Below are 1,117,962 nucleotides of genomic sequence, written 5' to 3'. Positions count from 1 at the left end.
GGTTGTTTGTATCACTTAAATTTAATCGAGATAGATATAGAGTTATGTAATTATAATTGTTCAGGATGATGAGATGGAGTTGAAATCCGGGAGACTGTCCGTCCGTCCGTCTGTCCATGCAAACGATAACTTGAGTAAATATTCAAATATTTTGATAAAATTTACTATATAACTAGGCGTAGTCGGACCACTGCCACGCCTACATAACGCTATTAAACGAAAACCTTTTAAGTGCCATATCTCAGCAATGAGTTAAAATACAAAATTGGGATTGGTACATTTTTTTCAAAGTGGGCGTGGTCTTTCTTGATCCCTAAATGGTATGCAAATATCTTGCAAACTGCTGAACCCATATCAACCAAACATGTTTTTTAGCTCATCTTCATACACTGTTAAATGGCTAAAATCAGATAATACCTACTTCCCTTATAAAAAACTTTTAATGTTCATCTGATGCTTCACTTTACCGTGTAAAAATTAAACATTAATGAAGTTATCAGAATAAAAGTTTGCACAAATAGTGCCCTCTAGCTATTTAATTTTACGCCAAAGAATTGCAGAAATCGGATTATAAGATTACAAGGACCCAGACACCAAATATGTGGACCCCATTGCATATAGCTGATCTTGCAACCTAACATATCGATATCTGAGGTCAATAACATATAGTATCTGAGGTCCATTGTCAAAACTCATGGAGAATATTTGTGTAATGATATCATGGCCTTCTGCATTCATATCTCATCTTTCGGCCAATATGTGGGGAATCTTATTGAAATTCAGAAACAATATTTTTTTAATAACAGTGTATCCTCTTCCCTTAAATGTTTGAAATCAGAGCAATCCTTCGCCTAATCTCCATATGCTCAATATGTAAAATTAGTTAAGAAAGATTCCTACTTCGTTTGCTTACCTAACAATATTTGTTTCAGTCATTTACATGTATTCTATTGTATATAAATATATATTATATAACACTTTTTTAGACACTACATATTTCTATTAAGGAAAGTATTATTTGGTTTTTCATCGCTTTAGACATTCCTACAGGGCATGGTTTCTTGTTAGATACACTTCAAACATCAGTTCATAAATCAGTCAATTCAAATTAGTTTAAACTTTAACAAAAGCTGCCATATTTAGATTCAAAATCATGAAAGTGCACTTACCTACTCTGTAAAAATTACATGAAATAAGTATATGAATATTTAGTTATACATGGTAGCTATCGATGAGCCGATTTCTTTTTCGTTACCCTTTCCAGAAGACTGCAGCGAGGTCAATGCATTCCAATGAACTCATTTCAGTTTTGAATTTTATTTTGAGTTAATTTCAGTAATATTATTTAATTATAATTGAGGGCAATACACTGACACAATAACAAAACCATCTGCATAAGCGCTAATACCACCATAACGGCTGCATTAGCTTGCGGCTGACGCATCCACTTGTGGTGCTTGTTTGTTATTTTGTTTTGGTGCTTGAAAAAATAAAATAAATTAAAAATGTGATCATGTGTTGGAGCAAAACACACGTTTTTATTGCCATTATTCCATTATTTGAAATGTCAGTCCGTTAGCCGGTCATGTGACGGCGAAAAACAATTTGCTTTATAAATTGCTGATTGCACTAAATTTAGAAGCGACATAAATTTAATAAAATTACTATTGTAAAATTAACATAACTGTTTTGTGCATATTCGATTAGCTACATGCGAACTCATTAAAAAAATTCGCTTACAAATGTACATTCGAGTATATTCCGCAAAATCCTATGCGTATTTGTTGTTGTTGGACTTTTAGTTTCGTTGCAATTTGAAAAATTTGCGTTGCCATATAGGTCAATCAGTATGTCAATAAATTGTATCCTATTATGTTTCCATGCATGCCATAAGCATACGAATTTACTGCTACACGTTGAAGCAGCTTGAAAAAATGAGGTTGCGTGCCACTGATGCAGACCAAGAATGGAGAGTAGCACTCGCGTTGCGAATATATACATTTAAAATATTAATAATATCTAAACTGGTTATAGCAGGTGGACAAATTCGAAAAGAAGAAGTGGATTTATTATAAAAACCGTTATTTAATTATCACACACTCTTTTCCATTTTTACATAGTATGCACAAATTGAAACTGACATTCAGTAATAAGTTTACCGTATTTTGTAGTGACAAATAATTTATTTTATTATTTTTGCACAAATTTAAATATTGAGCTTTCTGCTTTCCATCTTAAATAGATTTTTTAGCACGATTATTTGTTTTTGAAATTTATTTCATATATACATATATTACCGAAATGAGTATGAAATTATTAAGGTAAGCATAACAAATATGCAAATAGGTTTAAAAAAAAAATAATTGTATTAATTCAAGAAAGTTATTAAACATAATCTCTAATATTCTAATATATACACATACATATCGGTGCTCAAGGCAATGTAATCTGGATTTATGTAACAAATATGATTGGTAAAGAATTAAAACACATTTAATTTAAGCAGAAGGAATTTTTCCGTCATGTTGATTTACAGTGCGTTCAAAAATATATATTTTTTCCTTTGTGTGATAAGTTCTTGGAAAACTGTTTTTAATTTTTTGCAAATTAACATACATATGTATTCTCAATTGAGATCACTGACGCGTGCAATTCGGTCAGCTTTTTCGATCTTCTTAATGTGTCACGTTGTGCTGTGAAATAAGAGAAATTAGTGCACAGTATAAAAACATTTTGAAGCAGCTATTCTAACGAAGCATCATAAAGGTTCCAAATGGACTATTAAAAAACTGCAAAGTATTCAAATATGAGTTGTGCATTTGTGAACATTGAGTTTGATGATTATGGAGAAACTGGAAACATAGATGGCAAGCCAAGAGAAGAGAAAAATCACGTGGCTTCTAAAAGTGAGGACAAAGCTATTATTTTACGGGACAGACTTCAGAGACCTGCCATCAAAAGCAGCAGTACTGTAATCAAACTCCTTCAAGAAGACACATTAAAAAAGATCGCGTTGGGTGCAGGAAAACATCAACCGCGATCGGAACAAAGTAATATTTTCAGATGACTCAACTTTTGTATTGTTCAACCCCTTGATATGTGCAAGAAAATGATAGATTAGAAGATAGGAGTGTTAAAGCACGCCCAAAAAAATGCTTCTCTGCTCATGTATTTGGTATTTTGAGGTGCTTCACAGAAATCCTGAACGCGCGTTGGAATGATAAAATTATATAAAAAGGGTATACAGTCCGTTGAAATACTTTACGGCAAAAATAACCAGGAATGGACACTGCAAGAAGACAAGGATCCTAAATATAGGAGTAGACTCTGTCCTCAATGAAAACAGGAAGATCATATTGTTACTTTAGATTGGCCGTTACAGTCACCAGACGAAAATACATTAGAGATTGTTCGTGCTTTAATGAAAGTTAAAATATCAAGAAAAAATGTTACGTTAAAAAAATGTCATTCGGCTAATCCAACACGCCTGGAGATCACTTCCTGTGGAATACGCGGGAAATTTAGTTGTAAAACATTTTTATTAATAAACGCTACCTTCAATTTGAAAACCAAAAACTTTATTTTTGACTGCACACTACATATCTAAGTACTGTTTGCTCAATATATTAGCGAAAAATGTACAAAATAAAAGCGTATCACGTTTGATGTACTGTCTAATCGAATTTGATCCTGGCTAATATTACTACAATAATTCTACATTTTCACGTATTTTAATACAAATTTTTATTATTGCTTTCAAAATAGGCTGTTGAGCTAATACAAGCATGCCAATGCTTGAACCAAATTTATATACACTTGTTTTAAGCCTCGGGTAAGATCGTCTTTAATGCCAGCGACGAATTTAAGTTTTTCGGGTTCAGTTCATTTTGGAGGCGGCAATCATCAACTTTGCATTTGATGAAGGCAGAGTCTTCAGCATGTCAAGCATCTCTTTTGCGATCTCTACTCGGCGTCGTTTCTGCGTTGGCACGAGTCTAGCATTGACAGGCTTCATTCAAACATTACCAAAATTACCGAAATCTGTCAAGTCGATTCAAAAGAGTTGTCTCTCTGATGCCAGCACAATTTACAAACACGTTTTCTTTAACATTTTCGATGTTATCGTCATTTACAGAGGCGTATGGAGGACTGAAATGAGACAAGTTTGTGACGACTCAAATACCTTCCCTGAATGTTTTGAGCCCCTTTAACACTTCTGTTCGCGAAGTAAAGCCTTAAACATGTCTGCAACATTTTTAACGATTCCTTAGCCGTGATACCATTGGAAATACATAATTTCAAGCAAAGTTGTTGTAAAATTTTTCCAATGGTAAAAATCGTCGAATAAACCTTTCGCTTCCTATACAAACAGCTGCCCAACATACAATAATTGACAAATGGAAGTCAATCTTTGCACGAACATAAAAAATGGTTGTACTAATCTATTGTAAGAAAAGATTTTTTTCGATCCTGTTTTCCCCTTATCCAAATCAAATAATCCAAATGAAGATGTTCTTTAACTAAGGATTAATCGATTATTAATGAGATCCACGTCAACATTCTGTCAACCATTGTTACAAAGAGAATCCGAAATTTCTTTAAGTATCATCATCGGCCGAATTGGAAATCAGCAAAGCGTTAAGTGGAGTAAGACTCTGCATAACCACCCTGTGCCATAAAAGTGTGGTATTGCTATATTATACATTCTTAACAAAACGCTAAGCTTGAGACGATTATCAATTAGTGAAGAAAATGTGGAATAAATTCCAATGGTTGCCAGAAAGTAGAAAAGGAAAAGCGAAATGTAATAAATTTTTACGACTTAGCGCAATCAACGCTTTATATCTTTTCCAGCGTACTAATGAACAGTGTACATCAAAGAAACGATTGTTTCATTCAAAATGCAGACTTCCACATCGTCTCAGTTAAGATGAAATAAAAATAAGTAAGGAAGCGCTAATTTTAGGTCCAGGCAACCATTCCTTACTCTCGCGATTTGCAAGAATTAAAGAAAGGACGTTGATATGTTCGGCATAAAGTCAATCATAGAGGCGGCAATCATGTGCCAATATATGGTATAAGAGCTAGGAGAAGTTTTCGACCGATTATTTCATTATCTATGTTTAATACCAAACTAATAAGGCTGTAAAAGTTTTATTAAATAAACTCAAATATTGACCGATTTACATATACCATACACTATAAATTCAAGCGGAAAGGGGGAGACTCTCATGTTAGTATTCGGTGGTTAGAGGAAGGTATGTATCAATTTCAACCATTTTGGATCAGAGTAGCCATATATCAAGACAACTACTAATACTAAGTTTTATTCCTACGCGTCTGTTAATGTCCTAACTTCATCGTTGAAAATCCTTTTATATGGAAAATGGGCGTTGTTGAGACCAGGGTGTATCTAAATTCACAACTGTGTTGAGAAGGTGTAATGAGAATTTTACTAATTCAATTTGGACACATTGGCCATACGATATAGAGATGCCGCCTTCCGAAAAAAATTGTATGAAGAAACATGTTATGAATCCCTCTTAGGGACTCGATATCTCACATATTATATTAGTAGTTTAGTACCTTAATTGACTACAGACTTATAGCACTTGAACAACGCGGTTTCTTTGTGTAGATAGATTAGAAAAGAGGTAAGCACCGCTTATGGTCTATTGTCGCCTTGCATCTCAAAAATGCGATTTTTTTAAATAACTCTACAGGTCTACAAAACAAACATATTTTTTACGGCCCTGGATATGTTAGCAAATTTAGATGTTTTCAAATGCCCAGATTACGAATATTTATGACTAATGCATATCGCAAATATCGGTACAGTCTACCAATGGATGTGAATTAAAGAGTGAAATTTCTTTACCAAAGTTATTTTCTCAAAATTAACTTATGGATCTCATACGTGATCAAATTAGGAATGAAGTTTTAAAGTGGTGCAAGTGGAAGGATATTATTTTAATTACATTTGTTGAAAACTTTCGAAGCTTTGTATTGAAATATGGCAATTAATGATATTTACAGATTTCATCAAAGTTATGACTATTCCCAAGAATGAAACGTGTTAAACTTTTGTTTGATAGTCGAAAATTTCCATGGTAACCATATAGTATTCTAGGTGCAAATATGAGTATAAAGTTAGACTATTTCCGCAATCATCTAGACAAATTTTTGAGTAATTAAAAAATTATAGTAAGGAAAAAGGACAGTCATTCCGCCAGGATTTAAAAGTGATGGAAGAAAGGTATCAAGGTTGATGGAACTGCTGCTCTTTAAAAAAGGATTTTCAAAAGAAAAAATTTTAAAAAGAAGAAAGAAGTTTCCCTGAAGGAAACGTCGGAGATCCTATAAATATATACGTAAATGATCAGCATGATGAGCTGAGTTGATTGTTTGCCTGAGTCTGATTGTTGAGCCATGTCCTTCTGTCCGTCAGTCTGCATGTATACAAGCTAGTCCTTCAGTTTTTAAGCTATCCTTCTGAAATTTTGCACCTGTCCGTTTGTCAATAAGAAGCTGCTCATTATGCTCATATCGGACCACAATAACATATAGCTGGCATACAAACTGAACAATCGGAATCAAGTACTTGTATGGGAAACTTATTTAATTTGGCACGAGTTATTGTTTGGGGCCACAATGTATTATCTGTTCAAAATTGTTCAGATCAGATCAATATATCATATAGCTGCCATACAAATTGAACGATCGGAATCAAGTTCTTGCTAGGAGTCTTTGTATTTGTGAAGGGTATTATAGCTTCGGTGCAATCTTGTTTTTTTTTTATAAGTATAAAATATGTTTTCGAGACCTGTCGCTTTACTTCGATCTATCCTTAAATAAAACTGACATAAAAATATTTGTAATTTTGGCGATGTTTTCTGGAGCTGATTGAACTGAGCGGCTACACTTAAGTAGGCCGTTACTCAAAAACTATTGAAGAAATCGATTTGTTTCGAAAAAACTAACTTTTTCTTATTTCCCACTACGTGTCCCCACTAAGAAGATTAAGTAACATTGGCCTTAGTAGTATAGTGTTTTAAGCGTGTGCTTATTATCCACTGCGTCCAACACTATTTTTGAAATATTTTTTATGTACTATGTATATATAAACCACACAATCAGAAAAATAACACTGAACAATAACTTAACTTGTTACAAATATGTACATCTACGCATTAAATCTGCAAAAACTGAAATTGAACGCAGTTTTTTTTAAATAAAATAAGACAATAACTGCGACAACGTATAATCTGTAGCAAGCCACACTTAGGCATCCCTACGCAACGAACATCCGACGCGTGCAACAAGTGCCGCAAAGCTCTCACACGCTCACACATTTAACAAAATCAGCACTTGATAGGAATGTGTGTGTAAATTTAATTCAATATGTCGCGTGCTTAAAGTGGCAGCTTAAGTCTATCACGCGCTGGGAACTGCGAAATAAAGCGTAAGAGCACAGTGTGTGAGATTAATACAACATTTAATTTTTAAAAATTACAAATTAGGGACCTTTCGAACGGCTCTGGAGCTTATGAGAAAATTTTTGTTGAATAATACTGTAGAAGGTTTAGTATCGCCTGCTGATATGGCAACGTTTATTCGAAATCGCTTTTTGATGCGAACCTTCAACAAATACTACATGGTGACCATAAAAATTTCAAAAATAAGATTTTAATGCCCATTTGATGCAATTTAAACTTTTAAATATATTATTATATATTAAAATTACCATATGTTGGTAGCATACGAGTATAATTGAACTGATTGTACAAATTTATCTTTAAAGAAGGTAATTTCGATTTTGATAGTATATATTTTACACTTTTGCACTTTCGATTTGCAAACAGCTTCATCCCTCTGTGCACTCATTTGTTATGAAAATGCTTTGCTCGTGTCAAAATAATCGATATCAACCTGATTATCTATCAGTCGCCTGCCTACCCTTCATCTCGCTGTTTGCTGGGGTTTGTCTGTCGCTACATACTACGTCTTTCTCATTGTGCATAATTAATTTTTGGTTTCGTGACTTCTCATTGCTACAGTGCCGCAACGCAATCTGCTAGTCGATAAAGCAAAATAAATTTGCGATTTCTGCTGACGCATGGACGGAATTTGGCCACATAACCATTACCGTTTTAGCAGCTCTATAATATTTATTGTTTTTAGATACTCATCTCATTCGCCTATTATTGTGTTATTGGCTTAATACAATTGCCACACTTAGTTGCTTGTGTGGCAAGTTAAGTGGTGTAATGCCGACAAATCGCCCATTATAGGCTTATGTGATCATCCGAAAAACCTCAATTGAATTGCATGTGCCAAATTATATTAAATCAAACTGAACAGGTTTGAAGTCGAATCGAACCTCAATTATCTCATAAATTGCCTTCTCTGCCAGAGAACTGTCGAGGCGGAGTGAGGCAATGCGGGTGCACTACGATAGGTGAATAGAGGCATCTCGCAAGGTGGAGTTCTGTCTCTTTTACTCTGGATCTTAGTGGTAACTGATATGTTGAAAGGTAGAGGGACGAGCCTATCGGGTAATAGTCTAAGCTGATGATGTTTTTTTCATGGTTAAAAGAAAATTGTGAGATATCCTTTACGAGTTAAGAGAATGGCACATCAATTAGATAGCTAGATGAGCGGAACGCAGTGGCTTAGCTGTCAATCCAAATAAAATTGGGCTGGTTTTATTTAAAAGGATTTATCCCTCATTGGGGATCTCGACTTCTGTCGAAAAGGTAAAGTTCTTTGGACTCATACTTGATAGAAAAGTATCATGGAAGCTCAATGATAAGGAGAGGGTAAGGAAGGCATTGGTTGCCTTTTACTGCTGCTAAGGAGCTATTGGGAACGGGGGGTCTCTCACCAAAATTGTTGTGCTTTTGCTTTTCGAAACCGTAGTGAAGCCAATACTGTTCCATGGTGTATTTATCTGGTGGAGGGCAGCTTGAACGTGTTCAGCGAGCGGCTCTCATTGGTATCAGAGTGCACTACGTAATGCCATTCTACATATGTATAGCACCCGTGGACATAGCCGGCAGCTACATTGCTGCAAAGCTTGCTATCAACTCCGGGAAACTGGACTCTCACTTCGACTGCAATCCTGATAACTTGGAATATTGCGACACGGAACATAGTTCGAATGGAATTTATCCAGTCCACCATGGACAAATATATATACCTTATCATCTCAAAAATAAATTTGAAACAAACCCGAAGCATATAGCCGACATTGTTAAGCTTTGGATACTGTACAACGTTCCCAAGCAGCTTCGAACACCACCACATTCACCAGATTTGAATCTTAAATAGCAGCTATAGAATATTTAATGGTATGAAAAATCCGCCAACGCGCAATTACGTCAAAGGCTATGCTCAAGAATATGCTACAATGGGCTCAAATCCCTTCGACAGAAACTTCTAAGCTTGTCTATTCCATACCATAACCCCAAAGGAAGATTAAAAATGTAGAGGATATGCGACTTCCTATTAAATTTTAAGAAAAATTCAGAGGAACAATAATTTTGTTCGACTTATACCTATACTTTGTACGCAGACTTTTTTAATGGATTTTCTAGTCGTCTATGTTTTGTTTTATATATATATTGTTGTTGGAAATGTAATCACTTTTATTTTCATAAAATTTCATATTTAATACAAAATATTTTAATGAATGTGAAATAAATAAGATTTTATAAAAATTATATATGGTAAATGCCATTTTTTCAACGAGCCATTTTGTTGATAACTTGTACACAGACTTTTTCTGCCTACTCCGTAAGGTCTCTGAGGTCTTACGTTACAAATTGTAACCCTGGTCAAGGTGTAAATATGTCGAAGCTTAGTCAACATACCTGTGTGTTAGTTTGAAGTAATGGTTGACATGAAAACCGCTAAAAGGTGGGGCAATGAATTTAATTTAAATTATATATATGTATGTGATTTTGTGATCAATCAAATATGAGTATTGAACTTGACTTGACTGTCAGTACCTCTTCAAAAATATCCATAGTTTCCAATAGAGTCTGTCTACACATTGCTAGAAAATTTAAACGTTAATAAACATATACATATGCATTAATAAAAATATTTTTAATATTGAAGCTCAAACAGCTTTCTTAGTATTATTAGATGTCACGGAGAACAACGCATTAACAATAAGCTACGTGGTCACATCAACACCTGAAAATCTTAATAGCTAAGAATACAAGTACTTTTGGCATTCTGAAAACAACATCGTCACAACAGAAACGGTGACATTAATAACACCACAACACATACATATGTGTGTTGACAATTCAACCGATATTACAAAGATGCTTTTACACACACAGCCAAACATTCATGCATGCACTTCCTCAGCAACGCCCATACCGGCTTCAATAATCTGTCAATCAGTGTGAGAACAAAGCGACAATACGCCCAATAATGATGCTCGAATTGTGTGGCTTGACAAGGTGGCTGCTGATGCCTCTGCTATGCATATGCTATGTTACGGAGACGAAATCGCACATTAACCCAAACCACTGCTGTATGGTGTAACTTCGTAATTGATTATGCACACGCAAACCCACTTTGACATATATGCCGGACACAATTTCTACAGCGATGACTTCCTAACGAAATGGCGTTGTAGCCAAATTTTGCAACCTAATTACGTGCGTCCTTGATGGAGCAAAATGAAAATGGTGCGAAAACAACAACTTCAAAGTAAACACAAATGCCTGCCGCATCATTGAACAACAAATAATTCGCACAAAAATAAAAATATTGTGTATGTATGCAAGTATGTTTTGGCTATAGATTGTTTGGCAATAGATTATCTGCTACGTACATACAGCGGTGTTTAGAAAAGTAGCAGCAGGGCATACATTTGAAAGGCGCCAGTCATGATAGTTATTTCAGAACTACGAAACTGTTGTTATACAGAGAGCCCAGTTTTCTGGAAGAAGTTTATTCGACGTTTTTCACTTTGGGGAAAGCGCTACCAATTTATTGAACACCGCTGTACTTAAATACAGCCAAAAGGATTTGCATTAGGGTTGCGCACATAAAATTAGGAAAATTTTATAATTTCAACAAATTTATTATATATAAATTTAACTAAAATTTTCAAATACTCGTATATCACTTCAAAAATTAATTGAGTGAATCATTATAAGTTTAGTTAGTTAAATATATTTATTTCATCTACAGTAAATAAATGAGCCATCATTAATGTGCGAACACAGTAGAATTAATGGCCACGCAAACAAAATAAAATCTCGTGCTCACTAAAATTCGCCGAAATGATATATGATATTTTGACTACGTCAATCTTATGTAAACAATATTTTAATACTCTAGCAAAATGTTGCACAGAGTATACTAGTTTTGTTCATCTAACGGTTGTTTGTATCACCTAAGACTCATCGAAATATACATATATGGAGTTATGTATATATAAATGATCAGGGTGACGAGACGAGTTGAAATCCGAGTGACTGTCTGTCCGTCCGTCCGTCTGTCCGTGGAATCGATAACTTGAGTAAAAATTTTGATATCTTGATAAAACTTGGTACGTATTTCTTGGCACCCAAGAGAGTTGCTAATGCTGATAGTCGTAATTGGACCACTGCCACGCCCACAAAACATCACTAAACGAAAAATTATAAAGTACGATAACTAAGCCCTAATTAAGATACAAAACTGTTATTTGGTGCAAGAGATTCCAGTGATAAGGGGCCCTTGTGGGCTAAACATTTCTTTATACAATGTGAAAATGAAATAATAACCACGCCCACTCCCCATATAACAGTTATGTTGAAAATTACTAAAAGTGCGATAACTCACGGAATAAAAGAGCCACACACATTAAATTTCACAGCCAGGATAGCAGGGAAGGAATTTATGGAGCCCGGTGTAAAAATTGGACAAAGGACGTGCCACCACCCACTTTTAGGGGAAAGCCTATATCTCAAGAGCTTTTTGACCATTTACATCCAAATTTAGTGTTTGAGGTTATTGGCGAAATTGAGGAAATTGGCGAAATCGGTTGAAAACCACGCCTACTTCCTATAATATTACAAACTTTTAAATTATATTTTGTTATTTTACTTTACAGTATACAAACCAAATATCACACAATTATTAAGGTCAAACTTTGCACAAATGATGTCCTCAAAGTATTTATTCTAACGACAAAAAATATCGAAATAGGACTTTAATTTTTCAAGGACCCAGACATATGGCCGATTTTTATTATATTTTATGAGTTCTAGTATTAAAATTTGGGAAGAATATTTTTGTGAAAATAGCATGCCCTTGTGCCAAAAATGGGTAAAATCGGTTCAATACTTCCCATAGCCCAAATAGCTAATAAAATATTTTCGAACTTCCGGTTGACTTTATACCGCATCTATCGGTCAATATACTCCTACTTTTAAATAAAATAAATACGAAAATCCAGAATACCACTTTACCTTGCGAGAGTATAAAATGTTCGGTTACACCCGAACATATAGCTTCCTTACTCGTTTGTTTTGATTATGGTGTCCTTTAATTATGCGGATTTAATTTGCTGCATTTAGACAGATTGCGTTTGCCGAATCGTTAATATTTTAATTATAAGCATCGATATGTGATTTGCACCAAATCGAAAACCAAAACAAAAAATAAAAAGTAAATTAATTAACATTTGATTATGTTGATTAGTTACATTGATGAGTTAGTTAAATTGAATAAGTGGGTTCTGTTAAATTATTATGAATATCAAAGCAAAATAAAACGCAACAAATAAATGTGTGGCAGCCTTTTGTTTATTACGTGCGTAGGTTGCTGTTACACTGTCGAAAAAATTCACGTTACAAGAGAATTCCTATTCCAAGTGACGCAATTAAGTTAAGTACACATTCTAGCGATTTTTTAGAATTAAAGTTGCTTGGAATACTTCGAAACCCTTAAATCCTTATTATACAATTACAATCTCACTCTCTCAATCACTGAGATAAGAGATCACTTAGATTCTGGCCGAATATAATAGCTGTCTTCGATTCGCCAAGCATTTGCACAGAAATTCTTTCTCCCGCGTCAAAAAATGTTTTATTAACGCCTTAGTTTTGCTTTCGGTAAAATATTCTAATTGATTTTATGTCTTGAGTTTTTAAAATGAAAAAAAAAATATAATTTTGTGTGTTTTTCATATATTTTGTCGTTTGTACCATTCTCAATTGTAACACTGATTTAAAATATGTGAAATAAACCTGGTTGTACTCTTGAATGAGATATCCGTATATTCTTTTGTACGAATTCAACTCGATAACTTTTTTGTTGCTTTTTCATGTAAATTGTTTGGGAAAAGAGTAGCGGATGAATGGCGAATCAAAGACAGCTAATATAAAGAATTGTATAAAGTTAAGGAGAAGGACGGATACATTTTCTGACAAAATCTCTCAATAAACGAATGGCATTCAAAATGACCTTAAGGAATATAGAATTGTCCTTTGATTCCTTAATTTATATAGTTTTAAGCCATCCATAAAAGGGCAAATCCTTAAATTCCGCAACAAACCCACTTACATTGTATATATTATCGCAAATATTTTGCTTTGCTTTGTCGCAATACGATTTATTGAACTAAAAGTATTTAGTATAGAATAAAATAAGATGATAAAATTCAAAGTGATAATACCAGGCAGATATACTCGTACAGGAAAAAATTTGTCTCATTATACTGGTCTTTTTGGAATACATACATATATACACACATATCTACATATGTTCTATCCATCACGACTAGATACCATATAATAGTATTATATGTATGTATGTAGGTGAAAAAATGTATGCAAATTATATGCACTGTAGTATTTTAGATTATTTATTATATTAATTATTTATTATATTATATTTTTCAAAACCTAAGCGACTTTATAAGGTAACTTTTTTGAAAACTAAAATATACATTAAAATTTACATGAGCAAGTGATGGTTTCGAAAATGTTTTCTAAATAATAAAGCTTTTTTTGTTGGGTGATATAAGTTCCTCCTTAATTATACATTTTTACTAGGAGGGGAGAGACAGATTTGGGACCTAATACCTTCTAGTAAATAGAACAGTTTCAATCTTATTTGAGTTGACGGGTAAACTTCTATGCGCCCAATTGGATACCACGTTGAGGAACCCTTCGGTTAGACGATGTTTACAAATCTTCTGTCTCCGGTCGCACATTATTAAAGAACTCCTCGAAGACGAGAAAGGTGCCTTCATAAAATTCCTTGCACATAAGGGCTTCCTCCAGCCATGACACTACAACGCGCAAAACAGTGTCGCCCGACCTGCCTTTGATGTAGGAATGCTGGGACCTTAACTGTTTACCCATCGGTATTCTATTCCTAGTGTACAGATTCATGAGTCTTTCCAACGTTTTCAACAGCGGCTAAGCCGTGAGGACACATGATAGCCCTCTATACTTCCGCATAAAGCTCTCCACAAGGCTCTTTTGTCTTTCCTTGACTCGGACCAATCCTCATTAGAACCACTTTTACGGGCTTTGTTGAAGAGTCTCATGCTCAAAGATCAAATCTCTGTTAGCAGGTCCGGAGGTGGCTCCACCTCCGTGTACTGTAGAATATAGACTGAGGAAAGCCTGAGTTCTCCAGCACTGTCCTCCAGAATAGTAGGGACAACATCCTTATTGCTGAAATTGGGTAAAAGAAAAACGTTAAGTTCGTTTCTTACCAACAAATAGGCTCTGGTTCTAGCTGTATTATTTGCCGGCAGGAGCTTGTGGCTCTTTGTCTTTAATCCAGAGGTACCATTGTTAATTATCGCTCTTGGATAATGATAACGTCGGCTCGTCTCTTCCTAGGCGACAGCGTGCCCTTTTGCCAAAAGTGTGTAAAATCTGGCCAATACCTCCCTTAGCTTCCAAATACCTAATATAAATATTTTCGACCTTCCGGTTGACTTTTATCGGTCAATATATAATAAATCTTAGTGAAATTTAGAAAGAAACTCTTTTTAATAACAGAAGATATACTGATATCGCCTGTATTGTAAAAAATGAATGCAATACTTCCTACTTTCAATTAAAGTATATACGAAAATCCCATAGATCAATTTACATTGCGAGAGTGTAAAATGTTCGGTTACACCCGAACTTTGCCCTTCTTTACTATTGTATATACTTTTATGATCTACAATTTTCGTCTGAGGAAATTTTTTTAAAGAATTTACCGTAATTTTTTTTTTTCGATCCATGACTTCAAATATTTTTTTCAATTTATCGGTACGATGAGTACTTTTGGTATAATATTTTAAGTCATGTTTTGAACACATTCACTAATTTTCAGCTTGTACTTGTAGGTAAATTTATATATAAGACTTAAATCCCTTTTTGGCTTATTATTAGAATATTCAATTAATTAAAATTCACGCGGAATATGTACATGTGATTATAAAACACTCGGTAAACCAATAATATGAATTAAGACAATTAAAAAAACAAACATAAAAGCAATTTCCGTGAACTAATTCTTTGGAAATACGCAAATCAGAAAATGTTGCATTTTCACAGCAACACAGTTAATTATCGCATTGGTACATGAGGGCATCATAGCTCATATCGCCAACCGCACATAAAATACAAATTAAGGCTCTTGTGTATATTTATTTAATAAAAAATTGTTTTATTCCAGCGAGATAATAAATAAATAACAGTTAATCAACACAAAGGGGCAATGACCAGCACAAGGCAAATGTCAATGCCGGCAACAGTTGAAGGATATTGCAATTTTAACTGCATTTGCTCTGCTCAGCGGCCCTTCATTCCTCCCTCTACATCTGCAAAGCATAGCTCATTTTCATTGATCACACGCGCCTTTCACTTTCTGTTTGCAACGACCCAACGTTGTTGAATATTCAGTGCCTCCGCTGCTGCGCTGTTTGGCTTTACATTGTTAACCCCACTTCAAGGACAATAAGCCGGACACTGACCGCAAGCGGAATGCATTTATGGGCAAAGCAGCCGGTTAAGAGGATGCAATGGATGTGTGCAATCATTATAGACTTATACGTATATCTTTACATACGAAATATTGTAACTGTCATTAAAGATTATTTTAGGAATGACATTGTTACAATTATGTTTCTTAAGATGTCGGACCATCATTTCAATATAGATTTCAAATAAACTTTGCTGATTGTTGATAGCACGCATATTTACGAGTTTTCTCCTTTTCTAGTTCATTGGGTATTCTGAAAATGCTCTTTAGCAATTGATGTTCATCACAGATCTAATAGGGTTTTAAATACACATTTCTACCAATTTATCTCTGCTGAAATTTGATTGACAATCATGAGCAAGTAAGATTCCTCATATAATTGGTTGATTTGGGAAACTTTACTGAGATTCTGCTCAATTCTTGTTGACTTCTCGAAAGATAGGAAAAATATCCAACAAAGGAAAAAATACCAACTTTTTAACGGTATTTAGATTAACAAAAATGTTTGTAAAATTTTAAATAGTTAATTTAATCGAACCAGTTTTATACATACATATTTTCAACAAACCGTTATGACAGATTATTTTTATAATGATTTTGTACCCCTCTAAGCGAGACTCTGGTTGTTCACTTCTTTCATTGATGACTCGTAATTATTTTCGTAACGACGAATGCATGTACATACATAACTGTATGCAAATAGAAGGAATGGCAAGTTGCGCGTGTGGAATTACGATATTGTGCGCATTATGCCAGGGAAGTTGCAGGATGGTTTGATTCCAACGCATATAACGACAAATAACAAATACTTTGTTTTGAAGTAATTATAAGGCTTATGTAGCTGAAAAGCTATTAAGGGATAATGCATTCAGAGAATATAGTCTGAGCGGCATTTTTATATTATTCACTACTAAATTAGGTGTTATCGCTTATGTGACAATCAGGTGAAATATACATACCATCTGATCAATTTGACTGATCAATTTAAACTGCGCGCGTTAAACAAATCAAAAAAAAAATTTCCTCGATTGGTACAATCTTATTCGATGTTCGTGCGAGTCGTCCGTCGACATCTTTTAATGACGATAACATCGAAATAGGTTAGGAAACAGTGCTTGAAAATCTTTGTGTTAGCACCAGAGAGATAGCAAAGGATCTTGTCATCTCTTATGAATCGACTCAACACATTTTGGTTAAAATTTTGAGTATGAAGTGTGTCAATACTAAACTCGTACCAAAACACTTGAACTGAGTAGATGTCACATAATAGATGCTTGACAACGTAACTGCGGACCCTTAAAGTACATTCATAAAACGCACTAAGATTGGCTCAAGAAAAAGGTTTTTGAAAGCGATAACAATTTTTATTAAAATACGTCAGATAAAATACGATTTTTATTGTCAATCCAGGTCAAATTTGATCAGATGGTAAATTAAACTTTCTTATGTACGTTTTATGAATGGAAATATTCAGCTTAACCCGTGAAACTAAGCTTACATTCACAGCGACATCTTTAATTAATAGAGCCAAGTATTACAAGTTGGGCTTTGTAAAAGCTCAAATGAATTTATTTCCGCAAGAGGGCGCTCACTAAGCTGTAACTGTAAGCCTGAACATCAACCCCCTTGTTTAAAAACATACATATATATTTTAACATTATATAAGTAGTTGTGAACAAGGTGATCGATGTACAGTAGTTGCTTAATATATAATACACACCAAAATGTTTGCAGTTTTTTTGTAAATTATGTTTAACCAAATAATGAAGCGTGTAATCGAACATTTTATACTCTCGCAATGATATACATATGAGATATAAGTACAACCAAAGACCCTTGCTTAACTTAATATAATATTATTATACATATATTGGCTACATAAAGCAAAATACTTTAAATACAGATATAGGATTTAGACAAAGGGCTCGATCGATGTAATTCATACTCTAGGCTTATCCACACAATGTTTGAGAAAACATATCCAATTAAATATGTTTTTAAAATATCACATATATCGACCATAATTAAAGAATTGTAGTCACCTGAAAAGTCGGATATGCCGCCTATCCCTAGCAGTAGGACTAGTTGAACGTCTGGACTGATTGCATTAACTTTTGGCGTATAATCGAATAAATATTCCCATGTTCGTGGACCACATATTTGCATAATTAACCTATATTGTATGCGGTGTTATACGTCAGCTTAATTTTGTTTACAAATACTATCGCTTATTGGTCTTGCACCGCTATATCCGGCAATAATACAACTATACAAAGCCATCCTGGATTTTGAACTTCCTATACAAAAAGACACATTATTATCTACAAGCTGTCTGAGTCCCAATAATATATCTCAGACTGACCGATATTTTCGGTAAAAACCCGACATTGGTACTGAGGACCACCGGTTCGGTATGTCCGGTTTCAATGTTAGATATTATCGTAATGAACAGTAACCCTACTAAGAGGCAGGGGAACGTTCACTTTTTAAAAATTTCCAGCCCACAATCCCTCTTTCATGTTTTCTAACATTTTACTCGATATCAAATCGTTTATGTTGTTCAATATATAATATTTCATATTTTAATGAAATTTCGTGAACAAGCTTTCAATAAAGAATGTTCTAGTCTAGAAATAAAAAAATCGATTTTTTCAAAGCTTAACAATTCAAGAATATATATACAAGCGAATTTTTCAAAATTCAAATTATTTTCGGAATATACATTTTATTTTGCTGAATTGGTATCTAAACTAGTTTGGTGTTTTTTTCAAAACGATACCCACTATTTCTTAGGTTCTACTGGACCAAGTGAAATTTTTAGAGAGTCTATCTCATGGAATTGTCTATGTCTGGAGCTATCCACATTTCCAAATTTTTACTATTCTTAAAAAATCTAAACTGTCACAAAAAGTGGTACAAAGTTTGTTTTAAGGCATATTAATAATTTTTTTTTTTTGATTTCAGATAACATCGTGGGTATGGTCACTTGCCAATTTTGTGAGGCCCCTCACTTTGTCAGCTGCTAATTTTTGAAAATATTAACTTTTTTAGTTTCGTTATTTTTCCTTGTACCCTTGTAATGTTAATAAACAACTAATAGAAAAATGTACAGTGAAAATGTTAATTGCCTTTTTTTATACGACACTTCCAAAATTACGTGAAATCCATGCCTCAAGACTAGAATACTTCCTTAAGAATTATGTGGTTTAGCGATGATCTTAGCGGTTAGTCTTAACCTCTGTCTAAGTGTAATATTCGATCGTTCGAACCTCGGACACGATGCACAATGTAGTAGCGAAACTTAATGAGTATATTGCCTATAATATTAGTTAATAAGATAACGAAAAGAAAGGTAATCTATTAACGGTTTCATCGAATTACGGATCTTGAATTCCTCCACAAGATTATTCAATATAAAATTTTGCCATAACCTGGCATTTACCTGCCACGCCTTTAATCTTTGCCAATTGCGAGAGTATAAATTTTTGGGTTATACCATAACCCAGCTTTTCCTTACTTGTTATCGCTCCAAACTATCTTTTAAATAATTACGTTACTTTTTGTTTAAATTAGTTAATTAGGGCAGGTTGATATCACTAAATGGACGATTAGAAGACAGACTACGAGTTCGATTGGTGATGGTACGCAACTAAGAGATAATTTTCTATCAATAAACTGCAATGAAGCTGGACAGTCGAGAAATTTCTACGTCGCCATCCACCAGCCAACTTTTAAAATTGATGTATATCAATCGAAGCTACGCAGCATATCCGTAAGTATGCCTAGAACTCTGGAAAGAGTACACCTTGCTGAGTGTAAGTAAATCTATGGATCTTTTGCGTTCTATTCTAGGCAGAAAGATCGCACAGCCGCCCAAGTCGCATTCTCAAGTCTAGTATTACCGCTCTACTATCGGAGAGAAGACACTCTTACTTTGTTGACATCCCCATTTGCAAGAAAGATATCGCAAACTGTACTAGAGTTTATTGAGAAGACTTTACAGCACGCACCCAACACTGAAAATTGCTTACTGCCTAAAAGGTAATCTATATCCACTTGTGAGTCGATTTGATTGTTATACTATTGCAACATGTTGCTATAGAGTATAATAGTTTTGTTCATCTAGCGGTTGTTTGTATCACTTAAAACTAATCGACTTAGATATAGGGTTATATATATATATAGATATATATAAATGATCAGGATGAAGAGACGAGTTGAAAATCGGGTGACTGTATGTCTGTACGTACGTCCGTCTGTCCGTGTATGCTGTAACATGAGTAAAAATTAAGTTATTCTGCTGAAACAAAATGTTACACATGTTCCTTGCCAAAAAAGGAAGAACAAGTTCATATCTGTGCGTAATCGGACCACTGCCACGCCCACAAACCGTCATTAATCGAAAACCTATAGAATGCCAAAACTAAGTCGCAAATTAAGATACAAAACTGTAATTTGGTACAACAAAACGCAATAAGGCTCCTGTGATTTGAAAATGTTTAAAATGTGGGTGTAGCTCCGCCCTATAATAAGTTTAACGTATATATCTCTCGAGCCATTCAATCTATATCACCCAAATTTGCACAGAACAATTATTTCGACACCTCTGGCGACAACGTGAAAAATAGGCTAAATCGGATGATAAACACGCCCCCCAAGGATAACAACCATGCCTATATAACAAAGTTCTAAATTCCATCTGATTCTTTTATTTGAAAATATAGAAATCAAACATCAATAAAGTTATCAGAGAAAAAACCCTATATGCCTAACATTAATATTTTCGATCTTCCGGTTCATTTTATACCGCATCTATCAGTCAATATGTAAGAAATCTTACAAAAATTCAAAAGAATCTCCTTCTAAGAACGGGATATCCTCTGGTCTTAAATAGATAAAATCACGGCTTTACTTTTCCTAGTTTGATAAAAAGTTTTACCAGCAATTGAAGGTTTGGCAGGAGTATAAAATGTTCAATTACAACCGAACTTAGCCCCTCCATACTTGTTCTAACTTGCTTTTATAACTACTTAAGTTGGGAACTCGAGAAAAGTTGTAGAATTCTGAGTTCTGAGAATTGCCAGTGCAGCAGTATTGAATGTGTCAAGTGCTCAAGATCGCTGGAAGAATTGGACGAATTCTGTTATCTCGGTGGCATTATTTCAGAAACCGGCGGGTCATCAGCAGACATACGGAATCGATTACTTAGCAACGCATATATCTAGACGCACAAAGCTGAAAATTGTCCTTGCTAATGTGCAATTGCTAGTTTTATATGGAGGTGAAACATAGAATCTAACAGCATGCGATTTACAAGCACTGTAATCTTTCTTTAACCGTAACTGTAACTACTGAAATCTTGCTGATATTTGGCCTCCGATCCAACCTGTCTACATTGAAATCCGTCGCGGTAATTGGAACTGGATCGGGCACATATTGCGTAAGAATTAGGACGACTGAAATCTTCAAGGGAGCCTCAAACGAGGTAAATCAAAATTGAAAATAATTTGATTATTGAGGCCTGTAAAACCCAGTGGAACTTTGAACTACGTACTTTGGGAAAATATTTATGCAACCGCATATAACATATACATATACATATATTAAGAACGATTATTAACTTAAGAAAATAATTTCTGTTTCTAAATATAAATGCAAAGTAAAAAATTTTCTTACTTCGGTTACGTGACAGTGCACAAACAATAGTAGTTCTTGAAAACAAGCGATCAGCTCGCGGTCACCAACTAACTAATATGAAAAGTAAAAGTGCAAAGGCAAGAAATCGCCGAAGCACGACTTTTATTGTCTCTGATATCTAAACAAATTTAGCCGATTTACTTCGCCGATTAGTTAAATACAACCATGCAACGATATAAAAACAACATGTTGTCTCATAAGCCAATCGTGCGAATCAAGGTCGTTGTTTTATGTAAATTACAGTTGTGACATATGAAAAAATGTTTTTCTTTGGGAAATCTGCATTCACCGCCAGCACCCACAACATGATGAATGCATATATAATTGTTGCATGAGTGGTGGCATTGTTTAGTTCCAGCGATTGAGAGTTGATGATATGCAACGACGTAATGCAGACATGCAGCAGACAATATAACAACAAAAACAAACATATAGTTGGCCATAAGTTGCAACTTGTTGTTGTTGCATTGATAAGTAGGCGGTGTGGGTGCAAGAATCAATTGCTGATTAAAGCAATTTTAAATGCCACAATTGGGGGCACAGCTGGTTAACAAATTAGCTGCTTAATAAACGGGGTATAGGCCGTTTACATTTGATTTTACAACGAACTTTTGATTACGCGTTATTAAATCCGTGTTGCAACTACGGATTAGGCAATCCTTCGGTAAATCATATAATTTATTGCGGGTGAAACCAATTGATTTTCGCACGCATAGTAAAGAGTTATTGGACCGAGTAATGTAGTATTAAGTGGTGTGTAGTGTGAAGCTTGAGGTTCGTAACTTCAGTCTTGTGTTTGAGGCTAGCTGAACTGCTTGCTATTTACTTGGATTGTTGCTCTAGAAGCGGAACTATACTTGAACGAGAAATGACTTTCTATTAACTGTAACACGCTTCCATTATTTCATTGATTGACAGATTCAGACCGGTTAGCAAAATTGAGTAAGTAAACATTTTTCGATTTCGTTTCAACAATTTATTACAAAATACTTAAAAATTAGGCTCAAAATTATACACACGAAACAAACAAACAAACAAACCCTCTGGGAGAAAGAATACTCATTGGTTGTTGACAGTAAAGGATTTTCTGCTCAGCTCTGCTCACTCACTGCAAAAGTGGCTTCCAATTATATGATCACCGTTCTTATTATTATGAAGAGTATGCATTATTCACTCACTCCAGTCTCTCTCAAATATTTTACGCTGCTGGAAAAAGTTTATCAATATCAGAAAATGATTTCTTGAATTGCAAGCTTAGCGGAATGCACTTTGCACCTACTTGTGCAAGTATCAGATTTATGTTTTATTAACTCATTAGCCGTTGTCATATCCTAGTCCAAACGATCTTTATTCGATTTTACTCTAAAATTCACTTCTTAATGCAATAAACCATGACCGTAACCATAGTTCAGACCGTAACCTCCCAAGGAGCCGTGGTAGGCAGGTGCGGCATAAACAGCTGGAGCAGCGTGCACTACAGGAATAGCCTTGGTGGCCACTTTGTAGGTGTTGGCGTATGACGTAGCCAATGGCGCGATGGTCTTCACCACAGGGGCGGCGATGATGGGTGCGCTGTAGGTCTTTACAATTGGTGCAGGTGCCACAATGGCGGGTGCAGAATATGCTGGTGCAACAATTCCACCATAGCCGCTATATCCCAAGCCATAACCTAGACCACCATGTCCGCTGAGTCCACTGATTCCATAGCCACCAAGATAGCCGGCGGAGGCAACGGCGCAGAGAGCAGATAGAGTAACGATCTGGAATTTTTTGAAATCAAAATGTTAATATTTTTTTATTTGAAAACTTAAAAGGTTTCGTAATAAAGTGATTTAATTAAATTATTCATAAAACTTCTCGCGCGAACTTCGTAAGTGTTCAAAGACTTGGTTCAAAAATAAGTTTATTTAATTACATTTAAATTTTGAAAAATTGACTGTATTTAAATTATTATTTTTGTTTTAAAATGGAAAAAAATGTTAATTCCTTAAATATTTTCAATTAACTACCTATAATAACTTAATCGTTGTGTATATTCACCAGCTTTAAATCCGATTCTTACTTGAAAATATTTAGCTTCGATTTTAAAATTAGTTTTGGATTTCAAGAATTTATAGCTTTGCTTGTTACAGAACTAAAGCTTCGATTTTTTAATTCAGAGTAATATGATGGCTGTCTTGTATCTGTAATTACTTTATTTTCCTTGATATAAAATTACGACTAAGCATCCAAAAAAGCTCAACATAAACAAGAAAAAACATGTGCTTGGGTTTCACCGATTACAAAAGATTCCTTACAAGCACTTGATTCCGATCGTTCAGTTTATATGACAGCTATATGCTATAGTTGCCCGATATCGGCGGTGACGACAAATGAGCAGCTTCTTGGGGGGAAAAGGACGTGTGCAAAGTTTAAGATCGATATCATAAAAATTGAGGAACTAGTTCAATTACATACAGACGGACATGGCTAAATCGACTCAACTCGTACCGCTGATTACTTATGGTATATACATATGTACTTTATAGGTTCTCACTTTCTTTTTGAGTACTACAAACTTCGTTGCAAACTTAATATACCCTGTTTAGGGTATAAATATTCTAAAAAATCTGTACAATTACAAACATTTTTAAACTTTTTTTGAGAAATGTGCCCCGAATTTACTAATGTGATTTCAGCTTTTATATCCTACACGAAAGTTATTAAATGTGTTTTCAAAGCAATTGGACTAACGATTTAATATTTCAAAGTATTTTTCCACTAAATATATTTAACACAACACATCACTTATATATTTTGCCAACGCACAAAAATATCAAAAGTCGCAAATTCTTGAATATCCTTGTAATGCTTACCAATTTGAACATTTTGTTTTGAGTTGAAGTTTTTCTAAAGTTTTAGAATACAAGACTTTAAGGTACAATTACCACTAGATATTGTTAACAGCAAATGTTGTTATGCCTTCAAGCAGCAACGGTCGCAGATATTTATACGCGAAAATCATAAAAATTCTTAAAGCGCTCTGGTTGATATACTGCAACACAAAAGAAAAAGTGTCATATGAAAAGCAAAAGTCAATAAAGCAAAATGCGAGAGGCAACTCAAGTGAGCGCAAAGCATGCTCGAAAACAGTACGCTGACACGCCAACAACATACATTGACTCTCAGACGAGTCAGCTGATGCACGTACTCGTGCTTAGTTCGAGAGGTTGCAAAAACATAAAAACAAAAACAAAATTAAAATTGAAAGGTTCGATAGAACTGTGCGCATGTGCTCAACGCGCTCTGAGCTAAACGATCAACAAAATTTGTAAGAATCGTGATCGCCGGCATCTAATATGACATATTCGCAGTCGACCGTTCGCCGTTAACGTCCGTTGGAGGTAAGCATTATCGTTGCTCCATTTGTGATGATAATTTTATAAGCTTCATTCATTGCTACTTTAATGGGTGGACAATTGTGTTAATAATAGCGATTTAGATGACTTGACTTTGAAGCCGCTGGTCTTTTCAATAGTAAATGCTTATTTTGGTGGCCAAATGAGAGTAATAATGTACTTATTTTGCATTCTCGTACCGGAAATCTTTGAAGATGTTTCCTCGAGTGTACGCACCGCATTTTGACATTAAACCAAATATTTTTTTTTTCCTGCCTTTTTTACTCTTGCAAAAATTTTGCACAGAGTATAATAGTTTTGTTTCCCTAACAGTATTTTGTATCACTTAGAACTAATCTATCTAACTCATTTACATATGGTATATATTTATACATTATATTTATATTTGAAATCCGGGCCGGGCCATAACTTGAGTAAAAATTAATACATTGTGATGAAACTTCTTCACGTGCCCCTTGGCACCCAAGAAAGGTTGATATTGCAGATTTACGGAATCGGTCTATTGCCACGGCCACAAAGTGCCGTTAATGAAAACCTATAAAGTGCCACAACTAAGGGCTTAATAAAGATATAAAACTGTAACTTGGTGCATCGGATCACATAAGCGAGGGACAACCAAATCTTATGAGAAGAAGTCGTTTTAGTACTTATACACCCCGAAAATTGGTAAAATCAGATAATAAGCAAGCCCAAAAACATTAAATTTACCAACCATGATGGTAGGGAAGGGCTTTATAGGAGTAGCTCCGCCCACCTTTAACTGAAATCCTATATCTCAGGAAGTACTTGACAAATGAGGTTACCCAAACGTTCCTATCATACACTGTGAAACTAAGCGAAATAAAATGACAACCACGCCTACCGCAACTATCGGTGGATGTAATCAAGAAAATACTTTCCCACGTTTAAAACATCCGCTTGACTTTATACCTTATATAATCGTCAATTTGTGAGATATCTTAATGAGCCTCTTTTTTTAGTAAGGATATGTTGTAATACCAAAACTGTCCATAGCAGCCATATATATTATACAAATTTTAAACTTCACATTTGAGTTACTTACGTTGATCTTATTATAAATATTTCCGACATTCAAAATGTTGTAATGAAACTAAGTGAGTCTATGACCTGTAATAGGTACATATAGGTACTTAATATACCTAATAAGATACCAAATTTGATCGTGATCCATTCGGGTTTTTCGAATAATAGGAAAGATCTTTTGTAATTGCGAGATTATAAAATGCTCGGTTAAACCTGCTTTTATCCCATACTTATGTGTTATTATTGTTATTATTATTACTATTTTTTGAAAACATAACAGATAACATTATTGCTCAGGTAACCTTATTGCATTAATTATGGAATAAAGCTAATGTCACATTTGAGCATAAATTGAGTTTCTGTATGTTTAGTTTTTCAATTGTTGCTTGTCCTCTGGTCATGTGATCACAAGTATGTTATTCTGAAAAGTATTATGATTTTTGTTTATTAAATGGAGGCCTGTTAACATTATTGTATGATATATTTTAGAAGTCGTTTAGAGTTTGACATTGCAACTAAGATTATTAAAATAATTAGTTTTTTATAAATTAAATAAATTATATTTTACTAATAATGAAAATAATAAAAGCTACATATAAAAAGTGATCGCCGATATTGACGCCCTAAGTTATTTGAAAAGTGGTTTTGCTTCTTGCTTGAACATTTACTCTAGTTTTGGCAATAACGAATAGGAATTGTAATGTTGCAAAACTTTTATCGAAACAAATTTAAAGAAATAAGCTTGCCGATTTCTTTAATTGATTCACAGTCGATGTTCATATCCAATCTTTCAATTTTTGTGGTTTGCAACAATTACATAATGAAGTGTACTTGTATACTCTAATTGATTTAATTACAAAACAATTAAATGCAAATTAAAACTTTTTCAAACCATATTGTCCAGGTACTTAGATACATATGCTTATGTATATATTGTGTGTATGCGTGTGAGTCCAAAGCCATGCAACTGAGAGGTCTAATGGTTTAAAATGTAATTGAAGAATTTTAGAATTTAAACAATTAAATAATTAATTTTTGAAAGCTTTATTACGATTATTGAATATTATTTATTATGTAGTGAGATCCCTTAGTTGCAGACCATTGTAATTTCATAAACACATAAGAGGTAAAAAAAAACGTATTACACTTTACAAGCGAACTTTTGTGATAAAAAATATTTAAGTTTAATTGAAATTTGATTAAGAAACAATAATATTAACTAACCAAATATACTACGCCCAAGACATAGGCACTGAATTTTGTATTTATTAAGTCATCTACATTGCATTAACGTTAGTTGCATAACGTTTTTTGTGGTGAATAGCCATAAATTACTGTTACTTTCAAAATTCCATTTTTATATATATTATTTTGCCGTTTATAAGTACAAAATGTTAAAATAGTTTTGTGCTAAGTGTACTTAGTTCTCTTTATTAGTCTTTCTAGTGCAATTAGTTAATAAAATTCAAATAGGATTTAAATTAAAGTGTACACTATCATTATATGTGATTACATTAACGGATCTGAAGCTATCAGTAAGTATTAAATTATGAGACCATCTCATCCCTTAACTTCAATACAATTATTCCAATGATCCTCCAATAATTTTATGCCACCTCTATAATGACTTTCCGAAAGCTCTGAAAAATACCCGTCTACGGCTGTAATAACTTCTTCATTCGACGAAAAACGCTTTCCCCAAAGGAATTGTTTCACTTTTTTGAAAAGGTAGTAGTCGTTGGGAGCCAAATCTGGAGAATATGGTGGATGTTCAAGCAATTCATAAAGATAAAAATATGAAGTACTCGTTTGTCTGATACACCTGTGGCATTAGCGATTACATGCTTAGTCAAACTTCGATCTGCACTAACAATATTATGAACTTGCTCAATAATTTCTGGTGTGGTTGCGGTTTGTGGTCGTCCTTCGCGTGGATCGTCTTCAAGCCTAGTACAACCACGTTAAAATTCACCAAGTGCGTTTTGAAGGTGAGGACTCCTTACACACTTCTAACAATTGTTCATAAATTTCTTTGCTTTTTTCAATTTTTGCGATATTCAATTTTTTCTATATTAAGAAAATCCTCTGATACGTCAACTTCAAATGGCTTGTAAACAAAGAATTAATTGACAGAATGACTTGTAACTCTTCATGTGTTCTCACGACAGATGTACCAACTTGAGAAATTGGAGCTAGTAGTGCTTTTTCTTGGTGCGATCAAAAACTTTTTAACCAATCTGTAATGTGTAATTTATTCAAATAAAACTGAATATTTTTTACAATATTTATCAAATATACGTCGGACAAAAACTAAAATATGTTCACTTGCTGAGATGTCTTCAATCGAAATTTATGCCATATAAAATTAACCCCAAAGTCCCACATTTTCAATTTTGATACAATGATGCCTTAAATACCATATATAGCACTAAATTTGTTGTTATTGTTTGCATTGCGATTTTGTAAATTCTCGGTTAAGTGAACAAAACTTTGTCTTTGTTGTACGTATTTCTAGAGTTCATTTAATCTGCAGATTACACTGGTACTAGGTTTACAAAGTTTCCAAAGATTTTTCAGAATCAGGTCAAATTTATTATCAAATTAAAGGATCTTGTGTAATTTTAAATTTTTGAAATATGGAAGTTAAGTTTTAAAGTTTGAATAAAATGCATTTGAATACTCGTTGTTTATCAGTCAGAGACAGTTAGAGAAATGGAGAAAGATAAAGTCCTGGTTGAAGTAAAATCCAGGACATACTGTTATTGGAATTTTAAGCAAGGCTCAAATGTGGAGGGATACTTTCAAATGTGGCTAAGATGAGAAGAAATTAAAACAAAATTGAATTCGTTGTATAATTTTATTAAAAAATACTTAGAATTAGATTCGAAATCAAAGCTTCTAATCTACCAACTGCTCACTCACTCCAATAATTATTTGTTTAAGTCGTGCCATCTTCGTGATAGGGATAGCCTGTTCATTCGATAAAGTCTCTCAAAATTCATTCAGGATGACAAGGATTCAATGCACATGAGGAAAACATTGTTTCGTGGAATGTTTAATTATAACTATGTACGACGCTTCGGCCACTTATCAATCTTAAACCTATGTCTGTAACAAATTTCAAATGCATGTTGACTGGAAGCTCATTTGCCTTTTCATATCCTTGTTCGACTTAATTCATATAATTTCTTCATTTTACCCTTAATGCAATAAACCATGACCATAGCCATAGTTCAGACCATAACCTCCCAAGGAACCGTGGTAGGTGGAGGAGGTGTGGTAGGCAGGTGCGGCATAAACAGCTGGAGCAGCGTGCACTACGGGAAAAGCCTTAGTGGCCACTTTGTAGGTGTTGGCGTATGACGTAGCCAATGGCGCGATGGTCTTCACCACAGGGGCGGCGATGATGGGTGCGCTGTAGGTCTTCAAAATTGGTGCCGGTGCCAAAATTGCGGGAGCATGGTATGATGGTGCTACAATTCCACTGTAGCCGCTATATCCCAAGCCATAACCTAGACCACCATGTCCACTGACTCCGCTTAGACCATAGCCGCCGAGGTAGCCAGCGGAGGCAACGGCGCAGAGAGCAGACAAAGCAACAATCTGAAAATTGTTAAAAATTCCTAATTTAGTAAATAAAGAAAATATTAGCAAAACTAAGTATAGAATTGCAATAATTTAGACAAAGCTTAAAACAGATTAGTTATAATTAAATTACAACTAAATCTAAAAACGTCTTTTAACAACATTAAATTGGTTATTAACACTGTTTCAAAAGAAGAGCTTCTTATTAGTTTGACAATTTTATAGTATTTAAGTACTAATTATTAGCTCCACTCCCACATAATGAATTTTAATTGAATCACTGCACAATTCACCGATTTTTAGTATTTTAGAAAAAAAATTAGGAAATGAGTTCTGCGTTATCCTTGTGTAGCTTACCAATTTGAACATTTTGTTTTGAGTTTAGAGTTTTTCGAAGTTTTCGAATGTAAGACCAATGTTAACAGCAAATGTTGTTATGCCTTCAAGCAGCAACTGAGGCAGATATTTATACCCAAAATTAGAAAAATTCTAAAAGAGCTCTGATTAAAATGCTGCGACACAAAAGCAAAATTGGCGAATGAAAAGCAAAAGTCAATAAAAGCAAACTGACAACCAAGGCGAGAGAGTCAAATTAAATGAGTGCCAAAGCAAATAAAAGAAAAGCTTGTACGCATGCTCAAAAAGCACCACGCTGACATGCGAAAAACGAGCACTGCCTCTCAAATGGGTCAGCTGATGCACATACTCGTGCATAGTTTGAGAGTGATGGGTTGCTAAAACATCAAAATCAAAAGCAAAATAAAAATTTTAAGGCCGGATAGAACTGTGCGCATGCGCTCAAAGCGCTCACAGCGCTACAACAATAAACAACATATTCTCCAAAGTTTTATGCCCTCTGTTGGTCACTCGACGTCGAAGCTGATCGGAGGCGAACATAGCCACTGCTCCATTTGTAATGTTAATTTTATTGGTTTCATTCATTGCGGTTTTAATAGTCGGACAATTGCGTTAATAGCGGTTTGAACGACTTAGCTTTAAGCAACTACAATTGTTTGCCAGTTTGCGGAAAACATCTAATCATATTTTCAGTGGTTTACTATGACATTGCATTCATACTCTAGTATGTTAATTCGAATCTCTAAATTTAGTAGCGGTAATCATATAGAGGATCATAAATTCTAAGAATTGTAGAAAACTAACGACTTTTTTATACTATTATTAGAAAAGGCAAGTCCTCCTTACATGTTTTACCTCATTCTTTGTGTACGTCAAGACTGTCAAAACTAAATAAATTGTTTTCAAAAATCTTATCAACTTTACAAATTCCTGTTTTTCTATATCTGAAGATGTGTTATGCAAGGAAAGTGATTTAAAGGCACATGCAAACCTATTGAGGGTTAGTATAATACAAGAACAACACTTCAGTACTAATTTATGTGGATGTTCTAAAGTATTCTCTCCATCTAATGAACGAAGGGCTTAAAATGCTTCATTTGTATAGACTTCATACTAAAAGCATTCCAAAGATAGTAAGAATCGAAAAAGAGTGAACGCAAGAAAACACGATGAGCTTCACCTTTTGAAAAAACCACACAGGAAACAGAACCCGTGGAAGATGGTTCGAAATATGGTTTGGATATGTGTGTGTCTGCAAAGTGAGCAAATCTAAGGAAATTGCAAAAAAACGGGTAACTGTCAGAAGGTAAATTAGAAATATTCCATCGAGACCTAAAAGTGCGCACAGTAAAAAAACCTCTATCGATTGGAAAGCCGTGATAACGTATTTGCGATCCAAATGCTGGGCAATACTCAACAACAATACTCACCTTCATTTATGTAAAATATTTGTCATTTGTCAACATCATTGTTTACTTATTGTCATTTTAATAATAAGACCCATTTTAAATAAAATTGAATATTCAACAAAAAAAAACTCTCATATTTTTTATTCACAAAATTGAAAAAATATAAGGTAATAAATGTATGTATTTTCAAGTTTAGAAATATTGTCTATTATTGTAGTATTTTAAGAATTGTTTGGCTATGCACTCTCCAGATATCTTGCAATTATAATGTAAAAAAATGCAAAATGATCTGTTGGAATTAAATTATACATTCTATAAGTTGTTTTGTTCCGCTTTCGATAACTGAGTCAGTATGTTGACCCCAACAGTTTGATGCTGTTATTCACTATTCTCGTCTTATTATTATTTATATATACTTCTGGACAATGCATTTACAGTTTATTTAAATAAATACAACACAATACTACTAGTACGCATACAAACAAACTAGTATAGTATGATTTCAGATCTGTCATTCACTGAAAATAATTCCAATTTATTTATTGACCAGGCGGATGTAATGCAACAAAAAAATTGAATTTAATGAAATCAAGCACTGAATAATTTGCTGTTGCTCTCAGGAAATTCTTGGCAACTGAGTATTTCGCTTTAACCCTTAAAAATGGACTCTTAAATTTTGATTGTGTTGAAAGCAATTCTTTGTAGTTATTGAAGATGTTAAATGACCAAGGAGAAGTTATGTGAGGATAATTAATTTTTATCTCAGGAAAACACAATTTATTTTAAAAATTATAGAGATATTTAAAAACATAGGCCTCGGAGACCCTCTTAAACAAACAAAGGTTTAAAATTTAAAACAATTAGGCTGAGTTCGTTGCTTAGGTCTTTCGTTTGTTATATAAGTGCCTTTCGAATTCAATTATGTAAGAAGTAATTATTAAATGGTTAAATAAATCAATTTACAAGTTTTCCTTGTGAAAAATTTGCAAAAAATTTGTGATCACTACGCCTTATGCCAGCAATCAATCACTGTTGTTATTCAAACATACACTTGCATATTTAATACATGCAGAAAGGTGCGGAAAATACTGTAAACAGAATGACACCAACAACAATTACAACAATGTGGGATCATATGCAAAAATTGAAATTAAAATTCACGCATTATGATTAAGTTGAGCGTTTGACCGCGCCGTGATTCGTATCGGTGGGCGTTGGCGGTGTGCAGGGCAAGACATGCAGAGCCAGCATAAAGAGGTGATAGATGGACAGCTGGACTGCACAACACCGCGCAGATTTGATAGACAGATACGCAACTAATGCAGAGCGTACGATAGCCGAAGGCGTTCATGAGGAGTGTAAATATTTATGAATAAACAAAATGGAAATAAAATATTGACACATTTAAGCAAATGCCAGCGGTTGTGCGAAAAGCGTGTTGGCAGCGCTGGACTTAACAAACATTAATGGCTTGCAACCAGATGCTAAATAGCTAAGCACTGCCGCCGACAGCGACGAGTGGCATGCCATGCGGTGGCAACAAGCATCGTTACTTCGTATTAGTATTGGCAAACACTGCTGGCAGCTGCATAAATCAAGCCAATTGTGCACGCCGCTCACTAGCCATTCGAAGTCAGCGCAGTGTTCGGCCTGCACTCAAATAGCCAGCAGCATTTGCCGCAACATACCGACATTTTTTCCCCTCCCAAATATATGTGAGTGCGTGGAAAAGGCGCTTTGCTGATTTGCTATCGCTCGAGAGCCACGCACCGGCAAAGTAGGCGTAGAAATGCGAGCAAATACGAGTGCATACGAATGTTTCCGTTGCGGATTTTAGAGTTTCTCATAAATGGCTTTTTTTTATTTTTTCTTATAGGCATTATACAAAACAGTCATACGCACAAAACTACACATTTGTCATGTGATTTAAATATTGAACTAACCACTTAAGTAGAAGGCTCATTCCTTATGCGGCCTACCCTTGTCACGAGACCATTACAGCAAACTTTCAATTCATTTCAAATAAAGAACTAAAAGCTTGAAGGAAATATATTCTTTATTTGTTCGATTATGCAAGCACCGCTTCCGGGTATTTGTGCTCTTTCATCAAAATATTTTGTATAATAGCTTGAAATTTGCAGATTTGAAATAATGTCGCGACAAAAGTAAATATTTTTGCACAATTGGCTTAAAATAAAATTCGCGACCTCCTTTCAAATTCATATTCGACACATTTATAATAGAAACACATTTATCTGCTAAGTCAAATGAATTTAAAGCTGGACATTTATTGTATGAAAGACATGAAAAATTCGAACGCATAAAATATGCCCAAAAACGCACCAAAAACCATGTCTCTATAGTTATGTAAATGCATTAATTTGCTTCTCGCTTTGAAATCATGAAATCGATCATAAACATTGATATTTATTAAAAAATACTTAAGTCTATATTATAATGCAAACAGAGTGGCCAAGAGCATATAGCTGACCAATACTCAGGCCTTTGTTTACTAATACCAACTATTCTAAAGCGGCTGTACTCACCTACCGTAGCAGCGTCTAGGCATTTGTGTCTTTAATCAGAGAAGGTTAAGTTGAGTGCGCTTGTGCGTAACAATCATTCAGTTAATGTTGTTTTCGGAGCTCACATGAAAAGTCTTAACCAAAACATATATAGTTTTAAGATAAATTTTTGAGAGAATAGTTTTTTAGCAACCTTAGGCTATAGGCCAATCTCAAAAGTACAATGAAACACATAGTAGAAGGGCGTGCTACAAATCTTAATAGAAACTTTGCCTAAATACCCGTCAATACTATATTTTGATTAGCTGCTTTTGTTTCTAGACCGTTATTTTACATATTATATTATAAAATATACAAAGCTATATACGTGTTAATCAGTTACGCTGTAAGAAAATTATTTGAATCCAGTCAGATAATGATTTTAGACGAAGCTTTGATTACTCTGACAAAAATATTTATTTCCTTCATATAGTAAAAAATATTATGCAAATGTCCTTCTGATTTGACAGGGGAAAGATTTCTACAAGCCAGGATTTTTAGCTTAATTTCGAAAGGTGTCGTTGTTAAATTTCGCATTTAAACAACACATAAATCAGTCCTTTACCAATAAAAGTACTATAATTTTCTAACCGTTTGGGATAAAATTTCATTACATCGCAGATTTTTGTAAAGCGTAAACTTTTCTAAAAATTCTTAGTGTTACAATTTCAATTTAAAAAAAAAACGTATATCTAAAAGCTTTAAAAAGTGAATAAAACTTAAAATATGCAATTTTTTGGTCTACACGAATCCACGATGTAGAACAATTTTATCATGAACGGTTACCTATAATGGGAAAAAATTTGGCTCACCCTAATATTTATATATTATATATTCTGACGTTTATGTTAATTAACTAATCTTTTTAAGTAATAATACTGGAAATAATTCAGTTAAAGTTGAGTTGAAGTTTTTTTTTTATTTCGGAGGAAAATTAAAAATTAACTTTTTATTATGGATATATTTATGCCTTGAACAGATTATATTTATATATATATAGTTTGCCAAGAAATTTATAACACTCAGAAGAAAACGTCCTAGACCTTATAGAATAAATATATTATATAATATAAATGATCGGCGAGATGAGCTGAGTCGATTTAGCCAAGTTTCTGCGTCTGCCTGTATATACTCGAACTAGTCTGAAGTTTTTGATATATCGATCTGAAACTTTGCACATGTTCTTTTCTCTCCAAGAAGCTACTCAGTTGTCGGAACCGCTGACATCGGAACACCATCGCGTATAACTACAATACAAACAGAACGATCAAAGTCATGCCCTTGTAAGGAAAAATATTTTATATGACAGAATATTACAAAAAATAAATTGTTGAGATCGAACCACTATAGCATATGGTATAGCTACCACACAAGCTCATTGGTCAAAGTCAAGTTTTTGCATGCAAATTTTTGTAATTGTGAAGCGTATTATAGCTTCGGTGCAACTGAAGTAAACATTTTTTATTAATTTTATTAACTAAATTATTACCAGGCTCTAATTTGTCTTGCCAACCTTAGTTAGCTTTTTGTTTAGCCGCCGGCGTGTGATAATTGTTGGCTAAATTATAATCTAAATGAATTAACTATCTCATATGCCATTGATCAGCAATAATGCTTGTTAGCACAGTTTGAGATAAAAACTTGTATCTATCATAATATTTATAGCATACACATGTAGAATATACCTATATTAATACACAAGTACTAGAACTCTTGAAAATATCCAATTTCAGTTTTAAATAGATTTAATAAGATTTTTAAACGTTATTTTTTTTGAAAATTTTTCTTTTTATGCCAGTAATTAATTTCGGTAATTTTTCAAAGTCAATAATGTTAAAATGTAGCGAAAAAAGATTCTGTGAATTATTTAAAATAACAACTCTGCTCCTCCACTTAACGTGGATGGGCCCTTTATATGAACGTTTCACATATTTTAGTATTCTAACTTCTCTTATGATGTAATACCATATATAAAATCAACGCTTTGTAATTACTTAAACCAAATATTGATAGAGACATTACACGAAATATATCAAAAATATAGTGGACATTTGATGATGACATAACAATTGACCCGGATTTTATCCGGCCAAGGGCTGTTATTTCGGCGATTTAACCCTGTTTGAATCGGTAAGTGTTAGTTTAAGTTTGTCGTCATTAGAGCAACACCTAGCAGCAGGGTTGCTCCGTATCCTCCTGACCCGTGCTGGCATCGAGTCCAACCCGGGCCCCGAGAATTCTTTTGCTGCATATGTTCTAAAAGGCAGACTGACTAACCCTCCGCTGCTGCTACTGCTCGCCTCATTTCGGCTGGAAGAATCGCGGAACTCCGCCCTAATTCCCCAGCCGAAGCAGCTGTATTAGCAAAGGAGCGCGACATATCAGTAATCCCACAACGCTACTTGATGACCTAGAACAATCAACGCAATCGAAGCCAAAACTCCAAACTTAGAAGAACTAAACAGGGGATTCCAAATTCCCAACCACGAGTTCCTCTCCAATCAGTTTCCTGCAGTCGTCTGCTTGAAGCGAAACCTCCTCCTAGGAACATCAAGAGGTCATTCCTCGATTACGTCGACGACATCAGACATTACGCCGACCGGACTTCGGACGCAACGAACTACAATCAAGCACTGACCACCATTCACAGTGGAGCCATTAACACCTTCATCGACTCCCTCTCAGTGAAACACGTACTAGGAGTGGTGGTTTGACTGCCATAGCAGACGTAGAGATCGAATTGCCTCGCGAAACAAGACTGACCCAAGCGCAACTTGGCTCTGGGTACTGTAGCAGACTAGCCCCCATCATTCCAAACATATGTTCTGCGTGTAATCCGCATGATACTAACCACCTCTTTGCATGCCCAACAAACCCAACTCATGTAGCACCCTTTTCCCTATGGTCCGACACCGTCGAAACAGCCTGTTCTTGGGCCTCCCGTTAGATGACCTCGACGAAAACCAAACTATCACTTATCATCCAAGCGGGGACTAGATAACCGTTACAACAACAACAACAGAAATAGTGAATTTTTGCGTTTGGAAAGATAAGTTCCTTTGAAGCACCTCATAATAATAACTATTGTTTAAGGGGCACACTAATGTAAAAGTTCAATCAACATTTTTATTTTGCATATTTGATAATTGAAATTTTTTAAAATAACATACAACAAGTTAGGAATGGTTAAGTTCGGGTGTAACCAAACAATATATTATCTCGCAACTTGCAAGGATCAAAGCCGAGGAAATATCTTAAGGTGCTGACAAAACTGTATAAGTATATTGATCCAGGGAAAATATCGCCCTAATCACATCCATTTTTGGCAATAAGATACACTCATATTAGAAAAAGATTCTTGCTGAATTTCATTAAGACCAATAGATGCAATTTACATTGATCTGATTTTTCAAATTTTTTGGGTATAATTTATGCAAAGTTTTCTTCTGATAACTGTACTGATGTTTCACTGTAGACTATAAAGGGAAAGAATCAGATGAAATATAAACGGTTTTTATAAATTTCTATATATATATTATATATATATTATTTATATATCCTCAAAAGTTTAAAGAATTTCATGACGTAGTTTTCTTTAAAAACATTCCCGAAAATCACTTTTTTTAAGTGATCATTCTATGATGATCCCTAATGGAAATATGGCACAGAGAGAATTACTCCGTGAATAGTTCTAGGACTAAATAAGGGTGAGTGATTTTCACTTGCAATTGTCTTTTAGCAATGAAACTGCATATATATATTACTAAATAAGTTATCCTAAAGATAATATATAAAAATTGATTTAATTATTTTATAAATTACAAAAAATAACTATGTACATATATCTTAATGGTGAGTCCTGCAAAGTGTAAAATGAATTCGACATTCGTTTAAAGTTGTGATAATTGCTCAGTTTTGTAATTGTTTTGGCGATAAATCACCCAACCGTTTTGCATATTGCACTGAAAATTTGTTGACAACTCTGGGCTGTTGTAGTTGTTTTTCTTGTATGCTTGATGGCTGTCTCCGCTGCGATATAACCACCAATTCTTATAAAAAACGCAAACAATTAAACTTTATCGGGCGTTTTAATTGGCTGATTTATGTTTTTTCTTATAAAGTGTGGCGACAGCGCTTGACAGGCACACACTTACACACAAGTATTTAAAAAATTCATACATATATGTGCGTATTTATATACATGGAGACATTTGCTAGAAGTAACATGCCTAATGAAGCACGTGACATTGCCAAGTGGTGCGACCGGTGCGCCGCTGCTTCTGTGGACAAAAAAATATGTGTGGCGTGTGTCTTGCAATTCGAGCAACCATTTCATACACTGAAAGAAACTTCGAAATGAAATAAATATAGGTAAGGAAAAGATTTCGTAGAACTATACAACAGATATTGAATGAATAAGACAGAGAAGATTGTCAGTTTGTTCCACAGCTATATGCTATAGTGGAACAATATATTCGGCGATCTAGTCCAATAAAAAATGTTTGTGTACAAGTACTTCACTTTGATCGAACAGTTTGTATGACAGCTATATCCTAAATTGGTTCGAGATCGTGTGGACGTATGCAAAATTAGAAATCGACATGTCACAAACTGAGGGACTAGTTCGCGTATACATATGGTATACATACAGACATGGCTAAATCGACTCAACTCACGCTGATCATTTATGTATATACTTTATAGGGTCTCCGATATTTCATTCTCTTGTTGAAAACTTCATGGCAAACTTAATATTTTCTATTCAGGGTATAATGTTTTGAAATAATTCCTTAAAGATTTTCTTAAAGCAATCTCTAAAATTGTTAAAGTTAATTTCCTTGGCAATATAAAATTTCGTCGGCATAATAAATAACCTCAAAGGTACTTATTTCGTATTTATGGTAAGTACATATCTTCATTAGTAATATAAAAAATATTGAATAACTTTTTTTAAAACCAATTTTTTTTCTTTTCAAAAATAATTCTTAATTTTGGGTAATAAATCTAAGAGAAGATTGGTAGAACATTTTATTGTAAACCTTAGAGAAGTGCAAAATTGCAAAACCGGAACCTATATAAACTAAGAAGCTGTTCAGGTCAGGAGTTCTTCTCCTTTACTTTACAATAAAAACCTTTCATCAAGAAAACCTTCTCAGCAAGTCAGCGGTTTAAGTTTATGAACAAGCTTAAGGGGAGCAAATGTGATAAAAGTGGTTTTCACAATTTATGAGTGGTGATTTGGCTTGGATGACGAAGAACATTCTGAGCAGCCAAAAAAGTTGGATGGTGAGGAATTGGAAGCATTTCTCAATCAAGATTTTTACCAAATAGAAGAAAACCGCACAGAAACTTTTGAGAGTTACTCAAGCAGCCAATGCAAAACGTTTAAAAGTAGCCGGAAACATTCAAAAGCACGGAAAGATGATTTAGATTTATGCAACCAGCCGAATATCCATGACTAATGCTCTGTATTTGATGGGATCAAAAGGATCTGCTGTATTAGGAGCTTCTAAACCCGGCGAAACCATTTACGGCAACCGCTACCGGCAACAACTGAAACGAGCAAATGCAATTTTTTTAAATTGAATATAAAAATAATTCGGATATTAAATACGCAATTATTAACCCTCAACTTGATTGTTAGCTTAATTTTTAATTAAACTAATATACGAATTTTCCAATTTTTTCTTTTTAAAGTTCGCATGAAATTGTACCATATTTTTTACCGAAGAACATATGTCCAAAAAAACCGTAATTAAAACGGTTATAATGGCCATCAATAGACTGTCATTGGTATCAATAACAGGCAAACATGCAATAAAAACACACGTCATTTATACGATAGCAATTAAAGTATACAAACAAGCGTAGCGGTTCATTACTGCTAAGCAAATTAAAAGACTAACACTTTAGCTCTCATTTTTTTGATTGACTACTTCATTTCATGTACAATATTAATTAGCAATTATGTGAGACGCAACAGTCTGTCTATGGCGGCAACCAAAGAATGGTTCAATTCACTAAGCCAATTCTGTTCTGTGCTATTTATTTCAGTTTTGATTGCTTATAATAATTTTCTTTTTCGTGCAAATATCGCTAAATATGAATGACAAAACCAGCGCTTTTGCGGCAGTTTGAAGTTTGTTGCTTAAGTCGTTTGTTTTATTCATCGCTGCTGCGGCGCTTCATGCACTGTTACTTATGTTTTCAGTTTTCGATTTTTTTGCATGAATTTTTCACCTGTGCTTCCCATTGTGTCACCGCTGCCATTGTTCTTCTTTGCGTCTTTGTTTTGTTTTTTCTCTCTTCATTGTCACCAAGCAGCAGGCAAACGGTTCGAGTGCTATCACCTTGACCTAGTACAACATGTGCTATACTTAACCGTTAATTACATAGCAGCGGCGTACGAGCAGGTAATTACTGCAATATGACGCACATGACACAAAATAAATAAATTAATTTGATGACAAACTATCGCTTCGGACAGGTGTAGACCGAAATAGAAAGCAAGGTACGTGCGCGTGATTTGTGTGCGTGTGCGGTTAAAATTAATTAAGTCATACTGACCAGCCCGCTGAGCTATAAACTTACAAAAACACATGTTAATTACAAGTTGTAAAAATATTTATGACATGCATGGGTACAATATAATTAACTGTCTGTGTTGGGTAAAATCTGTCACTTTTATATGGTACAGGTACAAATAATCTATCGATCTTTATGAACCATGAAATATTTTGTCACGCATTCAACGCTCTTTGCAAAAATTGCCATCACTTATTTAGTGCCTTGCAGCAGTTTGCTCAGACATTAATATTGCGAAAATTTTGACATGAGAGTATATTCATGTACTTACCTCAGGGACAATAGCAATTATTTTTATGTTAAATGAGTAGCAGCTGCTCCGGGATTTACTATTTAAAAGCCATAATTCAGAACATCGCCCAGATCCATATAATTTTTCACGTGACTTTAATAAATATGAAAAAAGTATGTCGAAAAAATAAAAAAAAAACATAACCATATTTGCTGTAAAAGATGATATATTTGTTAATTTAAGTATGAACCATGGTTTTAGGTGTTTTTTATAAAATTCTTGGTAGGCATATTTCCCCGTAAAATCTTTAATTTGCTTCCAATTATCAAGAACACTGTCCAAGAGCTAGCTAGTCAGTAGCGAGGAAGGTTAGGAAAATACCTTAAGAACTCAACCCGACCTTACTTTTTCAAGGTTTTTAGCCCAAAATTTAATTGCAAGCCAGTTTTACATATACGAGTATAATTATTTTAGTTTATAAGAAAAAAGAAACGTTGTTGTTGTAAAGTACGAAAAAGGAGTATAAAAAGAAGATATTAAAGTACACAATAATGTTTAATATTGTCCTTTCAGAGTAATGGTTATACGAAACAATACATACGAGTATGATAAAATCAATTGCCACTTCCTTAAGGGGTCATTTACCCAATTCCGAAAGAACGCATTTTTTGGTGAATTTTGTTTTAAGAAGCATCTTACTTAATTAAAAAAAAAAAATAATGTTTATTTATAAAATTTAATGTACTTTGGTAATTGACAATTAAATTTGAGAAATTTTAGATATCAGGGGAGCCCATTTCCAGGACGATCTCCAAAAAAGGGAGTCTGGTGGTGAGAAAGCATACATTCAGTAAATTAGATACATTCTTTCTGCTTGAAATTTTTTTAAATTGATTCCGATTTTAAGTTTTTATAGTAGCTATATGCTATAGTTGTCCGATATCGGTAGTCCTGACAAATGGGCAGCTTCTTGAAGAGAAAAGGACTTACGTAAGCTTTCAAACCTATATCCTAAAAATGGAAAGACTAGTTAGCTTATATACAGACGGACATGGTTAAATCGACGCAGCGCGTCACGCTGATCATTTATATATATACTTTTTATGGTCTCAGAAGTTTTTTTTGTGTATTACAAACATCGTGGCAAAGTTAGTACATATGTATATCCTATTCAGTGTATAAAATTATCTTATAGTAATCTCTCGACATTTTACTCACAATATATTCTGATACTTTACCCTTGAGCGAGTCTACTCGATGCCAAAACTGAATATTTTATTATTTTATATACAAATTGATAGAAAGTAAACACACGCAAGAGACGTATACTACAGGTATAACTAGATAAACTGAGCTCAATTTCAGGACTATTTGAATTCAAAATTTGTATATTATTTTTTATATTTTTACATGAATTCACATACAAACTCATCTTTTACTTTTTTTCGCACAGGACATTACAAATAAGAAGTCATCAGAACATGGAGACTCTAAGGCACTTCAAACTGCTCTACCGCATCCAAGCATAATAGCTTAACTCACCACACAAATAACTTTTTGAGAAAAGAACATCAGAAGCTCAGCGCCTATTCTTTTCTTAAGAGCTGAAGTTTAATGGGTATAGCTCTAACGTAGAGTTTTTCTCAGTTCCCATCCATAACTCTACACCAAAGTAATTATATCGATTGCTCCAGATAAAACCTAATGCAATTAACTACCGATCAGTTATTAACGCTGCATTTGAAACGCTTAAAATTATTATTATTTCGTAATTAGACGTTAAATTTCTTGTGTTAATAGATCTGAATAATGAGACCAATACAATTTCAGATAAGAAAAAAACTTATTTTTCTGTTTCCAGAAGCTCTACCTGAAATGCAAATTATAGAGCATTAAGTCCAAAACTTCTGCCGACTTCTCATGGCTTATTTGAAAAAAATGATTCCCATGTATAGAATACATATCATTTAGACCGACTAGAATATAAGAACGTTAATATACATAATATGAAGGTCTTTTGATTTTAATTTCAAATGCAACATTACCTCAAGATTTAGAAAGTAGTTAGCAACGCTATATACAAAGTATAGTATAATAGTGACACACATGTATAGATATGAAATAATTTACTCATAAAACGGTAAAAGTGTCAAACAACTTTAGTTGCAAACCGTCCATCCCTCTAAACCACTTGTGTAGTACCACATCCACCCATGAAGAAAAAGTCATCTGTAACGTTTATACTCTCTTTCTCTTCTCCACTTTTTACGTAGTGTTTATCTCTTATTCACTTTTTCTCATACAAGTACAAACATCTTTCTTTCTCTTCTAAATATGCTATATACCCAGTACACTCGTACTCATTTTCTAATAAAAATCATAATAAACTTCGTATTTCACTTATAGTTTACAAGTCAAGGCCGCTGTTGGTAATAACCTATAGTGTTAATGCCGGCCACAACAGGTGTGATATATGTTAGCTTCCCCCTGTTCAAACAAACTAACGATGCGGGCAGCTCATTTGCTTACCGCTGTGTCTTAAGCAATTAGCATTTATTTAAAAAACAATCAAAAAATATAGTTATCACGCTGTTGCGCGTTACCCTCCCCACACAGTTACCCATCCAGTTAATTTTTTCCCACAGAGGGAGCTGGCGGCGAATGTTACAAATCCAATTCGAACGCCACAATTAATTCTGATTAATCACAATGAGGCCACACCTGTGTCGCCTTTGCAAGTGCCAAGCACAGGCCAAGCTTCCCATTATGTAATTATGCATGTAAGTGTATTCATTCAGCAGAAATTTAGCGTAAAATGAATCATAGCCGGTACGTGCACATTGGCACAGAAATAATAATAATAATAGCAAAGCGTTTATAGTCTAAGCCAAAGCGTTCGCTTTATATCAGCAATCCGAGTTAATTATAAAATCAAAGCGTAGAAAAGCGAAACTTGAGGAAAAAACTTGTTGTGTTGGCATTACAATTGTACAGCGCGGCTGCCAGCAGCGACCAGTGAGTGCCATGTCACGCAGGCGCAAATCTCTCAGCGCTCGCTTCTCGCATGCATTTGAACGTTTTTCTCAATAACGACAGCAAGTAGTAACCGCTTAGCCACACCGGAAAACGGCGAACCTTCAAATGAATTTTTGTTTTGTTCTTTTTTCAGTTTCATTCACACAACTCAACTTAATTATGGCAGGAAACTTGAACATTTTATCCAAATACTCACCATTTTTTTTATTTAACTGAATTAAAGATAATAGCTCAAATTGTACTCAAACTCGCATAAAAGTACATACGCGCTTGGGTCCACATATTTGTATTTGGCAATTACCGAAATTATTGTGCACGCAGCAGATTTATAATCTAATTTTCGCACTCACCATTCACTATGAGCGGCCTAGGCCTGGAGCCGTGAATGTATTGGTTTTAATTGATGCTGAAGGTGGCTATTAACGCGCAATTATCTGAGCGTTTGCTTGTTTTGAGATCTCCAATTCCGCGCTGCGTTTATAATAAATTAGCGCGCATTGCGTATACGCCCCGCACGACCATGACGACAAACAGAGCGCACTACATAGGCAAGACATTACTTAAGCAAACCACGATAACCAGTAGTGAACGAGTACTGAAAAACAATATTCCATATATTAATTCGAATTGGAAGCCGCCGTTTTACTACAATGAACTGGGTCGTGGTTCCTTTAATGCATTAAATTGGATTACAATTGCAACAATTTCTAAGTAATCGCTTTAATTGAGAAGTAGAGGCCTTAGTACATGCCTAACATAAACAAACGTCAATTGCAATGTATACCTAATCGAGTTTGATATGGAGTTATACATAAAGTATATACATAAGGGTAAGGATAACGAGATGCGTTGAATTCCCGGGGACGGTCTCTCATCTGTCGATGTAAGCGGTAACTTGAGTAAATATGAGATATGTTGATAAAACTTGGCACCCAAGTATTGCTATATTCAAGCCACAAATTCAAATGTGAAACTGTAATGCGCGGCATCGCCCCCTTTTAAAAAGATATCAAAGACTATTCTTCTAATATCAACCAAATTTTGTTCCTAATACTACCCTGATATTCTTATGTTTCCATATAATTTAAACTTCCATCGAATTCTCTCACTTTATAGTATATAAATCAACTACCAATGAAGACATCAGAATTAAACTTTACATAAATAGTTCCTACAAGATAAGTAAAAAACTTCGAGGACTCTATAAAACATATACAAGTATTAAAACATATACTTGTATATAAATGATCAGCATGACGCTCTGAGTTTTCCGCAAAGAAATTATTCAGATCGGATTACTATAGCATATAGCTCCCGTAAAAAACTGGCCGATGAAATTCATGAAATTTTTTGTATTTGTGAAGGGTATTATAGCCTCTGATAATAATATGGATGTAAAATCGAGTCAAGTATTTTCCACGTACTTAATTAAACATTCTTGAACTGCCGATTTACTTTGAAGGAGAGAATATTGATTATTATTCCTTGCTACTGGAATACATTCTAAAAATTATCACATTAAGTGTATTATAAATCGTAAAGAATATTCATTAATTTTTCAAAAATATTTAATCACCATAAATAGTTATTGTTTGCTTTTTGAAGACAAATCAAAACGAAATGGTCACAAGTAAGTTAATTCGGAAATCTAGTTGCAGTTTCCGTCTTTATTATAAAAAAATTCGAGGGAATTTTATTCTCGAAAGTTTTTGGCGCCGTTTTGTTGAAATTAGTAATCCTGAGAGCTTTTTCTCCCACTTGCGGGCTTCCATAAGCGGTTTCGGTTCGTACCTTGTATGTTTTGTTTGGTATTACTGAGCTCCAGTCTTTTATGAAGGATCTCGCCATGAGATCAATTGTAGCGCAATCATTTCTTAGCTGAAACACCGACTCGTTAACGCGCCACTTTACGCATTTTCCGACATCAAACGAAACTTCAGTTTCGCGCTGTCCCAAGAGTGTTGCAGTTAACGAACGCAAATCCAAATTCAAACAAATCTTGGCGGAGGTAAATGATAGCCATTGGTCTTGGCCAAATTGTGCATTTACCGCCAGCTTTAATTAATTGAACACCCATAATTACGATGTTTTCGACGTCAAATTACTGCGTGTGCACCTGAAAAGGAAATGCAAAATTGTTTTCTCGCAAATCAGTGCACATTTTGGCAGCGAAAAATTAAAAAAGAACACCAACAGAGATAATTGGCTTTAAGCAACACACGGTCGTCGGTGTTATGGAAACCTGCCGAATAGAGTTATTAAACCGAATATCTGAAGTGGGGGTTTCCTTCAAGTTGAGTGAATATATTCGATTGCGGCTGAGCTTGTTGTTGCTGGAAGATTTTTGAATTTGCGCTAATATCTACTAAATATTGAAATATGTATTTTATCTTGTTCGATGTTTGTGTTAATATATTGATCTTGTGCTAGCGGTTTCATTAAACACTAACGGCGATCAGGCTTAATCGCGCACTTGCACTTTCAATACACAATATATATATATATATATGTATATATATATAAATTAAAAGATTCATGTACAGACATACACAATTGCACATTGTAGTTATAAAGGTATGATTGATTTTTGACGCATAGCAAGTACAGACGAAGTGTTGTTATTGTGATTATGCAATACCTTGTCCAAATAATTTATGAGTACGACTTAACGTGCTTAGTTTTCCAAAAGAAAAAAAATAAATGTTTCCATTTGTGTACACAACTCTCAGAAGATGGTGTAAAATGAGCAACTTACCTAATAGCTTTTCCTATGGATATATAGCCCTACCGCCCGTCGAACAAAAAATACAAAGATGTTATACTAGACTAAGCCACATATTTCTATATCCTTATTATATTCAAGATCTATACTAAAAATGAACTTGTATTGGTCTAACTGATTTATATTATGCAGTATGTGTTATATAAAATCATAACTATGCTAGAAATATTTTAAGTTAAGGTACCAAAGGTGCAACACAATTCCTAGTCCTATAACTTGAGCCGAGCTTATTCTTGCACTCAAGCTTCTGCCAATGTGCTCAATATGTGCGGTATGTACGTGGCATTCGCTGACTGGCCAGCACTGCAACCAACATCGACATGATGATCCAGCATTATAGTGACAAACAACATCTGCGTAGGAACAGCTCAGCAGAACAACAAATAAACTCAACTATGAGCTTATAGAGCAGGTCACTTAATGTTAAGTCGAATGATATTGAGACATTATAAGAATTGCAATAAAGTCACATCGCAATAAATAACAAAATAAAGTGAAATTGTATTAAATTAAAAAGTACAGAGCATTATCAAACAATTTATAAAACTATTAAAAATGGGAAAATTATAAAACGTTATTAAAGAAAAATTAGAAATATGAAGAATGTTGAAATTGCTTCGCGAGTGTTTGAAAAATATTCCGCGAGCTCTTTTTTGTATATGGCAACAATCTTCACCGAGTAAAACTTCCAGTTTCTAACGTCTAAGACTTTCTTCGCCTTCCAAGCCAAAATCACCAATTTCAAATGCAGACCTCAGTATACATATACTAATAAAGCCCTAAACTTTCCGACGGTACCTTTGGTATAAACGTGAAGTTCTCCAGAAAGCTCTTGCGATCCGCAAAGAAAGAAAGCTCTTGCATCCTGACAAACTTCAAAGTGTTCGTAAACATAATTTAATATTGCTTAAAGTGCGTTAAAAAATATCGTTTTTCCTTTATGCGATCAAATAGCCGAAAACAGTTTTTAATTTTTTGTAAATTAAAACATTTTCAATTGAAATCACTGACGCGTACAATTCGGTAGGCTTTTTCGATCAGCCAAATGCACCGGGGTCCATATATTTAGTATCTGGGTTGTTCAAAAGTCATGGCCCGATTTCGACAATTTATGGCACTACTTGCGGAAAGTTTTATCCCGATATATTCATTGATGTGCTGGTAGTCAAAGAATCAAGTAGGCGAAGTCAAATTTGGTTGAAATTGGTCGGGTAGTTCCTGAGATATAAGATTTCACCTAAATATGGCCGGTGTAACGCCTATTGTCCTTTTATTTAGACCTGCTCCTATAAAGCTCTGCCCCCCATCTTATTTGTGATATTTAGTGATATTCATATTTTTATTTGTGGCGCATTTATTTTGTGAGCTATCGCACTTTGAGTAGTTTTCAACATAACCGTTATATGAGGAGTGGGCGTGGTTATTATCTGATTTTACCTATTTTCGCAGCGTGTAAAAAACTGCCAAAAATACTTCTTCTCAGGAAGTTGGCTTCATCGGTTTGAAAGATATGTACATTAAATCATTTAGGTGGAGGAGCCGGGGACCAACAGGTGTTTCATGTTACTGCGATCCCCTATGCCAATGTATCTTTATTTAGTCCTTAGTTATGGCACTTTATAGGTTTTCAGTTAATGGCAATTTGTGGGTGTGGCAGGGGACCTAATACGCCCATCTGCAATACCTACCTGTCTTGAGTACTAAGTAAAATATGTGGGAAGTTCCAATATCTCAATTTTAATCAAATTATCGTTTGCACATACAGACGGACAGGCAGACAGTCACCCGGATATCAACTCGTCTCGTTACCCAGATCAAATTTTTTATGTTACATATACATAACTCGTTAGGTGAACAAAACTATTACACTGTAGCAACATGTTGCGAGAGTATGAAAACTGCAAAATACAGGGAGGCTCACGAATCGTGGTACAAAAAACCGTAATACTTTTTTTTCAATCAATGCATGTGACTGGTTTCTGGGTGAAGTTCCGTCCTGGGACTATTTCCGAATTTGATTCACTCCATATACGGCAATTTTGCTTGCTTACATTTCCGTTTAGATCAAATTGGGCCTCATTAGACATAAACAGTCAATCAAGTTATTGTCTTCTTCGGCCATTTCAGTAATTTTTTGGCAAATTTCCAGGCGAATAGGTAAGTTTTGAGGGTTTAACCGGCTTATTATTTGAACTTTGTACGGAAACAGGTTTAAGTCATCATGAATTATCCGTTTTAATGACCGTCTACTAACTCCAAGTTGCGCCGATAAGTTGTAAGTCGAAACTCTCGGATTTGATTGAATTGTTGATGCAACAGCCGCGATTTTTTCTTGAACACGAACATACGGATCTCGATGGTACGGTCTTCTTACGATACTTCTAGATTCGCCAAACATGTTATCCAACCTCTACGCGGAGGTGTTCCACCAAAATGCCGTCTGAACTCCCTTTGGACGGAATTGATTAAATGTATATTTGGACTTCAGAGGTCTGACATCAAGCGCAGCAGCACTGCAACTAAATCCTTACTTTCAGAAACATACAATGAAAATATGTTGCGTTGGGCGCAGGGAAACATCAACTGTGATTGAAGCAATGTAATATGTACAGATAAGTCAACTATGATATTGTTTAACCCCTTGACGCGTGTTTTGGCTAAGAAAAGGACAAACATTTATTCAAAGAAGGGTTAAGCTCACCCGAAAGATGCAATTTACGTTGCGTTCTGCTTACGATGCGTTTCTGCTCATGGATTTGGGCGTTTCAAGTGCTTAATAAAAAGAGTTTACTGAAGGCAACTGAAATGCTTTGCGAAAAAAATAATTATGATTGGATACTGCAAAAAGACAATAATCCGAAACTTAGGAGCAGACTCTATACTCAATGCAAATAAAACCATCATATTGTTACTTTATTGACCATCACCACAACCAGACGCCAATCCAAGAGAGAATGTTTCGGCTTCAATGGAAAATATCAAGAAAGCATTTAACGTCAATAAAATATTTCATTCGGCTAATCCAAGATACCTGGAGGTCGCTTCCTGTGCGTATACTAGTGGCAATTTGCCATCAAAAATGTCAAGCTATAATACACAACGCGGATGACTGGAGCAAGTGTAGAATAAACGTCACCTATAACAAAGCAATGTGTTTTCAATAATTACCTACACTTTGGAAAATGAAAATGTTATTATGCTATAAATAATATACTGATTCTAACAAATATATACCTTAATTTACTTGTTACAACTTTACAGAATTATTTTATAGGTTCAGACAAGTTTGCAACCATATATTCTTTCTCTGATTTGTTTAAGGCTTCCTGACGAACCAGTTATTTGTATGTTATCTACTTACTTACGCCATAGTTTATTCCTATAAGCAACTGACTATTATGATTTCGTCAATTGGTACAGAAAAGTCTTTTTATACTACTTAACAATGTGCACGTATGGTATATTATGCATGAACACGACAAAAAGTTTTGTTTACTTATAGACATTATACACGTATAATACATGCAAACGTATGCTTAGGTGAGTATATACCATACATGTGGTTGTGTGTGTGTGTGTAACAGAATGCAATGCAGTAGTTGAACCAATTCGCGCGTCACAATTCACAACCGTAAATCAACAGCAGTGAGTGACGCTTTTGTTTCAACTTAACCCAGCCCATGTCTGCAACTCAAGTCTGTGGCAAGGTGCTTACGTACATATTGGCAATCATTAAAATGACAACCGCCAAACGCACATATCAAACTGGTATACAAATGTACACATAGATATAATTATGTATATATGTCCCCCTGATATTTCAGACAACAAAAAACTTGCAGCGATTACGTTAAAAAAGTGCTTTTATTCGGTTCATTAGGATTTCGTTTGATGCTTTTTGTTTTGTTTTTCGCTTGTTTATAGTATGTTGTATGTAATTTTTAGTATGTTGCAGCCACTGATGTTGCTGAATGCAAAAAGTGTTATAAATAAGTTCATAAGTTAGTAAGTTGACTGACAAATAATGAGTAAATTAAATATGTATTTTCGGTAACATTAAATTATATTTTATATGTGAAATTCTTGTATCAGAAGTAGCAAATAATTGTGAAATATTAACTAAATTTAGCCAAATCATTAAATATTGTAATTAGACATCCGATCTAATCAGACAGAAGATCCACTAAAACAGTTTCTGTTGTGTTCATGGCAAGCAATTGGTAAGCCATCTCATGAGTTCTCAAAAAGTTATCGGCGAAACCGCCACTGGCAAAAGAAACTTTCCTGTTTTGGTGAACAAAGCGATGATCTTCAGACTATATTTAAAAATGTAAAATTCTAGCTCGGCTTATGGGGTTATATCCACTTGCAATTAAAAAAAAATGCGGTTTTCTGGGTATTTTTTTGAAGAGGCATTTTATTAATAAATACATTTAAAAAATGTACGTTTACAGAATTTAATATATATTAACAGTCGATGATTAATTTGGGAAAACTTTGAAATTACTTGATTCCGTAACCGATATCCAGAAGGACCTCGAAAGAAAGGTGTCTGGCGGTGAGGAAAAGTTTTCTGCCTAAAATGTTCGGAAATTCAAAAAAAAAGAAAAAATATTATTATAATAGATAAAAACACATAGTAACTGAAGAAATAGTTAAAACTTTGATTTCTGGGAAGCTTGAGGGCTTTCAAAAAAAAGGTGGTTTTTTGTGTAAGAATCTATAAATTTCGAAATTACTAACGAAATATTATTCCTTCTATCATTACCTGATAAAATTTAAGAAAGTCATGTGAAATTATCAAGTCGATCGGTCCAACCGTTTCGGGAAAGTTTTTTTACCGGGAAAGTAGATATAACCCCTAAATGAATATGTTTCACGAAAATTTTAATATATCTGCTCACAGTTTCTCAATCCAAGCCATGTAATTAAATTTTCTAACAAAAACAAGAGTCGCTTTCCCTTAAACATGTTCCAAAACCTCTTCTATATAGAGATGAGCCACTGAATTATGAGATAGGTAATATAAGCTGTCTTCAATTCGACATTTCTTTGCTCGATTACTTTGTGAGCTGTTCGCTTGTTACAAAAAAAATATACATGTAAAAGCAACAAAAAATTATCGAGTTGAATTCGTACAAAAGGTATGCGGACATCTCATTAAAGTGATATAAGAGCTTTCTTCGATATCATGGCTCAAATGATAGTTATTCTTAAAAATCAACACCAAAAGTTTTTTTTTATATTTAAAAATTAGGCAAAATTAATTATAATTATTCATAGAAAACAATTTTATAACTAGGAAAGCAGAATTTCTCCACCAAAGATATGTTAACGCATTATTGCTGCGCATGTGTTGAACGTTTGTTTTACAACTCTTGACGAATCGAAATCGAAATGTTACGAAAAGAAAAGGCTGAAACCGTAAACGTATAGAGTGTGGTGGACTCCAAATTATTGAATATTTTCAAAATTTATTTCAATTCAATATATAAACACAGAGTAAAAAAGTAAGGAAGGGCTAAGTTCGGAAGTAACCGAACATTTTATACTCTCGCAAAATGAAATGGTATACTCGTTTAAGATTTCTTTGTGGATTGACCGATATTTTCGGTAGAAGATCAACTATAGGCACTGGGGTCCACATATTCAGTACCTAGGGGCTTGAACAGTTTTGGTTCGATTTAGACAATTGTTGGTCACAATGTGGCATACTTTAAATGTATTATTCACGCAAAGTTTTACCCCGATATAATAATTGTTGCTTGATATGCATACTGAAAAGTGAAAAAATCAGGTTGAAATCGGTTAAGGCTATCCCAATATATGGGTTTTCACCTAAAAGTGGGCAGTGCCGCACCCACTGACTAATTTTGCACACGGTTCCTATAAAGTCATCTCATACAATTCCAGAGATAAACATTTAATGTCTCTGGCGTGTTTAGTGCTTGATTTATCGCGCTTTTAGTAGTTTTTAACAGTACCGTTATATGGGGAGTGGGCGGGGTTCTCACCCGATTTCATCCATTTTCTCACCGTCGATAGAGATGTTAAAAGCATTTGTTCCCAGTGAATTTTTTTATTATAGCTTCAGTGGTATCTCCTAACACATTAAACTAATTAGGGGGCGGGAACACTTTTAAATAAAATTTTAAACTGCAGATGCCCGTCCCTAGTGTGATCCTATATACCAAATAAGAGTCTTGTATCTTGTTGTGAAGCTTAGTTATGGCAATTTATTTGTTTTTGATCAATGGCGTTTTGTGGGCGTGGCAGTATTCCGATTACGCCCATCTGCAACACCAACCGTCTTACGGTACCAAGAAATATGTGTACCAAGTTTCATAAAGATATCTAAATTTTTACTCAAGTTACAGCTTGCACAGACCGACGGACAGAGAGTCCCCCGGATTTCTACTCGTCTCTTCATCCTGATCATTTATATATTATATATATAACCCTATATCTAACTCGATTAGTTTTAGGTGTTACAAACAACCGTTAGGTGAACAAAACTATTATACTCTGTAGCAACAAGTTGCGTGAGTATAAAAAGAGAGCCACCTCACCGTCCAAGGATAACAATTAAACTTGTTCTGCTGTAGCTAATGTTAATTTAACATTTTATTTGTCGCAAAAAAAAGCGAAATCATTTCCGAAAAATTACTATAAAGGCGTTTTAATCTCATTTATAACAAGAATTCAGAAAAAAATTAAGAAGAAATGTTAGCCAAATTTCAATTCTCGTTACACAAAACTTCACGTACAAAGGCTTTTAGAATGAATCATATTAATATATTACACATACATATTGTAATATATATACCAAGGGAAGCATAGTTAAATTTCTTGTAACCACAAAAGTGTTAATTATTTATCCAAGCGCCTATAAATAGGCCGTCGAATAGTTAAACTAAATTGATATAAATTATACCGAAGATTAGCTTTGTGGCGCCTAAATGTATACTTTAGTGGTAATATATATGAGCTATAAAAATCAACACTAAACGCTTTAGTGCTAATTGGTGTATTTTAATAGCTTTGACTTGATTTTTATGATCTCATTACAATACAAATTGCTCACATTGCAGAAAGCGGTATGAAGAAAGAAATTAAGTTGACTAAGTCAATAACTTAGATACCAATGGCTCAACAGTTTACGTTGCTGTTGTGCAGAGGCGTTGGCTGTACATATCTACATATGTATGTTGTATCTCATATTATAGTCCAACGATTTCTTAACACTTGAGAAGTTTGCAAAATTTTAAATAAATTGCAAAATATTTCTAAATCTTTGGTAAAAGTAGCTAGGCACACATTTTGCTTGAACATCTGACAGTTAAGAAAAACGTGGTTGTCACGTGGAACGTTTTCATTTGGGTATATGGTAAGTGGGAAACAGTTATTCTTTATATTATTTTTGCATATTTAATGTGTGACATTTCTAAACGATACATTTGCTCAATGGAAAATATAACTATAATCATTACGAACCGATATCATAGTATTTGTTTTTGTTAAACTCATGTAAGTTTTTTTTGTTTTTTACTTACTTGCGCTTAAATATCTTTAATAATTTTGGATTTGGAAAAAGTTAGGTTTCTTACAAGAAAAGAAAGACTTATTGTTTAACAAGCACAAGTCTAGCGTTGTGCTCTTAGTCCATACTCGCACATTCAATACTACGTAAGTATATTTATCAGCATGAAGTACCTACACATGTACGGAAGAAACTGCAAAGAAAGAAACTCCAAAAACGGTTGTATGAATTTCAAAAGTGTAAACCTCGTTGACCGGCTAATATACACAACTCGCCACCTTAAAGCTCTCGCAGAATTCGCTTAGCTTTCCAAGAAAATTTTGTATTCTCATATGTATTGTACATGCATACATATTCTTGTGTCTCCTAAATTATTTTGTACAGTATTGGTATTATATCAAAATGATACAAATTTGGAAAGTATAGCTAAGTATAAAACCATACTGGGAAGTTTTAAAGATTTAAAATTAGATTATATAAAAAAATTTAAAATAAGCCGTGATTTGCTCATTCACCGCGAGATATAGAAAAAATAGTCAATATATAGTGGCTGAGCACGCTCTAGGATATTGAATTTTAGGACATAAAACTATTTTCAACCAATATAGGGTGATAAAGTTGTAAAATCTCCAAAAGCTCTGTTGTAAACATCATACACAGCAAATGATCGAATGACTAATGTTTTTCTAAAATAATCAAAACTCCAGCTAAGCTTAGCTGACTTAGGTATTGATAGGTTCTTTGAAGTATTGGTAATTTTCTCTGTTTACCGATTTCTAAGAACTAAGAGGAAATCAATTTGTTGCTTGAAAGACTCTCTTTACATACTTGGGATATAAATTATATAAATCCTATATAGGCTCTCATAAATAATTTCTTATTAATTAAACATTCTTAGTTAAATAAACTTTTCAATTTCTAATATGCGTGTATATCATTGTCAGGTCCCGTATTGTGTTGACCAATAAAATCTTGATATATTCTGTTTTGATATTTTTCGCATTGTCTTAAACCAAAGGAAAAAGTTGCCACATTATAAAATATAACACAAAAGCTAAAGAAATATTACAAACCGAAGTGGTTACTTGAAATAGCAGTTTAACATATTTGATGTGTGCTAATTAATAATTAACAAAAAACATAAGTTAACTTCGGTTGCACCGAAGCTAAAATTCCTTTCCGAAATAAAAAGCTTTCCATACAAGAACTTGATATTGATGGGTCGGTTTGAATGGCGGTTATATACTAAAATGATCCGCTATATGTGGCTTCGACAAATGAGCAGCTTCTTGGAGAGAAGAAGATGCGTGCGAAATTTCAGAGCGATATCTGTAAAACAGAGGGACTAGTTCGATCACATACGGGCATGGCTAAATCGACTCAGTTCGCCCCTCTGATCATTTTAATATATATTTTTTAGGAGCTGCGATGTTTCCTAACCGTGTTATACATATATAAATGATCAAAATGAAGTGACGAGTTAAAATTCGGGTGACTGTCTGTCCGTCCGTCTATGCAAGCTGTAACTTAAGTAAAAATTGAGATGTCTTTATGAAACTTGGTACACATATTTCTTGGTACCGTAAGACGGTTGGTATTGCAGATGGGCGTAATCGAACCACTTCCACGCCCACAAAACGCCATTAATCAAAAACAAATAAATTGTCATAACTAAGCACCACAATAAGATACAAAACTGTAATTTGGTATACAGGATCAAATTAGGAAAGGGCATCTGTAGTTTAAAATTTAAATAAATAGCGCAGTAAATCAATCACTAAACACGCCAGAGACATTAAATTTTATCTCTGGGATGGTATGAGATGACTTTATACGAACCGCGTTCCAAATAAGACAGTGGGCGTGGCACCGCCTACTTTTAGGTGAAACCCCATATTTCCATGTTATAGTGCGAAAATGGGCGAAATCGGATTACAACCACTTCTATTTCCCATATAATATTAGAGACCACATACATTCTAAAGTCTAGACTATAAAAACCGACATACTAATTTAAAACACAGAAAAACTCTTCTCCCCTTTGAGCTTGATATATACCGTAAAACCCCGAAAGTTTCGAATATTGCGCGCTTAATTTCACAGGAAAAAAGAAATATTTTTGGAGCATTTCTTTCTTGAACACAAATGTAAATCTGCAACAGTATTATTAACTGAAACCAATATCTTAATATATAGGTATATTAAGAGTATTATAAGTACTTTAATTTCTGTGAATAAATCACCCGAATACTTACAACTGAATAGCAGATGGACGATATGCAAGAAAAAAAATACGAAAATTTGATCAAACATAATTCACAGTTATGGCTTAGTGCATAATTACATTACAGTTACATCAAACTATTATTAACTTTTTTCCTCCACCTTTGTGGTTTTATAGCCAGACAAAGTGACGGTGTTAATGAAATGCTAATTTGGTGTGACTAAAGACAGCCGACACTGACACCTGACCCCTCTCCACAAACAACCTGTACCTTGTCTTTATTTTTCGTAATGCTTGCAAACGTTTACACAACGGTTTTTCTGAATTTACAATGTGACAACATGAAAGTTTCGTCGTAATTGACTTTTATAGTTCTGCAATCTGGTTTTAATTTATATTCCAAGATCTGTGCAAAAAGCATAAAAGATTTACACATTGTATGTATGTGTATGTATATATAATATATATTTTTTTTAGAAAACGGTAAATGTAATGGTTTAAATTTAACGTTGAAGGTCACAAGTAAATAAAGATGTGAGAGGAAGTCTATGCATACACAATTAGTAAATGTGTCTGAAGAGGTAAGAAATTAGTCGGCAATTAGTTATCAAATTAGCCCTGATTATACATAACTTAATTAAAATGTATATACAATGTATGTGTACTTCGATATGATTTATATTTAATTAATGTGAATTATGAGGTTTTCAATATACAGATAGGTTGTTTCCTTAATGATATAATTAAGACCTTTTTGTTTTTGAATTTGTTGTGGTTTGTTGATTTGCTAGCATAAGCAAAAAAAAATAAAATAAGATAAAATAAAATAAATGTTATTTGTATTACATTGGATCGCTAGAAGGAAGTGGTCTAAACGCTCAGTCGACACAAACAGCTGCTTAACCAACCCAGCAATTAACTAAAGCATAGTCATCATTGCCATTAGGGTGGTACTAAATAAAACCTTTCGTTGTTTAGAACTGCTTCTTCGACCATTGATAGAAGGTAGGAAAATATGATAAGTACAATAGTTTTGAAAATTTATTTTAGAGTACGTTTGGCTAGTTCTTCACAGCACTTCGTTAAGTTTTTCAGGTAATTGCCTTTTCTAAGCGCTACTTAAAAATATTTGAAACCCAAAATTATTATACTCTTATTTTCTTCACAAAAAAAAAGAAAATTACTTTGTATCCCTCAATAAATAAGCATTGTATCTCATCAGTATTTTTATACCCTGAACAGGGTATGTTAAGTTTGTCACGAAGTTCGTAACACTCAGAAAGAAACATCGGAACTCTATAAAATATATGTCATTTTAACCATGTCCGGCTGTCTGTTTGTATATATGCGAGCAAGTCTCTCAGTTTTTAAGATATCGAACTGAGATTTCGCAAACGTCCTTGCCTTTCCAATAAGCAGCTCGTCGCATTTGTCGCATTATTCTACTATAGCATATAGTTGTCTTACCAACCCAACGATCAAAATCAAGCTCTTGTAAAGAAAACTTTTTTATTTGGCGAAATATTTTCCCGTAATTTGGCACAGATTATTGACCAAAGCAACGCTACAATGATCGAAAAAAACTTTCACCATGGAAACTTGTTTATGCGTCAAGGGTATTTTAGCTTTGGTGAATCGAAGTTAACGTTTTTAATAATATATAGTTTTCCGTTAGAAACCAATTACTTTCATATATTTCAAATTAAATTCAAATAGCTAGCTCAAAATAATGAGAAATGTGAAAAGTTCGATAAATTCACAATCAAATTAAATGTCGGTCTTATTCATAAAAGTATGATCCGTATTCTATATCAAGCAGTAGCAGCTATGAAGCTGTCTATGATAGATCTGCCGACACACAATATAAACTTGCTTTACATCGATTTTCCGCAAAATTTCGGACTTGTAAAAAACAATGTGTAATTTTTACCGAATAAATGTCAGTTAATTGTTTTTAAAATAAAATATATTTAGGATTTACTAAATATTGGTAGTTTAAAGCATATTTGATTTAAATTTTTTTTCTTAATAATTGAGTCATGATTTGAAACACATAAGTGTACACTAAGACAAACCATAGTCTTTTTTTTGGGAAATTTTCGACTGGTCTAATCTGTTAAGACACATTTTGATTTTTATTTGTAAGACAATGAGAAGTCCACTTATGGTAGAAGCTATATATATGTAAGTAGACATTTCATAAATTAATTTATTTCAATTTATTTTTGTACCATAAATGAAAAAGTAAGAAATAAAATACTTCTTCAATTGTCAAAAAAAATCGAACAGACTGACCCTAATGCTTGCATGCATTGCTATTCATATCTTCACATTAAGTGATACCTGTGCGCCAAGAGATTTGTATGTACATACATACATATGTTTAGGAATCTTAGCAATGGGTTTTTGCCTAAAAACATCTCTTTATGCTAATTTTCTTTCATAGAATTGCGCTCTATTACCAAATCTGCTTTGATTTATTCACACGAAAACATCAAAGTTAAAACGAGTATCAGCTAAACAGCTGAGCGAAGAGTGTGAAAAATATCTTGCTGGAAATTGTTACAACAAGGAAAATAAGGAAGAATGAAAAGTGATTTATACGCTTTTGGAGTTCAATGATGCCGTGCGAACATTACCAAAAATAGACACATATGTGTTTATATATAGACATACAGTGTGAGCGAATTGTTTTCGTAACACATAAAATAATTTCTGTGAATTTGTTGAAAGCTACTACCTTAAAAATTGTTTTTTAAGAGGTTCTTTAAGTTCAAGGCTGTGACTTCATATAAAATCAACGTCATTAATCAAGCTTTAATTAACTTTCAAGCTATCAAAAGTTCTTTAATCTAGATATTATTATTAATATTTTTTATATCTATATTTACATATGTATATGTGTACGAGTATAAACGATCATGTCTAGAAGACAAAAGGTCTAATAAGAACATTTAGTGCTAAATACAGAACCACAATGAATTTTTATTATTAATAAAACAAATTAAATTTTACGAGTAGAACTTTAAAGAGAACAAATTACATAAAATATACAAAAATGGACTAAAGCAAAAACCAAAAAAAAAACAAAAAACAAATCAAATAGTCATCAAGACCAATCATAAATTTACAATTACTTTTAACATTTTCTCTATTCACACAAGTCTACGTTTTGTAAATTGAATAAAAGCTAAACAAGAAAAAACGTGAACTTCGTTGGTACCGAAGCTTGAATACCCTATATGCTTTAATAATTCGATCTGTATAATTTTTCGGGAAATTGAAGCACTACTACCTTGAACAATAATCGATTCATTTATATACTTATTATGAACAGTATCCCAAGTTTCCCTTTTGGTTTTACAAACATCGTGGCAAACTTAATATAAATATACACTGTTTGGGGTATGAAAGATATTTAATCCTTGCATATATGTACATATATCTGAAAATTCAGTATAGAATACAATTGATGAAACTCCTCCATTTCGGTTAGTAGCAATAACTCCTTTCTAATCCTTTATGTAATACCTATTAATAAATTATTTTATAATTAGTGTAACCGATGATTTGCAAGTATGCTTGGAATAGGCAGATACTGAACAAACATTTTGAGATACAGATGCCCTTGCGACTGTTCCTAAGCTCTTCGCGGCAACGACTAACTCATTCTAAATAATAAAAATATACCTTTTAATACCACAATTCGCAAATACATTTTTTTTTAATATGGCAACAATACTATTTTAAACAAAGTAATAATAATTCAAATTAACGTTGCTACAAATTTGACAGAAGGTTGCTCAGTTACGATGTTTTCCGCCTCGAAGTGTTAAGTGGTCACTGTCGGCCGCATCGCCTCAGTGCAAAGCTTGTAAGCGTTTGTTTTTACGGCAAATAATTTGTTAACTTGGTCAGTTATACTGCTGACCTACAACTACGCCACTAAATTGTGGGAGTTGGCATGGAGTCGTTCCCCTTCAGTGCACTTCGGCGTCTTGGCGCTCTATTCCCACGTATTTTTGGTTTACTTTACGCATTTTCTTAAATTATGGTTCCATTGTGTTTGGGATATTCAGTGCTGCATGAGAAACCATCTCAAAACTCTACAAAAAACTACAAAAAGTGTAAAAAAATAACTTCCACGGAATTAAATTTAAACTATGCTGGTTGGTGATATAAAATAGAATTCAATTTCCAAGTTTGGCATAGTTTTCTGGCAGCTACCGCATTGACATCATTCCAGAAAAGTACCTTAATAATACAGAATTGCAATATGTGTAACTTAGTAAGTTTTGAAAATACGGTTAATGAAATATTTCAATTCACGCTAAACACTTTTAATTTTCGCTATTAGCCGCTGCTACTTGCCTTCGTCCTTTCAATCGCCGCGATCCAGGCGCGCCCTAGCCTCAAGTATTTACCAGCAGTAGCTGAGCATGTCGAGTATACGCCCACTGTGGTCGGGCATACGGTGCACTCACTGCCCGCCGCAGTTTCACATCAGAGTCAAACCATTATACATGAGAAGCGTCCCTACCTTCGTCCCATAGTGGAGCATACGCCGATATTTAAGACCTACACGCCCGTTGTAAAGGCGTATTCACCTGTAATTAAAACTTATGCACCCAGCACAAGCGTCGCCTGGCCGCCTGTCTCATATGGACCCGTGTATACATCATCTTACGCCGGTTTGTACGATGGCTGGAGCTCGCCTAGCTTGAAGAGTGGTTATGGCGGCTGGAGCTCCGGTTGGAAACCGAGTACCGTTTATGAGGATTGGGATGCCTGGGCACTGAAGAAATAAATTATCGAGAATAATGGAAACAAAGTATTAATTTGGTTTGAATTAAGAAAGTGTTAAAGCTATATTGAAAATGTGATTGAATATGTAAATGTAAATGTTGAGACACCGATTGAAAGTGAATAAAGCATGCACAGCTTCAAATTGTGTTTTTTCTCAAATAACAGGAACATTTATTTCATTAAACCCGTAAGCCTAACATGGTTTCTTTAAATATACCAACGACGAAAATCTAAATATTGGCAACAGTTAACTCTGGATATAAAGTGCATAATCATCGTGACGGCAACAACACTACTGTTGAGATAATCCGAAAAAACGAGTTCTCAAAAACGAAATGCCGTATTTACTTGTATTCGGGCAATTCTGATTACAGTCAAGTGTTGTTATACAAATGTATACTGAACCCTTGATCAATATTAACAAACGGTGTTCTAATATAAGGGTCGGTCGCAATTAAACAGATAAATGATACGAACTCTTCTCGAACGAGTTGAAGAAGAACTGTGTATATAAAAATTGTATTCGTTATGGTCTGCGTTTTGTAATTTGGGATTTACAGGCATCCTCTACCATTAGACCGATCCTGGATTCGATCACAGCTTCTAATCAACATAACAAAAAAATATTCGCCGCCCAGCCGCCTCTCGCTCGGTACTTATCAGTAAAACTCCGAATATATTTCGGAGCAACTTCAAAGTATTAAACCAAATCGTTCACCAAATAATTTCGTTTGATGATGACAGCTGAACTTATTAAATTTTTTCTCAACCAACCTCACACTTAACCGCTTTACTCTTATATATTTGAAGTGCTGATATAGTAAGGCTTGTTTGTAAAAAATTTTCTTAAATGTTTTTGGATTAGTTTTTGTTTGGTTCACTATCGAAGATGGAAGATCGAAAACAGCATTTTCGAAAAATTGTACTATTTTACTATCAAAAGCTTAAAAATGCAGTTCAAGTAAAGCGAAAATTATATGATGTGTACGGAGAAGATGTGTTGACCGTACACCAATACCAAGCTTGGTGTGCGAAATTTCGTTCCGCACCATATCCTTGAAGGCCTCTTGAAATCGATGTGGATAAAAGTCGTTGATCGATACGAATCATTGAATAACAACTCGAGACATTGTTGAAAGATTAAATTTATATATATATAATAGTTTTATTCATCGGTTGCTTGTATCACCAAGAACTAATTGAAGTCAATATAGAGTTATATATATATATATTTACATAAATGGTCAGAGTAACGGCATGAGTTTAAATCCGGGTGACTCTCTGTCTGTCCGTCCGTCTGACCGTGCAAGCGATAAATAAGATATATTGATCAAAGTATATCACTTTACCTTACGAGAGTATAAAATGTTCTGTTACACTCGAACTTAGACGTTCCTTACTTGTTAATATTTAGTTCATACCGCGGTAAATATTTGAAAAGTAGAACTATTGTTTTTGTAGAACGAATGTCTTGATATTAAAGTCGAACTATACGAACACCTAAGTTAAAGAAGAGTAACAGAATACATCGGCAAATATGCTACTTACTACTCTAGCCAATCACCTAAAGGATACAAATAATACCCGAAAACTTTTAAAAGTTCCAGTTTAAAACGAGCGTTTCTTTCTAAATACTTTATTCAACATATCGCTGATTTCGAAGTCAACAACGTTTTTAGCTAATTATTCCTTAAAAATATGTTACTCATTATCACAAAATCTGTATACAAAATCTTTTGTCCATTTTTATTATCCTTTGTCGTACGTTTACCAAGATGAGTAGTGAGTGTCGTAAGCCAAAGGCGCAGCATAACTGTGCACAACTGGAGCTGCGGCGTATGATTTGAGGACAGGGGCAGCGGCGGCATATGAGGTGTGCACCAGAGGAGCAGAGTGGATAGTCTTAAAGACAGGAGCTGAGACATAGCTGGTCTTCACAACTGGTGCCACCACATCTTCCACAACATGAGCTGAGCTATGCACAATCGACTGGCTTTGATGGGAGACAGCGGTGGGAATGCTCTTCACCACGGAGCCAACTTTAGCCAAGACGGGTTCTTGGTATGCAACAGCTGCTGGAGCCGAGTACACAACTGGGCTTTCATATAAGTGGCTTGGGGCAGCGGCGGCAACGGCGACGAGGGCAGCAAGAACAAACTGCAGGAAGGTGGAAATAAATTGTTAAAATATGGTATTTTAAAAAATCTTACTTTAACAACGTCTCCTACTATAAAGTGAGGTTAACTTACCAATTTGTACATTTTGTTAATTTTTGTGTTTAGAGTTCGTAAGAATGAACGATTTTTGACTTTGGAGCGTTGTTAGCTGATTGATGTCTTTCGGTTAAGTATCCAACGCTTTTATACGCTAAAGAGTTCATGCTTTGAAAGTCAATAAAAACTACAATAGAAACATTAATAGCGGCATTTCAATAATCGTAGCAATAGCAAATATGCTGCAAAACCTTTACTGAAACGTGCAAGTCATAGACTACGCATGCGCAGACGGCGTTTAACTTACTCTTAGAAACACACAATATAATAGCGCGTGATTGTGAGGGCGATTGCTCACACACGTATACAACACAGGTGCGCGCTCTTTCACACCGCATAGCGGGAGCTGAAAGCAATTACGGCGTGAAGTTCAGATGAAAACACAAAATAATAATAACAACCAAAAAAAAAAAAACAAATAATTAATCCATTAGAGCAAAAAGCCGAAGCTCACTCTTATTTTCATTACGCCGCGGTAATGCGCTCGTTAGCTAGCCGCCGAGCTTGGACAACGAAGCAGCGACTTGTAATTACCCGCAGCCTCGCACGTCTACCCTGAAAAGGTTATTGTGACGAAGTTTTACAATAGAACAATTAAACAACAACAAACAAAAATCAGATCAAACTATAAGATTTATAAAAATAGAACATTTCTTCATGAAGTAATTGATTTTACTGTTGGCGCTGGTTCCTGTATCGACGTTGGTGGCATGAGCGAACCGTTAACGGAACTCTCATTTTGTTTATGTTATACATTCTCTTAGTTATTTTGATCACGAATCGATGAGAATATATTTTAAAATTTTTTATCATATTACTTCGAAACACGAAGACACAGCTAACGACGGTTTAGATCTGTAGACTTTTTCACTTACATAACTTTAGTGATTGAGCTTTTAAATAGGAGAACCGTTTCAAAAATCCGATTTTATGGATAATCAATTTGTGTTAAATATCTTTATATTGAAAATATAGTTTTGCTTATCGAATTTTTATTTTGGTTGGAACTACTTCCCTTTTTGATTGACCATATTATAGAAAGTTTGAGTTACAAAGTGTCTTATAGTACAATTTACTCACGGAAAGGAGAGATTTCCTGACCACACTTTATAAACCGAGTCAATATAATGAGGAAGCCGGTGACAGACTCGTACCAAAGGTTTACCATCAAAAGTCAGTATCCAGCAACTATTGTTTTGTTTTACATAAAGTCATTAAAAAAAATTTTGTCGATGGCCATTTACACAAAAGGGTCACAGTGTACAACACATGCGGGCGTTTTGGTTTTTGCCAAATTATGTGGAATTAAGACTTTAAGTAGTAACGAGTTTCGAAGTCTTGTTTTGTCACATGAATAGGACAGTAATATAATATATGTAAGTAGAAAAGAGTGTTATCTACATATACTCCAAGTGGGAAGCATTCGAAAATATCCTCCAAAGTAAAAGAAACAATATATAACTTTTTAATTAAATAATTTATTATTAATTTGCTGATTTCGGAGTCAACAATGTTATAATCTAATAGCGGCGTGTGGTTTGATGACAGGGGTGGCGGCTGCATATGAGGTGTGCACCAGAGGAAGAGAATGGTCCCACCAAGTCCTCTACAACATGAGATGAACTGTGCACAATCGATTGTCTTTGATGGGAGACGGTGATAACTCGGTGCTCTTCACCACTGGGCGAACTTTAGTCAAGACAGGATCATGATAAGCAACAGCTTCAGAAGACACAAATGGGAGGTCATATAAGTGGCAAAACAATTTACAAAGTTAGAGAAATTTCTCTTCATATATTTGCGGTAACATGAGAACAGACACTAAATAGTTTGAATGTTACAACACTGCACTAGGAGCGTACTCGTATAACAATTCTATGGTAAAAAAATCTGGGGTGGATAAAAGCTGAAGATCGGAAAAACATAGCCTCGATCCTCAACAGACGTAATTTGAAAAGTTCATGGTAAAATAGTTATTTAAGTAATACTAGGAATATGCGGATCAGCTTTCAAATTGCACCGTATTTTGTCATATCAAACATTAAAAAATTTGACTTAATCTCAGCGTTACCCTTCCTGTTTTCGCCGGAAAAAGGAAAGAACTGTTCAAGAAATGCTTGATTCTGCTTATTTCACTTTAAAAATGTTAACATGTCACAAGATTTGCATGCAAAACAGGGTGATCTTAAAATAATTTAGACTAAATGATAAATACTTAGAATTATTATTAATGGTATAAAAAAACCTCAGACGTTGATAGATGTAGTAGGTATAAAGTTTACCAACGGGTATGCTAAATTTTTAAGATATATTTGTTGATGATTGAGCCCGATTTGGTTCATATTCCACACAGTATTTAGAGGATGTAATCAGAAAACAGTTTATTTTTTACTTGAACACTCAGTTATTGAATTTGCAAGTAAAATCTGCCACTCCTATAACCCAATATTTAAACTGGTTTCGTTCTCGCAACTTTTTTAAAGTTACATTAAGGACTTCCTTATAATTCAGGCCTACATCAGAAATGAACAGAAAGCACGTTGGGACATTTGGCAGTGTTTTCGAAATTTGCAAACCTGGTTATAGTTGTTTATACTTTATACAAATAAAAACTGGAAGGAATATTTTTCGCAAAGAATTACTTGTACCATTTTCATGCAGATGTCTCAAATCATATTCATACAGATGAACCAACTCTCACTTGAACCGACAAACCGAAGAACTTATATTCATGAAGCCATTCACACACGTTTTTTACTCTTCTAACTAACATAATTTGTTGTTTATTTAGGCAAGTAATCTGTCTACGCTTTTTTTTCAAAAGTAAAATAATTTATTAACAATTCGCTGATACAAAAGCCAACAACGTTATTAGTTAATTATTCTATACAGTTCAGTTATTTTATATATCACAAAGTCAGTGTACAAAATCTTTTATCCATTTTATTCTCCTTTGTCGTCCGTTTACCAAGATGAGTAGTGAGTGTCGTAAGCCAAAGGCGCAGCATAACTGTGCACAACTGGAGCCGCGCCATATGATTTGAAGACAGGGGCAGCGGCGGCATATGAGGTATGCACCAGAGGAGCAGAGTGGATGGTCTTCAAGACAGGAGCTGAGACATAGCTGGTCTTCACAACTGGTGCCACCACATCCTCGATAACATGAGCTGAGCTATGCACAATCGACTGGCTTTGATGGGAGACAGCGGTGGGAATGCTCTTCACCACAGAGCCAACTTTAGCCAAGACGGGTTCTTGGTATGCAACAGCTGCTGGAGCCGAGTACACAACTGGGCTTTCATATAAGTGGCTTGGGGCAGCGGCGGCAACGGCGACGAGGGCAGCAAGAACAAACTGCAGGAAGGTGGAAATAAATTGTTAAAATATGGTATTTTAAAAAATCTTACTTTAACAACGTCTCCTGCTATAAAGTGAGGTTAACTTACCAATTTGTACATTTTGTTAATTTTTGTGTTTTGAATTCGTAAGAATGAACGATTTTTGACTTTTGAACGTTGTTAGCTGATTGATGTCTTTCGGTCACGTAACCGTCGCTTTTATACTCTTTACGTACCATACGTAAAATAACCATGAAGCTTAATTAATCCATTAACAATAACAATATTGGTATAAATATATTTATTTGTTGATACAACCAAGTCATACTCTGTACGCATATGTGGACGTTTTGCTTATAGTAAATTAAAATAGTGTAGTAGATCAGAAACAATGCTTTCAATTGACCTTGTGTTAGTGGGTGCGACTATCAGTCAGTTCTTTAAACGTTTTATGTGGAAAAGTCTGGTGCGTGCTCTCCACATTTACCACAATAGTATGTAAATTATTCGTGATATTAAATAGTCCATATTTCAGTGGTGTGAACAACGATACTTAATATGCAAAATAGTTGAGAAATCCGAAATAGTTAAGGGCTGCTTCTGACCTACCAGAGAGTGTGCGAATACAGAGTGAGTTTTCTTATGCTTGAAACTAGTAACTACATTGCCTTTACTGACCAGATATTGCGCATTCATATATTTATAGTTAGAAAATACTTTTAGGTCTTGCAAATCTTTATGTTAAGAACTTGCATAGTTTTATTTTTATATTTTACATCTTGGCCGTCATATTCATTAAATAATGTTATAATGTTAAGCCATTATAATCAAAAAAAAACTTGTCTACTTGATTTCATTTAAATATCACCATATAGACCAACATAAGCGGTTTAGAGTTAGGTGGAAAGCCGGCATTCACTATAGCGGGTAAAGTGGGGCTAGAGAAAGTCTGGTCTGCATTAATTTTTGGAACTTCTTAAGTATACACGAGAATATGTTCTCATAAATATAACTTACACAGAGAGGCATATTCAGCATAAAGTCAGATAGAATAACGAAAACATTAAGTATAGTATATAGGAGCTGGGGTGATTTGTGGACCGATTTCTCATATTTTACATTAAGTTAAAGTATATTCTGTGTTATGCGTTCACTTAATTTTTCTAAGATATCTTATATATTGACCGATATATACGGTATATAGTCAACCGGAAGTTCAAAAATCTTGATATTACGTATACCAAGATGAAATCTGTATATAATATATTACGAAGTTGGAAAAAATTGAAGTTTGATACAGATTTGGACATCGTCATGTAAAAATTTAGTACCCTCCTGAATATCATAAGAGTTATGAACATACAGTATACACAACTGTTTGGAGTATAATATAATTAAGTTACCTACGAACATAGATCTTTTTCTATAATATTGCTGGAGCTATTCAATGGACGATTAACAGCATGTACATACATCTATATTTCGGTGTAGAGAGAGCGCGCAGCTGACTTATGCACATGTACAATACTAGCCCAAGCCAGCAATAAGCTTATAAGCACAAAATATAAATTCTCTTACTCACACACGGAACATGGCCAGCATGATCGTGAATATTTTGCTTTCGGGAGTACACTGCTTCGGTTAAAATGCCAAAAAAAAAACTATATAAGAAGCGGATATTCAACAGAAAGACATCAATCAGCTAACAAAGCTCAAAAGTCAAAAATCGTTTTTTCTTACGAACTCTAAACACAAAAATTAACAAAATGTACAAATTGGTAAGTTAACTGTTGCATATAGCTGGATCACATACTCAAAGTAGGATGATTGAAAATACCATATTTTAACAATTTATTTTCACCTCTCACCAGTTTGTCCTTGCTGCCCTCGTCGCCGTTGCCGCCGCTGCCCCAAGCCACTTATATGAAAGCCCAGTTGTGTACTCGGCTCCAGCAGCTGTTGCATACCAAGAACCCGTCTTGGCTAAAGTTGGCTCCGTTGTGAAGAGCATTCCCACCGCTGTCTCCCATCAAAGCCAGTCGATTGTGCATAGCTCAGCTCATGTTATCGAGGATGTGGTGGCACCAGTTGTGAAGACCAGCTATGTCTCCGCTCCTGTCTTTAAGACTATCCACTCTGCTCCTCTGGTGCACACCTCATATGCCGCCGCTGCCCCTGTCTTCAAATCATATGGCGCGGCTCCAGTTGTGCACAGTTATGCTGCGCCTTTGGCTTACGACACTCACTACTCATCTTGGTAAACGGACGACAAAGGAGAATAAAATGGATAAAAGATTTTGTACACTGACTTTGTGATATATAAAATAACTTAACTGCATACAATAATTAGCTAATAACGTTGTTGACTTTTGAATCAGCGCATTGTTAATAAATTATTTCATTAAATAAGTTGTATATTCGGACATACATTTTTCTTTTACAATACGAACTCATTTCAATTATTCAATAATAGGTAGCGATATTTCGCGTAGTAGAGAATGGCGGATCGAACAAGCAATTGTTAAAATCAAATGGGAATATAAAAGAAAATGTTATGATTATTATGGGATTATGAATTTTCAAATTTTGAAAAAAGTGCCTTTAAACATTTATCTAAACGAAGAAAAGTATTTCATTATAAAAGTAACTATTCAGCCTATTGTTTACGATTTTGCTCTGCTTTTTTTTTCAATTTGAAACTATTTTTAGTCAGTTTTTGTTTGTAATGAAAAATGTTACCTCTCGTGCTGCACGCGTGGAAAAAGAGCCGCAAAGCGAGAGACATAGTTGAAAAAATTTGTCAAAATTACAATTTTGTACGGTCCACTCCGAAATTCATAAATTAGTAACAATAAATCTGTATAATAGGCCAGAGTTATGTTATTTACCGAATTTGGTTGAAATTGGTCTAGTAAGTCCTAAATGTGGGCGGTGCAACGCCCATTGTCCAATTTTTACCACGGCTCCTATAAAGCCCAAATGTTTCATCCCGCGTATAAAATTTAATGTCCCTGGCGCATTTAGTTGTTGATTTATCGCGCTTTTAGTAGTTTTTAATAAAACCGTTATATGGGGGGAGCAAGGGGTTATCATCTGATTGCATCTATTTTCACACTGTCGAAAGACGATTCAAGAATATTTATTTTGGGCAAATTTGAATCATATTGCTCGAATGGCTTAGGGGCTATATACATTACGAGGCGGGACCCCGCCCATTTAAAAAATAATTTTTCAAACACTGATGTCCTTCCCCAATTTTATATATTATTTTAGTGCTTCGTTTTAGTTCGATTCCGCCTATTTGCAATAGCTCCCTTGGGTGCCAAGGAATATGTGTACCAAGTTTTATGTAAATATATCAATTTTTGCTCAAGTTATCGCTTGTACGGACAGTCGGACGTACAGACAGACACTTATCCCTATTTTAATTCGTCTCTTCATCATAATCATATACAAGTATATATTTATATATAACACTATATCTAACTCGATTAGTTTTTGTTGATTCAAACAACCGTTAAGTTCCCCTTCTGTTTTGTATATAAAAACAATCGTCAAAATGTTTCATTTCAATGACAAATTTCATTGAAGTCACAAATTTTCTCCTAAAAACTCATTAAAAATCATAACAAAATGTGTATAGTATCTCCTAAACCACTAAAGCTATAATTACCATGTTCACTCAAGACAAATCCTAGCACCCTTACCGATAGTGTGAAAATTAGTGAAATCGGGTGATAACCCCGCCCACTTCCCATATAACGGTTTTGATTAAAACGACTTGGAGTACGATAATGCATTAAATAAACAAGTCAAAAATATAGAATTTTACACATAAGATGATAAATAAAAGCTTTACAGCTTCCAAAATAACAAAACTTGTTAATGGGCGTGCACCGCCCACTTTTAGGTTAAAACCCATATCTCAGAATCTACTTAACCGATTTTAACTAAATAAAGTATATAACATTCTTCTAACATTCCTATATTACAGCGCGAACATGGACAAAATCGGACCACTACCACGCCTACTTCCCATATAAAAGAATTTTAAATAACATCTGATACTTCACTTTTCAGTATACAATAGTGTCTTTAAAGTATGCCACCTAATGACCTAAATTAAGCCAATTGAACCAAAATTTTCAAGCCTTTAGGTACCAAATAAGTGGATCCTAGTACCTATAGTTGACTTTTTAATGAAAATATCGGTCAATGTGTGAGATATAAATACAATCAAAATTCATAGAGAATCCTTTCCTGATGCTATTATGTCTATATTCAGATCCCAAATCTAAAAATTTTCAAAATCGGACCATAACTGTTCAAGCCCCCGCGTACCGAATATGTGGACCCCAGTGCCTATAGCTGACTTTTTGCCAAAAATAGCCCCAAATACCTTCTAGTTGACTTTATACCACATATATCGGCCAATGTGGAAGTTATTTTAGTGAAATTAAAAGAGAGTATTTTTCTAATAACAGTGTATCTTTGTGTCGAGAATGGATAAACTCGGCCGAAAACTTGCATTAGCCCGCATATAACTGATATTCTCGATTTTGTAACATTCGGCTAACTTTACTCCATATGTATGTATGTTTACCGTTACAATGTCAAAAATTAATGCAATCAACCATTCCACTGAGCTTGGCGCTCAATATAAATGAAATCGGTCTGTGTCAAAACCTCATATCCCAAATATAATGAATTTCGATCCTTTGCTTGACGTTTTTCATTTTCGATTGAGTTTATATCACATACATCTCATTTGAGCATGATTTAAGTATAAATTTTGCTGACGGGAAGTAAAACATAGGTACAATAGTTATAAAACTAAGTGAGTCTATGACCTTGAAAATAAGTTAATATGATACCAAATATGATTGTAATGCCTTCACGATTACGTCCAACACTAAAGTTGCACCCTTTCGCCATATTTTTTAATAATGCGAACTCCTGAAGGTATTTTCCCGGCTTTGATACTCCCGAGTTTCAAGAGTATGAAATTTTCAAGTTAACACTCGATATCCGACCGCGTAAAAGACGCCCCCCGCTATTGCAGTGATGAACTGAAGAAAAAACATGAAAAAATTAACTTCCGCTGCACCGAAACTATACTACCTTGCATTTCTTATAGCGACTGTATATATATATATAACTTAATCTAGAAACGTAACATAACGTAACGTAGTTTTGTTACTTCTTTCTAGTTAAAATGTTTGATATACCATAAACAACCTTCCAGTCGAATAAAGGTTATTTACTAAGGAATGAATGAAAGATCTTTTATGAAGACTTTCTCTTGATTTTGATGGAGTTGCCTAGGTCAATAATCTATGCTAAATTTCGTGAAGACATCTTGTCAAATAAAAAAGTGTTTCATACAAGAACTTGATTTCATCTCATGAACGAATCTTCCTCCGATAGCAGACCATCAACATGGCTTCCGAAAAGTGCACAGCACTACCACAGCGCTTAGCGGCAACATGTTGTACAAGGCAATCAAATCATGAACTACGCTGAACCGGTATGGTCGCCAGGATTTGGTGAAACGCAGGCGACGAAGATGCAGGATGTCTTTTGATGTCTCGTGTTGAATACTCACATGGCGAGGACCGCATGCTTAGGGGCCCCACGAAAAGCTTGAGCTGCCCCGAGAACCTATAGAGACCCTTGAGTAACTTCGTTCTGAATAATTTAGCAGAATAAACTCCTACTTATCCATGTACGACCCCTACATAACCGACTTGGACGTCTACTAATTAATAAAACAATTATTTACACTCAAGAAAATGACTCATATGATGAGATTGGACGTTCTTTTTAATTTTGACTTACGACCGGGGTTTTAATATAAATATGTGCAACGAAATAATAAAATTGGCTTTAATCAAGTTTTGATGACAATTTACAATCTCGCAATTTAACGGGACGAGTGTTCGCTATGTTTTTTATTTCAGGGGTTAGGAGAATAGTGTGTGGTTCCTGGGAAATTATTTCCTCATTACCTTTGTTGTAATTAAATGAAAGTGTTGGTGTATGTTTTCGGGCACATTGCGATATTTGTACTAAATATATCCAGCAATATCTCGAACTTAAAATTTTGTCAATAATTGTGGAAAATTCTAGATATATTTACTCTTGCGCTAACGTACTAAATATAACAGTGCTCGTCCAAACCATTCAGGGATTAAGTATATGCAAATATGGCATTGAATTGAAATCGATAATAATTTTGATAAAGTAAATGCCCGCATAAATCATATTTAATTGTTTCACAAACAATTTGATTGCTACTAAGTATCAACTTTGGAATTTCCAGTAAGTCGAACCCATTTATTTAAGCCAAGCTGAAAATGGTACAATACAAGTCGCACCGGAGTTTGTATATTTGTTTATGTGCTTTTGGCTGACGTTAATGCAGCGAACATTTGTATGTACATATGTGCGTACATAAATGTTTGAAATCATATTTCCTCAATGGTAATAAGTCGAAAGCAAAATTGTCTCATTAACACCACCTAAACTGGTTCAGAACTCGGCTCTAATTACTCTGGAGAACACGCACATGTTAGTCGAATACACAGACGCCTGCATTGTATTATATTAAGCCGTTATAACTACATGTGCACTCATATGCATAACTGCAAGCACGCATTCTCTGCAGCTCATTGAACACATGACAAGACTGTCACCATTGGCAGCGCAGCCTATGGACTGAGTTGCAATCAATGCTGCGTTTATCGGCTGTCAACGCAGGCGCAGGTTTACATTAGCGTTACGTGGGCGCGTAACGATATAAATACTACATTCGATTTTAAGAACGGTATCAGTTCTTTAACGCACTCAATCAATACAGACCTTCAAATAAAAAACAAAAAGTTTTAAAAATGTTCAAGTTGGTAAGTTGTTCAGTCATGTACACTGAAACACACACACACGCTAAAGCAATATCTCAACATTTATATTTCCTATTTGACAGGTGGTATTGTCTGCTCTCCTGGCCGTAGCTGCTGCTCGCCCCAGTCTCATCGAATCCCACCCAGTGGTGCAATTGGCACCTGCCGTCAGCGTGGCCGTGCAAGAGCCTGTGCTCACCAAAGTGGGCTCTGTGGTGAAGAGCATCCCCACTGCTGTCTCCCACCAGAGCTCCACCATTGTGCACAGCTCAGCGGTCGCTGTTCAGGATATTGTTGCACCTGCTGTGAGGACTAGCGTAGTGTCCGCTCCAGCAGTGGTACAAACTGTTGCTGCTGCTCCTTTGTTACAATCAACAGCCGTGCAACATGTTGTCGCAGCTCCATTGTTGCAGCACGCTCCAGTTGCTCACTTGTCTGCACCTCTGACTAATTTGCATGCCGCATCCTCTCTCATTAATGGCTTATGGTAAACGAATTGAGATTACGACGATTTAGTTGGACTGCCTGTTTCTTAGCAAAATTATCATTTTTGATTTCGCCTTAATTTTTATTTTCTTATTATTAGAAATTTCTTTCAAAACACATATTTATTAGCGAACTGTTTAAATTATAAACGAATAAACAAAATTGGAATGTATTAAAATTTATTTTATTTCGTCAATATACCTAATATTTTTACTAGCTCCTCGAGAACTTAGCTATCTGAAACATCCGTTTTTTGCATTTAAGTTTAAAAATCTAAATTTGAGAGTATTTGTATTCAGTATTGTTTGACATTTAATTGTGGAAAGACTTACGCCTGAACACAGTTTACAAATTGTTCAACTTTTTTATGAAAATTCACGTTCTCAAAAGAATGTGTTTCGCGCGCTTCGCTCATCACTCATCTTGAGACCTCGCATTCATTATTGGATAATGTTCGTTCGAAAAGACCGTGACGCGCACACAGTGAAGAAAATAGAGCGGCTGTAGCTGAGAGTGTACACGAAGACCGTGGAGAGTCGATTCGGCGCCGTTCGCAGCAACTCGGACTGACGTATGGAACGACTTGGCGCACTTTACGTCGAGATCTTAAATTAAAGCGTACAAAAACAACTTGTGCAAGAACCGAAGCCACTCGACTTTTCCAAGCGACCTTGCTTCGCTCTATTTTAAAAGTTAAAAAAAGATCTGACGTTTTCGAGCCTAGCTCCTTACCCTTTGAACAAAAAAAATTGCCACATTTGAGACAAAGAGCAACCAGAAGAGATTCAAGAGCTGCCATTTCATCCAGAAAAAACAGCGGTTTGGTGTGTTTTATGTGCCGGTGAAATCTTCAGTCCATATATCTTAAAAAATGATGCCGGTGAGAGCGTAACCGCCAATGGCGACCGTTATCGCGCCAAGATAATCAACTATTTGGTGAATGACATTGAAGCTCGTGATCTCGGCGACATTTGGTTTCAACAAGAACTTCCCACATATCGCATCAATCAATGGATTTATTGAGAGAACACTTCTGTGAGCAGATAGTTTCACGTTTTGGGCCGGTCGATTGGCCACCACGATCAGGTGATATCACACCGTAAGACTTTTTCCTGTGGACATATGTAAAGTCTAAAGTCTATGCGGGCAATCCCGCTTCGATTCATGTCGATGCCTTGGAGCAAAACACGCTCCAACGCGTGTCACTCGCCAGTCACCAGTCGAAATGCTCGAACGGGTAGTCGAAAATTGGATTCAACGGATGAACCATCTAAGACGTAGCCGCGGCCAACATTTGAAAGAGATAATCGTTAAATATAAATTCCAAAGAATGTTCTTTCGAATGATGATAAACATTCCCCATTCAATTTGAATTTTCTGTATTTTTAAAGCCTAAACAGGGTACATTAAGAATCCCAGAAGGAAACGTCGGAGACCCTATAATATATATATATAAATGATCAGCATGATGAGCTGAGTTGATTCAGCAATGTCCGTCTGTCTTCCCGTCCGTCTGTATATATGCAAACTATTCCCTCAGTTTAAACTATCGACCTTAAATTTTGCACCTGTCTTTTTCTCACTAAGAAGCTTCTCATTTGTCGGAATGGCCGATTTCGGACCGGTATTGCATTTAGCTGCCATAAAAACTGACCAATCGGAATCAAGTAGTTGTGTGGAAAACTTTTTCATTTGACGAGGCATCACGAAATTTGACATGGATTGTTATTTGAGGCAATAATGCAATCACACCCACAAAACACAATGAAACACAATTTATAAAGTACCATAACTAAGCACTAAATTAAGACATAAAACTGTAATTTGTAACAAAAGATTGCAGTAGCAATGACAAAAAAAATGTGGCCCGCCCTCTAAAAAGTTTTATGAACATATAAGGAAATCGCCCACTCCAGATATAACGGCTCTCTTAAAAACCAATAAAAACACGATAAATCAATAAATAAATGCGGCAGAGACATTTCATTTTACACGCGAGATCTCACCAGAGGAGTATATAGGAGCTGGGGTCAAAATAAAACGGTGCGCTGGGCACCGCCCACATTTAAGTGAAATCCCACACCTCAGCCTAGACCAATTTTGGTAATTGTAATACTATCTTGACATGCCTATGTTTCTCCTCTAAAACAGTTTTGAATTTTATCTGATTCTTTTACTTTCCAGTACACAAGTGAAGAATCAATGAACCTATCGGGATACAACTTTGCCCGAATAGTACGCTAAAAGTAAGCCACCATCTAAATCGGACTACAACTGTTCAAGCCTCCAGATACCAAATATGGGGACCCCAGTACCTGTTGCGAACTTTTTATCGAAAATATCGATCAATCTGGGAGATGTGTTTTTGAAAATCGGATCGGAGAAATCGAATCCTTCTCTGGTTACGGTATACCTGCCTGTCAAAAAAGGGTTAAATCGAATGAATACTTCTTCTCTTTGCCGCCATATACCCAATACAAAGATTTTCAAACTTACGGTTTACTATATACGGGATATATCGGCCAATATGCAAGTTATCAGGAAAAGATGATCTCTGATTTTTATTAAGATATCATAAAGATTAACCAAATATAAAGTTATGGTCATATTTCGACTATTTTAGATGAGAGGTGCCACTCTTCGAATGGACTTTTTCTGCAAAGTCGTATTCTGATATTTTCATATATATATTGTGAAGTAAAATAGTGGAAAGGAATTTAAAATTATGTTTTAGAAGAAGTAGGAGTGATTATAGTCCAATATCCCACCAAATCAAAAGTTAATATTATGTAAAGATGAAAAGGTAATTGTAATCCACTAAAGTTGATTTAAAACTTGTCGAATACGTGCTAGATATGCATTTTCACTAAAAATTTACGGTTCCAAACCTACTGTTCAATTTTTTGGGTGCTACAAACAACCGTTGAGACAAAAAAACTATTTTACTTTTACTATTAACTATTTTTTTATAGTGAAATCATAACACAAGCATAGGGTGACTCACTTAATCACCTCTAATTAGAACATGATTTACAGATGATGCCTGCGACTATATTACAGGATATGTATGACAAAACACTTTCTTGTGATACCTCAATAAATAACTTTAGTGTATTCAACCATTTTCTTGAGATATAAAAACATTCTCATACGAATGACTAATGTATATATAATAGTATAGAAGTATAGACAACTTGTTAGTAGACTAAACTGTAATTTTTGCGAAAGTTTTGTTACTAAAAAACAACCTGAAATAAACACTTTCGAGTGTTTATCTTCATTAATAAAAAAAAACCCAAAAAATTAATATACATGGCCGTAAAATGAGTTTGTCGAACTAACTGCCCCTCTAAAGACAACAAAGGAACTTATTGAACATATTGGTCATAAAAATCAATGGATACGGCCTAAGCACTGAACTGCTTACGGATCCACCGCATTCTCCATATTTGCTCCCCAGGGACTTTTCATGTTATTAAACCTCAGCAAAACCTCTGACTTTATTAAATTACTCTCAGTCGAAATTTATTATTAAAAAAAGACACCCTTTACTACAAAAATGTATTTATCTTTAAGACGAATTTTTATTATATAAATAATAAATGTTTCATATGTCACTATATGAAGGAGGTGAGTTGAATGCCAGACAACTTTCCTCGTTAGTAATGATTCATTATGAAGATGATTATTGTTTGTAGTAAGTACTTTGGTAGCAGCTTCTCAACTCAATTAACAGTTACCCTGAAGTTTAAGTAGTTGCGGATTGCTCATACCGGCTCTGCACTGAACCCAATCAAAAATATACAGGCAAATTTAATAAATACGCAAACAATTACCGCTAATATACATATGTATAAGTTCCTATGTGGTCCCTTCTTTCAAAGAAGCACTTAAATAGAATAGCAGTTTCTTTTATTCTCAAAATTTTATTTACTTAATTAAACAATCACAAAATTCTCAATTTAACCGTCCAACTCAGGTCCATAATTCAATCCGTTATCTATGCGTCGTCTATTTCTTTACCACAAACCGTGAGCGGTGTAGGTGAGTGGAGAAGAAGCGGCAACCACAGCAGCGCCATAGCTGGTGTGCACCAAAGGAGCGGAGTGGGCAACTGGTGCAGCAGCGGCATAAGTTTGGTGTACAACTGGAGCAGCAGCGGCATAAGTTTGGTGTAGAACTGGGGCAGCGGCGGCATAAGTCTGGTGTGCAACTGGAGCAGCAGCGGCATAAGTTTTGTGTAGAACTGGGGCAGCGGCGGCATAAGTCTGGTGTGCAACTGGAGCAGCAGCAGCATAAGTTTGGTGTACAACTGGAGCAGCAGCAGCATAAGTTTGATGTACAACTGGAGCAGCAGCAGCATAAGTTTGGTGCACAACTGGAGCAGCAGCTACAGTCTTTACAACTGGAGCGGCAGCAACAACGGGTGCGGAATAGGTAGTCTTGACAGCTGGAGCCACGACATCCTCAACAGCGACCGCCGAACTGTGCACAATGGTGGAGCTCTGGTGAGAGACAGCGGTTGGTACGCTCTTCACCACAGAGCCCACTTTGGCGAGTACGGGCTCCTGAACGGCCACGGCAGCGGGCGCAGAGTAGACCACGGGTGATTCGACGACATGAGGAGCAGCAGCAGCTACGGCGAGGAGAGCAGACAATACCACCTGCAAAAGAAGAAGGATAAAGGTTTTGTATAAATTATTTCAATTTCAATTAAAGTTTTAATTTATTTTTTCTTGCGAATAACTCACCAACTTGAACATATTGATTTTTGGGTTTGTTTCTTGTAGGTCTGTATTGACTGTGAGAAAGTTGTTACGATAACTGTTGCCAAAAATGTCAACGCGTCGCCTTTTTATACGAAATCCGAGCTTTGAGAAATATATTTACATACACGTATTCATATTCATCTAGGTACTTGTTTGGGGATTAGTTTCATTTTTTTCAATAATTGATATTGAAAAAGAATTCATTAATTAAAAAGCACTCTTAAAATCTAATTGTGCTTGCTCTTACTTACGGCCTTCAAACCAGAGCAAGTTTCAATCGATTCGGTCCGTTTGTATGCTTGAAGCAACTGAGATTATTATGAACTTATAGATATGCTATAACATGATGTTGTTTTTGCTACGTTTTTATATATTTTTTTCTATACTTAAAGTAATTTTTTTTTGCTGTAGGTGTTGTCGAACTTATAAAGCGCGTGTCAAAGCACACACCCTCACTTACATACATGTCTTTTAAATACACACCCCCTCACAAATACTTATAAAGTATAAAGTCATTAACTTCTTTATAGTTTCTTGTTTCCCTCGCAGCCGAAATCTTATAAAACGCCCTTTTATTGAACTCTGTTGCAAAACTCGTGAACTTACATCAATCACACATCCGACCAACGCAGCTGATATCGTTGATAGGTGCAAATGAATGATGGTGCGCATGCACAGACACATTGAACCTTACACGGCCTGACGCAGTTCACTGCGGGTTACGATTTTTTAAATATGTATGCCATATGCACCAATCTGTATTGTTGCGATATACCAAAAGTACCTAGTTTTATTAGTTTGGAATTGTTGTAAAGTCATTCCAGGCGATAGGGCTAGCACAAATCTTGAAAACTTCCACAAAGGGCTACCCAAACGCAGCAGGTTTCAGTAGTAATTATCACAATTTTCAATGGCTGGAAAATTTGTGATTTTTCATTACAGATAGAAATCATTTGTGTACACAACAACTACACTTTCTCCAAAAGCACTTTAGAACACAACCCATTCTGTAGTCAAAATAAAGTTCAAAACGAGAAAATTGAATTTTGCATTAAAAAAAATTGAATTCATTGAAATTTTTAATTAATTTTTTTGGTTTTTATCAACTCGTTTTAATTCTTCCAGAAATTTAACAAGGGCCAGGTTACCACATGCCGACAGAGTCAGAGTTTTTCGTGTTGACAATGATCTAATAGTTATCATTTACAACACCAGCCTCCCCGGTGAGCACGCAACACTTACTTCACGTCTCGTTAATATATTTTAAGATTTTCCCAAGTTAGCGCTAGCACTGACAGCTATTGAGGTAAACAAAGAGAAATCAATGATTTCTTTATTATGATCATTTTGATATATAAGGTATAATAGGTGAAAATTTAACCACAGTCAAGCCCTTCAAAAACCATTTTAAATTTCATTATCCAAACCGTAAAAAGGGGGAGATACCTTCTGGGGTTAGGTCGGTATAAAACACATTAGTATGCTCATCATTTGTTAACGTTTAGTTTTATAAAAAAAAACTCGCTTATGAAACCGATACCATTTAATAAGACGATACTCGAAATTATTCCCAACGAATATTATATAATATATTTGAGCATGGGTATGGAAATACCGTATGATTTAAACTCCTACGGTACTGACATTATTAAGAATGTGTCGAAAGATTTTGCTTAAACCGTTAAGAACAGCACAGAGCGCACAGTTTAGTGACTTTATTATAAAATATTTTATTATACCACCAAAATCGTAATTTTATTTATAGAGCCACTTTTAGCCAAATTACATTAAAAAATTTCGAAATTTTTAACATATTGTTAGAAAATATTACAGTTACATTGTTGAAAAAAAGATAAAACTTCAAACCGTTAGTTTTATTAAACCAAGTACAAGCATTTATATTGCCTTTTTCTGTTTTTTTTTTGTTCCTCGTATTCAGTTTTGATTAGTTTACGAGTAGACTCGCAATTTGGTCTTATTTTCGTTATTACGAGTATTATTTCTTCCATAAAAGCGATCTTATCATTACATTCAGCCCGACGTATTTTAACTACTACATTACTTGCAGTTTAAATGCGTGTTGGAGGTCAACCAAAACTAAAAAAATAAAAAAAATTCATATCAGTTAACTGAAGCAAAATAAGTCAAAACTAAAACACAAGACTAATTGAAATATTCGTTTATGATGGCCTGTCTATCTGTCTCAATGACGCGGTCGCTACCGTTTGGCTTGTTATTTCTGGTTACTCTTTGGCCTTTTCGTACACCAATTTATTACTTTATTATTGTTTGCAACTCGCCGGTAGATATTCACGCAATTTATTCCTTCCAACACTGCTGTCGAAAATCAATACCGTATACTTTCAATTCAAAATGTAAACAACCAAAATTGCATTCAATTACAAAAAACAAAAATACATTTCCGAAAAATGTTAATTTCTCTTGGTAATTCGGGTAATTTTTTGGGCTGCGTAAAACTGTATAAAAAGCTAAAGTGCATTCTAAATATTCATCAGTTGAATTTGTGAACTCACATAGCACAACACAGACCTTCCCAAAAAAATATCAAAATGTTCAAGTTGGTAAGTTGGAATTGCGAAAACTGTCTGAAAACCAATTTATATCTTTACTGTCATCTCAGGTGGTGTTGTCTGCTCTCCTCGCCGTAGCTGCTGCTGCTCCAGGCTTCATTGCTTCCCATCCAGTGGTGTACTCCGCACCCATCGCCACAGTTGCCGTGCACGAACCCGTTCTGACCAAAGTGGGCACCGTGGTGAAGAGCATTCCCACTTCAGTCTCCCACCAAAGTCAATCGGTTGTGCACAGCTCTGCCCATCTTGTTGAGGATATTGTTGCACCAGTTGTCAAGACAAGCTATATAGCCACTGCTCCAGTTGTGCATACTTACGCTGCACCAGTGGTTCTGAAATCGTGGTAAATAGTCAACGTTGTGATGGACTGGATGAAAGCTTGGATTAGTTGTTGGACCGGGAATTAATTTTTGTTTATTTTGAAACTGCCAACTTTGTACCTAATTTTTTTGTTAATTAAATAAAAAAGATAAACTAAATTTCCGAATATAAGATTGCACCTTAAATTATCAATAATAACTGGGGCGAGATCTGAACGATTTTCTTAATTTTCACTGTTATTGTTAAGTATATGTTAGAGAACAGTTCTACAAAATTAGGAGCTCTCAGATTTTTAATTCAAGGCAGGTAGCCGGAAAGTAAAATAACCGATTAACCGGTTGTATGGGAGATATGTGATATAGTTGTCCGATCTGGCCGGTTCTGACAAATGATCAATAGAATCTCAAAATGCACACATGTATTAAATTTCATTCCGATGTATTAAATTTCATTCCGATATCTCAAAAACTGACGAAGAAATTTTTATAATCCCAAAATTTTATAATTCCAAAAAAATCGCTGGTTCGGAACCGGTTTTAGACCCATATTCTCTTAGGCAAAGTTGTTCAGAAATATCCGTAGAATATTTCCATACGTGATTTTTCCATTTTTTTGGTTCCCTGTAAATCAACGCATACATAGAGTGGTCTAATGTAGGGTTTTCCAATAAGAGTAATAAAATTCTTTTAAAACAAAACACACTAATTGTTAAGGAAATTCAAATGTTTTTTATTTAATGTTAAATATAATCGATATAATTAAGTTCTGACTATAACATCATTCAAATGGCTTCCACGACTTCTTTCGCAGGAACAAATTCGATGAACCCAATTTTCGAGTACTTTTTCACTAAATCAAGTCGTATGTCTTGAATAGCACGTTCAATATTGACTTCTAAAGCTTGAAGAGAGCCTGTTTTATTGCTAAATACCAATGACTTTAAATAACCCCACAAGAAGTAGTATTATAGTATAGGAGGCCATTCAATGTTACAATTTCTTGAAATTATCGAGTCTCCAAACTTGTTTCGCAATAACACGCGTTGTGTGGTACGTAGCCCCGTCTTGTTGTAACCAGATGTTGTCAAGATCAACGTCTTCCAATTGCAGACCGATGATTAAACCAGACCAAAAACCACACCAAACTATAAATTTAGGTCAATATAATGGTTAGTCATGAACAATTTGTGGATTTTCTTCGCACTAGAATCGACAGTTTTGTTTATTTACCGCACCACTCAGATGAAAGTGAGCCTCATCGGAGAAGATAATTTTCCACAAAAAATCCTTATCCTTTTCAATCATTATATGTTCCAAGGCAAAATTATCAAATTCACGACGTTTACGGTGGTCTAATGGCTTTAGTTCTTAAGTGAGAAAAATTTTATACGTATGCAAGCCCAAATCCTTTATCAAAATCTGCCAGGCTCTGGTTTAAGACAGTCCCAATTCTTGAGAACGTCATCACGCTGATAATTTATGTATATATTTTATAGGGTCTCGGACGTTTCCTTCAGGGTGTTACAAACTTCGTGACAAACTTAGTATACCCTGTATGACCCTGTATGACCCTGTGTGAATGACCGTGATGTCATCTTTTAAGAAAAAAAAAATACACTGTTATTAGAAAAAGACTATTTCTGAATTTCATTAAGATTTCATACATATTGATCGATAGATGCGGTATAAAGTCAACCGGAAGTTCGAAAATATGTATATTAGATATTTAGGCTATGGAAGGTATTTTACCCATTTATACACAAGGGCACAAAAATATTCTCTTTGAATTTCAATACTAGAACTCTTAGAATAACCGATATGTTCGATAAAAAATCAGCCATATGCACATGTGAGCCTGAGTCCTTGAAAAGTTATAGTACGATTTGGGCGTTAGATTAAATATTTTAAGGCCACTGTTTGTGCAAAGTTTTACCCTAATATTCACATTGATGTTTGATTTGAACCTCGAAATGGATCACCCTATATATGTGCTTAGTTTTGCTTCGACAAAAGCAGAACTCTATGCAATATTGCGTCAATAAAGTATCTACATCTCCGAAAGTATTTAAAATTTTTACAAATATTTTAAGGACATATTTTTGAAAGGCTTTAATACATATATAATAGTATGAAACAAAGCATTTTTTTTTAACTTTTACATTATAATACCCACTTAATAAATGCGAATACAAATCAAAAATCAAAGAGATTTGATGAACACATCACCTCATAACATGTGATATCACATCGTCCAACTGACTTTTTGCATATAACAACATATTACACAAAATAACGGTACAATGGAAGTCGTGACTGATTGAAACCTCGTAACAAACCACATGTTGGCTAATAGATCACAAATGCACTTTGCAACCACAAAACATTTAGGAACATGCCCACACATTTAAGTCACAAGCTTAAAGCCGGTTCGTGTTGCCACCTTGAAGACTGTGGCACACACATCATATCTTGTATGCATGTATGTTCTGTTGTTGCGACACGCACAGTGCGTGAACATGAACTTGAGACACCTCCATGTAAGTCAGTGTAAGTTCGATTGGCACAACAAGAGAGCGCAACAAAGTAATGATAAAAATAAAGGCACTTACAACAATTACCAATCAAGTTGTTGTTGTCTTGTAGGCATTAGTTGCATCAGCGGCAAGTGGCCAAATAAACCACACAACCAAACGAATGCGTTGATTTTTCACGGTCAAGCCTGATGTACGAATATGAGTCGGTGAGACAGACACGGCAGTTAAAAATCGGTTTATGGCCAAGTAAAAAAGCCAAACATGCCACTAGCAAAAGCCATTAAAGCGCTCACAGCGAGCATGTGCGTGATGCAATCGCAACTACATACTTTAATGGCCGCCTAGTTGTTGTTGTTGTGGAAATGTGGCCATATAGTCATGTTGTATGTATTTATGTTTCTGTGCACTATTTGTTCGGTGTTGCTGCGGCAGTGTGCCAACGGCTTAACGTGGCAGATAAAACACACAAACTCTGCGGCCCACAACGACAGATCATGGAACACACCTGCAGAGACATGCTGCCAGGGCGTATAACGGTTAATAGCAGACTGCGTCAGCGAGTCTTGTAGCTCACGAGTGGGAAAATGAAAATAAGAGTGCTTCTATTTCAGATGTTTTTGTTATTGCTATAATTTAGTTTTCATATGGCACACATTTGCAGCGGCCAACCACCGTAGCAGCGGAAAAACGCAAACAATGGCCGGCCCACCGACCCAATACACTACTTTACACTTTTCGGTCATACTTTGCAGCAACGCTGTGCCCGCAGCCAAAAATGCTACCAATGCATCGCGCATGCTGCTTTTATTATTGTAATTTTATTTTGTTTATATATTTTTTTTATTCTTTACGTGCTTGTCTTTGCTGTAGATTTTCCTCTTTTGCATTATTGTGCATGTTGATACTTTATTTTATACAAATGTTTGTGTTTTTGGTGGAAATTTGTTGGATTACTTCGGTTGTATAAAAGAGCAGGCGTTGGTCAGCAGCAATCAACAGTCACAACGGTAATTCACTGCAAAACAGAACTACAATTCGCAATCGTCAGACAAGCGAGAAAGGATTATCAAAATGCTGAAACTGGTAAGCACAGGAGTGCCAGGTTTTCTACATCAACTTTTCCATCTATATCCTTTTATATTCAAATATTCTACTATCTTGCAGGTGGTAGTGTTGTCTACTCTGCTTGCCGTCGCCGTTGCGCGTCCTGGCTACCTCTCACACGCGCCCCTGCTCTATTCGGCGCCAGCCACTGTCATCCATGAGCCGGTTTTGGCCAAAGTAGGCGCGGTCGTGAAGAGCTTCCCCACCGCTGTCTCCCATCAGAGCTCATCGATTGTGCACAGTTCAGCTGTTGCTGTGGAACCCATTCTAGCGCCCATTGTGAAGACCACTTACGCAGCACCGGTGCTGCATGCTGCCCCGATATATAAGACCATTGCATTACCCTCTTTACATGCATCGCATTCAGTCGGTTGGTGGTAAAGTGAAGCTATTACATTAATTCCACTCATTAAACAAAGTGGCGGCCTGTAAGTAGTGCTACGGCTCCAGTACCCGCCAGTTGTTGGTTTTCACCTTCATAAGTTTTGTATAATTAGATATGTGTAACATATATATAGTTGATTGCATGTTTGTAAATAAATTTCTAAAAATTGAATTCCAAGTCTTGGTTATCTTATATTAATATTACTTTTTAGGCAGTATACTTCAATGCTTCCGATATCGCAAAAGCACAACTTCTTGTAACCGGTTAGGAAATCGTAATTTCTAAACAGATTTTTCTTCTCAGTATTCTGCAGTTGATACGGCTCCTAAGGTCAAGATTCCGTCTCAGTGTAAAGAATAAGCTAATCAGTGCTCAGTGCTTTTATCCCTCTATTTCTCCTTTACTCCACTGATCACGTGTTAGTTGTAAAGACCTCGACATTTTATACCAATTTGATATAGAGAGTATTTTGCAATGTCATTATGAATTTCCTCACACTCAGAACAAATATACAAACATTGAAGGTAAATAAAATAAGAAAATATCAAATCTAGAATACCCTTCAAAAATAAAAAAAGCTTCCATACAAGGACTTGGGTTTGATCGTTCAGTTTGTATCACAGTTATATAATATATTATATTATATAGTGTACCGATATTGGCGGTTCTTTGGGGAGAAAAAGCTTACCATAGATAGAGAGACGGACACGGCTGGATCATGTCATCTTATCATACTGATCATTATATTCTTGCAACATGTTGCTATAGAGAATATAGTAGTTTAGTTCACCTAACGTTTGTTTGAAACACCTAAAACAAGTCAAGACTTCGAGATATCGTACTTAATCTTAGTACACGTGTTCATTGGCAAAAAACAGAGGACGAGTTCGTAGATGAAAACTAAATTCTATAATCTTAAACTAAAATCTATAAAGTGCCATAACTAAACACTAAATTAAGATACAAAACTGTAATTTGGCACAGGGCATCGCAATAGTAAGGGGCACCTGCGGGCTAAACATTTTTAAAAAATAGACGTGGTTCCGCCCTCTAAGAAGTCTAATGCACATATCCTTTTAACCACTTATGATATTTACAATAACCAAATCCGCTCAGGACAAATTTCCTAAGCACCCCTACACTGTAAAAATGGATGAAATCAGATGATAACCCTACCCATTCTCCATATAACGGTTCTGTTAAAAACTACTAAAAGCGCGATTTATCAAAAATAAATACTCTAGAAATATTTAATTTTACACCCAAGAGGGCTAAATAGGAGCAGGGGTCGAAATAAAAGAGTAGGCGTGGCACCGCCCACAATTAAGTTAAAACTTATACCTCAGCTTCGGCCAATTTTGGTATGTAAAATTATCTTAACATGCCTATGTTTCAGTGCGAAAATGGTTGAAACCGGACTACAACCACGCCTTCTTCCTTTATAAAGCAATTTAGAATTCCAACTGATTCTTTCACTTATTAGTATGCAAATGAATCATCAATGAATCTATTGGGATAAAACTTTGTCCGAATAGGGCGCTAAAAGTAGTCTTTACTTATAACTGGAAATTGTCCAAATCGGAGTACAACTGTTAAAGACCCAGATACCAAATATGTGGATCCAGTAACTATTGCCAAATTTTTATCGAAAATATCAACCTGTGAGATATGTTATTGAAATTCAGAGCAAATCCTTTTCTGATAACAGTATGCCTAATATGTCAAAAATGAGTTGAATAGGATGAAGGTTTCTCTTAGCCACCATATACCTAATACAGAGATTTTCGAACTTCCGGGTGACTTTATATCGCAGATTCAATAAAAATTAGAGAGCGTATATTTGTGGTCAATGTGTATAAAATGGATAAAATTGGGCGAAAACTTCACCTAGCCCCCATATACCTAACATCAGGATTTTTGAACATCCGGCTGACTTTACTCCATATGATTGATGATGGTAAGTGAGGTACCTTAATGAAACTCTGGGAGCATTTTATTAATCTGTGGCATGTTTGTAGTATTGGCAAAACTTAATAAAATCGGGTTAGTACTACCCCCAACTCCCATATACTACAATACTTAAATTGATTTTTGTTATTTTAACAAGTTTTATGGCGAATATGTCGGTCAGTGAGAATTATTTATATATAATCTCGAGAATACCTGAGCAATGTCAAAATTAATGCAATCATCCCATAACTTTCTTTATCGCCAATATACCCCGTAAAATGACTTACGTCTTCCATCTGTCTTTTAACTGTATAGGTTGGTCATAATTTGTGATATTATAATGAATATAAATGACAAAGTTTTTTCACAAATTATGTGAAAATATGAATGAAATTGGTCTAAACTTCATGTTGCTAATATAAATCAAGAAGCAAATTTGATTATAATTTATTCACGATATCATCGAATAATGAATGTTTAATTCTTTAACAACAATGTTTAACATAAAGTTTTGCCAGCTCCTGAAGGAATTTCCCTGTCTTTGATTATTGCAAGTTGCAATAATATAAAATTTTCGATTACATCCGAACTTAGCCCTTCCTTACTTGTTTAATATGAAGTTTAGCCAACACCTATGAGAATTTCTCCGGCTTTGATCCTTGCAAGAGTATAACGTGTTGGCTTATATCCAAAGAGTTAAGTTCCTCACTTGTTTATATATATATTTTATAGGTTCTCTGAATTTTCCTTCTGGTTGTTACAAAGATAATATGCCCTGTTCAAATGTTTAATAAAAATGGGAAAGGGGGGAAGAGCTCGACTCAAAATTTTGTTTGCTGCACCGTGGAGGGCATGTTTGCCACTTCAGATAGTATAACGCCAACACAAACAAAGAAAATATGTGAATTTTCTAAAAATATTTCAGACAAATAACAAACTTGGTCTATGGAATTTTCGAAACCTGCGCACATTTGTTGTTGGTTAGTTTGTTTTAGACCCGCTCATGCCTTTGTTTTGTGGCAGCTGCGCATTATAGTTGCGTTGGTGTCTTTTAATGATTTCTGTTTATTTAACTTTTGTTGCTAATTGACTGTACTTTGCTACGCCCCTGGCTTTCCAGTTCAATAGACAATTCTACAGCCACATACATATGGCATAAGCCGCGTCAAACTGTAATAAAACTCAAGGCGCTGATTAGGTGCTTTGTTGCGCTACGAAGTGGCGTTGGTGTTGCAAATGAGTTCCGCTTTGTTCTGCTACAATAATTTCAGCATTATTGTCGTTTATTTTCTAACTTCTACTTACGTATTGTATCATATTCTCTTGACCAGTGTGTGTGTGTATGTGATGTTAGATAACATTTAAATATACGAGTATCAAGCCGGCAGCGCAAGCCAGAAACTCAAACTGCCAAACGGCCAATATTCTGAGATAAATTTCAGTGATTAATGACGTTCGGCTGGAGGCAGCGACAAAATATTGCCAAAGGCTCTTGTTCACGGTTGTTGCGTTATGTTTTGGCAAAATTTTTTTTTCCACAGACATACTTATTGCAGTGGTCGGTCAAATGTGAGCGAATATGTGATTATGTAAAACATATTTCAAAAAGATTTGTAATATTATTATTCTAAGCAGCTTATGACGCAAATATTTGCTTATAGATATTTTTATTTGGACGCCAGGTAATCGTGTTTTTTAAACGTTTAAACGTGGCTTTCTTTAAAATACTTACACGATTTCGGATATTACGTTACATAATATAATATAATTGATATACATATATTTATACATAGAGGTTGACATAATGCAACGATTGCATAAATGGTCTGTGCCAATGGTTTGCTACCATGAGCTTAGAGCTGGCCGAGCAGAAAACGGAAGTTTTGCTCATAAGCACAAGGAAAGTGGAAGAAAGACTGTCACTCACCATAGGGGAGTGCGAGATTATTTCACAGCCGCAGATGAAGTATCTGGGAGTAATACTTGACTCCAAATTAAAATTTAAAGAACACCTGGCGCATACTTCCGGTAAAGCGAATAAAAACTATAATGCTCTATCGAGAATGATGGCCAATAGAGGCTGCGCTCCAGCCGGCGGTTTTTAATAGCAAACGCAATGAGTTCGGTGGTATTATATGCAGCACCAATATGGATACAAGGGCCTGACATAAAATCATATGCTAGACAAATAAACGCAGTGCATAGGCTTTCTGCAATTCGAATAATAAGTGCTTTCCGAACGATATCAAGTGATGCTGTTGAAGTATTAGCCAGCATGCCGCCTATTGACATCCAGGGGGACGAATTTGCGCGACTGTACCAGTGCTCAGTGCCGTCTTCAGGAGTAAAAAAAGAAGAGAGAACCAAGAGCCTAACAGCAGCAACGGTGGCAAACCTCATCTAAAGGACGATGGACCCACAGACTAATTCCGGACATTCATTCGTGGATAGACAGACGACACGGGGACCTAAATTTCCACCTAACCCAAATACTGAGTGGGCATGGATGCTTTAGAAAGTATCTATTCCAATTTCATCATGATGTTAGTCCGTTTTGTCCGACATGTACAGAGTGCATAGAAGACTCTGAACATTTTTTCAGTGCCCCCGTTTTTTGAATATTAGGGAAAAGTTAAAGTCTACACTCGGTAGTCTAACCGTGGAAACCTTGACAGCACATATGTGTCAGTTCTCTGATAAATGGAAAGCTGTCAGCGAAGCTTCAGCTCTAATTATGACAAAACTGAGATACTTACAACAGATTAGGAGTCAGTCAGTCCGTACGGTAGAGTAGACTTAAATGTTCTTTTCTCTCCCATGAAGTAATACTTAATCCGGTGGTTCCGTGGGAGAGATATGAGATGGGAGTAGGTTAGGTTTAGCGGATTAAAGTTCCGCACTTCGGCTTTCCATGCGTCCCCCTACTATCAAACAAAAAAAAAAAAAAAAAAAAAAAAAAAAGAGGTTGACATAAGTTCACTGAGGTTTGCAAAATAAAAAGAAAACTTTATTAGTTTTTTAAAGAACAATAAAAGAGTACATGTGAGTGCTTAAGGGGATCCGTATTTTAGTTTTGTAATCATATGTTGGTTTGACGGTGACAGCTTTATTCGTAGGAAGACTCGAAAGGAAGACAATTTGACATTTCCACCGAACGATATTCATCACTTTGCGATACTTTTATTTCAATCAATGATAAGTGCTATACATTCTTATTAAGTAATAGTTTGTGCCAACGATTTTCATCTAACGGAAAAGATTTTGTTAATTCAATTTAGCCACGTTGTTTTATATAAAAAACTTTAAGCCAAATTTAGGTTACTTAATAAGGACAAAATATATTTTTTTAGATCTTTTGTCTTAATTTTGATTCAAATGGCAGCTATATGCTATAGTGATCTGATTTGAACCATTTCATCGGAGATTGCACCATTGCCTTAGACAATAATCGATGCCAAATTTCTTGAAAATATCTCGTCAAATGAAAAAGCTTTCCATACAATCGCTTTATTCCAATCGCTCAGTTTGAATGACAGCTATATGCTATAGTGGGCCAATATCAGCGGTTCTGCAGAGAAGCCTCTTGGGTAGAAAATTACGCGAGGAAAATTTCAGATCGATATTTCATAAACTAAACGCCTAGTTCGTGTACATGCAGAGCTGCATCGAACTTAAACCATGTTCAACCAACTAATATACAATGTCTACAGACTCGCGCTTTCCACTGCGTATACTAATATATTGTACTGATATATACATAAGTAGTTAGCCTATAAGACAAATATCATATATCAATTTTGGAAAAGATGTTGCCTTATGTTTCAAAATCAGCTCAGCGTCGTTCCAACTTCTTTTACCTTTTGGAAAATAGGTTTTCTGGAGGCCTGCAAAGCAAGCGGGATGCAGAGAAAATAATGGCTGGGGTAGCAATTTGTAGTCTAATTCGACCAAGAAGAAAATTTTTTCAACAATTCGTGATAGAATCGAATCAGTAACCACTGGTACCTTAAAATATTGTGTGTACTATTACACCCAGAAACTACATCGAAATGTACTTAAAGAATGCCAAACAATACTGTGATTTGATATCACGGCTGAGCTTGGTGAGCGAGCCTCCGTGATAACCGTTTTCGAAGTACCAGAGCGTGGCTCTTAAAAAACCGACGTGCGACTACATTGTAATATATACATTAAACCAATTTTTGACAGATGCCATCGAAGGAAGGAGTCAGCGTACACATCATTGAAGTGGTTTTTTTCATTTTACTGTGCGGTTTCTCTTTCTTAATAGCGGAAAGATCGGTTCATATCGCATCCACCTGATATTTAGATTACAGTGATGCGACAATTTCCGTTTAATTGTATGGTATAACACACTTTTTAATTTTCTTCTTTTCTGTGAAAAATTACGAACTATGTGACGTGTGTACTAATTAAATTACGATATACTATTAATATTATTATTTACATTGCAACTTAATTTGAAATTTCTTTATACAGCAAACAGTTCAATAGTTATAGCTAGAAAATCAGTTTCGAACTATTGCTAGTTGGATTCCTAAGAAAGGGAAAGTAAGATAAAGCTTAATAGATTTTGATATATAATATAATTCGATATCAATTGGCATTTACATGAAACTGTTCTTCAGCCACTTAAAAATTGTTAACAGCTTTCATTTGCTACATTGTTACCCGTTATAAAATTAGCGGAACTCATGGATCGAACAGCTATAGCCAACTGTCATTAGGTAAAATGTAGTTTTATTCATAATAAAAATATGTGTACACTATTTAGCAATATACGTACGTGAATAACTGCACGATTTTGCATATTTAGCTGCAGATTAATCTAGAGCAATGCGCTGCCGTGAACGATGTTCACGAACATACATCGCGAATTAAATCGTACGCAACAGATAAATCACTCACACACACAAAAGCAGTCAGCATCGCTTGTAATAAATGGCAAATGCAGTTTGTCGTTATAAAATATTATATTTAATTTAGTTACTAAGTGAACAGAAAGTCTTATTTCAATACGCATGCTCACATATCTTCATGATTGCTACAGCTATATTTAAAGCAAGTTAGAATGCAAATTTACATTACGCTCGGACTGTTCAAAGAGTTGGCGACTTATGGTCCTGGAGGAAAATTCGTTGGTCGGCCTAAGTATTTAAATCGGAAGGGAATTAAATGTATAACTTTATACCCTCAACTACCTTAATATACCCTAAGTTTGCCACAACGTTTGTAATCCCCAGAAGGAATATAAAATATGTGAATATACGAGTATACATAATCAGCATGACGAGCTGAGTCGATTTAGCTATGTTCGTCTGTCCATCCCTCTATCTGTAAATACGCGAACTAGGCTCTCAGTTTTTGAGCTATTGCTCCAAATTTTGCTTACAGAATCGTCGATATCGGCCCTTTATAGGCTTTTTTATTTTTTATTTTATAAAATATCGTTAAGAAATTTGTCATGAATTATTGCCCAAAGCAATGCTACAAATCGAAGCACTATATAATATAGCTGCAATTCAAACTGACTAATCAAAATTAAGAAAAATATCTTTTGCTTGTCTAAATTGCCACATGCTACTATTAAGATATTTGCATAGTGTGCATCCTGTCTGTGCGGGATCTGCGTTATAGCTCTGAATGTTTCGTACAAATTTTCATATTATGAGCTCTCATATTATTTTATGAATCAACCATTACAATATTCATACTTTAGACAAACGACAAAAAATTACAAAGGTTTCAAAAAGTTAAATTCAGCGATAAATGCACCACGTTATACAATTTTTTTTATAAATTTCCTACAGGGTAAACATTGAAAGACCTATTCATCTACATATTCATGTTGCTACTGTATTTTAGTATGCATCTGTACTTACTTATGTGTGTGCAAACATGTCAAACAACATAATATTGTTCTGTTATGTACCTATACCCGGAAGATGCAATTGAACATGAAATTAAACTAATGATCAAATATGGCAAGATAAGTCGAGCGCAACCGTAATAATATAAGTGGCAAATGTTACAAAACGACAAAATGTGGTCGAATCAATGTACCTCAAATTGTATTCTAGAACTGTACACACGAAGTGTTGCATATAACATTCACTTAAGGGTCCACACATGCCCAACACATGAAAATTTTGTTACATTTTTGGATTGTTTACTTATTGACCCAATTTATTGGAGAACACACTGTGATTCGCACAGTGGATATTTCAATTAAAATATTTGTTTGATTTTGTGGACGATTCCACAATTTTCAATTTAGTGTCACAACTTGATTTGAACTATCGAATATATATATTTAAATTATTAAAAAAAGTAAAATGGATGTTGACGAGTCGGGCGACGATAATCCGATTAAGAGCGGAATGTCGTGGAAACTATGATCCCGACCCTTTTGTTAGCTGGTGCTGTACAGGCGCGAGTGTGCTGTGTTGTCCCGTGTGGTGATGTATTAGCGTGTTGTCTTAGGGCGCGCCAGTTTTTCCCGAATAGAGTGGGGTGTAGGTAGGGGTAGGCTTAACTCATTTAAACAGATATATTTGATGAAAATCTCTGTTAATGAAAAATTCAAAAGTTGAGCGATTGCGTTACTCTTTGACTAAAAATATTCAGAGATATCCCTTTAAATGCGATCATATTCTTTGAAAATTAATCCCATAGCACAAAACATAACGTTATCTTACTCTGTAGTCTCCTGAGATGTCGTGAAATATATAATAGAAATCGAAGAGAATCCTTTTCTGATAATAATATGTCTTTATGTCAAAAATGGGTTGTATCGGGTCAATAATTCCTTTAGGCTCCATATACCTAATATACAATTTTTGTTACTTTCGGGTGACTATATCGCATATATCGGCAAATAAGTAAGATACCTTAGTAAAATTGACTGACCGTATAATATTGGAAATAACGGGTAATCCAAGTAGAGGTACTTTTTTCAATTTTATTACGAAAATGCACGTTTATACTATTCGCAACACCATCATCCATCTTGGGACCCAGCATTCATTATTGGATAATATTCGACCGAATAGACCACGACCAGCACACAGTGAAGAAAAAAGCGGCCGTAGCTGAGGGTGTACCCGAAGACCGTGGAGAGGCGATTCGGTGTCGTTCGCAGAAACTCGGTCTGACGCATGAAACGGCTTGGCGCATTTTTCGTCGAGATCTTAAATTGAAAGCGTACAAAATACAACTTGTGCAAGAACTAAAGTTGCCCGACCTTGCCAAGCGTCATCACTTCGCTCTATGTGCTCTTGAAAAGTTCCAAGACGATCCGACGTTTTCGAGCCAAATTTATATATGAGATATTTGTGCTGCCGAAGTGTCAGTATGTGTTTGTCATCGGTGCGAAAATGAGCTTCGAACAAAGAGCCAACATTAAATTTTGTTTTAAAATTGGTAAAACTTTTACCGAAACGTTTATGGCGATGATTGCCTATCCCGTAGCAGAGTGCACGAGTAGTTTCAACGTTTTCAAAGTGGTCGTGAGGACATAAATAACGATGAACATGTGGGCCAACCATAATCCGTGATCACCGAAAATTCCATAGAAACTGTGTGTGAATTCATAAAAAATCAGCCGAAATCATCATTTAAATTCATGGGAATAGAATTGAACATCTCCAAAACATCGATTTATCGCATTTTGACCGAACATTTGGGCTTACAAAAGGTGTGTTCACGGTTTGTTCCGCACAAATTGACTCATTAAAGAGGCAAAAAAAGACCTCAACTTTCTTTACAAGATTGTGACTGGTGACGAAACGTGGTGTTTTCAATATGATCCCGAAACGAAATGCCAGAGTGCTGAATGGAAGACGCCGGATGAGCCGAAACCCCAAAAATCACGCCTGGAGCAGTCAAAAGTGAAAACAATGCTGATTTGTTTTTATGATTCCAAGGAATGCGGTATTCTACCTTGAAGTTTTGAAGCATTTGGTGCACCATATTCGACGTGTTCGGCTCGAATATCGCGAAGATGGAAGTTGGCGTTTGTTGCACGATAATGCGCCGTCTCATCGATCGACGCATGTGGCCGATTATTTGACCAAAAATCCCATTTAAAAAATCAACCACTCCCCGTATTCACCTGATATGGCACCATGCGACTTCTATCTTTTCGGAAAAATGCATTTGCCGTTGAAAGGAAAGCGTTATGCAGACGTGGAGGCCATTCAAAAGGCTTGCACCGGCATACTGGTGGCCATACCGGGCAAAGCTAAAACACTCGTTCGGCATGCTTTTGGACCGTGCAAAAAGCTGTATTAAAGCAGAAGGAGACTATTTTGAATAAAATTAATTGATTTTGCCTATAAAACCATTTGTTCTGTCAACTTTTTTAAAAGTCCTGTTTACTCAGGAACGCACCTTGTAAAACGCAATAACTTCACTTCCAATAGATGAAATGTCATGAAATTTTTATTGGAAGTCGATAAAGGATAGCAGATTCTAACGCACTAGTCGACATATAGATGGCGCCACTAGAGTTTACTTTGTTACTTTTTTAATGTTTACTTTGGAACGCACCATGTAGAAAGCGGACAGAGTGTGGTAGTGATTGTTCTCTACATCATTCCGAACCAGAGAATTAACGATATAATAAAATTTATACATAATTTCACATTTTTCATACCACAAACCAATTGTATCTTTTCAAGAAAGTATGGAAGTGCATGAATAGATTTTTTATAAATGGAGGCGAAAACATCAACTATTTTTTTCATTAACCTAACACCCTAAAAATTCCAGAATAATGAATAGTGGCTTCTGTTATCGGGGAAATATTTCTATCTCATAAAACTTGCTGGCTAGGGTGAGTATTTTCATTCAAGTGCCCATCGAAATTCATGGAGTTTCAGTTCCATCGCCTAGCTTTCTAGGCTGTTTGGTTTTTTCTTTAAAAATGTAGGGAACCCCGAAATGGATCACCCTATACTATAGTTTAATGCCGATAACATGTGAAAATGAATCATGAATTACCCAAACTACCATATACTACATATACTGATTTTCGTTGTTCTAACTAACCTTATGAACCTGAAGATATTTCCCTGGCTTTGATCCTGGCAGGTTGCAAGAGAATGAAATGTTACACCCGAACTTAGCGCTTTCTTACTTGTTTGTATGTTAAGACAATTTCCTTTAACTAACCACAACTGTTAGCAAGTATCTTATACTCTAACAGCTTTTTCGCGTCAAAATAGGTTTTAAATATCAAAGAACTACTAAATCTAAAGTAGTTTTTCAGTACATAAATCATCTCTAACAACATGTGTTTTGGTTCTATCTCTAAAGTACAATAGAAACTACAAAATTTAAAAATAAAATATAAACGACCTCAAATTAATATATATTTTAACAAAACTTTTAAAAAATATTTCGAATGGCTACAACCGATGAATCAAAATTTTGTAGTTCAGCAAGAAGATATTTATTTGGTTTATGTATTTTTTGACTTTGCGGAACCATAAATATGACTTCCTCTTTAACAGAATTAGTGTAAACAGACATAACTCTGACGTTGACGTTGACTGCATAAGTTCCGGCTTGAAGTCATGAATATAGTCTTAGGCTGGCGAGTGTCAAATCGCAAAATAATATTAACTTTTCGTGGAGCTTTGTGAAACCGTGGCATTCCTATTTTAACAACAATTGTTAAGTACTGAAAGGCACAGTAATAAGCTAGGCACACACATATATATCTTTTTTGTTCAAACGACAACAAAATCAATATAAACCGATTAGTTTGACAAGTCATGTTACGTCAACATAACATGCATGTGGGTATCTAGTACGAGTATGTACATAAAAAAGTGAAAGAACACAGGTTTTATTTTCGATATAAATGCCTTGCCGGTTATTGGCCAATACTTCATTCACAAGAATATTTTTTAAGTCTCAACTGCGTTTGCGTAAAGAATAAACAAAATGTTTAAAGTTGTAAGTGTTGAACGTTTTTGAAAGGATCAAATTTATAATTAGCTAATAAACCTATATGTATGTACATAAGGAATGATGAAAAGTGATGTGAATATACGTTTAGACTTGGCATCGTTTATATAGCCTTTTATCGTGGTTACCTTGAAGATCGACGGTTAAAAATTTTACTAAAAGATCTAACATTGATTATTGAAGTTAAAGAGTTAGTCAACGTACTTAATAAAGTTTTCAAATATGTGGACATGTGCACTAAATGTGGATATAAAAGCTCTCATATCCATATCAAGTGAAATTTCTGGAACACCGTAGGTCAGTTTTTGAAGTGGAAACTAATATTGCTAATCGTGAGTGATTCATCCTTCAGTGAATGTAATAATTCTTAGCAAAAGAGCTTTCAAGGAGGAGAGTTATTGTGAAAGTGGTGTTAGAGGTTATAATACCCATACGGTTATAATAAACTTAGCGCTAAGGTATTTAGTAAGGTATTTAGTATGCAACATTTACTTAGCGATTAAGAAGCATATGCACATAACATATATATTTATTGTACAATAATAATTTTTTTTTTGTTTTTTGTATTATTCCACAGGTCTTCACGATCATATTAGCATGCATTGCTTACGCGAGCGCTGGCATCTTGGCAGCAGCACCAATTGCCCCAGCCGCTGTGGTCTACACTTCGCCATCGGAATTGCCCAGCGCCAGCGGTTATGAATACCAACACACCATTCAAACCGCGGACTACGTAAATCATGCATCGGTGGTGAAACCTTTGAACGGTTTCGTTAATGCACCGGCAGTCGTTCGCACTGTCTACAACGCACCGTTGGCGGTGGCGCATGCGTGGTAAAGCCAATAAAAATATTTACCCAGATTGTTGTGGATTTATTGTTCAAAAGGAGTTGCGCAAAGTTTAGTGAAATAAAAAATTGTTTGACGGAATCTACTTTTTTTTCTTTATTTAGAGATTTTTTCAAGTCATACATTTTGGTGGGAATAAATTATAAAATTGTATAAATATTTTGTTTTAATGAGAGAATTTTAAAATCATACATTTTTAAAATAAAAGTTTAAAATATAAAAAGTGAAAATTCTAGCTCTAGAGTTTCTTGGAAGTTGAAAAAAGCACTAAATTAAATATATAAAACATAAATAATGTACCCGAAATTAAGAGGTACATTATACACCCAACCTTAATCAAACCTCTGTCCCATGAGGGGGAAAATTCTTGATTAAAAAAAACCCAATTTGAAACAAGTAAGGAAGCTCTAAGTTTTATACTCTCGCAACTTGCAAGGATCAAAGCCCGGAAAATTATTTCAGGTGTTGGCAAAATTTTATATTGAAGGAAGTATTGATCCGATTCAACCCATTTTTGACTCCAAGACATACTATTATCGAGAGTTTCATTTATTTATTTTATTATATAAATTTCAATTATATATCTTACACATTGACCAATATTTTCGGTAAAAAGTCAACTATAGGCACTGAGGTCCACATATTCAATACCTAGGGGCTTGAACAGTTTTGGTTCGATTTAGACAATTTTTGGTCACAAGGTGGCATACTTTAAACGCATTATTAACGCACAGGTTTACCCCGATACAATCATTGTTGCTTGATTTGCATAGTGGAAAGTGAAAGATTCAGATGGAATTTAAAATTAGGTTATATGGGAAATAGGCGTGGTTGTAGTCCACAATGTATAACATAGAAATATGAAAAGAACGTTATGCACCGAATTTGGTTGTAGGTTAAAAGTAGGCAGTGCCACGCAAGCTGTCTAATTTTGAACGCGGTTCCAAGAAAATCATATCATACCATCCAAGAGATACAATTTAATGTCTCTGGCGTGTTTAGTGCTTGATTTATCGCGCTATTTATTTAAATTTTAAACTGCAGACGCCCTTTCCTAATTTCATCCTGTATACCAAATAACAGTTTTGTATCTTATTGTGGAGCTTAGTTATGACAATTTGTTTGTTTTTGATTAATGGCGTTTTGTGGGCGTGGTAGTGGTCCGACTACGCCCATCATGCTTTTTACCAACCGTCTTACGGTACCAAGAAACATGTGTACCAAGTTTCATAAAGATATCTCAATTTTGTCTCAAGTTACAGCTTGCAGAGACGGACGGACGGACGGACAGACAGTCACCCAACTCGTCTCTGCATCCTGATCAATTATATTATATATACCTATATAACGCTATATCTAACTCGATTAGTTTTAGGTGATACAAACAACCGTTAGGTGAACAAAACTATTATAATCTGTAGCAACAGGTTGCGAGAGTATAAAAATATGGATACAGAGTCAAAAATACCGGAATGTTTATATTAGAGGCACTAATCGATGCAGCCATCTTTTTCCAATAAATGGTATGTTAAAAAAATACCAAAAGCTTACAACTATTTACTTTGGTTGGTTGAAAAGGGAGGTGCAGGTGCAGCCCCATACCGCAGGCGGCCGCACCTAGGCCATCATTAAGCCGATTGCGCTCCCAAGTGGTAACCAATTAAGCCTGATCCAGCAATTCACGGGATTTCATAAAATACATATATACTTCTTTCCCACCTCAGCTGTCCAATGTTTTTTCAGTTGGAACATTGGGAGACGTGGAAGATATCCCAGCTGCAGGTTGGAAACGCGCAAAGGTGTTGTTCCAGCGTCTCATCATCTTTCGATTCGACTTCACCAATTTTGAGCAATGAATGTCTCCTGAATAAACTCTCGTTTTTCTAAGGAACTTTCGATCTTTTTAACTATGTCATCATGTAGAGTATGCTAACTGAAGTATACTAATCGGTGTATAAGATTTTGGCAAGGAATTGTTTTCGCATCCCAGCCTCTGGATAATGATAGTCTTGGCCGCCTGCCCCATTCTTGCGTGTGTACGCCAAACGGACACAAGCTGTATAAGTACCAACAACACCATAGATATGCACCAGTCTTCAGTAGAGCGGGAAATTACCGTCTGTGCCAGCTGCTTTAGAAGGTTTCAAACTACTAAACGCTTTAGTGTTGATTTCTGGGGTGAACACAAAATCGTAATCCGTAATCAGATCTTGGGAAAAAAATATGTAGTAATGTTTTTATTGAATGCTCCATGTTAAGTGTCCTACAACCTTGGTCATCCTGCCACTGCTGAAGCTGTAAATGTACGATTTCGTATAACCTCTTACTATCTTTTCCTTATGCTGAAAGTGGTAGAGGCTTTCAGGTATCATTCGTTTTCTACTTCACGAGACGCTTATTAGAAGCCAATCGAAATGTCTTATCTATCTCTGATCCTTTTACAATACAACGCGGACTTGGGACCGGCTATGGCGGAGTTAAGCTATTTATGTAACCAACTAGACAATTATTTAAAAAACTGTGAAAACCTGTAATAATAACCACTTCTTCAATAATATCTTTCATAAAAGTATTAAAGCAATTATTAGTAATATTTTTTCGCACCAAGTTTAGTTGATAAAGCTCGAATGGTTTGTGAGAAAAGCCCTTTAAACTTTTTAAGGCGGACCACGTCCCCTTTTAAAAAAACTGTTTACACCACAGATGCTTTTTTATTTTGCAATTCCTTGTGTCAAGTTACAGTTTTGCACCTTAATTTGAAGGTTAGTAACAGCACTTTATATTATATGCTTTCGCTTAACGGCAATTTATAGGTGTGGGGTTTCATCAAAATATCTAAATTTTGACTCAAGTAATCGCCTTTACGAACAGATAGACATCCGAAATTCAACAAGAGCATTAAGCTGTTAATACAAGGTTGTCAAATATCTCCCTTCCGCTTTTTTGTCTTTTGAATTTCGCGGCTATGTACAAAGCGCTACAGAGCTCGTATCTGGCAACACTATACATAATTTGAAAGTTCTTGACATAACCTACAAAACAACGCTATGCATGATTAGTTTGGATATTGCGTTCAACAGTTATAGACGTGTAAACATGGAGTTCACTAACGCCGAAATTCGCGCTATTTTAAAGTTTTCCTTCGTTAAAGGCAAATCCGCTAGAGAAACGTTCCGTGAGATTAATGGTGTTTTGGGGGATGGTACTCTATCACTTCGAACCGCGGAGGAATGGTTTCGACGATTTAGAGCCGGTGAAAACGACACCATGGATAAGCCAGCCGGTGGAAGACCTGTGACGACAAATACCGATCAAATCATAGAATACATCGAGTTAGACCGGCATATGGCATCTCGTGACATCGCCCAGGAGATGGGAGTTAGTCACCAAACCATTTTGAACCATCTGCAGAAGGCTGGATACAAAAAAAAGTTTGATGTTTGGGTGCCGCATAATTTGACGCAAAAAAACCTTCTGGACCGAATCAACGCCTGCGATATGCTGCTGAAACGGAACGAACTCCTCCCATTCTTGAAGCGGATGGTGACTGGCGACGAAAAATTGATCACATACGACAATATCAAGCGAAAACGGTCGTGGTCGAAGGCCGGTGAATCGTTCCAAACAGTGGCCAAGCCGGGATTGACGGCCAGGAAGGTTTTGCTGTGTGTTTGGTGGGATTGGAAGGGAATCATCCACTATGAGCTGCTCCCATATGGCCAGACGCTTAATTCTACCATCTACTGCGAACAACTGGACCGCTTGAAGCAGGCGATCGACCAGAAGCGTCCAGAATTGGCCAACAGGAAGGGTGTAGTGTTCCACCAGGACAACGCCAGACCACACACTTCGTTGATGACTCGTCAGAAGCTACGGGAGCTCGGATGGGAGGTTTTATCGCATCCACCATATAGCCCGGACCTGGCACCAAGTGATTACCATCTTTTCCTGTCCATGGCGAACGCGCTTAATGGTGAGAAGTTGGCCTCAAGAGAGGCCTGTGAAAATTGGCTCTCCGAGTTTTTTGCCAATAGGGACGCAACCTTCTACGAGAGGGGTATAATGAAGTTGGCATCTCGTTGGCAACAAGTTTACGAACAAAACGGCGCATATTTTAACTAAATCCGATCACTGTAACACTTTTTATAAAGCATTGAATGAAGAGCAAAAAAGCGGAAGGGAGATTGACAACCTTATATTTAGATATCGAAGTATTTCAAGTAAATTATTAAGCTAATAGATCAAAATTTGTGACACCCAGCTTTCTAATATTTAAGCGTTATATGTTTTCGATTTTCTTTCGCCTATAATGATTCATTATGTTATAATAATATGGGTTCGGTTAGGTAACGTTAAACTGACTAGTTTTCAGACCTTCAAGTCCTTTGTAAAGCCAGATGAAGATTCAGTTTAATATGAGCTAAGTCGCGCACAACGTCAACGCTTTGTGTGAAGTTTAATAGAAATACTCTCATACTTTATCCAATCCCCCTAACTGCGAAGCTGACAGATATCTAAACCGAGTCCTATATAAAGCCGGGCAGAAGCAGAGGAGGTTCTCCAACGTCTCTCTCATGCCTGCATCTCTGCGCCTTCTACATATGTCATCGTTAATAATGCCCATTCAGCTCGCATGCGAGTAAGTTGTGACCTGTCATTAGGCCAATGACCGTCCTGCACTTCTTTCGAGACTGCGTGAGTAGCTTGAAGGGGCGCCTGAGCTCTAGCTCTGCGAAATAGTTCTTGGCGCTCACTCCATTAGTCATTTTTGACCCGTCCGTATAGATCTTAAAAGTTACGCTGGAGAGTCGCAAGCCCCTGCGCCATCTACCCTCTTTTAGTATGACTTGAAACCTTGTCTCCTAGATAAAGCGTGAGAATATGTGGTATATTTATTCCATGCTTATCGAGCAATGCCTGAAAGTTCTTGTGAAGAATTCATCTAACGGCGGTGAGCCGCTGTTTTCGCTCCAACGGTTTCCTGTGTGAGATTTTGCTAGCAGCGGTCCACTACACCAAAGCACCCTCAGGCAGGATTGGCTTGATTACCGCCGCAATGCATGTGGACAAGTGATAGGACTCACGCAAAAGGAATTTTGTTTATTGATTATCTGCCGAAAGGTAAAACAATCACCTGCTCACAAAGGTGTTTTAACAATCATAAAATTTATCGAGATAAAGTACGAATTGCTTGAGCATCCACCGTGTTTACCAGATTTGGCTCCCAGCGACTACTACTTCATCAGAAACCTGAAACAATTCCTTCGTGGAAAGCGTTTTTCATTATAGAGGTGGCATAAAATTATTGGAGGATCAATGGAACAATTGCATTGAAGTTAAGGGAGATTATATTGAATTAAAAAAATATATATCGTACCTAAAACAGTATTTTTTCATTTCGTGCGCAGAAACTTTTCATCCAATCTTCCCGTTACAATTAAGAACTCATACTTGGAGAGAATTTAATAGAGGTGTCTTTTAACAAATTTTTTAGAGTACCAAGACCCACCCTTAAATACATATGTATATATATCAAATCAAAAAGAGCTATTTTTGGAAGCAAAAACTTATTGGGCAAAAAGAACAAAACCTGTTATTCAACAAGCATTGACTCAACCAACTAAACTCGTATAAACTATTACAAGCAAGTAAGTATTCATATTAAATGTCTCTGGCAATAGTTAACAAATGTTTTGATAATAGTAATTAGTGGCACGCATATGTAGGTACTCTTTATAGCCAAAGATTCTTATAAAAAACAGTAAACAAAAGCCGTTGCTACTCAACATATGCAAAATAATGTGTTTTTTTAATTCACTACGATAAAGCTCATGTTTCTATACTAAACTTACACAGAGTAACTCCCCTCTGTCTCCTCCTAGTCATTTGTAGAGAATTCATTCAAAAACTGCTCCGAAGTATTAACTTCATTGCTTCTTGCAATGTTCGCATATTCGGCTGCCGTGCACCGTAATAAAGGTGGCAGCAATTTGAACTGCCACACGGTTTCGGTAGACACCAACTGTCTGTTACGAATCAACAATTTAGCCGCCAGTGAAGTCAACGGCTAAAGCATTTGAACCCAGTAACCCACTAAGCAGTCGCAGTTAGTCCGCGTTTTTTACATTTTCAGCACACAAATTGCCGATCTGGTGCTTTATGTGCCACTTTCTGAGCGTTACTCACTTGGGTCCAATTGTTTACATATATATATCTGCTGTCATATATATATCTGCTGTCATTAAAATAAAATTAAAGCAAAGAAATAACAATCAGTCGAAAATCAGCCGGCAACCGGTAAAGCATAAAAAGTTTCCACCTCATTCTGCGCATTCGTTGCACATCGCAGTTATTTGTTGCAAGTTGCATGTTTGCACACATTTCGTTGCAATTTTGTTGCTTTGAAAATATTCGATTGCTCTTTACAAAAAACGCTGAGTTTTGTTAGCTGATCGTTCATTTCCTGGAGCAGATAAACGATTTGGAATTAATTGAATTGACTTGAGGTGGTTAAAATGCCTGCGTTGTTGTTGTTTTGATATCTTTGTTGCTCATAAAAACTGCTACTAGCCTACAATTTTATAATTTTATATATTCAGCGCGTTTTACTGCTTAAAGTGACTAATTCAAAGCAGGGGTGGGCGTGTTTTACTGTTGCTAATGGTTGATTTTGTAGTATTTACATATGTCAGGTATGTGTGTGTGTGATTTATAACTAATTAGATTTCACATTGTCTGATCAATATAAAAATAATTGACTCTTGAAATTCGAGCGGAGATATTGCTGTTAAATATTGGGTCCTTAACTAAGTAATTTCATTATTTAAATGCAATTTAAACCCGATTTTTTTTTTATTGCGTAACGTGAATAGTCACATTTCTATCCTTTTAATAGTAAAAAAAGTAAAATATGCCGAAAATGATGTTTTTTTACCATCTTCGATAAAGTACCGAATAAAAACAGTTCTAAAAAATTTAGGATAATTTTTTACAAACAAGTCCTACTATATGAGCTCTTCAAATATATAATTCTAGAGCGGTTATGCCCGCCTTGGTTGAGAAAAAATTTAATCAGATCAGCTATTGTCATCAAACGAAATTACTTAGTGAATGATGGAATATGTGAAATATACTTTCAAGAATACGTCCTTAAGAGAATTTGACTTGATTATGATTATTTCCGGAGATTTAGCTATTTTAGTGTCGATTTACAATTGACGTCATTTCACTTAAAACCTTAAACGCATTTTCATTTGCCGAAGCTATATTTTTCAAAAGCAATACTTAAGCGAGTTCGTTGAACTAATGAGGCTCCTCTAATTATACCTCTTTCGTAATAACTATGATTTATAACAGATTAAAACTTTTTACTAAAAATAAAATACTATTTTATAAACAAGGGTAAACATTAACTAAGACTATAATACCCTTCACAGGTGCATTTTTTGTAGAGTAAAAGCTTTGATCTTGATTTTGATCGATCGGTTTGAATATCAGCAATATGTTATAGCGATCTGATCTGAATAATTCGTTCGAAAGTTGTGGCGCTGCTTTGATCTATAATCTATGCCAAATTTCCTAAAGGAAACATAAAAAAGTTTTCCATACGGGGACTGGAGTTTGATCGATCGATCGGTTCCGATAATTGGCGACTCTTTTCTCTTTTTTAGGGTCTCTGACGTTTTCCTCTGGGTATAAAAGGAACTATTATTTGTTAGGACGTTCATAGTTTTTATTATATACAGATATTAATAGTTCTGTTCACCCAACGGTTGCTTGTATCACCTGAAACTAATCGAGATAATGAACAGATAAAGATGAAGCTAACTCAACCAAAGTTGCTGAGAAGAAGTGCTTTTAGCACTTTTTTATACTATAAGGAAATGGGTAAAATCAAATTCCACGCTCTCTCCCCGTATAATGGTTATGTTGAAAACTGTTAAAAGCGCTAGAACTAAATAAATGAGCAACAAGCATTAAATTTCAGAACCAAGATGGTAGGGAAAAGCTTTATAGGAGCAGGCAAACAAATTGGACAACGGGCCTGGCCCCGACCACCTTTTGATGAAATACTATATCTCAGGAACTACTTTACCAATTTCAGCCAAATTCGGTGTGTTATCCAAACATTTCTATCACAGACTGTGAAAATGGGCGGTACAACCAGATCTACTTCTTATACAACAATTTCTTCATTCGATTCTTTCACTTTTCAGTATACAAATCTAACATCAATTAAGTTATCAGAATCAGACATCGCTTAAGTAATGCTATCAACGTATTTCTTACTCCCAAAAATTGTCGAAGTCGGACTACATATATCTTTTCAAGGACCAAATATGTGGACCCCAGTGTATATGGCTGATCTTTTACCGAACATATCGGTCAATCTGTGAATTCTAGTATTGAAATTCGAGGAGAATATTTTTAGGATAACAACGTGCCCTTGTGCGAAAACTGATAACATCGGGTCAATACTTCCCTTAGCCCCCATATACCTAATGTGTTGTTTTATGAATATTTTCGAACTTCCGGTAGACTTTATACCGCATCTATCAGTCTACGACTTAAATATACATAAGTTAATAAAATAGCAAATTTGAATTTAATCCATTCACGATTTCGTCAAACCATGATTGTTGAATTCTTTCGCAACATTTTTTAATATCAAGTTTTGCCAGCACCTCTGATCTTTTCAAATTGTGAGAGTACCCGGTTAAGCCCGAGCCTTGCCCTTCCTCACTTGTTGTCCATGTATTTATAGGCGAACTTTTGTATAGAGTATTAGGGTGAAAAATATTTTAATATGAGTACCAGACGGAATATATTTTAGAAGCATTTAATTAAGACAATTTTTTTTAAATAAAGTTTCACCCAATTAAAAAATGGGACTGAATTTATTACAATAAGTGGTCCAAAAGCGTTTGAGAAAATCTAATGGAAGCTATGGGAGAAATATTGTCGCAAGGCATAGCGATGAATGTAGAAGAGAACAAAATGTATAGCAAATATAAATTATGCCTGCTAGTATTAGGTATTACACTACATACATGAAGTTAATATTATATAATAAAAATAAAACAATTTTTTTAAATAGATTAAACGAAAACATGTAGGCTCGGGGTTAAATGATGCTAAATAAAGATGCGTTGTAATAATATTTTCTATTGAAAAGTTTACTGAAATTGTTATAATCTTCTCTTTAATTTTTGAGGAGAGACTAAATTATGTATCGTTAGACGCACTTCAATATTTCTTAGAGCCATTGATTTGCAATTAATTTTTTACAAATTTAGCAATGCATTAAGGGCAGGGTGTGAAACCCGCTTCCAATCAGAATATGTTGCTTAGATAAGTGGCTCGTTAATTTATTATGAGAGTATATAATAAAGTTTCTAATTTAAATATCCCCTCTAACGAATGTAAATGCATATTAGCTTGTGTTTTTTGGACGATCCCTAGCTAAATGTCTTTAATTCAAAAAAAAGTAAAAAGTTCTTCAAGCCAGTTTCACAACGGTACATATAAAGTTCTTCATTCAAACTCAAATCATGTCACTGAAATTTTATTTATTCTAAATGAAATAACACAAGATATCCTTCAACTTCTTGCCACTATCGCTTCTGCAAAGTTCATCTCACACAACTTTGTACATATGGTATGTATGTATATAAGCATGTAAGCTCAAAGTGGTCATTTTAACATTGTTGTGGGCTGCTAAGCAATGGTGCTACCATTGACAACTACTACTTCTTCTATTTTTTGGAACAACTAAGTCACGGCTATTACAGCTATAGCGGTTTAATTCTTGCACACATTCACACAATGTATATAAATAACTTCGCTAGGCAAAATAAACCGCGATTACCATAGAAACTGTAGCACATCAAATACAAATTGTTATTGACGATGGAGGCATCTTTGTTGCTATTGAACTAAATTCTTTGGAAGTTGCAACAATTGAACTTTAAGTTAGCAATGCACACATAGACATATCAGATTCATATCGAAATCTAACAAAAATGAAGCAGCACACATCACGGATTAAATTCACTTCTTTTCTGTACACGGTGAAGAATTTTATTGAAAAGGTAATGCTAAAAATCTAAAGTTTCCAATCTGAGTAGAAAACTTAGTTACACAGATTTGTAACAATTTAAATCATAATCACCTCAGAATAATCGTCCACACTCTGATTACATAAGATCGATCTCTTCTTTTATAAAAGCTTAATGAAGTGGGAACCTGGTGATAAACGTTACCTAGTACTGTCAGGATTGGTGTAACATACAATAGATATATCTCCTTACAAACGAAAATTACCGTGCGTTTTGTCCCACTGTGGTCCGAATAACATCACGATTCGGCAGATGTTTACAAAACGAATGTGAACGTGAACATGAACGTGTGCAATAATTCGTTCCACATGAGTTAATTTGCAAAAATTATGCAACAACTGATTCTTATTTGCGACTAATACATATAATTTTGTATAGCTGTAACATAATATAAAAGCAAAATAAAATAAACTTCAATAAATGGACTCGGCCGTCCTGATGATTCTAGCCGTCTGTCAGCAATAACAGGTCGAATATTCTCTTACAAGGCATTAATCGCGTAGACAAGCGACTTCACACAACTTTACAAAAATGATTCCAGCGGTGCTAAGTCGCACGTTCTTGGAGACCACGCCACAGGTCCACGACGCAAAATAATGTTTATGACCATAAAACATGTCCACATAAACATCCTCCGAATCAAACACGAGAAAGCTCCATACTCCAAACGATGCAGTGAATTTTTGAGGATGTAACGCATCTCAATAATGGCTTATGGGTTATTATCATATTATAATCGAAAGCTTGAATCGAACTCACCGCTTAAAAATTTTTTCTTGTGAAAATCAAGATCGGTGGCCATCTTGTTTCGGACTTGAATTTACACGATTTGGAAACTTTGTTCGAGTAAGTATATTTATTATGAAATGGCATACCAAACTCAGTATAAATATAGTAACAGTTATTAAAAAGACCAACCTCGAAAAATTATTAACTAATTGATTTAAACACGCGCGTTATTAAAATTTTGAACTTTTGTAGAAATCGTACGCTATTTATATCTAAAAAGTGTTGTATTATCTTACATATTCGAAAATAATCTTGAATTTTGATGTTTTTCACATAATCATGGCTAATTTACATGTTCTAGGGCATTTCTCTCAGATTCAGAGACGAAAGTTTTTTCTGCACCAAAGCTTGTTCAATAATGAATGTGGCATTTTCCATGACACAGCAAAAAGTCAATTAAAAACGCATCCCTTACAATTAAACCACATGTTAAGAAAGACGATTCGTTGTACAGGTCGTGTTCCGTACTCGTGTGTCGCAAACTTGCTATGAATATAGCGAATATTTTACTGATCAAGTGCTGTAGATCACTAATTTCCACTTATCTCATTCTCTTACTGATTGTTTTGCTTAGATTTTCAACAATTTCAAACAGAACAAATGAACAGAAGTCAAATATTGTCGCATACTTACTTCTCACCAAAAATTACGCAAGTGAGAACTTCCGTTGCGCATTTGGGACATTCTCAAACGACAACTATGCACAAACCATCCGCTTTTTATTGTAGAAAACGCCAAATGCTAGTACAGCTGTAAAGCAAGATAACTTGCTAACAAGTTTGCAAAGGTAGTAATAACAAAAGAATAAAAAACGTAGCGTGAACACTAAATGAGTCGAGATAAGAAGTGCAAAAAAACCGATAGCGAATTGCCACTGCTGCCGGCATTACTGCCGCTAGTGCTACAAATGAAGGTCGCTTGTAACAGTTACATATTCAAAATAGAAAAAAACAACATGCCAGCGGCGCTGCAAATTATGTTGCAAGTTCTTTAACAAAGTGTTTTAACTTAATCACAAACAAGTTTAGCTACCCTGCTAGTAACTAAACTTATTCAGACCTTTATTCATGGCTAAATAACGCATTTGATGAAAACAATCATCATACATTTTCAAAGTCTAAAAAGAGCTTTTAGTACATTGATCTAAATAAAAACAAATAATAGCCGATTTAATGAATGCCACTAAAATATCTCATACTAATAAAATATCTTACCTATCAACCGATATACCATATTATAGACCCAGATGTAATGGCTTACTTTTTGACCGAAAGCGAGCATTTCACTAAGTAAAGCAGACCCAGTCGACGGGAAAAATAAATTTAATATGTTATAAAAATAATTAATTGAAGATATACATTAATTAAAAAAAAACAAGAGCATTTACAATAGTTTCATGAAGAAATTCGTGATCGGGGCATTTGAAAACATCAAAATTTGCTTACATATCGAGAGCAACAAATAATAATAATTGTGATAATAATAATAATAGTATTAATATTATATAATATTATTATAATATATATTAATAATATTATTATATATATTATTAATAATATTAATATAACAATAAATATCGCTACAAAATTTCGTCAAGATATATTATACTTTACAGAATAAAATGAAAAAAAAAAATACAGATCATGACATGTTAAAAATTGCCGAAGCGACACAATCGTATCATCCCTATTGGAAAACCAATAAAAATGAATGCAGATAATTAACGAAGGACTAGTCAACATTTTGATTTTTGACAAAAATTGGGCTTCCTAAAGAAAATGTCGTTTTTTGTGAAAAAATTAATAATTCAGAAATCGAATGTCTCTAGAAATCGAAATTATTGTGAAAAATATTATTTCGATCATTAGAAATATATCTGAGAGGATAGAGTGAAAATTAAAAAAAAAATTAACGATTCGATCAGACCTGCCATTTCTAAGAATTTTTCCTCATCGACTTTGTTTCGAGAAAAACGCGTTTAAAATGTTTAGAACCGAGAACACTAAGTTAAGAAATTCTTATTAATACGCTCATATCTCCGAAACTATTTGCCGGATCAGCTTCAACTTTTCAGGAAATGTTTTCAAATATACGTGCGTCGGTACATATGCAAAAATTTTTTTGAAATTTGCGAATGTATATAACAGTATTGAGTCAAGCTCATGTAAACCCCTATCTATTAAGTTATTTAGTTTTTTATTTTCTTGGAACTTCTATTTGTTGGTGAAAGATAGATATGTATATTAAATTGCGAACAAGGTTATAATTTATTTAATTCACATTGATCACATATTTGGAACTTTAAGTGATCATTATTGTTTACGATCGATTGCTACTAACTTGTCTTAATATCAGCATAACAATATACATATGTATATACGTATACAAATATTTTTGCATATTTGTTCTTAGAAGAACTTTATACACAAATAAATCTGCAGCATTTACTTGCATACACTTGTTTAAATTGTAATGAATAAACATTCAAGTGTAACATATAATTGGCACAATGCAATCGGCTGTCGACTCTTCGCTGTCGGCAGTGGAAGTGCCTCAGAGGCACTGCTACAAACTAAGAAGATCTCCAGCTGCCGGCAAAGAATGCAAACTGTAACGCTTCGAGCAGCCAAGTACCACAACCGTCCGTAAGTATGTATGTGTGTGTGCGTGGTAAAATAAGTTTAATGCACATTTTAATCTGTGATTTCGCTTGGATTTTCGTCTTCTTGCGGCAACAGATGCAAAGTGTCTTTGTAATATCTTTTGGAGAACATCAAAAGATGGGGATGTGCAAATGCATGAGCTCACGAATGAATAAATGAATGAACGCGTGAACGTCGCCGCTGATAGAACGTATTCTGCAGCCATTTTGGATGAAACAGACGAAGATAGCTTATGGCTAAATGACTACGCTTATACATTCAAGTATACATCTATACTCTTACAAGTATGGATCTCAATACTGATTGCAACAAACACAGCAACTGCGTTAGAAGTTCGTCCAGAGGGGAAATGGTAATTGGTGTCTTCAAAAAGTAAACAAGTGTGTTAGTATGTATGTGTGTTGGCAATGTAACAGCTGCCGCATCCACGGCAGCTACAAAGTGCCAACAACAGCGGTAATTGTTGGGGGCCAATTATTGTTGCACTAACAGTTTGGTATTCAGCTTTTGTTGTTTTTGTTCTCACTATTGCATATTTGCTATTGTTGTTAACGCAATGTCTGAGGTTGGTGCAAAAAGACTGAACTAACGTCTTCATTTACAACAAAGATTCACTTTTCTGGTATTAAAAGGTAAAATATAAAAGAGTGTGAACTGCAAGTCGGTGGCATCAGTTGGTGTTTTCATTCAAATTGCAACGCAACACGAAACGAAAAAATAAAATAAAAACTCAAATCGAACACGAAAATCTCTATTAACGCACACAGCTAGCGGTTCTTTGCTATCCCAAATTAAGGACACTTACCGGACTCAGAGGGCACATTGATAGGAATAAGCCCCAGTAAAAATGTTTAAGCTGGTAAGTAGAGTCTTAAGGAAAGTAGAAATACGTGAAGGAAAAAACAAAGTGCAATTAATTAAATTATTTTTTGCTGAACAAAGATAACTCTCCGTTAGTTATGGAACCCCCATGGAACTGCTACCCTGACAAAAAAGTAAAAACGATTTTGGAAAAGTGCTCCGGTTTTTCTATTCAAAATGTATTAAATATATCAGCAGAATAATGGCATAAATAAGAATCTCGAAAAGTGCCTAAGTACTCACGTTTCCAACTGTAATCTTAATTTAAAGTGAAATATATAAATGATTTATATTGAATGATAATCGAAAATCACTCAATATGAAGTGAGAAATTTCTTCATGCTCTATGCACTGTAACCGTTAAATATCTTTAAGGATTGTAAGCATCGGGAAACTGAGATTATATGGGTTGTGGTTGGCACTTAATTTTACCAATAGTGTTTCTAGAGCTTGAACTAGATTTGAAGTTCTAATTCAAAATACGCTTGCACTGCATTTAGCAATAATTTAATGGAATTCGGTATATTCCTGACTAAAGAACAACGATAAAACATTTAAAAATAACAGTAAAGAGTCTCGTTTTTTTTATTCATTGAAACAGCATCTAATGCTTTTTAGTTAGTCGTTAGAAGTTATTGCATCTCAGCAATAAAGAATACAAATTTTTGTTATCCTTTCTCTCCTTTACGTTTCAGCACACTGTCTGTATATACGTGAACTAGTCCTCATGTTTGAGATATCTCCCTGAAATATTGCACACTGTCTGTATATACGTGAACTAGTCCTCATGTTTGAGATATCTCCCTGAAATATTGCACACGTTCTCTTCTCTTCAAGAAGCTGTTCATTTTTCGGAACCGCCGATTGAAAGCAAGTTCTTGTATGAAGATCTTTTTGTTTAACAAGATATCTTCATGAAATTGTGATGGATTATTGTCCAACGAACATCTGAAAAAAGTGTTCAGGTCGGATCACTATATCATACAACACTGCCATACAAACTAAACTAATGGAAACTTTTTTATTTGTGAATGGTGTACTAGCTTCAGTGCAACCGAAGTTCGCGTTTTTTTTTTGTTTTTGTTGTGTACTATCATCGGAAGGTATCAGCGCAAATTTCAAACTTAAAACTGGAACTTGTTGAAGAAATAGAATAATTAATAAGTTTATTTCATGACAATATATTTTCTCTCTATTTAGTCCTTTTCTTTATGAAAGGAAGGGAAAATAACTAGATGATGATAACACGAAACTATATTGCCGGTCGGGATAGCGTGAGCGTTGAGCGCAAACCAATTATTAAACCATGGCAACCAATTGCGAGAGTGTATGAGCAATATGCTTCTAAATCATCATCTTCACCGAAAACCACCTCGCTGTAGGGTCATGATTTTGTTCATATTGACACTATCCTTTGAAGTAATCCAGTGGATATATAGACCGATCACAAGGATAGGAAATTGAAAAATCTCAGGGCTGGCACTCAATTCACCGTCCTAATTAACCCGTGATACCATTACGGAAGGTATCTTACCATGAAAATGAAGCCTGTCATGCTGGTTTACGTCTAAGAATAAATAATTAAAACCAAGGGGGTCGATTTAGACAATTCTTGGTCACAAGGTGCATTCTTTAAACGCATTATTCGCGCTCCCCGATACAATCATTGTTGCTTGATTTGCATAGTGTAAAGTGAAAGATTAAGATGGAATTTAAAATGGTGTTATATGGAAAATAGACGTGGTTATAATCCGATTTCGCCCATTTTTGTACTATAACAAAGAAATATGAGAAGAATGTTATGTGCTGAATTTGGTTGAATTCGGTTAAGCAGATCCCAAGATATGGATTTTCACCTAAAAGTGGGCGGGCCCACGCCCACAGTATTATTTTGAACGCGGTTCCAATAAAGTCATCTCATACCATCCCAGAAATATAATTTAATGTCTCAAGCGTGTATAGTGCTTGATTTATCAAGCTTTAGTAGTTTTTAACAGTACCACAGGCGGGGTTGTCACCCGATTTCACCCATTTTCACACAGTCGATAGAGATGCTAAAAACATTTGTTCGCAGTGAATTTAGTTATTATAACTTTAGCGGTTTAGGAGATATGCACATTAAACCTATTGGGAGCACGCCCACTTTTTAAAATAAATTTTAACTTTAGATGCCTCTCCATAATGTGATCCTGTGTACCAAATAAATAAGCTCTAATCTTATTGTGGAGCTTAGTTATGGCAATTTATTTGTTTTTCTTTAATGGCCTTTTTTGGGCGTGGCAGCGGTCTGATTACGCCCACCTGCAAAGCCAACCGTTTTACGATACCAAGAAACATGTGTACCAAGTTTCATAAAGATATCTCAATTTTTACTCAAGTTACAACTTGCACGGACGGACGGACGGACGGACGGACAGACAGTCACACGGATTTCAACTCGTCTCTTCATCCTGATCATTTATATATATATACAACCCTTTATATAACTGGATTCGGTTTAGGTGATACAAAAAACCATTAGGTGAACAAAACTATTATACTCTGTAGCAACATGTTGCGAAAGAAATCAACACTCATTATTCGACAAATTCGTGAATTTGGTATTTTATTAAGTTTTTTATAAGTGATAGACTCAATTAGTTTAATATTTGTGATATATTTTAATATATATAGATTATTATAGGATATATTTAATATATTGAGTTGATATGTAAACCGGCAACCAGAAGATCGCAATTGATGATGTTAGGGATATGAGATTAAGACCTAGGTCTAGACCAGCTCCAATCATGTTCGGCGCTAAACCAGTAAGGTTTGTTATTGGAGGAGGTTTGAGGAAATTATTATAAGTAGTACAATAAAATTTTACATATTTTCGACATTGAACTAAAGTATATCCAATATTAAACCTTCAGTTAATTTTCCGAGGATATCTTACATATTGACCAATATATAAGGTATAGGGCCAACCGGAAGTATGAAAAACTTTTATTAGGTATGTATATATACAATATAAAAGAAGTAAAGTTAACCGGCAGAGAAATATTGACCCGATTCAACCCATTTTTGACATACAGATATACTATTATCAGAAAAGGATTACCTCCTAATTTCATTAATATATTTCACACATTGACCGATATTTTTTTTGAAAAGTCAACCATGGGCTCTGGTCCACATTTCCGGTATATTGGAGCTTGAATAGTTATGATTCAATTTTGACAGTTTTTAGTTTTGAGATGGCATACCTAAAAGGCACCATTCGTGCAAAGTTTTATCCCGATATATTAGTTGGTGCCTGATTTGTACACTGTAAAGAGAAAAAATCAGATGTAATTTAAAGTTGCATTACGTGAAAAGTAGGCGTGATTGTGGTCCGATTTCGCGCCGTAACAAAAGAATGTTAATATAATATTACACACCAAATTTGGTCGATGTCGGTTGAGTAGGTTCTGAGATACATGTTTTCAAAAAAATGTAGGTGGTACCACAATATAAGCAAAACTATTATAATCTTTAGCAACATGTTGCAAGAGTATACAAAATTTTGAATGTAGGTTTAATACTTATAACTCACCTTAGTGACATCTTACTTTCACTTTACTCTCGCTTTATTCTCATTATAGTCTATTATTCTCTCCATGCTCGTCGCCTTGGCCAACGCACGTCCTGGCTACCTGCATGGCCATTACCCACACATTGACTACCCATTGTTACATCACCATCACGAGCCGTTGCATTTGACTAAACTGGTGCACATACCGGCGGCCATTTCACATCAGAGCTCAACAGTTATACACAGCGCGCCTATCATTAAGCCAGTTGTGGTGCCGGTACTGAAGACTGTCGTGCATCCGATTATCAAAACATATCATCCAGCGCCCATAATCAAGGCTTATCATCCGTACGCTTTGGATCCGTACCACCATCACTACGATCATCACGACTTTCATCCTTTCCACTAAGCCGAGTAGGCACTTATGACAACCGATGTAGCTTCTATAAAAAGTGATGATGATGACTGAGCGAACGACGAAAATATGTCTAAAACTTGCTAAAAATCGCGCACAATTACTCATATCATGCTTGGATAGGCTAGTAAATTTCTAATAATCATTAACAAAATTGTATAAGAGCCATTATTCCTCTATTTTATATATTATATTTAATATGTGTCTATTTTATCTTATAATCATTAATCTCTAATTCTAACATTTTTGATGATTTCTACCACATTTTATGAAATAACAATTTCCTGTACAAAGAGCACAAACTCGTGAGAAGTGAAGAAGATGTTGTTCGTTATAAATAAATAGCTTGATTGTTTATTAAAACAACAAAACAATTACTTTGATTTCATTGATAACCTTTCAATACTTAAAAACTAAAGTTAAGACTCTGAAAATACAATATAATTTTCTTGATAGTTTTATGTCTTTTCTATCTTTGCTTAATTTTCCAATCAATTATGAAGAATCTATCGCCACTATGCATCGTAACGTGCGACCTCATTTTGCTCGAATTCTCTGTGCAACTGTGACAACATAGCTCGGCATAACTGATTGCGTTATTCAGGCGTTGCATGTCCAGTTTGTAGCCCCAAGGCACACAAATGCTGAAAATAGATGCTGATATTATTTTACACAGTAATCTATTTTGATTTTGTAAGTACAGTATTTGTACATAAAATTAAGGTCAATGCAAAAATAAAAGTCAAACAAATGTTTTAAAATATTGATGCAATTTCAACACATGCAAGTACAAGTGGTGACGTCTGAATTCGTTATTATTATAAATTGAAGTCATTATAGAAGATTAATCGTATATGCCTGGATCAATATCACTTAGGTTGTGTACCGATTCAATTTATGCTAATTGAAGCCTTCTTACTTTATTTTATTGAGATAAACACTTTTTGACGTGTCAGAAAGGTATTAAGCCAACCAGAGTGGTTGTTATTATTGTATTGATCAGATTCATACAAAGATTTTGTCCAAGAAAGCAATTGTATTTAATTTCAAATATAGGATTTCTCATATACCGGCTGTAAAATATCAACCGAACGACAATTTTTATATTGGTTATTTATTGTATTGGATAGAAATAGGAAATATAAAAGAAAATAGAAGCCAAATTGATTCGATTTTTGTCGCAGCGAATTTGTTCTTAAGTTACTTGTAGTAGGTTCACAGTAGGTTCGGATAGCGTATATTAAGTTTGCTATACGAGTATATATATGTATATATGGTCAGCATATCGAGCTGAGTCGATTTAGCCATATCTAAATATATGCGAACTAGTTTTTAAGATATCTGAAATTTTGCACCCATCGTTTCTCACCAAAAAGCTACTCATTTGTTGGAGCGGCTGATATCAAAAAACTATAGCATATAGCTGCCATACAACTTGAGCGATCGGAATCAAGTGCTTGTGTGGTAAACTTTTCATTTGTCGATATATCGTAAATTTGGCATGGATCCAAGGCAATTATGCAATATCTGAAGAAATTGTTCAGATCGGATCACTCTATCGCTGCATTACAAGCTGATCGATCAAAGTCAAGTTCTTGTAAGGAATCTTTTGTGAATATGAACGTATTATAGCAACTGTGAAGCCGAAGTTAAAGTTTTTTTTTATTTTCTCTTCGCACAGTTAATTTAAAAATTTTCTTCTTAAATACCACCGGTCATAATTCAGTGGTTAGGTACTGTATAGTGAATGCAACAATGCCAGTTTGATTGTCACTTTATAAATGTCACATGTTCGTGCACTAGTCGTATTTTGCATATTTTCTTGCAACATTTTCTTCACATAATCAGGTTCAATTGCTAAATGCAACCATGCATACAAATGTTTGTATGTCACCCTAGTTCGTTACATATCCAACCGAGCTTAGACACATAAAGTAAGTATGCTCATAAATAGACTATGGAATGCACATGAAAACGGGAACTGGTATTCAGAACTATAATTATCAGTGAATATCATGCTATAATTAATTGGATCAAATGCAGTAAGAATTTTGTACTAATCCTTTTTTCTGAAGAAGGCAACTCTTCTCAGTAACTAGTAATAGAAAAAAATTTACGGGCTTTTCTTAAAACAGCGGTTCACATAAAACGCTATAATTTAACCTTTATTTATCTTGTGAAGGCAACTTTACAACAGCCACTAATTATAATACATTTGTTCTCTATTCACCATAAGTTAAAAACTGGTGAAAAGGAAAAATAACTGAAATAACATTGATTATAATAATCATAAAGTGGATAAGTGAGTAAGTCCGTCAATACTTTATATGCGTGTGGTGCTAAAACTGCCACCTATAAACCTGAAAGCTACGCCGAAGGATCGGCGGGGCGACTACTACCTGCAGGAAAATTTAAACATAGAGCGTTCGGGCATTGCTCGGTGGGTGATGGCGGTTTGGAAAGCATCAACTACATGAGCTCACTTTTCAATAGGGAAAAGAGGTTCAGAGTAAATATAGAACATATAGAACACATTAAACATGTATACGGATGGCTCGAAAATGAAAGGACGGAATTGGTGCGAGGTTATACTGTCCAGAGTGAACGACATTGCCAGGAGTGGTGTGCGGCTGTTTATACAACGATCTGGACAGGAGCATGACAAGGGAAATCAAAACACGATGGAACAATCTATCTGGGTACAAAACTGTAAAAGTCATTTGTAAAACGTTAGATTGAAATTTGTTAAAGATATCGTGAGATAAGCTACCGGGTCTGTTGGAGTTCGCATCAAGCACAGGCATCCTAAAGGATAACTACTCCTCATGGACTTCGTAACGGAATTCCATCTGACATCGCAAAGGACCAAAACTAGTCTATGCGTGGCTTATTAGTCTACCAGACTAATCTAACCTAACCTAACCCTAGCGTTGCCTTAGACAAAAATCAACGGTAAAAATTTGACTCCTTAGAAGAACTTGCTTTTCATAGTTCAGTTTGTATAGCAGCTATAGTGGTTCGATCTCTTTCAAATCTATATTCAAAAACTGAGAGAATAGTTCGCGTATATACAGATGGACAGAGGGGCATGTCTAAATCAACTCAGTTCGTCACGCTGATTATATATACATATATATTTTATAGGGTCTCCTTCTGTGTGTTACATTTACCAAGACCAATGTTTGAGAGTGGAAAAACTCTTCGTCAAACTATTTGGAAGTTTCACTAACTTATTGTCATTTTAACCCTGCAGCTGAATTATTTTCTATCGACAATCACAAATTTGTCGTAACGGGGTACCTATAAAAATCCTCAAATCCTTATAAAATATGGATATTATTTCAATGAAGCTGACAAACAACCAGTCTGAGTCTGGGTTTGCTAATAAGAAACGACAAAGCTGTGTTCGATCTACCCGGCTTGAATATCCACTAAGCCGTTGCTAACAAGACACATTATAATTTATGTTTATATAGAAATGACAAAAAGTATTCGCAATAACTACAATAAATTGCATAAGAAATTAGAAAAATATATATTGACCAATGAACAGACATACAGTGTCGGACAAAACTAAAGCACGAAATTTTTATTTCATTTTACACTTAAATATGACTTAAAGATTAACAATATACATAAAATACATGCTACAAAACTAAAGCATATTACATACAGTTAAAAAGAAAAGTATTTGTTGTTAATACTTAATTGGAAATAAACCAATCCTTTACACATTTGGCCGTGTGCTTCGGATCGTTATTGTGTTGGTAGTTCTATTTTAATAGCATTTCCTCGTCAGCATGAAGAAGCATAACGTTTCGAAGAAGGTTTTTGAACATAAAACGATCCATGATGCCATTAATTTGATGGATCGGACCTACTCCATGATGAGAAACATCCCCAGACCATTACGTTATCTCTCCCATGTTTCACAGTACCTTGTGAACAACGCGGATTCAAACGTTGACCTTTTGGTTTTCGTACCAGCTTTAATCCATCATCATGTACCAAAAAAGTACACTCCTCCATTTTGTAATACTCCAGTTAGCATGAGCCTTTGCAAATTCAAGCCGTATTTCGCTCTGGATTGATATAGCTGATATAAAGTGATCTCTTTTTGTGGAGCGCATTATGGTCATATCCTCACGGCTAGTAGTTTTTGGTCTGCCACCTCCATGAATTGTGGCTAAGGAGCCCGAAAAACGAAAACGACTTATAATTTTTGAGATTATCCTGTGATTAAATGTAAACTTTTATCAAAATATTAATTACTGATTCACCGTTACATTTTGTTTTTAAGTAAATGTGTGCAAGGTGAACTTCGTGCCTTAGGTTTGTCCGACACTGTATATGATATATAAGTATAGCTTGCTAATCATACAAATTACCATAATGACCTCATAGCGTTCTAAATTATCTTTTACAAGTTATTGATACATTTATTATCTTTTTATAGTTCCATATGTTATATATGTTGATCTTTTTGACCCTTCTTCATGCAAATTCTTAGACACCAGGAAACATGTGTAGGACACTTCTTTGAGAAAAGTTTGATTTTATATTCATGCAACATGTTGCAACTGAATATAATAATATTGTACACAAAACGGTTGTTTGTAACACCTAAAACTATTAAAGATATGGAGTTATAACAAAGTTATATCTCCCCGTCCATCCGTCTGCTCATGCAAGCTTTAACTGGAATAAAAATAAAGTTATATTCATAAAATCTGGTACAAATGTTCCTTATCACACTGAAGAAGTTGGTCGCAGACGGGCGGAATCCGAACACTACCACTTCTCACATAACAAACTTTTTAATTCTATACGATTCTTTCACTTTACAGTATACCTGCAAATCAAGCACTAATGAATTTATCGTAATAACACTGTGAAAAAGTTTCTTTTCACGATAATAATGTGTCGTGATGCCACGAACTTAATAAAGCTGGCCCAATACTTTCTCTAGCCCCCTTATCACTAATATAAAAATTTAAAACAAACTTCCGGACGGACTTATACCATATATACCATATATACGATATCGACCAATTTGCGCTTGGTGAAACATGTCCTTAAGCTTTAATAATTTAACCTAAATATTAATGTAATTATTCCGGAGAGTTCACTATACCCAACTTTTAAATGAAACTAAGTGAGTAATATTATGGATCATATACTTGTATGTATATATAATGGTAGCCTTTGGTTCGCCAATCGTTACTCTGCAGCGAATCGAAAAAACTATACCAGATGCTAAACAAACGGGCAGTACTTGTCTTCTGCCAAATGCGCAATAGTATTATGATTCTCTCTTGGTGGAAACTATAATTGATTTTAAGACATATGTTTTAAAATACAAGGCAAAAAAAGAAATTTGTATTTTCATTTGTCATTTACACCATGCACAATAATAAAATTTATCTAAAATATGCAAAAGCAATACTTGCTAGCATTGAAGAGAGCGGCTATACCACTTTATTAAGGTATTCGCATATTCTCTTGTACGAATTCGACTCGATTACTTATTTGTTCCTTTTTTTTGTAAATTTTTTAACAAGAGAGCAGAAGCGAGCGATTAAAAAAATTAATAAAATACCATATATGATTGATCCTATGACAGTTTCGACAAGTAATGAATTTTGAACACATTTTCAACTTTTTGTTTTAATTTAATATACTAGAAGACCCCAGCCACGCGTTACTGTGGCTAAGGTAAAATTAAATTATATTGAGTAAGCTGTTTAGTTTAGTAAAATGTTATTGTTAAAATTAATATCGGCTTTTTTTGCTGTCTATATAGCTCAATTACCGAGCCAGTTATGATTTAGGTAATTATTTTTTCCGTCAGGGAAAATACGGCCAATCAATTAATTTATATATATAGATAGTGAAGGAATAATAATAATAATAAACCCAACGATTACCCTCCTCCCGCCCAACCGACGCGAGGGGCGCAATCCGCATACGTGCGGAATTAGCCGAGTCAGAAAAGGCAAGAGAGTTTTTTAAGTGTTGAGATCTAAAACTGCTCAGCTACAGAAACAAAAATTTCAACAGCTAAGATCTAAAGTTACAATATAATAAATTGTTATATTTTCATTTATTAAGAGAAAACAATAAAGTCTTTTTAATTTTGAAAAGTGAGTCAGATAAGTCAAATATGCTGGAATGAGAATTAAAATCATGACATATACGGCGGAATGGCTCGTTTAGTTCAAAATTTGATCTACAGGATTTTAGCAGTAAAGGTCTAAACTGCCTCGAAAGGCGAACCGGGATATTAAATTTAATTTCAGACAGGAGAAAAGAACTGCAAACAGTTCCATTCAAAAGTTTCACTAAGAATATTATGCCAAGCATTTCCCTACGACTAGAAAGTGTAGGTAGATTAATAAGTTTTAAACGACTAGTGTATGGAGGTAGACTTACCCTAGCATCCCATCGGAATTGCGCTAAGGCGAAAAGTAAAAACTGTTTTTGAACCGACTCTAACTTGTCAGAATGGATTTGGTAGCTAGGGTTCCATACCACAGAGCCATATTCCAATATAGGTCTAACCAAAGTTGTATAAAGTGTTTTAGTAATATACGGATCTCTAAATTCTTTAGACCAACGTTTAACAAAACTGAGGACAGCTTTTGCTTTCAAGACCATGGTATCAATATGAAGACTGAAATTAAGCTTAGGGTCAATATTAACTCCCAAATCAACATAGTTTAAAACTTGCTCCAGAATATGAGCAATATTAACCGATTTCTTAAAGTTGCTATAGAAAACACTTCCGTCTTCAAAATAGGTTTTATCGTTAAAATTAATAATAAAGATAAAAACGGCTTTACCCTTTTTTCTTACTAATCCGATGATGAAATTTAAATGATTGTTAAAACAGAAGTATAAGAAATTAATGCATGAATGCACTTTATCACGTAAAAGTAATACAGTTCTTTATTTAAATATTGTATTTATGAAACATGTTTACATAGTATTACTTCTTTTATCATTAATTGCAGCAATTAAAAATTTGAATGAGAAATATTTCTTTATACTGATAGTGCATTGCTTTCGATTTTCGACACCCACTGAAACACAAAAATTTAAATTTAGTACTGATTTGAAGTAATATATTTATAATATGTACTTATTGCATTTGCTGACTGCATGCAACTTTAGTATACTCATTTTCGAATAAATATATTCATAGAAGGATTTTAGTCGAGTTATATTTTATTGCTTAAAGTGTTTATAAAATTATGTGGTTTCCGAAAATATATTTCTTGCGTCTTTGAACACCTTAGAGTTACTCCAAACATTAAATTTATGATATGTTGCATTCTTGTTCAACAATTGATAGCTCAGTACTAAAGTCTATAACTGTACCTAATCGCTGTATTTGATCTTCAACGAGTTAACCACATTAACAGCTTAAATTAAGTGTTTACTGACATGCAGAAGTAAACCTTTCACTTTTCAGTTTACCTGCTGAGTTTTGTAGTCGATGGCGATTCATTTCAATCGTTTTGACAACTGTATAATTAAAGAATTCCCTTCCTGAGGAAGCCATAAATAATAATAAGAGATTTTGAATTGAATATATTACATATTTAAGATTTCCATAAATAATTTAAATTCAAATTTAAATTTCTGTAGGGTTTCTAAATCTGACCAAAATTATATCGTATGTAATGCCTGAAACTGAATGAATGGAGCCGCTCGAACAGTTTAAACACAAAGTTAAACAGTTCAAGAACGTTAATGATGTCAGGGATATGTCTAAGAATATTTGAGTTATTCAGAAATATACATAAATGGACTGTGCGAGTCTAAAATGGTATTAAAAGTAGAAAGTGTTTTTAATTAGATTGAGCGGACGTAATAAGCAAGAAAGAAGTTTTAGTCTAGTGGTTTCAAATTTTAAGTACAAGAAACAAAAAGAAGCATTTTATGAAAATTAGCTATTACGGGGATAAACTTTTGGAGAGGATTATGAATGTAACTCAATTTCTATTTCGAAGATTTAATTGTGTTACAATCAACCGATTCGTAAACTGCTTTATCATTCCCTTTCTAAAATAACTCAAGGATGAAAATTCGTTAATCATTTTCCGTTACTTTGTCGAACATGTCGCTATAGCGCTGATTTGGACACAAATTTTTGACTTGAGGTCGTCAGATAACGCCAAAAATTATGTCGGGGGAGTACAAAATGCTGTTCTTGTTAACCAATATACATATACACATATAGCCACATTAACAGCTTACATGTATAATATTATATATGTAATATGTATGTATATAAAATCGGACATTAGAACAATTTTAATTATGCTTAAATATTCATCCAAGAAAAATAGTGAAAGTGAGAGTTTATTTGGTTTTGTAATAAGCGTTAAAATAAATTATTAGCCTAAAAATATTAATTTAAAATTTTTCAGGAGTGACTTTTATTCAAATTTGTTTCTGTGTGACAACCTGTTTCTTCATAATCGCCCCAAGTTTTTAATGGAGTTTAAATCGGAACTATTTCGAGGCTACGCCAACTACTTGTTTTTTTTTCATTCATAAAATCGCGAACCTGCAAAAAAAAGAAAATTTAGAACATCACAGATCAAAATTAGTAATGAATGATATTGATGACGGGTAGTAAAACTGAAAAAAATATTTACTTACGATGTTGGTTCTGTAACATGGCGCAGAATCGTGCTGAAAGATGACGTCCTTTTGATGTTGATACAGTTCTGCAATGCAGGTTATCAAACTAAATTACGGGTCCCACTATTTCACGGACCAATTTTCATGCTGTTTCGCACATACACATCGCTGTTTCCTCAAACAAAATTGTCTCAAACAAAATTTTATTTACAGGACGTCGGCCGTTGAATCCTGCCACTCTGACCCTCTGGTGAACCGTTGGCGTATCTACTATCACTATTGCTGCATTAGTAATACACTTTTTAATGTCTGACGAAGATTTAAATTGATCCATTGGACAAGACAATCGTCCTGACTTAGGCGACCGACGACTAACAAACCGCTATAAACCCTTTCTTCTAGGCAAAAGAGCCCGTCTGCCGAAATTGTCTGATGAATGCTGCCAAAACCCTATAATGCTCGATATTTGTCTGGAGCTTTGATTCTGCTGCGATAAGGCTCTTTTTTCCCTGTAGTGACATCAGTCATTTGTCGTCGTTTTGCCATGTTTTTGTACGACTACTCTTTTAACAAACACAACTGATATTTTAAAGATGCATAAATTCTTTACAGCTCTATCTATACAAAAAAAGGAAATTGCATGCCAATCCAATTAGGAATTACCGACTTACTTAAACTTAAAGTAGGTCCAACTACCTGGCTGGTTTTTTATGCTTAGCACGGTATGTCAACTCGTTTCGATCTCAGATGCCCAGCAAATTATTGTTGCAGAAACGAAATAGCAGCATGGCATGATCAAATCCCTGTTCACACATTTTAAAGTAGACACAAGGAGCCAACGTCCATCGATAATATCAATTCATATAGAAAAATTATAGATTTGTCACAATATTCGGCAAAAAAAAAACACTATTTAGTTCCTTAAAAAAAGTGAGGAGAAGTGGCGTAATTGTACCACTGCCACGCCCACAAAACGCTATTAAAAGAAAATCTATAAAGTGCCATAAAAAGTTCTAAATTATAATATGAAACCGGCAAGGGCAACTATGGGTTAAACAAAACCTAGCAAGGTGTGATAAATCTATAAATATATATCGGCTAGTGTGGGAGTTATTTTAATGAAATTGAAAAAGCGTCTTTTTCACATATCAGTATATCTGTGTGCCTGAAATGGATAAAATCGGGCAAAAACTTACCTTAATCCCCATATAACTGATGTTCACCCTTTTGAAACGAAATCAAAATCAAATCCTATACGAGTGTACTAAATAAAATGTTTTTATCTTAATTAATTCTAACAAACCTTGTGCCTTATATGTCTATGTATATTATTGCTTGTAAATATGTTCCCGAGTATATCTGCCCACAATATACCCTACATAATTATATCTGTCTTTCCACCTAAATTTGAACCAGTTAGGTTGGCCAATGTGTGATATTTTAATGAAATAAAGTGGGCACGTTTTCTTAAAAGTTATAAAATTATATTAATGGTTTGACACTCAATATAAATGAAATTGGTCTTGACCTAAACCTCACAGCCCTATTATAATGAATTTCGATCCTTGGGTTGAACATCATCAACTCAATATATTAAATTTAGCCTCTTCAGTTGAGTTTATATCACGTATATCTCAATTGAGGATAATTTAAGTATAATTTTCTGACTGAGTGTGTCTGTGTTCTATAACTTAATAAAATACCAAATTTTATCGTAATTTATTCACGATTTCGTCGAATAATAAATGTTGAATTCTTTCGTTACATTTTTTTTTTTAATTTTCCTAACACCTGAAGGTATTTCCCCTGCTTTGCTCATTACAAGTTGTAAAAGTATGAAATGTTCGGTCACACCCGAACTTAGCCTTTCCTTACTTGTTTATAAATAAAAATTGCTTCAAAATATATTCTCGAGCATACCTGAGCGATGTAAAAATTAATGCAATCCCCCATAAAAGTATTTCCGTCTTTTCACCTGTATTTAAACCGTTCAGATTGGTCAAAATGTCTGATATTTTAATGAAGTTAAATGGACAACTTTTCTCACAAATTAGCAATAAAACTAAGTCTAAGTTTATGGCCGTGAATATAAGTCAATTAGATACCAGATTTTATTGCAATTTATTCACGATTTCATCGAATAATAGATGTTTAATTCTTTAGCAACATTTTTTTAATATTAAGTTTTTCCAACACCTGAAGGAATTTTCCGGGCTTTGATTCTTGCATGTTAGCCCTTCCTTACTTGTTTTTTTTTTAACATCTTTTTTTGTGTTCATATTTTCTTTTATAATTGATTCATCTACAGGAAAATAATTCAGCCATATAAACTATTTTGTTTTTGATTTGGTTAACGAATTTGACCTTCACCATGAAATTTTTCAATTATTTTCTGTTTTTACTTAAGTTTTTAGTTTTGTTTTTTGCTTTGCTTTGACAACGAATATAAGTTCCAGCTGTGATATTTAAGTTTGACCTTTGACGCTTGTTTTCAAACACTGCCCCGAAAATATGAGCAAACTCATAGTAATTATTAACAAAATGCGGCAGCGCATGATTAATTTTTAAAGCAAAACAAAAATAAAACGAAACATGAAAATAAATAAGCAATATGCCATAGCTGTACCCAAACCTACTCAAGTGAGCATTCGTGAGACATGCGAGTATGCAGACCTAGCTAGTAATGGCTCCATATGTCTATATTCATGTTTGGTGGCGAGAGTTCAACGACCAATAGATATTCGCGAATAGCGAAACCATTAACTCGTCAATCAAAATGTAGCGCCCAAGAAATTTAGAAAAATTTTCATAATTTATATTCTGTAAAATTATTAGCTGGACTGACTGTTATCCGCATTAGTAGCGATTTAGACACTAATTATACTTGGAATTACTTCACTACTCTTCTCGCCTATCTAAACTCTAACCGTCAGCTTCACCTAAAGGCAGCGAATGAAATCGCAATCGACGCAACGTCACGGTTGCAATGGGCGTGTGTGGTGTCACCTCCAGTGGCTGTCGATCACAGCACTAACTAAATGGCCGCAATAACTGAATTAATGGCTTTGTTTGAGATCAGCTATTAATCATAATAAAACATCAACAATGCAAATTTTATGGAAATGCGAAATACTGGCAACAACAACCGTAAAAAACTGATTGCAACTATAATGTGTAACAATAATATTGATAGGTAAGGCCGTCCGAGTTAATAAACGATTTTTTACTGCCGAGAAATGGAGCAGCCTACGAAGGTATTTAAAAAGCAAAAACACTAGATCATTAAGCGCCCAACCCATCAACTCACCAATCAACACTTAACCACTGATGACAATCGAACAGCAACAAAAAATCACGAGCGCTTGTGACAGCACCGTAGGAGCACATCGCTCAAATCGTCATGTTGACTCTTTTGCGGTTGTTACATAATTCGGTCAATCATTTTTTATAAATCATGTTGAAGAAGAAGCACGACATGGATCCCATGTTCTGCGACATTAATTGTGATAGCATATGTAGTCCTATATCCAGAGATTCGAATGGAAAAATTTACACGTTCGAGTTCGTAATTGTAAAAAAAACACGACTCGTCGGTTGTTCCGAGCTAAGTCAATTCCAAAGATGTTCTCTCATTAAAGCAAATAATTCACGAATACCGCACCGAAATACCAATGTCTAAGATCCTTGTTACCTGGGAAGAGATTCCAAGTTCTGACGAAGATGGTGCTATACCTGAACGCGTTGACAAGTAAATTTTTTAATTCGACAGCAGTCCAAAATTATTTTCCCGGAGCGAGCTAAATGATTTGGTGAAAGACTTGAATCTTCTCAAAAATGCTGCTGAGTTGCTTTGATCAAAGCTCAAAAGGAGGAACTTACTTTTGCCGGGAGTATCTTCCTCCTGGTTTAGATATCGTGAGAAGCAGTTCACTTCCTACTTTGCCCAAGAGGACGAGTTGGTTTATTATGCCAAAATTGAAAGTTTTATGGATACATTTAAGATATCACACGACCCAGTACAGTAGCGAATCGATTTTTCAAAAAGAAACCTTAAAGCAGTTCCGCCTCTTAAAGTTCTTCTACCACCGCTTCACATAAAACTGGGATTGATGAAGCAATTAGTAAAGTCACTTCCAAGAGATGAAAATGACTGCAAATATTTCGTATCAAAGTCTGGTCGTCTCTCGGTGGCAAAGTTGAAGAAAGGTGCATTCGTTGGACCAGATATTCGAGATACTTGCTGCAAGTAACAATGTACCAAAAGGAGTCTCAGTAGGAAAAAGAAATGTATTTAGTACTAACTAATTAATGACATAAAAAAAAAGTTTGTAATTATAAATACATTTTGTTTTTCTTTTTTCTTTTATTTTAAGATGATAACTTGTTTAACATAGATACCTACATTGTGAGAAAACGAGATGTTCTATGACAAAGTGATAAGAATATTGTTATAATTTATGTATTGTACCTCGATCACGCCTATGTTATAATATAAGTATTCCAATTTTGCCACAAAATGGTTGTTCTTTAAAACAATTCGAAAGCTTTTAGACTGCCCCTTAATATATTCTCTATTCAGAAAGTATTTCTGTTAAACCGATTATAATGATCCTAACAAAAATTAAGTGATTAAATACAGTTTTGCATAAGATTTGCAAACCTCTAACCACTGTTTAGCGGTTAGCCAATGTTGTCGATGGTAGACGCAATCGCATCACATTATTGCAGCAGACAATTTCATCACAATACATGCAAATGTACAGTGCGTTCAAAAATAACGTTTTCGTTTTCCAAAGTGAAGGTAGCGTCTATTGGCAAACATTTTGTAATTATAGAAAATTCATTCAATACTTGCTTCAATCGCTCGCGTTGTCTTTAATAGCCTGACATCTTTGATGGTAACTTGAAGCTAAATTTTCCGCATATTCCACAGGAAACGACCTAACGGTATGTTGGAGTGGCTGAATGAAATCTATATTTTATTGGCACCTGGTGACAGTGACGACCAATCTATAGTAAGAATATGGTTTTCTTCTTTCCATTGAGTACAGAATCTGCAACTGTTTGAAACAGTTTTCCGCGAATCGATCGCGTTATTTTTCGAACGCACTGTATGTTAGATATAAGATAAGCACAGTTTACAGATTTCTTTATTAATCGATTTTTTATTGAATTTGTTCACACTTGCTCCAGATAATTCCACCTTGTTTTTTGTTTTTATCACTTTTTATTAAACGAAAAGCTAACTTTTTAAAGCTTCAATAATATAGTCATATAACAGGATTTACACCTCTTTTTTTTGAGAATTTGTATTTTCAAATTCCTAAATTATTTCTTCAGTATAAATTGTAGTTTCTTATGCGGTACAATTGGTAAATGCTGCGACGTTAGTGCTGTTCATGCGAAAATTTCAGAAAGTTTTTATTAATTTAGACGCTGTGAACTACGCTGGGAAAAATCCCCACTTTACTTCGGTATTATATCCTTACAAATAGATAAAAAATAAACCTTATTGAACAAAAATTTATATCAGGGAAAACATTTATTTAAGATGCAACTTTTTTGTTCAATTAGAAGCCTATGATATTTCTCTTTTTGAATTAAATATGGATACAATTTTTCAGACATCTTTGGTATTTCGAATCGATTAAACTGCATGGAATCAAAAATAATTGATGCCTTGGGTTTTCTACCTTTGGTATCCTTAGGTTTCAAGGTTGCTTAATTCGATGTTAAAAACATTAAGAATCATGAAGAAAGTGAAAACTTTTTTTTCACAAATCTGAGCACTTTTAATTATTTTGGAAGTTCTTCTCTTACACCAGTTTAAAAGCAAGACGCGTTTAAACCTAACAGGTGAACAGAATCATTTTAAATTTTCGCATCTTTGTGATCTACACTTTTTATCAAACAAATTTGTTGTACTTAAAGATTTTATTCGTATTTTTTTTGTATTTGCGAAAGCTAAAATATACCTAATATCCCTTCAGTCCTAAAACTATCATACAGGGTTTTCCAATAAGAGTAATATAATCTAAAAAAAAAGACACACACTAATTGTTAAGGAAATTCAAATGTTTTTTATTTAATGTACAAGTAAAGTACAATCGATACAATTCAGTTCTGAATATAACATCATTCGAATGGCCTCCACGACTTCTTTCGCAGGAAAGAAATTTGATGAACCCAATTTTCGAGTCGTATGTCATGAATAGCACGTTCAATATTCTAAAGCTTGAAGAGAGTCTGCTTTATAGCTAAAGACCAATGACTTCAAATAACCTCACAAGAAGTAGTATAATGGTGTTAGATCACATTTTCATGGAGGTCATTCAGTGTCACAATTTCTTGAAATTAACGAATCTTCAAACTTTTCGCGCAATAATTCGGTTGTTGCACGTGCTGTGTGGCACGTAGCCCTCTCTTGTTAAAAACAGATGTTGTCAAGATAAACTTCTTTCAATTGCGGCAATAAACAGATGGTTAGCATCGATCTATATCGCTCTCACTCTCTAACAGTAACGGTATCACCAGCTTAATCGAAATAAGTACCGACCGATGACCAGAAAAAAACCACACCAAAGTGTCAATTTAGGTGAATGTCATTCATGTTCATGAATAGTGTGTGAATTTTCTTCGCACCACTCAGATAGAAGGAGCTTCATCGGAAAAGATGACTTTGTTAAAAAATTGCAATTGGAGAACGATTATTTTGATAATAAATTTGAATAATTTGTAAACGTTGAACGTTGATGAAATTGTAAGCATTAGCTCTAAAAGACCTAAATAATGCGAAAACTACATGAAAAAACTAAAAAAATTCGTACTTTTCTAAAAAGTTTTTTGTAGATAAAAATCTCGTCTTTTATTTTTCTCTTTAGAATAGATTTCTATGATAACACAATGCAGTTTACATTTAACAAGTCAGGAATTGTATTCGCTTTTTCCCTAACTTTCTGTATTAAACTTAAGGCATGGTGATGTTAAGTTGTTGACTAAGTGCTGTTGGTGAGAGCCAACTAAGCCAACTATACTACTGCAACTATAAAATATAAATTTTAACCATTTTGCTATGGATTGTGTTTATAGTTAATTTTTTTATACAAAGCATCAAAACAACAAATGAACTCCACTTTTTACTCCTTTTTATACCCTGAGAACATTTTCCACGATGTTTGTAACACTCAGAAGGAAACGTCGGAGACTCTATGAAATATACATATACTTAAATGATCAGGGTGACGAGCTGAGTTGATTTAGCCATGCCCCTCTCTCCGCCTGTTTGTATAAAACGAACTAGTCCCTCAGTTTTTGACATATCTATCAAAAATTTAGCAAACATCACTTTTTCCCCTAGAAGCTGTTCATTTGTCGAAACTGCCGATATCGGATCACTATAGCTAATATAGCTGCCGTAAGGAAACTATTTTATTTGACAAGATATCTTTACAAACCTTGGCATGGCAATACTACAATATCTGAATATATGTTTCATATCGTCCGATTACAACTTATAGCTTCGATATAATCCGGCCGAGAATCAAATTCAGTGTATGACAACTTTTTTCTTCTTCCTACTAATCAATTTAAAATATGTTAAGAATACGCCGTGCTTTACTTATTTTCTTCTGCAATATTACATTTTATCAAGAGCATATTGATATAAGCAATTCTACCTGTATTTAAAGAAATATCATATGCAGATTAAAGCTAAAAATATATATTTTTTTTAAGTAAATGTGATTTTGTTGAAAAAATTCTGAGTCCATGGAAAACCTTTGAATTTGCGAACAGAAAGGACGTGTAGTCCGAAAAAAACAAATTTAATCTTCTAATATTCTCATTATTTAAATGGTAACTTAACAATATATGCATGTCTTTTCAAATATGCTCAACCACCACTTCATAACGCGTATCACGTTACCATCTCTCTGCTCTACTTAGAAATGTTCAGTGTAGCGTGCATAACGTCGATCAATCTGTCCACAACAAAAAACAACAATACCAAGATTTGTAGAGCCATGTCAGTGTTTGCCAATGTTTGCAAATCATAGGCAAGTTGACAACATTGAACTTCAATTCTTAGCCAACACCAACAACTATTTTAAACTAAACAATGTGACCAATACACAGCCACACATACAAACACCATATGCAACCGGCTTTCGGCGACACCCAGTTGCACAATGCAATTGACTTGCCGCTGAGTGGTAATAATTCAAAGTGCACACACCGATTCGATATTCAATTAAAGGTTTGTTTTAGGGCGACAACGATTTAGTATAAAAACTCTAGAGCTCGTTAAAACGACATCAAACAATCTTTACTTTCAGATTAATTACAAGTGTTCGCTAGTGCAACAAACTCAAACGCAAAATGTTCAATCTCTACAAAGTGGTAAGGATGCAGCCTGCGTTGTCCTAAAGGTTAATAAACTAATCATATTTTTCTCTAGCTCGTCGTGTTCGCCGCCTTGATGTGCATCGCTGCTGCCTACCCAAGCATTGTGGGACCAGCTATTATCCCCGCCCTTGGCCCAAGAGTCATCGTCGGACCAGTCGGAGCTGTCGGACCAGTTTTGGTTCCCGCTTTTGGTCATGGTGCTGTTCTTGGTCACTCTCCTTTACTTCTTGGCTAAACAACCTCTGGACGATTGCCCATTGTACACCCGCTTACTGTTATTTTTTTCACCTGACACATCCAGAACTGCGCGATTACTTATATCAGTTTCGTTCGTTGCATTGCTGCGCATTCCTTTATCAACTATCAATCATTTTTTGTTAATCGTATATTTTTCTTTTAATGTGTTTGATTTGAATAAATATGCAATAAACCAAAAGCAAATAACAACTTTTCTTTATATTATATACCAACATAAATGACAATGAAAAACATGGACAAATTAATCCATGGAGAAGTACTGTATCTTGAAGATTCTTAACGTAACTTAAAAGTTGCCTAGAATCAGCTTAATAACCAATTTAGCTATGTCAGCCTTGAAATCCAATAAATAAAACTGAGGAGAAGACTGGAAGAGGCACAATTCTTCTTCCATGATGAATTGTTGAAGGGAATTTGTTGTTCGGTAGGAGTTTGAATTTAAAAAAAGTTCGGCAACAGAACTAAATACAACAGCTGATCATAAAAACAGTAATTTAATAGAATCTTCATCCTAAATCGTTGAGGGAAGATAGTATTGTTTCCTCAATGTAGAGGGACATCAATTGCGCTGGAATACGAGTTGAAATCCTATCATAAACAATGAAGTGTTTCAACTAACTCCAAATTCGTTTAACAAGTTTCAAGGATAGGCGACAAAAGTGTCTTGCTAACCCTTAGGAATCATTAAATACAATTTCAGAAAAACATATGTACCTAAACATGTGTCACCATAAAAAGTGACTACTATTCATACATATGTATAAAAAGTAATGAAAAAACTTATAATGGAAATTTTTGTGAACGCAATACTGTCTAAGCTGATATTTATATCTGAAAATCGAAATTACCGAATCATAATTAATATTTAGATCAGTCAGTTTGTGTGGCAGCTATATGCTATAGTAGCCCTATCTAAATAATTTGTTCGGAAATTGTACCGTTGCTTTGGATAATATTTGATGCCAAATTTCGATCTCCGAAGTTTCTTTCTGGTGTTACAAACTGCGTGGTAATCTTACTATACCCTATTCAGGGTATAAAAAAATGTGAATAGAACAGAGCCGGAAAAGATAACATGAATAACTGCTGTTGAAACATTAATAACATCTGACAAGATAGTATTTCCTGAGAGTTTCTATACATATATAGAAAGAACCAGAAAGGATATTTGAAAAGTGCATTTCGGTGAACCAGACATGTTTCAATGGGTAGTCAAAAATTAAGTGAGTGGCAACTGGAATTGGACTTAATTCTGCTAATATGTTAGGAATTATTTTATTATTATGTTATATCATGGCGGACCCCGTTTACTCAAAACGTGAGTTATTGAAATCGCAATATTGTTTATAACTTTTTATCACACGATGCTTTATTTTAATGCCTAATTAAGATATAATACTCAAGCAAACTTCTCGAAACTGCAGAAAAGATGTTCCTGACAGTGACTATTCAAATCTGAAAATGGACTATTCTGAAAATCCGTTCCTCAAGCCTGTCTCCGGCATTAGACCAAAAAAATAGTAAATTTGTGAGATATTCAATGATGATTCAATGACAAAGATAGCTACCGTTCAGACATTTCCTTGACCCCTCAAAATATATACCGTAACCAAAAATTTAATAATTTTTTTTTTATTCCATTTTCTGACCATTAGCCTGTTCACACTTGGGTTAGATAGTTTTTCACTTCTTTGGTTTTTTCAATGTTTATCAGCCAATTTTTATTATCTTATTTTTATAAGTCTTAGTCGTTTAACAACATTTTCCGCCTTTTGTTAGTGCAGCGGAGGCTGAACATGAGTATGCATTAAATATTTTGTATTTATTTTATTAAATTCATTTCGTAAGTATTAGTAAGATGTTGTTCTGGTTTCTTATGCGGGACAACAGGCAGTATAAGCAATTACGATATCAGTAAATATTTTTGTATTATTCCACAAACTAGAATTGCTGTTGTCACTGATAGGTAATCGCCACGAAGTTGGCAACACCCAGAAGGATAGTCCCGCAGTTTTTAAGATATTGATTGATTTGAAATTTAACACACGTCCTTGTCTCCCTGGTAACTATGGCATATAGCTGCCATACAAACTGAACGATCGAAGTAAAGAAAAGAGCTTGTATGGAAAGCTTTTTCATTTGACGAGATTATTTCATGAAATTTGGAATGGGTTATTGTCTAAGAATTTGATGAAACTCCGCAGAAATTGTTCATATCAGATCACTATAGCATATAGCTGCCATACAAACTGATCGATCGGAATCAAGTTCTTGTAAGGAACCTTTTGTATTTGTGGAGGGTATTTTAGCTTCGAAGCAACCGAAGTAAACCGTTTTTCCATTGTTTTTGACTTCTTAGATAATTAAGACTAAGTATCTCTTAATTTTTCTTTTCAAACAGAATTGAAAAACAGAAATGACTGAAGTGAAAACCTCACGTGAAACAAAGATAATTTTCACTTTACTCTTAATAAAAGTTTGAATAAATGGTAGTGGTTTTGGTAGTGAAGAACCTGTAGGCGATATTTTGATTCAATTCACATAGTGTACAGAATTTATTTAACCATAGACTCGTAATTGTTATAATAGCACAACAATACATCGAACTTAGGTCCCCCTTCCATCCTACATTTTCGTCAATAGGCTTCGGTAATTTTTATACGTATTGGGCCCAAGCATTGGAGAATAGCCAGTCGAACGAACTATACGAGATATTCAAACAAACAAGCAGTATTTGTGGCATTGAAAATGGCGGCTATTCACGTTAAGAGGGAACCGCATACTCCCTCGTACGAATTCAAATCGACAAGTTTTTTCCTTTTTCTTTTTTCTTTAGTGGATATCAAGTAATAATCTTCTTCTATTCATCAGTTCGCTGCTTGCTAGGTTCGAGCTCTGTGCTCTTGCCAGATAAATTGTCATTAAAAAGCGGTAACATAGTTGTCCAGTTAAATTTATCTCTTAAAATAAGGTGGTCTATTATACTTATACCCGTTATGCCAGTCTCCAGCTTCGAGCTAAAAATTCGAGCCCAATGAATTGTATTCATATGCTATAAAAGATGACCAAAAAGCATTTCGAAGCAATTTCATTATAAAATGACACTTCGGGGCACAAGAAAATTAGTTTACACCAAATTTCGTGGAAGAATTTTGAGCACAAGGTAAATATCCTAAAACTTGGATATTTAAATTTTTCACTTAAATTTTGGGATTATGCGAAAAAAGTGTTTATACAAAATTTATAGATCTTTTTAATACCTTCAACTTTACCAACTATAACTACAACAACTTTTAGCTCTGCCGGAAAACCGACTCCCTTTCCCCTTCCCGACCTTATATCGAACGAAAATTATTTTTCCATAATTTTTTGTTATCTGTCAGACACATGACAATTTACGAGTATGCCGGCAACAAGCAGCATATCGCGGCAGGCAACTTGACAACATTGAACTTCAATTCTAAGCCAACACCAACAACAGTTACTACCATTTACCTCTAGTAGTGGAACCGATACACACCCACAAACACACACATAACATACAACTGGATTTCAGCGACGCCCAGTTGCATAATGCAGTTGACTTGCAGCTCTGTGCTAATAATTCAAAGCGTACACACCGATTCGTTATTCAATTAAAGTTTGTAGATTTGCCTTTGGGTGAAAAAGTTTTTATATAAAAACTCTAGCGCTCTTTGAAAAATTATCAAACAGTCTTTACTTTCGTATTAAATTACAAGTGTTCGCTAGCGCAACAAACTCAAACGCAAAATGTTCAACCTTTACAAAGTGGTAAGGATGCGAGCCTTACCAGCAAGTCTCTTAGCCTTAAAGGATACTCTACTAATAACAATTTTCTCTAGCTCGTCGTGTTCGCCGCCTTGATGTGCATAGCTGGTGCCTACCCAAGCATCTTGGGACCAGCCATCATCCCCGCCCTTGGCCCAAGTGTTGTTGTGGGACCACTTGGACCTGTCGGACCTATTGTAGTGCCCGGACTGGCTCATGGCGCAATTATTGGAAACCCTCATTTACTTGGTTAAATAACAAATTCTGAACTATACTAATTGGACTGCCAACATTCCCCAGTGGACAACTTCCTTTGCACACCTACTCACTGTTATTATTTCTTGCCCAACATCATTGCCACGAATGTTAGGAACTTCGCAAATTTAGTATGTCTTGGAGTTTTGTTAGTTGCATTGTTGCGCACTCCTTTGTGAAATGCCAATAATTTTTTGTAAATACGTGTGTTTTTTTTTTTTTAAATTTAATTCAAATAAAAATGCAATAAACCAATAGAAAATATTAAATGTTTCATGCGAAAGCGAAAGCAACCAAGAAGAGGGGAAAAGATCGGAAAGAAATATTTTTTTTGTTTAGTCTTTTCATCGTTTGGACATTTCGCTTTTAGTTTGTAGTGGACTCTTTTTTATTATGTTGAATTGTCTTTCTAATAGTCCGCTTCTTGGATTGCTAACTCCAAGCGGTTTCTTAATATGATTTTCTTCGTTATGATGAATGGTCTTCAGGTGGCTTTTTTGGTTTTAAGAGTGGAAACAATGATGTGCCCAGGTCGGAGCAGACATCTATTATACGCACTTTATATATTTTAACGAACAAACCAATAGTTCTTTTTCCGTAACTAATATGGGTAGCTCTGTAGCTTCGTTTAGTCGCTTAGCACAGAAAATAGGGTAATATGGCGGGAATAACTCTTCAACTACTTTCCGAAGTGTTTTTTTGCTGCTGTGTCTAATATTTGAACTTCGACCTACATATATTGTAAGCAGTTACCCAGAGGTCTATGTTTCCTTCTTCATAAAGTTTTTCAACACAAACCTTTTGTTACGGCTTTTACTGCTGGTTGCGTTCTCGACACCTTGGTTACACATTAGGCTAAATGATAGAGCTTCCTCAGAGTAGCAGTTTCATCATTCCACCAATATACTGGCCGTCGCTTGCTATGATGGTTTTTTCTACGCATAGCTGGGTCACATGTTGCAACCGGTTCTTTCCGCACTGTTTATCCAAGTGGGCGATACAAATTACAATCGCCTGCTATTATTATCGGCGATTTGTCTCTAATTTTCAAAGACAGCTCCAAACGAAGGTCTTCGAATTCGTTAATAGATTGCAGGACTATAGTGCTGTCTTACCACTTATATCTGCAATACAAGTCCTTTCTCAACACTGAGTTTATTGTTAGCTTAGTAGGGTATCTATATTCTTTTCTGGAACCGTCTGTTTTGGCAGATAGTGAGCATATAGCTCAGAGCATACTCACTAATGCTTTTCTCCTTTGCCACTTGTCTCACGGTTCCGCAACGTATATAAAGAGAACATCTGTCACCTATGACCCAGTTGCAAACATCTAAAAAAACGAGTGATACCAAAGATGAATATTTAAGAAGGCGACAGATCGACCACTCGATCTTAATAGTGCCTAACTTAAGTACAGCCTTGGCATCCTCAGCATGCAGGCATATAAGGGCTATTTATGTGCTGCTTCGGTTTTTCGCATATTTTTACATTTTGTTTCCCTAGATTTTGAATCCCACACTCCTTTGGTATATCGTCGCAACCTTTTTTGGGAGTGGTTAACTCATCCATGTCCTTGACATAATAGTAACGTTATGCGTTCTCACGAATCACTCGCTCTAAAACGCTCTGAAATGTGTCGGCTCTCTTATTTGCTTGGCATTTCAATTCTTATAGAAGCTCTCCTTTCACGGTTTTCCTGATGTAAGTTACGATTAAACCCTATTCTTCAAGGCCACTGCCACATTTTACTTTACTAAAGATATCCGCACACGAAGCACCGCATTTTTTGTTAAAATTATACGACGATTTTTTCACTTCATTATTTTTGTTTCTGAAGGACTCCAATGTTCTAATGTACTAATACACTATAAATTCAACAGAAAATTTTTTAGTGGACGTTATTGCCTACTGCGTTCTTTTACGAACAAGTTAACGTAGAAGGTATAAGAATCCAAGCTTACAAGACGGGGAGTCGCCTTACAGTGCATATAGTTTTTCTTGATTTCCGAGAAGAAAATGTAAAAATCGACTGAAAACTTGTTTCCAAGTCAAGGAATATTGGAAAACTTTCTTTCTAAATATTTCTAAACTATAATTATCCAGAGGTTTTCTAGGTCATGAATAAAAAAGGAACCCTTCCTGGCAGAGAGAACCCGAATACAAAAATTGCGGCCCTGGACAATGTCAAAAATTAATGCAATCTGCCTTTCCATTTCTATGCCCCCAATGATTTTAGTATAATTTTCGCTGACGGGAAGTAAAATACAGTAATACAACTAAGTGAGTCTAAGACCTTTAAAATAAGTTAAGATAATACCAAAACTGATTGCGATCCATTCACCATTTCATCTAACAATGAAGATGAACCTTTTCGCTTTATTTCTTAATATGATGCTTTGCCAACACCTGAAGGTATTTCCCCGGCTTTGCTCCTTGCAAGTTGCAAGAGTATGAAATGTTCGGTTCACCCGAACTTAGCCCTTCTTTACTTGTTTTAAATTATATTTTAAGAACCCGCAAAAAAGGGGCAGGTAAATGAGAGCAAATGAGCTTCTTATATAAATGTTTAGTTTTAAGTTTCAACCAAAACTACACACATATATTGTTGTCACTGGGAAAAGCTAGGAGTATACCATATATACGTAATAAAGTGAACCGGAAGTTCGAAACTCTTTCTAGTTTATTCATTTTATTTCCACATTTAAAAAATATATATCACACATTAACCCTGTTTTCGGCAAAACTCAGCCATGTCCACAATTTCGGTGTGTGAGGGTTTAAACATTTTAGGCTTGACTTGATATGGAACCATAAAGGCACTATTTATATAACGCACTATTTATGTATAGTTTGTGTTGTATGGGAAGGTAGCCGTGGTGGTTGATCTATTTCTCCAATTTTCATAACGTAATATAAGAATGTCAAAATAAAGTTACCTTCCGAATTTGGTTTTCACTTGCCGAAAACTTCCTGAGATAAGGGTTTTTACCTAAAGGTGTTTAGTACCACGCCCAAAAAATTTTTCCTGCGTTATTTGGTGTGATTTAGCTTAAATTTTTTAGGTAATGTGTACATTAAACATCCTTAGATTACCACGCTCATATTTTGAGATCACGCAGTTTTTGAAAAAAAAATTTACGACCAAAAGATTTACGACAGCGATAAAGCAGAAGATCCTTCATAATGTACTGTACTGACTCCGGCCTTCTCTTATGGATAAAACTGAAAAAAACTAAAAATCTCACGAGAAGATATTGTACGCACAATGACCTACGATTAAAAAAAAATTAAAAATTGACAAAATGGCAAAATGACTGCGTTCAAAAAAAAAGATGAATCTTACCCGAAATTTTTGATCAGATCAGCAAACTAGTAGACCACACTTCCAACAATCTCATTATTAAAGTAACCTAGCCAATAATGTATGAAGGTCTTCTCAATTATCTTCCACCAATATTTTATAACGCGTATCACATTACGCTTTGTCCGCACTACTTGGAAATGACCAGTGTAGCGTGCAAAATGTCGATCAAACAGCCCACAACAATAAAAACGTATGTATACACATGCCAATGTTTGTAAATAATATACCAACAATAAGCGGCAATCGCGGCAGGCGAGTTGGCAACATTGAACTTAAACCCAAAGCCAACAGCAACATCAATTTTAGACCAATATCTTTTACCTTAGGCAAACAGTGACCACTGCTTTTGGTGGCACCCAATTCCATACTTGTATGCATAATGCAGTTGACTTGCACCTCAGTGCTAATAATTTACACACAGTACACACACCTATTTGATATTCAAATAAAGGTTGTGGCTTTGCTTTGTGTGGCAAAGATTTTGTATAAAGACTCAGGCGTTCTTCGGAAAAGTTATCACACAGTCTTTACTTTCGTATTAAATTACATGTGTTCGCTAGCGCACTAAACTCAAACGCAAAATGTTCAACCTTTACAAAGTGGTAAGATGCCAGCCTTTCAAGCAGCCGCTCAGCCTTAAAGGACTCTACTAATTATAATCTTCTTTAGCTCGTAGTGTTCGCGGCCTTGATGTGCATCGCTGCTGCCTACCCAAGCATCGTGGGACCAGGTCTTATCCACGGTCTTGGTTCAAGTGTTGTTGTGGGACCAGTCGGCCCAGTCAGACCTGTCGGACCAATTGTAGGTCTGGGTCATTTTGGCCTTGTTGGTCATCCACATTTACTCGGTTAAATAACTGCTTCTACAACATTTTCCTTGGACTACTCACTTTGCACACTTACTCACCGTTTTTTTCTCTCACCCAACATCATTTATGGAACCACGAATCTTAGGATTTCGCAACTTTCGTATATCTTTGTGTCTCGTTCGTTGCATTGTTGCATATTGCTTTATCAACTATCAATAATTTTTTGTAAAAAGGTTCCTTTTTTTATTTTAATTTGATTTGAATAAATATGCAATAAACCAATAGCAAATGTTAAATGCTCCATGTGAAATCATATTCTAAATATCTAGATTAAGCAAACCTTAAAATTCCAAATCAACCGAATTGATTTTAAAAACGCTGTTGCTCATTTCCACTGAAAAGTGTTTGGGAATTGTTGAATAACTTTGTGTAATCCTGTAGGTGCATGAGGCGGTGGAGGAACAAAAACTTGTTCACAGGCTTTTAACCTGGAGTAAACGAAGTGTCAACTGGTCGCACGTCTCTCATACATGTATGTATGTAGTTGCTTGACCATACCCGCTACGCTGATTGTCGGTTTGCTATCTAGAAAAGATTCTGAATATAGTAGCAGATTCTCGCCATAAACTAAAAAATATCGATGATATAGCTATTCAATTTTTAATACATCTCAGCAATTCTATTGTCTTACAAGTACGTTAATATCGTACAATAATCTGCTTATTAAGTGATGAAAATTCCCTCTGTTGGTTCCAGCTCTTCAGCGCTGGAGAGAACGCAGAGTGTTCGATTTCATAACGTTGTGTAATTAACTCTGTCAAAGACTTTTCACAAGTCTAATGCTACTAGGGCCGTCCTGCTGCACTCTGGTACGATAAGGCTCCCGTAGGTTGGCGGGCTTCCAAGGCTTCAGTAGGGAGACCACTCATCTAAATTTTCAAACGTTGAGTTTATGAAGAGTGATTAGTGAAAAATCGAGGAAAAGAAACGAAAGGTTACAAGAATTTAAATGCTTCACCCAGTTCGTCCGCTTATGCCGGTTGTCGAATTTCCAAATTGAGATCCCTTAAGCGGGGATCATAGGGATCGATCTGATACACAGTATCACGCTATTTTGCTAAAACTGCTGTTTCGGCTGGGAAGTTGAGGCGAAGATCCGCAATTCTTTCAGCCAGGATAAAGCACGCTGCCTAGTTGAACTCCTTGGAACCGTAGAGAACCTTTGTTAGCGACTCGGTTTGAATAGCGGCGCAGTGCGCGAACTAAGTGCAATTTTCACAGCGGTAGCGGCTAGTGCCACTGTTGTACAGTTGTGAAAGCATGGGGCCACATATCGTGCTATCCACTCTATAAATGCATTAAGCTCCGATCAGGCCTTAAAAACCTCCATCCGTTGCATTACACCTAACAGAGGTGGAGTTTGGATGGAGACTTTTGGCGCAAACGCAACAGAAAAGTTCCTCCGGGCCTAGTTGAATTCAATGTCGCATGGATCAGAAGGATACGGAGCAACCGTGCTGCTAGATGTTGCTCCAAACTTAATTTGAACCTTACTGAACCAAACAGGGTTAGATCGAGGAAGTAACAGGCTCTGACCGGATAAAATCCTGGTCAATTCCAGTAACGTAGATCCGGCTGTTGTGGGAATAACTCTCATTGCTAGTTGATCGTTACACTCGGTGAAGCTGTCTATTGCTTCGCTGAGCAAGTAAACGGTGTTGTATCGTTTAAGCTATTACCACAAACCATGCCAAAAAGACAGTCCTGAGGCTTCACTGTATTTGGTATGAAGCGATGATAGGAATTAAGCAACGCTAGACAATGGCTAGTTGTTAAAAATTACGTAATGCGTTCTGGTAGTGGCCGTATACCATATCTATAATTCGGCTTTTCGATAGAGTGGACATCTAATTTTCAAATCGACCAAGAGATCGTTAGCACGAATAATTGCTTGAGAAACGTCAGCAATAACGCGACTCCATAAAAACACGTGTCGTAAATTCGGTTTAAGTTTGAGAATAGTCTCACCGAAGACATTCGCACTGGTATCGAATAAAATATTTAATTTTGTAGACGTATCGTATATAGTATATGTCTTGGCGATTTTAGACTGGTTGCCTGATTTGAAAACCGTGGCGGTCGAGCCGGCCTATAGACATTTCTGCGATGATACAAAATTAGACAGCACCTCGGTATTAAGTTATTTTAGCAACTGAATTTACTTAAATTTCAACAAATCGTTCTGTTCAACTTATTTAATGGCGTATTTAGTCAACGCGCCTTAGACTGAGGCCGCAAATGAAAACTCTACCTTCATTAAGCGCCACATTCTCTTATGGTTTATGCTGTCACTCAATGTCGTTCCGGCTATGCGTTTCGGGCAGTTAAATAACTCACAGGGGCGTCTATTGCCTAGATTCAAAATATACTTCGGTCTTTTCCTCAGTCAATCTTGATAATAGTAATAGTAGTCGCTTGAACTTGGAATAACCAAAATATTATATTAACTTTGGAGTACCAGTTACCAGAAACCCCATGGCTTTCGCTCTACGCCGTTTGCTCAATTTACCTGACGACTCAGCAGATGTTGGTCACTAAAAGTTGATGATGCTTTATGTTTGTCGTTAAATATTCTTAAAAAGATAACGTGAATATAATAACAAAAAGGAATAGAGGATAAAAGCATGTCATAACTGGAGGTGCAATTTAGGAGTTCCGCGCTGAATATTAAAATTAAACGTCGTGATAAACAAAAGAGATTACCAAATACAAAGGTGCTAACAAGTATTTAGGCAACGAAATTTTTTGTACATTCCACTGAAATCGCTTTTTCTTGCTGTGCAAATAAAAATTGCTATATTATTGCAAACCTTGATCTACGCGCAAGCCGCTGAAGTCTATTTGGTAAAGATAACGGTACATAGGAGCGAAAGCAGAGCAATTGAACTTGTGATTAACGGTAATTATAATATTCATTAATTTGGTTTGAGTCAGAGCAGTGGTTGATATAAAATTCGTAATAAACTAAACGTGCTTCAAATTATAAAAATTTTAAATATTATAAAATGCCGAAAACAAAGTAATTGTCGATTGAAGCTCGGAGATTGTTACCAAGTTTTAAAGTGGCGTGTAATCTTCGGAGTTAGTAATTTGCTACGATTTACAATTTAGTTAAAAAGAAGGAAAATAATAATTTCTGGAACAATTGAAAGATGACTGGGAGGAAACCGGTGATGACTTAAAGAGAATGACGGAAATTAATAGGGACAATCATACAAAATCCCACTATAAGACCCATTAGGATTGCAGCAGTCAGTGATACTTCACTTCGCCGGAGATTAAAAGAAATTAATATAAACACATACGTGTAAGTAAAGTGGTCGCCATTTCCGAAATTAACAAAGCGAGACGTCTTCCATTTGCTTTAGAGCACATCCGAAGGCCTATACAGTTTTAGTACAACATGTTGTGGACAGATGAGGCTGCATTTCTGTTGTTGTTGATGTTTGTCTTACTACGGCTTTTGCGATTTGGTACCAATTGAGGGCACACCACAATTTTAAATGTCCATGCCCTTGTATCGGGCAATCGGATTTTTCCAACTATCGACTGGATTTTATAACACGACAACGCTCGATGTCATAGAGGATGGTTACCTACGAAAGTTTTAATTGAAACAAATCAAGTTGTACTTTCATGGCCTCCGCAGAGCCCCGACCTAAGCATCATTGAAAATGTTTGGGCTTCCATCAAACGTCAGAGGACAATTGATAAGAACCGGAAACGTAATGACACAATTACTGAAATATTCGAAATTTGGTCCAAATTGACAATCGACTTTGTACATAATTTGGTTGAATCAATTCCAAGAAGATTTCAGGCAGTTATTGATGCAAAAGGCGATGTAACCAATTATTAAATTACAACCTTATAATAGTAAGTTAGTCTAAACAATAAAATTTAAAAATTATTTTTAAATAAATACAACAAAATAAAGTTTAAGTTGTATGTGTGTAAATACTTTTGACTACCGTTAATCATCAGTTCAATTTCTCTGCTTTCGGAACTATGTACCGTTATCTTTACCAAATTGACTTCAGTCGCTTGCGCGTAGATCAAGGTTTACAACAAAAAGAAGATTATTCACTACTGTACCCTTCTATATGAATGAAATCTAAAAACAAGTCTTAAGAGGAGTTATTGTGCATAAAATGACATAATTTCAAATGGACAAGATTATAAATGAACAAAATGGCGGCGTTAAAAAAAATGTGAATTTTACCCAAAATTGTCGTCGTGGCTACATTTTAGAAAGGTGTAACTCAAAAACTATTTGAGGTATCGATTTTAAATTTTATTATGTTTTTTTTAATGGTATAAACTATTTAAATATGAAACAATCGATTTTCGCTAGATGTGCCCTTGAATAAATGTTTATCTGAATCTTGAAATGCATCGTACAGCAACCAAAGGGTTAGAATTGAAAATTAAAATGTTCAATTTTCCAACAAAATCATTATTTAAATAAACAAAGATGTATTATGTAGGTCTACTATCATTTATCATTTATTCAATTAGCCTCAAGCAGCAATTTATAACGCTTATCATATAATTTAAAATTGGCAAGTGTAGCGTGTAATATGTCGATCAATGTTCGCAAATGATATACCAATAACAAGCGGCAATCGCGGCAATCGAGTTGGCAACATTGAACTTCAATTCTAAGCCAACACCAACAACAATTTAGACCACTACCTTTCACCTTAAGAACGCAGTGTGACCGTTACGCACCCACACATACAAACGCCATGTGCATTTGGCTGGCTTGCGGCAAGACCCAATTGCATACTCGTATGCATAATGCAGTTGACTCGCAAATCAGTGGAAAAATTGAAAGTGCACACACCAATTTGATATTCAAATAAAGGTTATGGCTTTGCCCTTGTGTGACAAAGATTTTATATAAAAACTCAAGCACTCTTCGGAAAATTATCAAACAGTCTTTACTTTCGTATTAAATTACAAGTGTTCGCTAGCGCACTAAACTCAAACGCAAAATGTTCAACCTTTACAAAGTGGTAAGATGCCAGCCTTTCAAGCAGCCGCTTAGCCTTAAAGGACTCTACTAATTATAATCTTCTTTAGCTCGTCGTGTTCGCGGCCTTGATGTGCATCGCTGCTGCCTACCCAAGCATCGTGGGACCAGGCCTTATCCACGGTCTTGGTTCAAGTGTTGTTGTGGGACCAGTCGGCCCAGTCAGACCTGTCGGACCAATTGTAGGTCTGGGTCATGGTGGCCTTGTTGGTCATCTACATTTACTCGGTTAAATAACTGCTTCTACAACATTTTCCTTGGACTACTCACTTTGCACACTTACTCACCGTTTTTTTCTCTCACCCAACATCATTTATGGAACCACGAATCTTAGGATTTCGCAACTTTCGTATATCTTTGTGTCTCGTTCGTTGCATTGTTACATATTGCTTTATCAACTATCAATAATTTTTTAAAAATATGTGTTTTATATTTTAATGTGATTTGAATAAATGTGCAATAAACCAATAGCCAATGTTAAATGTTCCATGCGAAATCAGCCAAGAAAAATTGATAAGATTGTAAGAAGCAAACTCTAGACTTCATAAAGGTTCATTCGTTCTAACTTCTTTCTGAAACTCCTTTAGCTTCCTCTAATATATGTGATGAAAGAGTACGCTCATATGAGCCTTCGTAATAATGATTCTAAATATCTCATTTAAAATCGAAAATATTGGACAATAAACGAGACACTGACCACTTTTGAGTGAAGTTTTGTAAACCACCAATGGTTTCTCTCTTTTTATATTATTTTTACATTTTGCACACTGTGTAATACACCTTGGCAAATATCTTTTGTTCTTTGGTTAATATCTCAAAGGACTTTAAAACTACTTAGCAGAGATAGAGAGGTGCCCAACTCAATCACCTTTTACAATTGACTGGAAACCTACCAGTTTGACATTTAGCAACTGGACGTTCAAGACCACTAATACAAAATTTAAAAGAATAAAAATAATAGGAAATGCGAAATTCAAACATATTTGATGAAATGCTGTGTAATGCAATGTTGGCCTTATCCCTGCTACTTTTATATTAACCAAAGTTGCTGGAAACATTTCTCTCAAGTAATAACTGCACACATCCTCCGTATAAGGATTGTGAATAAATCGGACTCTAACTTTTGAACGTCCCATATACCGATAGTGAGGACCTCAATATCTATGACTAGATTTAATCGAAATATTCGATTAATCTGAAAGATATCTTAATGAAGTTTAATGTATCCCTGTGACAAAACTTAAGAAAATTAGATCAATAACGTGTAATATTGCGAAAGTTAATATTGTCCACAGATTACCTCAACCCCCATATTTTATATATAATGGTTTTGTAATTATAGTAGACCTTGCAAAGAGTCTAAATAAAATTGGGTAAAAAATCTCCTCGACTATATCTTAGTGATGCCTAAAGTTGATGCAATCAGTCACGAATTTCCCGTAGCCCTAAAATACCCAATATAGTGACTTACGACTTTCCACTTGATTTTGAACTGTTTTCTATCATAACAAGCTCGGCCTCTGTTGCAGGGCCGGTAAAAAAATTAATTGCAAAACTGCAGCTGTTAAGTTTTGCCTCATCTGCTTGTATACCAGACCTTTTCCCTTCTCATTACCATTTGTTTCGGTCGATGCAAAACGCCCTCACTGGAATGCTTCACATCAGAACAGGGGAAACAAAATTGACTTTATTCATTCTTGTCCGCCAAGCCGGCGCAGTTATTATAGGATGAAATCCACAATTTGCCAGAAAGATAGAAAAATGTTATAGCTCCAGATATTGTCCCTCTGAAATCTGAAATCTTTTCATAATACTAATGTACACATATACAGTTGTAGGCAAAAGAGCAATGAAACTAAGTGAGTATATATCCTAGAGAATAAATTAATATGATATTAAATATGTTTCTAATGCATTCAAAGAAATTCAAATCGGCTTAAGTTTCAAAACTACCCGGAATCCTGTATCCTGTACCCCACTGAAAGTATATTTTCCCTGAAATACTTTTTATTTGATTAGAAGAACACTTATGTACATACATACATATATACTTGTCGACAGCAAATTTACGTCAGCTTCGATTATTACATATTCAAAAGGTATGGTGTATAAAAATCTGTGAATAAATAAAAAGCAGAATTTAATACAAACATAACCAGTTTTTAAATAATATTATATTTAATTAAGTATCAAATAGATTTATATGATATTAAAAATAATATGATATGTTAAATTATAAGCATAATCAGAATCCGACGCACAGTGTTTTACAAATAGTGAAAGTGTAGTAAATGTTATTAGAACAATAAATCGTAATAGTTGTACCTATATGTTTTAATATTATCAGACAAATAGAAAGATCGAACAACAGCGTGGTAAACACAAACTAATTAGACTTGCTTTGACAATGTCACAAAATATAAGAATATAAAAACCCGCATTTGATTCTGACTCAGAAAGAACGAGGAATGTGCATAGCGGCCTCTGACTATTATACATTTATAAAATAATTAAAGTTGTGGACCTATATTGATCATTAAGTTTTGGAAATTATATGGCACGTAGGTCATCACTCTAAGCTTCTCGAATACTCACTATATTAGCAAGTGAGATCTCAGAAGTAAGTGAGCCTAGTTTAGGCGTTTAAAATAAGTTTAAAACGGCATAAGAATGGTTTAGCTTCATGACTTAACAGATCACATTCGATCAAACTACAACTTAACGGTACTTGTAAAACATTTATTGTTTTTTTGAAGACTTAAAAAAGAAATATATTTTGTTTTACCCTGAACCTAATAAGAAACGCCAGAGTCCCTATAAAGCATATATATTGTAAATGATCTGCATGATGCACTGAGTCGATTTAGTGATGTCCGTCTGTCTGTATATATGCGACCTAGTCCCTCAGTTTTTGAAACATCGATCTGAAATTTTGCACCCGGCTGATATCGTACTACTATAGCATATAGCTGCCATTCAAACTGAACGATCGGAATCAAGTACTATCGAAAAAATTTTCATATCAAGAAATATTTTCACGAAATTTGTCAGTTTGGTTACAACGTCAAATCGAGTAACTATAGCATATAGCTGCCATACAAACTGACCGATCAAAGTTTTTGTAATGAATCATTTGCGTTTGTGGAGGGTATTATAGCTTCGGTGCAAACGAGGTTAAAGTTTTTTCTTGTTTATATTTTGGTTTGGAAAACATAAAAATAAATTCGAAATTATTGAAATCAAACACACCGTGCCAATCTAACCACTGAACCATTTACTAGCATTGAACTTCAAAGGCAATCCAATATGGTCGAGTTATGCTGCTGCCTCGAGACAATATTATCTTCCGTATTGGCTGAGTTTGCTATGCTCAATCATAGATGCAATAGCAAGTTCCTCAATTGTTGTTGCTGACTGTTACTTGCGAGAGAAATATTCAAATTGTAATGCAAACGATTAAACGATAGCGCTCAGTCGTCGCGCTATAAAAGTGCCATCGGGCTGCAACAGTATCATCAAAGTCTTACTTTTCGTGTTCACTGCAAGTACAACGCAACGATATTAGCGCAAACATGTTCAACTTCTACAAATTGGTAAGGATAACGGTTATATTCAGTTGTAATAATTTAAATTAATTATTTTTGCCTTACCCTTTAAACAGTTGGTGGTGTTCGCTGCGCTGCTGAGCTTCACTGCCGCACGGCCAACCATCTTGGGACCCATCCTTGTCTCGCCATCCTCCGTTTCGCATCAGAGTGTCACTCAGGTGCATGCCACTCACCCGGTGCTCGTCGGCACACCAATCCTCACCGCGGTGCATCCTATTTTAACTCCCATCATCCATCATCCTGATCATATTGTTATTGGTTAAAGTGTTGTTGTAGTGACAGCAACAGTTACCATTGACCGCCATTTTACGACTGCGAATGGACTAATCTACAAAATGAATACTCAGCACCACAAGGCCACACGCGATCACCACCTAGTTTAACACACAGACACAATCGCACTTTCATAGCCACACATAAGTACAGTCAAATTCATAGAACTAAGTACACATATATTTATGTATGTATGTTTGTTGTTTGAAACGCGCCGATTTGCTTTCTTTCGATCTTGCGCTCGTTGCGTTGCAGTGCATTTCTTTGTGAACATTTTTTATTTGAAGACTTTTCTTTTTTTTTTTGTTGACTTCTAGTGCAATCAACAAACACTTAGTTACAATGTAGAACTATATACCTTTTCAATAAAACCCAAAGCAATGAAAAAACTAAAATGGTTTTTATTATGTAGGTTTTTTATATACTCGTAAATGTTTTCCTTTCAGCAGATACTAGAAGTGTCACCCCTAAACCTGCTCCCGTTGTGACTTAATTTCCATAAAAAGGTCAATAAAATAGGTAGAACTTCATTCACACCTTGAACGTTCGCGTCATTCTGGTTGAACTTTAACAGAATAAAATAAAATTGCATTCAGTCGAGAATATTACCTTCTTACGATGAAAACCATGAAAAAATAACAACAACAAAATCCTTCAAAGTGTTTTTTCTCCAAATAATGTATTTATGTATATTTTTGTTTTTGTATGTGTGTACATAAAGTATATATTTTTGCTTTCTCATTTTGTTATAAAAGTGACTTTTCTGGCACCCCTATATACATTGTTAGCTCGATCGCATGTTTATGATAATAACAGGAAGTCAATTATTGTATATAATATTATATATAATGTAATAGTAATCATAATGGTGATAGACAAATAATTAATGATCATAAATTCAATGCCCTAAACTGAGCTTCGTTTATATAATACTCAATATACTTACAGCAGTATCATTATAGCGATCATTATTCTTTAGCCTAAAAGTATACACTTTGTTCGACATGTGATTGAAGATTGTTAAGCTTTTATGAAACGAGTTAATTTAAAAACGTATATGAAAGAAAGACCAAATAAATGAAACAGTCGGTCCGATAGGTAATTAGCTTACATAAGCAAACCGAAAATTTTAGAAAATTGCGATTTTATTTTCTTCATATTATAATTTCATTATACCTCGATACGCTTGACAAACGATGCGCCACTTATTTAACCTGCTGAAAATTATGTTTTTTGGAACTCTAGTTAAGTGAAGCAATCCCACGAGATACAATCTGAGGAGTACGGAGGTAGGGCAGAAGTCCGTAGCTTAATACGATGAATTTGTACGTAATAATAATGGAGGTGGAGGGGAGTTGTCATGAAGGAAGAGTACTTTTTTCTTCACCAAAGACGGCAACTCGGCCATGCCCATGGTCACACCTTACAATTCCTAAAAAACGGTGACCATCACCAGGTTAATCGGTGAAGTTAATTATTTTGACTGGTTATTTGTGTATTAATGGATCCTTTTTCCATCGGCGATCACGAAATTACCCAGAAACTCTTTCCTATCCATCCGCATCCGAGGAGACAAGTTTCTCTATGTGCCATTCAAGCACTCTTAGATTTTGCTGCGCGATTTCGTTTCCGGAAACAGAAATCGAATAAAAGATGATATTGATTCTTAGCTCTTTTTCTTAAATCCGCGGGCGGATACACACACTACGTTTACGAAAATTGGCTACACGGTAGTAAATTGCTTTTGCGATAGTGGCGGTGAGGCTGAGTGATAATCTCACAACCCGCATATAGAACATATGTATCTTCTATATAATGCGTCAAATAGTCTATATAGTGTTGCACAAACTGAAATTAGTAAAAAACTACACAAATAATCTAGAAATCCAAAGATTACCCGAATTGTAGCTATAAAGCTACACAAGTTCTATTCTTATAAAAACTCATTACCAAACAATCTCTAGTTTATATCACGACTTGACTTTGAAAATTCTAAAAATTATACTGCATTTTTCAAAAGTCGCACCCCGCATGAATAAAAGAGACACCTTGATAACAAATTCCGAAAATAATTTTGTTTTTATATATGTTATAACACAGCACAATAACCCTGTCATCTAAATTTTGGAGTTGACTTAATGGGTTTTATTAACACTTCACGTAAGCGCTATTGTCGCAATTGTGCGAATAGTTCATCATGTATTTCGAATAAAAACTCCTTTCAATTAACTAAATCTATTTCTTATTTTTTTTATTCAGGAAATCAAAAAATGGGCACCAGGCTTTAGAAGCCCATTTCATAAACCTTATCTACTATCGTTTCTTTACACATAGCTGCAATGCTTAAATTAATAACCTCATATTATATCCCACTACATATTCTTGTTTGAAAAATTATTCCAGTCACCTTCTAATGCAAAGTCGTCAACGCTTACTCTTATATGTAAATCAAAAATATACTACTTTATTATGCAGTTATCAAACTGAAAACACCAAATCGACCACACCTGACCTTATTGCATCATATTTCTACTTAGTGATAGTAGGAGCCATTAACTAATTTGCCTTTTGTTGGGGCTAAGATATTTCCGTAAAAATCTAGTCACGATATTAAAAAATAAAAATATGTTTCTTAATGAAAAATTCGGTTTCTAAAATCCATAAAATGTACTTCGTAAGTCCCACTGAAGAAGTCCTATAATTACATTTATATACAAGTAGAAAGAATGCTAGGAAATTCACAGTATTTGAATAAACATTTCAAAGGTTAGTTTCTTTTCCACGTCAGGATATAATAATATCTACATAAACAATAACAACAGAGTCAAATACTGGATGAAATATGTTTTAATTTTTATCACAACTTTATTTTATATAAATTTTCGCAAAATATTCGACAACAAGTATACCAATCCATAAATTTTCTAATGATGTAGAGTGTAGGCAAGTGGAGCCGAAAGAATGCTTTTGACGACAGGCGCAGAATGAAGCACAGGCAGGGAGTGGACGACTGGAACGCTATGGACTACGGGAGCGGCATGAACTACGGGTGCGGCATGGACTACTGGAACGACCGGGGCAGCATGTACCGTTGTCTTGACGGCGTGAGCGAGCACTGGACTCACTACAGCTTTGCTATGGACCTGAGTGATGCTCTGGTGGGAAACGGCCGATGGAGCGCTATGGACAACCGAGCCGATCTTGGCCAATACAGGCTCGTGGACTACATGGTGGGTCTCAAGGTGTCCAGCGCTGACTGTGGCCACGGCGAATACGCAAACGAGGGCGAACTATAAAAGAGTTTGAGGAAATATTTAATAATGTTGTTATATTTTTCGTATTAATTTCTTTCCTTACGTATTTGAACATTTTGGAGTTGTTGAGGTGTGCTGATTAGTTGAGCTTGGAAAGTTAGTGTGTGACTGATGTTGGATGCTGTTTTGGCGTTAACTTTTATACCCAAATCTTAGGAAATGATATGAATGAAAAACAAGTATATGGAGTAATGAGAAAACGTCATTACAGCTGCTTCGGCTGTGTCGGTGTGCGTGTGTGTGTAAAGGTTCTCAAGATAATGACGCGTCGTAGCAGCTGATATTGAGTTCAAAAACTCATTCATTACAGATGCTATTTCATGTAGGCATTAAATATATTGCTGCAGCTAAGCGCAAGCTACCAGCTGAATATTTTTCTGTTACTGCCGCTTGTACTCATAGTGATGACTCTTGTGTGCATGTATGTGTGTTTAAAATATTTTGTTTTGCATTACCAACTTCTAGTTGACGTGTAAATTCCTACAATCAAAAGAAGTACGCAAAGCGTAGCGGAAAAACAAGCTTACTTGGCTGTAAGCGATCATTAGCAAAATACTTCACCTATAATGCTTATTGGCGCAACTTGCATTGTATAAAAGCAGGGCAGTGATGTACAATCAGCATCAGAAGTATTTCGGACTCTTACAAATAAACAACTCCCAAAAATTAACAAAAATGTTCAAGCTCGTAAGTTAATATACTTCTATAGTCATTTTCAAATTTTTATTAATTTAAAACACATTCCTGCACAGGACGCCATCCTTGCTGCTGTCTGCCTTTTCGCCGTCGCCACCTCCGTCAGTGCTGGACTCCTAGAAACCCACCATGTAGTCCACGAGCCCGTGTTAGCCAAGGTCGGCGCGGTAGTTCACAGTGCTCCTTCAGCCGTTTCCCACCAGAGCATCACTCAGGTCCATAGCAAAGCTGTAGTGAGTCCGGTGCTTGCTCACGCCGTCAAAACAACGGTACTTGCTGCCCCCGTCGTTCCAGTAGTCCATGCCGCACCCGTAGTTCATGCCGCTCCCGTAGTCCACAGCGTTCCAGTTGTCCACTCCGTGCCTGTGGTTCATTCTGCTCCTGTCGTCAAGAGCATTGTTTCAGGTCCACTTGCCTACACTTTCCATCATTAGAATATTTCAGGATTGGTATACAAACAAATCGAATGTCGAATCTTTTACTAAAACGAAAATAAAATAAAGTTGTGATATAAATTTAAAACTAGCTTATTTATTTTGAAACTTAAAATAACTACTCATTGAAACGACGATGGGCTGTAAATTAATAAATTTTTCCAATGACTTCAAAATGTAGATTAGATTTTTTGTGTGGATATAAAAAATACTTAAGTTATATGTGAAGAGGAGAAAATTAAATCCAAACAGAAGTAAATTACATATTATATTTAGCCGAAAAGTATAAAAAAAAATTTTTGTTGGCTATATAAAGCCTTCGCAAAGGTATGGAAACACACTCTCCATATAACTGTTTGGTTAAAAACTAGCAAGAATGCGATAAATTTATAAATAAATGCTTCAGAGACATACAAATTTACATCAGAGATAGTAAAAAGGGCTTTATAGAGGCGGTGTCAAATTTGAACGATGGGAGCGCCACTGCCCACTTTTAGGTGAAATCCCATCTCTCGTTACCTACTCGACAAATTTCAACCAAATTCGGCAGATAACATTGTCCTGACATTCCTAGTTCTAAATCAAACAAAAACCCTTTCTATACAAGTATAACACAATTTTAAATTCCATCTGATTCTTTTACTTTCCTGTATACAAACAAGAACTAATTAATGTGTTCGTACAAAACTTTGCTTGAATACCCCAGTAGACGTCCTTTTACAATAGTTTTTGTTTTTTGACAGATCATGCGTGAGTCGTGTCAAGTTGTCATATTATTTTTGTTTAGTATTGTTTGGCATTTCATCATGGAAAGATATATAGCGGCCGTAGCCGAGAGTGTACATGAAGACCGTGGAGAGTCGATTCGACGCCATTCGCAGCAACTCGAACTGACGTATGGAACAACTTGACGCATTTTACGTCGAGATCTTTAATTGAAAACGTACAAAATACAGCTTATATCGGTGAAAACGTAACCGTTAATTTCGACCGCCATTGCGCCATGATAACCGACTATGTGATGCCTGAAATTAAAGCTGGTGATCTCGACGACATTTGGTTTCAGCGAGATGGCGCCACTCCTACACGTCGCATTAACCAATGGATTTATTGAGAGTTTTGGGCCATCCTACGGCCACCGTTAGACTTTTTCCTGTGGGGATATGTTGTTAATTCCAAAGTATATGCGGACCATGCCGCTTCGATTCAGGCCTTGGAGCAAAACATCACGCGTGTCATTCGCTAGTCAGCAGTCGAAATGCTTGAACGAGTCATCGAAAATTCGACTTAACGGATGGACTATCTGAGACGTAGCCGCGGCCAACATTTGAAAGAGATAATTTTCAAAAAATAAATGCCAAAGAATGTCCTTTTAGTCCCTAGCAAGATATTGAAATGTTCGGTTACACCCGAACTAAGCCCTTCCTTACTTGCTTATTGCATGGATATTTGTTGATAAAATTATGCGTTCGAACAGAATCCGGAGATTTTTCACGTTTTAATCCAATTTTTCCTATTTACAATGCCAGCGTATCTGAAGCACTATGAAATACAAAATGTAGTTATACTATATCATCACTAATACTCAAGTGAACAGTTAGTTGACAAGAAGATTAATAGCCCGACAGACGGGCATACAAAGTTTAATATTTTGTGTTATCAAAAAGAATATAAACAAGTAAGAAAGGGCTAAGTTCGAATGTAACCGAGCATTTTATACTCTCGCAAAGTCAAATGGTATACTTTAGTTTGAGATTTTTTTGTGGATTGACTGATATTTTCGGTAGAAGGTCAACTATAGGCACTGGGGTCCACATATTTAGTACTTAGGGCCTTGAATAGTTCTGGTTCGATTTAGACAATTTTTGTTCACAAGGTGGCATACTTTAAACGTATTATTTACGCAAAGTTTTACCCCGATATAATCATTGTTGCTTGATTTGCATAGTGGAAAGTGATCAAATCAGATGAAATTTAGGAAATAGGCGTGGTTGTAATCTGATTTCGCACATTTTCGCACTGTAACCGAGAAATATGAAAATAATGTTATGTACCGAATTTGGTTGAAATCGGTTTAGCAGATTCCAAAATATAGGTTTACACCTAAAAGTGGGCCCACTGGCTAATTTTGAACGCGATTCCTGTAAAGTCATCTCTTACCATCCTAGAGATAAAATTTAATGTCTTTGGCAATACTGTTATATGGGCAGTGGTCAGAGTTGTCACCCGATTTGACCCATTTTCACACTGTAGATATAGGTGCTAAAAAAATTTGCTTCCAGTGAATTTTGTTATTTTAGCTTTGGCGGTTTAGGAGATATGCATTATAAACTTATTAGGGGGCGGGACCACGACCACTTTAAAAAAAAAAATTTAAACTGCAGATGTCCCTCCCTAATGTGATTCGGTGTACCAAATAACAGTCTTGTATCTTATTGCGGAGCTTAGTTATGGCAATTTATTTGTTTTTGATGAATGGCGTTTTGTGGGCGTGGAAGTGGTCCGATTACGCCCATCTGCAACACAAACCGTCTTACGGTACCAAGAAACATGTGTACCAAGTTTCATAAAGGTATCTCAATTTTTGCTCAAGTTACAGCTTGCACAGACGGGCGGACGGACAGTCACCTGGATTTCAACTCGTCGCTTTATCCTGATCATTTATATATATTATATAATATATAACCCTATATCTAACTCGATTATTTTTAGGTGATACAAACAACCGTTAGGTAAACAAAACTATTATACTCTGTAGCAACAAGTTGCGAGAGTATAAAAAAAGAGTTAGAAAGGGGCATATATTTTTCCTGTTCATATTATAAAACTGACTTCTTTCAAGAAGAGTTCATACTAAAACAAAAATTATTAAAAAATTATTTTTATAGGAATAATTATCATGCTTCAAATGAAACGTTTTTATTTTCTCAAGACTAGTTTTAATGTTTGTATCGCGATTTCGATAAAAGATTTTATTATTTCATTAAATAAGTTCGATATTCAATTTTAAATGTATTCATTATACTGAAAATATTTAGATTAATAGGAAGCAAAAGTAATAACCTAAACAAAGGAAAGCAATTGTATAAGTGTCAGGTCTAGAAATTTCATTCATATTTTTTCAATGAAAAACAACATTATTTTGGTAAAATTCGGCATACATCGACTATATCGATCTTTTTTCTGGCGAGTATTCTTTTGCGGTCTATAAACGAGAACCAAGTTTTGTAGGTAAATCTAATTACTAAACATGTAGATTCGGTTGTACCGCTCTCTCAAAGAAATTATGTAAACTTTTCAGCCTATGTATACACTAGCACCCAAATAGGCGAATTATAGGTATCGATTTCTGTTTTACCTTGCTAAACATGTGGTATAAGTGTTTAATTGTGAACATCAATTAAAATATCGTTTTAAGCGCGCAAGCATAAACAATGGTCGAAACAAATCAAGCGGAAGTATTAAACGGAAATCAAAATATATTATTTTATTGAAGTAATCAATTTTATATTCTTCTAAAAATGGCAATATGCAATGAGCAAAGAGAATAAACGGTTAAAGCACTCATTAACGCCAACTAATGCTGACAAGTTTCGTTTGTGTCTAAGACCTTTTAGACCTTGGGCGACTACTGCTCAGCGCAATTGAAGAGCAACGAGCTAGTTGGACAAAATTCAAACAATTAATAATTTAGCAATTTATGTACTTGATACATGGTATTGTACTTTACGTGTATAACATACATACACATTTATTTGTGGGAGTATACTTACATATGTCTGTGTGTAACACCAACATGTCTGTTGGTAACACCCAAATATGAGCCAGCAATTTTTCACACTCCATCAAGTAATCACACGGCTGTTATTGTAATCAGATTACCTTTGTGTAAGCCCTAAGTGGTTAGCCCTTCAATTCAACTACACATATACAAAACATACAGAAAAAATATTCAAAAAAAAACAAAATGAATTTATTGCAATTTGTAGGCGAATTAATTCTATGACTAATTCGGTTACCACTTTGTACATTTGTAAATGTATGCGGGTATTAAATATTGCTTACGCCTACTAACTAGTTCCAAACTAGTCTATAGAAGTATTCAAAAGGAAATGCATACAAGGAGAAAAGTCTAAGGTATTAAAATCTGTTTTCTGAGTGATCTTGATTCTACGAAAATCATCTTATAATTTTCATATGTTAGTTTAATAAAGTTCTGGATCTGAAAGAGATATAGTTGATATGACCAAATTTAACCCGGACTGACTAACATTTTCACGTACAATATTGTTATACAAATAGTTATTATTGCTTTAAAAATAGACACCTCAGCTAATCCAAGCTTGCCAATGCTAAATTCAGTTTTCTATACACTTATAAGCCTCGGCTTAGGTGATCTTCAGTGCCTTCCGCGAATTTTGCTTTTTTTTTGGTTTCGGCTCATTTTTGGACCATTTGTTGGAGTTTCGACGTTCGTATTCAAAAATTCACCTCTGGTCACCAGCAATGATGCGTTCGATACAGAGGCGGACCCAGGATTTCGGAAAGGCCCCCTCTGGAAAAATTAGCATTATGTGGAAGTGAATTTTGTAACAGAAAGACTATGGACTAATATTATACTTTCTTATACACAAAAGCGTTTTCTTCTCTAGTGATGAATAATACGGTCAATTAGTTTGAATAACGTGGTTGATTATAATTATTAGAGTTTTCGAATATATTTTGGAAATGTAATAAATAATATTAGAATGTGCGAGATGGTAAACTGTTTTAATGCGATGGGTGTAAGGGCATGATTCGTGAACACATTGAGGATTATAGAACTCATCGTTTTCCGGAAATCGAGTTAAACCGTTTTTTGCTCTTAATAATTCACCCCCACATGGCCCGAAAACTATTTTTTTTGCTTTCAAAAATTACCCTTGACTTGTTTTTAGACAAGGGTAGGTCCAACCTTTGTCTAAAAACAAGTCAAGGCTCAAAATATCCAAAATAGTCGGTTGTTCAAACACGAAAACCTCCCGAATTTCCGAAACTGGTTTCATGAATGTAGGGCCCTTATTTAGCATTGGCACGCTTCATACACAAAATTTCATACTAAAATGTATTGAGTCGATCCAATAAGATTCTCTGCTATCTCTCTGCTATTCTATTTTCATACCCTGCTTCTTTTTCGCTTGTTCGATGTCATCGTCATTAACAGAAATGAGTGAAGGACACGCATGTGGCAAGTTTTCGATGAATTACCGACCTTCACTGAATGCTTTCTTCCACTCAAATATTTGTAGCCGTGATAAAGTAGAAGACAATTTCAACAAAAAAGTAAACTTGAAAAAAATTTACTGAGGCATACGAATTGATGAAAAAGGTTTATGGTGATGTTTGTATGAGTCGTACACGATTTTATAACTGGCTTTCACGATTCAAAAAAGATCGTAAGGATTTTAATGACGCCCAAAGGCCAGGTTATTCAGAAGATAGTAATCGTGGTGAATTGGTGGATACAGTCCGTAAAATTATTGGCATCGATGCAAATTTGTCTGCGAAAATGTTGGTTGTGTGCTTTTTGTTCAACATGAGTTAAATGAAGAAGTATATTAAGTTTGCCACGAACTCTGTAACACCCAGAAGAAGACGTCGGACACCCTATAAAAAATATATATAATATATAAATGATCATCGTGACGAGCTGACTTGATTTAGATATGTCCGTCTATCCGTCCATTTCCGCCGCTATCGAGCCACTATAGCTTCTATACAAACTGAACGATCAGAATCATGTCCTTGTAAAGAAAATTTTTTTGTTGGACAATATATCTACACAAAATTTGGCATGGACCAAGGCATAGTGGATTTCTTAAACATACTCGTAAGTAGCATCCAGTTATGAACATCCACTATGTTCATTGTCTTAGGGAGCACCTAATGATGTACGGAATCTAGCTTCAGCTATGCTGGACCTGGCGTGGACCCCAAACTCAGGTATGAATAATTTTATACTTTGATTCAGTAACTGTCATGATGGATGTAGTCTTTACTTAGCTCTTTTACTACATACGAATAGTAGTACTACAAACAGTACACCATTCTGTCATGCAATGATTTACTACTGGGTTTTAATTGAGCGCATATTACATGCATAAGCATATGTTATCAATTTTAAGCTGCATTTGGGTAAACTACTTAAGTTCCATGCCCTTCAGTCACGATCTGGCTGCACTTCAGTGCGTAAAGGAGCTAAAACAGAAAAGAAAGAAAAAAGTCATAATAAACAAATAAATGTTGCACCGCAAAACTTGCAACCAAATCCAATTGAATGATTCACGGTCAACATTTAAAGTACAAATGAAAAATACATTTAAATAAAAGTAAGACAATTACATAAGCTCTCTACAAATTGAAGTACGTAGAACCGGCCCACCAACTAACCGCAGCATCCAAATAAATAAAATAAATAAATACACATACATACACATATGGCTGAAAATACTCGCTGGCCAGAGATGTTTTTGACGGGTTAGCGTGATAAGTACAAGTGTATATGTATATGTCCCTATGTCAAGGTTGCCTTTAAGCAATTAACCTATAATTTTGACAACTGCAACTGACGCCACCATCACATCTGCTGAATGCAACATCAAACGGTAACAAAAGCGAAATTAATCTCTCTTTAGTGCTTTTGTTCTCTGTTAATTTTAATGATTATTTTATTGCCTTAATTTTGTTTCTTCAATTTCGCATTTAAAGGAGTTTTATTTTTTTTAGTATTGGCTTTTTGTTGTTGCTGGCATAAAGTTAATTTGTATGGCCTGATTATGTAAGCCACCAACTTTGTTTGCCAAAACGTTCATGCATATATAAAGGGTCTACCAACAAAACAGACGTAATGCTAAAATGAAATAAAAACTCAAATTTAGTCAAAATGGGCTCTGTTTTTGTTTTTTTGTTTTGTTATGAAGTTAATTTTATGTGATTTATTGTTTGAATAAAGTTTCGGTCAAATTGCCACCACGGCTCCGTTTGCATATATCTACCTGTTTACCCGGTGCAGCATTTGGGCTGGAATTTCGGCTATAGTGCACTGAAAGTTGTCTTCGAGCTCTTCGAGCGTTGCTGGTTGATTGGGGTAAACCTTTGATTTAACATACTCCCAGAGAAAAGCGGCGTTAAATCGCTTGATCTTGGCGGCCATTTGACTGGGCCACTTTTCGAAATTAACGATTCGTCAAACTTCGCACGCAATGTGTCCATGTTTAGACGTGAAACATGAGGCGGCGCACCGTCTTGTTGGAAATAGAGATTGTCCGCGTCGGTTTCATCGAATTACGGGAAAAAAGTCGGTCAACATCGTGTTATAAAGCTCGCTACTGATGGCAACGGCATTTCCTGCCTCACTTCGAAAGAAATAAAGCCCGATGGTGTAGCCATATCACAATCCACACTAAATGGTTCATTTTTAAGGATGCAATTACCTGAACCACACGTGAAAGCGGCAATTTTGTTTGTTAAAGAAATGGGCCGTGCTTTCCAAGAAGAGCTCTTACAGTAGCCACCGGGAACTTGAATTTGCGTTATGATCAAGGAAAATTTCCAAGCGTTGTACCAAGGTGAAACGTGACATGATGAAATGGCAAACCTTACTGAATACACTAACATAATTCGACACAAATCTATAAGCAAACATGACCGCCACTAGCTGTCAAAATCACGTCATCCCAATTGGTAGACGCTATAAATACGTCTTTAAACTGTATGGTATATGGATATGTATGCAGGTGTCTTTCTCCTTTTTCACCGTTCAAGACGATGGTAGGTGTGACTCATTGCGTTAGTCTACCAAAAGTAGCAAAATTTGTGAGGATAACAACAATTGAAAAATTAAACCAGGGCGAAATTAAATGAAGCAGTAGAATTTCACAGACAGCTTCTGCTGCAAAGAGGCTCGGATTCTTCAGGCTGCCGTTCTTCGGGAAAGCAGTCAAAAGATGTAAGCAACTGCCAGCTGGTACTGGTTCATCAACTTCTAGGACCTAGACCACGCAAAGATGTCAAATCTGGTCTCACTTACAGAAAACAAGTAGTGTATTAAGTCTTTCCAAACATTAAGAGACTAACTGGAGAAGCGTATTTATAAGTACTGTCCCTTTGGTTTTTGCCTTAACTGACGAGAACGAAAAATGCTACTATTTGATTTCGACCAAAGAAGTCAGTTAAGCTTTGCAGAAAAGTTTATAGAATGAAGAATAGTGACGTTATATTTATAATTAACAAGGAAACTGTATATAAAATAAAACTTATAGGATAAAGAGAAATTTCTTTATTAGTGTTTATAAGAAGCTAATGGAAACGAACTTTTTAAAATACCAAGTTACAACATTCCTTTAAAGTGACTCCACGTTTTAAGAAGGAATGCCCTTCTCAACGATGTTTAAAAATTAATAAATTTTTTCGAATATGTTTACACATTTTTTATTTTCTCTGCTGCTAAATCACAGTAGATACGGAAAACTAACCACAGAACTTTACAGCCATAACCGACTTCACAAAGAAATTGCAAACAATCAAAAATGATTCTAAGTGTAGTTAAAATACGTATGTACATAGGAGTTTTCTGTAAGGACCGAATTACGGTAGCAGTAAACGTACTCCCCCGAAGTGCAGTCTAGCGTTGAGATTGCTAACTGCGCGCTTACTCAGTAATAACAGCATCAAGCTACTTAATTATCAGACTTGTTTGGGTGTCTGGTCAGAGAGGAAGTATTGAAAACTGCGAAGCCGATAAGCTAATATGAAGGGCGACCTTACCCGTTCACATCGGAATGCGAACGAGTTGGATCTCGGTTGGCATCTTGAATTTGACGACCAGGTTCTGTGCGAATGCGAGATCCTTCTGCTTTTGTAAGACTGAGGTTGAAACAGCTCGGCAATCATACCTTCGACAAAACAGGAAACTGACATAAGCCGCCTCAACAATTTTGTTATACGCTCAAAGTCTTCGTCGATCTATGAGGGCCTTTTTAATCAATTACATAGGAGTTTTGGGTATAACAGCAGACCGGCGCTCTAAGAGGGCCCAGTGAGATCCCTGAGAACCTCACTCAACTAAACCTATAATGTTTAATGTACTTTATTCGAAAATTAAAGCTCAAGCTGCATGCAGACGATGAACGCCGAGCCAAGCGCAAAGCTTACGAATGCGAGAAATGAGCTTTAAAACTGTATGCGTATATTTTTATACGATATCGCAAAGGTAGTGCAAAGTGGAAGTAGAACGAAGCCGAGCGTAAGGCTGATCAATGCAAGAAAACTGTTTTTAAGCGTTTTTCAATGCCGACTCGCATTGTAACTGCATATATTTTATAATAATAAAAAATCGGATAACGTCTTAAATCTTTATACAAATGTTGAAATTCGCCAATATCAGCTCATTTGGTATTTATCGATGCTTTACATAGTTTTTTTGTAATATTTAGCGCAGAGCACAATATTCTTTATTCGAGGAGTCCTTGTCTTATCTTTCCACTTGCATAAGCGCAAATAAAATTACAAACTTAAGCCTTAGTGATAAACAAAAGCTTTCGATCGCATCGTTATTTCGCTGTCGCACCTCGTGTTTGAATTCGTTCATTAAGTACGCTGCCAATGAAATGGTATTATTTAAATGTTGTTCCAATATAGGACAGTAATAAAGATGAACTTTATTTTATTTAGTTTAAATTGCTTACTAAGAAATCTTATGGATTTCGAACATGTGAAATAGGTAAATGTAAGCACATAAATGCCTAAGTATTTTCACAGATAATATAAATAAGATAACTGAATATTCACAATATACATATTTATTGGCTGTACACATATATCGCATTATATTATATATAAGTAAATATTGGTCCTAAGTATAACTATATTCGTGCGGTTTACCGAGATTCTGAACATGCGATAGAAAGCTACTGCCCTTGTGCGTCTATTTATGTATACATATGTATGTTACTCAATTGAAGCGTAAACAACAATAACTTTTTTTACTCAAATATGTCGAACTTTGGGTATGAAAAACTGTTTTTCCGGCGAGTTCTTCTCCATTACTTTAATGTGAAAAAAATATCATTCAATCATCTTCGTATGTATGTATGTGCTCTAGTCTAGCTTAAAATTGTTTGAACGATTTAAAAGTATGATGTTGACTTGGAAGACAAAAAAGATGGAGAACTGGTAGCATATTCGATGAAGATTGTTGCCAAACAAAAGAAGAGGTCGCAGAATTTTCGGGAGTCACTCAAGCTATCATTTCAAAACGTTTAATATCAGCCAAGCATATTTAAAAGCAAAGAATTTAAAAAATAGGGACTGAAAAATTTTGCCTCGTTCGCCTTTTGATGCAGACTTTGGCCATCTGATTACCATTTATTCCGGTCGATGCAGAACGCCCTTACTGGAATACGGTTCCCATCAGAACCGGATAAAATTTATTTGATTTTATATTTTGAAGCTGAATAAATGAAGAACAGCTGAAAAATACGAATTCTATAATAACAATTCTTTAATTTGGTAGGAAATTTTTAATTCTACTAGTTACTTCATTTATACATAAATTATACTATTATGACTTAATAGTTTGGGTTATGAATTTCTATAATCTGATACTAATCAAACCATACTTTTTTTATTATTGATTTTTTTTTTTGCGACTACAGAGAAAAGAACGTGTGCAAAATTTCAGATCGATATCTCAAAAACTAGACCATCAGTTCGCGTATATACAGACGGACAGATGGGCAGACAGATGGACATGACTAAATCGACTTAGGATGTCACGCTGATCGCTAATAAGTATATATATTTTTTGAGGTCTCCAATGTCTCCTTCTGGGTATTACAAATTTCGTGTCAAGCCTAATATAACCTGTTCATGCTACAAAAATGTGAAAAATTGTAAAAACACAAAACTTTTTGATTTACCATATTTTCAATAGACTTTGCAGAAAACTTTTCCATACATCCTTCATTACCATTTTTGAGTAAATTTATAAGAATAGGTTCTGCTCTAAGTCTTTCACACTATTTACTATCATAAGAAATATTTTATAACACGAGTATGTCAAAGTTAATTTACCAACAAACAAACAAGAAATTGAAAACAAAAAATGTCAAAACTTAAGAAAATTGATTTCCTTGCTTTTAATTACTGAACCACCCGAATTATATAATATTTACAATATTTACGCATATATATATATTTATATATAATATATATATCTTTGAGAGCATATCTTTGAAAGCAAATAATGTAATGCCTTCTAACCTGCATAGACCTAGGTCAATTATATTTCCGTATGCATAAAGACTAATGCGCAGAAACCAGTTACCGAATACACACAAAGCTGTGTGATAAGTATGATTTAAAGTTTCTACTCCTTCCTATTCATTACTTATTTTATAAACGCACTTCTCTTCTCTCTTTACCAACAACAAATAAGCTATGATAAACAATTTGACTAATGTCGCGCTTGGTCTTAAGCGACAAATGGTTTTGTATAAAAAGGCCGCGCAGATCCGACAAAATCATCAGTTCCCACTTAACGGACAACCAAGCAACCAATCTAATCTCAAAATGTTCAAATACGTAAGTGAACTGTTCCTCATATATTTCATGGTTTCTAATTTTAATAATTAAAATATTTTTTATGTAAAAATATAGATCGCATTCTTCGCCCTCCTCGCTGTTGCCGCTGCCAAGCCTGGTCTGCTCGCTCAAACACACACCATCGTCCAACCAGCTCTGGTTGGTAAAACTGCCTACGTCGATACAAGTGCCTCTTCGGCCATAACTCACCAAAGCCATGTGAATCTTGTCAGGAAGGTGCCAGTTGTTCCAGTCGTCCACGCAGCACCTGTTGTACATGCAGCACCCGTTCTGAAGACCATTTCCGCTCCAGTTGTGCATGCCGCTCACGTAGTTCACTCGGCTCCAGTTGTGCATGCCGCTCCCATAGTTCACTCAGCTCCAGTCGTCCACGCCGCTCCAGCTGTACATGCCGCCCCGGTCGTACACTCCGTGGTCCACACAGCCCCTCTAGTCAAAACTGTAGTCTCACCTGTGGCTTACAGCATCCACCATTAAGTAAATAACTATTTAGAATGTGATTTGAAAAAACGAATTCTTTGCAATTGTTAACAAGGTATTAAGTTATTGTACTTAAAATATGAATTTAGAAATATCGTATAACAATGATATTTCCGTTAAGAAAAGAATTTCATTATTATTTATTTCATTCATTCTTTGACCCTGTTAGGGCGTAAAATTTTCTGCAAAAATGAGAGTTATCCGCCTGCAACAAAAATTTACTTTGCGTGGTTGCCTTAATCTCGTGATAGTTCGATATGTTCTTTATGCTTAACGAATTTAGGATGTATGATACTTGATGATATAAAATGGATTTGATCAAGAAATTATCACATAAGTATCGCTGACAGTGCGCTCTAGGTTTGTCAAGGAGTGACTGATCTCACCATCAATAACATCACGTTACTACGTTAACATACTAGTTTGGGTGTCTTGTCATAGCGGAATCGCTGGATACTCCAAACGTGATGAGCTGAGCTAGGGCACCCTTATCCTAATCTCTTAAGATTGGGTTGACGGTCCACTGGCCTTTTGCATTCTAGCACTGGATCTGGACTGTTACTCTTAGTAAGGTTCGTCTCATGACAATGATAGGAATTCTAAATCGTTACTGTACTTACTAAGTAAGTACGAAGGATTTTGGAGACCGTATATTGTCAAAGGTGTATGGAGGAAGGTGAGGTGAAAACATCTAGATACTCTTCTTCCACTGTCCAACTTTTGCTAAATAAGGCTGAAGCAACTCGATAATCATACCTTCTATGAATCAATGAAATTAGCTGGAGTTGATATTAGCCGATCAACAAATTTATGACACATTCAGACAAAATACGGCTAAAAATGTTGGGGAAGTAATTTGCAACTGAACTCAATAGCCACTGCGATACCGTAGTAATAATCTGAAATGCGTGTCATCAAAACAATAAACCACTTCAAGTAAGAAATATCGCTTAGTTTTTGTTGTCATTGTCATAAATTTCCAACTTAATCCACTACAAATACAATCTCTTCCCTGAAACCACTATTAGTCAATTAAGCACTTTCGACACGATGCTTCGATGCATTTTCCCTACGGCCATTTTGAAACGTAACAGTAATTCCTGTTGCAGATAAAGTGGAATTATTGTGTAATGGTGAGAATATGTTACAAAGGTAACTACAAATATAAAATAAGCAATAAAAGTATTAAAATAGCAACATAAAACATATTTGTATTATCCCTTAAAAGTCCATTTGTAATCCTTTGTAACATGAAGTCATAATTTTGTAATACTCTCACGGCAGCACCAAAGTTAGTTCGAGAAAATTTAAATTTATGAAAAATAAAATATTTACATATCACTTGAAAACAAATGTCAGTTGCCTAAAACAGCTGTTGCGATGTGAAATAAAAATACTGCGAATTAATTGAAATCATTCGGTTTGTGAAAACGAAATCACATTAATTTTATTTGATTTATGGAACATGCTTGATTATTCTAAATAAATTAAAACAGTTAGCCCACAAACCAAATGAGATAAATTGACTTAAGGCATAAAAGCTTGGTAGTGGTGTATAATGTCCACAAGGAGAATACAAATCGTTTTTATAGTACATCGACAAACATACAAATCCCATATTCGTAGAACTTATGGGACTCTATAAAATGGATTTTCTTAGGCGAGATAATTTATGAAGTTTACTGCAGCTAAACATCATGTTAGCAATATTTTCTTTTCGATCACAACGGAATAATAATCGGTGTAATAAGCTTACCACATAAACAGTGTGTAGTTATTATCACATATTCATATGTATTATAATGTTAAATCGGTTGACATAGACCTAAACGATTTTTCAGCTTAGAAATACTGGTTTAAATTACCTGTACTAAAAGTTACTTGTATTCAGGAAGCTTATCTCAGAATAGACATGTCAATAATAAATACTACATAGAAAGAAGATTATTATTAGGTGTGTTTAAAAACTTTAGGAATTTTAAAATTAAAATTTTGCGGGTACTACATGCCCCGGAAGTACGATACAATTTTCAGCTGTATTCATTGCTTACTTTGTCTATAAAAGTCGCTAAGGCTTGGACATGTTTTTATGAGCTTGGTAATTTTCGTTTGCTAAAAGATGGCACTTCGTTGCTTCTTTGTGAATTCTTGGCCAAAAACAATACTGTAACAATGCCCCATCCTCCATATTCGCCAAACATAGCTACGTGTTTTTTTTCATTTTTTTTTTAAATAAAAACAAGCTTAAGAGGCGATCGTTTCACAAGATAGAGGAAAATCGTTAAAAGAGCTAAAGGCTATGCCAAAAATCGAGTTTGAGAACTGCTTCGACAATTGGAAAAAGCGTACTCATAAACATTATTCTTTGATATCTGGGCATCTAGAGACTGTTTCAGTTTCAAGCTTAAAATGCCATTAAAAACGAATGTGGCACTCAAGGTGATATCCAAAATATTTTCTTCAAGTTGGTATTAAAAAATACTTATATCAAATTCCTGAATAGAAGAGTGTATTATAAGCACGTAATTATTACAGCTAATAAAATGTAATATTGGATTTTATATTAATTTTAACAACAACAAGGTATACCACAATAAAAGCAATTAACAAATTTAGTGGTGAACAATGTGGGCCACCGTATGCGCATTACGGTGCACTTGAGTGATGCTCTGGTGAGATGTGGCCGACGGAATAGTGTGTACAATGGCTCTCACTTTAGCCACAATGTGTTGAGAAATGAATCCTGGAGCAGCAGTGGCAATCACGAAAAGGGCGCAAATGTGAGCTGGAATAAATTTGAGTATAATTGTACAGTTTATTTTAAATTAATCAATTCGTGGTCTTACGTATTTGAACATGTTGCTGGTGTTGTATAGTTTGGGTTACGCAATCTGACTGATAATTATACTCTCGCAACCTGTTTCTACAGAGTATAAAGTTTTGTCCTAACGGTTGTTTGTATCACCTAAAACTAATCGAGTTAGATATAGAGTTATCTATATATAAATGATCAGGATGAAGAGACGAGTTGAAATCCGGGTGACTGTCTGTCCGTCCGTCCGTTCGTCCGTGCAAGCTGTAACTTGAGTAAAAATTTAGATATCTTTATGAAACTTGGTACACATGTTTCTTGGTACCGTAAGACGATTGGTATTGACGTAATCGGACCACTGCCACGCCCACAAAACGCCATTAATCAAAAAATAATAAATTGCCATAACTAAGCTTATATCTAAGCTCCACAATAAGATACAAGACTGTTATTTGGTATACGGGATCACTTTAGGGAGGGGCAATATAATATTTTAGTAATCTCTTAGTTTCTAGCCTTACTTTTTCAATTAAAAACAATAATTTATTTCCAGATCGATAAAAATAAATGTATGCATTTTCATTTTTGAGTATAATTTATCACATTTGCCATCTATAATCAAAAACTGGTCTAAAATGTGTCAAATAAAACTTTGAATTTTTCAACAAGAAAACAGCGCGCTAAGGTAACGTGCAGAGGAATGAGGAATTGAAGACAGCTAGTATAAAAAAGGAATTAGTTATTTAAAAAAAAGTATACAATTTTTAATTTTTATGATAACCTGATAAAATGTCAACCATTCTAAACCGTCTGAGTTTAGTATATTCTGTTCTCCCAACAGTTAGCTATACTAGTAGAGAACTCGTAATTTTTGAAGAAAAAATCGCATAGACCAGTGTTGATCAAATGAGTAAATAATTTATAACTGCTGTTGCAATGAGTTGATATATTAATACAATTCATATACAAATGAAAAGAAGTTGCTAAAGACCCGAAAAATTGTTTTGTTGATCTTCCCATTCTTTATAAATTGATGCTATTTTTATAAAACGTGTTCTCTTTATATTTTGATAACTACCGAATTATTTTGAAACTTTTTAAAAAGTTTGGCATACAAATTTCTCAAAGGCGTCTAAGGTTTGTCTAGCGCATATTTTTCATATTAATCCATCACTGTCAATAAGTATTTTCCTATTCTACGTTTCCATATTTATTTCTATAGTTTACTTACTTTTTTTACTTATGCGAACTGCTGACGCCGCCACTTGTTGCTAATAGGCTTTGAAAGGGGCGTAGCACCTAAACACATGCGTTGCCAATAACGTTGGATTTTTGCTCAAAATATTGTTGCACAAAACAGCACAACGTAAAAACTGGTTGTTGGTGGTTGCTTAATGTTTGTCTAGTAAAAAAGTTCAAGTTCAATGCCGGCCATACAAGCATTGATATTTGCAACAAATTTAAGCAAATATACCGTTAAAACTAAACAAAAATAGCGAAGGCCAATAAAATATAATAAAATAAGCTTTTTATGCTAAGTATTGTATTTTCGAAAAATTTCTTATAAATATGCTGCGAGAGACGTTGAAAGATATCAGTTTGCATACAGTTTTCTTGTAGTAAACATTCACAACCACCAAAAGAGCAAAATGTTCAAATATGTAAGTTATAATTATTTTTGGATTCAGCAATGATAATATAATACAAATTTTCAATACAGTTTACCTTCGCCGCCCTCTTCGCATTTGCCACCGCTGCTCCCGGGTTCATCGCTGAACCAGTAGTTGCCAAAGTAGGTGCCGTTGTACACACCATTCCCTCAGCCACCTCCCACCAGAGCATCACTCAAGTGCACCGTAATGCGCATATTGTTACACCGGTTGTGAAAGCTGTGTCTCCAGTGGTTCATGTTGCTCCAGTTGTAAAGACCTACTCTGCCCCTGTGATTCCAGTAGTCAAGACTGTTGCTCCCGTCGTCCCAGTAGTGAAGACTTACTCCGCTCCAGTTATTCACGCTGCTCCAGTCGTTCCAGTTGTGAAGACCTACTCCGCCCCGGTTGTTCATCATGTACCAGTTGTGAAGTCGGTTGTTTCTCCCGTGGTGCCAGTGGTCCATGCTGCTCCAGTCGCTCACATTGTTCATCACTAAACATTTTTCAGTGATCGTGAAGTTGTTAAATAAATATATAAGCTTTCACTCTACAAAACCTCTCCGCATTTTTTAATTTTTAGTAAATATAAAATACTTATATAACTGGGGTTAGTTAATAATATTGTTAGAAATCATGAATTTATAGTCAAATCAAGAAGAACGCAAATAAATGCAGTGTGACCAAAAGCCTTGGTCAGACCGCACTAATGCACAGTCCATTATATGTGGAATATTCAACCAAAATATCATTAGATATACACTGGGCCGGACTATAATGGAAATTTACAACTTGTCCGAAAATATTAGCATGTTGACCTCGTGTTTTCCCGGAAATTGGGATCAATGTGAAGTTTCAAGTTAGAAGCGACATACTAACGGTAAAAGCATTAAAGGGAGACTACTCTGCTTTATAGACTGATCGCTGGACATATGTTACTAAAAAGCGTGACACAACTAATTCCAACCAATCGTATGACTGTAGTAAAAGTTAGATTTAAGCAGTTGGAACAATCGGAAAATCGATATATCGAGGGAAATAGATATATCGGCCAAATCAATGTCAAACTGATTTCCACATGAATGCCTACTGTCGGTCCACTGGTCATCTTCTGGCAATGCGCTTGAAGAGTTTGTTCTCACACAAAAAATATTATATATAAAATTTTTTATTTGGATTAGTGATTTATTTGAAATAATTAGGTATGTATTAAATTTAAAAAATGTGTTGGTGATCTGTGCTTATGTGTTTTAGTGCTTAATCGCGCTATTTTACCGCTCCGTGTGAAAAATTGTTTCAGCATATGAAATCCAATTTTTTGTGGAAGAAAAATAGGGTGCTGCGCCCTGGTGTTTGATTTGTTTGTTAATTTATTATATTGTGTATATCAAGTTAAAAAACTAGCTGCAGTTTTTTGCAAGTTTTTGATTTTTTGGAGTTTTTTAGATACAATGTCAGTCTCGAAACGCACCCTTTTTTAAATTGTTGCAGCGAATCAGTAGCCACAAACAAATTTTTGGCGGTGGAAAATCATGTGTTTTCTATTGTTATTGATTCCTCAAAGTTTAATGAAGATCAATGCCAACAAATTCAAAAACAATTAAGAAATTTGGTTATTAAACTGGTGGATAAGAGGAAAACGAGTGACTGGATCATGGTATTGTCTTAAGAGCGAAATAATCAATGGTTAGATGACGATCTAACTTCTTCTGAAGCAGTCGTTGATCAACGTAAACACAAAACTTTTTCAGAGTGCGCAATTAAGACCCAAACAAAAAAATTTCATCTGTCGTTGATAAAAACCCCACACGAAGAGTAAATGGCAGCAGCGCGCGAAGGCTGGAAAAAGGAATGCTTCGCAAGTCCTTCCAATGTTGGCCTCAGAATTTGCATTGACTTCAAAATATAGTTAAAAGTTTAATTGTTGACACAAAGCTTTGGCTTTCTTTATAGATGGAGGCTACACAAAAAGCTCTTATAAATGGAAACTGCAATAGTTATGCGAGCTATTGTATAATGTTTTGGTTAAAAGTAAAGGTAGTGTTACCCCAATGGCATACGCTTTGGTACGCGTGATTTTACATGCCTCCATCGATTCATTGTATATGGTGCAGATATTATTGAAAATGTTTCGTTACCAACAGGAATGATGCTAGAAGAAGCGCTTGAAGCAAACACAAAAATTTATGCAATTATAATTTGAATCACACTAGAAAAACCTCTAGACAGCACACAATGGAAGACTTAATGCTCCGTCCATCGGTCGTCGCACCCTCTCATAACCTAGAAATCTAAAAGTACCGCGAAGTACTCTAAAAATCACATTCATATAGATGATGAGGTCAAGCAGCTTCTTTCACATGCGAATGAGTTACCGGACAGCCTTGTGTCCTAATGGTCGCACTCGAAATTAATTTCTAAACATTTTTTTGAATACCACAAAAAATGTGAAGATGTAGAGCATTTGTGTATGGACGTGGCCACAACATCTATTGGGTTTAATGTACATATTTCGTAAACTATTTAAGCTTTATATAAATTTAATCTAAGCATTTCGTTTGAGCATTTCATGAATACCTAGTCGGAAAACGCTTTATACGTATATCGGTATAAAAATTGACCAAATTCCCTTATGAAATGGAATAAATCAAATTACACCTACGCCATTATAATTTCCATCATATTCTTTCATTGACTTCAAAGTGTGGCACCTTTAACAAATATAGGGGAAATGCTTGCGAATAATTGAACCATATACTATGGACTAAACTAAGTTTTCTTAGAGATATTCACTCCTAAGAAAAAAAGTAATTTCTCCGTTTTTCGAATTACGTTTCAAAATCGATTTATTTTCCGTCCAATTTCGAAATTGTTCATATTGAAAATATAATTATGAAATACAGTAGCTAAGCCAACAGGTAAAATATAGGCTTCATGCTCATATTCTCTCATTCTAATGGTTTATACACCCATATACTTGCAAAAATTAATTAATAAGAAACTGGAAATCGACATAATACTTGTATGTTATATCTGTTTGCGAAATCTGCGCGTTAGGGGAACATAGAAGAAGTAGCCCTCAGATGTAGATGTGATGTAAATGTGGGTGTAGAAATTGGTAGTTATTGCTCTTGAAAGTTGCAGTGTCCTAATCGAAGTTATCTGAGAAATGCAAGTTGTGTTGCTTCTGAGTCGATTGAGAAGAATAATACTTAACACATACTTGTATATGACACGAACTTGTAATAACGAATGATCCAACGCCTTCTAAAATGCATATACATACATATGTATGTACGTACATAATTCAATTAGATTTTTGTCCGCTGTCCATTCATTCGAAGTGTGTGTATAATAATAATGCTTGAAGTGCAGAAACCGGTTACAGAAAACGGTTGCTCTTTAACTCCACACGTTCCTATATATGTATGTATTCAACTACTCACTTATGTATAAGTATTGTATAAGCCTAAGATTTCTATTTCTGCCTATATAATTTGCTTTTAAACGTGTACTTTTCGTCTCTCATTAACAACAACAAATTAGATATGATAAGCAATTTGATTGATGTCGAGCTTGGTGCTAAGCGCCAAATGGTTTTGTATAAAAAATCATCCGTTCCAACTTAACTGTAAACCATGCAAATAAACAATTCTCAAAATGTTTTAATACGTAAGTAAATTTCGTTAAAATTAGTTCGATAGTTCTTAGATATAAGATTTCACTAAATGTTGTTGGTGTCATGCCCATTTTTCAATTTATACACTTCCTTCTATTAAGCTCTTCCCTACTACTACTACTACGAAGTGCAGCCTCTTTCAGGGAGGTGAGCCTTCGCTCCGACATCAGAGCAGCAATACTAGCTCTGAGCTCGCTAATTGCTCGTTCACTAGAAACAGCAGCAAGCTACTTCATCATCAAACTCGTTTGGGTGCCTGGTCATAGCGGAATCGCTGGCAACTGCAACGCCGATGAGCAAGGCAGTGGGCACCCTTGCCTCCGCAAGCATTCCGACCATCTCCTATGCGACTGCTACTACTTGCCCTTAGCAAAGTTCATGTTGCCACAATCGTCGATTTGTAAGGATCTTATGTCTTTGAGAATTATATACTGCTGTCTAAAATGTTTATTTTCATAACTTTTCAAAACTTAAATTGTTTTCAAAACTTAATTGTGAAATTTTTTCAAAATTAATTTCGTTTTCGGTAGCGATCTCTGCATCTCTTGTGGATCAACTCAACACATTTTGTTAATGTCCTGGGTATGAAGCGGGCCAATGCCAGACTTGTACCAAAAGGCCGGGATCGTTTGGAAAAACAACGTCGAGTAGAAGTGACAAAAGAGATGCTTAACAACACAGATGAGGACCTTAAATTCATCCAACGTATCATTGCTGGTGGCGACACGTGAGTTTATATATAATGCTCCAAAAATAAGCCGAAACCAAAAAAACTAAAATTCTTTAAAGGTACTGAGGCTTATAATTGGATTAAACGTTGGAAAATGGAATGGAAAATTGGATTAAACGTTGGTATGCTTGTGTTGCCTCAGGTCTATTTTGTCTTTACGTGAAAATTTATTTTTTTATTATCATTATCATTATTGATAAGATGGTAGGCGTCTTTTTATGAGCTTGGCGATTTTCGTTTGTTAAACGATCACACTTCGTTGCTTGTTCGTGAATTCTTGGACTATGAAGGCTGTGCCAAAAATCGAGTTTGAGAAGTGTTTCAAGGATTGAAAGAAATGCATAATATCGAATAGAGGCTATTTTAAACGCAATAACAATAATACGAGGGTTGCCTTTTATATTTCGGGATCAGAGAACAATAACAAAGGTTATTCATCGAAAATAATAATTTTTTTACAGTCAAATTTTCATGGAATATTGAATTTGTGCTAGTCCCACTAATGCCTATAGGTATAAATCTCACGATAGGTAACATGACGATCTTGTAATATCAGTTTGCGCACAGCAACAACAACTGTTAATTTTAAATTTATTCGTGATTTAATTCCATTTTTTGACTGAGATTAATGTTTTAAATAACTGTAAACAACACAAATAGCGCTCGAATGTCAAAACGTTCTGAGTATATATAACATCAAAAATGTCAAACTTTAAGATAAAGTTGTGAGTTGCCAGATTGCAGCAATAGGATTGTCGAATCCCGAAATATGAAAGACAACCTACGTATTGCGAAAACATAGAGACAATGTATATTTCTAAATGTTTTCTGTAAAGAATGGTCTAAGCATTGTAGAAAAGGTAAAGTATTCAGTTTTCATAAAATCAAAATTGATTTATAAAAACAATTATCTTTCGACTTTTATACTCTTACAACATGTTGCTACAGAGTATAATAGTTTTGTTAACTAACCGTTGTTTTTATCACCAAAAACTAATCGAGATAGATATGGAGTTGCTATACAAATATTATAAAAAGGAAAGATTTGATTGTTTGTTTTTTTGAATTGAATAGGCTCCGAAACTTTTTGACGGATTTGAATAATTCTTTCTCCGTTGGTAAGCTATATCCGGCGAACGTAGGCTATATAATATTTTTAAAACAGTTAGGAATTTCTACTAAAACGTCAATAATGTAACCGAAGGTGTCAGAAAAATTACCTTAAAATCCCTTAGATCGTGTGCCCTGCAAATACTATTGATTATAGAACAAAAAAATGTACTACGACTTTTCAGAACATGTCGCGACAGCATATGCCCAAGTCTTATAATTACCTTGCAATAAGTGTTCTTTTATTAAAAATATATAATAAAATGTCACCTCTGTAAAAGCTCTTGGTATTATGTTAAACCTTATATAAATTAATTACTTTATATTCAAGCCTTTATACAACTTTTAGAATTATTCGCTTCGGACATTCCATTCGAAAGATATCACGAATTTAAAAATGTAAGTATTAGAAAAAAATCCCGTGGTGAGCGGCGACCCGCTCCGCTAGTCTTCAATATACCATAATATGCAAAGTAGGCGTCATTGGGCTACGGAGGGGAGTCAATGTCAAAAAATAAAGAAGGAACGGTTGACGTATAAGGGGGAATTTTTTGCTAGTATATACAGCGTCTGCCAATAGGGATGACGTGATTTGACAGCTCGTAACGGTCATGTTTGTTTACGGATTTGTGTAAAATTCTGTCAGTGTGTTCAGTAAGGTTTGCCATTTCAACCAGCACCGCTAGCAGACAAAATTGAGCGCTGTACAGCAAAATTCCACCCGAAATGCTGCACCGAGTCATCGAAAATTGCGTAAACGGGTAGAGATATGCAAACGGAGCCGTGGTGGACTTTTGGCCGACACTTTGTTCAAATCATAAACGGCATAAAATTATCTGCATTACCAAAAAAAAGAACCCTTTTTGGCCAAATTTGAGTGTTTAATTTACGTCATTCTTGTTGGTAGATCCTGTACATATATGTATATGTAAATGGTTAGGATGACGAGACAATAACTTAAGATACAAAACTGTAACTTGGTATAGGAGATCACAGGAGCCAGGTACACCCGTGCGCTCCAAATTATCTAAAAGTGGTTATTGTCCCGCTCTCTAAATAGTTAAATGTACATACCTTCTAAAATTAAATCAACCAAACTTGCTGACAAGGAGTTTTTCTAGTACCTCTTTATGCAAACCAAATAACAAACACACCTACTTCACTTTCCAATATAAAAACCAAGAACCAATAATAATAATAAATTCAATTAAGAACAATTTTTTTTTATCAAAGTTTTAAACCAAGACAATTTGAAGAAGCAATATAGCGAGCAGTTTTAGAAGCACTGTAACAAATAAAAAGCTAAACGCAACACAGCTGTGAATAAAGAAGTAAATAAGATAAACAAAGTGAGAAAATAGAATAAAATAAAACAAAATGAAACAAAAGGCTGACTCGGCACCAAAAATTGGAAAGTTTAAACTTTTTAATACTTTTTAATACCGCACAAAACAAAACATTTAATACTTATCATGAAACTGAGAGTTTAATCACTAAAAATTTGTATTAACACGGTAATAAAAATCAATTAAACTTCAAGAATTTTTTAAAATAAAAACACAAATGTACACAGCTAAAAAATTACAGCTTAAGAGCTAGAAGTGTTGTTACAGCTTAAGAGCTTGAAGTGTTGCCACCTTCTTTAGCCCCCACATATCTAATAAAAAGAGCATGTTTTTCTAATTACGCTGCATCTTTGTGACTAAAATGGATAAAACCGAGTGAAAACTTGCCCTAGCCTCCGTATAACGAAAATCACTTGCTTACCGTCTCAACTATTTTGGGCGATCGGCGGTATGCCAACATGAAATTTTGTCATGTTATTCTTTTTTGCAACCGTTTTCGGAGAACTTAAGTGTGGTTTATCAAACGTCGGTGTGACTCCGTTGAAACTCGTTACTCTAATTTTTTAAAGTTGCCATCCTGACATAGGACCCAAGTGCTTTTTGACTTAACCACGCGATTTCCCTTCCAAAAACAAGAATCGATTCAAAATTCTTCACAACTGGAACGACTGGAACAGGGTTAATAAATTGAGCGAAATATTTGGAGCAACAGTCTTGACTACTGGAACCACAGGAGCCGATAGGTCTTCACAACTGGTGTAACAATATGGGCATTATTTTATGCTCTTTGGTGATGCTCTGGTAGGAGCGGTACATCATACATTCATACACACATACATACATACATACAAGCATCCATGCCCACTTAGCTTTCGACTCTCTCTATAAGATCATCTATACATTGACTATCACTAAAGAACGTCCCATAGAAGGGGGCCTAAAACCGAGCCGGTACTCCACTCGAAATATTGTAGCTCTTGGTACCTTAATCAATGTCGAACATTACTTGCCTGGTTTCAAAATAACTTATAATAATGCTTACAAGATATTGAGGAGCGCGTATTTCATACCGAGCATTGATTATGTTTGTCCATTTTGCTGAGTTGAAGGCATTCTTCATATCCAGGGTATCAGTACGCAATATTTTTTAGTTCCGCCTTTCCTTCCTTTTCCATTTACTGCGCATTTCGCAGTCTCAACGAAATTGTTTAGTGCGTCAATAGTGGACCTCTTTTTTTTTATAAAGCCGTATTGTCTCTTTCTGGATTCGTAACTCCAAGCGGTTTCTTACTATGTTTTCGTACACTTTGCCAATCGTGTCAAGCATGCACAGAGGTCGATATGATGAGGCTTTCTTCTGAGGCTTATTTGGTTTAGGTAGTAGAACCAATCGCTGAACTTTCCATGGGTGGGGAATATTTCTTCTTTTAAGCATGCAGTGTACATTTTTGCGAACACATTTGGTATTAAAATCATATCTTCCTTTAAAGCTCTGTTTGGTATTAATTTATATCAGGCGCTTTGCTAATTATAATTTTTCCCGCTATGACCCATACTTCTTCTTCACTAACTAGTAGAGGTGGCTCTTCAACTTCGGTTCGTGGCTTAGCATAGGTAATCAGATGGTGTTTAGGGAATAATGTTTCCACGATATTCTTCATAAAAGATACGCTTTAGGGTATTATTCTTGAATTTTGACATGCATATTTTGTACGCCGTACTTTAAGGGTCTACGTTTGCTTCCTCACAGAGATTATCAAAACAGTTTCTTTTGCTGCGGGAAATGGCCGACTTCAGAAGAGTTGCTAATTAGCTCCAGGAAAATTGAAGAAAAAATATCGCTCACCATAGAAGAATGTCAGATAACTTCACAGCTACAGCTGTAGTATCTTGGAGTACTTGGAAAACACGACGGGTAAAGCAAATAAAATAGAGGCTGTGTGCGTTCCAGCCGACGATCTTTAACAGCTAAGGGGATGAGATAAGTTATGTATGCGGCTCCAATATGGATCCAGGCGCAAAACCTGGACCGACACAAAATCATATGCTAGACCAATAATCACAGTGCATAGACGTGATAAGGGCTTTCCGAACCATGTCAAGCGACACTGTTGAAGTATTAGCCAGTATGTTGGCCAATGACATCCAGGGAAGAAAATTTGCGCGCAACATCAACACTTCTGAAACTCGATTTTGAGGGTATCAGGGGGTTAGCACTTTCAGCACTTCTAGCACTTTCTATCTTAATTAACTTTGCAAACGAAGAAAAATAAAATAAAAAAAGAGATTATACCCTAAATATAGGAATCATAATTGTTGATGGACACTAATAAATCTTTTAGTTTCCTTCTCTTGATAAATCCAGGCGTTGGACCGACCAGTGTTATTTTTTTTTTAAAGCGCGGCCGAAGGCCGTCAACGCAAAAGAAATTTCTGCGCGAAAAAACTTGTGTACAGCGAGGCCGAAGGCCGCCAACGCATAAAGGAGTTCCACTCGAAAAGACCTTGGGACACCTCGGTGTTGGATCGACCATTTTATTATTATTATTTTATTTATTTTTTTTGAAGCGCGGCCAACGCAAAAAGGAGGCCAAGCGTAAAAGTAATATTGTCATAGAGGGTATAACATAATCCTTAACATCAATGCTCTCTAACGGATATTAATACTGTTACTTTTGAAGAAAAGTACCGTTTCGTTTTTTTCATTTGCTATTTACTTCATATTTGGCAAATAAAATTCAAACGCGTTTAGTGAGAATTGTGTAAAAAGATTTATTATTTGTGATAAAGGAGTTATTATTCAAGTTTTAATTTATAAAATGAGTGGAATTTCAACAGGTAAGTTATTATACTTTTAAATATTTTTTAAATATTTATTAATAATAATATTTAGATTTTGAAGAACAATCGACCAGCCGTGGCGTAATGCGAAGAACTAATGTTCTAACAGTGGCGGAGTTGAAGGGAATGTGGAACATGAGGAAAGTATTCCAAACTTTCGAAACAAGGGAGAGCTGCATAGCCTTTGCTGAAGAGCAAGGGCTCATACTAACAAAAAGAATTTGCAGAATGCATAAGATCTCGATGGTATTGTCTATAGCGGGGAGTAGTATCGTCGGCACATTTAGATGCCGTAAAGGATCATGCCGTACGCGTTCAGCAATATCTAGGTCTAAGGGTACTTGGTTCGAGAACACCAAAATACCCTTAAACCAGATATTTTACCTAATGTTTAGCTTTTCGTCGCATTGGTCGCATGAGCAGGTGCGTAAAACTAGCATTGTCAGGGAACCGATTTTATCCAGCGCTACCATATGCGACTGGTATAACTATTGCCGCGAGGCTGTAGTATTATATCAAGTGGACCATCAGGAGAAGTTGGGTAAAATTGGTGGCCCTGGGAAAAAAGTCCAGATTGACGAAAGCAAATTTGGAAAGAGGAAATATAACAAAGGTAATGTTAAAAATAAACAAAAATACATAATTACTTATATATTTTTCTTATTTCAGGCAGGAGGGTGGAAGGGTGTTGGGTATGGTGGAAGATGGCAGTGAGGACTTGCGGTTGGAGGTATGTCCTAACAATGTCAGGTCTGCTGAGGTGCTCATACTCCTGATTGAGAAATATGTTGCGCCCGGCACAATCATTTGAACCGATTGTTGGAAGGTGTATGATTGTTTAACAACTCACGGGTATGAGCACCGTCGCGTAAACGATAGCGATTCTGCAATCCGTTCGTTGCGGAAGACAGGACGCATACCCAACGAATAGAATCCCAGTGACGGGTAATAAAAAGATTTTTCGCCAGGGATAATAACAATAATCCAGAAAACTTTGCCGATCTCATTATTGAATATGTGTGCGAAAAAATAAAGCAAATAAGCATGAGGATCCATTTGTTAAATTAATTGAGGCAATAATACACACATAGAAGCCATAAAAAAATATGCGTTTTATTTTATTGAAATAATTTCTTAATTTTTGATTTTTCTAGGTTTTGAATTTCTGTAATTGGGGTATAATCTGTTTTCATTTATTTCAGTTCATTTACAAAAGATGTCGATAAGGTAACACTGGTTATTTGAAATTTTGCAACCCTTTTGTTATTGTCAACTTTACTAAAATTGAAGAATAATTAAAATGTAGAAATAAAGATGTTTTTGGATGATATAATATAAAAAAAAACGTGTAAAAGCGAATAAGTGAAGTGTTAGTGGATATAAAAGTTTAAAATATAAGTGTATAATTCATTCTAAAAGGAAAAAATACGTACTTTAAATAGTCGAAATTTTGAACTTTAAACTCAAATATCTCGAAAACTATAAGTTTATATTCTTGATCTGGAGGATCTTCTCTATCCGCCAATACTCATTTTATCGCCGAAAGCCTGGGACGCTATATTAAAATTTTCCCAAAATTGTATCATACTTCCGTGGCATGTACATATGTATGTACACTCAGCGAAAAAAAGAGCCCAGGCACTTTACAGAGTGGCTATATATAGCTCAAAACTTAGGTTTATGTTATCTTACATAAGTTAGACAGTTTTTTTTTTTGAGTATTATTTGCTATTCTTAGTATTTTGTAGAACACCCCTCCTCCCAAAAACTTTGGCTATTCGTTTAGGCATGGATTCAAGCAAGCGTTGAAGATAATTTTTATAAATTTCTTCATTCCAGACAGCTTCAATAATTTTTTCCATTTCTTTTAGACTTTCTGGACGCTTTTCTCTTATCCTTTTGCCCATATAATGCCAGCAGTTCTCAATTGGATTGAGATCTGGACTGTTTCCTGGCCACGTGAAAGACTCAATTCCATAAAAATCTTTATAGTTTGTAACCTGTAGGTGTTTGTAATGGATTATTGAAAAATCTTTTTCAATATTTTTATGCTTTAGTTACCATTTTGGCTCTATGGCAAGGGGCTGAATCATCCTGAAAATAAACCTTTTGAGTGTGTTTGAACAGCTGTTCAATAGTTGGCAAAACGCCTCCTTTCAAAATTTCAATGTATTTTTCTGCATTTACAGATCTTTTAAGAATAATAAGCAGCCCAACACCACCTTAGTTATGGGCCCCGATACCATTAAATCCTGCGACGTACTGTGGCATTTCCGTCGGGTCCAAACAAACTAAATTTGGATTCATCGGAAAAAATAACATTTCCCCAGTCTGATGCAGTCCAAGTTTTTTGTGATTTTACCAACTCTGGCTTTTTGGCTGCACTTCGCTCGTAATCCAAGATTATTCAAGACATTTTGCATAGAACGTGTAGTTATTTTTACCCCAGTAGTTTCGTAAAATATTGAATTGATTGTTCCAACATGTTGAAAGCGATCAGTAATGCACATCTGTTTAATTTGTCGTTCATGACGAAGTTTTACTTTTTTGACGTCCACTGCCCTTTTTTCGATTTAAAGAATTAAAATTCGTATAATGTTTAATAATATTGCGCACACTCTAATCACTTATGTCCATTTCACGAGTTATTTGACGTTTGGATAATTTATTTTTATATAAAGCTATGATTTCTGTTTTCTTCTCTATTGACACCATGTTCACCTTTGCTTATTTTTACAAATGACTCAAAAGAAATTATCGCAAGTACTAAAATAAACGCGTTCAGAAACTAACGGTTTCAGGAATAACGGTAAACTAATATGACATATAATAAAAAAGTCAAATCAGACTGTTTAAATGAGCTAAGCCTCAGTAACTAAACACACCACTCTATTCACTAACACCACCACACTCAGCAAGATGTCACCACACGACGACACCCCACACCGCCAAGCAACAAAAAGGATGGTCTCCAGATTAGAGGATCAACATTCGTTAGGACACTGCGCCGCGTAAACAACACGTTCAATTCGAAAGCGATCCCACGCTATTCCTTTTTTCGTTCATACTCCTGCGCCACATCATTCTTTTCGGACAACACCGCTCCGCACGCGCCGACCGATTTAGCGATCCGATAATATATAAACTTGTATTTAAGGAGTTTTATTGTGTAAAGTTTAATAATAAAATTCGAATACTAAACTAAATAGCGCATTTTGGTTGCTTATAACTATAAAAGTGGTGAGTGCTGCTAAAGTGGGAAAGTATTACACACAAATTTGTTCATGGTCCTTCGAGCCCTAGTGGACGGCACTATGGGTGTTTAACAAAAAACCTAAAGTGAAAGGCTGTGAAATTGCCAAAAATCAGTGAAAAAAAAAACAAAAAAAGAACTTCAAGTTATATACATATGCTTTTAGTGCATAAAAAAGTGCAGTGACCACAGCAACAAAAATATATATACGTATATATACATATGCTTTTGGTGCATAATTAACAATGCCGTGACTAAAAAAAAAACACGGGCGCGGAAAAACAAAACACAATCAAATGAAAACGGGCACGAAATTGGATACATCTACCGGCATCCACATACAAAATACAGGCTATAGTTCCCAAAATCCCTTGACAGATATTCAAGTGAGTTGTATCGATTCCGTTTTGTACCTCATTACTGCAGGATATATGTATATTTTTTACGGTTTTAAAAACGGTTGCCAAACTGTTGTATTTTCGGTATTTCGGTTTTTACCGAAAAAATTAATACATATAATATACATATATATCTAATATATACATATTTTTATTGCCTAGGAAAGCTTACATTCGTGTATTTAACACAAAATATTCCAAATCCTAAACACAAATATATGATATATACATATATATGAAATTCAAGTACTCTACTTGCAAAAATATCCGGCAATACCCCTTATACTTGATCAAGTAATAAGCAGGATTGCCTAAAACAAGTAAGCAAAGGCAAATAAAAAACAAAAACAAAAAAACGCATATACATATACCCACATAGCAACATATAACGAATAAAAAGAGATAGAAAGGACAATATTCTCAAAAAACAAAAAAAAATTAAAAAATTTCTTACCATATGACAAGTCTCTAAATCTCTCATTACATACATATTTACATATTTTGCACATAACATATACCAAAATTTTTTGAAACTCATAATTTTGAGCGCATGCATTCTTAATAATATTAACATATTTTACCTACAAAAAAAAGAGAAGAGAGAGAAAGGTAAAGAAAATCAACAATTTTAGTGCACATTTACAAATCGTAGTGCACATACGATTACTTCGTTTCTAATTATGTTTATGCGCTCTTTCTTAACTAAGAAACAACGTCCGCTCGTTTACATACATACTTATACAAGTACGGGACATATTATTATACCCTACTAGGGTACCACTAAAAGTTAAAGAACTTCAAAAAGCGCATTGGAAAAAAAAAATTTTAAACGGTTCGGTAAAGAAAAAACGAGTTCTTAACAAAAGAAAAAATAATTATTTATATTTCTATAAAGGATTTGCATACATATGTGTACAGTACATTGATCTCTTATACGAGCTCTCATTGACACATACTAATTCGCTTATAGGTAGACCCTATAACGCATACGAACACAAAAAAGATATAACAAAATATATATTGCAATTTTTGAATAATTATTGAAATAAACAACACAATCGAAAAAAATAATAAATAAATACCGTAACAACGAAACACGCTATCGTATAAATAAACCGATTTACTAATTCTCTTATTTATATAAAAGAGAGTACGCGTTACAATTACGAATTTCGCTAAAATTTAATCAGTTAACACTGAGAGAAATCATTTCTATAATTGAATTTTTTCTAAATGAACGCAAATTCTAAAGATTCTAAGTCTACACAATTGTTAAAAGTACCAAAAATGATTTCGAACGAAAAAAGTCCATATACACCTGCAGAAGCTACACGCTCAAAGCAAGGTGCTACAAAAAAAAGGGGGAAACAGTAAATTCATTGCTGAGAGTGACAGTATAATAAGATACTGCACTCGATTTTCATCTCCTCCGATTCAAGATAATTCTGAATCGGCATTAGAAATCAAACAAGAAAATCTCGATAATTTTTGGATACGTCTCCAAGCTTCATATGACGCCATAGTAGAATCTGACGAATCAGATCTACCATAAAATTTTAAGTCCTTGGCTTACGCCAAATAGGTATGAAAACTGCTAAGACCAGTTCAAAGAAACTAAAGCAATGATTTCCGATCAGCTGAAGCTAATAAAAGCAATTGCACCTACTCCACATCAGCGAGTAGAGCTGCCACAAGTACAAAGTCAAGAGGCAAGTTCAGGCATCCATCTTAAGGTGCCCGCAGAAACATTTCATGGTGGTTATGAACAATGGCCGTCCTTCCAGGAGATGTTTACAGCCGTTTACATGAACCACCCAAAATTATCAAATGCACAAAAATTTTATCACCTCCGATACAAAACAAAAGGTCAAGCAGGCGTAATAGTAAAATAGTTCGCACTAAATTACGATAATTTCAATTTGTCTTGGGAAGCTCTTAAATCTAGATATGAAAATGAGAGAATATTGATCGATAAGCAAGAAACGATACTAATGAACTTGCCTAAGATTCAAAAGGAAACAAGTGAAGAGTTTATAAAACTGCAATCCACTGTTTCTAATTGCTTGTCGGTTTTATCGACACAAAATATTCCCACAGACAGCTGGGACCCAATACTGGTAAATATATGCACCATCGCTTTACCAGAAAAATCGTTACTTTTGTGGGAGCAATCGCTCTCATCTCGAAAAAAATGCCCAACGTGGCAACAGATGAAAGATTTTTTAATAACCGCAGAAAGGGTAGATAAAAAAATGGTCAGAACGAAAACCGTTCAACACGACCTAAATAGAAGCTTTCACAGACCCGAAGCCAGTAGCAGCAACAATTTAAATAGAAGCTTCTTCAGAAATCAAACGTTCACATCCGAACAGTACAAACAAACGTCATGCGAACTATGTACAGGGGGGCATAAGCTCAAATCTTGCGAGAGATTCAAAAAATTAAATATTATCGACCGAAACAATTTTGTCACAACTAAAAGATTTTGTACAAACTGCTTGTCACATGCGCATACACTTAAAGAGTGCGAAAGCAAATTTAATTGCGTTTATTGTCATAAACGACATCATTCTATGCTTTATTATAACAATTTCCTGTATCACACCAAAGAACCGCTTATATAAAAAGAACCACAGGTTTAGTGGTAACAACAACTTCCAAAAACCAAAGTCCCGAAAATTTCCAAAAAGCACCATCCTGCTCAAAGGCATTAAAAACTCAAACGCTACACAGCAAAATACAAAATAGGGTATTACTACCCACAGCAGTCATCTCCATCGAACATCGAGGAGAACTCTTTAAACTTAGAGCTTTAATAGACCAAGGATCACAAAAATCCTTCATAGCGTCTAGGGCACAAAATAGGCTAAAACTGCCATCAAAACAATCAAATTTTGAAATTACGGGAATAGACGGAAGAGTAGTCCAAAACTCACACAAAATCTGCCCCATTACCTTAATATCCCCCAAGCGGATAAGCGAATTGTAGCAGAAGCTAAAGTCCTACCGCAACTTACTAAAATGCTTTCAAGCTATCACATAAATAACAAGCATTGACAAAAGGTTTCACACCTAAAGCTAGCAAATCCCAACTGCCATACCCCCGCTCAAATAGATATAATAGTAGGCAGCGACCTTATACCGCAAATAATACTTGATGGTGTTGAACAAATTTCAAACACCCTTCTAGCCCAAAACTCTATATTTGGTTGGATTCTAAGTGGACTAGTTACAGAACCAGTTTCCACATCAACAACTCAAGTTGACAAATACTCTAAAGAATACCTTCATTCACAATTAAGAAAATTTCGGGAGTTAGAAAAACGCTCATATCAATTACAACCCCAGAAGATCGGTATTGTGAAGACTTCTACAAAGCCACAACTACTCGATCAAATAATGGTCGGTACGTCGTACGACTACCGCTAAAGTCACAATTTTCCAACTCTCCACGAATAAAATAAAGTCAGAATTTCCTTTGACATCCTAAATTTTAAAAACACATACATATATAACTTTTCGACCCCACAGGATGGCAAATTTATAGAACAACACAAACATAAAATTAAAGGATCACCATACTCCCAAGGTGATACAGCGATGCTCCTAAATTTGTAAAACGCAAACGTCGCATTTATCTAAGCGCTCCTCATATGGGTAGTTTATCGGAATCAGCTATATAAAGCTTCAAATCCCACTTCAAAAAAGTAAGCGAAAATCACAAATCTCACTCTCGCAAGATCCCTCAAAGGTTTCAAAGGAGCACCCATTCTGGTCATATCTGAGCCAGGCGTGGAGTTGCTAATCTTAATAAGCCGATGGTAAAGAAATGTTAAACAAAGAATACAAATAATAATATTAATATTATTATTATAAGAGAAACCCGCAAAATAAAGTTACTTACCTTAAAGCACCTCAAGCATATTAAAATGCATACAAGATATGTTTTTAAAACTAGAGCCGTTTTATACACTACAGATAAATATGGATATAACATTACTCCATGACCATGTGACCCCCCCCACCCCCTCGTGCCCCCGGCTACTCAACCAGCAGCATGCCGCAATACATACATATATCATTTTAGTAAAGATGTGTAAAACTAGGCAAAATATTCGCCTAGGGGGCCCAAGATGTTTAAATGAGCTAAGCCTCAGTAACTAAACACACAACTCTATTCGGAAAAAACTGGTGCACCCTATTAATACACACCCCACCTGAGAACACCACCACACTCAGCAAGATGTCACCACACGACGACACCCCACACCGCCAAGCAACAAAAAGGATGGTCCCCAGATTATAGGATCAGCATTCGTTAGGACACTGCGCCGCGTAAACAACACGTTCAATTCGAAAGCGATCCCGCTCTATTCCTTTTTTCGTTCATACTCCTGCGCCATTTTGGTTGCTTATAACTATAAAAGTGGTCAGTGCTGCTAAAGTGGGAAAGTATTACACACAAATTTGTTCACAGACAAATAACGTATTTTGAGCGAATAGTAACAGTTTTAAAATGGAAGATTAGAAAATTTTACCGAAATTTTAAAATTAACGTTATTTTCTGAACGCACACGTAGTAAGGGTAACTAAATTCTGCTTATACTGCTTTATTGGTGTCATTGGAACACTTGTGGATACATATCTAACCCACGATATACATCAGTTGTATTTATTTTGTCATCAAACGACTTCGACTTTCAAATAGTAATGAACTGTAATAGTCAGTAAGTTTTGGGGTCAGTAGAACGACATAAATTCGGCAAAGGTGAAATTTTAAAATGTCTTTGGCATTCACTTGGACAGAAAGTTCACGTGGAGATCAATTATCACATGTGTGATCATCATCACATATCAAGAAGTATTACTAGAATGGAAACAAGAGCAATAAAATTCAACTGGCTGTAAAATAAAAGTTCTTAACTAGGTGTTAACAATACATGTTTTTGTATAACCCAATTTGGTATTCAACTGTGGGTGCAACCAGCATTAACATAATACAGAGATTCCAATCAAAAACGCTTGAAGCAACAACGGGTTCACCTTAATACATTCCAAATGAAAATATTCGCAAAGATTTAGGCATTTCTTTGGTAAAGAATGAAATAAAGCACAGTAGAATAAAACTTATAAATACTTCGGGATCATCCAAATCTATCAGCTAAAGCTTTAAAGTTGTAAATATGGTAAATTTTAGATTTTATTATTTAATGTTAGGCTTCAAACACGCAGATTCAATAAGCAAATTAATGAAAACCCATCGATAAACACTTAAATTTCGCTGTCGATTGTTGTTGTTGTAGCGGCAGTAACATCCCTGAAGTTATTTGGAGGAATACTCTCGAGTTGACAGTTCTGGATGAAAATCCGGGTCCGTTTCGGCTACGAAGACCAGACTCTTTTGGAACGATGAATGTCTACCATTAAAAAAGTAGGTTGCTTTTATCTCCACAAAGATCTATTATCTCTTCGCGTATTGTTGATAAACCCCTAGTTCTATGACAATATCCAATATTATGCTACTTTTCTCCTGACACTGTGCTTGAGTCTAATATACTTGTATATAGGTTGTACCATACCGTATGAATAACTTGACACATTAGTCACAACGATCTGACCAAGGCTTTTGGGTAAAGGTCTTTTTATTTTTGTTTTTTCACTTTCGCCTTCTATTTGTTCGCTGAAAATATGCCACAAATTAAATTTGCTTACGTATAACAAAACCGGTCATGTACTGAAAGCTGGCACAGGAACCGACCAAGCCCCTATATATGTATTTGTCTCTGTGCGTTCCTTATTGTTTCTGATCGGAATAAATCTCTTGTGGCATTATCTAAGTTAATATTTCTACACATTTTATAGTTTTTAAGAAGGCTTTACATATTTTCATCTTTGTAGCCGTAACCTAATCCGTAATATACGTGTGCCCCTTTCACTGCATTTATTTGAGTTCTTATTGATTTGGCTTTAAATTCATGATTTCTAACAATATTATTAACTAACCCCAGTTATATAAGTATTTTATATTTACTAAAAATTAAAAAATGCGGAGAGGTTTTGTAGAGTGAAAGCTTATATATTTATTTAACAACTTCACGATCACTGAAAAATGTTTAGTGATGAACAATGTGAGCGACTGGAGCAGCATGGACCACTGGCACCATAGGAGAAACAACCGACTTCACAACTGGTACATGATGAACAACCGGGGCGGAGTAGGTCTTCACAACTGGAACGACTGGAGCACCGTGAATAACTGGAGCGGAGTAAGTCTTCACTACTGGGACGACGGGAGCAACAGTCTTGACTACTGGAATCACAGGGGCAGAATAGGTCTTTACAACTGGAGCAACATGAACCACTGAAGACACAGCTTTCACAACCGGTGTAACAATATGCGCATTACGGTGCACTTGAGTGATGCTCTGGTGGGAGGTGGCTGAGGGAATGGTGTGTACTTTGGCAACTACTGGTTCAGCGATGAACCCGGGAGCAGCGGTGGCGAATGCGAAGAGGGCGGCGAAGGTAAACTGTATTGAAAATTTGTATTATATTATCATTGCTGAATCCAAAAATAATTATAACTTACATATTTGAACATTTTGCTCTTTTGGTGGTTGTGAATGTTTACTACAAGAAAACTGTATGCAAACTGATATCTTTCAACGTCTCTCGCAGCATATTTATAAGAAATTTTTCGAAAATACAATACTTAGCATAAAAAGCTTATTTTATTATATTTTATTGGCCTTCGCTATTTTTGTTTAGTTTTAACGGTATATTTGCTTAAGTTTGTTGCAAATATCAATGCTTGTATGGCCGGCATTGAACTTGAACATTTTTAATAGACAAACATTAAGCAACCACCAACAACCAGTTTTTGCGTTGTGCTGTTTTGTGCAACAATATTTTGAGCAAAAATCCAACGTTATTGGCAACGCATGTGTTTAGGTGCTACGCCCCTTTCAAAGCCTATTAGCAACAAGTGGCGGCGTCAGCAGTTCGCATAAGTAAAAAAAGTAAGTAAACTATAGAAATAAATATGGAAGCGTAGAATAGGAAAATACTTGTTGACAGTGATGGATTAATATGAAAAATATGCGCTAGACAAACCTTAGACGCATTTGATTGCATTTGTATGCCAAACTTTTTGAGAAACACAAGTTTCAAAATAATTCGGTAGTTATCAAGATATAAATAGAACACGTTTTATAAAAATAGCATCAATTTATAAAGGATGGGAAGATCAATAAAATAATTTTTCGAGTCTTTGGCAACTTCATTTCATTTGTATATGAATTTTTTAAAATATCAACTCATTGCACCAACATTTATAAATTATTTACTCATTTGATCAACGCTGGTCTATGCTATTTTTTCTTCAAAAATTACGAGTTCTCTACTAGTATAGCTAACTGTTGCGAGAACAGAATATACAAAACTCAGACGGTTTAGAATAATTGCTTAAACAGCTTTCAGCTCTGAATATCTGATTCTTAATGGTTGAAATTTGATCAGGTTATCATAAAAATTAAAAATCGTATAATTTTTTTTTAAATAACTAATTCCTTGTTTTATACTAGCTGTCTTCAATTCGCAATTTCTCTGCGCGTTATCTTAGCGCGATGAAAAATTCAAAGTTTTATTTGACACATTTTAGACCAATGTGACAAATTGCATTCATATGAAAATGCATTCATATATTTTTATCGACCTGGAAATAAATTATAGTTTTTAATTGAAAAAGTAAGGTTAGAAACTAAGAGATTACTAAAACATTATATTGCCCCTTCCTAATGTGATCCTGTATACCAAATAAGAGTCTTGTATCTTATTGTGGAGCTTAGTTATGGCAATTTATTGTTTTTTGATTAATGGCATTTTGTGGGCGTGGCAGTGGTCCGATTACGCCCATCTGTAATACCAACCGTCTTACGGTACCAAGAAATATGTGTACCAAATTTCATAAAGATATCTCAATTTTTACTCAAGTTACAGCTTGCACGGACGGACGGACAGACAGTCACCCGGATTTTAACTCTTTTCTTCTTCCTGATCATTTATATATACACAACCCTACATCTAACTCGATTAGTTTTAGGTGATACAAACAACCGTTAGGTGAACAAAACTTTATACTCTGCAGAAACAGGTTGCGAGAGTATAATTATCAGTCAGATGCCATATGTCAAATTATACAGCAGCAGCAACATGTTCAAATACGTAAGACCACGAATTGATAAGTTAAAATAAACTGTACAATTATAATCAAATTTATTCCAGATCACATTCGCCGCCCTTTTCGTGATTGCCACTGCTGCTCCAGGACTCATCTCTCAACCCATTGTGGCTAAAGTAGGAGCCGTTGTGCACACCGTTCCCTCGGCCACATCCCACCAGTGCATCACCCAAATGCACAATATTGCCCATATTGTTATGACCGTAGCGAAAGCTGTGGCTCCAATGGTTCATGTTGTCCCAGTTGTAAATACCTACTCTGCACCTGTAGTATCCTTAGTCAAAACTGTTGCTCCAGTCGTCCCTGTGGTTCATGCTGCTCCATTTGCCCACTTTGTCATTCGAATTAAAAAGTCTTGATTAAATAACAATTTAGAAACGCAACACAAAACTGAGTATGTGCATATGTATAGTATGAAATGGTAAGAAAATATTATATGCCTGATATATTTAAAGAGATGAATAAGTAAATCTTGAGTGTACCAAATAGAACACTCAGAAATGAATTATATTAGTGTCACATTATATAGCAACTCATACGATGATCTTCCAAGAATATATCAGAAAGAAATTGAGAAGATAACCCATTTATGACTCGTGAGCTTTTTAAAAAATTAAGTCAATGCAAGCCTTTAACCTTTAAAATTTCAAACACGCCCCTCCCCTTCCTTTTCCTGAACTCAAATGGCCCGTAAATTATTATTATACTCTTGGAACATGTTGCTACAGAGTATAATATTGTAGTTTTGTTCACCTAACAATAATCGAGTTAGGTATATACCTATAAATGATCAGGATGACGAGACGAGTTGAAATCCGGCTGACTGTCTGTCTGTCCGTCCATCTGTGCACGCTGTAACATGAGTAAAAATTTAACTTGGTACACATGTATCTTGGTAACGTAAGAAGTTTGCTATTGTATTGTAGATGAATGCAATCATATCTAAGAACAAAATTAAGATATAAACCTATGATTTCTTGCAGGGAATTGGAAGTTTAATGTATATATCTCCTAAGCAATTCAAGCTATATGACCCAAATTTACATAGAATTAATATTTTTGACCCTTCCTTCGACGTTGTGAAAATGCATGAAATTGAATGATAACCCAGCCCTTTCTCAATATAACCGTTTTGTTCAAAACTACTTAATGCACGATAAATCAATAACCAAATGCGCTAGAAACTTTAAATGTTATACCCGGAATGACACAAGTAGGCTTTTTAGGGGCCGAGGTCAAAATTGGACGATCGACATGGCACCGTCCACTATTAGTTGAAAGCACATATCTCCGAACCTACTCGACCAATTTCACTGCCGACGATCTTATGTTACATTGTGACAATTAGCGCAATCGAACTACAACCACGCCTATTTCCCATATAGAAGAGTTACAAATTTTATACGGCTCTTTCACTTTTAAGTACACAAATCCAGCACCAATGAATATATTCGGATAAAACTTTGCGCAAGTATGTGGACCGGGTGACTTTTTGCCGAAAATATCGGTCAATCTATGAGAAGTTTTTCTTTGATAATAATAAATCCTTATGTCAAAACTGTTGAATCGGGGCAATGCTTCCCTTAGCCCCCTAATAACTAATAATAATCGGCAATGTGGGGGTTATTTTAATGAAATTGAGAAAGCGAATTTTTCTAATGACAATATATCTTTATGTCTCAAATGAATGAAATCAGGCGAAAACTTGCCGTCGCCCCCATATAACTGATATTCAGGATTTTGAAACATCCGGCTCACCTTAATCCATTTATATTTTTATATTCATAGGTATATATAAATATTTATAAAATTTCTTGAGAATTAGCTTTCCAGCATAACTGAACAATGTCCAAAATTAATATAATCAGCCGTTCCATGGACCCAATATATCCTATATAAGGATCTTCGGCTTTATAAAATTATCTTAATGGTTTCGCTCTCAATATAATCAAATAAATCATATTCGTTTTTATCTAAACCTCATATCACTAATATTATGTAATGAATTTCGATGCCTTGGTGGACGTTTTTCACATCAACTCAATATATTAAATTTATCCTCTTCGGTTGAGTTAATAGCACATATATCTCATTTGAAGATGATTTAGGTATATTTTTTGCTGTGGGGGAGTAAAATATAGTAATAAGTGAGTCTATGACCTTCAAAAGAAGTTAATATGATACCATATTTGGTTGTACCCTTGCACGATTTCGTCGAACAATGAAGTTACTCTACATTTCTTAATACAAAGTTTTTACAACACGTGAAGATATTTCCCCAGCTTTGATCCTTTCAAGTTCCAAGAGCATGAAATGTTCGGTTACACCCTTGACAATAGGTTTAGTGTATATAGATATTCGCAAACCCATAAAGCTATATTCACCGAACAATGGATGTGACAATGCTCATATCTAGGCAACTACTTGACGGATTTCATCAAAAGTTAGTATCTTTAAATCTCTATGTATGTGACCAATTGAAAATTAGCGAAATCGGACTACAACCACGCTTACTTTCTATACATATAGCACAATTGCACATTCCATTCTTGAAAATGTCGGAATAAAACTTAGCACAAATAGTGTCTTCAATGTGTGCCACCTCTCATCGGAAAATGGTCCGAGACAGACTATAACTTTACAAGTCCCTAGATGCTGATGAGGCTTATGACTAGCCTTTTAATATCAGAGAGCTTCTTTTTCTAATTATACATAGTCCGACATGATGCCAAAAAATAGATAACATACCACTATAACATATAGCTGCCATACAAACTGAACGACCGGAATCAAGAATTTGTATGGAAAACTTTTTTATTTTAGGAGGTATCTTCACGAAATTTGACATGGGTTATTGTCTAAGACATTATTATAGCATATAACTACCAAACAAATTCACTTTTACCAAATTTAAAATAGATCTGTCGGACGGACATCTGTCTGTATTTACGCGAACTAGTCCCTTAGCTTTTGTGATATAGATCTGAAATTTTGATATCGGACGACTATAGCTTATAGCTGGCATACAAACTGAATCATCCTGATCATGTCCTTGTATGCAATGGATTATTTTTCAAGGTAACAGTACAATTTCCGAACAAATTGTTCAGATCGGACCATTATGTAGCTGCAATACAAAATGATGGATCATAATCAAGTTCTTCTATGGAATCTTTATTATTTGTGAAGGGTGTAATAGCTACGGTACAACCCAAGTTAACGTTTTAATATAACATTATATCTATCTTTATATATTTTAGCCGTTACAAATTACCGTTATATGAATAAAACTTAATTCTGAGCAAAATTCGGCGAGAGTATAAAAACACCTTTAAATCCTTTTAAAGTATCAAATTATAACAATATGTTAAACAGTTATTGAAAACGACCAAAAAGTATCAAGGAACACAAAAATTTAAATCAATGATGATCAAAGTCGACAAGAACCGAGACAATTGATTTTATAACTGGAGCAGTATGGACCAATGAGACCACGAGGGTTACCGACCGACCGACTTCACAACTGGTACATGATGAACAACCGGGCCGAAGTAGGTATTCACAACTGGAACGACTTGGGCAGAGTGAATAACTGGAGCCGAGTAAGTTATCACTACTGGGACGAGGCGAACAATAGTCTTACTGAAACCACAGGAGAGTAGGTCTTCACAACTGGAGCAACATGAACCACTGGAGACACGGCTTTCACAACCGGTGTAACATAATGGGCATTATTGTGCACTTGAGTGATGCTCTGGTGGGAGGTGGCGAGAGAACGGCATGAATAGCGGCACCTAAATAGCCACACAGTTGAGATATAGAAATGGTCTCCATATTCACATTGAACTTAAACTTAAAATTTCCACAAAGAAACGAACAGCATAAACAGAAAATCAATTCACAAATTCACTATATTTTCAGAGCAGTAAAATCAGTATAGAGGTCAGTTGCATTTGAAGTGAATATATACGGTTTTTATTTGCTTGAAAGCCATGAGGTAATTTAATTAACGCCACCACATATCCATTCAACAGCCTGATATCAAGCGCTACTTCACGACGGCTTAATTCAATTGCATCATTAATTAAGTGCACATATTCTGTTTGAAATTTAGCATAGTTGTAATGATATGGCAATTTTTCTTCACTTCCAATTGAATTGATTAGCAAGGACACAATATTGTTGCTGGTATTTTAGTAGTTTCCTATTTGTATTATATTTGTCATATTCAAGTATTATATTTGTCATATTACTTCAAACTGTAGACACCTCTAAAAAGCAATTGGTTCTTCAATGGTTATGACATATTTATGATATATTCCTTTTGCAAATATTACTCCTGACAAAAGCTGTTTGCACTAAACTATAAATTTTGATTGAATTATTAAGTTAGCATCAGTCAGATTTTATGATTTGAGGAGCTCAGATCAGCATCAACACAACTACAAACCTAGCAACATGTTGAATAACTGTACATAAAAACTAACATTTACACTCTACAAAATAGATCACTTTTATCGCCCTCTTCGCATTCGCCACCGCCGCTCCCGGTTTCATCGCTCAACCCGTTGTGGCCAAAGTAGGTGCCGTGGTTCACAGCGTTTCATCTGCAACCTCCCACCAGAGCATAATCCAAGTGCACAATAATGCTCACATTGTTACACCTGTAGTGAAAACTTTAACTCCAGTGGTTCATGCTGCTGCGGTTGTCCCAGTTGTGAAGACATACTCTGCCCCTCTGGTACATCACGTTCCAGTGGTTAAATCAGTTTTTGCTGCTCCAGTTGCTCAAATTGTTCGTCACTAAACATTTTATTGGCCAATAAAATAAATGAAATTTAATCTCAAGTTACTCTAGTTGAATATCTATGCATTTGGCATCACAAATAGGCATTTTACTTCTAGTAGCGGTTGTATGGCGAGTCTTATATTTTAAATATTTTTTGAATCGCTGATGAAGAATTATTTAATATAGTAAGCATTAAAGATGTGTGCCATATTAAATAAGTATTTATAAAACTTGGTAAAGAAGAACTCGCGCAAGGCAATTAACATCATATCAGTCTTAAGGCGTTCTTTCAACATCCTTTGTCAAATACAAGGAAATTTAAACTCTAATACGAAAAAATCGAAAATAAAATTAGCCGAACACCAAAACAGCCTTCTCTAATGTAACAAGCTACGGCATTAAGCTTGATGTAGGTATAGCAAACGGGGAAATAAAGAGGAAAGACAGAAAAGTAATACAATAGTAATGCCATTAGTTAATGAGTTAGGCCATTTTAGAGCCCTACAGAGGCCTAACAATTTAATCTGACAGTAACAAAAAAAAATCAATAAAAAATTACTAGACATATTACTATCTAAACTATTTCCTAGAACAATCATTGCCCGATTTTAAAAATGCAGTTTCGAGATGAAAGTCGTGTTTAATGTTTTGATTGCTTCAGCTTCCATCTCGAACGCTTCACACAACAGCGAAATGAAAAATAAAATTTATTTTCTCTATTCTACCGAGTGAACAATGTTTCTAGTACCCTAAAGTGTACATTAAGTCAAAACAAACAAAAAAAGTAAGGAAGGGCTAAGGTCGGGAGTAACCGAACATATCATGCTCTTTCATGGTGAAAAGATTTTTATCAAATATGGTATCATACTTGTATTAACTTATTTTAAAGGTCATAGACTCACTTTGATTTATTACTATATTTTACTTCCCGTCAGCGAAAATTATACTAAAATCATTGGTGGAATAGAAATGGAAGACTTGATTGCATTAATTTTTGACATTGGCCAGATATACTTGAGAACTTATTTTCAAGCAATTTTATAAATATATAAATATAAACATATATATGGAGTAAAGTCAGCCAGACGTTTCAAAATCGTGAATATCAGTTATATGGAGGCTAAGGCAAGTTTTCGCCCGATTTTATCCATTTAAGGCACAAAGATACACTGTTATTAGAGAAACGCGCCCTCGTTTCAATAAAATAACTAGCTCATAGGCCGATATATCTGGTAAAAAGTTAACTGGAAGTTCGAAAAGCTTTATATTAGGTATAGGGGGGCTAAGGGAAATATTGATCCGATTCAACCCATTTTTGACACAAAAATATATTATTATAAAAAAAAAACATTTTCTGCGAATTTCAACTATATACTTGTATATCACATATTAATCGACATTTTCGGTAAAAAGTCAGCCATAGGCTCTAGGGTCCACATTTCCAGTATCTGAGAGCTTGAAGAATTATGTTCCTATTTTGACAATTTTTAGACCTGAGGGGTCATATCTTAAGGGAAATATGAAATGTCAAAATAATCTTATTTCAAAATAAATCAAATTTGGTTGAAATTGGTGAAATAGGTTCGGAGATATGTGTTTTCACCTTAATGTTTTTGATACCTGCTCCTATGAAGCTGTTTTGAATCACCTCGAATGTAAAATTTCGTCGTTATTGATTTATTACAGTTTTAGCAGTTTTTAACAAAAGCGTTATATGCGAAGTGGGCGTGGTTATCATCCGATTTTTTGCCAAGGAACACGTGTAGCTAGTTTCATTACGATATCTCAATTTTTCTCAAGTTATCGCTTGCAGGGAGGACAGACAGACAGATACCCGGATTTCAACTCGTGTCATCTTCCTGATCATTTATATATATATATATATACCAGTATATATATCTAACTTGATTATTTTTAGGAGATACAAACAACCGTTAGGCGAAAAAAACTATTGTACTCCGTAGCAACATGTTGCCAGAGTATAATTATATTCATTGGAAGCTTTAGAGTAACTTGGATTGGACAATTGGATCAAAGGCAAGAAAATACGTAAGAATTCAATACGCATTATCCGTAGAAACCGAATGATTCACTCAATTTTGGTATCTTTAAAACTTTTGTATATTATAAGTTGTAGACTCACTTAGCTTCATTACTACGTTTTGCTTCTTGTTGAAAATAATTATATTAAAACAAATCTGATTAACTGAAATGAGATACAGAGGGAGGGAGCTAAATTTAATATATGGGGTGTATATGATTTTTGACCGATATATTCAGCACAGAGTCTGCTAAATAATGTATATCCAGTGTTATACAAATATTTACTTAATGTTTCAAAGACAACTTAGATAAAAAAAACGAATTTTTTTCGCTTGGTATTCAGTAAAATAAGTTCATTGACACTTCTAAAAAAGTATGAGCTCTTAAATATTACGGGAAGTTCTTCGGCCTTACAGTTTTCTAGTTTTTGCTAATTATCAGTACAAAAAATTCAAATCTCTCTCGTTTCAAAGATTTTGTAGGAAATCGAATGCTATACAAGAATGGCTCTTACGCAGGCCTAACCATTTAAAAGATATTAACGGTTAAAGTTTAATTATTTTAAGGCAAATTGATTTTTTTTTATAAATTTTATGTCTCAAAAAAAACATTTCAAACTCCAAAACTCATAGTTTTGTAGAAAATTTACTGCTCTACAAAAATGGTCTCTCACAATTACCAGCTCATACCTGCAGAGACTTTTTTAAAGGTGTCTAAGAACCTATTTTTCAGAGTACCAAGAAAAAAAGTATGCAGGTTTTTTTTCGCTCTACCGATATGTACAGTGTAAAGCCAACCGGATATTTGAAAATCCTTATATTAGGTATATGGGGGCTAGGGGGAGCATTCACTCGATTTGTTTCTTTGAATTGTATTATGATGCTTACAACCAATATATGTAGAATAAAAGAAGTTCGAAAATATTTATATTCGGCATGAAAATTAATTGTTCCCAGAAAAAGATGATTAATGGATGGTGGTTGGTAAGTTAATCCGATTTTGAAAAATTAGATGTCATATCTTAAGGGCAATATTTGTAAAAATGTTTTCTTCCGATAACTTCATTAGTGTTTGATTTGTATAATGAAGGAAATAGATGGAATTGAAAATTTGGTTATATAGAAAGTAGACATGGCTGTATTCCAATTTCGTCCATTTATACACTGTAAAATGGCAATGCTAATATGTTATTCACCGAATTGGGTTGAAATTGGTCAAAAACTCCCTGAGATATAGGATTTAATTTCAAGGTGTTTGTTGCTACGCCCATTTTCCAATATTTATATATTGGTTATTGCTTCTGACATTTTTATTAAGCGTGTTATCGCACTTTAAGTTAAAAAGATTTGTCCTGAGAAAATTTGGTTGAAATAACTATATTGGTTCGTGAGATATTTAAGCCTAGTTATTGCCCTCCATAAATTTTCGTTTTATACCATTTTATGGGTATCGAAATGATCCGATTTCAACCACCTGAAATAACAACCTCCCTTAGGTGGCAAGGAACATACTCGTATGTAACTAGTTTCTTCAATACATCAAAATTTTTACTCAAGTTATCGGTTGCCCAGGCAGACAAGCGGACTTGCAGTATCACGGATTTCAACACGTCTCTTCATCCACCTTTAAATATACACTCAACATGCAACATGTTGCGAGAGTATAAAAAGTAACGGTAAGATATCGACACAAAATCTTTTCTACTAATGCGTTTTTATTGTTTTCATAAGAAAATTTAAACTTGGACCCCGTGCGTCACTCTTTAATTTTCTCCAGTCAAAACCAAAACTTATATACTTGTATTGTATAATATTCCATTCCAATGCAGTAGTATCGACAAAGGTTAGACATAGATATATCTTTTACATCCAAATAAAACTAATTAAAATGCTGAATACTTTTTCTGCAGAATGTACATAAATAAGCTGTGCTTTTTCGAACTCACCACCACCAAAAAGCGAACCGAACTCAGTACTCTTACATTAAATATTATATTTTGGGTACATGCAACTATGTATTTGTTTAAAGTTGTAGTACAAGTACGTGAATGGTTAAGTACATTTGCTACTCAGATTCCCCAACCGCTGAATTCGTTGTGTTTAACCAGTGCACACCTTAGTTTCGGTAAGCACAATCGAAGTAGCAAAGCAACAATGTTGCTGAACAACACGCAACATGTGATATTCAAGTTCAATGCGAACATGTTTCACACGATCATTTATTTACATAAACCCACAGGTGTGTCGCTGTAGACGCACAAGTGTACAATACGGTACTGTCCTCTTAATTGAATTTGAAAAATTACTCAACAAAATTACCGTTTGGCATAACACAAAGCGGTTGCTTGCTTCTGCGCGGATAAAACCAAGCTTATATGGATCTCTAGATCATTTACAGAAAACAAATTCCTCTCTTTTTCAAATGCTGAAAAGAAATTGGAACTAATTTTGCCGTTGCATTTTACTGAAATTGGCCAACAGGGTGCGCTCTATCGCAAAGCGTTGAAATATTCTTCAATTTATAACTCCAATTGTAAATTTGGTCGACTATATCTGCAAGGCACAAAACTTAATCAAAACCAATAAAAGTAAACATGATAATTCGGCAGACTTTTTGGAAAGCCATGGTAAAAAAAGTTGTCCACTTTGTTATCACTTACATATTTCTTAAACCAATATCATTTCGAACTGGCAACTTAATTAGTAGATCAAAAAGGTCAAGAATTTTAACCCAAAAATCTAAATTTCATAATTATTTTTATCATCTTCTTCAACACTTCGCCCGATCTTTATATAATTTAATTTAATTATTTGAGAAAATTCAACCAAAAAAGCTTATATTAAATATTTTTAGGTTTGAGGAATTATGCTTGCCTTTTAATATGTAAATATATTATGTATACATATGTACCATATGTATTGTACATATATGTATTTCATATATTCCAGGGTCGATCAACTTGGTTATAAGTGGTATTATTAAAATGGAATAAAAGCATTAGCATAGCTAGCACGGACATCTGCATAAGTTTGGAATGTGCTTAAGTCAATATGCTACCCAAGTTAAAGGCATTATATGAGATATATCTTTTAAAGACTTGGAAGGCGGACCAAGCTTAATTCTGCACGGGAGATTGGGTACGACAGTAATTGTTTGCAAATTGTAGAGAAATAATGTGTTCCCTCATTTTGTTATTTGAAACAACCAGTGCAAAAAATGGGCTCCACATGTGTCACGTAACTCTTGCATATATATTCTGGATGGTGAGTTTATTTCCAATTTTTTTTATACTCTTGCAACATGTTGCTACAAAATATAATATTATTTTTACCTAACGGTTGTCTGTATCACCTAAAACTAATCGAGATAGATATGGGGTATGTATATATAAATGGTATCTGTCTGTCCGTCCGTCTGTCTGTCTGAGCAAGTGATAATTAGAGTAAAAATTAAGACATCTGGATGAAACTTACTACATATGTTTCTGGGCAACCAAGAGGTATTACGTATCGCAGATGGGCGTAATCGGACCACTGCCACGCGTGTCATAACTTAGCACTTAATTAAGATACAAAATTGTAATATAGTACACGGGATCGCAGCAGCGAGGGTCACTTCTGAGCTAAATCTTTTTTTTAAGTGGGCGTGGCCCCTCCCCCTACATGGTTGAATGTGCATATCTACCAAAATCGGGTCAAAATATTCCCTAGCCCCCATATACCATATATTGTATAAGAATATTGAAGAATAAGAATGGCTTTATACCGTATATATCGGTCAATATGTAAGATATCTTAAAAAATTTAATGTAAGTATAATATTGGATTTACTATACATACATACATATATCGCATTTGAGAAAATTATGTTGGTCTTAATATTAGTATTTCGGAGATGAATTCGGAGGAAATCTACGACTTATAATTTACGATGTCATCGTGCAATGACTGTTAAATTCTTTCGCAACAGTTTTGAATATAAAGTTTTGCCAACACCGGATATTTTCCCTTTCTTTGTTTCTTTCTTTCGTTTCTTAAATTAGTCTTATCAACCCTACTGGATTTCGGCCCGACGTAATAATGCCTTCCAGGCGCTTCTCCTACGAGTCCGCCTTCTCCAGCCACGTACACCAAGTTTTGTCTACTTCACTCTACCTCTTTTACCACCGATACTTGCATTGAAAGCCTTATTCGCTGGAGCGGCAACAGCATAGCCGCTGGTAGTTAGTCCAATTAATTCGTCTTCAGCAACATATGCCAACTTATGCCTAAGATTAAAAGATGGTGACCTCTATAAAATTGACTGCACCTTAGTCAAGTTTGGCCTTACTCATTATTTCCTACAGAGTTACTAGACCTCCCTTGTGCAAATAGCCAAGTAAACAGGGCCTGCTACATGTTTTCAATATCCGACTGTTACTAAAAGGGCTATAATATAATACAATTAAAAAGTTAGTTCCGTATGTACTTTGATTTCCTACTTTTTCATTTTTAAACAAGAATTATTCTCCGAAGCTAATTGTTTTTCTCGAATTAAAAACTTGTTTAGGCTTAAAAAAACTTTATTTCAGATATTCACACATTTTTACTGCTTAAATAAATTCAATAATAATGGTTTCGTAAACTTGCTTCTACTAACTACGAAAACAAACCACATTCACTAATACTCTATCATACATACAACTATCTACCAATAATAGGAAAAATAGCAAGGTATTGTTAATCGCTGGATTTTCGCGAACAACTCAGCTCATAAATATTGCACAAGCGCACAGTTAAATACATTTAGATATAGGTAGTGCATCAGTTCGCATTACTCATATATTCCAACCCACATACAGCGCACGCGCCCTTCACTCAGGCACATAGACGGGACTTATATCCAGCACCTCGTGCCGCTCGTCCAAACGTTCGTTTCGCGCCAACGTGCGATTCACATCCAACGGTTCCACATAGCCCAACGAACGTCCCATGGGCGCCAATACGAGATGCGCATGCGTTTGCGAAGAACCCTGATAGGAGACCACCGAAGGCGCCGCGTCGATCATAATACCCGCCGCCGCAGCACGCTCCACCGGCTGAGCCAAGCAATGGTAATGGAATACCACGCAGCTGAGGAAAAGCGCGACAAATGTGGAAAACTGCAAGAAAAATAAAAATGTTCGTGAGCTTGTGTGAAAATGTGAATGGCAATTGCAACAGTAAAACAGATTGGCGAAACCCAATTTAAAAGTTTTACTTACGTGCTTCATGTTTACGTGCTCGAATAATTCCAATTCTTCAAAACGCTCGATGTTTAGCGCGCACTGCTGAAATGACGATTGACTAGAAAAGCGCAATGCCGCGGACAGACTGACTGGCTGACTAATCGCTGGGTTGATTGTTCGCCTGCCGCTTGGCTCACAGATTGACTAACTTGGCTGAGCGAATGAGCACGATGAGTGGATACTTAGCGAGCCAAGCGATGCTTGCGAGTGTTGCCATAAATCATTGGTTCGCGGTACTCGAGTGAATGCGCTGAGCAAAGTATCGCTGCGGTTGCGGTAAAAACTTGATTTCATATGCACACAAACACGTACAATACATAGTAATATAAAAACAACATAGTAAATATATAAATATATGTGAATAGCTAAATTGTGCTCTAGGGTATTTGTGTTTACCTTTGCCTTTTATTGGAATTGTTAATAACAAAAGTAAAAAATAAATATTATTAACAATGCAATGGAAGCGTGTAAAATGAAGCGAAAAGTAAGGAACGTCAATGGCGCGCACACTATGCGTAATTTTCGCGCCATTAGAGGAGTGGCAGATATTTGTCATACCCTTCAGCCACTCTTTCAGTATGCGTTATGTTTTAACAAACATATTATATTAGCGGATTTCAGTTTTTTACGTTTGTATCGCTGCAGAAACTAACCCCCCTTTTGGAAGCACAGGAAGTGACCAGGTCTCCATCGAAGTAAAAACATTTTCTCAAACAACAGAGTCTTATAGGACAGAGTGAAACGAAAAAGCGGACACGACTGCTCTGGTTCGATCGAGAGGACAATCTCCATAAGCTACCCAGAACATTGAGATCATATATAGTAAAGGCTGCTAGTAGTAGAGGATATCAGAGGGATCTCAGGTCTTGGAATACCATAAAACAGGATAAATTACTTCGGTTAGTGTGTATAGTAATATTTATTTTAGTTGTTCCAGCGTCTTGAGGAGCATAAGGCCGTGTCAAATTGCCTCCATTGATTCAGCAGGTTCTTTGTTAGCACGTTCGACGATATAGAAAGTAACATGAGTGTGTATAGTTCGAAGACGAAAATAATTATAAATATAATTTTAATCGATCGATCAATAAATCAATAATTTTATCTTGTCATTAGAATTTCTTCGATCATTTTACATATATTTTGTTTTGAAGTAGAATTGCGGTAGTTTTTGACTTTAATACTTCCTAATATATTGACAAACAGCTGATCTCATCAACTAGCATTTTCAAAATCTTCTTTATGAATTTAGGGTATAGAAAAAATGTAGGAGAACCCCGACATATAGCAACTGCAAGTAGAAACGATGAAATAGTGATCAAAAGCCAATAATCTAAAAAAATGTAGCAAGCAAAGTTATTCAAATTGTTGCTGTTGTAGGTGTCAGCAAAACGTTTGCAGAGTTGACTTTTTCTCTATCTCAAGCACTTAGGTTGCGTAAGAAGCTTTCGTGAAAGAAGTAAACGGAATCAAATAAGCAGCAATAGAAAAAACAACTTATAAGCTATTGAAGGTTGATTGAACACGATATTTGTTGGGCGCAAGAGCAGCAGCGCCCTAAGTTGAACCAAACATACATACAAAAGTATTAAGTTTGAAATATATGTGTACATATATGTATATACATATTATATATGAATGTGTTATGTATAGATTGTTAAAATGTAGGTATATACCTAAGTATTCAAAACCGCCAAAAAGCAATTGCGTTCAAATTAGCTAATGAGTGTTAGCAATTAAAACCGCAATGCAAAGCAAGAAACACGCTCCTTGACATTCCCTGCAGGAAATATTAATGACACAGTGAGGATAATGAGGTACATGAAAACAAATGATATATTTTTTTTTTATAAGATTTTTCTTTCTATAAATATTTAATAAAATAAATTATGGAAGTGTAACTAGTTCACAATTTCTTATGTTTCTTAGAGATAATATCTTTATCGACCCATTCGACAAAGAATACTTATTTGTCACTAATTTAAGACCTATGCAAAAATAAATTATTATTTCAAACAAACACACCTTAAAACAAAAATTCAGTCAAACTTATAATATTGTTTCTCAGCACGTTTACTCGCTATTGCTGCTGTGGAGTATCGAAGAAGACCCAAATGAGTCCATCCGACATCGCGCATAACGATTGGAGCTGTCCACTTTATGTAAAATTTTGCGAAAGAAACTTGCCCGCAAAGCTTACTAAATCCAACTCATGCAAGAATTCAAGCCGAAAAACCATCTAGCGCGTCACACGTTCGGTGAACAAGACGAGCACTGATATCGATTTTCACAAGAAAATTTTGTTCAGCGGTTAAGTTCACTTTTTTTTGAATGGGTACGTTAATAAACAAAATTGTCACATTTGGAGTGAGGATAATCCACAAGCCACTGTTTGGTTTGCTCCATGGGCAGAACGAATCATTCGTCCATAATTCTTTAAAAATGAAGCCGGTCATAATATTACAGTCAATGTGGTACACTATAGAGCCATGATTGATGACTTTTTCGTACAAAATTTGGAGGATGTTGATGTGGACGACCTTTGGTTCCAACAAGACGGCAATCTAATGAAGTGATGTAAAGTTGCTTGTCTTTGTCCGAGAGATAAGCCTGAGATAATTAATCCCTTGGAAAATAATATTTCGTATTATTGCTGACATACGGCCCCAATTGGTGCAGAAAGTGATCGAAAATTGGGCCTCTCGCATTTTAAAAACATAATGGCAAACTTTTATCTTTACAATAAAGTATCTTTCTTGGCCATATCTTTAATTATGTGGATTTTATTACTTCTTGAAAACTACATGTCTAAAAACACCCATTACTAAGTGGAGCCAATAGGAATCATTATAACAGAGACTATTCTTTTTTGACGCGTGTAATAGGTAATATCATTCACAATGTCAAAACTAACTCAATTAGCTCACTCCTTTCTCTGTCACCAAAATAATATGTACAATAACTTGCGACTTTTCACCTGACAAAATGTGTGATACATTATTAAAATTAAATGAACAAGTATTCTTAAAAATTGTGTGGGAATATGAATGAAATTGGCCTTAATTTTGGTCCAAACCTTGTATACCTAAAATAATGAATTAACGTTTGAACATCAACTCATTATATTAAATTTATCTTCTTCAGTTGAGTTTACCTATGTCCCATATATCTCATTTGAAGATGGATTTAATACAATTTTAGCTGACGCGGAGTAAAACATGGTAATAAAACTTAACGAGTATATGACCTATAATATAACTTAATAAAATATCAAATTTGCTTGGAATCCATTTACACTTTCGTCCAATAATATGTTAAATGTTTCGCAACATTTTTTAATATAAAGTTTTCCCAACACGTGAAGGTATTTTACCTGCTTTGATCCTTACAAGTTGTAAGAATGTAAAATGTTTGGTTACACTCGAACTTATTGCTTCATTACTTGTTATTATGCATTTGGCTTCAAAATTAAAACAAAAATATATGCATAGTGGAAAGTAGAAGAATCAGATGGAATTTGAAATGGTGTTATATGGGAATTAGGTTTGGTTTTAATTCGATTTCGCCCATTTTCGTACTATAACATATAAATATGAGAAGAAGAATTTGGTTGAAATCGGTTAAGCGGATCCCAAGATATAGGTTTTCACCTAAAAGTGGGCGGCGCCATGCCCTCTGACTTATTTTGAACACGGTTCCTATAAAGTCATTTCATACCATCCTAGAGATCAAATTTAATGTCCCTGACTTGTTTAGTGCTTGGTTTATCGCGCTTTTAGTATTTTTAACAGTACCGTTATATGGGGAGTGAAGGGGCGGGTGTCACCCGATTTCACCCATTTAGGGTGGTAAAGGTGCTAAAAACATTTGCTTCCAGTGAATTTTGTTATTATAGCTTTAGAAGTTAAGGAGATATGCACATTAAACCTATTAGGGGCGGGACCACGCCGACTTTAAAAAAAAGTTTAACTACACATGCCCCTCCTTAATGTGATCCTGTGTACCAAATAACAGACTTGTATCTTATTGCGGAGCTTAGTTATGGCAATTTATATGTTTTTGATTAATGGCGTTTTGTGGGCGTGGCAGTGGTCCGATTACGCCCATCTGCAATATTAACCTTCTTACGGTACCAAGAAGCATGTGTACCAAGTTTTATAAAGATATCTCAATTTTTACTCAATTTACAGCCTGCACGGACGGACGGACGGACAGTCACCCGGATTTCAACTCGTCTCTTCATCCTGATCATTTATATATACATAACTCTATATCTAACTCGATTAGTTTTAGGTGAAACAAACAACCGTTAGGTGAACAAAACTAGTATACTCTGTAGCAACAAGTTGCGAGAGTATAAAAAACAAATTGTCTAAGAGAATAAATCTTTGAATTTTCCTACAAGGTGTTCGAAGGCCTGAAAGAAACACGCCTACAGAAACAGATGAACATGTTCATCAAAATGATTGTGGGACACAACTTCGTCACTAAAATAATCACCAAAAAATATATTTACTAGTATTTCATTTTTTTCGGTAAGATGTTATGAGTACAACTAACCTTAACCGTTGACAAAAATATAGTGCAGAAATATGTTTTTACGCTAACAGTGAAGACAGATACCGTTAGCGCTTACATAAGCGTATGCAAGCAGTTAGCTATATGACACAACATTTTCGAAATGCAAAACCACATGAACATTTGCGGCTGTTGCACGCTCGGGACTCCAGTTCAAGGCGCCAGGCAAAACAGCCAGACCCTACAAATGCGCTTGTCATTACGACTGCAACGTATAAATTCAATTCACGCTCAACAAAGCTAGTAATCTTATTTTGCGTAGCGCGTCAAACGCATTGTCTCAAGACAATAACAAGGTGCACTGAAGAAAAAAATTCAAATCATTATGGTAATGTCTAAAATTGCATCTTAAAAGTCTAAATATGGTATTTATGTATATTTGCCTTTTTTGCAGCAGCAACTTTTAATTATATTCATCGCCAGCATTACAGCATGTCGGGCTGGCCTGTTGGCCTTATCGCCAGAAGATTTCCAGCAAGCGGGCGACATTAAAATCGCCACCATTGTGCATAACGCTCCCTCTGCCGTCTCGCACACCACATTCACACGCGTGCATAACCATCGCGACAGCGGTCAGACCACGCAGCCACAACTCGCTAGCACTGTAGCCACACAAGCGGCGGAGGTACATCGGCCGAAACCGTCAGTTGCCAGCCAATCCATCTACACGGCTCCACAATTGAATGTTTTCCCAACGACAATTATAAAGCATGAATTGCCAAAAGCTCCGTTGGTAGACAATATTGCCACTACAGCCGCAGCGGTCACTGGTGGTACGCCCGTCGTCTACTCGTTAACACATACCCCGGCACATTTGGCCTACTCTGCACGGCCGGTGGTGTATCAGACGCTTCCGGAAATAAAGCCAGTACGAAAAATTAGCTTCGAGGAATCAGTTCCTAGTCCAAGAAATAAACAGAACTACCGCACCCAGTAGTATTGAGAACTGAAATAAAAGAATTCCATAAATAAAACAAAATTCGTATGCATAAAGGTGTGAGGACTTTTTAACCAATTATTACAGCTTAGAATGGATTTAGGGTGCACGCGTTTTTCAGATACAACAGACAGCAACAACATGTGACCGCTTGACCAAAAATTCAATGTTTCCCAACCATACATGCATTGCAAAATACTTTTGATCAAAAAATAGCTGGAGCAGAGTGAAAAATTGAGGGTATTAGGTAGTTAAAGTTCCTAAATTAAGGAGACATTCAATTGAAAACGATTGAAGAGGTACGAGTATTTCGGTAGAATAGAGATTTTTTTTTACTACCACATGAGCAATCGGTTTAAAGACTTCCGAACGAAAATTGTTCTTATCCACTCAAACTCGAGAGAGCTTAGAACTTTTGTTGTTACAGCGGCATACAATTTTTTGTAACGATCCGTGTCTGAATATAAATCCGAATCTATTCCAATAACGTAGACTGCTATGAAAAGTGTTATTCTTCAAAGAAATATCAAAGAATATTTGGGACACTCAACATTTTACCCATGAATCAATAAAACGATTTGAATAGAGTTTAATTTTGTTATTCCAAAAATGATCAACTTAACGAAAATGTTGAAGCCAAAAAACATGTGCGAAATCTAATTTTGAATTTTCAATTTCTAAGTAAATTTCTTATAATATTATCAGCCTGGAACACAGTAAGCAGTTTCAAAAGATTTTAAAGTAAATAATTGCTAGATCAGTGATGAGAGCATCCATTGCCTCATTGTTTGTATTTGTAGTTGACACTGCTGCTGGCGGTGTTTGCATTCGAAGTGACGCTGGCGCTGGCGCTTGCACTCGCCTTTGCATTACCTGAACGGAGGACAGTGGTTTCAGGTGCAAAGATGAGCGGTGTGTGATAGGCGCGCAACACTTGTGACGTGATTGTACGCACTGCGGGTGCCACAATGGGTGTGACCACACGCGCATGCTTGTGCACCACCGTCTGACTCTGATGCGACACGGCGGTTGGTATTTTCTGCACCACTTCACCCACCTTAGCAAGAGTCGGCTCGTGAATGGTTATTGTTTCCGGTGCGATAACAGTTCGTAAACCAGGACGTGTTGAGATGGTAATGGGCAGCGGAAGGGTCTCTGCGGGTAAGATGTGATGTTGGACGGCTGCTGTGGAGCTGCTGCCTGACGGTAACTTTATCGAAGAGGAGACACGCAAGGATGAACGCGATGCAGACGCCGATGCAGAAGCCGAACCAGCAGAAGCGACGGCTTTTAGGCGAGCTAGGGAGGATGATGCAGGAGCTATAGTACCTGAAACTGGTGCAGAATTGGCAATTGCTGTGACTGATGCGGGCGCTACTGATTCCCGCTCTCTTGTTGCGGGGCCCGTCACGTCGTTGTTCTCCTCGTCTTCACCCGATGTAACAGCGTTCGATTGTAACTGTTGCTGCGACTGCTGTGGATATTTGGCTGTCAAGGATATTGTCTGGGATGGCTTAATGGCTACGCCGCTGCCGCTGCTGATGATGTTATACAGACCGTCCGGCTCCGGTGAGGCAACACTGCACACAATGCAAGTGCTTAGTAGTAGTGGCAACTGCGGATGGAGATTTATGAGTTGGAATATGTATAAGCAAGAGCTCTTAAGTTATTTAATTAAGGCTCACCAATTTGAACATTGTTATGTCGCACAATCTTTCAAAATGTTTGCTTTAGAAAATACCAGTGTCTTACTGATGCTCCACCATTGTTTTCAGGAAGCTTTTATACTCATTAAATGCCGTTGCAACTGAATGATTCCACGTCAATCGTTCGCACAGAACGTCTTGGGTTTCATATAAATTTATATGCACTGGAAGTGAAATAGAATAATGCTACATTTTCATCGCATCAGTGGGCAGATGATTGAAGCTTTCAATGGTGGGTGAAATTACGTATAACCTGTTTGTATATTACGACATTGCCACCAATAATGTGATATAATTATTTTAACAGCGCAACTTCCCTAGTAACGTATACATGGGTGCTTTCGCATATTTTGTTATTCCGGTAAAGTTTTTATTTATTGTTTGATCACAAAACTAAGCCAGTTTTTTACTTTAACAAAGATAAGTCATTCGGGGCCGCGGTTTTCTTTTCTAGTTAATTTCACGTCTTCAAGTATTCAATTTTTTTTATAACCACCATTTCCACTATGATATGGTTAATTCATATTTTTTCTCTTGAACAGTCCACTAGACACTTCAAAAAATATAATCCAAAGTTCTACGCCTCATTAATTAAAGTTTATTTATTATTCATGAAGTGATGATTTTTTCCTTTAATCTAGTGAGAATTGTTGGATTCCTATCAATAGTAAGGCGAGAAGCTCTTTTGGTATCATACAGCTTGGAAAAATTAAATTATTTCAATTAAGTAGTTTCAAAGAGGTTTATTTTCAGGGAGACAACTAAAATAGTGCCCACGCTATAAGGCATTGGAAAGATAAAAATCCACATTAAAAGAAAACATTTTGTGATTACTTGAATGGATATTGTTTAATATTTCACAGTTTTTCTTCTATAAATCGAAAGCATAATCCAGTCGGCTAAAAACATGAAAAGTGTTTATCGTCCGGATACTGTAACAGCCAATTTCGCACAATTTTCGTTTCGTCAATATCAATTCTGATATCAAAGCCACACAGCGCTCTGGAAAACCAATAGTCGCCACACGAGTTAACACCGCTGAATCGCAACAAAATCGATTTATTTCTGAAACGGATGGTTACAGGCGAGGAAAAAGAAGCCCCTTACGACAACGTTAGGTGAAAACGGTCGCAGTCGAACCGGGGTGAGCCTGTGAGCCTGCGCAAATTAGAAAGAGAAGCTTGTGAAAATCGAATGTCCCAGTTTATTGGTCAATAGGGACGATGGTTTTTGTGAGGCAACAAGTTATCGTACAAAACTTTGCGTATTTATCTTAAATCGAATCATTTTAACTGCTGCAAATAAAATTTGTAATTTAATGCTAAAATAATTGATTTCTTTTTACTAGACCTAATATCGTATGGCTTAAATTAAACAAATTGTCCTGCACTTTATCCATCTTTTCTATACTGTGCAAACTCTCTGGGAGAATGTTCTCTGACAACGTTAACAATCGCGACCTCAGACAGGTTGTTCACTAAACTAATGTTGTTCGATGTATTTTTAAGTTTTAGGGGATGTGGTTTCGTACTGTCGAAAGTATTTTTTAAATCGATAAGGTGCCATTAGTTTTATTATAATATAGACTTTCGCCATTGGATAGCATACATCAAGGCTCTGATGAGACTAAAATTTTTATATCACAAAATGTGGTGCTCGCTCAACATGTCACCATTTTGTTGTCCTTCACTTGATCTCATTAATGACGTTTTGGATAAATATATACTCCTAACTATGTAAAAGTTCAAATAGATCTGCTGAATTAACGGGTTGTAGTTACTCTTAAAAAAAGTAAAATACTCTTTTTACGTAATTTTTGAAAACATGGTCAGAACTTAGCAATGAAAACTTTGAATTTCGACTCTTCATACTCGCCGTTTCATAAATGCGGAGATATAAAAGGTACTGAACTGGGATGCCTAAGAGATTTAATACTCTGTGTTTGAGCTATCCAGAAAGGTATGAGACTAGAAGCAAACACACAAAATGTTTATACCGGCCTTTGGGTTTGACAATCTACGAAGAATCGCAAGCCGAACTTGGCCCTAAAAGGATTCTACGAACACCAAACCTAATTAGAACATATTTACATATAATTATTCACAAACAAAATTCTGCGTAACATATATTAACTATTGATAAAGTATATTTAATACCTCTCTTATTGTAATTATTATTGATGTCGCAACGTCGCAACATTGTTGTGACTGTCGTTATGTCCAAAGCCATATCCACAATCGTCTGCGCCGTTTTTTTTTTTTGTATCTCCAACAGCAACAGACAACATACCGCCCTCCTACAAATATATTTATGTATGATTTGACCACTTAGGCGTATAAGCTATACACTTTTAAACATAATTAAGGATATTTGTACATGCCACATAAATACCATACATCTCAAACAAACGCACATACGCTGAATTTGTTCATGTGCTTTGTAATGCGCACAAATATTACGAAACACTTGTTATGATATGTAGAAAGAAAAATTAAAGGCAAAACAAAAATGAAAGTATGTTCGTGTATACAGTCCGACTGCAAGGCTTAAATTTTGTCAAGTACGTATGTACCTATGTATTACGTTTTACCTATGTACTTTTTTGTCAGCATTACATCACGGGTATCGGTGTTTAATATTATCGCATTACAAATACAAGAAAAGACGTAAGCTTCGGCTGCACCTTTCCCAGGAGCATTTATTACAGCAACTAACCGTAACCGGCTAACGGAAAAAAGATCTTTGATGAAGATCTTTATCTTAATTTTAATTGGTCAGTTTGAACGGCAGCTATATGCTATAGATCTAAGGGTTGGAAAGTTGTAACGTTGCATTAAATAATAATACATACCAAACTTCATGAAAGTATATTGTCAAATAAAGAAGTTTTTCATTCAAGAACTTGATTCTGAGCGGTCAGTTTGTATGACAGTTGCATATATGCTAGAGGGGGATACTGACAAATGAGAGGCTTCTTGGAGAGAAAGAGATGACAGGCGGCATTGAAATCACTAAAGTCTCCTAGGGTTTCGTCAAAGATAAAAGAATGCCTTGATCTTTTAGTGGATCTAACATCCTATTTCACGATAAACCTGCAAAGGGTTCAAGTGCGTAGTGGTATCCCTGGTAACTGTGAAGCAGATGACTTAGCCAGAACTGGCACCACCCTACAATTACATTCCGTAAAAGAGGAAATTTTATGCCTCTAGCCAGTTGTAAATATTTTATCGACGAGCATGTTATAAATTTAGCTGAGTCTCGGTAGAGTCACTCCCTGACTTACTCAGCAAGCAGGCAAAAGTGGCATAAATGGTACATGGGTCGCTAATGCTGACTATTAAAACTCAAATAGAATGACATAAGAACTCTAGTAGGAGTGCTGACATTTGCATTTGTAAGGAATATTTAAACGACGTGGCAAGCGTATCATTATAAAACTGAGCAAAAATAACGCCTTAATGTGTAGCTTATGTTCTTATGAAAATTAAATCAGAATTTCTTACCGGCGAAAATTTTCTAGCTAAGAATTTATTAAATCGGTTCAGCCCTTCTCCTAATACGATATAAAACTTATTCAGTATCGGAAAGTATGTAAGATATCTTTCTGGCAACCAGTAGAAGAGTTACTCTTACCCACATATATACCAATTATCGTTACTACATGTACCTGACCAAATATACCGGTTAACATGTGTGATATTGTCGTTCAGTATTAAAAGATCTTTAAAATCTGTACATTTGTTCCTCTAACCTCCACATACTGTATAATTTATATACCTATCTCTGTGCTTCTGATGTTGTTGTAATCGATTCAAAATTTGATTTATTAATATCTAGTATATATATCGCTTAAATTATTAAAAATTGCACTAATTTACTCGTTTTATTCTGATTCTAATTTGTCTAAATTGTTTCAATTTAAAAGCAGTGTATTGAAAATTTTGTTAGGCGAATATATAATAACCCCCCAGAGTAAAATTTCATTCATAACTAATTTTAAAATGCCGATAGCATGTATCTGTTACATAAATTTGCACTCACACAAGGTGGAGCATTAATTAAAATAATATGCATAACCACAATTCTCCCAATTTCAATGAAGAACCAGCCACTCAACGATAATATTCACAAGTGACGTAAAAGCATGCAAAGAAATATTGCTTTTACGTAGACAAAATGGACATAAATATATTATACAAGAGTGTTTAATCAAATTTTATAGCAGAAAGATTCCGTTAGTGTGCAGAACAGCGTCCTTCGGGATATATATATAGAAAATGTCGAGAAGAATGGCCTAAATTTCACAAAACCCACTGCAAAAGCAAGCCATCTCCCTCACTTGATACAAGTATATTTTCTGTGGAGATTTATGCGATTACGAGAAGTTAATTATGCCACAGGACAAAAATAGCAACCAAGATGTACAGAGCTGAAAGCATAACGAAGAGAAAGCACTTGCAGAGATAATTTATATGACATTTGTATGCATTTTATTTACAGAATTCCGAATTTATCAATTAAAATCTGTTTTCAAAATATTCCTCAATAAGCCGCTCGTCGGATTTGTTCCCCATTTATTTCTTAAATTCGGCAGAGGTATAGACCAGCGGCTGGCCATAAGTGGTAAATCCATAGGAGCGATAGACTGGTGCCTGTAATGGAGCAGCCGAAGTGAACGAACGCACTTGTACCGGAGCGTTGGCGTGAACAAAAGCGGCAGATGGACCGAAACCGAATGGTAATGTGCGCAGGAGCTGTACGTGTTGCAGGAATGGTGCTGCAGCTGCAAAAGTTCGAAAGGCAGGTGTGGCATATGAACGGATGGCGGGTGTCATTAACGGTGTAATGCGCTGAGCTTTGCTATGCACAACGGTTGAACTCTGATGCGAAACAGCAGTGGGTACACTCTCGACCATTTCGCCCACTTTAGCCAAGGCGGGTTCGTGCACTTCAACGTGTGTGGGCTCAGCAACAAACGCGGACTTGTAGAGCGGCAGCGCGGCTGTCAATGGAGCTGACGGTAGGAGCGCTAAGTTATCGGGTGCTGCATTAACCAGCGCGCAAATGAAAAGCATGATAAACTGAAATAAAAATAAGTTATAGAATATTATACTTGTTTGATGGACATTTTGTCTTTCACGCATAATATTATAATTCTGGAATAATTTTAAATGTTTCAGCAGTACTAAGCAAAAAGTTAAAGTTATTTTATTGGAATGCAGTAGAAATATCAACAAAATTAGCGAAATTCAAATAACCTTCCCTTCTAAGAAGTTGTATTTAAATAGCTCCATTTCGTAATAAGAGTTAGAACTAGTTTTAGACCTCTTAAAATATTGTTCTTTAGGGAAGTTAATCGAAAAAATGAGACGAATCTATTGTCGTTTGTAAATATATCACGTGCATATGTAAATACCTCGTTTAATGGTGTCGAAAAGATTTCTCGGGATATGTTGCATTGAGCTAAATCAGATCGATATATCTACCAAACCTTCAGGTCGTAGTCAGTGAAGGGGAAAAGAGGAGATCTGGGACAATTCCTTCCAGTTACGGAATTTTCAGGACGACCCAGCGCCTTGCAACAATGTTTTGCAGATTTTTTTCTCCAAAAATTCACTAATTTCCCAGTTATCCCCGGTCCCAGTTTTCTCTTAACGGACCTCGTCGTAGCATTGGAAAGTTCCATTAGCAAGTTTACTTAACTTAATGATTATATCTCGATATACTCGAAACATCCCAACAAACTGGGAAATACCTCGACCATGCACCCCGATCAAGGACGGAAGAAGTGGTGCAAACTGCACTGAAACGAACGAACAGCTTTTACCATAGCTAACAAGATTTTATATGACCCAACCCAGTACGGCTTCACTGATGTTTCGAGTATAAAGGTATCACCAGACTCGTATCAAAAACCCAAAATATTTCGGAAAAGAAAGACCATTAAATAGACGTCGGAAGAACGTAGCCTGATCGTACATTTATAAATAAAATAAAAGAACTGTCGACGAATAGCAATGCTCAACACTCATTTTAAAGTATTCGAAAATTCATTCCTCCAACTCAGTTCGTTTTTCGTTAGTTATCTTTTTATTAGAAAATCACTGCTTAAATTAGATTTATTTTACTTAATTTGTAGCACTCACCACTTTGAACATTTTTACTGCTAAAAACAAATTGAATTCTAAATTGTCTTGAACTAAGTTTCTTACTAGAAGCATACACGTGCACTGATATTTTGCCTCAAGTTTCTAGCGCTTTTATAGAACTCATTGATCTATGCAAAAGACAGAAAGCAAGAAATTTAACTCCTAGAATTATTTTAAGAATGTAACTCAAGTGGCATAAAAACAAGCTGAGCTGAATATATTCAGCAGAAGACAGGCCGCGAAGCTTTAAACGCGTCCGCCATCAAGATAGCAAAGAAATACAAAGATCATATTTCAGCCACAACAATATACTGACAAACGCTACAAACGAGAGAATCGAGCAGAAATCCTCTTAAGTAACAACATTGTCAGTTTCGAAGCTTTAGGTGGATGGCGCGCAGTCCTTTTGGCCATGTTAGTGGCCATGAGCCGAGATTTCACTTTCGCTGATGTAGCGCGCAGGTTAAGAGCATCAATGCTGATACTACAATTACGAGTCGTAAACCAACACCTCCATTGATTTGTCCTAACGAATGCATTGCGGTTAATGGTTGTGTGCCTAGGTTCTATGCTCAAGTGTTGAAAGTTAACACTGATTGGCAAAAACGCAAGAGCATTTGTGTGTCACACTTCAATCGCTCGCCCCAAAGTCATTAGTTATTGTGGCAGTTGTAGCGTGAATACCTCAGGTTAATTCCTAAGTGCTTCCTTCGGAATGCGCAAATGGTCTGTACCAACATCATCCCATGTAATGTGGCGTTGAATGCGTTCTATGAAACGCCTACGCCTCAAATGATCACAATCACAACTCAGCGTAGACAAGCCGCTGACTGTTGAATGCGCGCACAAAGCTAAATCATTGTTGTACTTTGCTCTTTTTACAAAATATCGGCTTAAAGAGATTCACTCTAATCCTATTGCATCGATTTAACACATCTTGGAAGGGCAATAACGGCTGAATAAACACATAGAGAAATGGTTTTGACTGCAATTTTTTACTTCCATATGATTATATTACTTAACGGTACGACGTAAAATGAAGTTGTTGGTATTAATCCTTAAAGTTCTTCTAAGGTATGCCATCTCACGTCTACAAATAGCGCAAATCGAACCATACCCTTTCAAGTTCCTAGATACCGAATATGTGGACTAGAGCTGCAAAACAATCGATGGGACTATCGATAGGTATCGATAGTTTGTTGTCGTCACACTAACAATAGTTTATTTTGACTATCGATGGTTTATGCTTTATCTAGACTTACCAACAATTTTCGTAAAATTGCAAAATTTTACCTAATAAAGCTACATAATGATATATTCTGGTAATACCAAATCTGAAGTCTAATTTTGGATCACATCGGTAACTCCAATACAGGAATTAACGCGGAAACTTCCACAAACACCCAGCCCAATGCAAAAGAAAGTTATGAATGATCGCATATACACAAGAGGTTGGGTTAGAATTGTCAATTGCGTCTTAAGAAACTCATAGAAACTTTAACAGAAATATCTAATAGCGCTGTTGAGTAATTAAACCGCTTAACCGATAGGTAGCTTGTAGGGATGGTAGCCTCAAAATCATCTTTTCATTCTTGGCTTGGTTGCGCCCCAGTGGTTTAAATTTGTAAGTATAGAAAACTTTTAAAATAATACACAAATAATTAAATTTAACACATTTTTACACTTTAATTAGGTGTTGAAAGGGTAAGAAGGAATTTTGAAGAATTATTTACAATTAAATAAGACTTTTTAATGTTCTTAAAAGCCGGCTGCACATTTCATACATGCAGCCGCGTTTCAGATTTTTTGTCGCCACGGTTTTCCAGTATTTTAATAAGAATTAAAAACAGTGGAACAGAATTTGTGAAGATACTTCCATTTTATTTAGTACTTGATGTTGGAGAACATATGTACATATACCCAGAGGCATTAGTCAGCAGTGCATATAAAAGAAAATCATGTTAATTAAATTGTACAGAGTCCCAGAGAATATTCATTGCTAATATCTGTTAAGAGAACAGCACTTAAGGCTAAAAACTTCAACAAATTACTATGTTTAAACAAAAAGCTAAAAATAAATATATTTTTGTGGTTTCCGTTACTGTTCATGTTTTGTTTTATAAATAAATCTAAAGATGATTTCATAAAAATGAAGTGTAAAAAGCCAAGGCCTCTTAATTGAAATCAGAGAAATGTAAGTAGATTTCAAGAGGAAAAACTAACGATATTATGTTTTTATACTCTCGCAACCTGTTTCTACAGAGTATAAAGTTTTGTCCACCTAACGGTTGTTTGTATCACCTAAAACTATTCGAGGTAGATATAGAGTTATATACTTGTATATATAAATGATCAGGATGAAGAGACGTCCGTCTGTGCAAGCTGTAACTTGAGTAAAAATTTAGATAACTTGATGAAAACTTGTGTACTAAGAAGTTTCTTGGCAGCATGATAAGGTTTGTATTGTCGACGGGCGTTATCGGAGCACCTTCATCCACACAAAACGCAATTAATCGAAAACCTATAAAGCGTTATAACTAAGCTCCACAATAAGATACAAGACTTTATACTGACTGGTATGCGAATCACATTAAGAAGGGGCATCTGCGTCCGAAAAGGCCGTTACTACCGAAAATATCAAAAGGATCTTATATTGGATGACCGTAATGTGAAGTTGCATGAGATAGGTGACAATCTGAAGATAACAATGAAACATTCTGAACAAATCTTTTGTGAACATTTGAGTATATGAATTAAAAGTAAGTGCTGCGCGTTCTTAGAATCAAAACAATGCAACATAACTCAAAAAATAGTTTCGAATTGATACCGCATTAACCATATTTTTCGGATCTGGCCCTAGTGAGCTATGTATCTTCATTCTCAGGAAAAAGCTTGAATATGTAGCAGCCCCTAAGGTGTTTTTATGAGCTTGGCGATTTTCGTTTATTAAAAGCTCACACTTCGTTGTTTGTTTGCGAATTCTTAGCCAAAAACAATACTGTAACGATGACTTAACCTCCATATTCGCCAGATATGGCTCTGTGTGACTTTTTCCTATTTCCAAAAATAAAGTGAACCTAAAGGGCTCTTTAATAATTATTGTTTTCAAAAAACTAAAATTCCCATTATTTTTGGGCACATATCGTTTATATAATACATATATAAATATTTTTTGACTTTTAGTATTCAGATCGATTAAGCCTATTGGATACAATCAATTAAAGTGTCACACTTGGAAAGCATGCTTCTACCCGTGCTATAGCTTTATTTAAAAGGAGTTTAGCTCTTCAAATATTGTTTAAACCGACTTGCTATGAACTTGACTAAAAGTTAGCTTTGTGTTATCTAACGGCGACAACTGTCATCAATCTTACTTTTACATTTATAAAGAGTCACATGACTCATATAGATATACAAACTATACATAGTATGTACGTCATAAAAACAACCTGGCGCTGATTGTACAATTATAATCCTGTAGTAATTGGTTTGGGACAATGTCTACAATGTAAACAGCAAAGGGCTTTGGCCTTTCATTCTCTCACAGCTGGGGTATCGTGGCGCAATGAGCTTGCTCCAAAAAGACAGAGAGAGATTGAGAGATTTAAAAATAATGCATCAACAATGTAAGAAGTGAACGTCAATCACCACAATGTTGCCAATACAATGTCAAAACACTTGATACTCATATGCAAGTAAAAGTTCACGAAAAACAAAGAAGAAATCGACAAACAACAGTTCATTAAGGCCAATCTTGCTACTGTGTTTTGGTTTTAACATTTTTGTTTCACGAAAAAAGTATATTATTATTCTTTCATATACATAAACACATGCAAATACACTCGACACTTTTACATATTTTACGTATGCCGTCAGGCCTAGGAAAATATGCGCCTTTCAAGGAAATTCAGTTCATGGCAACAAACGGTAAACAACTCAATTTTATGGCCGCTGGTCAACTGCCTCGGGAGGAAGTAGGGTGAAGCCACGAAACAATGCAGGCAGCAATCACAACAACACACGGCACAGTGTCGACGCACTCGTAAGTGCCAAGGATATCTCAAAACAACGTGCATGTTACAATTGGCGCCCAGTCCCGTTCGAAAAGTGCATTTACAAAAGCACCAGCGTTGTTTTTTTTGTAACCATAGCATACATATGGGCGCGTGCAAGGCTCTCTGTGTGTTGGTATATCAATTTCCATAGAGGTGAAAGATGTATACTCAGAATCATAATTTTCCATGCACACATATCGAATATTTGGCTGTTGTCCTTTCACCTGCAACATTTTGTCAATTTCAAAATGAAACTCAATAAACAATTGAATAAATTGACCTTTTGACAGTGCATTGGCGATGGGTAATGAAAGTATATGCATGAAAAGAATTCACACTGGTCAGCAGGCAGTGGCACCGATCGATGTGAGGCGAATGCCTAACTGGAATCCTCATGGCTTTGTAGATGTGTGCATGTCATTAGCCAGCACTGGTTAGCGACAGAAAACGTTGCTCTGGTACTTCTGAACTGCTTAGAGAATACTAAAGAAGATATTGATGCACACAAGTATGAGTGTTATACAATTCATCTAGAGAGGAACTCAGGTAAGTTATATTCCATTGACTAAGATGTTGTACAAACTGTCCAAAAAGATTTTAAAACATATTTAATACAGTTAGTAATTTTGTTTTTTTTACAATTTCTTCATCTGAAAGAGATTTGGCAACAATATGTAAAAACTGAGAAACATACATACAAATCAATGTAATTCTCTAAATCGTTTTTTGAAACTCAGACGTTTTAGTACGAAAAAATATGAGTACTAAAATTTTTGATTTTTGATTGAGTCCGAAGAATATTATTATATTATTTTTTATTTTTTTAAGGAGAACACTAAGTGTGAAAGAGAAATAAAAAGGCGATTTTTGGACATTAAAAAGAACAAAATCTGTATCAATTGTAAATTTTAAGGGTATATATTCAGTATATTGTACAGGGTATCGAAGAATAGGAGGGATGAAAAATACATAGAAATCACCGATATGTATTCACTATAGTATATAGCTGCCATACAAACTGACCGATAAATCAAGTTCTTGTAAACAATCTTTTGTATTTGTGAACTTAATAGTTTTTCGTGTTTCTTGTCAAAAGTAAAGTGTATGATAGTTTTAAATAAAGCATCATAAAGTTAAACAAGTGTATTTTGAAAAAAATGGATGTAGTGTTGTTTCGTAATTTTTGAACGAAAAAACGTTAACTTCAAACCACTTAGGGTTTTCTTATGGCTTTTAGCTTAATACTTATTTATCTATACTGTAAACTCATATTATTCAGTGGGAAAACTTATGGTTGTCCATTTTCATATCATACAACGTTAAAGTTACTCTCTTGTACAATCACCTAGTCAATAGACACCCATCATTTCATTGCACTACATTCACACATTCCTGAACTGTGTGTATGTTAACATAGAAACACATATAACGGAGCGTACTACACTTCACTTGAAATGCAGTAGGAAGCGTAATTTTAATGCAATTGTAAATTAGACCGAATACCATTATCGTGATTGTTCCGCTTCTTGGCACGTTCAAACGCAATAACCGATATGCAGACGACAGAATACAAACATTGAATGTCCTTCACATTGGCTGTTATTAGTTTGTAGTTATGTGTGTAAAAATGTCACTGGTTAAATAATAAAGCCAAGGAACTGCGGAAATGAAGCGAATCATTAACAAACAGCTACCGTTTATATAACCGATACATATACCTACATATCGAAAAGGAATGATACCTTAAGAAAAGTATTAGACCATAAGCACCATTCGTATAATGTTAGAGTTATCTACAAGAGATAACATGTTTTACCTGCATTGAAATTTCTGATCTTTTTTAAAGTGATATATAAGTTTGTATACTTAAACAAATATTTTTTTAAGAATGCAATGTACCGATTCATTCTCATGAGTATTTCATCATTTTCAAAATCTCCAAAAAAGTTTAATTCTAACCCATGCACTTATTTAGTTAACGGAAAACTAGCAAATATAAGTAAGACAATAAAAAACATTAACCTCCGTTGCAGCGAAGCTATAATACCCTTCACAAATAAATAATGTTCCTAAAGAGCTCAATTTTGATTGACAGACGGATATGGCTAAATCGACTCAGCTCGTCATGCTGATCATTTATATATAACAGACATTTCCTATTAAGTGTTACAAACATCGTGGCAAACCTAATACCTATACTCAGTTCAGGGTATAAATGCGAAATTTGTTTCCTTGTTTCGAAACAATATAAATTTTGCGTTAAAAATATCTGAAGGCTAGTAACTTGTCGCACTGCCTTTGCCCTTGTGTTATTATATACAAATATATTTTATAATATATATTGCTTCGGACCACACAGTTGGCAATGGTTACCAGAATCTATTGAACATTGCTGCTACTCCGAAATGGAACTCAAGGTACCGTCAAGAAGTTCATCAAGGACCCTGTTATTGCTAACTAAAAGCAGCCATCTGAATCAGAATAAAACGGCGATGGGGGTTTTAGTATCTTCGACTTATAGCTCAACACAGTAGCAAATATTGCTAACATGTTTCTAAAATCTATTAACACGAAAAAATGTATGCTAAAATGTAAAACTTCTGCATCTGTAGTTTGGAAAACCCACACACCACTTCCGACTAATTAAAACTTACTAAGGTAGTAACAATTTGATAAGGTTGCATCTGCGTTGTTTTAAACTACATTTCAATCAACAGTAAATATGACAAAGTTATAAGGATTTATGACATGAATTTGGACCATCTCTGACCACAAGTCTTTTCTGCTAACAGTACTGATGGTCATGACAAGTTAAAGTTAATTTTTTAACACAATCACATTTAGAAATCAGAAGTAAAAAGAGCTGAATTTCAGATCCTTCAGATATAAAGTTTGCTTGAAAATTCATTATACATCTCTAAATTAGAAAGCCTTTACAAGGATCTGAAAATAGTATTATATCCTCGGTATGTTGAAATATTGAATCGCAGCTTCATCAATTAGCAAATAAAATGTCAATAGAGGAAAATTAGTATACTGATATTGATCCCTAGTGAAGTTTCTTGGTCAATAAATCGGCCGTCAACTCAATTTTGCTTGGATTTTCAGAAAAAGTTATAAGCCCACAAATAACGTTGATCGGTAGAGTTATCATACATCTATTAAATTAACTCAGATAATATTGTACATATATTTTTGTATTGACAAAAAAATTACTTCCAAATGGTTGTTTTGTAACGTTATCTTTGTTTTATTGTTGTAGATTGTAGAATTGAAAAGTAGCCAACTACAAACCGGCAGCAAAACAAATTTATGATTATAACAATCACAGCCGCTTGCAATTGACAGGTGAAAGGAGCCAGTGCACAAGCTTTTTCACTAAATGCAAGAAAATCTAACAAATAATAGCGATTTATCTGCTTAGAATTGCGAATTCTTCTCTACTAACAGTACAATAGCCTTGGCTTACATTAGACCATGCAAAACATAGCATTCAATGTCAGCTACACAATTCAAAGTCCTTGCAGACGAAGACAAGCCTGGGGCCAACCAAAAAGGGGGTTTAACATTGCATGTGTGTAACCAGAAACCGTTATTGCACCACAAGCTAACTAAAGAAAAGGAAGTAAAATGGTACAAGTAAGAAAGGGGCTAAGTTCGAGTGTGACCGAACATTTTATACTCTCGCAATTTGCAAAGACAAAACTTTTATACTAAAACATATTGCGTAGGAATTCAACATGCATTATCCAAAGAAACCGCATGATCTACACCAATTCGTCCATATTCAACACTAAACCACATTATTTTATCAAAAATATCACACACACATTTTCAGAATTTTGATGTAGAAAACCCAATATTATGCGTTCACTTAATTTTGTGAAGGCATCTTCGATATTGACCGAATGCAATACAAATTCAACCAAAAGTTTAAAATACATGCATTAGTTATATTGGGGCTAGGGGTAGTATTGGCCCGATATTATCCATTGTAGACACAAAGACATAATGTTATTAAAGAGAGATGCTTTCTCAATTTCCTTAAGATGTCTCGCATGTTGACCCGCATATACGGTATAAAGTAAAGTTAAGTTCGAAAATATTTATATTAGGTACATGGGGATGCAAATATTGACTCGATTATACTCTGTTTTGGCTCAAGGGTACACTATTAAGAAAAAAGATTCTCCCTATACTTCTACAATATATCTCAGTTTTGCTATTTAAAAATATTTAAACCACAGATGCCCCTTTCTACTGGGATACCTGCTACCAAATAACAGTTTTGTATCTTATTGTGAAGCTTAGTTATAACGCTTTATAGGTTTTCGATTAATTGCGTTTTGTGGGGATGAAGGTGCTCCGATAACGCCCGTCGATAATACAAACCTTATCATGGTGCCAAGAAACTTCTTAGTACACAAGTTTTCATCAAGAGATCTCAGTTTTTACTCAAGTTACAGCTTGCACAGACGGACAGACACTCGGGTTTCAATTTCCTAATCATATATCTCATTAGATTTAGGAATTACACGCAACCGTCAGGTGGACAAAACTATTATACTCTGTAGCAACATGTTGCAAGAGTATAAAAATGCTGTAAATTAGAATCGTTCATTAATTAACTCGATTGAAAATATGAAAAGTGTGCGAAAGGTAAATCAAGCATAACGAAAAGTATGAAATCGGTCGCAACTACTTTCAGGTAACCTCAGCTTCTCCATTCCCACACGCTGATAACTCAGAACTGGCGAACCCACTTGTTTATTTCGGCATAAGCAACAATTTAATGTTAATCCTTTAAAGATGAGGAAACAATATTTTTTATTTAGACATTATGTATTTGTGTGAATTGCGGTACATCCAAAAGAGACAAAACAAAAACTCACACCAACTATTGGCTGGGCGCGGTAGAGAACACCCTCAAGTAGGCAAAGCGATGTTTGCTCAGTTTCCGCCATCAGAAGACAGAATGAACTGCGTTACAATTAAGAGCTGTATGAGCTTCTTAGAGGTGTCTATCAACCAATTTTTCAGAGTACCAAGAAATAAAACATTCCTTTTTTATTGACCCACAATAATGTGTATCCTTGTGGTTTCCGTCATAGCAATGTGTCAAACAACTCGATGGAAAAGTTTTTCGCAAAGTAAATATTTATAAATTTGCTAAAATACATAAACAAAAACTTTTGAACTACACTAGGAAATGGTGACAAAACAAACGTACATGCATGAGGGTGTGGTTGGCGGATTCCAAAAATTGCGCCACAAAATATGCAGCAAAAGTAGGTTAGCTATTTTTGTTTATCCCAGTTATTTTTGGCTAACTTCAGCGTGTTGATTTGCTTATGCCAATTTACACACTACACACATATACATACATCCATACATAGATGTATGTAGGCAGCTTAGGGTGAAGCTTATTTTGTATGCTTTTGCTGCAAAAGTGTAGTTGATGCGTGTAATTCGCGCCTAAAAGTTGATACCGCAATATTGATAAACAGTCAAGGCCTGCTGTAAGTCGACAATGGAAAGTTTTACTGTAAATTTGAGAATAAAAACAGTAAACAAAAACAGTTATTCACTTTTGCTGTCGGAATATACAAATATACATATATTTGAGTGTGGTATATATTGCACACTAACTACAAAAGAGTCACATTTTAAAAAAATGACAAATGTTCAGGAGGAGCAAAAAACTGTTCCTGTACAATTTATTAAAATTTTACAGTCAAATCGTCATCTATAATGTAGAATATCTTTATTCAAGAGCGTTTTACTTAAATATTATTGATTTTATGGTTTACTCCGCAAAATACAGCAGAAATGTATGATTTATTTCCGCTATTGCTGAACACAACTACAAAATGTACTCATTAGTTGATACTGCACAAGCGAGGCAAACGACACAATTAACCCAAAAGTACAGCTAAAGGTGATTTTCCAGTTACGTAAGATAGTGATGGCAATGAAATTTCTTGGGTAGGTTTATTATAGGATATTTATTTTGAAGATTTTTAAGTAGTGACTATTTTGCAGTTAGTGTCCGGCTGACTTTTTACCTCAGCTATCGGTCAATACATATGTGAGTTATCTTCTTGAAATTGAAAAAAACGTGTTTTTTTATAATAATGTACCTTTGTGCTTAAAATGGATAAAATTGGGTGAAAACTTGCCTTTACCTCCATATAACTAATATCAAAATTTTCAAACACCTAGTTGACTTTACTCTTATATGTTATACTATTGTATGTTATATTTACTTACTTATATGTTATATTGGTGATTGTATGTGACGTCCATCAAAGAATGTAAGATAATAAAATACAAATTTGATTGTAATACATTCACGATTTGGCCTAATAATGAATGTCGAATTCTTTCACAACATAAAGTTTATGACACTTCAAAGATTAAATTTAAAATGTTTTGCGTTTATTTTTTGTTTTTGCAACATAATACCTATTTGTTGAATCTTTGCATGCTGTGCCGACAAATTACTTCAATAATTTCACTATTAGGGCGTCTCTACCTATATATGGTACATATGTATGTATTTTGTTATGGCTACTTAAATAATAAGTATATACTATGTATTTAGAAATATGTATGTATATATGTATGAACATAAATATTCAGTTTTATCTATCTATCATCCTTTCAAATAATGTAAATATATATTTTGTCAACACATAGAAACTACATAAGGGTGCGATTCGAGAAAAGAAAAGATATGTACGAAACGCCTGAAACAAGCCAGAAATTCGCCGATCGGTATAGAAAAAATTCAGAAAGCTAAATATGTACTAATATTTGTTTTCTACATGTCGCCTGTACTTCAATAATCCTGAATTCCGTACACCTACAAAACTCCTATATACAGGATGTATGTATGTATAAAAACTGTGTGTGTTAACTTATAAATTCTGAGCCTGGAAATCAAATCTTCGATTATATGTGTGGCCACTTTAGGCTAAGGTAAAATCCATCTGAATGTTGACTCGCCTTAATATATTATATATTTGGATTCCCGGTGCACGTAAAGATGTACCATATGTACATATATAGGTACCTAGCCAATTCATCTGTAGACTGCCACTCATGAATGTTGCTAATCAAAGCGTCGAACAGTTGGAATCTAATTCACTTTACGCTTGTTAGTCGAATTATCCAAATTGCGGTTACAAAAGTACAAAAGGCAAATGAATTGCTATGATTGCACTAAATTGTGGTAATTTCATTGACTACTCGGAATAAAACAAGGAAATATGCTGGTGAGGTGTTTTCTGAAACATCACTTGCATTATATGTATATTACATTAGAGATAAACAAGTCTTGAAGACGGCTACATATATGTAGATCGATTGGAGTTTGTAAACTACAATGTCCGGTGCACTTTTGTGTAGTTTACCATAAAATATTAACAGTCCGTATTTAAATTTAGTCTCACCATTCATTTCATATACAGATATGAAGGAGCACTATGAAGTTAAAGGCACTTTCGTCTCTTTTGAAAACAAATGATGGATCACTCTTGAACGTAAATAAAACTTCGATCGGAGCAGACAATTCAGAGGTGAACTCCACTACTGACGGACAAAGGTAGCATTTAAGGGTAACTTGATCCTCAAGAAATGAGATCATTCAACATATTTCTTTAGACATCAGCGCTATTAACTTTGGGAAGACTGAGTTCGTTACTCAGTAACAAGAAAAAGTAAAACTGGAATAGGCTCAAAAAGATTTTTGAGACAATACCTCGAGGGCAAAGAATATAGAAGTTTCTCTTAAATTTATTAACTTTGCATCTCTACAGGAACGAACCTTGGCCAAGTTTATCCATTTCGTGACTACGGTCCAATGGGAACGCAATAAATAATAACCATTAATAAAATAGGAATATTCGAGAAAAATTTTACAATATATACCGTAAAACGGTCATCAGTCATGCACCAAGTTGTTAATATTTCGTATTAAATAACGCCTTATAGAAAAGGAAGCAAAAGCCTTGGAAAATGGTAAAAAGTGAAAAAAAACATAGTATATAAATTGAAATCCATTGGAAAAAGAAAATAAAATATCATAAATGAAAGAGAATATAACTTACGGGCGATCTGAGGTCGAGAAAAGGAAGAGGAGGGGGTTGGTAGAATTTTAAAGGTCAAAAACGGCTTATCTCGATTTTCGGCAAAACTACGAGACCTATGGAACAAAGTACATGGAAATATTGTAGGTAATAAAAATATCTACAACTTCTGCATTAACACCCTTTTTACATAACCTCAAATTATTAGTAAACCATTTTTAATCCTTAAAACAAAACCACACCCTTCCTCTACCTCTTCTCGACCGCAGATCATCGTAAATTATTTTACCTTTCAATTTGTTATATTATCTCCCCTTTCCAATGCATTTCAGCCTAATATGACTGTTTTATTTTCAAAGATTATAGATCCTGATCTACTATTAATTGCTGAATAGGTCGTAAATATAATTTTGATTGCAATGTGAAAAATGCACTAAAATACAAATAATTTTTACAAAACACAAACAAAGAAATTTATATACACATACATATATTCATATAACAGAGTACATACCATACATACACACAGTATCACAATGCACTTTAATACGAAAAGTTAAAACCTTTTCGGAAAATGACCTTTAATGACGCAGCGGGTGTCCTTATCATTTAACTTGTTGTCCTAACGATTCACTTGTATTTATATTGAAGGATTTCGCGCTAACAAAGGAATTGTACACATATTGTGTGTACAGTTAAGGTGAAAAAATATATAACTTTTATTAATTTTTAATTTTTAGTTAAGTTTAACGTTTTAATGTTGATTATTGAACACAAAATGGGTCGAGGAAAACACTGTAGCCTAACAAGAGGATTTAAAATTTCAGTTGATTTCAGGTACAACATATGCTGGAATTATGTTATTGCTCGCTTGTTCCAATAAAATTAAAACAAACTAAATTCTCGTAGCTCTAGAAAACTGCCGCTTCTCACTACAAAACATGTAGCAAGGTGACTCTATTTGACTTTATAGCAGTACAATGCACCACAAAGGATATGCAACAAAGTAAGAGAATAAAGATTTTTTATTGTACAGCTTTATTATTTTATTTTATTTAACTAAAATCGAGTGGAGGTTCTATGTTTTTGACCGAGTGAGTTTCTTGTAGTTGACAGTTAATATATCGCAACTTTTTTATAAGGTATTAAACACTGATTCTACTTAATAATTCTGTTTGTAGTACTAAGTTTATATAAAAAGTAACGGCTGGAAAGTTAAACAGTTCCCAAGATTTTTTTTGTCAAATATTTCTTACTGGAGAGATGCTTTTATTTTGACCGCAGCTGTACATATATATACAAAGTATATGTATGGTCGCAGTTGTTTACGGTACTCAGTAATACAGCGTTTTTAAAACATTCAGGGTGGGTGTTGAAATAAAATTAGAAGATTAGGAATTATTTTTATTCAAGTTTAATATGAACTTAACAAGTATAATGAGTGTTACTTTTCTTCGGTTCTTTATTTTTCTTATATCCAAAATTTTCATCTATTGATTATACGAGTATAAATGAGTACTTTTGGTATTAATGGACACTTGACGATACAAATTCACATCAAGTTCAAGAAAACGTATCTACTCCATCGCTTCAATTATCACACACACTGACCTAAATAAACTGCATAATACCAATTACACTCATTTCCGACTTGGAATTAACTTTATTGGGTACAGGTATAGTTGGGCTAGGGGAAGGTTTGAGCAGTTTACTTTAATTAAGATAACTCAAAGTTTGACCAATTTCTTTGTCATCGAGTATCCTAGTAGACTCGATCATCATTATATCTAGTATATGGAGACTGGATCGATTTCACATATTTTCGCGACCAAACTGTGTGTATTGACTCGATTTATCCATTTTTGCATGGGGAAACATTAATATCAAAAAAAGATACTTTCGGTAAAAAGTTAACCATTTAATTAACCACTAACCACTAAAAGCTCAGAAGCACTAAATTTACCCACAAAGATAATGAGAATATTTGTGGGTAAATTTAGTGCTTCTGAGCTTTTAGAGAGGCGTTTGTGAGAATGGCAATGTTTCATCAAGATGTCTCAACTATTACTAAAGTTATCGGTCGAGCGAATGGGCAGACAGACATCCTTAATTAAACTCGTCTCATCAACCTCATCATACTATTTATTATTATTTCCTTTCAAAGGTTTTCAAAGGTTTTGTAGGAAATTGAACGCTCTACAAAACGGTCTCTAACGAATTTTTCGGAAACTTAACCGTTTAAAAGATAATAACGGTTGCGATAGTGGTGTGATTTTTATAAGGAAATTTTGTTTTATTCTTTTGAATTTTATAACTCAATGAAAAAATTATAATTTCGAATTGCAAAGCTCATAGTCTTATAGGAAATTTACTTTTCTACGAAAATGTAGCGGAAGTGAGATATGAACATAGAAAAACATAGAAAACGGTAAAGCAGAAACGTTCTCGTTAAGAGCTCATACTTAGAGAGAGACTTTCTTGGAGATGTCTATCAAGCAATTTTTCAGAATACCAAGAAACAAAACATTAGTTTATTTTTGACCCAGCCTAGTACTCATATATATTTTATTATATATATAATATATATATACACATACATACATATTAAACATGGCCGAAACGACACTTACAAATCATATCTACCATATTGGAAAACTCGATATTTCTTTACTGTTACCCGTAAAATTTAATTTCCTTCATTATCTCTATAGGAATTTGGGATTTGGGGATTATCTCAAAGTTGAACTAGCACAGAGTGTAAAAGCTTTATTACCTAATCGATGTGTTTAACACATCTTAAATCATCTAAATATTGAAAATGATGTCTGTCTGTCCATACGATTATTACTGACTTAAGTAAAAATAAACAATAGGTATTTTTTTAGACGTGTAGTTTTCAATATGGCAATGCTTTTTTGGGGGTTGACAGATGTTACTTGATTTATACTCAGTTTGGTCTGCCATTTCATGATGAACAAACTTACTTCGAAACAACGTTTGCATATATTGCAAATTTATTACCAAGCTAATGGTTTGGTCAGCGCGACGCATGGGGCGCTGCGTCTAATAATCGGTCGACATAATCGCAAAGCTGAGTCGGAAAATCAAGCAAAAATGGATCGGTTGCGCAGCATGTTTACTCTAGTGGATAATGCGCGTCCTTAGCGACGCCGTTACTTTTGCTGCTGTAGAGCAGAGTATGAAAGAAGACCCGAATGAGTCCATCCGCCATCGCACGCAACTATTGGAGCTGTGCCCATCCGCTTTATGAAAGATTTTGGTGAAGGAGCTTGGTTTGCAGGCATACAAAATCCAACTCGTGCAAGAAGCCAAAGACCATCAAGCGCGTTGCTCGTTCGGTGAGTGGGCCCAAAACGAAATTGCCACCTATCCCAATTTTCAAAAGAAATTTTTATTCAGCGATGTAGCTAATTTTTTATTGAATGTCTACGTTAATAAACAAATTTGTCGCATTTGGAGTGATGCCATTATATTCTCAAAAAGTCACTGTTCGTTGTGCTCTATGGGCAGAGGCCCCCTATGAAAGCCGGCCGTAATGTTACAGTTAATAGAGAACATTTAGGGCCATGTTTAAAAACTTTTCTGCATAAATTGAAAGATGTTGATGTGGACGGTCTTTGATTTCAACTAGACGGCGTTACGTGCCAAACAGCCAACGAAACTATCAATTAGTTGAAGGAAACTTTTGGTGAGAGGATTATCTCCCGTCGTGGGCCTGTAACGTGGCCTCCAAAACCGCTGGACTATTGTTTGTAGAGTTAAGTCGCTTGTCTAAGCAGATAAGCCCGAGATAATATATTCGGTGAGTTATTGCTGACATACGGCCCCAATTGCTGTAAAAAGTGATCGAAATCGGGCCTCTCAGCTGGCTTATTCGAGCCAGCCGCGGCGGTCACTTGTCTGAAATAATTTTTAATTTCATAACTCTTATCTTTATAATAAAGCTATGTCCTGGCTATAACATTAAAATACAAGGTGCGTTCCAAAGTACACAGTAAAGTAACAAAGTAAACTATAGTGGGGCCATCTATATGTCGACTAGTGCGTTAGAATCTGCTATCCTTTATCGACTTCCAGTAAAAATTTCATGACATTTCATCTATTGGAAGTGAAGTTATTGCGTTTTAAGTGTCAGTATGTTTTTTCATCGGTGCGAAAATGAGCTTCGAAAAAAGAGCCAACATTAAATTTTGTTTTAAAATTGGTAAAACTTTTACTGAAACGTTTCAATTGATGAAACAAGTTTATGGCGAAAAAGGAAAGCGTTATGCAGACGTGGAGGCCATTCAAAAGGCTTGCACCGGCATACTGGCGGCCATACCGGGCAACGAGCTAAAACACTCGTTCGACATGCTATTGGACCGTGCAAAAAGCTGTAGTAAAGCAGAAGGAGACTATTTTGATCAAAATTAATTGATTTATACGATTAAACCATTTGTTCTGTCCTGTTTACTTTGGAACGCACCTTGTATTTGCGTTTTAGTTCTTCTTATAAGAGGGAGTCACTAAATTTTAATCAAGATACTTTGATAAATAACTATTGTAACAATGTAGTATTCATCAGTTTCTATACAAAAATATTTTTAAAAAATTAGCTTCCGCTCGAACTTTATTCTTTCTTACTTTCCGATAACTGAGTACCAGCAAAGCTCGAATGCCGAATAGTACTAATCATTGGAGCCATTATCACTTTGTGCACTCTAATATGCTGGACATTGGTAATACGCCCACAGTGTTAATTGAAAGTCATGGAAACACAACTTGAACAGCGGTTAACCTCACTGATTTGTTTCATCATTTGCTTTGCTGCTCATTTCAAATAATTTAGCAACCTACTTTGCGAATAAAGTCAGCGACATGTAAATACGGTCAAAAGTTTTGGAAATATGTCACAAATCAAGGTTGCATGTGACTTTAACACATTCGTAATAGAATTTCATCGTATGTTTATTTTATAATTACCACATTTAAATACTTAACAGACTTGGCATTTAAGTCAAACGCCTACACATCGATTGTTTGAAAGGCAGCGGCTGGTTCAAATGTTGTAACATTGACCATAACTTTTGACCTAGCAAGCATCAATATGTACAAAAGTAGATGTTGGCTCTACAACTTGATTTTAATAAGAAAATTATTGTAATTTTAAAAATTAAAACAAATTTTTTTTAGATTACCATTTACACTGCGATGCGCTACTAAATAGACATAATGGATCCAATGTTTGTAAATTTTGCATTTGTTGCAAAATTTAGCCAATTGTAAACAAACCAATGTGGCAAGGGGGCAATAACAAGTTGCAACATCAATAACCGCACGAAAAACCCAGAAATTGCATAAAACAAACACAAAATGCCGAACCAAGCAGGAAGCTAACGATGCAAACACCAATGCAACGAATACGCAGTGCCACAAAACTGGGAAAATCCCGAACTCCGCAAGCAACCACTCACAGAATTAGATATACACCAACATAATTGAAGCAACAGATGCTAAAAAATAATACGAAGCAAACAAAAACACGTTAACTACGATTGCACTGAAGCTGGTATAATACCCTTCACCAGTATAAAAGATTTCATACAAGAACTTGATTTTGATAGGTGGGGCAGCTATACGCTATCGGGGTCCGATCTGAACATTTTCTTCGTTAAGATCTCCCGTAAAATACACAAGTTTTCCATACAAAGACTTGATTTCATCGATTAGTTTGTATAACAGCTAGTCGTCCCATATCGGCGATTCCGACAAAAGGCAGCTTCTTTATCAGTCAGTCCACTTCTTGGAAAGAAAAGCACCTGTGTAAATTTCAGAGGGAGTAGTTCGCGTATATACAGAGAAGCGGGCAGACATACTATCATATATAACTTCATAAGGTCTGCGACGTTTTCTTCTTCATGGCAAACTCAATACACTCTGTTCAGGGTATAATAAAGCAATCGATTTAAATCGCTCGCTCACTTCGCCTGCATTATTCGGCTGTATCGCTTTGTTTGCATGAGACAAAAGTTTCATGCTTCGGCTAATTCTTGGCCAACTGAAACATTAAACCAGCAATGAGAGCCGTCTGCCGCTTTTGCTTTGCAACCATGGGGATTTCCCCAACAACACTAAATGCAAGCAAACCAAACATTGACTCAGCGTCAGTTAAGCAATTTTGAGCGATTTTTGCCACTTGTCTATTAACTTGATTTTACTTAAAGCTGTACACACACATGCATATTTATGAAAACATACAAAATTGAAGCCGAAAGCCACACGCTTTTTAGTCAGCCGACTACAGGTAACTCGTTTATGAAAATATACACAAATTCATCAGCGGTTTGTCTCACCAAAAATTAATTCCACCGCTCAGTATCATGCACTAATGCAAATCCGAATTTGTAAAAGGTTAAATTATATTCGAGTTTATGTACAACTGCGCATGCGTGAAGCTCCACAGTGAAACCTCGCTAAATTGCACCACCATATTGACAATATATAGTATACTTTTTCAGCGAAATTTTAAATAATATAAATTGTAGATATATATACTAGAATTGACTGCGGCGAGACTAGACTTAAATTAAGTTAGCATCGAGTTACTTATTGATGCTGATTAGCTGTCAAGGGAAGACACTTCAGTCTCGATAAGAGAAGAATGGAAACGGGTCGAAACTTCGCTGTCTTATTACCTTGCAGTACTGGATATCTAAGCCTTACGAAAACTTGGCGAGCGCTTGGCCTAAGCGGATATGTATGGGTTCAAGGTGCTTTTCCAATTACGTCACATCAGTTAACCCAAACTTACCCCTTCCTTACTTTTTTGTCATTAAGTTGTGCCTTGAATAGCTTCCACATCCACTGTACTCTGCGGATCTGGCCCCTAACTCTGCACTCAGACCTCAAAAAAATGGTCACTGGAAAGAAATTTTTCAATAGTGAAGAGATAATCGCCCATACTGAAACCTATTTGTAAGCAAAAGATCAATAGTAATACAAAAATGATATCGTAAACTAGAAAGGTCGCTTCAACTATTGTACAATATGATTAATGCCAAAACCTTTAAGATCGTGGGAAAATAGAAAGCTCATGCGAGTCCACTTCTGTTGAGAGCGTTATCCAAAACCAGAAGGAGTTATCGACCGAAAATTTTACACGCGTGTTTTTTCCTCAATCTGCTCATCTGTCAGAACTGCCGATATCGGACCACTAAGCATATAGCTGCCATACAAACTGAACGATCAAAATCAGGTTCTTGTACGGAAACTTTTTTTATTTGTGAAGGGTATTCTGGCTTCGGTGCAACCGAAGTTAACGATTTTTCTTATTAATGCTAAAAGATTGATTTGAAAAATCGAAACAAATATCAAGCTATAAAATTAGGTAAGGCGATCGTAAACGGTAAACTAAACACACATATTATGTATGAATGTGTGTGTAAATATATACTCGTTTTTAATAGTGACTCATTTCGCTTTGATTGATTAAAAATTGAATTATTTTCGGCTGTGTACCCGAGTTTGCAATGTGGTTTGCATTTTAATGCATGACACGTGTCTCCCAGGTAGCCCACTTGGTGTGGCATTTCTAGTTATTGCCTGTTTACATATCCAATTTGTTGGAGTGAAGGTCATCTCTATTGCTCGATTTCAATGCGACACGCATGTAAATGAGTTTTTCTGATATTAAACTAAATACATACATATGTTGTTTATTAGAAGTAATGCATTTAATATTTTCAAAACATGAAATATCCCAAACAAACTATCAGTAAACAGCAACCTCAATAGTGGGCGAATATCCTGCGCAGAGATAGGCTCAGCAATTATTTTTATGGAGGATTCAATTATTTAAATTTATTATTAAATTTAAGTAATTGTGATAAACACAGCTTTGAAAAAGAAAGTAGGCGAGAGATGTGCTGAAAAGTGTAGCAAAATAATGAATGCATCTCAATTCCTCATATAAATCAACTAACAAGCGAGCAATAACCTTTAGCATAACCGAGCTTCCTTTTCTTGATATCGAGATAATATCTAAGTATAATTTTAAAGTATATAGACTTGCTAGAGGCTTCGAACTGAATGAATTTTAGTTCCTTCGTCGTATTTTTATTGCCTTAGTCGAACACAGCTTTTATCTGATTTTGCCTCCATCCTCGCAAAGAACTCAAGGTGTTTGTTGCTTTTAAAACGGCGAGCTTCATGCCAACACTATCATAAGAAATATGAAAAGAACCGTACAAGATTCTGGATATTTCTTCTAAATCTTTAAGGTTAATATGCCGATTATTGAACACAATTTCCTTCTGGTTTTGGATAACGTTTTTACTAAATGTAGACTTGCATGAGGCAAGCTTTCTATTATCCCACGATCTTATAGATTTTAGCATTCAACAGTGAGCATTTTCTTGAGGTTTGAAAGCAGAGGGGCCAGATACGTAAGCTACAGTAGATATGGAAGCTATTAGAGGTACAAGTTAATGGTGATTCATCGTTTTCATTCACTCGAGGCGCGGTGCATTGTCTTGATGAAAAGGCCATTTCTTCTTTTTAATTTTTTTCCCCCTTTTAACGCAATTTCGACCAATGCTATATCTCACGTCCCGATTAGATCTATTACAAACAAGTCAGGTATAACCGAACAAAATACCAAAAGCAAGGAAATACTTTCAGGTGTTGCAAAGCTCTATACGAGTATGAAAAAAATGTATGTAAAAGTTCAATATTGATTATTTGACAAAGCCGTGATCGGATACAATTAAATTTGGTATCTTATTAACCCATATTATTGGTCATAGGTTCACTTGGTTTCATTACTACATTTTGCTTGTCCGAAATATATACTTACATATATTAAAAGCAAGCTTATTAACTCAAATAAGATGTATGTGGTATAAAATCAATGAATAAGTTAGCTCCTGAATTTAATATATGGGGTATATGAGGAAAGCATAAACCAGAACATCGGTGCTAAACTCATTATATGTAAAAAACGTTTCTAATACGACAGAAGGAAAATCAAAATTGTTGAAAATCACTATATCTGGGAGATGGGGTTATAAACTATATACTTACATATGTATTAGTCAATATATACGGTATAAAGCCAACAGGAAGTTTAAAATTCTTATATAAGGTATATGGGTATAGGGGAAGTATTGATCCGATTTTGTCCAGTTTTCTTTTCCCACATTTAATTATCAGATATAGATGCTCTTCGAATATCATTAAAATACCTCAAAGGTTGACCAATATATGCATACATATGTATGGTATAGTGTTAAGCGGATGTTTGAAAATCTTTTAATTAAGTGTATGGGAGCTAAGGAAAGTATTGACCCGATTTAATCCATTTTAGACACAAGGCCATGCTGTTATTATCTGCGAATTTTAATACTAGAGCCCACAAATTTGCCGATATTTTCGGTAAAAAGTCAGCCGAAGGTATTGGGGTACACATAGTGGATATCTGGGGCATTAAAAAGTTATGGTCCGATTTCACCTATTTTTAGATGTGAGACAGAATACCTAAAATACACTATTTGTGCAAAGACGGACGGACAGAAAGACACCCGAATATCAACTTGTCTCGTCATCCTGATCATTTATATAATATATATATATCTATATCTATCTTGATTAGTTCTAGGTCAACCGTTAGGTGGACAAAACTATTATACAATACTCTGTAGCAACATGTTGCGAGAGTCTACAAATATTGAACACGTTTTACTATAAAGTGCTCATATGTCGCACACATTTCTTGACCAATCAAATCAGATGACAAAAAATTAACGAAAACAATTTCATACACCGAAAATCTATAATTGTATTTCCAAGTACTCCAGGATCCTGAAATCGAAGTATTGACACCTTATTCCGGAAATGTACTAGTATCTACGATCACTACTACTTCACGAGATTTTCTTAAACTCATATAAATCTATTGATATAATTCTATGAATAAATTTGCATCAGTCATTCTCCAAATTTCAAGAAAAGTTCAATGAAACTAAATTCAAAACGCCGGCGAGGAGAAAACCCGATGGTCAACTCGGCTCAAACGTTTCAACAGAAATCAGATAATAAGCTCTTTTGTGTGTTCGCGTCTAACATTTAACCTGTGCGCTTTTTCAGACCGCACGAAATAATAAAGTGTTGGCAACAAATAAAAATAAGTATGCTTTATTTTTGTTATTGCGCTCATGAGATGATTAACTTAAAATTAACAAAAATTGTTGTGAAAAAACCGAAAGAGTCGTTGAAGCGTCCCAGTGCTGAAGGTCGCCCTGACCATACTCAACAAAACGTACACGACTAACGATTTGAGTAAAGAAGCAAACAAAAACAAAACACGAAGCTAGCAAACATGCGAATAAGCTGAACACGGTATATTCAATATTGCTGACAAACTGAGCTTTTGTTGTTGTGGTGTTTGGGGTTTAAATTAATAATTGTGGCACGCGTATCCATACAAACCAGCGAAAATGTTAGTAAAGCAAAAAATTTCCATTTGAGTATTCAGCGCTTTCGATTTTCGTAGCCATACTAACTTTTTTTCGCTGGGTATATGTTTTATTATTTCCACTATTTAGCGCCAATATTGAATGTTTCGGTTATTCCGACGGTCTTCGACCGGCGTATTTAAATCAAAGCCGTCATTGGGGTAATCGTTAAATTTTCCCACCGACTCAGCTACTATGCTAATATCATATATGCACACAACTATTATTATATCATATAATCATACGAGGGTAGCTCTAAAAGTAATCGATCTGACTACATTTTCAACAGTTCGTTTAATGTGATAATTACAATGAAAATTATATTACATGGAAGAAACCGAGAGATCGAACCACAAACAAAAATCTCTATTCTTATCTGAAAGCACTAATATTTACTAAAATGTTGTCAAAGTTTCATTACATTTCATCCAATCCTTCTCAATGTTACGTCCACTTTTGTTGTATGCAAATAAAAAAACGGAATTTCGAATTTGGATCATGATAGGAAAAAACACCGATTGATGAAAAACAATGACTTGATAAGTGTTACTGCAAATCTGCTTAACCATATTCAATGTAACAGTACTGATTTTGCTGAATTTCGTCCTAACCGTACTGGTACAAGTGATATCGTGATATTCGAGTAGGCCACAAAAAGTAATTCCAACAAAAATAACTCCAAAAATGGTGAAATGTTGTGATGTGGCCGTAAAATGGAACTGAACGAGGTAGATAACATCAATGGCATCTCTAAGTAACTCGTAGATAATATCATTCACGAATTTTTACAAATAACAAGAAAAAACGTTAACTTCGGTTGCGCCGAAGCTATAATACCCTTCACAAATACAAAGGCCCCTTACAAGAACTTGATTCCGAACGCTCAATTTGTATGGCAGCTATATGATATAGTGATCTGATCTGACCAATTTCTGTGGAGAATAATTTGTTGCCTTAAGCAATAACTCGTGCCTAATTTCGTGAAGATACCTCGTCAAATAAAAAAATGTTCCATGCAAGCACTTTACTCCGATCGTTCAGTTAATATGGCAGCTATATGCTATAGTCATCCGATCTGAATAATTTCTTCAAAAATTACATTGTTGCCTCAAATAATAATCCATGCCAAATTTCGTGAAGATACCTCATCAAATGGAAGAGTTTCCCATACCAGCACTAGATTCCGATTGTTCAGTTTGTATGGCAGCTATATGCTATAGTGGTCCGATATAGACCGTTCCGAGAAATGAGCAGCTTCTTTGTTAGAAAAGGACAGGTGCAAAATTTCAGATCGATAGCATAAAAACTGAGGGACTAGTTTGTATATATACAGACAGACGGACAGACGGACATGGCTAAATCAACTCAGCTCATCATGCTGATCATTTATGTATATATTTTATAGGGTCTCCGACGTTTCCTTCTGGGTGTTACAAACTTCGTGGCAAACTTAATATACCCTGTTCAGGGTATAAAAAAGCCTCAGTCAGTCATGCAGCTTGTAATACTACCGATAACTTATTCGACATATTCGGTCAACAATTTTTTTCTCACATTCAAATAGTGGCTCTGGGGCAAAAGAGTTCACTCAAATGAGGAGGTCAAGGAGACCTCGAAGCTTCACATTATCGCACCGGTTTCGAAATATTTTAGGACCGCTACAACAAATGCATAATTATAGAAGAAGATTATGTCGAAGACTAATTTCTCAATCAAAAAACGTTATTTCATTCTTAACCCAAAAGCTTTTCCGCCCACGTAGTAAAATATGAATGGATTTTGAATTCGGAAATAACTAATATCTAACTAATAAAGTTAGGAACTTCTTCCCAAAAATATATTTTTAGATTTTTTTGTTATTTCCATTCCAGTTACTGTATATCTGAGGCTGCCCTCGTATAAAAATAAGCATGCTGTTAAACAACAGCTGATAGTGAACTGATTTCAGCAGTTGTCATCTTATTATTTTCTATCAATATGTATCTGTGTGTACATTTGCAAATTTTGAAAAGCATTTACTCTAATTTCATTCACGAATTCACATGATCTTCTGTTCAACTTCGCACTTTATTCGAAACGTACTTCCATTTAGTCCGGCTATAAGTCACAACAGTGATTGCGAAACAGTATTGCCGCCATTAATCGTGAGTCATGCTTTTATGCCCAATTTACATTTTTGTACCTTCATGACGTCAAACGATTGGCATTGCTAATTATAGCCCGCTTAAATTGGCCTCTTTTACACCGTTTGTTTTTTTACTTTCTTACTCTCTATTGTTTTGGAGCTTTTTATTTTTTCTCAATTTCATTTACTTTACTTTTTTATCGCTTTATCGTTGAAAATTGATTTGGAAAAATCGAATCATTCATCTTTTACACTCTCGGTGTGTTGACCTATTTCTTATGGTGTTTTTATTTATTTTTTATTTTTACTGTAAATCATTTGTTTTGGTTTTCTTCCACGCCGTGATGATTAGGTAATGTTTAATATGATGACTGCATATGGGTACATAAAGCATCGCAATATGTTGTTCCCGCTTTTGGAGATATTTGTCAATCATTATTTCCCTTATAAATACAGTGAGCACATGGCGTTATAAATTTGAATTGTTTGATTTGCCAGATATGTGACTATCTTTAGGAAAGGTCTGCAGCAAAGACTTGTGCTTGCATAGGGTGTTTTCAGAGATTTTGAATTTATGTAAGATACACTTTGGCAAATTATGTAAAGACTTACAATGGAATATTAATCCAACGGTAAAGTCTATCATATTAAAATTTTCGAACTCCAACACCATACTTTGTGTATATCATTAATTTTGCTATACTTATTTTTCTACCCATACCACTAAATAAGCATCCCTTATCTAAAACCACAAGGAATAATCTTTAAAGTCGACTTAAGGCGCAGGCAAGCTGTTTGGGATTGTATTCACGGTAATCAGGAGTAAATTATGTTGTGCTTAATAACCTATTTCTGGGAAAACATTTAGTTCAAAAAATATTTTTATCAAAGTTTATAACTTCTTTTAAGGGAAGTTTCAGTTTAAAATTATTTATTCGCATCAAACACTACTGGATGTCTAATACGAAGTAATCAAAACCTTAGGTTGAAAAACTTTTTGAACAGAATTTGAAAATATTTAAATCGGTAAATTAAGGTTGCCAACTATATAAATTAGTCTGTCTAGTTTCCACTTGACATTGAGATATCAATATAAAGTATATGAGTGAACTAGCCTCTCATTTTTTTAAGATATTGGTCTGAAGTTTTGCAAACATTCTTTTCCCACCAGAGACTGTTCATTTGTCGAAACCGCCAATATCAGACCGCCAAAACATATAGCTGCTATATAAACTAAACGATCGGAATTAATTGCTTCAATGAAATACTCTTTTATTTGTCAAGGTATCATCATGAAATTGGGCGTAAATTTTATCACTGCAGGCACTGCTACAATTTTCGAAAATAACATACAGGTTGATTGAAAAGTGAGTAGTGCTCACCAAGAAATGTCACTACTAGCTACAAATTGTTTTTTCCCAAGTTTTTCGATGTACCAACATCTGTCGTGAGAACACATGCAAAGTTGCAAGTCATTCTGCCAATTATTCTTTGTTTACAAGCCATTTGAGGTTGACGTCTCAGGGTATTTTTTTAATATGGAAAAAATTGAATATCGCGCTGTGATTAGATTCTTTGTTTTGAAAGGTTTAAAAGTAAAGGAATCTATGAAGCATTGTTATGAAGTGTATAAGGAGTCTCCACCTTCAAAACGCAATGGGTGATCGTACTAGGCTTGAAGACGATCCATGCGAAGGACGACCAAAAGCCGCAACCACACTACAAATCATTAAGCAAATACATAATATTGTTAGTGAAGATCCAAGTTTGACTAAGCGTAAAATTGCTAATGCCATAGGCATCTCGGACGAACGAGTACTTCATATTTTACATGTAAAATTACGTATGAAAAAATCAGTTTCTTGGGATGCAAAAGAAATTTTATTGATTGATTATCTGCAGAATAGTAAACAATCAACTCTGAATATTTAGCTAAATAGAATGAAAAAATTCGTGAGAAAAGACCTGGTTTGCAGCACAAAAAAAATATTTCTCATCAAGACAATGCACCTGCTCACACAGGTGTTTCAACAATGACAAAATTCAACGAATTAAAGTACGGATTGCTTGAGCATCTACCGCATTCGCCAGATTTCGATTCCAGCGAATCCTACTTCTTCAGAAACCTGAAACAATACCTTCGTGGAAAGCGTTGAATGAAGAAGCTATTACAGCAGTAGACGGGTATTTTGCAGAGCTTCCGGAAAGTTATTATAGGGATGGCATAAAATTATTGGAGGATCATTAGAATAAGTGTTTTGAAGTTAAAGCAGATTATATTGAATAAAAAAATATATTTCGAACCAAAAACAGTAGTTTTTCATTTCGAGAGCAGAAACTTTTCAACCACTACAGCTTGTATCTTCCATCTAAACTGATCGATCAATATCAGAATAAATTTCTTCTTATACCCTTTTATGTTTCGGTGTAAACGAAATGTACGTTTTCAATTTCAAAGATATTATAATGCTACATAGCTGTAAAAAACGAATTGAAATATATGACAACATTTCCCTCGTTCGTAATCTAATCAAATATCAACACTTCCATAACATATTCTCAACTAAGTTAAATACATTTCTTTCAGAGCCACAATTTTAGGTTCCAACAAAATGCAAGCAGTTTGTATTGACAATATTTAAAATCTACAGGTTCTCCCAGAATTGTAGCTGACTTTTTAAGTTTTCTCTTCCCTTTTTTTATAATTTTTTCCATTTAACTTAATTTCGATTAACCCATACAAACGGCAACATAAACTTACTCGCTGAATCTTACAAAATCACAAATTTTTAAATGCTCGAAATTTGGTTTTTATTTTGGTTATTTTGTTGATTGCATCAATTCGTCGCTGTTGAAATTTCATAAATTGTTATTGTGGCCGCATTTCCTTCCATTGTTCGCACATTATAAAACTGTGACTACTTGCATTCACCTTTTCGCTCATGTACTCTAGTTGATACTACTTGGTATACTATGTACTTTGCTTCCATCTTTCTCCACATTCTCCTTTCCCTCCAAAACGCACTGCATTGCAAGCTGTGTTGCCTGTGTATACACATTGCCATAGTTAAAAAACAAAACAAAAAAAAACAATACATGTTGCAGCCAAAACTAGTGAATTATATATACATATATATGTATTGTATTTACTGCTGATTTTTTACAACAACATTGTTTTATTGCCTGTACTAATCTGTTTGTTGTTTGCATACGTGTGAAGCTGACAACCGCGCAATCGCAAAAGCACCAAGATCCACTTGCAGAGAATTTATATGGACTTAAATTTTGAAGCAATTATTTATACTTTTAACATAAATGTGGTCATAAAAGTTGTAATATGCTTGTACTACGTGAATTGCTTGATTTTAAGCCAAATTAGCTTGGTCTTCCCTTCTTTGTTTTGATTTAATTAAGAGATACACTGGTCCAATAGCTTATTTTGAAAATTTTGACAGATGTAGTCGTATATAAAGGGTGCAGAATTTAGATTTAAATTTAATGTTAAAAAAATATAGCAGAAAACTAAGAACAGCTACCGAATGGTCTATTTCTCCTAATAACAGGCGTCCAAAACAATCGTCGGATGTTCAGAGTTGGCAATTGGCTGAATATTCGTTTTCCATTAGCGACTGTTTTGTTCCCTTATCCTAAAAAATAAAATAAAAATAGGTAAATAGCAATTTTCAATTGCCAGACATACAAAGTTGGCAACATTCATAAACTGCGATCCGTTCTAATATTTTGGTTATTTCGAATGCCGTTACACTTGCATAAAAATTCATTTTAAATTTTTTAATTTTCCGGCACAGAGGAATTTACTGTTTTGACATCTTAACAATTTATGTGATTAACTGTGTATTAATTCACATCTGCGAGTTCTGCGTCCGTATAATGTAAAATAAAGCCATTTTTATCAAAATTGCAAATTGAGTTATAAATATATAACTTTACTTTTTCTTAAATATTTTCAGTTTTTCAACAGTTTTCGCCTAGATTTTAAAATACTAAGAAATTGAATCATAATAAAATGGGCGTAAAGTATTACTAATAGTATTAAAAAATTTCAATATACATTTTCTAATTTTACTAGTATTTCCAGTAATAGTATCAATAAAACATAGCACAAATAGGCTATATCGACCTAGGGATTTATGCTGAAAATATTAGGCAGTTCGCAAGATATCTTCAAAAAATGAACTGAGCCTGTTTATCTGATCTAATTCTGTACGGTACTAGAAATTGATTAAATCAGTTCAGTATTTTACACAGTTCTCATATAACAAACCAATTTTTTTGTTATTCTAATTAACTTTTTGCCAAATATATTAGTTAATATGTAAGATAAAATAAGGGAACACGTTATTTCAACGAACTTGATTAGTCGTTGAGTTATCTCAACAAATTCAGATTACGCAATTAATGTGGTCTAGCTACCTAATATAATAAGTTAACAAGATACCAAATATAGTTGTTTTAGGGGTATTCACACCAGCTTTCTGAATTCGTTAGTCGGTAGTTTTTTTAAAAGATTATCGTTCTACTGAGTAACGAAGTGCCAGTCTGGAAAGCTTATTAATTTTTTCGTTACTTGGTAACACCAAATCAGCTGTTTGTTTTGCTCCGTTGCTTAAAAAAATCATTTGATTCATTGCGAAAAAATATGTACATTTGCTGCTCGCTACAAGATAATTTTAGACGAATTTTTGCAATTCTAATTATTTCTTCAACAAAATCTTTACATTTGATTTCATTAGAATCTTATTTTCTGTTGAAATATTTGTTAGAAAATGTGGATCGTCACCAATCCCAAAATTTGACGCAATTTTTCGTATCTATGGTATGCATTTTCTCCAGAGGATACCAATCTATATAGAACGACAGCTGGGTGTATATCAATTGGGACAGTAAATTGAATTCGTCTACACACCACGGAATTGACTTTGAAACAATATTTTCTACATCTCTACGACAGTTTAGTGGAATGAGCAAGTCATCATACATCTCGTCATTGTTATCCTCCACTCCACCAAATCTTCATTCTCACTCCTCTGCACATCAATTTTTAGTACATACCAGTAATAAATTTGATCTCCTTCAAGAATTTTCAATTAAATTACTGACAATTTTTGATTTTGCACTTTATTGAGACATTTTTACTTTGTAATAAAATTGAATCAGCTATTTTAGAACAAAATTTACTACCTTACTGAGATTGAGCAAAAAGTGTTTCAACGAAGTATCAACTAACGAATTACCAGATTAACATGTTTAGTGTAAATACCCCTAATATATGTATTCACAATTACGAATTAGCCGATATTAGATCTTCATGTGGAATGTATATAACAAGATCCGTACAATATTTGTTAATATAATTTTTATATGTTACCTTGCCATTAAAAAAGTCTAAATGTAACATATTTCTTACAAACTAAACTTAAATGAGTTAGGAGCTGTCCATTAAAAAGTTAAATTAATATTGTTCTGCAAGTGGATATTCCTGAATGCTATCTAGGGGCTCCTGTTGGAAGTTGAAGTAAGGTATTCAATCGGATACGGTGTTCTACATTAAGCCCCACTATATATGTTTGTAATACATACTTGTATTATATATATGCGTACATACAGTGAAAAAACGTGTATAAAGAGATGTTTTGTCTTTGGAGGGCCTTTTTTTTATACTATTTCAGCTTTTAAGCTGCAACTAAAAGTAACAATATGAAAATCTTATGAATTTTTCGTGTTTTAAAAAAGTTTTAACAAATTATCAAAAAATTATTATACCTAACTTTTAAGCAGCAAAAAAACTTCTACCCTTGCGTTGGCAACAGTTTAAATGCAGCTGTCAAGTATGTGCCTTTATTTTTGTCTGGTATTATTTGCGTATGGTCAAAATTTGGTAAGCGAACTTCTTTTGTGCGGCTGTAGTTTTTGAAGAAAAAATGAGGAATATACACATATCTTAAGATTTACAGGCCCTGGTAGTCAAATATTGGCAAGAGAAAAAAGTACTTGCAAAATATCCAATATTTTCAAAAAGCATCTATTGTTCAGTACATTATTGCTAAATTCAAAAAGACTGCTAGAGTTGGAAGACTTGTTGGTAGTTGAACGCCCAAAAAAATTAACACGCCTCAGGCTGAAAGTAAAGTTGCTTGGAGTATCAAGGAAAACCACAAAATATCCGCCAAGGAGTTGACATTACCAAACTCCACCTTCAAAATATTCGGAACTTCTTGCTTTCACCCGGTTTTTATTCGTATACACCACGAAACAAGCCACAATTATCGGATAGAAATATTGCGAAACGTTTACTATATTTCAAAGCCTATATCCACCATGATAACGAATTTTGTGATTCTATAATTTTATGAGTCCAATAGTAATTCATTTGGATCTGATGGTCGTCAATTTGTATGACGTAAGGGCTAAGCACTAAAAGATAAAAATTAAATAAGACTGTCAGCAAGGAGGAGACTACACTGTGGGATGCAATATTAAAAAATAATTTGGCGCCGTCAACAGCTAAGCTCAATTAAAATGGTGGCTACTGTTTTATTCTGAATAACGGTGGAAATGGTGGTTAAGAAATGGTTGTTGTAGAACGTGAAAATGTGCTGATACATCCTCCCCAGAGCCCAGACCTCTCATTGAACGCCTGTTTGCCTATATGGAGACGAAGTTACGATCGCAAAGTTAATAAGAAAAATGAGGTTAAGGCTGCTCTTCCAGATATATGGATAAATATACCACCTGAACTAACACAAATTTGAGGCATTATATGAATAAAAGACTGTAAACCACAATAGAGGGCAAAGGTGTGTATACAAAGTATTGATTTTCCTTAAGGAATGTTAAAATGTCAATTTATGCAAACTGTACAGATTTATTTTGGTCTTATTTTGGATTTTTTAATTTTTTGGAGAAAACTTTATTTTTAAAAATGAATTTCATTAACATGATGAAAATTAATAAAACGGCCTCTTTCTCACTTATGAACGCAACTCAAAAGTTTTAATAGTTTAGGTGAAAATCACTTCAAAGTCAAACCATCTCCCTGTACAAGTCTTTTTTTTTTTTGGTTTACTGTATGTAGTACATAGCACACGTATAGAAAAAAATATATGTATATTTTGGTTTTGAAATCACGAGACCATTTGTGATATTTGTTCGAACATATAGCTAGTGTGTGATAGATTAGTCTACATATATTAGAATAAATTCAATATTATTTGTAAGCTCGGAAATCGACTATTTTACTTCTAAGAAGTATATCTTTATCAACTGCCTTCTTTTATTTACTTAAATCAATCATTGATCGAACAATAATCATAGATATTCGAAAATGCGATCGGCAGTAACTAACGCGACCTTTAAGTATTCGCAGAAATCATGCAGGCAAACTACCGTAAGTTGCTAAGCAAAGGCCTCGGTACAAACTCGCCTAATTCACTTGGAAGCTCCTCATGACGTCACTGTCTAGAGAGTGCATGCCTCAGCAAAAAAAACCATGTCTTTGAGAGCCAACAACGAGGAATTGTTAAGGGCTTTAACTGAAATGTGCAGAAACTAACCAATTGGCTTTGTTACTGATTTTGCTTTGGCCGTCTGTACGTTTAAACGCCGTCAAGTTGTATGTTTTTTTGGAAATGTTTTGTCTCTTCGCAGTTTTACTCACTAAGCTTACCGGTATATTGTGCCGCAACTGCGCTCTGCCAGCCGACAACAGGCGGTAGCGGTATAAAATGTTGTGTGAGGTCCAAAACAAAGTCAGTCAAGCAGCCAACACCAGCAAAGCGCACAGCGCGATCAACAGAAAAGTTGCCAAGGGTTACCTTTTTCATTTTGTGAATTATTACGTAAGGATACAAATAACAGTATTGTGGCCAAATTGATCATTTACGAGTGTTAAGTGTTATTTATTTTCATTTTGAAAACAAATTAAGGCGAAACAAGCAGAAAGGTGAGTTTGGCAGAAAGGAAAAAGCAAAAGTTTGAAAACCAAAAACAAAAACTTTACGAAATTATGAAATGTGTAGAACAGCTAAAAAGCGTTAATGACAACAGTGAAGGTAAAAAGTGTAGCAATAGCTAAAAAATAAGTATGTACGAAAGGCGTGTCACTCAACCCTGAACCCATATGCATGTATATACAATACTTGTACATAAGCCTGGCAGAAATTTTGAAAAAAAATTTTAATATAATATAATATTTAATTTTATTATAAAAAAACAAACAAATAACAGTGTACAAGCAATCGCAAAACTTCCGTTTGTCCCGCAATTATTAAAAAATTACGCTAAAGTGCAAACGACGTTGCAAGAAATTTGTGGTTGCCATTGAACTGAAAATTACTCGCACTTGTTGCATGGCGACTGGCTGCGAATTCACAAAAAAGCATAAATAAGCCCGTGTGAAATGCGAAATTAATGTGCATAAATTTGTATTATGCATTTTGATCACTATTGAGGAGAGAGATAAACGAAAGACCAACTAAGGAAATGCAAACTGCCAGCATCTACGCACTATAGTATAGGTTTAATGAACTAAACAATGAATAAGTTGGGAAAAATATTTTGGTATATTTTGCTTTTTTATCGGCAGCCAAAATGAAATTATGAAATTTATGGACACAGATGTCACAATTTGACATAAAAAGACTCAAAAAGTTTTATTTGTCCAAGTGATTAGTAAAAATGCATATATGATTTTTATTCAAATTTCAACTCTAAATGAAGTATTGTTACGTCTCAAAGGCATAGTAAAAATATTATCTCTTTACTTTTTTTTGAAAATGTTTTAAGAAAACTGATTGAATTTGATGAGATTTGGTTTAAAGTAAAAAGGGACAGTTTTAAATGCACCGAAAAATTTAACCTTAGCCATACGCCAGGACATTTATTGTTTTCAAATGCTTTATTTCAATCCTTAAACTGAAACAAATTGTTTAGTGTTTTTTTTTATTTCAATATCATTCCGAAAATAAACTAAGCAACTCTGACATATACTCTACCAAATTATAAATGTGTAGCATAAAAATCTTAAAGTACTAACCAAAACCTCCTCAGCAATTAACCCAACTTTCTTCAGAAAAAATATCTCTCAGTTATGCTGCGAATATTAATCTTCAAAAAAGATTTTAAGATATTTGATTTATAAAATTTAAATTTCTAAAATTCTAACAATAATTTTCACTTAAGAAGTCATTATGGTCGCCATTTGGTCATATCGAGAAGGTTACAGCGTGTTTGAATATAACTTTAAAATTTTTTCGAAAATGCTACATAACAAATTTATCATTTTTAATATTTTATTTAGCAATATTTTAAACATTATAAAAGAAAGCAATTAATAAGTCAAAAAGTATTGTGGGGTTAAGCAATTTTGAAACACGAAATTTTTCAATGATACCAACTTATCCATCGTCCCTGTAACGTTCTAAAAAGAATTAAAAAATGTTTTTAAATTCTATTCGCAAAAATACCGTTTCAAGTCAAAATTGTAAGTTTTATGTAGCTAATGCATTTTTAAATGTAAAAGCACAAAATTTTTCTAAATATTTTATTTCAACTTAAATCGTGCATATTAAACGCAATTCGAAATTCAAAATAACTGTAAACTCCCAACATGCAACTTTGCAAGCAACATATACTCACATAAGCGAAATTTTCAAACCGTAACGGGCCACTCACCGGATCCAGCGCCTATTCAATATTTCCATAAATTGTTTTCGCAAAATAAGCCGTTATATATGCAACATATATGTATATGTACGTATATGTATGTATAACGGATGCGATTGCATAATAAAGTGAAAAACAAAAGTAAAAACTCAAATAAAAGCATACAGACAACGAACTATTAAAACGATGCTTAAAATTCAGCTTTACACATGCACACTTACAACACACAGTCAATATTCAAGCAGTTTTTTGTAAGCATCCGTAACATTTTTCGCTCCAGAAGACATAATTAAATCTCAAACCCACACACAACAAAAGCAACAACGCTGAAAAATAGACAGTGAAACTGACAGCTGTTTGATACCTTGAACCCCCACACTCACGCCTTACTCGCACACACACTTGTACATTTGCCCATTGCATAACAACACCAAAAAACAACAAGCTAAATTGTCAAACAACATAAGTCATCCAGGTCTCCGACGCATTCAAGTAAGACATAAGTAAAGGTCTTACACAAAAGCAACAACGAGGCCAAGCGAAAAGTCACGACTTCTCCCCTATGCCATTTCCTCTGCTTGACGGGCACAGCGTTCATTCACTGATTTGCTCTGACGCTTGTAACACCGGTCACACTGCGTTGCATTTAAGGAGTTAATCCACAAATCACACGTAACCCTCATTGTTTGTATATCTGTTTCGCAAAAAAAAGTTTATGTTTTCTTTTCTTATTATGCAAATAAGTTCCCGAGCCAAGCCTAAGCGCTTACATCAGCCCGAGTGTGTGAAACGCTTCCTCCGCGTCGAGGTTAAGCTACAAGTAAATAAAATACACATGAAATGCACAACAGCGCCTTCGCACCTGGAGTACATCCGCACTCCACTTTTGCGACTTGCAACATCACACCAGTTAGCTGCCCTGGCGATTGTTAATTTCTGTTATTGTTGTTGTTGTGTTTCTTTTTTCATTTCAAGCTAACGACCTTAAAACGAAAGTAAAAGTCTTTCGCGCCTTGCTTCGTCCACAGTGCGCTCAAGCAACGGCCAGCTCAAGCGTGACTCACTTTGAGCGCTGAGCTCACAGCGCTATGCTCTCCGGCACAACGTCAAAGAGTCAGCAAACCGGTTGTTGGCATTTGCCGAAATGATTGTACAATATTCATTGTTGATCTTTACGAAAGCGCAGCAATAACAGCAACAGCGGCAGCTGCAAAGTGGCACAATGACCACAAATCTGTCTAGCGCCATCTTTAATATTTAGGTTAATTAACACACTACACGCACGGTAAACGCGTGAGCAGAGAAAGAGTAGTATAAAATCATTGAACTTGCGAAACATTTGAGTTGTTACCTCATTGCTGTTTGCCGCAATCACTAATCACGCGTTTATTTATTATTTTTACCCTTTTGCAGCACAGACGCCTGTATTATGAGATTAACACATCATTTGGCTGTTATAGCCGCCATACTCTTGGCAGGCTCTTCTCTCATCAATGCTGAGGAATCAGCTTGGGGTGGCAGCTGGGAACCCTCGAAGGAGTCAATGCTCAGCAGACGCTCCACGGAGTCTGAGAAATCAGATGACGCCGCTGTACAGCCCGCAAATGTACAGGGTCGCAATTATGGTGTGCATGAAGCGATCTACAGCAACGACACGAATACCGACATCAATGCCATTATCGATCAGATTATCAATTCGCGTCGCGAAGGTCGTATTTTAGGTGACTACGACCAAGTGTATGCCGATGGTAATATCGATCAAGCGCTGCAACAAGGTGACGATTTGCAAGCGCGCAATCTTATACGCGATAAGCTTTGCGGTCTGGGTTTAATGAGCTGCGATGTTGAAGAGAAACGTCCTTACTACTCAACAATATATGCACAAGGTCCACCACCATCTTCATTTGGCGGCGGTCCATATGGACCTGCCAGACCTATGCCACCACCCGGTCATTTCAATAGCCGTCCTCCACCACCACCATCGTCTTTAAACTCTTTTGGACCACCACGTAAGGTAGGTTACGAAGGCGCTTACAAACCACCTTTCCGCCCTTCGGGTCCTGGCGGTCCCGTATATAATGGTCCGTATTTGGAAAATCCACCACCATCTGCAATTGGTACCACAGGTCCAAATACCTTTAACAAACCTCCGCCCGGCGCTATCATTTATGGCAGTAAACCACCAGGTCCAGTATACAATGGCAATTCCGATTCCCCACCACCGCCATATGCCTTTGAGAACCCCATCGGTGAGAAAATTCAGATATCTGGTTCTTCACCAACAAATTTCTATGCCCACCAATCATCTTCGGCCTCATCTGCTTCTTCTTCGTCTTCGAAAGTAGTTGTAGGTAATTTGAATGCTATACCAGGATCAGCGCCTGCCGGTGGCTTGCAGCAGCATGTGCACCACCATTTCCACCATGTCGAAGGCGGTGATGCTAGTGCTAAGGTGCCTACAGTGCCCATACCAATTGGTGTTGGCCAATCGATTAACACCGACTTTTCAGCACTTGCGCAATCATCGGCTTCGTTCACACCACAAACACAAGGTGGGTTCACCGAATCGAATGCATTTAATGCCGGTTATAACGGTGCTTCACAAGGTGGTTTACTCTCCCAAGCGACAGCTAACGGATTCGGCAACTACGAGAAACCCAACACTGACCTTTACAAACCTGTAGGAGGTTTAGGTAGCTTTGGCAATGCTGGCGTACAAGGAATTTACGATCAATCTGGTATATCTGGTGGTCAAGGTGGTATTTATGAGCAAAATGCTGGCGCTAGTGGTTTCGGACAGAGTGGATTTGCACAATCAACCAATTTCGGACAATCCAACAACTTCGGTCAGGCCAGCAGCAGCTACCACAGCCAAAATCCCGAATATTATAAGAAAGAATTACAAAACTTTGGCGGCATTGGTACTTCGGGCGGTTTTAACGGCATCGGCAACAATTTGGGTGGTCAATACCAAGGTGGATATGATACGTCACGTCAACAAATTGTGGATTGCCAGTGTGTGCCATTTAATCAATGTCCTGCTGCCGATCGGATCGGACGTAAAGAAGATCTGATTTTGGCTATCGATCCTCGTAATTTAGGTAAAGACATTGAAGCTTTAGGTGACGAAACTGCAACAAATGCGACCGTCAGCGCAACCGAGGATAAAAAGGAAGAAAAGAAAGATGAAGAGAGTAAACGCAGCAAACGTCAGGCGAATGCTGAGGATAAGCAGTCCGATGATGGTGTAGCCGATCTACCACTGGATGCTGAAGGGGTAAGTTTAACAAAAACCCCTATTTTACTAATTTCTTTATGTTGTTTTGATAATTGTAACCCGATTAATTTCGTTTATAAACAATCGCAAAAATAAACCAAAAATGTATAACAAACTAATTGGCAGCACAGGTAATAGCCGCATCACTCTACTACGTTCCACAAGCACACTCACGAACCACATTACGTGTTGCGTGTGACACGTCCCCAGCAGCCCAACCAGCCGACTTACAATAATATAATATATGTAGGTAATTCAAATTGGACGCAAACAAAGCGGATATCTGGAGTCTTTTTAAAATGAATAAAATAAAATTTTGGGGTTTCAACATTCCTTGACTCAATGTAACTAATCACACTAAAAACTCTCCATCTCTAACTGCACTGCCAAACCATTCATTCCATTCGGTTTCAAGTCGCACGCATACTAGCATGCCAAAAGCCTTACACACGCGCCATCCGCTCTAAACTTCTTATCATTTTACTCATTTCCTATTTTTCACTTATCCCTCCCAAAACATCTACCATGTATAGCGCACTGGCATACCCGATCTGGCAGCCATCGAGCTCATAAAGCGTAAAATTCTTCCCACATATGGTGTATCATTTGGATTGCCATATCCCACCGGTGGTGGTGGTTATCCCGCAAATCCACAAGGCGACTTTTATCCAGCACCGAATCCGCACTTCGGTTCAATTGGACCGAATGGCTTGAATTTAGGTCTTCTAAATGTTAATCCATTGGTCTCTGTACAGGTCAGCAAAACCGAGTTTGGAGATAAAGTCGTAAAGCCACTAGTTAATCTTCATGTCACACCAAATGCCAACATTTTTCAAAAAGTCAGTGAATTGTTTAAGTCAAAGCCTGAATACATTCACAACGCACATTATCATCATCACGATCATTATAGTAATTTTGAGCATGATCATCACTCACATCCGCATGATGTTACCGCGCCTGGCCCCATATATGGCGCCCCTCTGCCTAGTACCACTATCCTCGATGTGGTGCCAAGCAAACCGATTTACGAGCATCACAGCACTGTAACTGCGCCGGCAAGCACTATATTTAATACCGGGTTCCTCCCCCAACAGCAACATTTTGCTACGCAGCATACATCTTTTGGCACAACATCCATAGCGAACTTATATCATGGTCCTTCTGGCATAGCTGGAGATACGTCTTATCCAACCAACGAACATTTCGGAGGTTCGATTTCGAGCGGTTTCGGTGCTAATGGCCACGGCTCCGTTCATTTTGGCGGTTCAATTCCAAGTGGGCCCGACGCTAGTAACCACGGCTCCGCTCATTTTGGCGGACCGCCTCCCAGTGGATTTGGTGTAAGCGGTCATGGTGTGAATTATTATGGGGGCGCCTCTTCGCAGCCTGGTTACTCAATCGGCTTTGGCTCAAGCGGTCACGGTGGTGAGATTTTCGCTGGTGAGCATTACAACGAATACGAAGAACGTAGTTCCAATCTCAGCGTGGCATTTAGGGGGCCAGTTCAGCACAGTAGTAAGCAACATCACTTGAATGCATTGAAAAATCGAAGAGGTAAAAGCCTGCTATATAATCAAAGCTTACGACCAATACCCACACAAGCGCCTGGTGCGGCTGAAGGGAGTGACTATGTGACATTTCCACGCAATCGACGACGTCGCGATGTGGTTGAACATGAGGAAGCTGCGGAACGTAGAGAAAGTGTATTGGCACGAACGGTAAATACAGAACAGGTAAAAGCGTGAATCCGACACGAGAATGTTAGGGGCAGAGACTAAATCAATTAAATAGATATATTTGTGTGTTTGTTGTGTCATATATGTATACTAATCAGTTTACTTTATCCCTAGCGCGCTTATTATGGCAATCGTCCAGTTGAGAAGACTTGCCGCGTCAACGAAGTCTGCTGCCGCCGTCCATTACGTCCAGCGCCACAACAACAACTGGGCCGTTGTGGCACACGCAATGCTGCTGGCATCACTGGCCGCATCAAGAACCCATCATACATCGATGGCGACAGTGAGTTCGGCGAATATCCATGGCACGTGGCCATCTTAAAGAAGGACCCTAAGGAATCGATTTATGCTTGCGGCGGCACACTGATCGATGCACAACACGTAATCACTGCAGCTCATTGCATCAAATCGTAAGCTTGGCTAAATATTCACAAGCCTTCATATTTATTTAACCACTTTTTCTTCTGCAAACAATAGGCAAAATGGTTTCGACTTGCGTGCTCGTCTAGGTGAATGGGATGTTAACCATGATGTCGAATTCTTTCCATACATCGAACGTGATGTGGTCTCAGTACATATTCATCCCGAATACTACGCTGGTACTTTGGACAATGATTTGGCCATACTGAAACTAGATCATCCCGTGGACTTCACTAAAAACCCACATATCAGTCCAGCTTGTTTACCTGACAAATTTTCCGACTTCACCGGCTCTCGTTGCTGGACCACTGGGTGGGGTAAAGATGCTTTCGGCGATCACGGCAAATACCAGAATATCCTGAAGGAGGTCGATGTTCCAATCTTGTCTCATCACCAATGCGAATCGCAATTGCGTCAAACACGTCTCGGCTACAGTTACAAACTCAATCCCGGTTTCGTTTGCGCTGGTGGCGAAGAGGGCAAGGATGCATGCAAAGGTGACGGTGGCGGTCCATTGGTATGCGAACGTAACGGCATCTGGAATGTGGTCGGTGTTGTGTCCTGGGGCATCGGTTGCGGTCAAGCCAATGTGCCTGGTGTGTATGTGCGCGTTTCGCACTACTTGGACTGGATTCGCCAAATTACGCAATACTATAAATGAGTAGTGGAACCAGCGGCGACGACGCCTGTGCGGGCAACCGCAACAGCCTATCACAGCTGTCAGTCACAATACCGAGATGTGTTCCACTTTCACTTTCGATAAGCCATTATTTTGAGTAATACGACGAGTATAAGTACATATATGATAATGAAGTTATTTATTTTTGTTAGTGTTGTAAGTGTAGGCACATAAGTATTTAAGTGCTCTCCAGTGCGACTGCTTGTTTTTGTCAATTATTGTTTTTGTTTTTCTTTATGTGTAAATATTTATTGCCTTCTACTACTTTTGTTAAATTATTTGATTGTTCGCCTTAGTCTTTTGCGCGAAATAAGATTGCTGCGTCCACTTTTTAACATGTTTAAATTATTATAATGAACTACTTTTACGACACACGATTGTCAACTTTTATAAAACTTTAATAAAACAAAATATTTATAATAAATTTATATGAACTGTGATTATTGAGGCCTCATGGAGAAATGCTGAAATTTCGAAAACTTCTCAAGAATTGGTATAAGCTCTCGCCTTTAGAAGCTCTCTTTCTAGATCCATGAATAAAATATGTAATTAGATAGAACCGCGAAATATTAATAAAGAAGTCAGTTCGGGAACAACCCTAATACCAGTAATGAAGGAACGTTTTTGAATGAAAATACGTTTTCATCATTCGGCATAATCTCCATTTAAAGACATGGACTTTTTGTAGCGATCCTCCTACATTTTGGTAACGGTTCGGTGATGTGAAGCTTCGAGGCCCTCAACATTCCATCTTGACTAATCCTTAGCATAATCCCTTAAATTTTTCTGTCGTATCAACAATTGAATAATCCGTGTGGCTTATTTGTAACAAATTATATATGATTTTATTTATTCGTTCCTTTGAGATGCCAATAAAGTTCATCATTGCATTTTACTATCACCCGACAAAATTACTTTTTGAAGAAGTTGGGCCGTATGTCAGCAATAACACACCGAATATTCTCTTCCAAGGCGTCAATTAGATTCTTGAAGGCCACGACGCGAGCTACTGCGCTTACTAAAAGTTTTCTTCAATAAATTGATTGTTTCGTTGGCTGTATGGCATGTAGCGCCGTCTTCCTGCAACCAAGGTCTACATCAACATCTTCCAATTCAAACACGAAAATGTCATTAATCATGGCTCTATAGCGTTTTCTATTGCCTGTAACATTATAGTCGGCTTCATTTTTGAATAAACATAAACCAATTATTCCTTCTGCCCACAGAACACACCAAAAAGTATTTGAGAATTTAAAGGGGTCTCAACAATGGCTTGTGAATTATCATCATCATATATCGCTGAACAAAATTTTCTTATGAAAATCGGGATCGGTGACGATTTCGTGTTGGGCCCATTCGCCGAACGTACGGCTTTAATTCTTGATGGTCTTTCGGTTTTTATTCTTGATGGTCCTTTGGCTTTTAATCTTCATGGTCTTTCAGCTTTAATTCTGGCACGAGTTGGTTTTTGTAAGCATTCAAACCAAAATCCTTCCGGTAAATCGGCCATAAAGTGGAGGTTCGCAGCTCGAATTATTGCGCGAGTCTTCTTCGGCACTCTGCACCACAGTAGCAATAGCGCCGTTGGTGCGCACTGTGAGGCATGTATGAGGATGCGCATTATCCACTAGAGTAAAACTGGTACGAAACCATTCCATGTTTTCTCGAATTACCGACTTTGCTAGGCGATTGTATTGACCGAATATTGGATGCGTCACGCGAACCGAAAGAATATTTTGGTAATAACTTTGCTTGCAAATAATGCAATGTCTTATCCCGGGGTAAGTCTGTTCATTATGAAATGCAAACCATACTGAGTAAAAATCAAGTAACAGCTGTCAAAAAGTGCAACTCCTAAAAAAGTATTACCTCGTTGAATACCACACATCTAAAATAAAATAAAAGTACATGGATTTGAATAAAAATATAAAAAATTAAAGAAATGTCTCCAATAATAACACCTTTTGGTGTGTTTCTAAAAATTTTCAGGACAGCATAATTGAATATTAAATACTGTTATAAATTGTAACTATTGAAAAGAATACAAAATTCACTTTCGCGTTACAGATCTCGAAGAGTAGTTGTAGTAAAAACGTTCTAATGGAAGTTAAGTGTAAAAAATACTCAGCCCCTTAGGGCTTAACTATGATAACTTGATTAAAATTTTAGACATGTTGATGAAACTTGGTGCATGTATCTTTGCAACTCTGAGCGGATGGTATCATTAACCGGTGTTATTCGCGAAAAAATAGATAGGGAAATTGAATTACGTTTTAAAATGTTCGAAAAGTGGGCGTGATTTATAACCATATTATATGTTATAATTACTGATACAAACAATTACTTACTGATACAAAATGCGCACATCTACCGAATACGGTTAACTTTCGAAACTACCAAAAAACAGTAGATATATTGAATTCCGTCAAAATATTTCTGATATGTGGCACCCATCATCTTAAAATTTCTTTTCTAGCACCCATAAACTGAACTATAGTTGACTTTAAACCGAAAATATCAGTGATATTTTATGAACTTCAATATGGTTTCCTCATAAAAATCGGTTCACATCATCTCCCAGCCCTGATTGGCTTTATAAGCTATATAAGGTGAAAACGAACATGATTTCTTCAATTTAGAATAATTGGCGCCAAAAATAGATGATGATGCATATTAAGCAAAATATCTTAAAGAAAAATTCGTAACATCGTAGGGTAACTCGAAACCGAATATACGTATATAAGTTCTAATCATCCATAAGACTACCCGTAACTATTTAATATGAGTTAAAGGTATACGAAGAATAACAATCGAGAACGAGTTTCTCAAACCGCATTAACGGATATAACGGAGCTCAACTCTTTCGAATGTCAAATACGTGTTGCTAAGTTCTGACCTTGAAGTTTAGGTTTTCTAGTAGAATTAGATCACTGTACAGCGGAACAGGAACTAAAAATAATATTTTGTGAATTTAACAAAAATATTATATAACCTAATATTTACGACCAACAAAGCAGATGGTGCCTGGTTGCATCTCTTTATGATTTTATTGGCGTTGAAATTATTAGCGCTTGCAAAATTTACGGCTTTTGATTGCTTTTCTCAATATTTTATACTGCGCTTTTTTTAACTGACCATATGCAACAGCTCATTAAATTTCTTTTACTATTTTTAATCGCAACACAACCTCACCTGAGCACATATGCTCGTAATACCTAAGCAGCAGCAAGCGTGATAAATGCCAGTTGGAAATTTCACTTCCTCAAAAGCGCTTTATGCCACAATGTGTGGTCTAAACTAAGCGAAATGAGTGTAGTAAAACTGAAATTTTCAAGTAAAAAGAATAATCGCGTTCACTAAGTACCTTTGTGAAAAGTAAGAGTACAAAGTAATGAGCACACACACGCACACTCACACCTGCACATATTTGCTTGGCCAGTGCCGCATTGCTTTACACCTATGTAGTAAGCAAGCGGCCAACTAATAAACTTGGCAACAAACAAAGTTGCTGCTGTTGGACAAAATTGCGTTCATACCGCATTTTGTTGCCGTTACAAGTGACTGCACGCCGCCGCCGACGCTGCCCGACCCCTAGCAACATGTGCCACAAGAAATTCCTTATGTGTTTGATTATGTATGCGCGTATTGTTTTTGCAGGTGTTTACAAAGCATTTGCTGTGTATAAAATCAATGCACAGGATATTCAAATGCTCATAACTGAATTTGCAGCAAACATGATCAAGTGCAACATAGCAAACACGCTCGCTGTGCCGCTACTAATATTGGGTAGGTATTCAAATATTTACAAACTCTCTGACTCTGGCTTCGTGTTTCTTTACGCAGCGCTCAGTTGTTCCACCACAATTGGACGTCTTAATAAACGTAGTGGCTATATCTACAAGCAGCCTTCTGGACCGCCACAAGCGCCAGCACATGGATTTTACGAGAATAGCAACTCACTTCATCCACATGAGCTGCCATCAGGTCCGTCTCTTGAGGCACACAGCGGTCCTTATTACGAATACAAGCAATCACTGCCCAGTGTGCATTCGCATGGTGGCGGAGGTGGCAGTAAGAGCGTTGGTGGCAAATCTGGCTACAGCATTGGCAGTGGCTTGCGCTCCATCGCGCAAGGATCGGCCAATCAGGCATACACCGCGGTAGCCAATCAACACGCCGCCGCCAAGCAGGCTGCTTTCATAGCCAAAAACACTTTGGCACAGGCGGCATCGCAAGCAGCTGCTACTGCGCAGGCAGCGCTGGCCGGTAAAAAGGTGATTTTGCAGGAGTTGGAGCAACAGGCAGCGGAATCTCAACGCTCGCTATCGCGCGAGCTGGAGCAATTGAAATCTGCTAAGATCGCGGCGCAGTTGGCACAGCAAACAGCGCAGTCTGCCAATCATCATGTTTCTGTGCTGATAGCGGCAGTGAATAATGCGAAATCGCTAGCCGAACAGGCTGAGCAAGCGACAAGTGAGGTGGATAATCAGTTGGCTTCACAATCGTCAATGGTCGGTCAGGCAAAAAGTCGCGTGGAGCAAGTGGAGGAGCAGCTGAAGCAGGCCCGTATCGATTACGAGGCAACCAAGGAGGCGACATTGAAAGCCGCATCTTCTGCCGCCGAAGCTCAGGTGAATGCATCTAAGGCGGCTGCGCACGCCACCATCGGTTTGCACGAGAGCACCAATCACAATCCGCCTAGTGCTGAAGGAGATGACTCATCATATGACATTGAAACCACTGCACATGGCCAAGAAATACAGTATGAAGCACATAACGAGCATAGGCAATAATGATGGTATAGGAGGGCATGGGACCTTGAGCTAAACATTTCTGGATTAAAACAAAAATAAATAATATCAAGATAGCAAGATCTAGTTTTTATTTCAACGGTTGGTGCACAAAATCAAGGAACATGTTAAAATGAGATGTTGAGAGTTCACTTAAGCCACAATGGAAGAACGAGAAAGATGACAATTCGCATGCTTACGGCTATTTGGTTCGTCAACGTTGGGTATTGTGTAAGATTTTCTTAAAATACAGCGGATTCGCTTAAAAGCGAAATCTAAATATCTGAATGTATTCAATGCGGCCAAAAAACACCGTAGAAAAGTTCTGACAAAGTGAAATAAACTTGACAGGTAAGCGTTTTACGAATAAGTCAAAGTTTGATGTAGAAGCAGGGCCACCGAGAGAAAAACCCGACCAAGGGGTAAAAAAGGTTCAGAGCCTCTTCCTACATGAATGTTTCTAATATTTTGTAAATTTTATTAACCTACTGCCCACTTACTATTTCAATGGTTCTGAAGAATAAGTAAAACAGACGTGGTATTTTATGCTCTCATCACATCTGTATTTAATTTGCTCTTTGCTTTTGTTGATGTTGGGTTTGTTTTACACAATTTGTTTTGTACGATTTTGAAAATATCAGTTCATATTTAGACTTTCAGACAAAAATATTTTTCCAGATTATACCGGAATACACTTAATTCTGTTTTTTCATGGAATATAGATTGGTTCTAGAAAAAACCGTGTGAAAAAAGACGTTGATCAATCCCCTAAATTTGTGCTATTTATAATTGCTCTGACCAGTCAATTTGGAATTCCTCTTAATTTGTGATATGAACATATTTTGCAAAAATTAAATCTGACCAATAAAATATAAGCCCACACAAATATTAGTCGTGTTAAATGGAATATAATCGTGTAAAAAATTAAAAATTCTTTTATTTTCAAACCGTGTAAAAACAGAATTAAATGTATATGAACAAAGGAATATCAAGACTTGACAGTTGATAAGAAAACAGAAACATCTCATTCAAACATTAATTTATCGATCTAATTAATGAAAATATGCTTCTTTTGAAATCTGTTGACTATCATGATTAAGTTTGTGCAATTCTATTATTTGAAACTTAGAAGTAGACTTTTCGAGCTTTGGCGGCAGCGAATGCGTCGATAATAGTCTGGAAACCCAAATTCTTGGCTAATTCTGCTCCTAGGCACACTATAGCTAGTCCAGAAATCCTGCCTTGTGACAAGCATGATCGATGAAATTTTTGATCCTTGCTAAAGCACTAAACGAAAATTCACCACTTGAAACAGAAACGGGTAAAGTGCAAAATATTCTTAAAGCAATGCAAATATTTGAGATAAGTCTTTTTAATTTTTAGTATTGATGGCATTCCATAAGTCGTATGGAGTAAGATGGGTTACAAAATTTGCATCGTAAACGTGTCTGAGATGAATAGCTTCATTAGACAACTTATCCGATACACAAACATAATACTTTTTCGCAAAATTTTTTGTAGCTGCGTCGAGTTCATCTTCTTTCTAATCATGGAACTGCCATAGAAGTCAAGTATGACGCTGAAAGTGTTTCTTTCAATTTGCATCCACTTTTTCATGTACGTTGTATCCGTGTTCCATCATCCAAAGACACCAAGGTCATCATATGATTTTGCCATTTTTTTAACAGAGAGGACAATATTTGTGCAAGGTTTTATTCCAATATCTTCATTGGTTCTTCACCTACATATATACATACATATTTTATATGCATCCCCCTTCTAACCTATTTTGCCTTAACAACAAAATTTATATATATAATTTATTAGAACAAAAACCACTCATGTTCAAAGTTTAAAAGTTGAAATTAAAGCAATTAAACTTCAGATCAACCCAACTCTTTTTTGGTATTAAGAACTTGGTGTTGCCAACCTTAAAAATGAAGGTTTGAAGATAAGTAAGCAGCTGAAAATTTTTAAACGAAAAATAAAAAAATTCAATTCAGTTATTGCTTACGAAAAGGTGAATAATTATTAAAATGAACATTAGTTTTGATTAATATTACGATGACAAACTGCGCATAAAAAAGGGCCAGTCAGTCGGTTAAATACATTTGAAATCCCTAGCATCAAGTATCAAGCTTTACTGACAATTAAATGGCTTTTAAATAAGGTTTGTTGTAGGTTCAAAAGTTATTTTCATTTAAAAAGCTGGCGCAGACTATCTACTATATCTAACATATGGTTGTTAAGAATGTTTTGAATGTTATGAACATCGTATTTTTGCGCATCGTAAATTGTTTACTATATACATTTTTATGGGGGTTGACGTGGTTGTAATGAGATTCCAAGCAAGTTTGGTTGATATAGCTTTGATTATTTGTGAAATGTGTACTTTAAATACCTTAGGGAGTGGAGCCACTACAGTAATTCGTATTTGCCTCCAACCTTCCCAGAATCATAAGAAACACGAGTATCAAGTATCATCAAGATATATAAATTTTTACTCACGTTATCATTTGCTCTAACAGACGGACGGAATACATCTGGAATAATCCGGAGTGCAGTGTTCTGACATGTCTGAAGCTTATTCGTCTGCGTTGCACTACATCCAGGCGACCATATCGGTGCGGCGTAGTTTAAGACCGACCGGCCGATTGCCATTCATTTTGCCAACAACGTTTCTTTGTCTTTTCCCCATAAGCTACCGGCAAGCGGCTGGAGGATTTTGTTGTGGCTCTATACTTTGGCAGTTATCGCGGTCGTATGAGGAGAGAGAAGGAGCAGTTCAGTTCGTGAATATGATCGTAGGAAAGATAGCCGTTTACTTTTGAGCATATGCCATCGATTCCTTTGCCCGACGTCAATATCGTGCAATCATCAACGCACGATTCATGGAAATTCCCTCTGGTGGATGGGGAGTTTTGAGGTATAGAAGTTAAACAGTAACGGGAGAAGACCCCACCCTACGGAACCCCCTATTTAATTATTCTCAGCTTGGAATTTTTACCTCGAAACGAATGAATGCCGACCACATAATTAATTTATAGTCCACCTCTTCAACCTGGAGCGGCTTTTGGTTTAGGTCATGTACTATCTGGGCGTTTATGACGCTAAATGCTGTAGTGGTGCTGTGTACTTTTTGGAAGTCATGCTGGTGGTCTGCTAGACTCAGATGGGCTATGAATGTTGGGAGTAGCAAGGCCTCAAGAGCCTTCGGACGATAAGACCTTTGTTGGCGGGATTCCCAGTTTTCAGTAGTAGGACCACTCTTCCGACTTACGACACATCGGGTATTTGAAGAGTGCAGGGTCAATAGATTTGGACGATTTTGCCTTGTTGATGACAACACAGGGATAGGTAATGCGGCGAAGGTACTCTCGGTAAATTCTGTGAAGCCGGCCCAGTTTGCTTTGTTAAGTTTACAAAAGTGCGGTTGTTCACAAAAATAAAATCGGGGGGTTTCTCGATCGATATAATAATGGGAAGATGGTCTGATGTGGGAGATGGCATAAGTTATGCTACTTATTAGACCACCGCTAGCGATGGTAATATGCGGAGAACTATTACAGGTGCCCATTATTCTGGTGAGGGCTTCGTCATTCATTGTGCAGAATGTCGAATCATCTATCGGTTCCATCTCCATCTTTCTATGATTGACAAGCAGGAGTGCCAAAGGTCGTGGTGCGCGTTAAAGTCGCCTAGCGCCAAACGGTTTTCGACACGAAGTGTCGTATTTATACTCTGACATTCAAGAGTTTTTGTTGTTGTAGCGGCAGAATTCTGCGGCGTTGACAGTTCTTGACCGCATGAATTCCGGGTCCGTTCCAATTACGTAAACCAGACTGTCGTGCTTGCTGCTAAGAAATTCGGCATTCCTTTACATTTTAAAATTACATGAAGCGTGCAAGAATGTGATATGAAAGAAAATGCAGAAAATGGTCTGACTCAAGTGAGCGACACCAAATAAAAATTTGGCTATAATGAGCGACAAAAGAGTGCCCGTCTGAACGTCATCTAAATGGTTCAAATACGATTCCAACCGCTGTACTTTGTTGGTGCTTTCAAAGAAATGTAAACAACTTCGATATACCACTCATCGACTTTTTGTGCATATACAGATATATTCAAAAAAAATTCAAAGCAAGCAAGTGCTCATTTCTGATTTGTTTGAAAGTGTCTATAAGAGTTTTAACACATGGGAAAAAAGAATAAACGAAAGGGTCACCCAAAACCACATTATCGCGGAAAACCACTTTGGCAACTGTTGGAAAATTTGCCAAACTATGGCGTTGGGCGGCTAATAGTTCGTGGCTCCTTTCAGCAGGATGAAGAGCATCCTTCTTACATGCGTATACTGACTGTAGATATGACATCAAAATCAGTAAGTTGCTTTTGATAAACGAGGAGTTTGCTCACTATTTCCCTTTTAACAGATAAAACATCCCGACAATCCAAAAAATGCTAACAAAATAAGAATCCCGGTTACTGTGGAAAGAGTATATCGTGGAGTAATTTTCCCACGACCATGTAATATCCAAAGTACCAGCTATTTAGCTGATTTCATACTTGTTCCTGAAGCAGAAGAAGAAAAGTTCGTGCGTAACTCAAAGACTTCAAGTGAATGTAACTACGTATATTGGACAGCTGGTCAGAAGAAGAGGATAAGGGAGAGAATAGGTCAAGGAATGACGCCGGAAGAAGCTAAACAGAGGGAAAGAGAAATAATGGCCAGTGAAGAGGCTGAAAAAAATGGATCCACCAGCAAAGAATCTTATAATCAAAACCAATCTAACTTTGAAGATAATTTTGATGATGACGTCGATGAAGAAGACGAATCTTTTGGCTCCAAGAATTTTTCTAAAGACCAAGTTCAGAAAAGTTCAACCGCCGCTAAAGTAACAGAACAAGGGTCAAGTTGCTGTTCAAAAAGAAGCTTTTCTCATAAAACTAATGAAGTTAGCGCAAAATTAACAAAATATAATTGAAGTTATTAACTTAAAAGCTTCATATTATACATTATTTGGTTAATTTATAAATATATGTACATATTTGAATATGTATTAATTGTTATTTGAAGTAAGCGATTTGGTCAGACAGAAGCTGATCTCAAATATCTATTGTGAAAAAAAGCAACCGCAAAATTTACTTACAACAAAAAATTCAACCTCATTAATTTTAACCTACATATTTTTAAAATAATTAATATTAATTTTACAATAAGAGTGATTAAAAAAACACAAATTGTTAAGGAATTACACTTAGTTGGTTTAACAACTCTTATTTAAAAACTACTAAAAAAAAGTTTAAGAATACCCGCTTTTCCTTTTAGAACTTTGAATATACATACTCAAGCAAACCACAATTTCAAATATGTTTACAACTTAATATATTTTGATAAGGAAGTACAGTGCGCTTATAGGACACCTTCATATAGCTTTGGACTGGCTGGAGTACCTAACCCCATAGTACATTCAATAGTCGGCTTTTCACCCTCTTTAGCCAGTCGTGCTAGTTTATTGTGATTTATCTTATGATGAACTTTCATTATTGGTTCTTTTACACCAGTTTCCTGTCGAATAAATTCGCGCAACAATGGAGGAAACTCAATACTATTTGCTAATATTTGTTCGGACACATTTTTTGTGTTGTTGGTATATTTCGCTTCTTCTTCTTTGGGGATTAACTCGTAGTCCGGCTTATAGGTGGTACTGTATAGGGTGACTGGTTTTGGATTAATTACACCTCTCCACGTCTTTTCTACCGTTACTGCCACTTTACGAATTGGGTCCTTAGCAGGCTATAAAAGAAATTGTACTATCTTTAGCAGAAGGCCTTAAGTTAAATATGTTTGTAGTTTAACTAACATCGTGCGGTGTAACCTCCACTTTAAGTATGCGCATATAGCAAGGCTCTTCATATCGTTGGAACATGTTACGTATTATCAGCCGGCCAACTCCGTAGTCGCGCAGATTGCCTATAATCTCCCACAGACTCTTGCCACGAAAATCGGTTGTACGACCTATATATTTAACTGCGCTCATTGCTTTATATTATTTAATTCCAATATTTTAGCAGCAATAATTGAAAGATGTGATTATGAATTAAAATACCTGCACTGCGATGTGAAACAGCTGTTTCGGTATTGAAATGCTTGAACGTACTCCCACCCAATGCTGACGGTGCTGCCAATCGAAAAGATAAAAATAAAACCGATACGCATGCTTTCTTCTTATGTTTTTCATGTTTATTTTTCTAATAGGAGAAGACAAGTTGTTTTTATACCCTGAACAGAGTATATTAAGTTCGCCATGAAGTTTGTAACATCCAAAAGAAAACCTTATATACGCGAACACCCTTAATTATATTAAAACTTGCACACGTCTTTTTCTCACCAAGAATTTGCTCATCTGTCGGAACCGCCAATATCGGACAACTATAGCAATAAACTGGACGAGATATCTTCACAAATTTTTGCATGGATTATTTTCCAAGGCAACTTTACAATCTCGGAAGAAATTATTCAGATCAAAATACCATTCTGCTGACATTCAAACTGATCAATCAAAATAAATTTGATAGACCAAACTAACTATATTTTAGTGATGAAATCGAACTGAGAACGTCTGAATTGAGATTTAAATATTTCCGTTTTGTATATATTATGCAAAAAATTGTTTCGTTAATCGTTATTAAAGGTCATCTCAAGTAAACATAGTAAAAATGTTCAAATGCGCTCAATTTATAGAAAGGTTTGTGAATTTTTGTTATTCATAAATATATTATCTTATTTATTTTCTTTGCATAACTTGTTTGTTCATACATTCTACCAAAATGTATATTTTGGTAAGTATATAAAACTACCTTACAAAATGGAATGTTATTTAATTTGAACTATGTATGTAGTTTTACAAAATGACTGCTTGCATTGTTCTAATTTAAGCTAATACTAAATAGAATTTTATAGATTTGTGGCTCATGTATGTCGCAGTCTTGCTTATTTAAAACATTGGTCTGTGTCATTCTCTGGACTCCATAAGCCTTAGTTTTCTGGTTAGGTTATCCACTTCCAAACCTAATACATCTAAATTTTCCTGTAGAAAAGACCACATCATATTAGCAAATATTTCTAAGTGATTTATTTTTTTTCTACCTTTAATGTTATATTTTTGAGCAAAGTATCTTCAAGTACTGCCTGCAGTTTCTTATTTATTTCCAGTGACAATTCTAATGTCATACTCTTGGTGTCGCCTTTAATGCCATTGTATATAGCTGACATTACACCATTGCCATATTTAGCCAAGTCAGACTTGTTTTGATCACTTCTCGTTGAGGTAAGTGCTCCTGCTTGATCGCGCAGCATATAATACTGCACGACTTTAGACTTTTTCTGCAGCTCTGCAACAAGAGAAAGCGTGTGATTTTCCAAAAAATCTATTTTTTCCGTTTGTCGCGCCGAAGCTTGCTGCAGACGCAGTATGCGATCAACTAAGTGTTTTTTGGAAGGACCCTAAAGAATTATTATTAATATTACCATCGCAAAATCATCATAATATTATTATGAGAGTTACCTGTAAATCTTGCTGTATGGTCGTAACGCTACTGGCCATCGTTTCCGACTCGGATGTCTCGCTTGGCCGACGACTTGTGCTCGCTTGACTACTTTGGCTGCTGGTACGGCTATGCGAGCGATTTGGCTTTGCCGTTGACGCAGTTCCATTTTCATCAAACCCATTTGATAATGGCACATTGGATTCCGCACTACTCAAAATACTTTTACATTGCGCGCAATATTGGCATACATTAGCATTTTCTAAAGTTGTTGAATGCGCCATCGACTTTTTGTACTTTTGTAATTCACGTTGCAGTTCCTTTTGAACATATTAATGCCAAAATTTACAATGTTTTATAAAATAAATTTCGTATTTTGTATGGTATTACCTTTACAACAGTCGCATGTTTATGCTTTGTCGCTTCGAAATCGCCTTCAACGTTTTCCAATTTACTTTTCGTAACTTCATAAAGCTTGGTCTTCTCTGAAAGATGTTTAGCAAACAATTGCCTTTCTTCCAATTTTTTTTCGAACTCAATTTTCAAATCCTCATGCAATTTGCTATACTTGCTATCGTACTCTAATTTCTCTTTCTTTAAAATATCATTTTCTGCCCTAATGCCTTGAACCTGAAAAAATTTGATTAATTTATAACCCAGCAAATGTTCTAATTCATTATTATAATAGCACATGTGATACAACAAAGCTGTTTGACAACAATTTAATATAGCCTCGGTGGCGCAGTAGGCAGCGCGTAAGTCTCATAATCTTAAGGTCGTGAGTTCGAGCCTCACCCGGGGCATATAATTTTTTGGATTTAAATTATTTCAAGAATTCACATAAAAAAAAGTTCAAAGTGAATTATTCTTCGAATTTCAGGAAAATTCAGATACAAAATATATAAGTATTTGAATAATAACTTTACAGTTACTAACCTCAGACTTTAGCAAACAAATCTCGTTTTGTAAGGCAACTATTGATTCACTAATTTCCTTATTAATACTTAACAGCTCTCTTTCTCTTTCATGTAACTGACTTAAATCTTGTTCGTTATCTTGTAACTTTTCTTTCATTTCCTCTGCTGAATGAGTGAGTGTGATGATTTTTTCTTCGTTTCTAAAATAGAACAAATTTTCAAAATAAATTCTATGTAAATTTTCTTATTAAATGTATGTATAAATAATGTCACGTGCTTACAGAGTATTTTGAGTTTTTAGCACCTGAAGCTCATCCAATTGACAACGTAATTTTGCAGAAATCAACATTTCTTCGCTATAAGCATTTTGCAATGAATTGTGATCCTCTTGCAGCTTTTCCAGCGCAGTACAAAGATCCGATCTCTGTAAAATAAAGCAATGCTATTTGAAATATATACTTCTATTAATATTTTATCAAAAATTACCTCCAAAATCTCTTTGCTACACTGTTCTTGTAACGATTTAACTTCCTCCTTTGATTTATTCAATTCCCTGTGCAATTGCTCTAATTGATCTGTTTTACTTTTAATTTCATGTTTTAATAATATCGAATTGGCCTCAAACTCCATTTTTAGATTTTCTTAAATTATGAAGAAAAATTACAAAAAAAAACGTAATTTTTTACAGCATAAAGAAGTATCATTATCTTGATTTTGATCAGCCAGTTTATATGGCAGCTATATGTTCCAGTTGTCCGATTTGAACAATTTTCTTGGAGACTGTAATGTTGTCTACAGCAATAATCCACGTCAAATTTCGTGAAAACATCTTGTCAAATAGAAAAGCCTTTCATACAAGGACTGATTTTTGATTGAAAATTTATTATGCAGCTAAATGCAATCGTCCTATTTGAATAGTTTCTTTGGAGAATTGTAGAATGTACGATTGCGTCGGACAATAAGCAATCTAAAATTTTTTTAAAGTTCAAATAGAAGTGTTCTATAAAAATACTGGTTTTTGATTGATGTTTGTATGGCAGCTATGTTGTTGTTGTAACGGCTATCTAATCTCTATGACAGCTGTATGATATCGGCGGTTCCGAAAAAACATGTGCACATTTTTAGATCGATTTCTCACAAACTGAGAGTGTTTGGCTTATATACAGACAGACGGACATGGCTAAATCAACTCTGCTTATTATGCTGAACATTTATGTATATTTGTATATATTTTATAGGGTCTTTGATGTTTCCTCCTGGTTAAAAACTTCATGTCAAACTTAATATACCCCCTTCAGGGTATAAAAAATTAAAACAAAGCATATTCACTAAATTTTTATGAAATCACTTACCATTTGCTTTTTCTTCCAATTTATTAGGTGCATTTCGTTCTTCCTCCAGTTTTTTTTCTATAGCCTAAATATTAAGCAATTTTACAAATAATGTTCTATATTTAAAGCACACTGAAAACCCACCATTCGTTGTTCTATTTCAATATTTAATTTATTCACATGATATTTAAGCTTCGATTCCAAATGAGAGTAATCGGTTTTTATTTTTTCACACTCGCGTTGATACTTGCGAACTTCGTTGCACTGAATAAATATTATATAATTTAAATATTTAATAACAAATTTCTTTAAAAATTTACAACCTTTTCATCGATTATGTATGACATACGGGACTTCTCTTCGTTAAGCGCTTGAAAGCGAATGGACACATTTTTCACTTCTCTTTTGGCATCAGCAAGCTGTTTTTCAACCGTTTCCTTTTCTTTCTTGGCATCTAATAGTAATTTTTCTTTCATAGCAAACTTAATTACTGTTGATTCTTTTTCTTTATTTGCGAGCTCTTTTTCTTTTCGGAACTGTAATAAATAAACTTTTTGAAATCTGCATATAATTTGGAAATATATATAGTTACAGCATTTTTTTCCTTATCAAGTATGGCATTCTCTCGTTGGAAAAGTGTTATCATGTTATCTTTTTGCGCTAGTGCAGTCTGCAATTGTTCTATTTGCTGTTCATAATTTTGCCGCTGTCGCTCAATTTGCGCTAAGCACTCAATATGTGACAAGCTATCAACTTGTGACCTGGGTGTGCATGGTGAGCTTGGAGTTCCTCCCGTAGATGGTGGTGTTGAAATAATCGTTTGTGGCAAATTTTCGGTATTTGCTGACTGTTTATCAATTGCCTCCAAAGCAACTTCAGTCTCCATAGCTAAACCTTGGTTACATTTTTCATTTTCTTTTGCAACAGCTGTTCCAACCAGTTGCTGCCCTGCAATCGATTTTTGTGTCAGCACCGCTTCAATTAGCTCTTGAACGGGGTGTTCGACCTTTGGTATGACCATGTCTTGTGCCACATTTTGCAACTGCAGATTTGATTGTATCTCCTCCACTTCATCCCTTGCGATATTTTCGTTACCATGTTCATCAAGATTTTCTCCTTGTTGCACACTGTTTAACGTTGCTTCCATTTTTTCGTCTAGCGTGCTCATTTTTACTTAATCGACACCATGCATGTTTTACAAAAATTTGTTTATTTAATTATGTTTTCGCGAATTCTTCACCGATTTCTTTTTCATGTTTACGCGTCATGTATTCCCATAAGTGCTCCCATTAACTTTTTGCCAACAATAGTGCATTTTTTTATGGCAAAGGCAGCACTGAAAACCAGCTGTGTGTATATAGTGATGTCATTACTTTGGTTACAGCGCCAATAATCGATTATTGAAGACTATACGATAATCGTGGGGATATATTGAATGTTGATATATTAGTCTATATACAAAATTGTTTGAGGGTCTAAACTACTTTAATATACGGAGATAACTTGAGTTTTTCTTCTCCAATTGGTGGTAGAGCGGGAGAGAATTGATGCATAATGTTTCTTATGAATGATGTCGATTGCCTGTTTATAGGAAAAGGCATCTGCATTTGCAGGGTTGATTTCAGTATACATATCGCGACAGATGTTAATTAAAGAGAATTTTAGTATCTGAGCAAACGTCAAGGATGAAATGATGCGAGACTCTTTGAATCGAGAGAGAGCTGTCAAAACCCACATTTTTTATAACATTTGCCAATCATGCCACTGTCGAACGAAAATGGATTGGGTATTATAAAAAAAACTTGGGGGTATTTTGCATTTCGATATTATTTTTAGGTGCTCCGTCCCCAAGTAGGCCTATATAACGCATATACATCTCTATATACTTGTATTTATATTATAAAATTTTTAAAAATGCATATAACATAAAAAGTTAGCATATAAATAAAAAAAATTATAACAAAGAAACAATACAAGTCATAATAAAATATCATGGTTTTATAATGAACGTTTTAAATTAAATTAACAAATAAAATTTAGTTGCACGTTATTCAAAAGTATTTGTGTCGTTCTTTTCGCACTGCTTTTGTTAGCTATTTTTAGCGGGTTTATTTCTGGCATCCCGCCTTTTTTGACATCAGCTGTTCGAAATTCCCTGATTTTAATAATCAGGGAAAGAGAATAACAGAAAAATCAGCGAAAATGAGAGAGTCTCGCATCATGTCATCCTTGCAAACGTTTTCCCTAGGACGACCTAAAAGCGATTTAAAGATCCTGCTTGGCCTCTGTATTTGGATTTTCCTAGCGACCATTTTATAAGTGCAGCACTGCAAATAATTTCAACTGCATTTCCGAGTTGTCAAAATTAAGAATTAAGAATTTTGACACTATTAAGTTAATGTTAAGTGTGAGTATATTAGGATTTTTAGAATGGGGAAGCGAGAACGGAGTGGTCACTTTTGAATTGGTGTTATCAATTATAATGCCCCGACACCGTAATCGAGCAGCCATCTGCATATAAGGTGAACTGAAAGACGAATTCTTGATGATTACTTAGGCCCAGATAAGGTGTAAATGTGGACAGTAACTTCGTCTCTACTAATGGAAAGACGAATAGTTTTATTCTTCTTTCTTGGCCATCCATCCCTACGCCTTTCCTACTGGCATGCTTGCCCATGAAGATCTAGATAAATAGTTTGAATTTTCTTTGTTGGCGGCTATGGTCAGTAGTGGTACAACCCTTATGTTTACCATATTGGTATTTTAAGAGAGGTCAGAGCCATGTTGGTTACCTTAGAGAGATAGGGTCAAGCCAAAGGACTTTAATGTAAACATGCCTCTTTTGTCAGAAAATATTTCAACCTTTTCGCTAGTGGCTGCAAGTGGCGCCCATTTGATATGTAGGTTATAATAACTACATATATTTAATGGCTGTTAAACGGAGAGTTTACTCACTCAAGGGGAGTGAATCCATTCAATTAATTTTTATTATTTTGCCACTCCTGAAGGTGGGCTCGTATATTACGGCAGTAACTTAAGGTATTAGAGAATTTACAATGATTAATATCGAAAGGTTTGATAATTGATAATACAACTAGATACATATGAATTTACAAATGTAGATCCATGCGCATATAAAAATTGCGTTTTGTATAAGTCAGAAAATCGCACCGAGCCGTTTGCATATTTTAGCACCTGCTAGTAAACCGCCTCCTTCGAAGCGGTCTCGTTATTTTGATTTTCCATTTGTTGTCATATCTGTTGTTGTATTCGCCAACGCGGCAACAGTAAAATTACCACGAACCACATGAGTTAAACGAAGAAGATTAGGCGCGAAGATGTGGGGCGGTCTGAGATGGCAGAGTGCCGAAAGCAGCAAGACAAAAATAAAATAAGTGTGTACATATGTATGTATGTATGTGAAAAGTTCAATGGCCACATTCAAATGAAACGCAGAAATATTTTCCACCAACCCACCACCCCCGATCGTCCGTCCTGCAGAACCTTGCGTTTCCGCTTTTTGAAGAAGTTTGCGGCCTTTGCTTTAAATTGTACGTGCTTTTGGCGTTGTTGTTTTTCTTATTTGAGTGCTTCTAGGCGGGATGTATGCTGTATGCACTACATGTGTCTACAAAGTGTATATGGAAATGATTTTACTTCTGCTTATAAGCGATCTGATGGACGTTAGGGCATGTTGAGATTTGTTTTCTTAGAACGGTGAAAATTTAATGACATTTTTTGAAAATATCTCTCTTTACAATGAGCCCTATGTTGAGTTCTTGGGCTACGGTATGATTAGTGCCACAATATTTTTTCTTCTTGAAACCGCACATTATTCTCCTTCAAATCGGGCCAGGTTTTCTGATTCCATACTCATGTTTCTGCAACGATTTGCCCGTTAGAGAGATGAAAATTATTCCATAGGCATACCAATATATAGACATCGCTGATAACCTCTCATGGTATCGATATAAAATTTTCAGTCTGCCCAGTATATATAAAATTTACCACCAACTGAATTGGTAGGTTGGTTGAAACTAATAAATTAATCCATTTCAACAACTAGATTTAGCAAAAGTTTTGAGTTTCAGTCATCATTCATTGCAGCATAATTTCTTTAAAATTGGAATATTGAGCAGTATGCCCTCTATTGGTATTGTTTCGAGATCTCTATCTCTCACTCGTTACTTTACAAACATTGATCGAGCAGAATGGAGATTTACTATAGCTCGTGTGAAGAAGCCTGACATCCTTATTTGGTATTGGTCTCGGAATCCTCCTTGAATGCTAACTGACTTGTCAGTTAAATCAGGGACCATGTTATACTCGCATAGTCGGTCTGAGAGGTACTTTCTAAATAGGGCTGCTACAGAAGAACCCTTCTTTTAACAATGTATATATGTATGTATATTTATACTCAATTATTATATAAATACGATAGTTAAAATTTTAAAATACCTCCCAAAAAAAGTTGTTGGGAAATCTTAATGCTTTCTGGTAATAAATGGATATCTTTTTTTTTTCGAAGCCCCTCTTCTTCGGCCTTCGGTATAAGCCGTGAAGTAAACATAAATATAGTAGATCTCTAAGTTTCGGTTAAAAACCGTATATGATAATAAAATAACAGGCTGATACCAGGAAAGCTGTGATGTTGATAATATCCAATTCGTCCACAATAAATTTTATCCCCGGAATGGTGTTGATGAAAACTGAGAAAGAATTTTATAATTGTTATACTTTCGGTTGTGCTTTTTTGTTTGACACACCCTAATATATATGAATATATTATACTATATGTACTATTTTTGTATATACACCAAATTTGTACCATTTTAGAATTAGTTTCCTATTGACAGCGCAATAAGAATCGCCTTCTGTTCTCCATCCGTATACTTAAGCGTATTAGAAGACTGATTGCCACCAAAAAAATGACGAATAGCTTACTGATCATTGCCCGATGCTTGGCGAACTGTAATCTTCTCGAATCTGTGCACTTGTTTCGTGAATGGCACTTGTCCATTTAGTTGGCAGGCGCTTTGAACGCAAATGAAATTGAAGAAAATAATACAACAATGGAATTAGGTTAAAAAAAATTCAAAAACAGAAGTTATTCAATGCCTTGTCGAAAGCCCCTTCCGAAAGCATTGTGTGATGGCTTTTAGTCTCTCGGTTATTAAACGGCTGAGGTGGCAGCAATCGCGCTTCATTTGATGTTTCTATTATGTGCTCTCTATTAGTCACTCTTGACGAGCAGCATAGAGTTGAACACGCCCTACGGGGCTTTCCTTTGCTTGGTTTTTATCACTTGTATGCCGCTTGAAAGACTACTTGTTAAAAATAGACTTTTATGGTGTTATTTTCTTTGAAATGATCTAAGAAAAATCAGCACTATATCCGTTCAAACTCACAAATGGATCGCCAAAAAGAATTTACACTTGGAATAGTGCATTCAAGTTTCTAGGTACATATACATCAAAACAATATGTGTGTGTGTGTGTGTGGGAGCAAGAGCAGAGCCAATTTGCCACAAGTCAAAGGAAGTTGGAAAGGAAGACACATGATGAATGATTTGTTATTTTATGAAAACATATGTATGTACATATCTCCCTGTTTGTATATAAAGTCGTACAAGGCACTTGTTTCTCAAAATCCATTTGTACTGCTCTTTAACCATTGCAACGCCGGTTTCCTTTTTATCAGCCTATTAAGGGAAAAATCCTGTTGCTATTTGAAAATAAAATTCAGGTGCAATGACACCGCAGCCCAGACAAGTAACCAAAGAAGGTTTTCAAGTGCGTAGTGTGAAAATTTTCCAAACAAAAATTGTTTTGGACAAACTGATTTATACAATTGTAGATGTTTATATTTACAAATATACACTGTAGATTTACACAGCTATACACAAAGGTGATTGCTCCAACAAATTTTCATAAATATTTGGTTACCTTCATTTTGAATCAATGAGAGTTGTGAGAAATGTCAGTGGTGATGACGGCATAAGGATCCATTATCGAATTTAGAGGAAACCCTTGAAACAAGCGCTGTTTCGAGGAGGTTAATTTAAGTATTTGAAAGCGTTAAAAAAAGCTCGAACCAAAATAAAAAAAATATAAAGTATAATGTCCTAAATTCAGATTAAGACTAAGTTAGGTAATATCAAGAGATTGTCATGCATCGATGAAGCGCTTTGAGCTCGGATGACTGAGACTCGAGCTATTTCAACCTCAGTCTCGGGTAAGGTGGACAGTTGAGAAGAAAATATTGAAAAGTTTCTACCTTGCCTTCAGTGACTTTTTAGCTCCGACCCGATTTCAGTCTGATGATATTGGAACAAAATAACCGCTCACTGACTACTACAGTCTTAAGCTTGGTAGTAAATATATAAACTATTAGTACAACTTTCTTTCAAAAATTAGCACAACCGATTTGTAGCTTTTCTATCTCCCATGTACTAAAACTGTCTGACGTTATCAACATTGTTTTCTTCTCTTCGATAGTAGGAACCAATTCAGAACACCACGAGGAACCAAGTTTTCCTCCTTTGTTTTCCAACGCAGAAAAAAACTCTCTCTTCCACTAGCACAAGAAGGTACAGAATTAAATACTTTCTAGGCGAAGACTCCCCATGCATTGAACTGTGTTAAGTATGTAGAAAAACTTGAAAAACTGATCATTCTATCTTTCGCTATCTTCGCCGTTCTTAACTAACTCCATTGGCTGTTGTCATTAGTCATATTTCTGAACAATTTGCTAAGAATGTTAAGCATATTAAGAGACTTCTAATGAAAGACTTTTTGAGAAATGTGATGATATTGGATTTCAAGGCTTATGATTATAATGGTACCATGATAGATGTAAATATCTGAAATTGTTAACAATTAACTACCAACGAAGACGAAAGTACAGTGACTGTTCACTTCATGACAGAATATGTATATTTCGTCTTGCCATCACTAACAGTACAATTGATTAGTTTGGTGTGTAATGCAACAGTGAGATCGTTCCCTATCCTGACAGAGTTGATGGTGTTACACAATGATTAAAAATTAAAAAAAGTGACATAAAAAAAGGTGACCAATTTAGACAAGGCGGCGTAAGGACAACTTCTTTTCGGTGAATTTATATAATAATTTAACCGTTTCTATAACGACTAACTTTTTGAAAGTAGTATTTGAATTAGCTTAGTCCTCAAAAGTTTCAGGTGGCGTACTCAAAGATTTCAGGTTGTTTGTTTATAATTTGTTTAACGTAACTTTTTGGAACAGAAGAACTTTATAAGAATTATATGTCTAGTTTGATAGAATAAAAAATGTAGCTGATTAATGTCATACAAATATCAAGGTTGAAAAATTACACAAGCAATGATTGCTTCTTTGCCATTACAATTCAAAAGACAACTCTTGCAGAGTCTGAGTTGAAATCTTTATACAGTCCTTATTTCAGAACAAAAACGCTGTTTATGCCATAATCAATTAGAAGTTTCTTGTCCTATTCACAAGACAGTTTAAAATCACAAATGAAGTATTTCAAAAATAATATTCTTATGCCACCCTTTTCGATTCAGGCAGACAAGCTGTCAATTCTGTAAATAAATTCTTCTAGTATCTTCCTCTTTTATGAGAAGATATTCATGGGCCTATGGTCTTACCGAGAAATCTCATTACAAGAAAAAAAGTTATCTTTGTCTTAAAGTATTAACCTTAACTAGAATACTGTCCAATCTTTCTCAAGTCACTGATCTCAAAGTAATGCTACCTATGTTATCATTTACAGTCGAAAAAATTGAATATTGTATTTTAAAAAAATATTGTTTCCTGATACATTTTACAATACCATTGATGTAGAAAATGGCTTCATAAGTATCACAGTAATTCTGCCACAGCATATTCAACGGTCAAGTTTACAACTGCAACAGGACAAATGTAGCACCTAATTGAGGAAAGTCACAATGAAGGCTAGTAACGTCAGAAAATATCGCAAAAATCTGAAACTTTTGTTGTGTGGCCGTAAAATGAAATATAGTGGGTTGAATAGTAACATAATTAGCAACTTAAAAGAATGCCTAGATCATCAAGACAAGAAATGACGTTATGAACTAGTCTTCCATGCACCGTATTCAACATAATTGGTTTCTAGAGACTATTTCCTCTTTCCCAGATTAAAAATGAGCTGGCTGGAAAAGGATTTCACTAAAGAGAGAAGGCCAAAATGGTAAAGAACGCTAATTTTGAAAGTCTAGAAGCTTCAAATATCGAAGCATCATCGAAATTTTGGAAGACCGTTACAACAAATGCATTTCTCAAGATACATACATTACTTTATTGTTATCTTAAGACATGTATTAAATGGAGTATTAGCGCTTTCACAAAGCTTTGTTAGACCATAAGTGGTCACATTCATCCATCTTGCCCACACCAATTCACCAACGCTAGCATGCAATAAACCTTTTTTAAATAAATCAAAAATTAAATATGTTTACGATGTAATTATCTTTTGGCAAGTGCGGTGATTTTAACGGCTCTGCATTTATTTTCATCCAATTTGCGTATGACCTGTATACTTTTGGCGAAATTGGCTGCTAAAAATTTGTGGCATTGCACTCACGCCGCAGCCCATACAGCAAATCAACGAATATGCATATACATATGTATGTGCGTTGGAAATGTAAATGCCATAACGCACACTGACACATACACACATACACGCGTGGATCGTAGCGGGCCGAACTGATTTTGATCATTGAACTAAATATTGTAAATAAATCGAGAAATAATATAAACTGCACGCTATGCATGTAACTGTACAAATGCACACAGGTATGTAGGTATATACTCGTATATATTTGTAGGTAGGTAAGTACACACATATGTGTGCAGACATTCGGGATTGTAAATTCTGAACGGCAGCAAAAAGCGTAGGTATACCTACGCAAAGTTGTTCATGAAATTATGAATCTTAAAATAAAAACTGAATGCACCCCCCACCACCGTTGGAAAAACAAGAACGCCACTGCCACCAGTAAGATTGCCATCAGCACCAACGCCACCACCACCACCACCACTAGTTGCTGCCACCACGAATGCGACGTGTCACTGCACGCTGGTTGGGGTGCAGTGGCATTGCAGTGGCAGCCGACAAGACACAACAACATCAAGTGTGGTTGTTGCCCACAATTAATGCATCTACACACACACACACATATATATATACCTATGTATATATTTGTGATTGCAAGTGTGTGTACAACATACGCGAAGGTTGCTTCAAAGCCGAAGCGTCGCGTCGTGTTGCCCTCTGCATGTGTTGCATTGCTTATTGTAATGCAAGCATCCAGGACGAAAATAGATTTATTACCGGCAACATGCACTGTGTGGCAGGGAATGGCTATGCGCCAACAGCAAGCAAACAGCAACAACCCCAATTGAAGAGAGCACAGCGCATTTCACGCCGTCGTTCAACGGATGTGCACTGTCCGCTGCCGCTGGAGCTGCATTCCAGTGCAGTATTGCACCATTTGGCTTCGCGCCGCACCGCTCAGCCGACGCGGCGAGTGTCTGCAGTTTTGCCAGTGCAGCAGCTCAACAGATGCCAATGCCTATTTTTAAAACAAATGCAGTCAAACTCAACAGAGGGCACCAGCACACACGCACACATACATCTAAATGGATACCAATTCATATACATACATACACACATAACTACATATAAAATGCCGTATACCACGACTCCAGCGACTGCATGCGCCACCCGCCCTGGCCCGCCTTGACAGCCACGAGCACGAGTGCTCAATGACCGCCCCTGACATCACGTTCAACACTATTTTCGCCTTTTCGCAATTCGCTTTCGCTGTAAAATTTATTAATGATTTGCAATTAAAAAAATGTTCCACAACTAGCATGTGTTTGTGAGTATGTAATATGTCGGTATACGCGCAGTTCGGTGAGTTAAAGGTGGGTCCAGCGCGGAAACGGAAGTGGTTGTTGGTGTTGGCGCGTTGGCATCGCAAATACGCCGCCTAAATACTTTTGGCACATGTGTCACGCATGCCTGTTACTCAGACGCCAGTTGGCAGCCAACATCTACCAGCCATCAACCATTTACCATCGCCCATCAGCCATCCAACGATGCAACAACCAAGCCATCCGCCAACGACTACGACGCAATAAATTTTGCCATCAACATGGAAGTCACTGCTGCCGCCTTACTTTCTTTGTTCCACGTACATAGTATTTGTAGTTGATGTTTATTGTACGCGTTTCATGGTTCCAATGATGTGACTAGAGAGGCTGTGAAATGCTTTGACCTTTCTTTTAAAATGCATTTGCTTGTCTTTTGCGTTGTTGGCATTTAAAGTGCCATTTAAATAGACCTTCTCTTATTTCCCGCACAAAGAAGGAAGTCGAGTGTGTCGTAGTGACACGAGTTTATAAGTAATCGGGTATGTTTAATGTTCCGTGTGTTTCTCGACTAGTGGGCGATTAATTTTCAATTCATATACCACACATTTATTGCTGTGACCACGAAATTTACATTCATTGCATTTTCATACTACCAATAAGTTCTAAGCTGTCACTAAAAAATCTATAAATTATCGGAATGAGTTACGAAGAGCTTTATGCATACTATTCACAGGATTGAAAATTTTGATATCTTAAAAAAAAGGTAAAGGTCGATCTTTGGCTCCAATTTGTTCGAAGTGTGTCTATAAGTTTATCAGTCTGCAGAAGTAAATCTCATAAGTTTTAGGCAGTATTGAACTGAGTAATGCAGGGTAGTAGATTATTTGAAAGCTTCTTTGTAAAAAAATGTAGAATCGAATTTTTCAATCCTCGCCTTTTTTTGAACATACTCTTATTATTATTTGCTGTAACCGTCTACGGCATTTTGGCCTTTCATTTTCATATTCGTACTTTATTCGAAGCTACATTCGGGGCACTCTTCTTGCTTCATTGCAATGAAGTAATAATTTAATAACGTCCATCTCCAGACTGATTTCCCCTCTCTGTATATTGTGACTGCCTCCAACTCTAGTCAGATTGTAACTGCATAATCAGAAACTCAACTATAAGTTCATGTATTTTTGATGTAAATAGTTGGCATGAGAGTTTTAATAATGGAGTTTCTTATTGGCGACCCCTGTTCTGTGTGTGTATACCAGAACGACCTCGACAGTATGTAGCTGTGAGGCTCTGTGCATCAATGATGGCTTGTGGTTCGACGGTTTATTTCTTAACTATTATAAAATGCAAAACTAAAGATTAAATTTATAAAAATATAAATTTTAGGCATAAACGGCTTTAAAAAAGAGCTGGATAAATCCTCCAAATTTTATAAAATTAATTTTACAAAATTATAAAATTTTACAAAATTACTTTACTCCAAAAAAAGAGGAAACATTTAAGTTGTTATAACAAAGATAAGAACTGAATACGAAACGACCTCGCAATCAAGAAGTTTTTAAGTTTTAAATTGTTTTTTTGTTTTTAATTTTTAAGCGTTTCAGTAAAAACTATACGTTAAAACAGGAACCTTGGAATATATTCAATTACTACAAAGTGTACTTTGAATCTAAAATGAATTGGTGAAATAGTTGCATTAAACTTGCGTTCTACCCAGATTTATGGTAATAGATATTCCCACAGATTTTCTTTTTAATAGAGAAAATTACCTGAAATCCAAAAACCAAAAATAAAAATATTATATTGGATGAATACAGGTAGTAATAGAAGGACTAGGCATTTTCGATTACTTTTTGACATTACTCAGGTATACTTGAGAACTTATTTTAAAGCAATTTTATAAATATTATATATAAATATAAACATATATATGGAGTAAAGTCAGCTGGATCTTTTAAAATTATGAATATCAGTTATAAGTTTTCGCCCGATTTTATCCATTTTATGCACAAAGCTAAACTGTTAATAGAGAAACACGCTTTCTCAATTTCATTAAAATAACTAGCTCATACCGATATATGCGGTAAAAAGTCAACTGGAAGTTTGAAAATCTATATATTAGCTAAGGGAAGCGTTGATCTGCATTTACCCATTTTTGGCACAAGTTATAGTGCGATTTCGACAAGTCGGAATTTAAGATTTTGTTATATGGGAATTAGGCTTGGTTGTCCTTCGATTTCGCCCATTTTTGCAGTATTTAATAGTTGTTTGGCTAACCTCACACACCAAATTTGCTTGAATTCGGTCAAGTAGTTCCTGAGATATAGGATTTCACCTAAAAGTGTGCGGTGCCACGCCCCTTGTCCGATTCAATTCACACCACATCCTAAAAACTCCTTCTCTACCATCCTGATTGTGAAATTTAATGCTTGTGGCTCATTTATTAAGTGAGTTATAGTACTTTTTGTAGATTTAAACACCGTTTATGGGAAGTGAGAGTGGTTATTATCTGATTATATCCATTTTCACAGAGTTTGAAAAGGTGATAAAATAACTTCCTCTCAGCAAGTTTCGTTGATATAACTTTATCGGTTTGGAAGATATGTACAATAAATCATTTGGGGGGTGGGGCCACGCTCACTTAAAAAATTTTTTGGACACAGATGTACCTGGTTTCATCAAGATATCTTAATTTTAACTCAGGTTATCGTTTGCACGGACAGATGGACGGACAGATAGTCACCCGGATTTCAATTCGTCTCGTCATCCTGATCATTTATATAAATATATATATATCTATCTATATCTATCTCGATTAATTATAAGTGATACAAAGAACCGTTAGGTGAAAAAACTATTACACTATGTAGCAACATGTTGCAAAAGTATAAAAATATGTAAACGGACATATTTGTAACCGCCGTGCAAAATCCTTTAAAAAATTGTAAAACAGTAAAAGGGAAAGCAAACGCGAAATTTGATTTTAATGATAAAATTGATAACGATTGTTTCTAAGCATTATTTTATGGTTTCTTTAAGAAATGATTGTCCGTTCATTATTTTAAATATTTGCACGATGACCTCTGCATATTTTGTTTCGAGTATATTTTACATAGTAATTTGTCTTCGCAATTAGTAGATTTGTCTACGGCAACAGGTGCTCCCTTCTAATGCCATGAATGCATATCTTCCCTATTCTGTACGAATATTGCATAATTTGTATACAATATTACATGTGTATATGCACTTTTTGACCAATCTTTCAAAATTCGTTAGAAAAGAAGCAAAATGTATGCATTTATTTTTGTTCGCAACCATTGCCAAAACTGTGTTCAATATTGCCTTTCTTTAGCACATTCTTTGTTCATATGTACGTACATATGTATGGATGTCCATATGTATGTGCGTCAATGGCAAGCAAAGGAAAATTCGAAATGAGCCCATGAAACTTGCACAGATCACCTTATTGATTAACCAAAGCAAATTAAGCCCCTAAACCAAATATTTATTTATTTATAGAACAAAGTGTGGAAAATGAATAGTACTCGCATACATATATACACACAAGCACACGTAGATGTTTTTCGCACCTGACAAATAGTGACATAAAGTTCATTATACCACACTAGCGAAAAGCTCAACACATCCATGTCAGAGCTCATGTCTATATGAATGGCACACACCTGTGATCAAATTGTTAGAAGCATTTGCATATAATGTGTACAGGGTGGTGCGTGGAACAAATCATTTGTTTTTTAAAATTTGATAGTTTTTACGGGAAAATTAGTTGACAACAACGTCCATAGAATACAAAATACATATGTACATACAATATTACTGTAATATTACTGTTTTATATTTTTATGTTTTGTGTTCAAATCATGATCTGCTTTATCTCTCCTTCATTGCACATTAAGATAGACTTAAACAAAATTATGTGCATATGTGAACCTTGCCCAATTTACAAGTTCATTCGTCTACAATAATATTGTGGCTTTCGAAAAAATTCCCATTCCATATTATGCACTTATGCCAATGCCCCGTCCAACCGTTGGGACACTTCCCAAACTCGATTTTTGGGATAGCCTTTAGATCGTTCAGTGATTTTCATCTATCTTGTAAAACGACGGCCCTTTACAGTACTGTTTTTGGCCAAGAAATCACGATCAATCAAGGAAGTATGAGCTTTTAACAAACGAAAATCACCAAGCTCATAAAAACTCGTCTAGCCTTAGCCACTTGTACAGACAAAGTAAGCAATAAATATAGCTAAAGATTTCATCGTAGTTCAGGGGAATGTATGTACAATACATATATCAACATAATAAAATAAAAGTTTTTCGATTGGATTCATCAAACCCGCGAAATTTCTGGACATACCTCGTATATACAAGTAATGCATTGAAATCCAACGTCTCTCTTCTCAAAACAACGGGGCTTTGGACTGAGTCGAATATTGAGAAGTAAGACGTTTCCCATCAAAATCTTCGTAGAAGTGTAAACGATGCAACGATTTAGTAATGTTGCTGGGGCAATGTTCGATATGAAATATTTTTGGAGCATTGTACGATAATAACGGTCCATGTTAGGAAAGGTACAACAATGTGCGATCTATATGACGCCATTTTAGTTATGATTTTCAGTGCCAGAAGTATACGGTTTCTATAGGACCCTTTCACAATTAGGGAAGCACTTCTTGAATTTTTAGTTGATATGAAATTGACTGTGAAGAAAGCCTGGAGGGCCTTTATTCTGAAAAAAAAACAATTCTTTACAATATGCATATATTCATAAAAGCATTTCTAATGATTGTTCCATGTTTGGCTAATTTTGCCTCATATAATAATTTGTATTTGGATAACCCTTTGCTGCCAAAATTAATTTTTAAATTTTGGCTCGTATAATTTAAAATACGCCGAACAATCTAAACCCGCTAATGTGGAAATCGTCAAAAACGCGCGTTGCGCATATTTTTTACCTCAAAGAAAATCATAACAGTCAACAGACAAAAGAAAAGATTTGCCACTTAGCTTATAACCACCCAACTATAAACCACACTGGCACTAATGGCAAAATGAGCAAATTTTATGTTGATTTACATAGAAAATGAGTGAAAAAATGAAGACAACGATCTCTAGACAAAACTGAAAGACGCTCATATGAAAATAGGAATAAGAAAAAAAACTTTAAAATGCGTTTCGAACATCAGAGACCGGCGAATTTTCACCTTTCCCTACATTGTTTGGAATGTTTTTGTGAGTTTTTTGACACTGGTTGTGGACGCTTGCAAGCACGATGCGCTCTAACAGCGACTCATTAGCTTGCGATCGGCAATCGTTCGCCAGACATCGTTAGCTCAGTGCGTCACATTTCTTCTCCGCCTTGATTCTGCGCACTGCTCCTTTTACGATCTCTTATTTATTGTCTGTGTGTACATAGTGGCACGTACCATGAACTGAGTGGCTGACGAAAGAAGCAATCACCTCGCCAGCGGAGCGCAGGATCGGATGGTAAGGGAGGGAGGAATAATACATATTTATATATTACATATGCCATTACATGTGGCCAATGAGTTGCGAATAAGGGTGTCATGCTTAGTGGTGAAATAGCTGTTCTCCTAGAAGAACTTGTATGCTTGTATAAACATATTTGCATGATCGTTTCCAAGAAAAGGCTTTGTTGTGCTTTGACTTCTTTTACATGCAGAAATTCCCCGTTTGTTCCACCTTTTCGTCAGCACTTCCTTCAATTGCAAACAGACACACACACGCTATAATATGTACATGTGCTTGAAAATCGGTTGCTCTCGAGCAAAACTGACTCGGATTTATTTTTAAAATATCACACTTGTTTCGCAGCGCACGATCCTCTCAGCTGTCTCCCGCAAGATACAAGAGCGAGGGAGGCTTTTTGGTATCTTAAGTGCGCTGCGCAGCTGCTACCGTATCGTTAGCAATGATCGGCGTTGCCGTCATTCACGCTGCCACCACCGCCAACTGCCGCAGCTCAGCACAGGCGAAGACGACAACGGCCGCGGCGTTCGACCACCGTCATTCGTGGCATAGCTAAGCGTCAACACCAACGCCATCATCAGCATCCCCCTGCAGCCTGGCGCACGGCGGTGAACGCACGCGTTGGAAACATTTTTGAGATGTAAAAATGTAAGTGGTGTTTTCAAAAACATTTCAGTACTTTTCGAGATTTCCAAGTGATTAAACGTGTGCACACAATTAAACCACGAACCAGGCGACGACCAATAGCGATCAGGCCAATACGGAGCTAAAGAAAAACAGACGAAATACAAATAAATTAAAAATATTATTTTTTGTGCAAAACCGGTAAAAAGTTGAAAATATTTTCCGCAGAAAAGTGCGGCGAAGTAGTGAATACAAGTACACATGTACTTGCAAGTATATTGCGAAATTTTTGACAATGCCTGTGTGTGGAGATTTTAGATTTTCATAATTCAGTGGAACTTCTCGACCTACAGCAACAAAATAAAGACCCCTAAACTAAACTGAACTATATTTTTTAATATTAAACAAAATAAATAAACTTACTTGGAACTTAAAAAATTGAATTGTGGCAACGGTACTCGAAGACGTGTGCTGTGTTGGTAGTGTCTCGGAGTGTCAACGCTTTGGCACACGCGGTCACACATTTTCGCCGCGTTGGCCACTTCCCGTCCACGCCGCTGAATCATCCGTCTAAATTCTGTCTGCATGCAGTCTTTTCGCAGAAATATTGAACGCAAATCGCAAACTATACTTTGAAAATCACTCGGTCGGTCGGCCGATCGGTCAGAATAGTCTCCGACATATTTGTCTCCAATTTTCAGGTAAGTCTGCGGTTAGAGAAGCAATTTACTTCGTTTTAATTTCCACAACAAATACTCTGTTTATGCGACGATGATTTGGCAATAATATGGTTTTGCATAACATTTTATTCGTAAATATCTAAATTTGTAAATATTTATCATAAATATTTTGCTAAATCTTCACGCTAATGCGCACATACACACATCGCGTATAGGCACGTTTATATGCATGTAGTGGTAAAATTTTTCTTCTCGGTAATGGATAGAGGCAACACATCGATTTTTAAGAATTGTTGTGAAATTAGTGATCATTCGGTAGGAACTGAAGAGATCATAAATCCGATTATTTTCGTATGGACAGTCATAAAGACGGTTTAAAATAAATGCATTTAGAAATTTTTGCGGAAGTTTATTAAGACTATATAAAGTTGTACCGATGAATTAAGTGGCCCGTGGCTAGAAATTGATTTTGTTTTGTTTTACATAGGGCTCTTCTATCACTCAGCGAGCTCATATATGTACACATGTATGTACATATACTTATGTGTATATATTTTTATGTCATTTGAATAGAAGAATATTTCAGAGTAATGAAAACATTAAAAATCTATCTTAAGAAGAGAGAGAGAGAAAGTTTAAACAACAGAACCACTTAAAAAACGGTTTTTGATGACGAAGTTGTCACGATATGTTCGGAGCATTCTACAAAGAAATGTGCTCATAAATATATCGATAGTTATAGATTTTGAAGTCAAAGAATCGATCAAATGCTATTGCAAATATGCTCACATGGAATATACACATAATATATTATATTAATTCTATAAATTAGCTAAATTGCCAATATTAAATTTTAGATGATATCTGTATCCACTATATCTTTTCACTAGATGGGGATAATTTTGATTGAAAAGTGTTGGCTTCTTGATCGGTCAGTTTGTATGGCAGCTATATGTTATAATATTACGATCTAAACGGTTGTGTTAAGCAATAATCCATGCCAGATTTCGTCAAGATATTTTGTTAAATAAAGAAGTTTTCCATACAGGAACTTGATTTTGGTCGATCAGTTTGTATGACGGCTAAATGCTATAGTTTCGACAAATGACCAGCTTCTTGAAGAGAAAAGGACGTGTGTAAAATTTCAGATCGATACCTCAGAGACTGAGGTGCTAATTGACGTACATATATACAGACAGACAGATATGGCTAAATCGACTCAGCTCGTCATGCTATTCATTTACATATATATTTTAGAAGATCTCTGACGTTTCCTTTTGGGCATTACAAACTGTATGACAGGGTAAAAAAGCTTTATAACCATTTAACGTAGCATAGTAGCAGTAAATAAAGCCAACGGGCCTTCTGGGAACATTACCTCTACTGTGACAAACATTGCGCAAAATAAATGCATTCTCAGAAGTAAGTCGTCTATATAACAATTGTGCCTCTCCTCAAGCCTTCCTATATACTTATATCATAATTAATATATACATATATAACTGTATCAATTCTCTTAAATGCTGCGCCATAATCATCTTTTATCAGATAAATTATCTGCAGATGTTTTACAATTGTCATCAGCTGTTGCAATTGCAGATGCAATTTAAATTGAAAATATGTGTGTGTAAGAATTATATATTTCGGGTATAGTGTCCCACTTTCAATAGGATATACATGCATATGTATGTACGTACTTATGAATTTGTATTTAAATATAAGAGGTATTTAAATTAGTGTCCTAATTGCAGCCAAAGATAGAATATAGGAAGCAATTTTAAAATTATTGCGACCACAGTGCTTGCTTAGAAATTTATGAATATCTATTTTATAGAATATTAAGTGCGAGTACATTTCAAATACTAAGTGGTATATCGTGTATATGTATAACTGTAGACACATGTATATACATACATACCTACACTATTATCTATATAAGTATATTTATGGTATATTGTACGATTGTTGACATTCTGTGTTGCGCTAAATAATTTGACATTTTGAAATATTTCAATAAAAATGAATAAAGAAGGGACCCCATATTAGACACGCTTGCAAATTCGAAAATTTGATGTTTGCAGTAATAGATCATATTATACAAGTACATATGTTTGTATATGTACATGTGCACTTCAAAACTATTTGAATGTTAACCGTATATCTATACACAATATTTTAAATATTCTTTATGTGTGTCATTGACCGATCTCAACCGTTTTTGATACTGACCCTCATTAAATTCAATGAGGTCTCATTTAATAGATATGCTGCTTATTTATCGAGACATATGTATATTCAATATATTGTGTCTACGGAGACTTGGGTCATCTGGTATTTTTCTTCTTGTTGTGGGTATTTTTCTTCATTACAATAAAATACCAAATAAGATATTACTCGAAATCACAGCATGCCTTAAATAGGGCAGATATGAATCAGTTTGTTTTTTGAGTTGGGGTAGGTAAACCGATTTCACAAATTTTTAGATATATTCAAATCAATTTTTTTTTTTACATTTTTCTTCGGTACTATTCTAAGTGTTTGAGTTATACATTATAAAGTAAATTTAACTGATGAGTTCAAAATAGCAATACAATAAAAGTAGGCGTGACTATATAAGAGGGTCACCGAGTTTAGCTAGGTTAGGTTAAGTTAGGTTGAGAGGTCGATCCTAAGAAGGATCTCACTTGGACAGCTTAGAACGCCGGTCCGTTGTGGTACTAAAAAACCCCAACAAAGCTGGATCAAAAGACCCTTACAGATTAACAAAGCGCTTTAAGTCTATAACAAATTTGTTGAGGCGGCTAATATCCGTTTCGGCTAAGTCTTTAGGTCCGCTGAAGGTACCGCGATGTTTCAGTCTTAGTCTTGCAAAAGCCGGGCAATGTTATTTGTGAAATACATTTATTTTATCTAAACATAGAAGAGATGACGACACTACGTTCACTTTTTCAAATTTTTCACTCGCTGTTCTAATTTGAGGTTTTTAGTTCCATGTGTAACATAATTGAAAAATTTAGGTTTTGTATACATTAATGATACTAATTTTACTAAAATATTTAAATCTGTACTTTTTCGCATTGACGATTGGATATTCAATATTTCGTTTGCTCCAATCAAGGCTTAAGGGGTTATATCCATTTGCGTGTAAGAAAAATTGCGTTTCAGGCAGATTTTTTGGGGAAAAATTTTATTTATTAAATAAATCAAAAAAAGTGCATTTACAGAATTTAATGTACTTTAATAATCGTATCCGATCTCTGGGAGGACCTCCCAAAGAAAGGTGTCTGGCGGCAAGAAAAATTTCTCTGCTTAAAATTTTCTTAAATTCAAAAATACATATTTACATATATTTTACGTTTCAGTGTGACTTAAAAATCGAATTTATTATCACAAATCTTAATTCTTTGAGCATTGCCTGACAAATACTATATCTAAGAAGGTCAGAAGAAAATTTCAAGTAGATCGGTTAAACCGTTTCGAAAAAATTTTCCCCACCGAATCTAAAAGCAGCGTTCCAAGATGAACACGTTTGAAGTTTAAGAAGCCGATTACGCCAAATTAAAAAAATTCTTACAAATACAAATTTGTACATACAGTACATACTTATTTACATTCGATATATGTACATATATGCAAAAATCGATTTGTTTTTTAATTCTCTAATGGATATATGGGTTACATATACTTAAGGCACTCGTATTGTATTATATAATAATCATAGTTATTATTTGTCATTTGAAAGCCTTAAGCAAATCGTTTAAATATCAACTCTATTTCGCGTGTTTACATATTTACGTAGACATGTTTTTCTTCAAATAGTTTTGTCTATGTGTGCGTGTGTATGGTGTTGCATACACGAGCCAGCTGCATTTACGTTGCCGCAATCAATGTCAAGTGTAATAAATGTGATTGCCTCTGTAAATTATTCTACTCATAATAATTAACCAAATGCGTTGAAAGCATATATTCGCAAGTGAAATTTCAATTGTAGTTTACGATTTCATTTGCCCTAGTGATGTATGTATATATTTCTGTAATCGTATGTTGATAAATCTGCGATAATTAATGGTTTTGCACAAGTGAATATGTGACGAATGTTGCCTAATTACGTAGCCAGGTATTCGTGCGTGTTATTCTTTGTGCAGTTTGCACTGAACTGTTTCATAGTATTTAATTTAAAAATATTAAGATAAGTGTTATAAAGCACAACAGTCATTTCGAATAAGGAACCAATTTTGCGGACGTTGCATATTTTAAGGCGTATACTGAATTATTCGGCCTGCTTTTGGTAAATTTATATTAGCATAATTATGTTTTTACTCAAATGGAATAATTTGAATTTCACGACATATCGAACGTAAGATTGTTCAGTTTCTACTTGTTGTTGTATTCTTTTAGCATAAGTTTAACATGGTCCAATTTTAATATACATGTGTACATATTAGGAATTACATTCGATGATGTGCTATAAGGAGTTACATTCACCTTTGAGTTTCTAACAAAAATATGCTTAAATATCGAATGTACATACTTATACAATATTTGAAAATATTCTCCGATATCCGATAGTAGATCCGGCAAGTGTTTCGGAGATATAAGCTTATTTGTGTAATTTTTTAACTTAGTGTAAACGGCCCATAAAACTTTAAACGCTTTTTTTCCCAAACGCTATTTTGAGAGTCGGTGATTTTTATACTCTTGCAACATGTTGTTACAGAGTATAATAGTTTTTGTTACCTAAAGGGTTTGTATCACCTAAAAATAGTTGAGTTAAATTTAGGGTTATGTATATACTTACATATAAATGATTAGGATGACGAGACGAGTTGAATTCCGACCATTACCACGCCTACAAAGCGCCGTTAAACGAAAACATATAAAGTGCCATAACTAAGCCGCAAATTAAGATGCAAAACTGTAATTTAGTACACGTGTTCGTAATAGTCAGGGGCACCTGTCGATCAACATTTTTTTAAAAGTGGGCGTGGTCCCACCCCCTAAATGGTTTACATATCTTCCAAACAGTAAAAGTGATATCAACCAAACTTACTGAGAGGAAGTCATTTAAAGTCTGTAAAAATGGGTAAAATCAGACTATAACCACGCCCACTCCCTATATAAAGGTTATCATGAAAGCCACTATAAGTGGGATAACTCATTGCATAAATGCGCCACAAGGATGAAATTTCACAACAAAAATGGAAGAGAAGGATTTTTAGGAACCGGTGTAAAAATTGGACAAGGGGTGTGACACCGCACACCTTTAGATGCAATCATATATCTCAGGACCTACTTGACTGATTTCAATCAAATTTAATGTGTGTGAGATTACCCAAACGTTCCTATTAGCCACTGTGAAAATAGGCTAAATCTATTGACAACCACGCCTACTTCCCATATAACAAATTAAATTCCATCTGATTCTTTCACTTTCCTGTATACAAATCAAACATCAATGAGGTCATCAGAATACATAATTTGCTCAGTTTAATATAAAGTGTTGCCAACACCTGATGTTCCCCAGGCTTTGACCCTTGCAAGTTACAAGAGTATCAAATGTTCGGTTACATCCGAATTCAGACAACTAAAGAAAAAAGAAATTTATTAGGCATAAGCACTGTTGAGGTCAATGTCAGAAAACAACTGAAAGGATAATTATCGCAAGAAAAACATATTCCTTCGTAAAACACTGCACAGTAGTCGCGCCTACTTCTGTTTATGTATAACGGAAATTGTGTAAACAAATTGTTCAGGGTTCAACTTCCAGATTAAACTGTTGAATGCAGGCTAGGTACATATAAATACAAATATACATATATACATATACATGTGAATAATGTTAAATAGATAAAAACGCAAATCGTTGTTAGTCTGTGTTCATTAAGCGCTCCAGGCGTCCCAAAGTGGTCACATCGCCTCCGGTGGCCGTGCCGTTGAGTTCGACCGAATGCCTCCGCTCTTGCTGCAGTCACCTACACTCATGCATGAGTTGAGCCCATATATGTATTTGTGTGCAAGTGTTGACAGTGCATATAACGGTAGCGGCGCTGTTTATTTCGATTTCAATGTTTTTCAAGTTTGAACTAAAATGTAAATTACCAATTGCTAAAAATAGACTGCAACGAAGCCACTGATCGGCTAATACCACCAATAAACATACAGTAGCACGGCATGCACAAAAGAAATGTTATTGTTGTTGTTGTTGCTTTGCATGCGTGTTTATTGATTTCTCAAGCGCTGGTGGCCTGCAAGTCGTTTACATTTGTTTATGCTCATTAAAAGGATTTTGAACTTATGTCGTTCTATTTTCTTAACAGTTCGGTGTTTTTCTTTTACTCCAATTATTCTTCGCTGCAGCAAGAAATTAAACAGAAAAGAGCAAAAACACAAACAAAAACCGTGAAATAGTTGCAAGATTGGTAGAATGGTAAAGGTGCTTTCATTCAAATGTAAACAAAGCACGGAAATCAATTAAAATCTTTGTTGTAGTCTTTCCAAGAAGTACCGTCTCATTTACGTACATACATACCATATATTTGCATATGGACTAGTGAATAAAATATATTCTTGTTGAATGCAAATTAAACAAAGAAAATTTCCTAGAAATTATCATCATAACAAAACTAAATTCTGCAAAAACATATGTACATACATTTTATACATATTATGTATTTAATTGTACATAAATATGTTTATATGTATTAGACAATTTTCAAAGGCATTTCCTAGTTTTGGTCAAGCTTTCTTATCGCATATTTATCAATTACTTGTATATGGACTTTATACACACTCATATTGAAGTGCATACCCTGTTGCCAACATCACTAGCTTCGTCTTTTTCTTTTTTAATTGTTGCTATATAAAAAAACATTTTTAAAAAAATTGTCCGTAAGTTAGCGGTCAATAACATAAAAGAGAGTTTTTAGAAAGTTAAATGAACAAAGAATGTTTTTTGTCACTATTCTACCCATTAAATATTTTGTTTAGGAGCCTAAAGTGCACTATAGTAAAAAAACGACTTTTTGAAAATTTTTAAATTGACGTAGCTCCTTAATTTCAAATATCATATAATAGAAAGAAAAAACGTTTATTTCGACACGGCTAATTTGATTCAGTTCGGTATGCTGATCATTTATGTGTATACTTTATAGGGTCTCTGACGTTTCCTTTTGGGTGTTACAAACATCGTGACAAAGTTAATATATCCTGTTCAGGGTATAAATATATATTAAACATGTTTTAGGGATAATATTAATAAATATGAATCGAAATTTTGAAATTTAAAATGAAAATTGCTTTGAAGTTATCCCAGAAGTGAATTCGCTGCAGGTCCCTTTGACAGATTTTTACAAATAATCCTTAAGCTTAAGCTTCCCCGCTGCTTGATTTCGAGCTAATTGCTTTCTAATTAATGTCTTTCAGTCGCCCATCTTCTCCGTCGTACAAGCAATAGAAATTAGAATAAACAGAGAATGTCTAATAGACCTACCTTTCGCTACCTTCAACACAAAGGAAACAATTTTATTTTAAGCTAAGCTAAGACTGCGTTCACACGAGCGACACAAGTTCGACAACTTTCATCATCATCAAATTCTTGAACGCTTTATGTACACGGTGCGCAAAAATATTTTTGATTAGCTACTTTTTGTCTTTCTTCACCCTATTCCAAAAGATTTCTATTAGATTATGCATTATTGCATATTACATACAAAATATAAATAATAAAATTACAATTTCCGAGCATAATGCAACTATGAAAATAATTTCAAAATGTAAATGAATGACGAATTAATTCGCAGCAAACTGTTACGACAAGAACACAAAGCGTTCCTACGTCTTTTCTCGTAGTTCCCTCGATAAAAGAGTCCTCGTATGAACGCAGCCTCTAATGAAGACTGAGGGAATTTTCGAGATCAGATAGGATTCCTTCGAGGATGCGGGTTTTAACAAGAATCTTGATCGCTTTCATGAACTTGTGTAATGAAAAATTATTTACTATAACTGTATAAGCTGTATATCAACTTGAACAGTTTCTATGAGGGATCACACTATAAATTTTAAGAGCGAAAACGCATACTAAAGATAAAATTTCATATATAGAGAATTGAATATTTTTCACGAAACAAGTGCAAGTTCATTTCTTGCACATTCTAGAAGACATCCGCTGAAGAATTAGTCAGGTTAAGCCAAATAAGAAATATAGGCTGTGTTGCTTATCGAAATCTCACTGTGTTAGTACATACATACACATTTGTTACGTGTCCACTTAATAATTCGTCTTCATGACAAACCTAATTAATAATTTTGCTGTCAGAGAAGCATGTGAATTGCTAGCAGACATCAAATAGATTACCGGACTCCAACAAAAACTATTCAACAACTACGATATTCGCGTCTGTAGCTACATGGACATGGTCACAAAGACCCATCCATACATTATACGATATTTATATAAGACACATATATTCGAAAGCGCCTTAAAAATTTCCCAGATGTCAGCTGTTGCTAGCAGTCGTCGTGGCCGTTGAGATATGCGCGTGTACACACGATAAGTAGGTATGTCGTAAATGTTGGTTGAGGGGGTGGCTGAGGAAAACTTGGCAGCGAATGTACCGCGTGTGTTTCCCGGTTTGCGTCTTAAGAGCAAAACACAAACACAGAAATTAACAAAACAATAACAACTACAGAAATAATTAGAAGAAATATGTACATATGTTCCAAAATCGAACAGGTATGCGAAGTAGTGTGAAAGCTTTTAAGAAATATTCACGTACAAGTGTGTCTCGTAGGCATATATATGTTTATGAATATAAATAAATCCGAAATAAATAACAAAAATCAAACTAGAGTCTTTTTATACAAACGCAATTTAGGGGTGTCCATAATATTCCTTTTTGATTTAGGAATTTTTGTAATAAAGAGGTGAGGGAAGTATGGGTTCGAAGATGATCAATTCCTATCTACAGTGCGTTCATAAAATAACGTTTTCGATTTCCAAAGTGTAGGTAGCGTTTATTGGAAAATATGTTGTAATTACAGAAAATATACTGTTTTATTATAGCTGACGTTTATCAATAATATTCTTCAGACCCCCTGGTCTATTATAGCTTTATATCTTTGAAGGCAACTTTCAACTAAATTTTTCGCATATTCCAAAGTAAGCGACCTCAAGGTATTTTAGTAATCTCCGAATGAAATTTTTTACCTAAAGCAATGGTGTAATCTCCGAAACTTTTTTTTAGATCGGATCACTATAGCATATATCTGCCATACAAACTGAGCGATCGGCATCAATTGCTTGTATGGAAAACTTTTTGAAAATATTTTTAATTTTTAGAGATATTTTCACGAAATTTGTATTATAGCTTCGGTGCAGACGAAGTTAACGTTTTTTCTTGTACAAATTTGTGATTTTGAAAGTAGAGGTTTTATTACAGTACTGCTGCGCTTGATGCCCAATCTTTAGCTGCTCTTAGACTCAACAGTGGATTCTTCTCAAAAAAGGAACAATAGCTTTGTCCCCACTTTCTTATTTCACGGCACGTTGTCACAAATTAAGAAGATCAAAAAAACTGAACCAAATGTGCGCGACAGTGATCGTAATTGAATATTTGTTAATTTGCAAAAAAATATAAACAGTTTTCACAGTTTTTTTGATCGCGCAAAGGTGAAAGGTTATTTTTTGAACGCACTGTATTATTTTCGTTATTATTGCAATTCACTTTTGACACTAATTTGCGCAGGAAGAAGACCCTGAATAATTTCATACACATACTCAGAAAAGTCCTAATGATTTTAACTATATTTGTGAATAATTTTAGACAGTGGATTCATTATTCTATATTCCACACATCCTTTCGGGCAGACTCTGAATTTATACGGTTATGTAGACACCAAAGTATTGTAGTAAAAAATTATAGATAGTGATAAACAAGTACGATTGTATCTTTATTTATATTGGTACGGTTTACCAAGAGATGGCGTAACTTGATTACTATTCAATTGTTCCAAGTGCGTCTTCTTCAGTATATTTTAATAATTTAAAGCATAAACGTAATAATTTTTATATTCTTACAACATGTCGCTACCGAGTATTATAGTTTTGTACACCTAATGGTTGTTTGTATCACCTTAAACTAATCGAGTTAGATTTAGGGTTATATGTATACGAGTATATATAAATGATCAGGATGATGAGACGAGTTGAAATCCGAGTGACTGTCTGCCTTTTCAAAAATTGAGATATCTTGATGAAACTTGGTATACACATGTTTCTTGGCATCTATGGACAATCTTTGAATAATACTATAAAACTTCAGAACTTGATCAAAAACGCATGAATACTTCCTTACTAACCTAATATATAACATAGGATCTAAGCTAGTAAAAAGAAATATGGAAGCAGATGAATTTCGTCCATTGTTTCCGAAGTTGTCGCCAAATTGTTCAAAGAATTTCGGGAGCACGAACATTATCCTATACAGATCCCTCTATTATGAGCCCATCAAAGAATTGCCGATTGTGAGAGTAACTTGGATTGCCTTGCGAAGGAACTATTTAATAAATTAATCATTCAATTAGAAGAGAACCCGGTGAATGTTATTAGTACAAGACATATACTGAAAGTTCGCTGGAGTTAATTCTTGAAACACATTGATATCGCTGTCAAGATATATTTTAAAATAAATAAATTTTGAAAAATATGAAAAATTGTGCGCTAATTATAAACAAAAAAATTATTTTTGTCTGCAATAAAAATTTTATTTTCTAACACACACATATACATACATATTTATACTAAAATATGTTTCAGCATAAAAAATAGCACACATTTCGATCATCATCACCACAAAAAAAAATAATAATAATAAATAAATTAAAACACCTTCCATTTGCAAGAAATGTGTCGGAAGTGAAATTTCCACGAGTCTTCTATGTTTGAATTCCACCCGTAAGCAAAGTGACCACAGATCTTTATAATTAATTGTGCATTGTTTATAAGCATTAAATTGGCTTGAGTGCACGAAGATACACAAATGTATTTATGAATGTGCGGAGTGTGGATAAGCGTATGTTTTGGTTTTTCCCACACTCGTCGTTTCGCCGAACAGACCAGTCGTCCGGCACACCAACCCCCACCGAATGTTTCGTCTATCGCCGTCTTGTCGCGCGCAGGGCTGATCAGTTTTTTTTCGTTGCCGTCTTCTCGCCGATTTGGCCCCAATTCAACTCATTAAATTATGGGCGTCTAAAGGAAAATGACGCACTTTTCATATTTAGCAGGTTGTTTCACCTATCTCACGATATTATAGCCACAGCTAAAGCGTCGGAAGAACAGCTGAACCGAGTTGACTGCGTCATGCGCTTCTTGTGAATTTCTGATTGCGCACATAAACAAAATTCGCTACTTAGCAATTTGGTAGTGGGTTTGGTGTGGCATTCGAGAGGAGCAGTATGCAGTGAATCAAGTGGCAAAGTGGAGATCACTGCTAGTCAAATTAACATGTAAATATATATGCATAGAAACACTCCGTTGGTTATGGTGTGACTGTGGTCGGGGTTTGCAACTTTGTGGCAAATACAAAAACAATATTAATTTTGGTCATACAGTCTTTCAGGGGGTCCATGTACAAGTGGTTTGGGTGGATCACGCAAATGATGCATGTATGTAGGTATGTAAGTACATTGTGAAATTCAAATGGTTTTGCTTCTGGCCGCTCATTCCGTATGTCCTCACAGAGACCCCATGCGGTGTGTGCATGTTTTTCTAAAAAATAACACAAATGTTATCGTTGCTGAAAGATATGTATATTTGTGTCTAAAGAAAATTTCCATCTGATTTGTAGATTCAATTGACTCACATACTAACTTTATGAGCATTTCCGCAACCGATAAAGGGGTAAAACACATTTTATATAACATAAAATTAGTAATTATGGCTTGTGCGGACTTATTGGATTATAATGTACATAAACACAAAACGGATACATATGTTATAGTATATACTTGTAAGTTTATAAAGTTTCAATTGTATATATATAATATTTAAAAAAGATATATGTATTGTACATACATATGTACATATACATATATCTTTGAATGACACGTGAAAAAATATATACTTTTTCTCCGACATGTTAGGCATCCCAAATAAAAATGTGCCTTAAGAAGTGTGTAGGAATTTAATATTATTTATCTTAAGTGAATGCATAATATTATATCTCAAGAATTTTCCTTTCTAAATTCGTCGATCCTAGCGAAATTATAGCTGTTGTTATACCTGTCTTATCAACGTTTTACATCAGATTTTTTAATGTTCAAAACCTTATACCATTTTCTCCACAACTCAAGTTTTCAAAGTCGGTACTCCGCCGATCCTTTTGAATATTCGAACACTATTTCTGCACATCATTTAGGAGGCTACTATCACGGGACAGTTATTTCAGAATTGTATAGTAAGTTTTATATTTTCATAAAAAATTACCCAATTTTCAGAAAAAATTTCGTTCTTTTTCTTCAAAGTGTCCTCTAAAAATGTGAAATAAATGTAGGTTGATTTTTCGATTTCGAATGACCCAGCACCAAGTTATCATGGACACCGCAATCCTACTTTTTTCCGAGACATGTTTGAATAATTGTTGCCATTGCCCTATTTTTATACTCTCGCAACATGTTGCTACAGAGTATAGTAGTTTTGTTCACCTAACGTGTGTTTGTATCACCTAAAACTAATCGAGATAGCTATGGAGTTATGTATATGATCAGGATGAAGAGACGAGTTGAAATCCGGGTGACTGCTGTCCGTCCTTCCGTCCGTCTGTGCAACCTGTAACTTGAGTAAAAATTGAGATATCTTTATTAAACTTGGTACACATGCTTCTTGGTACCGTAAGACAGTTGTTATTGCAGATGGGCGTAATCGGACTACTGCTACGCGAAAATTCGCGAAATCGGATTACAACCACGCCTATTTCTCATGTAACACCATTTTATTTTCCATCTGATTTTTTACTTTCCAGTATGCAAATCAAGCAACACTGATTGTATCGGCGTAAAACTTTGCGTGAATAATGCGTTTAAAGTAGGCGCCTTGTGACCCAAAATTTTCGAAAATCGAACCAAAACTGTTCAAGCGCCTAGGTACTGATTATGTGGACCCCAGCGCCTATAGTTGACTTTTTACCGAAAATATCGGTAACAAAAATTAATAAATGAAACTCTAAATAATAGTAAGCTTTTGCGTCAAAAATGGCTTGAATTGGATCAATACTTCCTATAGCTGTCATATACGTAATATACTTGTAATGAATTTTAAACTTCAGGGTGACTTTATACCGCATATATCGGCCAATATTTGAGTTATCTCAATGAAAATGAGAGAGTATGTTTTACTCATAAGAAGGTATTTTTGTACCTAAAATGGATCAAATCGGGTGAACATTTTACCTAGCCCCCATGTAACTAATATCAAAATTTTCGAACATCCGGTTGATTTATCAAAAAAGGAAACAATAAAACTTTCTATATAGTTAGATTTCAGGTGAAGAAAGCTCAACGGGTTTACAAGATCTGAAAATTCATTGTATTTACATCTAAAATTTTAATTAAATTTCTTTGAAACAGCAATATGCGAATAATAGAAAGCATGTAATATACCAAATTTAGTTAAAATCAAATAAAGATTAAATTCATTTATAAATGGAGCTGAGGGTTCTTCATTACATGTGATTATTTCAATCAAGCACTAATAAGCGATAAAATTAAATTACTGTATTGCTGTATGGGAATTTTTTACTTGTGAAGTCGATTTCAGTTCATATACTCTCATTTCATTTTACACAACTTTAAAATTTAAGAATTTAGCTGGATCAAATATCGCTCAATAAGTATTTCAATCAATGTCGTTGTATTTATTTTCAGAACGGATACGAATTAAAATATAAAGCCAAAATGACGAAAGAACAAGCAACCGCAATACCAGAAGAGCTGTATAATCTCACTCAATTGGCTGAAGTCACACTAGCTGCCGGACGACTCAGCACAACTAATATCACAGAAATTAAAGACTACATAAAACGTCATAAAGCACTGGATTATCTCGCTGATGAGACAACCGCCCCGAAGAATGCAAACGATCCGCAAATGTCAGAACCTTCAAGTGTGATAGAAAAACCTGCAAGCAGTGCGAACAATGGGTCCAGCAATGGCTTGTGGCACAAAAACCAAGAGTTCAGTACTAGAAACCAACCTTATAACAACACAGAATTTCAGAATAACCAAACGGGTCATCATAATTGCAACACTTTATTAACAGTGCCACGTACTACATTCTATTCTTCCTCCGATGATGATTCCAACTACTACAGCCACAAGGTATTTGATCGGAAGAAGCTTCGTCGTTCCACAATTTCCGATCACTCACGATACGATGAGCACTCGTGCAGCAGCTTGCCTAGCTGCAGTAGTGACGAACATTTCATGGGCTCTTCAAGTAATTCGAGCAACTCAGAGGGCAGCAAGTTGAGCGATGGTGCTGAGGGCAATACCCATGACGCTAATTTACTCGACGATGAACACATATGTCCGGAATGCGGCAAGAAGTATTCGACATCGTCCAACTTAGCAAGGCATCGACAAACACACAGGTATTACAAAATATTTTCAATCACCAAATAATTGCAGAGTAACTGAAGCTCTGAATATTCTTCCATTAAGGTCAATAATGGACAAGAAGGCGCGACGATGTCCATACTGTGAGAAGGTCTACGTCTCAATGCCCGCCTTCAGCATGCATGTGCGCACACACAATCAGGGTTGCGAATGTCAGTATTGTGGCAAATGTTTCTCTCGTCCGTGGCTGTTGCAAGGCCACATACGGACACATACCGGTATGTTTTGAAGACGCATTAATATTTAGGAACGACTATCTAATGATAATTTACTTTTTCTCTTTATTTAATTAGGCGAGAAACCCTTCAAGTGCAGCGTGTGCAACAAAGCTTTCGCGGATAAATCGAATCTGCGCGCCCACATACAAACGCATTCGAATACGAAGCCACATACCTGCGCTCGCTGTGGCAAGGCGTTCGCACTTAAATCCTATCTGTACAAACATGAGGAATCTTCGTGTATGAAAAACCACCAACGCAACGGGGAACGCAGTGAAGCTCGTACAATTCGAAATGCAGCAAATACGCCCAACGCCACTACCGTTAAAAGCGTGAACATGCACTCGTTGACGGACTCTGCCAAGTCCACGTTAGCCACAAAACTATTGCAAAAAGAGAAAGTTCGACGTCAAGCCGGCACACTTACCTATGGTGAAATTCTGCCGGAATCCATGCATAAGCCACTTGAAATCACCACCATTTTGACGCTAACCGAGAACAACTGCACTATGAAGGCGAATGTGGCACAAGAGAAGTCGTATACAATGCTCACCAGCCCCATGTCTCAGGAAGAATATGATCGTTTTAAGCGCATAAGCGTTATACAGACGACAACTGCAAGTGATATTATCTACCGCGACCATACGATTGGACCCATCGCTATTGCTAATGGGGCAACGCACATCCCCTTACAATATTGTAATGCGGGAAATGAGCATCCACAACAGGTACAAGACCAACCGGTTGACTTTTCGCCCAAAAATAATTTTACACATTCGACAAAGACCAGCCCTTTTGAATTGACCGGTAATTATGCAATCTTAGCTTAAAGAGGGGGACGTATACCTTGAAAATAGTTCAAAAAGACAATGACAACTGAAAAAGTTAGACTGTTGGTATGTATGAAAACTCAGATACAGAGGGTAAAATATTACATAGAAAAGACGTGAATGTTACGGATTGATTTGAAAAGTAAATTTCGAATTTTATGAAATGTTCTCGCTCGTAGTCAAATGCTAACAAAGTTCTAAGGACGAAGCACTCATAATTCAGCAACCTGGTGTGATGAAGAGAACCTAAAAAAAGTCGACATAAGATACTGTGGCAGATATCCACAAAGTTTCAGAATAGGGATTCATTGAAATCATCTTTATTTGACTAAAGTATTGTTTAGGGTAAATTTTTTTTCAAAATAATGTCAAAATACAAGTTTTTCATCTAACTCAATCACAAAGATAGGAAAATTCTGTCATGTTTATATACCCTGAACAGAGTATATTAGGGTAAGTCTGTCACGATGCTTTTAACTCCCAAAAGGAAACGTCGGAGGACCTATAAAGTATGATTAGCGAGACGAGCTGAGTCCATTTAGCCATGTCCGTCTGTCTGTCCGACTGTTTATATGCAAATTAGTCCCTTAGTTTTTGAGATATCGAACTGAAATTTTACACACGTCCTTTTCTCCATAAAAAGATGCTCGATGTCAAACCACTATAGCATATAGCAGACTATTATCTAAGTCATCGCTATAATCTCCATTCAAATTGTTCAGAATAGGGATATAGCTGTCGATCAAACCTAAGTCTTTGTATGGAAAACCATTTTATTTGGCACAGATTATTATTCAAAGCATCGATATAGTCTCCCAACATATTGTTCAGATCGGACCACTCCTATTGCTGCCATTCAAACCGACCGATCAAAATCGGAATAACGATATTTTTATACCTTTTATGCTATAAAAAAGCTCCGGTGAAGGGTATTATAGCTTCGGTGCAGCCGAAGTTAACTTTTTTTGTTTTGGATTAGATTTATAGTCTAAATATGATGGCATATCGTTATGGTATAAAATAGCTCTTAGGCCAAATACGAAACATTGCGATTATTCTTCTTCAAAATTTTAACAGTCTCAACCTTACGGACTCTGGTAAATTATAAATTGATAAATAGTAACGAAAAATAATACTTTTTTAGTTAACTAAAATTCTTTTAAAAAATGCCGTCACCATTAGACTTATTCTTCTGTCTACTTTTGGCGAACGTTCAAAACTTCTTTCCTCTCTTAATCTTTATAACAATTTGTTGCTTAGAACTTTGAAAGCATGAGAAATGGCGAGACTTGTTGGACTAAATACAATATACAATAAAATAAGCAAAGAAAAAATAATGATTTAACTGAAAAGAATTTTACACTGGTAGTTTAGTAGAAAACTGATTGTGATAATTATAAAAAGATTAGTCTTAGCTGATTAAAAACTACTCCGTAAGTAAAAAACAAAAATTTATATATATCGATATGCGTTAATTGCTGTAAACTGGCAGCACTGAAATATTTTAAGAATATAAATATATCAATTTGCAAAAACAAAAAAACAAAAAATTGTCATATTTGAAATCTACGGACGTATAATTGTATATTTAACATTCTCCTTTGTACAATATATAAAACTTTTAAACATAAAGAAGTGTTTAAGACCATTTAACCGTAAGCTTAACAATCCAGTGACTTAAAATTTGTATTAATATCTAAAAATATTATTATATTTCACTGGTAAAGAAATCAAAGCTCAATTTCCTTACACTGAAACTTAAAACTGCAGCAAAAAATATTATTTTGACTATACAAGTATTTACTGGTTAACAAATACAAATAATCAATATACTCAAATTATTACAATTAATTCCAATTGATACATTATAAAACAATACAATACAACTAAAAAAATTTGATATCATAAGAAAAAATGTAAAATCTAATCCTAAAATCCCTAGCCTAATATTTCATATTATATTTGGAAAAAAGCGAAATGCAACTCTCAATCTCCTGCAAATTTATAAATTTATGTATGCTCTTCAGGGCTATAGAGAGAAGTGAGATGCCCGGGGATGATTATAGTGAGTTGTTGGAGAAAAAAATCTGCAAAACATTGTTCCAAAACATCGGGCACCCCTGAGAGTTCTAGCCCCGGGAGTAGTTATCGCCGAGCCCCTCTCTTCTACACTAATGTTCTTTATTTTTGCACAAATTTCTATAATAAAATAGTGAATTCAATTTAAATGGAAAAATTTTTCTCTGCTTGCGTATGTGTAATGCTCACCGATTTATTGAAATATTTTTTAAGTAACAGTACAGTATTTCGTGCAACGTAAACGTTGAGGTAGCTTTCCATGAATATTTATTCGTTAAAAAAAAAACAATAATAATTATTATAACCAATAATAAATGAATTTGAAAAACAAGCAAAGTCATGAATTAAACTTAGAAGTAGACACACACACAATGATCTTAATTACATATAGGCACTCGTACTTGTAAACATTTTTAGACAGCTTTTTGCACAAAATCAATTTTTTTTTGTATTAATTATGCTAATATACTCAAATGTTATTAATAATTGTTTAATTAACTGTATATCATTGCTATGGCAGCGTGTACATTAATTAATTGTGTAAATATGTATGGGTTTCTAAAACTGTATATCTGTATCCACACTGAAACGGACGAGATGTTCTAGTCTTTAATTTTAAAAGTTGAACTCTGCTAAGTCTCAACTGAAACTGTAAAGTTATTGCTTCAACCTAGCATTTCGTTTTGCATACTTTTTAAGTTAAAATAGTTTTTATAAATCATTAGTTGTAGGCCGTATTATGTGCAATATTAAAACATAAAAAAAAAAATTTAGAGTGTGCTACCAATTAGTTTAAGTTGACATTTTCGAGAATATTTTCAAAATCTCCACACCAAGAGCAGATCTTCACATATGTATTGACTTTACTTGACATACTCGTACATAGACAAAAGTATGTACATATGCAGTACAAAAGGGTGTGCATAAATACTCGTATATACATGCATACTTGCATATGTATTGTTGTGCGATTGGATGGAGTACTCATTTAAACTCAAGCCAAGTAGTTTTTAATTGTTTCTATTTTAAATATTTTTTAAGTAGAAACAGCGCATTTGTATAGCCTTTGTCAAGTTTATTTTTTATATTTAATACTCATACATATATACATACTTACATATATATATATTTTTATTTATGTAAATACAAAGAAATATACAAAAAGCTACGTATGCCAAAGATTATGTTTAGTTTTGCATTAAATGCTCGTGAAATTGCCGAGCGTTTGCAAATTAAACTTAAAATAAAAAAGAAAACAAAAATAAAAAATATATTGTTTTAATTGGCTGAATAAATTTAACCTGAATGCATAATTAGGTTGGCCCAACTAATGTGGAGCTGATAGTTCGAGGTGAGTTCCCAATTTTAATTGGAAGAATAAATAGAGAAAATGTCACCCAAATACGGTGTGTTCAAAAAAAAACGTTTTTCCATTGAAACATTATTTTTATTGTTTTTGCAAATTAACAAATGTTCAATTGCGATCACTGTCGCGTACATTTGTTTCTGTTTTTTCGATCTTCTTTATTTGTCACGTCGTGCCGTGTGATAAAAAAATTAGTGCTCTGCATAAGAGACGTTTTGAAGCAGTTTTACTAAAGATGCTTCCTGAAGCCCCCAAATGGACTATTAAAAAACCATAAACTATTTAAATACGAATTGTTCAATTGAGAAGAGGTGGTTTGATAATTATGGAGAAACCTTAAACGTAGATGACAAACTAGGAAAAGGAAGGAATCACGTGACATCTAAAAGAGGACAGACCTATTGTTCTCCTTTTGGAGAAGAAGCCAGTGCTCAGTCTAGGAGAAGCTAAACAGCTTTGTTTAAGAAGTGATTACATATACATATGTATCTCTAAACATATTACGTGACAGACTTCCGAGTACTGTATTCTAACCCCTACTTTTAAAAACGCACATTCAAACATGTAAGGAAGAGCTAAGTTCGGGTGTAACTGAACATTTTATACTCACGAAACTTGCAAGGCTCAAAGCCGGGGAAATACCTTCAGGTATTTACAAAATTTCATATCAAAAACTGTTGCCAAAAAATTCAACACTCATTGTTCGACGAAATCGTGAAAAGATTACAATCAAATTTGGTATCTTATTAACTTATGTATACTCGTATTATAAGCCGTAGATGAGCCACTGAGTTTCATTACTATTGTACATTACACTACAGTTTATATTTATATGTATGTATACCAAAGTATAGAAATGCAAAATCATTCTGGACTAATGAAAATCATTACATATAGTATATAGGGTAATTCGTGGATCGATATTACACATTTTTGACATTAAGCTGTAGTTATCCAATATTATACTTTCACTTAATTTTGTTAGTAAGTGTTATTATTTAATTTTTTTGTAATGCTATGATATTGATATATACGGTATAAAGCCAACTGGAAGTTTGAAATTCCTATATAATTTTTATAAATTTTCTTATGCAAGGTACATATATGGAAGCTAGAGAATTTATTGACCCGATTTTATCCAGTTTTGCTTTATTACATATCATTACCAGAAATAGAGGCTCTCTAAATTTCTTTAAGAAACCTCACAGATTTACCATTATACAAATTATAAAGTCAAGCGGATGTTTCAAAATATTTATATTAGGTATAGTTCATGGGATATAGGACTTCACCTAAAGGTGGGCGCTACCACGACTATTGACCAACTTTTACAACTGCTCCTATAAAGCCCTTCCCTACCATCTCGGTTGTTAAATCTAATGCTTTAGTGCACTTTTTGTTGTTTTCAACATAACCGTTATATAGGGAGTGGGCATGGTTATTACCTGATTTTATTTTCACAGTGTGTTACATTTTTTATTTCCACAGTGTATTAAGAAAGGGTAAAAGGACTCCTTCTCAGCAAGTTTGGTTAATTAAGCTTTAGGGGTTTGGAAGATATGTCCATTAAAACATTAAAGGGGCGGGGTCACGCCCACTTTTAAACGCTTTTAGCCAACTGGGATGTAGAGCAGGTTCGCCTCCACGCGGTGCATCCTGGGTAACGCCAAATGACCTGCGTCCTTTACGGCCTTTTTTTGAACTCCTAATCTAACCTTTGCTCGACATGGACATAGCCTGGATTATTAGATGAATTCGGTTGAACCCTGGGCTGATGGTCATGGTATGCTGTCACCAGAGTATGCAGGGGTGATACCCTGCAGAAATGGCTGATGGGCTAATGCCAAGGCTGCCTCCGTCCCGTTAAACTACTAACTACTAAGGACGCTTGTACGACCGAAGCAGGGGAGATGGAGCCATCTCCCATGACGAGTGGAAGCAGTTAGCGGCTGCTATCTCCGCTGTTTTCATGAAGGTGGTCAGGCGAAGCCCTGGACCACCCCCTAGATGTGAAACTGCTGGGTGGAACCTCGGCATTCACAAATTAATTAGGTGTGCCGACGAACGGTCGGATCTCCTTTATAAGGAGGCGGTAGCCAGGGTAGGGGAGGTGTGGAAAGGAGCAAGGCTCGAGGCGGTGGCCAAATCGGATCTCACGATGCGGCCTCGGGCTCTGGTCTGACTTCCGGCCGAACCTTCTACCCCGGCCAAAATTGTAGAGACGTTGCGATACTGCAATCGGATCGAGACACCATATCGGCAAGCGGTGATACTTCTGAACAAGGAGTCCCTCGCTCCTCTCAGTGTCACAAAGGGGGCCATAAGCTATGGCTTCGAGAGGGTCGTTCTCAAGATGCTCCCACAGAAGCCAGGGGAGATGGTCCGCTGCCTCCTGCCGGGGCGGAAGAGAGTGGGAAAGTTTCACTCTCGAAAATGGATGTCGACCCTGTCGTCTCGGACGTGGTGAGCACGGGAGGCGGATCGTCAGGTGATGATGGATCCGTCTTCAGTCTCGAGCGTCTGTTCGAGGTGGCGGGCGTCGACGATATGGACGATGGTGCGGAACTCGCAATGCTGGAGAGGAGTTAGGCGGATGAAGATCCTCCAAATTAACCTCCAGCACTCAAAGGCGGCCTCCGCCGATCTATTGCTTCGTCTAGGAAGGGACGAAGCCGATGGTGTCCTTATCCAGGAACCGTGTCTGAGCAGCTATGGAATATCCGGACTAAGGACAAAAAGCCATAAGCTCCTGGCGGCAAGCAGCACAGGTAGAACCAGAGCTTGTCTGTTGGTCAGAAATGAACTTAACGTTTTTCTTTTACCTAATTTCAGCAACGAGGACGTCGTCACTGCTAGGCTAGAGGACAGTGCTAGAGAAATCTGGCTTGTCGTAGCCTATATGCCGCACGACGAGGTGGAACGACCTCCGGGCCTGCTGAGGATGGCTATGGCAGAGGCCAGTCGCAAAGGAGCCGCGGTTCTAATAGGCTCGGATGCCAATTCATGGCATACCGTCTGGGGGAGCTCGGACACAAACACAAGAGGTGAGCCACTTTTTGATTTTATTTGTGATGTAGATCTTTTTATCTGCAATAGGGAAAACTGCCCTACTTTTGTGACAGCTATCAGGGCGGAAGTCCTTGACGTCACGCTAGCCTCTAGGGAAATTACTCTCTTGATCTCGAAATGGAGAGTTCTAGACGACCACACCTTTTCTGATCATAAATATATTGGGTTCAGCTTGGACGCCTCGCGCCCCTTGAGGGAGTCCAAAGAGCGGCCATCATCGGAATTTCCGGTGCACTGCGAACCACACCAACGATAGCTCTCAACGCTATATTAAATATAGCACCTGTGGACATTGCCGGTAGGTGCATTGCTGCGAGGTGTGCTATTAGGCTCAGGGCTGGGCTCTTGAAGAGGTCCGAACAAGGACACGCCACAATTCTCTTCTCCTTCAGCTGCATTCCTGAAAATTTGGATCACTGTGTCACAGCGGCCATTCGAGGCGGCTTTTTCTCTGCTCATATCCCGACGAGGTAGATGATGGGTCGAAGCTAGGAGGGATAGTTGGAGGGGGGGTTTTCTGTAAAGAGCTCTCCGTCAATCTTTGCTTTAGGCTACCTGACCACTGTAGCGTTTTTCAGGCGGAAGTGGCCGCGATCAAGGTGGCGGTAGAAGTACTGTTACGAAGTGCAGCTTCGTTCAGAGAGGTGAGCATTCACTCCGACAGCAGAACGGCAATACAAGCCCTGAGTGCGCGAACCGTGGATCGCAGGAGGTCGGGGGATCTTCTCGCCTTGAACAAAGTTCACCTCGCCGCCATGGTAGGAGTTCTCAATGGGCACTGTCCAATGGGAACTCATGCGGTGCGGCTTAAAATACTACCCGATGGTAGTTGTCAAAGCTGAATGGAGGAGGGTAAAGTGGCAACATCCCGGATATAGGCCGTCTCAACAAGTTTGTCATAGGCACAAAGCGCTTTGTCGGCATGTAAGGGCTCATAGGAGTTTTGGGTACCACAACGGACCGGCGTTTAAGCTGTCCAAGTGTGATCCTTCTTGGGATCGACCCTTTAACCTAACCTAACCTAGCCAACTTATGTATTGTTCAACTCCTTGAGACGTGTTTGGCAACAATGACAAACATTTATTCAAAGGGTATTGTTTTGCCAGATATTTAACATCTATGGATCTGACCATCAAAGAAAGGTTCGTTCTAAAGTGCGTCACTGCCGAATTTAAATCCTATTATCAAGCAAATATATTTTTATTCCAAAAGTGTTATAGAAAACGTAGAGGTTCGATATAATCTGTGTAGCACTGTAATGTATAATAATGTAACAAAATATATTGTTGATAAGAAAATGTTTTTCTTAAACGATGGGAACTTTTGTGCCCACCTGTTAGTTTCTAAATCATCACTGCAAAAAAATATATAGATAATATTTAAAGAGATTACCCTTCAAAAATAGAATACTCCCCACAGCGTAATCGAACGTATCTGCAAAGCTAACGAGCTAGCAGTAGAATGGGAACGGGTCGGTGCTCCGCTCTCCTCGTGCATTCTTCTATTGGATAGTTGAGCTTCACGGCAGTTTGGGCGTTGGTCTACCATCGCTTCTTGCGCTGTTGTAGGATCCTTTTGGCTCAAGGTCGATCGCAAAAGATCTAGTGAGCTCTTTGCCCTCAGAAAGGCCAGCCTCTCTCCAGTTGTAGGCGTTCGACCAGGTCATAGCCCTGTCGGCGTCCTCTGCTTTAAGGTTGACAATCTTATCAAATATCAGCAACAAAAGCTGCATGGAAAAAGGCAAGGTGGAAGCAGCTTAACACTTCTATTCCGATTTTTACAATATTTGTCCTTTTTATTTTTAAACTGATTTAGATCTATCCGAAATAGCTAGTTTTTTGCATTCTTCCAAATTCTTTCCATCAACTTATGACATTATTACCGCAATTTCTTTCATTGTAAAAGCACTTGTAAATTCATGTTTGGAAAATTTTGGATTTTTAACTTGTCAGATGGTTTGAATCACTTTCAAGTAATATTGAACGAAGGACTTTTTCGAATAAAACAAATTTACAAAATGTTCTTTGTAGTCCGGTTGAAGAGTTCTTGATTCTAAATCTTTAAACCTACCTGATTATCAGAAATGGTCTATGCATATAAAAGCGAACGTGCCAATAGTTTATAAGATTAATAGTATATGTGTTTACTAGATATGTGTTGAAAAGAGCAAATGAACTTAATTTTTGAGGATTACGTATATTAATACATTTCTAGTATTCTTTAGAATGAACTAGAGTCGAATTATTACAGTGGTTTATTGGTTAGACATCTGATTGATACTTTGATACTATCTGTAATAGCGTTCGCCCTATCAGAAAACACTTGCCCTCCGTTGTCGAATAATTACAAGCACACAGCAGAAATCGATGGAGAAGCTTGTTTAATCCTCTAGCAGGTTTGAATATGACAACATTTCTTTGTTGCATAGAAACTGAGATCGTCCATTTATTGAGTATTTAGAAACTCTATAAATACATAAAATTTGATTTTTTACTCATTTACTAAAGCCAACTAATTTACAAGAGGAAATGTGATCAACGTTAATCTAAAAGGTACATGTTTGATAAAAATAATAATTGTGGGGAATTTCGGACCCAGAGATCTTATGGAAGGAGTTTTAACTAAATGTATTGGTAGTGGGAAGGTTTAATACGGCTTGGATATAAAAGCTTAAAAACATTTATTATCTTCTCGTACAATTTCGGGTATAAAAAGGTACAGTTAATCTTTTTTGAAGATATGATCGAACTAAAGGAAAAACTGCATTCCATATAAAAGGAACAAAATTTAGGATATGGATATTCATATAAGTGTAATTATTGCTTCTAATTGGGTGACTTCCGTTATTGGACATCGAAGAAAAATTGATGACAAAACCGGTTGTAACAGTAAATTATTTTTATATTATATTTGTATAAATATCTGTATTTCATTGTTTTTTGAGGAATATTTTTAAACTGTAAGGCATATTACAGGAAGTGATAGTATTTGTTGAACCATGCTTGCTTTATTCGGCTTCACTCTTCCCTCCGATAACCTTAGATTATGAAATTTGCGAAATTTATTTATAAATAATGGCTTCATTTGTGTTGCGTTGAACTAGTGTTTGCTAGTGAGCCAGACGCCTATTACCTAATATTAAATATGTATGTAAGCGATTTACACATAGAAAGTTGATTGAAACTATTTTTACTCGATTTTATTTAGTATTCGGTTAAGCTTTCGCCAAATTTTATTTGATACAGTCTAGCATTGCTCTAATTTATATTATTTACACATATTTATTATTCTTATTTAAAACAAAGAAACATTGAAAGCACTTTAACCCTCTTGAATTTAGAACAAAACTTGGCTTATCAGGAAGCTAACCTCCAATAGCTTCGTGTGTGTTTTTTGTGTGCATGTATGTGTGTATGAGTGAACAATACATGCGCCACGAATGCGTATGGTCGATGATGTATATAGGTATGTGTGTGTTTACGCTATATTGGCGCCAATAAATAAAGTGTTCTAAAAAATCAGTCAAGCAATTTGATTCAAGGCTATCAAGACTTCAATTTGTAATCTTCACGTTTGGAATGCTCACTATTCAGGCACACACATAATATAACTGTAAATTTACACATATGTATACGTATGTAAATTACATGATGTATGATGCATAAAGTTTTGCTTCAAATATCTTTTCGTATGTGTGTATGTGTGCATGTGTGCGTGCCAGTGAAATTGAATATGCGTGTACGCCTTCATTTGCATCGATAGTTGGTGGCTGTGTTGGCGCTGACTGATAAACAATGTTGAAACCCAGATTGAGTATATCAATTCCATCTTCTACGAAATGAATATTAATTAAAGTGTATGGAAGCGTATGCAAATCTAATTCAAACATCAAGAAAATAAATTAATTTTTTCTAAAAACAACAATAAAATTAAAAGTGTTTGGCAAATAGAATTGAGGTCGATGCGATGACATAATCGAATATTTATAATGAAATATTATCAGTCCAAAAAAACTTCACGTGGTGTAGTGCTATTGCGCCAAATACAAAAACAGACTGTAGAAATTAATCTTTGGGCACACGTACGGTAAATTAGAGGACGTCAGAAAAATTAAATAGCTGCGATTATGGTATACTTTACATTCTTTATATACTAGCGTAATTCATTCACGATATATTAAAAGATTTGTTTGTACCAAGATTTACAAGAGTGGCATATACCATACTCATGTTAATCAATCAAAATCGTTCGAATTTAGGGTTAAACCGATTTGCCGATGTCTACCTGCATAGCCGTCAGTCCGCCTTAACGAAATTCGATAAACATGTTTTTTTGTGGTTAGCTTATAAACAGACAATCGGAAATATAGGTAATGGAATATGCTCCAGCCCTTAAACTGTCAGTCAGACGTCTTGGCCGACTCTGCAACCTTAATAATATAATAAAAAACAAGTAAGGAAGGGTAAAGTTCAGGTGTAACCAAATATTTTATACTCTCGCAACTTTAGAAGGATCAAAGCTGAGGAAATATCTTCAGTTGTTGGCAAAACTTGATATTGAACTAGGAAAACTATGGCCATGATTTCATCCATTTAAGACAAGAGGATAAACTATTATTAGAAAAAGATTATTTTTGAATTTCATTAATATATGTATTTACATAGTGACCGATAGATGCGGTATAAAGTCAATCAGAAATTTGGAAGTTATTATAATAGGTATATATATGGGGTCCAAGGGATGTATTAACCCGATTTAATCCAGTTTTAGTATTGTGACATATCATTACCAGAAATAGAGGATCTCTGAATTTCATTAAGAAACCTCATAGATTGACCAATATATAAGGTACAAAGTCAACCGGAGGTACGACAATATTTATGTTAGGTATATGGGGACTAACGGAAGTGTTGAACAAATTTTACCCATTTTTGGCACAAATTGTAGTTCGTTTTCGGCACGGACGTAAGGTGAAATATCTTGAGCGCACTGTTTGTGCAAAGTTTTATTCTTAAAACTTCATTGATGTTTGATTTTTATACCATAAAGTGAAAAAATCCAATGGAATTTAAAAGTTAGTTATATTGGAAGCAGGCGGAGTTGTCATCAATTTGCACAGTGTCTAATAGGAATGTTTGGGTAAACTCATACACCAAATTTGAATATCGATAGAATAGTTCCTGAGATATAGGGTTTCATCTAAAAGTGGGCGGTGGTGCGCCTATCATCCAATTTATATATATGTATATAAATAAAATTAAATATTATAAATCCCATCCTGAGTATCCTGGATGTAAAACTTAATGTTGTGGCTCATTTATTCAGTGAGTTACCGCACTATTTCAACGTAACCGTTACATGAGAAGTGATCGTGGTTATTATCTGATTATACCCATTTTAACAGAGTTTGAAAAAGTGCTCAGCAAGTTTAGTTGATATAGCTTTAGTCATTTTAAACCATTTAGGGGGTGGGGCCACGACAACTTTTAAAAATTTCCTTCTCACACTGCAGGTATCACTACCGTTTAAAGTAAAATTAAATTGAAGTTTTCTATTCCATCTTTGCTCTTCTGGCTATCCACTTACTCGCTGTGGACTTACTGGCTTTCTTGTTGATGACTTGAGTAGCCTCATTAGGGTTTAATTTACAGTTATTACAAATCAACCGTTCCATATGACTAGCATTGTATGTCATTCAATAACCTTGGTAGACCACGAGAGTTGCCCGAAGATGCCGAATTATTCCTTTTCTGAACTGAAATGGTTGTTGTTTTACTAACACCGGTTATTTTTGCAATTTCGCTAACTGTTTTAGTTAGAGATAACAAAATGATACGGTTTTCCAAATTTTTTGAAACTTTCTTGATTTTTCCAAAATTTAATTTTTACAAAAAATACCATACAAATTGACAATGTACGAACTGCACTATTTAGTACGATACTTACAATGCCAAACTAAACTGAAAAGTCATTATCTTCTTCCGAAATATAACAGTAAATCAAAAATCAATATGTACTAAGGTTAGCGTGCATTACTGGACGCATGAGTTTCGTTTGGTGTTCCTATGAAATTAATGGTTTATGTAGCCTTTTCTAATTTTGTATTACTTCACGTTTGAAGAAATTAATAAACATTTAAAATTTCAAGCAAGTTCAATTCAATCATTGACTTTTTTGTAGCATCTCACGTTGAATTTTGACAAACATTCACGGTGATGGTCTTATTTTTATAACCTCACCTACTCTCCATGACGGGTTTTTCTTAAATTACTAAAGGCTCGAAAAATCAATAAATAAATGCACCAGAGACATTAAATTTTACATCCAGTACTTAATTGGAGCCTGTGTCAAAATTGAATGATGGACGTGGCACCGCCCACATTTGGAGGAAATCACATATCTCAAGGCCTACTTTCAACCAAATTTGATATACAATACATATAACACCATCCTAACATACCCATACGGCGCAAAAAAGAGCAAGAGGAAACTTTAATCACGTCTACTTTCCATATTACACAATTTTAAATTCCATCTGATTATTTCCCTAAAAATTGTCAAAATCGGACTACAACTGTTCAATCCCCCTTCTACCGAATATGTGGACTCTAGTTCCTATAATGAACATTTTATCGAAAACATCGGTCAATTTGTGAGATATGTAACTGGAATTCGGAACAAAACCTTTCCTGATAACAGTATGCCAATCTGTCGAAAATGGGTTGAATCAGATGAAGGCTTCCCTTAGCCGCCATATACCTAATATAAAGATTTACGAACTTCTGTTTTACTTTATATCGTATATATTAGCCAATATGTGAGTTATTTAAGTGAACATGAGAGAGCGTGTTTTATTAATAACAATGTATCGTTGCGCCTAAAATGGATAAAACCATCTGAAAATGTGCATTAGCCTCCATATAACTAATATCGCGATTTTCGAACATCCGGCTGACTTTACTCCATATATGTATGTATATTGGATATGGTAAGTAAGGTACCTTGATGAAACTAAGGGAAACTTTATTGGTATGTGGTATTGCCAAAAATAAAATTTAATAAAATTAGTCTATGAATTACTCCAATTCCCATATACTACATGTAATTATTTCTCTGGCATTCATCCTTGCAAGTTGCAAGAATATGAAATATTTGGCTACATCCTAACGAACTTAGCCATTCCTTACTTGTTTTCACTTACTTGTAAATACGTCGAACTTTGTGTCTTAAAAAGTATTTTTGAGGGGAGTTTTTCCCCATTAATTTAATATGAAGAAAACCTCAGCTTATAGCTTCGCCCTTGCTGAGCGAACGTACCAAAAGTGGTTTGCACCATTTGAAGTGTTAAATTTTGTATGGAAGGCGAAGTTTGAAGAAGAGGAACTGGCAGAATTACGCGATGAAGAATGTTGCCATACACAAAAAGAGCTCACAGAATCTTTGGCAATCACTCAAACAGCCATTTCAAAATGTAATACATTCAAAAGCAATGAAATTTGAATTAAAGCCAAGAGACGTTGAATGACGATTTTGCATGCCAGAAATATTGCCTAAATACGACAAAAATGCAAAAAAATCATATGTGAAACTAAGCTGGGAAGTTTTGCCTCACCCGCCTTACTGCCCAGACTTTTCCCTTTCTGACTATTATTTCTTCCGGTCGGTGCAGAACGCCATCACTAGAGTACGGTTTACATCAGAACATGGTATCAAAAATTGGATAATTCATTCTTAATCACCAACCACAAATTTGACAGAATGTTGAGAAAATTGTATAGCTTTAGATGGGTAATGCTATGAATAATACTATTCTAACGGGGTTTCCAATACGGATGATATGATTAATAAGTGATGATATGATTTCTAAGTGTCGTTTCGGCCATTTTTAATATGTCATGATCTGTAGTTTTTTTCATTGTATTCTGTAATGTCTACAATTTCATCGTGGAAAGATATACTTAAGAATTGGGTCTGTCTCAAACCACAACCTAGCGGATTTTGAGAAAGGATTTCGGCTTGCATCCGTATGAAATTGTTCTCACTCAAGAACTAAAGCTATTGGACCACCGTAAGTTCTTTGAATCTGCTGATTTCCCCTGGAACAACTTGAAAACAATTACGATTTTTTTAAGAAATCATTTGCTCATTTTCTTCTGAGTGGTCATTATACTACTTCTTGGGGGGTTATTTGAAGTAATTGTTCTTTAGCAATGAACGTGACAAGACATACGACTTGATTTAGTAGAAATAGTACTCGAAAATTGGGTTAATCGAATTCGTTCCTGCAAAAGAAGCCGTGGAGGCCATTTGAATGATGTAATATTCAGAACTTAGCTGTATCGATTGCACTTCACATTAATGAAAAAATTTTTGTTTTTGAAAATACGAATTTTGCACGAATATACAATGTATAGTTATAGAACCAAATAATTATATAACTGCTGTGTATCTATGTAAGTACACACGTCCGGGTTCGTTCCGAACTTATGACCGACTGTCACGGCAGAAGTGCCTGGTGTAAATTAATCCTTGTTATATGCGGGTAAAAACTCAACTCTAACTAAGGCTAGTTTTTATCCGAACGGCGCCCATAAAGCAGAAACACCCTTTACTATTATGCCACATAAATGGTCCAACAATGCCACATAAATTATAATTACAAGCAATCTTCTTATGCGAATTGTGTGGCATGGCAATGTCGCACATTTATGAAAGCAATTGAACATTTTACATTTTCAAGTCAAACAAACCGAAGTTTAAGTAATACATGCAAATGTGTATATGGATGTGTGTGCATCGCCAAATGGCAAAGTATCGGTACAAACAGCGGCGTATCATGGTAATTATGTAAAATAATGTACTTGTATATATGCATATATCTATGTATGTAGGCACGCAACTGTAGATTTAATTGAAATTATGTGGGCTTTAGCTTTATGAAAATACTCAAGAGCAAAGCGTAGAACAAATGAGAAAATACTTACTTGCCACATATGCTTTTAAATTGAAATATTGCACATACATACATACATACATACATGTAAGAGTATGTACATATGTACAGTTAAGTGTTTATATCCCAATAGGCATTCATCCCACAGCCGGCATTTTGTCATGAAATGTCCATATGTAACGTATGTATGTATGTATGCACACGAGAGTGTATCGCAACAATCGTACGGCGATCGATCGAACGCGAATGCTTTTAATGGAAGCTTTATGTGTATATGTGGGTAAATACATACATATGTGGACGGACATTGGTTCGGTGATCGACTATCGGCGGATTGGTAAAGGCAAAATGCTGCTAAGCAGCCGGCAAATGACAAACGTCAAGTGGAAACAGATACATTTGAAGGCGATCGTACATTGCGAGTGCTCTGGATCCACAGATTACTTACCAGATATTACTTAAACGAGTTACACACTCGCCGAAAATATACTCATACATTTGTTGGTATTTTAACTATGTAAGTGCACGGTTTTACTTAGGCCAAAGCATTTCTTGCAAATATTGTAGTACACTCTGTTCAATAAGTTCACAATTTCAATTACTTTTCTGAGGTTGTAAATTATATATGTATGCAAGAATATAATATATTTTTAATTATAAGACAACAACAAACTTTCAAATGTGCTAAATTTACCGAGTATACACGGCATTTTAATACCAAAAAATCAAAATTCAACAAAAATATCGACACAATTTTTTTTTTTTTGCTAATGTACACTATAGGGTCCTTAAAACAATATGCAATTAGTACAAAATAATATTGAAAAATCTTATGTAGATTTTACTCTCAAAATATGTTGCACAGAGTATAATAGTATGGTTCATCTAACGGTGGTTTGTAATACCTAAAACTAACCGAGAAATATATGGAGTTATTTAATATAATATAAATGATCAAAAGAATGAGACGAGTTGTAATGTCTGTCTGTCCGCGCCAGCGATAAATTGAGTAAAAACTGAGATATCTCGATGAAATCATGTTCCTTGGCACTATAATATAAATAAAAACGGCAGAGTGATTAAACTTCACACCTGAGATGGCTCTGAAGGGTTTTATAAGAATCAATCTAAAATTTGGACAATGGGTGTAGCACCGCACACTTTTAGGTGAAATTTAATATCTCAACAAATATGAGACCAATTTCAACCAAACAGTGCTATCAAAGTATGCCATGTCTTACTCAAAGAGGACGAAACCGTATCATAAGTTTTCAATCTCCGAAATACTGAATATGTGGACCACAGCGCCTATATCTGACTTTATACCCAAAATGTCGGTTAATCTTTGAGATATGATTGAAAGAGCACTACTCCTGATAATAGTGTACCCTGTGTCAGCTCCTGTTAATTGTCCCGGATTTGATCTTTAAAAATTTCAATAGTTTCAAAGGTTCGGTTACATCGGTTTTTTTATCAAAAGGCCTACATAACACTTTTTATATACTCAAATACATGCTTAATAAAGCTGAAAAGGAGACATTAAATTTTTTACCCCCTTTTTCCTAGAAAGAAATTGTCAAAGTTAATACTTTTTTGAGGGTTCTAGATGGACTGCAGAACCAATCTTGTGGGAGAACTCAACATTGGCATATACATATGGTATACAGTTATGGTACATTTTACATGGTGAAAATTGCTACTTACAGGGTAGACAAATCGCTATTACCAAAGTGTAAACCTTCAATAAATCGCCCGAGACACTCTGTTATAATTTTTAACAGGAAGCTTTCCCCGTGGATAGAAAATTTGTTGTATTTTAGACTGCATAACTACTATTCCTAAAATCAAACCTTTAAAACAAAATGGAACGGAATGCTGTAAGGATTCAGAAGTTCAGGATACAAAATCAACAGCTCTTAACAGCCCTCTCGAAATCGGGAAAATAAAACTATTTTACAATAATGATAGGGTATTTTCCCAAGACGTAAAGGAAATCGAAAGTGAAAACGTGAACCATTGTTGCTATTATTTTGACTGTTACCTGGAGTTATTCGATCAACAATGGGTTCAAATTCACTTAACTTTCTAAAACTTTTCAGGAGAGGATATTATTTGACTGAATGTATGTTCGTTGTTGTAAACAGAAATGTAAATATGTTTGTATGCACGTACATTTATATAAATATATTTATTGTAGTAATTCTTGTTGCTGTTTATTGCCAAAGCAATTTCATACATCTGTGTTTATCCACAAAATAGGTCAAAAGTCTATGACAATTTCCTGAGCTGTTTGATGAAAACTCCCAGACCACTTGACGCAATGTGTTCAGAAACCAACAGCACAAGTTAATGGCTCAGACATGAAGGAAAAGACATTGAAAGATCAAATAATTGTATTGCCGTTGTAGTCTTCTGGAGTCTGTAGTCGCATGGAGACGCTGGCACCTCACATGCACACTCGGCTCTTGGGGCAACAAACCGGGTGATGAGCTGCGCTTCGCAACTGAAGTAGAGCAGCAACGACTAAAATGATCGATTCACGCGATCTGAAATTTTTTATGGGTTTCGGAAAAATTGTCTATTAGTGACGCTTCTACATACACTCATTCATACATACAGTACGTGCTTGTATGTGTGCAGGGGCATACATTGTTTTGAACGTCAGCTACGCTGTCTATGGTTTAGCGATTCTCAGACGGTGCGTACACATGAGCTGATAGTCCGACATAAATACGCTCACAAGCACACATATAAAACAACACACATACACGAATATAGAAATTGAATTTGTAAGCTTGTGTATGGTGTGTGTTTGCGATCGCATTGAATTTAATGTAAATTTATAAAACTCTACATTATATACTAATTTTTATTATTTGTTGTTATTACTCTTTCACATAGACAATGACAATTTGGAATGAACTCACTCGTCATTTCCAATTGGAGCTCTCCAGTTGTAGGACCATCGGTTTTCGTTGCTGTTATTCGCAATCCAGCGGTGGTCGCGATCGGAAGCCCTGAAATCGGAATTACTTCTTGTAAGGAAAGAGTGATAAAGGTCAAATTAAAACCAAGCATATGTGGAGCACTCAAAGGATATGAGTTTTTAGTGACAGTACCGGAACACGTGTAAAAGCTGTTTTCGTTTTGCGTTTTAAAAAACCGTTTATAAAATAATAAATTATAACGAAAATAACCAAAATATTATAGCCTACATATCCTTTAACAGTGAAAATATGTGATGCAGCTTTATGTGATATGTTTATATTATATTTTTCTATAAGCATATTGAGTTAAAAATAAATTAATTTATATAAATACGTATAAAATTATTTCAGCTCAAAAAAGTGTATATTTTTTCACACCGTAGTGGAGTGCCAAGCAAACACCAAAGAATTTTACAACAGTGTGTGTGCATAAAGGATAACAATGTTGCCCATTCGTTGGGCTTTCGTCGGCATCGCGCTGTTGATTGCAGCTACAAATGGAGCAACCATAGTAAGTGAAACCCACAACAAAACTATTACAATGTGTAAATTAAAAAAAAATCGAAGAATAAACAGCAAAAATTAACACCTCAAATTAACAAATCTGTAAGTGTGCAAGTGGTGATGTGTACGTGACGAATAAATTAAAAAAAGCAAGAAAAACCGTTGACTTCGGTTGTTAATACACTTCACATATATAATAGTTTTTCACATAATCTTGATTTTGAATGGCAGTTTTAAGCTATACTAGTCCGATCTGAACAATTTCTTCGGAGATTATAACGTTACCTTGGACCAAAAACTATGCCAAATTTCGTGAAAATATCTTGTGAAATCAAAAAGTTTTCCATCCAAGAATTTCATTTGGATCGGTCAGTTTGTTTGACAGCTATATAATATAGTAGTTAGATATCGACGATTCCGACAAATGACAAACTTCTTGGCTATAAAAGGACTTGTTCAAAATCTCAGATCGATATTTCGTAAACTGAGGGATTTGTTAGCGTTTATACAAATATGGACGGACATGTCAAAATCGACTCAGCTCGTCAACCTCCTCATTTATATATGATAGTCACCAATGTTTCCTTCTAGGTTTCACAAACTTCGTGACAAACTTAATATATCCGGTTCAGGGTATACAAACGTATGTATCCTCCACGATATCCTGCAGAAAAATTTGTGTCTATTGCGGATATTTATAATAATTAATGTTTATAATAAAAATAAAAATCTGAAGGCTAGAGAGGTCTTGATTGATCATAATGAACGGTGTTTGCTTGTTTAGAAAAATTCCTGTACCCCGGGATGGTAACGTATTACATAACTGAGAAGAATTATCTTTCGGTAATAATTTAATGGTTGAAATGTGTGATACTGAACGAAATGAAGCAATTAACACATTAGTCAGATACTCGTAGAATTCTTTATCTATCTGTAGAAGACCTCAAATAAAAACCTTTACGAAACCTTTTAGTAAACCAAGGTAATCTCTTTTGTAATGAACAATAACAGAATTATATAATTGGAAGTATAATAGATTATATAGAACAGTATAGAATCTAAAAAGTCGGTATTGGCTCTGTTGGACTACGGTTGTTCATTGGTGTAATTAAACACAATGTTGCGTATATCAAAACACAATGTTCATACTCCCAATTGCCTTATAGAGGATTCACATATTTAAATTGATTTAATCGGAGTTTGGAAATCTTTACAAAAGGCCTTTTAAATTTCATTGGAGAAGGATATAGTTTCCTGCCTCCAGGACAGCTATCTATAAAACACAACTATATTCTACTTTCGACTAGCTTTTTTATGATTATCATAACATTCCAAAAAAATTCAGCAGTCTATAATTTTTAACTGTTTTTACTCTCGCAACATGTTGTACAGATGATAATAGTTTTGATCACCTAACTGTTGTTTATATTACCTGAAACTGATTGAAATAGATATGGAGTTAAATGTATATAGTATAAACATTATGAGGATGACGAGACGAGATGAATTTTGAGCAAGTGATAACTTGAGTAAAAATTGATTAGGGAAAAATACATTAGGGAGGGACATCTATTGCTGAAAAATTTGTTTAAAAGTGGGGTTGGCCCCGCCCTCTAATAAGTTTAAGGTACATATATTATAAACTAAATTCGGATTATAATTCTCTACATAATGGTTTTGTTAAAAACTACTAAAAGTGCAATAAATCTATAAATACCATACGTGCGCCAGAGATATTAAACTTTACACCCGATATGGTACCAAATTGCTTTATAGGAGCCGGTGTCAAATTTGGACAATAGGCGTAGCATCGGTCACATTTAGGTGAAAACCCATATTTCGGGATCTGCTTGACAGCTTACAACCAAACTTGGTAGGTCATATTACGCCGACATTCCCACATTACATTTCGAAATGAGACAAAAACCACGCCTACTTCCCATATAACACAATTATAAATTCTATCTGATTCTTTCACTTTCTAGTACACAATTCAAGAACCAATAACTGTATCTGGATAAAAATTTGCAGAAATAGTGCATTTGGAAATTCGGAGAGAATCCTTTTCTGATAATAGTATGTTTGTATGTCCTTAACCCCCATATACCTAATAGAAAGATTTGCCAACTTCGGGCTGACTTTATATCTCTTATCTTAATAAAATTGAGGGAGTGTGGTTTTCTAATAGCCGTGCATCTTGAAAACTTGCTCTAGTGCCTAAGGATTTTCAGACATGAAGATTAATATAATATAAAGTTTTGCCAACACCTATATGTATTTCACCGGCTTTGATCATCAGGATGACGAGAAAAATTGAAATCCGGGTGACTGTGTGTCCGTCCGTCTGTCCGTGCAAGCCATAACTTGCTTACTAAAATTTGAGATATCTTGATGAAACTGTCCACATATGTTCCTTGACACCCAAAGGCTTTATAAGAGCAGGTGAAACCCTATATCTCAGAAACTACTCCATTGATTTACAACAAATATTCCAATTAGACACTGTGAAAATGGGCGAACAACCACGCCCACTTCCCATATAACAAACTTCGAATTCCATCTGATTCTTTCACTTTCACACAGTGTACAAATCAAACATCAATAAAGTTATCAGAATAAAACTTTACTCAAGTAATGTCCTCAAGACATTTCATCTTACGCCAAAAAATCGTCAAAATCGAATTATAACTTTTCAAGGACCAGGAGATCAGTCAATCTGTATTAAATGTTCGGTTACACCCGAACTTAGCCCTTCCTTACTTGTTAAAACATCAAAAATTATATTTCCGTTAATATATACACCCTATGATTTCGCTTTAAGACTGTAAATCATAATACTATTGATTATGCAATCGAAATATTAAGAATCTTATATGCTCACACAAGCATGTATTAAAAAGAATAATAACTTGTTCATTGAGAATCTGTCGAATCATAAAGATTACCGACTACTGATATCAAAGTACAATAAAGACATAATGAGACAAGGTCAGTGCACAGAGTCAAATTAATGTTTCAACATAACGTGAAATGAGATTCATACTTTCGCATACATATTTAATGGTATAGCATAATATTTCGAAACATTAGTTCCGGCGGGATTGTAGATAAGAATAAAACTTGTAGCAAAGTCTATGAAAAGTTGAGAAAGTTACCATATGTAGTACGTGGGTTGCCTTTTATATTTCGGGACTTGGCAACCCTAGTGTTGTAATCTGGCAACTCAAAACTTTATTGTAAAGTTTGACTTTTTTAATGTTATACATACTCAGAACTTTTTGCCATACGGGCGCAATTTGTGTTGTATACAGTAACTTAAAATATTTATCATGGCCAAAAAATGGAATGAAAATGGGAACATTTTCGCGCGATTATTTATTACAACTTTCGACGGTTCTTCGAAATACGTCTATGACATCGTGACAGGTGGTTCAAGATGAGCACTCAAAATATCGATTTGATGAGTCATCCGCTGTATAGTCCTAACTTGGAACCGAACTCAATCAGGGTAGCAGAAGTGCTTCGACAATTGGTTCAAACACATTCAAAAGTTTATAGATTGGATAATATTTTGAAAAACAATAAAGCGATTTTCGATGATTAATATTTGTTTTTGTTCTCTAATCCCGAAATATAAAGGCAACCCTCGGCTGTACTTAGCTTAACAGCTATAATTTTCAAGGCTATTACGAAATCTCGTACCAGATTATTTGCGCTGAGTTTTTATTTATAATAAATTTACAAAATTGCCATCATTTATCTCGAAAGTTTTTAACATTTCTAAATTTTTCGCAAACTCAATATTTGTGGTTAGGAAAGATATTAAAATGAACCGATAAAATTCTTCAAATTTGTCAGAAATAAAACTGATTATAAAGAAGCCGAGAGCACTGAATAAATTAGACTTGAAATACAGAAATATGTATATAATTCAATTAATTACAATATAAAGTCAACCGAATGAACAAAAATCTTTATTTTGACCAAAGGAGACTGGTAGAAAGTTTGCACTGATTTAATCAATTTTTGAAATTAAATTAAAATATACCTCAGAACCATTTCCAACTAATTCCATTGAGACAACTTATAAATTAACTAATATTAATGACATAAGATCAATTGGAAGAACCAAAAACGTATATTTAGTTGCTATTTTACTAAAGAGTATTGATGCAATATATATTTTAAACAGAACTACACAGTTCTCAGGAATTTATGTCAGTTAATTTCATGATTATGATTCAATTATAAAAAGTTGAGTTACTTTGGAACGTGCTTCCCCTTACAAAAAAAATTTTTATTTATAATGTCAAAAAAACTTTTTTTTTGTTTTTCTCATCAATTTTCTGTTTATATTTTCATGATTTTGTATGATTTACAATCTGTTCGTATTCAGTTATCACCGAAATAAGACATTTTCGATGCCTCACATTTAGTATATGGAAACTAGAAAATGTAAGGACCAAAAAATGTGTTTGTGAGGAAATAAAACGCTGTGATATTAAACCTATTAAAGACTGAACATTCTTTCTTTCACTATTACTTATTTCGGGACATATCAGTTTTGTGACATTATTGGAGACTGAGTTAAGAAGTTATGTATTTTCCTTTTCGGCGGTGTAGGAGGTCGTGAAATTATACAATAGGAAACCAAAAAATTAATAGAATTTCGAATGATATTTCAATAAAACCACACTCCCTCAATTTTATTAAGATAACTCACATATTTGCCGGGGTATGCGATATGAAGTCCGCCCGAAGTTGGCTAATCTTTTTATAAGGTATATGGGGGCTAAGGACATGCAGACATACTATTATCAGAAAAGGATTCTGTCCGAAGTTCCATAACACAATATATCTCCCAAATTTACCGTTATTTTTGATAAAACGCTGGGGTCCACATATTCGGTATCTGGGGGCTTGAACAGTTGTAGTCAAAGGCACTATTTGTGCAAAAATTTTTTCCAGATACAGTGATTGGTTCTTGATTTGTATACGGGAAAGTAAAAGAATCAGATTGAATTTATAATTTTGTTATATGGGACGTAGGCGTGGTTTTTGTCTCATTTCGCACTGTAATGTGGGAGTGTCGGTATTTAACGGTATTTATAGATTTATTGCACTTTTAGTAGTTTTTAACAAAACCATTATGTACAGAATGGGCGAGATTATAATCCGAATTTAGTTTATAATATATGTACCTTAAACTTATTAGAGGGCGGGGCCAACCCCACTTTTAAACAAATTTTTCAGCAATAGATGTCCCTCCCTAATGTATTTTTCCTTAATCAGTTTTTACTCAAGTTATCACTTGCTCAAAATTCATCTCGTCTCGTCATCCTCATAATGTTTATACTATATACATTTAACTCCACATTTATTTCAATCAGTTTTAGGTGATATAAACAACAGTTAGGTGATCAAAACTATTATCATCTGTAGCAACATGTTGCGAGAGTATAAAAGCATGTCTGAAAGTATTGGAGGATCGGTGCTTAAATTACGGGTTTCCATCTGTTTTCAGATGTCTAGAAAACATTGCTAAGAAAGGAAAAATTGATATTAGATTTGGTGTTTCATGGGACGAGGTTTGATTTTATGACTAATGGAGAGTTGATTCTACCGATCAAGTGGCTGTTAAATGGTCCAGGTACAAGAAATTTAATTAGGTTGAGTATTCAAAATTGTGTTTTGTGATTTTACACAACAAATCAATATACAAATAAAAAGGATTTCCCCCAATTTGAAAGAAAACGTAAGTAATTTTGGTTGTCACAAAAATGAAATGAAAATAAATACTTGAAAGTAGTGCTACGCACAATTAATAGTTTTACTTCTATCTTGCTTTTTTTATGTCATGTCTTGCATAGCTTTATTACGTATTTAACTATAGCATAAAAGTGAAGTTTTTCATTACATCTCTTAGATATACATGTCAGTATTCGCTAAGTTCTTAAAATACATTTTATGCTTATGTTTCAGGCTTCATTAGATGGAAGCGTGGCAGAATCGAATTATGAGGTTGATAACGATCAACTTGATTTGGATAGATCAAAGCGAAGCGGAAGAGGCTAGTAAGTTTCGTCGCCGAGATGTTAAGTAAAATTACGTAATTCTAATTATATTTTTCTTTAAGTATGCGTGGTCAGACCCAATCACAGTATCTGAATTTCGGAAAACCAGAACAAGATGGAAAAGCAGAAGCAGAGGCTAATGAACACGGATCTAGAACAACAGTTTGTATGAACTCCTAAAAACTTGAATTCAGTTACATAAATAATGAGAAAGTTTACACTTTTAGCTGGAAGCCATGGTATGGGACAAGCGCAGAGTCAATTTTCAATGGGAGATTGCAGTGATTGTCCATCAAGTCCCACCTACGGTAAGTAAACAGCACTACTGGTAAATAAAACCATAGTTTCATAACGCACTTTTTCAATTTAGAATATCCCTCGGGCTCTCCCGATCCGCTCACTTATATTGGTGTTAGTGGTAGGCCAGATGCTTTAAGAAGCATTCCTGGCACTGCAGGTACTGCTGCCATTGGTGGTCCAGGAGCTGCTGGTACATTAAGGCAAGGTGGTGTAACGGCTCCCGGTAGTTTACAGCCTGGTAGCCCTGGAGGACTAGGTGAAAGAGGCTCTGCTGCTGGACCCGGCTCTGGTTACGGTATTGGTATTGCTGGTCAGCCCATTGGACCTGGAGGTGTAAGCGGTATTGGGCGGCAACCTGGCACCGGTTATGGTGTTGGTACTGGTGGTCTACCCGTTGGACCTGGTGGTATCGGACGACAACCTGGTGTTAGTGGTCAACCAACTGGACTTATACCTTCAACGCCGAGCGCAAGTACTGGTATCCAACCAGGTGCGACTTTAAGACCTGGAGCTAGACCCGGAACATCTTATGGACCCAGTACCCTAGGAACTGGTGGAGGACCTCAAGCAGGAGGTATTGTTAGACCAGGTGGACTTCGACCTGGAGCAATTTATGGACAACCAGAGGGCGTGCAGTCAGGTAGTGCTTTGAGGCCAGGTAGTGGATATGGTACTGGATTAATTGGTGGTCCTAGAGCAGAAGTTGTTGGAGTTGGACCTGGTGACAGTAGCGTTGGACAAGCTGGCCTTGGTCGTCAGCAAATTGGTGGTCAAGTTGTACCTGGTGGTGCGTATGCTCCTAGTGGTGGTGTTCAAACTGGTCAACCCGGAACAGGAGTGGTCGGATCAACTGTTGATCAAAGACCAGGAGCACTTGTACAAGGTGGTCCACAAGTAACAGGACAGCCAACTTATACAGGTGTTTCTAGCGGTTTACAACCTGGTCAGACAGGTGGATTATATGGACCACAACCAGGTCATCAACCCGTCCAAACGGGAGGTGTAGTGGGTGGTGGTGCACTGCCTGGTGGTATTTATGGACCTGGTTATACCCCAATTACGGGGTCAAGACCACATGGTGCTGTCAGGCCTGAAGTAGGATACGATGGCGTATATGATACCGGTTATGCGCCAGGAACAGCAGGAGTTCAAACCGGTGGTAGACTTCAACCAAGTGATGTGCAAGCACCAGGAGTAGGTTTTCCCACTGGATCTTATATCTACGGCCCCAGTCCGATTGGTCAAGCACCAGGATCTGGTGAGGGATTGCATATTGGTCAAGCTGGTATCCCTTCTGGAGTAGTAACGAGAGTTCAGCCAACTGGACCAGATGTAAGCACTTATCCAACTGGATCTTATTGGCAGCCTGGAAGTGGAGTATTTGGTACTCCATCTGGACCTAGTGAAGTTTATGCACCAGCTGTCGTTGGAGGTCGTGGAGCCCAGTCTGGTGCAGGATATCAGCCAGGTGTAGGATATCAACAAGGTGCCCAATTACAACCCGGTGCTGGATATCAACCCGGAGCAGGTTTGCAGCCTGGAGCAGGTTTTCAACCCGGTTTAGGTGTACAACCAGGTGCTGGACAACAACCCGGAGCAGGTTTGCAACCTGGAGCAGGTTTTCAACCCGGTGTAGGTGTACAAGCAGGTGCTGGACAACAACCCGGAGCAGGATTACAACCAAGTGTAGGATATCAGCCAGGAGCAAGTTATCAACCAGGGGCTGAACAACAACCCGGAGCAGGGTTACGACCAGGTTTAGGATATCAGCCAGGAGCAAGTTATCAACCAGGGGCTGAACAACAACCCGGAGCAGGGTTACGACCAGGTGTAGGATATCAGCCAGGAGCAAGTTATCAACCAGGGGCTGAACAACAACCCGGAGCAGGGTTACGACCAGTTACAGGATATCAGCCAGGAGCAGGTTTTCAACCCGGTGTAGGTGTACAACCAGGTGCTGGACAACAACCCGGAGCAGGTTTGCAACCTGGAGCAGGTTTTCAACCCGGTGTAGGTGTACAACCAGGTGCTGGACAACAACCCGGAGCAGGTTTGCAACCTGGAGCAGGTTTTCAACCCGGTGTAGGTGTACAACCAGGTGCTCGACAACAACCCGGAGCAGGTTTGCAACCTGGAGCAGGTTTTCAACCCGGTGTAGGTGTACAAGCAGGTGCTGGACAACAACCCGGAGCAGGATTACAACCAAGTGTAGGATATCAGCCAGGAGCAGGTTATCAACCAGGAGCAGGTTATCGACCAGGAGCAGGTTATCAAGCACGGGCTGAACAACAACCCGGAGCAGGATTACGACCAGGATCAGGATATCAACCAGGAGCAGGCTTACAACAAGCTGCAGGATTAGGTTATCAACCGGACCCTGGACTACAACAAGGAGTAGGTTATCAACCTGGTTCTGGATATCAACCAAGTGGAGGAATACAGCCTGGTACGGGCTATCAACCCAGCGGCGGGCTTCAACCAAATGCAGGTTCACAACCCGCAACAGGCTCGCAACTTGGAAGAGATCAACAGGGCGGAAGTTATGGCTCAATATTGAGAGGACCTGATGTTACTCAACCAGGCAGCAGTGTGCAACCTGGTGTAGGTTATAGACCAGGTACTGGCAGTATTTACGGGCCTGGGTACGAACAATCAGGTGGTGCTCAGCCAGGAGGTCCAGGTCTAGCGGGAACATACCCTGCTGATGCTTATGGGCCGGGCACATTACCCGGTAGTGGAACATTTGGACCACTTGGAGGTACAGGAACTGGATCCACTGATGTCGGTAGAGTTGGTGGTGCTGGTGTCCTCCCAGGTAGTGTTTCAGTAGGACCTGGTGCTTTAGTATACCCTGGAGCTGCCGTCCCTGGCGCGGGAGCTTTGGGTGAGTATAAAGAGGAAGGTAAATATTTCATTAAATGTTTATTAAATTTAATTACAAACACTATAATATGAAAAAAATTTAATTGACGGACCTGGCAACTAACAGCAAGTGGTGCAGGAGGAACTGATGATGCATTCTCACAAGCTGAATCCTCAATTAGCGAAGGCCAAGCAGCTGCCAGTGCACAAGGCAAAAAGAATGGCGGTACTGCCAAAACTCAGGTATCAGGAACATATAGTTCCACTGGAACGTTCAGCGCCAGCGCTTCAACTTCTGACAGCGACCGCTCAGCTAATGCCCAAGTGAGTGGAAATAGTGATGGAGCAATGAGTCAGTCTCAAGGACAAGGTGGGGCAGCACAATCGCAAGCGCAGGTTCAAGTCAATTCGAAAAATGGAGGCACTAAAGCATCCTCACAAAGCGGAGGTGTAATCCATCAAAGTCAAAGTGAGGTACGTTGACTATTTAGAAAAATAAAAACTTGTTTGGCATTGATATAATGATAATGTTAACTTTTTCACTCATTTCCTTGTAAACATAAAGGTACAAGCCAACGATAAAGGAGGTTTGGCTGATTCTCAGTCCAGCGGACCTGGGCAAACATCATCCCAGGCTCAAATTGGTTTCCGACCCAATCAAGATGGTAGTGCTCTACCACCAACAACCGGAGGTGGCCAAGCATCTGCTCAATCTGGTAGCCACTCAGGACAGAGTCAATCGCAGATTCAGGGCACATCTAAGTGAGTTACTCTTACAAATACATTTTGTAAATATAGTTCAAATAACTTATTTCAGATTCGGTGTATCATATCACGGTGCAGCCCAATCTGCATCGGGTACTAAAGAGCAAGTTGCAAGTTATCGCGAACAAAATCGTGAATTATTTAACAGCATAAGCCAGTTTGGAAATACTGATGCGTAAGTTTATGCCCTTTCCAGACACACATAACCTAACCAAAGTAAAAACAACTATTTCTAGTGTAACTGATCGTGTAGACACCGTATATAGTGGACCTAGTGGAACAGCATTGACAGCTGAGGGCAACGCTTTACCAGATCTTGAGTTGAAGTCTTCGAAGAGTGTTAAAGAAAGTAGGTTACACAAAAATTTTGACTTCCATATTTTCATTCCGGCACATACACAATGGAGTTTTGACAAAGTATTGATATGCGTCTCTGTACTTATTATAACGAAAAGAATTTAGCACCTTTGTTTAGGGGTTCATGTCAGAAACACACTTTGAGTTTATTAAACCTCTGCAATACACTCGGTTAACAGACATAAAAACTTACACTCATTGTAGTTAACTCAGCACCCATCAAGGTATTGATTTAGGAAGAATTCTGAAATGTTAGTTTTTGAACAGTAATTTGAACCATATATTTAAAAAACTGTAGATATTATTTTAAGAAAAATATTTTTATTGACTGAAGATAGGTCGGACTTTAGTCGTTTGAAAACTATTTTATATTTGAAAAATATGAAGGAATACCAAATAGTTGTTTTTGTCGAATCTCCACACATTCGCATTTATTCCTATTGTATATAAAATCATTTTATTTTAGTCGTGAACGCCAACAAGGTTACGGACGAAGATTCCACTTTAAACGAAGATGAAGAAGAGGAACCTTACGACGAATACGATGATGAAGATGAATACTACAATGAAAATTCGAAGTTGGATAGTCAAACCGGTAACAAACCCGAGTCCCAATCACCATATCGAACCTATACACAAAATTCACCGACACAGAGTCAACAGGCTGCTGTACCCAATTCGCCAGATAAATATCTATTGGTACAAAATCAAAATGGACGTGTGCAGAAATATCCTTTCCGATCGACCACAGAAATGGTACCACGTGGTTTCCGCGGTACCGTTAACGTGGAGAAAAAATTCCACACCAAGGCAGTGAAATCTCAACCCACGGATAATGATCTAGATAGCGCTGAAGAGCAGACACCAACGAAACATCGCACACCGGACAGTTATGTAACGGTGACCAAATCGATTACTGGCAGTATGGATAACACTAAGAATCCACCACAGGAAAATAAGAATTTCCAATCGACTTATTACACCAAGTCATCGACTTGTGGTTACTTCACATTTTCCTGCAACATAGTATACGGTGCAAATGGTCGCAGTAAAATCTGCCGGCCGAAGGCACCAACCAATGGAAAATGTTAGATTTTTACAAAATAATCGATATTTTTTCGTATCAGTAATAACCTAGTTGTTAAAATAAGCTGTAGCCTAACTCGAATGTATTCTTAAATTCCTAACAAAACGTAACATTTAAACTTACTTAAGTCGAATTAATTGTTTACCACACAATTAAAGCATTAAATGGCGCCTTGATCACATGTCTCAAGCTCCAATATCGTAACTAATAGGATGTTTTGCATACTTACTAATTACTATACACTGCCACAGAAAGACCCGATAAACAGAAATGCTAAAATGCTTATTGATAATTTTTTAATAAATGTAATTTTTATTTTTTAACACACAACTCTGGTTTTAATAGTAAGCCCCGGGAGGTAGAATGACAATATCTAGTGAATGATGTATGTCATTATGACAGTACCGCTGATTAGTTCACAAAATCAGAAGTTAATTCATTCGTTAATTTCTTAACGAGTAAAGAATGGCCAAGTTCGGGTGTAACCGAACATTTTATTTTCTCGCAGTTTACATGTATTTAACATAAGGAGGAAAAATTCAACTAGAAGTGTACATAAATAGATTCGTATTAGGGGAATGAGGTTTAGATTCAGACTCGATTAGCGCTAAACCTTATTATACAATATAATAAATATAGTTTAAAACAAGTAAGGAAGGACTAAGTTCGGGTGTAACCAAACATTTTATACTCTTACAACTTGCAAGAATCAAGAAAATTTTATATTAAAAAATGTTGCGAAAGATTTAAACATTCATTACTCGACGAAATCGTAAATACAATAGATTAAAATCAAACTTGGTATTTTATTAAGTTATATAATAGGCCACAGACTCACTTAGTTTTATTACAATATTTCACTTGCGTCAGCTAAAATTGTATTAAAATCATCTTCAAATGAGATATATGGGATATTAACTCCACCGAAGAGGCTTAATTTAATATATTGAGTTGATGCAGAAAACGTCAACCAGAGGATCGGAATTCATAATATTAGGGATATGAGGCTTAGACCAAGGTATAGACCAATTCCATTCTAATTCAGCGCTAAACCATATAGAAAACTTGACCATTGAATCTCTTTAAAATATCATACATTTTGACCGGCTTGAACGGTTTTAATACAGGTGGAAAGGCGGAAAGCATTTTAGGGGGTATATTGGGGAATTTCGACATTGCTGAAGTATACTCGAGAGCATATACTGAAGCAATTTTATATATAAATAATACTCACTGACCGACATATTCGACATAAAACCTGTTAGCATAACGGAAATCATTATAAATAGTATATGGAAAATGGGGGTAGTATTGACCCGGTTTTATCTATTTTTGCCAATACCACATACTATTAATGCCAAGTACTAATACAATGCTCCCTGGGTTTCATTAAGGTACCTCACATACCACATATATATATCTATATGGAGTAGAGTCAGCCGGATGTTCGAAAATTCTTTTTTTATTAAGATAACACACATATTTGCCGTTGTATGCGGTATAAAGTCATACGGAGGTTCGAAAATATTCATATTAAGGGAAGCATTGACCCGATTCAACCCATTTTTGACATTCAGACACATCGGGTTTCCAATAGGGATGATGTGACTTCTAAATGTCGCTTCGATTTTTGTTATGTCATGATCTGTATTTTTTTTCATTGTATTCAGTAATGTTGACCAAATAAATATTGACGAAGATTAAAAAATGTTTGTTTTATTTACAATTATCGGAAACTTTCTAGCCTTAATGTTATATAGTATAAATAAGTAGTAAAGTCAGCCGGATGTTTCAAAATCCTGAATTATTCCAGTTGTATAGGGGTTAGGGTAAGTTTTTACCCGACTTTAATCATTTTAGGCACAAATGTGCATCATTATTAGAAAAGCAAGCTCATTTAATTCTATTTAGATAACTCAGCTGGAAGTTTGAAAATCTTTATTTTCGGGTATTAAGACCGAACTCTTTACAGTAAACATATCTACTTTTTGCGCTATCACAGGTGTGTTGTTAATTTTTGTTCCAAAACAGTTTATTCAATTTTATTAAATATTTATTTTTTTCAAATTTTACTAAAACAATTTTGTAGCGAGCAGCAAATGTATTTTTTCGCAATGAATCAAATAAACTTTTTAGGCTACGACGCCGAACTAACAGCTGATTTGATGTTACCAAGTAACGAAAAGAAGTAAAGAGGGTGGAACCGAACATTTTATACTCTTGCAACTTGCAAGAATCAAAGTAAAGAAAATACCCCCAGGTTTTAAGAAAAGAGTATATTAAATATTACGAAACACTTCATTATTCGACGAAATCGTCAGTGGATTACAATCGAGTTTTTATTTTATTACGTTATATAATATTATAGGTCATACACTCATTTAGTTTAATTACTATATTTTGCTTTGCGTCGGTTAAAATTGTATCAAAATCATCTTCCAATGAGATATATGGAATATAAACTCAACCGAAGAAGCTAAATTTACTATAATGAGTTGATGTGAAAACGTCAAGAAGAGGATTGCAATTCCTTATTTTAGGAATACAAGGTTTGGACAAAAGTGTGGACTAATTTCATTCATATTCCACACAATTTTTAATAAAATTTCTTCATTTAACTTTTATTAAAGTATCACAAATTTTTTCAGGTGGAAAATTGGAAATTGTTATACAGTCTATATTAGAGACAGTGAAAAGGATGGGCTGATTTAAATAATTTTGACATTGCTAGGTATACTTGAGATCATATTTTCAAACTATTTTATAAATATATAACTCACACATTGAACGACATGTTCGGCAAAAAGATTGTTAGAATAACGAAAATTAATATAGAGAGTATTTGGCGTATTCGTAGACTAAATTCACATATTTTCGGCATTTAACTATAGTTATATATATATCTATATATACGAGATATGTTCAAAGGAAAAGGTGAATTTTTAATTTTTTTCGAAAAGCACTTATTTATTCATCAATATCTATTTTGTCCCCTTCAAAGTAATCCCCCTCAGATATAATGCACTTGTGCCAACGCTTTTTCCAATCCTCGAAGCACTTTTGAAATGCACTTTTCGGTAAGTCCATCAGCCTTATTTTTCTTTTCTGACATGCTCTCATCAATTGTTGCAAAACGCTTTAATTTCATTGGTTTCTTCAGTTTTGGGAATAGGAAAAAGTTGCAGGGAGCCCAATCTGGGGAATACGGTGATTGAGGCATAATAACGGTTTTGTTTTTGGCCAAAAAATCACGAATAGGCATTTATGTGTGAGTTATTGCATTATAGTGATGCAGAACACACTTTGTTGCCACGCACTTCATGCCCAAAACATTCGAGAAAATTCAATGGCATGAGCCGATTGATATGCCAACATCTTCTGCAACTTCCCTAATATTATATAATAAATATTCTTTGATCCATTTCTTTTAAAAGTCAAAAATCAAAGAGCACACAAAAACGTGACTAACCTTTTCTGATGTGAAAACTAAGTACTAATCGAAATTAGCTCCTAATGCAGGCACATGTATAACATATGTGTCCGATTATAAACAAAATATCGATAATCGAATGTACACAGTCCGCGAAAAATCAAAATTCACCTTTTTCCTTGAACACACTTCGTATATAATAAATATACAATACAATATTATAAGTTCGGTTAATTTTGCTAAGATATCTTTCACATTGACTGATATATTATATATAGCATTAAGCCAACCGGAAATTTGACAATTTTGTATTAGCTATAGAGAGATTGGGATAATATTGACCCGATTTAATATATTTTTAGCAATACTATTAACAGAAAATAAAATACTCCCTGAGTTTCATTAAATCAACCGGATGTTTGAAAATTCAGTGATTTGTTATATAAGGGTTAGGGCAAGTTTCCATTCGATTTTACTTATTTTAGTCACACAGATGAACCATTATAAGGAAAATACACACAATTTTATTGAGATAGCTTACATATTAGCCGATATATGCGGTATGATATAAACCGGAAGTTCGGAAGAATTTGGATAAAGTATATGGGGGCTAAGGAAAGTATTGACACGATTCAATCCATTTGGTTTGTATACTGGAATGTAAAATTGATCAAGTAGTTCCGGAGATAAATGATTTCGCCCTTATGTGGGCGGCGCCACGCAATCGTTCATTTCGACAACGGTTTCTTTAAAACCGGATGTAAAATAATGTCTCTGACGCATTTACTTATTGATTCATCGCACTTTTAGTAGTTTTTAACAAAACCGTTATATGGGGAGAGGACGGGGTTAAAATCCGATTTCATTCATTTTCACACCGTCGGTAAGCGTTCTTATGAGATTTGTCCTAAGCCTTTGGTTATTGGTGGTTTTAGTAATTTAAGAGATATATACATTAAAGCTATTAGAGTGCGGGGTCACGTCCTTTTTTTCAAAATTTTTGTACCACTGGTGCTTTTTTGCTTTTACAGATAGACATACAGTCACTAAGATTTCAACTCGACTCGTCATCCTGACAATTTATATATATATATAAATATATAAATGGTAACTCCATATATATTATTAGGTAATACAAACTGTTGGGTGAACAAAACTATTATACTCTGTAGGAACATGTCGCGAGAGTATAAATACTAAAAAAGTATTCTAATGCCTTTTTTTCGCATATCGAACAACCCACGCTTTTTTCACCGTAATAAGAGTACCATTAGTTCATTATTGTTGTAAGGTTATTTTAGTAATAATTCTTTAACTTTTTAGTTTGAGGTGCTTTAAAAGCATGCATTGTAGTTTTTCTTTTATACTATAGTATATTTATTTTTAAAGTTTTAGTTTGATATATTACGAAAACATCTGTTTTGGGTTTTTAAGTATTGTATGTATATTCACTTTGACTAAAATTGTACACCTAACAATTTATGGATCACAGTTGTATTAAGTTGAGCTTAACGATTATTTAAACAATTGAAAGTTTTAAAATCTCCGCGGGGAACTGCAATGGAATGCTATACTGAGAGAAATCTTAAATTTGTTACAACAATAACTAAAGCATGTTTTAAAAGTAAATCGATAATTAGGCAGTATTAGACAACCACCTCCAAATTGATTCGCTTGCAGAATATCTCAGCTCACGTAGCAATAGAATTTTTATTTTGAAGATGTTTTGAAATTGGAGTAAAATATTACAGAATGAGGAAATGGTTTTGGAGTTCACATTTGCTTGATTTTTTTACTCAAAGGTCTTGAGACTTTTTGAAATGGGTAGACTTAAAGCATTGGGTACATTTTTCCCACAGTATGCACTTCCTTGTCTTTCCTCTATCATAATTTTTTCATAATTGCTATCGTTAACTGTAGTAATCTTCTAAGTCATTAATACTTTCCGCAGTGTAAACATTTGTTTTGAAAAAGTAGAAATCGAGATGCTTAGTGGTGTTATATTATATTATAAGCGACCAAGTTATATTGACAAATTCTATTATTATTAATTAACAATAATAAGCCGAATGTCGAAAAGCAACAAGATATAGAGAGACAGGGATAGAGTTAGCTGACCATTCGTCCCGATTTCACCGGGACAGTACCGGATTCCGACTTAAGCGTCCCGAGCTTAAATTAAAAAAAAAAATTCTCAATAAACGGAACAAAAAAAGAATAATGTAGATGGCCGACTCTTTATGTTCTATTTCTACATTCTACATTCGGTTTGAATGTATTGAATTCGGTAGTAGATTTTGGCGCCAACGTCAGCGTTGTTCACTGACAGCTCATTACTTTCATTCAACATTCAAAGTGAACCATAAGATAATTTTGTGAATTTGCAGCATAAATATTAACGAATAAATATTACTTTGTGAAATGTTGAAACGAAAGTGGGTGTTCAACGATAATTTGCAGAAAAAATATACTTTTTTGAGAGCCATTTATAACGATTCCAAGGTTCGTTGCGACAAATGTAATGGTTATATAAACTAACTTTTTCGGTTGCAGCTGGTGGAGGCAATGATATTGAATATCATTTGAAGACAAAGAAGCACAAAGTGGCAGCAAACTCTTCAAACTTCAATCATATCAGATTTTGTCATTAGAGAGTAACCAGATTTGAATCTATCGACGATGGAAAGCTTGTTGGCGTACCACACAATTTATGAGAATCACAGTTTCAGGTTTGTTATTCAAAAAATCATTAAAAAAAACAGCAGTTATCATCCGATTCAAATTTTTTCAAACTTTTTATTGTAGATCAAACGACTACGCAACCAAAATGTTTCGAACCTGTTTCCAAATGAAAAAATAATCGTGTTCAAGAACAAAAAGTGAAGCGATAATAACTAATGTTTTTTCACCATACGCTTTGGAATGCCTCAAGTCTGATTTAAATAAAGCCTTATTGATATGTTGTCGACCGACGACTTCTTCCAGTATCTGAAGTGAATGTTAAAATAATTGAACTTTCACAGGAAAAAGGTGCAGCATGGGGTATGATTTTTTCATTGATTATAAAAGTCTTGGATAATTTTGATTTGACTGATAAATTAATCGCTTTCTGTGGTGACAATATGCCAATTAATTTCGGTCGTGTTGATCGGAAAAGTGAAGGAATTGTTTTTTCAAAATTAAAGAAATTAAAATCGAACATAGTTGGTGTAGTTTGTGCAGCGCTATCGTTTTTTCGTTTGTCGATCAGATCTACACACAATTTTACAACCACCCCATTCGCACAGAAGCATTAAAGTCAGTCTGCGAGATTTCTGAAGACGAATCATTGGCTTGAGCTTTGGAGAAAATCATTCGAATGTTCCAATCTTTGAAAACGTATTTCGACGACCTTCCTTCACTCCATAAAAAAGCCAGATGTAACCGCCATTTTTTCAATAATCCACTATCGAAGTTCTGGTTCATTTTTGTTCATGAACAGATGTGATAGTGAAGGTATATTTTTATTAACTGAAATTTTTCCAAAATCGAGAAATTATTTATTTATTACCTCATTAATTTTAGGCCATGATTTTCGAAGAAACAATAAAGAAAATTGAAAGCGATGATATTCCAGCAGTTGCAATTTACAAACACTTGCAACATTTAATGAACAATTTGCAAATATCCAACCAACACAATTACTTTCCGTTGTAAGTAAAAGCGGAAATGGAGAAACTGAAGAAAGAAAACTATGACTTGAAGCAGTTTACAGTAGAGGCGAAACAATTTCGAAGTAAATATTTAATTTTATACCTCAATTTTCTTTTTCTCATTTTTAATAGTCTTCAATCTGTCAATCAGGTGATTGCTACGAGTATCTTGAGGCGTGGACTCAACAGTTTGCTCATGTAAAACTATTTTATTGGGTGCTACTCACTGGTAAACTCGACTGGGAAAAGATTGAGAAAACGTTTATTTTCCTTACAGAAAATCAAATTTTGAAAGCATCAGACACTGCTTCACATAAGCTGTTCGAACACTTCATTCATATTTCTCAGTATATGGATAACAAACGAATTGATGAATGGAGCAAAGAACAGACATCTGTTGACAAACGTTGGGCTCAATGCGAACATCGGCACCAGTGGAACGCATATTTTCCACCATTAACAGAATGTGGACATACGAAAAAACTCGCCTGCCAGTCAGCTCCGTGAAATCGATTTTATTTGTGAAGAATAATTTAAAATTTTCTTCTTTTGAAAAAATATGGTCACCTAAAGATATAAATTATGTAAGTAGAATATTTGTATTTTGTGTGTTATGGATTTTATATTTTCTTTGTTATGAATTTTTATTTTATTAGAAAGACTATTATTTATTTTTTATTGTATTTACGACATTAACCAAGACTGTGAACTGTAAAAGGATATACAATTTTACAGAAATTTGTATGTAAGTCTCTTATAATCTATTAAAATAGATATGAATTGAGAGTGAAGATTTTAATTTTTTGTTTAACAAAATAAAAGCGTTTAAAAAAAGGATTTTGAGGATAAGCCCATTACATACTTTATGCCTTATTTCATGACCTAAATGACTAGTTCTCGCTAATAAAAATTCAGCACTTAAATCAAAACTACCGCTTTAGTTTCGTTGTCAATTATTGAAAAGCTCGAATCGAAGTGACTTGTAATTTTATAGATGGCATAACAATAATTTACTATTGCTGATGATAAGCATCTTAATTTTCAATTCAAAACACTAAAAGTACTTTCTATTATGTTCCTAGCGTAACAAAGTACTTTTTTATATCGAATTTCTGCGCTTTCTGTGTTAAAGGATGTGTTTAAGGAAAATTTTTATTCAAATGACAGCATGGAAAGTTGATGCTTTTAGCAGAGAATGTGAAATATAGAGAAGGTTCACAGTGCGGCCATTATCAAAATATTTCACTTTTCGCAGGGGAACTGAAAACGATGAGCGTGTTTCACCACAGAAAATTATTGGCCACAATTAATATCAAGCGACTGAAAAATAGCAGAATTGAGCATTTTCAGTGTTTATTGAGAGAAATAATGCTAATTCCAATGTTAAGAAATGTATATATATATATATGTAATTTATAGATAATCTGTATACATTTGATATCAAAGGACACATAGATACATTTGTTCAAATTGACTTATTTCATGAATCATGATGAATTTGATTAAGGATTACATTCTCTGCTTATAGCTACGTAGTTTTAGGGATATTTTTGTGTTTTTTGCAGTGCCTATCAAACTGTTAATTAGATTATCACAGTGCCACTGAGAAATGTTACTAATATACAAACATAGTATATACATACATGCAGGTAGTTTCATTACAATCTCACACATATTTACATATATAAACGGTTTAAAGTCAGTTGGAAATTAAAAAATCAATACTATACAATACAATATACTAGATTGCATTTACTTTTAGCAATAAGGGGTTATATTCTCTAGGGCAAGGGGAAGTATTGACTCGATTTTATCCATTATTGGCACCAGACCACATTATTGCCAGGAAAAGATGGACACCAAGTTTCTCACATAAAAATCGCAGATTGACCGATATATACGGTGTGAAATCAGAAAAAAGTTCGAAAATACAATTTTCGGCATCGGTCACATTATTACCAGGAAAACATTCTCTACTGAGTTTCAATAAGATACATCGAAGATTGATCGACATTGTCACTCTGTAAAAGTAGGCGGTGGCACGCCCATTGTCCAATTTGTACACAGATTCGTGTGTATCCCTACCGTACTATATCGACTGTCCAAATTAATGGTTATAGCGAGTTATCGCTCTTAAAGTAACTAGTTTTTTAGTTTCGAACATAACCCTTATATGTATGTGGAATATTGTTGGTCGGGCCGCCATACATTCAACTCGTCTCTTCGTCTGACCTCATCCTGATCATTTTGATCTCTCGCTACGTTTTAGGTCTTTCAAACAACCGTTAGGTGAACAAAATTATACTGCAACATTAGCGAGAGTATAAAAAGGAACCACCGTAAAGCTTACGTAAGAAATAAGACACATCTTTTGCTTATAATAATTTGTATCGTTTTTTATTTATTTTGCTTGCAATATTTTTTTTCGTATTAGGGTTTCTATTTCACATTTATGATTTTATTTTACTTTGTTTTTGTATTTTTTATTTGTTTTGCTTCTCTTTTTATTTTGTATTTTTTGCAGTTATCTGACTCTATCATCTTGTTTTGTATAACCGACAAATTTTTTCTTTTGAGTTGCATTTTTCGCCATTACAGTTATTAAAGTTGATTTGTTTTCCATACATACAAATAACACATTTAAATTTCCCGTTAAATTATTTAGTTATTTTACTTCTTTGTAGTAGCAACTACTACTTGTTACGTGAACTTACATATATTATAAATTTAATTTTATTGAATAATAAATTTCGAAAATTACGGTGTTGTTGAGTTCTCTTCGAATTGCTACGAATCTCTATCATACAAGTATCTGTTTGTTAGCTGGACTTTTACTCAGTTTGTTTTGTTGCAATTTTATACGAGGACTTTAAAGTGTGAAGACACTAAATTTTACAAAATTTTTAATCTGTATATCAAGTTATTCTTAGTATTGTACATATTTCTTTATTCTTGAAATTTGCTACAATGAGTTTGTTCCTTGTGTTTACTTTGTAATTTCTTTTAATTTCTATTTTAAAGATTTTTGCTGAAAGAATCGGTTGAACAGCACGAAAAAATCTCTAGTGATTTCTACCTTAATTATATATATATATATATTATTTTTTATTTTTTTTTTACATTGTGCTTTTTGTTACTGTTTTTTTTTTTTAAGTTTATGGCCTTGCATTACAAATATTTAGTAAAAATCGAAATTTGCAAATATTTTTTATTGTTGTTTTTTCAATCACGTACAATATATTGTTCATACTTTAAGATGTATGTATGTATTTATATGAATTTTATATAAATTTGTAAAGTAAATTAAATTTATTTAGAAATCGTGTAGTTTGCTATTACTAAATTTTTGAGTGTTTTGTTATGCATTTTAACTTTTAATTATTATCATTATTTAATACAAAAGTGTTTTATTCGCATGCTATTTTCACACAATATATATTGTATGTATGTATGCTATCATATGAACAGCCATAAAGTTAAGTTTACTTGTGTTTTAAATTTTTTTTATATTTATATTCCCATATGCTGATTTTAATCTCTTGAATAATATATTAGGTTATGTAAGTTAAGCAGGCTCGTGAGCCACGCATAGGTATAATATATTAGGTGTTTTATAAATTTTTGACATGCACACAAATATGTTTATCTCTAACATGATTTATTCAAAAAAGACAAATAGAAAAAATTTATTAAATTTTTAGACCCATTAGCATTTTGTGAGTATATAAATATGTAAGTTTGTTTGAATGTTTTATGAATTTTTTTATCAAATGCCTGTACCTTAAATGAGAAGGGTTGCCGTACGTTTGAAAATTAATTATATAGAAGTTTGTGTACATACATATATGTATACAAGTATGTACTGTGGTTCATAATTTAATCTAATCGCCATTTGCCATACCAAAACTTTTTTGGTTTTAGCAGAATTAAAGGATTGACGGCTGAATTGATTTTCAATATAATTTCGTATAGTTTAAAAAGAAAAAAATAAACGTGTCAGGCGTTTTACAATTTCTATAAAAACAAAAAACCTATTAAGCCCCTTATTTATAATGGTTTGAGAAGGGTTGCCGTCTAATTTTTATAAATAAATGTATCTGAAATCATGGCCGGTGCCTTCAATGTGACTACGTGGGGACTGATTTTACTTATTATTAAATAGAAATTATAAATCGTGATCTAGAATGGAAATAATGAGAACTGCTTTGAAACTATTATGGATCGAGCTTTGAGAAAACTCTTTTGAGAGGCACACATAGTGTGAAAATTCCAAAAGGTATATTTTTTGTTTTATATATCGATAGCCGATACTTTTACAAAGAACATACTACAATTTTAAAAGAATATTTTAAATATTTTTTTAGTCACAGCCTCCTAAAGTGTGCCGCTCAGTTCGAGTTCACGAGGTGTGTTCAAAAAATAACGGGAATTTTAAGTTTAAAATTTCGCGGGTTTGGTGAGTCCAATTGTCAAAACTTTTCTGTTATTATGTTGATGTATGTACATTTTCTTAGGGAACACACATTTCAGCTCTTTTCAGTGATTACTTATTCTGTAGCAGCCGCTAAGGTTAGACGTGTTTTTATTATTTTTTATATTTAATTTTTGCTTGTTTTTGAATTCTTGGCCAAAAACATAACTGTAACAATGCCCCGGCCTCTATATTCGCCAGACATTCCTTCGTGGGACTTTATCATATTTCCAAAAAAAAAGAGAACCTTAAAGGATTGTTGTTTTACAAGCATAGATGACATTAAGAGCGGATCGCTGAAAGTGCTGTTTCGTAGATTGGATGAAGCGCTGGCATAAGTGCATAATATCGAGTAGGGACTATTTTGAAGGCGACAACATTAATGTAGATGAATGAATACAATTTTCAAAAAAACGAGAATTCCCGTTATTTTTTTAATACACCTCTCATCTTTAAACGCATTTTATTCCAAACTACATCTTTCAAATTGCTTGTAGTTATAACTCGAAAACAAATCATCCGATCTCATCATGTAAATTTGAAGCAAAATTCGACATTATTTCAAAGTCTACCCTTTTGTTAAATTGTGTATACCCAATATCTCACGGATATATAATATTTTTATTCTTTTTATTTCCAACCATGGTGAAGGCCGCAATTACTGTATCAGTTTAGAAAATTTGTTAGTGATTTGGGAATCAGAGAATAATTATTATTTTTTCATTGCAATTCTTTGTGATTATTCACTAAGGTTCCCAAAAACCATCTTTTTTTTATTTTAGGCGCTCACACTAGATGTACTCTTGAAAATCTTTTGCAGCAGAATGAAATGACTTTTTATTGTATTACAAACTTACGAATGGTAGAAGAAACATTGACCTTAAGGATTTTTCAATTCGCTTACTCTCTTCAGACCTTCCCCTATTTGCGTTATTGAATTTTTCACAAAATGTAGCCATATAGAGTGTCTATTCGGTTTTCAATGATTGATTTTCAAAATCAATATTTAATAATACCAATTTAATTACTGCCTTGAACATTGTATTTGAAACTTCTTAACAAGCAAAAATGGCGATGTTGGTCAATTGTCTTATGAACCACTGTACCAATATTTAAGAAATTCTCGAATTGCTTGTAATAACATATTATTATACATTATAAGATATTTGGGTAACCCCCAAATTATTGTATGTATTTCATGTAATGTCAAAACTTTTTTTATAACATTCTCATACATTTTCAAAAGTTTGAAGTTGTGCTGTTTATTTTCTATACATTTATTTTACAGCTTTTTATTTTTGATTATTTGTTGTTTAAAAAAACGATACGAATACTAATTAACACCAACTGCACTTTCTAAACTAACGGCAATTAGTTCAACACTTAGTGCATGCATGTTTTCCATTTATGTACATATATATATATTTGTCTCAGTATGTCTAGGTAATTAAGACTTTAGTAAAACTTTCAAAACTTTGAATCAAAAAAACGAAACGATGTACCTCGGTGTGCTAAGGTTTTGTTGATTAAATTTCATTATATATTGTATGTGCAACTTTATTTTGGTCTTTTCCACAAATCTAATATTTGTTTTATTAAGTAATATGCAAAGCTATTTTTCCATATCTTATTATAATATAATATAAGTTTTAAAGCTTCGAAAATACGTTTACGAATTTCGTTTACACACTTACACTTTGCCACAAGCATAAATCGTATCAATTGTGTTCTTTTTTTTTAATTTTATAATTATTAATTAGGTTTTGTAAGCATTTTTAAGTGAAATCTCTGAAATTTCATATCTTAATACATATATATTTTAATAGGACACCAAGTATGTAGGACAGTTAGGGGTGCGATTTTACGAATATAGTTGCTGTGCTGGATTTATGACGAAGGCTTAACCAACACTTTAAAGTTTTTAAGGATTATAGTGCACAAGCCAAATAATAAGCATGCTAATGCCTTCGGCTGGACAGAATGGTAAATGCCTTTTATTAACTTACAGTGTGATCATACAATAAAACAAAATTTTGTTAAAGACGCTCTTTGCTATATATCGAGTTTGAATACTACGGTAAAGAGGTTAATATAGCTCAAAATCACTCACAGATGGACAAAAGCACGAATTGTGGGATGAACATAGCCTACCTAATTAAAAGATTATACCAAAGGTAGGTACGAAATATAATAAGATTTTTTGTCGAAACGAAACAAACTGACAAACTTGATATTGATACCAATAATTCTTTTTTTTGTTTTCCGCGAATATTATGTGTCTTTTTACTCTTAAACTGAATAGGAATACAGAAGAGATCTGAAGTGAAAATCAAGTAATCAATTCAAAAGGAATGTCGGAAACATGACCCATTATTAAAATAATAATTTTTTTTTAGAAAACCATTTTGTCTTATCATTTAAAAAAAGGCATAGAATAATAAAGCATTTACCTTCGTACGATCATTTTACTCGGCAACATAGAAATGCAACGTTAAATGCTTTTGGTCACAAGTAATATTGTGTTAAGATTTTTTTAGTTGGGACACAAGGGATACCAGGCAATGTACAAAATCTCCAATGTTCCCGCTTCAAATAGATTTGCTTGTTTTTTATTTTTAATTTCGTTGTTTTACCTAAGGATTTTGATTTCGCTATAAAAGAAATCGTAAGAGTATTCTACCTTTTTGTTTCACGTTAATTAATTTATTTTTTATTCGATATTTATTGGCTATGCGTGCAAGTCTATTTGTGGGTATATATTTTTATATTTTTTATAATTCAATAAAAATTGTTTTTTTTTTAATTTTTGTATTTGTTTTTTTATTACAATACATTTGGTGGTTTTGAGTGGATGCAGAAACCAATTTAGTACTTTTTTTAACGTTTAAAAACAGTGATATATTATATTTAATTGCATTTTTTAATTCTTGGTGTCCATATATTTCCAGCTTCAATTTTTCTTCTCTCAACTATACGTTTTAATTCACATTTATATGTAGTATATAGTAATAAATCGATATAATTAGCCAAGTCCCATTATCATTAGAATGAAAGAAAATTGAAAAAATTACGACTTGAGTAAACTGAAAAAGGTGTCGATAGCCACTAGGAAATTGTATCTGCATCGCAAATGATGCGTGCTCCTTTCTTTTAATATATGTATTTTATGGGTAGCCTTACTTAAAAAAACGAATTAAACATACTCCACCCCTTGATACAATCGAATATATCCATTCTGAGGTAAAAACTTTAATCTGAAATAATTGTTGAATCCGCCGAAATTTGCAGTATTCTACAAAGAACTATTTTGTTGATATCTAATGAGCGCTTTTCATGACAGTCGTAGAAAAAGTCTATACCCGGGTTGTCAACATTTTTTTAGGTTCGTTTATTCTTTTCTCAGAATGTTGTTTTCTAAGCACCAAAAAGTGCAACATTTTCCACTCTTCGCGAAACGTAAGAGTGAGAGTTGTCCAGCGGATGTTTATTTATTTGATAGTTCTTTTTTTGAGGAAATTTTTTCTACTGATTAAAATTAACCGGTCAATTTTTTTAAGCTCACTAATGGAAATCGTAATAATCATGTATCTTCATTTGTCATCACGAAACATACATATAATTATCTTCGAATAATTTTCCTTGTATTTACATAATTGAAGTTAATTCTGAATAGGTGTATCTCTTAGTTTCCTAGTAGTTCCGAAAGGCTTCCATTGAAAAACTATGAACACATATGAACTTTCATATTCTTTATACAGAAAAACATTAACTAACTATTAGAGGGCGCCCATAAAATGTAATCTTTATATTTGTGGTTAGGCCTTAATTTCAAAACTTCATTTAAAGTACCTCAATTTTCGATAATAAAAAAAAATACAAATTAAAACTGGTCAACTATAAAATTAAGCTGAATCCCGCTCATACTATGGGTGATATACCTGTATACTGTATTAAAGGAGCATATTGAACATTTGGGTGTGTGAAAGCTCTGTGCAAACGCTACCTAGTTTCAGGCAAGGGATAAATCGTGGAAAAGTTGGCAGATGTTTATAATCTGTATAACCTATGTAGTACTTCGATGTCAACTATGGTGAATATTAAAATCAAATACGCAAATTTCTCTAAAATAGTATGAACTTTTCAAACCTCAAACCTTAAAAATTTCCTATTAGTTATTGTTGAACTTTTTTACTGAGGGGAAATCATTTATAAAAAAAACTTAATGCTATTGTAAATGTGATATTTAAGTAAAGCTCTGAGACACTTACCATATTATTTCGAAACAAATTGATTTGACTTACATAAACTAAATTATCTACAGCTCAAGCCGGACATATTCTTGGTTTACAAGCATATTTGAGTAGATACATATAATTTGTGTATTATAATTTGAAATTATTTCAATTGAAGCTACTTTCAAAAATATTTAGTATTTACATAGTTGTATATATATATATATATATATATATATATATATATATTATTTATTTATTTATATATTATTTATTTATTTATTGTTATGTAATTTGCCATTCATTTTATGCTAAAGCTATGCCGTTATTTCACTAAATCTATTATAATTATTTAGAAATTTCACATTTTTCTATGCGGAAACACAGTATTTATTTTATTTTAATTTATAAATTGCTTAATTATAACCAATTTTAATACATACATATATAATTTATTTGTACATACAATAAGTAGCTAGTTTATAATCTAAGAAATTTTTGTTGACATATAAAAATATTTTTTCTCTTCAAACTCCGAATATATGTTTTATTTGTAATAATTTAAAATTAATGTTGTTTGTCATTGCCGATTTTTGATTGATTCTATATGCATTAGGTTTCAACACATAAAAGCTTTATATGCGTACATACATATGGTACATATTTACGCTTGCGCTGGTTAAATTGTTTGTGTTGATAAATTTCTGCATTTTTTGTTTTAGTTGTAATAAAATTTTATTTTTTTTTTATAAAAAATTCAAATACATACATATAATATTTTGTTTTACTAATTATTTGCATTCGAGTGTCTGTTTAATTCCATACAATTAGCAATTCATATATTTGTATTTATATTTTATGAATTAATGTATATAATCACCAACACTACATGCATCATTTGTATGTGAGTAGGTGTGGTCTAAATTCCGTTTAATTTTTGAATAATTACTTTTTTATATAACATTTTTTACGGCTACTTTGCGTTATCCTTGCACGCACACATATACACGTATCATCGAAAAGGTACCATAATTGAGTTTTTGTTATGCACATTATTTTATTTTTCTGTCGCTTATTCCATACACTATATATTCTTTATGTATGTATGTATGTATGTAGTTACTATAGGTAATGATAAATACTTGAATATCGTTTGCCTTTCTTTACTAATTAATAGGTAGGAGAGATACTATAGTCTTATGAATTTCACACATCAACATTATATGCAATTGTTTGCCTTTGTCAAAGTTTTATGGTACATACATATATATATTTATAAGGCTCTATTTAATCAGTTAGCAGCTACAAAGTATTTAATTGTTATTCATAAATTGTTATCTACATATTTACTCGTTTGTATGTATGTTAGCTTATTAGCCTAAGAGTTTCAATACAAAAATGTTAAACCTTACAGACGCAAATACACATACACGTATAAATAAGTACACATGTATGTATGTATGTACATATGTATTTTTATTGAGTAAAAATTAAAATCATAACTATTTGAGAACTATAAATCATCGGTTTGAATAAATACTTCTCGTTTTATTTTTGTTCGATGACACCTTTATTCATTAGATGTGTTTTTTTTTGTCTTAGTGTCAAACATATTGAAAAATCTTTGCGTGAGATTCGACTCGAAAGCTGCTTGAACAGTGCTTGGAGCTATGAAGCCATTGGACTCCAAATGAGTTCCAAATAAATAGAACACCGCAAATCCTAAAAGTTAAGAAATTTATTTATATTATTGTTACGATTTAATTTATCTTGATTTCTGTAGGGGAAGAATAAAACACAAAATATCATAATTATTGAGTTTATGGAAAAAATCCAGATATTTTAAAAGGTTTTACAAAATGTAATAAACGTAATTTAATACCTAAACGCGTCTTTATACATTCGAAAATGTGATAAAAATCTGTAAAGTAAGCATATATAGAACATACAAGTAAATACAAGCCAAATTTCACATGCGATTCCCATGGTGCATCAAGTGGATTACTGTGCTCTCTTAATATCTTCCTTTTAATTTTTTCGTTACTTTTTATCAATAATTATGAATAAATAAAATATTTTGTATTTTAAATTTAGCAAACGCTTCAAAATTTATTCGTTTGCAAGTTTTATCACATTAGTAAACAGCTGATTCGTATATTGGTTTTTCTATGTTCGCAAAGACGAAAATCCAATCAGATTCTGAGACACCATTGAAAATCAGAATTGGTTTGCAATTCTGACAATTACCAGAGAATGTTAATGAACAATGATTTAATCTATGAACATTCATTAACATTCTCTGATCTGACGCATGCAGTATTCCCCAAGCTCTAAGCTCAATTTCTTCGGAGATTGTACCGTTGCCTCAAACAATAATCCGGCCAAATTACGTGATAATATCTTGTGAAATCAAAACATTTTTCATACAAGAACTTGACCTTGATCGATAAGCTTGTATGGCAGCTATATATGTAGCATAGTGGTCTGATTTTGGCGATTCCGACAAATCAACAGCTTCTTGGGGAGAAAAAGACGTTCAGGCAGACGGACATAGCTAAATCGACTCGGTTCATCGCACTGATCATTTTTATATATACTACCATATATACGATTTCCGATGTTTTCTTCTAGGTGTTACAAAATTTGAGCCAGCTAAAATATCCTGTTCGAGGTATAAAAAAAAATTTTGAATTTGCTTGGAGTTATCGACTCACCTTGTGTTAGTCACGCACTTGGCCACTTAAATTGTGTCAATTAGACTTTTTGAACACACCACTTCACTGATAGATCGATAGCCCACTCTTTTGGCCTGAAGTTATTGTGCCAAATTATGAATAACTATTGTTGGGTTTTGACTATATATAAAAACATGAAGAAATGCAGAAATAAGGATGTGCAGGAATAGTTAGCTCTCCTTTTCTAAAATCAAGGAGGATTGAAGTAATCCGACAAAGCGGGCTACGAATGACGTTAAAGGGAATGTAAAACGTACGTCGTACCGATCCTAATTTAAGTGATTATGTCCACTTGTGAATTAAAACAAAACGATTTTTCGGATATACAAACATCGAATGTACATATAAAATATTTAAAAATATTCTCCGAAAATTTGGAGTTAATCCCGCAAATATTTACGGTTATTTGAGCGTATTTAAAAGAATTTTTTAACTTAGTTTAATCGGTTCCAAAACTGTAAAAGTGTTTTTCTCGAAGCACTGTTTTCAAAAACGGTGAACCATTCTCCGAAATGGCTGAACCGATTGACTTGAAATTTTTCCAGGACCTTCTAAGAGATATTTTTCAGGTATTGATAGAAGGAATAAGGTTTTCGATCTTAATTTCGATTTTTTAAGCCACTCTAAAATATAATTTCAGAATTTTTTTCACATAAAACGACTTTTCTTTGGGAAGCCGCCATTTTATTAGACATCAAAAATTTTTGACTAGTCCTACGATTATTACCTGTATTCGTATAAATAAATTTTTTAGTTTTTTGGATTTAAGATAATTTTAAGTAGAAACATCGTCCTTGCCGGCGGATACCTATTTTCAGATGCCCTACTGGAAATCGACTACAAGATCAAGGTAATCCGAAAATTTTTCAAAACTAATCGCCGATTCTTAAAGCACATATAATTCTTTCAGTGTACGTTTTAGTAACTTATTTATCAAATAAAATGCCTCTTCAAAAAAAATTCTAAAAACCCCATTTTTTCTGACGCGCAAGGGAATGTAATCGCCAAATGTAATCTAAATTATTTAGTTTGCCCACGAAAAATCAAATGAAATGCCCTTAAGGGGTTTGGGTAGTCAAAATTCCCAAAAATCGATTGTTTTTTATTTTCCTATTTTTTTATAATATGTATCTTAGAAATATTCCTATATTATATGTTCTGCGTTTTTCCCAAAGCTATTGTATGTTTTTTGAACTGGTGACCAATGTTGTTGTATGAAAACCGCTCGACAGCTGTTTTTTAACATAAAAACCTGTGCCGGATTGAAGGATTTTTCAACCCTGAACAGGGTATATTAAGTTTGCCACGAAGTTTTTAACACCCAGGAGGAAACGATGGAGACCATACAATATATGTATATATAGAATATGTATGTATATGATCAGTATGACGAGCTCAGTCGATACGACTATAGCATAGCAGAATAGCATATTGCTGCCATACAAACAGACTGTGAAGGTTATTATAGTTTCGGTGCAAGCAACCGAAGTAAACGTTTTTACTTGATTTTTGTTTTGTTTTTAATTTCGATGTATCGTAAACAATAAATTCCGAAAGTTTTCAGGGGGCCGCCATTATCTGAATGGAACTCTATTAACACAAACAGCCATTACTTTTAAAATGATTTCATATTACTGTAAAATACAAAACAAATACATTCATACATACATGGCACATCTATTAGTATGTACAACTTGTGTTAGCAGTCACAATAAATATTGAAATATTCAGATATAGTGCAATAAATTTCAAACTCTTAATTCAAATGCTATTGTAGTTTAAAGATTTCCTTAATTTCTTTTTAATTAATTTATTTTTTTTGTTGTTTATACTTTCACTTGTTTCGCCGGAAATTTCATTTCGTTAAAATCAAATTTTATTTGGACGGGTAGTACATCAATTTTGCACGTAACTGTATATAGCTACTCAGCAAGTGCCGCAGAAATATCAAACTCCTTTGTATTGTACGTGTTTTGTTCGCAATTAAAATGTTCTTTTTTTTCTTTCTTTTTACACTAATACATATATTTTGTATGTGTGTGTTTTTTTTTCTAATTTGCCGTTACATCTAACTTGAAGTGCGCTATTGCTGTTTTCTTCGCTTAAAACTGATTTTGAAATATGCATACATGCATATGGTATATATTTTTTTCGCTTGCATTTTTGTTGCTTTGTATAATTTTTATCTGCTCTATGTTGTTCGTGTTTTTGTTTGATTTAAATTTAGTTTTTCTGCAAAAACGGCGTTTTTCTCATATAAATATTCATTTAAGCAATTACATAAACTACTTGGTGTTGATCTTTTTTTTATTAAATTTCTTTGTTTTGTTTTGAAATAAAACTTCATATATACACACTCACGCGTCCACACACGTCCATATGTATGTATGTGCAACATTTTGCAGCAGTTTGTATGTTTTTATTGTTTTTGCAATATTTACCGTTAAATGCATAAAATTGCAGTGTGAAACACATTTGAAGCGTTGAAATGAATCATTTGAAGCTCATAAATCTGTGTCTTTTGTCTATATATAAGCATATAATCATTGTAGTTGTTGTTATTGTTAAGTTTGCGATTTGCAGTTTTTACTTTTTTGCTTAAAAAATACTGGCATTGTGTTAAATATTACATACATATTTGAGTTACTATTTAATTTTGGTGTGTGTTTTTGTTTCGTTTTTAATTTAATAAAGCTGGGATTGCAAATTGTCGCAACGGTGTTTTGCTACCTTCTTATTTATTTATATTTTTTTAGTGATTATTAGTATTTTGATTTTATTATGCTTTCATAATTTTGGTTGCTCTTGTTTTTGTTGCTTGGTGGGATAAACATTTAGTGAAATATTCTTATTGGTTTTTTACGATCTACACATTTATTCCAATATTATTAATTACGATTTCACATTTCCACGACGTTACAACACATTCAGTTGTCGATTAAGAAAAATTTCGTGTGGCTATCGATAGATTTTAATAGCTAGCAATCATTACTTTTTATTATACAATAATTTTCACTTATTTGTTGGAATAATATAAAAAAAAAATAATAATTACTATAAAAAATAAACTATAATAAAAAATGCAATATAAAACTAATAACAACAAAATCAAATAAGAAATGAAGAAAATAAATATGTACAAACATATTTCTGCACCATTTTTGAGTAAAAATGTTAAAAAATTGACAAACCTACGTTACTCAGATTTTAGTATCAAGTATTCACACATACATACATATGTACAGGGTTCCGAATTTTTTATTTAAAAAACTAGATTTTCAATTTTTAATTCCGATTTCGAAATGAGAACTATATTTCAAATTTTTAATGCAAAAGATTTTGGAAAAAATAAAAATTTCGGGATTAAAAATTAAAAATGTTTGGAATTAAAAATTTAATTTTGAGAAAATATAAATCGTTGGAATATTTAAGTTGTCGACCACTACTCTTGAATATTGAAGAGGGCATGGCAGAGCCATCATTTCAAAATGGTAGGGCTTGTTCCAGCTGTTACTCTTGAGTATAATATGAGATAGAGAAGTAACTTCTTTTTCTCAGAACAGCCTCACCATATCAAGAAATAAGGTTTTATTCCGTTTGATGTTGTTTTAAATTTGAGACTTCACATTTAGACTCCAAAAAATTACGAGGTAAAAATTTTTTGTAACCTGATATCCCAATTAAAGCAAGTCCGTTGCAGTCCATAGATTTTAGACCTACATATGTGTGACCTTGAACGTTACTAGAATCCTATTTCGAAAAATAATAATTTTCATATGCAGAGCTTTTAAAATATCTTTATTTACATTCCCACAAAAAAGAACTAATTTTATCGTTCGCTCTATATGTGGTGAAATATTTTATAGGCAGATTTTCTATTTCCTTCCATAGACTGGTGCAGCACGGCTCAAATGCTTAACAAGGTCTTAAGCGGCTCAGAGCCTAGAAATCACAATTTAGGGTTGCAACACTCTTTTTTATATTCACTTCGGTAACGTGACAAAGATAGTTGGGTTAAGACTTTACATGAAAAACCAAAATTTCAAAACAAATTAAAATCTGCAAACACAAATTATTGAAAATAAAACAAATAATTAATTTAAACTTGCGGCATTTAAGTCATATATTTAATATTTTAGTTGATAATTTTTCTTTTGCATTTTTTTCGTATCTTTTTTCCAGTAGTTATTACAATAGTGTTAGATTTATGTGTTCACATAGGTATGAATGTAAGTTTATATATTATATTATTTTATATTTGTATATGCAGTAATTGTGATATAAAGTAAACATATTCCATTAGAATTCATTAGACAATGTTTTTTATTTAACATATACAATATATTTGTATGAGTGATAGTGGTTCGATTAAAAAATAGAAAATTATTTGTAAAATAGTGTAATTGTAATTTTCACGAATATTTAACTTTGTATTTGTAATGGTATATATGTATATATATAGTACATAAGTAATAATAGATAATTAATGTAATTATGGTAATATAAACATAGTAGTATACAAATATCAAAAGCGCACTACATGCTACAGTTAATAATAATAAGAATAATAGATTGGCTTAACTGCAAATTGCTATAATTTGTTTTACGTAACAAGATAGAAATTAAATTATTACATTTTGTTTAGATATTGGTATATAGTTAGTTTCGAAGATTTTCATTAATTATTTTGAATATTTTTTTCTCAACTCTAGTTTTTAGCAAAGTATATTTCAATATACAAATATATTATTTATAATGAAAAAATATATATATATTAAAAAAATAAAGGATTTAAAAAAAATTATTAAAAAATATCATATTATTAAAAATAATTTTTTTTTTTATACATATACAATTAACATCCTGCTGCCACATACACACATATTTTTACAGAGCAATTGTTGCATTTAATGTTACGCTTGGTTGTTTCAGCGTTGAGAACATACACTGAGAAGTTTCAAGGCTAATGTTTGCTAAAAATTTCAAAATACGCAATAAAGTAAAAAACAAAAACAAATTTAGCTTTTTCAATGTAAGCAATTTTTATACAATGTGCTAAGCAATAGGAAACTTTAATACTACAATTTTTTTTTGAAATTCCAGTGGCTACATTGAAACCTTAAAACCTTAAATACAATGCTTTAGTGTCAAATTGCGCACATTTTATAAAATCTATAAATTTAAAGTATTTTCGCAGCCATTCTACAAACTGTATTTGTTAATTTAATCTCCTTTTAACTTCACACGTGAACCAAATTAAATTTATTTTTAGCACACAAAAATTTTTAAATACAGGATTTTGAAATGCGTTTAATTTGTGTTGTGTAGTTCTAACATTGCCTTAATTATCTAGAGTTCTTAAAAAACATTTATGACATATTATAATGCAGAAAGTCGAATGTTTTATCTTTGATTTCATTTAAATTGTTTTGGTTTTTTTTCAACTGCAGCACTTTGTTATTTCTGGTGTCTTCGTCTGCTTCAATTCTACGCTTACTGTTTGCATTAGAAAAGGAAAAAATTCAATTCAAAACTTTACAAAACTACTTTTTAAACTGGAGCAAGGATTTAAAAAATGTTGCCTCCTAAACATCTAGATTGTGTGTAAAACTTAATTCACTCAGCGTGGTAATATTGAAATATACTTTTAAACGCATTTATGTGCCAATGCAGCTTACGTAATTCTACTTTAAACAGCTATTAAGGTTTTCCTTTTACATTAATATTTAATCGTGTAATATATTTAGAGGAAATGATAGCCTATAAAATCGTGTGCGCCCGCCAACTGGCTGCGACGCGTTGACTTTACACAAATGTATCATCGCCAGAGCTGTAGCAGTTTAACACAAGGTCATTCACAACACATTTAATTACATAAAATTTATTTGTTTTTTATTTTTGTTTTTATATTTTTTCCATCAATATTCGCATAACCCTAATTTTCAATTATACCTACAAGTAAATTCAAATTTTAGTTACATTTGTAATGATTCCCTATTCCTTTTGCGTTTTAGTGTTATTTGTTTTTCATCTTGTTAGTCCATTTTTTACATAAACATTAATTTGAATTTAGATTAGTTGAATTCGCACTGAACTGTGGACAGCAAATATGTAAAAAAAAAAACCGCTGTTTTGTTAAACAAAATGTAATTGTAAGTCTCCCGCAAAAGACTAGTACACTGATAGCGCGGATGCTTCGCGCACATATACATATATGCGTCGCGGAAAGCATCAATGGTAAAACAACGAGTGTAGACTTAAAGATGCTATAAAAGTACCATTCATACCAAAAAAAATGCAGCTGGCGCAATTTTACCCGCTTTTAAAATATTAACTATTATCCGAATGCGCTCAGCACACTTCTCCACTTGCTTCCACTTCCACAAGAATTACATTGTAATTAACGCTTGATCCACAATCAGTTCTTGAGTTTGTGCACGCAGTGGGTCCAGCCAAACCAAACCGTCAACACAAAATTGAAAAACAGGAAATGAAAGCTGAGTAAGCTGCTCTCGGCTCCTATTTTTCATGTTTTGCATTAAAAAAAAAAGATATTTTCAGGAAAAAAAAAGCTCAACACCACATTTCCGCTGCCTACAGTCACGTGCGTCTAATTCTTACACACAGTAGAAACAAATTATTTTAGTAGAATATAAACTTTAAACTATTAGTTTTGTATATGCGTATCATATGTTTGCAAAGTTGAATTTTCATCAAGTGGTGAGTTGTAAGTATTTTATGTTTGCTTAATTTGTATTTGTTATACGGGTTAGGTAGAAATATTTTTACGCTTTTCGCTTGTTTTTTTTTTTTGTATAAGAGTTGCACTAACACTAAATTTATTTCAATAAAAATGTATATAAAGGTTTTGTTTCTACGTAATTTATATATATATATATATTTATTTATATATATGTATGTCTATATATAAGTTTGTTGTTGCTTATTCATATTATTTATGTTAATTTGTTTGTATGTGTATCTTTAACGTAATTTGTATTTACCATATACTTCATATGTTTGTTTGTATGTGTATAACCATTTAAAAACTACATCACAATAATTATAAGCTAAATGTCTATTTATGTTTTTATTATTGTTGTGTTTTATTATTATTTAGTTTCACATATTTGTGTATTTATGCCTACTAGCAGATTTCATTTTTGCTTTGCTTAAATCTTTCGTGCTTTTTTTTCATTTCACATATGCGTTGCACGGTGTTCTTACACCGTACTTACGTGTTTAACTTTGTTTGCTCCTTTGTTTCGACATCGCGTCTCTTAAAACACTAGTACTAGTATGAAATTCATTTAATATTACTTACTAAATTTGCGAATAAGCTAGTAAAAAGAGAATATTACTTTACCACTAACACAACATTAATGCGTGTGTGTTGAAAAAATCATTAATTTTTAGTAATAGTTCATTGATTATATGTGTACTGTTTTGGCAATATATACCCCACATGCCATATATACATATGTAAATAGTGTTAGTACAAAAATTAGATTTATGTCTTATTTTTGCTGTTGCCGAATTTCTCAGGCTGATTGCAATTATAAAAATGAGTTGTTGTTTTTTACCAAAAAATAGTCAAAAATTAAATAAAAAAAATGCATATTATTTTTTATGCCGTTTAGAAAATTTTGGTATTCATGCATAAGTTTAAGAATAAATATAATAACTTACAGGTATTCTTATAAAGGTTATAATCGCAATTTCTAGTTTTATTTAGAGTCTTTTTAGTATACACTCTTCTTGAATTTTTTTAAATTAGTAACCCACTTATTTGACGAAATCCCTGCGCATGCGTTGAAAATATTTCTTTAAACTGCAGTCAGTCGTTACTAAAAAATCGCGTTTGGGTTAGATTTTTTTTAAATTTACAAACTTAAATTAATTATGCATGTTTCATAAGTAAACGCGAATAGTGTTTAACATAGATTAATGTTATTAATATAATATATAATTCCATACATTTGTTTACGTATCTTTGCGTAAATAGCGTAGTAAAGGCTAGATAAATCAAGCGCTTAAAAGTAAATCAAGCGAATAATGCCAATACTAAACCAAACAGCTTGTCTATTATGTGGATTCATTCTATGTATATATTTTTGTAGACATGAAGTGCACATTTTATAATTATGTAAAAATCAATCGACAGGTGCGCATATAAACAGTTATGTATAGAAATATAATGCTTACAACTACAATAAAGCAAATATATAATTGACATATATATATATATACATATATATACACTAATATATATGAACATAAGTGCCAACTAATTGGTGACATATACACATATGTACGAAAATATTAGATAATCGCTTAGATTTGTTAGTGTGACCATTAACACACCCAAATCTAAGTTTTTGCTACTGTGTACATTTAAACACAAGCTTATAATATCACTTGCGCGCATCAACGCTCACCAAATTATGTAATAACACATAAAAATAATTGCTGTAAGCAATTAAGAAATGGAGTGCGTTTATTATTTTCATTACATAAACGTAACATTTATCAATTTTATTTATTTTTTTTCTGTTTTTTAGTTTAGTTTACATACTAAAAGAATACTCCAAAAAACAGTTATTATAGCAATTGCACAGAGTTGCAGTGTTCATACAAAAGAGTAACTGTATGTAAATGTTGTTTTTAGATTTAGATATATTTTAATAAAATGCTATGCTAAACTGTTGCGAAACAAACGATGTCTGCTCGAGATGTTGAATAATTTAAAACTGTTTAAAAATATGAAATTTTGATTTTTTTACATTTCTATTTATTCAAGCAATTCTTGTTGTTGCTATTGGGGTTTATCGAAATTATGTCTTTTACAAAAAAAGCAATAGCTTTGGCTGTATTTTTGTACTTAAAAAATCATGTAAATGTATAGCTTTTGTTTCGAGTAGTTTAAAAATTAATTTAATTGTTGAAACAACTGAAATCGATTATTTAGAACTTGTTTGATGCTGCATTGAATAAAAAAAATTACAAGTTTCTTACATTAACATGAAAACTAAATTTTCCACTTATATAATTTTCATTGAGTGCGTATTTAAAAAACAGTAAAAAAAAAAAACGATAGAATCTTAGTTGAGCAAGAAGCTTGTTATTTATATTTGTACGAAATATTATTTATCAAAAATTAAGCTTAAGCTGTTTGTTTAAGTATTTCATTTAATGAAAACAAAATTTTAATGCTACAATTAGCGGAGGTTTGTTACGAATGAAACTGCACCATAGCGTATAAGTTTAGGTGCATAGTAACAAAGAAATTATGTTTCAGCAGCTGTAAAGTAATTTTTTAATAAATTAAAATTATATTCGTAGTGTCATGCTTTGACACATGCGTTGCTTCTGAATTATTCTTAAAAACTTTGTGTTAAAATAAAATAAATTATATATACACCTGTATATAATGCATTAATAATATTGCATGGTACGTTAAACTGTAATGTTGTCAAAGTAAGAAAAAAAATTCTAATTATTTATAAATTTATTATACTTGTACATGTGCATATGCAATTAACACTATTATTGTATATGCTTATAAATTCAGTGCAAATACCGTGAAAGTTTTGTTATAACTTGAATTAAAAATAAAAATTAATTTACAATAAAAAATAATGCCACAAAACAAATTTAGAAATTTGTTTGGCCGAAATAGAAAATATAATATACAAGTTTATTCAGTGTTAAAATTATTTTTATTAATTTAACCACAAACTACGCGAGCGTTTCGCGTTTTTGTAAATATTTCTACACGCGTGCGCATAAAGCTGTACTGCACACATGTGAGTTTAACCAAATTTTAGCTGAGTTATTGAAAAATTCTTCATTATCAATGTATAATTATATTTCAGAATTATTAAGCATTTTTTACTAAAATGTTTTGCCCGTCTATTATTTTGAATTATTTTAGCAAGAAGTTTTTCCTTTATACCCTTTACATGTAAGGTATATCTGTTGTATGTAGTCTAATACATAGCCGCTTAATGATAAAGCAGCAAATTCTTTTGCTTTTAATAACTAATTTAGTTAGTATGGTTAAATATATGCAGGGGTAGGTTTCTTAAACTGTGTATTCCTTACACATACATATTTTTAGTTTTGCGCATTTTCCATGCATTTTCTTTTTCTTTTGCTTTTGCTTTAAAGTACATTGTTACATTAATCACTTATAGTTGTTTTCGTCTTACAAAATTATGCCGTTGTAAACTTACGTAATAAACGAAATATCAATAGTGTAATGCATATTATATAATAATAGTTGCAGTTAAGAACAATTAGAATAATTTGTATTAGGTATATATATGTATGCATGTTGCCGCACTTTTCTTCTTTTTTTTTTTCAAAGTAATAATAAATGTGAAAGTGATGTAAATGTTATAGTTTTCTTATTTAAAAATCATTATGTGCATGCGTATGTGTCTTCAACTATGAGTTATTTGTTTCCGCTCTATGAAATATTGAATATTTTGCTTACCGTGTACACAAAAAAAAAACTATGCTGTATAACTGTTTCTCTACATATGCTCATCTAAAACAACTATTACCAGGTTTATTGCGGTTATAAGTGTGTGAATGTGTATGTGTGTTAATAAGTTAAAGTAACTGTCTAATTATACAGATATCATGTAGTTGAGAGACTCCTCTGCGTATTCCATATTTATGTGAATAGTAAATTCATCGGCAACATGTCGACTAAGTTTTTGTTGTATTATCATCTTTCTAAATCTACATACTATATATACAGTTAGTGGCATATAATTCCACATATATACGCTTTCTACCATATGCAATTGCGTTGATTTGGTATTAGTAGTGTGCGCTAGCTACCGCTGCCTGTGTGGTAGTAGACGCATTAATATTTATAGTTGCAATTATTCACTTGAAAATATATTTGCTACGTTCCCAAGTAGCTCATCTAAAAATGCTGCTGGTAGAGATGTTGCTGTTGCTGCTGCCGTTGCAGCGTTTGTTCGTTGCAATATGTTGCTGTAATTGTAATTGATGGTTTGTTGCATCAGCATAAACCACCAGCGTGTAAAAGACAAATTTTGATTATCCTCAATTGTTGTTGTTGTTGTGTTGGTTTCTTCTGCAGCCAGTTCGCTTTCAGCATTCAGCGCGTTCCGTCTGGACACTTGTAATTGAAAATATTGTTGTTTTTGTTGTAGTTGGGTGCTTGTTTGCAAATGTTGCTGCAAGTCGCCTAAACTATTACTGTTGTTATTGTTACAATTGTGTTTGTCGTGCTTTGTATCGCATTTGGTGTTCGTGAATCTGCCGTTGCTGCCAACACAATCAGTTAGAAACGATCTGCATGTACATGGTTAAAAAGTAAAACACATACACACAACAAGAGTTTGTAGAAAAGAAAATTAGAAATATTAATTTAGAAATGTACAAATCTTTAGGGTAAGTGATAATTGAAAATATTCATTCTTTTCGTTGGACTCACTCGAGTGTTTTAAACCAGTTTATTCTCCACCGTACCATATGTTCGTCGGTGCGTAATGCGCATGCTTGCTGGCGGCAACTTGTGCTGGACTTAGTGGACCAAATTGGCTGTACTGTGTGGGGAAATGTATATGGGCGGGTAGTGGATGCGAAGGTATTACCTGTCAATTAACAGATAATCTTTGTAATACAATAACGGTAATTTAAGCATGCGTTTATTTTAGATATACAAGGAATCTCTTTAGTAGAGAACTTGGCTTTTCGAACGGCACTTTTAATTATCAATCCTCACTTCGTGCTCTACACTGAAATTAATTTTTGTAAATTTTTTTTTACGCAGCAAGACTTATTTTTGTAACAATTATAATTTATTTTGGAAATAAAATGTATCCATCTAATTAAGGAGGACACCTAGTGTTATCACCTAAACAAAGCTTTTTTGGAAAGTTTTTGAAAGAAAGCTATATATATGCATATAAGAATATATACTTATACACAATTAGTGAATATACAAAAAAAAAAAAACCATGCAATATATAACAAATCTGTAAGGTATTGCCTATATAATGACCTACGATAGTTAAAACCAAGAAAAACGGTTAACTTCGGCTGAACTAAGCTGCATTTTTTATAGGATAAAAGGATATAAAAATATCTTTAACTTGTTTTTGGTCGGTCAGTTTGAATGGCAGCTATCTGCTATAGAGGTCTGATCTCAACAATATGTTGGGAGATTGCAGCTAGGCTTTGGATAATAATCTGTGCGAAATTTTGTAAAGAACCCTTGTTAAAGTAACAATTTTCCATACAAAGACTTGAGTCTGATAGATCAGTTTATATACAAGCTATATGCTACAGACGTTCGATATCGGTGATACAAATATAGACGGACATGGTTAATTCGACTCAGCTCGTCACGCTGATATTTATATATGTAAGTATATACTTTATTAAATCTCTGACGTTTCCGTCCACGTGTTAGAAGCTTCGTGGCAAACTTAATATACCCTTTTCAGAATATACAAGTCAAAGCGATTGCATAATTTGTTTATGAGTTACAACCGCATTCGATTTGAAATATGTATTTTGAGAAAGATGTGTTTTAAGTTCAACTGATACAGCTGATTGAACTGAGCGACTACACTTAATACATTTTATATAGTATATCTTTTTAAAGGTACAGACTATCAAAAAATTCAAAACAAACAAAAAAAAAATTTTCGCATTTACATACAAAAAATTTTTTTAAAATTGATGCCTAGTATATTAACATGTAAAATATATTATTATTAAACGCTTGGATAAGAATTTCTTCACCTTATAAATTAAAAAATATTTGAATATTTAATAAAATCACTTAAGTAAAGGAAAATTCAAATGCGTCTCGTAAAACTCACCTGACGGCTCGAGCTGTTATGTGCAGGGGGTGGCGCCACTGCGGCACGATTGTATGCATACGTAGGGGTCGCCTGCGACACAAAGACTGTTGGGCGTCGATACATATCACCCTGTGCATAGATATCCGGCTGAAGCATTACTGCAGTAGCTGCGGCTGGTGAGCCACCGATTGGTGTATTCGCTTGATGCTGGTGATGTTGCGGTTGTTGCTGCTGTTGCGCCGATGGTGCAACCACCTGAACAGCAGTGTGAGTTTGTTGCTGCCGATGGTATACTTGTGGTGCCCCCCACGAGGGAGGGCCTGCAGCGGCGCCGGAAACTGCACCAACTGCCACTGCACCGCCGACTGCTGACGATGAGCTCTTCGAATGGGCCAACGGAGGAGCAGCTGCTGCCGTTGAAGGCGTATGCTGCACATAGGCCGAGGCAGAGGAGGCCGTCGAAGTGACCTCACGTTTGTGGTGGGCCGGTGGAGCCTGTGTGGCTGCGGCTGCCCATGAAGAACGCTTGTTGTCGACAACAACTGATGTGGCCTGCTGTGGCGGATATTCGTAGAATTCGGCTGGCTCTTGCTTGGTTGGCAAATGCGGCAAACTAGCGGTTTGATTGCCTAAACTGCCGCTGCAACCAACTCCGTTGCCGCCATTATTGTAGCACTCATTCTGGGCCATGGCCAAGATGCGCTTTTTCTGCGATTGCCCCGGTTCGTATTTAATATTGGGCTGTTGTTGTTGCTGCTGCTGAGCAGGCTGCTGATATTGTTGCTGTTGCTGTTGTTGTTGATGCTGTGGTTGTTGTTGGTGCTGATGTTGCTGCTGTTGTTGTTGTTGATGATGATGGTGCGATGAGGATGACTGCAATTGCTGTTGTTGTTGCTGATGTTGATGGTGCTGTTGCTGCCTAGGACTGTTGCCACCGCTGTGTGCATGACTGCCGCGACGGCGCACCTCATCTGTGTCGTTGTCACCTACGGTTACGCATGGGATTACTAACTGAACATGTTTGCTGTGACGATGAGCGATGCTGGTGGTTGAGGAAGAGGTGGTCGAGGATGTTGATAGTATGGGTGGATAGGGATTGGTGGCGGATAGGTTAGAGGATGGATGGGAAGACGAAATGTTCGTATTTGAGGATATGGAGGAAGTGTTGCTAGCAACATGATGATGATGATTGCTGCTGCTACTGTTGCTACTGTAATGGTGGTGGGTGGAAGTAGAAGTAGAATTGGAATTGGTGTTGGTTGCGGAAGTGGAGACGGAGGCGGAATTGTGAGAGATGCTGCCGCATTGCTGCTGCTGTGGCTGCGGTTGTAGCATTGGTTGATGGTGATGAGTGCTTGCAATATATTGCGGCTGTATAAGCGGCTGTGTCGGCGTCTGATGGTGATGATGAGAATTATGATGATGATGATGCGAATGCGATTGCGAGTGTGGAAGCGAGTGTGCGTGTTGCACATGTTGCTGTGCCGAGCATGCGGCGACCGCGGCGGCGCCCATTGCAATATCTGCTCCGGCTCCTGCACCAAATCCAGTTCCACTTCCGCTTCCGCCCTGCACAGCATTTGATGCTGTACTTCGGGCAGCGGTGGCATATTGATTACTGTTACTACTGCTATTGCTACTATTGTGGTTGTTATTATTATTGTTATGGTTATGTACGCCACCGCCTTGACTATTGCTATTAATGTTACTGGTATTACTGTTATTGCTATTGCTATGGCTATGGCTACTGTTCGAACTACTTTGACACTTGATGCTGGCATCAGCGCTATGGGTTAGATTTGAATGCGTATACGAATTCGTATGCGAATGTGGCTCATGTGATAACTTTGCCTTTGAATGATTAGTGATGCTACTAGTTGACGTTGAAGTGGATGTTGATGTATTACCATAGATGTTAGCAGTATGATGCTGATGCTGCGGCTGCGGCTGAGTTTGCTGCTGCTGTTGTGGTTGTGGCTGTGGCTGCGGTTGCGGCTGGACCTGCTGATGCGTCTGATGGTGATGATGGTGTACATGTTGCGGCTGTTGCTGCTGCGACTGCACCTGATGCTGATGGCCATTGGCACGACACGACGAGGACGATGACGAGTGCTGCAATAAAGCAGGGTTCGTTTGCGACTGCGCATGTGCGCGTTGCTTCATTACCGGCGCAACAGGTGCTGGGGCGGGTGGATCATTGCCCTCATCCTCGCTATCCGAAATCGTTATGACAGCCGAAGGAGATGGCGTATCGTGAATAGTAATTGTCTGCTGCTTTACAATAGCGCCGTGATGTTGGTGCGAATGTTGCACCGCTTGTTGAGCCGGTTGATGCTGCTGTGTGTGATGTGTTTGGTGGTGATAATTGCCACCAACGCTGCTGTTGCCGCTGCAATTGTTGATAATGTGATGATTGCTGTTGCTATAGCCGCCACCACCACCACCATTGCTGCTGCTGCTGCTGATGACATGCTGTTGATTAGCCGAATTGCTGCTGTGATGATGGTGTCCACCACCATTGTTGCTATTTTGGCTAACAATGTCTACAAATAAGAAAACGGAAGTTATTTACAAAATGTAAACGTTATATTTTTTATATGATTTCTTCCTTACTACCAGACGATGCCGAAGTAATAACTGGGCCGGCATTGCTGTTGTAGTTGCTGCCGTAGTTGCAATTGTGGTGACTATGGTACTGCGGCGAAACATGTGAGGCGCGGTTGTAGCGCTGCTGGTGTGGCGGTGAACTCTCTTTTACTCGCTTCTTAACAGGTGACAGTTGATTATTTTCTTTTTTATCGTGGCGAGGCACACGATACGAGTTGCTCTTAGTGCTGCACATGGAAATAAAGTTAGTCATGTTATAAAACCAAACAAAACAAAACAAAGCATAAAGCATTAAAATTAATAACTTACACTAAATGTTGCACTGGCGACTCCTTTTTGAGATCATTTCTGGGTATATTCAAATGGTGTTTAGGATAAATCTCCTCAACATTCAAAAATGGTGCCGAATCGACAATTAGCGAATGCGCTGGAGCCTGCTGCCACGAAGGCACCAAAGCCATTTGCCGTCCGGTCTGCGGCCAAGCCACACCGCTTGCTTGTACACGATTAGTTAGCAACATGCGTTGTCCGGAAGCCGGTTCCACCATCGACACTGGCACAGGCACATTGACATACTGCTGTGGAGGAACCTTTGGAATGTTTATTTTCATTATTTTTTAAAAAGCTAAAGCTCAGCATGTATACGTACTTGCAATGGTGGCTGCATTGTGGCGCTTCCAACAACCACGTGCTTGGTGGGACTAGGCATGGTTTGATAAGATGACGGACACAAAATATTTAACTGATGTTGGAACGCATCGGCGCGGCCCTGTGTGTATTGACGACCGACATTACGGCCGCCGTATATTTGATAAAGACCCTCATAGGCTAACGGTCGTTCACGCACCAAACGCTGCACTTGACTGGTTAGCTGATTGTTGATGGTAAACGTCATATTCTCCGTAGTGCTGGGTACAAAATTTGTAACCAATGTAGAAGCTGGCTGTACGCTATAAATTTGTAAAATAAATATAATAAATATTTACAATAAATTTTAAATTTTCAAAACTGGAGTGAAATATATTGGATACTTACGTATGGAAATCACCACGACGGCATACTTCCATCATTTGCACGGACGCTTTTACATTATTACAATAGACATAGTCAACTAGGTGTGTGAGGCGTACAAAGGAGTGATTCAATGCTTCAGCAGGGGTAAGGCGACGCTCTTGATCAATGGTTAGCATACGCTTTAGCAGATCAATAAACTCGCGTCTATCCGTTTTCTCGGCCAACAATTGACCGCCTTCCAAATCAGTTGGAACATTTACCTGACCAATATCATCTAAGCAGTTAAATATATATTTGCGTGCCTCCTTGCTTTTTGTATTAGTCTCTGCCTCGTGTTCTTCGGTGGTCTTTAAGCGCCAAAATGGATAGGTCGAATCGACGTCACGATAGAAAAATTTTGATGTCTTCGAGGCGCTGTTCAGCATGTGCTCTGTGGGCAGACCCTGTGTCTGTGATATGTACCTTTAAGGCGTAAAAAATTGTTATTTACGTAATTGTTTAAAACAGAAAAGATAATATCAGTAACTTACCTTATTTGATCGAATTCAGATGAGCCCGGATATAAGGGCCAGCCCAGGAACAACTCGGCCACCACACAACCCAGCGACCACATATCGATTGCCTCACAAAATGGCAAACCTAAAATAATTTCAGGTGCACGGTAATAACGGGACTGCAAGTAAGTGTTGCATACCGTTTTGCTAACGTGCGACGCACTGCCAAAATCAATAACCTTTACCCTATTTTTTAAAACAGAGAAAAATAAATATGCATAAGTAGGTACAACAGTAAAGTCGTTATTGGGTTACTTACCTATAAGGTTGCCTTACTGGATCAACCAACATTATATTTTCCGGCTTTAAATCTGCATGAATTAAACCAAGTTGCTTTAATTTTAGCAACGCCGTTAAAACCTAAAGCGAGTGAAAGATAAAAAAGCCCAAGAAATATTATACTCGTAAATGTATAAACAAAAAAAACAATTATACCTATAAACATGTATAATTTTAAGTCATGTGTATTTCTATTAGACTAACCTGCTCTAAAATGGGCCGTATATACTTCAAAGGTAGCGGTGAAAACTTATTTTGCTTAAGGAAATCATATAAATTCTGTTCGAGCATTTCAAACACCAAACAAGTGTGATTCTTGTGCTGGAAACACTCAAAAGCTCGCACAAAGTTAAACTCGTCGGCATTTTCTTGACTAAGACGCGATAGAATCGATACTTCAATTTGTCCCTGGCGTGCATATGACGGATGATTCTTTAAGATCTTAATAGCCACAATCTCCGACGTGCCACGTTTCCAGCATTTAACCACCTGGCCGAACGTGCCACGTCCCAAAAACTCCAAGACCTGAATAAAACAAAAGCAAAATACAGAAAAAATTGCAAAATGTAAATAAAATAACAAAAACATTGCGTGCCAACACACCTCATACTCAGCAGAGAGCGAATAGAGAACCTCATGTTGCACCAGCTGGTAATCACCGTCGGCACCGCTGCTGGAGCGCTTGCTGGGGGGCTGCGTGTTGGCGTGCCCCCCAGACGTGGCGACTTTTGTGTGCGCCGTCTTGAGGCTGTTGGTCGCCGTCGTTGTCGCTACCGCTGCCAGCGTTTCCGAGTTACTGGATGCCGTTTGCGCTGAAGCAGTTGTTGCTGCTACTGCGGTCGTGCTGCTTATAACACCAACTCCGACAGCTTCGTTGCTATTGCTTAAGCAGATGGAGGCGGCGCCAGAACCGTTGTATGAGGACAATGATGTATATGAATCAACGCAGCCGCAATTGCACTCTGTAAATATAGAAATGGAAATTATGAGAATAGTGTCATGGAAACTCTGTTAGTTTTATTTTTACATAATTCAAGAAATCAAAATGTAATTTTAACAGTTAAAGTTAAAAAACTACTAAATGCTGTAACACCGCAGACTGGGCCATCAGCCAACAATGACATCGCTCTATGCATATGGACTGCGGCTGTTAAAATAAATTCGCGAGGCGCGAGAACCTTCGACGATTCTTCAGCTCCCACGACAATGCAAACACTGATAAATATATATATACCTATATGTACGTACATTTATGTACATAAAGGACTTAACTAATTGCAGAATTACAAGTAGTAATTAGATTGCGCAAAAATTATATTAAAAAAAAATAAAAGCGTCGTCACACAATTTCCGGCAACAGTTGTAGCTAGGATGAGCAGCAACATATAAAAACGAACAGCAACGACGGCTGACGGTATGGCCAATAGTGGGAATTCTTGAATTCCAATATTATCATGAAACTGTTGTAAAAGTACGAGTACGTACATACATACATATGTACATAAATAGCTAGATACATTTGGAATACATATACAAACAGCAAAAACTGCAATATTGCGACAATTCTTTGAAACTTTTGGTGATTTTATCACAAACTGTTGTTGTTAAACTTGCGTAATAACCTCTACGCAAATAATGTGTGTATGTATGTACATAATTTTATATACGCGTAAAAAATATTGCATACAAACTTACATAAGACTACAGTGGCTCTACAAACTCGACAGAAAAATATTAGTTGACAACAAAATTTATATTTCGGTAAAGTTATTATCAAATTAATTAATTAATTTCTAACACTAAATCCAAGAGAAAATTATTGCACAATATTTTAGAACAGCTTTGTTAGTCTGTAATATTGCATTATTTCTTTGTAATCACGGTTTGCTTGTTCGTAACTTACTTAGATTTCATTCTGACCATGTTTGGATTAATTATTCAGAGTTAGGAGAAGGTTATAGGCAAAATGAAATTCGAAGAGATGGTGCCATAGGTACACGAAATTGTAAACAAAGCACGATTTTGTTTCTAACGTGGCTTTGTTGCAATTATAACGGTGCGAAAGGTAGGTAGGAAACCATCGGTACTAAAATTTCCTCACGCTATTATGTCTTCTGTGGTTTTAATGAATGCCCAACTCATCCCATCATTTATAAGAAATTCGTACCTTTACGATCCTCTGTGCGATTTCGCCTAATAAATGCTGCTATATAAAAAATCACTCAAAGCGCATAATACTGTACTTATGCCGTTATTCAACCAATACGCCATTGTTCTTTTGTTCACAACATCCATTTAATCATTCGTTTAACTTATCTCTTCTGCACAGACAGCACTTGATGTAAATAGTGCATAGAAACCTATTTTATTAAACTAGAATCAATAACCAAAAAATATAAAAGAACTAGAATCAATCTTTGTTGGTTAAACAATTCCAGACAAATTCATGATAAATTTTAATTTTTAGTGATCTAGTTAAAATCAAATTAATTAAGTCGTCAAGTTATTTAGGTTGCTTCATTTAATTTTGTTATTGCTCGAGGTATCCATCTTAAATAAATCATACGATCTGAAATACATAGAGGTTCCCTAGGTTATGAGGAGATATGACTTTTGGTAGCAGGTTTGATTAAAATTATTTTCATTGCTCCAAATATTCACTGTAAAAGGTGACCGACGGACACACATTTTATACAATTGTATCATGAAAATCAAATTAGACTTTTGTATGTTGTAAAACGACTAACATCGACAGTAAAATTAATTACAAACAAGAAAAAACGTGAACTTCGGCTGAGATTGTAGCAATGCCTTTAAAAAAAATCCATATCAAATTTCGTGGAGATACCTTGTCAAACAAAAAAGTTTTCCGTACAAGGAACTGAGTTTGATCGGTCAGTTTGTATAACAGCTATACCTTCTGCTCAACTATAAACGAGACTGGCTCAAACAACAAAAACGGTTAATTATTCTTCAGTATTTATTTTATCCCCTTCAAAATAGTCACCATTAGAGGCGATACACATATGCCACCTTTTTTTCCAATCTTCCTAACACTTCTGGTAGGCCGCTTTAGGTATGGCTTTCAGTTCCTTCTTCGAATTCTCTTTTATGACTTCAATCGACTGAAAATGCTTTCCACGAAGCGGCAATTTGAGTTTAGGGAAAAGAAAAAAGTCACACGGTGCCATGTCGGGTGAATACGGTGCTTGCGGAACAATATTTACGTTGTTTTTGGTCAAATAATCGCGTACAAGACGAGACGTATGAGCTGGATTTTGGAACAAGTCGAGCAGACACACGTCTCATGCCCAAAACATCGTGAATAATGCTATGAGCGGATCCATTTGATATGTTGAGCTCACTAGCTATCTCTCTTTCAGTCACACGACGATTTTCCAACACAATTTTCTTTACTTTTTCGACGTTTTCTTCGTTTATTGACGTTGCTGGACGACGATCATGGGGCAAGTTCTCCAGCGATGTACGGCCGTCCTTGAACGACTTATACCAATCAAAAATACGTGCACGTGATAGGCAAGACTCCCCATATGCCTTCTGCAACATTTTCATTGCGTCCGTCGCACTTATTCAAACAAACTCTTTGCTCAACGTTAATTTCCATATTAAAATTCGAAAAACACACTCGAGGTTGACTTGTTTATAGTGCCTTAAAAAAACTATGTGACAGATCGCGCTCAAATTTGACATGTAAACATATAACAGTCCAGTAGGTTGGCAACCTAAGCAAAAAAAAGTTTGGCCATATGTCATGTCCTTGTCGAGTTATGGATAAAGTCTCGTTTTGCGTTGAGCAGAAGGTATGTAATAGAGATGCGATAAAATGAGCAACTTCTTGGAGCGATATCTCAAAAACTATGATCAGTTTATAGTTTCCTCATTATTGGAACTTTGACGTATTATTTTTTATGAATACGAATAAAAATAGTTATGTGAAAAATAATAAGGACAGAGATGCATAAAAACAAAACTACAACACATTTCTAATAAGCCTTGACAATTGCCGCCAGCTAACGGCATCATTTTGTCACTCATTATTTATATAAACAAGTTTCGTTGGAAAAATGCAAATTATTTGGACACACTTCCTAAAAAGCCATTTTGTGTTCAACAAGGTCAGCATACGGTGGTGCGATTTAATAAGGACACCGTGCCGTTTTATAACAAAAATATTTTTTCTAACTAAAACGTGTTTATTTAAGAATAAGAATAATACTTTCCGGTTTATTATCGATCGATTAGGCAGTGCGACCCAAAAACATACTAAAAATTTAGTCAAAGAGGGAAATTTGTACGGAGAAGTAGCAAATTTACTTCAAGTTTATATAAAAAATAGTTGATTAATCAGTTAAATGAGTTGCACAAATTGAAATAGTGGCAGGAAGCTCAAAATAACATTGTCTGTTAAACAAATATAACTCGCTATGCTAAGAATAATCCATTTATTTCTTTAAAACAAATTAAATGTCATTTAAATATTGATGTTGACCCATCACCTATCCGCAAAGTGCTTACGAAAGAAAATCTCTGCGTTATTCTAGTGGTATGTCTAGTAAAAAAAAACAGGTCATTTGTTTAGAAGTGCTTTGTGTGCGAACAACTTTTGTTGAATTTGGGTCATCTGGAAACACCCATACAGTCGCCTGCTGTTTACTTTCGGACTCCAACGTGTAAATGCACGATTAATTGCCTGTCATAGACCTGTTTCGAAGCACCGCTATCGTATTTTTTTAATATTTTTCTCGACCAATCGACACGAGTTTTATTTTTAACGATTGACAAATTGTGTGTAATCCGACGTGAACAAATTTTTTTACAGTTCTACTAATTTTGGACGGCCTTCACGAAATTCGTCTTGAAGTGATCTATGATCTCGATTGAATTCACCATACCATTGATAAGCACTGGGCCTTGATTTAGCTTCATCGCCAAAAATTTAATTTAGTTCATCGATGCACTGTTGCTGAGTTAATCCATGTCGAAAGTTGTAAAAAATAATCGCGCGAAAATATTCGTAATTTAATTCCATTTTTTGGCCGAAATGAATATTTCAAGTTACTGTAAAGTACACAAATAGCGCTCGTATGTCAAAACGTTTTGTGTTTGTATGACATTAATAATGTCAAACTTTACGATAAAGTTGTGAGTTGCCAGATTGCAACACTAGGGTTGCCAAATTCCGAAATAAAAAAAGCAACCTACGTATTAGAAGATACAAAGTTCGCCGCGTCGTCTGTTTAATGGTCAAGACTTGTGAAACATTCTAAATATTTTTAATTGAATGAAGCATGAAGAAAGCACAAATACAAATATTTATTGAGCGCACACGCCAACGTAAATAGGCAATGAGCTACAAATGCATCAGTCATATAAGTACATATATACTTTCATATGTAAGAGATGTCTAGGTATGTATGTCGATATCGCCGGGTACGTGCAAATCAAAAGATCAGTTAATCAACAAATCCACGCAAATGGTTACGATGCTGCCAGATATTTGATCCAAATGGGTGTAAATAACCACATGCACACACCCAACCGCATTTTCTTTTTCTTTGACGCTCGACGAGCCAGCTTTTCAACCGGCGATTTCTAATCAATTCTTCGACTATTTATGCATGCCAGCAGATTGAGTTCATGTAAATAGACGAATGACTGCATGTGTTTGAATGTATGTAAAACGTGGTTTGCTCGATCGGCAGCAAACGCTTATAAAAGTCTGGCTTTTGACGTGTTGAATGAGTATCTTATGGGCCTGAGCTGGTATTTGACTAAGATTTGCGAAATCACCAGCTTTATATACAAATGCATTTTTATTTTTAATTTTTCTCTCGTTTTCATAGTGAATGTACTTTTCGATTCGATGCTGGCTCAATGAACAATGGCGCCCGGCTCAGGTTCAACACGAACGTCAACTTAGCTAATTGCAATTACTTCATGCCGTTGGCATGTTTGGCCTGGATTTCTTTCTTTTCGTTATTAGGTTTTCAATACCTTCGTAATTTATTTGTTCCATTTCCATCCGCTTGCTCAGCTAATTGTGACGTTTGAGTTTCTCTGTTTTCATTTTGATTAGAAATCGTGCAACCAGAATATTTGAGTTAAATCGATCAAAGCTATAGCTCTCAAATATTTGTAGACTCTAGGGTTACAAGTATATTATATATAAATGATCAGCATGACGAGACGAATTGAAATCCGAGTGACTGTCTGACCGTCTCTCTGTGCAAGCTATAACTTGAGTAAAAATTCTGATATTTTAATGAAACTTGGTACGCGTGTTCCTCGGCAAAGAAAAGCACCTGTGGTCTAAAAATTTTGAAAAAAAGGGCGTGGCCCCGCCATCTATAAGTTTAATGTACATATATTCTAAACCACTTAAGTTACAATAACCAAATTCACTTAAGACAAATCCTTTAAAAACTTCTACCAACAGTTGGAACTGTGTGTGTGAACGCCCTCTTACCATATAACGGTTTTGTTAAAAATTACTAAAAGCGCGATACCCAGAATGATACAAGAGAGCTATGTAGGAGCCGCTTTCAAAATTGGACAATGCGCGTGAACCCGCCCACATTTATGTAGGTGAAAAAACATATCTTGGGAACTGCTTGACCGATTTCAACCAAACTCGGTAGGTTGCATTACTATGACATTCCTACATTGCAAATAGGCAAAATCGGATTACAACCACGCCCACTTCCGTAAAACACAATTTTCAATTCCATCTGATTCTTTGACTTTACACAACCTAACGAATATATTCGGATAGAACTTTGCGCAGATATTGCCTGTGAAATATGCCGTCTCGGGTCTTAAAAATGGTAAAAATCGGACCATAACTGTTTAAGCCCCACATACCAAACATGTGGACCTAATATCGGTCAATCTATTGTTTGTTGAATCGGATCAATACTTTTAGCAACCGGGTAGCGGGGGGTAAAAAAATTTAACTCACAAATAGCTTTCTTTTAAGTTAAAAAACGACGATTTGGGAGCATAAAATGAAATATTGAATTTTTTTTAAACTATTCACACAAATACACCGCGGTGATACCCGGTTACTAACATAAGGGTTAAATGAAATTGAGAGAGCGTATTTTTCTAATGACAGTGTATCTTTGTGCCTAAAATGGATAAAATCGGGTGAAAACTTGTCTTAGACCCCATCTAACTGATATTCATGATTCTAAACGTCCGGCTGACTTGACTACATATATATGCTTATATTTATAATATATATTATATATTGTTTGAAAATAAATTTTCAAGTATACCTGAACAATGTCAAAAATAAATGCATTCAGCCCTTTTATTTCACTGCCCCAATATACCCTATGTAATGATTTCCGACTTTCCACCAGACTTGAAACCGTTTAGGTTGGTCAAAATGCATGATAATTTTATAAAATTAAGTGGACACGTTTTCTTAAAAGTTATAAAAGTATATTATTAATGGTTTGGGGCTCAATAAAAATGAAATTGGTTTTTTAATATTGCCAATACCGGAAGGTATTTCCCCGGCTTTCATCCTTGCAAGCTACAATAGAATAATGTATGTTCGGTTAAACCTGAACTTAGCCTTTCCGTACTTATTATTCAATTTTTTCGTTGTCATAAAAAGATATATGTTCGAGTGTTTTATGTACACGATGTAAGAAAGTAAATTACGTTACTTTATGCTTAATTTCACAGATGAAAGTTCTACCGAAATACCCTACAAATGTCTAATGAATACTAACAAATTTCGAATATACAAATTTTAATAAAAATTATATTTTTGTATTTTATCACCTAAGCTTGCTTACATTTAGATTTATGAACGCTTATTGTTTGTGTGCAAAATTTTTTGTAAACGTTAAAATTTTTTTTTAAAAACAAAGTTTATAAAATTTAATTTATTATAATTAATTAGCTCATGCATATGAAAGGCGTCGTAACAACGAACGTTTTTGAGTGAAAAAATTTAAATAGAGCAACGCGTTTTCACCCACAACAAAGTTGTAGGTAGCAAATTTCGAATATAATTCTACTCATGCGCATACATACATACATACATGCGGAGTTATAGTTCAGTTCATATTTAACCTGCCGTTGTGGCGTCATTGAAGCCAGGGTGTATGGAGAATAACAACAAATATGGGAAAATCCAAAACCTTAAGGTAGCAAATAGGGCATTAAGCATTAAGGAAACAAAAAAAGTTGGTACTGGCAACTTCCACCAAGCCATAATGTCCATAATTTACATAACAACACCACATCATTCGAATACGTTCCAGCAAGAGCGCACAAACTACTTGCAATAGTAGCAACAAAAACAATATTTTGCCCATTAATAACTTGTATGCCACCAATGAATGCCACCAGCAGGCATTTGTTGCGTTGAGCGCCAACACGATTATCGCTGATGTCACTATTTTTGTTTTGCTAATGCCAATTTGAATAAGTGAAGACAAAAACAAGGCATACATACATACAATACATAGCTACATCCTTTTTTAAAATGGATAATAGGGAAGTTTTACGTCAATCATTGTTTACACGTTTTTTCGTTCTTCCGTTTTCCCGTGCTGTTTATGTTGCTGACGGCGATCACTCGCCTACGCATTTATCCATTGAAATTCCTCTCTCTATTTTAATAAAAATCAAATACGTTCCAAAACACAGCACCCTTTATATAAGAAGTAATCGTCTTATATACTTGTATAAATATTTATTAGCGCACATCGCCCCGCTTAAGGGGTTACATGAGGTTTGTCGAGCAAAAAACCCCCTATTTTCAATAATTGTTCTCATATAAAAATTAAATATTTTATTCAAACTTCTTATTTTTTTTTAGATACATAATTTACAAAGATTTTGTGAAATTGTCAAAGGAAAATATTCAAAACTAGGTCATTACGATGTCATTTCCGGCTGTCCCTCGGAAAAAAGGTGCCTCTGGGTTGACAGCAGAACTTCTGACAGGCTCATCAAAAGTAAAAAGAAACAAGTAAGGATGGTCTAATTTCGGATGTAACCGAACATTTTATACTCTCGCAAAGTCAAATGGTACACTCGTTTGAGATTTCTTTGTGAATTGACTGATATTTTCGGTAGAAGGTCAACTATAGGCAATGGGGTCCACATATTTAATACTTAGGGGCTTGAACAGTTTCGGTTCGGTTTAGACAATTTTTGGTCACAAGGTGGCATACTTGAAACGTATTATTCACGCAAAGTTTTACCCCGATATAATCATTGTTGCTTGATATGCATAGTGGGAAGTGAAAGAATCAGATGGAATTGAAAATGGTGTTATATGGGAAATAAGCGTGGTTGTAGTCCGATTTCGCCCATTTTCGCACTATAACATAGAAATATGATAAGAACGTTATGCACCGAATTTGGTTGAAATCGGTTAAGCAGATCTCAAGATATGGGTTTTCACCTAAAAGTGGGCGGTGCCAAGCCCACTGACTAATTTTGAACTCGGTTCCTATAAAGTCATCTCATACCATCCCAGAGATAAAATTTAATGTCTCTGGCGTGTTTAGTGCTTGATTTATCGCGCTTTTAGTAGTTTTTAACAGTACCGTTATATGGGGAGTGGGCGGAGTTGCCACCCGATTTCAACTATTTTCACACTGTGGGTAGAGGCTCTAAAACATTTGCTTCCAGTGAATTTTGTTATTATAGCATTAGCGGTTTAGGAGATATGCACATTAAATCTATTAGAGGCGGGACCACGCCCACTTTAAAAAAAAATTTTAACTGCAGATGTCCCTCCCTAATGTGATCCTGTGTACTAAATAACAGTTTTGTATATTATTGCGGAGCTTAGTTTTGGCAATTTATTTGTTTTAGATTAATGGCGTTTTGTGGGCGTGGCAGTGGTCCGATTACACCCATCTGCAATACCAACCGTCTCACGGTACCAAGAAACATGTCTACCAAGTTTCATAAAGATATCTCAATTTTTACTCACTTGCTTGCACGGACGGACTGACGGACGGACGGACAGACAGTCACCCGGATTTCAACTCGTCTCTTCATCCTGATCATTTATATATACATAACCCTATATCTAACTCGATTAGTTTTATGTGATACAAACAACCGTTAGGTGAACAAAACTATTATACTCTGTAGCAACAGGTTACGAGAGTATAAAAAACACGTGTTTGAATTAAGACCATAAACTAGGTATTAGACGAAGGAAAAACAAAAAAAGTGAAAAATCCAAATTTTGGTGATAATTTCCCGATGGTTTTTGTATTTTAAATAGTTATAATTAAACAAAAAAAAATCTCAAATACCTGTTTAAAATTTCATTAAGATCGGTTGAGTAGTCGCGAAAAGTCTTGACAACCGATTTTGAAAACACAGTTTATAGAAAAACGCGTTTAAAGTTTTAAGTGACCATATAGCTGACCTCGAGCGCGCAACTTTTCAAAGCTGTACCTCCAAAACTATTACTGGGATCAACTTGAGAATTTAGGACATTATTGTATAGATGTTATAGAAGTAAATAAGACAATAAAAATAATTTTTTGAAAACCCATGTAACCCCTTAAAATACATACTAAATCACCAGTAAGTTTACAGTTTCGAATTTTCATAATCGGAACAAGCGCCAATTTGCGAGTCCTTTTGGAAAAGTATTTTTGACCATACAATAAATGCATATAGGCATCCCTTAGATGTGTAAATATTTGATCTCTTCTTCGATGCCAGCAACATCCCGTTAATTAATTCTTGAATATATCAAAACTAGTTGATTATGGAATGACTTTCTAAAATCGGTTGGGTGTATTTAATATTCAGAAGAACTCTACCTAAGGAATATTAAATAACTACCAACCGATGAGTCTTTGAGCCATTTTCACTAAGCAATTAAGTTGTATCATGAAAAAATAAACTACAGCAAGATTTTGACAAAAATATAAAACTTTTTTCGAATACCACTCAATAACTCGAGTTTCATTTACTGACCTATGTAGGCAGGTGTCAGAGAAGTCCAATGAGAAAAGTGTATGTGTTACCAAATTATCGCCTCCCACTTAAATATAACATGTTCATAATCTCCGTTTTTCTGGGTTGAAGATCAACCTTCTTCTCAGGAAAACTACGTTTACTAAAATATAAGATCGTATTGCGGAAATAGCAACAGACTACCAGCTTAACATTAAGTTAGTCGTCAGCGTCCAGGAAAATGCAACTAAACGTATGGGTATCAATAAGATAATTTTTAAACCTAAATAGCGCTTTCAAGATAGTCGACAAAGTAACTTTAGGAGCTGACTTTTGCATTTCACTTGCATTGGACACATGTGATGATGCGCGGCACTCGCTTTTCTTTGCAAATAGTCAGCTATCTAAATCAACTTAATTTTAGGGTCATTAGAAAATATGTACCAATGTCCAGTAGGATCACCGTCTTCTAAATCAACTTAATTTTAAAGACATCCAAAGTATGTCCCAAAGTCCACTAGGTTTATCCTCTTTGATGTTTATATGAAGCGTACAGAAAAGCTTCCGAAAAATTTTTGAATTTTATCTTTTATATACAATTTAAATATAATATATAATTGCCAAACACTTATTCATTTCAAATAATATATAATACCTTCTGCTCAACGCAAAACGAGACTTTATCCATAACTCGACAAGGACATGACATATGGCTATACTTTTTTTTGCTAAGGTTGGCAGGACTGTTATATGTTTACATGTCAAATTTGAGCGCGATCTGTCACATAGTTTTTTTTTAAGGCACTATAAACAAGTCAACCTCGAGTGTGTTTTTCGAATTTTACTATGGAAATTAACGTTGAGCAAAAAGTGTTTGTTTGAAATTTTGTTATTCCAATGGAATAAGTGCGACGGACGCAATGAAAATGTTGCAGAAGGCATATGGGGAGTCTTGCCTATCACGTGCACGTATTTTTGATTGGTATAAGTCGTTCAAGGACGACCGTACATCGCTGGAGAACTTGCCCCATGATCGTCGTCCAGCAACGTCAATAAACGAAGAAAACGTCGAAAAAGTAAAGAAAATTGTGTTGGAAAATCGTCGTGTGACTGAACGAGAGATAGCTAGTGAGCTCAACATATTAAATGGATCCGCTCATAGCATTATTCACGATGTTTTGGGCATGAGACGTGTGTCTGCTCGACTTGTTCCAAAATCCAGCTCATACGTCTCGTCTTGTACGCGATTATTTGACCAAAAACAACGTAAATATTGTTCCGCAAGCACCGTATTCACCCGACATGGCACCGTGTGACTTTTCCCTAAATTCAAATTGCCGCTTCGTGGAAAGCATTTTCAGTCGATTGAAGTCATAAAAGAGAATTCGAAGAAGGAACTGAAAGCCATACCTAAAGCGGCCTACCAGAAGTGTTAGGAAGATTGGAAAAAAGGTGGCATATGTGTATCGCCTCTAATGGTGACTATTTTGAAGGGGATAAAATAAATACTGAAGAATAATTAACCGTTTTTGTTGTTTGAGCCAGTCTCGTTTATATTTGAGCAGAAGGTATAAATTGAAAACCTAACACGGTGATTTACTTCAAAAATTGTATTCCTTTAATTCGAAGGAAACTTTGAACGTAATTGACAACATTTTTTCCATAGTTGTTATATTCCGTTAATTGAAATTGAGATTGAGAAGTCGCATACATGCGCATGTACAAAAGATCATAAGACAATTTAATTGCTTTGTAAATAAAAAAAGCAAAAAATCCCAAGGAAAGTAAGAAGGACGAAAAGGATTCGCAAGGAGACCAAGGGCGACAAATCTCAAATGTGAATTGAAGACATACCTCCAAAAGAGCCATATTGCTTAACGAAAGTATATCTTCAAGAAAAACTGAAATTGTGGGCAATTCGTAATCAAGTATCCCATAAAACATTTTCTGAACTCTTAACGCTTCTTGTTGAAGATGGTATAAATGTACCTAAAAGTGCGGAGTACTAAAAGTGTTATAAGGCATAATATTAAAATCAACAGAAAAGATAGGAGTCCGGATCAGTTTCTGTAAAATTGAAAATTTGACTAACTACTCCTCAATAATTATAGATGTAAATATAGACGGGTTGGCTTTACAGCGTAGCTAAAGGATGCAGTTGTGACCATTTTAGTGCGGTTTAGTTAACGTATAAAATATATCAGAAAATCTAAGCCAATCCCAACATTTTTCCCGTTATGTACAATAGCATATCAGAGCTGCAAGAGCTGGATCATTACACATTCGACATCATTACAACGGTCAATAAAAATATATATATATGTAAGTTATATATTTTAAAACATTTAAACCTGATTTTCGTATAATAATACTACAAGGTGCGTTCCAAAGTAAACAGTAAAAAAGTAAAGTCTCGTGGCGCCACATATATGTCGACTAGTGCGTTAGAATCTGCTATCCTTTATCGACTTCCAGTAAAAATTTCATGACATTTTATCTATTGGAAGTGAAGTTATTGCGTTTTAAGGGTCAGTAGGTTTTTACTAAAAAAAAATTAAATTTTGTTTTAAAATTGGTAAAACTTTTACCGAAACGTTTCAATTGATGAAACAAGTTTATGGCGATGATTGCCTATGCCGTAGCAGAGTGCACGAGTGGTTTCAACGTTTTCAAAGTGGTCGTGAGGATATAAATGAGAAATGAGCCGAAATCCAAAAAATCGCGCCTGGAGAAGTCAAAAGTGAAGATAATGCTGATTTGTTTTTATGATTCCAAGGGTATTGTCCACAAAGAATTTCTTCCACCCGGCAAAACGTTAATGCGGTATTCTACCTTGGAGTTTTGAAGCGTTTGGTGCGCCGTATTCGACGTGTTCGGCCCGAATATCGCGAAGATTGAAGTTGGCGTTTGTTGCACGATAATGCGCCGTCTCATCGCCGTGCGACTTCTACCTTTTCGGAAAAATGCATTTGCCGATGAAAGGAAAGCGTTATGCAGACGTGGAGGCCATTCAAAAGGCTTGCACCGGCATACTGGCGGCCATACCAGACAACGAGCTAAAACACTCGTTCGGCATGCTTTTGGATCATGCAAAAAACTATATTAAAGCAGAAGGAGACTATTTTGAATAAAATTAATAGATTTTGCCGATAAAACCATTTGTTGTCTTTTTTTAAAAGTCCTGTTTACTTTTGAACGCACCTTGTATTAACTTCTCTTACATTTATTTTAAAAGAATGTCATTTCATTAATTTTGTAATTTAATTTGAAGAATTAATATTTTAATGTATTACAGAATTACATAAATGTACAAATGAATTTAAGTTGTAAACTTTTATTTTTAAAGTAGTTTCTATTACCTGAACTTATAATAAAAAATAAATAAAAACAAGTAAGGAAGGGGTAAGTTCGGGTGAAACCGAACATTTTATAATCAAATTATATTGAAATAATCTTTAAATGCGGTAAATGTTATATAAACTCAACAGAAGGGGCTAGAGTTGATGCGGAAAACGTCAACCAGAGGATCGAAATTCCTTATATTAGGGATCTCAGGTCGCGGCCAAGGTTTAGATCAATTCGATTCATATTAAGCGGTAAACCACATCATTTTGAGAGAAACTTGTCCATTTAATTTCATTTTGACCAACCTGTACGGTTTAAAATCAGGTGGAAAGTCGGAAATATTTATATACGCTATGTTGGGGGGAGAGAAAGGGACGTGCTGATTGCATTAATTTGGACATTGCTCAGGTAAAGGTATACTTAAGAACATATTGCCAAGCAATTTTAGAAATAATATATATAACTCACACCGGAGAAAAATGAAATCATTATATGTAGTATATTGGAGTGGGGGTAATTCGTATTGTTGTGCTTCCAATTATTTAAGAATCAATTAATTAACATTACTTTTAGAATTATGAGTACAGATATGAAAGGTACTGAATAAAGTTCTAATTACTATTTAGTAACACAACACGTCTGTACTTGACGGCAGCGCAATCCAGAAGAAGGAAGTTGCATTTTACAAATGTCCAAGGCTAACACTCAGTGCTGCCAACTATGAACATTGAAATTTAGTGTTGCATAATTTTACGTTCATATCACGTAATATATATGGTACACGGCTAACCGGAAGTTTGAAAATTGCATATTAGGTATGTATATGGGGTCTAAGGAATATACTTGTATTGACCCGATTTTATCTCTTTTTGGCAATATCACTATTAACAGGTCACATACTAATAAGGAAAGAATTTCCCGTTCCCACGACAGTCGGGTCTACGTAACCGGAACGGACCGGGATCTATTCCGGCCAAGGACTGTCAACTCGGCAGAATTCTGCCGCTACAACAACAACAACAAGGAAAGCATTTCAATAACATATCTCACAGATTGACCGATATTTTCGATAAAATGTTCGCTGTACGAACTGGGGTGTCCACATATCTATCTGGGGGCTTCAATAGTTATGGTCCAATTTTGACAATTTTGGTCAAAAAGTGGCCTACTTTAAGCACACTTTTCGGGTAAAGTTTTATGACGATAGATTCCTTGGTGCTTGATTTGCATACTGCAAAATGAAAGAATCAAATGGAATTTAAAATTGTGTTATAAGGGAAGTGATTGCTCATTTTCGCTCTGGAACATAGAAATGTCAAGATAGTATCACAAACCAAATTTGATCGATATTGGTCTAGTAGGTCCTGAGATACGGGTTTCCACCTAAATGTGAGCGGTGCCATGCCCATCGTTTTGTTTTGACATCGGCCCCTATAAGCCCACACGTACCATCTCGGGTGTAAGATTAAATGGCTACTTATTTAATTATTGATTTATCACGTTTTTAACAGTTTTAAACATAACCGTTTTATAGGGAGTGGCCGGACGGACAGACATCCGGATTTCAGCTCGTCCCGTCATCCTGATCATTTATATATACATAACCTTAAATTTATTTCGATTAGTTTCAGGTGATACAAACAACTATTATACGCTATAGGAACATGTTGCAAGGGTAAAAACTAGTTTCTTACATGCCAAACATGCCATACAAAAAAATGACTGGTACGTAGAAGATTGAAAACGATTAGTCTCGTTTCGTAGGTATTCGGGTACAAAAGGGTACAATTAGTCTCTTCATAGGACATGCTCAAACATAAAGGAACAGTTTGTTCCATATAAAGAGATCAAAAGTGGTATTAGTCACATGTTTCTTTGTGACGAATAGCGAACCTATTCCGAACTTGTCGAATTGACCTATCCTATATTGCAGGGTATATGGTATAGGGTAGGGCCCTGCTAACCATCAGCTCGCTAATGACGTAAACTATGTCATAATTCACATTTTCTAATGCACGATCGATGTTTGCGAAAAATTCAAACGCGGAATATATATAGCAATAGCTGTAAAAGGTAGCTGCATGCAACATGTGTATGTAGTCATTAGAATGAAAAATTCTATTTTGGATCAAAAAGCAACTAAAGTCAATATACACATCCACACACACCAGATATAATGCATAAAATTGGTTATTGGTGACATTGATAGAGAGTTGTTAAAAACACGTAATTTATTTTTAAATGCACGTAGATATGCATATGTACATATGTAGGTATATTTTTATTCCAGCATTAGTCCATTAAAATTCGATTAGACTTAGAAAAGCGGATTCTAAATTCTCTTGCACGTACATTTAAATCCATAAGTATATACATATATACTTGAAGGAAGGACGTCAAAAGGGCAGCCATAGAATATTGATTAAAATTGTTGCTATTAAAAAGAAGCGAGGTAAGCGTGCAAGAAAGTAAAGGGTAAATTGATTGCGACATTTCGCACAGCAACTTCCAGAAAACCACCAACACTTTCTAAGAGAGTTGGCAGCGAAGGTTGTGAGTGGTGGACAATACCCGTTCAATGCCAAGCAATTCGCCTTACCGCTGCAAGGTCGCCATCACTCATGCTTTCACTCGTAACATAACCTTTCAATTTTATCGCAGCAACAGGACGTCGCTCTAACTAAAAGCTGTTAAGTAAACATGTCGATGGCGCTACATATAGTATTGTATTGTATATACATACATATATGGTAGATACACATCCATTATACACTTAAGCACATAACGTGGGTATATTATGGTATATTTGTAATTCCTACGTAAATGCGTAATTGGTACCTATTGTAATTAATTCCAGTTAAATTACCACCTTCTTGTGTAGTATTTGCCAATAAATGTCAATATTTACCTAGAAAAGAAGAAAAAAAAAATTAATTATTACGAAATTACTATAAATAGATGATAAGCTGGCAAATGTATTCTCAAGAACGTAATCTCTAATATTTGCATAAGAATTTGCCCACTAGAAACCTATAATACCCTTCACAAATACAAAAGATTCCTTAGAAGAACTTTATTCCGATCGTTCAGTTTGTATGGCAGCTATATGCTATAGTGATCCGATCTGAACAATTTCTTTGGAAATTGCATTATTGTCTTAGACAATAATCCACGCCAAATTTCGAATATGAAGATATTTTGTAAATGACAAAGTTTCCCACACAAGCCCTAGACCCCGATCGCTCAGTTTGTATGGCAGCTATATGCTATAGAGGTCCGATATCGGCCGTTCCGACAAATGAGCTGCTTCTTAGTGAGAAAAGCACGTGTGCAAAATTTTAGATTGATATCTGAAAAACTGAGGGACTAGTTCGCGTATATACAAACAGACAGACGGACATGCTAAACCGTTTTTTTTATTGTCTCCGCTGTTTCCTATAAGTAATCATGTTATAAACATCGCGGCAAAAGTAGTTTTCACGTTACCGTCCATAACCAAGAAAATAATTTTCTTCATTAAATGATAGATTGAGATATCAATTTCATCATATCCATTGTCACAAACACTTGTCATAATTTTATTGTTGGTTGGAAACAATTTTTCTTTATTTAGTATATGCTTATCCTGAAAAATCCCACTATACCTTACCTAGGATTTAACTTACTACTCAATTTTAGAGTTGAAATTTTAAGTAAAAATTTAAGTTACGACTGCGCTACAAATATCCTGAATTGTAATATTCACAAGGTATACCTTACAGGAAAACAAGCTATTGCTATAAACTTTGAGTAAATACAGTTTCCGTGGTGGGTGGAGGTCGGACACGTACTTAAACGATAATGCAACGTGAACAAATGCATACAAGTATAACGGGTGTTTTCTTTAGCCTGTAGTTTTCAATGAGGCAGTTCGGAGTTGGTCTTTTTGTCAGGTTGAACAAACTTACACCGGAACAACGCGAGCAAATCGTGCAATTTGATTACGAAAATAATGGTTCGGTTAGTGCGACGCATCGCGCGCTGCTTTGTTCAGCGATGAATTTTCAAATTTGGTTTAATGGGTACGTTAATAAACAAAATTGAGACGCCGTTACATCCTCAAAAAGTATATTTTCATATTTCTTTAAGCCGGACAACTCTTCGGAACATACGTCATGAAAAAGAAATTTTGCTGTTAAAAGTAGTCGAAATAGGGCCTCTCGGCTGGAATTTTTCGAGCAGCCCCGGCGTTCACTTGCTCGAAATCGTTTTTAAAACTTTATAAAGCAAAATTTCTGTCCATAACATTAAATTAAATGTTTTTTATTCCTTCATACTTCTAAAATAAGCACCCTTTACATATGTTCTGCATACAGAAACAAATACCTGTAGCACATATACTTGGCAGCTAAACTATGCATCCCAGAAAATTATTCTCACATCAGCAGAAGGGCAGGAAGATACGAGTATATAAACCAGCATTGAAGGCTGAAAACTTTTCGGAAAAATGTTTATTCATGAATTAATATTTATATATAAAAAAAAACCAAATTTATTAAAATTGGTTTAGTTCCAGCTAAGAACATATTTCCCAGAGAATAGTTTATGGTTTATGCCTTAACTAGAGTTACCAACACTTTTCATAAAATTGCAAAATTTCACCTAATAAGCTATATTTATAATGATATTGGCTGGTAATACCAAATGTGAAGTGTCCCAGCAAGTCAGCTTTTCTCGTACAATAAACGTTTTTTGGTTCTAAACGATAAATAAAAAACACTATTTGTGACTTGGAAACATTTCGAAAGTTATTGCTATTAATATTTTTTTTGGACGATCTTGGATATTTATTTTCTCTTGCCAGAGAGAATCGATTTCGCTTACATTCAATACAATTATGAGTGAGATATACACACTCATTTGATATTACTAGTTTTTACAAAAAAAAAAAAAAAAAAAAAAATTTTCTTAAACAAATTGAATTAGAGTCAACTTCTCAGTCGCTTTAAAATTAAATTATTGTTTATAACGTATTATTTCTTACTTAATGAAGAACGATTCGCAAAAAGGAAAACATGAAAACTTTCAACTTGCGCAGCAATAAATATGTTCACTTCATCGAATATATATAGCTCTTAGAGCAGTTTATGGTTTATTTTATATTTTGGTTTTTTCCATTATTGTTCATGTTTTGTTTTATAAATAAATGCAATGTAATGAAGTGTACAAAGCCAATGTCTCTCAATTTAAACCAGCGCAAAGTAAGTACTTCAAGGGGAAAAGCTATCGATACTATCGATAGTATTTTTACTATCGAGTGGTCCGACTATCTCTATATACAGCTACTTTCCTAGGTTCGGCATATGATTTAAACAAAAAAAAAAAACGATGTTATATTTCCTCTGTTTTGCATTGATAATAACAAAAAGAAACTAATAAATGCCCGGTATGCGAGCAAATGGGTATGTACACGCACATTTTAAACAATAAAAATCACATTTTTAAGCTATAAGTGGACTAAACGCTACCACAAGTTTAAAATTCAATTAGGAGCAAGGCAACAAGGCAACGCAACAGTCGATGTACGCATAATAAAGTTGCGATTTACCATATGTCCGCAGGGAAGTTAGTGAGTAAAGTAACGCATACGTATGCCCAGCAGGAAATTAAAGTGGTTGAAGTAAAGCAACGTAAAACGAAAATTTAATGTGGATATGGTAAATGGGAATGATGGGCATGAGTACTCTTTAGCAAATAAAAAATAATTAGAGGTTAATATTTAAAAGTAAAGTTTTTCGTTCCACTATGTAAGCATAAATCAATCTTGACTACCCAGATTATGGATTGGTTTAGATATGTTATACCTTTAAAAATATCATACGAAAATTGTAAATCGATATGTCAAATTGAGTTACAACCTTCAAAAATGTAGTCGCTCAGTTTAAACAGCACCATCGGTTTGTCTCTAAAAATGTTTTTCCGAAACAGTATTTTTAAAATTTGCTTGAGTGATTACTCGGAGACAAATGATCCGATGAGTAACAAAACATTTTTGGTAAAATTCAGCTCTTTTTTTTAATTACCGCCATTTGGTCGATCATAGGTCAATATTCGGACAATATCAATTAAGATTTTTTTTTGTTTCCTCCATGGAAGAGGTCGGAACCACTGCAGCAGTCCGCCTGTCTATGTATTATTTAAATATGAAATATACCCTTAAAAATTTAGAAAAATTTATATATGATTCTAGGATTAAAAAAAAGATATAAGTGCTATAAAAAGATCCTCAAAATCACCAAGAAAAGGAAATTTATTAAAAAATATCGCAAAAAAACCGCCTTTGACAAAATACAGAATTATACACACAAGGTATCGCAAATTGAGATACTGTAACTGAGAGTGATGAACTTAGTCAATAACAAGTTCATATGGACCACTCTACACTCTTGACACTAATGTCCCACTGGGTCCTGTAATCAATACATACTATTAACAAAACACACTTTGTTGAATCTACTATTGTAGCTGTTCGGGAAGTCGGGCTGCATGATACGCGGTGTTCGGGTGTGAGTTTGGTGCTGGTAGTTTAGCTTGTTGTAGCAGTCGGTCCATAGCTAACTAGCGGAAGAGGAAGGAAATACGTAGCGCGAAAGCGCGTTAGTTCAGGGGCGCGTTTGGAAAGTCATGAGTAGATTACACATTAATTCAAAGTGGTGAGGGAGATGTCTGGCGATGTGTTCATTGCGCAAACAAGTTAATAATTTCCAGTTATGTAGATGCGTGCACGGTAAAACGTAAAACGTATTATTACGGATAAAAATTTCTAAATAAAAGATAAATTGATAATGACAAATGGGTCGTGGCCGACGTGAGCAGAACGGATGAATGATAAAAAGTAATTTTGCTTAGAGAATTTACATACTTCGGCACCAAACAGGAAGGATCCAAGTGAAAGGTGCGTTCTGAGAGTATATAGCCGCATTTCTGGTAAGTAGTGCGTGCGGCTTAAGGTAGTAATCTGGTAACTTGGTTTGAAAAAATCGACTTTTTTTTCGAAAGTTCTATATATTAAAAATACACTGTACAAATTTTAGAACTAAAATCGAAATATTGACGAAGTTAAAGCACCTAGCGTGAGCCTTCCGTCGTATTGTAGTACATAACATATTTAATCTGTTATTGAAACTTTAGAAGCGTTTTTCTCGAAACAACACTCTTACGTTCGGCATGAATGATAACAAACTTTATATTCAACCATAAACGCCAAATTTCGTCAGTTATCTTGTCAAATAAAAAAATTTTGGCCTTTATTGGGATGGGTCAACTTGAATGGGAGCTATATGCACTAGTGGTTCCGACAAATGAGCAGGTTTTTGGAGAAAAATGGACATGCAAATTTCAGATCGTTATCTCAAAAACTGAAGGGATAGTTCACGTTTATACAGACAGACATGACTAAATCGACTCAGCTTGTTATGCTGATCATTTTTATATATGGTATATATAGGTCTTCGACGTTTCCTTCTGGGTGTTTAACCCTTATGTTAGTAACCGGGTACCCACCGCGGTGTATTTCTGTTAATAGCTTTCAAAATTTCATTATTTCATTTTAAGCTCTCAAATCTTCGTTTTTTAACTTAATAGAAAGCAGAGAATGTAGATTATTTTACATTCTCTGATAGAAAACTATTTGTGAGTTCATCTTATTTTTATTTTTTTTATTCTACGTTGTTATTTCCTTTTTTTTCTTTAAATTGTCACTGACTAATAATATTTGAAGAAAAAAATAAAAATAAAACAAACAAAATAATAATAATACTCAGATCGTAGGTACCCCGGTACCCGGTTGCTAAAAGACGTCTGTAAAGTTGGTTACTAACATAAGGGTTAAACTTCGTGGCAAATTTAATATTCTCTGTTCAGGGTATAAAAATCTTTGTCGAACGAATATTGTGATAGCGCTTGTTTTGTTAACATTCCTATCGCAAAACTCAATTTAGCTTATAAAATTCAAGTTCTTCACTAATTACTTCGTATTTCTTTCTGATTGTTTGTTTTGGAATCTTACGGTTCATTTAGTAAACTCGAAATTATAAAATTTATTTTATTTCATTTATATTCAATAGAAATTATTTTTATTTTCAATGAATAAAAACAAATTTTAGTCTGATATCACTAACTACGTCTAAGTATATCGAACATAAAAATATTATTTTATGTTCCTTACAAGACATTTAAGCTTTCCCTTTATTTGTAAATATATCGGCCTGAACCTCTATCAGCCTCATGTACAAAAATTCCAAATTCCATGAGCAGACTTGGAAGTTGGAGGGTAGCGCCAACTAGTCCAATCGACAAATTTGTGAATCAAATATTTAATTTCATTGACATTCTAACATTAGCTCCAAATGAGAACTCAATCGAATGGTGAATATAACTTTTCAAAATATTTCGATCCCAGAGGCATTGGATTTCAATAACAAATTAAAGTTTTCCTTGCATACAAGCGGAAGTATATCCAAAAATATGTAAAGTGGGTTAGTTTTTTTTTTTAATATTAATTAATTTTATAGCCTAATTCTTTTTATGAAGCGCACAATTTTTAAGATGGATTCAATAATTCTAAACGTCATCAACCGGTGGGTCCAGCCAATTTGAAGTATGAAGTCCCTATTATAGCTTTTAACGCAACTGCATCATTTTGCTTAAAGTTTGGAAATTCAGTATTATCGATATTAACTCAACTCGTCAAAAAAACAAAATCGGTTGAAGTGTTGTCAAACTTCAAGTTTTTTGTGGTATTACGTAGAACTATAACTGCTACGAAGCAAATCATTCGTGCAGTTTATTTCGAGAAAATATTAACGCAAAATGAAGAGCGGGTAAATAAAGTATTTTAAATAAATGTAAACTATTTTTAATCAGTTATTTTGTGCACACAATTAGAAAAAACAAGGTTACAACTAATAGAAAAACTTGTTGAGCTCATGTAGAAAAATCACGAAATTGATTGAGCAGCACGCTTCAGTTCAATATTGCGAGCAAAAGGAGACGATGCTATCCACATACTATTTCTATAAATGTCCTTTTTGAGTAAAATTATTTAAGTAAATTTTGAATCGAAGGGCGAATTCTTAATTCATTTGACTTTAACAACTAAAGATATCATAGGATGTGCAAGAACCACGTTAAATTCAATTCCACTGCATTTTTGATATTTACCGTCAGAAGGAAACGGAGAGTTACGCATAATTTTAATATAGGAGGTACGGTAGTTAGTCGCACACATTTGCGGAAATTTTCCTTCACCTCAACAAAGATTATTCATAAATGGCTTTGTCATTAAAATTTGGCTTACTCTGTGTAAGAAAATTCCAATAGACTTCAGTGATCACGAATGCTTTTTCGTACACACGAATTTTGGATTCAACAATAATATAAATCACAACTAATATCCATTTTCATAATTATTCACCATTTCGTGTGAAATAACTGAAAAAAAATGTTCAGCTCTTTAATTATCTGACAAATCTTCATTTTTTATGTTGACAACACCAATGAAACTTAGGCTGAAAATAGTTGAAGTTTGTAATACCAAAACAGAGTTTAGTTAATTGGAAGTTGAATTACTTTAACTTCCTTTCAACTGAGTGTGGTTGAAAACCGTAACAGGGGTATAAATCTGTAGATATGTAATATACAATATTTATACTTGGTCCTCTTTAAAATTCAAAACACCAGTTTAAAGCTATATCAAATTAAAGCTGTATCAATTTTAATTTATGAAATACAGAAATAAAAAGTCGGCGCATAAAATAATTAAGACATTAGTTACTGTAGTAATATGCAATATAGTATCTATAAATAAAGATGCAAGCATTTGCATATACATATGTATGTGTGCATTAATATAAATATATACTAACCTGATTTATTTTACTGAATTTCTCGTAAATTTAAATTAGACATTTATGTATGAAAAACTTTCCAGGCAGTCAATTAAATTGCTTACTATCTCGCTGACTCGATTCTTATATATTTAATTCTTAATATTTCGAGTGTACAATTCTATTACACGATTTTCCCATCAACTGGGAATTGATAGTCAAACCTCAAACAAGTATCTGTATGTAAACAAAGTACGACTAGTATAACTATGAACAAATTTAATTTAATAATGTACAGGCAAGCACCCCTAACAGGTTTATTTATAGTTTTCGAACAACAAATAATATGTTATGGTGTAATGGTGGGAAACCTAGTATTGTATAAATGTAAACAAGTGCTTAAGTGTTGCATATGTATGTAATGTGAAATACGAATATTAAAAAAACATATAGTAAGAAGTCAGAGGTAGTATTTCATTAATAATCTGATTCCTGTAAACTTTGACAGCTTTTCAAGCAATTAAGTTCACGTCGCTCGTAGTATACAAGTAAATACGAAAAATCATTTACATAGATTGTATGTAATAAGCTAACTTTTTATTTTTCTACTTCTGCAAGGACTGTTTAAAAAACAAAGCTGTTGACGCTAAGCATTGAAAATGTATAACAAAACCTTTATGTAACAATTTTCTCATTAAAATAAGAGATATTAATCAGATTTATTAGCATTTACTCATCACCATTGACCCCATATGAGAACATCTCTTAAAATGGCGCCATCTGTGTTTTAAACAACAACTCGCAATGTTACTACAAGTATAATTATAAATAACCAACCAAACTGATTTCATAACGTTTCTATTAAAGATCGCATCGCATCAAAAAATTTAAATTTTTCGGACAATTAGTTCGATAGATATAGCATTTTGAGTGAAGCTATAACACCCTGCACAAATAAGATGCCTTATAAGAACTTGATTTTAATCGGACAGTTTGTATGGCAGCTACCAGCTATAGTGGTCTGATCTGAATAATTTCTTCGGAGATTGTACTGCTGCCTCAAACAATAATCGATAACACATGCTGTGAAGAAATACTGTCACAAAAAAAAAATCAATGTCCTATACAAGGACATAATTTTGATCGGTAATTCCGACTAATGACCAGCTTCTAAAAAAGAGAAGGACGTGTGCGCATTTTTAGATCGATATCTCAGTAAAAAACTGGTTCGCATTTGGTCGTCGACATGTTGGAACCGCCTCAGCCCGTCATGCCTCTAGCATAGCCGACATTTTCTTTTGCTTGTTACAAACTTAATGGTAAACTTAATAAACCCTGTTCAGGGTATTTCGAGTGCTAATATAATAGGAATTTTTGTTAAGAAAATGTGTTGCTGGGTTAGGGTATGCGATGAACAATTTTATGAGTTGCGCTATGAATTTGTTCTCGATTCATATTCGCCAGATCTGTCCCCTAACGACTGCTTCCTCATCAGTGGAAACATTTTCCAATGAACAAGTAAGGGATAACCGTCTATTTGAAGCGAAGTTTAAATCGTACAACAAAAAGGTTATCATAAAGTAAAGGATCGATATACATAATAGATGCTGAACCATTCAGGTTAATAAGCCGCTTTTCTGCTTTCTTAAGGTTTTAAATTTTTGTTTTGCATTTCCATAAAGTATAATATCTTAGAAATATTATCTCAATTTGTATAAATCTGACAAATACTTTTCGAGTAATGACCACTGTAGCTCGAAAGCGATCGGTAGATTTCAAAGAAATTTATACAACTTTTTGAACACATGATGGTGGATGTTTTTTTTTTATTTCGATTTTTTATTAACAATTAACTGTTGGGTTTTAACCGAAAATATTAAAAAAAATTTTCTAAGGTAGCCGTTTTGTTATTTAATTAAAACAAAACAAGCTTCAATTTAGGTACTAGATTATCTATAGGTAAAACAAATATTTTTTGTCCGAGTTTCTCCAAGTATTAGTGATGGTCAAGACGAGGAGCTTCGGTTGGAACTGAATCAACACAAACAGCCATTACTTTTAAAATTACCAATTTTTTTTTTAAATTTCTGTCAATTCATGTCGAAACTAAAATTAAATCAAATGATCGTTTCCATTTGAATTGGTTTGAAAAAATGGTTGATATCGACATTTCTAAAAATAAAGAGTATCCACAAATGAACATAACCTCATGAGAATCAAAGAAAGCCTGAAAAAATTTTAATTATTAGATGTTAAGACTTTTGTATAATAATATTCGGAAGGAAAAGACGAGTTTCGAATCGAAGCCACTATGACTAGTGTTGAGAGAAGCAAACTACCACCATGCAAATATGACTTTGATGCCTGTCAAACAATGACAAACATCCCAGCATAGTTCTTCAATTAGAAAGCTTTCATAGCTAGTTAATTGATTTAAAAGAATTAATTATGTAGACTACCGCGTAGCATATTATCCGAAAGAGGCGATTCCGTTGCATTGGCTTTTAGTTATAAAATATAAATATAGTAAAAATAAAAATAATAATATACAAATATTAAGATTCGAAGTGGAAAAAGTTAAGTAATGGCGTTAGCGGAATACCCACTAACAAAAAATAGCTGCGTATTTTTACAGCTGCATACAAATGGTAATGCAGTCATTAAAACATAATAATAATTGTTTTTAATTTTCAAGCACTTTTTTGTATTTTGCATTTTGCTTTAAAAACACATACATATTGCGCATAGAAATACTACAAAAAAATCTTGTATAAATATTAAAAAACTTCAACAAATCAGCGGACGTTGACGGCCGGTCGTTTTGAAATGGAATGCCATGCAACACAATGAAATTACGCGGATTTACGGCAATGTGATTTTGGCTTGTTGCAGCAAATGTGCATATATACAACAACAACAGTACGCTAAGCGACAATAACAATGCGTTTCACGCCAACGAGTGCAAGCAACGCATTCGCAAACAGACAGACACACGCTTATGTACATGCCTACATACATATAGTTTTGCGTATTGCCACACGTCAGCAATGTACATTGTAGCGTACATCGCCCACCTCCCACAACCCCCCGCCTACTGGCTGGCTGCGTCAATAAAAGTGCAGCAAATGCGCGAATGGCAAAATATTAGAAAACAAAAAAGCCGAAGCATACCATAGAAATCAGTCTCTCTCTCTTTCCACCCCGTCTTCAATCAAACACCACAGTTGCTTTGTGAGTTGGCAATCAAACAATAATAAAAAGGAAAGATATGTATATACACACGTACAAACAAAGTTAGTTTTGTTGTCAAATTCAACGCTTGCCAATTTCGAAAGCAGAGGTGGTTGGACTTTGCGTTTCAAGGCTTGAGAAATTGATGGGCCGCAAACGGTTAAGATAATACAAACATACATATATACCATACATATGTATCTACGTTGCAGTGAAGCATCAAGCCCTGGAAATACTAGTTCACAACTAGAATCTCTTGGAAAAAAATTAGCTAATATAAATTTAAACCGATATCCCAATCCAATATTTCTTACATCCTTTTATTAATTATTCTTTTTTTAATTTATTGAACGATATTTTGTAAATAATTAAATCTGAGAAACCTAGATAAAATATTTTCATATTTTACTATGAACTTAATATTATGTACTAGTGTGAGATTGGCCGAAATCTGACAATAAATATCAAATATATGTATATAGAATTTTCCCTTAACAACGGTTGGAGCATTGCGCAAACAAAAAAAGTAAAAAATAATTTACGTAAATAAGTTAGGTATAATCATTGATTGTTTTATTCGAAAAACAGAGTAAAAATTAATTGAGACTATAAATTGAGGAGATAATAACATTTATATAATCCGTCAAAAAAGTGTTGTCAAACTTCAACTTTTTTATAGTATTACGGATTTCAACTCAACTGCGGTTGACTAGAATATTAAAAAATGCATTGTCATGATGGAATACAACACCTTTTCGATTTATCAATTCGGGCCGCTTTTCTTCAACTGCATTGTTTAATTTCGTTAGTTGTTCAATGTAGACAACAGAATTGATCGTTCGGTTGGGTGGTAAGAGTTGAAAGTAGACAATTCCTTTATAATCCCACCAAACTGATAACAAAACCTTCTTTTGATGAATACCAGCTTTTGATGTTGTTTTAGCTGGTTCACCTGGCCTGCTCCACGATCTTTTCCGCTCGATATTGTTGTAAACAACCGGTTATCATTCGTTTTAAAAATGGATCATTTTCATTACGTTTCTTTAGCAAATCGCAGCTGTTAATGAGTTGCGTTAAATGCGTTTCTTTCAGATCGTGAGGAACCCGTGTATCGAGTTTTTGAACATAGCCAAGTTGTTTTAAGTGATTTTCAATACATGTATTACACATATGTGATACCTGAAGCTTCTTTGCAATCTCACGTGTTGTACTGTGACGATCCGAATCGATTATTGCGTTGATTAGGTCGTCATCACGATCCGACGACCAGAGCGTTTTCATCTTTGAGTGAAAAATCACCAGAGCGAAATTTGGCAAACCAATTTTGACACTGCCGTTTTGTATGGCTTCGTCGCCATAAACTGCACGTAACTTCTTGTGAGCTTGCGATGCGTTTTCCCTTTGCAAAAATAAAAAAGCAAAATATGACGAAAATGTTCCTTTTGATCTTCCATTTTTCAACGAACGCCAAACGAAAACTACACAACCGATCAAAAAACTTTTTGACTTGCGAAACCTTCTTAACAACCATTGATATCGTAGTCTGCGCCAGCACAAAGTTAAATCTTTTAACAGTCATTCTTGATTATTACCGGCAGCATGAAAACGGAGACTTTGTGGTAACGTAGCTTCATTTCATTTATTAAATAGGAAAATTATTCCCTTCATTAACGAAAATAACATATGATTCTACAACAAAAATAATTTAACAACCATTTAATTGTCAATAAAACTTCGGCTTACTTGGTGTTACTAAGTGCCAATGGAGTTGAGTGACCACGAAGGCTTTGCTGAATGTTTAACACATCAGTTTTGGGCCTAAAATTTTTGTCATCGTAATATAAATCAAAACAAATGTCCATATTATTAATTATTCCCCCTTTAATGTGCAATAACTGAAATGAATTTTTTTAATTTTTCGTAAAAATATGTTCAGCTGTTTAATTTTCTGTCAAATCTTCAGTTTTTAGGTTGGCAACACTAATGGAACTTTTACTAAAAATAATTGTAAGCACGTAATATCAACAAGTAAGGAAGAGCTAAGTTCGGGTGTAATCTGGACACTTGCCAGAATCAACGCCGGCCAAATTTCTTCAGGGGTTAGGAAAACTTTATATTAAAGGTTGCAAACGAAATCAACATTAATTATTCGACGAAATCGTGAATAGATTACAATTAAATTTGTATCTTATTAATTTACCTTCATTAAGGTACCTTACATACGATCACCAATATACATATGTATAAAGAGTAGTCAACTAGAATATTGATATTCGTTATATGGGGGCTGGGGCAAGTTTTCACCCATTTTTATCTATTTTAACACAAAGATACATTATTATTACAGAAACATGCTTTTCAATTTCAATAAAATATATATCTTACATATTGACCGATATAAGCGGTAAAAAGTCAGCCGGAAACTAGAAAATTGGTCTAATAGGTATATGGAGACTACATAAAGGAATTATTGGTCCGATTCAATCTATTTTCGACATACAGTCATACTATTATCAGGAAAGGATAAAATTGCGTTACATGGAAAGTAGGTGTGGTTGTAGTCCGATTTGACACATTTTCATGCTGTTACATAGAAATTTCAGTATAATGTTATCTTTAGAATTTGGCTAAAAGCACGTCTTGAGATATGGGTTTTCACCTAAATGTGGGCGGTGCCACGCCGTTCACATAAAAAGTTTGCGACGCGAAGTCAAGCACAATGTTGGGCATGTCTAATATTTTTTCGCTTTGCCAAGCAACGGTCGCCATTTTTATTAGAGAGAAAACTGAAAGCAAAGCGTTCATTGTGACATATCCTTTGTTTTCTTAACAGCCTTATATCTTATTGTGGAACGTAGTTATGGCAATTTACTGGTTTTCGATTAATAACGTTTTGTGGGCATGGCCATGGTCCGATTACGTGCATATGTAATACCGTCATATGGTGTAAAGAAACATATGTACCAAGTTTCATCAAGATATATAAATTTATGCTCACGTTACAGCTTGCACAAACGGACCCGTATTTCCACTTATCTCTTCATCCTCATCATTTATATATGGTATATATAACCCTATATCTAACTCGAATAATTTTAGGTGAACAGAACTATTATACTCTGTAGCATGTTTTGTGCAAGAATATAAAAAGAAGTTAGGTTGTTCTGAGGTTACATTACTTTTAGGGGTATTAATAATATTGTGAATATTTACTATCATAAAGATACTTATTAAGGTTATCACTTTTCAGTTGGAGTAAGTACCAATTTTTAAATTTCTTTTCTACATATACATATTATAGGTCACTAAGCATGGTCAATAGTAGTAGTTAAAGTAGTCAATAGTAGAAAAAAATATTTTTTGGAAAATATTTATTACTTATTAATAATAAATCCCTGCCCAAAGGTAAGCCGGGACCGATTCTAGCATAGATGTGGGTGGAAGCACAACTTTAAAGAATTCAGATGATCTACTTGAGGTTATCAAGTGGTTTATTCATTAGGTGAATGAAACTAGAATTGGACTGCTACAAAAATAGCATTTACAGTGGTTTACTTCTATTTAAGGAACAAAAGAATCGACCGACTACACTTAAACTTCACATGACTATTTTGAGAACAACTAAAGAGTATTTAGGAATACTTTTTTGTAGAAATAAAATTAATCTTGAAAAAACCATTGTCTTGCGATTAAGAAACAGTATCGACTTTTTATAAATTTGCTACTATATACATAGTTAGTGACTGAAGTCTGGGCATACTTCAACTTAAGGTTTTTCGAACAGTCAGTATATTAGCTCTACACCCGATATAAAGCCAGTTCAATTTTTGGAAAGTTTTTTAACAGTTTAGCATTAAATAAGCTAAGATATTCAAATAGAGTAAATGAAAGAAGAAATAAGTGAGCAAAATAAATATCCCCAATTCAATACATATACTTAATATAATTTTAAGAATACTTTAAATTAATTAAAATTTCATTAAATGGGATATTATGACACCGGATGTGTATGTACTTGTATATCTAGATTTAAGTTGTTTTCGATTCGCTGGAACTTGTAGAGCGTACTCCATTCAAACAAACAACTAATAAATAGGAAAAAATTGCGGAAACTAATAGAGATAAGATAGAAGGATTGATGAGGAATCCACATACTCTATTTTATTCAAATCGACAAGATAACTTTGTTGTTGCATTCATATGCAAATTTTTCAACACACGAGCAGAGAATTTAAACACAACATAAGAGAGAATGGGTGAATTGAAGACACTATAATTGAACTGTTTTGATATCGAAGTTCCACAAATAAATTTGTTTACCAACTTGATCACACAAATTCTAGGTTTGCAGTTGACAACATAATGTACGCTTGCCAGTAAATATATGTATGTATATAATATGTATGTATCTTCATTTATAAAAATAATAATAAACACGCACGTAAGCAATATACGTATGTATGTGCTGGCGTCTGTATGTGTCCTTCGATAAGTGTACCGACACACCGAAGTGACCCGATGTAACCCAACCCAAGCTGTGTATTAAAGCAATCAAACAACAAACAAGGCGGCAAACCGGCAGACGCAACCGCCAACTAGTGCTCTCGCCAGCTAACCAGTCAGTTATTTATTTAGACAGCACAGCAACAAGAAGCTTACAGCTCTGGCAACCAAGGGGTAGCAGGCGCAACAAACGAGTGCAAGCCCAGAAACGTCAAACGTTGATGACAAGTGACGGTTACGGCAGTGGCAACGGTCACGGCGGCGGCGGCGGCGTTTCTAATCTATACGGCACACTGAGGTGCATACAAGCAGAACGCAGCAGCGGATGCGAGTTACACACCTCCCACTCGCATTCCGCGCACCCGCTTAACGGATTGCATAGAAAGTGAACAGAGTATTCTAGCGGTAACATATATTACCGATAAACTATACACATACACCCGCACAAGAAAGTGTTTGTTTTTAATGCACACACAAAGCCAGATCCGCGAATCGTTCGAGCTCGGCTGAGTATAACGAATGCTGGTTGAGAAGTGTTGACGTAGTCTAGAGGCGAGAGAATAAATTGCAGACGAATGGACGGTTGGTCGGTCGCATAGCAGCGACCCAACTACATAAGTATGGCAAAACTAATTGCAAAAGCTAAATTTAAAAGGGTGCCAAAGTGGAAACCCACACAGGACAAATGCGGACACTCGAAGGTTAAGCGCTGGAAGAGTAATGTTACGAAAGTGCTGAGGAACGCTGTGACCGAAGAGCGTAATCCCTGTCTGAACGAAGTGAATTTTAAGAAATTTATTTATTTCCATATATGTACATATATACATAAATACAGAAATGTGTGTGTGTGCATTGTACAGGCGTAAGCGGTATATTGTGCACAACTACAACAAAACACATGTATTTTACTTTATTCAATTTTCTCTATTTCATGCGCTAAGCAACAACAACACGCCTCAATTAAGGTCACATGTAATGGCAATAGACGCACAAGTACGCGCACAACTGCACACCCATTCGTACATGCATCCATGCACATGTGGTATGGCGGGCAATGAAAGGCGAATGCACTGCCTTCCGAGCGCTACGTAAGCGAATACAAAAACAAAACGTAATATTTATCGGGCAGATTTGCTATTTTAAAGGGTATAGGCATAATAGCGCAAGGAAATTAAGCTTTCAGTCGTTATCATACGATCAGGAATAGCCATTGAAACAAAAGGAAAATGTAAAACTTCTTACATAAGTGCACGCCTATGGTTTTTCTACGAAGTGACTTTTCCAAAGAAATAAACAGTGAGTATATAATACTTATTTATTTTATTGAATTAAAGTACTTGCCGCATTTCCATTTGCATATATAATCTTCGTAGAAACAGAATAGGCTTATAAGCGCTAAAGAAATTTTTTCTCAGAAGTTTGCATGCAGCACGTGGTCTCATGCATCAAAAACAGTGTTGAACCAACCGAGTCTACAAGTTTTCTGACGAATCGAATGGTCTACCTTCTTTTGATTGACAAAGATGAAGAAAGTCTTGATAGGGGAAGCAAGAGTAAATTTTTTAGCATACTGAGTTAGACATTTTCGCCTGCTATATCACTGTAAATAACGGTAAATTGAGAACTATAAATTAATGTAGCCTGCCAGTCTTCATTTACGACTGACAGAAGACTGACAAGCCCTGAATAAAATGTAGTGATATTTTAAATAAATGTTTTTAGGGTAGAGGCACTATGCCTTTGTTGACAATTAGTTGTACTGCTCACACAAGGATCATTGCTTGTCTTTAAGCTTACGGGACATGAAAGTAAAATACATAAGTATGTAGATCCACTAATAATATGCTATAGGTTCGAAATAGCTGCAACAATCACTAGAAATTACTGGAAGTGAAGGTGATAAGTTACCGACTCGAGTATACATATGCTAACTACTTGTACTAGTAGTGGGGTCCTGTAACAATATTCAACATTTCATTAAAGCCTGCAAGAACACTTGGAATTCATTATATTTCAGGTGCAAAACTCGAATGAATGTAACCCTGCCACCAACACGATCTGCACAATGCGTCTGATGATCATCCAACAAAGTTCTCGTTTATATTGGTTTAGTAACAAATATCCTTCGGTTCTTATTCGTGATATATATTAAATCGTTGAAGTTATGTTGGTTCTATAGCTGTATTCATACGTTTTGCCAATATATGGTGTAACGGGATTATCTGTTCACTGTTCCAATATTCCGAACAAGCGTTGGAAAGCTACGTTTTGCGTGTTTCTCAGTATGTGTCATTCATTTGATGCGTGAACAACAATACAATTTTTCACTCACTAATATGTTGAACTTTGTGCCTGAAAAAGTGTTTTACGGAGAGTTATTCTTCATTACTTTAATATAAAGAAAACCTAAGCCAAAGTAACGGCAACGTCGAATACCCATGAAGCAAAGGTAATGTAATCTGTATTTGGTGGGATCAGGAGAGCGTGCTGTGCTATGAGCTTCACAGCAGAATTCACGACTGGACATGGACATAATAATAATTTTCCAATATGACAGCCGAGCGTTGAGCTCATGTTGCAATACTATTTGGAAAACGGTTGCGAAGTTTTGCCTCACTGGATTACGGTGAGGGTATGAAAAATACGGAAAATTTTTTCAGAAAATTGGCTTGTTTCAGCCTTGGCTGCTAAGCCGACGCAGTTGTTTTGGGATTGAATCCACAAATAGCCAAATGGTTTATTATTGAACAAAACTAAAGTGAATTTTTTTCTTAAAGAAAATTCACAAAAATTTTAAATATTTAAATGGTCAGTTCGTGAATTTTCCACCTGACTAAATAGAAAGTTGCTTTTACCAAGTAAAAATTCATAATTTCGAGTGTTTCCAATAAGACATACAAACTGCGGAGTTGCCAACTGTATTAAAAGTGCCTCACATTTTGCCGCTGGCGAAATACGGCCGAAACAGCAGCAACGCAAATTGTTATAAAAAATCTTCGAAAACTTCAAAAACTATTTCAGCTTACAGAGGCGACATGGACTTGCAATAGCCATAAGCAACAAGCGGACGGGTGGCATTTCAAAGGCAACATCAGAGCTATTCGGTGCGCCGTAGATTGTGTTGGCAGGCGGCGGGGTCCATCGTTGAAGTTGATTTAGTATGAAGCTTTTGAATTCGGTACGATTTGATTTGGCGACGTGGAATGCTGCCATAGGCATCGGACAAATTCACAAAGTGTGACAAGCGAACTACCATCGCTATGTAGATATGTAGGCAGGTACTGGCAAGTCTGTCATCACATACACAAACATACAGCCGTGAGTTTGTTATGTATTTAGGCAACGGGCTAGAGTTTGCATTGATTTGTAAATCGATACTTTGCAACAGCGGCGCCATAGCAGGGACAGAAAGTCAAGTAATAAAGTAAAAGCAGCAAAAACAAGACCGTGTTGCTGCACAGTGTGTTGTACAGTGAACTCTATCGGAGCTCCGTACAGACATTAAATTCGATAGGGTTCGCAATGACGAGTACCTCAATACCATTTGCCGGTGCAACAGAGAGCAACAACGGCTGTTGGCACTCAATTCGCTTTGTTGATTTCGAGTGCAACGACACTTAGTCCCCACAGTCAGCATATATGTACATCGCTCAGTGCACAAGCAAACGAGCGACTCACCTCAGCTTAGACTTTGTACCCAAACTGCGGCAGCAACTGCAACTGTTGCACGTGGCCCGGCGACAAGGGAGGTGGAGTCGTTCATAGTGCGCTATTGCCACGCAAGTATTTGCTTTGCCAGACACACTGCATGCTGCGCAAGTTAGTACAAATTTGAGTATTTACACATATGGTCATTGAAATGGAAACGCCCTAATATATATATTGGAAATTTAAAGCTATTTGCAGCTTCAACTATTTTGGCGACAAACAATTTTTATTGCGATTGATGTATTGCTTAGTAGATTTTTATTATACTCCTACATATTTTGAAAAGAGGAAATTAAAAATAGAAATATCTAATAACTCCTTTCCAAACTATGTTAATATACCAAACAAGAAAAAATGTTAAATTCGCACTATGGCAGCTTTATGCTATAGTGGTCCGATATCGTTGGTTTCGACAGATGAACCGCTATTTTTGGAAGAAAAGGACGTGTGCAAAATTTTAGATTAATATTTGAAAAACTGAGGAACTAGTTCGTGTATATATAGACAGACGGACAGCTCGTTATGCTCATTATTTATTTATATATTTTATAGGGTTTCCAACGATTTCTTCTGGGTGTTACTGACTTCGTGACAAACTTAATATAGATGAAATTGGCTCTTGTAGAAGATTACTAATAGCAATTAATAAAACTGGAGACTAAACTGCTAAAAAAAAACATTTATTTTATTATAATAAGCTAAGTTAGTCGCTAGTGTTAAAAAAAAATTTCCTTTCCAAATTTCTAGTCATTTTTGAGTGTGCTCTCCAATAGAAGTATTGTTAACAGTATTTAGCGCTGACTCAAAGACACTCTGTGTAAAACCGTTTTGTGGGTAGATGTTAGAAAATTTAAACTAAAAATCAAAGTCAACTTAGGAGTCATTCCTACTCTACAACTCTACAGACAATGTAAGCGGCAATTGCTCCGGGTTTAATCCACATTAAATAAATAAATTTAAAAAATGTTTCTAACCTAGCCTATAAGCTGACTACACCAATGAAATATTTAATTCTTCTTATAATTTCAGTCTTACATAGCCAACTCTCATACAAAAAGTATTCCAATCAGTTGCAACATTCCGTTTATTTGAACTACATAATAGCTAATGTTATTAGTGAATAAATTTACTAGAAAAATGTCTTTCCCATAACCTTTAGAAATAAATAATAAAAATTCATAAGACTGCCGCTTATTGTGCCTTTTTATGCATGCATATACCATGCTGTATATATGTACCTATGCACTCACATAAATGCATGCCGCTTTATCGTTCTACTGTGAGAACAATTTAGCCTTTCGCCCAGTTTGCTCTGAACTTGAATTTTTCGAGTTTTACTAACGCAATCATACTTAGAGACAAGTAAATTAATCAAAATAAATAATCATGACGCAGTTATAAATATTATAAAGACCATGGAAGATGTATGAATGTCAACGCGAGAATATGATCAACAAAAAGCGAGATTTTATTTTAGATTTGCAGTGGGTTACTACTACTCGTTATCACACAAGCACCAAGGATTCTCATAAAGAATCATTGAAATGTCCTTCGAATTTACATGAACTTATAATTTTTATAAAATATGCATATGCACAGAACTCGTTGCGAGATTTAACTTTCGACAAATTGTGCTTTATGTTTACTAATCTTTCAGCAGCGGAAAATCATCACAAAGAAGAAAGATATCTGCTGATTATTTAATATAGCTAGCAAGTAGACTTGCCACCATGTAACTATCTAATTTCGATATTAAATATTCTTATGTGTAATAAAAATTAAACTTAATGCAAGTCCCCCATTTTGACAGCAAGAAAATTTAGTAAATATTACCGCGCTAACTTTGGTTGCACCGAAGCTATAATACCCTTCACAAATTCAAAAGATTACTTACAAGAACTTGGTTTTGATCCGTCTGTTTGGTTGGTAGCTTTATGCAATGGTAGTCTAATGTGAACAATTTCTTCGAAGATTGTGGCAATGCTTTGGGTAATAATCTACGTAAAATTTCTTGAGGATATCTCGTCAAATGAAAAAGCAGACAGAGGGACGGACATGTCTAAATCGACTCATATATACACACATCTACATACTAGAAAACCCCTACCACGCCTTGCTGTGGCTAAGGTTTAATTAAATTTAATTTAGAAAAATGTCGGCATTTAGTGCTGTCTATATAGCTCGATTACCGAGCCAGTTATAAATTAAGTAATTATTTTGTAATATATTAAAATACTTCTATATATTATTAAATATTTTATTATATCGTCATTACTGTACTTAGGAAGCGTTTCTCCTCTTATGTTCTTAAATCTACTAATAAGTCAAAATCAAGTTTCAGGTGGCGAGTTGCGTCAATGGGGATAGCATAATCGTATTCTCCATGAAAAAATACATGTACATACTAATTTTCGTAAAAATCGGTTAAACTATACAGAAGTCGGTACATTGCAGCGCCAGCTGGTGGCGAGTTACGGTTATGGGGATAGCATAAAAACCTTCTCCGTGAAAAAATACATATACATACCAATTTTCATAATGATCGGTGAAGTAGTTTCTGAGTCTATCGATTTCATAATATACACATCCGTCTTTATATATATAGATATAGTATATTTTATAGGGTCTCCGACTTTTTTTTTTTTTGCGCGTTTGAACTTCGTGGCAAACTGAATATAAACTGTTCAAGGTAAATAAAGACTTGAAATAATATATAATTCTTTATACGAAAAGTAAGGAAAAAACGTTAATTAGAACGCAAAGAAGCATTACGGAGAACCAAAGAACCATGCGCTTACCGCAACACAATTCCACATGCGTCAGAGAACATGTTACCTCTTGGTTCCATCTCATGTACTGTCGAGTCTGTTGCTAAATCCGGTACTCTCTACCACTTGACGAACCGATGGTGACTTTTTTCTGTTCTCGAAATTGAAAAATCAACTTAGGAGAACGCCATGTGCCCATTGACCAAATATATAAAAATCGCCAGACAAACATCTCGCGTCGTAAACAAACAGCTGCCAAATACACTCTAATTGACATATCCAATCTACTTTTTCAATCGGTTCGGTTTTTGTGCGCAGTATATGGACCTTTCTGGATCAAATTTGATCGTGAGTGTGTATGTATCTTCAATGCAGAATATAATTTTTTTTCCCTTTGCTATAGGAATATGTGATCAGCGGAAATTCATGTAATTGCAACATTACTTCTCTTTTCCAATATTTTCGTCGCACTTCAGTAGCTTTTTCCCAACTGCATTGTTTTAAAGTGATAACGTAATTTTAGCCTAATCGAAATTGGATAAACACAATTGCAAAACAACAACAAAAATTAATAGCGAAAATAGCCGTCAAATCAAATTATGACAATGTAACTGGCCACAACAACTCCAAAGTACGAACGGCCACAAACGTGAAGTTTTCCACAACAAAAAGCAGATGAAGATTGATCGATCACTAGCGAGTTGGAGTCGATGTTAGTCGAGCGCTGTGTTTAGTTGATTTAAGTTGCTGTTAGATGGATAAATGCAACTTTAAAACTTTCTTATCTGCTTGCGGTTGCTGGTCTATGCGGTGATATTTTGCGGTTGCGATTGCGCTCACGGTGCACGGCGCAGTTGTTTGTCGTTTTCCGCTGTTTTCGTGCCTTGCACGGCACATTTGTTATTGTTGTTGTCCGCTAGCGATGCCGTTGATGATATTGCTTGAAATGTATGAGCGGTGTTGCCAAGGCGATATATGTGTACAAATAACTAAACGAGCGAGAGCGATAAAAACAGGCGCAACAACAATCGCAGCGTCATCAACAATAATTCAGCAACGGTATCGCATGCAACCGTCGATGTGGCCACGACTCACAGCGTTGCAATTGCACATTTGTTTGTTCGTTGGGGTGTACAAGAGGAGGTAGAAATATGCATTTCATTGCTGCAATAGCATCGCGAAGAAATCATCTCGTGTTGCATGCCGCACAAAAGAAAATGCGCCTACGAGACAGCTAAGCACTCAGTTAAGTCAATTACAATTGTGTGTATGGGTGCGTGCATGTTGTTGCCACACAAATTTGCTGTCGACATCACTTCAACGATTGTCATATTGTAGCCGCTATTACTTTGTTGCAGCAATAAAAATTGATCCACCGTTTAATTTGCGCTTGCAACGATCATTTACCGGAACTTGATTGTTGACGTTTTTAAAAATTCTTTTATAACCTATTGCTGTTACAATCAATAAATTGTGCGCCGATAACGGTAAATGTGTTCAAGGAGGAAAAACATGAGTAGTGAGTAGCCTCTAAGTAGCACTTCCTGAGAGTAAGTACTATGCAAATACGTATGTTATAAGAATACAGAAAAGTAGATGGGGAACTTTGAATCGAAAAGTTGAACAAAGTTGCCACTTATTGAAAAAACGGTTTTGTGACTCTTCTCTAAGTTAAATAAATAAAATATTTATATAATTGAGTACCGATTTGAAACAATTGGCGTCTTTATAGTACATATCTCTCAAACCTCTGAAAAAAAAATTTCTGAGAACGAATACTTTTGCTACCTCCTCTGCCACTGTGAAAATGGATGATATCGGACTATATATACCATGCCCACTCAGATGATATTTAAGAACTTCAAAGGAATCGATATCGAACAAATTGTACAATGAGCGTAACAACGCCCACATTTAGGTGAAATTCTCTCAAAAAAATATCTGAAGTCGTTGATCAATTTCAACCATTTCGATATAAAAACGGTTAATTATTCTTCAATATTTATTTTATCCCCTTCAAAATAGTCACCATTAGAGGCGATACACATATGCCACCTTTTTTTTCAATCTTCATAACACTTCTGGTAGACCGCTTTAGGTATGGCTTTCAGTTCCTTCTTCGAATTCTATTTTATGACTTCAATCGACTGAAAATGCTTTCCACGAAGCGGCAATTTTCTTTACTTTTTCGACGTTTTCTTCGTTAATTGACGTTGCTGGACGACGATCATGGGGCAAGTTCTCCAGCGATGTACGGCCGTCCTTGAACGACTTATACCAATCAAAAATACGTGCACGTGATAGGCAAGACTCCCCATATGCCTTCTGCAACATTTTCATTGCGTCCGTCGCACTTATTCAAACAAACTCTTTGCTCAACGTTAATTTCCATAGTAAAATTCGAAAGACACACTCGAGGTTGACTTGTTTATAGTGCCGTAAAAAAAAACTATGTGACAGATCGCGCTCAAATTTAACATGTAAACATAAAACAGTCCTGCCAACCTAAGCAAAAAAAAAAAGTATGGCCATATGTCATGTCCTTGTCGAGTTATGGATAAAGTATCGTTTACATTTGAGCAGAATATTTCTCATGACATCTTTAATAGCGAATTTGGGTAATTTCACTTTGCAGTATACAAATCAAACACCAATGAAGACATCAAGATATAAATAATCATTAATAGTGCCCTCAAGGAATGGTATTTTACGCCTATAAATGGGCTAAATAGGATCATTACCTAAAAATCCTTTAGATATCGAATATGTGGACCTGTGTAATTATGCCTGACTCTGTACCGAAAATATCGGCCTATCTGTGCGATATAATAATGAACCTTAGACAACGTATTTTCCTGGTAATATTGTGTCCTGATGCCGAAAGAGGATAAAATATGATTAATATTTTCCATAGGATAATATAACTTATATAAGGATTTTCAAACTTCCGGTTGACTTCATATCATATCTGTCTATCGGTCAATAAGTTGTCTTAATTAAACCCAGTGAGCCTCTTTTTCTGATAACAATATGTCTTAATGCCACAAGTGGATACATTTTAAGTCGGCTTAATACCGTATACCATATATTAGTCAATATGTAAGCTATCTTAGCAAAATGAAGGGCACCAATAGTATTGGATATACTATAAATGACTGCCGTATATGTGAGAAATCGATCTACGACTTACCACCACAGTTGCCATATATACTATTTGGTTGAGTTTATATGGCGTATATCCCATTGGAGTCATTTAGGTTGGTTTGGGTGTAAATATTTCGGAAGTAAAATATAGAATTAAACTAAATGAATCTATGACCTTTAATATAAGTTAATAAGAGACAAGGTTTCGTCGACTAAACAATTTTGAGTTCTTTCGTAACATTTTTTTAATATAAAGTTTTACCAACACCCCAAAGTATTTCGCGGGCTTAGATCCTTTTAAGTTGAACGAATATATTATATTAGGTTACACCTGAACTTAGCTAATACTTACATGTTTTTTTTTTCTGTAACAATTTGACATTGCCACTCTTCGCAAAAATCAGAGGGAAATCTTTCTTGCAATTATTTTGTTTAAGGGGTTACGACAGTCTTGGATTTTCAAAAAAAAAAAAAAAATACAGGGCTTAAATAAACTTTAGTTCCCCACAAACATTACTCAATCGATGAATATTGAAAAAAAAAATTACCCAATTTTCCGTAGTGTCGAAGCGTTCGGGTCAGTCATTAGAAACAAGCAACTCGTAATAATCTTAAATTTTTGAATTTCATTGAATTGTTTTTAACATCGATATTACCGAACTCATAATACCGTTAGGAGAATATTTATTTGTAAAATGAGTTGTATTTAACTTTACCGCAAGTTCGCAAGTATCTATGAATCGATTAATCGAGTTTCGATTGTTTTGATTGGGCAATGGGAACTCTAACATGTGGCTGTATTAGAGTTCATCACTATGGAAATATTACAAACAGTTAACTAACCGTTCTAAAACCGGCCCTATGGTGTTGCTCTAGCTAACTACAAAAAACTTAAACTTAAGAATAAATTAATCGCTTTCATATGCTGAGAACTAGTTCATTTCACTTAGTCATATGTATGTATGTATATCTATATGATTGTTTACACTTAAGGCAAACTTCGACTCAAGTACTCGTGCACTCGAATGGGGGCGAATGCACAATCTAGGCCACCACTTTCACAAAGCTCAGCGCCCCCTTGTCTGGTACATACAAACATACACGTGCCTATCTATTTGTGTGCTCATAATTATCATGCAAAAATTATTCGTAGTATGTCACGCAATGCATTTGATATCCATTCATTTGCAATTTTAACCAATGATTCTTAACTTCTTGAGTGCTGTGAAATGCAAGTTGGAAAATAGGCGATGTAAATTAATTCTGTTCACCAAAACTATCAACTCGTGGCAAAATAAAATTAATTTAAGGAATAAAGTATAATAAATTTCTTTAATTTCAAACCGACCGAAGGTGTTGAATTATTAATGGATTTAATGCTACCAAAACACCTCTGCAGCTGTGTTGACCGTTGATGCTACCGCTGTTATTGTTGCTGCAGCAACTAAAATACCAAAAACTGAATGTGTGCGTAAATGTTTCTGTGTCAGTTTGAGTTTTAAACGTCATTCGAGGTGTCATCTACGCGGTTGAACGGACTAACAAACAGCGAACTGACTGCAACGGCAACGGTAAAAGTAAAAACAAAAAGCAGAGCAACAGCAATGACGCCGGAAGCCCGGGCATTGAACTCAACAACAATGCCGGAAAAACAAAAACACAAATAAATAACTTTTAAATAAAATATATATACTATATTTAGTATGTACCTATATATTTCGAGAGACCACAGCGTAGTAAAAGATGTATATATGTATATGCATGGATGTAGTACAGATACATATATTTATTTTTATAACCATTTATGGAAACGTTATTTGCAGAGGATATCTGCACTAGCAAACCAGCTCGCTCGCAACTTTGCCACGTGGCGTTCTTGCTATACATATATTATAATATATATACTTATATACATATATGAATGTAAGTATATACAGAGATGCACTACTCTTAAATTCAAGCAGTACACAGGCTAAAACTTTTGCATTACATTTATAAAAATGTTGAGAAAATTAAATTTTTGACTCTTAAAATTTTTATGTTAGCATAAGTCGTACAAATGTGGTGGTGGAAAGTGTGCTACCAATTCTTACCACAATATGCCAGTTTATTTATTTTTTACATGAGACTTAACATTCAAGCCACCTCTAAAGTGTCTTATTTAGTATTTCGATATAAAAACAAAAAAAAATGTATAAAATGACGTATCGTGTATTTTTGAACAGTATATTAAGGAGTGGTGCTGGTACCACACCAACAAAAATCTATTTGATGTACATATTTACGAGATTTTCATAAAGATGGAAGAAGGTACGAAAAATTACCTCTTGTTGATATTATCGGTTAATTTACAGGTTTGGAGCGATTTCGAGTTGGCAATTAAAAATAATTCTGGAACATGAGCATGGGTCCTTCAGCCTAGTAACTTCCACTTGAAAAGGAGGAGCGGTATACATACATCCGTTGAAGGATTAAAAGGCACTCAAAATTTTGGATGTGCACCAGTAACTGCAACAAATATTTCAAATGAAATCCCTGCTAAAAGTACCAGTAATAAGAGACCTATTGATGCAATTTATTCCCATTTAGTTTATTAGGTTGTTCTAAATAATGATAATTCGGACATGGAATAATTTTCATCGACTATTTTCAAAACGAAACACCCGTCGACAGCGTATATGTATTATATAGCATTATGGAACCATTTGATGGCCGAAATCGCGGAAACTCGTGCCTATTTGAAGAAGTAATTACTGTTTCATCTATTACAAATCACAACTTTCCAATTATTGCATTATTTCGGCTTCCAATTCTTTGCTTATTCGGCATATTTTCCGGATTAGGCACAGGATTAGGGAAAAGCTCGACGCCATATCGGCAAATTCGCTAACAGCCGCAAAATCATTCGCTGTGATAGCAATCCAAATAAACAGCCGATTTCAACAACTTCGTGTCCTACGCGTATTCGTGACTTATGCGACCGCCGTTTTTGAAGATGTTAGATATCAGAACTTCGATAAAAATCAACCAACGTCATGAAATTTCCGAACATATTTCTCAGACAGTTTAAATTCGAATATTTGGCCTTTGCCGAAAGTTTTACTAAAATTTAAGTCCCAAACGCTTGAATTAAGAAATCATTGATTGAAACTGCGAGTGGTGACTTCGTAATATTTAGTAGTAGGTATGGCATACATTTGGATTTCAACAGTTTTGAATAAGATATAGAAAAGGCGCGACCACTATTGCCTAAAATAGCAAAAATATATAATTGTATTTATGTTTGAACACTTTTGCAAAACGTAAAATGACAGACGAAAATTTTAAAAGTGTCATAAACATATTGCAAACACAAATAAACACACATAAGTGCCAACATCAAACGCCAACTCCAAACTGATACTAGCACATTCATTTCTACATACTAAAGTTAAGCGGACGTGAGTCACACACCAAAACCAAGCCAAGCCACAGCGGCAGTAGTGGGCTGACGAATGATGCTACAATGTTGTCGGCGCACATTTATTGCACAAATACATGTCAGTACATATGTACGAATGTCTGGGCAGGATGACGCAGACAAAACAGCTAGCGAATAGTGGGAAGCCGTTTGTGCAATAGCCGAGAGACATTGGCGGTTGAGTGAGTTGACGACGGCGGCGCCATCAACAACAATTTTCGCCACGCTTGTTAGCCGAAGTTTTGCAATGGAAATTGACAACCAAAGCAGCAACAATAATAAAACTTGTCAAAACAAATACAAATCGTAAACAAATATGAGAAATCCAATGAAATAAAAACCGAAAGTTAAAAGTGCATTTGCCAACAACCACGAGGCAGACAACGCAGCAAAATTCTGGATGACAGCTGAAAACCTTTTAGTTTTATTTGCATTTATCATACATAAGAGGCGCGATTATATTGCAGCGTTACCAAATTGATGATAAATCACCATTTTCATGAGTTTCGTGCTAAATGAGGAATCGATGCTGCTTCATTTTATTTATAGCTTTTGATTCGTTTCACGTCTTTAAATACTTACAAAACACGTGGCGCAAGAGCCTCACAGACATATTCTAATACAACCATTATACTCTGTGCAACATGTTGCGAAGGTAAAAAAAAAAGGTTGTATCTGAGGAGATAACGGAAATCTCACAGAATAAAATAATAAATGATGAAAATGGCGATGATTTTAGACGATCTAGCTGCCGTACAAACTGATCGATCAAACTCAAGTCCCTGTATACACAGATTATTGTTTAAGGTAACGCTACAATCTCCAAACAAATTATTCAGATCAGATCACTGTAGCATATAGCTCTCATTTAAACTTTAAATCGATGAAAATCAAGATAAATATATTTTTTGTACCCTTTTATGCTACAAAAACTGCATCTGTGGAGGGTATTATAGCTTCGGTGCAACCGAAGTAAACGTTTTTTCATTGTTTTCTTCCTTTGAGCTTCAATATTGAATAATGAATACTAGCGCTTTTTTTAAATGGCGGTTTGTGCATCTATCTAGCTAGTGATTGAGTGAGCGTAGCGAAGTCAGAAAGGTTTCGTGAGACCTAAATAGAAGGACTTTAGAGCCAAGAATATTCCATAAACACTGTCTGGGAGCAATGAACAGGCGGGTAGCACCAAAAATGCTTTTATCTATCCAAAAATTAACTGTTTAAACTTCTTCATACACGGAAACTTGGAATTCTACAATTAGCAAGCACTAAGAAACGGGGATATCATTGTAACGTTGTCGCGATGTCTCTGCAAAGCAACGCATGACAGCTTTTAGTTGCAATACATTTCAAATCAAGAAATAAAAACATGCAAGTTGTACATATTTTTATTTCAAGCAACGTCCATGATTTTTAAAATTTCATCACGTAGGTTGCTGTTTATATTTCTGGCCTTCGGCACTTTTCGAACAGATAGTTCATATTTTCAAAAGTTATTGACGTGGCATAGTGTATAACTTTTGTTTATAGTAGCTATTAATACACATATATCTGGAGAAGCAGCTAAAATTGTAAGCAATTAGCTGGATTAGCAACAACAATAATGAAATCTACAGGCGTTTGTGTTTTCTCACTGGCTAATTCCGAGAATGGATGCACCCCAAGACCAGTTTTCCATAGCTGAACAATGTTGTTCAAAAATAGACTGAAATGAATGCAAAAACAAGTTAACTATGAAAAAATTTCATGCAAAATATTTCGAACTAAACTTCGTCACTTTAACACCGATAGGCCACTATAAGTAGCAGCCCTAGTATAGTGCAAATGGGTTGGGTGACAAACGAGCGAGCATCTCTCTAGTAAAATATTTTTGAACTCATAAAATACGAAACAACTCTTAACATTTATACACAAATTTATAGGTACATAGGTATGAATGCACTCGTGTAGAAAGCGACAGACACTTTGCTTATGCACTTAACTTGAAGGAAAAGAATTTGAATTTCATTCTTATTTGACAGTGACAATTTATAAAAGCACTGGAATTAGACAAATACATATAAAAACTTACTTATGTATATATTTTTCGTATTTGGTGCCACAGCAATGCGGAAGTGTTTGCAGTCGAAATTTTAATCTTAAGAATACTTTGCTGTGTTTATTCTTCATCGTACTTGTGTCGGCAGCACAACAGCATCAACAAAAATTGCAACCGTTGAAAGTCGGCACCCAGTCTATTATAGCAGCTAATGATTTTTTAGAAATTTCATAATTTCGAAACTAAAAGCCCTGTGCAATGTTGGCAAGCTAGTAGCTGTTGAAGTCCAAGAGGAACAAAAATTAGGAAAGAAATAAAAATGGGCAATAAAAGTTGAAGAATTTAAAAATTCTAAATGTGATCATTTTCACTTGATTTGCAGGTAAACAGCGCTGCCTGACATGTGCGAAATAATAAAGACATATTTATAATTAGAATTATGAACAGGCAAAAAATTTTTGACGCGAGTGGATATAAAAATATCTGTATACAAATGTGTATGTACATATATACGCACACATGTACTTAATACACTGTATGTCTTGATTACGTAAATTCAATTTACGTTTGGTCTTATTTATAATATTTATGTCTTGGCAAACAGCTCGTAAGCCGGATCCGCCCATAAGCGTATAAAGCCAGATTTTGCTACCATTTTCAACTTACCAACTCGTTTCTGATGCATAAACAGTTTCATTTGTATTTTTCACGATTGATATTTACCTGAAACAAAACAAAAAAAGAAGATATATATTTATTAGTTAAAATAGCAAAAAAATTATATTACTATATGTGTGTTGTTATATAATGTATAAAATAAAATTAAAAATGGGTTTATTCGTTCGAAATAAATTACGACCAGTCTGAAAAAACCATCCAAGTAGTTCCTAGTACTCATAATTTTCATTGACTTCAATCACAAAATGTTCCAAATGTGAAGATTATTTTTACTATATTTTAAATAAGACGGTTAATTGTAAGGCGCATTTAATATAACAAATAAATAATATACTTGTTTTTGCTTTTAAGTGGCGGTTTTTCAATGGAAATCAATTCATCTATTAATGGTATGTTTCTGTTGTTTACTATTATTTAGTCAACACACTATAGTTTCTGATAGCGAGAATATAATTTACTCTCACAACTGTTTTCTAATCTAGTTATATTTTCCAGCTGTTGTTTGAGTAAGAGACCTATCAAACAACTGATGAAAGGAACATTACAATTACAGAAAAGTAAAGATTAAAAGCAAGGAAAAACGAAGCTATATACACTTCACAAATACAAAATATTACTTACACGGACTTGAATTTGATCGGTCAGTTTATATGGCTATATGCTAAAGTGGTCCGATCTGAACGATTTTTTCGAAGATTGTACCCTTACCTGGGATAATAATCAGTGCTAAATTTCGTGAGAATGTCTTATCAAGTAACAAAGTTTTTTTTATACAAAAACTTGATTTTGATCGCTAAATTTATATGGCAGCTATATGCTGTAGTGGCCCAATATCGTCGGTACTGACAAATGAGCGTTTCTCGAGGGACTAGTTCGCGTATATACAGACAGACGGACAGACAGGCGGACATGGCTAATTTGATTCAGCTCGATAAACTGATCATTTATGTGTATACTTTATGGGACCTCCGATGTTTCCTTTTGGTGGCAAACTTCATATACCCTGTTCGGGGCATACAAATTATCACCGCCACACTTAGCATGGTTTTATTTTTGAAGTTTCGAAAGAAATTATCTTTCAAATTATATTGTATAAATGCACTAACCAAAATTATTATCCAATTACTTGAATACACTTACCAAAGTTGAAACAAATCAATATGAAGAATTGCAAAAAAAAATATTCGGACGGCGGTTTGAGCGTTTTGTAGTTGACCTTCAATACGAATAGTAAACGAAAAAGGAACGTACACACACATAAAATAATTTAAAAAAAGACATAGTATAATTCGCAACATAGTATTGGATTATTCATTTGCCTCTCTTTCGCACTACGTTTCCGTAATATTAAGCTTTTTTTTAGCAGGCTGATAAACAAAAACAGGAATAATCTATGTTTCAGCGCTTATCTTTTCAGAAATATGAAGCAAATGCAAACAATCAGAAACCAATTTTTTGCTCATTAAATCAGATCTCGACGCTATTTCCACTGTGTTTCTCTTCATTTTATGAAAAATTCAAGGAAATAGAAATGAATATGAATATAGTTGATATTTAAGTAATAGTATAAGATATCAGCATGTCAAAATGTTATTTTGCGAATTCATGAATAATATTCTTATCTTGTTTATATTCAATCAATATTTGCCGCTTCATTAATCAAATATGCTTCTTATATTTTGGGAATGACCTGGGTATGGATATAAAATTTCTGCTGACGACCGTTTCAAATTCACGATTTATTGAAGGCAAAGTTTCTTATTTGTCTGATTTATTTTAATAAGTGTATTTCTTAATATTCACAAACTCAATTTGGTTAAACGCAATAGTATATGCGATTGAAATCTAACCAAAAAATTTTCGCCTCTAAAACCACATACAAGTATATCTAAGTTGTTCCAATTAGTTAAACAATGACTATAAAACACAGACTAATCCAAACACTCTTAGAAATTATTCTATTGTAGAATGCAACCACTACAGTTGACCTTTTATCACTTACGGATATCTTGTTGGTCCAAAAAGGTCGATATCTTTAAAAAATCAGCCATTGTAAAATCACACCAGGACAGAGGACTCTTATTGGAACATTAATAAAATATGAATGTTATGACTTATTCCAACTACTTTTTTAATTGAAGCTAGATCGGGCTTTTCAATAGGCATGATATGATTTCTAAATGTCGTTTCGGCCATTTTTAATATGTCATGATCTTTAATTATATTTTAGTTATTCAATTTTATTCTCAAAATAATTGTTCTCCAATTCCAACTTTTCTTGCGCTTTTGCCATTTTATTGTCGGCTCACTTCATTTGAAAGCGGTAGATAAACAAAACTTTCGATTCTGGTGCGAAGAAAATCCACAAATTATTCATGAATAACCATTACATTCACCTTAATTGGCATTATGTGATTTAACAACATTAGCCTACTTCTTGTGGGGATATTTGAAGTCATTGGTCGTTAGCAATAAACCAGACTCTCTTCAAGCTTTTGAAGTCAATATTGAACGTGCTATTTATGACATACTATTAAATTTTGTAGAAAAAGTAGTCGGAAATCGGGTTCATCGATTTCTTTCCTGCAAAAGAAGTCGTGGAGGCCATTTGAATGATGTTATAGAACTTAATTGAATTTCCTTAACAATTAGTGTGTTTTTTTTTTTTTAAAGAAATCCAACACTAAGCAAAAACATGTCTATCTTGACCCACTTTGAAAACAAATCCCATTAGACCAGCTTAGAAGACAAAATAATTGTTTATTTATGAACGAAGCAAATCAAATATCAGAAGGATATTAGATCAGACGAAATCCGTGTTTTATAAGATATAATTCTTATGAATTCTTATAGCATTTTCTTTTCTCACAAAAATTTTGCATTTATTCTCCTTTATGCTTGGGCTGTAAAATTTGCGTGTTCTTTTCACAACATGTTTTCAAGTTCGTTAGTTCTTTTTTCCGAATGTTGGTTTCTAACCAGAAAAAAGTGCAACATTTTCTACCCTTCTCAAAACGTACAAGGTAGAGTTGCCCAGCGGATGTTTATTCACCGTTTTTGTTAGTCATATTTTACAAATCAAGTTTTTCTAATAATAATGAATCGGTTGATTGTTTTAAGCGAAATAATGAAACTTGTGAATAAATTGGCGGGCATTTTTTTTAATCTTTTGTCATATCAAAAATTTAAAATTTTTACAAAGCGTATGGTTATGGAGCATTTATATCATATTGCCAAATAATGAGGCAACTGCGAGGTTATGTTTTTTAATTATATCGAATTATATTGGGTTGGCAACTAAGTAATTGCGGATTGCACTCATAGATGGATGCATTTTTAGGTTTGCTGGCGTAGTCCAAATGTAAAACACATTTTGTTATTTGATTGTTGGCAATTCAGCTGTCAATCAGTAAAAAAAAGTTTTTTGATCTGTTGCGTAGTTTTCCTTTGGCGTTCGTTGAAAAATGGAAGATCAAAGGGAATATTTTCGTCATATTTTGTTTTTTTATTTTTGCAAAGGGAAAACGCATCGCAAGCTCACAAGAAGTTCTGTGCAGTTTATGGCGACGAACCCATACAAAACGGCAGTGTTAAAATTGGTTTGCCAAATTTCGTTCTGGTGATTTTTCACTCAAAGATGAAAACGCTCTGGACGTCCAGTTGAAGTTGATGACAACCAAATAGTCAAAGCAATAATCGATTCAGATCATCACAGTACAACACGTAAGATTGCAGAGAAGCTTCAGGTATCACATGCATGCATTGAAAATCACTTAAAATAACTTGGCTATGTTCAAAAACTCGATACATGGGTTCCTCACGAACTGAAAGAAACAGCTGCGATTTGCTAAAGAAACGTAATGAAAATTATCCATTTTTAAAACGAATGATAACTGGCGATGAAAAATGGGTTGTTTACAACAATATCGAGCGGAAAAGATCGTGGAGCAGGCCAGGTGAACCAGCTAAAAGAACATCAAAAGCTGGTATTCATCAAAAGAAGGTTTTGTTATCAGTTTGGTGGGATTATAAAGGAATTGGATCAATTCTGTTGTCTACATTGAACAACTAACGAAATTAAACAATGCAGTTGAAGAAAAGCGGCCCGAATTGATAAATCGAAAAGGTGTTGTATTCCATCATGACAATGCAAGGCCACACACATCTTTGGTCACTCGGCAAAAATTATTGGAGCTTGGTTGGGATGTTTTGCCACATCCACCATATAGTTCTGACCTTGCATCACCATACAAAACTCTTTGAATGGTAAACATTTCAATAATGATGATGATGTCAAATCGTACCTGATTCAGTTCAGAGAATAAAAACCAGAAGTTTTATGAACGTGGGATTATAATAAATATTCCAAAAATATTCAGTGAAAATTTTATAGCAAATTTAATGAAGTAACGAGTATGTTTAAGTGTTCAAAACTATAAAACGTTTTTTTTACAAATTAGGGTCGGTAATAGCTTCAAAACTGCAAAATCTTGAAACATGTATAAATACACCCAGAAATTTTCGAAACAATCGATACGGTAGATTTTCTTTTTGAATTCCCATTTCATTGGTTTTGAAAGCAAATATAATATAATATATTTTTGAATATACATACAAGTACATACACATTTATAATCTTTTATATGTATAGTGTCTAATCAAATTTCTAAACTTTAAGAGAAATATTGGTATTTTCTTGAACCATTTTGTGTATATACACCCATATATACATAGATATGTATGAATGTGTATACAGATATATACACGCACTGTCATTTGACAAAACATTGTAATAAAACGCAGTGCTTGGAGAAGAAGAGGCACGAGAGGCGAGCGCAGTTTTGGCAAATAAAGCGGGTGAAAACATCGATTAGTCATCGGTGCAAACGTCGTTCACGCCAACGCTAATGCCAAAACAAGCAACAAAATTAACACAAACACATACATAAGCCTGCACATAGCATGTATGTACGACATGTGTGCGACAAACTGATTGCAACAACAGTTGCCAAACTGCAATTGCCGTTGTACTGTACGTTTAGAGTGCGCCCCCCACCTGGCAAGTGAGCGTCCATGTGTTGAAGATCCGTTACTAGGTTGGGGTTCACCGCCGCTGCATCGCGGGGCTTTTACGTATGCGTACTTCAACGCTAATAAAATGACAACAATAGCAAAAATGAATAAAATACATATATGTGTACAGTCGTTAGCAACAATCAAGACTTGCTAATAGCAGCAACAATTCGAAATTTTTAAGCACTCATACGCAACAATAATACATGAACAAACAGTGTGTGACATTAATATGCATACTTCAACGTAGATAGTCGTGAATATGTCTACAGGTCGTAGCATCAGGGATCCCTCACCATGGTTGCGCTTGTGGTAAATCTGCCGGGGATGAAGGGTATCGCTCCAATGTTTGTGGTGACCATAAGACCATCCAGCTAACAGAATTGAATTAGTCTTCCCAAAATTTGTACCTTTTATAAAAAGCAATGCACGCATTTTTATGGCGTTGGATGAGGCGCTGCTTGGGTATTTTATTTTCATACTTCAGCTGGCAATCTTTTCGCAATATTATGACGGTACTTTCTAAATTCAAAAATATTTCAAATGATAACATTTAGCAGTAAATAAATAACTATGTTTAGTACGAATTATATAAATAACCATTCTATTATTATAAATATGTCAATTACCTTGGCCAATCAAAATTAATTGAATCTTTAAAATAATGGTACAATATAAAAATAAAAGAGGTTTACATAGAGATTTGACATAAAGTGGAAATATGTATATTAGTCAGCTTATTCGATTTGTCAGTCCCTAAAATAAGTATGTTACACTTAAGGTGAACAAATATACCTCTGGCTTGAGGGGTAAAATTTTACAAAATATTAGCTCTCTTCGATTTGCTAAGCGTTGACGAGTAAAAGGCGAAAAAATATATTATTTTTTCAAACAAATTGGCAGCACTTGAGTTGCAAATCTGCGCTAATATGGTCTCTGAGAAATTCTGCTTTCAGCGACATGAGAGCAACGCAAAGATAGTACGTACTGATGATATACAGGTACTCAATCCATGAACTTTTCTAGAAATGGTGACAGGTAAAAACCAGTTGTTCGACAAATGAAAGACCACGTTTCGATCTCAAAAACTACAAAATTTACATTCAACTTTCAAAAAACAAAACAAATGCCTGCTTGGAAGCTATATAGAATGGATTTTGGAGGTAAAGTTTGTATGGCAGCCATATGCTATTGTGGTCCGATAGCGACGGCTCCAAATGAGCAGCTTCTTGGGGAGAAATGGACGTGTGCAAGATTTCAAACCGATATCTTAAAAATTGACGTACTAATTCGCGTATACACAGGCAGACGGAATCTAAATCAATTCAACTCGGGTGTTCCAATTTTCGTGGCAAAGGAATAGGATTCAGTAAAAATATTCCATTAATTAACAAAATATAGTGCATGCAATATACATATACATATGTAAATGTATATATATAATTCTATTCATATTTATTATATGTATGTATCTATTAAATCTGAATAGTTTTAATACTATTTTAATTAACACTAATGAAAGCGAATATTTTCAACACTCACTGTGCATAACATTTCACATGGGACAGAGGATTGTTGCAGCGGCGGAAAACAACACATACACGTTGTTATTGATTGACTCGAATTAAACTGGCTGACGTACAAGCGTACAAGCGAACTTACGAAATCAACAAGCATGTAGAAAATCAAGTAAATAAAATTAAAACGACTGCCGCCGTCGCACATCGCGCAGTCACGACGATCGCACCAACAACAAACTGCGTTAACGATAAAGTCAGACGCCCGAGCGCTGCCGTGAGCGACTGTTGCTTATTGAGACGGCCGCAAACTGGGTTTATTTACTTTGTCAACAAGCGGATAGATAAACAACTAACAAATAACAACAGCAACGGCAATACCAATAGCAGTGATAAGCACTGACCGATTCGCGTACAAAGTTTCAAAGCATATGTATACTTATGTCCATGTATATTTACAATTATTTACAATGAAAACCAGCGTCGCTTTGTTGCGGTCGCATTCGCTGCTGTCAGCAAAGGCGCAGTTGGTTTCAAAGCTTTCTTCGCAGCTGACGCCAACAACGCCAACACTTGTGTCGCTTTTGCACTGGGTGAAATTGTATAATTAAGTATCAGTCAGCGGCTTCGTGTGTATCGGCAAACAGAATTTATTGTATAAATAACAACCACTGATTATTCTTCGGCTTCCCCTTTTGCCGCGCTCTCACTCTCTTAACACGCATTTGCATGGGTGTGTGTGAGTGTATGTGAATTGTTGCGCGTGTGTTCGTTAGGCACCGCTTCGTTTGGCAGTTTCATTTCTTTCAGTATTTATTTATTGAATAAATACAGCCGCTCGTAAAGTGCTGATATCGTGCGTTATAACAATTCTATTGATTTATGTAGGTTGGTTGACTTTTTAACGGCCGACCATCGCCAGCCAATCGACTAATGGAAATCGAACAGGAAAAATACCAACTATTTACTAGAATTATAGCTGTTTCTTAGCGATTCTAGCACGTTAACATGCTCTCTTGTAGCCACGAATTTGCGTGCTTTCATAATATAGGCTGCGTTGTCATTGCCATGTGTCAAATTCGAATATAATTCTTCAGAAACTATTTAACATCAGTATCTATCGTGTTCTATATGTTCTTAAGAATCTGATTGGATTTTCGTCTTTTCGAACATACGCAAAACCAATATTCGAATTAGCTGTTTACTAATGTGATAAAACTTGCAAATGAATCAATTTGGAAGCGTTTGCTAAATTTAAAATACTAAATATTTTAATTATTGAAATTATTGATACAATAGCAACGAAAAATTGAAAAGGAAGATATTAAGAGAGCACAGTAATCCACTTGATGCACCAGGGGAATCGCATGTGAAATTTGGCTGGTATTTACTTGTATGTTGTATACATGCTTACTTTACAGATTTATATCACAATATCGACTGAATAAAGACGCATTTGGGTGTTAGTAATTTAACACAGTTTATAACGTTTTGTAAATCCTCTTAAAATATAAGAATTTTTACATAAACTCAATATTTATGACATCTTGTGTTTTATTCTTATGTTTCCTACAGAAATCAAGATAAATTAAATCTTAACAATAATATAAATTAATTTCTTAACTTACAATACACTTAATAATGCATTTGATGCCACTAAGTTGTGACTGACTAGAAAGCTTATGTATTTTCTTACCGCTCCCCAGAACACGATCTTAGCGATCTTTCATGCGCCTACGGCATTCCATCTTACCCTGATCCGTCCCTTTCGGAGATTTCACTGGGTCTATTTTAGTAACTTGCGTATTTTTGAACTGGTTCGGTAGCCAAACAGATAGCACTTTTGACAATGTCGTCAGCTATTTCGTTTCCCGGAAGACTCTTGTACCGCAACCACTATATCTCCTGCCTCCCTGCTTTTAAGAACATTCTCTGAAGCATTGCGATATGAGATTGTTGTTTTAATTACCGCTTGGCAATCGACGTACATATATATTATTTGATTTTTTACCTTGACCGTTAAGCAATTAGCTTGTTCTGAAAGTACTTGGCAATGACGGTAAACCTTATTTAGACAGATTAAAATTTAAACAAACCAAAATTACAGATTTCAGTGGATGGATATTGAGTTAAAATTAAAATAAAATCGGAACATTTGTTTTCACATTTTTGTTGCCTTTATTCGATTTTTCTGGCAGCGTTCCACCACAACAAAGCATTATAAAATCAGATTGGCTTGCCTACAGCCGTGTAACACCAATGCATAAGAACAGCTGATGGGGCCTGATGGGACCTATCACCTGTTCTTATGCATATGTTGAGCCTAGCACCTACTTACATGCATAGAGAGCACCACTGGCCTTCTTCACCCTCTCTTCCACATTGAGCTTTCACGTACTTCCAGGTACTTGGTATAATTCTTAATAGGATCAAATTTTGAAATTGGGAACATGTATGGCGTAAGGCGAATATTAATGTTTTATGTTATACTATATAACTTATCCCACACTTAATCGAAGAGGCCTGCCATATCAAATGCTAACGATGAATATCCTAGTAATAGGTATCCATAGCAAACTGCATCGCGCCCCTTTGGTAAAATTTCTAAAATACCAGATTAGCAGCAGGTGGAAAATATGAAATGTGCAGAAGAAATACAAATTCAAGTCCCCCGCTCTGTGATAAGTCCGTATATTAACGCCACTATAAAACCGATTTTGTGTGCGTGAAAGTGAATTCACTACAATGTACTTTATCAATACGGCAATTTGAGGACAGCTGTGCAGCTAGACCGTGCAACAGCGATACATTTGCAACTGACAGTGGCTGCACTCGAAAATACGCACCCAGAACAATGATGAGGATTACAACAAAGCAGTCGTCAACAAGACATACACTTGTACGTACATGTGTTGTAATAAACAATGCGGTACTATCAGTCTCTGACACATATTCCAAAAGCTGGCATGTTTTTGTGCTGTTGCTTTCATTCAAAGCCATCCGCAATCACCCTGGGGAACTGGGGAACGAGCGGATGGGTGTTAAGCTCTATATTGTTTATGAAATTCGGTTTCCCTTCTTTGTTGAATATGAAGCTGGAGCAATTTTTGAAAAAATGATTTTTATTGTTTCTTTTGCTGTTATTTATATATATAGCCTATAAATATAGCATAAATATTACCCAATTTATTGCACTTGACTCATTCAGCAGAAATTGTGTCGACTGTGTACAGCTTTTGCAGCTTATTTATGCTTCTTTTTTTAGTGTTCAACTCTTTGTTTATAGCTCACCCTAATTCTGCAGATTTGTCAAAAGCTGTCTGGAAAAAAATATAGAAAAAAAAATGTCAACTTCGCACATGCTTGTATTCGTTTATCACAAACGAAATGTAGAACATCAATGAAAACTGCGCGCCATTTTGTTCTGTCTCAGGCTACTTTGCACTGCATGGAACTTTTAGGCGTAAAATATAGATTTCTTCATTAGCATATCAAATAAAAAATGAATATTGATGTATTAGAAGAACTTATAAAAAATTTACGCACAAAGTTTTAAAAATATGTGACAATTTCTTTCCTATCACTTGGGATACCAGAAAAAGCCATCAATCATTTCACACTGTGGCTAGAGCTAAAAAATACTGCACTGGTAATGGAGGTTAAAATCTTTTCCTTAAAATTCGTTGACGACATGCTAGTATTCTAAAAATTACTCAATTCTAAAAAATATTTGAATTTCCTCTATGCTCTTGAGAATAAAAATTTTATCGTTCCAAAGAACAGTGTATTTATCAAGGTAATATTAATTTCAGACTTGAGCAGTTGGGAGATAATTCGTATTTATGCCACCATATATTGAACAACCCTACATTATTATATAATATATAAGTAATTACATCAAAAAGACGTGGAAGGCGAAAAAATACATTCTAAGACCCTATTTTCACGTCCGAAAAAACACGTTTTTCGTCATTTTTTGTTTTTGAAGAGCCATTTTATTTAACTGAGCAATACATATACTTATGTATGTATGTATATAATATACATTTACAGAATTTCATGTGCGTTAGTGATCAGTGCGAAATTTTGGAATCCCTTGACCCCTAAGCCGATCTACGTGCGACACATAAGCGAGTGAATATAACCTCTTAATAAGAAAAAAATATTAATAAAGAATATTGGAATAAGATTTATAAATATTTCACACCTTCATTCTTGGGACTTAATAAAATGTTTTTTCATTACTTCGATTACACTGTACAGCACTCGGCTGGGTGTTGGACCAGTTAGATTTTTTTAAGTGATTGTGTCATAAGAAAAAAAATGTGGAAAACGGTTGGCCTCAAGGGCCATCCCTGCAACTTCCCTCTAATTTCATACGCTAACGTTCAAATTTCGCTTTTTTCACTGCTTTTGAGCTCTTCGAAATTTTTCGTTTTCAATATCTCGCAAGTAAATCAACCGATTTTGACCCGGTTTGCGGCAAACGATGTGTTTCTTCAAGGTTTAGAACTGATTAGTTTTTGGTATCGATCGGTCAAATCGTTTGGAAGTACTTTGAAAAAAAAAATATTTTTTCGAAATTTTTCGTTTTCGATATCTCGCAAGTAAATCAACCGATTTTGACCCGGTTTGCGGCAAACGATGTGTTTCTTCAAGGTTTAGAACTGATTAGTTTTTGGTGTCGATCGGTCAAGTCGTTTGGACTTTCGAAAAAAACGATTTTTCAAAATTTTTATTTTTGAGATTTCTCAAAATCTACTGGTCCGATTGGGTCCAAACTCACACGAAATTCAAGTGCAATGAAACCCTTCGGAATGCCGTTTAGTTTATTCAAATCGGTTGAGCCGTTTAAAAGTTATAAGAGGGTCACATACATCCACACACACACACATACATCCACACATACATACAGACATACGGACATCATCGTAGAAATGTTCGGGGAAGCTTCCTCGACCCTCAAAACGTCGAGATCTGTTGAGAACTCGATTTTTGCAAAATGGGGTGAAACCAATATCTTCCCGATTTTTAGAAAATTTTCAATTTTCTTAGCGGGAAGTTAAAAAAATTATTTATCCGTTTTTCGAAGTTAGCATTCAAAATAAAAATACTTTCTTCGAAGTTCGAAATTGAGTTTATTTCAAAAATCATTATGGTGTGTAACTAAAAAGTTAAAAATATTTACATAATCTATCTTTTGCTCTTATTTCAATTGTGTTCCAACATTTTTCGGTCAAGCTTATTTAAGAGATCCTACAAGAACTCAAAGTCGGATCTTCGAAGAAATATAAACTCTTTGCAAGTTTCATTTTGCAACTATATACAAATATTGTAGTAACCTTTTTGGTATCTAAATAATAATAAAACCTACAATCAAAAAAAGGTATACAATCTGTTCAGCCTTTACAACGATGGCGGTTTGGAAATTGCGAACGCGACTTAGTTGTAGTTTAAACTCAAAAACTACATTAAATAGTTTAAAATTAAAGTATATAACAAAATCAAATAAAGGGAATTACATGGAACATTAACATAAAACAGAAGTTAAATAGAACAAAAATGTAAACGAAACATTATTTCGTACCGAAATAATTTGAAAAATTTCCAAACTGAACATTTTAAATGCGTGTGAGCTTAGCAGCATTCACGGAACTATGCAGCGATACATGCATACATTGTTCATAAAAAAAATGAAGAACAACATGTAAGGAAGGGCTATGTTCGGGTGTTAACGAACATTTCAAACTCTTGCAATTTGCCAAGATCAAAGGCAGGGAAATACCTAATTTGTGATCAATTTCACATATATTCGGCATTAAACTATAGTATGTCCAATACCTTACGTTCAGTCAATTTTGCCAAGGTATCTTACTTATTTGCTGATATAAAGTCAGCCGGTAGCTCGAAAATCTTTCTATTAGGTACATACATATATGAGGGCTAAAGATATTATTGACCCGATACAACCCATTTTTCACATAGAGACATACCATATTATTATCAGAAAACGATTCTCTTCGAATTTCTATAATATATCTCCCAGATTGACCGATTTTTTTTCTATAAACTGAAGGGACTGGGGGCCACATATTCGGTATCTGAGTGCTTGAATAGTTTTATTCCGATTTGGACAATTTTTGGTAATAAGGGAGCGCACCTTCTTGATTTGAATACTAGAAAGTGAATGAATCAGAAGGAATTAAAATTGTGTTATATGGAAAATAGGCTTGGTTTTAGTCCGATTTCGCAAGTTTTACATACCAAATTTGGTTGATATTGGTCGAGTAGGTTTTCACCTATAAAGTCTTATTGCGCTTTTAGTAGTTTTTTACAGAACCATTATACGGGGAGTGGGCGGGGTGATCATCCGATTTTTACAGTGTCGGTAGGGGTGCTTTGGTTGGTTGGGCTTGGGAGATATGTACATTAAACCTCTAAGAGGGCGGGGCCATGCCCACTATTCAAAACTTTTAGCACACAGGTGCCTCCTGCTACTGTGATCCCCTGTGATAAATTACAGTTTTATAAGTGGTCCCATTACGCCCATATACGAACTTGTGCTCACTTTCGAGGAACACGTGTACCAAGTTTCATTAGGATATCTCAATTTATAGCTTGCACAGACGGACGAACGAACAGACAGACATCCGATGGAACTCGTCTCGTCATCCTGATCATATACATAACTCTATAGCTATCTCGATTAGTTTTAGGTGATACAAACAACCGTTAGGTGAACAAAACTATTATACTCTGTAGCAACATGTTGCAAGAGTATAAAAACAATTGCAGATCCCGCCGCAAAGCCTGCACGCATGACTTAGTTCGAGTGCAGTTACTCAAGAACTTATGTAGGTAGTTGCTGCCAACTTCATACCACAGCAGTGTTGCCACACTGCCCAGTTTCGTTCTCAGTTGTCGTTGCATTTAAGTGGTTTGCATTTGATGTTTAGTGTGATATGCAAGTAAACGAGTTCTTCTTTCGCCGCCAAGTCATACGACACCTATCTGCCAGCAACAGCGACCAGGCCAACACCTGCCCCCACTCTACTGCACACGGCGGCCCGGTGTCCCCTTTTTAGGCTATATTGGTAGATTTGTTGGTATGTACAACTCGTGCATATATACCAGTGCCGACTTTCTTCTGGGTGTGCAAGGCGCACACCAACATGCATATACACATATGTATTGAGCTATGCAAGTGCTGTGTTTAGGTGTGTGTATGAGAAAAACAACAACGATAACAAAGAGGTTAACTAGTCTACACTGCAAGTTGCTTGTCGCTGACTAGCTTGACTTACCAAACATACATATATGTACATACACAGTTACATACAAGTATTTTAGATGTTTACAATATTTTCCCTCATTTCAGGCTGTGTCGATAACTCAAATAACAATCGCATATGTATACGTATGTAAGTGCTTACGTACTTATGCAAAGGCTGTGTTCGCCTCACATTTCGATACTTACTATATGTATGTATATGGTATGTAGGCGTGCTTGCATATGCATGCGCTGTTCAGTGTTTTTCGAAAGTTATCAGCCATGAAATTTCGTTAATGTTTTCTTCTCAATTTCGTTTTAATTTTGTACTTCAATAACAAAATGTTTCAAGTCATCTGCACACGTAGTCGGCTATATGCAAATATGTGTGTATGTACTATATGCAATACCATCATCCAGTTAAGCAAATGTATGCAATGCCCTTAAATATATACATGTGGGTTGATAGCTATGTATAAACCCTGAACCGCAGTTTTATTTTTTTATTCGACAGGAGAAACATAAAAAAAAAAACAATTTACATTTTCACTAAAATTTTGTGAAGTTTTTATAAGTACTCGTACATACTTATATACTCCAGTATGTCAAAATTTCATACCTATTATAAAAATGTAGTTAAAGCAAAGAATTTTTACCATGGATAAAATATAGCCAAACGTGTGTACATAAAAGAAAAGCTCCTTTATTTTACATGAACTCTGATGAGTCTTTAGCTCGACATGAGCATTTAAGAAAAACAAATTCAAAGTCTTCAGTAGTATTGAACCAAAATATTTATGGAGTAGATAACAATATTGATTTGTCAAAACTGGGATTAATATTCCTATTATGTAAGGCGACTGGTGTATATTTGGCAGTTAACCTTGGAAACTATATCCATATATTGGATATTTGTTACACATTTACGGAAAGCAATGCTTAAGGAGTTATATACTTGTGAATTTCAAAAAACCGAATTTTTGTTTAGAATGTCTTTCTATTTTTTTTTGGGAAGCCGGCATTTTGTTGGTAATTAAAATTAGACTATACTTTCGATCATTACTTGTATTTATGTGTAGTAGTAGTATGTATAAATTAAAGTTTTTTTGTGAGCATACTCTGTGGTTTTTGAATCATACCCTCTTAATTTGTTTGAATCATGTTGAAACAATTGGAAACTAAGTTTGGTGTTGGTAGGATTACGATAAACCGATTTTCATCGGAACTTGTCAATACTTGCTTACTATAGCCGTCACGCGCGTAATATCGATATGCATGTTATAATTTCCTATTTCCTATGTTTCCTCGTTTACTTTCAAAATCCTAATTGTTTAATTGTGAATTTATATTGGCATCACTTAAGTATGTATGAGAGATACCGTATATGCCCTGGAATCCCGATGAAATTCCGTTAAATAAATCCTCAATTGAAAAAATTCGTACAGAAAAACGCGATGCAAGAGTTTGTGACTATGACACTTTGTTGAAAATTTATTGCCTACTTTAGCTGTGCCAAGATTAGAAAACTACAGGCTGAATAGAATAGAACAGGCAAAGGCGGTTTGGAAAGCGTTTGCAAACTGGAACCTAGAAGGTAAAGTACAAATTCTATGTTGTATTACCACAGCAGCAAACACAATTCGTATTGGCGGCGCTTTTCTACTTCTTGAACAGAAACTTTATAGAGAATTGCTAACTTTTGCCTATAGCTGTCTGTAGACCAAGAAATTCAAATAAAAATGCTTGAAAATTTAACCAAGAAGAATCCGTCAGCCCATGGTTGTTTCATATACTATATATACATATATCTAAATATAATTTATTTTATATTCCTATTTTTTAATAAATTAATCATTTTTCTTCATGTTTTAGAGAAAAAGGCATCACCGACTTCGTATCAGACAAAAGTTAAGCGTTGTTCACCCGGATCCAAATTGATGATTGTTTTCTAATACGCGGCGTACAAGTGCACCGGAAGATTTATGCTGACTCTAAAAATTAAGCCTTATAAGGAAAATCTGTAGAATAATGTTTTTTATGCTAATAAGTTCATTTAGAAAAAAATAAAAGGTATGCGAGATAATTTTCGAGAAATATTTATATATTTATAGTAAAAAAAAATTTTTGTTGTTTGGTGCTTGGACTTGACATAATTTAAAGCAGAAAAAATTTCCTAATAGCCAAACACCTCTCTTCCGAGGTCCTGCAGTTACGGAAGCAATGGAATCCAACATTTTTCAAAATGAATCGCCGCTTATTAAAGTACATTAAATTCTGCATCGGTAGATTTAGTAAATTTAAATTAATTTGCACGTTCGCCGCCAAACAATATTTTAAACGGCCGAGATGCTCAATATTTTCGATAAAGTTTCAATGAATCTAAAAAGTCAGAAACTACCAAAAATATTTATAGTCCAAAATTATAAGAAAAATTTACCCTTAAATGTATTTCTCAGGACAAAGTTCAAGATGTCAGAACCTAATGAATTTTCTCTTATACAAGCTTGGAATTAAGAATTTCCCAATTATAGTAATAAATAATTTTGAAGCGCTACTTCCAGAGAGATCTTGATGAATTACATAATATTATTATTTGTAATGAATTACATGCGATTACATTAAAATCGACCACGTTCCTTGTTTGGTGTTACTTTTATTGAAATAAATTGTCGGAAAAAAATTCTGCAATTATTTTTGTTTTAGCCAACTTTATTTTCGAGCTTGCTGTATACACTTGTAACATGGAATTTTATTACGTACCGCTAACTTCTTGATTGTTGCCATCACATGCTTATAATTGGCTATCAAAAATTGAATGTCAGCAAATTATTGAAATCCCATTGCACCAAACTAATTAACCCAGTAAGTTGGCGCACAACTCTGCTCTCTGCCCTCAGTTATAATTACAAAGAGTGCTGCTGTCTTAATAATTTTCCGAACATAAATATGTGCATGTATATATGCACTTGTAAGTAAAAGTGAGTTTAAGAAAATAAGCATATATGAACTTTGGGTCGAGTGAAACCAAAAATTGGAAATAAGTATTTTACACGTATTTGGTCATTATTTTAAACTAATCAAGCAAAAGATTGCAAGCAGAGACTTAGTAATTGAAATAATCATGCATTAATTAATTTTCACAAATAATGTTTGATTACTAGACAATTATAACGAAACGACATACATAAGTGCTAAAATTTATTTATCATTAAATTACAACGAATTTACACCATTAAATAAGAAAAAACGTATATTAAAAATCCTTCAATGAATACTTAAAAAGTCAAATTGTCAAAAATTCTTCAAATCAAAACCTCCTCGTCTTTAAAGTTTTTGAAGATTATTGTTGTTTCAATTAAGTTACAGCTCCAGTTATTTAATTCTGCTCTTGTTTCTACCGATTTCGACTAAAAAATTCACATTCTTCGTGTTTCTGTAATTTCCACGAAGTTTGTAACACCCGTCTGTCCGTCTGCATGTACGCTAACTAATCCCGCAGTCTTAGAGATATTTGAAATTATGCACACGTTCCTTTCTTTCCAAGAAGCTGCTCATTTGTCGGAACCGCCATCGGATCACTATAGCATATAGCTGCCATACAAACTGACCAATCAAAATCAAGTTCTTATAAGGAATCTTTTGTATTTGTAAAGTGTATTATAGCTGCGGTGCAACCGAAGTTAACGTTTTCTCTTGTTTTTGTCTCAAACCGCATCATAATATCAAACAGTTAGGCGCACAACTAGTTTGAAATAAAAACTATTCCTTTTTTTATATTTCGATATTTTTTATCTACCTTTAAAATAACATACTAAAACCTTAATTTGATATCTCAAATTGTTTTCGAGTTACAGACTTCAAGACATAGTTTATCTTTAAACGGATTTGTCTCCGAACATTTTTCGAATTTATGGCAGTGATTACTCAAAGACAAATGATCCGATCAAAACAGTTTGTTTATCTGATCAAAATGTTACGTAAAATTTTTTAGGCTTTAGTTACGGAAAAGGCCGGTTTTACCTTATTTGTGAAGGACCTGTTTTTAGCGCCAAAATAATTTATGGGCCAAATTAATAAATTTAACCGCCACAACATGAATGATGTGAACAATATCGGACAATATTTAAGCAAATACCAGCGGTCTTCGACTCACCACTCTGCTCTGGTCTCGACTGTACCTAGTTCAGAAATTATCCACAAACTGCATTTTTGCATTTGAAACTCACCACTTCCTGCAACAGTTTTTACAGCGGCAACCGATTGTCGCTCTGCAGTAGGTCAATGCGAAGTATCGCACCCCAGTGAAAATTTCAAAAATACTTGCAATTATATATGGTATATGTGTACAAGCGCAGTCACATATTTTAAGTGCTTCTCGTACAGGTCATGAAGAAATACGGCTGCAGCTGTTTCCAACAAATTCAATAAAAATTAAATAAAGTAAAGTGGAACAAAGGTATTAATATATGTACTTTTCGGAAATTCCATGTGCGCTACCCTTAAACAATTGTACCATATATGTATGTACACACATACTTACATTACGTACGTAAGTATGTACAAGTTTCTTATGGAACTAGGCAGGTAGGCATGCGTAGAAACTATTTTTTTGTTTCAAATATTTATGAGTACTTTAAAGTAATGGCAAACACCGAATTCGTGTTGAAATATGAAAGTGAATATTAAATATTGAAAAGGCATTGACTGTGGGAATTATGGAAAATAAAAATTTAACATAATTTCAATTAGTCTCAAGTTGCGCGATATAATAAGTACGCAGAGGAAAACCCTCAAAATTACTCCAGTACTGAAGGGTATTCACAAGTATCTGCGTTATAAATATTAATGTAAGCTAACGAAGTAGACCCATAATTTTAAGAACAGATAGTTTTTCTTAGAAAAAGTTGGGAAAGTCATTTTGAAACACTTAAAAATTTTGTCACGTTCTCTTTGATGGATTGAAGTGCCTTTGCAACTTCTGCCGGAATATATTAAGAAATGCTCTCATTATAAATATGTATAACATATAAAAAATATGCACAGTAGTAAAAATAAACTAAAGTAAAGTGATCAGGTAACAAAAAATTAATTATTGTAATGTGCCATGGACAAAGGTAACTTCACATTATTTCCAAATTTATTATTTATTATGGAATTGAATGTAGAAAATGTAAGAAAATAATATACACATATTTTTGCAACTAAAACATTATACATATTTATTTTCTGCCTGGATGTGACTCGACGAGATTCGCTCTAATTAGAATATGTTCACACGAGGACTCTCTTGTCGCTCAAAACTGTTTTTTTTTTTGTTGTAGGTGAGGGAATGACGAGCAACCGTGCCGCTCGTGCACCCAGAAATGTAGAAAAATTTTTAGGACTCAATTGTCGGACATGTGTCGCTCGAGTGAACGCAATGAGCAACACGCAATGAGCAACGCTTTCTTATCGGTCAACGAGAATAGTTTGAATCTTTCCCCTAAGAAATTCAATAGTGTTGAAAATTGCTTTTAGAATTTTGCATATGACCCATCTCCAAAGACAATAGTTATTTCCAAGCATTTGTCAAATCTATAACCGTTCAGGTTGGCAATATTTTTGTGCAGGTATTTGTTATCATGAAATAATTATTTTCGAAATGGCGTCGGGTAGGCATGGTCGAGCTAATTTAGCGCTTTAAACTTTTGAACCGTCCAAAAATTTTATGACTATGACAAAAATATATGAGGAGAATGGAAAAAATAGAAAATCTACTTTTTTGGACGAATGTATTTTGTGGAAAAATAAGATTTAATATTTAATATTCTTCAATACTTCAATATTTTTTACGGAATGTTCATTTACCAATTCAATAATTAAATATATGTATAGATATTTAGATATGCATATAATTATCATTAAAATATTAACCAAGCATTACATACACACATATGTATTTATGTGTTTAGGTATTTAAAATTTAATTATTATTTTCCATGTTTTCGTTTTTAATAATACTTTGCTAAATTGCAATTCACGCAACGCGACCGAAAGTATGCATGTACATATTGCAGCTGAAAATGACATTTTATTGCCAGCAGTGGATATCAAAATATATATTTAGACAACTATTGCTAAACATAAGCAATATGCAATTTTCATTGGCAATATTGCTAGTAAAACAGATTGTTAGACATCATCTATTACCTGTCGAGATGCTCCGTTAACAGTAAACCCAACTCTGACAGTAAATTAATCTTATCTAGAAATTTAAGCAATTAGAAGCTAACACAAAATCAAATATGTAGTCTCAAAAAAATGTTCCACTGTTATTGAAACAGATGACGATGATGGTGCAAAAACTTTCAAATGACATCTTAATTGAGTCATCTGATCAGCCATTATTATCATCATAAATGTGCCACAGATGACGTTGTTGGAAAAAACTCGTAGGCACTTACCACCGAATTTGTGACTAGGTATAAATTTACGAATGCTGTAAATTCGCACTATTCATTATAGCAAGCACGTCCAAAAATGCAAAAACTTAATTATTGGCGTGCGGAATGAAAATTAATAAATACATCTCAGAATTTGTGAATTCATGCAAAAATTCACATTTATTTGTCCTCTACAACAACAATAGCATCATGAACTATAATTTGTGCGGCGTTTCAAGGGTAGTTCGGACAAAAGCCATTAAAATAAATGTGTGTGTGTAACCCTGTGATTTAGTGAATACAGTTTGTACATCTGTAAATCGTAACTCGTAAATGAGTTGATTATTCTATTTGTCAGCTGTCACAAAAACCTCTAAAAAAATTGGACTTTTGGCAATCTAACTTGGCAGTTGGTATTTTCGGCTTCAATACGACTAGTTAGTTGTTGAAATTCCGAATGAATATCTTTGCATTTGCTTCATCTTCCGCACTTCTTTTCTTTTATTTATTTATTTTCGTTTTTTTTTTTGCATTTTCATATTGTGTTATTCAATTTATGCGAAGGGCATTAGAGGCCTATTAATGAGCATGGCCGACGTACCGGACAAAAAGGTGCGGCGGCAAGACTACAAGTACACAGTGTTGCCATACACATAAACAAGTTGCATACCTATTTATCTATTTAGCTATTTTTGTCACTTATGCTTTTTTGTTTCTTTTCGAGTTTTGCTTTGACGTAAGCTTTCAAAGAAACCAACTACATTCAGTCAAATAAGTGCAGGTATATATTTCAGTTAATTGATAGTCATTCAAATGCAAAAGGAAATAGAAAAATCCAAAGACTATTAAATTTAAGCCAGATATTTCGTGGTATGAACAGTTGGTGACAACTGAAAACGGAACAGATCAGTGTACAACACTCAACTTACTTACGAAGTGTTGTTAAAATCTACCGCAATATGCTACTCACCCCGATTAAGTGTTCCGTGTTATTTTGACACAGGCTTTTTTTTTTACAACCTTTTAGGTTTTACGAACTGGCTTACTACAATATATGATTTCAGCGCAATCTAAAAATAACTTTTTCTAACTAAGTGATCGATTAAATGTAGAACCTCATTAAATTTTAACCTCTCTAAAGTTTCTCAAAAAAGTATGTTATTAAATACTACTCGTTTTAAGTCACTAAACGAACACCTATAATACTAACTGCAGTGAAATTCCTTTAAGAGCACAGAGCTATTAACAACACGAGCACCTGATTATTGTCAACGAGGTGTTAATAATAAAATACTAAAATCGATAATTTGTGAGTGAGCCATAAATTATTCGACACAGTGTAAATGTGTGTTACGTGCTACGTGATAACTTACAGATATTTTATTTTATTTCTTTTTTTTTACTAAACTTTTTCTATAATATATTATTAATATATCCACGAATCGTATTCAGAGTAGCCGTCCAGGTGTAAGACAACCTTGGCGCAATCATAAACACGAAGAGTTTGACAAAACTTTGTGGAGGTTGCTATTTATAATAGTCTACATATGTATGTATGTATACATAAGCATAATTAGACATATGCTTATGGTTTGTTTTATATTTATACATGGTACTTCTAGATTTTGAATTGGTAATTATTGAACTGTCAGTAACTTTAATTGGTGTATATTTTACAAAAATTCTCACCGATTTTCCATAGAAGCCAGGTACTGAGTGGCACCTCTTGAAAAAAAACTCATACTCTAAGTTCAGCGAAGTGGATTTCAATCATATTCAGCATGCTAAAATAAGTACTAGATAAATTTCCATAATTCGCCAACACCAGGTACTACGTTAAAATTTAAGAAAAAAACAAGGTTTGATCATTATTGTTATTTCACCACAAAATATTATCAGATACCTTCAACGTTTTCGCTCAAATTCTCATTTTATTACTAAATGGCAAAACTGAGCTACAAACCTTTTTTTTGCGAAAAATTTTGCTTGTCAAACTTCAAAAATCGTCCTCTATGAATCCAGGCTTAATCGTGGGCTTGTTTTGAGGCCATGGTGACCAACTGTCACCCTTTGGGAGCCTCTGCAGCGCGTTTGAATTTAACAGGCCGTAAAACTAAATATTATTATAACAAACTACAGTAAAATACATTAGTTACGAATAAAGACGAAAACGTTATTGCCGGTATAGAAATGTAATGGATTCAATATGAGGTCTAAATTTGAAAATGATTGATACGAATATTTTTTTCGCATGGGAAAACAATATTATTTTTAAAATATAAACTGAAATTTGTAATTTTTCGTTTTTAGACTTATTTATAGACATGGCGAAAGTTAAACCAATGGTAATATGTAGTCTTCTGAATGGTAACGTAGATTCTCATCATTGAATTACGCTGCAACAGCAACGAAAACCTCCCAGTCAAAATGGTTGCATTAAGAATATTCCGTTAATCTTTTTGATGACATTTTGGCAAGGTCTGTAGGAAATCAACAGGCATGATAAGACAGCACCACCGAAAAGTTTATCGTTGCCGTTTAAACTTGCATTGTATTGTACATTGCTATAGTTGAGGTTTGATTTCTTTTTCGGCATTTTAATCAAAATTTTAATTTTTATTATAATTAATTTTTTGAAATACATATATTCTGTAGGAGTAATCATGTGCCCTTTTGGTTTCATCGATTCTGTTTCGATAAATAAATATCGATAAAATAGTGCAAATTGTCGAGTAGGTAGTTAAATAAGACTGGATACAAAATGAAGCTCGATATATGGGTGTCATACGAATCAATAAGCGAGGTTGTGATCAAATTGCGGTGAACCGGCGAAAACGGTGACCAAGCCAGGGCTGATTGTCGAATGACTTTGTTGGTAAACAATTCTATGAGGGTGGAATTATAAAATTACCGTAATAATACCAACAATTTATTGACCAAAACGGTGCACATTCCATCGAAATCGGATAATTCCAAAATAAAGGGTTTCTTGTTCCTAGCACTTATATTTTTGAAATATAACATTGAAGACCGAATCGTTGTCTTTCTGCAACAACACGCATTTTTTGTGAACTTTCAGGTTACTTAAGCCAACTTATTTTTTATAGACGTTATCTCATTATAAAAACAAAGCAATTGCATTTTTGTTGTGCATTGTGCTTTTACCGCTGCTCTCTCTTTACTTGGCAATTATTTATTTTTAGCGCGTTCTACTTAAAAAGTGTAGCGTTGGAGAAGAAAGCTTGTGAGAATTAAATATTAAATATAAGTATGTGCTTACATATGTATGTACGAGTATATGTATATTTCTATATTCGCGCCTAACATGAAAGCGGCCACAAGCATTGATGTGCATATGAGTGGCGCAAATAATCGACATTGTTGCTATTTTGTTGTTCATGCATTTATTGTCGCGGTTGCTAATATTCTGCGGTAGTAGTTTGTGTCGATGACTTCCTTTTTTTGCGGACTTCGTTGCAATTGTTGCCAACGCTGGGTGCCATTTCCATCATTTCAGCCTCTTGCATTGCTTTTATTTCATTAATTCGGCACATACGAGTGTGTGAGTACATATATTCTTAGCGGGAAGGTAGCAAGCAAAGTACAATGAGAGACAAAACAACAACAGCAACAATGCACAATTCTCGCAACGACTATGGGATACAGTGTTTTTGGTTTATCTCTACGCCGTTTGGCATCTGTAGAAGTTTTCCACAATTGCTTTGCCTCTATCTTCTTTCGATCTTTTCAACGTTTAGTTTTTGTTTGTGTTTCTGCTTATGCGACTAAAAATGTATGGGAGAAAGTATAGAGAAAGGGCGCTGACGTGAGCATCATGTAGAACATTACGATTAGTTAAAGCAAAAAATGCATTTCTTCGAATATTGTAACCTCACAAATAATCAAGTATGTATGTATGTATAATATACGCAGAGGAAAGGTTCATGCTGACGTACCAAATATACAACTATCGTTATTTTTGAAACAATATGCAATAGCAAAACTATCTTCATCTATCTACAATATCTTTTTTAAAGCTCCAAAGAAAATTATTACCAGTTTTACATTTTAAATCGTGCGAAGACAAAGGAAAAAGAGATAAGCCACAACATGACTTCAGCTGAAAGCAAAAAGATTTTCTAGTATTATGTCCGGATAATGCAAAACGTTGTGTCTAACAGGATTCCAAAATAATATCTTTTACAATTACAATAGACAGGTCACATGTTTTTCGTAGCAAAGTAAAACACGTGGACAGGAAAATTATATTCGTTTGTACATTTGGAGTAAAACTATATACATAGAAACGAAACTAAAAACGAACGAAGGTAACATACGGTGCATCCACCTTAAGTAAAAGATGGTAATAAATATTACTATTCCAACCACAAGAAGATAGAGAGGACATCAGCACCGAACTTGGTTTTGAATGCAAAAGTAGGCTAATCACTACAAAATAGTTGAGGATATGAAGATGTTTGTGTAAGGAAAATCGTAATTTCGATTCATGAAGTTTGTTAAACCTAGAAGCAAATTTCGAAGACCCTCCCTCAGTTTTTGAGATATGGATCTGAAATTTCGCACATGTAATTTTCTTTCTAAGATAGAGTTTATTTTATAACCTTTATGCTATAAGAAATGCACCTGTGAAGGGTTATTATAGCTTTGGTGCAGCTGAAATGATCGTTTTTTTTTCATATTTTTGGTTCGTTTAAACCCGACAATTGTAAGTATTTGAATTATTGTAATATTAATTTGATCAAATATAATACGAAATAGTATTTTTTAATATTTTCATTTCACTTTTATAATAAATTTTTAATTGAAAAATATTATTGTGTGCTACTGTATCTGCACATTAGTACACATAAATTACATATACACACATATATGCAAAAAGGAAGTCAATAACAACACCTTTAAGAAGTAAGGAAGGGCTAAGTTCGGATGTAACCGAACATTTTATACTCTCGCAAAGTCAAATGGTATACTCGTTTGAGATTTCTTTGTGGATTGGTCAACTAGGCACTGGGGTCCACATATTTAATACTTAGGGGCTTGAACAGTTTCGGTTCGGTTTAGACAATTTTTGGTCACAAGGTGGCATACTTTAATTGCATTATTCACGCAAAGTTTTACCCCGATATAATCATTTTTACCTGATTTGCATAGTGGAATGTGAAAGAATCAGATGGAATTGAAAATGGTGTTATATGGGAAATAAGCGTGGTTGTAGTCCGATTTCGCCCATCTTCGCACTATAACATAGAAATATGAAAATATAGTTGTGTACCGAATTTTGTTGAAATTGGTTAAGTAGATCTCAAGATATGGGTTTTCACCTAAAAGTGGGCTGTGCCATGCCCACTGTCTAATTTTGAACGCGGTTCCTATAAAGTCATCTCATACTATTACAGAGATAAAATTTAATGTCTCTGGCGTTTTTAGTGCTTGATTTATCGCGCTTTTAGTAGTTTTTAACAGTACCGTTATATGGGGAGTGGGCGGAGTTACAACCCGATTTCAACTATTTTCACACCGTCAATAGAAGTGCTAAAAACATTTGCTTCCAGTGAATTTTGTTATTATAGCATTAGCGGTTTAGGATATATGCACATTAAACCTATCAGAGGCGGGACCACGCCCACTTAAAAAAAAAAATTTAACTGCAGATGCCCCTCCCTAATGTGATCCTTTTTTCCAAATAACAGTATTGTATCTTATTGCGGGGCTTAGTTATGGCAATTTATTTGTTTTTGATTAATGGCGTTTTGTGGGCGTGGCAGTGGTCCGATTACGCCCATCTGCAATACCAACCGTCTCTACCAAGTTTCATAAAGATATCTCAATTTTTACTCAAGTTAGAGCTTGCACGGACGGACGGACGGACAGACAGTCACCCGGATTTCAACTCGCCTCTTCATCCTGATCATTTATATATATATAACCCTATATCTAACTCGATTAGTTAGATTTATATTAAAAGTTTTTACCACTTTTGAGTTAGACTTGTTTAGTTTTCGATGTTACGCTTGATGAACCGCAAAACATGCTCTTCATACAAAAAAGCTGAAAAAGTAAGCAATTTGACAGCTTGAAAAAAAAAGTTTTCAACTTCTAAAGAAATAAACATTTTCGTTAGAGAAATAACCAAAAACCAAAATACCAAAAATAGTAAACAGAATAAAAAATTAAACAAAAGTAAGAAATACATAATAGGAGGAAATAAGGAAAAAGCTATGAAAAAAGCACTCAAGTATCTGCCAAGTAAACAAACGCTTTCGACCACCACGCTGGGTTGACCATAATAATATACAAAACCAACAAAATAATATGGCAAGAGGTACCTTACACTACCATAAAGTAAGCACTACAACAAACCAGCCAAAAAAGATTAAAAATTAAAAAGTAACACAAAAAAAAATATAATAAAAAGGCAAATGAATAAAACATGAAGATTACTGGCTTCGTGGCGTCAATTTGTTTATGCGTATGAGTGTGTATAGTTCACGAAATAAGTATAGCGTAATGCTAAAAATCTCTTCGATTAATCGTTATTTTTCATATGAAACTTTTTTATGATTTTTATTAATAGAATCAATCCAGATGTTTATTACCACAATATTTAAAAACAAAAATTATTACTTATAGAGAAAAAAAAACCCAAGAATTCAATTCACTTGGTACGAAAAAAGTATAGCGTACAAAAAAATATTTAATGTAAAATCAAACTTATTTAAAATATTAATAATTGGTATGGTTACCGTTAGCTAAAATAATGGTATTTATACGTCTCGGCATGAATTCAATTAGAGAGCTCTCTAACTCTCTAGCATAATGAAATTGTCGCTCAGCGGAATAAACTTGTTGTGAAAGTATTCCCCAGAGATTTGCCATGGGGTTTAAGTCGGAGCTTATGGCGGGACAGTCCATTAATGCTATATTTCTGTTCAAAAGGAAACGCTTTATTGCAGGTGCATTGTGTATCAAAAGTGCCTCATAAAACCGTTCCGTCTAATAGCTCAACATAACTCATCGTATTAATTTAAGGGGTAAAAAACTAATCAGGGTTGCACCATTGTCTATCCAACATTTGTCATTGCCGTCGGGGCCGTCTAAGTTAAAACAACTTTTTTCCGCTCGTCATCCCACAACAAGCACCTTTGGGCATATTGCACCATTGCAGTTTTATGTCGAGGTAGCAACTTAGGTTGAGGCGCCTCGTTTGATATTTTGAATATTTTTATACTCTTTTAAAATTTGCTGAACTCGCCGGGCAGACACTTCTAAATTTAGTTGCTGCCTAATTTTTGCTGGGGAAACGTTTTTATTAAATGCCAAACGCTTTTTTTGCCACTTCGACCGTTCATCGACCTTTGGAGAACGCCTGCTTATTTTAGTTCTCCCATAAATTTCGGCCTTTTTTAAAATCGAACATATGGTTTTCTTATTACGATGTAATTTTTGGGCGATATACCTTATTGTAGCACCACATTTTCGCATCGTTTGAATTATAGTGCGCCCAACAAGCGATAAATGGGTTCCGGGTGGCTTTTCTAAATTCATTATTAAATTAAGTTCGTTAAAGTGAAAATTACTTAATAATTATTTATTTAACACAAACACACTTTAAAAATCTTAAAAGTCTTGCTGCTATTTCGCTCTGAATGAACAAGGGCGCAAATTAAACAAAAAAGCTACCTACAGGTTATCATCAAAAACGGACAAGTACGTCGGAATTGCTTACATGCATTAATTTTCGAAAAACGCTTGTGTACTTTGACAAATTCGCTTTCTTAATTGTGTACTTATTTCGTGGACTCTACGTTAGTGTAAGTACACTTATTTTGAAAGTACATATGGCCTCGTAAATACAAGCAAATAAAATCCAGAACGAACCACTGTGGAGCTGCTTAACGGCCAGAATTTAGCAGGCTATGAATTCCGAGGGGGCAAAGAGAATCGATTATGGTATAAACGAGCTCATTGTTGGACAGAGTACGCAAACAAATGGCGAGAACAACGTTGGGGACGAAAAAAGACACAAATTATTACTATAACTAAGGCGCAATAAACAAAATACACGCCGACACAAGCGAAATATAAGACCACAGTAAGTGCTAAAAAGACAAATATATGCATTGTACACATGCGCATACATACATATGCATGCACGGTAATAACAAGCAAAAATTGTTTTGATATGGCGTAGAATGGAGATAGCAAGAAACGAGCCGGCGTCTCGCTGAAAAGTCAGACCAATACAAAAATATGAATATTAACAGCATATACAAGCATTCATATAAATTTTCTTTGCGCTCTTTTACCTTGCTATTGCCTTTTTGTATTATAAAAGTGTCATATGCGAGAATGAAACTGATAACTACAAAACTGTAACCAACAATAAACAATATACATACATATATTTGTATGTATGCAGTATGCCAAGTAGTTGTTTTTACCATTTATTTTTTGATTTGAAAATTTATCACAATTAAATGCAAAATAACTTAGGGGTTGTGCGTTGCCAGTTCAAAAGAGAGAGCAGATGTGTTCTACGAGTGCATGTCCACGTGAGCGTCTCCATAAGCAATTGGTCACCGCTTATCACTTATTGCAAGCAAGTAATCTCTAGGTTAATTTTTCCATGCAAGCATGTATTATATTAGTCGGCTTCTATTAACTTCCCTACTCGCTAGGTTTGAACTCTGATCGTTTCTCAAGAAAGCGGCATCAAAGTTTTCCACTTGAGCTAAATAGAAGGCAGTATATGGACATATAAAGTATTTCTTTTTTACTGTATATGTATATCTGCTTTTGTCAATTCGTTCCGAGTTTTTATAGGTGTAGAATTTCGTAGATAACACATTCGTCTGATATTTCTTTTCAGTAAACTGCGGAAAATTACCATGGGTAGGGTGAGAGCGGTAAAACGAGAAAATTTGTAGTACGCCGAAATGAAATATATGTTATAATGATAGACAAAATATTGCCCACATCAACCAATTTGATATGTTTTAAATGAATAATAAGGGGTATACTCCCTAAAACATGTTTTATTTATGTATATACAGCTGCAAAAGTTTGAAACTAACTTATCTACACCACATTCTCAAAAGTTATCCCTTACGAGTTAAATGTTACAGGCTTTCCATTTATTCCGTTTAAACATAGACTATAACCTCTTGATCGAAGTAATAACTACATATACAAAAAAAAAAAAAAAACAAAAAAACCGACTAACGTCAGAATATTTCATTTCTCTTAAAGAATAGAGATTAAAGTGGTAAATTTCTCACCAATTACTCAAAATGTTTCAAAACGGCAGGAATAAATGAATTCACAAAAAACCACAAAAAAAAAAAAAAAAAAAAAAAAAAAAAAAAAAAAAAAAAAAACATTGCAACATGAATAGTCTTATAAAATATTTCAGATAACAAACAACAAAGCCGTAACTTTAACGGAGATTTTACTAAACTACAACAAACGAAGGTTGTCTTTTATATTTATAAAATATGCTTTATTGTTTATAAAAAAAAATTCTCCAATCTATACACTTTTGTAAGTCTTTGAAATAAATTGAAAACATTTGCCACTCTGATTGAGGTATCTCCAAAACCTGAGTTCTGAACGTATCAACCTTTTCAGGTGTCGAAAAACATTGACCACTTAGTTTAATTATTTCCGTACGGGAATAAAAGGAAGTCATTCGGTCCCAAGTCAGGACTATACGGTGGATGACTCATTAAATCGATGATTTGAGTGCTCAAAAATGCAGTTGTTTTAGTCCACGTGTGAGAGCCCACATTTGTCGTATTGAAGTGTGATTCGTCCTCGGCGGTTGGGTTTCGACTGCTGTTTACTTTCGAGCTCATACGGGTAAATCCACGATTCATCCCTGTCACGATGTTATGACCAAATCCCGAAATATAAAAAACAACCTACGTACAATCAATAAATTCACCCGAATAGTCCAAACAACTCTTATGGATTGGCCATTTATACAAATCTAATTATGACATTCTTAAAACAAAAAAAAATCTTATAAATTGTCAAGATCTCAAATGCACTTGACAATGCTTTTACAAATAAAACATCTGGGCCCGACTAGTTAACGAGCGAAATTTTTGTGTTTTTTTTTTTGTTTTTAGATCGCGGTATTCGCTATCGAAATTTTAGATTTCGTCATTCGATAGCGAGTACTCGTTCGTAGAAAAAAGGGAAATTATTGCATAGAATTTCCATTCGTTTCGTATCGAGTGGGGCGATCCGGCTACAAGACACGTTACGAAATTTCACCCGATACGATTACTTTTAGTACATAGTTGCGAAAATTAATTTGCTAGAGTGAAAGATATTTATGTATTTAATTTTATAAAACATGTTAGACCATGAAGAAAATTACGATAATAGGGGTCGAACGCATTTCATAAGAGATTTATGATGTGTTAGTGATCCATTTTCGTGGAGTGCAAAATTTTGGTTTAGCTTTAAAATTCTTTGGGCGCGGCCCATGCTAAAAATGTGTAGACAACAATAAACAAGCAGAATTCAGCTGTTTCTGTTGACATTATTTTGTTCAGCGATACGTTCTGAGACTTTGCATTTTATCAAGATTGCCACAGAATACGCAATATATTGACAATTTTTCGAGTGCACAGAATAAATGTAAATAGGTGTGAATAGTATTTAAATGTTCGCAGAGCGCCAATCAACAACCCTTCGATATCTAGTACCAGACGAGCTAGTTAGTAAATACATTTCAACCTAATTTAATCCATTTCTCGGATAATCTGAACATAAATCAGAATTAATAGAAATATGTTAATTTTGTAACAAGTGCGACACATTTGTAACATATTGAAGTTGACCAAGCTTTGTCTGTAGTAAAGGGCAAGTCTCCAGTGCAAAAATGCAATGTTGAAGAACAGGTTTTGTTGTATTTTCGATCATACATACTTGTACATATGCATATAATCAATTACTTTGTTATTTTATTGTAATTATCGGAATTTTAAATTACTTTCATTGTAGTATTTGTCTCGGATTACATACATATTTCACTGTCGAACAGGACAAAATGCGAATGTATTGGGGCACGTGTGGGACCAAAAAACTTAGCGAACTTCAATTTATCAAAGTGTTAATTGTTCTAGATGCATATTTGAATATTTACGCTTATTTTACGCCACGGCTGTTGATTTAGTTGGAAAAATTAATTTTATTATAGATAAGTATATTATATAATATTATTTTGTCACTCACCTGTTTCACGCTTGCGTTTGCTCGATATTTTCTGCTGCAACGACTGCCTCTGCTGCTGCTGATTAGTCTGATGGTATTTGCTCGAAGCGGAGGAGGAGGGATAGCGTATAGCGGACGATTGCTGCCTCCTCGTCGATGTAACTACACTTATCTCGTTATTAATGGCAAGTTTACTATTATTATTATTATTGTTGTGGTTGTTGTTGCTGTTGCTGCTGGTGATGACACAGTTATCACCGTTGGTCTCTTTCAGCGGTTGCCTCTGCTCCAGCGGTTGATCGCTATCGTCAATATAAATTACACTCTGCGCCAAATTATTATCACCGCTTATATCGTCGTCGCTACTATCTGCTATAGTTTCAGCGATGACTGTACCTGCACGGTTGTGCCGATGTTTTTGCTGTTGATTTTGTTGTTCAGCGTCCTCAAAATCGCACGGCGAGTGCTTTATATGCGCTGCGAATGGGTAGACAATTGTCGAAGTGGTTGCGGCAGAATTTTCTTCTTGCTGCTCTGGTTCGGACTGCTTCTCGTGATATCGCTGAAGCTGTTGACGAGTCTGTTGTTTTTGTTGTTGTTGTACTTGATGATTCGTATGCGGCGTTTGATGATGGCGTTGATGTTGTTGTGTCTGTTCTTGTTGCTGCTGAGGCTCGTCTTGTTCGGCCTGCAGTTGGTCCTGTTGCAGCTGTTGCTGCTCGTATTGAAGTACGTGCCGTTGTTCGCCCTCGTACACGGGGCGACTGGAGTAGTCGAAATTGAACGCGTTCACAAGCGACGTTTTCATTTGTATTCGCTAACCGATGCAATGCAAAAATTATTTGCAAACTTAATGCAATACAATAAAATCGCCGCCGCGTCGCTTCGTCGTTATTGATTTCAAAAGTGTGGTCGAGCGAGTCTTATCGCGGTCGTATGAGTTATAACAATTGGATGTTGTTGCCGTTGTCGAATTAAATTTCGACAAATGTCCTCTACTGTGATTTGCACGCTTCACACTCGGTGCCAAAGGTGCAATCGTTGCTGGTGCTATGGCTACTCTACTCGCACATGTGTTGTTGTCAGCTGTCGTTGTATGGTCGTCGATTGTTAACGTTGCTGCAGCAACAGTTTCACGCGTCATTCGTATTCTTTACGTTTATTTATTTTTCAGTGCTATCGGCAATTCTTTTTTTTCATATATTTGCTAGGTTATTTTTTGTGACTTTTTTTTTTTAATTTTGAACTCCGTTGATGTTTTTTTTCAACTCGTTTGTTGGAAATTTCAACGTTGCTGATGTTGAAACTTTTATTTATATTTTTTTAAATAATTTTACTTCGTTATTTATTCATTTTCTTTGTTATTTAAATCTGATTTTAACTTAAAATTAAAAAACTTTAAAAACTTCTCTGATGTCGTTTTAATCTATAAGATAAATGGTTTTGCGTTAAGATACATTTTCTGGATTACTACTAATAGCTCAATATTAGTATGTATGCATATACATATTTTTATGTATTTACAACATTATTATTATTATTTATTTTTTGTTTACTTCTTTAACACTATATTGAAACCAAAGCCGAAGGACAACTGCAAAGAGAAAGAAATAGACAAATATGATATAAGAATTATGAAATTAAAAAATCAAATTTGATATTTTAGTTATAAGCTTTGACAAAGTTTTCTAAATATCAAGATTGGAAATTCTTTACATCAAAAATTTTGCTGCTACAAAAATTTTATTTTCAGTTTCTAATCAATTTTGATTTCTGATTGAAAATTTAGTGCTTAACTCAAGATGTTTGGGATTAAAAAATTAAAATTTTATTTTTTATTTAATAATCATTTAAATTTTTTTTTTAATCTCCCTCATCTGGGATTAAAAATTAATTAAATACAAATCTTTGAATGGTTAAGAATGCCAACCACTGCTCTAGAGTATTGAAGATGATGGCTCTGTGTGAGTTAAGGGGTTACATAGGTTTCAAGGCTTCAAAAAACCCAAAGATTAATTTTTGTCTTATTTAATTCTATAACATCTCTAGAATATTGTCCTAAATTCTCAAGTTGATACCAGTAATAGTTTTCGAGATACAGCTTTGAAAAGTTGCGCGCTCGAGGTCAGCTATATGGTCACTTAAAACTTTCAACGTGTTTTTCACGAAACTGTGTTTTCAAAGTCGGTTGTCAAGATTTCTCACGAACTACTCAACCATTTGAGTACAACTATTAAAAAAATATGTCGAGCGAATTTGACTGAAATTTTCATTTTTGTTGTAAAAAAGTCTGCCAAAATTCCAATTTTAACTTTCTGCGTTCAAGCACAAGTTTATGGTCTTAACTAAAACACATTTTTTTTTTCATTTTAGATGATGAACGCGGACGCACCTTTTTTTCGAGCGGTCACCGGTAATGACGTTACAATTACGGAGTTTCATTTTTTTTTTTTTTGAAAATCTCAGAAATTATTCTTTAGACAGAAAAAAGTTTGAATTAAATAAAAAAAATTTATATAGAAAAAAAAAAATTTAACCCCTTAAAAAGGGTAGAACACGAAGTATGCCAACGTGAAAGAAGAGTAAATTCTAAACCGTCTAAGACCGTTCCCACGACAGTCGGGTCTACGTAATCGGAACGGACCCGGATTTATTCCGGCCAAGGACTGTCAACTCGGCAGAATTCTGCCGCTACAACAACATCAACAACAACAGTAAATTCTAAACAAAATTTGGTTCCAATTTTTAGTTATAAGCTAAAGATTATTATTTTTTTTAAATTCGATATGTGCGACTAAAAATTAATGATACATTTTTAAACCGCTGTTTGGAATTTCATATTAGACTTCTTTTTTTTCTCTCTACAATTATTTTTAGAAACATTTTAAAGGAACTGGCACAGTTTATGAAGTTGAACGAGAACATATCAAGTGTCTGTTGCAATATTTTTGCTTTTCAGCTGAAACACCGCATGTTTTTAGGTTAAGTTTTCGTATACGGCAAAATAAGTAAACAAAGCAAGGTAATCCACAAAATATATTTCTGACTTAAAGTTTTTGCTTTGTAATTCATGAAAGTAAATCGCAATAAAATTAAGACAGAAATTAAGTGAACGCACACGAGCTTAATTTGTCTACGTGTAATTTTGTTTTTGATTCGATTTTGCCTCCGCCTGTTTGCCCCACCGCCAGACTCGTCAAATGTACTTAATTATAATATCTGAACGCGAATGCAAAATAATGATTAACTTTTTAAATCTTTTTAAAACACATTTTCTGTTGAATTGAAGAGCACAAAATAAAAATATAATTATATATAAAATATAAGTAGATATGTACATGCATATACCATACATATATATGTATATTTTAAATACATACATATAAGTACGTTTTTAATATTGAATTAACACATCCATAAAGTTAATTCAATATAAAAATTCGAACAGAATAGTTCATTAATATTACTTAAAACAAGAAAAACGTTAACCGAAGTTACACCGAAGCTGTAATATTATACCTTTCTCAAATAAAAAAGTTTCCATACAAGAAATTGATTTTGATCAGTCAGTTTGTATGGCAGCTAATACTATAATTGTTCGGCCTTGGACATACCAAATTTTGTAAATATACCTTTTCAAATAAAGAAGTTTTCCATAGAAGAATTTGATTTGGATCCATATTATGGCAACTATATGCCATAACAGTCCGATATCAATTTCGACAAATTATTAGCTTGTTGAGGAGAAAAGGACATATTATATGCAAATTTCAGATCGATATCTCACAAAATGGAGGGACTAGTATACGGGACACATATACAGACAGACAGACGAATATGACTAAATAGAATCAGCTCGTCATATTCATTTATAATTATAGTTTACAGGGTCTTTGATGTTTTCTTCTTGGTGTTACAAACTTCGTGGCAAACTTAATGTATCCTGTTCAGAGTATAAATATATGTACAATTAAAACGCTAAGTGCGACACATATCAATTGGCTGTACGCGACCAACTATAAAACATATGTAAATACTTGACAAATTACTCGGCTTAAAGCCGCCAAGAGTTCTGAGTTGAATTCCACTTATTTATGTTTTCATGCTTTTCAGTTTTGTTTGCTCCCAAAGCCGCACTGAGTTGCCACAACTTTCTACTTCGTTTTCTTTCCATTTGATTTTCGTACTTACTTGTGACTTTTGCTGTCAACAACAAAATTTTTATTGTACTTTTCGGCCAAATAAACACGGAAAGAAACTACGAAAAACAAAACACACACAATGATAACAAAAAGTTCAGACAAAACCCAAAAAGGCAACAAGAGCGGAACGCTCCGTATTTTCCTCTTTGGCTAAATGTGTGGCGAAACGAAGTCGGTAGCCAGTAACGCGTGGAGAAAACTTTGGTATAAATGCATGAGGAAAACAAAAAATAAATGTGACATGCGAATTAAGAAAGGAGGATAGCAACAAAGCAAGGCCAAAAAAAGTTGAGAAGAGAAAAGATTTCATAAAAGCCGGTTTGTTTGGCTCAGGCGCGCTTTTTGTTCGGTTTGCCTCTGCTGTTGCTAGAAAGGTGGGCAGTTACATATACATATGTATGTAGGTTGATAGTCTAGATTGCCGGCTGGCTGGTTGAATGTTGGAAGGCTTAGTGAGGGGTTGCGGCGTTGGCTGGGCTTTTCAGCTGCCGCTGAGAGGGTTCAGTATGCGAAGGAGCTTTATTATTATTATGCTCGTTGCTGCCATTCAAACGCTGACGTAGACGCAGGTGTGCGGAGTCAATGCGGCTGCAAAGTTGAAAGGCGCTCACCAAAGCATGTAGGTAGACTATGCGTATGTAATACACTGAAATAAACATACATACATATCTACACTTGAGACCAAAATGTACGTGTAGATTTGGGAAGCAGAAACCAGAAACTACGCAGCGCCAACGATACGATTTGGCTATAGTACACATGTGCAGATGGCTGTAATTATATGTATATGTATATATGTATGCTCGTAACATTTATGTACATATGTAGAAATAAATGTGGCCAAAGATGACGACGATAGTGTTGGCAGTTTGGGTCTTTTGGGCGAGTCAACCTGCCTCTGCTGTCTGCCCGCCTGCTGCTGCTGTGGATTGCTGTATTAGGTGTTGTTTGTGTTTATTTTTATCTTCCTTATTTTGTTCGTTGTCGCATTAACACACAATTTTCTCTGCTTGTCACCGAAGCCCCTAACGTTGTGGCGCAGTTTTATGAAAAAAAAAATAACTTTATAGCTTTGCCAAAAGTCTGCATATAATAAATCGAAAAATTTCCACAATTCCACATTTATTTAATAATCTTCTATAGTATAGAATTTATTATTATTATTATTATTTATTTTTTTTTTTTGCGAAACCGCAAAACAAATGTTTGCAATTAAAAAATTTACACTTTGTACTTTATTTGGTTTAGTTACAAGCACACACATATATGTATATGTATATGTATGTATATATACACGCACACACCTTTTAGCACTGTTGTTTTTAAAGCTGCAACGCACAAACGCCTCAAGCTGCTAGGTAGCCGCTGGTGTAGATGAAAGGTGCGGCAGCTGGTACCATCACTTTTGGCAAAATACGTTACCAACACATTGTTACACTTAATTTTTTACAGCTTGATTATTAGTTGGCTGCTACTAGCTGACTAACTGGCTTTGTGGCTTGTTGGGCTGCTGGTTGATTGGCTTGACTTTCTTCAAGCACCGAACGGGCCACTTTTCAACCGCGAACTAACAGAGTGTCCGCATTCGTCGATGTTGTGATTCACTCTGAATCATGTCGCTGGCCAGCGAGAAGCAACTACCACTAACTAACTGTTTGCGAGCTAACTGCTATATACCATTGCGCCAGTCCAGTTAGACAAGCAGTCAACCACGCAGTAAACGAGCGCAGAGCACCGACAAAAACAGGAAAAAGGATGTTTGTGTACTAACAACAAAACGAATGATGTCTAAAGAAATTTCCCTCGAAATTCCGTTTTCGCCCAATTGGCCATCAACGAAGGTGACAACACCTCTGCGCCCAACATACCGAATGCAATGGTCTCTGTGGCTCATTTGCGAAAATTCGACTTTGAGGCTTATTCTCTCAACATATTACTCTCGATGACAAATTGCGACTTCTCTCTTTTAACGGTTGCTCTCGCCACAGCGCATGCACGTTGCACACCTTGCTGCCCATGTTTGTGTTAACTGCCGGAATTACTGGAGCTACTGCATGTTGCCCCCAATATCTCGCATTTCATCAGCATTGTTATTTTCGTTGTCAACATTGTGCGCTGTTGCTACTAGCAGTGCTTTCTATTCCTAGAATATAACCCTCTTGTATTACTGACGAAAAAGGAATTTGGTAGGCGCGTAGGCGATTGTGACTAGGTGCAGTTGGTGGTAGAAGGCCAGTCAAAATAACTATTTCGCTTTGCGAGGACATAACAAAAGCACACATACATACTAAGAAGCACCCTTTAAGGACGCAGCAAAAAATTTTGAATGTGGAGCATCTTCTGACCTCTCTCATGCACTCAATGCCTTTTCGGTGCGCTCACTTTCTCTCTGAAATTTGAACTCTGCACAAATTACTACCAGATTTATACAGCTCTACGAGTTGAGTTGAGCTAGAGTGTTCGTATATGGTTTGTCATCAGCGCAGCGCACAAAAATATTTGCCGGGTAAACAGCACACCGGCAACAAGAACAACTATTATTGGCTGAAATAAAATAAAATCACCACAATGCATACACACTTACAAAGGGTCATACATATACATACACGTATGTATACAAAGCAGTGAAACGTAATATAATTGCGCCGTTGTTAATAAACAGAGTATAAAAACATTTTAATTGAAAATGTCAGAAATTTTGCAAATGAAAAACTAGGCGTGGTTGCGCATTTTCATGAAAAACTAACGCATTTTATTTTCTTTAGGTCTTTTTTGCCGGCAAACCCGTTATGGCGAAAAATCACGAAACCTTGTGAAATTCTAGCTTGGTGATATTTCATAAATAATACATACATATGTATGTATGTATACTACGTTTACAATCTTTATGTTTCTATGTGCTTAAATACAGAAAAGCGACAAATTCATAAAAGTTTAAATTTAAGTGTTATGTTAGATTAGATATTCTACATTTTTAGAAAGGAAATATTCGCTATAAAAAAGAATATACAGGTTAATATTATATACTGAATCGATTTACAGATTTTTAATAAAAGGACGTATTATACCAGGAAAATATGCTCTCTGAATTTTATTAATACATCTTAAAGGTTTGACGTTATTTTTGGTATCAAATCAGACATAGACACTGAGGTCCATATATTCGGTATCTAAGGGGACTTGAAAATTTATGATCCGATTTCGAAAAGTTTTTGGTAAGAAAATTTGAAGGCACAATTTATGCAAAGTTGCGAAAGTGCGAAATTCAAAGCTTCTGGCGTATTTATTTAATGAGTTATCCATTTGTGGTACTATTGAACATAACCATATATGAGGAGTGAGCGTGGTTATCATCTGATTTAATCCACTTTCGCACAATATGAGGAGATGTTGAAAGGACTATCTGCAGTTCATTTAGCTTTAGTAGATGAGAGATGTACATAAGTACATATGTATATACTTTCAAATTATTAGACGGGGCCACGCCCGCTTTTAAAAACTTTTAACCACAGATGTCACTTTATCGATTCCCTGTACCCAATCACAGTTGTGTATCTTATTTACGGTACTTTATATGTTTTCACGTAACGGCACTTTGCGGCTGTGGCAAAGGTCCGATTACGCGCATCAACCTTTTCGTGGTGCGTAACTTACGATATCTCAATTTTTACTCGAATTATCGATTGCACGGACAGACCGACAGACGTAATTCAACTCGTCTCGTCATCCTGATGTTGTAGCGGTAGTCCTTGACCGAATAAAACTCCGTGGATGATGCGGTCCAGAAATGCGAGGGAGTCAAAAGCAACTAACTAAGCAAATTAGTTGGAAAGAAATTGAAAAAAAAAATGTTTTTTTCTAAGTTTTACAGAGGTTTGACATTTTCTTGTATTTTATTTGCTTTTTTTTATTATAATGCGATTTTAACATGTGAAAAATAGTTCACTTCTTGTTTTACTAAAAAAAAAGTATAATATTAAAAAAGGCAAAGAAACTATTTTTTATTAAATTGTGCAATATTAATTGTTAATTACAATAGTTTAATATTTTTTAGAAAATTAGAAAATCCATGGTTGTTTAAAACTGATCGAAACCAATTGGGCATAGAATCAACTAGGTTTTGCCAGAGCAATCGGGAATTGCATTCCATGAATTTAGTCGTCATTGTTACTTCGGCACTTTCCCCTCGTTGATACTTTCACTGTATTTTACAAATTTTCAAACTTAGTGGCATATTATCTTGAGCGCACTGTCGCATACATTCTTGAAGTACTGCAACACAATCGGTTGCGCCTTTAGTGCTTTGTATCCTATACGAGTTAATATACATATCAATAAATGTTTCTTAACGCAGAGATTATATTTGTTTTCACAGAAAATGTTATTTCTCACTTCCCTTGAATTGCTTGTTCAACCATTGCACAGTGGTTTCGCCCATAGGCCCAAAAAACAAAAAAAAAATTGTTTAAAAAAAATAGCGAAAAATTAAACAAATTGTCGCTAAAATTTTCAAAACTTCTTAATGGCAAACAGGATTATTCTAGAAATCTAACGAGAGCAAGTTATAAATTCGATCCCCCCATCGGTTCATAAAACTTTACTTCATGATTCTTAAATTATAAAACATTCCTTGGCTCTGATTGGAGAGCTTTCTGAAGAAGCTGCAGCTGCAGGGATGAATAATATTAAAAGGTTCAGATTACAAAATCGGAAAATTTTACGCGTCACATTAAATACAGATATAATGAATATATTGCTTTTAAGCTCCGATCCTTTTATTACTAAAGTCAACTATAGATCTACTTGATAAGGCAATATGAAAATTATTAATAAAGTTATTGTTAGTTTTCTAATTATAATGTATGAAGGTTTCTTTTGGTTTAGTTTTCTGTTGCCACAACATTTTTGAGTAGCACCAATCAATGCGAATATTTTTGACTTTTGTATTATATTATTATTAGTAAAACCACGCCCAGTTTGCCTTAAAATAAAAAAAATATTACTATAGGATATAGTCGTCCGATATTCCCAATTTTTGTATAATATATTTATCATATTTTTATAGACTTTTGGTGAAAATTTCAAAACGATATCTCAACTAAAAGTATTTATGGCCGCGGCTCCCATACAAGTCAAACCACTGTACTGTGCATTGTTTTTAAAACTTGAAGTAAATTCCTTTCTCACAGTACTTCACAAAACTAGATTATTATACACTGCGCGTCACCAGCACACCTTCATTAGCCTAAATCAATTGCTTCTGATTTTTTGTTATTAATTTTCACTTTATTGTTTACTGATTTTCTCATCTTTGTATGAATAATATAACATATTATAAATAAAAATAAACATTAGAAAAACAAAATCTTTGTATGAACAATCACTGGTAAAGAAATAATGCGATAAGAATGTACCGTTATAATGTTTTTACTATTTTTTTGCTCTTTTTATTATCATCATTTTATCAAAATTATGCGTTAATAATCGCTACTAATTTAGAATTACAGTTTCTTTAGTTTCGATAGAAATTAACCAAAACTATGTAAACCTGAAGTGTGCTAATCTGATGAGGCGCAATATATCTGTTGATTAGATTTAGGTATTAGAAACAACCGTTAGGTGAACAAAACTACCATATGCAACATATTGCAAGAGTATAAAAAAGAGAACAAAGAAAAGAGAAAAAAAATATTCTCTTTGAATATCTGCGCCACAGAGCACTGGAGGACAAATGAGTCGTCAGAGTGCAGTAAGAAAATAAATTGGTTTTCCCCACGCGTCAGCATTTGCAGTCGAAAACCTTACAACAACAACAACTAGTCAATACCAGGAAATTCATGTTAGCAGCGAGCGAGCGCTACTGCCTAACACCCACACTATATGAAAATCCTTCGGCGCGGCATTGCTTTCACTCAATGAAACCGGGACATCGGCACATTGATAGCGTGGCGTGAATGGCGTAAGATATGCGCCAAACAGCGGCCGGGAACAAGAAAACAAAATACAAAAAATCCCTGCAAATTCATTGAGCGTGTCTCCCATAAGCCCGGTTGATACAAATGTATGCAAATATATGTATGAACTAGTATGTACGTATGTATATATTTAATATTTATGTTGGCATCTATAGTTGCATAGACAGCATTGAATGGACGTGGCTAAAGTGTGGGTAGAGAACACTTAAGTCTTTTGCTTATTAGGAACACGTTGAATGAAATGGTGAAACTTGCGTCAACTTTCGAGGAAAAATCACCTTTTACCAAAAGGCGGAAGCATAGAAATCATATGGCAGAAATATTGGTTCGTTGAAAAACTGCTAAGAATATTTTAAGGGGTAATATTCGAAATATTTCCTGAACACATTGACTAACTATAACGAATAGAGGTGACGATGGACTCAAGTGTGACTAGACTTTAAAATTCCAGGTTCTCTTCGACTTAAATTATTTTAATCGACATTACTAATCGATTATTATATTACTTTTTCGCCTCACATTGAAAGTCGAGCAAACTGTATTTCTCACCGTACCGTATTTAACGGTAAATATTATTTTATATCTATTCAAAGTTTTATTATAAGCCTAAATATATATTTGTCATTTGAGCATCGTAAGTCAGTCAGTGAAGTTTAAGGGAGTATTTTTTTAAAATGTCGCGAAATATGAAACAGTCTACTTTGGATGAACGCAATCAGTCATACCTACATCACCATTTACAAAAAAAACAAGTAAGGAAGGGCTAAGTTCGGGTGTAACCGAACATTTTATACTCTCGCAAAGTCAAATAGTATACTCGTTTGAGATTTCTTTGTGGATTAACTGATATTTTCGGTAGAAGGTCAACTATAGGCACTGGGGTCCACATATTTAGTACTTAGGGGCTTAAACAGTTTTGGTTCGATTTAGACAATTTTTGGCCACAAGGTGGCATACTTTAATCGCATTATTCACGCAAAGTTTTATCCCGATATAGTCATTGTTGCCTGATTTGCATAGTGGAAAGTGAAAGAATCAGATGGAATTTAAAATGGTGTTATATGGGAAGTAGGTGTGGTTCTAGTCCGATTTCGCCCATTTTCGCAGTATAACATAGAAACATGAAAAGAACGTTGGCCACCGAATTTGGTTGAAATCGGTTAAGCAGATCTCAAGATATGGGTTTTCACCTAAAAGTGGGCTGTGCCACGCCCACTGACTAATTTTGAATGCGGTTCCTATAAAGCCAATTTATACCATCTCAGAGATAAAATTTAATGTCTCTGGCGTGTTTAGTGCTTGATTTATCGCGCTTTTAGTAGTTTTTAACAGTACCGTTATATGGGGAGTGGGCGGAGTTGCCACCCGATTTCAACTATTTTCAGACCGTCAATAGAAGTGCTAAAAACATTTGCTTCCAGTGAATTTTGTTATTATAGCATTAGCGGTTTAGGAGATATGCACATTAAACCTATTAGAGGCGGGACCACGCCCACTTTTGAAAAAAAAATTTTAACTGCAGATGCCCCTCCCTAATGTGATCCTGTGTACCAAATAACAGTCTTGTATCTTATTGCGGAGCTTAGTTATGGCAAGTTATTTGTTTTTGATTAATGGCGTTTTGTGGGCGTGGCAGTGGTCCGATTACGCCCATCTGCAATACCAACCATCTCACGGTACCATGAAACATGTCTACCAAGTTTCATAAAGATATCTCAATTTTTACTCAAGTTAGAGCTTGCACGGACGGACGGACAGACGGACGGACAGACAGTCACCCGGATTTCAACTCGTCTCTTCATCCTGATCATTTATATATATATAACCCTATATCTAACTCGATTAATTTTAGGTGATACAAACAACCGTTAGGTGAACAAAACTATTATACTCTGTAGCAACAGGTTGCGAGAGTATAAAAAAACGGAGCGTGACATAGCAAATTTAGTTAAGAAAAGCAGCAAAGATATAATCGAAATGGATTGATTGCGCGAGTCCAGACCTAAGGAATTGTCCACCAGAGATGAAAACTTTGTTTTACGAGAAATAAAGCAAAGACCTTTTACTTCTGCTCCCAAACTTGCTACAATGATCGAAGAATCTTCAGGAACTAAGGTTAATCCAGAAAGTATTAATAGATTATTAGGAAAAAATTTATTTCATGGTCGAGTAGCAAGAAAAAATCCCCTGATTAGAAAAAAAAAAAACATGATCGACTTGAATTCGCAAAAAAATGTATGTATAAAGTTTTCTCATATTGGAGAACTGTAAATATTGAAAATATTAACACTTCTATGATTCTAGGTTAGATTTTTTAGGTAATATTTACAGACGAGAATAAATTTAATTTATTCGGATGTGATGGAAGAGATAAAGTGTGGCGTAAGTTGTATGGCACCTTCAGGAGTTGGAAACTTAAATTTGGTGAAGATGGCGTAATGAATAAACATATACTATATATGGCGATTTTAAAAAACAATTTGAAAGAAAGCGTGCAAAAAATTGATATTGAAGACAACTTTCAGTTTTTTAAGGTCGTTGTCCAAAACATACGGCGCTTGATGTAAGAAGTTGGTTGTTGTATAACTGCCCAAAAGTTATCAAGAGTTCTGCACAAAGTCCCGACCTTAATGTAATTGAGCATTTATGGGACGAATTACGACGCAGGATGCAAAACAAGATGTGCACATCGAAGGACCAGTTGAAGAATGCATTACAAGAGGAGTGGAACAAAATTATTCCGAATGTAATGCAAAAATCTGGTTGAATCAATGCCAAGAAGACTGCAAGCAGTAGAAAATCAAAAGGGTGGCGCGACAAAATATTAAAAATTAATTAAAGTTTAAAAAACTAAAAAAAAACCCTTTAAAGGAATTTTTAAACCTCCTCCTATAAAGCTCAGCCCTCCCATCTTATTTCTGAAAATTAATGCTTATGTTTTCTTTATTGCCTTCAGTTCATTTACAAACGATGTCGAAAGGGTAACAGGTATAAAAGAAAAGTTAACTATAAATCGAGAAATTGTAATTGCATATTCGTGATCTGGAGAATCTCCTCTATCCAACCATACGCATTTTAACCCTGAAATCGTAGGATGGTATACCGGGGACCTAAACTATACATTTGCCATATATAGCTATATATTCGGTAAATGTATAGTTTAGGTCCCCCAACTAAGTAGGCCTCGAAAATGCGTCTTATTTTTACGCGTAGATTACAAATCCGTGAGCGGAAAGTGAATTTTTACAATATTTCGATTTTTTTTTTTTTTTTTTCAAAAAAAAACGTTTTTAATTAAAAAAAATTATCAAAAAAAAAATTTTTTTTTTTATTTTGTATGAATATGCATTTAAAATAAAATATGGTGAAACGTTTCAGTTAATTGTTTAATTTTTTCTTGGAAAAAATCACATATTGTTCAAGTTTTTTGGTGTATTTATTTACTCTTCTTCTTCATAAACGTTTCTGAAAATGTATATTAAAATATGAATGTAGTGCACTTTTATTGTGATATTAATGATTACACATACTCTGCATCGTGATGAAAATTATCAACTAGGTTGAGAGCAGCGAAAAGGAGTTTGACGCGATTGAATTATGAACAACCCGGTTTTTGACCGACCAGGGTTATTTTTTTGAAGGCCGCCAGTGCGGAAAGGAGTTCGACGATCTCCGATATTCGTCCGTACTATCACATCGCGGCGCAAAAAAAAGTGTGACTTACATTTCTTCAGTATATTTTTTTCATAAGAAAATGTTTAACACGTTGAACTGGTAATACAGCTAAGTAATCTTAATTCTACAGAATTTTGCCGCTACAACAACAACAACTAAGTGACTTGAATATGTGATATGAGCAAAGTGTGTTAATATTATAAATTTTGAAAAATATACACAAATTATTGAAAAATTCACTTTCCGCTCACGGATTTGTAATCTACGCGTAAAAATAAAACGATTTAAAAAAAAATTTAGTTTTGAGGCCTCCTTAGTTAGGGGACCTAAACTATACATTTACCATATATTCTTCATCAGACAAATTCGGCAGATGCTGATCTAAATTCCGGGAAAAATTTGGTATAACGTCCCAGGCTTTCGGGGCGGATAGAGGAGATCCTCCAGATCAAGAATATATATAGATATAGCTGCGGGAAACATATAGTTTTCGAGATATTTGCGTTTAAAGTTCAAAATTTCGACTATTTAAAGTACGCATTTTTTCGATTTCAAATGAATTATACACTTATATTTTCCACTAACACTTCACTAATTCGTTTGTACACATTTATTTTACATTATATAGTGCAAAAATAGTTTAATTCAATAATTAAATTATTGTTAAATTCTATTAATTCTGACAATAACAAAAGGGTTGCAAAATTTCAAATAACCAGTGTTACCTTATCGACATCTTTTGTAATTGAACTGAAAGAAATTAAAACAGATAATACCCCAAATACAGGAATCCAAAACCTAGAGAAATAAACTATTACAAAGCATTGATGTTAAGTATTATGTTATACCCTCTATGACAATATTACTTTTTCTAGTAGAACTTCTTTTTGCGTTGGCGGCCTTCGGCCGCGCTTCAAAAAAAATAAACCTGGGTGTATCAAAATATTTTTCGCGCAGAACTCCTTTTTGCATTGGCGGCCTTTGTATAAGTGTATAATTCATTTTAAATCGCAAAAATACATACTTTAAATAGTCGAAATTTTCAACTCTAAACGTAAATATCTCGAAAACTATAAGTTTTCCGCGGCTATATCTATGTATATATATTCTTGATCTGGAGGATCTCCTCTATCCGCCCATATCCATTTTATCCCCGAAAGCCTGGGACGTTATTCTAAAGCCGACCCTTAATTCCAGTCAAACTTTTTCGACCCTAAATTCCAGTCAAACTTTCCCGCTAAACATATTTTCGAAAAATATTTTCCGATACTTTTTCATGAGGCAGCAATTGACTTATAACTTCATAGCCGACGGGCTAAGATAGTACATAACATGAGCAAACAAATAAAAGCAATATTTAAAAATAACAGAAGTAATTAATTAGATTGTCAGTGTTGTTGATTTTTTATATAATACTCTGCTTTTAAATATAATAAATATATCCTAAATTAGGTTAATATGTTGATAATTTCGTTTGGTATACTTACACATTGGTGTTGGCCCGTGCACAATTTGATTCCCCCAGTGCTGCACTAGCTTAACCCATAAGTTGCATTATGTCGGATTATGCTATGCAAATAATCATTTGCAATTAGACCGTCACTGCTTTTGTTTTACTTTAAAACCTTGTTTGACAATTTTTTGTAAACGCTTTGCTGATTTTTATTTATATTCTAAACGTATGCTTTGTGTATTCCTTCCTTTGTTCTAGCGATCCCAAATGCTTTCACAAATGAAACTGCTTGCTTTTCGTTTTCGCTGTTATCAACTCGAAACAACTTTATAATTTTTCAACAACAGTTTCACTAAATAAACCAAAATGTAACTCTGGGCTGATTTGGTACAATGTGAAAACTTGTCAAGTACGACTTCGCGAAAGACCGAGAACTATTTACGTCTATGTTACGAAATTTATTTATACAAACGTTTTGCCAGATATTCGCATATACATTAGCGTATATATGTTTGAATTCGAGTGGATACAGCCCGGTATGTCGCAGTTTGGTTACTTTTCATATTTTTCTACGCACTACTTATATTTTTATTAATATACATCAAACTTTATTTTAGTAAATTCACGCAAACGACGCGTACACGCGACACGTTCACCAACACTCAACAACGATTCGACAAAACTGTGAAGAATTTAGCACAAATACGCAGAGATGTATTTGCATGGTACTGAAAAATTTAATTGTACTGTGATATGAACTTTAATCCATACACAGCGATATTTAAACATTATTGAACCAAAAAACTTTTATTGTACTTTCAAAATTAATTAATGGTTTCAGTAAATATTTATTTACTTTATCAAATAAATATTTACCAAACACTAACTTACATCATAAACGTATAACAATTTCAACACAAAGTAATTTTATACCAAACAACCCTAACACGCGAGGATCGAAAAATTTTATCTCACTAGACCTATCTCGTTTGCGCTTAATACACTGATTATCGTGAACAATATCGCCATCTCTTCTCCAATATGTTAACCAACTTCAGCTAACTTTAAGGTTTGTAATACACTGTGAAAAATTTGAAGATAGATCACAAAATAGATATAAAATATAACTCATTATGATCTTGGTATTCTGAATAAGTTATATATTTCTTTTGCGACGCCTTCAGTCGCGCATCAAAAAAATAAACCTGGTCGTCCCAAAACCGCGGTGTTCATACTTCAATCGCTTCAAACTCCTTTCACAATCGACTCTAATTAATACATTTCTATTAACTATCATACAATTTTATTATTTGTATTTATACCCTTTTCTCCTATTCGAAACATCGAGATTTAACGGGTTAAGTTGTTTATTTACCAGCTGTTTGCATTGTAATTCATTACTATTTGTGGTTTTGTGCGAAACACTAAAGGGATGTGTTTACAAATTTAAATTTCAATTCTTATGGAAATGTCCCGTAGAAGTCAAGACATTCCTATCCGACCACGCTATGGTATACCAGACACAACAGATGATGACAATATCAGCCCAATAGAGCGCACAAAGCAAAGGACTAGAAAGACTCCAACAAGCGCTATGGAACCTTCATCATACAGTGAAATTCCTTTTCTTGCACAATATCCAGATATGGATATTTCCCCACAAGATATACAACGTGTTAGTGCAGAAGTTGACAAAACCGAACGAAACATTATTGGAGAACCAGGTGTTGAATATGACGATGAGGATGACAACTCAAACTCCAAAGACAGTTCTTACGAGGATAATAAAACACCTATGCGACCGAATTCATTGCACTGCGATTCGTGTAAAACCTTTAGGAACTGAAATATTGATTTTTCTAAGTAACATATTTATTATTACAGCTTTTCCTTATGAATTGGAGGGGGCGACCAGTACCGATGGCGAAATGCGACACTTTGTAGCCGATAATCTAGAGGAAAAAATACGGAGTGGTAAGTGTAAATAAATTAATGTTTTATATTCATTTATTAATTTTGTGCTATTCAGATCAACAGAGTTATGCTTCACATAATAGCACACCGTCAGTCGCCAATGCGAGCGGGGGCTTACTTACGCGTCGTTTCTTACAAACTCAACGGCCTCAAATCGATGCGAATGTTTTAAATGACATTGAAATCGAAGCACAATATTTGGCTGCATCCGTAGATAATTTGATGGAAAACCTGTGCAATTTGTTGCATTCAGTAAGTAAATTTCAAGTATTTAAACTTTTTTTTTGTAATATCGGTTGCTTAGATATCTTCTATTACTGCTGATAACGTGGAGGTGCATAAAAATGCAGTAAATAAACTTACTGACAGTATGGATGCTAATATTAAATGCATGTACACCATTATGGCAAAAACAGAGGAAATTACTAAGTCCATGAAGCCAACAGAGCAGCTAGGACAAAGAATGTAAGCAACCTGCTAATATACGACTATTTTGACTACATTGTTTGTTTAATTTTAGTCGAGAAATTAAGCGCCTTGTGGATATGCTCGATGGCACTATGTAGGACCAACCGTTGGTGGTAAATGGTAATTTACCGAAAACCGCCTGTCCCCTTATTTAATTATACACACTTTGAATTAGTATAAACAAGTTATTAGAGTTATTATAAAAATGAATATCTAAACTACATATTTGCATATAATATAAAATAGTTGTATGTAGATTTAGTATTTTTCTACTTTCGCTTTAACTATTCGCACACTATCTACCGGGCGATCATTTTTATCAGTCTCCGCCATGCCAATACGCTTTACAACCTGCATTCCTGAATATACCCGTCCGAATATTGTGTGCTTTCCATCTAACCACTGCGTAGGAGCTAATGTGATGAAGAATTGCGAACCATTTGTGTCAGGCCCAGAGTTGGCCATTGATAATATACCTGCACCGGTATGCTTAAGGTCTGAGTGAATTTCATCAGAAAATTCGTTGCCATATATTGAAGTGCCGCCACGACCGGTGCCAGTTGGATCGCCGCCTTGAATCATAAAGTCACGGATAATCCGATGGAAAACTACATTGTTATAGTAACCACGACGTGATAGTTCAGCGAAATTGCGGCAGGTATTGGGCGCATGTTTCCAGTAAAGTTCGACTGTAATTTCGCCCATGCTATATCACAATTATAAATGCACGCTTAATATTAACATAATATTTATAAAATAATGTTAGTATAATTGTACTTACGTCGTTTCAAGTGTTACAAAATGTGGCTGCCATGCCTTGTCGGGAATACCAGAACCAGTTGCAGCTGTATTACTCGTCGTAGCTAACATTTTTACTTATTATATGGAAAGTGTTTATTTTAATATTTCGAATGGAAAAGTATGACAAATAAAAGTAAAATCAAACAAATCGCTGTCACAATTGCAGCTTGCCAGACTGAGACTGCCTAAACCTTTCCTTATATGAAACAAAATTACTTGTAATTCTTTTTCAGTCATTTATAACTAAAATTTTTCCTGAGAAAATTTCAGTTTTTATTGCCGAATTTATTATTACACTTAGTATACGTAGTAAGAAACCTGCAGAGCATATGTACATTAATTATATTAATAATTGCGCTTATACCTTTTACACCAGTTGTCACGTACAGAGGTCGCTGTAGTTTGTATTTACGAGCAATTCGTTTTGTTTGGAATTCTCGAATATTGTGACAAGGGGAATGTCAAAATCATTTGCTTTGCTCATAACTTTATTTCATTCATCAACTTTCTTCTTATGCGTAAAGTTTAGTTTGCGGAAAAATAACATTGAACTTCGGGAGCAAATATATACTTCGACAAAAGTAACAAATTGAATTGTTTTGTAATTTCGTGTAAATTTCTTATTGCAATTTGTTATTTTAAGTGCTTATGTGCAATAAATATCTATGATCAACAAAATGTGGGTTTTTTCTTGGTCAGTTTTTTAAGGCACGAGACATAAAGAAACGTAGAAGAAGACGTAAGTGTAAGAAGTGAGATTCAAGTGAAAAACAAGAATGCTTCAAGAAAGCGTAGGAAGCGATGATTCTGTTATTATTTTTTGCGTTTATATTGCAAATGTTTGTTTTTTCTAAATTTATAATTTTTGTAAACTAGTTCATTTTTGCTAGAGCGATGAAAAAAATTGCTACAATTTCCAAATGAAAGGGCAGGTTACTGCTTTAGTGTCAGCTGTGTTTCCACAACCTAAGTGAAGAGGCAGACAAGAAACTCATAGAACCCTTTTCATAACCCGCAGTACTAATGTAATATTTGGAAGTGTATAATATGCGCGAGATCCTATTCCTCATTAATGCATAACATTTAATACTGATAAGGGCGGAGCGTACAAGTGCGGGTGGTAAATGAGTGTCGGCAAAAGTTACGGTAAGCGAGAGTGATTCCGAAGAAAAGTGAAAGTCGAATTCATGAAATAGTAATCACCGACAGTGCACCTAGGAATGCAAGTAGATTTGTATATGTACACTGCAGTATATGTATGTATGCTGCATATCATTTTATATATTTTGCATGTTTAATTATGGTACTTCAATTGACAACCAAATTTGTAAATTAAATTCTCTTCTCCAAAGCAATAAGTCGACAGTGGTGGATAATTTCATTTGACAAATGCGGTGAAGGTCAATAAATGTGTGCAGTTAACTGTGAAAACAAATATATTTATATATAATGTGAATACCTTAGTATGAGGATGAATTTAATAATGTTTTAATTGAGTTGTTTAGTGTTCTATAGTTAAAATATCATGTAAAAATAAAATAAAAGTGAAGTGTATCTAATTGAGCTTGCTGACACATATTTGGTAATCTGCCTTAATAAAACGTTATGTGCGACAATGCAGCAGGAAGGCGTTATCATGTTTTACCAGTCCAAAAAAAATAATGCAATACAAAATTAACCCGCCGATACTGAGGATAGAAGCATGTTAGCAAAGAAATAAGACTAATTGCTGAAAGCCTTGCATACTATAAAATAATATGTTCAATATCTGTAGGTAACTATTGTATTTCATTATTAATTATTTAATTACAAGTACAAATTTTTTTTACATGTACACTTATGTGTTATGTATGTGCAATAGATAGATGCATATGTATATATATCACATAAGCATATACCATACACATACATATGTACTGTACATATAAATTAAAACCTTAAATGATTTTGCCATTCTTACAATTATTTGTATATTTTAGTTTTGCAAGATTGCATACATTGTAGAGCCAAAAACCTTGTAAGCTGACATTTTTTGGAAAGGCTATGCTTTTTTACACCAGGGAGGGTATAATAATATGATAACGAAAAAAAAAATACTTGCTCTTACCCATGATTCCATTATATTATATAATATAATAAGGTTGTGTCGGTAGCCCAAAAACAATAATTAGTCAAAAGTGTTTTAATTCGTAATGTCAAAATCTGCCATTCAAAATAAAATTTTCAAAGATCTTAACCAATGAAAAATGTGTGTTTGAGTGATAACTGAATACAAATAGATTGTTAAACACACAAAATCATCAAAATGTGAAAAGAAAATTATTATTAATATATAATTATTTATTAACAAAAAAACAGTTTCTTTGACATTATGGACCGTAAGAGAAAGCACGCTGCGTAGTAACACAACCTTATTGCATACCTCATTTCCATTCTAACACAATTTTATATAATAGTGAAGCTCATTGTGATCTTTCCTTATATTTTTTAAAGTACAATCGGAGTCAGGTTTTTTTATATTCTGTAGAAATAACTACATATGAGTCTGTATATGAATACTCGTAAACATTCCTTACATGAAGCAGGTAACTTGTGGTCTCTACATCTCTCTTCAAAAGCGAATGATATTCTATACAATATAGCTCTTATCTCTATTTGAAAATGATCGTTTTTGCATGATTTTATGGAATGTGCTTTACTTTAGAAACGGCTGCCTTTGTTTGTTTACATATTTCTACTTATGGACTACGTATGTAAAAAGCTGATTGACAGAATATGATATGTGTTACCTTAATAAGCGAATCTTTGAATTGCTTAGGTTGTGTTAAATCGAAAAAGCAGATCTTAAAACTTGTTTAAAAACATATCTAGTTAGATACCAATTACATACAATGTATCAGCATTGAATATTCATCTCGTCCAGAAGGAATCAAACGAAATAATATGTACGAGTATATACTCATAAATATAATATAATAATGATATCCCCCATTATTAGTGAAAAATAAAAACTCGACTACATTCATACAAAGTAAAAGAGTAGTTATCGTAAAGTAATAAAAAAGGTAAACAAAAACACAGATAAATCAACAAAAGCAACAAATGCAGACAACGGTGTGATTGTCGCCGGTATTATTTAGTCTGTTAATCTCTTTGCTGCGCTAATAATTCAATGAAATTTAAGTAGACATAAGTATGTATTGCTTCTGCTTACAAATGTACCTTTATATTTATGTAGAGTGTATGCATATCTCGACGTATAGTAGACACAAGCTCCAGACCATTGGAATGTCTAAGGGCTTAACACTTGACATGAGCTCGTCACAGAAAGTTTTCTTACTCCTTTGTCAGTGTTTGTTTTGTAGCGTATTTATATTTTCAATTTCGGTTGCACGCTCTTTAAGTTCATATTTTTTGTTCGTATACTATATACATACACATTTGTATGTTATACCTATATTACTAGTATATATTTACATATATATTTGTATAGTGTCGGTGGTTGTTGTCCAGAGTTAGCTGGATTGTATTTACAGGGCACAAGGTATGGCGCAGGCCCACGTATTTCTTTTTATGCATGTGTGTACGCATTTAATTTTTGAACAGAGTAATCTACTTTTAGTAGGTGCATAAAAAGTAACTTATGCTGCGACGCGAGCATTAAAATTCCTCAGCCTGATTTTATCACGAATAGAACCATTCTACAATCTATTTCCTAACAATATCTGTTTTGTTTTGTGGATCTAAAGCTACTTAGTCCAGCTATTTACTTAAAGTCCACACAATATACCTTAAATCATGTGAAATATTCTGTTATTAAAATGTACGTTACTGTTTATTTTGTTCAAACCACATCTGCACACTACAAAAAGGTTCGTTATTTGGTGGTTGTCGCCTAGGTTATTGAAAAGAGGGAGTAGTATCTCGAGGAATTATTGTTGTTGTAGCGATATAGTTTTACCGAGTTGACAGCCCTTGGCGGGATAAAAATCTGAGTCCGTTCCGGTTACTCAGACCCGCCGGTCGGGAGTCGTGAATGTATAGGTAATACATGGACAGATGTGGGTAGTTTACTTATTTATATACATACATACATGTAAAGCAGTGTACAGTACAAGCAATCTAATTTGAGCCTACAAGTTCATTGTATCTTGCACAAATCTTTTCTTGGAATAAACTTTTTATTCAGTTGTATTTTATTGAGTTTCCTGCGACATAATGTCATCTTCGGCCTCTGTACAGGGGCGGCTCTGATTATCCCAAGGAAATTCAAGTTTTTAAGTTGATTCGACAAATATTTTCGGAGATATGACCGAATTTGTATGATTTATGATAATTTAGTGTAATCGGCTCCTAAAACTTAAAAGTGTTTTACTCGATACGCTGTTTGCAGAGTCGGTAAGGAAATTTTCTCCGAAGCGACTGGACCGATGAGCTTGAAATTTTCACATGGCTTTCTAAGATATATTTGTCAGGTAATGATCGAAGGAAAAATATTTTGACAATACATTTTTTTCACAAAAAAAAACGATATTTTGTACAGGATATATTAGGTTTGCCACGAAATTTGTAACACCTTGAAGGAAACGTCGGAGTCCATATAAAAAATATATTTAAATTATCAGCATGACAAGTTGGGTCGATTTAGCCGTCTCTCTGTCCGTATATACGCGAACTAGTCCCCTAATTTTTGGGATATCGATATGAAGTTTTGCACACGTCATTTGTCGGAATCGCTGATATCGGACCATTATAGCATGTAGCTGTATTACAAACAAAACGATCAAAATCAAGCTCTTGCATGAAAAACATTTTATTTGACAAGATATCTTCAGGGAATTTGGAATAGATTATTTTTAAAAGCAACATTACAATCTTCGGACCACTATAGAATAAAGCTGTCATGCAAATTGATCGATCAAACTCAAGGAAAAAACAGAAAACTTGTTTATTTGACAAAGTGCATTCATTAAAATTTGTACAAATATTGCCTAAGATTGCGTTATAATCTTTGAACAAATTGTAAAGATCGGATCACTGCAGCATATAGGTGCCATACAAACTGACCGATTCAACTCAAGATAGAGATCATTTATACCCTTTTATCCTATAAAAAATGCACCTGTGAAGGGTATTATAGCTTCGGTGCAGCCGAAGTTAACGTTTTTCTGTTTTTTTTTTCAACGTTTTACGACACAAAAGCAACACAATGTGTGGTTCTCTATTGCCCTTTACCATTTTACCATTGTAAATGATATAAAAACGTCAATGGATGGATGAGAAGAACAAAGACTGGGTTATGGTTAGTAAAATCGAACCAAAGTGATTTCCTGCATAAATGAATTGATGTGATGAGATTAAGCTGCTTGAGACTGCAGGAGAAGAAAAAGAAAACAGAATGAAAGATAATAAAAAATCCACGCCCACCGCGGACATTGTGATGTTTAGAAAGCAGCACGACCGGTTAGAGTTCATTGAAAAGTGCAACACACTGTGGCGGGTGAAGAATATTGACGCCGTCTGCAACGTTCGATAGCATTACAATGGCCAGACGCAGTTCATAGAGGAATCAATATAGAACGAAAACTTAGAGTCACGCAGACGGGCGGGAGGTAGAAACTGTAATTTGACTGCGGTCGGTTATTGTGGTGTGAAAATGTACGACGCGCTGCTATAACAACAATGTAACACAGTTCAATGCCGCCAAACTGTGCGTAAGAAAGAGTAGAAGAAGATGTGTAGAATGAAGCAAAGCGGTATGCGGCGATTAGTGGTCGAAATGCAATTTGCGAAAATTTTCTCAAACTTTTGACGTAAAACAATTTTACAACTTAAAAGTTTCGGTTAGACAAGAAATGAAAACGGAAAGAATATGAAATGCAGTCGCAGACAGCAATCATAGAAATAAGTTATAAGGAAGAATGCTGCAACCAAGGGTTGCGAAGAATCGTTTGCATTATTGTGTGATGGCGCAAACGGAACTTGAAAATTTTCAAATAATGTATATATGTAATGTATGTATGTGTGTGGGTGGTAAGCATCAATTCGAGCGTAAAAACTGCTCAATTTTTCGACTTTTAATGGTGCAAAGTGATAGATTATCATTCATTGCATGGAATATTAACTTGCTGTGAGATTTATCACTGCGAGTTCTTACTTAGTTTGGATAAATTGCGCTAAAATAGTAGCAATTAATTGCTCCTTTACTAACCATCGAAGTTGTTGGATATGTTACAAAAGTGCTTACTGAATTCTTAACTGGGAATTACAATTGCATTTTACGGATGAGTAGTTGATTAACTCTAAACTGCAAATTGTGCTGATTGGTTGCATACCTGTAAAACTTACTCGGGATAATCTATATTTAGGATCCGAATAGCTGTTTGAAGTTTGATTTATTTTGATCGATTAGTTTGTATGGCAGCTATATGCTATAGTTGTCCGATATCGTCGATTCTGACAAATGCGCAGCTTCCTGAGGAGAGAATGACGTGTGCAAAATTTCAGATCAATATGTAATCGATCGATTTTAACTAATAAGTTTGAATATTTGCATATTCAGTATCAAGTGCAGAGAGATATTGCTCGGCATAAGTACATAGACTAGTTTATGGTTGTGCATTCGATGAAGGCTGTTGAAGAAAAGTATATATTTCAAGTGTAGATACGTTTATTAATTTCTTCTACAATATGGAAAACCGTCTTCTACATATGATATTGACGCCTCGAATCAGCTTTTTGGTATCTTAAATTAAATACGTATACGTATGTATAGGTATACATAGCACAGAAACTACAGAGACAATTATATTTAAAAATGGCATCAATATATAAAATAAATAATTTTTATATACATATATTTTGTTTAGTAAAAAGTTAAATAAATAAATAAAATGAAATATTCGATAATTTTTTTCTCATTTTTTAGTCGTTGTCAAAACAATTTTTTTACTCAACTTTTAGTGCTTGTTTTTCGATGTGTCGAATTTGAACGTTATCAAAATAAAAAATATACAAATATTTCTCAATAATATTGCATGTCTGCTTAATTTATGCTACTGTCATAGAATCAAATCAATTTTTTATCAAATATCGTATGATTTATGGCATTTGAGATGTGCGTTTAACGCTGTTTGCGAAGTATAAAATTTTGTTGAAATGGCAGCTAACTGTTTTTATAACTATTATGTGTAATATATGTGCATCTCAATTGTTGTATTAGGGATGCTCAAAAGCTATAGACAATAATTTTTTTAATGTTAAAATACGATTATAAAGCCAGTTTCCAGGCTTATGATGAGTTTATTTATTTTATAGATCACCTTAAATCCTTCGGTTTTTAAATTTATGCACACAAGCACTTGTAAATAAATAAATATGTAGATATATCACTCTAAGAAAGTTTTAAAATGTGTTTTAATAATGTTTTTAGTCTGTGTGAATATTATTTTCATTTTATTAATGCGCTTTGCATGTTTTTGGCTTTTTTCAATTTTATAAAAGTATCAACTATTTTGAGCTTATTATTATATTTCAAAATAGTCCAATAACTAGTTTGTAGACTTTGGTCAACCTCATACGTTTTTAAATTCTATCGAGGGTTGCTAATTTTTTAGTTAAAAAGTATAATGAAATATTGAATTTTTAATTCAAAAACTTTGGGTTAAAAAATATAATAGAAAATTACAATTGAAAATTAAATTTTTAACTCAAGATCTCGAGATTAAAAATTGAATTTTCATCATTCCTTTTCAAAATACATATAACCAAACTGGTGAAAAACGAAATACGCAAACGGGAAAAAATTTAAATTCTAAACATTCTTTTTCGAATCCGGTATTTGGGATTAAAAGTTTATTTTAATTAAGATTTTCGGGATTACAAAATAAAAGATTGCTAATTTAATTTTTTTTAATGCTTTATTTGAAACTCTGATTCTATCAAAAAATTTCTATAAATTTTTTTGAAATTAGAAATGTACAATATTTTTCGTTAAACCATTTTATTCATACTCCAAACAATATAAATACTATAATTTATAATAATATATTATAAGCAATATATTTCTTAATAAAGTTTTACACATTCATATATAAGAGTTTTAAAAATCTGACCAGAACTCTATAGTTAAATATATTTATAAATTGTATTTATACAATATGAATGGGAAGATTCCACTTTAGAGGAGTACCTTTGAAGGGCAACATGAGCCTCGAAAACGGCAGATGAAATTTGGGCTGGGTTCAGCGATACTTCAGGCAATCTCGTTCGTTGACAACAGGGTTGCCACAAATAAATATATTTCATGAGCATAGATCCCTGGGCATAGAGGCATCAAGGGAAATGAGCTTGTCGATCTTCTGGCGAAAGAGGTTGTGGTAACAAAACTGATAGGATCGGAGCCGAACTTCGGTGTGGCCAGAGCACATACTCTTTGATTGCCTTGCAATCGCAAGAAGAAGGAGTCGAAACTATCTGGTAAATAAATCCGGTGAAAGAACCATCATAAATATTAACCTAAAAGCTTCACTAAGCGTTTTTGTTTTAAGGGTTAAATGAAGTGTTGTGAAAACAGGAGAGGATATAATAGACCATAGAGCGCAGTGCATTTCTCGGCGCTCAATCCAATCTAAATTATCCAACTGCTAATTTGTAATTTCGTGCTCAAATGTTATACATCAACTTATTGTTTTTAAAACAAAAAATAATGAGCACCCCTAATGCTTATGCTAAATGAATATTTTACACAATATTACTTCTTTATTTCATATGTGTGTAGCGCACAATTTTAATTGCTTTTATTTCTACTGAAATCGTTTCCGACATTTAAGAGCGCATTAAAAAGCTTTTATTTTTAAATCCCCACTTCAAATGCCCTCATATGTATGTAAATATGCTTTTCAATAGCACTCGACACATTTATTTTTCGTTTTCGCATACTCTTAGTAAAGTAGAAAAGTTGAAAGTATTTCAGATAAATAACAATTCACAATTCGATTCATAATATATTTTCCCCAAAAGTTATAGTTTCCATTGAATTATCCATTTAATAAAAGGGATTCACAGTGATTGTAACCAAAAAAAAAACAAATTTCGGATTTTCTACTGCTCTGCAAATTAATTTTACAACAACACTGGTCTGGTCAGGTCAGCTCCCCTAGTCTTGCGCCACAGTAGATGCTTTTTAATCCTCAGAATTGTTAGCATATTATTTTGTTGCTATTTAAGATGACTAATCGCCAAGTATCCAATGCTTATAAATGCCCAAGCCTTCATTTCTATTATACCCGATTATTTTCATATACATACACACACATACATACAGACGTACAATGTACTTGCAACCGTTGTGTGCCTTATCGACTCCAGTTGGATTCTAATGCCGCTGTTGTTGTTTTTGTATTTACTTGTACTGATACTGTACGTTGCAGAGAAATTGAAATCGTAAAAGTCCGTCTGCGTCGGTGTGGTGCGGCAACCTCATCAGAATTCAAATCGAAACTGCTAGTTTAGCTTCTGGCCACAGATATGGACTAAACTTATTGCTTACACATTTTCAGCAGTCATCCGTTTTACTGTTGAGCAATTATCGCAGTGCGTGTGTGTAGTTGGAAAATATTTTACCTTGTCCGTTCTTTGTTGCCGGCCACTAAAGCAATCTCCTGCGGCAAACCTGCTTCATTCCATCAATAACGGCTCGTTATTGTAGTAATCCTGAAATATGTTTTTATACATTTGGATAGATGAGACAACAGCAAATGCACACAAAAAGTAGTAAACAGAAAAGCACCCTGTAGAAAAGTCAATTGATCAACAATTGTTGATTGGTGGGAAATGGCGATTGAAGGTGCAATCTATGTGAGGTTAGCTGATATAACGAAATATAACTTATCTTCGAAAAGTTTATAAAAAAGATGGAAAGAAGAATTTTGCTGCCACATCGTCAGATACCGAATTCAGAACGGAAATTTCTGAATTCTAAGGTTAAGAAATTCTATTCTCTAATTTGCTCCGAGGGTACTGCTACTGGACAACATTGAAATTTCTAAAAAAAGTTTCAGAAGTATTAAGAAAATAAGAGGAAACGGTCACTTCGGTAGCACCGAAACAATAATTCATTTCACAAATAAAAATGTTTCCACAAAATAACATGCTTTTAATTTGTATGACAGCTTGTTCGGAGATTGTACTACTGCCTTTGACAACAACGACTCCGTTCCCACGACAGTCGGGTCTAAGTAACCGAAACGGACCCGGCCAAGGACACTCAACTCTGCGCCATTCCTCGAAATTACTTCAGGAATGTTTTCTGTCGCTATAACAACAACAAAAATTACAATAAATAATCTTGCCAAAAAAAAAAAAATAATAAATGAACTTAATTTGGATCGTTCGTCTATAGTAGTTCTGAATCGGCGGTTCCCACAAATAAGCAGCTTCTTGAGGAGAAAAAGTCATGTGGAAAAAGTCAGGTCGATATCACAAAAACTGCTAGTCGCTCAGTTGGAATATACAGACAGTCAAGCGGACAGACAGATGGCTAAATTGCCATGTATATATTTTTATAGATTCTCCGATGTTTCCTTGTGGGTGTTTCAAACTTAATATACCCTGTTTTGCGTGTAATGACAACTCTGATTAGAAGCGGGTATGAACATTGAATTTATATTCTAGAGAGTCTCGAGTTAACCTGGTCGCTCTAACTGTCTCTTGAATGTAACTATCTATATGCAGTCAAGCAAAAGCATCCTCATTCTTTTATATAAACACACTCAAACCTATATAGCTCAGCTTAAGCCGGAAAAATAAAATTTGGAGATCTCCGAAGGACCGACTTGTATAATGACCTCTTTCAAGACGACGATAATTATAGAAACCCTTGCTATCGGAAACAAAAATAAAAAACCGGATCCTAATCTCTAAAATAATTGATAGAAAAGTACGCTTGGTTTTAGCTTACATCCATTTTTTCTTGGTAAAAAGGAGAACTTGTATAAAACCTTCAATTAACTGTTTATATAAAAGTTTCATTATAAAAAAATTCTGCGTACTTTACTAGATAATATTACGGTGAAGCTGCAGTTAAATTTATAAGTGAACACGTGTGGTAGTCGTCAAGAAAAACGCTTTTAAAAGTTTACGTGCTGAAGCATATTGACCGGAATACTTTGACACTGCAGCGAAGTAGGCGGACATTTCTTTTAATCTCTATCTATTACATTATCGTCATTATCAATTATCCAAACTTAAACAAAAACATTGTTGGAAAACATTTTGTGACGTAATCCTGATGCATTTTTAAAAATTACACTAAGCAAATGTTAAATTTGAATTAAATAAACAAATACAGCATTAGCTTTCGCGTTCAAGTCAATCGAAATGCCACATTATATCCACGATTTCAAACGAAGATTATCCAATTCCACTTGAATTCCGCCTTGGCCGCAAAATTACTATCCGCTTACAACTATACAACTACTTACATGCATACATCAAATACGGAAAGACACAACAGAAACAACAACTCAAGAACACCGCAAAATATTGCTTGCAAATGAGCCAGAGAACAGCGGAAAAACCCAAAGTTGAGAATTCATCAAATGTTTAGGAAAAAATTCGTAAGTGGAAAAAGCGTATGCTTGGTATGCTGTTGTAATTTGTGTTGTTCAACAAAGCCGAAACCAAAAACAAACACACGAAAGAAAAAAACCAAAACAATATGAAAATGGAATTTACCCTGTAACCTCATCAGCTGCCACAAATCCTTTGCGACAGCAAGGCAAAAGCACCGACTAACCAAGCGGGCAAGGGAGTCAGGCATGTGGAAAAGCAATCTGCCTGGGAGACACAGAAAACCTAAGAAATGTGGCAAAAGTAAAGACAAAAACAACAATTACGAATTCTAGTAAACCAACAAACCAACAGATTAGTAGTTGGCCAACAACAATAAAAACAGTCGTACGACCTTGGCGCTAGTCACTTTGACTGCATTCGTAACTCCTCATCGCCGCAAGGCATGCAGATTTTATTCTAGGCCCAAAGGAGGAATTCCTTTGAGTTCTATGAATTATTTTTTGTTTATTTAACAATTTTTAGGTTATGTAGCCGATTATTTAAAATTTTGCACTCTACGACCCATATGTACTTGTCTAATATACTTGACTTGATATACTTATCTATAATACTTGATAATATTATTTATAAAAAGTACATTATTACCAACAGTGATATACGCATCACCAAAAGACTCCTAACAACTTTAATACTTACCTTAAGCAGAGTTTTGTACGTGGTCCATATTAATCCCTAAGTCATGCAAGCGCCGTTTCGAAAAAAAAATTATTTCTGCTAGTTATAACTGAATGGGCAATGACTAAATGCTAGTCATCCTACCCAAGATTGCTTAGGAGATTTGTACTTTGTTTCCCGCTTTCTATTTTAAGATACAGACCATTTACAACTGTAACTACAAAACTCGCTATCTTGCTTGAGTCTACAAAATAAATTTGTTCGCCAAAGACCATGACTGTGACAAAATGAACTTTGATTAGCTCGAGAACCCGAAGACTGGCAGTTATGTTAAATCAACATAAGAGATAGGTAGGAACCCTCCATGCTAATATTGCTAGGGATTACGACTAAGACAGTGAATATTATACTAAACATTTCGTTATACTTAAGAAACACTCGTCGTCGCTAAAGTAGAAAAGTTACCCTTTAAAAACCGCGCCATAAGATTTAATAATACTTCCGGCCATATAAAGAAGGTGATTTTTAATCGCCGATAGAGGTAGATAGATGAGTTTATCCTTCGATTACGTAGAATACCTTGTTAGCGAATGTTTGTGGATTCTCAGAATGTCTTTGCCATAATCATGAAGATATGAATAAATGTAGAAAATGTAGAATAAAGAGTTGGTAAAGAGCGGACCGAGAAAATGTCAGCGACAGAGAGATGGTGCTTCGTGACAACATGCGGCTTATTTTTCAACAGGTGGACTGTCAGGCTCCTCGCGAATTGCCTGAACAGTACAAGAATTTGATAGACAAAGAACGACTTTTTGCCGAATTTAGCACAAAAGCGGTTATGCGTGCTGCGCTGCTTCAGCGAACTTCAGTGCTCCGTTTTCTGTTCAAACTCGGTACGGTCTATTTGGCATCAGAAACAATGTTCACTGCCTCGAGTAATTTTTATCGTCTTCTTGCACAGACACATGTTGACATATTTTAATTTGCAGTCCTTTGTCTTTGAAACTATTGCTTTTGCGTAATAAAACGAATATAAAACCCGAAATGGGACCATTGCGAAACGGTATTACTTGCTGTGTTCTTTTGTCTGTCCTATGAAAATGTGCAGCCCAAAAGCAGGTGATGAAAAGAATTGCAAGACTGCAACTACAATACACAAGCGCCCATAGGAGCTGCAATAAACCGATGCCTAAATAGGTGTTCGAGACGCACGGCGAAAGCTTGCAATTCGCATCGAGCGGCCGCTGCTGTTGCAAGCGTATAATCATAAGGCACGGCGCAGCAGCAGCAGCAGCTACATTATGCCGCGTTGTGATTTGTAGTGCCGTTGTAGGGAAAACGCGTTGCTTATTACCTATTACGATGCTTCCTTTGTTGTTCGCTGCTCGAATTCATCCCAGTGCCACACTCCGGAACCGAGCTAACGGAACATGAGGGGTGGCACCGCTTCAAAAGGCTTCATTTTAATTTAGCCATGTATTCAAGTGTGTAGTGTGTTTGTGTGTGTTTGTGTCTGAGTGTTGCTTAACTTTTTCGTATTGTCCCCTCCTCCGCTCTTGCGCCCATTCATGCTTTTATTGCCTTTGACGTTGGCGCTTTTCAAATGTTACAAAAGTACAGAATGAAACCAAAAGCACAAAAGAAGAAAATCAAACATGCAAAAAATGAAATAAAACAAAGAAAAAACATTAACTTGGCCTGCACCGAAGCTATAATACCCTTCACAAATTCAAAAGATTCGTTGGAATAACTTAATTTTTATCGGTAATTTTGTGTGGCAGCTATATGCTATTTGGAAAATTTCTCTAGATATTGTAGCGTTACCTTAAAGAATAATCCCTGCCCAAATTTGTGAAGATATCTCCTCTTGTTTTTCATACAAGAACTTGATTTTTATCGTTCAGCTTGACTGCCAGGTAAATAGATGCTATAGTACTCCGATCTGGAAAATTTCTTTAGATGCTGTAGCATTGCCTTATACAATAATCGATGTTAAGTTTAGCGAAGATATCTCGTCCAATGAAAAAGTTTTCCATATAAGAAATTGATTTCGTTCATTGAGTTTCTATGGATTTTTTCATCGAAAATTAAAATCTTGGACAATAATTCATTCCAAATTTCGTGAAGATATCTTGTTAAATATAAAGTTTTTCTATACAAGAATTTGTTTTTGATGGATACTTTTTTACGGCAGCTACAAGTATGGTGGTCAAATCTACAAAATTTTTCAAGATATTGTAGCGTTGCCTTGAAGAATAATCCCCGCCAAACTTTTTGAAGATATCTTCTCAAATAAAACAGTTGTTCACTCATGAACTTGATTTTGATGGTTCAGTTTTTATAGCAGCTATTGCTATAGTGGTCCGATATCGGCGGTTCTGACAAATGAACGTGTATATACAGACAGACGGGCATGGCTAAATCGACTCAGCTGATCATGCTGATCATTTATATTGTATATATATTTTATAGGGTCGCCGACGTTTCCTTCAAGGTGTTACAACTTCGTGACAAACTTAATATACCCTGTTCAGGATATAATAAGCAGAGCAAAAGTAGTGGAGAGAACTGTACTCAGTGGAAAACAAAACAAGTGGTTATTTTAGACAAATACATAGACAAGCGAACGAACCACAAACGTGTTGCTGCCGTTTTGCGCTGCTTCCTTCCTGGCTGTCCGCCTGCTTGTTGGCACACCGACTCGTTGTCTTTGGAATCTGCTGCTCCACACTACATTTGCGCTCTGTTGCACATCCTGTTCCACATTTTATTTGGTGGTTTGTGTTACACACGTTGCCACGTTTAAAGTATTTTATTTTATATTCATGTGTGGCAGGTTTTGTTTGCGTTATTGCTGCACTTTCGTTTTGCTATTCATTTGTTTTCATACATTTCTTGTTTGCTTTACTCTTTCCCATTTGGCTTATGCCTTACACTCCTGAGTGAGTGGTGTTGCGTAAAAATTGGAAGACACAGAATAAATAAAATAAAAACTATATTGGTTCTCGAATTTCGCATATTCAAGGGTTGCTCTCAATCGTCATCCTTGAACTAAATTTACCGACTGCATCACTCGATATCATCTGTATATTATATGTATGTCTAAGGTACTCGCAATATTTACTATATAAGTCGAAAACTTATTGGGTTTGTTTTCTAGAATGATGTGTTGAACGTAAAGTTTGGCGGAAGCTGCTTGTAACTCAAATATCGAATTTCGCTTTCTGAAAATATATGAATTTCGGTGTTTTTATGTGTCATATATAATATTTTTCTCTAATATCCGCGTCAATACACGCTCTTGATGATCAATTTTAGTAAAATGACTTTCTTTGACTAGTCTATTTTTTATTCGACGCTATCAAAACAGAAATTCTAATTTGAAATGAGATTTTTTACGTCCAAATCAAGATCCTCTGAAAAATATATTTGCACATAACATTTTTATTCTATTAAAAAAAAAACGCTGTAAGCAGTGATAAGTGAAGTTAGGGAGGCAAGTTGGGTGGTTGGGGCAATTAACGACACAAAACGAAATGGATTAAAGAGTTCGGAAGCCATTATTTTTTTAATGCAAATTTTTTAAAATAAATTATTTAACGTCTTTCATATTTCCAAATTTCGGATTTCCTAATATACGAGTATATTGAGAAAGCTTTGTTGGTTGTGTAAATATACCCATGGGTTTATTTCAATTGAAAAAAATAAAACTTTTGTACTGGGGATTGTTAGAACAAACTTAAGTTAGTACTCATTAAAAATTCCTTGGCTTACTCCTCGATCGTCGATTGGCCCACACACTCAGCATGGTGTTAGATAGGATTTCTCAACTAGTTTATAGGGAGCATAAAATACTAAAACGTAAGCCTAAAATGTCGTTGGTTTTCTAGAAGTTGGAATTAGGCGACGAACGAACGGAAATTACAGTCTTCAAGTTCATTCCGAAGCTCAAACAGTTAAACAGTTGAAAAAAGTCTTCAACAGTTGGAAAAAGCTTTCATATTAAAAACTGGGTCGAATTTTAATGTTATCGCTAAATTAGTTTCCGGTTTAAAAATCTTTCACAAAGTTTTATACAAAAAATGTAAAAAAATAAACGGTGTTTTTTTAGACATGTGGTTTTCAAGAAGTAAAAAAACGTATATAATTAAGTGTTATGACCAATTATTTAGTTTTATCATCAAGATCGGGGTTTGCCATTATGTTTTCAAAATGATTTCGGGCAAGTGACCGCCGTGGCTGACTCAAATAAATCCAACCAAAATGCCCAATTTTCGACCACTTTTTGCAACAGCCATAACACGCCGAATATTCTCTTCCAAGGCGTCAATCTTCTCGGACATATCTGTTGAACGGTGTTCAATCGCACGATCTTTGAGCCCACGCCACAGGCACACGACGCGAGATAATGCGCTCACCGAAAGTTGATTGTTTCGTTGGCTGGATGCGATGTAGAGAGGTCTTTTTGGAACCAAAAGTCGTCCATATCAGCATTCTCCAATTCACGCACGAAGAATTCATTTATCATGGCTTTATAGCATTCCCATTGACTGTAACACTATGGTCCGCTTCATTTACTTGTTTCTCCGCAGTAAGTCTGTTCATTATGACCTCCGACAAAAGTGTAGGCTTATTGAAAACCCCACGTATAACAAAACACCTGTTATACCCCAAAAGGGGAGAGTGGTTACTTATAATAGTTTTAAAATTAAAAAAAAAAATCAGGCCAGTCTTGTTCAAACTATAAAATCATTATTTTTTTTTCGAAGACTCAACGTTCAATCTATTTCGAAATTCAAAGGCATATATTTGAATTTTGAAGACTTACTTCGAAAAACTTAGATATTAAGTTTTTACCTATAGCAAAATCTCTCAAATGAATAGGTTTGGCCCAATATGCAGCCAAGATCAATCTTATTTATAATTTTACGACCTTATGAATTTTTAAACGAATTTTCGATTTTCCATTTTGCGGGTTTTTATATTTCAGCGCAGCTTTCTTATCAATTTTCATGAGAAATAAGAAGTCAACCAGTTGAGTTCGATTCGAGAGAGTATGTGGATAATTCATTATAGTAGTATCAGTTCGCTTTATTTCTATTAAGTTTTCTTTTACATATTTTAGATAACTATTGTGAATGAATCTCATGACAAATATCTGTCTACAATAGCAATACAGGTTTGTTATTACACAAAAAATATATATTTAAACTTAAGACTTCAATTAAAATAAATTTTTTCATAGTCGACGTGAAACATGGACTCTGATGATGATGGATGAAACCAAGGGCTCCTAAAATCGAAAGATACTTCTTAACAAAAAGTTTTATCGTAGGTGGTGCTTGTTTGTTTGAATAGGTGGTAAAGTTCATTCTATTCGCTACTCGCCAACGTTTGACAATTTGTAAACAGCTAGTCTTTAATATCCTTCAAACTTCTGAACTGTCTTTAAGGCTTTAGTTCAACTTTCTACAACTCACGTGTGCATTTATTATCTTCCGTTAGTAGCTGGCTTCAGTTGGACAGTATGCTAAAAATGAAAGGATATATTAATAGGTCATGTGCATTTATGCATGATAATGAATATGATTGCTTAAAGTACAATATTGTTAAATTTTGTTTTGAAATTATATACCTTACAGCATTGTGAATGGAACTTGCTCAAAGTTTCTGCAACTAGCAAATTAAAATGTCCTTTGTAGCAGTTAAAATACAAATTCAGCAATCACAAACACAATACGCACACACCCTTACACGGCGTATTGCACATTTACCGACCATTCTCAGCCCCAGAGCAAACGAATAGCCCGAAGTCACAAACACACACACACACAGCAGCCATCTCCAAAAGACATGATTCAATTTTCAATTCTTTTAAATGTTTATTTACCTTTTCTCGTTTGTCGCTTCCGGCCATCGTTCGGTGCTTCATGCATTATTTCCATGCTAAACCAGCGCACACACCAGCCACCCCCCTTAGGTGCACCACACTGGGTGCCTCATAGTTACTCGCATTGTTGCAACAATTTACACATTTCTCATGACGGTCCTTTGCAATTATTGCACCTTCTGTTTGGTTGCAATGAAATTGCATCTCGTTTACGTGAATAACTTGCAAAGTCGGCTTACACAATTTCTGAAGGCACATAAATTCTTGTGACTTCGTATTTTTCCATTTTATTTACATTTGCCCACACACACTTGTGTTAGTAGCGTAAAATACTTGCATTTCATTTTTAACGCATTCCTTTTAATAAAAAATATTTATTCTTATTTCTCTTCTGAATTGTGTGCCGTGCAATTGCAATGTGAAATTAAACAAGAATTTTTGCGTTATTTCTGCATGTTTGTAGCTGTACGTGTATGTGTGTATGTATTTAGGCGTATTTGCTTTAGTAACCCACAAACAAGCAGCTCGCCTCCTGTATCCGAGTGTATCTGTACTCTGCAATAACTTCATTTACTGTCTGCTGTTCCCAGGGGATTTCTGCCTAGATTTATTGCCTGTGTAGGGACATAACATATATGGCATACACACGGGCATTTATCAAAATCGTTGCACAAATGATCTGTGGATGCTGCATGTAAAATATGACCTGGTGTGCTTATCTTTGAAATTTAAAGTGCTCCCATAGGTACAGTTGTGTTCAAATATTTCAGTGAATGGAACGAGACATTTTTATTTACCTTAATTATATATAGACCTGTTTCGATTCGCTGTTTAATAAACGATAAATTAAGTATCAATTATCAATGTTTATTTATGCCCTGAACAGGGTTATTAAGTTTGTAACACCCACAAGGAACACATTAAAGGCCCTATAAAAAATATACTAACTTATAAGTATATACATAAATGATCAACGTGACGAGCTGAGTCGATTTAGCCTTGTTCGTCTGTACTTCCGTTCGTCTGTCTTTCTGTATATTCGCGAACTAGTTAATCAGTTTTTGAGGTATCGATCTGAAGTTTTGCACATGTCCTTTTCTCCCCAAGAAGCTGCTCATTTCTCCGAACTGCCGATTTAGGAACACTATAGAATGTATCTGTCATAGAAATTGATCGATCAAAATCAAGGAAATGAAAATTTTTTTATTTGTCGAAATATTTTCCCGATATTTGCACACTATTGTAGATACGAATACACTGGTGTGTCTTTTCAACCATATCTTACATTTGCCTGAAGTTCACAAAATTTATTAGGTTCATAACATTGTTTTCACTACTATGAAGTCGGTTAGTCTGGACAGGAACAAGGAAATTTGATAGGTCTACTGGAGTTCGTATATTTTACAAATTTTGTAATATTCCCTCGGTTCGATATTTAACCAACTAGTTGAATTGGCAATTTAGCCGCACCAAAAAGGGTGTATAGGAGCACTTACTGACAATCATATGCACAAACTACTTCACCAAATCCTTTTTGAATCGTGTTCACGAACTAATGTCTTTCAATGCTTCCATTAGGAATACATATGAGTACTGTTTTTCCATGCATAAAGCCACTTTTTCAAATATTGGCCGAGCATTTTCTTCTAGCTGTAGAGCAATAAATTGAGATCTTCTGTGAAATATGAGAATATTTTTATAGACTCATTTTAAGGCGTGCACCTAGTGTGACAGCGTAAAACAAGTGATTTATGAGAATTGAAAAAAATACTACAGCAATTATTTTAAAATTTAAGGGTATTATTATTCATACTCTAAAACGCGGGTTGACAAATTACATATTTTAAGCGATCGATCGTTGGCATCTGAGCCAATACAAGCAACCCAACGCTTAATCCAATTTTATAACAATAAGCCTTGGTTGGGATGCGCTTCAGTGATTTCAGCGAATTTTGGTTTTTTCGGTATCGGCTCAATTTTTTAGCGCCATTCGGATGCCTGTTGGAAAATTTCGACGTCATATTCATAGACCCACTTGAATTTTTTCGAAAAAACAGTTCAATATTTTTCGGGTTACGCGAGGTTCTCCACCGCTGCAGTGATTCCGGTCTCCTCCGTCTCTGATTAGAGATATCAAAATTAGACGTTTCTTCTTCCTGACACTTATACTTCTGTTTTATAATTTTTTTGGTTAGTTGTTCAATTTTTACTACTATTGTTTCGGGAAATTTACTATCCGAACGATTTCTGGCTCATTTTGACGAATGATTTCTGGCAGCCCAGAAACGCATTACAACTTTCGTTTAAGTATGGGTAAGTTGTCGGTCCTACGTACTGTGTTCAAGTTTTCAACGTTTGCTGTCACTATTTTTATTTTCGTTTGTAAATGATAATGCTTATTTTTAAGTAAACTGTTATCTCAAAAAATAAGAGTAGAAGTTAATTTATGACCTTGATTCGATGTAATGAGGATTCGCTTTTCAAACTAATCTACTAAAGCAGCAGCACCCTAATGTTAATGGTCCGACAAAATCGAAGTTGAAGGGAGAGAATTGTGTATTTACCTGTAACGAGCATTCTGAACGTCGAGGGAATTTCGTTTCTTGGCACTGTTCGCCATTATATCATGATATTTACCTATACTTAGCTAATGGCCTGTATTAACTCCAGCTGACACTGCAAATTAACTCATGCTATTCACAAATACATTACTGCTTCACAATATTTAGTCGATCCCATTTTATTTTCGCACAAACACTAATCCTGTCATCACGCCTGATAATATAGTTATCACCAGCTGAACACATTTACGATGCCACCCACCGGTTTAAGTGCCCCTTACCAAGACGACAAATGAGTATTGCGAAATGAGCAGCGACTTCGAGCAAACTTCACCTTGCCGCCAATCACACAATAAAAAAGCTCGGTCATTTCGATTAATCGTACGCAACCGCAGAAGCATTTGACTATTTGCTCGCTTCCTCGCCTTTGATGTTCACGTTGACGTTGCCACAGTTTTGTGGCGAATGTAAGTAATTTCAACTCGCCAACAGCACATTTCGGTCTCCCGCTCTCCAGCGCGCCATTAAGGTGTTAAATAGGTGTCTTTAAGTCGCAGAAATTGTTCGGTTGCTTGGGGTGACTCTTCAACGCTCCGTGACGGTTGCTTCGGCAATTGTGAATATATGCATACACATGTACGCGCATACAAAACTGAGGCATAAAAAGCTCATCAAACTGCACGTAAGTACCACACTGCTTATCTACCTTATGGAATCCTTGTGAAGAGCTCCCATCACCTTCCCGAAAAGAAAATTACCGTTGAAAACGCGTAATAAGTGTGTTAATGAAAACTACTTGACGTCTCTTCTCATGCTCGCGTGTGTGCCTGCATGAGGCCATTTACTCGCCATTCCTTTTTCTTTAGTTTCTATACTGGTTGACCACAATGGCCGCCAGCCAAACCGCCACAGTGGCTTATTTTTTTCTTGTCATCTTCGTGTCAACTTTTTTACGGTTAATTGCTTTTGGTTTTCGAGCTGCACATGCCTTCTCGCCCACACCCCAGGTAATGTAAAAGCCAAACCACGCAAAAAGCCATTCGAGATTTGTAAGGAATTCTGTGCAGCATATTTAATGAGAAAGAAACGTAGTCAAAGTCAAATGCAAAACAAGTCAAATGGCAGCAATGCCATGGCACAGCTTAATCTAGTGACTAAACGGGGGTGTTTCACTCGGCCGACGTAAATGCTGACAAGCGTGTGAGAGGTGAATGTTTGCACTTTCATAACTTTATGCCGCAAAATGGCTGGAGTATTGTGGGATTGAAAATGCTGCTCTAAACAGAAATTTTGAGGATAATAAGGGATAGTGATCTTTTCGCGGCAATCCCGAAATATCGTATATTGAAGTTAGTCCAAAAAAAAAAAATGTGGAAAACGGTTGGCCTCAAGGGCCATCCCTGCAACTTCCCTCTAATTTCATACGCTAACGTTCAAATTTCGCTTTTTTCACTGCTTTTGAGCTCTTCGAAATTTTTCGTTTTCGATATCTAGCAAGTAAATCAACCGATTTCGACCCGGTTTGCGGCAAACGATGTGTATCTTCAAGGTTTAGAACTGATTAGTTTTTGGTGTCGATCGGTCAAGTCGTTTGGAAAAAATTCGAAAAAAACGATTTTTCAAAATTTTTATTTGTGAGATTTCTCGAAATCTACTGGTCCGATTGGGTCCAAACTTACACGAAATTCAAGTGCAATGAAACCCTTTGGAATGCCGTTTAGTTTATTCAAATCGGTTGAGCAGTTTAATAGTTATAAGAGGGTCACATACATCCAAACACACACACATACATACAGACATACGGACATCATCGTAGAAATGTTCGGGGAAGCTTCCTCGACCCTCAGAACGTCGAGATCTGTTGAGAACTCGATTTTTGCAAAATGGGGTGAAACCAATATCTTCCCGATTTTTAGAAAATTTTCCATTTTCTTAGCGGGAAGTTAATAACGTAATTTAATATTTCTTTAAGATATTGTTTGATCTTAGTCTTGGTGTGACTACTAATCCAAAGATTTAAATTAAAAAAACTGTGTTTGGTACGAAATATATTCTTTTATCCAATATAATCTCCTTTAACTTCAATACACTTATTCCAATGATCCTCCAATAATTTTAAGCCATCCCTATAATGACTTTCCGGAAGCTCTGCAAAATACCCAACTACGGCTGTAATAGCTTTTTCATTCGACGAAAAACGTTTTCCACGAAGGAATTGTTTCAGGTTTCTGAAGAGGTCTTTTCTCACGGATTTTTTCATCCAGCTGATTCAAAAGGCTCCAATAATATTCAAAGTTGATTGTTTTACCTTTTTGCAGATAATCAATTAACAAAATTCCTTTTGCATCCCAAAACACTGATGCCATAACCTTCTTTGCTGATCGTTGTGACTTCACCTGTAAACGTTCTTGTTTCAATTTAGGTTCATCGTGGTAAATCCAAGTCTCATCCATAGTTACAAAACGACGCAAGGAATCGTTGTAAAAAATCCATGTAAAATATGAAGTACTCGTTCGTCTGAGATGCCTATGGCATTAGCAATTTCACACTTAGTCAAACTGGGATCTTCACTAACAATATTATGAACTTGCTCTTGGTATCTGATGTGGTTGAGGTTTTTGGTCGTCCTTCGCGTAAATTATTCTTCAAGCCTAGTACGAGCACGTTTAAATTCACTAGCCCAAAGTTCAACGGTGCGTTTTGAAGGTGAGAACTCCTTATGCACTTCTAATACTGCGCGATATTCAATGTTTTCCATATTAAAAAAATAGTCTGACACGTCAACTTCAAATGGCTCGTAAACAAAGAATTAATTGACAGAATGACTTGTAACTTTGCATGTGTTTTGACGACAAATGTACCAACTTGAGAAAAATAAAAGTTTTGAGCCAATAGTGCTCTCAGTGAGACCAACCAACCTGTAAATATCTAATCTGCAGAAGTATTCCTCAAAGCTGTTGAAAAAGTAAATCGAACATCTAACTAAAAAACTCATTACATCTCTAGAGATAACCTATAAGTTGTGACTCAGTTTGAAATCAGCTAGACTTCAAAGCACAATAATCATATTTTCTGAAACCCGAACATGTGTCGCAAGAAGAATGCCTTTTCTGTAAAATTGAGACTTTATCATAATATTCAACCTATGGTATTCTAGAATGCGCATGCAGATGATTTTTGAGATGGTTGGATATATGCCAGTTCTTTTTAGAGGACCCTTCATGGATTAAATAGAAAGGGCAAATTGCATGATTTCATACCATTTTAATGAGGTAATCAAACAACACACTCTCTTGTATTAAATTTGACTGAATAAAATAACGGGATTGCCTATTTACAGCTATTATCATCTCTCTCAAACGCTTGCTTAACTTTGCGGAATTTCGTCGCCAACAAGAAAATTTCGAAGCGCGCATAATTTTGTGTGATGCTCTCTAATTTGTTTACTCAGTAATTTCGTTTTTGTTTGGCCAAAAATTTAGATATCTGCAAATTTGCGCCAAGTAAATATTTAATGTTTATGTTTAGCCTTCATTTTTTTGCCTTTCTTGCATCCCACTTAATTGTTGTCAATTTAGTTGTTGCTGTTGTTGTTAGTGTTGATAAATTCCAGTTCGCGTCTATTAACATCCTCTGCGCTTTTTGGCTTTTTAGCACTCTAGAATTTTGTTTTTGCTTTCGCTACCTAACTTTATTGCTGGTTTGTTCATTTGTTTCGTTATGTCTAAATAAAAAATTAGTTAACAGAGATGCCGCAGCTACCTAACAGATGTTTCTCAGCGTAAATATTTTAATGTCTTCAATAAAAATGCTAAATCTCCCATTTATGCAGTTTACGTTATTTTTTATTGTGCAAACACATCTTTTTAGTGTTCATTTTGAATTTATCACCTCAGTTAATATAACCCAAAATTATTTAGGGAATATTTCATGATTTTTTGTTGTAGCATACATGACCTTTTTACCAATTTACTTTCAATAAGTTCCTGCATTCTCTCCAACATTGATCTGGGCAGAGTTTACCATCTGCACCATCCAACGAAAACAGTGAACAGTGTGTTTGGTGGGATTGGTAGAGAATTATCTATTGTCTGCTCCGCTCCTACGTCGAACTCTTAGTTCACTCTGAATGAAGCTATCGCCCAGAAGCGACCAGCCTTGGCCAATAGGAGAGGTATTGTGTTCCATCAGGACAACGTCAGGCCACACATCGATAGTGACTTGCCAGAAGCTCTGGAAGCTTTGTTGCGAAGTTCTTATGCATCCTCCTTAAAGTTTAGACCTCGCATTAAGTGATTACAACCTGTTCCTGTCTATGGCGAATAATTATTCTGGTGAAAAATTCAATTCATTCCTCAAAAGCAAGTATCTAGAAAAAAACGCAACAAGTTATCGAACAAAATGGACCTTAATCGGATCATACTAACTAGAATAAATAAAGATTTGCACTGTTATCTGCTACTAGGCCAAATAAAACGTTCAATTTAATGAAAAAATAATTGTATTTACGAGACCTTTTAAAGGCTATCGTTATGTTTAATAATACATATATTATATATTGTCAACGTTATAAACTATAAATTGTTGCTTATTTATGGACTTGTTGTGATATACAAAAAAATTTACGCGCTCATGTGGAGGGAACATTCGATATTAACTTATTTCAGTGTTTTACTAGCAAACTATGTAGGTATGTGTGCTTTTTTGATTTTGTAGCACAAACGAAATCAATAAAAAAGCAAGAGAATGACGTGTTTACCTCGCCATTTTGGTTGAATAAACAAAGGAAATAATAAATTCGTTTTAATGCCTTTTGTCAGCACAAACTAGTCCAGCGCTAAACTAATAAAAGCGAAAATTGTTCAAAATTTCCGTCGCCGTCGTGACCACAAACCGACTTATGGCTGCAGACCTGCCTACCTACTATGGCTGTGCTATGCTGTCTGGCCGCTGCTTCACTTAATGAGAATTTCGGACAATCGTAATTCAAGCGTAATTAATGTCCAACAAAAGCCGAACAGACACGGTAGCCATCAATGTATCCTTCGGCTGCATTGTGCGTTTGTACAGGGTTTTCCAATAAGAGTGAAAAAATCAAAGTAATTGTTAAGGAAATTCAAATGTTTTCTATTTAGTGTAAAGTGCAATCAATACAATGAAGTTCTGAATATAACATTTAAATGACCTTCATGACTTCATTTGCAGAAACGAATTCGATGAACCCAATGTTCGACTACATTTTCCACTAAATCGAATAGTATGTCATGAATAGCACGTTAAATATAGACTTTTAAAGCTTGAAGAGAGTCTGGTTTGTTGCTAAAGACCAATGACTTCAAATAACCCCACAAGAAGTAGTATAATGGTGTTAAATCACAACTTCTTGGAGGCCATTTAATGTCCTAGTTTCTTGAAATTATCGAATCTTCAAACTTCTCTCGCAATAATTCGGTTGTTGCACATGCTGTGTGGCACGTAGCCCCGTCTTGTTGGAACCAAATGTTGTCAAGATCAACTTCTAATTGCGGTCATAAAAAGTTGGTTATCATCGATCTATACCGCTCTCCATTGACAGTAACAGTGTCACCAGCTTCATTTCGAAAGAAGTACGGACCGATGATTCCACCAGAATAAAAATCACACCGAACTGCCAATTTAGGTGAATGTAATGGTTGTTCATGAATAATTTGTAGATTTTTTTCGCACCAGAATCGAAAGTTTTCTTTACCGCACTACTCAGATGAAGGAGCGCCTTATGGAGAAAGACCATAAAATGGCAAAAGCGCACGAAAAGTTGCATTTGGAGATCGATTATTTTGATAATAAAATTTAATAATTTGTAAACGTTATTCTTGCGTATATTTTTCCATGATGAAATTGTTAACTTTACTGAATACAATGAAAAAAAAATTACAGATCATGATATATTAAAAACGGCCGAAACAACCCCTAGAAATCATATCACCCCTATTGGAGAGCCCGATATTCAACGCTGTGTGTACGTGTCTGTGTGTACTTGCGTCCGCGTGTTGCAGCGTTGGCAATTAGGCCGCAAGTTTTATGATGCACATGTTGCTGTTATTGTTTTCGCTTTTCTCCTATTTCCTTTTTTGCTCCTTGTCACAATGTAAATATCTCAAAATACCAGCCTCGGCATGTATAAAGGTTATGATAAGAAAAAGCATTTGCCAACCTCAAACCCGCTCTGACCGAAAAGCAATCAATCAATCACAAATCATACACTCCAGTATTGGAAAAGTTGATGTGCGCCCTTATATACACCGACATCTATGCAAAGAAAATTTGCTAAGCTTTGTGTTGGAGCGACCTCTGCCATGCTCTTAATTTCAACTGCAGACTTTCGTAATTGTCTGATAGTGCGGTACCCCTCTAATGGCAACCAGCAGATATTACTCATATTCCATGTTTTCCACACTGGTTTCCACCTTCAACCGCCTGGCTGTCATTCACCAACATACAAGGTCCTGGCTTGGCGCCAAAGCCGTGCTTTCGACCAGCAGATATCCGTGAATGACAAGTGTAGTTCCATCGCTCTCTACTTCCACACATTAGCGAATGTCCGTTAGAAACGCAATCGTTTGATTTGTTGCCATTCATTTGCGCGGCGTACGCATGCGGAAGGACTTGAAGGGCTCGAACGTGCATTGAGTCGCTTGAAAAGTACATCGCCATTTCGTTCATTGATTGTTTATTGCGTTGTTGTTGGCTGCATGGCCGTCCATCAGTTCAATATGTATCGCATTGCATCGCATAAACAACTTTTAATTTGTTGGGTAAAAAAAGATCCGTTATGTATAACAACCTCTGTAGGCACGTTGTCAAAGTCTCGCTTTTTGTACCGTCCAAATGCAATTTGTTCGTTTCCCAACTCTTATTTTACCTTTTGCCTTTTAATTCTATTGTTGTTTGGATTCTAGCACGTGCTTTCTTATTGCTGCACTGTGCGTCCAAGTCAATCGGTTGTCAGGCAAAAAGTTTATTGCTTGCGAGATTTGTGCTTTGGAGCTTGTGAAAAATTGAAAATGAAATGATATGATGTGATCATTTTAATATTATTAATAACCTTAAGTTGACTTAAAACTGGTAGCACAACGGGGGCTGAAGGAACGGCGGTTCAAGGTTTGGGCTAAAGGCGGGTGAGGCAAAACTTATCGTGCTTTTCGGCAATCACTCGTTCCAATTTGATGAATTGTTGTCGGTAGCGTTTTCCATTAATGATATCACCCGGTTTTAGACAGCTTTGCCGTTGTTTTGGCCGGTTGGCCAGGTTTCTCACATGATTTTTTACGTTTAGGGTTGTCATAATGGATTTTTTTTCACCACCAGGCACGATTTGATGCGAAAACGACCTACTTTGTAGCGTTCAAGCAGCATTGCAGCAGGCATGCAAAAGTGTCTTTCAACGTCTTTTGGCTTCAATTGATATGACACCCAATTTGCGTGCTTTTAAAAGCAGCCGTCTGCTTTCAAACGTTTTGAAAAGGCTGCTTAAGTGACTCAACTATCTTCATCGAGTAATGCTTACAGTTCTTCATCAGAAAAATTTTTTAGCCGCCCAGGACATTCTTCGTCATCCAAGCCAATATCACCACTTATAAATGGTGCAAACCTCATTTAGTATACGCGCTCAGCTAGACTATGTTCATCGCAAACTTCTACCAAAATGCGATGCTTTTTGGCTAAAGACTAGTTTTGACTTGTTTAAATTGCCACACAATTTACTGAGATCTGTTTAAGATTCCCTTGGATCGATTCTACAACCTTATTCTAGATCAATAACTCGTAATTCAACTCTCCTAGAACATAAGTAAGGACTTTGTTGGCTCTCAAGAGTGCGCTATGACCTTTATGTTTGCGCCCATTCTTTTGTCGAATTATTTAATTATTTGTCCAACATATTTGCTGTAGCAAAAAGGGTGAGTTATTGCTTTAATAAAAAATGTTGGGTTCTTCCTTGCCAACGTATATAACGTTTCGGTGTCTTCAACTTAAATGCTTCGAGACAGAACCACTTACTTCTCTGTTCAAGTTATCTTGAGCGATATATCAAGAAATCTTTTATATACCTTTTATATATACACAATTTTCAATATCGCATAAAATAGCTTGAGTGCCGAGTTCCGGTATTATCGATGTCATTAATTCTTGTTTAGAATTTCTTCGACACACCGTGTTTCCTAATTTTTTTTTGCTTTCGTTTGGTCAACAATTATCTTAGTTACTGCAGCAGTTGACAATGGTTGCTTGGAGGAGCATACATAAAAAATTTGCGCTTTGCTGTTGTTGCTTGCAACAATGAAAACCAAAACCAATGCATGCCAACACGAACAAAAAGCCACAAAAATTGCTAACTCTGCTGTCGTTGTTGTTATTTTTGTTTTCACCACTATTGTTGTTGCTATTGTTGTTTTTGGCTTGTTGTTATGTTGTCAATCGTTGTGGTGTCTTGCAATGTGTGTTCGCTTCGCCGATTGTATGTATGCATGTGTATTTGTATATGTGTGTGCATGGTTGTGTATGTGAGCATGACTGTCTACAGAATGTCGCATATGGCTTGCATGCTGTCAACTCCTCCTGCACGCTTTAATTTACAGTGCCACACACACCTACACATACGCATATGTGAACACATGTAAAAGCTGCAATTGTTATTGTTACTGTCGTTGTTGTAATAGTCAGGCCCTCACCACTTAAACTTCTGCAGTCATAGACATATTTTATTGCCAATTGCAACAGCACACGAACATACAACCAAACGAGCGGCAGAAGTCGTCGGCGTCGTCGGCTCTTTGCCACACAATCCCACCAATAAATATTCACAGCAAAACAACTCGTCCTTGTAATATTACAGCGCACGTGGGCATGTGCTTGTGTATGTGTGTATGGAGTTGGTGCAGTTGGTTCTGCCGCTCTCCACCGACCATTTAATTGTCTCGTTAGATCGTTGAGTTGTCGGTTGGCCTGTTGGCTGCTTTTTGTCTGGCTGCGCTGGTCGGACTGAAGCAATTGATTGTTCATTGCTTGGCATTTCGGGGCCAACATTGTGTTAAGTTGCCAGCTATTTGGCAATTTTTGGAATTGACTAGCAGTTGATAACTCTGCGGTTGGTGGAGAGGCGCATAGGTAGCATTTTGTGTTTGTATGTATGTTTTTGTATGAGTGTGTGTGTGTGTCTATTGGCGCCGCAAAATATGCTACAACTGCTGATGATTATGCTGGCAGTAATTTTTCAATTTTTACTGCTTCCCCATTGACTTTTGGCCCGAGCATAAACATTCGCACTGCTGCTAAGATAATAGGCAGGCTTAAAAAGCCATCAATATCCTTGAGGATGGACTTAACACAGCAATGCCGTTAGTTGCTCCTCGAGGTATTTCCAATATTTACAGCGCACAATTATTGCCGAATTCGTTTTTTTTTGCTGGCGTCGCAGTAATTAATTTCATATCTTCGTATAATTGACAAGAAACTCATTAAAACTTAACCAACTAGATTTCCGCATTGCTTTGTCTTCGCTACTTTGATTTATGCAAAGAATTTCATTAGCTCACTAACGCCACTACCATTACAAGCTGCGACTGTCATTAGCTCGCTGCGTCGAGGCAAGGTCTAAGGGCAGCGTGTAAAAAGTGCATAAAGGCAAAGGCAAAGAAGCGTCAACTCGTTGGCGAAACTTTTGTACTTTAACATAATTACCAACTTGTCATAACTTCATTTTGTAGAACAGCAAAAATAAAAATGTGAATATGAAATATTTATTCAAAGAAAAAAAATGCCATAAGCCAAATCCGCACGGCTGACATTGTTGCAGCAGCCATGAAAAGCTTGCAACTTCCTGAAAGTAGTATAAATGGTGTAGCAAATGAACGAACGTAAAGTATAGTGAAAGTTAGGCAGCCTCACCACCCCCTCTCCCACTTACAGCGCAACAGCCTTGTCACGCTGGTGCGCTGCAAATAATTACAATCCTGCCGTGGCACTTTTCGCTAGTTGCCACTGAAGCAAAGCGTTTGCCGCAATTTCAACGGAGAAAATCGGAAAAAATATATACATAATATATATATACAATATATATTAATGTTTCGTAGCTGGGGTAGGTAGCCGCGCACATCCTTTTAGGTAATGTGCCACAAAATGTTGCAGTGGCAGTTGTGAATTTTAATTAATTTAAATTATGCGTTGCATGCGTTTTTTTGTGCCAACACACCAACTTACAAGCCGCCAAACTTATGCTAACTCACACGTACACACACACTCGTATATGTAAATGCACTACTACATTTGCATAAAAGTCCGACATATTAAACGACATAAAATATTTATGCGCGTGTGTGACACATATGCCACAAGTGACAGGTGACGGGTCTTTCCGTTGCATCTCAAATTGGTGCGTTGTTTTTACACTATTCCCTAATAGAATTGAAAATGATATTATTATACCCTGAACAGGGTATATCACGTTTGCCATGATGCTTGTAACATCCAAAAGAAAACGTCGGAGAATATATATATAAGATATATATTTAATTATCAGCATGACGAGCTGAGTCGATTTAGCCATGTCCGTCCCTCAGTTTTTGATATATCAATCTGAAATTTTAAAAATGTCCTTTTCACCCCAGGAAGCTGCTAATTTGTCAGAACCTCCGATATCGGACTACTATAGCATATAGCTGGCATACAAATTAAACGATCGAAATCAAATTTTTGTGTGGAGATATGGCATTCATTATTGTCCAAGGCAACGCTTCAATTTTCGAAAAATATTTCCAGATCGAATGACTATAGCATTTAGCTGCCATACAAACTGAAAGATCGATTATTGCCTATGGCAATGGTACAATCTCCGAAGAAATTGTTCAGATCAGATTACTGTAGTATATACATAGCTGTCATACAAACAAACCCATCTAAACTCAGTTCTTGTATGAAAACTTCTTTCTTTGTGAAGTGTATTCTAGCTTCGGTGCAGCCGAAGTTACCGCTTCGTTCTTGTTTTTAATTTAACTTGAAAGTAACTCTTAACATAACCGTTATCTACCGTTAAACTATGCAAAACAACTTCACCTTTTACAATTTCTATACTTTTTATGAGTTCTTCTAAATAATATTAATAAATATTTTCCTTTTTTGCAGAGTTTTTTTATACATCGAATGCTAACTTTCTACGTTGCCAGCGAAAATCTTGTGGCGTATAAATAAAAAGGTAAGAAAATTTCGAAGCTTGTGATACTGCTGACAGTTGACAGCTGACTTAGTCTTATAACTATAAATTGTTGATTACTAGTCATATATGCTTAATTTTAACATTTTTTTGCGTTAATTTATCAATTATTATTAAAAAAAAAACTGCCGCGACATATAATTCTGGTAAGAGAGAGTAATAACTTTCCTTGTCCTATTTCCTTACATTAACACTAGTTAACAAAATTTTAACTTTTTAGTCACATGAAAACTCACTAAACAATAATATGTCAATGAAAAAAAAAATGAAACCTCAGGTTTGCTAGTGATATCAAAACACATATTTTTTTTAAAAAGTACAAACATTTAAAATCTACAGAAATTGCTTAGTACAAATATAATATTCATGATTTACGTAAATATTTGGCTTCTGAGAGGTCTTTTTTAAGTCTCCTACAATAACCATGCTAGCATTGATGGCGGTTCTCCATTAGGGAAATGTCCTGATGAAGCCTCTCGCCTTTTCCGTCACTCACAGCACACAAATTTGCCGGAAAGAAATCCAGATGAGAGTCCCGCGTATGTAGTTTTCTGGAAATATTACACTTTAAAGCTTTATGTGACATTATAAGTTCACTTATTAAGTGTTTGTAATCTTACAATTTATGGTTTCCTAGAAAATTTTGGACAACGTTCACAAAACATTTCCAGGCGACCTTTCCTGACCATTCAGTTTTTCTTCAAAGCTTTTTTCCTTTATCAGTTGCTATATTTGTGGACCTACAAATATTCCCTCTTTAATTTTTGCCTCACTGAGTTTAGGGAATATCTCTTTCAGATATAGCTTTTTCAACATTTTTTTTAGGATGGGTTTGTTGAAAATGGCAATCACTTACATGATCCTTTCGTTTGGTCCAAATCATTGGTATAGCAAGTGACATATGTCTGGGTTCTTGTTTAGCCCAACCGAACAGTCTCACATACGTCACACAACATTTATGCTATGTGAAACTCAGGGTTTATACGACGCTGAGATCTAAAAATTAAATCTCCACACACATAAGAAAAACTGCCTGGTCGTTAGAGCACTTTCGATTTATGATGATTATTTTATTTTAGTTTAATTTTTATCAGAAATTAAAATACAAGTTTAATAAAGGTGGCAATTTTTTCCAACTTATGCTTAAACTTAAACAGATATATTAGATGTTTGGGTCTATAACTATATTCGTGCGGCTTGCCGAGAGATGACGTAACTTGATTGTTATCCCATTGTTCCAATATTCCGAACACGCGTTGGAAAGCTACTGTCCAACTGCGTCTTTTTTATTATATGACATTCATTTGAAGCAGAAGATACATTTGAAAGCACGCAAATCGGGTGTCAAATCAATTGAAGCCAAAAGACGTTGAAAGACACTTTTGCATGCCTGCTGCAATGCTGCTTGAACGCTACAAAGTAGGTCGTTTTCGCATCAAATCGTGCCTGGTGATAAAAAAGGAAGCAATTATGACAACCCTAAACGCAAAAAATCATGTGCTAAACCTAGTCAACCTAGCAAATCAATGGCAAAGCTGAATATATCCATATATTAGTTGAGAAATTTCAGTCGTAATTTTTTTATTTAGTTAATTGATACTGAGGTCGAGGCTAACAGTCTCAATTTGGTTTAAAAAGGGCTTTGAAAGTCATTCTAAACTTGAGGAACACTATTTTGCATTCAACGTATTCTTAAGTACTTGCATTTTTGAGTATTGATTCTTAAAAATCGGTGTAACCAATATGTTCAAGAGACTTGCGAAATAATTGTTTCTTAAAAAATTGAAAATTATTCCTACATTTCAGTTTATAAAAGATTTTGGGGTTATTGCAGATAAAAATGTTTTGGATTATAGCCTTCGTCGACAGCTAACGCATTCAAAGTAGTCATATTTTCTTGTTCGTCATAGTTTATTTGAGGCAGATGTTGAAAACTTACTCCAGAAAAGAAATTTGCGATACCGTGTTCTTTAAACAAGCTTCAAGCGTATTTTACAATAATTTATATTAAGACTAAGTAGTGCACTAAGCAATTACAAGATTTAAAAAAATATACTCGTATATCCCAAGCGCTTCCAGTGAACGCTTGAATATACCATACACACAATTAAATCCGCCCGACGCATTTATCGTGTGGAAACTTCATCAAAAAGAAACCCTCCGAGATCACATGGCACACGCGTACATGTTAGGGTGCTTCTAAAAACACACACACAATGATTTTGTGATATTTTCTTCCTCAAAATATATATTTAGTGCTTACATCTTTACTATTTACTTTGTCCGGCCTTCCTAATTGTAAAGCATTCCAAAGTTTTTATGAGAAGGCAAGGGGTTTTATGTGAACCCGTTTTAAGACACAAATGCACGCGGTGGTTTGACATTGTCCGCTTTAGAAATAGTTTTTATTATGATGCCATTTGTAAAGTGAATCTGTGCCATATCACAGGTGTAAAACATGGCCAAATATATCACAAAAAAAATTGTGTTTTTGCATGGACTGGAATGCAGAATAATCTGAGTTTGGACCTTTATGTAAGAAGTCTCCTTTCGTTGCCCAACTTTATGTGTCATATGTATCTACAAGTATGATTACTTTGATTCCATTGCGGTTAACCCTTTTCTCTGGTACAAAAGCTGTAATTATATTTAAGGATCAACTTAATGCCGACCATGCGGATATGTACGCATGCATGACGACAAGTTTTTCGCTGTGACAAACAACAATCGTTGTAGGACAAAAATATAATTCTAAAGAGACTAGCTTTGTACCGAATAGGAGCGAGGGGGAGGAGTGCGGAAGTCGAGTGCTTGTACTTATTCACGTACAATCGGCAACTTGCCTTTGATGCTGGAACGTACTGTAATGACAGCAATGAAGACGATGATGATGTCAATGTTAATAGAGAAAATAAAAACAGGATAAAGAAAATCAGGATTAAACGATGATGTGGCTGTTAATGCCGATATGGGACAAGCACAATGTGAGGTGGAGACAAAACATAAAATAAAAATTTTAAAAGCACCGACAGGATAAAAGTGTGACTAAGCTTGTGCAAATACGCATATATATGTATATAAATATGTGCACGGGCCTTCAAGTACGCAAGCTTGTTGACTGAAGATTGAAATGAAGTATCACCGCTCAGCGTGGCAATGACCGTACTGTTGAAGTTTATCTGCTTTGCCGATTGTGATGAGCCAGCTATTGAAGGTATTTGAACGCATAAAGAGAGCACGAAACAAAAGCAGCGGCAGGCTTCAATGCAAAAACCCACTTCTTAAGACCATAAACGTTTATATGACTAACATATGTTGGCCGTAAAGGAGTGAGGTGATGCAGCTAACTATTGGCTGCAGGAAGGGCAGCGTGTATAAAAACGTAACAGCACTGAGAGCATACGGAGAAGGTTCACAGAATCTGAAGTTTTCTTTTTCTTGATTTAGTAAACAGTCGAGTGTTTTCGATAAGCTCTTCAACCGGGCAAAAGCTTAATATGCTTGAATCGAAATTAATTTCTTCTTTAGTCTGATGTGTTTTACACTGCTGTTGGTTATGAAAACAATAATTGTTCTCTAGTCGTCCTTTCATATATTCGTTAAATAGAAGGTGCTAGAGATTCTTTCCAAATAAAATGGATCGAGATATCGGATTAACATTGAGTTCCAACGCCTAAACTTATTCTATTAGTTCAAATTCTGGTCTGAATACAGTCGGCGCAATTAGAAAACAGTCGGACGATGTAGTTTGCATTTTAAAAGTGCCTGAAGGAATATTCACAAGATAGAAATATTTATCAGATGCTCCAAATTTTCGGCACTTAAGCCATCATTAGGCTCATTAAGCTCCCAAGTGCGTCCCAACTGAGACAAACTCTACAATACAGTGGATTTGACAAAATTCATAAACATTTTAACTGCCCATTTACTTTTACTTATATTTAAAATTTAAATATTTAAAGTCGTGAAAAAACTGGGACTAGCAGCCTATATCGAATATCAATATTCACACAATCCCATGATAGTTGTGAAACGTTCTGTACTGGTGGGGTTCCAAGACTTAAAGCGTTCCTCTAATATCCACAGAAATCCATGAAGGTGCTAAACGATTTGGGGTAACTTATGAACTACTGGACTGGCAGTCCCTGGCTGCACCAACGAGCCACCTCGCGCGATTTTGACTTTCCCTCGTGACCTATTTGAGCGCATTTATATTCTAGAAAATCTAAATAATATCTAATATCTAAATAAGATCCAAAACAAGGGATTTCAAGTTTGCATTCAATATTTTCTTTCCATTTAGGCTAAAACTAACCACCGGATATTTAACAGTACTTGAAACTCGAAATTATTTCTTGTTATGCCTACTTTAAAGGTTTGAATCGATATTTATTCTTTTTCAATGACTACATGTATACCGCTGTATATATGATTGAACCTTTTATAAAACCCGTCTTAAATTAACAAATATAGAATTCCCTTTCCGTAGCTTCATGAAATTGGTTACTTACCTATTCTAAAATAGCATTATTTCTTTGACTAGATTATATGTATCACATTGGAAAAAACCATCCTAGACTTCATTTCACTAGCACTTCGGCAAACTTTTCAACCTCATTCAATGGGATCCCTGTTTGTACACATCAAGAGACGTTGGACTAATGTACATAATCTGTGCTGTTCGTCTCATTACAACAACAAGCATCAACTTGGACTGCCCCCAATTAATGTAATGTTTACTCTACTTAATGAAATGACATTTAAAGAGCCAACCCCGGGTTTTATTATCCGCTTACGCCTGCTGAAAGCTGTGAAAACAATTATACTAATACATATTCATTTACAGCAATATCACTTCAAATATATTCATTTCCATTTGGATGTCTTCTAAAGCTTTCGCATGTAAACGGAGCTCGTATGAAGCTCAAGCAATAAGTCTCGGAGGGGGCTGAGGAAAAAAGTCAATAAAATAAAGTCGTTGAAAAGTGCGCATAAAAATTGCATAGAGCAAAATGGAAATTGAAAAACATGAGAAGAAAGCAACAATAATCGCCGCAACAATAACAACGGCAACCTTATGAACAATGCCACTGCAACGCCCTTGCAACACCAGCAGAACTCCGGGCGCTTGCAGCTGCCTAATGTTGTAGAAAATAAAAGCATTAGTGAGGTTGCACTTTGAAGCGGCGCTCCCTTTCAATACCATTTGCCACATAGCGCAGCAGGGCAGCGCTTTTAACATGTAACACACACTGCGGCGCCACAAACATTCACAATTTTTAATACCTTCTCGCTTTAGCTTTATTTTTTCAAGTTCTCGTTCTGCGCTGTCATTGCCGCCTTTGCTGCTGCTAGCTGCTACTGTTGCTGCGGTTGTTGCTATTGTTGCGGCTGCGACGGAAACGGAAGTTAAACGGCAAAACTGCAAAGAGCGGATTTATTTTAATTAACCAACACGAGCGAATGCAGCGTAAAGAACAACAAACAAACAACCCAACAACAACAAGCAACAGCAAACGGCGGTTACGGCAGTGTAGTAACGGTGCGGACCGACCGTCAGACAGCTTTGGAGGTGCGCATACAGAAAGCCTGCTTAGAGCTCAGCAGCTTTGCAGGTGGCTTTACGGCGCCAGGCGGTTGGCGCTAAGTAAAAGCATTAACGCCGACTACAACAATTCAGGCAGTGCAGTGGCGTAAGCAGCAACAACAACTGTGGCATGTGTAAAAGCTTGCAACTTGCAAATTACTTAATGACGAGCGGCGGTGCGGCGTTGCCGCGCAACGGCATATAGAGTGCGGCCAACAACAAAGCAATGACCCTCATTAAGTTAATGGTCATGGGCTGCCTCTCGTATTTCCAAACTGTTTCGCTTCCACCAAAATGCGGCACCGTCATTCTTGGTCGGAATTTTGTTGCCTTCCGCTTTGCTTGCTGCTTTTGTACGAGTTGTGTTTTGTTGTTGTTGTTGCTGTACCTGCATTAAGGTGTTTTCATTACAAACCTTCGGGCGTGTGGACTGGAACGCTTTGAAACGGAAGCGGCCTTTGCCGCGATGACATAAAGGATTTACTGCAGCACACTCCGTAATACGGAGAGAAGAGCGACTAAATAAACAACCGCGAGTTACTTTAAAAAACTGATACAAAGTGTAGAAATAGGGAACATGTACTTAAGCAAATTTATTAAAGAAGTAATTGCAATAAATTGTAAACTAAAAAGATACTATTTGGATTCACATCTGCCTCCTTTTGGCCAGTTCGAACAAAAAGTACCTGATCAGAATATCGGTAGCGAATAATAGGCGTGACCCACAGTTGCTCCTTTTGGAAAGCGAATTATTTGGTTTCTTAAATAAGTTGAGTTGATTGAAAAATATGGAAGCTACTTATTTAAACCATGTGTAAATAAATATAAGCGGTCTGAACGACTTTTTGAATCCATTTCGAGGTCTCTTTTTCGTAAGTTGAAGGCTGATTTTGTTATACAACATGCAAAGCGGTAACAAGGATTTTGATCGAATGTCTATAAAAAATCTCTTAGTGCTTGCTCCGATCGCACGCTTCAACAATGAATTTATATTTTATTGCAACCAATTCATCAAAGTTGTGTGTTTTTCTTTTTTTTTTCAAAATTTCAACGTTTATTTATGAACGACATGTACATACAATAGTTTTATTCAAGTATTGTTCAACTGAAGCCATAACATTTTTCCAAAAGAACTGCGGCCAAGAATGATTCAAGCCAATTTTTGTTACCTTGTTCTGATGCGTACCTTTCGTTTTGCATCAACCGAAACAAATGCGTTCTCCAATAATGGTTTCACCCGGTGTTAGTAGCTCCTGTATTATGAGCATTCTGATATCAGCAAATATAGACCATTATCTTAGCTTAATAAATATTCGGCCTTGCCGTTGATCTGGCTTTCACATACGATTTTTTGCGTTTAGGGTTCTCGTAATGGATTCATTTTTCATTACCAGTAAAAATCGTCTTTTTCAGCGTTTCTTGGTCTCAATTCATATGACACCCAATATCCTTGCTTTTGAAGGCTGCTTTTAAACGTTTTAAAGTGGCTGCTTGAATGACTTCACAAAAATACTAAACAAGAAAAAACGTTAACTTCGGTTGCCCCGAAGCTATAATATAATAAGATACTTCGTCAAATAAAAAAGTTTTCCATGCAAGCAGTTAACAAGCATATAGCTTCGGAGATTAGCTCGCGTATATACAGACGAACGGACGGACAGACAGACGGATATGGCTAAATCAACTCAGTTCATCATGCTGATCATTTATGTTTATGTATGTATTTTTATAGGGTCTCTGACGTTTCCTTCTGGTTGTTACAAACTTCTTTGCAAACTTAATATAGCCTGTTCAGGGTATAAAAAGTAAAACGTGTGTTTCTGGAGCTCCATATTTCAATGGAGCTGATGCCATATCAGCCCTGTCTCTATTTACAAAATACAAGGTGCAAGTCAAAAGTTTCATGACTTTTATTAAAAAACAAATATTATTTGTTTTTTTTTTTTGAAAAATTTATTGGTCGCCTTCAAAATAGTCTCCTTCCGCCTGAATACAACGTTTTGCTCGTTCAAGAAGGATATCGAATGACTTTTTTAGGTAATTTGTCGGTATAGGGTGCCATATCAGGCGAATAGGGTGAATTGTTGATGATATGAATGCGATTTTTGGTCAAATTGAATGTTAAATTCTGAGGTATTTTTCGTGTTGTTTTAAAGTGTGCGGGACAAATCGAGCACAAACCTTTCTGAGGCCCAAATTTTCTATCAAAATACGAAAAATCGACGCGGAGATTGATAATTCCGATTCCACATATTTAAGCGATGATTTCGGCTCTTTTTTTAATGAATTCACGCACAATTTCCGTGTTTTTTTCGTTCACAACATCTTTTGGCCGGCCCGAACGTTCGTCGTCTTCCAAGTCCTCCCGTCCCTCCTGAAAACGTTTAAACCACTCGTGAATACGGCTACGGGATAGACAATCATCGCCATAAACTTGTTTCAACATTTGATGAGTTTTGGTAAAAGTTTTACCAAGTTTAAAACAAAACTTAATGTTGGCTCTTTGTTCGATGCTCATTTTCCGACCGATACTACAAATGTAATGTCACATGTAGCGCGATATCTCAGCTGTTATACAAGTCAGCACTGAAGAATACACAATTGAGGGATAACAATTTCAGACAGATGGCACCACTAGAAGCCGTGTTGTTTAAAAAGTCCTGAGACTTTTGAATTGTACCTTGTATAGTTAGCAACTGTAAACAGATCAATCTCTTCATCCTCGAATCACTTTTCAGCTCAAAGGACCAGTAACTTTTGTGAAGAGTATTCCAAGTGTTTAGTTTTCGTCATCGTGTAATTAGGTCTTTAGATAGTAAAATAACACTGGGTATCGTTAGAGGTTATCCAACATTTACTCCCAGGCCAGGCTCGATTTAAATGAATTTTATACACTGACACAGATAGTTAGAGTCTATGTGATTTCGGTTTCTATAGTCTTGAAATATTTTATTATATTCCAAACAGTTTTTTTGATCTTGATATACTTCAACATTTTTAACAGCTCTCGCCACCATCGTTCCCACCTCTACACTTATCAAGTTTCTCTTTTATCCTGTATTACATTTTATAGCTCCAACTTGTCCGCTTGCCCCTAATATGTTTGCCCAAACTATTGCTACGTAGGTTGCCTTTTATATTTTGGGATTCGCCTATTGTGGCAATCTAGTAACTCACAACTTTATCATAAAGTTTGACATTTTTGGTGATGTTGTTTACAGTAACTTCAAATGTTCTTCTCAGCCAATAACATTTTCGCGCGATTATTTTTTACAACTTTCGACGTGGATTAACTCAGCAACAGTCCATCGATGAACTTAATTAAATTTTTGACAATGAAGCCGCATCAAGGACCAGTGTTTATCGATAGTGTGGTTAATTCAATCAAAATCGTAGATCACTCCAAGACGAATTTCGTGAAGGTCGTCCAAAATTAGTTGTTTTTCTGGAAACTATAGATAATATGCGTATACTGATGATAGTCATGTGACCTATCGTAAGATAGAGACAATTATAGGGACTAGCAGGACCAACATTCAATATTGCAAGAACATATGATTTAAAAAAAAAATTGCTCGCTTTGGATCCCACACAATTTGTCAATCGCTCAAAAGAAAAAAAAGGCTCGCGTCAATTGGTCGAGAGAAATGTTTAAAAAAAATACGATAATGGTGCTTCGAAACACGTCTATGACAGCTGATGAATCGTGGATTTACGCGTATGAGCCCGAAAGTAAACGGCAGTCGACTGTATGGATGTTTCAAGATGAGCAAAATCCAACAAAAGTTGTTTGCACTTCTAAAAAAAATGGTTGCCAGTATTTTTGGAAAAATTGGACATGTCGCAACCAAACCACTAGAACAACGCAGAACAGTAAATTCTGAGTGGTACACAACCATTTGTTTCCCAGTTGGTTTTTAAGAAATCAGGAAAACCACGCACCGAAGACGGATCACTCTTCACCACGAAAATGCGAGCACTCACACATCGACCGAAATAACGACATTTTTGAACACTCAAAACATCGATTTGATGAGTCATTCGCCGTATAGTCTTGACTTGGGACCGAATGACTTCTTTTTATTTCCGCACGGAAGAGGCGGTTGATGCGTTCAGAACGCATGTTTTGGAGATATCTCAATCAGAATGACAAAAGTGTTTCGACAAGAATAGGAGAATACTTTGAAAAGCAATAAAGAGATTTTCGATGATTAACATTTGTTGTTGTTTTCTAATCCACGTACGTACGTACGTTCATCTATTTTCGTCCTCATTATTCTATGAAATATGCGGTCATAAACAGTTAACTTAATTTTATTTCTGCCTAATAGCTTGCATGTAAAGGAATCCATCCACTCACTATCTCTCACCACTTTCTCTGCCACTTAGCCGAAGTTCATAAATCATAAAATTAAAAAGAAATGGAATTGCATTCTTCAATCAACGCTCAATATCAGCGAAATATCAACAATAACAGGGGATGCGGACACCTATTTGTATCTACAAGGATCAATGCATTGTCAACTAAATGGTGGAAGTTTTCCAACCGTAAATACGTAAAGACACTTTAATCTCCGGTTATCGCAGCTGTCTCAAATTGAAAATAGACGAGGCGTTGTTGGAGTAGCTCTCTTTCGACCTTCGCCCTACGACAATGGCTAAACAAGCAGGGCGAAAGAATAGCAGTGTAATCCAATGCTTGATGCCACCGAAAATGGCAAATGGTTGTTGGTGAATGGTGTTTCGATGCTCTACTTGGCAGATACTTTCAATTCGTAAACAAAATGCTAAGACGCAGGGCAAAAAATAAAGTGCGAACGAACAAAACCAAACAACAACAAGTAATATATGTATGTATGTGTATGTGCGAGCAGGGGGCGGAACAACAATCAGCGATTGGCAACGAAGTAAGGCCACATAAGCAAAACCCGAGATGGATCTGAACGTGGTAGAAGCAAAAAAGAAAGAAAAACGAAGAAAAATAAGTGGAAAAGCGAGTAAAAATGCTAAAGTATGCAAATAAGTTGCTGATGTTGTACGCTGCATATTTAGACAGCCTGCAAGACGATGATGATGCCACCTGCTACCACATACACAACACACCGCACGCCCGATATTCCCTCGCTGTCGGCTTAAAAGCTTCAATAGCGATTGCTGTGAAAAATCGAGGTAAAGTGGTGGGGCGGTGAAGATATTGAAACGCAACTAACAGTTAGCTAAGGAGCGCAAAGTCCTCCGTAGGATGTTGTTTGCTGGGCCAATACCGTTTTTTATCTGCAGCATATATTCAAGACTGGCGGTCGATGCGACGAATTGAGCATCACTCAGCTGTTTGATTCAAGTGTCTTTTCCCGCGTCGTCGCACTGTCTGGGTGTGTATACAGGGTCATCTGCTCCGAGCGCTGAGCAATTGAGTTTAAGAGATTTTAGAATTGCGCGTTATTTTTGATGAAGCTTTAGCCAATTTGTCGAGTTAATACGCTAAAGGACTGGATTGTTGCGATATGCCCCTTCCAGATTCCTTAGGTAATTCCATAATGCTCCTCTGTTGATAAACGATGGCAAGAGTTTGATATTCTGAAGCTTTGACCAAAGTATCGCACTAACATAGAGGTATTTGGCCCACATTTTCAGCACCCAACTACCGAACACAGGGGACATCTCTGTCTTCTGTCTGCTACTATTATCCCAGTATAATTCTGGATTCAGTCTCATTTAAAGCGCGCTTGAACTCCGGTAATGCCTAAAACTTCAGCTTTTATGGTTCTAATTTTACTTTGTCCGTAAACTAATCTCTTTCTAGCCGATGGTCGTGGTCCCAAACTGCTATCTGGCTAACCTCTTGCCATATAATAGCATTAGTGTCAATAAGATGTTTATCTCTTTCCACTAAACTCGAGAGTGACTGAATGGCGCGCTTTGAGCGAGTTGGACGCTGTCACTACAGTCAACTAACCTTACCTAACATAACCTGTTCTAAACCAAGTTGAGCTGAGTTGAGCTAAGCTGCAGAGAAAGAGCTGGCACATTGACTTGAAGAATAGCTATCGCCGTTAGATGTGCAGCATTATTGAATGGCCGTCATAACGGGTAATGACAATGCTGTGATCGCTGTGTGCACCACTCCTGCTGGCTGCTTCGTGCATTCAGTCTATTCAAGCATCCTGCTGCTTGATACTTTTGCTACCGTCAACATTTTTTTTACCAAAGTGTAATTTATATTTGATAACAGTATTTGTTGTTATTACATGCAACATCCATTGGATATTATTATATGGTTCCTTGAGTTGCATAACGGTTATTGAAAATTGATTATGAGCGCTAACTGACAGTAATGGTTGTGATAATATTTGCCTGTGTGCTGTGTTGCACTTAATGCTTCTCACTTGCGGGAGGTTGCTGACGATATGAGCATATATCCAAAATATTTTGTCAATGTAAACCGTTATGGTGAGTCACTTAACTACCTGTGTGACATTTTCTACAATAAATCCAAATTAGTCATAACCGTTAGTGAATTATAGTAATATTATATAAGAATAATGTGAGTAGACAAGTTGCTAACAAATATACCAAGTTTAATAGGATTTAATCGTAACCTTTCCATAGCAATTACATTATTTTGCAGAATCGAATTTTTTTTGGGTATTGGACCAAACCAATTTTTTTCGAGAGTAAAAAAGAAAGTTCTCAATTTTTTCGAATTTAGTCTCCAAAATCGAATTATTTCGTTTTGAATTTCGACAATAGGCTTATTGATCACATTATTATTAATAACAGTATGAGAATTCTAAAGAAAGTAAAAATATGGGCGTCATATAAGTTTTCCTCTCATTTATATATATTGTCAAATAAAAAAGTTTTTTTATGCGACAGTGCTGCAATATAAGTGGTTCCGACAAATGAGCAGCTTCTTGGGGAGAAGAGAGCGTGTGTAAAATTTCAGAGCAATATCTCTTAAACTGCGGGACTAGTTTACGCATATACAGAAAGACAGCCGGACAGACGTATAGTCGGACAGGGTTTAATCGACCCAGCTCGTCCTGTTGATCATTTATATATATATTTTTAGGGTCTTCGACTTTCCTTCTGTTTGTTACAAACTTCGTCGCAAATTTAATATGCCCTGTTCAGGGTATAGTAATATACCTTCATCTTCTATATTTGTCGCAATACTCTTCTTTTAAGCAAATAAATTTCCAAGAAATGAGAGAAAAACTTGAGATGGCAAACAAACAACCAAGGACAATAAAGATTTTACGATTATGCGATTTGATTCGATTTTACAAGGACGCTTTTTATATCCACTTATTTCACTTGTGCCTCTAATCTGATTTATTATCTAACAATTCCTTGCTGTCAGTGACGGTGTCTTGCGCTATTTGCTTGTTGTTTTATGCTGCATTCTGCGTTGTATTGTGGCTCTGATAACGGTTCTATTGCTGCCAATAAGATTGCCACTAATGGTGCTACTTTATGGCTATTGTTGTTGCTTTTATTGCCACGTTGGTTGCTTGCGTGTGTGCGAGTACTTGCGTTCGTCGCAGTGGTTTTTGTTGTTGTATTAGTGAAACTTATTTTTGCACAGATTACATGTTTGTGTTGTTATTGTTGTTATGCTGCGTTTGCTTTCCCACAAACGTCGCATTCGCATATGCATAACGAATGATATGAATATCAATTACTTTGAAGAGTTGACAGAGCGCCGACTGGTCCCACCCCACACGCCAAATCTCCAAATAACTCGCGCAAAACTTTTAGACCTTGTGCTGCGAAGCGTGCTGTGCGCTCTCCATTCGACGCTTTACGTCGCTGAAACATTGGTGGAGTGCAGAATTTTTTCCTATATTGATATCTTTATTCTTTGTTTTAATTTATTTCGCGGTGCTTTTTATTCTATTTATTTGTTTTAAAGTATTTTCAGCGTTTGCGTTTATATAAACAAAATAGATTGAAGAAATTGATAGCCACTAAACAATCGCAATATCCAAAGCCTTCAACGAGACAATTGAGCGGAAAGCGAGGTTTGCGAATGACAGGGAGAACTTAGCCCTCGTGGCACTCGAGTAAAGGGCACTGGATGCAAGCCATCAGCTTTGTTTGTAGTCGTAATATTGTCCTGTGATTTTCTGCTTATTGCTCTTAGCTCTGGCAATTGAGGAATAGCATGGTGCCAGCATAGTTGATTTTTGATATTTTCCTCTAAACTAAAGTGGCGAGTTGATGAAGGCAAACAAGAGTGAAAATAAAAAATGTTTATGTCATTCCATTTTTCTTTTTGCCATTCCCTATTTCTATATTATCGTTGAAACATGTGGAATTTCGAATTAAAAGACGATAGAAGATAAGTATAACATAAATACCAGCACTTTTTGAATTTTTTTCTTTACTTTTTTACTCAAAGGAAGAAAACAAATTTTGGTATGAGAAATAATGTAACATGATGGCGTAAAAGGAAATATTTATATTATATAATATTAAGGTAGCTTTTGTGGCTGATTCCTGATGGGGGGATCACATTCTCTATCATACTGTAGTCCATTTCTAGCATAATGCAGTTGATTTCATTGCTTTTATGGCCTTTTGTATCTATTTTGACTGATACTACTGATCGAGGAATCGAATTAACGAAACAAACTCTATTCGATTTTTGTCCATTAGAGTCGAATAGGATATAATGGTTAGAACGCTCCACATGTTTAGGTCCGGACCACTGTTAGTCCAATTCAACATTGGAAAATTTTTTTCATATGCTTAGCGGTATGGATGATATCAATTGCTTTGTAAGAAATATTGAGATATTATTCTTACAGAATCGCTGTGTCACTTTCTGCATTCTTATTAAGTGACCCCTTAATTACAAAAAAAAAAAAAAAACTTTTGCATATATTTTGAATGCACATATTTTTGAGAATATTCTCCGAAAATTTGAATGGTACGGCTAATAGTTTCGGTGATATGATAACCGGTCCCGAACATTTAAAAGCATTTTTCTCGATACGCTGTACCTCCGACTAGACCGAACGACTTGAAATTATCACACAACCTTCTTAGATATATTTTTCAGGTAATGATCCAAGAAATAAGATTTTTAATAATAGTTTTGACATTCAAGCCACTCTGAAGCTTAAATTTTTTCATCAAAAACGTTTTTTGTTTATTTGTGTGGAGCCGCTATTTTATCAAAAGCCAATGTTTTGACTAGTCCTTCGCTCATTACCAGAATTACTTTATTACTTTTGATTTTTGGATTTGAAATAAATTTGAGCAGCAATATCTTCCTCACTGCTAGACACCTTTTCCGGTTTACTTAATATATTTTGGTTATACAAGCAAATATATATAGATGAAGTAGTGTTTCTTGTAACAACCAGTTCAAAATGTCTTGGATAGTTGTAAAGGGGACTCGCTATTTTTGCGGCGAATTTATTAAAATGAGAGAGAAAAAGTATGATTTAAGTAAAAATTTAAAGATTTGCGAAACATATTAAGCATACTTCAATCTACCTATTCAAAATCAGCACAAAAAATGCGTTATACATGTACCATGTAACTCTTGCCCATATGTTCTGGATGGTGAATTTATTTCCTATTTTTTTGTGTATAGATATTAACTATTTTGATCACATTAATTAGGTTTAAGGTCCAAAGCTTTCAGAGGCGAAAATAAAAGCTGGAATCTTTGTAAGCTCTCAAATAAAAATGTTATGGATTGTGATATGTTCCCCGAGTTACTTAGCAATGAGAAGAACAAATCCTGGAATAGTTGTAAAGCAGTAGTCCATGGTTTCCTTGGAAACCATAGGGCTGACAATTATGACGAGCAGATCACCGACATGATTACGAATTTATATAATATAGATATAATGGAATTTGAGAGATGTTACCAAGGCCAGTATACAGCATTGCGGACTATACTTGGAGGTTAATAAGAGAAACTTCTACGGAACATTACAGGAAAAGTGAAACTGTTAATTTTGAAACATTTGAATTGCCTATTGGAAGAATGAATCCTTAATTGATGATCGGTTTTTCTTAACAAATTATTTATTTGTAAAATTTTTGTGTATTTTTATTGAGTTGGTTTTTTTCATTGTTTAAACATAAAAGCCAATGCAGAACTTTTTTTTATTCATATTCTTGTTTTGATGTATAAAAGCAACAAATCTGAGGTATATATAACCCGTGCTAAAAATGCTGTTGACCGGTGTTATCTTGCTACCGGCTTATTATTAAAACAAATTTTTTATTATGGATTGAACAAATTTCAATACTCTTTTTATTAACTACACATTTTCACGAGGTATTCTCTTTAACTTAAGTTCAATTTATTGTTGTGATGCTTCATATGTCTAAATTTTACTTATACAATTTGATTCAGGTGTTTTTAGTCAAGAATCTCTTTATCCAATATACAGTTTCCAGCGATTTCACTTTTATTCGTTCTGCAACGTCTTCTTCTGCCCTCTGTCTTAACTGTGCTGTTATTTGTTTCACTACTGTAGGTAGTTTTTGTTTGGCTCTGTGATCTTCTGGAGTTTGAATCATTGAAGTTTATCCCTACTTTGGTTTGTATGCACTTGTGTTAAAAGCATTTCTTATCTGCACGCAGCCAAAGTAGACATACACACTTCCTCCCTTCCTACAATTATATGATATTATATGACTGTTTGTGTGTATGTGCTGCTAAGCTGCTTACGAATTGTTTATGGTTAGTCAAATAGCCATTCTTCGATATCTCTCTAATGTTGTTGTTTATTATTGTGTTTTCTCAATATCCTTTATAGCTTTTATCCTTAAAGATTTATTTGAATGTGTGCGTTATTTGGGATATACAATCTTATCGATATTTGTTTGTAATTCGTTGATTTTAAATCTATATCCCGGACGCTTATAATGTTCAATTCCACACAACAGATTTGAAATTCAATTAAAGACTTTATCTTTCGATATTTTTTAGTTTGAAATGATATCTCTAGCTATATATACAATAGTACAACTCTCTAATATGTATAAACTTTTAGAACCGTTAGCTTGTACGAAGTAGCAATGAAAACCCACTTTGAAGAGTTAAAAGTTGAGGATACAAATAATTAAGCGAAAATAAAACTGGAAAAAAATTTGTAGTTGGCACATAAGACATTTTGTTTACCCATTTGCACTACATACGCAAAAGTAACTACTAGTTATTTGCGAGTTTTTATGACCGTTATCTGCTTCTCATTAAACCCATCTCTAACTTACATAAGTATACACGTATCCTTCAATAACGAGAGCGATTAGTGCGAGATTTTTTTCAGACTGCAGCTTCTATTCTTGTGAGCCATAGTTATGTATAAGTACATTAGAGATGTTTGAACAACTATCGATTTATGTCAACTATCGATTTAGTGTCCGTTAAATGTTTTAATTTCAGACTTATAAAAAATGTTTTTATGTGTATAACAAGTCGCTTCTTAACGGCAGTTGAAATTTGTCAAAAATGTTTTCCTGTAGCTTAAAGCTTCCCCTTTTTGAAAAAAATATTTTGAATTTCAAAATTCGAACCACTATTTGAAAAGTTTTACTTATTAAATATATACTGTAAAGTATGTTCAGTAACAATTATTTGGTACAATTTTTAAAATGGCCGACACTAATGTAGCAAGTAAACCAACTTTCGGACAAAACTCTCTACAATTACACAGTTTTCTTTTCTTCTTATTTCCGCCCCCGAAGTGACATAAAAACGAAAAACTTTACTATCGAGCTTAAGCAGAGATTTGTGTTGTTTTAAGTGAGGATACTTATGGGATTTAATACTGTGTCTTACATTCTTTTGACTTCAGCACTCCTAATTGAAGATTTTTGCGTCAGATGATGAGTTAAATATCACTGCTATTTAAATAAAAATGGTATAGGAGCAGAATATTTGTTGCTTTTTCTTTTAATTTTTATTTTAAACACATATTTATTTTATATTCCTATTTCCCTTTATTCTCTCCTGCTTTTAACGGGTTACATGGGTTTCACGGCATATTTATTCTGCTATTTAATTCTATAACATCTCTAGGATATTGCCCTAAGTTCTCAAGTTGATACGGTTAATAGTTTTGGAGATACAACCTTGAACAGTTGCGCGCTCGAGATCGGCTATACAAGTATAGTGACTTAAACCTGTAAACGCGTATTTCTGGAAACTGGTTTGTTAAAGTCGGTTGTCAAGATCTCTCGCGAAATACTCAACCTTAATGAATGACAAGGCCTTGAACGAAGGATTTTGTGTTGATCAATGATCAAGGGACGAGTTCGTGGATGAGCATAATCGGACCACTGCCATGCCCACAAAACTTCATTAATCGAATAGAGGATTGCAGTAGCAAGGGACACCTGTGGTAAAATACATATCCTTAACCACTAAAGCTATAATAACCAAATACGGTTAAGACAATTGCCCCAAAGAGCTCTTACCGACAGTGTGAAAATGGATGAAATCGGATTATAAGCCTACCCTCTTCCCATAAAACGTTTTTGTTAAAAACTATTAAAAGCGGTATGGTACGAGAGCGTTTTATAGGAGTCGGTGTCAAATTCGGACGATTCGCGTGTCACCTCCTACATTGAGGTGAAAATCCATATCTCGGGACCCACTCCACTGATTTCAACCAAATTCGGTACGCAATATTATCCTGATATTCCTACATCACAGTGTAAAAATGTGCAAAATCAGATAAAAACCACGCCTTCTTCTCATATAACAAAATTTTAAAATCCATCTTTCACTTTCTAGTATATAAATCAAGAACCAATTAATGTATCTAGATAAAACTTTGCACAAATAGCGCCCTCAATGTATTTCATCTTACACTCAAAAATTGTCGAAATCGAACTTTTCAATAATTCAGATGTCAAATTTGTGGACCCCAGTGTGTATGACTGACTTTTTGCCGAAAATATCGGTCAATCTAATAATATACCCCTGTGTCAAAAATTGGTTGAATCGATATTCCCATAGCCCCCATATACATATTATAAAGATTTTTGAACTGCCAGTTGACTTTATACCACATATAGTTAAAGAAAAAGTTAGATACTCTTTAAATAAGTACATAATTGATTACCGTGATGAACTGAGTAGTGAGTGTTTTTTCTCTTTTGTTTTCAAAATAAAAATTAAATTGACGAAGTCATTATTACCAATTTATACACATATAAATACTTCAAATATAAATCCTAATGTGCTGCGTTGACATTGTTTCCGACTTGCAATTTTCATTTGTGAAAACATGGTTTGTTTATTGGCTTTAGCTTATAATTCCACAAATACCTAATTACTTTTTTTTTGCACTCTAAAATTGCAATCGCTGGTTAATTATCAAATAACAACTTATCAGTCGGTCAAACTGAGTAAAGTACGCATTTTTATCATGCTTGCAAAATTTTACATCTGTTGTTGCTTTTGTATTTGGTATAAACTACATTTCGGAATAAGTCCCTTCTTCAAAATGCCATAGTTGCTAACTTTTAACCCATCTCGCCCACAAAACTTGCGTGACCACAAGACTTCAAATCAGCTTAAGTGTGCGACGCAATCAAGCTTGCTTTGGAACTTCGAAACTGGCCCACACAACTAAAGTAAATACATAGTCGTAAGCATTTATGCTAAAGCTGAAAGTAAAGCGAAAGAGCCGCGGTGGACTAACTTTGCACAGCAACGCTCAACTGATTTCGTTGTGGCTGAACGTTCTTAAATACATGCACTATGTTTGTGTAGTTACTTTGAATGCAACGCTGCAGTCGCGATCTCGCTATAAACGAAGGTCTAATAAATTCTTACAGAGTTCAAAACAAAAATTGCATGAAATTTCTTCTCTTACGTGATCTTTAGAATTATTAGATGAATACCACAGAAAGTCTACGTCATCAAGGCCAAGGTTCAAGAATGGCTCAAAATTGGTCGACAAATATTGTTATGAGTTCTTAGCCTAATGCACCATTAATTTCGAGATGATCAAATTAATTACATAAAAGATGACTTAAAATCGGCAAAATATGAAGATTGGTGAATCGAACAGGCAAATTGCATAATAGAGTGACTTAGTCAAATAGAAATGCAATAGTAAGCGGTTATATCACTTTAACGGCATTTTATGAATCCAACTGGTAACTTTTGATAAGCCTCCTCTTGTAAATATTTTGACGATCGAACGGAAAAATCAAAGGTTTAAATTACCAAGGACTTGCCGATATTAATATCCTAATTATGGTATATTAAGTTTGTCACATAATCTGTAACACTTAGAAAAGTCAAAGACCCTATAAAATATATTATACACTTATAAAGATAAATAATCACCGTGACAAGCTGAGACAATTTAACCATGCCGTCTGTCGGTGTGAATTAGTCAAGAATATAATATATAGGATATATATGGGATATTGTTGATATTCGCTACCAGTTGTTTAAGGGATATGGCGTATTTGGTGCGCTAGACAAAATATGAAGAGCAACGCATACATTTATCTAAACGCACGAAGCTGAAAATATTCGGTTTTAATGTGAAATCAGTGAAAACTAACATGTGCTCATCAAATACTGCAATCCTTCTTTAACCGCAAGATTATGCGTATATTCTAGCCCAGTGTTATAAGCAATGCTGACCTTTGGGCTGTGATCAAACACACAACAGCCCACATTGAAATCCGTCGCGGTAAATGGAAATGGATCGGACACACGTTGTGTAAGCGCCAAGATGACATCACAAGAACAGCATTAGACGGGATATCTCAAAGAAGGAAGCTTTAAATAAATTTAATTAAAATTAGTTTATTGAAGCCTTGTGTTCCACCCAGAAACTTTAAGAAAATATATATAGGATATAGCAGCCATACCAACTGATCGATCAAAATCAAGTCCCTTTATGGAAAAATTTTTTATTTGACCAGATAACTCCCCACTGAAGTCATTCAAACTGATCGATCAAAATCAGAATACAGATATTTTTATATCTTTTTATGGTATATGAAATGCCCCTGAAAAGGGTATTATAGCTTTGTTTCAACCTATTTTAACGTTTTTCTTGTTTTTATTTCCAAAACTTTAAAAATGAGTTTATCATTAAAGGCTTTTTTTTGTGGTGAATTTTGAGAGAATACTTTATAGATGAGAAGTGAATAAACTTTTGATAGACTAAATTACGAAAATCTAAGTTAAGAAATAAAACGTCTTTATTGTTTGTTTCATTCCCCACTGACTTAGCAAAACCTTCTCGTATAACTGTATTCTTATGCATTTCATATACTCATCACAAGTCGTCTATAGTTACAGCACAACTCCACCCGGAGTTCGTTTCCAGCCCGCAGTTAATGGGTTTGCTAGAAAGTTGCAACACGCCAGTTTGCACGAGTAATGGCCGCATGTTAAATTGTTTGTAGTAAAGTGTAAAGTTTTATGATGTCTTTGTCTTCACAGTCGGAGTCAAAGCCTCTGTTGAAGTTTTATTGACGGTTAAGTAGGAGTGTTTGCAGTTTATGAGCTACTTTGTGGTGGACTCTGCTGAGTTGAAATCAGTTCCACGTGCACACATGTGCAAACATACAGTTATACGAGTTATACTTAAGCCTGCCTTCATTACGATTTTGTGGCAGAATGATTTGTCCCCATTCAAAAGAATTGCATTTTCATTTCCTTTGCCAATTGGCTTTATCACATACGGCTACACTCGTCTACACACAGGAAAATATCCTTCGTGCTTCAAGCCCAGCTACTTCGGTGTGCATAAGTGCCCACATATTGAGCTCACACACAGCTATAAATGTATGGATGTAATCCATCTTGAGAATATGTATATTTGCTTATTATTTTCATTTCCACAACCCTTTGCTTCTTGGCCCAGTATATACTTTTCTTTTTGCTAACTTTTTGATTACTCTTCTTAGCTCGAAATGGGAAATTCTTTTGAAGTGCTGGATAGTCCTATTATTGCATCAGTTTTGTGCTGCAATTCGCTATAATGACACTAATTAAGAGAGTGCTGCCAGATTATTTTCGATACCAACGCGCTGCTAGCTTTCCTTTTTTATTTTTATACTCTCACAACATATTGCTTCAGAGTATAAAAGTTATGTTCCCCTAACGGTTGCTTGTAACACCTAAAACTAATCGAGCTAGATATTGAGTTATATGCATATATATAAAGGTCCGTCCGTCTATCTGTCTGTGCAAGAGATAACTTGAGTAAAAAATGACTGAGGACGGTATAATAGATGGGTGCAATCGGATTATTGTCTCGCCCATAAAATGTATTAAGCGACAAATTATAAAGTGGTAATGCCAAAAATAATATATAATGTATTTCACATCAATTCATTATATTAAAGTTAGCCTCTTCTGTTGAGGTCATGTCAGATATACCTCATTTGAGAATAAAATTATCGCTGACGAGAAATAAAATATAGTTGTAAAAAGAATTGAGTCTATGTATGACCTACATATAATATAAGTTAAGAAAATACAAATTTGATTGTAATCCATTTGAACAATGTAGAATTCTTTCGGAACATTATTTAATATTTTTTTGTAATCTGAAGGTATGTCTCTGGCATTGATTCTTGTAAGTTGCAAGTGTATAAAATGTTCGGTAACACCCGAACTTAGCCCTTCCTTGCTTGTTTATTTTCAATTACTTCTTGAACGTTCATTGTTCATATCTCATTTGCTCCTTCGCTTTTATTTAACTTTTGCTGAGGTTTGCTTCACACTTGCTGATTTAGATGCAATGTAACGGTTTTGGTTTCAATAAATAATAGGAAATTCAGGAAATCGGTTGTTGCGAAAAGGTGCGAAGCTACTGAAAGTGAGAACCATCTTGGCTCTACCGTTCTAAAGAAATCCGACTTCGGAGACAGTTTCGATACGCTATCCCCTTACTTAGTACTCAATACCCTCTTTCATATAAGTAGAAGTCGTTCTACGTGTTCCTTATCCAAAATACCCCAAAGTTATTTTATGGACTGGTGTTCCCGGACCTTGGGTTTTCTTCTTACATCAATTGCTTCAATCATTCTTTGAAAGAGCTGAACAATCTTTCATAACATATTGGAACCTTATGACGATATATGAATTTTACTGAGTTCCAAACTACAAGTCTATTGATCACGGGTGTTTTTTCGAGGTATAGAACTTTAAGTTGGCCTTACTGTTCAAGATGGCGATCGATTTAACAGCTGTCAAGGGATTTATTCTCAGTTTGGTTTGGCAATTCATAATGAATAGACTCACGCCTGAACAACGCTTGCAAATAGTGCAATTTTATTTCGAAAGAGAGAAAGGTTCTATGAAAAAGTTTTAACATCAACGCACGTCCTACAATTAGGCAGAACTCAAAATATACGTTAACTAAGGAGTTTCATGAAATGGCATTTTTGGAATCATACTTTAGATCGTGATAATACTCGGCATCTATTCGTGATGTTTTAGAAGTGTATGGACTGTGACTCACAACAAAAAGGGTGAAGTAAGAAAGAGTTGTTTGTGCAAATGGTATTGATACTCTGGAACCTTACCAAAATGAGTATAGTGGTGAGTACTTTAACGCCTGGAGCATGGACCTAACCTTACTTTTTCGAAGATGTGGAGATATAAACTTCTGTAATAAAGAATTTAATGTTGTTTTTAACTCTCATCTTCTCTACTCGCTATGTGTCTCTCGACAAAATTTAGTTATAAAACCACAAAGTTACTCAGTTGACATCAATGCAAGTAAACATGTGTGAAACCTCATTAAAGCCACCTCTTTCTAGCGAATTCTATTTCATTATTCCAGTTATATAATTTACTGACCTAACCTTACTTATTCGGAGATTACAAGGTCTAATCTTCAGCCGTTCAGAATTTAATGTTGTTTTTAACTCTTCACTTCTCTGGCCACTCCAAGTTTTACCGAAACAGATACAGCCAAAGTAACTTATCCTTTCTCCATGGTCTTTTCTCAATAATTTTATGAAAAAGGAGCTACTTTCAAAGCTTTTACGTGTATTATAATATTACATAATGCCTCAACTTTATTCTACAAATAATTACGAATTTTAAAAAGATTCTCTCAATTTGTGTTTTTATTATTATATAATAGTTTCAAAAACGCTGTAACAGAACTAACTGTGCTTGGATGCTGTTACCATTGCTGTTGCTGTTTATGCACTAACTTTTTTCGCTTAACAAAAGCTTGCACTTATCATGTGAAAAAGTTGCGAGGCTGCAACAATTGAAGCAAATAAGTACAAGAAAACAGCTAAGGCTGCTGCAACTACAGTAATCGGTGGCTTACGGTCAACTTTTTGGTGCCGCAAAAGTTGCTGTCGCCCGCCTCCGCCTTGGCGTGCCAGGCTGCCGGGCGCAAGTGGACAATATAAAAGTTTTCCTGTACATTTAGGGCAACGGACGTTATCTTCGTGGTGCAATTTCACAACTTTTTCCTATAGAATTTAAACTTCGGGATTTTTTCTTCACTGTAAGCGGTTGTATGTTCTCGCAACCATTCAACAGCACATTCAATATGCATATTTGTGTGTATGTGTGTGCATTTTTGGAGTTTTCCATATTCCTTTCACATTGCTACATACTTTTATTTTAGTTTTTTTTATTTCCTTTCGGGTTATGTATTTTTCTGAGGTTTGTCCCGAAGTTTTGTCAGAAAATCTGCAAAAGCTGACACATTCATAAAATTCAATTGCCAACGGCCGAGAGCCACAAGCCGCCGCACCGACATTCCGTTATACTCGCTACATTCACTTCAGCTTAAGTGGATCGGACGTGGACATTGGTGGGTGGCTGTGGCTCAGGCGCTCCTTCGAAAAGTGTTGTAGCTGTAAGACCACACAACAATGCGTTAGAATTGACAGTTTTGAAACGGAGTGAAAAAAGAAGAAGAAATTTCGCATCATGCCACATAAGCCACACATCCGTTTGCGGCGACTGTGGTGTCGCCGGCACACATTGTTGCAAGCTGCAGAAGTGTGAAGCTGCCGTTCAAGTGTGATTCGACACAGGCAAACCAACGATCACCAGGAAGAGGCATATGGAAAATGTGGAAAATCTATGAAAAACGGGGGGTGAATATGAAAGCGCCGATGTCAATTCCGGTCTGGCGCTGCGTCATGCTTGTCGCACTGTTGCGCTCTAACTCGACTTTGGTCGGCATTGCGTCTTCACGCTGCTGGATATATACGGGGCAAAAGGTGCCGATTTTGCATGGTGCAACAAGCGTGTTTCCTCTGTTACGGGTAAAGCTGTGGCGCGTCTCGCGCTAACACTTATTCGTGTTCGTCGCTGTCATGTGATAAATTTACTAGTGAGGAGGAACCTTGTAATTTTCACTAAAGCGTGCTCAGCGGGACTGGCAATTGTTGAGCTTTGCGAAAGTTCCTTAATACCAAAGCATGAGCTGAGTTAGGGTAGCATGTATGACTCATCGGCGGCACAGTGGTGCAGATACGTAGTGGTTTAAAAGTCCAATAAAGTGGGGAGTGGCGATTATAACAAACAACAGGTATAAATAACAGGGGCTGGAGTATTCAAATAGAGATGCTACAGCAAGTGATCGACGCCTATTATGAAATATTTAATTTGGACCTTGACGGATATAACAAGCTCTGGCTCGAGTGCTTCGCAGAACATAACACCGGCACACAAAAAAAAGTCTGTACTTGGGACGCGACACATATATGTCCATGTAATTCGACTCGCTGAAACCGGATTTGAGGTCCGTTTGACCCCTACACCTTAGAATTTTGAGAAAACTGTAAAAAACACGAAAATTAGGGGTTTTGGTAATTGAAAAATTTCTAGGAATTTTTCGGGCTCATCAGCAGATTATAATCTGCACAAAAGGTGACGATAAAATCTTAATATATTTTTCGTGAATTCGAAGTCAAAAACAATATTGGCTTCTGTCTTACTTGAGGTGAAGTCAAAGTTGTGATACGAGTGTTGCGATAAAATTTAGACTTGAGTACCTTGAGTAGTCTGTCCATAATTCTAATTTTATCAGAGAAAGGCTCCCAAAATTACAAAGTAAGGAGAATGGGTCAGAGTGAGACAGCAATTGGAATTCCAAAAAGATTGTCCCTTTAGCCATATATCAGCTTTTGTTATAATATAAATAAAAAGAAGAGGAAGTTAATTCGGTGCCTTTAAATCGGGGGCATAAAAATTCGGTAAAGCAAGGCAAGTTTTTCTGTCCGACCGGAAAAGTACAATCCTAATGGCTTTCATTGAAAATAGTTTCCTCTAAGTTGAAGACGACTACTTGCTGAAAATTTAAGTTATCGATTCACTGTGTTTTATACCTAAAATTTAATCGGCGGTGCGCTTGTCCTTTGCTGATACTAACTACTCTCAGTTTAGAGATGATGGACACCCGTTTAGTTGACAATAGGCAACTTTGGCAGTTGCAATGAGAGTGAGACAAGTGTGTTTGATCGAGCTCTGTTGGCATTTGGTTCTTATTTTTGCAAGGAATCAATGACATTTGCAGTTGAAGTATGATTTCCCAGCTGCTGTCTGGCTTACATACTTACTATGTAGTCCTTGGTTGTCGCATCGAACGACAACAGTTGTCGGTGTTCTCTATATTTTCCTTTTACTTATTTTTCATCTTCGTTGCTTACATTGTCACTAATTGTTGTCGATGTTAGTTTGCCGAGTTTTCCTGCTAACCGCACTTGTCCGTTTGTTTGCACCAAGCACCGCTCCCATACTCGCTTACGCTCTGCTGAGTTTCATCATACATTTATCTCGCTGTACCTGCAATTCCCATCGAACACGATTAATCTCTTAGTATTGCCGATGTAGTTTTGCGACGTCCTTGTACCCATGCCACTCGGCCTCCGATCGGCTGTTACTGTTGCTGCCTGCACGAACGTCAAAAGTTTGCAGTTTTTATTTAATTTTATACACAGTTTCTACTTTGAAGTGCTGCGGGGCAGAGGAAATGTTCGCTGGTTGAATTGCTGTCGGCTCAGGAGGCCACAGGGGCGACGGTGATTCGAGTGTGGCTCTGTGCTACAGACAACGTGCACTTTGCAACTTTGCGGCCCTCCCGTAGCCTACTTGCAACCGAGGTAACTTTTAATTTTCAAACTCTTACAACTGCTTATAGATTTTGAGCTAAAAAAATGAGGAAGACTCTGCCTGTCTGCTACTGGTGGATTCATTGAACGCCGCTCCAGTACAAGCTAAGCTTGGAATTCTTTGAAATTTCTTAGCAAATAGTGTTTTAACATTTTTCTTTGCCTTCCGTTTTTATTTCTTGGAAGTGTTTGTTGTTGTTGTTGTCGCTCGCATGGTGCAGATTGGAAAAAGTAAAGAAAATAACAAAAAACAAAAAATGGCTGCCTCATGACCTGTGCGCCTACACATGATTACGTTTACCCATGCAAGTTTACCGTTGCGCATTCGCTGTAACGTATGGCCAATTTAAATTTCTAATAGCGAGTAAAGAAGAAAGTTTGTTGCCTTTGACGGTGAACAAATTGTTGGCGTATGGAAAATTGCCTCTTTTCACGATATGTTTACGCCGATATTTGCCTGCTTTGTTGGTTCGTTAGTTTCTGAAATGTAAAGTAAGAAAAATTATAAAAGTACAAAACAAGTCAGAAAAGTTAAATAGAAGAAGGATTGGCTCTTTTTAGTTTCACATGCTAAGTACCATATAAGAGGCATAGCTCTTAACCCACCCCCACTAACACAAATACACACTCTGTTTCTTCGACTAAACTTAAACTTTTCTACTTGATTTGACTTGGAATTATCTAAGTTTTTATACCCTAAACAGGGTATATTAAGTTGGCCACAAAGGCTGTAACACCCAGTAGGAAGCATCGGAGAAGTATAGGTATAAATAAGTAGCGTGACGAGCCTATTCGATTTAGCCACGTCGGTCCTTCTAATCGTCGGTCTGTCCGTCTGTCAGTATATACGGGAATCAGTCCCTCAGTTTTTTGGAAACCGATCTGAAATTTTCCACACCTTCTATTTTTCTCCATGAAGCTGTTCATTTAATGGAACCGCCGATATTGGACCACTATAGGATATATCTGCCATAAAAATTCATTGAACGAAATAAAGTACTGTCTTTTTTGTCAAAGTATCTTCATGAAATTTAGCACAGTTTATTGTCCAAATCAAAGCTACAATATCCGAGCTGCCACACAATCTGACCGACAAAATTAAGTCTTAGTATGGAAAACTTAGCTTTTATTTGAGCAATTATAATCACGAAATTCGCCGTAGATTATTGTCCAAGGCAAGATCGAAAACCTATAAAATGCTATAACTAAGCATTAAATTAAGACATAAACCTGTAAGTGTACAAAGAATTGCATTGGTTAGAGCCATCTATGGTTAATTTTTTTTTAAGTGGTCGTGACCCCACCCCCTAATAAGTTTAATATATATATCTCCTAAACCATTCAAGCTATATGACCCTAATTTGCACAGCATAAATATTTTTGCTTGACAGTGTGAAAATGGATGAAATCGGATGATAACCCCGCCTACTCCCCATAGAACGGTTTTGTTAAAAACTTCTAAAAGTGCGATAAATCAACAACTTAATGCGTCAGAGACATTAAATTTTACACCCGGGGATTTTGTAAGAGCCGATGTGAGAATTGGACGATGGCCTTTGAGGTATACCATCTCAAGTTTCAAAATTGTCAAAGTCGGACCACAACTGTGCAAGCTCCCTGTTAGCTAATATAGGGACGCCAGTGGCTATTGCTAACTTTTAAACGGAAATATCGGTCAATCTGTGAGATATATCTGATAAATGTATGACTGTATGTCAAAACTTCCCTTAGCCCCATATACCTTATTTAAATATTTTCGAACTTTCGCTTTACTTCATACCGCATATATCGGCCAATATGTGAGCTATCTTAAAAGAATCAAGTGGATGTATTTTTCTTATAATGGTGCATTTTTGTGCCGAAATAAGTAAAATCGGATGAAAACTTACCCTAGCAAACATTTAATTAATCACAGATTTTTCAAACATTTTACTTCATACATCTATGTGTGTGATGGTATGTGAGGTACCTTAATGAAACTCAGGGGGCATTTTATTCAATTAATAGTATGTTGTATTACCAAAAATAGATAGATTGGGTCAATACTACCGCTATCTCTTATATACCTATTATAAGATTTTCATACTTCCGATATTTTAGCAAAATTAACTGAAGGTATAATATTGGATATACTATAGTTTAATGCCGAAAATAAGTGAATTTAGTCTACGAATTATCCCAACTTCCAAACACCTGATGGTATTTTTCCTACTTTGATCTTTACAAAGTGCTAGAGTATAAAATGTTCGTTTACACCTGAATTTAGCTCTTTCTTATTTCCTTTACATTATTTTTGTTAAGTGAATCTGTCCGGTATCACTTGTGCGAGACACTTTTATATCGCTTTACATTTACTTATACATATGTATGTACAGTTGCTGACAAGTTAACAGAATCAAAAGACCAGAAAGTTTCCGGAAATTGTCATTTAAACTGCCCTCGCTGAATACTCTTTTTTTTTGTTAAGTTATTAGCACTGTCCTTAATTACTATGCTAAAAATGAGCGCGATCTGTCAACCAGTTTGTTTGCAGTAGCTGTGGAAATTTAAACAAAGAATTTGCATAAAGTTTGTGTTTCGAACCAAATGTCGTGTGCGGAATCGTTGCGAATGTTAGAAAAGGCTTGTGGTGAATCTATTTTATCGAAAACCCAAGTCTACGGCTGGTAAAAATCCTTTAAGGATGGTCGAGAAACCGTCGAAGACATGCCTCGTTCTGGTCGTCCTTCGAAATCGTGCTCGAAAATCGTCATATTAGTGTTAGAGAGGTAGCACGTAAGCTAAACATCGGCCGAGAAGCAGCTTCTTTGATTTTGACCAATAATTTGTCCATGAGACGCATTAATGCTCGGCTTGTTCCGTTTTTTTGCAAAAAGACCATAGTTATAAACGATTTTAAGACCAAAAACTTTCCGTATCATCGTTTTCACCGGTTTTGGGCCCATGTGACTCAAGTTACCACTCCGTAGAACCCGCTGCGACTCGATTGAGGCCGTAAAAGAAAATTCGCAGAGGGAACTGAAGGCGATCCCAGACAGCGCCAGAAGGCGTGCTTCGATGATTGGAAAAAGTAGTGGCATATGTGTATCACTTCAGAAAGACCATATTTTGAAGGCGACAAAATAAATATTGATTAAGATTAAAAAATTTCGTTTTATTTACAATTTCCGGAAACTTTCCGGTCTTAATGTATTTCTTAGGAAATGCTGCTAAAAATATTTTTCCTATTTTTCAAAATTTAATTGTCTCCATTTCGTCTTCGTCGAAAAAAACGAAATGATCACACTTGAAATGTTTACAACCTTTCACACTTCATTTGTGCGCTGCTGGTCAGTTATGTACTTTCCATTGTCTTGGCTCCTACTTAATTCAATGAATTATTTTTTCGCAATCCAAGTCCATTGCGAATTCCGCTCGGCATTCTCTCAGCACGTTCCTGCAGTTGACAAACTTTATAAATTAATTTCCAGCGTTTCAAAGCAGCTCAACGCATGCCGCGCCGCCCAAACTCTTTGTCGAGTGCTGACCCAGCTGTTGCATTGTCCTCTAGTAATCTGTCCGTCTGTTCCTCCGTCCGACCATGGACTGAAGTGCATTTGCGCGTTCGGTGCGTAAATTTTTCATGAACCAGCTTATGCCGGCGATAACTTAAGTTTGTCCGCATGTGTGTGTGTGGGGTTGTGCTGTACGCGTGAGTGTAGAGTTTGAGACGACTGACTGTTAAACTAACATTTGTCACCCGTCTCTCGACGACTCGCTCCACCCGCCACGCACCCAACTGTACGCTCTGATCGTTGGCTGCATATAAGAGCTCTTTCGTTCGCTTTCCCACTTGTCCATCTGCCTGACACCCAATTCAATCTAAATTTTTCTACATCTGTTGGTCGCGTCGCGTCGCCTGTTAGTGATTATGATCTGCTGACTTTTGGCATGTGCTGAATTCTATGCCATAATTTCTCATGACTACACTTGAACGTAATTGTTCAAGGCGCGTCCCGTTATTTGTTTTGCTGAAACTTTCCTTTCGAGCATTGTTCCATTTTCTGGCATTCATTTTAAGTGCTGCGTTGCCAATTAAACGCTAGTTAAGTTATGCTGTTCGTTCCTTCCGTCTTTTGTCTGGTCGTAATGTAGTCTGTCCTCTAATTAAGCTTATAGTAAATTGTTTCATTTAGAAAGATATTTAATTTAATTCGAGGTAAAAATAATAATTTCGTAAAAAATGAAAATTGTAAATACAAAAATTAAATCAAATGCTAAACGGACTTCCACTTTTTATTTACTAACTAATTATACGGTACAAGGGTAGTTTAATATGTCACAGGCTATCTCAGTTTCTTTGTAAGCAACTGCCCTAGTAAACTGACCGCGATGAAGTGTTGAACTTATGGTCCTTCCAATTGAAGAAAATTAAAGAAAATAGTATGCATATGTATGTATCCTATATGTATATGTTTATATACTTAATGCAAGGTAGAACTACCGGATATTATGAAAAGTGGGCGTGGTAATTAAATGTTTTTATCCATTTTGATAGTATATGAAGAGTAGCCAAAAGAACTTATTTTCACCAAGTTTGGCTAATGTAGCTTTAGCGGTTTGGAAGAAATGTATATTAAACTATTTAGAGGCGGGGCCCGCCCATTTCAAAAATATATGTGTGGCACTCGGTGACTGCCACGATAAAGCTATTCCATAGCATTTTTTATCAACTTATGCAATTATAATTATTTATTTATTTTTTAGTATTTTTTTTCCTTGATATTAATTCAAGTTACACTTTTTGAGCGTAGTGACCGATAAGAAAACTTATTTTATTACTTATTATTTTTTTTGTTATTGAATAAATGAGAAGTTAATATTGTTTAAAATATTTTTATTATTTTACAATACATGTAGGTTATTCAGGAATTTTTGTCCTTGAAACTGTAGGTTTATGGTAACTGAAATAAGAAACATAGCTTTGAGGGTTAACTTCCTTTTAATATCTGGAAAATACCGTGTCAATGGTGGTCCCATTTTTGTTGTTGATTCTTGTCATTATTCATTTTCTTATTAATTTCTTCCGAAAAAAAAGTTGTCAATCAAAGTCGATTACTCACAGATAAAAAGTTATTACTACCAGATCTAGTAGACATTTTTTTCAGTTTTCAGTTATGTAGCTGTTTGTAGCAGTTTGTTTTTGTTGCAATTCGTACGCCACCCTGTAGTGTAACTGTTTGCTGCTGGTTTGGTTTTCCATTTCATATTGAACAGACTTACTCCGGAACAACGTTTGCAAATTCTTGCAAATTTATTACTCGAATAATGATTCGGTTCGCACGGTCTATCGCACTCCGCGTCCAGCAGCTATGAAACTCACTTTCGCGAAGCGCATTTCGAATTAGCGCAATTGGAGTAACTGTCTACTCCAAAGGTACAATGCTATTGGGGTACGCGGATGATATTGGCATTGTAGGCCTTAACAACAGAGCTGTCAGTGCAGCCTTTTTCATCCTATGGTTGAAAAAGAAGCGAAAGAGGTTGGTCTTGAGGTGAACGAAAGCAAGACAACTTTTCTAGAGCCCTTCCTCCAAATATATATTAGGTAATATTCCTTACATCTATGGATCTACGTCACTGTTGGCAGGTATAAATTTGGAAATGTGAAGGAATTTGTATATCTCGGAACCAGCGTAAATTTCACCACAGCAGAAAAACTCTTGTCAATAGATGCTACTTTGGGATCGGTAGGCAAACTAAGGGAAACTAAGAAGCAGATCACTTTTTTGATGAACAAAAATTACGCTCTATAACATAAATCTCTTATCTATCCCGTCCTATTATACAGCGCAGTAACGTAGACGATGACGAACCCAGTTGAGTAAGCACTTCGAGCAAATTTTCGTCTTTGGAATAGTCTGCCTGAGCGATGAATATTCTAATCAACAAATCCGTAAGCGAAATAAACCTAACACGATCACGAAGTATGCGAAAAATGTTTGCATACTTTTAGGCGTATTTTCGCATATCTCAAGCAGAACAAGTCAATTGAAGAGGAGGGTGATTCAAAAATATATACATACACACATAAATACATACATGCATATATACATACATACTTTTCGGAGGAATTCTATAATTTTGTGAACGCCACCTAATGGGACAAAAGAGAAATTTACCGCTCATCAACGTTTAATGGTAAAACTACTGACCAGGTAAACAAAACTGAAGAAAAATTAGAAAATATTAAAATTTCTGATTCTTTTAACAAACTGGGTAGTAAATTGAAAGATTTGGAAAATATGATGGCTGGTCAAAGGCACGCTAACCAAGCTATGCGCGATCTTCTGAGTAGCATAATGATAACAAAGCCGTGAAACCGCAGAATCCACCGAAAAAACTTGTGGTTGGGAAAGCAATTTATAAAGCAAAACAAAACCAAAAAAGAAGCTGTTGAAAAAGTGCAGCCAACAACCAGTGAGTCAACGAGAATAATAAAGGAAAACACTAGGGATCAACATAGCGTACGCGTAAAATGGGTGAACGTTGTGAAAAAAAAAGAAACCGATTCAAAAGAAAATAAAAATACTGGACGCCATCATAATAAACAAAAATGAGAGTGCGTTATTCTGCGGAAGATAAAAAGAGACAGCGGGCTTGAAGAGTTGGGTTCAAACGTGGCCTATATACGTAAAATATTAAGGGAATCCTACTAATTGAATTAAAAAATCAGGGAGACAAGAAAGCCGAATCGTTCCAAAGCGTCTTACAACCAAAATCCCATAACGTCACAATAGCGTGTAAGGACCTAGACGAACTTACAAGTCCTGAAGAAATCTGCTAGGCACTACAAAGTAGTGGCACACAACAAGCTCCTGGGGCTGCACTAAACCTGGGCAAAGTTATAATAGGGTGGTCGATCTCTCGCCTCCGGGAATACTTGCCTATTCCGCGTCGGTTTAGGTATTTCAAACTGGGACATATGGCAAGAAAATGTTGCAACCCGACTGTCATCTCATTGACACGTTGCAAAGATATACACAAATGCTCCAAAATGCATGCTCTGTAAAGGGGATCACTCAATCTTGAGTACGAAGTGCCCGAAATATCTGGAAATGATGACGTCACTAAAAAAAATGATGAAATTGCAGCTAAATGTAAATCACTGTGTTGCAGCACAAGACCTGCTCAAACAAACGATTATAGAAACAAAAAAATATCCTTCACATATGCAAAGGTTCCTTACAATCATTTGATTCCGATCTAATTTCTAGAAGATACCTCGTCAAATAAAAAAGTTTTCCATGCAAGCACTTTACTCCGATCGTTCAGTTAATAAGGCATGTTATAGTAATCTGATCTGAACAATTTCTTCGGATATTACATTGTTGACTTAGACAATAATCCATGCCTAAATTCGTGAAGATACCTCGTCAAATAAAAAAGTTTTCCATACAAGCACTTGATTCCGATTGTTCAGGTTATATGGCAGTTTTATGCTATAGTGGTCTGATTTTGGCCGTTCCGACAAATGAGCAGTGACTTAGTGAGGAAAGAACAGGTGCAAAATCGGATCGATAGCTTAAAAATTGAGGGACTAGTACGCTTATTTACAGATGGACGGAAAGACGGACATGGCTAAATTAACTCAGCTCTTCATACTGATCATTTATGTATATATTTAATAGGGCCTCCGACGTTTCTTTCTTGGTGTTACAAATTCAAAGTATTAACAAGTAAGGAAGGGCTAAGTTCGGATGTAACCGAACATTTTATACTCTCGCAAAGTCAAATAGTATACTCGTTTGAGATTTCTTTGTGGATTGACTGATATTTTCGGTAGAAGATCAACTATAGGCACTGGGGTCCACATATTTAGTACTTAGGGGCTTAAACAGTTTTGATTCGATTTAGACAATTTTTGGCCACAAGGTGGCATACTTTAATCGCATTATTCACGCAAAGTTTTATCCCGATACAGTCATTGTTGCCTGATTTGCATAATGGAAAGTGAAAGAATCAGATGGAATTTAAAATGGTGTTATATGGGAAGTAGTTGTGGTTGTAGTCCGATTTCGCCCATTTTCGCACTATGACATAGAAACATGAAAAGAACGTTATGCACCGAATTTGGTTGAAATCGGTTAAGCAGATCTCAAGATATGGGTTGTCACCTAAAAGTGGGCTGTGCCACGCCCACTGTCTAATTTTGAACGCGGTTCCTATAAAGTCATCTCATACCAACCCAGAGATAAAATTTAGTGTCTCTGTCGTGTTTAGTGCTTGATTTATCGCGCTTTTAGTAGTTTTTAACAGTACCGTTATATGGGGAGTGGGCGGAGTTGCAACCCGATTTCAACTATTTTCACGCCGTCAATAGAAGTGCTACAAACATTTGCTTCCAGTGAATTTTGTTATTATAGCAGTAGCGGTTTAGGAGATATGCACATTAAACCTATTAGAGGCGGGACCCTGCCCACTTAAAAAAAAAAATTTAACTGCAGATGCCCCTCCCTAATGTGATCCTGTGTACCAAATAACAGTCTTGTATCTTATTGCGGAGCTTAGTTATGGCAATTTATTTGTTTTTGATTAATGGCGTTTTGTGGGCGTTGCGGTGGTCCGATTACGCCCATCTGCAATACCAACCGTCTCACGGTACCAAGAAATATGTCTACCAAATTTCATAAAGATATCTCAATTTTTACTCACGTTAGAGCTTGCACGGACGGACGGACAGACGGACAGACAGTCACCCGGATTTCAACTCGTCTCCTCATTCTGATCATTTATATATACATAACCCTATATCTAACTCGATTAATTTTAGGTGATACAAACAACCGTTAGGTGAACAAAACTATTATACTCTGTAGCAACAGGTTGCGAGAGTATAAAAATATTGATATTGCGTTATGAAGTGAGCAATACTGCCAGCGTTCGGAAAGCACTTGGATCACAGATAGAACTGACAAAGCAACAATATGCTCTTGTAAGCGGAAACTTTTATGTCGCACTCCACGCAAGCTTACAATGGTTTCACATGGGCAAACATATAAGATATATATTTTTAAGCTGCTATGCTCGTCTTAGCGCATCAAATAAAGATTTTGAGGACTTTCTCCTGGAACTGTTCCTAGTAACCAGAGGAAAGGCACGATGTACTGCTTGGGACAGAAAAGAACAAACCATCGTAGGCGTCTCATTTTAGAAATCCTGAGCGAAACGAACCTCACGTTTACTAATGACACACATGAGCAGACGCATTAAGTGGAAGGTGTCGGTCATCTATAAATTTCGATAAAGACGTTTTCGAGATAGTCTGGACTGCGGCAAAGACACCAGGTGAAGACGCCACCCACTTAGTATGCGCCGTGCAGAAAGAACTGGTCGCAACATGCGACGCAACTATGTGTAGGACAACACACCGTAATAAACGAAGGCCAGTATATTGGTGGAACGAGGAAATATCTACGCTGAGGAAACTGTGTCACTCAGCCAGACGTCGCTTACAGCGTAACCAGAGTGGCGCAAACGAAATTAAGTACAAGGAAACGTTTAAAAGCTATAAAAAACAGCTTCGAAAAGCTCTGTGATGGGGAACTGCGTACAAAATTTGCATGTTTAAATTTAAAAATAAGTTCCAGCAGCCTAATAGCGCACCTTAGCGAAGATTAGTCGGGTCATTATTTGCGACACACTACCCTATATTATACGCTAAGCCACGAAATGATGCTGCAGAGCGACTATTGTTGGTCACTGAAGATTAAATATTGACCATAGCTAAAAGAATAAAAAACCACAAAGCGCCTGGAATAGACGGCATACCCAACAGAGCCCTAAGGGAAGCCATGACTATAAAACCCAATTTGTTTGTAAAACTGTACAACGCGTGTATAATAGAAGAGGTGCTCCCCGACCCGTGGAAGATATAGCGTTTGGTACTACAATCCAAAAAGCCGACGGATTATCAGAAAAATAACACGGCTTTATAAAAAAAGAGGTCCACTATTGACGTACTACAAGTAAAAGAAGTCCTTGATGCTGCGAAATGTGCAGTAAGTTACAAAAGGTGGAACGGTGGCACAAAAAAGTATTGCACGCTAATTACGCTGGACATGAAGAATGGGTTGAACTCTGCAAGGTGGGCAAATATAATCAAAGCTCTATCGAATCACGTGGCCCCCCATTTCTCGTAAATATTATAATGGGCTATTTTAAAAATCGCTGCTTGTTATTGAGTGGAGTAATCCAAGACTCGGTCTTAAGCCATTTACTATGAAACTTAATGTACGGCGGGTTACTAAGAATACATCAACCAAAAAACGAAAACAATAGCGTATGCTGATGACCTCATAGTGGTAGCAGTGGCTAGACATCTAGATGCCTCAGGCTCAAATGCAACGATTGCATAAATTATCTGCTCCAATGGTTTGCTACCATAAGTTTAGATTTGGCAGAGCAGAAAACGGAAATCTTGCTCATAAGCACAAGGAAGGAAGGTAGAAGAAAGATTACCACTCACCATAGGGGAGTGCGAGATTACGTCACAGCCGCTGAAGTATCTGGGAGTAATACTAGACTCCAAATTAAAATTTAAGGAACACCTGGCGCATACTTCATAGCACAATAGGGAATTTAATTCCTGAAAAAAGAAATTAATAAGGGGTGTTCTTCAGCTACAACGCCCAACCACTGAGATATGTTCAAACCTTAAATGGTATGAAATATTTCATCATGCTTGCCGCTCCGGACAGTTATCAACATTCATTGGGAGAGCTCTCGACGCTCTAGCATTTGTATGCTCTGAACAGGGTATATGAAGTTTGCCAGGAAGTTTGTAACATCCTGAAGGAAACGTCGGAGACCATATAAAAAATATATATAAAAGAAAAAATATATAGGACTTCTTCACGAAATTTGGCAAATTTCAAAATCAAGTTCTTGTAGGTTCTTGTAATCTTTTGTAATTTCAGTGAGCGAGAGAAGCGTTGTGGCTCGTCCCAACGTGCTCAAAGTTATATGATAACGTCCTGCGTTTGATAAGATACATCTGTTTGTTTCTATAACTATCAGCTAAAAAGAAAAGCCACAATTAAATTTTGAATATTTTTCATAGTAGTAAAGGTAGGAGTTTTTTTAAACCCCTTCTGGCCCTTTTGTTTTAATTACCATTAAAATCTTTAAAGTCAAACTTTTACAACATTTTTATTAAATCTACATCTACTTGCATATTCCCAACATATTAAAAAAAAATATATTTGTCCTACTAAAACAAAAAAAAAACGAAACGAGGGAAATAGGAAATGAGAGGAATTGCAAAAAACGACACACTTAACATTTCTCGTGCACTTAACAAGAAAAATATTTTCATTGGCACTTTTTTGCGCTGAAATTTCTCCTATTCGGTTTACACCGTATATATATGAACATACAAACATTCATTTACATCAAATTATAAATGCCGCGAGTACGCGCACTCATTCATCTTTCTCGAATCACTATTTTGCATCACGTATACGCCACCGTGAACGCTGAATGAAATAAGCCACGCAATCGCCCATGAAAGCGTTGCTGCTGCTGGCTGCGTGAGCTATGTGAGGTGCTATTGTCGATACTAAGGCGCAGCGCTCAGGGGTTGTGCCCTTTGCTGGGGGCTATAAATAGCAAATCAAAATGTGAAAGGCGAAAGAATTATGATGGCAAGTGTTTGAATGCCTTGTAGCTACAAATATCCATGCATCCAACTGAAGCAAATGTATTTATGTATGCATTGAAGTAGTTACACAGTAGCGCGATAATTTCGCTAATAAATCCCAGCATTCAATCTGCAACCCACATTGCATTAAAGAAAATTTATAATTTGGTTATATTTATCACAAAAGAATATGAAAAAATAAGAGAAAATAAATAAAGTGATAAAATATATGGTCAAATGCTAGATTGGATCCCACGAAACTTGTTGACCCAAAAAATTGCAGCGTCGGCTGACCGAAATGCAGAAACACTTAAAGTGCCAACGAGTGAAAGCTTTGTCGAGCTTTTCTTTAACTGAAGGTTTCAAAGCCGAACTGTGACTCAGTAGGGCAGATTAAACTGAAAGAAAAAGTTCTATATGTAGGTTTGCGAAATTCCAAAAGTGTCAACCAGCATAAACGAGTCGGTCGCTGTGTCTAGCTGCTAGTGAAAGTAACAGTAATGTTCGTCTGGCACAAATAGATTAAAATTATTTAGGCTGCCGACTCCACCACTGCGCCAACGGTGTTTATCGGAAGCTGTATCTGCCGTTATGTGTTATTATATAGCTCTGCCTTTAGTTTTTCGTTGGTGTTGTTGCTTTTGACTTCGTTTGGTCTGGTTGTCTTGTCAGCAAACTGTCTGCATTTGCACGCATTGTGTTAATATGTTTTCTATTTTATTTTGTTATTGGTACCATAGACACTGTTGCTATTGTGTTAATATCACGGGTCCGCTTTTCAGCCTGTGTTGGTATTTTCCGCTGTGTCTGGCGATAGTTTTGTCGAGTGGCTTAATTTTTACTCATCGTTACACCCACAATACTTCTCTAATTATTGCTTTCGTCTCTACTTTATTGTTGCCACACTTGCAACTTAACGATGTTATTCACAATTTTATGGTATAAGCGTTTGAAGTGTTTTTTGCTTAATGCCAATTGGTTATTTATACGCAACTGTCTGTCGATGTCATTTGCATTTCGCTTCCAAAGTTATTAGTTAACATATAACCACAATATGATTGAGGAGAAAATAGGATGGGGTTTAGGAACAATTTATATTTGTGGATAAGTAAAAGTGTGAAAATATTTTTGCAGTTGAAGCTAGAATTACCTTCAATATTTAATTTTTTGTTTTAAAAAATTTATTTGAGCTTTAGCCATCAGTTTGGTTGACATAATGTTTCTAAGAGAGCGTTCTTTTGAGTTTATTTCATTCAATAATCAATTTGTATATTCTCGCTTGAATTAAATAAAGCACTTACTGGACAGCGAGTACCGAGAGTGAACCACTTGCTCTTAGCGAATTTATCTTATCCCAATTGGTGGAACTGTAATTCGACAGGGTCTAAAAGGAATACCTGAAGATAGGATAAAAACTTGACGGCCTCAAGTTATCAAAGTTGTATAGATGAAAGCAAGGTGGAAGCTTCTAGACATTTTCTTCTTCACTGTGCAATTTGATTGCTATTAGACGCCTCAACAAATAAGTGATAGGCTCAAAGAACATAATCTACATAATTGAAAAGCTACTTTAAATATCAAATCAATCGTTTCTGGAGATGCATCGAACGGAAAGCAATTTAGAAATTTGTTATTTAGACATACTTGTATTGTGGAATACTGCATCGGTCTATATACATGACAAAAATAAATAGTTTAAACAAGTAAGGAAGGGCTAAGTTCGGATGTAACCGAACATTTTATACTCTCGCAAAGTCAAATAGTATACTCGTTTGAGATTTCTTTGTGGATTGACTAATATTTTCGGTAGAAGGTCAACTATAGGCACTGGGGTCCACATATTTAGTACTTAGGGGCTTGAACAGTTTTGGTTCGATTTAGACAATTTTTGGTCACAAGGTGGCATACTTTAAACGTATTTTTCACGCAAAGTTTTACCCCGATATAATCATTGTTGCTTGATATGCATAGTGGGAAGTGAAAGAATCAGATGGAATTGAAAATGGTGTTATATGGGAAATAGGCGTGGTTGTAGTCGGAATTCGCCCATTTTCGCACTATGACATAGAAATATGAAAAGACCGTTATGCACCGAATTTGGTTGAAATCGGTTAAGCAGATCCCAAGATATGGGTTTTCACCTAAAAGTGGGCTGTGCCACGCACACTGTCTAATTTTGAACTCGGTTCCTATAAAGTCATCTCATACCATCCCAGAGATAAAATTTAATGTCTCTGGCGTGTTTAGTGCTTGATTTATCGCGCTTTTAGTAGTTTAGTTTAGGACGGACAGACAGTCACCCGGATTTTAACTCGTCTCTTCATCCTGATCATTTATATATACTCGTATACATATAACCCTAAATCTAACTCGATTAGTTTTAGGTGATACAAACAACCGTTAGGTGAACAAAACTATTATACTCTGTAGCAACAGGTTGCGAGAGTATAAAAATATCATCCAGTATGTAATTAAGCGTAACAACAGTGCTAATAATGTTTATAAGGGGTGTTTTTTTAGACGTGTGGTTTTAATGATGCAATACTTTTTTCAGAGTTGGTCCTTTTGACTGCTGTTACCTGATTGATACTGAAGTTAGTTTGCCATTAAATAGATTTACTCCAGAACAAATTGGAAATAGTGCAAAGTTATTATCCAAATATTGGTTCTTCCATTTGCGCTACGAATCGCGCGTTGCGTCCAATATTCTGTCGATATAATCGGCAGGAAGAATCGGTAATTCGAGCAACCATGGATCGGTTTTGCACGAACGCGCATCATCAGAGACGCCGTACAGTGCGCACCGAAGACGCTATTGCTGCTGTGGAGCAGAATGTCGAAGAAGACACAAATGAGTCCATCCGACATTGCGTGCAACAATTGGAGCTGTGTCGATCTACTTTATGGAAGATTTTGTGGAAGAGTCTTGGTTTGCGAGTTTACAAAATCTAACTTCTACAAGAATTGAAGCCGAACGACCATCAACGGCGTCGCACATTCTGTAAATGAGCCCAAAACGAGATGGCCACTGATCCTGATTTTCACAAGAAAATTTTGTTCTTGGATGAAGCTCAGTTTTGTTTGAATGGGTACGTTAATAAACAAAATTTTCGCATTTGGAGTGAAGATAATTGACAAGCCATTGCTGAGATGCTGTTACATCCTCAGAAAGTCACTATTTGGTATGCTCTATGGGCAGAGGGAATCCCTGGTTCATAAGGGTACAGTCAATGGGGAACGCTAATTGGAGGATGTTGATGTGGACAACATTTGGTTCCGACAAGACGGTGGTATATACCATATAGCTAACGAAACAATCAATTTATTGAAGGAAACTTTTGGTGAGCACATTATCGTAGCGTGGCCTCCAAGGTCGTGTGATTTAACAGTGTTGGAATATTTTCTGTGAGGTTATGTGAAGTCACTTGTCTACGCAGATAAATCCGACACAAAGAGAATATTCGGCGCGTTATTGCTGAAGTGTTCTAAAATTGGGCCTCTCAGCTGGAATTTATTCGAGCGATCAGCGGTGGTCACTTGTCCGAAATCATTTTTAAAACATAATAGTAAACCCATATCTATATAATAAAGCTAAATTCTTGGTCACGACATTTAACTAAATGCTCTTTATTTCATCATGAAAACCGCATGCAAAACCCTCCGAACAAAAAACACCCTTTACATATAGACATATATTCAGCGAACAAGGTCACGAACTAAATATAATTGTTTAAACATCGCCATTGAATAAAAATTCTCTTTGAATTTGGGAATATCATATGCCTGAGTTTGGTACGTGTCGGCTCTTTTAAATTAAATAAACCTGATGTCGTTTCAATAGGAGTTTCATCATATATGAGTTTCTAGTACTTTAATAGTATGCTCTCTCACTCTATAAAAGTTGAGATTATTTCTCAAATCTTATTCGTTATATATAGTGAATATTATAAAGCTTTCTAACGGGGTTTTTCCAAAATTAATTTTAGCTTACTTACCACAATTCTATAAGGAATAGCTACTCATTTGGCAAGTATGATATTGGAATAATTAGAGATGCTTTATACTCACAGACAGCGCTACCATATCTTTCCTCTACAATTGTTTATTCATTGTATTTTCCTTCATACTTTAATTTATTTTACGCTTGTTTCTGTTATGCACTTCGAGAGAATAATTTGATCGATATTGCGTTATTTCTTTTGATTTTTGTATATCTATTGAAAAGAAGGACCTTCACGATTTGAAACACTAGCGACAATTTCACATAATTTGATTTACAATTATCGCCTGCTCGATGTTTTATAGCTCTTTAAGGGCTTTTGTCATACAAATCAGCATCATCATCACTCTTGCTCTCGCGAATTATGGCGTGGAAAAAAAATTGATTTATACAAACATTAATGAGCTTTAATTTACTTCCTATTTGTTTCGCATAGCTTTCGCTTTTGGCTCCATCGCTATTCGCCATATATATTATCTCTGCTTTTTATTGCGTTTCATTTCACTCTTAGTTCCTAATCCGCCTCACATGACACCAAATGGATGTGTGTTTGTTTGTGTATTTATGTGTTATACAGCGCTTTTTTATGATGAAAAAAATTCACGGGTGAGTCGAGTTAAAATCCGATTTGCTTTACTCATACGCACATGTACATGGACGCTCTTGACGCATACACTCACACTTAAACTGCCAGCTTCTTTAACGTTATACAAACCGGAAATGAGTGATTTTTCATAATTTTATATTTTTATTAATGTGCTGCAGCCGCTGACATACATATGCATCTGTGTGAGTGTGTTCGTAAATTTGTAAGCATTCGTATATTATGCTGTACCCGGTATTTCAGCGCCTAGCATTAAACACTAAAACAGAAGCATTCCAAACGACATGTAATCCAAGCTGCTGGCTTTGTGAGCTTACATATATTTATGTTATATACATATATGTATATGTATATATTCAGAATACATATTTACATGTTGTGCCCACCATATGTCTGTATCATATATGCAATGTAGGTCTTTGGGGTCTGTTTTATTATTTTTTACTTTTATTATTTGCACATATATTTTTGTTTTTGTAAACTAAACGTTTTATTTTACCACGCTCCGTCCAGCTGGCACATTAGTTCTCCATTACCCCACCGCTGAAGTCCATATAAATAATAACTCATACATCCAGCTTGCATGCTGCAGCTCATCAGCGTCGACACGCCGTCGGCCCACTTTGAACTTCGGTCCAATTTAGCCGCCGCACATTTTTGTTTCAATATTTGCTAGTGTATATGTGCGTGTGTACAAGCACACTTGTAATTATTGTCATGTCAGCATTGGAGAGTCAGCGTGTCGTGACGTCCACTCTTATGTGTGGATAAATCAAAAGCACGATACAAGTCCCGTTCGCTTTGCGGCGTGACCGGGGCGAAGGGTGTCCGCTCGTTAACAAATGTCAGTCAATTTGTATGGCGGAATACTGAGTGCTGGCAGCAGTTTGATGAGGGCTTTCTGTTGCTATGACAAATAATGTCACATAACTTTCAAACACAATTCACTAAACACTCACGGTACCAATGTATGAGTATGTGTGTGTGTATGAAAAAGGTAGCGGTTTAAGAAATGTGCAGAATTTAAATTAAAGTCACTTTAAGCCGCTGCCAACTGTTGTGCTGAGTTGAGGAGAACTCCATTGGACACTTCTTTGAAATTTTATAGAAGACACTTTTGAATTAAAAGTGTTTAATAGATAAAATGCCTACTCTCAAGATGAAACTTTTTGTGTAGCACGATAGACCTTAACTCGCCTGGGTTATGTGAATTACCATTGGTTTTCCGTGGCTGTTATAACAAGGACCGTACTGCGCACTAGCGATCAACTTATACTCTGTAAGACAGGCTCTAATAAAATATATAAATAATTAGCAGGACGAGCTATGTCGATTTAGCCGTCCGTCTGTTTGTCCGGCTGTCTGTTTGTATATATGCAAAATAGTCCGTCAATTTGTGAGATATCGATCTGAAACTTTGCACACGTCCTTTTCTCTCTAAAGAGCTGCTCAATTTTCGAAACCGCAGAAAAACTGAACGATCAAAATTAAATTATTGTATGAAAACTTCTTTATTGTTGAAGGTTATTTGTAGCACTCCGTTACATTCATAAGCTTAACGGTATACTTCCACCTCGCTCAAAATTAACAAAATTTATAACCAAGCTGAGGAGAAACTGTCCATCCCTAACCATAACTGACTACTAATATATGATCCATTTCGAAGTTCTCTACTTTTTTAAAGAAAACCCCACAGAAAATTGAAATTTATTGAGGAATGTTTATTATCATTCAAAAAAACATTCTTTGGCGTTTACATTCTCATTGACGGTTACGTTCTCATCGGCATCATTTTTGAATAAATATGGACTGATGATTCCACTGGCCCATAGCCACATCAAACCGTTGTTTTTTCTAGATGAAATGGCAGCTCTTGAATCTCTTCAGGTTGCTCTTCGTCCCAAATGGGGCAATTTTGCTTGTTTACATACGCATTGACCCATTTGACCATAATTTGAAAGACATTCCTAACAGAACGTGAATTTCCGTAATTTTTTCCGTACAAATTGTAAACGTTGTTCAGGCGTAAGTACTTCCAATATAAGATGCCAACCAATACTAAATAAAAATATCTTGACAGCTTGACACGACTCATGCGCGATCTGTCAAAAAAGAGCTATTGAAAAGAGTACCATTTTCGTATTTGAAATTTGATAGGTACTTCTTTGATTCACCTCTGTATCATAAAGATCTATTTTCTCTAGGCTTCTCGCGGCGTGTTTTTCCAAACTGTAAGCTCAATTCTTAAAAAAGGTTAGCCTTAAGAGAATATGGAGGCAAGATCTGGAAGTGTCTTCAGGCTTTTTATCTGCCATTTCAAGGAGCTCTCGTTTAAATTTAAGATTTTACCTTTTTTGTTATGACTTTAACTTGTACCATAGTATTTTACAATATACCGTTCCTTTTTTTAAAAGTGCAGTTTTCAATGATGCAGCACCTTTTTCGGAGTTGGTCTTTTTGAATGCTTTTACTTGAATTCTACTCAGTTTGGTTTGCCATTTTCTAATGAACAGACTTACTCCGGTCATATGCTTGCAAATCATGCAAAGTTATTACCAACATAATAAGGGTTCGGTTCGCGCAACATAATTTTTTCATTTTTGTTTGGCGATGAAGCTCACTTTTAGTTGAATGTGAATGACATACGGCCCCAATTGCTACAGAAAGTAATCGAAAATTTGTACTCGGCTGTAATTTATTTGACCCAGCTGCGGCGGTCACTTGCTCTAAATAATTTTTAAAATATAATGGCAAACCATTAGCTTTATGAAACTGAATTCTTGGCCATATCATTTAATTAATTACGTTTTATTTCTTCTTGAAAATCACTCTGTATATCGTTCCTCCATTCAAAACATCACACACGCCTAAATATTTCCCCTTATAGTTGTGGACAAAACAATAGGGTCACCCAATTTATATTTTACAAAGAACAATAAAAACCAACAATTAAAAAGAATTAATTCAAATACCAAATTTCATCTTAGTTTTCATTGCAAATGTAAATGATATATTAAATTGAAAAAAAAAATAGTTCACATAACTTGTAAAAATCAAAATATTTGACCACATTACAATTTCATTGGATATATAAATAGGGTCCAAATAAAAACACATTTTTAAACTTAGAAATTATGTTTAAAATAATTTTTAAAACTAATACCGGATACCCGATAAAATATATACATAAGTAATCAGTGTGTCGAGCTGTCGATTTAGTCATATCCGTTTGTCTGTCCGTCTGTATACACAGGAACCAGCCCTTAAATGTTTGATGTATCGATCTGAAATTTCTATAGGATTTAAGTCTGAAAATTGCGTAGACCAGTTATTGGCTACCCATTTTGAACACATTCGCCACACAGTAAAAGGTAGCATATTCTCTTCAAGTATGTGGATCTGAAGTGTTTGTTCAAACTTTCGGTGTTAAAAAACAATATTGGTCTAACGCCTGGCTAAAAAAAATACCACCACATAATGATGTACTTACCTGCGTGGTTACACAGTTTAGTAAAATATCGCGGATTATAAAGAACATATTTTGGAGGTTTTACAAACATTTTCCCATCATATTATCCTATCAAAGTTATTTTGTTTTCGGCCGGCCAAAGTACATTTTGCCACTCTTTGTCGGTTTGATCACCTCACCAATCTTCGTGAGATTGAGCGAACAGTAACGTTCCGACCATTTGCGATGATGCATCATATACATTTTTTAACTAATATTCTTGTATTTTATCGTTTTTTTGATTTACTGTTTGTTTTGAAGGTTCCTAACCAATTGCTTTTAAAAACTGTGATGTCCACTAGTAACTTCCACAAATCACTCAGTAGTTTCAGTCCAAGGATTCCAAAGAATTTAACTAAATTTACACCTCCAAAAAGTGACTTTATTATTTTGACCATAACTGTATATGCTTCAATTAATGTTCCATCTTAAAAGTTTTATTTAACTTGGTATCAAGCGCGGAATTAAAGTAGTAGAAAAAAGTAATTGTTTTAACTATAGCAATACATTATTCTTAACATGCTCGTAAAGATTTCTACACGGCTTTACGAGTTAGAAAAAGATAAAAACAAACAACGAAAGTATAGTAAAAACACTTAAGAAAGTATCTATCCATCAAAAACCTAAAGTGATTTATAATTATATTTCTTTTTACTTACTAATACCACATTACTTATACATATTTTATATTTTTCTATTATTCTATTCTCTTTCTTCTTCTTTTAATTAACAATTCATTATTATCATAGCCTCATTATGAAAGTGACGAAGAAAAGGTAGTAAAATCCATGCTTCATCGGAAGTAAGAGTGTTATGTACATAGAAGCAATTACTGAAAATATAAATAGTCTCTGAAAGAGTATATCAGTAAGACTTTACAGTTTTTAATCGGATATTATGGAAAAATATCCTTAGAAACTAGTTCAGAGCCATAAGATATAATATATTAATTTACACGTGACTGATTCAGAAATAGCAGGAAAATTCGATACCTAAATATATACAGAGAACAATTCATTGTAAGCTAGGCTCATATCTTTTAAATCCTCTCAAACATGTGTATATGCAGCGATTTCTTAAAATTTCCAGCACCAATGCCTAATATGACGAAGTAATATCGAAACATATTTCATACCGTTAATAACAGAACTATTTCGGAAAGAATATGCTTTAGCTGGCATCTTAGCTGAGATGGAGATAGGACCAATCAATTCACCTGGTTTATTTTATTGTTTGAGATAATTTTAAGCCCTATTGAACTTAGCTTTTAGCAATTTTATAAGATACTGGAAGACTCCGGCCACGCCTTGCTGTGGTTAAAATTTTATTATCAAAATTAATTTCTTAATTTTTTTCTGTATATATAGCTCGATTACCGATCCAGTTTTACTTAAATCATAACATAATTATTTTGTGGGTCTGAGAAAATGCGGCCAATTAAGTAATTTTGTCCCTGTACAATAGTCCTGAAATTGTCTGGCAGTTTATGGCATTTTTTATTTGGTTGCGTTTGAAGTTTATAATCTATTGGAATACTCCTTTATATTATTAAATATTTTATTATATCATCATTACTGTACTCAGGAAGCGTTTCTCTTATGTTCATAAATCCACTAAGACGTCATAAGTCAGAATCAAGTTTCAGGTGGCGACTTGCGTCATTGGGGATAGCATAATCACAGTAGAGTGTACTATCACAACTGAGTGACTGACACTAGGTGGGTCCTGCGGGAAATTAACTTTTTAATAATTAAGAAAGTTTAATATTCCTTTCACGATATTCGCTTTCGTCTTCTGACAACCCAAACAAATGACAGCAAGTCAATCAGAGTACTTTGTTTTCGAAATCCGATATTACTTAGACTCTTCTAACGACTTCAAGCAAGTAGGAATATAATTGCTGCATAAAGCGCTTAAATTAATTTAGGGTTATACGACCAAATCTTTATTGTTTCCTCTAAAGCTACAACTACACAAGCCGGCCAAAGTCTCTATAATCATTTACTCAATATTATATTTTCATAATTTCTTTAAAAATTCTTCCTGTGTTCATCAAATGGTTTGCACTGTGCTTCTCAGAGACTGGTGAGGTGACAACTGCGAGTAATTGCTTCAGTTTTTTTTTTTCAAATTTTGAGTATTCTGTTTACTCTCTCTTTTTCTCTTTTTATCTTTCTATCGGTCTATCTGTCTTAGCTTGGACATATGATTTTTGTTGCAATAATTAAGTACTTGAAAGTGGCAATTTTGGGAAATGTGGAAGTTTTCTAAATTGAAATGACTTTAAGTGCTGCTGCTTTCGGTATATTCATATAGTCTCAAGCTTATACATACATACATGTATGTACATTTTAGTTGTGTTTTGCTATAATTGATACCAAGAGAGCCTGTGATTTTATTTTTAATTTCTTCACAGCGTCTGCTTTTAACTTTAGTTCGATTAAATTGCGCTTTAGAAACTTAAAGTGATAAATCAAGTTTAATTTAATTCGGGTCGGGGCATTTTTTTTGTTATTTATTTTATTCCAGATATATTTTATTCTATTATTTTTCGCTAGATTGTTGATTTTACCAAACTTTGGATTTTGTGCCTACAGCAATATATAAATATAACATTGAAAAAAAAAAAAAACAAATGTAGCAAGCTTTAAACTTTTTGCCATCTCCTTCATTGACGTTTTACTTTGTGAAAACTTAAGGAAAATGTTAATAACGCAAGAGATTTGTAAACAGTTTGGTTTGTCTCTCTCTGAGTTACGTTGAGTGCCTTTTTAATAATGTATTAGAGACGCCATGCTAGCTATCTATAGTGGAATTCGCGAATAACTGTACACTAACCCAGTTTACTGTCTCTAAGGTAGATATCGCCGAAAATTACGCACTAGACATTGTATTATTTAACAAAGCTTTATAAAATTTTAACAGGCGGCCTCCGGGTGTCTTTTTACTTTCGAATTGCTTCTTCAAATGATTATTGCAATAAATCAACTTTCAAATGAACCCTCTGTAAGTCGTTGTAATCATCAATGACAGGGAATTTCTTTATTCAGATCTCAGCAAAAAATGTGCCGTTAATCATTTATAAAACCTAAACTCTTATCGCCCCTCCAACCTCAATTAAATTCCTTATTGCATCTCATCCATTTCCAGGGTTTATTTACGGTTTCATGGCAGCGCAACAATTAAACTTAACTCAATTTAGCGTTAAAAATCCCGTATTTTTTATGACCGATTTCTCCTCGCCGACACCAGCTCACCCACACAAGCGCCGCTACTACCACATACAAAGTTTCCCTATGGTGAACTTAGCTGCTTGAGTTGACCCTTCTTTCGCAATTTTTTCCCAACACAAATTAAATAAGTTCCCTTTCCCCACAGCTGATACTTAAAATAAACGCGTTAAAATTCTTGACCCTCACCGCCGCACACGGACTAATTTACCGTATAAATTTGCTTTATGCGTCGATTGTGGGTGAGAGTAAGTCATTAGTGTTTCGGTGTTATTACTTTGTCGTCCATCAACAGTAGTTGCCGTTTTTACGAGTTTGTGAGCTTACGAACGAGTATTGTGCATATCGTTGGTATTAAAGTTTAACATTGCAACTCTGTGAAATGACATTCGTGCATCATCCTCTGCCTGGCTCTGAATTTCATCGTTAGAGGTGGTATTGATTGAGTAGTACCCACTAAATGGAACATATAAATATTGAAGTTTAACTTAATTTTCAAAGTTTTTCGGAATTATTAAGAAATCGTTATTAGACTGTCAGCGCGTGAAATTGAAAAACTATAAAATAAGGTTCAGAGATTATTGACTAGTCAAACCTAGTGCTTACGTGACAAAAATTCCTCAAATACTCCCATTTAGTAACTGGATATTCGAATGTGTCGATAGTGTAAGTGTAGCCAATAAAAATATACCATTTGTTATAAAAATTGATTGTGTGTAGGAGATGGGTAGATATTAAGAACCGACGCAAACACATGGTTGTTTGGCCTTAAAGCTCATCCTAAAGGTGGACGCTGCCCCGCCCATTGTCCAATTTTTTGTTACAGCTTTTATGAAGCCTTTCCGTAGCATCTTGGTTGTGAAATGCTTTGACGTATTTATTTTTTGAATGATCCCGCATTCAGCTGTTTTCAACATAACCGTTATATGAGGAGTGGGCGTGGTTACTATCCGATTTCATCCATGTTCACATCGTCTGGAGAAGGTAGAATTACCGAAAGGATTTATTTTCAGCAAATCTAGTTGATATAGTTTGTAACAGCCAGAAGAAATTGTCATATATATATGTACATTATATAAATGATCTGCGTGGTGAGCTAAGCCGATTTAGCCATGCCCGTCTGTCTGTCTGTATATACACAAACTACTCCATCCGTTTTTGAGATATCGATCTGAAATTTTCACATGTCCTTTTTCACCAAGAAATCGCTAATTTGACAGCACCGCCGATATCGGAAAACTATAGCATATATCTGCCATACAAACTGGCCGATCAAACTCAAGTCCTTGTAGGGAAAACTTTTTCATTTGACAAGATAGCTTCACGAAATTTGGCATAAATCATTGGCCAGGATAATTCTACAATATTCGAATAAATTTTCCAGATTGAATCATTATAGCGTATAGTGGATACACAAACTGAATGATGAAAATATAGTTTTTGTATGGAAACTTGTCTTGTGGGAGTATACATTTTAACACATTTTATTGCGACTTCGAAGGGTTAAGAAAAATGTTGTACATCCTCTACATTTTCTTCTTAAACAAGGTAATTCTAAAAATCATATCCATAGCTATTATTTTTCTTCTTGGTCAACGGAAATTTACTCATATCTTGCATTCGAGCACAAAATAGATTATTCGAGCCTACATATACACACATGCGTACTCCAGTAGTGCGTGATAATCATGAATATTTATGGAAGCAATACGCTATTTCATATAGTATATTGAGTGCAAACCGAAAATCTTCAAGGCAAATAAACTACACAAATAGTAAATCATCTGCTAGCATCTTGTCTTGATAAGCGTTTTGTAATTGCAGAATTTCGAAATTTCTTAAACTTCGTCTTCTGTTTCACCTCTTGTACGAGTTTCCCTAATAATTTTCATCTACGCATACCAAGAATTTCATATCTTAGCAAAGTTGGTTGCATTGTACCGGGGACGTGTATGTATGTACGAGATCGTTTATGTAGATTGGGGCAGTGGAGCTCATGTAAGTTGATATATGAATGCTGTTTCCTCTCCATCCGCTCCGTATATCTCACTTGCTCACACTATGTGAGTATGTCCTTCGAAAGCTTCGTTGTAAATTATTTTCCTTTGCCTGTTGTTCAGTTTACTTACAGCTTGTGGTTTTATGGACAATATATTGTTTTTGTTTTACGTTATTAAAATGCTTACATGCATTTTGTTCTTGTTGTTGTTGGTTTGTGCTTTTATCTCTTGTCATGTCCCCTTTGCAAACTCCAGCTTGTAGTGATGATTCTTACAACCAAATGACACACATTTACATACTTATGCATGTGAGGAATGTCCATTTAACTACGGTGATAATAGTGAAATGTGTTTGTAGATTTCTTCATTTTATGTAATGAAAACACCTAAATTTTAGCCCAAACATTGTTGAAAAGGCCTGCTCTCCTATATAGTTGAATGTGTGTAGTTGTGAGTAAGTGTTAGCACTCTAGAGCTTGATATGTTAATCCACGTTGTTAGTTGTGTGGCACTGTTTGCGATCAAGCGAAAATAATTTCAGAATAAGTTTTGTACATGATTCTTAAGAACTTTGTCAACTTAATTTAAAAGTGGTCTTTTAAAGTATTTTGACAAAAAAAATTCAAAATTGTTTGAAATTTTTTAAGTCAAAATATTATATTGCTAGATTCTTCACAGTGCCACTTGAATTATAAAATTGTATAATTAAATACAGGAACGGATTGTGCGAGTTTTAATAGGCACAAGAACGGTGATAATTTCATTTCTCCACGAAATACTAAGAATTTTCTACTACTTCCTGCTTTAATTAATAGAAAAAAATTTAATTGGCAGGGAATAACTTAAGAGCCTGCATATTTTTTTAAAGCATTGTTATGTTGTGCGGCGAAAAGTTTTCAGATTCAGCTGTAATTATCAATATTCAATTTATTTTATCAATTTGTAAATGCAATTCCTTTCATACTCTCGCAAGGAGGCAAGTGCATACTCAGCAGAAGCTGGGGCCTAAACCCAAATACAGTCATGTGGATGTAAACTGCCGCCATTAGATCAATCCTTAAATATTAATCACTGGTTTGGTGGCCAGCAATAAAAAAATAATATAACATAAAAAACAAAATTAAAGTCAGAGGGCATTCTGTTAAGGGCGTACCGGAGCGTTTAAATCATGTCCGAATGATGTGCTAAATATGCTTTTGCACCAACTGCCCATACACATCTGCTGTAAGAATTAAGGAGATTGGTGGTTGGAACAGGAACAGTTATGAACATAGCAAAATTCTGAACCAGCACGATACTAATCTAAATAAATGAGAGCGTATGCTCCCAAGGTTGGACTTCAATAATGACTACCAGATGAGAACACCCTCTAGACGTGAATGAAGAAGAGGTTTAGTTTGAGAGGATAGTACTACCACAATCTATACCGTCGGGTCGAAAATGAACAGCGGTGTAGGAAAGGGGGTATACTCTGGGTATCTAGTTATATCTTTATCTTTCCGTCTACCAAACTCAGATATCATCTTCCAAGTGGAAGTACTGGGCATGGAGTTCTACTGAACAACTGCGGGTGGAAAGAGAAAACGGCCATTTACACAGATAGCAAGGCGGCAGTACAAGCCTTGTCGTCGCCAATGATCAACTCCAGCTTAGTAAACAAAGCGAGGAAGGCTTTAAGCTCACTGACAAGTCAACTCGACTTGTTCTTAATTTGGGTTCCCGGTAACAGGAACATTTTCGACAACGAAAAGGCAGAGGCGTTGGCTAAGTCGGAAACCTCTCTCGACGGAACGATCAAGAGGAGCTCAATACGCAATTCGAACAAATAGCGCAAAATATATGGAAATTCACAACAAAATAGAGGATAGCTAAACAGATATGGCTAAATTATGACATGACAAAAACTATGGACTTATTATATAGGTCTAGGAAAAGTATATATCGACTTGCAGCTACCATAATAGAGCATTGGCCATTTGGAGACCATGCGTTAAAAATGGGTATACTCTATAATAGCACTTGCCGTAGCAGCAAACTCTAAGGGACCGAGGAAAAGATTCTACACTTCTTCTGTGAGTGCCCAGCTCTATCACAAATCAGACATCGAACTTTTGGAATCCATCAGTAGATAGACATTCATCTACAAAAAGCATAACCGAGATAAGTAGTTTCTTTGATCGCACCAAATGAATTACACATAAGAAAGGAACGTGAGATCAAGATACAAGATCTTACGATAGTGTATCAAAGGGGCAGCACTCTTACATACTTACCTACCTACCTCGCACGGTAAAGTGTTTTACGGGATTTTCGTATATATAATATTTAATAAAAGTATATAAAATAAAAGTAGGAAGTATTGCATCCCTAATTTACAATCACAGCCAAGAATATACACTATTATTAGAAATATATTCTTTCTGTATTTCATTAAGATTTCTTACATTGGCAGATATTAGATGCGATATAAAGTCAACCGGAAGTTCGAAAATATTTATAGTAAAATATGTATACCACAAGTGGGCTAAGGGAAGTATTGACCTGATTTTATCCAGTTCTTTCACAAAAATATTATTCCCGAATTCACAGATTGACCGATACTATGATCGGTAAAAATCAGCCATATGCACAAGTGAAAAGATTAAACACCTTGAAGATTTAATTAGATAACAATGATGTTTGATTTGTGTACTGGACAGTAAAAGAATCAGATGGAAATTAAAATTAAGTTATATGGGAAGTAGGCGTGGTTGTCATCCGATTTCGCCCATTTCCACAGTGTGTGATAGAAATGTTTGAAACATGCCCTTTGTTCAATTTTTACAACGGCTCTTATAAAGCTCTTTCCTACCATTTTGGCTGTTAAATATAATGTTTGTGGGATATTCATTCAGTGAGCTATCACAGTTTTAGTAGTTTTCGATAAAACCGTTATATGGGGAGAGGGCGTAGTAATCATCAGTACAGTATATGAAGAAGGGATTTTAAACAAGTTTGTTTGAGTTATCTTCAGCGGCGGCACCATGCCTACCAAAAAAAATGTTTAGCCCACAGGTGCTCCTGGTGTTTTGAAGTGGGTATTATAATATTTTAATTTGTGTAAAAAATTTAAATTATTGATTTTGTTTTACTTAAAACTTTCACTACGATGGCAACCACTTTCAAAAATATCCCGCATAGAGTAACAATGTTTCTTAAACTCATTCAGTTTAATGCTTATTTTAACGACTAACCTTTTTTCTTCACTCCCCGTTAAAAGCGTTTATAATAAGCCGAATCGAATGTAGGGAAGGCGAAAGATGCGCTGTGCGTCCTAAGTCAATCGATGCTAAAAGGCGTAAGGGATCCTTTGTTAGTCCCTTATGTATCTATTGTGATGTCTTCTTGGTGGTGTGATCGTGGTGGTGTTGTATTTGTGTGCATGGTGTACTGATGTGGATTGTATAGTAAATAGGTGTGGTGATGTGGATGTGAATTGATGTGGTGAGTGTGGTGTAACAGTGTCTTATGGCGAGGGAGGACTGAGAATCATTTAGCCAATGCTCATATTGTGGATATTTTATATCATTTGTAATATGTTAATTTTTAATGAACGTAAAAAAGGTGGTAACCTTTTTGAAAGGTGTTTTTAAACTAAAGTGTAATGTTTTGTATCTAAAACTTTTTCAAACTTAACTTTTAAAAAAAATTTAAAAGAGTCCAACCCGCATTATGATGGACTCTGCTTACTACGCCGCTATATTTAGGGAAGTTATACTTTAAAACTGTTGATGTGGAAGATGAACAGAGAGTATAAAGTGTTTAAAAATTGCTAAATAGGGCAAATATGTCGCGATCCATTTTTAGAATTAGAGTACTTCTGCTTAACTCATTTCGGTTGAAATGAAGCACATCGGAACTACTTTATTGTAGCAAAATCCTATTATGATCGATCCACCAACACTTCCTGTAAATTATTTTGTTAAATGTATTTTGTGGTTTGGTCACTCGGCGCCAGTACTTTCTTGAATAGTCAGAACGAAATAATTCTTCTAGAGTTTTAATTAAGCTTATGTATCTTTCTATTCTCCGCTTTTAGTCTCAGGTTATATTCCTGACAGGATTAAGTGTCACGACTATTCTGATAATATGTCCCCGTTTAGATTTTTGGTATCTGTCGTATTATTGGGACCATCTTAAAATGTTATTGGCATTATATATCCCAGGATAACAGTAAGGATTACCGACTTTTCAAGTATGCAAAAAAACTAATACTATAATTTTATTACAGTATTCATTTATTTGTAGGCAAGAGAGTTAGTGGTAGTAATTAGTAGAAATATTTCCCAAGCATTTTGTTTTTGAGAAATGCTGCAGCCCTTGCCCGATAAAAGTCGGTTTCCGCTCCGGTTTTGTAGACAAAAGGGTTGTGGGAACAGTAGGCTGGCTCGGTAGTAGCGCAACCTGCTAAAGGCTAAATGTTGTAATTGTTGGAGGGATAGAAAACTTCCTTGAAGTAATTTGAAGCAATGCTGCCGAGTTGACAGTCCCTGGCTGTCGTAGGAACGGACGACTGTGCGTCATTAATACCTGGCTCGAAATCGGCCTTAAAAACAAAACTTAAGGAATGATTAACAAAACCACATGTAAAACCGAAGTAAGCTCGTTAGTTATCGATTGCGGTAATGGACTTTCCTTTTTCTTACCTGAATTTCGGTTTAGGAAAAATTGTTTCCCGTATTTCTGAAAACACAATTTTCACGAAAATCGTCTAGTATAATTTTTCGAGCAAAATCATTGTTATTTTCAAGCTAATCTTAAGCTCAAATTGAAAAGTACAATATCGATGTAGTCGACTTCATTCAATTGCGGGGGCTTTTAGCGAAGTTCGTACCATTGCGTCACATGAGGAGGGAAGCTGCTGGAATAAGCCTTCCATTATCCTTGATATCGCGTTGTTTCTTCTTTAATATTTAGTTTTAATTTTTCTAATATTGTTATGGCGCAGTATTTCTTTCCGGCTCCATTACAGGCTCTATTATTATCCAATACTTTGGCTTTGATTATACACAATAATAAATGCTTAAATTGAGTGGAATTGCCACTGAGGCGAATTTATTACAGTTCAATGGAATTTGAAAACTTTTCTCCAGTACTCTTTCTCTCGTTTTCCTTTATCCAGCAATAAAAAAACAGACTGTTGCGTCGCCTCGGATTGCGCAGGGATATAGATATTTGGTTGTGGTTGTAGGCGGAGTGGTGGTGGTACAGCGTGTGTCTAACTTTGGCGCTTTGCAACTAATAATAATTCCAATTTACGCCAAAATGAAAAGATACACACACACATACACGCGCGTACACCAACAAGTATTTGCGCAGTTACTTGTAAACTTAAATTAATGGAACTCAAATGCAAAGCACATTTGCTGGCTGTTTATAAATTTCTAAACAAACCCAATTGAAGAAAGTCTTTGCTACACTTTCCATAACTGCACACACAAAAGCATTCACTCACATTCATACATACATACATACTCGTATATGTATACGCGCACTTCTTCGTGTGCTTGTGCCGAGAATTACTGATATCACAGTTGCCGTTTGTTTTTGTTGCCGCTTGTTATCGTTGTTGTTGCAATTCAGTGTCGTTGCTTTCGGCACTTTTGCTGTTTGCTGTTTTTCCGTTTGCAGTTTGCCGTTAGCTGCTGCCTGCTTCCTTGTTGTTGCTGTTGTTGTTGGTGTTGCTGCTACTGTTGAAATGTGTCCTTAAAATTTCATTTCTAAATATTCAACTTAAAAGTTATGTAAATATTGAGTTGAGAAAGTTTTAAATAACTTTCTGATTGCTGCTATTGCAATACAGCTTGCAGCACTTGTCACACGCGCACACACTCACACACACATACAAATTCATTTGCCCGTCCCAACAACAAAGCGCCGTTCTCCAGGGGTGTTAGCGAGCCAAGAAAACTCCACTGTATTGTTGTAATTGTTGTTATATAATATTTTGCCCCACAGAAGCTTGTTATCAAAGTGGCGCCAGTTGGTTGGTTACTTTGGCTTCACGATCAACGGCACGTAGAACCCAGCTCTTTAGCCCACTCTAAAAGCGTGCACTCTCGCTTAGTGCTTGTATGTGTGCATGTGTGTGTAATTTTACTTGTGAGGACGTAAATGTCCACCGATGGGGTTACTGTCGATTCCTGTAGCGCCGATGCAGTTCTAAAAATGTGCGAATGTGTGATAATTTGTGTGCTCGTAAACGTATTTGTAGAGTTCAAAGTTGGCAGGAAGAGTTTGACAAATAATTGTCATACCCTCTTCCGCTCTCAGAAGCGCAGCGTGTGTTGGAACAAAGAGGAAATATGCTACCAAACAATTTCCGTTTACAGACTGCATTCCACCAATTGTTTGCTGGCAACTTGTTAGTGAGGTTGGGTTTGAAAGTTTTCTAAAATAAAAATCAAATTAGGGCAATTTTAGTTTAAAGTCATAAAAACTCCTAAAATTGTAAGCTAATTTGTGTTTTCCAAGCTCAAAACGGTCGTTACACTTAATTTGAGATCATAAAGTGGCAGTGGTTTGTTTTGTTTATTTCATTCTAGAGGATTCTATCCAAAATAGATTGGAGTGTGTTGAAAGAGAAGTGTTTGCCGACTGAGCATAGATCAATTGTTGACATCTGTGAGTCTCACTCACATATTCCAGCGTCAGAAGCCATCCATTCACTGGATAATATAATATGATATTTTAGTATCACAAAACCTGATTTAATAAAAAGTCAGGATCATAAAGTTTATTTTAAGAAACAGGAGAACACCCTTCTTTATCCAAGATGAAGAAAAAAAAATACAAAATCTCGTTTGGTAAAAACGAAGTTCACTAGGCTTATCTTAAGCAAGAGGGCAACACTCTTCTTCACTCAAGGTGAAAATAGAAGGTCGAAAAGCCTCTGTGAAAAGCCTTTCGTTACTAGGGCGATGATTTTCGTTTTCCCAATTTCCCTAACAATTTTCTACGAGCTTCAATAAATATACTTTAAATTTGAAATTCAAAATGATAAAATTGAAAATAATGGAAACTGTATGAAGCTAGGTTATATTAATCTGATTGGCAAGAATACTTCCACACCGACTAAACAATAATTACAATAAAATAAAAAGGATGGCTCATGTTTCAAGCCTAGGTCACCATAACTGGCTTATACAATGCTTTTTGAAAGTTCAGAAAAAAAGGTTCGAAGTTCTCTTACTGTTATATCCTTATCTTAAAAAATATAAAAACATGGAAAATTTGTTCCAGGTCGGATAATATAGTTAACTGGAGAGACTGTGTTTCAAACATTTCGGCAGTCATACCTTCTGCGAACCAGGAGACATAGTCGAAACTGACATTAGTCGCCTTAACAAATTTGTGATAAGCTCGAAGCTCTTTGTCATCTTATAAGGGTCTTATGATCAATTGTATAGGAGTTTTCATTAAAATTTGAATATTATTTGCTTTTCTATTCAGTCGTTGACTTTCATAAACAGTCATTCCCAGTGCACTGAGCCGTAAGTGCTAACTTTATTCTTGAATACATTTTATATTGGGTTCTTTAAATTCTTTTTATACTCTCGCAACCTGTTGCTACAGAGTATAATAGTTTTGGTCACCTAACGGTTGTTTGTATCACCTAAAACTAATCGAGTTAGATATAGGGTTATATATATATAAATGATCAGGATGAAGAGACGAGTTGAAATCCGTGTGACTGTCTGTCCGTCCGTCCGTCTGTCCGTCTGTCCGTCCGTCCGTGTAAGCTCTAACTTGAGTAAAAATTGAGATATCTTTATGAAACTTGGTAGACATGTTTCATGGTACCGTGAGACGGTTGGTATTGCAGATGGGCGTAATCGGACCACTGCCACGCCCACAAAACGCCATTAATCAAAAACAAATAACTTGCCATAACTAAGCTCCGCAATAAGATACAAGACTGTTATTTGGTACACAGGATCACATTAAGGAGGGGCATCTGCAGTTAAAATTTTTTTTAAAAAAGTGGGCGTGGTCCCGCCTCTAATAGGTTTAATGTGCATATCTCCTAAACCGCTAATGCTATAATAACAAAATTCACTGGAAGCAAATATTTTTAGCACTTCTATTGACGGTGTGAAAATAGTTGAAATCGGGTGGCAACTCCGCCCACTCCCCATATAACGGTACTGTTAAAAACTACTAAAAGCGCGATAAATCAAGCACTAAACACGCCAGAGTCATTAAATTTTATCTCTGGGATGGTATGAGATGACTTTATAGGAACCGCGTTCAAAATTAGACAGTGGGCGTGGCACAGCCCACTTTTAGGTGAAAACCCATATCTTGAGATCTGCTTAACCGATTTCAACCAAATTCGGTGCATAACGTTCTTTTCATGTTTCTATGTCATAGTGCGAAAATGGGCGAAATCGGACTACAACCACGCTTACTTCCCATGTAACACCATTTTCAATTCCATCTGATTATTTCACTTTCCACTATGCAAATCAGGCAACAATGACTGTATCGGGATAAAACTTTGCGTGAATAATGCGATTAAAGTATGCCACCTTGTGGCCAAAAATTGTCTAAATCGAACCAAAACTGTTTAAGCCCCTAAGTACTAAATATGTGGACCCCAGTGCCTATAGTTGACCTTCTACCGAAAATATCAGCCAATCCACAAAGAAATCTCAAACGAGTATACTATTTGACTTTGCGAGAGTATAAAATGTTCGGTTACATCCGAACTTAGCCCTTCCTTACTTGTTCCTTTTTATCGTTGCTTCGCTTTTGCATCCGTGTCCTTTAGAGTATCCTTTCCTTGTCTCTAAGCCCTGTTTAATGAGGCTTATTTAACACCCTTAGGAAAAATGTGATTTTTGTTTGTTAGAAAGCATGAAAAGTTGCCTGCGGAGGTTGAACTTTCACAGACTTCCCGTGTTATCATTATCAACATCGCCGACTGCCTGTTTCTGTTTAAAATGTCACAAATTTAAATCTTATGAACATCAACACACACAAACAAAAATATGTGTGTATATAAATATACATTTTACTCGTTTGCAAAGCATTTTCCGAAAAATGTTTCGGTATTTGTTTGTTGGTAGAAAAGAATTTCATTTATATGTATATGTGGAGGCACATTGTATTTTTTAAAATTTTAATGCATAATGTGGACACAAGTCAAATGTTAATTAATTTTTTTTGTAAGTAAGGCAGATTAAATGCGAGCGTAGCCAAATTTTCTTACCCAACAAACGTTCTTAAAATTATGAAAAGTTCTGTAAAAAAGAGCAAAATGTAAGCTGAAGTCCAAAAGGAATCGAAAATATGGTTACAATTCAATTTTGCCATCTTCAGCAATATAGCATATAGGTCAGATCCAATGCATCTACCGAGGTTTTCTGATTTTAATATCGAAGAGGTAATGTTTTTAAAATGAGATCCCTTTACCAAACCCAATACTCTGAACAGGATATATAAAGTTTGCCACTAAATTGGTAACACGAGCTGAGACGATCTAGCCATCATCATGTTTATACGCGACCCAGTCCTTCAGTTTTTGAAATATCGATCTGAAATTTTGCACAAGTCATCTTATCATCAAGAAGTTGCTCATTTATCGGATAGCATATAGCTGCCATCCGAACAGAATGAGTGTTTGCGTGGAAAACTTTTTTATTTGACGAGATATCTTCACGGTTTATTGTCTTAGGCAATGGTGCTATCTCCAAAGAAATTGTTCAGATCGGACTACTATAGAATATAGCTGCCGAACAAACTGAACGGTCAAACTCAAGTTCTTGTGTTTTGTGTTTGTGAATGGTATTATAGCTTCGGTGCAATCGAAATTAATGTGCTTCCTAGTTTCTAGTGTATACTACCAGGGTACAATATTTAAATTAAACCTAATGTCCTGGAAATTGTGCCTGAAATTTTGCACGCAATTCATTAACATAAAAATATATATATTTCAAAATGTATAAACGCCGCTACACAAATTAATAGCTGTTTTCGTGCCATTACTTTTTAACGGGGCTTTTTAAGACTAGTTGAGCAAATAAAACATAATTTAACTATTGTAACATTTAAATGAATTGGTTTTTTTTCAATTCCGTACATCTTGATTAAAAATATAATAATAATACCGGTTTGAAATTTTTTTTTTAACTACTTATACCAAATTATAATTATAAATTCAAAAAAAATTTGTTTATGAGTTTAAATTTTTTCGCGCGTGCGTACTTCGTGTTCTACCATTTTGAACTAGAGCCAGCATATTCAATGCTCTAGAGCAGTGGTCAGTAAACTTACATTTTCAAATATTAAATTTTAAATTTTCGCTTTCCAATAGAAAATTAAAATCTTCAATTTTCAATTGAACATCAATTCTTAATCCAAAAACTTTGAATTAAAGTGTCTTGATTGTGAGTAAGTCTTTATGGTATTGTAAGTACAAATAACACAAAAGTTAGTTATCTGTTAGAGAATGAATATATATTCTCAAAACTACTGAGTATTACTCATGCAATCGAGTTCTTCACAGTTTGAGAAGGATATCTCATCTAATAATTGAAATCTTGTTGGAAAGAAACAATCCACCGTACCGGTGAATTGTATTTCTGTGTACCTAAGTATTAGAAGCAGAAGTTATAAGAGAATATGATCAATAATCATTAAATAGGTTATTTGCTGTATATCCTAACTCTATTTGATTTTACCTGTATTTTTGATTTATACCAGTTGTTTGTTCGACTCGCTATGGCTGGTACCAGATACATAGAGACTACTTAGTCTTTATAACGATAATGTTTTTAGAGCAAAAAAGAAAAATAAAATAATTGAGCAAAAAAATAAAAATGGACATAGGCAGTGAAGAAGTAACTATCACCCCAGTAATAACGTTTATGTGTAGGTTGTGTTGATCTGTTTATTTTGGAGATGACGTAAGTGTTAGCTATATATAATATCGTGCTGAAAATGGCTTTTACCACAATATCGCGTCAGCTAGCGTCGGTGGGCACAGTTTGAAACATTACCTAAGCGTTCTTTCTGGAATTGGACCAGTTATATTTTAGTTTAGTTAAGGCCTTGTACGCAAAATCTCTCTGTATTTTACAAAAACTCAAGAATTATTCAAAAAACAACCAGTGTTTTTGTGAGCCTTATTAAATTTCCCTGCGTAACGTACCAATCATACCTGGCGCTCATACATACATACACACATACAATTTCGTGTTAATTACATCACTCGTTCGCGTGGTCAATTCATACAAGCGTGAAGATTAATTACATTTGCATAGTAAATTTATTAATCAACAACTGTCGAATTGATAAATCCGTGGTATTTATGCTCCTTTTGATACAGAAATATTGAATCTGCCGCCGATTCATTGATTTCACCGCCAAAATTTAAAATGAATTGTCAACTGTTCAATGAGACTTTAATATGAGTATATCTATGTTTATGTGGTCATGAATTTAGCGATTTTAAATACTATTTTTTAAATGGTTTCGAATAGGTTAAGTTCAAAGCCCAGTGCCAATACAGAAAGAGTTGAGTACATGGCCACTACTTAGGAGGATAAATATTAAAATGTCGTTTTTATACCCTAGTGCCTCAGTTTTTAAGATATCCATCTAAAATTTTGCACATGTCCTTTTCTTCCCAAGAAACTGCTTATGTGTGGGAAACGCCGATATCCACTATAGCATATAGCAGCCGTGCAAACTGAACGATCAACATCAAGGGGTTTACTTACTTTTTTATTTATCAGGGGTATTATAGCTTCGGTGCAACCGAGGTTAACGTTTTCCACACTTTTTTTGTTTATCATTTAACAGAAGTGGTTATTTCCTACAAAACCTACGAATCATAAATTTTTAAGGCGGATATACAATATTTTCGGTTCTATTTAAAGTAAATTTCTCATGAAATATATATTATGAAATATATTATTTCGCAATAATATGTTATTTAGTAATATATTTGTTTATATTTCAGAAATGCTGGAGATATGTAAAGCTTACAATCACCAAAATTTAGGTAAGTAATAGTAGACACAATCTTCAAATAAATAAATACAACATATAAATTAATTTTTCCTCAAAACCTAAACTTCTGTAAATGTGCAAATTTTTTATTTATATACAGTATATCCATCGATATTCAATAATGCCATTTCCTTTTAACGATTGACTGGAACCAAACTTTCTTGATGCTGGAAAGCTGTTTTAGTGTAGTGCAGATAGTTTTCAGAAAAGGTACTTCTTTATAAACCATTTAGATTCAGGACCCCCAAACTGATTGGAGATTGTGCCTTGAGTGCGAAATTATTATTCCCTGTTCAGGGTATAAATATAAGCTTTGGCACTTTCACTTAAGTGAGTTCAAGCACGCACCGTTATTTTTGAAGAGTTTCTAGTAGCTCTGTGTTTGACGTACTTTTGCAGAGGCCCCTGTTTATGCCAGACTTATTTATACTGTTTGTGAAACGTTCTGAAAATAGACCGATTTTAGAAATTTTTTTCTAAAGCAACATTGCAACAATTCCGAAAATATCGGTGATAAACTAAAAAAAAAATACAAGTAAGAAATTGGCTTTCATGTAATCGCTTGTCTTTCTTCACCTTCTCAGTGGATTCGTATATATTATATTATTTTATAGCATTTGCTCGTTTTCCTGGAACGGGATCATTTATTGAGATCGCACAACATTCTTATAAAAACACACATATATTTTGAAGTTATTTCTTTAAAGTTCTAGACTCTCCCGCAGCTTTCGTAGGCTATAAAAATTTCCAAATCTCTAAAAGTGCTAAACAAATGATTCCTTAATTCAATTTGTAGACGTTGCGTGTTAATCGCTTTCACACTTTACCTTTTGATGAGCTGTAATCTCTTGTAAAAGCTTTCCAGGTAATAAATATTTGAAATACGAACACAAAACGAACATTCCGGAAGACTTCGTTTAATTAGTGGAAGTAAATTAATTTTTTTTTTTTGGAATATTACCGTAAACTTTTCAACATTACTTTGACACCTCGCTTCGCGCTTCATAAATCTCATATGCACCCTCTCATGAAACAATTTCGATTTCGAAAAACAAACAAAATGAAAATAAATATTTGTTTTGCATTCCTCGATGCTGAATAGACATATATTCATACATAGTATGTGTGAGTATAATAATGCACTTTTTATACTCTCGCAACCTGTTGCTACAGAGTATAATAGTTTTGTTCACCTAACGGTTGTTTGTATCACCTAAAACTAATCGAGGTAGATATAGGGTTATATATATATAAATGATCAGGATGAAGAGACGAGTTGAACTCTGTTCGTCCGTCCGTCCGTCCGTCCGTGCAAGCTCTAACTTGAGTAAAAATTGAGATATCTTTATGAAACTTGGTAGACATGTTTCTTGGTACCGTAAGATGGTTGGTATTGCAGATGGGCGTAATCGGACCACTGCCACGCCCACAAAACGCCATTAATCAAAAACAAATAACTTGCCATAACTAAGCTCCGCAATAAGATACAAGACTGTTATTTGGTACACAGGATCACATTAGGGAGGGGCATCTGCAGTTAAAACCTTTTTTTTAAAAGTGGGCGTGGTCCCGCCTCTAATAGGTTTAATATGCATATCTCCTAAACCGCTTATGCTATAATAACAAAATTCACTAGAAGCAAATGTTTTTAGCACTTCTATTGACGGTGTGAAAATAGTTGAAATCGGGTGGCAACTCCGCCCACTCCCCATATAACGGTACTGTTAAAAACTACTAAAAGCGCGATAAATCAAGCACTAAACACGCCAGAGACATTAAATTTTATCTCTGGGATGGTATGAGATGACTTTATAGGAACCGCGTTCAAAATTAGACAGTGGGCGTGGCACATCCCACTTTTAGGTGAAAACCCATATCTTGAGATCTGCTCAACCGATTTCAACCAAATTCGGTGCATAACGTTCTTCTCATGTTTCTATGTCATAGTGCGAAAATGGGCGAAATCGGACTACAACCACGCTTACTTCCCATGTAACACCATTTTCAATTCCATCTGATTCTTTCACTTTCCACTATGCAAATCAGGTAACAATGATTATATCGGGGTAAAACTTTGCGTGAATAATGCAATTAAAGTATGCCACCTTGCGGCCAAAAATTGTCTAAATCGAACCAAAACTGTTCAAACCCCTAAGTACTAAATATGTGGGCCCCAGTGCCTATAGTTGACCTTCTACCGAAAATATCAGTCAATCCACAAAGAAATCTCAAACGAGTATACCATTTGACTTTGCGAGAGTATAAAATGTTCGGTTACATCCGAACTTAGCCCTTCCTTACTTGTTTTTATTTATTTATTTAATTTTTTCGGTTTGTTTCCCCTCTGCAATTAGCCGATGTAGAGTCAGTCGCGCCCAGCACAGGCGACGTCACTAGTGCCTTTACTTTGTCTAGCTGCAATTAATGGCGGGGACTCAGTGCAGCAACGAAATTCACACTCAACACATTGTGTCTGTCAGCGGCGCCCCACAGCCTCGTCGCCGTCCCGCAGTGTTTTTGTATGCGCTCCCCGCTGTCGTTACCATTGTATTGCGAGCAAGAGCCAACGCGTGCCAACGCCAAGTACATGAGTGTATACGTATGTTGCTCTCACAATTTGATTTGCAACATTTTAAGTCTTTATGGAGCACAAGAAATATTTCACTTTTCATCGGTGCGAACGTGTTAAGAGTCGCTGTAGCCTTTTCATAGAGGCTTGTAAATATAAATGGGCTTTTGTGTTTACAGAATCAGACTTTCTTACGATAAGCTGTCATTTCATTTGACTGAATTATAACTGTTTTCATACTTATGGGCTCAACTTACTTTTGAGAACTATACCCCGATTAAACTCATCTCCAATAACTGTATACATCTATACCTTTTCCACTAGTTAGGTGCCGTACACGAACGGTTTTAACCAAAACTTTTTTGACCATTGGGAAAATTGAAACGTTTGATTTATACTCGTTGACAAGGCCTTAGCACTATATTATAAAATTTCCTCGATTATCTCTAGTTAAATCTTTTCTTGCTTCGTAATCATTTTTATTTTTCGAAAAAGGAAAGGAAATATGGTCAAAGCAGCTACATGTTTTTGCACATTGCGTAATAAAGGGTGGTTTTTTAGACGTGTCGTTTTCAATGAGGCAATACTTTTTTCGGAGCTGGTCTTTTTGACAGCTTTTTCATGATTTATACTCTGGTTTGCCATTTCCTGCAAATTTATCTTAATTGCCTAGCAGAGCCGGAAATTCGACTAACCATGGATTGGTTTGATACTATGTTTACTCGAGTGGATAATGAGCATCCTCAGACACGCCCTCCAGTGCACACCGAAGACGCTATTGCTGCTGTGGGGCAAAGTATTAAAGAAGAACCAAATGAGTCCATCCATCATCGCGCGCAGTAATTGCAGCTGTGCCCATCTATTTTATAGAAGATTTTGCGGAAAGATCTTGGTTTACGAGATTAGAAAATCCAACTCGTGTAAGAATTGAAGCTGAACGATTATCAAGTGCGTCGCTGGTTTGGTGGATGGGCCCAGAACCAAAAAACCAATCCCAATTTTCGCAAGAAAATTTTGTTCAGTGATGACATTCACTTTTGGTTGCAAGGTACGTTAATGAACAAAATTGTCGCATTTGGAGTGATGATACTCCACATGCCATTGATGAGATGCCATTATATTCTCAAAAAGTCACTGTTTGGTGTGGTCTATAGGTAGAGGGAATCATTGGTCCATATTTATTCAAAAGGAAAGCCGGCCATAATGTTACAGTCAATAGGGAACACTATATGGCAATAGTAAGTTAATTTTTTGTGCCTGAATTGGATGATATTGATGTGGACGACTTTTGGTTCCAACAAAACGACGCTACATCCCATACAGCCAACGAAACAATCAATTTATTGAAGGAAAATTTTGGTGGACGCATTATCTCCCGTGGTGGGCCTGTGGCATTGTCTCCATGATAGTGTAATTTAACACCGCTGGACTATTCTTTGAGAGGTTATGTGAAGTGGCTTGTCTACGCAAAAAAGACCGAGACCATTGACGCTTTGGAGGAGAATATTCGGCGCGTTATTGATGCTTCAAGTTGCTTCAAAAAATGATCGAAAATTGGTACTTTCGGCTGTTATTTATTTGAACAAGTAGCGGTGGTCACTCGTCCGATATCATTTTTAAAATATAATAACAAACCCTTATCTTTATAATAATGCTTTATTTTTGGCCACAACTATATTTCTTTGTAAAAATCGCATGTCCAAAAAAACACCCTTTATTTATTTCATAATTACAGTTTTAATTTTTTAAGCCGATACTAAGCTTTGGTTGTGTCCGAACTGGACTTCTTCTCGAAACATTATTACATCATAAAATTATATTTCTAGCTTTACCCCACTTATAGTGCATCACGTTAATAGGGAACACTGACATGAGTGTGTTTGTATGTGTTTGCCACGCGAGGTCATTGATGATAAAAGAGCTCGCTATGGCGCTTACTTCTTGATTTCTAATAGGGTAACAATTTGTATGGCTGCTCCACTGGCCTTCTACGGCTGGCTTACATTGCCAGGCCGACATCTTGCCACCTCCACAACCGCTCCCTTCGACTTTGCTAACGCACGATATGAATACGAATGACGGGTGTTACGATTGCGATTACGCAGACAGAAAATGCACAAGCGAACCTAGAAAATTGCACATGGATATGCGTGTGGACGAGGGCAGTTTGATAATTCAGGGGCGTTTAGAGTGATTAAATCAATTGCATTTATTTGCTCTTAAATATAATTATTAGTTTCTAAGTTTTGTTTCGATATTTATTTTCAAAATCAAAAATATCTTTCCTAGTAAAATATGGAAAAATTAATATATACTTCAATTCTAATTTTTTCGATTTACTATTCACGTTGAAAACTAAAACTATAAAATTTCTAACCTTTTTTTATGCTTGCAACATGTTACAGAGTGTAATAGTTTTGTTGGCTTAACGGTTGTTTGTGTCACCTAAACTAATCTTATAACTAAAAATTGTCCGAGTAGATCAAAATTATTCAAGCAATCAGGTACCGAATATGTGGACGTCAGTTTATATTGCGAATTTTTTATTGAAAATATCGGTCAACCGGTAGATATATTATTGAAATTCAAAAATAATTTTCTACGGGTTTGTTCCTTGCAAGTTGCGAGAGTATAAAATGAACTTTAGCCCTTCCTTGCTTTTTATAATTGGAATAAGGCGTTTCGAAAAAATAGAGCTGTCCCAGTTTCTAAATTAAGGACATTCCTATTATTTTGATTCGAACCCTGAATATTTTGCATTATCATCAAAGGTTTTCATTCACTGTCATAATTGCAAGAAATTCACATTTCAGTTTTCGCTACCTAGTGTCGAAAAGCAGAAAGCCGCTGCTTTTAGCGTTTCTCGACCAGTGTGGCAAAACTACTAAAAATTTCAACTGAATTTCATTTAAATTAAGCCACTTAGTATAAGGTCTGATTTTTACTTTGAGGATTTTCAAGTCTAAACATGAAATTGCATTTTGAGCTCCGTTAAATGGTCTCTGTTATCAGTATCCTAATGTACGCCAAGCATCTCATCGTTTGTCTATAATGTCGGGGTGTATACTTGACTACGGTGCTCGGACCTCCGGAACAAATGATGAAAACATCGGCAATCTCCCTAATGCGTTATAATCAACACTGTCTATTTTCTAGGATTTTTGTCTTTTCTTTCCTGGAGTTTTCAACGCCAAAAGTAATTCTTGATATCCTCACGAGGTTAACTTCTTTACATTTTGGTCAAAATTAAATTATTTTTTCACATTTACCACAAGAGCTGACCTCGTATTGGATCTTCTACAAATTGGTGGTCATATGTACATATTTATCACAGTGCTGCCTCACCGAATACACTTCGATTTTTGTTACGCCTCATGTAGTACCCTTATTATTATTGTTGTTGTTCTTTTATTTTACTTTATATTCTACTCTTTTTTTTTGATAACATCAGTTCACAAGTTTTGTGTTATTCTTTGCTTAAAGTGAATTATTGCTTCGCACTTCCATTCTTCTTCCCTTCTATTGTTGCATTGTTTATTGGTTGAATTGTTTTGCCACACCATTTTTCTATTATTCTCATAGCATCGCATTTCAATAGGTAAAGGGGTTCAATGCGCTAGGCATGAAAAATTTAGCAGCAAATTTTATGTCTAAGTCCCAGTTCACACACGGACTCTTTTGTCGCCCAAACCGGTTTATTGTTGGCGAGGGGACGACGAGGAAAGACGAACAGACCGTGTCGCTGATGCTCGGGTGGTCTGTTTTGTGTTCTTGTCCGTAACAGTTCGCTGCTATGCAATTCAGCATTCCATTTCATTTTGAAATTCTTTTCATAGTTGCCAGAGCGCTCAGTTTCAAATGAATATATTGTAGTATACTATATGTTAGAAAATTTGAATGTCATTATCTTTTTTTTTGTATGTAGTATATGAATGTAATATATGTATGAACATTTTTTTTATAACATTTAGCGGTATTATATGTAAAAATATATACATAAATGAATTCTAATAAAAATTTAGTTACTATTACTTTTTTATATTTACATAAAATGTTATGATGCTTTCATATCTATTTCTTTTAACCACAAAGGGTTTAGTTGAAATATCGTTTTACTTAAAACAAGAATTGTAAGTAATTCAAGAATGTTTTATAATGTTTTCCGAAGGATTAGAAAATTCCTGTTATAAATTTGGCCTTGAAAATATTAGTAGCGGGTATTCAATCAAATCTGGTAAATAAGGAAATTCCCGACTTATGTATTTCTTTGAAATTATTAAGCGGGTATAATGCATATTGTCTTACCACATTTATGGTAATTCCTTGTAAGCAAAATGTGAGACCAACATACAAATGAACTATGCAATACGCTCTACATGACACGCTGCCGAACCGCACAAACATTTGCGAAAATTTGTTGAAAAGGAATGGCAGAAAAACTCGACTGGAGTTGGTGGACTCTTTTCGCTCGTGTGAACGCACAGAGCGACACCAAAAGAGAATTTGCCGATAATCAGTGAAACAAAAGAGATTCACAAAAGAGTCCCCATGTGAACGCAGTATAACGGTGTGTGCAAGAGTTGTCGCGGAGAAGTGGAAGGGGCGCGTGGACGCTGAGATAAACGGATATCGGCATATGAAAATGCATGGGCTTGCATTTTTTTCGCTAAACAAACTACCGTTATAAAGCACAGGTTCAATTCCAGTTTTTCCCGACCAATGATGCGCCTCTACAGTCTCTTCTGACTGACGAGGAACGACAGTGAAATTCTATCGCTAAAAGAGTTCTTTCCGTATGAGTAAACTTGTTTGTGTGGGCGAGTAGGTTTTGTTCTGGGTGAGTGAGCGCGTTCGCGTAGGTGATGGTCTCAACGCTGCTACGCCGATACGCATAGCTCATCAGTGCCAGGAATACTTTTTTTTCAGCGTGGGTGCAATGTGTGGGTGATGAAATATATCGACGAAATGTATGTAGGTGTCTGCATTCCTTATAGCTGTATTAGCAGTATCGATAATCTCAATCATCATAGGTTTATAAATAAATTCACTCAAATATTTTCTAACTGTAACCTGTAGTCTTCGGTGAGAGAGTTCTAATAATCTTTCGCTTGTAATTTAACATTTGTGGTCTTTGGTAATATTATTTTGCAGATGAAGATATGCATATGTATGTACGTATACATAACGTGAGCCTCCAAAATAAGTAATCACAAATTCTACCAACATTAAAGTGTTTATTACAACACAGTCTTTGATACAACAACAAGAAGTTGTGTTACAGAATGCAAATCTTATATGGTATCATAAGAACACCAGATGCGGTCATACAGCCCGGGCATTACGGTGCTGGCTATATTGTTGGATAGCCAAATTTTAGGAGGGTTTTTCGATCCAAATGTTTCCAATTTGCTTTCGTGTGCGTATAAAATATTTTTACAAAAGTTTGCAGCCTTTATATATTTTTTTGCAAATTATAAGCGCTTCGGTTGATTCGCTTTTTATATACGAAGCTTTTTGCGTGGTACTCGTACATGCAGAACGCTTCTGTGCAAACTTCTCCTGATTGTACTGGCTTTTATGGGTTTACTCGATTTTTCCGCTATATCATTTGATATTTGAACAGCTCCTTGAAACTGGATTTCTTTTTATTTCTCGTACTAATATATTGATCGTGATTCAGTGTCAGCAAGGCGCTTTGGTCTTCCCGGCCGTGGCAAATTTTCAACACTTCATGACGTCTTCCAACTATTTTTCCGATTTCGCGCCAATACTTAACTTTTTTCTGCAAATCTAATATGACTTTTAGCGTTTCAGTGGTTGTTTGCTTACCCATTCCAAATTTGATGTTTTAGTTTAGCGACTTTACCTCAGAAAAAACAACATTATATGTATTAATTAAAATTGCATTGATGTCTGTATTTATAAAAGCACTTTATATTTACAAGTTCTTTAAGCATGGAACGAGAATATATTTCAAAACATGTACTTTCTTACACCCATATTTCCGAAGGCTGGAGTATTCTTTCTTTCACACTTCTGTTGGATACTATAACCTTATTTTACTTTACGGAAGGCTACTGACGCCAATCCACGTGAAAATGCAGATAACCAGCCGGAGTTTACATTTTTGTGAAACACTATTTAAAGTATTTAGCAGTTTATTTTTCGATTATTTTTCGATGGACTAAAATTACGAAAATACTAGATGCGCTTATGTATCCCTATCCTAACAATAGCAAAATGGCATACTCGTACATGTACTATAAGTTGTTTCAATTGTGATACAAACTGTAAACAATTTTAACAATTAACGCTAGGCAACCATAACAACTTTTTTATATGTATTCAAGTGTGTTCATTTTTCAAATTAATTGTTTTCAAATTAAACTATTTTAAATATTTAATTTGCAGGTTTTTCAATTTCGAAAACATAAAAATTCACAAACGGATTCGGCCAAAAAGTCAGGTCTTTTGGAATGAGTCTAGCATGGTCACGCTTGATACCCAAATCATTAACTAAAATGTGTTGAATTGATCCATAGGAGTTGTTGATATCCTCTGCTACTTCTCTGGTGCCAAGGCGATTGATTTTAAGCAGTGTTTCTGTATGTTTTTCGTGTTTCTTGGTGTCAAGTTTTCGAAGACTTCACGACCTTCACTGCATCCTTTGTCACTTATATACTTGCGTTCTTGATAAAGTACACTCCTCAAAACGAAATCGACAAAGCCTTAAATTTTATGTTTATATAAACTTTTACTTCAAAAGTATGTATGCATTTTATAAAAAATCTTAAAATTCATATCTGAATATTCTAATTAGTAGTTACAATATCCAGTGAAGTTATGATAAACTGTTTTACCTAGACATAACGAACATGATTAAGGGCTTTAACCTTTGTTGTCCCTCGTTGTTTATGCCACCTTTTAACACCGTATTTTCCCATTTCTCTCCCACTTTAAAGAGCATTTACAATTCTTTAGTACGGAAATATATTATTCTTGCTGCGGGCTCCAATTTATTTGAAACGAGAACGCTGCTCTTGCGCTCCTGGTTGCCATGTCGTAATAGTTCTTGTCATCTAGTTGCGAATGTGTGATAAATTTTAATTTTTTTTTTTGTAAAACTAAATATAAACCTACACACATATTCGTATTTTGCTGTTATTGTAGTTCGAATACTCTTCATAACTCAGTTTTGCCGTTTGCCAATATCAGAAACATAACCGCATCGCATAATGGTGCAAAGTGGAAGGGTGAAAGCAAATAGTTGAACGCCACCGGCGATAACAAATACGCGAATGATACTTGCTCGAACATATCACCATTCAATGAATATTTACTTTTCGCAAACAAAAAAGTTGCGCCAATAAAAAGTTACATTAAACTTTATGCTTAGAAAACCGTCATATGTTCTACATAATACGTGCACTCGTGCAACGTGATGTGGTTGTCACATTGGCTTGCAGCAGTTGGTTGTTTACTCTGGATGCAACGTCACACATACTTATGCGCTTTACAAACAAATGTACTTACTTATGTATGTGAGGCATATTTCATGTGTGCGTGTGAGTGTTCCTCATGCCCATTTTGGAGAATTGGCCCACTTCTGCCGCAGTAATTCCGTATTTTCTTGCATCCTTTCTCCTTTTTGGTATTGCTAAAATATCAAAGCTCGCACAACAGGGTTGCCAACTGCAGTGATGACAACAAATTTTTATACATTTATGATTTTGTGTACATAACAGCGTCTGGTATTGTCGTACGGTCTCATACTCTGCCTAAGGACATGTTTATGTTCGAATGAGTTTAATTTAATTAATTAACATAATTAGATAATTAAATAATATACATTGCTGCCGAAAGCAAGCAAATTCTAAAAATCAGTTTGTTTTTCTGTCAATAGTCCAGGAAACTTTTGCTGCATAAATTTAATAGTTGATTCGTAAAATGAAATGGGAACCAGAAATTCTCCAACCTAATAAATCAACGATCATCAAGGTTGATTTCAACGCAATGGTGTTTCATGCATTAAAGCGGTAATACGGTATTGAATATATTTAAGGGACACACCTAGTGTTAGTAATATACTATAATTTTAAATCGGTATCTAAAATAGTTTTTAAGTTGCAACCTTTTGAAGTTTATCCGTTCAGTTCTATCAGCTCCATTAATTATCTTTAAACAAGTTTTTACCAAAACTAAATTTTGCTAATTTGCTTGGGGGCAAGAAGAAATCGAACTTGCACTTCAAGATTAATAGGCTTTTGCGGATTAGTCGCTAAATACTGATTGCGGAATTGTAGTTTTAAAAATACTCAATCGTTCCTTAAACTTGAATTTACTCTAGAAATCAGAATTCCATTTTCACGCATCCTTCTTTTGACCAGTAACTTCCATTAGCTTGATAAAGCTTCAAATAAAGCCAGATCATTTAGCAAATAGTATATTACAAGTTGGGTAGCCTAATTTCACTTTTTCCTCTCTTTTCCTTTTATTGTTGCAAGGCTTATTTGTTAGGGTTCATGATTTTTGGTTGCATTCCAAAAATGTTTGTGCTGAAAATGTAGGCTCTTCCTCACTGTCCAATGCTATTTGTCAAAATAATTGTGTTGAGGTTGCCGAGGTCGTTTACTTGAACTGTAGGTCATTGTTGTTGTCATGGTACCCAATTATTGTGGCGTTGTATATACTATAGTATTGTTATTTATTTCTTGCGCTATGTGCTTTAACTACGCGACTCTAACAAGCATTGGGGGATTATTTGCCAAGCATGTGTCGCCTTGTGACAGAGTTTTATATATGTATCGCTAAGCCAATTCCCGCAAACGACGGAAATATTTAATGTATTCCAACTTTAAAATTCCGTCTGCAAACAACGAAAACAGATGCATACAGATGTGTATACATATTTATATGGTATATATCTGCATTAATTGCTGTGTACCGTTTTGAAAAATATTTATTGTCACGTGTCTATATTTATTTGCACTCGTAATGTACTGTTGCTTGCGCTAAGCACTTTCGTAGAATTTTATTCTAAAACGTCTTTTCATACATTTCATTTAAGCATCGGAAAATCGACATTTTTTATATTTTTGTTATTTACTCTGGTATTTATGCCACAGAGGGAAATTTAGCAGTGAATTTGTCGCAATACACGTAGTGTATCGTGAAAAAAAGTGAGTGGTCTTTTTATATAATATATTGATTCACATTTTTTGAACTATCGTTACTTTTTTCGGTAATGAGTTTTAAAACGGTATTTAGATATGAACTAGACTTTGAACTAGTTGTTTATGAACTACTTTTCCACCAACTGTGTTAATTGTAGTTTTAAATTTGAGATTTGTTCACTTTTCAGCTTATGACGTTAACACAATAGTTCTCAATATTATTCTAAAATCATATTTCACCTTTAGAATGGATTATTTTTACTTTATATAACAATTAAGTTATTTGGCTTACAAAATATTGGAAATCGGGCAGTGAACATTTTTTCTTAAATAAATAAGTCCATATTTGTTTTTAATATATTTTTATCAAACATTTTAAAATGTTTAAACATTTTGCTTTAAGAATATTTAAAGCAAGAAAAAACGTTAACTTCGGTGTAAATAATTCATACATGAACTTGATTTTGATTGTTCAATATCTGTGGTTGCTATTTGCTCTATTAGTCCTTACCTTAGACAGTAATCTTTGCCAAATTTTTTTTTGTTATGCAAATAATTTTCTGCCATTTATGATTTGAACAAAATGTCAGTCCAATTTCCACCAAGACTCCGTTTGCATATCTACACCCGTTTACGTCAATTTTCGATGACCCGGTGCAGCATTTCGGCTGGAATTTCGGTTATAGTGGGCTGAATGTTGTCTTCGAGCTATTTGAGCGTTGCTGATTGATTGTAAACCTTTGATTTAACATACCGCACATTAAAATCGCATGATCTTGGCGGCCACTTTACTGGGCCATTGCTCGAAATTAATGAGTCGCTAAACTTTGCACGCAATGTGCCTCTGTTTAGACGTGAAATATGAGGCGGCGCACCGTCTTGTTGAAAGAGAGATGTTGCTGTTGTTATAGCGGCAGAATTGCCGAGTTGACAGTCCTTGGTCGCATAAAATCTGGGTCCGTTCCGGTTACGTAGAACTGACTGTCATGGAAACAGGTTGTTGTTTTAGCGGCAGAATTCTGCCGAGGGAAATAGAGATCGTCCGCTTCCATCAAATCCCGCGAAAATCGTGTTATAACGCTCACTATTGCATTTCCTGCCTCATGTCGAAATAAATAAGGCTTGATGATGCCGCCATACCACAATCTGCTCCTAAAGTCTATGTTTGGATATGCAATTGCGTTTCCTGAACCACACGAGGATTCGACTCAGCCATTAAGCCAGAAATGCCCCTCATTTGAGAAAATTGTTTTTGAATTATTTTTTACGTGTATATGCGTAATAATCTTGGACAACTTGAAAGCTGTATTTTCATGAATGATTTGCATAATAAAGACTTTTTGGGTGCTTTTGACAATGACCCTCTTCTAATTCCAATCGAAAAACTTGTCTGGGGTTTCATTGTTAATTTTTAGAATAGGCTTATCAATCAAACGTTGTGGAACTTACTTTTTCTCGAATCGCCTACTTTATAGTAGTATAGTAATAGACGATTTAAGGTTATTTGTTATTAGCTAAGGTACTTTGGGTTAGCTTTTGGTACAACGTGGACTTTTTGTTATTCGGACTCAAATCGTGTGTTCATTTTAACATGCAATATAAACTCCATATGCTTGAAACTTATGTGCAAAGAAAATGTAATACACTAAATTCGTGCGCTCTCTCCTAGGATATTCGCTGCGTATTTGTAGGCTTCATATTATATATAATTATGGAAAATGTTTCGAAAGTGTGCAAGGCTTTTCTCATATTTCCTCTATAGTCCCAAAAAGTTTAGATTTATCCTATTTTTAACTTTATTTAGTTAAAATTAATAATGGACCATTCGAGATATTTTCGTGTGAATTTAATATTTTATCCCAAATATATTCGCTGATTTCACTAAAAAAAACTAAGTGTTTAAATCACTATCCAACATTTTAAATACAGTATTTTCAAAAATGATTAATTGATAACAATGTCATTGTAAATTTTGTCTAAATCAGATTTCGTGGTCTCTAATATTCACTTCATATACGATATCATTGAAGTATGCTGGAGACATTTCGTTATAATAATCTAAACACGGGAAAATAGAGTCTTGAATTCATTGAAATGAATTGTGTATACTCATAAAGAACTGAAGTAATGACAAACTAGTTTAGAAAATATCTCTTCTCTTTTAACTCTTTTATACTACTAAGCAGCAATGCTGAGAATGTTCTATGATATCAAATTGTGAAATTTTAAACTATTCTATTGTACATAGAATAATTGGTTAGTACTTTACTCGACGCCAACTAGTTGCAAATGGATTACTTCACAATTGTCTTTGTTTTCAAAAATATGCCTAGTCTACCATCCTTTGTATATATGCAAGTAGTGGTAAATACATGAGGCAATATCTATGGAATTAACTAGTAAATAGTTCTGTCACCGAATTTTGCAAAGTTTTCGGTTATTCTCTGCAACAAAAACAAAAACAGTAGTTGAAATAGGTGCAATCGAGCTGTGCAAATTTGATCTGTCATTTTATACCTGCCGTGGAAAGCATTTGTAAGCGGATTTGAAAGGAATTACAACATTATCTCGAAGTGTTATTTTATTTGCTTAATTTTATGACCGTATTTGTTGAAGCGTAGGAGTATTATAACATTGTTGGACACAAACATCGTATGGTGTTAGAAAGTGAATTGCGTTTAAAATTTAAATAAAATACATATGTAAACTTTTTGCATCGTGTGTTATGGTAAGAGTAAAATGGTCTCTCATAGTAGGAAAGTTAGTGCCATATTTTGATTATTTTACTAGAAAAATACTACTTTTAATAAAAACTTGGTCTACTTTCAACGTGAACGTTTTGCATAATAAGTTCCTATCTATAATTGAGGTCCTAGCAATGCAAATCAAAAAGAAAATAATCTCCCTTATTGTGGAAGGCTTGTGTATCACAGTTGCCGTTAAGCTTGCGTTGGATACTATAACAAAATTTTGCTTTGCGGATGGCTACTGAAGCCAGTGTATTTGGAATAGCAGATAATAAACCTAGGTTTACATTTTTGGGAAGCCCTTTTCAAAGTAATTGGTAGCATTGAATAAGCATAATGAAACATAAAGAAAAGGAAAACTACAAGTATGACTTCAGTAGATTTTTAATTGTTTATGTTAAGTAAAATTATTAAAATTCTGCGCTGACACAGTTTTTCAAGTTAATTAATATTGGCAACTTGCAGCGTTTAAGCACCCTTATAACAATGATTGACGAGCTAAACTCGATGTTAACCTTAAATGTCAAAAACGGCACTCAGTTTACGTAGAAGTTGTGTTGTTCTTCTGATATTACGTCTTGTTTACGAATTTTACAAATGAAAAGGTTTTGCTCACGATAAAAGGCACGTTGCTCTTTCATGAACACAATGTTCCGGTTCATTCAGCTTTTAATAGGTCGATAAATTGAAGAAATTAAGTTACGAACTAGTATTCGTACAGAACTGACACTCAGGGGTTTTTTCTCTTTCCTAGACTCGTAAAGTAGATCGTTATGCTATAGTGATTCGAACTGAACAACTTCTTCAGAGATTGCATGATTATCTTAAACAATAAGCCATGCCAAACCTTGAAGATATCTCGACAAATTAAAAATTATTTCATACATGATTCCGATCGTTCAGTTTGGACGACAACTATATGGAATAGTGGTTCGATATCGGCTCTGCTGACAAATAAGCAGCTTCTTGGGGAAAAAAGAACGATTGTAAATTTTCAGATCGATTTCTCAAAAACTGGGGGACAGTTCACATATATACAGACAGGCGGACATGGTAAAATGGACTCAGCTCACGCTGATCATTTATATATAGGTATATATATACTTTATCTCTGACGTGTTCCTTTTCAGAGTATAAAAAAAGTTTTTCTGTTGTTTAGGGATATTTTTTCTTCGATAAAGACGAAAATTCAAGCTAATCCGCGATTATGTCCTGATACTGGAACAACCAATCATGCGAACTTTTGGTTTCTTCGATTCCTTTCTGGTAATTTTGATGTTTTTCTACTGCAAATCTGTTAAATCGGACCTTTACTGGCTTTGGCCAATAGAAGAGGAATTGGCTTCAATGAGAATGGCAATATAAAGCTACCTTCAAAATGTTTAGCACTTCAAATTGTATTTATAAAGCGCATCACATTAAAACAAAACAAAATTTTGATTAACCTCCCCACCGTTAGTCGACACAGTATGTGATAGAAATGGCGAAAGAACCATTTAATATCCCCAAGTGACTGATTTACAAAGAAATATTTTACTTTGTCACATCATGTCGCTCCTTATGTTCGCTTTATTGTCCATATTTGCCACACGATTTCCTTCGAATATGACTTGCAGTGCTTATTCGACGCCGTCCGCATTGACTTTTGTCCACAGCGCTGGAAGATATGCGAGCACTGTTATCAAAACGCAAGAGGATATAAAGAAAGTTAATATACTAGAAGAAACAAAAAAAACAGCAGACAACAAAAACTTACAAAATACTTAAAAAGTTTCTTACGCATTCGAATAAAGCTTTTGTTGTTTTTACTGGAATTTTTCCGCGCGGCGTGAGAATATTGATAAATGAGCTTTGGCAGTTTTCGCTTAATGGCATGTCATTATGCCAACGCACACGCTCACACACCCACACCCACACCAACTTGCGCGCGCGGATTCAAACGTATGCTCTAAAAATCCATATTGCTAACGGCATGTGTATTATGACTTTGCTTTCTCTTGTTTTCCCGCAATTTGTGTCCGTTTGTGCGGTTTTGTGTACCATTTACAGGACACGTGTCCTTACACCAAATTATTTCACTTATTTGAGTCGCTAAATTTAGTTTTGCTCTATGTCGGTGTTTCTTTTGGCTCTGCGCCTTGCCTACGTGTAACGGTGAAGTTATATAATTCATGGACTCATTCGCAATCAATTCGAAATTGTTTGTTTTCCTGCCCGAATTCCAAGCGTTCGAATGCTTGCGGACAGACAAGCAGACACTCGGACAGACAAACATAAATATTTATTAGTGCACCTTAATGTGTCTGGCATTTTGTTGCATTAATAACGCAGGTACACACGAAAAACATAATAAATATAAACTTTTCTAGTCTTAACGGCGTTTACTTCTTCTTCTGGGTTAGCCAATCTTTGGTGGATAAAAGCTTAAGAAATATTATTCTTTTATGTAGTAGTGTGGACGACTTTGTACTACTGTTAAAGAAGAGGGTGTTTCTTTTAATGGTTTTCAAAAAGAAATTAAGCTTTATTATAAAGATAAGAGCTTGTCATTATATTATATTTTAAAAATTACCTCGGGCTAGTTACCTCCGCGGCTGTAATAAAATCCAACCGAGAGGCCCATATATGCCACTTTTTGCAGAAATTGAAGCTGAATCTGCAATAACGAATATTCCCTTCCAAGGCTTTCATCGCCTTGGGTTTATCTGCGTAGACAAGCGACTTCAAATAAGCAAACAAAAAGTAGTCCAATAGTGTTAAATCGCACGATTTTGGAGACCACGCCACAGGCACACGACTGGAGCTTATGCGCTCAACAAAAGTTTTCTGCAATAAATTGATTCAATGATTGATAATTGTATTTAATTTCCTGTGTGGTCTACCATGCGTAAGTAGACCATATGAGCAACGAAAGCGATAACCATCGCAAAATTACATGAATTGGTTTTAAACATGTTTCTGCATAAACCGTACTCTCCGGATTCTTTCCTTTAGGAACATTTTCCCGTCGTCAGAGTTTTAAATGACATATGAAAGAAATCGCCGCGGCTATTTTGAAACAAAATACAAATGGAATTACATAAATGGTAATGAAAAGTTATGGTTAAAGGAAACCAAAACTCTGAACAAGCGCAATTTTTTTTTACGAAGAGCTCGTATTATAACTATTTCTGGGTCTGCAAGTGGTTCATATTTATAAAATATAGCTGGGGTCGAGTTTTGATTAAAAACTAATGTACCTTTTCTTTCTTCCTCTTTATCACTGACTCCGTTCGGATCGTTAGGATGAAATAGAAAATTCGTGTGTATTCACGATTATTTGTAACTAAGCATAATATGAGGTTTATTAGGACTAATTCTATCATCATTTCAATATACCAATATTTATTGTTGTCTATATCTATACATAAATAATTTTATATTCATGCGTCAGAAGTACATATACATACATAAATTAATACTAGTATTGTATAAAGTATAACAAATATGCATTAAATAACATATGTTTGTATGCATTACAATAAAATACTACATTAACAAGTAAGGAAGGGCTAAGTTCGGATGTAACCGAACATTTTATACTCTCGCAAGGTCAAATGGTATACTCGTTTGAGATTTCTTTGTGGATTGACTGATATTTTCGGTAGAAGGTCAACTATAGGCACTGGGGTCCACATATTTAGTACTTAGGGGTTTGAACAGTTTTGGTTCGATTTAGACAATTTTTGGCCGCAAGGTGGCATACTTTAATTGCATTATTCACGCAAAGTTTTACCCCGATATAATCATTTTTACCTGATTTGCATAGTGGAATGTGAAAGAATCAGATGGAATTGAAAATGGTGTTACATGGGAAGTAAGCGTGGTTGTAGTCCGATTTCGCCCATTTTCGCGCTATGACATAGAAACATGAAAAGAACGTTATGCACCGAATTTGGTTGAAATCGGTTGAGCAGATCTCAAGATATGGGTTTTCACCTAAAAGTGGGCTGTGCCACGCCCACTGTCTAATTTTGAACGCGGTTCCTATAAAGTCATCTTATACCATCTCAGAGATAAAATTTAATGTCTCTGGCGTGTTTAGTGCTTGATTTATCGCGCTTTTAGTAGTTTTTAACAGTACCGTTATATGGGGAGTGGGCGGAGTTGCCACCCGATTTCAACTATTTTCACACCGTCAATAGAAGTGCTAAAAACATTTGCTTCCAGTGAATTTTGTTATTATAGCATTAGCGGCTTAGGAGATATGCACATTAAACCTATTAGAGGCGGGACCACGCTCACTTTTTAAAAAAAATTTTAACTGCAGATGCCCCTCCCTAATGTGATCCTGTGTACCAAATAACAGTCTTGTATCTTATTGCGGAGCTTAGTTATGGCAAGTTATTTGTTTTTGATTAATGGCGTTTTGTGGGCGTGGCAGTGGTCCGATTACGCCCATCTGCAATACCAACCGTCTCACGGTACCATGAAACATGTCTACCAAGTTTCATAAAGATATCTCAATTTTTACTCAAGTTAGAGCTTGCACGGACGGACGGACGGACAGACGGACGGACGGACAGACAGTCACCCGGATTTCAACTCGTCTCTTCATCCTGATCATTTATATATATATAACCCTATATCTAACTCGATTAATTTTAGGTGATACAAACAACCGTTAGGTGAACAAAACTATTATACTCTGTAGCAACAGGTTGCGAGAGTATAAAAATACAATAATACACTACAAATACAGCATAAATGTTTTGACAGTTTTGCGTGTCATGTCATATATAATTTAGCCGTCATTGATATGTACACAGTTATTGATATGTGTTCTATTTTGAGTTGCTCGATGTTCGATTTCATAACAACTTCAATGGCGCTAGCGTATAGAATTTTTTTCGTGTGTTTGCAGATCTTTTAAATGGTTGAAGACTTTCTGGAACAGTTTGAAAGTATCTTATGTATATGTTAGTCCCCAGTCCTATTTACTTATGTTGAAACTATTCCCCTAAGGCCATCAATTAGGCCATGATCGCGACTTACCTCTGGGCTCAAATCCAAAATCCAATTACATCCGTAAAAATTTTCCCAAAACTTATGATTTTGGCAACAACTCAGTCTCTATTGCATATAATGATAGTGAACTGGCAATAGTTTGGGAACATGATCGCGAGAATTATTTTTAACGCGCTTCGGTGCAGTTAGTGCAAAAGTTTTATTTACTGTTCTCATTGTAGATCAGTATTTACCACACTTGTTCAATAAGTACTGAATGATAATTAGAAAGAACAAGTATTAACAGAAAAAGATGCTCTCTGCGTTTTTTTAAGGTACCTCACATACCATCTACAATATATAAGGAGTAATATCAACCAGATGTTTAAAAATCCTGATATTAGTTAGATGGGGTCTAAGTCAAGTTCTCACCCGATTTTATCCATTTTAGACATAAAGATGCACAGTTATTTTAAAAACACGCGCTCCTTATTTTATTAAGATAACTCACATATTTGCCGACATTCGCGGTATAAAGACAGCCGGAAGTTTGATAATCTTTCTATTAGGTATATGGAGGCTAAGGAAATTATTGTTTCGATTCAACACACTTTTGACATACAAACATACAATTTATCGCCTTAAGTGCTAGCTGCTTTATGTGGAATATTAAAATTGATATTTTCTGTAAAAGCATACGAGTCTTTCAACCTACCTATTATTCATGCATTAATGTATGTAAGTTTAATAATAATTCTAAAGACTCTTTAACTAACCCGTCATATTCATGCCAAAGGTGAATTGGCTTCTTTGAAATGTTCTGTCTTATCGATTTGATACTTTGATTACGTATTTTATTTGATTCATAAATCAACACGCACACACGCTCATTTAAGCATCTTATGTTTGTATTTATTCATGCATTATTCGCATTGAAATTGCAAAAGGCAATACTATAATTTATTTTCAAAGGATTCCCTTATAGAATGTTATGTACTTGAAGTTGTTTTGGATTCAAAGTAGATATGCAATCTTTTTGAATGGACAAATGTGCATGCCTTCTTAAAATGGCCTGATGGTTTAAGCAGAATTACCAATATTGCATGACATGAAGTGAATGAAAAAGTAATTTCCTTTGGGTGAAGTTAGTTCAAAGGTTTGAAAATGATACTTTGATTGGAAATTCAAGCCTTTAGAATATTCCTATGAGGATTGATGGGTATTAAAGAGCGGCAATAAACTGCACCTGAGCATCTAAGCAAATATTTGTGCGCTTGAGTTTCAGGAAACTACCAGAATAGTGCTTGTGTGGGAATAGAAATTAATTGAGTTGAGTTGCACTAAGAAAAGAACTTAAACAGATGCAGAACTAGTTCTATAATTCATAAAATTTGGAACTTTTCGTGACATTGACAATTCGCAGAATTGAGATTTAAAGGAAATTTTAGACCGATCTATAACTTTTGAAAAAAAAATAAACCGTTAACTTCGGTTGCACAGAAGCTTTAATAGTGGTTCAAAATCGGCGTTTCCGACAAATGAGCAGCTTCTTGGGTAGAATAGGACGCGTGCAAAATAAACATATATTTTATAGTCTCCGACGCTTCTTGTTGAGTGTTAGGGACAGCATGGCAAATATCCTGCTCAGGGTTTAAAAAACTATAGTAGGTGGAAACTTGTTGTAAAAGGAGGAGAATATAATGAAAATGTCCTGACACTATTATAAGGTTGGGATTGAAGGCGCAATCAATGCTACGGACCAATCCAATCAGTATCTCTTCATACGGTGTGAGAATGAGTGAAATAAGATAGTTATCATGCACACTCTCTAAACTACAAAATGCGTGATGACTCACTAAGTAAATACATCAGAAGCAATTTCAGATGTTACGGAAGAGGTTCATAGGAGCCAGTATAAAAATTGGACAATGGGCGTGGCAATATCCACCTAAAATCCTATATCTCAGAAACTTCTCAACCGATTTCAACCAAATCTGGTATGTAACATTATTCCCACACCTTTATCTTACAGTGTGAAAATGGATAAATTAGAAATACAACCACGCCTACTGTCTATGTCACACATTTTTTAATTTCATCTGATTCTTTCACTTTACAGTATGTAAATCATTCACTTATGAACATTTTGGAATAAAACTTTGCACAAAAAGTGCCACTATGGTATGACAGCTCACCTCTAAAAATGATCGGATAATCTCTTATCAAGCCGCCAGATACTGAATTTGTGAACCTTAGTGCCAATCTGTGATATTTAGCAATGAAATTTAAAGAACGACTTTACGTGGTAATAATGTGTCCGGGTTCTAAAGAGCGAGCGGTAAAATCTGGTCAGTGTTTTTATACCATATATATCGGTCAATATGTGAGTTATCTTAATAAAACTCAGAGAGCATCCCTCTCTGTTAATATTATGTATTGAAGCCAAAAATGGATAAATACGAGTTAATACTACTCGTAGTAACCATATACCTAATGCAAGAATTTCAAACTTCCACTTGGCTTTATAGCGTTTACTTATATCGGTCAATGTATAACACGTCTTATCAAACTTATGTGAATGTGTCTTGACAAAGTTTGGCATCGGTTCTTGTTTAAGGAAATCTTCGAAGAAATTTTTCAGATCGTAATCCTTTAAAGCTATTTCATCGTTATTTTTCGCATTTCCTACAAACAGTCATAATCTGTTTCGGGATATATCTGTTCCGCTAAGCAGTCGCCACTTCACAGCTTCGGTGTGCGTTTGAGGCGTCCGAATGGTATTTTCCAAATAGTTCCAATTTCCAAACTTTTGCACTAATTGTCAGTTACAGGTGTATCGTGCAACAAATCGGCTATTTTTGTTTTTGCAATTCGTTGATGTTGTTGGTTTGCGCACTCTTTTGCGTTGACCTCATCAAATTGAATGTGTGTTCGTTGGTGTTGCTGTGGTTGTTTTGAAGTGCCTATTTTAGCTCTGAGGTGTGCGTGTGTGTGTGTTAGGTTGGAAAGTTGGTACTTTAGCTCTAACTGTTACTGCCAGTTTACTCTTTGTTTGTGCCACTTCAAAACCATAACAAAATCGTAAGCCAATACAAAGCGTTATCAGCGAACCAAACCGGTTCATCGCATGGTTGGACATACGAACGTTTTTGCGCTCGGCGTGCTTACTCCCGTTAAAAAGCGCACGAAAAACTGAGTGTGGATTATACTAAGTAATTGCAGCGCTGCACACGCGGCTAATCGCCTTTGTATAAGTTTATATTTACGACTACAACAGCTTTAAGCCCAGTGTGGTTATTTGTATACATGTCGTGTGGTATGAGGACGTTCGTGAGAGAGGATGAAAATTGTAAATGCCAGTGGTCATGACATTTTTCACTGACGCTATTTTTCCAGTAGCCGCAAACACGACCATTTTCATGCTGCCACTGTGTTACCCATAACTTAAAAGAAATGTGGTTGCTATCTCTCGTATTTGCTCTGTGAGTGGGTGTGTAAAAAATAAAAAGCAACAATTAACCGCCGGATAAGTTCTACTCCACGAGCTTGTCGAGGCGGACTTGCTTATTACCATCTGTTTCCAAGTCTATCAAAGATCTTCACTTACTTTGAGTGCATAAAAAGTATTTTTGCAGTAAGGGATCAGAAGAACACCCGCAATGGTAGAGGGGGTGGTCTGCTTTAAACCGATATCTATATTTACAAGTTATTGGCCAGTTGAGACTTTTCTGAAGTACTCCGAGGCAGTGATTGGGCAAGCCTGTAACTTAAGAAATGTCTTAATTGTAGTTGGCTAAGTGGTTAAACCGGTCTTAAGCCCACACAAGCGGATTAACTTTAACATTTTTTTCGGGGAGTAAGGAAAAAGGAATACAACTTCTCTCTTTCAGGCCATATTAAACATAAATTCGAGTGTCCAAAAAATTTTTTCTACTAAACATTTTATACAAAATGGAAGCTGCGGATATAATTGTTTTCGGTATAACTATTTTCAAGCGGGCCTCTACGAGTGATGATAAATCTAACATCTGCTATTTGATTTTCGCAAAAATAGCAGACTTTGTCGAAAGCTTTAGTTTTGAGAATAACGCTTTTAAAGTTATTTATGCTGAAGCTGACTGAAACGAATGGTTTAATACTACAATGGACCGATTTTTATCACAATTATACCTCGGATACATATTCACTTATAGGTCCATATTTTGCTTAGGGACCTAAGTGTTCTTTACGCCAATAAAGCTTTAAGTTGGTATATTGCTTTTAATTCCAAATTTGTGCCTTGAGTCCTGTGTACTACTTTTAATAAAAAAAAATAATAAAACATGACTAAGTTGACTTAGCTCATCATGTTGATAATTTTTTATTCGATATTTTGTCTTCTGTTCAGTTGACTCGAGATTCCGTTTGCAAACGCTATTTCACTTTTGCAACCGACACTACCTTCGCTTCATATATTTTTATTTGTTTATACTATTTTTTTTATGTTTTTGTTGGTTTCGCATTTGTTCACAGGCAATCTGCTGTTCAAGCTTTCAAAGTTGTTGTTGTGTTGCGAAAATGTAGGTTGCCGCCTACAATCCACCTCGAACTTGTTATTGCGTTTGCTGCTACGCACACATACATCTGCAAATATTTGTTTCATTCGCCTGAGTGTATTTGGTATTTCTTTTTGTTTTTGTATATCGGGATTTGCGGCTTGGCAATGGATTTGTGCGGATTTATATTTAGCTTTAAACTCATTTTCACTGCAATTTTGCGAGAGTTTATTGCGACTCTTCATGCAAGCCGCACATTCCTCACTGCACCGCTGCCTGCCCACCAAGCAATTGTTGCAATATGAGAATGAATGAATAGCGCGAAGTGAATGAATGAAATATTTTACTATTTAAATAAGAACAAATATTATAATAATGGAAATGGCATAATGCTGAGCAAATAATAATAAAAGAATACAAATTGTATGGAAACTATAGTAGTATATGCTATAGGCGTCCGATCTGAACAATTTCTTTACCATTCTCTTGGGCAACAACCTATGTCAAATTTAGTGAAGTTATCTCGGCTAATGAAAAAGTTTATTCCGATCGTTCAGTTTATATGACAGATATATGCTGTAGTGTTCCGATATCGGCGGTTCTGACAAATGAGCAGCTTCTTAGGGAATAAAGGATGTGTGCAAAATTTCAGATCGCTATCTCAAAAACTAAGGGACTAGTTCGCGTAGATACAAATAGACGGATAGACAAACCGACATGGCTAAATTGACCCAGCTTGTCATGCTGATCATTTATATATGGTATATATTTTTTATAGGGTCTCCGATTTTTCTTTCTGTACAACTCAGACTATAACTTGTAACCTTAATATGGTATACTTTCTTCAGGGTATAAAAACCACGACAATTAGTACGCTTACACAGGATCAGTGAAGCTCTCGAATCCGCGGAATAAAAGTAAAGAAATTTTAAAAATAAATGGAGGCTGTCAAGTTTTTACCTGTTGGAAAAATAATTTCCGAGCAGTACTAGTAATCACACACAGTAGGCGTCAAAAGTTTACGTACAACCCATATTTTGATATATTTCTGAGTACAAAAGTACTACTTACCAAATATTTTCCATCGCAGATAGATTATGGATCGTACGTAGACTTTTGCCGCCCACTGCATGTACATATATAATTTTCCATATTCTAAAATTAATAGCAGCTAATCAACGCTATATTTATATATGGTATATAATAGAACACGACCATTATTAAAACATCATACCTAAACCTAACAGTCTTTAGTATTTTAGTATTTAAGGAGAGATATAACTCTGTCAATATAAATATACTGGAAGTAAAGAAAAATTAAACGAATTTATCATCTTCGGTCTTCATTAAACCTGCATTTGGGCTTATAAAAAAATATTATATTTATTTTTGAATACAAAATGGCGATTACTCGTTCAATGTTCGGAATCACCTATCTCAAGAGACCCTTATGGGCGACTGGAGAATCTAGAAACTTTGTGCTATCTGAAAGAAAATAAAAAGCAATCTTAATCTACAGCAAAGCTGCGAGTAAAGTATCTACTTTTTAAATATTTTCGGAAAATGTAGACTTGTAATAATTTTTAAATTTTTTAATATATTATTATTTTACCAAAAACAAATTGATATAAAAACAAGTAAGGAAGGGCTAAGTTCGGATGTAACCGAACATTTTATACTCTCGCAAAGTCAAATGGTATACTCGTTTGAGATTTCTTTGTGGATTGACTGATATTTTCGGTAGAAGGGTAGGCAACGGGGTCCATATATTTAGTACTTAGGGGTTTGAACAGTTTTGGTTCGATTTAGACAATTTTTGGCCGCAAGGTGGCATACTTTAAACGTATTATTCACGCAAAGTTTTACGCCGATATAATCATTGTTGCCTGATTTGCATAGTGGAAAGTGAAAGAATCAAGTGGTATTTAAAATGGTGTCATATGGAAAATAGGCGTGGTTGTAATTCGATTTCGCCCATTTTCGCACTATGACATAGAAACATGAAAAGAACGTTATGCACCGAATTTGGTTGAAATCGGTTGAGCAGATCTCAAGATATGGGTTTTCACCTAAAAGTGGGATGTGCCACGCCCACTGTCTATATTTGAACGCGGTTCCTATAAAGTCATCTTATACCATCTCAGAGATAAAATTTAATGTCTCTGGCGTGTTTAGTGCTGGATTTATCGCGCTTTTAGTAGTTTTTAACAGTACCGTTATATGGGGAGTGGGCGGAGTTGCCACCCGATTTCAACTATTTTCACACCGTCAATATAAGTGTTAAAAACATTTGTTTCTAGTGAATTTTGTTATTATAGCATTAGCGGTTTAGGAGATATGCACATTAAACCTATTAGAGGCGGGACCACGCCCACTTTTTACAAAAAAAGTTTTAACTGCAGATGCCCCTCGCTAATGTGATCCTGTGTACCAAATAACAGTCTTGTATCTTATTGCGGAGCTTAGTTATGGCAAGTTATTTGTTTTTGATTAATGGCGTTTTGTGGGCGTGGCAGTGGTCCGATTACGAACATCTGCAATACCAATCATCTCACGGTACCAAGAAACATGTCTACCAAGTTTCATAAAGATATTTCAATTTTTACTCAAGTTAGAGCTTGCACGGACGGACGGACAGACGGACGGACGGACAGACAGTCACCCGGATTTCAACTCGTCTCTTCATCCTGATCATTTATATATATATAACCCTATATCTAACTCGATTAGTTTTAGGTGATACAAACAACCGTTAGGTGAACAAAACTATTATACTCTGTAGCAACAGGTTGCGAGAGTATAACAAAAAGCCGGTATACTTAATAATATTACTGGAAAGCCAGTTTCGGGAAAAACGTTTAAAGTTTTATGTGCTTCACTTGACCCGAAAGCATCGAACTACAGAGAATTGCGAAGGAAATGATTTTCTATTTAATTTCTTTTAGCAATTGTTTTTTTTTTTTATTGATAATGTTTTAGGACTTCAAAATGGTACTTGAAGCTAAAAAAATATAGATTTTCTGAAAATTCTGTACCATTTAAGAGATTTAGTGCTGTTAACTGCGGTCTTTATTTATTTAGTTTTCCTATTTTGCTTGAAAGAAAACACAAGGAAAGTTAGTGAATAAATTTAAAAGCGGCAACACAGAGTACGGAACAGCTTAATCGATTAATAATAGGGATAGATTTATAAAGAATATTTGGGAGACCCCAGCTAATTTTACCCTATTTACAATTCTTTTTCTTTCTTAACCTATCTAAGAGATGAGATGAGGTGGAGAAAATGCAGAGTATAATGTTGATTTGGCACATTATTAATCTCCCACCCTTTTTGTAACGTGATAAAATTAAAGAAATCAAGTTAACTTGAGAACAAGATATAATGCTAGTAAATATTACTCATGCTTTTATCACACATTTTTTCGGAAATTCTTCATTTTGTTGTTTGATTTCTTGTCCACTTTAACATTTATTAATTTAAGCAGCGGGATTAAGCGACTAAGGCTCCATTTTAACCGACTTCCGCGTTCTTTTACTGGTAGGTTACGAAACAAATACTATGATCATTTTATCTTTATGGTAGAGTAGGTTTTTTAAATTTTTGTTTTGTACTCGTAACTTCATAACTACTCCACCGTTCCATTTGAAATTTTAATCACTATTTCTATATATAATTTACGAGGTAACGCCTGAGAGTTATTTTATATAACTTGTTTAGTTTACAGTAACAAATTACGCCATAATTTTTCCTTAAAAGTGCTCCAAAAAGACGAAAAATTTAAACTTCGAAAAACCCTCTCCACGTTACCTGGGAAAAACTTGTATCTATCAAATGAACTTTGATTTTGCTCTCTCTTCCGAGACATTTTCGAATAATTGCTGCCATTGCCGTGTTTTTAATATTTCTTCGTAAAAATTTTACATAAGATTCTTCGAATGTCATACTTGAATGCACCGTTAGACGAATCCGCGCATTAACACTTAAAAAGGTAAAGATATTTTTTCATACATTAAATAAAAGGACATACCAACTTCGGAACGGTTGCAAATCATGCATATTTATGACCAAAATAATCGTATGGTTCGGGCGACACATCGTGCGCTGGTTCCAATATTAGATCGACTTAATTGCCTAGCAGAGTGGGAAATTTGACCAAGCAAGGATCGGTTTCGGCTGCTATTAAGCAGAGTATTCAACTTGTGCAAGAATTGATGCCGAACGATCGCACGTACGGTCAATGGGCCCGAAACGAGATGGCCACCAATGCAAACACGCTAAAGCTCCCTTTTGGTTGTGTGGGAATCATTGGTCCATATTTCTTCAAGAATTAAGCCGGCCATAATAAAATAGTCAATTGGGAACACTATAGATGTATGGTTAATGACTTTTTCGTGGCTGAATTAGAGAATGTTTACGACATTTGGTTCCAACAAGCGCTACTTGCTTGTCTTTATAATAAAGCTAAATTAAAACTAAATCATATGCAATTTAGTTTTTGTTTTTGAAAACCACATGACTAAATAAAAAAACACCTTTTACTTATCGTTGCCATGTGAACTTATGTTACCTTAAGATATTTAAACGGTTGTCTGATATATTGGCTTTCCGAATGTTAGAAATTAGATCAGTAGGGGTGATTCGATGGCCTTTGTTAATTTTGACTATACTGTTATCCATATGTCACCCTCGGAGAGCGCGAACTGAAACATTTCGAAATGATTGGGTTGGAGTGGAGTATGGCACAGATATACATACTCGTATATGTTGATAAGACGCTTATTTTGTTAGTGTTAATTTTAAGAATTAAAATTTAAAAAAAAAATAGGTTAAATTGTGCATCTGATTCCGTTCTTATGAAATACTTGTATGGTATTTTGATAACTCTATTATGATGAGTTGAACATTTTCTTACGAGTACCAGAGAAGTTTATGAAATTCAAATTAAATAAACATTTTTTTTGAAGAACTTCGGTACTTCCAAATATTACCTTTGGTAATGAAGTCGATAAATTTCAAAAATTATCCACAAATACTATCATCGAAAAATTGTAATTTATATTCAACAGCATTTTTTATTGCAATTAAAAGCTAAGATTGCATGGATTTAAATTTTAATTTCAATCGCATTTGTTTATGGCATTCCCACAGGCACTTAACTTCCGTTATTGTTTTTCCATAAATTATACGCTGTCCGTAGCACGCTGTCGCGCATAAATAATTGGAAACAATTAAATTAATACAATTTCATGCTCTTAAAATTCTCAAAAATGAAAATATTAATATTATGTATTTGTTGTTGTTATTTACAGTATTTATTTTCACGCGCCGCGGGTGAGGGTTAGTTCAAGTTCACTTACAAACGATTGTACACGCTTTCAGTGTATGAGTGCGCGCACACAATTTGGAGATGGTAATTCATATTTCGGGATTCATATTTGGTTTGAATAAAATGCAGTCGAATTAGTTACAGCATTTGTAACTCTAAAACGACTAAATCGATTTTATGTCGCCCCGAATTGCGGAATAACTTTAAAATATCTGAAGGATTTATAAAAAACATTACTTTAGAAAGAAATAAGAGATGGACGGACAGACAGTCACCTGGATTTCAACTCGATCTTATCATCCTGATAATTTATCAGTATATACATAACTGTGTATCTAATTCTCTGTAGCAACATGTTGCGAGAGTATAAAAATAGTTCCAAATTGAAAAAGAAAAATTGTGGCGAAAGAAAAAAATACGTGTCCAATATTTTGCCTCAAAGAACACAAAACAAAATGTTTTGCACGAAACAAATTGTTGAATGTAAATTTTGAATGGAATGACCCGTATATAAATGTTCAGGGTGACAAGCTGAGTATCCACAACTTCGTATTGGTTTATTAGTACTGTCGTTTCCATCTTTATCCACCTAATGAATGAACTGATCAGAGACTTAAGTTTTCTTCGCCTTCGGTACTAACTCCTGCGCTGTTTCTGTTTTCAATGTCACGTGAGGGCTAAATCTTGAAAAATTGTTAATCTCTGCAGGCTAAACATCTCTCATAGTCACTTGAATGCAAAAATTTGGTATTTACCACTGAGTATAATATGTATACATAGAGTTCAAGCCGTCTGATTTGGTTCGAACTCTTAAATAGCAAACATATTCGGATCGAAATGGTCCTGAGCCTTGGCGATTATTTTTTCATCATCGCAAACATATTTCTAGAGAGCATTTTCTCGAGTTCTGTGGACCGGAAAAGAACGATATGTCAAACGCGTTTCTTCGATCTTTTTATATTGATTTTTTAGGAGATTGAAATCCTGTGAAAATCTTTTACCATCTCTGTGAACACTGCAGGAGGTTGTACTGTAATGTTCACACCGCTCGAAACCACAGGCCTTACCAGCCCATATGGTATATAAAACCGCAGCAGGTAGCCAATGACAATGTCTGAGCACGATTGACTGAACTTGATTTTTAATACGATACGAATGTATATGCACAATTAAAATAAAATAAAACATAAATAATTATTAAAACACACAAAGCGGGAATAAAAATTTAAATAAGCACCATCAGCCGTTTTTACCACCAATCAATTTTTTATTTATTGTTTCTTTTTATTTGCTTTAATTTATATTCTGTGGATTCATTACAGCATTTAAACGAATTCATTAAGCTTGGAATGTTATATAATAAATTTGTTGAAAATATTAAAAGAAATAATATGGAATTAATTTAATAGTTAATCACCGAAAATAATTTTAAGGCAATTAAAAGTGAATGGGCGGCTTGGTTTTACACACATAATATATATATTTATACATACTAGCAAGTGCCTATAAGTGTTTATGTATGTATGTGTTGCCCCTCCTTCTCCGCTTGCGGCCCACTATCTAGCGGTGGGGCAGCCAGTAGCTGGCGTGTTGGCGGTTCTTATCAAACGGTTGTGTTTATATTTTGATTAAATAATTTTTTTTTAACAATTATTATCAATTGACGTTGTCAAACGTTGTGTCGGCGAGCAGGCAAAAATTTATGAAGGTAGTGGATTCGTGTTTTCAGGAACGCACATATACATACTCCCATACATTGTTCAACATGAAGTACCTATTCACGCGGAACAATGTAAACGGGCGTTGATTGCATGTTGAAAACTATGATATGATATATTGATACATAGCATAACCCCACCTACTTTGAGCGATAAAAGGTTTTAGGTATACTGAATGGGCAACCACCCTGAAAGGTGGCTCATAAAGTCATATGTTCGCTATCTTTCATTAATTCTGATTGAAGTGATTAAGACCAGATCGGCTGCTCGATGACATAAGTAATGTAGTGAATATCTATACGAGGGTTGCCTTTTATATTTCGGGATTAGAGAATAAAAACAAATATTATTCATCGAAAACCGATCTATTGTTTTTCAAAATATTCTCCATTAAGATCTATACACTTTTGACTCTGATTGAGGTATCTCCAAAACATGCGTTCTGAACGCATTAACCGCCTATTCAGGTGTCAAAACCAAAAACATTCAGCTCTTATTTTATTTTTTACCTACGGGAATAAAAATAAGTCATTCGGTCCCAAGTCAGGATTATACGGTGAATGACTTATCAAATCGATGTTTTAAGTGTTCACAAATGCAGTTGTTTCAGTCAATGTGTGAGAGCTCGCATTGTCGTAGTGAAGAGTGATCCGTCTTCGGTGCGTAGTTTTTCTGATTTCTTAAAAACCAACTGGGAAACAGATGGCTGTCTACCACTCAGAATTTACTCCTCTTCGTTATTCTAATGGTAGGGTTGCATGTCCAATTTTTCCAAAAAACACGTAACCATTTGCTTCAAACTTCTTCGTGCGCGAACAACTTATGTTGGATTTGGCTCATCTTGAAACATTCATACAGTTAGCTGTTTACTTACGGACTCATACGACTAACGTGTGCCACTATCGTATTGTTTTAACATTTTTCTCTTTTTTTTTTTTAGTGGTTGACAAATTCTGTGGGATCCGACATGAAACAATTTTTTTTAAAGTCAAATGCTCATGTAATATTTGAGGTATGCTGGTCTCACTAATGCCTATGTTGCACTGTTGCTAAGTTAATCCACGTCGAAAGTTGTAAAAAATAATCGCGCGAATGTTCGCGATTTAATTTCATTTTTTGGCCGAGATGAATATTTTAAGTTACCTAAACAGCACAAATAGATATCATAAGTCAAAACGTTCTGAGTATGTATACAATAAAAATGTCAAACTTTACGACAAAGTTGTGAGTTGCCAGATTGCAACACTAGGATTGCTAAATCCCGAAATATAAAAAGCAACCTACGTAATGCTTGTGTAAACTTTTTATCTATGATCTATCACTAATTTAAGTTAGTTTTTTGCTCACCATTCTCATCAAATTTGACAGATCCTTTTGAACTGTGCACAAACTGAAGTTATGAAATGTTTTTTCCTAGATTGATGCAACCTTTTTTATGTCCGTGTCAAGTTTGTTCACAATATGTCCATAATTGTGTGTTGGCAGCTGTTTTTCTACGATGCGAGAAGTTTTTCTGGCGAATTTTATCATGGAAAAGAAATTTAACAAACTGTTTATTTGAAAATTTGTGTTCTAATGATAAAAAATCCGTATTTGATTGGCTTAACCTTGATATACATAATCGAAGCTCTTAAGCTCTTGAATGACCTATTTTCGCCCTTGTTTATTGTAAATGGGTATACGAAGACAAGGCTTTTTTTTATAAGCTCACAGCTCATCACAATACACCTTCTATACTTCGTAGTCGGGTTTCGAACTATTGAAATGTCGTGATGTCATATCTCTTTGAATTTTCTGCAAAATGTTGACAAGGTTTGGTCTTTTCAATTACAGATACATTTTAGGACATCACCGTCTTTGGTACGGAATTTATTGGTGCGAAGCGTGAACAACACTAAAACAAAAAACTTTAAGGGATCATCGACATTTTTTTTTTTCATAAAAAAGTAGCTTTTCACGCGAATTTTCTTTTTCCCATTATTACAAAATGCCAAAACTTATGTCAGCCAAAATAATCTATCTCACTGACCAACTCCCGATTGCCTGTGTCCTTTGAAGGTTAGGCCTAACTCGAAACATCATCAATTACAATACAAATGGCGTCCAGCATGGAAACGATACGAGCTCTGCTAGTAATAATAACTCCCAATTTAAGAGGTACATGAAAATTTTCAAACCACTTTTCAATTGCTGGCAAGTTGTTTTTCATGACACAACAACATATTACAGCATTAAAACCTATTTGACCTGCGGTATCTGTTCGGAGGTGGGATGGCGTGCAATACTTGATTGAGGCCGTCATAAGAAACTGAGCGTTAGAGATTGTCGTTAGTTTTAAGTAATTATTCACATTTATTCATGAATTATATACACCTAGTTTCAAAGAGGAACAACTAAGGGTATACTAATAGAAAAATTGAGTTCGGTTCGAGAGATCCGTAAACTCACTTCAAAGAATTTTATATCGCCGATAAGCTTTTTTTATATCGCATGGCAGTATCTCTGTACTTATTGCAACATCGTGCTCTGTGCAGTTCGTGCAAAGTCTACACATCTAACGTCCGTTTTCCCTTGCACTCAACCTTCACCTCTGCTAATAAATATTGAATAACAAGAAAACGAAATAAAACAAAAACAAGCAAAATACTTTGAGTCTAATCTCGAAGTAAATACTGACAAAATAAAGAAAGAAAAATGCGCATGTGCACACATTGTTTTTGTTGTTATCTTATTTAGCGCTATATGACTCAGACGCACTTGTTTCCTCTACATAAAGATGTGTTTGCTTAAATGCGGTTGAGTAAGAATGAAGATTAAGTGAGAATGTAGATTTCAAGTAAGCACTAATAATTTCATAAGTTCATCCAAATTTTTCGCCGTTTTGATAAAGATTTTCTTTTAAATGTAAGAGTAAACCTCTTCTTTGGATTTTTGTTTGCAATTAAATGTCAGCTGATGTGTGGTCACCACAATTGATAAAAGCTGAGTTGTTGCCCTGGTTGATAGTACAAGTATTTTATACGAAAACGTATTAAGGCACTTATAAATAGAAAGTATTGGAATTAAAGGGGCTAAAGATTTAAATTAATAATTGAGCAAAACGAAAAAAAATGTAATAAAAACAAGTAAGGAAGGGCTAAGTTCGGATGTAACCGAACATTTTATACTCTCGCAAAGTCAAATGATTTCTTGTGGATCTTGCCGCCTTGTTCTATGTTGACCGATATTTTCGGTAAAAAGTCAACTATAGGCACTGGGGTCAACAAATTCAGTACCTAGGGACTTCAATAGTTTTGGCTCGATTTAAACAATTTTTGGTCACAAGATGGCATAGTTCAAACGCATTATTCACGCAAAGTTTTACCCCAATACAATCATTGTTGTTTGATTTGCATAGTGAGAGTAGAAAGAATCAGATGGAATTGAAAATGGTGTTATATGGAAAATAGGCGTGGTTGTAATCCGATTTCGCTCATTTTTGCACTATAGCATAGAAATATGAGAAGAATATTATGTACCGAATTTGCAGATGCTAAGATATGGGTTTTCACCTAAATGTGAGCGGTGCAACGCCCATTGTCTAATTTCGAATGCGGCTCCTATAAAGTCAGCTCATACGATCCCTGTGTTAAAATTTAATGACTCTGGCGTGTTTAGTTCTTGATTTATCACGCTTTTAGTAGTTTTTAACAGTACCATTATATGGGGAGTGGGCGGGGTTGTCACACGATTTCACACCGTAGATAGAGGTGCTAAAAACATTTGTTCTCAGTGAATTTTGTTATTATAGCTTTAGCAGTTTAGGAGATATGCACATTAAACCTATTAGGGGCGGAACCACGCCCACTTTAAAATTTTTTTTACCGCAGATGCCCCTCCCTAATGCGATCCTGGGTGCCAAAGACCAGCCTTGTATCTTATTGTGAAGCTTAGTTATAACAATTTATTTGTTTTTGATTAATGGCGTTTTGTGGGCGTGGCAGGGGTCCGATTAAGCCCATCTGCAATACCAACCCTCTTACAGTACCAAGTTTCATAAAGATATCTCAATTTTTACTCAAGTTACAGCTTGCACAGACGGACAGACAGTCACCCGGATTTCAACTCGTCTCTTCATCCTGATCATTTATATATATATAACCCTATATCTAACTGGATTAGTTTTAGGTGATACAAACAACCGTTAGGTGAACAAAACGATTATACTCTGTAGCAACATGTTGCGAGAGTATAAAAAAACTTTGGCGGCATCGAAACTATAATACCTTTGACAGGTGCATTTTATATAGCATAAAATGTTATTAATAAATCTTTATTTTTGAATCGGTCAGTTGTACGTGCTAAATTTTGTGAAGATATCTTATCAAATTAAGTTTTCCATACCAGCACTTCTTTCTGATCGTTCAACTTGTAGGGTAACTAGATGCTATAGCAATCCGATATCGGCAGTTTCGACAAATGAGCAACGTTTTGGATGTGTGTGAATTTCAGAAATCTCAAAAACTGAGGCCTATGAAAGGACGACGCTGCGCTACGACTGAGGATATAAAAACTGCATCGAAGGAGAAGCTGAACAAGATCTCAAAAAATGACTTATTTAAGCGCTCTGAGGATTGGAAAAAACTTTGGCATAAGTGCATTATATCTACGGGTGATTACTTTAAAGGGGACAAAATAGATGTTCATAAATAAATAAACACTTTCTTAAGAAATACAAAATTTGCGATACTTTTTGAAAAATCCTCGTACGCTTAATGGGCTCTCCGGCGTTTCTTTTTCAGCGTTACAAACTACGCGGTAAATTTAATATACCCTGTTCAGGGTATAAATATCACAATTTATATAATATTTGCAATACCAAAGCATAATTTAACAATATAAAAAATATTGAAAGTGATAGCAAAATGAATTGTACCATTTAAATTTCTACAAAGTAAATAATTTAAACTATTTTTCATTTCATGTTTTGCAGATAACAAATTGGCTCGAGGGCGAGATAGGCGCGCGAAACCGCTCGGTCAGTAGTCAGTCGACAAGCCGCGTGTGCAGTTGAAGCGTAAAGTATCGACAGCGTTGAAGGCGGATTAGCGTCAAAGCGACAAACAGCAAACGGAAAAAGTGAGAGGCCGAACATCCATACTTATGTATGTAGCATGCGTGTCAATTTGTCGTGTAATGTAGTGGGACTCGAATTGAATTAGTAGCGAACTGTAAAGTGAGAATGAACGTCGGACGGTTTACACTAAAAAAATAATACATTTGAGAAAATAAATAATTCCTTTCGCCATCGGATTTCACAAATGATTATGAAATGAAATGTGACAACTTGCAACAATTTGCCGCGACCAACAATGTATGCAACGAAATATGGCCTGCAACCGGCAAACGCAACACAATGCCGCTACTTCGGTGCGCCATGCGGCGATTTGACAAGAGCCAGTGAGCGAAATGGGCACAGCGCATGCGCAAATGAAAAGTGTTGAGTACATAAAAATTTGGAAACATATCAAATGGCGGCAACACCATAAACATACGAGAGCATTAAATGTGGCAAGCAGGTAGAGACTTGTTGTTGAAAGCACACAGCGCGAGCAAGCGGTTAGTGAGCCAACTTTGAGTGTTAAAAAGTGGAAGTTTTCAAAAAATATTATTTTAGAAGTTGTGAAAAGTGTTTGAAAGATTCGCGCGGTGTGAATTTTGGCTTCTTCGGTGCATGTGTGAAGACTAAACAAATGTTTTTAAAACAAAGTTTAATTAAGAAAAATAGTGAAATGTAATAAAATAATATATTTTATTAAAACAGTAAATTTAGAAAAAAAATTAGCATAAAGGATTTTAACTTTAACTCAGCCATAAATATATATATATATAAGCTACCTAATGAAAGCTACAGCTTAAGATTGTCATGCGATTTTTTTTTTTCAATTTTAAATCACATTATTCCGTACTTAATTTTTTGTGCATATTATTAGCCCACTTTTGTGATCAATAATTAGCGATAAGTAAATAAAAATTAGTTTTTGCACAAAAGCAGAACAATTCAAACAGTTTCAACAAAACTTTCAACGCCATAAGCAACTAAAGTAAAGGAAAGCTACACAAAACTGGTGAAGCTTCATAAAACTGGTGAAAGCTTCGCCCAAAGCGAGAAATCTTCGCTAAAATTGTAAAAGCTGCACAAAATAACGTGAAAGTTCATCTGTGAAAGAAAAGCAATAAAGCTTTGAAACATATCTCGAATAAAGCGCTGCTGCAAGAGAAACCGTTAGACGTATGGAAATCAGCAACGCCACCACCGAGCGAAGATTCCAAATAAAAAATTAAGTTCTAATTTACAACAAAACCCCGAACCGCAACAAATTCCACAGCGAAAAAATTTAACGTGTGGCAACAACAACAATAGCACATCATACCAAATGACAATATCAAATCGTTTGAATCGCAGGCGAAACATCCACAATAACAACGGTGACAACAACACCGGCGATACTGAATTATTGCTGGTAGGAGCAACAACAAAAACTACACAGAGCTTAGCAAGCGGGCGCATTAAACGCTCTCGTTGTGCAGCAGCAGCCGTCAAAATGTCAGCGCTCAACCAACAGGCGACAGACGATATGACAACTACAACAACAAGAGAGATGAATACTGACAACGCTACAATGAACGGGAATTCAGCTCACAACGGCAGTGTGCGGATGAGCAAGTTTTTGGCCGGGAAATCGCTCAAATATGAGCGCCTCATAAATCAACCGAAAAATACCGGTACAACGGCAACAGCAAAAACTATAACAAAAGCAATTGATGGCATAACATCCGAAGCGGCGCTAAATACTAACGGTAATGAGTGGCTGCCACATCAGCAACAACACTGGCGCTTGCAAGATGAGGCCACAGGAACGATGTCCTCGTGGCTCGATGCCCATTCATCGTCAACGCCCGCAACAGCGACGTCCGCGGCAGCAATGAAGAATTGGCAAGCACATTCGGAAGGCGCGGAAACGCATTTATCACCAGCAGTCAACGGTGTGGATGTAGTAAATGCGAATGCCAAAGCGCCAGCGAAAATGCGAAGCCGCCGTGCCAATGCCAATGGTGGCAGTGGTGGCCATAGCTGGAGTGGCAATTATCAACAGCAGCATCCGCATACGCCACAACCACAGCCACAACCAACGCCGACAACAGCGACAACTCTGGTGGCGGGTACAACAAAACCAACACAGTCGGCGCGCATACAAAGCCAAACCGTTAACAATGGCGGCGGCTTTGGCAACATAACCGGTAATGGCAACAGTTATGGCAGCGGTAATAATGTGAAATATTTTGGCAATGGCGTCGACTGTGATGGCACATCTGCGTCCGACACGGTTGCCCTGCTCAGCGCGTTGCCAACGGACGGCGAACAGCAACAGCCGACCAGGAATTGGCACAGCAACAGTGCCAACTTGACGCGCAGCAGTAAAGGTTTCTACTACACCTCCGTCGACAGCGGTGCTGACTTCGATGTAACTTACCCGTCGCAAGCGCCATCCGCGTCCGATTCGCCGCTGTACTACTCATCAGCTGCGTCGTCCGCGCGTTCCGCCTCCTCACCCGCCGATTTTTATATGTCCAACGGTGCCTCGGCCTCTTCGCCGTCCATGTCGGGGTCGGGGTCGAGCTCTGCGCATGGGTCATCATCCGCTGCCGTTGCATTGGCATGTAATTGTTGCAGTAATTTAATTGCCCGCTGCTGCTTCGGCATACCACTGTTGAAGGCAATCAACGTGCGTCGCTGTGTGTTGGCATTGTTCGCCATAACGGTCGTTACGATATTTTACTACACTCATTACGTTGATACGGGCGTTTTTGTCGGGTAAGTGGCATGCGAGCGAAATGCTCGGCGAAATTTTCCTTATAAAGACTCAGCACGCTTACACAAATATACAGCCAAAAACATTAACGCAAGTGTGCTCATACTGACCCCAGCGTATATTGCTTATGTACTGATAAAACATCGTAACTCGAAATAGTGATGTTCTGAGGACTAATACTTACCATTTGTTTTATATGATTTTTTGTGTCTATAGTAAGCTCGTTTTACGTTTGAATTTTTGTATCCCTAAAAAGTAAATAGTTTTTCTGATGTCTCGAAGATTCAAAATTTAAGCATTTCCATCCGATTTACCAAAATATGTTGTTGCTATCAGATAGCCAAATATATGAAAATATATCCCCGCATTGCCTTAAATTTTCATTACTCGGCGAAATCTATACCGAATAGTTTCTTATCCTTCACTCTTTTCGGTTCAATAAGCCGCTGTCTGCAGTTTTCGTCATTTGGGTCAAAATCAGTATTGCTTTTCTTATCCAAACCGTTTTCGTGGCCTACATTAAGTTGCATACTTATTTTACCGTAATCGCACACACACCTAATACGTTGCTAATAAAATTACCTCTAAAAATATTCTTTTGAGTAACGACTGTTTAGCCGTAAACGAGCATTCACCACACATGTAAGTAATTAATGACTTACACTCGCATACATACCCGCATGCACCATAATTTTAATGGTAGAATTTGCAATGGCTGTACGAAGCGATACATTTTTTATTGCATACTTTTGTAGGTTCGTTAAAGGGCATTTAATGTAATCACTTTAAAGCAGGGTCTAATTGGCAAGTCAAGAGTATCTCGGAAGTACTATTAATAGGTGGTTTGAAGGTGTCGCCGTTATTTTTTTGTTATTGTTTGTAGCTTATACCGTTATTGATTTCAGGAAGTTCAAATAAAATTCTAAAAGGTATTATGGTCCTTTGGAAAATGGGACCAAGGTTTATATTTCAAATAAAATGTTTTACTTTAAATTAAGCAAATTCTTCTTGCGTTCCAAGTCTGCTGGCCAATCAAGTATCTAACAGGACTAATTTATAAGGCTTATTGAGCTCAAACAAGGCCGACGGAGCCAGTGCGTGAAATCGTAAAATACGACTTGAATTCGGCAAAAAATATCGTCATTGGACTCCAAAGGAGTGAAAAACAGTCTTCCTTTGGCATGAGAGGAAAATAATTAGACTGATGGAAAAACTTACGTTTCGCGTCCACGGTGTAAAGAGTTTGACCCAATCACCCATCCCCCGCTGAAGCACGGCGGCGGTAATAAATGATATATGATATAGGGTGATATGTCATGGAGGGGTATTGGGTCTATAAATAAAAATTGAAGGTCAGATGGATAAGCACCAGTATATTTCTATATTGAGATATGAAAAGCTTTCATATTCTGACGACAATATGCCTGTTACTTGGCTGTCTTAGCAACATAACGACCTCGAACATACCGCGCGCTCCGCTAAACGATGAATGGATGATAATTTAATTTCTTTATTAGAGTGGCCTTCATGGGAGGAATTGAAAACGAAGGCTCAATTGCACAAAGTCGAAAATTTTTAAATCAAATTAATCAAAGCCCGGAAAATTACTTCAGGTGTTGGCAAAACTTTATATTAAACAAGTAAGGAAGGGTTAAGTTCGGATGTAATCGAACATTTTATAATCTCGCAAAGTCAAAAGGCTCGTTTTAGATTTCTTTGTGGATCTTGCCGCCTTGTTCTATGTTGACCGATATTTTCGGTAAAAAGTCAACTATAGGCACTGGGGTCCACATATTCAGTACCTAGGGGATTGAACAGTTTTGGTTCAATTAAGATAATTTTTGGTCACAAGGTGGCATACTTTAAACGCATTATTCACGCAAAGTCTTACGCCGATATAATCATTGTTGCTTGATTTGCATAGTGGAAAGTGACAGAATCAGATGGAAATTAAAATGGTGATATATGGGATATAGCCGTGGTTGTAATCCATTGCCAATTTTTGCACCATAACATTTGTAAATGTTATGTACCGAATTTTGTTGAATTCGGTTAAGCAGATCCCAAGATGTGGGGTTTCACCTAAAAGTGGGCGGTGCCACGCCCACTATCTAATTTTTTACGCGGTTCCTATAAAATCATCTTATACCATCCCAGAGATAAAATTTAATGTCTCTGGCTTGTTAAGTGCTTGATTTATTCCGCCTTTAGTAGTTGTTAACAGTACCGTTATATGGGGAGTGGGCGGGGTTTTCCCCCGATTTTACTCGTTTTCACACCGTCGATATAGATGGTAAAAACATTTGTTCCCAGTAAATTATGTTATTATAGCTTTAGCGGTTTATCCACATTAAACTTATTATAACTCACTAATGTGATCCTGTATACCAAATACGAGTCTTGTATCTTATTGCGGAGCTTAGTTATGGCAATTTATATGTTTTTGATTAATAGCGTTTTGTGGGCGTGGCAACCTTCTTACGGTACCAAGAAACATGTGTACCAAGTTTCATAAAGATATCTCAATTTTTACTCGAGTTACAGCTTACATAGACGGACGGACGGACAGACAGTCACCCGGATTTCAACTCGTCTCTTCATTCTGATCATTTATATATATATAACCCTATATCTAACTCGATTAGTTTTAGGTGATACAAACAACCGATAGGTGAACAAAACTATTATACTCTGTAGCAACATGTTGGAAGAGCATGAAAAAAAACTCTGACCAAAAATTTTCACCGCATTTGCTTGAAAAGTTTTTTTTTTATTAGACCGCCGTAGTTGTTAACTCTGTACAACACAAAGGTTGCCTTATTTAATATAATCTTATATATGTACATATGTATATTTCAACTTTTAAGCTACTCCCTCGAGGTGCGCTGCCGTGAAACGGTAAACTTTTTGCGCTCAAAATTATGAAAATGCAAGGAATTGAGTTGCAACTATGCACATGCGCTCGCACCAACACAAGTGGTACATCTTGTGGCGTAATTGAATTCTCATAGGTTCCCGGCTCCATTGCCGGCCCGTTTAGTTAGTATTAAGTTTTAATTTAAATTTGCTTGCTCTTGCTCTTCTTTTTCGGGACTCACGGCTACCATTTGCACACACACTTTTGTTTTTTTGTTGTTATTGTAAATATGGGTGTATGTGCATGCGGGCGCTCATTTTAACCGCTGTGGCTCGCCTGCTCCTTTGCATTCCATAATTTCTATTTGTTGCATTTAAGTATGTATTTGTTGTTGCATTTATTTTTTCTTCCTACTCTTTGCACTTGCATTTTCTAGCCTTTTTTGCCGACATTTGGTCCAATTTTTTATTGCGTTTCCGCATAGGCAGTTCGCTTTGCAACCAACACTTTGTTGATGTTGTTGTTGTTGTTGTTGTTTTTACATGGTTAGTTTAAATTCGCACTTTTCTAGCCGTTTTGCTTCTAAGCACTCGCTTTTCGCCTCAGCCTAGACAAAAATTTCTTCTCTTTCTCCGTCATCGCTTCTCCTCCCCGTTTTTATCTGCAACTCTTTCCGGAATGGTGCGCAAATAAAAATGTAATTTGCTTTTGGTTTCGCAGGCTAGCGATTTGAATGTGTGCGGTAATTGGATAACTCGACAGGAAGTAATATAGATATTATAATAAGGGATAATTGGATAATCGCAATTTCACTTCAAGTCGACTTTATGCACAATTTGTGGGTAATATTTGCTTCGAAGTGTGCAAATGGGAAATGGTGAGGGCGCGGATGAGAGTGAAGTCAGTGATCACGAACAGGATACGTGATAGGATATTTCGAGGCATAATGATAAGAAAGGAAATGTTATTAATGTACCGTTTGTGGTCGCATAATTAAATACTGAACAGGTTATATTAAGTTTGCCATGAAGTTTGTAACACCCAGAAACGTTGGAGACTTTATAAAGTTTGTATATACTGTATGATCAGCGTGATGTGCTGGAAAACATTTTTATTTGGGAAAAGTGCAACCGAAGTTTTTCTTCTTTTCTTTCAATTAAGTGTTAGTCAATAAACCGCGTATAATGTAAACTATGGTTATTTGAGAAAATTTACCACAATCTAAAATTTCTTCCAAGCTGTCTTCGAAAGTGCATACTCCACTTATTTCTATGTCGATTTATTAATAATAGCCAGAGAGTCTCAGTCTGTTTGTCAGGTAAGGATAGGCAACATTTTTTTCCCTCATGATTTTGGTGTGAGTACCGGAAAGCAATGAAAATTATTTTAATTTTTAAAATAATTTGTGCTTTTAAAGTCTGAGTGTTATTAATTTTTTGAATTTTAAGTTAGGCCAATAAGATCACGAAATATTACTTATTTTCCAATGCCCCATCTTCTCAAAAAATTATTAAAACATGAATTTTTGAGTTGATAACAATCTGATAAAGTTTCCCCTTATATTATCTTATAACTGGAAAAGCTATGCAGCAGTATGTGCTATAAAATTAGCTTCGGAGAATGTTGACTGAACTTCGACTTTGCTTATTAAAACCTTCGACAGCTAATGGAACAGTCTTAAGTTGTAAGTAATATATAATTATAGGAGTAAAAAAAGTTGAAAGCCTCGTTTGTCAGCTTGGGGTACGTTTGGTCAGGATCGGTTAGGTCGTCGGGTTGCCCACGCGCAAAGGTAGAGCTTGATATCTTAGACAGATGTGCGCGTTGGTCCTTTGTAATACCCAACAAAACCTAAAAATTCATCACCAGATACTCATAAGATGACGAAGCATTTTGAGCTTACCACAAATTTGTTAACGCGGTTGATATTAATTCCGTGAAGTTCCTTTACGTAGAGCTTGTGAATATTAAACGACGATGATATTTTTTGAGAAAGACTTCGAGATCCAAAAAAATATTTGTTTTTGCCTCTGAGCCTTCAAAAAGCAGGCGATTTTTATAATATGCATATTATTTCAAAGTAGGTTATACTATTTTAAACCGTATTCCCTTTTGGCTAAATATTTTAAGCTCGAAAGAGGTTCGCAGGACCTTTTTTATGCCGATGAGACTAAATCAATGCGGTGGTGGTATTTACCTGGTTTTATATTATATTAAATATAATTATATTAGATATATAGCAGCTGGGGGAAGTATTCATAAAATTTTTCCATTTAAGCCACAAGTTGACAAAGGCGACCTTTTTCATTAAGATAACTCACATATTGAACGATATATGAGGTATAAATTTAACCAGTAGTCCGAAAGTCTTTATATAGGGTATATGGGTGCTAGGAAGTATTAAGCCGATTTTACCAATTTTGAAAACAAGACACAATATTATCGGGAAAATATTCTCTCTGTATTCAAATAATATGTCGATCGACTGACATTTTCGGTAAAAGTTCGGTATCGGGTTCTTGTCTAGTTGTTAGGACTATGCATAAAGGTGGGCGATGCCACGCCCATTGTCCAATGACTGCTATGAAGGCGTTAAGAACCACCGTGGCATTTAACATTTTCGAGCGTAGATGCCCCTCCCTACTGCGATTACTTGTAATTTTAGTTAATTTAGTAGTCATCTCAAAGTCGATAACTATGCCTTAATCAGCTTTTATAGTATAAAAAATAAAAATACTTTACAACGCTTGCATTTAATTATTATTAATAAATTTTCCAATTACATTTTGCTTACCCGACGCACAAAAGTTGCCCTCGTAGGAGATTAAAGGAGACTTTTTGAAACTCATAAGCTTTCATATAAAAGTAAGCACTGGGTGCAAACACAAGGCGCCTTCCCTATAGAAATGTCAATAATAATAACGAAATCGAAATGCAACATTGAACATTGAGCAAACAATAACCTGCCGTCCGTGCGGCATTGAACTTTTATTACTTACAATCTCTCGCCTCTATTTATTTTTTTTTGGTGGCTTATGCGTGCCCGTACTGGCACATAATGTACTTATCCACGCGTATGCTTATGTTTACAATTAAAAAGTTGCAACATGTTGCAGAGCAATCGAAAAATATGCAACGGTGGCAAAAGCACGCACCAAAAATAATGCAAATGTTTGGAAGAGTATATATACAGTGATCCACAAAAGTGTTAAATTTTTATTGGCATCTATTATAAATAAGTTTGAGCAATTGAGAAAATTCCTCTGGTCATCCTACAGAGGGCGAATGCTGTCAGTGCACTAAGAAGTTGACCATTAAAATGAGAAGCAAATGTGTACAGTCAATAGTAAGCCGAAAAATAGAAGGCTTTGTTTGGAGCATATCGGGTCCACAAACAAGGCTCTAGGTATCAATGGACATTTATCCAGAAAATTTCAAGTGTAGGTTTTTAACAGTTAGTCGAGATAAGGAAATATTAGTCTTTAGTGTAATTATCGCTATAAGCAAAAAGTTATAGTAAGCGATAGTTGGCAACATTAACCTTTGAGATTAAATCATTACTGGACCAGGAATGGATGAGGAACAGCTTTCAACCGAATCAATCTAATTTGTGTACCGGGACAACGAGCATTGGCGGTAATGGAATGAGAGTTAGCAGCGGACCTCATACACAGTAGACGTTGGTATCATAATAATTTTTCGTAGTATGGAAACAGATGCCACCTTCTTTTAATATTCTTTAAACGGTCTGAGAAGATCTACTATGCGAAGGAGTATTTAAACAAAATTTAGTTGTCATATCTTAAGCATTACTGATGGAGAGACAGACGTCCTTTAGATATGCTTTTGTATAGTGAATGTTTTTGCTCTCTACTCCACTGTCTATTTAAGTGCAAACATTTGGTATACACTGTTTGACTTATAACTCATGTAAATGTGTGAGGCTTGGCATTGCCTTTTGCGTTTCGGTTGTGGAAAATTTAGAATGCGGCAAATGTTGACGATAGCTAAGGTGTAAACGTATTGGGGGCTGTGTTTGACCAGCCAGCACATGTGGCAAGCCGCACAGTGTGCATTGTTAGCATTGGTAAAAGAATAGAGAAACCAATGCACTCCCCACCCTCTGCCCATCATGCTAACCGCCGATTTACATTACTCACTCGCTTGCCTGCATGTCTAACTGGCAGTCGGTTTTGATTTCGATATTTGAATTTATTTCTGTGTGTCGGTTGCATTTGCGGTTGCTGCCATGCTGCTACTGCTGTTGCATAGCGCCGCTGCTGTAGTTGCCTGTTGGTTTATTGTTGCTGTACAACAATATTGAATTGAAAAATCAAATTTTCGCAAAATACACATTTACACATAGTGACAGTTGCGGACGCAGTAGCGGAGTGCATCAAACTACTGCAACAGCTGTGCCATTGACGTTGTCACAACGACGCATGCAACAGTGCAACTGACAGGCATTAGCGTGGGCCGCAATGACAGGCATTGTTGATATTATTGCTTGTGCCATTACCGTTGGTTTGGTGTTTTTAGCTTACCATTGTTGCTTTTGCTGTCACTGTCTTCATCATCATCCGCCGCCGCAGCTGCTACACGCCCGGCTGTCACGATGCTCACAACAGAAAGTAATCGATTTGTTATGCAAAATTCATGCAAAATGTGACTTTGGAGTTTTCGGGGAGCATTTTCCAAATGCGTGCAAATCTCACATACACACACGCATTTCCGTACAACCCTTCAATTTCCGCTCACTTCCGCTCGAATGTGACGCGCATTAGCACAAAATGGTTTGGTGGTTTCGCTTGAAATTTGAAATTCTGCCGATTTATGCACATCTCGTTTGTTTTTCCGCAAAATGAAATTATATTTCCACACAAACATGCGCGCGTACACACGAATTGATTGCGAAATGCCCATTTCCATGCACTGACAAGGGAGACAAGTTTTGAACGGAGTTTGTCAGACAACTTTTGATATGAAATAATTGAGTGTAGCGAAATTTTGGTATATATTTGTTGGACAGCAACAAAACAAATATCGTTTGATTGATGCTAATTCTCTACACACTGCATTTTATATTAACCCGATTTACTCAGTCCAAGGAACCTACCAGAAACGGCTTCTTCCATTCTTGTTTACTGTTAAGCATGTCCAGCAGTTTTTCTAATGTTAAATTATGTTTTCCGACCCTTCGGTCCCTGTAGATCAGTATCGCATTCTTATTTGACATAATCTACAACATTGGTGTTTTTAGACGCTGGAGTGGGCTTTCCCTACAACTTGAATTACTTCAAAACTTCTTACTTATAGCATATTGGTCTGCCGAGAATTCTATAAACATTTCGGCGGTGTTAAATTTTTTTGCCTGTATGAAATTAAAAAGTGGGTTTGGATTAGGCAATAGAAATCGCGTTATTGATGAGGTTATATGCTGTCTTTCTCACCTAAATTAGATACTCGTCCCCAAAAGCGAAGAAAAGGAGGAGATAAAATTGTAGACTTAACAAAAATATATATGCAAAATTAATTATACTGAGCGACTAAGGAAATTCCTTCGGGTGGCCTACAAATGTCCGCAAAATTTCTTAGCTAGAATAAGAAACAATGGACGAACGTTCATCACTGTCAAATTAATGGATATTAATGCATTATATGAATAAGCTTTTCAATTCAACGGGAACATTAAATGAACAGGAACATGGTCGCTTTTTTCCTGCCAAAACTCGGTTTTCGATTATATCAAAAAACTGGTATGGAGAACTGTATACAGAGCATGTATAAGAAATGTGATAGATTATTACTCAAACAAATTTGAAAAATCTAATTTCGAGAAAAACGCCTTGAAGGATAAACTAATTAGGCTGATTGAACGCGGCTACATTTAAGAAGGCGATAACTCAAAAAATATTGGAAATATCGATTTAAAATTTTAGTACGTGAAGTCATTCTGTCAATTAATTCTTTTTTTACAAGCCATTTGAAGTTAACGTGTTCGAGTATTTTTTTAATATGGAAAAAATTAAATATCGCGCAGTGATTAGCTTCTTTGCTTTGAAAGGCTTAAAAGCAAAGGAAAAACAATTGTTTGAAGAGCATAAGGAGTTCTCATCTTCAAACCGCACCGTTTAATTTTGGGCTGGTGAATTTAAACGTGGTCGTATTAGGCTTGAAGACGATCCACGCGACGGACGGCCAAACACCGCAACCACATCAGAAAGCATTGAGCGAGTTCATAATATTGTTGGTGAAGATCCTGGTTTGACTGAGCGTAAAATTGCTAATGCTTGTTTTACATGGAGAATTACATATGAAATAGCTGTTTGGAAAATTAGTGCCGCACACGTTAACAATTCAACAAAAACTGGATCGAAAACAAATTTCTTTTCCATTTTGGATCAACTGGATGAAAAAATGAAAAAAGACCTTGTTTGCAGCTTAAAAATATAATTTTTCATCAAGGCAATGCACCTGCTCACAAAGGTGTTTTAACAATGACAAAATTCAACGAATTGAAGTACGAATTTTTGGCCATCCACCGTATTCACCAGATTTGGCTCCCAGCGACTACTACCTCTTCAGAAGAAGCTATTACAGCTGTAGACGGGCAATTTTTAGAGCTTCCAGGAAGTCATTATGACATTGCATAAAATTATTAGAGGATCATTGGAATAAGTGTTTTGAAGTTAAGGGAGATTATATTGAATAAAAAAATATATTTCGTACCAAAAACAGTATATTTTCATTTCGAGCGCAGAAACTTTTTAAACAATCTGTATGCGCTAATTTATTTTAATACGTAAATATAGATTGTAAGTGCTTAAAAAATTGCTCACCTAAAAGCATGAAATTAAATAGATATTATTTGAAAAAATAAATACATTTATATCCATGGGTGGTAGAAATACATAGTAAAAAAAAGTGACGAGCGGCTATTCAGTTGCCTATGATAAGCAGCTGGTAGTCTGGTCTAAAACTGTATTAGTTTTCAAATGTACACTACCACAGATATGTGTATATTTTTATTCACAATCCTCACAACTTAGGAACTAAAAATAAAACCATCGGTCCTTTTTGTCAATCATTGAGTATGCAAGTCCACGGGTGTCTATGTGCTAAAACATGCCAAACAATCAAATCCAAATGCATACATTATTGTGTAGCGCGAAATGGAAATGCTTCCAATTTCCAATTAATTCTGCGTGCAAAGCAACGATATTCTGCTCATTTTCCAGCTGCCGGCAAATATGATTCCCCAAAAGCGCAATGATGCAAATACTCAATCATCTAGCAGATTGATGCTTTCGTAAATGATTGCACACGCGCGCGCCCTCCCCACGTTTGCACTTACATAAACATTTCACATACCAATTGGAAGTCCATTGAAATGCGAACGAATGCCCAAATCGCGAAATAACAACCTTCACAACATTTCGGCGGGGCTTCAAAAGTATTGGTAATTTTTGTTTGAAATTTAATTTCATTTGCATTTTTATGTAAAGCTGTTGGGATATTCACAGATTTCTTTTGTGCTGCTTTCGGTGCCTCAATTATAAGTCACTCAGGCTAATTTGCATTTCCGAAATTGCCACGAGACCTTCAAATGCCAGTAAAAGCCAAAATTCCACGCTAAAATGCTTCACCTGAAACGGTTTATAGATAATTAGTGAGCCACAAAAGTGTTCATTAAAATTAATATTTTTATATTTCATTTTATTTTTTCATGAGAAAAAGTTCATCTCCATGCCCGAAATATTGTCAGGAACCGTATAAAATGTGGTAAAAGTCAATCAGGTTATTTTAGAGACATTAGTTATTAAAGCGAAACGAGAAACGAGACATTAGTTATCAAAAAAATTTTAGAGAAAGCGAAAACTAAAATAAAGAAACCACAGCTGCACCCTTAAGCTTTGCTAAGCAACATGCACATAGAAAAATTTGGCTGCGAACCAGGGGACACTCTATTCATGCTGACATAAATCCCATTGAAAATTTATGAAATAAATAAAAGAAAAGAATTATTATGCGAATCTTAGTCCCTCAAAACGTTAAAAAGCTGTGGGTGGCTGTCAATCAAACTTAGGCAAATATAAGCACACAAATTTTAAATACTTTAATTGAATGCGTGCCTCAGAGGATGAATCTTATTTTTAAAGCTAAGGGCGGACATATTAAGTACTAAAAGTGAAACGGACGATGTATCAAAAACTCAATTTACAAAAGTGTTCATTTAACTTTAAGTAGCTTAGCTCCATCCTAGCGGAATATATATGTATGTTATATAAGTATATTACATTTGTACCCTGAACAGGGTATATTAAGTTTGTTTTCGGATTTGTGTCAAGTTTTGTCAGTTTGTTTAGAAAGATTTGGCATTTCGTCATCTTACGTTTCATTTTGGTTCAACGCTTTAAAATTGTCCAAGTTCATTACGCCTATTCACGTTCTGGAAAAAACTTTCACGGAAAAATTATATTCTCAGATGTGAACTATTTCTGGTTTAATGACTTCGTTAACAAACAAAATTGTCGCTATTGGGGTGCGTTCGTTGCGGATTGTGGTATGGCGGCATCATTGGGCCTTATTTCTTTTGAAGTGAGGCAGAAAATGCCGTTACTATCAATAGTGAGCGTTATAACACGATTTTACCGGGATTTGATCGAGGCGGACGATCTCTATTTCCCTCGGCAGAATTCTGCCGCTAACAACAACATGTTTCCATGACAGTCAGGTCTAAGTAACCGGAACGGACCCGGATTTTATGCGACCAAGGACTGTCAACTCGGCAGAACTCTGCCGCTACAACAACAACAACATCTTTACTTTCAACAAGACTGTGCGCCGCCTCATATTTCACGTCTAAAGATGGATACATTGCGTGCAAAGTTTGGTGACTCGTTTTTTTCGAGAAATGATACAGTCAAATGGTCGCCAAAATCATGCGATTTAACTCCTCCAGATTATTTTTTCTAGGCGTATGTTAAATCAAAGGTTTACGCCAATCAATCAGCAACGCTCAAATAGCTCGAAGACAACATCCAGCGGACTATAATCGAAATTCCGTGATGACCATTGGACCGACATTTTCTTCAAATTATAAATGATATACAATTATCCCATTTTGTCCGAATTTGAGTGTTTTATTTCATTTTAATACCACGTCGTTCTTATTGGTAAACCCTATATACGCGAACTAGTTCCTCAGTTTTGTCGGAACCACCGATATCGGACCACTTTAGCATATAGGTGTCATAAAAGCTGAAAGATATGAATCAAGTTCTTGTGTAGGAAGCTGTCAACTCGGCATTTGTGAAAGATATTTTGCTGCGGTGAAGTCGAAGTAAACGTTTTTTCTTGTTTTTAACTTTTTTAATCTAAATTATAGTTATTTTAAGTTTTGTAATGTTTCGTCATTTTCTGTTTCAAGTGAAAATAATATAATACAAAAAGTAAAAGTAAGTAAACTCCACGTTTTTATGAACACTTTTATGGCTCACTGTATATCGGAGCTCTGTTCCAAATGCATTCATACACACAACCTTCTTCACTTTGTTGGTAAATGCATTTCAATGGAAATTTGTTTGCCGCTTGTCAACTCATCGCTCTGCCATATCTCTTGCTGCCCTCCACGCTAACTTTTTTTGTTGTCGTTGTAATTTTTAATGATAATTATGCATTTTCTCGGTTCATTGGTAATTATTACTGATGTTGTAGGGTAAATTTGTTATCGGCTGATCTGCCATCGAATGCCAATGAGCGAGAGCAGCGTTGAAGGGCGCGTGCAGTGCGAGAGGGGAGAACATTATTTGTCTTTGTAATGGCGTGGCATGCGTGTCGCTTGTTTGTAGTTTTGGAAAATGTGATCAATTATTCGGTGTCTTTCAATTAAGTTTTCGTTGTTAGTAGTGAATTTAGTGCCAATTTAATATTCAATTAATGGCATTGCCAGATGGAGTAACTTATTTGTGCAAGTATTTAAATTGCAATAAGGAAATCGAATAATCTGATTATGTAAGAGCGTGTTAGCGAGATCTAATGCATGAGAGTTTTTAAGAGATTTGCTTTACCTCCATAATAAAGGTAAAATGATCAAAGGAAAGTTTTTTTTAAGCTGTGCTCTCTCTCCAACTGGCACCGCATCTCCGACCTACCTACATTATTAAGATGAAAATTGTGGACTCATAAAGGTAACATTATCGAGATTTAGAGATATAAATTGCAAGTTTTGTGGCATTAACATTCAGATTTGGGAGTTTTACGCATACGGCCACCATGACTGCTTATAAAGCTCGTCTCTTCTAACTGCGGACTCACTTTCCATCACTTTCAAACATTGGCGACCTTAACCGAAATGTAGGTTTCCAGTTTCAGCTAGTCGTAACTGGCTCATTAGCCTACACCTTTGACTTACCGTATCCCCATAATTAGTACTAAGTAAGTCTAACAGAGTCAATTCACATAACCAGTGGATGAAACTTTTTGTGATATATTCCAGTACGTCGCAATAAAGTGACGCCCTGTGGTTTATAGCACCCTTTGAATGAATCTAAGTAGCGTTCGAATGTATGGTATTGATCTTGGTAACGTCGACTTCACCTTAACTCTGAGAAGTACAGGTGCCAACTTCGACATGAAAACTATAACAGAAAGTAACTTTTTCTTGAAGCAACAAAACCTGAAAGATCTCTTTAATCATGTTGGTACTCCAAAACCTCCTGTTAAGCCAGAATTGGCCAAATCACTAAATATTAGTTTTCTTTAAAAAAATTGTGAGTAAATTTGCGCACAGATCACGACTAAAATAAATGTGGATGTCAGTCGTGCATGATAATTTACGAAACTATACTGAACATAACTGTCAAATGCATGTGTTTACTTCAACAGTTGGTTTGACAGCTATCACTTTAGGATATTCTGCAGTTAAAAAACCACATACTTATGGGGAATTGCTCCAAGTGGAGACAACACCTGCAATAGCTTGTAATGATGCAGAAATCAAATCAAAAACATTTATATTTCTGGAATGCAAATTAGTTGTGCGCACGATGCCAATTAGATAGGGTTGAATGGAATTTGTAATTAGCGCAGATGTGCAATCAACTCAACGACGCCTTTAGCGCTACTCAAACTCGTTGTATTTAGCATGTGCAAATGTGTGAGTGTGTAGGCAAATGGTCATGGAGTGAGTGCATAATTATTGGTCATTTCCGTAGCCTGAAGGCTCCGCACATGTGTATTTTTGCACAACAACAAAAAAGTTGTTGAACATTTTCGCCAGGAAATGCTTATTGCAATTATGCACTATCCTTTCCCATTAATGAATGTGATAAACCTTCTTGTATATTGAATAATAATTATGCCCATAAGAAGACTTTATTTGACCAAGACTTAAAGTAGTCAGTTAGTTTGCACATTCATCGAAAATATTAGAACGAGATCTTGCTACTTTGGAGAATGCAAAGATAAAATTTTTTTATTCATTTTCCGATGCTTTCTTCTCTGTATTGATTACAACAATTAATTGAGATAATTAGCTATTAATTTATCAAAAAGTTTTAAATTTTTTAGATTTTAATTTTGGGCTAGGGATGCCTAGAAAGCATAAATGAACATAACTCACTGGATTGCATGGATAATACGATTGCGACAATATTCAATTAATTATATGTTATACAATTAAGTGTTCAGAAGGTTAGCTAATTAAGTCAATCAAGCAATTCGGGCACAAATAATCGTATTGAATCGAAATTTCAAATTGATTATATTGAATGACGGTCTAAAACATAAAACATACGTGATAATTTATAATAAATTAGGTCATTAATTTAATTAACTATAATGACTAAATTAGCAAAAATTTGCCCTAGTCCTCATATAACTAATATCAGGATTTTCATGCATCCGGTTGACTTTACTTCTTATATAAGGTTGTCAAATATCTCCGCTTTTTTGCTCTTCATTCAATGCTTTATAAAAAGTTTTACAGTGATCGGATTTAGTTAAAATATGCGCCGTTTTGTTCGATGATCTGTTTCCATCTAGACGGCAACTTCATAATACCCCCTCCTTATTTGCGAAGAATTCGGACAGCCACTTTTCACAAGCCTCTTTTGAGTTCAACTTCACACCACCAAGGGCATTCGCCATGGACAGGAACAGGTGGTAATCACTAGGCGCTACGTCCGGGCTATATGGTGGATGCGATAAAACCTCCCATCCGAGCTCCCGTAGCTTCTGACGAGTCATCAACGAAGTGTGTGGTCTGGCGTTGTCCTGGTGAAACACTACACCCTTCCTGTTGGCCAATTCTGGACGCTTCTGGTCGATCGCCTGCTTCAAGCGGTCCAGTTGTTCGCAGTAGATGGTAGAATTAAGCGTCTGGCCATATGGGAGCAGCTCATAGTGGATGATTCCCTTCCAATCCCACCAAACACACAGCAAAACCTTGCTGTCCGTCAATTCCGGCTTGGCCACTGTTTGGGACGTTTCACCGGCCTTCGACCACGACCGTTTTCGCTTGATATTGTCGTATGTGATCCATTTTTCGTCGCCAGTCACCATCCGCTTCAAGAATGGGACGAGTTCGTTCCGTTTCAGCAGCATATCGCAGGCGTTGATTCGGTCCAGAAGGTTTTTTTGCGTCAAATTATGCGGCACCCAAACATCAAACTTTTTTTTGTATCCAGTCTTCTGCAGATGGTTCAAAATGGTTTGGTGACTAACTCCCATCTCCTGGGCGATGTCACGAGATGCCATATGCCGGTCTAACTCGATGTATTTCATGATTTGATCGGTATTTGTCGTCACAGGTCTTCCGCCGGCTGGCTTATCCATGGTATCGTTTTCACTGGCTCTGAATCGTCGAAATCATTCCTCCGCGGTTCGAAGTGATAGAGTACCATCCAACAAAACACCATTAATCTCACGGAACGTTTCTCTAGCGGATTTGCCTTAAACGAAGGAAAACTTTAAAATAGCGCGAATTTCGGCGTTAGTGAACTCCATGTTTACACGTCTATAACTGTTGAACGCAATATCCAAACTAATCATGCATAGCGTTGTTTTGTAGGTTATGTCAAGACCTTTCAAATTATGTATAGTGTTGCCAGATACGAGCTCTGTAGCGCTTTGTACATAGCCGCGAAATTCAAAAGACAAAAAAGCGGAAGCGAGATATGACAACCTTATATATAGTTGAGGGTATGTGAAGTATCTTAATGAAACCCAGAGAGCTTCTGTTTCTATTAATAATATGTAGTAATGGCAAAACAAGATAAAGTAGTGTAAATACTGCCATTATATTCCATATATCTAATATACAATTTTCAAACTTCCTATTGACTTTATACCGTATATATCGGTCAATATGTAGATATCTTAGCAAAATTAACTGAACGTATAATATTGTATATACTTTAGTTTAATGTCGAAAATATCTGAAATTATATTATAATATGTGTAATAATTTCCGTTATTCTAATAAAACTGATTATATTTATGATTTAGCGCTGACCATGACAGAAGTTAACCTAGATTTTGATCTTCATCTCATATCCCTAATATCATAAATTGCGATCTTCTGGTTGACGTTTTGCATATCAACTCAATACTTGTATATTAAATTTAGAGTCTTCAAATGAGTTTATATCAGATATATCATTTATATATTATCATTTGAGGATAATTGAGTCTTTTCATCTTTTTTAATATACAGTTTTGCCACACCTGAAAGTATTTCCTTGCAAATTGCGAGAGTATGATAGAAAATGTTCGGTTACACCCCAACTTAGCCCTTCCTTAGACTGAGCAGTCGTTTTTTCTCAAGAAAGAGAACAATAGCTTTGTCCTAACTTTTAGATATCACGTGGTTCTTCCTTCATCCTGGCTTGTCATCTGCGTTTCCAGTTTTTCCATATCGATCAGACCACCTCTTCACAAATGTGTAACTTTTTTTAACACGCTTATATTAGATTCACTTGTATGGCTGTTTGTAACTAAACTAAACTCGATTACAAAGTATGCGCAAAATGTTTGCATACTTTTAGGCATATTTTGACATCTCAAACGGAACAAATCAACTGAACAGACAGAACAAAAATTATAATATTTAGATAAAATTTTTTAATGGCAGATCAAAATATGGAATTTAATAAAAAATAAACAAGAATTGAATAAATGAGAAGTTAATCATTATCAAATCATTATCATTATTCATTTTCAAATTCAATCTTTCCGAAAGGAAAGTTGTCAACCGCTCTGGCTTTTTATCAGCGAAGTAGATGTTGAAAACGCCACCGAAGATGAGGGGAAATTTTTTACCATTGATAATCCGATTAAAATACCTAATTTCAATTGTATTGTTCAATTCAAACGAGATACTATTCCAAAAGGTGGGGTAGCTATTTACCAAATAATAACGTTACATAATATTAGTATATTATGAATCCGAATATTGAATAATTTATTTTTTATTAAATTCCATATTTTGGTCTGGCATTAAAATTTTTTATCTTAGATATTATTATTTTTGTTCTGTCTGTTCAGTTGATTTGTTCCGTTTGAGATGTCAAAATATGCCTAAAAGTATGCAAACATTTTGCGCATACTTTGTAATCGTGTTGGGTTTAGTTTGGTTGCGGAATTTTTTGATTCGGTACCGCGCTCAAAGCCCGCGATGAAAGCTATTCAATAGCTTAAAAAAATTGTTTGAAAGAATCATAACATGAAAATAAAAATTTTTATGCAAAATACTTTGTTTTCAATATTTACTGAAAGTAAGATTAGTGTTGCGATGGCTATCGAACAACTATCAATTAATATACAATAAATATAGTTTAAAATAAAAAAATTAAAAAAACACGCTTTTAAAGAATATCGAACTAAAAAGTTGAAAATAAATATAGTTTAAAAAAACTAAAAACACACGCTTTTAAAGAATATCGAACTAAAAAGTTGAAAATAATTTTAAAAATTAAGTTAAACAAATAATATATAAAAAATACTAGTATAATTGAGGAAAAAGCGTGGAGCGCTCGATATACAAAAATTATGACACAAAGCGCCTTAAGCCTTTTCCTCAATTATACTAGTATTTTTTATATATTATTTGTTTAAGTTAATTTTTAAAATTATTTTCAACTTTTTAGTTCGATATTCTTTAAAAGCGTGTGTCTTTAGTTTTTTTAAACTATATTCATTTAATAGTCCATTTGGGATCTTTAGAATGCTTCGTTAGAAAGGCTGCTTCAAAAGATTTCTTCTACTGAGTACCCAGTTTTCTTATTTCACAGCAAGACGTAATACATTGAGATCGAAAAAACTGACCGAATTGTACATTCTAAAAATGCATATATGTACTTATGTAAGTTTGTATACAATTGGAAACCACTGCACAAATTTTGTTGAAATATTCAGTTCAAATGTATCGAACGTAAGAGAATTTTCTTAAAATTGGGAAGTTATTGGTTTCACCCCATTTTGCAAACATCGAGTTCTCAACAGATCTCGACGTTCTGAGGGTCGAGGAAGCTTTCCAGAACATTTCTACGATGATGTCCGTATGTCTGTATGTATGTTTTTTTTTTTTTTTTTTTTTTTTTTTTATGGATACGCCAAAGGTGGGTGTAAATCTTCGAAAGATATTGATGGCCCGTACCATCAATTATGCCCGATTCACTGTACAATATAAAGTGTACAGCGCATACGTGCTAAATCACCCCCTTGCTCTCAGACCTGTACTTCCCTGCGGAACTACCGTTAGGCTTTCCTTCGCAGGGCAGGTATTATACACAGTAATGCTTCTTTATTTCTATTTCCTTATGGGGTCGTCTTAGTTTTGTAATGCATCTCGGGACTGCACCCTCGGTCTTTCAGCTACTTCGTCTTCGCGGGCCTTTTGCATGATATACGATATTATACCGCTTACTGTATCCCAGCCATTTTGGGAGGATAGCATATGACGCACCACATCAGTGGAACATATTGGTAGGGATTTCCCTAATTTATCGGATAGTATTCGTCTTTCATTTTGGAAACGGACACATTTTACCACGAGGTGATCTGCCGTTTCAGTGTAGTTTTCGCAGTATGTACAGTATGGTGTTTCAACGTGCTTGAATTTATATAGATATGCTCTGAAGCAGCCGTGGCCAGATAAAAACTGTGTGAGGTAATAGTTCACCTCGCCGTGTTCGCGCATAGTCCACTCTTGGATATTGGGTATCAAGGAGTGGGTCCACCTTCCCTTACTTGACGTATTCCACCTTTTCTGCCATTGAGTGAGGCACTTCTCTTCGATTTTTCCAAGTTCTTGAGCATACTGGTTGGATGTTTTAACGTGTCGAATATCACGCACTAATGAGCAACGCAAAGCTGCAATGTCTATGGGTAGTCTACCTGATATAACACTTATTGCATCATCTGATACCGTTCTAAACGCACAGCACGTTCTTAGTGATGCTAGTCTGTGTGTTGAGACCAATCCTCTCATATAGGAACTATATTTGGTTGCTGATAGCCAAATTGGTGCCGCATACAGAATTATTGAGTTACTGACACATGTCAGTAGCTTTCTCACCTGCTGTCTGGGGCCCCGCGTATTGGGCATTATCCTAGCGATTGCCGATACAGACCGCGCCGCTTTGTTATGGGTGGCGATTAGGTGCTGTTTGAATGAGAGTCTGTGGTCCAGGATCACTCCCAAATATTTGAGGTAAGGGCTCGATTTTATGGTATGCCCATCAATGCTGATCTCAATGGTTTCAACTTTCTTTCGACTACTCATTAGCACCACCTCAGTTTTGTGTGTTGCTAGTTCTAAACCGGCGTTCTCCAGCCAGTTTTTAATATGGCTTATGGCTTCACTACAGTTATTCTTCGCCTCATTTAGAGTTTTCGCTACGACTACGACCGCAATATCGTCCGCGTATCCTACTATTTTTACTGTGTTCGGCACCGCTACTCTTAGAACTCCGTCATACATTATGTTCCACAAGACAGGACCAAGAACTGACCCCTGTGGGACACCTCCAGTAACTTTGTATGCTTCGGGACCGTGTTCGGTATCGTAAACCAGAACTCTATTTTCGAAATAGCTCGTAACAATTCGACAAAGGTAATCCGGTACCTTTAGCTCTTTCAGGGCCCTTATAATTAGCGTCCATTTGGCCGAGTTGAAGGCGTTCTTTATGTCGAGGGTAATGACAACGCAGTATTGCTTATCACCCCACCGCCATCTACTCCCTTCCAGTGCTTTTTTTGCTAGTTTTGTCACAGTGTCTATGGCATCCACGGTGCTTCGTCCTTTCCGGAAGCCAAACTGCATTGGGTTCAATCCACAGTCTCCTTCGGTGTATTTTTCAAGCCGTTTACGTATTATGGTTTCCAGAACCTTTCCTGCCGTATTGAGCATGCAGAGAGGGCGATATGATGAGGGTTCTCCCGGAGGTTTGTCACCCTTTGGGAGAAGAACTAGCCGTTGCCGCTTCCAGTCTTGGGGAAAAATCCCTTCCCTCAAACAACTTGTATACGCTTGACGAAACAGTTCGGGTTTTCTTTTTGAGACGTACTTGATAACGAAATTGGGTATTCCGTCCAGGCCAGGTGCTTTTCCTACCTTTATTCTTGTCACAGCATGTTTCAATTCCTCATGGGACACTTCCGGGATTTCATCCGTGTTTATACGAAAAACTGGCACTCGCATGGGTTCACATCTTGGAAACAGGGCACTAACTATCTCGCGCAGGATGATGGGCGATATAGGGGGTCTTCTTGATCTTCCCAGTTTCCTCATCACTATCTGGTAAGCTTTTCCCCAGGGGTCATTTTCTACTTGTGACAGGAGCAGATTGAAAGCGTTTTTCTTATTCTTCACTATTGCTTTATGTAGTTCTTTCCGCTTTTTTCGGAAGTTGATAAGGAGTTCTCCAAAGTCATGTCTTCCTCTCGCCCGTTGTTGCCTACGTCTAAACCTGAAGCATTCAGTTCTCAGATTAGCGATTTCTTCGGACCACCAGTACGAGGGTGCTTTGTTTACCCTGTTTTTCTTTCGTGGCATTGCGGCATTGCAGACCATTGTAAGGGATTTCGTTATGTTCTGCGTTTGGCTCTGCGCATCACCTCGTGTGTCTTCATTGATTTGGCCAGTGGCATATTCAAGCATTTCCAGATCGCAAGCTTTTATCTTCCAACGTTTTGTCATATTTTTGGGCATCGTACTACTGGGGCTTTGCCTATGTCGCGGATTTATATCGAACGTTATGGCTTGGTGGTCACTATGAGTATATACTTCGGAGACTTGCCATGATATCTGTGAAACTATGGATGAACTTACAAAGGTAAGGTCAATGTAAGACGACGCCCTGCCTTTAATAAAAGTTGGTTTGCGTCCATTGTTAAGAAGTACTAAGTCGAGATTTGCGAATGATGATAGTAGGGCTGTACCCCTCGCATTTGTAAGGCTACTTCCCCATTCGACCGCCCACGCATTAAAATCGCCGGCTACCACTAGCGGTACCTTACCCCTCGCGTGCGTTGTGAGCTTGAAGAGCATGTCCTGAAATTGCGTAAGTGATAGGCTGGGAGCAGCGTAGCAGCTATAAAAATGTATGCCTTTTATCCTTGCATATACAAAGCCATTATCTTGACTTTTGGGTGCTTCTTCAAACGGTATATTGCTAAAAACCCATATCGCGGATTTTGAGCTTTTATCTTCGGTCCAATTACTGTCACTACCTGGGGTTTTGTACTGTTCGCTGAGTAGTAGTACGTCTGTGTTGAGATCTGATGCAGTTTTTGTCAGTAGTGCTTGAGCTGCTGAGCAGTGATTCAGGTTTAGTTGGAGGCACCTAATCATTTGCCTGAGGTTTTCCAACAGCCTTTTTGTATGCTGGGCAGGTGTAACAACCAGTCGGGTGCTTATTTCCACCTTGTGGGCATAGCACACACAAAGGGTCTTTAATACAACCTTTTGCGGTGTGACCTTTCTCTCCGCATCGGAAACACGAGCCTGTAAGATCTCTAGTGCTTTTACAATTGCGTAGTGTATGTCCAAACTCGAGACATTTGAAGCAGCGGACTGGTCTGGCGACTTCTCGGATTCTACAATTGACCCAGCCTATCCTTATTTTGTTTGCGCTAAGGAGTTTATTCGAGACTGTTACAGGAAGACTAATAAGTGCTACTTGTGTTTCGTCTTTGAGGCGACGCATGGATTTAATGGCACTGCTTTCTATTTTGTCAACATCGGGCAATTTCTCATTTATTGCCTTGCAGACTTCCTCGACTGATGTTGCCTCGTCCAAGTCTCTGATCTCTAGTGTAACCGCGTGCCCTAGGACTCTGACTACTGCTATATCTTTTAGGACCTCTAAAGTGCGCTCTCTAAGTTTACTGGATGACTCCTTCGGATTAGCTTTAAGTTTAAGCAACAGTTCACCCTTCGCTGTTCTTCTTGTTTTGCTCAAGCTGTCGCCGAGGTCTTGTAATCTGGGGTCCGACTTCATTTTTTTTAACATATCTGCATAAGATGAGTCGCTTGTCTTTGCAATCACTAAAGCTTCAGAGCGCTTGGCCTTCCGTTTTGGGGCCTTTGGTTCGGTATTCTTAGGTTCAGCCTTACTTTTTTTGGTCTTACTTTTGTTACTGACCAGTACCCACTCAGGCTCTTGAACTTGTGGCGGGGCGATATCTTTACTTTCGCAGGTTGTTCGATTGTTAGGCATTTGTGCTACTGGCTTTTTGACAACATTGGGTCGTCTCTTGCTGTTCGAGGTTTCCTTATCATTCTCGAGTTTTCTCTTGGCCTGCATCGCAATCATGAACCATGGCGAGGTTTGTGACATGTTTTCCCTCAGTTCACATTCTTTAGGTTTGGCTCGTTCGGAGGCAGCTACTTCATATAATGCGGTTATCCGTCCGATGGTGTCTCTCATGGCTTGGTGGATGGATCGTCGTTTCCCATCCTCAAGCATGGCTACGAGGTTTCCAATTTGTTCGCCAAGTTGGTAGAAAGCTGATATATTTCCTCCAATATCCTCTCTTCTTACTAAAGGTGTCGTATTTACCAATGTATCCTGCTCGACGCTTACAGGTATACTGTTTTCGCCGCTAGTATGTGGTGGAGGCGTCCTCATTATAGTTGAGCTTCTCCTAAAAGCCGTGTGTTCGTTTCCGTTTTCAGGTCCGTTTTGTAGTTCCGTTGTGGTATTGATGCGTTTTGGTTCTATTAAGTTGTTCATATTTGTGGGTCCCCCCTCAGGGCCGCTATCTCCGCTCGCTATGTGCAATCGCTGTGTTGATCCCGTGATTATCTTTGCATTGCAGGGAGGTCACGCAAGGGTTGACGTAGGTCCTTATGGGTGCCTATGTTCAGTGCCAGATCAGCGTTAATTGGGAGCATGCTCAACCGAAAATTGCAGCACCAACTCAATGGCGGCAAGCATTGAACGTACCCTGAGGCCTTGCCAGGGTTTTAGTGGGGACGGAAGGCATCCGTAGCATTAACCGACAAGCCATTTCAGCAAGATGTCACTCCGCTTACTGAGGTTGCCGAATACCACGTCTGTCAGCGCCAAATCATCCATTTCCAAATAAATATTTCCAGTAGGGTCTCACCAGGGTCTTACTGGGCTCAGACTCTGGGGTCCGTTTAAACAGGCATTTGCCATTTGTGTCGCGGTTTAGGACTTGATCCTAGCGCGTCGCGTTGCGTGATGTTAACAGCCGCACCTAGCATGGTGAACAGACGCTGACCAGGAAGCCGCTCATTGTGAGTCCGTCGCGCCTGGATTTTTGTATTACTCACCATGCCTATGCATGGTGAGGGGGACACCTATTTTATAGAGGCGGTATCGGCTCGCCTCTGTCGCAGGAGTTTCATCGGCTTAGCTGGCTTTTATACCGCATCCTCCACTCCTGCCGCTCTTCGTCGGGGATTGCTTATTCGTTGTTACTTATTTCGCAATTAACCTGCTACTACAGGCCGTCCGGCTATCCGCGACCTGCCGACCCCCCCGGTAGCTTAGAGCTCAGCTGGAAAAGCCTGATCCCTCATAGAATCTAGACCAACGGGTCTGTATGTATGTGTGGATGTGTGTGTGTGTGTGTGGATGTATAATATGTAAACCTTTTATAACTTTTAAACGGCTCAACCGATTTGAATAAACTAAACGGCATTCCCTTGCACTTGAATTTCGTGTAAGTTTGGACTCAATCGGACCAGTAGATTTCGAGAAATCTCAAAAATTAAAATCGATACCAAAAACTAATCAGTTCTAAACCTTGAAGAAACATATCGTTTGCCGCAAACCGGGTCGAAATCGGTTGATTTGCTTTCGAGAAATCGTTAACGAAAGAAATCACCAAAATTGATTAGTCTTTGAGAAATTTGGGAAATAGTGTTATATTAAACTCCCATTAAAGTGTGTAAAGCAGTGAAAAAAGCGAAATTTGAACGTTAACGTATGAAATTAGCGGGAAGTTGCAGGGATGGCCCTTGAGGCCAACCGTTTTCCACATTTTTTCATATTTGGAATGCAGACATATCTATAAACAACCCCTATATACTCCTAATTGCGTTTTCCCAAAAGTAGTGTTTGTTTTCTTAAGATTTGACACGATTCGGACCAAATTATATAATCGAAATCTATACATTTTTACTGATTCACAAAATATTTTGCTATATTTGAACGTGAACTTTTTTGGGAAAATTTGTTTAAGTTTTTAGCTCTAAAAATGGGTGAAAATTTACCGTTTTTGTTTAATCGCTGCCGTCGGGAATATTTAAAAAAGTTTGTGTCTAGGAATAACTGGGTTAAAAACATTTTGTACATTTATTCTTGGTTATAAAGTTCTAAAATCTATCGCCCGCCAAAAATACGACAATGTCACATCGATTGTGATGCAATCAAGCACGTGTAAGGCAAAGAGTTTTGAAAAAATTTATTTTTTATTTTTATATCCATGATTAGAAACAATTTTGTACAAATATCATTAATATTTTTTCTGCATTCCTTCGTCAAAATTCGAGCGCGAAGACGTCTCCTTAATGTTAAAAATATTTACTTCCATGATTAGGTCAAGAGCAGATAGCAATTTAAAGGTATTTAAGCAGTGTGTTTAAAGTAAGTTTAAGTGACATTAAATGTGGGATCACTTGTAATGCTCATTCAAAACTTGCGCAGTGTTAATGTCTGACGGTTTCTATTAACAGACTTATCTAGTTTAAAAATAAGTTCAAAATATTGATTCAATGGCTTCTTGAAAAACTACACTCATTTCAAAATATATTGACTAACATAATCTTAATTCGATTCGTCCAGCGCTAGAGAGTAGCGAGTCCAACAATCAATAAATTTCCAGTCTTAGTTACAAAAAATCAAGAAAACACATTAACTTGGGTTGCACCGAAACTATAATACCCTGCGCAAATACAAAAGCTCCTTACAAGAACTTGATTTCGATCGTTCAATTTGTATGGTAGCTATATGATATAGTGATATAATCTGAATACCAGTAGATATCGAGGAGAATGCAATTTCCAACCTTAAGCAATAACTCGGGCTTAATTTCGTGAAGATACCTCGTTAAATTAAATAATAAAAGGTTTTCATGCAAGCACTTTATTCCGATCATTCAGTTAATATGGCAGCTATCCGATCTATACATCAAGAGAGCAATGTTCTCATGTCTGTAAAAACAAAAAATTTTCTTATACCAGTTTTATAAAAAAAAAAACTGAAAAAATAGAGATAATATTCCATAATCATTATTTTAATGAAATAAGGATCAGTTTCTGAAAAAAACATGTTGTTTGTCGAAAAAACTCCTAACTAGCGAACTCTCGTACGTCGCGCATAGTCATTAAAGGCAGACTAAAGTACTTTATGGGCAGCGCCCCTTCCAGCTGATGCTCAGCTGACCAATTAAAATTACCTCGAAACTGCTTTATTACTACGAGTTTTATTTCTCTCTCTCCACTTCTTTTACATAATATTCTTTCACTCCACTGTATTACGCATTCTGCTCATTATTCGACTAGAAGCCATTAGCCGGTCGAATGGTTAATTTAAATAAATGCAAATTGATTTTTCTTCCACCTGTTGCAGGCCACCAGCCCAAGAACAATTGTGACGCTGTAGTTGAGCGTGTAAGCGTAGATTTGGCTTGGACTGTGTGGTGAATGTTTACAGAAATGAGACGATTGCAGCTGTAATTACAGTGTGTACCACCATTTGTGCATATTTACAAATGGGCAACGAAGTATATACTTGTATGTCGGCATTTGTCTGCTGCGTAATTACTTAGCCATTTGGTTGTTAAGTTTTACCGCCGACACTTTTGCGATCACTTTAACGCATTTACTTATATGCTCGCCTAACTACAAACATACACATACATATGTATATGTCGGCATATTCGCAAGGATAAGCATAGCATAATGCCCAACCAGATTTTCCTGTTCGTGGTTACTACGACGCCGGATTGCATTACCCCTGTTGGCACTGCCACGTCACCGGTGGAGCAAAAATAGCCAGAAAATGCCTCGGTGCGCTGTGTGTGGGCTTTTAATTGAATGCATTTCGTATGTAAATTATTTGGCTATTGATTTTAAAGTCTTTGGCTGGCTAAAATACAATGGGTGGCTTACGGTTTACTCTTAATTAACCGTAATTGCTGCCGCTGCCTCCAACGCGTTTGTGCTCAGCTCGTGATGCAGCCACTAATGTTGGTCCCGGCAGCGACATTAACACAGTCGTATAACATTAATTTCCTCATACGTTCGTTTGTGTCAATCTCTCCATTTGTTTGTGTTGTGGGTAAGCGACGGCGTATGAGTAACCTAATCACTCCAACTGGTGCTGTCCGTTTGTTAGTGATGCTCTTTGTGCCTTGGGTGAGTAGTTAATTCTAAAGGGAATTGCTAATTAAAATGCGTTTAGGGCTTAGATTGAAATGTAAGTTTCTCTTTTTCTACATTAGTCCGTGCAAAATATCTGAGTGCAGGTACAAACCCTGCAAGGAAGTGCTTGTGCTTCGAATTCTAGAAGTCGAAATTTTCATCTGAAATTAAACAATATGGAATTGGCTTTTATTATATGTTTCTCTTCCATATGAATCTAAATGTTATCAAAACAAGAAAAATCGTTAGAGCTATAATATCCAAAAAGTTTTCCATACAAGAACTGGATTTTGATCGTTTAGTTAGTATGTCAGCTATCTGCTATAGTTGTCCGATATCGGCAGTTCCGATAAATGAACAGATTGTTTGTGATAAAAGGACGTGTGCAAAATTTAAAATTGATATCTTAAAAACTGAGAGACTAGTTTGTCTATATACAGACGGACAAGGAGCGCTACTTACTTTAACGGCTTCTAACACTGAAAAGAGTTGGACTTTTCATTTAAAGTTTTGGGAACAAGTTTTTCAAAAGTTTTACTAACAATTTATGAATTAAAAAAATACAATTTTTGAACAGTCTAGATACCCGTGCAGAAGCTTTCTGGAATCGGGAAAATGAAGGAGAGGTGCGTGGTTGAATTTTAAGGGTTAAAAACGGTTTATCTCGATTTCCGGCAAAACTACGAGTTCTATTAAAAAAACTTATACGGCAATGTTGTAGGTAATGAAAGGATCTATAACTTTTGCATATAGACTTTTTCACATAACCTCAACATTTTTGTGAAGTATTCAAATAACCAAGTTTTGGGTTTATTATTTTTATCTTATACCAAATTTCTTTCTTTCACGAAGTTTGGTGTAAATTTACCTTTTTATGTTTTAAACATACAGTATTTTATTAAATTTAATATCCTTAATTTTTTCTTTTAATATAGAGCTAATGTCAAAAAAACCACTAATTTTTTATTACATAATCTCTATATATTTTTTCTGATAGTATTAAAAATATATAAAATATCTCTTAAAGACGATTCAAAGTTGATTTTGTTTTACTTCATCTTCATATTATTTCGTAGTGGCAGTGTTAGCACCTTCGAAATAGTATTCAAATAAAAATGTATAAGTGGGGGACCAACTAGTAGAAGCTCTTCTTGAGTTCCCGAGACGTCCTAAGTAAGTTTCTAGTCCTACCGCAGATTATTATTTAGTTTGAGCTTGTTTATTTTTTGCCGATAGTATGTGAAATCCACTACTATAAAAAATTAATATACAGGAAAGGAACATTTTTCAGGGGTTAATAAAATTCATAATTTTAACTCCACTTCTTTTGCCAAATCCACTCCGTTACCAATAAATCTATTACGTAGAGTCTCATTTAGCAAACTTTTAAGTTTTTTATATTGAACTGGTATGAATAGGACAAATTTGGACCACTTCTGAAATAGAGATTTATCTCATCGATTTTCCTAGCAGGGCATAAACGCACATAGATTTCGTCATGTGTTCACTCGTAGTACTATAAATGGCAGTTGAAAATAGAAGCTGTAATTTAGCCGCAAAACTGTGACCTTTGTTTATGCATGCAAGAGGCTCTCCGATTAATTGCGGCGTGGGTAGCATTGACTTAAATGTGTTGTATCTTCATTAACCCGCAGTAAATATTTTATATATCATTTCCGCTTTTGACTTTTAGTTTTAGTTAATGTGTGCGTGGATGGTTAGCGGTTTTTGCGGCAAGGCCTTTGTGTGCAATTAATTACCAGAGTCAACTAAATGAAAAAGCACTAAAGTTATCAAGTTTTCACGCAATTTCAATACACTACACCCAATTTGTGGCGCTATTTCGTTTCAGTGGTTAGCCTTTATGTATACATATTTATATATTTAGGTCAGTGAAGAGATTTGAGCACAATTTTGCAGTGCTGACACGACAAATTTATGTTATTGAGTTGCCTGCGGTCATTTATTACTTACGATGTGCGATGCATACATTGAATATTTTATTTGAATTACTCAAATTGTGTTGTTTTATACATTAGATTTTCCTGGGTAGTTTTAGGAGACAGGGAAGTTCTAATGAAATTCTGTCTCCCTTAGTAAGTGTAACATCAAAGTTTCAAGAAAATGTTTATAGCTTAGTGCGTTTGAACAGATTTACTAATGTCTGAAAAAAAATGTGATGAATAGATAAAATTAGAGTATTAGGAAAATAAATTTAAATACAAATATGTTTTCTATAGAGTTGCCACTTTTTTAAATCAATTTAAGGATGTACTAAAGAGAAGAAAGCCACGTCTCTCTTTGCCCTAGTAACAGTTTTGCATAAAAAAGGTTGCTCTCAGATTGCACCCAAAATAGTCCTTTGCTCACTTTTAATCCACGATGACCATTATTCCAGCTATCATATATTTTTGTATATTTAAAAAAAAAACACTTTGTACAACCTAAAATGATCGATCAGTATATGGATGATATCTCGATCCTGCTTATTGAGTTTTGGAAATATTAAATAGTTCGAGTTGCCCAACCTAAGGGATTGTGATGAGTCTCTTAGCCCTTAGTTGGATCTGTAACCGTTTTGACAATTTTAGTCAAGTACTGAAAAATAATACTTATTTACTTGATTTTGATACTTTTACCACCACTTATTTCCGTATTGACAACTTCCAGAGATATTTAAATTGTCTGAATCCAATTTACAATATACATGGCACCATATTGTACCACTGCGTTAGCTTCAATACATTTTTCTCAGAACATTCTCTCGAACATTCGAAGAGACGTCTAATTGGATGTGGTGATTGCTCAATATCAAAATCATCCCCTCTTGGAAGAATACTTTTGAATTCTGCGCACGAAACCGAAATTCTCCGAAAATCCACCGATATGTTTCAGATTGTATTATATGGACATGAGAGAAGCCGAAAACAAAAATATATACAAAATATAAAAAATAAAAATTATAAAAACAAAGTAACTAAATAAATATAAAGAAAACAAATTCACAATTTGTTGAGTTTATTGTCATACAAGTATGAGGAAGAAATATGGTCGTGGAATGCTATTTTGTGCATCGAAGGCGATACGTATATATATTAATATTATATTTATCCTCAAAATTTAAATTCAACTTATTTATATTTAGTTTTACGCATTCTTCTAAGAATTAATTTTCTATATTTTTGTTATTTTTTAAATCCTCAAATTTAATAAGTAATAGAATAATGAATTTTCAAAACCAAAGAATTGACTTTTGTATTGGCGGTATCCGAATCGCTAAAAAAACTAACCGGAAAGTACCTCATTAAAGTGTTATAAATACACTTTCTAAATTTTAAATGCAGCTATCGTTTTGTTTGGTAGAAGACTTCAGCTGCTTGAAAGAGACTATTAACAAGTAAGGAAGTGCTAAGTTCAGGTGAAACCGAACATTTTATACACTCGCTATTTGAACCGGTCAGATTTGGTATCACATTAACTTACTTTGAAGGTCATAGACTCCCTTAGTTTTATTACTATATATTACTTCCCGTCAGCGAGAATTATACTAAAACCATTAGGGGAATAGACATGGAAGGGCTGATTGCATTCATATTTTACATTGCTTAAATATAAACATATATATGGAGTCAGTCAAAGGATATAGAGTCTACTGGATGTTTCAAAACCATGAATATCAGTTATATGAGGGCTAAGGCAAGTTTTTGCCCGAAAATAAATAGCACATTGGTCTATATATATGGTATAAAGTCAACAGGAAGTTCGAAAATCGCTATATTCGGAAGCTAAGAAAAGTATTGATCCGATTCAAACCATTTGTGACACAATTTTATTATCAAAGAAAATTTTTTTCCGTATATCAATAATATATCTCACAGACTGACCGATATTTTTAGCAAAAAGTTAGCCATACGCACCGGGGGCCACATATTTGGCGTCTGGGTTCTTAAAAAGTCATGGTCCGAAATCGAAAAATCTTTGAGCATCATTTGTGTAAAGTTTGATCTTAAGCACTCATCACAACCAGAAATATATGTACATATATAAAAGTATATATAAATATACATAGCTATCAACTAATGTTCGCTTAATGATTGATAAGTTACTAAACAAGTTTTTTTTTGTTTACACTCAGTTGTTTTCTATTTGCCTGACAAGCTTTTGATCAGCTGATCGACATAAGCTTATATCTGATTTCAATATACATATGTAGATAAAGTTATTAATTTCCAACATAATTAATAATATTGAGTTAATACGTCTGGTCATAACGCAGCAAGTAGAAATTTGAAAAAAAAAATTTTTCAATTTGAAATCGATAGTGTGAAATAAAATACAGGAAATGTCAGCATAATTGTTTGCTGCAGATTCTCAAAACTCTTCTCTAAAATTTTGAAACCGGTTGCAATAGCTGATGGATTTTTTATGAAAAGCCTTTTCATGCCACAGAACAGTAGGAGGTTTTTCATTAAATATCGAAGGCCAATCGTGGTGAAAAAAAACCTAACGACTTCCAGTTCTATTAAATTGATCCATAAACCCGTGTCTAGTGCCATCGAGCGACACTACATTATTTATACATGAGTTTCTTATAGAAAAGAAATATCGCTGAAACTCAACTTAAACTATTTTTAAGCATTTATTGAGTTATAAGACGATTGAAAAATTGGCAGCATTTTAGATCCTTTTATTTTCAAGAAGTTAAAACAGTACTTTTTCAAAAAAAAAATAGATTTTCACCTAAATGTGGATGGTACCACGCCGATCGTCCAAATTTGATACCGGCTCTTATTGAGCCCTCACGTACCATCTCGGGTGTAAAACTTTATGTCTCTGGCGCATGTTGTTATAGATTTATAACGCCTTAAGTAGTTTTTAACAAAGCCGTTATAAGGGGAGAGGGTGTACAAAATTTTGTTACGATATCTCAATTTATTCTCAATTAACGTTTGCACGGACGACTGACTGTTACCCGGATTTCTACTCGTCTCGTCATCCAGATTATTTATATATATATATAACTCGATATTTATCCCGATTAGTTTTAGGTGATACAAACAACCATTAGGTGTACAAAACTATTATACTCTGTAGCAACATGTTGGATGAGATGAGAGTATAAAAATGTTGTCAAGCAATTCAACATGCATTATTTTAAGGAACCAAAAAGACTTGAATCAAAGTTTATTTAATTACTTTATAGGACATAGAATGTCTTGGTTTTGTTGCTACATTTTACTTCGCGTCAAAAAATTATAATAAAATCATCTTCAAATGAGATATACATATGTGATATAAACTCAACCGAAGTGGATTAATTATAGTTGATAATGTAGTTGATGTGAAAAACGTCAATCAGAGGATCGAAATTCATTATATTAGAACAATGAGGTTTAGACAAAGGTCTAGACCAATTTCATTCTAATTCAGCGCTAAATAATAATATAATTTTATAATTTTGAAGAAAACTTCTCCACTAAATTTCTTTAAAATATCACACATACTGATCAGTCTAAACTATTCAAAGTCAGTCGGAAATCACCATACAGGGTATACCATATTGTGGGTAGAGAAAGCTCTTGGCTGATTTCACTTAATTTTGACATCGCAGTATGTGTTTCGCTAGTTCGTTTTTCTTTCTACTGTAAACTTGTGCGAAGTGATGTTACGGTATACTGCATTTAGGTGAAGATATGTAATATATGAGAGTTTGGGTAACTCGTAGGTAATTTCATATATTTTCGGCATTAAACTACGGTATTATCTGATTTCACCTTTTTTCACAGCGTTTCAACAAGTGCTAGAAATATTTCTTCTCAGTAAGTTTGGTTGAAGTAGCTTTAGACGTTTGTGAAATATGCCCATTATATTAGAGGACAAGACCATACTCACTTTGAAAAGAGACGGACGTACAGTCACTCCTAATTCGACTCGTCTTGCTATCGTGATCCATCTCTGTTAGTTTTAGGTGTTAGGTGAAGACAACTATTGTGTGTACTCTGTAGCAACATACTGTGAGAGTATAAAAATTACTAAATGCAACAAATCGTTGCCTACATTTAGGGTTGCGCAGAGGTAACTGGAGGAGAGAAATGAAAACAAATGTAAGTCCAAATGTTGAAAAAGTAGCGCGAACAAATTCATATTTATTACAGATTTTACGGTAAATAATATGAATATCGAATACCATTTACTATCGGGTTTAAAGTGTCCGTAATAGCTTGAAAGTTATTTAAAATTAATTTAATGGCGAACAACAACAAAACAGATTCCATAAATTTTACAAGATGCTGCCACTACCCGCCCTATTGAGTAAAAAAAAACTATGTGGCAACATGCGAACTCACTAACGTCGAAGTTGATAAGTGCTGTGAGCTGAGAAGTGGGAAGTGAGTATTGCGTAACCAGGAGTAAAAATGCTGCGTTACACACTGATTTAATAAAATCCGAGAAATTGGTTAGGGCGAGGAAAGAATGAAAGCTGCTGGCGGGGCGGCGGAGTGATTTGGTTGGCCAATGGTATTGTTCACCTGCAAAAACACAACAATGGTGCCCGTGCGGTGAATGACTCGGCATTTAGCGGTTCCTCAGCGGTGGTGGTAGGACCTCAGCAAAGGGTAGCTTGTTCTTGCTGTTGCTGTTGTTGTTGTTATTCTTGTTGACATGACGAAGGTGGAGGCGAAAACTGCCTTGCACAAAAGAATGCAATTATGTGCATACAATTGGCGAGCGCAATAGCAACAACAAAACTAAGCATAGTTTACGTGACGCAAAAGCAAAAATAATAAAAGGTTTAACTAGCGAAGCAAATTGAAACTTCTGGCAAACTATCAAAAGGAAGTTAAGCAAGAGCACAAAAAAAAATAATAGGCAACATGATTGAAGGTCTGCGCTGCAGACGATGCGAGCACAACGGAGGCGAAGGCAATTTTTTTTCATTGTGCTTGAAAAGTGAAATTATGTTGTTTATATTTGCGAAGGCTTGGTAGGGTTCTTGTTGTTGTGGGGAAAAATCAATTTAAGATTAAATAACAGAAATAATTGAGAGCGTGTCATTAACCGGCAATTATCTTGGCGGTATAACTTAAACGAGGTACTTCTAAAACATGTATTTGCATATGGAGCGTCTTGGCAGCATTCGCGTTCAACATAAAAAGAATTTAATGAGTTATGAATTTTTAAAAATTTCATCATATTTCATAATTGAATGGTGGAAAAATGGTGAAATGAAATACTTAAACCGCCGAATTTGAAGAATTGGCGGTGATTTTCTTTACTCGGCTGATACTTAGATAATATTCTAAATCCACTCTGCCCACTTCCTTTCCTTTTCCCACTCTTCCCTGGAAGGGACAGCAATATTGGAGACCGAATTGAAGTTTCATTCTACAGGAAACGAAAAGGAAACTTACTTAGTATCTTGCGATGTCCCTTATTACAGACGACTAATAGACGAGCATTGCCTCAGTCTAGGAGCTGATTTCGCTGCCAGTTGCTTACAGAACAAGCCTGTGGTTTTTTTATTTGGTTTCTAAGTTATTCACTATTCATATACCTATCTCTATAAAATATACCGCACCATGTATTTGCTAAACTTTGATACTAAATGTAAACGCAATCTTTACAGTATCCTTCAGCTTTTTTTTATGTCTTGCAGGATTTATAGAACAAAACCTTTCAACAAACCATTTCAAGAGCAATGCTTTTGATATTGTGAAAAAAGATTGCACTAGAAGTCTAGATCTACGGAACCAAATATGTTATTAGAAGAGCTCCACTTTACGTGTAAGTTGCATTTAAAAATTTCAAAGCATATTTGGAACAGAGATTGATGCAAAATACTTTTCATGCGACAAATCCACATTGTTCTAATTTACACATATGAACTATCTATATAAAGCGCGTAAATATCATCCAATCTGCGTATAGCGAGCAGTACCGATTTGAATTAGTTTTGCTTTAAGCTCCGCTTTTAGCTCTTACGGTTTGGTGGGTGCCCTTACATCCAATAATAACTTGAACGAAGCAAAATTGCATTGGTTTCCCATAGCTCATGAAACTCTCTCCGAAGATCTTTCCTAGCACCTTCGGCTACATAATATGCCATCTTTTAGCATAATTCGCCAATTCTTGTGGACGTTAGAACTATATATTTTCGAACTATATATGACAAGGCTATTTGCGGCATATGTGTCCGTTATTTCCTAAGTAAATGTTTCCTTTTTTTTTAAACGTCTCCTGAGCACTCAGTTTTTCCCTTTTAAAACGGTTTCAACGTACCCAAGCGTTTTATTTTCAATTTTAATGTATCTTAAACATTTTACTTTTCACAAATTTAATATGGGATTTTTTGATCTTTTGCCAGGATTTTTTATCTCCAAAACAATTGAGTTGAACAATATAACTTTGAACTTTATTTTTACGGAAAAACTCAATAAGATCCTTTTTGCGGAGTAGAAAATTTTTTCAATTTTGTAGTTTTATTTACTTGCTGAATGCAAAATACCAAAACATTCTATGTTATACTTGTATACGTGGGAATAGAAATATGACAGAAATTGAAAATAAAGAGCTTGTTTACTGAAACTTCAGGGGCATTTGCAAAAAAACATCAATTTAGTGTTTAGCTTTTACTTCTGTGAGAAAGTTCTTCGATCATATCTATTCTACCCCAATATTGCCTTCCCTACCAGATAAGAGTGGGAAAAGGACGAGATGGACAGTAATGCAGGGATTAGCATCTATACTGATGGGTCTAAACTAGACAATCGAGTGGGAGGTGGTGTCTTTTCAGCAAAATTAGATACCAAAATCGCCTTCCGCTTACCAGACTACTGCAGCGGCTTTCAAGCTGAGATCACAGCAATCAAAGAAAACCTTGTTGTTCTGACAAAAAGTATTTTCACAACAAGGAATATATTTATATATACGGATAGCCAAGCGGCTTTGAAATCACTCATGGATCCTAGGATTTCATCAAAGATAGTGAAAGAATGTCTTTATCTATTAGAGGATCTAACATCTTACTTAACAATAAACCAGCCATGGGTTCAAGGGCATAGTGATATCCCTGGTAACTGCGTAGCAGATGAACTAGCCAAAACAGGTACCACTCTACGATTAGCTGAGTCTCGGTGGAGCTAACTAGCAGGCAAACTTGGCAGGAATGGAACGTGAGCCGCATAAACCAACTATAAAGGAATGACATAAGAACTCTGGTAGGAGTACCAACAGGTCCCTGTCTAATTGGTAGACATGCCAACAGGCTAGGTGTACCTTACAATGACTATTGTAAAAGCTGTCCGGAGGTAGAAGAAGAGAAGACTGTAAACTATCTATGCAGGAAAAGAAACACAACTATCGGTCGAGGGTTCCTGGACGACGTATCGGAAGTTGCTCACATAAAACTATTTAAACTGATGAACTTCATCAGAAGCACAGGGTGGTTCAGAGAGGAGACAATAGAGTGAGGAAATATTAATCCCGATGGTAACACAATGGGCATCCTATAGGCGTAGGTGCGTCGTCAGACAGCCACTCTATCTACCTACCTACCCATCTTCTCTAGATAGTGTTCAAAAATTATAACTAACGTTATTGCAAGAATGATTTTATACATTAAAAACTATACTCTTCCATTTTTTCTTCTTTTTGATAATAATAATAACAGTGACAATATTGTTTTGCAATTCTCGGCTTAAAGAGCAGAAACTGGTGAGATTCATATCGCGTGGATATGACATAATTCTAATGCAATTTAATACAGATCTCTATTATTGTATAAGTCTAACAGTATGCATGTTTTGCTATAACGTATTCGTGTCCCTTTGCGGGGCGTAAATTTCTAGCATAGTGTTATTTTACGCTGCATTTGTTTCTGCAGCTCTTATGGTACTTAAGGCTAATGTTTTTGCAGTTGTTGTACACGTTATTTTGCTGCCGTTTCAGGGGGAACGCGCAGTAAAGAAGCTTCAAATGTAGTTGAGATGCGAGGTCGGCATTGTCGATATCTTATCGTGCCATTTGTCGTGGGAGTAGATAGAGCCAACGATATTGCTTTGGATAATAAACAGCCTGCACGGAAATGCTAAATGGAAAAATGAGTGGAGCGAAAGCAAAAACCGTGCAAAGCAAACAAAAGTAAAAATGTTGCAATGTTGCAGATGTACAAAGTTGCTTGCGGCAACCTCGTTGGTTTTGTGCAACGCGACCGCAACGGAAGTTATGCTCATTCATTGCACTTGCTCGCCACTGCTGCTCATATGCCCCCCACTAATCGGGGTCGGCTGGTGAGCAGGTCCAAGTCGGCTGCCTTGGTCTGCTTGCTGTAGCCTTTGCCACTACTGCCGCGCCAATGTCTATGTCTATGCCGTTCGATTTTTGTTGCTATTATGTTTTTGTTCGAGCAAATGCGGCGCTCCTATACGCCCTCTTCGAGCTTTGGTGTTTTGTTTATGCGCAAATTAGTTTCAAATGCATAAATTTCGCCGTCAGCTCGGGCGTACACGGTTTCGACAGCTCCCTTGCATGGTCAATACGCGCTTACAATAGTGTGTATGTGTGTGGGTGTGCGCACTAAGTCTAAGCGCCACACTTTTTGCACCACATTGCTAGTCTTGCGATCAGTCCGTCTGCATTCAGCTAGGCAGTCTTCTTGTCTGTCTGGCTGCCAGCTGCCCTTATTGTGTGCGGCATGATGACGTCCGCTGGCTTGCTGCACAACGACTTCCGTTGCGCGAAAAACGCAAACATAAAAGTGGAAAGACAGCGCCGCATAATGCATTTGAGTGTATTCGTATAAGAAGCGGTGGTAAGTCGAAAAGCGGCAGCGAAGCACAAACCGGAAACGGAACTTTTCACTGAACACAAATAAATCACTGCCATTTTAGTGCAATAATTTTCGCAAAACAATGTTGCGTGCTTTTGGGCGTTGTGGAGCAGCTGCCATCCTTACAACATTGTATGTGCAACATGCAGGGCCAGAGTTGGCATTAGCTATGTGTGACAGGGCAGTTGCGAGTGGCAACATTTTACCAAATGTTGTCATGAATATTGAAATATGTATGTTTGTATGTGTGTTATTGCTCGGCATGGCTTTGCTGAAGTTAACCAAATGCAGACTTGAAATCATTTACATAAACTTCTTCATAACGAAGGGTGGTCCTGGAGGCTAATGGCAATTCTGAGGGAGTGAAAGAACAAAGGTGGGTTCGTTACCACCGTTTCTGCCTTCAAACTCTCGTTTCGAAGCTCCAAGTCTATTTCTGACAGCACCTCTTAAGACGTGTTTAGAATTCGAACTTAGTTTCAAATTCCTAGAACTTGCTATTTACTGGATTAATTCAACACGCAATTTAGAGATTTATTTAGGTTGGGCACTTAGTCAAACAGCCAACTAATATACCTAGCCCTGCCTTTAGTTCTGTTACATTTTTAATAAATTTAAAATTATGTAATAATGCATATATTAAATAAGCGATATGAGCGATTTTATTCAAAATGGTCGCATTTTGCTTTCACAAAATCCCTCAAACGATTCGGCCATTTATCAACAGCAGTATGTGCACTTTCTACTGGTATTTTTTTGAAACTCCAAATTTCGACTCGGACCATCAACTGTAGTCTAATGGATTCCCGACTGGACTTTCTGCAGCTATGGCACCATTAATTTTGCTTCTGAGCCAGTGCTAGAAAAGTCTTGCTCATATACGTTCCTTCGAAGAGAGCATAGCTTAACTTTCCATTTCCATTGACATATTTTCTGTTTTCTAAGAGTATTTCTGGGAATGCGTTCGTGGGCAGTTTTAATGATAGAATCTCGAACCAAGCGAGGAAGTCCATTTTTCTTTCTGTCATCAATTGTAGACGTTTGGGAACCTTGATCAATGGTGCGCCAAACAAATTCTCAAAATGTACATTTTTTGAGACTTGTGCAGTTTCTACACTTTTGTAAAAGCATTACGATATCCTTTAGCTTCTCACTCCTTTGTTCATACGCGAAATCAAACTCTGAACTGATTATATATGAAAAGACATTGTATGCAAACTATTATAAAAAATTACGGCACTTTTTCTGCGAATCTGGCTTCGATGTATGCATTGTAAATTTTGTAACAGAATTTATGGTTGAAGAGCGCTGAGTTGTTTTTACGAAATGAGAGCTGAAGGTACCAAAAGCAGAATTTAATAAGCTCGGAACTAATCAATCGAAGGCTCCTCAGACGACATTGGACCGGACTTTCTGAGAGAGTATGTATGTATAAGAAAGAACCTGATGCTGCACCCGGTTTATGAACACCGGTACATTTTCACTCCCCCAACCGAAAATCCGTCTATGTACCCGCAATATATTTGAAACCTAAGATACACTTCTACATAGAAGCATAAGACATTAAGACCTACCCTAACCTTCAAACACTTTCATGCATATTGCTTGCAATAAACAGCAATTTTGAACGAACTGCTGTCCCCTCTTTGCAGTTTACTTTTACGACTTCGTTCCTTGTTTTGGGTTTCCTTGAAAGTCAAGGATTTAAGTGCACCACTACCGAGGGAGAGCATTCAGAAAGACCAAAAATTATTTCAACATGCAAAATCGTTATTGTTGTTGCGCTTATTTGTCGTCACTGCGTTTGTGGCATGCCGCGTAGACACAACATTCACCCAGTAATCTTTGGTCTGCTGTCCAGAACTCGCTCTCAACTGTAAGCATCAACGAAGTATATACTAATATACAAATAAGTATATGATTATGTCTATGCCAAGCGGCATCAGTTCGCACTCGCCTCAGCACGCACACATGGGCGTTTAGTTATGCACTTCGGTTTTAACATCTACGCTGATAATTTATGTGCAATTTCAAGTGAAAAGATTTATGCACGAAATTTACTCTTCTGCCACATCAAAACACACACACTCAGACATAAAACACACACATGCAAATGTAACTTCAAAGCATTAAGAGGGCGTGTGTTCGTGCGTGTCTTATGTGAGTTTGGCCTGACTCCTTCGGTCGCCCTGTTTATGGCTTCTTTGGGGAATTTATTCTCGCTGTTTAGCATTTTTACAAATAGTTTTATAAGCTTTTTAAAATAGTTGGCTAACTTTTTGTGGACATCGAATAGTTTTTGACAAACGATTTTAAACGAACGAAACTAAAGTGCGTTGTTGCTGTAGTCGGTAGAAGGATGTGCGTGTTAGAGAAGAGAAAGTGCGGCGAAACATGACTTTACTTAATTTTCAAACACTTACTTTTGGGCATTAAACATTAGTTGGCGGACAAGATATTAGAATTTAGAGACTCCTTTTGTGTTTTCATATTCATATTTATGTTTGTATCTGTGAGCATACACGAACATTTACTGATGTTATGTGTGTGCAGTGAACTTAGCTTTTATGTTTATTTTGCACTATTTGAAATTTATTGTAAATAAGATATAAAAATTTCTAAGGATTTAATAAAAATTTATGGTTTGATTTTTAATTCAATATACTCGTTCTTATTGGGTAAGATTATATTCGAATACATGACTATTCATGAAATAGTTGACTCGAAAAATTGTAGCTGTATTTGTTTGTATTCGTCATGTTGTGGAGCTTTCAATCAGCTTGTTCTTAATAGCTTTTAAATACTTTGAGTCACAAGGTTGTTGGTTAGAGCACTCTTAATAATGCAAGCCGTTCTTCCTAAAATTTTTTTATTTAGAATTCTTTCTCCAAACTTGTTATACCCAGACCAAGTTATATTAGGTTTGCCACGAAGTTTATAACACCCTAAGTGAAACGCTGGAGACCCTATAAAGTATCTCTATAAATGGTGAGTGTGATGAGCTGAGTCGATTTAGCCATGTCCGTCTATATACGCAAACTAGTCTCTTAATTTTTGATATCTCCTTTTGAAATTTTGCACACTTCCGTTTCTCTCCAAGAAGTTGCCCATTTGTCGCTGATATCGGACAATTATAGCGTATAGCTACCATTCAAACCTATCGATCAAAAGATCGAAGTTAACGTTTTTCTGATTTTCTATTAACAGCCGTACTAGTTGATTGCAGTGCGTCTCAAAAATGTTTTCGACATTGATTTAAGGCGGCAGGATGTTTTTATGTTGAATTTTAAATATTAATGAGTATATAACTTTTCTTTAGATTAATGATCTATAGCTCTGATCAGTTAGGTATGCTAGCTGTATAAAAAATTACGTCTCTATTTTCCAGTTACAGTATTCTCAAATTTCCTTCATTTACTTGCGTGATCAAGCCGTTCCTTTCTCTCGTCAAATAGTATGTTTCTATGATCAGAATATCACAAACTGTCACATCGAACGTATTTCTGCTTCAAATTTCACACTTTCTCATCTATGGTGTTTTTTAACAAGCTTACTAGAGCATACATATACCATCGACAAAATCTTGGGAGAAATACTACATTATTCAAAGCACTCGTGGTGACTGAGAATTGCCACAGAACTTAAAACAAAACGCAATAAATACGAATAGCAAACCTTAGTTGTCAACGACGATGTCCTGCATTTTGAGAATGATTTTAGGATGTACAGGAAAGAGACGAGAACTAAAAACCATTTTCAAAGCCATGAGTAAAAATAAGTTTGGCACTACACCGCTTTTTTTTTAATTCTTCCAAAGATTTTATTTTATTTCAACGAAATCAGCTTCCTCGTGCACCTTGGTGTATGCTGTATTCGGTTTATTTTAACGACACTACACTAGTTTCACTTGATGCTGATGGTGAAATTTGATTCCAAAGTTTTGCTTTGCTTCCCACAATGTGCTAGAACATTGTTGTTGTTTTTAGTTTTGGAATAATATCTTGGCTCCCCTAACAGCAGAGAGCACTGAAGCTCGTTCTGTCCCCAAATATTATGTTATTTCACATGTATATATGAGATGCTCTGTACATAAATGTATTTTTATACTGTGAATGGGTCGCACTACACATACTTTGTGCAGTTGTTGAATTTTAATAACACGATGTGAACTCTTGAATAAATAGTTAAGCATATATTACTTATGTTACATATATACAGATACAATGTGCTGATATATACATTAGTGCAATATGTCGCCTGATTTTTCATTGCAATGGTCGTTTATTTGTTGCATTGTTTTTGGCACACGAGCTAGCCAGAAGGAGGTGCAATTGCTCCAAATGCATATGCCGTGACGCTGGCAGATAGCCCAGCAGCTGCTCTATCTTATATTTCGGGTGCCAAAATTAAGTATATTACCAAAAAGTAAAAGTAAAAAATATATAAATAACGGTATTGTAAAGATCTTTTAATGTGTTATGATAATGTGGCTTGCTAAAAGGACGGGAAGTGAATTAAAAGCCCGTATGCAAATGGGTTGGAGCAAAAATTAAACTATTCCAGGCCAAAAAATCTATTTACATTTATATTAAAGTTGAACAATGTAACTAACTTCAGTTTAACTACTAATAACTAATATTAGTTATATTTTCGAAACTATTAAAAACATTTTTTCTTCTTTTTCTTGAAAATCAAGTTAGAAACAAAGTTTGTTTTTAACATTCTTCTCAGGGCAGGTACGGAAGATGGTGTCAACTCTGCTTTTCGGTTTTTTACCTTGATTAGGGTATACTGTAAGTTTGCCAGAAAGTTTGTAATACCCAGAAGGAAATGTCGTATGAAATATATATATGTATAAATAAACAATGTGATGACCTGGTCATTTAACCATGTCCGTTTGTCTATCCGTCCGTCTGTCTTTATATACGTGAACTAGTCCCTCAGCTTTTGTGATATCGATTCGAACTTTGCACGCGACCTTTTTCTCAAAGTAGCTGCTCATTTGTCGGAAACGTCGATATTGGACCACTATAGCATATAGCCGCCATACAAACTAAACGAACAATATCCAGTCGTCGTATGGAAAATTGTTTATATGACGAAATGGACGAAAATTTGTAATATGCATATTTCTCATAAATAAGACTTCTAACAGATTTATTAGTTCCTAAAGACTATGTTCACACGAGGACTATTTTTGCCGCCCAAACCGGTTTTTGTAGGCAAGGGGACGACGAGAAAAGACGAAAGAACCATCCCGCTCGTGCTCGGATGATATGCTTTGTGGTATTGTTCCCAGCTGTTCGCTGCCATGTTTGCAAAGCGCTCTCTTTTAAATGAATTTTTCTTTATGTGCGGAAATTTAAAATTTTGGGATCTATTTTTTGTATTTAATATAATAAAAATGTTTTAGAAAATGGTGAATAAGAATATATAATAGCTAATGAAATATATTCGTTTTCTTTTGTACACCGCGTACATGAAGTGTGCAAGAATTTGAGAATGTGATGTGAATGAAAATGCGGAAAATGTCTAACTCAAGTTGTCGCACTCGTGTTGCTCGTGTGAACACAATATTTCCTTACTTATATATCTTTATTTCCTATTGATTCTCCCATAAGTTTCTGCATAAAAAGAAACCAACCAAACGCATAAAGATTTGTCTTTATTTATCTAAAATTGTACATAGAAGGGAAGAATTTGCAGTCTGAAGAAAAGTATTTAGAGAATTAAGCCTATAAAACCAAGCACTCTTGGATCTTAAAGCTCATCTTTCAAACAAACATAGAAGATTCTTTCATATTGTAAATATACTGGCAGGTTTTTATTCCCTTCGATGAAAATTCGCATTCATAAGAATTACATTTTTTAACCAGTTTCGTGCCAGCGATCCATTATTTCAAACGCCTAGCAACCTGCACAGATTTCACCGTAGGGTATTTAAAAGGAACTAAGTTAAAACTAGTTTTGATTCACAGATGCATGAAAGACTTATTGACAGTTCTCGAAGGTACAAGAATACTTGTATGAAGCCAAAAGCGTTATGGAAGAAAAAAACTCTTGTCAAATGAGCAGTCGAAGTGGTCTATTGTTATATCAATATTGAAAAATACTCGTATAACATTAACTTTTACCGAAAGTTTTATCTTCTGCAACAGTAAACTCATATCGAGCACGCATATCATCAGCAATTGATTATATTATGTAAATAACAGCAACAACAACAAGATTACTGTTTGACAACAAACTTTTTACTTAAACACAATTTTGTTTCTGCTGTTTTTATACAGTTACTCCTACCATTAGGGCTGATGAGTTCATTCCGTAGCTCGAAATATTATAAGCAAATATACAATGTCTCCCGGCGGTTGTCCTTTTTGTTGGTAGTGTTGTATATATAATTCAATTTCCTTAAATTTCTGTGAGTTATTTATATGTGTACTAAAAACTTTGCAGTTTGTCAACATTATAAAGTGACAGCAATACCACGCGGGCACAACTAGTTTCTCTTTCTCTCTCTCTCTCTCACACACACACTCTCTCTCACTCTCTCTGTCATATATCCTTCCCTACAGGGCATTGATAATTCATTTTAAGTCAGATGCTTTGGTAGCGATGATGTTTGGAGTTTCAGTATTCAGGCCACCAGCAGAGCTGTGAGGAATTATGTAAATAAGTTTCGTAAAGATCAAAAACTTATATCGAAATTATTATATATTAAAGAACGTTTAGCGATCGGCAATGATAACGTTTATAATATATATATTAAATAATAACGCGGTTTAATGCGTACTTAATCTACAAAACAATGAAAACGGTGGAAAATGGTACTTTATTTCACAACACAGACTTTTTTTACCTCGATAAACTTGACCTAGCGTTGCTCCAACTTCTTTTTTTTTTTTGGAAATGCGCAAAGTGGGGCTCCGTGGCGACAATAATCTCTTGAATCCACTCGAATGGGGCAACGGTTCATAGCCTAATTCCACAAATTGGACCGTGGCGACAGCGGAGGTGAGGCCGCTTTTTCAGCAATTCGTCGTCGAATCAGTTCGATTGCCATAGTGGATCCCCTGATATTGTACGGAGTGAGCAAGCTCGGCACTTATCGCACCGACGACATTCTCTTGTTCAATTCCTCGTAAGCTTTTCGAATGCCTACTGTCTCAACTATCTCGAGTTTTTTCAATCAGCGGTCTACCCACACGAGACCGTAAAATCACCGACAATATTGCTCTTTTTTCATTTATACATGGGTTCCCTTCATTGTTCCTGAGACCAGAATTTCCTTTCGGGTAAAGGCAACCTGCTCTGTGCTAATAAATTTTGTTTTACATCTCGAAAGTGGTATTCGCGAACGTAGGAGTATTCGCGAACTTAGGTAGTGAGAAAAATTAAACTTTTTACTATGAATTTCCATTAATAAAAATTTACATATAAGTAAGTACAAACGCACTTATTTAAAAAAAAAGTAAAAGCACAATTCGCAGCGCAGAGTTGCATCAACAAGACACAGTGGAGTAAAAGCATAAAAACTTACAACAGCAATACAGTAAAAAACACATTGCACATTTTGGGTGAGTCTCTGCGACAAAAGGCAAGCAGAAACAGTATAAAACCACATCTCTATACAGTCAGGTGTCACAGTGCGGAACCGGAAACTGCACATACATACATATATAATATATATATAACATATATATATATATAATATGTGGTGAAAGCCACAAACACACATGCAGCTAAGCAAGTTGTAACGTTATTCTAAATAAAGAGAGCATCGTGCAACCGCATTAGCAGTTAAGTTAAAATAACAAAACAACAACAATAATGGCGAACAAAACGAAAAACGTAAAAGTTTGTCTTTAGCCGTAAATGAGGCAATAAAAGCATAGAATCACAAAAGGCAAAATTGCTGCTAAAAAGCAACAAAAACAAAAAAGTTGAAACCCGCACCCTTTGTGCCATTGCTCTGCTCTCTACTTTCGCAATATTGACGGCGGTTGCCAACGGTCGCACATATACTTCTATATATGTAGGTAAATACATGTGTGTATAGTGACAGTTAGTGCACGAAACTTTGCCAGGTTTATGCTAATTCGGTTCCAGGTTTTACTATATTTTACTTTTATTATTTAGTTGTGGAGTAATTGCATTTCCGGGCAGTCGCTGGCGCTCAGCGTGTTCGCTCGCCTTGTCGACATGTCGCGTGTCACGCGTGCGTGTGTGTGTGTGTGTGTGACGCTCAAAAACTTTTATGCAAATGTGTGCAAACAATTTTGTTTTATTGTTGATGTCATTTGTTTTTGTTGTTGTTATATCTCCACTGTACGCAGTAAAAAGGCAATCTCATCACTCAACTCTAAAACAACAGCTTTCGACACTCACGCATAAATTAAGCGACACAACACGCAATTACAGAAGTTTACACACATGCACACATACGTCCATATAGAAAGAATTAATATGACCCAGTGGGGACATCCTTAGAGGCGTTATGTGGTACGAAATTAGTGGATTTTCCCCACTAAACAATTAGCCTAGTCAAATTTCATTGTCTCTGGAAAGTAAACAGTGTGTTCTATAAATTAGATCATCTACTCGAAACATGAAAGCGGCGGTGAAGAAAAATAAGTTAAAAAATAAAAAATCAAGAATGTAAAGCTGAAGATAGGAGGAAAAATATTCGGACTCCATCAAAAAGTGAATTTTACGATGTTCCATATAAGGGAATAGGCGCCTTATATGGAGTTTTATTGCTTAGAAGATCAGTGGCATTTAGTATTCGCACCGAGATTAGTGCATATGCCCACAGCGACCATGTCTTGTGGATAACCTAACTTCGGTTCTATTCTGCTTATTCCGGCTTATGTCGACAATAAAGCTGAAAATGTTGCTTTCCAACTTCGTTAGCCATAGTTGGTTTAGCTGCAGTAGACCTAGCTAAAATTTGGTATCTTTTAAGATCGCTTAAATCCGGCATGATCCACTTATGAATTTAAAAAATTAATTTTATATATCGAATGTAGATACATTTGAGAATATTCTCCAAAAATTTGATCCGGCAAATATATAATATATGTATATAATATAATGTTTTCAAAGATATGAGCGTATTTATAAGAATATTTTACCTTAATTGACTCGTAATTGAACTTAAAGCGAGTTTTTCTTGAAACGCTGTTTTCGGTGTGGAAAATTTTTCCGAAATGGCTAAACCAACCGACTTGAAACTTTCACACGTCATTCTTATATATATTTGTCAGATGTTGATCGAAGTAATAAGATTTTGACAATAATTAAAATTTTTGAAACTACTCTGAAGTGTACATTTTTTAATTTGTCAAAAATCAAATCTTTGACAAGTGCTTTGTTCATTAACTTAATTCATTTATAGCAATATTTTTTTGGGTTTTTGGATTTGAGATAATTTTAATCAGGCAAATCTTTCTCACCGTTAGACACCCTTTTTCGAAGGTCCTCCTGAAGATCGGCTGCGGGATCAAGGAAACACAAAATGTTTCAAAAATATTCACCGATTATTCAAGTGCATCATTTTCTATAAATGTGCATTATTTTTATTTGCACTCTTTTTACTGGCCTGCAAGCGGATATACTTAAATCTTAGACTTGAGATAAAAAAACAATAAAATTATGGTTGAGCTTTTAATTGACTATCAGCTCAATCTTCTGACATACCACTGAAGCAATGGTCTGATGGTGACCCTTTTGATACAGTAAATTTTTTCCAACATTAATTCATAAATTAGTAATTTCCAAATGGGGTCGCAAATTTGTCATTATTATTTTGCTGTTTACCTAGGCCTATTCGCACTTGTAATTAACTGAATGTTTATTTTGTGGTCCACACACACATATCTATTTACACCACACACATGTGGTTGTTGTGGCGCTTTGCATCAAACATCATGCTACACTCATATTTATTTTAATTTAATATATTTCCATTTTTATTTGTATTTTGCAGTTTAATTCAGCGTGACACCCGTCCCTCTCCCCTTATCAACTGCCGAATGGTTAGCGGGAAGCACACACGCGAATCATCACGAGCGCCAGATCATCGTTCAGAGGCACGACTGCGCATCGATCCGAAGGTGTTGGTGTTCGTGGAGACAACATACTCAGGACTTGGGCGAGATATTGCAGAACTATTGGTCTACAATAGAATTAAGTGAGTACTGATCTACTATGAAAGGATATATTAAATTTACACCAGTATAATACTAAAGTATTCCTATAACATTTTTCCATCTTTCTGGCGATTTGTGCATTCCATCCAAAAAAATGGCGCCGGCTAAAAATGAATCAAGCCAATTTCTGATACACTGTTGTGAAGTGAACTACATTCCAAAGAGAGCGTTTTGCATCGACTCCGACAAATGGTGGTCAGAAGGGGAGAGGCCTGTGTTATAAGGCGGGTGAGGCAAAACTTGCCAGCCGCTGTTTTCCAAAGCTTTGATCCCACCAAATTCAGAGCATTATCTCGGCGTCATAGATATTCGGCTCTGCCGTTGATTTGGGTGGTCGGACAGGTTTCACATATGATTTTTTGCGTCTAGGGTTGTTGTAAGTAATACATTTTTCCTCTCCAATCACAATCCGATGCAAAAAATACTATTTTTTGTAGCGTTCAAGCAGAGTTTCTGACATGCAAAATGGTCTTTCAACCTCTCTTGGCTTCAATTCATATGACACTCAATTTGCTTGCTTTTGAATGTATTCAGCTTTAAACGTTTTGATATGGTTGTGTTTTTCAACTATCTTCATCGAGTAATGCTTTCAGTTCCTCATATTCAAACTTTTTTGGTCGCCAAGGACGTTCTTCAATCGTCTTCATAGTCAAAATAACCACTTTAAGAGCGTGCAAACCGCTTTTTGCTCCTTCGCTCAGCTAGAGCATGTTCATTATAAACTTTCACCAAAATATGACGACTTTCGACTGAGGTTCTCTTCATATTAATGTTATGAAGGTTCCCTTCATATGAATGTTATGAAGGGAGTTCCCCCCCGCAAAAACAATTTTTCAGGCACAAGTTCAATATATTTGAGTGAAAATAAATTATTGTTGTTTACGCTTCAAATGAGTGGCATATACTGAAGAAAACATGACACGGAAGCTTTCCAACGCATATTCAGAGTATTGGAACAATGATTATTATTTCATTGTTACGCCAACTCTTGACAAACTACATGAATATAGTTTTAGACTAAATATAAAGGTTAAATACGACTCCCAAAGTGCTAATAGAGGAATGGGAAGTAAGATGTGTATAACTTACACGAAACCGTTATATTCTAACAACCCAAATGTCAAATGCCACCATTACCCACGCACTCACCCACTCTATGTACAAGCCACGCCGTAACTCACTTTCCATAATTTAATATTCCATCATTATAATACTCCTGCAAATTTGTCACAATTTAGTTGAGCTGTGGCAAGTTGCATGTACTCATTATTAGAAGAGAAAACAATTGAAGCGGAATGCTAATGTGGTGCTGCTTTGCAGAGTATGCTACCAATTACCAACGTACATATGGCCACCCCACCGCCCTTACGAGTATGTGAGTAATCTCGGCTTGATCCTTCTGACATAAATTAAGGCGGGGAAAACGAAAGAAATAACAATTTCAAAATCATTGACCCACATTTGCATACCCAAGCAGTCATTACAGTTACCGCTATGCAGCGCTATACATTGTTGCTGCTCCCTTACTAGCCGCCCACACAAACATCCATATGTGTGTGTATGTGATTATCTTTGCTTGTGTGGGTATTGATTGATCCACAAGTGCAGACTCGCTTCGCAATGTGCTCTAACTTGGTAGTGTTGTTGCTAACAGTCAGTCAGTCAGTTATTTAGAGCAAATGCCTGATTGTTGTTGTTGTTATTATTATCATTATTATTGTGTGCGCTGCTGATGCGTCGAATATTATTGCCACCGCAACAGTCAGCGAATTAATTTCGTAACCAGAAATGGGCTGCCACTGAAACAACCGCAACAAATACCAACAAATTTGTATAACAACAGCAATAACGCCAAAGCATCGGCAACTTTATTGCGTACAAAACGCACACAGCCTCTGGGAATTGATAGAAATACAAATGACTGTACACATGCAGCGTTACAACGCCTTAACATATGCAATGGAATTTGTAAACATTCGATGGTACAACTTGACTCTGCGATGAACAAGCGAACGAACGGATATGGCAACGCTTGTAATTTGAAACGCTTGCCAATGCACACATACGTGTTTAATATAGTATTACATTTGTAGCTGCAATTTTATGCCTGTGTGTGTGTGTAGTTCGGTTGTAATTTCGCCGTTGACCTCAGAGACATTGTTAGATTCTATGAATTCAACTTTACCCAGAGGCGTTGACGAAACAAACTTGGGATTGCAAATTACAATGTTGTTTTTGTTTTATCATCTTAAATCGTCTTAATAGTTTATAACACACAATTATTCGTGACACACACGTTCGTTAACGATAATAATTAATTAGTCATGAGTGCAAAATATTACACGAAAAAAAAGCAAAAAGTAGTTTTATAATTCAATTAACTCTGTTTGAATGACGTGCAGTCGTTGTGACTTGAGTGTTTTTCAGGTGAGTATCAAGAGAGACTATGTGAGTGCAAATTTGGGTTTCTTGAGGCTAAGTAAGCCATAGGTCAGGTTAGGTTAAGAGATTGATTTTAGCAGGGATCTTATTTGAACAGCTTAGCACACCAGCCTATTGTGGTACCTAAATCTTCTATACAATAAATTATAAGATCCTGACAAATCGACAAATGATTTTGAGCGTCCGGGTTCGCCGAAGATAAGACTGCCGAGATTTTTTGTTTTGCTAAGAGCAAGTAGTTCTGTAGACCTCCTGCGTTTTACTCGTCGTCGATCAGCGCCTGCTAAGCTCACGCGAGGTTCTAACTCGGTCCAATTCCAATGTGAGCTAGGCAAAGGTGCCCGCTTTGGATAGCTCATCGGCTTTGCAATTACCAGCGATCCCGCTATGACCAGGCACTCAAACGCGTCTGATGATGAAATAGTTTGATGATATTACTAGTGAGGACAGCCACACCTTGACTAGCTTTGAGCGGACAGTTAACGAGCTCAGTTAGCGTTAGTATTGCCGCTCTGGTTTCGAAGTTAATGCTCACCTCCATGAAAGAGGCTGCATTTCGTAGCAGAAAGTTTACTGCCACCTAAATAGTTCCCACTTCTGCCTAAAAAACACTACGGTGGTCCGGTGACCTAATGCTAAGGCTCCTTTCTCTCAAGAAAAAGCTCTAGGTATTTCACCTTGTCAACAGGTTGAAGATGTAAGCCTCCGAATGAGGGGAAATAAACGTCTAGGATCTATTTGGCCAGTTGGATCTTTCTCACGGTCACTCCGTAATTCCAGCCGATTTGTTTATTTTTTGTTTTATTTTTGTATATTTATATTTCCTGTTGTAGAAGTTTTGTCCATTGCTCTGATCTCAGCCAAGACAAATTGAACCACTAATTTTGGTAGCCCATTTGAGTAATTTTGCTTTATCTAGTTCTCTTATATCTTTGCAAGATAGACGGATGAAACCTCTTATAATTTTAGGCTGGAAGTACAAACTCTAGATTACATTTCTGCTCGGTACTTCCTCGGATATCTGACTTCAGCAAGGTTTTTTATACCCTGAACAAGATATATTCGATTTCCACGACTTTTTTTTACATCCAAAGGGAAATGTAGGAGACCCAATAAAGTAGAAACAAATATATACAGCTTCTGTCCAATAATCTCCGTGTCATAATCACGATAGCTAATATATATATAAATAATCAGCATAATGAGCTCACTTAATTTAGCCATGTCTGTATGTTTGTCCGTCTGTCCATCTGTCTATATATAAGTTCTACTCTCTTGGTTTTTGAGATATTGATCTGAAATTTAGCACCTGACCTTTTCTCACCAAGAAGCTGCTCGTTATTCGGAATAGCATCTAGCTGCCATACAAACGATCGGAAATAAGTGCATGGAAAACTTTTTCACTTGACGAGATATCTTCACCAAATTTGGAACTATATCTAAAGCAAGAAATGAATCTCTGAAGAAATTGTTCAGATCGAATCCCTATAACATATAGCTGACATACAAACTGAACAATCGGAATTAAGTTCTTTTCCTTTTGTATTTGTGAAGGGTATTATAGCTTTTTTCTTGTATTTTTCTTGTTTTTCTTTTATGTGCTTTGTTCTTCACGCTGAAGTGAGTGTTAGTGGCTCTGAGTTTCGATGACACAAATACTGAAAATCCAAGTGACGATGGTGATGATAGTGCAATGTGATGCTGAAAGGCATATTTACACATACGATTATATAGCAATATCCTAAAGATTTCACACACTTACACCCGAATGCTTACACATTTCATGGCGTTCTTATTGCTGAGTACAGAAGAGTAAAGTAAGTCCTTCAGCCACTTGACGCTGTCAGCGTTGATGCCGACGATAGTAGCACTCCAAACTGCCAGTTGCACGCCACTAAGAACGTATGCACATATCTGGTATACGTGGCGCTAAAGTTTCCATTTCTGTCGTATTATTAACGAACATGACTCCTGCCTGGCTATGGGAGTGACGCGAGACATGCGTACCTGCCGGCTCTTTAAGTGGGCGATAATATTCGAATGTTAGCTGTTGTCAACTTTTACAGGGAAAACATTGCGTAAATGTTTATATTTCAAATATATACAAACACACGTGAAAGGGGGAGTGTGCCTCCGTACCCAAAAATGGCAGTGCCTTTCCTCTCCGGTTCCGCCTTCGACAAGCAGTATTTTTTGAAGTTTCATTCGGGTACGGTTCACGGCCTGCTCTATCAATTGTGAGTGGAATGCGATAAGCTTGCTGCCTCTGACAAGCAAATGAGTATTTTCAGCTGCTGAATACTAACATCCACATATACGAATATAAATGTGAGGACGATAGTGTGTGTCTGCTGACTGCTTAAATGGGATTCCCATAACAGACGCACGAGCACACATTCTTCCACCTATAGTAGCGCGTATAGACAAAAGCTCATAGAACAAATGTGCATATATGTGTATGTATGTATACATTTTAGTTTGTATACTTCCTTAGAGCCTTTGCCGCAATCGTTGCCATTGTCCTTACTCACAAATTGCCTAAAAACTAACGGTCATTAATGTTTATATTGTTTCCAAATAGCGACTTATTTTTGGTCCCTAGATATCAAACAATGCCTTCGATTACATTTCACATTTATTTTATTTCTGTTTGTTGAATATTATTTGCGGAAATGATGCGTTGTTAATGTTGTGTATATAAACATTTATTAGGGCTATAAATGTATTACTTTAGCTCATAAGATTATTTGATTTTTTATCTGCGCCCAACATATTGTCAATACTTAGGGGTTCACCAAAAACTCTGTGTTTGTTTTGACAGTTTATTGAACATTTGGCTTCTATAGTGCAAATTTCAATGTCTCATGCAATGAATGGATACAATTAGTATTTCTTCATTATGAAGCCAAAAATAAAGATCTTTTAAGATGCCGTTAGTTTTATTCGATTTTACTCATCGGCGTTTGCCATATTTCACTCAACATATCAACAAAACGCAAAACAATAAAACAAAAAAAAAAAAAAACAGCACCCCTGCATATACTTTTCCTTTAAATTGTACTCCAAATAGTTCCTTTTTATCTGCTTCCCGATGCCTTAACTTCCACATTCTAATGACTTTCTATCGATTTCAAATGATTTACAAAGTTCGCTCTTATTACACCGGTCTACAGTAGTTTTCTTGTTATATATATATATATAGGATCTATTTTGGATATATTTGGGCTCACAAATCATGAAACTATCAATGATTTTGTAACATTTGCTCTCGTTTATTTTTAAATATTTATTTCCATTTTACATTACAAAAATCAGAAAACATAAAAAAAATTAACAGACTTATATTTATTATGTTTTGGAAAAGATAAGGAAGGAGAGTAAAGAAAGAGAAAAATGTATAAAACATATGTTTTATTTTAATAAAACTCCTTTTAGGAGCATTTTTCTATATACTATAAACTGCCATATCGCTAGGCTTAAGCAATTTTGAACTTACAAATGGGCATTGAAACCTTAAGAAAATGTATAACTAATAAAAAGATATCTGATATTTTTACGGAAAATAAAAATGAAACAAGTTTTTTTTGGATTTATGAAATTGAAGTTATCGATACATAAAAAGTACTCTTGCAACTTGCCTTATATTGAATGTTAAGACGATTTTTGGTATTAAGGTCGCACTACTCAAAGGCACTATTCATGCAAAGTTTCATCCCGATAAATATAAGGATAATATTGCATACAAAATTTGGTTGAAATCAGAGGAGTAGGTCTCGAGACATGGATTTTCCCTAAAGGTCCCCCATTGTTCAACTTTTAATTGGGTATAAAGCTTAATTGTACCATCCTATTTGTGACATTCAATTTCTCTGACTGGTTTATTTAATACGTAGTTTAATAGTAGTTTTAATCAAAACCGGCGGAATTATCACCCAATTTCTTCCATTTTCACACTGTCGATAAAAGGAAATATTTTGCCTGAGTGAAATTGGTTTTTATAGCTTTTGCGGATTAGGAGATGCCCACATCAAATCTATTAAAAAGCGTGACCTCGCCCACTTTTAAAACAAATTTAAACTGCAGATGCCCTTCCCTAATGTGTTTTGTTGTACCAAATAACAGTCTTGTATCTTATTGTGGAACTTAGTTATGGAAATTTATTGGTTTTCGATTAATGCGGTTTTGTGGTCCGATTACTATGCGTCTAACGGTGTCCGGACACATGTGTACCAAGTTTCATAAAGATATCTCAATTTTTACTCAAGTTACAACTTGCACAGACGAACCTACGGACGGACAGTAACCCGGATTCCAACTCGTCTCTTCATCCTTATCTTTTATATATATATATAACTCGATTAGTTTTAGGTGATACAAACAACCATTAGGTGAACAAAACTATTATACTCTGTAGCAACGTATTGCAAGAGTATAAAAATTTATACACACTGACCGTGGGCTTCAGATAACCCAAGGAGGACTTAATTGCATACTTTGGTACTCTCTTCTATAGTTTAGCAGAACCAAAGGAATAAGCGATCAAAATTAGCCGCTTTAACTGATCAAGTATGATCCCCGTGATCTCCGTCGAGGGTATCAGTCTCATTACTTAACGTAACCTTTAATATTTTAAATTTTTTGAATTTATGCAAAGCTGATTGTGAAAAAAAATGTATATTCATAAACTTTATAAAAATTTGTTTGAGACATCAGAGTCAGATATGGGTTACTTTTAGAGAAATATTAAAACAAAATTACTGAAAGCTAACACTCGCCTTGACTCAAGTACGATATAAATAAATGATCTCCTCTCTAACCTTCGTAAAAATATATATTTAGTCGTGCCATTGTTATAACACATTTTTTAATAAAGTTGATTTTTTTTAATAATGCATATACTTTTATATACTTGTATTAAATGAGCCAATTACTAAATTTCGAAATGGTCATCTTTTGATTTCACACAAGCCCTCATACGATTAGGCCGTTGATTAATAACACCACGCACAGTTTCCATTAGTATAGACGACGCTGCTTTAACCAAAGATTTTTTGAGACTCTCCAAATTTCTGTGACTATGACTACTATATTTTATGAAAAGAGGAATATGGCTTTTAAGTCACTGCCACTGGATGATTTTTGCTTAGTGTGCTGGAGCATAATCTTGTTGGAAGATCGAATGATCGCCATTAACTGCTTTACCACTCCTTCTAGAACATCCTGCTGGTACCCTTTTTGCCCCAGTTTAACCCCTTTTTTAATAGAAGTGAACTGCCACTGAAGAAGTCTGTAGTCTGTTAAGCCTAATTTGGTTCAAGCGCGATGTCAGAATAAACCAGTTGACCAACGGTGTGCTTTCATGTGGAGATATTAAGTTAGAAAGCGAAGAGAAAATATCTGAAATTCTAACGAATAAATCGGAATACTCTGTTATGTTCTTTTCAATTTCATCTTAAGAATCGAAAATATTTATTTTGCTAAATTAAGTACAAAAAATATTTATTTTAATAAAAGAAAAGTGTTGTAATTCCATAGCCAATGCACATGTACCTTTAACTTATTTTGATATTAAAAATTCTTTGTTGTTTTATTTCATTCCTTTTAGCTTATTTTATTTAATATTAATTAATTTATTTATCTCGCAGTCAAATAGCTTCTATCATCTCTGCGACAAATTTGGAAAACTAACTGTTCGCACACTTACTTTCGTAACTGCAAGCTTTTAGTGATTTGACTTTAATTGAATTGATATGAGTACATTCCTTCACTTATGCAATTTACGAATTTCTACTCCGCACTGGAGCGCATTAGTGCTCATACAGTGCAAAAGTTTTTGTAGTGGAATAATGGCTGACGTAGCCAAGTAAAACACCAGCCACAAATACATGCAAAGCAGACAGGATGTCACACATTCTAGTTACAAATCTGCTCGTATAAATAAAAGCTACTGATAAATTTATTTAAAGTTATATACAACTGGTATAAGTTGATACTAAATATCCTTTGCAGACATTCAAACTGTTTCCCAATTGGGCCATAATGCACCAGGTTGGAACTAGTCACATCTTGTGCGGTCTAATGTTTTCGCTATGTGGTTAATTGTATTCATATAGTCGCTCTTAATCCCATTGAAATAAAGTAAATTAAGTAAAGAAGCAAATTCATGGCGCTCTCCTTGTTTCGCCCAAATAGCAAAATGCAATGTATGGCGAGTGATAAGCAACCTCGTGGCTGCTAAGGATTGCTGCTATGAAGTTCGCAAAGGCAGCGTGATTGCAAGCAGTCCTTGTTGGCCTGGAAACGCTTTGCATAGCAGAATATGCAATCGACCTAATAACTTGATTAACTCGATAAAGTCAAACATAATACAGACAGACAAAATGCTGGAATAACTTCTTGTCAAATTGCGCCTGAGCGCATGCTCGTCTAAGCATGAGCAAGAGTGCCAGCACGACGACTTCGGGCCACTAATGTTCCCGGAACTCATGTACTTGTAATACCCTAATGTGTCCGCTCTGTTATCTATGTCATCGTCGTCGATACTTTTTCACTAACTCAACTAATTCGCTAAGTAACTGTGTGTTGTTGTAGTAGTCGGTCGGTCATATGGGTAATTGGCGTGCAACTGCTGCGTGTCATGTGTGCATGGCTCCGCTTAACTGCTCATTCGATCATTTGCAATATACCAAAGCGCAGCGGTGCATAGCTACCAACCAACCGACGAATATGCGCACACACTCACACATGCATGCATGCGCCGAAAATACTCAATTTATACTCCTGCACATATTTTGCACATAATTTATATGGGTGTGTGTGTGTTAGTAGTTGCTAGTATGGCTTGGAAAATGTGGCTGCCATGTAACAATTTAGTGGTGAAGTGGCTTGAAATCGGCATGCAACGTATAAATATGCCGAACGTGTGTGTGTTGCACATTTAAAGTTAACCGAGTTAACCAATCCCTGTTGCAAGTAATTTCTATGGAAAATTAGATTGATTACGACTCACATTGGAGCATTGATGCACTTCACTACTGCCACGATATCTGACTCTCTACATAGTTTTGCCAAAAACAATAACGTGGAAAAGAGGTTAGCACACTGCAGTTTGAGCTGGGCCATATTATAGGCCATTTTTCTGTTGTTGATGTATGCCTTGTGCATATTTAAAATAATTTTGTGCCAAATTAGCATTGGAAACTAGACTAAGTTCAATTCAATCAATGTTCGAAACTAGTTTATATTTATGGCAGGTCTATGTTCTAATCGCTACTTCGCATGTCAAACTTTTGTTTTCTAGAAAGTGGTCTCCGTCTGCAATAAACAGGAATTAACCACTGAAGTCGTCTCTCTTTTACATTAAAATTTAAAATAGTAGTATCAACACAAAAAATGAAAATTATATTTCAGAAAACTTTAGTTTTGGATGAGAGCTTAACTTTTTATCAGAAGATTAAATGCGTAAATTAGGGTTGCCAGTTAACTAGAGAGTAAACTGGATTCATGGTTAATAAAAATAAAAAATAATGTAAATCTGACTTAATTGCTTCGATTGTATTTATTTTTGAAAAATATGTAACAAAGAGCTGTAACTTCAATTTTCATACTTATTTGATTCTTAAAAAAATTAGAATGAAATTATAACCAAAATGACTTTCTGAAAATATTAATTTATACAAAACATAACAATTAGGATTTTTTTTTTACATCCATTAATTTTTTAATATATGGCATTATTTATTTATATCTCCCATAAGTCCGATCGGGTTCCGCTAGATGGTGTCATAAAGATGACATTAATAAAAATAAAAGATGACCTAATAGTTTCATGCATAAATATATGCATAACAAGTAAGGAAGGGCTAAGTTCGGATGTAACCGAACATTTTATACTCTCGCAAAGTCAAATAGTATACTCGTTTGAGATTTCTTTGTGGATTTTCGGTAGAAGGTCAACTATAGGCACTGGGGTCCACATATTTAGTACTTAGGGGCTTAAACAGTTTTGGTTCGATTTAGACAATTTTTGGCCACAAGGTGGCATACTTTAATCGCATTATTCACGCAAAGTTTTATCCCGATACAGTCATTGTTGCCTGATTTGCATAGTGGAAAGTGAAATAATCAGATGGAATTTAAAATGGTGTTATATGGAAAGTAGGCGTGGTTGTAGTCCGATTTCGCCCATTTTTGCACTGTGACATAGAAACATGAAAAGAACGTTATGCACCGAATTTGGTTGAAATCGGTTAAGCAGATCTCAAGATATGGGTTTTCACCTAAAAGTGGGCTGTGCCACGCCCACTGTCTAATTTTGAACGCGGTTCCTATAAAGTCATCTCATACCATCCCAGAGATAAAATTTAATGACTCTGGCGTGTTTAGTGCTTGATTTATCGCGCTTTTAGTAGTTTTTAACAGTACCGTTATATGGGGAGTGGGCGGAGTTGCCACCCGATTTCAACTATTTTCGCACCGTCAATAGAAGTGCTAAAAATATTTGCTTCCAGTGAATTTTGTTATTATAGCATTAGCGGTTTAGGAGATATGCACATTAAACCTATTAGAGGCGGGACCACGCCCACTTTTTTAAAAAAAATTTTAACTGCAGATGCCCCTCCCTAATGTGATCCTGTGTACCAAATAACAGTCTTGTATCTTATTGCGGAGCTTAGTTATGGCAAGTTATTTGTTTTTGATTAATGGCGTTTTGTGGGCGTGGCAGTGGTCCGATTACGCCCATCTGCAATACCAACCGTCTCACGGTACCATGAAACATGTCTACCATGTCAAGTTTCATAAAGATATCTCAATTTTTACTCAAGTTAGAGCTTGCACGGACGGACGGACAGACGGACAGACGGACGGACGGACAGACAGTCACCCGGATTTTAACTCGTCTCTTCATCCTGATCATTTATATATATATAACCCTATATCTAACTCGATTAGTTTTAGGTGATACAAACAACCGTTAGGTGAACAAAACTATTATACTCTGTAGCAACAGGTTGCGAGAGTATAAAAACAAATTAATATTTTGTGATACCATCTTTGCTGCATAAAACTGCTTCATACTTCCTTACCATTGATTCCACAAATTTCTGGCATCTTTGTGGAGGAATTGAGCTACAAGCTAATATTTGTGGTTGTCTTATTAGCGGCTCTCTCTTTTTTATTTCTGTCCATAAATTGTCGTTCCGGAGACTGGGCGGGCCATTCAAGCACTCTCATGGTGCTATCAGCGAACCACTTTTTTGCCACTTTTCTATTATACTTCGAATAATTTTCTTACTGGAAGACCCAAACGCTTAGCACAATTTTGACGTAACAGAGCTGATCCATGATATCCTTGACTCAGTGTATTAGCACTACAGAATATAAATAAAAATATATCATCACCTTGTCTCAGCATGTTTAAAGGTTTTTATGCAATGTCTGGATTAAATTCGGCTTGATCTTCTCACATACTGACGAGAACCTTTTGCAGCTAACAGAACATTTTTATCTGATGTTATGCATTTTTACAGCATTTCGTACTATCGAAACTTCGCTCCCGATTATATTATGTACTACCTTGTCTGTTTCTCCACAAAATTTGTAACATCTTGAAGGAAACGTCGGAGACCCTATAAAAGCTAAATATTAGGTAAAGTAAAAAGTTCGTTTGGTTTTTTATTGATTTTTCAAAAGATGATAACTTTGTGTACATTTGTCCGATTTAAGTCAAATATTCGCCGTTTTGTTCGTAAACTTGTTGCCAACGAGATGCCAACTTCATTATACCTCTCTCGTAGAAGACTGCGTCCCTATTGCCAAAAAACTCGGAGAGCCAATTTTCACAGGCCTCTCTTGAGGCCAACTTCTCATCATTAAGCGCGTTCGCCATGGACAGGAAAAGATGGTAATCACTTGGTGCCAGGACCGGACTATAAGGTGGGTGCATTAGAACCTCCCATCCGAGCTCCAGGAGCTTCTGGCGAGCCACCAAAGACGTGGTCGGCCTGGCGTTGTCCTGATGGAACACAATTCGGCCTCTGTTGATAAAAGATGGCCTCTTCTGGATGAGTGCTGCCTTCAAGCGGTCCAATTGTTGGCAGTAGAGGGCCGAATTGAGCGTTTGGCCATAGGGGAGCAGCTCGCAGTAGATGATTCCTTGCCCATCCCACCAAACACACAGCAAAACCTTCCTGGCCGTCAATCAGGTCTTGGCCACCATCTGTGCCGCTTCTCCGAGCTTTGACCACGACCGTTTGCGCTCGATGTTTTCGTAAGTGACCCATTTTTCATCGCCAGTCCCAATCCGCTTCAGAAACGGGTCGATTTTGTTGCGATTCTGTAGCGATTTGCAGATGGAAATTCGGTCTATCATGTTTTTTGTGTTAGTTCGTGTGATAACCAAACATCGTGCTCCTTTTTGAGTCCAAGGTTATGCAAATGGCTCCAAACGGTTTTCTGGCTTATCTTTAGTTCCTCAGCAATTAAATAAGTGCTCACGTGACGGTCTGTTTCCACTATTTCCATGATTTTATCGCAATTTTCGACGACAGGCCTCCCGACGCGTGGTGCATCTTTGACATCGAAATTCTCGGAACGGAACCTAGCAAATCACTTTTGTGCTACATGTTCGTTTACAGTATCGGACCCATAAACTAAATTAATGTTTTCAGCCGCTTTGGCTGCTTTTTCGCTTTGATCGAAGAAAAATTGTAAAATATAGCAAATTTTCGAATTGTCGGATACATTGTCAATTACAATTCTTTATGTGTATATTTATTTCCAAAAAATCCAAAAATTATAAATTTGTATATCTATTAGAGTAAGAAAACCGAAATAAATGAACATCATTAATATTATTCGAGAAACGCTGCCTACATTTCGGCGCATTGATATAATTTATTTTATTTCAATAAAGAACGAAAAATATCTTTAAGAATGTTCCTCATAGATATAGCAATATTTTTACATGCTGGTTTTTAAATAAATACAACAACCTGATTGATCGTTGTTGATAGCATTTAAATTCAGTGTAAAACGATTTACATCCATAATCAGTACCTCGATCGGAATAAATTTTTCGTAGTTCATATGTGAGAAATTTCGTAGTTTCGTTACATACTGTATGCCATTAAGCCCACAGTGCAATAAAACACATTTACCTCACGATCCATGCCATTACTCAGTAGCGCGAACACAGGATTAGTGCGCTTGACTCTGAATACCCGAATGAAGAAGCACATACAATAAGCAGGTTAAGTAAGAACCAAGAGAAGCTGCTGAGGAGAAGGAAATGGTGAATATCGGAAGCAGAGTAGGAGTGACAACGGCTCTTCAATTGTGTGCGTTCTTGAGTTAAACCGGATAAATAGTGGAGTGTTCAGCTGAAATTCGTGTGAAATCATAAATCAGGACTTGCTTTGTCAAATACACATTTGCCGCCAAAGCGACGCAGGGTAGTCGTTGGTTAGTAGTACTTGGTTGGCAGTCAAGCGAGATAATGTCATGTCACGTTGTTAATAATCATGTGACAAGCTGACATACAACTAGAGTATTAACCAAAGCGTTGCATACTTATATACAAATATATATATATATATATATATAGATAAATATATTAGGGTGGGTAAAATAATCGAATATTTTTTATTTTGCTTGGTACTCTGAAAGAGAGGTTCTTAGACCCCGAACAGTAAATTTCCAACAAGTTTATGAGCATTGCAAATAAAAAAATTTCTTTTCATTGATTTGTAAAATTAATAAGAAAAAAAAAATTGCTTTAAAATAATCAGACTTCAACCGTTAATATCTTTTAAATGTAAGCGACTTTTTTGTAGAGCATTACATTTTTTACAAAATCTATAGAAACGATTAAACTAGTTGGACGCGAGATATGAATTTTTCTATCTGATAATAAGATAACAAGAAAAAACGTTGACTTTGGTAGCACCGAACACACATACAAAAGATTCCTTACAAGAGCATTGATTGGTCAGTTTGTATGGCTGCTATATGCTATAGTGACTCGATCTTAATGATCTCTTTGGATATTGCACCATTGCATTGGACAAAAACCCACGGAAAATTTGGTAAAGATATCTTGCCAAATATGAAAGTTTTCCATATAAGCACTTTATTCCGCTCGTCTAGACTATAGTGATGCGATATCGACCGTTCAGACAAATGAACAGCTTCTTGGTGAGAAAAGAACGAGTGCGAAATTTCAAATCTCTAAAACTGAGGTATATTATTAGTTCATATATATACAGACAGACGGACTTGGCAAAATCGACTCTGCTCGCTACGCTGATCATTTTAACAAATGCTTTATAGGAACTCTGACGTTTCGTTTTTGGGTGTTACAAACATCGTGGCAAACCTAATATACACTTTTCAGGGTACAAAAATAGAACGCTGTAAGACGGAGGGACTTCCCGTTACAATAAAGAGCTTATGTGTGGAGAGATTTTTTTAGAGGTGTCTAAGAACTTATCTCTCAGAGTACCAAGCGCAAAAAACTCGATATTTTTTGACCCACCCTAATATATAACTATACTTGTAAATATACCATATGTATGAGTAGTGATGTATATAATGAGTTTAAATGTATACGTGTTGGAATAAGTGAAATAAATTGCTGTGTGACACTTTTGAGCGCTTCCACAAAAACAGTCAAAATCAGTTGCACAAATCAGTTTTTCACTCACACACTCACGACGCAGATATAATGGTCATGATTTAACAAAACACAGTCAAGCTCACATACATGTGGATATGTGTCGCTCTGTGTGTATATGGAAGTTGTGCTAAGCGTTAACTCGAGCGCAAACTAAAGTGATTATGCAACTCACCGAAGCTTTGTCTTAAACTCTGAGTGTTTGAGTCTTCTACTCATCGATTATGAAATCAAAGCTTTTGAGGAAGTCAGCTAAGAGGGACTCCATTCTATATACATTTTGTGGAGTAATCTCTATCCATATGAGGCGAACGAAGCGCAGCTGCCACACGCATACATACAACACAAGTACTGATGAGTACATTCAGAAGCAGTCTTATGCTTGTGGGTTTTAACATTCGCCGCCAGTCAATCAACGCCTACTGCTCCACAGCATAGATTGGGTAAATTTAATATATAATAAGTTCAATTCGAAATTTAATGGGCAAGATGGAGCTCACACAAAAGCTTGCTTATTTACATGCTTGTAAGTATGTTTACACGATTGTAGCAGGTGTAAGTAATATGTGCGTCAAATGGAATTCAATACAACTTCTGAGAACCATATCTTCCAGCGCACACACACACACACACACACACACACACACACACACACACATTATTGTTGATCCCAGCTTATCTGTTGTACTCACTCACATTATGCAGAATAATAATCAACCGCTTGACGAGAGTAGTAACGTAGCACACTCTTGGGTGCGAGCAGAATCAGGCACAGAAGCGTATTAAGCCGACCTGGAGACTTTGCAGCTTGCTCATCGTTGTCACTATCGCACTGGCGAAATAGATTACATGAGCTCACCTTCTAACGGCAGCTACATTTTTAAATTACATTTCTGATGAAATTGGTGTCGTAAGAGCTAGTTTCTCTCCCTTTCGAAATAAAATAAAAATTTTGCTTGCTTTGTGTTAGCTTAATAAAGAGCACTAGGCAATATAGGTTACGTAGGTTGCCTCTTATATTTTGGGATTAGAGAACAAAAACAAGTATTAATCATCGAAAATCCGTTTATTGTTTTTAAAAATATTCTCCATTAAGATTGCATGTGTTTGAATCAATTGTCGAAGCACTTTTGTCACTCTGAGTGAGGTATCTCCAAAACATGCTTTCTGAACGCATCAATTGCCTCTTCAGGTGTTAAAAAACAACTGGCAAACAAATGGTTGTGTGCCACTCAAAATTTACTGTTCTGCATTATTCTATTGGTAGAGTTGCGACATGTCCAATTTTTCCAAACGAAAATAGGCAATTGTCCTGACCAATCGACAGGAGCCTGTTTTTGAGCGATTTACAAATTGTGTGATTGAACGTGAACAAATTTTTTTCACAGTCATATTTTCATCCAATGTAGAATGTATTTTTTTCCTCCCACTAATCTCTCGAAAGTCTCATGATGATCTAGCGACATCAGTTTGCGCACAGCATTAATAGTTTCCGGAACAAAAACTGATTTTGGACGACTTCAATTGAATTCACCATACAATCGATAAACACCAGTCATTGATGGACCTTCATCGCCAAATACGTCGAACGTCGAATGTTGTAAAGTTTAAAAAAATTACCGAATTAACCGCGATTTAATTTCATTTTTGGCCGAGATGAATATTTGAAGTTACCGTACCAAAATAACGCTCGAAAGTCAAAACGTTTTGGGTATGTATAACATCAAAAATGTTAAACATTACAATAAAGTTGTGAGTTGACAGGTTGCAACACTAGGAATAGTAAATCCCGTAATATAAAAGGCAACCTACGTATGCTTCCATCAGACGTTGTAGATCAGAAAATATAAAATAATTATGAAAAACTTTTTCTTGTGGAAAACCATTTTATTTGAAATGATATCTTTTCGATGATATCGAAACTTTTCCCAGATTATTATCTAAAGCATCGCCGTAATCTCCAAACCAATTGTTCAGATCGGACCTCTATAGCATATAGTTGTCATTCCAACTGACTAATCAAAATTAAGTTCGTGTATGGAAACTTTTTCACTTGAGGAGTATATTACAGCTACGTTGCAACCGAAATTAATGTTTTTTCTTGTGTTCTTAGTGTTATCTATTATATGTTATTTTATAAGCCCGCTTAATGGGGCGCAAATGTGCATCGAGATATGGTGATCGATATTAGTAGTTAACATGTAGAAAATACATGTTTATTACTCATCGTACATTATTTCTTATGTGCTTAAAGTACATTTTCGTTCTTGCCTCTCACACCACCAAATTGAATGTCCTTAAATTGGAATAACGGAAGCGTTTGCGAGGAGCAACGGATGCTGGCACCTTTGCAGTGACGGCTGATTTTGTCACTTCTGTTGATTATACCTTCATAAGGGATGGTGTAAAAAGGAAAATTGCCTGTCAGATTTCCGGGCAATCATATGTATGCCACCATACACATGCTTACATTAACATTTATTTAGTTGCTTGTACATTGCCGGTGCACGATATCAACTTTACCGTTGACTTTTTCGTTCCGGAAATTATTGCTGCTGCTATCGTGCATACACTTGTAACATTTTCGGGTTGTTGGTGTTGTTCATATGCTGCTACCACTTTGCGGTTTTTATGTTTGTCTGTCGAACGCGCGTCTCAGCATTGCGGCGCTCAACATTTACCGTGACACGCTTTCGACTACTCTCCCAGCCGTCGTGTATCTTCGCAATAAAAATATTTTACTCCTAGTATTTATACGAAGGCGAGCAAATGGCAACAGACGTAGATATAAGGAAGGTGATTCTGGCTGGCAAACACGCGCTCATAAATATAAATGCATATTTTCAAGTACTTATGCGCACATTCCAATCTATGTATCCTTGAGCTCTTGCATGCTGTCGAAATTGCTCACGAATACGCGGGCCAAATATGGCACGCACCTAAATCTCCCAACCGAATGTTTACTTTGGATAAAGTGCCGTGTAAAATGTTCATTTGTGAGTGTCGAAATATAATCCGCCCCCGCTCTCCACTTCTCCACCGATGTGTAAAATCTACGCCTGCGAAAGGAACCAAAACCTGGCTTGCCATTATGAGCGCTCGATGTGCAGCATCATTAGATGTTTATTGCCCTCAGACGCAGCCAGCGCCAGCATCGCCAGCTGCAATTTGACTTCATTTAGATAAGCGAAGCAATTCGGCACTCACATACACACACGTATACGCATAAATAGTTGGGTTGCAAGTGCTGGGTTGCACGTAAAATTAGTGAATTTATACACAATTTCTTCGCCACTACACTTTCAGCTGGCAGCAGCGGTAAATTCAATTGAAATACTGCCTTAACTCAAAGAACCACAGTTTAATAAACTCACACGCCGAAGCCCGTTTGGTAGTACAATGCGTGATTCACCGTTCAATTACTACGATTTATTTAACCTCTCTTTGTGTCAAACACAATTCAATTATTTTATATACATACCCACACATACGTACGCCAGCTTTGTGTGCTCATATGCAAATGCAGGGCACTGCTCCCGAACTCTACTTAACCAACTTAATTGAACTGTTCAGTGGCGGTTGAGCGTTTAATGAGCAGAGTCTTTTGCACAGTCAAACTCTTTGAAAGCAATTTTGTAGTATGGTAATGGTAAAGGTAACAATGGAGTTGAGTTAAGCGCAAACACTCAACTGAGACTGGAGCTAAAGCTCTCAAGCCTAAATGTGTGCATGTATTTGCACATCGAATGCCAAGCAAAAGGATGTGATTGCATTTAAGTGGTGGAAAAATGAAAGGAATGCACTAAAGTGCTATTGCCAAGCATGATTACATACCGCATTCATGTGCTCACATAAGCATTGCATAACTCGTAAGTAAATTATAGACATTTGAAGAATAAGGTGGCAAATATATTACACCATGGCAATAATGCCCCCGGTCATTGATTTCTTTCCATTTCCAAAATACTTAAGTATCACCCAGTTTCCTTCCAATCTAAGTAAGTTTAATCAAAGCTTTGCAGCTATGTCAATGCATTAAGAAATGCTATAAGCCTGTAAACGTTCTCTCGTGATTTGTTTTGAAGATCCGTTTAAATAATTTAAAATAATGTGCATTTACAGAATTTAATGCACTTAAATAATCGGCGATCCCTGGAGACATCCTAAAGGACGGTGAGGAATATTTTTCTGCTAAAATTAACTCAAACAACAATAACATATCAAAAGCAGGTCGGTCGACACTCCTTAGGATGATTTTATATACAAGGAACTGTACGTTTACTGTAGGCATCTTTTTCGACTTCGAGTGCTTTTCTACAATGTGCGGCCGGAGGCAGTGGTTGAAGCAATCAGTGGACTCTCTTTTTTGCGACAAACCGTTCGTACCGGAGTGTAGAAGTGGAAAGACATCCTGAAAGGTTAATAAGGGTAGGCGGTTCCGTAGGGTTGGGTACTTTCCCCATCGCTTTTGATTTTACTGGTTAACGACCTACTTAAAGAACTTGAGGAACGAAGCTGCCGAGTGCATCTCCGGTGCACTGCAGACTAATTTGTGAAAACATGCAACGATTCTTTTGACCTAGAGTAGAACACAGCAGATCTACTGAACTACTTGCCCTACTTTACTACTTTATCTTGCCGCAATCGTAGGGGTTCTTAGTAGACATTTTCCAAGCAGGCATTCATGCGGTAAGGCTAAAGGTCTTGTCAGACGCTAGTTGTCAAAGTTGTCCGTAGGAGGGTGAGGTTAAAACATTCAGCCACTTTCTCCTCCATTGTCCAAGTGATCAGTTGATTTTTGTCAAAATGATGGCTTCCCAAAAAAGTCGTTTTCTACGAAAAAGTTAACCAATTGTTATCAAAAACTTATTCCTTCGATCACTACTTGACGTGAAAAATTCAAGTCGATGGATCAAGCCGTTTCAGAGGAATGTTTCTCACTGACTTTAATTTTCGCAGAATTTTCTCAGATATACTTGTATGTATATACATTCGATATAAATACAAAATTTGCTCATGTTGAAATTCACAAGTGGATATAACCCCTTAAGATACCCAGTAATCAAAGAAATTAGATTATAGAAAGAGAGTTTTTAGAAAACTGAATATTGCTCATTCGCTTTTCAAACCAGTTTAAATCAAACAGTACTAGCACTCCCTCTTCATCGTCGAAATACACACATGAGAGTGATCGCTAAATGTTCAAAAAGCGTTTTTTTTCACTTAAATGTTGTGATTTAGCTTTAACGAATAATTAACGCAAACTATTATGTCCTATTATTCAGCTTTAACTTTAGCAAACCATAATTAATCAACGTTCACTTGTATTGACTCGAAAGTAGTAAGAAATGGGCCCGACACTTTTCTTCTGCATTTTTCAACTTGGTTATCCAAATTCGAATTTCGAAAAATTAAAAATAAGTGTAATAAAAGAAAGCGCGACTTTAAAAGACCTCAATGGCAAGCCAGTTTGCCACATCAAGCCTGTATCCTTATAGTGGAAGTTTTAAGCTTTCATGCGCTTTGAATGAGCTATATGCTATAGTGGTACGATCTGCATAATTTCTTCAGACATTAATAGTATAGGTTGTCAAAAACTAAGGGACTAGTTCACGTATATACAGAGACGAGCATGGCTAAACGACTCAGCTCGTCACACTCATTATTTATATACTTCCTAAGAGGGAACAATCGCAAGAAGCTAGTTTCTTCGCTTAGGTGAATCAAATCAGGTTGGATGTTTATATGCCAAAATGGAAGTCGCAGCCTTTCAGTCTTACGAATTTCAGGTGTCTCATTCTGATAATCGATATCATTCATTTTCCACAGTGTCGATCTATAAACAAATGTATAAATAATGCTTAAGTAGTCATTATGTGTATTGTTAACATGGTTAGCTCCTGATATTCCAGGAGTTGATTTCCTTTCATAGCCAATAAGTAGATTGTGGCTTTCGGTGTCTACTCTGCTTCTTGTGATATCATTTCAGTTCTCATATGTGAAATAGTATTACTCCCCATGCTTTTTATGATCGTCTGCTGTTGCTATGCACTTGCACGGGCATGCTTTTAACGCTCAATAACCGCAAGTAAGCGGCAAGGCATACGCCTTTCTCCGTGTTTCTACTGCTCTTCACTTCGCCGTAATAATAAAGTGAAATTTTGCTTGATAATTTGCCTTGTCGGTTTTTGTTGTTATTGCTGCATTTTCGTTGACATTTTTAATGTTATTGGCTGCTTTTAATTTAATAAGCGTCTTGTTGTACATATTGCGTATGTTGAATTACTACGAATTCATCCACAAATTGAAAAATGAGGTGTAGCCTTAAATGGGGTTAAGTAAAGGGCTTTGTCGTCATGGTTCACAAGTGCGCGTTTGGAGGAATTTTCAAATATGAATTTAAGCATGTGAACTTAGCCAACTACGCTTTACAATATACTGTTATATGTGTATATTCTAATATTATATTAAAAGAACTCAAAACTTGTGATAATTTGAACATGAGCCTAATTTGAACAGAAGCCAACGCTTTTTCCAATCCTCAAAGCATTTCTGAACTGCGCTTGATCATTCTCTTCAATTCTGACTTGTTCTCATCAATTGTGGTAAAACGCTTTCCTTTCATTTGTTTCTTCAGCTTTGGGAATAGGAAAAAGTCGCAGGGAGCCAAATCTGGTGAATAAGTGTGAAAAAATGGTGAATATATAATATATATACTAATGCCACTTTGCTTTTGCTCAAAATTTAGCAATTACGGAAAAAGCTTAGCTGCCACACGTTAAATGCTAAAACATTCGAGAAAATTCAATGACATGAGCCAATTGATATGCCAACATCCTCTGCAACCGCCCTAATAGTGATTCGATGATTTTCAAAAACAATTTTTTTCACTTCTTCGATGCTTTCTTCGCTTGTTGACGCGGTCGCACCCCCAGGAGGCGCATCGTCATCAACATCTTCTCGGCCTTCTGTGAAGCGCTTGTACCACTTATAAACACTTTTTTTAGACAAAGTGGACACACCGAATGCCACAGTCAACATTTCAAAAGCTTTGTAGCACTTTATTCCATTTTTAATGCAAAATTTAATACTTATTCTTTGATCCACATTTTTTTAAAGTCAAAAATCGAAGAACACAAAAACGTGACTAACCTTTTCTTTTGTTAAAAACAAACACAAGAAGAGGTTCCTTCAATATTGGTAGTCACCAGTGAACAGTTTTACCGTAATAATATTCGAGCTTTACCTGAAAGATGGAAAAAATTTGTGACTAGCGATGGGCAATAGTTTGAATAATTGTAACCATTTCCTTACAATACAATTGGATTTTCTTAAAAAAAAAAAACAAAACAGCGAGAACTTGATTGCACCTAACATAAACTCAATTAACGAGTGTTTATTTGCGGAGAGCCAAAATTATAAGATTGGAATCCAAATATTTAGAAAGAATTAGCTTGTTAAAGAGATAGTTCCATTAAAATTGCATGTAAAATAAAATTTTTAAACAAACTTGTTTTTGTAATAGCGGATTGTTGTGAGCGCCAGTTTCCATTAAAGTAAACATCTATATACACTTTAACCCAGCTTTACTTCCAAAAACATGTTAATTATTAATTAAATATACCCCAAATTTCACATTAATTAATTTCTTAGTAGTTATTTCCTTTAAATTGGGTGCTCAGAATATTACTTCCGCATATTGCTGACTATTTTCACTAAATTTTGCGTTCCCGCGGTTTGGGGGACCTACTGAAAGCTAACCGATTGGAGTTACTCCAGCAGGAGTCGCAAACTACACACTACTCATACACTCACACACAAATATACCTATACACAGTTTTGTGCTTTGCGTTAGTTGCGTGCCGTTGTCCTGCCTAACTTCCGCTTACACTCGTTCATTTCCTTTTCCGTTGTTATTGTCGTGTTAATGAGGTTACTTACACACACAAGTGCAAATTGCTTTGTCTACGTCTGGCTTTGTTAGCGTTCGCTTACAACTGTTAACAGTCGCTGTGGACAAATGAAACACATGCTTGCCACTTCCCACTTGCCGCAACTCCTTCTGCGTGCTTCTATCGCTTGGCGCACAAGCAAGTGCTTCCATTTATATTGGTGACAGCCTTAAAGGTGCCTCACTACGCGCGCCAACCGAGCCAGAGCCAGAGCCACTTTTATAACGACGCTGTGCGCCGAGCACCCAGTGCGTTCTATTTAATATGCAATTATGATTCATGATACTCTTGCTGCATCTGTTCTTGCCACTTTCATTCCACATATTTTTATTCATTCCGTCTCTCCGCATTGTGCTTTACCGTATTTTCGTATATCGTTCGTACATACGAAAGAGTGTGTCGATTTGTCAGTATGTGCTGTTGTTAATTGCTTTCTGCTCCAAAAGTGTCTTGTAGCGGAATTGTTCGTACGCTGTCGATTATAATTAATATTTGTCAGGACATTTGTGTCTTTTGTTATGAATGCTAATGGTTATTCTATGTAAAACAACAACTTTTCTTGTGCTTTGTCGCACTGGGTTCATTTACCCACATGACAAACAACAATCACAGTCACATATGTCAAATGTTTTTAATTGTTTTCATAGCAAGGGTTAGAAGTTAGATTTTCATCTGTTCTTTAGTACTTTGCGTTTTTCTATACATATTACACGTACTTCTTGGCAGTCGTCAACCAATTAAAGTCGGTATCACTTTACGCAATTCCTTTGTTAAAGTTCAAAAAAATTTCCGAAGAGTGTTAACGGATATTTTTTCAATTACGATTAGGTGCGTAAGTCTTTTCCAGATTCTTTTTCTCGATCATCGCTAGCGCCTCCGAAGTGAGGATCCTGCTATTATTGGTTAGGGACTGTAATGTTGAACTGATCAGTCAAACTAAAATATTACTTTCTAGTGGGATAATCTCATATCCTAATACTTTTGTGTAAGATAGTAATAGAGCGTTCGGGTATTAAATTCATTTCAATGCATTTTTGGTTTTGCTGAAACAAAACTTTTTCACAATCTGTAAACACATCTGTCCTTTCTAGTTCCATTACGAATATATATGCTTGAAGAAAGTTTCGTGATGATCGAATAAAAAAGAAATTGACATTTTGATACAAAATGATGGATGATGATTCTAGGAGCATTTGCGATCCCAAACATGATAAAATACTGGATCGAAAACTAGAAAAGTCTTACTAGTAAAGTGCGTATGTATTAAGATTTATATCGGGTTTTCTTAAAATGGCCAACTTGTAAAATGGGAGAAAATTTCGACCAAAAATGGTAATCAATTGTTTCTAAAAAAGGTTCCAATAATATTAAAATAATATACATTTGATTGACTAATAATATTACAGTGAAACTACAACTAAAATTTCAAGTAGCTAGTATCTACTTGAAATTTTAGTTGATCTCCGAGTTCGTCGTCACTCAATTTGAAAAATGAAGTTTCAAGAATAACGCGAAATGGTTTGTATCTTTGCAATCTTTTTGGTTAACAGAGTTTTGCGATATATTCATACAATAAATCTACAAGTAATTATTTTCTTTGAAAACAAGTTATAAAGCTAAATATTTCTCTTTTCATAATAATGATGGGTATTTTTATTTTATTTCGGAAAAGTAAAAACCTCTGTTAGTTTGCTTAATGCTTAAGTCTTCTGTTCTAATTTGTGGTCCAAGCTTTAAGAGCTGTCATTTCAACAGTCTCTATCGAGAGGTGACCTCTATTAGAATAACCTTTTTGGTGCTAACTTGGTAGGTAAAACTACATAGTAGGTTGTACACTTGATGCAAGTAGAAGAAAAGTAATATTTTTATATTTAAACCTCTTTCCTTTATTTCATACCGATTCACATAAGCATATATATGGGATGATGCGGGATCAGCGCTTATTGACAGTTACTGAAATAATGTTTTTTTTTTTTATGAAAAAATGGTTTTGTTCCCCGACATAATCTGTATGTAGACTAATATATTTGTAGTAACGGTTTGATTATATGATCCTCGAGGCCTTTAAAATAAGCGTTTATTTCCATCTTGTCCTCCTCATTTGAGAGAAACTTCTAGAGTTTTGGAATATTCGCTGGATTCGAAATCTGGCGCAATATCACGAATTTTTTCGAAATTTTCTAGAGTTAGTGATGTGAGAGGCAAAGCTTACCGATATTTGAAGTCTGTTTAGTGCTTATCGATAGTTGGGACAAGCGATCCACAAGCTGTGAAACGTGAAAATAGCGACGTTATAAACACAAACCGACGAACTTTGCTGTCGGAAAATAAAATAAATAAAATTATTACGTAACTGCAAAGAGAAAGTGTGAAAAGTATATTTGCATATTTAATTTCACAATAATAGCTGATAAATTTCAAGGATTTATGTGAAGAAACACTGGGATCATAAATCAGCATCGAAATGCATTTAAAAGACTTGTTTCACATGCATTTGCTGCGTGTTCGTTGTAATGCTTTTATCACAGCGCATACAGTATTGAGGAACAGCGAGTGCAGAAATAAATAAGGATGAATTAAAAAGTCGAAAAATGTAAGTTGACAACATATTGGGGTTTAATAGCCAACGAATGCCACTGCATATACGTAACCGACGAAAGCTCTTCGTCAGCGCAGCTATTTGCTGTGTGGTGGCATCTCAGTTCGTAAACGCTGGAATTGGAAATTGGCTGTAGCTGTCGCTGTCGCTTTCGATGTGCATCGATGGGTGCAGCGGTGTGGCACTTGAGCGAAATAATGTGCAATTTTCATATCAACACATTCGTATGCTCGACGACTAATGACAGTTGCAGTCATGTTGCAACAACGATAAAAAACGCCGCCAGTACCATGAGATTGCATGCGCTAGCACATGTGCAACAACAAAACACAGGTGAGTGCCACCAAAATGCGATAAGAAAAATAGCGGAAATGCATTATGTGTGTGTGTACATATTGGTGCAAGGCGTGCAACCCAACTGCAGTGAAACGGTAAAATAAAAACTTTGCCATATGAAATATCAGAAGTTTCCCGTTAGTTTTTCATGCGCAAGTGTCGCACTGGCAGCTTCTTTAACGGCAAATGAAAAAAATGCAACCGCCACCGTCAGCAGCGGCAAAGATTCCTGCACGTGGCAACGTTGCCATTTTCTGTTTATCACCGCCGAAAAGTTGACATTTTTTGCCCGCTGGCAGTGACATTTGCTATGCCAAAATTTCCTACGCAATTGACATGGAGGCGCACTTATCAGCATATGGCAGCAGCAGGCTATAAACAATACTGCTCGAGGCGGCGGCCGGAGGTGTGGGGAGGCACAGGTAAAAACAAGGAGCTACGCATTGGAAGTTGCACTTGCAATTTTTTATTACTGTGCGCAGTCAAAAAAATAAAAAACGTTGAAATAAAAAATATTGACAAAAACAGCCGTTGAGGTTGGCTTTCGTTGCTCTCTTTGTCGCGCGCATATGTCCCGTTAAATAAGCATATTTTGCTTACACAAGCAAGTGTATTTATGATTGTATGCGGTGTTGCATGAACAAATAGGGTGCTTCGTATAGACAACCTGAGCAGAATATATTAAGTTTGTCACGAAGTTTGTAACACCCACAAGGAAATGTCGGAGACCCTATAAAATGTATACATAACGATCAGCATGAGTCTGTCTGTCTTCATATACGCGAACTAGTCTCTCAGGTTTTAAGATATCGACCTGAAATTTTGCACACGTTCTTTTCTTTCCAAGAAGCTGCTCATTTGTCGGAACCGATACCGGACCGCTATAGCATATAATTGCTATACAAACTGAACGATTGGAATCAAGTACTTGCATGGAAAACTTTTACATTTAAGGAGAAATTTTCACGAAATTTTGCACTCTCCGAAGATTTTTTTCAGATCAAATCACTATAGCATATACCTGCCCAACAAACTGACAGATCAAAGTTCTTGTAAGGAATCTTTTGTATTTACGAAGGGTATTATAGCTTCGATGCAACCGAAGTTAACGTATTTTCTTGTTTTGATTATACATTAGATATAGATGATATTTATAGATAATGTTACAATTATGCCCAATCAACAGACTCAACTGTTTTGCTCTATTGCTTCATTAGCCTACCGTACAGTTTTATAAATGCCACAATAGTTCTGTCAAATTCACAAATAATTGAAATTCGACTATTATGATGCTGGCATGAAATCTCGAAACACCCTATTTTATATGCCAACCTGCAGTGACTTTAAAAACAATCGCACATGCATATGAGAATAACGCGGTTTTGACAACTCAACACAATCTGCTGGCGCAGCCACTAAAGCGTTTTTATGCAATTATTAAAATTGAACTGCTGTAATTGAAAGTTTTTGTGTAAACCCAATTTTTTTCCACGACAGTTTTTGTGTGTAATAATTAATTGGAGCGCAAATGCAAATAAATCGCCACAAGAGAGCCGAACAACGCAACGAAACGGAATGAAATGGTAAGAGAAGCACTGCAAGAACTTCCGTTAATGAAAATTATAAAATGAAAAAGTGCAATTTTGTTTGAAATTTATTTAAAATTTTTCATGCGATTTCAGTTGTTTTCATTATTGTTATTATCATGACTCTTTCCCCGCATACTAAAAGCGTTATTCGTTTTATTGGTTTTGTAATCGCCCATCTGTAATTGGCCCGAATGACATTTCGAAAGAGCAAAATTATTTCTCTGGTTGAATATGCATGTACATATATATGTCTGTATTGGTAAGCTATAAATTTGTGATTCCTTTTTGCAATGAAAAGGATAAGTGAGATTGTCAGTTGACAGACAGACAGTTAAATGCAGAAGATAAGTTGGGAAAATTCAAAAGTGCTGAGTCAGTAAGTCTGTAACAAAGTTATAGTTGAAACGAATCAATTTATGCAACTGCCAGTGAAGTTTTCGACTTCTGAACTCTTACTCATTAAAACTTCAATTTTGTTTATAAATATTATGAATGTGCAATAAAATATCGATCTTTGCATGTAATGCAAATAGAAAGCTTCATGTATTGTATCCAAAGAATTTTGCGGGATGGGGAGTTAGAGTAAGAGCATTTCTCACAGTGTTATTGTTCATGAAATACATATAAATACGAGTGACCGGCTTGTGATTACAAGTACATAGGCTTATCATAGCGCCAGAGAAGATGAAGTAGGAACATGCCAAGCCTCTTCGTAGCTGTATAGTTAATTGTATTCTTACTTGTATCTAAAACTTTTTCTAATAACTCTCTAAATTAAGAGGCTGAAGCTAGCTAGCGCTGTCATAAACATTTCTTGAAAAATGTATAAAATACTTAATGTTTTACTTTCTAGATCTTACACAATCTTGCAATTTAGATTTTCGTGTAACTGAGTGAAAAACATTTTCGAGATTGTTGGATCTTGTTAAGTACAAAATACAGTAAAAAATGTTGAAATGATCGGCCAATTAGAGTAATCATTTAAAAATTAGGTTGTTTGGTTCCTACAGGTCGATCGAAAAGAAAGTGGATTAACATTATATATTCTAAAAGCCTTATTGATTTCAACATTTTAATCTAATAGGAATAGGAGGAATCAATAAATTAATATGAGTCACACGATTATTCTTTCTTATTTTACTGATTGTTATTCCGATTAATTTACTTTAGTATTAAGTTTGCCACGAAGTTTGTAACACGCAGAAGGAAACGTCGGCGACCCTATAAAATATATAAATAAATGGTCAGAAGGTGAGTTGAGTCGATTTAACAATGTCCGTCTGTTTATCCTGTTGCCTGTAAATAATCGAATTAGAGTCAGTTTTTGAGATATCGATCTGAAATTTTGCACAAGTATCTTAATTTCAAAGAAGTTGCTTATTTGTCAGAACAGCCGATAGCGGGTCACTAAAACATATAGCTGCCCGATCAAAACCCACTCTTAATATAAAGAACTGTTTATTTGCCAAGATAAGTATCTTGGCGAAATTCGCACGGATTATAATCCAAAGCAACGTTCCAATCTCCGAAGAAATATTTTAGATCGGACTACTGTAGGATATAGCTTCCAAACGTACTGATCAATTAAAATCCAATCCTTATATGGAAAACTTTTTTAGTTGACAAAATACGAAAGATACTTTATGAAATTTGAGACGGATTATTCTACAAGACAACAGTATAATCTTCTAAGAAATTATTCAGATCGGGCTACTCTAGCATATAGCTGCCATACACACTGAATGATCAAATACAAGAATAAGATCTTTTTGTACCCTTTCATGACATAAAAATGCACAAATTTCTGAAATTTCAATTTATAAATCATTTTAATTCGTGTTTCCTTCTGTTGTATTGCTGTAGTTTTATTGAAAAGTTTTTGGTAACAATTAACTGCACTGTTAACTGAAATATGATGATGCCACAGTTAGGATATTCATTTCGGATATTTTATATCCTGAAAAATGTATATTAAGTTGGCCACAAAGTTTGTAATATCCGAAAGGAAATGTCGTAGACCCTATAAAATATTTATATAAATGATCAGCGTGCCGAGCTGAGTCGAGTTAGCCATGTCCGTCTGTCTGGCTGTCCGTCCGTCTGTCTGTATATATGCGAACTTCTATGGAAAACGTTAATATTTTACAAGATATCTTCACTAGATTTCGCATAGATCGTTATACACGACAACGGTACAATCTCCGACTAAAACTTTTAGATGGCACTATGGAAAACTTTCTAATTTGACGGTTGGCATTGAATATTATTCTTCGCAACACCACAATCTCAGGAAAAAATTTTCAGATCGGAATACTATAGCAGATAACTACCATACGAACTGATCGATCAAAATCAAGTTCTTGTTTCTTATTTTTTTGGTTTTTTATTTCCAAATTTTTAATAATTATTATTTATTAAATTGCCTACTATTTGACGATTCGGTGACGATTCGTATTTCGTTCATAATTTAAACCTCTAAAATAATTTGAATATATCTCACAATATTTTTTTAAGTTATAGGCGTCTGATCCATCTTTAACGTCTTAATGTAATAAAGTAAGTTTTTTTTAGAGCAGTATTTTTTATGCATGTGGTAAAAACTGTTGAAATCATTTATTTTTTCGGATTGGATTTATTTTCTCTCTTTAATAAGTGGATTCGAACGGATAGTAAGTGATTAATTTCAATCCGCATTAATACGCTTCAATCGTGCGCATCTAAGTACGAGCGTTATTAAACGTGTAACTATTTTACGTTTGGAAATTTGGCAACACTTTTTGGCGCAAAACGAAAAGCAAAAAAAGTTATGCATAAATTATAAATAAAGATACAATAGAACCAATTAGGTGAAACAAAAATAACACCGTTTTGATTTAATGAAAAACATTAACCTTAATTTGGCAGAAATACACTTAAAAAAATTAATTCCCATCAAAAAATCCACACTTTTTATACTCTCGCAACCTGTTGCTACAGAGTATAATAGTTATGTTCACCTATCGGTTGTTTGTATCACCTAAAACTAATCGAGTTAGATATAGGGTTATACATATATAAATGATCAGAATGAAGAGACGAGTTGAAATCCGGGTGACTGTCTGTCCGTCCGTCCGTCCGTGCAAGCTCTAACTTGAGTAAAAATTGAGATATCTTTATGATTTTATTTTATTATTTGGTAGACATGTTTCTTGGTACCGTGAGACGGTTGGTATTGCAGATGGGCGTAATCGGACCACTGCCACGCCCACAAAACGCCATTAATCAAAAACAAATAAATTGCCATAACTAAGCTCCGCAACAAGATACAAGACTGTTATTTGGTACACAGGATCACATTAGGGAGGGGCATCTGCAGTTAAACTTTTTTTTAAAGTGGGCGTGGTCCCGACTCTAATAGGTTTAATGTGCATATCTCCTAAACCGCTAATACTATAATAACAAAATTCACTGGAAGCAAATGTTTTTAGCACTTCTATTGACGGTGAAAATAGTTGAAATCGGGTGGCAACTCCGCCCACTTCCCACATAACGGTACTGTTAAAAACTACTAAAAGCGCGATAAATCAAGCACTAAACACGCCAGAGACATTAAAGACTGGACCCCAGTGCCTATAGTTGACCTTCTACCGAAAATATCAGTCAATCCACAAAGAAATCTCAAACGAGTATACTATTTGACTTTGCGAGAGTATAAAATGTTCGGTTACATCTGAACTTAGCCCTTCCTTACTTGTTTGAATTGCTTTTGATAAAAAGTAAGTATTTAATTTTTTTGACAAGAACTTTCAAACCGCATGAAAATTTTTTTACATTTATTAGACATATACATGTATATATGTACATATATTTAGCTATACTTTGTTGTGTTTTTTATTTGTGCTTTGTTGCTTTTTGCAAACTGATGTGACTCGTTTGCGGTAGGCAAACAATAAACTGTGCAAACAATAAATGAATAATTAGGAGTATGCAAATGGATGAAGGCATAACGGTAATAAGCCTTTTAATAAATTGCAATTCGAAATATATGTGCTTGAATGCTTCAAAAAATGGCATTATTATTTCTGCTTTAATGGCCGGCAATGACAGTTTAATTTATCTTTATTTCTACACAATACAGTTTCCCTTACTATTTAATGCAATACGCAAAAACAATAAATTCGCAGTTTATAAATCAGATCTGGCTTTGCAGTTATTTAAAATATCGAAATTTTAAATAAACAAATACAATACTAGTTGCCATTGTCGCACCCTTTATATGAAAATATTGCATATGCTTGTATGGCAATATTTTTATCGTAATATGCCACGATATCTTTAATATCGGGAGGGCATTCAAAAACGCATTGTCGGAAGCGGCCATTAGTGCTTTGAACAGGTTTGGGTCCCGGAGGCGCAACTGCCATCAATGGAAGGAACGAGTTCTACGCCCTGCTGACAGAGTTAACTAGACAAGAAGCTCTCAGGGAAGCCCAACATGAAGAAAAGAGCGCAAGGAAGGCATTGGTTTCCCTGTACTGCTGCAGAAGTGCCATTAGTAAAAGGTGGGGACTCTCATGAAAGGTAGTTCTTTGGTTCTATGAAACCATAGTCAAGCCCATAATGTTCTTAGGAATTTGTGTATGGTAGAAAGCGTTCGTGAAGATGACATTCGCGAAAATATTGGAGAGTGCGCAACGGGCGGCTCTCATCAGTAACTTTGATGTACTACGAACCGCACCAACTATGGCATTCAATGTTACACTACGTATAGCACCGGTGGTCATAGACGGAGGGTATACGGACGCGAAAGCTGCTCTAACAGTAGATCTACTGCTCCGGAGAGCAGCCTTTTTCAGAGTGGTGACACGCCGATACTATGGCAATGATATTAGCCTTGAACTCACTGACTGTGTACTCAAGACTAGTGAAGGGATGTCTAGATTCAAGGCTGATTAGCTTGCTAGAACAGGTACTTCAGTCCCAATAATTGTGGAATGAAAACGGATAGCAGCTCCGTTGGCTTCTTGTGATTCGCTACTGGATTCCTTCTGGCCCAGGGTAAATCGTAAGAAGTCTAATAAACTCTTCGCTCTCAGTAAAGTCCACCTTTCAATGGTTGTAGGAGTTCCAACTGGACACTGTCCGATCGGGATTCATGCGGTAAGATTGAACCTCACATTTCGTATTTTCAAATATCCAGGTGAAATAACGGAAATAAAGCACCTGAGCAAATTTGTGGTAGGTTCAGTGTGCTTTGTCGATAGCTGATATCCAATTACAGAAGTTTTTCAGCTGGAATCACAAAGGACTGTTCATAGCAGTCTAAGAGTGATCTCACGCCATGTGGGGGGATCAGCCATCTAACCCAACCATCGTTGGAATATAATTTATTTGGTCAGTTAACCAAAATGGTATCGGCTTTTCTCAACCATAACTCACTAAAAATTCCTTTTAGATCTGTTGGGTTTGTTGCCCATGTTATAGGCCTTCATTTATTTTATGCAATCGTTCCTTCAAATTAAATCGTTTACGTTTTTCAGTTTTTCTATCTTAGTAGCTTCATTAATATTATACATAACAGCAAAAAGGAAGCTACGTTCGCAAGCACCAAGGCCCGTAAAGGTCAGTGGCGAACCTTTGAGTCATTCCGAGTCGACTTAAAAGTTGTCGGTAATTTTATTTGTCGAAAGGAATGAAAGGCGGAACATTATTAATTTGAAGAAAGCAAAACCGTTATGAATATATAAATTTGAGGTGATTCTTGCGGAGACAAAAGAAACGTCGCCGAGCACTAGACTAAAAAGTATTAATAAACGAGTATATACATATTAGGTGGGATATAAAACCCAATAATTGAAGATGTCGGGTTTAATTCAGAAGAATGTGCTTGATTCTGTACTAGGCTTTAAAAAAGCGTGTTATGTTCAATATAAGCTCATCACCCAGGGTGGTGGCTACAAACATACTTACTTGCTGTCACTAAAGCTGAAAAAATCGTGCAATTTGTTGAATCGCAACAGTATTTGTGGAAAAGCCTACGCTTAATGCGCAAGTGCCTCTTGAAATGCCTTCAGATAATACCCAAATAAAAAAACCAGATATGCAAGTATTGAAAACCATGTAAAGGGTGTCGCAATAGTTTTGAAATGAGATAGCTGAAATATCTGGGCTTCAATGTACTTTTAGTGTACAGTGTACTATTTGAGTTCGAAAATTTGATTGATACTTTCTGATCCGTCGCGACAACAAAATTGAAATGCATACATATGAATGAATGTTATAGTTTCCACGGAAAAGTACTCGTTTTCTCAAATAATACCGTTTTTTCTAACCACCGTTGGTTTTTAGTCTACAACGAATATCCCTGTGCACGATTTTAGGAAACATTTTTAACGTAAGGCACTCTAACTTAAACAAACTGGCTTCACTTATGTCATTTATAAATAAAGATTCCGATATTATTCCCAAATTTTATAAGCATTTCTCTTGAGTGACATAACCGTTGAAATGCTTTGTAATTCTGATAATGATGTTTCCGTAAAGTTTTTACACAGTCTTTTCTATAAATTTCGACGCTTCTGGTAGCCCTTTTATCCTTACACTCATATATATCTACACATATACACCGGCGCACATTGCCAACGCGACTTTATTGTTATTTAGCAAACACCAAAGCGGCTCTTCGCACACATTTGCAACTTTTCGATGAAATTGCCGGATTTTGCACACACAAAACAAAGCATAAACACAATTTTTCATGAAACAATAACAACAATTTAGGGCACAATATTGTGGAGTGAAAAACTGCAAACGCCAGAGAAGGCAGCCGGCTGGTGGCTAGTGTCATGGCGGCTAACGGCTAAATGGCGAAGGCGGTGGAGCAACAAATTTACATTTTGCCAATTTCTGCAACAGCTGCGCCCGCAAGAAGAGCAACAAAATATGTTTACGGGACAGTGAAATTTTATATCTTTTTGAACAAAAAAGAAAAAAAATAGCTTTAACTTCGGTTGCACCGAAGCTATAATACCCTGCACAAATACAAAGGATTATTTTTCCATATAAGCACTTTATTCCGTTCGTTCAGGTTTTATGAAAACTATATGCTATGGTGATCTGATATCGGCGATTCCTACAAATGGGCAGCTTCTTGAAGATCAATAGACGTGTGCAAAATTTCAGATCGATATCTAAAACTGAGGGCCTAGATCGGGTATATACAGACAGATGGAGAGACGGACATCATTCATCATTTGTGTCTCCGACGTTTCCTTTTGGGTGTTACGAATATCGTGGCAAATTTAATATACCCTGTTCAGGGTATAACCACAAATAAATAAAACAAGTAAGGAAGATCTAAGTTCGGGTGTAACCGAACATATTTAATATACGGTACAGTAATATAAGGGATTTTCGGGATATTATTATAAGAAATTCTTTCGGAAGTTCATTAAGATTTCGATTGACCGATAGATGCGATATAAAGTCAACCGGACGTTCGAAAATATATATATTGTGTTTATGGTGGTTAAGTGAAGTGAAGACCCACACAAATATTCTCCCCGAATTTCAATACTATAACTAGCTGGCCAATATGTTCGGTAAAAAATCAGCCATAGGCATAAGATATATACCTGTACGACACTATTTGAGCAAAGTTCTTGTATTACTCTAATAACTTCATTGATGTTTCATCTGCATACTGAAAAGTGAAAGAATCAGATGGAATTTAAAAGTTTGTTATATGGGAAGTAGGCGTGTTTATCAATCGATTTCGCAATTTCTATAGTGCACATTAATAATAATTCGATAATCTCACACATCAAATTTGGTTGAAATTGGTCAAGTAGTTACTGATATGGGGATTCCACCTAAAAGTGGGCAGTACCACGCCAATTGTCCACTTTTGTAAAATTTAATGTTTGTGGCTCCTTTATTAAATGAGTTATATCCCTTATAGTAATTTTCAACATAACCGTTATATGAGGAGTGAGCGTGGTTATTATCCGATTTTATCCATTTTCACAGCAAGTTTGGTTGAGATAGCTTTAGTGGTTTGGAAGATATGTACAATAAAGCATTTAAACGACGGGGCACACCCACTTTAAAAAGTACCAAATTACAGTTTTGTATCTTAATTTAGTACTCAGTTATGACACTTTATAAGTTTTTTATTAATGGCGTTTTGTGGGCGTAGCAGTGGTCCTATTACGCCCATCTATAATATCAACCCTCCTTGGGTGCTAAGGAACATAAGTTTGTACGAAGTTTCATCAAGATATCTTACTTTTTACTCAAGTTACAGCTTGCACAGACAGACGCACGGACGGACGAACAGACAGTCACCCGGATTTCAACTCGTCTTGTCATCCTGAACATTTATATAAGTATATATATAATAACCTTATATCTAACTCGATTAGTTTTAGGTGATACAAACAACCGTTAGGTAAACAAAACTATTATACTCTGTAGCAGCATGTTGAAAGAGTATAAAAACTCGGACAGTAACAGTGTGCGTTTATTGGCGCTAACTGCGTAATGGGCACGAGCTATTGTGTCCGGCTCTGGTTGAGCGTCTGAAAATGTGTACATTCACTCACATACATACATACATACCGGGGTGCCAATATATAGTCCCAGTAGGCAATAATTGGTGTCAATTGAGAGGACTTTTCGGGCAATTAGACCGTTTTGCAGTCTGTAAGTTATAATTGCTCTCTAAACATACTAGAAAGCCAATTGTAGAAAGTTTTAACTTTCTGTCCGTACGGTTATGGATAATCGAAATCAGCCAGCGAATTTCTAAGTGTTGTTGCTTTTTGTTCTCTGCCGGCTTTTTTTTGGAGCCCCTCTTTGCATGCAATGAACATCTCACGCGCTAAAGCTGAGTGAACCACATGCTTCGGGATTGTAGTGAATTGGACAGAGAAGAATTTTTCTTCAAGTTGTGACTCTCGCATATAGTTACCAGAGGTATTTTTCTTACTGCTATATTACGCAAATATTACTAAATTACAAAGCTTTCAATGGAATTTCAGGTAAAAGTATCTTTTGGATTATTTGAATGAAAAATAAGTCTTGGATTTGAGAAATGCAAGAAAACACAGTTTTTTGAAGAGATTGAGTGAAAGTCGCTATGAAAGTCTTATTGTGAAAGCTCATATTATTTCGCAAATATTGTTTATACCCTGAATAGGGTATATTAAGTTTGTCACGACGTTTGTAACACCTAAAAGGAAATAAATATATATATAAATGATCAGCATTACTAACTGAATCCATTTAGCCACGCCCGTCTGTCTGTTGGCCGGTGCTTCCGTTCGACCGTCTCTCTGTATATATGCGACTTCAGCTTTTCAGATAAATTGATATTTCCTTTTTGCTCCCGTCCTTTTCGCACCAAGGAGCTGCTCATTTGTCGAAACGTCCGATATCGGACCACCATAGCATGTTGTTGCCATACAAACGGAACGAACGGAATAAAGTGCTTATATGGAAATATTTCTTATTTGATGAGTTATTGTCAATAAATTTGGCGTTGATTGTTGCCTACGGCAATCGTGCAATCTTCGAAAAAATTGTTCAGATGAGTGAAAGTCGAAATAAAAACTTCAGCTTCATTGTTAAATTTAATTAATATTTTGTTTTTTTTGTATTAAGTTTTAAAATTTGTTTCGAAATAAAAAAAAAATAGTTCATTGGTATGAGTGAAAGCCGCTATGAAAGCTCCAGCTACACAATGAAAGCTTCTCAGATTTTTTTGTGTTTAAACATTTATAAAAGCGGTAACGTATTCTACATTGTAAGAATCAACTCACAGAAGCTTGGCTTTTAGATATCAAATTGAACAGATTTTTAGAAATTACTACAGAGTTTATATGTTCCAGAAAAATATTCGTCGGTAGTTTTTACTGCGACTCTTATCAAGTAAGTATTGTATTTTAATTTGAATTTTACTATTTTATAATCGAATTACAACGCCTTGAAATATGCTACAACTTTTCAATATATACTAATTTTTGAAGTTTTTCTTAAATAAAAAATTTGCTAAAGCGTATATGCATAACAGTGATGCCCAAAAGTGGTTTCATAGCATTTCGACGCAGTTTTCAATTCACTACTTCAGTTCTTGTCGCTGATGATTTTCGATTTTACAACATGAACAACACTTGTCACGATATATATGTATATGTATTTGTTGTTTATTTATTTCACGCATGGTTTGTTAATCATGTATGTATGAATGTATGTGGGTTTTTGCATTTTTTGCGCGCTTCTTTTCTTAATTTACTTTTTATGGTGTGTTAGGCTTTTTGTTGCCGGCATATGTTGCGGTATTTTAATTGAAGGTTTTTTCAGTCGATGCTGGAAGGCCTGAGATTGGGATGCGTTTGCATTTCAGAGTTTGTGCGAGAAAATGGGAAAAAATATGTTAAAAAAAAAATGAAGGCAAAAATACAACGTTGACAATGTGGATATGGAAAAATAGACAAACAGAAGTGGTGCATTGCGGCGGCACATGTTACAAATCGTTTTTCACGCGCCCGAACGTGCACACACTCTAACGAAAGCATAAAAATTCACACCGAAGCATGTACTGCGGCTTATGGGCAAAAATTAAAGCCTGCTTTCAGGCGCTTAATGACATGAGCACGGTTGTGTGGTCAAAATAGCATATTAGTAGCATATTGTGAGCTTTTTAACTGCGCAAAAATCGAGCGATATACATTCACACACATACACACAAATAGCTTTTAAGTTATGCAAGCCTGCATGTATGTTTTCAATAGGCTGATAGGATTGTAATTAAGTACCAAACAGGTATATTAAAACATGATGCATAAAAACTATACATTTCTCACATTTATGCTAGTTTTATATACATAAGTCTATGTATATGTGTGTACGTTTGAGTAAGTAGGCATTTTAAACGCTTTCACTAAAACTATGCAAAAGTGCACATGTCGGCATGTCAGCGGATACCGCACCTCCCGTACACAATGTCGATAGCAACAACAATACCAATATTTACAACAACAGCAGCATTTACCGCTACAATGCCTGCTATAACCACAATGACCTGCGTGCAACGCATTTTGCTAGTGGCAATGCCGCGATTACCCGAACATGAAGCGAGTAGGCAATAAATGACACGCACACAAACAAGTCGACAGGGCATAGGTCCAAAAGGTTCACCGAACATAATGGAATTGTGTAGTAGCTTATGGAACTGCGAGCAGCTCTGTGGTCAATAGCATAGTTTAGAGCGCAGTTAATGCGATTCCAGGCATTCAGTGTCGCCCGATTAAATTATTCACATTATAAGTGAGAGGGTGTGTGTGTGCAGCGCAAATAGTTTTTGCAGCTACGGGCGTACTGAAAGCAACACTTCCGCAGGATACACACACACCAGCTTAGGAAATATTGCACATCAGCATGCAAATAGTTCACTCGCACGCCTGCAAGTATGCAACGCAGCTAATGGAGCATATAGTAAACTGTATTTAAAATGTAATTTGTGTGCATGTGTATTTGTATTAGGGTGCCATTGACAGATATCCTGTGCCATTCCATTGTATAAATACGTAATAGAAAACATTGCCGGTCAAAGACTCCAGCTTGAGCTGGCCGATGTTTAGTATATGTGTATAATATTCAAAATTATGCTTATAGTCGGATTTGCACGGCATGTGCACAATATGCGTGAATATTTATTAGGGTGGTATTTAAATGTAGAAAGAAGTTCAAAATATTTATGTTTTGGACCTGGTACAGCTGAGTTAGGAGCATTGTACATTGACACTTAAAAAATGCATTGATGTTTCATTTGTGTAATATAAAGTGAAAGAATGAGCTCACACAACAAATTTAGTCGTAATTGGTCAAGTAGTTCCTGAACTATAGTACTTGTACGAAGAACTGGGGGTTTCCAAGATACATTATGTCCATTAAACCAACGTTTATACGATGACACGCCCATTTTTTAAAAATTTTAGATAGCCCACGGGTGTCACTCGCTACTGTGATCACCTGTACCAAATTACAGTTTTTTATCTTAATTTACTGCTTAGTATTGGCTTAACACCACTTTGTAGGCGTGGCAACGAACCGATTCCGCCCATTGGCCGCAATACCAACCCGCATTGGATGCTAAGGAACACGTGTATGAAATTTCATCAAGATATCTTGCTTATACCGGCAGACGAACATTCGCTCGGAATTTAGCTCGTATCTTCATCCTGATCAATTATAAATGCATACCCTATATCTATCTCGATTAGTTTAAGGTGATACAAACAAGCGTTAGTTGAACAAATTATTATAATCTGTAGAAACATGTTGCGAGAGTTTATAAATCTGGCGTTGATTAGCACCACTTTTGCCTAACTTTTAACTCTAATACTCCGTTCTTATTTTTACAGGTACAAAATCGAAGTAGCTGGCAAAAGTCTTCCAGTGTTAACGAATCTCGACAAAGGCCGCTACGGTGTGATCGTTTTCGAAAATCTCGACAAATACTTGAATATGGACAAATGGAATCGTGAGCTACTGGATAAATACTGTCGTGAATACTCCGTGGGCATAGTAGGTTTTGTCAGCCCGAGTGAGGAGACTTTGGTGGCTGCGCAGCTGCGCGGTTTTCCGCTCTACATACATACAAATTTGCGCCTACGTGATGCTAGCCTCAATCCCGTCTCGCCAGTATTGCGTCTGACGCGTGCCGGTGAGACAGCGTGGGGCGCATTACCCGGCGATGATTGGGCGGTCTTCCAACACAACCATACTACCTACGAACCGGTTGAATGGGCGCAGCGCAACACGCAGGATTATCCATCAGACAGCGGCGGTCAAGTGCAATTGCCACTTACCACTGTGCTGCAAGATCATGGACACTTTGATGGCATACAGCGCGTTTTCTTCGGCAGCAGTTTGCGTTTCTGGTTGCACCGCCTGCTATTTTTGGACGCGCTGTCGTACTTGAGTCACGGTCAGCTGAGCTTAAGTCTTGAGCGTATGATATTAGTGGATATCGACGATATTTTCGTGGGTGAGCGGGGCACGCGCTTGCGGCCCGACGACGTGCAGGCGCTTATAGCCACACAGCGTATTATTGCTTCGATGGTGCCGGGTTTCCGCTTCAATTTGGGTTTCTCCGGCAAATTCTATCATCACGGCGAGCGTGAAGAGAATTTGGGCGATGACTATTTATTGCGCAATGTGCAGGAATTCAATTGGTTTTCGCACATGTGGAAGCACCAGCAGCCACATCTATATGACAACCTGACTTTGCTTATGTCAGAGATGCAACTGAATTACGCCTTTGCCAAGGAGCACAACATACCCACTGACTCCGGCTACTCAATATCACCGCATCATTCGGGTGTATATCCGGCGCATGAAATACTCTACATAGCGTGGAAGAAAGTTTGGAATGTAAAAGTCACTTCTACGGAAGAGTACCCACATTTGCGGCCTGCACGCTTACGGCGTGGCTTCATACACCGCGACATAATGGTGTTGCCACGGCAGACATGCGGTCTCTTCACACACACCATGTACATCGATCGCTATCCTGGCGGGCGTGATAAGCTTGACGAATCGATACAGGGTGGCGAACTCTTCCAAACTATAGTCTATAATCCTATCAATATTTTCATGACTCATATGTCTAACTATGGTTCGGATCGGCTGGCTTTATATACGTTCCAATCGGTGATAAAGTTCCTGCAATGCTGGACTAACCTGAAACTCAGCTCAGCGCCGCCAATTCAACTAGCGGAAATGTATTTCCGTCTACATCCCGAAGAAGTGGATCCTGTTTGGGGTAATCCGTGCGACGATCCACGCCATAAGAAAATCTGGTCGAAAAAGAAAAGCTGTGATTCTTTGCCCAAATTTCTAGTGATTGGTCCACAGAAAACGGGTACAACTGCACTCTACACATTCCTCTCTATGCACTCAAGCATCACTAGTAATATACCCAGCCCCGACACTTACGAAGAAATACAATTCTTCAACGGCAACAATTATTATCGCGGCCTCGACTGGTACATGGACTTCTTTCCGTCTGACTCGAACCCCAACACCACCGTGGCAACCACAACGCGTTACATGTTTGAGAAAAGTGCGACCTATTTCGATGGTGAAGCCGTTCCAAAACGTGCTCACGCTCTCCTGCCGCATGCAAAGATTGTATCGATTCTCATCTCGCCAGCGAAGCGCGCCTATTCGTGGTATCAGCATCAACGGGCACATGGTGATGCCATCGCCAATAACTACAGTTTCTATCAAGTGAGTTGTTTTTAAAATTCATATTTTATGAATTTTTCTGTTTATATGAAATAAGGAGAGAAAGTTACATTTCTCCTTTTAACTTTTATTCTGCTATTACAACGCCGACTATGAAGGCTTATGACACAAAACAGAATAATATTAAGGAATGAAGATTGATATGTAAAACTATGATTTTATAGATTAAATATTGGAAAAGTTTAGTAAATTTATAGAAATAGTGTTTTCTCATAAGAACCGTCAAATATCTGGCTTAAAACCAAAACATTGAACCTATAATAATTCTTAGGTCACACATAGCTCAGGTATTTCTCACACAAATTCCCGAGCATCATTATACTCGAAAAGAATACAATGTTGGTCGAATGTACAATGACTAGATATTATATTTGATGTTGCCAAACTTATTGGGTCTATAACTATATTTTCTCATCTTTCTAGGACTCCATCCCAAAAGAACTGCGCCGGCATGGCGACCAAAAATTAATCAAGCCAATTTTTGATAGCTTGTTCTGATGTGAACCGTATTTCAGAGAGGTCGTTCTGCATCGATTCCGGGCAGTTTTCAGCAATTGCTCGCTTTAGATTGATGAGTTGTTGTCAGAGTTCTCCATTAATCGTTTTAGCCATAGTACGTAGAACGCCCTTCTGGTCCCATCAAATGCAGAGCATTATCTTAGCGTCATGGATATTCGGCTTATCCGTTGATTTGGCAGGTTGCCGAGGTCTCACATAGGATTTTGTGCGCCTAAACTGGCAACATTTTTCAAATGCAAAATTGTCTTTCAACGTCTCTTCATATGGCACCAAATTTCCTTGCTTTTAAGATTTTTGCTAAAGATTCTTCGAGCTTTGTTTTTATTTTATTTGCCAACAATCTTCATCGAGAAATCTTTCCAGTTTCTCAGCTTCAAACTTCTTTTGCCCAGGACGTTCTTCATTTTCCAAGCCAAAATTGTCATCGTTTAAATCCTACGAACTACTTTGGGCACGCTTGTTCAGCTAAACTTCCAGCATAAGTTCGACTTGTTTGATTTAAAATAAATTATACAGCCCTAAAAAAACAATTTTTTTTGTTTCCCTGGATATCTTAGCAAATTTTGATGCTTGCAAGTGTCCATATTACAACCTCATTCATAAAAATATTAAATGTGCTCTTATTTTTAAGATAATTCTAATATTTTGATAAATATCGGCTTCTTAGTAATACAAATTTAGTTTTCCAGTCATGATTCGCGTTCTGCGCACCTTTTTCGTGCTTACGCAAAATCTCCTCTTTTACTCAACGAAAATCTCGCTTTCGTTTCAAAAGTAATTCGCATAATCTACTCAGAAACAATGATGTCGCCAAATACCCTGATATCGGTACAACCTTCTAATGGATGTGAATAAGAGGGTGAAACATCCACACCAAAGTTATTATTTTTTTTAAAATTAGGAATAATAAAGCAATTTGTCAAAGAATTGGACGTGAAGGATATTGTTTTAGGGAGATTTTTAAAAAATTTCCAAACTGAGTATGGAAAATCTGTAAGATGGAATATTTGATAGTCCTCATATACGGCCATTCATGAAAAATACAGATTTTACCAGAGATCTGACTGTTCTGGAAAAAGAATTGTGGAAAAGTTTTCTGTTGTTCCTAGGTAAACATAAAGCACCAAATTGTGGAGTAATTGTGCAAAATATGCTGGCAAACTGTCAGACTCTAGAAATAATTTTGAGAATCAAATTATACTAACTCCGCACACATCTGGATAAATTTTCGAATAATTATAGAAAATATAGTTAGCAACAGAGAGAGCGGTTCAACCAGCATCTAAAAGTGATAAAGAATTGTATCAAGGTTGTTGAGATCGTCATATGATGGCAGATTAATGCTGGTCCCTAAAAAGATATTACCACCAGAAAAATTACAAAAGAAGATTCTGATTGGATTTGCTCCTTTTCGAACATATGCAAAACCAACATTCGAAATCAGCTGTTTACTAATGTGACAAAGTTTGCAAATGAATAAATTTGGAAGCGTTTGATAAATTTGAAAACCGAATAAAGTCTACGAAAGTTTATAATGAGTTCCGCTATTTGAGCTTTTATTTTATTGGAAGAAAAAAACAATGAAAAAATTAAAAGGAAAGATATTAAAAGCTCACAGTAATCCACTTGATGCACCAGCGGAGTCGCATGTGAAATTTGGCTTGAATTTACTTCTAATTACTAATTTCAGCATTTTTTACTGTCCATATAGGTCGATTACCGAGCCAGTTATGATTTAAATAACTATTTGGTGCGACTGGGAAAATACGGGTAATTAATTAATTTTGTCCGTGTACAATAGTGCTAAAATTGGCTGGAAGTTTAGGGCATTTCGTATTTGGTTGCAGTTAGTATATGAAATCTAACTTCTATTCTGAAATCTAACTCATAGTATACATATTTTATTATTATTAAATACTTACATTAAAATGAAATCATCACTGGTATTATTAATGTTACCGTCAAAGTCGGTACACTTAATTGTGGCGAGTAAAATTAGTAAATTAGTGCGTTTCCGAACAAATGATGCTCTTTCAATATAGTCTATGGCTGTGAATGCTATGCGTCGTTACGTGGTTTTTTAAAATATGCAAATTTAAATGAATTTTTTCAATCTTTCTGAGACATTTTCTTAATATTTTTTTCCGAAGAACCTTCTACAGAGCATTAGAAAACTACAAAAAAAAAAAAAAAAACAAAGCCAAATCGGTCTCACCGTTCTCAAGTTATGGCGTGACAACGGGAAACGGGTTTCATTTGTATATATATACAATAGATAGATTATCGACTGAATAAAGACGCATTTGGTTGTTAAATTACGTTTATTACGTTTTTTAAATCCTTTTAAAATATTAAGATATTTTCCATAAACTCAATAATTATGACATTTTGTGTTTTATTCTTATGTTTTCACCTATAGAAATAACGATAAATTAAATCGTAACAATAATATAAATTAATTTCTTAACTTACATTTCAAATCTGTCAGCGAGTATCCTCTTGCTTATCGCTCTCCTCCGATACAATTTGTATTTCGAACAACAAACCAATAATATCTGAATTTATGACACCTACTACATTTTTGTATCGGTTGCCATTCTGATTCCGACAACTATCAGATAGTACAACGCCCCTGGTTATTTTGTTTCATGTTTTCTGATTTTTGTGGTGTAAATTAACAAGATTTAAAAATAAACGACAGCAAATCTTACAAAACCATTGATGGTTTCATGAACTGTGGAATTAAATGTATCCAAAATTAATCTTATATATAATATATATCGAAACAATGGAATGATAATCAAGTTACGCTATCTCTTGGCAAACCTCACGTATGTAGTAATAGACCCAATAGTTTTAAATAAAACTATATACCGTATAGACCTGACTTGAATTGGATTATGGAACTCTATTAGATTACATTCAGGTTAGTAACATAATTATTGGAAATATCAGACATTATTAAGCTTTTCGTCATTTATAAAAAAATATTAGGAAATAAACTTACTCGATGAGGTTGACTAAAGAGCCATCTTAGTTTGTTGAACTGATTAAACTTTCTATGGATAATTGCAACCATATTAATGCTGTGATGAAATAACTTGACTCACTTTTCAACCAGAACTCTAAGAGGCGACTTTACCCGTCATAGTCATCCTTTTCTAAGATAATATTGAAATTTGTATACAATTGTTTTTAAAGAATAATAAAGCCTTTCAAAGAAGATGACCACACAATTCAGATCAGTTTGGACGTTGCCACATAATTGGCAGCAGAGTAGGTTCAAAATTTATGTGCATATAACAATTTCTGGGAAATTCGGATTTCAACACAAATGACTCCTTGGCTCTTGATCTTTAATCTTTAATTAAGCACTTGCTTCAAATGATTTATCATTTAATTAAGTTTCTCAAGTTATTTGGCTATTATTCTACATGAATATACATGCGTATATATTGTATATGTATAATGAATACAAAATTTATATAAATAAATACAAATATATAAAGCAGCAGATTTCCTGCTCCAGTTGTTTCCATACACTCGCTAAGCTATGTACATAAGTCATAGCCGACACGAAGTCAAGCGTGTTTGCAAGACTCAGGAAAATCATAAGCCACATATATACACCCAAATCCTATTTTCTTACCACAATGCCATTGTCGACTCCACCAAGCGAAAGGAGTGGAGGAAGAATATTCTATCGATGGTCTTCCAACGTCAGTACGAAGGCTTGAAGTGGACTTAAACCACATGCCACTTGAATTATTGCACGGATACGAATGATGAGGAGTAAATAATAATGTTCAACTTGTGGTCTACAGCAGTCTGTATAGAGGTGTAAGCATGTTCTGAATCATTTGATTGAATGATCCGAATTACGATTTACCGTTGCATTTATTGCATTGAAGAAACTAAAATCCTTATGACTATTTGTCTGTTTAGTATATCAGATATGAAGCTAAAATTGAGAGTGATTTGGTGGAAAAGGAGGTTTTTGAACTACTATTAAAATAGTTTTAAATGCAATTCATGTTATGAGAGTTAAAAAGTGCAGGCTAGAAAAACTCTTCATACAGCTAGATTCCAGTAAATATATCTTGACAAAGTAGAGCAATCCGCTCAATAGTTGCCGCTTTTTCGGAACCGTCTCATCCATTCATATAAGATTCTATAGAACGCTATATTTTGATTAGAAAACAAGAAAAAACGTTAACTTCGGCTGCACTGAAGCCTACTTTTCACACGAGAATTTCTTATAACATAAAATGGTATAAAAAGATCTTAATCTTGATTTTGATACTTAATAGTTTCCTTCTGGGTAGCAAACTAAATATACCCTGAGTTCGACCAAAAGATTTACTTTTTGATTATGCAATTGAGTTTTATAGATCGCAAATTGACTTTCTCTCCCAAATATTTGACAACTTACTAACACAAAACGATAAAATATAGCTTACGCTGTGCATGATTCGAATGTCCAAAATAATGATAAAAGGATATTTTTTTCGATTTACTGAACTGTTTTCAAACTTTGATTTCTAATCGTAAATAGAGATAATGCGATTTGACAGCTGTCAAGTCATGGGCAACGAAGGGAAAATGTATTCAATAAAGTTGTATGTTCTTAAACTCAACTAACAAGTATGTCAATATATGTAGACGTAGCTAAAAAAACTGCAATAAATTAATGTTGCATGCCACAACTGTCATATGTTCGTCTATTTTTCAATAATCGATGTCATTCCTCCTGGAAATTCGATTGCAATTTCATTACTGTCTGGTTTGGGGCCATTTTATATAAAAACCGAGCTATAAAGCGTTTACAATACTGACGGTCTAACCTTATAATATCCAATATCCTAGGTTTAGCTATGTCAGGAGATTACTGAAGCTGAAAAATGAATCTATCATATTAGCTAAAGTCAGCTGCCATTGGCTGATTGACAAATCTTGCTCTTCAGTAAAGGTATCAAAATCTATTATAAATACCTGAAACCATAGGAAGTTATCAAAAGGCCAAAAAAGATGATTTAATTTAAATTTTCTGGCTGATGCACCCTGTATAAATATTTATATATTATATTATATATGTTTTCATGTATATCCAGATAAATACTTGAGTGCTTTATTCTTGACATTCGCCCTAACAGAACGTCTCCACCTGTCGCCACAACTTAAGTCTCGCACACAAACACACACACATCCAATTGCATAATGTATGGACAAAAACCGCTGTTGGCACTCAAGCTCGGATTATCTCTCCAAACTGGGTTTCCGACAGATGACCGAATTATGTGCATTTCAAGTAAATTGTTATGCGATTTACGGTGTTCTTATGCACACACATACTCGTATATACACAGTTATATAACCACAATTGTCAGTCTACTCTTGCAACGTGTTAGATCCTGTGTTGCCACATTTCAAATCCTATTTGTTAAGTGTAGCCATTTGATTGTTGTTTTTGTTGTCACCATTGTTTGCATACGCTTTTCACATATTTCTAGTGCCGAACTAGTGTGTGATGTAAATGCAGATGACATGCAGTAAGACGCAAATAAAACCACAAATCAGTTTAATGGCTGAGTGAGTGCGCTCACTGATGCCTCGCAAGGAACGAGGCTGGCATATAATCACTGTTGCTCAGGCTTCCTTATATATAACAAATACATATTTCTTTATTTGGTTTGGATAGAAAATAAAATATTTGTTATCAGGAAAAAGTTTAGAATAAAATGATGTCGGGGTTACGGAAGTAATCACTATGTACTACGTACCAGGTCCTAATGCCAATTTTGAAAAATTTTATCGGAATGAACACAACAAGATATGAAAAAGTTTTTCAACATTCCACAAACATAAAAATAAAAGCGGAGTCTTTTCCTACAGGGATATCTGAGTAAGAATTACGCAGTTGAGCAAGAATGACTGATGTGTTTGCGTGCGCAGTCAGTGGGGCACAATTACATGGACTTGCTCGATTCACACCTTGTACAAATTTACACATTCTTGCCGACATACCACACAACTGCGTGCACAGCTTTGATAGAGCACATACATATTTATACATGTGTGGCACCTGCTGTTTCTGCACGCCCAAGCACATTTTATGTGTTTTTTTTTCACTTTTCATGCAACGTGTTGCACAATTTTCGGCTTTATTGTCTGAAAGTTTTTCAATTTCCAACCACAATACAAACAATGCCACTTCCCCTCCTCATCCGCCGAGCTCTATATTCTTTGATTCTAATCGTTCTTGCCGCATTTCTTTCCGGTCACCGCACACTCACTGATCCCATTCATTTCTCACGACCTCGTTGCTTGCCATATTTTCTTGATTTGCTGTTGTTGCAAGCGCATTTGTGGCATCAAAATAATCCTAATCAACTCAATTTGTGGCCACATATAGCAACGTCTATTTGTATATGTGTGTACGAAGTGCGAATAAATGCGCTTACGAATTGGAAATTCAAATTCAATAGAAAATTCGTTGCATACTTTTCGGTGCATTCGACCACTTATCTTCTTACAGATTCGTTGGAAATTTAATAGCTTAACGTTTATGCATTTATTGCCAATTACAAATATAGTTGCACGTTCTCTCATTTCCTAGGAGTTTATTTAAATTTATATACACATATACATATATGTGTGTCAAAAGGGAATGCGAAAAATGTATGTAAAAGTGTGGTACGCATTTGTACTGTTAATCACTGTCGTTTCATAGGAAATAATCTAAACTTCTTGAAATATCTATGGTTATGTTTATATTTTCTCCTTCTTTTCCTATTATTAGCACTTTCATCAGTTTGAGGACACATACTAGATGCTAATTGAAAGCAATTTTGGGAAAAATTGTGTAGAATATGTAACTAAGAAAATTTAGGGCTTTTTCACTATTTCATACGTTAGTGTATGTGGACACTGTTTTCTCATATTTTTTATATTACCGCGTTCGGAACGCACACTACTACAGATCCAATTCACCTCTTACCTATCTCTTAACTCCCATTGTCCTTGAGTATGAAAATGGTTTCTAAAGAAAACATTTCTAACCAAACCAAATATCTTTTGTATGGATTAGTTTCTAAAGCAATGTTGTAATATCTGAAGGAATTGTTCAGATTGGATATAGCTGAAGGCCGTTTGAGAAGCAAGTACAATGCGTTCAAAAAATAACGTTTTCGTTTTCCAAAGTGTAGGTAGCGTTTATTGGGAACAATTTCGTAATTATATATAGACGATAATTTGTTTTACTATAGCTATTCAATACTTGCTCCAATCTCCCGCGTTGCCTATTATAGCCTGCCAACTTGCAACTAATTTTTCCCTTGATTCTACAGGAAGCGACCTTAATGTATGTTGGAGTAGCCGAATGGCTACTTTTGTTGACGCTAAAAATTTTTTGATATTTTGGCTTTCATTAAAGCCCAAACATTCTTTGTTATGCTGGCGTTTGGTTAATGTGATGGCCAATCCAAACTAACAATACGGTTTTCCGTACAGAGTCTGTTCTTATATTTCGGATTATTGTCTTTTTGCAGTATCCAATAATGGTTATTTTTGCTGTAAAGCATTTCAGCTGATTTCAGTAAGCTCTTTTTATACAATTTTATCATTCTCAAAGCGTTTAGGTTTTCTGTGGAGCACCTCAGAACGCCAAATCCATGAGCAGAGAAGTATCCACAAGCATGCATCTTTTGGGGGCGCTTAACATTCTTTAAATAAATGTTTGCTCTTTTCTTAGCCAAACACGTCTCAAGAGGTTGAGTAACACAAAAGTTTATGCATCTGTAAATATTACATTGCTCAAATCACGCTCAAACTTATTTCAATATGTGTTTTTAAAAGTAGGGGTTTGATTACCATACAGTCGCGTTTTATGACATCTACGTTCCCAATTTCTTATATGGTCAGACCACCCCTTCACAAATCTACAACTCGTATTTAAACACTTTGAAGTTTTTTAATAGTCCATTTTGGACTTTTAGGGTGACTCGTTAGAAAGGCTGCTTCCAAACTTTCTTATACTGAGCACTTTGTTTTCTTATTTTACGGCACAACGTGACACATTAAGATATTCGAAAAAAAATTGATTAATTGCACGCGTCAGCGCGCAATTGAGTATATGTTAATTTGAAAAAAAAAATACTAATAGTTATTTTTTGAATTCACTGAATGTTATAAAAACAATTTAAACCTATGAAAAATAATAAGAAATATTGAACATTTTTAGAACTGCAAAATTCGAATACAAAAAAATGAACAAGAACGATGCAACAAAAATAACTGTACAAGTGGTCTGGCTCCACTTTTGTTTTAACTTAATGATTTATTTAACTTGCCTACGAAATTTAGTAGCGAGCCTTAACTCCACCTAAACAAAAGATGCAGTTGTCAGAAATTGCAATGTAAAATGGATCGGGCCACAAATTAACGCATATGCTCCTTAAGACAAGTTCTCGTGTCAAATTTTTGTTGAACTACTTATGTTTGTATATGTTTTCGAAAAATAAAAAATGTTCCTGTATTCCAAAAGTCACTAACTTTATCAAACAGTCCCTGTATTCAATACAAAAGACTGATATGAAATGAGTTCGAAATGCATACGAAAATTATTGCGATTATCTATATGAATACTTGTTTCATCAATTGAAACGTTTCGGTAAAAGTTGTACCAATTTTAAAACCAAATTTAATGTTGGCTCTTTGTTCGAAGCTCATTTTCGCACCGATGACAAAAACCTACTGACACTTAAAACGCAATAACTTCACTTCCAATAGATGAAATGTCATGAAGTTTTTACTGAAAGTCGATAAAGGATAGCATATTCTAACGCACTAGTCGACATATAGATGGCTAGACTAAATGACTAGAGCTTACTTTTTTACTGTTTACTTTGAACGCACCTTGTATTTCTGACACCATAAACCTTTTAATTTCAATTGCCTTTGACTTCAAGAATATTTTAAATTTTCTAGAGGCATTTGTGTGCATTTATAGTTTATTGGCAATTATAAATCAATGCATTTGCTTCCAAAAAATCGATTTAATGCCGCCTTTCAACTTACCAAAAATGTCGTTGCATTTGTTTATTACAAAATAATTAATTATATAGCACCAATGGATAATTGTAGATATGTCTATCCTCCATAAATAGTTTTATGTAAAACGGTTATCACAATTTCGTCGTTACTAAATCGTCGCTGTGTGTAATCAGCACTGGCTCATCCGTATAACCAATGTTGACCTCAGAACCGCAATCAGTAAAAGCTGAATATCTGATTACGAGATAAGTAAAATGTTGCAAATATTTCAATTTAATCGGAATTGTGGTAATGACCATATGAACTACAATTTGGTTCACTTCTAATTTATACACGGTTACACCAACATACAGCCACAAGCCTGCGCATGTTTGTGTTGCATGCAAAATTAAGTGGCTGATATTCATTAACTCTATACTTGCAACAACTTACAAATTTTATAATCGTGGCTACATACGAGTATATATGCGCACAGTTGCAAACATATTAAAGGTTAATATATTTATGCACATACATACGTAATTATAGTTATAGTTGTGTTGCCGTTGTCTGATTTTTAATTTTAATTAACGTCAATTAGTGGTTTGCTCATACATCTGTGGCACCGGTCAGCGCGGTCTGACTGCTGCTATTGGTAAATTGTATATGGTCAGTATAATTTGGGAGACACATATACTTTCTGTTAGTACCAAATATCGGTGTTGGCAATATAGAGGTTTCAGGTGGAAGCATGTCTTCTTGAAAGTCTCATTTGGAACGATTCAACATTTTTTTGGCTTAAATTTTATTTGTCAGATTTAATTTTGTGAAATATGAAATTTAGAGAAATTCCCATTTTGTAGATATAACAAATAAGTTTTCTGGTTAAAGCAATTATAAATAGCACAAATTTTGGTCAATTCCCTTTTTGTGCAAATTTGAAATGTATTAATATTTTGTGACTATCAATGTAATCAGATATGCTTGGTAAAGAGATTTTTTAATGGTAAACTTGCTTAGAGTGCATGTCTTCTTTTTTCTTTAATAACTACGCTTGTGCAAATACACTATATATTTATTTAAAAAACAATATTAACATTTGTTTTTAAAAAATCCTTATTTTTCACCATATAAATAAGTTTTAAAGGTAAGAAACCAATCTCCTATTTTTGCATACGACCAATTTTCTGGAACCAATCTACCGTAAAAAAACAGAATGAAGTGTAAAATATTAGTGTTTTTCTTATTATTGCAAGTGTTCATAATACACCGTCGCTCGTTGTGTCGCTTTTAAATAAGGTGATTCCGAAGTTTGGCCCAGTAGCTGTCAATTTGTATCAAACACGGGTGTATTTTTAGACGTGTGGTTTTCAATGAGACAATACCCTTTGGAGTTGGTATTTTTGACAGCTTTTAGTTGATTCATGTTCAGTTTGGCTCCTTTTCATATTGAACAAACTTACTCCGGTATAATTTTTGCAAGTCGTGAAGTCGACGTGAAATATGCGGTCGACATAAAAACCTTGCACACCAAAGACGCTATTGCTGCTATGGCAGAGTATCGAAAAAGATCCTAATGAGTCCATTCGCCATCGCGGGCAACAATTGGGGTGAGGGGTTTTGGTTTGCGGGCATACAAAATATAACTCGTTCAAGAATTGAAGGCGAACGAACATCAAGCGCACGTCCGGCGAATGATGCCAAAACGAAATGATCAAAAATTCGATTTTCACAAGAAAATCTTGTTCAACGATGAAGCTCACTTTGGGTTGAATAGGTACGTTAATAAACAAAATTTTCGTATTTGAAGTGATGATAATCCACAAGCTATTGCGGTGATGCCATTATATCCTCAAAAAGTCACTGTTCGTTATGCTCTATGGACAGAGGGAATCATTGGTCCATATTTATTCAAAAGTGAAGCCGGCCATAATGTTACAGTCAATGGAGAACACTACATGGCAATAGTAAATGAATTTTTTGTGCCTGAATTGGATGATATTGATGTGGATGACCTTTGGTACATAGGTAATGAAACAATAAATTTATTGAAGGAAACATTTGATGAGCGCATTATCTCGCGTGGTGAGCCAAGATTGTGCGATTTAACACCGCTGAATTTTTTTTTAGGGATTTTGGGGGTTCTTCGCAGATAAGCTTGATACAATTGAGGCCTTGGAAGATAATTTTCCGCCCATTATTGTCGACATACTGCCCTAAATGCTGCAAAAAGTGATTGGAAATTGGGCCACTCGTCTGGGATTTATTCAAGCCAATCGCGGCGGTCACTAGCTCGAAATAATGGGAAACTCTTATTAATAATTATGCTAAATTATTAGCCATAATAATTAATAGGCGTTTTATTTTTTCTTGGAACCTAATGTTCAAAAAAAAAAACACCGTATATACATCTTTTTATATACTCGAATACATTTTTTGAGGACTCTAGTCTGGCCCAACCGCTTCCCCTTAACATGCTAGTATTGACTCCGAGCCCAGTAATATCTTATTTACTGTACTCAAGAACTTTTTACGGCTAGTAAGATACGCATTGCAGAGTCGTACTTAAACATGTATTATGAGTTCAAAAGATTCTTCATTTCTCATTTCGCTTTCGGGAAGATCAAGGCAAAGTTTATGGGCGCAAAATTGTTGGTAAGCTCTTGGTCAAACACCAGGACATATCTACTCGAATATTTGTTTAATTATGTAATAAATGTAAGCTTACTGTTTAATAAAATATCGTTATCTGAATTAAACTTCACAAACAATAGTCCCAATAAGCTTTTATAACAGTACATACTAAAATATTGCTTTCCGCTCTTTACAGGTAATCACAGCCAGCGACTCGGCGCCGAAAGCTCTAAAAGATTTGCGTAATCGCTGCTTGAATCCCGGTAAATACGCCCAGCACCTGGAGCACTGGCTGGCCTACTATCCCGCCCAACAACTGCATATCATCGATGGCGAACAGTTACGACTCAACCCCGTGGATGTGATGAGCGATTTGCAGCGCTTCCTCAAAATACAACCGACGCTCGACTATTCGAATCATTTGCGTTTCGATGCGAAGAAGGGATTCTTTTGTCAGGCTCTCAGCGAAAAGCGCAATAAATGTCTGGGCAAATCGAAGGGCCGGCAGTACCCGTCGATGGACGAGCGCAGCGCCAAGCTGCTGCAGCGGTGAGTATTATCTTGTATGTGTGTGTGAGTGTTGGTTGGCTGCCAACATATTTCTGGTGTGAGCGTCTACAATTGGCTAACAATTGATGTGTGAAATGTCGGAATGCGTGCTGATTGTTGAGTGGCCGAGTGAAGTGCAAAATGGCGTTTGTTGTTGCTTTTGCACGCTTCCGCTTGGTGGGTGGTTGCTGCAGAATCTCGAAATTCAATTGAGATTGTGAGGAATTTACATACTGCTGCTGTGCGCCTGATTGTATGCTTCCATAAATCTAAACGGTTTGGTTGTTTATTTTTGATTTTTTGTTGTTGCTCAATTTCACATGCTTGATCGCTTGCAAGCAAACTGACGATGCTGCTGCAGCGCCGCTGGTTTAGGCAAAGTGCATTTCACTGTTTCCTAAATTGCTTTTCCGTTTTTGTTTCGCCAGCTTTGCCAGCTCAACGCTTCACTGTCACCTCAACCGGCACTTTTGCGGCGTGCAAACAAAAGTAGTATACGTAGTATATACCTAGAACGCTGCTTTATATGATTGTATATAAGTGCGGCCACACACGTGTCGACATGTTCGGTTCTTCTGCCTTTTTTTCCAACTTTTTCTCGTGGCACTTTTCCGGCTATCTGTGCTGCCCGCGTGGTAGTTATCACACGACGGCCGGTGTGTGGCATTCTGCAATGACAGCTCCAACTTCTGCTTTCATTCGTTTTTAAAGTTCCCCTTCAGTTTGCTAGTTTCTGATCCACTTTACTCCTAGTCACACTCAGTGGTGTCTGTCGGCGATGGCAAGCACGTGAAAGATTATATATGAACATGTAGCGTCTGCTTTACAGATGCTCTTACGTAAAGCTCCGTATTGATTGTTATAACATAGTATATTTAATTTTTTTTTTATTGAAAAACGTTGAAACAAGTAATTTTATAAACAGTGACGTCCCCGAATTTGAGTGGGCATGACCAATTTTATTCTAGTTCACCTAAATTGTTACTACACTTAATACGGCTTTCGGAAAATTCTGTGATTCTAATTCACGCTTAGAGCTTGTCTGCAATCATTATTCCATTTTACAAGTTAGGGCCTTTCTTCGCTGCTTGGGCATATCAACTATGAAGCACTACTAGCTATTACTAGTTTGTACCGCATTTTTAGTGCTGGGAATATCTAATACACTCATTGTCAATGCACAAAAGTATATAAATATGGCTGGCTGGAACTTATTAAGAGCCTCGCGTCGAAAGTTTTGATCGACCACTATTTGAGATATGAGAGGAGGGAAATTTATATGAAAGTAATGAGATTTGCTCGGAAGGTGCTTGCATTGCTTCGTTATTCCCTGAACAGGATTTATTACGTTTGCCACGAAGTTCGTAACACGCAGAAGGAAACGTCGGAGACCTTATAAAATAAATACACAAATTAAAAGTATGACGAGCTGAGTCTATCTAGTCTGTCCGTCTGTACTTACGCGAACTAGTCTATAGTTTCGGTGCAACCGAAGTTATCGCTTGTTTTTGGTCTTTTTAATGATGACAAAAATTAGCTGACAAATTACAGTTTCCGACAGCTGCACATTAAATTTTGTTGTTGTTTTTTTTATTGCTGTGTGCCTGAAATGTGCTATGGAACCCACGTAGCATCATGCATTTGTTGTTATTAAAAAATATTAATTAAATGTTGTTTTTGGTGCAACATTCTTTATGCACCGTTAGTATCGGGCGCTTCCTAATAATGTCCACTTAATTAAAACTGGATTAAGTTCGTAGATTTTAATAAAGTTCGCTTTTGTATCGAAATACCGCAACGCGCATAATAATAGCACACCCACACATGTACAGCTAGCCACAATGGCTACAAATATAGATATCTATATATGGGCGGAGGAGAGAGGAGCATCTGTGGCAGCGCGGCAGCACAACTTTTAATTAACCGGTTATTAATGGTGTTTACTGAATGAGTTATGTAATTATTATGGCAGATTAAATTCATAATTGAGGTTAAATAGAATATTTGGCTAGAAAATAAAATATTTGACTATTAAATAAAATAAATAAAAATTAATTTGAAGTAAGAACAAAACTGAAGCCAAAATTTAATATTCAATTCTTTTCACTCCAATCAATATTACCATAAATAGCAATAATTCCATAATAGCTCGGCAGTCGGTTCTTCTTTTCATTAGTTGACGTCAGATCTACTCATACGTCGTTTCCGCTATGTATTTTCAATACCCAGGAGAACTAGAGAACACTCCAAGAGTCGTCTCCCTCAGCGAATTTTACCCACTCATTTCAAAGTAACATTTACTGATCAAACTAAAATGTTTTTCGATATCCTGATTCCAAGATAGACGAAATAATATTTTATGCTATGATTGGCAATAGTAACATGATGAATGTAGAAATTTATTTAAATAACAAATAAAAATTTGTTTGGTTGGTTAAAAAGGGAGGCGGAGGAGCGCCAGACCGCTGGTGGCCGCCCTTAGGTCGTAATTCATAGTTATGCCCATTGTGTTCCTGTTTGGTAACTATCCATCTGAAAATGGGATTATCTTGTTTATTCATGGAATAGATCTGAAGAGAACATGGCAAACCTGACTTCAAGATTATTTTGAAGCACTCATCGTTCGTCTTCTTATAAGCAAAAATTAAATCAATTGTTACATAAAATATGATGGGACCGCACAATATTGGGTAAATTATTAAAGTAATATTGAAAGACATCGTGTCAATCTAAATTAAAACAACTGAACGCCAATCATTGATTCGGGTCTAAGATTCAACACCCATCGTCATGCACTCTTTCGCAAATCGAAGCGGATCTTCTTTGCGTATGCCATTCACACTGAGCAGCTGAGAAGCTTGCGTTTATTTCGACTAATTCCTTGATCTTTGCTGCCGACTATGTAGAATTGAATGCAATTCTAACAATTTTACAGTGCCTTCAAAAAATAAACTTTTCGTTTTCCAAAGTGTAGGTAGCGTTTATCGGGAAAAATTTCGTAATTATAGAAGATAATTTGTTTTACAATAGCTTGCTAACTTGCAATTAAATTTTCCGTAGATTATACAGGAAGTGACCTCCAGGTATGTTGGAGTAGCCGAAAGGCATCTTTGGTTGACGTTAAATGTTTTCTTGATATTTTGGCTTTCATTAATAAACATTCTCTATTATGCTGGCGTCTGGTTAATGTTATGGCCAATGTAAAGTAAAAATATGGTTTTCTTGTTACCATCGAGTACAGATTCCGTTTCTATATTTCGGATCATTTTCTTTATGCGGTATCCGATAAGGGTTATATTTGGCATAAAACATTTCAGCTGATTTCGGTAAACTCTTTTTATACAATTTTATCATTCTAAAGGCAATCAGGTTTCATGTGAAGCACCTCAAAACTCCAAATCCATGAGCAGAGAAGCAAAAACGTGAAATGCGTCTAATTCATTGAGCAACCTTAAAGTCTACGTGATTACTTCGATATTTCTAGAGTATTTGAAGACAAAGTTCTTGATTTCGAAAGCCAACCAACTATGAACAGTTTTTTCGAATAATATTCAAAATTTGATAGTAAAAATATTCTGTCCTGTTCCAATTTAAATATGCCTGGTCGTAAATAAATCGGTTTATTGAAGCAAAAATTTGGTCCACTTCACCTATGATCCTCCATATATGGTAAGAAAAAAAGAAAAAACGTTGCACCAAAGCTGTAATACCCTTCGCAAATACAAACGATTCCTTACAATAACTTAATTCCAATCGTTCAGTTTGTATGGCAGCTATATGCTATAGTGGTCCGATATCGGCGGTTCCGGCAAATGAGCATCTTCTTGGGGTTGAACAATACGTGTGGGAAATTTCAGTTCGATCAGACAGTAGAACATAACTACATCGATTCAGCCCGTCATGCTGAAATGATCATATATACATTTTATGACGTCTGCGACGTTTTTTTCTGGGTGTTACAAACTTATGGAATAAACGTTTTTTTAGAGTATAAGGCCTTGGTTAGCTTTTTTTTTTTTGGTGTCCTTTATGTGGAAGTATGATTTTAATTTTCGTATTATTATTTGACGAGATATTTATCTGATATAATTTTTTTTCTGTACTATACATATCTACCATAAATTGAATTGGCGAATCAACAAATTTAGAATAAAGTTATATTTTTCTAAGCAGATACTCATTTATAATTTTATATTTAGTTAGTTAGTTAGTTACTTCTCCTTTTATAATAGTATTATCATTTCGCATTTTCATTGCTCAATAAATGCTTTACTAATCATTCGTTTTTTGCTCTCTCCCACATTCAGCTACTATCTAAGCCACAATACAGCACTGGTGAAGCTGCTCAAGAAGCTGGGCTCACGGCCCATACCACAGTGGCTGAAAGACGACCTCTCGACAGGCACGTGATAGCTAATGCAATTCCGGCGACTGCGCAACAAGCTGCGAAAACAATTCGAATTGGTATTTGTAAGACTCAAACAACAAACGGACACGAACAACGACAACGAGATGGCAGAGGAGGAGGACACGCCTAAAAGTATACCATACAGACATCACAGACGCAACAGCTGGACACGCTATTAGGACGGCACTGGCTTGTGGAGAACGTTAGGCGGCTCAGAGAATTCTAAATTGCAAGTTTGTAGAGGAATGTGAAATGAACTAAGCGATTAGGCGAAGAAAAGAATAATGTGAAACAGTTGAAGTCAATATCTAATTTGTGTAGCTACTGAATCATGCATATTGTGTAACTACCTAGTTTAAGACAAAAGAACTAAAAATCTGTTATAAGTAAGTATGTATACGATCATGTAAATGTAGTGTTAAGTAAATATATGTAACTATGTATATGTAAATGTATGCGAGGCAATATGGCTGCAGTCGCAAAGTCACTCGACTGTATTTTATGTAATGAATAATTATTATACGCTTGTATGTGTGACCTTAGGTGTGTACACATGTATTTGTTTACTTTATGTTTGTGTGTATATATATATGCCTAACATTATATAAATAGATATTAGGAAACTATGTGCATAGTGTATAAATGTGTTAAAGCCATATTACATGTGTAAGTGTGTACATAAACATACAAACATATATACAAAATTATAAAAATTTAATAAATTAATGTGTTTTAGTAAAAGCTAGTGCATACATATCTCATAAGTACTGTACAGTTGTTGTAATAAATGTAATCAGCAGCTTTAATTATGTCGCTAATTATGTGCAAAACAAAAACAACACAACAAAAAGCACCTTGGCAGAAAGTTATAGGTAACAAAATTCATATGTAGACGTCTCTTCAGAGCTGCCAGCTAATTCCAAAATTATAATGTAATTGAAAATGTATTTTTTTAACACGCGCATGTTTAGGAAAAACAAGGTTTCTCGATAATATGTATGGGAGCTGTGAAGGAAGGCCTTACACCAGCTAGTGTGTACAGAGTGCTTCGTAAAACAATGCCGAAAATGCTAACTACTTTAAATAATGTTTATGGAAATAGCTTTTGAAATTTAGTCGACGAAATGTAAAATAAAATATTCAGCTTGTGAATTTTTACTAACGGTATTCATGTTTCCTTTTCGCCACTCGTAGCAATATACATTCTATGATCCCTTAAAATATTGTAAAATTTTATTTCAGTCAAAGGTTAGGAGGTTTTACTAAAAGAAACAATTTTATTACAACATATTTTTTCTAGATCTTCGAATGTTTTATTGACGTTAATCAGCGTTGTTGTCAGTATCAGACTACAAACAAATACAAAATTTTAGTAGACGACATTAATGCTGATTACTGATTTAATGTGTGCATCAGACTTTTCATTGGTTTTTGGTGTCATGGAAACCATTTTTATCGACTCTGCTATCAAAAACAAACCAAAAGGCTCCGCGCTACAATATTTGAATATGAGAACTAAGCATTCATTAGTACTAATCTACATTTTCAATCTTGGTCAATAATTAATAATATATTGGTAACAAACACTTATGTATTATTAATTCAATGATTTCCTTACAGCATCAGCTTTATAACCATATTATTCTTTTTTAATATCTTAATATATATATATATATATATATAGTTAAAAGTTAAAACTTAAGTCTGAGCACCATCACTTTGTACCCGAGTTTAAGAGCATTTCGTGCTGACTCAAAAAAAACTGAACTCGACATAAGAAAAGTGTATTAACGGTCGCGAAAACTAGAAAAACGCGAGCTGAACTGATGAAATTTTCAAAAACCACAAAAAACGTCTTTCATCTTAAAATAATAGACATTTTTTGAAAATCATGTGAGGTTGCTTGATAACTAAGATTATAATGATGTTTAAGAGGATAGGGTGTGAAATGTCAATTATTTTAGGCAATACATATATTTTCAAGTTTTCCTTGCTCGAGCAGCCCAACTTTTTTTCAACAAATACTCACAAGTCCAAAATACTAACTCTAAAGGGTTCCTAAAACGTACATAACTCAAGAGAACACATGTTTAAAATTTTTGAATTTTAACTCTCTTTTAAGCTGCTCTATTTTTTCCTACCTTCCACTTTCAACAGAAAATGTATATAAAATTAATTAACGAAACAGGGAATCACTTCAATAATTAACTAATCAAAAGTTTTACAATTTTCTGAAGGGTTTCTGAATCGTCTTCATTTCTCTAGGAACATAACTATATTAAAGGAAGCTAAATTAAGAATTTTTTAATGCGATTTCAAGTTAAATGACAATTAAAATTAATTTCAAGTCAATGTCAAAATAAGATATAACCTAGGAAGATCTCTTGATTTTTAGTAAATTTCAGGGCCTACTATCTCTATTACCGACATATGAATAAGTTAATTTCATTTAGAAGTATGCAAATATTTATTGAATGCAACGTGATCGAATATAACATCACAATAGAAATGAATAGAAATGTGAAGAAGACTTAATATTGCAAATACATTGATAAAACCTGCAAACCTGAACGATACTTTTATACCCTGAGCAGGGTATATTAAGTTTGCCGCGAAGTTTGTAACAGCCAGAAGAAAACGTCGCAGACCCTTTAAAATATATTCATAAAGATCAGCGTGACGAGCAGAGTCGTTTTAGCCATGTCCGTCTGACGGTCCGTCTGTGTATCCGCGAATTAGTCCCTCAGTATTTGCACACGTCCTGTTCTCTCCAAGAAGTTGCTCATTCGTCAAAATCGCCGATATAAGCTATTCTATATTCATATATGTTGCTGCCATAATAACTGAGCGACCAAAATGAAGTCCTTGTATGGCAAACTTTTATATTTGGCAAAATATTTTCACGAAATTTGACATAAATTATTGTCCAAGGCAACGGTAAAATCTCCTAATAAATTGTACATTAAATTCAATGTTTTTCAAAAGTTGCATATTCCCAATGAAAATGTTTCGCTGTATTTCATCAGGAGACCAGAGTAAAAATCAACAGTGAAGAGTAGATTTGTATAACCGAATTAAATTACTAGAAAAGTGCAACGATTTACAAACATAAAGACACTCGGTTATACAGATTGCTAATCTACATACTAAAACATAATTAACTGCCATACATTTTAAATTAAAAATTAAATAATAAAATAATCTTATTTCAACATAACTTTTTAATGTGTAATTTGGCCATAATTTAAAGTTAAAATAATACTTTTTAATCATTGTCAAATGTTTCAATATTTATTTAGATAAAATAAAATAAATTGCATTCGTGGCATAAATAGTCCGTCTCACAAAAACTTCACACATAAGTTTGTATTATATTCATCCGAAATTACGCTTTAAAAATAAGATAAAATTAATTTTAATTTAAAACAACAAATATCGTAGAAATATGTGACACCAAAACTAATTAAATTAACAAACAGTTATTTCCTCGTATTTTTTTTATTAATTATGTGTGAATGAAATATATTGCTGCGAATTTAAATTCTAATTGCTGCACCGCTTGGTGAACGGTTAATTGCTCATTCATACTCTAAGTACATAATTATTTTCACAGTTCATTAATTTTGGCAAATTGAGTTTCATAAGGATATACGCGTGACTAATCAGTACTCATATATATATACATATTTTACCTAATGCTAATCCTAAATATGTCAAAAAGTAATATTTTCATATAAAAAACTTCTTTGGTTGGTAATTATGAAGTTACCTCATTTAATATCTCATCCGCTATAATATCTTCGAGTCATACCATTATCATATAGTAAAAAATATGACTGCTTACTTTACTTTTACAACTAGCTATTGCAAGCAGTTCAAATATAATAGCGCTTCAAACTCTTCGCGTTGGATTAAAAATATTCAAAGGCACTTTTATTTGGTATTATTTTCCCATATGTACGAGTACGTATTTATGTAAAAAAAATGGGAGTATTTGACAAAATTAGTGTCCTTCAGGCTTAATTGGTTATATCACTTTTATTGTTACTTCTCAACCTTTGTCTCTTTTACAATTTGTGGAATCCTCAGTCCAGTCAATCGTTATTCCTCGCTAGCGAAAATAAAAAATTAAGAACCTTTTGCAAAACTATAAAACTGTTATCTTCTGGTCTTGTAATGGAGATTTTATAACATTATCGAAGATCTTGAGCTAACTTCTAATAAGAAGTCATAACTCAAAAATTTTTAAAATCGATTTTCCATATATCAATTCGTAATACACTTTCCTACCTATCCAGGATCTTATTTAACTGAAAAATCACCAATAGGTCTACTACTGTAATCAAAAAGTAAGGTGATGAAAACCAAATAGGGTCTTGAAAGTTATACCGGAAAAAGACTATTCCGAATGTTTCGAAGTCTGGAAAAAGAGTTGGAAAAGTGTGTTTTTTCGGTGATAACTTTGAATGCGATGAAAATGATTTGGAAGAATAAATATAGAATTTAAATTTTTTTACAAACTAAATCGCCACAGTCCTGTGTTAATTACGTCGTTTGCCTTACTTGTGCAGTACTAATTAGAGAATGCTACGTATTTGTAGTTAAATAAAAAAAAAACAATAATATTTAAGTAAGACGCTCTTTAATGCAGGTATTGTATGTTATGGACGACTATTTGACTAAAAAAGTCTAATAATTTGTACACGAAAGTTTTTTTTTTTTGTACTTGTACTTTGATGTAATATTTTTTGAAACCTATACGTACATACACTGCACTTCATCAGGTTAGCACACTTCAAGTTTAAATAATAGTTTGGTTAATTTCAATTCTATTATTGTAAATAAATTAACAATTAAAATTAGGACATCAGGTTAGCACATATCAGCTTTTTTGGTATTCTTTAACATTTTTAGCCAAGAACATTTGTATATTATTTTAACAATGAGGGGATCCCGCCATGTTGAGAATGATCTCTAACATCCGATAGGGTAGCGAAGTAATTTTCCAATGTAATTTAAGGAAATCAATGACAAAGCATTTCTTATACCTTCAGAAACTCCTCTTTAGTGGAATATTATCGGCCAGAATCGAAAACTTTGCGAAGCAACCATGCCCACATCTTTTCTATTGATGTAATGTGAAAAAGGCCCGTATCGTGCAAAATTCCAAACAAATTTTTCAAGCAAGAAAAGCAGTTTCCAGTATGTTTTTATACGCGGTTGCATTCATATTAGCATTCAAAAATTGCAGGTCGAATATACCACGTTAGAAAATGTCTCCTCATACCGTTACACAGCTCACACGTCTATTTAGTCGTTCCAACTGAAGTTCCACCTTTCGAAGATCATGGATATGATAATTGTACCCATCGACCTTTCCGAAATAATTTCTTCTTCGTCTGAAGAGACAGCATAGCACCAATCAAACTTTGAGGCCTCCAGTGCAAAATGTGGTTGTGTTTCTTTTCGGGGAACCTTGGGTGGTAGTCTTTTTTTTAGTTTTAATAGTTTCAAATACGGAGCATTCCTTAGCATCCCTTAAACAGCAGATGAGCTCACTTTAAGAACATCATTTGGCCGGATCTTGGCGGGCGATTTATAAGAGTCTTATGCGTTTCTCAAAAGTGCTCTCTTGTTGACATCGTACTCCGATTTATTATGTAAGAAATCGTATATAACTTTTCGACTTCTAAAAAGGTTTTTTGATGTTTCAATTACTGAAATTATTGAAAGTTTGGTGTCAATCCGCATTCAAACTCTGCAACGCAAAAATAAGAAAACACTTTTTGACTAAAAATAGCAGAAAATACAAAATTCATATAACGGTACATTATTATTGCATGTGTTCTTTAGCAGTCGTTCATACAAAAATGAGAAAATCAAATAAAGTTGCTGAAAGTTAATAACAAAAAAGTCAGCAACATAGGTGTATTAACCTGGTGACGTGCAGTGTACTCTTATAAATTTTTTCCAAATTAACTATCATTTAGCCACTCTATATATACATATACTACATAACATCTAATATTATGTACCTTAGGTACTTATGCTATCAGACATTTTACACTCTCAGTGGTTGCAGATTTTTAATATTTCTTTTCTTCATTAGTTGATTGTATGTCTGCCATTACCAATGTGAATATACCTATAATTTATCAACCAAGCCTAAATAAAAAGCTTTACTTCAAAATATCCACACATTAATATTTTTCGCTATGTATAATATAAATTTGTCTACGAGTACATAAGCACCTGCGATACTTTGTACATAGAAACCCCGCTGCTTTAGAACCGAAATAAATGCTTGTCTACCATATCTGTCTATTAATACCTTATGTATGTATAAATGTAATTAAAGTGTATCACATCAAGAGAAAAAATGTAAACAATTACAGTAAGTCGATAAAATGCAGTGTCAGCTCCAACAACTTTATTGATTTTACCATTTAAGATAAGTTATCTGTGAAAGTGTGCCGCTTTACAAAAAACAAAAAAAAAATAATAATAATAATAACAACAACAATTGTATGAGGTAAATTAAATAACAAAAACATATTCATAAAGAGACAATAAGAAAACAAAAAACGAGTAAATAAACGAATAAAAAAAATTCAGAAGTCAAAAGTGCGAATTTATATTTTAATTAAAATGTTGCAGGAAAAATGAATTGAAATTGCAGTGGCGCAAGAAACTTCAAAACAATTAAAATACACATACCCTTTTTATTTGATAACAGTAGATATTTCGTTCGCAGAGCTAACGATCACGTCATTGAGGTCTCTAACTGAGCTCTTATTTTATAGGTATTTAATGTAAGGTGATGAAATTTACATTTTTTTGGAAAGATGTGAACAGATTTGTTTCTATCAGTAAAATTTGTTATCCTCTCTATCTCTACCGAATTTTGTTGCATTTTACTCCATTTATAGTTTATAGTTATTTTTATTTATTTATATATATTTGTAAGTATACCATCTATATTATTTATCCTCTAATCGAATAGCGATCGTAATCATAGTACCGTACTTACAGAAAGTTTGCTCTAATCTCCGATTTCAAGTCTCCTTTCACGTTTTGATATATTTTTAAACGCCTGCTGACAGCATATCTCGCTAACTTGAAGCGGCACATTCATCTTAGGGTAGGAAAAAGATACCATATATAGGCGATATATAGGCATCACTCATTTTTCTACGGAATCACTTATGTGCACTTTTATATTCTACATTCTTTATAACAAACAGCGGTCAGAGAGAGTTGAAATCATTATATTGCCTACATGGACAAAGACGTGAGTTTATGAATATTAATACCCCTATTAAGGTGTTCAACTCCACTCAGTTTGATTGAAGTTAAAGCAATTCAACTTTAGACTGAACTTGAACTATTGTTTGGTTTCACGAACTTCAACTTTGAATTTTCAGTCGAAGTTTTATTGGTGTTGTCAACCTAGAAAGTGAATCTTTGACAGATTGCAAAACTACAGCCTAAATGCAATTAAGTTGAAAACCGTAACAGGGCTTTAACCTTGGCCTGTTTCCATTGGCTCAGGAGCCTATTGAAAGAAATAAAACGCATATAATTTAAGATATAAAGATAAGAGTTTGCCATTGTATTTTAAAAATGATTTCGGGCAAGTGACCGCCGTGGCTAGCTCTAATAAATACCAGCCGACAGGCCAACTTCAATCGTCTTGGACTTATCTGCGTAGACAAGCAATTTCACATAACCTCATAAAAAATATTTCAGCGTTGTTCAATCGCACAATCTCGAAGGTCGCGCCACCGCTCACCAAAACGTTCCTTCATTAAATTAATTGTGTTAGGAGTTATTAGCTGTGTGGCATGTAGCACCTTAGTCTTGTCTTAAATATCCTCCAATTCCGGCAAAGGCATTAATCTCTATAGCGTTCCCCTTGTCGGCTTAATTTTTAAAGATATATGGACCAATGATTTCCTGATGAATATTGAGGATAAATCAGCGTCTCAACAATGGCTTGTGGATTACCATCACTCCCTTTGCGACAATTTGGTTTATAAACGTACTTATTCAACCAAAAGTGAGCTTCAGCTCTTAGCAAAAATGTAAAAATTGCATCGTGCGAAACGACCCCTAATTAGGTAATAAATTTGCACGATTTGCATACGTTATTCCGGAATAAGTCTGTACATTACGAAATGACAATCCATACTGAGTATAAATCTAATAAAAGCATTCAAAAAAACCAACTTCGAACAATTATTGCCTCCCATATCCGATCGGCAGATGGACCGCGGCGATTCCTAAAAGAAGCGAAAAAATTTTGTCTTCTGAGTGACTTAAAAAATCGCATTATTGTCAAAATCGTATTCCTTCGATCATTACCTGACAAATATTTCTAAGAAGGTCGGTTGTAAACTTCAAGTATATCGGTTCTGTCGTTTTGAAGAAACTTTCCTTACCGACTCTGAAAACAGTGCTTTGAGAAAAACGCTTTTAGATTCTAAAGTTTTTGAAGCCGATTACACAAAGCTAAAAAAATCTTACAAATACAATGGTATCTCTGAAACTATTTGCCGGATAAATTAAAATTGTTCGAAAAATCTTTTCAAATGTATGTTCATTCTATATATCAGCAAAGAAATTATATTTTTGGTAATTCATAACTGGATAAGAACCTTTAATCAAATTAAGTGGCCATATTTTTGAGCTTACCATCTGATGAAATTTGAGCTGGACTGTTTTCATATCTCAGAAAAGCTCTCTTGCTAAATTACATTTCGATACCTTAAATTTTGCTTCAGGTTTTGTTTCTTATTAGACAAGAACGATCCATATAATTCAAGTACCGTTTCTAACTTTCATAAGAACGGCTTATTCGCATCTGATCCATATGTGTGCGTGACGTATCAACGTTTTCGCAAATTTTGGGATAATTGGTGCAAAAAAGGGACCTGTTGTCAATTATGAGTGTTATACAAGTATCTTAATTATAATTAGTGAGTTGTAACAGTTTATTATGTATAATCCGATTTTAAATCGTAAAATAATTCTGCTAAATTCATTTAAGCTCAATCTCGCCCCTTTTTATTACCATATTCTATAACTGCTATTTTGCCGTAAGTAAAAATAAACCTAACGATTAATAGCAGCATTATTAAGGACGCATTCGTATGTATGTATGTATAATGCTATCCTTAATATTTTGGCATATACACACCTGGTTTTGTTACACCTTGTTCAACCACGCTATCCAAAAAGCTTTGTTATGCTAAAGCTCTAAACGGAAATGAAACTTTTGTACGTCTACGTCCTGTTCATTCAGCTTTTTATATAAGCAACTATTTTTTATGAAAAAGCTCCATTTGTAAAATTTAAGCTTCCGATTTGAAATATGTGTAGTAGACATGTGTTTATAAGCATATTTAGGTAATCCGAAGCAATCAATTTTAACGTTTATTACAAAAGTATCAGAGAGATGGTTTATGTAAAAATATCTCTTTAGAAATGTAGATTATATACCTGTAATCGAAAATAATAAAAACTTCAATGCATGATGCCCATTTGGTACGAGTATTCAACCCACGTGAAGGTCAACATAGTTAAGAGTACAGCAATAAAGAGAGCTTAGTAGCAAGCTTTCTCTTTCCGCATAGCTTATTCTCTTCATAAACTTTTCTCGTGCGAATTTTTAATTTAGGTGTGCTTTGCGTATGCAACATTGTTCAACCTTTGCGTTTGACACTGACATCGACAATGTGTGCTATCGTGTTGATTAAGAAACTTACAATGTTGTGTATACTTCTTTAAGCAAAATTATTCTATTTCATCAAATCAAAAATGTTTTGCGAATCATTTTTATAGAGTCTATTATGTCTTTCCATTGACATAATAGCGTTCTAGATTTTATTTTACATTAAAAGTGCTATGTTGCTTGATATCCGATATTAACAATTTAGCTTATGCGCCGAAGTTAAAGATATAATTTAAGACTAGTAACAGCTTTCTGAAATAGTTCGTCGAAATTTTAATAAAAAGTAAATTGGTTATCTTATTAAATCCTCAAGCACATCAACAAAATGCCCCGTAACTAATCGGTTTGCCAAATTGCCACTAGTCAACTCCCAACTGTGGCAACGCCACCCTACAACTAAGGTGGAAGATAGTGAAAGCAGTTCATGATAAATGCTAAGCGAAAGAGAACTTTCAGTTGTCGGCCAACCTTCTTCGCGTGTTGGGGACAGTTTATTTCGCACTGTGGAGCATAGTCTGCCGCCGCGGCACAGTTGTAAAGCGAAAGAACAAACAAACGAGGGAGCAAGGAGCCCGATCCATAGCTAACGACAACGACAAGTGAGCTCCCCGGTGTTTGAATTTGTTGTCTTAGCTAGAGGCAAACACATTTACATACCTACCTACAGTGGAGTATAACTGAGCGAGCGGGCTCGTGTGTGTGTGTCTGTGCAAAGTGAAATAATAAAAAGGGAAAAAATAATAAAAGTGTATAGAATATAGTATGTGAATAAGTAGAGCAAGAAAATTGCCCAGAGAAGTTCCTGATCCCAAGTTTTACACAAATAATTCAAATTTCTTAATCACTATCAGCAAGAGTGCGAGCTTTCGGCAAAGTGAAGTTGTCGGTTGTTCTTTGTTATTATTGCTTATTATTGTTAGTCGGTGGTGTGTAGACGGCGCGGCAAAGCGGTACAAAAGTGGGCGTACGAATAAGCGGGCGTGTCATTGCTGGTGTAGTTACAGGATTCGGGGTGAATATGGCGCCAGGCGTATGCGTAACAAGTTTCCGTATGCTACTGCGACGTACGGAGTTAAGCAGCCATCTGAGCCGTGGACTGCGGCTGACGCCAACCGCGCCGTACTTGTTGGTAAGTGGTTAACAAACAGTATGGCACTCAAAATGCTGTGATTGCTCAGTTTAAAAGGATGTTTAAATGAAAAATGTTCTATGCTGCTCTCGCATCCTCCTAAATCCCACGCAAAACGCTGCGGCATTGACGTCTGACAGTTGCTGTCCGAATATTTTTGGCATATTTCACTACAACATCTTCCTCGGTCGGTGTATATGTAGGTTAACGACATTCAACGCTCACTGATGCCTAATTAAACCAGCGAACAGAAAGCAGAAAGCAAACCTCAAAATTATAGACACCAAAGGGTCACCCCACTGCTTTGTTATTCTTAGTTGGTGTAGAGATGATTATTAGTGCTAATGGAAATTATGCGGCTGTATCGAATTTATCTTAGAGTTAATGTAGATATTTATGAAAATATTTGTGTGCGTGCGTGCAAAAATAGACGCCGACGAGCCGGTTAACTAAAAAACCAGAGAATTTGATGCCACTGCCTTAGCGCTGGTCAGCAGCTGAGCAACGAGGCGGCGTCGCGACACTGTGGGGAGGTTAACAATGACAAAGACGCTTCAGTGCTTCGCCAGTTTGTATGTTTCTACGTATGTATGTATGTAGGCCTGCGGAGCATTTGTGCTTCGAAGATTAAGTTAGCGGAGAGTAGTGAGCGGCAAAGTAAAAAAGAAGAGAGTGTATTTTGGAGCATAGCAGAGTAATTTGTAAATGTGGAGAACAGACAAACGGAACGATTATAAATACATATAAACATGCAATACATATATATGTATATATTATTTTAGTAAATCTTTTTTTAACATCGCTTGTAAGTTTTTAATGCTCTTCATTTCGTTTGTTTTGGTGTCAAAGGAATTATAACTATGCCTCTTTTCAGAGGCATCTTCACATTGCCTAGGTGAAATTGATAAAATATTTTCAGCACAATTCTTCATCTTCTGCGCCAAATTAGCTGCACAACAGTTGTAGTATATGCGTCCCTTGATGCTATGTGTCATAATAAATCATCAGGGTTTTTACGTTCTACCATTTGCACTATATTTGCCGAAGATATTATTAAACATTATTGTTGGTTTTTGAATCGATCAACGGTGCCGTTGACATTTGAAAGCTTTTATTTACCTTAGAGTGCCCTCTCATCAGTGCATACCCACATTGAACTGCATTTTATACCTACATTCGTATGTCTGTATGTATTTACCTATAACCTGCATATATTGTCATAAAGGTGTTTGCGCCAATTGAAACTCCCTCTTATTGGAGCTACAGATAGTTTTAAGGGTTTGAACGCTCTGCTAATGGAAAGACATTTTCTATTATGATTATGGTCTATTCGGATAAGGTAATAGGTAACTGCATATAAGCTAAAGTTGATAACCGATACATTGTGGACTTCCACTAATAGATAGTGGCTGCAAAGCTCAATTCAGCCCAGGCTTGTCAGTTACGCATTCCCTAGAAACGCCATGCGAGCTGTTAACGATTAACTTCGTTATTTTTTTTTTTATTGCTATAACTGGAAACAAACTTCATATTTCATCGTGGAAAGCTAATGTAACCTTTCACAATATTGGCAAACGCTATACCCTCCAATGGGTGTTAAATAGTGAGCGAACGCCACTTTTTCCATTTGTTATTTGCTGAAATGTAATAAAAATTTTGACAAAAGAATGAAACTGCATAGTTCAATCCATTCCGTACATTCCTAGTAGAACTGATTAAATCAAGTTAAATAAATTCCACTCAAAGCACGATTCCGAATGCACAAAGCTGCCAAGCACGCGTCAAGCTAAAAATAGCAGATGACCTCTTGACAAATTTAATTACTAATCAATGCTTTATTTGATATTTAATCAGAAAATTTCTGTACACAGAATTGTATATACATGGCTCGATCTCCTCGACCGCACAGCTGCATTCATTTGCGCGCTAAAACAGCCAAACTAAAATTGGACAAAGAGCAAAGCAGAGTCAGAGATATACAATTTAAGAGTAAGAGTTACACATTGCTCAAAGTGTTCGAAAACTTGATCGAGTTAAACGAGTGGAACTAGTGTAAATACTAAATATCCATATTTATTTAGTTGGCGTGTAGCAAAGAGAGCCTTTAGTCAGCATTTAGATCCGGAACACATATCTGTTCCCTAAACCTAAACCTAAACAATCTAAATGTCACATGATATTTTACATAAACCATGCATCTTTAGAGCATAATTAAGGAGCGTGGTATATTTTTATTGAACTGAATAATTTACAGTATCCAGAATGAAGATTCGCAAAGGCTACCCTAGATTCACGAGGCAACTCGATCTCTTCATCTGCAATGGACGATGGTTTGACTCCAAGGATGCCATGCACTGGGAGGGAGCTAGTGAAGGTGTTAATAGCTCCACTGTGAATGACGCTCATTGTATGTCTGAGTTGAGTTGCGTCCGTAGTCCAATCGGTAAATTGTCCTATGTCATCGACGTAATCAAGGAATGATCTTTAGCTAGGTCTCACTGTGCAAGTGTTAAATGGGAGATATCAAGAGGCATCCTTTTATTGTACGGAATGCAATGTTCTAACACGTCTAAAGTTCCTTCGTCTGCGTCCCACTATACCCATATCGGTGCTGCGTAAGTAATGACAATGTAGTTGTCAAAAACTTTTTTTTATCTTTTCGCCAGGTGCTGTACGCGGTCGTCTGCGATATTAAGACTAAACTACCAAGGGGGGTCAAAATGACTTGTTTGACATTTCTCAACTCATTTCAGGTACATTTTTTTTCTGAAAATTTTGTACGACTTTTTCTGAAACATACAAATAATTAATTCTGTAAAACAGTTTTCTTTTTTTTTATTATTTTGTTGTAAAATTATATGCAGTATACCTACATATACCGAGATGAGTCATTTTGACCCCCCACGAAACAAGGTTTTCGGTGCTGTTCTGTTGTATCGTGGAAACTATTTGTGGCACGTAGCCTAAAAGAAGAAAAGAAAAAGAAAGTTTATAATTTTATTATCGATGAGTGTGCGCTTAGCCTCAGTCGATCAGAAACACTGCCATTACTTACTCAGTCGTCTATCAGAAACATTGAAACACCACTCTTAGTACAACTATATTCGCTGTAACCTCATCCTAACTATATCGGAAAATATTTGTAAAGTTTTAGAAGTATTTCATTACGTAAGCTGCAGAAATATTTGAACCCATAGAATTCGAAACAATGGGAAAAATTTACGAAGCAGTAAATTATCGAAAGAAATAAATAATTTGGAAGAAAATTGTTCCGATACAGAGTATGATGAAAGTGATCTAGTTGAAAGTGAAAATGAATACCTTCCATCAAACAACAAAAGTCTAAGCAAGCCATCCGATACTGACTGTTGAAAAAGTAAAAGAGTCCAAGTTTTTTCTAAGTTTGAAAGTGATCAGGATGTTGAAATGTCTGTAATCGATCAAGATACTGAAATATCTGTTGACGGCAGTATGTGGAAAAAACTGCAAGAGGGCTCAACACCAGGAAGATTACCAGTACACCACATTTTCAAACAAATGTCAGGCCCAACGGCATACACGAAACGACATATTATGAAAGGTAGTGTAGGAACAGCATTTTCTTTGATATTATGCAATAGTGTTATGAGACATATAAAAATTTGCACTGAAGCAAAAGCTCATCAAATTCTAAATAACCATGACTGGACTGTATCGTTAGCAGAGTTGAATGCGTTTTTAGGAATCTTATATGCTCGTGGTGCAAACGAAGCAAAAAATTTAAAACTTCTATATTTATGGTCCGAAAAATGGGGTCCGAAATTGTTCTCTAAGACAATGATCAGAAATAAATTCACCGACATTTTTGGGCTAATTCGGTTCGATAAACCAGATCTAGATTTACGCAGTATATGCCAAATAAGCCAAAAAGTTTGGTATAAAATTCTGTTTGTCGTCGAATGTAAAAAGTAAATATGTTGTAAATGCATTGCCCTACTTCGGAAAAGACGAAACGAGATTATCCGTACCATTAGGTCAATTTGTCGCCTTAAAATAACTATAAGTTACCATATATTGGTTGCGGAAGAACAGTTACAACAGATAATTTATTTTCAAATTTGCCATTAGCAACAAAACTAATAACTAAAAGAACTTCCTCAGTTGGCACTATTAGACAAAATAAGAGAGAACTACCTAAACTTGCAAAATCAATAAAGGATAACATGTCTCGTTTCTCGACAGTACTTTATAAAACAGAAAAATGTACTTTGACCATATATACTTGTAAGAGTAAACCCAATAAAAAAGTATTAGTGCTTTTATGCATAATTATTTAAAAAGTTACTGCTGTTATATTACTATTATTATTCAGATTATATTCAAGTTTTGTTCATAAAATTACAAAATATATAAGAACGTCAAAATTGCTGTATTTTTTTATATGTCTCTTAGTAATTTAAGAAACAAGTCATTTTGACCCCTCCGGCAGAAGTACGTATACGTCAATCGTCGGTAGTTCTAGTGTTAAACACATATTTCCACGCCAACTATCTTTTTATAGATCTTTTTTATGACCTTAAATTTTTGTTTGAGATAATTGTATGATCAAACTTACCGTTTCGCTGAAGTTCGTGAAAAAAAAAAATTTTTTTTCGGCCACATACCGGAACGATGAGGAGTTTTATTATGTTATTTTTAAACATGTCTTGAACATTTTCACGCACTTTCAGTTACGAGTATATTGATCGGACTAATAATCATGCCAGAATTTCTTTATCGATAAAAACTTTGACGTTCCATATACTTGTATACCGAAAACCGCAATATTGTTCTTATTATTACTAGTATGCCCGTAATTTATTCAACTGTAGCAAAATGTACCGGATTTAGATGATAAGGTTACTCTGTTTATGACTCACAAGATTATGCGCATATGTGTCACCGACATTGAGAACTCGATGTTTGCCGAGGAATTAAGCAAAATGTTTAAATTATTTTTATGAATCATTCCAAACCAAAAAAAAAAATAAAAAATAAAAAATATATATAAAAAATACAACGAAAAAACACAAATTTTTGCATCTTACTTTTTTGTTTTAGGATTTTTAATATATATATACCATAGATGCCGTATATAAGACTACAATTCTGAAAAAAGAAACTCAAGAATATAATAGTATTTGTTTTTATTATTCATAAACACGTTTATTTTCTTAATAACTTAATCATGAGAAATATATGTGTGTACACATAGAAAAAAATTCACGAATTTCCAACGATAGTTTGACTCTAGCAACAATTAGCATGGCTCTTACGATGGCAACATTACATGGACTTGTCATCATTTAGTTTGTCAGTGCAAAGGCATTTCTGTGCGCGCGTATATTGTATATTTATATAAATAAGCACCGAGAAGTCGTTAAGTCGTTTTCTTATAATCTTTTTCACCTACGTAAAGTTCTTTTTGACCTATTTCGCTTGAGTGATATCTTATTTATTGCCTCTATGCCTTCTGTGTGTTCTGAAAACTCAGTCATGTGATCTGTCACAAGGATGCTGCGGAACGGTTGATAAGGTCGTAAAAACATTCTTAAATGTATACTGATTTAAATTAACTTATTCGGTATAATTTTATATTAGATTTATAAATTTACTACAGTTAGCTTTTCGAACTGCGAGACTTTGAGTCAACCCTGTAGTTTGAGCGCTTTCGTATTTTGTAGGAATCACTATAGTAATACAAGAAATTTGTAGAGTCCCGAAAGCCTTCTCAGCAAATCGCAGATCTTGGTTGATGTGTCGGTTCAAACAGTCTTCCGCTTTTTTAATTTACCCTGTAGGTTCTTGTTATAGATTTTAATGATTAGCAGCCTTCAATTTTGAATTTAAGTTATATGAATATCATCAGCTAAGAACTTCGACTTTTTGGATCGGAGGTCAGTATCTCACATTCGCCATTTTTCTTCTTTTCTCTGCGCCTTTCTGATGTGCAACATAAGAAATAAATTTTGGCGTACTTAACTGGTCTAAGTTACTTTATATACATAATCATGTTACGCCGCTAATTCGAATGACCATTAAACTGGATATTAAATATTAGTAATAAACGCTAAGCTTTAACCTACTAAATTAGACCTCACCATAGAGAAATTTGTCCGAAATGTTGATCATTTGGTGGAGAGTTCGCAATCGTATCAAATTCAAGATATAGTTTTCTAAATATCCAATTTTAGACACTTTGGAGTTCAAGTGTCTAATATGCTGAATAGCTCAGCTTTCTAATATTCAAACTCTTTACTTTATCTTCAAATAAACTAATTAATCATTTATACTTTTGTAGTAAAGTTCGTATTGCAGGCTTCGGAAATGTCGAAATGTCTTAGCAGATCTTTTAGGCAAGTAAGTGAAAAAATTGTAATTTTTCTAATATTTTACTAGTACAGAAGGAGAATCTTAATTTACTTAATGTTTATACAACTTGTGAAGAGGTGGCAAATGATGTAATTTCTATAGAAATAGATTACATGTATACATATATGTTTAACATATAACCCCTCAATGCTACGCCCACACGCATTAATATGAAATCTCTCTTTCGGATTACCTTCCGTGAATCAAAAAGTTGAATGAAGCAGAATCTGAAGGATGCTGCCTACAAATGTACTCGCCTTTATTTATTTTGCCAGATTTTCTGCTCAATTTACTCGAATAATTTTTGACTGAAAAATGAGTACACGCGTAAATGAATGAATGAAACGAATAGGCACATGAATAGGTGCGTCAGTGTGTACTTAATGCTTTTACGGTTTTCAGAAAGAACCCTCACGCAGAAAAACCACTTTCATAGGCGAGGATTTTTCTGAATTGCACTTCTTTTTGGTTGGATTGACCCTTCAGTGCCATTAACTTATTGATTTTTGTTTAATTTAATGATATGCACACATGGTGGTGGTATGATATACATATGTATGTGAAGTAAATATCACACGTATATTTATATTACCCTCTCTTAATCCGACAAGTTGTGCGTCGAAGCGGATAAATGTTGTAGTTACTTGATTGAATAAATCATTTAACTCCCTGGAGGATTTGCAATTTATGAAATTCCATCAGATGTAAACATGTCAATTACAGAAATGAAAGCAAGTTTTTAGTGGTATTTCTGTGGAACTGACTTTTATTAATATTATTGTAATAAACATTTTGGCAATGAGTTTAAATTCTTAATTAATGGTGCACACTTTCATCGCGTGTTTAGGGAGTGCTAAATTATCTAAATGAGTTATTATGCTTCCAAGAAGCAATCGAAGGTCATGTTCTAATGATGCGTAGAATCAGTTTAAAAATACCTGATATTTTAGCAGCGCCGTCCTCAAACTATACTATAGTGGATAAAGATTTTGAAGGTTCTAAGTGAGCGGGGGGGAGAACTAAACATTGCATATGTAAATACTCTGGAAATCAACTAGGACAATTTTCTGCATTTTTTTTCATATTCTTGTCCGCTTCATGTACGCAATGCAACAAAATATTTTTGAGTTACTAATTTTTATAATTTTTCACCATTTTCGAAAACATTTCTATTATGTTATGGACCTTTACATACGTATTTGCATATTACATACAAAGAATAGATAATAAATTCAAATTTCCGAACATAATGTAAATATTCATTTTGAAACCGAGCGCTCTTGCAACCATAAAAAGAGATTCAAAATGAAAAGGAATGCCGAATTGTGTAGCAGCGAATGTTACGAATAAGAACACAAAGCGTGCCACCCGAGCGGGACGGTCCCCTTTTCTTCGTCGTCCCCTCGACTACAAAAAACCTTTTTTGGGCGACAAAAGACTTCTCGTGTGTACACAATCTATGACGTCACTAAATAAATAAATTAACGAACAACCAGATTATTTTCTGAAAATTATCCTTTCTAAAATCCAAATAGATAAATTTATGCAGTAGATAAACTGACAGAATTTTCGCCATATACATGTAAACCTCTCAGTTTAGAAAATAATTTGTACAACATTCGAAAAAATCCGCTTAATTGTTTCCGATTGAGCGAAAATATTCCACGCTTTTCATTTGATTTGTGATATTTTATATTTTGACTAATTGCCAAAAATGTTGGTTTGTCAATATTTTTTGCAACAGAGAATTTATAGTTTGCTAAATGGAAGAAACACGTCGCAAATACGTATGAAATTTGCACCTGATGACCCTGAAAGTCATCAAGATTTCGTAGAAAATTTGGCAAGCAACTCACGAATATATTATACCTGCAAATGATTGGAGCTCGAAAAGTGCAATGCAAACGAACTTATGTTTACAAATCATAAGAAAGTTTTATTCCATTATTCATTGTAAACAAGTTGACAGTTTGGCATATCAGGGTGTGTTTGGCTTTCTTGAGATGATGTATAAATGCAACACTGGATCTGCATAACGAAAATTTTGAATTAGCTGCGACATTTAATTGCCAAAAGGAATTTTATGTTTAGAAAAAAATTCGAAACCAAGAGAACGTTCAATAGATTCATGAATATTATCAAATACCTTTGAGACTTGACCAAAGCCAACAGATAAAATAGCAAAGAATTGTGAACCTGTTAATTGGAATTGATGATAATGCTACATTAAGAATAAAATATTAAAGTTTTTAAAAAAATACTTTCTGACCTTTCAAATTTTATCTAGAAAACAACCCTTTTAATTCTTTATATTAGGAAAGTTGTATGACAGTCATGACATTAACATATTTGGTGGGATATCAATTTAAAGATTCAGGTAGTAGTGAAATAAAAAATTCTTAAAATTAAACCTAAATGCAAGGAAGAAAATGATGTATCACTCAGATTGTGCAGAGCGCCTTCATTTTAAGAGTCTACATCAATTTTAACCAATTTTTTTCTTGGATTTTGTTGGGATGGAAATATGTGATATTTGGACACCAAAAAAAAACCTTAACTAAATTTTTTATTAACATAGTATTTTGGTTACTTTTAGAACACATCTTGTAAAAAATAAGCAACGTAGGCAACTAATCCTAAAACAATTTTGTGCCAGATATATTATTGAGTATAAGTATAAAGTTTTATTTTTTAAGGAGACACTATAGATTTTACTTTTTAGTTGTCTTTATAATAGATTGTGAACGATTTTCCTTTTTTTCGCCTAAAAATTTAATTTTAAACATATTTTAAAACTTAATCCTCTCATTATTGAACACATAGCAGCGTAGTTCTATAGCGTCTACCAATTGGGATGACGTGATTTTGACAGCTCGTGGCGGCCATGTGTTTTGCGGCCTTGTGTCATATTTTCTCAGTGTGTTCAGTAGGGTGTGCCACTTCATCATGTCACTTTTCACCCTGGTACAACGCAAATTCAGGTTTTCGAAAAAAACGCTTAAAACGTTCAACGAAAAATCATCTCCTCAGATGAGGCCCATTTCTGGCTTAATTGCTTCGTCAACAAAAACAATGGTCGCTTCTGGATTGAGTCAAATTCTCGTGTGGTTCAGGAAACGCAATAGCAATTATTAATAGCAGGAAATGCCATTATCATCAATAGAGATTATTTTTTTGAACCAGTTTACTTACGGCCGATAACTCAATGTTTAAAAATGTGTATTTTTTCTCACCAGCTTTATGTTTGTCTATATATTATGTATATTCATTTACACATTTTAATGTGGAATCAAAAATTTGCAGCTAAAAATATCGTGAGCAATACGAAATACATGAAATTTGTACACAGTGTATGCCTTTGCATGTGTGTGTGTGTCTCCGTACTTGCTTGAGTATTTGTTTCAGCTCTGATTTATAAAAATTCTTTTTCCTACGCAATTTGCCTGACAAATTAGGGCAGCTGTTTATTTTCGCACATTTATCATTTTACCTAATATTGTACGCTTATCAGTGTGCCATCCCCCCACTAGCTTTCCTATCGTCACATGCAAAAACAACAGCAATTTAATTACCACGCAACGTAATTGCATTTACATTCGTGCGAATAAAAATTATCTTTAAATGTAGAATTCGCGTCCTTTTTAGGTGCTTCAGTCGTCTTTTTCGCCCATTTTGCGGTGTGCGTTTCTGGCTATCGTTCTACAAATGAACGAGGATAATTAGCATTGAGGCGCACATTTTTTCGTGGAATTAATTTGCAAGGAATTTTGTGACCCTCGACTATTTGCGTAATCATTTTGGGTGCGGAACCGTCGCGGACTGCGAAGTTTCTCCTTCTCTCTTTATTACTGTAAATATACTGGTGACTTTAGTAGCGATTTTAAAATAAGATGGTTTTGAAGAACAGTTAGTGGGAAGTGTGTGCGAATAGAAGCGGTTCCACCTTATTTCCAGCGATTTTTGTATATTTTGACAGTCTCCATTTTTCTTTATTTGAATAAACTACCGTGCGGCATACACACACCTACACTTGCAAATCGCTTTTCCAATTTTGCGCTGCGTTTTGAGCGATTGTCCCGAGAGAGTCAACTGATTGCTTTTCGGTATGAAATGAAATCACTTACGATCTGTCGGCGACAGTTCACAAAAGGAAAATTTGATTTTATTATTGCTGTTTTTCTACCTGAAATGGTATCATGAAAAAGGTACCTGCGTTTGTATGTGTGTAGCTTTTATTTCAATTTATGCTTTCTTGTTTATTTCGGCAACTGAGAATTTCATTAATGTTGCTTGTTAATAAATTATCTGATGACGGGTACTTCGCAGCGTCTTCGAATTTCTTGCAAATATTTACTTTAACTTGCCTTTGATAAAAAGCAACCCAAAATTTTATATTTTTATACCCTGAACAGGCCACGAAGTTTGTAACACGTTGGCGTGACGATCTGAAATTTTGCACTCATCCTCTCACCAAGAAGCTTCTCATTTGTCAGAACCACAGAAATAGGATCACTATAGATTATCTGCCATACACTAAAAAATCGGAATCAAATTCTTGTATAGAAAATTTTTTATTTGTGATGGGTATTCTAGCTTCGGTGCATACGATATTAACATTTTTTATTGTTCCAATTCTATTTGTGCATATTTTGGTTGCTTCTTGGTGGGAAATTGTTTGTCATTGGAAAAGTTTATAAAGTATTGTAATATGAAATAAGAACCCTGAAAATACAAATTTTCTACTAGTATATGTAGAAGCTTTCTTTTGATTATTAAGAATTATATTTTATGGAGAAAAATGTATTATATATAACTGTATCTGACAAGATTGAGGTTATGAAAAACGGCAGTTAATAGAAAACATAAATATTTACCCCGCAAGAACCAGAAAAATTGCTTTTCATCGAGTACCAAATAGCAGCAGCCAAGTTTTTTCGGAGCAGGAATGTTGAAAGACAAAAAGTTAATTTGCCCTGAAAAACATTCCATTAGTTGTAGTACACTTCATTCAAAATATGCGATCCTAGTCTATAAAACGCAAGTCAAGATTCTGATAATGTAAATAGTGTTTGTGATCTTACGTCGATTCCGTTCCGGTAATTTGATGTAAAAGGTGCTTACCTCAGTCTGGAAGGCCAATTATCGGTCAAATAATGGAAATCATTGAGTCCGAGCGCCTTGTTAGCACTGTGTCGATTACCCAGAAGCTAAACAAGGCACAGAAAACCACCTGGACCACAAAAAGAAGGTCGATTTATGGGTAACACACGAGTTAACGCAAAAAACTTCATGAACCTAATTTCCATCTGCGAAACGCTGCTGAATCTCAACAAAACCGATCCATATCTGAAGCGGTTGGTAACTAATCGCGGTCTGCTGGAGCAATCGGTATTACAATTTATGTTGTTCTGCTGTAAGAGTTTTCTTTGTTGTTTAGCAGAGCAGATACAAAAAGATTCGGTGCTTGAAGAATTGATTTTTACTTTTTACTTATAATTTTACATTTATTATTAATTCAATAATATTTGATTATTTATATTTATAAATATTATTATAATTGTATATGTAAAAAAATTTATTATTTATTTTAATTATAATTATTTTTTAGGGGAGTTAGGGGGTTAACGTTGAGAGTTGAGAACATTGTCTATAACGATATAAAATCGAATAAAACTTCTCGACCATCAGTTGTTATTTACTATCATAGGGTACCTGTTATTATTATTGCTGTCATGGGATACTTTTTGAAAAAATTTCTTAAGGTCCAAGTACGTTTCGTTGAAAGACTCTATTAGCCGATTCACATACATAATTTCCTCGCATTGCTTGAGGACTCATTTTTACAACGAGTGAATGCTTTGCTTATTGTGCTTCTCTCTTATAAAAATGGCAGCTGTTTCCTGACAAAACATAAAAACTAAGAGTTGCTCAACATTTTCCTTCGCTTTGCTTTACTTCACCTCCATGTGAACGAACTCATACAAAAGCATACGTCGAACTTATCTGTTAAAGCAAATGTCTGAATCAGCTATAAGAATCAGCACATATAGTTCCAGATTTAGTTCTCATAAATAAAACATTTACAGTGGTAATTGTGTAACGCGAATCCGAAGTACCCTGAAAAGCTGTAATGGAAGTCAGAGCTCACGTATTTTCTTTTTCGGCAGATTTCATGTTTTTACTTGATTAAATAAATACTAGTTTTAGTTGCTAAAAATAAATAAATCGAAGGAAGGGAAGATATCCCACAAAATGATAGTAAATTGCCATTCCTTATTCGTTTCAAGTTCAAAATCACAGTGAAATTATTAAATTTTTCTATTCTTATGTATATTAGGATGTCCGCTATTTTCCCAAGTTGATTTTTTTTGCTAACACCTCTGAAGTTTCAGTTTTTGCTCTAAAATATGGTCAGTACTTAACTTTTCTCATTTTTTAACACCTGATTTTTGATCCTTTGCGTTAAATTTTTTATCTCTAAAACAAATACAATTAAAGCTTTGAAGGCATGCTTAATAAATTCTGTATTGGTCATACGACATGGTGTAAAAAACTAACTTGAGATATAACGGATGCCCTACATCTACATATGCATCTAGAATGGTCTCACACCCCTTTAAAATATAAATCAAGTTACTTCAAATATTAATAATTTCCACAGTTACTAACACAAAGATATGAAATAATGCAACTTTTGAGATACTTCAACTTGTCCAACTCATGCTAATGATTTCACCATTGTTGCTGTTTTTATTGTAGTCGTCTGTTGTCTTTGGTTGATGTCAAGTTGTACAAATATTTGTCAACACTTTGTGGTGAGAATTAGCTAGCAATATTTGCGGCTTTTATGTATGTGCGTATAGTTATGTACATGTGTATGTGTGTATGTGGCATGTTCCACTACATGTACACTTATGTATATGTTTGCACTATAAGTCTGCTGTTTTGTGCCTGAAAGCTGTTGGCAATGGTTTTGGCTCACGCGATCGCTGCCATTTCGTGCATACACACACCCAAACATAATTTCCACGCTTTATTTACAAACTCACTCTTTGAATACATTTGCTTAAACTCTTAAAAGTGTTTATTTACGTTTGCATGCATATGTGTGTGTATGTGTGTGGGGTGGGCACGGGGCGTTTTCTCGGCACTTTGTCAAAATTTAATTCGGCCATTTATGCTGCTTGACTTCGCATTTAATGCCTCTATTGTCGCTTATCTGATTAATGCTGACACATATCCAAATATTCAAAATTTAAATTTAGTACCCGCCGGGCCAGTGTTTATAGTTCGGCATGCTTACCCACACTCTTACATACATATGTACATATACTAGTTCATATGTAAGATATACAAACAACAGCACATGACGTGTACAGTAAACACTGCATTATGTGAACGAATGTGGGATGGTACACAGAGGCAATGACTTTAAGTGGACACGTCTATTATATATTATCTTTATTTAGGGACTACTTTTAAATTCTGAAAGCTTTTTTTGGTTATTATTATCCCTGTTGCGGTTTAAGACCCGACTCAGTTGAATTGAAGCTAAGGCTATTCAACTTAACAAATTTCTATTTTGGTATTACGAACTTTAACAAATTTTAGTCAAGTTTCATTGATGTTGCCAAACTAAAAATATTAAGATTTGACAGATAATTAAGCAGCTGTAAATTTTAAAAAGAAAAACAAGAAAAAACGTTAAATTCGGCTGCACCGAAGTTGAAATTCCCTTCACATGTACATACCATAAATGGTATACAAATATCTCATATTGATTTTGATCGATCAGATTGTATAGCAGATATATGCCATAGCGCCCCGATCAGAATAATATGTTAAAATATTATAGCTTTGCCTTGGACAACAATAATCCTTGCCGAATTTCGTGAAGATATCTTGTCAAATAAAAAGTTTTCTATACAAAGACTTGATTTTTATCGATTAGTTTGTATGACAGCTATATGCTATAGCAATCCAATTTAAGCGGTTCCTCGTATCTGGGGATGAAAAAAATGTGTGCAAACTTTTAGATTCATTTATCAAAAGCTGGGGGACTACCGTAAAGTCCGATTTTCATATTCAGTTCTACTATGTCAAGAACCGAGGGAAACAAGATGCATTGTGTGTTTATCTAAAAAAAATGTAAATTATGTACTTTATCTTGCAATGAAAGTTCTTCTGCTTATTTCATGGCCAAACGTTAGAATGCAGTCCTGTTATTTGTACTCCTTTGTTTACTTGATCAATGTTTTTTATTTTGATCAATTTATTTTATTGCAAAATTATTACCCAACAGCCTTGTAAGCGAGCGAAAAAATAACTATTCATGTAGAATTTAACTCAATTGAGCGTTCGTTTGTCACTCGCTTACAAAAAACATTGATATCTGCTGGGGTTCGCCCTAACTTATCTAGACTGTACTGTGCGCTCATTTTATTTTACTTATTCACTCTGTCCAATCTCTCAATTATTGATTAAGTTAACATTGATACATTTTATCACTTGCCGGCTTAATTTAACGGCGCTTTTAAGGGTTGACAGATGTCAAAAGCAGAAAATGTTTGACAACTTATGTCGGCAGGCAATTGCTTGCTATTAAGATTTGTCAGCGTAAGTAATTTTTTTAATTCTTTGGTTACATAACAAATTAATGTCATAGTATGCCCTGAAAATGGTTTTATCAAGAAATAAACGTCATTTAATAATTCTAGTGTTAATGAAGTATGAGTGACACATAGTAATTAATGTACAAATAAATTAGTGAATGGTTTGGTGCCAGTCTATGGATCTTGCATGAGAGCCCTGTTTGTATAAGTGCCATGGTTTTCACAAAAAAGTAGACGCCGCTAGCATTTTTTGCAAAATAAATCCCCCAAATATGAACAATATACACAAAACATAAAATATTCAAGAGCGATTGCCACTTTGGAAGTATATGCAATCATGCTCTTGACCAAACTCAGGTTTTTATAATGGTTGGAAGCACAACCAGTTCATATTTTATTGGAAAATAGGAATGGTTGCACCTCATCTTCTTAAGATTCTAGATATGAGTTTTGGAAGCAACTTTACACATAGTTTACTCACTGTGTGTAAGGCGGGCAGTTGCATTTTAAAGGAAATATGGCCTCTAGGTCATTGCGAAATCTCTGGAAACTTCCAGTCAAAAGAAGTCGCAAGCAAAGGCAGCCATGTTTCATTAGTACCATATGGGAAGCAGGTGGCACTTTCGTGTTGCAATGTACTTCTATATCACTTTTCATTTTGTAAGTTTTGCAAACGCAAATCGCTAATGATTATGCAGTCGCAAGGTTGCAATAGGAATTTTTTTCGGTCGCTGACCGCTTGGTGCCCATGCGGTGAAACTAAACATTTTACCAGATCCCAAAGGTCTCATTATGGCGTCAGTTTAACAGATTTGTGTAGGACATAGAAAGTTTCGTTGATATATCTGATCAAATGTGACTGGGACTGACAAAAATTCTCTTTTCCACACACTTTTTATGAGTCTCGACTGTGATGGCCCTCAATGTCTTCAGCGAATTTTGGTTTATTCAGTTTCGGCTCATTTTTGAAAGCAATTCGCTGGTTGTTGGATGGTTTCAACTTGCTTCAACATCATATTCATAAACCCAAGTCATGGCGCGAGCAATGATAGGTGCTGAATTACGTACGTACGTCGTTTTTGTAAAAGATTCAGATCTTTTGGTAACACAACAGTAACCAAACTGTATTGAGTCGATTTATAATATTATATATATTAAGATCCTTTGCTATTTCTCCGATGTCAATACGATGATTTTCAAGCCATGTTTCTTTAACTTTTTCGTTGTTATCGTCATTAACAGAGCTGGAGGGGCGACTCGCTACTAGCCACTCAAATACTTGTGTTCCTGATAAAGTGGATTCCCTTAAATACCTCTGCCATATTTTCAATGATTCCGTAACATGTTTCTATTGGAACCACAAAATTTCACACAAACTCATTCTTAAATTTCTTTTTCAATGGTAAAACTAGCCAGACACACTTTTGGCGTCGAAACAAACAGCTGCCACACATACAAGTACACTAAATGACCTATAGAGATAAAACTTAATAAAACAACAAGAAAAAACTTTAACTTCGGTTGCCCCGAAGCTATAAAACCCTTCACAAATACAAAAAAATTCCTTAAAGAACTTGATTTTGATCGGTCAGTTTGTATGGCAGTTATTTGCATTTAGCTTCAATTTAAAACCACCGGTTAGTTACGCCCTACAATTGGAGAACTCAAAGCGTATATAAAAGCGATTTTTAGAATTTCACAATAAACGCGTACAAATCATTATGTTATACCCAGTATAAATTCGACCAAAAATATGTCATTATTCATAGATTAATTTTGTTCAAATATGAATTTATGGTGGGCTTAACACTGCTGTTTGCTCCTTCGTAATTTCATGCTTTATGCTTTTGTTGTCGCAGCTGTGTAGAGTTTGATATGACTCTATGAATACCATAAACTCAGATTAAGCCAAAGCCTTTTTTCTTCAATGTATAACTGTATATAGATAATTATTATTTTATAGGGTAATTTATTAGAGTGCATGCTAATTTGGTTTGACATAATCCTCACAGTCAATATATGCACAGGCGTGTAAAACAAAGTTGTGAGCAAACAAGATGCTGGAGTACAATTGTATATCTGACTTAAACCTTGTCACCCAATTCACAACTTTTCTTTTATCTTTGATCTTCATACGTCTCGCCTTTTTTTCGAGGCAATGGATTTTCTTTAGCAGTTTAGTACAATTTCCACTCCGAGCAATATGATCGGTAGCTATCGTGGTTTGTCTGCTCGCAATAAATAAAAGAAATTCTCAAACTACGTTATTGTTCCTGTGCAGTGACCCTAATCAAGGCGTCTGTGACATTTCACAGCAATTTGTTCTTCGGCACGGTCAATTGATATAGGATGGGAGAGAAATGTGAGTTATATGTATGTGCTATAAAGATTTAATATTTCATTTGTGTTCGAGTTGAAACCGCATTTGAGTTGGTTTAATTTTTAATTCCAGATTTCATTCATTCGCTGTTGCTCTCTATTTCCGAGCCAAGTAAAAAGCTGTGTTAAAGCAAGTGGCTAAGTTGCTAAAGACCGCTTGAGCTTCAGTGTGTGGAGTACTCATATCACCTTGTTGAATTTGAAGCTAAACATATTTCAGCTGCTTTGCTGCTCATTTCCAGCAATCGTAAAATGCTTTTGATTGCTTCATTTCGTCGAAATAATATATTGTGCTATTTGTGTGCGCTTTCATTGAATTCTCAATTCTCCAGCTTAGACAAAATTTTTTTGTGTATTTGCTCTCCAAGTGCTGATACGCACATCCGCTGAAATGTATGAAGTCCTGTTTGGCATTCGCAATCTAGCTATAAATAATCTCATTATTTTATGTCCAACACAACTGCAATAAACAACTGTGCAAAGCGAAACATTGCCACCTCCGCGAAAACACGATTTGTGCAAATTCATTTTTATGCATTACGTGCCACTTCCACGCCGCAAACGTATACGGTTTGTGCTCCGTATCTCCTGCGGACAGACTGGCGCCATTGTTGTTTTGAACTCATTTAAATTTGCAATAAACTTTTGCATAGATTTGGAAATCGGTGACAATTGTGACAGCTTTTTATTTTCACTGTAATAACATAAGCGTAATATGTACACGTTATGACAACCTAATATTATTCCAAAAATTAACACGAGTGGTTCTAATTGTCCTACAAAGATTAAAAACGCACACAATATTTTCCAAACTGACACAACAGAAGATAATATGTTACATCTACCATAACCGCGCTTATTGCGCCAACCAGAACTTCTACTGCGATGCGTTCCCGTTGCCATCGCACGCATCTAAAGAAAGTGTTCCAGAATGTTTGTTAAAACTCGTCTTCAGTCGCTTCGTTGTATAGGCATAATGGCTTTTCGAGTTTTCCCATTCTGTTAAGGTATTTTCTAAAAAATAGGGAATAAAAAGAAGTCATTCAGTTCAAAGTCAGGACTATACGGCGGATAACTCATCAAGAGAGCTCGCATTGTCGTGATAAAGGGTAATCCGTTCTCGGCGATTTGTTTTCCTGATTTCTTGTAAAACAACTGGCAAAAAAATGATTATGTACCAATCAGAGTTTGCTGTTCTGCGTTGTTTTAGTGGTAGAGTTGCGACATGCCGAGCGGTGCACGTGTTACTTGGAAATAAGGTAAGAACGAATTCGTAGATGGACGAAATCGGACTACTGCCACGCCCACATAGCGTCAATAATCGAAAACGTATAAAGTGCTATAACTAAGCCGTAAATTAAGATACATAACTCAAAATTGACACAACGAATCACATTAGGGGGGGCACCTTAAATTTGAAAATCTTCTTCCGATAGTGTGAAAATAGGTGAAACTGAATGATAACCCCGCACGCTCCCCATATAATGGTTTTGCTAAAAACTACTAAAACTGTGATAAATCAATAACGGAATGCGTGCAGACATTATATTTTACACCCAGGATTGCACAAGAGCGTTTTATAGCAGCCCGTGTAAAAATAGGATGATGGGCGGGACACCGCAGTTCTGAATTAGAAACGTCTGGCTTGAAAATAAGTTCTCAAGTATAGCTGAGCAATGGGAACAATTACTACTCTCGCAACCTGTTGCTACAGAGTATAATAGTTTTGCTCACCTAACGGTTGTTTGTATCACCTAAATTGAGTTAGATATAGGGTTATATTATATATATAAATGATCAGGATGAAGAACGAGTTGAAATCCGGGTGACTGTCTCTTCGTCCCTCCGTCCGTCCGTCTGTCCGTCCGTCCGTCCGTGCAAGCTGTAACTTGAGTAAAAATTGAGATATCTTTATGAGACTTGGTACACATGTTTCTTGATACCGTAAGACGGTTGGTATTGCACATGGACGTAATCAGACCACTGCCACGCCCACAAAACGCCATTTTTCAAAAACAAATAAATTGTCATAACTAAGCTCCACAGTAGATAAGGGTGGTATTTTGCACACAGGATCGCATTAGGGAGGGCCATCTGTGGTTAAACCTTCTTAAAAAAAATTAGCGTGGTTCCGCCCCTAAAAGGTTTAATGTGCATATCTCCTTAACTGCTAAAGCTATAATGACAAAATTCACTGAGAACAACTGTTTTTAGCACCTCTATCTACGGTGGGAAAATGGGTGAAATAGGGTGACAACTCCGCCCACTCCCCATGTAACGGTACTGTTAAAAACTACTAAAAGCGCGATAAATCAAGCACTAAACACGCCTGAGACATTAAATGTTTATCTCTGGGATGGTATGAGATGACTTTATAGGAACCACGTTCAAAATTAGATAGTGGCCGTGTCACCGCCCACTTTTAGGTGAAAACCCATATCTTGGGATCTGCTTAACCGATTTAAACCAAATTCGGTGCATACCGTTATTTTCACATTTCTATGTTATAGTACGAAAATGGGCGAAAGCGGATCACAACCACGCCTATTTCCCATATAACAGCATTTTAAATTCCATCTGATGTTTTCACTTTCTAGTATGCAAATCAAGCAACAATGATTATATCGGGGTAAAACTTTGCGTGAATAATACGTTTAAGGTATGCCACTTTGTGACCAAAAATTGTCTAAATCGAATCAAAACTGTTGAAGCCTCTAGGTACTGAATATGTGGACCCCAGTGCCTATAGCTGACTTTTTACCGAAAATATCGGTCAACATAGAACAAGGCGGCAAGATCCACAACGAAATCTAAAACGAGTATATTATTTGACTTTGCCAGAGTATAAAATGTTATGTTACATCCGACTTAGCCCTTCCTTACTTGTTTTTGTATACTTTTCGCTGACGGGAAGTAAAATACATCAATAAAACTAAAAGAGTCTATGACTTTACAATAAGTTAATGTAATACCAAATTTGGTTGTAATCCACAATGAAGTTGTCTCAGTGTAAAGTTTTGCCAGCACCTAAAGGTATTTCCGCGTCTTTGATTCTTGCAAGTGGCAAGGCTATGAAATGTTTGATTACACCCAAACTTAGTCCTTCCGTACTTGTTTAATTTTGTTTCATATTGTTCTGAACTCCCACCGTTACTTCTAGAAGTCTTCTTAAAAGATATGATCCGGAAAATCAAAAACATATCAAATGTTTAACAAAGCCTCAAAGATATAAATTCTAGTACTTTTTTCCTGCTTTCAGAATGCATTGTCAAAATTACGTCTTTTTTCGAGGCTTGAGACTGCTCTACTATTATATGAGTTTAAATAGATAGTTCGTAAGCTATTTCTGTACAACCAATATTATAGAGCACTAAATAAACTTGCAAAATAATCCTCCAACAAACTGTGGATAAGTTTTAGTGCACATTGGCCCAATTAACCTGATCTATAACCAAAGTATCGATGTTTACTCTAAACTATGCGTGAGTTAACCTTGAACTTTGCATTTCATCGCAGTGGATCCGGTGTTTTTCATTGATGTCTTGTATGTTACTCTGATTCATAATTGATACAATTGCGAGTAGGAACAAGGGAATTCTAGAAAATGTTGTAAAATTTACTTTTGATGTTAATGGATCCATACTTGCAATACTTTTCTTCTGCTTACCTTATTGTCTGCTTTCCTTTCTTTACACACTAAGCGATGCGTAAATAATTAATGGGACCTAATATCTATTTTGCCACTATTTTCCAACCGATTGTGTACGTGTGTGTGTGCATTCGTGCCAAAAGCGGTGCAAAATGCAGAAATGCAGCACGAAGAAAATGGAGGTAAAGTGAGAACAAAGAACACAACTGGCGACGGGCAGTCTGCAATGCTCTGGTGTGAAATTCTGTATGATATACTATAGTCGGAAGTATCAATACATATATGTAGGTATGTATAGTATAGTATGTATGTGAATGCGAAAAATTCAGTCGAGAATACTGGCGCTCTGCCGTCGGAAGCAAGGATACCACTAGTAAGACCTTGTACTGAGTAATGAATATACTCGTAGTGCGTTTATATTTGGTATTGAAAATGCACGTTTCTATAACGGAAAAGAAATCAGAAAATAAATGAGTGTATTCTACAAATAATTTCAAAAATGTTTATTACTTGTTTTTAAAAATGAATTAAACGGTATAATGGCATATTATTCTTTCTCCATTTAAGTATTACAGGCTTTTAGTTGTAGTTATTCGATCGATTCATCCCTCGGCAACGTTTAGCAAATCATAGGAAGCTACAATAAATTGCGTTAGAAATACAAGGAATTCATGCAACACACTGCAGTCTTTTCATTGCAGAAGAGTTTTTAATGTTGAAGTTTTTTGTTGGCTATGTAGCTTTAATGAATGCCTTTTTGTCGTTCTTCCGATTTCATATCAAAGAGACCTTTGTTTGTAGAATTTCAATGTTGGAATTTGCCGTTTACCAGTCCTAAATGCTATAAGCTTCCCACTGGCTTTAGCAGTGTTATTTATAAAAACAAGAAAAAATGGTAACTGCGGTTGCACCGAAGCTATAATACCCTTAAAATACATAACAGATTGCTTACAAGAACTTGTTTTCGATCGTTCAGTTTGTATGGTAGCTATATGCTATAGTGTTCCGATATTAGCGGTTCCAATATATAGCCATCATAGGTAATATAGTAGTGCCACTGGTAAATGAGTAGTAAATATTGCCTACTACACAGCTGCCAGTACGCCTCCTTTTAATACTAAAGCATTTATTTTATTTTGAACTTCTTTAAAAATTCACCAGATTAATTTCCGTCAAAGAAGCGAGGGTTAAGTAAGACTTAAGAAGAAAAAGTATAGTAAAAGAAGCAAATTATTTATCTTTAATGGCACATCAGGATGACAACCTTTATTGTTTTGTTCAATTACTATTTGAAACATAATGATATTTCACAATTGTTATATGTAATCCTCTAAACTCAAACTAATGTTTAAATTATCGTCAAATAACTAAATTTCCCGTCAAGCAGTTAAAGTTATATGTACAATAATTGACTGAGCAAGTGCTTTAAAAATTGTCAGTTGCTTATACGACAAGGTGTACGTTTCATGCCTAACTTTAACTGCTTATAATTTTAAAAGGAATGATTTTATGGAGAAAATCAATAAGACGTTTACTACATTCTCTACAAGGCTGACGTTTCAGTGATTAAATCTGACTCCTCAATTACGGCAACATATGAGGCTGACACAGTTCGTTTTTAAGCGAAAATATATTAAGACCAGAAAATTTCCGGAAATTGTAATTAAAACGAAAAATGTTTAATCTTCATCAATATTTATTTTGTCGCCTTCAAAATATGCTCCTTCTAAAGCGATACACATATGCCACCCCTTTTCCAATCATCGAAACATGTCTTGTTGGCGCTGTCCAAGATCGCCTTCAGTTCCCTCTGGCCTCTTTATGGCCTCAATCGAGTCGAAACGGGTTCCACGGAGTGGTAACTTGATGGTTGATCGATGGTATTGAATGCGGAAAGCAAACTCCAATCTTAAAACAATTTTATGAGAGCTTTTTGAAATATTATTTAAGTGTATCAGACTGATCCATGAGTGATAGCTTTCTCTATAATATTCTCTCTCTCTAATCTACACTGATTTTTTGATTAGCCACGTAAAGGCTAATCTTAATTTACGTCCTTGTAATGCTAGCCATTAATATGCTACCCACCTAATTTATTTAGAACTGCCTTCCCCGATTCGTTTTAAATTGGCAAATTTTTAATTGACTTTTGCTTTAACTTAGTTTTACCTCTCTAAAACTAATAGCAAGCAGTTGTTGTTGTTGCATTTTGAGTTGCGGTAATCGGCTTATAACACGCATGTTCAAACTTATTATATTTACACATATATTCATTTAAACCAGTATGCACCCAACATTGAATTTGGAAACGAACTAGTCAGACTAATGCTTACCAATTGTGGAACCTGCTTCGATTTGCCTAAAGATAAAAAATGTGGGACCGAACAGCAACTGGTATAAATTGCATGGACTGGTATACTATTCAAATAATCGAGATAGAAAGCAAGCGGTTATACTACTTTAACGGTTATTCACTCTTGCACTGAATTCGTCTGAATGATTTTGTAAAGTTTTTGAGAAGGGAGCGGAAGTGCAACATATCGAGCAGTAATGTGGAAAATTAAAGCCGAAAATATATAAAATGAAAAAGCCGTTTCTTGGCCATTGACACTTAAGAAAATTTTGCTGGTATGGAAACCATTTGGACTTTAATCCATACTAATTGAAGGGTAGTTTATAACTACTTACTTTCACTAGCAGGTATATATAAGAGAGAAGAAGTCTAAGTGAAATATGAAAGAGATGTGAAATTCTACTACAGTTATAATTTTTACATAAAATTAAAACAAATGCAATAAGAACAACAACATGAAAATTGCACCAAGCGAGCATGTATGCGTTTGTGTGACGAGGCAGAACCGACGCAAAAGTCAATTTGAAAGTGTGTCAAACAAGGTTTGTGGCAGAAGCGAGGAAACTTGAATCTTTCAGAATCGTTAGTATGTGTATGGTATATATGGTAGTGTGCATTTGTTATTGGACTTCAGTCAGTTCAAGGCTAAGAAATGCGCGTGCTTTTCAGTTTATATTTGTAATAAGAGAGTGCTTTAGTTAGAAACACTTTTGAATTGGCAAACAAACGCATTTCCGTTCGTTTGCTTAATGTATCGCATTGCATGGCGGCCACAAGCCTAAATGATATGTGAATTTTAACTAATATATTATCTTCAAGGTATACATGATACATTAAAAAACTAAGTTTGAAACCGCCGCATAGAGCCGCTATCAATCTAAACTTACACCTCTATTATATATCTATCACAGCGGGAGTATAGTTCGACAACGGTATACCAAAGCTCACATTTCGAGTGGATCTCAACTATCTACTGCAGGAGCTTAAGTCGGCAGTCGAAATTATTTATTTAAAAAATTTCTAACTAAAATTTTTTTAGACATATAATTAATTGTAAAAGCCAAAAATTTAGCATTATTATAAGGATAAGGGTTCGCCATTATGTTTTAAAATGATTTCGGGCAAGTGACCGCCGCGGCTAGCTCGAATAAATTCCAGTCGAGAGGCCCAATTTTCGATCACTTTTTGCAGCATTTGGGGCAGTATGCCAGCCCAAATGGGCGGAAAGTTCTCTTACAAGGCCTCAATCGTCTGGAAACAACTTCACATAAAGCAACAAAAATAATCCAGCGGTGTTAAATCGCACGATCTTGGAGACCACGCCACAATCCCACGACGCGAGATAGGCTCATAGAGCACACCGAACAGTGACTTTTGAAAATTTAACGGCGTCTCAACAATGGCTTCTAGATTATCAACATTCCAAATGTGGCAATTTTGCTTATTAACGTACCCATTCAATCAACAGTGGTTTCATCGCTAAACCAAATTTTCGTGTGAAAATCGCTAACCGGGGCCGTTTCATTTTGGTCCCATTTACTGAACGTGCGACGCGCTTGATGGTCATTCTGCTCCAATTCTCTTCAATGGCAAACCAAACCGAGTAAAAATCAATCAACAGGTGGCAAAAAGCCAACTTCAAGTCCAATTTTAACTCTGGGTTATTATCTGTGTTTTCAAGTACACTGGCTTCAGTAGCAATCCGAAAAGTAAAATCATGTTATAGTATGAAATACAGGTAGAAATCAGTAGTCTTCCGCAATACGGAGGTTAACTTTCTGGCCTTTGAGACCATTCAAAATTATTCGGCATACAAATTTTTGTTCACATTTAAATTTTATACTCTCGCAATTTGTTTATTTACCATAGATTATAATAAATTTTGGATTTAACAGCCGTTGGTAACATTCTAAAATAGAGGAAATGATAATGAAAATAATTTATATACCAAATAATAATTGGCAAGGTGAATGAATTTAACTATGCTTGTCCCTAAATGAAGTTTATTCATGCAAGTTCATTTTACTCTGAAAGGGTAGTTCTACATATCGGCTGAATAATGTAAGATAACACTTGGCATGGCAAAGTAAAGATTTATTAAACATATCTTATAACCTACTTGAGATATGAAAGCAGCTCTAGGTAAGATTATGTGACAGCTTTACCTCAAAAATTGCTGAAATCAGTATATAACTTACCCTAGAACTATCGAATATAAGTATCCCTTGTCTATTCTTTTTATCTAAAAAAATTAAGCTTGAATGGTACAATTGCTTTAATAGATAGCATTGATTTACATATTTCATGATCACCATATAACGAGTATGCTGATGTCCGTGCCCCAGTTGACTGTAACTCAAATATCTTACTTAAATTTATTACTGACTTTTTCAAATCGTATGCAATTGTTCATGTTTACACTTACTTCTCATCCGATCAAAAAGTACACTTTCTTATTTTAAATATATTATTTAGACTTGTTTCCATTGGTTTCCGCAGCAAAATAAACCTTGTTTAAAACCATGAAATATTCAGCTTCAAAAGAGGCAAAAAATGCGCTGATAAATAAGTAGATATGAAGGGTTGTATTCACATACATACGTATGGACATACATCAAATGCAATATTTCACATGTGTATGTGTTTTTAAGACTCTGCCAGCTCATGAAATAAGTAGATGAACAATATATACACAAAAAAGTTTCTTTTATTTATGTGCGCTCATCTAATATACGTCTATATTTAAGTGAGTTGGTATATATAGGTATATATGTAGGTATATGCATGTATGTATGTGTGTATATGAATGAAATATGTTCAGCATACATTTTCATATTCACTTGCGGCCACTTGTTCGGCGAAAGCGTTTTCCATTTTTATGACCAGATGCAGAAAATTTCAATAAATGTTCCGCTTAACGAGAAAACTATGCATATTCTCGTGTAAGAAGTGTGAGTGTGTATGTGTTACAGAGTGTGAAGGAGTGAGTCCTTAGAGTTTTGGCAAATCCATTTGTTCCGTCGTGGTAACGGCTGACAGATAAACCCCAGTGGTGTAGTTAGAGAAATGCTTCAATTCATATGTACATATAAACTTATGTAGGTAAATACTTATGTATGTATATGTGTGCATATGTATTTCATGTTCAATGTTATTGGGTTAATATTGTTTTCTATGAATTGAAATGCCGAATCGAAAGTGCTGAAAGGATATACACAAATCATACAGACACACTGACATGCAGATATACAGATATATACTTCTAAGAGTATACCAACATAAAGACGCTACGAGCTTAAAAGTGGAAACGTCGATAAAGCATACGCTTCAAATTGAAGAAAATTCATAAAAACTTCATTTGATAGAGAGAATAGTGCATGAGAAACGACGATACCACGCTTCCGTCATTGCTGCCATTGAAGAAGATTAAGAAGGAAATGCAAGAATCATAACAGTTTTCCTTTGTGCACCTGAGCTGCCAACGGCTTTTAGGTAAAGATACTCAAAACCTGATATCATAGACGCCCAAAAAAGTTTTAGTTGGTAGGCGTAAAGTAAACTAAAAGATGAACGGAACATTTTTAGATGTCCATATGTATATCAATTACAGTTGACGAGCAAATAAAGAGCAGCGGAATGCAGGACGTTAAGTATCACTTATTATATATACGCGAGGAATGCATCGTCGTTATCAAGCTATTAGATTTTGCAGTTCACTTGTCGAAAATTTAAGTCCTCAATGAAAAGCTGCTCTGTAAATCAGCAGGGAGTCGACTCATACACAAGCTGGTTGTTATATTATCATTGATCTTTTTTAGCGATCGTTATCATTGCAAAATGTGTAATCGACTGCGTGACAATATACGTACATATATGCATATTCAAGTGTGCGCCATTTCTGAAGTTGACTCCTGAAGTTTAAGTTTTTGCCCTAAAAAAATATCCACCGTAAATAAGTTTTATTTTCAATTTAAACCGTTTTGCTCATACGACATGGTGTACTGTATGAATACAATACATGTGAAATAAATTTAACCCTTTACGGTGCTAAATTTTAAATTTTGTTAATTTCGTGCTTACTAGGTAGTAAAGGGGATGTTATTAATGAAAACAATAATACAAACAAAAAAAAACTTTTTTGCAGAAATGCAACATGGCATCAATAGCGCTATTTGAATACAGCGGAACTTAAGAAATATGAAATATTTTGAAATAATTATTTTGCTAATTATAACACAAACTTATGTATTCCACATTTTCACAACTCATTCGGCTTGATATACAAAAAATATGGTACCACCCCACGCTTTTCTTAGAACAAAACAAGTATTTAGCGGTCAATATTACTATCAGTTTTTATTAAGAATTATTTTTCACTTTTCAGTTTAATTTGCTTTAAAAGCATGTTTTTTAGTTTTCTAAACCATACTTATTATTTAGCCACAGGTGGTGTTTTCGCTTTCTTTATTGATGTGTTTGAGTAAATTTGTTATTCAAATGACAGCATGGAAAATTGATACTTTTAGCTGCAGGGCCATTTCTTTTTTTTTTGTTTTTTTTGCAGTGCCTATCAAATTGTTTTGTCAATGCTTTAAAGTTTCTGGGCCACTAGAAAAAAAAAGTGACAAACAAACATACATACTCGCATGCGAGTACATATATACATACATACAAATATACAGGTGAAGCTAATAAAAGCGTTATAAAAAACACAAGTTTGTTAAGAAAATCATACTAATAATTAATACGAGCATATATTCACTTACCTTTTACTCACACTATTTAAAATAGAAAATTCCTCCTTTTACAACAATATGTTAAAATACTTATCATAAACAACTTTTGAGAGTTCAAAACTAAGGTAGTTTGTACACGTGCGTCACGTAAAAGTGAAAGTAAATTCCAATTTGAACTCCATGAAAAAACAATTTGAGTGAAGTTGCGAAACTAATTTCCTGCAGTTACTCATTGAAGTACTCATACTCGTATGTCATGCAGAAGTGATCTTATCCTAGAGTAGCTAAACCACATATTACTTGTATATTGTATATGAAAGGTGATTAACTTTGGCGTATTCTATTATCCACGTGGTGTACCTTATTAAACATGAAAGGTGTACACTCGCATTCATAACGATATTCAACGATTTGTTAACTAAACTGGCGCTAGTATAACTGGAAGTCTCAAACTAACACTAATTAATGGTAGTACATGAAGAAGAAGAGCATCTCTCTAAGCGAAGAAGTATTAATACTCCTATTATGTTTAGCGCCTAGAGTGGTTATAGTATTAGCAATCGTGGAGCATTCTTTGAATTACTGACTATTGTCTCTCAATTTCTGAGTATCTAATAACCATTTTTAGTACATTATGTATTACTATCATCCAATTATGAAGTATACAGAAATGTCAAATTCAGCCAACTGAGTAACGGTAGTTATTTTTAGTATATTGTTAATTGTAGAGTAGAATATATTTAATGCCTTAAAAAATATGTATACCCTGAAGTCGGTCTGAATCTACGTGAACCAGTTACCCAGTTTTTGAGATATCGATCTGAAATTCTTTATTTCCTTCTCTCCCAAAGAAGTTACCCAGTTTTTGAGATATCGATCTGAAATTCTTTATTTCCTTCTCTCCCAAAGAAGTTTGTCGAAACCGCCGATATCGGACCCCCATACAAACTGAACGAACAAAATCATGTCCTTGAATGTAAAATTTTGTATTATGAAGGGTATTATAAACAATGTATGGTTTTTTCCGGCTTTTTATTAATTTAAGCTGGTTTCCAATACAAAATTTTGCGAAAATTTATCTTTACCCAAGAAAAAACGTTAACTTCGGCTGCAAGAAGCTATAATACTTTAATAAGTGAATTTTTTATAGCATAATATTAACATATAGGGTATGAAAAGATATTTATCTTGATTTTGATCGGTTAGTTTAAATCGCACCAATATGCTATATTGATCCGATCTGAACAGTATATTCGGAGATTGTAGCGTTGCCTAGATAGTAATTTATTCCCAATTTCGTGACGATACCTTGTCAAATAAAAAAATGTCAATACAAAGCTATGACTTGGATCGCTTAATTTAAATGGCAGATATATGCTATAGTGATCCGATATCGGCGGTTTCAACAAATGAGCAGCTTCGTGGAGAGAATAGGATAGTGTGCACAATTTCAGATGGATATCTCGAAAACTGAGGGACCAGTTTGCTTGTATTCAGACGGACATAGATAAATGAACTCAGCTCGTCACGCTGATCATTTATATATACATTTTATAGGGTCTCCAAAGTTTCCTTTTGGATGTTACAAATATCGTGGCAAACTTAATATACCGTGATATGCATATAAGAAAACTTTGTGAAGAAAAATGGGTCTAACTCTCACTTGCTACTCGCGTTGGTCTTATGGGAAGGTCTATAAATATTACGCAGAAGTTCTCAAAACTTAAAAGATTCTTCGGATGAAGTCATCGACTACTTTTATCATCCAATATTCATAGGGAGAGACTAATTGACCTTTGCTAATGTGGATTCTTAGACACGAAATTTTTAACAGCTTTGCGAGCGCGTGAGTAGTTATTTGATGACAATAAATAATTCCTCTTGTCTTTAACTTTATTCCGTCCTCTAATTAATGGATATGGAAAATATTAACTATGTTTAGAGCCGAGGCTGAAGTCAATGTTCAGTGTGCAACTAGAGCATGATAATTATTCAAAATAACTGTCAGCTTACATTGACGCCACGTTTTCGGAAATTAAGAAGCATAAGTTTGTCTGCACACTACACCAGCATATGTACATGTGTTTATGTAAGTGCATGTGTGTGCAATAAAAGCACATATGTATGTATGAGGTTGCATGAGTAAGAAATATGTCTGTTAGAGCGGGCACCACTCCTTGGGCAGTCTGAGTGTTCTCAATGGACTACCAAAAACCTTGCGCTAACAAGTGCCTGCCATTTCACACACACATACAGACACAAACACACACACTGCTTTCTTTTGTTAGTGTAAATGACAAGCCTCTGTTTTTCGCTTAGCAAATATTAAAAAAGAGCTTTTTGCTCGCAGTAAGCTTGTCAAAAGCAAGTGCCAAATTAGATGCGCAATTAAAAATTTAGGCAAAGAAGGAGCACTTAGTCACTCAACGACTACAAATAGCTAGGCCGCCAGTACAAGTTTGCTGCAGCTGTGTGTGTGTGTGGGTGTGTGTTAGGCTCCTTATAGTTCCGAGAGCACAAAATTGGCAGCCGTTGAAAGCGTCACTTGATGCCTCAATTCATGTTGTTAATAAACCATATTCTGCTCATAAAAATAAATATCTTAAATATATACTACGGTTATGTAAATATATATACATTAAATATGCGCATACATATGCAGTAATTGCATTGTGTGACTAGAATACGCCACAAAGGGGTGGCGAAGCGAAAATGAACCGAAGAGTTGAGAACATTACCAAATGCCGCTCGGCACCTTTGCCCGGCTTGCCGCTCGGCTGGAGCAGGCGCTGAACGAATGCTAATGACGCCAGCCAATTTTGACCACATGCCAACAAAGTGGGCGATTGCTCGTTGCTGAGCCTTTTCTTTTCTTTATCGTTGGTGGTCGGTGGCACCGGTGTGTGAGGCAAGCGCAAAACCCCAAGTGGTCAGTGAAAATCTGTTCTTTGCGCTTTTGTTTGCTTATACATATATCTATGTATGTGTACTTATGACCGCAAGTATAGAAATTTGTTCAACATATGTTTGCTTTTATGTGTCCGTTTATAGCATATATAGTATGCGTATATGTAAGGCATATTTATATTTATTGTTTATTTTCTTGTGTGTAGGTGCTTTTTCACTAGAAAGGCTAGTATTTTTAGTTTTTTTTGGGCAAAAACAAGCATGTCATAGCTTCTGATAAACATAAGACTTATTTATATAATATTTGTGCCAACAAAAAAATAGTTCACCAGTCTTTAAAATATCTACTTACTTGAACGATTCTTTCCCATATCGGACACCAAATTTAATATATATATATGAATTAAATAATACGATTAGATATCTTCAATATCGTGCCTAAAACCACTCCAAATTACATAATTAAAGCAATTTAGCGGCTAATTGAGTTCAATTTAGTTTGTAATCAACTTATTTTCAACACAAAAAAAGTTCATTCGATTATGTATGTGTTGTCTATTTAAAATCATTATCAAAATAATTTGAGACTAACCCGTTGTTATATATCATGCATCCTACCGAAAGGTTCACTATAACCTTAGATAGCAAATCTAGTTTACTTCTCCAGGCCTAAAGAGCGTTCCGAGAAACGAAATTGATGAAATTGCCAATGTGCCGTTCCGTTTGGCTACCGAACCAGTTTAAGAAAAACACAAGTCGCTAAAAACGATACACAATGAAATTTCCGAAGGTGCTGACTGACGGATTAGGGTGACATGGCATGCCTTAAAGCCATGCGGGATCGCCAAGATCATGTGCAAGCGTCCCGAAGAAAAACACACCAACTTTTTACTCACACGGTCTCGAATAGATTGCTGGACGGTTGTTGGGCATGAGTAACGACGATACATACAGAAGTGCAGGAAAGTAGGCATGAGAGAGACGCAGGAACAGATATCTAAGTGCTTCACAGTTCAAGGGACTGGACGAAGTATCAGAATTATATATTAAGTCTCTCTTAAAGTTCGCTATTAGCGTTTAGTCCTGTATGACAAATACTTCAGCTCGAATGTAGCTAAACCTCCATATGGTATCACTAAGGATCAGATCCATAAGATGAAATTGGCGGAATTGCTCTCTGATCATCGTTAGTATAACTTTATGCCCATTACGATAACTACTGGTATGCGCTATCACACACAGAGCATACAATACAAAATGAAAAATATTACATTGGTGGCAATATACATAAATTTAGAAGACACAGGAGTAAGTGTTTCTTACTTACTTACAGAGCACTCACTAGAAGAATAAGTAAATTACTCGGATCTCTACAATTTACAAGATATCCTCTTCAATTTGTTAGTTATAATTTCTTATCACGATAAAGAGGTAAGGTTGTTTAGTATAATATATACCCAATGTCGCAGAATTAAAATATATTATCCCAGTTGCTGAAGAGAAAACAAACAGGTCCTAGCGTCCGCTGAAGTTTTGTATGAAAGTATATCATTTTTATCATTTTACTTTTACCTACATACTTTCAATGTAAAACGTAAAGCAAAAAACTTTTCTGCAAAAATTTGCCTAATCATAACGCTAAATTTTTGCGCGGCGTTTACATAAGCACGCAAGACCTTGTAAATTGCCTACGTCATTTTTAAATGAAATTTTGCAAACATCCTTTCTTAGAAGCTGCTCATTTGTCGGAATCGCCGATTTCAGATCACTAACGTACATTGTGACCAGAAAGTTTCCGGAAATGGTCGTTTAAACTGCCCGCGCTGAATATTTTTCAGCACTTTTCTTTTGTTAAGTTGATAGCATTGTCCTTAATTACTATGCCAAAAATGAGCGCGATCTGTCAACCAGTTTGTTTGCAGCAGCTGTTGAAATCAGTCGACCGCAATAGTGTTTTGCGATTTTTACAATGGAAAAAAATATTGAAGAAAGAATTTGCATCAAATTTTGTGTTTTGAACCAAATTTGTGGTCGGAATCATTGCGAATGTTAGAAAAGGCTTACGGTGAATCTATTCTATCGAAAACCCAAGTCTAAGACTGGTAAAAAGCCTTTAAGGATGGTCGAGAAACTGTCGAAGACATGTCTCGTTCCGATCGTCTTTCGACGTCTGCCACTGATGATAACATAAAAAGTGAAGGAAATCGTGCTCGAAAATCGTCATGTTAGTGTTAGAGAGATAACACGTAAGCTAAACATTGACCGTGAAGCAGCTCGTTTGCTTTTGACCAATATTTTGGGTATGAGACGCGTAATGCTCGGCTTGTTCCAAAAGAGCTGAATTTTTTGCAAAAAGACCGCACCGAGGCGGCAATATTTTGAAGGTGACAAAATAAATATTGATGAAAATCAAAAATGTTTCGTTTTATTTAAAATTTCAGGATACTTTCTAGTCACAGGGTGTTTTCTTAAAAAGCAAACCAGTGAAAGCATTTTGTTTAAACTGTGAAAGAAAAGTTCACAAAACCAAAATGTCTATTCCAATAATAAACCAACAAAAAGTGGGCCACTCTTTATAACTAAAATGTATGTATTATATATGCCTGTATTACTCAAAAAAATATATGAATATCTCTAGTCATCTATCCATTCATATAGAGTTACATGCTTTTCAACTAAATTTCCCAGGAGAGGCCACTAAAAAAGAGAAGAAGAAGCTTGCGAAATACTAAGTTAAGGTTATATGTAATATATTGGCTTTTGGTTATGAAGCTGTGATCGTAAAAATAACATTTCAAATTAAACTGGGAAATGACTTTTTAATTTTCAATTCAAAATAAACTCAAAATGCATGGAAATGAAAACATATGTATATATTTATATGAGTACTAATGCGGCAGTTATGTGGCTTTACAGTCGTCAAAGTCACTCACACCGGCCCAAACTGAAATCCCTGCGAGCACTTGACCGCCATTTTAGTATACGGCGCCTGTTCTCATAAATGTCAAATGGTTTTAGCCAACACAGTTTTAATGGCCATAAAAAGAAAGTTAATTTGTATATGCGATGGTAATTTGTATATGGGAGAATGTCTGAGTTTCATACCACACATGCGCTGCAGTGAAATCAACTAATAATGAACACAAACTGTAAGTATGAACCGCACCGCCAACTAGTTAGATGTCGGACCTACTTTCCATATAACACAACTTAAAATTCCATCTGATTCTTTCACTTTCCAGTATACAAATAAAGTACCAATGAATATATCGGGATAAATATTTGCACAAACTAGGGATACCTCCTGATGATAGAAGAAGGCATTCAGAATGTGCTTTAAAAATGTGTTGTTACATATAGTACCCTCCCTAATGCTCTTGTATATTCCAGTCGCCAAGTCAAAAGTGCCGGCTGTCCCAGGTACAGATATAAATAAATACTTCCTATTAATTCGAACATTATTTACAGTCTTATTGCCTGACATTGTCCCACCTAATCCAATAAAAGTGTCAAATTTATCATTGGCGAGCAAATCAATCGACAATTCAAAGCACGTACTTGTACATTGACTCTGAGTTTAATTCTTTAGGACACCTTCAACACAAATATTTACCTTATATACAAGTATATGTGGCACAAAGAGGAATGAAATCAAAAACAAAAGGCAAACAAAGCAAATATTTTTAATAAACTCAAACGACGAGAGCGTCAAGTGCTCACTTATGCTTCAAATAAAATTCTCATTCCACAAATGCCTGTCGTGAAGCGAGAGAAAAAGTTGAATTTGTGGCCAAAATCACAAAGAACTTTTAGCACAGCCGTGCGGCAGCAACGTAAGGTCATTTGAAGTACAAAAAAACTATATATAATATATTAAGCCACAACAAACACTTGAAGCGTCAAGCAAAAACTTTTTGCAGATGATCGTTTGTTGTTGTTGATTTTTCCCTTATTTTTGTGCTACGTTTCGGTTTCAGCAACAGCTTTGTCAGCTTTAAAGCGACTATAATTTACACACTTGTAGTTATTGCAGCGCTAAAGTGCACTCGAATGATTTGTCAGGACACTTAAACGCCTGACGAGGCATGCAACCGCCTAAAGCGACAGCCAGCGTGAGCGCTTTGGCCCTAAGTTGCATTAATTCTCCACAAACTGCTTTACGACGGCGTTCGCGTGCGTGTCAAAAGCATAAAGTGCAACAAAGAGTAATAAAAAACTAAATAGAAGCACTAAAAAACCACTTGGATGCTATAATCTTGTTTAACTGCCTGCCTTAGTGCATGCTTTTAGGCGTTCCCGCTCATTAGCACCAGACATGTACAATATATATTTATGCAGGTGCTTTATTAATAAATAGTTGCTGCATGCCTTGCAAATCCAGCTCTTCCTGCATGCAGCGCCAAATATATTAAACACGCTTTTTAAGTTACACTGTATTGAGTACTCCTTTTCTTGGCGATTTTTTGTTTTTGTGGCCTTTTTCACGCACATCAGCTGTTTGAAAGTCAGCATGTCGGGCTGGGCCTGCATTCACACATTTCGCTAAAATATTTGCTTCATGCACGCACAGTGACACGCGTGACACAAAGTTAATCAGCCTAATGTGCCAGAAGCAAACTCGTATATATGCATATGTACATATACCCTTATATGTATATTTATTAATATTATTCTTTTAAGGGGTTATATCCACTTGGGAATTTCATATAAACGATTTTTGGTTTTGCATATAACTTTATCGAATGTGCATATCTTTTAGAACATTTTACGGAAATTTAAAGTTAATCCGGCAAATAATATCAGAGCGAGAGATAAGCGTATTTACACGAGTTTTTTAATTCAAACACGTTTTTTTCAAACACGGTTGTCAACGACGGTGAGGAAAATTTCTCCGAAACGGCTGAACCCATCGACTTGAAATTATATTATATATACCATATGTATGTGGTTGTTAGGTAATGATCGAGAGAAAATTATTGTTGAATATCTGACTTTAAACCGTTTAGGTTGGTCAAATGTGAAATTTTAAAGAAATTAAGAGAACAAATTTTCTTAAAAATTCTAAAATTATTTTAATAGTTTAGTGCTGAATCGTCGTCGCACTATATTGATACAGAGCATAATAGTTTTGTTCTGCTAACGGTTGTTTGTATCACCTAAAACTAATCGAGATAGATATAGCTTTATGTATATACACATATATAAATAATCAAGATGATGAGACGAGTAGAAATCCGGGTGACTGTCTGTCCGTCCTTCCGTCCATCGGTCAGACTGTGGCAAACAGTGGTTTGAAATTTTTTTTTAAGTGGGCGTTATCCCGCCCTCTAGGAGGTTTTATGTACATATCTTCTTAACCTTCATCTTCTTCAAACATAGGAAAAGACACTAACTTTCAGTTTTCGTTATCTTTCTCAAGTTTATATAGAGTAAAAAATATAACAGCTACAACACGTTCCAATGTAGCATGGATACCTCCGCCATTTTTAAACTTTTTTGTGTGGTTCGATCGTTAAAAACAATAAATCAGATATTAACTAAAATAAATTATTTGAACGAATACTTAGTCTACAGTTATTCTAAAAATAAAAACTCAAAAAAGCAAATTTTTTTTTGCCTCTGAATGATCCGAACATTTTAAGTGATACTCGTAAAAAGTTCTTATTGGAAACTTATTATATATTGCATTTGGATTAGACAAATATATTGTATATACACGAACCTACTTTCACCTCCTCCCCTATCATAGTACTAAATATTATATTTACATAAATAATTTAAAAAAACTCATTCAAAAAAATCTCTGAATCCTTAGAAAGCTTAAAAATACTTTTGAACAGATGTGTAATGGGTACAAGATGCTTTGTCGACACCTAAAATATAATTATTATTCTTACAATAAAATTTTGAATATCACAGAAATATTTTTACCATACATACTTTTAAGGTTTTTGATGAGAAAGACTGATTACTTCCCTTCAACTTTAACACCTCATAATCAAATACTGGATAATGTCACTCATACGCTTCATGGCTTTCAAAGTGCACATTAAATTATTGATATACATAAAATTGCCTTGGGAATTGAAGTATAAATATTTAGAAACACATATTTCCACTCTTCGTATTAGAGGTATCTATTACAGACGCAATTTACCATATGAAAGAGAATAAATACGGGAGTCTAATCCACTATTTTATGATGTGTTTATGCGAGTAGATAATTCATGCCTGAATATGGCACTTTCAATTTCCTTAGTTGCTCATAACATTGCAGATATGCATTTACATATATGCTTATAATATATCCAAAGGAAAATAACACCGAAAGCAAGCATGACAATAAAAATGACAGTAAAAAGTAGTGGACAACGCTTCAGAAAACGATTACTGCTTTGCAATTGTGCAATCAAAAATTCAAAGTGTAAATACAGTAGTTTCAAAAGTGTTTACATGAATGAGCAACAATACAAATGCACAAACATGCAAGCAAATAAACGTAACAACAGGAAATGCAACGGAAACCGAGCGGACGACAACGACGTAGATTTAACTGTGTATTCGCTTTCGAATATGTGTGTAACTGTAAATGTGTATGGTTCGTTTGCTTATTCATTAAAAGCTTGTAGATATGTACAATATACATATCTACCTTACACCTCGTATATACCTTAGTGTATACCCTAAAGCCACTTACTGTTTTTTGTCCGTCGCACCTGAATGGTTAGTTACTCAGTTGGCAGCTGTTCAAGTGTCCTTTTGCTCCGCACTGCTTGGGCTTTGTGGCGCCTGTGGTTTTTGTGCCCTCACACGCCTCGTAGGCCATGGTTATGCTTGTGTGTAGCATAAACAGCCCATTAAAAGGTATGCGATAAATGCGATTCCGAAGCAGAAATAGTAAAAATATAAAATATTTTTTGGCTTGCACATATACAAAATTTAATTCGAATCTCTTTGGCCGCTTTATTGAATTGTAGCAAGCGTCTGTCGTTATTAATAACAGCCGTGTGTCTCGAGCAGCTTTTATTATTTTGCTCGTAAAACCATAGTGTTATTGGACAATAGAAATTCTAATTAACATTTCTTGGCTCACATAAAGAGACAGAGTTGTTAACTGGCTACTCAATAAATAACGACTTGTCAGCCGCAAATATTTTCATACGAGTATGTAGCGATTATGTGATGCAAAAATATTTGAAATAATTTATTCGAAGGCAATTTTAATGTGCTCAGCCGAATTGTTGATGATTAAGACACATGTTACGCCTACACATAAAGCTTCAGGATTTTCTTTATTTGAAAAAAATAAGAAATAAAAAAGCGATAAAGTTGCTAAATACAATCTGATGCTGACGGCAGGTGATTGGAAACTTCCAAAGGTATTTTTAACATCAATAAATATACAATAAAATACTTAATATATAATAATATTGTTTTGCCTAAAAAAAAAACACAAAATTTTACTTCAATAAAGGAGAAGACGCAAGTCAAGTGGTTGAATGTGAACATATTTTTATGGTCGTAATACTGTAGGAGTCAAACATGCGCAACTTTGGTTTCGTTGATTTCGTTCCGGTAATTTTTATGTCAAAGATGCATCAACCTCTGCAAGACCAATTGTCGAAAATATAGATAAAATAATATAAATTGTCGAGCCCGACCGTCCTTTAAGCACTGTTTCCATTGTCCAGGAATAAACATTGCAAAAAAACCATTTGAGGCCGTCTACATAAGACTGGATATCAAAAGAAGCTTGATATGTGGGTGCCACGCAAAAAAAAGCAAAACAAAGCTCGCGGACCAAATTTTCATCGGCGTTACTGGTACATAAAAGAAAACAGTACATATTTGAACTTAATCAGATAATTTTATCTATGCTAAATAAAACCTTCAATTTAAGGCAAAAATAATGGATTAATTTTTTTAATATATTGTATATAATATGAACATAACTTTTTAACATTCCTAAGCATAAGGCTGCTAATGATAACCTATATATATATATATACATATGTATTTATTGGGGTACTTCACATCACATATTAAAAGTTGGTACAGCTAAGAAATTGAATATTTTTGTCCCGTTAGTGCCTTTGATTGCAGTTTGAAAATTCATTCTTTTGGATTCCTTTTGCTTTAGTTTCATCTTTGTACTTTTATTATACACTTGTTGGTTGGTTGAAATATCGAAATTATAGCTGATCACAAATGACAGGCATAGTTCATCATTAGGCTGATTTGGGAGCACAATTAATGTGTCCTCAATTAAACAAATCGCTGGATTCGATAAGGTTTTTAAGTATGTTCTACTTCAGCCGCCAACTTCTTTTAGTTTGAAATATCAGGTGTCTGAAAGATATACCGTATCAAACGGCTCAAGCCGAGAATAGGTTAACGTTTCATCATCTTCAGCGCATGTTCTGCATTCTCCCAATTTCATTTTTTTTCAGTAAGGGTAATTCCACTATGTTGGTCCTATTTAATTCTCTCTATTCTAAAAGCATTTGCTATTACATATACAATTTTTCATTGATTTACTTGACTGATATCTTTTTCACAGGATGTCAGATTTCTGACTTTTTTCGTATCAAAGGTGAGTTCGTGACCCTGCACCCAATTAGCAAAGATTTCAATAATTGAGGTAGATTCGAAGTTCTTGAAAGAGGTTAATTGCATAATATAAGAATTTTCCTTTTTTCGGTTTGACACAAACAAGCAATGTGATGGAAAAAGCAAATCAAAATCCATTATAATACCGCTAATTGTCGCTTTCTTCTTCATAAGTTAGTAGTTATACGTATTTAGGCCTTTTAAACATAAGCAACTTATATTATATTTATCACAAACCATTTCGCATTTTTAAGGATTTAATCATTCGTCTTCAATTCTGCTTATTCTACTCGGCGAATTTCAAAAGAAGTAGTAGCAAAAAGAGAAAAAGTATATTTTTGCTAATAACACAATACACGCACGAGTATACTTCTGTGCTCTCTATTATACAAGAGCGGCAATAAGTAGGTAAATAAAAACTGAATGAAAAAAATCGCAATTTGTGTGCGGGACGGTAAGAACACTTTATCTACTGTGAAGCGAATGATAATATAAATAATAAATTATTACTTGGCAGACAAGGCACCGCATTCTCATCGTCGCTTTCCATCTCTCTCGCCATTTGCGTCTGTGTCCCAGCTAATTTTGGCGAATTTCGCAGATTGTCAATTCAGCCGCCTATCGGGGTATTTCGTCTGTCCACTAAGCTATAAATTAAACCATATACTAGACAATTTTAAAGCACATTCCTTCACATTTCCTATGCTTGTGTAACTGCTTTCGATTATGCTAAACACGCTCAAGAATAGAGTGTAATTGTATATGTTTAATATGCACAAATATATCTGTGAATAATGTTCTTCTACTCTTCGCCGTCATCTCTTGGCTTATTTTTGCTTTTTCGCAGTTATTAAAGAGCTTGCGATAATTTGCTTACAAGTATATATTAAAATATTCTTATTTTATTTTGGCTTAATTCAATTTATTCATATATGCATGTACATATACACATACATATATTCGCCTTAATGTGCACATATTAAATTATTGTGCAGGAATTACAGCCATTGGCTGTGCTATTGGGTTTAGCTATATCCATCTGCCAACCTACTGGTACGAGCATACCTCAGATATATGAATTTATTAGGGTGTCCCAAGGTGTTAATTCCCAAGTTGATTTTGTTTTGCTGAGGTCTCTTGGAATTTCAGATTTTGCCCTAAAAAAAGGATGCAACGTAAACAAGCTATCTATTTTCATTTTAAACCATGCCTAAATCATTTAATTTTTCCCATATATTTAAGCTATAATTTTTTGATCTTTTGCAATAAATGTTTAATCTCCAAAGTAAATAAAGCTACAACTTTGAAACAAATATATTCTAATAGAAGGGTCTACAAGAAGTCTTGTTTTTTTTCATAAAAACATTCCTTTAAAAGTTATATTATATGCATCTAAAGTTATGAATCAAATGTACACCATGTCGTATGAGTAACACAGAATGCATAAATCACTTGTATGAATGCTCAGTACATTTGATGTATAACTTTGACTGCGTATAAGCTGAATGTGTTTATTGTAAAAATCACTAAGAACTTCTTTGTAGTACTGATATTTTTTATAAAATATCACTTTTCGAACTTGTGGTTTTAGTTGCTTAATGCACAATAAGGAAAAATTGTATGTTATATACATAGGAAAAGAAATATAATGAAGAGCTTGTTTACGTTGGATCGTTGTTTTGGCTTTGTAAGAAACATCAACTCGGAAGTAATGGACACCCTAGCATTTATATGTATACAAGGAGTTGTGCTTGTGTGAGCGCTCGCTCACTCGCTAAGTGATAAAACCTGCATACAAGAATGGTGTGGATAAGGTGTGAATATAAATATGAATGTGATAAAACAATTATATCATATATTATATCAAGGATGTTTTTATGAATATCCGAATGAAGCAAAATTAATAATACTGATGGATAATTCATACATTTAATACGATAATAATTTAAATTAAATAATCCCCTTAAAAAAATTTAATATACATATACAACTTTATTATTGTATATGTATATTATGTATTTTCCTTAAAAAAGTTGTTAAGGCCCTTTAAGAAATGTATAAAAACTTAAATATAGTAACCAATCAGATATTGGTTTACCTACTCATTTGAAGTTTTAAAAAAATTATGTCAGGAAATATATAGGTATGGAAAAGAGTGATGAAAAACCAATAAAATATTTACATACAAAATATTCGTTTCAATTCGGCAAAATTCGTTTTTTTTTTTTTTTGAGAACAGAACATTTTATTAGAGAACAGCAAAACTCTATACACTTGGGAGTTGTGTTAGATTTCAGGTATAAAGAAGTATGCAGAAAATGGTAGAATGGTTTAGTAAATACATTTCTTCCCAGAAATTGTTGAATAATAATCTTTGGCTATCTCAACGTATCGGAATAAACTGAAGCCATTATTTTCTGTGGGCTTTTAGAATACTTCTGCTTCAGCCCTTTGCTGCAGTTTATGGCTGATGATACGTTCTTTTAAGAAAATAACATAAGGTTGGTCTTTAATTGTTTGGCACTTCAAAGGTTAACAGATTTCGTCAATGCTAAGCGTCAATAATTTTCAAATAATTCCCCTAAGTGTGAAAAAACCATGATGTGAACGGAATTTTCGCCTCTAATTGTATTTCACATGGTTGCTGCACAGCTCAGACGCAGTCGACTGGCTGAAAATAATTTGGGCGCACTCGATGGTGAATATGTGCAGGCAACTGTGCATTAATTTTAATTTTTTTTTCTCTTTAACAATAACAACAACACGATTTGTTCGTTGGCGCCGCTTTTGTGTCTCTCAACCGCCTGTTGGCAGTCGTCGCCGGAATTCCGCATTAAAACAACAACGCCGGGTCGCCGCCGTGTCTTTTGTGAGCGCCGTTTGTGCTCTGAATGGCTTTCACAAGCGCCTGCTGGGTGGTTGTTGCATCTTTTCAAAGCCTCTGTTGATTTGCTTGCTTTACTTTGCGTATATTTATGGTTTTTGCTGCCAACAACGCCTTTCATTTTTACATTTACGCTTCTTGTTTTGTGGTCGCGTGCCTTTGTTTAGCTGCAGCACTTCATGATCCGCATAACGCGGCATTTGAACCTTTCACTGCAACTACTTGCCCTAATTTGGTTGCCAAACGCAGCGTTTTATCGCTTAGAAGTTGTTTTGGTGTTTTCATTTACCGTCATTCATGCGGCCAAACGCCCATAAACACATCCAAATTTTTGTTTACTTTCGTACATTCTTGATGCCATTTGAAATTCACATTATTTATGAAATTTTTTAAGATTTTCACATTCATTTAAGCTCTTGAAATCCTCTCAACATTTTTTATTCGCTTTCTTTTAATTGCCGAATACTTAAACTTTGGTTGGCTCTGGCTGTTTCGCCCTTGACGTTTTGTTGGCGCAGTCATTATTTTTATGGGCTTTATGCTAAGTTTATTACGTTGCCTATTAAAAGCATTAAAGTGGCGTTGGAGCGCCCTTTTAGCATCTTCACGAGATTTACACTGGCATCTCGATGGCAAATGGAAAGAAATGTAAGCAATTCATTCCGTGCAACATTCCGTGCCACTTTGGAAGGCATTTGTGGGCTGTGCGAATTCGAGGAAGTGATTTACACCTACTGCAAGTGGCCTTTGGTAAAAAATATTCCATTTTAGATTCCTCTATTAGATGAAAACCAGCACCAAGTCCACAACGGCAAAGAAAGTGTTGTGTTTTCAATGTATCTTCTTATCCTTCTCATCAACACAATTGTTGGAAGATATTGGTTTCTAAAGATAATAGCTGAAACAAGAAAAAACACTAACTTCGATTGCACCGAAGCTTTTATACCCTTCACAATTACGAAAGATTGCACACAGAAACTTGATTTTGTTCCCTTGGTATGGCAGCAATACACCATAGTGGTCCAAACTGAACAATTTGTTCGGATATTATAGCGCTGTCTTGAACAAATTTCGTGAAGATATCTTCTAAAATAAAACTGTTTTCCATATAAGAACATATTTATATTTGATCACTCAGCTTTTATGGCAGCTATATGCTATAGTGGTCCGATATCGGTGGTTACGACAAATGAGCAGCTTCTTAAGGAGAAAAGGATTTGACACGAATTATCGTTATCTCAAAAACTAAGAGACTAATTCGCGTATATGCGGACAGACGAGCAGACGGAAATGGCTAAATTGACTCAGCTTGTCATGCTGATCATATACATATATATACATTTTATAGGGTCTCCGACCCTCGTTCTGGATGTTTAACACTACGTGGTAAATTTAATATACATATGTACGTATACCCAATTCAGGGTATAACAAGACACCACACCCTCCTGGCACTCATATAAGCATACCTGCCCCAACCACAAATCTTAATTACAAATTCATTGCACCATTATGCTGCTGCCTTTCAACCAAAGTGGAAATTAAAGAAGTTCAAAAGTTTCTCTGTTATTCGTAATAACTACTGAAATCGGTTTCGCTTCGAACTGAAAATAAAACTTTGTAAATGTAGACTGTAGAAATGTAATGAAAAATTGTTGAGTTAAGTTTTCCTCTACAACTTTGTTTATCCAAAAAGCTCAAAATACCATTTTGAACTTTTAGTGGGAGCAATACCAAAATATGTGTCACTGGCGGCTGGAAAATGTAGAAAGAGTAAGCCATTAGTGCAGTTATTAAATTTTACAAAATATTCTTTGAATTTTCTACGTATAGTGATCATTCTGTAGACCGTTCATGGTAATTGAAGCAATCGTTTCTATAAATATTTTGCGCTTTTCTATTCTCATTTTTATATAAGTAACCTAATAAGAGTGTTATATATATTTCAAATAAAGTATGGATTGACCAATATTTGGGATGTACTACTAGCTTAAATTATGACATTTTACCTAGCTTATGAGATGATTCATTTTATCATTCTAATTATCCATTAATCTTTCAAGCGTTGCCATTCTTACGCCGAAATTATTTTCTAACTAGTCGGTCGTAGCTCGTTTGTCAGCATTGATTATTGACTTTACATAGCTCCACAAACTGATAGCGTCTTTTGTTGATATTCTATAACGACAAATACGGTGTAAGTTTTTACAGGGTAATTTGTCCGCAATGGACCCTTTTCTGCGTTTTCAAAAAGCTTAACATTGCCAATGAATTCTATGCAATACCCTTTGAGAAATCGGTTTGAAAATTATTGCTAAAATTTAAAAATCAGTGAAGGGCAGTAGGGACCGCTGTGGTATAATAAATCAATCGTTCACGTTTTCAAGATGTATTGCTAGATGTTGGACATATTGATCTATTAAAAGTTAAAATTTTTTTATTAAATTAAATTTATTTATCTCAAATTTACCAGTATTAGGTCACACTATTTGATATTGAGGGGATATACATCCTGTCCTTGCCAAAATATTAATGGATACTGAAGTGCGTCATATGAACGGTATAGATTGGTAACTGTACGAACAGTGCTGATTTGCTTTGTAATATTTATTTTTCTGTTCTCAACTGGATCACCAACCATAACAACAGTAACCTCATCAACAGATGGCTTATTGAATCTGTCAGCACGCTATCCTAGTTTCAAAATTACGTGCTACTGAAGCTTGGCCGCATTTTTTAAATTTAGCGACACTTGGAAGCAAAAATTAAATTTTCTTATCATTCGCAAAAATAATTTTCAATTATCTGTATGTCCAGCGAAAAGCGATAGTAATAGTTCTGGCGGTATGGGTAGTGGTGCTAGCACAACTTTTCCAGATGCGTGGCACATCCCGGGTGTTTCAGTACTCAATTTTATTGCACTACATTATTGACATACTAGTTAACATCTGGTGCATATTCGAATTGCATTAGCTTTGTGTTGTTCACACTCTTTATCCATTAACCATTCCTTCTCCACAACTCTCTGATGTCTTTATCCTTTGTGTATCGTTCGACTGAAAGTTCCTTCCATTACATTTTCGTTGCGCCTTTCTTCTCCACTGCTTGTTGAGGTTTGGGGTTTGGGCATATATCTCAAAATTGTAATATTAATTTAATTTTTTTGAATTAATAAAATATTAAAATGATACTTACTTTAATTCAGTGGAAAAAATAATGAATTTTCCTTTGGACATTTCACTGAAAATTGCATGGTACTTTGTCATGAAGTTTGTAACCTCAAAAACGAAACTTCGGAGACCCTAAAAAATGCATGTATTTATAATGATCAGAATGATGAGATGAGTCTATTTCGCTATGTCCTTCTGTCTGTATATACGCTGATAGATCTTATATTTTACACACACCACACCATACACCACTAGAGCTTATAGCTTCCATAGAAAATAAATGATCGGAACCAAGAGCTTGCATGGAAAACTTTCTGATTTGACGTCATCACAAAATTCAACATGGGCTATTGCCCATTTCTTAAACATTGTTCAGATTGGATTTTTATAGCGCATAGCTGCTATACAAACTAAACAGCCGGAATTATATGCTTGCATGAAAATTTTTCTCATTTTACAAGATATTTTCACGAAATTTGGCACGTTTTTTTTCTTATTTTTTATGAATTGTTTTCATTTTTAGAAAATTAGATATAAAATGTCTTATCTTTTAAGTTGGATGGAATTGGTTCAGTATCTTAGAAGTTAACCCCGGAGAAAACGTGGAACGTAATTTTTATATACATACATATGCATATAGATGTAACTCAAAATACTCTCTTCTTAAGCTTTATATATAGTCGTTTTCTGTCAGTATTTTCCTACGCGATTTTCTGTATAAAAAAACCCATCGTATTTCACTCATGTGTCTGTTTTCCTGAGCGATCTCTGGGTTCTCTTTTCCCTTTGCTCTGCACAACTTCAATAAATGTCTGGCAATTTTGTGTCTGTGTGATTTATTTTCATGGTTGATTGAATACAACAACCGCACGAGCGTACCCAATAATAAAAGTAAGTCATGGATGGATAGCACACATGTATATTTGTATAAATGTATGTAATGTAACCGTAAATAACCAACAACCAAATGATTGCACCGGTAGGCAAAGTTAATTTAAAATTTCGCAACTGATATTTGGTGAGCCGATTGCTGCTCGATAAAAACAAATTGTATATTTCGCCTGAGCACATAAACACGACATCTATACGAAATGGTAGCACGTGTGATAGATAATACTCTTATATAACACCTCGACTTCTTCTGCTCTCACTTTTATGCCACACATGATTTCCCTGGTCGGCGTTTAAGTTTAATTGAATTTATTCGCGAACTTTATATGAGTTATCGGGACACGAGCAGCTTGCACCCTGCTAGGAAATTCTTGCTTAAAAAAGTATGATCTCCCTTAAGTTAGGATATACTTAAGTTTGATAAAATTAAAATGGTGGCACTAAACATATTTTCTGTATTCGAGCTACTTATAAAGAATTACCTTTTCGAGACTATTCCCTCACAGAAAACCTACAACAATACTTTTTAATCTATTGAAGGGCTGTAGAATTTTGATCTCGACATTGATGTAGACTAGGGTGTCCGTTATTTCACAAATTGATTTTTGACTCTGCAGCGCCCCTAAAACTTTTAATAACCGCCTTAAAAATTTATGAAACCCATTTGAGCTCTTAATATTGATAATAACCCATGCGGCAAAGACGATTTCCCATTTCCCATATAAATGACATAGGGTTTTCGTACTTTTAGCAAATAAGTTTTTCTTTGCGAAGCCAGTTAATACATTGCTGCGGCATCGAATTATTTTGATAGAAAATCGAACGCTCTACAAAAACTTTCCGTGACATTTTTCAAAAAAATCACTTGCTTCAAAGTTAAAGTCAAAGTTGAGCTCCTATATGTATCAAGTGTACTGTATTGATATAGTACACCATGTCGTATGTGTAACATAGAATTTATCATTTGATGTGTAACTTTAACTGAGTATAACTTTTAAACGAAAGATTTTATGAGAAATCTATTAAGACCTTTTTTATTGAGCAATTAAATTGGTATCAGAATATCATAAATTTAATTTCCTAATGCAAAATATCAAGAAATCGCATGTTATATACATGAGAAAAGAAAATTACTTTAAAAATCGGTGATTCATTATTTCAATATTTTGGATTCCTTTGATTCTATAGCCGATCTCCAGGAGGAAATAAGATGTGAGCTAAGGAAAAACAAACAAAATTTTAGGACTAGTCAAAATTTTGATTATTGACGAAATGGCGACTTCTCAAAAAAAGTATAAAAAAGTCGTTTTTTTTTTTTGTGAAAATATTTATACTTCAGAGTATTATTCCATCGTGTGAAAACTTCAAGTCGGAAAAATTTCCTGACCACCTTCCAAAACAGCGGTTTGAGATAACTCCGTTAAAAGTTTTGGGAGCTAATTTAATCTAATTATACTAAGCTAAATACACTAAGTTAAATTCTTACAAATTCCTCATATTTCCGAAACTGTTTACCGGATCAATTTCAAATTCGGAAAATAGTCTCAAATAAACATATGTACCCTCGATAAAAATCAGTATGCAAACAAAAATCGATTTATTAAAATAATTAAGACGAAATTTCTAGATTACGTACCTCGTAACATAAATCCTCAATCCTCACAGATCCCCCTGTATAAATTTTTCTAGCAAACTCTTATGTGGACGGAGCTCTTTGGATTGGTTCGCTGATTTTAGTATTACTCGCACGAATATCTTGATACTACGCTAAAAAAGTATTCCTTTGATTACGTTTATATATACCTCCACTTTTCGATGGCAAGAGTAAGATAGGGAGAGAGAGAGTTATTTTATTTTAACTCTTACCACTTTTCGTATAAGTTTTTTCCGTTTACTGTGTCTCAATCAGTTCTCTTATTTTCCCTACATGGTCGTAGATTAATACACTCTACATCATTTCAAGATCTTCAGTGGAAAACCATTTCATTCATTTTTAATCCCTGGTGAAAATTGCACAATATCTACAGATAATATAATAATACCTTTTGTTAAGTATAACAGTTTCAGCAACTCTGGCCTGATAGCAAAATTAATGTGAAAACAAAGTTAATAGCACATAATCATTTCTCTTGCGCTGAGCCGTTGAACTGCAATCTCTCTTTTAACACCGCGGGCTGAGTAATGGTCATTATCCATAAACATTTAAAAAAAATAAACAAAATCGCCTTAATGCTCTTCCCTACGGGGCTTTCTCCGCATGCCTGCATCTTAATCCTTAAAAGTCCACTCTCCACTCCACCTGTCGCTCATTGAGTGAGTAGAAGGTCATTATTTAGTTTGACATGTCGTTGAAATTTACGACGCGCGACTAATTTGTAGCAGCAATTTAATTGATTGCATCTTAATTTTCGAGATATGAATGTAATTTTGCAATGTAATACATACTTTAAGGTGTCAAGTAAACGACTGATTTGAGTATTGTGATTGAATATTGTGATATTTATGGGCATAAATAAATGTATTTCAGTACAACAGAGTGCGCCAAAAAATCTTTTCTCCTAAATAACGCGAAAATATCGTCCAAAACGTCGAAAAAATATTCTAGTAAAATTTTAGGTCTTAATATTATTTCCCATATAAATAACTCTCATTATTCCCTTTTTTTTAGTATGTATAATACATTTGAGCAAATTATTGTGTTTCGAAAATGAAAACTTAAATTTGTAGATAATTTAATAATCTAAAAACAGGTTTAAAATGACTTTTTGCAAAGTCGACTCGCTCAAAAGTTATTCGAGGTCAAAGTCAAACCTTACACCATAAAGGATAACTTTTACAATTTTTTACAACATTTCACAAAATAATGCATCAAAATCATAATATATTTTATGACTTTTATTATTTTTATGTAGCACAATTGGAAAATGCTGTAAAAAGACATTTACATATTACGGCGCAGTTCGGTTTTGCATCCAAAAATGAACCAAGCCAATTTTTGCTACTCTGTTCTGATGTGAACCGTATTCAAATGTGGACTCTGCGGCCCCGGAGAGATCGAGTCAATAGAAGTTGAGGCAAATAGCATGATGCTGGCTACCAAATCGTAAGCATCCCTGGACGCAAGGAGAGTATAAACTGCCTTGCAATGAGTCTATCTTAGAAACCTTGTCCTGAAATAATACGAAAGCGATCCCGGGCCAAGAAAAAAGTGGATACACCACTCACGTAGGATGAACAAAAAAAATCTTCAAACAGCATTTCTGTCACGCAAATTCGTCTTTCAAAGTTTCTCGCCTTTCATTCATGCGACACCCAATTTCCTTGCTCTTGAATGTATATTTATGATTTAGTATACACTTTAAACACACAGAAATTAACCGAAATTACTTTCCGTTAAACTTTTTTGAACTCTACTCTTATGTTGCATAATTGGATATTGCAAATCATTGTAGTTATATATCAATGTTTTTGTTTTTAGCTGAGAAATCCTCCTGGTTTAAGTTGTACTTTTATTTAGTGTAGATTTTATGATAAGAAAGAGCGAAGCCATTTTACAAAGTTACATTACGGTTTCCTAGATGGGGGGTTTTTAGTGACCTGCAAGTGCCACATACCGTTGTTGCGACGACAGCACTGATGATACGGAAGGCATTTTTCACCCACTCACAGACATATGGTTGTAATCCGATTTCGCACTATAACATAGAAATATAAGGCGAATGTTATGTACCGAATTTGGTTGAAATCGGTTAAGCAGATCTCAAGATATGGGTTTTCACCTAAAAGTGGGTGGTAACACGCCCACTGTCTAATTTTGAACGCGGTTCCTATAAAGTCATCTCATACCATCCCAGAGATAAAATTTAATGTCTCTGACGTGTTTAGTGCTTTATTTATCGCGCTTTTAGTAGTTTTTAACAGTACCGTTATATGGGGAGTGGGCGGAGTTGCCACCCGATTTCAACTATTTTCACAGTGTCGATAGAGGTGCTAAAAACGCTTGCTCTCAGTGAATTTTGTTATTATAGCTTAAGCGGTTTAGGTGATATGCACATTAAATCTATTAGGGGGCGGGACCACCCACTTAAAAAAAAATTTGAAACTGCAGATGCCCCTCCCTAATGTGATCCTGTATACCAAATAACTGTCTTGTATCTTACTGTGGAGCATGTCAATTTATTTGTTTTTGATGAATGGGATAATTTTGTGGTCCGATTACGCCCATCTGCAACAGCAGCCGTCTTACGTTACCAAGAAACATGTGTACCAAGTTTCATACTCAATTTTTACTCAAGTTACAACTTGTACAGACTTACAGCCAGTCGCTCGGATTTCAACTCGTCTCTTCATCCTGATCATTTATATATACATAGTGCTATAACTAACTCGATTAGTTTTAGGTGATACAAACAACCGTTAGGTGAACAAAACTATTATACTCTGTAGCAACAGGTTGCGAGAGTATAAAAATTAGTGTATTCATATGCAACATTTTGTAATATCTATAAACTCCTACTTACACCTGAAAATATTTCCACCCATTGGAATCTTACAAGTTCCGAAGGTATATAATTTTCCACTTCAGCCAAACAAAGGCCCTCCATATTTGTTAAATTTTGGCTTTGGTTGTTGATATTTTATCTTTTGCTTCACAAATGCGAGAATATATAACTTTCTACAACATTCTTTTTTTTTACACTCTTTGAAGCCATCTTCTCTTATTCATTTTCGGTATTTGAATTTCAGATTGCATTATCACAATTTTTACACAGTTATCTTAGATAGCTCCTGCTTCGGCTATGCCAACACAATTTATATGCGGCAATTTGCTTGCATAAAAAAAGTATGTCAAATATTTACATATTTTAAAAATATACAACAAAAAAAAACGAACTGTTTTTTATATCATGTTGATACCATTGGTTTATATTTCCCCTCTTCTCTCGCCTCTTTTTCAGAATTCGTGGAGCTCCAGGAGATATTGTAAACAGAGCAACGACACATCAAAGGACGAGCAACAACAACGCACAGGTAAGCGATAATGAAGTTGTGTGTGTGGGTTCAGTTGAGCTTAGATTTACACACACGCTCGTTACCGGATGTACGAGTACATAACAAGTTAAAACAGCTGCCAGCACCAATGATCTGCCGGCTGGTTTCTACTCGTTGCAGCATGTGCCAACACTCGCAACACACACATTGCGGCAGCAGCTTATTGTGCCTATACAGACACTTAGCCACTTAATGTCACTCGCTGTTAATTAAATGCGGTCGTACTCCTTAGAATAACAATGGCTGTTGTTGACATATACTCTGGCTAATGCCTCTATGTAGTTGCATATGTTGTTGTATGTAGCTATATTGGCCTTATCATGTCATTATCTGAAGTGCATGACTGCATATGTTAGATTAATTGGCAAACAGCCGAAAACGATAAGTTTGAGGTATTGAGCTATAACTATGGGTAATTTGGTAAATTTGCTATGCCCTAATAATTTCGAAAAAAAAAATTACTCGAGCGAAAGAAAATAATAATTTACTTAGAAAAACATGATCCCCTTAACACGGTCTTAATATTTGTTTTATGGAGACTGAAGAAGTAATCGAATGAAAATGTATGCCGTAAATCGATCGACTGTTAGCGCGCGCAGCACTCACTTTGAATAGAGCTTTCACTCACCTACATGTACATGACCGTTATGTCCAATATGTGCTTTGACATCTCTACACCGTCAGTCATCGCAATCAACTTCATTGAGGGACATCCAAATTTATCTTTTTTTTACATTTTCATCGGAAACTGCTTCTTTTTGACGTTTACTGTGTTTATTGTTTTCGGTTCCTAATACTGCATTGTTTTCCAGAAAAAAAACATTGGTGATAATCATATCATTTCTTTCATCAATTGTGGAATATGCAAGTATATTTTCTTTAAGGTTTAACTACAAGCTTAAGCTTATATGGGGACTCTCACATGAAGCCTGCCTGGTATACAGTATAGATAACTCGCACTCATGCGTATCTGATAGTATGTTGTTATTCTCTTTATTTTACTGAAGAGTATCTGTTGGGCGACCATTCAGATTATAATGGGTGAAACACGTTTTTCCATCCAGATTCGTTAAAATTGTTTAATTTCCATTAGCTCTGCAAGATAAGAAGTATTTTTATAGATTTTCACAAGCTGACACCTTCTTTTCTGTAGCAAGGTCAAAGAAAACTAACACTGTCAGCCGAAACTGCAGGACGAGCTGAAAAGTTGTCTTATGATATCCTAACACTATTTTTCCATTTGATGTTTTTTGGACAGTAACACAAATCTGGACCTCGACTGTTAACCCATGCCGTCAGCGGAAGCTGGAGCTGTAAATATCTACCGAGAGTAAATAAATGGAGTGAGTGATACTCATATATATTAAGCATAGATGTAGAAATTAACTTTACATAACATGGAAGTTACTCTTCCACATGTTAAGCATACCTATTGCGGAAGGCTACAGTATTAAATTTGCTTGCGTTAGATACTTAATAACAAAACTTTACTTTGCCGAAGCCAACTGAAACTACTGTAATTGAACACAAAGATAACAACGCTGAGTTTAAATTTTTGGTAGCCACAATTGCAAATTGATATAGACAGCTGTTCTCTTATTTTGATAATTCTACCTATTATAATAAGGGTTCATAGTAAGGGGTAAGTTGATATAAACTCATAGTGCCAATTTTGGTAGACTACTGTCCAATAGTTACCGTTCACGCTATTATTGCATAAACTTTTTATATGCTGAGGGTATGTTAAGTTTGCCACGAAGTTTGTAACACCCAGGAGAAAACGTCGGAGACCCTGTAAAATATATATATAAATGATCACCGTGACAAGCCGAGTCGATTTAGCCATGTACGTGTCTGTCCGTCTGTATATACGCGAACCAATTTCTCAGTTTTAGAGATATCAGTCTGAAATTTTGTACAAATTGAAATATCGGAATAAAATGCTTCTATTATCTAATTGATAATGGTGCAATGTCCCAAGAAATTGTTCAGATCAAATCACTATAGCATATAGCTGCTATACAAATTGACCGATGAAAATCTTGTAAGAAGTATTTTGAATTTGTGAGGGGTATTATAGATGGTGCAACCGAGGTTAACGTTTTTTCTTGTTTAAGTTTGAAGGTAGATTCACATAATCCTTGTGAGTTCTTTTTATTCATCCAGAAATCTTATTAACATTTGAACCACAGTCTTCACTAAGTCACAATTTTTCAATTCGGCACGTTGTTCGCTATGCTCAGCATCACTGTGGAGGCTAAAATAAAGGAGTCTGTCTTTGAATGGATATTAAAATAATTTTCCAAATATTTGTAGAGTTGCACCTTTAACCTAAGGATTTCATACAAATTGTTTTAAGACCTCATCTCACACACACTTTATTATATAAATAATTAAAAAATTCTAAAAATGTATGTCCCATAAAGTAGGTGTGTATGTATGCTTTTACTTTATTAATATTATATATTTATCGCTTTAAATACACAATGTAATATATAATTATATCTTAATTACGAAATGTTCATAAAACTTTGGAATGAGTACTTTTGGCATTTGTCGTGGCAATCGCCAAGGGAAATTTACTCCTGTGCAAGGCACTAATTTGTTCTTTTTCGTATTTACTTTTAACAAATAAAGAAATATAGGTATTGGTTCTTGAATCAAAGTGTAATAGCAACACGTTCAGTTAGCAAAATATTTATATGAAATACTCGTAGTTTACAGATAATTTCCCTACACCGTTATCGTTGTCATTTTACATTACCGATAAATCCCACGCTATTAGACGGAGAAGTCAATTTTGCTCATATAGCGCTGCACATTACGGAAACGAAAATTAATTTAAAGCACTTAACCACTAAAGGGATAACATAAATATACTTATTATAGGATGAATAGGAGAACCGCGCGCACAACCTCACAGCTTATCCTCGAGGCTGTCATAGTCGTAGCATTCGCTGCCAAGTTTCGATTTACGTCCATCGTCTTCTTCATCCTCGTCTTCGTCGTAATGCATGGCCTCATCGTTGGCGCCATTTAACGATGTCGTAGACAAATTGCTATAGACAGGCTGTTGCTCTTGCTGCTGCTCATGATGTTGCGATGGCTGTGATTGTTCGTCTCGTTTCGCTTCTTCACGGCGTTTTTCTTTTTCAATTAACTTTTCAAAATCCTTTGTCGGATCGTAAACCTCGAATTCCTCAAATTCGATATCATCGTATTTACGTTTCTCGAAGAGACTCTTGTCATTAGCTACATAATGGCGCACTACACTTTTGTCTAATAGCGCCGTTGTGTTTGTTGTTATAACGGTTGTTACACTGCTGCCGCGGCTGCTGGCCACACTTGCACGTCCGTGCGGCTCGGGCGTTTGTGGGTCTACGCGATGAATTTCCACGGGTACCACAATCTGGGCCGGCCGTTGACTGGAGCGTGGGGCGAGTATCGGCGTTGTTGTTGCATGTAAAGTTCTTTGAGGTTCCACTTGAGTGCGCAAGGTGCGTAGTGTTTCATTTGACGTACTGTCATTTCCATTCCACGTTTGCTGTTGCTTGAATTCGTCATTTCTTAAATTTATTTTGTTTTGGAATTTTTCGTCTTCCTCCCGAATGCCTTTAAACGCGTCATCGTTATGACTTATCAATGGCGTATTGGCTGGAGTCGTCGAGGAGGCAGTTTGTTTGGCAAACTGTGGTGGCTCGCGTTGTGTTGCATTTCGGTTGAGGGTTATGGTGCTCTCCTCTGCTGACAACATGTGTTGCTGCTGCTGTTTTTGAGCCATTGTAAAAGCCAAATCGACATTCTTATTTCGCCATACTTTCAGCGTGCCATCACCAACATCAACACTATCGCCCGCAGCAAGTGCCTGGGTCTTTCGCTGGTCAATGTGGCTCAAATGTATGTCCATTGCGAAGGTTTGATAAGTTTTTTCCTTATATGCGTTCTCCATTTCGAGCTTATTATCGTCCACGTGTGTGTAATCTATATGGTCCCGTTTCACACTTGGCGCTTCCAAAGTATATGTAGTCATAGGCACATTTATGTGATTATTTACCGTTACTTGCTTCACATCACCCACATCCATGTCAGTGGTCGTTTGGGCACAACCTAGCAATCTTCTAGCTGGCATTTGATTGTTGATCGTCAGCGGCTCTTCCCCATGCTCTGCTTCTCGTCTTGTCTTTCCACACTCAAACCTATGCACCATCTTTTTGACGACCTCTGCCTCGTCCGCACCCGTTTCGACGACTTCGACACCAGTACCGGCCAGTTCTAGGCGACTGCTGCAACTGTTTGATTTGACAAGTTTGAATTTGATTCCTGAAAATGAGAAATGTCAAAACAGTTTCTGCACCAGGAAGCGAAGACGTGATTTTTTATAGCTAGATATGGTTTTATTATTGCCACTCACCAAAGTGCGCCAAAGAACTTTCTCTGCTACCGTCATCAGTTACTGGCCCCTTTGTAGCGCTGTTGTTCTTGTCATGGCCTTTATCGCATTGCTGTGGGAACTTTTGTGTTGTAGCCTGCGGGTCGGCAAAGTCTCTTGGTGGCTCACAAACGTTGCAACTCTCAATTTGTCGCACACGACGTTTCGTCAATGTCATTGTATTGGTATTCGCTGTATTTGCTTGTGAATTGTTATTGTAGTTATTGTTGTGGTTGCTAGTGGGCATTGGATCTGGTGAAGTACTTTGCAATACACGTCCGCCATAATAGGTGATTGTGGAGCCGCATTCCCTTATCTTCTCGAGCACATCCTGTAAATGCAATGTGTAATGTGTATGTAATTCATACGTAAGGTTGTTTTGTGCAGGTGAAAGGGCCGTACTTGAATTGTACGTTGGTTACAAAGTTGGAATTGGAAAAGTTGTGTCTCTTTCCAGATAAATGTTTGTACAAATAGTTAAGTTGTTAAATGGAACACTGGATTGCTTGGTCTTTAACTTCGCAACATTTTGTTGTTTGGCTTTAAGGGAGGAAAACATAGTCCTAGACACTACTTTCGGAAAACGCCAAAACCTGTAAATTCGGCCAATCGCAACATAATCATATTTTAGTTCCTATCGAGATTTTTTGCTACTTCCGAGGCGTTGATTTCCAAGCAAGAAATAACGAATCATGAAAAAGGTATATTTTGGGTTTAGCGATGATTTCACCCTTGACCGGTTTTTGTGATCCTTCGTAATGTGGAAGGAGATAGCATTGCCAAGATAGCAAGGGTCCTTAAACACATCTTCTAATAAAATTACTATGCAACCCATACAACTTTAATTTTTGACTACTGAAAAATGACAAAAACAACAATATTACATTGCTTGCCTTTGAGTAAAAAATAAATATTATATTTTATAAAGAAAATGCTTAAAATTGCGTCTTCACGGGATTAAATTTCAAAACCGAGAATTTCATTTGCTTTCTCATTTGGATACTCGTCACCTACACTAGTCAAGCCTATTAGTTTTTGTTTTCTTGCTGATGAGGCGCAAAAGTCTTATTAAGAGGAAACAGGCAAAAAGATATGCCGCACGTAATGTTGCAACTACACCGCATAAAATAAGCTTAATTGAGTTAAATAAATGCGTCATAAGTCCAATGGCATTTCCTTATGCAGCACTGCTCTCTTTTACGAGCGCCTTGCGTAAAACACTCGCTTTCTGCTGACTAAGAAGAACTTATGGCACATGTATCTCTGTCTGTGGGTATTCAAAATTAAATTGTGTGGCAGCCACCACATTGCCATATTACGACATACAATACTTACCTTGCTTACATAATGGGATTCGTAGACCTCATCGTCAAGGTCTTCGTCATCGGCATCCTCGTCGTCAGTGGCCGTCTCCGTGGTAAGTCGGCTATTTTTATCATCTCTTGTGAAATTTCGTTGTTGCTGCTGACTTGCATGTTGCTCATAAATATCGCTGATACGGTAAGTGGCGTCTTCATTGTTACGTACGGCGCAACTGCGTGGTCGTGGACGTGGCCGTAACTGCAAAAGTCCATTACAGTCATCCACGCCACTAACATTGGCATCAATATGCTCCGTTGCGGTATGCCGCATATTCCTGTTATTGTGTCTCTGCACCACCGCTTGTACGTGTACGCCCTTTAGAACCTCCTCATTGACGGCCTCTGGTTTCTCGGTGCACGCGGCGTCCATTTCGTTGTATTCACAAGGTGACGACAAATCACCGCTGGAGATACCGCTCGACAAGCTAGTAGTATCCCATTTGCGCGCGAAAGGACTACCATTCTTGTTAGCAATCGGGGTTTCAGGCTGCTTCGACTGCTGCTGTTGTTGCAATTGATGGCTTTGATGCTGAGGCGGCAAGTGTCCGTAGGACGTATCTATGGTTAGATAACGGTACTTGCGCGTACGCCTCGCACGTGGACTCGGCAGTTGGGTAGCCGCACTACGTTCCACAAATGTATCCACATCGGGTGGCGGCCTATGCAGCAACTGCATGCCACCACGCGGTGTGGGCAACACATTTTCTTCAAAGAAACGGCGCACATTACGTACGACGTCCGGATTAGGCAACTCTTCCTCGTATAGCTCACGGTTGACACGCACTGGCTGATAGAAGAAGTGACGCTTAATGCCACCGACTGCAGCAGCTCGTTCACCAGTCTCGCCAACTTCATTACTTATTTTTTCTTTGGGTTTCGGTATACATGCATTGCTTAGACCATCATTCGCTAACGGCTCTTTCGGTTTCTGCTCCACTTTACTGTCATTGCCTTCATTGGACTTTCGTGTTAGTTTCTTTGTGGTCGCCACATTCGCTGCCGACTGTGCTATGGCTAGTGGGCGTTCGATTTTCGTGCGTACTGGCTCCACAATTACGACATTATTGTTCGCCAAAAGCTCTTGGAAACTGTACTCTTGCAAATATTGTATCAGCCCATCGAATTGGGCCTCCTTCTTGCTACGTGGCACTATATTGCTGCGCAGTAGTTGTTGCGATTTCAGTACTTTATAGCGTATGTGATCGAACTGTGGTTCACCGTTGGCATCGTTAGCTAAAGCGGAGGCATCTTCCGAGTCAGGCGGCACTGTACTGACTATGGTGGCCTTCTTGTCACCGTCCAGTTCCACTATTTCAATGGATGGCATAAAACTGCAGAATTCATCTTGATTGGCGCTAGGCTTAAGGGGCTTAGCTGGCTGATGCTGAACGTAAGTGCTTTGACTCTGTGATTGTATTTGCCCGTGTGCTTGTGGACCCAAAATGAAATGTCGCGGTTCAGGTTGCGGTTTTTGTGGCTGCTGTAACTGCTGTGCCTCCGCTTCCAACTTCATTTTCGTTAGCTCATTAACATTTTCTTGTTTGTTTGCATGTTTCAGCGTCTGGCAGTCTGAAAGCTCTCTCTGCTCCTTAGCTTCGCCTTCGCGAATGCCACCTACTTGTTTGTCTAAGATCATGCATTCCGTCACCTGCTCATTGCCTTCTTTTGTCAATTTCGCCCAGTAATTGCGCACTGCGTCGACCTTTTTAAGATATTCACTCTCCACCTGACTGCCTTCCTCCACTAGTTTAACCTTAGTGAAATTGCTGTTGCTGTTATTATTGTTTCGTACATTTTTGGCAGTGCTAAGTATGTCAGCGCGCCGCTTGTTGTCGACAACGTGCAAAATTTGTGGTCGTGACATCTTACTGCCTGCGGCTGTTACGGCGCCCTCAGTGCTACGTCTACGGAAGGAATCGTTCGCTGTGAGTACCTTGATGGGACGTGCTTTGTAGATCTGTGTGCTGAGCACACGATGTTCCTTAGATTTTATTGATAATTCGCAGTAATTGTTGCTATCGTGACAGTAGTCAATGCTGCCGCTAACACTACTGTTAACGTTACCGTTACTCGGTGCGTTTGTTGTATTGCTACTGATTTGACTACACCAAGCGCCCGCTTTATTCTGGTTGCTGTTATTGCTTTTGACTTTATTATGTTGCTGTTGACAGCAATGATGGTGCTGTGCTATGTGGTGTTGCTGACGTTTCGGCTTCGAGGGCACACGCTTCAGCGATGCTACACGCGTGTGCGTACTGACAATTGTCGATTTATCTTTTGTGGAATTTTCCTTTTTCCCTTTTCTTCTTGTTGTTACATCCGTTACTAGGTTAAGCTTTAGGTATGCCGAATTATTTGACGGCGCGTGATCTACCTGATCTGCGCTATTTAAGCTGTCATCGTTTTCTATTGCGTCTTCTTCGATGATGTTGTCTTGCGCGTCCGTCACAATTATTCGGAATTGACTTGCCACCGCATTTATGTGATAATCATCAGCTTGTTTCGTATATAATTCTCTGTGTTGCGTCTCTATACTTTGTACTGGCCCGCCGTTCTTAGTGCGTTTGACTTCCCCCTCGGTTGGAGTGGGTTTAGCAGATTTCTCTTTGATTTCTTTTGCGCGCCTCTCAATTAGTTTGCTGAAGTTTTCCACTTCAACGTCTGGCGCGTCCTTTGGTTGCTCCTGATACTCACTTGCGCTGGTATCCAGTGAACTTCTGGCTGTTGTATTGCTATCAGTATCATCTGCGACATTAGTATCAACGCTGGTATCGTCCTGAACAACTTCGCTTTGTAGCACTACAACCTCTTGTGCTCCCGCAGTGTCTTCGCTTACTATCTGCTCACCGTCAACTTCTTCCGCTAAACTGTCGGGGTATGTTGAAGTAGTGTGTATATCTATTGAAACTTCCGTTTTAGTCGTTTCGTCATCTTGCACTTTGAGACGCTTCTCCTTCACCTCGCGTTTCTTCTCTTTTTCCACATGCACTTCGTGAAACTCTTGATATTCCTTCTGTCTTGCCTTCTGATGTGCACGACCGAATCTCTTGATTGAGTCGTAAATTTCTTCAGTAGTTACAACTTTCTCACGTTGTTGCTTTAATTTGCACTTGTTAGTAGGGTTTTCCAGTAGGTGTGTAGCCTTTCCGGTGGTGTTGTTGTTGCTGCTTGTATTTCCAACCTCCGCACGTCTGCAACACTCTTTCAGTTCACCTTTGCGTACGTTGTAGGAAGATCTCAGCTTCGCATCGATAGATTCGGACACTTTCAGACTCTGCCCTATACTCACATCCGGCAGACTATGATATTGGTTATCACTCGGCTGTGTAGCGAATGGGGAGTACGAAAGTGTGTCAACAACGTTTGTTGACTGATGCTTCTTCAGTGGCGTAAGTGGGTAATCAATTGGTGGTAAAGCTGAGCTGGCGTTTGACTCTAAACCACAGCCACGTGGCAGGACTACGACTTCGTTGTTGACACCTAAGTTGACAGCATTTGTTGTTGCTGTAGTGTCGTTGTAGCGCTTCCACTTACGCTTCTCGACCACTGACAGGATTTTCGGTTTACTTGCGGCACTAGATGTAATGCCCACCGTGGGCTGTGACGTTAAGCAAGCGCCTCCTGTAGCAGGCTTAACTATACCTGCAATCGTCGCTGTGGCACCGGTTGTCACTAAAGCTTTAGCAGTCGTTGTTGCTGTCGTTGATGACGTTGACGTAGTTTCACTAGGATTTGTGACACCGCACGTTGCGGACGTATGACCGACTTTCAATATCTGTGTATACAATGTCGTCGACTCGCGCGTTGCACCCTGCTTCTCCTCGTCTAATACGTTCGCCGTTAGCGGTATCTTTTCAATTTTCGTATTTAATGTTTCCACTATACTAACTAATTGCTTTTCCTTCGCTGTTTGCGTGGCAATTTCCGCCGTATCCGTCTCTGTCAATATGGTTGCCGTGCAGGCAACAGCAACTGCTGGCTGCTCCGTATCAAATTCTCTGCGCTCACTGTCACTAAGCGGTTGCTTGTTGTGCGGTTCGTAGATTATATCTTCGATGGAGAAATGCAGCAATGTCGCTGTTTCGCCAGTGTCCTCTGCGAGTCGTGCCGTCACTTCTGTTGTGCGCTCATAAGCCCCGCAATGATTTTCGTCAATCAATGTGCTTTCAGAACTCTCCTCGGACGACAGATAAACCGAGTCGTATGCAATGAGTTTCTCGAGATTTCCGCTTAAGGCACGCGTACGTTTTAACACGCCATTAATAGGTTCGTGCTCGTTTGTTTTTTCAGCGCTTTCCGCAACGGCCGCTGGGCAATCAACTAACTGTTCGTTGCAATTAAAACTGCTGTCCCCGTGCTCCTCCTCTTCGTCTTCAGTGGTATCTATGCGTGTGCGTGTCGTTGTCGTGAGACTTATAAGCTCATAACTCTCCTCATCCGCCTCGAGTGCTGCGGTTTTCTTGTAGATCTTCTCAATCTTTTTCAAATCGTACTCCTGCTCGGACAGCGAAGGACTATCCGTCTGGTCGTCCGAGTTACTAGTTGTGGTCTCGGGAAATGCGCTACTCTGACTGTTCTCCTGATAGGAATCGGTTGCGTTTTGTAGTTTCTGCTGTGCGCTGCTCAACACGCGCTGCTGCCGCCGCGACTGGTAAATGCGTGGTTTCTCACTCGCCAAAAAACTGACCGCCTCTTCGAGCGCTTCAAAGTCCAGCTGCTGCTGTAGTTCGTGACTCTGATGTAGTGAGTTTTTAAAGTAATCGGAGTTCAAACTCTCCAAATCGCTTTTCTCACTATGCCAAGGGTGTAATTGTTCAACAAGTCCCAATGTCAGCGCATCCAAGCGCTTCAGATTGTCATAATAGTCGTCCGCTTCACGTGACTGCGGTTGCGCCGGCTGCTGTACAGCTTGTGTTGGGCTTTGTGGATGTACGCTTGGCTGTTGTTGCTGTGTGTTTTGGTATTGAAGGTTGTCTTGATTATTGTTGCCGCCGCCGCCGCTGCCACTACCACTGCCACAGACACTGCCGCTCGCGTGATGATGGTGATGATGACGATGTAGGTGTGTATGAGCGCGCTGCTGCTGTTGCAACTCCCCCACGTCTCTGCTGCCGGCGTTGATGCTATTGTTGCGTTGCACCTTCTGTTCCACGGCGCTTAGTCCCTCATAGTCGAGCTCCTCCCCGTGATGATGGTGGTGATGATGATGCTTACTGGCGCTGCCTACGTTGCCACCGCCGCCGCAGATTAATCTGTGGGGAAAACGTCACAATTAGTGATGACAGTAATTGCACTTGTGATTGTTATTATTTCGCATTTCTTTGAGCGCATTGTGCAAGTCAATATAGCACGTTTGTGTGTGTGTGTACATTATATTACTACTTCTAGTTGTTAAAATTTCAATGAAAATTAACAGGGGCGATAAACAATAGACAAGTGTGTTGGTAAAAAATATCGCAAAGTAACACACAATTAACGGGCAGCGTGCCCGTGAAACGACGTTTTTGCGATTTGCGTGCGGACCGCTTTTACAACTCCGTGCTTTTAACTATAATAATTTTTTGCAATCATTCAACGCTTGACTAAACAATGAATTAAGACAGCAGTGGGGAGTGGGCATGGGCGTTGAGCATTGTTCGTTCGTTCCCGTTTGGGGTATGAATGCACGCAACGAAGGTGAAACTATGTTACGTTTCAGTCGTTTTTAAGAACTTAAGATTTATAGGTTTTCTTATAGTTTCTCGTTATTATTGTTATAAAATACATAATTGCACATGATTAAGGCTTTCAACAGAACAATTTATAGTACAACGTTTAGAGGCATATTTAATTTATTTAATAAGAGCGTAACAGAGTCTGAGTGGACTTGTATATTTTAACTTCACTTTTAATTTATTGTTCAAATATATGCGTTGTTTAATAAAATTTGATATTTAGTTAAAAAATACATTGCTGTAAAGGCTCAAGAATCCATCAAAGAATCTTCTTTATATGTAGCTATTTCATGTCTTAGGGACACAATTTCTTCGCTATCTCAAAAACTCAGAAATACATACAGAGAGCCTTGGCTAAATCCACTTAGCTCGTCAGACATCGTTATATATATATATACTTTATGGTGTAAACTAATATGTCAGAGTATAAAAATTCTCATATACTAAAACAAACAAAATAATCATAAGTGGTATATATTACAATACGTCATCGTTAATCTGCAACTAAAGTCAATATTTTCGAATTACAGACCAGGAGGAAATCATTAACCTTATGTCATTTTGTTTCTATTACAAATGACAGCGAATCGGCCATAACATGAAGTTAGCTGTGGGGTTTCCTTTCTTCCATGACTTATTAACAACACTTTAAACTCTTTACGCGCCAAAACTTTAATAATTCTAATCGCATTTACTCGTTTTCACTCCACTGACTTTCAACTTGTGTCAATGCTTTCCATATATTTATAATCTAGCTTTTTCAGAAAGAATAAATATTATTTGTAATTCAAGATATCTGTATGATTATCGAAAGGAATCCAAATATGTGAACTGAGGATAAAGCGTCGACCTATTTCTTATCTATAATGTTAGCATTATTGATAAGTAGTAAGATGATTCTCGGCTTTCGGTTCCTAAGTTATCTCAGTTTCCTTTTTCGGCGAAATAAAATTTTACATTGAAATTTCAAAAAGCCTTTTTAGTAAAAAATTTTAAAACAATTTCTTTTTTAATTACTTTCATTAAATTCTCCACAAAAACACTTAAAATCGAATATCGGAAAATAAGTAATTATTTAGTTTCATCCACTATTAAAACAATACTGAAAATATCGGAAAATAAGTAATTATTTGGTTTCATCCACTATTAAAACAATACTGAAAATCCCGTGCACTATGAGTTTTGTAGTGTAAGCTATATGTATGGTATATATCTACTTGTATACATATGTATATATTTTGTATTCGTTCAGCTTCTAAAAGTTAAAAAATTGCGCATAAAATACATAAACTTTCAGCAAAAGCGCCCGGGGCTTGCATTAATACTTACATATATGTGTATGTTTACATATGTAGAAATGTATATGCGACATCCGTTTACAACTCGGCACATATTTTCTATATACTTGGCGTGCATGCTGTGTGTAGTCTCATTTTTCTGCACAGACGCCAACGGTCTGACCACATGCCTTGCTCGATGCCAATGAAATGACCTAGAAAATGCCTCAAGCAAACATAATTCGGACGCCTGATGTCAACCGTGATACACAAAATAAAAAGGATTGCTCGATAAAAGAGTGTATCCGGAGAAATTTCAATCTATTGTTGTATTGCTGCGGTTGCAATGACATTCATGTGCCAACATTTATTTGTTATATATGTACATATAAATGTATGTGTTTTAACACCACTTGGAACCACAAAACATATTCATAAATATATGTATGAGTTTATGGTAATCGTAAACTCTTATTACTTTTGTTGAGATGTAATTGCTAAGGCAAAGGCAATGCCTACCTATGTACTTAAAGTAGTAGGTTAGTAATTTCTTTCTTCGTCTTTGGCACCACAACCGTGGATCGGTCTGGGCCGAGAACACAAAACTTCGCCAGATGCCTCTATGCTTTGCGAGGTCAAGCCAATTGTACATCCTAAGTGCAGACAAGTTTCGCATCGAAGGAGCTTTTCGCTAGAGCATCATCTTCCAAGAGAAGGACATGGCCTAACCTGCACATTTGTTAGATTTTATGCGCTTAACTTTGTATATCCACGTCGCCGTAGAGTTCATACAGTTCGTGGTTCCATCTTCTGCGATATCTATCGCTCACGCGAACGGCTCCAAAGACCTTGCGGAGAACAGTTTTCTCGAATGTTCCAAGTGCTTCCTCAGCTCGGTTCTTCATTGGAACGGTAGTAATAAGAGACTTATAGCGCGTAATTTTTGTTCGTCGAGAGAGAGAGATCTATCTGTTGGTAAGAGTTATCTGTCAGTGTTGTCGAAAGCGACTTTGAAATCCACAAAAAGGTGATCTTTTTGTCAAGGGTCTTCTCCTGCATTTGACTTATTGTGAAAATCTGGTGTATGCCGCATTTGCCAGGCCACACAGTAGGCAACTGATATCCAAGCAATTTATTTACAATGGACTTAAGTCTTCCACACAATAATGTTAAAAAACCTTATATGCAGTGCTCAGAAAACTAATTCCGCCGTAATTATCGCAGTGTGCGGGATCTCTCTTCTTGTGGATAGACAGATAGATAGGGCAGAGTACACTCATATTCCAATCACCGAAACTAACTAACACCTAAACATTTCACTGTTTTTTATAAATCAAGGAAATGTTCTAATTTTTCTTCTTACTATATATGGTACATCACCAGGGAAAACAAACAAATTTAAACGATGCTCACTTTTTCAAAATTTTTAGTTTACAATATTTATCTATTCTCCAAATGCTGAAAGCTGTTTAAATTTCTAATCAATGTGCAAGGCAAGAAAATGAATCGTTCAATTACCGTGCAGATGCTCTTATGGGTTTAATTAGCTATAATCCTAAGTAACCTAATTTAATGATGGCGTTTTAATGATAGCTGCAATAAAGGTTAATTTCTTTAAAAATGTATATATCTGATCGTTGAACTGATCCTTTTTTAGGATTTTCAAAGAGGTTTCACTCCACCGCCCAAAAATTCACATGAGAAAGATGAATCAAAATGTCAGAAAAGATATTTTCATAACATGCAAACCTCGTATGTTCAAAAAGTATCGCGATTTTTGAATTTTCTTGGACTACGTGTATTCGATTGTCAATTGTTTTGTTGCATTATGTTGGTACTCATATCCCTTACTTATGCTGACAAGGTCGGCCATTTTGAATGTCTAGTTAACTTCTGACAGCTGTTTAACTTGGACGCATTTAGGTACGTCTTCGATCGATTTTTGCTTATTCCAAAAAATGAATTAAAGGATTTGTATAGAATACGCGATACTTTTTGAACAAACTTCGTATATGGTAAAGTTTGAAACCCCCGGAAGGAAACGTATGAGCCCCTATAAAATATATACGAGTATATAAATGATCAGCGTTACGAGCTGAATCAATTTAGCCATGTCCGTCTGCCCGTCTGTCTGCATATACGCGAATTAGTATCTTAGGTTTTGAGATAACGATCTAAAAAATCGTGTCCTTGTATGGAAGCTTCTTTATTTGTGAAGGGTATTAGAGCTTGGGTGCAACTATTTTCTTCTTCTTGTTTCTTATAAGTTTGAAATAGTTCCTAACATTATTCAATGGTTCGCAAAGAAGGTCCGCTGCTGACTTCCTATTAACACTTCTGAAAAAGATTTATTTAAAACCATATATTTTAGATTTTTTAAAAACTATGTAGATTTCATTGTTGGCCATATAAGATATATTTAGAATTTGCATTAATTTGCATATCAGTCACTCGATTCTCCATTACTTTCGATAGCGCATTACATTATATGTATGCCAGCCATGATTTGTTTTCTCCGAAAACACCGAGACGCCGAACACTTGTTGATAGTTAAATATAGACGAGTAATTAATTGACATACTTGTACTAAAATGTGTGTATTCACTTCATTTAGCAAATAATACTGTATGTGTAAGTAAATATATCCTATTGTTAAATTTTTGACGCAAAGCGAGTATCTGTTTCTAGTGTCGTATTCTAATTAGACTTCCATCTTCCACAGCATGACTTAAGGAGTTATATCAACTTGCAGGCCCAGTTTTAAAGAAGCATTTCATTTATTAAATAAAAAATATTAATGTGCATTTACAGGATTGAATGTACTTTAATAATCGCTGATTCATTTTAATTAAATTTGAGTTCCCTTGATTCCGTAGCCGATATCCAAGATGACATCCGAAAAAAGTTGAGTGGCGGGGAGGAAAATTCTCTGCTTCAAGTTATCTCAAATCCAAAAACACCAAATTTTTCATTTTAATAGAAAATATAGTTAATGATCGTAGGACTGATAAAAATTTCGATTTTTGTGAAAATAGTAGATTCCCGATTTTTTACATTTTAGAGTGGCCTAAAAAATTAATCTATTATCAAAATCTGAAAAAATCGTTTCGAGAAAAACCCGTTTTAAGTTTTAGGGGACTATTACGTTCAATATATAATTATATATATATGTACAATATCAATATATAATTATATAATATATACTTGTATATTATAAAAATTATCAGAATGACGACGTCTTTCCGTCCGTCCGTCGGTGCCAGCGATAACATGAGTAAAAATTGAGATATCTCGATGAAACTTAGTACACATGTCTTTGCACTCAAGGAGGGTTGGCATTTCAGATGGATTGCGGAATCGAACCATTATTACGTCCACAAAGCGCATTAATCGAAAACCTATAAAGTGCCATAAATAAACTCCACAATAAGATATAAAGCTGTTATTGGGTACAGCGATGGGCGTGGCACCGTCCACATTTTGGTGAAAACTCACATCTCAGGACCCATTCAATCGATTTCAACCAAATATAGTAAGTAATAATAACCTAACATTTCTAAATTCCGGTGCGAAAATAGACGATATCAGAAAAGATCCACGCCTACCCATATGAGATAATTTTTAATTCTATCTGATTTTTTAATTTTTCAGTGTGCATATCAAGTACCAATGAATGATTCGGCATACAACTTTACACGAATAGTGCCTTTGAAGTGCGCCATTTTATTACCAAAAATTGTCTCAAATTTATTCAAGCCCCCAGATACCGAATACGTGGAACGCAGTTCCTATTGCTTTTTATCGTGTTTAGAAATGTTTTCCAACTTTCGGCTGACTGTATACCGAATATATCGGCAAATATGTGAGTTATATTAATAAAATTGAGAAAGCGGGTATTTCTAATAGTCATCACTAGTAGATTCAAAAATAGATAATATCGGATCAGTACTACCCCTAGCTTTCATATAACTAATTTAAGATTTTTAAAATTCCGGCTGGCTTGTTACCGATAAGATATCTTAGCAAAATTGACTGAACGTATAATATTGGATATGCTATAGTTTAATGCCGAAAATATCAGAAATCGGTCCACGAAATTGAATGTTGAATTCTTTTGCAACATTTTTTAATAAAAAGATTTGTTAACACCTGACGGTAAATCCCCGGGTTCGATCCTTGCAAGTTGCAAGAGTATGATCGGTTACATCCGAACTTAGCCTTTCCTTACTTGTGCAATATTCGCTTTTTTGAAATTCACGAGTGAATATAAACCCTTAAAACTGGCAAATTAACAGTTTAGTCATGGCAGTCATCAAGTCCTTATTCTTCTCAAAATAGTCGTATATTATATTCTTTTCTGTCCGTTTTAATAAGGACAAACTATTGGATTAAGTATTTCCTGTGTGTTTATATTAATATTATATTATAAAAAAAAAACTTTTTCTGGCGGATAATAACAAGACGCTTCAAAGTGCTGCCGGTAATAAAAACATATTTTCTTCCATATTATTAATCTTCCTCAGCTTCGCTAAATCTTTAATTTCAAATAATCTTCGATTGATAAAGAAAAGTTAAAAAATTTGGCAAGTGATATTTATTCCAGACTAACGATTCCCGTTAAAACTCGTCCGTTTGGATACCTTACATCAATAATAAATTATCGCACAACAGTTTTTCCTGTAGACAATTTTTTAATGTTTCGAAAATTATTCTGTCATAACGGGTTTGATTTTTTAATACTGGCAATTTATAGTATACTAAAACTGCACATAAATCTCGCTCAGACTAAATCTCTAATTTGTTATGTTTATATTACACATGTTTCATCATTTTATGTTGGCTTGTGGCAGTTTATTGCTTTTGTTTACTAAAGCTAGTTTCGGCCTTATTCCCAATGAAGCTCAATTGCCACCGCATCCCTCCCTTGCACATACACAGGCACGCACAAAACCACATCGCTGACTCAACGCCAACGAATTGCCCTTCAATTAACTTTTAAATGTGGAAAACTTTGAGCATTGAATCAGAAACTTCTCTACAGTTTTATGACAAACAAATTCGTTCAAGACTTAAAAACAACTAGCTAAAGCCACATGCGAACTTGAAAGTCTCTTCCAGAACAAATTGTTAGCCTTTTCATTATGTTGCATTATAAATCTCATCTTCGGAAGCTCGTTGAGTACTACCGACTTTTGCGGACTTATGAACAAAACAAAAATAAAAATAATAAGCCAAATATTTGGTCCACGAAATTTCTGTAGCTTGGATAAGTACGAGCAAGTCATAACAATACACAGACTACTACATAAGCTGTGTAGAGTGGGTCGGTGGGCTCAGCTCAAACCCGAATATATCGAAGAGTGCACACACCTCGCAGCAGCCATTCGCGAGCATGAAAAATCAATAAAAGTGGGGATTTTTTGGATAGACTTACTTCGTGTGTGTAGGTGCATGTAAATTTTCACACCACTACATATGCAAACTTTTCCACCGTTGGCAGAAAGCGGCTCAAGCTTAGCAATTTTTCACTAGATTGGCGCGTAATCTACTGCAGTCAACCACACACCGCATATATTATGCCGAAGTTTAGCATGTAGCGGAAAATTTTGTGCACAGCACCAACACACACTAGCAAGCTCCTAAAAAATATTACAGAAAACCCTAACTGGGTCCATGGGATTCAGCAGCACTTGGCGCAAAGCGGCGTAAAATCATCGACACTTCGCCATAGCACACGTGACACAAGCGCCACAGATGTTCAAGTATTAACATGAAAATACGCACACACACATACACATACCAGCGTAGTTGCTGTAGACTTTTCGCTTTGAATATGCGCGAAAATGAACGACTTTTCGCCGCACTGCAATCTGAGTTTTTTAATAAAACTCGCTTTGCACTTAACCACGATTATTTAGGAAACAGCGCGATGCTACCTCTCGGAACTTTATTTGATGTAAACGTCAAATTTGTACAGCAGACCAAGTCTGGGAAGCACAGCGTATGGCTCACACGCGTGACTACCAAGTACTAAACTCTGTCAAGCTCCGCTCGCAAGCTTTGTGCGGCCTATTATGGGTTGCCGTAAAGCGTACCAGCTGATCAGCTGCTTGTAGATACCAACTCGTAGAAAATCCGCATAAACTTGCTTGTAGTTCTCCCGCAGTCCCCTGCTTCACAAACGGAAGCGTCAGTCCAACGCTGAGAAATTGAAAAGTTAAACACTTGTGAATCGCAAAGCGCCGCACGCGATGTTTCGGATTTTGCGATCAGCCATCCCCCTCCTCATCTGCATCGTCCGGTTCGCTGTCGCCAACTGCGACACTAAGTGGCGGCTTATACGCGGACCACTTACGTCGCGAACTATTTGCATAGAAATACACAGTCTTGCAAACAAACGCAATAATAGTTATAGTAATATTTTTAGCTAAGTGCCTATTTACACTGAACATAATCGGTTAATAAAATAAACAGTTGTTTAAAACTAAACTTAAGTATAATTTTGAAAAAAAAAACTTCAAAAATTGGTATAAGATGAGAATCGGATACATTCGACACAATTCTGAGCTGCACCCTCAGGTTTTAAAATATAATACAATTAAATCTAAATCTGCCTTAATATATATTTATTCATCGAGCAACGAATTTGTGTCTGTATTTCTCTAAGTTGTCTTTAAAAGGGGAGCGAAGTGAATTCGTCTTTACAATATATACACTTATTTAGTTTAAGTGTAGGCTCTCACACTAGAATTTTTTCGATTTTGTTATAATAAGAATCTCATATTGAATCGCAAGAATCGTACTAATCTTCTACTGGTTCTATATTTGAACATCCGCAATCCTTTTCTCTTCTCATGGGATATGTCTTTCCATGAAAAACTTCTCCCCCACATGATCTCTGACAATTTTCTGCTATTCTTGTTCGTTTTCCACACATCTACCCCTTACTTAATCGGTTTACTGATGCCCCAAATTTCGGTAGCTAAACGACCACTAAACTTGTCCTCTTTGTCGGGTTACCAAGTGACATCTACAGCTAATTATGGTTTGTTCCCCACGCAGAGCCACTTACCAACTCTCGAAAGGTGCACGTAAAAGTTACCTAAGTTAACTAAACTTTGAAGAAGGTAAGGGTTGACTCACGTCTTTATGAGAATATGTCGCGTATCTGCCTACAACTATTACATGAACTTAATGACGACCGGCATAGAAATTACTTCAAGGAATACCAGGGTTTTAACTGAATGGGACTGTCTGCAACCATTTCTATTGAGACTCAACTCAGTGAACTCATTTAAATGCGGAAACCACCAGCTTACATATTGTATTATTAGATAAATTCAAAATGTTATATCAAGGCAATTTTTATAAAAAACAAGATGCCCGTAAGCATCTTATGGACCTAAAGGTCACAAGATATTTGGCATTGTGACTATTTGGCACCCTACTCTATACCTCGACAGGGTTTTCATGCTTTCGCCAGCTTAATGTAGTAAGAAGTAATATTGGAGAACAAGATTTGATGACGACACAGAACACTAACTGACTAAGTACCACAAAGTTCTTCACATGTCTCAACTCCCCTTGCCCTAATATGTAGTTGGGTATAACGACAGTAATTATGAAAGAAAATATTTGCACGGAGTGTACCTATACAGAAGTACTATAAACATAATTTGTGTGCACTTTAGTCGCGACTTTCCTTTTCAGTTCCCTTTTAAATTGCTCTAATAACATTTAATATTTACTTACCGCTCGCGTTCTCGTATGAAGCCCCGATTGACAATGCGCGCTCGTGGTATCAACTGCGATCGTCGGCTATTGTTGGCGGTTGTAATTTGCAAGTCGCTAAATGTTTCTTCACGAATTACGGCTAAGCTACGCGATCGACGCAAACTGCACGACTCACTGCCGAAATCGAAACCTTGCAAAGTTGCCGTCGCCGTCGCTGTCGGCGTTTTCACTAAATTGTTGTTCGCAGCACTACTACAAGTATTAGGGAGATGCGATGGATGCAGACGCTGGTTATTGTTAGCGAGTGCGGTGTGATAATTACTATCAGCTAAATAAAATAAAGGTAAAATGAGAAAAGTTAGTTTGAACTGCGGATATAGTACGACGTTTTTGATAGTTAACGCATAGATGTAGATAGGTTTTTATTTCACCGACGGCTTTCATCCAATAAATCCTCATATAAAAGGTTTAAATCTGAAGATTGTACTCATAACTAAGCCGCCTCTCTATCTTAGTTTCGGAAATACATATTTCTTTGTAATAGTTCTCTTTCATACTATGGAGGCAGAATTTCGAAAGTATCGCAACTTTGTTACTCCCTTAGTAGTATTACAGGGGATCCTATCTCTAAAGTAGAAAAGAGCATAACTTCACCTACTAATTTTGGTTTACAATACATTATACCATCTGATCAAGTTTGATCCGAACTAGATAGGTATCAGAGAGATCGCAAAAGATCTCATCATAACAAGTGAATGGGAATAAACGAGATATCTTTATATTGGCTCTGGAGCCAAAGCGTTAAATTTAAATTTATATATATTTATGTCAGAGAAAGGCTGGAAAATATATACAAGTATACTAAATTTAGGTACATAGTGTATAGTTTAGAAAACAAGATCAATATCATGGTATATATACTCACCGTAGTTATAATCGCGAAATGACTGCTCTCCGTTATATCGTGATATTAATTCGTTTTCCTCATCTGGCACTTCGTCTTCATACTCATCTTCATATAAAGCATCACCCTCCGGATCTAAACGCCAATAGAATTCAGCAATATCCAATGGATCCTTACAACGTTCCGTTAGATGTGCGTAATCTAACGAACGCGAATGACGCAACTGGCGGTTATGTGGCCAATGACTTGGTCCAAAAGCTGTGCTATGACAGCTTGTGGCCAAGTCCAAGTGCGAGATGGATTTATTGTTGTGCCGCCAGCCGGAACCGCGCGTCGGACATCTATAATCTTGTTGCAGCGAATGCTCGGCCAAACGAACGCGATCCACGTAGTTGTACGTGAGCTCTTTGGATCTTCTGAGCGGTAGGGAGGAATAGAGAGAAAACAGAATAAAAGTAATCATTACAAAAAAGCGGCATTGATTCATTAGCTGTGTGCTTGTGGCTAAGTAATTGACTGAATAAAATCGCTTGTGCGGCGTGTAATAGTCGCAAAATTTTAATGGTTATGTATTCTAAAAACACTCTGCTGTCTATCCAGAGATCTATATAAGACATTTTATGGGCTGAAATTGAAATTGATTAACCTCTTAATTGTGCACTTTGCTGCGACAGCAAGACTAAGCTAATCGGTTTGTTAACCTTGAACGTGCACACTCTTACAGAAGTCACACGCACTCTGATACTGACAACTGTACCTGCGTTGTCGTATTGTAGATTTTTGTTTGCAAACAATATTTCGATGATTTATGAATTTTGTATATTTTACAATTTACGAGTATCTGGGCAGCTAAAATAATGGATATATATCGCAATAAATTCATTTTGTGCATATATAATTTTGAAAGCTTGACTAAAATGCGTTCAACCTGCTGTATTAGACAGAAAATATGGAGTTGTAAAAATAGTAAACATTGAATATACACGTACTTAAATCAAATATTTTATTCTAATTACTGACAGATCGCAAAAAAAAATATTCATTCGACGAAATATATATTTACAACTTAATTATAAGTGTCTTTTTCATATACTAATTTCAATTAAAACTTGTTTAAATGTATGTAAATAGATATGTATGTACTAGTATTTGTGCTAACTGCCTCGGCGTGACTAACATTTCTTAAAGCTCTGCTCAACCGAGCGTGAAACCTCAGTTCCAACTGATTGCGCTATTCAAATAAAAAGAGAATAATTTTACTGTTCCTCTCTTATTGATGAAATATCTTAATAATAATTGCTATGAGGAGTGTACTAAATTATTGATCGTTTTTCAAAAGTATTGAAAGCTTACAATTAAAATTGTTCAAATTGTAAATTATAGCTGCTTAAATTATCTGCATTATACGACCCTATTCAGACTTGCTATTGGTTGCAGTCAATTTCGTTATACCTTTACCGGACCTTCAGCTTTTGAACTTCTATTTCAATTGATCGTACACGTTCAAGGTACATGGTCAAATTAGTTATGAGTGAAACTAATTAGGCTTAGATAAGATTATAAATTTTGTAGTTCTCATATAATAGTCCCGTCAGCCTGATACTAAAAGATTGGAATAATTTTCAAACTCGGTCAAGTAAAATTCGGAAAATAGCTCCTTGTTATGAAATAAAAATTTGAAGATTGGCACAATCAGACTGAAGCAGCGTTCAAGCGTCATTAAACATATGACAGCTCTTTTTCAAAATTGATTTGACAATTTGGTTCATAATACTTGCTCCCCCAATATGCCGAGCATGGAATGAATATATCGAAAAAAATTTTAGTTATTTCGATAAAAGTAAGTCAGCTTATTTTCCTAAATGCAGGGTGGTGTAGTGCCAACAATTTATAAGACCTAACTAGACCTTCACCTGGATCTAATATAATAAAATAAATAATATATATAAAATAACTGAGATATAAGGTTTATAGCAGGCAGAGACGCTGCGCTAAGCCAAGGTGCTACTAATTGTACTGCAAATGGTACTAGTTTGTTTGAACAACTGGTATAGTTCGTTCGATTCGCCACTCTTTAACGTTTGGGGAATTAAAGGCAGCTCTTATTAACTAACTATCATCTGCTTGTATTAGCAAACGGAATGTCCTAGATAACTTTTGTCAAAAACAATAATTGTTGAAATAAATTAAAAAGACAAAACCTCTCTTAACAAAAATAAATGCCAATTAGCAAAACAGAGAACACTATTATCAATCTTGGTATGGAAATCTAATATACCATTTAAATAAATAAAAACTGTCGACTAACTAAAAGAGCACTTTTAAAGTTTCTCATGGGGCTTAATGGAAACTAGACGGCTCTTGATGTATTAAATATTGGTGAAAGAAAGATTATCCAAAACATTGAACCGTCACCGAAATAATATTCCATTCTGAGAATGATATTAAATTGTGTACAAACTAATCGCAGCTTCTAAATTGATAAATTGCGAAGAGATACTTTCATGGGACAAACAATTGCGTCGTTCTATATTCTTTAATTGCAACGATAATGTAGTGGATATAATACAATATACTACAATATATAATATTATCATATATGAATCCTCTTTTTGCATAGAAAGACAATTGAAAGAAAATTGGTACCATTATATAGTTGGCCATTAGGATTTACGGCTTCTCTTATAAACATATCATACTCGTATGTGCATAGTTTGAGCAGCGTTACATTACTCTTCAAAGTCTGAGAATTACACAGGTTGAACACACGCTCTCCTGCTCGGTCGTTTGTGTAATACATCAGCATATGTTTTATGTGTGAACATTAAAACTCACAAGTGTGCAAGCGATAAAATGGTTTTAAAAATTTAACTTCTCAAGTTTTTAGCACGTGTAAAACTTGTTTGCTTCTCTATTTATGTTGAAGTTACTTTACAACTACATGACATAAGCATATTTATACTGATCAACATGCATCCGTCTGACATTTCTTCTTTAAACACCAGTACAAACAAACACTTTCTTTTGCTTTCCCTATTGCATTTTCCACTTTTTGCCATACGTTTACATACAGACGTGACCACAACCGGAGCCTCAATGGCAAGTATCTACTTAAGTACATAAGTACAGATGTATGTGCATATGTGTATACATTTGATTTAATTGAAAGTTTTGTGCGATAATCTGGTTTAAAGACGCATGAAATTTATGAATTACGAATGTGTTAATGACGAAAGCTATGAAAGTGTCAGATCTTCATTGCTTTTGACCCAATGCTAATGTCATAGTTGCTTCAAAATTGTTGTTAAAAAAAGTTTATAAAATTCCTTTGTTGACAAGACGAAATGTGACGACAATTACCAAAAAAAATTATCGTAACCAAAGTTTAGGTATGCTAAGGGGTTTTATCCACATATAAGTAAAAAAAAAAAATTATTTTTATTTTACTCATAAATAAATAAAGAAGATTCACAGAGGGTACTTTAATAATCGAATTGGATTCTCTTGATCCTGCGGCCTACCTCTAATAAGATCTTCTAAAAAAGGTATCTGGTGATGAGGAAAATTGTTCAGCTTAAAATTATCTCAAATCTATGAACCCAAAAAATTTCCAGCCCTTACGGGACAACTTTTTTCACAGACTCTGAAACAGCGTTTCGAGTAAAACGCCAGAGTTGTGTCACCGATGTAGCCGCTGGATTATACTTGTACAATATTTCTCACACTAGGCGTACAGCATAACGCACATCACCTACCCGCAAGAGGTCAAAAATCTTACGCTGAAGATTGCTGTACCATCTTATCTGAGATACATACTTATACTATATAACCTTTTTCTAATCGAGAGAGGAATTAGCTTTTGATCCATGCCAACTTTCAGATAGACGGATTGACCGCAACATTGAAATTTTAACTATCAACAGCCATGTGAGAGGCAAGAGAACATTGAATGTTTATTTGACGACAAGGGATGTTTCTCCATTCGTTACTATCCCTACCTCATAAAGAAAAGTAAAAATATGTGTAACCGTGTAGTCAATAATTATATTTGAATTAATTAACTAAGTGGCAACAATTACTTTAATGAAGACTTTACGCGTAAAGGTGATTTCTTTTACTACAACTACTATAAAGTTCTCGTCATAAAAAATCACACAATCCTTAAGAAAACTTCTTGTTAAAGAAAAACAAAATTGAGATGTCTTACGTGGGTATATTACAGTTAAGCATAACTTATGTTGCCTTAAAAGAGTTGCGCTTCAACTCCACTCATTTTCTACACTTTTACTGCCTTTGTCTCCAGTATTTATGCTGCAGCAATTTGCAAGTTGCATCGTCTGCAACCCCATTTCACTGCTTTCTACATATGCTACATAATAGTATTTGTTGTTGGCGACTTGACAGACACGCTTAACGACTTGGGCAATTTTTTCATGATTACCTCCTCGTCTGTACATTGTGGGCCCAAAGAAGCTGACAGCAAGAGAACGGCCAACAACAAGACAACTTAAACGCATTGCGGCAAGAGCATACCCAAGCGAGTGAGCGCCAGTTGTCCGTGTACTTGTTACAAGTATGTTGCTTTATAAATTAAATTCAAGGATGAAATTGGAGGCTATTGCCTTCATGAAAGCTTCCTTTGCATCTCGCTCTTGCAATTTTGTTAAAATAACAGCTGCAATAAATTTTAATTTAACTGTAACTTAGCAGTGGCAGTGACAGTGTGTATTGCTCGAAATCTATTCTCTGCCAGCTGTCTTCTTCAAATGCTTATTTTTAATGAAAAATATTGTTTTAAAGTAAATCACCTCTAAAACAACATATGCCAATTATCTAATGAAACAGAAACAGTTAGGCAATTAGCATTACCTATGAATTGCTTTTGAAGGCTTCATTGTGCAATTATCCATCCTTCTTAGTAACAATATTACCAACATTCTTTGCAAACGTACAGTTGATTACCAAATGATTAAGTTTTAAATAATTTTCGTTAAAAATTCGAAAAAAAGACTTAACAGGTTTTATTAATGGTATATACAAATGATCAGCGTGACCGGCTGAGTTGATTTAGCCATGTCCGTCTGTGTGTCCGTTTTGTCCGCTTGTTTTTCACCAAAAAGCTGCTCATTTGTCGGAACCACCGATATCGGATAAAGGATATTGCTGTCATACAAACTGATCGGCCAAAATCAGAAAACTTTTTCAATTGACAAATTATCTCCACCAAATTTGGCACATATTAGTTTCGAACCGCTATAGCATAAGCTGCCATACAAAGTAACCGATCAAATCAAGTTCTTATATTTTTATTTTTATTTATATTTTATTTTTACAATTGTACCTAGTATATAAAAACAAAATACTGACAAACAATTCATTTTTAATTAAAATAAAATATAAAATACTTCAAAGCTAAATGTTAATGAAATACATTTGCTGCTTCTATTGATAGGTCGGTAGGCTTCTTGCGTTTCAGTCGGATTTCTGGCCCAGCAGTTTCAATGAGTTTGGAAGCCTCCTCATTAACATGCTGTCTAAGCCTCAGTTCGTGAGGCTTTGCAATTTTGATTATTTCATTTACCACTGAATTCACGCCTAGATAACGGTGTAGGTCAGCAGATCTAACGTACCAAAGAGCATTAACTAAAGTCCTTATTACCTTACTTTGAAAGCGCTGAATGCAGGCAATAGAGCTTTGACTTGAGCAACCCCATAGTTGGGCTCCGTAAGCCCAGTCTAGCTTTAGAACTTGGTTGCATATTAACAACATGTTACGGACTAATAAACTGGATCTCCTGCCAACTAGGTGGTAAAGTTTAGCAAATTTCATATCAAGCTCACTTCATTTTTTTTTGCATGCTCTTTCTAGCGAAGCGTAGCATCTAAGGTGATACCTAGGTACTTAGCACTATGGTATAGCAGTATTATTTATATTAAATTGGACGATATGCCGATTTTTTCAATGTAAAGTCGACGTGAAATGATTTGGAGTCGTTTAATTTGATGCGCCACTTAGATGCCCACTTGGTAATTGCATTGCCTGCTATCTGCACTCGTCGAATAGATACTGAGGTTGTTTCTCCTGCTGCGAACAATACGCTGTCATCCGCAAATGTCGCTGTTACATAACTTACTACTACTAGCAAATAATGCATTGGCATCAACACGCTACCCTGGGGAACACCTGCTTCTATCGGTTGCAAGTTAGAGTATGCATCCACTTGTTTAATGCGGAAATATCTACCTTTTAAGTAGGAAGCAATTATTTCGCAATATTGTTTGGGTAACATGCATTTTTATTTGAGCAGCAGTCCGAATTGATGAGATGTTTACGATCGATTATTGCTTTGAGCCTATTTATGAGTACATTCTCAAAGATTTTGGATAAAGGTGGCAACATTTATCGTTTTGATTTGCATGCGCAGTTTATGGACTAGTCCAGGTCAAATTTGATATACTTGTTTATCTAACTGGATTAGTGGTAGACATTACCACCAACCGCTAAAGAAATCAAATTACAGTGTACGCAATATGTTGCGAGAGTATGAAAAGAACTACTACAGACTATTTAAAGTTTTTCCATCGAAAGCGCTCGAAATATTTTTTTCTTACATTTTTATATGATTTGGTTCGAACTAAAGAAGTAAAATATTGAAAGCATAACTCAAATTTATGGGCCAGAGATAACAATGCAATTCTGCGGCGTTGTCAGTCTGCATTTTCATTTAATCTAAACGAATAAATAGAAAGCTTTAACAACATTAAATCTATGTTATCTAAATAATAAATTATCACAAAAGCAATAAAAGTCAGCTATGTATATAATTTGCATACACATATATAATATATGCATGTACAGGTTGGTTGAAAAGTTTCGGCGGTGGAAATGAAAAAATACTGTTTTTGGTACGAAACATATTTTTTTATTCAATATAATCTCCCTTCACTTCAATACACTTATTCTAATGATCCTCTAATAATTTTATGCCGTCCCTATAATGACTTTCCAGAAGTTCTGCAAAATACCCAACTACGGCTGTAATAGCTTCTTCATTCGACGAAAATCGCTTTTCACAAAGAAATTGTTTCAGGTTTCTGAAGAATTGTAGTCGCTGGGAGCCAATTCTGGTTAATAGGGGGGATACTCAAGCAGTGCTGGAAACCAGGTCTTTTCTCATGAATTTTTTCATCCAGCTGATCCAAAAGGCTGCAATAATATTCAGAGTTGATTGTTTTACCTTCCTGCAGATAATCAATGAACCTTTTGCACCCCAAAAACCTGATACCATAACCTTCTTTGCTGAACAACCAGCTTCAGTCCACTGTAAACGTTCTTGTTTCAATTTAGGATCATGGTGCTAGATCCAAGCCTCATACATAGTTATAAAACGACGCAAGAACTCGGTTTTATTCTGATTAAAACGCTCCAAATTATGCTCAGAAATTTGTTTTCGATCCAGTTTTTGTTGAATTGGTAACGTGTGCGACACTCACTTTCCAAACAGCTTTTTCATATGTAATTCTCCATGTAAAATATGAAGTACGCATTCGTCTGAGATGACTATGGCATTAGCAATTTCACGCTTAGTTAAACTGGGATCTTCACTAACAATATTATAAACTTGCTCAATGATTTCTGATGTGGTTGAGGTTTTTGGTCGTCCTTCGCGTAAATCGTCTTCAAGCCTAGTACGACCGTATTTAAATTCAACAGCCCAAAATTCAACAGTGCATTTTTAAGGTGAGGACTCCTTAACTTTTAATAATTTTTCATAAATTTCCTTTGCTCTTAAACCTTTCAAAACAAAGAATCTAATTACTGCGCGATATTCAATGTTTTCCATATTAAAAAATAACTCTGACACGTCAACTTCAAATTGCATGTAAACAAAGAATTAATTGACAGAATGACTTGTTAATTTGCATGTGTTCTCACGACAGATGTACCAACTTGAGAAAAAGAAATTTGGAGCTAGTAGTTCTATTTTTTGGTGAGAGGAGGAACTTTCAACCAACCTGTATATGGATGTGTATGCGTGCTCGAAGCGAGCTTAGTAAACATTTAAATGTCAATTTCGGAAGTGGCCGAACCCTTTGTCATAACTGTAACGCACACAATAAGCCACGCTCGATGTCAATGAACTGCCAACACAATAATTTTCGAATTGAATTTACATATGAAAACATACGTCCAAACAATGCGCCACACAGTGTACTCATACATACATATAATACTGTACAAACATAACATACATATGTAGAGGTATGTGCATGTGGTTGTAGCTTTTGTGACGCATTTGTCCAGAGGCAACGAATTGGTGCAGTGGAAATGCGACCCAAATACTGGCACATACAATTTCACATATTCGTGAATATATATTTATGCATATGTATGAAAGTGTGTTTGTAGGTGCACCATGCTGTTACCTGCCAATTGCCAATTGCCGCGAAATCGCATATTCCCGCTAACAAAAAGAAATAATATATTCATTTATGTAATATTGGTGAACGCAGCTGAAGAGTGTCGCTGCTGTCAGTGGCCCAAACACATCTACATACATACCTATATATGCATATACCTATGTACATATCTATTTTCCCTATCATGCAATCATGCATTTGTATATGTGTTCAAACAATATTTCTGCAATATGAGCTTCCTATCTGATTAATTCGCAAGCACTGCTTGAACTGTTGAAGTCTTTCAGGTAATTTCATACATTTTTTGCGAATTGTAGTGACAGTCCTGCTCCCCGTACTGAGTGCATTCGATTGACAAAATTGTAATGCCAAGCGACAAGCACTGATACACCAATATAGAGTATATATGAAAACCACTTTAAATTTTACATCGCCTGACATGCGAGTCAACAAACTTGACTAAAGTGAAAACCAGAACTTCATACACTTGTACTTATAGGATGGATTTCGTATGACCACAGCTCTCGACTCACAATCGTTCATACGTCGCTAATTAAACGACGAATATTAGTTTTTAACTAGTCAGTTATAACACAGACACAAGCATAGGCAAATGACTAGAAAATTCCCCAATAGTAGTCTAATGGAGACGCATCTTATTACGCAATTTCCGATATGATCCAATAAAGTGATAGAGAGTGAATGACTTGATAAACCCTCCGGTTGAAGCCATTTAATACTGAGACGATTGATATAGTATACTGAAAATTCGCTGAAAATAAGCTCTAGTTTTTTACTAACTTTTCTGATCTAAGTTTTTATAAGGTAATTTTGTATATTAAAGATGTCAAACAAAAGTTTTAATTTAGGCAGCCGGTTGACCCACATATTTATTAGAAATTATATGCCTCTAAAAGAACACACGATATTACAACTTAAATTCGAGCGATCCGAATGAAATTCTGTAAAAATTGTTCTGTAAAATGACATGCTCTTAGTTAGTTAAAGGCAACTGAAAAATAAAATAACTGAATAATCGGTTGTAAGGGAGATATGTGATATAGTTGTCCGATCTGGCCGATTCCGACAAATGATCAAGAGAATGTCAAAATGCTTCTTTGTATTAAATTTCATTCGGATAACTCAGAAACTTACGAGGACATTTTTATAATCCCTAAAAATTAAACTTCACCTAAAAAATCGCTGACTCGAAACCGGTTTAGACCCATATTCTTTTAGGCAAAGTTGTGCAGAATGAACGCAGAATATATCCAGCATACGTGGTTTTTCCGATTCTGGTTCCCTGTAAATTAACCCGCTCTAATGTACATAGGTATATTTGCAATAATAAATTCACTGTTTACAAAAAAAAACTGTTTACACAATTTGGTTCAGGATTGAATTTAAGCCTACATTTCTCACACTTTATTTTATATGGGTGTCATAAAGAAGTACGGCGTACAATTTTTGCTTGAAGGTAGAAAGGTATATGAGTAAATCAAAAATTCAGTTTTATTTACAATGCTGTAATCAAATGTATATGTATGTATGTTTATAAAAGGACTTATATACATAACACTGCGTGTACAGTGAATAGCTGTCAAAGTGATTTCCAATTGATTTGATTGATTTCAAATGATATCACCAAAAACTGTACATACAAACACTGTTGTTATTTTTGCCCTTGGTCATGCTGAACCACAATTAAGATTGTGTGTAAATGTTTGACAAATTGCAAGCAATTAAACCGCAATGTCGAAGTATTGGACGTTCACAACGCTCAAACTATGAGCCTCACAAAATTTGATTTAATTTTTTGCACCATTTCTTATTTTTTCGATAGAGGACATTTAGTAAAACCTCTTTCTTATACTTTGTAAACGTCTTCCACAACTTTTTATCCTATGATTCCAACTCTTTAAATAAATTCCTGGAATAAACGAAATATTTACTAAGTAAATCGATCTTAATAATTAAGTTATTTAGTGTGTACAATAGGAGTGTAAAATTAATAGTTATTTCGAGTCAGGAGGATATAATGTTGATCCAAATTGTTATTCAATCTTTAACCACCGTTGATATAGAATACATTTGTCACATGATTTCTCTTCATGCTTTGGTTGAGTTCGAATATTAAATTCAATTCGAAATTCATTCAGAGTTTTTTTCAAAAACAGTTTCTATGTTTGTAAATTAAATTATTGTTCTGTATAATATATAATCTTTTAACTCTCTCGTAAGGCATACGAAAATTCTTCGTATACTATTTTGGTGAAACATTTTAATAGATGTAGTAGTTGTCCGCTTTTTTATAAGGTAAACAAATCCTGCTCATTGAACTATGCAGTTCAGACCCTTACCTTTCAAACATGTGAAAGAAATTGTGTGCAGTACACACCCAATGGGATGACAACCGTTGGGTTTATTGTTTTAAAAGCGGACGTTGTTGTTGTGTATAAGGCATTGGCTTTTCATTTTTTTATTAGCAAAAATTCGACAATCACATCTAGTTGATCATGTCAGTTTTGGAATCGTCCACTTTTCGCGGAAATATCGTTGCCACGCTTTATATAAATTTTGTTTTTGATGTGCCGCATATTCTTTTCCAAGGCGTCAATCGTCTCGGCCTTATTTGCGTAGACAAATGACTTTGCATCATCCGACAAAAAATAGTCCAGCGGTGTTAAATCGCACGATCTTGGAGGTCAGCAACAGTTTCCTACAATAAATTGAATGTTTCGTTAACTGTATGGCATTTGCCGAAATCGGCTGTGTAGCCGTTTAGTCATTTAATTTGTTTAATTATTTCTGTTCAATCACGCTGAAGGCCACAATCACTGCAATAGTGGAAGACTTTTTTTTTTTTTAATTAAAATTAAAATTATGCATAAATAATTTCCAAACATTTCATGTAGTAGTTGTTTTTTTTTTTAACTACCAAAAATCACCTGCGGTCACACTGGGCAGTTCTAAACTTTTTCGTCAGTGTTGCAAAATATATCCTTAATTGTATTTATTTTATCAATTTAATTAAATAACTTAAGCAGCTGTTCAATATCAAACAAATTTTCATTGTAAAAGTTCTTAGTAGGTAATAATTATCTTCTCAAATACTTTTTTTGTTTTACGAATTGGGAGCAGTGGCAGGACCTTAAAAGCATTTCCATTAGTAAACATTTTCTAAGCTCTTGCAAAATTGCTAGATGTAAAATGTTAAAACAGATGGCAACATTTTGAATTTTCTGTTTCAAATCCTCTAAGTATGTACTCGTATTAAAAAATTTATTGAAATCAACCAATTATTTGATTCAACCTTCATGATAGCTATAGTATAGATTTATTATTACGGTTTTTGTACCACACATTTTCGTTGCACCGTGTTTAAAAGAAGCTTTCCTAAAAACATTTAGGACTTAATCTATTAACTGAATTTTCGAAATGTAGAATATTTTGTAAACCACCCATTTTGTAAAAAATCTTGTTTACTTTTTGTTTGAATTTTTATTTACAAAAAATTAAATGATTAAATAAACCACAATCGCCTGCAGACAAATTACCTTAACCCATGCACTGTTGCATGCCCCAATAGCCGGCAATTTACGTTTTAATAAGCTAGCTGTTGCAATAGTGTTTTTACAACATTTTTATTTTTCATTACAGCAATATTTAAATTGCAACAACATTATTTAGTGCCTATTAACTGTATAAATTGCATTAAATTAATTAAAAGCATAACCTACAATTGTTAGCTACGAATAGAAAATTCCAAATTATTAAATACATATTCCCATATATCTACACTTAAAAATGCTATATACATATATGCATCGCATGTGTACTGACACTTATTTGCCACAACTGATTTAATATTCCGTTTTTTACAAAAATTTCACACAACTCCATTTATTTAGTTTTAAATAATAAATGTAATGTGCTTTCTGAATGCGATTCGCCACTTTATGCAAGTTGAGGCTTTACAAGTCCAACAATTAACTCACACACCCCTGCATATATACATATGTATATGTGTACAATTCGTATATATACATATGTATATGTGTACGATTCGTATGTGTAAGAGTCGAAAGCACCATTTGTGGCAATAGGTAATGAAAATCCTGAGGTCCCGACTGAAATGAAATACTTCAATTACACCAAATGCGATCAAGTGTTGTCAACATGTACATGTCTATACAATTTATAATCGATATTTATTTATTCATAATTTATTGCCAATTAGTAAAGTCACAATTATTTATTGAAAGCATTCCTTAATTAAATTAACAATATCAGAGAGTTTCAGGAAAACATTTAGCAGTTTAATTTGTTTTAAATTATCAACTTAGTTTTCAGGCGAAAAAATTTTTTTTCCAATGAAAAACTTTTTCTCATCACACAAACATTTATTTAATCTGTCGTATCATTTTGATAGTTCGAATTCGAATGGGAATGTCAAAAATGTGTGGAAGAGGAAAGTAATATTAGAAACAAGTACTTATTAATCGTCAAAACTACTTACGTACCAAAGAGCCCAATTTGAGGAGATATCTTCACGAAATTTGACACAGAATATTATTTACGTCATCGCTATAATATCCGAAGAAACGGTTCAGATTGGACCAATATATCATATAGCTAGCATACAAACTGACCGATCAAACCAAAGTCTTTGTATGGATAACTTTTATAACTATACAAGGTATCGTTACGAAATTTGCCATAGCTATAATCTCCGAATAAGTCACTCAGATCGGGCCACGAAAGCATATAGCTGCCATTTGAACTGACGGATCAAAATCAAGAAAAAAAATCTTTTTATACTCTTTTATACTATAAAGAAAATCACCTTTGAAGAGTGTTATAGCAATCGAAATTAACGTTTTTTCATGTGTAATATTCGAAAAGGTCGAATTTCAATTATATATCTCACACATTGACCGATATTTTCGGTATAAATCCAACTAAATCCACTGTGGTTCACATATTCAGTACCTAGGAACAGTCACAAAGTGGCATACTTTAAACGCATTATTCACGCAAAGTTTTACCCCGATACAATCATTGTTGCTTAATTTGCATCATGCAGATGGAATTGAAAATGGTGTTATATGGGAAATAGGCGTGGTTGTAATCCGATTTCGCCCATTTTTGCACTATAACATAGAGATATGAGAAGAATGTTATGTACCGAATGTGGTAGAAATTGGTTAAGCTGATCCCAAGATATGGGTTTTCACCTAAGTTTAGGAGATATGCACATTAAACCTATTAGGGGCGAGACCAAACCCACTTTAAAAAAAAATTTAACTGCAGATGCCCCTCCCTAATGTGATCCTGTGTACCAAATAACAGTCTTGTATCTTATTGCGGAGCTTAGTTATGGCAATTTATTTGTTTTTGATTAATGGTGTTTTGTGGGCGTGGCAGTGGTCCGATTACGCCCATCTGCAATACCAACCGTCTCACGGTACCAAGAAACATGTCTACCAAGTTTCATAAAGATATCTCAATTTTTACTCAAGTTAGAGCTTGCACGGACGGACAGACAGACGGACGGTCGGACAGACAGTCACCCGGATTTCAACTCGTCTCTTCATCCTGATCATTTATATTATATGCATAACCTTATATCTAACTCGATAAGTTTTAGGTGATACAAACAACCGTTAGGTGTACAAAACTATTATACTCTGTAGCAACAGGTTGCGGAGTATAATTAGAATGAAAATATCCTCAGCTCAATGAAGATCTTTATTTTTCCCACACCAGCGGTAAGAGTCTAAGGATTCTTCATTGGGTTTATATATTTTGGTCCTTCGAGCCGGATATGAAGCTCAAGCCAAAAATAAAAAGTCCTGTATGAGAAGCAAACAGGCAATATACATAATTTGGCCTTACACCCCAAAAATTAATTATTAATTAAAAATTATATAACATAGTTATCATTATTAAAAGTAAATAATGATAAAACTAGAAAACAAAAATTTTTCCTCTGTAGATTTGAGTTCGTCAAAAGTAGTAAATATAAATTCATATGAAGAAAGAAAATTATAATCCTTATATGTTGGTGCTGGTATGAAACGAAAAAATACTATATTTAAAGGTATGAGATTGTATGGGAATTAATACAAGTATAGCACTACTCCATGTGGTGAAAGAATAAGAAGTGATATAAATTAGCAAATTATTAAAATTTGTGTAAGTAACCTTAGAATATATTTTGATATTTAAAGCAAGTGGCGAGCTAGTACGCCATATACAAGATTTAAAAGGGCAACGTCATTTTGACTCTTGATTCTTAGATTCTCGATAATGCTTTTAAGCCAATAGATAGAGCAAAAATTCCTAAAAGCTGTTACCAACGGATCGAGCATACTAACATTGAAGTTTTAAGGGGGAGAAGAATAGTTTTAAAGGAAAGACATCAATTGTTACTACACAATATACATACATATATAAAGATGGGACATATTGTATGTATGTAGATACACATATATGTATATGTATAATATACATGGGTTTTCTAAAGGTAAAAAATAAATATAATGCATTAAAACTTAGAGGACATTTTGATATGTACATGTGGATATGTTCCCATATTTTTTTTTTTTTTTAATTTTCTTAGAAAAACACCAAAGATAATAGCGAACCCATATTGCCGGTCACAAACAGACGCAGCATTTAGCGTACATTCTGGAAGCCGTACTTTCTATGTTAAGACAAACGAACTTTAAATTTACTCTTATTATATTGTATGTCTCTCTTCTACATTATTTGCAAGTGTGAAAACAAAAATGGATGATTCTTTGCAAACTTTCAAAATTTTTTGTAAAAAAATTTTTTTTCAGTTTTAGGTTTATATAAAAAATAAGTGGCTGCCAATTTTCAAAACGATCGATGAAAATCTCTTTTAACTAGTGTGTATGCAAGGCTTAGAAAAACGCCTCTTGCTCGGGTCCTGAAGGAGAGCTACTCACATTAGTGGTTTATAAAACATGAACGTGTTGCATTTCCACTTAAACTTTGGGAACATAACTATTTTTCATTGCAATTATTAAAAGAAATTGACTTAATAACATATAATATTACGGTTACTTAAAAATTCTAGATCTTGACATATACGTTCATTTTAAATTTCCTTAATATCGATTCTTTGATTTCTAAGCTAAAATGTTGCCTTATTTATATACCTGCCAGGCTTTGAAACACCGTTTGGTGTTTAATTCCACACACAGCAAATATCCTTCAGCTTAATTAATAGGCTGGTAGAGTTAAAGTATAGTCACAATGTTACTCTAATTTAATTAATTAAATCTAGCCCAAGTTATATGCACCAGAAAGTTTAACTAATTTATAAGACTCTATTCAGATGTTATTAAAAGTAATGCACTTTGAATATTCACATATTCTTTTGCAGATTTTAAACTAATTAAATTCTCATAAACAAATTCACAATTACACAACTACAACAAAAACCCAGCAAGCAAATGAACAAACATTTAAAATTGAATTACCGAAGCAAGTGAGGCCAACTGCGCAAGCAAAGCTGCCGTTAAGCACACACAGCGTGCAACCGCGTCAATGACAGTTTATGTTCTCGGCAAGTGTAATGAGCACCAAATTGCAATACTGAATTATTAAAATCTGCTAGTTCAAACCCAAGCAGCCTTTTTGGCAAGCAAACCTTGCCACATCAATATTGACACGAAATGTCGGCGACACTGATTCTCACACAAACACAAACGCTTACATACATATATACCCACCCACTAAGAGGAGGCACTCCTCGGAACGCCAAAACAGCGAAACTGGAAACTTAACGAATGTGGCAATTAAACTTCTGCACAAAGTCTCACCGATTTTTTGCCGTGACGGCGATGCGCGTGTAGAAGACGGTCCTGTCTGTGTGTTAGCGCAAGCGTTTGTGTTTATTTATCCAACAATTATTTCACTCGATTGCGAACTTGATTAGTTTCGGCAAACAGCAATTCAATTCAATTTGCTTTATGTACACAAATATGTACGATAGAATTTATTTGTTACTATGTGGCAGCACGGTTTCTAAATAAAGTTGGATTTTTACTTAATTCCAATCGCGGTTAACATGTGTTTTCAGCAAATTTTAAGCTAACATAAAAAAAAGTTAACTATTTCATTTGAATTAAAATTATTTTTAATGAAATTATTTTTTTTTGCACGCGCGATCGGTTGGTTGGTTCTCAATTCGAAGCCGCTTGCTTGCTGCTGCCGCGTTCGCGTCTCATTTTGGACTGTTGCGACGAACCATAACAGTCAACGCGCATGGACTTCATATTTTCAGTTAGCAAATTTCCAACCAAAGCTCCGCTTTAACGCCGCCGTGTATTAGTTTACCATCAACCACCAGCACCACATTGAGCCAATGCGTGCGAGCCAAGCCTATGATCGCGTCGGCTGTGTGTGGAGCGATCTACAAATTACCACACAGCGCGGTTTGACTCATCCAATTTCAACCGCCAGCAAGCCAAGCTCACCTCTTACGCTCCGCACACACTCTTCCACTAGCGCTACAGACATTAGCTATTGTTTTTGTTGCAGTATTGTTGTGTAGCATTATGAAGCGTTGAGGTTTTTTGCCAAATACTCAGTGACACTCGTGTCAACTCGGTGGCAGCATTACAACATTGGCTGTTGACAGCGACGAAACCAAACAGCAACCCAACCGCAGCGCTTTGGTAGGCAGCGGATGACAGTGGCTGAAGAGCAGCAATCAAAATAAAGCTGTTGTAAATTGTTGATTTTTTTGCGGTATTTCAGTGAAAATTTTAATGTAAACGAAAACAAGTAATATATTATTTTGAAAATATTCTAAAAGCGTCTCTCTTCTGCGAGGCATTCCATTTGCTTCGTCCGTCCGCTCATAAATCACCAGCACGAATTTTCACTTTTCACTCATTATAAGAAAAAAATTGTTTTCAAAAATGCGCAAATTGGCTTTCCCACGTTGGTTTTAGTCGCGGAACTTGGATTTAGTTCGTGACATTTACATTTTCGTGTGTGTGTGTGTGTGTGTAGAAATAATACGTGCTTTCAACAATTTGAATATTGCAATATGATAATTCAATGCGTTTTTATACTTTTTGATGATTTCGCAAGAGAGATTTCGGTAATTACATTACAATTTATTAAGGAGGAATAGAGTTTATTGAACCCAAGCGCCAATTGACGAAATTATCAAACTAATAAATCTATTATATGTAATTGAATGCATTGTTGACTTGCGTAATGGTCGTTGGCATTCAGCGATAATAATCCGACAAATATTTGGCTATTTTATTTATATTCAATTTTTGAATTATAGATTTGGATGTTTGATAACTTTTTCATATACTCCTTATTTCTACAGTAATTTGTATGTTTACTAGATTTTTCTTAAGATTACAAAACTACAGTAGTTGTTGCCCTAAATGTAAGATCGATTTTGAATATATTTGTGCTCACAATTTATGAAACAATGAACGGTTTTGTAAGATTTGCTCTTATTTATGTTTAAGCTAAAGCTTTCATAAGCATTTCTTTTATAATTTTCAGTTGACAAACACTTTTTAAGGACTAGTGGTAATCTGCCAACATGTGGCGATCACCTCAACTTGATACCTTTCGTCCATCACTTTTATATCCTAATAAAACCGCTCTCTCTTTTACTCTCTATTATTCCATAGATTATCCGACAATTATCCAGATGATTGCGGTGGTAGTCTATCTTTGTACACATATTTTCTTCTAGAGTCTGATTTGTCAGCACATTTTGCAAAATTTCTTCATAATTTGGTGCTTTATGAGAAAATGTTCGACTATCAACACAAAACTTTTCTAAGAATTCATTTTCGGAACAGTCATAATATTGATAAATTTGTATCTTTGATTAATTGCCGTATTTTAGGATTTTTACACATCCTACTTATCAGCTTTCCTCTACTAAGCTTCGGAAATTTTCTACAAGTGTAATTAAAACAATATCCATTCACGCCGAACGTTTTGAAAAATTGTTTTTCATTCCTAATTTGATCACTTATTAACTTACTGAGTTCATTTTGAGAAAATAACTTTGGAGTATATTCCCATCCCATTTACCATATCATACTGATTTCTGAGAATTTGGCGACATCATTGTCTCTAAAAACATGCCAATGACTTTAGAATACCAAACCAAATGGAAAATTTTTATTGAGTAAAACAGAACATTTTGTAAACTTCACGCTTGATTTTTATCAAGGAGCCTGAGCTCGCAGGATGCTTGAACCCTAATCATGACGGGAAAAGATAATTTTTTACTAACAAGCCAATACTTCATCAAAATATGCAAAAATGCAATAAACATTAAAGTAAGAACACATTCAATATTTTCATGATCAAATTCGAAATATGCATACTTGAAACATCAAAATTTACTAAGATTTCCAGAGCAACCAAAAAAATTATAATTTTAAATAGAAGTCATTAATTATGCACAATAATAAAAAATAATATAATTTAAATGTGGTCTCGTCTACTTTGTATAGCTTATTAGTCTATTGATAATGTTATTTATCAGTACTTCGTATCATTTGCTGATTGAAACTCGATTAAAGTTTTGGACTTATTCAAATGATAATGAACTCTTCTTAAACTGTGAATTTGCATTAATGCTCCAGCGAATACAATAAGAAAAGTGACCTTGGGTTCTTTCAGTTCACATTTACAATAATTTTCCATAAATCCATACTAGTTTTATAGATATTGGCCAACGCTCCAGCCTACCTTGTCGAAGTATTATTTCATTCAAGAGATATTTTTAGCAAACCACCTTGCCAGCCTTCTGGAAATTACATTTCATTTGCATATAACAATTTTAAATGTATTTTTCTATTCCACAAATATGAGAAAAAGAAAAACCGTTAACTTCGACAGCATTATAATACATTTTTTATAAAAAAAAAATTTTAATTTTTATATCAGATTATCAATATGCAATAAATTTTATTGTAGGGGTAAAAGCTAAAACTATAGAGAATCTGCTTTAGACTTAGAAACTTTGTTCTGATTATTAAAAATATATATATATTTAAGTTTTCTGAGGTGTCATTTACCCCTAGATAGGATAATAAAGATTATTCACAAATGAATACCAATAGATCGAGAAAAGTAGAAATTGTAATTTCTGCTCATAAAACAATTTTCAAACAAAAGAGCATAATGCATCTACCGAGCTCCCAGTTGACTGAATGGGTTTAATGTGACATTTCGCAAATAAAAATACAAAGGCGATTGAAACCGCGCCACAATTCAAATATTATGAAAAATATCATTATAAAAGTTATTAAAACTATCTTTAATCTCACACTGTAGTTAGATTCTGAAATTGTGTGGCAATTTAGTCAAACAAAAATTAGTTATAAGCAGCCATTCATATTATTGCATAATATAGGTGCTGGTGGCGGGTTTTCCCTGATCTAATAAATCCAACGAAGAAAGTAATATTTTTACGTTTTCAACCTATATGCACATAAATATGCTAAGTATGTATAAATTTGTTACTTGCCAACCTAAAGTAATCTTACTTTAAAAGTGAATACCTCCTCTAATTTATTACAAATAATATGTAGAATTAAATACTTTACATATTCTCCTTTCAGTGTATATGCCTACCATTTAACAAAGTTTATTTATGAATGCAATCAATTTCCACTTTTCCGCGTTGCAACCACTTGCTTAACAATCTGAATTGTTTATTTATTGTGCTTCTGCAAACAATTTTCTTGAATATTCTTCAGTAGGTATATTCCGATCAGTCAATACCAAAGCCTGCTAGGCATCAACTTTAGTGACGTGTAAATCAAAAATCAAATAGCTAAAACATCAAGTATGTATATATATAAGCATGATATACATACATATATAAGTATGCGCAATATAGAATACCATGTACTAAAAACAAATCAAACATGTACGAGGCTGATTCAATATATCGACGCCTTACTTGCAACACTTGTAATTATCGTCTGTTAGTATAATATTAACAGACTTTGGTTGTTTTCACGAAAATTTAAAAAATGGTTCGGTTCAATTCTTGAATTGATTTTAGAATAAAAAGTTGAATTTCCCAATAGTAATCTTGAAATGTAATAGAATATTTGATATTATACACTGAATAGCAAACTTGACTCGATCGGGTCCATTATTAGATGGAAAACTAGTACATAAAACTTGCAGTGAAGCTCATGTCAGTTATGGTACAAATAATCAAGGCGCATGTTAAAGAAGTATTCCATTTTTCAAGTTCCTATTTTTTTGCATTTTGCGTGCTAAATCCGTATCGAAAAACATTTTTTGCCTTGATTGGTAAAGCCTTTTTTATGTTCGTGTGGAGTTTGATCTATATATCTCATTTAGTGTGTGTTTGGCAGCATTGTCATGATTACTGTAATCCTTTAGGAAAATTATTCATTGATTAGAGTCTAATAAGAACACGTTTTACGGTGGAAAATTGATATTAGCTTAAGACGCGTTTAAATCCAGTTTTTCTAAAAAATTTTACAAGTATGTTACTAATACTTAGACGCTTCTAAAAAAAGAAGGTACTCAATACTAAGAGGCATTGAACGAATTCGGCCATGACTTATACTCATTTAAATTTTTTCAAAGAAACAAAAGGAAATTATTTTATGTGAAAAGGGAAATATTAGAAAAAGATTAAATACGATTGGTAATACATTTTTCATGAAAAATCTTACGTAGTTATTCAACTGCCCTCCTATTTGCATAGATAAAACACAAATATTCAGCAAATATTGTACATATTTGCTGGCAATTGAGGGCATGTGGTTCCCAACGTGAAAACAACAACACGAATACTGGCAAAAAATTTACAAAACTAACGACAACAATCAGTATTGAAAGCGTGCTGAACCGAGCAATAGTTTCTTAGTGTCTGCTTACTTACGTTTGTTTATGAGCCAAATGTGGTATACTAACCGACATAATGGAAAGTGTTCTGTATTTAAAGATGAATATACTATGAAACATGAATATAGTTCGAAAAATTTATTAACAACGAGAATATCCTGAAATAAATCTAACTGTTGAAGAAAACATCGTAATTGATTATAGTTGCATTAGAGAAAGAAAAAGTCGATGAATCAATACTTTTTATTAAAACCAACAGATGACCTGAACAAAATATATTAAACTAAACAGATATGCGTCCACTGTGTAACCTATCTATTTCTGACTAAAATCTGACGATTGTCGTCTCGTGGAATACTTGCTTATTCATATTATTATGTTATAAACTACTTTATTTACTTTCTACTTTTTTATACTCTCGCAACCTGTTGCTACAGAGTATAATAGTTTTGTTCACCTAACGGTTGTTTGTATCAGCTAAAACTAATCGAGTCAGATATAGGTAAATGATCAGGATGAAGAGTCTGTCCGTCCGTCCGTCCATGCAAGCTGTAACTTGAGTAAAAATTGAGATATCTTTATGAAACTTGGTAGACATGTTTCTTGGTATCGTGAGACGGTTGGTATTACAGATGGGCGTAATCGGACCACTGCCACGCCCACAAAACACCATTAATCAAAAACAACTAAATTGCCATAACTAAGCTCCACAATAAGATACAAGGTTGGTATTTGGCACACAGGATCCCATTAAGGGGCATCTGCGGTTTAATGTGCATATCTCCTAAACTGCTAAAGCTATAATAACAAAATTCACTGAGAACAAATATTTTTAGCACCTCTATCTACGGTGTGGAAATGGGTGAAATCGGGTGACAACCCCGCCCACTCCCATCGCATCTGATGTTTTCACTCTCCAGTATGCAAATCATGCAACAATGATTATATCGGCGTACAACTTTGCTTGAATAATACGTTTAAAGTATGCCACTTTGTGACCAAAAATTGTCGAAATCGAATAAAACTGTTCAAGCCCCTAAGTAGTGACTATAGCTGACTTTTTACTGAAAATATCGGTCAACATAGAACAAGGCGGCAAGATCCACAAAGAAATCTAAAAGGAGTATACCATTTGACTTTGCGAGAGTATAAAATGTTCGGTTACATCCGAACTTAGCCATACCTTACTTGTTACTGTAGTGTTAAACATTCACATTTCTATACGCATTCATCACTTTAATACACTCTATTTGTTGCAAATATGTACTTGTATATGCACAAATATATCTTTGTAGTATGACTACGTCAAAAACTTGTAAGAATTTCTGTCCGTGGTGATTTATAGCTGACAATTGTGCTAGTCATTACGATTTTGCTGCGTTCGATGCAATCCTGCGGGAACTTGCAGTACCTGCTTGTATGGATTTTGACTGATCTTTATCACACACTTTCATAAAAATATAAAAAACTGCAAATGAGAAATTCTGGCATTATTTGACTCCACTATGCCATTTTTTATGTAGATTTTTTTATTTAGCAAAATGCAGCAATGAAAATTACTTCGTCAGAGCCGTCATTAGGCAGCTGAAAAGTATATACATGTTATTTTTATGAGAGAGCACTACTTGAATTGGATCCATACACATCTTTGTAGCTAGATCTAACACACACACATAAAAACCTCGCAGCTGTTGGACAATAGTTTCATAATATAAATATAGTTTTTGAGCGACGGGAGTGTTGAGTTTAAAATGGAATTTCGTAAAATAATGAAACACTATTTTTATGATATATATTATGGTGTCTATATAATACAAGTGGGATGATGGATTAAATTTCATAGACTATCTTTAAAAGGAAATATATAATGGATGGATTATGGATAATAATAAGAAGAAAGAACAGTTTTATCCATACAATAACTGTGTCATAGAGCAGTGAAAACGGTGTCTAAATTACATGAATTGGACTTCGGATTGTGTTCTCATCTACCACATTGGCTGATCAAAAATTCTCGTTTAAAAGAATTTTAGGGACAATAAAGAGATTATCGCCGAAACTGTCTCCTATTTGGAAGGGAAATATAAATTAATATGTATGTAAAGTTTTATAATCGAAATTTTGTTTTATTAATTCATGTTTTGTCAAGAATTTTAAAATAATACCGGTAAAGGTAATTTAATTTAAGTTTAAAGTAATTGTGTAGGAAGGATTTACTACAAAGTGTTGAACAATTTTGGACAACAATGTACAGGACTACCTATCATACAAGATCTCAGTAAAAAGCTAATAAAGACTTTTGCTTTTGTTTGCAAAAGAAACAAATAAAAATTAGTTTCAAAAAGCCTAAAATAAAATTAGTTAAGGAAAATCGTCTAGTGATTTCATAACATTTCAGTAACAACCCAACATTTCTGTTACTTTGAGTTAGCAGATATACCCGAACCTAGGCATGTGTAAATTATTGTACGAATTATACGCTATCTATTAAAGAAGAAGCTATACGTTTCCAAAATGCCTTCGGAAGAATTTCTGTTAGAAGTTCGAACTGCGCTCGATGCATATATTATCCAAACTTTTTTAATACGAAATTAAAAAAAAGAATACAATTATCTAATAACCATTGTTTGGTGTATAATTTATGAGATCTTACATATTCGATAATTTTGCAATAAAGCGCTTTAATTGTTAGAACTCGAGAAGCAACAGCTACATGCCTATGCTGATGATGTGGTACTTATGGTTAAAGGAAAATTCCTGAATACCGTCTATGAGTTCCTGAATCATTGAAGGGTATCTAAACGTGGTATCCAACTAGGCAAATAGAAGCGGCCTAGCCGTCAAGCCAAGTAAAACCGAAATGGTTTTATTTACTAAGAGGTATAAGATCCCAAATGTGCCTCTCCCCTCTTTCGGGCGTTCACGTCTTCAACCTGTTGATAAGGTGAAATACCTAGGGCTTATCCTTGATAGAAAGCTTTCTTGGAGGCCAAACATCAAGGAGAGAGTCAAGCTTGCCAAGCTCACATCGGAATGGGATCGAGTTGATTCTTCACTAACGTCTTGCGTTCTGGCTCTGGACCAATGGACTCTGGTCGACGACCAACTCCTGCGCGACTGCGCGATCCTTCTGGTCGAGAGTGGATCGCAGGAGGTAGGGGGATATTCTCGCCTTGAACAAAATTCATCTCTCCGCCATAGTAGGAGTTCTCACTGTGCACTGTCCAATGGGAACTCATGCGGTGCGGCTTAGAATACTACCCGATGCTAGTTGTCAAAGTTGTATGGAGGAGGGGGAAGTGGAAACATCCCGGCACTTTCTCCTCCACTGTCCGGCTTTCGCTAGGTTGAGACTGAAACATCTCGGCAGTCACACATTCGGCGGACCAGAAGATTTGGCCGGAACAGATATTGGCCGTCTCAACAAGTTTGTCATAGGCACAAAGAGCTTTGTCGACATGTAAGGGTCTATTGATCCGGCTATTTGATCCTTCTTAGGATCGACCCTCTAACCTAACCTAACCCTACACGTCAGTTGAATTGAACATGTGTTAATTTACAAAAAAATATAAACTGTTTTCCGCGAATTGATCGCGCAAAGAAAAATCGTTATGCGTAGTAACCCGTAATTAATAAAAATATCAATTTCCATTTTTTTGATAATACATTGTATTGCTACACTGTTTGACAACGACCCACCCTATCGCAATTTTTCAAACATCTCCCGACTGCAAAGAATTCTATAAGTTGGCAAAATCTTATCGAAAGCGGATGAATGGCAAAGTAAACAGAACGAACAAAGAGATATTAATATTAGATGAAATTCTCTTAGCATTAACGGAATTAAATTTTCTTTTGTTTTTGTCATTTGACTACTCATTGTTGACCATTCGCTGTCAAAGTAATTTACAATAACGTCACAGCAACAAACACATTATGCTGCATCTAACACTTTGTATAATGCATAATAGAGTGTACTTATGTACTCACTTATTTATGCATATACATATGTATGTATGCATGCAATTACACGCAACAACTCAGCTGAATAGCTTTCAATGGTGCATTCAACAGGTGCGAGTGATTGCCGAGTAATTGTGCGACTTATGCCTAGGAATGCCCGCAGCGGCTGCCCTACTGCACACACACTCACACATACGTACATATGTATATATGTACATGCCAGTAAATATGTATTTGCATGTTTGTGCGCACTCGTCGGCTGAAATTCTGTGCTTTATGCTTTTCAATGTTTTGTTACACTTCAAACGGCCGACAGCGCAGTTGACAGCGGCACGACTGAATAAACAAACTTCCTGTCGCCGCTGCTCATTCACGCTCAGCCAAAGCGCCACCACCAGGTGGATTGCGACCATTGCGACCTAATACATACATAAATACATATGCACGGCTTTATGACGCAGAGCAACACAAAAGCACTTCCGGCCCCAAAGATTGCTTTGACTGAGTGGAAATTATGTGTTTAAATGTATGAAAAGCGACGCATGCAACCACAAACACACTTACATACGAGTGTATTTAAATATGTGTGTATATGATATGTGGAGATACGCGGGTATTCGAGCACGATTTCATATTTTACAGGCATGAGGCTATTAATTATGCGTATGCGTGTGTTATGAGCCAACTCTTCGGTGTGTTTCTTTTGGGGGCATGCAACATGTCATTGATGATTATAGCAATGATGCCGGTGGCGAAAAATTGTGCTGTTTGACTAATTGTTTTGTTGTAGTTGCGACAATGTCGCCTTGAAAAACATTTTTCAATTCGTTTCACTCGTTGCTCCTGCACAAAAGCCATTGCCAGCTTTTTACACAAATACTACTCCAATAGTACATAGATATCCGACAGCTGCGGTAAACTTTTGTGTTTGCTGGTCTATGATGTCTTTGCTAAACAGTCGGTACACAGATTAACTACAACATGAAAACTATTCAATGCTAACAATTGTTGGATAACAGTTTGAACTACCTACAATTGGTCAATATAACATAGTAAAAGTTAGAATATGTGAGTAAATCAGCGGATATCTTAAACGAACCTAAGCTTAGATACTAAGTCGTCCAGTTGCAGCAGATACTTAAAGTTGCGAAATCATTTTCATCTTAGAGGAGTGCTTAACTAAGTTGGGTGAGTTAGGGAAAAACTCAAATAAGACAAGTAAGGAAGGGCTAAGTTCGGATGTAACCGAACATTTTATACTCTCGCAAAGTCAAATGGTATAATCGTTTGAGATTTCATTGTGGATTGACTGATATTTTCGTTAGAAGGTCAACTATAGGCACTGGGGTCCACATATTTAGTACTTAGGGGCTTGAACATTTTTGGTTCGATTTAGACAATTTTTGGTCACAAGGTGGCATACTTTAAACGCATTATTCACGCAAAGTTTTACCCCGATATAATCATTGTTGCTTGATATGCATAGTGGAAAGTGAAAGAATCAGATGGAATTGAAAATGGTGTTATATGGGAAATAGGCGTGGTTGTAGTCCACTTTCGCCCATTTTCGCACTATAACATAAAAATATGAAAGGAACGTCATGCACCGAATTTGGTTGAAATCGGTTAAGCAGATCCCAAGATATGGGGTTTCACCTTACAGTGGGCGGTGCCACGCCCACTGACTAATTTTGAATGCGGTTCCTATAAAGTCATCTCATACCATCTCAGAGATAAAATTTAATGTCTCTGATTTATCTATCTCTATCTAGTTTTTAACAGTACCGTTATATGAGGAGTGGGCGGAGTTGCCACCCAATTTCTGCTATTTTCACACTGTAGGTAGAGGTTCTAAAAATATTTACTTCCAGTGAATTTTGTTATTATAGCATTAGCGGTTTAGGAGATATGCACATTAAACCTATTAGAAGCGGGACCACGCCCACTTTAAAAAAATTTTGACTGCAGATGCCCCTCCCTAATGTGATCCTGTGTACCAAATAACAGTTTTGTATCTTATTGCGGAGCTTAGTTATGGCAATTTATTTGTTTTTGATTAATGACATTTTGTGGGCGTGGCAGTGGTGCGATTACGCCCATCTGCAATACCAACCGTCGCACGGTACTAAGAAACATGTCTACCAAGTTTCATAAAGATATCTCAATTTTTACTCAAGTTAAAGCTTGCACGGACGGACGGACGGACGGACAGACAGACGGACAGACGGACGGACAGACAGTCACCCAGATTTCAACTCGTCTCTTCATCATTTATATATACATATATAACACTATATCTAACTCGATTAGTTTTATGTGATACAAACAACCGTTAGGTGAACAAAACTATTATACTCTGTAGCAACAGGTTACAGAGCGATATCTCAAAAACTGAGGGACTAGATCGTATATAAACAGACAGACGGACATAGCTAAACCGACGCAGCTCGGCACGCTAATCTATTATATATATATATCATATAAGATCTCCGACATTTCCTTCTGGGTTTTACGAACTTTGCGGCAAACTTAACATACACTGCTCAGGGTATACCAAGATACAATTTAATTTATAAAATGTAAAAGTTTGATATTTCAATCATGATGTGATGATATGAGGAAACATTTTTTGTCTTCCTCAATTTCTGAGGTTTTAAGTTGTCTTTATATTTGGTATAGGCATTTTAGGTGCTCATTTGTGATCAAGCCGTTTTTCTATATATATTTATATTATTGTGTCACCTTTTTTACAAAAATAAAAAAATATAATGATCTTTCTCAAGCTTTTTTCATAAAACTAATTTTGCGGTTTGTTTCCAAAGGGAAAATTTGAAGAAAATCTTGTCCGGCCTCTGATTCCTACAAGGATGGTTGGCTTTCATTTAATTTTCCTTTTATATTGAGGATATTCAGCGTTTCGATGTTAGATGAAGATCGAACCTAAGTCTTGAAACAACCTAAAAAAGGCAATTTTTATTACAAAGTTACAAACAACTACTACAGTAATTGTTTTAAGATATATATATTTTTTCATATTTAAAAAAAAGTACAGTAAAATTAGTCTGGTCATCTCCGTTTATGAAACCTAAAAGAATTCTCCTGACCTACGATCGAAAAGAAATTAAAAATTTACAAATTGACGGCGCTTTAAAAAAGTTGAATTTTAACCAAAAACCTATGATCGAAAATAAATAAAAAATGTTACCCAAAATTTTGGTTGTTTTTGGCTTGCCAAAACTCAATCGAATTCAACAACACTTCAGAAGTCTGTAACTCAAAAAATATTTGAAATATTAGGTAAAAATTTTAGTATGTTATTTTTTAGAGTATAGACTATCGAAATAAGAAAAAAAATCGAAGAAAAGACCTATTTAATCTACAATACATATATTGACATTAGTAAAGTTATTAGAGCAATGACGGGTTCACTATGGTACATTCGAAAATATTCTCAAATACCTTAGTTTTCCTAGGATAAGATAATAGAGAAAAAACTTACTTGAACTCTGGGACATCAAACTTACTGGCCAAAAGCTTAAAAATAAATATGTACCAGCTTACCAAAGAGTCCAGTTCAATATTGAATATATATAAACTTCATTACTTGTTCGGCTTTAAAAAATCAGTTTCATTACATAAAGATATGTGTTTTCAGTTTTTAATATTTTCGTTGTAGGCATACAGATGTGCATTTATTGGTACATATATCCACAATTGTGCACAGAGTGTCAGTTTTCTTAGACACCAGTAGTTGACCCTAAACACTTTACACTTTTATTACATGCTCCCTGACCTATCTTGCGCATTATGAAGACATTATATAATAACAAAAGATTCAGGCTGCACTTGTCTCATTGTACTCTCCACCACATATGTACAAGTACATATGTACACAACATATCTAATATAAATACGAGTATGTATAATAATCATATAATATAATATATGCTAGTGTAGCAGATGCGGCTTGTTGGCCGCTTGTTTGTTGTCGGGAAGGTCGCTTTAAGCTGTTGCAACATTTATTTTTGACGCTTTCATTCCCTCTTTATTTGCGTGTCATTGTGTTTTTAGTTGTCTTAATCTTATTTTAACTATTTTACATACAATTCATTAGTAGATATTTACCATACATACATATGTGCACTTATGTGATGTAATGCCTCATAAAGTACATTTGCACTGCTCCAATTTGTTTGGCACCTCTTTTATGAGCATTTTGGTTTTGCTTTTGTTTGTGCTGTTATTGAATTACTGCAATTGTCATTTCATCGTTTTTGGCTTGAAAAATTACCTGTGCGGCAATAGTTTGGCTAGTACCAGCACAACATAACATTTACAGATTGTTATGTGATGGGTTTCGGTTTAGTTTTAATATTTGTCTTTTTTTTATATGCATATTAGTGGGGTATTACGGAAGCAGTAAACGCTATGCATACGATTATGTCTTTACTGATGAGTTTATCTCTCTAGAGAAGATACCAGTCTTGCACTGAAATATTACTAAATAACCTCCTAGCTTCAAGCCGTATAAACAATTCTATTTTATTTTAAGCCTTAAGGCTTGAAAATTAATAAAGACAAGAAAAAACTTTAACTGCGAATTACATCGAAACTAGAATATCTTTTATAAATAAAAAAAATTTAATTTTGTTCGGTTAGATTACATGGCAGTTATATGTATAGTGGTGCAATCTGAACAATTCATTTGAAAATTATATCGTTGCCTTATACAATAACCCCTGCCAAATTATAGGGTCTCCAACTTTTCCTACTGGGTTTCTCAACTTCGTGGCAAACTTAATATATACATTTACCCTGCAAAGGGTAAATTGTTTTTTTTTTTTTTTTTTTTTTTGAGAGTAATTTGTCACATGAGCAATTTACAATGGTAAAACTGGTGTAAAATGTGTAAAACAAAGTACTCTCTTGCATCAATTCAACTCGAAATTTAAATATTCTGAAAACAGCGCAGCGCGCAATAACGACCAGAAGAACCAAGTATTATTCCACAAAAACATATTTAATGATATACATATATATGTATATATAGCCGGTTGTATTGTCCCATTTTATCCCAGTACTTTGAGTTAATATAAATTTTTTTCTATTTCTTTTATATTATATGTTATTTGTTACATTTTCAAGTCTTTTATATGGCTTTCGGTTTTTTTTTTCGCAATACAATTTTGTGTAGTCTATAGTTGTGGAATTGAGACCTTATACTTGAGGGCTGAATTTTGATGTTTAAATATAATATAAACATACAGAACTGAGATTTATGCGGAAATTATTTAGGAATAATTATATTCGTGATAAATCGAAATTAGAAAATATTTGCTATTATATATATATTAACATTTAAGATGGAAGTTTGAAAGTGGATTTCAGGCGGCAACTATGTCTAGCTTCTAAATAAAATTTTATTATCAACAAACTCTTTCGCTTCAATAGATAACTTAAGCATCAATTAGATATCGAATTAAAACTGCTAATGCTTTTGTGGTGCGGAAAATCTTAGTAATTAAGATCTATGTATTTACGGCGGACTTTATATTGGGAATGCCAATAGATGAAAACAGTCCGTACGTTACGGTGCCCTCCATATTGATCAGTGGTTCAGATATCTAAATAAAGTTAACATAAAAATCTTTGTTTAGTTTAAGAGCTGGTAGAATTCTTCCTTTTGCAGCTAGCATAAAAGAAATGCTCAAGCACCACTGATCTAAATTATATAACAACTGAAGCTAAACTATTTGAAAATATTGAAATTTTATAATGGATAATGGATTTAACCTTGTTGGATATATTTCTTATCTGCCATCGAAAAGTTATTTTAAAATAGTGTCTTTGAGGCACCTAGAAATATTTTATTAGCCCTCAGTTCTTATTGATTGTAAGAATATGCAATGTTCGACTGGATATCGAAGATCGAGCTCGTCCTCACTTATTTAATATGCTAAATATTACAAGGCAGCAAATAGCTTTTGTAGTCTAAAAATATCTTCATTTTCCCTAATAGTTTCTTAGCAATCTTTTGAATCATTCTGTATACTAATCATTACAACAAAATACTTCAATCTTTTAGTAAAAATTCACTACTTTTACAACACTTCACATAATTTTTGTTTTACTTGTAAATGACTTTTGCTTTTGTATTTTTCTGTTATTTTTTTACAAAAATAACTTTCATACGATTATATGAAGTAAACTAATTCGGATTTTGTAAAGCGCGATAATTATCACAATTATATTTGTGTTAATTCTGGCACCTTGGCGACTGCTAAGAGAGTTTGAGAGAGAGGGAGACAGTGGAATACGAAACTATCTACTTCTAAAGTGAAAACTAACAAAATGAAACGATTAATTTACACAATCGGACTAAAAAAAATTTTGGACTCTTTAATAAAACGTAAAAGAATTGTGAAAATACGGTTCTTTGAGACGATTGACATATCTAAACTGAAAATGTCAAATATATCAGACCTTATGGTACCACACAGTGACGGGAAATGGCAATCCATTGCGAAAAATTGTAAACAATTTGTATCAACAGCGAACCCTTTTCGTGGTTCAATAAAAACTATTGGAAATGGGGATGAAAGTGGAAATGGTCATGGAAATGGCGGGAACGGAGATGATCATTATAAAAAACCAGGTAAATTTGCATAAATACGACAAACGATGACTTTGTGCTGCACATTTTTTAGCGGTTTTATTCAGTTGTGCCTGATGATGTTAATAACTGTTAAAATTAGAGTAGTCCGATAAGTACTTTGCCACATAAGACTAAAAAGTTTTGAAAACATTGCAATTTATTTCTCAACTTAATTTCCTTTCTGCTTGAGGTCTGCTCATTACGTCCAATATTTCCTTGGTCACTCCTGTAGCGCAGTAAATCGATGTTTCGTCAATGTTTACGAAACCATGCACCAATCGCACTCAATATTTCATACTTATGCCTACGTAGTTTTATGAGTTGCCTGCTATCTCAGCTTTTTCGCTCATTGTGAAACGGCAGTGAGCGTGAACTTCGTACTATTTTTCAATTCACCATACGATAGTGGCGTCATTGGGCGTATTTATCACATTTGAAATAAATAACATATTTTTATTGTTGTAGTGAAGAAGTTGAAAGATCTGAGGAAATGTCGGCATTCACTCTAAAACAGATTGTTAAGGTCTATGTATTCAGTGCCAGCCATATTTCCAAAATTAGTAATATATATTAAGGCTTTTACATTTCGACTAGACCCTGATCTGAGAAGAATGTCTTCTTGAAGTGAACTTAATTTTTATTCATCTAAAAATCTTATTCTCAAATAATACCTTTCAAACTGAGTATGCTCAAAGCTGCAAATTAGATTAAGCCTCTTCGTTCATTACTTTTTGATTACAAGACGGTATTAAAAATAACAGTACCCTGTAAAACGTGTTTTTAGAAGGCAAAACCTCAAACGAGCTGTTACGGTGAAATCGTTCTTTGGAGAAGTCTATATTATTTTTCAGATAAGAACACTCAGTTTTATTATTATGTTTCGACCGTGATTTCGTATGCAAACAGATAAGAAGCAGAAATTTTACTAAAAAGCCCCAAAATTTAAATTAACCCACAAAAATTATGAAAAGACTTTATGTTCGCATCGCATGCCAGACCTACATTTTATTTTTACCGAATCAAAGAAGCTGTCAATAAACCGTTAAACCCGCCAAGTGACACGCACACTCATTTCCTTATGCTTTGCTCGCCTTAGTCATTAAGTAATGTTTCCTTCATTGCTGACAGTTTATAGCTGTAAAAGCGACTTATCCACCCCGCTGTCATTTGTAACTAGCAACAGGATGATAGCTGTAAAGTAGTCTACATTACATTAACTGATATACGTATGTACATACATATACATACGTGTCATACAACCATCGGTATGTAGTTGATAACAATCCCCTTAGTAAACTCTCAACAACAATAACGGCACTTGCATTGTGACCCTCTTGAGAATGTTGCACGATATGCTGCCACAAATACCCGCAAGTGCTCTTAGATAATGTCGCCCACCAACGATCACACTTACAAGTGTAACAGATACGAGTACATACAAACACGCGCATATACATATATACATATACATAAGCGTACCCCCGCACGGAAGCGCGTCAGCTGGAGAAATGCAACAGTTTGCTGCAAACGCCCTTTTATATGCGACAAAGTGCACGCTTACTTTTTAAACATAAATGACCGAAATCGTGGCTGGGATGGTGGTTCGGTAGTAGCGGAATTTCATTGTGTTTGATGAATGAGATCCGAAGAATACTAACAGATGTGTATCGATGTATGTATTTGACTATCTTGAAAGTGAACGTGACTCTGTCAAAGCGGATGTTCGAGATGTTAGTATTCGAAGTGCTATCCTTAGTTACACACATGCATTGTTCCTATTGCAGAGCGCTTTTACTGTTCAACTGCAAATCTTTCAGTGAAATATTAATGTCGAAACTCACATTAGGAAAATAGGTGGCACTGTTGTGCGCGGCGGATATGTTTAATGGGAATTTGGTGTGGCTAAGAATCGATGCCAGCGATACATACACACACACGTGTGAGCATCATGTGTGGTGCATTTCTTCGACCACGTTTTGTACTTTGCGCGATTCGAGAATTCTTATTACTTGAAAACTATCACGTGATTGATGCTGAGCGCCTTTATTAAAATAAATTCACTTGGTAAAAGCAAACCGTTTCTGTGTTTAATTAAGCACGAAGGTTTCTGCATTATCTTACCATCGTAATGTATTTCACTGTGGATATATCTATCTTTGGTAGATCTTCAAAGGATTCGTAGTATACAATTCTGAAAAAATATTTAACGCCTTTTGGAACATCACCGAAATTATCTAAGAAAACTTAAAGTAATCATCACTGAGTTGCATTGCATCACATTTATTAGTGACCCCTGAACATATAAAACATGCAAAGCCAACATGTTGCTCAGACTATAACAGTATTGTTTGGCTGCACCAAAGCTATAACCTATAACCGAACCTTCACAGACGCATTTCTGATAGCATAAAAGGGTATAAAAAGATCTTTATCTTTATAATTTATTGGTCAGTTTATATGGCAGCTATATGCTGGTGCGATATACCATATATGGTATATAATATCAGATTTATATCTGAGAAACTGAGGGACTGAGGGACTAGTTCACGTATATACAGAAGGACGAACAGACGGACATGGCTACTTTATAGGGTCTCCGCCGTTTCCTACTGGATGTAACAAACTTCGTGCCAAACTTAATACATCTTGTTCAGAGTATAAAAATATAGTGTTATGTACAACAAATCGGTCTGTCTGTTTGTCCGTCCGTTGTCTTGACCCAGCAATTGAGAGAGATGTATTTTTTCGCAATGTGGGGAATTTGGTATTGCATACGCTTTTGTACTAAAATATATAACAATTTAATTGGGACATTCGGGTCATTAAGTAGTAGAGCATAAGTGATTTTAGGATGCGCCTTAGGTAAGACGGTTATGTTCGAAGCTAGTAGTGTCCGTAATTCCTGTCTGTCCTCTTAACTTTAAAGTGTCTTACTCTGGTACTTACTCTTAACATAATTAAACTCGGTTGGCATGCTAAACATCGCCGTTCAGCTCAGATGCGCGAAAATTAACATTTTTTCGTTGGTAAAATGAAGTTTTTTTTTCTCAGAAATCACTTGACCAATTTGATTCGTACCATTTAAGTTTGAATATAGAAATCAAGTGACAACTATGTCTAGCTTCTAACTAAAATTTTTATACTCTCGCAACCTGTTGCTACAGAGTATAATAGTTTTGTTCACCTAACGGTTGTTTGTATCACCTAAAATTAATCGAGTTAGATATAGGGTTATATATATATAAATGATCAGGATGAAGAGACGAGTTGAAATCCGGGTGACTGTCTGTCCGTCCGTCCGTCTGTCCGTCCGTCTGTCCGTCTGTCCGTCCGTCCGTGCAAGCTCTAACTTGAGTAAAAATTGAGATATCTTTATGAAACTTGGTAGACATGTTTCATGGTACCGTGAGACGGTTGGTATTGCAGATGGGCGTAATCGGACCACTGCCACGCCCACAAAACGCCATTAATCAAAAACAAATAACTTGCCATAACTAAGCTCCGCAATAAGATACAAGACTGTTATTTGGTACACAGGATCACATTAGGGAGGGGCATCTGCAGTTAAAAATTTTTTTTTAAAAGTGGGCGTGGTCCCGCCTCTAATAGGTTTAGTGTGCATATCTCCTAAACCGCTAATGCTATAATAACAAAATTCACTAGAAGCAAATGTTTTTAGCACTTCTATTGACGGTGTGAAAATAGTTGAAATCGGGTGGCAACTCCGCCCACTCCCCATATAACGGTACTGTTAAAAACTACTAAAAGCGCGATAAATCAAGCACTAAACACGCCAGAGACATTAAATTTTATCTCTGAGATGGTATAAGATGACTTTATAGGAACCGCGTTCAAAATTAGACAGTGGGCGTGGCACAGCCCACTTTTAGGTGAAAACCCATATCTTGAGATCTGCTTAACCGATTTCAACCAAATTCGGTGCATAACGTTCTTTTCATGTTTCTATGTCATAGTGCGAAAATGGGCGAAATCGGATTACAACCACGCCTATTTTCCATATGACACCATTTTAAATTCCACTTGATTCTTTCACTTTCCACTATGCAAATCAAGCAACAATGATTATATCGGCGTAAAACTTTGCGTGAATAATACGTTTAAAGTATGCCACCTTGTGACCAAAAATTTTCTAAATCGAACCAAAACTGTTCAAGCCCCTAAGTACTAAATATGTGGACCCCAGTGCCTATAGTTGACCTTCTACCGAAAATATCAGTCAATCCACAAAGAAATCTCAAACGAGTATACCATTTGACTTTGCGAGAGTATAAAATGTTCGGTTACATCCGAACTTAGCCCTTCCTTACTTGTTTATATTAATAAGCATCAGTTAGATATCGAGATAAAACTGCTAATGCTTTTGGGGTGCGGAAAATCTCACCCGAAAAAGGTTGAAATCATTCCAATAATTAAGATCTGTGTATTTATGGCTGACTTTATATCGGGAATGTTGGTCGATTTTCGAGACATTTTGATAAAACTATTATGATTGTCTAAAATTGATAAAATCTCAAAAAAATTAGCATACAAATCTTCGTTTAGCTTAAAAGCTGGTAGAATTCTTTCATTTGCGGCTAGCATAAAAGAAATGCTTAAGGACCGAACAAAGACATGATGATCCAAATAATATAACAACTAAAGCTAAACTATGTGAAAGTATTGAGATTTTATAGAGAGTTATAAAAAGGTCATTTACGAAACTAATCTCAACAGCGAGTAGGGCAACTAACATTCCCGTGATTAGCTTTCTAGAATATTCAGAATATCATTTAGAATAACCTTTATATCAGTGTCTAAATATTTGTTGGTTTATGGATCCCATCCTGCGATCTAACCTGCTTGGATATACTTCTTATCTACCATCGACAAGTTTGGCTTATTAGCTTGTGTGAGTAAGACTGAAATTTGCTCGAACACAGCCATTTGCCATGTCCGCCATTGTTTTGGCCAACAAAAGTGCTTTCAATTTACGCGTTGCCATTTGTGTCTCTACGTCGAACAAAGGCGCCTTTATGTCGAACATACTAGAGTGCCATTCTGAATGTCGAAGTCTGCTATTGGCCACAAGTTAATTGAACTTGTCGAACGTGCAGCGAATGCTCTTCTAGGCTGACAGCCACGAAACCGAGAGGAAAGGAATACTCAACAGACTCAGATTGTGCCGCGTTAATATGCTTTTCATATTTTTCGCAAAGAGTTGCTCAAAACTGCAGATTGCAATGCAATTTTTGGTTGCTGCTCTCTGCTAGCGAATAAGTGAAGCATACTTTTGGGCGTGTTATAAGCTTTAAAACCGCTTGTCTCACTATTACAACTGATTCACCTAAGTTACTAAGTAATTGCGGTTGATTTTAATTTTTTCATTCTTTTCCTCTTCATTTTATAGCCACTGTTGCTAAGCGTAGCGTTGGTTGCCAGTCGTTTTGCTGTACTTAAACATTATTCAGAGAACAAAAGTATTTTATTTTTACATTTTGCGGCTTTCAATTGAAACTTTGATCCTTGTTCCTTTGTGACTGCTGGCCGCTAGCTTCCGCATAATCATTGTCTGCCCATTTAGCATAAACTAAGTCTGAAGTGAGCAAAAAACACAGAATTGATAAAATTTATTTCGACGCAGTAGACCATTGTAAACTCATTTGTCAGTTGTTGGTCAGTTGAGTGAAAATTTGCATTTCGGTTGACGTCGGTGCTGGAATGAGCTGGTGAAGGAAAACTTTTCGTGCAGGACAATGGGAAATGACAACTTTCTGACAAGCCTGTAAAATACACATTCTCTATGGTTATACGGTATCTAGCTATGTATAAATATATGTAAGTATATGCATACATTGGAGTCTCTGTAGCTGAGGGTGAAGCGTTTCTGGTGCATTTGCTGAGAATGGTGTACTTGAGTTAGATTGTTAATGGATATTAGAAGTCGTAATTCACAGTAATTTTCAGACAATGCGCAGCTGAACATAAATTTTGACGATTTTTTTTTTGACACATCTCAGATGAGTAAAAATTTGTTCTAAAGCCAGATACACTTGAGTAAAACTACGAGCGTTGATGTCGCGTTTTCAAATTTCTAGAAAATTTTTGGTTTTTAAGGTCTGGAGCCAATTACTCACCGATTATAAGATGTTAGCATCAATGACATCAACTTCCTGTGGACTACTCCCAAAGCAATTGAAACAAAATGTAATAAAATAAAATAATAAAATAATTACCAGCAATGGGTAATGTTCACGCTGGTACAGAAAACTGCAGCTGTACTTTTAATTCGCCCTAGAGACAGACTACATAGTGCGAAGAGACGAAGCCATCTTCGAAAAAATTGTCATGTCACAAAAAAGGCAAAATCCCAACTTCAGCCTATTTTTCGGAAAATATGATTGTATTCTGAAGCATATTTGCCAAGACCCAACGATCTTATAAAAACGTCAAGTGAAAACGGTCGTAATCGAATCGGGGTGAGCTGAGAACGGTGGCCAAGTATTGACTGTGAAAAAGGTTTGGTAGGATTGCCTTTGAATTATCTACTATGAGGTGCTTCCCAATGACTAATCCAATTGGACCATCTGAAGGAAGCAATCGCCTAAACGTGGCCAGCTTTGGCCAATAGGAGAGAAATTATGCTCCGTCAGGTCAATGCCACGCCACACACATCGATAGTGACTCGCCACAAGCTGTTAGAACTTGATATAAATGTTCTTATACATTATCTACCATATATTGTAGTTTCAACCTGGCATCAAGTTTTTACTACTAGCTAGTGAAAAATTCGACTCAAGAGAAAGTTTTGAAAACTGACTATCCCAGTTTTTTACCAATAGACCTTATACATGGCTGAGCAAATGCTTGGATACTATTCGGTCTTAATGTATAGGATCAGAAGCAAGTTTATTTAATTTAAAATTCTTTGGAAACAAATTTTTTTATTCACTAAATTTTTTTTTTCTTCTAAAGTTGCGTTTTCTTAAACTCTTTGCTGTAACTCAGCTCTCCTGACAAGTGCCATTTGCACAGTGCAAAATTAACTTTTTAAATTTTTCGCAATGCATAATTCAAAAATATATATACTATAATCAAGTAAGGAAGGTTAAGTTCGGGTGTAACCGAACATTTCATACTCTTGTAACTTCCCAGGTTCTAAGCGGGCGAAATACCTTTACAATTTTTAATAAAGCTTGCCCCTTGCTAATTCAGATTTGAAGTCGAAAAACACTATAATGGGGATTTAGGAGGGCAGAAAAGGCGGCCTGGATGCACAAACTTTCGACATTACTCAGGCAAACTCGAGAACATATTTTTAAGCAATTTTATAAATATATAACTCATAAACTGGCCTCCATATTCGTCACAAATTTGTTAGAATAAGAAAAGTCATTATGTTTAGTATATGGGAGTTAGGGTAATTCGTGGACCAATACCATATATTTTTGGCATTATACTATAGTATATCCAATATTTTATGATACTTTCAGTTAATTTTCCTAAGATATCTTACCTATATCTTACCAATAAATACGGTATAAAGCCAAACGGCAATTTGAAAATCTTATATTATATATATGGGTGATAGGGATAACTTTCGTTGTTGATTTACGTGAGTACCTGCCGGCGACGGCCTTATCTCACGGTGTTCCAAAACACAGCGTATCAATACAATGCATTGATAAGCGCCCCAAACAATACGAGCTATTTGTAAGTATTTATTTGGATACCAGTGGCAGTGTGTCTGGGTCCACACTACCATCTTGGTATGATTCGAGGCCGACCTAAAACCTCTTCCGTTTTCGGGTACGGAGCCCAGTTGCTTTTTGCAACTTTATTTTAGAACTGAAAAAACAGTTAAGCTGAATTTTCAGTTCTTCCTGCATTTACATTTCAACCACAGCGAACACGAATCTCCCCAAAGGGGCCATAACCCAATGAGCAGATTGGACCGAAGTCCAAGGGCTTTCTGCTCCCCGTGGTACCAGAAAGTCTCCGGTAAGACTGTGTAGCCGAAGATACTGCCAGTTGAGTTACCTATTACTCAATGACTGGTGACATTTGTCGCTTGAACTTCAAATGTCTTTTTATTTGGAATCTCATTTAAAGTCTATAATATCAGTTCAAGCTGAGTATTATAGCACTATTTCTGACATACTATGCTGATATTACTGAGCAAGGTACATAATAACAGTCATAGTGCATATTGGCTTTTAGTCGCCTCTTACGACAGGCATGCCTTGCCGCGAGTAAATTCTTACCCCTACCCGCAGGGGGAGTGTGATAGGGATAGTATTGACCCGATTTTATCTATTTTTGGCATTACTACAGAAAACAATTAAGAAAGCGCTAAGTTCGGGTGTAACCTAAAACCAAAGCCGGACAAAAACCTTTAGGTATTGGCAATATTGAAAAATTATCCAATTAAACACATTTTTGACACAAGGATACAATATTATCAAATAAACATTTTCCCCGAATTTCAATAATATATCTCACAAATTTTTGGGTGTCAAATTAAATACCTTAAGATACACTTTTTGTGCAACATTGATTGGTTCTTGATTTATATACTGGACAGTGAAAAAATCAGATGGAAATTAAAATTGTGTTATATGGGAAGTAGGCGTGGTTTTTGTCTGATTTCGCCTATTTTAATACTGTAATAAAGGAATATCAGGATAATATTACATACAAAATTAAATGTCTCTGAAGCATTTAGTAATTGATTTATCGCGCTTTAAGTAGTTTTTAACAAAACCGGTATATTGAGGGAGAGTTCATCCGATTTCATCCATTTTCGCTTTGTCGGTATGGGTTCTTAAAGAATTTGTTCTAAGCGAATTTAGTTATTGTAACTTTAGTGGTTTAGGAGATATGTATGTACATTAAACCTATTGAAGGGCAGCGCCACACCTCTTTTTATACTCTCGCAACCTGTTGCTACAGAGTATAATAGTTTTGTTCACCTAACGGTTGTTTGTATCACCTAAAACTAATCGAGTTAGATATAGGGTTATGTATATATAAATGATCAGGATGAAGAGACGAGTTGAAATCCGGGTGACTGTCTGTCCGTCCGTCCGTCTGTCCGTCCGTCCGTGCAAGCTCTAACTTGAGTAAAAATTGAGATATCTTTATGAAACTTTGTACACACGTTTCTTGGTACAGTAAGACGGTTGGTATTGCAGATGGGCGTAATCGGACCACTGCCACGCCCACAAAACGCCATTAATCAAAAACAAATAACTTGCCATAACTAAGCTCCGCAATAAGATACAAGACTGTTATTTGGTACACAGGATCACATTAGGGAGGGGCATCTGCAGTTAAAACTTTTTTTTAAAAAATGGACGTGGTCCCGCCTCTAATAGGTTTAATGTGCAGATCTCCTAAACCGTGAAAATAGTTGAAATCGGGTGGCAACTCCGTCCACTCCCCATATAACGGTACTGTTAAAAACTACTAAAAGCGCGATAAATCAAGCACTAAACACGCCAGAGACATTAAATTTTATGTCTGAGATGGTATAAGATGACTTTATAGGAACCGCGTTCAAAATTAGACAGTAGGCGTGGCACCGCCCACTTTTAGGTGAAAACCCATATCTTGAGATCTGCTTAACCGATTTCAACCAAATTCGGTGCGTAACGTTCTTTTCATGTTTCTATGTCATAGTGCGAAAATGGGCGAAATTGGACTACAACCACGCCTATTTCCCATATAACACCTTTTTCAATTCCATCTGATTCTTTCACTTTCCACTATGCAAATCAGGTAACAATAATTATATCGGGGTAAAACTGTGCGTGAATAATGCAATTAAAGTATGCCACCTTGCGGCCAAAAATTGTCTAAATCGAACCAAAATTGTTCAAACCCCTAAGTACTAAATATGTGGACCCCAGTGCCTATAGTTGACCTTCTACCATAAATATCAGTCAATCCACAAAGAAATCTAAAACGAGTATACCATTTGACTTTGCGAGAGTACAAAATGTTCGGTTACATCCGAACTTAGCCCTTCCTTACTTGTTTTTTTTTAAGTTTTAGCCCGCAGGTGCGCCTTCCTACTGTAAGCCATTGCAGTGGTCCATCTGCGAAGTCGTTCTTATTTTTGTGCCTAGGAACACGTGTACAAAGTTTCATTAATCCTCAAGTTTAACTCAAGTTACAGTTTGCACGGACAGATGGACGGACGGCCAGACAGTCAACCGGACTTTAACTTGTCTCGTCATCTTGTATACTTATATAATTCCCTATCTATCTCGATTAGTTTTAGGTAATACATCCAACCGTTAGGTGAAGAAAACTATTACACTCTGTACCAGCATGTTGCAAGAGTATAAAAATACCAATTTAATTACAAAAATAAATTTAATCACTAACTATATATTTTATTTTCTCCTTATTTTTACAGGTAAGTGGCGTCCGAAATAGTTGTGTCTCTTGCAGTTTCACCACACACCACAGAAGTAGGTAAATGTTAAATGTAGATTCATAAGAAAACACGCACAAATAGATCTGGTGCTATCTGGCTAACGCTTTGAATTGTCGTCTCGATGTTTTAACTGGTGTATTTGTATACTTACACACAATCTAAATGTCTAACAAGGAAGGTCGATTCCGGAATAATTGTCTAAATTTCAGTCGAAAGCTGAATCGAATTGGATTTAAATGTGTATGTAGTGAATATATGTATGCGTGAGTGTGTGTAAATATATACAACCTTCTTTTTCCCATTTTTAGCAAAATACTCATATATGCATTTGGTTATATACTCATACAAACACAATTGCAAATGGAAGAAATCTACATTGCAAACTTTAAGAATGCCATTTGTATGCAACCTTAAGCAATACTAGATACCATAAAAAGCCGAAACGTGACTGTCATTGGCATTCTCATAAGCATACTCATTTAGACAAGCACATATAAACATACATATGCACACATAAATGTCTCGCTTCTCTATATATGTAAATTGTATATGTTAAGAAATATAGAAGTACCTCTCTCAATCCGAAACTGTTTCTCTACTTCTATACTGTTGTCTGCGCAAGTTAGCCAGTGTCTTCCACACGTTTTCAGGACATGTATTAATGTATCAGAAGGGTGAGCACTCTGCATTTTAGTTTCTTATATAAAATCTCTGGATTTTAGTAGGTTTTTGTGACTACACTCGAGAAATCAGTAGTTGGTTAGATGAGACAAATCAGATACTGAAAATGTAGAAGAACTTTCTCATAATAGCGATTATGTCTTATAGACTGCTTAAAATATATTTTACCGAAAATCTTTGAGATTCATTCTACAAATGATCTGATACATTAATTCATTCTACAAATGGGAACAGAAGCCAAATATATAAAGATCCATCGATACATTACCTTTTCCACAATGTCTCTCAACGCATTTTTGTCATAATCTTTCTGCATATGCCACAAAGTTCTCATCACTTGTTTTATAAACGCCTAAATCTCCAAATTACTCAACTCTAGGTAAGCCAATAGAATCCATATTTCAAAACAGACACACGACTGAATTCTTGAACACTGCATCACAAATTTGTGCTTTGCGAAGGAGTCAGCTTAAGAATATTCAAGTGTTCGAGCATCTCTCTACTCGCACATCCGAGCATCCCTCTACTTCTACTTTAAACTCTTTTAGTATCCTAATAAATTAAATATACTGGGTCCGGTATGTTCGTTATGGTTACAGACTTAAAACTAAAACAGTTTACGCTCATTTTACAATAATTATTCAATTCTCTAATATTTTTTTAGCATATTTGGGCTTCGTGGTCACTTTCATGTTTTTTGGGAATAGAAAGAGGCGTTACCTATGAATTAATATACAGGGTGGTTCACGAATCGTGCTACAAAAACAAACCGTAATAACTTTTTTTCTGAGTGAGTAATCGTCTTAGTTTTTGTTTACTTGGCAGGCGATTATTTAAGTTACCAGTAGTATTTACCGAAAAGAGGCTTGGATAGTGCAGCGGTACCATGCTTTGCAGTCCGTAATTGCCGTCCGAAGGGAATTCAGGCGGGATTTTGGCGGTACTTCCACGAGTAAATAAACCATTGTGAAGTTAATAAACATGTTTGCCGAATCTGGAAGTACCTCAAGAAGACCGTACCTAGAGATCCATATAGTCGTGTTCAAGAAACAATCACGGTCGTTGCATCGTCAATTCATGCAAATCCAAGAGTTTTGACTCGCAACTTTTCGACGCAACTTCGAGTTAGCAGACGGTCATTACAGCGGATAATTTATGATGATTTAAACCTATTTCCGTACAAAGTTCAAATAACAAGCCGGTTAAATCCTCTAGATTTGCTTAATTGCCTGGAGTTTCGCCAAAAAATTATTGAAAAGTTGCCGTATGTGGAGTGAATCAAATTCAGAAATAATTCACGAGATGGAACTTTACCCATAACGAGTCACTGTGTGGGGCGCAATTTCATCAAGGTGTGTTTTCAAGCCATACTTCTTTGAAGAAAACTGTGTGACAATAATTGTCAATGAACACCGATTTTTAAAGATATTGAATAAGTTTTTTTCTCAGAACTGCGCCGAAGACATATCCCTTTCATTAGCTAGGTTCTAGCAAAATGGAGCAACTGCACACATACCCACCCCAGTTATTATGGAGATCCAACGAAAATTTTAAAACAAAGTAAGATCAAGAAACTCCTCTTTTTGCTGGCCCTCAAGGTCACCTGACCTGACTGTACCAGATATATAGCAATATATAGCAATTGTGCTAATCTGCTCAACAAAATTTAAAATAGGTGTATTAAAATATATATGTTTGCCACGTTGTTGGAACACCCAAAAGGTAACGTCGTATATCCCATTTTCTTTAGATTAAACCACTGCGACATATAGCTGGCATTTAAATTGGCCAATCCTTAGAATTTGAATTCATCGTGTTCGCGTATATTTTCACTATACATTACATACTTTCTCGAGTGTATTGCCACTGCTCCAGTGAAACGGAAAGATTTGCCATTATTCACTTCACATCGCCGGATACACAAACACATTAGTCAGTTGTTTTGCTGTAATCCACCAGACAAGCTTGTAAGCCGTTTGACACGTACTATACTGCATTCCAAAAAAAAATATCGACTACTTTTAGTTACATGAGCTTCTTGTGCATTTCAATAAAGCCACTTGAGTCTGCTTCCGAATGTGCAAAACAGGTGAAAATTATTTCGATATGAAGCCATGATTTACAAATGATAGCAGTTTACTTGGTCAATTTAATTTGAATTTATGATTTTTCTAAATCTTTCAAAACCATAGATTTTAATATATAAATATTAACAATAATTATTTACCAAAAACCTTTCTTACTTACCGCTTGTCCTTGCGCGTTTGTGACGTTCGAAAATAGCCATTGCCCATTGTGCCGCCATAGCACAGACTGTGACTCTGTCCCGAACCTATTTTTGATGTTTTCAAAAGTCAATTCGTTACAATCGTCCAAACAATAGGGCACGCTGTGAATAAATAAATGTTTACACAAACTCTTAAAAGCAAATATGTGAAATAAATAGTGTTTATGTAGCTCAATAAATGATTCAGTTAATTGCTTACTAGGCCTGTAATAATGGTTAAAATTTAATATTTTCGAAGGCCAAATTCAAAATTTTCCAAATAATAGAACCCGAGGATTCTGAAAATGTGTACTGCTGACCATAGGAATATCAAAAAATTTCTTTTACAACCAAAATTTACACAGAACTTGTTGGAACTGAGAAAAAAATTTTAAGTCCTTGTTATCTTTATTTTGGATATTTTAAAGGTCTATTAAAACATTGTTTAAATAAATAACTTACAAGTATGTATTTAATAAGCAATAATAAGCTTTGAAATTCTTCCAATAGTTAGAAATAAACGTTAGTTTAAACGATGACTTTAGGCACTGTTGAACTGCTATAAACATGCAACTGCAGATGTTGCTCATACGTCATGTCATACCAAAAACTCTATACACTACATATAAGCTGTCGAAAATGAAATCCATTATTTTTTATTAAAGTTTTATTAAGAATAATTAGAATCATCCAGGAGAAATTTACAACGCTTTGTTTGATAATTTGTTGCCATTTTGAAAGTGGTTTCATAATGCTACTCTCATAGAAGTCCTAGACCCTATTGGCAAAAAAAGAAGCAGTCGATTTTCACCAGCTTCTCTTCAGGCATAGGCAGGAATAGGCAATAGCGCTATGTAGCAGGTCCGGACTATAAAATGGATGCATAGAACCTCCCATCTAAGCTACCAGAGCTTCTGGCGACTCAGTAACGATGTGTGTACCCTGGCGTTATCCTGATAGGAGAGGAATCCTATTGGCCACAGCTGGTCACCTCTTATCTGTTGCGTATTTCACAAGTATTTGACCAATCGCGCTAAACATAAATCAAAATCTTCCTGGCCGTCAGTCCTGGCTGGACCACCGTTTGCGTCATCTCTTTGCGATTCGACCACGACTGATGAGCTGTGGAATAATATCTTACCTCTGGTGGAGGACCGTTTTCCCTTGACATTGTCGTAAGTGACCCACATTTCACCACCAGTAATCATCCGCTTCAAAAAGTTATCGATTTAGTTGCGGTTCGTTATTGGCTTTTCTGACCGTGATGTGTCTTTGGCATTACAATTACCGGAACGAAATCGACGAAACCAAAAATGGGCATGATTAGCTGTTCGAGAACCATTTTCAGGATTTTTCGCCTTTATCGAAGAAAAACTGAGAAATTTGTCGTAGTTTTTTTCTTTGTTGCGTGCTCAAACAGTACTGAGTCAGCAATCACAAAACTGCCATATAATGTAACCCGAGATACAACACGAAATACATTCATTCTATTTAAGTAATAATGGATTTCTTTATACTAGGCCTTATGTACTTGCTGCTTAATGGTTTTAATATCGTGCAATAAATAAAACTGTATATACACGATCGGTACTCTCATAAATTACGTTTTATGTATGTATGAAACCACATTCGTTTCATCTATCGGTCCAAGAACTCGAGATATTTTACAACCCGAATTTTATTTCAATTTGGTGAATCAATAAAACAGCATAGATGAGATAGAATAAAAATATTTTATTGTAAATAAATAAATTTCTAAAAGAAAATAAAAGCCAATATAGCTTAAAATCACAAGTTACGAATGGATTAAGACAGCATTCACATTGGAGCAGAGCTGAGATGAGCAAAGAGAACATTTCGTTAACAAAATTCAAATTTTTTATTCAATACAACATCCAACGGAAGCAATAGATATATTATAGGGATCTGCCAAACATATTATAGGGATCTACCAATTTTTTATAAATTGTTTGTAATAATATTATTTTAGAATTATGCTTCAAAATAGGCTTCAATCTCGCGCGTTCCTCTTCACTGCCGCTAAGTTTCGTTCCAGCGACCATTCGCTTGAGGTCACGGTATAAAAAAGTCTACTGGGGGCCAAAGTCGCTGGTTACGGTGAATGCGAAAGCAATCCGAAGCCTTAATCATACAATTTAGTTATAGTTTTCATTGCTTGTCAATGGCATACATTGCCTGTCTAAAGGGTTTACCAATGTCATTTATGATTGAACTTGTCTTCTTTTGACGGCTCCGTTTGCATATCTCCACGCGTTTGCGCCAATTTTCAATGACGCGGTGCAGCATTTCGACTGGAATTTCGGCTATAGTGTGCTGAATTTGTCGTCGAGCTCCTCGAGCGTTCACGTTCACATACCTCCAGAGAAAATAATCTAGAGGCGTTAAAGCGCATGATCTTGGCGACCATTAACAAACCGCCAAACTTTGCACGCAATGTGTCCATGTTTAGACCTGAAGCATGAGACGGCGCGCCGGCTTGTTGTTGTTAGAACGCTCGCTGTTGATGGTAACGGCATTTCCTGCAAAATTTTAAAAGAACTAAGGCCCGATGATGTCACCATACCACAATCCGCACCAGACGGTCAATTTTTGGGAATGCGATTGCCTGCACCACACGAGGATTTGACTCAACCCAATAGCGACAATTTTGTATGTTGACGCAGTCATTAAGCCAGAAATGGGCCTCACTGTCAAAATCACGTCATCCCTATTGGTAGATGCGTAGACTCTTCTTCAAAATTATCTATTTCATTCGATTTCTAGTAAGGTTTAATAACAGTCGCATTTAATGTTTTTTTTTCAAAATAGTTCAAACGTCTTCCAAAATATAGAACTTAAACTTAAAAAACTTTACTAAGGCAGCTGAATTTTGAGTCTTTCTATGATTTTTATTATGTGTGGATTGAATTTCGGAGAAAAATTATGGGACCAAAACTTCGGATTTAATACGACTCATATTAGTTCGGTAATATTTTCGATAGATTGTGAGTTTCCTCAGTATCTACTTTGGGCAAAACTTTCGCTTTCCCAAATAATAAAGATCTATATATATTCCTATAATGTCAATGAGTCGACCTCATTTTACGGTCATCCAAAATTATTATGTGAAATTTTTTGACATTTTTGACAATAACAAGTTCTCTTGGACTTCCACTGGGTTGATCATCTTCAGTGCTCATATTCGTACGAGCAATACAATTCTATAACTTTTCTCGAAATTTTCTGTTGTTATTGCCTTCTGATAGTACAGTTAAGACGAAACTCAACAAAACAGTACTACAAGTAGACCGTTGATTATGCTGGTGCAGATTTCTCGTAACTCCTAACAAGTAATTGCTTGCATCAACGGTGTTTGTTAAATTGTAATAAAACTAGTAAAGCCAGCGTCCCCTTAAAGCCAATAACTTGAGAACCATTAGATGAAATTTCACAAACATTTAACAGTATCCGAGCTAAGCTTTGTACACTAATGCAAGGGAGGAAACTTTTGTTTCACGATCTTTCCGTCAAAACAAATTAACATTTTTTATACTAAGTAAAAATTATGATAATGATAAATTAACATACTATTTTATAACTAACTACCATTAATTAAAATCGTACCCTTAGGCACTCCCAAAGTAGAAGTAACATTATTGTGTAATAAATTAATATTACTTATGTATGATATTTTTTTGTATAACTAACTGCCCTAACCATCTATGAGTTGCATAGTTAAATTATTTAAATATAATCGTTTTTTGTTTCACATAATAATTCCTACACACATCCTTAGTTTCATCTCATTTTGACATTAGTTTCATCATTGACAAATGTTTAACATTTTCCATTTCACATCATTTAAACTCCGGTTTGGTGCCCATGGAATATCTTTTTCATTTCAATAAACTTACATCAATGTACTAATCCCGCTCGCACCCGCTTTTAAGTTTCTCCGAGACTGTATAAAATGTGATTACTTGCATACCTCTTTAGTTATTTTTGCATTTCTTCAAAATTATTTTCCTCTTTTCTTTCTTCTGTTTCTACTTTTATGTTTCGTTTAAAGGCAAAAGTGAAACTGTAAATGCAAATGCAGAGCCTTCCGCCAAAGAGAGCACCATTTTAGCAAAAAGCATGCAAACACAAAATTTCAAACCACATCAATTGCTTAAAGCAGATGAAAATCTCGCAAAAGGTACGATGAATCTGCTGCCAGCTTGCAGCTGCTAGTGGTCACCACTAGCGGTGCCGAGCGCGCGCTTCCATTGCTCATCGCCATACAAGGTTAACTTTTTCTTTTTATTTTACATATTTATATAATATCAACCACATTCTTGCCAAAACACTTACGCCCACACACATAACGCGCGTGTTCTTTTGCTTCGTCAAAGAAGAGGAGGACCTCGCGACGCTAAAAATATCACAGTTGCGCGCCCAGCTGCGTGTACATGGCTTAAGTCCTGTCGGCAAAAAGGATGTGTTGCTCCACCGATTACAAAGCTATTTACAGCTTAAAGCAGGAAAGCCTACTACTCAAATTTCACCAAATACACAAGCGGACGAGGCTATTGCAACAGTGGAGGAGGAGAAAATAATAAACAGCGAAAGAGCAACAGAGAATAGATGTGCAGATCACCAACCTAAAAAAGAGAAAACCAACGATTTACAACCGGAAATCACTCCGCTTATGTACCAAAATCTCTCATCCACCCAATCAACAACAGAGTACAATGCCAATAATGTTGAGCTTGATGACAAGGACCCGAATTATAAATTCACACACAGCATTGAGAAAACCGATATTTCACCTGCTTCTATTTCCAACGCTGAAGAGATTGGGATAGGTAATGCTAGTGGCAGAGAAAATGATGGCAACGCCGATTATTTTAAGAATAGCTATTCAAATCATTCCACGAAAACACATTCAACTGAAAACGAAGGTTCACAAAACAAGGGTATGTACCGACGCAAGTCACTAACCATCGTTAAACTATATATGTACCACGGAGCGAAGCCTAATATTATAATTAACTACGGACATTAACTAATTAAATATAATAAATTAAGTAATGTAATGTACTAATTGAATATATGTTCAAATGGGTTTTGGTATAATTTGTTTCAGAATAGTGATTTATTTTAGTAAATGTTTTGCCTATTTATTTCAATATGTCATTTACATCGCTGTCAGATTCTTTGTATATGTATTTAATATTTCTTTAATTGTTCAATAACTCCTAAAGTTTGAAAGATCATAATAAAGTTTAATTCCACACATTCGAGTGGCATATTTTAACTTTTATTTTAAAAAGATTTAAAATATTTGTGGTTTATAGTCTAAAACGGATAATATAATCTGCCAAATAGTTCCTTGAAAATGTCGATGAAATTAAACTTATACTAAAAAAGAGACCACCGTTAACCCTATTGTACTCAATTTGTTCTATAATATGCTATTAGGTCTATAACTATATTCGTATGGTTTTTTTTTTTGTTTTAATGTGAACGTTTATTTAAGAAAAACATGAACAATATTATTACTCAAAGTATTGCCCATCCGAAGCTATAACATTTTCCCATCTGCGACAAAACTGCGCCAACAAATTTTTGTTATCCTATTTTGATGTGAACCGTATTTCAGTGAGAGCCTTATGCATCGACCGTAACAAATGGTAGTCAGGAGAGACAAGGTCTGGTATGTAGGGCGAGTGAGGCAAAACTTCGCAGCCGCTGTTTTCCAAATAGTTTTTAATCAATCTTGCAACATGAGGTCGAGCGTTTCCATAATGGAAAATTATTACCTCGTGTCTAGTCACGAATTCCGAGCATTTTTCGATAATCGGTAGCTTTCCCTATTAATAGCTTCACTTATCTTAGAAGCTCATAAATAGCACACCCTTCTGATCCCATCAAATACAGAGCATTAACTTGGCGTCATGGATATTTGGCTTTGCCATTGATTAATTTTTTCTGTTTAGGGTGTTTGTAATGGATTTATTTCGTTGCAAAGATGACTTCTTTTTGCATCGTTCAAGGCATGTTCACCTTAAACATCCAACAATATACGGTGGCTTTTGGCTGAGGTTTTCTTCATATTAAAGCAGAAATGTAAAAATCCCTGCAAAACACGTATTCAGTCATAAATTTTGAAATATTTGATTAAAAAATTTATTATTATTTGTTACTGAAAAAGACCCAAAAAGACAGTAACTTTTCAACGTAAATATGCTCGGAATATTGGAAGAACGGAATAGTAATCAGTTTACGCTGCTTTTAGCAAACCGCACAATTCTTGTTTCTTGTTTCAAATATAAAAGCGTAAAAAAAATAAGACTTTTCTAAAAATAAAACCCGCATCCCTTAATTCCCGATCACCCACTGAATAATAAGGATAGATTCAGTGAATTACTCACAGCCAATAACGGTAAAGCTTATTTCTTTTTGGAAATTTATTTCACTTAAAAATTTAAATTTTTGAAAATAAGTTGATGGGGGGGTCTAACACTCAGAAGGCCACCCTCTTTTATATATTGCAATTATTACTTTGTTACTTCTGTCTTCAAGTTAAGCTTAATACTAGTATCTCATGAAAACATCTAAAAGCTTGTTTAAAACTTGAAACATTAACGTAACTTGGTATAGCGCTATCTTATGATAAAACTTAGTTGCTTGGAACAGCAATCATCATCGATTTCGATACAAGGGTATGCGACTTTAAGAAAATATAATAAATATGGTGGATCAAGTTCGTTCATTTTACCAGTTTAATCCGACCGCTTGAATAAATTTAGGTAAAATACGCAGCCAATAAACGAGCTATTTCGACTTATATTTGTACAATGTCATTCTCGTCTCAATATAATAAGACGGGAGAAAGAGTTCAAACTCCATCTTAAGGTCTAACGTTAAATGATCAAAAACCAGTGGATGTAGACACCTTCTGGTCCAGAATATAACGCAATTGGTCTTTTGAACTACTTGTTCATATCAAGGTTCGACATTGACCAATAGGCAAAAGATGGTAAGGTTGTTTACCTGACGCTAATTGTCAAAGTCGTCTAGAAGAAGACTTATTTGCAATAGACAAATCATTTCGACACCACTTTCTGCTGATAACCACGCACACTACCCATACTTGTATAAGGGTTTGGTTAAACTTCTAAAAGTGCGAAAAATCAATAACTGAATGAGTCAGAGACATTAAATTTTACATCCAGGATGGCACAAGAGGACCAGGATGGTCAAAATTGGACGATGGGCGTGACACCGCTCATATTTAGGTGAAATCACATATCCCCGTTCCAATCCGACCAATTTCAACCAAATTTGGCACACATGATTAATTTGGCGTTCCCATGTCATAGTGGGCATAATCGGCCTGCAATCACGCTTACTTTCCGTATAACACAACACAACTTTTAAATTCCTTTTGATTTTTTCACTTTCCGGTATACAAATCAAGCACCAATAAATATATCGGGATAAAACTTTATACCAACAGTGCGTCTTAGGTATAAAAATTATCAAAATCAGACCATAACTATTCAAGCCCCCTGATAGAGGAAATGTGTTCCCCAGAGCCTAGAGCTGACTTTTTACCGATAATATCGTTCAATGTGTGAGATATATAATTAAAATTAAGAGAGAATCCTTTCTTGATAATAGTATATATATACGTCCCTTTGCTCCCATATATGTTTGTACCTAAACGAAAGATTTTCGACTTCTGACTTTATACCACACATTATACCACACATGGTATATCCGCCAATATATACAAGTAAGTTATCTTAATTTAACTGAGTGTGCGTATTTGCAGCTCTGTGTCTCAAATGGATGAAATCGGGTGCAAACTTGCCTTAGCCCCCATTTAACATCTATCAGGATTTCAAACATCCGGTTGACTTGACTCTTTATATATTGTTCATGGTATGTGAAGTACCTTAATGAAGAGAGCATCTGTTTCTATTAATAATATGTAGTAATGCCCAAAATACATTTAATCAAGTCAATACTACCCATGTACATAATAAATCCTGCCTTATATCGTATATATCGGTCAATATGTGAGGTATTTTACCAAAATTAACTGAAAGAATAATATTGGATATACTTTAGTTTAATGCCAAAAATATGTGAAATTATATTATACTATAATATAATTATAATAGTTTCCTTATTATTTTAATGATTTAGTGCTGAACATGAATAAAGTTGGTGTAGAGCCAGGTCTTAATCTCGTTTCTTCTTTTCGCTATTTGGCACCAATTCAAGATACCAAGGCCAGACACGTCCTTCTCCACCTGATCTATCTAACGGAGTGGAGGTCTTCCTCCTTCTCTGCTTCCACAGGCGGGTACTGAATCAAATACTTTCAGAGCTGGAGTGTTCTCATCCATCCGGACAACATGACCTAGCTAGCGTAGCCCCTGTCAAAACCTTCCTCTCGAACACTCCTGACTCATCAGGTGTTGTCATTGTCCATGCCTCTACATCATATAACAGAACGGGAATGATGAGAGACTTGTAGAGTTTGGTCTTTGTTCGTCGACAGAGAACTTTACTTTTCAATTGCCTACTCAGTGATTCTGCTTTGGTTTTCAAGGTTGATATTATTGTTGGTGTTAATAATTACTACTTGTCTAGGACTTCAAAGATATGACTGTCAACAGTGACGTGTGAGCCAAGTCGCAATGCGATAACTGTTTGTGTGATGACAGGAGATATTTCGTCTTGTCCTCGTTCACAACCACTTTGCTTCCTTATCCAGTCTGGAATATCAACATCATCGGCGAACGTCAGCAGTTGTACACTCTTATAGAAGATTTTACCTTTTCTATTTAGCTCGTATTATTTTCAATACCGAGCAATATTGCTCGGAGAGGTTCTTCCCGATCCTGAGGGAACTATTGGTGTTGCTCAACGTCTGTTTACACAGCCGTATTAGTTCTGCGGGGTTGCCAAGGTCTGACAAAGCGGCATAAAGGAAGCTCCTTTTCGTGCTGTCGAGGTCGGCTTTAAAATCGACGAAGAGGTGGTGTGTGTCGAACTTCTTTTCACGGGGTTTTTCGAAGTTTTTGCGCATGGTGAAAATCTGGTCGATAGTAGATAGGCTGATAAGGTCAAACTAGTTTGTTGACAATGGGCTTCAGTCTTTTACACACTACGCTCAATGGGACCTTATATGCGATATTAAGGAGGCTTATTCCACGGTAATTGGCGCAGATTGTGGAGTCCTCCTTTTTGTAGATTGGGTAGAGCACATATAGGTTCCAAATGTGGAGCATATTTTTATCCGACCATATCCTGCAAAGAAGCTGATTCATACATCTTGTCCGTTCCGCGCCGTCGTATTCAAATAGTTCGGCATGCAATCCATCGGCCCCTGCCGCTTTGTTGTTCTTCAGGCGGTAATTGCTATTCGAACCTTTTCATAGTAGGGCAATGGAACATCTATTACATAGCCTCTTCACCTCTCAGTATTTATCCCTCCCGATCGTACTGTGGTCGATCGCAACACTCCACGCTTTCTCTCCACTGCGACACGACAATCCTCATCCCACAGTTCCCTTACACCGAGTTGCTGATAAGTGCTCACAGAGAGCAGAAGTGCAAGTCGATTAGAAAACCATTTAGCTATCTGTGGTGATTGTAGCTTCTGGATGTCGAACGTTGTTTGTGTTTGTTGTGTTGTGTACTTTGATGCACAGAGGCGGGTGCGTATCTTTGGCACAACAACATCTTTGATCCGGAGACTATAACTTTTCAAGAACCCAGACGTCAAATATGTGGACCCCACTGCGTATCAGTGATCGCAACCGTACGATAATTATCGTACATATGCGATAATTTCATGCCTACGTACGATGTACGATATGATATCATTATCGTACGCAGATTGTACGATAAATTTCATTATGATGCATTAAAAATGTTTCTTATTTCTACCCTCGCAGACAATTGGGCGATTTTTTGTTTTCATAGGAAAAAAGAGAAGAAGGCGCGAGCTCCTGGCTCTTACTGCTAGCAAATATTTTTTCCGTCTTTTTGTTCACAACGCCATCTACTGGTTCGTTCAACGAACAAATAATATCGATATTGTGGTTTGATTTCGATTATGTTCAGACTTCACAGACTTTGCATATTTAGTGTTCGAATGTTGGCTGTTTTTCTTGTTATTGTATTGAGCTAACGTGCTCGCGTTCAAGATTTAAAATAGTAATTCGAAAAAAACTGTAACTGGAAGCTCAACGCGATTATGCTTCTATATTAAATGATTGTGTTTTTATATTAATGAATAAGTATGTCAATCGAAAACTTTAATTCATTAGCTATAAACTATATATAAGCTATCATTTTCACTCTGTAGCTGTAAAGTGAAAAATGAGTTATTTACGTGAAGATTCCGAAGAAATAAATAATACTAAACCAACTGATGTTGATTTGGACATTACACCTCCAAGAAAAATTGCAAAAATTAGCAATAATTAAAGTCATTCTTTTTAAAAGTACGATAATTTCGTTTCATGTACGATAATTCTACGCTACTGGTACGATAATCGCCTCACTTCAAGATGTGAACACTGCTGCGTATGGCTGACTTTTTGCCAAAAATATCGGTCAATCTGTGAGATATATAATTGAAATTCGTGGAAAATGATCACCATGAAGAGAGGAGTAGGCTGTCTGTCCGTCTGTGCAAGCTTTAACTTGAGTTGGTATTGTAGATGGGCGTGATCGTACCATTGCTATGATAAGTAGCAGTAGTATACTAAAATAGTAGTCATAACTAAGATCCACAATAAGATACAAAGCTGTTATTTGTTATAACGAATCGCATTAAGGATGGTCATCTGCATGCCATGGTCATCTACATGCCTCCTAAAGCCTTTGTTAAAAACTACTTACAGCGCGATAAATATATAAATAAATGCGTTAGATACATAAAATCTTACACCTGACATGGTGTATTTTGGTGGTTATATTGGAGCCGCTGTCAAAATTGGCCAAAAAACGCCTATTTCCCATATAACACAACTTTAAATTCCATCTTTTTCACTTTCCGATATACAAATCAAGCATTAATAATTATACAATGTATACAAACTTGTATATAATAATATAAAAACTTTGTACGAATACTGCGTCTCAGGTATAAAAATTGTCAAAATCGGACTATAGTTATTCAAGCTCCTAGGTACCAAATATATGGACCTCAGTCCCTATTGCGAACGGGTTAACTTTACTCCTTGTACTCGTATATCGTTGTAACTATCTATCTCCCATATACCTAATAATAAATTTTCAAACTTCTGGTTGGTCTTATACCGTATATATCGGTCAATATGTAAAATACCTTAGCAGTTAGTAAAATAACTGAAAGAATAATATTGGATATACTTTAGTTTAATGCCGAACACATGTGAAATTATATAATATTATATCACATATAATACTTTCCGTTATTCTAACAAACCGTATTATGTTAATGGTCTAGCGACAAACATGTATGGAGTTGGTCCATACCTTGGTCTTCTGGTTGCCGTTTTGCACATCAAATATTAGATTTAGCCTCTCCGGTTAAGTTTATATTAAGTGCCAGGTGTACCGGTATGAAATGAAAAATATTCGAAGTATTGACCACTGTTTTTTTAAACATTTTGACCACCTTTTCGGCAAATTGTTGATGCCATGCCAATAGAAATGTTCGTCTCTTGAAGCCAAAACAAATGGTAATCGGAAGGAGCCAGGTCTGGTTAATACGGCGAGTAGGGTAGCAGCTCCCAGCCAAGTACTGTGATTGTATCCTGAACTGATTTTGCTTTGTGTGCAAATACATGGTAGTGTAACAAACAAAACATTCGATGCGACTCTGGAGAAAATTTTAATGCTCTCCGCAAATCATCACTTTCCGATACAAAATTTAATATTTTCAACACAATGAAGAAATATGATGTTGTTTATTCAATGACTTTAAGGTTATTGAATATGTTTGACAGATGCCATGCCAACCAAACAGAAAAAACATTAGGGCTCGTTCACAACAAATGTTCCCTACCAACACATTTGTACCCTTACGCTCACTTCATACCGGTATACGGGTATATATCATTTGGGGAAGATTTTAATATAATTTTCGTTGACGGAAAGTAAAATATAGTCTAAAAACTAATTGAGACTATGACCTATAATCCAAATTAAAAAAATACCAAATTTGATTGTAATTCATTCACATTTCGTCGAATAATGAATGTAGAATTCTTTCGCAACATTTTTTAATATGAAGTTTTGCCGACACTTGAAGGTGCCACTGATTTGCTCATTGCAAGTTGCAAGAGTATAAAATGTTCGGTTACACTCGAACTTAGTCTTCCTTACTTGTTCCCTGAATGTTTGATAATTTATCTTCCGTGTCCGATGGATTTCATCCTGCTATGATTTTTTTTGTTTTCAAAAATTATCTTCTCTGGTCTATTTTTTCTTTCGCTGCAAGTAAAATTGAATTTGACAAGACAAAGTTTAAAGATAGTTCACCCAAGCGATACATTTTAGCACGACTAATTAATTTCATTAATCCAAGTGTTTTATGTGTAAGCAACATTTAAATAATTTACCTTAATCCGAATCTGCGGCTTTTTATAAAAATTTTCGAAGTGATTCCTTGTGGTATTGCCAAAATAAATGGCAAAGCCTAAGCCAACTGATAATTTGCTGCTATCCTAAAACACCCGCTTAAATTCTTCACTCTTTACGCTGCACTGCCACCACTGAATCCTGCAAATAGAGGGCGTCGGGTGTGGGTAACGTCAGTAGACGGGTCGCCCTTTTCCGTCACTCATTTAATTCACCCTTAATTTGATTGATAGCAACCGGCGTCGCAATTGTTCATGTGAAGTGCAAACATTGAACAAAAATAACACAACGTGTATGCACGTTTATATATGTATACGTCAAATGTATATGTACGTGTCAAATGTATGCGCTTTGCATCCATAATTAACGAGCCTCGGTCACTTCTGCACGCGGATATGCAAAGAAGAGGACACACACTTAAATACGCATATGGCACGCAACACACACTCACATACTAAAATACATGTACACATACGCACATATGTATTGGCACCACCAACAGATGCCATGTGTGGCAACCCTAACGAAACGCAAAACGAAAGGATTATACTTGCTGGCATACACACACACGCATGCCTCCGCCTAACAAGTGCACTTTTGAGAGTATTGTGGCAAAATATAGCATTAGTATAGATAGCTGCCAATTTAAAAATGTTCCTTTGCGCCAACTCACATTTTTAAGTTTTTCGGGTTCTGTTCTCTACTTCGTTCACCCATTTGGCTCCTGAAATCGTGCCATTGGTTCGCCAATTTATTTAGAACTTTAAATTTATACTCACATCTTAAATTCGGTTTCATCCTTGGCGAAAGAATGCCGCAAACAGAAACTAAAAATCTGTCTAAAATGCCAAAACAAGCACTGGGAACAGCCTGTTCTAAGCAATAAACATTTTTCTAAAAGGAGTAGCAGTTTCATTTGGCTGAGTTTCCATTCGTAAACATGTTTTACATGTGCGCCAGTTGTGTCAACAAACCTTTGTTAAAAATGGACTAGTCGTTACTCGGCTTCGAAATAAATATTATTGTTCGAAAATTTTTTTTCTCGATAAAAGCGAAAACGCAAGTCAAGCGACTGAAAATGTGAATAGTATTTACGCCCCTGATATTGAAACCGCCAATCATTCACTATTTATGTTTCGTTGATTCCTTTCCGGTTCTTCTGATGTCAAAGATGCACCAAGTTCTGAAAAGCAAACCGTCGAAAATATCGATAAAATAATACAAATCGTCAAGTTCGGCAGTCATGTAAACGTTGTTTGGATTTCCCAGGAGCTAAGCATAAAAAAAAACAAACAAAAAACTATTTGGGTCCATATAAGTAAGGCTGGATAAAAAGAGATGCTCGTTGAATGTGTGCAACGAAGTTTAACAAAAAAAAATCTTATGAACCGAATTTTCAGCGGTTGGTTATTGCATTATTCTAACTATTTATGCAAAATTAAATATTCAGTTTATTGCAAAAATAAGACAAAACCTTAACTTCGAGTGCACCGATGCTATAATAATGATATTTATATTGATTTGATTGATCAGTTTGTATGGCAGCTATGAATATGCTATTCGAAGATTATAGCGTTGGCTTGGAAAATAATCTATGCCAAATTTCATCATGTAATCAATGAGGTAATTCTCAAATAAAAACTGTTCGATTTGGGACATCAAGAGGCATCCCGTGATAGTCCGGAGTGCAGTGTTCTGACAGGTCTGATGCTTCTTCGACTGCGTGGCACTACATCCAGGCGACCATATTGGGGCTGCATAATTTAGGACATAGTGAGTTTAGTAGTCGATATCGGTGGTTCCGACAAATGAATAGCTCCTTGGGCACAAAAGGAAGTTTGCAAAATTTCATATTGATATCTCCTAACTGAGGGACTATATCACACAACATATGTACAGACGAACATAGCTTAACCGGCTCAGGGTATAATAATGGATTTATTTTTACTAGACCTTGTATTTGGGAAGTAGGATGTTTTTAACAATGGTTCGTCCATAAAGATAAATACTGACGAAATCTTTCTAAATAAGTTCATTAAATAACGATTAAATCATAGAAGTGCATAGTTTCCTATTTAAAAATTTCTACTTCTTCGCTTCCAGTATTATCCAGCGTTATCTGTATTGTCCATTGGAAAGCTGGACGTAAAATTTTTTACCATAAATGCCCTAAAAACGTTTTAATTTGGGAAAATGAAACTAACAAGTTAACATTCTTGACCCTGATCAAATAAAATGGTGATGCATCGAACGCTGTATACTACGTCGGCCTAGGTGACGAATGATTGAATAACTTACATATACACACCCCAAACAAAACAGGAATCCAGCCAATTACAAAAATTACCATGGGGTAATATAAAGTCATCCATATCGGTAAAGCCTACCACTGTGACTCAAAGCCATTTTCGTTTGTAATGGCTTTCATGGCTCGGTGGTTTAATAAGGTAGCAATAGGTCCAATTGGGAAGCATAGACACTTAAATATCAATATTGAATTATAATTTAACATAATTTTTTTTTGAGAATTGTTCATCTCATTGACAGATAAAACCTAATATACAAGAGATTTTTCTGATTAACTGATTTAAGGCATCTGATAATACTTGTAATCAATTGTACTATTAGACAGCTGAAATTGCGAATTGGAAATATTATTTTAGATTTCAAAAAAGTGGATCCAAGCATAGGAAATAAAAATCACATATAGCACAGGAAACAGAAATACATGAGTTTCGAACCTATATTCGGTAGAACCACAGATATCCTTGAGCTAACTCGAATCCCGTTTATTCTTGAGGCTTACCTCGTTATTGCAAAATGTGAGGAAACAAATCTCCAATCGGCAAGTATATTCGTTAACTCTTCAGTAAACTGTACAAATGTTTAAATGGAATGCTTACATCATTATAGCCGATCTGGTTCAACTTGCGAAAGATCGCTATCCTTATCTCTTTCTTGTATTTTTGAAAGCGCGACATACACTTACGATGCATATATCTTTCTCATATTAAATCCGTTATCTAGGATAATTTGCATGAAAGAGTTTAAAAAAGAAAAATCTTTGATGAAATTCTAGTTATATGTATATAAAAAATATTCATAACCTTGACAATGAAATTATGTGACACATTTACCAACATGCCGACTTTAAGATCATAATTCACGATCTTCAGACAGCACTATTACGAACTTCTTTAGGGCGCATGTGACAGCTTAAAAAATGCGATTTTTGGGATTTAAAAACAAACTGATGTATCAATTATTTTTATATATATTTTTTAAGAATACACAGTAAAATTTTAGAAAAAATTTTTTCAGGGCATTTTTTTACATCTCAAAATCTTAATACTACTCTAATTACCTTTTACTTAAATTTTCACAACACACACTTTTTGACGTTAACCAAAAAAAATAATTACAGTTTTCAAAGTGCCTTATGATGTCTTTGTTCGATCACAAATCGACTAGTTCAATCCAAATTGGAGACACTTTCGTACACTGTTGGGATACCCATTTGAGAATTTGTAAGGGCAGCCGTTGGTATTAGCACACACACATGCGCAACTCAAAAAGTTAAAAGTAACAAGCCAGAAAATAAAAGGTTATCAACAAACAAACAAAAAAGCACGAGCAAATAAACGAGCCAAATAAGCAGCCAAACTACTGAAATATTTTCTCATAGTGGGTTAGCCGGGCAAAGCAGTTGGTCGCCCAGCCAGCCAACCAGCTGCCGCTTGAAAGCCAAAAAGAACTTTTTTGCGAATTTTCACTATCACAACTACCATAACCACAGTAACCGAGAACCACTAGAACGAGTAGCAATGTCATTATATTGCTTACGTTGTTACCCCACGCACCGTTGCTGATGATGTTGACGATGTTGCGGCTCTACATACATCGCAATCGTGTGGGGGTTTTGTGATGTTTTGGGCGAAACTCAATTTGTGTGTGTTTGGTTATTGTTAGTACTTTCCAGTCGTGGTTGCAGTAAAAGCAACGGGAAACTATAAATCTGAAATGAAAACACAACTAAACCTAAACACCCAAATTGAGGTCGAATTAGGAATTTTAGCTATGAGACAAGAGTGGGCCTACAGATGAACTTTTTTGGAATTTGCAAACATTTTCTTCATCGAAGGTCATACAGGTACACGGAGACGTTATCAATTGTTAAGTCGTATGCTATAGTAAACCTTGAGCTAAATTTTTTAGGGCATCTGATTAGTTTTTATTATCATATTCGATTTTTTATAAAACTCCAAGAGTTGACACTGAGGTCTTCTGCGAACACTAATGAATAATATCCTTGCTATATTTGTTAGTTGGTTAAGCGATAAATTCGATGCCCCTTTATACAAATAGAGACTTTTGTTGTTTTTGTAGCTACAAATAACTTTCCAAAATTATTACTGGGTACATTACAGAAGTAAGGGTTCGTGCCGGTCACGTCCCTCCGTCTGTTGTGAAAACAAGAGTAAATTACAAGTTGCTTTTCTTGATAATCCCTTTGCTATCGTTCCAAAATAGGTTCAAACCCACGAAAAAATGAGTGTCACCGAAGTGCTCGACTTATGATAAACTATATTACTAGTGGAAAGAAAAGAAAATATTCGTCTTAGCTTTGGTTATATATTGCGCTAACTCATTTTAACTGTTGGCTTTTTGTTCGTCAAACCACCGTTTTAGTAAAAGGTGTGATTATTTGTAGCCACAAAAAAACGAGAAGATTAATTTCATGTTATCTAAATCTTTTCCTAGTTCCAGAACGCAGTATTTTGTATATTGCAGACGCCTCTCACCTCACCTCACCTCACCTGATACAATTATATAATTGGTAAAAATAGTTCCAATTATAAAATTCGTCATAAAACTAAACCAAACCTTGACCAGGGAAAATGCGAAATCATTGCGCTCTTAGTTGAGGGATGTAAATGTGAGCAATTGCCGTTAAGCAAATTTGTACATTATTTTCTACACAGCTACAAATCGAAGCAGAAGCAGAAGCAAATAGTGCACAGTTTATACTCGTTTTTATTTTTTGTTTTTATACACTAATGCGCCAAGGACATTTGAAGTTTCAAGCAGACATTTAAAATTTCTTTTGACTTTGCAACATTATGGCAAGTCGTTGCAGAACTGTTATTTGTCTTCCTCAAGGCGTCAACTGTCAATATCCCATTTGACCGCCATTTAGCGCTTGAGCAGCGTATACATAACTGGCGTAAGTGAGGGAAAAGGCGAGCAATTTCTTCAACGGTTAATCAAACACACGTCCGTCTGCCATCCCTAGGGTCTTGTAAAGTGTTTTCACATGTGTGTGTGCACATATTGGCCGGATAAACACCATCAATCGAGTAAGCAAGTTGACACTTTAAGAATGTGGATGAGTGGCGGACGGTGAGTTGGGGAGAAGTGCGTGCCAGGGCCGCCAACAAAACAGCACCGACTCGTCTGTGCTTATGGGTTGGTGGATAACAAAATTGTTTCTTTCTTTTTTGTTTGTTCGCAAGACTTTGTGACTGTATGGACTTTGATTTCTTAATCCTTCTTGAGTGACAATCACTCTTTGACATTTCACTTGCCACTGAATATTGTAGCATTTGTTGTTGTGATTTTGAACTTTGTCACAATAAATGGTATTGTAATTTTATTTTCCCGACTTTTTACATATTTCCCGGATTTTAGCCACAAGTCTCACTATTATTATTATTTATTCCGTTTTTTTTTTTTTGTTGAGTTAGTAATACTAACACAAGTATACTTTATACGCCGTTTTTTTCCACCGCGGACGATCCGTCGGGAACGTCTGCAAGCGCGAAAATCTGAAAGCTAACTGAATTTTTTATTCCATTAATAAGCGGCTAACGGAGAAAAAAATGCACATTACAAGTACAAGCACTTGTAAATAGCTGACTGCACTAGTCATAATCGTGAAATGCTTGCTGAAAATCCCAAAAAATCAAAGTGCATGAAAATAATAATCAGCAACGGCGGTGGGTAGTGACGGCAGTGGGGCAGATCTGCAGCCGGCAGTGATGGCCAACAACCGCAACTGACAAGCCAGCCATCGGCCAAATAGCACCACTTACCCACATATGTACATATGTATGTCTGTAGTACTCGCGCACCAGTTATGACGCCAAAGTCTCGCTAATGACTGATAATCCAAAGACAATGATGAGCTTCAGCACAGAAGATATATGGAGTACAGCAATAAGCGCCAATGAGAGTCAAGTGCACGCAGTGGCAGCAGCGCCAGCGCCGTCATCGCGAATAACTCAAGCGTTAAAGAAATTTGATTTAAAAAGAAAATTAATACGAAACTACACACATCTTTGGCGTGAAAATGAGCTGCAAGCAAAGTGTACAATAAACGCTTGTATGTTGGAGAAACAACAAACACACATACAGACATAACTACCTGACCAGTGGGGAGTACAAAAAACTTTTAGCGAACAACACATTGGTGGGCCAACAGAATTTTAATTGCTGCGAAAACCTGCAAATGTGGCAAACAATCTGAACAATAATGGCAAATGTAGAAAAGGTGATTATATAGAATAAAGAAAGAAGCTACGAAGACGATAACATGAGTACTATAATGTTTGTGTTTAATGACTACAACAAATGTTGAAATATAAAAATACGTTCCATAAGTGGCCTGCTTCTTTATTTCACCAAACACGCAACAACTACAACAAATGCGAAATTATATTTACGTTTATCGAACCTTGAGTCTGTTGAGAGGCTACCGAGGAGAATCGGGCGCTAAAATTTCGGCACAAGCTAAACCCAAGGATATAAGAAGTGTATTTCAGCAATCATAATTTTCTATAAAATTTTAAACAGGGTTGCATATAATGCAATAAAGTTGAATTCACATTTGAAACTACGTTTTTTTTCTTATTTCATAATCCCGATAATCTCTATTAATTTTTTTCTAAATTTTCAATCCCAAATACAGTATTAAAAAATAAAACAAAATTGTAATCCAAAGCCTATAATGGAAATTTTTTTGCATTTGCGTACTTCGCATTCTACCATTTTGAACAAGAACTCACACAAAGCCATCATCTTCAAGACTCTAGAGCAGTGGTCGGTAAACTTACACATTCAAATGATTTATATTTTATCAATTTCTAATTCTGATTTTAGGCTATAATACCCTTCACAGATACAAAGGTTCCTTACAATAACTTGATTCCGATCTAATTTCGTGACGATACCTCGTCAAATAAAATAGTTTTCCATGCAATAACTTTACTCCGATCGTTCAGTTAATATGGCAGCTATATTCTATAAATATCCGATCTATACAATTTCTTCGGTGATTGCATTATTGCTTTAAATAATAATCCATGCCAAATTTCGTGAAGATACCTCGTCAAATGTAAGAGCTTTCCATACAAGCACTTGATTCCAATCGTTCAGTTTGTATGGCAGCTATATGATATAGTGTTCCGATATCGGCCGTTCCGACAAATGAGCTGTTTCTTAGTGAAAAAAGAACAGGTGCAAAATTTCAGATCGATAGCTTAAAAACTGTCTGACTAGTTCCGTATATGTAGAAGGACGGACAGACAGACTGACGGACAGGGCTAAATCAACTGAGCTCATCATGATGATCATTTGCGTATATTTTTTACAGGGTCTCCGACGTTTCCTTCTGGGTGTTACAAACTTCGTGGCAAACTTAATATATCCTGTTCAGGGTATAAAAATTTAATTTTCGATTTTTACTATTTTATATTAAAAAATAAAATTTTGAAATTTAAGGTTTTAATCCCAAGCTTCTTCAGTTAAAAATAAGATTTTCGATTTCCAATATTTTGGGATTAAAAATTTAATTTTGTTTTTTATTACGAATTTTGGATTAAAAATTAGATTTTTTTATTTAAAAAAATCGTAACCCTGCTTTAGAATCATTCCCAGTGTGGTAATAATTTTTTGCATTTAATTTAAACATACCTGAAAATTCCTACGAACTACCTCTAGAGCTAACCATCGAACGGAAACGATTTGACTGGCAAGGACTGACACTATGCAAAAATGTGTTAAATGTACAAATACTTCTTAGCGACGTGTGAAATATGCCGACTTGAAAGACTCTAATACTAACTGAAATAGTCTATCGCAAATCACAATGAGTGGAAACGATTTTAAAGCTTATGTTTTGCCCCTACGCTTCAAACGGAGTCAGAGGAAATACTATATACCATCCATATATTATATATGTTATTATATTATTATTATTTTTAAATTTTTAGTATATCTTCTTAAAACACTACCAAGAAAGTGATCACATGATTTGTAATTATATATCATATTTTTAAAATGTACAACGTTTAAAAATAACCTACCGTCTTAGATTACTCGCACCTTTTCAATTAACAGAATGCCAAGTAAGAAGAGAGTTACCACTTACATAACTGAAGCACTTTTTAATTTCACTACTCGATTTCCCCTCCAAAAATAAGAATCGAATCACACGCGCTTAAACGCGCCGAAGTCCTTTTTCACTACGTTAAACACTATACATTGTGACCAGAAAGTTTCCGGCAATTGTCATTTAAACTGCCCGCGCTGAATATTTTGCAGCACTTTTTTTTGTTAATTAGGTAGCACTGTCCTAATAACTACGCCAAAAATGAGCGCGATCTGTCAAGCAGAAGATTAAACATTTTTCGTTTTATTTACAATTTCCTGTCTTTCTGATCACAATGTACCTTCTTAGTTACTAGCTAGATCTCAACAAGTGTTTAAATACAGAAGTTTAGACCGAAAATATGGCAATGTCAATTCGGTTATTAAATTGCATGCAACCATAAATACATACCCCTTTGATAAAATAATGTTTAAATGGTAGTGGTCCCCCTGATTTCTCCTTCTCTAAACGTGGCATAGTAACATTTAGGCATCAGCCAATCAGTTAGTTACCTAGTTTGAGTCTCTCTTCTAGTTTCCGTATAAAAGCTCAAAACCTTTCAGCCTCAGAAATTTTCCCATCCAAGCCACTAAAGAATTCAATACTCAAAAATATGTTTAAAAGAAGTGTCTTTCTCGGTTCGGGCTCATTGAAAAACTTATTTACACCCTTGTTAACCAAAGAAGAGTAAATAAAAATACATTAATTCCATTTCTTAGTTACCACATTTCACTTTCGATATATCAGACCACAATAAATTGAAATCCACGGATTATTTCAAGTCAAAATAACTTAGGTAAATTTAGGAAATCTTAACTTTTTTGAAATAAAAATACCACAAATAGTGCAAGAGTGCAAAAGTGCTGCTCAATGTTCCAAATATTTGTTTCTTTCATTCATATTTCATGCTATGGGTTCAACATTCACATATAATGAAGCTTGCTCAAAATATCTGCATGCAACCATATTTACACATGTACGACTCGAAATGAAATGCTAATCAATCAGCAATTCGTAATATTTTCCTGACTACTACCGACTACCAAGTACCAGTAATAATGATAATCAAACATGCGAGATCGAAAAGAAAATTCCATTCGAATTCAGCGTAAAGAGTTGTGCTCTAGAGAGCATTGAGAACATTTAACTGATGCAGCAAACATCACGTGTGTGCATGCATAGTTGAGCAATTAAGTTTCTACGGTGTTCCAATCAGTCAATAACCTTGACTGTGAGCGGCGGAGGGATGATATTCACACCATTAAAGTGACAATATGTATATGGTATACATACGCGTGCATGAAAGAAGACAATCATTCTGGATCTACATTCATGAAGCCACGAAACTTACTTTTCCTTAATCAACATGGAATTATTTGCACATGGAATTTGCGTAATTACTCGTGTTTAGTGAAAAAGTTTTGTTGCACGCATTTAGCCTTGATCTACCAATAGTAAAAGGCCGATTAAAAACTTTCATGAAGCAGTAGTGAAGATTTATACCTAATGGGGAAGCGTCAGCGAAAACTCTCCAAAATAGACATTTCCATGGTTTTCAGAAGTGATTTTAATGAGCAGGGGCGATGAGGGCTTGCTGATGTCTTAATGAATCTTAATTCGGTGAAAAATTTACGACAACATTTATTTTCTTGAGTTTATTTTAACTTTAATACCATACATTTAAATAATATTCCTAGATTTAAACAATGATACATTGTGTTCGGAAGGAAAACAAAAAGACACAGGTGCATTTCTTATAGCTGAATAGCAAAACTGAAACAATAACTACATAAATGAAGTTTGATGCAATAAATTGCAAGCATATGTATATTTTTGTAAAAAAATATTAATACATTATTTTTACTCAGGCTTAAAGTGCATTATAACTAAAAAGAAAATCACGAATTCACACTAGAAACATAAAAAATAAGAAAAATGTGGCAAAACTCTATTGTTCTACTTTTGTAGTCAGTCCACAACCCTTTTTAACTTCTTTTAACGCATTCAGCCGTCGCGGCATGCTCTCATACAATTTTTGTATGAAAGCTGACGAAATCGCGTACCACTCACCCTCGACGCCTTTCCAAAACCAATGCCTTTTGGTGGACTCGGATTTCATAAGTTCTCTATGGGGTTCATGTCTGGGCTTTGCACAGGCCACTTCATTGTTTAAAAACTTTGCGATTTCAACCAATTTTGCACTAATTTCGAAGAGTGTTTAGGATGATTGTTCTGTTGGAATATAATTCGGTTCACCCGCAAGCGAAGCATATCCACAACAATCAGCAAATTTGTTTTTAAAATAACCAGTTATTGTTCTTGTTTTATGTTCCAATTGATTTTCACAATAGGACCAACTCCATACTGCGGAATACACTCCCAAATCATTAAACATCCACCTCCAAACTTTACAATTTGCTTTACTTGATGGGGTTGAAGTGGCCCTGAATTATTTGACCAGTATCAGGAGCGGCCATCTGACTGGAAGTGGTTAATTTGGTGTCGTTACTGTTAAAAAATTTCAAAAAAATTAAATACTGCTCACACATAATTAACATTTACAATTACTCGTTTCCAGTCATCACAAGACCAGCATTCGTGGCGTGCCAAGATTTTCGGGCAGAAACATATTTTTTTGACAGAGCGGGTTTCTTCTTCTTCTCTTCCGCTTTGTTACCAGCATCCATTAACTGGCAACGCAATGGTCAGAGAATAACATTTAGCGTTGAAAGCTGTAATCCTTGCTTTGGGTAGTCAATTTGTTGAATATAAGGTTGGTCGTCCAACATGTTTAGCTTCACGCATTTGAATTTTTTTGGGTCTTCCGCACAGATTAGATGTTGGACTATCCAGGTTGCTACTTTTTCCTATCCGCAAAACCATTGTGTGGCTGATTTTAAGCTCCGATTCGAAAAATTTATTCCGAGATTAAAGCGCTGCTTTGGATAACAATCGGTGCCAAATTTCGTGAAGATACTTTGCCAAATAAAAAAGTTTTACATACATTAACTTGATTTTAATCGGTCTGTTTGGATGTTACTAAGTTCGTAACAAAACTTACTTAAACTGTTCCCCTTTGCTTGAATATTTGTTACCAAGTGGATAAAAATGTAGTATTACTTTTTGTATCGGATTATACCATCGGTTTCCCCCTGCGGGTAGGGGTAAGAATTTACCCGCGTAAGGCATGCCTGTCGTAAGAGGCGACTAAAAGCCAAATGCACTATGACTGCTATTTTAACTTGCCTAGAAATATCAGCATAGTAATGATGTCAGAAATAGTGCTATAATACTCAGCTTAAACTGATATTATAGACTTTAAATGAGATTCCAAATAAAAAGACATTTGAAGTTCAAGCGATAAATGTCACCTGTCATTAAGTAATGAGTAACTCAACTGGCAGTCGCTTCGGCTACACAGTCTTACCGGAGACTCAACTCTGGTACCACGGGGAGCAGAATGCCCTTGGACTTCGGTTCAATCTGCTCATTGGGTTTGGCCCTTTGGGGAGTATCGTGGTGGATGTGGTTTAAACCTAAATGCTGGAAGAACTGAATTTTCAGTTCAAAAAAAGAAGTTGCACAAGCAACTGGGTTCCGTACCCGAAAACGGAAGAGGTTTTAGGTCGGCCTCGAATCCTACCAAGATGGTCAGTGTGCCCCTACACACTGGCCACTGGCATTGTTTTGATACGTTCTGCTTTGGAGCACCGTGAGGTAAGGCCGTCGCCGGCAGGTACTCACGTAAAACACATCGGACGTTATACCATCGATTATTCTATTAGGTCCATTTATGTCCAATTGTAACCTATATGGAATAATTTTGGTATACTCTTTTTAAAAGTCAGTGTCAAAATTTGTTGAGTTGTTATTTCCACTCATCAAACAAATGCTAAGCATGAAGACGAAAGGATAAATTTCACTTTCTTGTAAAGTTGTCAATGAAATCTTTACAGTTTCTTGAAAATTTGAAACTTAAAATTATTAATTTGTATGACTAAGTTTATTAGATTATATTTGTGGCATAAAGCTACTTCCACATTAGGCTTGTCTGGGGGCCTGATCACAGCGGAATCGCTGGAAACTGCTCATCGGCTTGCAAAAAAGGCACCCGTATCTAAATATCATCAATATGGCCACGAGCCGGTGTTTCCCTGTCCGCTAGCGTTCTGGCGCTGGATCTATGGTCCTAAGGAGAGCTTAGCAAATTTTGGCTAGCATCTAGCACGTGTGCAGCTGCGAAATATTTATGGCCGAGAGTAAGCCAAAACTAATTCATTATTATAGATGAACTGTTCCGATCCAATATTCGCCTTTTCTTTATTTCAAAAGTTCACCCCAGTATAGTTTAAAGCCTCTATAAATACTTTATCTTTCTAATATTTTCTTTAATGAATCTCGCTTTAAACCTTTTTAGGCGATGTTTACGTTGAATATATACAAGGACTTCCACACCTAACAGTGCCGCTGCCAAGCAGATTGGAAAAATGCCGATTTGCTCTGAGGCCTGTTTCGCACAAAGTTGGCGATCTTATCGAAATGCTGAAAATTGAAGATCACGGTATCGATCGAGCGGTTGTGCTGAACAAATGCGGTATACGAATAGCGTCCACATGCGCCATCGACAGCCTTATGGATGAGCCATTTTGGTGAGTAAAAAAGAAACCGGCAGTTTTCAACAAAGTTCGGATCCAGATACACTGTTTTAGAGGCAACAATAAAGTATTAGAATCTCTTTCTAATAAACAAATGTTTCTTCGATTTTTGTTTTTCCTTTTTTATTATAATACAATTCAATTACGTTTTATTCTAGGCTACAAATAAATGATAACAAATACGAAGTGATCCCTCCTAAAAGGAAAAAAATCGACTCTGAAGACTTAAAGAGGCTTAGTGATGTTAGAACTTTAGTAGCACAAGTATGTATTATTGCATTTTTTAAACATCTTAAAATATATATATTATGTTCTTATTTCAGTTGTATGAAGCTTTACATGTCGGCGAATATCATTTGCACAAGGAACATGAACTAGTGAAAAAAATAGAAAATTTAAAATTTGAAATATCACCTCTAGAAATGGTAAGAGTTTATAAAACACAAATAGGTCTCAGATGAAAATTATCTAACGTTCTTTAAATTTACAGGAAAAGCAGGAACTTGCTAAACTAGCGCAACGTAAAACGGTTATCGCAACATGGGTGGGACTCAGTTTAATGGCGGTACAATTTGGCGTTTTAGCGCGCCTCACTTGGTGGGAATACTCTTGGGATATCATGGAACCCGTCACATATTTTGTTACATATGGCACCACAATGGCTCTGTATGCTTATTACTGCCTAACGAAATCGGTAATATATTAAAACAAGAAAAAACGTTAACTTCGGCTGCACCGAAGCTCTAATTCCCTTCACAATTCCCTTACAAGAACTTGATTCCGATCATTCAATTTTCCCTGCAAGCACTTTACTCCGATCGCTCAGTTAATATGGCAGCTATATTCTATTGTGATCCGATTTAAACAATTTCTTTGGAGATTACAAATAACTCATGCCAAATTTCGTGAAGATATTTCGTCAAATAAAAAAGTTTCCCATACAAGTACTTGATTACGGTTGTTCAGTTTGTCCGTTCCGACAAATGAACAGCATCTTAGTGAGTTCGTATAAGCAGACAGACGGACATGGCTAAATCAACTCAGCTTCATCATGCTGATCATATACTCATATGTATAAAATTATAGGGCCCTTTTGGGTGTTACAAACTTGGTGGCAAACTAAATATATCCTGTTCAGGGTAAAAAATAATTTCAAGATTTTAGTTTCGTTATAATAGAAATTAAACTCGTATGGAAAGGAAATATTCGAAGTTATCAATGAGAGAATGAAAGTCATTTATAGCTTCTAATGCGTTTGATGATATTTTTTTACTTGTAGAATAGTTTTATCAAAAGACATTTTTTAGTTCACACTGCAAATTACATGGATAAATATTTAAAAGTCAGTGGAAGCCAGGTCCATCTTTTTGACCTATCCAAAAAATCAAACAATGTAATGTGTTATATCACCTCGGTCTTTTTAATTAGCTCTGCTTCTGCTGGGAAATTATATTAGATTTCCTCTAATTATCTGAGAAGAAAATCTACTCTTACAAGATTATGCGCGGAAATAAAGTTGATGATCAAATCTGTATTCATAACTAGCGAACTGTTGCAAAGATAGGATAGGATTGGTATTTTCTTTTAGCCCTTCGAAGTGAACGACGGTGCAGTTTGCGAGTTCAGAGGTGCAAGATGAACGTTCGTGAGAGTTGTGAGAATGGTGCAGAAAAATAGAGATTGCTTAAAGTTTTTTATTTCCCTAATTTTTTGAATATACCTATACCTGTAGATTACATATACAATATGTTATATTTTTTCCAGGAATACACTTACGAAACAGTTAGAGATCGTCTATTCCTGATTACAATGCACAAAAAGGCCAAAAGGAAGAGCTTTGACATCGAAAAGTACAATCTATTGAAACGTCAAATCGCCGAAGCTGAGTATGACTTACGACGCCTTCGCGATCCCATCAACTTGCAACTGCCGCCACACATTGATCGTTCGCAACGCTCAATACCAATTGAACCACCAACAAGCGGTGGCGAAACACGCCTCCTGACGGCCGTTACGTGTGAAAAGAAACCCGCTAGCTTCCGACTGCCCTTTTTAGAACCAAAAAATTAGATTTTTGTAAGATGATATGTAACTTATCAGTTGATCGTATTTACGTATGTATGTATGTAACTATGTTAGTTCCCCACGGAACACAATGTGAGTTTCACGTAAGCACAAACTGGCTTTATGCAAATATAAATACAAAAAAAGTAAATACAAATATTAACGATAGTAACATAGTAACGTACCACATATAGCTGAATACAAACATACATACACATACATACACAACAACTGAATTTAGTTTTAAGCAGCTCATGTTGCCCAGTGCGACATCGTCGCTCGTTCGTTCCTTCGTTTGTTCGTTCGTTTTGTAGTTTCAATTATTTCTATGCGTTTTCATATTTAATTTTAATGCGAATTGGTTTTTTTTGACCTTAATCATTGTAATATGCTCATGCTTGGAAAAGTTTTAAGTGACCTTCTTATCGTATGAGTATCGTATTGAACGCTTCCTATACTACATATGTAGCTAGACTTAAATTATTATTGCCAAGCAATTGTTACTTGTTTACCAACACATTTATCTGTATGTAATATCTATGTTATGAATGCATTTAAAGAACTTGCGTGAAAGACCGAAGTTGAATTAAATGAAAAACTAGCAAATCAAAGACGGAATAACTACTGAATTGTAGGTACATAAGTAGTTTTATTCAACACAGATGTATGCTCTCGAGAATAAGTGCTAATTCCTACTTCTATATAAACAAATAATTACTTAGGCACTTCTGTCACACCACAAACTTACATAAATTATTTATTGAAGAAATGTAATTTAGTCTTAGGGGTTCATTTAAATAAATGTTTATGTTTTAATCGTTTGGGTTTAATTTTTTACTATTTTATTTAATAATATTTTTAACTATTTTGTAAACGTAACACCCTAACGTACGCACATTAGTCTATTTCTGGAGAAATGATTGCCAATTATAGTCTACAGGGTTATATTCTGATACTGAGACCGTTCTTGATACTGATACCGTTCCTAAGGCTGTTATGTCTACGTTAATGGAATAGATTTGAAGTTATACGTATAATCGGACAAGAACTGTAAACCCAACAGCATAACTCCTAAGAAGACATTTTCCCTTGAACAATTTTTAAAACCTAACTAATAACCATAAGTATTTAACCTACTTAATATAATTTTAGTTGTACTAGATATATTATATATGGGCACAATAGACCACAGATCGCAGGGCATTCCTCAAACTTTAATCTAATATTATATATATTCAAATTAGCTAGGCAAAGATAATAAAGAGGTATATATATAAAGGCAATTAATTTGTGCGAGAAGCATATTAAACTATTATTTTGAAACTTCAAATTTTGATATTATTGTAGAATCTATTTGGCGTAATGCTTTGACTTAAGCCAAATCCAAGAAAAATAAAATCGATCGTCTTGAACTTATCTATGGTTGATCAAATCTCTAGGCCAAAGGGTTATTTTTTATTTAATTTTGTTTTTGTTTATATTTTCGTGTTTCATTATAAGAATATATTTAGCACAAACTGAATTCGAACGACCTATATCTCAACGTTTGAATATATATATACGTACACATAGCGAAAATGAAAACTACTACCCAGACTGGTAAGGAAAAATGATAAAATCATAGTAAAAAAATTAAACATTATATAACGAAAGAGAAAAGAGAACTTGTGTAGCAAGATATTGTACATGAAATATATATAAGTATGATAAGTGTTTTAAAGCGACGGAATACCATTAAATGCAGTGATAATACCCAAAACGTAACATAACCTAAACTGCTGATCTGTATATAACACACTAGCAATAGATTAGATAAAAACTAGAAGATAGTGTTTTGTGATTTTTTATAAAAACACCCCCTCGTTGCTTCTTGAAATATACTACTACACTATATCATGCACACTGTCCTGCTAATCTCTGTATAGTATTAGATTTTATTAAACTAAAATTTGGCAAAAATGCTAGGGTTGTGGTCGCTATTGAAGCTATACTCAAATACTATTTATAATTACCAACTAATACTCGTGCATTTTCACTAATTCTTAAGTAATGTTCGCACTAAAGCAATGCTTCAGACTCAATAAAAATTCTTGCTAAAATTTAAATTGCATTAGTTGCAAAGTATTTATAGTCGCCCATAATTAAATAACAAGTATAAAAGATAAAAGACATTTCCCAAACCTATAACCGAAAACCATTCCGTTACAATCATGCACTCGCTTAAAGTATCTTTTCATAATTTCGGTTACAAGTTTTTTTTTAAATTGAAAAAGATCTTAAATATCAAATTTAAAACTCTCTTTAGTTGAGAAAAAACTAATTATACTGTTATTTATAACGTCATATACTCCTATTCGCTCTGGATATCCATTCTCAGATATAGTAAAGATTCACTTTAATAATTTGCAAAACTACTTCGCTCCAGTTATTCATCAATCTTCTTTCCCATAACTTTTTAAATTCCGCTCAAACGCTCATTTTCTGTCACAACCAAAAACGTTCAAAGATTTCTCAATAAATATATTTGTTTTATGTTTAACTTGTTAGGTCGAACTCTACATCAATATTGCTTACTCTGAACTTTTTATCTCTCAATTGCTAGTGAGCTTTAATAACTCACTTATCCTCTGACAGCGTATTTTATTCAGCTACTGTTGTGTTCTATATGATATACCCAAAGGGGAAACATTAATTTCTCTTCATTTTCTTACAAACATGTTCGATTACACCTGCTTATATTGAACTATAATCTTATGTATAATATTTTATATTGGCTTCCCCTTATTTTTTTGCCATGAAAAACGTGTGGGAAAGTCTTATTTCGGTTTTGATTTTAAGTCGCTTTGCGAATTAGTTATTATTATAAAACTTTATATTTAAACGTATGGTGGCTATTTGATCCTTTGTTAAAACATCGAACTAATCGCTTCTTTCTTATGACCCTTCTTTAAAAAAATTTAGTTTAAAAAAACTAAAAAACACGCTTTTAAAGCTCTTCAAACTAATAAGTGAAAAATAATTCCATATATAAACTGACAGAAATATTGACCGAGCATGTAAGGTAAGGCTAAGTTCGGATGTAACCGAACATTTTATACTCTTGCAAGAATCAAATGCCTACAGGTGGTGGCAAAACTTTATATTAAAAAATGTTACACAAAATTTAAACATCCATTATTCGAAGAAATCGAGAATAAATTACAATCAAATTTAGTATCTTCCTGACTTAGATCATTAAGTTAGACTCAATTTTATTGATATATTTTAGTTCGTGTCACCTAAAATTATGTTAAAAATATCTTCAAATGAGATACATGTAATATCAACTTAACCGAAGAGTCTAAATTTAATACCTAATACATATTTAGGTGATGTGGAAGATGACAACCAGAGGAGTCATTATATTAGAAATTTTTATGACCAACCTAAACGGTTTAAAGTCAGAAGAAAAGACGGAAATCATTATATTAGGTATATTGGGGACAAAGAAAGGGGCATGGGACACTGGTAAGGTATATTTCTGAACGTATTTTCAAGCAATTTTTTATATATTTAACTTACACACTGAACGAAATATTCGCCATAAAACTTGTTAGAAAAACGAAAATCAATCATTATATGTAGTATATAGGAGTTGGGGGTAGTATTGACCCGATTTTATCAAATTTGCGAATACCACATACTACTAACATGTCACAGACTAATAAAATGCTTCCAGGGTTTCATTAATGTACCTCACATTTCATTATTATCATATCGAGTAATGTCAGCTGCTAGATGTCAGGTAGGAAATGAGAAATATTTACAGTCTTCACAACAAAGGACATTATTAAAGAGTGACGAAAATTTCTGTAAAGTTTGGATAACATAAGCGTGTTTACAGGGTTTCACAATCTTGCAGTAATGTCTTTTTAAAACGCTATATATTTTAGAGTACTCTGACCACTACGGTAGTCGTCAGAAGAACTTGAACTTAACTGTAAAAATTATTATAATACTGTGGTTATACGTAAGACTGCTCTCGACTCAATATTATTAAAATGGGAACGAGTCGGAGTTTACTGTAATACTACAGTATAACCTTAGACGATTCGACTAGACTTCGCGGGTTCGTTCAGCGCTGCCAACTACCAGCAATTGCGCAGCTGCGAGGTTCTTTTGGCTCTTAGTAATATACTAGCAGTTCAAATTTGAGACCTGCGCCTATAAATAGTCATCCAAGATGTAATCCTACTAATTTTGTAACAAAACCGTAATACGTGTATCAAGTTTCATAAAGATATCTTAATTTTTACTCAAGTTACAGCTTTCACTCGCATTTCAACTCTTCTCATCATCCTGATCATTTATATATGTATAACCTTATATATATCTCGATTATTTTTTGGTGATACAAACAACTGTTAGGTGAACAAAACCATTATACTCTGTAGCAACATGTTGCAAGAGTATATATATATATGTTTGTATTATTGTGAGAAAAGTGTGATGTGCTCGATATACGAAAAATGTGGCACAAGCCATCCCACGCTTTTCTTACAATAAAAAAAGTATTTTTCGGTCAATATTTCTGTGATTTTAAATAAAGATTTATTTTTCACTTTTTAGTTTAATATGCTTAAAAGCATGTTTTTTAGTATTTGAAACCATACTTATTATTTAGCCACATGTGGTGTTTTCACTTTCTTTAACGATGCGTTTGAGCAAATTTGTTATTAAAACGACAGCATGGACAGTTCATGCTTTTAGCTGCATGGTTTTAGGGGCATTTTTTTCAGGATGGATAGTTCAGTCTTTCAGCTGCATATTTTTTTAGTCGTTGTACTATAGGAATGGCTGGGTAACCTCATATAATAAATTTGGTTGATATTAGTTCGATAGTTCCTGAAATATGGGATTTCACATAAAGGTTGGTGGTGTCACGAGCATTTTCGAATTTTTACACCTTCTATGAAGTTCTTATCTACCATCTTGTTTGTGAAATTTAATGCTTATGGCGCATTTATTTAGTGAGCTATCGCACTTTTTGCAGTTTTCAACATAACCGTTTTATGGTAAATGGGCGTGGTTATTATCAGATTTTATCCATTTTCACAGTATCATAAAGATATTTCAATTTATAGTCAAGTTATCGCTTGCACAAAAAAGAAACAAACATACAAACATACAGGTGAAGCTTGTAAAAGCGTTATAAAAAAATAATTAAGTGGTCTAGCAAATATAAGATATAAAAGGTCTTGGTACATAAATACCTATTGGTATAAACCTCTATGCACATATACTTGTAGTATGTATGTAGGTAGGGTGGATGTTTGGCGACGCACCTAGACTTAAGGAGACCCATTTTATGTATGTGAAACAAAAGTTAAATACGTACAATATTTTTATTAAATTGTTCAGGGCTTGTATCTTAATTATAATAAACTACTACTAGAGACATGTATATTTAAAAACAATGTAATTACTTATTTATATAAAATGTGATTGACATCAAGTGTTTGAAACTGATTTGTAAGTTGTAATCTATGTATATCTTTGTATATACACAAAAAAATTAAAGTTTAAAATAATAATCTATAAATATGAATATACTATAAATAATATACTAATAATGCACATAATTTGATTATTATTTAAATAACTTACTGCTTTGATTTCACTATTACTTTGGCATGAATTTATGTTTCAAAAACTCCCGAATTTAGTTTCAAACATTCAAGTACAATACATACAAGTATACACTTTTTTTCTAAACATAAAAAAACGTGTGAGGTTTAAAAAGCAACTAATTACTATTTTAAGCTTGCATATTTTATTTTTTTAAGGATACTTTTTTAACTTCTATCATCTCTCTTTCTCCAATCTCCTTCTCCCTCATAACTACATCTCTATATCCTTTACCTAACCAATAAATTTACTTAATAAGGAATAAATTTAACTAACAATTCCTTACTCTTACATAATGTCGAAATACTCATACAAAAAAAAAAGGTATTTTCAACCTAAACAACTTGGATTTTTAATTAAAACAACAAAAAACGTTAACTTCGGATGCACCGAAGCTATAGAAATCAAAAATAAAGAAATTTCCATACAAGAATTTAATTTTGATCGTTCAATTTGTATGGTAGCTATAGTCTATAGTGATGCAATATTGGCGGTTCCGACAAATGAGCTCCTTGGGGGGGAAAGATCATCAGCGAAATTTCAGATCGATATCCCCAAAACTGAGGGAAACTAGGGCATGTATATTTTATAGGGTATCTGAAGATTTCTTCTGGGTGTTACAGACTTTCTGGCAAACTGAATATACCATGTTCAGTGTATACATTTCTTAGCACTAAGTGTAAACCAGCATTTTAGGTCAAAATACGTTTCAAGGCTACCAACGATTTTAAGAAATTTATAAAATTATTTTGTAAAAAAGATGCCGCTAGTACTTAACAAATATTAGCAATTACGCCACTGAATACAATAACATTAATCTAGTAAAATATATTATGGGTAAAAATGTGGTCCACCGCATCTTACGCTCTCTTTTACATATTCTCTAAATGATATTTCGTGAGAGATGGACACTTTCGATAATCCTAATAAATTGAATGTTCTTACCATGACTGTATGACATGTGGCGACGTCTTGTTGGAAATATGCACCAATGTTTTCCTTTGCCCAAAATAGTGACTTTTCGGGGATGTAACGCCGTTTAAACAATGGCTTGTAGATTATCATCACTCAAAATGCGCCAATTCTGTTTATTTACGAACCCATTCAAGCAAAAGTGAGTAAATCTAGTGCCAGCTGTCTAAAAGAGCAACAACGAATAAAGTAATGTCTCATTAAAAATCCCACGTCTAAAAAAAACTCGTTACAAACTTACAGACTCTTGTGACTAATCGCTTTCTCTGCACTTTACATCACCTTTACATAATTAAAATAATTTACTGTAAGCACTTTACAAAAATTTCGCCTTGAAACTTAATTTTTATTATACCTATTTAGGCTATATATTTACACAATTTTTATTTTTAGTAAATAATAAAAAGTTTTTTAACGGTAATAAAAAGATCTACTAATACTTAAGCTAGTTAGAAAATAAAACTGTTTTATTTAGCCATAGAAACTTTTTTCTAAAAAAAATGTTAAACTTGTTATAATTTTGCTAAAACATATTACCCTATTGTCGTCTTCGATTCGTCACAAATTAGATATTGACGAATCGAGCAAAAAACTGTCATAAATGAAATGGAGCAAGCACAGCTTTAACGGGGCATTTACATAACCTCTCGCATTGAATTCAACTGTACAACTTTATTGTTGCTTTCGAATATAAATTTTTTGAGAAGAGAGCAGAGCTGAAGTTTAGCGAACTGCGAAGCGGCGTATGGAAGACGACTACTATTTATTGACTATATCCTTATAAATATATTAACGAATTTAATATTCATAACATACGAAGTAAGAAACAAAGAAATATTTAAAGTAAATATAATAGAAACGAAAATTAAAATTCTTAACTTGAAACGATACCAAAGCTAACTGAAGAGTACTAAAACTAAAAAAAGCTGTATTATCCTATAACACAAACGTATATATATACATATGAGTGCTTTAATAATTTAACATTTTAACTTTGGATATTTAAAATAGGTTTTTTTATATAAACGATAATTGTTACACCAATATACCATAGAAATATTAACAAGTTATTCAGAAGAAAGAGTTAAACTTGAAGTATCCAATGAATGGCACGCTTTTGAGGAAACCAGAACGATTATTAAATTTCAATTTAGTGATAATACAATCATTAAAAAAAAATTTGCATTTTATTAAATGAACATCCTTCCCTTATTCACAAAAAACTATTTTTGAACTTACTAAGATCAAATTTAAAATACATAACTACTACTAAATAAACTACAAAATGATGCTGAAAGATATACTAAAACGTTTCGAGGTTTAAGCTGTCGTTTTGGACCAAGAAACTGTTAAACAAAAACACGCCAAAACACATTGTAAATAAGAATATAAATACATACTAGCAAATATATGAGTAAACGTAATAAACGATGCCATTTCCAACGAAATGTAAATACTTTCAGATTAAGTATTATGATACTTTTGAGCACTGATCTTAGGTGAGTACACAGAAGTTTCAGTTTTCATGTTTATTTAAATTTTTTACAAAAGTACAAAAAAATTTCCTAAATCTGTAACTAATTTGACAGCTAACATTTCATAAAGTAAATACACACCTAAATTACTAATTTGGATAATATTACTCAACTACATACACTTTATTTCGAGCCTATAACACCTGTCAGAGTCGGTCGCATTCCAATGCGCCACTTCAGCGATGTGCCTGCTGGGCTTCAGAAATAGCGTCAACTCTTCGTTAAGGCTCAGCGGTGAGAATTTACTGACCACTACGGCTTTAGTGGCACTGCGATAACGTTCGGCTAGCGGTAGCTCATGGTCATCGCCGAAGCTGCGACCTCGTTGATCAGGCCACTCATTTGTCTCGACCACCTTCTTGACTGCATCATCAATTATGCGATAACTTGGCTGTTTGTATGGGCTGAAGCCAAGCTTTTTACATATTTGACGCACCTCTTTCACATCTGGTGGACTATTACGCGGGAAACATTTTGTATGCCACACGCCATAGGACTGCTCGATCACCTGACCGAATTGTGGTAATTGCTTGTGTTTGCTAGGTTGGGAGATAGAAAGGTAGTAAATTGTATAAAGATCCGTGTTATTAACCGTAGCTTACATTTGCGGTGGCTTAGTGAAGCCGGCCTTTTGCGTTATCAGCTCTTGTGGGAATTCGAGGCCCACACAATATTTCTCATCTTCGCCATTCGGACAGTCAGGCTCTTTATCGCAAACAAAGTCACGTGGCACACATTCCCTTGAGGAACTGAAAAATTAATGATTTTTAATCAATCATCGCATAAATTAATACAATATTGGAGAGTAATTCACGAAATACAACAAAATTTAAAAGACAAACAAAAGTGTAGCAGTGGATCAGTAGTTATTTTATAAGCAACAGAACATTTAACTCTCTCTGTGAACCGATATGAGGGTGATATATATGATCGATTTTCTATTACATAAGTAACACAGCTTCAGGGCCAACGAGAAAGGGAAAATTCGGCAAAGCTGTTGCCGCATTGGAAATTTACAACATTTCCTTGGGAGATGGTCATGGACAGGGCTACGATAATAATAGTAATAAGAAGGAGCACAAAATCACGTCCAACGTAAAAATAAGTATATAGTTCTTTCGCCCTATGGTGCCCACACGCTTAATTTGGCTGGCGTCGACTCGGCTGAATGCTGTCCTCGAGAAACACTTCACTGTGTTCCTAATAGAAGGTGGTCTGCCATAATCTGTGCCGTCAAGCCATTGGCGAAAAATCTTCCCAGATTGATAAACGCTTTGAACCTTATAATAGAAACTCATCAGAACGTTGATAGAATTTTGAAATTCATGAGCAAATTTGGGTGCGTTTTGATGGCCTCAATATGATTTAAAATTGTCAACATAGAAAGCCTTCTTGTGGATTTGCAATTTCTGTCCGACCAATAAAAAGTAATTTATACTGAAAACAAAATTGTTGCCAAGAATTTAAAGCATGTCGAGACGATTTTACTATCACCAAGAAAAAAAACACGAAAACGACCTACATGAAGAAGTGGATTAAACTTGCAGTAAAGAAGAAATTCAGAAGAAATCGTTCTCATTTCTCTGGCAGTTCCATGATATGAATGAAGATAAACTCAACGCAGCTGCAAAAAATGTTGTAAAAAAGTATTCCGTGGATGTATCTGATAAGTTATCCAATGAAGCTATTTACCTCAGACACATTTACGATACAAATTTTGAAACCCGTCTTACTCCATTCAACTTATTGAACGTTATCAATGTTCGAAAATTAGGAAGACCTTTCCCAATTATTTGCATCGCCTTAAAAATATTTTGGACTTTACCAGTCTCTGTTTTAAATGCGGAACGTTCGCTTAGTGCTTTAGCAAGGATCCAAATTTTGCATCGGTCGTGCTCGTCACTGGTTAAGATTTCAGGATTAACTATAGGCAGAATTATCGCAGACGTTGGATTTCCATTTTATTTTTGAAACATTCGCTGTCGCCAAAGCTCGAAAAGCTCCCTTCTAAGCTCCAAATAATTGAAAATTTCAGAAACTTAATTATGATAGTCAACATATTTTAAAATAACCGTTTTTCATTAGTTAGACCGATAAATAAATGTTTGAAACAGATGTTTCTGTCTTGTCATTACTGTCAAGTCTTTCAATCCCTATATTCGGAGTGTATGAATGAATATAATCTGAAAAAATAATTGTCAAAATTATGCTGATAAACTTTCAGACTCTAAGAACAAATACTTGTAAGAGTGTCAAGTTAGGCTATTCCGTAATCATATGGATACGTTTTCGGATACCTTTGGAAATTATAGTGAAGAACGGAGATAGGGGTTCCGGTACACAAAATATCAAGGCTCATAAAAGGAGTTTTTATAAGTAAAACATATGTTTTCGAAATTTTTCTCTCTATTTAGCAGAGATCTTATATTACAAAAATAAAGAAGTAATTTAAAGTTTTGAAACATTCGTTACTTACGCGCCACATGGAAAATGACTCGAGGTACAATTACAAATCGCTGGACTTTCATCACTTTTGTCCCAGCAGTTGCGTATGCCATCGCATATTTTCTTAGGATCTGTGGCTCTAAAAATATTTATTAGCTATTAATAATCTGCAAATTAATTTCAACTTACTGCAGATATGTGTAACAGGAACAAAGAGTAGGTTCATCAGTCAGGTCATCACAGTCGGCTATGTGATCGCAAAATTTCGTCTTTGGTATGCACTTGTATGTAGACCTACATTTCATCTCCGATGGCTGGCAAACTGCATATTTCCAAAAAAATTTAATAACAATAATACAAAACTGTAATAAGCTAGGTGTTGTATTTTAAAGGTATGATAAGCTTTTTCCACGATATATTTCATGATTTTGATTTCTTAAATATATTATCATGCCTCCACAATAAAATTAAAGTTAAGATTAAGAGTGCCCTAGTGTTTGAACTTTGCTGATGCTGAACTTCGAGATGTTGGTGTTTTTAGGCCAAACACGAATATTAAGCATTTCCAAGTTTTAAGTTTCATTGGTTTCAAAAACGACTTTCCGTGATAAAGTTGTAATGCAACCCTCCCCGACTAACATACTCAGAAGAAACTAATTATTTTAAATAAATACATTTACTGAAAGTTTTCTTCCATAAAACTTTCATAGAGTAAAAGATCACTTCGCAGTAAAGTTAATAATATAGGGTCTCCTCATTCAGTTTAGAACCAACAGTGTAAAGTTGTGGAATACTTTAAGTCCGGTTTTTGAACTTTTTAATATATCCCCTTAATAACCTCCGAATCATTCCACTTGAACTTAAGATCCATAAGAAATTTTCTTTGCAATATGCAGTTAGCCGATAGTTCTTCAGGTCGGAATATTAGACTCCTTTGGCCTTTAACTCCAATCTTTGACTATAAATAATTTCACCAACCTTTTTTACGCCCAATACACATTTCTTTATCTTCATCAGCTCCATCATGACAGTCGTTCATTCCGTTACAGATTTGTTCCTCTTCTAAACAATCTCCGAGTGTGCAACGAAAAGTGCTACAGACCGGTGCCCCGTTAGAATGCTCACATTTCGGTTGATCTATAAGAGGGGTGAATAAACAACATTATAACATTTAAATACACATATTTGGATCCCAGCCGACCTATTAATTTCTGTATAGCACCGTAAACTTTTTCTAGGGTTCGCAAAGCAAATGAATCCTTAAAGCTGTAGCAATTCGTATTATTGTAGTCGAATAAAGCCATTGGGAACCAGCCGGAATCTGATTGTCGACATGCCAAAATGCCTTGATCGACAGGTTCGACAGCTGTGTGACTAACGCCCTTCTTGCCGAATTGTGTGCATGTTGTGAAGCGAGAGATTGTCGACCCCATCGAGTCATTGCTGTTATCAAAATCTTCATTTAGCGCAATTTCCTCTGATAAGCTTGCAAAATCCTCATCGCTCAATCCAAGCCCCTCGGTTAATTGTGTTGGTGGTTTATTTGCCACTAGACGAAAACACGATGTATCCGATACTGTACAAAGAGCATCATTTCGTTCCTCAATAGCGGATACCGCTTTTATACGACCAGTCTGTTCGTCGTGTAAAATGGCAATGCATTGGTAAGACTCATCAGCCTCGTCTTTGGCACTGTAAGTAATAGTTTAACGCTCTATATCAACTTAGAAATTATCTTAGTGATGCTTACAAGTCAGGTAAGAACGTCGGCAATACATGGTGTGTAAAACGGACCGGTTTTTCTAAATGGTACAGCAGGACATCGCTCTTGGGCACCTGCTCAAAACAATCGACCCGTTGTATCTGTTCGTGAGCGCTTTTGTGGCGTAGACTTTTCGTTTTGCTACCACCCAACAGAACAGCAATATAATTGGCATTGAATCTACAAAGATCAATAGAAATGTAAATTTTTTTTTTCAATTAAAATAAAAAACTTAATCACCTAACACCATAATGACAAGACTCGTGTACCAACACCCAATATTTATCAACCAAGGCGCCAACGCACCACAGCCGCCCATCGACGTACACATCAACTACCCACGGCCAGTGTAACTCCACCACAGCCTCATGCAATTTATTATCTATCAAAAGTGACATATTTTTACGGCTTTCTATTAAACCGTTTAACTTGTCGAGCACTTCGTCTTTCTTTTTCACCATAAACAGTGTTGATGGCGGTGGTACGAAGACGTTCGGCTTTCCATGTGTTTCTAAATCCGGCTTCAGAACAGATAAAGGCAAGTCTGTTGGCGATAGTTCCTCTCCCGCACTTACGGTCTTAATTGGCTCCACTTTATAAGCTTTGGCTTCACATTCCACGAAGAGACCGAAGCACTCATCCTTCACACGTTCAATGAATTGAGTGCGAGCTTTGAATGCATGATCCTTTACACGAAATTGACGTTCGACATCGGAGAAATGGTGATTGTCCTCTGCTATGGCAGAGAAGTGTGTACGCAAATTTTTAGATTTCTTTTGGATATCCGGATGAATGGGTACTATGGAGTCGTGCGTAATGAGTTTAGTTGTGTTATAGAATTTTAGACTTTTGAAACCAAGCTGTGCGCATACATTTACTGCTGTCGTGACAATTGGTTCCGAGAAGGGAATCTCATGAGAGCACACCACACGCCATTTACCATGACTATTACGAGAAAATATGCCGACATTATTCAAAACGGGTCGCCTATCGGTGTCCAAAACGATTTGCTTGCCATTCGTTAGAGCAACTATGAAGCAAAAAAAATTATCAAGGTATAGTGTACACACCTTTATAAACTTTATAACTGAAGATGGAGATTACTCACAGCAGTCCTTTTCATCTTCCTTAAAAGCGCAGTCGATACCATCGTCACAACGTTTTTGGAGCGGCACACAAGTTTTCGAAAGTGGACACAGGAATTCACTGTCATTGCAATCGCCTAAAATATATTTATATATAACTCTCCTTATATACCATACATGCACACATATGTAGATGTACATGTAATACTTACCACAATTCTCTTCATCTGTCAAGTCCTCACAGTCAGCCTTTCCATCACAAATGAGTATATTTAGAGATCCTTTTAAATAGTCACGGCAAGTACAGGACTCCTCATCCGTGCCATCTTCGCAGTCTAAAATTCGATCGCATCGATTTGCCAACTCCACAATTTGCGGTATTCTAAAAGTTAAACGGCAAAAACGTTAATCGAAAATTTACACGTCTTTAATTACAGGTTATTTACAGCGGAATATATTATTGTAGATCGACATCTCTTACAATCTTTGCCTCAATTAGGGTTTTAATTTGTAAGAAATAACCTAGTCTAATGCTATAAGACAATTGCCTGAACTCAGAGACTTTTATACTCTCGTAACATCTCGCTTGCTTGTATTATCTAAAACTAGTAGCGTATATGTAGGTAAGATATAGAGGTATCAAAGATAGATATATCTTAAAGATCAGGATGCAAAATTGGAATTCCGTCTGTCTGTACGTCCGTCGGCTCATGTAAGTGATAACCCGTGTAAAAACTGAGATATCTTGAAAAAACTGGGTACAAGTGTTCCATTGCTCTCTGAGGAGGTTGGTATTGCAGATAGGTGAAATCGGCCCATTGCTGCGTCCACAAAATTCCCTTAAGCGAAAATTACAATGCCACAAATTAAATTACAAAAGTGAAATTTGGTACAGAGGATCACAGTAAAGAGGTACATTTAAAATTAAAAACTCTAATAACTCTAAAGCTTTTTGAAAAGTGGGCGTAACACCGTCCTATAAAAGAAATAACATTCATATGCGTATCTTACAAACTGCTGAAACTGATCAACCAAACTTTGTAGAAACAGTTTTGTCTGATATTTCATAATTCAGTGTGAAAATGGGTAGAAATCAGATATTAACCCATACAAAGGATATATTCAAAACTATTAAAAGTGTGATAACTCTCTAAATCAAACGCCATACAGATAGTACAGAGGGTTGCATGAGAATTGGTTAAAACTCCATTAATTTTAACAAAATTTTATAAATAAAATTGCTTTGGCAATTTTATGACACACAATGTATAAAATCTGGCTACTTCGCATATGACATAATTTTTAATTGCATGAGATATTTTCACATCACAACTGATAAATCAAGCATCAATGGAGATATCACAATGGAACTTTGTACAAATAGTTTATCCAAAGTGTACCCCTTCTCATCTAAAAATTGCCGAAATCTATAATAATTTTCAAGCCCTCATATACCGAACTTAGAGACCTCAATGCCAATGGCTGACTTTATAAAGAAAATATAGGTTCATTTGTAAGACTTCTGAATGAAATAAGGAGGGCATCTTTCTTGATAATAATGTGCCAAAAATCGGTAAAATCAGTTCAGTACGCCTAGCGACCAAACTTGTAATAATAAATTTCGAACTTCCGCTAGACAATATACCTAACATAACGATCATTATCTTAGATATTGTAACAAAATTAAGTGAAGTCGTATGATGGATACAATGCAGTTCGGAGCCCGCCGTAGCTCTATATATAATATAATGATTTTCATTATTCCGGATGATACTGATATTATTTATCGATCAATGTGTGAGTAATATTAACAAAATATATATATACTGTCAGCTTTACTTTAGCTCAATGCCAAAAATATACGAAATCGACTCGAATATTCTTCTGGCCTCTATATACTTGATAATAAAGTTCGCCTCTCTGATAGACTTTGCGCTGATATAATTTAATGAGCTTGTTATTGTAGACATAAAATGGTTTGGGAACGCTAAGTAGTCTACGAGAGGTATAAAAATCATTATATTATGGTTAAGAAAAGTATGTATTTTGTCCTAAATTATAATGAGGTAATCGATGCATTCCCAACCAATTATGATGTCCACATTTTATGATTAAAAATGTTTAATGTAAAATTATAACAACGAGGAAATCTGGGAACTTACTTTCCGGCGTTGGCAAAACTTTATATTAACACTATATTTATCATAAGGTATTGTAAATAATACCTAGCGCTACATATTCGGTATATAGGGGCTTGAATAGTCACTATCCGATTTTGACAATTTTTGGTCATTAGCTGACACATCTTAAAGGCACTATTCGTGCAAAGATTTATTTTGAAAGTGAAAAAATCAGATGGAATTTAAAATTGTGGATTTCGATCGAGTAGGTTCTGAGATTTCTAAATGTGAGCGGTGCCTTGCCCATCATCCAATTTTGACACCGGTTCCTATAAAGCCATGTTATATCATCTCAAGTGTAAAATTTTATGACTGGTGTATTTATTTATTGATTTATCGCGCTTATAGTAGTTTTTAAAAGTACCATTATAAGGGCAGTGGTCGTGGTTATCATCTGATTTCATCCATTTTTACAGTGTCAATAGTGGTGCATAAGTGATTTGTCCTGAGCTATTTCAGTTATCACAGCATCATTGGTTTGGAAGATGAGTAGATTAAACCTCTTACGGGGCGGGCCACGCCCACTTTTTCAACATATTTAGCTTACAGATGACCCTTGCTACTGCGTTTCCCTGTGCCAAATTATTTTCTTTATCTTAATTTAGTACTTAGTTATGGCATTTTATATGATTTGGATTAATGGCGTTTTGTGGGCGCGACAGTTGTCCAATTACGCCCATCTACGATCGTCCAATTTTCATTACGATATCTTAATTTTTACTCAAGTTACAGCTTACACAGACAGACGAATGAACAGACAGGCATGCGGATTTCGACTCGTCTCGTCATTCTGAACACTTATATACTTGTTTACATAAATAACCCTATATCTATCTCAATTAGTTTTAGGTAATACAAACAACCGTTAGGTGAACAAAAATATTATACTCTGTAGCAAGATGTTGCAAGAATATAAAAATATTCGGATGAAGTAACCCCAACCCGGCCAAGACAGCTCAGAAGTAACTAGAGTAGAAAATTGATGGTCACAAAAATTTACTTGACTTACATACAGTGTGAAACTTCAAAGGATTGCGATATTTCAGAAACACCCTTGCTTTTTTATTTAAATGTGAGACGACCGAACACGACAAATTGCGATACACATTACCCAAGACCATGACAAAAGAAGTTACTCGTATATACATATATCCGAGAAAATACATATTATTACTATTTATACACACCTTTGACAGACGAATTTTCCCGGCATAGTAGAATTAAAAATCTTCTTAGGTCTTCTCGTAGTTGAATCATTAGATGCTTCCGAAGTTAAAGTTACATCAATTATTATTTTTTTCGATGTCTGAGTTGTATCTGGTTTGGCAGTAGTAGATAGCGTAGCATCCGTTGCATGAGTTGTAACTAAATTTTCAACATCAAACGGCGTTAACGATTCTGTTTTGATTTCAAAGGTTATCGGAATTTCAGTTGTTACTTCCGTAGAGGTCATTTCTGTTGTTTCAACTCTCACTGTTGTGCTTATAGCAACAGTGCTCATTTCTGTAGTACTGCCTACCGTAGTAGTCGTAATAGCTTCCGACGTGGTGGCAGAGGTTACGGTAGTATCTGCTACAGTCCACTGTGTGGTTTCGCTTTCTACGGTAGTGGGCTCCGCGGTACTGATTTCGATAGTTGTCGGTTTAGTGCTGTTTACTTCTGGAGCACTTGATTCTTTGATAGGGGTCTGTGCAATAGTAGTTTCTTCCACAATAGACTCTGAGCTAGTTATTTCCGTCGTACTAAACTCAGTGGAGCTTACTCTACTGGCTTTAGTATCCTCTGGAACACTTGTTCGAATTTCTGTTGTAAATACTGTTGTACTATCTTCATTTTCCTCTTCGTCCACGCGGGCCTGGCGTTCTGTTTCCGCTGCTTTGCAATGTGGGAGTGTCACCACATTTTCGGGATAATAATCACTTTCAGTTGTTGCTGTTTCATTTATGCTACTGCCGACCATATCTGGAATGAAGTTGTAAGTGCACCCTACCTCATCTTCACCACCTAAACAGTGCACAACTCGATCGCAACGCTGCTTTTTAGGTATGCAGCGTTTCCCTCCCCACACACAAATGTAACCGGGACAAGTTAACCGTGGCTGAAGTTTCGCTAGAAATTGTTTCGCCATTTCGATCCAGTCCAAGTAGAGCGCAACGCGGGTATATGCGCCGAATTCACCGGGACGCGCACAACCATTGCCGTGGCTGACAACTCCAGCCAAGTACCATTCTTCAGTATTGTTAGCACTGCGGCAGAACAAGGGACCGCCGGAATCACCCTGACAGGCATCGCGTCCACCATCAGAATCACCAGCGCAAACGTCTTCAGACCGTCTATCATCCAGTTCTGTACATTGCTTCCTTATTGGTACAACAACCTCGCGTAATTGATCACCTAAAATCGAAGAATTCAGCACTTGAATGAATTGTTTAACACTGTTACACTTTTTTCTTACTTCCAGGTCCTTTTTCACGTACAGCGCCCCAACCCACAACCGTACATAACGTGTTCTGTTCCGGTCCCCAGATCCAATCTTCGCCAACAGTAGTTCGACCCATATCGGGTAAGCATATTGGCTTCACCCAACGATTAAAATTCAGTGATTCGCTCATACGTAAAAGCGAAAGATCGTTACGCATGCTACGCCTCTCATATGCCTTATGCACAATTATATGAGATACCACTCGGATTTGAGTAGAGCTCGAAAAACTCGTTCGGCGCAACAATCCAGCGTAAATTTCATAATAATATTTATGGTAGTTTATCACACAGTGAGCAGCACTAAGAATCTATGAATGAAAATTATTATTTATAATTATACAGAATCCAAAACTTATTAATCAATAAGAGATAGGAAGAGTTCATGTATGTATGTTACAGATGTTCCTAAAAAATATTTGCAAATAAAATCAAGAATAAGTAAATAATGCTATGAAATCAATTCAATAGGGATATTGGAAGATAATCAGAATAGTCTCACCGAAATCCTATAGACTAAAAAACCATTTAACCCGCATTTTCAGAACAGTGGATTGGAAATCGGTGTTCCTTTAAAGTATAAGACTTCGGAATAACGACAAAGGAATGATTTTAATGCGAAATGTTTTACTAGCATAATATATTTCAGTATATTTTTGGGCATGATAAATGTGTACCGTTAATTTTTCAAAAATATAATGTATGAGTACTCATGTTCTTATAATTGAGTACAACGGAATACCGGTTTACTTTAAGTCCAGACCAATGAAATAAAGTATTTGGGACGTTGGTACAATAAATGGTCTAATATCCTAATTCGAAAAGTTCTTTCAAATCTAACGATAGATGCATTGGATGGTTCGATAGATGCGTTGATATTTCAGCTTAAAGCGACGAAGCTGCAAATCGAAGCATTGTATGCAAACTTTCAAAGATACCAATGCTTTCCCAAAACCACCATTTGTATCAAATTAAGCCGAAAAGAGCAAAACTTTATAACAAACCGCACAAATAATAAATGAGCGGATCTTTCCGATTCCGGCATTGCACTTTTAACTCATCAAAAAAGTTGTCGCTAATCTGCAAAGCATAGTTCGATTCTCTTATCCTTATTTGTATGTATGGAACCTATGAATTTTAATTCATTAATGTAGTTACCCAATTTTCGGAATATATTGTTCCACCACAATGAAATTTGCCATCTCTATATATGGCAACGACGAAGGGCCATTGCATTGGTGCGCTATAGCTACCTCCAACAATGCGTCCATTGAATATTCCACGCTGTTGTTGCTTCTTCATTGTTTGCGATGCCGTCATAGCTCTTGAACGTTTTCGACGAAAAGCTTTTACAGTTTTCTTCTTCACTAAACCACACATTGACGTTGAGCAATTGACATAAGCAGCCTGGTCCACGAGCTTATCGTGTGCATCCCGTTGCTGACAAGACTGAGGAAAGTGTGCCTGTCCAACTAAAGTCGGTTCAATAAAGGGGCCAGGTAATGTTATCGCACGAAAAGTCACATTCGGTGTGGCGCTGAATTCAGATTCACTAGCACAGGCTTGATTAGCCCACTTTTGAGCGTTGTTGCAAACAGGATACCATTCACCCCGATAATTGCGGAAGAGGAAACCGCTCGAACTGGACACAGCATGGGACTATTAGAAAAGAAATAAAATGTAGGGAAAATCATTTTTACTAAATCTGTGGCTCACCATATGATCCATCACATCTTTAACAATGATATTGCATTCAAGCTCGTCTCGTCCATTCAGACAATTCATGATGCCGTCACACTTTTCAGTTGCACTGTAACACATTGAAACCGTCGACCGATTGAATGCAGTATATTCTTCAGGACTGTCATAACAGGAATATATTAAATCGGAGCAACCAAAACAACCAAGTTCATCTTCACCCATCGGACAATCAGCATATCCGTCACAAATACGTTTGCTGGCCAAACGATCTATGCAACGACAAGCTGCCTCGTCACTACTGTCGGAACAGTCCACATAACCGTCACACCAAGCACTTGTTTGTATACACTCTTTGCCGCCATAACAACCTGTCTGCCCTGGCAGTGGACACTGAAAATGATCCGCATGGCCCAAATGATCAGGAATATTGGTATATGAGGCGTAAATGATATCGCTCGACAGATTTTGACCGCTCGTTCGCATCTTAAAACTTCCGTTGGAGAATCCCATCGCGTTAATATTGCTACCAAGTCCACTACCACTGGCACCGCTGGGACTATTGTTGTTTTGCATGTAAGTGCAAAAGAATTGTTGTTGCTGTTTTCTTGGTGCAGCATTCTTCGTAAACAGATTACCCATGTTACTTTGGCTACAACAAGTCACTATCTAAAGTAAAAAATACGTGCAATGGTCCAATGGGGGCTATGAAGTACTTACCCGCCAATGCCCGTACTCCCAGTTTGACCAAAGAAATTTGCCGTTGGACCAACGTTCTGAGGCAAAAAGAAAAAACCATTTGGCGTGTTGAAACTCATAGGACCGCTAGTATAGCTGACTGGCATGCCTTGGAAGTATGATGACCACATAGGGTGCTGATTACTTACGCGAAAATTGGCAGGGGTTAAGTAAAAGCATATAGGTATGGTAGGCATACCGAAATTGGGATTGTAAAGGAACTGGGCTGTAGCCTTCATTGTTTCACCGGTAACAGGAAAGCCTCCGGGGCCACGGCTTGTAAACTGCGAACTCGGTGCCGGTGTGAAAGTATCAGAAACTATGTGAGTGCCTTTGTTTTGCAAACGTCTTGCCATTTGATCACACAGCGACAGGAATTGCGCATCTGAAAATGTTTCGGTTTACACTGTAAAATCAGTGGTTGTATATATATAAAAAAACATACCGTGGAAAGCATTTGTGTTTGCTGAATTCAGTTTGGCACCAAATTTCATCATAGACTCTATATTTCCTATCTCGAATGTATCAATCAATTCATCCCGCCGATGTTGTACCATTGAGTTCTTACGAAATAGATCCTCCCAAACTTTAGGATCATATGGTGTACTTGTGGATGTGGTAGCATTCTTATTGTTTGGCCAAGTAATATCTTGTCCTATGGGTTTAAAACTGTGGTGGTCCTCAGAGCTGTCAAGCATATTCTCCACACTGGAAGGATAATCCAGTAGATGTGAGCCATTGTTACCGCTTATACGTTCCTGTTCAAGGTCCTGTATGGGTTTTAGCGTTGTAACACAGTCCCCGCCATAAGTTATTGTAACGTTTGTGGTATTAGTGAGCGTAACCGTTTGATTCATTACCAGGTGGGGTGTTGGCTCACGAGGAAGTGTTGTGGTTGAAACGTCAAATTTGTATTGATCATAGGAATTGTTTTCTTCTTCAATTATTGAGTCGTATTTCAATTTGCGCAACTTATCTTCTTCTTTTTCAACAGCTTCCGTTACCTCTTCCAATTCTTCAAATATATCGCGTGTCGACGTCGAAGCGGTCCTTGTTGAGGACGCAGTTACAATATTGTCATCGTTACCATCAATAATCCAACTGATTCTATGGGGTTTGTCTTCTATTTTCATTGTTGATTGCGATGTAGCTTTCATAGTTGTTTCTTCATTTTGGTTTTCATCTAAAATCCAGGTTACTTTATCTGTGCTCCTGAATGTTGATTCTTCAGATAAACTGAACTGTGTCGTATTCGTAAGCTTATCTTTTAGTTCTTCATCTTCTTCGTGATGTCCATCTATTATCCAACTAATCTTTTCAGGTTTATCATCTACAGTCATCTTTGTTGCTTGCGTTGTAGCAGAGGTATGCTCAACAAATTCAGTGGTAAAATTTTTTTTCAACGGTTTCGCACTAGTCTCGGGTATTACTGGCTTATCTCCGGGTATTGTTTCATTATCACTTTCAAAACCATCTAAAATCCAGCTTATTTTATGTGATTCATTTTCTGTGTGGGTAAAACTTGTATCGTTATGATTCTTCGGTGCTTCCGTCTGTGCGCTTTCGGTTCCATGATCTGTACTATTAGGCAAATTTTTGTTCAAAGTCACAGTTGTTTGAGTACTATCTAAGACAGCAAGTGAAACTTTCTTGTCTGTGGTTGTTTTTGGCAAAATACTTGGTGTTGTTCCATTTGTACTTTCCTTTGTAGCGTCTTTATTTGGAAAATTATCGCCTTGTCCATCTATTATCCAACTAAAATGAATTTGTTCCTCGTCGTCCTTAGTACTAGAATTTTGATACGCAACGCCACCTTCTTTCGTCACAGTAGTTAAGCTGGACTCCGTTTTTGAAGTGATTTCTTCATGGCTGTTATCGTCCTTGTGAACATCTTCTTTGAGTTCATTGGACTCTTTTGAATCCGAACTTTTGCTCCGTGTATGTGTTTCTTCATTATCGTTAAATATCTCTTTCATTTTTTCCATTTTCTCACTGATTTCTTTAGCTAAGTAGTACAGTTTTAAAAATGCAACCATGCAACTGCTAGTCTTTACTGACTCTTTTTTGCAACGAAAGTATTCCTTCTCTAATTTATCCAACTCCTTACGAGTTCGCTTGTCTCGCACTTTTGTAAACAGACTATCGAAGTTGGGACTACGCTCTAAAAATACAGGATCCAACATGTCAGGCAGAGTTCTACGATGTCGATGGTCCGAAACTGGAGGATGCAAATGCTGGACGTCTAAACTTGGATAATACTTATTGGTTATTTTATGTTCATAGTTGGAAGTCGGACCATCAGCGGCTCGAATTCCTCCATCTCGAGGTAAATCAACAAAGGGTGAATTATTTTGTATTTTTTGATGTTCCAAACTCAATGTGTCAAAAGTATGATCCTTACCTGGGTGCAATCGAGAAAGTGTATGCATACATTATACTTGAAGGTGCGCATCCATAAATTTTTAAAACTTACCGCCTCTATCAAGCCTTATTGCATGATAAACCAGGATTAGGAACAGCACCATCAATGTTATTCCAGATATGGCGAGTATTTGAAATAGAAAAGTCTTTAAACATTTTCTTTGAGATCTTGGACAGAACACATCAATATCTATAATCAACAAATTATTGTATTAAAATGGAAACATACAAAAATTTTATTTTAATGACAAATACTAGTCTAAAGTTCGGGTACAACCAAACATTTTATACTCTCACAATTTGCAAAGATCAAAGATGGGGAAATACTTTCAGGTATTGCAAAACTTTATGTAATATTAAAAATAAAAAATGTTACATAAAAACTCACAATTCGTTACTTGACGAAATCCTGAAAGGATTACAATCACATTTGGGGTATTATTAACTTATGTATGCTATAAATATATTACAAGTCTTAGACTCACTTACTTTGATTACTACAGCTTAATGGCAGAAAGATTTATATTAAAATCAACCAATTTAACTCAAATGAGATATATTGTACATACATATGTACATATGTATAAATTCAATATACTCGTATTTGGTATATGAGGGAATGTCAGCCAAAGAAACAGTTAACATAATAATAATTACATGTCTACTAAATTTCATTAAAATTGCATTAACTTTTGACATGACTCAAGTTTACGCGAGAACATATTTTCACAAAATTTTATGAAGATAACTCTCGATTGTAGTGTAAGGCAGCTGGCGAAATTCGTACAACGAATTCACATATTTTCTGCAATAAGTATAGTATACATAAATATAATATGTTGCATAAGAAATCAATATTCATAATGCGAAAGTATCAATGGATTACAATCTAATTTGGATTCTTATTCACATGTATTATAGGTCATAGATAAAATTAGTTTCATTACTATATTTTTATAGTATTGTAATAATATATATTTTATATTATATAATATATTAGGGTTATGGGGTTTAGGTCAAGGTATAGACCGATTTCATTCAAATTCAGCGTTACGCCATATAATTTTTAAGAAAACTTTTCCAATTATTTTCAATATGTGTGTTACATATGCACCGACATAAACGCTTTAAAATCCGATAGAAAATACAACCTCCCTACTACACTGATTGCATTAACGCATTACTCTGGTATTCTCGGAAACATGTTTCCATGCAATTTTAGTTAGTCTGCTAGAATAAAAAAATTATATGTAGTAATTGGCAACAGGAGTAATTCGTGAATCCCCTTCACATATTTCCGGCATAAACTATAGCTTATCCAGTATTATATATTAACTTAATTTCTCTAAGATATATATATATATATATATATATATTATATATATTGGCCTTTAGGCACGCGTTTTTATCCATTTTTGGCATCACCACATACTATTACCAGATAAATACAAGTATGCTGTCTGAATCTCTTCAATAATATATCTCTCAGATGGACCAATATTTTAAAAACTAAGGAGCTGCTAAAGTTATGGTCAGACATTTCGAATTTTTGGAATTGCATAAAAGCACTACTTGTGAAAAGTTATATCCCGTTATCTTCATTGGAGCTTGATTTGTTCACTTTAAAGTGAAATAATCAGATGGGTTTTAAAATTGTGTCATATAGGAAGTAGATGTCGTTGTATCCTTCTGTATTTATTGAATGAGTTATCGTGCTTTAAATAGTTTTCAACATAACCATTATATGGGAAGAGGGCGTGGTTATCACCAAATTTCACCCCTATTTTACACTGTTTAACGAAGTGCCAGCAAGTTGTGTTGATACAGCTTTAGAAGTTTGTGAGATATGTACGCTAAACCTGTTATAGAGCGGGGTCATGTCACTTTTCAAAAATCTTCAGCCCACAAGTGCCACTTACCATTTGGATCCTCTGCACCAAATAACAGTTTTATATATAATATTATAATTTGTAATAATTTCACTTTATGATCTAAGCCATTTTGTGGGCATGGCAATAGGCCGCTTACGCCCATCTGCAATACCAACCTCCCCATAGCACCAAGAAATACATGTACAAAGTATCTTCAAGATATCTTAGTTCTTTTTTCAAGTTATCGCTTGCAAAGACAGACGAGCAAACAGGCAGTCAAAAGTAATTCAGCTCGTCTCGACAAAAACGGAGGACAACGAATGGACCGTAACGGATATTGCGCAAAATGTCATACACGGAGTGCATTTGGCATTTTCCGTTGTTGTCGAAACGAAATTTAACGACACGGCAACGCTAGACCGGAAATACCGATCCAGAATAATGAACTTAAACTAACCGTTAAACAGACATAAGCTAGTTGCTTCGCTCTAAACACCATTTGACGATGGTCAATGGTGCAGTTGAAGATGAAGATAGCTTTTCAAACATCTACTGCGCGAAATGTGTTCATGTAGTGAATTATGAGAAACCCCAAATGCATTCATAGTCCGACCCTTGATATGGCCGAAATGTTTGGAACGAGAACATAAAGAAATCGACAAACTTAAAGAATTAGACGATTGAGTTTAGAGTTTGGTCATAGAGGTGAGTTTGTAGAGCTATATGACCTTACACTGGCATAACTTTTCGAGGCTGCTAAAAGACCAAGGTCAACTAATACATATGCATATTTTCTGCATATTCCCCTAAATGACGCTTATAACAAGTAACTTGGTATCAGTTAGGTATACCATCTGATGAAAATTGAACCGGACTGACAAAAAATAAAAATGTCAACGCTTTACTCAATTTTTCATTCTCGACAACAGTAGTAAGCGGTCGATGAATGTAGGGTCCTCTGCTGTCAAGCGTTGTCAAGCATCTCTTTTTGCGACCTCCATTCGACGTCGGTTTTGCAAAAGATTCAGGTTTTTTGGTACGAGTCTAGTATTGACACACTTCATAAATAAAACATTAACCAAGACGCAAGATCCTCTGCTATCTCTTTGATGCCAAAACGACAGTTTTCAAATACAGTATACCTAACTTTTTCAATTGTTATAATTAACACCATTAACAGAGGTGGATGGACGACTCGCACGAAGCAAATTTTCGATGATTTCACGACCTTCACTGAATGCTTTGTGTCATTCCAATATTTCTGTTCGTGGTAAAGTAGAGTCCATTGTAAACAAAAAAATTCCAAGCAAATTCGTTGTTAAATATGTTATATATGGTAAAAATCGACAAACTTTTCGTGTCGTAAACAAACAGTAGCCAAACACTCACCAATTCACATATGGAGTGCAAACTTCACACGAACATAGGAAAAGTTATACAACTAAAAACACAAATGTTATTTCTTTGGAAATCGTGCGCAGTTTAAATGAACCAATCCGACCCAAATTTGATCAGATGGTAAAAGCTTATTTACAGAAGTACTCCGTGGAGTAATTTCCATTTTATTTACTTTTATTCACATATGTACATGCATATATTATTTGAATCCAATTTTACGTTGAATGAAATATTTAAACAGTTCTTTAGAATTAACCACAACGCTGCAGAATAAGAAATTATGGATTATATCCTTAGGGTATACATATTTCGATCAATTATATATGATTTTACACCTACCATCGGTTAATAACTTCATTTTTGACATTATTGTAGCACGCTTTATGTTATGGTATAACGGTATCCATCAATTGGGGCCCAGTGGGAACTTTATATATATTTTTGGTTCCAAAAACGGTATTAACAATCACACCCACTGTTTAGTATATCATATGTGTGCGTACATGTGTATATGTAGCTATATTCATAAATTAGATATTACAAGTATTTTCGCTAACTTTCCAATTTTTGTTTTTTTTTTTACATGCATATATATTTTTTTTAATTTTCACTTTTTTATCCACATTTCACGACACCGCAATCAATTTTAATAGCATAATAAAAATATGATTGCTAAACATGTTCATTGCATGTTAATGATAGAAGTGTATCATGTTACAATGCCGTCACAAGGATCGAATCACACTTTCATAACAAATTCGAATTTTTATTCACAACACACGCTTCATAAGCCAATATATACATATGTGTATAGAATGGCAAGCACACATGTATGTATCCTTTTGTGTATGTAATCCAATGAAAGGTAATCCGAAACCGCATAAGCTCCAGCAATTATAATTTGATTGTCGCGACTACTCCGAAGAACAAAATGCAACGAACGACCGATCACTTCCGTTTGATGAACGCGTCGAGACTGTGGCCGTCACTGGCTCGCGTCTCTGCTTTTCAACCAATGCGGAAAGTGGAACGGTGCTACAATCCACGGGGAAACGACCCAATTTGACCGACTTGATTTTGCTACACCACCGAATTTCACTAGTAATTAATGAAATGCAAAAAAAATTTGCCTGCTTTTTACTTTTGGACACATGTTTTGTCGAGGTAAGCGATAAAAATTGACAATATTCTTGTATTGTCGAGTTGTTCAAGTGGTGTTGTTATGCATTTGCCCAAGAGAAATACCTACGTAAACAAAAATATATATAACATAAATCAGGAAACTCAGTTACATGTGTTTGCGTTTTTCATTGCGGAAAATTTTGTTTTCGTAAGCTAAGGGCACGGAGTGCGTTCCAAAATTATGCCTCTACGCACCGTGGCAAAATTTCGGGGTTACTTGGGTGCAATGCTCCACTGCGTTGTCAACACTTCAAAAATGCTGCGAGTTAGTTGTTCTAAAATTGCCGCTAAAATTTTGAAAAAACTTACACAAACTCTATATATATTGACATATCTACATAGATCTGTACCTAGAAGCATGTATATACTTTAAATATTATTACACATACTTTTTACGTATGTTACAGTTTTTGAATTGAAGGTCAAAATATGTCATGTGCTATTTTAAAGGCTTCCCTAAAAAAAAATTAATAAAACAGATATATAAATATTTTGGATAAAAACTAAACTTTCAACCATGTTTTATTAGCTTTGAAGAGCAATATATAATACAACAAATACAAGTACACGGTCATGATTATAGATGTAATGAAAGCACATAAGGAAACGTCGGAGACTCTATATAGTATATACATTTACCATATTAATGATCAGCGCGACGAGCTACGTCAGACATACATACATACGCGTTGTTACATACTTATATATATATATGGTATATATATATAATATACATATGTGTATATAGAAATATATCAGTAACAATTTAAACTTGCACATTATAGGGTACAATCGAAAACTATTAATATATAATAAATAAATTTGCCAATAAGATCCATAACAGAAATTTAAAACATGGCATAAACACCTATTGCACAGAAAAAATAAATAGAATTGCCTTTACAACTTTTAGAGCTCACCTTCCGGAGCCAACCCACCCATGATTTTTTTCAGAAAGCATTTTTTCGCGAAGCATCAACAATTTACATAGTTTGGGCCAACAACTCAAAATTATTTAAACACACACAGTAAAACTAAATTCAGCAACAACCATACCAATCTAAATCGATCCGATTAAACAATTCCTAAATAATTCGAACAGCAATAGATACAATGGACAGTTTAACGATAACAATAGAGGAAACAAATAAGGAAGTTCTAAGTTCGGGTGTAACCAAACATTTAATACTCTCGCAACTTGAAAGGCTCAAATACCAGGGAAATGCCTTCATGTGTTGGCAAAATTGTATACTAGAGGAAGTATTGATCCGATTCAACCAATTTTTGACACAAAAACATACTATTATCGAAAGTTTCATTTATTTATTTTATTATATTGATTGATTGATTAATTTTGAGGTATGCTCCGCGACCTGCGGTCTATTGTGCCCTCCCCTAAGTCATATCGTGTCATCTAGGCCCAGCATATTGATAAATTCCAAAATTCTGCTGGCTGCTAGTGAGGCGATACAATCCCTGTGTGGAAACATGGATCCCAGGGCCTTGATTCTGCGTCTGCAGACTGCTGTGCAGCTCATCAGCAGATGTTCGGGGGTTTCCGGCTCTATGTCGCAGAACCGGCAGTTTGCAGAAGAGGCTATGCCCATGTTAAAGAGATGTCTCTTGAGCCTGCAGTGGCCGGTGTAGAACGCTACCAGTAGCCGGAATTTGTTCCTTGGGAGATTAATTATGGCATTGAACCGCTTGAGGTCGTAACCCCCCATTAGCAGTCTGGCATGGTGCATGCCCTAGAGTTGTTGCCAGTGTATCTCCCTGTCTGCTCTTTCCTCCCTGCGGAGGAGCTCTTTGATGGTATGTGGACCAACCGCTAAGTATGGTTCCGGCCCTACCATTCTTGTAGAGGCTGCAGAGCGAGCTAACTCGTCGGCTAGTTCGTTCCCAGCTATACCCCTATGGCCAGGCACCCAAATAAGGTGCACTCGGTTGTGCTCAGATAGGCTGTTCAGCCGTTCTATACACTCCATCACTAGGAGAGATCTGACCTCATAGGCAGAGATCGCTCTTAGTGCCAACTGACTAACGCTGAGTATAGCGATACTTTTATTGCGATAGTTGCGTTGGAGATTTATTCCTACACACCGACTTATAGCATAGACCTCGGCTTGGAAAATGCTAGGGAAACATCCCATGGGAATGGAGAGTTTGGTGCTTGGCCCAGCGACCCCTGCACCAATCCCCTCCTCCGTTTTCGACCCGTCGGTGTACCACTTGATGGTGCAACCCTTTAGCAGCAGGTCTAGTGAAGAGTCCTTCCACTCAGATTTGCTGCCAAGGGTTACTTGGAACTTCCTGCTGAAGTTTACAACTTTGGTAATGCTATCCCTTGGGAGAAGGGCTAGTGGTATTTCCTCACTTAGCTCTTTCATCTGCTGGGATGAGATTACCTTCCCTTTGCCAGCTCCCTCTGCTGTCATTTGGAGCAGAGTTCGTTTGGCAGTCTGTTTGATTACCAGGTGTAGCGGTGAAAATTCTAGCATGACCTCCAGTGCTGCGGTCGGACACGTTCGCATTGCTCCCGACGCGCAGATGCAGGCAAGTCTTTGCAGCTTCGACAGTTTAAGTCCTACCGAAGTCTGCGATGTTTTCGAACCCCACGATACCGCTCCATACGTGATAATCGGTCTCACAATCATGGTGTACATCCACCTGATAGTCCTTGGGGAGCACCCCCAGGATTTTCCAGCAAGTCGGTTGCACACCATGAGTGCTTTTGTAGCTTTGGTTAGGGTCTGGTCCACGTGCTGATTCCATCGCAATGTGGAATCCAGCGTGAGTCCCAGATACTTGACCGTGCTGGACATCTCAACCACTCTGCCGTCCAGGGATATATTCCTGAGGCCCGGCAGTGACCTCCGTCTGGTGAAGGGAATGATTGTAGTTTTAGCGGGGTTGATGTTTAAGCCAACCCCCCTACACCATCCCTTTGCCAGTCCCAATCCCCTCTGAACGATATCACAGAGTGTGTCTTCAAATTTTCCCCTAGCTAAGATAACAATGTCATCCGCATATCCCTGACAGCGGATTCCATTGCTAGTCAGCCGCTCAAGGAGGTCGTCTACAACTAGGCTCCAAAGTAGGGGGGATAGCACTCCGCCCTGTGGGCAACCTCTTGTTGTTCCAAAAAAAGTCAACTATAGGCACTGGGGTCCACATATTCAGTGCCTAGGGGCTTGAACAGTTTTCGTTCGATTTAGACATTATTCACGCAAAGTTTTACCCCGATGCAATCATTGTTGTTTGATTTGCATAGTGGAAAGTGCAAGAATCAGATGGAATTTAAAATGGTGTAATATGGGAAATAGGCGTGGTTGTAATCCGATTTCGCCCATTTTCGCACTATAACATAGAAATATGAGAAGAATCTTATGAATTCGGTTAAGCAGATCCCAAGATATGGGTTTTTACCTAAAAGTGGGCGGTGCCACGCCCACTGTCTAATTTTGAACGCGGTTCCTATAAAGTCATCTCATACCATCCCTGAGATAAAATTTAATGTCTCTGGCGTGTTTAGTGCTTGATTTATCGCGCTTTTAGTAGTTTTTAACAGCACCGTTATATGGCAAGTGGGCTGAGTTGCCACTCGATTTCACTCATTTTCACACTGTCGATAGAGGTGCTAAAAATATTTGTTCTTAGTGAATTTTGTTATTATAGCTATAGCGGTTTAGGAGATATGCACATTAAAAAAAATTTAACTGCAGATGCCCCTCCCTAATGTGATCCTGAATACCAAATAACAGTCTTGTATCTTATTGTATAGCTTAGTTATGGCAATTTATTTGTTTTTGCTCAATGGCGTTTTGTGGGCGTGGCATTGGTCCGATTATGCCCATCTGCAATACCAACCCTCTTACAGTACCAAGTTTCATAAAGATATCTCAATTTTTACTCAAGTTACAGCTTGCACAGACAGACGGACGAACTGTTAGGTGAACAAAGCTATTATATTCTGTAGCATCATGTTGCGAGAGTATAAAAATAATTTGATTAGACCTTATTTCACCAGTTATGAGAATATTCATAATATACCAAGCCAAAATCGACGATGAAACATTTCAAAATTTTTCAATAGAAATCGGCAAACCATTCGATAGTAGTAGTAGTATAAATTATCCTGAAAACAGTGCCATTAACATAATTGAAAATTTTTAACTCGCATAATACTTGTAATACAAGCAAATAAAAAGAACCACTGGAAATAGGAAACTCCAACGTAATTTTTCCTTTTCCGGCGACACAACTAACCTTTATGACAATAAGTACCACAATGAAACCTTTAAAATTTATAATTGATACAGGAGCAGAGTTTATGGTAGTTAGATTAACCTCCATGTTTATCAACCAAGTGGAAGCAAGACGTTAATGTAATAGCAAGAGCTTCAGAGACAGAGACATTGATAAAAATGTGGAAAACGGTTGACTTCAAGGGCCGTCCCTGCAACTTCCCGCTAATTTTTTCTTCGAGCTCAAAAGTTTAATGGGAGTTTAATGTAACACTATTTCCCAAATTTCTCAAAGACTAATCAATTTTGGTGATTTCTTTCGTTAACGATTTCTCGCAAGTAAATCAACCGATTTCGACCCGGCGGCAAACGATGTGTTTCTTCAAGGTTTAGAACTGATTAGTTTTTGGTATCGATCGGTTAAGTCGTTTAGAAGAAATTCGAAAAAAAAACGATTTTTCAAAATTTTTATTTTTGAGATTTCTCGAAGTCTACTGGTCTGATTGGGTCCAAACCCTTTGGAATGCCGTTTAGTTTATTCAAATCGGTTGAGCCGTTTAAAAGTTATAAGTGGTTTACATACATCCACACACATACATACAGACAAACGGACATCAGCGTAAAAATGTTCGGGGATTCATCGACCCTCAGAACGTAGAGATCTGTTGAGAACTCGATTTTTGCAAAATGGGGTGAAACCAATAACTTCCCGATTTTTAGAAAATTTTCAATTTTCTTAGCATTTTATGTTTTCAATTTCTATGACATGGCAAAATTTATAAATATGAAAAGTCTTCTGAATTAAAAAGCTGTTTTACCGGTAAAAAAACCCCAGAGTTTATTATAAAATAAACATTTAATTGGCAATTTTTCCAACTAATGTATGTGCGTTGCGTGAGCAATTGCTATCATTGTATAAATCTACAAGTAACAAATCCTAAGATTTTCACTAATGCACATGCAAAAATATCCCACTTGGTGCGGGTTGCCAACCAATATTCTGCTACTAAAGTCACACTTTGTACGGGTTGCCAACCAATATTCTACTACTAAAACGTCCAAATGATAGAAATCTGCTTTGGTGTGTTGCCGTGTCATGTTTTAAAATTTATAACTTTAAGAATGTTTTTATTTATTTATTTATTTTTTTATTATTTATTAATAAATATATAATAATCTTTTGTTTCGAAAATATTCTTGAAAGTTTTCATTATTATTTCCATTACAAATACATGTTCATAAACAAATTGTTAAACTGCATCCTTTTATTTAGAACTCTGTCTCAAAAAAAGGCATATTCGATCAGGTGATCACGGCTGTTTCACACACATAGGAAAACAGCTGATTCTTTGGCTACTTGTAGGCTTATACAATGATTGCTATTGAGCAAAGGATAACAACTGGCTAAGCGGCCGTGTTTCCACTGTTGTTGTGACTTAGGTCGTAAGCGTGAAGGCCTAACTGATTCCGAATACGAGCCTATACGTCCGAATCCTAAAACTCATGAAACTTAAATTTTATTTTATTTTTTATTTTATTAATTGGAATATGAGCATATCTCAATTCAATTACTTTAGTAGCATATTTTACTTCCTGATATCATTAATAATTATATTTCAGGAAAATATGTTCATATTTTTACGTTTATTGAATATTTCCTTATTATGCCTAAAGGTTGTTTTAATCACACATACATTCTTAAATACACGTAGGCTGATGCTTGCTTCTTCTTGCCCCGCACAAATAAAGACTTTTGTCCACACTTTTTGCTTTTTGCGAGAAGCAAGTTGAACAATCGCAAGCAAGGGTCAGGGGCGCAGTTCCACATAATTATATCAGATATATATTTATTAATCGAATTTATTTTAAAAACGGTTATAGGTATGAATTTATGTATATTTTTGCGTATATTATTATTATATTACGAAAAAAATTCATAAATGCATCAGTATTTTTCAATACAAATTAACATATTAATAAATAAAAAGTCCTCACTTGACACGCCTCTGTGCATGGTGGCAAGTCAACGAAATAACGGCGATTAATTATTACGATTAACAATTGGGCTGCATTTTCATCCCGCCCCGCCGTCTTTAGATAAAATGGGCTAAATTGAAAAAATATGAAATAATGTTAATAAGTAATCATATAGAAGTACGTGTGATTAGAATATATAGAAGTAATAAAGGATTTCATATAAATGGCAATTTTATATAAATTTTATTATTTAATGTCATATGTAATGAATTATATGAAATATATCAAAATATTATTTTAACTCGCTAATAGGTCATGTTGCCAATTCTCCTTTGTGAAGGGAACATCAGACAAATTCTTCAATTTCTGATTTTTAGCAAATGTTGTAAGGGAGCAGCTTGTAGGCAACATACAAACGCGAGGGGGATGGTAGGAATTTCAGTGATACAAATTGTAAAATTGAAATTTTGCTGATTCTTCACTTTTACTGAAGACATTCTAATTTAACTTCATTCATTTTTATTTTCGCGCATTTGCGGTAGGAATTCTATATGAAAACCAAATGTGGTTTACCAAGCGCACAGAAAAAATAGCGCGGCGCAGAGTTATGAACGAACGCACTTTGCTTTGAAGCAGACGCACGTTCCTTAATAATGAATTTGTTGTCGTTGTAATATGAAATACTTAGAAAATAAGCCGCGAGTTCGCTTGAATATTAATGGCCGATGATAGTACGTCTACGTTTTTTTGTCACTTGCGCGAATGTTTAATTTTTTGCGAAAGACATATTGCAATAAAGACATAAGCATATGCAAATATATACATATATATGTGTAAATATATGCAAATATATACATATATATGTGTTAATATATGCAAATATATACATATATATGTGTAAATATATGCAAATATATAATATTTGGACATGGGAATAAAGAAAGGCAATTTCAAGAATATTCACGTATAGACATATGAACATTTGAAGCAAGTAAACAACAATAGCTATTTAAGTTCACAGATTAGACAAAATTGTTCGAATATTGTCTGTGGTGCTGCTTGTATAGCATACTTAATTATTGCAACGTGAAATATTTTGCCTTTAATGTTTTTTATACTCTCGCAACATGTTGCTACAGAGTATAATAGTTTTGTTCACCTAAAGGTTGTTTGTATCACCTAAAACTAATCGAGTTAGATATAGGGTTATGTATATATAAATGATCAGGATGTAGAGACGAGTTGAAATCCGGGTGACTGTCTGTCCGCCCGTCCGTCTGTCCGTCCGTCCGTGCAGCTGTAACTTGAGTAAAAATTGAGATATCTTTATGAAACTTTGTACACACGTTTCTTGGTACAGTAAGACGGTTGGTATTGCAGATGGGCGTAATCGGACCACTGCCACGCCCACAAAACGCCATTAATCAAAAACAAATAAATTGTCATAACTAAGCTCCGCAATAAGATACAAGACTGTTGTTTGTTACACGAGATCACATTAGGAAGGGGCATCTGCAGTTAAATTTTTTTTTTTAAGTGGGCGTGGTCCCGCCCCTAATTGGTTTAATGTGCATATCTCCTAAACTACTAAAACTATAATAACAAAATTCACTGGAAGCAAATGTTTTTAGCATCTCTACCTACGGTGTGAAAATGGGTGAAATCGGGTGACAACCCCGCCCACTCCCCATGTAACGGTACTGTTAAAAACTACTAAAAGCGCGATAAATCAAGCACTAAACACGCCAGAGACATTAAACTTTATCTCAGGGATGGTATGAGATGACTTTATAGGAACCGCGTTCAAAATTAGACAGTGGGTGTGACACCGCCCACTTTTAGGTGAAAACCCATATCGTGGGATCTTTTTAACCGATTTCAACCAAATTTTATATTTCTATGTTAGGTGCGAAAATGGACGAATTCGGATTACAACCACGCCTATTTTCCATATGACACCATTTTAAATTCCACTTGATTCTTTCACTTTCCACTATGCAAATCAAGCAACAATGATTATATCGGCGTAAAATTTTGCGTGAATAATACGTTTGAAGTATGCCACCTTGTAACCAAAAATTCTCTAATTCGAACCAAAACTGTTCAAGACCCTAGGTACTGAATATGTGGACCCCAGTATCTATAGTTGACTTTTTACCGTAAATATCGGCCATTGTGTAAGATATACTTATAATTGAAATTCATATAATAGAATGAATAAATGAAATTATCGATAATAGTATGTCTTTGTTTCACCAATGGGTTGAATCGGATCAATAGTTCTTGTAGCCCTCATATATCTAATATAAATATTTTTGAACTTCCGCGTGACTTTATACCGCATATGTGAGTTATCTCAATGAAAATGAGAGAGCGTGTTTTACTCATAACAAGATCAAATCGGATGAAAATTTTACTTAGCCCCCATGTAACTAATAATAATAATGTCTGACTTTACTCCATTTGATTGGTGATGGTATGTGAGGTACCTTAATGAAACAGTGGGAGCATTTTATTAGTCTTTGGCATGTTAGTAGTATGTGGTATTGGAAAAAATTAATAAAATCGGGTTAATACTACCCTCAAATTCCATATATTACTTATAATGCTTTTCGTTATTCTAACCAGTTTTATGCCGAATATGTCGGTCAGTGAGTATTAATATTTTTTTATATATAAAATTGCTTCAAAATATGTTCTCGAGTATAGCTGAGCAATGTCAAAATTAATATATTTCTCTATTCCCAATATATATGATTTCCGTCTTTCCACCTGACTTTACACCGTTCCGGTTGATCAACGTGATATTTTAACGAAATTAAGTGGAAAAGATTTCTTAAAAATTATGTGGTTTGACGCTGAATTAGAATGAAATTAGTATATACTAAGTCTAAACCTCACACCTTCATATAATAAATTCCGATTCTCTGGTTGACGTTTGCCACCTAAGCTTATAATATAAAATTTAGCCACTTTGGTGGAGTTAATATCACATTCATACTTGTGTATATCTCACTTCAAGCAATAAAACTGAGACTAAGTTTATGGCCTTTAATATACTTAAGTCAAGAAGATACCAAATTTGATTGTAATTTAATCACGATATCATTTAATAATGGATGTTTAATTCAACATTTTTTAATATACGGTTTGGAGGAATTTTCTGGTCTTTGATTTTCCCAGCTCACATGTACTACTTATGGTATAATTTTTTCGTCAATTTGATAATTTAATGAAATTAAAAGGTCAGTTTTTCTTAAAAATAATGTATGTCGCTACATATGGATGAAATTGGTCTAGACTTTGTTTAAACCTTATAACCCTAATATACTGAATTCCGCTCCTCTGGTACAACAGCAACCTCATCTACCCCACATATTAAATCTAACCCCTTTGGTTCAGTTTATATCACATATACCATGTTTAAGTTAAATAGCTTCTTTTTATAAAAGTTAACATTTCGGAGAAAAAAATAGTATTGACACAAAATAAATCTATGATCAATAACATAAGTTAATAAGATACCAAATAATAATCGAGTAATGAATGTTGAATTCTTTCGCAACATTTTTATACTCTCGCAACATGTTGCAACAGAGTATAGTTTTGTTCACCAAAGAGTTGTTTGCATCACCTAAAGCAGTGTTTTTCAATCTGTGGGTCGCGACCCCTAAGGGGGTCGCAAAGCCTTACTCGGGGGGTCGCCAGCTGAAAGAAAAAGTCGAGGTTCTTACACAACAAAAACACAATTTTAATGAGAAAGATATGCTTGTTTATTTTTCAATAATTTATCAAATTGTGGTGTTATTTTTGAAACATGAATAATTTAATCATTTTCTAATTTTCAGTCTATTTCTCTTTTTAGTTTTAATGTCTACCATTGAAGAAAATAACAGTATGAAGTGGCGAATGGCACTAATAATTTAAGAGCTGCCCTTGCCAGCTCTGGATATTCGTGTTTTCTTTTCATTCAAAATACGTCGACAATTTGCGAATAAAATTCCATTTTAAGCATGCCATCAGTAGCTAATTCTAGAAGACATTCTTTCATTTTTGTGTTGACATCAGCCAGATTTATTGATTTGTCCAAAAAAGGGCTTAAAATCCAGCCCATAAAATACACCCATTGTCAGCTTCAGAGTGCAAGTCTGGAAAGTATGTCAAAAGTTTATCTTGTAAATTATGCAAGCTTTGTATCATGCAAGGAATATGAGCCGATACTGCAAAACTTTGGTCTGATGCATTATCTTCAACAATCTTCTGAGCACACGGAAAAGACTCAAACATTTTGTTTTGCAGAGAGGTCGACCACAAACGAAGTTTTGCGTGAAATGGTTTTACTTTATCTTTAGCTGTTAAAATCTTTTATTCTCTTCCTTAAAGGTTCTTGTTCAAATTGTTTAGGTGGCTAAAAAGATCTGCCAAAAATGCTAATTTCAAGAGCCAAATAGGGTCAGAAAAACGGTAAGCATATTCTGATTTTGCATCTTGCAAGAACATTAACAATTCAGCTCTCAGTTCCAGAACTCTTGTCAATACCTTTCCTTTGGATAGCCACCTGATCTCTGTGTGATAAAGGAGATTTTGATGAAGCGAGCCCATATCTTCACAAACGATTCTGAATAGCCGGGTTTGCAAAGCTTTACCTTTGATAGAATTCACAATTTTTATTACCTCCTTGAGCACGTCATTTAAATCAGAAGGTATTACCTTAGCAGCAAGAGCCTGTCGATGAAGAAAACAGTGTGTCCATATATGTTTGGTACTATCGATTTTAATTTTGCAATGAGTCCGCTATTTTTGCCAGTCATAGCTTTAGCGCCATCGCTACAAATAGCGATACATTTTTCCAATCAATACCGTAGTCGCAAGTGCTTTCTAAAAACATATCGTACAAACACTGGCCAGCAGTGTTTGCAGGAAGTGCTTTGCAAAATAAGATTTCTTCCGTAATACTGTCATCTGCTTCAAAGCGCACAATATAACGATATGCGACTTTGTAGCTAGCTAATAACGTTGACTCGTTGACACTGGATGCCTGAAAATAAACCAAACAATATACAAGTGAACAGTCAATAAAAATTAAGGACGTGGAACCTTTGCACACCGAAATTAAGTATAATCAAAAGTTGTATACAAATAACAAAGAAATAAACTCCAACAGTAAAAATATAGTATAAAACAAGTAAGGAAGGGCTAAGTACGGATGTAACCTAACATTTTATATTCTCGCAAAGTCAAATGGTATACTCGTTTGAGATTTCTTTGTGGATTGGCTGATATTTTCGGTAGAAGGTCAACTATAGGCACTGGGGTCCACATATTTAGTACTTTGGGGCTTGAACAGTTTTGGTTCGATTTAGACAATTTTTGGTCACAAGGTGGCATACTTTAAACGTATTATTCACGCAAAGTTTTACCCAGATATAATCATTGTTGCCTGATATGCGTAGTCGAAAGTGAAAGAATCAGATGGAATTGATAATGGTGTTATATGGGAAATAGGCGTGGTTGTAGTCCGATTTCGCCCATTTTCGCACTATAACATAAAAATATGAAAAGAACGTCATGCACCGAATTTGGTTGAAATCGGTTAAGCACATCCCAAGATATGGGTTTTCACCTAAAAGTGGGCTGTGCCACGTCCACTGCCTAATTTTAACGCGGTTCCTATAAAGTCATCTCATACCATCCCAGAGATAAAATTTAATGTCTCTGGCGTGTTTAGTGCTTGATTTATCACGCTTTTAGTAGTTTTTAACAGTACCGTTGTATGGGGAGTGGGCGGAGTTGCGATTTCAACTATTTTCACGGTTTAGGAGATCTGCACATTAAACCTATTAGAGGCGGGACCACGTCCATTTTTTAAAAAATATTTTAACTGCAGATGCCCCTCCCTAATGGGATCCTGTGTACCAAATAACAGTCTTGTATCTTATTGCGGAGCTTAGTTATGGTAATTTAATTGTTTTTGATTAATGGCGTTTTGTGGGCGTGGCAGTGGTCCGATTACGCCCATCTGCAATACCAACCGTCTCACGGTACCAAGAAACATGTCTACCAAGTTTCATAAAGATATCTCAATTTACAGCTTGCACGGACGGACAGACGGACGGACGGACAGACAGTCACCCGGATTTCAACTCGTCTCTTCATCCTGATCATTTATATATACATAACCCTATATCTAACTCGATTAGTTTTAGGTGATACAAACAACCGTTAGGTGAACAAAACTATTATACTCTGTAGCAACATGTTGCGAGAGTATAAAAATAGTATTATTGTGAAAAAAGGGTGGGGCGCTTTTTAAGAGCTGATTTATAGTGCACCCCACGCTTTTTTCATTATTTTCTTACTTACCTGAATTATAGTATTCTGCTGCTGACTAAGAGCTTTCAACTTTCGTTCAAAGAAATCCAACGGCTTATCAGCTTCTTTTTGATGCTTGGTTGTGAGATGCCGCATACGCTTTGACGGTCTCATACTCTCACGTGATAAAACATCGCCGCAAATTACACATTGATGTTTATTATTTACGACTGTGAACCCGTATATCAAATAACTGTCATCATAATGTCTATTTTTTTTCGGACTCGATTCACCACCACCGCTATTGATACTCGTACCAGATGTTGAAGGCTGCGATCTTTTGAGAAATTTATCCATTTTATATTTTTATGAACTCATGGGCGACTACGCTTAACTGAGTGATGAGAGTTGAAACAAAAGAACATTGCGGGTGGCGCGCGCGGGACGCTTGCTGTTACGGCAACGACAATCATGTCGTGCGGTGTGGCAACGTCGCCGTCGCCGATGCAGTATGACCCGCGCGAATAATAGATAAATTTGCCAAAATAGGAAAAACTTATTACCTAACGTATGTAGTATTTTAATTAAAATTAAATTATTTCTTTGACTTACTATGACACAAGGGGGTCGCCAGAATATTTCAACCTGTAAAGGGGTCGCGAAATCAAAAAGATTGAAAAACACTGACCTAAAGTGATAGATATAGATTTCTATATACATATATTTCTTCTAATATTTGGTGATAATCAATGGTTAGGTATATTTTCTCAGCCATCATGTTAAAGTTATTATAAAATATACCAGTCAACAATACTAAAAAAGTTTCTTAGAGTGCTGGACTTTGTATAGAGCAAAAAAATCTTTCTAGAAAAAAATTGCATGAAATAAGTATTATTAATGTAGTATCAAAAGGGCTAAAGACCCTTTTTATGTGGTTATCGTTAAACTGCGACCCCATCGGTTTACATGCTACTGTCTATTATTTCAGTTTTGCGACACATTTTAATATGAAGAACTCAAGAAAATTACATTTTTACCTAGCGCCGTTGGCAGCTTATGAAAGGTTTAAATATTAAGACAGAAAGAAGAAAATCTACATACCTGCTCTACATATGTGTATACCATACTTAATTATATGTAAGTTATTGTTAATTTAGCCTTCATGGGTAGACCCTTCAAAATAGGTACCATAGATCCCCCTGTTTTAGAAAGCGTTTAACAAAAGTAATATACGGAGGGGTTTTCCGAGAACTTAATTTCAATACAATGAAATAAACTACTAATTTCTAAAATATAAATATAACTAAATATTATGTATTATTATGTTAGTGAATAGCTAAATAATATATGGGTATACAAAAGTACGTAAGCTTTACCAACATGTTGCAAGAGTATAATAAATATCAGTACACTGTGTTTGTAGTTTCAGTTTCACTAGATGTCTTTACCAGCAAATTGCTTTATTCAAATTAATTTTAGTGTATTAGTTATATAGTGTTTAAAGTATTATCATATACAGTGACGTGCAAAACCGTATTATATACAGTGGCGAGCAAACACATATACATATGTGCACCAGTATACCATAGTACCTATACACGGAACAGGAAAGGAGTCATAGCAAGGACTTAAAAGGAATTACAGTGAAAGAGAGCAGCACCTAGGATCCAACTTTTAACACCCGGACGGACTGAATTATATAAGTATTATCTATAAGTATTTTATATTTTAATCCAGTATTTTATATATTAATCCATTTAATATTAATTAAATAGAAAATCTATATTACTAAGTCGTCTTCAAAATAGAAGACGTATGAGAGTTCTTCGTGCAAACTCTTTATATAGAGATAGTGAGCAGTCACAAAATACTGTAAGTCACGCTAATCGTAGATTAGATTCCGATGTACGTCTGTCCGAACAAATTATCAATACAAATCAACATAGAACCAGGCGGGAAAATCTCGAGGTACGGTCTTTTGAACAAAATTTAAATACTGTTCAACATAGAACAAGGCGGCAAATTCGCTCTAAAGAGCGGCGTGAAGACCCCGAGGTTCGATCTGTTAAGCAAGTTTTAAATACTGTTCAACATAGAACAAGGCAGCCAGATCCCCAAATTCGCTCTGAAGAGCAAATAAGAGATACTCGAGGTCATAGGTCTCGGCGGGAAGACCCCGAGGTTCGATCTGTTGAGCAAGTTGCAAATACTGTTCAACATAGAACAAGGCGGCAAGATCCACAAATTCGCTCTGAAGAGCAAATAAGAAATACTCGAGGTCATAGATCTCGTCGAGAAAATCCTGAGGTACGTTATGATGAACAAAGTCTCTATAATCGACAGCTTAGTAGGGGGGGTATGAGGGAAGAAATTTTGAATCAGAGATGTCTTAGACAAGGTCAAGTTCGCCTTCGTAGAGATAACCCACCCAATAGACAAATTGAAAACCAAAGGCAGTCTCAACGAATCCGATTACCGAGAGAAAATAATATTATAGAAACTGATAATAGTGGCAACTTAACAGATTTCAAAAACATTTATTTCCAAAATATAAATAAGGGCCCTACTGAAATATGTATTTGCTGCGGCGGCTTATGGTTTTCACACCAAGTTCGCAAATTAAATTTCGAAACTATTGCGCAAGGTCACCCGAATGCTGCATCCGCCTTCTTTTTTAAGCAAAAATTTCCTTCAGAAGATGGAAATTACAATTTTTGTGCTACTTGCAAAAATGCGATTGTTAAAAAGAACGTTCCAAAAATATGTTTAGCTAACGGTCTAGACTTTCCTGAAATACCGGATTGTTTGAAATGTTTAACCCCAATTGAAGAACGTCTGATAATGCCTAGATTGCCTTTTATGACAATCCGTCCGTTAGGATATCAAGGTCAGAGTTTGCTAAAAGGTGCTGTTGTTAATATACCAATTACTGGTAACAATATTGTGACATCTCTACCAAGGTCCTTTGATGAGGCTCATGTTATACAAATTCACTTAAGAAGGCGTTTGGAATACAATTATGATTACATGATCGATACCATACGCCCCGCAAAGATTATGGAAGCTTTGCAGTTCTTAGTGAATACCCCTCTGTATCGTGAGCACAATATACATATTAATGAAAACTGGATTTCAGAACTTAATAACCAAGAAGAAGTTCCGTTTGTTGCATCTGCAGAGGATTCCCGATTGGTTCAATCTTTTCATGCGGCACAAACTTCTCATGATAATCTCTCAGGTAATAATATTTCCACGGATCTTTTACCTTCAGAGCTAAATCCAGGCGGTCAAGAAACTCTTTTGGACAATATTCCTGTAGAAAACTATAACCATTTAGTTATAGCGCCAGGTGAAGGACAAAGATAATACGTTCTGAAATTCGCCGTTTTGACAGAGGAGCGTGTACCATTCCAAAGTTGTTCTATGATTACAAAAAATTAGAACTGCTACAAATTAAGAATAGTACATCCATTTGCCTTAGAAAGTTTTCAGGTCGCAACCGAGTTACGGCCAAAAATCTATTAAACGAAAACTTGATTCAACACGATGATGGTTACAAGGTTTTGAAAGGCGTTAGATCCTCACCTGCGCACTGGGAAGCTGAGAAGAAAAAGACAATCGCTATGATTCGCCAATTTGGGCTTCCAACCTTCTTTATCACTTTATCGGCTGCAGAATCTCAGTGGGTTGAGCTTTTGGTCATCCTCTCTAAAACTGTTGATTCTAAAGATATTTCGGAAGAGGAAGCCAATAGTTTAACAACCCAAGATAGATATCGATTAATTCGGTCAGACGCGGTTACTTGTGCTAGATGTTTTGACTACCGCTATCGACAAAATCTTAAGCTTTTTAAAAATAACGCCGGCATTTTCGGAGAGCATTTTGTTACAAACTTCTACTGGAGAGTGGAGTTTCAACAGAGAGGTTCCCCGCATGTACATGGCATGTATTGGCTTAATAATGCTCCCAGGATCAACCTTCAAGATTCTCAGACATTCCCTGATGTCATTAGTTTTATTGACAATTATATTTCTACCGATGGTTCAATCAGCCACTTAGAAAATTATTTGGGTTATCAAAAGCATAACCACAGTCGATCTTGTACTAGGGAAATAAGAGGACAACAGTTTTGTCGTTTTGATATACCATATCCACCAATGCCTTCAACCCAAATACTGTTACCTCTTACAGAAACAAGTCAAAATTCAGAAAGACACAGACTTTTTTAAAATTCAAAACGTTTTGAATTCAAATATGACTACAGAAGACATTTCTAATTTAAACGATTTTGCACACTTCCTGTCTGATAGTAGAATAAATATGTCTTGTTTGATGACTATTTGTTAGCCCTTATGCATATGTTTGCTGTTCATATATAATTAATTATATTAACAAGTCTAACAGGGGAGTTTCTAGGCTCTTAAATTAAGCTATATCAGAGGTAAATGCTGGAAATTATACTATTAAGCAAAAACTTAAACATATAGGTCACAAATTTATATCAGGCACAGAAATATCTGCACAAGAAGCAGTATATTGCTGCATTGGGCTCTATCTTTCGGAAGCAAGTAATGCAGAAATATTTATAAATACCTCTCGACCTGAAGAACGTGTTCGAATGGTAAAACCTAGAGCGGAACTTCAGAACCTTCCTTCAGGTTCGACTGAAATATTCGTAGCCGGTATTTTAAACCGTTATGTTCAAAGATCCGATCAATTAGAAACTCTTTGTTTAGCTGACTTTGTATCTAGGTATAAATATTTTAAATCTAGTAGAAGATAGTGATCATGAAGAAGAAGAGAGGGAAGACGATAATTTACCAGAAAGCGGGGTTGTCATGCCTCTTAAAGACGGTAGCGGTTTTGTGAAAAAACGTACCAAACCTTGTATTATTCGGTATAGAAGGTTTAACCCAGATTTGGCCAGAGTTGAGTATTTCCGCGAAATGTTAATGCTTTACTATCCTTGACGGAATGAACAGCAAGATCTCATTGAAAACGATAATGAGCAGACTTGCGTAACACATCGTATTATAATCGAGGAAAATCAAAGAAAATATGATGTTTTTGAACAAAGAGAACTTGAAAATGTTCTAGAAAGTCTTTATAATGAAATAGACTTGGACGAAGGTGCTCAAAATGAACTACCTATCGTGGAAAATGAGTTCAGAGTGTTGGCACTTCCAGAAATAAACCTAAATATAAATTTGCTGAACTTGCATGGCGAAGATTCAACAGATAATGGCACTGAATCTGATTGCAATATTAGACTTATTAAACTACCCCCCTTAATTCCAGTTGAGGAATTATTTTCTTTAGTTCAAAGTCTAAATACTAAGCAAAGAACCTATTTGACACAATTGATGCACCACCTAAAAACAAATCTCCCATTTTATGAGTTCATTGGCGGCGGTGCAGGTGTAGGAAAGAGTCGTTTGATATCTGCAATATATCAAGCTCTTAACCATCGTTACAATTCTACACCTGGATCCAGTCCAAGTTCCTTAAAAGTTCTTCTTTGCGCACCTACGGGTAAAGCAGCATTCGAAATAGGTGGAATGACCCTTCATTCAATATTCTCTTTACCTGTTAATCAGTTGAATAGAGAGTTGAGGCCACTTAGCAATGACACAGTGAATTCATTGTATTCCAGACTTATCGATTTAAAATTAATCATAATTGATGAAATATCGATGGTAGGTGCTCGTATGTTTAGCTCTGTTGATGCGAGATTAAAACAAATTTTCACAACAGACAGCCCCTTCGGTGGTATACCGATCATAGTGTTTGGTGATTTGAAGCAATTCTCACCTGTTGGAGATAGGTGGATGTTCTCTCCTAATCCCAATGATGCATACAGCACTTTAGTTGGTTTCCCTTTGTGGGAGTTATTTAAATACTTTGAATTAACAGAGATAATGAGACAACGGAAGGATCAGGCCTTTGCAATTGCATTAAATCATATGGCATCTGGTACTATGACAAATGAGGACATATCACTCATTGAAACTCGAGTAGTTAATTTCGAAGAAGTTCCCGATGATGCCATACATTTATTTTGGTCCAATGAAGAGACAAATAATTTCAAAGCCCTTAATCTCAGTCGAATCCCAACAGAAGCTTTCCTTTCAACTGCAAAAGACTCAGTTAAAGGAATTGGTATAAATGAAAATGATAATATTTTGGAGTTAAAATTTTTCAAAACTTCTGAAACGCAGGGACTGCCCTATGAATTGACACTAAAAACCTCCGCCAAATATATGATTACAGTGAACATAAACACGTGTTTACGTAATTTGATAGCACGATCAAAAAAGCGTCATCCTCTAGAAAGTTCTTGAACACCAATTGAAAAAGTTCTAAAATCTTTTCAATATAAAAGAAATGAACAAATTTTAATTGAAAGAAATCAGTTTCCAGTTGTTCGAGCTACTTCTGCAGAAGGTCTATTCATCATAGAAAATTTTATTCCTCCTAACAAATTTTCTGAATCGGATCCCGTATTTAGGGAACTCAGGGAATTGAACACAAATAAAGCTCTGACAACAAGTTCAGTCCCGAACATCAGGACATCAAATTTTATTCCATAATGTTCAGAGTCTTCACGCTCACATTAATGATATAAAAAGCGACTGTTTGATGCTATCTTCAGATATTTCATGTTTTGTAGAAACTTGGAGTTATCCTTGCGAAAGTTTTCATATACCAGGATTTACTCCAATTAACGAGCTGAGGATAGATAGCACGGAAACAACCAACAGAAGTAAACGGGGCATTATAATATATGCAAAGCATAGTATTGCTTGCTCTATAGAACCAAAGGCTGTAAAGAAAATTTATTCGGACAAAGTTTTAGAAGCGGTTTTGTTTAAATGTTTCAATATTAATATTCTGGTTCTATATAGAAATTCAGCTTTCTCTGTCAGACAATTAATTATAGAACTTCAGGAAGTCCTAATTGTTGGAGATTTTAACATTTGTTTAATGTCTACAGAGACTGCAATAAGAAATCTGCTCCAAGAAAAAAACTTTAGTTCTCTGCTTGGTGCAGAATATTCAATTACACCTGCCGGTACACAAATTGATTGGGCATTTTCAAACATGGATCCTTCCCGTGTAAATGCAATTACTTTTGAGACAGTACACAGCTATCATGACAGTATTTGTGTCTCTATTTCGAACTAAAGTTTTCAGACTTAGTGCAATAGTTCTTCATTTTTTTTCCAAATATAATCGAATTGGAATGGTATAGGAATTTTGACAGTATTTTTTAAGACAATTTAAAGAAAAATATGTAAATAATCTAATTAAGAAAATTTAAATTATATATATAATTTGTTATTATATATGACATTATTGTATAAATATATGATAGAAATTAAATAGTATAAGGAAAAAAGAAATATAATTTGGATATATGTATAACAATCTCTACAAAAATTTATGTTTAATATTGTAAATATTATATACAAATTAATATAATAATATTATATCATTTTTAAAGTTGTTAATATTTAATATTTTTAAGCTAAACATGTATAATACTATCGATATAATAAATAAATAATGTTATTCATTGTTCAAAAACGATTTCTTTTCCTACTTCTCAATACAGTTGTAATGCATTCTATATATATCAATTATAAGCGTATACAAAAAGCACAAGAACGATTTCTCATAATTTGAGTAAATTTAGTTTACAATTGCTCTAATTATTTTCACTGTGAGTGAAAAGTAAATAACTAAGGCAACAGTTCCTACTTCTAATTATTAAAATATATAAAGAAGTCTCAAACGAATATACCATTTAACTTTGCGAGAGTATAAAATGTTCGGTTACATCCGAACTTAGCCCTTCCCTACTTGTTTTATACTCTCATTTTATTTTTATAACCCTTTTTTATTAAATGATATTTTAATTCTATTTTCATATTATTTCCCTCATTATTTATATTTTCTTGTCAGAAGTCAATTTCTTTCGTTTTTATACCCTGAACAGGGTATATTAAGTTTGCCACGAAGATTGTAACACCCAGAAGGAAACGTCGGAGACCCTATATAATATATAAGTATATAAATGATCAGCATGCTGAGCTGAGTTGATTTAGCCATGTCCGTCTGTCTGTCTGTCTGTCCGTCTGTCTGTATATATACATACTAGTCCCTCAGTTTTTAAGCTATCGATCTGAAATTTTGCACCTGTCCTTTTCTCACAAAGCAGCTGCTCATTTGTCGGAACGATAGCATATAACTGCTATACAAACTGAGCAATCGGAATGAAGTGCTTGTATGGAAAACTCTTTCATTTGACGAGGAATCTCTACGAAATTTGGCATGGATTATTATTTAAGGCAATGATCTAATCGCCGAAGAAATTGTATAGATCGGATGACTATGACATGTAGCTGCCATATTAACTGAACGATCGGAGTAAAGTGCTTGCATGGAAAATTTTTTTATTTGACGAGGTATCTTCACAAAATTAGACACGAGTTCTTGCTTAAGGCAACAAATTATTCTACCAGATCACTATATCATATATCTGCCATACAAATTGAACGTTCGGAATCCAGTTCATGTAAGGGGCCTTTGTATTTTTGAAGGGTATAATAGCTTCGGTGCAACCGAAGTTAACGTTTTTTCTTGTTATTATTTAAATTTTTGTTTATGCGCATACCAAAGAACATCTGTGCATATGTATGTATATACATTTTGCTTATAGAGTGGTGTAGTTCGTTGCGTACTCTGATAGGTGTGGTGACATTTTATTTTCGAACTTTCGCGTTTTCAATGTTCCCTCATCGTAATTAACATTTTAGTAAAGTTAACATTTGCTCCTTCTCTATTCATTAACATTCTCTGTTTGCGCCTTCTCTATTCATTAACATTCTCAGGGAGTCACATGTGAAATTTGGTTTGCATTTACTTGAAAATTTGATTAAATATATCAACATATTTTCCATAAACTCAATAATTATGACATTTTGTGTTTTGTTCATATGTTTTCCCCTATAGAAATAACGATAATAAATCGTAACAATAATATAAAATAATTGCTTAACTTACGTTTCAAATCTGTCAGCGACTATCCTCTCGCTTCGTTTCTGATAACAAAACCGATATATTTGGTTTCCGGGACACCCAAAACCGATACAATTTCCGTTTCGAACGTCAAACCAATAATATCTGAATTCATGACAATTACTATATTATTTTATGTTTCAATTCTGATAGCGACAACTATCAAATTCTACAAAACCCCTGAGTATGTAAAATTTTTTTAATATTTAGAAAAAGGCGATCGACCAGACGCCAGTATAATCTCATAATTAAGAAATTGTTCCATTGTTAGGTTTCTAAGATTTAGAAAATCCGCAATAACATCTTCAACTGTAAAAAAAAGTTAAACATGAGAATATTTAAAGAAATATACTTATACTTACTAAACATTCTACAAGAATACGGCTAAGCACCAGATTTTATATGTTCACCAAAATACAAAAACAATTTCAAATTATTGTCATCCAAAACAATTGTTTTTATTCAAGCTTTCATTAAATTCATTTGTCAGCGATTTTCATACATAAAAATAAATACATATATACGATTCTATCGTTTATAGAAAGAACTATAATTCATTTGTTTAAAGAAAATATTGTTCTCTAGTATACATATTTGTATAGTGGCATCAAATAAGAAAGAAGTTCAAAACGATTATAAATAATTCAATTACAAGACACTTTAATGTTTTTTGGGTATATAGCAAAGTAATATTTGTTGCTTTTTAGAATGTGTACAAAACGGATTTTCCATTCCTTAAGAAATCAAAGTGATTTTTAAAATTAAAATGGAATTTTTTATGTACCCTCAGTGAATACAACGCGTATATTTATATTGTCTAATTTAGTCAGATTACTTCTTATACTGAGGACAAATTATTTCTCAATTTCCGTTGCTTGTATAATTCCTTAATTAAATCTCGAAATAACATTGGATTAACATTTACACTGACTTTAAAGAGCAGAAACCAGTCCCCAAAGCTGATGTTCTCTAAGGCGAGTTCTACCTGTGTTGTAGACATTGGGCGCAACTGTATACTTATCATTTTTAAACGAAAAGTTCTACTGGACATTAGAAATAGGCGATAGAGCAAATTCAAACCGGCCATTATTGCCATTATGAGGAACCAGCACCACAAAAAACCAAAAATCTTCTCGTTTAATATATTTAGTGGTAGGATACATAGGACGTCGCGCTTGGTTTGAGAACCACTTGGGCCAAATATAATGTAGTCACACTTAGCAATTTTGGGAAAAATTCGCGAGGTCATTCGATTCCAGTTGTCCCAATCATAACGTGGAACGGCAGTCAGTGCTTCAATATACTTTGTCCAAAAGCCGTTTAAAAACACGTTAAGCAATAAAATATTGATAACCTAAAAAAAGGCTCTTGCAAATTAAACAGAGAAATTTTTTAATTGGTAAATCTTAAACATTATGAGCGATTTGTGTACTTACGCTAATTACGAAATTCAGCACCTCGCATGTTAGGCATTTTACCATATAACAAAAGTGTATTTCTTTGTAGTCGGTTGAGAAGTATTTCAGTAACAATCTCAAACGTTCTACGTAAGTGCTTTCGGGAATCAATGCATCACCTACATGATCAAGACAAAAATGTATGCACATATGTATAAAGTAAAAAATTAAAAACTCTCACTCACCAACTTCGGAGCATAATTGTTTCAATCGTTGACCCTCCCACATCTTCCAAAGGAATGAAGGAAAATAGAAAAAAACCGACTGCAAAAGTAGCAACATAATGACCCATTGGTAATAACGCAAATACACCGGTTCCGTAACCCCAAACTCTTCTGTAGTTAGTCCCTCGACTATATATGGGGAAGCTTCTCCAGTCTGCGTACTCAACAGTTTGTTTCCATGTGGTATCCGATCCTGTACATCGTAAACATTTAATATGTATGTGCCCATGGTCCAGCAAAATGAATTAACATATTCACTGTATTTGTCATCACCCATACATTGTATAGGCTCACCGAAATATTGCTTTGCTGATAGCAGGAATGTGCAAGTTAATAAAATGACCACTGTACATTTGGAATGCAAAGTGAATACCACATCATATATTCGAACTGATTTAAATTGCAAATATTTGGAAAGCGGTTTCACGGCGGCATACATGTTTACCGTTTGTGGAAGAAATATTTCCAAAATATCCAACACGAAATCGCAAATTTTGTATTAATTTTACTTTGCTGTGTTCATATGAAGTGGAAATTTCTGTTATTCCTGCTTAACATAGACGGAAAGCACGTTTCAAACGAAAAGGAGCTTGTTTTCATTAAATAACGGATTTTTTGCAATTTATAGGAATACATTTTCCATTCTACACATTACATACTCTACTACAATCATTTTGTAGAATTCAGAGTTGCAATTATATAAAGGTCCAATATAATTAAGGAAGCTTAAGAGAAGAAAGAAAAATATATTAGAAATTTACGGAACAGTATGATCTCATACACCCTCGATTTTGAATAAATATGGAATATAAAATAAATGAAATTACTAATAGAGATTTCAAATCCTAATAAAATTGTAAAAAACTATAATAATTTGTATATATTTACGCGTTCTTACAATCACTATTTCATCCTTATTTTTACTTTTTTGATGTATTTTCCCAGATTATTTTATATATTGTAAGAATACAATAACAATATACAATAACCATCGGAATTAACAACTTACGCATTTATGTTCATTATTCCCCTAATATTTTACATTATAAGCACTCTGTTTCTAACAGCTGTTGCATATCGTAAAGCAACTCCCTACGCGGAAATAGCATTATATTGCTTGGCTCTGCATTACCGTTAAAAAGTAATAAGGTGTCGCCAAGCTGAAAATATTGTTAGGAAGCTCCAATATATTTAATTAAACAAATTAGGCAAATCAAATGCATTAATCCAAGCTATGTGGTTGCCGAATGAAAAAGTATCAGTGTCAAAACAGGTGGGAAAATTTTTGAGCATAATTCCACACTTGTTTATTTATTTATTGATTTTTCCCAAACAAACTATTGTCATTCGTTCAACGTTGGGCCAATGCAGCTACAATGCTTCATATGGAATATCCTCATCAAGCTATCTATGCACCGCTAAACCAGGTGATTACTGATTCCGACGAGGAGTCAGAGGAGGAAATTCATAACAGTATAAAACATTCAAAGCAACAAATATACCAGCACCAACAAATAAATCAGAACGGGTGTATTGTTAAAAAGGAGCCTCCAAAGAGTCTCGCACTACGGCAACTACAGAACGACTTGAATACTACTCATCTAAGGCGTAACGATTCGCTTATTTCATCGACTACAGGTAAGAGCATGTACTTTACAAAAAAAATTAATTAGATTACGGATAATCTGTGCCGAATTAATTTTACCGCGAAATCGAATAAGTATTTGTGTGTGTGTTTATGTTCAATCAAAGTAAATAGATGGCATATTTCTTCATGTATTTTAGGATGGTTGGTACTACAAAGTCCAAGATTATAGAAAGATTTTGGTTCGTTGGCTGGCAATGTTATTCCTCCAAGTGCTTGTGTATTTGCGTACAACAGATAGCTTTATATATGTTGCACACTTTAAGGGAACACATAAATATTGCGAAAACTGTTTTAGTTTTAGTTATAAATATCTATTAAAAAGTTTATTTATCACCGCTAATGTAAAGCAACAATAACAGGGTATGTTAAATTTGCCCCCGAATTTTGTAACACTCAGAAAGAAACATCAGAAGTCCGATAAAAAATTTATATGTATATAAATGATCAGTTTTTGAGATATCATTCTGAATGTTTGCCTACGTCTTTTTTTCTCTGCAAGAAGCTGCTAATTTGTCGGAGCCTTAGATATCGGACCACTATAGCATAAAGTTGTCTTACAAACTGATGTATCAAAATCAAATTCTTGTATGGAAAACTCTTTTATTTGACAAGATATCTTCACGAAATTTGGCATGGGTTATTGTACAAGGCAACGTTACAACGTTATAAATACGTTCTTGTATGGAATATTTTGTATTTGTGAAGGGTATTATAGCTTCGGTGCGAACGTTAACACTTTTTCTTGTTGATAATGTATGATGATAAATAATATAAATTTCAATAATTTAGTTTGGCTATTGAATTAGCAAAAATTCTTTAATTAATCAAATATACGTATGTTTTTTAGGAAAAAATACATTAAACAACCAAAGGCAGGAGGCACGGCCCAGTAGTTACACGACCAACATGCAAAACACTTTCCGATCCGTGATGATGTCCGATATAGGATTGAATGATCAGGCCAGTAGCTTTTCAAGCTTCAATAGCGATTATGACGAACGTAATCATCTTGATGCTGATAACGTAGCAATTTTGGGTCGCGACAACTCAAAGGATCTCAGCACACATGAGCCAATGACACCAGCACGGCGATGTTGTTTTATATTTTCGTTGCTTTTATGTGTGTTTGCTGTTTTTGGCTTTGTTTGGTTGGTGCCCTGCAATAAATCATGCCCCGCACCTGTAGATCAAATACGAACACATAATTGGCTCAACAATTACACCAAGATCGAATTGAAAGGAGGAGTTCACGTGGTGGGCGGCTTACGAAGTTGGGAAAATAATTTAATATTCCTGTATCGCGGCGATGCTTTCTTCCCCAATAACAATAACGCCAAGCGTAATGGTATTATATCGCTAATTGGCAGTTCTGGCGCTGTAGCCTGGTACGATCAAATGGTTGACGAACCTGTAGCCATCGATTGTACACTAATCGACGTAGATCAAAATGGGCGATCCGATTGCTTAGTGCTTGATGAATTTGGTGAATTGGGCGCAATAAATCCAATCTCCGGCAAATGGCACTGGCATTACAAAGAACGTGCTCCACACAGAGTAGATGCTTTAGATTTCCCAGTAATACTGCCCGATTTAGACGGTGATGGCGTTTTAGAGTTATTAATGGTAACTAGCATCCCTTTTGAGCTGCGCACACGCAATCTTGTGCACAAAGGTGAACTCCGTGCTGGAAATCATCGGGTCGAAGAACGAAATTTCTTACGTATAATTTCCGGCCACAATGGCAAACCGATGGGTGATGGCTTTAAGGTGCAAGATTGTGATGTGTTGCACAAATTGCAATTGGAGAATAATCAAAAGGTTACATTTAATTGTTGGCGCAATAATACCGAAGCACAACGATCGAAAAGTTTAGCAGACTTGTTTGCCTTAATAACAAATAAATCTATTGCAACCGGACAAAAACTTATGCCCGCTTCCAAAATTGCGCAGCATCGTCACTACGGCCAACGCAAAGAAACCGACGCGCAACGCAACATTTACTCTCTCAGTGGGCGTGAACTGGTCGTAGAAAATCGCGGCAAATGCCCAGATGATTGCAACGTTACTTTTGTGCTACGCGAGACACACGGCAATAAAACCACCGTTTTGCGAAACTTCACCAATTCAGCTATGTATGGCATGGTGCCGGCACAATGGCATTTCAAAAACACCAAAAATGAAATGTCAGGTTTTGTAATGAAATTTTGGAAGTGGAACAATCAAAAGGACGCACTACGAACTTCAAGTAAGGATGAACCCTCGGCAAATGCAAACAATGCGCGCAATGCCGCAGCAGCTGCGAATAAAAAGGCCAAAACTCACATGGGCAAGGAGAATGCCACCAAAACTACAAAACAGAACCATATCACGTCAAATAAAACAAAAAGACAAAGTGGTAATGACAAATTACACACCGAAGAGCGGGTACATGGCTTCCCTACGAAGGCATTTAGTGCATTTGATCATCTCATACAAAAGCGACACACCTACACATTGCCACTGGCTGAACAGAATGTAACCCGTCTGCGACGTAGCAGTAACAGTAATTTACTGCTGAATAATTACAAAATGCACATGATTACAGAAACTGTAATGTTGGTTATATTCATCGGCGCTGATTACCGTATCGAAAACACTTCACAGAGCAATATTGTACAATTCTGTCGAAATGATCATAACGAAATAGTATGCCAACCGGATCTGAATAACCAGGAGAACTCTATGCTCATTGCCGATTTCGATATGGATGGCTCTCAAGAATTAGTTTCGTATTCGTCGACTTTCACAGAGCATGGAGATGATCCTGATGATTGGAAGTTGGTAACATATGTACGATTGTTTCGCCTACAGGCAGAAATGCCAATTGTCTATGGCGATAAATTAGTTGAATAAAATAGATTACAAGGAAATAAGGCATGATGTTTTGACTAAGTTAGTAAGAAGAAACGATTTTGTAACCATTGTTGTGCACACATATGTATATAAATATACAAGTAATTACACACATACATATGTTGTATATCATACTGTTCTCATATATTGTATAAGGATATCAAATAAAATATTATACAGTACATACATGGTATACACGTTAAAATCTACAAGCGACATACACTCTTAACTACATAGATTCTTAACACTTAAAAATATACAAAGATGAAAAAATGTCATAGGGCTAGTATATATGTACTCAAAGGCAATGCTAACGAAAATTCAAATCATTCAAACATTCATTTTATTCAGTTGTATTACTTTATCCTGTTAATTTACCGTTTCATAAAATATTATTGTTATGGTTTTTGAGACCACATTAAATCTTTCATATAAAGTATGAGCAAATATATTCTGATAACCAAGTTTGCACTTAGCATTGCCGTTGGGGCTAAAACTAATTAACCTAAACTATTTACATAATTACATACATACATAGTGAATTTACAGTAGTTCAACAATTTTTCAAATAAAAGTAAATCCAAAGCTAAAAATTTTATTTTTTTTTGGCAACATTTCTACGTTACCACATTAAGTTATGACTATGACGGCATAGTTACTGCATCGAAGCATAACTCATTTAATTCCATGGTCGAATCTGCCGAAGTGGTCAGTAATAAGTGGCTCTTCACTTTTATCTTCGTTTTTTTTGTTGTTGTTTTTTCTACGCTATCTACATTTTCACCAGAAATTGCAGTAGTTGCTTCATTGTTGCCATTCTTATTTTCATGTTTAACTCGATGTACGTCGAATAAACCCTTATTTATGGTGGTATATGGGCATATTGTGCACTTATAAACGATGGAATCGGCCACTTGTGGATGTTTTTGTTGAACATGTTTCTGCAAGCAAATAATTATAAAACATAAATAAAATGTTTTACTTAATATATGAAAATTAACTAAGATTAATTGAAATAGAGAAGGAAACTATAAATTGCGAGATCGGGCAGCAAAACCGTTCCCTTAGATAATTATCTATGCAAAATTTCGTGAAGATAACTTTCCAATTAAAAAAAAAATCAATACGAGGACTTGAGTTTGAGCTAAATCGACTCAGCTCATCATGCTGATCACTTACATATACATATACACTTTACAGTTTCTCCGATGTTTTCTTTTGGGTGGTACAAACATCGTGGCGAATTTAATACACCCTGTTCAGGGTATAAAAGTGTGGCATTAGAAATCCGTATACATTATTAGATATTTAGCCTTACGCTAAGGAAGCATACACTTTTAGTTATACCTACAAAAATCAGTATTAAAACAGCGTCACACTATTTTATAGAAATATTTTACATAGTGTACGATAGACCGAAAGACGAAAATTATTATATCTAGTAGAATAGAGTGATATTCAAGAATCAAAAGTCATATAAATTGATTTGCCCCAATTACCTTGAACACTTGTCAAATACTATTTCCTCTCATGTTTTTCGTTATATTTACTGTTAAATTAGCTAGAGAAATTAAATTAATTTAGAGGGCCAATTTAAGACTCTGCCTATGAAACGTCGTATGAATCTATAGAAATTAGTTTTTATCCCTTACCTGATAGGCCACGCTTTGTATTGACTTGTAATCACAGTGAACGCAAGCATACATCTTCGCATTATTGTCGTGTGTCATTTTATGTCGCCGAAAAGCATTGTGGTCACTGGCAGAATACTCACAGATGTTACATTTAAAACGCCGCGATGACTCATGCGATTGCATGTGCAACTTGATGGAGGAGCGTGAAGTCAGTACTCGATCGCACACTTCGCATTGTATTGCTGCGGCGGCGTTCTTGCACAGATGATCTCGTAATGTTTTCTGATGTGAAAAAACAGCTTCGCAGTCCTTGCATCTATAAAAATTACGCGCAGCGGTTACAGGTACTTGAGTTGCATCAGATATGCTTGTGCTAGATGATGGCGGTAACAGCGCTGGACCGCTGCTTTCGGACGCGGATACATCTGTTCTCTTTGAACTTTCCCGCTTCGCTGATGGAGATGTTGTGGATTTGTTATGGTTGCGGTGCCAACGCCGATGATTTTTCAATTGTTTTGTATTTTTGAAAGCTTTCTCGCACTGATCACACTTATAATTTCGTTCATCATAATGAATTTTGGAATGTGTGTTTAGTAACCTTGAATATATAGGTGTTTTGAAGCTGCACAGTTCACAGCTATATAGCTCCATGTCGATTTTATGCGTACGCCAGAGGTGAGTATGCAACGAGTTCCAGTTGGTGAACGGCGCTTTGCATTCAGGACATGCCATTGACTGAGGTTGAGACTCACTGTAATAAAATAGTTTACTTCTTTTATAATAAATAACGATCGACATGAATAGAAAGGAATATTAAGTCAGCACTTGCAAAATTTGCAATGAAAATATGTTACGATCTCCTTACCTGTTATGGCACTTAATGTGGTAATCTAATGTGATCGATTTTTTAAATCGGAAGGCACAACCCGCAACAGTGCACTTCAGGTAAACGCCTGCTCCGTTTTCGTTAGGCGGTTGCTTGCGAAGCTTTGTTATGCCAGTACGATTCGAACCAAACGGTCGGCCACGTACCGAAGTTCCACCCATTACAGAGACAGCAATTGGTGTTTTGGGTTGCTGTTTGTCTAAACTCTTCGTATTGTTAGATTTGGCCGCTGGTGTTTGCCCCATAGCCGCTGCGTTAGGTGCTTGCATGAGATTGTTCGCTACATAAATGCGTCCACGTTCCGTTGAATTCGCAGGGGTGTTAACGTTAGTTAGCGTTATAGCTTTTGGTGGTAACATAGGTACCAGTGGCGGCACCGGTAAACCAGTCGGGGCACCAATTGATGTTGAGGTATTTATGTTAGTACTTATAGCATATGTAGCTGAAGTCATTGGTGTGAGCGGGGGAATGTCATTAAAATTGTTTTCTTTATTATTTTTTGAGGGTGCCGGATCGGTGTGTTCTCCAGGGGTGGCTTGATTCAAGCGCTCTTGTTTTAGTACTTCTGTGTTTTCTGTTAGGGATGTACCTATCGACTCAGGTTCTGTTTGGGGGTCCGACATAACCTCATTACAGATCGCAGTGGAATTGACTACATTTTCAGAGCTACAAACCGGTTCATCAAAAGTAATATTATCTGCGGAGGCGATTTCACGTTCAAAAGTAAAATTTGCACTTGATTGTTGTTGTGTTACAGTCGAGGTCATTGTAGGGTCCCCGTTTGTTACGGACCCCGAACTGGCATTAACTTCAGCACTTGTTCCGGTGAGCTCTTCCATATCTGGTATCGATATCAGAGATATTTGCGGTGTATCCAAATCATGTATTGCCTTCTGAGCTGTAGGTAAAGTTGGTGCCATGGTACTCGTTATGATCTCCCTAATATCGTCACCCAAGTCATAGTCATCGTGCCAACCGTTTTGTGTTGAAAACTCATTCAATTTAAATCCTTCACAACCATAGGATATCGCTTCGATTAGATTGCTGGCATTGCAATTATCAATGGCCGACAACACAGCTTCATTTGCATTATTCAATCGCGCAAAGTTATCACTCAGTTCCTCTTCCACGAGATTTGTTTGATTCCCCTCCAAATTCGGTGCTATTAAGTTTTCAACGTCTTTTCTGTTCATTAAATTTAATTCATCAACGGTACGCAAATGTAGTAAGCCACGTGGCTCTTGGAACTGTGGTTCTTTCAGAATGTCCACATTTTTTATAAAAATTTTCTGCTTTTGTACATTTGTAATGGCAGAGGTATTTTGTGTGGGCAGAGCGTCCGACGTACAATTGTTAATATTACTTACTGTTGTACTCATAGTAGGAGGTGGCGGTGTAGGTTCCGTTGTCATTGGTGTAATCGCATCAGTAAACCGATTAGAATCCATTAGAAAGTTTTCTGTAGTTTGCTCATTGCCATAAGTGTAGTTATCTGAGACGGTAGTGGAACTGTTTACTAAAAAGTTCCCACCTCCACTATCGAAGAGATACTGATCTGATATAGTTCCAAGGGGGAGCTGTGACATGCCACTATTAAAAGGCGGCACTGTTGCGTTTAGGCTATCAACGGTATCTAGATAAGAATTCACAGTTTGCGGTATGGTTGGTTGCATAAAATTGAAATTCATTACGTTGTTAGTGGACTCTGTTATAGATGGCGCATTGACATTGTTCGAAAATGTAATTGGCTCTTTTAGTATATCAACGTTTTTTATGTAAATTTTAGGTCTTCTTGGTTTTTCGAAATCATTTGTGAATTCTGCTATGCCAGCATCGCCATTGTTACCAACGAGTGCTTCTCTATTCGGAGCCACAGAATAACTGTATTGCCCATCCGCGTCATTTACTCTCCTGTGGTTGTTATCACAGTTACTTTCGTTATTGTTGTTGATATTGTTAGGTACATGTAAATTTAAATCATTACAGACGCTAATGAAATCTCCAAAAGATTGCATCTCATAATCACGACGCGCCAGAGCAGGTTCTCGTAGTACATCAACACTCTTAATAGAAATTTTTTGTTTAGGTGGATTTGCTGGCTTATTTATTTCTACGTTTGGCACAATAGTTTCATTCACAATATTATCAATATTATTGTCACTTTTGTTGTGAAATAACGGTTCGCCGTTAGTAAGCATGCCTATAAGATCCTGCTCCTCCATGCTAATGCTACCGATGTTTTCTAGCGAATTGCACTCATCATTTTCAAAATGAAAAAGGCTATCATTGATTAGATTATCTTGTTGCTCAATCGGATCTCTATTCGGTTCTCGCAAACATTCAACATTCTTCAAATATATCCGACTTCTTCGCGTTGTTCCCTTGATTGAAGTGTCACTCGAAACTTCTATATCAGAGCCTTTTACGGTGCTAGCGGTGTCCGAATGCTCAGAAGGTTGGTTATTTATTTTAATAATCTGCATTAGTTTTGTTATATCTTGTTCGGGCATTAAATGGTCTTCTCGTAAATGAATCTCGACAACCGAATAAGCGTAGAAGATATTTTCACAACCTGAAACCAGAAAAAATAAATGTTTTTAAGTTTAACTGTATTTAGATATAATATTACAAGGATAAATATTATTTTAGATATAGGAAAGTAGGAACTGAAAATAACGGTTGCAACGAAGTTAAAATACCCGTCACAAATAAAGAAGTTTCCATACAAGAACTTGATTTTGATCGGTCGGTTTGTAAACAGCTATATGATATAGAGAAAATTTATTATTAAATAGAAAAGGTCATGTCATATCCATGCATTTTACGTATAGGAAAATATTAAGTTATAATAAGAAAATATAGAAAATGCCCATTAAAGACCTTACCTGGACATCGTAGTTCCGTTCGACTAATGGCATTTTCACAAACGCGGGAGTGTTCCTGAAACCTGGATTCGAGGTGGAGTTGCAAACCCTTTTCGGTCAAACTTATAAAAGCACATTGCTGACATTTATAAATATCTGGAAATGCAAACGCCGTTTTTCCTTTTGTGCATGTTGTTGTGTTTTGTTCATTTACTTTATCCGAAATTCCATGAGAAGTTTCTAAATCCGAATAAGCTTCTTTCTCATTTTGAGTACAATTTTTAGAAATCTGACCTTCACTTCTCTGCTGCACAGGTACTGGTGGTGTGGGAGTTCCATTTATTCGTTCTTTGGCACTTTCAGAATTTTCCGACTTTATTAGTTCAGCTTTTATTTCTTCTTGATTATTATTAGTGACATTTCTTCTGAATCGTGTACTATTAAATGCACTCTGTGGCTGCACATCAGTCGTATGAATTTGAACGAATGGAATATGTGTAAAAACAGTATTACTCGCGCTGTTACCAATATATGTTGCACCATTGTTATTATTACAACTAAAATTCATTTGTGCGGGAACTATATTTTGGGTCACACCGTCTCCTGTAGTACCGATTAAATTGTTATATGTCGACGGATGATGAAAAGACCGTGAATGTTGTTGTTGTGATTGCTGTGGGATTATTTCTTTATGGTAATCCGTTCCGATAGCTGTGTGAAGCGAAGTGGCCGCTGCCATTTCTATAGCTAGGTCAGACGGCTACAATATAGTTAGAGCAATAACAATAACATTGTATTTTAATATTCTGTAGTGCGGCTCACCAAACCAGAACCACCAAATAAATGCTCGTAGCTGGAGATAACTCCTTCGTTCATAATTTGTCTACAAGTTTTCTTGACCACAATTTAATCTTCAACTTTTCTGAATGACAAACAAACATAGAAACAGCTGTGTAACGAAGTATAATCAAAACATAACCATAATATGGTTATTCGAATACTTGAGCTACCAACTACAAACAAACATTTAGTATAGTAAATAAGAAAGAAAAAATATTTAACCAAACCCAGCGAGGCACTACTTCGCTTCAGAAAGGGACGAATCATACACACATACAAGAGTTACGGTTAGATTTGTGAATTCAGCTTTAAGAAACTCATAGGAACTTTAGACAAAACCTTTGCTAGCGGACCTGAGTAATTAACCAATGGCTTACCACCAGCGCAGTTAATACTGATATAACGAATCGCATATAACAAAGGATATGCCATAATGAACACTTTTCTTTCAGTGTACGTACTCATACAAAACCGTACTTCGAACTTTTCTGTCAAAACATATAAGGAGCACACATAAGCGGAGCAAAAGTTTTATGTGAATTGGCCATAATAGATGAGTGGAATCATATGTTGTTAATAATAATTTCGTCACCATTATTTGCTTATACAAAAAGAAATTGACCATTTTTACAAGGCAGAATTAAAATACCAAAAACTTGAATATAAATCTGTAAAAACTTAATGTATGTAAATATTTTTATTTAATACCACTTTCTCACCTTTTTGTTGCATTTCAACGATTGTTCGTTCACTTTATGAACTGTCTGTAGTTATCATTATTAAATGCAACCATGTATAATTTGACAATTTCAATGCGGCAATTGGCTGAAATCGCTTAAATTGGTGTGAACTTTTATATTTCGTTGTTATTTTGTTAAAATAATTTGTTTGGCCCTAAAGAGTAATTTCTTTTATTAAAAACTAGGGACTGAAATTAACAACAATCATGCCACGAATAATGATAAAGGGCGGTGTGTGGAGAAACACCGAGGTAAGCATCAACAATTTTTAATACTTTCTCTCCTAACATGTCCTAACTTTAGGATGAAATCTTGAAAGCAGCGGTTATGAAATATGGAAAAAATCAGTGGTCTCGTATAGCATCACTATTGCACCGAAAATCAGCAAAACAATGTAAGGCACGATGGTACGAGTGGCTAGACCCCAGCATTAAGAAAACAGAATGGTCACGGGAAGAAGACGAAAAATTATTGCATCTGGCGAAATTAATGCCAACACAATGGCGTACAATCGCTCCCATCATAGGTCGTACTGCCGCACAGTGCTTGGAGCGATACGAATATCTTCTGTAAGTAGATACCTAGCTACCACTTCTTTTATAGTAATGATTGTTTGTATTAAAGTGATCAAGCACAGCGCAAAGAGGATGGCGAAGATGGTGGTGACGATCCTCGCAAATTAAAACCAGGTGAAATAGATCCCAATCCGGAGACTAAACCTGCACGCCCAGATCCTAAAGACATGGATGAAGATGGTTTGTTTAGATAGTTCCTTATTTTTTAAGTACTAAGTTTTATTTAATCTTAAATTCAGAATTGGAGATGCTGTCAGAAGCACGCGCTCGTCTAGCAAATACCCAGGGCAAAAAAGCTAAGCGCAAAGCGCGCGAAAAGCAATTGGAGGAAGCACGGCGTTTGGCAGCATTGCAAAAACGTAGAGAACTTCGTGCTGCGGGTATTGGTAGTGGTAATAGAAAACGCATCAAAGGCATTGATTATAACGCAGAAATTCCATTTGAAAAACGTCCGGCTATTGGTTTTTACGACACATCAGAAGAGAACGTCGATAAGCACGGGCCTGATTTCAATAAGATGCGACAACAAGATCTTGATGGTGAATTACGCTCCGAAAAAGAGGAACGAGAGCGAAAGAAAGATAAACAAAAACTAAAGCAGCGCAAAGAAAATGATATGCCACTAGCCATGTTGCAGAACTTAGAACCTGAAAGAAAACGCTCCAAATTGGTACTCCCTCAACCACAAATATCTGATCACGAATTACAACAAGTTGTTAAGTTGGGGCGTGCTAGTGAAATCGCCAAAGAGGTAGCAGGGGAAAGTGGTGTCGAGACCACAGATGCACTTTTAGCCGACTACTCTATCACACCACAAGTTACGGCGACGCCTCGCACCCCAGCACCTTTCACAGATCGCATAATGCAGGAGGCACAAAATATGATGGCTCTTACACACGTTGATACGCCTTTAAAAGGTGGTGTCAACACACCACTACACGAATCCGACTTCTCGGGTGCATTACCAAAATCGGCGTCGATTACGACACCCAACACCGTAATAGCAACTCCATTCAGGTTAGCTTATATTTTACTGACACAATACTTCTTTTGATTTATTTTATTTTACGATAGAAAATATAGTTGAAAATATTCCTTTCATTAACCAGAACACAACGTGGAGGCGATGGTAATACGCCTGGATTTGCTACACCTGCGTCTAATGCCCTTGTGCCACTAGGAAAAACACCGCATGCTGTTGTGGGGCAAACACCCACTTTGGTAAGGGACAAGTTAAGCATCAACCCGGAGGATAATTTGAATGTCGGCGAAACACCTGCCATATATAAAAATTATCAAAAGCAACTAAAACATACCTTGCGTGAAGGATTGGCAACACTGCCCGTCCCACGCAATGATTACGAAATCGTTGTACCGGAGCATGACGATCATGAACCCACCGAAACGAAATCGGAAAATGTGGTGGAAGATCAAGCTGATGTAGACGCAAGAGCAATCGCTGAAGAAAATGCCAAACGACAACGCGAATTGGAGAAACGTTCACAAGCCATTCAACGACAACTGCCGCGACCAACTGAAGTGAATACAAAGATCTTACGACCACAATCCGAGAAACAAAATCTCACTGATATGCAAAAAGCCGAGGAATTAATAAAGCATGAAATGATCACAATGCTGTTATATGACTCTGTTAAGGACCCCGTGCCCGGCCAATCACAAAACAAAATTGAACAACTACAAAATTATTTTAAATCAAATCCATACGAAGAGTTTAAGAAACCCGATTTGGGGAAGGCCTCAAACCTTATCAAGGAAGAAATGGATGTTGTTAAAGAGGGCATGGGTCATGGTGACTTACCGATGGATGTTTATTCGCAAGTGTGGCAAGAATGTTTAGGTCAAGTGCTCTACTTGCCATCACAAAACCGCTATACACGCGCTAATTTGGCGAGTAAAAAAGATCGCTTGGAGTCAGCCGAGAAACAATTGGAGCAAAACCGACGACACATGGCGAAGGAGGCAAAACGTTGTGCTAAAATAGAGAAAAAACTAAAAATTTTAACGGGTGGTTATCAAGCGCGTGCACAGGCCATGATTAAACAGTTGCAAGACACTTACGATCAAATTGAGCAGAATTCTTTGGCATTGTCAACTTTCAAATTTTTAGCTGAACAGGAAGCGGTCGCCATTCCACGACGTTTAGAAGTAAATTAATAATTTTATTTTATTTACATAAATTTAACTTTTTTTTTGTTTGCAGTCGTTACAAGAAGACGTACGCCGTCAAATGGAGCGTGAAAAAGAATTGCAACAGAAATATGCTAAACTGTGCGAGGAACTTGAACAAGCGCAGCAGGAAATAGAATTGTATGAGAGCACTGAGCAAACCATTGAGACTACTGAAACCTCTAATTGAATGCAATAACAAAATACTAGCATTTCAAGCTAATCTTTAAACTCGTATGATTAGGAAAAACACACAAATTGCTTGACAAATAAAAAAATTCCAAATATCTTCAATCTAAGCGAATTTTTTATTACCTTTTTTATTAAAATAAATTCAGTCACGCTTGGACATGATTGAATTGCCATAATTGTGAATACGAGGGTACAATAAATATTTTATTTGGTGCTACAATACTATTAAAGTGATAAGTTTCATAATAGAGTAAAATTATGCCTAATGGGTTTATTCGGTAAACCTTGGAGTAGCTACTTCTAAATTATTAAATTACCAAATATCGCAATAGCACGTGCATATTATATATTTCAGATCGGATGTACGTTCAAGTCTTAAATTATGTTTGTCTTACAATTCATACATATATATTGATATTGCGCCTATGCCTACATGTACATATGTATCTCATTTATAGCATTTACATATGGTACAATAAAATTTAGAATTGCGTTGCAGCACTTACGTGTAAATTCATTTTTCTTTCAATTGTCTTTAATATGATTTACCCAATAATATAATACACAAACAAACGTAGTGATGCAGGCATCAAAAAGCAACTTAGTATTCACTACTACTAATGACAGAAGTGCAATAAATTTAAAATACTAAATAAAATTGTGAATAAATACGTCACTTTTCGGATGGAGCGCTACATGATCCAACGAATTAACCAAACATACGATCACATTCAAAATGGTCCACTTGAATATATGTTTATGTGTGTATGTATGTAGCTAACAAAACCGCGCATTTATAATGCGCATTTGTCGTTGCATACGAAAAAGCGTTTCTTAATAATATAAAATTATTATTAATACATATGTAGATAATGTAAAACAAGAAATGTCGAGCTAACGCATTAAATTTGCGAACATAATGATATATTTATACAATAGAAACAAATAAAGGGATAGCGAAAATTTAGAGCGAGCATGTAAGTGTTAGTCGGCCGCACTTATATCAAACATCCGACTTAGACTTACTTATATTAAACATTAAATGACTGGACAAAATATATTTTGTATATGTATGTTAGGTGTAAAGTATATGTTGTAAATTCTAACAACATACATAGGTGAGGTGTATAAATGTCTGTAGTTATGGTATATATGCTAGTTCAATAATTATTGTTAATCGTCTTCAATATCATCAAGGGCGGCGCTAGACCGTGACAATTTCATATATGCGGCACAAATGCATTCGCATACAAAACGATATTGGCTCTGAAAAGAATCGAGTAATAAAAAAAGAATTAATGTACGAAAGTCCTAAATATTTTACCATAAAATATTGCTTACCACATTCTGCACCATGCAGGCACGTTGATCGCGCATTGTACGCACAATGTCTAGAGGATAAACGGGCTCTCTGATTTCCATTAAAGCTAAAGCCGTGTCCATTAATATAAGCACACCTGTGCGTCCAATACCGGCTGAACAATGCACTATCACAGGTGGATTTGCCGCACTTATGCATCTAAATTATATGAGATTTGCATATATGTATATATAATAAGCATGTATAATAGATTTTAATAATTACAGAAAAAATACGAAAAACTTGATACAAGAATTTAGGTTAATGAAATGAATGTGTCAATCTGCAATTATTTAACAAAAAAAACAGCTAGCAGCTGCTTTAGGCTATAGTGGTCCGATATCGGCGGTTCCGATTAATAGCAACTTCTTTGTGAGAAAAGAATGTGTACAAAATCAGAGCAATATCTCAAAAAATTAGGGACTTGTTTGCGTACAGACAGTCGCACATGGTTAAATCGACTCAGCACGTCAAACATATCATTTATATAAATATGTACTTTAGCGAGTCTCCGACGTTTCCTTGTGGGTGTTACAAATTTAATGACAAACTAAACTACTAAATGCTTGTGGCGAGGATACACGATGGCTCGTCCAACTCTGCACTCCAAAAAAACCTGAATTGAGCTGAGCTCAAGAAAGACCATATGTTACCTTTATTTATGGAACCGAAGATTTTACTCCTTCTAACGAGCTGTGTAATCAATCAATAACAGGCTCTGCAGCCTTCTGTTGAGATTGCTTATTTGTTAGAATCTGTTTTAGGTTATACATTCTCAGCATTAGTTTTGTTGGCGGAGATCAATATTTTACATTCAGCGCTTATCTCTCTTCAATTTAGTGCAACAATACAAAAAATTGGAATTGATGTAGAAATATGATTTATAACCCCCTTTCACCCCTTTTGGAATTCTTTCTCTACGGTTTACTTAGTCCTTATGAATATTTTGATACTTACTGATGCACACTAGTCGAAACTGGGTTTTCGTCTTCCGGCGTAACACCATTGCTGGCAGCGCATTTGCGTTCACTCATCAATCCGCCATTTTCATCGGCATCGGCATCTAGTAGGCGCACTTGTTTTAGACTCTCTTCGATTTCCTGCAACAACGTTTTGTTACGCGCTACACGTACACGCTCGGTGAACTCAATAAAGAGATTCGGATCGGAGGGCACGCAGTGATCGGGCCAAGCCAAGTATTGCATGTGTTGAATGTGCCGTTGTTCACCCGTACGTTTGTCGCACAAAACAAATTCCCGAAATACAAAGCTGCCCGTTTCGTCCGCCTGCTCACTGAGGCACTTAACCGAAAATCCGTCTCCCAAGTGCAATTCATCGCCGGTAACTGGCCAATACTGATGGCATTTCTGACGTCCCGCCTCCATAACTGTAGTCAACATGACGATCAAATGGCTGCTCTCTTGCTGCACCATTCGCCAAAAATCGGTTGTGGTGTTGGCCAAGGGACCTTGTGTGGCGATGTAACGATTCACCACGCCGCCTGGTATTTCCATGTTCACGTAATTTGCGTTGATATAATCGCCAGTCATCGAATTTACAAGTGAAACACGTGTGCAGTCATCTAGGTGGGTTAAAAAAAAGAAGATTATTGAAATGTGGTGAGGGTTTTAAGAAATCTTATAATTTACATGGTGATATGTCACGATAGCGATTCTTAGCAATATTCTCCGGCTTCCGCGCCTCTGTAATCGCTAATTCAGGATTCTTGCGATACATCAGTTCGTATTGTGCCAAAAGCGCGCCGGATGCTAAACCGTCGCTCAACAACAACAAGCTCTGCGTAAATAATGCATCGCCATCCAGTAGATTTGAATGTGACCCGATTTCATCGTTTTCTGGAACATATTGATACAATGGTTCCTCTTCCGACATTATGGCGCGCATTGCTTTTGGACGTACAGTGAGCAAAAGTTCACCCCCACGTTGACTCCGACTGTCACGTATCATCGTCACTACTTGGTCGTGTTGCAAACCCACAACATCACGCCCATTAATCATAACGACTTCATCTCCTTCACAGACGCGGGGCGTGCAGCGATCTGCTGGGGTGTTCGGTACCACTTTGGACACCTGTACAGGGAGTCCGAGATCTATGCCACCCTTAACATTAAAACCAAAACGACCCTGTTCGTCGCATTGTAAGCGTATGGTAACCAAATCACTGCCGCTATCCAATGCTGTTGACGAGTTTCCATTTATAAGAGTCGTAATCGCTGGACCCATATGTGATGGCGCGATATTGGCATTCAATATCGGGCTATGACTACCGGAACTGTACGCTAAAGGTATCGGTGATTCAAATCGTCTAGCTATTATACCGGTGTCCCTAAAATGGAGAATTACAAAAAAATTTTCAAAATCGTGCGTTAATATAAAATACCACTCACAACTGTATATCGTATTCATCGCTCTGTTGTTCCCAGGCTTTACGAGGCATTGTTTCAGTCTGCTTCGAGGTTACTTTATTGTCGTGTGGACGGCTCGTTTTCGTAATGGTCAAAATGGACGTATGATTTATCAGTGCGGAAGAGGTGATTTTACCGTTATGAGACACGCTTCCGTTGCTATCGGAACCACTGGTACCGTTAATCAGTCCTAACGGTAACGGTGATGTGGCGATTGCAGAACCAGCGGTTATAAGTCGTTTGCTCGGCGAACGAATGAAGGCCTTATGCACAATGCCGCGCTGCTTCGACTCCTGAACTGCCTGCAACTCTGTGCGTCCCGAATAATAGAATCTGACATTTTAGGGGCAAAAAGTAAATACTTTTATATATTAACTATTACATAATATTTGTTAAGTACTCACTTCGACCCCAGACTGATGTTTAGAAAACGCGGTAGTCGATGCGGTCGTTTTAGACGGAAAAAGGAATGATGTTCTACACAAGATTTCCACAAAGCTTTTGCATGCTTATGCGAGGTCATGCTAAAGCCCAGCAACGTGTCATAGCTCTCCGACTAATCAATCAATAAAAGCAATTCAATAAAGCAATTGACAATGTTGAAATACATTTGATTATAATCATTATTAATTATTAATTACCGGTTCCCTGCGCAACTGAATAAAGAAGTCTTTTCGTTTGAACGAAACTTTCACCATTTTTGACCAGGAAAAAGTATTTATACGCAAACCGTTTTGGAAGACTAATAGGCCAACCGCCGATACTCCCAACTGAAGCTCCTTACCATTTGAGTCCTGGAATATGAAAAATAATAAATTTGAAAAGAAATTATATTCTAATTTCAAACAAAAAAAGAAAGAAGTTAAAGTTCTTGTTCTTGTTGTTGTTGTAGCGGCATAATTCTACCGAGTTGACAGTCCTTGGCCGGAATAAATCCGGGTCCGTTCCGGTTACGTAGACCCGACTGTCGTGGGAACGGAAGTTAAAGTTCTTAGTTTATGGTGCTCAGGGCGATAATAATTCTGAAACGCCAGCCGTTTAAATTGTTTTCCAAAGAAATTGTTAGCGTACATACTTGAAAATGCAACGCAACTAAATCTGTCACACCATATTTTAGTAGTAATGTGGATTTCAAGTAAGTTTGTCGGGATTTGGTCAAAAATATTTGACTATTGGACGTTGATTTAGCCTTTGACCTTTATTATACCAATAAATATTTAAAAGTTCTTTGTGTAAGGATAAACGCTTATGGTTGATTCAAGACAAGTCCAATTGCCTTTATGCATCTTGCAAAATTATATACACACACATATATATACCGTAGCTTTATGTAAATCGATGCCATATAAATCAAGCCGTTTCGCATGTTCCAAATAATTATACTCTGCATCAGCCGGCAATTGGCCACGATGCAATTTATGTAATTCGGATATTTTTCGCTCGGCGTCTGGCGTTTGTTCGACCAGCAGTTGCATATCACTCAAGTATCCTGTCTGATGTTCGGCTGGATTGAAATCGCCTAATTCGGCTGAAAAGATATGAAACATAAAAATTTATTATAACTGCATTGTAACTTCATATTTAAAATGAATGGCGGCAATTTTGCTACTCACATTGGACCGTGTAGCTGGCAAGCAAACATTGCGTGTTGACCGAGCATGGCAATCTCCCCACTAGGATATTCCGCTTTACTTGCAAATAGAACTGATACCGGGTGTATTCCTCTTGCAAACGACTGGGGTCACTTACATAAAACTATTAAAGCCACAAAAATAATGTTTAATTGAAATAAAATTAACCTTTTCATACATATATATATGCTCGTATATATACCTTAACTCTAAATTCTAACGTTTGAATGGCGTCATTTTCTAGAGCGAGGCTATTACATTGCTTTTTGAATTGCTTATGTGCATCTACCCATCGCTATGAGGAGAGAAGTTGTAATTATTATATAATGATTTATTTTTTTTTATAAAAAGTAAAATGCTTACAACAACATCACCGGGTTTCTGTGGAAATAGCAATCCAAAGTAGTCCCTTTCGGATAGCTCTAAGAATTGAAAGACTTGATCAAGTAATTCAGATCCTTTAGCACGTTTCTGAAATCGAAAAAAAGATAAAATATATTTGTATACAGCTGCAGTGCTCTATAAATAAATATAATTTATGCAATAATATATATAATTGCTTTTTAATTGGTCAAGCCTTCATTTGTTAATATCGAAGTTGTTAGCAGTTTTCATTTCGCCACTTCTCTGTTAGTTTTTTTGGAGTTGAATTCCACTCAAAAGAATATGTAGATACCCGATTAAAGAAATAATACTAGGTATAACCACTTGTTACCTAGTTATACCAGTCAGTTGTATTTATACCAGTGGTTTGTGCATTCGCTACCCTTTAAGGTAAGACGAATCGAACACAGCTACTATGACAGGTAAACTCGATATTTAAGTAAGAACTCATTATTCATATAGTGATTATTTACTTTTTGTTAAATATCTAAAAAGTGATAAGACAATTTTACATATCTGTGGCTGGTTTATTATGCTTCACGCTAAATGACTCACATATGCATGTTGAAATAATTCACATTGTAAATGCCCGTTTAGATAGTTAATCAAACATTTTCATACAGGGTCCAATCTTGGACTGCGAATAAGTTTTTAAATGTGATATTTTACCGTTGATTTTATTACGTTATAGCGAATATCAGAGGTTATGATTGATCTATGAATGTCCTTACGATATTTGCGAAGTATTTTTTTGCTGATATATGCTCATGCTCAGTATAAGTATATAATACGATTTCACGTCAAATAGTTTCTAATTGTCTTCCAAACCAACAAAAACGAACTATATATACAGCACCACACAGATTAACGTCACTTTTATGACATGTCAGTGTTAACCATATCCAAACTAAAGCATTGAGCAGAATTTCAGAATGTATTCCCAAATATTCTATCACTCAAATCGAGTCCAAATAAGATCAAAATGTTACTAGCTCAAATCTGGATTTTTTTTATATCCGTATATCGTATATGCTGTCAGTATAAGACTCAAGCTGCGAAACGTAAACTTTCTGCTGTAGGATGGTTTAGGTTTATGCATCGCTTCAAAGTTACAATTTTAATAGAATTTATGAATGGTTTCATAAAGAGCGTCACGTCAAATTTTACAGAGACACTATTGCCTAGTTTACACGATATCACCTGGTGTAAGAAATATAAAAAAAAATCTGCATTTCAAACACTGTTTTTTTTTTGATCGGAAACAATAAAATTAAGTTATTTTAATAGTACTAAGTCTCCGTAGAAATTATATAGTATTTATTTGTGAGTCTAACGAAATCAAATGCAATATTTAGAGACAATGATAGAAATAAATTGAGGCTTGTACTGCGACCTGAGGTCTATTGTGCCCTCCTCTCTGTCACCCAGACTTATATAGGAATCGAATTTTTGTTAAACCTCTTCGTACCACGTAACCCTAAAGTAGATATGCTTTGGTATGAGCTATGATTATTTAGTAAAATATTGCAATACAAGCTTTTTTACCCAATTTCTCCTATCTCATTGAATTTAGAGAAAATTTACTTTCATGTCAAAATTGCTCTAAGTACTCTCGCTTATGAATATTTATTATTTGGAACGAATTAATTTGACTCAATACTTAATACATTAAATTTCAATGATAATTCACAAGAATTTTCGGATTTATGTTTTTTCATGCCTCTTCTACTCTCAGAAACACCTTTGATCTTACGCGATGAAATTATGTTATACATAATAACACGAAAGCACGAAAATCACGTACAAACCATACAAAATAAATATTAATCACGTTATCTCAAGTGCAAAAGTACTGGTCGTATGAGCAAATGTATGTATATATACATATGTATATGTATGCGTGTAATTACATTTATTAAATATTTGTGCGTATTATTTTACATGAGCAGAGCTTCAAGTTCATTTATTGACCAACATAACTGTAACAATGATCAATTTCATGCTTTGCACTTGTTTTGTAAACTACAAGGCAATTAAAAAATGAAATGAAACACTAAAACGTGCAGTTAAAAAATAAATGAGCAGCAAATAAAGGCAAAGAACTGGAAATGGAAAGTCAACAGTGGGCTTTACGTGGGATGTGCAACAGACATACAGACAGACATACATGCCTAAGAGTCGACACTTTCAAAGCAACATACAAACATTAAACGAATACGAACGAATGTTTTTCGCTGTATTTTTTGTTTGTTGCTCTGTGCCACACTAATGCCCGGATGAGTGCCCACCAGTCAACGAACCAGAAAAAAAAGCAGACCAATCATAAAACATTTCAGCATAAAAACATAAATGCGCAACGTAGTCTCCGAAAGCATGATGATATGAATATCCGTCTGAGTACTTTCTATTTAATCATTAGGAGATAAGTACTTAGTACGTACTATACTATGGCACATTGATTGGAGCAAAATTACAGTTGCACAGTTGGAATATGTTTTTTTATATTTGCAGATTCTTTAAATGAACTGAACGTCATAGTTGTGTTGAGAGCGAATTGTTAGACGCTCGGATTTGATTTGGAAAATTCTTCAAAATTTGCACAATATATTACAGAAGTAGTGTTATTGATAAAGAATACGCTAATATCGCTATCGTAACAAAAATTTAAAGGAAATAATGTTTACATAGCCTACACCGGTCCTTCGACATATAAAATTTAATTTCTCCTATAGCTAAAATAAGGGGAACTTTTTTTTATTAAACTTTGCTTTTGTAGAAATTTTTTCGTATTTATTTTATTTGTATGGTCAAATGTGGTATCAGGCAAAAGCAAATTTTACGTGCGAAAAATAAAAATTCCAGTGTTTTTCAATGTCTAGAATCAGAATTGTAGAATGAAAACAGAAACTAAAAAAAAAATTTTTTGTTGACTGGTGTTATGCTAGGATAAAGTTGAAGATTGTACTGTGACCTGTGGTGACTACCACAGTGATGTCTTCTCCTCTGAAAACAATAATTTAACACAGTAACTCAAGGAGATTTAGCCGAGCTCATGGGCTAGAAAACAGTTGATTGCTCTCTCCCTCCAATAGCCTGACTCTTTCTTCTTGTGATTGCGAAGCAATCAAGGAATATATTCTTTGCTGTCTACGCCGCAACATCGCTCTCCGGTACTCATTGCGAGTGGAATCATCTCTTTTTTCCAAGATCGCCCTCTTTGCCGTTATTTCTACAACGATATGGAATGAGGTCCCGATTCGGTCAACCGTTGCAAGGGAGACCTTTGAAGTTCAAGGTACCGCACCATATGTGACTATTGGCTTAACTATAATGGTGTACATCTATCGCAGTATACCTGGTGTATAGCCCCAGACTTTGCTAGCTAAAAGTGTGCACATCATTAGTGCTTTGGTGGCTTTCGCAATAGTGAAATATAATATAATAGAAGTATAATAAAACATGTGGTGACTAAAGGAGTATTAGTTATTGGAGTAAATTGTGAACCGATTGAACGCACTTTGGGCGTCAGTTCAGCATAACTATGCCAAGCATAATACAGACATTATTAATTAACATTATTGTTTCAGATATCCTTTCTAGGTTAAAGTAAATTTATATATTCAATATAAGACTATTAGCGGATGACGATTTTTTAATTTATATATTTCAATATATCCATATATTATACATCCCTAAATTCCGTATGTGATCATATGTGGATACCATGGAATAATATTTACTAAATTCGGTTCAATTTTGCATTTTCAGATCATGCGGAGGATTTCAATTAAGTCCGGTGTCTGAGGTTCTGAGTCCAAGGCATAATCTTTTTAGACCATAATAAAGATTTCATATATTTGGAGAGGAGTTTCGGATTGATATCCTCCAGTAAACGCCATCTTTTCTTTTGTTCCTGGTAGCATTATGTTGCCTATAACTTTCAGTCGTTGTTACTCCTTACACCTTCATATGTGAAACATTAGCGTTTAATTGTTGCCGTTGTGTTTAATATACATATATTTTTGGATTATAATCATTACTCTGAATTGACAATGTTCCGGTATACTCAAGAACATATTTTCAAGCAAGTAGGAAGTAGGCAACAACCACGCCAATTTCGTCCATTTTCGCACTGTAACATAGGAATGTAAAGATAATGTGACCTACGATTTGGTTGAAATTGGTCGAGTAGGTCCGGAGACATGTAATTTCACTAAAATGTGGGCGATGTCACGCCCATTGTCCAATTTTGACCCCGCCTCCTATAAAGCCCTCTTGCGCCATTCTGGATTTAAAATTTATTGCTTTTGACGCATTTAGTTATTGAGTTATCCCACTTCAAGTAGTTTTTAATAAAACCCAGCCCATATAGGGTTATCATTCGATTTCACTCATTTTTACACTATCGTAAGAAGAATCAAAAGGATTTGTCCTGTGCAAATTTGAGTCCTATAGCTGAATGGTTTTGGAGGTACATATATTAAACCTATTAAGAAGCGGGCCAAGCCCATTGTTTTACCTCTGCGATCCCCTGTACCAAATTACACTTTTGTACCCTAATTTGCGGCTTAGTTATGGCAAGGCTTGGGAGCCAAGGAACACGTGTACGAAGTATCAATATATCTCAATTTTTACTCAAGTTATCACTTGCACGGACAGACAGTACTTCGGAATTCAACTCGTCTTGTCATACTGATCATTTATATAATATATAATATATACATATAACTCCACATCTATCTCGAACCAGCGTTAGGTGAACAAAACTATTATACTCTGTAGCAACATGATGTCAGAGTATAAGTATGTAGTAGAAAGAGTTGCAATTACTTGCACTATTGTTTGGTTCAATATCTAATTGGCCTAGTGGTGTTCAACAACCACATGAATCAAATCCAAGTATATTTACCATATTTTTTGTTTGCAGATATCCGATCAGGCGCACTGTTTCAATAATTATAATCATATCTTTATATATATATCTAAACATAGTTTGACTATAAACTAAACATAACTTTATAGGGAGGATATTTGTGAACTGATTCCACTTACCTCTATCCGAAAGGTGTGCGTTGTGTCATCTAAAAGCAGGACAGTGACACATTGTTGCCTTTGTTGTTTCTTATCGCGCGCCAGTTCTTCACTTCGTAAACGACAATTTGCACCTAAGTTACTCAAACGAAAACGTTCAAGCATTGCAATTGTCCATGGCAATGTATGAGCAAACTTTTTTCTCTAAAAAATATGTATATATATGTACATATGTATGTCTACGTCTAAGCTATTTACTACAATTATGTAAGTAATTTTTCAGCAAACAAAAAAAATGTCAGTCGCTATTTGCTTGGCTGGCTTATAATTTCATTCACAGGAGTTAGACTTTTCGATTTTACGTTTGCATTTCTTTAGTAGTTTTTAGTGGATCTGCCTCGTTGACCAACGCTAATTGTGGTGGACGTTGTTGATCGCTAATTGGATGGATTCATGTGATGGATTGTGTTTTCTGAAATGAAACATTGTTTTTATAGAATTACTTCAATTTATTAATTTGTTCACTGATTTTATAATCATATATTATATATAATAAGTATTGTATAAAGTGTATCTAAATACACATATGTATATGTACATATACTTAAATATAAAGGCATATATATATGTTAGGTATTTTAGCTGTCGCGCTATTTTTAATTTTTATTTACAGTGAAACATATTTTGCTTGCAATTTACATCACACTTGTCATACTAAAGGCCGTGAGTTCTGCTCTCCCCGCTACGTACTGCTCAAGAGTACTAACCAAGAACACATGTTGTAGATATAGTATATAAACCAATATATTGTAGTATACATATATGTAAGTAATATATGTATACATACATATGTACCAACAGTCACTGTAAATTTGTGAATATTAATTAATATTCCATGTCGTCACTGTGTTCCCCTATATTCGTTGATAAGTAGGCAGGAATATGTGCATGCATGTTTGAATGTATGTATGTATGCTATAGTGGCACATTGGCAAGCGCCGCGGCCAGTGTATTATGTGTTCGACAGAAAATAGAAGAAAACATTTCATCACTTCCGGCTAACAGTGATGTTTGCAAATACGATTTATACTGTCATCTACATATATTCTACACAAACACATACTTGTTTACATATGTACCTATCATATTTATAATTTTGTAGAGCGATATATAGCAACGCCCCACGGCACTTCAGATATCCTAATGATATGATTATTTAATGTCAAAAGAAAATAGTTTCAATCTAATTAACAATCAATTTTATTTTGGAATATTATAAGCGAATCTACATACTCCCCCTTTAATGGAATTAGGCAAGTCTACAAATAATAAACTGCAATGGAGGCATACAAGTTTTTATGAGTTCAAATCCGTATACTTATGTATGTTCATACCAAGAAAGAAATTCATAATCATCATAAAATCCATTAACGTTCGGTGTTGGTTTCAAATTTATTGGACCCTCAATTTGTGAAATGAACCCAAGTCGCGCATCACAAATGGAAGGAAAGGCTCGCTCTCACAAACCCAACGTAATTCGAGTATATTATTTCATCCATGCTTAGGACAATTGAATGTTTAGTAATGCTTAAGTTAGCCTCTTGACGAGAATGCTATCTAATATCAATGACAAAGTTTCAAATGTTCTAAAAAATGTTCCTATTGTACAGGTTACTTAAGGTAACAAGAAGAGTACAAAAATAAGAAATTTTTAACAGGACGAAGTTATTAAATGTTCTTCTCTAAAAATGTGGTTTAACCCCAGAAAGGTATGCCATATTCCAGATGTTTTTTTCATTCTTCATAACAAATTTTCGCAAATTACTCGTATGTGTTTATTTTTTCGTAAATACATGCATACATGTTTACATATATGGTATATGTATGAAAGACAAGATATATATTTGCATTAATAAATATGAATGAAAAATATTTGCACAGATAAGATTTTATATATCGTACGATAACACTTTGCAAGTGTGTGAGTACGTGATTCAGAATGCGGTTTATTTCTCAGTTATTTTATAAACACTTATAACGGTAAATATAAATAAAGAGTAAATATACATACAAACAAAAAAGTTAATGGAAAAATAAGTAAAGTTTAAAGACCGTCTTCTCATGATAAATGATATGCATTAAATACTTTGGCTTTATTACAGCAGAGGCTTTTTGCTAATGTGCCTGTCAGGTAACAAAGTCAACTGATAAAGAACAACATAAAAAAACTTCATATATTCGAATTTAGTATTGAATGTTACGGAAGATGGAATGTTATCGAAGTCGATAACGCATTTTTTATAACGCTTTTATTAGATTCACCTATGTTTGTATGTTTGTAACTTTTTCTGTGCAAGCGATAACTTGAGTATAAATGGAGATATCTTAATAAAACTTGATACATATGCTCCTTGGTTTTAGCCCGATACAATCATTATTGCTTGACGGACGGACGGACAGGCAGTCACCCGGATTTCAACTTGTCTCTTCATCCTGATCATTTATATATATAATATATAACCTTATATCTAACTCGATTAGTTTTGGGTGATAAAAACAGTAGCAACTTGTTGCGAGGGCCTAATAACGAAAAATCATTATATGTGGTATCAGGTATGAACCTGTGAAAAGGTAATAAACCCATTTTTTTTAAATAAAAACACCAAATACTGGCAAAATAAAAATTCACTTGTAAATTTTAGAATGAAACTTCTTTGCCATTGTCCTTAAAACGGCACAAATAATAGGGATTAGATTTCGACGTTGAGTCATAAACCATTTTTAGAAGGCCTGCTCAATTTTTGAAAATTCACTTTGGGGGGTCTTACGTACTGATTTCGTGCGAGGCGTTTTTGGAACGTAAATTTAATTTTTTTTATAGTACAAACCAATGACTTTTAAACTCTGTATTTTGCGGATACGGCCTTTACTGAAAGACCTTAGGTGGATTTTGCGATGTCGAATAATTAAAATTATTTGCGTTCGTAATATAAAAACATCAATAAGAACATTTTGATGGTTCGTTAAACCGAAAGAAGATGATATATAGAAATAAGGCGAGATAAGCATGATTACGGTCAAATTATATACATCGACAAATAACTCTGTGTAATGTAATTCCTAAATTCCTTGATTCCAAGTTATTTGAAATGCCGACCATTCACCAATTGTGAAATCAGAATTTTTTTAAAACTGAAGTACATAAATATAATTTCCTGTTGGCATTTAGCTGAGTGATGGTTCAAATGATAATCTATTTTAATAACGACCAAAGTGTTAACAACAAAACAGCTGTGAAAGCAAGAACTTTACCTTTGAACACACTTTTGCAACGATTACAAACATTTGAGACAATATTAAAAAAATTAAAATTTTCTAGTACCTTAACCCGAAACAACAAATGTAAGCGAAATTTAAAATGTTTGTTGTCTTCTTATAGATATTACTATGAATGTGTAAAGAGTCCAAATTCGCGAAAGTATGGCGTGAAGTTCCAACTTAATCATAAATATATATTATCTTTCACATACATACACATATCCAGCGGACAAAAAAAACGGGACACTTAGTTGTAATGACTTTAAATCGATGTATTGTAGTATAACAACAAACTCTATGATACAAGTAAGTTTATATTGTAGTAAGTACATTATTCAGCTACAATAAAACGCTTTTATTTGTTTTCCTGAGTCTACACGCGGCTGCAAATAAAATAAAAGTGGAAAAAGTCGAACATTTATTGAAGCTGACAAAGCCAAAAGTTTGGCTTTGCGATCTCAAAACTTGAGTATATGCAAAATTAGTGAAAAAAATAAAGTTTAGCACAACTGCTGAAGACATCAGTAGCAAAGTTCAAGAATTAAATGGAATCGAAATCAGTAGCACTGCATGACACCGCCACCAAGAAGCCGGAGTAACTGACCGTCGACCTCCCAAAAATCCGCTCTTGACGATAAAAATGCGACGATTCTCATAAGAGCCGGGATTTTATCCGACCAAGAACTTTTATTTCGAGGGCCTAACCCTGTTTGGATCGGTAAGTAATAAGTTAATACTAGCCTCTACGGCCGTGCAAAATGCACCTAGTTCGACCAATGCGCCGTCCCTCCAGCCGAGTGGCCAATAAAGAACCTCTACGGTCCCATGGAGCTCAACTAGGCAGCATGACTCTCAGTCTGATCAATCAACAATATTACCCTGAAATGTCCAGGCATATCTATCCGGTTATATATATATATATATATATTTCTGTGGACAACCGTTCCTACGTTAACTTTAACATAGCTAACTGAGTCGGCTTCACAAAATGCATTGAGAACACCTTCACCGCACTACCCCTTCCTACGGACGTATTCGTTGGAGAACGTCAATTCCGCAAGGTGATCGCTGCAAGTACTGCTCGCTTCATTCTCGCTCATATAATTCAAGAACTACGACCAAACTTTCCAGCTGAGCGCGACTTTTTACGCCAGGTCGCATAAGGGATCTCAATTTGTCACTGACCACCGTTCGCATACCCGATGTGTGGAAAAACGGAAAGGTGGACCCTCTGCTGGTACCTGGGAGGCGAGGTGAACAATCTAAATTCAGAAGGATTAAACAGGGGTTCCGCAGGGTGGTTCTTTTCCCCGCTACTGTTTAATCGCTGCACTTCGAAGCTCCTACCCACCAGAAAGAGATTCCATTGCCTCATACGCAGATTGTACGATAATAACGTCGGACAATGGTATTGATGGCATGTGTTCAAACGTGCACAACTATCTCCTAGAACTTTCTAGCTTCTTGATTGCTAGGAGCCTAAAACTTTCCCCTGTCAGCCACATTATTTCCGTCGATGATGTCAAAATTCCGACGATGAACAAACTTAATATTTTAGATGTCACATTTGACAGTCTGCACTCCTTCACTCCGCACACAACCGCGATTATTACAAAAGTACAGAGCCGCAACACGATCTTCAAGTCGCTAGCCCGCAGCTTTTGGAGCAGGCCGGTCATTAACTACGTCGCCCCAATAGGGCCGACTGGATGCAGATGGAAGTGATACAAACCTCCCAGAACACCAAACTGCGGACTATAACAGGATGTCTCCTAATGTCTTCGATCGAGCATCTACATAAGAGGCTCGTCCTGTAAAGAACACACTACTCTCCAAGCAGTTTCTATCCCTGCAGTCCCCTCCTACTTATACAGAAAAGACCTTGACATACTAAAACTATGTCCTGCATGCAAAGGAGTCTCCGCATGACACTAACCACCTAATTGCAACTCACTTAACTCCCCTCTACATATGGTCCAAATCCGTCGAAACAGCTCGGTTCCTGGGCCTACCGTTAAGTAAATTCGATGAAAGTCAACTGATTGCTTTTGCCAAGCAGATTTTGGATAATCGTTATAAAGACAACTACATATAAATGCGACAAAAACGACTCCAATAGGCTAAACTACACAAAACCTGGACCAAAGAGGACTGGAGAAAAGTCATACTTTCAGGTGAATCCAAAATTAACCTTTTCGGTTCAGACTGATTGTTGTACGTTCGCAGAAGATTTGGTGAAAGTTTGAATAACACTAGTTTACAGTCATTTTACGACTGTGATGTTAGAGGCCGTTTCTTGCTAATTTTGGGTTGCTCCCCAACATGCAATCACGTATGTACATATGTAAAGCTTATTTCGATAGAAATTAATCATCACCAGTACAAATTTGTTTCAGCGAACTATGTCTTATAACTAAACCATTTACATAAACAGTACTAACAGAGATTACTTCATCATCTGCAACTTCTCTTTTAGTTATGGGATTATTTCCCCAGCACTTATTCATTTATGTTGGTTGACTTACAGGGGCAGATGAGCGAGGTTTCTTATTGGCACCTTCTTGGACTATATTTTACCTTGAGTGAAACTTATACTACTACTCACATTTACAGCATTTTTAGAGTACTTAATTTAATTGTTAAAGAAAATTCATTGAACAATTTAAAATTACCCAACCAAAGACGTTAAACAAATTTTGCGTCTCACAACCCCCAACATGCGACTACAACAATAAAATATAATAATACATATAGCCCCCGAAATTTGCAGTAAATATTTTATTCGAACTCACCTCGTATGTAATATGCTTGTACATACATATGTATATTATATATAAGAGTATCGTTTACGTACATATCTACATCGTTAAAAAAAGCAGTCCTCAATTCGATGGCGAAAGGTGAACATTAATACCAAAAAAAGTTGTTAGTTTGACTATGATCTTTGACCACATAAACATCATTAACACATACCGTAATTTTACCGGAAACTGAGCATGTTTGCAGACTCATTTGCAACATCAACATCGTCAAAAGAGAACAGTTAAACCAGAATAATAGTAATGGTCAACGAACTGCAAATTATTTTCGAACAGAAGAGAAAGGGCATCAAAACATTTTTATATGGCATATGTATAATGAAACAACTTTGGTAAGTCGTTAAATTCAATGGGTTATACATACAATACAAACACATAAATAATGGAATTCGCGAAGTTAATTTGTTTGTGTACCAAAAATGTCGTTTTCAAATAACTCATTTCGTAGCTCAACTAAAAAAAATTTTTTTTTAAACTATAGTTTTCTTCGAAAACTTAACTACAGTCGCACTTCTCCGTTCTTCTTTGCTACAGCAAAATTTCATAACAAATTAATTCCCAGAACACTGTTATTTCTTTTAATTTTCAGTATGTTTTTCCTTATAGCGAATTTTTCTATACAACGAAATCTTCTTTGTCAATAAAATTGGATAAGTGAAATTTACATAATTTGTTAAAATAACTGAAATTTTTATACGCCGATATATGGGTATAAAGTCAGGCGAAAATTCGAAAACCTTTCATTAGGTATGTGGGGCTAAGGGTAATATTGATACGATTCAACCAATTTTTGACAATAGACATATTATTATCAGAGAAGGGTTCTCTTCTACTTTCAATAATAGATCTTGCACTAGACTTTGCTTGGCATACCTTAAAGGCAATATTCGTGCAAATTTGTATCCCGATATATAATATTAATTGGTGCTTCATATGTATACTGGAAAGTGAAAATATCCGATGGAATTTAAAGTTGGGAAGAAGGCGTGGTTGCTGCCCGATTTCACTCATTTTCGCACTGTAACATAGAAATATTTTGATAATGTCAGCTACAATTTGGTTGAAATTGGTCGAGTAGTTTCAAAGTTATTGGTTTATCGCACTTCTAGTAGTTTTTAACAAATGGGGAGTGGGCGTGGTTATCATCCGATTTTACACTGTCTGAAGAGGGGCTGAAATGATTGGATACGTGCAAATTTGGGTGGCAAAGCTTTAATGGTTTGGAGAATATACATTAGCCTATTAGGGGAAGGGCCCCCTTTTTTTTAAATTTCAAACCATAGGTGCCCCTCGTTATTGCGATTCCTTGCACCAATTTACAAATTATTATTTTGCGGCTTAATTGTGGCAATTTATAGATTGCGTTTTGTGGGCGTGGCAATAGACTACGGCTATCAACATCCTGTTTTTTATCAAGCAACACGTGTACTAAGTTTCATCAACATATCTCAATTTTTATTAAAGTTACAGCTTGCACAGACGGACGGACAGAAAGTCACACGGATTTGGATTTAAACTCGTCTCTTCGTATTTATATACATATGTTTTTATATACATATATCTATCTCGATTAGTTTTAGGTGATACAAACAACCGTTAGGTGAACAAAACTATTATACGCTGTAGCGGCATGTTGCAAATGTATAAAATATACACAGAGCTTTGAAACCCTTTCAACGTGACCTCAGTGTTGTAGACAATGGATCAAAAACTGTACATAAGACCAAATAAGTCTATATTTTACGAATTTTCTAGGAGTTGAGACACCATTCATTGCAGACCGCGACCTCGAGTTGCCGCGTGAAACCAGATTGACCTTAGCGCAACTTCGTTCTGAATACTGTAACAAGTTAAACCCCTACATCTCCAGAATAGACCACGTCCCGCATGACTCTAATGCCCTGCTAAACCCACTTACTTAACAGCCCTCTCCCTTTTCTGGACCTAGCACCAAGTGATTTCGATGACAGTTGATTTTGCATTTTTCCCCAAACATAGATTAGGTATTCGCTACAATAACAACAACGAATATTTTATATAACGAAGTTTATTTTGGTCTCCTTGAGGTGCGCTATATAGAAGTTTGACTGTATAATGCACGTATATACTTTATGCATATGGACATGTTATGTTTAAATAATAAGGACAAAGAGTAAACTGTTTCCAAATTTTGTTGTCTAGTCCTTTGAACAAGTGTTTGTGCTGCAATCAGAGTTTTATTTACAACGTTGAGAACAGTAAGTCGCTTCAACCCCTTCCTTAACCCCTCTTATAGTAGAATTAGTAGGTAGGACATCAAGTTGTTTGGCATATACCATAGATGGTGTTACTCAAAACTCTATATTTAGCCACAACAAATGTAACTCAAGTGTACATGCATATTTATAGTATACTGATACAAATATATAATGGGAGAAATGTGTATATGTCTATTCACAAGCTTAATCCCGACAACAATCTTTAAAGCATAAACATGTACCGTTTGCAAAATTACATAGATGTAAATATACAATGTCCTACATTTATAGGCGTTATATACACCTATACGAGTATATTAGGTAAACATTTTCAAACAAAATTCAAAGTTTTTAACCTGCTGACTTATTAAGCAATGGCTATATGGTGCGTTCAATATTTTTTATATTTGCATTATCTGCTAGTAATGTAAACTTCCAAACGCGGCTGCTAAAAAAATATATTATTTACAAATATACAAATAAATATGTAGTTTTTTGTTTGCTCGATTTCGCCTGCCCTATCGCATCGGGGGTACTTTGTCGCAAAAAATTTGCAACGTTGCATTAATGACGGCTTCGCCTAGTTTTTATAGCATTTGTGGGGTTTTACTTTGCTAAGCACAAAATAACCCCATTGTGGTCTACAAGTATGGTAAAGTTATGCACATATGTATGAACTTGTACATGCATATATTCATATACGCAATTAGTCATTTTATTTAAATTATCCAAGGACATAAATTAAATGTTAAATGAACTTTGAATTTAATTACAGTTGAAATTTCTTATATGTATGTGTAATAAAAATTATAACACACACCTTTTCCACATCACCGGCACGAAAAAGGTTACTTAAGGTCAAAATCAGAGACTTGCAAGTTTATTTCGACTCCGAACAGCTGATATGTTTGGTGACATGCTTTTGCAGAAAAACCGCTCGGAGTTTGCAATTACCTGCCGAGGGGCGAGAGAAACTCGAACCCAATTTCTGTGTAGTGGTCGTTGTAATAAAGTGGATTTATTCATTCGATACACTTCAACTTCATTCTTAATAACTGATTGGATATACACACGCCAGAAAAAGTCTGCGTACACGCTAATAGATTATTTACTTTTGTTGAAAAATAATTTTTATATACAAAATTTTAGAACATTATCACATTAAGTGCTTTATTACTAGTCCATTGCATGATTTCATAGCATTTAAAGCAATGAAAATCTGACAACATAGATTTATAGATAAATTTACAAAAAATATTTATTTGGCGGCGCAGAAAAGTCTGCGTACAAGTAGTTAAATGGGAATTCCCTAAGTAATCATAACAAATGTAAAAGTGTCAGAAAGTTATAGTTTTACTTGTTTATGTGAAAGTAGCAATTTTAAAAGCTTTTTGTTCTATTCATTTTGTTATTAAATTTAGAATATATAATCTCACATAAAAGAAAAGAAATAAGTCCTTCTGAAAGAAAAATAATGGTTAAACTTTTCGAAGAAGGAAAAATATACTCTGAAATCGGTGGAATTGTTGGGAAAATACTTTCTCTCAAAATCGATCAAAATGTTAAGAAAACTTTTAAGAAATCTCTCTGCACTGAAACCATTCGCAAAATCAAAAAAAAACAACAAAAAACGGGTTTTATGCTCAAGTCGCACACAAGAACTCAGTCATATCGCTAGTCAATAGGTAAGGGCATAGGTTGTCGTCAAAGAGCACTTAAATAAACCGCAGCAGTTTTGGCAGAAGGTTAAATATTCATACCTTCATATCTTAAAAATAAATTTGAAGCAAAGCGCGGTAGAATCTGGTCTTGGAATTGACTCCTATTTTCTACAGGATAACGAAAAAAAGCATACAGCAGGACATAGTTAAGTAAAATCCGCCAACGCACAATTACCTCAAAGGATATGCTCAGGAGGAATGGGCTCATACCCTTCGACAGAGACCTCTAAGCTTGTGTATTCCATGCCAAAACAATTAGCGGAAGTTTTAAAACGTTGGGGATATCCAACTTCCTATTAAATTTTAAGAAGAATTCGTAGGAAAAATAACTTTATTCGACTTATGTATGTATCTTGTACGCAGACTTATTCTAATGCATTTTATATTCGTCCGTATGTTTTATTTTGTTTAAATGTTACCGTCGGCTATTTAATCACTTTTATTTTTATAAAATTACATATTTAACGTATTTTAATGAATATCAAAAAAAATGTTTTTTATAAAAAGTATATAAAGTTATTTTTGTCAACAATTTATTTTTGTTGGTACCTTGTACGACTTTTTCTGCCCAGTGTATGTACATATGCTCTTTTTACAATAAATTTCAAATTTAAATTTAAAAAAACAATAAAAGGTAACTTCGGTTGCACCGCAACTATAATAACTTTCACAGGTTTAAGCTTTCCTTCATTTGCCATCAGTTTGTATGACAGCTATATACTGTATTCGATTTGTACATTTTGCTCGCAGATTATATCGTTGCCTGCCTCGTGAAGATATACATATTTCCAAATAAAAGAATTTTTCACATAAAAACTTAATTTCAATCATTTTTACACAATAATACAATAGCTACGAGTATATGGGCACGATTACGATTTCTTTGCTACCGCGATCTGTTAGTATGGACGGATAGAGGAGGTCCTCAGGATTAAAAAATGTGTACATATATACCCGTTTCAGACATTATAGTTTTCTAGACATTTGTATTTGATAAATTTCAAAAAAGTACTGCACGCTATTTCAAAGCGTTCAGTGTTAATGGAAAGACGTTGTAAGAATCTTCTTTTAACTGGATTAATTTTGAAGCAAAGGTCCATGAATTTGAGACAGGTACAGGTTCGTTAGACAAGTTCAAAATACGGCATGGTAATATTTAAAAAACGTTATGTGGGGAATGTGAACCTTTAACATATATTGATTGAAAAATACAACGCAATGTCATGCTCGCCAAATAAAATACTGACATTCAAAATTAAGAAATACTTTGGTGGAAAACAAAGCAAGGAGGGAATAACTGTCCTGGTGGGAAGCAATATGTCGGGATCAGAAAAGCTTAAATTTCTTGTAATCTGAAAGGCGAAGAATCCGAGACGCTTTAAGGGAATAAAATCTTTAGATGTCGATTATGAATTTAACAAAAATGTATGGAAGACCAGTGAGATTTTTACAAAATGGATTCTAAACCTCTGACAAAAAATTTGGGATGCACAATGCAAGTTAAAAAACATTTACCTCCCTAATTTTTTTCCCAGCATGACTTCGTTACTGCAACCAATAGACCAAGGCATTATCTATAAGTCGGGTCTAAGTAGCCAGTACAGACCAAGATTTTTACCCGTTCCCACGACAGTCGGGTCTACGTAACCGGAACGGACCCGGATTTATTCCGGCCAAGGACTGTCAACTCGGCAGAATTCTGTCGCTACAACAACAACAACCAAGATTTTTACCCGCCAAGGACTTTCAAATCGGCACCATTCCTCGAAATTAATACAGGAATGTTTTCTGCCGCTACAACAACAACAACATTACAGAAAACGAATATATTGGCTGAACTGGTTGCGGAAAATTTTGGTTATGATCATAGCCTGCAGCAAGGCTATTGCAAATTTAATTCCACAGTATGGAATGTTAAAGCAGAAATAATTGCCAAATGTTTTAGAAAGGCAGGATTTTCAGGGCTGCTTTGAAGTCTTAATTTAAAAAAGTTGTAGAAAGTCGCGGAGTTCCAGCTGTACTTGGTGAATATTTATATTTTTATAATCAAACAAAAAATAAATAAACTTTATTTCTACTTTTAGATATTCAGATAACTATGAAGACGATTTGGCCGTTGAAGAAGAATTGGCAGACTCTGATGAGGCATAATCTACAATACATTAGGACCTAATTCGAACAAAACTTATTGATTATTTTAAATAAAAATACATAACATCATTTGTTTCTATATAATGAAGTGAAATTATTGAATTAAAAAAACTTTTGCAAGATTTGGTACAAAACAAATGTGTAGAAACGAATTAGTCAAGTGTTAGTTAATATAAAAGTTAAAAATATAAGTGTAAAATTCATTATAAACCAATGCAACACGCACTTCAAATGGTTGAAATTTTGCACTTTAAATGCAAATATATGTACCATAAGGCAACTAAATGTACATATTTTCTGAATCTGGAGAACCTCCTATATCCGTACATACCCATTTTATTCTAAAATTGACACTTTTAATCTTCTTTGCTAACAAATACTCTACATATTTTATTTAACATCGACGTACCTGCATGTAACTAATACTATATAATCCTTTGGTATAAACTTACCTGATTGGAATTTTTATATATTTTAAGTAATCATGCAGTAATAGAAATTGCCGGCATCCACAGATTACAAAATGTTAAGAAATTTCTTTTGTAGAATTTAATGAAATTTTTTTTATATTTTTAACAGTGTTCTGCTTTTATTTTTCACAGGTTTGTACAATGTGTGATAGCTGCCAGTGTGAACGAACGTATAGAACACAAAAAAGAATCACAAATTTTCGATGTATGCACTCTCATATTATCTTGAATTCAATTTAAAGCACTCTCTTGTATTATTTGAATATAACAATTTCACATTTAGTTTCTTTTAAGGGATATGCCTTACATTTATATAAATTTGTGGTAAACTTTGCATGTTCCTATATATATTATATATAGAAATCAGTAAGTGTTTTGGATTTATTACTACACTTATGCAGATTTATTTTCATATCACTAAAATAAATTCACTCATTAATTTTGTCATATTAATGTGAACAAATCAATTATTTCTAATATTAGTAATCGCCGACAATATAAACCGTAATTAAAATTACTAATATACATATATATCATCCACTAAGATTGCAGAGTTAATTTAATTCTGCCGGAATAGTTCTGAAAGGGTTCAAACAATTTCAGATTCGACAAAAGCACGACGAATAAAAACATAATTAAATCACTATACGCGATTTTGGAAGTACACGATTACACATATTTGGTTTCTTTTTAACAAATTAAATAAAAACTAAAGCTGATTAGACGAACAAAATTCCGTCCAACTACTAAAACAGTCGGCAATTTGACATTTCGCTTTAACAAGGCAATCAAACTAATAATTAGAACGAGTTGACCACAAAGCAAACGGACCAACTATGATGGCTGCCGAAAGTCAGGGTTGCATTGGAAGCATCAACCACATACATTGAAAAGTGCGTAAATTACTATTAGGGTAATTCATTATATTGCTTTTAAGCAGTGAATGTTTTAATTTTTTTGTAATATATTAGATTATTTCATAAATAAATTTCCTACACAATACATACATTTTAAATTTGCTTTGAAGCAGTTTTGAACAGATAACCAACTTAACCTTGAGTGAGAGCGCCTCAAAACAAGTTGACATATTAGACGACATACTAGTTGCCTTCAATTCACCACTTCTCTGCTCGCTTTTGCTCTCTTGTTAAAAAATTACATGTAAAGCAATAACACAGTTGTCGAGTTGAATTCCTACAAGAGAGTTTGCGGATACCACATTAACGCGTCATCTCCATCGGCAATATACATACATTGGTACCTATCTGTCAAATACAATACCATTGAGGTTATCAATGTTCTCGTACGAGCAAAGTAATTATTTTCGAAATGGCGTCGCCGTATTTTCGAGCTGATGTAGCGCATTTTTGAGCTCTTGTGTCGTTTAAAAATTTTATGTGGAGAATGAAAAATGTAGAAATCTACTTTTCTCTACAAATGGGTTTTTTTTGACAAATAAGATTTCTTATTTTAAGACTTAAATAATTGTTGAATAAAGTTTATTATCCAATTCAATAAATAAATATGAGCAATGATATTTACATATGCTAACAATTATCATTAAAATTTTAACCATGCAAATATACATACATATGTATTCACTTATTTATTATTTTCCATGATTTGTTAAAATACAAGTATGTACATGTTGGTTCTAAAAAATTTGTGGGAAATGAAAACAGCTCTGTTAAACCACCAAAAGGACAGTTCATTCAGAGAACTTAGAACAACCATTTTCCATTTATGTTCTCAGGTTCATTTCTACCAATATATGGCAAAAATTTTTTTAGACATCAATTGCTAAACATTAGCAATATGCGGTCTCCATTGGAAATATTGCTTGCAATACAGATTTTAAGCAATCTAAATTGCCTGTCGAGATGAACCGTAAAAAATGGTATAGCCGCTATCTTCAGTGCTACCAGGTTTTTTTCCTTCTATTAAATCACTTTATTATTGTGAATGGTTCAAACGACAAATAAAAATAAAAATTTCTTTTTTTATATTGCAATGCTAGCAATAAACTGTCATTTTGGTGGTTTGACAGAGTTGTTTTCATTTCCAGCAAAAATTTGGTTTGGTGTTTTATGTTTTGTTACGTAAACTGCACTTTTATAAACAAATATTCAAAACATAAATTTCAACAAAATATGGAAAATAATAATTAAATACATACATACATATGTATGTGTATGTATGGTTAACATTAGAACTACGAACCGGTCGAAATGACTGCATCATTTATTTATATTATTTCTTCTTTATTCCTATTTAATAATTTACGATAAAGTTATGATTTTTATTAAATTTATGTATAGAATAATATTTTAGATTATTTTGTTCTTACGATTCTAATTTTCAGAGAGAGAGAGACCTATTTGAAATAGGTATATGGTAAATCATCGTAGTTCTACTGTTAATACTTTAATGATGTAAATATTTATGAGCATATTTAATTAGTGAATTATAATATTTTTTTTTAAATCCCACTTTTATAAATTTGAATATACCCGACATAACATAAAAACACAATTTTTTTGTAGAATTGACAACTGAACTATCAAACAAGTAAGGAAGGGCAAAGTTCGGATGTAACCGAACATTTTATACTCTCGCAAAGTCAAATGGTATACTCGTTTGAGATTTCTTTGTGGATTGACTGATATTTTCGGTAGAAGGTCAACTATAGGCACTGGGGTCCACATATTTAGTACTTAGGAGCTTGAACAGTTTTGGTTCGATTTAGACAATTTTTAGTCACAAGGTGGCATACTTAAAAATAAAGTTTTACCCATATATAATCATTGTTGCTTGATATGCATAGTGTAAAGTGAAAGAATCATATGGAATTGAAAATGGTGTTATATGGGAAATAGGCGTGGTTGTAGTCCTATTTCGCCCATCTTCGCACTATAACATAGAAATATGAAAAGAATGTTATGTACCGAATTTGGTTTAAATCGGTTAAGTAGATCTCAAGATAGGGGTTTTCACCTAAAAGTGGGCGGTGCCAATTTTGAAAGCGGTTCCTATAAAGTCATCTTATACCATCCCAGAGATAAATTTTAATGTATCTGGCGTGTTTAGTGCTTGGTTTATCGCGCTTTAAGTATTTTTTAACAGTACCGTTATATGGGGTATGGGCGGGCTTGTCACCCGATTTCACCCATTTCCACACCGTCAATAGAGGTGCTAAAAACCAGTGAATTTGGTTATTATAGCTTTAGCGGTTTAGGAGATATGCACATTAAACTTATTAGGAGGCGGGACAACGCCCACTTAAAAAAAAATTTTAACTGCAGATGCCCCTCCCTAATGTGATCCTTTGTACCAAATAATAGTCTCGTATCTTATTGTGGAGCTTAGTTATGGCAATTTATTTGTTTTTGATTAATGGCGTTTTGTGGGCGTGGCAGTGGTCCAATTACGCCCATCTGCAATACCAACCGTCTTACGGTACCAAGAAACATGTGTACCAACATGCGTTCATGAAGATATCTCAATTTTTACTCAAGTTACAGCTTGCACGGACGGACGGACGGACGGACAGACAGTTACCCTGATTTCAACTCGTCTCTTCATCCTGATCATTTATATAAATATATATAACCCTATATCTAACTCGATTAGTTTTAGGTGATACAAACAACCGTTAGGTGAACAAAAATATTATACTCTGTAGCAACAAGTTGCGAGAGTATAAAAATGATTATTGCCAGCAATAGTAGTTATCATAAAAATTGTTCAGATAACTAATCCCGAAAATAAGCAATATGCCGTCTTCATTGGCAATATTAGCGAGAGTCCGAAATTTTACGTCTTTCATATTGCGCTTTAGATTTCGAACGACCTTTCAATAAAATATGCCCCATTAATTTTTTGCATACCTTTTTTTTAAACTTGTTATTATAGACTGCAATAAAACTTGTTTGCATTGTATTCGCAAATTTAAGTAGAATGTTGATTGTGTGTGTACTTCTTATACAAAACATATCTTCAAATCTTATTTACTGGACATTCATTTTCATTCTGTAAACACCACTCGGGTTGAAGCGCCTCTGCTTGTATTCCATTTGCAACTAACCGTTCACGATGTAGTAATATTCGGGATTCGGCATCGCGCCAACCTTCAACGGGGTTCGACCACAATCGCTCTGCTAAAGCACTAGAACGTGGCCATAACCGATAGTCAAGCGTGTACTCATCGATTTGCTCCGACCAAATTGCTGCCTCACCTCCTAAAACCTGACTTTTGTAGCTCCCGGCGATTTGGTCCAAGTTGTTGTCGTAGACTTTCTGCCAACCGATATAGGGTGAGCACCAGTTGTTTCCACTGCCAACCCAACTAGGACCACCACAATCGAAATATAGAGCGTTATTGTTGGAAATAATAACACGATAACCCCGCTTTAGGATTGGTAAAATGTCGCTACTCGTACCGCGTGTCCATATTTGTATAATATATCTGGATTTGTCCAAATATTCATCAATATATGGTTCTTTCGTCAGACTACTTGTCCATAGTGTAATTAAAGGTTTATTGCCGTTAGAAACACTGTCCACTCTTTCGAGGGCCTTTTCTTGGAAATATCCCCAAAGCCGATGAAAGTCGTCCTCCTCCAAATTCCATCCTTTTAATAGCATCCAATTACGGATACCTTCACTCGCATTCCAACATTTTGACAATACTTCATCACCGCCCATATGGAAAACATCTGGAGAGAATAACTGAAATATTTCACGATATATATCTTCTAGTATGGGATATAACTGCTCGGCAGTGGGGTCGAATTGTCCACAAGGTGGTTCCCCACAATAATTTTTCCAAGGTTGATAATTTGCACAGGCAATCACTCCTTTATGTTGCCAACCTTCACTAACGTGGGCAGGAGCATCAAATTCCGGCATTACGCGGATACCTCGGACAAGTCCATACTGTACGATTTCAGATATTTGACCATGTGTATAAACCTTATTTGGTGAATAAGCACCGAGTTTATGAAGCTCTGGATGAGATTTAACTTCCAGTGGAAAGCTTTGAGAGTCTGTGATATGCCAATGAAAGGTGTTTAGTTTAACCATTGCTAAGGCATCTAAAATTAGTAAATAAAGGTTAATAGTCATTTTAATTTAAATAAATTTATTGTTAAATAAATTTCAATATGTTCGTCTAGGTAAAAGGTAAATTAAAAACTATCTGTTTTGGACCCTAATCCTTATTACAGAGTAAACATGTTAACCTTGAAAGGATATCTAATGAAGCGATTCGTACGCATATAAATCTTACCTTTCATGATTTAGGAGACCGCAATATCTTCTTCTATCATATTCAGTATTAAACGTTTTTAATTTCAATAACAACTCTATTAATTAAGACACTTTTCAAATCTAACATAGCAATATGTTGAACTGGATGCAATAAATTAACAGAGTTATTAGTCAGTTCGAAACAAGACTGCTATAATTTTGTTCCTGAAGTCACGATCAATCTATTTTTCATCTGCCTATGTTCTGTTATGTATTTTGTTTACACTTACCAAGAGTACGTTTTATCGATTCCACAGAATAGAAATGCCTCGATGTATCCAATAATATACCGCGCCATTTATACGCCGGTGCATCCTCAATTTCCACCTTGGTCAACAATTGGTGTTCACCTCGGATATCATCATACACAATTAACTGTGAAAACGTTTCTAAACCATGCCGTGCGCCAAAATAGGTATTACTATAAATTTTTGCAATACTACCGTTATCTTTTGTTAATGCGATCAACAGTTTGTAGCTTTCATCGGTGTCGAGTGTTATGCGGGGAAGTTCATCGATATCCGTTCCTAACTCAATAACCAAAGTTAACTTGGCGCCACCGGCCCTTACAAGACCGATCTCTTGAGACTTTAACTGCCGCAAAAATCTAGCTTTGCTCGCCTCCCATAGCGGTTGTTGTTTGGTGAGTTTGGGAAACTCAAATGCGATTGTGTTGACATCTATGTGTTGAATAAAATTTTCGGTGCGTACTATTCCGGTTGGTTTTGGCCAAACAGTTCCCACCTTTGCTTCTCCGCAGAGCAAACGGCACACCGATAAACTGATAGCGTTCTCTATATTGCTCTCCGTAAGTTCGATTTTTACGCACCTGCCCTGCTGACATTTGTAACCGTACACAGCACTACGTTTGAACAAATAGTATTAATAAATTATTATTTGTATGTATGAATGTGAGATTATCAAAACACGAAAATATAAACAAAGTGATCGCAATTTTGTCGAAGATTTTCAAGTTATTAACAGTGAATTAAAAGTGAAAACAAAACAAGTAATTTCCAACAAGTGTATGTATTTACATATACATATGTATATGTAAGATGTACTCACTTTCGCTCTTCGCCTCTTACAAACAAATCAGAATTCAGAGAAGCGCTCGCTATTAAATACACTGTTAGTATAATTAAATATTGTTCCATTTCGGTTGCACTTCTCCACACGATTCCCAACAACCAACCTCTCTCAGGGCTAGCTAGTCACTAAATTGATAACTTAATTTTGATTGCAGCGGTACGAGAATCTTCGCATATAGTACATACATATAATATGAAATTTATATATATATTTATATACATATGAGTAGGCACTTATGTGAGCATGTGTGTAAGCATTTCAAAATTTTTAATATTATTTGATTATAATTGATAATAATTAGGTTTCAGGTTTTAAAAGTTTCACCGAAAATAGTTTTAAGTAGAATTTTGGACTACTAGGGACAAAATGCAGCACGCCCCCTAAAGTTGTAAAACAATACCTTTCCGTTCTAATTTGAATATAACAAGTTAACCAAGTCATCTTGAGATTACCCTGTCCGTACATTTCTTAGCCCTTCTAAATTCTTTAGCTTTTTATAATCTTGCAAAGTTATGTATATGTATTGTAAATGAACAGAACGACGAGACGAGTTTACATCTGAATGTTTGTTCATCCGTCCATCCGTGCAAGCTGTAAGTTGAGTAAAAATTAAGGCATCTTGTTGTAACTTGGTACACATTTTTCTTGGCACCATAAGCAGTTCGGTATTGTAGATACAACCACTGCTACGCCCACAAAACGTCATTAATCGAAAACTTATAAATTACCAAAACTAAAAATCTTTAGAGATTTGCCAAACACAAATCGTTCTGAAACTTTTTACGACACTGTGATATCCTTCCTGTTAAAAATATGTCTGTAGGTCAATATTTCCCTTTGCCCCCCATATACCTAATAAAAAGATTTACGAATTTCCGGCTGACTTTATACCGCATCTATCGGTCAATGTGTGAGTTATCTTAATAAGTGAGAGCATAAGCTGGTTTTTCTAATAACAGTGCCCCTTTTTGTCAAATATAGATAAAATCGTGTGAAAACTATCCCTAGCCTCCATCTAGCTTACATCAGGATTTGCGAACATCCTTATATATTGCGAATGATGTGGGAGGTACTTTAGCATCTTATTCTGTTAAGAAGATTCCAAAAATTGGTAGATAAAATCGGTTGAATAGTACCCCTATCTTCCATATACCTAATATAAGATTATCAAACTTCCGGTTGGCTTTATACCATATTGTCGGTCAACATGTAAAATATCTCAGCAAAATTAACTGATCGTATAATATTGAATATACCAAAGTTTAATGACGAATATATGTGCAATTATATAATATTATACTCCATATAATGATTTTCGAGCCGAATATGTCGCTCAGTGTGTGAGTTATTTATTTATAAAATTGGTTGAAAATATTTTCTCAAGTATCCTGAGAAATGTCAAAAGTTAATGCAACAAGCCCAAACCTTACTCTACCCCCAGTATACACTATATAAAGATTTTCGACTTTCCACCTGGCTTTAAGCCGTTCAGGTTGGTCAGCGTTGCTACTATGGGAAAATAACACATCCATATACACAGTGACGGAGAGAGCGGAGACTATTCCTCCCGGCCCGGAGTCCTCGGCCGGGGTTCAGTGCTCTGCAAAAATAGTTTGCAAATTTTTTTTTCAACAATTCACTACAATTGTTGCCATTGTGAATTTAATAACAATAATTTCATATAATTGATCTATATCAATGTTTCTTCTGCATACTTTAACCGATGAATATCAAGTTATCATATACATCATATGTATGTACTCAAGTATATGGAACATCAAGAAAAAATTAACATATACTAATAAAATTAAACCAATTTTTTATTAAAATAAAACAAAATCTAATATCAATAAATTGCTGGATAACGGAGCCCGCATCCTTTATCCTCGCCAGGCCCCAATTTTTTCTCTACAAACTTGCATACATATCTATATATAATTACGCTATTAAAAAAGTTTGTGTTCCCTTTTCGACTGTATTGCCGTTGACATACATATATGGATAAAATTTATACCGTTGGAAAAGAAAAGACGTGCACAACTCTATTTTTTAGTATGTACGTCAACGGGAACACAGGTAAAAATACGTTGGGACAAATTTAGCGACTACAACAACCACAAGCGCGGTGGCGCGTTTTCATTCGTCGATGTTATTTCTCCATTACGCGTTTCACTTAACACAGTCGTATACAGAAAAACATTTCGTCCCTGTTCTTTATAAGTTGCAAATAAATAAAAAGGATAATTATGTATCGTTTGCGGCGGATTTGTGGTTGCGATTTTTTTCCACTTTTAATTGTGTTTAGTCACAATCCTGTTACAATTACATTTTTAACGCACATTAAATTTCTAGTATTGTTTATAAAAAAAAAATACATTGAAGTGGAAATAACCTTGGATCATTCGTTTTATTTTTGGTGAGTTAAAAATGTGTACATTAATTTCAAGTGCATTGTGTGAAAGAAAATTTTTTTAAAACATTTTTTCCAAGGTCAATTTTATGATGGTGGTTGAATCGACAATATCAACACAACAACGAAACAGGAAGTGATTGAATCTTTCCCGTTTTCTTTGATTGCGGTTGGTTTGTTTCAACTTTTAACGAAAATTGAATTGAAACGTTAATTTTATTTTGGTGAGCTAGAAATTTTTATGTATATTTCGTTAAACAAGTTAAATTTTTTACCATTTTTTCCAAGGTTAATTTGTTGGCTTCATTAAAGAATAAACGCGATCAATTGAAAATTGCCCGGCCCGCCTTTGTATTCCATACCTTTTCCCAGTCGCCATACGAAGATTTTAATAAATTCCTTTTCTCCAGTTGATTTTAATGAAATCAGGTGAAAATATATGGGTTGGCGTAATGTTGGTTACTACAAGAAAGTTCATTAAATTGAGTTTATAGACTTTAGATTTTCTCTTCCACACTTAACGCCACTTAATTAAATTGGCCTCTGATTATAATACCCTGGGTATATTAAGTTCGCCATGTTCGTCTGTCTGTATATACGGTCATTCAGTTTTTAAGATATCGATCTGAAATTTTGCACGCGTCCCATTCTCACCAAGAAGCTTCTCATTGTCGGAACCGCCAATATCGGACAAATATAGCATATAGCTACTATACAAACTGACCGATCAAACTCAAGTCCTTGTATAGAAAACTTTTGATACCCTGAACATGGTATTATAAGTTTGCCACGAAGTTTGTAACACCCAGAAAGAAACGTCGGAGACCCTATAAAGCATATAGCATGTATGAAAACTCTTTCATTTGACGATATATCTTCACGAAATTTGGCATGGATTATTATTTAAGGCAATAGTGTAATATCCGTAGAAATTGTATAAATCGGATAAATATAGCATATAGCTGTCATATTAACTGAACGATCGGAATAAAGTGTATATATTGAACACTTTTTTTTTTTTGGAAGAGGTATCTTCACGAAAATAGGCATGAGTTATTGTTTAAGGTAACAATGTGATCTCCAAAAAAATTGCTTAGATCACTATATCATATAGCTGGCACATAAATTTTACAATCGGAATCATGTTCTTGTAAGGAACCTTTGTATTTGTGAAGGGTATTATAGATTCGGCGCAACCGAAGTTAACGGTTTTTTCTTGTTGATTTGACATTTTGCACAGATTACTATTCACGGCAGTACTACAATCTCCGATGAAATAGTTCAGATCGGATAAGTATAGCATATAGCTTAGGGTGGGTAAAAGGTTTGGCACGCTTGGTACACTGAAAAATAGGTTCTTAGATACCTCTAAGAAAATCTCACTTAATTGTAACGGAAAGTTATTAATAATTCTCTTAGTCCCAATATACCTAATAGAAAGAATTTCAAACTTCCATTTGGCTTTATGAGTATGTATATTCGATAATCGGACAATATGCAAGATATCTTATCATATGAGATATATGAGGCTATACTATATAATATAGTTTAGTGCCGAAAATGTGTGAAATCGGTTTGCGAATTACCCCAGCTCTCATATACTAGATATCATAATTTTCGTTGTCTAGCAGACTTTGTATCGCATGTGCCTGTCCTCCCTGCCTTTGATCTATGCAAATAGCGTTATCATAAAATGTTCTGTTACGCCCGAATTTAGCAGTTCCTTACTTGTTTTGTGTAGTCATTTATTATTTAGAACAAACATGTTCGAGCTATTCAATCGTTGAGAAATTTAAAATTGAGACGGAGATGTCGAAATACCAAAAGGACAGTTTATTGCTAGCAATAGTTATCGGGATAAATATTCGAAAAACTATTTCCACCCATTAGAAATGCCACTCCTTTTGCAATATGGCAACAATAAAATTACTAAAACAACATCTATTATCTGCCTAGAAGCCCCCAAAATAGCTCAAACAGTCACCGACATTTCTCCCTTCCGTACGTCAACTGATACGACCTACAAGTATCTTATGAGAGAGAAATGAACACTCACCACTGCTTCTACAGTCTGCTTCAACAAACCGTAGGGTAGGATGTCCGCGAAAATTGGATTTTTCCCGTAGAAATGAGTGAGTTGAGAGTGAGAGAGCAATCTCTTGTAACGCAGGGTTCTCAATCTCGATATTATGTAGTAATTAAAAAATAAACTTGAATATATTTGAAATATTTTTAAAATAACTCAAAATCACAGTCGAATACATTTATTTATAAATTTTTATTATACTTCGCAACTTGTTGCTACAGAGTATAATAATTTTGTTCACCTAACGGTTGTTTGTATCACCTAAAACTAATCGAGTTAGATATAGGGTTATATATATATAAATGATTAGGATGAAGAGACGAGTTGAAATCAGGGTGACTGTCTGTCCGTCCGTCCGTCCGTGCAAGCTGTAACTTGAGAAAAATTTAGACATCTTCATGAACACATGTTGGTACACATGTTTCTTGGAACCGTAAGACGGTTGGTATTGCAGATGGGCGTAATCGGACCACTGCCACGCCCACAAAACGCCATTAATCAAAAACAAATAAATTGCTATAACTAAGCTCCACAATAAGAGACAAGACTGTTATTTGGTACAAAGGATCACATTAGGGAGGGGCATCTGCAGTTAAAATTTTTTTAAAAAGTGGGCGTGGTCTCGCCCCTAATAAGTTTAATGTGCTATTGACGGTGTAAAAATGGGTGAAAACGGGTGACAAGCCGCCCACTCCCCATATAACGGTACTAAAAGCGCGATAAACCAAGCACTAAACACGCCAGAGACATTAAATTTTATCTATGGGATGGTATGAGATGACTTTATAGGCACCGCCCACTTTTAGGTGAAAATCCCATATCTTGGGATCTGCTTAACCGATTTAAACCAAATTCGGTGCATAACGTTCTTTTAATATTTCTATGTTATAGTGCGAAGATGGGCGAAATCGGACTACAACCTATTTCCCATATAACACCATTTTCAATTCCATCTGATTCTTTCAATTTCCACTATGCATATCAAGCAACAATGATTATATCGGGGTAAAACTTTGCGTGAATAATACGTTTAAAGTATGCCACCTTGTGACCAAAAATTATCTAAATCGAACCAAAACTGTTCAAGCCCCTAAGTACTAAATATGTGGACCCCAGTGCCTATATTTGACTTTCTACCGAAAATATCAGTCAATCCACAAAGAAATCTCAAACGAGTATACCATTTGACTTTGCGAGAGTATAAAATGTTCGGTTACATTCGAACGTAGCCCTTCCATACTTGTTAATAGTTGGATTTTAGTTTTGAGCTCTTACATTATGAAAAATTATAACTAAAAAACTATATGTGTGAAAAATTGTGTTCACAAATAGAACAATGGCAACATTGGTGAAATGATAACAAAAGAGAACAACTGATTTCTGCGGTGCAACTACGGGCATAACTTTTGACAAATTTGGTTTGATAGGGGTGGTAAGTACGGAAGGGAGGAATGTCGGTGACTGTTTGGGCTATAAGGATCAAAAGCAGATTTTCGGTTACATTTTTTCAATAAGCACATATTGTTGTATTGTTCTATACCTGGTAATATATACCCATGTACGAATGTAAATGTATTTTAATGTTACACTTCGTAATTTAATATATGCATATAATATAATATATAATGTGTATGAAGAAACAAATATAATATTATCATATCTTGCATTTTTGCAGAAAATGAAGGTTAATATCTTCCGGCATTGTGCTGACCTAACTGTATGTGTTAAATTTACGTTTTACCTGAAAAAATAGTCATAAACGCATACATGTATGAATTGCGTATGAATGACCTTCATCCCTTTGAGTATTAAGAGGTACCGCCCCCGGAACATTCATTAGTGATCTTAGTTAAACAACGGCAAAGAATGGAGAGATGTGGTTACTGAGCTTTGGCGAAATAGCAGTCACAGCAAAACGCTGTCTCTTTTATTATGTATTGCAATGCACCAGTAATTTATACTTCATTCTTCCTATTTTAACTTCTCTAAAATCTTCATCATTTTCGAGAATTATTATTAGACAAGATTACATAAACGAAGAATATTTAATCGAAAACCTATAAAATGCTGTATTAAGCCGTAAATATAGATACGAAACTGAAATTAGTACAGAGTATTAAAGTATGGAGGGCCATTAGTGATTTAAAAGTTTTTCAAAAGTGGGCGTGTCACCGTCCTTTATAATTTATAAGTGTATATCTACCCAAACAAGAAAGCTTTCTGAGAACAAGACCTTTCAGCATCTCTTCATACTATGTGAAACTGGATGAAATGGAATGATAACCACGTACACTTCCCATATATCGGTTGTGTTGAAAATTGCTCAAAGTTCATAACTCAGGAACTATTCCACCAATATCAATTAAATTTGGAAAGTAACCTTACACTGAAAGTATAGAATCTAGTATCTACGGTTGACTTCCTACCGAAAATATCGGTTATCTGTCAGATATATTAATGAAATTAAAGAAGCATCTATTCCTGACAATGTGCACTTGTGCTAAAAACGGATAAAATCGGGACAGGAAATCCCCTAACACCCTTTACCTTATAAAAAATGTTCGAAATGTGAGAGCTTTTTTGCATAAAATTGCCTGTAAACATGTTCTCGATTATACTTGAGTAATGTTAAAATTTAAAGCAATCAGTTTAGGCCTTATCCTAGCCCCAGTTTACCCGGTATATTCATTTCCGGCATTCCACCTGACTTTAAACCTTTTATGTTGGCCAATATGTCTGATATTGATATTTAGTTTGCCATTAAATTTGTCACATCCAAAAGGAAACGTCGGAGACCCTCTAAAATATATATGTACATAAATATCAGCTAGATGAGCTGTGTCGATTACCCATGTCCGCCTGCCTGTCTGTCTGTCTGTATATACCCGAAATAGTCCTTTGGTTCTTGAGATATCGATCTGAAATTTTGCACACATTCTTTTCTCACCAAGAAGCTGCTCATTTGCCGGAACATTCTATGTCGGATTCCTAAAGCATGTGGCTGCCATACAAACTGAACGATCAGAATAAAGTGCTTGTATGGAAAACTTTTTCATATAACGAGGTATCTTCACGAAATTTGGGATGTGTTATTGTTTAATTCAATAGTGAAATTTCCGAAGAAACTGTTCGGATTCATACAAACTGACCGATAAAAAATAAGTTCTTTAATTTACGAAGAGTAGTTAACGTTTTTTCTTGCTAATTTTAATAATGGAATTGTTTTTTATAAAAAATTTACTGCTAGTTTTCTGGTATAAAATGAAACCTACTGGCAGACTTTAATGTCCATTTTGCCAAACAATGATTTACTGACAATAGATTAAGGAATTATCTTGGGTCGACGACCTCTTGAAATAGTTGTTTGACCCGTTAATTGTACAGAAATTATTCCTTTTTTTTTGGCTTCAAAATAATGTGTCGAAGTTAAAGGTTTTTTGAGCTTTTGTCAACATTGTCAATGTGGCCAATAGGAAATATAAAGAAATGTTGTTGTTGTTGTTGTAGCGGCAGAATTCTGCCGAGTTGACAGTCCTTGGCCGGAATAAACCCGGGTCCGTTCCGGTTACGTAGACCCGACTGTCGTGGGAACGGCTTCAGAATTCTGCCGCTACAACAACAACAACATAAAGAAATATTTATAATACCCAAAAAACTGTAGTAATTCTGTTGATGAGGTAATGCGAAACAATATTCATTGTATAAATTATAATGTTTGCACAATGAATATTCGAAGAACTGAAAAATGTACTTAAATCCAATAAAGAAAATCGAACAGAGATATGATAGGTTCGTTACCTATTGTATAAATTTATTTGAATTAAATTAATTCGGCTTTTACACACATTTAGGACATTTAGGAAGTACTTAATAATTTATTCACAATCCTACAGACCAAATGTAAATAGTAACATCTCTGCTTTTTTCATTATCTGCTTCTTACTGTTATTCTGTTCTGTTTTCTCTTTGCTGTATATCGGGTTTACGCTCACTTGTGTCGTGATTGTGGGTGCAATTCTTTGGAAATATTCGATTCTTAGTCGGAGATTGTGCATATAATTACGGAAATATTAACTCGCAAATGTGTGCAATCATTATGCAACGTGTTTAATAAATTTGTGATATATTGAATGCAAAAGAAGGAATTATCAGCACTTCACGATGTACGGAAGAAAAAGATAAAGAAAAAAGGGAAAATGAATGTGAAGAAGGCGGTTTTGGCTAAATCGTAACTAAATCATTGATGAAAGTGAGAAACAAGGTTTGAATTTTTGTTGTACCGCTGTCGCTACGGTTGGCTAGTGCATCATATTAATTTTGTATATTGCAGTCTCGCTTGCGCCGACATTTATTAATACTACCGAGTTGATTATTTGACAGCTGCACATTCTGACATTATCGCGTAGCTATTCATACATTCATCTTGTTACACTATTGCAGTGAAAACGAAACGGAATATTTGAAACTGTTGATCGCAAGCTGTCCCAAGTGTGCTTCGAAGAAGCGAACAAAGGCGAAAAGAATTTAGGTAAATGAAAAGTCAGATGGACTTGCAAAAGCGTAAAAACGGAAACGAAACGTAGCGGCTTTTGTTTTAGCAAAAATATCTTACCATTGCGCTAAAATAAGATAATATAATAATTAAACATTGTAGTTCTAACATTGAAGTAGTAAAGATCATTGCTTGGGCATAAATAACCTGTGTAAATCTATAGAACATTGTTGGCACAGTGGAATCTTGAAATGGATATTTGTGTGTATTTTGTGTGTCTCCTGGTGGCTTGAATTACGTGTCTGTAAAAAAAAAACAACAATACAGAACAAGTGGTTTCAACAATTTTAGCTAAATACTATATTAAAGATTTAACTTTTTCTTTAAAAAAAGTGTGTCAAAAATATCAGAGAAATTTCAGTTCTATAAAAACAAAATTGTTAAAAATTGTGACTAATTAAAGATATCTAAGTGAATATACATGTGTATACCTTACCAAATAACCGATTTTTTAAAAATCAAAATACATCATCAATACATTTAATATATAAAAAACTAGTATTGCTGTTATCATCGAGGTCCCTGATTACCAATTATTGACCGTAGAAACAGCGTAAGTCATGATTACTTCTATAAAAATTACTAGAAATATACGGAAATTTATTATTTAGCAATTAATTAAAACTGGAATCTTATTGATTAAAACTCCCATTTTGTATGTGTAACTATCCAGTATCAACAGTATCCATGTTAATTTTCTGCATCAATAAATTGGGCAATTACCTGTGTTGTAACAGATAACACATTCCCTAAGGTATCATAATCAGTCCTTAGTTATACATATGGAATACTACAGATTTCGGTACTTAAACCAGATATTGTGTGTTCACAACTAAACTTTATAATGAAAATGTTAATGTAATATTAATACCGAGAAGTGAGAGTTATAACACTTGTCTACGTTTATTAATTTAGAGAATTAGTACTATGTTTTAATATTTCTCTTTATAAAAAGTGATAAAAGCAGCAATGTCGCAAAAGAAAACCATATAAGAATCACTACTGCCCAACGAAGAATAAAATACGTTTTGTCCAGCGTGCTTTGCTGCATCTTATCCGTAAAGTATAATTTGTGAAAAGCTAGACTTTTCACAAAAGGCATCATCATTTACTCATTCGTTGCAGAAAACGTTGTATGTGGAATGGATATTGGTGGTAAGTGTGCATTTCCCCATAATGGTTATGTCACATCCAATCCTTGTCCTATAATTGCAATTGAAGTACATTTACCATTTCTGTTTTATTTACAGTCAATTACTAGATTGTAATTTTTATTTAATTAACGTAATATGCACTATTGGCACGCTTGTATGCATGCGTACATATAGATACATATATTCAATACTTCTAATGAGTTACACTTCATTACTTATGCATTTTCCTTAAAATCGGTTATTTCAATTTTAATATTTTATTTTATACACTAAATATTGGTTTTATTGAAATTGTAAAAATTAAAATGTAAATATGTAAATATTTGTATAAAGTAACGTGAATTACAATTGATATTGAATATTCAAAAACAGTTTTTAGATCATGCCTAAGTATTGATATTCCTAAATAAGTTTTGAGAAATGTATGGAAGTCTTTGCTGAATTGAAAGCAATCTAAGTCAGACTGTTCATCACATAATGATAGGAAAAATCTCGTAGATAAAAATGATATGTTATCAGTAAAAACTTGATATACATATGTACATATACAGTGTGCGACTAAACTTAATCACGGAATCTACATTGTCGTTATTTAAGTGAATAAAATCATAAAGTAGGCATTAAATTATTTGTTTTTATTTTTTATATTATTAGGACATTCATTATTCTTATTAAATTAATAAAAATTAAACAAATTAACTCACTAAAATATAAAGAAAAATTTATATATGATGACAAAACTAAAGCACATGGCTGTGATTTCTAACTGTACACATTAATTTTTTTTTGCCTTTTTTATTAATCAGCAAATGTTGGATATGTGTGGTTATTAGCTAAATAGAAAAAAATTAGTGCATATTTAGTTCCAATCCGTTATTCAGTGAGGTTGCTTGTATACTAAAGTGAAAACCGATTTCGCACATCAGACTCTTTAGTTCAGGTGTAAGGCCGCGGAAAATAACCGAAGAAGAGGATAGGCAGTCATTCGGGCAATAAAAAATAACCCTTTTATATTCTGCAACATCTATTGCAAGGCAATTACGGTGAAATATGTCGCAGAGATCCATACAACGTCGAGACGTGAAAATTGTAAAAATAATGACGCTTTATTAATACAAATAAAGGAAGCATGGCAAAGTATTTCCGGCGACACATTAAATAAATAATTTGAGTCCAGTTCGTATTTTAGTTTTGCCGCACCAGAATTTTGGAGTTTTTCATATATGAATTTTTCTTTATTTTTTAATGAGGTAATTGGTTTAATTTTTATTAATTTAATAAGAATAATGAATGTCCTAATAATAAAAAATAAAAACAAATAATTTAATGCCTACTTTATGATCTTATTCACTTAAATACCGACAAGGTAGATTCCGTGCTTTAGTTTTGTCGCACAATGTATGTGTATTCATATTTGATACATTTTTTTCTTTGACATTTGTGAATGCATAAGTATAGATATAGATTCGGACCATAGAGAGAGGTGTTCGATGATTAGGTTTTATCTCAGCTCAAAGTACAGTTTTTTGATTTGTCTCACATTTGTAAACAAAACAATTGTGTCTTGTCTGGTTAGACCCGTTATTAGTTTTTTTATGCTATTGGTTATAACCTTCGCTAAGATAATATTAATAAGTCTCTTTCCACTTGTCCGTTGTTGTTTTTGGGCCTAGCCTTTTAAACTCTTTCCTTTATATAAGCCCAAAGGTTTTTAATGGTTTTGAGGTCAGGAGATCGAGCTGGCTAGTCTATAACCTCAATTCCTTTGACCCGAAACCACTCCTGTGAAAGCCTATTGTTGTGTTTTGGGCCATTGTCCTGGTGAAGACCAATTTTAGCGGGATGATGGTACGCCTCTGTACGAGAAACATCACCACACCATTATACTTGACCCACTATGTTTAAAGCTTTCGTGGTGTATCATGGGTCATACTCTGTATTAAGGGAAGTCACATATACTGTCGAGACCCTTTCCTGCCATAAATAATAATTTTCGACTCTTCAATCCAAAGTATGTTCCTACATTTTTCCATTGGCCAGGTCAGATGTTCCTGTGCAGGCTTTACGAGAGCTACGAGCATACAAATTATCCTCCGTTCAAAAATTAAAAAAAGCTTGTATAGCTTACTATTTATGCGCATTAAAAACTATTACCTTGACGGGAAATCAAATTTTTTTCCAAGTTTTTTGATCACTACTATTTTTTTGCTCGCTGAGAATTATAAACATCGCAATGCTATGTATATTCATATTTATATAGTCAACCGACATGTGGAAATTTTGTAATTCTATATGAAAGTCCTAAAAGTAGTTCGGGGAATACCGCTAAGGGATATACCTACTTATGTTGCATTTCGTATTAAGAAACAATGTTGTGACTTTATTATCATTCAACACTGTTGACTTGTGCACATGTTTTTGAAATTGTAACGTAGGCAACACTGAGTCGTTTCATTTCAATAATGTCAGAAACATTTTGCTGGCCGACTGTTCTCTGCTTGAGGAACATTGTGATTAGTGAAACGGGGCGAAAGTTAAACGGCGACTGACTTATTTAATGATATGTCAAAAATTTTGTTCGCTAATTTGTGGCAGAAATAAATAAAATATACCAAGTGAAAATTGTGTAGAATTATTAACGAAGTGAATGTATGTAGACAATTCTTGAAATTGTAATTAAATTCCTTCGAAATACGTGTAGGCATTTGATTGAAATCTGATTTGATGAAGTGAAAAAAGTGGTAGCTACATCGCAGCAAGGCTATGTAGAGAAGAAAAAAGAAATTTTGTATGAAAAGGAAAATGAAAATATTCGCTTATTGCTAAATATTTTGCAGCTATCATCTTTTTGCATTGTATGCATTTGAATAAAGTGCGTTTTGAGAGAAAAAATTGTAATTCGGTAAAGTAAAATGAATATAAAGAAAATTAGAAATAGAAACAACACATACGAGGAAATTTAGAGACTACGAAAAATAGCACGTACATAAAGAGGATAAAAGTTGGACAAGCGATAATTTGAAGGGATAAGCGACAAAGAAAGATAAGGCAATTGAACAAAAGAGAACTAGAATTAAGTCATTCAAACGAGGCAGCAACGTTGCCAGCGATTGCGGTAGCAGTTTTTCGACACCAACGTTGGCACCGCGACGTTGACGACAAATTTCTACCGATCAAGCGGAAAAGGTTGAAGTAACATAACGACTAGGGAAACAGAAAACTTGGACGTCGACAACACGACGAAGGCGGTGGCCGTCAGTCGTCAACTTCTGTTTCGACAATGAATAGTATACTAATTTAATATCAGCAATTAAAGTAAAAATACTACAACGAAGAGGTTCGAAATAAAATAAAAACAAATAATCTTGTTAAGTGTATCTATTAAATTTTTAAATAAATAAAGCGCGCACTTGAACGTACATATTGTGCGTAAGTGCGTGCGTCAAGACGGTCAGTCAAGCGGGACGACGGTATAGCTATTTGATAAAAGTGAACGTTCTGAAGTTTACAAATATCGCACAATATGGAATATCTATGGGGTTTGTATTTTTTCTACTTATGATGTTTATGTAGAAAAGCCCAGCAGCTGCTCGCAATTTTAGTCACAACTGCATTAATGATTTTTCCAAAGTTTGTGATTTCTTTCCTTTTTTGTTTTGTTTCTTAAGCTGCACACGTATTAACAGCATTTATATTCCATTTTGAAAATACATATATAATGTTATTTAGGGTATAAGAGAGAAATTAGGTAGTATGGAACGAGCAAGCCATGATACCTATTTATTGTCTAAACGTTAAAATACAAAAATTGTATTAATAAGAAGAGTAGGAACTTTAGTTCATTAAATAAATACATTAACCAACTATAGCTAACTGCAATCAAAAATTCCAAAATACACGCAATATTTTTTCTGTACATTTAAATTTTTAATTCTTTGATAGCACATATTTTTCTTATTATACCATCCTACATTGTGTTTATAATTCTTGTTTAATTTGTTTTAAGTTCGGCAATAAAACAATTCATATATGGCATAGGCTAATACAGTAATGCATAAACTGCTTTTTTTTTTTCTTATTTTAATAAATATATTAATCAGTTTAGTTAGAGAATTAATTATTTTTATTATCCTGTAGCTGGCGGTTATGTATATATGAATGGAGATGCAGTCAAGTTACAACCACCTGTTGCAAACACAATATACGCTCATGTACCCGTTGAAACAGCGATGCTAGCCACGACTAATCTTTACGGGCCAACAACGCAATTGGCAGCACCAGCCACAACACATATTCCTTTAATAGCAACCACAGGACCGCAACCACCACATCCACAAGCTTTGCAAGTAGCTGCTGCACCCCCACCAAGTCAACACCAACACCAACATCAGCACACACAATTAATATCGCATACTCATCCACACGCACATACACATTCACATAGTGCAGCTGTCGCTGCTGCTGCTGCTGCCGCCGCCGTAGCCGGTCCGCACACACAGCAACCTCCTAGTGCTGGCGCATCTCTACAAACGGTGCCCACTGCCACGCATCAGACCGCACATTTACAATACGCTCATCAACCACAAACCGTGGCACAGGTTGCTACTGGCGGACCAGCCGTAACATCAATTGATAGTGCAGAGTACGCAGCCGCCGTCATGAATGGCACAATTGCACAGGACGGCTCTACCGTCTGTTACGCGCAACAGGAGGAATTGTCCGGTGTAGCGGCTGGAACGAATTTAATAGCGGTCGATGTTTCGATGGCGGGAACTCCTACTTCGGTGGGCACTCATCAAACACAACAACATTCTCTTGGTATAAGTAATGGTCCGCATCAACAACACCAGTCACACCAGCATCTAAACAACAATACTAACTCGGTAGACAACTCCGGCATACCGTTAGATCAGCTAAAACAAATGCTATCCACACAATTAGAATACTATTTTTCCAGGTAAAATTTCATTGCTGAAACAAAAATTTTAATCGTCGTGGAGAGTTCGAATTGCTTTTTTATTAATTGATTTCTGTGCATTAACAAGATCAATTTTTACATTACTTTTTTAATACAGAGAGAATTTAGCCAATGACACCTACTTGTTAACACAAATGGATAGCGATCAGTATGTGCCTATTATTACTGTGGCTAATTTTAATCTTGTAAAGAAGCTTACCAAGGATATAAAGCTCATTACGGAGGTTCTTCGAGAGTCTCCAAATGTGCAAGTAGACGAGGATGGATTGCGTGTGCGCCCAAACCATAAACGTTGCATTATTATCTTGCGAGAAATTTCCGAAAATACGCCTGTAGAAGAAGTAAAGGTAATAAATCCGTGACTACTTAAGTACTTGAAAATCGGCCATTTGGAAATCGAAACTATTTATTTTCTTTGTAGAACATTTTCAATAACGAAAATTGCCCACGTGTCATATCATGTGAATTTGCGGGCAATAATTCATGGTATATAACTTTTGAATCAGACGAAGACGCCCAAAAGGCCTTTAAATATTTGAGGGAAGATGTAAAGATGTTCAAGGTAAGTAAGAGTAGTTTTATATAATATATTCTATTATGTGTCAATGATTTGCACTGATTTGTACTGATTTTAAAATGGTAAACAAACTAATAAAACTGTTATTAATTTTTCATATAATCTTTTGTTAGGGAAAGCCAATAATGGCTAGGATGAAGGCGAAACCCTTTATAAATCGGCTGCCAATAGCGCCGGTTGCACCCTTGAAAAATGGGTTTCGAATAACCTCGCCGCCAGCCGCGGTATATGATCCTAATGCAGCAGCGACTGCCGTAGCATACAATACAGCTCCCCAACGATTTGTATATACTACGAATGGTGCCGCAATGACACAAGCTTCGGTACCTTACAATGCTCCCGTTATATTTGTAAGTTTTTTGATTCTTTATAATAGTCTCATAGACCTTTTCAACGTATTTATATTTCCATTTATAGCAATCTTTCCAACAGCAACAATTCTATCCTGGTATTGTTGCAACAACACCGTGGCCACCGGCGGCTGCTGCGGCAGTAGCAGCAGCCGCTACCACAGCACACGGGCAAAACTTTTATGAATTAGGAAATGTGTTTGCCACTAATGGCTTGACACCACAAGCTGCTGTGCCCACGGCGTACACAACATCTGCTCCACAACAATCTGCTACGCCATTGCCGGCGTCATCGAAAGGGCAAAGCGGCGGCGGTCGCTATAATAACCATCGCAATAACACTAGCAGTGCTGGTGGTGGTGGTCGCAACAAGTTGCGTAGCAACACTGCACAACAACAACAATCACAACCCTTACCGGGTATGATCACTACTCTTGGTAATGTCGTTGGTAGTTTAGTTAGCGTTGTACCAACAATAATGGACCCGCACCAACAGCAACAACAATCGCAGCAGCAACAAAATCAACAGCCTCAGCATCAAATGCAACAACAGCAGACGACTTCAAGTCAAGTGCAACAGCAGCAGCAAGTTCAGCAATCACAACAACAACCACAAAATAATTCAAGGCATTACAATAGTATGAAAAATAGTGGAGGTAAGCTTCGCTTTGTAGCAATATTTGTAAGTCTAGAATTTGATATTTAAATGATTGCAATTTATTTCGAAAGGTGGCATTAATAAATCATCTATGGATAAGCCCTATGGTGGAGGCAGCAATATGTCGAGTCACATACATTACGGAACTCAAACACAAGCGAGCGCTGGCCCTTCCCATCACCATGCGTCGTCCCAGCAGCAACAGCAAACGAATGCTCTTACTGCTGGTTCACATAACACAACACAAAATCACTACCAATTGCCTTCCGCGACCGCAGCAGTAGCGGCTGCCGCATCTACAAATTTACAACATTCTTCCTTTACGCATGCTACTCCAACCGTATCGGTGCAGCAACAGCATCACCATCATCAGCAACAACAAGCACATTTGCATGGTCAACATGTTGCTGAACTGCAAGACGATGGCGGTGTGTTAGGTATGGGTGCTAGTGGTGAGATGGTTCAACAACAGCAGCATCAGCAGCAATCATCTCATCCTCATCAACAGCAACAGCACAGCAGAAGTAATCTGTCTAGTTCAACATCGTCGCTGGCGACGTCGTCGTCTCTTGGTGTCGGTGTGGTGGGGAAGGAGCCGCCAATGCATTGGACTCAGCCGCGACATCGTCGTCGGAGACGTGATGACGACGGCAGCGTTATGACATATACGCCAAGCACTCGACTTGGTGGTGGCGCCGGAGTTAGCGGTGGGGTCAGTATAACAACATTTTATACGCCTTATAGCACTTTCGTGCACAATGTTGTTGGGGTAGGTGGTGGAGTTGGAGTTAGTGGAAGCGATATGGGTGTAGAATTCGATGTAGGCAATGGCAGCAACATTGGATGCATTGAAAATACTAGCGGCATTGACAATGGAGGAGGAGGTGGAGGAGGGGAAGGAGTTGGTGGTGTAGAAGGCGGAGGGCAGCATGGCGGCGGCTTGCAGTCATTTACTAGCAACCCCACCATCACCACCACCACTACCACTACAGTCATCACTGCCATCGATAACTACAACGCGGTGAACTCTAATCATAATATGAACTTAAATTTAAACGTAATTGCAAGTCCCAATCAGAATCGAAACATGAATTTGAATCAGAGCCCGAATCCGAGTCCGAATCGTAATTCGTATACGAAAACCGAACTAAGTCAAAGTCATAACCAAAACCAGCACAAACACTATGTCCAAAACCAGCACCAAAGTCAGCAGCATAGCCAATCAAATCAAACCCAGATAATGTCCAATAGCTTCCACAACAGCTTCCACCACAACCAATATAATAATAATAAATTTAGCAATAATAGTTCTGCCACTTCTACTACCACCACCAATACTACTACTACTAATACTACTACTAAAACTTCTACTTCTACTAATGCTAATGCTAATGCTACTAACAATAATCATAGTAATAATTTTGCTACAACAACAACATCATCAATAATAACAAGCACAACAAACAATGCGAATACGCAAAAAGCAAAAATATTCATTCAATCCTCTACTTCGCAGCAGCAAGCCTACATTGGTGGTAGCGTATCATCACATCATCAATCGCAGCAGCAGCAGCAACAACAACAACAACAGCAACAGCAGCAGCAGCAGCAGCAACAACAATTACAAACACAACAATCGTCCAACGCCGGCAATACACTGCAATTATCCTCAAATGTGGGTAATAATAATCCAATGTCGGCACAAAGCAGTGGCGGCGGCGCCGGTGCACATCATGGTCAGCGTGGTGAAGGTGTCCATCATGGTGGCGGTTCAAGTTACAATTCACATCGCGACGAACATCGAGGCGGATACAAAGGCAATAATTACAATCCACACTACAATAGCGGTGGTGGAATGGGCCATCACTCGCAACATTCGGGTGCATCACATCATCACCATCATAGTGGCGGCGGCCCATCACAACAGCACCATCATCACCATTCATCGTCGCATCATACAGGCTCAACGCATCATTATCACCATCATCGCCACGAAGTAGGTGGTGGTGGTGGTGGTGGTAACGGTGGTAATGGTGGCCTAAGTGGAGGTGGCACGAATGGTGCTCATGGCATAAGCGATCGCAGCAATGATCGCAGTGGCGGTCATGGACATCACGGTCAACAGCAGCAACAGCAACATGTGCCGCCACCACAACCACCACAATTCGATTTAGAAGCAGCAGCTTTTCCGCCACTGCCAGGTTTGTCTCTCTTACAATAACAAGTTTATTACTATTTCATATACGTATTATCAGAAGCATATACATTACAGTTGATGATTTCTTCAAAAAGAAGAATTGTCCCTTTCAATTAAGCAAGTTTCAACAATTTTGTAGTATTGTATAATGATAATTTTTATTACAATACTTGCACTCTAACCCATTTTAATTTTTTGGACTTGAACAGCGACTTCGTCGTCCACAGCTTCCTCCTCGTTAGCGTCTACCGGTGCGGCTTCATCAAATAGTAACGGTAGCACCAACAACAATAATGTTGCGGTGTCTAGTACCAAGCAATCTACGAATTCGACACCACATCATCAACAACAGCAACAATCTCTTCAGCAGCAGCAACAACAACAACCACAGCAACAGCAACCATCGCTGCAGTCTTTTGGCGGTGGCGGAAATGACGGAAGTATAAGTGGCAGCGTAGATGTCCAGATGCAAAAGACAAGCTACCTGCAGCAGCAACCCCAAATACAGCAACACAATCAGTGTTTAAGCCCTTCTATTGCTGTACAACAATCTAATAGTTCCTCAACGACGGTAACTGGTGTATCAGCGAGTGTCAGTGGTGGTAGCGGCAGCATTGGCGGCATTGGCAGTAGCCACCAAAACCACAGCAGCGCCAGTGCTGTCGCCAACAACAGTGGCTGGTCCAATGAGAACCGTTTGGCAGATGTTGTGCGTTCTGGCGCGAGCATCGGTGGTAATGGGAAGATTAAATCTCGCAAAGATTCCGCCCACAATAACAAACAACAACAACAAAACTATCAACAACGTAATACAGGTGCTTGTACCACCATCAGTCCCACCACCACAACGTCCATCGCCGCTACAGAAGGTGCTTTTCCAGCTGATGAACCAAATACTCCATTAGCAGCTACAACAAAGCCAAACATTAAGTCCTCGACATTGCATAAACAAAATTCAAACGCTAATACAAACTACACAACCACCGCCTCCTCATCCAACAACACTGTGATAAAGTGTCCAACACAATCCAAACAAACCAATGCCTATAGTTTGACTGGCGGCAATACATCATTCGACAGTAATACTGGTGAGATATACTAATGGTGATAGAGAAAGAGGGGAATTTTAACATTGTAATTCATTTAACAATCGCCTAGAGCGTGAAAAGTAGTAAACTAGTTATATATACATTTACTTATCATAACTAAAACGACTTAAACGAACGCTGTGCACATCTATTGAGTGAAATGCTTAAACTCTTTTTATTTGTAGTTGACCACCTTAAACGGAATAACCGTAAATGTACATATACTCATATTTTCTATAGATTCCCTCAATTAAACAGCATAATTTCCATTTACAGTTAGTGGTGAAAAACCCATAAACAAGACTGAGGATCTGTCTGCTTCCGCGGCAACACAAGAAGCAGGATGTAAACAACAGCAGCAACATGCTGCCAACGATAACAATGGCAGCAATGAGCTGCATCAGCAACACAATCATCGCGGTAGTGGCAGCAGCGGCCCAAACTCCACATCGGGCGGTATCATCAAAAGCGCTAATGCAGTGCTTTCACCAACATCAGCTACAGCCAGTACGCTCAGCGGCAGTGGCGTTGGCGGAGGCGTAACTAGCAACAGCAGTGCCAGCAATAATGGTCAACAAGCCGTTACATGCAGTGTTGCTACCATGACCACAAATTTCGCCGATTGCAGCCTCAGTAATCACAAGAAACCGCCTGCAGTTGCGGATTTACTAGCCAAAAAGGCAACGCCAAAAGATGCTACGAAGCATAAAAATGCTTCCACATCTACGAACACTGCTTCAATTGAAAACATTGCGGCAGCACAGACGGCCATACCAATTGCGAATGCTACAAGTACGACAAATAATAACAGTTCACGTTTAAGCTATGCGCAAGTGGCTCAACATCACAAGGAACGCGCCGTCGCCGATGGTGGCAGCAAGAGTTCTGAGAATTCTGCTTCAGGCAATGCCTCACCTGTGGCTGTGCCCAATAAAAGCGAACTGTCAACTTCAACGCTGAGCATTAATAAATATGAGACTCCTAATAGCATTAGTGGAGCAGCGGCAGGTGTAGTCAGTGCTGTTATTGTGGCGGCGACAGCGACAACAACAGTGGCGGCAATGCCTTCTTCATCAGCAACAGCTGCTGCTGCATTGCAGTATGTAGAAAAACAAAGTGAAAAACCGTTAGGCTTTGATAAGCAACGTGGCGCAACGACTGTTGGCCAAGCGCTGACGAGTGCAGCCGCCGGCACCACTGTTGCAGGCAACAATAGCGGCAGTGGCGGTGGTGGCAACAACACAGGTGCTGTGATTAACAGCGGAAGTAATGTGGTGACATTACGTGCTGAAATTTCCAAAGATAAAGGTAAGCCAAAAATTTGACAATTAATTTTGTTGAGAACAAAAAATAAAAAAGTGATAATTTCGCAATATAACCTCACGTTTGTAACCTCATTTTAGATGCTTTACGCGAGAATCGCCAAAGCACCGGCAGCAATAATAGCGGAAGCAGTGGCTTCAGTAGTAGCGGGGCCATCAGCAATAATGCGGCGACCCAATCCACTCTAACGACGAGTGCACGCAATCGCATCAACGAAGGCAAAGAGAAGAATGTGCGTGAACGACACGACACTGCCGAAAGCAGCAGTAGCGGGCGAAAGTCGGGACGTAATTAATCTTCAGTTGTGATGTTCACCAAAGGAACTGAACTATTTCGCTTAGAAACAGCATTTCACACACTTACATAATATACACAACTGCTTAGACACATACACTCTTTTGCAAAGTGCCGAAATTAAGAACACATATATGCAACAAATGTAGAATAGAAAGACATACAAAGAATTTTCGGTATTGTCTACGTATGTAACAGCAGGAATTTAACGCGTACACAAACTATCTGATCGTTATATTAGGAGGCCCTAAAGCAATTTATACATACGAAGGCAAACACTAACCAAAATTCTTCGACTTTCTTCAACAGCGACAAAAGTTGATATAAATTTGTGAGAGGTGGAGTTTTCGCAAAATTTTGTGTGGGAAACTATTTGAATTTGAATCGTGAACATTTGCAACGCTTCGAAATTATTGTGTTCCATTAAAATACTGTTTGGCCCTCAAAACACAAAGCTACTTACTATCACTTTAAGTGGACACACTTGAATGCCAAACATGCAATTGAGCTGCTAATACTAAACAACAACAAACAATTATAGCTGCAAATAGTTTGCGCAGCTATAAATAAATACATTAAACACGAACAGAAACCACTTGTATATGCTACGCTCCGCCAGAATTGCTGCTGCAACAAGTCTACTAATTTAATAATACTGTACAACAATTGTTTTGTATGATATTAATTATTCACCAAAATAATTGCAATAAGAATAGAACTAACGTTGTGGAACAACATTATACAGAAATATGGTAAGTCAAAAGATATATTTATATTTATTTCAAATATTTTGTAACAATCAAGTAGAGATAGAATAGAACGTAGCAAGGGCTAATAACACATTAGTGAGTCTTTTGTGGGGAATCGAACTGTAGAACGGTGTTTTTGTTTTCACATTTGAAATTTTGACAAGAGGTCAAAAGTCAAGCATAACGGGCAGAGCAGTGACGATTCGCAGATATCAAACATTAAATATAGTTGTATTTATATTGCATGTATAAAAAAATTTGATAATTTTTGAAATTTAAATTTTAGTGATGTATCAAATTATTAACTATTTAATAAAACACAAGCAGGGTTGCAAATAAAGCTGTAAAAAAGCCTTTTACAGGTGCATTTTTTAAAGGAAACAAGAAAAAATGCTACGTTTGGTTACATCGAAACTATAATGCCCTTTTTAAATAAAAAGTATCCATACCAGAACTTGACTTTAGTTGTTCAGTTTGTATGGCAGCTATAAGCTATATTCGTCCGATCTTTACAATTCATTGGATATTACATTATTGTCTTAAGCAATAATCCATGCAAAATTTCGTGAAAATATCACCTCAAATGTAAAAGTTTTCCATACAAGTACTTGATTCTGATCGTTCAGTTTGTATGACAGCTATATGCTATAGTTATCCGATAACAGCAGTTTCGACAAACAAACAGGTTCTTGGAGAGAAAAGGAAGCGTGCAAATCGACAATAACTTACAATACATTTTTCCGCCATCACAAAGATATCATCTTCAATACTCTAGAACAGTGGTAGGAAAACTTATGCATATGAACATTTTACATTTTATCAATTTTTAAATCAGATTTTGGGACTAAAAATTAAATTTTCAATCCCAAAATTAGAATAATTTTCAATTACAAAATTAGAATAATTTTTAATATAAAACATTTTGGAATTTGAAATTTTAATTGTTAATCCAAAATTGGAATAATAATTTTTAATCCAAAATGTTTTAATTTAAAAATTCGCAATGAGCACGAATAACCAAATGATTTAGAGTTAAATTTCAGAAATATTTATGACATTTGTTTGCATTGGACTCTTTTCATATTGTAATAAAGATTTTATTTACTTCTTTTCAGCTGTTTTAGTTACGTAAAGACGAATCGCATACAATTCGAGGGATATGTATAGAAAGGATTAGTCAGAAATTATTCTTATTATTATAAATATAATAATAAATATAACAAAACTTAACCTTAGTTATTAAGCAATTGATAAACGAAATGTCAAAATGTCAAACGCAAATGCAAACGCGTGGCAAACACGAAACGATGTGCGTTATTTTTGTATATAGGGCAGTTAATTTAATTTGTCAATATAATAATGATTACATAGATATTTATGTTCACGTACGCATTACAGTTAAAAGTAATGCATATATGTATGTGTGCAAATATACTGATTGAACACTAAATATTTACATAGAATATATATTGGATGCAAACACACATACACATACACCCAAATGACTGTGTAAAATTTTATAAAGGGTTTGCTATAGAACGGTACGCGAAAAACACAAACGATATTATATATTAAATTTGTAGTTAGGCATATTACAGTGAATATTAAAATACGACAATTTAACGATATGATATATATGAGTGAATCGAGTGGACTTATGTTTTAATTTTTTTTTCTTTTCTAATTTTGTTACATTTGAAAGCAAAGTAAATGAAAATTAATTATATTAAGGGATAAAGGGAATGTTGTTTCAAAGGCCATAACAAAATATATGTTTTAGTTGAGGAAATTTATTATGTTGTCTTCAAAGCGCAAGCAAAATGACACTTTCGACCATCGGATAAGAAATTAATTTTATCTGAATTAATGATGAAAGGAGATTATTTATAAAATTGGAAATTAATGAAATAGTTTTCACTGTTGAACAATGTAATTTTGGTTAAGTTAATTAATTTTCGGTCATCATCTCCGGTAGGCATAACAGCTAAATAATTAAAAAAAAGGGCCAGCATTTGTTTGAATGTTTTACTTTGCTTAGTTACAGAAGCAATGGGTTGATGGTAGTTGCAGTGATATGTTAGATAGCGCTGAATTTGAAAACAACTTTAAGTCAAGGACTATCCTTAAAACATTGTTTTAGTTCTAACAACATCAAACATTCCCATACAGTTTTGGGAATGCTGCTAAGTGACAGTCCTTAGCTGGGAATAGATCCAAGCCGTTCGATTTGCGTATGTCGCAAGGTCATCGTTAGCGTTTATTATACGTTGTATCACGTATTATATTGTTATTATATTTTTAATTTAGTTTAACTTATTTTATGCCTTAAAAATCCAATGTACATACTTAACGAGTTAAAGCGTAAAAACGATTAAATAACTAATATTGTAGTCCTTTAGGTAACTCATTGAGCAACACAAATTTAGGCGAAGTCACTAATTACAAAACGTATAAATTACATAATCGAATGTGCCATAATATATTATGCGAAAGAGTGAGTGTGCAAATGCAAAGAATTAAGTGTTAAGAAAAACAAATGACAAACTTTAGTGGCGGTTTTAGTACATTATTTTATGACAACTTTTGAACTTTTAGTTTTGTAAATATTAAAATGTTAAGCGGCCATTTCACTTGCACATAAGCTTGACTTTTAGCTGTTAGAAAAGTTTTTGTTGCATTAATTTGGCTAATGGCCACACCTATCAAGCAAACGTAATTTTTTTATTCCAAGGTTTCAAGCGAATTCTTATTTGCCTCTCAACGAAAGAGATATTTTAAACAAAAGAGTTAAAATATTTTCAGCATTTGTGACAATGTTCAAGTAATAATTTGACCCTACTTTTCTTTACTTAAATTACTTTAAATCATTTAAATTATAACAACGCCTCTGTTTTCGTAAATGAGGAATTTTGTGTTTAAAAACGTTATAAATATTGTGAATTAGAAATCTCATAGGTTCAAATTATATACAAATTACTTATAAGTCACTGTAGATCACATACAAAATTTATTTTTATTTTGTTTAATGAATTTTCGCTCTTTCTGTATAGATTGTTGCGCTAAATATTTGGCTTCATTGAATAATTTCTATTGATCTTGATTAAAAAAACGTTGATACTTCTATTGATTTCATTGCAAAGACTTTGTCTGTCTGTGTTAGGTTGTGTTTAAATATGGATTTATAACAATATTAAATCGCTAGAAATTAGTATTAATTTTAAATATTGTTTAAAAAAATTGAATTCTCTCGCTATTATATTACATTTGCGTTTTTATCTTGGTTACATTTTTACTTAAACTATTGAAACTATTAATGAATTTCGCTTATTGTTTATTATTATTATTATTTGCATTAAGTTTGTAAATTTAAGTTGTTAAAACAAATATTATCGTTAAGTCATTGAATTTTAATATTATTATATTTATTATACACCATTATTCTTAAATATTGGATTTGTTGGAAGTTGGGGGTAGGGTATATATTTTTAATCGTACTTTAAAGAAACTTTTCTCAACATATAATTCTTAGTTGAACGCTTTGACGTTGAGACATAGTAGACAAATTCATATGCGATACGAGCTCAAACTGTAGCTGACAACTTTGCTTGCTTATTCTGTATTTATTTGTGACTTATTGTACTCACGCCAAGGACTTTCTAACGCGAGGGCAAAGTTTAAGTACATTTTCATTTCTTTACTCATTACAAATTCAGAACAAAGCATGATTTAGTCATATCATTTATATATTACATAACTTTAACTGTATAGCCATGTGCATATGTATGTAATCAATTGAATAAGTGGAATAAATTAAGTGGAGTTTAATACATAAATATTATAAGAGTACGAATATCTATGTACAATTCACAAACGAAGCATCGAAATTTAGTTGATCATTATTTAAAGATTAAATATTTTTTTGGTTGTGCATACATAAGACATGAAATTACCGCGATAACATATAACAATATAATGAATTGCAAATCTGTTGTTAGTACTAGAAAAAGTTCGCATACATACATATGCATATGCACATACTTACATATATGTATAAGCTAGAGGCGTGTATAAAAGATGTTGCATTCATCCATAGTTATATAATATATGACATATGAATGTATATGCATAATATACGAGTATCTCTGATTGAAATGCCGTCACAGTGCGTGTTAGTGTGTATGTGTGTTTTGTGCCAAATCACAAATGTGGTTTTCACGATAATGACGATAATGTCTACTCTAAGCTTAAACAGAAGATGCAGATATTTAAGCCGCAAACAAACAATATATAGTATAAATCCATACATATATTTATAAAAACACAAAATTGAAATTAAATTTGTTCCAATATGAACATAAATTATTTTGTAGTTGATAAGTTAAATTGTACTCGTATATTATACAATAAGTTGACTAATTTATATAAGTATTGTATGTACATATACACGTACATGTATGTTATGTACATAAATATTATATATGTATTTACCAGCTAATTATATGCATGCATACAAGTATAATTCATTTATACATGTGCATAACAAGTGAAATGTAATTGGACAAGCATTGAAACAAAATCAACTAAATGAAAATATATGTGCTTGCAGCTGTAACATGCATACACACATACATATACACATATGTAGTATATAATTGAGCAAAAACTAATTAAAATTTTTTTTTGTTTTTTTTTCTTTCTATACACCGAAAAACTGACACATACACTTAATCAGAAACATGTAACCGTTTTTAATACACCGATATATGTATAAACACGTAAATTTAGTTCTAAAACATTCAAACATACAATAACTAGAAATACATTCATTTGCATTGCCACGCAAATTGGCTGAAAACAATTTTTGTTATGTTTGTTTCTTGTTTTGTTTTCTTCTTAAATGTACCTTAACTAAGTGTACAATGAACAAAGTACATGCATAAGTTAAATCTGATAAGGAAGCAAAAGCTTGTAGTCGTTTGTTCAAACAAATTGATTGAAAAGAAAGCATAAAAGAAAGAAAAGATGAAGAAGTGTGCTGCCAAGCAGAGAGGTGTAAATGTAAATCGGCGTGGAATTGGAGTGTTGTTGTGGCCTGAAATGAAAAACTTGTAAGAAACTATTGGTTATTATATGCTTGAATATAATTTGTTTGATTAGTTGAAGCGCTTCTTATTATTGCAGCAACTGTATAGATATGAATACGAATACCTTAAATGCACTTTTGTAAACCCAACTATGTACTATGTTAAATAATATTGATGTATTTCTATAATAGTAACTCTATTCTCACCAAAAGCAATGTACGTACCTATGTGCATATGTGCATATGTATATTTATTATTTTTATTTTCTTCCATTCCATTTTGTTTTTTGTTTTGAATAATATTTTTACTAAAACTCACGCACATACTCATATATAGAACGAAAGCATTATTAATAAATAACGGAATTTAAATAACGGATTTTGAAAAAACTGAAAAGAAAAAAAGGTTGATAATTGAACACTTATACTCGTGCTACTGCAGTTGTTATTTAAGTTAATAAAGCGTTTGCATAAGTTGATTGCCAACTCAACTATACGTTTTAGTTTATTATTATTTATTGGGTGGGTAAGCTGTAAGCTGTGTGCCAGCACAAACGGCTTGGATTACTTTGAATTATCTTGAATTTCAATTCTCATTTCCAAGTTTTTCGTATTTGACAAGACTATTTTTTTATTCAAAATGCCTCTGTAGTAGATATATGTACTTACATTATTTCACCAAGCTACCACTGACATAGAGAAAAAGTAAAGGAATATTTCAGTTTCCTAGTTTGATAGACATTTTTTGATTCTGTGACAGTTTTTCTTCTTGATGTCATATTATTTATAATTGATAGAAAAATTATAAGGATAAAGAATTATGAATTTTATAATAATAATAAGAATAACCTTTGAAATATATTTGTGATTTTGTAGGGAAGTTCTTACCACTTATCTGATCATCAAATCCGAAAGTTGAAATTTTGAAACTTGGTTTGAATAATTTGCCTTTTTATTTAAAACTACATTAGTAAATATTTAAAATTTATAATGTTAGCTAACTTTTATATTTAAAGTAAATATGACAAAGCTTTCCAGTTTTGATCCATATACGAGTACCTGTGGGAATAGGTAATATAAGCGGCAGAAAACAATCCTGTAGAAATTTCGAGGAATGGTGTCGAGTTGACAGTCCTTGGCTGGATAAAAATCCGGGTCTGTTTTGGTTACTTAGATCCGACTGTTGTGGGAACGGAAAAGTTTTGTTCGTTTAGTTCAGCTTATTCTATATTCAAAGTTCATATGTATATATAATAATTCCGAAGATTCGACAGCTTCAAGATAACGATAAAAGCGTATACTCAAATTTTTATTATTCATCAAAATGCCCACCCTTACATAGATCGACTTAAGCCTTTTTAACATACTATATATTTTCACAAAAATGCATTACGCTTTATAATTTGTGTTTTTTTTTTTTACTTTGAATACAAATATACATATGCCCATTGCATTAAAAGGCAATTTGTTCACTTATATTACAAAATAAATTGTTATTAACAAAATACATGTATATATATGCATATTTTGTGATTGGAACTCGTTTTCAAATTCACTCATAAAATAAAAAAATACTATGTTTTCATATAAAAAGAGATAATTTCATCCGTGATTAAAAAAGTAACATCTTCGCTCTAATATACAATATACATACCATATATGAATAGTTTCCACAACAATCTGTAAGCGGTTCTTAAACCATGCTTAAGACCATCGGTTCTGTAAAGTTCACCGACCATGCAGTCTCTCTTCAAATTAAGTAAGTAATTGCTCTCTTCAAATAGTCCTTCCTCAACAATTTTCGACCAAACCATTGTCCTGCTTTATTGGTTATGATCATTTCATGTATTAATTGATAGGAACATGTAAATTTACATGAGAATTCATCTTAGACCAACCCTTCCGTCCAACTTCGACCAATGTTGCGCCTTTGAGGGAACTCGCTTGAGTATAAATGAGATTAGTGAGATATGTTTTTTGCACATGTTTAAGCAGGAAGAAATAAAAATCGTATATATAATTCTAATCGTTTCATTAAGTAGAAACGCGAGTCACTAAATTAAAACCAAAAATTGGAACCGACCACGAGCTGTAATTTGACCACGAACTATCCACCATTACACCAAATCCTAATAGCAAATCGTTTTTATGGGTACTATTATTGTTTTATATATAATATATATGTATATATGCATATATTTTATATTATATGCATATATAATATGTAATTTTAAAATATTTAAGTATGTTTCATTGCAAAATTTTAAAGAGCGCCTAAGGATATGCAATTTTTGTAGTTTTTTTTAACACTTGGATGAAATCCAAAAAATTTGGTTATTTCATATAACATTTAGGAGCTTTTTGCATAAAAATAATAATGTCTTAATAAAAACAATAATAATATTGATCATAAGATAAAAAAAAACAATAATAAGAAATAAATAAGCTAAGAAAATTGCAAAATGATTGCGAACGGAAAATTGGAGTTTCAAAATCTGTATATATGTAATAGTATATCACTTAAATATATAATATGAATAATAAATAAGCTATGTATGCCAACGTTAGGAGTGAAACTTTTAAAATATATATCCTTAAATGTTTCCATAAATGTAATATAAATATATATGTACACACATACATGCATACATACATAATATACTTTAATTGAAAATAATCATCTAAATATTCAATAATATTAAGTATTATTTGATATTAACCAATCTAATTAATTTTTGCGAGTTCTTTATTATACAAGTTCACCCTTGTTTGTGCAAATTGCCTTTAAATTCAAGAGAGTAATCTTCAATCTGCTATTTAAATTATTAGTCATTAAGAATCTGGAATTAAATTAAGCATTACACATATATCTATATTTTCATACCTTTTGTATTTAGTGCATATTATTACTGTACTTTGACCTACGGATCTATATGCATACTCGTAGATATGTATAATAAATTTTTTTTTTTTTTTATGCATGGCATTCATAATTTATTAGTACATAAATACCATTACAGTTTAAAAGATAAGTAATTGCTGAAGTGCCTACTATATAATTAATTTTGTATAATTACTATTGCTGCAAAATGAGTGTGTATGTGTGAATGTAGTATGAGTGCCGATATGTGAAGCTAGATATTACTACATAATATCAATCTTAAATCTAGAATTTTAAATTTTTTCTATTCTACGTGTATTTTTTATTTTTTTTTTGTAACAAAATACAAAATATGTACTAAATTTGAAAATTTAATTTTTTTATTTTTAATCATGAAAAAAATGTTTATTTGCTGATGCAAAATTTGTTTTGTGCTGTGTTATTCTGCTTCTAGTTATAAAACCAAAACAATACCATTAACAAATACATATGGTACATGTAAATATTTCAATCGCTGTGGTATAATCTAATAACCAATTCATATCTTAAAGTATTCTATGGTCAAAAGACACAACAATATTCAAATAAAACAGTCAAATGTGTAAAATATATGCGATATCGTAATATTTGATTTTCTCTAAATTTGATTTTTAACTATTATTTTGACGATTTCGATGTTTTTGGATTGGAATATAGATCTCGAAATTTCGCACCAGACTCTATTTGGACTACATTTTTCTGCGTATAAGATGCCAGAAATCAGAAGTAACAGATAATCTGTTTGGATCTTCATTTCTATCTATCAATTTTCGAACAAACCTTTTTGCGAACTCGACGCCGAACGCCGAAGAATAAGTACAATACTTCTTCGGTACATTATTGCTATTTTTGTTTCGGGTATGTTCGCAGAAGCGCGTTATAACTATTCAGTGTGTAAAACTATAGTTTCCGATTCTATCTCATAGTATTCCTCTAACTGACTGGGTCCTTAAAGGCTTGTTCGCATGACATTAGTTCTTTATGGTACCTACAGTAACCGAATCGCCGATATGAGGTTGACGAATTTTCATTATATAAAATTATTTATCATAGCTTGGTAGAGCCGACCGATGATCGTTACCAGCACCACTTTCAAAAATACATCTTGTCTTAGGTTCTATTGAATTTTTGACTGGACCCATAAGTTCAGTCTAAAAAAAGTCGAAATTATTATTAATGAGTAATTTCCTAACCCAAAAATATTTCAAAACCCTTATAGAATAGTAATTTTTTATTATTGTTTGATAATTTTTTTTTTGAAGAATGAAAATTGAGAGAATTGAAACTATGATTTATGCGCGAAAGATTGTTAGTGTGCGTTGAGTTTAGGCTAGGCTAAACAATTATTAAATAATAAAATTAAAATGCTATTTAGAAGATAAATATACTAAAATGAAAAGTAAACACATTCAAAATATTGACTTATGATGTTTTTTGTGCAACTTACGTACATTTATCTATAATAAATATTTAATAAAAATAGGAATTTATGTAGGAGGAACAAATAAGCAGCAAAGAAATAATATTAGCAAAGTAAAAGAACCAAATTGAATTCACAATCAAATATATATGCTTATATAAATATTATATTGTGTAAGTAATACCTTCAAAGTAGTAAAAGACTAGTTTAATTCAATGTAAATGTCGCTTGGGGTGGTAAATGTTGAATCAAATGCATGTAAAACACATGTATATGCATGAGTATAAGTAAGTGTGTAGGTGCACATATTGTATAAATACATATAAATGTATGCTTTAAAAATTATATACAAGTACATACAACTAAGATAGAATATAAAAATTAATTAGGTTTAAAAAATGTACAGAAACGCATAGATGAAACTGGAGTGCGGAAACAAATTGTAGCGGCAGTTGCAGACGGAAGACGGTTTGCGTGCACACATACATACACATATAGGAATGTGAAAATTGTAATACGTATTATCAATTCACTATCTGAAGCAAAACACATATTAGCATTCAATATTCATATAATAAATATATATACATACATATATATATATATATATTATATATACATAGATAATATTTAAGTAGGCAAGAGGCAAATAAATAAATTAAAACAATTATGCAGCAAATAGGAAGCTAACTAAACTATTTTATTATGTAAAATGCAGATAATAACGGTAAAAATAGTTATAAATAGGTATAAAAATAAAATAAAAATATTAATTGTAACATTGCAATGTAATTTAAACAAATTTATAGTAAATAAAAATTTACTAAAACCAAATTTACTAAAAACAAACAAATAAACATTTAGGAGCTGCAATATGTATGTACATATATGTATAGTTTGGTGCGAGTGAGAGCGAGATAGGAAATTAAGAAATTGAAAGCTAAAAATAATGAAAGAATTGCGATTGAAATGTGAAGGATTGACTTTTCTTTAATATACATATGTACATATACATATGTAGTTGCATGTGTGGTAAGAGACAAACAAACACATACATACATATATAGGTATGTCATATTCAAACCAATAAAACCAACTAAAAGCTGTTACTAAAATTCACAACATACAGAATTATATGAACAACAGATAAATAAGCATCAAAATACTAAAAACATATGTATGTAATTGTATGTATATCATTAAAATATGGGCGTAATACATTAATTATTGTAATTAACATCGTCTCCTTTGTGATCGCGAATATGCAACCTAAAATATTTCAAAAATTCGGCTTTTGACAACAAAAACAAATAAAATAGTTGTACAAGTATGTTCAGCTTAATTAAACTCTCACATTATTTTCCTTTTTGTATTTAAACAGTTTACATTTGAACACAAAAGCAAATTCTAATTACAAAACATCAAGCTATTTTATTCTATGCTTTTGAATGTAGACTTGGTTTTTTGTTTCATTACAAGTATGTAGTATTGTTCGATTTTGTGCAGCATTAACATCAAACATTAGCAAAGTAAATATAATAATAATAAAATAAAATAATAATAATCAGAAAATTCATATAACAACAGCAAATAAAAAATGTACGTTAACTGTAAAGTCATGATTATTTTTCTATAATTTATCTTCGAGCATAATGTGAAAAAATAAAAAATATATATACCTATTATTGATTAGTTTTTAATAAAGTAAATTTAAATAAAACAGAAAAAACCAAAACAAGAAAAAAAGTAAAAATTGTTTCATTTTAAGGTTTGAGTTTTTTAGAAACATAGGTATACTTGTATGTACTTTCATAAGTGCTTCGAACAAGATCGAAAATTCATTATGATCTTTGTTTCATCTGGTATATTTGTACGTAGTTGTGTTCTAAAACGCATAAAAGATCATATTGAAAAAATTATTTTTTTCTCTCATGGATAGTGGATGTACATATGTATGTCTCTGAAATTAACTCGGTTCGTTGTTAATATTGTTTTGTACTGTTTCAATGTCAATAATGCGCAAGAAATACGGAATATGGTTTTAATGATGGACATTCAGATTATTTTTAAGTGATATATTCATAGTTAGTAATTAACTAGCATTTTCTGGTTATATTAAATTTGCATAAAATAGATTAAGCATTTCTTTGAGTTCAACGAAATTCCTTTGAAGTTCTACGATTTATTTTGAATTAAAGTTGACTGAACAAAACTTTCTTCCAAAATAAATGAAATTGAAAGTATACAGTTGCATATCCTCGTATGATCTTTTCCAACAAATCAGAACAAGCGGTCTCTCCCTCGATTTTTGGGGAATAAGTTTAATGCATAATAAGTTCTTACAGTATTATAGCATATATTTAACTTGAAATCTCACCACGTGTGGTGTGAGGGCTCAGATATAACAATTCGAGAGATAGACGCAGCAGCATGAAAAAATATTATATAAAGCTTTTAATGTCTGACTCTCGAGCAAAGGTTGTCAATATTAGAGTATTGTTAAGGCAAGTACGTTCCTCATATACAAGAAAAGAACAACCATTCAAACGTTTCGACGCAACTTCCAAATAGCAGCGGTAGAGAAACGCATTAAATAAAGGAAGTTAGCAAAAGGTTACTCGAGAAGAAGCTGATAGTCAGAGACAATTCAGTTACCGGAATGGACCCGGATTTTATCCGGCCAAGGGCTATTATTTCGGCGATCTAACCATGACTCCCAATCTGACTTACCCCCCCATCCTTCATCCTGCTCCAATCCTCGTGCGAGAACCACTCAGCAACTCCTGGTTCCTCGCACAGTCTGTTCCGTGTGTAAGCCCGTCATATGCCGGAATGTCGAATCAGTCTAGGGCAATTCTTGTACTGGCTGGTGTCACTTTCCGTCGTGGTCCGGGCTGCAACCACCACCTAAACATACCTCCTTCACCCGCAGGATCACCACTAGACACCTGAGACAAACCCGACTTCTACAATTTAACTGCAACGGACTCCAGAGCAAGATCGAGGAGATAGTTGATAGATTTATGAGCCGAGAACGCCTATCGATATCTGCAGTCCAAGATACCAAGCCGCTCAGATCTTCTGAGTTGTGCAGGTTTCAACGTTTTATATATCACTCAAACATAGGTGCGCTACTAGAGCAACCTTTCCATCGGCGTGAGTAAGCTTTGGACTACTGTCAAGACATTGTCTAATCCGAGGAAACATGACAACCGAGTTGAAATTCAATTCGATGTCCATGCCTCCTCGGACCCTAAGAAGTGCGCGAGGTATTTTAACCGGCAATTTACACTGCACCCATGGGCAGACAAGACAGAACGATACTTTCACCAATAGGGAGCTTCAGAGTGCTATCAACAAGGTCAAATCGTCCGAATTCATTGGCCTTGACGGAATAAGCATGCTGATGCTAAAACACCTAGGCTCGACGGGAGTAAGTTATCTCACCAAGGTCCTCAACCTGTCGCTGACCGCTCTTCAAATACCCGATGTGTGGAAAGTCGGAAGAGTGGTCCCACTACTAAAACCCCGGGGGTCTTATCGTTCGAAACCGAACTATCCTTTCCCCAGTAGTGAAGAAACTTGAGGCTTTGCTACTTCCGACTTTCACTCACCACCTGAGTCTAGCAAACCATCAGCATGGCTTCCGTAAAGTGCAAAGTCCCAGATAGTTCATGGCCTAAACCAAAAGCCACCCTGCGAGAGGACGATCCTCGTAGCATTGGACTTGTCAAAAGCTGTTGACACAGTTAACTACACAATGCTACTAGAGTACATAGCACAATCCACGCTCCCTCCAGGGCTGAAGCGGTGGACTATGAACTACCTGAACGGTCGGCATTCATCCGTACTGTTTCGAGATCAAAACTCCAAACTTAGAAGAATTACTGTTTAATTTCTACATATCGAAACTCTCTCAACCATCAGAGCGAATTCCCATTTCGGCTATCTCTCCGACCTTTCTCCCTTCTTCTCTGCAAGAAGCCTGACACTCCCCTCCACTAAATCCACAGCAACCATTTTTACAAAGTGGACGAAGGAGGCTGTCGAATGTAACAGCTAAAAACCGACTGAAATTTGTAGATCCAGTCTGTACTCGGTCAGAGAGATAGCGACCGCGATAACTGCAAAAGTACAACAACAAAATCCTCAAATCCCTTGCCAGCAGCTCTTGGGGGAAAGACAAAGAAACGTTGTTGGCAACTTACAAGGCAATCGGCCGTCCGGTCATAAACTACGCTGAACCAATATGGTCGCCTGGATATAGTGCAACGCAGACGAAGAAGCTTCAGACATGTCAAAACACTGCACTCCGGACTATCACGGCATGCCTCTTGATGCCCCCAAACGAACACCTACATAGTGAGGCTAGAATGCTTCCGGTCACCCGTGCAGTCGTCTGCTTGAAGTGGAACCGCCGTCTAGGAATATAAAGAGGTCCTTCCTTGATAACGTCGACGACATCGGACAGTACGCCGACCAGACTTCGGACGCAACGAACTTTAGATAAGCACTGGCCGCCATTAACAGTGGAACTATCTACATCTTCATCGACTCCCTCTCAGTGAATGGCGTACTTGGAGTCAAACCACCACTCATCGCAGACGTAGAGCTCAGGTTGCCGCTTTCTGGATACTGTAGCAGGTTAAACTCCTACTTATCCAGAATCGATCCCGACATACCCAATATATGTCCTGCATGCAATGAGTCTTCGCATGACACTAACCACCTCTTCGCCTGCCCAACGAACCCCATTCATCTAACATCCATTTCGCTATGGTCCGACCCTGTCGAAACAGCTCGTTTCCTAGGCCTCCCGTTAGATAATCTCGACGACAACCAAACTGAAACTTACTACCCAAGCGTGGACTAGATAACCGTTACAACAACAACAACTATCAGTGATCCTCTGTCATGCTTGCCTACCCGCTGAAAGGGAGCTGGCGACAGCCGGGCTCCATCCCAGTTTTAAAGACTGGAAGTGCTTTATTCAATGAGTTGTTTCACTATTAAAATCATACCTGTAAAAGCATCACGAGGACTTATGTACTGAACCACTTAATTAAGGAATGTGCGGTTAATAAAAACTAAACTTTTTTAGAAGACAATTATAACGTACTGAACCGTGATACGCTCTCATACATTATTTTCTTTACACTGGACGAATATTTCTTCTTTGCCAAAACTTTTAACATTGAAGGAAACAGCTTGTGGGTAGAACATATATATATATAGATACGATAGCGAAAATTAAATATCATATGGTACATTCATGTAGACGGTTACTGTGAAAATTTCAAGCGTATCCGAAACGAAGTTTTGTTTTGACCGCGTGTGGAATACTTCATGTCCGCGCATTTTAATAAAATGGAAAAAGAACAATATCGGTCGGTGATTCGATGCCTGCTTTTGAAAGAGAAATCGCGTTTGGATGATGAATGCGGTGACTCTTCACCTTCGGTGATTACTTTCAAAAAAACCGCAGACCACTTCATTGCACTGTGCGGCTACATTGGCGGCAAGAAATTACGATTATTGTTGTTGTTGTAGCGGCAGAACTCTACCGAGTTGACAATGCTGGGCCAGATGAAAATCCGGGTCCGTTTCGGTAACGTAGACCCGATTGTAGTGGGAACGGAAGGCTTAAGGGAGACATACTATCGGGTAATTCGGTGAGAGAACACATTACAACCATTAACCCAAGCTTTACAAAACCTCTTTGATAGAGTTATACGATAAATGGACGCATGTCATAGCTATCCAAGGGTTATTTCGTAATATATGTATCTCTTTTTTTTCGAGATAACCTCGGCTGCTCTCCTAAAATAGATGGTTTGACTTTTAGAACCCCTCATTCACGGCTAGACAATGAAGGTATTCATGAATGTTGCTTAACGCCCGCTTAAACATTCTCGCTTTCGAATCACCAGATGTGTGCGGCGTCCCCCAATTAACTTGAATGTTGTTGTTATTTTTACCCCAATTGTAGCGGTGCTGTAATTTAGACGTAATCGCTGTCGTATACGCAGGGAAGAAATTTAGACTGCCAAATGTATGTAATTCCTAATTTTTTGGAGTGTTTTACTGTCGGAATTTTTGTGTCATCGGCAGAAATATTGAGATCCAGTTTTTTCTCATTGATCCAGTTTGAATAGGCTGAACGTGGTAGATATAATGGAGAGAATTTGCGAAAAAGGTCGGAAGATAGCTGTTTACCTATTTTTGTTAGCGATCTAACCCTGTTCAATCAGTAAGTCGTAGTCAGTCGGTAGAAGAACGAATTGAAGATAGAAAATCAATACTCATTCGTAGTCTGCGTACGTACATTAGGTCGTATAAAACTAAAACACCGGTTTGGCTAACTGAAACGCATTCTTTATTAAATTAACATTTTATTATTACGTAATGTACACCATATATTTGTTTGTATATATAAGTAAGTATGTTTTTATAGATAAAACACATTGTTCGCATGCTTTTATATAGGTTGGAAGTGTATGTAAGTGTTACATCTTTGATGGTGTAATTTTAATACACTATGCATACGAGTATACCTGCAATAAAAAGTCTTCTGGTTAAAAGTATTTTCAAAATAATCTAATACAATCTTTGGAGCTTCATCAGAAACATTTTGACCATAATAACTTTCTCTTATAAAAAATTCCATTTAAATCAAATGTATCGGATTAAAAGAAATCAAGCGAAGGCTTTGTCTAATTCAATATAAATCAGAAGAGTCGTTTCAAATCTTCTAAATTTATTCATACATGTAAATATATATAATATGAAACAATGCTACCATACAAACATTTACTTAGCAATAAAGCTCTCAATTTGACTTTTCACTAGAGGATGGAATATGGGGAACGATTTGTGATATCATTTGAGTTGAAATTTTTTATTTACATAGTAAGTATAACATTTGCTCGCATTTACAAATTAAGTGTGACGATATTTATCTTCGTTCTTCCGACTTTTTAAATAACCATAATTTATTTCTTGGTATGAATACATAAATGCGTTGTGATTTTCAGCTTACGTTTCACTAAAACGCTAACTCTTCATAACATTATCTTTTATTTAGGGAGTAATTTATTAATTCTCCACTACTGCAGACTCTTAATAAGTGTTGAGTGACACATATTACATTTTAAATGCTATATTTTAAGAAATATACTTGGTAGAAATAATATTTTTTACAAAAATTAATATTTCGTTTTCCCGATCCTTTACTTGAGTCCATGAAACAGCAATGAATCACTGCGCTTATAACAATATATAGCGGGTATAAAATATGTTTTGGTATAAAGATATATGATCCCATAAAAACTCTATTTAAAGTTGAAATCTTAAAGCATTTTCATCAGAGGCACAATTTTTTTTTTATATAATAACTATAAAATATAATTTTAATTTTAAAAAGTTTATAACATTAGAAGTGTGGGGCTTTGAAGGTTTAAAACTGAAAACGATTAAATCAAAAAGTTCAAAAGTCAAATCAATTTTTTTTTTAATTTAAATTCGAATTCAGTCGGGCATGTAACATTAAGATAATTTTTTTTGCAAACCTCCCCTGAAGTTTCAGAATATTTTTCAGATTCAACGTACAAGCTCTTTATTTTCAATTTAAACCGTGCCTAAATCATTTTACTTTTCACATTTAATTGACATGGCATTTTTTTATATTTTGCGTGAGGCAAGTAATATTCTAATAATACATTTTCGGCTCTACAAAAAATATCTTAGTGATTATTTCCATTAAAAGACATTTTTTTACTGAGCAGTCAATTAAGTAATTTATAAATTCTGTGTAGCTTATACTACTTGGTGCTATACGCATGCTATACGCTTTGATGCATAACTTTAACTGGGTATAACTTCGGAAAAGTAAAAATATTTGATTGTAAGTAAAGAGCTGGTTTACCTTGGATTGCATTTTTTTGGGAGGTACAAACAGAAACTTCAGGGGGGTGTGCGAAATGTTGTGGAAAAGTATGTTACGATTGTCTATTAAAATTTTACACACATAAGTATATCAAAACTAAAAGCATTATTTTCATCAAATTCCCGTTCAAGAATTTTAAAAGAATAGCAAGGAAATAGTGGTAATAAAACATTAATTTATATCCATCTAACCGTGGTTCGTACATCGCAGAAACAAAAACCATTGCTTTTTTTTCAAGTATACAACTAAATTTTTATTTCATCTCAGTCAATATCTCGACCTCACACACAAAGTAATTTATAAGTGTTTCAAAATAAAAATTGTAACCAAATAATATCTTATTTGAATCATACAGTTAGGTAACTATTGCCAGTATGCCAGCATATAAGTGTATTTATGTATGTTTGATGATTACATCGCTAATTATGTTGACTAATTCTTATGCTCAAAAGTTTTAACTACGCTTTAAATTTAGTTTTAGGGTTTTACAATACAATATAATATTATTAATAGAACAGTAATTTTTACAATTTTTTCATAAATTTTGTAAACACTTGCTAAACAGAGGAAATACAAAAACAAACAAAAACATCCGTCAATGTGGCATTAACTAATTTGTGTATTACTAATATATGTACGTGTATATGTCTGTACTATAAAAGCATTTGTAGAGTAGGTAGTAGGTTGAAATCGTTTATGTAGTTATAATTTTATAAGTTTTAATATTTGCAGTCAACAAAAGTCACAATCTTTGAAATTTAACTATGCGACGACGTGTGTATCTGGTATACAACGCTTCGCAACCAACAAAAAATTTTTAAATACGAAAATATAGATATGCATAGGTCATAAACACAAGGAACACAATTATTAAGTAACGCAACCTATAGATTTTACGATAAATATAATTAGTGCTCTTAATGATGCTTGTCGCAATTCTTAGTTGATTGGAAATTTTCTTAGCTCTAACGGTAGCATTCTTATTGCATGTAGTAGTCAGGGACATGGTAGTAATGGTTATTGCATTGTCGACTGTCGAATTGCCTGTTATTGATGTTGTTGCCGCTACGGTTTTTGCTGTTGCTCTACTAGCATTGAATATGGAGAAGATGGTGGAGTTTTGTTATTTTAAATCGAGATGATCCTCATCCATAGACGATGTTGTGGTTATGTTACCGCTGCTGCCGTTAATATTGTTATTTTTAGCGCAGCGCGCTATCAGTTCTTCGTACGGTTTATTGTGTAGAAAACAGACAAGCACAACAGTCATATTGTCGCCACCCAGGCCGCCCATTTGGCAATCGGGTGCGAGACAATGATTCATCAGCTCTTCACAAATCTCTTCCGGATACATACCCATGCCGATACGCTTCCGACAAAAGTCGACGACTTCTTTGTTGCTCATTACATCCCATATGCCATCGCATGCCAGCACAATGAACTCCCAATCGGCTGATATTTCACGTGTCTCCACATCGGGATATGCTGTAAGTATGAATGAATATTGAGTAAAAGGTGAAGTACATAAACAGCAGTGTTTAAACAAAAAAAGTTAACATTCGGGCCGACATTGTTTAAGTGTATGTGAAACCAAAAAATAAACACAGCATTTACAAATAGTTTCATTTAGCGCCTGTGTTACTCAATAAAACAGAAACAAATAAACAACGAAAATCTATGATGTGTGCGCCGAGTGGCCAAAGTGCGCATTTACGTGTTTAGCTACAAATGTATGCTTGCATGTGTGCTTACGTACATACATATATGTATATGCAAATCAACACGTTGCGGTGATGAAGGCAATTGCCTTCACTTTATAAATTAAATGATCATATTCTCTTGTTGTGCTATTAATGACTTCGCGTGGGTGCTATTGTTAGATCAGACAGTGGGACAGTGTCGCTATTTCAGTAGAGATTAAAATAGCCACTGACAAAAGAAAATAAACATTTTCATGTATTTTGATACACATTTTTATTATCGCCTTCAAAACAGGCTCCTGAGCCAATACAAGCATGGAAACATGGAAACGCTTAAGCCAAATTTCCATAGATTTGTTATATGCCTCGGCTGGTTTGGCCTTTAGTGCCTTCAGCGATTTTTTTTTATTAAATTATATTCATAAACCCCTGATTCGACATTAGTAATGATGCGTTTGATAAATTCATTCCCCTACTCGACGTTTTGGAAGAGATTTAGCTCTTTCGTTACGAGTTTAGCATTGACACGTTTCATACCCAAAACATTAACCAAAATGTGTTGAAGTCCAGTTTTCGACGACCTTTACTGAATGCTTTGTGCTTAGCCATCATTTAATTGGGGAAAAAATCGCCAGGCGAAATCTTCGCTTAGTAAACGAACAGTGGCCAAACGTACATTAATTGACATATGGAAATCAAACTTCAAACGAACATAAAAAGGTTGTACCAATTTAGAAAAAAAGTTTCGATTAGGTTTGCGCGCGCAGTTTAAATAGATCGTACTGGTCAAATTAGTTCAGATGGTAAACATTTCAAATTAGTTTTTTTCTTTTAACTTTCAACCTCTGTTATATAAAAGGCACCGGAACAGTCGCTTTTTTATTGTTTCTTTATTAAAAATTCGCTGAATAAGGAAGAATGACTTGCTATTTATAGCATTGCCATACGAAGCGTTAAATGTGTCATTGCGCAATATAGCTATTGACCAACAGATAGACTATGGACATAGTTAATAAAGTATACAGTTGGAAGCAAAAGTCAAGTGCGTATGCAAATAAAATTAAGAACCTGCAAAATTAGTATACATTCGTTTTCTCTGTTTGCTTTGTTTATAGGCAATTAAGTGCTTTCGCCTTTTCTAAATGTATATATGTATATATGAATTTATGAATGCTCATTTGTTTTTGTTGCAAAGTGTGCAATTTTAATTTAGTGTTAAATAGAATGAAAACTGAAAAACAAACAAAACTAGGGTTAAGTTCGGGCAGAAAGGAATATTAAATAATCTCACAAGTTGTAATAATGTAAGAAGAGAGAAAAATGTTCAGATGAATCCAAAGATGAAGTTGTGGATCATTTGCTTTTCTAGCAACAGCAATTTTACTTTTTTATCAAAACCAACTAAAGATGGACCCAGGTGCAAACTCAACTGAGGTTCGCGAATAATTCTAACACAATTTTATTTATATACGAGTATCACCTATACACACACCTATATATACACAATAATATTGGAGCAATATATTCACTACAAGTATGTGGTTACAGGATAAAGGCACAAAGGTGGTTTTTAAAGGTTTCTTATATATTAACCGTTATATTTATGTATTAGTTATGTGGAAGGCCCGAGTCATTATAATCGATATATAAACTTTGGGGGTGAATATACATTTATTCCGTCCATATATATGTCCGTATTTTATAACAATTCTCCGATATATACAATTATGATACTTTTAGTAGTTTTAAACAAGAATATATGTGATTATAATTCCATATTGCGACCATTTCGATCGTGTAAACTGCAATATTTATACCGAAGACGAATTTGTACTAAATTTGATGTTAATATTAGGCAATACAAATTTCTTACTAAGGTACAGGTGCATCAAGATTCAGTATGACATAAGGACGGTTAGATTTAGAAAGCAGTGGGTCTCGTAACTCTGTTTATTTTGTTTTTCCTATATCTGAGCATTTTATAATAATTTATTCCTCAAAATATTAAATAAAGCAAGAAAAAAAAAACGTCGGTTGCAACTTTAATACCCTTTACAACTAAAAATGATCCATATACCAGCTCTTGGTTTTGATCGCACAGTTTTTATGGCACTTATATAAGATTGTGAAGATATATTGTCAAATAAAATCAGGTTTCCATACAAGAACTTGATTCCGACCGTTCATTGTGTATGACAACTATATGGTATTGTGATTCAATATAGGCGGATTAATGGGCAACTTCTTGGGAGGAAAACGACATGTGCAAAATTTCAGATCGATATCTCAAAAACCAAGAGACTAGTTCGCATATTTACAGACGGACACACGGACATGGCTAAAACGACACAGCTCGTCAGGTTGATCATTTATATATATTTTATAGGGTCTCCGATATAAGGGAGATTTTTTGGTCACTTATATACCAATTTCCCAAAAAGGTGCTCAACGACGTATTCAAATTATGATTTATTTTATTTTACTTCTTATGTTTTATTTTAATATAAGGTTGAGAGAACTTCCTCGAGAGTTATTTATATAGCATTTTGAATATTTGAAAAACGAAACAAACTTTTTCACTTTTTGTGCTCTAAACGCTAGAGTTTATTCTCGGTTCTCTAGGTGGGTACTCTGTAACACGACGTGAAAACGCGTTATACGAAATATAAAGTGATGATTTTGTTTCGTATCGCATTACAGATTAGTGCCCCAATATCTAACCTGATTTGTCAAGTAAACATTTAACACAATTTTTCCGATAGTTTGATCAAGAATTTGAAGGACTTCGAATTAAAAAAAAATTCACAGTTGCAGTTAAAGAAATACGCACCAGTTACTATTTGTTCCTCAGGCTTCTTATTGGCATTGCGCTTGAATATGAAATCACCGAGTGCCCGTGATAGCGCCAAATTGCCATTGACACGATTGAATTCCACGTAGCCGCCACCCTCATGTATGCGCTTGGTTTCAGCCTCATTATTTGGCTTATGGTCCAACGACAGAGTCTCTACCTCTCCATTGATGCAGGCAATCGCACGCGAATCACCAGCATTGGCACAATACAAACGGTTATTTTTAATAAGTACAACAACAGCCGTCGAGCCGGCCATTTGTTCGCCCCATGACTCATTGTACAGCATCTCATAGTCGATGTCCAGAAATGCCTACACAAAAACATATGTATATATAAATTTAGTGAATTTTTATTACAGATTAGTAGCCTTGTAAATACTCAAGCGACGTGGAAACACACGTTTACCTGTTTCAAAGCCTTCTCGATATTTTCTTTGTACTCGGGCCGCTTTAGTATGAATTTGTGAAGATGTTTGCCAGCATACTGTGCTACTGTGGCACCGCCATGACCATCGTAGACAGCGAAGAACGATGTGCCGGGATCGTCAGGCAGGGAAAGTATGTGCGTGTGCGAGTCCTCCATGTTGATGCGCCATCCTTGCATGCAGCTGGAACCGACGCGATACAATTCATTTTGACAATACGCAGACTCTTTGGCTGTGACTGGTTCTGAAAGGGTTTGACCCATTTTATTGGAGTGTTTTGTGTGTGTGTGTGTGGGTGTAAGGGGAGTCGCGTACAGCTAGTACAGTGCTTTTGGGCAAGGATGTGCCGTCGTTGTCGACTTCTGCTCCTTTTCACCAGCTATTTAGTTTTTCTTTTCTAATAAAACGAATGCTTCTTTCAAAATTTGCGTGCGCAACTGAAAGTAGAAAAACAAAAAAAATTATTAAAAATTAATTTTCTAAAATTTGCGCATACTCAAGTATGTATTTATGCAGAACTCTATATGCTAAATATTTTGTCAGGGCCTGCATGTGATTAATTGCAAACTAATAACATTTGATTGATTATTGTATTTGTATAACATTTTTTAAGTTCTCCAATAAAATACAAATTTACGTTCTAATTTAAAAAATTCAAGCCAACAATTACACATACATATCTACATACGTATTACCGATTATTGGTTAATATTCAGTAGCTCACCACTTTAAACAGAACCTACCGTAAACTTGAACCTCACGCTTAAAATCTTTGCTAAATGTGAAATTTTGTTTTATTTTATATTGAAATTATTACAGATAACCCGTCACTTTCCATTATAACAAAATAGAGAATAATGTCTCAAAGTAAACACAAACGGCAATAGCCAAACTGACGCACATCCCAATGTGTGTCAATCAGCCGTCATTTGGAAAATACAAAAAGTTCTATGAAAACTACGAAGCGAGTCAGAAAGTAAATAAATAAATAAACAAATGAATGTAAAAGAGTATAGCCGGATATCTGGAAGATGTCAAGCAACATATGCACATACAAACTTTTGCAAAGCTATGAATGACTACCGATCTCCTTACCTTTTCTGCCCGAATGATCGATGAGTAAGCATATAATATATATAAATGAGTCGCGTGCGCCGATTCTACGATTGCATCATGTTAAAACTTTAACTAACTTCTAAATTTGTTTGTATGTATGCAGACTGTGCTAAATACATACCGATGCTGAATCAAAGCTTAATTTCGAGAAATGGAATCATACACAAAAGTATATGTATATGTAGGTATATAACACATACATATTTATGCATAATATATAAGCATCACTAAACTTAGTGCAATTGCATGAGATTTCCGTCAATGCCGTTGAACAATGTGTTCATGAAGCGTGCTCTTTCAACAGAATTGGGGCTTTGGGAATTTGGATAAAGAGTTAGGTTAGATTGTCCCGACTGTAACAAATTAGCGATACACTCAGAGTTCTAAACTGTGAACAACTCCCTGTTTTCTGGGGGAGATTATTTTACGAGGAGATGACGCTATGTTTATTGGGACAGCTAGTGCTGTAGGCGTATTCGCTTATACAGGGTTTTCCAATAAGAGTGATATGATTAAAAAAAACCAACACACATATACTAATTGTTAACGAAATTGAAATGTTTTTAATTTAATGTGAAGTACAATTGATACAATTTAGTTCTGAATATAATATCATTCAAATGACCTCCACGAATTCTTTTGCAGGAACGAATTCAATGAACCCAATTTTCGAATACTTTTTCCACTAAATTTCAATATTGACTTTTAAAGTTTGAAGAGAGTCTGGTTTATTGCTAAAGATGCCAATGACTTCAAATAATCCGACAAGAAGTAGTCTAATGATGTTAAATCCTAACTTCTTGGAGGCCATTCAATGTCACAATTTCTTGAAATTGTCGAATCTCCAAACTTTTATCGCAACAATTGGTTGTTGCACGTGCTGTGTGGCATGTAGTCCCCGTCTTGTTGAAACCAGATGTTGTCAAGATCAACTTCTTCCAATTGTGGCCATAAAAAGTTGGTTATCATCGATCTATAACCGCTCTCCATTGACAGTAACGGTATCACCATGAATAATTTGAGGATTTTCTTCACACCAGAATCGACAGTTTTGTTTATTTTCCGCACTACTCAGATGAAAGAGAGCCTTATGGAGGAAGACCATAAAATGGCAAAAGCGCACGAAAAGTTGCAATTGGAGAACAATTTTTTTGATAATAAAATTGAAAACGTATATCTTTCCTTGATAAAATTGTAAACATTGCCGAATACAATGAAAAACAAGAAAAAACGTTAACTTCGGTTGCGCCGAAGCTATAATACCCTTCACAAAAACAAAGGCCCATTACAAGAACTTGATTCCGAACGTTCAATTTGTATGGCAGCTATATGATATAGTGATCTGACCAATTTCTGTGGAGAATAATTTGTTGCCTTAAGCAATAACTCGTGCCTAATTTCGTGTAGATACCTCGTCAAATAAAAAAATGTTCCATGCAAGCACTTTACTCTGATGGCAGCTATATGCTATAGTCATCCGATCCATACAATTTCTTCGGAGATTAGATGCTTTAAATAATAATACATGCCAAATTTCGTGAAGATACCTCGTCAAATGAAAGAGTTTCCCATACAAACACTTGATTCCGATTGTTCAGTTTGTATGACAGCTATATGCTATAGTGGTGGACCCTGTTCAGGGTATAATAATTCCAGATCTTGACATATTAAAAATGGCCGAAACGACATATAGAAATCATATCATCCCTATTGGAGAACCTGATATGACGACGTAACGCACAAATCCTATGACTCTCACCAAAAAACTATATTCGTCACCTATTGGGCAGACAAACGTTATAACTAACATACAGCAGTATTCTTGTTATAATAAAATTCGCTGAACTTCAAAGTCCATCTATGGCATAGATTCTATGCAAAAGTAAACAACACGGGTACGGATTTACTAAAAAAAATGTCCTCTACTTTCCAGATTCCCTGACAGATTACTGTGGTACTCTATCTAAATACTAGTCCGTTACGGCTATAGGAGGGCGGTCAGATTGTCATAGACGTCTACTGTCAAACGCCGATTCGGAGTTTGTGGTGGTAAAAGTGGGCGTGTCCGAGGATTTCAGAAAAATGGTATGGATATTTATTTTTGATTCGATTCTTTTTTCTAGAGGAGAGTACTTGGATGATGTATATATACAGTGACCCATCTTCTATCAGAGAAAATCATTTAATTAATTCACTTTAATTGTCTAGAACCTACAGCTATTCCTTGCAGAATGCCAACGTATTTTCTCCTTAATGCTAAAGACAGACGTATGATTTTCATACAAAAATGTGTACTACAATAAATGCGCGGGAAACCATGTACCAGCACAGTAATTCTATAAGTTTGACACTCATCAGCAATATGAGCTGCATTAAGTCAAAGCGAACATCCATTTTCACTTAACAACATGCTCAAGCAAAAATGTCTTGGTAATTTTATTCAGGTACATTATATACTGATCGATATTGGGAAAGGTAGATATCATATTTGTTTTATGGTGCCTTAATAAGGGTACGAAACATACAAATAATTTTGGAACATTATTGTGTAAACTGGTCAAGTCTTTTAAAACATAAGAGACTTATCAGTTTCTCTTAAAAGTGGCGATGAACTGATCAACATCTAAGTGTTCTGTACTTAGCACTTCTGCACTTCAAAACTGGTCTTTGATGGAGCTTCATTGCAAAAAGATTAATTAATTTCATCGATGCAATGTTGCTTAGTTAAGTTGTAAGAAATAATCGCGCTAAAATGTTCGCGATTTAAGTCCATGTTTTGGCCGAGATGAATATTTTAAGTTACTGTTCTGAGTATGTATAACATCAAAAATGTCAAACTTTACGATAACGTTGTAAGTTGCCAGATTGCAACCCTGCCAAATCCCGAAATATTTATAAAAGACAACCTACAAGTACGTACCAAATCAACAAAATAATCAATTACGAATCTTATCTTCGTCGCTAGCAGTATTTTTGATGCACCAGTAGTTGCTAATGGCGTAGCAACTTCCATTTCACTATACGCTTTGATATCACACTTATAGCATAAAAAAAATACAAGTAATTGGACAATAATTACTTAATCTCAATTATTTCTGCAGATTATAGTACAAGTAATTGTAAGAAATTGTGGGTTTTTGCATAGTCTTCTTTACAAGTTATATTTACAAAACAATATAATTTTTAAAATATCTATATATACATGTTTTTTGTCCGTGATAAATTCCGAAACTACCGAAACGATTTAAGCAAAATTTAGCACACCGTGTTATGTTTGATCAAACTTAAAAGACAGGATAGTTTATATCTCAATCATGCTAAAAGTCGAAACGATTAATAAGAAAAAAAATAATTCTTAATTAAATTAAATATTGCTTATGGCATGTGTTCATCACTCCAAAAATTAAAAATTGTTATAGTTTTGAATAAAGGGCCAAATGGCGATCAATATCACCATTTGAGAAATATTTGCATCGAATATTTTTAAAATTAAAGCTTGAGTACAATCGCTGGTATTTTTATAGGTGCAATACCGTTTTTGCTTTTATTCGTAAATAATATTTTAGTGTACTGAATATTTTATTATAGTAGTATTAACTGTATACCATAGCCGCAGCTACGCGTGGCCGGATCTACAAGTAAAATTAACATAATAACGGATTTCCCGATAAATCGTCTACCTATAACTCGCTCTTGAGTTCGATCACTGGGTTGTTAAATAAAGGTCCCAATTTAATGCCTATACACTTATCTTTATTTCTAATTCCAACAACTTAACACTTATTGCTCGTTATTCAATCTTACAACTTCTTTCTAATGTCTCAGTTGCTCTTAAAACGACAATACTCTAACTAGAATTGTCCGTAGGAATTCGCTGTCTAGTTGCTTCTGGCAATTTATTGTCGGTTCTATTTTGTTCTATCACCCGTGTTGGTACCAATATTGTATAATCTGCCGTGAAAACCGAGATCGATTAAAGAATGATTCAACTATAGAAAATTGGAATCATACATACAATCATTGGATTTAGTTTTGAGCACACTGACGCCAACATCTGCCAACACCAGTTCATACCAGTCAATACTATATTTGATACTGCCAATAAATATTTACATTTTTAAATATTCGGCGAAATCATAATTTCATCTCAAAAAGGAATACTGTGAAATACTAGAGGGTCGAACTATGTATTTACGATTCATGTGTAGTAAGCATATAGTATATTATGAAGCAATATATGTACATATGTATGTATGTGTGGTGATGCTTAATTTGTTAAACACTTAAAAGATAAGGATGAGTGCTACTCACAGAATAAATATTTAATCATACAAATGAGCGTTCATATTTCGTATATACTAAATAAGTATAAATACTTATACTCATACAGTTTTGTTCACAAAAATAGCACTGCTCATTAAGGAATGAGAAAAAGTGACAGTTTTTTTAAAGTGTAATTCAAATTTAATTCAATTTGTTCTCGGTTACCATTATATAGACTAATACTAGCATATATAACACATTATATTTCTCTATGTTCTTCGGATAAAGTAAAAAAGATTTCAAAGGTAGGTTCATATGTGTGTTCATAAAAATAGCAGTGAAACTAAAATAATAAAATAATTCAACTCATATTTAGTTAAATGGCCTTTCATCCGGAGCGTCACATCTTCCCAGCGTGGCGTTCATTAAGCTCATGCATCTAAAGTTGTTATTGGTGAAAATACAATTCAAATCAGGAAATTAAGCTGGTCAATATTGTGGTCTCTAAAAAATTTCAATGCACACCTCCTGGTTGCTTCGACTCATTCATCTTATTGCAAGACAAATTTATGCGAAATTTGTTCCCTTGTATGCTATTTTATTGGTTGGATATATAATATTTTAGATGGTCCTTAATGCCTTAAATTATATACAACGTCTACCATTAGGGATGACATAATTTTGACAGCTCGTGGCTGCCTTGTTTGTTTACGGATTTGTGTCAAATTTTGTCAGTGTGCTCAGTAAGGTTTGTCATTTTATCATGTCACGTTTTACTTTGGTACAACGCTTGGAAATTGTCAAAAGGTTATTATGCAAATTCACGTTCTCCGGAAAATCCGGAAATCCGTAAAATAATCTTCTCAAATGAGGCTTAATGGTTTCGTGAACAAACACAATTGTCGCTATTGGGTGAGTTAATCGCAATTGTTCTCCCAAAAAAAAACGTGACCGTGTGGTGCGGATTGTGGTATGGCGGCATCATCGGACCTTTTTTCTTTCGAAATGCGGCAGGAAATGCTGTTATCATCAATAGCGAGCGTTCTAACACGATGTTGACCGACTTTTTTTTCTCGGAATTTGATGAAATCGATGCGGACGATCTCTATTTCCAACAAGACGGTCGCCGACTCATATTATTCTATACATGGACACATTCCATCAACAACAGGATGAGAAGCAGCGGCAAATCATTACTTACGGTCTTGTATCCTTCGCCATGAAGACAATAGACATACTAGTTCAGTTTCGATGATTAGAGTCTAATGCTGACATTTCAAATACAAAAGTACCTTTTTACCTTCATCCAAGGATCTTTTTTATCGCTAACTTTCCATTTTATAGCCCGATTTCTACTTTTAAAAAATGTCACTTTATTTTCGAAGTCAACCATTTTTTATTTTACAACGAAATTGTATAGTCCCAGAATGACCAGCTCACAGATGAATAATCTTTTTAATTTTTCTATTTCAGATGCCCTCAAGCGACCAAATCACCGGGGCGAGCTCCTTATGTGCAAATTTGGGTGATATAGCTTGAATAGTTTGGGTGATATACATTAAACCTATTAGGGGGAGGGGCCACACCCACTTTAAAAAAATTTAAACCACAGATGTCGCTTATTATTTCGATTCATTGTACCAAATTACGGTTTGGTATCTTAATTTGCGGCTTAGTTATGGCATTTTATAGGTTTTCGATTAATGGCGTTTTGTGGGTGTGACCGTGGTCCGATTACGTCGAACTACGAACTCGTCGTCACCAAGGAACACGTGTACCAAGTTTCATTAAGATATCTCAATTTTTACTCTAGCTACCGCTTGCACAGACAGGCATTCATTCGGAATTCAACTTGTCTCATCATCCTGATCATTTATATTATATATAACTCCATATCTATCGATTAGTTTTAAGTGCAAGTGTTAGAGCAACATGTTGCAAGAGTATAGAAATGCAAGGTATCAGACTACTACCTTAAATACGAGGTTTGTTCAAAATGTATCGCGAATTTTGAATTTCTTAAAAAGTTTATTTATTCATGAATATCAATTTTATCTTCTTCAAAATAATCACTTATGCCAGCGTTTTTTCAAATCCTAAGTGCTTTAAAAAGTAATTTTTTGTGATCTAGTTTAGCTCCTCCTTCGATGCAGTTTTTATCTCCTCGATCGTAGCGTCGTCCTTTTCGGCTCCTCTTCAGTTTTGGAAACACAAAAGTCACAGCGGGCCAGGTCTGCGCAATACGGTGTCTGCGGCACCATTAACAACATTTTGGTCCCGAATTTTGAAGTTTCGCGGGCTATGTGTAACCTATCTTCACCGATATCTACTTACCTATAGTCGAGTTTTCACAAAGTATAGAACTTAACATATGTCTTTTCTATTAATTTCTAAATTTTAGAGGCTAGAAGGTAAGACATAAACCCAGACAAATACAGTGTGAAACGTTAAAGAAGTTTTGATTATTAAATTACTAGTATAATTCTCAAACTTTTCACTATTTGAAGGCAACGATAAATCAAAACTATGTATATGTAAACCTTATAAAACTGTAACAAGCCCAGATTTAGTTTTTACTTGGACTGGAAATCATGCTGCTTTGTTTCTTTCTCATCTCAATAGCCGTTCTCCAACATATGATATTAGAGATATGGACTAGTTCAGTGTATGCAGTTTCAAATATCGCAGATATAAAAAAATTGTAACGAATGTATACATGTATGTATATACATACATGTGTCTAACATAACATTTAGCCGATTAATGCTATGACGAAAAATTTAATACATTTATTTTTGGCGTTACTTTGAAGGGATTATCAGGAGGAAGCATTGGCGAGAATTGCACAGCTAGGTGGACGCTGCATCTAATTATGGGATTGCATGTTTGCAATTCCACTTTTCGCAAGTTTAAATCTAAAAATAAAAACGCAGGGAATAAAACTTATTTTTGTGCCTATACTGTGCGTGCGCTTCGAAAAGCAGGAAAAATGTGCGCTAGTTATTGAGTTAAAAAAAAAGCAAGAACACTCGAAGAAAGTCTTATATTCTTTAATGTATTCTTAGGTTATATCGCTCGATATGATTAAGACAGCATTCTGTTAATTTTTAGATATCTCTATAAGAAATATAAGAATATTTGGAATCACTTTAAATATAAAAGTAATTTTGGCAAAACTTTAAAAGATATTCGATATATATTTTTATACTCTCGCAACCTGTTGCTACAGAGTATAATAGTTTTGTTCACCTAACGGTTGTTTGTATCACCTAAAACTAATCGAGTTAGATATAGGGTTATATATATATAAATGATCAGGATGAAGAGACGAGTTGAAATCCGGGTGACTGTCTGTCCGTCCGTCCGTCTGTCCGTCCGTCCGTCCGTGCAAGCTCTAACTTGAGTAAAAATTGAGATATCTTTATGAAACTTGGTAGACATGTTTCTTGGTACCGTGAGACGGTTGGTATTGCAGATGGGCGTAATCGGACCACTGCCACGCCCACAAAACGCCATTAATCAAAAACAAATAACTTGCCATAACTAAGCTCCGCAATAAGATACAAGACTGTTATTTGGTACACAGGATCACATTAGGGAGGGGCATCTGCAGTTAAAACTTTTTTTTAAAAGTGGGCGTGGTCCCGCCTCTAATAGGTTTAATGTGCATATCTCCTAAACCGCTAATGCTATAATAACAAAATTCACTGGAAGCAAATGTTTATAGCACTTCTATTGACGGTGTGAAAATAGTTGAAATCGGGTGGCAACTCCGCCCACTCCCCATATAACGGTACTGTTAAAAACTACTAAAAGCGCGATAAATCAAGCACTAAACACGCCAGAGACATTAAATTTTATCTCTAAGATGGTATAAGATGACTTTATAGGAACCGCGTTCAAAATTAGACAGTGGGCGTGGCACAGCCCACTTTTAGGTGAAAACCCATATCTTGAGATCTGCTTAACCGATTTCAACCAAATTCGGTGCGTAACGTTCTTTTCATGTTTCTATGTCATAGTGCGAAAATGGGCGAAATCAGACTACAACCACGCCTACTTCCCATGAAACACCATTTTCAATTCCATCTGATTCTTTCACTTTCCACTATGCATATCAAGCAACAATGATTATATCGGGGTAAAACTTTGCGTGAATAATACGTTTAAAGTATGCCACCTTGTGACCAAAAATTGTCTAAATCGAACCAAAACTGTTCAAGCCCCTAAGTACTAAATATGTGGACCCCAGTGCCTATAGTTGACCTTCTACCGAAAATATCAGTCAATCCACAAAGAAATCTCAAACGAGTATACCATTTGACTTTGCGAGAGTATAAAATGTTCGGTTACATCCGAACTTAGCCCTTCCTTACTTGTTAATGTTAGTTTTTATTCAAAGGAAGTAATGAAGCAACATGTATTTATCGCTCGGTATTTTCCGTGGAATTATAGGTTGAAACAACAGGCTTTTAATCGCTATATACTTTCCAGGATTGCTCACACAGCCTAAAAATTTAGCTACACCGTTCTGTGGACACAGTAATAAAGCGGCAAAAGAAATCCGTACACCAACGAATAGGCTTTATAGGCTTTGAGTCGACGCGATAAATGTGAAAATGTTTAAATTTCGTTATTATATGTATATTGAATTTTCTATTGCCATTGCAGTTTGTATTCTTCAAGTGTTATTCGTGAATAGAAAAAAAATTAACAGTGAAATCTGTCGAAAAAACTGAAGCAGACACAAGTACTATTATGGTTGTGCGATTGAAGAAGTTAAGCCTCCGGGATTGAACGCTAAAATTTGCTTCATTAAATTTTTCAGCGAAGATTCTTTAAAGAAATTTGAAAATCAGAAGACTTTTAAGCGAAACTCCGGCACTGGAAGGAATAAGAAGACTAACGCCTAGGTGGACTGTGTTTTGTAGCGTCTGAGCCTGACAAATCGGTTTAGGTAAAACTGCAAAAGTTGCTGAAGAAATTTGCATTCGAACTGTATGCAGACCCCTAAAAAGCTGTACTTAATAGGCGCGGGCCCGCGAGAAAAACTGGACTTGACACTTAAAATTTGTCAAAAAAGGCTACAATGACCTTGAAATAATTGGAGATATATAATATTACAATATAAATAGCTGTTGAATGTTTTAGTAAGCTTATTTTTACTTTCTATTAAATATGTACATAAGTATACAAATTCACACATACTGGTATATTTGTACAATTGGACCTGTGCTGCCTTCTCACACTGCGCACGGTTGCGCATTCAGCATATACATACATATATACCAAAGTATATAACATATGTTTATATTTATTATACTTAATCAGAAGCATATAGGCTGCATTCCAAAATATATACACATTCGCATATGCAGAAGGAAATTAGCACTCTTCGACTGATTAGACGCTCAAATCTAATGACTGTGGAAAGTGAGAACGTGCTATTTAGAGCTGCTATTCACACTCAAATAACAGCTGTTTTAACATTTATTATTAGTGGGTATTAAGTCATTCTATGAAAAATCTATTTATGACTTTCCACTATAGTTTCCACCTTACGAATCTTATCAATTATGAAAATAAAAATAAATATTCTTCCGTTATATGTACTTACATATGTACATACAAATGTGTATATATGATTAAATTTTACTATGTAAGTATGTCTGTAGTGCAATCGCAACAATATGCTAATGCGGTTACAATTTTTAATTAATAATTTTTAAATAAAAGTTTTAAATTGAAACATTGAATTGAATTTAATAGGCTTTATTTCCTTTTTTAAAAGGATAATTATCTCAAGTTTTGTTCGAATAGGAATAGAAATTGCAGATGTGCTGTCCCGAATGATAGACGAGGAATGTCTCTGTTTACAAAGTATAAAAGATGAGTTTCAGGTATTGAAAGTTATCCGCAAAAAATAACTTCATTTCTAAATCACTAATCATTACTAAATTATTACTTCTTTCTTTTATAAACTACTCTTAATACATATCGAAATTTCGATGTTGCAAACTTTTGTCGCATAATGTTCATAGATAACATCCAAAAACCGAACCAGTTCTTACCAAAGATAGTTTTAAATGTAACAGAAAGCATTAAACCAAATTTAGAGGCTTGTTAACGTCAGTAAGCGTAAATATGAATAAATTAAGTGTAGCTTTTGCGCAGTATTAAAATTTTAGTCCTACGCTATTAACAAGCTATTTTTATTTTGTTGTAGTTTTTACATAATATCAGAATGTTATGTTGTTGTAGCGGGTTAAAATATTTTTCAGCTTCAGGCATTCTCCAATAATTAGGGTACTTTTACTTCCAAATACAATATAATATTATTACAAATCTTCGAAATTTAACTATGTTAAATACTCCGTTGTTGTAGCGGAGTCTAATTTTTCATGCTTAACAAAGTTTTAACAATAACAGTTAAATATATTACATTGTTGGATGGTAAAGCTTACCAAAACGTTTAAAAGTTTTTGAACCATGTCTACCATGACGGATTGACCCGGATTTCATCCGACCAATGACTGTTATTTATTATTAACCTCTTTTTGGGAGGGAAGGTGTCTAAAAAATTATCTCGTTTCCGTAGTGAATCCAGTAAGCGGTACTCATGCCGATAAAAACAATTGAATTTTTACACTTAAGTTAATATCAAGTAACCGGAATGGACCCAGATTTCTATACGGTCAAGGACTGTCACTTTGGTACCATTTCTCTAAATTACTTCAGGAATGTTTTCTGTCGCTACAACAACCAGAAGGGATTATAAGATAAAACTTATGTATGTATGTAAGGTATATATATATATGAGAAATACATTTCTACAGTTGGAAATAGCAACTAACTCTTACATATTGAATGAATAGCGCTAAACGATAAGGCATTGTGAGCGAAGGCCTAGTAAATTTATCGTTTTTGGATAGATAGTGTTATCAGTTTGCGCATATATTATGTGTAATAAGATAAAAGTGGTGAAGTAAAAGTCATGGAAAGGAACACAATTCAAATAAATAAGTAATATGGCTTAAAGCCGACTGTGTTATCGACTACCAACGAAATAACAAGAGTGTAGCCTATTTTTACTCTTACATATAGTTTTAGTACTTGACAACGAAACGCTCACTGATAAGCATATAAGATCTGCGGTTTACCAAAGAATGAAAATTTTTAAAACTGCTTTTAGATATTTACTTCGTCATCACATAAAGGATGTTTTACATTTTGTTTTTGCAAATACATATACAAGTAAATGTATGTATGGAGATATGTTGGAGTGAGTTTGCTGAATCGGTACAATAAGTACTGGGATCTGAGTACGTTAATCAACGCTGAGCGAAATACATACAACACACACTGCAAGTAAATGAATAAGAAATCAACTGTATGAAGCGTCAAAAGCAAAACAAATAATTGCTTAATACTTTTTAGATAATAAACAAGGGAGCAGAGAATGTGTGGAGAGGAGCAATGGGCACAAAAATGCTGCGCATTATAAGTGTGTGATAAGTAGGTATGAAACCAAGAATACTACATCATGTTTAAAGCTGTTTGGGGGCTTAAAGTAATGAGTTGCAATTGAGCTTCATTATTCATATATTTTAAGAATCATAGTTACATAAATAAAGGGTTGAGTAAAGCATATTACGCGGGACATGCAATGTCGGATTTATATCCGATATAATATTATATTGTTCAATAAATTAATAATACTTAACTTAAATTGTAGTAGTTTAAACCTGATTCTTTTAATTTTCCAATATAAAAATAAACATTTAACACCAACTTTGTAATTTTCAATGTGTTTGCTGTCATATGCTATATATTCGTAAAATCTCCGGGCAGCAGTTTCGCGCCTCAACCGAAAAACATGGGGATGAATTATTTTGGTATACACGTGCTAATGACAGCTAACGATTACAAAAACAACAATGTCTTGATTTTTTATATCTAATTAAAGTTTTAAAATATGATCCTGAATAAGTTCACTTGTCATTTTACTTTTGAATACGAAATGGGAATAATTAAGCGATTTGCTAGAGCTATAGCAGTGTAGTATCTAAAAAATGTGTTGCCATCCGGCAGCGATCAGACGGAGCGCTTTTAGACACAACAAAAACAAATTGCTTACTCACCTGACTGTTGTGATATATATGTGGGTATATACGTTTGCAATTTGGACTTATAGCCCTAATGGCACTCCAGCAATCTGTGTTGGCGCAAAATGCGCTGTTTACACAAAACACGACTTCCAAATGTTTCGTTTCCCGTACTAGATCACCTGCAATTGTATGAGATGACCAACGAAACGAAGTACGATGATTTATTAACGTTATTCCTCAGTCACTATTATTGTTACTGCGTGATTCACTATTATAAATATCCAACTTAATCGTACAATACGAACTACACGATATCCAAACAAATTGATTGCGATTTCAATATGTACTAGCCGCTATCGGACTTGTGTTTTTGCCGTTTATAGCGTTTTGTCTAGCAATTCTCGACCGGGAAAATTAATCACAAGGCTTTTGTTGTGAAAAGACTTTTTATTCATCAACTTCTGAACCTTTGAGTTATCTTTATATTTATCCTTTTCACAAAAATTTTATAATTTATTTGTTTTTCCTGTAAAAACTTATCCAAACACAAAATAGCACAACAAAAAACTGTTTCAGCTCGTTTCGCATTGATTCTCCACATGAAAATAAAAATGCTCAGTACCGAAAAGTGTTGCCATAGTTTTGTTATGAAGTGACTACTGATTGTTTTGATACGATGTAGAGGGAAATTGACTGAGCGAAGAAAATTGTAGCATACTGATATTATGCTTCCTCGTTGTTTTTAAATTGTGTTAATAGGGTATCATGAATAAAATTAGGTATGCAATATATATATTTCGAGCGCTTATTTAGCCTAATTTGCATATATATTATACCAGATATTTTGTGTGAAAATTACAACACTCGTAGAATGACATTTGGAATTGAGTTTAAATAAACAAAACAGGGTGCACTAGTGAATTTAAATATAATCGAACACACCTTGTTATGTGAATTACTTAGCACAGGGCGCACAGAAAAAAATGGTTATTAATTTTTTGGTTAAATTTAGTTAGTTTGAAAGAACTCTTAGTTATTGGTATTTACCAGATGTTGTTGTAAAAATTCGTATAACTTTTTTGCTTGTGGGTACATTTATTTTAATTACGTACATTAGCGTTATTGTTAATGGTTTTATAGGACACAATTTCACAAATAATTCTTCCACAAAACAGAAATTAACCGGAAATTAGTAAGGAAAGCGATTTATGAAGCAAAAAAATTTGAAAAGACATATTTAGTATCTTGGAATCGTTAAAGCTTCTTATCGATGCTCACTTTCAGTGGAACCAATTTACTGAAGAAGTGCCACTGGGAGAGCTTCGGAATGGCTACACACCCTTCTCAGACGTCAATTCACAAAGGCGTTGAATTCATTCAAAGCATTCAAGTCCCCGGGACCTGATAGCATCATACCGGCGCAATTAAAATAGACTACGTAACTGAGACTTTTAGAGCGGGTTGGAGTGGTGTGTATAAAGAAAAGTTGGAGACACTCATTGACTTGTATATTAGGGACAGAATATTGAGGGGTAAGTTGTTAAGGGGAATGAACACAGCAAATGCAGGTCGGTTCACACTGCTATGTATGTTCTAGTGTCCTGGCTGGAAGTATCCAATATGCAGTAGGGGCCTTCTCGAGATCACGGGCCTTTAATAATTTGCGGCCGGAGTCGGAGATTATAGCTCTCAAGAAGTTGGAAGTGGAAGTAAATCTCAAGCACCTCATATAAGGTCAAGGAGAAGTCAGTACACTGCAGAGTGGGATGAACTAAAGTTGTTTTATTTACCAAGAGGAGTCATTGGTATTTGTGGTGCAGTACGAATGCAATTTTGCATATATATAGCCGGCAGGTGCATTATTTTAAGACTCAGGGAAGCTTGGTACATGAAAGTGTTCATGGTGGGACATTTTGAAACTCTTCAAAGAGCGGTTCTCATTGGTATTTGTGGTGCACTACGAACCACACCAACAATGATACTTAATTTCATTCTTCATACAACACCCATCGATATAGCCGGCAGGTGAATCATTGGAAGATTAAAGGAAGTTCGGTACATGAAATATTCCGGGGTGGGATATTTTGAAATTCTCTCCTTCTTTGATTGCATTCCTAAAAACTTAGATCACTGCGTCGCCACCCTACTCCTGACAGCGTTTTCCTGACGGTTCCAGTACCGACTTGTGTAACATGTGGATGGGGTGAAGCCACTGGAGTAGAGTTAAAAAAATTGGGTGCAACCCAAATATTTACGCACATTCATTTTTACGAACTAAGAAGGAAACCCCATAATTGCCACAATGGGACATGGTTGAATAAATCCTCGGTTTTACGCCCATCACCAATTATGGAATAGGAGGGTCAAAGAAATAAACGAAAAAGTCTTCCTAACTAACAGAAGAAAATAGGAGAGGGGATATACTAATAGAGTGTGAGGCCGATGTAAGACACACCATATGGAAAAGCAAAAACACAAACACCAGGGAAGAGTCACCATTGCAAAATATTTGAGATACTAATCTAACTATATGTAATAGGGGCGATAAGCCCACTTTCATTTTTTCAAGTTCGGAAGTTTTTCGGGTTGGGAGGAAGTCTTAGATCTGACGCTATCAACAAAAACAGATAGCCTGGATTCTCTTCAGCATTCGCGAGAAATCCAATACTCTCCTCCAATATCGATTTATATACCAGCAACAAAAACCTTAGAAACAAGTAGGTTTAAGAATAAAATGAATAATTATGAAGAACTAGATGCAGAGGTGGAAAGTTAAAAAAGAGTAAGTCGCCTCCTTAGTGGAACGGTGACCTAAAAACCCTAAGAACCCAATTGAGAAAAGCCTGAGAGAATAAGAGTTATACGACCAAAATCTGTCAACCGTATAAAGATACCTTAAATGTTTATAAAAAAGCAGTCAAGAAAGCAAAGACAGACTCTTGGCAATCTTTCCGCATATCGATTAGGTACTGTCTAAACAGCACATCAATATAGCTTATTTAAAGACGAAGGGTGGGATTGGACTTCCTCTGCTGGGGAATATTTTGAGGAACTCCTACAAACAAATTTTCCTGGTAGTCAGCAAACCGCTGTGGGGATACAATGTGACATACGTGTAGATACGGCAGACCGATCCGACCACATGAGTACGAAGAAAATTATATACAATAGCTTCATTCCAATTTAAAGCGGCGGGTCCGGACGCTATTATTTCCATAATGAAGCAGCAGCTGAAAGAACCTATAGCTCTAATGATAGAAAATATATGCAAAGTTGGTATTCAACTATCTTATGTACATCCTAAGAAGTTGGAAAAGAGACAAAGTGGTGTTCCCCCCTAAACCATGCAGAAGAACACATGATAACGCAAATATTCTAGACCTATAAGCCTGACATCAGCAGCAAGTTCTGCTTTCAGGGTAAACGAATTAGGAGGCTGGATCCGGAAAGAATATGGACATAGCGTCATCCTGAACCAGCTTAATCTAATTAAATCAAACTATATCCTTCCATTTAAATATTGTAGTCACTTTCGGGTGAGGATACCCTCTTGACGGGAATGGAGAAGAGGAGTAGGGGCAAGAGTATACTCCGATTATCGTGACATCTATCTTTCCATCCTTAAACTTAGCCAGCATCTTCTAAGCGGAAGTACTAGGTATAGAAAAGGCCTGTGGAGCTCTTTTGAATAACTACGGGAGGATACAAAAAGCCATATACACGGATAACCAGGCGGCACTGCTGGCCTTGTCGACACCAAGAATTAATTCCACTGTAGTAAATATTTGCAGGAAGGCTTTAAGCTCACTGGCAGGTCAACTGGACCTATCCATAATTTAGTTTTCCGGTCATAGGAACATTTACGGTAACGAAAACCCGGAGCGAAGTTAATACCATGTCAATCAATAACAAGCTTCAAGATAATAAAGCAGATTTGTCCCAAGTATGACAAGAGTAGAACCAAGGACTTATTAAATACAAGAAATAGTATATACAGACTTATATCCATTATAACCAGGTACTGGCCATTTGGAGAGCATGCGCTAAAAATGGGCCTGCCGTACAATAATATTTGCCGCCTCTGCAAGCTAGAAGGGAATAAGGAAACGGTTTTCCACTATGTCTGTGAATGCCCAGCTCTATAACAGACACTACACAAAACACTTGAAACCCATCAGGCACCCAAAATTGAATGGTTGCCCACAAAAAGAATAACAAACATACGTTGTTTCATTGAGAGCAAATAGTTTGAGCGAAATGATGGAAAGGAATAGCAAGATTATAAGGTTCTACGATATTGCATAAAAATGGCGCATTCAGCGCTAATTGAGCCCATGTGGGCAACACTCCTACTTATCAACCTATCACTGTTTGATCTGTCTCTATCTTTGAGGGTAATCTCAACATTATGCTCCCTAAACAAAATTCTCAATGTAATTTTATACAGTTTTTTGTAATACTCTTGAAGTAATGATTTTATTTGCAATTTGTTTACAATTATCTATGTTACTATGTATATAAAAGTTTTTAAGTGGTGATTAATGCGGTAATAAAAGTATAATATACATATATTTATACAAATGTCTGACTGATATTTGTCCAAAGTGAATACATGAAAATTTGCTAATTTCTTAAACTATTGCATTTTCTATAAACGCAAACGTCGACGGTTCCACCCATATTTTTCGCTTACTTCCGATTTTTCAGCTGAATCTTCTCGAATGGATGCGCTTCAATGTAAGCCAGCGCTCTTAGAATGTAATCTGGAATTGGTGGTGGCGTTGGCAAATGATCACCTTTGGGTTGATAACCGTTTTCATCGGCTGTGTAAGTCAATTGTATGGGCTGTCCCTCGGGTGAGGTGTACGAGTATGAGCCCGCGGCATAAGAGCTGCCAACACCGCTCTCTTGAGCCTGAATCCTATTCGACGTTTCGTACGCGTAATTATAGCTGCCGTCGGCGTTCACTTCATTCTCATATTTCAGGATGGTGGCATGAGTATCAGCAGGATCACCAGCAGCGTAGGCGAAAGCGAAAAGTGTTGTGGCGACGAGAAGCTGTGCAACAGAAAAGGGAAAGTGGATATAGAGGTGATCTGGAGGTGATCTGGAGGTGTTTAGAAGCTTAAGCAAAGCTTACCAATTTAAACATTTTGTTTTTCAGTTCTGTTTGTGTTTGAGAATTTATCAAATTTTGTGTAAGTATGTAGCTGTGCTGTCCTGCGGTGTGAATGTTATTTGTTACTGATTTGCTGTGAGCTTCTAAACACTTTTATATATTTTAGAAGTGTAGACCCCTGGTGTGTGCTTCAAGCACAACTAGACTTCTGCGAGCGCTGCACCCAGTAATGCTCGCCAGCGATATGTGCGTGAGTATGTGTGTACTACCATACCATCATCAGAAAAATGAAATATTGCTGATCATATGCAAATAATCGATCCGTGTATGAAGATTATGCCGATTATTATCAATTTCCAAACACAATCGTTTTATGTGCACTAAACAAGTTTATTTAACGCACTTATCAGTTGGCAATTTTAATTTGATCGCGTTTGGTGAACTTTCGTTTGCTTGTTGTATTTGTTTTTGCACTGCTGTAGCACGGGTCATTAGTTGAAAAATTGTAAAAAAGTAATTTTCAATCAATCGATACGGACATAAACAAGCAAATGCCAGATTACTTAAATTTATTAATCGGATTTAACTACACAGGGTTCCATTGAGGAAGCCAAAGCAGAGCAACCGTATAATGAGCTTTTAGGAAAATAATGAGTGTCATTATTAATATAATCTGCTCCATCATATTCGAGCTATGCATATGCACACATGTGGTACATTCATCTGAATATACTTATAGAAATATGTAGTTCGCGTGTTTTGCCATAAAAGTGTTACGCGTAAATTATGTTGAAAATGTGCAGCTGATATGCATCGTCTTTAAACTTTGGTGTTAGTTGTATTTGCATATCGGTTATCATATTTTGAATATCTATTTTGTATATGCTAGCCGAACATGTCACTAAACCCTTGAAATAACTGAGGAGCTATTCAAAAAAAACGTGAAGATCCGATATTGTGTGCGAATGAAAAATATAGCAAAACTGTTGACTGTTGCTACAATAACCGAGCATGTGTTTTTTAAGATTACATACACACATATATGAATACATCATCGCTCATCAGTTACCATCATTATTTATGTATAGAAGAGGAATCAAAGATTTCAATGCGCCTAAAAGTATGCAATGAAACATTTTTCATTATTAGCAATGTTCTTGTATGGGCATTTGCTATCATGAAATAATCATTCTCGAAATGGCCTCACTTTATGTTCGAACTAATGTAGCGAATGTTTGAGCCCTTGAACAGTTTAAACATTTTATGAGGATGACAAAAATTTATGTGGAGAAGTAAGATAAAACATATAAATCTACTTCTTCGACAATATATATTTTTGGAAAAATAAGATTTCATATTTAAGACTTAAATAATTAAATATGAGCAATGATATTTACATATACTAACAGTTATGATTAAAATATTAACCATACATTAACATACATATGTATGTATGTATTTAATTAATAATTTCCATGATTTGTTAAAAGAAAACATAAAACACCGATCATTAGCATTTCACCTTTACAGCTCTGTTAAACCACCAAAATGACAATCCATTGCTAGAAATGTATGGCAATGAAATGTATTTACACATCAATTGCTTAACATTAGCAATGTGTAGTCTCCATTGGCAATATTCCTAGCAATACAGATTTTTGGCAGTCTTTAATTGCCTGTCGAGATACCTCGTAAAGGTAGATTAGTTGATGTTTGGTTTTCACTGCGGGCGATAATCCATTGTGCTTTTCTCTCGCAGTGATCTGCATACACCGGTCATCTCCATGTAGGGTGTTTTTTTTCGAGGTATAGAACTTTAAGTTGGCATTACTGATCTAGATAGCGACCGATTTAACAGCTGTCAAGTGATTTATTCTTAATTTGGTTTGGCAATTCATCATGAATAGACTCACGCCTGAACAACGCTTGCAAATAGTGCAAATTTATTTCAAATATAATGGCTCTGTGCGGAATACGTATTGCGTACTAGGTTCGTTTTATCGTATGATACGATGAAGGGCACTTCTGATTGAATGGCTACGTCAACAAACAAAACTGCCGCATTTAGAGTGAAGCTAATCCTCAAATGTATGTCGAAACACCGTTAATCATTGGTCCGTACTTCTTCAAAATAATGATGGCCAGAACGTTACAGTCAATAATGATCGGTATAGAGCCATGATTACTAACTTTTTCATTCCTGAATTGAACAACGATGATGTCCAGGAGCTGTGGTTCCAACAAGACGGTGCAACATGTCACACAACTCGTGCCACAATCGATTTATTGAAAGACACGTTTGGTGACCGTCTAATTTCACGTTTTGGACCTGTGAATTGGCATCCAAGATCTTGTGATTTAACACCGCTAGACTACTTTCTGTGGGGTTATGTAAAGTCATTGGTCTATGCGCATAAGCCACAAACGCTTAACCATTTGGAAGACAACATTCGCCGTGTTATTACCGATATACGGCTACAAATGTTGGAGAAAGTCATCGAAAATTGGACGTCCAGATTGGACTACATCCGAGCCAGCCGTGGCGGTCATATGACAGACATCATATTTAAAATGTAATGCCACAATCACCACCACATCTTTCGGATAAATAAAATTCATGCCAATCGAATAATCCATCGTTGTTTTATTGCAATTTAAAGTTCTTTACCTCTAAAAAAACACCTTTTTTAACCTTATTATTTCCTTTGCGATGTCAATTATCTGTTTTAACCTATTGCAGCCTGATCTCAAAGTAGTAATTTTGCTTGTCGATGTTAAAGTCACTATCTTTCACTTTTTATCCTCACCAATTTCGATCGATTAATGGGCATAGGCATCGGTAATTTTTGGCCGACTTTTTGTATATTTTTTAAAATAAAAAAAATTGATAAAATTGCGCCAAAAAAGTATTTGAATCTTACTCCAAATTTTGGTCGTTTTTAGCCAATTAGAATTCGATTGATATATAGATAACGATATACAGAACACGCAGAAATTTCATAGTGTTCGGTTCATTTGTCTCCGAGTAATCACTACAGAAAATTCGAAAAATGTAGTTTTGGGATAAACTCGTTTAAGATTAAATTATGAAGCTGATTGATTAGAGCGGCTACAATTTAGAAGGCTGTAACTGAAAAACTATTTTAGCTATCAATTTAAAATTTAAGTACGTTACTTTTAAAGGTATAACCTATGGAAATATGAAAAAAATCGATTTTTTTTAACTACACACTAGGTGAGTCACTTAACGAATTGTGTTGAAATTTTATGCAGTCAGCCAATTGCGAATCCATATAACTTATTTTAAATAGAAATTTTGATTTATTATATATTTATGTAAGCGATGTTGGGATTAAAAACTAAATAAACAAGTGTCTACAGCTTATAATATTTTTGTTCACCTAATTTTGTATCACCTTAAACTAATCGAGATAGATATAGGGTTATACAAATATAATATAAATGATCAGGATGACAAGCGAGTTAAATTCCGAGTGACTGTCTGTCTGTAAAGCCTTTAACTGTAAAAATTCAGTAAGTAGTTCATGAGCGTAAACAGACCACTGCCACGCCCACAAATCGCCAATAAACGAAAACCTACAAAAAGCTATAATTAAGCACTAAACTAATACATAAAACTGTAATTTGGCACAGAGGATCGCAGTGGCAAGAAGCACCTGCGGTCTAAAAATTTTTGGGTGGCCGCGCCTTCTAGGATGTTTAATGTACACGTCTAATAAGCACTTTTATTGACACTGTGCAAATGGATGAAATCGGATGATAACCCTGCCCACTCGCCATACAATGGTTCTGTTAAAAACTACTACGCGCTAAATAACATAAATACGCCGGAAACATTAAATTTAACAAGCGAGATGGTACGAGTGGGCTTTATTGAAGGCGGGGTCAAAATAAGACGATGGGCGTGGCAAAGTCCACATTTAGTTGAAAACCCGATATCGACCAAATTCGGTAGGTAGTATCATCTTGACATTCTCTTAGCCGCCATATACCTAAAATAAATATTTTCGCACTTCCGGTTTACTTTATACCGCATGTATCGATCAATATGTGAGTTATCTTAGTAAAAACGAGAGATCGTGTGTGTCTTTGTGCTTAAATGGATAAAATCGGTTGAAAGTTCAACCTAGCCCATATATAACTAAAATTAAGATTTTCTAACATCTTGCTGATTTTACTCCATATATATTGGCGATGGTAAGTGCACCTTAAGGAAACTCAGGGAGCATATTATTAGTATGTGGTAAAATGCGTCATACATCTCTTAGATCCCATATACCTAATATATAATTTTCAAACTTCTCGTTGGCCTTATACCATATTTACGAATTACCCCATTCCCATATACTACATATAATGATTTTAGTTTTTCTAACAAGCCTTATGACGAATACGACGTTCAGTATGTGAGCTATATAAATATTTATAAAATTGCTTGAACATATGTTCTCAAGTATATCTCCTATATAATCATTTCCATCTTTCCACCTGTCTTTTAAGCCGTTTAGGTTGGTCAAAATATGTAAAACATTAATCAAATTAAATGGACAATTTTTTTTTTTTTATTATTTAATGAATTCCGAACCTCTGGTTTACGTTTTCACATCAATTAGAGGCTTCGGTTAAACCATACCTGAATGAAGTTGCAAGAGTATTAAATCTTCGTTTACGCCCGAACTTAGTCTTTCCTTACTTGTTTTATTTGAATGAACTATGATAAATTTTGTTTATTTTCAAACAATTCCTTTTTTTAATTCTTAATCATATGCTTGGGATTAAAGTTTTTATTTTTAGTTTTCAATCCGGTATGTAAGGTAAAATTTTTTTTTTCATCCCGTATTTGGGATTACAAAATAAAAAATTTCATTCAAATGGTAATTCGATTAGTAAAAGAAGGTAACTTCAAATGACTACAACTCAGTTTTCCATGCCGAAATTGTTGGTATAACAGAGGACGCCAAGTGGGCTTCGGTTCTAACCAGCAATTTCGTTAACTTTCTAGTGGATAGCCAATGCGAAGTCTCACTGCGTAAGATTATGTAAGGAGTCAATTATTAGACTTTCAGTGGGAAACTCGGTAAACATCGTCGGGTACCTGGTCATATTGGAATATAAGGAAATGAAAGGGTGATGAGTTGGCCCGCTCGAGAGCTGCCGGGAACGTATTTTCCTTAAGCTGTTATTGGCCATTCAACTTATTTTAGGGTTGCTAGAGGCAATGGAAAGGCACACCTCAGGAAATGGGGAATGATGAGACGCTAGCTCATCGCCTCTGTGAGATATTTATAAAAAGAAACATCTTTCGAGCACTTTTTATTAAAACTGTTTACCTTACCGACGTCGTTTATGAAAGAGTGTAAATAAGATGATGTTTATCATGATGATCTTCTTACTACGAAATGAACCTAATTTTTCTATTAAGCTACCAACATGTACGGTATCAATGTGAAGCTATATAAGGATCACCTCCAATGTTACTATTGGAATAGTATTTACAGCCTAAATGCTCAAGATTTGTTAGCTATACAGTTAAAGCTTTTGTAAAGACATTGGTTAATTTGGAGGTTAAGGTCCCCATGAGAACATAAGCCCCTTGTTACGTAAAAGCTTCTTTGAATAATCACTCAAATATTAGAATTCCGCATAAGCTAATAAACTGTGCAGCAACAGCGTATATAAAGCTAATCCAATTTTAGCAAACTAAGCGTAGTCTGGACATGGGGAATATACCTTAGCTACGGTCCTAACGATTTTTTATTAAAAAGGTTTCGATGATTGCAGCACCTTTTCAATCGATTTTTAAGATTAGTGAACGTATGCCTCGTATTCTGATATTAATCGATGGGCCACATCAGTGGAGTTCTCAGAACAACGCCAAGCATGGCCTAACCTAATCCTAATTTTACACTTACTGTCAACAGACTTGTTTTGTAAGCAATTGGCAGTGAAGTCAACTCTTAGACTGAGGGGATCCTCCCTCTTAGTCGCCAGTAACAAGGGACATTTTATGATACTTAAAAAGTTCCCGTTTCTTCCCATTACCACAAATCGAAATCCTACAGAGCTGAATTTGAATTCGGTCCCCAATATTGCCTTCCATTCCAGAAAAGAGTGGGGAAGGGGCGAAGGGGACAAGGGTGCAGGAAGTATTTATACGGATGGTTCCAAACTAGATAATCGAGTAGGAGGTGGTGTCTTCTCAGCAAAACTAGATACCATAATCGCGTTCCGTCTTCCAGATCAATGTAGTGTCTTCCAAGCGGAGGTCACAGCAATTAAAGAAAGCCTTTTTGTTCTGACATAAAGTGTGCTCACAACAAGGTGTATATTTATGGTATATATAGTCTACCTTCTTATAACACGGTACTCTCAGAACGCGGTTTCCGTCAACTGCATCCTATAAGTTCCTTCCGCGTAGCCTAAGCCGTTTAGTTCGTTAGCGCCTATTTGAATTATAATGGAACAGATAGCGCCAGTTTCATGTAGGCCCAGGCAGTGGGATCGCGACATAGTAACTAGATATGTTTACATAAAGATTATCTCCGGCTTATCTCATCAATTATTATTGTTTTATCCCGGCAGTGTAAACCCATACGATGGAAAAAAGTTTGTTTTTTAAAGTTTTATTGGTTCTTGATAACGCTGGTTGCCACAACATACAACTGGATCATCCAAATGTAAAAATTGTCTTCCTTCCTCTTAACTGCGCGTCATTAATACTTTGGACCAAGGAGTCATTCAAACTTTAAAAATGTATTACACGCCAAGTTTTCCAAACCATTTTCGACAGATTAGAAAATAGTGATGAGTTTGGATGGAATTTTCTATTTTAGATTGTATTAGAACGGTGTCATCGGAAACCTCTTTTACTTGAAATGGTTCAAGAAATACAAGATGATTCTACAATTTCACTCCCAGTTACAGAAATAGTGAATATTGCTTCTCGTTTAGGCGATGAAGAATTTACAACAAACCATCAGGATGTAAGAGAACTCGTACTCGGGGAAGAAACTTTAGATGAGGATGAATTGATGCACCTGAAATCCATTGGTAAACGAAAATAAGACAGTTAGATAGGATGTATTAAATGGCGCGAAATATGTGTTATTTTTTTTATAGTACAAAACAAATATATTTATTCTATCTTATTAAGAGGCTACCGTTTAGTCACTATTGGTGCTGGTATTTGAACCTATCACTGAATTAATGACTTGACATGAATGACTATAAGATGACTAATAATATGCAAGAAATTTGCATATGCACATAATTTTCTATTTTCTTAACCGACAGATGACGGAGATATGACGTGCCGCAGAAGAAGAAAGAAAGAAGAAAGTGGATATTTAAACATTAGCATGCTTTGTTTGAAGAAAAATATAATTCACCGGGTACTTAATACAATTCACTCTGGTCAACAAGGTCTGTTCTGTAAACTTGTGTAATATTTTGAGGCTTTTGGAGTTCTCGCTCCTTTATGTGGTTTATTGTTTGAACGAGTTTTCGACGATAAAAAGGTCTAATCTTATTGATATACAATCTTGATTTAAATAAAAGTATTCCCTTTTTAAGATCCAATAGAAAATTTGTAGGGGCTTATTATTTTAAAAAGTTTTGTACTTTTAATGAGCTTTGATGTAGGAACTTGTCTTTTATTTAAAATAGCTATTCGACTTTTGGTTTCTTAAAAGTGGCTACGTTGAGCTGGGCGACGAAAGTTTTTCACTTGGTGGCTCGGTGCTGCCACATGATGGAATTGTTGCTGGCGAGCCTGTTGCTGTGGGCGATGTTGCTGCTGCTGGTGTTGTTGCTTATGATGGGCAGCGTCCTCATCATATGGGTGAAGGCGAATGTATTCCAAGGACTTGAGGATTTGTGGTGGAATTGGTGGAGGTGTGGACAAGTGATTGCCCTGTGGTTTGAAACCGTTGTCATCAGCCAAGTAAGAGAGCTGAATGAGTTCACCTTCAGGTGAGTAATACGCGAAACCGCCGCTGGCATGATGACCACCAAAGCCTTCCTCTTGAGCGCTAATACCATTGGAAGTCGAGTAGTCGAGTTTGTAGCTGCCATCTCCGTTCAGTTGGCTATTATGCTTCAGCGTCTCCGCGTGAGTGCCCTGACTAATAGCTCCGTGGGCAACACAGGCTAGCGAAGCGATGATGGCAATAAGCATCTGAATAAGGAAATACATACGTACGTCAAATAAGTAAGATCTAATATTTGTTTTTAATATCAACAACTCACAAATTTATTCATTTTTAAGGTAATTATCTTTCGGAAACCTTTTAAGCAGTAGTTTGCTAACGAAGACACTAAATTGATTTGATGCAGATTCGCAAAAATCGCTCTAGTTTTATACGAAAAATTGTTTGTTAACCTACACGATTCACATAAAAATGCTGTCAAGTTGGCTTTTGTTATGCATATCAAGCGTCAAGACGTTAATCACAATCAACGAATTACTTTTGGAGTTATAGTTTAGACAATTGATCCGGTGACCGCGTTTGCATATGGCTTGAATGTGTGTGGAACACGCCTGGTAGAAGATCGGTGTGTCCATTTAGGGTTTAAAAGCAAAATGCGGTCAAATTATAATCGAATTAAAACAACATCACATATGCACATATTTGTACACATACAAACATATTCATATGAACACACTTTTAGTCTGAGCAAGTGCATAGAATAGATGGCTAATAAAATTAGCAAATGTAAAATATATAAAAACTAATTAAAATAACAGAAAACCGCTTGCCTTGCTTGGTTAACCATTATTCGTTTTTGAATGAACATCGAGCACACACACCTATGCAGTCATGCATAAAAAGAAAAGAAGCATTATCTTTTATTTGAAATTGAATATAGCCGTATATGAACGCGGAATTTTATAAAAAAAAGTTGTAGGTTTTTTATAATTAAATTTGGCACTAAATACGCAAATAGACTTATATCTGACGACTGCGTGAGTTCCAAACAAAACCGATTTTTTTCAACTATACAAAAAATATTTGAAAATAGCAGTACAACCTGTCATAAAATACATATTCCCATAACGGAACCAAGTTTACATTTCCGATGGGGTTTATAAGTGGTACGCTTATAAAAAAATATTAAGTATTCACATTTTGATTTTTGATGCTCTTAAAATATTTGAAATGTACCATACATATTTGCGTTATTTTTATTCTAAACATGGTAGCAAGGATAATTTGGGATGCAGCTGAACATTAAATTTTTAATACAAATTTTTTGGATAAAAAAATTCGCAATCCTGATAACAACAACATATCACCATGTTCATCTTATTAGTGTTATCGGAAGCAACTTATCGATAACACTATCTTTTATTGCCGAATCACAGAATCGAAATGTTATCTCTTAGTTACATATACCTACCATAACAGGGTATATTAAGATTGCCAAAAAGCTTGTAGCACCCAGAAGGAAACATCGGAGCTGTTACTTACTCCGGAACAACGTACAAAATTATTACCAAAATAATGGCTCGGTTCGCGCGAGGCCCGAATGAGTCCATCAATTTTACAATTGAGATGGCATATCTTAAGAGCAATATTTGTGAAAAGTTTTATCCCAATACAATCATTGGTGCTTGATTTGTACTCATATATTCGAAAATGAGTGAATTGGATGGAATTTAAAACTGTGTCCATGGGAACTGGGCATAGTTTTGTCCAACTTCGCACAGTTTCACGCTGTTACATAAAATTGTCAGGGTTATGTTACCTACAGAACTTGGTTGAAATTGGTCAAGTAAGTCCCGAGTTATGGGCTTTCACTTAAAGGTGGGCTGTGCCACGCCCTTCGTCCTATTTAGATACTGGCTTCTATTAGGTCCTCCTGTACCATACCGGGCATAAAATTTAATGCCTCTGACGCATTTATTTACAAGTATATATTAATCGCATTTTTAGTAGTTTTTAAAAAACAGTTGTATGGGGAGTGGGGGTTATCATCCGATTTCACCAATTTTCACACTGTCCGGGCAAATTTGGGTGATGTAGCTTGATTTGCCTATTAGTGGGCGGGGTCATGGCCACTTTTTAAAGAGTTTTAGCCCAGAAGTGCACATCATTAATACAATTTTGTAACAAATTACAGTTTTATATCTTTATTTGCAGCTTAGTTAAGGCAATTAATAAGTTTTCGATCATTGGCGTTTTGTGATCGTACAGTGGTCTGACTACGCCCATCTATAATATCGCACTGTTTATTGTGCCTAGGAACATGTGTTCCAAGTTTCATTAATATATCTTTACTTTTACTCAAGTTACAGCTTGCTTAGATAGGCGGACGGATTTCAACTCATCTTTTCATGCTGATCATTTATAAATATGTTACATATTATATCTATATCTATCTCTATCAGTTTTAGGTGTTATAAACAACCGTTAGGTGAACAAAACAAATATACTCTTTAGCAACACATTGCAAGAGTATAAAAATCAAGACCTTGTATGGAAAAAAAGATGTGTTCACGATGTAGCATGGATTATAGTTTAAGGCTACGCTACAATCTTCAAATATATCGTTCAGATCGAACCAGTATAGCATATACAGTGGATGTAGTACAAACTGAACGATCAAAATCAAGCGAAAGGTCTTAATATAATATATTTTTCCATTATTAAAAAACTAGCAAACTTTTGCTTTTGGATGCTAATGAAGTGCAGCTGAAGTTAGCGTTTTACCATGTTCATGGTACGATTTTTATGGCGTGTCATATGCAAACTTACCATTTTCTTTTCAAACACGTATGCTTCTCCTTATTTATAGCAATTTATATTGTATATTTTGGATTAACGTTAATTTGCAATAACTGACTTCTCAGAGCTCCATGGAATATATGGTACACATTGGTTTTCATCAAGAATCTCAATTGTTACTCAAATTATCGCTTGTACGGACTGATATATGGACAGAAATCGGGAAATAAATTTGTCTCGTCATCCGTATCATTATACGCTGAATAGGACCACGAAGTTTGTAATACCCAGAAGGAAACGTCGGAGATCCTGTAAAGTTTATATACTATGTTGAAATGATCAACCATCTATCTATCTGTCCGTCGGTCAAGAGGTAGAAAAGGAGGAATCTATAAAACAATTTTTATGCGATCGCAACTATCGGTTGAGGGCTTCTTGACGACGTATCGGAGGTTGCACATATAAAACTTTTCGTATTAATGAATTTCATTAGAAGCATGGCCAATAGAACGAGTGGACTTTAGTCCCGGTGGTATCACAATGGGCCTCCTAAAGACCTAGGTGTAGGTTAGACAGGCTCTGTACCTACCTACCTATCTACCTTGACATGGATTATTATCTAAGGCAACGGCAGAATCTTCGAACAAATACAAACTATAGGATATAGCTGCCATACAAGCTGATCGCTCAAAATAAAGTCATTGGGTTCAAAACTTTTTCATTTGACAAAATGTCTTAACGAAGTTTGTCATGGATTATTGTCCAAGGCAACGATACAATTTCCAAACAAAATACTCAGGTTAGACCACTATAGTATATAGCTGTATATATCCGACCAACGTGTTTGCTTGTTTTGATTATCTTTTAGAAGTTACAAACAACCGCTAGGCGAACAAAACTATTGTACTCTCAACATGTATGACAGTGTAAACAAGTTATGTACAAATTAGAAAAGTCTTAATTAGTTTAGATGGAATTGAATATTAATGTAGTAGGAGAAAATGGAATGCGTTATCAATTTTTCACGGCTTCTTCCGTGCACTACTAGAGGCCAATATTTATTTAATATTATACTTGCCTTATCCACAAAAAATCTAAATCTATGGACATATCACATTTTTAGTCAAAAATACTACATACAATTTTGAAATATATTGTCTTACTTAACATGAAAAAAAAAATTATTTTATGTCCTTTTCTTGCACGAGTACAAACATCTGTCTTGTTTTGAATGCTCCAGCAGTAAGTCCTTCCATAGTACGAATATCCTGATGACAGCGTTCTTCTTGTTCTTCGCTTAAGGGGCCTAAATTTTCTGGGAAGCGGTCTAAATGGCTGAAGCGGAAGTGCATTTTGATGCTCATGTTACATCCTACTGTCTGGAAGTCCAACATGAGCTGCTCAGCGTTGAATGTAGTCTGGAGACTTTTTATTTCCTAGGAAATTTTGCACAACCCAAATAAATTCAATCTATGCAGATTCAGTAAAATGGTGGTCCTTTATTAGTTCCCTGATTTGAGGACCGTCAAAAATACCAGCTTTAATTGTTTCTGTGCTCAATTTCGGAATTATTTTACTGATATATTTAAAACATTCCTCATCCTTGTTTAGAGCTTTTACAAACTGTTTTATCAGACCAAACTTTATATGTAGAGGGGAAAATACAGGTTAGTTGAAAAGTTTCTACGCTCGAAATGAAAAAGTACTGTTTTTGGTACGAAATATATTTTTTATTTAATATAATCTCCCTTAACTTCAATACACTTATTCCAATGATCCTCCAATAATTTTATGCCATCCCTATAATGACTTACCGGAAGCTCTGCAAAATACCCGTTTACGGTTGTAATAGCTTCTTCATTCGATGAAAAACGTTTTCCACGAAGGAATTGCTTCAAAAAACCGATGCCATAACCATTTTTGCTGATCGTTGTGACTTCACCTGCTTTAAACGATCTTGCTTCAATTAAAGATCGTGGTAGTAGATTCAAGTCTCATCAATAGTTATAAAACGAAGCAAGAAATCGGTTTTATTCTGCTTAAAATGCTCCAAATTATGCTGAGAAATTTGTTTTCGATTCAGTTTTTGTTGAATTGTTAATGTGTGAGGCACTAACTTTCCAAACAGCTTTTTCATGTGTAATTTTCCATGGAAAATATGAAGTACTCGTTCAAGTCAAACTGGGATATTCACTAACAATATTATGGACTTGCTCAATGATTTGTTTAAATTCCCCAGCTCAAAATTCCACCGTGCGCGTTTTGAAGGTTAGGGCTTCTTATACACTTTTAAAATTGTTCATATATTTCCTTTGCTTTTTAACCTTTCAAAATAAAGAATCTAATCAATGCGCGATATTAAATTTTTTTCCATATTTAAAAATACTCTAACGCGTCAACTTCAAATGGCTTGTAAACAAAGAATTAATTGACAGAATGACTTGAAACTTTGCATATGTTTTCAGATGTACGAACTTAAGAAAAAGTAGTGATATTTTTTGGTGAGACCAACCAACCTGTATAATGCGGTCTCTGGCTACTAGAGGGACATTCATCACACTCATACTAAATTAACTTTCAAAGGCCAAACTTTTTTAGTCCAGTGTCTTGGATCGGCAATCCCATAAGTACATGAAACAGGGGTATTTGGTATATCCCCCTTGTGGACCCAAAAGAAAATTTACCATTTTAAGATCAACGCATATCATATCGACGCCAGTTATGTTCATGAATTTTATTACCAAAGTAAAAAAGATCAGACGCATTTAAACGGCATCACAAACAGCACAAAAACTATTTGGATCATTTAAACATATTCTTCTTATGTTTACATTAATTTTATTATTATATGAAATTTAGTAGTTTTTGCCCTAAAAGTTAATTCAAGTAAGCCGAGTAACGATATTTCAAGAAGTACCTGTGTCACTAAAACTAGAGCTGGTAGAAAGAAACTGAGGGTACATTTGAAATCAGCGAAGTCAAATGAGTAAGAAACAGATTAGAAACTTCATAAATCAGAAAAAAATTTTATTTTGTTTATCAGTGTTATCTTGTAATCTTCTGTATAGGCATTGATCTGATTTCAATCATCTATCAATGATTTATTAACGGCCGAGACTAGTGAATACCAAACGTCGGACCCAAAAAGTTGACAAAAATATCGTTGCTACACTTTTTGTTTTTAAGTTTTCATTCGCCTTTATCTCATTTCATAGCAAAAATCAACATTTCAAAAAGATAACACTTTATTAATTTTCTTCTTAAACATAATTGTATATACTAGTGATATGTACAAGCGAATTGTGCAGGCTTGCAACCAAACAATCGAAAAGAACAATCATTTTTTTTCGACTTAAACAAGTGTTAAAAACTCATCTACTCACAATATGTACTCGTATTTATATGATTCCGCATACTCATACGTTTATCTGCATGTGGACTTATTCATCTAAGGACTTAGAACTTGTTTTGATACTGAGCTTGGCCGCTGGCGCCCTTGCGGTCCTCCTGCTGCGGATGTGTACGAATGTATTCCAGTGCCTTGAGAATGGCTTTTGGTACTGGCGGTGGTGTGGGCAAATGTTCGCCAGCCGGATGGAAGCCATTCTCATCGGCGGTATAGCTCAGTTGAATGAGTTGACCATCTGGCGCATAATAGGCTGAAGAGCCGCTCGCATAATAGCCGCCTACACCGGATTCACCAGCGGCAATGCCATTTGAAGTTTCGTACTGATATTGGTAGCTGCCATCCTCTTTCACTTCGCTTTTGAAATTTCTCGTCTCGGCAGCGGCATCGTATTGATCAGGACGCGCTTCTACGAAGTTGTTGCAATGGCCGAGTATGATTGTTGCAACGAATGCGATGACAATGGAAGTGGTGGTCTGTAAATAATTGGATGCCAATGAACATTTATGAATGCAACGTCGTTTCGTACTTGAAAACTGAAAATATATACGAGCTCTCGCTCTCATCACTTACTGTTTTCGACATTTTGCTGGCTGGTGTTGCCTTGTTGTTTAAATGGATGCTTCTGCTTCGAAAGTTTACACAAGAATGAGTATGTGCCCAAGTGTCCACTGGTGCATTTATAGTAACAAATTGTACCAGTTTCTTATGTTTCACTTCGAATTGTTCCAACGAAACGCTGAACCAGATTGTACCTTTCTGAAGAAAAAACACGATTACTACGAAACGATAAATAAAATCAAGATGAGCAAAAAATCAAATTAAAGCCCAAATATTAAAGGCGAGCTGCACAGTGGCCACCATTGTAGTGCATCTACATTTTTAAATTGCCTCAAATATAATTATTTTTGTTGCTCTTTGCATTTTTATTAACACTGTTTATGCTCCAAAATATGCGGAACATTATTCGACCTGCTTCGGCTAGCTTTCAAAGTTTGTTTACTTTTCCCTCAGCCATTACAGGCTTCCTAATAAAATTTAAGGGGCGTGAGTTAGTGTTTGTGAACATGAAAAATAATGACACAAACTAACAAATTTTTTTTCGTCGCATACCCGATGAGAAAACTCTTTCGTTGCTGATGAGACATCGCTCTGTGCATTTTGCATTAAAAATTAAATGTTTGGGATTAAAAATTGAAAATAATTAACAAATTTTTAATATTAATGAAGTTCGCAAACGAAAAAAATGTTAATTTTAAAACAACTATTTTTTAATTTAATTCTTAATTATATGCTTGGGATTAAAATTTTTAATTTTTCAATCCAGTTTGTGGGATTTATTTATTATCCGGGATTTGGGATACAAATTTTATTTTTTATTGCATGATTTGAAACCCTGATTCCGATATGCTTTATTTTCGAAGTGTAGGTTTATGTGATCTTATTCACATAAACTTTACCCTGTTGTGCTTGACAATTCGTACCCCTGCAAGCCAGCTATCGGATAAATCAGCGGTTAATTACCCAAACGCCAACAGAGATTTCTGGTTAAGTTTCTATGAGTTTCTTAAGGCCAAAACTCTTCTATAGGAGGAATCATTAATGTCTTTCTTACGCAATCGTTAATCTCTTTCTATGAGTTGCACGGTGTGTATGTTTTAGTTTCCGCGCCAATTCTTTATTTGTATAGGAGTTTCGGGAGGCGTGACTTGCTGGACTTTAAAAATGAAGCCAAGGAAGCAAAGGGTATGTCTGAATGAACGCTTTGCTTTCCGTACTTTACTTTTTAATAAAAATGGCTACTGTTGCTTGGCAAAAAGATGAGAGTTGTCCAATATTTAACTTCGCTTTTCTTTGCTTCGCCTAGATGGGAACGATCTTATACAAAAGTATACAGTGTACTTATATGTATGTCAATTCAAATGTCTGAGGCGCAATTGTATGTGAATCAGTCATTATCCTTACCATATCATGTGAAAACAATTAATACCCATATAATTTTTATACGGATTATTATCGGAGTAAATGTGTGTCAAAAGCTAGACTTATTTACTGATTTTAATGCCTATTGCCAATCTTTACAGAGTTAGCAGTTTATTCAACTGTATGTACGAGTACATTTGATATTAGAGATGTCAAGTCAAACCTATTATTGGAGCATTAGCATAGGATATTACGAGTGTCAGCCCGGTTGATTAAATTTTTTCTAAGCATTGTGGATTTACTTGGGCTAAAGTAGTACAAGTAAAATAAAATAAGATTTGAAGTAGTGCTGAAAGTTATTGAATATACTAAATCATACGAAGTTTATACCTCCATAGGCTTAGCGATTAGTTTAAAAATTTCTAAACGCAGCCCTCATATATACATGATACATACGCTGGTAATGCATCTCCATTTTGCTTACAATTCGAGAATGGATGGTTTCGCTATTAAGCTAATACTTCACGAAAGATATTGGTCGTTGTTCACTACAATATAAAGTACCTGAGCTGCAATGCAGTGAGTTATAGTATATAAAGTAAAAAAAGAACATTTTTGAAACAGGAATAAAAGCAGTCAATAATTTCAGATAAAGTCCAGTACACCTCTGAACATATAGTTTAGTACACCTCTATCTTTAATCTATTATGTCGCTTTACTAACTTCCTCTTGTCGTTTGTAATGTTTCGATTCAAAAATGTTGATATCATTTCCAAATACTACAGCGCTGCAATTGATAGATTTGAACATATGTATGTATGTATGATTTAGAATCGTTTCAGATATGCAAACTACATAATAACGTTACATATTTCCTGTTGGGTGGGTATCTGATAATATTTCTTTTGTTTTATTTTTGTTTAAGCTATGCTACAAAGCATCAGCGGCTTCATGGCGGTTCCCATTAAGCGCTACATTGAGCGTTAATTTTTCAAAAGCCAACAGCATCACCACCTTTTTGATGGTAACCCTTTGTGTCATTCACGGGTTACCCGTTAATTAATAATAATAATAAAAATTGGCAAGTGGTTTAGCTGTATGAGTATACCTATATCTTTAGAATACAAACTAGAGTTGTGAGAACTCAACACTAGAACGTTTTTTGTTGTACTTGTTTCTGCGAAGACGGAAGAGGTGTATTCTGAGCAGAAGCATCTGATTAAATTAGGGATGGTACTTGTTATACAAAAATATTTCAGCTTTCGAGACGTTTGATCATTAATAATAATTTTAAAAACCATTACTTTTACTTAACAAATAAAACGTGAACTTCGACTGCACCGCAGCTATAATATCCTTCACAGGTGAGTTTTTTATAGCAATAATGGGTATAAAAAGATCTCTAACTTGATAGGTCAGTTTGGCAAGTATATGCTGTAGTGATTTGATCTGAACAATATGTTCGGAGATTGTAGCGTTGCCTTATTATCCAAGGCCAAATTTCTTGAAAATACTTTGTAAAATATGTAGTTTTCCATACAAGGACTTGCGTTTGATCGATCAGTTACATGGGAGTTGTATAGGGTGGGTACTCAGACAAATAAGTTAAGTCTCTCCAGGTATGAGCTCTTAATTGCAACAGGAATGTTTTCCGCCTTACAGTAGTCTATTTTTTTCTTATTATCAGATAGAAAAGTTCAAATATTGCTTCCAAATACTTGAAAAAGTATCTCGATTTGGTAGGAAATTGAATGCTCTACAAAAAGTCTCTTACGACCTAGAGGTATAAATGATATTAATGGTTGAAGTTTCATTATTTTAAGGCATTTTTTTTCTTGTAAATAGTTTTGGAGGAAATTTACCGCTCTACAAGAAAGGTCTCTTATAAACATTGTGGCAAACTTAATATAAACTGTTCGGGGTATTATGAGGTTTATTGCTTAAGGGAATGTTTGACCGAAACTCTTCGCTCATTTGTTTTGATGTATCCCGAAATGAAGGAACCCACATTTTTTTAGAACTCCTTTTCCTTGAAAAGTTTTGCTTTCAGATTATAACTGTACTGTTACATTTTCACGAGGGTGTTATTTTAGAAAACGAAGTTCTGTGATCGACTTAATGCAAGTAATTAATCAGTTGATTCGAAGACGGTGGCTAATTGTAAATACTTTCAAATTCAATAATCCGATTGTCACTAACGCAACGACGACCATATGATTTGGCATATCTTCGAAATCTAATCTGACAGGTATAAGAAACAGATTTTTTGATTATGACAATGCTTATGTGTAGCAACTTACTTCAAATATCTCTAAAACTTAGCGGTTAATCTTTTAATCAATAGCCATAATAGCCGATATTGTCAACGTCACTGAGAACTGCTTTAGACTATAGTTCATATTGTTGAGAGTTCAAAATTACAAGAAATTTATGTTATGATCCGTTTTCCTTTACTTATGGTAAAAAGCTTCTAATACACTTGATATTAACATAATACTTATACATTAGTCAGTTTATAAAAAGTTTGAAAGCGTCTTTTTTCCGACAGTGCCCTTCCTAAACTTTTATGTTATCCCATGATACCATATATTTGAAGTGTTTGATATTGCCAAACATAATAAGTACTAAATCAAAATATGAAGATATTAAATTTGAAGCTCTCGCTGAACTTGAACTAAAACTCTTTTAAATCAAAAATCACTTCCAGATTTTTTTCAATCTCTTTATGGCATTGAAATGGAGTATTAATATCCACGAAAAATTAGCATGCGAATCGCTCGCCAAATATTAGGCTGGAGTTTGATGAAATCAATCAACACTTGCTTCCGCTGTAAAGACTGACGGGCATGGTTAAATCAACTCGTTATGTGGATTTGTCGGTCTCAATCCCTTTATGGAAAAATGCCTTAAATACTAGCAAAAATCCGAAGATGAATAAAACAATGTAACTTTATGGAACTCAAACTTTTATGAATAATACTTTTTTGCGACCTTAAAAATTATTAAATTTATCACATAATGAGTAAAAGATAATTCGAACACAGTCATGTTAGGTTAACCTTTACTAACCAGTAGGCTCATCCGTTCTAACACCAAAATGCGTACTAGAACCGACATGTGTCACTTTACAGGAGTAATGTACTCTTTACAAAGCTTGTGATGGAATTGTATTAAATGTGAAATATCTTAGGAAAGCTTTTTACTAAGCATTGGACAGTGATATGGGTAAGAGGTCTATTTAAGTTGAATTAACGCGCGAATGTATTGCATTGTTGGTGTAACTTTTAAATAAACCTAAGTGGCACTGACTGATGTAAGCGCGGCTTACTGTATTTTATAACGTCTTGCTTTGACAGGCAATTGAATGAAAACGACAGTGGTTTGCCGTTTATACTTTTTCATTGTTTATTTATTTATGTTTATTATCAAGTGTAAAAAGCTTACGATAGCAACGATCAAAGAAATCGAAACATTTTTGAGTGACCAATTTATCTGTGGAATGAACGAAGTGACACAAATGGAGCAGCAGAAGAAGATGTAAAAGCAACAAATGAAGGCACGTAAACACTTTAATGATGAGCTATTGTTGAACGCAAATCTTACAAAGGTGCTCGAAAATACGAAAAAGCAATAACAATAACAATGTATCGTAAATGGAAGAGAAACGAAGAGTGCTACTTATTAGATGGCGTTGTTGTTGTAATCGTGTGGCTAGAAAATATTTGCTAAAAATAAAGTATGAACATTTTTCATTCAACGCCGCTACATATTAACTATTTAAAAAATTATGCAAATTAGCATAAAATGCTGATAAATGGTTGTGAATTAAGAGGTGAACAAAGCCAACTAAAATATGTCTATATGAAATTAAGCATTTGGTTTTGATTGAGCAAAGCTACAAGCTTACATTGTAGGCTTTGTAATGAAAACAGGTGTATGTATGAATATGTAAATTTATGCCGGGTGCTTTGTGCGCTCCGTCCATTCGCCGAGCGCACAAAGCCCAGAGTGGACAGGAAGATGACTTTGAATTCATGTTGACCTTGTTAGCCAGCAAAAAGTGGTTCACTGTGCAACGCCTTTACTTGCTCTCTGACTCGCCTGCCCTATATGCATGAACGAACACCGTTCAAAATTAATGCAACCCATTGAATTTAGGTCAGGTTTGCCGAAAGCGAAATTCGCAAAAACGAAAATGAAAAGCACTAGCTATATAGTAAGGCTGAGAGTACGTGCCACAAACAGGAAATATTGGATATGAACCTACGCGCACAGAGCGCAGTGGAGACGGCAACGAAAGGAAAGACAGAATATGATGACACAGAACCTGCTCTGCACGTATGTGGCAAGTGCAATATTCCGTTGTGCAAATGCAACATGCTTCTACGAACGCACACACACACCTCTGCTTGCATATAAACACGTGCGAAAGCCTTGCTGCCGGCACTGGCGGATGGATCGATGCTTTTATCAGTCTCCACACTTTTCGCCTTCACAACCTGTGTTGCAGAGCACTTGCACATTAACAGCTACGTATGAGTGAATACTCGTCTAAATGTGGAAATCTGTACACGTGCACCTCTCCAGAAACTTATGAAGCTTGTGCGTGTGTCAGGTTTTAAGTATCTGCCACTTTGTATGCTTTGCGCTAACAGCGTAAACGGCGAGTAGCTGGAAATGTGTGCCGTTTGACTTCACCTGTCGAAAAATCCGCGTAAAGTGCGTTGCTGCATTGTGTATATAACAGCACATTGGCGCGGAGCTAAGTAGTGGTACAACAACAATAACGAAACTTTAAACCCCGAAGCTCGTACACGCATACATACACATTAAGCTATTCTTTACGTTTTAATACCAACAACTTATGAACGCCTTTTTCCCTTGGTTTTTTTGGGGGAAAACTCAGTTTCCAGATTCTCAAAGGATGTATTGTTCCCTAATAGAAATTAAAAGGTAGTTATCTTTTATTAATGAAAATAAGATTTCAGTAATTTTTAAAGCAGCATATGAGCGTGCCCAATGTGCCCAATATCTCCAGTTAAGTTTACTTCTATCACAAGCGAGATATATAAGATTTTCTAGGTCCACGCCATTTATTATATATTTCTATTAAGCAGTTATGATATTTTTACACTGGCAACATGATACAACAGAGTATAATAGTTTTATTCAACTAACGGTAATTGTAACACCTAAAACTAATCGAGATATATGAAGTATACTATATAAATAATAAGGATGCTGAAAAGAGTTGAATTCCGTGTGACTATGTGTCCGTCCACCGTCTGTGCAAGCAATAACTTGGCTAAAAGTTGAGATATTGTGTTGAAACCCAAGGGAGGTCCAAAGCCAAAATTTAGTTTAAATAAGTGAAATTGGAGTGACCTCTAGCTATCATATACATAACGTACAATACGTTATATATAATATTATAGTTTACAGCGCCGATAATATTTGAAATTGGCCAACGAAATACCTAAGCTCGCATATAATGCATAAATGACTTCTGATACTTTGCGGAATATGTATGTCGGCCAGTTCAATAAATGCAATCACATCAGACCTTCCCATTACCTAATTATGCCTGATATCCGTTTCTGTTGGTCACTATAAATGCTACTAATGAAATTAAGTTGATTAGTTTTCTTAATCATAATGCTAAACTACACCGTTTTGTCAACAGCTGAGGTGGTGATATTTCCACGGCGGTGGTGATTGTCCACCTTCGTGGTTTGAAACAATCGATTTTTTGGTATAATTTCATTGTAGACATAACTAGAAATATGACCTATAAAGGATTTGATCGAAAGCATGTTGGTTTACGCGATATTGAATCCTAAACTCTGCCCTGCGCTTACTATTTACGTCGCTTAGTCAGCTTTAACCACGTTTTCGCAAAGTAATGTTTTTTGTAAGTTTTGGCACGATTCTGACAAATGTATAAAATATATTCGAAATCTGTAAATTGTTAGTGATTCACTAAACATCAGCTGAAATCTATGGTTTGAGTTTTGAAAAATAATTGTGTGTTTTTTTTCTATAACCAAAGGTAGACGACCCCTTTAAATATATATGAATAAAAAAACGTGATGCCCACGAAGCATGATATAATATTCTAAGACTACGTAAGATGGCGTATAATACATCTCTTCTCTTCTCTTACATTTTTATATGTTATATTATTTTGTATATAATAAGTAATTGCAGTAAGTATAGAAGTTAACGATGAAACTATATGTAGTATGTTCGACGATTTTTTCTTTCGCAAGCTCATTCATCACGAAATTCTACTATTATATTACATCTAACATACAACTTATTATGGCGGTATATCAACTATATGCGTAGTATTTGTGTTGGCAAAACAACAGAGCTATTACCTAAGGGAATCGTAAGACATAACTGTATTGCTCTTAGATAATAGCTCTATTGCTTTGCAAACACAAATGCTCTGAACATAATGAAAGCATTGGACTACTGACCAATTCCAGTAGCATTTTATCGTCGTTATCTTTGTTCTCGTCATCATCGACTTAATAACCAAGAGGAGCTACAACTGCTTTGAGTATTTTGTTTGACAATTTTCTATCTGACCCCAGCTTTGCAAGACACAACTTTGTACCAATAAATATTTATTCAATGCTCAATTTAAAAACTTTTCAATCTGTCGACCAATTAACCGACGATTACTTAAACGCCGTAAATTTGTTCCTGAAAAATAGCACACAATTTTTTTGTATACTCCGAACATGGAATATTAAGTTAGCCATGAAGTTTGTGACACCGGAGACTCTATATAATATATATTCATATGTAAATGATCAGCATGAAGAGCTGAGTTGATTTAGCCATGTACATGTCTGTCTGTCTGTCCGTCCGTCTGTATACACGCGAACTATCCTTCTTTTACCAACAAGCTGTTAATTTGTGGGAACGGCCGAAATCGGACCCCTATAGCATATAGCTGCCATGTCTAAGGCAACAACGTAATCTCCGAAGAAATTGTTCAGATCAGATTACTATAGCATACAGCATACTTCCATTCTTGAAGTGACACTTCCACAAATTGCTTGTACGAGTTCGGTTCAAAAAATAAGGTGAATTTTGTGGGCTACGTACATTTGATTATCGATTTTTTTATTTTGTTATGTTGCTGTGCTAAAAAAGTTAGACGTATTTTGAATGTTCGGAGGTTTCCTGCTGTCGAAATAAATGAATCAAAGAATTTGCATTCAATTTTGTGTGAAAAATGAAGTTAAGTGGTCAAAAACACTTGAAATTGAGACAATGGCATACGGTGAGTGTACTTTAAGTCAAACAAATTTTTACATGTGGATAAGCTTTTCAAAGAAGATCGAGAAGGTGTCAATGACGGCGCTCGCCCTGGATGCCCCAATATCAACAACCGCCGATGAAAATGTTGAAAAAAAAATCCCTATTCGAGAAGTTGCTGAAGTTGTCGGCATATCGGTTGGCTCATGCTATGCATGAAGCGTATGGCAGCGAAGTTCATTCCAAAATTGCTAAATTTTGAATAAAAAACTGTCGCATGAGCATCGTTCAGGAATTCTTGAATGACGTCAACGGCGATTCAGATTTGATCAAAAGGGTCATAACAGGTGAGGAATTATGGGTATATGTTTATGACATCGTAACCAAAGTCCAAGCGTCCATTTGGAAAAGCCCAGGATAGGCAAGGCCAAAAAAAAAAATTCGCTGAGAGAGCTCAGGGCGCTGGCACAAGTGTATAATATCTGAGGGGGCCTACTTTGAAGGGGACAAAATAGAGATTGATTAATAAAGAAATATTGTTTGAGAAAAATTAAAATTCAAGCTTTAGTCGAAAAATTAACTATCAATATCCAGAGCAAGCAATAAACCCTATATTGGCTTTGCAAATTACATACCGACCAGGTTATAGTCGATGATCTTTTCTTTTGTTATATAGGGTTATTATTTTAGAGCTGCTTACTGTGTTTCTCACTAACAAGACCTTCAAAAATTTACGCCATTTGTGCTTTATGAAAGCTAAACTTAATTTGCAACAAAGTTTTAATCATTAACCTTTTTTTTTGTTTGCCATAAGAAGAGCTAATGAATCAAAAACTGTCATGAGGTGATAAATCAAAATTAATTAATGTATGTATGTATAAACTTATATATTATATATACATTAGTCGTGTATGAATTTGAGAAGTTGTGAATAATATGTGTATGAGTATTTTATTGCATAATCATATAATACATAACAATGATCTATAACTTAGGGGAGTATTTATAAAGTATCCAATGGTTTTTTGATATATACAAGCAGCCAGATTGCTTAAAACTGCGACGAATCTTATAAAATAATTGTTTATACCAGAATTGAATCCATACGTTTGGTGCTTAAAACTAACCATATAAAAAACAAGAGAAAACGTTAACTTCGGTTGTGCCGAAGCTATAATACCCTTCACAAATACAAAGGCCCCTTACAAGAACTTGATTCCGAACGTTCAATTTGTATGGCAGCTATATGATATAGTGATCTGATCTGACCAATTTCTGTGGAGAATAATTTGTTACCTTAAGCAATAACTCGTGCCTGATTTCGTGAAGATACCTCGTCAAATAAAAAAAATTTCCATGCAAGCACTTTACTCCGATCGTTCAGTTAATATGGCAGCTCTATGCTATAGTCATCCGATCTATACAATTTCTTCGGAGATTAGATTAATGCTTTAAATAATAATACATGCCAAATTTCATGAAGATACCTCGTCAAATGAAGGAGTTTTCCATACAAACACTTGATTCCGATTGTTCAGTTTGTATGACAGCTATATGCTATAGTGGTCCGATATCGGTCGTTCCGACAAATGAGCAGCTTCTTTGTTAGAAAAGGGCAGGTGCAAAATTTCAGATCGATAGCATAAAAACTGAGGGAGTAGTTTGTATATATACAGACATACGGACAGACAGACAGACGGACATGGCTAAATCAACTCAGCTCATCATGCTGATCATTTATGTATATATTTTATAGGGTCTCCGACGTTTCCTTCTGGGTGTTACAAACTTCGTGGCAAACTTAATATACCCTGTTCAGGGTATAACAAGCGTATGAATTGTACAGCTGTGGAACAATACGGGTTTTGCGCTAGGATAATTAACCATTCGTGAGTGGTTTTCAAATTTCCGTATAGGTCCAAAAGGCTAAAGCCAAAGCCTTATACCATTATTGTAACACCCAGAAGGAAACGTCGGAGACCTTATAAAAATATATTTCTAAATAATCAGCGTGACGAACTGGGCTGAACTGGCTGATGTTCGTATTTTCGTTTATCTACATTTCGTTGTTCTGCATTATTACATACATATATCCCTCAGTTTTTGAGATATCGATATCGGATCACTATAGCAGATGTAGCTGGCATACAAACCGATCTATCAAAATCAAGATAAAATTTTTTATATACTTTTATGCGAAAAGAAATCCACCTGTGAAGGGTATTTTAGCATCGGTATATTAAGTTTGCCACGAAGTTTGTAACACCCAAAAGGAAACGTCGGAGACCCTATAAAATATATACGTAAATGATCAGCATGATGAGCTGAGTTGATTTAGCCATGTCCGTCTGTCTGTCTGTCCGTCTGTCCGTCTGCCTGTATATATACAAACTAGTCCCTTAGCTTTTATGCTATCGATCTGAAATTTTGCACCTGTCCTTTTCTAACAAAGAAGCTACTCATTTGTCGGAACGGCCGATATCGGACCACTATAGCATATAGCTGCCATACAAACTGAACAATCGGAATGATGTGCTTGTATGGACAACTCTTTCATTTGACGAGTTATCTTCACGAAATTTGGCATGTATTATTATTTAAAGCATTAATCTAATCTCCGAAGAAATTGTATGGATCGGATGACTATAGCATATAGGTGCCATATTAACTGAACGATCGTAGTAAAGTGTTTGCATGGAAAATTTTTTTATTTGATGAGGTATCTTCACGAAATTAGGCACAAGTTATTGCTTAAGGCAACAAATTATTCTCCACAGAAATTAGTTAGATCAGATCACTATATCATATAGCTGCCTTTGTTTTTGTGAAGGGTATTATAGCTTCGGCGCAACCGAAGTTAACGTTTTTTCTTGTTTAATCCCTTATTTGCAACGCTGGATAGCACACATATCGATTACTGATACTTCATTCTACTCAAACGTATTCACCGGTAATATAATACCGTGTGGGGATAAATTTTTTGAGATAGTATAACTTCTCCTTTAGACAATAAATCGAAGGATTTTTTCTCATTTTGGAATTATTGTGCTACTGCATGTATAGTTTAATAGCATACTTTCATTTTCCAGATAATTTATAGTTTAGAATGGATATTAATAATATATATGGTGTTTTTTTAGAAGTAAAACTTTTTGGAATGATCTGACCGGTTGTTAATAGGCCATTTGCTTCATTCAATAATAAAATTAAAATAATAATAATATATATAAATAAATTCAATAAAAAATTACAATCGAAATACTAAAAGCTGTATTTTCTATAGTTTAAAACCTCGCATATTGGCCGATACATACGGTATAAAATCAACTAGAATTTCGAAAATCTTTACATTAGGTGTATGGGGGCTAAGGGAAGTATTGAACCGATTGAACCCATTTTGGACATACAACAATACTAGTATCAGAAACAGACTCTTTCCGAATTTCTATAATATATCTCACACAGAGTCACAGAGTGACCGATATTTTTAGTAAAAAGTAAGCCATAGGCATTGAGGTCCACATATTTGGTATCGGTATATTCTCTTGAACAGTTATAATGCGATTATCACAAATTGTTGACTTATCATAATATCTTCTTTGGTGCTTGATTTTTAAATGGTAAAGTGGAAGAATCATATAAAATTTAAAATCGTACTATATGGAAAGGAGGTACTTTATACGTTTTCGTTTAGTGGGCGTGGCAATCTTCCGATTATGCCCGTCTGCAATTCCAATCTTCCTTAGGTGCTGAGGAATATGTGTGCAATGATTTATCAGTATATCTCAATTTTTACTAATATATATATTTCTATATCTATCTCAATTTCTTTTAGTTGATACAAACAACCAAAGTAGGTAAACGAAGCTATTATACTCTGTGTTACAACATTTTGGTCACCGTTTTACAAGTGATGAGTTGGAAGCTAAATACCCTATTATCGTATAGATCTCTCAACATGTCAGCCCTCCTGCATCGGGTAGAATAAGGTCGCATCCCTGGTACAATAGTGCTAATATGATAGACCCTTCCAATATTCTCAGTGCCTTCCGAATTGAGAGCCATGCTACTTAGCCAACACTAACATTAGCATTGGGTCTAGTGGAGTCTCCATCGTTAGGGTTACCAATACCAGCTTGATCCCCGTTTTGCCTTTAGCTTGAGATTTATTAAATCTAGACGCTTTTAGTGTTGTTGGCTTTACTTTAAATTAGATATTTCGGAATTTAAGCGGATAAGGAAATACAGACTTTTAGTATCGACCCATGATCTTTTTCACAATTTCTTAGACCACAATAACTAAGGAGTTGTTAAAAATGTAGGTGAACTTGATAGAGAGAGTTGAAATTTAGTAGTTTTTCGATGTTGTGGACTTCATTAATAAATTTTATAACTGTAAGAAAACCCGGTAACCAGTTACATGTACTCGTATTACTACGATGCAACAAGGGGGAATGTACAAGACACGTATGACGATAATTTTTTGGAGATATTGTATGTAAATGCATATATTGTAGTATATCAGGAGAAAAGAATAGTGATTGGCACCTAACTTTTGAAAGTGTGGAGTTAATCCAAATAGCCTGAAATTGCACCTCAAGTCAATTGTCTTAAATGCTTTCAAAATCGTTCAAACGCTCAAGCAATCAAACTGATTTCAATGCCTTCTGAAGAATGTCTAGAATGGCAAATTCTAGATTTTAGAAGTATATGTAGGTGTGTAAATAAGAACTTATGTGGGTTGAATATTAATTAGCAAGCTCAGTTTGCATGATGTCGCAGAGTCTTCAATGCAATGCCGCTCGCATTTTGCCAACTTGTTAATGATACCATAAATATTATACGCTAAAATTACTAGCTGCACCAATGCCAACAGCGCTGATAATTAATGTAAAAAAAAAAATACTTCGAGAAATATAAAAAACCAAAAAAAAGGAAACTCCAAACAGTACTACGGAGCAAACTCCAAAAATTTTTGAAATTTCAAGTCATCATGAACATTGTAATCTACTTGCTGTTCCACAAAATAATTAGCAACTCACTAATACCATTGCACTATCGAATTGCTATTGTAGTGGCGGTGTAATAAGTTGATTGCCAATACATTTTTCAAATCGCTTAAAATTTTACTGCCAACTTGTGAGCATAAAGTGACCCAACACACACACACACGCACACACAGTGGGCAGCATGCTGAGCAACGCGAGCAACAAATTGGTATCGAAATTGAAATTTATGGCTATTTGAATGCGAAACCGCTGATGGACTTCGATGAGTCGCTGTCGTTAATATATATGTATGTACATATGTATCTATGTTCGCTTGTATGCATATCAAGTTCATTTGGCGATTTTCCGCTATTCAATTTTTCATCTTACGAATCTGTTTCCTCTTCAAAGAGGCCAAACGCTCGGTGTCGGTGTCGGTTAAGTCACATTTGCGCTTGCAACAACAATTAAATACCATACATACCGCACATACATACTTTTGAAGCTCATGCACATTCGCAAGTTATGTATTTTGTAATTATTATTATTTTACCACTATTTTGATTTCCAGTTTGTGAATAGATTTTGACTTTTCGATTTTCGTGGTGAAGCCATTCATACCAACATATTATATATACATTCAGACAGACTTTTAGTTACTCTACTCTCTGCTTAAGTATGCGTGTAGGTATGTACTTAAGCGTGTGCTTAGTCACTTAAGTAATTGTGGGTCGCAATTAAAATCTTCGTGTATAAATGCGAATACGTTGACAGCTGTTCACTCAAAATTAATTTGAATTTTAAAGCATCCACAACGTGCTAACCGTTACCGTTATATCGCAAATCTAATCACATAGAAAATGTCGAAAATTGTAAGTGTAGTCAAAGTTAGAGGATACTATTGTGCGATGATTTCAAAAGCGAAATAATATTTGAAATATTTAACAAATAGGATATTTTAAGCCAAAAAGTTAAAAGGAAAGAAAATAAGAAGTGAAAACATAAATTTTTGAACAAAAGTACTGGAAAAACATGAAAATATTAAAAAGTTTACATATATACGTATTTATGAATAAAGTGTTGCAAAGTAAGGACTGGATATGGAGAAACATACAAGCAAAATGAAATATTTAAATTGTACTAAAGGAATTAATAATAAAAGAAAATAGATTTTATAATATTTTAGTTTTAAAAATTTTAATTGAAAAGTTTTTAATATATAAAATATTTATTATTAATTTACAATTTTTTTCGGAAAAGCTAATGACTAAATGTGCGAAATATTTGCTGGTTGAGGGTGCTTGAATAAATATTACTGGAGGCAGAAGACTAAAAAAACGTATAATACTTTTCCACGACAGATTTAGAAATTTCCTATTCAAAAACCAATTCAAAAATCAAGACTGAAAAATAAAACAAGATATAATGACAAGCAAGATTACGTGAGACCCTTTTCAAGTTTTTGTTTGACCTGCAGAGAGTGATCCATTATTATTGTTTCTTTGTGATTATAAACAAGAAAAAACGTTAACTTTGGTTGTACCATACAAGGACTTGGCTCCGATCGTTCAGTTTGTATGGCATAGCTATAGTTGTCCGATCTGAAAACTTTCTTGGTAAATTCCACCATTACCTTGGGCAATAATCCGTGCCAAATTGTATTAATATATTTTTACAAGTTAAACAAGTTTCCATACAAGGACTTAAATTTTGATTGATCAGTTTGAATGGATGCTATATCCCATAGTGTTTCGATATCGGCGGTTCCGACAAATGAGCAGCTTCTTAAAGAGAAAATTACGTGTGCAAAATTTTAGACCGATATCTAAAAAACTCGCGTATATGCAGTCAGACAGATGGACAGACGGACTTGGCTATATGGACATTTTATACGGCCTCCGTACTTAAATTAGACGCTTGCCATGTGGACACTTTTGAAAATACCAACGAAACAATGTGTTGTGAAACAAACAATTCGTAGATTGAAATGATAAGTATTGTCAGAGATCTTGATTTTAAGAGATCTTGATTCTCGAGGGAATATAACAGTTATTTTCTTCATACAAAACGGACAAAAGGTTCACATGATAATAAAGTCACTGTTTATCAATATGAGAAATTGCACCGAATATACTTCAAAAAAAAGATGATATTTTACTATTTTGCTTGTTTATTTACCAAACAAGGATATCATGTCATATCCACAAAAATGTTCCTTATGATAGTGTGTAGGCTGTTTTGATAAATAATTTCGGTACAGGAAAGATCCACGAAATAAATCTGATAAAATTCGTACGCAAAAAGTTTGGATTTGCTGGATATGTGGTTCTTAATATATCAGAGGTTCCGAATATTTTACAGTAAAAAAGTACTAAACTGTATTTAATACTCGCGTATATTTAAAGCGAATCCTATATATGTTTGTATGTAGTTAGAGTTGTGTACCTATAACAATATCATCATTCTTCCACTTTTTCATTTACACAGTTCGTTCACGCCGTCGTCGCTCTCTGCGCCTTCACCATCTGCCTGACGAACGCTCTGCCCGCTGTCAGCGAGCTGTACGGTGCCCCGCTACATGGAGCAGGCGGTCGTGGTGGTAGTGCTGCCAGTAGTGCCGATGCTCATGCCGAAATACGTAGTTTTACCAACGACCTGAAAGAGGACGGCAGCTACAATTACCAATTCGAAACTAGCAACGGCATTGCGGCACAAGAATCTGGTGTTGGAGGACATTATGCCACCGGTTCTTCCCAATACTATTCGCCGGAAGGTCAATTGATTCAGCTCACTTATACTGCCGATGAGAATGGCTTCCAACCACAAGGCGCCCATTTGCCCACACCCCCACCAGTGCCGGAAGCTATCCTCAAAGCTTTGGAGTACATTCGCACCCATCCATACCAGGAGGAACAGCAACAGTATGGCTCGCAGCAAGGTCGTGCATCGGCACCACAACAACAATATGGCGCTCCCTATCGCAAATACTAGAAGTAACAATTGACAGTCAAGTAAACATAAAATAACATATTTGTGCTCAAGTTTAAATGTTTAGGATTACTATCTTTATTTGAATATCTTTATACACACTTCGGCAGTCATTTGATTTTTCGACATATTAATAACTGTTATGAAATTTTGAAGAAGACAGAAACTTTCTTATTTTGCACGCCCAAATGTTTCTTATAACAATTTTCTTATTTCCAATACCAGCAGATGTGATAACATGGATAGTTCTTGAATTCTGTGAGCTGATGCGCTCAGACGTGACATCATAAAATTTATTCTCTTTCTTCACACTGTTAGTTTAATATACGTATAGTAAATATATTTTTGTATTGAGTATTTATATTTGTATTTTATTGTTTTGAGTAACGCTGTACCTGGCTGGCGGTTGGTTATTTTTACAGCAATACCTTCAAAAAGTTTTTGCTTCTTTTTGTAACACAAGTGGGAATAAGTTAACTCCGGAATTTTTTTCGGCATCACCATCAGTGAATTTGCTATTACCACTTTTAGTTTTCAATCATTTTGTTTTCAAATAAAAAAAGGAAATATTTTATTCAAACTTTCAAGATATGTACATATTTTACAAAGATTGTTAGGAATTTTCATAGAAAATAATCAAAACTCGGCCATTGCAATGTCATTTCCGGCATTCGCTCGGAAAAAGGGTGCTTTCGCGTTGACAGCAGAACTTCTAATAGGATCATCAAAAATAAATGTAAAACTTTTTTACAAAAAATAAAAGTTTTGGAGAAAATTTCTCGACGTTTTTTGTTTTTATAATTATTTAATTATATCCCGAGGACCTGTGTAAAATTTCATTAAGATAAGTTGAGTAGTTCGGGAGAAATCTTGACGAACGACTTTAAAAATAATAATTCTTTTTTAAGCCGCGAAACTCATGTAACCCTTAAATTATATAGCTTCATATGTACATAGAGTTACATGTATGTAATATAACTAATTCCAAGTAATTGAAGAAGCGTCCAAGTCGCCAATATTTAAAAAAAATGCTGGTGACATTATACAATTCAAGCTCCAGAAGCTGTGAGAAGCCTCTTCGTAGTTGCAGATGCCCTATAAGGATAGTAATTGCCTTATCTTTATTTCAAAGGGTTGAAAATGAGTATGGAAAGCATAGAAAGAAAGTAGTAGTGACCAATGGGACGGTAGAACCAACCAGCGATATGAATAAAGAGACAACGATCAGTGAAATACTACAGTTATTTGTAGCCCCAGAGCGTTTTAAGAAATATTTACACTGCTAAAACTGTCTGCTTTCAATGGTACTTAACTCTCGCTGCCTTCTTATGTCAAGTATTTAACAATAGATAGATATTAAATTAAGGGTGCTTTTTTATACTCTCGCAACCTGTCGCTACAGAGTATAATAGTTTTGTTCACCTAACGGTTGTTTGTATCACCTGAAACTAATCGAGATAGATGTGGAGTTATATGTATATAAATAAATGAAAAGTATGAAGAGACGAGTTGAAATCCGGGTGACTCTCTGTCCTTCCGTGCATGCTGTAACTTGAGAAAAAATTTAGATATCTTTATGTAACTTGGTAGACATGTTTCTTGGTACCGTGAGACGGTTGGTATTACAGATTGGCATAATCGGACCACTGCCACGCCCACAAAACGCCATTAATCAAAAACAAATAAATTGCCATAACTAAGCCCCGCAATAAGATACAATACTGTTATTTGGTACACAGGATCTCATTAGGGAGGGGCATCTGCAGTTAAATTTTTTTTTAAAGTGGGCGTGGTCCCGCCCCTAATAGGTTTAATGTGCATATCTCCTAAACCGCTAATGCGATAATAACAAAATTCACTGGAAGTAAATGTTTTTAGAATTTCTACCTACAGTGTGAAAATAGTTGAAATCGGATGGCAACTCCGCCCGCTCCCCATATAACGGGTAATGTTAAAAATTACTAAAAGCGCGATAAATCAAGCACTAAACACGCCAGAGACAGTAAGTTTTATCTCCGGGATGGTATGAGATGACCTTACAGGAACCGCGTTCAAAATTAGACAGTGGGCGTGGCACCGCCAACTTTTAGGTGAAAATCCATATCTCGAGATCTGCTTAACCGATTTCAACCAAATTCGGTACATAACATTCTGCTCATATTTCTATGTTATAGTACGAAAATGGGTGAAATCGGATTACAACCACGCCTATTGCCCAATTAACATCATTTTAAATATCATCTGATTTTTTCACTTTCCAGTATGCAAATCAAGCAAGAACGATTATATCGGGGTAAAACTTTGCGTGAACAATGCCGTTTAAAGTGTACCACCACAGATAATAGTATGTTCTGTGTCAAAAATTGGTTGAATCGGATCAATACTCCCTTTAATATAAACTTTTGCGAACACCTGAAGTAATTACCCGGCTTTGATCCTTGCAAGTTGCGAGATTATAAAATTGTGTCATTGGCTGTATGGCATGTAAGGCTATCTTGTTGAAACCAAAGGTCGTCCACATCAACATCCTCCAATTCGCCGGCAATATCAATCACCATACCTTAAATAAAATCAACCAAATCCAAGTCCAATAGAAACTATTCCTATTATAGTAAATTAGATGGCCATTTATATCAACATCCTCAAAACAAATTATATGAACACAATCAGAATTTGGTGAGATTTCTTCAATAAAAACTCAGAATACTAGTACCTGCAGATATTTTCATATAGATAGTGGGAATTGACAAACATAACAAATCTTAATCTACAAACACGGGAGTAAAATGGTCTTTAAAATAACCACAAGCAGTTATCTGGACGCTGTTAAATATCAAAAAAGAACTGCGTTCGATGAATTATGAAAAAGTACAATTAAGGAAGGGCTGAGTTTGGATGGAACTGAACATTTAATACTCTTGCAAGGATCAAAACAAAGAAAATTCCTTCAGGTTTTAGAAAAACTTTATATTAAAAAATGTTGCGAAACAGTTCAACATTCATTATTCGACGAAATCGTCAATGGATTGCAATCAAATTTGTATTTTATTAAGTTATATTATAGGTCATAGACTCACTTTGTTTTAAGACTATATTTTACTTCGCGTCAGCTAAAATTGTGTTAAAATCTTCTTCAAATGATATATATTTTCATATCTTAGGGATAACATTTAAGGTTTTGACAAATTTCATTCATATTCTCACACAATATTTAAGAATACTTTTTTATTTAATTTGAGTAAAGTAGCACACAATTTGTCAAGTGGAAAGTCGGAAATTATTATGCATGGGACAGAGAAAGGGATGGACTGATTGAGTTAGTTTTGGCATTGCTGGGGAACATACACATTGAACGACATGTTTGGCGTAAGGTTTGTTAGAATAGCGAAAATCAATATAGATAGTATTTGGGAGTTGGGATACTCGTAGATTAAATTCGCATTATTTCGGCATAAAAATATAGTTATATACATAAATTTATAAACATTTATCAATACATAGTATAAAACAAAGTCGCTTTCTCTGTCGCTATATCCCTATGTATGCTTAAATCTTTAAAACTACGCAACGGATTTTGAGGCGGTTTTTTTTTAATAGATAGAGTGATTCAAGAGGAAGATTTATATGTATAATAACATCCATTAATTAGTGTAAAAATGCTGTTGTTTTTTGAGGCTTCCAATGTGATGTCGTAAATATTGTAATTACATTTTTTCCGCTTATATTGCAACCTACGAGATTCATCAAAACAATGTCCTAAGTATTGTACACATTAAAAATGTCTACAGAAAACTCCGCGATGGTATATGCCTATCTCTTATGGATATCCCACAATACAATTTTTTATCATTTACTTTTTACAACAAATAATGGCTAATTTTCGAAGCGATTTAATCAATACAGCACTAATCCTGATCCAATTAAATACCTTAAATACATTGTTAATCAATACATAGTACCTGGAAGACGGGAATGAATGAAATACATGCTTCCCTAAAAAGATCCAACCTTTGGCCACATGTCAATAAATTAGAGCTTAAAACTAATATGAGGGTTTCGTCATCTTCATGTGAGTACGGCTATTTCCAAAGATGCTGCTAAAAGTTGGCAATGGAGAGTTAATACAAAAGGAGGGAAGGATTAACCTAGAAAACCTTTGTGTTTTGATAGACAACATCCAAGAGTTAGTTAACAATGTCTATCCTGACATTGATAACATAAGTTATAAGATAATATCTTGGTTTGAAGAAAGGTCGATTCTGTCACCAACTAATGAACAAGTAGATAAGGCAAATAACTTAATTCTTTCAAAGATTGCTGCGTAGACCAAAATATACTATTCGGTCGATACTGTTCTCGATTTGGAAGAAACTATTCATTTTCCTACAGAATTTTTAAACTCTTTGAAGCCGTCTGGACTCCCTCCTCACAAAATATTGTTGTCCTTTTATTTTATTAAGAATCAACCTAAATTTAGCAATGGTACGCGTTTGCTGGTAAAATCACTGACAACTTTTATAATGGAGGGCACAATACTCAGGGGATGTGGTACCGGAGAAGATGTATTGATTCCCCGAATTCCTCTGATACCATCGCATTTACCCTTTCAATTTAAACGTTTACGGTTTCCGGTAAAGACATCTTTTGCAATGATCATTAATAAATCGCAGGGTCAAACCTTCAACGTTGCAGGCTTAGATTTGAGCGTTGACTGTTTTTCGCATGGCCGACTGTATGTCGCTCTTTCAAGAGTAAACTCTAGAGAAAACATATTTGTACTGTCTAATGACAAGAAAGCTGTAAACGTTGTATATAAAGACATTCTGTAATATATTAATTGTTGTAAAAATAAAATAAATAGGTAAAAATTTAAAAAGTAAATAAGTAAAAATGTAGTGTATGAATTTAGATATTCCAAAGATAGCAGGAAATCATCATGATATAGGGAAATGGGAATTGTTTTACTCTAAATTTAACGTTGCGGGCCACGAGCTGTAATGAATAAATCAAAACTACTAGATCAATTTTAATAATATTTTCAGTGAGTTAAATAGGCTATATATGTTATACCCGTGCGAAGCCGGAGCGGACCGCTATGTTTTTATAAACAACGTTCACAGTTTTTCTGTAGTGTACCAGCATTGCAACGTGCGAAGCCGGGACGGGTCTCTAGTATAATAAAAATATTATATTATACGTTAAAGTATAGTATATCCAATATTATTCGTTCAGTTAATTTATTTATAATTGACTGATATATATGGCATAAGGCCAACCGGAAGTTTGAAAATCTTGTATTAGGTATATGAGAGATGAGAGGCAATACAACATACATATTAACAGAACAAAATACTCCCTGAGTTTCACTAAGATACTTCACATACCATCACCAACATATGTGGAGTAAAATCAAACGGCTGTTTGAAAATTTCGTGATTTGTTATATGAGGGCTAGGGAAAAAATCAAAGATAAAGCATTATAAGGAAAATACATCCACTTAATTTTATTGAAATATCTCACAGATTAGCCACCTTTTCAGCACAGGAAGGAGCGTAGAATACGAGCTATCTGGACGTTTATGGCGCTCGGTGCTGTGTTGGTGCTATGTAATTTCCGAAAGCTATGTTGATGATCTGCCCGACTCAGGTGGTGAGATCACTTTACGTAGTCAACGTTCGCCAACGCTTACGATTACGATTAATGGGGGCTTCATCATTCATTGTGCAGAATGTCCAATCGTCTAACTGTTTAAGAAATCTTCTTATTCTTCTTCGCTTTATTTGGAAATTATTATTTTCTTTCTTTTATAATATAGTTTTTCGTTTATAATTCAACACGTTTAAGAAATTATTTTTCTTTGAAGTACAAAATAAACGAAATAAAAGCTAGTACTTATATATTTAAAATCCCTACTGTATACATAAGTATTATGAATTTACCACTTTTGTATTATCAAATGCCTTTTGGTGCTTGTTTGGAACATCGTACTGTACATACCATACATACTCGTATCTGCATCATTACACAGTTTTTTACACGAACCTAAGTACCGTGTAATTAAATTTCCATTTTGCGACACCTCGTGACAAGTAACATTATACTACCAAAATTTTATCTAAATTTACCTCTTTTATTTACCAATTTTTCCTCCGTGTCCTGATCTTGTGCAGGAGTAATAATGTTAAACGTGGAAAATAAAATAAAATATTGCGCTAAGGTTCAAATTGTTAACTACAAAATACAGAAACTTGGCCATAATATTAGTTGAGTTTAAGTATTTGTAGGGATGCTCACTGAAGGCATTAATGAGGCAGACGAGTTTGCTAAGAATGATAATAGTAGTAATTGATTAATAACTTGATTTGAGTATGATGACTTACATATAAAACTTACGGATCTGTCTTTTTTTGTCTAGGAAGTATTCAAAAAAGTACAATAGAAAGCCCAAAAATAGGTCCGCTTAGTTATTCGTTAAATATCACAACGCCTATGACATCCCCGATTAGTTTTTCCAAGTTCTTCGGGGATGGTAAAAACCAGTGAAAATAATATTGTTGTTGTTGATCAAAATGGATGGAAATCATAATAACGCTTATATTGGGGTAAGGGGATGTTCTGAACTAATTGTATTCATTTTTGACTTTACTCGAGTATACTCCAGAACGTGGTTCCAAGAATTTTGTTAAGATGTGTTAACTCACACACTGACCGACTTATTCGACATGCAACCATTTTATGTAGTAAACAGGAGCGGGGTAATTCGTTGGCTAATTCTTCATATATTCGAAATTATATAATGAAGTATATCCAATATAATATGTTCACTTAAGTTTGCTAACTTATCTTACACAATGACCGATATATTGGTATAAACCCCACCGGAAGTTTGAAACTATTAAAATTTAAGTGGAGGAAGTCCTTGTAGGAAAAACTTTTTTATTTAATAAATTATCTTAAAGAATAGTAAGGTAAGACATTTTAGATTTTATTTGCTTTTTGCACAAGAGCTAGCTCCTTCTCACCATAATCGCATTTTACTTTTACCTTTACTTCAATTACATTTTGTTTATAAAATTTAAATAAAATTAGCCCTTCTCCGTTTTTCGAGATCTCTGACTTAGCAACCTGTTGCATAAGAGCTGCATAACCATACTCATACGAGTATACTAGATTTGTAGACATTCATCTAACGTTAAAACTCAATTAAAATTCCTGGTTATTTGCATTAGTTTCCAAATTTGCATTGATCCGCCGCGTTTGTGAAATACTTGTCACCTGTCGGCTTTGTTTGGCGCGCCATAGAGCCTGTCTGCCACAATCACTTTGATGACGTTAATGTACTCGTCGATGTGAGGAGTGTGCGGTGTGCTGAACCCGCATAATTTGCATATAGATAAACCGAAAGCATCCAAAATCAACATACTAGTCGTGAAAATATGTAAATAAAATGGGGCTAATTTGCCGTTGTCACCAAATGCCACACAATGGAGCAGCGACAATATTTTTCGTGTTCGCTTTGCGGGCTATTAAAAAGTCAATTTCTGCTTTTGAGTTGCAGCGTTCAACAGCATCCATAACACGCACAGACACACTTATTTGAGTATGTTAATGTAAAAGCAAAGTATACAAAGTGGGTGATTACGCCACACACCCACAATCTGTGTTTATATGTATTTATTATAGACAATGTACTGAGTTTAGATAAACCAGAGCATTTATGCACAGGCGTATAAAAAAGCAAGCAGAGTCGAGTCCAATAATTTAAAATAATACATTGATATAATTTTGATATTTGTTTTGTACATACCATCGAAATTGTTAAATAGACCAGTGTCGATAATTTTTGAAACCACAACAAAAAAAAAAACAAGTAAGGAAGGGCTAATTTCGGATGTAACCGAACATTTTATATTCTTGCAAAGTCAAATGGTATACTGCTGTTTGATTTGCAGACTGAAAAGTGAAAAAATTAGATGGAATTTAAAATGATGTTATATGGGAAATAGGCGTGGTTGTAATCCGATTTCGCCCATTTTCGTAATATAACATAGAAATATGAGAAGAATATTATGTACCGAATTTGGTTGAAAGCGGTTGAGCAGATCCCAAGATATGGTTTTCATTTAAAATTGGGCTGTGCCACGCCCACTGTCTAATTTTGAACGCGGTTCCTATAAAGTCATCTCATACCATCCCAGAGCTAAAATTTAATGTCTCTGGCGTGTTTAGTGCTTGATTTTTCGCGCTTTTAGTAGTTTTTAACAGTACCGTTATATGGAGAGTGGGCGGGGTTGTCACCCGATTTCCCCCATTTTCACACCGATAGAGGTGCTAAAAACATTTGTTCCCAGTGAATTTTGTTAAAATAGATTTAGCGGTTTAGGAGATATGCACATTAAATTTATTAGGGGGTGGCACCACGCCCACTTTAAACAAAATTTTCATTGCAGATGCCCCTCCCTAATATGATCCTGTATACCAAATAACAGTCTTGTATCTTATTGCAAAGCTTAGTTATGGTAATTTATTTGTTTTTGATTAATGGCTTTTGTGGGCGTGGCAGTGGTCTTACCAAGAAACATGTGTACCAAGTTTCATAGAGATATCTCAATTTTTACTGAAGTCGAGTCAAAATTTAACCGAACGTCTGAAGCTCATTAGTATAAAGTTTGGACACAAATACCTAATGGAAAATTTTAAAGTGTATTAGTTGCTACATCAAAAACATCTCCAAAAATCTATCAGTATTTCGAAGATGACTTTCAACTGGACTCTTCAAAGTATCTTGTGTAATTTTTCGTCCCTCTAACTTTCATAAGAATGTATAAAACTAAAATTCTTTCCTAATTGATGCTGGAAAGCCTAAAAAAACATCACAAGCTTTTTAAAATTGTTTAAGAATATATTTAATTTTGTATATAGATCCTCTATGGAGTTTTAATGAGTTTCATCCATCTGCTTGAGTTTATTTATCCAATACTCGTTTTCCAGTCAGCACCTGCTCTGGCTGAATTGATCTTGCAAAAGAAATTCCTCTTGGTATCTGAATATTTGATGCCATTGTTGTAATTTATAATTTCAACCATTTTTCTCTTTCGTCTTAGCAACCAATTTTTTTTTTTAAATAACCTCGCGATTAAACAAAATCACATTTCATCAATAAGGGTAGATTTCCCTTTAGAATTGAATGGAGAAAAGGGCAGTAAAAGAAGATGATACTATGAATAACTAAGTATGCATATCGACGCGACGGGTATAAATTGTAGGACTCTTGTGTGTTTTTTGCATCACCGTTCTCATTTTCTTTAGTTTGAACATATGCAGTAAAGGTTTACAAGGCTCTAAAGCACAACTGCGGTAGTATAGAACGAAATTCTAGAATCGTCAATAACCAAGTTGGTTAAGACCTGGATATTTAAATATAATATTTATAAATAGTGCTGGAGCTGCGTTTTATTTGTTTGGCAATATTTCGAAATGATAGACCTTGTGATTGAACGAAGTATGGTACAGTTTTTGACGTTCCAATATGTTCTTCAATAGCTCTTTCTATTTTTTCTTCAAATATTCCGCGTGAATACATAGAAGATTTATAGTCTTTGATGGGGGCGTAGAACCTATGACCAGCAGTGGACATGGCAGTATAGAAAGAAATTGTATGTTTGGCAACTAACATATTTTACTTCCATATTCACCTGTAAGGTAACCAACTAGATTTTCCAAGTATCCAAAATAATAAAAAACCTTAACTTCGGTTACACCGAAGCTAGAATACCCTTTACAAATAAAAAAGTTTCCACACAATAACTCGATTTTGATTTTGGTTTGTTTGACAGCTATAATGCATAAGAATCCATGCCAAATTTTGTGAATATAGCTTGTTTGATACAAAAGTTTTCCATACTTGCGCTTGATTCTGATTGTTCAGTTTGTAGAGCAGCTATATGCTATAGTGGTCCGATATCGGCCGTTCCGACAATGAGCAGCTTCTTGAAGAGAAAAAGATGTGTGCAAAATTTCAGAGTGTTATTTCAAAAACTGAAAGAATAGTTCCCGTATATAAAGTGTTACATGATAGAACAACGTGTCTTCATTATTGAACAATATTTCGAAAATAATGAAAGCTTGGTGGCCGCAGTTCGAAAATTTTATACAAAATATGTTCGGAATAGTGTTTTAACTTCGTAAACTGTGAAAAGATTAATTGAAAAATCCCAGAAGGCCGGATCCGTTTGAGACGCCAAACACCCTGACCGTTCAAAAACAAGTCGTACAAATGACAATATCGAAGTAGTTCGTGAGAGCGTCGGTGACAATCCTGGCATTCACATATGGATGCTGATTTTTCGAGCAAAATCATCCTATGCGATAAAGCACATTTTCACCTTGACGGGTTTTTACTCGCCGAAATTTTCATTTTTGGTGTGGACTTGAGGCTGGAGGCATAATTGAACCATACTTTTTTGAAAATGAGGCTGGCCAAGCAGTGACTGCTACTGGTGCTCGATATCACGGTCATTCGGTTTCTTTTTATGAGGTTATTTAAAATCACAGGTCTATTGCAACAAGACCACAACCATGCGTGCATTAAAGGAGGAGAAAATTAAACGTTGCGTCAATGAAATTCAGCCACATTTATGCAGAATAGTCCTCGAAAATTTCGACAAACGAGTGCGTATGTGTAGGGAAAGCCGTAGGAGTCATTTGTCCGATGTGTTACTCCATAAATAACCCTATCCTATATACTTTTTGATTAAAACAAAAAACTTACAATCAAAAGACTTAAAATTGTGTTTTTTACTTAATTCCATCTTGCGTTAATTTAGGGACACCCTTTACAAACAGATAGATGGATTTCCATCCATGCCATTTCGACTCAGCTCGTCACGCTGAACACTTACATTTTTTTTATTAGGGTCTCCGACGTTTCCTTCTAGGTGTTACAAACTTTGTGGAACTTGAAAATGAACCTGTTAATAGCACCTATTCAGGGTATAAAACACTGTAGTTGTAAAAGTACGGCTGTTTCACATATCAGGCACAAGGAAACACCATACAAACTTTTTGAACACAAAGAAAAATCGTGATAGAATAAACCAACAATCTTTTTCGAATGCTTTTTCAAAATCCGAAACCTTCCACATTTACTGCATATCCAGCTGGTGGTAGCTGAGGAATGTAATTGAAGTGTTGAATTTGAGTAGAACTCTAATATATTCTGCATTTCGTAGAAACTTGTCTACAATAGGAATAAAAATTTGAATATATTTAGACTTCACATCTGCTTCGGATTTCAACTGTTTTATTTCGACTAAACTTAGCCTTGCCTTACTTCTTTAATTTGTCGGTTTTATTGTGGTTCAATGCTCCCAGTTTAATGAAAATGGTAATGAAGCTATGGACTACAGGCCAAACGGGGGGAGACACTAGCGCGTTTGCCTAAACAAGTATATATTTACATATATATATAAGCGAGTGTTCGGGTATTCTTGTTTTGTTTTGATCCACAGTTTCACACTAAAAATAGCACTTGTCATACCTATTAGTGGTTGTTGTCATTTTTATTTGCCCACCAACCGTCAGGCCCTGACTCTTGTCATATCAATATATCCATACGTATGTATGTGTGAATATTTCGGTTTTTACATACAAATGTGCTGTGAAATTTATGCAGCTAGAAGTCATCATTTATTGATCAATATTCCTTCATCACCCAATTAAATTGTCGTTTCTGTGTGTATAAATTCAAAGCTGATCCAAGTTAAGGACATCAATTGGTTTATTGTCCATTGCAGTGAGTGCGTGTTCCATAAAATAAAGAGCAGAAAAAGTAGTGCCTTGCAACTAAGGAAGTCATAATATTTGATTGCGTAAAAAAAATGTTCAAAACTGCGAATATACGAATGGTTGAGAAAATTAGAGTTGTAAAATAGTAATTTTAAGCTTCAAATAACGACAAAAAGGAGGAAAAAAATGTCCTAATAAAAATGTAAAATCAGCAGAAAAGAAGTAAGGAAGAGCTCGGTGCACCCGAACATTTTATACACTTCCAACTTACAGGAACCAAAGCTTGGGAAATAACTTCAGGTGCTGGCAAAACTTAAAAAAGAATTAAAGATTCCTTATTCGATCAAATGACAATCAAATTTGGTATCTTCTTGACTTAAAGTGAAAGCTATTAGCTTATACTTAATTATCAGTTAAAATTATATTAAAACAAGTAAGGAAGGGCTACGTTCGGATGTAACCGAACATTTTATACTCTCGCAAAGTTAAATGGTATATTCGTTTGAGACTTTTTTATATATTTTAATAATTAGAAGTAGGAACTGTTGCCTTAGTTATTTACTTTTCACTCACAGTGAAAATAATTAGAGCAATTTGTAAACTAAATTTACTCAAATTATGTGAAATCGTTCTTGTGCTTTTTGTATACGCTTATAATTGATTTTATATAGAATGCATACAACTGTATTGAGAAGTAGGAAAAGAAATCGTTTTTGAACAATGAATAACATTTTTTATTTATTATATCGATATTATTATACATGTTTAGCTTAAAAATATTAAATATTAACAACTTTAAAAATGATATAATATTATTATATTAATTTGTATATAATATTTACAATATTAAACATAAATTTTTGTAGAGATTCTTATACATATATCCAAATTATATTTCTTTTTTCCTTATACTATTTAATTTCTATCATATATTTATACAATAATGTCATATATAATAACAAATTATATATATAATTTAAATTTTCTTAATTAGATTATTTACATATTTTTCTTTAAATTGTCTTAAAAAATACTGTCAAAATTCCTATACCATTCCAATTCGATTATATTTGGAAAAAAAATGAAGAACTATTGCACTAAGTCTGAAAACTTTAGTTCGAAATAGAGACACAAATACTGTCATGATAGCTGTGTACTGTCTCAAAAGTAATTGCATTTACACGGGAAGGATCCATGTTTGAAAATGACCAATCAATTTGTGTACCGGCAGGTGTAGTTGAATATTCTGCACCAAGCAGGGAACTAAAGTTTTTTTCTTGGAGCAGATTTCTTATTGCAGTCTCTGTAGACATTAAACAAATGTTAAAATCTCCAACAATTAGTACATTTTGATTGCCTAACTCAGAAGTAAGGACTTCCTGAAGTTCTACAATTAATTGTCTGACAGAGAAAGCTGAATTTCTATATAGAACCAGAATATTAATATTGAAACATTTAAACAAAACCGCTTCTAAAACTTTGCGTCCTGAATAAATTTTCTTTAGAGCCTTTGATTCTATAGAGCAAGCAATACTATGCTTTGCATATATTATAATGCCCCGTTTATTTCTGTTGGTTGTTTCCGTGCTATCTATCCTCAGCTCGTTAATTGGAGTAAATCCTGGTACATCAAAATTTTCGAACGGATAACTTCAAGTTTCTACAAAACATAAATTATCTGAAGATAGCATCGAGCAGTCGCTTTTTATATCATTAATGTGAGAATGAAGACTCAGAACATTATGGAATAATATTTGATGTCCTGATTTTCGGGACTGAACTTGTTGTCAGAGCTTTATTTGTGTTCAATTCCCTCAGTTCCCTAAATACGGGATCCGATTCAGCCAATTTGTTATGAGAAATAAAATTTCCTATGATGAATAGACCTTCTGCAGTAGTAGCTCGACTGCAAGCGACATATATTGAAGCTCTAGGAATTCTGGGTCGAGTATGAACTACAACTTTATTATATGTGGCATCCTGACTTTTATGAATAGTTATTCCCTCAGCCGGAACAACTGGAAACTGATTTCTTTCAATTGAAATTTGTTCATTTCTTTTATATTGAAAATATTTTAGAACTTTTTCAATTGGTGTCCAAGAACTTTCTAGAGGATGACGCTTTTTTGATCGTACTATCAAACTAACAGAAGGTTCCAAAAATTTAATCCACAGAATTGTTGGAAAAGAACAATGGAAATCAATTTGCATAAGTTGTCCAGCTGCCCCATTAACCAAGCCATCACACGTGTTTATGCTCACTGTAATCATATATTTGGATCAGAAGTTTTGAAAAGTTTAACTCTTTCCAAAATATTATCATTTTCATTTTCCTTTAACTGAGTCTTTTGCAGTTGAAAGGAAAGCTTCTGTTGGGATTGGACTGAGCTTTTGTCTCTTAATTGGACCAAAATAAATGTATGGCATCATAGGGAACTTCTTCGAAATTAATTACTCGAGTTTCAATGAGTGATATGTCCTCATTTGTCATAGTACCAGATGCCATATGATTTAATGCAATTGCAAAGGCCTGATCCTCCCGTTGTCTAATTATGTTAATTCAAAGTAATTAAATAACTCCCACAAAGGGGAATCAACTAAAGTGCTGTATGCATCATTGGGATTAGGAGAGAACATCCACCTATCTCCAACAGGTGAGAATTGCTTCAAATCACCAAACACGATGATCGGTATACCACCGAAGGGGGGGTTTTGAAAATTTGTTTTAATCTCGCATCAACAGAGCTAAACATACGAGCACCTACCATCGATATTTCATCAATTATGATTAATTTTAAATCAATAAGTCTGGAATACAATGAATTCACTGTGTCATTGCTAAGTGGCCTCAACTCTCTATTCAACTGATTAACAGGTAAAGAGAATATTGAATGAAGGGTCATTCCACCTATTTCGAATGCTGCTTTACCCGTAGGTGCGCAAAGAAGAACTTTTAAGGAACTTGGACTGGATCCAGGTGTAGAATTGTAACGATGGTTAAGAGCTTGATATATTGCAGATATCAAACGACTCTTTCCTACACCTGCACCGCCGCCAATGAACTCATAAAATGGGAGATTTGTTTTTAGGTGGTGCATCAAATGTGTCAAATAGGTTCTTTGCTTAGTATTTAGACTTTGAACTAAAGAAAATAATTCCTCAACTGGAATTAAGGTGGGTAGTTTAATAAGTCTAATATTGCAATCAGATTCAGTGCCATTATCTGTTGAATCTTCGCCATGCAAGTTCAGCAAATTTATATTTAGGTTTATTTCTGGAAGTGCCAACACTCTGAACTCATTTTCCACGATAGGTAGTTCATTTTGAGCACCTTCGTCCAAGTCTATTTCCTTATAAAGACTTTCTAGAACATTTTCAAGCTCTCTTTGTTCAAAAACATCATATTTTCTTTGATTTTCCTCGATTATAATACGATGTGTTACGCAAGTCTGCTCATTATCGTTTTCAATGAGATCTTGCTGTTCATTCCGCCAAGGTTAGTAAAGCATTAACATTTCGGGGAAATACTCAACTCTGGCCAAATCTGGGTTAAACCTTCTATACCGAATAATACAAGGTTTGGTACGTTTTTTCACAAAACCGCTACCGTCTTTAAGAGGCATGACAACCCCACTTTCTGGTAAATTATCGTCTTCCCTCTCTTCTTCTTCATGATCACTATCTTGTGCTCTTCTACTAGATTTAAAATATTTATACCTAGATACAAAGTCAGCTAAACAAAGAGTTTCTAATTGATCGGATCTTTGAACATAACGGTTTAAAATACCGGCTACGAATATTTCAGTCGAACCTGAAGGAAGGTTCTGAAGTTCCGCTCTAGGTTTTACCATTCGAACACGTTCTTCAGGTCGAGAGCTATTTATAAATATTTCTGCATTACTTGCTTCCGAAAGATAGAGCCCAATGCAGCAATATACTGCTTCTTGTGCAGATATTTCTGTGCCTGATATAAATTTGTGACCTATATGTTTAAGTTTTTGCTTAATAGTATAATTTCCAGCATTTACCTCTGATATAGCTTAATTTAAGAGCCTAGAAACTCCCCTGTTAGACTTGTTAATATAATTAATTATATATGAACAGCAAACATATGCATAAGGGCTAACAAATAGTCATCAAAAGACATATTTATTCTACTATCAGACAGGAAGTGTGCAAAATCGTTTAAATTAGAAATGTCTTCTGTAGTCATATTTGAATTTAAAACGTTTTGAATTTTAAAAAAGTTTTCCTTGTGTCTTTCTGAATTTTGACTTGTTTCTGTAAGAGGTAACAGTATTTGGGTTGAAGGCATTGGTGGATATGGTATATCAAAACGACAAAACTGTTGTCCTCTTATTTCCCTAGTACAAGATCGACTGTGGTTATGCTTTTGATAACCCAAATAATTTTCTAAGTGGCTGATCGAACCATAGAAATATAATTGTCAATAAAACTAAGGACATCAGGGAATGTCTGAGGATCTTGAAGGTTGATCCTGGGAGAATTATTAAGCCAATACATGCCATGTACATGCGGGGAACCTCTCTGTTGAAACTCCACTCTCCAGTAGAATTTGTAACAAAATGCTCTCCAAAAATGCCGGCGTTATCTTTAAAAAGCTTAAGAATTTGTCGATAGCTGTAGTCAAAATATCTAGCACAAGTAACCGCGTCTGACCGAATTTATCGATATCTAGGGTTGTTAAACTGTTGGCTTCCTCTTCCGAAATATCTTTAGAATCAACAGTTTTAGAGAGGATGACCAAAAGCTCAACCCACTGAGATTCTGCAGCCGATAAAGTGATAAAGAAGGTTGGAAGCCCAAATTGGCGAATCATAGCGATTGCCTTTTTCTTCTCAGCTTCCCAGTGCGCAGGTGAGGATCTAACGCCTTTCAAAACCTTGTAACCATCATGGTGTTGAATCAAGTTTTGAACAAAGTTTTCGTTTAACTCGTAACTCGGTTGCGACCTGAAAACTTTCTAAGGCAAATGGATGTACTATTCTTAATTTGTAGCAGTTCTAATTTTTTGTAATCGTAGAACAACTTTGGAATGGTACACGCTCCTCTGTCAAAACGGCGAATTTCAGAACGTATTATCTTTGTCCTTCACCTGGCGCTATAACTAAATGGTTATAGTCTAAGTTTTCTACAGGAATATTGTCCAAAAGAGTTTCTTGACCGCCTGGATTTAGCTCTGAAGGTAAAAGATCCGTGGAAATATTATTACCTGAGGGATTATCATGAGAAGTTTGTGCCGCATGAAAAGATTGAACCAATCGGGAATCCTCTGCAGATGCAACAAACGGAACTTCTTCTTGGTTATTAAGTTCTGAAATCCAGTTTTCATTAATATGTATATTGTGCTCACGATACAGAGGGGTATTCACTAAGAACTGCAAAGCTTCCATAATCTTTGCGGGGCGTATGGTATCGATCATGTAATCATGATTGTATTCCAAACGCCTTCTTAAGTGAATTTGTATAACATGAGCCTCATCAAAGGACCTTGGTAGAGATGTCACAATATTGTTACCAGTAATTGGTATATTAACAACAGCACCTTTGAGCAAACTCTGACCTTGATATCCTAACGGACGGATTGTCATAAAAGGCAATCTAGGCATTATCAGACGTTCTTCAATTGGGGTTAAACCTTTCAAACAATGCGGTATTTCAGGAAAGTCTAGACCGTTAGCTAAACATATTTTTGAAACGTGCTTTTTAACAATCGCATTTTTGCAAGTAGCACAAAAATTGTAATTTTCATCTTCTGAAGGAAATTTTTGCATTAAAAAGAAAGCAGATGCAGCATTCGGGTGACCTTGCGCAATAGTTTCGAAATTTAATTTGCGAACTTGGTGTGAAAACCATAAGCCGCCGCAGCAAATACATATTTCAGTAGGGCCCTTATTTATATTTTGGAAATAAATGATTTTGAAATCTGTTAAGTTGCCACTATTATCAGTTTCTATAATATTATTTTCTCTCGGTAATCGGATTCGTTGAGACTGCCTTTGGTTTTCAATTTGTCTATTGGGTGGGTTATCTCTACGAAGGCGAACTTGACCTTGTCTAAGACATCTCTGATTCAAAATTTCTTCCCTCATACCCCCCCTACTAAGCTGTCGATCATAGAGACTTTGTTCATCATAACGTACCTCAGGATTTTCTCGACGAGATCTATGACCTCGAGTATTTCTTATTTGCTCTTCAGAGCGAATTTGTGGATCTTGCCGCCTTGTTCTATGTTGAACAGTATTTGCAACTTGCTCAACAGATCGAACCTCGGGGTCTTCCCGCCGAGACCTATGACCTCGAGTATCTCTTATTTGCTCTTCAGAGCGAATTTGGGGATCTGGCTGCCTTGTTCTATGTTGAACAGTATTTGAAACTTGCTTAACAGATCGAACCTCGGGGTCTTCACGCCGCTCTTTAGAGCGAATTTGCCGCCTTGTTCTATGTTGAACAGTATTTAAATTTTGTTCAAAAGACCGTACCTCGAGATTTTCCCGCCTGGTTCTATGTTGATTTGTATTGATAATTTGTTCGGACAGACGTACATCGGAATCTAATCTACGATTAGCGTGACTTACAGTATTTTGTGACTGCTCACTATCTCTATATAAAGAGGTTGCACGAAGAACTCTCATACGTCTTCTATTCTGAAGACGACTTAGTAATATAGATTTTATACTTAATCTAGGCATGATTAATTAATTATAAATGGATTAATATATAAAATACTTATAGATAATACTTATATAATTTAGTCCGTCCGGGTGTTAAAAGTTGGATCCTAGGTTCTGCTCTCTTCCACTGTTTCCTTGTAAGTCCTTGCTATGCTATTGCTCGTCACTGTACACTGTACTGTGTAATACACTAAAATTAGTTTGAATACAGCACTTTGCTGATCAAGAAATCTAGTGTAACTGAAACTACAAACACAGTGTACTGATATTTATTAAACTCTTGCAACATGTTGCTACAGAGTATAATAGTTTTATTATGGTATATTTTTGCACACACAGCTTACGTACTTTTGTATATATATTACATAGATATTCACTAACATAATAATACAGCTTATTTAGTTATATTGATATTTTAGAAATTAGTAGTTTATTTCATTGTATTAAAATTAAGTGCTCGGAAAACCCCTCCGTAAATTACTTTTGTTAAACGCTTTCTAAAACAGGGGGATCTATGGTACCTATTTTGAAGGATCTACCCATGAAGGCTAAATTAACAATAACTTACATATAATTAAGTATGGTATACACATATGTAGAGCAGGTATGTAGATTTTCTTCTTTCTGTCTTAATATTTAAACCTTTCATAAGCTGCCAACGGCGCTAGGTAAAAATGTAATTTTCTTGAGTTCTTCATATTAAAATGTGTCGCAAAACTGAAATAATAGACAGTAGCATGTAAACCGATGGGGTCGCAGTTTAACGATAACCACATAAAAAGGGTCTTTAGCCCTTTTGATACTACATTAATAATATTTATTTCATGCAATTTTTTTCTAGAAAGATTTTTTTGCTCTATACAAAGTCCAGCACTCTAAGAAACTTTTTAGCATTGTTGACTGGTATATTTTATAATAAGTTCAACATGATGGCTGAGAAAATATACCTAACCACTTATTATCACCAAATATTAGAAGAAATATACCTATGTATATAGAAATCTATATCTATCACTTTAGGTGATGCAAACAACTCTTTGATGAACAAAACTATACTCTGTTGCAACATGTTGCGAAAGTATAAAAATGTTGCGAAAGAATTCAACATTCATTACTCGATTATTATTTGGTATCTTATTAACTTATGTTATTGATCATAGATTTATTTTGTGTCAATACTATTTTTTTCTCCGAAATGTTAACATTTATAAAAAGAAGCTATTTAACTCAAACATGGTATAATAAATGTGATATAAACTGAACCAAAGGGGTTAGATTTAATATGTGGGGTAGATGAGGTTGCTGTTGTACCAGAGGAGCGGAAATCAGTATATTAGGGTTATAAGGTTTAAACAAAGTCTAGACCAATTTCATCCATATGCAGCGACATACATTATTTTTAAGAAAAACTGTTCTTTTAATTTCATTAAATTATCAAATTGACGAAAAAAATTATACCATAAGTAGAACATGTGAGCTGGGAAAATCAAAGACCAGAAAATTCCTCCAAACCGTATATAAAAAATGTTGAATTAAACATCCATTATTAAATGATATCGTGATTAAATTACAATTAAATTTGGTATCTTCTTGACTTAAGTATATTAAAGGCCATAAACTTAGTCTCAGTTTTATAAGTTTAGCTTGAAGTGAGATATACATAAGTATGAATGTGATATTAACTAATTAATTATATACTAATTTCATTCTAATTCAGCGTCAAACCACATAATTTTTAAGAAATCTTTTCCACTTAATTTCGTTAAAATATCACGTTGTTCAACCGGAACGGTGTAAAGTCAGGTGGAAAGACGGAAATCATATATATATTGGGGATAGAGAAATATATTAATTTTGACATTGCTCAGCTATACTCGAGAACATATTTTGAAGCAATTTTATATATAAAAAAAAATATTAATACTCACTGACCGCCATATTCGGCATAAAACTGGTTAGAATAACGAAAAGCATTATAAGTAATATATGGAATTTGAGAGTAGTATTAACCCGATTTTATTAATTTTTTCCAATACCACATACAACTAACATGCTACAGACTAATAAAATGTTCCCACTGTTTCATTAAGGTACCTCACATACCATCACCAATCAAATGGAGTAAAGTCAGACATTATTATTATTAGTTACATGGGGGCTAAGTAAAATTTTCATCCGATTTGATCTTGTTATGAGTAAAACACGCTCTCTCATTTTCATTGAGATAACTCACATATGCGGTATAAAGTCACGCGGAAGTTCAAAAATATTTATATTAGATATATGAGGGCTACAAGAACTATTGATCCGATTCAACCCATTGGTGAAACAAAGACATACTATTATCGATAATTTCATTTATTCATTCTATTATATGAATTTCAATTATATATCTTACACCATGGCCGATATTTACGGTAAAATGTCAACTATAGGTACTGGGGTCCACATATTCAGTACCTAGGGGCTTGAACAGTTTTGGTTCGATTTAGAGAATTTTTAATCACAAGGTGGCATACTTTAAACGTATTATTCACGCAAAGTATTACGCCGATATAATCATTGTTGCTTGATTTGCATAGTGGAAAGTGAAAAAATCAAGTAGAATTTTAAATGGTGTCATATGGAAAATAGGCGTGGTTGTAATCCGATTTCACCATAACATAGAAATATAAAAATAAAATTTTTAACTGCAGATGCCCTTCCCTAATGTGATCTCGTGTACCAAATAACAGTCTTGTATCTTATTGCGGAGCTTAGTTATGACAATTTATTTGTTTTTGATTAATGGCGTTTTGTGGGCGTGGCAGTGGTCCGATTACGCCCATCTGCAATACCAACCGTCTCACGGTACCAAGAAACATGTGTACCAAGTTTCATAAAGATATCTCAATTTTTACTCAAGTTATAGCTTGCACGGACGGACAGACGGACAGGCGGACAGCCACTTATCATTATATGTATATGCTATATTGGGAACAGAGAAAGGGACCGGCTCATTCCTTAAATATATAACTCACTCACTAACTTAACTCCGTGACGCTCCAACTTTCTTAACCCATCTGAAACACACGTTTACTGCAACCCTGTAAAGCAGACATCCGTGCATTGAGTCAAATTTCTGTTTTCTTTTTTAAGCATGCAAAAGGCAGTCCCATGGGGGAAAAATTCGGTGAATAGGGCTTCAGTCCATAAGTTAATTCGACATATTTGCCCGTGGCGACAGCGGGGTCGTGAGCGAGTGCGTTGTGAATATGGAAGAGCATGGATTGGCATAGTAGAGCACTGTATCAGTTTGGCCTTCTTCTGGTAATCGATGTAGATCACACCAAGTGAATCTTAAAAAGCGTTGGCCATTGCCTTTACGTGTGTTCTTTTGGATGCCTAATATCACGTTCTCCAACTTGTTAACTGCCTTTGTAGCACCTGCCAATAATTCATAATTCCCAATTAACTTAAAATTTAAAGTGTGTAATAACAAGACTAATGCCATCGAAATTATATCAAAATTCAACATTCCAAAATTATGATCTCTGTTTCACTTTTTCGCAGCTGTTACTAATATCCTTCGTCATTACTGGCCTGTTGGCTACAGTGCGAGCAGAAGCTGACTCCACCATAACCCGCTATGCCAGCGAATTGAACATCAGTTTTGATATAGCCCAATCGAACATCGCGAGGACGGCGTGGATGGACAACGTCCGGTGTGTTTTAATTGAGTACCTGCCGTCGACGGCCTTACCTCACGGTGCTCCAAAGCACAACGTATCAAAACAATGCGTTGATAAGCGCCCCAAATAATACGAGCTTTTTGCAAGTATTAATTTGGTTACCAGTGGCCAGTGTGTAGGGGCATACCGACCACCTTGGTAAGATTCGAGGCCGACCTAAAACCTCTTCCGTTTTCGGGTACGGAACCCAGTTGCAACTTCTTTTTTCGAACTGAAATTCAGTTCTTCCAGCATTTAGGTTTAAACCACAGCCACCACGATTCTCCCCAAAGGGCCGAACCCAATCAGCAGATTGAACCGACGTCCAAGGGCATTCTGCTCCCCGTGGTACCAGAGTTGAGTCTCCGGTCAGATTGTGTAGCCGAAACTACTGCCAGTTGAGCCCCGCCTTACTCAATGACTGGTGATATTTGTCGCTTGAACTTCAAATGTCTTTTTATTTGGAATCTCATTTAAAGTCTATAATATCAGTTCAAGCTGAGTATTATAGCACTATTTCTGACATCATTTACTATGCTGATAATTCTGGGCAAAATAAATTAACAGTCATAGTGCATTTGGCTTTTAGTCGCCTTTTACGACAGGCATGCCTTATCGCGGGTAAATTCTTACCCCTACCCGCAGGGGAGGCGTGGGTGGACAATATGCTCAAGGATATTTCCGTCACTACTCGCCGGAAGGCAAATTCGTGCAAATTATTTACGTAGCCGATGAGAACGGCTATCAGCCGCAATTATACTTTACCTCCGGCGCCAACACATGTACAGCGAGGCAGCGAGGACATACGCGCACATGCCACACCCGAAGAGTTGGCCGATCAACAGGTGCGCGCATGAAGTTTTAGACTGAGAACGACGATTTGTACTGAGCCAAAATCAGTCGAAATTGTCCAAATGAATCTGAAGACTTTTGCCATTTAGTTTAGCTTTAAAGTAGGAAACACAATAACTACTATAACGGATTATTAATAATTAGCTCAAATATCGGCCTGCCTGCCTTACTTAATGATGTAGAAATTTACGAAAATTGATTTAAAATGAGTGAAATAAATAATAAAATTAATTACTGTGTTATTTTGCTTTGTGAGCTAACCCCTGACAGTATGGGTGTGAGTTGTGCCTATCATAATTCAGAAAAAGCGTTTGATTAATGATTGCGCTGTATAGGGTGCGCTAAATGCAATTCAATGACTTTTCTGTCAAAATCTAACAAAAAAGATCACAATATTAAAATAATCATAATATGCAAACATATTCATAAATACCAGTCCAATTAAGCGGACACAAACAGAACAATGAAGCATAAAGAAAAAGAAAATTCTGCAGCGAATCTCGCAGCATCGCCATAAGCGATGATATGTCATAAATGAAATTATGTTTAATAAAAAAAAAGTACCAAATAATAGCTTGCCTTGAAAATAATTATATTATATAAATATGTAAACACGAGTATTTGCCCGTGAGCTAATCGCTCTGCAACAAATGGTGTCAAGCAGGAAATAGAATTGTTGACAGCGCCCACAAGCAATTTTGAAATAACCATTGTAACTGTTCTGTTCAACATTTAGCGCCCGCTGAGCCTGAGGCAGAATGCAATTCATCATTAGGTATTCATTTTCTGACCATAACTTTTTACAGATCTGGCGTTTTTATCTACTTTTTAAATATTTTTTTTTTTTTGGAGCTTTCAATGCAAATCGAATAAAATGATGGATGAGCAACTAAAGGAGAAGGTAAACCAGTCCGCTGCACAGTGGGAGAAAAGGCCAATCTGACGGCGCTTTGTTAATAACTTCAATAAAAATAACAAATTTTAAGTGTGATGTTATTTACAAAAATAATTATTATTAACAAATAATTTATCAATTAATTTCAATAATTTTCTTGATTTTTTTAAATGTTTTTCTTTATTTTTTAAATATACAATATAAGAAAGTACCAAAAGTTAGCTGCAGTTCTTCTTTTTTTTAATAACACAAATAAATTTATTATAAAATCTTTTTACTTCACATTACTTCGAGGTATTTTTAGATTTTGAGGTGACGCGCATTAAATTTCCATGGTGAGCAGTAGAGGTTTTTCGAGTGTGGTTCATCTTAAAATTGCGCATATCTTTGGATCTTACTTCATGCGCTTCTTCTGACATCATTCTTATTGGAAACGAAACATTTTCAATAAGATCTGCGCCATGTACTAAAATTTTAAGAATTTATAGAGGCATGTAAAACCATTGGTATTCTGCTACAAAGTTTCTTCCAGTCATATATGTATGGGAAAAGCCTCTACGTTTATTGCATACCCACAAGCCGTTGTGCGAAAAATTACGCTAAACCTTTTAATTAAATTCACTTGTACGCCGGTCATCATAAAGGCCAGATGGCTGCTGAAAAAACTTTCTGGCAGCATTACCGCTTTTTGGGATTCGAGCATTTAAAATTTGCTAATTCTCCGCCAAATAGGCTCACTGTGCGCTGCTCGCCTAATATGCTACGCCATATCATGACACACTTGAATTGGCATATCATTACCTAAGAAATCATGGTAGTAAACCATGTCGCTTGTGTTAGTCATCAAAAAATAAGGCGAGTTTGCTTGGGTGCGACTTAAATGACTCAGCAATATGTACGTAATTCATCATCGTTCTACTTTGGGCTGGAAAAATTAATAATCCAATTATAGAAAATTCCAATTTCGCCAATTAATAAAATATATATTGTGTTTCAAATTCCAAATAAATAATTAATTCGAGATTATCTCCTTATTGTGTGAGGTTAGTGCTAAAAAACGTATTATTGGTTAAATAATACTAAACAATAAAGAAGGCCTAAGTCGGGTATAACCGGACTCTTATACTCTTGCAACTTACAAGGACAAAGCCGGATAAATACTTTCAGGTAAAGATATAGATAATTTTATTAAGATATCTCACATATTATATTTGCCGATATATGCTCGTATGTTTATACCACAGTCACCTGGAAATTCCGAAATCTTTATATTAGCTTTGTAGGGGATAAGAGATGCATTGATCCCTTTATACTTTTATTGTTTCCAAATTTCAATAATATATTATATCTGACAGGGTGACCGATATTTTTGATAAAAAGTTCGCAGGTTTATCCCGAAACAAGTCCCGAAATATGAGTTTTCACCTAATTATGAGCAGTGCCAAGCCACAATTAAAGAATATTTTGATATCGGTTCCTATAAAACTTTTTTTGTATCATCTCGGGTACAAAATTTAGTGTCTCAGTCGCTTTTATTTTTTGAGTTTTTAACATAACCGTTATATGTGGAGTGGGCGGGTTTATAACGCTATATCAACCTTTTTAACACTTTTGAAGGGGATACTAAAAATATTTGTTCTGAGCAAGTGTGATTGATTTGGCTTAAGTGGTTTGGGAGATTAAACCTATTACAGACTCCGCCCATTTTTTAAAGATTTTCAAACCACAGATGCCCCTCACCACTCCAATCCTCTGCACCAAATTACAGTTATGTATCTTAATTTGGTTCATACCATGTCACTTTATTTGGTTTTGCCGTTAAACCTTGTGGGCGGGGCAATGAACCTCAAGGTTAATAAACTATTATACTCTGTAGCATCATTTGCAAAGTAGTATGCTCAAATATTTGATATTTTAGATATTTTATAAAATCTTCTGTTATATATGTCTATATATATCTATTAACAGATATTTATATCTACTTTTTTTATGGCATTACAAACAATCGTTGTGTACAACATGTTGCAAGAGCACAAATATAATGCAAAGCCAATTCACGGAGTTGCTTCTTCATCTGCTGAGATTAGCAATAAAACTGTGCATCAACAAATCACCGTATTTACGATAAGTTGTGTTGAAGTGGAGCTGAAGTTGCATTGGTTTAGCTTGAATGCATCACATATTTGTCTAACTCGTTTATTTGAAAGCTATAAATGTGAGCAATTTCAATTTCGGTATGCTTGGCAGATTTCATTAGTTTTGGAATGCTGGCGTTCTCATTTTCTTATATTTCATCATCACACTCTTGAAAATTTTACAAAAGAAGTTAACATTTTTATGAAATCTTTAATAAAACTGAATTTAGTTGAAATAATTTTCCCACGCTTATTGGCAGCTGTTTTAAGGCTCTTATCCCATCATCGACTACTATCTTTCAAAACGTCGCATAATGACTTTGCGTGTCATTCAGTTAATGTAATAAAGGATTAATTTCTTAACGCTATTTACGTCCAATCTAATTCAATAATAGACCGATAGTTACGTGGTGCGTAAGTCATGTGGTTTCTAATATGTTTGTGTGTAAGATATTTGATAGTTCTAGAGTACACATACATGCATAGTAATATGCATTTATATGTAACAGTGAATATCTCAAGAATAGCTGCTAGTGAGACTGAATTTAATTATTCGCAGGCAGTTGCGTCTTAATTGGCTTGTGGTATAACACACACACATACATGTATATACAGTTGAGTTCATAATAACATTACCGCTCATTTAGGAATGTGAAAAAATATGGTTTCATAAATGCTAATAAATTTTTTTTCGGTATTTTAATGCAATTCTCAGATTGGGATATTATCCAAATTCATGGAACAAGTCGCCGATCATCAGTAGTTTTTTCACAAACCAATAAGCGAATTACCTTATACTTTGAGCACTTCTTCATATGCTGTGTGAAAATGGCTAAAATAAATAAATAACTCACTGCTGAATGACATATTCGTCATAAGTCATTTCAAAAAAACGAAAATCATTATATCGTATGCAGTATATAGGAGTGGGGGTAATTCGTTTATATGGTATAAGGACAACTGGAAGTTAGAAAATTGTGTATTAGGTATAAGGGGTCTAAGAGATGAATTGAGGCATTTTACCACATACTAATAATATGCTTCCTGAGTTTCATTCAGGTACACTTATCATGATCAAAATATTTTCGAGGTGTGTTCAATAGAAAAGGTGAATTTTTTGATAAGTATTTTTTTTTATCAATATCTATTTTGTCTTGATCTTGGTTTCTTCAGTTTTGTGAATATTAAAACGTCGCAGGCAGCCAAATCGGGTGAATACGGTGGTTGAGGAATGAGGTGATTGAGTATTATCGTGATGTAGAATCCACGTTTCGTTACCAGTTATGACCCGTTTGAGCAAACCCAGATCGTTGTTGACGTCATTGAACAACTCCTGAGCGATACTATTGTAATGCAACATTGATTTTGCTCAAAATTTAGCAATTTTGGAACAAACTTCGCTGCCACACGTTTCATGCCCAAAAAATTCGAGAAAATTGAATTGCGTGAGCTGATTGATATGCCAACATCCTCTGCAAATAACCTTATGATTCGACGATTTTCCAGAACAATTGTTTTCACTTGTTGACGTGGTTGCACCACCAAGATACTCATTGTCATCAAAATCTTCTCGGCCTTCTGTAAAGCACGTGATAAACATATGTGTCCGATTATATGTAATAAAAGCAAAATATCGATAATCGAATGTACACAGCCCGCGAAAAATCAAAATTCACCTTTTACTTTGAACACACCTTGTATATATCTATGGAAAGTAGACGTGGTTGTAGTCCTATGTCGTCCAGTTGCACCGGAATATAGGTCGAGTAAGTCCAGAGATATGGGTTTTTACCTAAATGTGGGCGTTACCATCCCCATGGTCTTATTTTCACCCCGGCTCCCCGGAAAGCCCACTTGTACCATCTCGGGTGTAAAATTTAATGTCTTTGGCGTATTTATTTATTGATTTATCGCGCTTTTTTCAGCCCACAGGAGCCACTTTGCGATTCCTTGTGCAAAACTACAGTTTTATAACTTAATTAAGTGCTTTGTTATGACACTTCGTTGAATGGCGTTTTGTGGGCGTGGTCCTTGTATACCAGGGAACACGTGTACCAAGTTTCATTACGATATCTTAATTTTTATTCAAGTTGCCCAGACAGACAGATGGACGGACGGACAGATAGACATCCGGATTTGAACTCGTCTCGTCATCCTGTCTATATCGATTAGTTTTAAGTGGTATAAACAACCATTAGATGAACAAAACTATTATACACAAAATTTGAGGATCCCAGTGCATATGACAAATTTTTTACCCAACATATCGGTCAATCTATGAAGTCTAGTATTGAAATTTGGGGTGAATATTTTTGTGATTACAGCATGCCAAAAATTGAAAAAATCGGGTCAATACCTCCCTTTGCTACCATATACCTAATATAAATATTTTCGAAGTTCCGGTTGACATTCGACCGCATCTAACGGCTAACAAAAAAATATCTTAATTAAATTCAGAAATAAACTTTTATTCTAATAATCTCCTCTTGGTAATACCAAAACTATATTAAACCAAAATATTCCTTAGCCCTCATATAGTTTAACAAGGAAATTTATAAAAATTATACAGTATCTTCCGAATAATTGCACTTAAAAATTTGCACCATTATTGGTCCATTTACTCAGGGAATCAATGAAGCGATAATCGTTTAATTGGACAATTCGTTCAATTACAGGAAACACACTTAAATGAGGTTGTCCATCAATTAAAAAAAAATATGTGCAATTTAATTATTTATTTAGCTTTTTGTAGTAATATTTAAATAATATTTTCAACCTCAAAAGGAAACAAAAGAACAATAACAAGACAACGCACTTATATATTTAGAGATCTTTGCTATAAAAAAAATAAACGGGGAACACAAAAATGTGTAGTATTGTATTATATATATGCAGCATGTGTGTTCACATATTTAGAGACCGTTATTTACATATTTTAAATATTAATTTGAGAAGTCTGTAAATTTTTTTGTATATTGTTCTCGCCACACTTATAGCTGTTCTGACGGGACACTGTTCAATACGTTCGCACGCTTTGTGGCTAAATGTTCTGCCGGACCCTCTTTGCCAAAGCTGTATGGAGGAAGGTGAAGTTTTGTCACTTCCTTCTCTATTGCCCAGCTTTTTCTAGACTGAGATTGAAATATCTCGGTAGACACACCTTTGGCGAATCCAGCGAAGTTGCTAGAGTTAATATTAACCGCCTTAATAAGATTGTGGTAAGCATGAAACGATTCATTGATCGATGAGGATCTGGTAATTTTCCTTTTTTTGGGTAACACTAAAGACGCATTTCTGTACAAGTGAGATGCATCAAGTTTGGATCAACCCCACGACCTAACCTAACCTAACCAACCAATTCTTGGCGAATAAAAATTATAAATATATATATTTTATAAGATAATGTGCCCCGAAGTATCAACGCAGAAATTGTAGACGTTGGGCGAAGTTTATATACTCAAACCTCTTTATTAGGACTTTGCAAAATTTCTATTTTTAAAGCTATGTCCGGTTTTAATGAAATTAAGAATTTCTAATTTAGAATATTTTTACACATTAAAGAAACTTACAAAAGTAGTGAAAAACCGACAATTACTATTTTTGAGTAGTATGGTCCGATTTCGACAATTTTCAGACACATGGTGGCTTAACTTGAAAGTGCTATTTCTGCAAAGAATAAGGCATGAGGCGCCTCCATATGATGTAGCATATGAAAGGTTAAGCTTCTATATATGTATTTTTTAAGTGAGTTATCGCACTTTTAGTAGATTATAATCCGATTTTCACCATTGTCGCACTGTCGAAAGGGGTGCCGAAAAGAGTTGTCCTTTGCAAGTTTGGTTGAAATAAATACATATATTGAATGGATTTTGAGATATGTCCATTAAATCTATTAGAGTGCGGCGTCATGTAAAAAGCATATACTGATTTCTACTACGATTTCTTTTTTAAAATTACTATTTTGTATCTTTATACGGAGCTTAGTTATAGGACTTAACAGATTTTCGATAAACGGAATGGTCGTGGCTATCGATTAGTACGATAATTTTAACGCATTACAAACTAGAGTTTTATGAATGTGGAAACTGCTGACTAACAAATTTTTTGGAGAGAACTTTGCTATCTGCCTTATGGTACAAACAGTCGCCGATGCAAAACCGTGGACCCATCTTATGAGAGCGCAATGTAAATATACCGCTTTTACCGTATGGTAGGATATTTGCGAAAATTGGATTTTTTCCGTAGAAACGAGTGAGCTGAGAGTGAGAGAGCAATCTCTTGCAACGCAGAGTTGCCAATCTCGGTTTTTTTTTTAGTAGTTAAAAAATGAACTTGAATATATTTGAAATATTCTTAAAATAACCCAAAATCACAGTCGAACACATTTATTTATAAATATATAGACTATTTTTAATAGTTGAATTTTAGTTTTGAGCTTTTACATTATGAAAAATTATAACTAAAAAACTAAATGTGTGAAAAACCGTGTATACAAATAAAACAATGGCAACATTGGTGAAATGAAAACAAAAGAGAACAACTGATTTCTGCGTTGCAACTACGGGCATAACTTTTGACAAATTTAGTTTGATACGGGCGGTAAGTACGAAAGGGGGGAATGACGGTGACTGCTTGTGCTATTACATAATGCTCTACCTTAGTACATGTGAGTTGAAGCAATTTGAGAGGCATTTATATAATTTTCTACTACGTGTATACAATTGGCTATGCATTCATCTTCAATGCGCTTTTCAAAGTTTGTCGCTCGATCGAATTTTATCTTATTTTTCATAGGCCACATTTATTGTCGACTTTACATTACACGTCTGACTGTCTGTCTGAATGCTTGTTGGTCTGTCAATTCTTGTCTATTTGCATAACATTTGCGCCCGTTGGCGACAGCAAAAGGTCCTTCCGACGTGTATAAACTCTTAGCACGTATCATTAAATATGAGATTCCATGTTTTACACATTTGCTTTCATACTGTAAATTTAATTTTGTGTTAATGTGGAACATATACACTGAAATATACCATATATACAAGTATATACATATATACATATTGCGTTGAATATTATGCATTTCTCTTGCCATAGACACTTTATGTGAGTCATACGTGAAGGCATTTGGTGTCTAATTTTATTTGAGCAATTTGTAATTGTAATCTTACAGTGGTATCTAGTCAGTGTTTTTATACTCTCGCAAAATGTTGAATAAGAGCAAAATATGTTTTTGTTACTTAATGGTTGAATATAACACCTAAACTCAATCGAAATAATAAAATAGAATTTAGAATAATACATGGGCGATAACGGTCGATGCACCGATGCAAATTTCATGACACTCTATTCATTAGTTTGACAGTTATTGTGCTAAGAGTGACGCCACTTTTGATATTTTAAAAACAATGAATGATAAGCAATTTCGTGTTTTAATTTTACGCTGCTTCTTGATGGGAAAAAAATACCGTTCAAGCGAAGCAATGACTTGAAAAGTGTTATGAGAACTCGGCACCATCAGAAACCACAATAAAACGTTGGTTTGCTGACTTCAAACGAGGTCGTAAGGACACCAATGATGAAAAATACAGTGGGCGTCCAAATGCGGCTGTAACAATAGAAAACATAAAAAAAGTCACTAAATCGTTCTGAGTGATCGGAAAGTGAAGTTGCGTAACATAGCTGACATCGTAACATAAAGATTTCAAAAGAACGTGTTAGTTTTATATTGCATGAGCATTTGTCCATGAGAAAGCTTTCTTCAAAATGGGTACCGAGTTTGCTGACTGTTGACCAAAAAGAGGAACGTGTTGACGAGTCTGAGCAATGCTTGGCCATGTTTAAACGTAATAAACCGTCAAGTCAATCAAAATAATGACAGAAATGCATGAATTGCACTTTCAATTACTGCCGCATCCACTTTATTCTCCCGATTTGGCTCCCAGCATCTATTGGTTGTCCGCAGACCTCAAAAAAATGCTCGTTGGTAAGAAATTTCGCTTGAATGAAGAGGTTATCACTGAAACTGAGGCCTATTGTGATTATTCTTTACACATATGGCTAAATGATAAATATCCAATGAAGTTTGTTTAAATATTTCAAATATTAGACAAGATATCGTTATGAAACTAGGTCTTATTACCTTTATCATAAGTAAATTTTTACTCTACCTGAACTCGTTTATTATAAATTTGTGCAGGAATCTACAAATATTTCCTTACATCTGACGAATTGTTAGCGTGTTTAATGGACTGTTCCGTTCGTATTTTACCTTTTCTTACTTGTGTTTTTTATTTACATTACTTTTCCGCTCGTTTGGTTCGCCATATTTCGTATTACTTTACGACACATTTTCCACATTGTTTGCACGTTGATGGCAAACTCAAAGTGCGCGAACATGCAAGCGTTGTACATTTCTGCGATATGTGTGGCAGTACAGTGGGTTGGGGTTGATCAATAAATAAACAAAATCGAAAAGAAAAATAGTTAAGAATTTCTCCCAAGTTTTTTCTCATACATATATATATTTTTCCAAAGTGTCTAGGTGAAACACAGGCTCTCAATAAACAAATAATAATTCAATATAATATATTTAAAGTTAGAAATTTGATTTGTATCCAGAAATGGCCTGCGTTTTCTATTGTTTTTTAACTTGTACCTTCCGTGCCTGCGGCTCTTTTGAGGTTTACTGCCTAATGCTGTTTCTGTGATGTCACCTTTTGGCCTATGCAACGTGTGCATAATCTATTTCCATTTACTGCGACGGATTTCAATACGGACAAGTACATTGTTTGTACAAGTACATATGTATTTGTTTGGTCGTAGCCCAAATATCGAAATTATTAATTTCTTTGTTTAACTTGGCTTATGTAATCTGTTTGACTTGAGATGAGTAGGAGATCCGGGGCTGCCGGTTTGGCGCTTGGCTGGCAGGCCGTAGGAATTTCAACTAGGTGTGGATTAATTTATGTCGGTCGTCATAGCCTCGTTCGGATAGGGTATTAAAGGTGAGGTTGACATGTGTGCTGGCATCACTAATCATTTTCCCATGTTAGGTATTAGCTTTTTCTAAGTTATAATTGAGTTATCTGTAATTGATTGAGATTTTATAACTTGACAAATAAAAAATCAAATTTATGTTAACTTAAATATATTTTATGCTTCAAAATAATGAATACCTGTATATTAATGACACAAACTTTCAAAAGAATTGCTGTGAGGTTTTTTTATTAATTACGTAAATACTCCAAGTTTTAATTTTTTGTATTGCAAATGCATTACACTGGAGCTAAGTGTGAACATAGACATAGTAAATGATCTTTCAATATCGCATTCAATAGATTACATTGCCAAAGGTTTCAATAAGTATTAAAAAATACTTTCTTTATGTCTTGATCTTATTTTCGTTAGACTAGATAAACAATTTAGGCTATGTTTCGAACTGTAAGTGTAAAATTCAAAATGACTGATCTTTCTGAAAGCAAAGAAGAAGCATCGTGGCCTTGGAGGTTTTTGCGCAAGCGTTATTTTTGAACCTGCAGAACATAAACTTTAGTTTTATTATGATATATAGTGTAATAACTTGTGTATACTGTGTGGGCAAATTGTCAGATGTCTAGAGCTTTTACGTACATATGTATATGTATATTGTTTATCGTTAAACTTTTGATATCATTCAAATGAGAAAAGAAATTTGTTTAGCTATTAACTTTGGTCGCTTAAAGCAGAAATTATTTGAATTACGCTTTACCCATTCGAGGTATTAATATATGGTACAGTACTGTTTCTAACCAACCAATTACCGATGCGTGATTTTTAATTCGATGTAGAAGAATGTATATACATACGTTTTAGTCTTTATCCTTTGTTTATCTTTAAAATAAAATGAACCCAATTTTAGAGGACCTACTTTAAAATTTGCCGGCAATAAAAGCAATCAGTGGTGTTTGAGGATAAATACCATATATGTTTTTTTTTCGTAGCAGCATGAAATATTCCTCAAATTGAAAATTTAATATCCAGCCAAAACAGGATGTTGCTGAGGCGGCAATCTCTAACTCAATGCAATTCCAGGACTGATCGCCTAAACCGACTTTGGTAGTAGTAGTAAGCCCTATTAAAAATACTAGTAATATTAGATGAATGTTTGTAATACTCAGTTCTGTCTGTATCTAAGTCAGTGGAACAGATATTTTCAAATATACATACATATGTACAGTCAGCAAAATTCGTATTCATACAGCCTATTTTTTCAGTGAAAATATAATTTTTCGATCCAATTTGAAGATTAAAAACTGAATTTGGATGAATAATTAGTGCAGTATGCTAACTTTATTAATTTTAATGTAAAAGCAAATAATATTTCAAGAGAAACTAAAAGTATAATATTAACAAACGCAAAATTTTTTGTTTTCGAAGAGTGTTACTAACGGTTTGCACTTTTACTGTCACATTTTGGAATTCAGTTAACATCTTTGCTAACTTTGGTGCCGAAAAAATTGGATCCTTGTTTTGTACTTTTTAAATGTATTAATTATATACTGAGCTGTTGCATCGCTTCGGTGTATTATTTTTCCAGATATTCCGTTTTGATGCAGTTTCAAAGCCAATTCCCAAATTTCATTTGAAACTACCGAACCTTTTCTACCCATTTAAAAAAAAAATACTTCCTTGATGACGACCAAAATAAAAATGATATGTATGTATGTACATAATTTATGACAAAAGCGTTCAATCTTTATTTCATGGAATTGAAATATTTGCTCTAGCTAACGGTTATTTCAACCTATACTGAGTTAGCGGCCTATCGATTGATGTATTAATACGGATTTTGCGTTCGCACTAATTGAATTTTGCGAATTCCTGCAAAATCTTTAGTAAAATTGTTATTATACAATTGCTTCATATTCATAATTCAGTTTTTTAGTTTTGATCATTTGGTAGTTTTTTTCTACCTTTTGTTATTATATTTAAAAGAAGGTATATGAATATGAATTTTGCTGACTGTATATTATAACTGTCAATATACAAGTATGTATGTAAGTGTACGTGAAAACAACACTTTTCCCTCTATAAACAAAAAATACTAACAAGTGCGTTCATGCTTGTGTATTCATGTAATGTACTGTAAAACTTGCTTTATGTTCACCCTTCTCTCATACATACATACATAGTATGTATGTACTTAGTATATAATTACATACTTATGTTTCACAAATAAAGTTAGATAAGTGTCACACCGCTTTGTTTCTATGGAGTGTTTTGGCACTTAGTTGTTTGGAGGATTACTTAAGTGTAATGTCAATTCATCGTAACGGCATATTTGTATTCACTGTAGACGCTTTTATGGCAATTGTGTGTTAAGAAGAAAGCACATATTCTAATTTAAATTGCCCCACCCTTTACTTTCACTTGATTAACATTTGATATATCCAATTATGGATATGAGCCACTTATGGCGTACAAGACTGTAGAATTAAGTATGTATATACAAGTATGTATGTATGGTACATAGGTAAGTGTTGAATATCAATTGACAGTTCAATGGATGTGAAGGAGATACCAAATTCTATTTTTCATACTCTCTCTTTTCAACATGTAGAATTTATAGTATTTTTATGGCGTATGAGTTTTGCAGTACTAAGCAATATTTGTATTCGTAGAATCTTAATTCGAGGTGTCACGAGGAGATTTTTAGCTTTGCTGCCATAACCTTTTTTTTATTGCGGTATGGATTTACGAGTTATTACTCATCTTAAGTCAAGCCAATACTTTTAAGAGTTTTCAATATGTACATACATATATACTTAAGTTAAGCAAAGTTCGTAGATTAATGATATGACGAGCTCTGTTGATTCAGTCGATATCGATCTGAAAGCTTGCCCACGTTCTTTTCTCCCGTAGAGGCTGCTCATTTGTCGGAACCGCCTATATTGAACCACTATAGAATTTAGCTGCCATACAAACTGATAAATCAAAATCAAGTTTTGCATGGAAACATTTTATATACGAGAAGATATCTTAACGAAATTTAGCATGGATTATTGCCGAAGACTATGCCACAATCTGCGATCAAAATCAAAATAAAGATCTTCATAAAATATTATATTTTTGTCTTATTGGGTAACATTAATTCTACGTGTTGACCGGTTACGTTTTCAGATTTAGTTGAACATATATATAGTTGCTATAAGAAATGCACCTGTGAAGGTATTCGTATTCACACGTTTTTAAGTAAATTGGTTTTGAACTAATTTGCTTATATTGCACAGATTTCACCAAATTCTTCGTAAGTTTTGAAGATATTTTCTTCAATTTCTTTTGTGGCGCTTCTTTTGGCTGATCTCTAGTAGTTCTTCAACCCTTTTTTAACAATAGAAGATCAACTCTCTATTTCGTTCACATCGGAGCTTTGGGTAGAAGTTTTTAGGGAGATTGGACACGGTATGTTTGAGGTCAGGCGCGTAGCCAGGATTTAGTTTTGGCAAGGGCCCAAATCCTTGGTTGGGGTCAATATCTTATTGGAACAGGTAATAACCTCCCAAGTTCGCCTGCAATACGATTCAAATTCGCTTTCAAATATCAATATATTTACTAGCATTCATAATTCTAGTTATGGGAACAATATTTCTGACTACAGCTGCAGTAATACACTCCTGAAACATGACGGAGCCTCCCCCAGGTGTAAAAGTTAGGCTTTTATTTGTCTGGTGCCATATTTTTTCTGCTCTATATGTATGTACCTATATCAGCCTTCCTTACAGCTGATGTACTCCTAATTTATTATTTTCGTAAAGTGTTACGAAGGATTTGTGCTGTTACAGTAACAACTCGATACTTTATTTATAATTTTGCTTATTTTTGTGCTAAAATTGTTGTATTTTTACAAAACCCTTGCGATAGAAAGGTCACATCCCTGGATAAAAGGGTCCTGGGTCTGGGTCTTTTTTTCCTTTTTTAAAACCATTTCGCGAATGTGATTTTTAACTTATGAATTTTCTCGACAATTAAAAAAAAATATATCTTTCAGATAGTTACGTTGTTTTACATTATAACAAAAGGATATAGACATAGTTTCGATGAAATAAAATTTCAGAGCATATGAATTTTGATATATTTTCATATTTTACGTTATTAATCCATATGTTTGTATAACATTAATACTTTATCTTGCTAGCGTGGCATTTCAATAAATCGTTGTCTTTCCTTTAGCATTATAATATGTGCACCCACTACATCAATTAATACTCGTGAAATTTCTGTCACGTACTCTCAAAGCGTCTGAAATGCAGTTGCATTAAGTTTTACATTTCTTTTTGTACCTAACGATTTGCATACTAAGTTATGTATACATACATAAGTAAGTGCTTTAGTACAGCCATTTTGACTTATGCTATACAAGTAAGTAGCAGATGGGAGAATGTGGTTTTCGACTTTTAAGGTGTGAAAGCAAACTATTTTAAATACATATACCATATACATAGAGTGCGTTCCAAAAATACCGTTTTTGTTTTCTAAAGTGTAGGTAGCGTTTATTGGGAAAAATTATGTAATTATAGAAAATACTGTACTGCTGCGTTTGATGACAGATATCAGAAGTCTGTCTCTTATTTTGTTCATCGATTTTTTTTAATTCCCTTTTCAAAGACATTTTTTTAGCTTTACTTAGACTGAGTAGTTTCTTTAAAAAAAAAAAAGAGGAATATCTTTGTCCTCACTTCTAGATGTCACGTGATGCCTCCCTCTTCCTGGCTTGTCATCTACATTTCCAGTTTGTCCACAATGGTCAGACCACCTCTTCACACACGTACAACTCGTATTTAAATACTTTTCAGTTTTATAACCTGAACAGCATATATTAAGTTTGCCACGAAGTTTGTAACACCGAGAAGTAAAATGTATATTTTTTTAATCAGCGGACGAGCTGAGTTGATTTAGCCATGTCCGTCTGTTCGCCTGTCTGTATAAACGCGAACTAGTCCCTCAGTTTTTAAGACTCTGAAAATTTGCATACGTCCTTTTCTCCCCCAAGAAGCTGCTCATTTGTTGGAACCGCCGATATCGGACCACTATAACATATAGTTGCCATACAAACACAACTATAAAAAATAGTTTCTTGTGTGAGAACTTTTTTTTTACAAGGTACCTTGACGAAATTTCGTATATAATATTTTATAATTTAACGCTATAATATTCAGAGAAAGAGTAGCTATAGCTACCATACAAACTGAATAATCAAAGTCAAGTTCTTGTATGGAATCTCATTTTTTTAAGGGTACTTTAACTTCGCTGCAACTCAACAATTCTATTGATAAGCTAGAACTTAATGGAGATACAGAAAATGATAAGCATTTGTAACTTTAAATTATTCAGCTTAGTGAAGTTCGCCGTATTTTATTAAACATACTGAAATAACCCAGTTCATGTAATTGGGATTTCAATTAATTTATAGTTGTTAAAAATGAATTGATTTCATATAATATATATGTAACTCATTCGAACTGAAAAATATCAAAGTCGTTTTACTGTAAGCACCAACAATCGGCTTTCTATAAGTGGTGATCGAAGAAGTTATCACAAAGAAAATGCTGGTGTTATACGCTAAGAATAACTAGAACATTTCGTCATTCTATATGTATGTTATTATTTTTTCTAATAATATATATTTAATACTTTGTGTTTGCTTATGGGGAAAAGCAATTTAATAGTAGTCATCCACCAACCCAATGCATTATAATTGCCGGCGCTTCTATACTTTTGGAGTTTTGTTGTGGATAGTATGCATTGAGTTACAGTTACTTAATATTCTCAATAGAAAAATCCGCTGCGATATGCATTGATTGGGTATTTTCATAACATTATTTATTAATTTTTTCATATAACAATCCTGGATTTCATCGCAATAAATCTGAGGATGGCGATTAACTTATACCCGGAGGTAAGCAATCAAAAGCTCATACATAGTTCGTTTGTGAGAAACTTCGCTATATACACTTATATGTACTTATGTGTGTGTATACAAGACAGATCGCAAAAAAAATTCAAATATAAAATTTATAGAGCATAATTTTTCCTGTGCTTCTACCGTATATAACGAGTAATAAATATTTCAAATGCATTTCCACTCACTGATTGCCTGTTGCAATAGTCATCAAAGTTGTGACGGTTTCCGCTCGTGTGCCACACTCATTGAAAATACGTATACGAGTACATGAAAATAATGAGATTATGAAAAAATGAAGTGTAGTTAGAGGTGTTGAAACCAAAAACTAACTGGGTACCATAATATTTGCTATTGAACAATTTGTTCGTTGGATTTACATAAGTTTTTATTATGAATATTTGTGTATACGAACGCTCTGCGCAAAGTGGGTGCCACATGAGCTCACAATCGACGAAAAAGAGTCTCGACTTGATAATTCCGAGAATGTTTTTCAATCGTTATGAACTTTAATTTTTGCGTCTATATGTGATATACATGAAAGATGAACTCTATTATTTCAATTCGTTGTAAAGTCAGCGGTCACCCTCCAAACTGCTTGAAGTGGGATTTTAATTTCTTACCTAACCAATATATCGTACTAATCTCTGAATCCATGAAATTTTGCTTGCCGCAAAACTCAAGAAAATAATGGCTGGAAAAAGATCTATATAGATTAAATAATAATCGCCTTGACGTTTGTCTTAATCAGTTTTACGTCAACTATGGTACTTACAATATTTTGAATAATAAATTCAAATTTTTCCATATACATGTGATTTTTATAATAAGGAACATGTGTCGTAAGTTTCATGAAAATATCTCGAATTGTAAAAAGTTACACTACACATTTTCTGGGCTTATAAACGTATGTACACATATCTAAATTATGGGGTGAAAACCAATATATAATATTTTAGAAATATTCACCAAAAATTTGACGGAAATTGAACAAATAGTTTTCGAGTTTTTTTACACATTTAACTTTTGGTTTTTTCCGAAAACCTGGAAAAAAAATTCCTGAGGCCGCCATTTTGTTAATTTCAAAATAAAGCTACGATCAGGCACTAGATTATCTATCAATGTAATGATCTTTATTTTTATTTTTATATAATTAAATAATTTACTGGAAAAAATTCCAAATTTTTCATGCCTCTGACTCAGTTGCAAATAATGCATTAGAAAAATAATACTATAATAATAAACCACAACGTCATGGTTTAAAAATTAATTCCATCATCGGGATTAAAAAAAGAAAATTGAGTTTTTAATCCCAACATCAGAATTAAAAAATATGGATGTTATTTTTTTTCAAAATTTTTTAATTAAAAAATTCGTAACTCAGCTTTTACTACACCTAACCTCTTAAGTACTTGTATACTCGTAAACTGTATAAAATAAACATTTCAATGTACGATTACAGTCGTTGTATTTATAGTTTTCCATTCATAAATTCCCAACGCTCACAAGTACATGGAAGTTAATGTGTATGGACTTTACCAGATTTAAAACTGAGCACCTTTGCTCTGTTAATGGTAACAGCAAGAGAGCGCTTCGAGAGAATTTTGGTAACTTATAAACTGTTATACGTTGTTACATGAGTCCTGTTGCACCGTCGGTCTTTGTCGTGAAAAAATAGAGTACACGTCAAATTAAGTCAATCAATGTTAGCTTCAAAACGTTTATGCTCTCATATTATCCAGTTTTACGCTCACGCGAAAAGAGGGAACACAACAGAATTGATGAAAATAAAATACTAAACTGAATACAATGAGAGATTCTATATTGATAAATGAAGGAATAGTAGGATAGAAAGAAGGGAGCGATAAAAGAGGAAATTAGAATTTGATTGTTTATTTGGATTGGTGTGAGTAAGCAAGTTATTTAAGGATATAGTTCTAAGTTCGCGCGTTTCCGCCGCTGCAATTGCTGTCAACATATTGTGTATAACGTTGAGCCTTTTGAGAGTTAGAAATTATAAGTAACATGTGGATAGGTGTAAAAGTGACATACATAGTTTAAAGGAGGAAAAGTTCTTTGAAAGTATCAAAGATTGTGCGAAAGTTTTCTGATCGTTATACGAATTTCATGCAGTTGGCTTAGTAATAAAAGTTATAAGCAACAAATAAGGAGTAACAGTTAGCTACATGTCTATTTCCTCTCGGATTTATACTTGTATGAATTAAAGCAATGTGGCCAATGAAATTAACATTTGTTACTGAGTTGGGGTACGTTTTGAGCTGGAGTCTTTTTATAACATATAATGAGTATGGTCGATAGTTTACGATATCCGAGTCTATCCATTATTGCCACCAAACCTTATTATCCTAAATCTCATTATTCGGTATGTGTACCATATACAATATGTATTAATATGACCCTTTATTTCCCTAAGCTATGTCACAAATTAACTAATATATGGGTGCTATATTGAATGAGTTGGATATCCTTACTAAGTATTAGAAAATGGTTCGATATTTAAACATTTCTGAAGCAAAAATCCAAAAGAACCGTATGTTTTGGGTTTTGCATAATCTTATATCCATCGCTGTTAGAAAATAACCGTTATGCGAAACACTCCAATATTTGTGAAAGTTATCTCCACAAAAGAGTTTTGGATTTAACATTGGCATTAGAAAACGCTTGTTTGTGATTTTCTCAAAAGTCACAAGCAGATTGTGTATACCGAAACAAAAACTTAAATTTTAACAAAAGGAGCTTTTCTAATTGTGAATATATATACTCGGTTAACTGAACTAATGAATGCACCTGAATGCCGCTTTTCCAATGACTGGTTTTGACGCAGCACAGCAGTGTTTAAGTTGAAAGATTGTTAGTGCTAGAATAGCAAAAACTTACAAAAGTACAAAAAGCCACCCGCTACGGTCTTTCTATTCAGTCTATCGCGCTTCTACTTCATATCTTTCAGGCGCATCGTAAACTCTTTCAACCATTCAACTAGTTGTTGGCAACATAAACAATGCAACAAAAGTGCAAACTTGTTGACAAGTTACTCTGAGCCCGAGCTGAAGAGTTGTTCTTCTTTAACGCGCACACTTGTTCGGTTTCTGATTTGTCTTTAACCTGTAACTTTTGAATTTCTGCACATTTTGGATGCAATTTTGTGCACATCATTAGTAATTTACATATCTTCTGCAATTCAAAATTGAAGAAAATTGTTTAAACGAAGTTCCTTCGAAATCGCGCTTTTGCTTGAATTGGTCATTTTATAACAACAAAAAATACAACATATACAGCTGCGGTCAACTAATTAGCAACGATATGCACAAAAGAAATATTTTTGTCCTAACACCAATATTTCTTTAATCTGTTAACACTTTTTGTTTGATTTCAATTTTAAAATGGTTCCCTTACGTTTTTTGTCAATATTTATTCAAAAAATCCCGTTGGCTTACAAACATCATGTGTTTTTCTTAAGTATGCTTAAATTGTAATCGGTCACGTAATTAGCAACGCAGTATTTTAATGGTTTTTTTTTTATACTTTTATAAATAATTTAGGTACGTTTTGTCATAAAAAGAGACCTATTTTCGGATGAAACGAAATAAATATATATAATTCTAAGCAAAAGCATAAACATTAGTATTTAAGTATAACCATAAGTATTACTATATACTTGTACATACATATTCATAAGTAAAATCTCATACAAAAAAGTACAAGTAAAATTAAGCCCACAGCTGAAGGCCTTGTCGCTAGTGCTGTTATATTTTATAGGTAGTATAATTATTTATAATTGTATTTCCTTTAATAAAATATAAAAAAAAAAATACACTCATCTACGTTGAAGCAAGGCGGCGGTAATATAATGATATGAGGTGCTATGACATGGAGGCGTGTTGGGCCTATAACAAAAATTGAGGATGTTATGGATCAGCACCAGTATACTTCCATTTTGAGAGATGTAATGCTTCCATTCATTCCTTATTCCGACAACAATATGCCTGCTACTAGTCTGTTTCAGCAATATAACAACCCCAAACATACCGCGCGGTTAACTAAATATTGGATGGATGAAAAAATGATTTCTTATTAGACTGGCTTTAATGCAGGCTAGCCCTAAACTCCATTTATAATCTCTGAGAGCAATCAAAAACGAAGGTTCGATTGCACAACGTCCGAAATTTCACCGATCTAATCGTAATAATGTAAAGATGGAGTGGGATGCAATTTCCAAAACCATATGTGGGAAGTTTATTGAAGCAATGATTCGCAAATGTGAAGCAAATATAATACAAATTTTTAACAGAATATCAAGCGTTGTTAATTATGTGACCGAGAGGTTTTGGTAGATTATTTTTCAAAGAGTGAAACACGTAGGGCAGATTTAAGTATAAATTTAACTAACAAACTACACTACTGTATAAAAAGCAGTGAAATGTCGATTATTTATCCTCCGATAGTTTAAATTATTCTTGTCAACTTTTCGACTTATGAATGTTAACATGATTTAAACAGCTGCGTTTGCAATTAGGTGACCGCAGCTGTACAACTATCGAACGGTTTTACCAACTTCGTGCTAATATGTTTATTCCTTCATGTATTTTACACCCTCGCAACATGTTGCTACCGAGTGTAATAGCTTTGTTCATCTAACGGTCACTTAAAACTAATCCAGATAGAGAAAAAGGTATGTATATGTATTAATCGTATCAAAACTGTTCAAGATACTGAATATGTGGACCTCAGATCTTATGGTTGACTTTTTACCGAAAATAGCGGTCAATGATAAGTACCCTCGTGTCGAAAATGCATAAAATCGGGTCAACACTTTCTCCAGTCCCCATATATCTAAAATAAAGAATTTTGAACTGCCGGTTGACTTTATACCGTACATATCGGTCTATCTGCGAGGTTTCTCAATGAAATTCTTAGAATATGTTTTTCTAGTAATAATATATCGTAATTCCAAGAACAGATAAAATCGGGTATATACAACCCTTAGCCCCCATACGCACAATATAAGGATTTCAAACTTCCGGTTCCCGTATATATCAACGTACATTATTGGATATATTTTAGTTTAATACAGAAAATGGGTAAAATTGGTCAACTGGCGTAGTTTAGTTGCCATATACTATATATTGTACAATAATTTTCGTTATTTTAGCAGACTTTATGCCGCATTTGTCGGTCAGAATCTGTGTTATCTTCTTATTATTTTGTTGAAACAGGGTACGGAATATTTTTGAGTATTGTCAATCAGCCTAAATCATCTCTTAGGCAAATACACTTGATGTAATGATTCCGAGTTTCTAGCTGACTTTAAGTCGTTTATGTTGGTCAAAATATGTATGTGATATTATATGTTTTCATAAACATAACACATGGGCTGAAAAGTCCCGGGCCTAACGAAGAGAACAGGTTTTTTTTTTCAAAATTGGCTTAATTCGTCAATATAATATCCATCAAGAGCAACACAATCATTCCAGCGCCGCTCTAGCTTTTAAATATCAACTTTGTAAAACGATTTGTCTTTTGCCTCAAGAGAGGCCTCAGTTTCAATGTAACCTCTTCATTCGAGCGAAAATTCTTAACGGCTGGCATTTCTTTGAGGTCTGCGAACAACCAATTGTTGCTAGGAGCCAAATCGGGAGAATAAAGTGGTTGCAGCAGTAATTGAAAGTGCAATTCATGCATTTCTGTCATTGTTTTGATAGACTTGTTACACGGTGCGTTTTCTTGATGATACAAAATGTTTTTCTTTGTTATATGCTTTTTTTGCAATTTCGGATTTCAAACGTTCCAATAACGCTCTATAATAGTCCCTATCGATGGTTTTTCCCATGTCAAGATAGTCGATGAATATTACACCTTTCATATCCCAAAATACCGAGGCCATAACCTTACCAGCTTATTGTTGTGCTTTGCTTACGCAACTTCACTTTCCAATAGGTCAGAACGATTTGGACGCCCACTGTGTTTTTCATCATTAGTGTCCTTACGACCACGTTTGAAGTCAGCAAACCAATGTTTTATTGTGGTTTCTGATGGTGCGAAATCCCCATAACACTTTTCAAGCCATTGCTTTGCTTGAACGGTATATTTTCCCATCAAATGTAACATAAAAACACGAAATTGTTTATCATCCATTGTTTTTAAAATAACAAAAGTAGCGTCACTCTAGCACAGTAACTCATAAACTAATAAATAGAATGTCATGAAATTTTAACAGAGAGAGCTTTTTTCTAATAGTGTTGGACCTAGTGCAAAGAAGTGTTCGGTTCTAGATTGCTGTCGCTTCTATATATATGGTCGATTAACTCATTGATTTATCCACCATTTGCGCCTAGGCATTCATGTTTGTAATATACGATTTTTAATTCTCTATTCTTCTATTTAATTTAAAAAGCCAAGACTGTCAGATTTGATTATCACTTAGAATAATAAACCGTTCTCGGTGATCGCTTTTCTCTTGTATAATCTCTGAACACCCATTGAAGGCATAAATCTCAGCTGGAAAAATGCTAGGAAAGCTGCCCTTTGCAACTGATAGTTTGATTATCGGTCAAACTGTCCCAGAACAAAGTTCATCTGTGTTGCTCGAGTTGTCGGTATACTCGTAGAGTGGGGGAAGACATTCTTTCAATGTCAAGATGACGTTAAGGCTAGAATTTGAACAGCTGTCTTTTGAAGGTTAGTACTAAATTTAATGTAATTCAATAAAATACCAAACATGATTATAATCTTTTAGCCGGCGTTGATAATTGCATTGAACATTTTTAATACCTGAACAGGGTATACAATATTTGCCACGAACTGGTTAACACCCAGAAGGAAACGTCGGAGACCCCTATAAAATGTAGATATGTATATATAAATGATTAGCATGACGAGCAGAGTCAATGTAATTATGTCCGTCTGTATATCTGTATATACGGGGACTAGTTCCACATGTTGTTTTCTCCCAAAGAAATTGCATATTTGTCGGAATCGCCGGGATCGGTTCACTCTAGCATATAGCCAGACAAACTCAACGATGAAGATTGAGCGACTGACATGATATCTCCACAAATTTTGGCCCGGTGTTCCCCCTAGAAGCTCTGGGAGAATATTTTATGCGCAACATAATGCAAAAATATAAAATTAATATTGACGTAAAATGTTAATAGTACTCACAACTTTATTTAAGTTTTGTATTTTTTCAATCATAAGTCGTACTTGCTCATTCATAGCTAAAAGGGTAAAATAAGTTAGAAAGTGGTATTTGGTAGACGTGATGGAGTCAAATATTTATATTTCAGGCATCGTGGGAGGTTGCTTGTAACTTTGGCAATCCTTGGTTGGGATTCAAATTTCATTCAAAGATGTGAGTAAGAATTTCAACGCCGCTGGAATTTAGAGTTTAATCATTGTTTTAATTCTATTATTTAGCTTTGGTATTTGTGATCGTATTTTCGGTGCTCCCAACTGTCTATGAGTCTATTTGTTTGTATATATGTGGCTGCGTATGCGTGGGTGTGTTTTAGCATAATTTAGTTCTGGCATTTCGCAAGTATTTGCACAACACTCAGAATGTTCCGTTTTGAAGAAATTGTTAAAATTCGTAAGAACACACTCACCATCACTCGCTTACCAAGTGTCTGGGTCGTCGTATCCATTCATTACATACATACATATATATATATGTAAATCTCCTTGCATATGGTACATATCATAGTAGTATGGTATATTTCGTTGGTATGCACGGAGCTAAAAGCTGAACAAACCGATGTTTGCACAGAATTTTGAGATGACTTGACAATATTTGCAAATAGAGCTGTCAGCATTTCGAAAGTCAGGAATTAACAAACATTAGTTTCATTGTCATTCATGCACACACACATTTTTATTTCTCTATGTAGTTGTGATAGTTGACGAAAGTTACAAAAAAAAACAAGATAAATCCTTAACTTCATTTGCACCGATGCTAAAATACCCTTAACGAAGAGTTTCTACACTAGAACTTGTTCAGTTTGCATAGCAGCCATATTCTATAATGATGCGATCTGAAAAGTTTCTGCAGATATAGCGTTGCTTGGGATAATATTCTACGTCAAATGGTAATGGTGAAGATATCTCGACAAAAAGAAAGGTTTTTCATACAAGGATTTGATTTTCATCGTTCAGTTTGTATGGCAGCTTATGTTATAGTGGTCCGATATAAGGGGTTCAGGCAATTAAGCAGCATATTAAGGAAAAAAGGACGTGTGCAAAATTTTAGAAACATATCTCAAATATTGAGGGAGTAGTTTGTATATATAAAGACAGACAGACGGACACGGCTAAACCGGCTAAGCTCGTCACGTTGATTATTAATATACACATATATTTTATAGGGTCACCCACGTTTCCTCCAGGGTATTACAAACTTCGTGGCAAACTTAATATCAACTCCTCAAGGTATAAAAAAATTTAAATATAACTTATGCCATATGTTGGTGCTAAACTCGAATATTCAATAGCCATACATACACGCTTCTTAATATGAACATCATTTATCAAGGCCAAGCTTTAAAAAATATAAATATTTTCAAAATTTGTTTTAAGTAGACCCTTACGATTTGTCTATAAATATTTAGAAATTTTTACTTAAATTACTGCTGAAGAGACGTCTAAGAAAATATTATATTTCAAACTGACTCTATTTACACACACCTTTTAAAGGCAATATATCCAGAGCCGCAAAATTTCGTTGTTTTCTTTTGTGTGGATTAGTGTGGCGTTGTTTTTGCCACTGAGTTGAGCATTTGGTGGCAACAGTGTATATCTTGTGAATAAGTCTGCATACTTTAAGGAGCTTTAAATGTCTTCACGTCACTTAATTTTGGCTCGCAGACACTTTTGACGATACTTTTATAACATTTTCCTTTTTCGGTACTTAAAGTAACCTTTGGTACTCATGATATATGTGTGGTGGTCCATTTCAAAGTTCCCTACTTAAAAAAAAATCTCAGAAAAAGAACTTTCTTCGGCACATATTTTTTGAAGATTATCTCTTTCAAACGTTGGCCGTAGCTACGTCTCAGATAGTTCATCTTTGGAGTCCAATTTTCGTTGACTCGTTCGAGCATTTCGACTGGTAATTGGCGAATGGCACGCATGATATATTGCTCCAAGGCAAGGAATCGAAGCGGGACTGTCCGCATAGACTTTAGACTTTACATATCCCCACAGGAAACATCTAACGGTATTAAATCACACAATCCTGGTGGCCAATCGACCACCCCAAAACGTGAAATTATCTTTTCACGGAAGTGTTCTATCAATAAATCAATTTATTGATGCGATGTGTGAGAAAAGGCACCCTCTTGTTGAAATCAAATGTCGTCGAGATCACGAGCTTCAATTTTAGGCATCAAATAGTCTGTTATCATGGCGTGATAACGGTCACGATTGACGCTTACGTTCTCACCCGCATCATTTTTAAAGAAATATGGACCGATGATTCCACCGGTCCACAAACTACACCAAACCGTTATTTTTTCTGGATGAAATAACAGCTCTTGAATCTCTTCAGGTTGCTCTTCGTCAAAAATGCGGCAACTGTGCTTGTTTACATACCCATTGAGACAGAAATGGGTCTCAATCCTGAACAAAATTCGGCTCGAAAACGTCGGATCTTTTTGGAACTTTTTAAGAGCCCATAGAGCGAAGCGATGTCACTTGGAAAGGTCGAGCGACTTCAGTTCTTGCACTAGTTTTATTTCGACGCTTTCAATTTAAGATCTCGACGTAAAATAAATTCACTGCGTCCTAGACGTGGTCTATTCGGTGGAATATTATCCAATAATGAATGCTGGGTCTCAAGTTGGGTGAAGGTGTTGCGAATAGTACGCTCAGTAGGCCGATTATATTGACCATAGGTTGAGCAAAGCGTGTGAAACACATTCTTTACAGAACGTGAATTTTCGTAATAAAGTTTAACAATTTGTGAACTTTGTGCGGGCGTATTTCCATTATGAAATACCAAGCAATATTGGACAAACTTACGCGTGATCTGTCAAAAAAAGGCTATTAAATAAGGTACCAATACTTGGATCACCCGTTATATATATATACACACGAGTTATTTTATCCAATATGTACATTACAATTTTTTTTCGTGCAAAATATTTTTTTTGTATTCTTTGAGGCAATATAAAAAAATTTTTGTATGAATTTTAAAAATTTCAACACTGGAAAAAAATACCTTCAAACATTTTTCAAAAAAAAACAAAGAAATTAAAATAGATTCAAAGTAAAAAAAATATTTGTTTAGAAATATTCTCCTTTGTTTATAGAAAGGAAGTCGAATAAACTCAACGTCTTTCTCATTAAAAAGCTGATAAAAAATCGTATACATTCGGCCGGCCAGTAACTTTTATAATGAAATACTTCTCGTCGCAAGCGCAAATGTTTGAATGTACTTTTTTCGAGCGTTAAAATTCTGAAAAATCAATACTCAAAAATTTTACATATTGAGTCGAAATAAAAAAATATGTTCCAACCCAGTTTTGTACATTCATTAGTCCAAAGCCATAATCTCTTTTTAAGCATGTCATTCATGATAGTCTACTACAGCGAGAATACCTGCTGAAGTGGCAGATGCAGAATATGCAAGCGACGCTTTCCCCCACACTCACTTTTACCATTTCCTCGTTCTCCATATTAGCAAGTAATTATGGAGAAAATTTAGTTTAGCAGTTCAGAAGAGAAGCTAACGAAACATACTTGTAATAGCATGTGCAGAACGGATGCAATCATTCATAATGGGATGGAAGCCAACAACACTGCCAACATAATTATTGCTAATGTAAACATAGAAACGACGAAGCTTCAAAACGAATTTAAATACACCATGGACTGGAGCATTCACTCTTGTAATAAAATACTCTTCATTCCCTTTCAGTTCACTTTTTTGTTTAGAATACAATGTACGATTTCTTCTATACTATGTATATAGGGCTTTGGGGCAGGATAGTACCAATAGTTGCTAATCTCAGGTACTTGCCTTTGGAGATGCTCAATGTTGATAACTGAAATCGCCTTTTATTCTGGCTTGGATTAATCATAAGTCATTGTTCCTTAGCCAAGAATCATTAATCAAAGTAATCTTTAACAACCTGACATAAATTTCCTTAAAAATTTCATTTGCTTATAAAAATTAGATGTGACAAGTAAGGTTCGGGTGAAACCGAACATTTTATACTCTCGCAATTTGGAAATATCAAAGGTGGGGAAATGTTGCAAAACTTTATTTTACAAAATGTTGCGAAAAATTCCACATTTATTATTTGACAAAAGGTGTAAGGATTACAATCATGTTTGGTATCTTATTATCATATAGTTTCAACACTATATATTGCTTGTCGCAAATATGTGTATTAATATCAGGCTAATTAACTCAAAGGAAATATCATTGATCATTTATATATACATAACTCTATATCTATCTCGATTAGTTTGAGGAATTACAAATAACCGTTATACACTGTAGCAACATGTTGCGAAAGTATAAAAAGTGTGAGCCTTTTCTACTCGGGCAACATGTGTTAGCATTTTCATTTTTCATTTTCCAGCTCAATAGAAACTGAAAACCGTCAAGAAAATGAAATTACACAAATCTCTGATTTTATTAGAGCTAACAAAATTTTTCTAGCGAAGGGCAATGGCGAAAATCATATATTGTTTGTGGCCTACGCACATAGCCTACCATTTGGTATTTGTACTTTTTTTGCCATTTCTAATAACCTCAAAAAAGGCTTTGGAGTGAACATTAAAATGGCCTGAAGTTACGATATCTGCACACTCACAAAGTTTTGCCGAAACGAAAACAAAATTGATAAATAAATACTCACATACCCACAGTTGGTACAAGCAATGCCAGTGAAAGTAGAGACGCGTCAGCTTTTAACTTAATTTATTGGAAAGTGGCGTGCAAAGTGCCTGAAGAGGGTGCACATAAGTCGGGTTCACCAGTGTTTAAGTATAGACTGTGTGAACTCATATATAGAAAGCATATATATTTTTGTTGACAATTATTTCATGGCAATGACAGATGACGAATGAAAGTGCAAAGAGTTGTGCAGCTCTGAGACATAACTGGAAAATGTGAAAGAAAAATGTGCTATTGCATTAAGTTGAATTCAAGATGAGAATGCTCACAAAATAGGTTCAAGAACAGATTTTACGCCAGTTTATGTATCTTTATTACAATTTAATAATGTTTATCAGTGTTCAATGATGTAAACATTTATAACATATCTTTGCACACTTTTGGGTTTTTTGAGAAGAAGAGCTAGTATCATAAAAGCTATAATATAACACTGAGGTTGGTTTTCCTTATTAATGATCCTGAAGGGGGAACTTTTATATTTCTTAAACAATGGCCAAATACTTCTCAATTTACATCAGCAGGCCACAGATAAAGTCATCAGTTACTGCTTTCTTCTAAATACTTCTTATGCAATACAAATAAGTTCAAATTTAATAAACAGTTATACCATATTCACCATATACATCACGGCGCTTACTCCTCCACTGTCAGGCTTTTGCTAGGCTGATATTGAAATATCTCGGCAATCATACTTTCGGCGGACCTGAAACCTGGCACAAAACGTTTTATCGACTTGTAAGGGTCTTTTGATCCAGATTATAGGAGTTTTTAAGTATTACAACGGACCGGCGTTTTAAGCTGTCCAAGTGAGATCCTTCTTGGGATCGACCTCCTAACCTAACCTAACCTATACCATATACAGTGTATACAAAGAATTTAGTTTTTCTTTTTTGCGATCCATTCGCGCAAAAATGTTTTTATTTTTTTTATAAATTAACACATGTTCAATAGCAATCCCTGAAGCGTACCATTCCGTCAGTTTTTCGATCTGCTTAATGTGTCACGTCGTGCCGTGAAATAAGAAAAATAAGTGGAGCAACGTAATATTTACAGACGAGTCAACTGTTGTATGGTTCAACCCCTTGAGACGTGTCCGGCTACGAAAAGGACAAACCTTTCTGCAAAGGAGCGTTAAGCACCCCCAAAAGGATGCTTCTGCGCTCATGAATTTGAGATTTTGCGGTGCTTCACCGAAAACCTGAATGCCATTAGAATGATTATTGATATTGATATATTGATTGCATAAAAAGAGTTTACTGAAGTCAGCTGAAATGCTTTACGGCAAAAATTACAATGATTGGATACTGCATGTAGACAATGATCCAAAACATAAGAGTAGACTCTGTACTCATTGGAAACAAGAAAACCATATTGTTATATTAAATTCGCCATCGCAGTCAATAGACGCCAATCCAATGAATAATGTTTGGGCTTTAATGAACTCTAAAACATCAAGAAAATATAGTTGGAGGTCGGTTTATGTGGATTATGCGTAAAATTTAGTTGTGGGAGATTGGAGCAAGTATTGAATAAACGTCAGCTAAAACAAAACAATGCATGTTTTTTTAATTACCAAATTTTTCCCTATAAACGCTACCTACAGTTTAGAAAACATACACTTCGTTTTACACACACTACCATTCACACTATATACCATTCAAAAATAATTTATTGACGTAAAAACAGTTCGTTCAGCCAAATACGCTGAAATGTTTATTCAGGTTTGGAAATTATTTCTTTTAAAAATAATCACACAAACCGCATAATATTAGATCAATTAGGACCAGGTGTGTCTACAAGTATAACGTCACAACATTGCAATACGCAACAGAATTTTATATTTTTAAGATATACTCATAATCTCCCTTTCAAGAAACTTTCTTTTACACTGTAATATAATGTCAAATTTTCAGCACAGAACAGCAGTATAAAGCTTCATTTTTGCGCTTTTTTCAACTGTCTCTTATACCATATAATCATTAGGTCAATTAAAAAGGGAAACACGCTTCTACAAGTATTATTCTTTTTAATTTGAAAACCACTCAAAATTTGAATATTCGTTATCGCACTTTATTTCACCGTCGTGCTTGACAACTTGACGCTATCACTCTTGAACGTGTTAAACTGATTTTTACTTATGAGTGTATTATTGTGCCAGTATAAGTAATACAAAATTTGTACGTACCAGTACCATATTTAAACACTTAATGACCTCTAAAGTGCAATTAATGGTTAATAGATTTTTATTGTGTCGTACTCTCTTTTATTGCGTGTGTTTTGCCATTTTAACAGTGTCCATAGACCGCTAGCAGGCTGTTAAAATTTAATTTTAGTTAATAAAGAGATTGAAGGCATAAATAAAGAAGCAACTTGAAATAACACCATTAAAGGGAAGTCAACGAAAGTAATCAACGAATTTGTTGTAGTCATAGTAATTAAGAAGTGAATAAGCCAAAATGCGGAGAAGTAATTTAGTATCCTACATATATGTATATAACAATTAATCACTTACACCAGAGGAAGATACACACCGATTTTCATTTCAAAATGTGGCGTCAATTGGAAATATGCTCTATTCCAGGGATACATTTTAATGCAGAACGTCTTTACTAGTAACGGTTTGTCCTAAAAGCTTTTCATTACAGAATATGGAGAAATTTTACTTAATTTTGGATGTTGTTAACCTCATGTCAAGAGATAAAAAATAATAGTCAGATAAAAGTTATACTGTACTTGCATTGGTCGTAACGTATGGGTGCGGCACCTCCTAATCTAGGGTTTTAACCTACTCTCGTGCCCATTGGATGATTTGCAGCCATGGGGTTAAATCGGCTGTATTCGAACGGAGCCTTCTCAACACCGGTACGCCTTGGGAAGTAACGGACTGTATTCCCCTTTAAAAACATAGACCCGGCAGTGCATCTTTATTCGCTAAGGGTCGTACGAAACAGATAGACAGAACAACAACAACAACAAATAAGAAAAAACGTTAACTTCGGTCGCACCGAAGCTACAATACGTTTCAGAAATATAAAAGATTCCTTGCAGTTTGTATGACAGCTATGTGCTATAGTGACTCGATCTGAATAATTTATTCGTAGATTGTCCCGTTGAACAATAAGCCACGCCAAATTTGGTGAAGATATCTCGTCAAATGAAAAGGCGCACAAAAATTATTTCTCTTTAACAACCAAAAACTAAAATCATGTATCATGTTTTGCGTTGTACGCGAGTAAATTGCGAACTTGTAGTAGCAAGTTTAAGTATAATTATAAAAATATGCATACTTTTTTTTTGTCTTTATACAAGTAAGATTTGTTAAATTGAGTTACAAAAAAAATAAACAATAAAAAATATTTAATGTTATTTTATTTATTATTATGAAATTAAATAAAACAGAAGTGATTGTAATTTACAATTGTAATTTTTTTTTACACTTTTTCATTATAAATACTCAATTAATTATACAACAAAATTAAATTCTCTGAACTTATTATTGTAAATGATCAAATTCTTCAACTTTGACGATGTCGTTGCTTGCATCGAGACCAGCAACCTCGCCGCTTATCAACGTATTTGCATGAAAGGGAAACCAATCTTTCAGTTATTATATCGAGCATCGGCAAATGCGTCGGATACTCGGGATATACGAATCCGTTCGAACGCGATAAGCGAGGAATTGTTTTAGAATTGACAAGTGTATTGTTGGTATTGCAACATACGAATTCGGTTATATTTTCGTATGAAAATTCATCTTGTAATAATTTTTTGTCAATTTTGTGCAAGTTAATTTTTGTAATGTCATTTTGGAACCACAGACGAACGCAAACCGAACATACGAAACCGAACGGATTGTCGTAGAAACGTGTTTTAAATCCTATGTCTAAATTTGTGAATTTGCTATTAACAGTTTCAATTGAAGCTAAAACGACAAATTCGTTATTTGTCGAAGTAGAAGCTTCTAGTTGATAGCTTCAAATTAATTGAAATTCTAATACACAATTTTCCGTTCCGTAATGGCTCTAGAGGTCTGATTCGATTTAATTTTGTAAGCACGACATATCATTATCAGACAAAGAGGTTCACCGATTAAGACCAAGGTCTGGACCAACTTCAATCATGTTTAGCGGTTTGTTAGAATAATGGCAATTATTATATGAGATACAATATAATTACACATATTTTCGGCATTAAACTAATGTAAATCCAATATTATATATTCAGTTAATTTTGATAAGATATCTTACATATTGACCGATATATATGGAAATTTAAAAATCTTTTATTAAGTACATATGTATATGGAAGATTGACGCGATCGCAATTAAAAGGTGTGGCCGATTTCTATAAGTAAAAGTAAAATTTAATTCGACTGGGAAAATTTTACTTGTTTGCATTTGACGTTTAATTAACCAGATATTCTCCAATTCTTGTAAATTTGGTAATTGTATAGCTATTTTTAGGTTTTTTTTAATCCGGAAAAGTTTTAATGCAATAAATGCATCTGTAAATAAACTTCGAAACTCGAAAAGTGTGCGATTTTGTAGGATTGTTTAATTTTTTTCTTTGCAACTACAAGCTAGCTACAAACATAACTTTCCCCGATGTGGTCTGGAGAATTTCGCATATTTCGCATGATGCAATTAAATGCGGTTGAATTCTACTCTCAATGTGTCTTTGGTTAACGAACTAGAAAGCGCTTGTGTTATATAATAATATTTTCAAAATGCGCTGTGCTGCTGATAGAAAAACTCACTTAATTTCCCTCAATCTGTTAACAAGTGCTACCAAAAATGCTTGTGCAGCAATTGAGGGAAATGGAAAACAGGGAAATTGGGTTAAGTGCACAAACTAATCTGAGCAGTAATTAAATCGGGGAGCCTGCAAACATGGAGAGCTTGGTTAAAAACTTAAACATGTGGCTTAGTAGTTACGGATTTAATGAATTGAAATAAAAAATATCGTGAAGTGCTATAGCAGGAATTATTCCAGCCTTAAATTTTCAATTGTACTCGAACACCTTTATAAACTTACTTACTTAAATATGTCGATTGCATTTGTAAGTTTATTTTTTGCCAGCATAATTGCTGATTTTCAAGTTTGGATGTTGGTTACTTACCTCACCACACTCCTAGCAAGCTTTTAGCTTATTTAGACATTAAATTGCATACTTGGAACGTTATCGGCAATGGTAATTAAACTGTAGTTCTACGTTGTAGCAAGTAATATGTATTTTCTAAAGTGCCTTATGTCTATTCTAAGTTGGATCTAACTCTGAAGTACTAGCTTACATAGATGCTATAAGGCTACAAAGAATAATAGTAGAAAAATCGAAAGTTTGTAAAGCTTTTAACGAAAATGATTGTCACTAACAAATTTTGTAATTATTGCGAATCAAATCATGAGAGCAGGTCTTTTACACTTTTCCCGGCACACTTGCTTCCCGTTGTATATTCAAAATTAAATGTTTCAATGTAAATCAAATTAATTCCACGTCACCCTTATGAACATTTTATTTCTAAGAATTCTATGAATTTAGTAATATGTAAATTAGTGTAACTTTTCTTACTTATTTACTTACTTACTTACAATTTTTCTTTAATTCATTAAAATATTATAGATATTTACTAGCATAAACGGTTTAAAGTAAGATGAACAATCGGAAAACTCTATATACGATATATTCGTGCTAGGATAAGGCCAAAACTGATTGCATTAACATTTGGTGTTGCTCAAGTATACTCCATAATATGTTTTCAAGAAATTTTATAAATATATATAAAGCATACACTGACTGACGTATTCGGGAAAAGGTCTGCAAGAATTATGAATACTTTATTTTTAGTACGAGTATATAGGAGCTGGGGTAATTCGTAGAAATCCGAAATTATGCGTTCACTTAATTTTATTACATATTGGCCGATATATGCGATATAACACAAACTGGAAGTTTGAAATTCTTATATTAAGTTTATGGGGGCTAGGAGTACTCTTGACCCGATTTTATCCGTTACTAGCTTTACGGCATATCAATACCAGAAAGTGTTCTCTAAATGTCATTAAGATACCTCAAATATGGAAGTTCAAAAATCTTTAGGCTAGGTACATACATTGTGCCCAGAAAATTTCCGGAAATGGTAAATAAAACGAAAAAGTTTAAGGGGTATATGGGGGCGTTACTGCTATCATATGAATATTCTCTCGAAATTTCAATGATATATCTTACAAATTAATCGATATTTTCGTCAAAAGGTAAGGCATAGGCACTTCACTCCAATTATACGGTATTTGGATGCCTGAAAAGTTATGGCACGCTTTTGAATTTTTAGTCGTGAGGTGACATATCTTAAAAGCGCTAGCGGAAAGTTTTATTTCGATAACGTCATTGGATTTTATTTATATACATACTTTAAGATGAAATAATCAGATGGAATTTAAAATTGTGCTATATGGGAAGTAGGCGTAATTTTAACGCTTTCGCGAATATATTTTCCAAATATAACTATATCTATTTGTACCTATATTAACACATACAAATATATATATTTATATACACTAAAATACTCCATTGCCATCACAGTGGCGGATATATTTGATGGTTAAGATATCGAGTCGTACAGATCATGTTGCTGACACATTCGGTGTATGCAGAAAGCAGAGTATACGAGTAATACAAGTACAAGAATAAACACAATACAATAATACATCTTAGTTGATGTGTGAAAGAAGATAAAAGACAAATGAATGTATAAATCTTTAAAAGCCAGCGGATGTAGCCTCGCATCAGAGAATATACAATAAGAAGAAGGGGCTAATCGAATTTTGTATGATGCTCCTCGATTGAACGGCTAAAACACCGAATAGGGAATTCACCATTTTTAATTAATTATTCTGAAATTTACATATATTCGCATTAATGTGTGCATATATGTATATGTATCAAAAGAATATCTATGCTGGTGCTTTTAACTGCATGGTTTTAGGCGCATAGTTTTTTGCTGTGTCTATCAAACTACATTCAAACATACACGTCAAACTAATGAAAGTGTTATAATGTGATAACGGTTATATTTAATTTATTCTGCGCATAATACGATAGCCCACCTGCATTAAGATACCCTGCTCAATATCCCATTTATGTATTTTGAATTCACTAATGAGAGTTTGTTAACAATTCATACAAAACCAGGATTAGTTTAGATTGACATTAATACAGTTCGTTGAACAGGTTTTCTCCATTTTTAAGACCAAATCTTCAAAAATCTCTCACTAAAGTTTGTTACAACAACTGACTTCGATTC

General features: G+C 35.3%; 46 protein-coding genes, 8 long non-coding RNA genes and 2 other non-coding genes across 89 annotated transcripts; 30 read left to right on the top strand and 26 right to left on the bottom strand.

Annotated features, from left to right (window-relative positions):
* Positions 1-22,660: 22,660 nt before the first annotated feature.
* Positions 22,661-24,706, bottom strand: LOC106616999 (cuticle protein 64). Of its 3 annotated transcripts, none has more exons than XR_001330700.3 (3): positions 24,555-24,706; positions 22,979-23,459; positions 22,661-22,905 (listed from the first exon to the last, which is right to left on the bottom strand). XR_001330700.3 is itself a non-coding variant. In XM_014233955.3 (2 exons), the coding sequence occupies exons 1-2, from the start codon at positions 24,564-24,566 to the stop codon at positions 23,076-23,078; spliced, it is 396 nt and encodes a 131-aa protein (XP_014089430.2). In that variant the 5' UTR covers positions 24,567-24,706; the 3' UTR covers positions 22,661-23,075. The 3 variants fall into 3 exon arrangements, 1 of the variants encoding a protein (XP_014089430.2); XR_004977055.2 differs by having other exon boundaries at positions 22,661-22,902; XM_014233955.3 differs by having other exon boundaries at positions 22,661-23,459.
* Positions 24,707-28,984: 4,278 nt separating this feature from the next.
* Positions 28,985-30,192, bottom strand: LOC106616997 (cuticle protein 10.6). The gene is made up of 2 exons (XM_014233953.3): positions 30,084-30,192; positions 28,985-29,744 (listed from the first exon to the last, which is right to left on the bottom strand). The coding sequence occupies exons 1-2, from the start codon at positions 30,093-30,095 to the stop codon at positions 29,343-29,345; spliced, it is 414 nt and encodes a 137-aa protein (XP_014089428.2). The 5' UTR covers positions 30,096-30,192; the 3' UTR covers positions 28,985-29,342.
* Positions 30,193-47,794: 17,602 nt separating this feature from the next.
* LOC118681334 (uncharacterized) lies at positions 47,795-50,072 on the bottom strand. Its single transcript, XR_004977059.2, has 3 exons — positions 49,926-50,072; positions 49,723-49,827; positions 47,795-49,654 (listed from the first exon to the last, which is right to left on the bottom strand). It is a non-coding gene; the product is annotated as an uncharacterized lncRNA (long non-coding RNA).
* A 10,572-nt stretch (positions 50,073-60,644) lies between these two features.
* Positions 60,645-61,403, top strand: LOC118681329 (uncharacterized). The gene is made up of 2 exons (XM_036365612.2): positions 60,645-60,743; positions 60,813-61,403. Exons 1-2 carry the CDS (start codon positions 60,732-60,734, stop codon positions 61,260-61,262), a joined length of 462 nt encoding a protein of 153 aa, XP_036221505.1. The 5' UTR covers positions 60,645-60,731; the 3' UTR covers positions 61,263-61,403.
* Positions 61,404-62,881: 1,478 nt separating this feature from the next.
* LOC118681331 (larval/pupal cuticle protein H1C) lies at positions 62,882-63,633 on the bottom strand. Its single transcript, XM_036365628.2, has 2 exons — positions 63,511-63,633; positions 62,882-63,418 (listed from the first exon to the last, which is right to left on the bottom strand). The coding sequence occupies exons 1-2, from the start codon at positions 63,520-63,522 to the stop codon at positions 63,029-63,031; spliced, it is 402 nt and encodes a 133-aa protein (XP_036221521.1). The 5' UTR covers positions 63,523-63,633; the 3' UTR covers positions 62,882-63,028.
* A 2,711-nt stretch (positions 63,634-66,344) lies between these two features.
* On the bottom strand, positions 66,345-67,089 carry LOC118682028 (larval/pupal cuticle protein H1C-like). Its single transcript, XM_036368706.2, has 2 exons — positions 66,981-67,089; positions 66,345-66,888 (listed from the first exon to the last, which is right to left on the bottom strand). Exons 1-2 carry the CDS (start codon positions 66,990-66,992, stop codon positions 66,499-66,501), a joined length of 402 nt encoding a protein of 133 aa, XP_036224599.1. The 5' UTR covers positions 66,993-67,089; the 3' UTR covers positions 66,345-66,498.
* A 1,450-nt stretch (positions 67,090-68,539) lies between these two features.
* LOC106616954 (larval/pupal cuticle protein H1C) lies at positions 68,540-69,295 on the top strand. The gene is made up of 2 exons (XM_014233889.3): positions 68,540-68,650; positions 68,744-69,295. Exons 1-2 carry the CDS (start codon positions 68,639-68,641, stop codon positions 69,131-69,133), a joined length of 402 nt encoding a protein of 133 aa, XP_014089364.1. The 5' UTR covers positions 68,540-68,638; the 3' UTR covers positions 69,134-69,295.
* A 4,370-nt stretch (positions 69,296-73,665) lies between these two features.
* On the top strand, positions 73,666-74,435 carry LOC106616952 (uncharacterized). Its single transcript, XM_036365594.2, has 2 exons — positions 73,666-73,774; positions 73,855-74,435. Exons 1-2 carry the CDS (start codon positions 73,763-73,765, stop codon positions 74,260-74,262), a joined length of 420 nt encoding a protein of 139 aa, XP_036221487.2. The 5' UTR covers positions 73,666-73,762; the 3' UTR covers positions 74,263-74,435.
* A 3,712-nt stretch (positions 74,436-78,147) lies between these two features.
* Positions 78,148-79,084, bottom strand: LOC106616953 (larval/pupal cuticle protein H1C-like). The gene is made up of 2 exons (XM_036365578.2): positions 79,009-79,084; positions 78,148-78,921 (listed from the first exon to the last, which is right to left on the bottom strand). The coding sequence occupies exons 1-2, from the start codon at positions 79,018-79,020 to the stop codon at positions 78,277-78,279; spliced, it is 657 nt and encodes a 218-aa protein (XP_036221471.2). The 5' UTR covers positions 79,021-79,084; the 3' UTR covers positions 78,148-78,276.
* A 2,462-nt stretch (positions 79,085-81,546) lies between these two features.
* Positions 81,547-82,109, top strand: LOC106616959 (cuticle protein LPCP-23). Its single transcript, XM_014233896.3, has 2 exons — positions 81,547-81,608; positions 81,668-82,109. Exons 1-2 carry the CDS (start codon positions 81,597-81,599, stop codon positions 81,962-81,964), a joined length of 309 nt encoding a protein of 102 aa, XP_014089371.1. The 5' UTR covers positions 81,547-81,596; the 3' UTR covers positions 81,965-82,109.
* A 3,226-nt stretch (positions 82,110-85,335) lies between these two features.
* On the top strand, positions 85,336-86,082 carry LOC106616957 (uncharacterized). Its single transcript, XM_014233893.3, has 2 exons — positions 85,336-85,554; positions 85,636-86,082. The coding sequence occupies exons 1-2, from the start codon at positions 85,543-85,545 to the stop codon at positions 85,954-85,956; spliced, it is 333 nt and encodes a 110-aa protein (XP_014089368.2). The 5' UTR covers positions 85,336-85,542; the 3' UTR covers positions 85,957-86,082.
* Positions 86,083-97,787: 11,705 nt separating this feature from the next.
* On the top strand, positions 97,788-98,836 carry LOC106616958 (uncharacterized). The gene is made up of 2 exons (XM_014233895.3): positions 97,788-97,894; positions 98,484-98,836. The coding sequence occupies exons 1-2, from the start codon at positions 97,883-97,885 to the stop codon at positions 98,742-98,744; spliced, it is 273 nt and encodes a 90-aa protein (XP_014089370.2). The 5' UTR covers positions 97,788-97,882; the 3' UTR covers positions 98,745-98,836.
* A 14,161-nt stretch (positions 98,837-112,997) lies between these two features.
* On the top strand, positions 112,998-117,531 carry LOC106623355 (uncharacterized). Its single transcript, XM_036365524.2, has 2 exons — positions 112,998-113,184; positions 116,813-117,531. Exons 1-2 carry the CDS (start codon positions 113,173-113,175, stop codon positions 117,149-117,151), a joined length of 351 nt encoding a protein of 116 aa, XP_036221417.1. The 5' UTR covers positions 112,998-113,172; the 3' UTR covers positions 117,152-117,531.
* Positions 117,532-134,075: 16,544 nt separating this feature from the next.
* On the top strand, positions 134,076-134,659 carry LOC138857674 (uncharacterized). The gene is made up of 2 exons (XR_011396871.1): positions 134,076-134,206; positions 134,265-134,659. It is a non-coding gene; the product is annotated as an uncharacterized lncRNA (long non-coding RNA).
* A 3,290-nt stretch (positions 134,660-137,949) lies between these two features.
* LOC138857669 (uncharacterized) lies at positions 137,950-138,776 on the top strand. The gene is made up of 2 exons (XR_011396867.1): positions 137,950-138,262; positions 138,334-138,776. It is a non-coding gene; the product is annotated as an uncharacterized lncRNA (long non-coding RNA).
* A 3,583-nt stretch (positions 138,777-142,359) lies between these two features.
* Positions 142,360-142,982, top strand: LOC138857736 (uncharacterized). The gene is made up of 2 exons (XR_011396919.1): positions 142,360-142,480; positions 142,548-142,982. It is a non-coding gene; the product is annotated as an uncharacterized lncRNA (long non-coding RNA).
* A 4,665-nt stretch (positions 142,983-147,647) lies between these two features.
* LOC138857695 (uncharacterized) lies at positions 147,648-148,251 on the top strand. The gene is made up of 2 exons (XR_011396890.1): positions 147,648-147,764; positions 147,832-148,251. It is a non-coding gene; the product is annotated as an uncharacterized lncRNA (long non-coding RNA).
* Positions 148,252-154,491: 6,240 nt separating this feature from the next.
* Positions 154,492-155,094, bottom strand: LOC106623356 (uncharacterized). Its single transcript, XM_014242849.3, has 2 exons — positions 155,020-155,094; positions 154,492-154,952 (listed from the first exon to the last, which is right to left on the bottom strand). Exons 1-2 carry the CDS (start codon positions 155,029-155,031, stop codon positions 154,587-154,589), a joined length of 378 nt encoding a protein of 125 aa, XP_014098324.1. The 5' UTR covers positions 155,032-155,094; the 3' UTR covers positions 154,492-154,586.
* Positions 155,095-155,568: 474 nt separating this feature from the next.
* On the top strand, positions 155,569-156,194 carry LOC106623357 (uncharacterized). The gene is made up of 2 exons (XM_014242850.3): positions 155,569-155,663; positions 155,729-156,194. Exons 1-2 carry the CDS (start codon positions 155,586-155,588, stop codon positions 156,104-156,106), a joined length of 456 nt encoding a protein of 151 aa, XP_014098325.2. The 5' UTR covers positions 155,569-155,585; the 3' UTR covers positions 156,107-156,194.
* An 11,487-nt stretch (positions 156,195-167,681) lies between these two features.
* LOC106623358 (A-kinase anchor protein 14) lies at positions 167,682-168,357 on the top strand. Its single transcript, XM_014242851.3, has 2 exons — positions 167,682-167,728; positions 167,804-168,357. The coding sequence occupies exons 1-2, from the start codon at positions 167,717-167,719 to the stop codon at positions 168,224-168,226; spliced, it is 435 nt and encodes a 144-aa protein (XP_014098326.2). The 5' UTR covers positions 167,682-167,716; the 3' UTR covers positions 168,227-168,357.
* Positions 168,358-176,800: 8,443 nt separating this feature from the next.
* LOC138855679 (uncharacterized) lies at positions 176,801-179,675 on the top strand. Its single transcript, XR_004977025.2, has 3 exons — positions 176,801-177,096; positions 177,159-177,221; positions 177,301-179,675. It is a non-coding gene; the product is annotated as an uncharacterized lncRNA (long non-coding RNA).
* Positions 179,676-202,749: 23,074 nt separating this feature from the next.
* LOC106623354 (uncharacterized) lies at positions 202,750-211,954 on the top strand. Of its 3 annotated transcripts, XM_070110952.1 has the most exons (5): positions 202,750-202,793; positions 204,067-204,255; positions 204,327-204,381; positions 210,787-211,287; positions 211,354-211,954. In XM_070110952.1, the coding sequence occupies exons 4-5, from the start codon at positions 211,285-211,287 to the stop codon at positions 211,894-211,896; spliced, it is 546 nt and encodes a 181-aa protein (XP_069967053.1). In that variant the 5' UTR covers positions 202,750-202,793; positions 204,067-204,255; positions 204,327-204,381; positions 210,787-211,284; the 3' UTR covers positions 211,897-211,954. The 3 variants fall into 3 exon arrangements, with proteins under 3 accessions (XP_069967053.1, XP_069967054.1, XP_069967052.1); XM_070110953.1 differs by having other exon boundaries at positions 204,067-204,381; positions 211,357-211,954; XM_070110951.1 differs by having other exon boundaries at positions 204,067-204,381.
* LOC106621027 (uncharacterized) lies at positions 205,659-206,600 on the bottom strand. Its single transcript, XM_014239711.3, has 2 exons — positions 206,361-206,600; positions 205,659-206,258 (listed from the first exon to the last, which is right to left on the bottom strand). Exons 1-2 carry the CDS (start codon positions 206,367-206,369, stop codon positions 205,971-205,973), a joined length of 297 nt encoding a protein of 98 aa, XP_014095186.1. The 5' UTR covers positions 206,370-206,600; the 3' UTR covers positions 205,659-205,970.
* A 525-nt stretch (positions 211,955-212,479) lies between the features above and the next one.
* retinin lies at positions 212,480-213,691 on the bottom strand. Its single transcript, XM_070110950.1, has 2 exons — positions 213,582-213,691; positions 212,480-213,511 (listed from the first exon to the last, which is right to left on the bottom strand). Exons 1-2 carry the CDS (start codon positions 213,591-213,593, stop codon positions 212,678-212,680), a joined length of 846 nt encoding a protein of 281 aa, XP_069967051.1. The 5' UTR covers positions 213,594-213,691; the 3' UTR covers positions 212,480-212,677.
* A 4,375-nt stretch (positions 213,692-218,066) lies between these two features.
* On the bottom strand, positions 218,067-219,827 carry LOC118679712 (uncharacterized). Its single transcript, XM_036365468.2, has 2 exons — positions 219,749-219,827; positions 218,067-218,683 (listed from the first exon to the last, which is right to left on the bottom strand). The coding sequence occupies exons 1-2, from the start codon at positions 219,821-219,823 to the stop codon at positions 218,177-218,179; spliced, it is 582 nt and encodes a 193-aa protein (XP_036221361.2). The 5' UTR covers positions 219,824-219,827; the 3' UTR covers positions 218,067-218,176.
* A 27,491-nt stretch (positions 219,828-247,318) lies between these two features.
* LOC106621024 (uncharacterized) lies at positions 247,319-249,713 on the bottom strand. Of its 2 annotated transcripts, XR_011396829.1 has the most exons (4): positions 249,606-249,713; positions 248,069-248,179; positions 247,745-247,965; positions 247,319-247,577 (listed from the first exon to the last, which is right to left on the bottom strand). It is a non-coding gene; the product is annotated as an uncharacterized protein (transcript). The 2 variants fall into 2 exon arrangements; XR_011396830.1 differs by lacking the exon at positions 247,745-247,965.
* Positions 249,714-252,297: 2,584 nt separating this feature from the next.
* On the top strand, positions 252,298-260,768 carry LOC106621020 (uncharacterized). 2 transcript variants are annotated; one of them, XM_070111358.1, is made up of 5 exons: positions 252,298-252,495; positions 255,630-257,493; positions 258,027-259,226; positions 259,344-259,639; positions 259,707-260,768. In XM_070111358.1, the coding sequence occupies exons 2-5, from the start codon at positions 255,646-255,648 to the stop codon at positions 260,308-260,310; spliced, it is 3,948 nt and encodes a 1,315-aa protein (XP_069967459.1). In that variant the 5' UTR covers positions 252,298-252,495; positions 255,630-255,645; the 3' UTR covers positions 260,311-260,768. The 2 variants fall into 2 exon arrangements, with proteins under 2 accessions (XP_069967459.1, XP_014095180.2); XM_014239705.3 differs by lacking the exon at positions 258,027-259,226 and having other exon boundaries at positions 252,299-252,495.
* A 3,267-nt stretch (positions 260,769-264,035) lies between these two features.
* On the top strand, positions 264,036-265,161 carry LOC106621030 (glycine, alanine and asparagine-rich protein). Its single transcript, XM_014239715.3, has 2 exons — positions 264,036-264,114; positions 264,172-265,161. Exons 1-2 carry the CDS (start codon positions 264,036-264,038, stop codon positions 265,119-265,121), a joined length of 1,029 nt encoding a protein of 342 aa, XP_014095190.1. The 3' UTR covers positions 265,122-265,161.
* Positions 265,162-269,213: 4,052 nt separating this feature from the next.
* LOC106621021 (uncharacterized) lies at positions 269,214-270,480 on the top strand. The gene is made up of 2 exons (XM_014239706.3): positions 269,214-269,499; positions 269,552-270,480. The coding sequence occupies exons 1-2, from the start codon at positions 269,314-269,316 to the stop codon at positions 270,101-270,103; spliced, it is 738 nt and encodes a 245-aa protein (XP_014095181.2). The 5' UTR covers positions 269,214-269,313; the 3' UTR covers positions 270,104-270,480.
* Positions 270,481-270,487: 7 nt separating this feature from the next.
* LOC106621022 (uncharacterized) lies at positions 270,488-271,307 on the bottom strand. The gene is made up of 3 exons (XM_014239707.3): positions 271,229-271,307; positions 270,983-271,161; positions 270,488-270,915 (listed from the first exon to the last, which is right to left on the bottom strand). The coding sequence occupies exons 2-3, from the start codon at positions 271,157-271,159 to the stop codon at positions 270,532-270,534; spliced, it is 561 nt and encodes a 186-aa protein (XP_014095182.2). The 5' UTR covers positions 271,160-271,161; positions 271,229-271,307; the 3' UTR covers positions 270,488-270,531.
* A 569-nt stretch (positions 271,308-271,876) lies between these two features.
* Positions 271,877-276,219, bottom strand: Golgin104 (Golgin 104). The gene is made up of 11 exons (XM_014239716.3): positions 275,507-276,219; positions 275,238-275,450; positions 275,059-275,178; positions 274,936-274,999; positions 274,070-274,224; positions 273,865-274,007; positions 273,603-273,783; positions 273,057-273,296; positions 272,687-272,986; positions 272,269-272,625; positions 271,877-272,209 (listed from the first exon to the last, which is right to left on the bottom strand). Exons 1-11 carry the CDS (start codon positions 276,080-276,082, stop codon positions 272,135-272,137), a joined length of 2,424 nt encoding a protein of 807 aa, XP_014095191.2. The 5' UTR covers positions 276,083-276,219; the 3' UTR covers positions 271,877-272,134.
* TRNAM-CAU (transfer RNA methionine (anticodon CAU)) lies at positions 273,397-273,469 on the top strand. Its single transcript has one exon. It is a non-coding gene; the product is annotated as a tRNA-Met (tRNA).
* Positions 276,220-290,734: 14,515 nt separating the features above from the next.
* On the top strand, positions 290,735-310,696 carry Kah (Kahuli). Of its 2 annotated transcripts, none has more exons than XM_070112198.1 (4): positions 290,735-290,974; positions 305,551-306,275; positions 306,346-306,518; positions 306,594-310,696. In XM_070112198.1, exons 2-4 carry the CDS (start codon positions 305,581-305,583, stop codon positions 307,346-307,348), a joined length of 1,623 nt encoding a protein of 540 aa, XP_069968299.1. In that variant the 5' UTR covers positions 290,735-290,974; positions 305,551-305,580; the 3' UTR covers positions 307,349-310,696. The 2 variants fall into 2 exon arrangements, with proteins under 2 accessions (XP_069968299.1, XP_014095185.3); XM_014239710.3 differs by lacking the exon at positions 290,735-290,974 and adding an exon at positions 290,993-291,651.
* Positions 310,697-325,323: 14,627 nt separating this feature from the next.
* Positions 325,324-338,081, top strand: prc (pericardin). Of its 2 annotated transcripts, none has more exons than XM_070111107.1 (12): positions 325,324-325,513; positions 325,717-325,853; positions 326,154-326,313; positions 332,289-332,380; positions 332,443-332,546; positions 332,608-332,688; positions 332,751-335,582; positions 335,670-336,016; positions 336,108-336,304; positions 336,360-336,482; positions 336,544-336,656; positions 337,131-338,081. In XM_070111107.1, the coding sequence occupies exons 3-12, from the start codon at positions 326,245-326,247 to the stop codon at positions 337,754-337,756; spliced, it is 4,584 nt and encodes a 1,527-aa protein (XP_069967208.1). In that variant the 5' UTR covers positions 325,324-325,513; positions 325,717-325,853; positions 326,154-326,244; the 3' UTR covers positions 337,757-338,081. The 2 variants fall into 2 exon arrangements, with proteins under 2 accessions (XP_069967208.1, XP_069967209.1); XM_070111108.1 differs by having other exon boundaries at positions 325,330-325,513; positions 332,751-335,564.
* A 29,337-nt stretch (positions 338,082-367,418) lies between these two features.
* Positions 367,419-468,915, bottom strand: Hipk (Homeodomain interacting protein kinase). Of its 6 annotated transcripts, none has more exons than XM_036365257.2 (15): positions 468,200-468,913; positions 454,417-454,454; positions 452,882-454,286; positions 374,223-374,581; positions 373,824-374,144; positions 373,600-373,700; positions 373,317-373,526; positions 372,808-373,248; positions 372,422-372,722; positions 372,082-372,362; positions 371,779-371,999; positions 371,073-371,708; positions 369,184-370,151; positions 367,788-367,947; positions 367,419-367,645 (listed from the first exon to the last, which is right to left on the bottom strand). In XM_036365257.2, exons 3-14 carry the CDS (start codon positions 453,666-453,668, stop codon positions 367,807-367,809), a joined length of 4,767 nt encoding a protein of 1,588 aa, XP_036221150.2. In that variant the 5' UTR covers positions 453,669-454,286; positions 454,417-454,454; positions 468,200-468,913; the 3' UTR covers positions 367,419-367,645; positions 367,788-367,806. The 6 variants fall into 6 exon arrangements, with proteins under 6 accessions (XP_036221150.2, XP_036221161.2, XP_036221163.2 ...); XM_036365268.2 differs by lacking the exon at positions 468,200-468,913 and adding an exon at positions 458,367-458,864; XM_036365270.2 differs by having other exon boundaries at positions 371,782-371,999; positions 452,882-454,454; positions 468,200-468,915.
* On the bottom strand, positions 370,156-371,067 carry LOC138857701 (sericin-2-like; the record flags this gene model as incomplete). Its single annotated transcript, XM_070111303.1, has 1 exon — positions 370,156-371,067. A coding segment is annotated over one exon (912 nt), but the record flags the coding sequence as incomplete, so codon positions are not given.
* A 615-nt stretch (positions 468,916-469,530) lies between the features above and the next one.
* BORCS6 (BLOC-1 related complex subunit 6) lies at positions 469,531-470,862 on the top strand. Of its 2 annotated transcripts, none has more exons than XM_070112057.1 (5): positions 469,531-469,991; positions 470,050-470,139; positions 470,195-470,391; positions 470,474-470,604; positions 470,660-470,862. In XM_070112057.1, the coding sequence occupies exons 1-5, from the start codon at positions 469,628-469,630 to the stop codon at positions 470,703-470,705; spliced, it is 828 nt and encodes a 275-aa protein (XP_069968158.1). In that variant the 5' UTR covers positions 469,531-469,627; the 3' UTR covers positions 470,706-470,862. The 2 variants fall into 2 exon arrangements, with proteins under 2 accessions (XP_069968158.1, XP_014098125.1); XM_014242650.3 differs by having other exon boundaries at positions 469,535-469,991; positions 470,444-470,604.
* Positions 470,779-471,580, bottom strand: Cypl (peptidyl-prolyl cis-trans isomerase-like 1 Cypl). The gene is made up of 2 exons (XM_014242651.3): positions 471,389-471,580; positions 470,779-471,313 (listed from the first exon to the last, which is right to left on the bottom strand). Exons 1-2 carry the CDS (start codon positions 471,475-471,477, stop codon positions 470,866-470,868), a joined length of 537 nt encoding a protein of 178 aa, XP_014098126.1. The 5' UTR covers positions 471,478-471,580; the 3' UTR covers positions 470,779-470,865.
* Positions 471,581-471,639: 59 nt separating this feature from the next.
* sfl (N-deacetylase and N-sulfotransferase sfl) lies at positions 471,640-719,480 on the top strand. Of its 5 annotated transcripts, none has more exons than XM_036365340.2 (10): positions 471,640-471,717; positions 471,785-471,989; positions 472,761-473,178; positions 503,266-503,335; positions 567,078-567,119; positions 603,155-606,037; positions 653,611-653,814; positions 693,829-695,698; positions 708,096-708,448; positions 712,756-719,480. In XM_036365340.2, exons 6-10 carry the CDS (start codon positions 604,599-604,601, stop codon positions 712,856-712,858), a joined length of 3,969 nt encoding a protein of 1,322 aa, XP_036221233.1. In that variant the 5' UTR covers positions 471,640-471,717; positions 471,785-471,989; positions 472,761-473,178; positions 503,266-503,335; positions 567,078-567,119; positions 603,155-604,598; the 3' UTR covers positions 712,859-719,480. The 5 variants fall into 5 exon arrangements, with proteins under 5 accessions (XP_036221233.1, XP_036221220.1, XP_036221200.1 ...); XM_036365327.2 differs by having other exon boundaries at positions 471,785-472,147; XM_036365307.2 differs by having other exon boundaries at positions 471,785-472,147; positions 472,285-473,178.
* Positions 719,481-723,034: 3,554 nt separating this feature from the next.
* MCU (mitochondrial calcium uniporter) lies at positions 723,035-870,720 on the top strand. Of its 5 annotated transcripts, XM_036365229.2 has the most exons (9): positions 723,035-723,718; positions 775,258-775,330; positions 846,191-846,319; positions 846,519-847,079; positions 867,603-867,834; positions 867,999-868,104; positions 868,164-868,265; positions 868,331-868,534; positions 869,605-870,720. In XM_036365229.2, the coding sequence occupies exons 1-9, from the start codon at positions 723,608-723,610 to the stop codon at positions 869,908-869,910; spliced, it is 1,824 nt and encodes a 607-aa protein (XP_036221122.2). In that variant the 5' UTR covers positions 723,035-723,607; the 3' UTR covers positions 869,911-870,720. The 5 variants fall into 5 exon arrangements, with proteins under 5 accessions (XP_036221122.2, XP_069966975.1, XP_036221136.1 ...); XM_070110874.1 differs by lacking the exon at positions 846,191-846,319; XM_036365233.2 differs by lacking the exons at positions 723,035-723,718; positions 775,258-775,330 and adding an exon at positions 828,282-828,733.
* Positions 777,762-821,354, bottom strand: jv (javelin). The gene is made up of 7 exons (XM_070111302.1): positions 821,143-821,354; positions 804,265-804,456; positions 796,792-797,186; positions 795,885-796,194; positions 781,116-786,393; positions 779,763-780,111; positions 777,762-779,671 (listed from the first exon to the last, which is right to left on the bottom strand). The coding sequence occupies exons 1-7, from the start codon at positions 821,352-821,354 to the stop codon at positions 778,269-778,271; spliced, it is 8,139 nt and encodes a 2,712-aa protein (XP_069967403.1). The 3' UTR covers positions 777,762-778,268.
* Positions 870,721-878,014: 7,294 nt separating the features above from the next.
* ndl (serine protease nudel) lies at positions 878,015-897,149 on the bottom strand. The gene is made up of 18 exons (XM_070110873.1): positions 896,494-897,149; positions 892,938-893,075; positions 890,910-892,865; positions 890,447-890,849; positions 889,745-890,378; positions 889,187-889,687; positions 888,006-888,339; positions 886,738-887,944; positions 883,583-883,752; positions 883,394-883,507; positions 882,526-883,315; positions 882,274-882,465; positions 881,725-882,215; positions 881,502-881,660; positions 880,713-880,845; positions 880,555-880,662; positions 878,681-878,827; positions 878,015-878,617 (listed from the first exon to the last, which is right to left on the bottom strand). The coding sequence occupies exons 1-18, from the start codon at positions 896,519-896,521 to the stop codon at positions 878,191-878,193; spliced, it is 7,932 nt and encodes a 2,643-aa protein (XP_069966974.1). The 5' UTR covers positions 896,522-897,149; the 3' UTR covers positions 878,015-878,190.
* A 22,234-nt stretch (positions 897,150-919,383) lies between these two features.
* Positions 919,384-921,230, bottom strand: zpg (zero population growth). Its single transcript, XM_014243708.3, has 3 exons — positions 920,593-921,230; positions 920,387-920,526; positions 919,384-920,304 (listed from the first exon to the last, which is right to left on the bottom strand). Exons 1-3 carry the CDS (start codon positions 921,068-921,070, stop codon positions 919,789-919,791), a joined length of 1,134 nt encoding a protein of 377 aa, XP_014099183.3. The 5' UTR covers positions 921,071-921,230; the 3' UTR covers positions 919,384-919,788.
* A 490-nt stretch (positions 921,231-921,720) lies between these two features.
* On the top strand, positions 921,721-925,764 carry LOC106624044 (uncharacterized). The gene is made up of 3 exons (XM_014243709.3): positions 921,721-921,904; positions 922,003-922,269; positions 923,127-925,764. Exons 2-3 carry the CDS (start codon positions 922,008-922,010, stop codon positions 925,169-925,171), a joined length of 2,307 nt encoding a protein of 768 aa, XP_014099184.3. The 5' UTR covers positions 921,721-921,904; positions 922,003-922,007; the 3' UTR covers positions 925,172-925,764.
* LOC106624048 (uncharacterized) lies at positions 925,290-931,516 on the bottom strand. The gene is made up of 5 exons (XM_014243713.3): positions 931,378-931,516; positions 930,577-931,315; positions 927,671-930,263; positions 926,824-927,556; positions 925,290-926,112 (listed from the first exon to the last, which is right to left on the bottom strand). The coding sequence occupies exons 1-5, from the start codon at positions 931,429-931,431 to the stop codon at positions 925,813-925,815; spliced, it is 4,419 nt and encodes a 1,472-aa protein (XP_014099188.3). The 5' UTR covers positions 931,432-931,516; the 3' UTR covers positions 925,290-925,812.
* A 687-nt stretch (positions 931,517-932,203) lies between these two features.
* Cdc5 (cell division cycle protein 21) lies at positions 932,204-935,196 on the top strand. The gene is made up of 6 exons (XM_036365129.2): positions 932,204-932,386; positions 932,439-932,704; positions 932,760-932,890; positions 932,950-933,727; positions 933,820-934,876; positions 934,932-935,196. The coding sequence occupies exons 1-6, from the start codon at positions 932,342-932,344 to the stop codon at positions 935,085-935,087; spliced, it is 2,433 nt and encodes an 810-aa protein (XP_036221022.1). The 5' UTR covers positions 932,204-932,341; the 3' UTR covers positions 935,088-935,196.
* Ptpmeg (protein tyrosine phosphatase Meg) lies at positions 935,187-959,435 on the bottom strand. Of its 4 annotated transcripts, XM_070112132.1 has the most exons (14): positions 959,164-959,434; positions 958,620-958,978; positions 945,943-946,393; positions 940,870-940,977; positions 940,709-940,801; positions 940,489-940,630; positions 940,183-940,403; positions 939,517-939,669; positions 939,280-939,431; positions 938,858-939,208; positions 938,099-938,796; positions 937,407-938,031; positions 936,431-936,608; positions 935,187-936,355 (listed from the first exon to the last, which is right to left on the bottom strand). In XM_070112132.1, the coding sequence occupies exons 3-14, from the start codon at positions 946,084-946,086 to the stop codon at positions 936,263-936,265; spliced, it is 2,958 nt and encodes a 985-aa protein (XP_069968233.1). In that variant the 5' UTR covers positions 946,087-946,393; positions 958,620-958,978; positions 959,164-959,434; the 3' UTR covers positions 935,187-936,262. The 4 variants fall into 4 exon arrangements, with proteins under 4 accessions (XP_069968233.1, XP_069968235.1, XP_069968234.1 ...); XM_070112134.1 differs by having other exon boundaries at positions 938,861-939,208; positions 958,620-959,435; XM_070112133.1 differs by having other exon boundaries at positions 958,577-959,434.
* Positions 959,436-962,562: 3,127 nt separating this feature from the next.
* On the bottom strand, positions 962,563-965,173 carry LOC106624042 (chitooligosaccharidolytic beta-N-acetylglucosaminidase). The gene is made up of 3 exons (XM_014243707.3): positions 965,013-965,173; positions 964,175-964,806; positions 962,563-963,730 (listed from the first exon to the last, which is right to left on the bottom strand). The coding sequence occupies exons 1-3, from the start codon at positions 965,099-965,101 to the stop codon at positions 962,634-962,636; spliced, it is 1,818 nt and encodes a 605-aa protein (XP_014099182.3). The 5' UTR covers positions 965,102-965,173; the 3' UTR covers positions 962,563-962,633.
* A 2,244-nt stretch (positions 965,174-967,417) lies between these two features.
* On the top strand, positions 967,418-967,783 carry LOC118681277 (uncharacterized). The gene is made up of 3 exons (XR_011397158.1): positions 967,418-967,452; positions 967,527-967,670; positions 967,735-967,783. It is a non-coding gene; the product is annotated as an uncharacterized lncRNA (long non-coding RNA).
* Positions 967,784-973,464: 5,681 nt separating this feature from the next.
* Larp4B (La-related protein 4B) lies at positions 973,465-993,031 on the top strand. Of its 8 annotated transcripts, none has more exons than XM_036365047.2 (15): positions 973,465-973,793; positions 973,973-974,060; positions 975,040-975,239; positions 979,376-980,195; positions 980,314-980,563; positions 980,638-980,778; positions 980,907-981,143; positions 981,211-981,799; positions 981,873-982,513; positions 983,318-984,002; positions 984,208-985,086; positions 985,272-985,301; positions 985,363-986,394; positions 986,490-987,455; positions 988,568-993,031. In XM_036365047.2, exons 3-14 carry the CDS (start codon positions 975,227-975,229, stop codon positions 986,702-986,704), a joined length of 5,532 nt encoding a protein of 1,843 aa, XP_036220940.2. In that variant the 5' UTR covers positions 973,465-973,793; positions 973,973-974,060; positions 975,040-975,226; the 3' UTR covers positions 986,705-987,455; positions 988,568-993,031. The 8 variants fall into 8 exon arrangements, with proteins under 8 accessions (XP_036220940.2, XP_036220926.2, XP_036220964.2 ...); XM_036365033.2 differs by having other exon boundaries at positions 973,863-974,060; XM_036365071.2 differs by lacking the exon at positions 975,040-975,239 and having other exon boundaries at positions 973,863-974,060.
* Positions 993,032-1,003,228: 10,197 nt separating this feature from the next.
* Positions 1,003,229-1,023,924, bottom strand: LOC106623546 (probable protein phosphatase 2C T23F11.1). 2 transcript variants are annotated; one of them, XM_014243094.3, is made up of 4 exons: positions 1,023,319-1,023,924; positions 1,009,780-1,010,235; positions 1,009,351-1,009,684; positions 1,003,229-1,006,305 (listed from the first exon to the last, which is right to left on the bottom strand). In XM_014243094.3, the coding sequence occupies exons 2-4, from the start codon at positions 1,010,059-1,010,061 to the stop codon at positions 1,005,944-1,005,946; spliced, it is 978 nt and encodes a 325-aa protein (XP_014098569.1). In that variant the 5' UTR covers positions 1,010,062-1,010,235; positions 1,023,319-1,023,924; the 3' UTR covers positions 1,003,229-1,005,943. The 2 variants fall into 2 exon arrangements, with proteins under 2 accessions (XP_014098569.1, XP_014098570.1); XM_014243095.3 differs by lacking the exon at positions 1,023,319-1,023,924 and adding an exon at positions 1,010,542-1,010,646.
* On the top strand, positions 1,021,882-1,023,166 carry LOC118681249 (uncharacterized). Its single transcript, XR_004976920.2, has 2 exons — positions 1,021,882-1,022,545; positions 1,022,615-1,023,166. It is a non-coding gene; the product is annotated as an uncharacterized lncRNA (long non-coding RNA).
* A 3,812-nt stretch (positions 1,023,925-1,027,736) lies between the features above and the next one.
* Positions 1,027,737-1,029,414, bottom strand: LOC138857776 (pupal cuticle protein Edg-78E-like). The gene is made up of 2 exons (XM_070111541.1): positions 1,028,426-1,029,414; positions 1,027,737-1,028,343 (listed from the first exon to the last, which is right to left on the bottom strand). The coding sequence occupies exons 1-2, from the start codon at positions 1,028,435-1,028,437 to the stop codon at positions 1,027,975-1,027,977; spliced, it is 381 nt and encodes a 126-aa protein (XP_069967642.1). The 5' UTR covers positions 1,028,438-1,029,414; the 3' UTR covers positions 1,027,737-1,027,974.
* A 6,596-nt stretch (positions 1,029,415-1,036,010) lies between these two features.
* Positions 1,036,011-1,036,736, bottom strand: LOC106625304 (pupal cuticle protein Edg-78E). Its single transcript, XM_014245129.3, has 2 exons — positions 1,036,673-1,036,736; positions 1,036,011-1,036,601 (listed from the first exon to the last, which is right to left on the bottom strand). The coding sequence occupies exons 1-2, from the start codon at positions 1,036,682-1,036,684 to the stop codon at positions 1,036,110-1,036,112; spliced, it is 504 nt and encodes a 167-aa protein (XP_014100604.2). The 5' UTR covers positions 1,036,685-1,036,736; the 3' UTR covers positions 1,036,011-1,036,109.
* Positions 1,036,737-1,042,429: 5,693 nt separating this feature from the next.
* Positions 1,042,430-1,043,224, bottom strand: LOC106625455 (pupal cuticle protein Edg-78E). The gene is made up of 2 exons (XM_014245277.3): positions 1,043,132-1,043,224; positions 1,042,430-1,043,034 (listed from the first exon to the last, which is right to left on the bottom strand). Exons 1-2 carry the CDS (start codon positions 1,043,141-1,043,143, stop codon positions 1,042,609-1,042,611), a joined length of 438 nt encoding a protein of 145 aa, XP_014100752.2. The 5' UTR covers positions 1,043,144-1,043,224; the 3' UTR covers positions 1,042,430-1,042,608.
* A 14,290-nt stretch (positions 1,043,225-1,057,514) lies between these two features.
* LOC106625501 (pupal cuticle protein Edg-78E) lies at positions 1,057,515-1,060,090 on the top strand. The gene is made up of 2 exons (XM_014245323.3): positions 1,057,515-1,057,613; positions 1,059,229-1,060,090. The coding sequence occupies exons 1-2, from the start codon at positions 1,057,602-1,057,604 to the stop codon at positions 1,059,730-1,059,732; spliced, it is 516 nt and encodes a 171-aa protein (XP_014100798.1). The 5' UTR covers positions 1,057,515-1,057,601; the 3' UTR covers positions 1,059,733-1,060,090.
* Positions 1,060,091-1,117,962: the final 57,872 nt, after the last annotated feature.

This window comes from Bactrocera oleae, chromosome 6 (assembly GCF_042242935.1).
Source record: "Bactrocera oleae isolate idBacOlea1 chromosome 6, idBacOlea1, whole genome shotgun sequence".
In the NCBI taxonomy this organism is placed as follows: Eukaryota; Metazoa; Arthropoda; class Insecta; order Diptera; family Tephritidae; genus Bactrocera; species Bactrocera oleae.
Note: the sequence above shows the minus strand (reverse complement) of the source record. Positions and strands in the feature narration are given on the sequence as shown.

Coding starts and splice junctions, on each gene's coding strand:
- LOC106623357 (XM_014242850.3), top strand. CDS start 155,586: ATGTACAATCAGCATCAGAAGTATTTCGGACTCTTACAAATAAACAAC. Junction 155,664..155,728: donor TAACAAAAATGTTCAAGCTC/GTAAGTTAATAT, acceptor ATTCCTGCACAG/GACGCCATCCTTGCTGCTGT.
- LOC118679712 (XM_036365468.2), bottom strand. CDS start 219,823: ATGCTTCTAGTAAGAAACTTAGTTCAAGACAATTTAGAATTCAATTTG. Junction 218,684..219,748: donor CAGTAAAAATGTTCAAAGTG/GTGAGTGCTACA, acceptor TTTTTATTTCAG/TTTATCATGCTTTTCATTTG.
- LOC106621020 (XM_070111358.1), top strand. CDS start 255,646: ATGAGATTAACACATCATTTGGCTGTTATAGCCGCCATACTCTTGGCA. Junction 257,494..258,026: donor TACCACTGGATGCTGAAGGG/GTAAGTTTAACA, acceptor TACCATGTATAG/CGCACTGGCATACCCGATCT. Junction 259,640..259,706: donor GCAGCTCATTGCATCAAATC/GTAAGCTTGGCT, acceptor TGCAAACAATAG/GCAAAATGGTTTCGACTTGC.
- LOC106621030 (XM_014239715.3), top strand. CDS start 264,036: ATGCTCATAACTGAATTTGCAGCAAACATGATCAAGTGCAACATAGCA. Junction 264,115..264,171: donor TGTGCCGCTACTAATATTGG/GTAGGTATTCAA, acceptor TTCTTTACGCAG/CGCTCAGTTGTTCCACCACA.
- LOC106621021 (XM_014239706.3), top strand. CDS start 269,314: ATGGGAAAAAAGAATAAACGAAAGGGTCACCCAAAACCACATTATCGC. Junction 269,500..269,551: donor TAGATATGACATCAAAATCA/GTAAGTTGCTTT, acceptor CCCTTTTAACAG/ATAAAACATCCCGACAATCC.
- LOC106621022 (XM_014239707.3), bottom strand. CDS start 271,159: ATGAGCGCAGTTAAATATATAGGTCGTACAACCGATTTTCGTGGCAAG. Junction 270,916..270,982: donor TGGAGGTTACACCGCACGAT/GTTAGTTAAACT, acceptor TTTCTTTTATAG/CCTGCTAAGGACCCAATTCG.
- Golgin104 (XM_014239716.3), bottom strand. CDS start 276,082: ATGAGCACGCTAGACGAAAAAATGGAAGCAACGTTAAACAGTGTGCAA. Junction 273,784..273,864: donor CTAAAAACTCAAAATACTCT/GTAAGCACGTGA, acceptor GTTCTATTTTAG/AAACGAAGAAAAAATCATCA. Junction 272,626..272,686: donor CCATACAGCAAGATTTACAG/GTAACTCTCATA, acceptor ATAATTCTTTAG/GGTCCTTCCAAAAAACACTT.
- Kah (XM_070112198.1), top strand. CDS start 305,581: ATGACGAAAGAACAAGCAACCGCAATACCAGAAGAGCTGTATAATCTC. Junction 306,276..306,345: donor AGGCATCGACAAACACACAG/GTATTACAAAAT, acceptor TCTTCCATTAAG/GTCAATAATGGACAAGAAGG. Junction 306,519..306,593: donor CCACATACGGACACATACCG/GTATGTTTTGAA, acceptor TTATTTAATTAG/GCGAGAAACCCTTCAAGTGC.
- prc (XM_070111107.1), top strand. CDS start 326,245: ATGTTGCCCATTCGTTGGGCTTTCGTCGGCATCGCGCTGTTGATTGCA. Junction 336,305..336,359: donor CAGATTCAGGGCACATCTAA/GTGAGTTACTCT, acceptor AACTTATTTCAG/ATTCGGTGTATCATATCACG. Junction 336,483..336,543: donor CAGTTTGGAAATACTGATGC/GTAAGTTTATGC, acceptor AACTATTTCTAG/TGTAACTGATCGTGTAGACA.
- Hipk (XM_070111902.1), bottom strand. CDS start 453,668: ATGAAAACGTCGCTTGTGAACGCGTTCAATTTCGACTACTCCAGTCGC. Junction 373,701..373,823: donor TACGGCCCATTTTAGAGCAG/GTTAGTCTAATA, acceptor CACTCGCTTTAG/GTTTTAACGGCGTTGCTAAA. Junction 371,709..371,778: donor TACTTCGGCATCGTCTGGTA/GTAAGGAAGAAA, acceptor TCTTATTTGTAG/ACATTGTTAGCCAAAATAGC.
- BORCS6 (XM_014242650.3), top strand. CDS start 469,628: ATGGAAATGTCCCGTAGAAGTCAAGACATTCCTATCCGACCACGCTAT. Junction 469,992..470,049: donor TTCATTGCACTGCGATTCGT/GTAAAACCTTTA, acceptor TTATTATTACAG/CTTTTCCTTATGAATTGGAG. Junction 470,140..470,194: donor AGAGGAAAAAATACGGAGTG/GTAAGTGTAAAT, acceptor TGTGCTATTCAG/ATCAACAGAGTTATGCTTCA.
- Cypl (XM_014242651.3), bottom strand. CDS start 471,477: ATGTTAGCTACGACGAGTAATACAGCTGCAACTGGTTCTGGTATTCCC. Junction 471,314..471,388: donor TTTGTAACACTTGAAACGAC/GTAAGTACAATT, acceptor ATTGTGATATAG/CATGGGCGAAATTACAGTCG.
- sfl (XM_036365340.2), top strand. CDS start 604,599: ATGACAATATCAAATCGTTTGAATCGCAGGCGAAACATCCACAATAAC. Junction 653,815..693,828: donor TTGGTCTACAATAGAATTAA/GTGAGTACTGAT, acceptor TTATTTTTACAG/GTACAAAATCGAAGTAGCTG. Junction 695,699..708,095: donor ATAACTACAGTTTCTATCAA/GTGAGTTGTTTT, acceptor CGCTCTTTACAG/GTAATCACAGCCAGCGACTC.
- jv (XM_070111302.1), bottom strand. CDS start 821,354: ATGAGTTCCCATTGGACAGTGCACAGTGAGAACTCCTACTATGGCGGA. Junction 796,195..796,791: donor ATTTCGCGATTATAACTACG/GTGAGTATATAT, acceptor TATTTTATTTAG/CTGATAGTAATTATCACACC. Junction 779,672..779,762: donor AAGTTCTTTGGCGCACTTTG/GTGAGTGGCAAT, acceptor TCTCATTTTCAG/GAATCAAATTCAAACTTGTC.
- MCU (XM_036365233.2), top strand. CDS start 828,430: ATGAAACGATTAATTTACACAATCGGACTAAAAAAAATTTTGGACTCT. Junction 846,320..846,518: donor AGATGAAAATCTCGCAAAAG/GTACGATGAATC, acceptor TCGTCAAAGAAG/AGGAGGACCTCGCGACGCTA. Junction 867,835..867,998: donor CTTATGGATGAGCCATTTTG/GTGAGTAAAAAA, acceptor GTTTTATTCTAG/GCTACAAATAAATGATAACA.
- ndl (XM_070110873.1), bottom strand. CDS start 896,521: ATGTCAAAAATGAAGTTATTAACCGATG. Junction 883,753..886,737: donor GGAAAATTCGTCTGTCAAAG/GTGTGTATAAAT, acceptor TTTAACTTTTAG/AATACCGCAAATTGTGGAGT. Junction 882,466..882,525: donor TCTTGTCATTATGGTGTTAG/GTGATTAAGTTT, acceptor TGATCTTTGTAG/ATTCAATGCCAATTATATTG.
- zpg (XM_014243708.3), bottom strand. CDS start 921,070: ATGTATGCCGCCGTGAAACCGCTTTCCAAATATTTGCAATTTAAATCA. Junction 920,527..920,592: donor ACAATTATGCTCCGAAGTTG/GTGAGTGAGAGT, acceptor TTGATCATGTAG/GTGATGCATTGATTCCCGAA. Junction 920,305..920,386: donor TGCTGAATTTCGTAATTAGC/GTAAGTACACAA, acceptor GCCTTTTTTTAG/GTTATCAATATTTTATTGCT.
- LOC106624044 (XM_014243709.3), top strand. CDS start 922,008: ATGCTTCATATGGAATATCCTCATCAAGCTATCTATGCACCGCTAAAC. Junction 922,270..923,126: donor GCTTATTTCATCGACTACAG/GTAAGAGCATGT, acceptor TATGTTTTTTAG/GAAAAAATACATTAAACAAC.
- LOC106624048 (XM_014243713.3), bottom strand. CDS start 931,431: ATGAACGAAGGAGTTATCTCCAGCTACGAGCATTTATTTGGTGGTTCT. Junction 930,264..930,576: donor AACGGAACTACGATGTCCAG/GTAAGGTCTTTA, acceptor TTCTGGTTTCAG/GTTGTGAAAATATCTTCTAC. Junction 927,557..927,670: donor CACATTAAGTGCCATAACAG/GTAAGGAGATCG, acceptor ATTTTATTACAG/TGAGTCTCAACCTCAGTCAA.
- Cdc5 (XM_036365129.2), top strand. CDS start 932,342: ATGCCACGAATAATGATAAAGGGCGGTGTGTGGAGAAACACCGAG. Junction 932,891..932,949: donor TAAAGACATGGATGAAGATG/GTTTGTTTAGAT, acceptor TCTTAAATTCAG/AATTGGAGATGCTGTCAGAA. Junction 934,877..934,931: donor CCATTCCACGACGTTTAGAA/GTAAATTAATAA, acceptor TTTTGTTTGCAG/TCGTTACAAGAAGACGTACG.
- Ptpmeg (XM_070112133.1), bottom strand. CDS start 946,086: ATGCTTGAACGTTTTCGTTTGAGTAACTTAGGTGCAAATTGTCGTTTA. Junction 939,670..940,182: donor AAGCTACGGTATATATATGT/GTGTGTATATAA, acceptor TTCATATTCCAG/GACTCAAATGGTAAGGAGCT. Junction 936,609..937,406: donor GTTTCGACTAGTGTGCATCA/GTAAGTATCAAA, acceptor CATATAATTTAG/ATGCATAAGTGCGGCAAATC.
- LOC106624042 (XM_014243707.3), bottom strand. CDS start 965,101: ATGGAACAATATTTAATTATACTAACAGTGTATTTAATAGCGAGCGCT. Junction 964,807..965,012: donor GTAAGAGGCGAAGAGCGAAA/GTGAGTACATCT, acceptor GTTCAAACGTAG/TGCTGTGTACGGTTACAAAT. Junction 963,731..964,174: donor ATCGATAAAACGTACTCTTG/GTAAGTGTAAAC, acceptor TACTAATTTTAG/ATGCCTTAGCAATGGTTAAA.
- Larp4B (XM_036365018.2), top strand. Junction 980,196..980,313: donor TTAGAATACTATTTTTCCAG/GTAAAATTTCAT, acceptor TTTTTAATACAG/AGAGAATTTAGCCAATGACA. Junction 981,800..981,872: donor TAGTATGAAAAATAGTGGAG/GTAAGCTTCGCT, acceptor TTATTTCGAAAG/GTGGCATTAATAAATCATCT.
- LOC106623546 (XM_014243094.3), bottom strand. CDS start 1,010,061: ATGGGTCAAACCCTTTCAGAACCAGTCACAGCCAAAGAGTCTGCGTAT. Junction 1,009,685..1,009,779: donor TCGAGAAGGCTTTGAAACAG/GTAAACGTGTGT, acceptor GTTTTTGTGTAG/GCATTTCTGGACATCGACTA. Junction 1,006,306..1,009,350: donor TGAGGAACAAATAGTAACTG/GTGCGTATTTCT, acceptor TCATACTTACAG/CATATCCCGATGTGGAGACA.